This window comes from Exophiala aquamarina, assembly GCF_000709125.1.
Source record: "Exophiala aquamarina CBS 119918 chromosome Unknown aczIA-supercont1.2, whole genome shotgun sequence".
Taxonomy (NCBI): domain Eukaryota; kingdom Fungi; phylum Ascomycota; class Eurotiomycetes; order Chaetothyriales; family Herpotrichiellaceae; genus Exophiala; species Exophiala aquamarina.
In genome coordinates, this window is record NW_013550586.1 from 2705070 (window position 1) to 3624194 (window position 919125).

Here is a 919125-nt window from a genome sequence, read left to right on the forward strand (position 1 = left end):
GCGGATAGGATCGGCCTCGTTACCTCCTGTTTCGGCATTCAATTCATGAAGATCTGTGGATGGCGAAGTAGTTGAGCCAGGATTGCGTTCAGGATGGCTAGACTTCTTGGAGGAAAGGGAGGAGAGAGCAAAGACTGCTGCTGACAGGGGTGCCCATGGTGAACGACGAGCCGAGTGGTAGCTATGTTGTAGGCATGATAAGACTGTACCGGCCGACCTGATGGACATTCAGAAATCCATGCATCTGGCTGCGGTCAGAAAGGTACACTTTGAAGATGAATGGCAAGTGGTGGTGTCAGTGTTGGCGTCCGCGTCGACGTTGGTGGTAGTGGCGGACCTGTCGCGTCGTTTCACATCCAACTGAAGTTCCTGGAGAAAATCTTGAAAGAGTAATAAATCCGAGGTTGAGCCGCCAATTGCCAATGGCCAATGCCTACTACCAATCCTCGGGTTGCGAGTACAACACTCATTTCTCTCCTTTTCAGTCACTGTACTCAGTGCCTCACTCCTGGCGCTGGCAAAAGATAGACACCCTCCATCAAGTAGCATAGCTCACCATGTCAGCCACTCACACAAGTCTAGACGCTGCTTCAGTCGACCGCAAAGCCCGCCTCGCGAAACTCGCCTCGCTCAAGCGCAAACAGCCCGTCACCGAGGAAACACCACTAGATAACCAAGACTACCAACCCTCCAAGACCGACGCATATTTGTCTGGCCGGAACTATGATGTAGCCACCAAGGGCGCCAAACTCGGCTTTGAGAACAATCCCTCCGCCGCCGTCGAGACAATTGAGGCCCGGGCAGAGCGCATTGCCACCACTACCGCCGAACAAGCAGCCAAAGACGAAGCCGCAGCGGAGAAGGGGATTGACCTATTCAAACTCCAACCCAAGAAGCCTAATTGGGATCTAAAACGAGACCTTGCGGAAAAGATGAAGGTTGTGGATGTTCGAACCCAAAATGCCATTGCCCGACTGGTTAGAGATAGAATCGAGAACGCAAAGAAGGAGGCCTTGGCTAAAGGAAACGCGGTGCAAGACGGCCATCAAGGCGAAGAGGTCGGCATCGAGGGCAACACCCTAGTGGAAAGTATTCATTTACGAGAGAAAGAAGAGCAAAAGGAAACAGAAGAGGAAGATGACGACCCTGAAATACCCTGAATGCCCACCTCGACTCCACGCCGTCTCGCATTCGCCGGACCAGCGCAATAACAGAAATTCAGCAGTCCACCTTATAGAAGGAACAACATCAACAGGGACGAACTGTGCTGGAGTGGACTGTCACGCACTGTCCTGGCCCACATTGCCTCGACGTAGTCGAGTCCAGCGTTATGAGCACCTTCCACAACCACAGCCGAAAGGCACAGAAATGAGTCTCACAGCCCAGTGAGAGCAACTTCGTCACGATCGAATGCAAAACGCCTCGAAAGAAGAGCACCATACAGAACGAGTTGGGGATATCTCGCCGCCTCAAGATCCTTTGCCCTGACTCAGCATCGCTATCTCAGTCCAGAGTCCTTGATAAGCTCCAAACTGACGCTTATACTGACACTTACGGCCACCTTTTATCGGAGCATCATCTAGACTCCTACAGATACAGGGGATATAGAAGGAAGATGAGGGTTATGTTCTGTTGCGAATGGTTCACAGCTGTTTTATTGTTTCGTTGAAGCAGAAGGGTGGTGTTCTCGAGCCACCAAGTCCAAGGAGCCAAATCTGAAAACCAATCACTCCTCGCATAAACAGGTGCGTCCAAGAAGTGATGGATCTAGTAAAACCAACAGAATGCGGATTGGGTATCGAGAATGAAATGCCCGCTACTTGATTAGCAGACAAGACCAGATAACACAACAACCTCCAACGCCGTGCAATATTCAATAACGGCTGCCACGTCGATCCAACCATAATTCCCAGTAATGATGGTAAGGTGTACACATAATAAGTCTACCGTCACATGTTCATAGCCTGGGTCAGTGCAAGTCGTTTGCTATATGGACTCAAACTGCGCTCCTTCCTCTGTTCTCGTGGCCGTGCAGTTGTGTTGCCGGAGCCATACCTCTCACGTAAGCCCGGACTCTCACGGCGAGTGTGTCTCCGGTCATACGCACCGTTCTCATCGTTGTAGCCTTGCCCCGAGTCCATTGATCTTCTGTGTTTGGTGATCTCCTCGATATCCATACTCGGGGTGTTGGTCCGGCTACGGTGGCTGCCTCGCCGCATAGAGCTGGGGCGGCCACGGTCAATTGGGCTAATGGTCCTGTGCCGCCGGGTCTTACGGTGAGAGCCATGTGCCATTCTTCGTGGTGAACGAGAGGGAGAACTTGACATAGATCGATGCTTGCGCTTTCCATGACCGTGAGGGGGGGTCGTGGTCAGGCGGCTCCTACTCACGTCTCCACTCGTCAGGAATTGGCTGCCTCGATCGTGAACGTCGGCCGGAGACCTCGAGCGAGACTTATTGGTGGAGATCGTCGAGACTGAATCCGATGAGATGGAACGCGAGCGTGACCCTTGTCTAGGGCTTCTGCTACGGCCGCGGTTCTCGAAGTTTCGCGCCGATTCTCCATTGCGACTGGCTTCTGCTTGGGCCAACTGTTTGTCCGCAACACCCTTACTGATGCAAGATCAGTTGAATGACAAAGGAATTTCTCACAAATCTTTACCTGTTTAGCAAGTGATTAGGACTGTCGTTGGAAAGTTTGGGCACAAGTTTAGGGTTGAGCAGTTGCTGAGTTCTCGAAGGACGAGAAATATATGGCCGTTCTTGAGCACTAGCCTTGCACTCGTAGGAATAGTGGCTTGCATGTTAGTTAGCATACTCCGCACAAAGATAGGAGGAGGAGTATCATATCTTTCTTCAAACATTTCTGACAAAGAGTAGAAGCAGTCGCCTTTTGGGGACCGAGCCCAGGCATTGTTCGATAGCGGTTCATGACTGGCGTTTGTAATCCTCTACCAACAGAAGACTCGGGAATAGCCAACCAACCCTCTCCTCGAGAGCTGTGTAAGTTGAACAAAAGGGTAAAATAGAGACGTCCAAAGAATTGCGGACTACTTGGTACCAAATCATGGATCGTCCACGGCGACGATGCGATGGAATGAACCCGAGGATTTGAAAGCCTGGCTCTCTTTGTCAGCGCTTGATTTTAATATTAGGTATTGAGATGGATGCTTTCGACAGATGATAAAAAGGGGACTGGGTCCTGAACGAGTCGAAATAAAGTGGAACATTAAGCAGGCAGAAGAGAAAGGATGCACAGAACCAAGTGAGACGGCTGGATGGATGGGTGCCAGTCGTCGTACGAATAATTACTCGTTTTCCCGCTCGGACAAGGTAGAAGTTAGAGCTTTAGTGGCCGTGGTGGCTCTGGGTACAAGCGGCAATTGATGGTCACTTTGCGACTGCCACTTTGCCAGGCACGGTTCTTCCTCCTTCCTCGTACGCTGTACTCGTAATGAGTCAGGACGGCGCCGCAAATACTTTACTCCGTCTTCGCTTGGCATTTTGAACCTCATGTATGGATTTTAGATCCCCCATATTCACCTTCTCCAGCCTTAACATTGCCCCTCGTGCCCTTGGATGTCAGTCGTCGCCCTTTGTTAAGGCGCAATGGACTAGGACAACTCCATCGTCACCCTCCAATCTACCTCCGCTGTTCACAGACCTGTCTCCTGCGCCCATCGTGGTCCATTTAGTTTGTCATCCTCCATCTGGAAAGGCATCTGTCTCTAACCACGACGAAAATCATTCTTCACTGTCAAAACAGCTTTAAACACTTGATCAAAGCCTCTTTCCTCAATCACACCACTTGAAGTCCGTCTATAGGGAGAGACAACCATTGCCGTCACATCGCAAATCTGGGTCCTTCCCTGCGAACTGCGAACTGCGAACTTCAACCCTTGGACCACATATACTCTGTTAGTCGAATCCATGGAGCCTCTTAGTTTGTGCTGCGCCGGCTCTGTTGATGAGCAAGATCTTGTGTGAAGACGCAGAACGGGACATCGAAGCGTTAATTTTCGCTCGTACAATCCACATTCATTTTCAATCCTCAGCTTGGTAGCCTTACTTCGTGCTGTTGGATACGACGTGACGAATCTCCTTAGGCAATATGGCGTCTTCTCAGGTTGGCTCTGTTCCAGAAAAATTGTCATTCGCGAAGGTTTGTTCCCTCCATCACTGCACATAATTCAGTCAATATGCTAACTCATCCCAAGGTTGCAGCAATGCGTGCACCCACCGCACCAGCACCACACCCTAACCCTAACATCCCCGACGATAAAAAGATGAGTCGTACCATTGAGAACAACCACGTCACCAACAATTCTCGTAAGACACCACCGACAGACCAGGGAACACCATCAGCCAGCCCGAGGAAAACAAATGAGCCAGTGTTCGGCAGGATGGATGTGCAAGCACAATCCGACTATGTCGCAACAGCGATTGAAGGACTCTCGTTGGTCAAAGATGCTGCAACGGCCGCAGGAGACCTTCATAGCGGCGAGAGTGGCGAATCTTTGGAAGATGACCAGTCTCATCTATCAAACTCCTCCACGAAACTGCAGAGCTTCGACACAAAGAGTATGGCATCCGTGACGACCTTTGCCATGGATGAAAAAGAGAGCATCCGTCCAGATGACAGTGCAAGCGTGAGAGCTGTCGATGATGATGAATCGTCGAATCCTCCAGGTCGAGAGCTTAGCTTCCAACGAGACTCTGAGCACCACGCGACCACATCCCGTCAAGGATTACGACCCAGTACATCTGGCGTCACAATCGCTCCTCGGCGTTATCACACATTGACCTCAACCAATACTCCAAGATTCGGAGACTTGCCAATCAGTCCCATTGCGCAACCAGGCTCTGAAGAGGACCATGTCCCTCAACATCAAGCTGACACAGGAAACGATGTTCGTGAACGTACAGCACCACTGCCAATAGCACCTGACGAAAAGCTACTTGATGCATTGGCAACACCGAAGGATCGATTGCCTCTTTTGCAATTGGAGGAAAAATTACTGGCATTCATTGCAAACCCCAGATCTGAGTTCCTTGATTTGCCACCTCAAAATGCATTTGCAAGATTACTTGCTCACAAGTTGGCCGATTACTACATGCTTGCCCATCATATCAACGAAGACGGCACATCAATCAGGCTTTTCAAGACGCCACTAATCACTATGTAAGTACAAAGAGTCCTACGATTCCTTTAATTCTAATTTGTGCAGTAGGCCAACCCCTCTGTACATGCTTGCTTCATCAATTCCTGTGGGACCGGCACAACCACCTGCTGCCATGACCATTAAGGTCTTGCGTAGAGCTGGACTTGATGCACGTCAACAGTCAATTGGAGGTAGCACTGCAGCCAGTTCATCAGCACCATCGAAAGCCACTTCAGACGCAGGGCAAGAGACAAACAGCGAAGAGGGCATTGCGTCACCCTTCGACTCCACACCTAGTAAGGACAAGTCCAAGTTGACCCGGGAAGAGCGTGAGGCTCAGTACAAGGCTGCAAGAGAACGCATTTTTGGCGACTTTCAAGAGCCAATTCCGAGCGAGAGCGCCTCTACTGGGGAGCACTCTGCGAGTATGTCTCGATCAAGCTCATCTAGTGGCAAACGCAAAACCCGAAAAGTGAAAACCCCGAAAGACGACAGCTTCGAAGCTCGTTCCGCGTTCATACCCAGCTATACACCGATGAATATGCCGAGCATCCACCAGCATTATCAGCCTCAATATTCAGAGCAGACTTTCCAAGGATCGTACCCGTCTTCTGATCCGTACGGACTAAGCATCAATTACGGCACCACCCCGACACAGAATTTCCAGGGCTACGATCCAAACATCTCGTTCAGCGGGACCAGCCGCTGCACTGTTCCTTATGGCGACAACAACAGCCATTTCAGCCCACGAGAAAGTTGGGATCCAGCGCAATCCCCAGCCTCAACAAACTATTTCAATTACTCACAACCTCCAAGCAGCTACCAACAGAGCATTTCACCGATGGCAGCACAGGTCAACAGCCAATACATCCAGCAGCCTCACTTAGGTTTACAGCAAAATCAGCCATGGTTGAATAATCAATATCAGAACCCTTATCCGCAACAGGCCGTACCTGGCAACACAGATCCTGCTTCTTGGTCGGCTTATCAGACAAACACTACCATGAATAACTCTCAACCTTATGCATACGGACATCTACCGGGTCAGAATTATAGTGGAAACCCTCCATATAATCCACAACACCCGGTGCCAGGTAGTTACTCAAGATCGTTATTCAATCCTCAAACCAGATCGTTTGTACCAAACAATGCCTCGAGTCGCAACGGAGGTCGGAATGGTCGTAAGAAACCATCACCATCGTCCAGTCAGAATCGTGCCAATATTGCGTCCAAGCCAGTTGGGTCTGATGCATCTCTGCCGAACACGCTCCCGCCAGGTTCACGCAGCTTCGACAAAGGATCGAGTCATTCATTCTCACCTCAGGCTAAGGAAGATACTTTGCAACAAAGGTATGGTGCGCCCGCTCATTTGCCTAAGAAGCCTCCACCATCCCAGGTCTTTGCTTCCTTTGACATGGAAAATATCATCAGCAATAACAGTGCTCCTGGCTCCAACTCCACATTAGTCAATGGAGGCGTGACGGGACCAGGCGCCGCCGGTGCACCCTCCGCATAGTACCCTGGAGTCTCTCGGCCTTTGTTACATTTGCAGCATCATCGAACACGGTCGATCATTGACGGGGAGAAAAGCAAGCAGCAGGCAATAGAGCCAGGCGTTCTTGGATATTGAAAATGGGATAATAGTTTGCACCATAGCTTCATCAAAGAATTGCAGATGGAGTTTGTGAACTCTGTGTCTAGCAATCGATGAGGCTAGGCATTTGCATTGCACTGGGACGGTATGGCAGGTATGGATTGATATGAATATGGAATGGCATGGAGTGAGCTCGGGGCACGCGCGTACACTAGCACTCAAGGAGCTTCTTGTCAGCACCCAAAGAACGAAAAGGTCTGCTCAGAGTCAGGCTGGCAAATCTGTGCAAGGGGGAAAACATGAGAGCAAGCCAACCAAAATTGAGCTCGAACCATGTCCGCACTTCGATTCTAACAACGGAACAGATAGATAGGCAGACAGACGAATAGGCAGAGATAGCTCTCAATCCGTCTTGGAATTGATCTCTCAAAGCTCTTTCACTGCTAACTGGGTAATTCGTTAGGTGACACCTAGGGCGACACTTGGTTGCTTGGGGCTACTGTGTCGAAAATACTGAAGCGTCTACCCGATTATTCATGCACTAAGCAGGTCATGTGAGTGAATATTCATGCGGTGCTTATCTTGATCGTTGTATCGATAGATATAGTAGTAATACATATGCATGGTTACTGCTGCCTACATGTCCCTTTGGCGATCAAATCGTCCATCAAATTCATAGGACTTGGTCGTACTCTCCGTGCTCAGTAGATCTGATACCTGCTGGTTTATTCGTTCAATTTCCAGTCTAAGCCCCTTGCCAGCACTGCCCGTGGCGGGTGTGGTTTGGAGGCGAAATAGACCCCCTTGGAGGGTGTTTTTGCCTACCATCGCTAGCTATATAGATGTCGGAGGCGGTAGTGTCGTGCTTTAGTTACTCGCTGCCAGGGTGGTGAGGGTGTAAATCCCGTAATTCAAGACTCTCGGCCTGGTCATGCACACACTCTCGTCTTCCAGTATCTAAGTTTCCGTCGCCGCGGCCGTCAATGTCGTCAATGTCGTTCATTAGACCCGTTTCCTCTTCCGCCTCGTCGACTGTGGCCGAATTTGTATGCTTGCTCTGTCTTTGCTCTCGGTAAGAGTCATACCTGCCGGTACCAAGATACAGATCATCTTCATCCTCCTTTTCTTCGCGGCTCTTTACGTCTTTGTCTCTTGCGCTAGCAACCCAGATGGCACCGGCCAAGATAAGAACCGTTCCAATCCAGCTCGTCATTTCAGGGCTGACTCCAAAGACAAACTTGTCGCCGGCAAGTGCGAATAGCATCTGTGTATAGACCATGCTCGTGGCCCGGGTGCCACTGCCATCAAGTTTGGGCTTTGCCGAAGGGGCGTTGCGAGGAAGTGTTGTCGTTGTCCCTAGATCGGTACTTAGCCTCCTTTCTGGCGTGGAAGCACTTGTCGGGATCGTGGTATCATTGCTCTCCACGTCCCTGAATTTTCGAAGGGCTTGCCTAGTTCTAGCTGCATGCCGGGCGTGACTTTCAGCGGATGGGCCACCATAGGCCAAACCGGCGGTTAGGAGAAACTGCATTACAAAACCGCAAACTCCCAAGCTGAGGAGGAGGCCCCATTCAGTCAAGTTGCCTGGGAACCGAAACTTGACGTCCGGGAACACAAGGAGAGCAACCAATGATACGATGGTACACCAGGCGGAGAAATAATTAATGGAAATGAATGCATGTGCACGAGTTCCAATGGCGCGGATCAAAGTAATAGCACCTGTTGCGCCACACACTCCTAGCATAGCAATGCCTATCGCCAACAGGTGATGGTCGGACGTTGGCTCTTGTGGTCCGAAGGGGTGGGTCGCTGTAGAGTTTGAGGGAGAGGGCTCGCCGCCACCGTTATGAGACTGGGGATGGCTGGAGTTTGATGAGCTTGATGATGAGAACAAAGCCGCGGGCTGTGCGATGAAGAGTACCCCGATCAGACTGATAAAACCAGCGAGCTGTTGCTGTTTACTGAACGTCTGCCCTGGAATGACGAAACTGCAGATATAACATGATAAAATGGGAGACAGAAACGTTAAGACGGTAGCGTCGCTCAGCGGAAGGTACAGCAGACTGAAGTAGAGGCCAAAGACGCCGAAGAACCCAAACAGGCCTCGAAGGACGAGCAGCCAGCGGGCCTCGGGTGGACCAAGTGGAAAGAAGGGAACAGCTTTGGTATATATTCCATACGTCGTGCAAACCAGGGTGGTGATGGATTGACGTGCGAAAATGATCTGGAATGGATGCATGGCCGCACCGTGCGTGCCGGAAGTCTCGAGAAGGCGCGTGCTGACGTTCATGCCGGCGCCGAACACTTGAGAAGCAAGGACCAACAAGGCTCCATAGTTGGTCACGTAGAAAGAATGCAAGGCTGCACCGATGCGAGAGCGCGGGGGTGGTCTGGAGGTTGCATCCTGGAATATCGAGCGGACGAGAGGATGCTGCGTTTGTAGTTCTTTGGAGTGGAAGGATAGTTCAGACAATTCAGAATATGTACTGTCGAGTGATGGTCGGGAGGGACGAAATGAAGGGACACCCAGATAAGACGATCTAAGGTTAGGAGGTCCTGAAGGTGTGATGGTAGACTTTGACGTTGATGGAGATGACGACGAGGGTGGCGAGGCTAAGATGGTGACATCGTTCGGGCTGGATGTATGGAAGCCATCCTGATGGTTGAGGGCATTGTTTACAGACATGATCCGGGGCCATTCCAACGCTCGTGGGATCGCGGACTGCGGCCTGGATGGGATGGATATCTTCGTGTCATACAATGGCGTAAGCGAACAGAAACTGATTTTGTACGCCCAAAGGCAAGAATTCCAGGAATAATTGTATTATCCGCCTAAACGGAAGGCTAAGGAGCGTTGTGCCGATATCGCTTACGCAGATTGAGAATATTGCAATGAGAAGACGAAGCCCAAAGGAACAAAGAAAGATGAGGTTGTAAGCTGAGGTTGAATTCGTAACTTCTGTGGGAGGATTGTGACTGTTCGGCTGCCGGCGGTCGGTAATTAGAGAAACCCCACGAGGAACACCAATGATGATCAGTGCCCACGCTGCCGGCGAGGCCAAAAACTGCACTTGTGGTTGGTAGTTACAATACTCGTATTGGGCTGTCGGACTCTGGGACCCTCGTGGCTGGGGGCGTTGTAGATCAAGGGGTTGGTTCGTCCGGCCAACGGGATCACGGTGCCTAGAACCCGTATGAATCACGAGGTGGGGAGATAAAGACATGGAGTCACAGCTCATCCACAGGTCATCTGCTTGTACAGGAAGAAAGAGAAACGATCCATATTCCATCTTCTTTTAACTGCCTAGATAGGTAGGTGGTCCTCGCTACGAAATGACCTCTGCCTCTCCTCTCCGCAGTGCCAACAGGGCTCTAACATCCGTCACATACTGCAGCGCCTCTAACAGGGGTATTAAATGAAGCAAATCATTATCAGTTGGATCGTTGATCCATCCTTCAATCGGAATCGCATTATCTGGTGAAGGATGCGTTAGGACTTCGGGGATTACCCATCGATCTGCTGTGCACTCACCTTCATGGAAAATATAGCTGACGGGACTGTTGTCCAGAATAATCACCTTGCTCAGATCAGGCTCAATGCTGCTCAGGTCCTTGATATAGGCACCATTGCGAAATGTGCAATGCTGTCGATAGTACCTCCCCACAAAATGCTTACGTTCAACTTCCAGCCAGTCAATCACCGGATCCGCATATTCTTGCACAGATGCTGTAAATACCACCAATTTGAACCATTTCGACACTTTTCGGAGAAATTCATCGCAATGTGGTCGTTTGTGTACATAATATAGAATGGGATGGTGAGGTCCAATGACGGGTGTAGCCTGGCCAGGTTGTGGGGCGGAGAGAGCCACGGGCGTATTCAATTTCACTTCGACCATGTGGCCAGAAGACATGCGGCCACCTTTGGCGAGGGAATGAATTAACGTCTCGTCAAGGTCGAGAACCAGTGTCTTTTGTTGTAGAAGTGCACCTCGGCCAGGGGAGCGAGGAATCAGGTTGGAATACGACGGTTGACGTCTAGGGATCAAAGGACGTGGAGGCTGAGGGGCATGAGGGTACCTAGTTATTCGTAATGAAGGTGAGGGAGACCTTGGAGACTTGATAGTGTCAACGGTCAGGGGAGTGGCGTCACCAAGTGGACTAGTCGCTTTTTTCTGCTTGCGACGCTTGACGGCATCATTTTGTTCCTTGATTCTTATTGAAGATCTCCGAGTTTCAGACTCCTGGCGCAGGTCTTTTTCTTTCTTGACCTTGGGTTGACCTTGACCCTGACCGGCCTTGTGTGTATCATTATCGGAATCGGAGCTCAGAGTGTTCAAGGAATCACTCGAATAAGAGTGATGTAGTTTTGCATCCAGCAGAGGACGATTGGTCGGCTTCCCGGGCTTCTCAGAGGACCAGGTAGGGTCTTTGGCGGCGCTTGACAGTCCAATGGTCTTGGTCGTACCACTCAATGATGAGCGATCTGTTCGCGGTGGGCGTGGAACAATTGAAAATCTTCCGTCTTGAGTTCTGAAACACCTGGCAATATAGACAACGGGAGCTCCAATGGCGGCGAGGATGGCGGTAATGACATCTGCCAATCTCTTCACGTAACCCCTCCATCCATTGTCCCATTTAGAGGCAGGCTTTCGTTCGTGTAGCTGGAGCAAGGGGGTCTTTTCATCCTCCTGGTCGTCCTCATTCTTTACAGGCGCTTCATCGTCGGGTGTAGCGGAGTCGTGGTTGAAGAGTGGGAATTGAGAAGTGGACTCCTTTTTGGTCTGGGGAACATGCTCTTCACTATAAGTTCTCCCTCTTGGAGCTTCGTCGGAATAGTCCTTTTGTAGGAGATCGCCTTGAGAATGCGATCGTGGCCGAGAAGGTTGAGCTTGGCCGATGACTCGGGACGAGATGAGGTTGAGGGAGTTCATCCTCGCGCGCGACAACCGCGCGCACTGGGTTGGGAAAGGATGCGACCTGAGCTGAGCAGAGCAGACAGGGCGACAAGGGGATGCGTGCAGAGTAGGAGGTTTGCAGAAAAAGGGTGTTATGATGGCATTTCGGGGTTCAACGAGAGTGGGGAAGCGGCCGTGGTGCGATTAGGGACAGCTGGAGGCAAAGTTGTTACATGCTGTAGTGGAAGATGTACGAGGCAGTGCTTGTCTATTATTTGGTGGTACAATAGCTCTGCGTGCTAGAGAGGACAATAGGAAGAATCCAGATGATGAAGACGTCGAAGGTGAAGTGACAGGGGGCCGGGAATAGAGTACAAGGAACAAGGAACAAGGAATCAGCAAGAATTATGAGTCGGGTGAGGGTAAAGGTCGATGAGGTGTGGAGGGTGGTGGATGATGGATGTGGGTGGTGATGAGATCAATTGGGATGGGAATGGGATGCGGTCATTTCAATCCCGAGGTGGTTTGTCCGTCTTTTTGTCTGTAGCCTTGGGAGTAGGGGGCCTGGGCTTGTCACTGCAGTTAGGGCGGCTTACGAGTAACTAAAGCCTCCTCCTCGGCCCCCCTCTATCTACTCTGTACTGTCAGTGACTCAGTGGTGGTCACAGACAAGTACACGAGGTACGGGGAGCTAAACCGCGAGAAGACCCTTGTACGAGGTAAACAGACCTCAGTGCCTGACTGACTCCCTGGACTGCCTTCCCTGACCTTCGCCTGCCAGTTTGTAAATCTGGGAGTAGGAACCCCACCTGCCCAAAACCCACCTTAAGCCCGTTGCTCATTTGGGAAATGCGAGTCATTCACATTATTTTTCCCAATAACCACTTCCACCACGACTAACTACTATTACGGCAACAAATGGATGCACAATAACAATATAGGAACCACAAGGACGCAGCCAATCCTTGTTTCAAATGAATCACAGACGATCATCAACACGTCTCACATCAACTGTTTTCCAACATGGCCCCCTCAGCCTCGTCCAACACTCCTGGCTTCGGCAGCTTCCAGAGACATCTCTCCACTGAACCTGTCGATTCCTCTACTCAGTACCTAGTCTCGTATGTGCTAATCTATCCGCCTTCCTGTTCTCTCAGCCTTAAAGACTAATTCTTATATCTCAGTCTTTTGAAAAGACGCCAAATCAAAGGCTCCAAGCGCTGTGCCGTCGCTACCACTCTTCTTCTCCTCCGCACCGTTGAATTGACAAAGCAACCCGACTCCGCCAGACTGATCCAGAGGGTCTCCGAGGTCGGCAAAAAATTGATAAATGCTGCTCCTCATGAACCAGCCGTGGGAAATATTGTCCGTCGTGTTTTGGGCTTAATACGAGAAGAGGATGAAGATGACCAGCCCGGTGTGAAGGGTGATTACAGCGCCACAGCCAGTGAACCCGACTCGGACGCTGTCACTCCCCTCGAACGCCCTGGAAGCCAATCAAAGTCCCTCTCGCATGCATTACCCAACGGCTTCTTCACCAGAGCCGATACCAGCGTTGGCTCCTCGCCCTCACATGCAGGTGTTGGCCCTCCTCGGCCTCCCTTGATGAGCTCACACACTGGAGCCCCAGGAAGTGCTCGCCCAGTCACCTCGATGTTCAGCATACTTGCTCACCCAACCATGAGACATGGTGGGCTCGACTCACCCGGAAGAAGCGGCACATCCACCCCTCAAATTGCCTCAGGTATTCTCCAAAACCTCCGGCCGGAAGTCATCAAGGGCATCAAGGAAATCATCGACGAGATCAACGAAGCCGACGATGAAATCTGTGGTGCCGCTCTCGAACAAATCCACCCCCAAGAAACAATATTTACCTATTCATCCTCACTGACCGTCCAACGGTTCCTCCTCAAAGCCGCCTCCAAGCGCAAATTCACGGTCATCCATGCAGAATCATACCCCAATAACCATGTCAGAACCCACGGCCTGTTGACGGGAAATCAAGGCTTCTCTTCCAGTCCTGCTAGTGCTGAAGACGACGAAAATCTCCCCAGTGACTCCTTCTCTAAACCACTAACTTCAGCAGGCATCACAGTCGTCATGATCCCGGACTCCGCTACCTTCGCCGTCATGTCACGTGCCAATAAAGTCATACTGGATACACATGCCGTCCTGACAAATGGATCACTCGTAGCCGTGGCTGGCACCAAGGCCGTGATCAAAGCAGCCAAATTTCACCGTGTGCCAGTCCTAGTGTTGGCCGCGACCTACAAACTATCACCTCTGTATCCCCACGACCCCTACAACCTCATTGCATACGGCGAGGTGGGCAAGGTGGTTCCGTATCAAGACGGCGAGCTACGCTCTGGCTTGGACTCTGGCGTCAGGAATCCTCTATATGACTTCGTTGAGGCCGGCGATGTTGACTTGTTCATCACGAACCAGGTCCCAGCGGTGGTCAGCTCGGCTTATCTTTACAGAGTCGTCCGGGATCAATATCGGGATGAGGACTTAGAGCTGTAGAGGATAGCAGAATTCTGATGTGCACTGAGAGGTGGGAGAGTACGAGAGAGAGGCAGATACTGAATTTTAGAGGACGAGGCTTGACAATGAATTGGTGCGTTTGATACCCCCTTTGGAATTGAGTTGTAATATACATGGTGGGATATTTACATGATACATGATCTACCTCTACTAGACCCCACTGCTACTCCATTGAGCCGCTGACTCGTCCTACGCAAGAAGCTTTTCCACACATCATTGCGGGCGTATGACGGATAGTACCTAATGTATGCATCTGTCCCTCGAAGTAGATCTCACACTTCCACTCTTATATTCGTGCGCGCATTCCTCTTGGCCAGTCTCCTCCGCTTTCGACTGCCACCCACTCGTATTGCCTGCGGAAGCGCAACGGGGAATTTCTCTTTTGATGTATCTTCCAGTGTCTTTTCCAAGTCTTTCAGTTGCCGTTCCAGTCTATTCTTGTGTTTGTCGGTGAGTTCAGTCGCTTTGGCGAGCTTGAGTTTAATAGCTTCAATCTTCTGGCTATCTTCCTGTCTCTGGTGTGCCCATTTGGCTTCCCGTGCCTCCTTGGTAATGATGAGGTCGTCGTCGACATCCTCCCATTCCTCTTCTTCCGCGTCTTCGTCCTTTGGGGCCTGTCTCTCGCTCTCAATCTTCAGCACCTGCTCCTCTAGCGCCTCCAGCCCGTCTTCGCGAAATCGCGTGACCTTGCGGACGTTCATCATGGTCATCTCTCGCATTGGAGCGTCGGTTGCCCGCTCGTGTGCGAGGGTAAGGGCGGTCATGTGCCACCGCACGTCTTTTGGCCCATCAACGAGGCATAAGATGGCGGTCTCGGCCTGGTCCTTTTCTCTTCGTTCTTGCCTCAGAACTCGAGTGTAACCGCCCGGACGGGTAGCATAACGTTCGCGTAGCGGACCGAAGAGTTTGGGGATATGCTTTTCTGGTAGCTAGATGCCATGGAAAGGCAGATTAGCATACGATAGCTTTTGAGGTTTCTGATACTCAAGAACGTACATAGAATATCTGCTGTGCCTGGTGCTTTGCAGCGCCAGTGTTCCGCTTTCCTAACGTGATCAGCTTCTCGGCCATGCGCTGCGCCTCCTTCGCTTTTGCATAGGTCGTGGAGATTGTCTCGTGTTCGATTAGAGAAGTGACCAAATTGCGGAGGAGAGCTTGTCGGTGGGATGAGGAGCGTGACAGATGGCGATATTTGAGTGCAGACATGCTGGTTTACGGGGAGGCCAAAGCCTCGAGATCCTAGAGCAGGGAGGTTCCCAAAAGGGCCTGATTGGAAAAGAAACAAGCAGTCTAGTCAGCTGGAGAAAAGGGTCTTCTGAACCCTTACCCTTTGTTAGGGTAGAGAGGCCAGCGGCGCTTGCAGGAGTGGTGGATTGGGATTAGGAGAATAGTATCAAGTTCAATTACTGTAGTTGTTAAATATTTCGGCAAGTCGCAGATACCGTGCAGTGACTTTTTGGAGGTGGTGTCCCGTCCTCCAATCACCGAGCTGCGCCGGATATTCTTCTCCGCTACATAATCGTATGAGAATCCTCAGTCTTCAATTCTTCAAGAGCAAGCTCTTGTGCAAATATTCCGAAACTCAATGATAGTAGTACGCCTTCATGAGTTTATAATTCTCAGAAACTGGATACACTCATGCGACTTTTTATGGGTTTATGCCGCACCTCCCCCCAATACTTTCCTGACACTTCCCTCAGGGAGTATGCGTTGAGGTGCAACTCCCCCAGATACCTGGGTACGCACCTCCTCTGGTGGTCGCACTTGCGTTTTACCACTTTTACAATTAAGGTAGGCGTTTTCTGCTCAGGCAGCCACGCGTACCAAGGTGGCCATCATCGCACGCTCGATCTTCCCCGACCTCAGTTCCGTCGACATTACCCTGGACTGGCCGCGTCGGAAGGGAAGAGTTAAGCACGTTGAGACAATCTCTACATCTCGTTGCGCCTCATCTTCAAACTTTGGAGTTAGACTTCATTCTATGGATGACCACTAAGCGCGAGTCCCCGGCAAATCCCTTTTGGGAGCGTATCGATGGCTTCGTGGTGAATTGCAAAAGTCCTTAGCTCAATTCGTCGGCCCCGGCGAGACTCGCACTGGCCCATTGTTCCCCCCTCTCACAAAAAATATCAACCTCCAATAATCCCTCCTTGAATTGGGAGGCGGAGTCTTATTACGAGATGACTAAGGAAAGATTTGACCTGCTCCCACTACATATCCTTCAGCGTCTTTAACTATCAGTCCGTGCCGGGACTAGCAGAGCGTGCGCAACCGATCAGGTTGGCATCGCTTGAACTCGTTGTCTACAATGATGGCGAGCGTCGCTTTCGGGATAAAGAATGAATGGGGAGTACCAGGAGGAGAATACAACTTTTGATCCAGACGAGGGTGTCTCGGTTTCCCGCCTCCTGGCATCATCAGGACTGAAAGGTTGACATCTCAGTATCCGTCTTTACAGCCGTTCGGGAGTTGCATGTGCAATTGCGAAGAATCATCGCAGTCTGCGACGTTTGGTTTGGACAGGACTTTGATGTCATTTCGTGCCTACGTCCCCATCGAGTACAGCTCGCGACAGCCACATGCAAATTGCAAATTCCGCATGGCCCTCAGGGATGTCTGTCCTGTTGCAAGAGCTCTCATGTGATGTTGTGGGGCTTTCACCACATCCGAAGATATTGGTAAGATATCTCAAGTCGGCTCTTTTCAAATTCGATGATCAACTGTTGCCAATGAACCTTATTAACATTAAATGCTATTTTCCCTGCCGATTACTTCCAAGATTTCAATTAAGATGGCACGGTTTGGGAATTCCAGCCAACGAGAAATGACCCGACTCGAGAAGGCCGACCAATTTGAATTTAACCGTCCATTTCTTGAGGAGGCGTTTGTTGATTGGGTATTTTCGTCTACTGGCATTCCTAGTCTCAAAATCAATGCTACTCGAGATTTCTCTTTTCACATTGTAGAAACCGGCTCTTCTGTCGCAGAGAGCTACCTAATGCTGATGGAGGACACTGGGAGATCCTCTCGCCGTCGCATGGACACACGCGGGATGGACAGATGGACAGATGGACAGATGGAGGCATTGAGTGCATGTCCCTACAGGTCTGTCTTGAATTGCGACATGCACAGCAGCTCATTTACCGGAAAGTTTCATGATGTCTAAGCTTATCGGTTCCTCACGGAAAACAGCCCTGGAGCGCAGGTGAAGTTACATTGATTTATTCCGGGCTGTACACGATTTGACTCATGCATAGGGTGGACCAAGGATAATAACTTTCATGAGTGGTGCGACCTTTAGAGAGCCCAAGCCGATACAGAAGGCCTCTGAGTTTACATAACAATGAGACTGGAAACAAGTACCTCAGAGTGTTTAGCAGTATGAATTAATGTTTGATTAGCCCAATACTCCGATATTGTGTAAGGAAGATGCTATTGAGAAATATGTCAGCCCCAACGAGATTTCGTTCCTTTTGACTGCTGATAATTCTCCACCCAGTCTGTATCAGCTTTCTTACTTGGATAGACTCAAAAGCGGCATACACTTCTTGCGTGTATATGTATATGCTCTGTACTGCTAACTCACAGCCAGTCTACCAACATAGCTCCGATAGGAACCATGGCAAGGGCGCCACCGCCAATGATGAGTTGATTACCAGCACCTGGGAAGGAGGATGTGGCAGCGGGCGCCGAGCTTGTTTCACTTGCAGCCTAATGCGAGAAGGAAAAAGGAGTCAAAAGTCAGCAAAAGTCAAGGAACATGCTGCAGTGTTTCACTGTTTCTGGATTATCTGATGGGACAGGAATTGAGAATACTCACTCCTGCTGAGCCTGAACCTGAAGAAGCAGCGGTCGCAGACACGGTTGTTGCCGCCGTCGTCGTTGCACCGCCAGAGCCGGAGGTGGTGCTTCCGGCAACAGAGGAGCTGCCGGTAGCAGAAGCGGTGCCATTGGTAGTCGCATTTGCCGCCGCCACAGGGGTAGCATCGAGGCCACAGCCCTCGGCGGCTGCGGCCACACTCTCCCCGTAGTACTGCCAGATATCGTATTCGAGTGCGCAGTCCAGACACGCTTCTAGCTCAGTCGTGAACGTGCTGTTTTCGCAGTAGTTCTCGGTTCGGGCGATGGTGATTACGCCGCCTGTTTTGGTTTTGGGACAGTGTTAGTATGATTGCGTCGATGTGCGGGCCGTAAGGTGTGGGGTTGTAGGGTTGTGTTACGTACCGCAGTTCGCGTGGCAGTCATACTGCGGTGTCCCTGGCGCCTGACGGCGGAGGAGGGCTGCTGTGTCTGGGTAGGAGGATGAGCCCGCTGCAACTACGGCACTGACACTGGCGGTGAGGATTGCCACGAGTGAAAGGAGAGATGAGCAGCCCATGATGCTTCGTAATGGCAATGCAGCGGTTTTAACGAGTGGATGGGGAACGAATGGTTGTTCGACGGAGTAGGAAATGGATAGGGACAGGATTCTGGACTCTCGCAAACTGGAGGGAAATGTAGAATGCCTGATGTATATGTACCTACCTTGGCTTCATATATATAATAGCTTTGCTACCTCCGCAACACGGAGGCGAACCGGGCTTGCCCTGCAGCGGCATGTCGAGCTACGCTTCGTACGAATAGTGCATATGCCAGGGGTGAGCTGCCCATGTGGCTCCCGTCCCAACTTCAAAAGATGTTGTGGATGAGAAATCGGGTTGGTATTTCACCCGTATGACTCCGAGAACCGAGACATCTGGAAGAGGCTCCTGGACATAGCGCCTCCTTGAGCCTGAATTCTCGCGTACGAGAGATATAGCGTTGCCATGGCATGAAAAGCATAGAGGGAGGGGTAAGAGAGAATTGGTGCCGAAAGCTGGACGGCTCCCTCTTGTGGTCTGACTTGGACGAATGAGCGACGAAGTTGGCGTTGGTTGGAAGGCCACCATTGATCTTGGCTATGCGTGATTTATCTGATAAGATTGGCCCAGTGATGTTCAGGGAAGGAGGAACTGAGTTGCCGAGACCTTCAAATGACATATCATCTTGGCACCAGGTAGCCTGATTTACCTGCCAAATTGAGTGTCTGGCAAAATTAGTCGGGTGAACGGCATCTAATCTGATTAGATTAAATTTGCACCAAGGATTTAGCAGCCTTGTTGATTGGGTGCTCGGCAGGCTACTTCATGTGCCAATCCATTTGCCAGTTTGTGCTGCTGCACGCGCCCACCGACTTAAATCCTCTCAACTTGTGAGAGAGAGTCAGAATCGAACAGTGGTGTGTCTGTGAACCCCCACATTGGCTGGGGCAATATTTCCAGCATGCTTGGCGGTGGATTCCACCGTTGTCGGCATTGGCAATGAGTGATGGTGGGCATAGCTTTTCCTCGTCTTTCTAACAAGCAAGAGCCTCTGTCTGATTCGTAGCTCGCAAGAGGAATGGGAGATGGTTTGCTATATCTTCCGAGCTGCCCGCCCACCCCCCAGGTGGTGGTTGGAAGAACGTCTCTTCCTCCAGAGCGTGCACATATATTGAATAAGCGCAGACCAACCATTCCCCTTCATCTTGCAGGGATACTCCGTGTTCAGCCTCAATCATTCTCAGCCTTTCTGAGTTCAACCTGCTTTGTTTTGGGTGCCTAATTGTTGTGTCAACATGAAGGTGGTCGCAAAGTTTGCTGTTTCTATCGGCTTCATTGCTAGACTAGCCCTCGCGCAAGACCATGGCGAAGATGCCAGTCGCGAGATGGGACCTGTAGCATTTATGTGGCCACCAGATCGTCTTTGGGGTGCTGACCAAGATAATCGCGCCCCTTGTGGCTCGGCTGCGAGTGTCGCCAACAGGACAATTTTCCCACTGTGTAAGTTCTTGTCACATACAGCACCACGGATTTTCATGCTGATGAATCCAGTAAATGGACAGATTGCACTGGTAGCACAGGACGAATCCTGGCAAATACAGGTTGCCATCTCGCACAGCAACAGTACGAATATAACCTGAACCACCGAGGAGACAGGGTTAGCTGATCATGATACAGATCCTCTCTCGAACGACGACTTCGAGGCTGTCATTGCACCCACCAGGATTCCAGAGCTCAATGAGGGACATCAGTGTTATCCGATCCCAAACCCGGCAGCTGATGTTGAAGCAGGCGCCAATGCCACTCTTCAAATCAAGTACACTTCCGACTTTGATACAGACTTGAATGAAACTTTCTATGCATGTGCAGACATCACTTACGTTGCTACCAGTCAGTTCAATGTGCAGGTGCCTTGCTTCAATGCCACGGTCGATGATTTCGACCTTCCTGAGGAGAATGATGATGACGGTGACGACAACAGCTCAACCTCTACAGGCTCAGCCGCAGGTGCCTCGTCGACCGCTTCGGGTGCTGTGACGACCTCGTCTGGCTCTTCCTCCAGACTTTCTGGTGGTGCAATAGCTGGCATTGTCGTTGGCGTCGTAGGTGGACTTCTATTTCTTGCCGGCGGTTTCTTCTTCCTCTGGCGACGAGGCCAACGGAACAGGCGTCTTCGACAGCAACAGGCCAATGTCAGGAACGTCAAATGGGAGGAGCATACATCAGGAGCGCCACCTTCCCAGAGTTCGTCTCAGGATATTGGACTAAGGAAACTTTAGAAGCTGGCACCGACGGAAGGATTATTGGGATGGCGGAGATCCAAATTATGACCTACGAAGTAACACGAAGACGTATTCCGGTTCATTCCTCATTTGAACACATCAGAGTATGAACAGTATGATTTCCAAGAGCATCTGGTGATGGATTATGTGGGGGCCAAGCGAATAAGATCTATGTTGAGGGAAAGCGGAAAGTATGATCTTTCAGCAGAGAAGAAATAGTTCTTCCTACATAGGAGCGAATCATAAAGCCCAATGTGACCATTTCGGATCATATCTTCCGTGTTCAACCTCAGAGCGTCAAAATACAGGCATTAATATCAGCGAGCCAGTAATTCAAATGGCTCCAGTTGCGACTCGGCGAGATAAACGGCCAAAGTAGTGGCGGAAAAGGCTTGGCGGCAGAAGCCTCGTTTGACCGACGCTTTGCCGGACCGCAAGACAGCTCCAACTTTTGATATACTGGGATTCGGCCTGAGGGATATTAAACCTTGCACCATTTCCACGCTCACACCCACATCCGCAATCATCGAATCGCCTCGAAGTGTCCTCAGTTCCCTACGAGCGCCGGAGTAAGATCCTATATCACACTTAATCTCCCCTCGTCAACAGACAAGCGCGAAAGCTTATCGTCCGTGACTCTCGAGCTCTCGATCCTCGATTCATATCTCCCCACCTAGCGATAACATATTTCGGAAACCACGATACTATTCATTTGGAGCTGCTTTTTGGAAGAAACTAAGAATGGGCTTCACGACAGGTCTTGTGAGTCGTCCCAAGAACGTGCATGGCGCACCCTTACTAACAAGCCACCACAGCTTGGTGGAGTCACCTTGACGTACTCCGTCCTCTACTTCTCCTTGTACATTCATCGCGCAAATCGTAATGTACAGCGCACACTTCTCTCTCAGCAAGCCAACCTACTCAACTCCGTCATTGATCCTCCAATTCCTCTCCCAGACCCACCGGCATATGAGATCCGCAAAGCCGGCTTGAGCGAGATGTTGAAAGACCGTTGGAATCGCGAAGTCGAGAAGTTGGTTCACAAAGCCCAGACGACCGACTGGACACAGAAGAGGGAGGCGGTTGAGGATCGTTTGTCAACCGTCTGGGGAAAGGTGAGGGCTTCGGAACAAGGCCAAGAGATCGAGGCCAAGGCCAAAGAGCTTGGGCAGCAGGTCGAAGACAAGGCGAAACAATTAGGCCAGGCCGTCAAGGACAAGGCTGCTGAGGGCAAGGAAGCTTTGTCAACCGCGAAGGACGAGGCCAAATCAACGGGCAGAGAGCCTAGACTCCTTGAGTTGAAATGAACAAGGAGCATCAAAACAACCTACCAGCCACGGAGGCAATAACAGCTTTCCAGAGCCTGAGTCTGCTTGATCGATTCGTTCTCATCCGCCCATAGTCTCGATCATGGGTTAAAATCGATCTGGGGAAGCTGGCCACCCGCGCGGGGACCCGGAACGCCATTTCGAAGCATTCCCAAGTCCTTTACCACCCTTAAGACCATTTCTTCACCCATTTTTCGGAAGTCCGGATTAGGAAGCTTTAGTCTTCCCTACTACATGCTCTGGATAGTGATGAGCCGCCCCCAAACTTGTCTCTCATATCCATTCAGCCATTGGGCAGGCACGTCTCGATATTGGACATTCTCAGAGTGGGCACCAGGGATTAGAATCACCCTTACTGCTCTCAAGTGCTGAATTTCACACAGACCTCCCCTGTCACAGAGTCAAGCCAGGGTGACGACTGTTCCTTTTGGTCACCCGCATGGAGGCTTGAAGGAGCAAAACTACACTAGCAGGAGGAACGAACGAGTATGTGAATGGTCAGAGAAGTCATCCATTGCCCAATTCCGATGAGGCATGACAGACAAGAACATTTCATATCCGCGTATTGTGGCGTCAAGTGGATGATGTCAGATGGTGGCGGAGAGGGAGCACTTGGTTGTCTGTCGATAGCAAAATAGTGAGAAGTAAACAGAGAGTGGAAGAGTATGGGAAAGAATGCCACAGAGTGGCAGGATAGAAACATTGAAGTTGGAAGAAGACCATGCCATGAGAGAAGGTTCGCTATTCCCAGTATCCATTTCGCTTTCGCTGGCAAGCAATTTGACCTGGCGCGTTTCCCCTCGCTTGAACAAAAGCGCACACCTGCCCTCCCTATTCCCTTTTATGCATCTCTGCTTACAATTTAATTCAAATGAAGTTTCAATCTCGTTCCCTTTTCGTCATGATCATCGCAAAGTTCGTCATGGTCTTTCCCCTCGTTCCCATTGTTATGAGTCGTTTCCTTCGTTCTCGGTCGGGTTTCTCGTCACTAAAGTTCGTCGCCTTTTCTTTTTGTTGGAGCTTGGGTTCATTTCTTTATTGTCTAACACTTCCCAAGTCGTCATCCGTCCTTTCGTAAGGAAGATCTTCTTCCCAATTCCGCTCCTTAAACAGCGGCTCTCGTTCTGTTCTCGTCACGAGGGCGTCGGTGTCACCAGACCGGCAGATTGCTCGTTTGATTTCTGTAGGCTCCTCTCTAACTCTTTGACCCGGGCGCGAAGTTGCTCGTTCTCCCGCTTGACGGCTTCGAGTTCTGCACGTTGCAGCGCAGCTTCCTCGTACCGGGCAGCAACGATTGCCGCAGTCGAGCTCGGGCTGCGAGGATATGCGGACGTAGGGGCTGACTCGGATGTCGAGGCCGGGGCAGGATGGTTAGGCGCGTTAGAAGACACAGAACTTCGATGCGGATAGGAAGCATAGGAAGGATAGGCACCCTGGTTGACATGCGGGGATGATGTGATAGAGGAGGAGCGGAAGCCCGAAGCGGACGTGGAATTCTGCCGGCTCATGTCTGGCCTGCTGAGTTCCACACTGGGTCTGCTACTTGCTTGCACGCTCTGATCTCTCGGGGCAGCAACGCCGGAGACGCTGGTGTTTCCAGCGTTGGCGAGATTATCTCGGATTGATCTGGCGGAGCGGGTTGACAGATTCGAGGAGGAGCGGTGTCGGCGTGCTGAGGTCGGAATGATGGTCGTGGCAGTCCCCGTAGTGGATGTATATGGATCGCTGGAGGAAAAGAAGTGATCCGAGGTGGAGGAAGTGGTGGAGGCCACGGATGCAGTCTGTGCCCGTAGAGCAGATAATTCACGAGTGAGGCGGTTGACCTGCTTCATGTCAGACCAATAGGGATAGATTCTCCGTGGGAGAATGCCATGTGCTTACAATGCTCTCCTGCTCTTTCTCGAGCTCTAGATGCAATTCAGCCGCTGTTAAGGGCCGCGGGTGTCTGATGGGCCCTGAGGTGATGGGTTAGACACAGGAAGGATTTAGGGACGGTTGTAATGTGTATACGGACCTGGTCCAATACCGACTCCTGTGTTATCTCCCAGGGTAGCCTGAGCCGGACGGGGTGAATTGGGAAGGCTGCCACTGTTCAGTGGTAAGGGAGGGGGCAGCATCTGAGTCGACGTTCTTCTAGAAGCAGAATGTGGCAATGCCGACGACGCAGACGTCGTCATGAGTGTTCCCTGAGAAATCGAGGAGCTTCGAGGAGAGTGGGGGACAGTATTCAGATCCGGTGCCATGTCTATTTTATTGCGGGTGATGAATAGGTCGCGCCTTCAAGGTTGAGGTTGAATGTCAGAGGTGGACCATGGAACAGGGAGAAGGATCATGTATGTAAGAAACTGGAAATTGGGGATAATGTTCTCCGTAAGATTGATCCAATCGAGGGGATGCAGAAAGCAGACCACTGAATGTCCAGATAATTTTTGTACGGTCTCGAACCAAGGAGAACTATGCGAATAAACAGGAATTGAGCGGGTGGTGGTCAAATCGGCCACAAATGGAGATGGAGATGGTCCTCAGTGAAATTGGGTGTCGCGTTTGTAGAGAGCCAATCACAGGTGCATTTTCAACCACTCCTATGAGAGAGGCCCAAGCGGTTCTGCTTCCAACGGGTCATTCTTAATTAATCAGTGTCGGTTTTCAATACTCATTAGGGAGGATTCGGTCTTCTTGTTCTCAAACATAGTTCATCAATTGTCTATATCTTGATTTTGCAATACAATGTCCCTGCTGCTTAACTCCCAGGTCATGATCCTAGGATACCTTATCGGTCCCATCCCAAGTTGTATTCAGGCGCCTGCTGGATCCTTTTGGCACCCAGCTTTCATCATTCTACAATGCCGCGATGGGCATATGTTGTGGCTCAAGTTAAGGAACAATAGATACAATTGAGCTTGTCTGCTCCAAAATCTCAATTGCGAAATATGATCCACGATAACACTATCTCCTCAGCTGGACTTCCACGACTGCTGCTCAGACGATGATAAGGACTTTGTTTTTATCCTCAAACTTCTCTGGTCGTTCCAGCGTTCTCGAGCCTCATTTCGGCTTGTTTAAATGGAGAATCTTCAGCCGAATTCGTTCTCGAATCTGGCTCCAAGGACGCCTCAGAGCTCGAGTCCTCATTTACTGCAGCTTTTGTCAGCTTCGAAGAAGATTGTGCTTTCACCGGCGCATCAAATGAACTTGGGGACGAGTCCCTGTCGGATCCCGCATTTTCCACATGTGCACTACCGTCTCCTTTCTCTTCCTCCCCGATCATAGCAGCAAGGGATTGAAAATTGAACATCGGCTCGAGACTTCCTGGAGGTGGTGTTCCAGTTCCTGAAAAAGTAGCCGGGCCAGATTCGACGAACGATGATGATGCAGACGACGCATTAGACATTTGGCGCAGATGGGAGCGACGGAATGGCTCGGCTGCTAACGGGACAGGGATGGAAGACGCCAATGATTCTTGACTCGTCCCAGAAAGCGACAATGTCGGAAGATATGCCTGAGATGGACGCGGATTATCTTCGTCGGTCAGAGACCGTTCCATCAGGATGCCTCCGCTACGTTCGACACTTTTGCCTTTGCCCGATACTAAATCATCATCTGCTCCCAGGGAAAGGTTGCTCTTGGACCTTTCCATAAGGCTGCTTGCGGAGTCACCAGCACTCTTGTTGGAGTTCATGGTGAAAAGGCTGCTTTTACGAGCAGCCTTTTCCGCCTTCTTCGACTCTTTGTCCTTTTTCTTGGCTTCTTTCCGTGCGTCTTTTTCTTCCTTCTTGCGTCGTTCTTCCTCAGACGCGAGACTCAACCGAATGGCTTCCATCATCATCATATCTTCCAGGTCGTCCATGCGGCTCCTTCGCGAACTACTACCACGAGATGGAGGCAGGAAAGGATTCGCTCTTGCCTCGCTAGGAGCTGCCTCTTGCTGACGTGATGCATGTCTTTCCGCAAGTAGAGCAAGAGCACTCAAACTTGGGTTTGGGCTAGACTCCGTGCCCTCTATGGTAGTGCGACGAAGCATGTTTCGTCGGGAAAAGGTTGAGAAGGTTCTTGGCTCAACGTTGTTTTGTCCATTCATCAAATACGCTGCTGTGTGCAAAGCTGTAGCTGCAGCAGCGCGTCGAGCCGCATGTGCTCGAGCGGCGGCTAATTTTGTTGCCCAGTCGGGACGAATCTTGTCTGTTGTAATCACTTCCGGTGCATTGGCAGACAAGGAAGTGCCTCTCCTCCGCCCAGACCCTGGTGAGAGAGTACCTGATGATATCGAGGTTTGGGATGACCTTGCAGACATGACTTGATACGGTTGAGACCCAGTGCCATAAGTAAGCCCGCGGCGGAAGGGTGGTGGTGTGTAAGTGATGCCGAACTCAGGTGTTTTGCAATATGGACATGTCGCGACTTCCGAGACCAGGAGTCCTTCAGCTTGGGCTTCCCTTTCAGCTTCGGAGACGGGAGGGGCATTCGGATCTGGCTGTTCATGCTCAGGTGGATGTGGATCAGGGCGCTTGATCTGGACAAAACATTCTGAGCAGATTGCCTGCTCACAACATCTGGTAGTGTTTAGATAGGGGGGATAGTACAGGAAGCAGATTGGGCATTCTGTCGCGTCCTTGTACAAATAGACCTCGATTGGCTGTCCATTGACAAAAGGATCTGGGGGTAGCTGGAATTCCCGCGGAGTCATATCAGCCTGAGAATTACTGCGAGAGGAGGTGGTCAAGGAAGCCAATGTCTTAGCTCGAGTCCTGAAGATGTTGGTGCTTGGAGAGCTGGAAGGGGGCGGTGTGGACAGCGTGGGTAGTGGTAGAGAGTTCGGGACTGGAGAGACGGGTACTGAACTACTGTCGGACTGAAAAGACTGGGACCGGGGTCCTATAGGGATGGTGAGGTGTTGGATAGATTTGTCCTTGTTGTTGTCCGATGTAGTCCTTTTGGCGAGGCGGTACTCTAGCTCGGGAGGCACCTCATCAGCCGGAGGTATGGCCATTCCACGTGCAGCGGCCATAAGCTGATGCTCAGCCCAAGAGTCGGAAAAATCATTGAGACCTCTCCAAAAAGGTGCCAATCTGCGCTCAATCTGGACAGTGTCAGTATTGAAATTACGATTGCGAGTTAATCTCTGACTTACGGTCAATTGGCGAACGATTCCTTTGTTGAAATCTTCGTTACCAACATATACTCCTTGGGTAACGAGATAGCCGCCATCGACATGTTCTTCCTTCATACTGCGCTCGCGCTCTTTGAGCCTGGAAGTACGCTCTTTCTCGGCCTTTCTCGCTTCTCTCTCTTGTTTGTTCTCCCGCCTGACTTCGAGTGAGGAGGCATCTTGATCAGCGGTTCCGCCAATTCCGAGGAAAGAGAAATCAGGTCGGCTGCCTCGTCGTTGCTGGCGAGAGGACTGCGTGGGTCTGGCGGTTAACTCTGAGGCATTGGATTGTGTATCTTGCCGTGAAACAGGGCTTGCACTTCCACTGACTCTTGAGTCAGATGCACCCTGTCCACGTGCTTCCTTGGTCTGAGAATTGCCCATCTTGGCTTTCGTTCTCGAATGATGTGAGCAATCTCCCGCCGCTCAACCACACCAATACTGTGAGATCATCGCAGCATTGAATGTCTGCGTTGTACAAACCAAGGCTGTCGAGTCAAAGATCGTGAATGCGAGGATTGTACGCTGTCTGCAGGGTGGGTTTTTGGAAAGGAGAGGATGTACTGTGGCGGGATCGTCGGCGGATTTGACGGACTCGGGGGCGGAATAGAGAGTGACAGATCCGGAAAGAGATGAGATCGCAGTGAAGTCGGTACAGGATATGTAGCGGGTGTAAATGATGATAGTGGAATACAATACAATGTAGTGCCAGACAAGCGTTCGCTGCAGAAGCTGCCAAGTACAAATACGCAAACCTGGAATCGGAAGCGGGCACTACTTGGTACCACTTGGGAATGACCGGGGCAGAACAGGTGTCATCCTGGGACTGCACGACTGAGCGATAACGATACGGAGGGAGCTGACCCGCCCAGAGGAGCATTCTTACATACTCATACTACTGGTTGTTGGCCTTTTAGAACGCTGGATGCCGCTTCTGCCAGAACCTGAGTCACCACGATCCATAGGCATCTAGGCGGCCCCCTCGGCCACAGGTGCCCCTCTCGCCGCCCGTTTATGCAATAATAACGAGTCCCAGCTCCTGCGCCTCCCCCACTAACTTGTCCCGAGGGACTTCCCCTCCTCACGGCTTACATACGACTAGTTGACAAACTCAGTTACTCGTCCTCCGTCAGTCGCTTGGGTTCCAGGCACTGGCCCTCGGGCGGTGAATAAGCATGCTGCTAACACCGACTTCATTCTTAGCGCCCACTTAAGCCCCTTCGGCCTGGCTCTCAGCCGTATGGCTCCAGCAGAAAAAATCAATGGGTTGCCCGCATCCCAACCTCCCAAATACTTGGTGCAGGGCTCTCCAATTTTGGACTGTAACCACCGTAGAGAGTCTCATCTACAGAGCAGGCGCAAAATACTCATTGCCGTGTTATCTGCACTCCAGCTTTTGTCGATGGGTTGCATGGTTTTTGAGATAACGGTGCAAGCATGAAAGAGGATTTCACGCGACTACACATTACTCCCTTCAACCCCGACCTGCTTCCCGTTGTCCTAGGTCCAACCCTTCTCACCTCGGCGGCTAACATCTGTTTCAACTCTATTCAAACATTTCCAGAGAGTAATTACGGCTACCTTGATCTCCCTGTCATGGACGCAGAAAAGGTAAAAAAAAGGGTCAATGGCGCCATTTTGAAAGGAAAGAGAATCAAAGTCGAGGAGGCCCGCCCCAGTAAGCGCAGACGCATCGAAGAACCGGGCAATGGAACAACTCCTCCTAAGGAAGGTGCAACAGAAGATAGGAAGCGCAAAAGGTCTAAGAAAGAGAAGAAGGAGCACAACGTAATACCCGGGCATTTATTACCCGCTAATCGCAAGGTCAAGCGTGGATGGACGGAAGCCTACCAAAACAAATTAAGCAAAACCAACAAGGGAGAAACCAAGGTTCCAGCGTCAAAGTACTCAGACAAGGATGAGCTGTTGTTCAGAACGAAACTTCCAGAAAATCGTTTGGATGCAGGAAATCAAGGCAACGAAAGGGGAAAGACCAAACAGGCTCAAGGTGGTCATGTCGTGCATGAATTTGCAAAGTCAACCAAGCAGCCATCATTCCTAAGACAGGAAGTGGGCTTGGGTATTAAGAACAATCTTGAATACATGGAAGGGCAAGGTTGGGTCAATGAAGCTGGCGAGACTGTCGAGCAGGAATCCAAACGGGTCCTGAGGCAACGAGAGACTTCAATCGCGGCTAGTCGCTCAAAGCCACCAGCACCAAGGATTTCCAGGCCCTCGCCCGTACCATCTTCATCATTTTCGGAAGACGACGACGACGACGACGCAGCATCACAAATGTCTCAAGGTTTGCAAGTAGAGGTTGGTCAGCCAGCGAGAATTTATGATGATGATGATGAGACAAGCAGCTCCGGCATTTCATCAGTCTCAGAACCAGATGGTTCAGATGACGCGAGTGGAAATGAGAATGACCGTGATGCGGAAGAAAAAGAAGAAACTATTGAAAACCGGGTCCATCCTCTGGAGGCTTTATTCAAGAAACCGAAAAAGCCCACATCTGACGACATTGCAAAGCCATCTTTAGAAGTGTCCACCTCCTTCTCGTTTTTCGACCCACAGGATGAGGATGAGGCCGACGAAGAGCCACGGATACCCGGAACCCCTTTCAGCTCACAGGATATCCGGGCACGAGGACTGCGGAGTGCAGCACCCACTCCTGACACCGCTTACCCCAGCAGATTCAACAGCTACGGCAGTACGGGTCTTCCAGGCGATGAAGTGAATGACGATGATGACGATGACGAACTAGGAAAATCTCACAACCCAAAGAAGGGAGTAGATTCGACAAAATCACGGACCGCCACTCCGTCGCGCAATCAAAGCGAGTTTGAAAAGAAGTTTTGGGAAAACCGAGGCGAGAACAATCGTGCTTGGAAACAGCGGCGTCGGACGGTGCTGAAGGAGAAGCGCCAGCGCGAAAACAAGGTACACAAACCTAAGAATTGGTGATTCTGAATGGCTCCAAATTGCCACACTCAGTGCAACAGAGTAGCTGATAATGAGACTGCCTCGTGAAATTGCTTGTATGTCCTTTGGACTGGTAGAACCAAGTCTGGCACCTTGGATACAACCCTTCTGCCAGTCGTGCCGTGCCGTACAATGACCTGCCTTGCATTACCAATAACTGTCATACATGGTACCGAGTATAATTTGCGTTCAATACGCAATCTTGGATGACTTTGCGCCGAATGCTTGACCACCTCATAAAACTGGTATACCTACATCGCCCACCGCATCGGGTTTGGCTTCTCAAGGTTGCCAGTAGCGTGCCGACAAATGCCAGAGAACAGTTGCTCGGATAAATCACAAGGACAGGCGGAACAGCCTTGGCATGTTTAGTGAGCAGAAACAGACTCTACCAGTCACGGACTCGCGCGGCTGTTGCAAAGTTCCAGAGTCCAAAGTGATATCTGTTTAATTAGCACGCTGGACTCCGTACAGTACAATAATAACACCAGCTTGTCCACCCGCCCACCAGGTCTACCAGCAGAAGGTACCGAGTGGTAAGCAGAATTGACTTGCCATCCCAGCAGAACTCGGCAGCCTGACCCAGCAGCCTGGGTTGACTTCCGCTCACACTAAGAGACCACGTAGCGACTAGCTAGCTGGCTCCACGACTGGCAACGCATTTACACAAGGCTCATTCAAGCGCTCACTTGATCTTATGCACGGGGTTTATCTTGATTGACTCGATTATGAGTTCATATGTATGCGCTTGACTACATTTCGACGCGACGCATACCAAGTTGCGATTCTAGCGCAACAGGGGAATGAAATCCTCCAACTTCACTTTTTCCTCAACTGTCTTCAATCTATTTTTGTCTGATGCCGCCAAAGAATCAGCGACGCTCGCACACAAAATCTAAAAATGGCTGTAGCCAATGCAAAGTACGGCGCATCAAGGTACGTACCTCTCGTTTCTGATCCCCCTTCTCACGTGCTTATGAACATGGGCAGTGCAACGAGCAGCACCCAGTATGCAACAATTGTGAACGCCGACAGATATTTTGCGACTTTTCCTTGTCTCCTGGTGCCAGCAATTCCCCCGGCATCACGGATCAAAGCCAACAGCTCGAAGGCTCAACCTCAGCCAGTATTAGTCAGAGGACACCATCCCAGATAGTGGTAGACCCATTCCAACTGCCAGACGTTGTGAGCACTAAAACCACTACCGATCTAGATATCACAGATCTTCGATTAATGCATCATTTCACCAGTGTAACAGCCTTAGATCTAGCCAACGACCAATCGCCGGAAGCCCAAGCGGTGTGGCAGGAGCATGCGGTCAAACTTGGCTTCAAGCATCACTTCTTACTCAGAGGCATATTGGCGATCTCAGCTTTCCATCTAGGATTTCTGTATCCTGAGAAGAAGGCCGAATATGCCATGATTGGTAGTTCTCACCAAAGCATTGGGTTGGCCGAATTCCAAGCGACCTTGCCGCATGTTAACGGAAATAACGCTCACGCTCTTTTCGCCTTCTCTTGCTTGATTATTGTACTGGCATTTGCTTCTACCTCAAAGGATAAGGCAAGAGACCTTAACAAAGAGGTTCTGCACTGGTTTTATCTGTTGAGGGGTGCCAATATCGTGCTGAACATGCACTCCGAAACCATTCGATGCAGTTTCCTTAAGCCGGTGTTGGACGAGATGGCACACATCGAGAACACTGCAGCCTATCGGTTCCCTCACACAGAGCAGATCACAAAACTGTTTCGGATATGCAACTCCAAAGAGCAGGACCAGGAATCTGCTCAGGCGTATGATTTGGCAATCCACTCTTTACTCAGCACCTTCATTCAAGTATCCTTACTCAGGGATCGAGGCCATGGGACTGTTCTCGCTACATTCGTCTGGCCTATCAATCTTTCACCAAGATTTTTAGACTTATTGGAGGAAAAACAGCCTGAGGCAGTTATTATCCTTGCTCACTATTGTGTGCTCATTTATTGGTCGGAAAGCCCGGACGCCAACGAAACTTGGTTCATCATGGGCTGGTCAAAATACATGTTGGAAACAATCCGGGAAATCGTTCCTGAATCATGGCAAGAGCATCTACAATGGCCGCAAGCAATGATTGAATGAGTCAACGCCGCTGAGACTGAATTTCAGCTGCGTGAGATCCTTCAAATGCGGAGCAGTTTGGCCGTGGAGCTAGATGTTTACGATTCTCCATTCCGCGCTCTGGCTATCAACCTTGGGGAGCGGCCAGAACTATAGGACAACCCAGTACACCTGGCTTGGTTGACAAGAGTCAAGGATCGAGCACACTAATGACATTTGTGATAGTATCGGGTTGGGTTCTCCTCTCTTTTACTTAGAGGAGCGTGCAATTCCGCATCCCCGTGGAAACTCTTACCTGTCGGAATGGTTTACGAAGAGGATGCCTGGACATGAAGAGAGGGGCGTCGGCGAATGGACTATGGGAGATTTCAAATTTTCCTTGCTGTGAATACAGTTGTTGTGAAGGTGGTAATTGAAGTGTGGAGCGTTATAGGTCCAAGTCAAAAGGCTCGGGTCAGGGTATGTACAATCTCATAAGGGCGATGACGAAGCGCAAAGCTGTATCATATGCAGGACGCAACTGCTGGTTAAAGAATCGCCTCATTATAAGAGGACCATTATATTGACTGATTGAAACCTGGAGTCCGAGGGCGCCGTTAAGGAATCCCTTTTAAAGCACAAGCTTCCTCCGAGATGAAGCACACGTGTCCTCCGTGAACTGCCACCTCGAATCGAACGTGGAGAACATTCGATACGGGCGAGGAAGCGAGAACTGTAACCGCTAGTAAGGGTGCGGATGCAAGATGTCGAAGGAAGTCCGAAACGGACTGGTGACAGGCCACCACGTAGGAGCCTTGAGTGTATCTAGTACGGGGGACTCGGGAAGTCTTTCCACGTAAGATAGGAGTGCACGTGACGCCGCACGCACAAACCCTTGCAATGATGTCTGGCGGTCAGCTGACTCCATCACTGGGTGCACGTCTCCTGAGGTCTGACCGAGGCTGTCTCTGCCCTCCTGTCACAACCATCATTTCTATCTCAATCTCAATCTGCTCCCGCACTTTTCTTCTTCAAGGTCCCCAAAAGACTTGTATCAAAGTACATCAAAATGATCTGCAAGCCTAGCCTCGTCGATACCGGCCACACGGGTTTGTCAGGTGAGGAAATTCGGTGTACAGCATGGTTTGGCTCAGTGGATCAATTCTGAAACGGCTCAAGACCTGAAGCGCCCCCTTGTCACAGCTTGCTTCGTCCACCACCAACCGTGCACTCCTTGACACTGCATCTACTCTCCCTTGAACCTACGCTTCGTCCACCTTTCTCTTTTTCCTCTGTGCGTTTCATTCTTTGATTCCTCTCTTCAGTGCGTTCACCCATCACCACCACGGTCTTTCTTCTGTGTACTCGCCGTTTTCTTTTCTTGACCAGATCGAGTACATCACAGCGAGATTTGTCGAGCAGGCCTCGACACCGTCCACTTCCTCCACTACACTCGAATTTGACTGCTCCCATCTGTGAACGCCTGCAGGTGGTCGAGCAGCCATGGTTAACAAGATCATGCTCGTCTTTATCGGCTTCGATGTCGCCTTCCTCCTCTGCGCGGTCCTCCATCTCATAATACCTCTCTACACCCAGAACATGGTCAAGAACAACAACACCGTGGATAACATCGCGAACAATCTCCTTCTGGACCATTGTCCTCTGCTCGGTAAGTCTGGCCCTATCCAGTTCGCAGACATAGCCTTCTGACAAACATCACATTCAGCCTCCATGGTCAACTCGGTCATCATGTTCATCACATCCCTTCTCGCCATACCCGCACTGTTCAACAGGTCGAACCGCTCCTACCTGGTAGTTCACTGCTGGGGCATCGTTCTGTCCGCGACTCTCACCCTCGGTATTGGGCTAGCGATCTGGTTCTCGACCCTTGAGACTCATAAGAACTTAATCCCCATCTGGAAAGCGCAGTCCGACGAAGTCCTATCTATGTTGCAGGCACGATTCCAGTGCTGCGGTTACGACAACCCGTCTCTATTCATCAAAGATGCCACTTGTACGAGCGCTGCGACCGCGGCAAGACTTGGAGGTTGCATGGTTCCTTTTGGCCGCTTTGCCAATCAGTTCCTGGATATCGTCTTTACCGCTTTTTTTGGATTCGTCGCGGTCGACATGATGACCCTGCTGGCCGCTATGTGTTTGATTAAGGATCGTAAGGAAAAGGAAAGATATAGACTGATTGACGAGAAGAGGGGGTACGGCTCAATCTAGGGAAGGCGGATTATTGGGTCCTTTAAGAGAGGAGATGGGAAGACTCGAGGCAGGAAGAGAGGGGTCCGAAGGCAAGGGTGGGAGATGAAGAATCCTGGCGTAGCAAGATGACCCTTGCCCTTCGACCTGCGGGGACAGAAAGTGGGTTTGACATTCGTTTCACAGCCGAAAAGACACAGAACAACCAACGCCAATACATATCGTGAAGATATGTTTGGGATACGCAACAAAGTTTGGACAGAGGTGTGTTTGTTTTTGTCGATGTACTACTGTATTTAGCGTTTCTTACCGGCACAATTTGGGGCGTTTCGGGAGCTGATTCTTTTCATAGAGGACGTTCAGAAAACCCTGGAGTAGGAATAACGAGAGATTTACGACGAAGTTTTGTCCATGAAAAAATTCACACCAAGGCCTATCGCTATCTCACTTGCATTTCACTCCGGATATTCCAAGGGCCTTTCGACGCTATACTATGAGTAACATTCTCTCACAGCATGCTGTGATAGAAAGAGAGTGCTTAATTGATTCAATTACTAGTACTCGCACAAGGTAGAAGTGCGAATGACAACACCGCCCGATATGCTTCCAAGTACTTCGCATCGAAGCCAGAGGGATCTGCATCCACTAGAAATCCCGGCTCGCGGCCCGCCGGAGGATCGTCGACATCATCACCATTCCATCCTCATCCCAAGCTATGACGATGATCCTATGTATGTGCATACTCATAGTACATAAGGGCTTTGCTAGTTCCAGACCTCGACAGAAAATCGGTTTTCTGTTTTGCGCACCTAATGTATGCCAGATGTGTCTAGTGGTGGTGCCTTCTTTTGCCCTTTCCGCGGAGCTTCTGCTTCTAGTCCTTGTGCCTACTTCATACTCGTAGACTCGTCGCTCTCAGAGCTATCGTTACTGCCTTCTTACATAGGTTCTGTGATTCAGGGGAATTATTCCTATTGTTTTGGGGCCACGCTGCCGCTGCTCTTCGCACCTCCTTGGTTCGGGCGAGGTAGATCATTCAATCAATCACTTTACCTGCAATACTGAGTCACTCCATGTTGAGGATTACCAGGGATTTCGACGTCTTTTCGAGGTCTCACGATCATCCGTGCGCTGAGTGGTCTTGGCGGTTCCATCGTCAGAGGCGTTTCTGCACGGCTCTCGAGAGCTCGGGGTCTCACACTATTGACTAGGCCTATGTCCGGCGTACGGATACATAGGTGACTTTGCAGCAAGTCACTTGATGAGGATCTGCTAAAGAGAAGCTCCGACCAATTGACTTGATCGACAGCTAGTCAGCGACTCAGAGGGACCAAGCTTCGATTTTCGTTCAAGCCGAACTAATTATAGCTGAAATATTTTTCAGCTCTTTAGGGGCAGAGCTCAGTTGACTGTGGGTACGAAGGAGAGTGAATATGGCATGGGCAATGGTCGTTCCATCTTCAAGGGGGATAGGATTCGCATTGACGCGTCATTTACTACGAACGTTACCTTCCAGCGTGCCAATCGTCGCAACGGCGCGCTCGGATCTGCAAAGGACAAAAAGCAAGCTCCTGTCGAACCTTGAGCTTGCGGATTCTCAGATCTCACGCCTCGATGTGTGTGAATGCGATGTCCTCAAGGAATCATCCATCTCCGATTTGGCTGGATACTGCAAAGAGCGATATAATGATAACTCGAAGGAGGCAGGGGCTCACTTGAGGCTCGCGTTCTTGCTTCCGGGAATGCTGCATCCTGAAAGAGCGCCGGATAAGATTGAGTATGATCTAGCGCTGCAGACGCTCAAACTCAACCTTCTGGCGCCGATAATGTTGGTCAAGCATTTCGCTCAATTTATGCCGCGCAAGGCAACGAAGATGGCAGCGTTGCACGGCCTCCCAGACAGCTCCGTCCTGGCATTGATGAGTGCTAGAGTGGGCTCGATTGGAGACAATCGGCTGGGTGGATGGTACAGTTACCGCTCATCGAAGGCGGGCGTCAACCAGTTTGTCAGATCCACGGATATATACTTGAAAATGCAGAATGGCAGAAACGCCATGTGCGTCGGACTTCATCCTGGAACGGTCAAGACAGACTTGAGTGTACAATTTTGGGAGAATACGCCCAAGGAGAAGTTGTTCAGTACAGAATTCAGTGCAGAGAGACTGGTTGATGTTGTCAGGTGGTTAGACGAGAGGGGAAGAGGGAAGTGCTGGGACTGGGATAGGAAGGAGATACCCCCCTAGACAGGGGCACTGAGAAAGGAACACTTTTGGGCGCCAGACACCTCCAGGGTTACTTCAACAAGCTTAGTTAAAGTACCCTGATCGTGCGAGGCTGGGCAAGAGAGACATGAGCATGGCTTTGGATAAAACTTGTTCTTTCTACCCAACGAAGACTTGGTGGACTGAGTAGGTACTGGGAACGTTACACAGCCGTGGAGCTCCGAAGCCGCTTTTTATTGAGCACGAGGGTGCGTGCCGTTTGTATTTTCCGGGTGCCGGATGAATAAGGTACTGCGTCGCAAAGTCATGGGATTACAACTGCGCTGGCGTGGTGTACCAAGGTCCAAGGCTGACTGTGTTCTTTACCATCAAGGCCATTGCATCAACTGTGCATCCGGATATCAAAGGAAACGTTAAAAGAGCACCATTTTTGCAAGACAAGCGAACCTTGGGAACGACCGGGGCAAAGTCCTTGTGGTGGTGATGGAATATCGTGATGATGATTCAGCGGACGCAAAAATGTACATACGAGTAGTCGGGGCCCGCAACTGGCTAATCGAGGGGCCACCCACCTCACGCACAGGAAGAAGGGCGCTAAGGAGCAAGCCTCCGACCGCGAACTCGGGGGCTTGTTCAGTAGTAAGTGCCGGCCTAAGATACCCTAGCTCTAGGCACCCAGGGATACGCCGTGGGTACTTCACGTCCATACTCCGTACCTGGGGTCCTCGTTAGCATCATCCACCACAGGGGTGGAATTGGTTAAATGGGTGAATGAAAGACGAATTGAATAGTTATTTGTCTACACATCAATGCTCGTTGATGGAAGACGCCTCAAGCAGGTATATTCATTGATTGGAATCAGAGTTTCAGGGATGATTATTTGTAACTCGTCCGTTCTGGAGATGAACATGGCCCGGAGACAAGTTCATTCACATGGTGCAGTGGTGTGCGGTATTGTTGAAGCTTACGCTATGCTTGCGAAACTAGCAGGTCTTTAGTGGCGTGGATCTGATTCCAGGGGGCAGGATTGGATTTCCAGGCATGGGACCCGGGCAGCTCAGCTTCTGCCGGGCAGTCGGGGGAGTCGAGAGACCCGCCCCTGACCTGCCGCCAATCACACACTAGCTATGCAGTAGTGGGCTCTGGTGGCAGTGGTGGGCACTGGTGCACTAACTGGTGGGCGTGTCGTCTTCTCTCCAGTCTACTTAAGGTAGGCACTGCCACTATTCCCCTTTCTGACTCTTTCCTTTCCTCTCTCGTCCACTGTCCACATCTTTCCTCTCTGGACTTTGAGTATCTGCCATTCTTCTGTGCCGTGCAACCACCAATATCAATCAAATCCACGCGATCGCAACTCTTCCAGGCGCCTTCTTTAACAGGCTACAAGCAAAAATCCTCTTCTTGGATCCCAGAAAAGCTTGAACTCGTGTGCGTGTGCTCTTTTCGAGTCCCGCTCACTTACACCTAGGAAAGGTACGTTTGTCAAAGTGTTTCTGATTCAGTTTTGGTTTTGGTTTTACGTTTCCTGTCTGCCCATTCCTCTTTCATCCAAACGCAAAGATCATCCTTTCAACCAAGCCCCATCGAGAGAAAGACAGATGTCTGTGTCGACTACAGAGTCTCTACACCGGATATACTTGCATGTTTCTATTATCCATCCAACGTTATCATTATCATTGTTGGGTGATGGAAAAAAGAAACAGAATGACACGGCAGACATCACAAATTCCCTCCTCTCTCGCTCATCACCACTGCCCTGCCATATCAAACGGGATCCACCACGGGTGCTCTTGCTGCAGTGCACGCCTTGCGGTCTCTGGCCGGGCCCGGAAGCTCAAGAATCGATGCACAGCTGCAGTGCACACACCAATCCACCCAAGAAGCCCCCCAATCTGCCAAGCCCCCCATCCTGCCCAGCCCCCTTCATCTTCACCAGCACCTGCACTTTGCGCTTGCCCTCGATCGCGCCTGCACTATTGGCAATGCAACCCACCTCCCACCTGCGCGTCTGATTCCCTGCCCTCGAACTCGAGCAACCACTCAACTCTCCTTGCCTTTTCCCTCGTCAGCCCAATTTTGCCGAGCTCCCGCTTCCCATTCCCTTTGCTCTCATTCTTCTCTATCCATTTCAACACCAAACCCTTTTCTATTCATTTCAGCCCATAGAGAAAGTGGTTACTTCCTTCTATACCCAAAACCCACTCTTATTCCCTTTCCAGTTTGATTGTCGTACATCGTCAAATCCACAAAGCTTGATTGCTCAATCTGTTCTGTGCCTGTCACTCCCCCGGATTCCTCTATTCCTCTTTCTGCTTTTGCCTGCGCCTGCGCCCTGCCCTTGTCCGAGTACGTTCTCAGTGACATCCTTCACCCTGTCAACCCACACTTCACTTTCCACTGCATGTTGCCCTTTGTAAATCCTCGCACTACCTGTGCAGCATGCGATGCTCAAGTTGGCGCATTACTTTAGCTGACTCGATTATGTTACAGACTTGTCACCAGTGCCTACAACCACTCAAAGTTGTGACCTTCTGACACACTTTCCCGAAAGGTTCGCATCCCATCCACCAGCTTCCTCTTTCGTTTATTGACATACTTACTCGTTTCGGCAGGCTTGGTCGAATTTAATCAGCGTTACAAGAATACAGCATGGCCGATATCACCGATCCCTCAACTGGTCTCGATCATCCCTCTCCCGGAGATGATCTCACTGGCAATGGTGTCGATTCTCGAGGCACAAAGAGACAAAGAACTTCAATGGCCGGTGATGACGATGACGATGACGACGAGAAGGGTGGACGAGAGCGCAGAAAGATCGAGATCAAGTTCATTCAAGATAAATCACGTCGTCACATCACCTTCTCCAAGAGAAAAGCCGGTATTATGAAAAAGGTCGGTTCATTCCACTGCGCATCCACTCACATCACACAGTCCTGACTCTTATCGCAGGCTTATGAACTGTCGGTGCTCACCGGTACCCAAGTTCTCCTTCTGGTTGTCTCTGAGACCGGCCTTGTCTACACCTTCACTACTCCTAAGCTCCAACCACTTGTCACCAAGGCTGAAGGCAAGAACCTCATTCAAGTATGAAACATCTCACTTGACCCGTGTTCCTAGCCTTGACTGACCCTTCTCAGGCATGCTTGAATGCACCCGAACCTTCCGGTAACGAGAATGGTGTTGACGCCGCTGACGACGTCGCCTCACCTGATGACGTGCCCTCCATGCCCCCAACAGCTGCGGGAATGCCCCGAGCAGCCCCTCATGGCGGTTACATGACTCAAGAACAACAGCAGCAAGCGCTGTACTACCAGCAATTGCAACAGCAAAACCAGGGCGGTCAATACGCCGGTATCCCACAAATGCCTCAGCATCAACGTGCATGATCTACCATCTCTTGTTGAAATAACGATACCCACAAACTGCGATCCTTGTCACTCAAGTGGTATATAACACCGATGGCACTGAGAGTGATCAATGTCGGACGTGATATGAATATGAGTGAGGATACAACTCTATTACACCGTCGCAAAGTGCACCTCTTGTCTGATCAGTTGGCGTTTTCCACATTTTTCCAGAACCATCAACTCTCGGTCTCCATCAAATTAAGAACTAGGAATGTACATTCTGGGTCCAAGTCCAACAGTATTCCTCATGTCTTTTATGATTGGGTTCATCGGAGGCGCAGGAATACCGACGGACAAAGACTGGTGGATGGGAGGGCAATGGACTATTTCATACTCAGGACTTACTATCACACCCAGCACAGAAAATGTCAAGTTGATTCTTCACAATTCTCCGACTAGTCTAATGAAAAAAAAGCCTCAAAACCATAACTCTTGACAATCCGATGTTGTACCTACTCGTAGCTACCACCACACGGGTCGCACTACAATTTAGACCCAACCCATCTTGGAGCTCTTTTCTCTACGAATGCCCTGACGCCCTCGTGGATATTTTCTCCTTCGTTCAGCCTCCCCTGCCAAATTTCCAGAATGCTTGTACTTGCATGTTCCGCGGATCCATCTTCCCATCCGGCGATCACACCGGCCCGACTGATGATTACACTGTCAGGCGAATTGCTGCTGATTTGTTCCGCATAGTCCAGAGCCTTTTTAACCACGGGCCGTGCAAGAACATCTGCATCAGCCGGAGCATCATCGGTGACAGCATTGACCATCCCCCATTCTTTCATCTCCGCTGCCGTCACCGTCCTCCCCGTCAAGGCCAGCTCCATCGCTCGTGGTCTGCCCAAAGTCCTAGCAATTCTAGGCAGCGCACCAGCGATAGCCACGACGCCACGTTTGACCTCGGGCAGACTGAACTGCGCACTCTTTGCAGCCACGGCCATATCCAGGTTCGCCACCATCTCCATTCCACCACCAAACGCCAGCCCATTGATCGCGCCGATCAACGGCTTCTTCCCAGCGCGACGACTCACCGCTCCAAAGCCACTCGCCGGCATCACCCGCTGTCCGGACCCGTCGCCCTTCGCCGCCCGCGCGTTGCTCTCGTTCCACTCCTTCAGGTCCGCACCCGCGCAGAATGCCCGGCCCGCGCCGGTGATGATCGCGCATCGCAGGCTCGGTTCGTTGTCGTACCACGAGAGGAGCGCGTCGAGCGACCAGTGCACGGCGTTAGACAGGCAGTTTAGTGACTTGGGGTTGTTGAGCACAATGAGAAGTGTCGATGGCGTGGGGAAGAGGATCTTTGTCGAGAGCGTCGATGGCGGTGGGGTCTTAAAGGATGTGCCGGCCGACATGTTAGCTGGATCTCGATGGTCTTATTGACTTTTCTTTTTCCTTTTCTGGGTGTATTGCTTTTGGCTGTTTTCAGAGTCGAGATGATGATGGAGTTTGTAGAGAGATGTCTTTCTTTAATGGGAAGCTCCTGCAGAGAGAGATGGCGGGTTGGCATTGATGGGAGAAAGCACCCAGAAAGCCAGCATAAATCTGATTACTTATCTCTTCCGCTGTGATCTAGCAGATTCAAGTTTCTCCAATTGGAAATACCAAGTACTGGTACCTGCGCTTTATACACATCTTGTGAGCTTTGGGGAATATTTGGGCACAGTTGCCGAGGTTTGAGAGCTTCCCCAAGAAGGGAATGACGCAAATATTGAAACTGATTAATTATTCTGCGCCACCTTGCTTCCTTTGTCTCAGCTTCGGGTATTTATGTATCACGACTGAGGCGACATATGATACTTCCGAATTTTGACAAACTTGCAGAGATTTAATGCTCGCTCTTTCACGTCGCCTGGGGGCGTCGTATGCAATACTGAGGAAATGAGTACTCGCAAGCCTATAAGCCAAACGATATAAGAGATTACAATTGGTCGTGGCGTATAGCCTATATGGAGCACTTGCTTTGATCATGACCCAAGCTGTAATCACTCACGCAGCACGAAGGCCGACGGCTGGCGATATGCTGGAATGATGAGAGTAGCTTTCGGCTGTCATAAAGCATGTTATAGGATATCCATCAATCAAGGAAAGTTGCGTCACCTCCACCAGACCAAGGAAACCTATTTTCTTTAACGTTGACCACGGCACAGACTGACTAGCTTGTTCCAATATATCGCACTGTATTGCACGATGTCCTCCAGCGAGTTCGACACAGTTCCCAATGGCGCATACAACACCATTAAGCCTTGGAAGGTGAACATCCCGCAGCAGCGGCTTGACGACCTCACAGCTGTGCTTAGACTCACACCTCTGGCACCACCGATATACGAGAACTCTCAGGGCGACTGGCATTTCGGTGTGCGGCGAGACTTGCTCCCAGCGGCGAAGCAACACTGAGAGAGCGGAGTATTTGACTGGAGGAAACACGAAGCATACATCAACACCTTCCCACACTTCAAAGCCCAAGTCCACGATGAGACACTCAGCAATACCTTCGACATCCACTTCGTGGCCCTTTTGTCGTCACGCAAGGACGCCATCCCCATCGTGTTCCTGCACGGCTGGCCGGGCAGTTTCTTGGAGTTCCTCCCGATCCTCGAAACGCTCCGCTCGCGATACAAGAGCGCCTCGGATGATCTCCCTTACCATCTGACCGCCGCCGGTCTACCGGGGTACGCATTCTCCTCGGCGCGGCCGACCGACATGAACTTCACCACGGACGATGTGGCGCGGATCTTCGACCGTCTGGTGTTGTCACCGACCACCTCGGCTTGAACACCTACATGGTCCAGTGCGGCGACGTCGGCGCGCGAGTCGCGCGCATCATGGCCGCGCAGCTAAAAACCCCACCAACGCTCTCGAGCAAGCAGGCCTCCGGCGTGGCGTGCAGTTCGTCGCAACTGGCAGCGCGTATGCCCAGGAACACGCCCCGCGCCCCGCGACCATCGGGCTGGTGCTATCAGCCAGCCCACTCTCCCTGCTCGCGTCGAGAAGATTTGGAGCGGGCGGAAGACGACCCTTCTGTGGACGTCATCCTCGAATCCGTGAATCTGGACTGCCTGACCAACACCCCTGCAACCAGCATCTGGTCGTACCGCCAATTCTATGGCCCTGATGCAGAGAAGCATGCTAGCCCGAGATGGCACATCGGCGACAACAAGCCCTTCGGATTCTCCTGGTTCAGGTTGGAGCTATCCCCCATGCCCAAGGCCTGGGTCGAACGTACTGGGGATAACTTGCTGTTTTATAGGCAGCATGACCAGGGTGGTCATTTTGCTGCCCTCGAGTTGCCCAAGCTGCTGTGGGCTGATGTCGAGGAGTTTTTGAAGTTGGATGCTGTGAGAGCTCGCTTTCGCGTTTGACTGAGCAGCTGTTATCCCGTGGAAGCAAGTGGCTCTAAAGGAAATGAGTTCGGCTCATGTGATTCTGGAGTTCTTGGCAATTTTCCCGCTGGCAGTGGCGAGTGTACAACACATAATTAGATATGAGTGTTCACCCAGTGGTGCTTCACGTTCCGAGTCTGGATCGGCTGCGGGTTTGGTTCAAGGAAAAGGTGGAGATTGCACGTGGTCTGATAGCAGTGGTTTCAAAACAAAATCTTGGGTCAGTACCCTCAACCTCCTAGAATACCAAACGAAGCAGGGAAAATATATCAGAGGTGGGCAACTGAGGATTTACAGCGCTGCCGTTGCGCCCGCAGTGAATGAGATGTCAGAGATGCACACTGGGGAAGGGTTCAAGGCAAGAAAAAGATATTTAGGTACAGACGCTGAAACAGGAAAATGAAGGGGAGAATTGGTCTTTTGTATCAAGGCTTTTTTGTTTCCTGATCCCAGCAGGTCGGCCATAATTTGGCAAAGATGCTACTTGCATAAGACTCTATCTAAGCCCTCGGGCCATTGAATGAAAATAGAAGTGATGTATTGATGACAGCCAGAACCCTCATTGAATAGCTGCGCCATCTCCCTCGTAAATCATGCCGGGAAGTCGTCCTATCATACTGGTCGTTGTGCACGTACTGCAACGCCATCTGCAGGCTACTTCTTCTCGCTCTGCACAAGCTTGACCTTCTCCAGGATCTTGGGGTAGAGAGGATGGTCCTTCTCCAAACCAGTCAGCTTGGTTGTTGCTTCGTCAGCAGGGAGAGTGCTCATGATTTCAGCGAGCTCCTTGCTTTCGTCGTCGCCCTCGACATTTTGGAAACGAAGAGCATACTCCACACCACGAACCAGAGCGGTGACGTCATATCCACGTTCGGCGAGTTGAGCAGCAGGTCCAATGAAGCGTTCCTTGCGTCCGAGTTTTCGGAGGGGAGCGCGACCGACGCGGACTGGCACATCCTCAAGATGAGGGTTGGAGATACGGGAGATGATAGTGTCGACATATTTCTGTTGTTCTTCCGCAGTGATGCCATGCTTGCCACTGATCAGATGGGCCGTCTCTTCGAGTGCCTCATGGACTTCCTGTCTGATTTCCTTGTCGGCCAGGGCTTCGTGAATGGTCTTGATACCCTTCTGGTAGGCGAAGTATGCTGCTGTGGCGTGGCTAGTGTTGACAGTGAAGAGCTTGCGCTCAATGTATGGCTCAAGGTCATCGACCCAATGGATGCCCTTGACATCGGGGTGGCCGGACTTGAAACCTGTAGTCTCAACGCACCACTCGTAGAACGACTCGATGACAACATCGAGGTTGGCGTCGGCTGGTTGGGTGGGCACAATTCTGTCAATAGCAGAATTGCCAAACTCGGCTTTGGAAGCAAGATCTTTGAGGATCTCAGGCTTCAGGTTCTTGGGGTCGGTGATGAGTGCCTTGAGAGCATCTGTGGCGTTGATCATGTTTTCACAGGCGATGATGGCGAGAGGCTTGGGGGCAGTTCGTGCCGTGATACCATCGGCGATGGGCTTGGCGATAAACTTGAGGACATTGGGTCCAACTGCGCAGGTGACAATGTCTGCATTGGCAATCTGTTCAACGACATCATCCATGTTGTACTTGGAGTTGATCGCGCGATAGTTGGTGATAGTTTTGCTCTTCTCCCCCTCTTCACCAACCTCAGTGATCTTGTATGACTTGGTAGCATTGATCCGGTCAATCAAGTCATCAACGACATCGACAAAGACGACTGAGTAGCCAGTCTCGTGAAGAAGCTCGGCGATGAAGCCACGGCCAATGTTGCCTCCACCGAAATGAACAGCTGTGCCAACCATGGTTGTTGTTGGTTACAAGGACAGGATATGACGAGGGTAGTGAGAGGAAGCTCTGTTGTGAAATGTCAGTGGGATGGACGTAGAACGAATGGAGCAAGACGTACATGGTCAGAGCGGTCTAGGGCCCAAATAAAAGAGAGTCGCGCAAGAAGGAAGTTGGGAGGGAAATATTGGTTGTTGTTGCTGGAAGATAGTATGAGAACGAGGAGATTGTAAAGATGAAGGAGCAGTGAGAAGAAAATATTTATGGGAAGTGCGGTCAACCAAAAAAGGGATCAGTGTAGAGTGGGATGGTGAGATAAGTCGTGACATGTTTCTGGTGAGTGAAGGCGAAGCGAAGCAACCCCGCGTGCGTCACTGTTGTTCACTGTTCAGTAATGCTATCGAGCAGCTACGAGTGCCTTCTGGTGGGAAGCGGTGGGTGCAGTGGGCGCGAGGGCTGACACTCCAGGTGCCCTTAGGTGAAGCTCCCGCTGGTAGCTGATGCCAAACGGACGGAAGCTTGGGCACCAGGGGCAGGTGTTGCCGTAGATTGGCCGTCGCCATTGGCCTAAATGGCTCTGTTCTCCCCCCCGGCATCGCCCTCGGCCCACCATTCCACTTTCCGTCTGGCCCAAGAAGCTTGGCTGTCCTCCGATCTGAAACAATCCTGGTCCTTACATCATACCCAACCAGGAATACGGACCGTAAAGTGAGCGAGTCATATTCTCCGAGCAGAAGAAATATATATGTATGAATATATGCGAGCCATCACATGGACGCTCACGTTGACCGCCTGTGAAAATAGGCGGTCTGGGCGGTCTGGAGAGACAGGATGCTAGATTCTACATATCCAGGTCATGTCTATTAATGATACGACTATTCCCACACTCGCTTGCTGGTTTCGCACAAACATGTTTTTGCTTGACAATCTGAATCACAATGACTGCCTGCTCAGATTTGTGACTTCCCTCCGTAGCGACGTTCTTTTCGTCTGCCTCCACAGCATTGTACAATCGAAACAACGGATGCAAGGAGCATTAGCGCTGTAGCTGCCCAGGTCATGCCTAGGAACCGCCCGCCGCGGTACGCTGCAATTCCGATATCATCACCGTATTTGTTAATAGCGTTAGTTGCTTTGACGATGATTGCTGTCGCAATGGCGGATGCAATGCCAAGACTGAGAAAAGCAAGCTGGAAACGGGAGAGGGTTTGTTAGCTCAACTTCGGGCTCGCTCATGATCAGACAGACACTTACCATGTCAATGACGAAGTTGATCAGCGCAGACAAACGTCCGGAGCTGAAGATTGCCCAGATGGCCGTGAAGATTGCGAGTCCGGCAAAGACAATCCCAATGATGTAGCATACCACCATGGCATTCGAGGCAATTCTGATAGCACGCTCTGCATCCTGGATCTCACTGGGCCAGTGGATGTCTTCCAAAGTGATTCCATCAGGAAGTGCATCCTCTACGATCTTGGTAGGTCGGAAATGGAAGAGTGTGGTGCGATTCGAGCATTCGGTGGTGTTCATGCTCGGATTTCTGACAGTGCTGTTGGGAGAGTAGGTGCCCTGGCAAAAGTCCATAACATGAACACTGAGGAAGTCCGGCAGATTGAGCGCCTCGGCGATGTCAGAGCTCGCATCGTTGATCAAGTCATTAATGTCTTCCTGAAGGTCGTTGACCAAATCATCGAAGAACCCTCCATCCCCGTCCGTCGTATTGAATAGGGATGTGTGGCCTATCCGTGATATATTCAGCTACTGCTTGTCAACCATGAGTCCTGTCAAGCCAGAGCAATGTATATACCGTCATCATATCTGAGTCCTGTAGGAACGATCTCGACGAGCCTGCAAGCAAGGATAGAAGCGACAGCACTAAAGTCGCAATGGCACAAGCCAGAGTAAGGACCGCCGTCAACCTCATGTTGTCTGGATAGTAGGATAGTATGTATGTCAAGGTTGAGGATGGGTTAGAGGGCAAGGGCTTTACTCAAGCACAACTGATGTCCAAATGTCTGTGGCTCAGAGTGGTTTGGCAGAAATCTTGAGGGGCGATGCAGGAAAGCAAACGGTTTAAGAATAATGTACAGATATAGGCCAAGAATAAACAATTTGTCTGGCGACTCACCTGGAATATTTACAATTGCGTCAAAACCTGCATTGACCGTGTTTTCTGTGGCCGATGTTTGGACAGAAGTGATGGCTGGTGGTGAGAACGGACCTCTTTGAAGAGAAACACCAGGGTTTGAATGACAGAGGTGGAGTCCAGATTGGTTGGTATTGAACGAATGAGTGCAAGCGCCTCCTTTGTTTCTGAACAAAAGCCACCCTGGTGGTCAGCGGTCGTGCTGGTGGGCGCCTCTAGCGACTTGATCGTCGCAGCGCCACCCGTTTGACTGGAGCTTCCCGAGCTGGGCGCGCACCACCTGAAATCTCAGCCACGCTTGAGATCGTCATTTCCCTCCAATCTGTCTACGTCATTTCAATCAACAGCTTTTTCCCTCCAGCTGGTTTCTGAGCAGAACTATCCAACTTTTTGGCAATGAATGTCGCAAGCCGTTTCGTGGCCGCTTACGACTTGCAGAGCGGTTCAGTTGTCGAACTCAATATCCCGATTGTTGCTCCGTGGAGCGTGCTGTTCCGCGGATCACAAAATTAGCTTTGTCGACCTGCATTATCCTTGAGCCTAACGGTACTGTAAGCCTCTCCTCTGCTTGATAAGTTGATTATTAGGTGATACAGAGTTCCTTCAACTTCAAAACCTTCATCGAGCTATAGGTACGGAGCATAATTTGCAGCAAACAATTTGGATCTGTAGAGCGAGGCCAACAGATGATCTGAATAGGCCCCTCCTAGTTTCCACCATTGGTTACGTGTATATAGCTTGTCTTGTTGACCTCGATTGTGCATCCAGGACGCGGCATATCACATTTTCAGGCGATATGAGCGTATCAACCCATCTTGGTTTCGTCGATGACTTTTGTTGATGATTTTGTTGTGACACTACATTGCGCCTGAATATCCCAAGCCACTTTACCGTTGACTCTTTGCGCCGGGATATCACTGCATCAAAAGCTCGGGCCTAGCCATTTCTGAACAAAGAAAGCTATAGCACAACTCGACTAGTGCCAGAATCTCGCTCACAGGGAGGGCACAGTCTTCTTGTTAGACTTTTTCGTCACCGCTGAGGTCGCGCCATCAACGCTGAGTGCACACGTGCGAGCAAAGTCAAACACGATCAACAGACTCCGTGAACGCTCAACATTTACTAGGGATGCACGGCATGATAACCGATGTAGAGTCACTTCGGCCGCGGACCTTGTTCTTTCGTATCATCAGATTCGATGCGGGACATCCGTAGGGTGCACACACTAAAGATGAGCTGGCCGATTCCTGAGGGACTTTGAGGCGTCTGGCCAAGGTCCGAATTCTCACCAGGGTTAAGTTGGGGTGTTCAAAACAAAGGCTATGCTATCGTAGGTAAAACGGCTCATTGGCTGTCAAATATCCCATTATTCGGAAATCCCGGAGTCCTGTTCTAGGTCTTGAGTCTCGCGTCTCAATTCTTTGATTGCAGTCTGAACTGATGTTTTAGTAGTAGGCCTTGTCAATTGCATAGTAAATACTGACTGCAAGGGCTTCTGGGTTAACGCCATTCTCGATCAATGAGATACAAAGGGACAATTGAGTGCGGTCAAGCTGCGTATCCTATTTGATTTTGTCAACAGAAGTCTCCATGGCTGCATAAGTACATTTACCAGCAGGATTGAGATTTCTTCCAAGATGTCAACAACTTCTCTTGCCTTTTCGCGCTTAGTCTCCATAGAAGGCATTCTTTCGTTAATCCTTGACAGGCAATCTGGATTTCCAAACGGGAGACACGGGCTCAGGCACGAAATATTTGTAGGACAACGTGGTTGTATTGTATTCTTGTGATTGCAAGAAGACTTTGGAAGTCAACGTGTAGTAGGAAAGGACACGTGAAAACACGCCAATCCAAATATGGCTAGGCCGAGAATAACCACGTGTGGTCTTTTCGTGGCTACGGCCTGTATGATTGACCTCTCCGCTCACCAAGACATCCCTGATCCATAAGCTCCCTACCTAGGAACCAAAGGTAGGTTCTCCTGCAAGACTCTGTAGATGATCGTGCTCCGAAGCAGATTAGGGTTACAGTATGACACCCTTCGCAGAAAGGAGTTACGGGAGCGTGCGTAGTGGCACATTCTCTTTGCTGCGCGGCTACCCCTTGCAGAGCTCAAGGACTCCGATGGATGCCAGCCCCTCAGAAACATGATAAAATGTGTGCAAATTTCCTGTCGAGCCTTCGCGGCGAGGCTTACTCGCATACTTATTCCTTCAAGGTGTTCATCACCCTCTCGATCCTCGAGCGTTGGTGTCAGACCTTATGAATGCCTTTCATTGAAAGCAAGACTCCCTTATTGGGAAGTCTATCTGTCCTAATGATAAAGGCGGTTTTATGCGTGCCAGATCTCGCATTTCCGATCAATTCCCAAGTCCCACCCGTGGCACTTGCTTTACTTCCTTACACCTTCGAATTTTCCGCCACGACTTTTGTATCAAACAGTCCCCAAATCTCCTATACCTTAAGTGGTGGTCCGGAATGGTTGAAAATTGACACTGCTAATCGACGTCTCTCGGGAACACCTCGCTCAATTGATGTGGGAGCCACAAGTTTCCAGTTGACGGCATCAGATGTGACTGGGGACGCTACCGACAGCGTTACTCTTGTTGTATCTGAATCCAATGATTTGGCAGTGCAAGAGCCCATTAAGGAACATTTGCTTGACCTTGGGTCATTCTCAGGGCCACATTCTCTGCTATTACGTCCTTCGCAGCCGTTTGCATTTAAATTTGATGGGAACCTATTCAGTGGTACTACCGCCGCCACCAGGTACTACGCGATATCCGCCGACAACACCCCATTGCCTTCATGGCTGCAGTTCGACGCTGTAGAGCTTCTATTTTCAGGCGATACCCCGCCTCTAATTTCAACAACACCTCCTGCACAAGAATTCAGATTTCGTTTGATTGCCTCAAACGTGCCAGGGTTTGCAGAGGCCATCGCCGAGTTCAACATCGTTATTCAGTTTCATATTTTGGCTTTTTCAACTCCGTCTCACAGCGCCGCTCTTTCCACGGGAGAATTCTGGAGAACAGAGTCTCTAAGAGATTCGTTGATGCTTGATGGCCAGCCGATTGGGGACGACCAAATATTGAGCGTTACCGTGGATGGCCCGCCTTGGGTACAACTGGATGAGGGCCAAATATCATTACGTGGCCGACCTAAGACGCAAGCGAACACGACCATCACAATATCTGTAACAGATGTCTTCCATAATGTGGCTAACGCAACATGGTTTCTTGTATTTATGGACTTGCCAGTCTCACAACTAGGTGTGGTTGCAGATATCGAGGCTTCGGCAGGAGAGTATCTCGTGTGTACACTTGATATTCGAAACTTATACCCGTCCATGTGGTTCGACCCCGGCCCTGGAAATGATCTGAGTTGGCTCAACTATAATGCTACGAACTTGACTTTGTATGGCGAAGTACCTCTGCATTTGTCGCCAGCTGTTTGGAATATCTCTGTGTCTTTTCAGAGCATGACGATGAATGCCACAGGGATTCTCATTCTTCGTCTGGTAACGAGTGTCAAGCCCACTGCAACTACGCCAATTATTGATGGGACAGATCTGCCACGCAATCCAAGTGCTTCTATTGGAGCCACAGCGACCTCTTCGACCACCACCAATCCGCATACTTCGAAAGGAGACTGGAGACCTACTGTGCTTGCTATTTGTTTGTCTGTCGTGGGGGCGGTTGTCGTAGCTTTGATTTGTGTTCTTCTATGGCTGCGCCGGCGAAGAAGCCGTGGGAAAGGAGATAAGAATATAATGTCTATCATCGAACATGCGGAACCCGTCAGGAGCAACCCTCCTCTCAGGCCACCCCGAATCGATCTTGCATGGTCCAACGATTCATTGCAGAAAGCCAATTCAAGAGTATCAGGCTCCAAACCGCTTGAGCAACAACAAATGCCAAGACTGTGCAACTCGGATCTAGACAAAGCAGAGGCCCGAAATTTGCGAACTTCAATCCATGCACAGAGCATGAAAGGTAAAGAAGCCAGTTCCATGAGAGAATGGCAGCCTTTCCGTGCACAGGAAACTATCTTAGCATCTCCTTCAAGAACAGCGAACAGCCAACGGCGGATGAGCGATGCGAGAGCGATGGGAAAGGCATTGCGAAATTCAATAATCCATCCGTCCGTCGGACTTCCGCATAGGAGAAGTGGCGCAGGACACGGCGCAGGGATTATAAGCGACGCTGGCATCGATCACAGTCGACGAGATACCAGGACCTCAAGTCCTTTGGGTGAAAAGCATCGCAGCACAGTTCTTCTTGATTCTTTCCCCATTCCACCTTCAGCGCCAGCTTGCACTACAGCGAGGGCAACCTCGCCTTCAGGTGCTATGTTTGATGCTATTGAGGACTCACTGAGCTTCGAGGCACAGCGTCAGAGGTGGCACACCGAGCGAGCTCGAACTCGACTCGAGGGGGCAGCTCGCTTTTCCAATCGAGGGTCGTCTCGACTGTTTTCTCCGTCACGGTCTCATTGCGAGAAAAGCAACTTCGAGGCCACTGACACAAGTATCATGAACCAAAAAGGAGGTGGCAGTATTGCAAGTAGCAGGCAATTTGATTCTGTTGCATCTTCAGGCAGTCAATGGGAAGATGAAAGCCCATCAAAGAGGCAAGATAAGGTGGGTCCGCGTCTGCCATTCAGCCCCCTAACGCAGTCACAAGAGAATATGTGCAATGGTGACACATCCACCACTTTGCGACAAGGCCGGGTTGCAGACCAACGAACCATGGTGAATGTAGAAACCAGTGGGTTGACAAGGACTCAGAGTAGTCAGCATGCCAGCCTGCGGTATATCTGAATTTTGAGCTGTGATGTCGGGGCTTGGGGGAAAATCCAAACAAGATGACTAGATCTAAGATTATCAATTCAACCCATTAGAATTTAAGGATGACTGAAGATCTATATAGCGTTGTTCATCTCCCAACATGGAATAGATCGATGAATGAGGGGATCTTTATGGCTTAGGGAAACAACATTTTCATTCAGTTGAGCGTATATGGCACTCACGTATTGTCACGGCATTGCTCTAGTGTTATCAGAAACAAAGCCCCGGATATCTGCAGGAGTAATTGCAGAAGACTGTGAAGGCACTTGTATTCGGCGTCTAGTTAAGAGATGGTGGGGAACAGCCTCTCTCAGATGGCTTATACATCAGCGCCTGGTCTCCCCCCGTGGGTGCCTGGGGCCGGGGGTGCCACGCTGCCGGAGTCGGACTTAAGTTAATCCTGCTCTCTTGGCGGAAGAACCTTGGTGCATGCCCGTAACGGGTTGCGTAGCAATTCGGAGGCGGGCCTGCCACTGGGACTTTGAGACTGGGACGGTTTTCAAGTTCGTCATTTTATCGCACCCAGACAAGACCAGCCTACAACACCCACTCTGCTCCTTCAACTTACATCTTTAATCCCTGCACGCGACAACTCGACTTTTTCCCACTGGCCTTGATCTGTAGTCGAAACTATCTTCCTACCAGCGAGTGCATGTTTGGACGTCGCGACTTCATCGTACACTATCCAACCCACCTTTCTCCCCTTTCTCCCACGTCGAATTCTGCACGGTCTACCCCCCGCCTCTTTCGAAAGCTTATGACACCGCGTGCAATTATATGATCGTTACTACATCCCATTTCCATCACGCCAATAAGAGCTAGTCAATATGGGTCAGACTCTGTCGGAGCCCGTTGTCGAAAAGGTATGAATTATGACTCCTCAAGTGGGAGAGAGATACCCTCAGCTGCCTGTGCCACTAACGCACTCGGATCTGCGTCACCCTCCTCGACACCTTTTCCCAAATCTTATCTCCCCGTTTCAAAAGATCGTCGCAATTAATTGACCTTCCCGTAGCTATCCGATAGCGGGTCAGATGACTGTGTTCTGTATGGCCTTTCGGCCATGCAAGGATGGCGCATAAGTATGGAAGACGCACATGCCGCTGTACTCGACCTACAACCTGAAAAGAACGGCCAAACGCAGAAGCCTGCGCCCCCTGACAAACGCTTGTCGTACTTTGGAGTGTATGATGGCCATGGTGGGGAGAAAGTGGCACAATTCGCTGGTGAAAACATACACAAGATTGTGGCCAGACAACAAGCGTTTTCAAAGGGAGATATCGAGCAAGCGCTCAAAGATGGGTTCCTTGCCACAGACAATGCAATCTTGAATGGTTTGGATGACGTGGCCTCTTGCCAGATGGATTACTAACATTACTAACAGATGCACGGTATGAGGACGAAGTCTCTGGGTGCACCGCATCAGTCGGCGTTATATCAAGAGACAAGATATGGGTTGTAAGTATAAGATCACCAGCGTCTTTCCTTCTTTCCTAACGGGCTCAGGCCAATGCTGGAGACTCCCGCTCAGTGCTGGGTGTGAAAGGGCGAGCAAAGCCCCTGTCATTTGACCACAAACCACAAAACGAAGGTATGGATTGCAACGATCAATCGTACCTAGGGCTTTAGCTGACACGTGAATAGGCGAGAAGGCTCGTATCAGTGCTGCAGGTGGTTTCGTCGATTTCGGTCGTGTAAACGGCAATCTCGCGCTCTCACGTGCCATTGGTGATTTCGAGTTCAAGAAAAGCGCCGATCTTTCCCCTGAGCAACAGATCGTGACTGCTTTCCCCGATGTGATAACACATGAGGTATCAAGTGATGACGAGTTCCTTGTCATTGCTTGTGATGGTGAGATCCACTCCAATTCCCGACATGACGAATGTTAACCTCCAATGCGCAGGTATATGGGACTGTCAATCTTCGCAAGCAGTTATTGAGTTTGTCCGTCGGGGCATTGCTGCGAAACAGGAATTGCAACGTATATGCGAGAACATGATGGATAACTGTCTGGCTTCCAATAGTGAGACTGGCGGCGTAGGCTGTGATAACATGACCATGATTGTCATCGCCCTCCTAAACGGCAAGTCCAAGGAGGAATGGTACGACCTTGTTGCAAAACGTGTGGCTGACGGTGATGGACCATGCGCACCACCCGAGTATGGCAAGTTCCCTCCACTATCCAGAAGACCAAGTCCTATCTGACTATTGCATAGCTGAGTTCCGCGGCCCAGGCGTGAGGCATCAATTCGATCACGAAAGCCCGGACGATGAGTATGAATTAGATCTAGACCACCGATCTAGAGGATTTGGTGGCCGCAATGGCCGCATTATTCTCCTCGGAGACGGCACCGAAGTGTTGACAGATTCAGATGACGCAGAGATGTTCGACCAAAGCGAGGAAGACAAGGACACGGCAAATCAAATCAAGAAAGACACGCCCGATACATCAGACATTGACTCGACTCGTAGTCAGCGAGAGGGAACGCCAGGCCCACAATCTGCTGGTGACGAAATCAAGGTATCAAGCCATCGGGACGCATCGCATGGTCCAGGTACCGAGATCAAGGGAGTTGCTGATACGCCTGAGAAGAAGGCTGCCTGAATGTATGAAGTAAGGACAGATCCAGGCAGACCCAGTTTCATCACGAATCAAGATACCCTTTAGCCCGTGCTTGTTGACGAAGTGACGGAATAACGGAATTCCGGTGTATGACAGACCAGAACCACATCAAGGCCCGAATGCTGCTCGGCTGTCGCCTGGTGAGGGAGGGTTTAATTGCTTTCAATATGAAGGAGATACACAGCAGACAGACGATGACATGCACAGGTAGTAGACATGGTGCATGACGCGGTTGGGCGAGTTTCAAGTCGTGCATTTCTACAGAGTATCAGCACTTTTGCATCAATTCCCGCTACCAAACTAGTCTCGTACTTTCAAGGCGTGAAGTGATTGCATACAGGTAGGACGATCACCATGCCACGCTTTGATCAGAGTGATGCGGGTGGACGAGGTGGGTCTGAGAGTGGCTGCATATCTGTGGCTGAGTAATGTGGCTGTGAGTGTTTGGCATCCACGCCTCGTATTATCTGGCGCGTTCTCTCGTGTTCTCGTATTCCCTGTCGAATTTCGAGTCTAACCTGTGCGTGGGTCATGGCCACCCATGGGCCATGGCATGGCGAGATGCATACCAGCCATGACGTGGGCTTGCAGCTTGGGACACAGTACAATAAATCCAAGAGATGGACGGGAAAAAGCAATGCTGGCGATCACATGTGTTGAACTGGCCCAGTGCGTGACGGCATACCATTGACAAATGACATTCTCTGTAGACACAAAGTTTCGTATACCCTGCTTTTTGGCGTGATCACAACCTATTCGGGATCTTCAGAGATCACCTCAGCTCCCTTTTTTACGTGGGTGCCATCTTTTTCCCGTTTGCCATGCCCATGCACATCATTTCAATGCCTTTGCCCTCGTCGTTCCCGTCTCCGTCGCCCTATAGGGAGTAAGTTCGTCAACAATAAATACAATACCTAATCATTATTTCAACTGCTTGTCCCCGTATCTTATTCGCACCACTTTCCCCTAATTCCTCCACGCTCGAAATTATTGACTCCTTCTTGGCACCGCTGGTGTGATCTTACAGTACACTCTTTCCACTGCTTGCTGCTTGCTCAAGTGTTATACCTTCGCATATCTCGTCTTTTTTCGATGCCATCAACTTGTTAAATCCACCCGGCAAGTTCGCGTTCGACCGCCACCATGTCCTCCCCGTCATCCACCGGTTCCGCGAAACGGAAACGTACCTCTGCATCAGAGCGATTAAGGTCTTCCGCGGTGGAGCTCCAGCAACCTTCCTCCAGAGATGCATCTGGCGAAGAGCTTGCCGACTCTCCTTCGCTCAATACCCGAACACGCAAGCATGCACCCAGCCTGTCGAACGACCTGAACGTTCCTCCTAGCAAGAGAGCACGCACCCGTTCCGGTGCTAAACCTGTCGACACCAACGGTGCCTCTATTCCGGATGTGAACGTCCAGGACCCTGGCGAGCCTTCCAGTACAACAGAAGGTAGCGATGAGATCGAGGAGTCGGGAAATAAAAGGCAGAGGCAAAGCGACGACAGCGAGGATTTGCTACAAAGTGTTCCAAAGGCGGGTTTAAGAGATCCCATCGGGGGCTACAAGACAAATCCTCCTCCTATAGGAAGGCCAGTTCGAGTCTACGCGGATGGAGTCTTTGATCTGTTCCATCTTGGGTTTGTTGCATTCTTCTATTCCGCTCTATAACCATACTAACATACCCAAATAGACACATGCGCCAACTCCAGCAAGCTAAGACTGCCTTCCCCGACACCTATCTGATCGTCGGTGTGACCGGCGACACAGAGACACACAAAAGGAAAGGCCTCACAGTGCTTACTGGCCGCGAGAGGGCCGAAACAGTCGGTCATTGCAAATGGGTCGACGAAGTCATCCCAAACTGTCCTTGGATCGTGACTCCCGAGTTCCTCGACGAACATCAAATTGACTATGTTGCACATGACGATGAGCCCTATGGTGCTGATGAAGGAGATGACATTTACGCACCCATCAAGAAGGAGGGCAAGTTCCTCGTGACGCAGCGAACAGAAGGTGTATCCACAACTGGCATCATTACGAAGATTGTTCGTGACTACGAAAAATACATTGCCCGACAACTGAAGAGAGGAACCAGCCGTCAAGAGCTGAACATTAGCTGGCTGAAGAAGAACGAACTGGACATCAAACGCCACGTCTCGGAACTCAGGGATAGCATCAAGACCAACTGGAGCACTGCGGGTGGTGAAATCGGGAGAGACCTGCGGCAATTTTGGCAGAGTTCTCGACCGGCCAGTCCATCTCCTTTTAACAGACAACTCAGCGACGGTTTGAAGAGCCCCAGTGCGGTCAGTGCGCTTGAGCATCTCAAACACCTTGAGGTGCCCGGAAGTGCAGAAAAACGAAGCGACTCGCCTGGTAGACTCAGTCGGAGTGAGGACTTCGCGGCCGGTTACAGTCTCGGTCTGATCGGAGGTGTCAAATCCTGGGTAAGAAATTCATCTGAAATAGCCAAATTCACGTACAATAGCTAACACATACTTTCTCAAACCCTAGATGATGCGACGTCGGCGATCGCTACATGATAGCCAAGCCCCAAGCCCTTCAGGGAGTGAGGATGACGAGGCTAGGAGCCCTCTCAGCCCCGACGGGGATTCGTATTTCAGCGGTTTCAAAACCCCGCCAGTCCGAGGCCGCAAGGGAAAGAGTGTGAGCGACCTTGACGAAGAAGAATCTGGGCGCAAAGCCTTGGACGTCTTGCATTGAAAAATCACTCTCGCCCAGAAGCATAGGTGGAAGAACATCTGCCGTCCGTTGTCCCTCTCTAGTAACAACGCCTTTGCTTCAATCGAGTATCAGCTTCAGAACAGCCTTGTTGTCTATTCGGAAAGGGAGGAAAATACAGATTCCCTCAGTACGCCTTTTTAATGTATCACTCGCTCACTCCCTTCGTCCTAATCGACATCTATGTTAGTTATTCTTGGTTGTTGTCTTGTCTTTTTTCAATGTTGTAATAAACAGGACGTTTGGGGATGGGAAGGGACAGTCAAAAAAGCAATGATAATTAGAGAAAGTGGGCCAGGGTTTGAATTATTTGTAGACAAAAATGGAAATGCCATTGCCATAGCCTGATAGATGAGTGTCGAAGACGAACATGAAAGCATTACTCCCCACCCACCAGATTCAAGAGGAACCCCGGAAGTACAGCTGATTTGCAGCTTTTTAGAACGCATTTTTGTCATTGCTTGTCGATCGGGCATCTATGATGGGTGACAGAGCTGCAACACCATGCATGTCCCAAGCTCGTCTCGGTGCCTTGACCTTGTCTATTGGGAATGAAGAAAGGCTCTCTCCTGACTCCTCTCCCCAAGATTGATGGCCTTTGTATCCTTGAATTCCCTTCTAGAATCAGAGAAGGTTCAAGCAATACCTAGCCATTCAATCTCCAGAACTAATCACCACACATTTCGCTTCATGTAATATTTTGTCTCATTCTCGAAGTTAGACTCCCGCACCGAACTTATGACAGCCGCACGATACCACGTCCGTTGTTTGAATGGTTGGCATTGGGATTGATCGAGGGAAACTGTCGTCTATGATCTGGGCTTTTCCTTCTTCTCCTTCCAGAGGGCGCTGAGACCAACACCGGAAACCTTGACGACCTTAAAGCGAACACCGGGAATATCACCCTTGGCTTTGCCCTTTCGACCGAAACCGGCGATTAGGACCTCGTCGTTCTCGTCCACAAAATTGAGGCAACCATCGTTAGGAACTGGTAGAGTAAAATTCATGTGTTAGTGGTGCGATTATGTTGGATCGTTGGAGTGAAAAACGTCGCGAGGGACACTTTCTGCTCAACATAAGGTCTGTCGCAGCGAAACAGAGATGGGGTGGGACACAAAGATGCTGATGCAGGAGGGGAGGTTTTATGTGAGGTGACAAAACATACCGAAAGCAGTGACCTTCTTTCCGTTCTTGATCAATTGAACTCTGACACACTTTCGAATGGCGGAGTTGGGCTGCTTGGCCTCAACACCGACCTTTTCAAGAACGATGCCCTTGGCGTGTGATGAACCACCGAATGGTGACGACTTATATGCAGTTCCGAGAAGACGCTTCTTGTAGTGGAGATCGGCCCATCGACCCTCCTTGCGGGCGGCGACGAGCTTTCGTGCGGCGTTCAAACCGCGGGGTTTGCCTCTGTTTGTCATTTCTAAGGTAGTGAAATGTTAGCTTGCTTTCTCTTCCTCGCAAAAGTTCGCTAGATAGTGCGTAGATGATTTCTGAAGGTGAGAGACGGGATTGTGTTTGTGGGCGGGTTTTGGGAGATCGTTGTAGCTTTGTAGGTGCCCCGGGAAAGCGAAATAGGTTGGGATGAAGCTTATGAAATACGTACTGGCGACTGTGACAAGCAGATACTGGTTAAATGGGAAATGGCGGCGCTGAGGTCGTTGACGATTAAAATTCAGGTTCGCAGCACCCAAGAAATCAAAGTCTCTGTGGGAAAGCCAAGACTGCGGTCGGTATCTCAGACGGTGTGCAACGGCAGAATATTTACGACTAAGATCACGTGACTATCAAGTCAGATCATGTAATGTCACGTGCCAGATCACTCACCTCAGAATCTGTCTTCTGTCACCCTTGAAGGCTGTCCTACAAGGTTCAGTTATCTCATGCTAAAACATCGATGATCTCGAGTTGATAGCACATCTCCCTGCGGCGAGAGCCCGCTCTCTGCCAGAAATCATGAGTTCCACCACGAGGAAGACTCCTCAATTGGAGATTCCCTCACCCTTCGACCAACGGCCCAAGCTCAATACGACGAGGACCACCACCCACCGGCTGCCTCCTCCAGCACTTTTCCAGGGACCGCCGTCCAAGAATGCATCACACATCTCACTCGCCTTGCCGGGCGACCGGGCCCCAGGCGCAGCAGCAGACTCTGACGCACAGCATCGGATGCCACGGCCGTCCCGTGTACCACAAGCGACATCGTTCTCTGGGCCCGCACTGCGCCAGCCCGCCACTGTAGCCGACGACCACCGCGCCGAGAGTCTCTGGGCAGAGATGCAAAAGACCCTTGCCGATGTCGAACTGTCCGCCATGAACACTTCCCACGTCCTAGGTAACTCTCACGCCAAGGCCCTCGAGGACCTGCGTGCTGCCCAGTTGTCCCTCGCGCAGGCGTGGGCGAAAAGCGAAGCAGATGAACTGCAAGAACATGACGCCGACTCCGATGCTGATGCCGCCGTCGCGGTGTCGGATTCCTTCGGCACGAAACCGAGCCCTGGAAAGAGCAAGGCCACCCCTGCAGAGAGGAAAGCCTCCGCGTTCACAAACAAAACCAGTCTCGAGGCGGAGACGGAGCGGGACATTCACCTCGCAAGGAAGAGGCGTGAAGCCAACGACCGCTATTTCCAACAGGTCAACCGGGGCGTGCTGGATGTGGTGAGCAAGTTGGACGAAGTGGCCGGTGCAATGCGGAGGGTCGAAAGGGAATCAAGAGAGATCTGGGACGAGTCCACTGGTGATGAGAGTATCAGCGACAGCGAGACAGGTGGCTCAGTGACAGATCATACTGGACTGACGGATAGTCCTGCTAGTGCTAAATAGGAGCGAGAGGGTTGACGGCCTTATAGTATAAAAAAGGCTTTCGGCAATCTATGTTTCTCATGCATCCACTGTCGCTGCTTCCAATACGAGTCAGTTAATGCCACACTCATCCGAAGGAAATACCCGTTGGTATCGCTGCTATCGAATGCAAAACGGTTAGTCGGTTGAGCCAAATATATATGCGCATGGGTTTCTTGATATCTACTAAGAGGCTACCCGAGCAACGTCGGAATGCACGGAAGCGACGCAAACAATTAAAGTCGTTCTGCGGCGATGTCGAATGCAGCACGACGTCAGCAAAACAGTTGGATAGCCACGCACAAGGAGATTATCCTGCAAGTGGTGTAAGCCCTACCCAGAATCCGTGGTGTCCTTGTCTCCCTACCTCCTCCGAAACGCTTTCCTGCCAACAAATAGCGGGAAACGAAAAGGGTGTGGTATTAGACTTGGAGGCCCATGGGTTGCCACAGATTTGAAGCGGAAATGAGAGACGTCCCTCAAGCTTCAATTTGGAGAGACTTTACTAATAGTAAGGCCAGCGTAGTTGAGACGGCTTCGCAGGGTTTGCATCGCAGGGTTTTGGCAATGTGCTGCTGCTGGGTGGCTCACTGTTCCTCATCGTGTGGAGAGAAGGACGTCTGCTCCATTCTCAAGCGATAGCATGGCACCCTGATGACAGTATCTCAGTTCACAGCTGCTACGAGAACCAAGTCAAAAGTCTTTGACTACTCAGAATCAAACTCTGGCGTAGAGGTGTCTTTGCGGCCGTTATCGCTATTTAGAAATATATCTATATCATCACGTCACCGATTGTCGGGTGATTCCAGTTTAGGATCGGTTTTATTTGCTTCTTCTTGTTCTTGTTCTTGTTCCTGTTCTTCTTGTTGGCGTTGTTGCTGATCCCCCTTCTTGAGTGAAAGCCAGTTCGCTACCCAACCTCTACTGCCACTGCTTGTCCCACCACTCTGATAGTATCGACTTGCTCTTGCCTCACGCGAATTCGGCCTTTGGTCGTGACTCTGACCTTCGTCATTAGCGAAGCGTACAGATGTACTTCGTTTCCTCGCATGTGTAGAATCTTCACCTTCCCACCGGCTTGCTTGTAGCTGTGGTGCACTGCTCTGGCTTTGCTTTGCGCCGTTTGCTGCCTGCTCCCCGAGACCACCGATTTCCATATCGGCTTTCCGGGTATTTGAGCCAGATGAGCTGCGCCGGCTCCCCATCGACACGGCCTGTGAGGAGGCAGAGTTCCCCCGTCGACGTGTCTTGGAATTATGAGTCAGAAATGGAGATGGCGTGCGAGGAAGAGATGCAAGATAGTCTTGCTGACTTTCTTCATCGTCAAGCTCTGCCCAAATACCCTCAGAGTTAGTCTCTGAAGGGGTGCGCAGCGTCAAGGTCGGTGGTCGAGCTCGTCCGACAAGGAGTGGGGTTTGCTCATCGATAGATTGCCTCGAAGGGGAAGCCGAACTCCTTCGGTGTCCTGAAGGAAATAGTGGACCACGTTCTTCGGAGGGAGATTGAACCAATCCCATCCCGGGTGTTAATGGCGTTCGTGGAGGTAGAGCCTGATGGGCTGCCTCTGCAGGGGTCGTATCGTCCAATCTCCAGGACAAGGCGAGCACTCCACAGAGTAGAATGACGGTCCCCAAGGCAACAAACCCAGCATGAAGGGCACTCAGCCTCGAGGCTTGCTGAAAGTATATCAAACCATCTAATATCGCAATGATATTGTAAATGCAGAAGACAAATGGGTATAGTACACTAGTGCTGCAAAACAGAAGACCCAGATGTAGGTAATACAACTGTGTCAAGGCGAAGAACAACAAGGCGACCAGAATTAGCCATGACTGAAAACGGTTGAATTGGTTGTTATGGTCGATAATCGTCCTTACAAGGAGTTCGACAGCTGATTTTGCGACCAGAAGTGAATGAGCGGAAAGAATGCCTGAGATCAAAGCATAACTGAGGCCGCGGATGAGCCGGAGTCGACTGAGACGCAGCTTTAAAGGCGGAGGAAGTTGAGCTGCAAGTGAGTGCGCGATAGTGAGTTGAGGCAAAGAAGGCCTTCGGGGAGAGGCACCTGTGCTTATAAGCGATGCGGTTCGTGTTCGTTCTGATTTCGAGAGATTCTTGGTGATGTGCTGGTGAGATGACCAGATCTTCAACAAATGGGCGAACAGGATTGTCCCAACCACCACGATTAAAGTGCCGACCATCCAAATTATAAAATCGCGCTGATTGAGCAGTTCCAGGAGCTGACCAAGACTGTGAGCGGGCTCTGCTATAGCGCCGAATGTGGCTATCAAGGCGGCGCCAGAACAAGTGAGAACAGTGCCAACGATGGAGAAGCGAGTGAAAGGTTCCCCTAGCAGAATAGTGGCAAATGCAGTGTTGAAGACCAAACCTGAGGCTTGCAGTGTTGACAGAACGGGAAGGGGGAGAGTAGTGATTTGAATGGTGCTACCAACCACATTGGAGACGACAAACATGAGCATCCCCAGCTGCCATTTCTTTCTCTTATAAGCAGGACGTCGCGTCTCTGGTTGATCTTTGGCATCTTCAATGAGATGGGATTTGCGCTGAAGGGTAAGGCCAAGGGATTGGATTGAGGTGGACAGGAGGCCGACAATGATCCCAATCTAGTAGAGTGTCAGTCAACCAACCCCGGCAGCAGTGGTATCAAAATAACAATGACTTACGGCGACGCTCCCCTCGGGCGATATGTCACCGAGCTGGCCCATCATGCAGATAGGAGGATAGTGGAGCTGGGGATGAAGATTGAAAGCTGCGGGTGTCCATGCGTGTAAACCGGAGGAGCTCTACTGAGCGCAGCATTGTGGATGCTGAGTCATGGAGCTTTCGGGCGTCAACACATAGTTTATGAAAATCGAACGAGTGCGAAGAAAGAAAAGGAGAGGTGTGAAGGGAAGAATGACAGTGGTGGGAAGTTGGGATGACGGTGACAGCGGTGTGGTCACTGGTCATGGAGTGCGGCAAGGCTGTGTTGTATAGGTGGGCGAGCCTTGCGTCTTGTGACTTGTGACGAAATCCATTCCGCAGTCGGCCTAGCTCGCCTTGGCTTGACTCCGCCAATCACAGCCCTCATGCCCAGTTGTCTTGCGGCAGAACGAATCACCGCCCGTATCAATCCTGGGGCTGCTGCTCTCACTACTTCGTACCACTGGAAGAACAAGTAACTGATTGTTGTCCAGGAGCTGGCCACCGACTCTCTACAGCTATCACAAAGACCCTGGTATAGCTGTCTCACTATAACGCAGCTTTTGTATCACGCGCAGTCTGTAGAAACCTGTCGCAGTTTCTGATCTCCGCCTGCCGTCAATAAGATCTAGGCCCCGTGCCTGCTGCTTCCTCGCCAACACGAGCTGGTTGGATAAAGCAACAACTTGCTTCCCCTAAGCCTTACACAACAAAAAATACAGACGACCCACCACAATAATGTCGTCTCAAGCTCTTTCGGACGACCAGGTAAGCTGAACTGTCCACCCTTTCCCACTGCTCACCCAGCAATCCAACTAACCAACCCCTCCACCCCTAGGTCGCATCCGAGCTAAAGAAGATGACCGCCTTCATCCGGCAAGAAGCCCTCGAGAAAGCTCGTGAGATCCAACTAAAGGCTGACGAAGAATTCGCCATTGAGAAATCCAAGCTCGTCCGGGAGGAGATCGCCGCCATCGACAATCAATACGAAAAGAAGTTCAAACAAGCCTCCATGTCCCAGCAGATCACCCGCTCCACCACCGCCAACAAGACCCGCATAAAGGTACTGTCTGCCCGTCAAGAACTGCTGGACAAGTTATTCGAGAATGCTCGGAAGAAGCTCAACGATGCTGCCGGCAAGACCAACAACTACGAGGAAACGTTGAAGGGTTTGATTCTAGAGGGCCTGTATATCCTTGCAGAGAAGAAAGTGAGCATCAGAGTAAGAAAGGCCGATAAGGACAAGGCCGCGTCAGCCAGCAAAAAGGCCGCCGACGAGTACAAAAAGAACTTTGGGAGTGAGGTAGAGGTCGTGGTTGAGGACAAGGATTGGCTACCTCAAGATTCGTAAGTGGCTCGCTCGTCATCTCCAAGAGAACGAATCAGGCACGCAAATGCTAACATACGCTACAGAGCCGGAGGTGTCTTCCTCTACGGCAGTGGCGGTAAAATCGAACTCAACAATACGTTTGAAGAGAGGTTGCGCATGCTCGAGACGGATGCACTACCCAGCATTAGAGCCACCCTCTTCGGGGAGAACCAAAACAGAAAGTTCCACGACTAAGCTTCTCGAAACTCGGAAGCAAAGTGTTTACTAGAGCTTGTGGAGTTGTGTGTTTAAGCCCGGAATGGCAACTACTGCTATGTCTGTTCACGGCTGGTATCCATTATAAGAGGCTGGGGTGGGGTTGGCAGCAAATGATAGAAACAGGCAAGTCGGTCGCTGACAAGCTTGAACGATCAAACTTGTAACATCCTAGTAGATATGCCAGAGACATCAATATTGGAGGATTGACCATGCCTATCCGAAGAAGCACCAACGTCTCGTGATTACCCTGCCCTAACGAATCTTGTTCATCGTGCATAGCATAACTTGCTCATCATGATTTGAAAAACACCAGGATCTAAACGACAATCCCAAACGCTGTCTCATAGACGTTACATTGCAATGTCGGCGTTGTCCATAACTCAGTACCAATATCCTTGTCCCAGGGTATCATGCAACGAAAAGACGAATCAAAATATCAAGAAACAACTCAAAAGCACCCTCTGACACTGGCAGCGGCACCTCACTCATCAATTGAATGATATTCAACTCAACCCCAATTGCGCCCGGATCGCCGTTTCTGTCTCCGACGGTTCAGAGATGGTCTCCGAGGAGGCGGTAGAGGTCGTCGCATTGCTCACGACACTCGCGCTGTTAGCGGGAGCTTCGGGCTCGGTGTTCTCTGCCTCTAGAATAAGCGTGTCTGTTTCTGCCATCATATCTATTCTTGGTCCGCTGGGTGCTTGTTCCTGTTCCTGTTGATCCGCAAGAGGCATCTGCTGCTGCTGCTTCGTGCCCTGTTCCTTGCCTTTTTGCCGATCTAAGAAATGCTTCAAGAAATCTCGGGCCCTGTCTTCCCCTCTCATAGCCTCGCCGTCCCGTGTCTTCCCAGTCTTTGCATCGAAGATACTTTTCTTCGGTCGGACCTCCGTACGCACGCTATACAAAAGCCGCCAGTGGAGTGCTTGCAGCACATCCTTGGCCTCGGTGCGACTCATATGCGAAGCGCCCGTGTCGACGATCGAGATGAACGTTGCGCGAACTGCGTCTGCAAGACGATCGACCGATCGATTGAATACGATCTCTTCACCCCGTGAGGGAAAACTCGGTGGACGCCCGCCATCGCCAATGGCTACGTCTAAGATGTGAGCTAGTGAGCGTAGAGAAGCATAATCCAATGGATCCGAGCTTTTATGGCGGGTGGTGTTGAAGGACGGCGAGGTGGTGATGAGTTGTGTCAAGGAGTCAAGGTTGATCTCGAACGGCGCAGGCTTATTCGAATGGAATTTGTCGGCTCCGAAGAGGAATGCTTGAGCCAGAAGAACACGTGTCCGACATGCTGTGGGTGAGACGGGAAGAACATGAGCGAGAAGCCGAGCTTGTAGCAATGGTGTTTCAAGACGGCGCCCAACGTCGTCAATCATTCGCTCCACGACGTGCGATTGTGTGTCGAAGTCTGTAAATGATAGCATTGTTTGAAGCAACTCTTCCACCTTGACAGACACCAGTCCATCGCTCATCAGTTGTTGATCGATCGCCAAACGACACAGAGTCGAGGTCAATTTGCTCAATGCGGCAAAGTCCATGTCTTGACAGATAAGCTGAAATAGTTGGAGTGCTGCCAAAAGATGCTTCGGGTTTCTTCCACACGTGTCTTTAGTAGAACGAGGCCTGGGTTTGATTAGACCGGAATCTTGTAAACTAGCAGATTCTGCTCCGAGGTTCTGGAAGACGCGTTGGACATCTGCAGCGGTAATATTGGTCCTGGTCCAGGCCGCGCTCGCTTCGGAGAGACAGTTGATATATGCTTGCCGAACTCCATCGTGTGACTCATGCACAACATTGTGGAAGGTCCATTTGAATACATCACTTCCCAATTGTCTTCTCGTGGCAAGCTCGACCATATGACCAGATAGATATGCCCTTGACCTGGCTCTATCATCCTTTGGGCGCCAGAGACGGTGCGGAATGCTAGCTTCGGGGAAAGGGTCCTGTGCTGTTGATGTACAGGCCCTATCATCATCACCAACTGGGCGAAAGAACGAAAAGGTTAGATTTGAACTCAGTACCTCCTGACGCTGCACAGCATTCAGGAGCCTTGAGACACCTTCGTCACCGTCTTCAGTGGTTGCGACCGTGGCCAAAAGTTTTCGATCGACCTCCCAGCTCCGGTTCTGTAATTGTGGCTTAGTAGATTCTTTGTAGTTGTCTTGCGCTTTCTTCACTTTCTCCTCGGTCTCCTGATCGTCGAAGTGATCGCCCAGGATACCCCTGATGTCGAATTTCTGAGCATGTTGTTGTGCATACAGTGCTCGCAGCTTGTCCTTACCCACCAAGGGTTCAGACCGGCCGTGGGTGAATAGACTCAAGGTCTTGACCCTCTCTTTTTCGATTTGATCCTCGTCAACATCTGGAGATGACGAGCAAGAAGTTGTATGCTCATCCTTCCGCCTACCAAGAATATCATCCAGCGAAACCAGTGAATCTGTGTCTTCGTCTGAATCGCGAATCTCAATTATCTCTCTACCTCTGGCAGCTACTTGCGTCGATCCTGGCAGATCGGCAAAATTGAAACTGTGAGTCGATGGCTTTGGTGCAGCATCCTTCTTCGTCTGCGAGCCAAATCGAGGGGCTCGCTGGTAAGTCGTCGGTGGTTGTAACCCAGACTTCGGGCGAGGACTGCGAATTGGGAGGGATGACCTGGAGTTGGGGGTGGATAGAGGAGAAAATGGTGGAGCGGTTGGTGTTCGGACTTTTCCATCGAGTTGATGATGCCTTACCGCCTTGGGCGTCCGTGTGGGAGAGACATCTCTGACTGGACTCTTCCTCTGTGATGCCTGCTCGCTAGATGGTGAGGGTCGCTTAGCAGGGACACTGCTTTTGACATATGGTTGAAAAAAATCAGAAATTTGGCGCTTCTTTGCTGGAGAAGGCATGGGAGCAACTGCAGGACATATCAGAAAACGAGTTTCAAAGAGTACAAGCAGCGAACAACAATCAAATCAAGCTCAAGGGTTGAAAGAGGCATTCGATATATGGCGAGGAGTGAGTTGAGCTGCGCCAGCATAGGCAGAGCCAACGAGTGGTAGTTGCATCGCTTCCACCTTGCACGCGCCAAATTTAAGGCAAACGCGTGAATCCGCGTGATGTCACAGCCGCCCAGGTAGTGCAGCCATTGCAGTTTGGGAGGGGCGCCTCAGGTAGGCCCGGCAAGAATCCCGAACGCCCGAGAGCCCCTGGTAACTAAATAGGGTCTCGGAAGGATCCAGGCCATTGCAGCATGAATGAGGCGCATCCGAGGGGAAAGGGTTCAAGGCTTCCTGGTGGGTTAGGCATCTTCAAGGATTCTTCATCAAATACTCTGTGTTTATTCATCCAAAAATCATCACTAACCTGCGGCAAGCTCCCTTCGCAGTCTCGCAGGAGATGCGTGGACGCCCATTGTGAAGGATTAACATTCGACCTGGCTTTGTAAGCTTTGTAGTCCTCGATGATGGTGAATTCAGAAGAATCATATTCATGCCTGACTTCATCGGGTTGGATGTCAACAACTCGGAGGGGGCAGCAACGGGATTATTTCGGGTTGTTGTGGTGTTCTAGTTAGAAGGGTAGTCAGAAGGAAACGATCAGCCCCAGGCAGCAATTAAAAAAGACACCATCACCACGGCTGGGATATAGCAGATGCGACAGCATCAAAGCAGATAGAATGATACACGCCCCCGACTTCCAGGTGTGCCATTGTCACCACTCCACTACCAAGTATATACTTTCCCTTCATCTGTCCGATTACAAAACGAACCGAGCTTTCACACCAGAGGTCCAGCACAGCAGATACAGAATCGGTTATAGGATTTTTCTACCATTCTTGAGGCTACCAGTGAAGGCTCTCAAATCATGAGCAACATCTTAATCAAAAATAAGGTGCAGCGATATGAATGGATGACAAAGCTTCTTTCTGAAGGCACCCTTGGAAAGAAGATCGTTCTCTGGAAGAGTACGCATTTGAAATCATCATCAAGCACAGACTGGGCGCGCATGAGGGTCTCACAGTCGTGCGTATGCTTGCTTGCAAGGGCTTATTGTGAGTGAGGACTAGTATTCCTCAGGCTCAACTTAAGCCTCCCGACGCAAAGAAGACGAACTTCAACGACAAGGTCGAAATTTTCAGCCGTTGAGCTTTTGAAGATATGTGTATGGCGGATCAAAAGATGATCTGCTGCCGTGCCGTTTTCGTCGACAGGATGAATGCCGCACCGTTCTTACAATCTCTCTACATAATTACACACATCAAAGGTTAAACCATGTAAACAAAGTGACAAGATATCTAAGTCTCTATGGAGGTAAGTATCCTCGCTCCAAGTGTCGAACCAGGAGGCGCTACATCTCATGGATCATTCAGCAGTGTCCTTGGAAGCATTCTGCAACACAACTCTGGACGAGGGATGTGTCTGTCTCCCGTTCTGGGTTGGTGTCAACGTCAACTCGTAGTTCGCATCAAATCCTCCAGCTGCCCAGGCAGTATAACCGAGGGAAACATCAGTATTGTTTGCAAGGTAACTCAGCTCCTGGCAGAGGTATGTTGAACAGTTCGCGTTGTTCAGACCACCGGTTTCAGTGAGCAATGCGAAACGACCATTCGACCGTAAGTAGTTCGCAAGATTGGAGAGCCCGCCTCGTCCATAACTTGTGTCGATGTTGTTGGTGACGCATTTACAGTTGCAGCCTGAGTTATTGGAATCCAAATATTCGTGCACCTCAAAGACCAGCTTTGAAGTCCCGCCAGCTGGATCAATGATACCCATCAGCGCTGGGCCAGAACCATCCGCGTTCGAGGGCAGGTAAGTGGCTGCATGGGTCCAGCCCTTGCCCAGAAGTACAGTCATTTGACTCATGGCGCCTGCCTGGCGGATGGCACTCACGGCAGTCTGGATTGTGACCGCCCAGCCATTTATGTTTATCACTCCACCATTCGGTGAGTTGCAACTCTCGTCATGAGGCTCGTTCATGAGTCCAAACGCGACTCGACCTTGAGAAGCGTATTTGGTGGCGAGTTGAGACCAGATACTAGCAAGTTGAGCAGCACTCGGTCCATCTTGACCAATGATCTTGCCATTGAAGCGAGCATAATTGTGCAGGTCGATCAGGCATAAAGCAGCCCCAGAATTCAGGAATCCCGACACAAGCGAATCGTACTGTGCAAAGTGATTCTCATTAAGTGCGTTCGTGCCAAGATCCGCACCACCAAACTGGTTGATGAGAGATTGCCATGATACGGGCAGTCTAAATGCATTCAACTTGTCATCGTGGACAAAATGGTGGATTTGTGCAACGTAGTTGTTGGAGTTGACATATGGGGGATTATGGTGGTTGCCACAGGTACCATATGAGCCAAAATCGAAGCCGGCAATGTTGACACCACCAAACTGTAAGTGGCTACCTGTTGGATTCGCCGTCGACTGGGTCTGGGTCCGGGTCTGGGTAGTCAACGTGGAAAAAGTTGTTCCCGCTGGGCTTTGAGGCATTACTTTGAGTTCTCAGCACGTGGACTTTAGATCGGCCAGTTCGCGAAAAACTTGACGCCTCAGTCCGGCAAACACCGCGTATCTCAAACAGGTGAATAGTCAGTTGGCTGCTGCTTGTGGTATTGTATTGTAGGCTCCGTCGCGCGTGTGTGTGGCTGGTTTGACAGAGGCAGAACGCAATTGAATTCGCTTTCTGTTTGCGAAAAGAAGCTTCCGCAGATTTTGTGGCCAGCGGTCTGTTGTTTGGGTTGAAATCAGCCCGGCTCATCAGGATCTAGACACAACGTATAGTCGTGCATGGCCCTGGGTCTGCTGTAGAATTCAGCTTCATAATCTGCCGAGGAGATAGATATATGATGGCTGGTTTCAAGGTGTCGATCGACCCTATCAGAATATTCAAGCTGCCCAGGTTGTTCTCGAAAAAACCAATGTGGCCGCAAGTGGGCTGTTGCTCTCTTGTATTACTCACATACTACATTGGGATATCACGTATTCGATATGTAGAGTGGGAGTTATAAAGGCCTTTGTTGAGGAGTTAATTGCGTAGTACTGGTAATAGAAGAACCAAGCCTGATGCTGATGCTGATGCTGATGCTGATGCTGATGCTGATGAAGCCTTTTCAGGGGGCCGAGGCGGCCCGAGGCCGGCTGGGTACTGGGGCTTGAGGCCTCGACGCAAGAGCAGAGACTGGTGCATGATCGAAGAATCGGCCTGACTGACGTTCAAAGCGATCCCTAAACTCGATGCATATCGACCACAACTACATATACCTAGGCAAGCACATTGCAACACAAGCGCTAAGATTGCCTATGTTATCAATTTCAATTGTGAAGCTCAGGTAGTTTGCACTTCCATGACGGCGCAGGTCCGGAGCCTTTGGAAAGCTAAATCCCGGTCATCGTCGCAAGATGGGAAGGAACGCAGTCGATTGCAGCCGCACGTGTTCCGGGCTTATTCGGTAGAGTAGAACTTCAGCTTATTTCAGAATCCTTCCTCCCCAATTGCTTTGTACACTGCAGATACATATGCCTTTCCCGTTTCGGAGCCGATACCCACTGCACTCATCTTGTTCATCACGTACGCAATCGTCAACCGACGATCTAGGTCCATTATGACAAACGACCCGCCATATCCGCCCCAAGTACAGACACGTCTGTCGATGGGCAACCATTCGAGTATGGTGTCCTTCCTGGGCAGTGCGTACCCGATCCCCCAGCAAATTGGAGCATTCAACACTAGATCTTTGCCAAACGCTTGCTCACGGAAAATGTGGTCAATAGTTTTGGGAGACAAAAATTCCCTCTCGCCCACTTTGCCATTGAGCGAAACGACCGACATGATCCGAGCGATGGCCGCAGCATTGCTATGACCATTGCCGGCACCCCACTCTGATCGTCTGAAGATGTCGGTGTTGGCAAAAGCTGCATGCATGGGTGGATTGAAGAACACTTTGGCAAAAATGGACAATGGTTCGTTTGCAACATCAGGGCCGGGAGGAGAGAGCTCCTGGGGCGGCGGGATAACTGAGGACACGCGAGGAAGATCCTCCTCAAGAACCCCGAGCTGAAAGTCAGCCTCAAGGGGTTGTGCGATGTCTTCTGCAATGAAGGATTTAAGTGATTTTCCAGACACTCGACGGACTAGCTCTCCGATTAGCGGCCCAAGCGTGAGAGAGTGATAACCTGACGCTGTGCCAGGTTCCCACCACGGGGCATCTTCTGCCAGTAAAGGTGTGGTTTTCTCGGGGTCACAAACATCCTCTAGAGAAACCTTCTTGTGCCATCCAGGTAAAGCACAAGTATGAGACAAGACATGGCGCACTCTGATGTCTTCTTTCCCATTGGCGGCAAATTCGGGCCAGTATTTCGAGACTTTCTCATCCACCTCGAGTAGGCCCTGATCAGCAAGCTTGAGTATGGCCAGTGCTGATATCGTCTTCGTAGTTGAAAAAATGCAGCTGATGGTGTCTTTTTCCCACGGCTTGGTCTTCTCCGCATCCGCAAATCCTCCCCAAATGTTGACGACCTCCTGTCCATCGAGATTCACTGCCACAGATGCGCCCAGCTCTTTTCCAGAGATTATGAAATCCTCGAGTTGGGTCGCCACTGCTTGAAACCTCTCGTCGCAACTTCCGTTGATGACAATACCCATATTCGCTACTGCCAAAGATTCAAGTTGTCAACAGTATGTAAGTTCCTCTAGTAGGCACATCTAGTAAGTTGTCAAAGGTCCTTGAATGCGAATGGCATCAATTGATTGAATGTCTTGATCCTAGTTCGGTCCTCAGCACGGGACCCCGCCACGCTATTGCTCAGGTGTGCCCGGCAGTTCGTTCTGCGGAACAGCACCTATCCTCGCCCATCTTAATTAGGCATACTCCGTACCTCGTCCATCCGAAGCCTAGTCATGCTAGGCATGAAAGTCAGGCTACATAGAGTCACGACTGTGAAGTGGGGCAACTCGTGTTTCGGCAACGTGAAAGACCATACCAGGTGCTATGTATGTTGCTGAGGCAAACAAAGGGCAAATGGTCTTCCCCTGACAGACAGTAATAGTCGCCACAGTAGGACGGGCGACTCCGTCCAGCGGCACGCCTAATATTTCTGGGCATGACATAAATCAGCCACGCACGGCGCCAGCAGACCAATATATTAATGACAACAAGAACAGCCTCTAGAGAAAGAAATTAAAATACAAGTCTGGTACCGAAAGTACAGCTTCAAAGTTTTACAATCAATCACCTTGACAGGATTTTCTTGGTCCCCCTCGGCCAATGGCCATGCCTAGCGATCACTTTCTCTGTTCCGACAGGTTCTCCTCTCTGGTTGGACAGCTCATGATTCAACATCATGTGCCAGGTCTTTCCATCGCGACAGTTCAAGACCAGAAAATTCGTTCCGTTGGATACGGCCATGCCTGTCTTACACGGTCAACACCATGCACAGCAGACACACTTTTCGACATCGCCTCGTCCGCCAAATCATTGACTGCTGCGGCTGTTGGTTTGCTGGTCGTCGACAATCAGAGCTATCCTGAGGTGCAGTGGGATGCTACCATGTCCAGTCTCCTGCCAAATGATTTTGTCATGTCTGGAACTGGATATACCGAGGGTGTCACCGTGGAAGATATCCTGAGCCACAGAAGTGGCATGGCTGCGTACTTATAGAGCCCAACAACCTGCCTATTTCGTTGACATAGCTGAGTTTGGGGTGCAGTCATGACAGTTCCTATATGGGCCATCGAGCAGTCAGACCAGATAACGCACAATCCATCACACGGAACCTACGGAATCTACCTGTAGCGGCACCTATTCGAGCACGGTATCTTTACTGCAACATGATGTACACAGTAGCTACGTACCTTGTGGAGGTCAAAAGCACTCAGAGCTTTGGACAGTTCCTCCAGCATCGCATTTTCCAGCCACTCGGGATGCAATCGACGAGCCTGCAGCCAGGAAGTGCACGAAGCAAAGTGTTAGGTGATCGTATCGCCTCTGGGTACTACTGGCAAAAGGCAGAATCGACATATTATGAAGTTCAGAGCTCAGATTGCGAGGAAGGCCAAGGCGCTGGCTCGATCATCTCAAGTGTAGGTGACTTCATCAAGTGGATTAAAGCATTGCTCAATCGGGAGAATCCGATAAGTGAGAGACTCTACCAAGGTCTTGTCCGAGGGAGAAGCCTGAAAAATCCAAACGCGAGGAGGCTAAAGCCGTACTCGTCTCCAGCGATATATGCTGCAGGTCTAGAAGTACATTACTATCGAGGATGTATGGTCGTAGGACACGACGGCAACATCGCCGGTTTTGCAAGTCGATTCTTATTCTTGCCTGATTTCAAATTCGGCGCTGTTATATTTGCAAATTCCAGCAATGCAGGGCCTGTCACTTCCATTTTAGCCCGTGAGTTTATGGATCATATCCTTCAGGTGCCTGAAATCGAGCGGCCACGCCATAAATTTAAGACGACAGCGAATACCCCTACCACTGCTAAACCTTTGGTTGTCGCATCTGATTTTTATCACTCACCGAACCACCAGGGTACAGAAACGCACAAGAATACAGCCAAGAATCAAAGTCAAGCCCGAAAGAAAAACAAGGTACAACAGAAATCAGATCATCCCGGAGGAGTTGTTCAGACGCAGAAAACACCACTCGAGGCCTACACAGGCGTCTATTCTCATCCGGGTTATCATGCTTTGGTCGTTCAGATTAAAGACGGCAATATTTTCATCGATGCCACAGATCGTTCAATGGGATTTACTCTCACTTTCGAGCATGTTAGTGACCAGACAAAGTATATCGCTCATCTGAGCGATCTAGTAGAAGGTGGCGACGACCCTATCAAAGCGGAATTCATCCTTGAAGGTGCCCAGGCAGTTAAGATGGGATTAAATCTTGAACCAGCACTAATGGAGTTGATTTGGTTCGAGAAACATGAAGTGAGACGAGGATGAGGCAAGCAGTATATGTATATGTAGAATCCCCGAACTACCCATTTTCATGACTCTTCCGCTGCCCCTCGCCCCTCTCTCACTCACTCTCTATTCCTTAACCCTCTTATCTACTTCTATTTTAGCTCTAGCCTCTAGGGTAGCTGTATTCGTCTAGATAATATTGAAGTAACTCTATACGATAGTGTTTTAGACAGGCCGTTTCGAGCTCTTACTAAAGCTAAAATCTTTAAGAGGATTTTAAGGATCCCTTGTAGTAGGTAGCCTTTATAGAGATAACTAAATACCCCTATTTTATATAGATCTCTCTTATTTTCCCTTTTCTTTTCTATCTTTATAGTCTTCAAAATACTTCTTCTTCCATAGTTACTTCTTTTATATCTTTTTTGCTTCATCTTATATATTTCTACTCTTCTTAGTAGTCGCTTGTCTTCTGTCAGAGCGGATGCCATAGCCCCTAGCGATTAAGCTAAAAAGACGTGGAGTATCGACACGAAGTGTCGATATCTCTGGCAATCCACTATATATACGTACTCCTTGGCATCCCGTGACATCTTCCGACCGAAACTATACTTTACCAGTATTTCATTCTACTTTACCTTCCTTATTAGGGATACCTCGCGGGCCTCCTAGTAGTAGATAGCCCATAGGTCCGAGATTCCTCGTACTTTGATACGAGATTTTAGTCTTTTTAAGCGATCGTCAAGGGCTTCCAGACCTATTGCCTGACATAGGTCCTACAGAAAGGTTTCCTGGGATCCCAGGCAGGATGACCCTTCGTCCTCGATACGTAGACACTCCAAATCGACCACTGCTTTGTCCTGGATAATAATGTCTCAAGCATCCCTCTCGATACACGATCTTGTGAGCCGCGGCTGCTGGCCAGTTTCTCGCATTCTCACACTAGATTACACCTAGAAGTCTTCAGTACTAAGCCAACATTCCAGTTTTACACAGGACACCATGTAAAGGTTGCCGCCTGGGAACATAGTTTTGAAAGAAAAGCAGGAGCAAGGTTTTGTGTCGAGCCAAGCCGGTATGAAAACGCCATCAATGTGCCGGAGTGGAGGGATATGATGATTTTGAAGCAAGGTCAGCTTTGGTGAGCGAAGAATACTTATAAAGCATAGAAAGATTGCGATTCGCTGTAGCCATCATGTAATTCAGCCTCAACCTCGATACAGAACGAGCTGTGAGAAATACGCTAGATACGGACTAAACCAAAACTGACGTGATTCATGGGAAAGCAGTAGACATTCGGTCCCTTCAGCGTCTGTCTCTTCCTATTCCGCGTCCAAAAGACAGACAAGGCTGATGATTGTTCACCTGGATTCCGCCCCTTTTCTTCTCTCGGCTGTCGTAGAACGGTAGTCTCCAACCCCTTCGGACTCCGGCACCGCCACCCATACCCTCATCAAATGCCTGCGTAGTCGTCGCTTGCCTTCCTCGTCCACTGCATCGGGGCACCGGCACTCTACAAAATGCAGGAGCGAATTCAATTCCCGCCGAACAGGCAGACTTCCTGGACCACCCCCAACGAACCCTCTACGAACATGCAACGAGCCACGCACTCGTCACCGCCGAGGCTCTTCGGCCTGGCTGCAAGTCTCTAGCAGATTCGTGGGTAATCTCAATCGTGTAGGACAGTAACCGGATCATGCTCTACTATGTCATGGGTCTGGCCAAAGTCACCGCGACTGAGCTGAGCAAGACCCTGCTGGCACAGACAGTGCCCACGCCTGCAGAGTAATATCAAAGCCTTGAAAGCGATGCGATCTCTTTAGAACCTTGCGATAGCTAGTTATTACACAAGTTTTGCTGATTTTCCTATTGGCAAACATATTTTCTGTGTTAAAGGTTGGCGGGAGCATGGTTTTCTTGGAGGGATTAGGCTGTTGATTTAGGCTGGTATGAATGACATGTCACTCATGTATGAAGTATATGAAGTGTCCACCCATGGTAACAAGCCCTCGCTGTCCATGCCAGAACCCACCGCAGTTTCCATCGGTTGCCAGTCCCATGTCAAGTTCGGCGTGATGAACATGTCAAGATTGGGGCCAAAGGCCTGACCCGAATCGATGTTCAAGTCCCGCTGATCGGAAATGCCGGGTGAGACTGCCCGCCCTGGAGCCAACGCCGGGCCACCCGTGTCGATTGGTGTGTTGTGCCTCTTCTCCGGAGCGTGCCGTTCTGGAATGTCGCTACGGGCCATGCGAAATATTGAGAGCGGGTTCAGAACGTAGCCAGGAGCTGCTTGGGAAGGGGTTCCTGGTGTGCTTTCTCTGCTGGCGCCGAAATTAGTGAGATAAATTAGTGAGATACGGATCATCAAGGACGAGCTGTGGTTGCGGAGAGATGCTGTCGGATGCAACCCGAAGTTTTTCAAGTATAGAATGTGACGCATGGTACTGGTCCCATTGTCAGTGAGAACAGTATCGAAATACGGATATTGCACGTAGCGAGTAACTTACCATGTCTTCGGCGACCGCGTTTGTTGCACTCATCATCTTAAGAGCCTGTACATTGCTTTGCAGATAGGGAATTGTATTGATCACAAGATGTTTCGTGCCTCGATCCGATGGGTTAAAGACAATGGTCAGGTAACATAGCATGATGCGGTTACTGTCGTATGTGATAGAGGGCAGCCAAGTTTCCGCGACCATTGCTGGCCCATGCCGCGCGGCATCCGCGATGATGGCAGCTATACTTCTCGCAGCTTTGAAGAGTGACAATTGGAGGTGTCTCAGAAACTGACCTTGTTCGGGAGGAAAGTAGAAAGCAGACCGAAGCTTGTACAAGGCGGGGGCGCCCAGTCGATATAAGTCACACATCGTTTGATGGTAGGCGCAGTGGAGTAGAGCCAGTGCGCCTAGTTCATTTGATTCTTTGCGGATGGAAACCACGGCTGGCGTGAATTGAATCTCTGCCGGGAGCGACGCACGCCGCGTATGAAGTTCATCGTCAAAGAGACGGAACTCGGAATCAGGGAGCCAAGGCAGAGATGCCTGGTCTAATGTTTGATGTACTTGAGTACACGTTTCCGCGTCTCGATATGCTGGATGAAGTATGCTGCTATGCTGATGTTGTTCATCGAATTTTGAGACATGAGATCCACGGGGATAAGCTGGTCGACGCCACTCCCGCAATGAGCGTCTGTAATATAGCAGCTCCACATCAGCCTGCGACGAGACTCACGAGCCGTTACTGAAAGTGTGTTAGAATCGCTATGCTGTCCGAGAATATCGGTAGTGTATTCTAGATTGATCTGGAGAGCGTGGGTCATCCGTGTCATGAGGGCACTGAGCATGAAAGCTTGGGTGTAATTGCCATTCGAAGAGAATAGCCGTACAGCAGCTGGGCTGTCTATGTTGTTCTCAGTGATTGCACAAGGGTGTACGAGACGGTGATACTGACCATCAGATTCTCAACAGATATTCGGTCGAAACTCGCAAGCAGGAGGCTTCTGGCTATTGCTGCCCAGTGACTCCCAGCAAGAAGGATTGTCTTGGGCAACAGCTGTTCAACTGTTTCACTGTATTCCAGAGCATAAAATCTGTGGCAAGAATCAGCTCATGATAATTGTACCTGCCAAAGTGGATCAAACTGTGCTCCGATACTACACATCATGTGCAGTAGCGAAGTCTTGGGTGACCCATTAGCCAAGTCGTCATCTAGTTTCTAGAGGAATGAAGTCTTATGGATGAAGGCGAAGCACCGAAGAGTGTGAAAATGTTAGAAGTAATGAGCGAGCAAGACACGAATGCGTTTGGGATCTGGAAGCTGCTTGCTGTGTAACCTGCAACGGCATTAGAAAGCAATTTGTTGTGTGGTAGTGGGAGTTGCTACCAAGGCAAGGGAGCATTCCGTCAGGTTGACGGTCAGAGTGCCCGGGATCTGAAGCGAGACCTGTCTCAGTCTGCATTGATAAGTCGACATTTGATGGAGACCCTCGAAACTGGTCGGTTTGCATATGACCTGGAGAGCTTTGAAACGAGCATTGCTGGTTGTTCTGGCGACATCTCTGGAAAACAGGACGGTCGCCAGAGCACTTAGACCTCGCTGCTCGACACTCATCGCAGGCCCGATAGGTCCTGGGGCCGCGTTGGCTTCCCTGCAGGTGCTGACTTCCAGGAACCCCAGTCTGTAGCCGACGAGATCCAGGACATTCGAGAAGCAGCCGTTCGCGGTTAGCGCATCCGCCCTGGCGCTCATCACATCTCACCTAGAGGTGGACATTCCTGTGAGAGGGACTTGAAGCCATCATCCACGCACGTACCTTTCTCCTGCGACAGTTATCGCAGCATGTTGGACGTCAGCATGAGCCTCTTGTAATGTTATGACGTGTGCCTGGAGATGACGAAGCACGCCAAAGGGCTTCTCAACACTCACCCAAGCGAGATCGCCTCTTCTTAGATTGTTGCTCCCCAGACATTGATATGGCTGATTCCTGCCCAAGCGAGCTCCGGCTCGGTGCCAACACGCTGAGGTTCTTCCGATGCGTCGGCTGGGAGTGACAACTGGGGACACTCTACAATGTCAAAGAGTCAAAGATTCGGATGGGTGTTTCGGCTGGAATCCTCGGCTCTTTTGCATGCTCGCCGGCCAAGCTATTGGGGAAGGCGGAGCCAGTCTCAATCACTAGCAATGCTAATACATACAGGGTGGAGACTTTGAGAAGTATCAAAGTACGAAAAGCAGCCGGTCTCTGAGAAGCATTTTGCGTCAGGGAATCATGGAGCTTAAGCTCATGGTTTATGAACGCATTCATAATATTTCGGTCACGACAATGAGGGCAACCGGCTCGCAGTGGGCCTCCTTTTGAGTGGGATCTATAATCTATAGCACGAGACTTCATGAGGAATGCAGGCTTCAGTTGGTATCGTCCCGAGTTCGGATCACTTCAGGATTTTTTTCTTCCACCATTTCTCCCCTTCAACTTGCCTTCTCTTCTCCTAACTCAGTGTGCAGTTATCCTTCCTGCTGCCCATCCCTTTTGCACGTCGCCATGTCTCAAAACAAGAAATTCAAGCTCAACTCGGGTTACGAGATCCAGGCTGTTGGGCTGGGTGAGGCCGCAATGCTTGGCCCGAAGATAGTATGATGCAGAGCGAATTAATGATCCAATCAGATCCACTGGCCAGTATCGTTCTCGTCTACCGTCCGGGTGAGCTTTCCCCGAATGACCCTGCGACAGGACTCTTTCAGCACCTAGACGTGCCGATCAACCATCCAAGCAATCGCCAAACGCTTAAATGTCGATGTCGGCCAGATGCTGGTGAACTGGTCCGTGCAACGTGGCACCGTTGTCCTTCCAAAAAGTGTGACGCCCTCGAGAATCGAATCAAACTTGAAAGGTGAGAGCCTGCCGGCCATTACAATTCTCCAACACAATGTGGCAACAGGTTTCATCATTCCAACACCCAGCCACAGACGTACGAAAGCATCTTCAACCTACGCGGCAACTTGGCCACGTTGTGGCATCGGGTGAAGTATCCACCTGACCCCACGGTTGACATGGCTTCTCATTGAATGTTGACGCGAGAAGTCAGGATGGCTTTTTTTCGAGGTAAGCAATTAGAGATACTGTAGTCCTAGACACCAGACAGTCAGAATTTCTCGCCTTCATGGACAAGGTGGGCGCGAGTATTGGAATGACCACACACTCTATATCTTCTCAAGTTTGGTCAAACTCATCTTACAGCTATCAACTTGGACTCTCTGTTGTGGAAGGACACGAATCTCGAGGCCTAAGTTGTGCCATACAGGTTTCGGTGGCTGTCAATGAGTATCCTTGTTTGGGCAGACCGAAAGCCATGATGATCACCAAAATCTCATATAATTAATATTATCATTTTCGGCCTTTTTCTAAGACATTAGGAGCGGATACTGGTGAATAAACTTCCATACGTCCACACAGTGCGTGACATGTTGTCCATTTCATCCTACTCGTTCACTTACCATTTCTGGAGAGATTCACAGTACCATCAAGACAGCAAAATTGGAAATCTGTGGTAGCTCAAATGATGGCCCAAGGAGTCACCTGCGCCGCAACTGCCGCTAATACTTCAAAAGGTCGCGCCACCCCCAACAGTGTTGTAAAAAGAACTATAAATCCAGTAATAATCCCAAATTATGAAACGTTGTCATTTACAAAATGTAGGATCCACATAGGTCCCAGTAGTAGTACTACTGTAGAATGTTATCGCGGCCAAAATAGTTCGCTAGAGAGAGAACCAACCTAGATTTTTTGAGTGAGCAGGCGAAAAGGTGCCGTAGACGATTCTATAAGAGCCACTGGTCGGCTCCATGGATTTATTCTCGTTCCTCAAGCGCAATGGCGTCAGGGTGGTACTTAGGTTCTAAATACTTACTTAAGTATATATATATACATATATACGTACTATATGTAAGTGAAGGAAAGGACTCAGAACTACTAACTACCATATATAATAGTCGCTCTCGTCGCTTTCGTCGCTTTCATCGTCTAGCTCTCTTTCAATATTGACTCCGAGTCCTTATATAATATAAACTCACAATATCTAGTATCTACTAAAGTATAGTGGTAGTACTTCCTATATGTAGGTACTACTAGTACCCATAGTATCTTCCACTTGTTGTCCACCTTGGATCCCACTGCAGCAATGGTGCCAACCGGTTCGTGAGATGGGATGGTGGGGGTAGGTGACTTATACATCCCTTCCCATACCTGATAAACTGTGTGGCAAAAACCAGAAGATCGCTGTCACTTACTGTAGGAACGCGCACAACAAGCTGCAGAGCTTTCATGGTCGTAGGTACATCTGTCGCCATCTCAACCATGCTCTCCTTATTACTATGTACTGTTATGATTTTTTTCAACGAGGATGTCGTCCTTCAGGTAAGAGAGTACCATTAATTGACTTGGAGATTCTATACTACGAGACCGTTCTGAGCAATATGGCTGTCCACAACTTCAAAGCTGGGTCATACTCGGCAGTATATGGGAACAAATTGTGCAGCACTTTGCAGGTCAGCTGGATGTTCCCATTCAATACAAACCGAGAATCACTATCTCCACCCAGGAACACAGTATAAACAAATGCTCCTATCAGGGCTAACCTCTTATTTGATGTCATTCTTCGAAGGGATGGCTTTTGTCACTTTGATACCAAGTGCTATGTTGAATCGAGCAGCCAGTTCTAGCTTGGCGAATCCTCCAGTTATCTTGCACTCCTGGTCCCATTTGGCTATCCTCGCAAGCACCCTCACATCGAATACTCAGGGATTTCACCAGAGTGACATTGCTAAAGCCTGGTGGTAGGGCTGCCAGTGTCTTGCACATCTCGGGATGGGAAAAGGGATGAGACGGGTACAGACAGGGCCCAAGTAAGCCAGGGTCAGCATCCAGTCCTTTCTCTATCAGGCGAATCATGTCAAAATATTCTATGTTTCTATCGTATGTTATTGTAGGAGCGTAAAATTTGGAAGGACGATGAGCTTACCCTATCGCCGCTTGGAATGTAAAGCGTTTGATTCCCATTGTTCCTAGGTTCAAACGGTGTCTTAGAGCGTTGATGTGAACCTCTGCTTGATGGTAAACATTCAACATATACTATGCACTGCTTTGTTATTGAATTCCAGATTTCGGATGAGTACATATGTCACTTGCAAATACGCTAGTGAGTGCATTCAGTCCCCATGCCAAAACGTTCGGGGAACTTATATGTTCACGTCTGAGAATGATCTGCCTTATCGACTGCAGTGCCCTTTGCATCATCGCCATTGTCGTAGTGCTTGTTTTAGTTGATGAATATTCAATTAATTGTTGAGAGCCCTGAGCGACGAGGACAATAGAATGAAATATTGATTCATGCTGAAGTACAAATGGGAAAGCCTCGCGAAGAAGCCCATTTTCGCTTCCATCTCTTCCATACCTTCTGCTGCGGAAGAATGAAGGATAAAGATCGGCAATGACTGTTTCTTCGTCAGCAAGATGCCCCCGGTGTGTCGCACGGGCGAGGCTCACAGAAGTTGATAGCAGAATTTGTACTGATTCGGTCTGCCGAAGCCATTACGTCTAACGCTGTCTCCTCTTTCTTCCCGGTTTTAGGACGAGGCTCTCTCTTTTGATATGAGCAGCCCCATGTCGCCATGTGAGGCAGTGGCGACGGTAGTTATGACAATGTGACATCCGGAAGAACTCTGTTTCAATATATGAACTTGCTCGATAGAAGAGAAGACAGACTCTTTCCCGGGTTAGCCTCGTGGGCCGTCGATACAGATGATCTGCTAAGGGAATTGATTATTCATCGCGCTTCATATCAAGTGCACATTGATGAGCAGATTCATCCAGTTGGAATCTCGGCGGCTGTCGCCCACCCTGCAGCAGCTTTTGAATTGGCTTGAATGCCAAGCTACTTCTCACAACTGCTGTCTACTGCCTGAATTCCACGTGGGCCAGCTACTATCACAGGACAATGGTAACTGCTTCGTCCAATGTGCATGAGCCAAGGTCGACAGTCGAGGCCATAGGAACGCGGACTACGAATTGTGGGTCCGGATGATGGGTAATGCCTGAGTCGTTAGCTTCTTCTCAGTAGTTATTGCCGTCCATGGATGATGGCTGTAATCATTTACTCAGATTAGCCTCTTTCCACAGTCTAGTGTTCGAGCCTTTTTCGTACCTAAGTTCTTCAATAAAGTTCTGTATCCGTCACGACCCATCGTTAATCCTCGCTCACAGCCCGCGAATTTCTCACCATTTGTATAATACCATATGTCTGTCCTAATACTGTTAGTCTTCCCCTAACCTGCTCTATCATTACGTCTCCCAGATGTGTTCGGTGTTAATTTCTAACACTACAATCGCTGTATACAACATCTAGGCGCGACCTTTTAGGCTTTTACGAGGTCATTAAATTCCGCCATGGTGAGAAGTACAAACCATCCCCAGAAATTGCCTGGCATAATCTATTTTCATTTGAGTCATCAGCGGGCCAATCTCTGGCTTGCGAGAATGGAAAACAGCTGGGCATCCGAAGACGAGCCGAAAGGGTTTAAAGGGAAGCCGTCACAAAAGTAACCTCGAGTGATTGCGTTGATAGATATTAAAAATGTGTTTTTGTTGAGCATCGAAACTCTATACATAGCATAATATTTGACTTTGAATGTGGTCAATATCGTACAGCAGAACTACCTTCGAGACGATCCGTCCAAAACGGCACTGGAGACGCCAGGGGAGATCGGAGATTGTGATTATACGGGACAGGAACCATGCTACGTCATTCCATGAAGCAGAGAATTCATGTATGGGGTCCTGCGCATAGACTTCCAGCAGCAAATTAATCGTTGACGCTAGAGAGGTAAAGAGGCACCCTCGTTGAGGGGACCACAGGAATCGCTTGAATCAAATGGAACAAGAGCAAGGGTGCGACATTCCACTCTAGTCGAGAATTCCCCTTATGTCCCATAAGGAGACTCAGGTTTTGATATTATTGATCTCGTTGAAATCCGGGCCTCTATCAAGCACCCAGTGATATTCTCATTGCTTGTTTAACCTAGGAAAGAGGCGCATCGCGTTCCCCATGTTTATAGCAAACGATAGATCCTTGTTCCCCCGGAAGCTCTCGTCCAGCTCCCTGGCAAATCGGTCGATGGTTTTTCGAGGCGCATAAGGGTAGTCGCTCCCAAACAAAATATGATCAGGAGTAGTGCAGGTCAAGAGTGTCTCAATGGTCTGATTTGTCGAGGAAAGCGCAACATCGAAGTAAAAAGTTGCAATATCCTCAGCAATCTCATCGACCGACTTATTTACCAGCTGGATATCGCTTAGTGATGCTATGCGCTTCGCGAGATATGGCATCGTTCCTCCAGCGTGGGACAAGATGACCTTGACGTCAGGATAGTTCCTTCGGCCGTTAGACATGATAATATCGACGGCCGCTCGAGTGGTCTCATGCGGGTAGTCCACAATAGGCTGCGGGATATTTTTGGCCAAAAGACTCGTATCGATGGAGTGTGTTGGGTGAACGAGCACGACGGCCTTGCGAGCATTGAGTGCAGTCCAGATTGGACTGAATGCCTCGTGGCCAAGGTACATATTTGTGGGGCCGTATCTGGTCAGTAGCATTACGCCATCCGCCTGTAGTGTGTCGAATGCGTATTCTATCTCCGCCAGAGCGGCAGCTGTGTTACGCAAATCCGGCATAGCGGCAAAAAAGCCATATTTCGAGGGATTCCTGTCTCTCACCGAGGCTAGATAGTCATTGGTGGTGCGCGAAAGTTTGACTGAGCCTTCTTGACCTGCGATCGGCGGCCCGGGCGCTGTGAGGGAGAAAATAGTCGTTCCTATATCGAGTTCCTGACAGAAGGCATCGTCGGTCTCTAAACTCCATGCAGGTGTCCAGGACCCGGATGGATCACCACCGGCTGCCTCGAGAGCCTGCCAGTTATTAGTTCCAGATTTAAAAAGTCTGTAAGTGAGCGCCGTTACTGACATGTCTATACAAATCAGGTGCGAAGTGATGGTGGACATCGACACGGTGCTTAGCTGGCTGAACTGGAGAATCCATAGTTTTATGGTGACACCAGGGTTACTCAGGAGACAGTTATACAGCATACCATACAAGCGAGTGATTATAAAAATTTGGTGGACACCTTATATATATGGAGTGACCATTCAACTCCGGGCTTGGTAAGGCGTGCGGCCGGAAATCCCGTGTTACATGGAGCCTCTAGTATTTGGCTGGGAACGGCAATCACGATGCATTGGAACGGGTTCCAGTCGCTGTTAGAATTGCCATGTTTGAAGTTCCTTAGTATGTCATCTGTACATATCTCAGGATCAAGCAATAGGTGCGCCGTATCTTCCTTGGGGCCTAGAGATCATTACGAAGAGGCACAACGAACATGAATTCGCCTCGAAGGGTTGAACAGATGACCGAAGAACCCTTCCATGAAAGAAATAGACAGATCGAATGCACCCCGCGATTGACAGGATCACGATCAACTATATTGTAGTTCACGATACCTCCAGTGACTTCCTTCTATTCCACGAGGTTAAAGTAGATCAACGCGACGGTATCTGAGCCGATCTGACGAGGCCGTACAGATGCTTTGTAGGGGGTGGACAGACTGGACCAGATTTTCACCCTCGGTTACATCCTGCAAACTGTGGGCATTCCATTATGAGCAGACATCAACATCTTAGACCTGCCTCGAGACCAATGGTCTGAGTCCACCTCCCTTCGAGTCTTTAAAATGGCAATTCGGCAATGCTCCTTGACGGCTACCAGAAATTACGCTTACTCATACCCGATGTCTTTGCCCGACAGGAAAGTTGGCATCGGGAGAATCTGAGGTCGGTAATGAGATGTCATGTCCAGAAACATGATGTAGAATGTTTCGGACATAAGAAAGGCTTCTGAAGCTTACTTAAATTGCCGTGCCCACTTTACTTGGCCGTTCCCCGCGACCCCGCACGGGTTGTGTATTCAATTCCCGGGCCTCGGGCGGCTTGAAGCCAGTCGTATCATCATCTACATGCTTGCACCTTACTCGATGTAAATCGAGGTAAACGGTCCACCCGTTGTTGTTCGCTTCCTTGATTAATGAGTCGGGTGTGGCCGCTCGTCGAGAGGGGACGGTGAAAGGCTCATATGCCGACTATCAGTCGGCCGTCTGGGATTATGTCTGTCGGACAAGCCAAAGGGCTCTGACTTTTTGATTGCCTCTCTCTGTAGGTGATGGAATGTAGGTACACATTCGGCATGACTATTTGGGTGCAGCGCCGGAAAGGCCCTCGTCCCTCCTCCCTATGGCCAACGCGTCCCAGGAGGGCGTTCCCTAGTGTACGTCCAACAGACTTCCATAACATGCAAGAGGCTGCGCGCAATTACAAATGAAGCATTTTTGAATTGTGAAAATTGAACCTCTCAGCCTAAACCGGTGAAAACTCATTCTACGCGTCAATATTGAGCTCAACAAGGAGACCATCGAAGTCCCGAGTAGCATCCCATCACGACTAGGTGTCTTCACTCTGAGAAGCTTCTGAATGTGAGGATTCAAGTAATGCAGATCGTAAGGACCCTGTTCTTTTAGTATGGAGGAAGAATGGCGTCGCAAAAGGATGGTAGAACCTGTACCCCATGCCAAGGGGGTCATTTCGAATTAGTCAGTTAGAGGACAGACTTCACTGTAAACTCAAGACGGTGGAAGTCGGTACATTTGGGCCCTGTGCTCAAAGCTTCCCCACGTTGTTCTCCCAGCGTCAAGCAAACCCTCAACCTTGAACACATGCAGTGACAACGTATGTCAACTTCTCTCAAACAGTTCAGTCTCTGCAGGGCTATTTTGGGAGGCCTATGAGACCTGGATTACCTGCGTGCCACACATTTATTACACCTTTCGACGTTAGCTCCGACTGAGTACCTTGATTGATCCTTGTGCGAGTCCGCTGCTGGCATATCAACCGAGGTCATGGTCTCCGGCGAGGATTCTTCTCCTGCCAATGTCGCCAGTACTCGAACAATTAACAGAGCCTGTCAGGACTGTAATAGGCAAGTGTAGCCTCGCGCAATAGCTGCAGCGTAGATAATCATTAATAACGTTTGACTACGTAGGAAGAAGACAAAATGTAGGCTTTGCTACACTACCTCAGAGCCATTCAACTGACATGCAGGCCACAAGGCGATATGAAACGTCCCGTCTGCGGACTTTGTCGTCGGGTTGGCTCAGAATGCACCTTTCCTCTCCGGCAAAAACCCCAGAAACCTCGATGTCGCTCAAAAAGGACAGCCAAGTTGACTGATGCCCAGTTGCTAGCAAGTGAGTGCTATGTAATGGCCACTTCGCGAACTGCAGGCAAGCCCTAACTCACACCCCAGGTGCGCATGTTTGCCAGAGCTCAGACATGGATTTGAGCGACCCGGTCAGCGAGGATGAGCCTATGGGTAAGTCGCAAGTGAGATGGCACATATTGCCCTCTCTCTTTACTAACGGGGTTCTGCAGGAAGCAACGCTCGACTAGGGGGTGGAACCACAACGACGCACATACAAAGCACTTCAGCACCCAACACCTGCCGGTCAAGCTCACTCTCGATTGACTCTTTACTGTTGGCACCATCTGAAATTCCTATTGCTGTGCCTACAGGTACCTCACAGATATGGAACCTGGACCTCTCTCCTACCCATGAGCCCTGGCTACCAATCGAAATGGAAATCGCCAACGACAGCCTCGATATAGGAGAAGATACTGATGATAATGGCTGGGGAGTTCCTCCAAAAGTGTCCGGGGAATTGTAATTTCTCATCAACGCTGAAGTAGCGTGTACTGACGTCTGCAGAATCAAACTCTTCTTTGATAACATTCAAAGCTGGCTGACGTTTGTCCACCGACCGACCTTCTACGAGAGATTCATCCGTCAGATTGGGCAAACATGTGTCCTTATCGAGCGTTCAAGAGTCTCTGAAGACGAGGCACTCATGATCTATTGCATGTTTGCAATGGCTGCAAGGTTTTCCAAGTCCATACATTTCGAAGGCATTCCGGTGCCAGATCGTGGCGCGATATACGCAAACCGCGCCTCGAACATGAAGGATTCTAGTATGAAGACCCTTCAAGAGCCCAGTATAGAATTTGTGATGGGCTGTGTCATGCTTGCATTCTATAACCTTGTTGAGGGACATTTCGGTCCTGGCTCTGTCTTGACAAGTGTCTGTGTCCGCTTTATGTACGATCTTTGCTTAGACGAAATTGACGAAGATCAATTCGATGAGGAAGGTACCCTCATCAACTGTCCAATCAGTGAGAGTGTTGAATCATGGCTGCAGAAAGAAGAGCGTCGAAGGCTTTGGTGGTCGATTTGGGAACTCGACACGTTCGTGTCAACTATCTCATTTCAACCATTCAGTATTGAAAGGGGAGAGATGAAAGTCCTTCTCCCCGCTCCTGATTACAACTGGCTTTGCGGTATTCCGATCAGATCAGCTTTCATTGATCATCGGCCGGAGACTGTCTGGAAGAGTTTACAAGGATCTCCAAACCAGTCTCCTCGAGCATGGTTCCTCGTGACCAACTATCTCAAATCCAACATAGTTTTGAACGCACGCCGACCATCTCGACATGCTAAACTATCGAAGGCCGACCTCGAAAGCGCATTGTGCAATCTCAAATTGTCCCTTCCAGCCGACTTTCATCTACGGTCATTATTTCTCGATTGGGATAACTATGAGCAGGGAAATTGGATCATCGCAACACATCTCATGATCATAACGTGAGTATCTGGAAAACCCACATTGATAACAAGGTCATGCTTACACGTGACAGGTCTGAGACTATTCTTGAACGGTCGACATGGTCCCGATATGGGGAGATCGACATAGAGCCTTCGTCAGGCTTCCAGGACAAATCACAATTTGCAAAAAGGATAACGTCCTATCTTTACCGGGTTGGTCAAGTCTGGTCCCCTGAATACATTCCGCTTTGCCATCCCATTGTATGCTGCGCGGTCATCGTGCCTGGCTCAACTGATACCAATCAATCTGACAATGCCCTTCGTGGACGTGAAGTGGCTAGAACTATTGTGGCACACTACTCAAAGTACTGGAAGTTGGGGACAGAAATGCTTCGTAAGCCAACCCAGAAATTGTAGTTCCCTTGATGCGGGCTAATACTCGGTATAGGGTTGCTGTCTCTTGTCGAACAAGGACTGCACGTCGTCTCCCATGATACAATTCAAGTCGAACAACAAGTGCTGTTGAAACAGTACTCGGTCCTCGTACCATCTATGTCGAAACGGAAGAGAGCGCCTGATTCGCAAATAGGGCGATCTAGGGATGAAGGTCTTATTCCAGATCATTGCACTCCTGGAACAGCTGGTGCATTGAATGACGGTGGAATTCACCGGCCATACCATTCTTGGTCTCCGTTCGGACCGTTTGATATTACAATATCACAAACATCAGAGTCCCGGGCGGACATTGACGAAAACAGCACCAATATATATCGAAATCCGCTTGATGCCGGTGCAAACATTGCATTGAGCCAATCCATTTGACTATTGTCAGGAATGATCGAAGCGTGACATCTCAATCCTACAAGCACAGTGTTTACAGACGAGAAGTCAGAAACCTGTTGCAGAGCCACGTTTCCTAGTGCAAGAGACCTATATACTAGGGAGCAGGATCTCGCCGACTTAGCTCGCTCCAAAAGTAGGTTGTCCAGCTGCGGCGATAATCGCCACCGCTTTCTGAATGAGGAACTCCTCTATTCCAAACCTGGCATTATTCTTGCCCCAGCCGCTCCCTTTGACTCCTCCCATCGGAACTGGAGATTCCTCCCATAAAGTCATACTATTGATTGCGACTAGTCCGACTTCCATCTGTTTTGCTAAACGAAGGCCTTTCAAAATATCGTTCGTATGGATAGCACCCGTGAGTCCGTATGAACTATCGTTAGCTGTTTCGATTGCCTCCTTCTCATCCGCCACCACGTACACGGTTGCTGACGGGCCGAAGGTTTCAACATCATGGATAGGGTTCCCAGACTTAACTCCAGTGATGAAAGTTGGCACAAGGGCGGCACCGCTGTCTCCTCGCTCTTGGTTACCACCGACTAAAGAAGTGGCACCGTGTGACAGTGCGTCATCTATTAGCTTTTGTGCCTTTTTGGCCATTGCCTTGGTGACGGCAAAACCTGCATCTCCCTTCAAAGACGTTACAGCATCATTTAGATGCTTTATAAACTCTGCTGCGACCTCTTCCACCACAATGATTCGCTCGGTTGACATGCAGATTTGACCGTGATGCATAGTCGCCCCTTGGACACAGAGGGCAGCAGCTCTTTCGAGATCTGCATCTTTGAGTACAATTGCAGGAGCTTTGCCTCCGAGTTCCATCAAAATGGGTTTGAGGTACTTCGCTGCGACTTGGCCGATCGACCGTCCCACTGCGGTACTGCCGATGAATTCAACCTTACGAATGGCTGGATGGGCAATGATCATTTCGGTGATGGACGTGGCATCCTCACGTTTGACCTGAATTTGGTTGAGGGCTCCTTCAGGAATGCCACCGGCGAGAAATGCTTCGACAACTCCATGATGAGTTCGCGGAGAGAGTTCAGAGGCTTTGAAGAGAACAGTACATCCAGCTGCAAGTGGGGCTGCCAGAGATCTGCATGACAGAATAATACTTCCATTCCAGGGCGCCATGCTCAGCACGGGTCCGATGGGTTGCTTATAGACAAGGCAAAAGGCGTCCGCGGTTTCTGGTGGAGGCATTTCTCCTGTACAAGCAATGGTAATGTTAGCTGCAATCTCTCGCACTGCTTTGGCTGCGAGGATGACATTGAATCGTCCCCACATCTCCGGGCAGGAGGTTTCCTCCATTTGATATAGAGCCAGCTCATCCACGCGGCTTTCCAAGACATCAGCCACCTTCAGCAGTAACTCCCTTCGCTTGTTGTATGGCACCTGGCTGAAGCTCTTAAAAGTTTCCGCCGCCGACTCCACTGCTGCCATCGCAGTTTCCGCCGATGCCGATTGTGCATAGTAGACCTTCTTCCCTTTGGCCGAAGAGGAGACTTCAATCAGGTTGTTGGTATCGAGAGGGCCCGCCTTCCCATTTATCCAACAAGGCACAACATCAAGATCTTCGTGTTTCTGCGTGACTGTCATGTTTTCCTTTGTTTCTGGTCTTGATCTTATTGGTATGGTCTGTGGTGTTGAATCTGATATTTTCGAAGACAATGGTAGGACGGTCCGGTATGAAAATGAACAAACTTTGGTAGTGAGCTAGCCACTGGCGCGGAATTATCAATCTCATATTCCAATCAATATTTCCCGTGACAGGAGGCAGACGGTAATGATTTGTCAAATCCTCTTGCATACTCAGTAGGCCGGGATTCTTACGGACGCTCCGTTTCATATCCGACATTACCGGGATGGATACATTTGTGGGGAAGTAAACTTTACCTGGCTAATGGCTATGCTACAGAGCCCAGACTCAAGTTCGTAAAATACCGAGGAAAAGCTAGCACTGCTATACTACCTCAAGGTATGGGTGACAGTTAATCATTCTTTTTCAACAGGGCAGATTTGGTGAAAGTGTACCTAGGCATCTTCGCGTCGACCGCATTGCTGGTACAGGAGAACCGCACTGAGATCCCTTGGGACGACAGCTGTGGTTCACAAAAGCATTACCATAGTGGCAAACGCTCCAAATCAGCCTCCGATCATCGAGGAGGTCATACCTGACGAACTTCGACCTGACGAGGCTTACATCGGAGTCCACGCCGTCGGTGTCTGTCATGCTGACTTAACCGTGTTGTACGGCTATATTCCCCTCCCATTTCCCCGCGTCCTCGGCCACTAAAACCTAACAATAATTCTCCATGGACATGGACCCACCAAGGCTGACTTATCATCTCACCAGGTGCTGGGGTCGTGAAAGTAATAGGCACTGACATAGCGCATGTCCAGCCAGGCGACAAGGTCATCCTTAGCTTCAACCAGTGCCGAGAATGCAACAACTGCAAATTGAAGCTCCCTGGCTACTGTGATGACATGCGCTCACGAACCTGGCTAGGACTGGGCGACCGGACCAGAGCTTCACACTGAAAGGTACGAATGGAAAGTCGATATATGGAAATTTCTTCGGCCAAAGCTCGTTTTCGCGGACTGCCATAGTCAATAAAGGCTGCCTGGTGAAAGTGCCGCCGGAAACTGATTTGGAACTTTTTGCTCCTCTTGGCTGTGGTATCCAAATTGGGTAAGGAGTGATTGTGAATGTGCTCGACGTTTAGCCCGGGGACTCCGTGATAGTTTCGGGTTGTGGTGCTGTTGGAATGAGTGCGATCATGGCGGCGAAGGCGCGAGCCGCTGGAGTTATTATCGCAGTGGATATTCAAGAAAATAGCTTGTCTTTGGCCAAGGAACTTGGGCAACCCACACCTTGAAAGGTACGGGTGATAGCTTGATCGAGCAGATTCGTGAGATCTGCCCCCTTCCGGCTGGTGTCAAGTACGCCTTTGACACAACGGCGGTGCCAAAGGTCATCGAAAATATGATAGAGGCTATCGGGGTTCGCGGCAAGACTGTGGTTGTGGGAGCAACTCCGTATGATAAAACGATCAGTATTCAACCACTCAAGTTCTTGGATATGGGAAAACAGTTTATTGGAAGCGTAGGAGGAGAGAGAGCTATCCACCAGAGGTAAGCATGCATTCGGAACGGTGCAGAATGATCAACCTCCCCCCATGATGCTAATCTGAGTCTAGTCAATTCCATATCTGATCGATCAATCCCGCCTAGGACACCTTCCGCTTGGGAAGATCATTCAGTATTACAAGCCTGAAAACTTTATCCAAGCGTTCGAGGACATGAAAAGCGGCAAGGCCATAAAGCCAGTGCTTGTATGGGCGCATTCTAAGGGCTCATCATGACCTAGGGAGGTATGGCGGAGTCCTCATTGTTCACCTGAACATCACTACGAGTAGCAGTCGTTGTCTTTATGTATCCACAGCCCCTGTTCGATGATGACCGCCCATTTCAGAGACCAGGAACTTCACATCATCTAAATAGACGAAATCTTGAGTCGAGACGCAATTTTGCTACATATACTTCGTTCCTGCCCAGGGTTTCATGATTGCTATCTAGGTACTACGTACTCCTGTCCTTCCTGAAAATGTGAGCTCTCGTCCTCTTTTCGGCTTAACTTAACGCAGGTTCCATGGATTGTACGTTGTATTGAATCATCTGATGATTTGTTACTTTTGTCAAATACCAATTACTAAGTTCATGGGGGGGATGGGGCCAATGATGCGTCGTCTGAGGGCCGGCCAAAGCTCGACAGTAACGCAAGTGAACGCCGTGAAACACCGATAAGGCCGTGCCGTCCTCGGCAATTCCACTAGATGCCAGTCTCATGCTGTATTCATTACGCGCTTCTTACAAATACTGAGCTCTCAGTGGTCCATGCTAACAAGGCAAGCATATTTGGGCAAAACTATTTCGTATCAGGCCGATTGACACCAATACGTACCCCGGTACTATGACATCTGAGAACTGACCGAACAAATGTTATATTCACGACACAGTCCTTCTTTTCCAATAATAATCGAATTTACGCGCCATTGCACATACAGATCCCGCAGCTGCTAGGCTAAGGGTCTAGAAAATGGAAATCTCTCACTCAAATGCGCAGTCTGTCCCAAGCGATGTATCCGTTCTCGTTGTAGGCGGGGGCCCTGCGGGAATGATCGCAGCATTGCAGCTCTCGAGAAATGGAATTCCATGCCTGCTTGTTGAGCGCAACCTTGACACGACCAAATGGCCCAAGATGGACATCACCAATTGTCGAAGTATGGAGCTCCTAAAACGCCTCGGCGTAGATGAGGGTTTGAGGGAGGTTGGTACGTATTCGCATAATATAAGACATTCGCAGGCACGTCCTGCTTGCAATACACATGAGCTGATGACGTTAAAGGAGTTCCTGACAATTTTAGTTTTGATGTTCTATTCAGCACGGGACTATCCGACGATGGAAAGTTCATTGCAAAATGGGTATGAAATAACACAGTCTGGCTCTAAGCATGTTGACGACATGTTGATGATCCTGCTAGGACCTCCCGTCGCCTCGAGATTGGCGGCAGAAGATCAAGAAACAAAACGATGGCTCCATGCCCCGTGAACCGTATCAGAGATGCTCTCAGGCGATTTTCGAAGCCTGGCTGAAACCGCGAATTGAAGGCGACCCTCTAATAACTTCCAGGTTTGGGATGAAGTTCCAGAGTTTGATTGAAGAAGAAGATTCTGTGACTAGTACACTTGTCGACCAAGCGGGCCAGACACATACCGTCAAATCATCCTACGTAATCGGCTGTGATGGCGCTGGTAGTAAAGTCCGTCAGAGCATCGGAATCACAATGACAGGAGGGCCGGTGTAAGGACAAGGCTCACTCTTCCTTGTACAGTGCCACTGCTAACAGCCACCCTAGCCCAGGAGCCATGTTTCTCATCCACTTCAAGTCTCGTGACTTGGATATCCTCCATCGTCAAGGTCAATTCTGGCATATTTTCTTCACCACTGGATACGTAATTATCTCTCAGGATGAGAAAGATACTTGGACTATGCACGTTCCCGTGTCGATTGACGCTAAACTTTCCGAAATGGACCCTTACAAGGAGATCAGCAAAGGACTAGGTATTGACGCGTCAAAAGAATCCTTAAAAGTTGATGAGATTCTAGTCACAAGTATCTGGAGACCAAACATCTACCTAGCTGACCGTTATATGTCGAGTAGAGGTCGAGTGTTCATCTCCGGCGACGCTGCTCACCAAAACATGTAAGTTGCTCTTTATTTTCTTAGACGTCAATCCCCCAGTTTTCATGCTCATTATTCTCACGGGTTCGCGGCAATGTACTAATCTCAGTAAATACCAGACCGACAGGCGGCTACGGTATGAACACAGCTGTTGGAGACAGCTTTGATATTGGCTGGAAAGTAGCAGCAGCGGTCCGGGGTTATGGCGGCCGGTCACTATTACAATCATACGAAGACGAAAGAAGGCCGGTAGGCATGAGGAATATTGATCGATCTGGTGCTCATTGGAAAGTCCATGTCACTTGCTGGGAAATGAGCGGTCGGTCAGAGGGTGCAGTATCTTCAGAAACAGAAAAAGGAAACGCAGTTCGAGAAGAGCTTGCGCAACATTTAGTGACACACGATAACGAGAACAAGGATCACGGACTGGAACTTGGATATCGGTACAAATCTGATGTAATTGTCTTGCAGGAAGATGCTTCTACCGAGCCTCCCTGGCTGGAGAAGCACTACATCCCGTCAACCTGGCCTGGGGCAAGAGTTCCGCATGTCTTTCTGAAGGATGGCGTGGCGAGCGTATTTGATCTATTCGGCCAGGGCTCAGAATGGACCTTGGTCGATTTCTCGCAGAAGGGGGATTATATCAAACTATTCCAGTCCGCGCAGGCATCGTTGGAGGTCAACATCCCAATCAGGTTCGTCCATTTACCGGAAGAGCCGCATGCTCGCAAGGTCTGGGAAAGAGATGCGGTGCTGGTAAGACCGGATGATCATGCGGCCTGGAGATCCTCTACGGGTGGAGACTTGAACTTTGATGCGAGAAAGATTCTATTGACCGCAACAGGACAAGCTTCAAACGACTTCGCAGCAAGGTTGATGAATGATGGAGGGGAGAAAACCGAAGAATTAGTGTTCACGGGCACTGTCGGGAATGTGGAGCAAAGTAAGGTCGAGCAATTAGCTGCGTTCCAGAGGTAGTACGGTTGTTGGAGGATTTGGACTGTACAACTGTACGGGCCAATCGATACAGGCAAGTCAGCGTTGTTGAGATTTCTGTCTTCTTCTATTCTATGGTCACCGTTCTGGTTTATATAGATAATTACTAGGCAAGATGACCTCCTGGAGCCTTTTTTTCATAATTCCAAAGCATTCCAGAGGCTGTAGCACTGACTCATTGATCGTCATCACGAGGTTGTCTGCCTGTTCCGTCGATAGTTACTTTTGGCGCCAACAACGGCCGTGAATTATAGAGGCATAATGCCGTATTTTGCACCATCGGCAGCCTTACCTTGTGATCGTATGTTCACAGCATTCCCATCTCAGAGCACCGCGATTGCCGAAGTGACGCTGGAGAGTGGGGCCACCATTGCTTTAAGTCGAAGGAAGGCAGGACCATTTTTGGAACTCGACAGGCTACTTTTGGTGGTATTACTGAGTCACTCTTATACTAGAAGAGGGCACCACACCAAGACGACTACGGCAGTGTAAACGTATTCTACCGGATAGACCAACATTCTAGTGCCACATATCGCTGATGGCCGTTCCCAGTCCATGCAATCATGGTAATAGCCTATAGGATCTGAATCTACGAAACGACTGACCAACTCTAGAGGTCATTCTGTGACTTCTGTGCTGATGGGGAACGCCCACTAGAATGCAGATAATGTGAGATACCATATTTGTAAGGGTCTATGTAAGCATCAATGCAAAGAGGCTTTGGTATTTGAGGAAGAGGCATTTCTTCTTCAATTGATTTCATTGCTACCCATGGCCATATTTCGACCATATTTATCTGATCTCACACGACTTCTGCCACGGGCCCCAATCATCACCCACAACCTCACTGGGTTTCACCATGACCGGCCATCTCCTCTTCATCCGCCTTTTGTAAGGACTTTGCCACCTCTGAGAATACCTCCTTTGCCGCAAGCGGCGGGTAGGCATTTCCGATCTGTCGATTCTTCGAGCCTGGCTTACCAACGAATTCGTAATCAATGGGGAATGTTTGCAGGCTCGCCATCTCCCGTGTAGTATAGTGCCGTCGACCACTTGGATGATAGACATTCTCACTGTTTCCACTACACTTTATTGTTCCAGAGAGACGGAATCGGTTAATGGGATGTCTTGTGATACGGTGTACGGTGTCGGGGTTGTGGTGTAGAGAATCAAAAGGGATCCCCGATATTGCGGTATTGATAGATGGAGGAAGATGAAGGCCGCATCCTCTGCCATGCGTTGGCATGGGCATTGGTGGAAGGACTTCGCCAGGACTTCATGCATATTAGCTCGATATCTTTGAAAATAGGAGAGGACAAATCTCACCCAGATGCGATCATGATGAGCCGTTTTCGAGTCTGTGGAACTCCGTAGTCACTTAGCTCACACACTGCCCATTTAATACTGTATCCCAGCCCCATAAACATCGAAAGAAGCTTGTTGAACCAAAGGCGGCGACTTGGCCATTCGAGAGCATCAGATTCTTCCAGGGTGACAACACGAGGTCGGGTATACCTAACTAGGTCCTCAACTGCCGTGAACGTCGCATGGTTTATTGCGTTTTTCTCTTCATTTGGGACAGTGTTTGCTGGCGAGAAAGGCTGACATGGAGGGCTCAGATGCAAAATATCCACCATGTATCGCTTTGGATGCTTCATGACCCGAATCAAAAAGGAATAACACTCTTCCAGATAACATTCGGTTCCCGAACGCGGCACAAATCGTCCCCTATATGTTGCCATAGCGTCCGAGTTCATATCAAAAGCCCAAGTTACTCGTAAGGTCGCGTCAAGTGCTCCTTGTGAGGCGCCACCAGCACCGCAGAAAGCATCAGCCATAGTGTATTGCTGAACGTGGAGATCTTCATATATGTGCTCCTTGTGACTTCCTCCTAGAGCCGTCTGGCCGGTGCCTCGCCAATTGTTTCGAGCCTCTGTATTAGAGATTCGAGTAGGAATTGAAGTACCATCTTTGAGAAGGCGATACCCATCATCAGCGTCAAGTGATCGGATGTGTTCCAGGCTGCCTGTCAAGTGCCTGCTTACTCCATCATTCTTAGGACACATCTGAGCCAGCAACGGGAGACCGCGTTTCCATCTGCAGAAGTACAATGGCTCGAGCGAACTTCCAGCATCCATGTGGCAGTTCAAGTCCTCGTACTTTTGATTTGTGAAGATGATTCGACAGTTCCGAATCGCATCCGAGGCTAGTCGTTGTACTTCTGTGATTAGGTTTCCTTGAACATTGGGGTGCATAACCCACAACAGTTCTTTGGCCTGAAGGCGAACACAATGATCCTCGGCGCTTGGGATGACCAGCTTGTAACCTGTGATCCAAGTCCTATCATAACCGTCTGTTCTCCACGATTTGATGTACATGTAAGAACCGTCTGTGAGTTGGACGCTCCAGCCGGGCTGTGTGAAAACTTGTGAGGGATCAATAGGCTGAGATGGCGGGATTTCAGCCGCAGTAGAATCCTGCATCTCTGTATCTGTGATTCGGAATAGATAGGAATCCATGGTGAAAAACGTTTTGGAGGTAGCGCGAAGTGCACAGGAGCCTTGAGGGAAAGTGGGATACAGGGGAGACAGTGGATCAGGACAGAGGATCGTTGATATTGTCCAAGCTTGTGAGAGGGAACAACAGGGTTGTTAAAGATCAGGTGCGTGCTAACTAACAGCAGGGTAATATGAAGGATAGTCAGGGATTTGGGGCTTTTACAATGAGAAAAAAAAGAGACATGGAGGTAGCAAGTCAATCTGTTAAGGGAGATAATGATTGAGGAGTCTGAGAGAAGAGAGAGCACAACTGAGGAATCTAGGCTCTAAGGTCAAAGACAGCTGGAACAAAGTATCGTTGCGCGATAGCACCACATAGTGCAATTGATATCAAACTTGAATCTGCTTGCAACTCTCCATTGTAGTTGTAGCTGTTGTTCTGTTCCTTACCCCTGCAATAACACAAAGCGACTTCCGCCACGATGCTTTCCGATCAGTATAGAACAGATCACAACAGAGATGGACAGTCCCTGATAAGGCTGACCAGCTGGGAGATAAAATTTCCTGGCTTATTGCTGGATGCAGTCTTACAACACACATGTCGTTCCTTTTTACATTCCCGATAGCGCGCGGCTGAGATGGAAATGCTGGGCCTTACCAGGTGTAAATGTTCACCTGTATTACAGCACAATGTTGGCGTCCGTGGTGATATTCCCGAACCCATAGAATTGAGGAAGGACCATTAGAAGTACTTATAGGACCTTAGTGGCATTAGGCCGTAATTTCATAGAGTTTCACCTCCATAAGCTAGATAAAAGACTTTCATTGTTGAACAAGTCCCTGACAACGAGGCTACAAACGTCAGGGGCTGTCTCAATTACCGGAGCATAGATGATCCGACCCAGCATGACACGTGAGTGACAAACTGGACCAATATTCTTCCGAACCGACCATCGTGAAAGCGGGTGATGGTGGGGCAGACACTAGAAATTTCCTCCATCTCATTTTCTAGCCAGACAACGGCTTAGGTTTCGGAAGATACACTCAAAAGTCTTCTAGATTATGGATCCCGCCAAAAGAAGCCCGCGTTGGAGGCCAAATATTCTCTCCACCCGGGGTTGACTTCTTTCCTTTCTTCTCAAAGAACTACATCATGTGGTCTACCCATTCTTCTGAACCGTTGACTCTCACAGTGTCTGATCAACTCCCTCCCTGAGCTTGTTCATCTCATCCATTTACACACCCTAATTTGCATCTTCGAAACTGCGACAGTGGACAGAATTCTTGTACACGGATACCGTTCTGTTGAGCCAGCCAGATCATAGGTTACCGTCGTATGCCTGTCTAGGTGAGTCAAGGATTTGTTAAACCATTGCAAAATCTCGAGGATGAGCCAATTTTATTTTATTAGATGTTAGACTACATATCTATCTTGCTGAGAAATTCGGGTCTGATCGGACACCTTTTGGACGCACCCACATAGCAGTTCATTGCGCCATCACTCTTGACTAACTTGGTGGTTGATAGACCTTGCTACCTCCCTTTCGTCCTTAAATCGCCCAACATGTGTGGCATTCTCGCTCTCATTCTCGCCAACAGTTCTTCTACATCCGCCGCAGTTGACCTACATGAAGCGCTCTATCTCCTCCAGCACCGTGGTCAAGATGCCTGCGGAATCGCGACCTGTGCGACTGGTGGGAGGATATACCAGTGCAAAGGGAATGGTATGGCTGCAAAAGTCTTCCAAGATGGTTCAAGAATAGTCGATCTACCAGGATTTATGGGCGTTGGACATCTGAGATATCCGACCGCAGGGAGCAGTGCCAATGCTGAAGCGCAGCCGTTCTACGTCAACAGCCCGTATGGGATATGTCTCGCTCACAACGGCAACCTGATCAACGCACCCGAACTCAAAAAATACCTTGACATTGAGGCACATAGACATATCAATACTGACAGCGATAGTGAGCTTATGCTCAATATATTTGCTGATGAACTCAATGAAACTGGAAAAGCTCGCGTGAATGATGATGATGTTTTTGCCAGCTTGAGCCGGATGTACGAAAGATGCAAAGGTGGATGGGCGTGCACCGCAATGATCGCTGGCTATGGCATCATTGCATTCAGAGACTCTTTTGGAATTCGTCCCTTGGTGCTGGGGTCTAGATATTCTCTCGATGGGCCTGGCAAAGACTATATGGTGGCCTCAGAGTCTGTTGCACTGGAACAGCTTGGCTTTAAAGTCACTCGCGATATTTTGCCTGGGGAGGCGGTGATTGTTCAGAAAGGTCATGAGCCTGTTTTTCGCCAAGTCCAGAAGCAAATTGAGTATGCACCGGACATCTTCGAATACGTCTACTTTGCTCGGCCAGACTCGGTGATGGACGGTATCAGCGTTCACCGAAGTCGACAGCATATGGGCGCCAGACTCGCTGAGCGGGTCAAGCGGACACTCAGCCCACAAGATCTTGAGGACATTGATGTTGTTATTCCGATCCCAGAGACATCGGTCACTTCGGCTTCACTGGTGGCTCAAGTGCTTGGGAAAGAATACTGTCACGGCTTTGTCAAGAATCGCTACGTATTTAGGACGTTTATCATGCCTGAACAAAAAGCCAGGCAAAGAGGTGTCCGACGCAAGCTCAATGCGATGGCCATGGAGTTTAAAGACCGAAACGTCCTCCTGGTGGATGATAGTATTGTACGAGGGACCACAAGCCGTGAAATCGTTAACATGGTGCGCGAAGCCGGGGCAAAGAAGGTGCACATCGCCAGTTGCGCTCCACCGATCACTCACGCGCATATCTATGGCATTGACCTGGCATCACCTCTCGAATTGGTTGCACACAACTATCCCGGAGCGGATGCGATCGCCAAGCATATCGGGGCGGACAGTGTGGTGTATCAATCACTAGATGACCTCAAGGCTGCCTGTGTGGATGCAGCTCGAGAAGCCAAGAGCGAAAATGCTCCCCAGAATTTTGAAGTTGGAGTGTTTTGTGGTTCATACATTACGCCCGTTGATGAAGCATATTTCGAGCATGTTGAACGCATCAGGGGACAAACACGTAAGTTCAAGGTCATGGACGAAGCACGACGCGCAATTGTCCAAGGAATAGCCGGCCAGGATCAGATTCAGATGGCGACAAATGGGGTCATGGTCAGTGATAGAGGCCACGTTGTGCCGGCATCGGGATCGAATGGAGGCTCCCCAAAGCCTCCTATCAAAACAAAGGGTGTCTCAGGTCGGGATTTGCACGCCTCTCAGGAGGACGAGAGCCCATCAGTGCGGGACAGAATGGACATCAGCATCCATAATTTTGCAGACTTTCCGGACAGATGAAGTGCGTGTTGTACCAGTTTTACTATGGATCGGGCGTGGAAGGCTGATGGTGGCGTTGCGGATATGCCTCGCAAGATATTATTGCTTGAGGCACGATGGCCACTTTGTTATGCATTTCTTGCTTAAGACGCTCAAAACCGGAATCTGTAGACATTTCAGTTTCAATCAGTAGAGGGGGACTGATATTGCATTTGATGATTATGCACTGTCCACTGACTGGATCCATTTTCACCAGCCTGAGAGCAACAGGATGCCAAAATAAAGAGGTGCAACCTACGTAATCATTTAACTAACCCTTAAAGTGCCGCCGGCGCAAGCGACAAGGCTTTGGATTAGCATTAGCAGCCGCCCGCAGCCCAGAAACCAACCAGCTACGAGGTCTATCTAGCTCAGGTGACTAACTTGGGGAGCGAGCCCAGCCATGCCGCATGAACCGGAGATGACAGTGGGCTGACCCGACGTCGATTCGCTCTCATCTCAGCCATCTTGCAAGCCTTGCCACTGAAGTTTGCAGGGAGGCTGGGATGGGGCAGCATTGCACAATGCACTACTGTACGCACTTTGCCCTGCCATTGCCAGTGGGCTGTTCCCCGTAAGACCTTTAGGCGTCGTCACAAGATGCAGCAGCAGCAGCAACCACCACCACTTTGTGATTCTGCGCTGTCTCGTTCTTGCAATGCGCCTCTCTCCTCGACGTTCTTTTCCTTCCTCCCAACTCTAATCTTTGGCTGGCTGCTCCTTCCTCTGTCACTGCTGCACCCATCTTGCCGCGTGACTTTTCGCAACACTCACTAGCATTCCACAGTCCACATATTCCTCGTCCATGGAAACCTCACTACAGAATCGCATATCCGGACGTAGGCGACCGTGCCATTTGACCGATTGACACGGCTCTGTCTCGTTCACGCTACCGGTACCCATACACACATTTCAGCCTCGCAAGTTCGCAGCCCGAGGCAGGCACAGACGCGGCAGTCAACATGTCACGCCCACCCATTCCACGTTCCTCCGTGGCCAGTGGGCTCGCACCTCCACCTGCGCCGCCAGGCTATCCAAGCAGCGTTCACGCATCTGGCGTCTTTCCTCCACCCCCACCACTCAGTATGGCGCCCAGTCGTCCACAGTCGCGCCTTGAGCCTCCTCCTCTAAGCGCAACTCTCGGTCCTATGCCTGGCACCCGCGAACGCCCCATCGCTGGACCTCGAAAGCGCCTCATTGTCACCTGTGACGGTACTTGGCTCGATGCTGACAACGGATTGGTTAACGGCCAGAAACAACCGCCTTCAAATGTCTCACGCATTGGCTGGGCTATTAAAGATACCTCTCGGGACGGCATTCCCCAGATTGTCAATTACCAGGCTGGTGTCGGCACCATGGGTGGCCGTGCATCTCGCGTTGTTGGCGGTGCTACTGGCTTCGGCCTCAAGGAGAACATGCGCGAAGCTTACACTTATCTTGCAATCAACTGGAAACCTGGTGATGAGATGTTTCTCATAGGATTCAGCCGAGGCGCCTTCACAGCAAGAAGTATTGGTGGGATGATAGGAGCATTGGGATTACTGACGAGAGCCGGTCTCCCGAGCTTCAATGAGATATTCGAAGATTGGGAACATCGCTTTGACGACCGCTATGTAAGCAGATACCCCGACAACCCATTTCCAGACAAAGGACCTTTCGATCAGCGTTACGTGGATGAACTCGCAAGGAGAGGTCTGACGACAATAAATGTGCCCATCAAAGCCATCTGCTGTTGGGACACGGTCGGTAGTCTGGGAATTCCAAGGTTGGGATTTTTCGACTCCCTCCTTGGGGCTCGAGGGACCCATGAATACGAATTTTATGACACCCGTCTGCACCCCTGTGTTGAAAATGCCTTCCAGGCCCTCGCCCTGGATGAACGGAGGGCACCTTTCTCGCCTGCACTGTGGGAGAAGCGTGATAATGATCGCACCAATTTGGTCCAATGTTGGTTCCCTGGGGTGCACAGCAATGTTGGAGGCGGGTACGATGACCAGGACCTCGCAAACATTACTCTCGCATGGATGATGAGCAAGCTAGAGCCACATCTGGATTTCCGCCCAAATTTCGTGGACGGACTTTGGGAGGACAATCGACACTATTACAAGCTGACTGGCCAGAAAACACGGTCATGGGCTTTCGGCGAGCTCTATAACTCGTTAAAGGGCTTCTATGGCCTGACGGGCAGTAAGATAAGAACTCCAGGGAATTACTACCGCACGGATCCGCGAACCGGTCGGCCAATGTCTAAGAGGCTGAAACACACGAATGAGTATATTCATGCCAGCGTGCGGGCTAGACTAGGTATGCAGGGGCCGGGGCCACAGGATCGAGGCACATACGACCCACCAGCATTGAAGGAGTGGACTTTCCAAACGGAGATGGTTCCACCGAGTCAAGGCGGTAATGCCGACCACGTGGCGGTGGTCTGGACTGATCACAATGCGAGGAAAAGCGGTGGGCAGGACAGAATGCCTGAGGCAACATTGTCTGATTTAGAGTTGACGCTCTTAAAACGAAGTCCCCGAGTCTATGACTACGTGATGGATCTGCGACCATCGGTGAGGGAGAAGAGAAGAAGTCACCGGGTTGAACAATTCGACGGTGCTCCTCCTGTTAGACCACCATCTCAGGCCCCACCTCCGTTTGGTGCGAGACGAAGTGGAAGGCTCAATCCAGATGGACTCCCTGAGTCGGATGAGGATAGGGAGAGGCGTAGAAGACGAAGCCATCGAGAAAGTCGAGATCCGGAAAAAGCACGACGGCGGAGGAGTCGACGTCAGGATGATTAAGATTGCGCTCCTCCCCGAGAACAGAAATTGAATTCCCCGAGGCTTGTACAACGATATTGAACCCCTCATATATCCAATCGTTCACGACATATGGTCGCCCTACGATTTATCTCTCCACCGATCTGTCCCCGGACTTCCAAATCTCCCTAAGACGTTCGCGGCCTGAGTATCCTAACCGTGGATATGACCCTCTGTGCTAAAGTTGCGAGCCTAGCTTGATAAACATCTATCTGAGTATTGGATTGAATCTTAGACGACGGCTGGCAACTTGAGATGACTTCGTAGCTTTGGGTTCAAGGTCACGCGGGTGGAGACCGTGGTTGACAAGTGCTTTGAACGGTGGCATATGGGCCAAGAAGTGAGCATTCAGCCAGCTCATGGCCGTGAAGTCCTGCCTGTTGCCGCGGTGTCGATCCTGAGAAGTCTAGATTGAGCGTGGCTTACATCGCCTTGACGGCGGTCTGTCCTCATCAAAGCCTTCCCTTGTCCCGTAGCTAGCGCCACTGGCATCGGAGAAATCCCTAACTTCACACGACTGACACGAAAATGGCTCTTCGTGCCAGAGTGGATATTTCTAGTGTGCACCAAAGTGCTCCAAACAGTCTTATTCCGTCACATTCTCAGCGTGCATACTAGCAAGCACCGTATTCTGATCGTCCTTGAGCGTAGCGGCGAGGTTCTCTGCCCGTCTCTTACCTGCGACCCACCTCATAAATTCACTATAGCTCTGGGGCAGCACACTGACGTTGTCCGGCGACAGGAACGTGTAGAAAAAGGTGCCCGTAGACTTCCTCTCCTGGTCTTGGTGCTCCACGGGCCGCACATGCGTCCGTACCATGACCTGGATCCGCGTGCCCCCGCTGGGGTCTGGCTCTGTGTAGGACACGTTCGCAGAGATGTACAGCACCGAGCCGACAGGGACGGGCTCCTCAAACGTGCTGGGGTCTAGGTTCATGAAGCGTGGTCGTGTGTGAGAGAATGCAGCAGCGCAGGTGAATGCTATCTCGAAGGTTTGTTTTAGGAGGTAGCCGCCGAAGATCATAAAATTATGGCGGTTCCTATACTGCGGCTGCATTATCTGGGTGCTGTGGATGGTGGTCTTGCTCATGTTCTGCACGTTCTTGGGCTGATGTTTGGGGTTCTTGGAGTCCGCGTAGGCGAGAGAGTCCGTCCACATTTTATGGATCTCGATGGATTCTTCGGCGTCGGGGGCTTTTTGCAGGATGTGGGAGGATTTCAGAGCCTTCTTGTTTTTGTAGTTCTCGGCACCCTTCGCGAACAGAGCCTTCTCCGCCGGTGTGGTGACCTCGAGGGGCGCGATGTTGACTGGTCTCTTGGTCTGGGGATCGAGGGCGACCATCGTAAAGGCACAGGTCATGAAGACATGCTCTGGCAATATCTTTTCGTCCCCTATCGGCGCTTTCGCGATCTGCAGAGTGATCTCCATGCTACTCCTGCCGGTTGCAAATGTGGCCTGCCCGCTCAGCTCGAGGTCGCAGATCTCTCGGATGGGGTTTTGTAAGGTGATCCGATCCACCGCGGCCGTCACCGTGCTGACGCCTTCGCCGGTATGCTTGTAGGCAACAACGCCAGCCAAGGCATCGAGGTCCATCAGAAGCGTCCCCGTGCGGATTTGGCCCGTGGTGTTGGCGTAGGTATCAAGAAGCCACTTATCTTGCTGTGAAAACGCAAACAACAGATCAACTCAAGTTCACTACGTTTTTGTGGGGGAAGGGGGAGATGAAACGAAAAGATGTCCACTGGGTATACTAACAGCCAGTGGGAGCACGAGGCTGACATAGCTATCTGACATTCTCTTTGGCGTCAAATCTGGTTTGGGAGGTGGTGGTAGGGTGGCGGTCCCCGAATGATTCTGTGCTTCTCTCAGTGCCTCTATCCATGGTGTGCGGATCCTCATTTCCGTAAGTGCTTTGTAGACGCCGTCTGTCGACCGATTACTGCTTGTATTAAAGAGGCGTCTGCATGCGATGCCCGTGCTGAGGGAAGCTGGGGTGTGACGAGCACTCGCCGCTTGTGCTCGAAGCACGCATGCAACTGAACTGTGACGCATTCTCAAGGTCATGGATGGAGGCGTATTGGTCGTGCTTGAGCGCTTCTACATCATCGAGCAGCGCAAGGCTGCCCCTTTGTATGAGTCAATAAATGACGCGGTTGGTGGGTAGGCAGATTCCCAACATCGAGAATTCGTAGGAAGCTAGAGAATGCATGTGAAGAGAACTCGCGAAGCTGATAGACGGTGGTGGTTGAAGCGGGTCGCAGGTGGAAAAAATGCGGTGATTTGGCGGAGTTTAGAATTTCCGATCCGATGGATTCGATTACAGTTTACAACTCATGGCAAAGCAACTTACACGTGTACCTGACAGGCTCCTACTCGTCCTCATTCTCACCTTGTTCATGAGATGGACTGCAAAACAATACCAACGTGATTTGAGTCATATTGGGGGGAATTGATAGTGGCTTCTACCATCCTTACCTGCCTAACTCTTACCGAGTAGAGTGGATCAGCAGACACTGAGTGAGAAGTACCGACATGTTGTTGAGGTACTGAAAGATTTCTCAACCGCCGCTGCAAATGAATGCAATGAAAACATCGTACCTCTCTATCGTTCTCTGCACCTGTCCACAGCTTCAATCATAAATCCATGCAATAGATCTTGCAATTCTTGGGTTGAACTGCAACCCCCATAACTATGAAACATCCAGAAACGAGCAAGCTTTGATATTCATCCTAGTGGCGAACATCATGATCGTTGACTAGAAGGGATGGAACTAAAATAGTAGTACTACTGGATGTATATTTTCGTGACCGCCACCACAGTTTTCTCACCTTGGCTTTGAGGAGAAATTCATGGCGAGCCATGGCACCAGGCCGTGGGAGGTTGATGGGCCATGGCGCGTCTTCGGTAGGTATCACTATTGTGTCCTTGCGGTAACTACGGGGTAGACTAGCTCAGGAATGGCTCGCCTCGCCCAGACGTTCCATTCTTCCATGAGGCAAGCCGCGGGGCAAGTCTGATATTCAAAAACATATTGCCCCTGATTTGCATAGCAACCTCGAATCTCGCCAATACGCGAAGACATAAGTAGACCGGACAGCCGTCGATTCGGGATGCCATAAATTGATCAAACCAGATCCCAGATCCCCCGGTATGTCGCGGTTTTCCTGATCATCCACAATGACCAATTTCCCCAGATGTGGAGACCATCCCCCAAGATGCACGAACGTCGCAGCAGATCGCCCCTCTGGCCCCTCCAGTGGTAAGCCCAATAACATTTATGCTCGGAGCTCTGCCCTCCGGTGGAAGCTGTCCTACTTCGACCTCTTTTACAACCTTAGGTAATCAATATACTCTCACACCTATGGCGTCCCTGGGAAGAGTCGTGCAGGCATGTGAGCGATGTAGAAAACAGAAGCTCAAATGCGATGCCACGAGACCTTGTACACTATGTCTGCGCGCTTCAGCAGAATGCAAGCCTCGGCAGGTGTTGGGCAAACGAAAGGCAAGCCAGGATGCGCCGCCTCGAGAAATCGTCGTCACGTTCCCCCCGGAACCTAGCAAAAACCCTTCTGAGCTTGATTTTAACAGGTCCAAGCAATCGGAAAGACGAGCAACGGATGATCTGATACCTGCTTCTAGTCCGACAGAGCAGCAACAGTTTGGCGCAAACAGTTCAGTTATTAATTTCGCCAGAAATGTCGCCAGGGACCATGATCTCGAGTCACCAGATCTGAGCTCGACAATTCCTGGCGACGCGGGAGATATCCGAGAAATTGGTTCAGCATGGGGTCTCAGGGGGATGCAAATGCCTCCCCTACCCATCATGCGGTCTCTGATCCAAGCCTACTTTGACCGGGTACAATGGTTCATCTTCTTGTTCCATGAGCCCAGCTTTGTCGCTCGGGTCGAGTCTGTCCTTCGCAAGCACCAATGGACCAGGCAAGACCTGCCTATCGTGGTGGTTGCCATTACTGTTGCTGCCATGGGCCTCAAATGTGTCCTGCACGATTCTTCCTGGCATGGGCATCAACGTTTAGAATCGGAGGGTTTGAATTCGAGAGCATTACTTGCCGATTTCATTTCTGAGATTCGAATACATATGTTGGACCTGGTCGACGATGGCCAGATCGAGACCGTTCAAGTTTGTCTCATCTTGGGCACGTACTACATCTACAACGGTTCCGCACATGCCGCCTGGAGTATTCTCTCTCTCGCCGTAAGCACAGCCTATGCTCTTGCATTACATTGCGAGAGTCCCCTCGATGATCATGATGTGGAACTACAAGTTCGCCGACGGACTTGGAATCACGTTATTATAGCAGACACATTCTCCTCGATGATATACGGCAGACCAACAGGCCTGGATGCCGCCTTCGCACGGGTTCAGCCACTTTGCGAGATGGATGACACTGCCATTAATGGACCCGTGCCCCGATCAGGAGAGGATATTGCTCCACACGGAACACGCTCGACGCTAGCTTTTCATGTCCTTAAATATCGACTCTACTCAATTACCAAGCACGCTCTATCGACCCTTCGTCTTCTAAGACTCAATAACCCATTATCAGAAGAAGATGCCAACTCACTGTTGGACACAATCCGTCAAACTGAGCATCAGCTCTCGGACTGGCACAGTCAAATACCCGATTTCCTCACTATGGAATTCTACAACACTGGTTTCCGCGATACGGACGCGTCCCAAATGCTTCCAAGTCAGAATTCTCCCACAACAAACCAAACTGACAGAATTTTAATGCTTCAGGCCATAACGCTCCAGGCCACCTACGATAGTAGCGTCATATTTCTGCGCCGACCGCTCATCGAACATAGATTGAATCTAAACGGCGCAACCGGTGGTACAACATCTGGTTCAGAGTACCGGGAAAGATCTCTGGACATCGCAATCGAGGCTGCTCTGAGGATCTCTCGCTTGCCTTTGGGCGAGCTAGAACACCATCTTGTACTATCCTTTGTTTTCATGCATTTCTTTACAGCAGGAGTCATCCTATGCATCGTCCCTCCGACAGAGCCGTTCAGCCCTCGCTCGCAAGAGTGTAAGTCTGGGGTAATGCGTATCATCAGAACTAGTCGAGCACACGGAAATAGCAGCAAGATGGCGAAGCATCTCGACGAATTACTTACACCCCTTTTGAGTGCTACGATCCAGCGCGAACTGAACAATGCTCTCGATCCGCAATCAGTCGCTCTCAACACAGAATCCATAGGCCAGTCTGCTCGAATCCAGAACGATGAACTAGGAACTGTTATCCCCCGACGAAGCGAGCCTTTTCTGCTGGACCAAAGCAATCCATTTCCACCCCCTCAACATTTCGTTGCCAATGTTAGCATGTCGTCTCCAACGAGAGAACCACTTCAACAGCAGTTCTCCCAAGACCTACCTCAGGCGAGCTATCCGAACTCGGGCATGACACAGGTGGATAATTCGGATTTTCAGTTTGACGCACACCTGGATGAAACATTTGGTGCCTTTGGGCAGAGTGAGTCTTCCCTTTTCTGCAGGTCCCCGCAATCGGGCCAATTGTCTGACAAAACGACAGTGATGTTCAACCTTCTACCTGACGATCCATACAGCCCTTGGAACTGGGGTGGGGCGCTCCGCTAGGGGTAAAAAGGACCAGATGATTGCCACTCATCTCGTTCGAGTTGGGGAAATTGAGCGAAGGTGAAAAAGCGCAGCATTGAACTTCGAGTCCGCTAGACTTGGGCTTCGGACACCAGGTCTCCATGGATGCTTGATTGTAATGAGCACGCCTACCGAGGTAGCTAGTACATTCTGTGGTGGAGAGTTGTAGACCATGGATGGTGGCCAGTGGGTTGTGAACTCGTGATGGAGGTCATGCTCCTTGGCATTCTTCGACGGCAGGAACGACAGTATCGACCATCTCCTCCCATGTTCGGCCGTCTTTTCAATTCCTATAAAAAGTTTTGCACTTCGACAGATTTACCTAGTGCAATTTGCGGAGCAAAGCATGGGTACTCTGTACTGAATTGCCATCACTTTGAGCCTTTCCGCTTCGTGAATTCCAATGATGATCAGCTGTAATATGCAGCTATATGACAGCATTCTCCTACATCGGAAGTCGCAGTGCATCCTGCACGTCGAAGCCAATGCCACGGTATCATGTGCCGCAAGCTCTCCTCAGATCGCAGACTGCAGTGGGCCCTCTCTGTCCCCTTTCCTTTGGATCCCTAAAGCTCAAAGTTTCACTCTATCACTTCGTCTTGACTTTCATAAGGAAATATGCTACGTTGAAAGCTGTGGCAAACCTGCTGCTGAGGTAATTGTGAACTATGTCGGAAGAGCTGAGGTAAGTTGGCTGTTGATATTATTTACCCGGTTCTGACGGGTATCCAGCTATGGGCAGAGCTGGGTTACGAGGCATGCCAGGTCTCTGTGACCCCAGGTGACGGCTTCCTTGACCACAGGTCATCCATCATCGATTTCGAAATGCGTGTAGGGCAGTCGGGTGACTTCATGCTTTGTTGCTGATTTGTCAACAGTGTTTGGATTACCATGACGATTCCACATTTGGGTGCCCATTTGGTGTATCGTTAATGCACCTAACATCCGTCCGTCTTAACTGCGCGTTGAGCCACGCGTCAACGCTGATTGCAGAGGCATCAGGTGAATCAGCTAATGCCCAGACCAATCTCCCATCATGTGAGGACCCTGTTGGCCATTTCACCGGACCCCGTAAAGTGAAGCATAAAAATCTTGGTGGCGGTAAGGACGAGCTTCGAAAATCCGAGCGAACGTCATGTTGCCTCTTCAACTCAAATGAAGCCTTAGCAACAAACATTTCCACACAGACAATCACACAAGGCTTTTTCTTCATGGGTGAGGAGACCCTCGTTGGACTGATTGATGTTGGTCTACGAAGGTGCATTTGCCCTGATGCAGTGAATCTAAGTGCCGGTGTTAGAGCTTTTCATGAGTGCCACAAGTCATCTCTATCTGAGTTTGCACCGAACATTTTCAATCGTGGCTATAGCCGAACCTTCGAGGAGCAAGCAGTTTTTATTGCGGGTGTTGCCGGTATTTTAGCCTCGTTTAGATCTACCAACAGAGCAAACTCGGCCACATCCGGCAATGTGACAAGGAATGATTCTAGAGTGGACAACGAGCCCTGCCAAGTTCACGGTCGGGAATTGTTCCTCAAGAGCTTATGGGCGGCTTTGGCTAATGGCATTCGAAACAACAAGTTGGCGCGCCGTCTATCTTCACTATGGCTTACCAGTGGTCCGTCTGGTGGTGGGCAACCAAGCACGGATTCGTCTATGGCCATGCAGAATATGGAGATACAGTACGATTGGGAAAGCTTTGTGAAGGACCGGGAAGGAGTTTTTGACAGGGAGATTTCCTCGGCTGTTGAGGATCGCTCACTTTCCGAGACGCAGGGGACGCCTGGAATTGTCAAGCAGAGCTCCATAATTGGCGTCACGTCAGTATGGAACCATGGTACTGAGGATGCAGCGATGGCCCGTTATCATGACGCAAATTCTGGAAGTCAGGGGCCAGCAGAGGTAGCTATCAACAGATTCTTTCATGAAACCGACATCTCAATGTGTGAAGGTGATGAAAGGAGAAGTTGGACACACAGCTCCATACAAGGAAGTGATGTGTCAATGCTTACAGCGCTGGTCCGGCAGGCTCCTCACTTCAGTCAAGAGGCCCATGCAATTGAAGCACCAAGTATGATTGGCAACAGGAGTTCGCTTACTCAGGATATCATCCGCCTGCATCCGCTGAAGCATGAGACAGAGGAGGATGGTACCCACTCAAATGGCTATGAAGAGCGCGGGGCAGGTTTGTATGAAAGTACCGTCTTGCAATGGGTTGACAGTATATCAGGCGAGGAAGTATTTGCACCGAACGAGCCATCCGACCATTGCTCAAGTCAAGATATTCTGCTGGGACTCTACTTGGGTACCACTATTACCGACGACGGGTTGCTATCAAACATACAGGACGCGATCTACGATTCCACCGAGGAGGATAATCTTCTTGACTTCCCAATGCCATTGTCCACGACGGAGAGTGAACATTTAAGTAACTCCTCATTGTCAGAGGTTCTCGGGAACGACCATCTTCTTTGGCATATGTGGAAGAGACGAGGCAGTGTTGCTCCACGTGGCGAGCAGGATGCGGAAGGCATGCGGACGCTGTACGAATCAGATCCTGATATGAAGCTGTTCAGTAAAGACTGGGGTGTGGACGCCAGTGAGATGAGCTCAAGTTCCAATCAAGACCCTATGCTTCAAGAAATGTCGTCTCGATCGCGGAAAACAAGTTCGCCAACAAGCCCCATGTCAGAAAGACGGTCGTACTTTGGGCCAACTCGATCTTCCTCATCTTATTCCTCATCAGGACAAGCAAGCCCAGACCCGAAGCTTCAACGGCGAGGGAGCATCATGAAGCGGTTTCCATGGGGAGGGCGGCAACACTCTAGCGAATTGACAGGGCTAGAAATGACCAATCTGAATGGCCGAGACTTTGAAGTCAAGAGGCGTCGCACAATGGACGACTACGCGACGATGGAGAAGGAAACCCATGGCGATGATTCAAATGAGATGCTGTTTTGACATTAATAGCGACGGCGTTATCAGGGAGGATGAGTCCCAACGAGCAGTCATAGAAAAGCTGCCTGTAGCATTATCATGATGCATGAAGGAACAAAAAGACGAGAGACGCACATTCGTCAAGGAAACTCAGGCACACATAGCAATAGTAATGCGATCGATACCAAAGTCATCAATTTTATGCGATCCGTGGCCAAGATGCAATCTACAGATCTCGCTAATATGTATTGACTCCGTACGAGTAGTTCGTCGCCTAATTGAAGTGCTCAGCGCCTCGGGCGAACGTTTGTGGGTCGGGTGGGTTGGAACCTCGCTGACTTTCTTGTTCGGACAGGATGCATTGGGATGGGATGAGTTGAATTGCTTGGGATGTAACGCCAATTGCGGGGGCTCGACCGGCCTGGGCGTTTGTGTCTGTGTGACAGACTGACCGTCCTGAGTTGACTGACGCCCATTGCCCAATTTTTGGCGAGCGATCGAGCCTATCCTTGGATTCCCCGGTCTGCTGGTTCATGGTTCATGGTTCGTGGCATTTTGTCGCGGTCTACGAGTGAGCCCACGCCCGTCATTACTTACCCAAGAGCGTTAGCCGGTCGTGTTGCTTGGCCTGCACTCTGAGGTCACTCGTCTCGGTTTCCTGGATCGCCGACAGTCCCAGTGTACCACCCTCATTGCACCCTGGAGAAAGCCACACTCAAACAAGTGCATGCTACTCTGATCCAGCCAGACCTGAGACGACACAGATCGGATACACCTCCTCCCAGTCGTTGCCAACTTGCCACCTGCCCCCTCTCCTTCCCTGCCTCTGCCTTGCATTGCCTTGCCTGACCTGTGCATCTGCCCCTCATTTTGTCCCTGGGTTTGTGCTGCGAAAAAGCAAAGCTGGCTTCCCTCAAGGCCTTCAAGCCCACTGACCAGCACGTCCACGAGCCTTCTTTATGGCAACGTGCTGCTTCTCACATCCCAGGAACTGAACAGTATAGGACTCGAGCAAAATTGTCCTCTCGTTCCCGCGCACCCCTCGTGTACCTCATCTCTGGCCTCGTTCTTCTGCTCCTTGTGCTTGCTCAGCTGTTTGCGTCACGCGATATCAGCCGTCGATCGTCTCGAACCTCTGCCTCTCCTGCTTTCGCTCCTTTCGCTCGAATCCTTCTGAGCCCATTCGGAGACAGCGTTTACAGGCAGGAGGCTTATTACAACCAGCTCGAACCCGGTACACAGTGCAAGCCCAAGTCATTGTTCTCCGCCGACCTTCCCACCACCCACGCCTTGACCAACATGGCTCTTGAAGCAGAGGCCAAGCGCATTGCTGCGAAATTCGAGTATCCTGCTGAAGATGTCAACAAGGGTGTTCAGGAATTCATCCGTGAGATGGAAGAAGGTCTGGAAAAGCAGGGCACACCATTGAGTCAAATCCCAACATACGTCACCTCTGTCCCTAATGGCACCGAAAAGGTAGGCAGGGAAACTATGCTGTAACCCAGCTAATGGCAATAGGGCGTCTATCTGGCCGTTGACTTGGGAGGAACCAACTTCCGTGTTTGTTCCATTACTTTGCACGGAAACCAGAGCTTCTCCCTACAGCAGTCCAAAGTGGCTGTTCCAAGATCACTCATGGAGGCCAAAACGGCCACTGAACTATTCTCCTTCCTTGCTAAACAAGTGGAAGCCTTCTTGGTAGCCCATCACAACGATCATTTCGAACAGCATAAGGCAAACCCCAGTGCACAAGGGTTCTTTGATCTGGGCTTCACATTCAGCTTTCCTGTCAACCAGATCGGTATCAACAAGGGCAGGTTGATGCGCTGGACCAAGGGCTACGACATTGACGAAGCTCTTGGAGAGGACGTCTGTGAGCTGCTGCAAAAGGAGTTGGATGCTCTGAAACTACCCGTGAGGGTAGCTGCCCTTGTCAACGACACGGTAGGCACACTCATGGCTAGGTCTTATACGTCACCCGGGAAGACCAAAACACTGATTGGTGCAATCTTTGGCACCGGCACAAACGGTGCCTACGTCGAATCCCTGGACAAGGTCAAGAAAATGAAAGCCATTGACGACGCTGAAGGTGGTGAAGCCAATTATGACAAATCCACAGGGTTAATGATCATCAATACTGAATGGGGCAGCTTCGACAACCCGATGAAAGTTCTGCCCAATACCGAATATGACGTCGCCCTAGATCGAGAATCCGTCAACCCTGGCATCCAGATGTTTGAGAAGCGTGTCTCCGGCATGTTCCTTGGCGAAATCCTTCGCCGTGCCTTACTCAGCCTATACCAGCATAAGGATGCCGGCGTGGCCCTTTTCAAAGACACTTCTTCGCATGACAACGACATTCGAAGCACGACCACAGTGGATGGAAACAGCCCTCTCTTCAAGCAGTGGGGGATTGACACATCCTTCCTCTCCATTGTTGAAGAGGATCAATCGGATCATCTGCGAATAACCAAGCAAACATTGGAGAAGGAACTCGGCATTGGAGCAGCTTCCACAGAGGACTGTGTGGCTGTGAAGATGCTAGTACACGCAATTGGAAAACGAGCCGCCCGCCTAAGTGCAGTCGCCCTCGGAGCAGTCGTGATCTCAAGCAATAGACTGAAAGAGGAGGAAATGGTAGATATTGGAGTCGATGGCAGTCTGGTGGAATACTACCCTGGCTTTGAGGAGTACATTCGCGAGGCATTCAGGGAGATTGAAGGCATTGGTGAGGACGAAAAGCGCATCAGAATTGGTCTGGCGAAAGATGGTAGCGGTCTCGGAGCTGCCTTAATTGCATTGGTGGCCAATAAGTCGGAGGTCCCTTTGTAGACCGACCGTCCACTCAGAATCGTGATGGTAGCACAACAATTACGAAGGGTAATGATCAGAAAGGCCGCTATCAAACTAGTATTCTTCTGGTGATATCACATAAAATGCATCAGGCAATCAATAGCACCATACAAGTTATTCAAGATAACCCTGTTCAGCGCATCCTTTTTGCTTTGGTATACACTGTCCTTTGCTCTGAGGAGGGCGCATTGAAGTGGCAGCAATATCCAGGCAATCGAACTTTATGTATGGAAACGTCCCAGGGAGGAGAAGGTACGCCGAGAGCGAGGAAGCGGCCAATAGCTGAGTCATGACAATTATGTGACTACAATAAGTAGGTCGTCAACCAGACAGGCTGTTATGGCACCTGGCACCTCCCACAAATGAACTGCTACCTGTAGGTAAATACCACAGGCACGTCGTTCTCGCCCTCTACTATCGTCCCCTATTTTGCACTCAAAATACCTGTATACCTCAACAGGTCATGGGCTCCGATTTGCAGCAATGGGCACTACCACGCCTCCAGAGGCTCTTGCCGATCGACGACGAATCCCTCAAAGAGATTATCACATACACATCGAGCCTGGACAAAAGCTCAGGTGCAGAGCATCTCAAAAACCTATTAGGCGACTCGCCACCTGCACTTGAGTTCATCTCATCCTTCAACAGCAGGCGTCCCGGTGTCGCACAGAGTCGGAGATCGAAAAGTCCAACACCACGTACATCGATTGGGCTTAACAATGATAGTGATACCGGTGTGCCTAGTTCGAAGAAACGACAGCCGAAGAAGTCAAAACCGCCATTGCACTCCAGCGGGCCTGCACGCACTCCCGAAGGCTATGGCATTGTAAGTGGTGGGTATACGAAGCAGTACAATAGCGACAGCCAGGTTCAAGGCAATCGTCATCCGGATGGGCTTCAGGTACCGCAAACGACATATCTCAATACCACGGGATCTTCTGCAACTTCAAGGGATGCATCACCCGCAAAGGGCTCACAGAAGCTGCCGCCTTCTGCGTCTGGCAATTTAATCTCGGACTTTGGCTTTGCCAACGTCCGCGCGAAGCAGTCGAAGAAGCCTGTTCATCCCAGCCATTCACAGCCGCAATCCGGGACCTCCACGCCACACAGACGCACTACGTCAACGACGACCTCGAGTGTATCTGACCTGACAGCAGCGATAGCTGCTCTGGAATTGGCCACGAATCCCTCCTTGTCTTCACAGCGAAGGAAATGCACGTGTAATGCTTCGATACATCCACTCTTCACGACAGCTCCAAATTGTCTGAATTGCGGTAAAATTATATGTGCGCTAGAAGGGCTGCAACCATGCTCATTTTGTGACCGACCAATTCTAACCAAGGACCAAGTCAACGACATGATCAGAGCACTAAAGGAAGAGCGAGGCATTGAGCGGATGGCAGTCCACAACGCAGGACAGTCACATTCAGGAACGGGCACACCACTATTCGGAGCCTCGACACCAGATAGTGCCTCGGGTGATGAGGCATCCTCCGCAGCTTCCCGGGCTCGGGCACATCGAGACAAGCTTTTGGCATTCCAGAGAGAAAATGCCCAACGCACAAGGGTACATGATGAAGCGGCAGACTACGATGCGACGCTCACGCCGGGCACCACGCAGTGGATGAGCCCAGTTCAACGGGCCGCCGCTCTGAAGAAACAGCAGAAATATCTAAGAGAACTCGAGGAGGCCAATCGGCCGGATTGGGAGAAGAAGAAGACGGTGATGAGTATGAGCATCAAGAACGGCAAGTTGGTTAAAACGTACGGACGGGAAAAAGCGCCCTTGTCGGGTGAGAAAGACGAGGCTCCTGATACAGACCCCGATGAGGGGCAGTCCGAGGCTCCGAAGCAGCATTTGAGCATAGGGGAAAAGGGCGCCTTTAGCAATAATCCCCTTCTTGCTACGGGGAAGCTCATTCGGCCCATGTGGAAGGCACCTGAGGGCAGTGCCAAAGGCAAGGGCCGTGAGTTCGATGCAGGCACATCTCGCTCCAGTGTCTGGCGAAGAGTCCAGGATGACAATGATGACAATGAACAGTGGATATTGGATGGGGGATTGCATGGCTATGGGTCTGAGAGCAGGCTGATGGAAGATGGTAGCCAGCAAGAGTGTGCATAGTTGAAGTTGAACTTCGTTCTTCCACAAAGTTTGTATCCGTATGCGGTGCGGGGCGAGGTTGTTTGTGCGGCTCCTCTGGGCACGGGTGATGAACCTACTGTATGATGAGGAGTACGGAGAGCTCGTAATGCTAATGCCAAGTGCATGACGGCCGTCGTGGGCTCGTGGGCTCCGGCGGCCTTGTGGCAGTGGTGGCCGTAAAGGGCTGGGGGATTGCTGGGAATAGTGCATGTTTCAGGTGGTTGCCGGCTTCCTTTAGGCCCAGCTCGGCACCATTGGTTAGGCTGCTCATAGGTTGCTCGGAGTGCCCCTCGGCCCCAATAGCGTCCAGGCTAGAACAATGGAAACTGCAAGGCACCAGGGACAGTCACGTGTGTGTGGCAGGTTGAGGGCCGCTAAAAGGGTCGCCTAAGCCTAATCAGGCCGAAATGTCGGGCGCTACCCTTGCTCGCTCCCTCACTGGCATCCCCGTTCCCATTCCCATTCCGATTCCTACTCCCACTCCTCCTCCCGCCTTTGCCTGTCCTCAGATTTACCACTGGCACGACCAACCAAGCATGCTCGTTTGGAACTAACCTCATCGTAAACGCCCTATTTTCTGCATAACTCGCTTCGTACTTTTTTGTCCCAAATGTTCCACGCCTTCACAGCTTTGTCGCTTCCCATCCCCTACCAACACCCTCTCGCGACCGTCGACGTGTCTCCTCCCTCCACTTCTTTGTTCTCGCCGTTTCAATCACCCTTACGACACAAAGCAGCAGGCCCGAAATCGAATTCTCCGCGGTAAACCTCGAACCGAAAACCACCATACGTGACCCGACCCCGGTCTCTGATCATCCCACTTCTGAAACCCGTCGAGACTGCCAAACACATGAGAGATCGTGAAGTGTGAATACAATGGCAATGAACTAGGCTCACTGTGGACGGTCGCCTTGAAGAGTACTCGTATTCTGGTTACTTCCTCCGCCTGTCCCCGGCTGGATCATAAGACATGCTGTTAGTGTGCCGGTCACGCTACCACCAACATGACTTCGATACTGGCCGTTGATACAATCGCCGCCGCCGGCTTTAGAGATACGGATCTCAGCAGGTTGATGGAACCAGACCTTCCTGCGCTGCCTCACCCTCGAGCCCTATTGAGACCCGAAGACGCAGGGCGAACAAGCCGGGCTGGTCGGCTTGAAGATATCGAGACACCTCGAGCTGTGAGCGAGAACGCGAGAGTCAATGGAGACCAGCCAGATATTATACAGGCTTTGGATGAATCCCCTCCACGAGTTGACGAAAGGCAGAATGGCCAGAGCACCAAGAACGAATCTGCCTTGCTTTCTCTAGAAGATACTACAGAACTGTTCCGGAAGAAGGTTGCCGATGCAAGGCAAGATACAGAACACGCCCTCGCGGGCAATGAAGCAGTCAGTGAAGCAGTAAAACCAAAACTCACTCTGGACATGGGCCACTCGAATATTGCAAGATTACCGGAGAGTGTCGTTGATCTAATCAAGGCAGAAGTGGAGAGATTGTCCTTGTCGCACAATCAGATCTGGCACATTCCTCTGCGCTTTTCCGAGTGTACACACCTACGGTACCTCAACATCCGCTCGAATGTGTTCCGCGAGATTCCAAGAGGTGTCTACAAGTTGCATCAACTTGAAATCCTGGACATCAGCCGGAACAAAGTAAGAAAAATATCTGGCGATATCAAAAATCTGAAATCTTTGAGGGTATTTTCGATGGTCCACAACAGGGTTGAGGACTTACCGATGGAACTATGCGAGATGACGAAACTGCAAATATTGAAAATTGCAGAGAACCCCCTGCGTTTTAAGTTAAAAAAGATCGTGGAGGCAAAGGAGTCAGAGGTGTCGTTCTCGGAAATGACTGATCACGAGCGGGAAACGGCCATCACCCTCGAAATCAAGAGATACCTACGGGATTCCCATCCAGTAATTGCACCCATCGACGTCGAAACATCACTGGAACTCGACGAAAGCCCAATGGAAACACCCAAACCTCTTAAAAGAGTGCTGAGCAGCAGATTTCCCGTCATTCCCAGTACGAACAATATTGACTCTGGTTCAGAAGGAAATAAATCCTCCCCAATCCAACCTAACCCACCCCCAATACCTTCCCGTTCGCACTACCGCGTTGCGTCAGGGCAATCCGGACAGCAGATACTAGGCCTTCGTAGGCCCGGAATTGCACCTTTGGTCAATCAGAACAGCAATGACAGGGATCGAAGCAACAGTGAGAGCGTCCTACAAGCAACAGCAGCTGTTCGCCAGAAAAGGATGGGGATGTTGCGTCGGGAAAGAGAAAGGCCAGAACTGGACAGCATTGATGAGTTGAAAGTCAATCGAAACAGCCATCTCCGAGGTTTCAGTCACGGCTCCGTTCTTAAACGGAACGGTGCTTTATCATCACCGGGTGGGGCAAGTTCATCAAGCCCCAACAGCCCTAGGGATGCAAGAAGACATAGACTTGCATTCGTGAAACGACTGTCAAGTCTGCCCGAACACAAAGTTGAGAATGAATGGAACAATCCCGTGATCGACGGTGCAAAAGGCATTCTATACGCTTTGTATCAAGTTCATCCACAAATATCTGGCCTGATTGCTGCTGTTAGAGGCAAAGAATCTCAAAGGCGAAGTACTCTGGAATTTACCTTCTTCAATGCTTCCACGCATGTTGACCGCCTAAATGAAGCTCTAGAGCGAGCGGACCTGGTTGACATGGAGGATGAGGACGCAGTTGAAAAGATCGAAACTACTATCCGCCAAGACTGTGCAACCTGCATCATGGCTTACACCCATGTAACGGCCCAGTTGCAAGACAATGTTAAGAAGATCGTGGCTGGAAGTGATGTTCGATACGTCCGGACTCTGATGCTTCTTCTTTATGGCAGCATGGTTGAAGTTAGGAATGCAATCCAGAGCTTCGGAGCCGATATTCAGGTTACACAAGGTCTCGGACAAACGAAGCAGATATCCAGTGGAGGCAACAGCAACTTCCAGACCATTCCCGAAGAATACAGCACCCCTCAGAAACCTGTTCGAGCAGTTACACCTACCCGAGACAAGAGCCGGCCCGTCAGGCAAGGTCCGAGATTGCGCAGCGATACAGCCATTCAACATCCCATACTTGATATCAACTCTACAACACAACCGCCTGCTGTACCACCAGTGGTCACGAAACAGCTTGAGACACCTATACACCTGTCAGATACTACATTCAATGGGAGTCTTAATACTGGCACCTCATCGACCTTTTCAAGTAATGGAAACACTTTGACATCCACCTCGAGTACCGGGTACAGATCAAGGTCAAGCTCTCGGACAGCCATGATTAACGGCTCTTCGTATTCATCTGTTGCCAGTACGCCCCGTTCCGGCGAAGTCTTCAATCTCCCACCCAGCAGCGTGTATTCGACTCGTGTCAATCCGGCCACCGGACTTACTGACGCGCAGGAGGAAACGGTGTTCGAGCAAATCTTCCTCGCACTGACTCGAGCCTACGATGCAGCTCTCCACACCATACCGATTGCAAAAGCACAATTCCTTCGCTGTCTAGAAGCTGCTGAGGAAAATCGCCAGCCAAAGGCTGTTCACGATCTTTGGTCTACACTGGTATATCGGAGCAAGCAGTGCATCGATGTTTGCGAAGCCCTTCAAATTAGGCTCGTCAACATGCGTTTGACGGATCCCAATGCGCACATGATGAGTGGTGGACGAAATGACCCTTCTCTGTGGCTATTGTGCAAGAATTTCTTGATGAATTTCATTGACCTTCTAACCGAAATGAGGGAGGCAAAGTCCCTCCGACTGCTATCTCAGGAGCTTATTACGATGCTTCGTCCGGTCCAGAAAGCCAGCAGAGAGGCTGGGCGTCTGATTGAGTCAAGCCCATGGCGTTATCTTACTGATAACGCAACATCTGCTATGCCTGGTCCGACGGCCTTTGTTCCAAATACGAACCAGTCTCCATCAGCAAGCGCCAATGGCAATGGCTACACTAATGGTGTCAACGGTCATCACATTAATGGCGCAAATTCCGGATATCCTTCTTCAGTCGCTTCGGGTCACTCGAATACCAGCCCATACCCGCCTCCGCTCCTCCCAGTGCCGCCACTTCCCAATTCATCCTTGACACCCAACACAGCCACGAAACAGATGTTCAATGGATACATTGTTCCGTTCAACCACTCTTCTTACGGTACCAGTCCTGTGTCGGTTCCTCTTCCTGCCACACCACTTTCTGCTGCTTTGGGTCCTGCCGCACAGGCCACTGTCCCCATAACCACACCTGTACCAAGTACGCCAGCAAGTGCATATGGTGACCAATTTTTCAAGGGAGATGTGTTTCAGCGTGCTGACAGTCTGCTAAACATGCAACAGGCGGGCAGCATGAACTTTTTTGCCAGAAGATGAACATCAACTGAAACGCATTGTCATTGAGGATCTCTAAGGAAACTTTTCATTGAAGAACAAGTCATGAGGATCTGCAATCTCGGTACCGAGCCAACTGTTCACATTGAAAGCAATACGATTGTGTCAACGTTATCACACTGAGGGTACAAACTGGACTTCCAGACAAACGATATTGTTATTACTATTTTGAAATCCTAAAGTCATGAATGAAAGGAGTCTTTTTGGGTTTGTTCCAAACTATTCAACTCTGGCGGCAAACATGATCTTTGTTTCACCGCTGGACTGAGCTGCGTTGGATTTGGCATCGCAGCAGCGACTTTTCGGGATGTAGAAAAGAAAAGATGCATCTTGCGATATGATAACGAGGGGTATATCTTCCGAACTGAAAAATTGTGATGGCCACTGGAACAGTTTCCTTCCAGCAACTGGTTGCCCAATGCTTGGAAAGGAGAAGGAATATGCGACCCTACAAGTCGCACGAGTGGCACCACAAACCTGTGGCAAACTACACTTCCGTTCCGAGGACCTCGTCCGACCTTCTCTAACGCTTACGCATTTACAGTGACGAGAACGAATTGATTGATTTTGAAACGGCCTGCTATAACAGAAAACGGTCCGCAATGGGGAGTCTGGTGGGGGATATGGAACGGACTAAACAAAATGGCTCCGCCGATGGGTGTTTTCAGCAGATCAGGACTTTACAGCACCAGGAAAAGCACAGGTGCTAACTACCTTAGTCGACGATATGAGTGACGGTGAACCTTAGGTGGTCGGCTATTGCCCGTGTTGTATACTATCCCCCCGTACAAGGTTTTAGAACTCACTAGTGTATGTCTCTTACTACATGGTGAGCTGAGGTGGCATGAGATTATCAAGGTTCCCGACGTTCCCGACGTACAACGCCTGTGTTTTGAGGATGGGGATGAAGATGGCGCTCCTATGCAATCCATCCATCTTTCCGTCTGGATGATTGTGTCCATTCATCAAAACCACATGGGTGGATAGACATCTGTCATTTTCGTGCACTGCTCTCCTCTGCGTTCGTCCCGAGCTGACTATCTATGTATTTGTGCCCGCGAGGTCTCTGACGAAGGTACTTTTGCCCAGCTACTCGATCCTCTTACGGAGGTCCCCTAGCCATCCATTCTATAAGGCCGATAGCCCACTGTGTGTAAATCCACCACGCCTTGACAACCGATAGGTCCCTCACCCTTGCCGCTCAATCGCACTGAAGTTCTCCCGTCCAGGAGGCATATCGGGCAACTCTTGGACCGTCTTGACAACGCGTGCGGGACTGCCCATGGCGACGGACCAGGGGGGAATGTCTTTGGAGACGACGCTGGCGGCGCCGATGGTGCAGCCCTTGCCGATGGTGACGCCAGGGAGGATGACGGTGCCGCCGCCGATCCAGCAGTCGTCGCCGATGGCGACTTTGCGTGCGAACTCGATGTTCTCGCGCCGTGAGGAGACTTCCGTCTCGTGTGTTGCCGCGAAGATGGACACGTTTGGCCCGAACATTACGCGGTGCCCGACCAGCACGAGGGAGCAGTCGAGGATTACGGTGCTGTTTGTTTTGTGCGAAAGGCACGGTGTCAGTGGGTGGGCGGCGTGCAATGTTCAGGGACGAGAGTTGGGGTCTTCCATCTACGAGTGCAACTCATCAAACACATTGGATGGCGGCTGGATGGGGCTCAAAGGCAGCATATGCATACTCCATCGATACAAAAAGGGGGGGGGAGGGCGCTCACTTCATGCCAGCATAGAACCTCTCGCCAATGGAGATGTTACAGCCGTAATCAAGAACCAGCGGCGGCTCGATGAAAGCGTCCTCGCCGACCTTGCCAAAGATCTGTGTGAGCTTCTTGTAGCGTGCCTTGGCGGCGTCGGCCATGGTGAAGTTTGGGTCGTCTAGGCCAGGAAATTCGGTGTTGTATCTGTGACACCATTTGCGTGCCTTCCAACGTGCTGCTTCTAGTTCGGGGACAAGCGAGTCGTATCTGCGTTCCCACAGACCGCCAGTGGCTGTGTCAGCTCTCTCATGTAGTCAGGCTCAACCAAGGGAGGGGTGGGGGGGAAAGAGACTTGTCCACATAGGGGAACAACATACAGCATTCCCGAGATCATCTTCTCGTACTCCTCGCCCTCTGGGATGTGGTTGAGTTGCTTCGCTATAGCGATCACAGCATGGTCTTTCTCTGTGGCTGCCATCTTGCTAGGATCTCTCTTCTGTATTGGGCCTGGTATCTCGTGAAGCAGAGAGAGAGTATAAAAGCCAACGCCAAGGCTGGGTGAGTGCCTTCCTAGTGTTTTAGACTAAGTTTACAAACGCAGCCTTCCAAAGTCACTAGGAAGGCACAGCTGCCCAGAGTTTCGGGGCAAGAAGCGCTGGAGGGGGATGTACTGATAGGACTTTCGTAATTCAAAGCACCGGCCTCACTTTTAAGTAGGTATAAATAGGTAGCATTCCGAGGTGGTTGGCTTGAAGATCTGAGCTAGTCTGAAGAGTGTCTGCGGGAAACTGGCGGAGAACGGAGATCTATCCCGAGTGTGGCCATGTCCGGTTGGGTCCTTTCGTGGATGCGTTGATACGGATTCTTTGGCAGGGCCGTGGCCATGGGCTGCTACAATGTGTTGTGCGGAATATATTGCCGAGGGGCTCTCATCTCAGTAGGCGACGTGGGAGTCTCGAGAGCTCTCTATTCGGGAAGCTGCCTCACAGGTTCAGATCCACCATTTATTGACTATGGGTCTCGGTATTCCTCGAATGAGATATGCTCAAGACGCAACCATCAAGCTCGTCTCGCTCTGTGCTCTGTAAACATGTCTGACAAACCACATTTGCCCTGTCCGCTGGACAACCATATTATCCTATCCCAAGAAGCTCTCTCCAATTGTGCCTAGCAACGAATGTACACACACAAGGGGTCAACTTCATCCCCCCTGAGACCTCCAAGAACGACGTATTGCCAAGTATCATAAGCTTTCCTCACTCACAAACCAGCCTCCTTCAAAGACTTCTCAATTCCCCTCTTTCGGACTGGGTCGATCATCAAGAGATCGCGCTTGCGGAAATTCGTTTCAAGAGTCTCGACGATCTTGGTAAAGGTGCTCGCCGCGCCTCTCTCCTGAGTGAATTTAATAACGCTCAAATTGGCTTTCCGGCCATGTTCAAGGACTGAATACACATATGCATGAAAATAGACAGGTTTGAGAGAAAGATCTATGGATCCTGTCAGTATGAAAACATAGGCATGTTCGAGGATAGTACTCACAATTTTCTGTGTCAACACGACCTCGAATGACATCACCTCCAGGTCGTCGTCCGGCAACGACATCCCTTACTCCATATTGATGCCACCCTCTCAGAACCTTGAAGAGCTCTTTCCTAGCCTTGGCTTTGGTTACCACAAGACAGAGGACTCGAGTTGCTGGTTTGATATGGAAAAACTTTGCAAACCAATTCTGGTTGACCTCGATCGGGCGTAAAGCAGCGGCCGCAACAGCAGCATCAACACTTGTGGAGGGTGGATAGCCAGTGCGGACCCCTATCTTGCCCAGCTGGTGGTTCTCAGCAATTCCATCGTTCCCTATCTCATGAGACTCCGAATCCTCTGTGAAATCTTGCACAATGCGATGTTGGCCTGGAACAGTCCCGAGATTCTCCTTGCCCCTTGCAGTTTTCCTGAACATCTTCTGGAACCAGCTTCGCTTTCGCTCCATGGTGAGTTCCATCTCCGCCATGTCCGAATCACTGGCATGCTGTCTCGAAAGGCCTGAGGAATTGGTAGAGTCGCTTGGATGCACCATCTGAGATCCTTGTTGCTCTGAACTCTCGTCAACATTGTCTAATGACTGAAAGGGGTCCGGTAAGTCTCGCGCGAAGGAAGTACGCTTTCCGAGCCAAGACCATTTCCGGGCAGCCGTAGAAGTTGTGCCATGTGCTCTTCTCTTTGGAGAACCAGGATTTTCATCAATCGTGTCCAATCCACCTCTCGAGTATAAACGTTGATCATAGCCACTACGCTCATACATCAATGGTGAAGACTCGATCGGACCTCCCCTCAAAGAGTTGATGGGGGCAGCTTTATTCTTTCTAATTCTCAAAGCCTCCACGCGAGTAAGTGGTGAAGCAGAATCAGGTGTTACCAGTCGGATGGTATTGCCCTTCCCAGCCTGAGGTGTATGGGACTGCACGGGGTCAGATACGGCACGAGTATTGCCGTTTCGGCCGTACTTCAGATCATCCATGGTGCCGGCGGGCGATACTGGACGATACTGGCGAGTCGTGACATTTGCAGAGGTTGGGTCGGATGCAGCTCGCTTCTCATAGCCTCTCTGCTTGTCGAGCTCAGTATCAATTCGCTTATCGAGAGCAGCGAGCATGTCAGCAAGTACGGTCTGGTCAGCGTCGCCCCAGGTGTCTATGATCTTCTGTCGTCGCTCCAACAACTCCTGCAGAACTGGAGTGGCAGGGAGCGGTCTATCTCGGATGCTAGGAGGGGCTTTGTGGTTATGGGCTGAGACTGATGTAATCGATGACTGCAGAGGTTGGACCGGGCTTGCCTCGCTAGCGGTTGAAATTGAAGAACGATTGAAAGCCTCTTCACATATTTTACCCAGCTCCGCACTGACCTTGCGAGTGTCATCCTTCCAGTAATAGCTTGCGACGCGAGCGTTCTTGACATCGAATTCCGAACTGGACTTTCGTGGTCGACATACTTGGGGTGGTGTGGGAAGGCTAGGTGTACTCTGAGTCTCGGAGATCGGGTCGATGGTGCTCCGGGTTGGAGGGCGATCCGTTGAGCCACTTTCATAAAACAGTCGACGATTCACATTTCCATTTGAGCCTTGGCGTCGATTGTGTTGGAAACTGACTTGACGCTTATAACTTATGGACTTTCTAATGCCTGGACGACGTCTCATGCTCGACAGCGAGCTTCTAGAAGTAGCCGTCGAGTACGACGCATGCTTCTTCTGCACGAGCTTCTCCAGTTCCTCGGACGTGAAGCTGGGAATCGCTGGAATATCTTCTGGGAACCGGCCAGCGGCAGGGTGCCTCAAACTTCCAGTCGAGCTCATCGACCGGCCAGCGGTGGTGGTAGGCCGACGGCGCACGACAGTGCCAGAATTGTAGCTATAATCTGCAAGTGGCGTCCTTGAAGCGCGAAAAGGATCATAGCTGCCCTGTGTGACCTTGCTTGCGGCAGTAGCTGGATGTTTGTAATAGACTTCCCTCTTATGATTCTCATCACTAACGATGGAGAACTGAGAAGTGCGTCGAGCATGACCTCGGCTAGTGCCGGGTTTCTTGCTCGGTTTTGGAGCTGGCCTGCTGACATGGTGATAGTCACTAGTAGAGTAATGTAGTGGCTCACCCGGGTAGTTCTCGAGTTGATCCTCGCGAAACTTGATCAAGGCCCAATAGAAGAGCTTCTCATGATTTGGCTCGTCACTCATGAGTCGACGGACTAATTCGTCTTCCTTCTCACCATGCCATAAAGTTGAGAGATTGCGCAGGACTTCGGCATCAATTTCAGACCGTGCACAAACACGCTTTGACTGCGCTTGTATCTCTACCGGTGGTGCTGCGACAATGAGTGGTTCCGGGGCGGATAAGCTTGCATGATATTTCTCGTATTTGCGGATCAATGGGTGTGTCCATATATCGTCCATTGATATCCTCTTCTCCGGGCGCTTCTGAAGAATGCGTTGGATGAGGTCGGAGGCTTCTACACTCAGCGTGGGGGGGAGGTAGTAATCGCCCTTCTTCACCATCTGGAGGGTTTTGCCCAGGCTTCCACCATCAAAAGGAAGAAAGCCATTGAGCATGGCAAACAAGATAATGCCTGTACTCCAGATATCGGCCTTGTCGCCACGATATTGTTGTCCATTAACGACTTCTGGGGCAGCATAGTGTGGGCTTCCGCACGATGTGTTAAGCCACTTTCCATCTGGTTGAAGAGCGGCCATTCCAAAGTCGGCCAGCTTGATGTTTCGATGGCTGTCCAGGAGTAAGTTTTCAGGTTTCAAATCGCGGTGGCAAATATTGAAGCGATGGCAATACGACAAACCAGCAATCATCTGGCGATATAGTCGAACGGCTTCCCCTTCTGGAAGGGCGCCGTTACTCGAGACATAGTCAAAAAGCTCACCGCCTTGGACATACTCGAGAACCAAATAGAGTTCACCACGATTCTCCCATATATCGTAGAGATTGATGATATTGGGGTGCTCGATCAGCTTCATGATCACGACCTCACGCTCGATTCCGAAAGGCATAGTTCGTAGGCCGGCAGCAACGGCAGCAGAATTGTTCTCACGGTCCATTCGAGCCATACTAGCACTTTGAACCAGTGCAGCAGACTTCTTGGAGACGATCTTGACGGCTGCAGTCTGATGAGTCAAAGCATGCTTTGCAAGGCGTACTCTTCCAGTTGCCCCTTTTCCCAGGGTTTTGCCCAACTGCCAAGGGCCAACGTGAGTTTTTCTCTTGGGTTTTCCGTTTGCCGAGGTGGTTGAAGAAGTCGAGACATGCGAGTCCCGATCAGTGGGTGGTCCGGCATCATCTACGACGATGGACAGGCGCTTGTTTTCAACGACAGGGACCTTGTTCGACATTTTGGCTTGGACTGTTAGATTACACTCAGGCTTGAGAGACTCATGATGCGGAAGACGACGAGAACTTGAGGCCACTTCGCTCAGATGATCAGTAGGCTGGGCGCGTGAGGGTGATGATCTTGGTTGTATCTCAGCAAGGGCAGTTCTCTTCGCGACTATCGTCTTGTCTGGTCTTGGGTGGTGAGGGGGAGGATTTAGACCGCGCGACCCGCCTTTTTGGGAAGACGACATCTCGGCCACGGATTCAATGACGTCTCACTTGAGACCAGCCATCCAACAAGACCTGCGTAGAATGGTTATCCTAAGTGTTTGAGATCTGGATGGACAACTCACGAGAAGCGGACGAAGAATCCTGTTGCAGAGGGCCTGTTTGCTGGGTAGAGGATGATTGAAAGTGATGATGTTTTGATTTTGTCAAGCTCAAGTTGTGAAGTGGTTGGCGCGTGGATAACGCGAGACGCGGTAAGCAATATCAGGTGTGCTCCAGGATGACCGCCCAGGCTGTAGGAGGTCCTCACAGGTGGCAACGGAGGTCGATGATGATGGAGGGTTCCCTTCTCATCGAACTCGCCTTACCTGTCTGAATGGGACAGCCAGACCTTTCACTTTCACCGACTTCTGACCTGTTTGTTTGTTGTGCGTCTTGTGAGATTCCTGAAAAGTCGGAAAGGATGTGATTGGCACAAATGAGGAATGCTGGCGCTTTGGGCATGTAAGAAGCCAACAGATGTTCTATGTAAGTCCAAAAAGACCCAAAAACCAAAATGAAGAGAGGGGATCCAAAAAGAACGACTTGAAGAGCGACTTCGCTTGATGGTAATCAAGTTGATTGCGCTGAGCAACGGACAAAATGATGGAATGGGATGGGATGGGACGACAGCTTGAGCAAGCGGTCTTGCTCCCGTGCGTCCCAGAGTCCCAGCGCAGGTGCAACGAAGCGCCTTCCAAATCTACCTTCCCTACCTGAGGCACACAGGGCAGGTCCTGCTGATGCTGCTTGAGTCCATTATGGACACCCAGCAAGCGCGACCTACAGCCTTCCTCTTGAGCGGACAGCATGATGTGTATAGCAACAACTGGAAGCAACAGCTGCAGGACAAAGACACAGAGGGCTGGCTTCAGGAACCATCTCACGAAGCAGGGTCAGGAATCCTTGGTCATCATGTTCATCTCAGGGGAATCTTCCTTTCAGTGTGGTCACCGTCCGGTGGAAGATGTTCAATCATTGTTAGATTGAACGGGCTATTGACGGAGTTGATCTCGGACAATGTGCCCACTGCCCACGGCTCAAGGATCTGTTGTTATTACCCGTATGAGGGAGGCGCTAATGTCTCGGCGGCCGGCGCTTGGGGCCTGCCAGTGGTTGCGGGTTACCACGAGTCCTCCGTACTAACTTCCTACTAACGTGTAAGTACTCCGTACTGCGGCCTCCATGGTTAGTGGAACCAGGGCGAACAAGCTCCAGCCACGGGTGCGTGTCACCTGTGCAATTCGAAGCTTGATTGGGGGAAGCTCTCTTTGGGGCCCCTCGGGCCATGTTGGCCACACGTCCACCCGCCCACACGCCCATCCCAGTGACGCCGCCGAAGCTCGCAACTGCATTTGAAGCCTCAGCTCGTCTTACGTCGCGCCAGCCCCATTCTTTGGCACCGCCGGCCTATCATAGGTCCGGCTGCTGGGCCAAGCATGTCAGTGTTCTTATCGACAAACCTGTTGCAGTGCCTCCATGAACGGAGTTACGTCTTCTATCCACGGGCTGCGCAAGCTCATGCTCCCTTTGACGTCTGCCTGATATCTATCTCCCCCACTACTATCCTCGTAGTTGGTTCCCTCTTCATCAGCTACCACTCTATCTTCTGCTTCAGTTGCATTTGTGAACCGAGCATCTCCTCTGTCCTCACACTCTCCCATCATGAGAGCCATTTCTATCTTCTCCGTGGCCGCGGTTGCTTCGGCCTTCGTCATCCCAGACCAACAAACCCTCGAGTCTCTGGCCATTGAAACTCAGGAAGTTGACGACTCTGTCGAGCACCCTTTCTGGGACAGGGACCATAAAGCAGAGTCTTTTTGGCAGGATCTAGAGCAGGAGTTCACACAGACAGTTCACTGTGCAAAACACAAGTTTGCCGAGGTCGTGGACTCGGTCGAAGCAACCACTGTCAAGTACAGCGAGGACTTCCAGAGCGCCTTTGCTGGCGACGCCTGGCTCGACACGGCCGAGTATGACCTTGACTTGACTGAGGATGGTCCTCCTCACCATGGCCCACCTCATCACGGCCCTCCTGGCCATGGCCCCCCAGGTCGTGGTCCTCCAGGCCGTGGACGTCCCGGGAAAGGTCGAAAGCCTCACCACCCACCCCATGGTCCTCCAAATGAGACCGTCTACGCACTGATCTCTAAGAGCAAATATACCACCAAGCTGGCTGCTGCCATCGACGAATTCCCCGATCTGGTGAAGCTCCTCAATGGTACCAAAGCCAATTACACTGTGTTTGCGCCTACCGACAAAGCTTTCGAAAAGATCCCCAAGCATGCCCCCAAACCACCAAAAGAATTCTTGAAGAAGTTGCTCACCTATCATGTATCCCCTGAATTCTACCCCGCTGGCCGCATCTTTGTTTCACGCACGATTCCAACTGCCCTGGAAGCTGAGGCCATTGGCAAAGTTCCTCAACGTATTTCGACTCAGATCGGCTTCCGCGGTCTGAGCTTGAATTTCTATGCCCGAGTAGTGGCCATCGACATCTTTGGAACCAACGGTGTCATTCATGGTCTCGACAGCATTCTGCTTCCTCCCCCAAAGGCTGTGGACATCCTCTCCGCCCTCCCGGGCGAATTTAGTACTCTTGACCTCGCACTCCAAAAGACTGGTTTGTTCCCGGCCTTTAACGATAGCTCGAGCCATCACGGCGGAACCTTGTTTGCCCCATCTAATTTCGCTTTCAAGAAACTTGGTCCTAAAATCAATGCTTTCCTTTTTAGCAGATTTGGATTGAAGTATCTCAAAGCCTTGGTTCTGTACCATGTGGCAGATGACGTCACCCTGTATTCTGATGCTATCTACAAAGAAGACTCTGCAAATGCCCCGCCTCATCACAAGATCCCGAAAAGCGTTATCCACGTCGACCTGCCCACCGGCCTTGAAGACAAGAGCTTGAGCATCGACATCGCTCGTTACGGCAGGTTCGTCACCATTAAGATCAACGGGTTCACAAGAGTCAGTGTTCCAGATGGTATTGCCAAAGATGGCGTCATTCATGTCCTCTCGAATGTGCTCATCCCACCCAGGACTCCAGGTGCCTCGAGTGTTGCAGATGACAACATGACATTGGAGGAATTCAAGAACAGGCTTGCGCCATTCGTCGAAGACCCTCTCGAAGTGGAGGATGAGTCCTCTGAATGGATTGAATATAATCCTGAGTTATGATTAATTGCTACACTCCCGGATCTCAATACCTCTACAATCACAGCTCTGGCTAAACCACAGGTAGCGGCACCTGCTGATTGTATCTAATGATGCAACGGCGATCCACAATCATTACTACTGTTCACATTCTAGGGGAATAGCCGGAGTTTTAGGTGAATGGATATTGCAAGGAGTTGATCAAGTACAAAACTGCGTCCTTTCCTTCAAATGTCTCCCGTTCTCAACCAATCCTCCATATCTGACTGCCTCAGAAGTGTATCGCCGTGAGCTTCTTAGTGACACTTTCATCGTCCACATCTACTCCGTCAATATACCATCTTCCTTCGATACCTTCTTCTGGTACGGCCACCCCATCCCCGTTCTTTCCCAGGACAATATCATTGCCACTCATCTGTCTCTTCTTCATTTTTCCTGTCTCGTAGTCAAACGTCCAGTCCTCAAGCCCATAACATCGTTTCCACTTCATCCCGTCATGGCGATCTTGATACTCGTACCAAAACTGGACGGCGATCTTGTTCTCAGTGACCGCGAACAGCTCTTTGCGCAGTCGGTAATTGGCTTCCTTTGCCCATTTCTTAGTCAAGAGGTCGATGATCTCAGCTGTGCCCTCGATGAACGACGACCGATTGCGCCATACACAGTCAGCTGTATAGCCTTTGGAGACTCTGGTCGGGTCTTGCGTGTTCCACAAGCTTTGAGCAGCCTTGACCTTTTCTTGGGCAGTTTCCCAGGTGAAAGGTGGTTTTATGGAGGCCATGGTATGTCTGGTATGTATGATTTTATGTTGGACAAGATACAATTGAGGACCCGTTGAGTGGTTTTAAGGACTGGAATCTCTCGAGAACTTCCACGAGAGGCCCTTTGGTAGAGCCAGAGTCTTTATATGCACTTTCACCTCAACGGTGTGGACACGCTCAACGCTATCCCTGACTACGCAAACTGCTGTTAGTTTACCACGACTCGCCCACATTCCAGCGGCTCTTTCTAACCCCATTCGAAAAACCATCCGAACCTCCGCATCCCTGCACACAAGGCCAGCTAATAACTCAACGCCACTGAATCCACGATTGGTGGACCAACGTCACTTCGGCATGCATCATGACGAATCTTATGGTGAAAAACATTGGGTTGTCGTTCAATGGCCAATCGGCAGACCATTGACCTGCGTCCAGAAGGCTTTGAAGCGGAATCAGAACCTCCAGTCAGCCAATCTTGAGCCTGAATGTTAAGGTACGGCGTCAGGTTCAAGCAAGCGAATGTAAGATAGATCTATGACTACTATTTTGGGTAAGCTCGGCTCAAGAAGCGGCAAGACAATCGTCAGAGGCTAAAAGCGGCAACTCGAGGGGATTTGAACCAACGTTCTTTCCGGGTGTGAAGATTAGATTAGATCTCCAATGAGCTTGCCAACGGGCCCCGCAGCGGGGTTTTTTTCGGCCAGTGTGCCCCTCCATTTCATCAAGAGGCGCAGGGTTGCGTGATTACATAGTGGGCCAACTCGCTGTCGCAGGGAATGCCGCGGCACCAGAGCAAGTGTTTTCCCCTGGCGGCTCACTGATAGGCGACGTTGTTTCGTTGGCACCAAGAATCTGTTGAACATTCCTCCATCCACGGTGTTTTCATTAGTCTACAAGCTTCTTACTTCCTCGACAACCCGCAAGCATGGCAGGTCTCAAAGTAGGGGATGCTTTCCCTAGCGATGTCGTCTTCTCGTACGTATTCAACGAATTCGCGCTGATATCAACCTCCTGCAACATGAAAAGTACAGATAAGAGGCTGTATTGATTCATTTATCCCTTGCCATGCATCCCAACCCTCCTATTACATCGAGGCTAACAACGAATCCTCTAGCTATGTACCCTACACGCCTGAATCCTCTGAGATTACGGCCTGCGGCATTCCGATCAACTACAACGCGACCAAGGAATGGGCAGACAAGAAGGTGGTGCTCTTCGCTGTGCCGGGAGCATTCACCCCTGGATGCTCCGTCCGCCATCTGCCAGGTTACATCGAGAAGCTTGAGGAGATCAAGGGCAAGAAGGTCGACATCGTGGCCGTCCTGGCGTTCAATGACGCTTTCGTCATGAGCGCGTGGAGTAAAGCCAATGGGATCAAAAATGATGATATTGTTAGTATAATTCACCTTACCATGGATGCTTCCTCCCATGCATCGGCGGCGGGCGCTCGGGAAGATACCCGCCCATGCCATTCTACCTCTTTAAAGTTGCTCGAGAAACTGGCTGACGAAGAATGTCTGCTCTCAGCTCTTCCTCAGCGACCCCGAGACAAAATTCTCCAAATCAATAGGCTGGAATCTTGGTGAGCGTACCGCTCGCTATGCTATAGTCATCGACCACGGAAAGGTCACGTACGCTGAAAAAGAGCCAGGCAGAGACGTTACGGTGAGTGCGGCTCTTTTTTGAACTTCTCTTTCCACATTCTCCAGACTTCCTTTTCCCCCAAGAGAAATTCGAGCCTGGAGTCCCTTGTTGGACCAAAAGTGCATTGACACCTGGTCAAGACAAGAAACCTTGTGACAAACCCTCGAATTGTCCCCAATCCTTTCAATTAGGGATGATGCAGATGGTCGCACTGTTTAGTCAGCCCCAGATGGGAACGACTTTCTTTTTACGATCAGGAGACTCGAATTAGAAGAAAAAAGTACTAATGCCAATTTGTCAATCCAGGTGTCTTCTGCTGCAGCTGTACTCGCCAAGCTATGAAACAGGAGCCTTTGTGACGCCTGCTCATTTGTCGCAACTCGTCCTGGATCGAGGCGGGCCACAGTTGTTAAGCAAGGCGAAAGCCAAATATGGAAGGGAGGTTTGATATGCATAACAGTAGATTGACCACGAGCACGCTTACCTGGACTAGACTAGACGAGACTAGAACAAGACAAGAGAGTGTGAGAATGCAGAAAATTACTTCTGACGTTCTTCTGGATGCAGCATTCCAGTGTTATTGTCGACGTCGTTGCTGCTGCCGTAGTCGACGGTCGTCTCGTGCAATGATGTAAGAAGAAGCTGATCACATGAACCACAAATACCCAGAGAAAGAGGACCCGCTCCCCACACGCTTTCCTTTCTTACAATTCCACTCCCCAAATCTGCTGGACGATAAAAGAAGACAAGTCATACGAATCACAAACATCAAAGGGAGCAGGAACGAAGTTTTCCTTTCGTTCTGTTGCTCTTCTCCTCTCCACCAGGGACCGAGTTCCGACAGGCATATAACTAATAGTTCTGAGAAGAGCTCACATCTGGCGCGCGATCCTTAGTTACCTTGAGCACTCCTTGAAGGCTTGCGGACCTATTGCTATTGCCTGCAAATTCTCCTCCAAATGCCTAGCTAGTCAGCTCCTGAACACCAAACGAAACGCTCGCAAGAAGACACTCGTTAAATAGGGTCATAATAGACACGAAAGTCCAAGCCAGAAAGAGCGCTCAACTGAGCTGCAATAGATCTTCAAATGCTGGTAGATCGTTGCCCGGGAAGCGGTCCGCTGCGTCACCACCGGTGCTCGAGCGCATCATGTCGTGCCAGAGTAAAGAAGAGGAAGATTCGCGCTCTTCATCCAAGCCAAAGGCCTCTCGTGAGATGAAGGAAAAGGCATCGAAGCTATCCGCGTCACAGCTGGATTTATAACGCTTGTCGTTGTCAGATCTCCCCGGCGCTGTTCCTGTTGCTGCATGAGCGGACGACATCAAGCGCTGGTGTGTCTTGAGCGCCTTCACCTGCGTGCGAAGCTCGGTTAGGCGCGAGTTGAGTTTGACGACGCCTTCGGATTGCTTCATGTACGATTGCATCAGGTCTTGATGTTTTGAGCTGAGGTGTTCTAGTTGGTATTCGAGCCCTTTGAGGTGGCGGTCTTTGCGTTCTCGAAAGGCGCGTTGCGATGCTCGATTTTGTGCTCTTCGGCGCTGCAAACGGCCATGTATTAGAGACAGACGTGTACAAAGGTTTGGGCAGTAGCACCTAGCAACTAGCAAAAAGAGCTGAGTGGGAAATAGGTGAGGAGATAAAAGGAAATCGCACGTACTAGTTTCGTGGTCTGTTGTTCCTCTTTCTCTCCATCGGGGGATGCGGATGTGCTGCCGGGTTCGAGGACTTGCAGCTCGTCTCCAGCGAAGTCTAACAGGTTGTCGAGGTCGAGTGGAGCCCAATTTTGGTCGGTCGCTTGGTACACATCTGTGTTTGCGTTGGCATAGTCGAATAACTGGTCGGCGCTCTGAAGGAAGAAAGGTTATTCACTTGTCATTTGTGAAGTATTGAATAGGCATGGATAGATACCTGCGAGGAGCTGGATGAGGAGGAGACCAGTTCTGGAAGATTGTCGTCGCGGCGGTGGCTGCCATGAGGAAGAAAGGCCCCAGGATTGTTGAAGAAGTAGTCCATGCTTAGGTGCTCAGGTCCACAGCTTGTGTCAATGATGGCATATACGGGAGATTTTGACACGATCAACGGCCTTTTCTTTTTGGGACGCTGCTGATGCAATCGAACTATTCGGTGAGGATCGAGGATCGAGATCTGAACAATACCTGGGGCGGCATCCTTAGATAGTCAACAGTTATAAGTCTCAGACCTGTTATTGCCATTCCGAAACAAACCCCACTGGTATGTTGGGACATTTGCAACAAGCTCGCCTTGCAGTAGCACCAGGGCTAACGACACGTGAAGCGTCTTTTTTATGCGACGTTCCAATCATATAGGCGGTACACAGTGCTGAATTCAGAATAGCGGTCCCCATTTTTTGGACCGCTTGCTAGTTGAATTGTGGAGTGCCACCTCTTCCACCGAGTACCCTGCATTGAGAGCCAACCAGGTGGCTTATAAAGAGGAATAATGTGTCGGCCTTACCGAGTACACATAGGACGATAGTTAGATAGCATCAGTACAAGGCAGGGGTCATTTTGATGATTGGAACCCATTTTCCCTGAGACGGCAAAAAAGACACCCTGGCAACATAGTAGTGTATAGAGTGGGATAGTGATACTGTCCTGCACATTGAATCAGGTGTGGTTCACAGCCAACGCTTAAGTTGTAGTTGCGGGATTTGTTGTTTGGAATGTTCTTTTGCCTTTCAGGCATAATATGGAAGAGGAAGTGCATATCAATCTAGAGCGCCTGTGCGGCAAGGCCAATACTGAGTGCCCTAGGGGCGCCTAGGGGTGCCTAGGGGTGCCTAGGTAAGCGTACCTGCGCACGGAACAGAAGATTCGTGGCCAAGCAGGGATTACAATGACACCGAATGACGTGCGCGAGTACTCCGTAGGGGTCTGGTGAAACCCATATTTGCCGGATGTAGAAGCTGCCAGATTGAGTAAATTACAAGATCAGCCCAGTTTGGCCAGTAGGTTCGACCCTGTGTGGTTGGCGTGGAGCGGCATCCAATGTTGCACCAGTTTGATGTGGAAAAGAGCCCATCGTGTGCTCATACGGTACATATGTACTCGTAAGTAATGACTCAGTAATTTTAGCCCTAAGCTCCGCTAAGTGAATCCGGACGGAAGGCTTGGCATCAGCCCTTAGTCAGCTTGAGCTAACTGCGGAGTACGAGTAACTTACAGTAGGCACCTACAAGGCCGGTGTGCACCAAGGGCTGGTACCTAGCCCTAGGTACCAGCCGTCGGTACTACCCACCCCCTAACCTAAAGTCAATTAGCAGGCCAGGGAGCCACTGTCACTGTCACCTGTGGGTGTCACCGCTTGTGCCGCTGCGTTGCCAGTTCCAGCCTGCCCGCTTCGTTTCCTGCTATGCTGTGCCTCGAGCGATGCCTGTTTCTAGTCAAGACTCAACACAACCCCCAAAGCTCATTAGGAATCTCTGCAGGCGATTGACGATCGCTGCAAACCCGTCTGGGTTGGTCAGCCAAGACTCGCCCTCTATTCTATTTTTGCCCAGGGTCGACCAGCCGTCCTAGGGGCATCAACGTCCATCAGAACCTGGTATCCATACTCCCGTCCATGGTCCTTGCACAGATTCATCCACAAATCATTACAACCAGCACTGCAACGCCAATCACACGGTACATGACGGACGCCATATCAGCATGGTATCCGGCACTACTGATATCCAATGGCTGACACTACAGACCGCAACGCCCAGGCCTTCACTTTTCTGAATTACAACACCCCTAGTCATAGTGCTTCGCATAGACGAGCTGTCAAATCCCACATCTCGAGCAAGTACAGAACTGCCGTCCGACAGCAGGCTGAGCCTCGCTATGCATTGCCTCAACGTCTTGCGTTTGAAACGTTACCGGCCGATGTTGTAGATCACCGCACTACAGCGCCTGTTCGGAAAAGAAAAAGGTCTTCACCAGAGTCTCAGCAGATCGGCTTGAGGAAACTGGCTCAACCGCCCATCCTATCGCCCATAACGACGATCTCTGCAGGCTTTCGGACAGATCCTTTTGATTCTCTGCCTGGCGAACGAACGCCCTGCGTGACCCGCGCCTTAGATTACTATGTCAATGTACTTTCACCGCTCCAAGAGCCACTGCGACTAACACTCAATATGGTCAATCCTCTAATGACGTTGATTTTCCCACTGATCGTCTCCAATCAGAGTACTTACCATGGAGCGGTGGCTTTGTCACAAGCTTACTTGGAAAAGAACTACTCCCCAACATCACGGCCGTCGCCAGAGGTGGACTTCCACAGGCAAAAAGCCGTAGCCTTGCTACGTGATCAGCTCAATAGCCTTGATGGGCCCCCGGACAATGGTGCGCTTGTCACCGTCTTAGCTCTCGCGAGTCTCGATGTCGTCTATCAAGAGGACACAATGACCAATCGAAAGGGCGTGGCGCTCCTTGTCGCCTTGAAGGGCGGGTTGGACAACTTAGGCTCCCGAGGCTTGATGAAGTCGTATCTCGTGAATTTCGATTTCTTCTGGATGCTGGAAACAGGCGACAAGAGTATCTTCCCGTTGTCGAAACGAAAACAACTTCGAGAATATCCGCAGCTTCCATTCAACCCTAACACTCTCTCCTTGGTGTCCACGCTCCCACCTGGCTTTTCTGCCGTGGCTCGGCAAGGCAGTCTTGGGATAGATGTCTTGCAAATCCTATCTAGAGTCTCGAGGCCCGGATCAGCTGCTGGAAGTGATGCTAGCGCTGACGGCCATGACTCTCCCGACATTTTTGACGCCTGTTCTTGCCTCCACGCCTCATCGAGCACTGAACATAGTTTGGAGAAAAACCTATGCCTTGCCCTGATTCTGTTCAGTTTCAATATCCATAACCCCACAGCCAGACTGGCGAAAATCACTGCGTACAGGGGGTCGAGGAAGGAGTTGACCAGATCGCTTCCCTTTACACGACACCGCAACACGGACGAGCGTAACTGCTTGATTTGGATCTGGATTGTCCTTTTTGGCTCGTGGGGCCTCGACTCCAATTTCGGTCACAACACTTTCGAGCTAGCGCGATCCTTTTTCGAAAACTTTGAGGAAGCCGCACGCTGGGAGGAGGTGGAATCAATAATGCGTCAGTTCTTTTGGCACGAGGCACTGGCACGAAGATGGTATGACAGCTGGCAAGAAGCACTGGGTAATTTCCAATGTGGTGCGAGGGCGAACACGTCACGATTGCCGTCGCTGCGGCCCAGTCCTCATGGCCTGCATGGTCGATATTCAATACCTGTGCGAAGTCCTTTCATCGACGACATGAAACAAAGTCGGAGGCGGACGCCCGCGCCGGCATTGACGGCCCTTCGCACGCCGTTCCAAGGCGATGAGGAGGAAGAGCACGGCGCGCTCGTTCTCCCACCCATGTTGACTTTGGATACTTATTACGGGCAGGTGAAGTGAGCGGGGTGCCAGCTACAAAACAGAAGTAACATGCTATGCAAAGAATGAAAAATCCATGTTCAGGTGAATGAGCCGCCGGCGTAAATCGTACAGTAGGACCACCGCCCTCTGCCCTACAAGCCCAATCCCAGGCAGTTTACTACGACACGGATGGACGGGCAGCTACTTGGTCTAGCAGCCAGGGCAGATTGACTCTTCCATCTGTCGATTATTGGCGATTCTGAGGACCAAAAAGTAATATATCAAGCAGGCTAGTTCGACTGCGGAACATCTCCGTATTGTGTAACTTGATCAACCCGCTGGATATTCAGTACGGTACAATCTGGGCAAGTATTTTGTATGAGGTAAGGACCCGTCCTGACGGGATCTCAAATGCAAGGTGCCCCACTAAGTCCCCCTCATGCGGCTCCCCGCCATTGTGGCCCGATCCTGTGGCATATATGGTGGCTAATGCTCCATAAGGTAGAAGTAGCTGATCACTAGAAACCGAGGACGAGGCAGATATCCAAAACCGAATACAATGTAGCTCGAGCATATATGTTTTTGAAGAATTAAGGTTTTTCTTTAATATTATATGCCTTTGTATAGAAAAGCATACTATGTAGTATAGCATAGTATAATGTATATCGAATCTTTCTCTCATGGCTGCTTTGTCTTTTCCGGCCGAGAAGATTTGGGGTATCATGCAAGTATATATCCAAGAGAGAAAAATTCTCGAAACCCCGGGCAAAGCTTCTCTTCTTATCACTAGCAAATTGTAGTAAGATGGCAGCGCTCGGTCCTTGGCTCGTAAAGTTGCGTGTCAGGCCGTCGGTCAGTCAGGACCAAGTATCTCCCATACGGATATCATTTCCTTGAGAATTTCCTCGAAAGGGCCGAAGCACACTACCAAGAAGAAAGGGGGAACCAAAAGGGTTCCGTCCACGACACAAAAAACTCCTCGCGAAATAGTAGTTGCTGTAGCTGTACCGAACGAACCATTTTTGGGTTCGCTTTTTGTTCCCTCTCCCAATGCCGCTGACCGATCAAGATGCTGCCTCTCAAAGAATGAATGGGTTGAATGGGAAAGTTGTTCTCGTTACAAATAAAAGATAAACCATGGCCACGTATGGATGGTTTCCCGTAAGAATGGGATCGGCAAGATCTTGGAAAACTCCGGAGGTATATATGCGTGAGGCTGTGGATTTTTTGCACCTCAAACAAGTGTCCAGGGAAAATTGGGGCATATTCGTCGTTACGTGAAGTTAGGTCCGGTGATATGTGATGGTGATGTCAATGCTAAGAGTTGAGGAGGTTCGAGAAGATCGGGGATTCGGTTTGAATGTCTGAGAATGCCGTGTTGGTGTTTAGGCAGAGGAGTTACGGAGGGTATTGTTGGCGTTGGCCTGCATCCTTCGCATGGCTTCACGGTGTGCGTCCTGCATATCGGGCCGTCTCATGACTTGATCCATTGTCTGTTGCTTGCGTTGCTGCTCGCGCTTCAGGTATTCATCGGCTATACGCCTGGTCTCTCGCTCCGCTTGCATTTGGGCCCGCCCGGTGTCGACAGCTGTGCCACTGATACCCTGATTGGTTGCACGCTGTTGCTGAGAGAGCCGCCATTCTGCGAGCAAGGATTCCCTGCGTTCGTTGTTGTTTCGGTTACCCGACCATGACGGCTGTCGCGAGTCATACGAGTCAAGTCGTGTTCCCATCTGCATTGGTGCTTGTTGGCTCGAAGGCCTAATGGAGTATGGGAGGCTGGCCGTGCTGGTGTTGTTGGGATAGGGAGACGTGGCGGTTCGGGATGTGTGTGGGCGTGGAGCGCTTGGCCCTGTCAAGGAAGATGTGGACGATATTCGGTTTGGTTGCATGTACGAACCGTTGGATACTCGTCGTTCTGGTCTTCTGTGGGCAGCGAAGACTGTAGGCACATTCTCATCGATTGGGGTTGTGACTAATGAGGTAGTGGAACCGGGGTCGAAGCTATTTCTGCTATTCCTGTGTCCGGGCAACTTCAACGATTGCATGGATCCGGTCCTTGAGGGGGTTTTTATAGTCGTGCTCTTGCGCCGATCTGGGTCGGAGAAAGATCTCTGAGAGAAGGTTGGACTCGCGGCAATACCAACTCCTCCGTTATTAGCTTTCACAGACGGTGGGAGCATCTCTGCTTGAGGTACCTCGACAGCAGGGACATTGGGCTCAAATGTTTTCTCCGCTTCAGGGATCGGTCTGGCTAGTTGGGTTGGTAACTCCTCATCATTTCCGTCAATGGGTTCAGGTTCATCACAAACCGGGACTTCAGCAACACTGATGTGCTTCGCCCATTCATTTGTTCGATAGGATAACACGACATTCGACAGTTGGCTTGGCACTTGAGCAAGAGCCAGAGCAGTTAAACTATCGGCGCTAGAGTTCGAGCTTCCAGTTGTCTGTGATTGTGAGTAGTCTTTGTGGCTTCGCGGCGCGTCCTTGTCTACCCCTTCTGTCGAGGAGACATTGCTCGATCCCAAGCCGTCGTTCAAGGCCGTTGAGTCAGAAGCCAACTCAGCAGCCTCCGGCAAGTGGCTAGAAAATTTTGAGCTTTCCGTGGGTAGGTGAAGGCCGATGTTTCGTGATTCTCCGGTGTCCGATCCAACTGGAGAGATCACGATTTCCGGTGGCATCGGTACATCATCTTCCCCGTTCTCAAGTGCTGGTAGGTCGAGCTCCTCATTGGCTCCATCCATAGTTGCGGCTACTGAAGATGCCCTACTGTAGGGTCTTTCGGTCTCGAGGAGATTTTCATTTGACTCTGATGGACCTATGTTAGGCTGGCTGAGACGCTTCGACAGGCGCGGTAGTAGTTGTTGAGACTGTCTCTTTTGAGCGTTCGGATCACTACTCTTCCCTGTGTCAGTCGGCTCCTCGCCAGCAAGCGATTTATAGTTCGTCGATTTCGCCGTGGAAAAACCTCTTGCTTTTTGGTCGTCTTTTGAAGGAGCAGCCTCGGCCGAGATGTCAACCTCTTCAAGAGCCTGCAGAGCTTTCCGACGCTCGGTCTCCGCGACCACCACAGGATCTTCCTCGATTTCTTCAATTACATCGACGGCGACTGAGCTTTGTCGTTTGTTCTTGGATCCATACCCAGAGATTCTCCGAGGTGTATAGACATTCATCTCCAAGCTGTCTGTTGGCGCAGAAACAGGCTGGACTGGAACGACCGAGACACTTGAGTACCTCTTTTCGGGATGTGCATCCTGCCAAAGGACAGTGTTGCGCTTGCTTTGTAGCCTATCACCGTATTGTTTTTCCCATTGAGACTTCTCGCGATCGTTCTGTCGCTGCAGATGTAGTCCTAAGGCGGCGTCGATGGCCTCCTGTTGTCGATCAACTTCTTGCTGATTTGCTTCCACCACCTTCTCTTTGGTTTTGATGACCTTCCATAACTTGATCTGCGAGAGGACGCCGATGATGGTACCAATGATGATTACAGCGATCTCCACTCGCATGCCCTTTGTGAGCGGAAACGTAGTGTCTAACGGAAAGAGATCATCGTTAAGATCCCAGATGTAAAACCAAAACTCCTTCATTCCTGCCCTGGTGAAACAGTCGATGCCAAGGACAAAGGCAGTTGCGCCGCTGAAGGACGTCGACCCGATCAAGGCATACGGGCGGGTGTATGAGCTGAAGGAAAGCGCCCATGCAAGTATGCAGAAGACGCCGATAAAGACGCCCTTTCCAACAGGATTGGTGATGAGACCTCCCGCTTTCAGAGTCAGCAGCCACATACTAAAGCTGAAGCCGCCGAGAAGACAACCAAATCCTTCTGTGAATTCTTTGAAAACTAGAGCTCCGGCCCCAAAGACAAGTCCAGTCATAAAAATAGCGACAAAGAATCCTCCTTGGATAGCGTTCGTGACCGGTGGATGCATGACATACTCTACGAGTGCCGCGGTTGCAGTACTCGCAAGGAAGCCAGTGGACAAGAAGATCTGAACCCATCTGCTCTTGACACCTATTAGAGCATAAATCGAGCCCAGAACGATGAGAAACACTCCGGCGATTCCTAATGCTGGAGTAATTGTGGGTTCCCATGGCAAGTTATCTTCCTGCTTCGCATCACCTGAAGTGTCGGTCCCATTGCTTGCCACGAAGTCGTCCGCAGTAGGACTTGGTGATGTCGTCGATGAAGAGCGGGAGGCCGTAGTCGAACGCTGCTCAGATGATGTAGCAGTCTCTCGCGAGGGATCAGTATCTCCAGTTGACCTGGCACTCTCCGAGGTAACAGCCTCACTTGTCGAAGAGGCGGATTCGGTCGACGCAATTGGTGAATCGGTTGTCAGGCTGGGGAAACTTGTTCCGCTACCAGTAGTTGCTGTGTCTTGCCGTTTCTGTAGAGCATTATCGGGATTAGACGCCCCCAAGGGGATTACACCACCCAAGAGGGATAGCAATATAACATAAGACGGCCGCATTTTATATCGAAAGGTACTAGTAGAAGGTCGTTCTGCGCTTTGCGCGCAGCGGTCGGGCTTTTCAGCACATTAAGACACAGCGGGTCGATCGTTACACTTCCACGTCAGTCGGTGTAGTTTGCTCGGAAATGAAAGCGAACAATTCACGTGGCTCGGTCAATACATCGTCGAAGTGTCAAACGAGGATGCAAGTAACAAGATGGAAAGACGATGCATGCAAAGATGCAATGGAGAGGAGAAGCCCTGCGAACAACCCTCGCCTTCCCCCACCCCCCAGGTGACGGCGAGCAGCCATTCTTTTGAATCAGAATGAATAGCTTAGCAGATGTGGATCCCGAGGCTCTCCAAATGAGGGATGAGGCGAGCATGCAACAAGATTGGGAGAGTGACGAGGCAAGCCACCAGGTCCCTTGGACTTACGTTTTGGGACAAGATGATCCTCAATTTGCAGACGAGCAGCAAGCGAAGCGGGCACGAGGGCAAAGCGAATGGCAAACGTGTGAACTAAGTTTCCGTGGAGGACTGCCGCTAAGCAGAAACCCTACAAGGATGCTCAACAATGGAACGGGAGCCATGGATTGAAGTGGCGGAATCCGTTGGGAAATCGACTGACACCAGCAAGTGAGAGAGGGTCTGTGACGGCAACGACATTACGTGTATCGCGTTGATTGATTCCCAGAGCATGAAGAATATCCGGACTTTGATAGAGCGGTCAGTTGAGGTCATTGTCTATTTTGGTCCCGATGTGACGAGGTCCTGGTAGCTGCATCACGATGCATTGGCCTACGGAGATTTTCTCCCAGCAACGAGGACCACTCATTGCAGCTTGCAGGCGATCTACGCCCAGGTACGGAGTGCCTCAGACGCAGCCGACGGGGCTTCCCAGGGCTGCTGGGGCGCTCAGCAACGAAGACGTGTGCAGTGGGTAGCTGCAGATTGGAGGGCCGCGGTTACAGGGGCCGAAATTGGATGAACCAGAGCGCTCGAGGAGGAGAAACAGGTTTCGCCCAGGCCAGACGAGATGAGAGACAAGACTCAAGAAACTCAATTTGCTTGGTGGACGATTTTCCGGGGATCCGACACCTCGTTCCTTGAGATTGTTGCGCCTCATGAGTCTTTGAGCCTCCTGGTGGATGATCGCCACATCCATGGTTACTTCTACAGCATGCAGAGGGCAGTCCTCTTTCTGTTCCTCAGCCTAACGTGGCTACAAGGGGCCTACAGTGCAACTGGCCAATAGCTTGGACTACAAGCTGTCAAACTACTTGTACCGGTCCTTGGGTTCCTGTGTCTCTGCTCCCTTCGCGGAGTACGAATCAGTCTCTCTGAACCTGGGTCTGACCACTTCCACGGCACCAGCCAACACGAGGTGGGAACTTGGTTCTAGCTAGCGCCCACACTAAGAAATCTCCGATCAAGGATGATTGCCAGGGGTCGGTCCGGGAGCTTTCTCCTGCCTCTTTCATGGAAGACGGGGAAATGAGGTTTGCTCAGTACCCATCTGTCTGCCCTGTGGGCTATTTCCATGCCAGGCCAGCATCGGAACGAAACATCCATCACATCACATCATTCCTTCTGGAAACGGGTCGATCCATCGATCCATCCATCCCTCTGTCGGATTGACTCCCTTATCGGGCTCTATCAAATCCATCGATACAGTAAACCCGCAATTGCGTGCCTGGGCCCTTTTGCGCAGGTCGATGCGCACTGGCACTTGTTACTCCATACTGGGGCCCTCTAAGATAAGTTTGTCCAGGGGAGCCTTCAGCCCACGCACAATAGACGAGATTTCAGGCCAACGAAATTCAAGTCCTTGAACTTCTCCTCTTGCACAAAAATACATTTCGAGACGTTTGACCAATTCCCTCACCGACTTGGCCAACCCATTTTTGACCGACTCGCCGAACGCGGGCGTGCCCATCACGTACACTGGTGAAGCCTAGTCAATCTATTGCCAGTGGTAAGGCTTACACAGTGAGACCACGCAGGCTAGGCGGCCAGGCACTAGGCCAGCAAGCACAGCGTGCTTGACATAAACCTATGGTCAAAGCTCTGCGCAGCTGAAAGCACGCAGGTACCGAGCGCGAGGCAGGTCCTCGGCAGTTCTCGTCAAGTCGCATGCATGTACAAGTATGGATATGTATGTGTCTCCCAAGTACGCAGTGTCGCATCGCAAATGGTCGAATGAAACGCCGCCCTACTAACTCGCCACATGCACCCTTGAATTCAATTATATGAATATGAGGAAGCTCGGCCCGATTGGCCTCTGAGAGAGTAAAATGCGCACACCTTGCAGCTCCTACTCCTATTTATGGGCGCAACGGTTGGGCCTAGATAATCCGTGCTAATAATTGGCTGTGACTTTGCTGTAGGGGCGCTCGCTATCAGCTATTGCTGCCGTGAATTTTCCAGCGAGATCTGCCCTTTGTTGCAACCAGCTGTGGCCTCTCTCACCGATTGTTGCAACGATTGTTCAAGATGGGGGCCAACGGACATCCTCGTCATGGTTCTTGTCAATTACCGCTCCTCTCCAATCCGAAACACTTCGCGAGATTCGCCGAGAGCGATGGGCTTCAGTTGAAGAATGCATTTCACTCTCACCCGTTGCTGTATCAGAAATGCGGTGACTGTACAGACTCACCGGCTTACCACCGTACGAGAAGGATGTCTGGGAGGATGATGCTCCTTGACCCCGGCTCAAGTGGCCATGTGAGTACCATTCTAATTTCATGGCTGGGAATTTGACATAATTCAATTCGTACAGATTCAAAAAGGAGTGCCACGTTGTAGGGTCACAGGTGGTAAATGACCTCGCAAGGCAGCCCTCATACACGTGCGCTTCAACGCAAGGACCACCAGAAGGGAGAATGAAGAACCGAAAAATGCAAATCGTAAGCCGAACAGTTAAGAAGGTAATTAGTTGCTTGCTCCCTAAGAACAGGATCAAGTTGCCTATGTAGAAATACACAAGACAGAGGCGCATTTTCAGATATCATGCATTCCTCCCAATGGCCCGTCTCATCTTATTTCGAATCCCCCACAGTCACACTCTCGGTCTCAACCACAGGGCCACGATAAATCTTCCTTGCAACCAGGAAATAGTATACGGCACCACCTGCAACCCAGCCTGCAAGAACGACCGTGCTGTAATTCATATTCTGCGCCGTCACGGGCTGGAAACTTGGGAATGTTGAGAAAACCATGGCAAAGACGAGCCACAAGATAGCCACGACGTTGATCACCATACCACCCACTTTCCCGAGTTTGAAAGGCCCATATTCGCTTGGTGAGAGTTTGGGGCGTCCAAATAGCAGCATATAAACAATAGGAAGGAGATATGAGAGATACATTCCTATAATGGCCATCGAAAGAATTGCATTGAATGCGGTCGTGTTTCCAAGGTAGATGAATCCGAGCAGAGCCTGTAACACCGCCACCAACACCACCATTCGTACCGGCACTTCGAGCTTTTGGTGAACGTGGGAAAAGTATTTTGAAAACGGCGCCGCGTCATCCCTTGCGAATGCCCAGAAAGTTCGACTAGTAGAAGTGAGCCCTGCCGCGTTTGCTGCGGTAGCGATAAGGCAGATAATCAAGGTCAAGATCGTGGCACCTGCGGCAGAATTCGTTGTGTTGAGAAAGAGCTGCATGAACGGAAATCCGGTGGGCGATTCGAGCAGTGTGGTCAGATCTCCGAGTGAGAAGAGGAGGACCAAGCAATAGATAAATCCAATTATCCCATTGGCGACGACAGAGCCCACCATCGCCAAGGGGACATTTCTTGATGGGCGCGGTAGCTCCTCAGACAAGTGTGCCGCAGCATCATACCTAGATCAAAAATTAAACTTACGTCGTGTCATGATTGGGAGAAGGAGCATACCCGAGGAACGGATAGACCGAGCTCAGCAGACCGACCAACCAGGCGACACCGTCGCTCGACCAGCCACTGCTATTTGAGACTTCAACGAACACATAGTGAGCCGAGTGCTTCTCTGATCGTGCTCCAACAACACAGGTGATCACCAAGAAGCCTGCCAGATGCAATACCCCTGATGCAAGGTTGGTATGCGGGAGTATTTTCATGCCCCATATATTGACGATTGTGCTGTATGCAATAATGAGCCAGTAGAAAAGCATTCCCTGATATCTTTCAGGCACGTAGCTGTCGGGATGATTCAGGGTAATGAGGGCTTGAAACTGCAATCCACCGGCAAAGGCTGCAGATGCGGTGAGAACAATCTGACCACCGATCGAAATCCAGCCGGTGAACCAAGAGGCAACAGCTCGACTATTCCCAGGAGCGAGGGCAGCGACCCAATGGTATTGACCTTTTCACGTTAGATATACTCAGAACAGTTCCATCTACTGAGATTCAACTTGCCACCAGCCGTTGGCCAAATGCTTGCGATCTCGGCCAGAGATACGGCAATTGCGACGGTACCAAGGAAGGAAATGATGCTATAGACACCAGTAAGTCGATATCTCCTAGGAATGAATGCCTGTGGAAACTCACTAGTTGTAGAATAGACATGGCGCACCCCCACTTATCAATGCAGTCGCGACAACTGAAGACAAGGCCTCCCAGGTTGCCATCAAGCAGAGACATAAGCAGCCAAGGGACCATATTGAAAATTCCCGACGCAACTGTTGCTTGTGCCCTATGGCAGCCAACAGCTGCTCATCATTGAGTGATTGTCGATGGGTAGGTGCCCCCGTGACAACAACCTTCTCCCCAGCGCTGTATGTTCCATACTTCTCAGTGTCCATAGTGGCAAGGTGCTTGGGGACGAGGACGACAGGGCAGTTCCACTATCATCTGACGATTGGCGATAGTTGCGGGTGCAAGAAAGATATATAAACCCCTTCCGCAGCCTCGATAGACCATTGTGTCGCCCGTGGCTCTACACGCTAGACCTACTTGTTACCGTCCAGCTCATAGTGTCTACCACGGAATGCAGCGTTCTGGGGAGAAGAACCTGGGTCGACACCGGGCCAATCACGAGTTACAGAGTGTCATGCAAACTACAAGACAATTCGAGAACACGACAAAGCCCGTCAAGAGAAGTGAGGAGAAGGCGTGGCGGAAATGGTTACACAGAAACCCTTTGGACTTCACCAAAGGGGGATTGCGGCACACATTCCGCCTGTGAGCTGAGCCAGCCAATCAGAGACAGCATTTCAAACCTTAAAGCCAATAGCGTTTACCCCGTGACTTGGCCATCCAAGGAATCTGTTCCTTCCTCTCTTTCCCTTTTCATCCACGAGATTCAAAGTTTCCGGGGCGATCATCATTACGAATTTCACGAGGTGTGTCATCCGCTGGACCATGGGGGTTCACCAGAGTGCCTCCGGGTTCAGAGGGTTCCGGTGAAATTAACTGATAAGGCATAGTATCTTCGACCTGCACAGGTGCGTACGTTCGCCAGAGAGCGACTCCCACAGATCCCATGAAGTGTCGAGATCTCCGGACAGGGGCTTTCATCTCAGTCAGGTGCCATGTTGATATATGGTTCCATTCAACCCTACCCGGTCCCCGGTGTTTGAACTGCTCACATGAAGATACTCGCCCGTCTGACCGGATACTGTTCACAAAGCGGCTGCATTGCCAAACGGTGCAACAGTCAAGCCCTAAAAGAGAAGGCCCAACCGAAATCACAAAACGTCTTCAGCATTTCCATTCCGAAGATTCCTTCCAAGTGCCGACTCGCCTTTATCTGTTTTGATGGACATACTTGCCTCCATCATGAGGAGCTTCCTGGGTTGATAACCTTGCATACAGCCAAACAGTGCTAGCTCACTATCAAGTTCACCCAAATAGGTAAGAGAGAATAGCGTTTCCCAGCCAAGCAACTTGATGTTCCAGATATAAATACTCGACCCCGGAGATTTCTTGCTACTCCTACACTCTCACAGGGCCATAACCTGTCTTCCTTTGCACAGTCATCATCACCTTCATCATCTTTCTAGAAAATGGCTCCTCATCCGTTGGATATCCTGTCTGTCAACGAGACCAACCAGGCTCGGGATATCGTGGCAAGCCTTCATCAAGATACGGTCCTTAGCTTTCGAGAAATATATCTAGAAGAGCCTCCCAAAAGCCAAGTAATCGAATTTCTGGCCGCCGAGCATGCCGGAACGAGTGTCCCACCTCCAGCTCGCACAGCTCTTGTGCAATATGATGTGATCGGTTCTGATCGGATACCTCACTACAATGAGGCAATCGTGGATTTGGATCAAGGTAAAAGAATCAAGCATGTTGTTGTCGACAGCAAGACCCACCATGCTGGCCTGACGCTGTAAGACTATCTCCATCATTCTAGTGTCCTTTACTGACCGCTTGGCAGAAACGAGTTTGATGATCTTGTTGAGGCTTGCAAGACTTCTCAACTATTCAAAGACGTATGCGCAGAATTTGAGCTGCCGGAAGGTTTTGAAGTCATCGTCGAGCCCTGGCCTTACGGAGGCCCAAAACCAGAGGAGGACAACCCGCGTTACTTCCAGGGACTTTGCTTCGCCAGGGACACACGATCTGGGAACCCGGATTCTAATTTCTACGCCTATCCCCTCCCATTTATCCCAGTCCTAGATGCAGCAAAACAAGAGATTGTTCGCGTCGATCGTTTGGCGACCGGTGGGAAAGGTGACGCTCTAGATGCAAAAACCCACTCGAAGAATATTATTGGGCATTGCAAGACTTCAGAGTATGTTCCAGAGCTATTGAAGAATGGAACAAGAAAGACCCTCAAGCCTCTCAATGTGTTGCAACCAGAAGGCCCATCGTTCTCGGTTGATGGTGGACTTATCGAATGGCAAAACTGGAGGTTCCGAGTCGGATTCAACCCAAGAGAAGGAGCTACCGTTCATGATGTCCATTTCGATGGAAGAAGTGTCCTCTACAGACTTAGTGTCAGCGAAATGGTAAGTTGCTTTCAGATCGCTGATAGCGAGTGGACCTGATGAGAATTTAGACTGTCCCTTATGCGGATCCTCGTGGACCGTTTCCTAGAAAACAGGCTTTCGACTTTGGCGATGGTGGTGCTGGAAACTGTGCAAACTCTTTACATCTTGGCTGTGACTGTCTCGGGGTGATAAACGTGAGTGTCTCGCACGGCTATCGAGCTCTTCTGCTATAAACCTGACACACTTTCTAGTATTTTGATGCTGTACGCACTGGCCCAGATGGGACAGCCCAACCCGCCAAGAATGTGGTCTGCCTCCATGAGCAGGACAATGGCATTGCATGGAAGCACACCAATTGGAGAACTGGTCGTGCTGTTGTGACTAGAAACCGAGAACTGGTCGTTCAGTTTATCATTACTCTGGCCAACTATGAGTACATCTTCGCGTATAAGTTTGACCAGTCAGGTGGAATAACGATTGAAACCCGAGCCACTGGTATTGTGTCTGTTGTCAATATCGACGCTGGAAAGACGAGTGCCTATGGCAACGTTGTGTCCCCAGGAGCTTTGGCACAGAACCATCAACACGTCTTCTGTGTCCGCATCGATCCGGCTATTGATGGCTACAAGAACACTGTGCTCGCAGAGGAGTCTCACAGGGCACCCATCAGTAAGGAGGAAAATCCATACGGTAACTACTATGAAGTGAGGCAGAACGTCATCGAGACGAGTCAACATCTCGACGCTGCTCCTCAACATAATCGTGTTATCAAGATGATCAACAAAAGCAAGCTCAATCCAATCAGTGGTAAGCCGGTTGGCTACAAATTTACGCCCCCCGCAACCCAGCTTCTTCTTGCGGATCCGACGTCTATCCAATCCAGAAGAGCACTTTTTGCACAGCATCACGTTTGGGTCACAAAGCACCTTGACGGTGAATACTATGCTGGAGGTCGATATACTCTTCAGAGTCGAGATGAAGTTGGCGGCGTTGCGGACGCAGTGAAGCGAAACGAAAATGTCAATGACGAAGATGTTGTTGTATGGAGCGTTTTTGGCCTGACCCATAATCCCAGAGTGGAAGACTGGCCGGTTATGTATGCCACCCACCCCCCAAACTCCCCTTCAATATGGGCGACGTTGCTAACCAGATCATAGGCCAGTTGAGATCCATCAAATCAATCTTCGACCAGCGGATTTCTTCTCGGAAAACCCAAGCATCGACGTCCCGTCGTCGAAAAATAATGCATCTGTTCTGACCAATGGCGCTACAAATGCCGCAACCAATGGCACGGGCGGGAGAGCGGATTGCTGTAGCAAATCTCGACTTTGAGGTTGCTGTACCCTCCTGGATAATGTACGACCATGATATTTATGCCGACGAATATTTGCCCTGAGAACAGTTGTTCTTGCCCGCACCAAATGGGTCTGAAAAAACATGAGAAAATTGAATAGCAAGCACTAGATATGGTGGCATTTTTGGGGTGTCTCGAATCTTTCTATATGTAATCATCAGACACCCGATTCAAAATGGATGGTCATCACGCTCAATAAGACATTGTTAGGAAAATGTTGCATCGCAAAACCCAAAGTCGCATCCCGTGTTTTTGAGCTAAAATGTCTCGCTAATCTCAATCTATTTTAGACGAAGATTTGTTGCCTCGATGATTGGTCACCGAGCATCTCATCCTTCTCATGGATGGGAGAAGGGGTGGTACGTGCGCCTTTATCGCAGAGCAACCACGTCTTGGCTCAGCCGATGCAGCCATCTTTTTGGTTCAGCTATGGCCAGCGGCTGGTCCAGGCCTCAGCAAGATTTTGCTCGGAACTTCTGGTTGAGCCTCCCCTCCCTCCCGTGGGTAAGTATTGGGCGCGCAGCTTAGACGTCGACGCCACAAGCGATGTCTGAGCCCTTGAAAGAGTTTATCTCGGGCGCCACCTCGGTGGGTGCGTTTTTGAATTCACCATGCCTCCTTCAAACTTCATGACCGTCAATCATCCCATCTTGATGTCCTCAGAGTATGTGGCACAAGGACTAGCAATCAACCCATGGAGAAATACCCTCGCTCGCCTATAACTGAATCTGTCTCTGCGCCGTTGACGTGGAGCGATACCCTCTCTCCCCTCTCTCCCATCTCTCCTCAAAGGACAGGGAACAGCAGACAGAATGGGCCGACTGTGCTGCGCCAACCGTGGCGACACTCGGTGTCCATTCGACATGGCCCTCTTCCCACCTCCCGCACCGTGAGGGAGTTTCGGCCAGGTCGCCAACGACGCCGATTGTTTGCCGCTGGATTCACGCAGTTCTTGATCACCGTATTCCTATGCGGTCTGCTCGCTGCATGCCTGGCTGTTTTTGGGAGGTTGGCGTGGATGTCAGTGCACCAAGTGAAGGCATTCAACGCCATAATCGTCCTTTTGTCGCTGTTCCTCGGAAACAATCTCGCCAGCTCGTTCAAAGAAATGGCTTTGATTCTGCGCTGGAAGATCTTGGCTGCCAACTATCGCTCACTCGATGAATTCGATCTCATCATGCACTGCGAGAGTCTGAGGAAGGTCTTGAAGCTGTGTTGGGTCGCCAGAACTCGAGGGCGACCCTTACTGTGGATCAACAAGACGCAGTGGCTATGCTTGGTATGGGTAGGCGTCAACGTTATGCTTCAGGTCCTGGTGGCCCTCCTTGGCCTTACCTACAATCTTAACACGTCGAGCATGCCGGCTCTCAAATTCGGCCAATTGAGCGTTGCGAACTTCACCTTCATCGATGACCCCTGGACCAACACCGATCCTGGTTTCAGCTCTCAGCTTGGATCTGCCAACATTTATGGCAGTCAGGCTCAGTACTATGTTTACGAGTTGATTGATGCTAGCTACAGAGACGTGAGTCACGATGCGGTTTGGGGCCGGCCAAGCAGCCCGACAGTATACTACAACAAGGACTACACGACCTTCACGTACATCTTTGAGGACGCGAATCCCTGGAATCCGGATCTCACGCTTATGACCCGTCGAAATGTCAGTGTGACTGCGACGTGCGTCGAGCTTGAAGTCTTGGAAGGAGGCAACGGCACCAATCCAATAATCACCTACCTGGACGAGGATCGCCAACGGCGCACCCTGGATGTGGTTCGAGTGGGACCTGGTGCGATGACATACGTGGGAGTGCTAAACTCAACATGTGGCCCACGCTGTTCAAATATCATGGCACTGCAAAGTGCGAATGGCCGCACAATTCCGGCACCTTCATTCTACAGCTGCCAAAACAAGGTGACAGAGATAGCAGGCATCGAACCATATGTGCTCGGTAACTCGACGGTGGCCACACTCCAAATGCCGGAGCCGCAGGCTCGCATGCTGGCCGGCGCCATTGGGTGGACGGGGTTCAATTTCTCAGCTGATGACACGTATCAATACGTACGCTATCCGACACAGTCGTGGTGGAGCCCCAACTCCCCGGCGAACACGACCAGAATTGCCCTGAACATCATGGAGTACAGTATAGGAGCTATTGCGTCGTTCGACTACAACGGCCCGCGGAGCAACGTCACTGGATACTACCCCGTACCGGCGCAGGAGGTGGACATTCAATGGAAATGGTCCAGCGCCATCCTCGGCGTGATTCCGTTCGTGCATCTGGTCGCCCTCGTCTGCGTGATCGCATGGGGCAACTCGGCCATCATCCGAGATGCCAGTTGCCTGAGTACGGCCAAGCTACTACGTCCCATCGTCGAGAAGCTGGGAGAGAGGGGATGTCTGCTCAGCGGACCAGAGATCGCCGAAGAACTTGCCAGCATCCGCGTCAAATACGGTTGGCGGGAGCCCCCCTCCAACTTGGTCTTCAGGAACGAGATTGACCAGCACCTGGTCCGGCACGTCGATATCCTGGAGGAGACCGAGGGTTTTGGAGTGCAAGGCACCATGCCGCCGGGGAGGTATGATGGACTAGGTTTAGGACCAGTGGGGGATCGTGACGATGATGGTGAGACTACACCTTTATTTCATCAGCGCAGGACGCGGCGTTCTACGAGCATATGAGATATTTTTCCGAATAAATGATCTTTTTTTCTTCCCTGGGAGCGGTCTTTTGTGCCAAGTACCTCACATGTATGTACCATAGAATGAATGCAACGGGCCTCCCGAACAGTGATATGGTTGAACAGATCAGGATCCATAAGCAAGTTGCTGTCACTGGGAATATTGCACCTGCAGGCTCGCACGCAGCCGATGCTTGGTTGCAACTGGCGAGATTTGCAGATCGAATAACATCAGGACAACAAGAGATTCCTTGCACTTGCATCAATCCACCGAAGAACTTTTTTACACATATTCCTCGCTGTTGTGCCCCTCACTCCGACGACCACCAAGCTAACTAGTCACAACTACGGACGTCACCATTTTTCATTCCTCCCGTTCTGTAAGCACCGTATGGCCCAGGGCCATGGTTAAGAAAGGTAAGTCCCCTCAATATATATATTTGGGGCGCCTGCAGACCCTTGGTGGGGTACATACCTGTGTGCATGTCATGGACGGAGCAAGTACCTAGCTCGTCAATCATGTCGACCGACATTGGGTTATTAGCTTCACTCCATTTACATACTCTTCTTGAAATGCTTTTCTGCGAGTGATTTCGGCTTGGTTGCTTGGCGGGAGAGAGAGAGTGGCCACAGCGACCCGTTGTCGATAAGCCCTTGCGCTGCTGGACAAGCTGGCCCAGGTGTAGCCCGTAAGCAATTCCTCTGACGCGAAGTACGAGATGGTTGGCTTCAGCCTTCGCAAATCACGGGCAAGCAGACGCAAGTCGTGCTGTTCAGCTCCACGGCGATCGCCCTGTATGGATATGACCAAGGCAAGTACACTCCCAAAACATGCTGCTTTGCCTCCAGCTGACGCTGACGTCCTAAAAAAACCAAAAAGGTATGATGTCCCTGATCAACACCAACAAGTCCTACCTCTCAACCATGGGCATCGACGAGGAATCCCCGATTGTCGGCGTAGTCGTCTCGGTGTACTATCTTGGCTGTGCAGTGGGAGTGGTGCTCGCGTCCAAGTTTGCCGACGCGAAGAGAAGGCGACCTGGCATCTTTGCCTGTCTGGCCACCGCCAGCGTGGGCGACCTCCTGATGCTCATCTCTGGGTTTGGGAACATGGGCCACAATCCAAGTGTTGCGCTGGCTATAATGTTGGTCGCTAGGGTTGTGATGGGACTGGGTGTCGGTGAGGATCCCCCCCTTGGCTGGAACAGCCTTCTTCAACATTTTGCAGTGGGTGACAGGCGCTGACGAAGTTTAGGTGTGTCAGGAGGTAACGATTCGGTTGTGCCCGTCTACAGCAGCGAAATCTCCTCCGATGATGAACGCGGGACCGCCCTTGCTCAGGAATTCCAGGCCAACATCTTCGGCCTGAATATGGCCTTTATCGTCAACATGCTAGTGTCGCATCAACTGGGCATGGCGGCCGCCGATTATCATCATGCAGATATATCCCGCGTTGCTTTTCACCGGGGCGAATCTGCTCCCTGAAACGCCTCGTTGGCTGGTCCTCAACGGTGAAGAGGATCGAGCGAAGAAGTCCATTGCTCGCGTGTTTGGAGAGGATGCCGTCGAAGACCGGATCCAGGGTCTGCTCGAGGCGCACAAGCAGGAAGAGGGGATGGATCGGTCAGCTATGCGGACATGCTGTGGCCTTCGGGCTCCCAATTCCACCCGACGGCCATCACAATTATGGGCCAAGTCAACCAAGCGTTGACCGGACATGGAGCGGTTTCGGTACAGTTGCTCTTCTACAACAGATGTACTCTACCCCAGAAACATACTGACTAGCACTCGCGACTTTCAGGTCTACGGCCCACAGATCTTCGAACTCCTAGGTTTCGGCGTCACAGAAGCAGAATACATCACACTGGGGAACTACCTCTTCTACTTCGCGACGATGACGCTGGCCTGGATCCTAATCGACCGGGTAGGGCGCCGCAGACTGATGGTCGAGGGCGCGCTGTGGCTATGCATATCCTTCGCCCTGCTCACACTGCTCGGCGGCCTCGCGTACAATGGAGAGCAGCTGTCCATGCCATTGCTTGCAACCGGCACCCCCGGCATCACGGTCCTGTACCTGGCGACGTCGGTCTTCGGGATTGGCTGGCTGGTGCCACCATGGCTGATCCCGACCAAGATCTTCCCATCGACAGCGCGCGCCCAGGGCGCCGCCATCTCGGTCGTCGTCTGGGGCATTGCGAACTTCGCCGTCACGCTGCTGACCCCGATCGGGTTCAACAGCCTCGGGTACTTCCTGCTGCTGGTCTTCGCAATCACCAATGCTATTGCTGGCATCCTGACGTACTTGTTGTGTCCCGAGAGTGCGCGCCGCACGTTTGAGGAGAATCAGGACTTCTTCAAGCGCGCCGCTGGCCAGGGGACTTGGCTTGTCGCGAGGGTTGCCGAGGGCGAATTCAAAGATCTGCCTGGTGGAGAAGGTGATGATGGAGAGGTAGAGGAAGGTGGAGAACCTGGTCAGCGGCAGCAGGGGAGCCGGAGTAATCGGAGCTCCGCTGCTCAACGCAGAGACAAGAAGATAGACGCCGCCAACTCCGAGACAAGTCCTTTGCCCCGTGATCGGGTCACAGATTCGAGTGTTCTTACTGAAATTCCAACTGTCAACTCGTGCATGCACGACTGGAATGGAGGGAGGTGCTATAAACAACCCAGGGAGCGCTATGCTTAGGGAATACTGATGATGAAAAAAGATCCAGGAAGGGAAAAGATGGTAGTTTCACACAGTTCACTGGCAAAGTCTGATAAGAATACTAGACAAGAATGCTAGTCTATGGCTGGAGGGTCTATCAAAACCTTCTGAACCGCCGGACGCGTATTCGCCAGATCTTGAAATACGATGCCAAGGATGTTGCACTGAAACCACCATCCCTGCAAACCATCCTGTCCATATCATCAAACAAGGATTATTACCCATGCCCCATTGCCAAACCAGCTCCCGAGTAAAATATGCTCTATCCCATATCTGCAAAAGACCCAAGCCTAACTATAACGTCGAAGAGTCGCTCAGTTGCAGAAACGAGTCGTGAACACAAAGAGTTCAGGATGCCTCGACGAGGGCTTCCAACTCAGCAGCAATCTTCTTGAGCTCAAGCTTGAGCTCCTGAGCCTTCTCGCTGAGGTAGGATTCAGTGCCAGCAGCATTGTCAAGAGTGTAGCCTCCATCCTTGATGATTTCAGTGTAGTTGGACTTGCCACCGCCGTTCCAGGCAAGAATGTTGGCTGTGTCAGCGGGGACGTTGGTGAGGGCGCCTTCGGTCGCAATGGCGATGATGTTGGCCTTCAACTTCTTGGGAGTGATTTCAGCAACGGCGTAGGCGGAGTCGTTGGAAGGTTGAAGTGACAAGAGATAGGCAAGGAGGCCGGCAATATGGGGCGAAGCCATCGATGTTCCGGAAATGGTATTAGTAGCATATTTGCTTCCGATCCAGGTGGAAAGGACATTGAGACCGGGGGCGAAGATGTCGTTGCATGCGCCAAAGTTGGAGAAGTAGGCACGCTCATCAGCGAGAGTTGAAGCACCCACAGTGACAGCGTTCTCGGCAGCAGCAGGGGAGTAGTTGCAGGAGTCAGCATTGTCATTACCGGCGGCGACCGCGAAATGAAGACCAGCATCGACAGCGGCGTTGACGGCGAGATCGAGAACTCTAGACTTGCCACCTCCCAAGCTCATGTTGGCGACGCTACCCTTGAAGCCCTTCTTCTTGCCCTTCTTCGCTGCGCTTACGGAGCCAGAATGAGCAGTGGCAGCCCATTCGACACCCTTGACGACATCCGACATGGTACCAGATCCATTAGATTTGAGAACCTTAACGGCGTAAATGTTGGCCTTCTTTGCAACACCGAACTTCTTGCCAGCGATAGTGCCAGAGCAATGAGTTCCGTGTCCGTTTCCATCAACATCCTCATCGCCTTGTGGAATGGTCTTTCCCCAGCTGGCACGACCCTCAAAGTCGACGTGCTCAGTGTTGGTGCCTGTGTCAATGACGTAAGCATCAACGCCTTCACCACCGTCCTCGGAGTAGAGGTATTTGTTAAAATCTCCGAAGCCCAAGGACTTGCGGTGAGAGATACGGGCAAGACCCCATGGGGCGTTCTTCTCGAGGGCAGGTGTCTCCTTCATGGTGTGAACCTCGGAGTCGCGCTCGATATATTCGACCTAAAGAGGGAAGCACGTGAGCATTCGATAAGACGCAATGGCAGCGAGCAAGACCCAAAATCATGTGGGAATTGTGATTGGGGTATCAAGCAAGTCTTGCAGGTTCAGAAGCTGATGGTTGCAGCCAATAACTGCGAACTTGGGAAATGTAATCATGGACAGAGCAGGGAACTCACATCAGGGTGCCTGCGGACTTGCTCGATGACGTCTTGATCAAAATGGCCAGCGTAGCCCAGAAGACCACCAGGGATGTTGTATGTATGGCGTAAACCCTCGAAGATGGTGTCTTCAGAGAAACCGAAGCTGCGCTTCCTCAGCTCTTGCTTATTGACCTGGTTGGTCAAATGTAGATCCTGGATCCAGCTGTGGTGAGCAACTGCATCGGCGTTGGAGACATGCTGCTTGAAGACGACCATGTAGGAGTCGGGAATTTCCTTTGCGTTGGAGGAGGAGATGACCGGAGCAGCATCCTTATGGATGGTTTCCACGATGACTGGCGAGCCAGCCGCCAGGAGAGGGAGTAGGGAGAGACCGAGGAAACTCTTCATGTTGGGAGGATGCAGCGAGAAGGACAACAGGATCCAGGAAGATGGGAAGAGACAGGGTACTCAGATTCAATGAGCACGGCAGTAGGACAATGTGATGGATGATGGAAGAGTAGGCAAATGGAGGGCAGATGCAGATGCAGATGAAAATGAAATGGATGAGATGGGGTTGGGGAAGGATGGATTGAGTAGGCGGACAGATAGATAGATAATGGCAGAGAGAGAGTGAATCACCGCCCGAGATAGGCGGAAGACCAGATGATGCATTCTGAGGCGGGTTGAGCGTCACTCTGGGAACACTAGTCCCAACTGAGGTCGGTCCTTAGGCGGTACCAGGGCATTTATCCGTCCTTGCCTGCCACATTGCCACGGCCCACCACATGACTTAGAGTCACGCCCCTCCGCCTCCCGCTTCCCAGTTTCTCACCCAGTTGCCCGGACACCCGACTCGAGACGCTATGGCCATGGGCCGAGGGGCTATGGATTTGGACCTGTTGCCTAAGCCTTAGCCACAGGTCCTCCCCCAAGGTGCCCCCACGCTTTCCTCTCGGCATGGTGGCACAGGCACTTGGCACTTCGTTCTGGAACTCTAGAGTACCCAGTACGGAGTAGTAGTAGCCTAGTAGGTCACATTCAACGCTGGGCTCAGTCACAGCAACTATGTGGTATACTAGCTACTACTTACTAGCTACCACTTAGGTCTATTAGTGCTTTTGACCTAACTAGGCCCATGGATGGCCCAGTAGTGGATGATAACAACATCATCAGCCACCCGCAGGCTCACATACTCTGTCCGAATTTCGAAGGACCGGACTGCAGTCTACAATACACCCTGTAGAACTTGACTGCTTTTAATTCTCAGAGTGGAATGCCTTACGACGGAACACCGGTGCAGTTCGAGGCAGGACATTCCGCATCAACGCATCAACGGCACCGTGGAGAATTCCAGCGTCTCCAAAACGGGCCAGGCACAGTGACGCACCGCACAGATCCGGCCGCTAAGGCTACCAGTGCCACTTATGCAACACCACTGCCGCTATTTATCACAACTGCTCAGTGCAGTACTCACTGGCGCTGGCGCAGAAGCGTTGGTTCCAGCCTGGCCGAGTCTTCCTCTCCCTGTAGAAGACGACAAATTACAATAGACTGCAACACCATTGCTCTGTGCATAGTTGCACCTTTCAAATAAGGCTTTCAAAGGCCTCGATTCTACTTGACGGTCTTGTCCATTACTTTATTTCTTCCACCTGCTCGGTCTGACTGGGGGCCAAAAGACCCTCACCCGCGTCCCAACTGTTCATTTTGATCCCCGCCTATAATTACGAGATTTCCATCCCAATGCTGGGAAGCCTTGTGTACAGTGGCCGCATTCACTTGTCATTAGTTGACCATCTACTCTTGTGCTGCAGTTCTCCATATGCAGCTGTGTCGACCCGAATTTCAGGTGCTGCGCCCACATAAGAGGTGGTTTGATCAATATGGGCCTCACCGGTAACACTCGCATGCGCGCCGTATCCACCGCCGACGTTCTGCGACCACAGGACAAAGACATTTCTATTCTCGTGAGAACCTTGGACACCCTCGACCGCAGTTCTTACGATGCTTTGCAAAACAGCCTCGACCAGTCGACCTGCCTGCAACGGCTGCGCCATTTCCTCAAAGACGACAGTCAGCTCCATGGTGCGAACAGTGGCTTTAGAAGAGCCGGCGGCTTCCAGGCACTCCTTCGTTTGCTTCGCACCCTGCTCGACATATTTGTTGCTCAGAACGACCCAACCCCTGGTATTAAGTCCTTCTTGCAGACCCTCTCCCAGTGGTTTGTAGTTCTCGGTGCCGCCTTGGAGGGCCATGAGGGCAACCAAAGATATTTCAGGACTAAGGTCGACAACGGTGGCTGGGTCTCTTTACAATCCACTTTGGAACAGTTCCTGGCTATCCTGTGGTCGCAGACTAGGGATGACCTCTTTCTCGAACAGTTTTTCGGCATACTCTTCGCAACCGCTACTGGCGTGGAAATGATAAATGATCTCTTTGTTGCTGCTGAAAGTGCGATTTCTCGGCAAGATACCAGACTTACGTCCGACCAAGCATTTGCCCTTGCCCAGAGTGCACTGAATAAATCTGTTTCCAGCGTCGATGACTTGGAGGTTCCCGAGCTCCTAACATTGTCATTGACACTTTGGGCCTCTGGTGCAAAGACAGGCAGTATCCCACGGAGAGTGTTAAGGCTCACCTTGCCAGAAAGTTTCAGACAGGTTCTCTCTGTCTCCCGACGGAATATCGTCTCCGCCCATACTGCAGGGGCCTTCACAGCTATTATACAGCTGATCTTTGACGAGCGCCTACCAGCTGCCGAACGAGCTGCATTTAAACAAGTCGCCCTTCTTCTATGCCAAGAAGGTGTCTCAAGCCTCGATGATGCCCATTTTCTATTCACCCAAGCAAGCAAGTCGTCCGAAGCTGCTTCATTTCTTCTTGACGCCTTGAGTGTCTCCCGCCAGCCCCCCAGCGTCCAGTTTGACTTGTCCCAACAGGGCTTTGCGTCAACAGAACTTGCGACCCTCGGAAGGCCGTTCCCTCCCCTTGACAGCACCGGCTACACACTCAGTCTATGGGCACGTTTCGACTCGTTCGATAGTCAGGCCCATACTACTCTCTTCGGTGCCTTTGACAAAACTCAGACTTGTTTCATTTTGGCCTATCTTGAACGAGACTCACATCATCTTATTCTGCAGACGGCGATACAAGGTAACCGACCTAGTGTTAGATTCAAGTCTGTTGCTTTCCAACCAGAGAAATGGTATCATATCTGCATAACACATAAACGACCAAAGGCCACATCCTCCTCCAGGGCTTTCTTGTTCGTTGATGGTGAATTTATGGAACAACAAAAGGCGAATTATCCATCACAGTCTCCAACTGATCGTGATCAAACCAGCGTCAAGATCCAAGCTTTTTTCGGAACTCCTCAGGACCTTTCACCTAATCCATCCAGGGCAACTTGCTTGTCCAAATGGTCTCTTGGGTCTGCTGTATTATTCCAAGATGTCATGAGTGATGATTTAGTTTCTGTCTTCTTTCATCTTGGGCCTAAGTATCACGGAAATTTTCAAGATTGCCTCGGCTCTTTCCAGACCTACGAGGCATCGGCTGCGTTAAACCTGCGCAACGAGATGTTGCATCCAGGCAAAGAAGAGCACTCGGACCTTATCCTAGCAATTCGACAAAAGGCAAGCACCCTGATCAAAGAAGAGAAGATTCTTATCAACGTATCACCCGCTGCAATCCTAGACAATGATGATCGGAATGCTATCGACGAGACCCAGTTGGTGAAATCCTTATCGAAGCTGGCGGCAAAGAATCTTGTTGCGTACACGAGATCAGGCACTAATGCCGTCGCGATCAACGGTGCTGTCCCGGCAATCAACGACGCCCTGATACAAGCTCGAGGTGCATTTATGCTTATGGGTGAGCCGACCATAACGGTCCCTCAATCCCTTGATGATGCAAGCTGGAGATTGGGAGGCTGCGCTGCCGTTGGGTTGGGGCTATTGCATCGTGCTCGAACCACTGAAGATATTGCTCTAGCCGTCGATATTACCTTGGAGACTGTTCGTCACAGCTGGAGAAATAGCGAGGTTATGGAGCGAGATAGTGGCTATGCCATTTTGGCAATGCTCTTAAAAGACAAATTGGCATCCCCAACACAGGGGAATGGAGAAGGAGTGAGGACAACGATTGCAATCCCCACATCTCGGCTGGATAGGAACGGGTTGATTCTTCGGTGTCTAAAGTCTATTCTTGCTTTTACCGGCTACGATCACGACGAGCCTTCTAAATCAGTAATCAACAATCCGCTCGCCTACAAGGTTTTGCTTGCAGACAGCAGTATCTGGAGATGCGGACCACTCAATGTCCAACAGCTTTATTTCGATCAATTTCTCGTCCTCGCAGAACAGAGCGAGCACAAACAATTCAACCTAAAGCGACTGTCAAGGATGAGAGTATTGAAGCGTTTGATGGAGGCTCTCAAGTCTGAACCTGTCACGCGAGCTATTATGCCAATGTATATGGCTGCCTTTAAAGTTCTCTTGCCTCAATCGTTAGCAGCTGAGAATCTTCGATCGCTTGCACTGTTCATCACCTTTTCTGTAAACAAGCGCAATTTGGGATTGCTATCACGCAAATCCACACGCAAAGAAGCAAGACAGCGTAGTTCATCGAACGGATCTTCTCACAGTGGTAAAGACGAGCCAGGAGTCAATCTGACGCATTTTGAAATTGGCGTTGAAGTCCTGAGACTATACTCTGAAATACTTTGTCGAAAGGGTGATGACAACGTTATTAAAAAGTTCGCGAAGACTGTCACAAACAAGTGGCTCCTTTACCTCCTATCCGAGACATCCCCGGAAGTTGTTGTACTATCCATGAGGATCTTAGCAAGATTATTGGTCATCCACGGTGATGGTTACGTCAAGAAATTCAAAGACAGCTCAAAAACATCGGGATTCACAATCATGGCATATCGTTTGAAGAGATGGTGGCACCTGCCGGCTTTGTGGCCAGCATGTTTTGCAATTCTCTTTGGCTTGGACGTTGCCGATTTGGACTTGGATAGGGACTTTGACCTTTTCGGCTTCATTGATTTATTTGCCGGCGGAAAAGAACTTTCTGTTGTGTATCCTGAAATCTTAGAAGCCATCAAGGGAATGCTGCAAAGTGGTCTGAAGACAATAGTTTCCTCAAAAAGACACCAAGCAAGCTCAACCCTAGCTCCACGGCTCAGCGAGTCGACCAACCAGCCTCCGGAAAGGCTTTCAATGTCAACAATGGCGCCACCTGATCCTCTTCTCACAATAGTCACCAATCAGCACGTTGACACTTTCAACACAGTTGTGAGGTTCATGGCAGACTTGCATACGCGATCCCAAAAGTTCCGTGACTACGCTGCGAACTCATCCTATATTCAAGACCTGCTGACAGTACTCTTCCCTGTTGTAGTTGGTTCTGATGTGGTTGAGGCTAAGACCGAGCTTGATGCACGAGATTCTATGCTGACTTTCGACGGTGGAGATGTTGTGGTTCAACCTTTGTCTACAACACCACCGATCGTGCGCATCACCGATTCCGACACAATTGCCCCCAAAACTCGTGGCAAGACGCTTCGGAGAGGGTCATCTTTTGTGCTTGTGAGTAGAGAACAGACACATCAGAACGGAGGAGACTCCGGAATCCATCTTCCGAACGGTTCGACTTCTGCCCTTGGGAAAATCCCTCCGCTTAATGAGGGGCATTCAATCACACAAAGTCTACTGGAAGTCGTCATCGCAATCTTTCTTGACCAAATTCTTGCAAGGAAAGAGTTCCCTGGCCTTGGTCTTTTTCTCAAAACTCCTCCTGGATTCGCTGAACACCAATCCTACTTCGAAACCTGGATTTTGAGAAATACGATATCACAATTGTCGAACAATCTTGCCTTGAACCAGAAAGTATTAGTGGAACCTCGAGTGTTGATCAACCTAGCGCGCTTGTTCACACATTTTGAGGAAGCTCTTTTCGAAGGATGGTTCATCGGTGGCGCAGATCCTGTCCTTGACCTGGCCGGCTCGATTCTAGAGTATTTGCACCGGCCCGAGATTGCTGGATTAAAACCCGTTCGCCTCTGTGCGCAAACTATCACCATCATTCGGGCTGTTGTCTTTCGCATCGTTCTCTTAAGCCTATCGTCGATCCAAGATAATGAGTCTCTGAAGTTCCTCGAGAAGTTGACATATTGGCAAACCGTACTTCTTTCCGCAGAGGAAACTCAGTCTTCCAATTTGCAACTAATCTGTTATCTGCTATATGCACATCTTGTCTCGTCAGACGATGCTGTACGTCAAATTGCGGCTAATCTTTGGAGGATCATCTTGGTTCAAAAGCCTGCTGAAGCCGCTGCAATATTCGGACAGACAGACACCCCCGAGCAAAAGAATTTGACCTCCAGTTTCGAGAAAGTTGTTGAGCTAGATAACGAGACGTTCTTGTACTGGGTAGATGAACACCGCGCCGACTTAGATTCCTTATTCTTTCAGACATTATCAAAGCATTGGAACACTTTTGTTACAAGCGAAAACAAGCGCACAGAGGACAATGGGCGATTAAGGATTTCCCGTCGTCGAGAAAAGGTGAAGCAATGGGCGCGTGAAGAAGCTGATCGCGAGGACCTCATCCGGCGCCACGAATTAGCATTTGAAAATTGGACGGCAAACATCTACTCATCAGAGTACTTGAAGCATCAGCGACTTCTTCAAGATCAACAGGATGATATACAGTACACAGAAACGAGTTTTCACAGTATGCAGAGGGATACTAGCAGACCGGCAGGCTTGTTCAGTACCAACAAGCCTCGAAAATGGCGTCTAGATCAGACCGAAGGCCGCAATCGCATGCGTATGAGGCTCCATGAAGATTTCTCGAAAGCGGAAGATGATCAACCAAAGCGGAAAGGTTCTGATATGCCTCAGTTGAGGTTGGATACCAAGAACATGAAGATCTCAACGGCAGAATCAATTGGAGTTACTCCGGGTGGTAATACACCGGTGGTTGACACACCTAAGAAGATAGATGAAACAGAACCATTTCCCCAAATGGAAGAAGGCCAGGATAAGCCCGAAGTTGAGTGCGAGGTCACAGAGGCAGAAGGTGACGACAGCTTCGAACTCGTGGAGGATCCGAATGTGGACTTGGATGACTTCGAGGACAAAAATAGAAAAGTCATGCGCAGTCTTCATCGTGGAGACCAAGTGAAACATGTTGCGAATATCTCGCGAATTCTAGGTCTTGAAGCGGTTGAGGGACTGCTCATACTCGGAAAAGATCATATCTACCTGATCGATAACTTTTTCCAGCGTGCCGATGGTGAGATTGTCAACGTATGGCAAGCGCCACTGGAGGAACGCGACCCATACGTTCGAATGATATCTGGTCGAGATGTCACTGAACGCAAGAATATCTCAAGAAATGATGAACACGGGAGTCGAAGCTGGAAGTGGTCTGAAATCATCAGTGTATCCAAACGACGGTTCCTGTTCCGGGATGTTGCAACAGAGATCTTCTTTAGTGATGGTCGCAGCTACCTGCTAACAGTTACATCACCTCAACTGCGCAATGAATTGCACAACCTTATAAGCAGCAAGGCCTCTCCTCCAGCTGGATCAAACAGCTCAGCGTCAGAAACTGCGTGGCGTTTCGAAACTCTACGTAGCGCCGAGGATGAGCCTCAGACATTAAGCTCGAGGTTTGCAAATGTCTTCAGCCAACAATCCGGCACTTTGGCGGCGACTAGGAAATGGCAAAAGGGCGAGATGTCTAATTTCCATTATCTGATGCTGATCAATACGATGGCTGGAAGAACGTACAATGATTTGACCCAATACCCTGTATTTCCTTGGGTCATTGCCGACTATTCTAGTGAGGAACTTGATCTCACGGACCCAAGGAGCTTCCGTGATCTTTCGAAGCCGATGGGATGCCAAACACTCGAGCGAGAACGAGAGTTTCGAGAACGCTATCAGACCTTTGCGGAAATGGGTGACAATAACACGCCGGCATTCCACTACGGTACTCACTATTCCTCGGCCATGATTGTCACGTCCTATCTCATCCGCCTGCAACCATTCGTGAAGTCATATCTGTTGTTGCAAGGCGGCACGTTTGACCATCCAGATCGAATGTTCTTCTCGATTGAGGGAGCATGGAAGTCCGCCTCGCGGATAAACATGACAGATGTCCGAGAGCTTACTCCAGAATTTTACTATCTTCCGGAATTCCTAGTAAATTTGAATGGATTTGACTTCGGTACTCGACAAAATTCAGACAAGTCTATTGGCAACGTTGAGCTTCCGCCGTGGGCGAAGGGAGATCCTCGAATATTCATTGCTAAACAGCGTGAAGCGCTGGAAAGCCCACACGTTAGTCGCAATCTCCATAAATGGATTGACTTGATCTTCGGTAGCAAGCAAAAGGGAGATTCAGCAGTGGAAGCGGTCAATGTGTTTCATTACCTTTCTTACCAAGGAGCGAAGGACCTGGACACCATCACAGACTCTGTTGAGCGGCTTGCTACCATTGGCATCATTCATAATTTTGGGCAGACTCCATACCAAGTGTTCGGCAGAGGGCATCCAGTCCGGGAGCAGATACGTCATAAATACAAGCGGCTAGACACAGCAGCCGAGTCCCTGACCAGGGTGCCATCAACGCTTCTCGAGACCGAAGAGCGAGTGGCATCTTTGAGCTACTCATGGAAGTCAGACAAACTTTTGTGCTCCGGAGCCTTTAGAATCAATATCCCGCCGAGCTACGAGATATATATGGAATGGGGTTTTTCTGACAATAGTGTTCGATTTTACTCGGCCGAAAGCAGGAAGCAGATTGGCCTCTTTGAGCACCTACACATTGGTCAACTCTCGTGCGCCATATTCACTGACTCGCAAACGTTAGTCACGGCGGGAACTGATTGTACTGTGGCGGTTTGGTCGATCATTGAGAACGGAAAATCTGTCGAGCTGCATCCACGGGCTACACTGTTTGGGCACCGAAAACCTGTCGGTGTTTTGGCTCTCTCTCGGTCTTTGAACGCATTGCTTTCAGCATCTACGGACGGACAAGTCATGCTCTGGGATTTGAATCGATGTGAGTTTGTACGGAAGTTGGATGACGACCTGCTTGTGAATTGTGCCGCGATCAATGACGTTACGGGAAACATTGTCCTGTGCCATGGCCATCAGATCAGCATCTACAGCCTGAACGGGGACCTTCTTTTGCGGCAAGACTCGGGAGACCGGTCACAGGAGAGCGTTGTATCATGTGCATGTTACGAAGGTGCAGGCAATGAATGGCTTGAGCGAGACCTTGTCTTCACCGGACACAAACGGGGCCAAGTTCGCGTCTGGAGCAGAGTAGTACGGGAAGGAAAATTTGAATTGGAGCTCATTCGCCAGCTCAATCATGCAGACAGCACTCGAGATGATGGGGCAAACGTCACCGCAGGAATCAGTTGCATTCTACCGATGCCACAAGTGGTGTACACTGGGGATGAGGACGGCAGAGTGGTAAGTTCTGACACCTGCAGATTCTCACAGGCGTGCATTAGCTAACATGGATGAACCAGTACGAATGGAATTGTGTTTCGAGGCACTAGATCTGAGGGTGTCTGCAAGTGCTGCGGACGAGCCCGGTGTGAGACTTTCCAAGCATAGCGAGCGGCGTCAACACACAAGCCCAGGCAGGGCCAATTTTGCATACAAACGAAAGTGATGATGATGGGGGAAAGACGACAAGGTTTCTGGAGCTGTTTGGCATAGACTTGATAGAAAGAACAATTTGTGGCAAAAGTCGACATGGCTCGTTTGAACCATCTCAATATGCATCTACAAGACACTGGGCGAGAGCCAGGGTCGTGGCTGAAATGTCTAAAACGTAGAAAGAGATGCTCGTATACGGATACACAGATACCCTCCCCGTTGTGGACTTTGCTCTCCGTCAGCCGAAGGTGCAAGGTGCACATGCGCCAAGACCGGCTGTTGCATACCTGCGTGATCGCTACCTACGAGTAAGGAGAGTTTTATGCAAGCCAGGGCTCAAGCCAGCTGAAAACTGTGGCCTCCCAGGCCCAGCCTGGCCGTGTCCACGCGTCAAACGATTTCACGTCAAACACCTCGTAGGCCGCGGCAGCTTCTTTCTCTGGGTGGAAGACGGAGAGGCCACCAGGAACTGGGTCATGCTGGTCTCGCAACCCTTTTCTGGCTGCGAGAGGTCGGGCTGGCAGGGCACACAGAACCAATGGATGGAATACACGATACTGCTTGGGCTGGGGAGGGAATTGGGAGTGGTTGGTGCGATCTGAATCCCCATGGCGGATTGCATGTGAGTGGGATGGAATCTACTTGTACACGCCCCATTGATGCGGGTCCTGCAATCACACCGCTGCACAAGTTGATGCTGTTGAATACCGAATAGGCACTGCACGTGTTGTCATAATAATCCTAAGCCTAATAATACGGTACCAGAAGAACCAACCTACTCCGTACATACTCGCATGAATCTACAGAAAGTGCAATAATAATAATTCAACAGCCTCGGATGTGATGAGACAGATTTCTCATGACGCTTTGCCCGAAAGGGGATGGCGGACAGCATTGCCGGGCAACGGGCTCTTATTTACTTGTTGTTTGTTTGTGGTGCCTTCCGACATGCCGGTTGATTGGTCGCAAGGCCACTCCTTCTGCTGATCCACCATGCTCTTTCCCTGTGGAAGGACAAGCAGGCCATCCTCTGCCCCCTGGCCGACTTTTTAAAAGGTCCATGCTCACGTCCACTCCTCTTTCTTTCCTCTTGTTTTCTGTCATACTCACTCTCAACCCATCCAAAGCCAAAAAGAACTCGCTTCTGATCTTTTGATCTTTGCATCTGTTTGTTCAGCGTCCTCATATTACTACCAGCATTCATCAACCCGCTTCTCCCATTCTCTTCCCTCTTCAAGAGAATCCCCCCAAGACAGTCTTGACTCTCGACTGCCGAAAGGGAGAAGAGAGTTGAGGCGCCTTACAGTCCGGCAATCTGGACTTTGACGCCCGTGTCCCCATCCCAATCAGTGTCTTCCCGTCAACGTACAGGAGTGACGCTTCCAAAGAAACCACTACCGTCTCAAAGGTAGAAGGGGAAGTTCAACTACCCAAGACCTCCTCGCGCGTCGGACGGGAAGATACTCGATTCTCAAAGGAGGAAGTCGATATCACCTACAGAGACAACCGTCCACGCCGCGAGCAAGACGCCCATATCTATCAAGAGCGTGATCGTTACCCTGAGGTAGAACTCTCTCGTGAGAAGTAAGTTTTGACTCCATCTTTACCCCAGAGTGCTCTGTGCTTGAATGCTCGGACCTCGACGCTTTGACAATTTCAATGACCACGTTCCGGCTGACATCCGTGCCCACAGGTACCGTGCTGCCCCTGAGCAATACAAGTCAACCAACGTTGACATTGAGATTGACCGCCGAGGCTCCCAGGACCACATCGACGTTGATTACGAACGACGTCAAACCCAAGGCCAAACTTACGACCAGACCTTCGAATCCCAACTCGACATCACCGAACGAGACTACCGCCGTCGCTTGAATCCCACCTACGACGTAGAATACGAGCGTCGCCGACCAATTGAAGAGGACGTCGCTGTTGAGAAGGCACACATCAAACTCGACAAACCAATCAAAAGAGACATGGGCTACTACGACGACGAAGGTCAATACCACAGCTTCCGCCGAGGAGTAGAACGTGCTGCTGACAAGATCATGCACCCCTTCTCCCACCACCATCACCACCACGGCGGCGATCGCAATGAGGAGGTCATCATCAGCGAGCAGCGTGTAACCGGACCCACCAGTGCTGGCTCTGGAGCCCCAGCAGTCCGCTATGTTGAGCCTCGCTTCAGTGGTCGTGGTGGCGTGTCTATCCAGTGCCACTTCATCCGCATTGGTGATATCCTCCTTTTGCAAGGTCGACCGTGCCAGGTCATTCGTATCACCGTGTCGTCTCAGACCGGCCAGTACAGATATCTGGGTGTCGACCTGTTCACACGTCAATTACATGAGGAGAGTTCTTTTGTCAGCAATCCTCAACCGTCAGTGGTGGTGCAGACAATGCAAGGCCCGGTGTTCAAGCAGTACCGTGTCCTGGATATCCGCGACGATGGAATGATTGTCGCCATGACGGAGACTGGTGATGTCAAGCAGGGCATCCCCGTCGTCGACCAAGGCGGTCTCTTCAACAAGATCGAGCGTGCCTACAACGATGGACGGGGAAGTGTACGAGTGCTGGTGATAAATGATGGGGGAAGAGAGTTGATTGTTGATTTGAAGATTATTCATGGTTCGAGATTGTAGATTGGAAGCATCTTGGTGGAGTAAAGTGTTGGGAGATTCAAGACGAGAGGGAGCTTGCTAATGAAGTCGGCGTGGCTATATGCGCGTGTATACTCGGTACAAGGAACAGGAAAACGGTCACATTTGGTGGAATGTGTTGACAGCATCTATCACTTGGCTACTTTCAAGCATGAGTACCTATGTAGGTGAATGTCAATTTTCTTCCGATGTGACTACTTTGTCTAGCTTTGGTCTCTTAGTAGTTGACCGTCCTTGGTACAACATGAGGTGTGCCGCCATGTGATGCAGGTGTCGCAGGTGACTGATGTCGAGATGGACTAGGCTGGACAGACAAGTGAATACTTCAGTAGGACACAGGTGACCCAGACACTCGTAAGGAGTTGATTTATATTGTAGGTGGGTAGATAGTTACATCGCTGGATGTCTATACGTGACTAGATGAATGTGCGCTCAATTGAACGCCTTCGATGCTGACGATGGATGAGACGATTAAATAATGTTCACAAGCGAATTGCTCTCTCTCTCTCCTCTCTCTGAAACCTACAGCTCGATTGCTTCCAGCCTCATGCTCTGCCCTTGACTCCGCCTCTGTAGAGTGGGGGCTGTGTGCAGCCCTCTCTAATGCTTGTGCATCTGGGAATATGTAATCCTGCACTAATGCGAGGCTGCATGATAAAGGCCCAGGTCCCTGTTATGCCCAATAATAAATGTTTGAGCTGACAAGGTGGAAAAGAAATCTCAATGGATGTTCTGTGGTCCGGATCCCCATTTTCTGATGGAGGTCCTCAAATGTCGGCTTGAGCGTTGAGCATCAGAGCCCGCCATCCGTACTCTCCGCATCAGTTCGCCCCCAGATGTTGACCTTAAGATATAAGGCTGTGCACGGAGAAAAAAAAGGCCGGCTAGGCCGCATGCATGGATCGGGTGGCGCCCGCGGGGTCTTTCCTGCCCCTCGAAGGATCATGCTATGCACTTCGACCGGAAGTCGGGACGCTCAGGTGTAGAATCCTTCTTGTTTCATAATCGCATGCATCACAAGAGCATCATGCTGAGTATCATGACGGCCACGGCAATTAAATAAGCCATTGGACTCGTGAATAGTTGGGCAGCGGTGGATTCTTCGGTCAATGACGTGGTGGTAAAAACCAGCGAACTGCTGATCTGAGAGGAATTGAAGCAATTATCCGGGGTGAGCAATTCGACGTCTTCGGGTTCTGCGAAGGTAATGTCGACGCAGTTGTACAAAGCGGCGCCATGGACAGCCAGTTCGATGACTTGAATGGTGGCATTGTCGCCTACATTAACGGTAATGCCGGCGGGAAGTGGGACTTGTGGGAAGCAGAAGCTGCCAGGATAGGGATCTTTGGTCGGCCCGATGAGTTGGATACCGTTGAGCATGGAAAGGGACATATTCTGGGGTATGGTGCCGAGACCAAGATTGATGAAGACGAAGGCAGTTTCGTGGCCAGCAAACCAACCTGGTTGGAATGCGACGCCTCCGCCTTTGACTGGCCATTTGGTCCTATTTTGGGATGTCGGCATTCCACCGCCTTGACGGTTCCCAATTAGCACAGGTTTAGAAAACAGAGAATGGACAGATTAGGAAGCTTACAAGGATATATCCATTGCATGCCGTAGGGGAAAAGTGTTTCATTGTTCGAGTTTGTCTCCAAAGTGCCCAAGCCATTGGTTTCCAGTACGGTGCCGCTGGAATGTAGATTGTCTCCCCTCCATCCCGGATATGTGATGACGGTATGAGCGTGTACGAGGCTGAGGAGGGAGAGTAGGGCAAAGATAGGCCTGGACAGCATTTTGACAGATAGTTGTAGAAGGGCGGATGTGAGGGAAGAGGGCACAGCAAAGTGATCTTCGAAAAGGGCCCGGAGATAGCTGTATAAGTGGTCGAGGAAGTGGTCGAATGTGCAAGCGCAATATCAGGTCATTGATAAGGTGATGTGGGTTGAACAGGAGCGAAGAATTAGGCGCAGTGTTGGACTGACCAGCTCACAGAGCAGTGGTGGATGATGGTCGTGGTGGTGGTCGATTGTCGGAGTAGCAGTGGCAATGGCAACAGCAACGAACAGAGGACATGACCGAGGTGGCCATGGTGGAAAGCCTGGCATTAAAGAGGAGAACGAGGTTGTGTGAGAGTACCACTCGGTATGCAGGGCTTGATCAGAGGCTGTGGTCAACCGCCGACGAAGCTTGTAAGACGCATGCAGACGCTGTGACTGGCCCAGATGAATTACAGCAGAGGTGCTGAATGGCTTGAAGGCAAGATGAGCGCTCGGTAGCACACTGGGATAAAGGCTAGTGGCGAGCAGCCATGTTGAATCAGTTTGAACGAGTTGAACAGGGATGACGGGGATGGAGAAGATGGAGTTGGTGATAGAAGATATGATTTGTCTGAGTTAGGTTAAATTGTGCGTGCAACCGACGCCGATTATCCATCCGGGCGGCTGCAGAGTGCGGATTTGGAGGGTTGATTGGCTGTGCCTGCCAAACTACTCGGGCATAGGCGTGGATGCTGGTGGGGTCGCTCTTGCCCAGAAGCCAACCGCCCGAGGGAGGGCCCTGGGCAAGAGCGGGTGAGTCGGAGACTGGGACGAAGGACTTTGTAATCGTTCGCTCTTTCCGTTCGGCGGCCGCTGACAGGCAAGAGCCCGCCGACAGGGTTCATCTCTTCACTTTGGAGGGACCACAGAGAACAGAGTGCTCGGTAGGGGGTTACAGTACTGATAGAAACAACTTTCATCTCCTCCAGACGGATTCCCTCAGAAAACGTGGTTGTTTGCATTTTCGCTGCCAATCATAACTGCATGCATGCTTCAACACACTTTCCCCAGGCGCCTCGGAAGACGAAGTCAGCGAGAAGTGCTGTTCTCATGCTTGTCACTGAGTCGAGGGTAACGCTACTGACCACCTAGGCATCTAGTAGTACTGGGTTTACTAGGGGTCAATGTCATGCTTGTCCTCACGGCCACTTCGTCCGTCCGGAAATCGACTGTCTCGATCAAAGTGGAAGTGAAAGGCTCGAAATGCTTGACTCGATGGCACTAAGATGGTCTGGGTGATTGTGGGTGGATGGTCAGAGCAGCCACTGCTTACTAAACCTGCTGTCCCAGGGGACGAGGTATCTCGTAAGAGTACACCATGGTCGGGAAAGAGCCACGGTCACCGTCCATCATGCCGAGTATCTTCCCCATGCTCTCGATATTACCGACCATGCTAATCCAAATCCGGTATTGAGCCTCGTCCGTTGAGACCTTCCGGATCCCACGTATCCTTGACTTTCACCATATTCCTTCTACACATTCAATCTCGCCTTTCCAGCGCCTTTTGTTGCAACAGCATATATCTACTTGGGTTTCTCTCGCCTCGCACTATCAACAATCATACCCCTGGTCTTCTCCAAGGCTAAGCTTCTCCGTCCCTCCACAAGGATGGCTCTACTCAGCCAGTGGCCTACGGCGGACGAACCACATGGATTTGGTCCTCTGAAGCCAGAGGTGAACAGCTTTGGACTCCACTGAGAGCGGGATCTTGAGCAGTGTTACACAAATCAACATTTGTAAGCTGGTAGCTCCTCGGGAAAATGGCAAATATCACCTCAATCTCATCTTTATAAAGAGCTAAAACCCTGGAAGAGTCCTGCCCTTGAGTCCCTTGGTCTTTCCTTGCAACTGGATATCCAAACTCTCTTCTCAATCTCAATCTTTGCAACCCAGCTCTTCCCATGGCTAGCTACTTGATCACCGGGGCAAATCGTGGCCTTGGAGTGAGTACTTCAGCGACACTTCTCAATACCATCCACTAACACAGACAATAGTACGGCTTTATCCAGGTCTTGGCCAGAGATTCCTCCAATACAGTCATTGGACTTGTCCGCGACAAGACAGCCGCGGATAAGCAACTCGCCGCGGATGGCATCAAGAACGTCACCTTCATTCAAGCCGCCATAGCTGACCGCAAATCCCTGGTCGCTGCTCGAGACGAGGTCCTCAAGATTACTGGCGGACGCCTCGACTATCTTATCAACAACGCCGCTTTCATTGCTGAAACGACCCAGGCCGGTGCCCTTGACGAGTTCGACGATAGGCAAGACCAACTCGAGCACGACCTGGTCCAATCGTTCTATGTCAATGTGGTCGGAATCATCAACACAATCAATGTCTTTTTGCCACTCATCAAGAAAAGCTCCGTCAAGAAGGCTGTCTTGATCTCCTCAGGCATGGCTGACCCTGATCTGGTCAATGGTGGAATTGCCGACTCGGCCCCCTATACAATCAGCAAGGCTGCCGCTAACATGGCCATCTTCAAGTACAATGCCAAGTACAAGGATCAAGGCGTTTTGTTCTTTGCAATCTCACCGGGTATCGTGGCTACCCGGGAAGGGTTAGAGGAGTCCACAACCGTCCAGAAGCTAAAGGCCGCCATGCCTCACTGGACTGGCCCGTTAACCCCGGTACAATCAGCGGAGATGGTACTCGGAGTAATCTATGATTCCAGTCTTGAAAACGGGAGTGGTGGTGCTTTCGTATCGCACTACGGTACCAAGCAGTGGCTCTGAGCACGAGATTGACTAAGGCAAAACAGTAAAGAAATAGATCATGATACTACTATGTCTCATACCTGGGAACTATAGTACTAATAAGACACTTCCGCCGTAGACGTCTGTAGTTCTCTGCACTCAGCCTTGCCGGCAGAACCTCGGATAATTGATTCAGCATCTCCGGTTCGACACAAGGTTTTTCGTCTTCCACGTCTGCAGTTTTGAACAATGGTAGACATGTTGTGCTGGTCGTCTGTGTTTCTTGAGGACTTCACTAGATGCCCACACCGTTATACAGCCATCAGTTCCAGTCGTTCTTTTACCGTTCGGCTCCAAATCTCATCCCCCAGCCGATCGATACTCTGCGTTCCGGCCGTGATCTCGCGCTACCCGTCCGTCCTCTTTCCATAGAACCCGTCGCTGCCCAAAATTGCTCCCTCTCAGGCCCCAAGCCTATATTATGCCACACACGAGCCGCAAGAAGAAGACATCTCAGAATAAGCGCAGACAAGTTCTTGACGATGATGGCTGGACTCGGGTCACTACAGCTGGCGGATTGACTGCCCCTGCCCTCCTAGTCAAGAATGAGCTGGCTCAGGATCAACAAATGCTGCACTTTAAGTGGGGGATTGGTGACAGATCTGTGAACATCCGTTCCTGGCTGCCTGGCCCGCACAAGATCCACCCTGGAATTTGCCTTGACAAAATGCTGGCCAGATATCGCATTTTGGAGGCAAAGTGGTTAGAATCGACCAGCTACGCGGCCCTCAGAATGGCTCTAAGCAAAGATCGGGTAGCCCAACACCAGAGAGTGGTCAAAACATGTCTCATCTTCGGCTCTGGCAGTTTCTCTGCTGCGATCATAGGTCGTGAGGACGTTTCATTCTATCAACTCGCCGCCTTCAAGAGCGCAATCGACTTAATTGAGCAAGTCCAGGGTCATCGCCCGGAGTCTTATGCACAAGAGCCATACTACACCGAGCTGGATGTTGAGCTTCTGGGCACTCTAGGTATATCCACTGTCTCGCATCCTCGAGGGTTTGAGTTAATCAATGACAATGCCTTTGCATATTCCCCTTGTGCTGAACGGTGGGTAGAACTTCAGATTATGCACTCCCAGCCGACACTGTGGCTACATGCACACCTCCAGGATAGGTGGCCTCTCGATAAGGATGGGAAGCCTTCGATAGTGCAACTCAGTAATTGGATGCTCAATGGAAGGGTTCGAGATCCTCAAAACCCGGACTGGAGCTCCTTGTATGGCTCAGAACTGGACCCCGGCGTTGGAGAGAGACGGTTGCAAGAAGAGTATGTCATCAATCATCAATTGTACGAGGCGTTCAAGCAGTCTCATCAGTCTCTCCCTCTCCCAGACCTCAACGCCAACAATTTCCCCTTTCAATCATGTGCCCTTCACTGGCCTGTAGAAGACGGTGAAAACACGGAAAAGGCAGCCACAAGTCCAAGACTTGAAGTCCAAGAACAACTAGGTCAAGGGTGAACAGACCGTATCGAAATATTGTAGGAAATTTATCTAAGAAGAGGCGACGAGCAGTCTGGATATGAGAGCCACAGCCACTGGTCGACATTCCAGAACTCGGGAGCCATCCCAGTAACAATGGCCCTCGAATATAGGTGCAGGGAATCGTGTCTTCAGATCCTTACAATCTCCCAGAACTCTATTTGACCTCGGAGCTCTGAATCACTGTTCCAAAGGCATCACCCAACTCCTTCAGCACAGCATCTGTGACTTCCGGGCCGGTGAGGCCGGGGATGTCACGGTCTCCAATTGCATCAGCAGCCAGGACGACCGTGTATCCCAGGTCAGCACCACCACGAGCGGTGCTAGACACGCACACATGAGCCATGTAGCCCGTGAGCAGGATCTTCTTGCCTTTGTCGCCCAACCCGCCCAAGTACTCTTTTAGATCAGTGCCGGCGAAACTGGACACGGCTTCCTTCCAAATCACCTTCTCGCCCTCGCGAGGCTTCACCTCGTCGAACTCCTCGGCCAGCACCGTCCCGGGCGTGAAAATCGGTGCGCCGTCCGGTGTCTTGTGCGCAATGTGCACGATGTTCTTGCCGTCCCCGCCCGCTCGGTATTTCTCTAGCAGCGACCCTATCGCCTTGCGCGTCTGGTCCACGTTGACGGTTTTGAGGTGGCCCTCTGCATACCTAAAAATCCTCCCGTGTCAATATCACCAAGGTGCATTTCTGGAGATGTGAAGAGAAGAATATACATACTCATTCTGTGCGTCGATGATGATCAGCGTCGAGTCCTGTGGTGAAGCCGTGTCGCGTGGCACCCCGACCAGTTCTCTGAACGACTTGGCACCAGACCCCATGTTGACTTTTCTGAGCCCCGGTGGAATTAATCAGACTGATGGTGTAAAGGCTCTATTTCGATGACAATTGACGGGCTTATACTTCGATGCCCCTAACTCAGAACAAAGGATCTGACTTTTTAAGGTCATGTCATGGAGGAGTTGAACTATTTAAACCTTTCCAAGTCCAAGCCCACCCACCTTCCATGCTCGGATATATGGAGATCGGGTGGGCCACGCGCACACAAGATGATGGATGATGGACCGGTAAATGCTGCTTTCGTAATACCGTAGTCTTGGAGATGAAGTCTTTGTTGCCCACCCGAATCCACCATCGTGTCTTGCCTTCCTCTTACGGAATATTCTAATTACGTCTGCTCTCTGGGAAACCATGCACTAGTCAACGTCCGTTCCCATCGTCAGCAAACCCTGGTGAGCAAAAGCCAGCGCAGCGCTCGGGTGGGCACAATCCCCCGCGGTCGGGTGGGCGCCTGTACGGGTGGGACATTTGCTTAGTGACGATTTTGGTCCCGGGGGGGGGGGGGGGGCACACCAAGGAGACCACAGCGTCGAGATTAGGTTGAGCAGACGGGATGATGAGCAATAATGTGCAACTCTAACCCCTTGGTTTCCTGTGTGCATACTTTCTCCGAGCTTCTTACTGATGGGTGAGTCTTGATATCGATGTCAACGTCAGGGTCACGGATTCTTAATTCGCTGCGCCGACCTCTTTGGTACTCTTGCCGCAGGTTGTATGGAAGGTAACTTACTACGTCCAATGACAATTGCAGGGGGAAGCACACATATTTCACAATAAGGAGCCGACAGCTGAAATGGTAAACGCCTAAGTAGTTGATCAGCGTGCTGATGCTGCACACTTCTCTCCATGCAGACTCTTGCGGCCAATACTCTAACTCGATTACCTGCCGCTGGCACCCAACTTGTAATGCATACACTGGAAAGGTAGGACCCAAGGCCGAATCCACTCTCACCAGACCCCATGTCCTCGATCCGTTGACACAACGACCTCAGTGAAGTTGCAACACCCCAATTCACATCAGGACTTGAGATAATACCCATTAAGTTCCGCCAAATCATCCATGATGCCTCCAGCAGATGTGGTCGTATTCTCATGAGCCTCAATTGCACCTTCTTTCGTCTCAAATACCTTCTGCATGACAGTCGCGCCACTATCGGTGCTTTCCGAAGTATCTGCTTGTCGAGCTGAGCGTTTTGTAGCCACCCGATAAGCCTGTGTGAATCGAGTCCTCCCACTCTCGATCTCTTCAGACATTTCATGCGCAATCGCTGATGATTGGAAATCATTCACAGCAGGAGTGTCCATTTTATCGTGAGCTTGAAGCTGATCTGCTGAGTGCGCTCGACGCTGATCATCGACCTTGACTCCACCATTGGCAAATCTGCTCCAACCTATCTGGCTTTGTTTCTGCGCCTTGGCTGATAGGGGGTTGAGTCTGGTGGACTCTTCTAGAGTTCGGGGATATTGTGGCGCTAATTTAGATGGGGATGATGCGTCCTAAGCACCACGAGGGATATTTCCACTGCCCTGCCCTTCTGCTTCCTTCGAGACTTGCAAGCTTTTCGCAGCATTTTCCAGTTCGGTTCGCATATGATCAGCAAACTCTTTGCAAGAACAGAAACACTTGTCCGAGCACTTCTTGCTGCATCCATGTCCACACGGAAGATCACGTTGGCAATCGGCAACACACTGGACGCGGTCGTGCGAATACGGATGGCAGGGTAACGGACATAGATGATGGCATCCCATAAGTCTCTCACCACATGGCTGGTCGCAGCCTCCCTCAGTAACATGGAAATACTCTGGATATTGGACCAGGACGGTAGTTTGATGTCTTTGACACCTAATGGGGAGCTGGTGGTATATCCGTCGTGGATTGGCGCTCATGGTATTGACAACATTCATCCATAGTGTACTACCCATGCTGAGAGATTTGGCATTACCGAAAAGATAGAAGCCAAGTTTCGCTCTAGATAGTGCTACCGTTACACGGTTGTCATTAGCAAGGAAGCCGATTTTTCTGTCTTCCCTACTTCGAACCGTCGAGAGAAGTACAATATCGTTCTCTTCGCCTTGATAGGAGTCGATTGTCTTGACATTGTGGTAAGTGCCAGGTCCTGTGATATCAGTCAAATTCTTGATTTCCTTCAAGATTCGCTTCCGTTGACCGTTATAGAATGTTAGGATGGTGATTCGTCGAGGCTCAATGCCATTCTTGTGCAGGTGTCGATAGAATCCGGCAACGAACTTTGCCTCCTCCTCGTTGTAGGTTGATAATGAATCATCCTTATATTCAGACCATTGATGGGTAAAGAAGAAGGACTTAACGGTCCCCATTCCCCACGCGTTCATGGAATTTGCACGGGTGATCACCGAAGAATGATCCACAAGTGCTGGGTAAACACTTGACAGGAGTCGTCGGAACTCAGGTTCCATTCGACGTTGAGAAAGCAGTGTTCGATATGGCATCTCGTTTCGTACAAGCCGTTCAAACAGGGACACATTGAGATAGAATGGTTCATTTTCCAGTTCATGTAAGGAACAATGTCCTCGTAGCTGTTGATGATCCCCAACCAAGATGAGATGCTCGAGTGACTCAACGCATGCCACAGTGACTGGGGCTTCTAAAATCTCGGCAGCCTCTTCGATCAGTATAGTTCGAGGCTTTAGAGCAGCAATAAGTGCGCGATACTTGCTTAGACCTGTTGTTGTCATACCGATAATTCGAGCTCGTTTGAGGTAAACATAGTCCTGTTCCCATTTACCAACCAAAATATCCTTGACGAGTTTGTCGTATTCTGCTGCAGCTTTGCGGAACTTATTTGCAATAGCTACGAGGGCTCTTGATCGTATGACCAGGTACATTGGTCCTCGAAGGTGTGGCGGGATCTTCCAGAGGTCATTGCTGGTGGCGAGTAGCTTCTCGGCTCGTAGAATGTCGCTTGGAGTAGCTGGCTGAACCGTGACTTTGTCACGGATACCTGCCCAAGGACCTTTTAACATCTCGATGTCTTCCTCATCATTAACGCCTGTGGAGTCCTCAGTCTCCCTTAGCTGTTCAAATTCTAAATCCTCGTCTTCGACTTCCGGAAAGCCGAAATTGTCATCTGTGTACTTGAACTCGAAATGAGTCAATGCCGTATCTAGCCATAACTGGAAAGGTCCGTGGCCCATAGGAGTTGTTGTTGAGACCCACTGGGAAGCGCCATCCTCGAGAGATTTCGCTTGCTGGGTATTTAAAACACCTAATTGCAGAAGAACCGTAGTGCTCTGGGTCACGTCCGTCGAGAATGGGTCAGAACCAGGTTTCGTGAAGGGTTCTAGAATGTTGATCAACGTTTTGGCTTGCTTGTCGAGTAAGCTATTAGTTCTTCCGAACATGCCGCCCGGTACTTGCTTGATTCTTTCATTTTGCCGGATTTCGAAGAGAGCGCGCTTTTTGACTTCAGGATTGGTGCTTCTGCCGCCAAGTCGAACATAGTTGGGGTCAAACTTTGAGATGTGTCCTAGCAATTGGTCCAAGGCATGATTTGTTTGAGCTGCAATAATCAGTGGAGGGTCTCCTGCAAGTCGATTTTCCTGCAGCGCCTGAATTGCAACTTTGGAGATATGGGTTTTCCCGGTGCCGGGAGGTCCTTGGATGATTGAGAGATTCTTTGTAAACATCTCTCGGAAGGCTTGCCACTGAGATTCATCGAGCATGTTACTCGGTGCTGGTGGCCATGTTCCTGTGACGTCCACCTTGGAATAAACTGACTTTTGGTTAGGTTCAGCAGCGGCGCTGAAGTCCAGGACAGGACGCTGCTGGATGTAGTTGGGAGGTTCGCTTGCAGGCGACAAGTGGCAAATAGTGTCAGACAGTGGGAATCTTGATCTACATGTTAGCAAGGGGTGGGTAGAGCTGAGGAGGTGTAAATACTTTTCTTGGTGAAGCTTCTGTAAAGCTTGGAGTGTGTGCCGGTATGCCTCAAAGTAGCCTTGCTTGGCCTCTATCATAATCCACTCTTCCTGTGGATCAACCTGTATGTCCTCTGGACGCCCGAAGTAGATGTCGATTTCGGGGGGTTCGCAGAGGACACCTGCAAGAGGCCTTGCTGCTACAATCGCAGTTATCACGCCGCTGAAGTCTACCATTTTGTCTTTTTTTCTGATTAGGGCAACAATGGAGCCGGATGTGAGTCGTTTTGTGGTCATCCAAGATATCTTTTTGCCTGCCCGATTGGTACAAAACTTGATTCTGGCTGCAAGCCCTCTCCTCGAGAATGTGAAGCCAGAAATATGAACCTGACTCGATTAGACATGAATACGATTCAGCACCCTTTACATACCTGATCATAGACCGAAAATTTGAATGTATCCATGGTCGTGGGGTCCTTTTGAAAGTCGAGAATTGCGTCTCGTAGAGAGCCAACAGCATCTTCACGCAGTAGAGTGTATTGCGTTTTCAGATATCTATCTTTGCTCTTGTAAGGACCATCAATCTTGTTTGGAGGTACGGCGACGCTCATCTCACCAACCAATAGTTCTTCAAATGTTGGAATCTCAGGTATAGCAAGCCAATTTTCCTTTCTAGATGATTCTTTGATTTCCTTTTGTTTGAGAAAGTAATTTCGAATGTCGAGTGACAAATTGAGTTCCAACCCATTGCATATGTTCGGATTGGCGGAACTGTAGGCATTTTGATATCTTGAGCCTCGAAAACGCTCTGAGAGGTTGGCATTCATCTCTGAGAAAAACAGTTAGGTCAGTACTTGTTCGTATTCATAATCAGCCTTGAATTGCTGGTACTTACCTCCTTTTTCCATGCCATTAAAAGTTATGTCTTCACCTGGTGTAAAACAGAAGTCAGCAGGACAGCCGCAGCTGGGAGGTTGTCAGAGACTTTAAGAGTTGGACACGCACCAGTATTACCCGAATCATATCTTCGACCCTTTGTTTGGCTATTTCCAGGATATGAGCCTCGCTTTGACGGCATCCTGGCGAACAGTAACGAAAAAGGTCGTTGTCAGGGAGTGTTCAAGGTCATGCATGAGAAGGGTAGTCGAATGAACCTGCCTTATGGTGAATTGGAAGGAGATAAGTACGGGCAATCGAAGCTAGTGTGATGGATGAGAGGGAACAGTAAAGAAGTGGAAGCTCGTGTTGTTAAGCAGGGCTCTAGGGGAATAGCGCCAAGACCTTGAATCGGATTGTGGTGATCGCCAGTACCTCGCTGGCTTTGCTGGGTCTGAACGTCGACCAGATGTTTCTCGATATCCTAGGAGCCAAATTTGGTCATTGGCTGTTGTGGTAGTCGCCTCGTCTCGTCGCTATTGCTTAGCCCAAAGAAAGATGCGTCGGATTGTTAACCTCGGTCTCGGACATTGATCGCCGGTTAGTGCATTTGAATGACCTGAGTGAGCAATCTTTGACAGGGCAACATATACCAGCGTGTGGAAGGTTCTCACAAGCAGAATGTATGTCCTTGTGCCGACGACAAAGTACTGTACAACTCAACCCTCAAAGCGTAACAAGCAGCCGCGCGGTTTGACCAATGCCTGTAATCTATTGTGGGATGGAATCGTCATTACAAAGCATCATCCTAGTTAGGACAGAGCCTTAAACATATGGCCTCTGTTCGTTATCTTGACAACAAATGTGGTCGTTCACTACCAAACTTAGAGAACTGACGATTGCCGTCCTGAAGACATAGACTTATCACAAAGTCGGCGCAAAGTATATCCGATGCCGAGATGCGCAAGCTACGCTATGACCAACTTTGACTAGCTTGGTTGAAAGGTGCCACAACGTGCCACGACTTTCAACTACTCGTTAGCTTCTGGCGTTTCTCGATTCCCTTGTTGGTCTGGATCACTTCTCGAGATTTTCTTCGCGGATTCGAGGCATGTAAACTAGCTGCAACATGGTGGCCTTTGATGAGGATGATGACCGTGATGTGCTCGGGTCTCAAGATGGCAGTTCTGACAACGATGCCGATGAAACCATGAGAGACATTGATGATGGGGACGGAGACGGAGATATTGATCAAGATGCCGATGGCGACCTAGACCCAGATGCCGATGGCGATCAGGATGGAGATGGAGACGGCGATGGTGATATGGATGGAGAAGGTGACGGCGATGGTGAAGGCGACGAAGAAGAGGATGCTGAGAGCCAATCTGGTGGCAGTCAGCCCTCCGATAACGAAGAGTCTGGAGAGCCAGCAGCGACCCAGGATGGCACGCAGCAATCATCTTCTGCGCAGGGAGATGCTTCACGCGGAACAGCAGCTCAATCTAACATCCTCCCTGAATTTCTTGAAGCTCTTACTTATGACATTGTCCCTACCATCGCAGCCCCACAAAGTACATCTATTAACGCTGTCTGTGCCACATCTGACATGCGATGGGTTTTCACGGGTGGTTCAGACGGTTATATCCGGAAATTCAACTGGGTTGATTCAGTCAATAATAAGCTTGCTCTTACCGTTGCACAGCGACATCCCTTTGTGGACAGTGTAGTGAAGGCTGGGGTTCTCATGACTTACTGGGAAAATATGGACGCGAGACCTGTGGCAAACCAAGCTTTGTCTCCTGTTTACTCACTCGCATGTCAAAGTCAGGCTCTTTGGCTGCTTTCTGGTACTTCGTCTGGAGCTATTAGATTGCAATCTATCAGACATGATGAAGGCCGAGAGATCGCGCTGCTGCGGAAGCACACTTCTGCAGTCTCCGTGCTTTCATTGTCTCATGACGAAAAGAGCCTCCTCTCGGGCAGTTGGGATAAAACCGTTCTGGACTGGGACCTAGAGACTGGTCAAGTCAGAACAGCATTTGGTGCACGTGCCGGACAAATTTCTGCCATTGAAAGTCGACCTATGTCATCTCTGCCTGTGCCCGCTGAGCTAGGAGAGGTGGCCCCTGTCAGCGGAACGTTTGCTTCAAATGATGCAAAGCCTACCACAAATGGGATCAAAGCGGAGGCCTCCAGTCGAGCCGCTTCGCAGGGAGTTGTAGCTACACCGGACTCATTATTTGGCGATGGTGGAGACGACGACTTGTTCGGAGACGGCAACGTGAATATGACCAATGGTAGTGACCTGAACGACGTCTTTGGCGGGGAAGACGATGAACTGAGTCGGGCAATGACAAGCGCGCCACATCCAGAGGAGTTGGTCGACCAAGTCATGCAAGACTCGACAGAAAAGCCGGCGGCTACGGAACAAGAAGGCCAAGAAAGCAACAACTCTCAGGATGTCACGAACGAGGTGAACGGGATCACAAGCACTGCTGAACAACGATTGACGAACGGGCTTGCTCACGCTGAAGACCTGGAAAAGGAGCCAATGAACGAGGGAAGCAATCGAGATGAGGACGCACCTCCCACATCTGACTCAACCTTCCTCGCCACCTCAATCGACGGAACCATTCGTGTCTGGGATCGTAGACAGGCCGATCCTGTTGCACGGATTCTGCCTCGAAATACACCACCTTGGTGCCTCAGCGCGTGTTGGTCCCCCGATGGCAATTTTATCTATGCAGGGCGAAGAAACAATACTGTTGAAGAGTACGACCTGCGGAAAGGATTGAAAGGGCCCGAGCGCGTGTTTCGATTCCCCAATGGGAGCGGTGCAGTCACATCGGTAAGGGCTATGCCCAACGGCCGCCACCTCATTTGTGCATCTTATGATATCCTCCGATTGTACGATTTGAAAGATTCCCAAGCAACGAGATCCACTGTTCCGTTTCTAATAGTGCCTGGTCATCGTACAGGGGTTGTTTCACATCTTTATCTCGACCCGGCTTGTCGATTCATGCTGTCAACAGGGGGTAATCGAGGTTGGGAAGGAGCATCGACCGAGGTGTTACTAGGCTACGAGATAGCAGTACCCAATCGATGAGGTAGCCAAAGGCAACACAAGTGCTTCACAAAATCAGATCAGGATGAGTCGCCCAACGAACAACTGTACAAAGCAGAGCAGCGTGAACTCCTTGTGAGCCCGAAGGGGATAAGCGTTCGCCTTGTTCCCTTGGAAGACAATGCACGGATGGGAAAGTGTGCTACAAAGAAGCACCATGATAATTTTGTCTTGCATCGACTTCTTTGACCAAAGCTTTATACTCGAACGATGAGCACCCTGCCTTCTCGACGCATCGACTATATATAAATAGTCCGTTGAATGGTGCACGAAGGCAGTGAAGATCCTTCCATCATACTACAAACCTCAGTACTGCGAATACTTCTTGGAGTCGGCAGTACGCAGCGATCAAGGTCACTTTCAAGATGCCAACTTCTCATGGAGTCACGGTGTCAATGCATAAAGAAGGAGGTGGCTTATTCACCGAGTTTGACACCCGCAATCTTCGCAGTTCAGGTGCTGCCGGCCAGGTCATCTCGAGCATGGTTCTATGCGAGGACAACCAGAAGTTTACCATCAAAGTCAAGACGGCGAGGACGCTCCCGCCTCTCCAGACCAAAAGGAAGTCTGCGCACGATCCTTTCCGCATACAGGCGAAGAAACAATCTGACGGTTCAAACGTAAATTCTGGGCTGTCTGGTGCGGACAACGGGTTGAGGAAGAGAGAATGGGACGACGAAGGTAGAGAGCGTCTACTTGTTAAGGTCTTTATTGATGGCAACCCCTGCGCTGAATGCGCATCAGTGGTAACATTGGGTGACGAGAGGGTCCTTCGTGGGCGCTTGGGTCACGATGCCATAGGACGTATGGTGACAAAAGATTGGAGTTTCACATCTGTCGGCATTGAGCACTTGCTACGAGGCATGACGATTAAGCGCGAGGATTGTGAGATTCCGACTGATGCCCATAGTCGTGATCTCATTGAATTGCAGAACCAGCTGAACGGCGACATCTTGGGAACTACGAAACCGAAGTTGGCTCAAGGAATTGATGTTCAGGTTTCGAGAGTCCGCACGCATGCTTCTCGTACGGTAGGTTCTTGCTCGAAATACGCCGGCGACTATCCAGACCGCGCTGACAATCTGATTGAAGGTGATATGACACACATGGCTGGGGTCGTTGCATCGTCCAGAAGAGCAGTTTTACCTATCCGGGTCCACTATGAGTATGTGGACGAGAACGAGAAAGTTTTTGTGACATTTCGCTTTCAATACATGGCCAAACAGAAGCTTTATAATCTCGGCTTGTGTCATGAGGATGGAAGACCAACAGGGCAGAAGCGGGCAGACAGAATATCAGGCTTGAACTTACTGCCGCCCACCCTGAAGAGAAGTCTGGGAACCTATCAGGAGGAGTCAAATTCTACACCTCGAACGCCAGCAACTCCAACATTGCGGGCAGCCGCTAGACCTTACGTGCCAAAGTCGCCGCCGCATGTTCCCAAGCGCTCTTTGAGAAGTGGCCTGTCAGGAAGTACAAGCTCATATGCTGATACCAACAGAGACGACCGCGGTGTGGAACCGGCTGTTGGCGCTGAGGAAGGTCCCCGAAAGCGTCCAAATATTTCGAATCAGGGCACACAATTGACATTCAATCTCCCTGTTCGACGAAAGATGCCTCACCCAACAAAGGATGCTCAGGTGAAAGGAGAAGTCAAGGGTGTTGTTGAAAACTGTGAGCCACGTGCGAATTCAGCTAATCCGGTCCTAGGTGAGACTATAGCCAACCCAAAGAGTGGAAAGAAGGTCATCTACTTTGGTTCAGATACGTATAACATCCTCGAGGGCCCAGACGATGAGTAAGCGAGCAAGGCGGGTTTGGACGGCAGTGACAGAGACTGAAGTGCCTACTGCAACCCCAGGCAACATGGGGGTCTTAGCTGATGTTGAAACATAAAGCCTATGTACTACTGGATACATATTGCGTATTTAGATTGATTAATACACCATTGCTGAACATCGAATACTAAAATCTTCCATATCAATTTCAATGCTTAGACTGAATAAGGCAATGAATGGCCAAGGCGACTGGGGTGTGCGCTTGGCTTGGCTTAGCTTGCGTGGACGTGGCGTCAGGACACTGTTTCACCTGGGTAACCAACGAAGATCCCTGTGATGCCCGGCGCCCACACTAAGTTGAAACCCCTCCAGTGAGTCCATGACGAAATCATAGGCACTTGTTTTCTTTCTTTCATGACCTTGCGATACAGATACAGGACGAGTACTCGGCGCGTAGTGACATGTATTGTCGACTGTCTTCCTTTGTGGAATCAACCAAGGACTGAATTACTAACCTACTCAGTGCAATCAGATTCCTTTCATTGTCAAACTACTCCGTACGACCCATACGAACGGCCGAGGGGCCTCGCATATTTCCCATGTCCTTATGGCTGACGGGCGATTCAACAAGGCTAGACCAATTGTCCATTGAGATCTCGCGTTTCAGCCCGTCTTTAATCCCTCCCTACTGTAGTACTCCGTACCAGTACCGGTTGGTTGCTCGGGCTGCGCCCCCCCTGGCACTAACTTGACACTACTGTATGCAACCAAGAATACCTCCCAGATTTGCAAGCTTTTTCTGTTGTTTCTCCGTATGGAGTCTGGACTGACCTGGTCGGAGTCCAGTATTCTCTCTGCGCCTCAACACCACCGCTACGGACTACCACCACCACTACCACCAGCATCAGCCTTCTCGTGCTCCTCCTAACTCCTACCTCACTCTGATACCTCCTATACACAACATTCAACCATTCCCTCCATACGCATGCCTTATTCTCACCCTCTCTCTACTCAGCATCACGCTCGCTGACACTGCCGCCCCCTCGTCCAATCCTGCGCCCCTCCAACTCCGTCCTCCCGTCCTCCCGTCCTCCCTCGATCGTTGTCCACTTCACGCAAGGGCCCTCGCCGCCCCGGACGCATGCAGTGCCATCCAACGATGGCCCCGGGAAGGAGTTTTTCCTTTGAAAACGAGATTGACCAAAGGTCACAACCTCAACCATATCACTACGACCAACAATACAGAGATTCGCCTGCCCGAGACATAATCTCTCCACCTCCACAATACGCTACCCACCAGGTCTCTCCACCTACTTCACCTCCAACACGTCCTGTTCAACCAGACACTCGACTGCTCAGCGATCAGTCTCCTTCTCGTCGGGCCGCACCTACACCCTACGACGATATCCCACCGCCTCCTCCCCCGCCTCATCGCGCCAGCCCAACCAGGCTGGCGCGTGACGACTCTGGCCACCCACAACAGTACAATCGTCCTTTCTCGGAAGTGACGACCGGCATGGACAATTTCAGCGATCGTGCAGAGGGAGGTGGGTTGACCAGTGTGGCACAAGGAGTGGCAGACCGTCATCCTCGTGACAGTGGCATGGATGCTGTGCGAGAGATGCCTCAGTCCTATTCTCCCTACAATCCAGGCTGGCCCCGAGACAACTACAACCATCATGCCCCGCAACCGCAACCGCCTCCCTCGCGATTGCCCATGTCTGACCGTAATTCCTACGGCTCTTCCTTTGCTCTTGCTGCCGGAGCTGCTACTCCTGGAACCATCACTCCTACCAGTTCTCCTGGGCCCCGGTCTGATCGCTTCTCTGGTAGAAGTATTCCTCTCGAGGACTACCATTCCAATTCCAGTCATCCCATGGCCTACCCAGGCTACCAAGACTCCCCTTATCAGAATTCCTACAATCCTTCCATGAACTCCTCAAACATTATGCATCAAGCCAACATCAACCCCAACAACATCCTCGACGACGGTGACGACTTTCCCACTCAACGGGATGACAGTGGCCCGAACGCAAATGGCAGAGGTCCTGCTGGTCCTGCTGCCGCTGCCGGAGGTGCTGGTTTTTTCGGAGGACTCTTTGGTCGCAAGGGAAGAAACGTCACTCCCAGCGGTACATACGATGCTGTCGGAGCCGGTTCCAAAGCCGAAAAGAGTGCATGGTTGGCCAGCCAGGCCAAGGGAAAGCGTAACATGCGACGCTGGGTCGGTGTGGCCATTGGTGCCGTCATTGTCCTTGCGCTGGTGGGTGGTATTGTGGGTGGTGTCCTCGGCACCCGAAACTCAGATGGTGGTGGCTCTTCCAGCAGTGGTAGCACTAATAATGCAGACGATGACACGGCGGCCAACGGTGATCTCGACCTCAACTCAGCCGAAATCAAAGCCCTGATGAACAACCAGAACCTCCACAAGGTCTTTCCCGGTATGGACTACACTCCGTGGGGTACGCAATACCCTCTCTGCCACACTTACCCTCCTTCGCAGAATAACGTCACTCGCGACATGGCTGTTCTTGCCCAGTTGACAAATGTTGTCCGCCTGTACGGTACCGACTGCAATCAAACCGAAATGGTCCTCCACGCCATTGACCGTCTCCAACTAAAGGACATGAAAGTCTGGATGGGTGTTTGGATAGATACCAATCAAACCACCTCAGATCGTCAGTTGGCACAGATGTACAAGATCCTCGAAGACACAAAGGACCCAGAGTCCATCTTCAAAGGAGTCATTGTCGGTAATGAAGCTCTGTACCGCGCTGGAGAGGACAAGGCCCAATCAGAAGCAGAATTGATCGACATTTTGACCCATGTTAAATCAAACTTCTCTGACAAAGGATACAACCTACCCGTCGCTACCTCAGATTTGGGAGATAACTGGAACGCTCAGCTCGTCACAGCCGTCGATTATGTCATGTCCAATATTCATCCTTTCTTTGCTGGTGTGACTGCCGACGTTGCGGCTGGCTGGACATGGGACTTTTGGCAAGGCCACGATGTCATTTTGACTCAAAGTCTGCCAGACATAAAGCAAGTCATCAGTGAAACTGGTTGGCCTAGTGGTGGAGGCACCGATTGCGGCGGCACTGATGGTTCCTGCACTCCAGGGCAAAGCGGTGCCGTTGCTAGTGTCGACGGTATGAATACATTTATGGATAATTGGGTGTGCCAAGCGTTGGACAATGGCACAGATTACTTCTGGTAAGAGGACCTTTGGTTTCGTCTCCTTTAAGAATACACTAACATATCGACAGGTTCGAAGCCTTTGATGAACCATGGAAAATCGTTTACAACAAAGGAGACCAAAATTGGGAAGATAAGTGGGGTTTGATGGATCCTGGGAGAAACCTGAAACCAGGTCTCAAAATTCCCGATTGTGGTGGTAAGACAGTATGATCAAGCTCGGCAGCCAGACGTCTTCGCATCCTTTTATTTACGGGAGTGCACGATCACTCTCCCAAGCACCGACACCAGACCAGAGCTCTATACCACACAACGGAGGTTCAGATGCTGATCTTGACCTTCATGCTCATGAGATTCACTTACTCTTGTATCAGTACCAGGCTATAGTCTTCCACGACCCCGCGCACACCGTTGGACATTTCACATGGAGTTTGTATAAAAGCGGGAAAGCGGCATTCTTCTGTGCTAGCAGAACTAGCCCATTGCCACATCAGCAAGCCCTGTGGATTGGAGGCTCATGTGGCGGCGGATGTGCAACCGGCACGGCACAATGAGAGTTGGGTATTTTGAAGCGCGCTGGGATCGGAATTGTATATTACTGCCACGTGGAATTCAGAGGCACAGAGACAGCAGCATGATATAGGCGCAGCGAGCGCATTAAAAGGGCATGAGCAACGAACACGAAGAGGGAAATGACTTCTTGACAGTGAGAGAATTTATTATAATCTGTATTGTCTAGAAAGTTAACCTTGTTTACCAAAGGAGTTCAGTTCCGTCTCGCTCGTTTTCCAGACATGTGTATTCCATCTTCGCGGCCAAAAACAGAGCGAAGAAGCATGGCTCGTGCAGCATGTCATGAATAACATAAAGGTCACCGACGCTGTTCACGATATTTAGGGTTGGCCAATCTTCGGGACTAGTGAATGACCCAATCATCCATCCATCTGCTGGAGGTGGGGAGTGGGCAGGCAGAGGCTTAAGTATCGAAGAAGCGAAGGGCAGGAGAAGAATTTCATAGATTAAAAAACACCCCTAATGTGTTTGGCACCTTGGACGGGGCGCGGACGGCCGGCGCACGAACGGCTGTTTCGTGCCACATACTGTACATGTCATATACAGCAAGAAAGAGTATGTTACATGTATGGACGTACATACATCCAGCAGTAAGGGGGGTGTGGGGGATACGAACGGTTTTCGCAAAAGGACCTGCCCTGAATTGGCCAAGTCTCGCGGCGGGGCGGCACTGTTCGCGGCGGCAGCGAGTACATAATTAGTTCACACGTACTCAGTATAATTAATTATATAGCTTTAAGCAGTCTACCCGGCGCATCAACGAACGATGACGATTCCATTTTCCCGAGTCTGCAGTACGGAGGGAGTTCGGAGCACACATCTGTACTTACATCGGTACGTAGCTAGATTATCTACCTGGGGCAAGCTACAGAGGCTATGCATCACTAGGGTTTTCCCCTAGGTAGCTAGCGATCCCCAACGTTCTCAAGCCACGAGTACGGAGTGCGTAACGATGTGCAGAGACGGTCTCTAACGAGAACTTGCAGAGTCGTATATAAGGAAGCAGCATTTTTGGTCATTTTCGATCCCCCCCCCGGCTTTTATTACTCCCTCTCTTCTCTCTCGCCTCCTATCTATAGCATGAGAAAGTACTGAGTACATGTAGGGAGCCAGCTGCCGCTTCAGTTTCATCATTAACGAGCTCTTTCCCTTCCCGCCGCTAAATGCACACCCAGAGGCGTGTGGACAAGGAGATATTGAACATTGGACACCAGAGTCAAGGTATACCACACTGCTCGAAGAAGATCCCATGAAGAGGGACCAGGCGGGGGAAACAAGTGGGATGGTGTTAGAAAATCAATACATAGACAAAAGAAGAAAAGAAATAAGGGGGGTGAAAGCAAAAACCCCGTAGAAATGTCCATTCTGATTTGTGAGAGTGAGAGTATGATGAGTGCGCCGTTGTTTGTTCGTGGTGTGAATGTTCATTTCCCTTCTTTTGTTTCATTCCATTCCCTTTCCTTGCTTCCCCCCTCTCATGTCCAATTTGCCCTCATAACCATATTCCAGTCCCTATTCCAATCCGGAGGAAAGAAAGAAAGAAATAATGTCCTCCTCAAGAATTCAAGTAGTCGCCAATGCAGCACAAATATGCCAGAATCATCGGAACAAATCCCAAAAGTACCAAAAAAGTATCGCTCAGGGACGGATGCGAAAAGCAGTGATAATAATCGACTGCAGCATCATTTGTCATGGATCAGCCGACCAGGCCATCCGGTCGTGGTCGAAGAGAATAAGAATGACAGAAAGTGGGACTTTCCAACATGTTGTAGACATTCAAGTCAATCCGTTTTCGCAAAGGGGTATCCGCATCACACAATATCCAACCATTATTTCCAAGCCACCACGAAGCAGACGTGATGAATATCCACGGGTACAGAGTAGGACAGCACAACATCATTGCCTTCCGCCTCTACCGAATACATCACCTAGCAGCCATATAGATCTCGTCTGAAAGAACCTAGCAAGGTTGTTTTGCTAGTGCTGGAGAGAGTAACAAAACCGAAAATCCCCAGTTATACTCAGGGGAGGATGATCAAACAGTAAACCAAACACTCGACATTCCTCGACCCTGGCGGTGCTTTACGTTCGTGAGAGCTTAAATGCCAGCCCACAGGTAATGTACATTCGAACGAGGTTAGAACAGCTTCAAGGACAATGCTGCTGAATACCCAGCAAGAAAGCAGCTCGAGAGTGAGAGATGGTGATCAAGATAACGCCTTTAGTTCGATGCAGCTGTTGGCGGTGTCAACGGTTGTGTCACGTTGCTTGTTCTCTCTTGCCACTTCCGCTTGCCAGGTCGGGTTTCCAAGTGGGCAGGAATGGTAGACGGCTCCTGGCCTGCGGCTAGAAGAGCGCTCCGTTGTTTGCCCCTGTAGGCGTCCACTATAGAAAAGTCAATCTCAAAATAGTAACTTTGGATGTTGTGCAGGTCACTTACAGGCTCGAGCAAGGAAGATAGGACGGCCTGAGAATACTCGGCCCTGTCCCCACGCCATGCGGTATCCTAGTTCATTAAGTTTTTGTTCCCGACTACGCTTGCTCCTCGAAATTTGCGGTACTTCAACTTCGGCCTCACCGTCACTGGCTGATATGGGAACGGCTGTCTTGCCCACAGTTGGTTGGCCTGCATCCACTTCGTCGCCTTCATCCACCCAGCGATCACCGCGAGTGGTTTCCGGACCAATTTGCATCTGGACCGGGTAGTAGGCGCGTGGAAAGACCGAATTTTGCTTGCGGTATGAATCAGGAATTTCGCTCATTTCGATCTGATCGAGCGTGACCTTGACTCGAACACGAGCACTTTTCTGAGTGTCTTCGACCAAGATAAATTTCCGTCGTTTTCCCTCGGGCAATTCTCCGAAGAGCGCATTATCTTCTTCATCCTTTTCATCCTGGTCCTTGGATGCCATAGCAGCATTGCCGCCAGGTCGCCCAAGATGATGCAAGCCGCCCTGCATTGATGGAGCCATGGAAGGAGCTAGTGAAGTTGGCACAGCGGGATAATTCTGATAGCCAGGGAACACATGGCTCTGACGGATATCATTTGGGCTGGCCATGTGTTGAGGTGCTGTTGGTTGGCGGTATCCGTGTGGGCCTGTGTTGTAAGTCGGAGCTAATTACAAGTTAGCCGTGTTATCAATGCAGATATTAGCATTGTCAAATGGTGTGGGCTATTCTCTGCGGAGAGGAAGCTTCTTCAATTGTTCAATGAAGGACGAACTTTGAGACATACCTCCAACGCTCTCTTGCCCAGTGGGGGACACGTCTTGGGGGTGATGGAGGATCTGGGACGGAGCATTTGACAGAGGACCAGGGGGCCTTGTGCTTGGAGCTGCCATTGAATTTGGACCAGGGAGCCCGGTGGAGACGGAGCCAGCTGATCCAGGTGCTTGACCTGCGCTGGAAGCGGACAACTTGGAACGATTGTTCATTTTCGCTTGTCGTCTCACTCGTCGACTTCTCAGACGTGGATCTTGGTTGCTGTTCCTCCAGCTATCAACAGCTCGTTGAATCAATCCTCTCTTTCCCCGAAGACAGGTATTTAATTCTGCCAATGCCCATCCAACTTGGTTGCATTCAGTCTCGTACGCCAAACGGTTTCCTTTGTACTGCTCTTTGGGTACACAGGCACGTGGATAAACGCAATTTTCGGACTTGAATTCCTGTGATAAAGCATTGGCGTCCACCGATTCAACGTCACAACGAATAGTATACTCCATTTTGACACGGTCTCTGGAATATTCGAAAGCAATCCATTGAACTCCATTACCGTCTTGACGTACTACTAATGGAGTGGTTGCAGGAATTGGCCCAGGGGCAGCATTTGAATTCGGAGGAGCATTAGGAGCTTGCTGATTCTGCTGTTGTTGCTGGGCGTGGTGCTGCGCAGCTTGCTGGAGAGTCGAATTTGGCGGAGCAGGCCCAGGATGTTGCTGTTGGGGTTGCTGCTGCTGCTGCTGCTGTTGTTGTTGTTGCTGCTGCTGTGGGATCATACTTGTTCGTGCCTGTGGAGTTTGCTGGTACTGTTGGTTTGCCTCAGACTTGAGTCTGGGGCTGCTCGATATCGTCGAATGATGTGGAGCGACCTGACCTTGGGAAATCTGAGGAGTATTGGATTGATAGGGCAGCATAGGCTGAGAATTCATTTGATGCTGCTGAGTCTGTGCATGATGAGTTGAATACGGTGGCTGGTGCACCTGGTTCATTGACGGATACTGTGGATAACCATAAAGTGGCTGACTCAATTGTGAGCCTGGCTGTCCATACATTGGCCTCCCATGGTCGTGCGTTTGAGGCGAAGTGACTGAAGCCGGAGAATTCGATTGTGGAGTGTTATAGATCGGAGGGTAAGGCCTCTGCATGGTTGTTGCTGCCATAGATTCGGGTTTTTCTGGGGCACCAGTCAACCTGTTGTCAACTCGAACCCACGACCTAGACTCACCTGTCGAATAATACGGTGCGCCGCCGCTGTGCTGACTACGAGGACTCGGATTTGATGTATAATAGTTTGGGCCGTCGTTCGGGCCCTGTTGGGTCTGGAATTGCGGGGGATTGTTCAGGAACGGAGACTGAAGACCTGATTGTGGCGTATAGACGTTTGGCGACGGATATGGCTGCTGTTGCGGTTGACTGCTACTCAGCGTTCGCGACTGTGCTTGCGGTTGCGATGGTTGAATGTGATGCACAGGAGCAACGTTCTGGTAGGGTTGTGTTGTGCGATGCTGCATTGAGGGTCCATTCGTCAGTATAGAACTCGTTGATAGATGGAAGTGAGGATTTGCGACAACCAAGTAGCAGAGTCAACTCGCAATGAAAACAGAACGTTGATGGACAAACAAGGATAAAAGAGGAAACAGGCGAAGCAAGATCAAGCCTGATCTGTTGGCGAGGATCTCAGTAAATGGGGGCCCGGGGGGGGGGGATTGGTGGTTGGGATCGCCATTCTCGCTTGAGCCAGGCAGGCTCGAAGTGGAACAACCAGGGGACAGCAATGGGGAATGAATGATCAATTGGGAGATGAAGAGATCTGATGCTGATGAACTGGTAAGTCCAAGACGAAACGCGCGTACTGAATAGCTCAACAATGGGTGCCCAAATTGATCGTTCCTGGTTTCGCGGCCAGGGGGTTTCATTGGCCAGGACTGGGGTGGATTTGAAGAGTGAACAAAGGCGAGAGACCTTGCGCAACAAAACGAAGCCAGGAGAGGCCAGGATGCAGCGAACGAGCAAGGCTTTAAAACGGGCTTGATTGTTCAAGCCGGAGCCAGGGCAGGCCAGGGCAGATTTTGTTGGATTTGAAACGCTTGATGAATTGCATTGGAGGGGTGAATGCGGGCATGTGAAAAATGGGTAAAGGCAGCCACAGTAGATTGGACATGGGGAATGGGTGACAGGGGGATGTTGGGTGAACGGGGGACGAGAATTGGAGCTGGGACTTGGGCATACCATGTACTAGACTGTAGCCGCAGCGTGGGCGGGCCGGATGCTGAATAGGCTGGGTTGGGTTGGTAGAATGGAACGGGGATTTGAAGGAAATATGCGCTTCTATGTAATGTGGAAGAAGGGCCAGGATGGATGCAGATGGGTTGATGTTATTTGCATTCAGAAAAGGCAAACGCTGACAGGGAGTCGAGTTGGATGGAGCTGGAGCTGGAGCATTGGTGACGGGGCAAGGACACGAGGGAGATGAATAAAGGGAGACGTCAGACGTGGCGGTGCAGAATAGAAGACGGGCGTGGTAAGGGCGACTCGGAGTGGCAGGTAGTGGTAATAATGCAGCGCAGTGCAAACGGTCCGAGTTAAGTCGTGTCGTGAGCAAGTCAAAGAGAGTGGACGAAGAGAACAAGTTTTGGCGACCGCAAGAGATGGAATAATACAGAAAAGCCGAGGGGCAGGCAGGGCCAGACAGGGCAGGGATGGGATGGCTTTGAGTTGACTTTTTGACGGTTGGTGCAAAGCCAAAGCTAGAGAAAGAGATGAGCGATGAGTGGATTCGCGGTTTCGAAACTGGCAGTTTGGCCATCAAGTGGACCACAGGTGCGGGAGCTTAGAATAACGGAACTTGGGGCGGGCAGGTCATAGATGGACCAGGATGGCGAGGGGAGCCAGGGGAGCCAGGATAGCCAGAAAGCCGAGAAAACCTGGAACTTGGGCTTTGTCGGCGGGTGGGTCGGTCGGTCGGTCGGTCGTGGATGGTGGACGATGAAAGGTTGGATGGATCATGGGTGGATCACCGAATGGTCCAAGCGTCAGGGTGGACGACACCTCCCAAGTGAAAGACGTACCGGGAACAAGACCCGGCCCTGAAAAGCCCGCGAGAGCTGACAGGAGGGAGGGGGAAGACAGACAGGAGAGATGACCAGGACCATCTCAGTGATCCCGGGATGGACATGGTGGACATTGGACCGCCAGCAACGACCGAAAAAAGCTTCAACGGCCTGACCGGGGTGATAGCGGATTTGCAAATGACAACATCACGACGCACGACAGGACAAACTGCGAAGAGTGGACGGGGGGGGCGGGTGGAGAGGCTTGAGGGTGGATGGTGGATGGTGGATGGTGGATTGAAAGCCTAAAGGCTGGATGGTTCGACTTACTTCGGGATCACCAGGACCACTACTAGGGCCAGGATTACTAGAGCCAGGGCCAGGGATAGCCACGGGGACCTGACCAGGGTGAGAGACGTGGCCATGGGCAAGCCCCAGCGCCTGAGCATGAGCCTGGGCCTGTGCGTGTACAGGTGCTTGTGCTTGTGCTTGTTCTTGACATGGCTGTTGGTGTCGGGGGTGCACCTTTTGCTGTTGCTGAGGTTGCTGGTGCTGGAGCTGGTGCTGGTGCTGGAGCTTGTGCTTGCGAGATGACGGCGAGGATAAGGCAGCAGTCGAGGAGCCATGGCCGCCGCCGGTGGGGGGGAAATTGGGAATGGACATGGGCATGGAAGCGGACGTGTACGCAACAGGGGCGCCGGCGGCCGAAGCCAGCATTGGTGCAGGTCCAGGTGCAGGTCCAGGTGCAGCCAGGTGTGCAGTTGGATGCAAGGTCTGCTGCTGTTGAAGGGCATACAGCGAGTACGGTGATTGATGCGGCTGACACGGTTGAACGCTGCTCGAGCTCGGGTTCAGGCTATTGATACCGCCCGCATTTGCAAGGGCATGGGCGTTCCCTTGTGGTAGCTTTCGTTGAGTTCTGTCCGAAGCGACGGCGCGCTTCTTGCCAGCCATGGCGTCGGCGGGAGGCAGGGTAGGTGAGGGACCAGATGCAGCAGGGAAGTTGGAAGGGTGAAAGCGTCGAGATCGCAGTAGTCGGAGTCGCAGACGAGCGCTTGTCGCGTGTTGACCTGTGAGGAGTGGAGAATGGGGAATGAATGTTACCAGTACTCGGACTCGTAGATGAGAAAAAATAAACCTCGAAGATTAACGGGGCCGAGTCTTCTGCAGGGTGATAGGTGTATGGGGTATGGATGCGAGAGTTCAGTATCAGAAGCAGAGGAGAAGCACAATTAATTCAGATGAGGAATAACCAATTTCGATCTCGATCAAGACGAACACTCGTTGAACTAAACGAAAGTGCAGGAGCTACACAGGCTACAGGCTACAGCAGACAATCATTGAGGACTGCGTACTCCGTACTCGTGATATCAATGCAACGGTAATGGAAAGCCCGTCGATGATTCTCGTCTCATTACGAGGTCCGACACATACCTTGGCAGAATCCAGGGCGAAAAGAAAGAGAAATTAAGAGTCAGACACGCAGTATTCAATTGCCGCGGGAGTCCCAGACGGTACCCGTATTTGCCAGACTGGACGACCAGTGAGGTACTTGCCTCATCTGCCATTTGCCACTCGCCATTTGAGGTCCAGTGTCCGGTGCTCACTAGTACCTCGTACTGAGGCAGGTGCGAGGTACCAGAGCCTCCTCGTACGAGAAGGTACGCAGGACTGATGCTCTCCCGGTTCTCGTCGTCAGCCTGACCTCCGATTTTACTGCCATACTACCGTCGTACGCGTACCAGCCAAAACTGTGGCGGTACCCCGTACAGACGGATAGACCACGAGTCCACGACTAACACATTCCACCTCAAGTGCGTCTCCTACTTACTCCCCGCTCGTGGTTTGCTTCCTCCAAAACAGACTCTTACAGTAGTCTATACTGCCGACCAGAAAAGTGGGCTGGCACAACTACTCGGCAACAGGCTAAAGTTTGGTGACGGTATGAAGCTGCGAGGTGGATGATCCCTGCTAATTTCCAATTGCCATCGCCGTGGGTTTAGCGCACAATTTCGAAACACACTCCCCTCCGGCGCCCAACGGCGCTGGCGATCACAGGCCAGGGCTGCCATGTTCCAAGCACGATCCACCATACAGGCCACCATGTTCCACAACCACCAGACCACTCCACCATTGTGCCATGAGTTTGCAACAGCACAGCCAGACCTGTCAATGCCAACCTCGCGTGCTGACGAGACTTTCGTACTCCGTACTTAACATCCTCTCGATAAACAAAATTGGAACGATTGGAGTCACCAGCAAAAGCACCAACTCAGGGAATAGACCTATCTTTTCCATTACGGGACCACCGTCTCGTCCCCGATTCCGTGTGGGAAACTTGTCACCACACTGGACCGCGTCCGGCTTAGGTGCTTCGACCTGCACCATATGTTGTGCCAATCATTTTACGGATCCTCCAACCGAGATGGTGGCGCGTTATGGTTGACAATATCGGGAAATGGATGGTGCGCCATGTCGCTCGAGGTACGCCTTAGCACGGCTGGTCCTGTGCCAGTGGCCGACGGAACAGTCTACTGCTGTGACTTACTACGAGGTACTGTCGTGGATGAGTACTCGGTACCATCAATATTACTCTCGCACCTACCGAGATACCAGGGTATCTACGGATGCTGATGAGGCTGCTATCATGGCAACATGCCTATTCCTCAAGCCGCCTGACAGAAACACCTGGTCCCAGTAACGAGTACTCCGTACTGACAATAGTTCATGATCTCGGATCTGGAGGGGAGAACCCTCGTCCTTTCCACACCCTCTTCTCCGCTTGGTGGCAAGCAAGTCTTGACTTCTTCTGCCACTGCCCTAAACCCATCTGAGGCTTGGACCCACCTGCAATACGACAGTGATTGACATGCCATGTGTGGTCCGGCGTTCACCCTGGATCTGGCTGTTAGCGCGTCGATCAGCACTTGACACCCTTTGGGCCAAGTGTCACCCCTCCTCCCGCCAACAATGGAATGATGCAGAATCATAGGAGAGTCCTGACGCATATCTGACGCAACTCGAGCCCATTGACCACAACAACATCTACTCGCTATTGGCCCTTTGTTGATGCATTCATGTTGGTAAAGGCTACACCGTCACTTGCTAAAGCCACTCTTCATGCAAGATGCCAACAACACGCTCAACCACCATTTGTGGAAAAGACATTGGCAAATCACGACAGTCGTCACCACGAGCAAAGAATACTCAGAAAATCTGGGTCAGACACCTCCCTCAACAGCTCCCGGCAAACCAGTGACTCCACCACGAATCAAGGCCCTCCTCCAAAGTATTTGGTGGCTTTTGTTGACCAGGGAGCTGCCATTGCCAAATGGAAGACCCGGTCAGTTAGCCTGTGCTGCGACCCCCCTGCCGCCCCTCCGCCTTACTCATACTTTACCCTTGTCCAAAGCCGGAAATATGTCCAAGGGAAATCTTCCGGCAGCAGTTCTTAACGACGACCATTGAACGAAATCATAGAAATGCTCAACTTTAACGCTCCATGTAAGGCTGTATACAAGCCAGTCTCTGTCTTCAGGAGCTGTTCACTTTCGTAGATAGCATCAGTGACTAGCAACTCAAGAATTCCACAGGCCCCAAACCGCGTGTACTAATCAATACGTGCAATTCCCTCTCTTGATATTCATGTACCATCCTGCCTAGAAGCGCTGGTGAAGGACTCGAGCACCACGTGCATACTTGGCTATGTTTCTGTGCCGCTCCATCCCTCGTCACAGGAAATTACACAGCGACTATTTCGAGCTGCTCAATTTTCGACTCAGTGAGCCAATGCTCCGTGCCTAGTTCCTCACGGACGGTTGTGAATCACTTGATGTCGCGAGTCTTGGGTTAGAACATATCTCTACAGGCAGCGAGCAGGTCTCCGTATTCTTTCTGATGCTATCAATGCTTCATGGGCTGTGGGACCTCCAAGTGGCCGATGAGACAAATGAATACTCCATACGGAGTACGTGATATTACAGAGTAGCGATCACGCACTGGATTGTGGACTTATTAACGATTTAACAGAGCCTCACCCATCTGTCCGTTGGCGCTGCGACAACCAAGTGTGGGCGCGTGCCGAGGGTCCCTCACAACTTCTTATGACGCGTTTTCACCTCCTTTTTGGGGTCCTGGCAGGAGGCCTTTTTACAAATCAAGAATTACTATTTCCAGATGAATAACGCTTCACAACCACTCTTTGAGGTGTTGTGGTCGTGAGTGTCGAATTCATTTAGCATCACCGTGACTCACTCACGACTCACGGCTGCTGAGTGCTCCGTACTTCATACATACCAAGTGCTCCTGTCAAGTCCTAGGTCGTCCACGGAGCGTTTCAGGCTTTGCTTACGGTGAGGTACCCTCCGGCCCTTAGATTTGTTATCTTGGTGGGCCGGGTGGCCGTCGGATAAGTAAAATGAACATCATCTCGGATGAGCAGCCCAGTATTGCGGCGTGTGCCTATGCGAAAGATTGCAGGGGCCAGTTGTGGAGAGGTTCGACGATCATCAGACAGGATCCTCTGTTGGCGAAACGAAACGCGGGAGCATCATACTCTGATACCGGTCCATCAGGGCCGGCTATGGTTCACTCGAAGATCAATATTGATATCTACTCGTAAGTCGACCGTGCTCATGATACACAGATTATTGTTGTTATGGCTGAAAGACCCAGCATGACGTAAAACACCACGATCTCCGCCTCTCGCTGAACAGGTGATCCGGTCGCACTCTGATCTCGCTCCAATATGTGGCTGTGCATCCGTGCGCTCTACTAACTTGACATGGCATTCTGCCCCGTCTCGCCATGCGCCTTTGGGCAAAAATAAACTTTGATCACACATTGCTCTCTGCGCAGTGTAAGGATCCTACAACACAAGCTTCGGGTTCCTCAATGGCAATTGGGAACTCGGAAATATGAGTGCACAGGGAGGTCGGGAGGGAGCGAGCGCGGCGTTTTAGCCTCCGGGCCCTTCTCCGCACTATGCACAGCAGAGTTGCCGCTTGCCTCTCGCCTCTTGCAGGCCGCGGCGCATGAGCAGGAGAGGTTCCATACAAAGTCGTGCTAACAAGTACACCATGCAAGCAAAAACGACTGACATTTGTGCCGAAGTGGGACCTCTACCTGGGTAGTCATAACGGGCGCGCGCAGCAAACATTGCAACTCCGGCATTCTACTCTTTACAACAATCCTTCGCCTTGGCCCATGGGGACACTGCTCCTTGGCGGGCGCAGGCACTTCCTCTCAACATATACGAGTACAGTACGGGGTACTCCGTACAGACACTTCCTTACCCACACGCTTTCTGTCCACATTCGACCAGAAAGTCAATTCACAAGCACCAAGGTGGCGAATATTGCGTTGGCGAGCTTATCTACTCGTAGATTTCGAAGCCAGACAAGACAACGCAGTGGTAACGCACGAAAGCTGAAGCTGTGTCCCGGCCAATAGTAAGCTTGACAGACTGGTTGACAAAACCTCGAGCTCGCACGAATCCTCGGCTATCTCATAAAATCCGAGTTTTTAGGTGGTGCAAGGTACCTCGTTAGAAGCCATGCAACAGTCCCGCAAGCTTTTTCCCTTGTCGAGCAGGGGGTGGTGGAGAGGATGATGAATAAATAATGTGCACGACCTCCTGACTCGTGCGTATCAAAGAAAGCTCAACGTCAATGCGGGTGGGCAAGACGATTTTGAAGGTCGTTGTGATGGATTCAGTCCTCCGTATTCCATGCGAAGAAAGAACGGTCAGGTCGGGGACCGGCGTGGCATCTCGCTTCCGGTTCGTACAGAGCATCAATAGCATGAAGAACGACGACTAGGCGACCGAGGCACATTTTACCCAGGGGACTTTGTGATATTGATTTTAGCGTTGGAGGGCAGGTGGCGCACTTGCAAGTCGCATGTGGGCGCAAACTCCTCCAAAGATCTGAACCGATCTGCTAAGACGGATGTACTCCGTACGGGAATTATGTACGTAAAAGATCCAAACCAGATCACATGCTAGTAGTCTCACACCCGATCCCAGGGTCCGAATAGACTGACTTTGGCCCAACACCTCACTCACCCCGAGGAAACAAAGATGATTATCGAATCGCGGGTTGCGTGCGCACTGTCTCGTGGCTCCTGCTCCAACTGTACGCTTCAGGAGGTCGATAATGTCCGTGTCGTAGATCGGTACGGGAGGCGTAGGCGTAGGTACGTGTTTGGTGTTGACGTAGGTAAAGATAAGAGTGCTGTTATGATACATGCCTACTGCTGGGGCCTGGCGGCACGGCTTTCTTCCCTCTCCCTGGTGGCGATCGCTGCGGGCTCAAGGGGCGGAGGGGGAGGTGGAGGTGGAAAGCACGAGTGGCTGGTCGTCCAACGCCCTGCCATGGAACATTGCCAATTAGGTGGGTGGGTTTCTTCAATAATCAACACTACGAGTATGTACAGTAGGCACGAGTAGAATATCCGAACATTCTTGCGGTACACAGACCAAGACCAACAGCGACCAACAACTACAGGATGACAACACACAGACGGCACCATTTTGTTCATCATGAGGCACCGGCTACGTTGTACCAGCATTGAATACCTACCAGAAGGGCTTTCTTTCGATGCTAATAGGTGGGACGGAATGTACAACACTCGGTGGTCGGTGTTGAGGGCAGCGATATTTTCGCGCCACCCGCCTGCGGCACACGAGGTCACTACTATGAATAGCTATCCTCTGTACAACATACCCGGCCCAGTGTTCATGCGCCACTGATCATTTTTGGTATGTAGCCCCTAAGGAGGCCGCAACAGATACGAACCACGGAGTCGGATAGCGAAGAACAACAACTGATGTCTGTAAGGAGGCAAAGAACCAGCTGGTTTTGACAGTTTCGGATATGTGCAGGGGAGGAGGGAAGGAAAGGCGGCCTTGCTCAAAATCTTTGTACCACCAGCGCTCGCTCCCTCCCTCCCTCCGAGTACGTGGTCGAGCGTCGGATGGCTGCGTGGCATTCGATTGAATCATACAGTAGGACAGTGGGTCGCTTAGTGGTCCTTTTCCCATACCCGGCTCATATCATCAAGTCATCTTTTGCTGGAAGTAGTCTGTCGGTCCAACGTTTTTGCCCGCTTCAAGTATTTATTTACTGACAACGGCCGAGCCGACAACGTGGTAAACGCGCGTGGGCACCAGGGACACGGAGCATAGGCTGGACTTTGGAACCCATGCACCCCCTCGTGCTGGGAGGGAATGCAACGTGTCGATCGCCAGGATGTGCGGGATGTGCAGGTCACGACGACGGAAGAGGTACGAGGGAACCTGGGCCCAGAGGCCGAGATAGCAAGCGGGTGTCACAGGGATTACATAACGTTAAACTTGTCTGGTCGATGATCTTCAGGTACAGTCCGTTAGTTCCTGTTCTGAAGCCAAGGCCATGGGCTCGAGAGTCAGTGCTCGGTGGCTCGAGGATCTACACTACCAAGCGAGTGCTCGTAGTGTACCAGTCAGGACTTCCGAACCAGGATTGAACGAGCGAGCTACCTTTGACGTGCATATCCGTACAGACAGAAATATCCAGAGTTTCCCCGGTGTTGCGGGCTACAAGAGAGAAACGTGGAACATGTATCCCGCCGTCAGTCACTCCAGCACCCCTCTGCGGTCCCGGCCAGTTTGGTGGGTTCTCGCAGAGTGCCAGCCTGCCAGCCTGCCAGCCTGCCAGGAACGGCGGATTGTGCTTCCCCGGCCAAACAAGGGTTGCGTGACGTCGGGAGCAGGCAACATCTACTGGAGTTCCCTACGCAGTCTGACTGTCACTGTTACCCGCCCTTCTCGCCATCGATCCGAACCTCCGGTAACGACACACATCACCGCCACCCCCCCGGGCTCGGCCGCAACGATGTCCTGTACGATTCCCTTGTGCCGAGTCAGCTGAGCGACAGCTGTCGGCGTGAAGCTACACAGCCGGCAGTGAAGCTTGAAATGCTCCAAACAAATGTCAAGTTGAAAGAGCATCGTGTCGATCTGGCCCTCTTGCTCAGTGAGGCTGATTAAGAGCCGCAGTGCAACCATTGGCGCAAACCATTGCCTCCCTGAGGCTGTTCCATGCGTCTACCTGGCAACATTACACTTCATCAAAGAATAGTATACCACGCTGGGCATTCGTGTAGGAGCATGCGTAGTTTATACTGTAGTCATTGGATTGTGACGAAGCTAAATTCCGTATGCTGCATGCTGCAAGCCACCAGATGAATAGACGGTCTTGTGCCAAGGCTTGGCATTGGTAGCTCCTGCCGTGACAACTCGGTTCGCAACCGGAAGTCGCAAGGGAAACTTCCTGCCGAATTTGGCGGTATGAGCCACCACTTTTCGAGGCGCCCTTCCCCTCCATCTTGTAAATCAACACCGTCGCCATCACCAGCCCATCACAATCATGGCTGAAGAAAATCGCTCCGCTCCACAGGCGGATTTCAATGCGCTCAGTCTCGCATTTCGTCCTGCTGCCGATGAAATCAAGAAACTACCAAACCTGCCCGCAATTGCTAGTGGCGAAAGCATTCTTAGTGAGCTTCGGCAAATGAGAAACGAAACTAGAGAACAATTCGCCCGTCTTGAACAGCGAATTACAACCCGTCTTGAACAGCGAATTACAGCTTCCCATCAGGGTCTTCTTACCGTCCTGAGCACAATGTAGATATCGCCCTTGGATTCATTCACTATCACCATACTAATTTGTATAGCGATCTCAACAGTGCCGCCCGAGTCCAAAATACCTATCTTTCTAGTCCATCTGATCGGCTTTCGCCATTCCTCAACCCATTGACCGGCGCTATCATTCCTACATTTCCTACTACACCTGCAGAGATTGGGCGGATGGCGGAGCACGATGTGGATGCTATCTTACAACAGCTGGGTCTACAAGCTGCTCCGGCTGCTACAAGTCTAGCAATGAAGAAGAGACGATTGAGAGTGCACATTGGCTTGAGATCACAAGTTGAGACGAGTGCATAACAAGTCTAGCAATGAAGGAGAGACGATGGAGACTGCATATGGGCTTGCGATCGCAAGTTGAGACAAGTGCATAAAGCCGCATTGTATCAATAGATTACCATTCGCCTTGTATGATATGGGGTAGCCGGTAAAATGCATGCGCCGCGGCGGCGTCTGAATGGGAGGTTGATTCCCGGCAACACCTTTACGGATAAAATATATTTCTTTCTCAAACGATGCCGTGGCAGACTTCTGACAGCTAACCGTTCTTGTCTGGGAAGAAATTTCTTCAACCACCCCAATAACTGACTGCTGCCAGCTCCGCTTCTGGAAGGTCATAACGCAGCCCTATGCATCCGATTCCACAGCCCACCTCATATGAAGAGGGCCCTACGAGAGGTCAGATTCCGAGGGTGATCGATGACGGGCTCCATGGAGAAATGCGGGCGTACGTTCGAGACGCTCGAGCTGTCGCTTCAGCTCACACGTCATGGAGTTGACGCGTGATGTGACGGCTATTCTTATGAAGATCCGAAACTGCCATCTCGACCCGAGAATTGCGGTCAGATTGAAATTTGGTTGTGAGTTCCGGGGATATGCACACCCTGCCCATCCTTTCCCTAGCCGGCAGACGGAAGCCTTCTGAGCTTGTCCATGATGTCTTTACGACCATTTTAGTACGGAGAACAAGGCCCTGAGGATCTGGACTCCGTATGTCGTCCTTCTCCAAGTCTTCTCACCGCAACTTGTTTCCTTTCCCCTGCATCCGTCATCCCGCGGGAGTCGCTCGCTCGGGAAAAGGATGAAACATCATAACGACTGATGGGGCCGATTTAGAAACCACTCCTCGAGAGGGAAAATTGTGCAGGGTGTTCCGGATCGAGCCAAGCCCTTTTCTCTGGAGGACCCATGGCACCATGACATGTCTCATGAATGTCAAATATTGCGCCGGAGACCCTTCTTTCGTCAACTGTCTGCTGCTCTTGAAAATACTCCTGTGGACATTACTTGGGAGACCAACTGTCACAGTGTTGTCGTCACTGCTGAGAAGCATCGGCTTCTTCAGCTCATCACTTGGCATCTCGACATGTCCTACCGCTCGCATAGCGCTAGCTACGTCGATTTGATCTCATCTCATTGACAACATTATCCGGAAAGGGCCAGCTATTCTCCTACCCCCAGCGGAGATCTGGACGCTGTTGTACCATCTGAGTTACAGGAATCCAACATGACAAGATCCTACTCAGCTGAAGCTTCCCAACGCATCCCCGCCCCTTTCCAGCGCGCATCCAAAACCTCCGAATGGGAAATAATCACATTGTAAGGCAGCAATCCTTCCAGTATCAGAGGGCGTCTCGGGTCTACACCACTCCAGGTCTTATATCCTGGCGGGCTCTGCGGTCTGCGTCCATCATCCATTCTCTGAGAAGTCTTTCCCCAAGACCAGCTCGCCCCTGCGCCACTAGTGCTCGATATTATCGAAAGTAGGAAACCATGATGTACTACCACAGGTCACCATGCAAAAAGGGCAACTGGTCGGCTTGGAACCTGCCTCAAGCAAGGAGAGGCCATAGACACAGTGCAAACATAAGGAAGCTGAATTGACCTATGTTGGTGCCCGATTTCCACCAAGAACAGTGTTCTCGCTTCGAGCTAGCCGGACCGTATAACCCTCGTGGTGAGGTGGGAAAGTCAAATCGGTTAAAGCCTGAACCTACGATGCTATCTGCGACCAGAGATTTTCGACTGCAATATTCAATAGCGCAAGCAATTGCTTTAAGTTGTACTATTGTGCCATATGCAAGCTACTCATCTGCACCTGCCATCCTGTGATTTGACAACAAGCGAAGGCACCACCACAAGGTCCCATACCTAGAATCACCGGCAACAGACTACTGTCCACTATTCTCGCTACCGGCAGAATGACACCGGCAGCGAAGCGAAGCAAGCTACGTGTAGCGGGAAGGGGCCACGCCGAAAGTTGCCCCGACGAGCAGGGCACAGAGAGCCATAGCCATACCATACAAATAACCATGATGAGCTTTCGAAACAAACCCCGATACCGATGTTCTTCTAGCACCGCCCTATTTCCGACTTGGTTCGTGTTCGATTACCAAAAGGTCGCTCTGGCTATTTCCCCATTCCACCCGCGCTCCTACTTCTGACTAACCATCTGCCGGCATGGACTACTTATCGCTCGCGACCATTCATGGGAGGGCAGGAGGAGCAATGCCGACGATGTCGCGGGAGAGACGTGTGGTCGGAGTCGGGCAGCGACTCGAGACATCACTACATACATACTCCTTTCTCGTGGGCAGTGCACGTGTGCTGAGAACAGCCGATGGGACCTGGTCTGGTCACCTGAGGCTTCTAAGGTACCATCATCGCAAGCACCCGGTAAGAGGGGACTTCGTTCCGTGCAAATTCTCGGAAGTCTTCATCAGTGTTTCGCTACGACTACCGTGTGGGGGTTCAATGGCTTTCCTCCCTTCTTTCCCTTGGGTGGATTGAATATATGTACAACTTTCAGCAAGTCCACACTATATATATCGCGTGCTTATACGCCAAAACCCCATTGGGATGGGGACCGGCCGGGGATTCCGAATGCCCTCGGTTTTTGGGAGCTTTTTTGGGCCATCATTTAGATGGTTTGCTGGGCTGAGATATTCCCCAATTGGGTAATACCTCGAGCCCGATCAGGGAATATCTCGTTCTTGCTCAATTGAGTATTTACTGAACCCCCATGGCGGAGGTAACGATGGTCACCATCGGCTCGACGCGAGCAGCCGACTGTCAATGGAGTCTTATACTGATAAGTAGACAAGATTTCCTCACGCATGTGCAGTTGAAGCAAGCGACAGAGAGCAGGACCGAGCAATCAGTCAGCCATTCATTCATTCATTCATTTGTAGTGCGGAGGAAGGAAAAGAAGCAACTATAAACGACAGTGGTAGAAGGAGATGATTACATAAAAAGACTCGTCAAGACAGACCGCAGTAACGAAGGTCCTAGGTGCTGGGTTGTCTATAATGGAAGGCAAAACGACACGGTAGAAGTGAAGTTGTTTCTGTTCTGTGGGTCGAACTGGGGCTGGGCTTGTGAAGAGCCGATGAATGATACATCGCATGGTGTTGGTGCTGTAGTCCTCAAAGGTTGGTGATCCATCGCCCTGGGAACCGATGCGAAAGACATTTGATTTGAGGAATTGAGAAGGGCAAAAGACTGCGCAGATAGGCGGTAAAGACTGTAGGTGAAATCCTTCGGGCGAGGTGTTCGAGCATGATTGGAGGGAAGGATTGAAAACCAGACGAGATAGCAGAAAGAATTGGTCGGATCAGCAACCCAGGCATGATTTGGGTGGAATGTCGGTAAAGAGCCTGTTGGGCAGCAAATGCACTCACTGGCAAGGCCGGATGGGACTGAAAGGATAGGTGCGTGATTGGTTGAGAATGATGGCGAATGGGGTAGAGGTAGACGGATGGTTTAGGGGAGGAGCATCAAGGCTGAGGTTCAGGGGCTGCTAGCCTCGTGTACACCATAAATCTCACGCTTGCTCATTGACTGACTCGAGTGCAATGGCCGCATCGATTATGCTGGCATGAGACACATCGGTCCGGAGCCAGAGCTGGGTTGTTTGTGAAATGGCACTCATGGCATTTCCACCATCGACGCATGTCTGGTCGCGCACCAAGACGCAAGTTTCTCTTGTGTAGACCCGACATAGGAAGCAAGGCTCTTCTAGTTAATGTAGGAATTGAATCGTGCTTAGCATCAGCTGGACTGCCAATGCGGTGTTTCGAAGCAGTGCTGATTTCTCGCGCCCTTGGGGGTTTCACTGGAGGTGATATACTCCTGTCTACCTTGCAATCACTACATCGAGAATGTGAACAAGTTGGGCATTTCTCAGTCACTGCTGCTAGCTGTGGCCCATCTTTGCATATATGGCACTCCCATGTTTGCGGCATCTTGAAGGCTGGAAAGAGAGCTTGTGTACCAATGCTATATATCGGTTTTCGAGGACGGAATAAGGAGTGGCTTGAGCACTATTGGTTGTGTGTTAAGTGGTTGGAATGGCAATATGCGCAGTGTTGATTGAGAACAGTGTTTATCGGAAATCTTGGTTGGATAGATTTTACTTGGAACGAAATAGCTTTCAAAGAGAGTCTTGAAAAGGAGGGAATAGTAATTGCTGTAATGATTTCTAGATTGTCAGTGGCGATATTGAAATTTCTCTTATTCGGAAGACATGAAGCCAGCTGGACTTTATACAGTTAACAGTGAGAAATTTGGGCTTCTTCTTCAGGACAAGCGGAAAGACTCATGGCAGTGTAATTGCCCAAGTGAAGCAACTCCACTTGATACTGCTTACCGTTCATCCAAGGCCGGAAGGTTTGTATAGCTGGGGATGACAGTTACTGGAAGCTTTCTCAATTGCCGGGGTGATGACTTCAAGGCGCTCCTTTGCCTGCTCCAATATACGTTGGTGTTTGATTTGCGACTTTCAACGACGATAGACACACTTCGTCCATGCTCGAACCAGATTGAATGATGCTCAGACCAGCTTTAGAGCGAGATATTTACACAGCCACAGAGGTCGTCTGAAGACCATCCTTGTTGTTTCGAAGCTCAAGGTAGAGTCCTCGATAGGTATGCCTCAGTTGTCATCAGGCTACTAAGATACATTGATCTTTGGCAGGGATCCTAGAGTGGCTGAGTGGTCGCCTCTCCGTAGGACGAGTGAGCTTTCCGTGGGCTAGTGACAAGGACTTTACCAGCGTCCACATGAGGCAGGCGGAGGATCCGCTGACGAGCTGGCGTATAGAAAAATGGGTGTAGACCTGGGAACATGTGCACTTCCCTCTATAAGGATCCTGCATCGGAATAAACCAGGCATTTGGAACCAAGTGGACAATGAAAGGCACAAAATACATTGACGTAGTACAGCCACAATCCATCTATTCCAAGACTTAACGCGCAAGGCCACAATCTGAATGCCTAGAAAAGTAGCCGGATGTGGCCCGAGGTTTCGAGCCGCTCGATCATCAAGAACACATCTCCGCTTTAATCGGGACACTGGGCAAGAATGTGCGGATTTCGTAGCAGAGCCTTTTTTGAAAAGCTCGGCTTCGCTTAATCCACGGCCGTATGTGATTTGGCTGTATGGTGAAAAGCTAGACTAAGATCGTATCGGAGTAGCGTCGGGGCATCCCAAGGAGGCGTGTGCGATCGCTTTCCAAGTAGGCAACGAACCTTGTTTTCACTCGAGCGGGATATTAGTTCAAGATCGACGAATGGGTCATGGACGGTTGCACGTGGAGTATCTGCGATGCACAGAACCTTGGTGCCCTGTCCGGAGACGTGTGTCATGATCACAGCCGCTCCGACAAATGCGATCATGTGGTTTGACTGAGGAATTGCATGCCGCCTCGATAGAGTTGAATGCCCGTTGAATGACATGGAGGGGCCGCCCGCGTTACTGAAGCGTGACACCTCCTGTTTCCCATCATCCGGCACTGAGGAGATGGATGTTGCCAAATTCAGCTGCAGTTGCCCTTGTACAGCATATCTAACCACCGGAAAGGTGCAGCCGCAATCAGAGTGGGGAGGGCGCCTTTGTGCACGGAATGGTCTCTGTCAATGCTGAAAACAAGTCATCGCATTGAGGGATGTGCTGCCGATTGATGGGCGCCGATTTCATCTCAAGAGCTAAGTTAGTGGATGCCTTGTCAGCCTGATGGTGAATGGCTCTGGAAGTTGCGAGAGGCAACCAGAACACAAAAGGGGCTTGATACGAGATGAAAAAGAATTGCTCTAGATGCCAACCCGGTGTTTGATGGTAGACATTTGGAAATTATGTTGGGCATCAACTAGACTGATCGGCGCTGTTCCGGTAAGAAAATAGAAGAGAGGAGTTGTTGTTAGGTCGGGCAGTAATCGCGGGTAGCACTGACTAGCACAACCATGACGGTCAAAGAGGGGAGAACACACCAGATGAGAAGACAAGGCAACCATGACTCTACTTTTCCGGAGCTCTCGAAGAGTGTTTCCGATGGTTACCGAAGTCCAAACGCCCGACTTATATCTTCGTAGTTGCAGAAGGTGGCACTGGGCGAGATCATTGACACGGGAGTCACGAGATGAAGTTGAGTTGAGGTGAGGTGTGGATAAGAGAGGAGGCAGCAGAATGAAAAGAAACGAGTGGTCTCATGGATTTCTTAGCACCACTAACTCGACTAGTTCACACCCTAACCGGTATTAGGTCAGGTACTAGCTACGATTTGGTAGGGGCTTTATTGCTTGTGTATCAGTCCGTATACGGTCAACCGAACCAATTACGCTTGCGGTTAGAGCTAATAGCCCTGTTGGGCATTGTTCTGTTGGGTAGGGAACCGGCCATGAGTAAGTGTACCAAGCTCCTAGATTTCTAGACTCCCTAGACTCCCACTTCTCTCAAAGGGCTCTGAGCCCCAGTGCCGAGAAGCCACGTCACTAGATGGCCACTAAAATGATACTAAGAAAGATGACGTAAACTGCATCCTCCCCAACCCAACTAAGAAGTACCCATGCGCCGGGGTTCCAGGCCTCAAAGCCCTAGGCCCTAGGCTTAACTTAGGCGAGGACAGCTCTCAAGGCTCGGGCTCAGGCAGGAGCCCGAGGGCGGGAGGGGCGCCCCTTGGGCACAGACTTTAGGTTCTGGTTAAGGTAGATCACTGATTTAGTATCTGGGTATAAGTGGGTTTGACATGTTATTCCATTCTGTCAGGTCTGAGCCTGTCCCCGTCACCGTGTTACCAGAACAATGTCAGGACGAGTAATGCTGGTGAAGCACTACATCCCATATCCCATTAAAACCCCTCTTTTCCACTTGTTTCATTCGACCATTCCTCCTTTCCATACCCCTAGCCGGCTATCGCAACAAGAACAAACGTTATATGTATGAATCATTCCACCGATTTTGTGCTCAATTTTTCCACCGCACACAGGACCATCATCCTCGCCTATTATTCTTGCTAACCTAGAAGTTAGTTAGCCCACCACCCAGGGCTCCCACCACCCTTGACCATTTGCTCCTCTCTGGCCTCTACGCCCCTCAGTCGCCCCTCATAATTCCTCCCTCCCTCCCACCTACTACAACTGTCAGTTCTTACTCCCTCACCATCGCCAGTCTGGCCCAGTTCTTCTCAACTTCTAACCCTTTCCACGCTTGACATCAGAACTAGGTTTTTACCTACTGAGACAGCGTCTTCACTCTACGCTTCATGCCTTGAACTACGGCTCGATTATCATCATCGTCACCACTCACTACCGCCAACTCCATTCGCCATGACTGAGAATCGCTATCGCCCATCCTCTCCACCCCGGCGGTATGCCGATCCTCGTGCTTCTACTGGCATGGTATTTTCTACATCCTTTGATGGGACAAATGCAAGATATGCTTCGCAACCTCGCACTGCAGTCGATTCCTTCCCACTCGCTCGTCATGGAAGCATATATACCACCCAGCCAGTGAGGAAGACATTCCTCGATGATTCTCACCCGGGCGGATCAATCACGAGGACAGAATATAGTGTTCGTCCAAGGAACAATTCTAACGTTTCCGAACAGCGACGGCCCATGTCCACATACGTACCAAGACCTTCTTCCCCTCCTCGCATTCGACCCACCGTAATTGCCTCTGCCCGGGATGATCCACGGCCTCACATTGCTCCCTTGAGGGAAGAACGCTACCTAGTACCTGCTTCAGGCCAGCCCCGACATCACCACCGTCACGCCTCTGCCACACGTGCCGATCAGGACAGACTTGGACCAGTCAGAATTCCCAGGCAGCCAGAATACCATCGAGGGGGTGGTTACAACACTAAGCCTTATTCATCCAATGTTGGCCCTTTGAAAGATGAGGACTTCTCTTACACAACCCCTAAAGAGCAATTTCTTCAAGAGTCTTCGAGGGCTCCCCAGCGCCGAGAAAGTTATAGTCGACGAGAACGACCAATAAGCACGATTGGCATTGTTCCAGAGTACAGGATTCCTCAGGGCAGAAGAGATCTCGGTCCTCCACCATCCTCCGCCCGTATTCTAGAGAGAATCGATCGACCCGACCCGTACAGACCGAGCAACACTCGTGGCACTGACAGCGATACTGATCGCGAGCGTGGCAATGAGCTTCCTACCCGGCGGCACTCCACTCGTGCTCCTGTCCTGCATCACTATCGAGACGACCGGAACGGCCGTTCATCCCCCAAAGATGATCGTGATGCTCGTCCTGCTCCTCGGCCGCGACATGATCGCTATGAAGATGATGATCGTCCCCCCAAGCATAGACATCGGGACGATCGAGACAGAGAGCCATTTTCATCTCGCGACAACGATCGGCCCCGCGAGCGCGACCGTGACAGAGACCGAGAACCCGATCGTGATCGAGATTGGGAGAGAGATCGGGATAGGGCGCGAGACCATGAAAAGAACGGCAAAATTCCTGATGAGCGTCGCAAACCTCGAAGCCGGGATGCAAGTCCAGAACATTCTGGGATACGAAAAGGAGTTGCTGCCGCCGCTGGTCTGGCAGCTGCCGGTGGCATTGCGACTCTAGCAACAAAAGCTTCTCATAGCCCGCAAGACAATTCTGATAGTGAGGATCGTAAGGAGCGCAAGCATCGGAGGAGACACCATCGTGATGTACCTGATCCTGATGAACTCGCCGGTCGTGTCGAAAGAGATCTTACCATTAACGGAGACAGGCAGCTGCATGACCGTCGCAGAGCCGATTCAAAACCTGACGAAGCTTTAGATAACCAAGAGGACCGCCGTGAACGCAGAAGACATCATCGCAAGCATCGAGACAAGTCAGGACGTGGGGATGAAAGTGACACAACCGAGGACTCTGTTGAGAAGACTCCCCGTCATCGACCACGTGAGAAAGATAGAGAGATTGAGCTTCGGGAGCCGACTCGGCCACGGCGTGAAAGAGAAGCTTCACAAGAAGATGAAAGAGCCCCTGCGGAGACTGCCACACAGCAACGGACAATGTCACCAGGTGGAGATGAGGATTCACGCCCTCGGCGTGTGCAGCTTGTTGAACCCGTGGAGAAGAAGGAGGAATTCCGGCCTAAGGGTATCCTCAAGAAGCCCCGGGCAGTGCCTTTCCCAGAGGACCCCAATCCTCAACGAGAAGGTGTTGCGCCACTCAAAGATGCTGGCAAGGAAGGCATTCCCGTTAATGCAAGGTGGACGAAGATTAGTCGTGCTCTGGTTAATCCAGAAGCCCTCGAAAAATCGCACGAAAGATTTGAAGAGAGAGACGACTACGTTATTGTACTACGTGTGGTAACAAGGGAGGAGATAATGAAATTTGCTGAGAAGACCAAAGAAATCAGAGGTAATTCCCTCTCACCTCAATGTTTGATGCCATGCTAACCATACCATTCAGAACTACGAGAACGGGAGTGGCAGGCTGAATTAGAAGAAAAGCATCGCCGTCAGAAAGAAGAGAACGGCTACAGTGACAGCAGTGACGGTGATGACGGCCCGCCGAACGTTCCCCGGATCGAACCTCCTCCCGCGAATCAACCGGATTTCAGAGCCCAGTTCCAGCAGCAGCAGCAACAACCACCACCCCCCCAACTCCAACCAATGCCAGCAAGAGTAGAACATCCGGTAGCAGTGGCAAACACCACACAGCCAATTACAGCCCCACCGCTCCCTGCTGGAGGCTTTGGTCCAGGAGCTGGCATTCAGACCCAACACCAACCAGCGCCACCGTTGCAGCAAGCGAACTTACCAATACCTCAAATTCAGGTCGAACCCATCACCGGTAATTATTCGACGAACGTATGAGTTTGATGAAGAGCCTATGCATATAAAAGCATAATTTTGATGATGTGTTTTGATTTGATGAGCATCCACGGAGGCATCGTGAAAAAAGACCTTGCACTTCATAAAAAGCGTGAGCATAAAGTTCCATCCGATATGAAAGCGTGCATAAGAAGATATATGAGGATGAAGATGATGAAGATTAGATGGAAGCATAAGATGTGATGCGTAGTATGCATATAAAATACTGTATTATGACTAAGCGTCCTGGTTACTATCGGCGCGATGTAGCTTAAATAAATACAAGGAGGAGATGGAAATGTCGTGTGGCGTGGCACAAGAGTTGTGATGCCAACTCTGTCACAGTCGACAAATTTGATAAACAACTTGACTATGCGAATGAAAAATGATGATCGAGCAGGACCATGCGAGGTGGATGTACTTGTTTAGATTTTCGGCTTGATTAATCAATCATGACCTCGTGATCACCTCGGGTATACATTACAATACTACAGGTAACTGTCCAGGTCAGTAGGAATCTCTGGCCCACCTTTCTACAGAGGATGAGCGACTCTCCCTCTCCTGTATGTACCAAACGGGCTGAGGGGCCTTGACATCATTCTCATGCTGAGGATTCCGTACTCCGTACTCCGTTGTCCGGTCTGCCCAGCCAGCAGCAACCCACGCCACCCACCCCTACATCTTCGACGAGGCTGAGACACCCCTGACGTTCACATTCGGCGACAATGCACTCGAGACTTCCCATCGAGGCCGACTGATGACTGGTAGCTGGACGGGCTCGCGAGGCCTGGCGGGGCGAAATCTTCCCCTTTGAGGCCCTGCTTCGATGTCGAACGCCCTCGCCGTCCTCGCGGAGTTCCGCAGCTCTGATTTCGTATGTCCTGGGGGTCGTCGGTCGTCGGTAGGGAGGAGCATGTCTAAGGAGAATCACGGCGGCCCGGGACCTCCTGTGCCAGAATTGAGAATGTGAGATTCGGGAATCGGGATTCCATTCGGCGCGGCCCGTGAATCGACCGCCTCCCAGCGTCTAGTCTCCAATCAAACCCGGGGGACTCGCGAGCCCTTGTGGCAACATGGCGAATGGAGAGTGCAATATATATACCTAGATCGAGTCATGTCGAAAGAGTTCTGGAAGGATGAGGAGTCCACGACGGTTCTCGTCCCTGTGGAGGCGATGATAATGAATAAAAGGGATGGTGTCGGTGGCGGTCTAATTACATTTCCCCCCCAACTCCGTTGTTGGTTCACCTTATTGACCTGATGCAGTATTAGCTACCGCTCAGCTTCGAGACAGCTAGCTATTGTCAGCTATTAGAATCGAATCTGGGTGGGTTCTCGTGTGCCTTCTGGAGATGTGAATGGCACTGAGGTGTGTCACGGAGAGAAAAAGGAAAAGAAAAGAGAGCCTTGTGATAACAATTAACTCGTTATTCGGGAACTGCTCGTATGCGCTGATTAATACATCCTCTCTGGGTAACAGGAGCACTCGTGTCGTGCCTCGACGGGCCGTCTTAATGATCAGCATCCCTTCGGTGTCGACTGCCGGTCGATGTCCTTCGACTCTTCCTACGATGCCGCCTATGTCTCTCGCTCCGCTTTTCATTATGATCGACATCGACCCTCGCAATGCCGGCATCCCGCTTCAATCTATCCAGCACAGATCCAAGCTTGTAGAAGCTGGTGGGATCCGTGTGATCGGTGAGTGGGGAGGGACGAAGTGGTATCAGCCAATCAAAAAGATTGTTTCCCATGACCTGTTTGAAATTGCCAAAGGAGCCAAGGTCGAACGGATTAGCCCCCGGGTCGGTTTCCAGGATGGCAAAGGTACGGAGTTCGTTTTGCGTAAGTGTATGGGGAGCTGATTGTGGTGGAGAGACTGAAGCATTGCCTCGTGATGGAGGTGGGGTTTTCCTAGGAACGGTAGGGTGTGGTGGGAAAGTGGATGTTGACTGAGGATCGTAAGTATCCGTGGGAGCGGTAAGATATTGCGAATCCCACCCATCTCTGACAATACTCTGCTGACTGTCGTTGAGTTTGGCACCGTTTCTTTGGAGAAGTTCAAATTGCTCGGCGGAAGGACGAGGATAGCTAATCAGCCTCAAATCAGTCCGTCCAGAACCGTTGTATCTGTCGAGAACGGCACGTGGCATGTGAACGGCCAGATACCACACCTTTGTCTTCCTCGTGAAGTTCTCAATAGTGGTGGAATTAATCAAGGCAAACTGAAGACTAGAGCCGCACATCCCCGCGTTGAAGAGGCCAAACAACGCAGCAAATATCAGGACTAAAATCCAGTGGACATTGACAAAATCCTCCTCTCGTCTCCTCTTCGCAAAGTAGTAGGCTAGGTAGATCAATGAACTGAGACATAGGACCGCGGCCCAGCCGGTGAATTGGATAAAGTACTTGAAGGAGGTCTCTGAGACGATACCGCCTACCCAGGGGCAGAAATGGTCCATCTTAATCACACAGCGACCGAGTTCACTGCAGTGATGTGCTCTGTCGGGTTTATAATTATAACATGTGGAGCAGAATGGGGGGCGACCGTCCCAGCCACAGACGAAAGCATCCTTGTGCCAGAAATCTTCTGGTCGGATGATAGACTCGTCTGAATGTGGCCTTGAAGGATCCTGTGGAGAGTATCGGGTCGTTGAATCGTACTCAAAACCCTCGTCTTTATTGTGGCTGTGGCTCTCTTTCTGGCGAGCCGTTTCCTTCTCGACAAAATATTGCGGACCGCGCGGGACGAGACCGGGGTTTGTAAGGATGGTCTCGATCAAGCGTCCAAAGCATGTAAGGGTCATTAATAGTAGGAGGTAGTAGATGGTAAGAATGGCGATTGCGGCGCCAATGTCTGGGTGCAGTAATGTAGGTAAGGAGAGACGCGGCCTGATCAGGTAGTCGATGCAGACATGTTTGGTGATAACATAGGAAGAGTATCCAAGCAGTCCGAGCAAGAAGAGGGGAACAATCCTCGCGGTGATGATGTTGCCGCGTTGTTTGCTCATGGGCTTGACTGGCTGAATGAGTTTCATCGTAGCGGGACAACCAACCCACCACGGCGTCGGGGGATGCGCGGGATCAGCAGTATTGTATAGACATGGTAGATGGACTCATCATAGATGCAAACCAACAGTCAGCGAGGGACTGTTGTGGAAAAGGAATGACGGTGAGCGACGTCTTGAGTGGAGGAGAAGACAAAGTCCAGACGTGCATGTTGGCAGTCGTCATTCGCTTGGTAAAAGTGGTACGTAGTGGTAGTTATAGTACACAGGACGCCGGACGCAATACGCGACAAACTTAGAAGAACCATCCCACAAGCCACATCCTCCATCCATCAGCCACAATTTCGACCGAGGCAGCCCGCCGAACGGTCCGATTCGCTTATTCCTCCACCGAAGCACTTTTGGCAGGTGCAGAGAAGAGGGTAACCCGAGATCGAAGGAGCAGATGTGACTTCAACGAAAATTTTCAAACACCTCGAGTCGGCAGGTCTCATCTCCCAAGCCTCGTACGCATACTGCACTCGGGAGAATTGCAGCAATATGACGCTGGGGACAGCACAACCGGGTCTATCCGTTCATTCATGATTGCTCCAACATGGTTGCTTATGTACTAACTAGTGGTAACTCAGTACGGAGTACGCTCCTGGAAGAGACATGGCCAGTTCCGACAACACAAAAGATACCATAAATCCACAATCTAGAAGCTTTTTCTCCTAATAGAAACGGGGTGTGAATGGGCGCGACTTCGCCTTGCACTCGTTTCCATGTTGCTGCGTTTCATTTCCAATTTCATAACTTAGGCTTTCTCAATCTTCTCTCGGAGAATGCTCTTAAGTGTGACTGCATCAGCTGCGAATTTGCTGATACCCTCACGGAGCTTCTCAACAGCCATCTGGTCCTCGTTGAACTCGAAGCGGAAGTTGGGTTCGTCGTTGATGAAGGTTCGCTTGGGGATATCAAGCTTGACAGCGTCTTCGGCTTTTAGTTTCTGTTCAACCTTGTCCGTTGACTTGAGGAGGTCTTCAAGCAAATTGGGGGAGATGGTCAAGTAATCGCAGCCGGCAAGTTCGGTGATTTCTCCCACGTTTCGGAAGGATGCGCCCATGACAATGGTCTTGTAGCCGTGCTTCTTGTAGTAGTTGAAGATGGCTCCCACACTCTTGACACCGGGGTCTTCATGAGCAGGGAAGTCCTTCTTGAGAGCAGCCTTGTACCAATCAAGAATACGGCCGACGAAAGGAGAGATGAGGAAAGCATTGGCTTCTGCGGCAGCGATGGCTTGAACCAGGGAAAACATGAGGGTCAGGTTGCAGTTGATTCCTTCCTTTTGGAGGATCTCAGCCGCCTTAATACCTTCCCAGGTGGAGGCAACCTTGATCAAGATGCGAGACTTGTCAATTCCCTGTTCTTTGTAAAGCTAGTGGTTGGTAAGTATGCGAGTCATTCGAAAAAGGGTTGTCTGAGTGCTTACAGCAATGATATGGCGAGCCTTGTCGACGGAAGCTTGGGTATCAAAAGAAAAGCGCGCATCAACTTCGGTTGAAACCTTTCCAGGGACGATCTTCAAGATCTCCTTGCCGAACTCAACCAGGAGTCGGTCAAGGGTGGCATCAACTTGCTCATCGATGTTGCTACCCTAGAGCATGTTTGTCTTAGTTTTCTTTCTTATGATGAAGCTGTTTCAGGGAGCATACGTGTTTCTTGCCATATTCAACCGCGGGGTCGATCAGTTTAGCATACTCGGGCTTCTTGGAGGCTGCGAGGATGAGAGATGGGTTGGTGGTGGCATCTTGAGGCTTGTATGCGGCGATAGCTGTATGTAGTCAATGGGGAGAACGGCTGGAGTTGGAAGCAAGCGATAGAGACGTACAGTTGAAATCGCCGGAGTCGCTGACAACAGTCTGGGAAGCTTGTTAGCTGCTGGTGTGCTTCAAAAGTGGGGGATGGTTGAGGAAGAGTCTATGGCTGTTGGATTGCAGAAGAACAGCCAGTCGACAGCCAGGAGGCCATGAAGAGACTTGACGTCAGATGTGTGCATATGCTCGAACTCAACAACCCACAGTGCAGGGTGTTGATCGAGAGCATTGAGGACGTTATGTGAGAGCTGCTCCAGGGGAGAAGGAGGGGACGTACCGTGCCAGTAGCCTTTAATTGATCTAGAGAGGATGTCATTTTGGGTGTTGTGATTCTTGAGTATGAGTGGAAGCAAAGACGAAGAAGGAAGCAGAAGAATTTAAAGACAAATCCAAGAGGAAAAGTGTTTGATGTTTGTATGAGGCAAAATAGTAGCTGGGAGTTAGCGGTTGGAGGGGTTGTGCACTATTACGCAGGTCCTCTTGGTCTGAATTGAACCTGACGCACACAGAAGGTGGGGCAGATGGTCCTTCAACAGTTTTGTGGGCGGGAAGAGGCGGCAGCGCCTGATTTGGTAATCCTGAGACTGCAAACCCTCTGGGTGCCTCTGGGTGCCTGTGTCCCCCCCTCGCCCCTTGGTGCCGCCGAACCCTGGTTGCTCCTTGCCCCCTGCCATTTGCTACCGCTGCCCCTCGTCCCACTTGCCCATTTGTTTGTCGTTCCCCAGAAGCCAACGAAACGGCAACGAGCAGCCCAATATTGGGGACTTGGTACTGACTAGCCAGGGAAGAAACATTTGCCTCACATGAGCGTTCTGGCCATTCCGGAGCACAGTGCTCCGGAACCACCTTGACCTCTGGTCATCTCCAACCCGCGTGGTGCACGGAACTGCATCGCTGGTTTAATCCACATCATACACAGTAATTCATGCTATGATGCCTTTTTTCCCTTTCAAAAGCCCAGCCAGGAACTCCGTAAGGCTACGAGTAGTTGCCACCTAGCGCCCGCACGACCGATATCGACCGCTCGCATCGATCTGCGAGGAAACGAAAAGCCACCGGAGAAATGCCCACATTCCTTCTCCTCGGATCTCCAGTTCCGGATCTTGGCCCTTTTCCTTCTTCCTTTCCTTATCCTCGCCCTCGTCTTCTCGGATCGTTTGTATAAATCATTACCACATTCTTATCATTGTGCCGTTCAATCCTTGCCTTGGAGACCAGGTTTAACCCTAAATCTGCTTGCTGATCTGTGCCGACTCCTCTGGTGCTCCTTCTCGCTTCTGTGATACGTTTTGCTGACACTGATCCGACTGAGTGACTCAGCAGACTGCCGTATGCATCCATTACCAGATCCCCTCGCCCCAGACCCTAGCCACTGTTTGCTGCATCCAGCGTCGATGACATCTTAGCTTCCCTTTAGCGATCCAATGCCTCACTAGAGGCGTAGCGAGACCACACCACCCGTTGGGCCCTTTTGGGTCCTAAAGTCTCGCCGCCTTCCATCCAATCTAGATAGGACTCGTACACTATGTAAGAGCCTACTTGCGTACTAGGGGAATGAAGCACGTGACCAAGACACATTTTGTCGGCTCACCTTCTTTTCTTGGGGACAGCAACCCTCTTGACGCTGATTCCTCTTGTGTTTGCCCAAATCACATATTTCTTGACCCTTAATACCTTCAACGCTCGCAGCTCAAGGTCTCGAGAAGGGCGAGCTCTCCTCTATGCCGCCCTCGGACTCGCCGCTGTGCTGCCTACTCTAACTGGCGCAGGCGCTAGGAGCGGGAACCTTCCCCCAAACTCAAGCATCGGCGACGGACACCGGCTAGCCTGCTCCTCGCGGCCAAGCTTGGACTCGGACTCAAGATCGTAGGTGTGATGGGTGCTAGTAATGGTCGTTTCATGCCCATGCCCATGCCCATGGCAGCGTTGTGTATTTTATCTCGCGCTGTGTGGCGGCCGTCTGATGTGGTGGTTTGTTTGAGATGGACGTGCCAAAGACACAAGTGAATACACGTAGTTGAGAAATCTGGACGAAAATAAGGATCGTGACAAGCATTCTCAGTGAGCCACCATAGGCTTCGGCACCACCAACGAGCCCTGGTCCTGCCCTTCATGAACCATCAACTTACCCCGGGCTCAAACAGGGAGTCGATTTTGGAATCAACATTGCTTATTGGGAAAATACCTGCTAAGGTGCAGTTCTCCCAGGTGAAAAGCTCGAAAGTCCATTCGAAGCAAGCCTGTATTGCGGTGCTGGCAATACAAGGCTGGTCAGCCGATGGCACGGGTGGAGACTGGGCTTGCATATGGTCACAAGGACTCCGTATTTACCTGTACTAGCAGTATAATGATAATTATAGGGATATGGCACATGCACGGCAGCAGACCAGTGGGTAAGTCTCGATTATTGATTAATCACTATTTTTGCCTTCCCTTATTCAACCACGTTATGTACTGTCTTACCATACCAAAAGCAATAACAAAGGACTGCCCTCACCATGGTCTATTCGCGCTTGTTGGTCTACAAAATCAAGGAAACTAGATCTCATCCTTGAGAACATCTGTGAAATCGCATTCAAGACTCGCGCCGTTTTATTTTCCACCTCATCCGTATGATTTGTCCTTTGTTCCAACCTCAATCTCGCAAAAAGAAATGGCGTTTGAGTGTATCAAAATCTTAGAACAATGGTATCTGACAAGGAATGTGGCGGGTTCTTCTTCGATGCAACCAATTTTCTTGCTTAGTCCTTGAGCCCAAATGCCTTTCGTAGCATTGGGAACCTCTTCTTCTTGCCGCTCTTGCCCACCGCTGGTGAGTCATGGTAGCCTCTCATGCTTCCTTCTGCAAGCCTTGTTGACCCATTGCGTACTGGTGCGCTTTCCGCGGTGCCCGGTCGGTTGTTCATGTGATCAGGGATCTTGGGCGGAAGCGGCCACGAGTCACTCATCACTCTTTGAGGTATATGTCGTCGTTGAAGCTTTCCATGTGACGATGGCGGCGGTGACGCCGCTGCCTGTACATTTTGTGCAGCCTCCAACCTTGCCCGAGTCTGCTCGATCATTTTGTCTCGCTCTGCCGTGGACGAGAAACCAAGTTGTGAAGCCTTAGTCTTCTCTTGCTTAGGTGCAGGCTGTGGAAAGTCAATTACTGGTGATGGAGTTTCCTCTTTGGGTCTCTTGCTTCGGAATCGACCAAAGAGACCGCGTTTCTGTGGGCTTGCTGGTGGCTCTGGCACTCCACCAGGTGTTGTCGTGTTATTCGTCGCAACTACAAGCTTGGGTGCTGCTCGTACCGGTGCCTTTTCCTCATCTGAGCTATCCTCTAAGTCAGTCGAGTCATCATTATTCGCTCGTCGAGGGATCCCTCGAACTGGAGTGAATTCCGGGTCATCATCGCTGTCGTCAGCGAACCGAGATCTCCACTTCGTTGGCCGCGGCGAGTTATCTTCATCATCTGAGTCCACGATCCGCGATTTAGTCTTGCTTTCGAAGCCAGTACTACTAACTGCCGGAGCAGCTGGAGGTCGACTCGTTTGCCGCCGACCAAAGAGAGAGGAAGATCGTTTTGTGTCAGTTGATCCGCGCAGAGTCGGCGTGTTGTCCATGGCACCTCTCATCGAAGTTCTCATTGAATGTGGTCCTGCTGGTGGGGAGAACGGTCGTCGACCAAGAGGTGATACCGATCGGACCCCATTTCGAGGATCTGCCAGAGAAGAGTCGGCACTTCCACGCATACTCCGACGCATGGTGTACTTTCCTCCCGAAGCTGATTTACTGCGCCGTGCTTTCCTGAACGAGCTTTCTGAATCACTATCATTCGTCGGGATTGGCGGCGGTGGCGGTCTCTGCTTCTGAGCTGGAATGCCGGTAGTCGGGGCGGCTTGCGGCGGTATATGTTTCTTCTGGAGTGCGGCTCGTGGCTGTGTTGCGGGTTTCACAGCAACCTGCGCCTGCACTGCAGGAATTGTTGGTGGAGGAGGCTGCGAGAATCGCTTCTGCTTGGGCTGGTTGGCTGCGGGATTGGGCATCGAGTGGCGATTCTCACCACGTAGCGACTGCTTGAAGCTGGGCTCTGGTGCGGGCGGCGAAGTGGTCCGCATCGATTGCCTGAATTGTTGTGCTGGTGGAGAACTGTCAATCCTTTGTTGCTGAATGGCAGGGTACGCAGAGGGTTGGTTCTTTTGGCGAAGTGGTGATTCGGGGACAACACCACGTGCAGCCATGAAAGCGGCTGAGACTGGGGCCGCAGCAACGGTGTCTGGCAACGGCGACTGCTTCTTTTTCTTCCTCGACTGACTGGGCTGAGTTGGCTTTTTCTGCTGAGTCTGTTGAGGTTGAGCGCCGACGATTGGTTGTGTCAGTGTTGTTTGAGTTGCTGGTACTTGAGGTTGCTGTTGTCCTAGCTGCTGAGCAGCTGGTGGTGTAGCCAAGGGCGATTGCTTTGTCTGTTCTGCGATATTGCTCCAGCGAGCTTGCGTCTCTTCCCATGATGGACTATGAGGGTCTGGCTCAGGAAACCGGCGTTCAGTCACTCGTGCAAGAGGGCTTTCGGGAACTGTAGCGAGCCGGGGTGATGGAGCCACAATCACTGGACTGTCGACGATCGCATCGATCGATCCAAAGCCGGTCCCGTCAAGTTCAGAGGGATCTTCTGCAGCATCACTGTAGATGCTATCGTTGTCGGATTCACTCTCACTAGGTACGTTGACGCCGAGGCCATTCGAAGTAGCGGCGAGTTCACCAGTGCCTGTGCGAGCCTTGTTCGACTCGTTAAGCTGAGCCAAGGCGTCACTGGAAACCGGGAAGCCACCAGGAACCTCGACCAGCCACTGATCATTTGGCTTGTTTCCCTCTAGAGCTGGTGTAGGTGGTGAAACTGACAGTAATGGTACCTCTGTTTGCGATGGAAGCGCAGTAGGTGGGCTTGCAGCTGGTGCGGATGTCACGAAAAGGGTTGGCGGCTTTGGAGCCGGCGCATCTCGTACCACGATCCCCTCAGCAGCAGGGGCCGCCTTGACAATCTCATCGTCTTCATCCGAAGTTGCACTTTCGGAATCAGAAAACGAGACGCCACCTTCAACCGAAGTGACCTCGGGAGGTAGAGGATCATTGGGTCCGGATTTCGGCTGCGAAGTTCTCTGAGCTTCCTGTGCAAAAATAGCGCCAACAAGGTGGTCATTCGAAACGCCAGTCGGCGTTGGATTATTTAACGAGCTCGATGAAGTTTCAGACGAAGCTATTGAGGAGGCCGTAGCTTTGGCGTCGTTCGAGTACTGAGGACGATTCTCCGAAGATACAGCTCTTTGTCCACTGCTCAAATCATTTCCACCACGTAAGTTCTGACCACGTACACTGCCGAAAGATGGAAGTTGTGGGCGAGGCTTCATCAACTCCTCCATGTCGTCATTGGACGGAATGGTGGAAAGTGTAGGTTTGCTCTTCCCAAGACCAAGCCAACTCTTCTTCTCTTTACTCGGACTCTCAAAGGCTTCACCAGACGCGGGTTCCCCAACGACTTCTGGTGCTGCATCAAAGCTGACACGAGCAGATTTCTTGTGTTTAGGAAGAGTCTCAGCTTCCGTGGTGGAGATATCTGAAGTCTCGCTCGGGGTGGCACTAGCACCCCTGGGTCTGTTAAAACTGGGATCCAGTGGGGAACCGCTTGGTGCCGGTGAATGGTGCTTCAGTGCTGATTTAGCGGGTGAGACAGATCGTGGAAGTGGATCATGCTTTCGGCCCGCGGCAAGATCTGAGGAAAGGCTTTCTGAGAATCTTGTAGACCGAGAAGGGCTCAAGGATGAGCCCCTGGCAGACTGGGGAGCTTGAACCTGGAGGTTATTGGATGAAGCGACGGATGAATCTGATTGTTCTGCGGTAGTGAATGCATTATAGTCAGCGACTGCTGGCTGGGCGCGTGATTTCGGGACAGGAGTGGGCTCACCCATCTTCCTAGACACATTGGCTGCAGTCAATGACCGTGTTGTAGGTGGATTTGAAGATGTGGCGATCTGTGTTGAGCCTTGTGCTGATGCTACATCGTTTTGACCGAGAGTGGGAGTAACTTGTTCCTGCTGTTCGCCTTCCCAGTCCTCTTTCACTATAGAGGGCTGCTTCTGCAATACCCCCGAGGCTCTCTGGGCGCGCTTTTCTTTGGTCCTTTCCGTGTTGGAATCCGAGTCCGAGTCAGGCCGCGGACCGAAATCGGTCTGTTCCGTATAATCGCTATAGTCGGTGGTAGAAAAATGAGAGGCTTCGCCCGTCACTGCAGCTTTCTTCTTTTTCTTCTTCTTCTTCGGCACAGGTTGCTGCTGGTCTCGAGGCAAAGAGTGTTCCATATGTAGAGGACCGGATTCGAGCGGTGTTACCACCGGTCTGCTTGCCATAGTGCCATCATGAAGATGGCTGCCTTCGGCGGCGTGACTAGCGACCTTCTTTTTCTTTTTCTTCACTGGCTGGTTGGCAACTTGTGTTAGACCGTATTGGATGTCGTCAGCCTGGGCAGGAGAGATAGATGCTACAATATTTGGCGGAAAGCGATCACCATTTGTGAGCATGAAGGGGTTTGCGACAGGTGACTGTGGGACAGGAGATTGAGGTCGGGGAGACAAGGGCCGGGAGAAGTTGACAGAGTTCCTACTGTCTGTACGTTCGAGCTCATTGGGAACAGCCAGGTCAGGCCTGCGTACTGCGGCAGGTGTTTGCCGTTGCTGCTGTGGTTGTGGTTGTGTTCCGAAGGGATCAGAACTTTGGCCTTGTTTGTTGGGTCGCGCTGCTGGCGGAGAAGACGGACGCGGAGCAGGAGCGTCTTGACTAGGAACGCGCTGCTTGGAAGGTTTCGGCTTTGGCGCAGCGGTCGGACTGTTCGCATAGCTGTGAGGTAGGGCAGGAACGGGCGGATGCACGTTAGGTTCAGGGCGTGATGCTGCTCTGGAGGGAGACGGCGAGGGTGTTCGAAAGGTCCTCTCGGTCATGGACGAAGAACTGCCTTGCCTTTGTAGAGCAGCAGGTCTCCCTCTAGCTGAGCCTGTGACGGAGGACATGGACGCCCGCTTCTGCACCATGCGTTTTGTCTGCACCTGACTGACTTGGGTTGGGGGCGGAGTCAGAGCCCTGAGAGCAGCGGCTGCAGCGGAAGATGACAGGTTCGCCTGCGAAGCACGGCTGGCCAGAAAGGCCTGGGTGGCGGCGACATGAGCTGAGGCCGAAGCATTGTTGTTCTGGGGGCGCTGCAGTAAGAAGAGGTCAGCACTTGGATGGAAAGAGGTGAAGGGAGGCCGGATGCAAGGAAGAGATGATGATGATAGCACTTACCGAGGCCGAGGCGGACCTGCTTCGTCGATTGAACGGATTCATGGCGATAGTGCCGCGCAGGTAGATGAGTATTAATCAGAATAGGATAGAGGGACTATGTACAGGTGGATATGAGGTGGCTGCGTGGTCGCTATCGAGTGGCTGCAAATACGAGACGAGGGAGCCCCATGTCGGTGCCTGAAGGGTGTCCGACCATGAAGGATGGGATGGAGCAGGACAGGTGATATCGGAAAGTAAAGAAGGAGTGCTGATGATGGAGGTGCGTTGATGGCACAAGTGCAGGCAAAAGAAAGAATCGAGAGATGCAGGAGTGAGTTGGTGGTGGTGATGGCCAGTGGTCGCAGTGGTAACTGCTGTACTAAGTCGTAGGTACTTGTAGGTGGTGCTAGGGACCGACGGTATACCGAACGAGTGGAGCTTTCAGTTCTAGGTATGATGGGCCATGAACAGCTCGAATGGCAAGAAAAGTTGTGAGATGCAGATTGTGATGTGGCTCAGCTTTGGGGAAATTCCTTAGTTCTCTAGCTCTCTGGTTCTAACTTCTAACTTCTAACTTCTCAAGCAAGACCCGATGGAGCAGCATGGCGGGAGTGGCTCACCCACAGACCACCGAGACCAGCCTGCAGAGTCGCAGAGACTCCTCAGCTATGGCCCATCAGTCCTCAGTCCTCAGATCAGATCAGTGGGATCAGCAAGCATGCCAAGCAAACATTTGCGGCCACGGGCGGAACAATCATAATAAGGTTAGGCGGACAGCCACTCTGCTTCGAGTGCCACTCCAAGTGGCCAGACTAGTCCACTATCGGCACTGGCTGGCGGCGCAGCGGTGGATAGCTCCATTACGTCATCTCGTCCCAAATCAATCCTGGTGGCACTCTGAACATCCGTCATGAGCTGAACATCCACCTCAAAGGGAGTCTGGCTCTCTCCTGTGTGGAGGACAGGACTCAGGAGATGGTCATACCAACCTTTTAACTTTTGCAAATCATCTCATGGAGGATTCGCCATCCACGTGCCAATCCAACTTCCAGTGCTCCGGAGTCCTGTTTTCTTCCTTCAGCTACCTGGGGTAACCCTACGATGAGACAGGTCCAAAAATTCACATCCACAGCATCACCACTCACCACTGCTCCAACCACGTGACATGCTTTCCTCCAAAGACGACTTCTCCTAGGGGTAGTGGTATCGTAACTGTTTACCGCGGCCAACAAGGAGGGGCCCGATCTTTACTCCTGGCCTCCGCCAGCCTTGCAAGTGCTGAGGCGTTGACTAGATGCATCATAACACTGCCCTCGGCCAAAAATTTACCCAGATCAGACCGCCATGGACGGATCCCCGCATCGCCCTTGACTAATATTTCGTACTCCGTACCTAGTCCTCGCCAGCATTGGTATAAAACCGTCCCACATGTGCGACGAGTAAGTTGATACCCTACATTCAAGAGAAGTCCCTATTTCCCCATCAACTCCCAAAGAACAATGGCATATACACATCAAGACTCGTCACCAGACTCGACCGACCCAACAACCCTCCCACCACTCCGACTCCCACCAGGTGTCACCTCACGGTTCGTGGATACCACCCCGCAGAGCCTTGTCTTCCACATTCTCGAGTCACTTCCCTCAAACCTTCCGCCATCAGGGCCCAAGCCCCAACTCATCCTCCTGGTCCACGGATTCCCCGAACTGGCCTATTCCTGGCGGAAGATCCTGCCGCGGCTGTCCTCACAAGGCTACCATGCCGTTGCCTTCGACCAGCGAGGCTATGGACGTACCTTCTCGCCCCGTCCTCTCGAAGCCAGTTCATTCCGCCCGCTGAATCTGATCAAGGACACCGTGACGCTTGTCCAGGCACTGGGATACTCCTCCGTCAGCGCCATCGTCGGACATGACTTCGGCGCCGTGACCGCGAGCCTGAGCGCCCTGGCGCGTCCCGACCTATTCCAATCACTAGTCATGATGTCGCACCCGACCAAAGGCGTCGCCAGCTCCATCCCCTTCTCCGCCTCCCCTTCCTACGGCGAACCCTCTGCACCTCCGCCTCCCCGCACAGACATTCAACGCGCCCTCTCCGAACTTCCACGGCCCAGGAAACACTACAAGTGGTACTACTGCACCGCGCCGGCGAACGACGAGATGACCAACCCAACAGGGCCACCCCTACACGCCTTCCTCCGCGGCTACTTCCACCTGAAGTCCGCCGACTGGGACGGCAACTCGCCGCACGCATTGACCGGCTGGACCGCGCCCGAACTGGCCAAGATGCCACGGTATTACATCATGGACCGAGATGACAGCATGCGGGAAGCGGTTGCGCGCGACATGGCCGACGAGAACCCACAGCAGGTCTTGGAACGTGCACAGCGCTGGCTCCCCGACGCCGAGCTGGCCGTCTACGCGGACGAATGGGGCCGCACCAGCTTCCGTGGCGGCTTGAACTGGTACGGCGTGCAGACGCAGCCGGAGATCGCGAGCGACGGGATTGTGTGGGCGGGCGCGAAGATCAGCGTACCGACCGTCTTTGTCGCTGGCAAGAGCGATTGGGGCACCTACCAGGAGCCCGGGGCGGTGGAGGCCATGGAAGATGGGAAGAGTGTCGGGAACAGCTTCTATCGCGGCACGGAACTGATCGAGGGCGCAGGCCACTGGGTCAATCAGGAACAACCTGAGAAGTGCGTTGATCTCATCTTGAAGCTTGCCAGGGAAGCTGAGGGCGCGACTAAGCACATGCTCTAGAGAGCGCTTGGAACAGAAGGTAGAGAATCGCCGAGTGCGTTAGAGGATTTAATAAAATAAAGGGAGAATGACTGGGACGCCAGCAGTGCACCGGATGCCTTTGAAGAGCTTCAACATGTTGAGCATACTAATTGGCGCTAAGAAGATCCGCAACCCTATCCATGTTAACGCCTCCTCACGATAAGCCTGAAGTCCGACCGGTTTGCCATGCATAACAGAATCAAGGAAATCCCCCATTCTGGATTGATGCAGATCCAGCCACAAGTATCCGCTGCACATGTTGGTGCAGTTCAACCCCAAGGCGCCGTCGCTGAATCAGAATATTCGTACGATGATTGCAACCGAATAAAAGGGAAATGAGTCCTGCTGGAGGTGATGAAAAGACCGCTATCACTGCGTCGTATGAAGAGCACGTGACCAGTTCTTGTCTGCCCTCAATCATCCGGCTGAGTCATATCGGAGTCCAGTCTGTCCTCACGTGCCTTCCCCTTCCCATGGCTCCTTCCATGCTCGGTGTCCTCGTCGTCCACATCGTCATCGTAGTTCTCATCATCTTCCGATTCATTGTTGAGGTCAGCATCGGATTCACTTCCATTGGCTGCATCGTCGTCGAAGTCGTCGAAGTCATCGAAGTCCACATCTTCGGCGTCGCTATCATTCCAAAAGTCATCGTCGATCTTCTCCATGACAGGTTTGGACGATTCGTGCGTAGGCAGAACGAAGCCCTTGGGAATGTCGATCTTGGATGCGTCCACGTCTTGCTTGACTCGAGCCTTGAATGCCTCCTTATCGTCTCTGAACATTACGCTAGCATCGACGTTGGCGGGGGATGAGATTTCGGCATCATCGAGTAGAGAAAGAATAGAGATGAGGACGGACTCTACTCGCTGTGCTGGGGACCACCGTTCGCCGGCAGATTCACCAGACATGAGATCTTCGCCGGGTGCGTGTAGGATGGATATGCACAGCCGACCATCGGCGTAGATATTGGGATGCCACAGTGGTTTGGTGAAACGGAAGTCTAGAGGGAGTGGTCAGCTGGGAGCATGAACAGGATAGATCTACTGACCTGGCGGTTTGTAAGGGTAGTCCTTGGGAAAGGTCATTTGTGCTTTGAAATAGCCTCCATAGTAAAGAGAGTCAGGGTTCAGGACCATCAGTGCCAGATTCCAATGGTAGATATTCTCCTCGTCGATCTAGCTGGGTTAGTGGTGTACGCAGGATGGGAAGTCGTCCACATGACTCACGTCGATCTGTACCCATTTCTCTTTGGCCAAAGCCTTATACTCCTTCATGAGCACGGTCTGAGACATGATGGGCTGGTAGGGTGACGGGTGCAACCAGACGATAGGGACGTGTCAACGCAAGGATCAGGAGATGGGTGGTGTGGGTGACTTGACAGAGGATGGGGTTGAAAGTAGAAGGTTGAAGAAGGTTATAGGGAGGGAACACAGATGACCTGATTAGAAGCAGCGGAGGAGTAGGGTGCTCGCGTGGTGAAGTGAGAATTTGAATGGTTCCTGGGCCCAAGGGAGTGTTATTGTCGTTGAATGGGCATCGTTCACCAGACAAGTAGGAGTAGAAGGGGTGAATGAATGGAGGATTCGAATTCGGATTGAAGCAGGCAGTGGATTGTCGTGTCAGGCAGGTAGTTGGTTTCCGAGTGTTTAGGAGAGGCCTCAGGGGGAAATCAGTGAAGGCACAACGGTAGAACCGAGACAGAATAGACAGAAGAAAGAGCAATAGGCATATGCCAGAAGAAGGGTTGGCGGCTGGCGGCGAGATTTAGGGCGATTACATGATCGTGAGATGGAAGTAAGTCATAGGAACCCCAGTACAAGTAGGAGCCTTTCAGGCGTATGCATGGTCGAGGTTCTAGGCATGGAACGGCCAGAACGAGGTATTAATTACGCGGTGTAAAGAGCAGTCGGTACGGGGGGCATGTCTTGTCGTTAGTGGCTACAGAATGACGCCCGACTCGCGGATAAGGTGGCGCCCCCGTCGAATATCCGTGGCCTTGGGACCTACCTGGGTACTCTGTACCTCACGTGGTTTGCTCTTCGTGACCGCTCTGCCGCTGCAGCCGAGTTGCCTCCCTCCGAGCAGTGGCCTCTTCACCGCCCAACGGGTCGAACTGTTATTACACAATGTACGTAGTATTACTACGGGGCACTCGGTACGCCCAAAAGTATCTCCAACATCAGTGCCCCGGGCATGAGCACATGCCTTATCAGTTTGAGTCAACGGTCCCCTCGGCCCCTCCATTTGGAACCTCGCACTGTAGTTACGAGAACTACCCAGGTACCCCGTCACCGCCTAAGTTAGCACTGGACCATCCGCATGCTAGATTACTATATTCCGTACCCGCCCAGCAGTCGACCTTGCTGCCTTTATCTCTGTTGTTCTATGATTCGTGCAACTCCCAGCCAAGTGGCCTTAGAGAAACGTTTTCACGACAGGCACTTTCTTAGTGTTTAATAGGGTAGTTACTAATAACAATGCTGCCGTCCATGTTACCCGTACTCCGTGCCTCGTAGTTCGTAGTGTCAAAACCCCTGTCGGCTGCCCTCCCGAAATCACGACGTCGAGAAAGAAGCCGCCAATGCATCATCAAACTCCACAATACTGCCACATCCACTTGTACCGAGTACCAGCAGTCTAGCACTAATTAAACAACCCACTCATCTTTTGAGTCTTTGCGTCTTGACTATTTCGTGCCCCCCAAATCCAATATCCGTCGTCCCTCGAGTGGCCTTCTCATCTCCTACCATCAAGGCTTTTGTCAATCTTGCTATTGTGCATCATATTGGCAGAGATGAGGAAGGCCTTTCTGATCCTACTTGCGGTTTGGTGAACAGTCCGTGGCAATGTTCGCGCGTTGTAAAGGCCCAATATGGCGAATCGATGATTTGAGCCATTGTTTCCAAGACGAGTATGCTATCCTCTTCCAACCCAAATTTCGATCGATGCTTCGAACTGCTGACTGTCGGTCTTACCAGATACCTCCAGACTTTGTTCCCACTGCTCGCATGCGCACTATCCTTTCTGCTTCTGATCCTGCAAGCAGTTCGCCGGGCCTCATACCCTCAAGCTCCACCACCCAACGACAACGTCTTGGTGGACACAGTTTCAAGTGATGATGAAGAAGACCTGGAAGATCTCACCTTACAACGGACTGCCAGCCATGTGCATGAGCCTGTGAAAGACGTGGACCGCCCAACCGGGGAAGTCTTTCTGGTGACCATTGAATTCCTCCTCGTGGCCGTGCAGCTCGTCCTCAGCTTTCTGCAAGTCACACTGGCTTCTAGGCATGAGTGGACTCCGACAATAGCTCAGACCGTCGTCTATCTCTATCTCGCAATCCTTGCTGGTGTGCGCCTGCTGGCTTCCACGACGACATGGAAAGCTCCTCTTCAAGGCCTTTGGAATCATAGCGCGATCATCTATGGCACTCAATGGCTTTTGCAAGTCTGGATCTTTCGATCAGTGATCCTCAATCCCCGTTATCACCCTTTTTATTTTTTGGTCATCGCTAGTTTCGCAATCGTAACTTGCCTTGTTGTGGTTGTCTTGATCTCACGGAAGGGGAACAAAGGGGTCTTGCTTGAGCACGAGGGCGACATCGAGCCTTCACAAGAACCATTGGCAAGTGTTCTTTCTCTGGTCACCTTCAGTTGGGTTGATCCGATCGTGTGGCGCGGCTACAAGAAAACTCTCGAATTGGTGGACGTGTGGAACTTGACTATTGAAGACAAGGCTGAGCATGTGCTGGCTCAATTCCGTCAAATTCGAAAGACCCACACCTTGGCCGTGCGTTTACTCTTGCACTTTAAGACGCTTCTGTTGATTCAAGGCGCTTGGTGTATGCTTGCCGCTACTTTCATGTTCCTGCCGACCCTTTTCCTGAAGGCCATCCTCGAATTCCTGGAAAATCAAGACAAGATTCCACGCAGCGCCGCTTGGCTCTATGTCATCCTCTTATTTGTAACCGGAGCTGTACAAGCCGTTGGCGACGGTCGATCTCTATGGATGGGACGAAAGGCCTGTATCCAACTTCGCGCCATCATTGTTGGTGAGCTCTATTCAAAGACCTTACGGAGAAAGGCCGCTGCTAGTCTTGAGTCCGACCTGGGCAAGGAAGAACCGCAGGAAGATCGTTCCCTATGGGCGAAAATACGATCCTGCTGGAAAAATCCATCTCTCAAAGCACAACCAGCAAAAGCAGGGTCTCCAGTTGGGAAGAAGGCTCCTGGCGGTCAGGCCAAAAATGGTACTGTCATCAACCTCATGTCAATCGACTCGTTCAAGGTCGCTGAGGTATGTGCCTATTTGCACTTTCTTTGGGCTGCCGTGCCTGTTGAGATAGTCATGGCAGTGAGCTTGCTCTACAAGGTCTTGGGCTTCAGCTCATTTGCTGGCATTTTCCTCATGGGTTTATTGCTCCCTATAAACCTTTGGATCGCAAAATCATTCCAATCCGCTCAAAAGAGGATCATGCTCGCTACTGACGGCAGAATTCACGTCACAAACGAAGTCTTGCAAAACATTCGGATCATCAAATACTTTGCATGGGAACAGCGTTTTGCAAATAATGTTAACGAGAAGAGGAATATTGAGCTACAAGCTCTTTGGCGAAAATATGTGTTGTGGTCCGCTGCAGCTACTGTCTGGAGTGGAGTGCCAATTCTGATCACATTTACCTCCTTTTTCTTGTACACCGTCATCGAGAAGCAACCTCTGGTACCATCAATCGCTTTCCCGGCGCTCTCCTTGTTTTCCTTGTTACGTGTGCCTCTTGATCAGCTTGCTGACATGGTGGCCCACGTACAAGAATCGAAAGTGTCGGTCGACAGAGTGGAGGAATTTCTCGAAGAAGAAGAGACCGAAAAATATCTCCAATTACGCCAGAGCAAGAGAGCGAGTCGCAATGTCACCCGTATAGCTCTTGAGCAGGCGACATTGACCTGGGGTACCATTGGCCCCGACGATCAAGCCGCATTTCGGCTCATCAATGTTGATGTTGATTTTGCCATTGGCCAGCTCAATGTTATTGCCGGCCCTACAGGATCTGGGAAGACTTCCCTGCTCATGGCTTTACTCGGAGAAATGCAACTGCTGGGCGGAAATGTCTACATACCCGGTGGGTCGGTTCGACAGGAATTGCAACCTGACCCGGTTACTAGGTTGACCGAAAGCGTGGCTTATTGCGCGCAACAAGCATGGTTAGTCAATGCAACTATCAAAGACAACATTCTTTTCGCCAGCCCCTATGACGAGGATCGATATCATGATGTCATTTCAATCTGCGCCCTTGAGCGAGATCTCGAGATTCTCGATGCTGGTGATCAGACTTTGGTGGGAGAAAAGGGCATTACCATGTCAGGTGGACAGAAACAAAGGATTTCCCTTGCTCGTGCAATATATTCTAATTCGAAGCATGTCCTGCTCGACGATTGTCTTAGTGCGGTCGATGCTCATACGGCCAAGCACATTTTTGAGGAAGCCTTGACAGGTACATTAATGGCCCATCGAACTTGCATTCTGGTTTCACACAATCTTTCCCTCACGATCCCGTTAGCGAGCTTAGTGGTCGTTCTGCAAAATGGCAAAATCATCTCCAAAGGCACTCCACAAGAGGTCGTCGAGAGTGGATCGCTTGGTGAGGACATGATGAAATCCCGTCCGGTCTCGAGAGCAGGTTCAGCCGCACCCTCACGAGTGCCATCAAATTTGGAGGAAGAGACCTCAAGGCTCTATGGCCAGAAAGTCAATGGAACGGTGGCACCTCATTCCCGAGCAGCGAATAAGAGAAAGGCAAGAATCAACAAGCCCGACAGAGAATTTGTTGACCATAGGTTGGAAGGCAAGGCTTCTGGTAGCGTCAAGCTGTCCACAATCACAATGTACCTGAGGGCTATGGGCCCATGGTATTATTGGATATTTGCAGCTTCGGGTTTTATTGCAACCCAAATCGGATCCGTGGCGACGAACCTGTGGATTCGGCAATGGGCAAACGCGTACCACCTCAAGAAGGGCCCAAGCTCACATGCTGCCGTCCACGCTTTCTATCGCGACAGTGCATACGGGACGAGTTCGAACCTCGGGAATTCCTACCTGCTGGTACCTCCTAGCTGGGGTGTCTCGATCAATTGGATCACGCAAACTGTTTATGATGTTGATCCTGCATATTACCTTGGCGTCTATGCGGCCATTGGACTTGCCTATGTCATCATCTGCTTCTTGAGAGAGCTCATACTCTTCTGGGGCTCTCTACGTGCCTCGTGGGTTCTACATGAGAACCTGTTGACCAGCATCCTTCGAGCCAAGTTCCGCTTCTTCGATTCGACACCTCTCGGACAACTAACAAACCGATTTTCAAAAGATATGCAGGCTCTAGATCAAGAAGTGGCGCCTGTTGCTATAGGAATGCTCCATAGTGCTGCATCCGTCCTCACTGTTGTGGTGCTGATATCCGTCATTACCCCTGGCTTTCTTATTCCGGGCTTCTTCATCACGCTGATGTACACTGCTGTCGGGCTATTTTACATTCGTTCTTCACGGGATCTCAAACGGATTGAATCAGTGCAGCGCAGTCCCCTGTTCCAGCACTTTGGAGAGACACTTTCTGGCGTCGTCACCATTCGAGCCTATGGCGACGAATCACGGTTCATTCAAGAAAGCAACCTGCGCGTGAACACATATAATCGACCATTCATATATTTGTGGGCCACTAACCGATGGCTTGCATTTAGAATTGATCTCTTCGGAGCCCTGGTATCTTGCTTCTCGGCAATGTTCGTTGTCATCAACGCCAACACCATTGATCCAGGGGCGGCAGGTTTGGCTCTATCGTATGCCATTACTTTCACACAGAATGTCTTGTGGCTTGTTCGTCTATATGCCGCCAATGAACAAAATATGAACTCAGTTGAGCGCTTACAGGAGTACATTGATGTCGAACAAGAAGCACCGGCGAAGATCCCCGAAACAGCGCCTGCTGCGAACTGGCCAAGCCAAGGATCTGTACAATTCGTGGGCTACAGTACAAGATACCGCCCTGACCTAGACCCTGTGCTCAAAAGACTTTCATTCCGGATCGAAGGCTCACAGAAAGTTGGCATTGTTGGTAGGACTGGGGCAGGAAAGAGCTCTCTCGCACTTGCGTTGTTTCGAGGACTTGAAGCGGAGGGGGGCAAGATTCTTATTGATGATGTTGACATTGCTCTAGTCGGACTACAAGATCTTCGAGAAGCCATCACGATCGTTCCGCAGGATCCCACACTCTTCACCGGAACTCTGCGGTCAAATTTAGATCCATTTGAGCTTTTCACGGATGAAGAAGTTTTTACCGCTCTCCGTCGTGTTCAGCTGATATCTGGACCTTACACCGAATCAGAAAGGTCTGGAGCGACGACACCTCTGGAAGTCTCAAGCAGATCTCCCACCCTTCGGGAGCGTGCAAGTCCACCGGAGAGCCACGCGTCGCTATCAGCAAAGGGCACAGAAACTTCAGAATCGACCCTCGTTCGCTTTGCCACCAACACCAAGGACAACAAGAACATTTTCCGAGATCTGACATCACCCGTTGCTGAATCCGGATCCAACTTATCCCAAGGCCAGCGACAACTACTGTGCCTTGCAAGAGCACTGCTGAAAGCCCCTAAAGTGCTTGTGATGGATGAAGCAACAGCATCGATCGACTATGCCACTGACTCAAAGATCCAAGACACCTTGAGAGAATTGAAGAACAATACAATCATCACGATCGCACATCGTTTACAAACCATTATTGATTACGACCGAGTCCTAGTGCTGGATAAAGGTGAAGTTGTTGAATATGATGATCCGTGGGAGCTGATGCAACACGAAGATGGCCAGTTCCGGTCAATGTGTGAAACAAGCGGCGACTTTGATTCACTTTATGAGCTTGCGAAGAAAGCATGGCTAGATAGAAGATTGGTCGACGATTCCTAAGGCGCGACACCAAAATGGCATTTTGAATGGGAGACCTTTGGCGTTGCATCTTTACTTCGTCATGGGTAGGAGCGTTTGGTAAGGATGTTATTAAGCAGACAGTCTCAAGCTGTCCCTGTACATATTACACCTGACAGTATGGATATGACGACATGTCCGTCCTTCAAGGGCAAATCAGTACCATTGTGTGTACTTTAGTGCATCGTTGCATCATTTGCTATCGTCCTGTTTAGAAGTAGGGCGCTAGGACCTGCTCAGGAGTTTTTCGGCTTCTGCCTTGACACCCTGCATTGCCTTTAGAAGCAATTGCGGTCCAATGCTAATTCTGCTGACGCCGATGTCTTCCACATCTTTCACAGTCAGTTTCCCTTCTGCTAAGACAACAGAGACATTCAATCTGCCATCCAGTCCCTTGGTCAACTGCTTCACCTCTTCGCTTGACAAACCACCCCGTTTAGAACCTCCAAGGACGAAAACAGTTGTCGCGCCAGCTTCAAGATACTTTTTGCCCCGTGAGATAGTCTCTGCCACATCTCCAGTTCCCCTGAGCAAGGTATCACAGCGGGCGTTGACAACGAAGTCAGGAACTCCAGCGCTCTTCGCGGTTGCCAATGCGCGAACAATTCTATCTGCTGCTTCGGAGGGTGAGTACTGCACACCAGTATCCTTGTCCACGTCTTCGATGTTGGCACCCACCGCTCCAGCGGCAATGATACCGGAAATGGCGTCTTCAAGACGAGTGCCATAGCCGTCCTGCAAGTCGACAGACAATGGTTTGTCGAGCTCGGCGGCAATCTTTCCAATGGCTTGAGTTGCCGACACATTGATGTCCAGGGTCAGGGTCGCGTCCTCTGTGCCATTCGCCAGTGCCACAGCATAGGACGCAGTTGCAATGGCTTTGGCGTTGGGTAGGGAGCCGACCGCCCGTGCGGATGCCATGTCCCACACGTTGGCCAAGATCACCGGCGTCCCGGGTTGATGCAGTGCCTTGAGCTCTTGCGCCTTCTTGTTGAGATGTGCATGGGCCATGTTAGACGAGCAAAACTTTGAACTGGGATAAGAGACGCGGAATGTGCTGACTGAAGAATATCTGGTTGTAATTCCAGGCGAGGAGGTTGATACTTGCGAAGCTTTAAATAGAGTCCGGCGTACACTCATACCAGTATTATTAGTGTCAGTCAAGCCAGGCGCTCGCTGGAGCTTTTGGATTCGTGTGCTCAATGAAGTGAGTCAACTGGTCAGGATGAACAACAACGTGACGATGAATTGCTCGAGTCTAAGAGAGTCTTGTTTGACATTTGTATTCGAGTTATTCCGTCGGACCAAGCGATCTCCCGTGCTCAACACGAATACGTCGAGGAGGCTAACATGCGATGTCATGTACTCGAAGTTCACTGGCGAGTCATTTATTTTTTGAAAAAGTTGTCGGTGTACTATATGTCATGAGGTTTTAGCAATAGCAGTGGGGCACACTTCTCAATATCTCATCGTTAATTTTCTTAACATACAAAGGCCCATTGTGCCCTCTATCGTCGTTGCTCGCATCTTTGTCAAAGCGGCACTCGGGAAGGCCGCGAGGGACTTGTGGACCGGAGATGTTAAAGCGGCATTGAAGTATTTCGTTTGCGATGGAAGTCCAACTAATTTCGAGCGCGCGAACATCTCAAATGCCCATCTCAAGTCTGCGTTGATGTCTGCTTCCAACCACGCCTCAATTTCATGGCCCTCTTCAGGGCAGTTCCTACAGTTGCAAGATGCTCGCTCCGAGTCCTGTTCCCTTTTAACACCCTCACCAACGCATCGTTCACAAAGTGCACCCGGCAGGCGAATTTCGGTGGGGACAAGCGCAGGATATCCCATGGTGAAAAATCCCGGCTTGAACAACAACTTAAAGAGAGGGATGACAGCAAGAGAGCGTCATTCCTTCTGCAAACCTTTCTGCAAAGGGGACCGAATGTACTTCGCCGAAAGTTGATTCTTCTCCTTGCTGGCGTGTTTGTTGGTGCTTCACTTGTTCAGTTTGCGGACAATGAAAAGAAAAGAGCGGGCTTCCTCCCATGTCGACTCGTGGCAAAGGAGCCGGTGTCTACTACCGGAAGCATTTTTTACCTCGAACCGAATCATAGAGACTACGAACATTGGCAGCTTCACGCCCTTTTTAATGGCATCGTTTACTACCTTGACTACGCATACAAGGCAGAGGAGACGGACAAGCTGAGAAAAGCATGGAAAACAGGAGCTGTATGGAATGTCGAGTTCAGACAACCTCAGTTGCAGATCTTGAGGCCCTACACACCTCTCCCGCCGAGTGATGTCGATGGTAAAGAGAGGAAAGGATGTTTGAAATTCTTCATTCGTAACGAGCCCAAGGGCGAGATGTCATCTTATCTTCATTCGCTGGCGAAAAATGCAGAAGTTAGCGTAAGAGGGCCGAACTATGACTTCAGATCGGGACCTGACGTTCGTCAAATCGTGTACTTCGCTGGTGGAACGGGTATTGCTCCGGCTTTGCAAGTTGCTCATGCTTTGCTGGGCGACACTAAGACCAATCGGACTGTCGATCCAGCACAGCTTGCAACTCGCAAGTTGCACATCCTCTGGGCGAGTAGAAAGCGGAGTGACTGTCAGGGAGGATTTAACGATACTTCCCCACGATTGCCAAACGTCCGGCAGTCCGAGTCCAAGTCTCAGTTTAGGCTCAAGGCCAACCTATTAACATCTATTTCGAATCTATGGATCGGAAAGGAACAACCTCGGCCACCACCTATTCTACAACCAGTTCCCCCATCAATATTGGCTGAAGACAAGGTCACTCCTCACGACAAGAGCTTTCTAGTTCGAGAGCTTGAGGCGTTGAAAGAAAAGTATCCCAACCAAGTGGCGGTGGAGTATTTTGTCGACGAAGAGAATACCTGGATAGATCAGGATACCGTGTCAAAGGCTTTGGCAAGGCTCCAGGCCGCGGACGCCCCCACCGATGGTCAAAGTGAAGTGTTGGTCTCGGGTCCGCCGGGCTTTATCTCTAACCTGGCTGGTCCGAAGGAGATGCAGCATGGAATAGAAGAGCAAGGCGCTCTTGGGGGCCTCATCTCGACAGCTCTATCGAAAGCACCGCAAGACGTGAAAGTCTGGAAGCTCTAAGAAGACTCCGCTGGGGTCACAGATATATGTATGGGATCGTTAATGCTTGAACAGTTCGACAAGGACAGCGCCTGTGATACCTCCAGGAGCGGCCTGCGAATAACCGATGGTCAAGAGAATCCGTCTGGCCCCGGGTTTCTCACCTGCACGCTTCTCCCTGAAAGATAGGCACACGAGCGTAGAAGGAAATCTCAAATGTGTTTCCTGACTTGTCGGCGGCTTGCAGAGTTCTGAATCACTTGGCCATGTCCTATCCATTGGTCCTCCACCTCGACTACGAGAGCTTGGTGGGAATCAGCTCGGGTCAGGCTGTGGACAAATACAACGATAGCAACTCTTGTATTGTAAGTGCACTAGCCTGCTTGCGCGGTGGCTTCAATGAACAGATCAACATCGCCTGACGTGCGAGAAAGGGGTTGGCAAATATTTATGTATAACATTAAAACTAATTATGGGCTCACTAGGGAAAAGTCCATTATCTTAACATGCTGACTTCTCTCTATTTATGTCAACATTTGCGACTCCTCTTCTGCTCTATATCTCGATCTAGCAATATATCCAGAATTCTAATCTGTATCTTTGAGCCTGTTCTATACAGGCCGGTACCTGCTCTGCATTACAACCTCGCATTGCCTTGAGCCTCCCTCTTCGCCAAATGCCTCAACTCGCGCCTAAGGATCTTGCCACTGGGGCTCTTCGGAATCGCATCAAGAAAGATGCAGCCACCTCTCAATTGCTTGTGCTGGGCGAGATTCATTTTCACGTACTCCTTGATCTCCGCCTCCCCGATCTTGTTCTTGTCCGCCACCACATACGCCCGGGGAAGTTCGTTGCCACTGCCTGAAGGATCGGGAACTCCGATGACAGCCGCATCGAGGATCCGGTCATGGCTGAGTAGGAGGGCTTCCAACTCGGCAGGGGCGACTTGCAAGCCTTTGTACTTGATCAGCTCCTTCTTGCGGTCGACAATATAAAACTTCCCGTTCCGGATGACGCCGACGTCTCCTGTCTTGAACCATTTCCCGTCGTGGCTGAAGGCCGCTTTTGTCGAATCAGGGTTGCGCCAGTAACCCTTTGTCACCACCGGGCCTTGCACCTGCAGGTTGAGACGGTCGGTCAGTGCTTGGGACTTGGAAAAACACTTGGTTTGACAAGTGGAGGTGAAACTTACAATGAATTCGCCTTCTTGCCCCTCTTCGACGTCATTCTCATCATCGTCCACGATCCGCATACGCACGTTCGGCATTAACGGGGAGATAGAACCGGTCTGATCGTCTTGATCCCACGGCATTGCGGTCACGCTCCCCGTCGTTTCACTGAGGCCCCATGTCTGTGAAATTGTGCAGCCGAGCTTCTGCTCCGCCATTGCCTGCAATTCTGGGCCCATCGGCGCCGCTCCAGTAACGGCGCGGATCAAGGAGCGGAACTGATCTGTCACCAGTGCACTCTTCGCAATCAACAGGTATATCGGCGGCACAGTGAAGAAATACTCGATCTCAAATTTGCGGTTGTATTCAAGGAACTTGACGAAGTCGAATTTTGGCATCCAATAGACGGGACCCCCAGCGATGGCTGGGTTCACGAAGTAACCCTGACACCCCGCGATGTGAGCGGCAGGGAGGTGAGCGATGGTCCGGTATCCAAATTTGAAATTGGCAACCTTCTGTCGCTGGTCCTGCATCCATTCCCGTATCATGTACGCTGGGATCAGACCTTCGGAGACGATATTCAAGTGTGTGAGATTGACTCCTGTCGGTTTTCTTGTTTAGTGGTGATGTCCAACTAGGTCATCGAGGCCCGAGGACTGCATAGAAGCAAGACATACCTTTGGGAACACCAGTCGTCCCGCTGGAATACAACAGACAGATGGCCCTGTTCTCCAGGACGTTGCTGTCCGTGACAACCTCCCAGTTCAAGAGCTCGTTGTGCTTCTCCTCACCGGCAATGAAGTCCTTACCAGACCCGTCCACGCTCTTCAGCGATCGCTTGCCACCCATGCTATCCAGGACCAGCACTTTACTCCTATCCAAGCCACACTCCAGCGCAGCCTTGACCGCAACGTCCTTACAATCGGGACTTGCAATGACGGCCTTAGCATCACCTTGCTTCACCTGACGCGCTAGTTCTATCGTCGTGAACGACGAGCTCGCCGCCGAGTATATGCCCCCTGCAGCAATGACACCATAAAACACCGGTGCCAGCAGCACCTGGCCCGTTGAGATCACTACCACGACATCCTTGCCTGCGCCGTTCGCGCCAATCCCGCAGGCCTTTCGCAGACCAAACGCCACCCGCTGCGTGTACGTCCGCGCCTGCGCTTTCGTAACGCAGTTCGATGGCTCTGCCGCTTCGATGTGCAGCACCGAGCTCTCCGTGCTGTGCGACTCTGGAGAGCTGTAGATCAGACTGCACAGGTCCAGTGTCGGGATCGTGTAGTCTTTCACTGGCCTGTAGATCCTTGGAGGTGCCATTTGTCAATGCTCTTGCCTCGCTCTATCTGCGCCTCTATTTGATTCTGAGCTTTCGTACCTTGCTTGTCGGGAATTAGAGTCCTGTCCCAAGCGCATGCGTTGAAATTCCGTGTCGTCTAGCTGTCATCACAAAGCAGCCCCAACTTTTGATCAAAAGCCAGCGCAGAGAATGCAGTTAGGAACGATCACTATCGCAAACTCGAATCGATGCTGATCCGTCTTGCACTCTGGTATGCGGTGGACTTTGGTGAATATGTCTCTATCTGGTCGGCATTCCCAATGTCTGTACAGCCACCAGCCTTTACTCACCCTGCGAGTACCTAGGATACGAGAAAGAAGCAAGAGAAGAATAAAAGCATACTTAAGAGCGTGAGAACGAGAGTGCACTCGCACGGAAAAAGCTCGACACCTTGAATCATGTCGATCCTATTACTAGGAACTACATACTCGGTACATACCCAGAAGCCTTGAATCAAAAACTCCCAAACACCCACCTCCACCTCCACTCCGTTCGGCCCTCGGGTGCAGAGTCAACCACACCCTGTCTCCCTCCGAGCTATACAGTTGGTTGGGCCAGGCTCCCGCCAGCTCGTTCAAGTCAATCATTTCACAGTACTCAATTAAGATATCACTCCTAGGATGTACTCTATACATACTTGACCCCGTTTTCTTCCCTTCCCCCCTTTCCCCTTCGTTGGTGACTTGTGCGCCCTGACCGTGTCGCCACTCGCGGGTCTCGATCTACAGACATACCCTGGTACCTTGCCCCACAGGTATTGGGGCAGCACACTCACTCAGGTGAGGCGCCATGACAATGTCGTTGTCGACATTGCAACACACATGCGCGCCGGCCTCCCGTCCCGTGCACGCTGTGTCGACAGGCTGGCCCAGCCTTGGATAACTCCCAAGGAAGGGGGGTTTCCCGGTGGGCGGTATAAGGTCCTTGTGGCGTGCGGGGTATATCCCTAGGGACCTACCAAGGCATTTTTGGGTGTGGCATTTTGCCCTAGCAAAAGGATCAGCCGAAGAATTGCCTCGGTACTGCCCTGCCCACAGGTTTGTAGACCACGGTACACTACCTGGTGTGTTATTATGTATGTATGTATCCCCTTGTTCGTTGGGTTCATGGGCGCAGTTAGTTATTTGTGGTGTTATAGGGGGGTTACCTACATGTTACACTTGATCGATGGCATATCTAGTCCCAGATAGGAAACAGTCATATTTAGACGGCCGATATTGATCAAAAATGAGGTAGTAAGCCATGTATTCGTGCTGGTATTGAGTTTTTAGCATTGCTATTGACCGGCCGAGTAACCGATCGCTGGATTGAAACGTTTCATACCATCATCGTAGTCTCCTTGCCTCTAGAGGAAAAGGAACTAGTAGTTGTTTGCCCAACCTGAATCCCTGATCCGCCTTGTCCCAAAAGCAATCCAAAATAAATAGTCAAGGCTTATTCCAACACCACGGCTGTGCGAGAAACATCAAGGACAGAGTGACATATATGACCCTGAATCTAAAAGAGCCACAAAAAGAAAGGTGGTTGGTGTGCCACCTGAAACCTGCTTCTTTACCTCCTGGGCGTAGTCGGCGTAGTGACGCTGTTGGAGCCGCTTCTTCCTCCCTCACTATCGCTGTCAGATTCATGGTGGCCATCACCAATCATGCCCTGCATGAATGAGATATAGTCATATTTCGGCACGTTTCGATCTGCTTCCATATCTGGCCCTTTGTGCTGGGGCATACTTTGAAGAAGATCCTCAATAAGTTCTTCAGGGATCAATGAATGCCTCAGATCCATTTCTGTCACGTAAGGCTTCCCATCCGCCACTTCACGGAAGGATTGGAAGACTTGATCGGCGCTGTTTTGATCTTCTGTCACTAACACCATGAATCGAATAAACTGCTCGAATCCAACTCCATGGCTTTCTCTTTGTCGCCTCGACACAGGGGACATGGATCTATCAATACCGGTGTGACAGACCTCCTGGAACTTCTCATGCATCTCTTGCTCGTCGTAGACCAGCCCCAGACTCGCCAGGGCTGCGCTGAATTCTAATTCTTGTAATGCATTGGTGCCGTCTCGGTCGAAATGCCGAAAGACCGACTCAAATTCTTCCAATTGGATTGGGGTTAGATTCGTCATGTTGCGGGCCACCATTTGGTTTTCAAGGAAGGTGAGTTTCTTCTGCACGCTGGTCTTCACCAAGCTCAACTCGTACAGCAGTTCGTCATAAGTGTATGTGGTGAAATCATTCTCGTCGATGTTGGCTTCTTGACACTTTTCGTCCAGGATAGCTATTCCTTCCAGATATTGTTCTAGAGGTGCCAAGTTGGCCGAAAGTCGTTGCGCGTGTTGGAGTTGATCTTCGACATCGCCCTCCAGGCCAGACACGGCAAGGGACAAGGTGTTAAGTGTCAGAGCGAAGTCATTAGCCTTGTCAGCAAAGCTCCGCCTCAATCCGTTCTTGATGTCCCGGATGGTCTCGTTGATCAGCTTACTTCGGGCATGTTCATCAGTACCCAACGCTGCCCATTCCTGATCCAGGACCTCGAAGCGGAGCTCAGAGGGTGGCACATAGGGTCGCAAACGATATGTCAAAAGTTTGGTCTTGATGTTACCGAGGAGCGCGGCCAGATCCGATTTCTCAGCAACCCATTTCCGCTTCTGGTTCCGTTTGAAGCCCGCCAAATCATTTGCCTGGGCTTTCGCATCCGCGTATGTCCCTTGGAATGTTGAATTGTGCCATGCATGTCTCTGTTGTCTGATGTACTGCAATAAAGCACGCATTCTCTTCTCATAGGCGGACTCCATCTCCCAGGCACCTTGCATGTTGGAGACGAATTTTTCCACCCGCCGACCTGCATTCTCAACCTTTTCCATTGCGCTAAAAGCGTGAAACCAATAAGCAATATATGTCATGAGTGATCGTTCATCAGGCCGAGGGACATCGGCCACGTCCTCAACGTCTAAAAGGGCGGGTATTCCGATTTCTTTTGACGCGATATCGAACGCCAGTTGCATATTACCCCTGTGATCCGACTTGTCCAAGGTGTCAAAATCAATTAGATCAGGTCGATGAATATCCAACAATGCACAGAAAGCCAATCCATTATTCCAGGATGTCGAAAAGTCTCGGACCTCGACCCCTTCATAACATGCGGTTTTTCGCTGACACCACAATAGCAGACCCTCTTTGGCAGTCATGCCCTCCTCATTAATATCGGAAATAGTGAAGCGTAGAATGAGGGTCCATATTAGACCCAATATGATCTTTCTGTTTCCATCCACAACATCTTCGGCGCCTATGTTTGTCATCAAGATGCCACGGCTCTTGATGAATTCCAGCGACTTGTTGACATTTTCGAATTTCTGGACCCGGAGGCGCGGATTGGAGGCATAACGGCCGAGTGAGTCATTGCTAAGGACTTCTAACAGATGTATAAGGATGATACCGTCCGCGAGGTCTGTAACGAGCGATTTGACTGCGACATCTCTCGAAGATATTTTGTTATTGAGCCTGCAGGAGTTAGTTTGGTTGGTCTACGGAGGAAGTGAAACAGCGCCATGAACAAACCATTTGGTGAAGGTCTTCTCCTGGACATTGACCCATTGCTTCTCCAACAGTACCATGGCTGCATGTCAGACAGTGGGCAAGTTCGTACAACTGGAGAAAGGGATGAGGATGGTCCGTTGAAGAATAGATACGGGTCCGAGCAACGGTAGAGTGTTTGGAGGGGTAATGGGCTGAAGCACGCACAGAGCAGAGATGCAGCAGCTGAACGAAGGAGTCCGAAATGTTACCACTTAAGTTAGTACGGGAGTATGTATGTAAAATGTGCGGTTGACCAGTGACGAGGCGGCGGTGCGGTACGGGGTGGTTCGTGTCAACAAAGACTTGCTGGTTGTTTGACTTCAGCCCCGTCGGCGGAGAAACGAGACACCCGCCTTCCGCGCCCGAGCGCCCTTACCGCTTTGGTCACACAAAGCACGTGACTACGTCCAGTATGTGACCGCATGTGACTGACACGAGACGCGTCCCCAGACCTCCGTGTGTCTCAATTTCTCAAATTCCCCAGGCGAGATTACTCGTAGAACAATAATGATTAATATACATACGGAGTCCACTGTAGCCATGGGAGGATTAGTACAGTCATCAATGGCCTGACACCCTCTAAACAGAAATGACCTCCTGTCCAAAATATCTCCTACAATTCTGAATGTGTTGCTGTTGACATCACCTTTCAGCTCCCTCAGACAGTGACGCCATGACTTCCAAGCCCCAGCAACATTCTCATCGTGGCAGATGGAAGGGGTTTTTCTGGCTTATTGAATAGGTCCCCTTTGCAATGGCGGCTTACCATGCTTTAATCCTTGCTTTTTGATGTTCTCTGGTAGGTTTTGCACCTCCTCCTAACTAAACAATGCCAGCTCAAAAGGAATCCCCGGAAAAGTCTTGCTGGGTGACACTACTGACCAAGCCCTCTTATGTGCCCGGTGCAGTCATTCTCGCCCATACTCTCGATCTCCACGCATCAAAATATCCTCTGATAATTCAATACACGGCCTCGCTGGGGAGAGATGCTATTGCTGCACTGGAAGAAGAAGCGAACAACTATAGTCGCATCCAACTACAGCAGGTCAAACTTCTCTTGCCGAGGAAGGACCAAGAAAATAGAGGTAGTGTGGCCGAGCGCTTCAAGGATACCTTCACCAAACTCCGAGCTTTTCAGATATACACACTTGGCTATACTCGAGCCGTCTTCTTAGATGCTGATATGGCCGTCTTCCGAAACCCGGACGAGATCTTTGATATTGAGCTCCCTGGACGGGATTGGCTGGCTGCCAACCACTCTTGTGTCTGCAATCTTGATCACGATTCATGGGCACCCGCAGATTGGCAAAAGGGAAACTGTGCATACACCCCTTTAAATCATCCAGACGATGTAGCCGCTCCTATCACCGCTGCAAGCCGACCGACATATCAGCTGCTCAATGGTGGAATGTTTCTCTTCTATCCATCTGAGGATCTATGGAATAGGATGCTCTTACACTTCAACACCACAGAGACACTGAAAGACTATCAGTTCCCTGATCAAGACTTTCTGGCAGAGTTCTACAGGGACAAGTGGTGTCCTGTGTCATGGAAATTCAATGCGTTGAAAACGATGAGATACTGGCACCCTCGAATCTGGTCGAATGAAAAGCTTGTCGTCCTTCACTACATTGTGGACAAACCGTGGGAGAGGCAGCTTGGTCCACAAGGAGTTGCAGGCCATCTTGGGAGAGATGGCGAAACACACGAGTGGTGGTGGCAGATCTACCACAGTTGGAGACTCCAGAGAAAGGAAGAGCAGACGGGTCGGCTGATCCTTACAACGATGCGCAGCCTTGTCGATACCGAGAAGCCGTTCACAGAACGCATCCCCCTTCCTCAGGAGGTGGGCAAACCTGAGGACGTTCAACCCTGGCTGTGATTGCCAACTAAGCCTTGCAACAAGAGTGCTGCAGATACGCTTCATTAAATATCAAATGGTTCCACTTGTTGTTCTGAATTGACCCGTGGACTAGTCTTCGTCATGCAATGTTTGCTTGTCGGCAATCCATCCTCCATCTGCCTTCCTCCTTCTCCCTTGGCCTCATCCATTCACGTATTTGTTTGTTGTCACTGCCAGTCCTGCTCTTCACCCGCACCTTTCACGCTAGTAGTTTGCTCCTACGGCTTCCTACCTAAGTTTCTCTCTTCCTCTTCCTCATCTCTCAGCACCATTGATCAACATCTGTCTTGCTACTCAAATGTGCTGTGAGTCTAGGAGATTCCCTTTTTTGGTCTGAGTGAGCCTGACGATCTCCGCCTGCGAGCAGGAAACAATCCATTTCCAGGTGCCGATCTTTCCAAACAAGCAAGATTTCAATCCGACAGCAAAGCAATCATGGCTGTAAGGCTTCAAACTTCCTGCTGACCTGGGCATTCCTCGTGCTAATTGTTGTAGATCAAGTACATACTCTTCGACTGTGACAATACTCTTGTCCAGTCTGAGGATCTCGCCTTCGAAGCTTGCGCCGATCTCATCAACGAAATCATGGGTAAGCAATGTCTCAACCAACATTACACTGGAGAATCCCTCATTGTCAACCTTGTTGGTCAGAACTTCCGCGGCATGATGACAACCTTGCAGAAGCAATTCGACTTCAAGCTAGAGCAAGAGGAGCTCGAGAGCTATGTTCAGACCGAAGTCGCCCGTGTTATTGCCAAGCTCCAAGCAAAGGCTGAACCTTGTGATGGCTCTATCGAAGTCCTCGCCAGACTCTACGACGACAAGAAGTACAAGTTGGCTGTCGTCTCTTCCTCCGCTCTTCGCCGTGTTCGTGTCTCCATTGCAAAGGCCGGTCAAGAGAAGTACTTCCCCACCGACGAAATCTACTCCGCTGCCACTTCGCTTCCCAAGCCTACCTCCAAACCGGACCCCGCCATCTATCTTCATGTTCTCGAGAAGTATGGTGCCAAGCCTGAAGAATGTGTTGCAATCGAAGACTCCATCTCAGGTGCAACTGCTGCAGTTCGAGCCAAGATTCCGCTCATCGGCTATGTTGGTTCGTACCATACCGATGCGAAGAAGCAGGAGATTGCTGGTAGACTTGCTGAGCTGGGATGCAAGAATGTCATGTCTCACTGGGATGAATTCGAGAAGTGCTTGGCTGCAATCGAGGCTGGCAACGTTTAAAGAGACAAGAAAGGGGACGCGATGTCACAATTGGCAGGCAAACAGTACCATGGAGCCTGAAGACCGCCACCAGTCAGTCATCATACCTCGGTGAAGGCACGAACGGGGACATGACAAGCCGGAGTTCGGAATCTCTCGTGAATGCAGGGATGAGTTCTCATCTCTGGCAAACAGAACAACAAAGGTAGACAAACACAATGATTCAGGCAAACAGTACCATTCCTCTGTCTTTGACTGCTCTGAGTCTGAATAGAGCCCCCTGACCTGTTGTTCGTTGACTCCCCACCTTGACACTACACGTTCCTTTGTGCCAGACCAGCGCGCCATTCTTTTGGCTCGACTGGTGAGTTCCCACTATCTTCATTGTTGCGGATCCAGCTCATTGAGACAAACTCACACCTCACAAGTTACGTTTAAGTCTCAGAAATTCGACCTTTGGAACGGTATGTTCTTTAGTCAACAAGCGCGTTGTTGCATTCCGGCCCCTTGGAGTCGACTCGTTGTGTTGACGCATTCTTGGGTGATAACGCTGTAGCCGTGGTAACGGCGAAGATGGAGCCAAAATCATCTCGCGGCATCAAACGGCCACATTCCACTTCTGATTTCACACTCGGTGAAAATGAAATTAGCAGCACCAGCATCAATCACAGTCGCAGCCATGGAACGCAACAAAGCCAAAGCCAACTCACCATGCGCAGGCTTGCAGGAACACCACGTCGGGGTGGCAATAGTACACCTCATGCCGGAAACCCGACAGCCTTGACACCACCGCAATATACGGGAGCAAATCGAATACATCGACAGCCTGCGCCAAAGGCCCGTCGCTCACCTCTCCCTTTCACGTACGGATCGGAAGTCAGCCTGAACCCTGCCATGTTGTCAGCTCTCCCAGAACCTACTGCAGTCCAACAGATCAAAATGGCAATTCCTGCGATCCCGCGATTGATGACTGGCCACGTAGACATCGCAAAGATGATCAGCATGTTGATTGCCAATGCAATGACAGATCTACCCGCGACGGTTACGAAATCCGATCACAGTGTCCACGTCCACAGAGCAAGCAAAACGGACACTCCTGGGGCCGACTTTGACCTGCTTTTTAATAGTTTGTCTGAGTCAGGTCTTGTCGGCGCAAAGAATCCAACGACCCCGATGAGGGGGCATGGCACACTTGTGAACAAATGATGTTCCAGGATGCTGTGCAGCTCGGTGGAAGTTCTTGCTTTATCTAGTCCCCAACGCCGCGATTTGACGTGGCGATCGACGTGTTGGCACTTCCAAGAAATGGGTCGAGAGAAGACCGACCATTGACTGGAAAAGGAGGGCAATGACGTCCGGGCCAATTGCGCTGATCCAACGCCTCTTTGCTCATTTGCAAAACCTTTTCCATACCAGTTGAGGCCGGCACCTACTCGCATTCGTTCAGAACTAGTGCGTTCAGGGGCGGAAACCAAGACACTCCTCGGCCTGGGACAGCTCGGTCCACACCGTAACATTTCCTTACTGTTCGATATCGAGGAATGTTGGCTGCTCGAATCTGTCCATCACATGTGCTGCGTACATCATATCTGTCAATTCGGTCCAGAGAGTGTCAGAGCTTGCAACGGAATCCTCACATTTTGCCGAGTGGGCCCACCGAAGGCTGCCACTCCGCACTATTGAAGCTCAGAGTCTTTCTCGAGTCAGTAATGACAGCCCATAACATCATCGATGGATCTCCTCGCAAGTCATGCTCATCTTCTTTCCAAGTAGTCTGGTCTTGAGATTTCCTGGTGTCGTGTGGAAATACCCCAGTCATTCTTTCTGCTTTCATATCGCAAATGAATGCATTCCCTTCCACCAAGGTAGCTGCATCTCTGCATCTTGTAGCCTGAACCTACCTTGATTTTCCAATGATTTCCTCCACTCTCCATTTCAACTTTTGAAGTCGTAGAATATGCTCTCTTTCCCATCTTTCCGGGTCCTGCTTGACCCCTTCCAGGCCGCCGCGCGTGACAGGCTCTTGGACTGACATATCGCAGCCAGTAGCACTTGCTTGTAGCACCCTTGGTCATCATGAAGAAGGTGTGAAATTCACCAACGCCACCAGCCACGGCGAGGATGGCCCCTGTTTCAGGTCATTCAGGGTCCTGTCATGTGGGAGCCCAGCCCAAGGACTATTTAAGACTGGCCTACCCACCTTGCTCTCACTCATCTCTCCCTAACGATTGCTGCCTGGTTTTATTTAGCTTTGATGTTGGTGTCCTTATTTCTGTGTGATCTCTTTCTTCGACAATGTTGAAGCTGTCGGCCGGTCTGGGAAGGCTCTCCGTTGAGCAGTGGGTCGATATGTTTTCGCAATCAGCTTCCTATATTAGATGGTCCAGGAATGCTTGCCCTTCATGGCTAGACACAACGCCGTCAGTCGGGTGACAAAGGCTGAACGCCAATTTAGAGAAGACACGGAGATTCCAGGCCATTCTCCGACCATTCCGGAGAGGCTGATGTCAATATTCACGACCAAGATGGCGGACAACCCTCCTCAAATCTTTGGCGCAAGTCGAGCTCCTGTTTTGCTGGAAATTTGCTGGGGGGCCCAGCTGTCCGGCCGCTGTTGTTTTGAACAGTTATGGCATCTTCCATACCGCCCTACTGTGCTTTCACCACCGTATTTATGGCGTCCTCCCACACCGATGCGAGCAGGTATACTGCTTACTCGGAATTATGTTCTCTTGACCGCCCGCGGACTGCCTGACCCCCACGACTTCACTGCTCGTGTATGTACCTTCACCTCAGTTCTCAGTCCTATATCAACTAGCGCGACGATCTGATTCCGATATGAGGGCTTTTTTCCCACCACCAACTCATCTCTTGAAAATTTCTCAACAACAAGGTGCTCAAACATTTGGATATCATCTCTCCTTTGCGATCATCGCAAAGGAGAACCTCTTCCAGCACTTGACTCCCCATTGATCGTTCTTTGGCCGTTGCGCGACGCTCAAGGACACGCCTTCTCCACGTTACCCTGGCCGTCGCGCGAGACGTCCAAGGCTCTAACGGGACCATGTCGATCTATCCTGAGATTGACGACGGCGACGACAGCTTGCCGTTGAACGCGCAGTTGAGCGACCAGTTGAGCGAATCAGACCTTTCCTTCTTCGATGGCCCGGAAGATTATTCTCAAGATAACAATCCAAGATTCCCCGCTGAGGCTACTGAGACTCTTGGTAAGTTTCTTTCACTTCGACAATCAAAAAATCTTCCCAAACAAATGCGCATCCAACCACAATGTCAACCCTCGGTGCTCATTCCAATTACCCCACTGCAAGTCTTACCACATCTCTTGTGGATACCACTTCATCGCATGTCTGCAGGAAGCTTGTGGTTGCAAGGTTAAGAGATGTGATGAAGAACTGGGATTGGAGAAAGCCGAGATCAAGATTTCCAACACAACGGATCTGTAACTGTCGCTGACTTTAGCAACAGAAGCAGCCATCTTGAGGCTCACGGGCGGGAGACCGCGTGCCACTGTCAACGGAGCTTCCGGCAATGCCAGAGAACCATTCCAATCCTCGCTCGTCGATCCTGCTCTTGAAGCTGCACCCACAATGGACGAAGCTAGTGATTCTTTCGGAGCGATGGCCCCTCCCCGTCCTCTCGTTTTCGGTTTGTAGCTAGGTGCCCAATACCTAGAAACAAAGGGTGCAAATATGTTCTAACATCCACGATCTCACAGACACCTCAGCTTCTGCCATAACTGCACCTGTCCCAGCTCAAACACGACCACCAGTCTACACGTCTCGAGCCCCCAGAGGAGCCGACGTGCCAATCCCGGACAAGAAACTTTCTCGCGTCGCCGACGTTGCAGATCCACCATGCTGCCCACTGTGCTTCCACATGTACACGAATGCCACAGGAGTCAAATATCATCTCAAGCAGTTCCACAACAAAAGTACCACGGAGATCAACGCAAACCCAGACTTTCAACACCCAAAGACGCTCGGCTACTTCAAGGCCCAGGGCATCAATACCGACTACACCGGCACAGTACGCAAGCAGGTCAACGCCCGTCGCCGCTGGGAGGCTGGTTTGACCTCTGACACCCAGGAGTATTTCAACGATGTCTACAAGGGCGCGCCTGCTGTTCGGACTGCTCGCAACCGAGCTGCAAAGAGAGATGCGAAGAATGCATAGGCACGTCCCCGGTCTTGTTTTCTTCCTTGTGGATAAAGTGAAAGTGAGATGGAAACCTCAAGGGTCGGAATTAGCTTAGTTTTAGTGCTACGATGAAGTGGCCTGTGATTGGTTGAATACGTGGTTAGTGGATAGCCGGAATCACTAGCTTCAACCCTGAATGTTCTTCTCTCCTCTCCAGCGTGCTCCTCTTTCACAACTTGTTCGACAGTTATTATAAATGATAGCCTGTCGCAGAAGGCAGCATGTCTACTATCTAGACTCTTGTTCCATCTTCATTGAACCTGACGGGCTCCCCAGTCCAAAGGCTCTCCTGCAATGCCCTTGCAATCACCATGACCATTCTCCCACTTTCCAGTGGCAGCGGCACAGGTGTGTCGTTGAGAACTGCATTCACAAACTCAGATGCTTCAGTCGCAAAAGCGTGTTCAAATCGCTGCCAGTATTCTGGCTGCACTTCGTGGCGCAGCCCCAGCCTGTCGCCCAGCACAACGTTGTTGGCCCGAGGTGTCAGGTTGATCTGCACTTTGCCCTCAGTTCCAGTCACTTCGGTGCTTACATCATGTCCATATGCCTGCGTCCGAGACGCAAGATAATACCCGATCTTCCCACCGTAGTATTCAACAACTCCGACACCGTTGTCTACGTCGTTCGCTTCAGCCAGCTCCGAGTAGTGTTTCAACGTGCCCACCGCGTAGCAGCTCTTCGGCTTGGGATTGTCCAGGAACCACAGCGTCAAGTCAATGTCGTGGATCGTGCAGTCCACAAAGATGCCGCCGTTGCGCTTGGCATACGCTATGAAGAAGCCTGTCTCGTCTAGCAAGTCTCCGGTTTGGCTGCGGATCATGTATGTGTCCCCGATGGCCCCGGACTTTATTTTCTCATGGGCGTCTCGATATGAAGCGTCGAATCGGCGGGAGAAGCCGGCCATCACCTTCAGGTCGGGTCGGCTTTCAGCAACTGCAATGGCAGCATCGATCTGGAGTGGAGTGAGCCTTGGCACAGGGACGCAGGCTGCGCAAGACGGTTGCTTGAGGACCAATTGAAAGACTTACTTCATCCATGTTCGTGCTTAAAGGTTTCTCGCATAGAACATGCAAGCCTTTCTTGACAGCCCTGATGGTCTGAATTGCATGCACGTCTGTGCTCGTCGAAACCCAGACAGCCTGCAAGCCCGGATGCTCCAGCATTTCTTCGTAGGTGTCGTAGACCTTGATGTCAAAATCAATATAGTCTGGTTCCGCGCGCGCCCATTCAACTTCTGACGGTGTTGAGCTTGACACCGCGACAACACGAGCCCGTGGTACTCTATTGAGCAATGTCGAGACATGTCGCTTGCCCTGCATCCTTCTGGTGAGTATTATGATTGAGAAATGTGCCTCTGTGGTGAAGTGAATAGTTACAAACGCTGGTATTGGTGGTGCTAAGCCAGGGGGGCAATCAGTGGTGACTGACCATGCGACCAAGGCCCACGACTGCAATATTAAGGAACTTCGGTTGTGAAGACATACTGGACGGTTCGGCGATTTCCTGAACCATTGGAGCTGGGGTGTTGGTGATGCTAAAGCTCCTGTTTGTTGAATATAGTGCCTTCCTAAGTCTTGTTGAACTTCCAGGCCCGAGGTTGGCAATGCAGTATCAGATGTTCCAAAACCACCAAGAGTCCAACTTGGCGGCTCCCAGTATATATGCCACTGTTGTATCACCCTGACTTTTTCATCCTGGTGGTTCCAAAGGGGCTTCGACAAGCACTCAAGATTGGGGCACACAGCTGCGTTTGGACGTTGTGTAGCGCTGTCGGACACGAGACCAAGTGTCTCCCATGCAGAGCGGGACTCGGGGAATCTAGTACCCCATGAATCTCCATATGTGAAGTGGAAAGCACGAAGCATTACCTTGAATGAAGTGGCAGCGGGCGTTCCGAGCGGAACGCCGGTTGGCTTTCTACACATCGCACAGCATATCCGGCTTGCCCAAGAACCAAGGTTCCCGCACTGGATACGTCCCAGTCATCATGGGCGTTGGTCGTCTCCAAGACTAATGCTGGTCGCTTGAAAGGGGTGGGAGGCTAGTGGCAATAGGAAAGATAGCCATGGGTCATAGCCCCAGCCAAAGTTTCCGTTGTTGGTTCGAGGAGGTAGGACAAAACGCGGCGATCTCCTCCCACCCCTGAACGGCCCCCCTGCAGGCCTGGACGAGTATCGAGAATGGAAAGAATCCGGAGAATGGCTTCCGTCAAGTAAGTCACTAACTATCTTGGTACCGGGAGATGCCCCGACGTCAGCGTGGGATAAGTTTTGGTAGACTTTCGGACATTGTTCAATTCACGGAGGTAGCGCTTCTTTGAACTATCAAATTCTTCCTCAGGTTGACAAGCACGCCTGGAAGCTACAGAATTGGTGGATCATGCATCGGCGAGGGAGCCTTTTCCGCCGTATAAGCGTTGTATGACGAGAAGAATGCTAAGTCTGCCGACCAGTCTGATCTCTATGTGCCAATTCAGGGACCCCTGTCCTTTTTGTACGCAGGACTGTTTCTAGCATGCAAAGTTAGATTGCTCCTCAGAACCGCCATCTGCCTAGACATTCCAACACCGGGCTAATGGAATCAAGATTTGTCTGGGAAACCAAAATCAACGCCGAATTCTGGGTAGATGTAGCGAGTGACTCCGTTCTTGGAGATTTCAGCCAAGGAGGCCAAGTCACTCTCGGAAAGATTCACAATCTTCATGTTCTCCTCGATTCGCGAGGGCGTAACAGATTTAGGAATGACCACGACGCCTCGTGCAACATGGTAGCTGAGCAGAATTGTGCCTGGACTGACGCCCTTTTGCTCGGCCAACTTGACGACGTGGGGATCTTCGAATAGTGGACTTCCTGTACTGCCCAAGGGGCTATATGCGGTGGTGATGATGCCCTTCTCTTTGGAAAAATCGACGAGTTCTTGTTGAGGCAACAACGGATGGTTCTCGACTTGGTTGACGGCGGGGACAACGTTAACTTTCGGAAGAAGTTCTTCCAGATATTTCTTGGAGTAGTTAGACACGCCGATCGCCTTGACTTTGCCAGTCTGAAGCAGCTTTTCCATATCCTTGTAGGTGTCCACATGGGATCTCTCCCGGACCAGGTCTCTGCGACCATCGGGCAACTTTGGGAATTTTTCGTGATTGCCGTTGGGATTCATCTGCAAGACACAGGGGATCAGCACTGTGGTATTAAGAGTCGAGAAGAAGCAGGGGCAGACTTACAGCAACAGGCCAGTGCATCAGGTAAAGATCCACGTAATCCAATCCCAGCAAGCTCAAGCTCATGTCGAGATTCTGTTCCGCTCGCGTATGATATGTGCACCATAGTTTGGTGGTGATGAAGAGATCTGACCGAGAGATTCCTGTCGCTGCTAGACCCTCCTTGATGCCTTCTCCAACTTCTTTCTCGTTTCCGTACACGTACGCACAATCGATGTGTCGGTAGCCAGATTTGATTGCGTGTGCTACGGCATCACGAACTTGTCCCTCGGGGCTTTGCCATGTTCCTAAACCCAATGCAGGGATGGGGGCTCCAGTATTCAGCTTGAACGGAATGTCTATCATTTGGCTGTTGTATGCAGCTGTTGACGCGTTTGTTCGACAAATACTTAAGCATTGACAGGTTTCAATGGCGGGGCCTTTATTCAAGTCTAGGAAACCTTTCAGCATCATCCTACGGTAACCAAATGAGAGATATCGTCATTGGGGTACCAGCGGAGGAACAAGATCGTCCCCAAAAAATTATTTGTCTGGTCCCCCACGCTCGCTTCCGTTTCGGGTCAAAGATTCACCGAGAACGATTAGTCTGATCTAGGGAAAGTCAGGGTCGACATCGCTGCTGTCATTGGGTGTATTTGCAGGTTAAGGTGTATCATGTGACAGTCGGCTATCGAGGAAAGAGCCTCTCTGGAGCAAATGCCATTCCGTCGGCATTCGGGAGTCGGGAGTGTGTGTGCCTTCCACGCGGCCCTAAACTGTGCTTGATGCTCTATCGTGGAAGATCTGAGCATTCGGAAAGCTCCTCCAGATCTTAGGCACGTGGCTATTTTCGTCGGCGAAAAAAGAACCGATTAGGGAGTGTGAGATAGAAACTGTCTATAATTGTAGTGGGACGTTGTCTATAATTGTAGTGGGACGTGTCCAAGGAAATGGGATAGGCACACGTTGACCCTCAGCGGCGAGTGCATTCGACAGGGGGTCTGGCATGTGGCCATTATGTATTGTTTGCAGGCTTGAATCTGGGCTTGGGGCATTTTCCGGCTGCACACATCGAATGCGCGCCCCACCGCGTCGGTTCGTTCTCCCCTTCCTCTGTGGCCGGGAAGGGCAATTCTCACCGGGCGCAATTACGCAATCTGGATCCTAAGACTCCATATCTAAAGTCTACCTCGTTGTCAACAGTTTGTGTTCTCCTTGACTCTCCGTTCTTTGCGAAGCTTGTGAATCTTTCGGTGCGATCTCAAAATTTGGACATCTCAGCATTTCTCGAAAAGACCCTTGCGCCTCTGTCATGCATAACGACGGCCACAATGCATCAACGGTTACACGACATTAGCAGTTCCTGCCACCTGCCCATCCCCGGGTTGTCAAGGGTTTGCTGATGGTCATGTTTCTCACCTTGTACTACCTCGATAGCTAGATATGATGTATCATTCTCTGCTTCATAATTCTCACCGACTTATTGTCCTCCTGGTCCCCCCTGTCTTGATTCGCAAATGCAAATTTTCATGCAAATTTTCACCTTCACCGGACACCTTCTGCCTCGCGGTCTGTAGCTTTCGCCGGGAGGCGAACACACACCCTTGGGACCATGCTTTGAATTCCAACCTTTATGACAAGGATTTGGAACATGTTCAGCCACTCAGAAAGGCAAAACGACTACCGCTTCTACGTCGCTCGAGTTTCAATCGAGATATAGGCCCATAATTTGGCCTTGCGACGGATCGTGCTTGCTGATCCGTTTAGCGCCGAATCCTGATCCATAAGGATCCCGCTGTTGATATCATCTTCCGGATATGGCAACTTTCAAGCAGTCTCGGCTTCTGTTCACAGCCTCAAGCATGAAGAAGCTCCTACAAACCCTGTCGATACTGACGTTGAGGTGGAGTCGTGTATGATTTGCCTTTCTGTCCATGCGACTGACAAGCTACCACTGTGCAGAGTCTTCGTTTGTTTTCCAGATGCTTGCCTCATTTGAGTGGGGATCCAGCAGCCCCTCAGTGACACTCATATATCAGTACGAGATGCTGTCTCATGGCCCTGCCTTGCTCGAAAACAATCAAACCCACTCTACGCAATCCTCAATTCACGTGTCTAATCCCTTCTTGTCACATGGCTATCTAGGTATATAAAGGGTCCCAGCGTCTACCGCCTTGTTTCTGGTCAACATTGATCGTTTCGTTCTTCCAACACCTAGCTACGGCCTAACGGATCCACCCTTTGAGTTTTTCATTTTTGCTTACATTCAGTATGGTCGGCGTACTTGTTCAGCAACCATCGCATGCACATGCACCCGCGTTCCGCACAGATCGTGATGGCTTGGCCTTTGAAGCACTCTGTGACGACATCGAGCATGCAGATATCCTAGCCGACAGAGCGAGCAAGCAGGAAGCTCAGAAAGAAGACTTTGCTACATCAAAGTTTGATGTTGATAAGGATAAGACTCAATTCCGCCAATACGAAAGCGCCAGCGACAGAGTTAAGAACTTCTACTTGGAACAGCATAGCAAGCAAACCGTCGCTTACAACTTGAAGGCACGAAATGATTTCCACTCAAAGACACGTGCCAATATGTCAATCTGGGAAGCGATCGAGCGATTAAATACATTAATCGATGAGTCGGACCCTGACACAGATCTGAGCCAGATTGAGCACTTGCTACAATCGGCTGAAGCCATGCGTCGTGATGGTTGTCCTCGCTGGATGCAAATCACTGGCCTCATTCACGACCTTGGTAAGCTTCTGTTCTTCTTTGATGCACAAGGACAGTGGGACGTCGTCGGAGACACATTCCCCGTGGGCTGTGCCTTCGACGACAAGATCATCTATGGCAACAAGTCCTTCTCTGCCAACCCAGACTTCAACGATTCTATCTACGGCACAAAGAATGGTATTTACACGCCAGGATGTGGCCTTGGGAACATTATGCTCTCCTGGGGCCATGATGAATATCTCTATCATGTTGTCAAGGATCAGTCAACCCTCCCTGATGAGGCACTCGCCATGATTAGATACCATAGCTTCTATCCTTGGCATCAACAGGGTGCTTATCGGCAATTCATGAATGAACATGACGAGAAGATGCTCAAGGCCGTCAAGTGGTTCAATCCATACGATCTCTACAGCAAGAGCGATGAGAAACCTAATGCCGAGAAGCTGAAGGTGAGATTTTCTCCTCTCCCGTTGATGTCAAGGGATACATACTGACCATTTTATAGCCATACTATCTGGAGCTCATCGACGAGTTCTTCCCACAAAAGATCATTAGGTGGTAGACTCGATATATTTATTGCCTTTCATGCAATGCTTTTGCTCGATTTAGCGATCTTGCTAGGTTTCTAAAGTCTGGAGGTAAATACACCTGCCACGCGTCTAGACTGAGGCGAGGAAAATTGTGCCACAAAAAGCTCACTGCTTTTCATTATTCGCCATGGCGTTAATGAGCGGATTGGATTGAACCATTCCTTTTTTTTTACGATCACTCTATAGAGGAGATTATATCTATTCTTTAGTATTGATAATAGTTGAACCTGCCTTTCTTCTTCTTCTTTTCTCTCGCTTTAATATTCTTATTCCTAGGTATATAGTAGTTGAATAAACTCCTATCAGAACATTTATACTTATCTCGTTCTCTCCTTATAATGAATGATGGACCCTAGATGTAAGGATTTCTTCCATGGTATAATAACGAAGTATATCAAGCATTTCGCACCTCGATACTACAGTAGCATAAAGCGATGCACGGGAGGAAGACTTTTCCCCGAAGCTATTTTGGATACAAAAGGTCCTCTGGTACTTAGCCACGAGCGGAAGAAATATGACGAACTCTAAGGTGGCCAAATTGGTGTCCCCGGTTCATCAGTCACTCAGGACCTCAGTTATCTTCGGCCTGCTTCATCTCCACTATTGTCGATGTCACTACCTCGCACTTGTAATGTTTCCAGTGTCTCATAGGCAAATTGATGGCGTACATCTCATCAATCTCTGCCATGGTGCGAGCCTTGGTTTCGGGAATGAAGAAGTATGTCCAAATGACCGTGATCAGAACACATCCGGCAAAAATTAAAGCAGCTTTAGCCCCCAGATTCGCTGCATCAGGTGCGGTGAGTTGAGGTACTGCGAAAGTTGTGATGATGGCGGTGGTATAGCTCCAGAAGACCGACCATGCCACCGTGGGTTCCCGTAAACTCACTGCTGGAATCTCAGTAGGGAGGACGAATGCCCTGGATTACCAAAGTCAGTATGTGAATATAGGTTGGCAAAATAGAGAGTGACTGACAATGATTGGAAAGATGCCGAGTTGAAGAAACCAAAGAGGATGAACACAGCTGCAAGGCCGAGTCTTTGACCCTCGGTAGTCAATCCAGCGGCAGCTAAGCTTCCGGCCACAATGTCGAGGAAAAACAGGACGGAAAAGCCGACCAGTGCCACAGGTCTCCGACCAATCTTGTCCACCAACACTGGTCCAACCATAGTCCCGAGGAATTGGAGACAGGTAATGATGATGGTGATCTGGAATGGATTTCCAACCCCACTTTGAACAAGGATAACGGTAGAGTAAGTACTAACGAGGACCAGTCCGCTGACTTGGTTGAGACACAACAGTGCACCTGCTGTTAGCGTTCGCTTGAGGTGCATCGGCTTGAAAATGTCCCAGAAATGGGTGTTTGCTTGATTTTCCCTCTGTGCGACAATGGACCTTAATAGCAGAGAGAGCTCTGCCTCCACAACTTGTACGTTGTCATTCCGAAGGGTCATGAGTGTCCTCCTTGCAGCTTCGGCCTGATCATGCTGTACATACCAGAACGGGGACTCGGGCACCAAGAACGTCAGAATACCAAACACTGCAGGAAACGCAGCTTGGAGACCCAGGGGAATCTTGTATGAACGTTCGTCTAAGATCCTTGAAGTGCCCCAGACCAGAGTGGTCGCGACGATGCCAACAGCTGACACTCCGGCCACGCAGAACCCAATGGCTCTGCCACGGAAATGGGCGGGCACCATCTCCGCCAGATACAGTGGTGCAGTGGTTGTAAGAACACTGACACCAAGATCTACACAACTTTTAGCTCGAAAACATGAAAGGCATGCCGCATGTAGAGGAAGGGTGTTCTTACAATTCCAAAATCTTCCAACCACCAAGGCACCGAGATTCGGGGCAAACAGCTGAAGGAATGACCCAGGTGTACAAAGCAACAAGTATGCCGCAAGAAAGGTTTTCTTACGCCCAAATCGTTTCATCATCGGTGAAGCAATGAAGACACCAATCGCTGCACCAATCAGAGGTACGGGCACGATTAGGTCGAGATTGTGAGCCTTGGATCAATGTCGTCAGAATTCATGAGATTTGTTGGTGGAATGTGGCAATCATACTGTGAAGGATAGTGCTGGACCTTGATATCTTGCAATGAACAATGGCAATGCCATTAAGGGTGCCGCAAAACTGTTGTCATAGCCATACAAGCCCATTGAGAGACCAATGGTGATCACTGTGATGGAACCATCTATCAGTCCCTATGCGAGTGCGATTTCAAGTTGTGGGACTTACTGGTAGCCACGAGTCGCCAGTTCCACCAATCCTCAGGGTGGTGAATTTTACTGTCCAAGTCCTGCGTGGCGTGGGGATCTGGTGAAAGATCTTCTGCATGCGCAGTGCCTTCGGTCTTGTGTTCGATCGTGGTGGCCATGGTTGTGTGACACTGACAAAATGGAATATGAGAATGTAAGAAAAGATGATTCGAACTTGAGCTGGCAACTGAAATGCAACAGGAGCATGGACCTGCTTAATAAATAGTGGAAGCGCAGTACATAGTTCAGATGTATCCCAGGCCTTGCGAAATGTCTCCACCAAAACTGCCAAACGCTATTCCCCATGGAGAATTTCTCAATGGGGATTTCAAGATGTCAATCAGGGAATTCCGGAACAGCTTCGATCCAATTTCGTGGCTGGTCTGAGATTCCGGACGCATAAGTGTCTGGAGGAATGGTGGAAATGTTGCCTCTATTGTGATCTCACACCGTGCATCAGGAATCAGAAACATGGCTGCCGTTGCGACTCAGAATAATGTGCTCAGCCATGCCGGCCTTGCAGAGTGCCCAGAGAACTCTACAGTTGCTGCCCACACTGTGGACACAGAGCTCCTAGAACTCATGGTGAAGCAAGGCATGGACCCTTATGCCGTCCATGACTTTCAAAAGCCCAACATCGGGTGGCTTGAGGTAAGTTCTGCGGGAAATTTTGAATATTGCAGAAGCTGAGAGCGTCTTTTCATCAAGGAAATGCGACGACTACCATTTGTAAACACAGCAATGCCACCGAGCGACGATGTACCTGGAATGCGTCGCTGGGTGCAAGAGCTGTTCATGAGTGAAGCTTACAATAAGGAGAAGGCCCGATTTCGAAGTAAATATCCACAAGACTTGAAAAAAGTCAACAAAAGCATCGTTCCAGTGTCAACTCCTGGACAAAAAGACGAGGCCTTCGACATCTGGGTTTATGAACCTTTCCTTGATGAGCAATCTTCAAGTTCCGAGCTCAGACCAGCGATACTTATGTTCCACGGTGGAGGGTGGATTCACGGTAATCCAGTTGGTGACGAAGGTTAGCATTTCTGTGCATTGAGCAGTACACCCAACTAATTGGATCGTAGTATTCTCTGAACTTCTCGCGGCATTATTGAATTCTGTGGTCATTGGTGTTGATTACCGACTTGCCCCTGAGCATCGGTTCCCGGCACCAGTAGACGATGGTATGCGTGCATTGAGATGGGTGCGTATAGGTTATGTTCAAGTGTAGCGGTGTACTGTATTAACCTTACTGGCAAGCTCTCCGATCATGCACCGCAATACCGAGTAGATATTACGCGTGTTGGTCTATTTGGTGCTTCTGCAGGGGGGAATATTGCTGCAGCGTGCGCCCTCAAGTCTCTTGAGGTTGCAACAGCCAGAGACTGGGTTCTACGACTTGTCAGTCTCGTAGTGCCCGTCACTGCTCATCCTAAAGCGGAAGCTATATTCGATAAGCAACGAGAGACCGAACAGAGTCAGAACGAGAAGGTCTTTGCAAGTGCGCCGCCGCTTCCAGAAATTGTCACGCTCGAGTTGACAAAGCTCTTCGGCAAGTGTAAAGCTATATCAGCCACAATGATCCTTTCGATTAACCGTTCTGTCTAGGTCTGTACGGTGGAGAGCAGCTGGATCCGTGCGATCGATATGCCTCTCCTCTTGCGTCAAAACAAGTGCCCGATCATCCTCCGACCTTGATGACGATTGCAGGGTGTGATTTCCTACGGCCACAAGGTCTAAAATATGCACAATTCTTGCGTTCTTCAGGGGTCCAGGTTGAGGAAGACATTCTCCCCGGCGTACCACATGGATTCACTTTTGCTTTGAATTCGGAGCTTGTGACGAGCTGGTTTGAACGCCAGGTTGAGGCTTTCAGAAACGCGTTCAACACGTGTTAAACTAGAAGAGGTCCGGATTTGTGCTTTAGCATCGAGATGCAAGTAAATAGTTAAGGTGAGTTTATGAACTGCTCGAAAGATGCATCGTCTTGGTCGTCTGAAAGTGTATGTCCCAAACCAGAAGTGCCAAACTCCGTTAAAACAGATGAGCTGTCGTTGGAGAAAGATTCTGACATTGCTCGACTTGACTGCCCTTCGCGATGGACAGTCGGCAAGATGTGCTGGAAGGCCCGGTCACCCGACATGCAGAGTGGGGGAGCAAGTGAGGACATCATGGGAACAAGTAATCTGGCGAGCATGGGAGCATATTTCCTGTCATGATCTTCCCTGCTTACCGCGCCTGCCAGTCCACCGATAATGATCCGACCCTTCCGTAGATCTCCCAGTGCAGCAATGTTTTGAATTAGTCCTGCCAGCTTCCCTAACCCCACCACTCGAAGTTCGCCTTCTTGGAGAAGACATACCCATGACATTGCAACATGTCCGAGATGTTCGACCGTGGACCAGGAGGGCCTTGTAAAAGGATTGGTGCCACCATCACCCACCGCGAACCTGCAGGAGAGCTGCCACTGTCGAGTAAGGATAACGTCAGCTGCCTGAATTCGAGAGTATCGGTGCTGCCGGAGAGCACTGCCAAGTAAAATCTCAATGTCTTCATGGGATTCGGTGTTGAGTTTCTGAAGTGTGTCTGCGTCCTTGGCGAGGTTGATCTTCGTGAGTTGTTTCAACAGGTGAGCAGCCACTTTCGTAGAGTAGACGTCTATGCCGTCCTCGAGTTGCGATATTGGTACGATGTCTCCATTCAGAGGTGGTTCCCGTGTCCTGCGCTGTGTGGTTGAGGTCCCGTATATCTTGACGGTAGCAGCTTCCGTGTTGAACATGACTTGCTGGACAAGGAGCTTGCGCTCTTTCTCTGCTTCAGTAGAAGGCATCACTCTCTCCAATAAGGATGCCGCTTCATCCAGGTAGAGGAAAGCGCGACCATGTTTCTCAAGAATATTGTAAGCAGTAAAAAGAAACAAAGAACAAACCACTGCATCAAGGGTCGCCGGGTCCGCAAAATCGTACTCAAGCCGCGAAGTTTCCACTTCACGTATCAGGTGGTAGAGGAGTGCTTCATCCCTTGAATCCATGCGATATTTGCCGCAAGCGATCATTAAGCGAATCGCAAAGAGCAGGGTGCGCAGATCAGGCACAGCAAGCCAATCTGGGGTATCGAGCAGTCGGATTGCGACATCGGCATACGATACAACAGGGAATATAATGTAGCCGGTGTCGAAGAACTCATGGAGAGTGCTCCAAATGTTGAAACCCTGGGTAGCTGGTGGAGCATGTGCACCATACTCCTTCCAAAAGTGGGTTTTCACGGGCACAGCGTCGATTGGTGACAATAGCTCGTCACCCATAAAGTCCTGCTCAACCACCGCATCTGCCGGGAAATCTGTAAACGGAATGGGTGAGATCGTCTGCGAGCTTCCAAGACTAGGTGGCTTCTGCGTCGGCGGCGGTGGATCATAGGAAGCCGAACCTTGCGACTCACATTCACGGGTCCGACGGTGCACGACGGGACCTGCTTTTAGATCGAATGTGAAACCAACTTGAGCCAGACGGCGTTGACTTCAATTCAGCATTAGCCAACTAGGTAGTGCGGTCGTAGTGTTGGACTCGTCTCACCGTTTCTGCGGTCGACCTCTTTTGACAGGGCGAACATTGTATGTGCACTTTGTTCCATTCTGATGACACTCCTTGCAAGTTGTCTTGAGATTCGATGCACAGGCTCGTTGGCACTATACCTTTGTGAGTCAAGCAATCCAAAATTGCGTAACAGCGGGTACCTTGATCTTCAGCCTGCGACAACTGTCACAAGCACGGTCAGGCTTGGTCGACAGCGAATCGAGTGATATTGATGAACCGTTGCTCCCGAAGGTGGTGAACATTGTCAGATAATTCCTATGACGGCACAGAGTGAGATCTGTTCCACTTTAAAGGTGGCGAGAGATGTCGAAGCATAGATTGAGTCACCCCAGGGTAGTAAGGCAGTTCCGCGTGCTTAGAATGGTTCAAGCATTATCCTACCTAATCATATATCCCAAAGACATTCATCCAACATTGCCAAGGTTAATGAGAAACGAGTCTGAGTGGAAGCTGGGAAAGGAGAAGCGAAACAGCTTCCTCAATTAGCGGGATTGCGGGGATTCGTTCTCTTCCTGTCTGAGGACTTGAGTCTGAAAAATGCAACCAATAAACTTGACTTGATAGCCTAGCTGCCGAGGTTCTTACTTGAGACGGTCTGTGCTCGTTCTGGTCAACGGGTCTGCTGAGTCCTGACTCCTGATCATCATAGGCCAAGACACAGGCTGGCCTCTTTAATTACGAATTCGGATATTCCCCAAGCAGTTAGCGGATCGCCCTAGCTTGTGTCAAGCAGCAATCCGATTGCCACTGCTGCGATGATTGCCAGAAGTGTGCCATGGATAAGTATGGTCGCAGGCGACTTCGTCTCCACGAAAACACAATGACGGAACACTGGTCGTAGGAAGGAGAAGACTAGACCGAGGAGTATCAGTAGCAATGAGCCACCCGTCCATGGAGAAGAGCAAAGCACCCTACGCGGGACCAAAGTATACCCATGCCCATCCAGACCTTGGTGAGCTCACAGGACGAATGGTCGAGCTGCAACACTTTTCAGAAGCTCAAGTTGTTCAGTTTCGTTCCATTCCCTTCGCTAGCATCCCTAAGCGATTTCTACCATCTGTCAAACTTGGAGAAATCCCGCAAAACTTTGATGAGCGACCCTACCGAGATTTTACAGATTTCGGAGCGGGATGCCCTCAGACAGGAGCATCGAATCCAGCCTGGTGGCTTCCTCAGGGTGGACCTCTGGCAGACGATCTCGGATTGACATACAACGAATTCACATGCCTTACACTATCGATATCAGCTCCTGTCGCAAACTTGACCTTAGCCACGAGATCGAGGCTGCCCGTGATGGTTTACGTTCATGGTGGTGGGCTAGCAGAAGGCGTGGGCCATGTCGACGGCTTGCACTCGAACGCATCCATCGCATCGTATGCATCGTCAATTTCCCAGCCAGTTATCGTTGTGAACATAGGGTATCGATTGAATTGGTTCGGCGGCTTAGTCTGTCAGGATCTTCTTGACGAGTACGCAACCAATAATAACCAAGGTCAGCCAGGCCCGTTCAACTTGTTTCTCCAGGACCAAAGGAATGCGTTTGCTTGGATCCAGAAATTCATCGGTGGCTTTGGTGGAGATGTGTCGAATATCACTGCGTTCGGAGAATCAGCCGGCAGTGTCAGCCTCACCTACCACATCTGTGGTTCGGCCGCGCGGCTCTTCGATCGTGCAATACTCCAGTCTGGAGTGATTATGGGTGATACCTCATTTGAGGCCAAGGAAAAGGAGTATCAAGACATGTTGAAGCACTTCAAAATCGTGGATGATACCCCCGGAGAGAGGCTGAACAAGTTGAGACAGATTGATGTGGCGGCTTTGGCCCAGTATCCTGGGATATTCATGTGTCCCTTCGTAGGCTCAGTCCCTGGGGTCTCGGAAGCAGACTCACTCTTCGCTCGCGGTCCACCTACAGTTGCAAACCAGATTGAGTTGATTGCTACTTGCCAGTGGCTTGGAGATGTCATCGTAGGGGACGTTTTCTGGGAGGGTGACATCACGCTTCCCGGCCTGAGACATCGCTCACACGCTACATTGGTAGAGACCATTACGACGATCTTTCCTCGAGCGCATGCAGAAGCTGTACTTGCCGCATATGAGCTTGATATTTCCAAAGAAATCGATGAGAATCGTGCTTGGTCGCAGACGTCTAAATTGATGGGCGACTTGATATTCTCGGCTGAAATCGAGCGGCTCACCAAGAGGCTGGGCCTTGATGAACACAGAAAGATCTACCGATATTCATTTGGCTTGTCCAACCCAATCCCAGGAAGCCTTCACAGCTTCGCCACTGGCCATCACTTCATCGACATATTGTTTCTCTTCCTAACGTTGATAGACCGCTACCCGACACACCGTAACAACTATTACCGGGGTCAAGCCATAGAGACCGCTCGTCGATGGATTTCTTTCGCCCACGGGCAAGCACCCTGGGAGGCTTATACCACCAAGAGTGATGGTGTACCAAATGCCAAGATAGCCATTTGCAATGACCTTGTCGGATGGACCACCCGTACAATTGCAGAGGATGAAGAGATCAGCAAGAATGACCCTTGGGGTCCTAGAAGATACGGAGGGCTGAGGGCGATTATTGCTGCACTTGATGCGCTTCGGAGTGCTGAGGTCAGTGAAGAAATGTATTGTCAAAAGACCCAGGCGATAAAGTTATTTTCATGGGTACTTTGAGATTTCACGTCGTAACTTGACATAAAAACCCTCTTACATACGAGTACTTAATTATTGTAATCGGGGTTGACACGGATTCGCGAGCCGTTGCCGCCAAGGAGTCTGTGATTCACCGTAGTACTCTATACTCCACCCAAGTAGTGAATGACATGGCCATACTCTGCTGCCTCTCTAACTACCTGGTATTCTTCGGCATAGGTACACTTTTGCTCCCTACTTACGAATCTCGTGCCGCTACTCTTCCTTGCTAGAGCACTCTTCTTCCTGGTTTACGTGTCGGCCTTCAGAGGAGAGAATGTTGCGTTCGGCAGACACGGATTAATTGCCGATGGATCTAAAACGATCCCTTGCCTGTAAATGTCTTTTTTCTTACCACTAGACTCGTATGAGTAATATACAATATGAATGTGTACCTTTTTGGGCGCGTTTGATGAAAAAGTTAGTCAATCGGTGTGGAACGGGTGTGGAGACTTTGGAAAAGGGCTTCGGAACTGTCTGATACGGAAATACGAGACACCGGTGGAGGTCAATTCTTAGCTTCGTGAGTCATCTTGAGGTTCTGTATTGTGCTACCCATTATCCATGCCGATGGACACAGGATCTTTCAATGATAATATCCTATGCTGAGATTTGCGAAGGCAGAATCAAGAATCCTTCGAACTGTCGAGGCTCACGACAAAAACGTCACATCGAGACCTCAACTTTCTGTTCAATTTGAGTAGCCCTCAAGATACCACGATTTTCTTCCATTTGCTGGGTTAGCTTTGAACCTTTTGAGTTACGAGCCGTCGTGATGCATCTCCGGCCCTTCCATAGAAAAGACATGCCAGCGTTGGTGTCAATGACGATCGAATGCGACAAGAGCGACGCTCTGGCCAACTATCTCCTTCGTGATGTGGACAAGTATCCGACCTCACATCGTCGTGGAATCCATCATTTCATTCGTTCAAAAGTTACCGGTGGTGGGAGAGATATCACTTTTGTTCTCGAGTCTGATCCTGAGGACTATTCTTCACCTGTCGAATTTTGCAATGAAGTTATCGGTGCAGCAACATGGCGTCGTCATGGGACGTCTCCAACAGCCCTAGCATGGCAGCGGCTTGCGCGTGGAGGTGTTGTTGATCAGTTCAATCGCTTTCTTTTGTCGTTAGAAGATCGGTATGATGTCTTTTTCCCTTCGCTCAATCCATGTTTTAGCCTCGGAAACCTACGTTCTGTTGATCTAATTCAGAATGAAGAGTGGGATCGGGGTGTGTTTGATGAATTCTGGTCTTTAGAGTTTTTGCAAGTATCGCCCGACTGGCAAAGGAGAGGATTGTCAAAGATCTTGATGGCTTGGGGAAAAGATCAGGCTGAAAAAGAAGCTGTACCGATCGTAGTGTCAGCAAGCCCGATTGGGAATTTGGCGTACAGAAGCGCAGGTTTTAAGAGTATCGGCTATTGTGGCTATGACAGGTTTTTCGATGAGACAACATTCGGCGGTGAGAAAATGCAACTGTGGGTGTGGGAGCCGTCGTGTGTAGAGGGTTCGAGTGCTCGGCGTGGCTGGGCTGAAAGAGCAATGCTGAGGAGAGAGGAGAGATATCATGGAGACAAGGACTGTTCCAGTCAGGCGGCATAAGCGTTCGGATCGAAGTCTTGAAGGTATCTGACAAAGTATCCAAGATCTGGGTCGAAGTATTCGGCATCCAAATCGATGTTTTCAGAATTTGGATCGATTTTTTCAGGATCTTGGTCGATGTTTTGAGGGTATAGGCCGACGATTTGAGCATCTAGATCGAGGCTGTCAAGGCTCGGATCGATATTCGCATTGACTGGAGGAGTAACAGGAGGAGCCACGACAGGAGTCTCAGCAGGGGTCTCAGGGGGAGCTTCAGCAGGAGGAGCCTCAGGAGGAGAGGTTGGGGCCAGCTGCCGTTGCTTGCCGTCGTACCAATTTTTTCGAACATCGTCGAGAGTTCCTAAGAACTTGAGGGACTGAGACTCCCACCGCAGGACGTCGAACCTCCTCCATGGCTCGCTGCTATAGCCGTGATTCCATCCGGCCTCCCGATCTAGGATCAACTTCTCCACGCCATTGGGTCCACTGGCTTCTCCCAGTAGCACCCACGCGCCGGCCGGCGAGAAGATCTCCCAGAAGAAGTTCTCAGGCTTCTTGCTCCGCCTGAGATCTCCTGCCGGCTGTCGTGCAGGGCGGACCGAGCGGGTGACCAGAGGGTCACTCCGGTCCCTCGGGTCTCTCTTCCCAAGCGACCCGCTCGTATACACGAACTCGTCGCCAGGAAGAAAGACCCCGTCGGCCTCCTTGTGGGCGACGAGGCACCGGAACTTGTGCTTGGAGGCAGACTCAAGCCTAAAGACGAATATCAGTATGTGATTGAAGGAGCAAACCACCTGGCTTGTCAAGCCATGAATTTGGGGCAAGATAAGATGATGATGAGGTTGAGAGGTTCACGGTGTGAAAGACAGAGACTTGGCTAATCAGTCCGCTCAGCTCGATCGGTATCAAAATCACGCTGCTTGCATCGAGTGCCATTGTTTGTAGAGAAGCCATCTTTCAATATCAAACAGCCGTCCCGCCAACGTCCACGGTTGTGCACAAGCGGCACACGGGGGACATTAAAGGCTGGGCGGCTCGAGCTGCTTCGAACACCTTTTTAGACGCACCCTACCGCACAGCGATGGTACTGTAGATCCCATCCTTATCATAGGGATCGTTGACAGTTGATGGGCAACAGACGTGAACCAAGCTCATCGAGAGTCTGAGGGACGATGCCTCCATGGAAGACAACAGGGGGAATTGGGGATCAATGGTACGGTGGAGTACACTTACAGCGGCATCGTTGCGATTAAAGCGGCGAGTATTGATGGTGGGTGGGCGGACGGTGGTTGAGGGGAGGAAGGGGGTTGTAAAAGCGGCGCGGTTTAATTTGTGAGTGGACGAACTGTCCTGATTCACAGCGAAAAGTAAACAGTCACTCCCAGTCCGGCAGAAACTCTTCCCAGGCCACACACAATGGTTAAATCCACGCAGATCGCACGGCTAGATGGTAATGCTCTCTATGTACTGACTACTCTATTTACGGGCGCAAAAGCGGCTAACGGAGTGTCTTGATACCAGGCCTTATGCTTGCGGCCTCAGTCGACGATGAGCAGGTACGGAATATCGTTTCTGATGCAAACAATTTGAATGAGCCAGTACGACTGATGTGTGCCTCACCTAGGTCGAGACCGAACTCTCAGAGGTCAAATCGCAGGCCAAAATGATCTTCAGACGATTGAACAGGAACTCCGAGCAGCAGGCGAGCATTGAGTCAGGCCAATATACTCTTCAGTAGGGACCGACTTCGTCGACCACTACGTGAGTGTACATACTGAAATTGTGTCAATAGCTACATTATCAGAGACTCTGTCTGCTTCCTCTGCATTTGTGACAAATCCTACCCGCGCAAGCTTGCATTCACGTACCTGTCCGATCTTGCCCAGGAATTCACCACGATATACCCTTCTCAACAATACCTCTCTGCTACCTTACGTCCATATGCATTCGTCGAATTTGATACATTCATCCAACGGACAAAGAAAACATATCAAGACAGCAGAGCAAGCGCAAACTTGGACAAGTTGAATGATGAGTTGAAAGATGTTACCAAAGTCATGACAAAGAATATTGAGGATCTTCTTTATCGCGGCGACAGCTTAGAGAGGATGGGCGAAATGAGTGGCCGGCTACGAGAAGACAGCAAGAAATACAGGAAAGCTGCCGTACGGATAAATTGGGAACTTATGCTGAAACAGGTATGCTGACGACATCTTCGCTCATGGGCATGCTAACATTTGTTGCAGTACGGTCCGTTCGCTGGTCTGGGACTCATCATAATAATCTTCTTGTGGTGGCGATTTTTCTAACTTGACAACCTGGCAAGCATTTCAATCATGGCTATGAGTAGGGTACAGGGGAATATGGATCTCAGATACCTCTTCTCATTCTGATTGTTGGGGTACGCCGTGCCCCAAGGCAACGATTGTGTGAGCGCAGCAACAGTCGAGGTTCGGGATCATCACCAAAGAGGACCACCGAGGCTCATATCTCATCTTCTTCCTCATCAAAGTCATCTTCAACCCCCATATCGTACAGGATTCTGCCACCCTCACCTCCACCGCCAGACTTTTGTGCATCGAAGTAGGGCAATACCACCCCCTCACGTTCTTGTCTTTGTCGATCTGTCAAGCCCAGCTCGAATGTCATGCCTGACAACTGTTGGTCGGAATTGTCTTCTTCCTTCACTCTACGGAAGAGGGGATGATCATCTAACAGTGTGACAACCTCGCGGAATGCCTGTGGACCAAGAATTTGCGAATGCTTGGGCGCGTTAGGAAGAAAATACCATTCGAGTACACCTCGCCCGCTCTTACGTCGATGCTCCAGCTCCAAGACCATTCCTCGCTCGTCCGCTTTCAGATTCCGACTGTTCCAAGCCTTCGGCTTCAGTCCGATAATGACGCCTTCCATCTGCTCACCAAGTCCGAAGGCAGGGGCTGCAAGAGATCGTGACCTTGCAGCTTTCTCCGTGAGGAGAATTGACAGACAGTGGGTTCGTATGATCGTTGTTGCCAGATAAGAGAGCAGTGAAAGCGGAGTAGGGCAATATGCATGCGTTTGATCCAGTAATGAAGAAGGGGAAATCAGAATATCACTGTGATAAACCGCTATTAGCGATACCTGACTCTGTGCTTGAGCCTGAGATGGGGACTCCTGTGGCGACTGAATCAGTGATGACAAGAATGCGACCAGGTTTAAACCGGAGCCTAGGCCAGCTGAAATCGAGGAGAGCGTTGTCAGGGAATCAATGATGACAAGGACTCCTATTTCAAACACGTTACTTCAACGATGGCATGACAATAAAACGTGTAACGCACTTCTAGATTCAGCCTTGTTGAGGGCATTTCGCACATCTTTTAGTATTCCATCAGGTGCCTTCTTGCCGAAGCATTGCACAAAAACATCCACGTCCTTTGGTCGAGCAAAAGTTTCGAAGGACAAGAAAATCGAAGTTGTTTTTGACAGTTTTGCGCGCCGGATGTACTCACGTAAAAGCGGCTTGGCCGTCTGCTCGAGATTATCCAAGACCAGCGTGAACGGAGACGTGGTATCCCGTTGATTGAGCAGCTTTGAGATGAGGAGCAGGTTATGGGTCCTCCGATGATCGATATTTGTGTGGGACATGCTGGATTGAGGTTTACCCGAATGGGTGTAAACTTGATGTGCGACTAAGCGATCCTTTTCACGCAGCCTTGCGGCCCGGAGGTGGTCGAATCCCTACTTCAGCGAGGTCCCAGAGACTTCAATAGCATACACCCCGATGTTCATAGTCTATTTCATTTAGTGCTTTGTATCTTCTTTGATAGTTTTCCCTGCCGTGATATAACGGAGGTCAAGAATTCACAAGCGTGAAGATTTCATCAAAATCAAGCCAGCAGACTCGACGCTATAGCGCATATGGCCCGCCGTAGTCACATTTGGTCTGCTTGCTATTGTATCCCGTCGCAACGAATTCTTCCACAGTTGCAGCCGTCGAGAGCGTCATGGGTCCGATCCAAGGACCTGACCACTTGACCAATTCCCTGGCCACAACACAGCAACTCTTCGACTTGAGCAACCGAGAAGGCGAAGATGGACCATCAATTCGATTCGCGTTGGTGCGATTGACCAGTGCAGCGGGGATTTTGTTAAGACTCCCGCAGGAAGCCATTGCTCAAGCCATTGTCCTCCTGCTGCGATTCTTGCTCTGCAGCCGACCCCATGATCGAGAAAGCTTCAGCGCGAAGACGTATTCCGCAGCCTCCATCTACCTATCGGCCAAGATATCGACGCCGCCGGTCTCACCACGTTCGGTCGTCAATGTTTACGCTTATTTGACTTCGAATGCCTCACCTCTTTCCTTTATCAATCCGGGCGAGAGAGTGGTCGACGACGATCCAAAAGAATACTTTGTTTCCGAAGGAACCTACGATAAGGAACGGCAACAATTGTTCGTCTGCGAGAGCATGATACTGGCGGGCCTCGGGTTTGACACACATGTTGCACTGCCGCATGGACTGGCACTGACATATCTACAAGCGCTGGGCGTGTCCACCACCAGCCTGGCCAAAAGAGTCTTTGAACATCTCAATGGCGCTCTACTATCTCCCCAACTGCTCTACTTGACACATCAACCCAATGCACTTGCGGTCGGAGCAATATACCTCGCCGCGAGAGAGATCGATGTAAAATTGGTCGATCAGAATTGGTGGGAGGTCTTCGATGTTGACAGAGAAGACCTTGGATTCCTTGTATTAGCCCTCGGCAGCCTGGAGACCTTTGCTGCTGCAGAACGAGACAAGTGGGCCGGAAAGACTGTGCCTCTAGACTGATAGAGACTTTGATCGGATTTCTCGAAACAACACTCAGCCCATGGAAGTATCAGTCGAGCTCCTTGCTGACTCCAGCAGAGATCAACATATGCCTCTGGACTTGCAACCCCACCTGCCCAATGACCCCTGCGTCGATCAAGATCAACACATTCATGCCAGACTTCCATGTTCATGCATTTCTTGGGCTATTCATCCCTAGTCAACGAGCTCCAACAATTCTTCAGGTTCAGAGCGACCAATCTGGTAGCATATGCCACAGAGCTAAGCCTGGAGGAATCAATTTTCGTGGTCTACTCAGTATGGCTGTCTTGACTTTACAGGGTCGTCATCTCGACTTTACTCGAGAGAATAATCCACAAGAAATGTGAGTAGCTACCTTCATGTAACGCTTTGCAAGCTGTTGGGCAGGCTTCCGTCTCCAAGAAGGAAAAAAGGTATTCTGAGTACTGAGCTGAACTCAGCAAACACTTCTCGCTACGACCTGAGAGTATGTAACACAATTCTCGTCGGCCATGTGCCTCGGCCAGTTCTCCTCCCCTCATTATTCGACAGTACTTACGGCTTTTCAAGCACAGGTGATGAGATTTTACCCCTTGCTGTAGAAGCTTCTGAGCCTTCTAGTAGTCATCTATCCCACATTACCCGGTCTAGGCGGAGATAGAAGCAAAATTCACAGACGTAACAGCGCCATTTAGTCCTTCAATTGCGTAGACAATGCTTTTTACCTGCAAAGTGTAGAAGACAAGCTTACTTGCTGGTTGGACTGCACGAGATGCTCATAGTACCCAGCGGTCAAAATTATGGAAGATAGATAAATACCTTGGTAGAGAACCTTATCGCGTGCATAGAAGTGAACATTCCACGAGCAGACCTCTTAAAGATCCTAGAAGTGATCGAAAGCATTCAGTTCAGAGCTCTTGCTATCCCCAGGACGTCTGGACTGCCACATGCCTGACAAAGGCACCTGAGCAGTGGGGACGATAGGCGACATGTAAGCCAAGACTAAGCCCAGGAACTGCCAAACTCAAGAATTGATGCGCCGAAAAGTTGACTCATATCTGCGTCTGGATGGTCTAGTCGGTTATGACGTCGGTCTCATAGATTCCTATACTGTGATCTTGCTCGACGCAAGAAGCTATCCGAAGGTCACGAGTTCGATTCTCGTTCTGGACATGTTTTTGCATCTCGACGTCTCTTGGATGTTCCCATCGAAGCTGGCGATACCTACGATCTTTGAATGTTTTTTTTGGTTCCGGGGTTCCAAGTTAGTACATCACGTTGGGCGCGGCGAAGCTTCACGGTAGGCAAGACTGTGTATTATTCCGTCAGTCCTACTTATACTTTATGGGGCTTTTTCGACCTTAGCTAGAAGAATAAGTCATGGGGGAGTGTTTCGGGGCATATTCTTGGCAGCTATTATGCCAAGTTTTGGGGGCTAAATATTATGCCAAGACAAGGATATAATACCTCATTCAGCTAGAGCGTAGCCGAATAAGGTAGTATAGCCTAGTGAAATGTTTATATAATATCTCTAGTTATCAGTATACAGATTACAAGAAGGAAGTAATACTATAGAAACTACAGTAGAAGTGGCCCTTGAGAGCATTCCTGAGACTCCCCCAAGATCTATAGGTCTGTCCTTACCCATAAGGACGCCTGAAAGGCCTCGCCCGCGCCGTGAGGCCTTACCTGAGGCCTCACCCACTCACCGAGTGTTCTACTACCGACCTCAACAGCGCCGCCAGTGCTCACTAGCGGCAAAAGGCGCAGGCAACCGACTATAAAGGCAGTTGAGGCGCGTGACCAGGGGTTCATTCATTGAGCAATAGTCAAATATATACTCATTTATCATTATTGATGCAATTCGATGCAAAACCACTACAAAATTGGGTGCGATTTGCACGCCTTGGCATAATATTTAGCCCCCAAAACTTGGCATAATAGCTGCCAAGAATATGCCCCGAAACAGTCCCAGTCATGGTGATCGGCAGGCCATGTATCTCAAAAGTAGCTGTAGATTACGAACTGGCTCAGGTATGATGCATGCGGTGTTCGAGCAGGTACATTGCCAACGGCATGCTTCCAGGCCATTACTTACAGTGCTTTTAAACTCGGCCTGTCGGCACATAGAAGGCTGCAAGAACTAACCTTCCCCCCTCATGCGTGCGAATTCTCTGTCGCATGTGGCTGATGCTGACTGTACTGTAGTGCGCGTCGAGATTTGAGTTAAATCTCAATCAAGCTCCGATTCATGGAAAATGGTAGACGACAGGTAGGTTAGCAGAGCAGCATAGTTGCATAGGATGTCAGAAGAAGAGAGTGTCACTTTCCATTCCGTCCGGCCAACATCCATCTAAAGGTCAATTCTTACGAGAACATGACCCCGGATCACGACCGCCACGCCATCTTCGAGAAAGCATACCTAGGTTAAAGATCACTATTCAACAATTCCAGCGTCGACAGATTTAACCCGCTCGTCGCGGCGTCACTAAGCCCGTGCGGTGCGCACGCGAGGTCCAGAGCGCTTGGCACGGGAGGCGTCGTGGTCGGCGCCGACATCACTGAAGCGATGCTGGACGAAGCGAGACGGAAGCCGTTTCCCAAGAAGGCGGAAGGCGGGCCTGAAGTGGAACCCGTGCTGGAGAGTATCACGGACCTGTCTGGCGTGCTGGAAGCGCAGTACACGATGGAAACCCGTGGGGGGGTTTGATATCATCTCTCTTCGCTCGGTCGGCTCTGGTGCTGCTGGAAGGCCCGGGCAAGGCTAGCAAGAGCTGGGTCTCGGTCTTTAAGACTGGGTCTCGGCGAGTCATCATCGATGTCCCACCTGAAGATCCTACCCTCGTGTCCCTACTGGACCACCTGCTGCGACGGGCAATAAGCGTGCCCGTCATGTTCGAAGGGCATCGTACGCAAGGTACTCGTTCCTTAGAGACGCTCTACATGGAGGCCGGGCTCGAGCTGGCATGGCCATTCAAGGCGCGCATTATCTGCCAGAGAGGACATACCAGGCGCACGAGGTCTGGGGCGCTTTGCATCAGTCCCAGGGGCGAGAAGACCGGACGCGCAGACGAGAGCGGGTTGCTAGGAAGTGCAAAGCAGGCGTGGGAGAAGATTGGGGCGGAGCATCTCACGCATGGTATACACTATGGGATGGACATAAATTGTACGTGAGTATTATGAGGAGAGGATCGTAGTATATCACAACGTCTGGATATTCACTGATCCCCCTCCGCATCGTCCAAAACCCCGGGGCCCCTTACGCTATCTTATCGGGCAATGAACATCACACCAGCGTCTCCAGGCCGGCTCATCTTTGGAGTAATAATATTGAACGAGTCGTTGACGACCTCCAGCAAGGCATCTCGCGCCTGCTTTTCCGTCTGCATTTTGCCCTCGATGATCATCGGCTTGACTCGGTACGACTTCAACACCGTCGCAATCACCGCCACGAACTCGACCTGGCTGAACTTCTTGCCGGGGCAGATTCTCGGTCCGACACTCCAGGCGAGGAACGGAACGCCCGTTGGAGGTTGGGCAATTGTCTCCTGGCCGGTCTTCGGATCGATGGTGACCCATCGTTTGGGATTCCACTCGAGAGAATCGGACCCCCACCATCTCGGGTCGCTGTGAATGCCGTACATGTTAGTCGATACGTACGTCTCAGGTGGGATGACGAGGTCTTTGTCTCCAACCCGGAGGACTTGGGATTCGTCGCCAGGCCAGCGCGTGGCATCTGGGGTTGGTCCCCAGAGTCGGAGAGTCTCATACTATATCAACCGTTATCAGATTTGACGACGATCTCTTTGGGTAAATTCATTTTGACCTACCATGACGGCCAGACATCTGACCAAAGCAGGGAATGCGGATTCGTAATTCCAGTCTTGCTCAAGACCGGTCTTGGTCACCGCATCGATCTCTTCTGCAACCCACTCCTGGATCTCAGGCTGTCGTGCGAGGAATGGCATGGTGTATGTCAGGGCATTCGCAGTCGTTTCGAAACCGGCAAGATTAAAGACATAAAGATTTCCAAACAGCTCGTCATCGGTAAGGTGCATGGGTTTCCCTCCAAAACCGGAATTTGGAGCAATTTTCTCTTCGCGCTTTGCTGCCTCGTCAGCGTCGACGAGTGCACCAACGATGTCGTTTGCTAGACCACCGCCACCGCCTTGTGTTGTCGCCCGGCTGTAGGCCACTGTCTCTTTCATGTACTCCCGGAATTCAGCGACGGTTGCCTTAATCTCTTGATTTTTCAGCGGTCGCACCCAGCCTAGTGGCTTGAGTGCCGTGAACATGTACACATTCAGGATGTTTTGCAGGAGGTACATTAGTGCTTCCGAAAAAGACTTCGAATGGCCCTCAGGCACCTGCCGGAGGCCGCCCGAGAAATCGTGGGTGTGCCCAAACCCGGCCGATGATAGCACATGTAAGGCAATAAGGACGCTGTCCTTGCGGACCTCGTCCAGCGTTCCCCTGCTGGCGTGCTGGTTCATGCGGACTTCAAGCATTTGTCTCGCCTGCTTGAGTGACTCGTCCCACACAAGTTTGTGCACCGACTCGCGGAATGCCGGGTTGATGATTCTTCGCTGGCGCTGCCAGTCATCGCCATTGACGGAGATGACGCCGTGTCCGAAAGTGTTGAAGATCTCATACAGAGGTTCAGGCTTCAGCCACTGTTTGTAGCGCGCTTGCACTTCGTAGCCGGCCTGCGGGTCGTTCACTATTATTTCGTTGCCTCGTGGCGCGACGATGATGAATACATCGCCATATTTCTCATGGGGGAGGTACCGCAACTGCTGCTCCCAGGAGAGGCGGCTGTAGTCAAACCACCAGCTTAAAAAGCTGGGCAGATACGCGATCCATTTGAAGCAATCCCAGGTCAGAACCCACAAGTCATCTTGCCAACCAAGGGGAATCACGATTATCGGGATGCCTAACTTCCGAGCTGTGAGGTAATTCCGGTACAGACTGTAAGCTCGATGGAGATTCCATCCAATAAATGGAATGGCAATCAACACAATGAGAGAGACCATGACGAAGAAACTGTCCAAGAAACGGTGGAACTGGAGAGGGTGGAGACCCAGAGAAAGTAGCTGGACACGCCCTGGGAGATATATGTATGTATGCTTCTCGTTCCTGGGAATCAGCTCTCTCCTAGTGGTTAGTAGTTACAAAGACCTGACGGAAGCGCGAACACGTGTTACCTCGCAGCAATCTTCAGGCTCCCAGGGAGGGGAGGACAGGGCTCGTATCTCTCTTACTGTAAGGTGGGGCCTCCACAAGGCTCACACTATGACCTAGGCACCCAGCAAGCCCTTGCGGACAGCCAATTATGCGTGCTGCATGGCGTTTCATTCATCGCGATCCGGTATTCGTACTCCATTCTCATACCGAGTACAAAATGTGCAGCAGGCAGGGTTGGGCGGCCTTACATGGTAGGAATTGGCCGAATTTTGATTGCAATTACTAGTTGTGGACTAATTAGGGATTGCGTTGGATTATTCGTCGTACTACGGCTGAATCCCTTCAGCTTTCTGATACGAGTACGGGATTGAGACACCCGTGCCACATTCGCACTTTAGGCCCCTTTGCTCCGGCCGTGCTCATGATCCTGTTCCACAAGACACAAAAGGAGGACCGATGGTTTAGGTTTTGAGTTGATGGGTAAACCCCAACGGCTCTCCTGGATGACGATTTTTGATATTTGAGCCGAAATCTTGGGTAACCTAAGCACGGAACCTAGTTGTTGGCGCCCATTGGTAGAGCCGCTTTCCAGGCGGGAACTCAGCACCCTTTAATTCTCTTACTACTCTATCCGACTCGTGAAAAGCTCCACCTCCACCAACCAGAGAACTATTTTGGCATCAACAGCCCCTTTGGCATAGAGCATTCTGTTACATTGCGAATGATAACTTCAACTTGTATCACTCCACCACCCAGGGCCAGGCAACGTATGATGACCACAGCCCTTTGATAGAACATGAGAAGCATAGCTTGCTTCACCCGCCCCCAATTGCAGCAAACAACAGTTGCTGTGTTTCAGTGCACCCAGATTCGCCTACTGAATTCCTTTAGCATATCTTGCTGGGAGTTCGGGTCATACAAAAATGTCGAGAGCAAATCCTCCAGCTCGTGGAAGTTGGTGACTCCAGCCTCAACAGCTGCATTTCGGGCCAGATCCACATAAAATTCTAGTTCATCGCCGTCATGGATAGCACACATGCCGCCGAACACCGCAACCCATAATAAGCAATCTGGATGAGAATGCCAAAGACTGTGCAGACTTGACTCCTCCAAGCGCTCTTTGAGAACGTGTGTTGACAATGACGCACATACCCGGCCCCTTGCTGGATAGGAGCTGATTGCTAACCAGTAGATGGTAGCTATTCTCAAGCTGTCCTGTATAGGGTCAATTTCGTGATTGGAACGAATGGAAAGAAAATGGTGTAGAAGGGCGTAACGTCGTCGTGTCAGCCACTTGTGGTAATCGGGAAGGTATTGTGGCAGAGCGATTAGATGGTTTGACATTTTGAGGACCTCGACTAAGTCTGGCAAGGCCTTGGAGATACTGCTTCCGTTCGTACTCGCCAAGGCTTTGTGAAAGCGAGATGCGGGATGTTCATGGAGTCGGACATGCTGATCGATGGCAAGTAGTTGCTCCTCGCTCAGCGGTCCTGGGTCCCAAGTCGCTAGTAGTCTCGGTGGTTCCAGGGTTTCCAATGCGGTATAACACACAGTGTGGGCTATACTTTCAAGCTGATAGTCATTGAAGGTATCGAGGCCACCCAATGTTTCAACCATTGAGAGCAAGGCCTGAAAATGAGGCTCGGCGGTCTCATAGGCCTCGGAGTAGAGTGTAGTCATATAAAGCCTGTGAACATCGACAGCAATAGAGTGGTCTAAACTGCTGCTTCCAAGCTTCACTCGAAGCGCCCGAATGGCCTTGGTCTTGAAGTATGAGGGTACCCGCTGAACATCTTCCCCAGTTGCATCTCGTACAAGAATTTCCCCTTCTCGTTCAATCATTTGCGTGGCAGCAGACGCCAGAAATGCGTACATATGAGATGGCTCCGACATACATGATTGCATATCTGTATGGATCGACGGCGCGTGTCTGATATGACTCAAGGGTACCTTGCGGAGCTCCATCCAGAATTGCTCGGGAAGAATCACAGTGTTGTAATACCGAATCAGCGCAGGGGCCCATTCGTCTAAGGGCTGCCGGGTATTCCTTATTGTTGGAGTAGGTGACCCAGTCGCAAACATTGCAGATTCTATTACAGGAATGGTAGCGTTTCGTGGCGAAGAAGTCACCTTTTGGCTTTGTGCCGGTGCCTCGAAGAAGTGACCGGGTCGATAAACTCGAGGAGACCCTTGCACATCTTCTTTCGATAACGAAACTCTGGATGGTGATTGCGACGGGTTGAAAGGATCTACAAAGAGCCGCGGATCTAGCAGACCTATTTGAGGAGGACTAGGTGATATTGAAGGCGCTCCACCAAGATCGAGATTGTGCAACACATCAAAATACTCAGGCTCATAAGAGGTGATTCTCTCAGACGAAGAGGACACTCCAGCGGGTGGGCCTGTCAAAGCCGGAGCGGGCGAGGCTGAAATCTGGCTCCTGTTTTGCAGTGTGTCAACGCTTGACCCTCCCTGCATTCGCCGTTTCCGAGCAAAATTCTGTCGTTGAACGTGGCTCTGCTTGGTCCTGTCTAATGCAACGTCCTTTGTTTTCTGGCTGACAGTGGAGGCGTCTTCGTTGACGAACATAAAACGAGAATCTGGCGATTTCGAGCGCTTCGGCTTAGGTGGCATAACAATGGTCTGCAACCTGGGTAGATATGCTCTAGTAGTGCTCTCCAAGGGTATGTAAAGCGACCACAGCTCCGGCAAAAGTATTCCAATGGTACAAGCCCTGGCGAGTTTTGGCTGACACGAAGAAAGCGTGGATCACTTTGAGTTCTTGGCGGTTAGCCCACGATTCCGATTCACCGCTCCAGGTGTCAAATGGTGGTTCTGAGATGGGAAACTGTGAACTTGATTCTGAAGATAAGGTAGCTTTCTCCTGAATAAGACTAAGTCGCTGCTGATACATTCGAGAACGATATTATTGGTAGGTCGGCCCAGATTGATGGATATCAAGGGCATGCATGCGGAAAGGAAAAGGAAGGCATCGACAAGGAGTGTTGGGGCGGTTTCGTTGCTCTTATTACAAGAACACCCAGCAAGAACAGTCAACATTTCTCAGCATGCAGGCGTTGCTGCAGGTTGTGGCCTTGCCACTATTAATGGAAGGCGATGGAGTCGGATGTCGCACGGAAGTTTATCAATGTCCAAAACTTCGAACATTAATACTGCACCATATGAACAAAGTACGGTTTGCCCCCTCCCCGAGATCACGAATTCTTTTGTATGTCATGGTTGTTCCGGACGGGGAGTCTCAAGTCCCAAGATCAAGGAAGGCTAGAGGCATTTGAAATGATGAGCGCCACAAACGGTGGGCCCTCGACCGAGTTACCACGTGGTGAGGCAACATGTCGCTCAGCGCAATTGTCCTTGCATAGCCAGCCATGGGGAACGCCGGCTACCATTTCACTGGATGGACCTACCTTAGCAGGTAAAGAAACCTGGCTGATTGTAGATCAATGTCACGTCGTATGAGATGATTGTAGGATCCCGGGAATATGGCGCATGCCGTGTCTAGACGGCGGAGTAACGCATCATGTAGCTGTTTAGACCGTGGATGAGTTTTCAGGCGGGAAATGTTAGAGAAGCAGAAAGAAAAGAGTACAAGGAGTTTAGTCACGACTCACGACTCACGACACTTCATCACCGACTAGCGCGCTGGGTAAAGCTAAGCAGCCGAGCGCTTGGCGGCAGTTTCGGGTCAGCAAGGCATGGCAGGAGCAAACACTGTTCAAAGAAGCTTTGCTCCTGCCAGTCAGTAACCTCCCCGGGTAGTTAGGCAGGGGTGGATGGACGCGTTATGATGCATGTCAATAGCAAATCCACAGCCTCGGAGCAATCGAGGAGATCGAAGATCCCCGAATGCCACGCTAACAGCTTCAACTTGCCAGGGGACAACCAGGCCTCTCGTTTAACGGCCTTAACTTGGACATTACAGCCCTTGTAGCCGGGTCGAAATTCGGAGGGAATCGCCCACACGTGCAATTGCAGCCTGCGAATGCCGTAGTTCCCGGACCCGATATACGTAGGCAGACTTCCTGATCATCATCATGGCCGTGAAGTTTGAGTTGATTACGTCGATCAACATCTCCAGGTGTTGGTGTTTTGACGTTTTGATATCGGAAGTGCGATTACAAGAACCTTTTGCGCGACTTTACAGACCGTCAACAATGCCGAATGCGCTGCAAGGTTACCTCGTATTGACCCGAAAGTTTGAGTGATGAGTAAACCACATTGACGATCACCCGGGTTTGCCAGGCTAGCCTGCCATGCCTGTACACTACGAGGACCATTCCTCACTGGCTAAGGAGTCTCTGGTATGTAGTCTGAGTGGCGACAAGCGAATGGCTACGCTGATTTTCTCCAAGTCCGAACATTCTTCTCCACTGAACACGGGTGGCCTTACTAGCAGATCCAGACCAGTCCGAATCCGATGATGCTGAAGCCCGAGTACGACTTTCCATATCATCTATGCATTGCGATGAGACCGAGGCGATGCAGTTGCGCAAGCGAAGATCAAAGGTGAGATTCGTGCTGGTTGGAACTGACTAACGGTGGGGCCTCCGGACTGAATTTCCGCTAGCCGGCTATACCCATTACTTTGCGCAAAAAGTACGAGGGGAGTGTGTATGATATAACCAGCCGGGAGTTGACTCGGTAGGATTTGTCTCGATCGCGATGCTGTCCGGGCCGCTAAGGCACCGAAGTGTCCGTAGTTTGCCGGCCTGCTCGTACGCTTCGTACGCGGGCCTGTCCGATATACAGAGCGTCCCGCTGCTGTTCGACAACTCGCATCCTTATAATTGAGATCTTGGCTGGCTTTATTACATAATACTCAGCATCAGTCTTCCTCGCATCTCTCGGCATACAAGCCAGGGGGAAAGTGTCATGCGCTGGTCGACAATAACTATGGTCGACGAAACAATGGCTAGATAAGATACGAGCGCATAAGGTTGGTTTCTGCCCGCAAGGGATTTGGAATCCGACCCAAGGCGTGGCAGCTTAGATTTGTTGGGATGGCCAGCGAAAGCTAAAAGCTTGTTGCTTAACAGCAAATGCGGTAAGAGTAGCTTCTGCAGGTTATTGCTCTCAACCCAGTCTCTCATGGAAGTTGATCGTTTGACTATCTCGCCTTGCGCATTGTATTCTCGAGAAGCGATTCACGATTGGGATTGAGGTATGACGTAATAGTATTAGTCAACACACCTGGCCAGGAGTTTGCTGCGACCGAAGGGGAGTCCTACAGCACTGCGAAAGTGCTGCTAAATGGTGTTTTTTTCAAAGGACATTGGTAATGTGGTCACTGTAATAGCACTCTGTGATAGTACTCCATTGTGATTAACGCGATTGACTTCGTCGATGCGCTGTATGAATTGCCGATCGCTGATTCGGCAAACATGCCTTGTTGGACCAGGCTAGGCGCAAGGCTACAAGGCTGTACCAAAGATTTGATGTGGGACTGAGCCCAGTGGCTGAGGAGTAAGACTAAAGACACAATCAACTCTTGAATTCTTCATCAAGCACTCTCCCGTCTGCGCTACACTTGCCCTCGGTCTGAACAGGGACCTTCTATCCACTAGCTTGGTTCCTACCCCAAAGACCTGTACATGAGGACTGCAGCTTCGACGGTCATGCCTCCGAATCTCTACATCACTTGAACATCCAAGTCTCGGCCAACCTCCTCCACAACAAGCGTCAAGATGCCAGCACTTCGCGATCCCCCTCGCCACGACACATCTCCTCCATTCCTAAACAATCCCGTCCTTGAGAGGGTCCAGTCGCAGTGGCTATTCACCCCTGAAGAACTGTTGCGAAGCCCAAGTCTTCTGGAGGGCATGCCCCTCGAACAAGAGCTGGCAAACCGGCAAAAGGGCGTCAACTTCATAACTCAAGTGGGAATCATGTTGAAGTTGCCACAACTCACTCTCGCAACGGCGTCGGTATACCTCCATCGGTTTTTCATGCGCCATGCAATGGTCCAGAATAACAAACCTGGGTATCACCATTATTCAATTGCCGCCACTGCCATATTCCTCGCCACCAAAGTTGAGGAAAATTATAGAAAGATGAGAGAGCTGGTCGTTGCATGCTGCAGAGTGGCCCAGAAGCAGCCTAATCTTGTTGTGGACGAACAAAGCAAAGAATACTGGAAATGGAGGGACACTATATTGCACAACGAGGATCTATTGCTAGAGGCACTTTGCTTCGACTTGCAACTTGAGCAGCCTCATCGTATCCTCCTCGATCTCATGCGGTTCTACGACATCCAGGAAAACAAACAGCTTCGCAACGCTTCCTGGGCCTTCGTGAACGATTCACTCATCACCACGCTCTGCCTTCAACTGAGTCCACGCGTCATCGCCGGCAGTGGCTTATATATGGGTGTTAAGGTGGCCGGTGTGGCCCTTCCAGACGACGAAAGAGGAAGGGCTTGGTGGGAACAGCTGGGTATTGATCTTCGGGATATTCAGAAAGGATGCAATTTACTGGCCGAGGTCTACGAAAACCCTGCACTACCGAGACAAGGCCAAAAGGATACCTATGTTCGAGATGACGATCTCGCAATATTTGAAAAAACAAGGTTGGCTGTCACTCCACAACCTGGTCGGTCGCCCACGACCAGTGCAGGAAGTGGCAGTCAGGGGACAAAACGCGAACGAGAGATGGGGGAGGATGCAAACTCCGGAGAATGGGGATCGACGGCGCTGCCAAGGCCAGACTCACAGCGGCCACCGTCACCCAAGAGGCCGCGCCATGACTCGCGGGATCAGAGCGAGGACGTGCCAGACCGACATTCGGGACAAAGGCCAGCGATGGAGAATGGTAGGGCATATGGGGAGCCGCGAGCAGGTGTTGATGATTTGCAGAAGCGTATTGATGATATCGTCAACGCTGCCGCCCCATCATCGAGACGACCACATGCAAACCTATCAAGACGACCATCGAACCAGCCAACACATCAAGGAGATCCATCGAGACGACCATCGTCTTCCAGCTCGACTTGGCACGGACCTCCATCGACTCACAGTAGCGGACAAGACCGCAATATACCTACCAATCGACCTGAAAGTCGGGACGATGGCAACTATGAACACGGCGCACCAGCAGATTATTCAAGCATGTCATCACGAGTCCCACCGGGTCACGTGCCCGGGAGTATTGGAGCTCTCGAACAGCGAGAGGATGGCCCTCCAAACGGCGTTGACGACTTCGATGATGCTGAAAAGGTTGATTATGGCAGCGAAGAGGGTGAATTATGAAGTGGAGTACGGAGTACCACGTGAGACAAGAGGAGATAGTGCTTTGAGGGAGCCTTCGATTGCGCCATATCTTGTACTCTCTTGTACGACAGATTACAAGACTTACCCGAAATTTCAGGCAGGGGTGGCAGTCACCGCGTTGTAGTGATTACCAAATGCCAAACGACTAATCCAAAACGCGTGGCGCCTCTTGAGGCACAGTGGCTGTCAGCAATGCGGGGAAAATAAGCGGCTCCCAGCAAAAGAGCGGGATTTTTTACGCCCTTTGAGAATCAGATTTTTGGGGAAGCCACGCCAGCCAACCACCGCCGACGAACCGGCGAACGTTCGGCTGATGCCATGACGTTGATTCGATTGGATTTCTAATATGCCCCAAATTGCGTGCTCGGAGGGCTGCATATATAACCGTCCGCGGTGCCGTCTCGACCGCCTGACACCCCATTCACACTGTACTGGTAAACATCAACCCAATTATACCTTGACGTTTGTGAACACCAATTACCTGACGACCGGGCAGCCATTGTCTTCATCATGTCCAGCACAACAACCCAGACGATCACCTCCACGACCCTGTCCGGTGAGCGGGACTCATCATACATTCCCCGAGGTCCCGTTACCACGACATTAAACTTCTTCCAAGATCCGTCCGATGGCGCAAAGCCGTGGAACTATGTTGAGCCGCAGCCAGAGGGCCAACTCCAGCGTAACTTTGGTGTCAATGAGGTGGAGCTGCAAGTGAATGACATTCGGGGTCACGAGAAGGATTATTACTTGGATAAGGACGCCTTCGAGGTTATCCAGGGTGTCTCTTCCGAAGAAAAAGACTTTCTCGATGATGAACACATCAAAAAAGTCTACTATCCTGAGGTTGAAAAACTCTTGCTTGACAACGTCCCCGGTGCGCACAAGGTCACCCTGTTTGACCACACTATCCGACGTTCGAATCCAGATGCCCCCCGAGCTCCTGTAACAAGAGTGCACGTGGATCAGACCGCTAGATCGACTGAATGGCGAGTTAGGCTACACAATCCCGAAGACGCGGACGCTCTTCTGCAAGGCCGGTTTAGGATTATTAATGTTTGGCGACCTATCAATGGACCCGTGCAGGCACATCCACTTGGGTTTGCATCGGCTGACACAGTCGAAGATAATGACCTCGTTGCAGTTGAGCATAGATACCCGCAACGTACCGGTGAAACTGCGGGTGTCAGACACAACAAGAATCAGAAGTTCTTTTATCTTTCGGGCATGCAGAACGACGAGAGTCTGCTCTTAAAGTGTTTTGATAGCAAGGATGGGGTCGGACAAAGAGTACCGCACACTGCATTTGTTGACCCCAGGACCCCTGAGGGTGCCCGGGGAAGAGAGAGCATCGAGGTGAGAGCTCTTGTTTATGGTTAAGCTGGGCGAATGACATCCTTTTTCAAGGGGAGGCTCACTACTTGCCGCGACGTGTTCTCACTTCTCCCTATGGCTATATCATTTATTAGCGAATTTGTACATTACACGCCTTTTGCTCTTCTTTTAAGGCATTTGATAATGAATGAATGAAATATTCCAAACATACACCAAGTCCAATGGTTATTTAAGCATCGCAGATCAACTAATTTCACAAATGATATGGATGAGTCGGTGCGATTGTAAGGAAGACATGAGTGTGGTCAGATACCACAACTCTTTCCACAGCACTATTGTGTCAGACAACAATTGCGCTGAAATGACACCCGCCTTTTCCCCGCCAAAGACCAATCAAATGGTGAAAGTCAGTTCAAATGACCGTCTCTGAGGGTGTCACAAAATATTCTCAGCCTGGAAGTTGGAATTCTCAACCCAAGTTCACCACCTCTTTCACTCATTGCCAGAATGCGACAAATCCTTGGGTATTGGCTCGTTGTCGAAGCCCAATTATGACATAGTCCAAAGTCATTGGAGCTTTCCCGGCTACTAGCCTAGGGCTTACTTAGCATGCTGGAACCGCAGTATCCGACGCTCTTTAAGGCCCAAAGCTTAGTCCCTGCTTACTTGTAAGCTGGCAATGGTAGCAATCTCGCAAATCGCAATTGCGTCGGCTTGTCTATTCAAAGCGACTGTTGGCCATCTATCAATGTGCTCCTTGTATGGGAATCCGTGCTCCTAGCCACTGATATCGCCTGGCTAATATGTAGGACTTGTCGGTGGGGCAACGGGCAGGCTGGTAGTCAGGGGTCTTCCGCTTGTTGGTAAGGTGGGTTTTGGAAGGATTCTGATGATGAGGTTGCATTGGGCATCATACAAGTGATGTCCTGTTACCTCAACTAGTTGACATAGGATGTGTCGTGCGAGAAACATTTTCCTCCGCAGATATCAACTTCGACCAGGCCAGCTTTTCTTTCGCATCCCTGGAGCCTTTTATATGCAACCGTGCCGCCGAATCCATACCAAGCCCCAGCAAAATGACCAGTATAGATGGACGGTTCCCGCCCATCTACACCGACCGGTTGATGATAAGGCTATTCGACCCTTCACGTGCAGCAGACTACGAAGCCGTTCTTTATCTCTACAACTGCGAATACACCAGAAGTTCCGTCGGAGACATCGGCCTCCACACCAAAGAACAAATCGACTCAAGATGTCATCGAGAGGCACCACGGCCAGCTGATCAGTCGCGTCCGTCACCTGACTACCCGTGGCACCTCGTATACCTTCGATCCGACCTATCCAGTGATCCCATCGGCATCATCTCTCTGTTTACGCATATTGCATTCAAACTTCCGGCAATGGGATGGGCGGTCCGCGAGGAGCTAACGGGCCATGGGTACGCCAGCGAGGCAGGCACGGCAGTGTTGAAATGGTGGGTTGAGGACATCGGCGTCGAGAATATTTATGCAGGCACGTTCCCTCACCACAGAGCCAGTCAAAGGGTCGCAGAGAAAATCGGCTTCGTCAATGGTGGGAAGCTTTTGGTCAAGTTTCTGAATAGTGAGGTCAAGGAAGGGATCTACTTTGTTCTTCCAGGCGCGGACACAAGGATGGAGGGTTTGACTCTGGATTTCACGAAAATCCCTTCGGTCGACAATGACCAAACTCCATGATCAATATGGATTGCCGAAAGAGCTCAAAGAGCCTAGACATGTATGTCATCGCAAGGTCGCAAAGGGAAGTCAGAGGATTGTTGTCTTCATGCTGCGTTTGGATCCCATAACAAGTCTTGGCACAGAGCACCATCCGAGGCACAACGGTCTCACTTAATAATGGAAATGAAACAGCTTTCAGCTTGATGTTGCAAAGGGAAGCATCAATGGTCCCCGATTGACCTTGATTGGATGAAGGAAAACATATTCTATGACTAGTCTTTTCAATTCTCAGAACAGAGTTCGATGGCTGGCTTACATATCCTATTCCCTCGAAGCGGTCTGGTCTGGGTCGCGGTCCCATTGAGCGCGGACTTTCGCGCTTTTGGGGAGGTCGAGGGGACCACAAGCCGAGACGCAGAATTGAGCATTAGAATACACATGGCTTTTGACTGCTACATGACCCTTGACCATTGATTGCCGTGCCCTTGTAAAGCGAGCTTATGTGCACCCTTGCTGGTCATGAACGCATGCTCGCTTCACGCCGATTACTACCTTGTCCACGAATGTTTCTAAGACCTCCGGCTGGGACTGGATCACAACGTTAGATGGCGGTATTGTGTCCAAAGAGGTGGCCAAGGTGCTCTATCATGATCTGATATCGGACTCAGGTCAATGGCAACCACGGCTCTCTCCAATCAAGCCTGCAAGCGATGCTACAATCGCAAGAAAAAGTGCTCGCGCACACTTCCCAGGTGCCAGGCGTGTGAACAATCGAGTGTTGAATGCAGCTTCGAGGAAAAACTGGATGAAACGGGTGTATTCTATATCTCGTGTGTATCCCCACCCGTCTCTCGTTCGCGTTAACATCGATGGCCGCCTACAGATACGTCCGTAACCTTGAGGAGCGGGTTGTTCGACTCGAGGAGCAGCTCAGCAAATTCTCATCCTCTAGAGGCTATCAAGACTCGGGCGCGTTAGACTCAAATGTGCATCATTCAATGAAGAGCGGTGACTCGACAAACACGTCAGCACCAGAGCACCGGGAAGTCAACGAAGACTGCCAAGAAAGAGTGCTAGAAGCGGAAGTAAGGAAGTTGTCCTTGGACGCGACTGCTGATAGATATCTTGGGTCCTCATCCGGAGTCTCCTTTGCGCGGTTGACTCAGGCAGTTCTTCGTCGTTTGAAGCCCGACCAACATCCGTTCACTTTTGAGAACAACCTTTTGGACAAGTTGAGCGGCCGAAACAGTTTGGACGGCTCAGAATCGGTCAAATCAAGAACCGAACTGTCGCCCCCTCAATATCCATCATGCCTTCCCTCCAAAGGCCGAGCTTACCAATTAGCCGACTATTACTGGGCTCATAACCACACACTCTACCCCTTTCTCAGAAAGACTTGGTTCATGGATCTCCTTGAGACCACGTATTCTGAACAAGGCGATGGACTTTTTAATTCGCCATCTTGGCTTTACACGATGTGGATGGTATTCGCTATCGGTTCAACGTGCTGGTCTTCCATTGTCGCAGATGCATGTGAGTCCGAGTCCACTCATTGTTACAACCAAGCTATGACATACTTCTTTGACGCCCTGTCCGTCGAAGGTATATCAGCATTGGACTCTATGTTGTTGCAGATAAACTATTCTTTCTTCAACCGTGTGGGCGCAAATACGTGGTACCTTGTGGGTTCAGCTATCCGACTTGCGGTTGGTATGGGATTGCACGCCCCGAACGCATCCGCGAAGCAGTTGCCGATGGACGTACAGGAACACCGGAAACGGATATTCTGGAGCCTTTACATGGCCGACAGGGTTGTGTCGATTTCACTGGGCCGGCCTTTAGGGATCAGAGATGATGACATTGAGGTTGGCCTCTTCTCGGCTGTCGATGATGAATGCATCTTCCTAGATAAGATATTGCCACAGCCACAGCTCAGGAGGTCGGATTTGGCCGTACCACTACACGTCTTAGCATTACGCAGAATTGCAAGTCAAATATTCGATCAAGTCTACTCCAACAGGAATAGACAGTTGGCTACCAACGCCCAGGACGAGGTATTCTCCGGGCTGCACACCCAACTCCTTGATTGGCGACGCACCATACCTTTTCCACTTCCTCAATGCCAAAGCCTGAGGATTCCCCATACAAGCACATCATGGTATGACTACAACTACTACCTCCACTTGATTATGCTGTACAGGCCATCTCCACTTTGTCCAGTTCTGACCCTAGAGAAAGTCAAATTGATTGCAGACGCCGCTGCAATGGCGATTCGTCATATCGAGGTCATGCACAATGAGCAAAGATATTCGTACAACTGGATTACTCTATTCAATGTCTTTTCTGTGGCATTGACTCTGATCTATTCTATCACAGCACAGCCTGACCCTTTAACAATCTACCTTGGACGCTCCGATGCCCTTTCCGATCTACAACGAGCCAGTCGAGTTCTCGGGAATTTTGCTCAGAAGTTTCCCACGGTGGTGAGGTGTCTCAGCATTGTCCAGGGCGTGTCTCAGCGACTGAGAGCCCTCATGAACTCCGCCCACGTATCAGATGCCAAGGGTGAGTCTCCAGATGATGCTTACCCTCGATATGCAATTGGACCAGAATTGGTATCTGGTATGCACTCGGCAACTCCTGAATCTGTTCAGACAGGCGCAACCTCATTTCCATCATTCGTCACTGGCAATCGCCTCTTCGACGAGCTTCAGAATCGCGTGTCCAGCACTACCTATGTGGAACGGCCAGCGGTAATCTCTGAGTACGAAAAACAATTGCCCACCATCTCGGAAAGTGGCTTACCACCAAACTTTCGTCTGGCAGCCACAATGGCTCCTTATGGGGACGCTACAGCACAATTCATGGCCATTGGCATCGGCTCCAATGAAGCCACTGCTATGGACCTAGAACAGGTCTTCATGAATTTCCTCGATGGAACCTTATCCTGATTGGAGAAGTACCATCTCACGGTCTCTTGCAGCAACATTTTGGCGTATATCCCCCAAGATGAGATAAGTTCTACCTGTGTTATCGACGCCAATGCAGGCACGAAACCCTCGCGCGGATGGCACAATTTCCAGCGGTATTGAAGTAGCACATACTTCCAAGGTGGCGAGCGCGCCGAATACCTCCATCTTTACCATTTACCAAAACTGACTCACCATTGATTTGCTGGCTTGCGCACTTAGCTGAGCGAGCTTTCCGAATGCTTCTATATTGGGAGGCAATACCTTCGAAGAAGGATTGTTCGCAAGAGACTTTTACCATCATCTCTAACCTTGGCTGTGGTACCCGCAAGCTTATTGAAACTTTTCGACTGTTGATTCATTCAAATGACTTCTAGGCTTGGAGTCTATCTAAATGGCTTCTGCTTCAAGGATATTCCGCCAGATATATGCACAGAACCTCACGTTCTGGGCAATGACCTTGTGATATTGGCTAAGTCGGAGTGTGGTACCTGATGGTGGGGCATGGAGGTTGAAGAATTGGTGAGTCTACGGGGAGAGAGACTGGAGTCAGATATCTAAGTCAGGGACGGCTCATCAGTAATTATCTCGTTCATGCGTTCGTAAGGGAATGAGTGAGGGAGACATCGAGCCAAGTCAAAGATCTGGGCGGTGTCTCGATCGTCGGCCTAGCGTCCGACAAAACCACCCCTATCAAGCCCGAATGTCTACTAATTAATGTCTACTTGTACGGAGATGAACGCTAGCTCGCATGGGGTATTCCCCTATCGCCCTACTAAATACTATACTAAGCAGATATCATCGCATCCACCTCTCGCAGCGGCGTGATACGATTGGCACTAATCAGCAATGTCGATTCTGGCTTTTAAGGAGACAGCCTGCACTCCCTCAAAGCACGCACTCTCCCATCTCCACGCTGTTGTTCTCACGAATGAAACTGCTGCATCCGACACTTAACATGGATGCTGGCAATGAAAAGACCGCTTACGATGCCAAAGTCGACCCTGCGACATTCACAGACACTAGTGATCCTGAGGTTGGAAGTGCACGCGATGTTGGCTCTCGCCAGCATGAGTTACATCGGAAGCTCAACTCCAAGCAGGTACAACTGTTTGCAATCGGTGGCGCTATCGGGACTAGTCTGTACGTGCAAATGGGCTCTGCCCTGCCAAAGGGAGGTCCAGCGGGACTATTCCTTGGATTCTTCGTTTGGGGTTGTGTCATGCTATGTGTCAACGAATGCTTTGGTAAGTGCTCTAGGTAATGGGTGGTTGAGGATGTTGTCTTCTTGCTCACTCCCTCCGATAGCCGAGATGGTCTGCTATGCACCGATCGCCTCACCCTTTATTCGACTTGGCGGCTTTTGGGTGGATGAAGCCCTCAATTTCGCCATGTCCTGGAACTTCTTCCTGAACATGGCCCTGCTAGTCCCCTTCGAGATCGTTGCCTTCAATATCCTTCTGACCTATTGGACGGATAAGGTTCCCGTTGAAGCCGTGATTGTGATTGTTCTTGTCATTTACGGGTACGTAGTTTCCTGATACGACTGTGAGCATACACTAACGTATCTTGCTCTAGGTGCTTGAATATGGTGTCTGTCAAATACTTTGGTATTGCCGAGTTTTATCTCTCCATTTTCAAGGTGCTTCTGATTGTTGGGCTTCTGTGCTTCACTTTTATCACGATGCTGGGTGCAAACCCGATTCACGACCGCTACGGATTCAGATATTGGAACGACCCGGGTCCCTTCGTCGAGCATCTGGTCCCTGGCTCGACCGGCCGGTTCCTTGGCTTTTTGTCATGCATTGTCCAGGCGACCTTTTCCATCTGCGGGCCGGAATACATATCTATGGTCGCAGGCGAAACTAAAGCCCCGCGCAAAGTGCTTCCGAAGGCCTTTCGCTCATTCGTGTGGCGAATCCTTGTTTTCTTTTGTGCGTCGGCCCTGGCTATGGGTATCGTCATTCCGTCTAATGATGAAACTTTGCTGGCCGTGCTCGTCGGGGATATTGAGGGCAGTGGCACTGGTGCGGCATCGCCGTATGTGATTGCGATGCAGCGGCTTCGAATCTCTGGACTTCCCGACGTGGTTAATGTCGGTATCATGACCTCGGTCCTCAGTGCTGGCAATGGAATTCTCTTTTCGGCGACTCGGACGCTCTACGGCATGTCATTGGAAGGTACAGCACCGAAGTTCTTCTCCAAGACCCTCAAGTCGGGGGTCCCCATTTACAGTGTTCTTGCAGGTCTTTCGGTGGGATTACTGGCCTTCCTGCAGTCCAGCAACTCAAGTGCGAAAGTTCTGACTTGGTTGGTGTACCTGATCACTGCATGTCAGCTTCTCAATTACTTCTCCACCGCTCTTACCTACAGACATTTTTATGAAGCGTTGAAGCAACAAGGTGTCGACCGTAATAGCCTTCCATACAAAGGAAAATTCCAGCCATATACATCATACCTCGCCATGTTCGCCACTGCCTTAATGCTATTCCTGCTAGGCTATGACCTGTTCATTACGGGTGGATGGGACATCCTCTACTTCTTCCTCGACTACACGTTTCTCGGGGTCTTCCCACTAGCAATAATCTTCTGGAAGGTGGTGAAGAAGACGAAATACGTCAAGCCCGGGACGGCAGATCTCACGGCTAGAGGGTTAGTCCCTGCAATTGACGAGTATGAGCGATGTTTTGAGGAGGACGAAAAGCCCAGTAAAGGAGTGGAGAGCCTTCTAGATCGGGTTTTCAATGGCAAAGCGGTGAAAAAGGGCTGAAATGTAGACCCTAGTGCCAGGGGAGGTAGGCCTCGCTGTTGAGAGATATCTAGGTAGACGGCGATTCTATCTAGCAGCCTGACCTGGTCCTTTCTTGGGTAAAATTCCTTGAACGAGGTTTTCCTGGAATCTTCATGGGAGAACGAGCACTGTGCTTTAAAGGGTCCAGCAAGCCTTAAAGATGTACGGCCAGCGAATGGAATATCCGCCATCCCTCCCTGAAATCATAGAGACCTAGATACTCCCCAACTAGATATCATGTGTGAGGATGTTAATGATCAGGCGGCGTCATATTTGCACCGATAGAGCGGTCATCGGCCTGACCTAGATTACCTAAGCTTTTCTTGGCGCTGCTGTCACCCGTTGACGTTATTGTACGTGCCAGAGCCTGCGCCTTCGCAAGGAAAGGTCCCCCACTTGCCTCCTGGTCACCTTCCAGATACTTTCCCGTCCATTATTCGGAATTCGTTGCCATCAACAAGCACGCGAAAAACCTCATTAGATAGATCCGTTTGGGTCACTGTATTGATGTCCTTATCCGCAAGCTGAGGCGGATACGGCGGGACGACACCGGTCGGGCTCTACATTTGCATACTTTCTTTGTTTAAAGAACCTGTGGCTAACACTCTTGATTCAACAAAGGCTAGGTTGAAGTCCCGGCCTTGAAGAGTTTTCTATCGTTACTATGGCATCACGATCCACCAGCCAATCTGAAGGCGAAGTCCTCAGCTCAGATCCAGAATCGAAGGCAAAGAGCATACCTTCTTCTCGCAATTACAGCCAAGTTGACCGTCATACCAGACCATATCAAGCCTCACGGGACGCTGCTACTAGATCAAATCGATCGCGATCAAGATCCCCATACCGTGCTCCAAGAGGCGAGAAGCGACCACGAGATTCCGATCATGTTAGAGGCAGATCCTTCAACGATTCGCGCAATCTCTTGCTGAGGTACGAAGACAATGCACATCGCCACCGACCTCGCAGCTCCTACGACGAACGGAGTACAAAACGCTCTCGTACTTACTCCCGAAGCCGTTCTCGAAGCCGATCTCCCTATCGACACACGAGCAAACCAGAAAACCGTGGTGAGCGGTCACGAGAGACCCCTGGAGATCGACATCTCCACCCGTCAGGACGTCGGATAGATCGACCTTCCATGTCACCAAAGCCACTGGGAAGCCCACTGCGAGATGCAAGAACCGCGCGCATGGAATCTGACCCCGCTTCTAGTACTTTGCAGAAAGAGAAAGCTTCCCAATCTGACTTCAGTAAGGATTTCCCCAGTTCATCCAGCTCTGATGTGGCTGCCGAGAGTGTGGTGATCGACAGCAAACCCATGGATGAGGCAGCTTTGATTGAGGAGCGCCGCAGACGGCGTGAAGCTATTAAGAACAAATACCGCGGTCAAGCCCCCTCCTTGCTCGTGCAGGCACTCCACGTCGGAGCGGATTCCACACCTGGTACTCCAGCCTCCGACAGCCTTGCAACTACTCCACGTAGATCCGGTGAGTTTATCAGTCAAGTGATCCAGGTGAGAGGACTAATTTGTGTAGAATCACCAACCCTTTCATCGCCTCGTACACCTAAAGACATCTCTGGACCGCAATCTCCCGCCGATGTTCACTTTGAAAATGATGCAGAACTTACTAATGCAGATAGAACATCGCCTAGTGAGGATGGTCCATCAGCCGCCGACTATGATCCCACTATAGACATGGAAGATGAGCGTGCTCGGCACGATAAAAGCTTTTTCAAAGAAGACGACCAATCATTACAGCAGGCTGACGCTCAAATCGACAAGAGAGGGATTGATCCAGACGAGCAACCAGCCAAAGCTAATGCAGATTTTGACATGTTCGCTGATGTCGATGACGAAGATGATATGTTTGCTCAAGGCCCAATGCAGCCCAAACTAGAAGTCAAAGCCGCTCAAGCTCTTGACGTGAACTTAATGGATAACTGGGATGATCCTGAAGGTTACTATATCACCATACTCGGTGAGCTTATTCAAGATCGGTATCATGTTACTCAAAATCTGGGTCGAGGCATGTTCTCTTCCGTCGTTCGCGCCACGGACTCACAGACCAACATACCGGTAGCTATCAAGATTGTGCGCAACAACGAGAGTATGCGAAAGGCAGGCATCAAGGAAATTGATATTCTCAAGGACATTGCGAGCAATGATCCTGAGGACAAGAAACACCTGATCCGACTTCATCGATCTTTTGATCATAAGGGTCACCTTTGCATGGTGTTCGAGAATCTCTCAATGAATCTTCGAGAAGTGCTGAAAAAGTTTGGCCGAGATGTAGGGCTCAATATCAAGGCAATTCGTGCTTATGCACAGCAGCTTTTCCTTGGGCTTGGCCTGTTGAGAAAGTGCCAATATATCCACGCGGACCTCAAGCCAGACAACATTCTTGTCAACGAAGCTAGAAGCGCCTTGAAGATCTGCGATCTTGGTTCCGCTTCACCGATCACAGAAAATGCTACGGCGCCTTATCTAGTTTCTCGGTTTTATCGAGCTCCTGAAGTGATTCTCGGCATTCCTTACGACTATGGTATTGATATGTGGTCAATTGGCTGCACTCTCTTTGAGCTCTACACAGGCAAGATTCTATTTACTGGACGAAACAACAACGGTATGCTGCGAGCGATCATGGAATGTCGAGGCAAGTTTCCTCACAAACTATTACGACGTGGTGCCCTGAGCTATAACTATTTCGACGACCTGCTCAATTTCCAGTCTCAAGAAATTGACAAGCTCACAGGAAGGACGGTCACCAAGATGATCGACATCAAAGCGAAGCCAGTACGTGACTTGCGATCAAGATTAATACCCAAGGATAGACGGATGAATGAGCAAGAGAGGAAAGAGTTAGAGTTGTTTGTCGATCTTCTTGACAAATGCTTAGATTTGCGGCCTGAGAAGCGCATTACACCGACTGATGCGTTGAAGCATCCATTCATCTTGAAGATGAAAACATAGTGATGGGCATACCGGGACCCAGCGTGGTTTGTTGCAGTAATCTTTTTATTGGTCTGGATACCCTTGGGGAAGCATAGAAACAATAAGACTGTGTATAGCTGTCAGAGCGGATGCCATAGCCCCTAGCGATTAAGCTAAAAAGACGTGGAGTATCGACACTTCGTGTCGATATCTCTGGCAATCCACTATATATACGTACTCCTTGGCATCCCGTGACAGAGGTATTCTCGGACCTATTAGTTATATACTTACTAGGAAGCCTCTTAGGGTATTCCTAATATAAAGAGTATTTTTTTAGTCGTAGCTACTATAGTATTCGCTTTAGTATCGGTTAGTTCTTATCCTACGGTCCTAGAAGAGAGAGAACTCCTAGTAACGTAGCTCTACCCCTTTATCTAACCTATAGGATAGGCGAGAATATATAAACTCTAGGAGACTACACGACGGGAATAGCTAGGCCTTACGGATTAGTCTATTTCTATTCGGTAAGTCGCTACACTAAAGTAGAGCCCGTATCGCGCTTAATGATGGAATTAGGGTTATATTAATCACTATAGTAAGTCGATGCTCTTATAACTCTTTCGACCTTTAGTTACGCGAAAGGCTTATTGTAAACCCGCAAGCTAAAGGACCAAATGCCCAACAATACTCCTCCCTTTCGCCGTCTTCGTATCATCCTATTCTCATTAGCCTCTGTTTGTCTGTTCTAAAACATTTATAGCTCACTGATTGTCGCTTGGTCCTCATCGAGCTTATGAAAATTACCACCGTTGCGAAATTTGTCCACCCATCCCAACGCTGGGAAATACTGCAGATGCCGGAAGGCCAGTTCGTCGCAAGGAAGCTATTGTATTGCTACTTGTCAACACAGTTCCTGTCAGGTTAATGCGATCAATCTTGATGTGCACGGCAGGAGCATCTGTCGATGCGGCATATGGCTTGACCGCGGCATATATATATTCTGAACAGCAAAATTCGGTATCGGAGAAGGCACTGGGGGTGAATTTTCTATCATTGAATAGTCCACGATCTCACCTTTCGTTACCCCAGCTACAAATATAGACCCCCTGCGCCACAGATCGAGCATCTCCGAGCGAGCACTCAATAGAACCTGCTGATTTAGGTCATTCTTTGCCGCGGCACTCCATGTACTCCCAAGAACATAGGGAGTTGAATCGAGACCATTGATATAGCTTTACTATATAGTTAACTCAGTTCACGATTAAACTTATACGTATTATAGGGCTGATCACTTCGGTCTAGTACATCCACTCGCTCTATACAGTGCTCTTATTGACATCGCCTCTTCTACTTCACACTCGTTAGGAAACCTATATGCACAGTGACCCCTCTAACCTTTACTCTAATGTCTCTGGTAGAATATATTTTCGGAAGTATATTCTACCGAGCTCCGTAAATAAACTAAACTCATCGGTTTCGGGGCATAACGAATAGAGAAGACATTCCTTTGTCGGGATACCCGAAGTCCGAAGGCTAAAACTAAATCTAGAGATGGTACGAGATTTTATACCTAGATACTGTTGACGCGAACACCTCAAGTAGAAATGCAATGGGCTTTACAAATAAATGTCTCGGACCTATAGCACCTGTGGGCGACAGTTTCCGCTCGGCTCTGAGGCGTATCTCCGTACTGGGCGGAGACTTCGGCGACTAAGGCGCCGTTATGGCCCAGGGCCATGTATGTCATCACCAGGCGGCGTCGTCTACGAGATGCGACCCGATACTTCCATTGCTAATTTTTGACGAAAGAAAGCAGATTGAGTTTGAATCTCTATCCAACTCCTAATACGACAACGATAGCATGCCCCTCTTATTACAAGACGATGGTTCATCAGTCGTCCCTATCCTCATCGACGGCCAAGCCACAGCCATTGATACATCACGAATTTTCAAAGTTCACAACGCAGCGACTGGGAAGGAACTTGAATATAGGGTCCAGGGAGCCGATACAATCATCGCCGTACAAGCATGCAACTCGGCATACAAGGCTTTTCTACATTGGAAGCAGACGTCTTTCGTGCGACGTCGAGACCTTCTCCTACGCGTAGCCGACAATCTGGAACGCTCCGCCGATGAAATTACGCGGTATCAAGTCGCAGAGACATCGTGCCAGGAGACTTGGGCACGATTCAATATCCGCCTCGGATGTGATGCGATACGGGAGATTGCGGCCAATATCTCTGGGGCATGTACTGGTGAGCTACCTCCTACAGCCTCGGATGTGATCGCTATGGTATACAAGGAGCCCATCGGCCCTGTATTAGCCATTTGTCCATGGAATGCCTGCGTCGTCCTGTCCTCGCGCGCTCTCGCAGCTCCACTTGGGGCAGGTTGTACCGTTGTCTTCAAGGCGTCAGAGCTAGCCCCACGCACGCATCAGGCTGTTGTCGAGGCCTTCATGAAAGCTGGCCTACCTGCCGGCTGTCTGAACCAGATCCAAGCTCGACAGGAAGACGCGCCATCTGTCACCGAGGCCCTCATCTCCCACAAGGCCATTCGTAAGGTGGAATTCATTGGTAGTGCGAGAGTAGGCAAGGTCATCGGCCAACTTTCCTCGAAACATCTCAAACCAGTCCTGATGGAACTGGGCGGCAAAGCACCCTCCATCATTCTCAAAGATGCCGATCTGCAACGGGCAGCAAAGCTTTGCGCCCTGGGAGCTTTTCTACACCACGGCCAGATTTGCATGTCCACCGAACGTATAATTGTTGTGCGCGATGTGGCCAACGAATTCTGCACGTATCTGATCGAGGAGGTCAGCACTAACTACACGGACAGCGTAGGCTCTGCAGTAAGCACTGCCTTTGCGGATCATGCACATCTTTTGCTGGAAGAAGCGATGCATGGTGGCGCATCATGTCTCGCGGGGTCCGTCGGCTATATGAATGGCACAAAGGCCTCACTGAAGCCGGTTATTCTCCAAGGCGTTTCGCCTCAAGACCGAATTTTCGACGAAGAGACCTTTGGCCCTTCGGCCAGTTTGTATGTGGTGGAAAACGAAGACGAAGCCATTCGTCTTGCCAACCAGACAGAGTACGGCCTGAACGCCGCCGTTCATAGCCAAGACATGTTTACAGCGGTGAGAGTCGCAAGGCAACTAGACTTTGGACAAGTACACGTCGGTACCATAACGGAATACGATGAAGCACACATGCCTATTGGGGGTGTCAAAGGCAGCGGGTGGGGAAGGAATAACGGCAAGTATGGTTTGAGGGAGTTCCTGGTGGAGAAAACGTTGACATTGCACGATCCGACCTCCAAGCTGAAATTTGGATGACGGGTTGCCGTTAGCCGAATGACCCTTAAACCTGTCGACGGTTCCAACGTGTTTGTCCAGATAGACACGATATACAAACTAGAATGCTTGACAGCGCGCTTGTGTACAGGATTTTAGGCGATAGGGTGGAAGGCTCGTCATAGCCAATTAAAAGTTGAATAGATCAGCTCAAAAGAATCTCACACGGTCTGCTCGACTAAAGAAACACTGTGTAACAAATTCATTCTTGACTTTAGATTCCTATGAGCTCTATCTATTCTATTAAGCAGATCCCAACCCAAAATTCTTCGCGTGGACCAAGGACCATATGCGCCTTGTAATCTCTCCTAGCAGTCCTGCTCCAGCATGGCGAGTCTAGCCGCATCCCTAGGCTTCACTTCAAATGTGAATGGCTTTGGAAAACTTTGGGCCCCATCCGTATAGTCACAGTACGGCACAGGAACCTCCTTCCCGTCCACAACCTTCTTCGAGATCTTACATGCCCATGCAAGACTGGCGATCTGCATGAACAAGGACCTCTCAGCTATCTCGAAGCCAGGGCATATTCGGCGCCCGAAGCCGAATGAGGAATAGCGCTTGATGTTGGGAAACTGTTCCAGTGGTTCTTTGAATGTCGGATATGAATTGCTCAGCCATCTCGCTGGATTGAATGTCTCGCCTTCCGGATACAAAACAGGGTCTCTGTGGATAGCCCACTGGTTTGCGTGGATTAGGGCTCCTTTTGGAATCTTGTATCCCTCAAAAATGTCACACTTGATGGCTCGATGTGGGACATCTAGGAAGTAAAGTTAGTAGATGTCAAGTTCTCGGAACTTCTACGATCAGCATGTTTCACTTACTTGTCGGCACTATAGGCCTCCAACGCAAAGTTTCCTTGACGACGGCACGAACCACCTGCAGATTAGGATAGTCTGAGAAAGTCGGCGGTCGATCTGGCCCGACGACTTTGTCCAGTTCTTGGTTCAACTTCTCCATCCACTCGGGGTGGTGACACATGGCCAAACAGAAAGATCGCATGGTCCCCGACGTGGTACCAGTGGCGCCGCCAAATAACGTACCCAAAACATAAGCTGCCTCCGTAAAAGACATGCCCCATCTATCGTCTTTGTCGAGCCACGATCGGGCAAACGACTTTGGATCCTCTGGTATTTTGTCTTCATACCTCTGGATGGCTTGCTGGAGCAAGCTGAAGAAGTAGGCTGAGTCTCTGGCGTAAACCTGCTTTGCTTCTCGCTTGAAAGGCGCCAGTGCCTCAGGGAGGTAGTTCAGTGGTGGAAACAGGTTGACGAGGTACGCTCCGGAGCTCCCAGTTCGCTCGATATGGCGGTTGTGTATCACGATCTGTTTGGTGTGATACTCGACATCGCCGTTTTTGGCACACTTTTCTCCAAACAGTTGGCGAGTCGACACGGCGGTTGAAACTCTTTCAAACCAAAATTCATACTTGGAGGAGTCTCTGACCATATCGATAACCATCCGCTTTACCTCTCGCTCCAGGAAAGGTTCATACTGAGTGGAAATTGAGGGCCCTGTCATTGCTGCGGCGAATTTCCTACCCTTGCGCCAGTAGTCGTTCATCGGACTGCCCACCAAGTCTCCTCCCTTGGTAATGAGCGCGAGCATTTGTAAGCTGCCACGGTCCGAGTAGGTGGCTCCCCTTGTGGTGAGCAGCTCATCGGCAATGCGTTGCTCCGAGACAACGACATGTGTAGTCCCCAGGACGTCAAGCTTGTAAACTGGACCGTATATCTCACTCCAGTCCTTGAACTTGAGCCAAGCGAACGAGCGCGGAAATTCGAGCAGATTGCCAATAATGGGGTAACCTAACCAATTGGACGTATCAGTCTCTGGGGCAGCATTCCATCAATTTAAAGCGTATCAGCCCTACCTTTCGGGCCGGGAAGTGACCGTGCTCCATTACTCTTCTTCGTCAACGCCAGCTGTCGATAGACGATGATTGCAAGGCACAACAAGAGTATGAGACCAAGGACGACTCTCGTCATCGCCAAAGAGTTCCAGGTCTTTCTGGTAGGTAGCTTGGATGAGTCCGTGTTGTCACACTCACAAATCAAAATGTCCAGCTTTGTAGGACAAAGACCTGGTAGACTGGTGATTGTGATGGGTTGACGGTTCCGGTTTTCGTTGGACCTTAAGTATCGCGTCCAGAGCGGTTGCTGTACTGATTGATCACAGCGTTTACGGTTGACTATCCACTACTTAGCTGCTCCTAAGGCGAAGCGCACCGGGGTTGGAGGCAAAGCGGCCCGAGAGGACTATGCAAGGAGTCATGCAACTCGGCGTCTACGCAGTCTATGACACCGAGGTGCCGCCCCCTAGCGTGACTAAGGCGAAAACGGATATATTCAATGGCTTGTTTCCGCAAGCTTCTCAAGTGTATCGGCGGAAATAATACAATGACACATTGATAAAGGGACACTTGTAGCGTTTGACATCACAACAATAGGTACTATTGTAGGTACGGTTCAGCGTAGATCAAAGACTACCCGGCCTTGGACTTTCTGGTCCATCTGTTCGTAGTCATGAGCACCTCCCAACGCAGTCTCTGATGGGGTGGACTTACCAGGTCTTTAAAGACATCCTCAGCTTGCTCCATCGACCTGATGTGCACGACAGGGTGGATCTTCTTCTCAGCGGCAAAGTCGACAGCCTCCTGAACGTCTCTGAGAGAACTGGCAGCTACTCCGGTGATGGAACAGCCTTTGTCCATAAAGGTTTTGACGCTTATCGGCATATGGAATGACTCGAATGCTGGGATGTAAGGTTAGCCAGGTTGCCTTGCGACTCTCAGCCGTGTACACACGTAAGCCAACGCACACCAAGACAGAGCCAAAACCAAGCATTTCCGCGGCCTGTTCCAATGTCAGCGTATACAGTTCCATGTAGCTCGCGGACGCACCTGCTCATATGATCTCCGACTTGTCGTCGTGACAATAACGCCGGCAACTCCCTCGACTGCAACGTTCTTCACGACCTCAACCACGTCCTGTGCGGTGTAATCAACGACAACATCCGCGCCCAGGGATTTACAAAAACTTTCTTTGTCGCCAGAGTCGACCGCGATTACCTTGAAGTCCATAACCTTGGCAAATTGCACCCCCCTGACCTGTCAGTAAGTCGGAGGTGTGTTTACGGCGTACTCACAAATGACCAAGACCACCTCCAGCGCCCAGGATCACGATCCAGCTGCCCTGTCGTGATTTTGAGGCCTTCCAAAGCATTAGAGGAGTCTCTCACAATAGGTGCTTCTTACTTTCAATGCGCGATACATAGTCACTCCACCACATAGCAATGGCCCAACTTGTTCATCTGGGATCCCATCGGGTATGCGCGGTGTGTATCCGGCTGGCGAGAGGACGTATTGTTGGAAGGAGCCGGGTGTCGTTCCTGGTTGCTGTCACTAGGCTGGAATATGGACAGTGTTGCAAGGCTTATACTTCCAAATTCCAGCGCTGAAGAACACCCGCAGTCGTTCTTTGTAGACGTCAGTGCCGCGATACAGCCATTGATAGAACGTCAACTCACTCCGACTGAGCACTGCTGGCACGTGCCACAGACACTGTGCAACCATTTTATGCCGACACGGTCGCCAATTCGGAAGTTCAAGACGTTTAACCCTACTGTGCGGAGTCAGCACAAGGGGTTGAGGCTAGGTCTCAGACTGACCAGCAGCGACACGGCCAACGCCCTCATGGCCAGGCGTCTAGGAAGTCGGTAAGCATGCTGCGTTCGAGGAATAAAGCCGTCGGAACCTTACCCGGCTTCCCTCCATTTTGAATCCAAACTTGGCCAATTCATCGTAGATCAAACAGACATCGCCATGGCTGAGGATCCTGATCAGCACTAAAACGCGAAATCATCAAGAGACATCTACCAGACACCAGTATATGATAGTCGAACGAGCAAGTCGTTAGGGCCCGGCTCTGGAATGGGAATTTCTTGGATTCCAACTTTCGGGTTCTGCGAGGGGTTGTCTATGACGATGGCTTTTTGAGACATTCTTCTCGCAGCATCAACTCCAAAAACACTTCATACTAATCAAATCATCGGTTTTTGGCAGTTCACAAGGGCTTCTTGAATGTGTACTTGGCCACAAGTCTGACGCGGCTTGCCCATTCGGACCTCGGCGCCTTGCACCTCCGTCGGCTTTCTGAACAGCAGCCATCAAGACTCGCAAGAGATTAACAAATCTACACGGAGGATACGGCACATTACGCAAGATCTTGTATTTTCGTGTTGCTGCGATACCGCTCGAGGTCTGCAATAATGTTCAAACCCCATCACGTCTACACTGGTTGAACGATAATGCCTGATCTCCTCGGCTTATGTTAGCCGCTCTGGTGATCTTGCCCTCGAGGCAATGCTACTGGGAGCTTAAGAACTATACCTAGTCACGGCCCAACCTCTTTACTGGGTCACAGCAAATTTCGAAATGCCTGGTATGTTTCCGAACCTGAAGAGATCCAGTGCCGAGCCTTGGTGGAGCAAGGTATGAGAGTCAGCGTTGAAATATAACACTATCTTGGAGCCTCTTCACTTTTGCACAAGCACTGGAAAGATATACAGAAGCCTAGCGTTACACCTGAGCTAATCATGGTCTAGCATGGGTATGCTGAACAAGTCGCCAACAGGGAGTCTTCCGTCCAGAAGCTCTGTCGAGTATATGTCCCATCCTTCCATGTCAAATTGATCGGCTTGGAAAGGCTCGGGCTAGAAACAAGGATTAGCGATGGGTTACGTGGCTGAAAGGGCTGCAAGCATGCATACCTGGTCAAATACATGTCGACCCATGTCTTGACCCGCCTCATCTTCGAGTGCGGGCAACGTCGTGTTCATACTGGATTTCCAATTGGCCCTCTCAAGCGTTGTGCGAGCAAGGCGTGCGATTTCGCGGGGGAAGGGGAAACCCGGTTCGGATGATGTTAAAAATTCGAGGTGACTGAAGTGTCCAGCTGCCACATCCAGTAATGCCACGTCTGCCGGAACGGATGGGCGACTCGGGTCGTTCAAAATGTAAACGAATAGGTTGATCAAACCTGAAATAGGATAGTAGAAAGATGCCCACTGCGGGAGCGATGCACTAAGCTCAGTAGATTTAGCCAGAAGGATGATCTTCCTTGCTGCATCAGCCACTTTGTCGGCTTTCAAGATGGCCTCTTCTCGGAAAGACGGATCTTTCTCGATGCCCATGATAGCACTGATCCAGGGAAACGCAAATATCGCATGGATCGATTGCACTGCTGAATAGTAGGCGTAATCGAGATAAACCAGGTGCAAAGGCCGGACGGTTGGGCGTAAATGCTTCCCTGTTGGCGACGTACCAATTTGCATTCGCGTTTGCAATCGTGTTTGTATCTGCTTTGTAGTACATTGCCACGCTTCGAGTTCCACACTCAGATCCTTAGCTGCCTTGATCAACTCAACCTGACCCTGACGGAAAGCAGCAGGGGATCCTAAATGCTTCGCCATCTTTGAGGTCAATCGGCCGAATTTGATGACGTGCGTGAAGAACTCGACGTCGATCGTACTGCCGGCAGGTGCAATTACCGGAACCTCGCAGCTTATGCCGTCATCGTCAATGGCCGAGGGACGCCCCGAGCGGAAGGCTATCTGATTCTCGTGACAGTAGATGGCCCAAAAGAGCCAACTACGGTGCGCGATCTCGCTCTCTGATAGATTGGCAGTCTTCGACGGCTGCCGGTGCAGGCCCTTCGCCTGAACGAGGCGGACGGCACTTGCGCTGATCATATACTCAAAACCTTGATCCGCCGCCGCCTCGGCATAGAATGTCATTGCCACAATCGCCCTTGCAGCCTCAAGACCTGACGGTCCGTAGATGAGGTCGGTGTGCACCAAGAGAGCGTTTTCAAACAGCCGGGACGCTTTCTTTTGTGCCTCAGCATAGTTGACTGCGCCATTTTTCAGTAGCAACTGCCGACACCCTGAGGCATATACCGTGTTTCGTAATGCATACCAGGCGACATCATCCGTGCACGAAGCACCGCCTTGACAAAAGTGTGCTCGCAGGCGAACCTCGAATTCAGGTCGGTAGACCACTCCCATTGCTGACTCGAAACAGTCGTCAAAGTATGCCTGAGAGTATCTCCAGGCAGTCTCCTCATCCGGCTCCGGGTTGAAGGCTCTCATAGCCAAAGCCCCAGCTCTCCATGGCCTGTTCCATGCGGTTGTGAGCTTCTGCGCGCTACTGGAGAAATCCTTGCCTCCGGTCTTTTCCGTGACCCAGTTGACACCAGGTTCCGAGCATACAGAGCACCACGAACCCGGACCTAGGTCAAGTCGACATGTTAGCTTCTTTACCTCAGGACGTTGCTCTTACTTTCTGCGAATGATCACGTCGGCACATGCTTATCATTAAGGGCAGCGAGACATTCCAGCAATACCGCAACTCTCGGAACGGCAATAGACGATTACAGAGTCTGGAACCTCGACGAACAAGGGTTGTCAAGTGTGCTCACCATGATGTTCCCAGATCCGTGTTTGCAAGTGCCTAGCTTGCCCTTCGCTTCGGCCTGTAACATGAAGCTCGATGCCACCTCCGCTGCGACTATCCGGAGACAGTGCGGACGGCACCGCAGCTGCAGGCATTGACCACGATGTAGGCGACGTAACAGATGCGGCTGACATAGGTGCTGCGCCCGTAGGGACAATTGTATTTCTGGACATGTTGTCGTCATCTTTCTGCAGTGGTAAGGTCGGTTGTGCTGGATTGGTTAACGATGCCGACTGGAGCTGATCGCATTGTGGTGACGAGCCATCACCGTTCTCTGTGACGTTGCTGTTGTTTATCCCTGGGTGTGGCCGTTGTGATGGCTCTTCAGCCGAACCTTGGATCAAGGCTTCCACCCTCGCTAGCCGGGCTTCAAGAGTGCTTTTCAAAAATCCGCTGCTGCGCCCTTTTCCCCGTTGTGAAGGCGGGTACAAGCACGTTTTCTTATGATTGATGCAATGGCTGCAAGGATCTCGGCCATCACACTTTACCTTGCGAGCGCGGCAATAACTGCAAGCCGTTGCACAGTTTGGTACGGTCCTTGGTATCGGCATCTTGAAGTTGATCTGACAGCATGGGTCTTCCCCAGGCAGAGTGACCATCTGGGCGGCTTAAAGGCTTCAATGGTCAAACCCCGCGCACCAGGTTCCCCGCAGTAACTTACAGTAGCTTACCGTCTGGGTCTAGGGGCCAAGGCGAGTGAGTGGGTGCGTGCGTCTAGGGGCATTTGTGCGAGATCGACCCACCCCTTTTGCCGCATAGCCTATGTATTGTAGAGTCACCATTCGCTGACTGATGATTCGCATTCTTGTGTCGGCCTTGTCGCAGAGACCGAGGTCCGAAGTTGTGGTTCAGATCCAGGGTTGGTCTCAGTGTCGGATGTTTCGGACGACTAATACGGTTCCGTGGAATTTTGATTCGTTCATGTGCAGAACTCAAGATTGATATGTTACTCGTGAGGCACTCGATTTGGATTTCATATTGCCATTAGGGAGCCTTTGCAATAGTTTCTTTTGTGACTGCATAGCCACGTAACAGAGGGCCCGATTGCGATAGTCAGATGTTTTTGGGTATCCGAGCAATAGGCCTGCAGCGGTCTCAGCGATGTGCTGGATATTCCAAGCCCCAGCTAAGTCTGTATTGACGGCTGGACCGGCTGAGTTTATACATGAAAGCGCTGTTCGCCATGTGTACTTATTGCTAGGGAGCTTTTCTTGGAAGGAATGCGCACTCAGGATAAAGGCAAGGAGTGTCTTGGTGACTTGTGTAAGCTCTGTCAAGTTCCACTAGATATAACCTGTTAAGCATGGAATGCAAGCTCCATCATCGAGTAAAATGTTCTTGTGCTGCTTAGGGACCGAGCCGGTAGAGTGAAGCTGTCCTTGACCGAACGGGAGCGGCATTCGGGATCACGATGGACATTGACCATATGGTGATCGGATGTACTGGTCGCCCGGGGTGGCCAGAACCGCTCGAAGGCCATCTGCACACCGTTACCGCGACCTCCGCGCAGCAGAAAACTATCGCAACTCCTGCTTCTACTGTAGGCAATTACATGTTGCCTGCAGGACGACCTACTGATTTTAGTCAGCTTATTCAAGCTTTTCTAGCAGACTACACCAGACGATGATCACGACTTTGTGGCTACAAACTATTGTTGATAGTAATGTGGAACACATTTGACGTTGGTCTGAAGCCAATATAGATCCTCCAAGGCCTTGAAATAATAATTACGAGGTAGGAGTCAATGTCATCACAGGGATGCTTTCACCAATCGTGGCCATGGGCATCTTTCAAAATACTCCACTCCATCCGCCGTAGACCCTCTTCGTTTGACTTGGAATTACGAGGGTCTTGAATCGGTGTATCAAACAGGTACGTTTAGCTGGTACATGATGTCCGTCCCGGAATAGCTCGATGAGCGACATAGCATCATGTGAAGGACACGGCGTCTCTGAAGGTTGTGAATATCCTGATTGTTGGAGACAACCAGCACGAGGAGGAGAGATAACATCGCTTTCACACAGTAGGCTTTCCCTTTTGCTCGTCGTAGGAGAGCGAAGGAGCGGCTGGTAGTCATGCAAGGGCCCTGCCTAGGGTGCCTGGAGATCAGCCAAGACGCCGAATCCTGCATAGTTTGTGCTAACAGAGAAGAATCGCGCAGATTGAAGTGGACACAGTTGGGACCTGCCACATGAGTGCCTTTGTTCATCAAGCTCCATACACCAGATGTCTTAGTTTCTCTTGAACTTCCTCCGAAGTCGACCGGATCACGCGAGGTATAATCACCCTGAGTCTGTGGTCATAGTATCTTTTCAGCATACTAAGAAGTACATCCCTTCCTCTGTGACAATTCTTCGGGGAAAAAGCATCTCTGAACACGTCACTTTCAACACCCCTGTCATATCTCTTCAACTGACGACTCGTAATTATGGCAACTGCAACAATCCCCCGAGCGCACCTTATTTTAACAGTACAAGCACCTCTAAAAATACCAGAACAGTTGCAACTGTCGCTTGAGGGGTATCCAAAGCTGAGTGCCCAACAAGCAGGTCATATAAGGCACCTCCACAATCTGGTTAGCCAGAAAGATGGCTCTTGGAACCATATGGGTGCAGAAGACCCCGGGCAAGGGCTATTGGATGCATATTGCTATCAGCTCTCTAACATGGCTTACGTGGCTAGTCTCAGCCATTCCCACCGCCTGCCTGCCCTACGAAGTGTATTCAAACCTCTTCTTCGGAGGTTGATACATAAAATGCTTCGACGCGAGATGTGGGGTTATTGGTTGAGCACATATCTAGGCGGCACTCTTCTGGACCCGGATCTGAAAGAATCAAGAAAACCATGGGCAGACCCAGTTATACGTGAAAATACTTTGTATAGTGGCCACGATGATCAGCCTATATGCTATGTTATTCTATGACGCTGAGTTCGAAAACCCCAAATCTATGGTGTTTGAATGGGATCCACAGTTCTTTGGATTTGGTGCAGAGAAGTTCCAATATTCTACATTTGAACTGCAAGACATCATAGTGAAGTCACGGAGGAAAATGGACGGGTAGGTGTTTGTTGTGAGCCTAATGTCGTATTCGTTGTCTGCAATCAGTTCCCGCTGATTGCCATACGATATAATGACATGCGACACAAAGCTGCGCTGTTGGACGACATCTTGGTGAAATACCAAGCGGCTTGGCAAGAAAAGAGAATAGTTAGACCAACCGGACTATTCGCATTCATGTGGATGAAGAATCAAGACTTGACGATACCCACGGTGGATCTTAACTTCACAGCCTGGGCGGGAGCGTTTATGAACACGTGGAACTCGGGATTGGTTCACTCTATGGTCGGTCAACAGATCTCCGGATTCATCACCAACATCAATGGCGAAATCCGTCTCCAGACAGCATCCGTTGCCAATAACATCCGTCGCCTGGCGGCCGAGAAGCCTGATGAGCATCATGCAAATTCCGCCAAAACTCTGGCCTCGGCTATAGCTCACGTTGAAGAACACGGCCCGAACACCGGTATGATGCTCGAGAAAGGGCCTACACTAGGCTATGCTCTACAGCTTCTCAGTGAGGTGGATCGCAAGGATCTACTTTCAGGCCTGCTCAACTATGCGGATAGTCGCTTGCAACCTACTTGGGAGGATGGTGGCCTCTTCTACCCTCGCAATGACGAACTCAGAAGCGCTGATTGGGATCGGACATATGTTGATCCTTACACTGGTAACAGCGCCATAGCATACTCTCGTCTCGATATAGCCGGTGGCCAGAAGAAGATGTTTGAAAAGCCATTGACGAATGATTGCCTTACTCAAAGGCCCTATATTGATGGTATCCATCTGGCCCAGGGTATTGACTTATTGAGAGGAGAGTGGATCGAAAAAGAGAAAACTGTTGTCATAACAATAAAGGCTTGGGATGAGAAAGATCATCGAGTTGAGCCCGTTGTGAAGCAGTTAAGTCGCGGCCGATGGGCGATCTATGTCGATGGCCAACTTCAGAGGTCTCAGGAAGTGGCCGACGGAGGAAAGATATCAAAGCCAATTAACGCTGGAGGTAAGGATGAAGTTGATATGGTAGTCCTCAAGGTGCAGAAGTTCGAATTAGCTATGTCAACATGATCGGCAGATACATGCGAGCCGCGAAAGAAATGATAGTTGTTGCTTGGTCACTCTCCATAAAAGCTTTCTTGCTGTAACGGGATGATAACCCTGCTAAGCCGTCCTGTCTCCAGTCTCGATATCCTTCTCCTAGGAGATCCCGCCTGTACCTTGAGCCAAACATGGGATTGATGCCTCAACTCCGTCCCAACAAGCACCAGTGCTTACTACTCTAACTCAGACCTGGATTGATCTTACATTTGCTGGAGCCATACAAACAGATCGGTCGGACGCAAGGACATAGCCGCGCTGTCGATAGCAACCTTGGCGAGGTATTGTTCGGCCCTTTCGAACAAGACTCCTTCCAATTCCAAGACGAAATATCGCAAAAAGAAATATGGGAAAGCCGGAGCAGGCAGCTAGTTGATGGAATCGAACGTGCATATGCACATTTGGGTCATACAAACTTTCGCTAGGAGAGTTCCCTTAAGACCCTGGAATATTCCATGACCGGAGTTTAAAACGCTTAACACTCCGAGCGGACTCGGTGTTTATCCCAGTAGCTACTCCGTACTTCCGATGAAATCGTGTAATAGCGAAAACGTCGTTGGATCGCCGGTAAACATTTCGGGTATCGGGCCAGCATCGAACTCCGCATGGGATTCCAAGACTGGGGCGTGCTGCTCGTTACACGGCTGGGGTACCCCATGGGGTTGGAGCGTTGTGTCGATAAATACTCGCAAGTACCACTTCCGGAACTTGCAGGCGCTTACGCTGAACCCAGGCAAACACCACGCATACTGATATTCTTTCATCACCTTTATCATAATGTCTGAGGTCAAGCAAGGTCAAGCATATGAAAATGAGCACCATGACTCCAATCTGACAGAGTTGAATAGGGAAGTCGAGCCTCATCTCCACACAAAGACATACCTCATCGTGTTTGTAAGTTAAACGCCGATCTACTGCCGAGTAATCATCTAATTAATGGGCAGGCAGTATTCGTGCTCAATCTCACAGGAGTCACGACCCTGACAGTTTCTGGCGCTGTACGTTAAGCTATCCCTCTCTAGCAACAAAATTGCCTGACAATCCCTGCAGTATGCACGCGTTATTGTCGCAGCCATTGGAGGCGCAGACAAGCAGAGCTGGATCGTCAATTGCATTTTGTTGCCCATGGTTGCTCTTGCTGTGCCTATGAGCCAGGCAGCCGATTACTGGGGCCGACGATGGATTCTCATCGTGCTTGTTGTTTTCGGCTTCGTGGGAGCTTTAATCACATCGCGCGCAAACGAGGTGAGACGTAAAAATCTGACAGAGTCGCGGTACGAATAGACGTTGACACTTTGTAGATCAACCACGTCCTTGCTGGTCAAACCCTTATTGGACTTGCTTTTGCTCCAACAGTGAGTCCAACTGAGAATTTAATCAGCTTACATCTGCGCACAGGCCTTTGCATTTGCAATCCCTTCGGAAGTCTTACCTCACAAGCACAGAATGACTGCACAAGTCGTACCGAGTCTTGTAAGTTTCTGGATGCAAAGGTTCCTCGTGCGATCTGACAGAATGCGCCAGGGAAATGTCTTTGGGGCGCTTGTCGGCCTTGTGGGCGGTGCTGCTCTCATCGACAAGCGCGGCCCTGGGGGCTTCAGGATTGTAAGTCACGTGCTATATGAAAAGATGGATCGTCTCTAACATGGGTGGATAGCTTTTCTACATTATCGTGAGTCTTTCGTGAGCTCAGAAGGTCTATTGAGCTGCCTAACATGCACTCGTAGGCCGCATTGTACGCGACTACGGCCATTCTTACCTTCTTATGCTACAATCCACCACCTCGCGAATTGCAAAAGACCTTGACCTTCAACCAGAAGATTCGTCTCGTACGTCCTCATTATTGCACGACAGATACAGCAACTCTGACCTTCTGAAGCTTGACTGGATCGGAGGCAGTATGCTCTCCATTGGACTCGTTCTCTTTTGCATCGGTCTGTCGTGGGCTCAGAACCCTTGTGAGCGACATTATACCCGCTGTGTTCATCCCAAATTAACCTGTCTGCAGACGCGTGGAGCAGTGCTCATGTACTCAGCCCTCTTTGCGTGGGAATTGCTGTCTTAATATTCTTTTGCATTTACGAGTGGCGGTTCAAGACTGACGGCATGCTTAACCATCGACTTTTCGCGTAAGTCGACCATGCCTTCTCGACATTTTTCTAACGCATCGCTCCAGCCGCGATAAAAACCTAGCACTCGCAATGCTCGGCATCTTCTTTGAAGGATTTAGTAAGTCTGCTTCCACTAACACTTACCTCAAGCTGACCTGTTCATAGTATATATGGTATGTTTTCCTGACAGCAAACCACTACAGAGGAACTAAAATCTCGATCCAGTCTGGTAACGTCTATCTACCAACTCAAGTGGCTATTCTATACGAGTCGAGAACCATTATGGTCGGGTTCAAGTATGCTATCACCAAGTCCCGTTGATGATAAGAAGCTCACCGCGCGGTAGCTTCGGGATCTCATGGATCGCATACTTCTTCTCCGCCCTCGCTGCCGCAGCTTATTGCTATAGGTACAAGAAACTCCGTGTAGTCGTTGTTTGTGGCTTCACTTGCTTCATGATTTTCAATATCTGCATGGCGACAACTCAACTAAGAAGCGGAAAGGCGATCTGGGCATACCCCATTTTCTTTGGCTTGGGTCTTGCTTTGTGTCTGTCGGCTCTTGTCTCCTTCGCGCAGTTCAGTGCCCCCCCGGACATCATGTGAGTCTTCCTGGCTGGTTCCGTCTCTAGAGTACCATTGACACACTATCCTAGTATTATCGCGAGTGCTCTAGTTTCGACCTTCCGCGGGGTAGGCGCGACTATTGGTACAGCTACCTGTGAGACACTCTTCATCTATTGACACTTCGAGATGCATAGGTTGACTATATATCCAGTTGCCGCCCTGTTCGAGGCAAAGTTCACCAAGTTAATGCCTGAAAGAATCGCTGCTGCTGTCATCCCGCTTGGGCTTCCCGAAAGCTCACTCCTTCCACTGATTGGAGATTTGGTTGGAGGGGAGACAGAGCAGCTGGCTACAGTCAAAGGCGCCACTCCAGAAATCATTCACGCCGCTGTGAAAGGCTTAAAGATCGCCTATATCGACTCATTCCGATTTGTCTGGATTATGGCGGCTGTGTTGTCCGCGGTCGCCGGTGCTGGTAAGCTCAACTACTGACGCGAGAAACCCGTTGCCAGAGCTGACTCGGAGCTACTTTTAGTTTCGTTGTTGTTCAAAGATTACAAAGAGGACTTCAATCTCAAGATCGATGCTCCGGCTGAGAGCGAGGAAGCTCTTTACGGTGACATAGTCCATAAGGAGAAGGTCTGAGAAGGGGAATGTAAGACGTCTCACAAGAGCGGCAGAGCTATGTCACCATGGTGCAATGTCGGAAAATTTGGGCAAAAGTGCTCTGCCAGTGTCATGAACAGACGACAAATGACGAGACACCACTTGTATATGGGCAGATTGGAAATGGTACATAGTTCAACAGCCAAAACAGGGTTTCCCAGAACTCATTGACTGTGGGAGAGCCAGAGTCAGTAGGTCAGCATTCTTTCACAACTGAACAAACGCTATGCTAGGGGCGGCTACCATGCTATAATTCGTGTGAAACTCACCTTTTTAGCCCTTGGTTCACATATTCATAGGAGATATTTCAGGAGAAGCCATTAGCCGAGTATGCCACGGTAGACGTGACTAAATAATAAAGTAATGGATGACCAGGTCGTACCTTTGAGAGGAAATATGAAGCCACTGAGGTCATCAGCGTGATCTCCATCTGCTTACTATCCCAACGGCTGAACAACGTCGACTCGGATTCTGTCCATCGCTCCATTATCATTTGCCTTGGTCTTCCTGACCCACAACTGAACTACGTTTGACATCACGGCAATATTCGGAATGCTGGGCCCTTTTGAGAGGTATATTTTGGCCTCATTCCGGGTGTTCCGGGACGGGAGATATTTGAGATTGTCCGCGAGAAAGTCCAGTCTCTCGGGGTTCAAAGAGGCCCATTTCCGTATGAGGCAACTCCTATGGTCCGAGAGTTAGTTCCCAATCGATCTGCCACGATGGGGAAAAGGCTGCCCCCAAACAGTGTGTATGTGGCTGGAAGTGACATAAGGTATGGCATCGTCATGTAAACTATGGTGCGTATGTCGCGAGCTCTCCTTTCCCATTACAGTCCGTAACGCCTTGCCATCACCACAGTTGTGAGCGTCGCCAATCAATCTCGCTACTTCGAAGCGTCGACGAAATAAATTTGTGACATGGAACAAAAATACGACGGGGCAGCGGAATGTGATACGATGGCAGCCAAGGCTAATCTACTAGCCTGCGATGCGGCCGAGTGTGAGTGAACGCAAGACACTTGTAGCTGGTGGATCTGTTTCAGTTAGTTTTTTCACCTCCGAAGATCAGATAAGAATCTTCCAACGACGTGCGTGTGCAGACGTTCCTCGCTCGCTAGGATAATAGAAATTGTACAGGGGAGGTGGTGATGGTGGTGATGGGGAGAGATCAAGAAGGAGCGGGGAGGCGATGGGACGGGGTGCACGCCGAAGTTTTGCAAGGCTGAACTTGACACATAAAGAGGATGATGAGCTGTGAGGTCTGGAACAGGCGGGCAAAGTGGGAGTGACACATGCAAGATCAATTGCATCTCCCCGTTAGTTTTGGCTTCCCTGGTCGGATTCGAACTCTCTGCCACGAAGGAACTTGAAAAATGAAGGAACTCGTTACTGTTTTCTTGGTGGCACTTACACTGTTTTGCCGGTCGGGTTAGCGTTTGACTCTGATGGAGGGGAGGCGAGGCGAGGCGAGGGAACGGAGCAAGATGGGGGCGCAAATACACTCATGAGAAATCAAAACATACCTCATTGTAGAATAATCCGCTTAGCTCGCCGGCGGCGTAGAGGCCTATGAAATGATGTGGTTGGTTAGTAGAGGACGAGACATAGTACACCGGGGGCTACTCGGTGGGAGGAATCGGCTGGAAAAGAGTCGCATACCTGGAATAGGGGCTCCGGTCGTGGACAGGACTCGCGAGTCCAAGTCGGACCTATTGGAGATATGAGTTAGAGATATCATACAATAGAATGGGTTAAAGGGTGGTTTGTGCGTACTTGAGTCCTCCGTAAGTGAATGTCAGTTGTGCTGGGTTGTTGGTCAGTTCAGAGAGACAGGTTACTTCATCGCGTTGAGGGAAGAAGGGAGCGGGATCACTTGGGAATACCTTTCATGGGATAGCTGTTGTTCTCGATGGTTAGAGTTGCTATCTAGACTGTTTTTCCCCCTTCACTTTAGAGGGATCAGAGGCATCGAGCTTACCCGTAGAAGGGAGGCTTCGCAATTGGAGTTGCCCAGTTCGTTTTATTAGGAGAAAGGCTGCGATAAAGGGGTTAGTCGTTTCAGTGCCGGCGGGTAAGAAGATCTGTTTCGCCTGCATTGATTGGATCTTACCCTGTAGTACTCTTGCCGTCCAGTTTCATCAGATCGAACTCTCTGTCGTTGATCCTGTCCATCAGGATATCAGCTACTGTGGGATTCGCCTGAGGCTCGGAACAAGGTGAGGGAAACTGACGCTGCATTATAGTCGTCCACGGTCTTCTTTAACTCCTTAGGGTCAAGTCCAAGTTTCTCCGCGAGTCCTTCAATCGTGTCACTCCCTTCAGGGTCTTTATCCGTGGTGTCGTAAACCCAACCAGGACGGAACCGATCCATGATGACCTTATCTGTGACGAAGTAGGCCTTTTGGTTTTGGTCTCTCCAGGTATGGAGCGCGATCATCTCGAATGTGGCGAAGAGGGGGCGTTGTCCTTCATCATAGAATCGCTTACAGTGCTCGTTCACTACGATGCCGTAACCGTGTCCCCAGATGACTGCATCAGGCTTCGTTGCACGTGTATCGACTAATTCGCAATGCATGCCACTCATCGAGCCTGCTGTTGCGGCACCAACCTCCAGACCCATCTTGAGTCCAAATCCAGTATTGTACTTGAGGCCGGGAGCGATCAGTTCAAGGTGCTCGGTTCTTGGGCCGAGGTATTTTCCCAGCCTGGTACGACGGTTAGCACGGAGATGACGGCCTCAGGATGAAGGATGCATGCATTTCTCGGTTACCCTCGAATCCGCCGCAGGCCAACATGACCTTCTTTCCCAACACCTTCGACATGCGTCCATCAGAATTTCGTACCTTGACTCCACAAACGGAGCCGTCATCTTCTGTGAGCAGTTGCTCAGCCTGAGTCTCCACATAACGTTGACGTTATCGAACTTGAGGATACGTTCGAAGAGAGCATTGATGATAGCATGGCCGCCTCCTTCAGGGAATACAAAGTGTTGATTTGTGTTGAACTCCAGGAAAACATTCTCCTCATCGTGGTGGTTGAACTTCACGCCGTGGTCGATCAAGTATTGGACCGTGGTAGGCACCTCATTTTCCATCTTGAGATAATATTCTTGGTCGGCGAGGCCTTGGCTGACGCGTGCCATCTCGTGCTTCCAATCCGAATCGAACTGGTTGTCCTTGTCCAACCGCAGGTATGCCATGGTCCATCTGCTAGCACCACATCGCTCGCCACCCTTACCAGCCTCAATCAGGGTGACCTTGCCATCCTTGCCGAGCTTCTTGCATTCTTCCAAGAAGTTCAATGTGGTCATAGACCCGGCGAACCCGCTACCTACCACGACGAGGTCATACACTGTCGGGCTCGAGCCCGTAAGGCTGCTGACAACCTGAGCGGCGAAGGACATGGTTGCTGTCTATGGTTTTCACTGGAAAGACAAGGCTCGGACTGGGAAGCGTAGAAAGAAATGCTACGTCCTCAATAAACTCACCTTGTTCTTCCGCGCCCTTTTTCAACTCTTTCATATGCACGCCAACCCCCCAGAGAGATGGGACCCATGCATGAAGTTGGTCCGCACCCCCACAGATATGACGAATGGCAGTTGGGTATTACCAACGCAGGGGACAGGCACTCATTGTCAGTTGTTAGACGCTGAGGCTTTCCCCGCAAGGTGATCATCTCGGAGCCACCTGATGAAGGCTCCGACATTTCGCCAATTCGTCAACAAAGCTCGCCTTGTCTCCAGGCAAAACCCAATGATTGAACTCGCATACCATTCCCACAGCGTAGTTTTCTCACCCCGCACAATTTCTGCGTAGGTTTTCGGATCTCGACCCTCTTTAACACCGAAGCGGAACGGTCTGGACGTTGACAGGGGCTGTTTCGAGATCGAATCACAATGAAGGTCAATCTCGGAAACATGGATCTCGCAAATCCTCGACCGTCTCGAGAGTTGAGAGGTGTCACCGCGGTGGTCCTTGCAGCATGCGGCTGTGAGGCATATGACTACGAATGCCATGCCGGTGAATGTCCATATGGTGTCCTTGATGCAACACGCTTTGTGGAACAAGCTGCTGCTTCAGTAAGGCATATTTTTATTTTTGAATGTCAAGCATTTACCATGTCACGAAGGTGCATTGAAACCATAGATATATTGCTTCTGCTACTGAGGGCTTCTGTCAGCCTCCATTGCTGGCTTCGGCGCCGACGTCGACGTCGAGCATCGGATCGACATCTATTGACGGCCCTCACCGACCGGATCAGATTCACACCGCGTCCAGAGATTGTTGACGTCAGATCCACGCCTGGAGCCACAATTGGGTTTAGCGTCTGTCATCCGCCCTAAGCCTCTCTAGGGTCAAGCGCTTTATTTTTGCTTCCACCCTCCTTAACCACCTCTTCCTCTGGGTTTCTGACGAAACAGGCATGCCATGTGGGTGGGCCGCCTTGGTCCCCTGGGGCGATAATTGAGACGTCTGTTTCATGATATAAAATCCTTCGAGTCTTGTACCTCACTGTTCTTGCTTCGACAGAAAATACTAAGAACAATAGCTGCACCGTCGCTCGTTCTCGCCTTCACCCAGCCTAAGGGTTTGGAAATGAAGACGGTGCTGAACCCATTCCAACCTTTCTTACTTCCAGTGAATCTGCGGAGGCTCATGGATTATTCAATGGTATCTTCCCTTCCAAGTCAACAGACGAGACTTTGTCGAGGTCGGTACTTGACCATACATTTTGAAGTGGCTGGGTCATAGTTTCCCAATGGCTCCTCCGAAGAACCGCACGAGGGCATTTGCTCCAAAGAGTCGTAGCGGTTGCGACAATTGTAAAAGGCGACGCGTTAAATGTGACGAACTGAGGCCAAGTTGCGAAAACTGTAAGAAACGTGGAATCCAGTGCGCCTACACCGCTGTCAAAATCTGGATCTTTGAACCGACAAAGCAACGTAAAAGCACCGAAACAACCCCTGCGAAGCGAGCGTCCAGCTTTGACCTCACAGGGCTTACTACTTGTGCCTGGCCTTCAGAGGAACGGTATTTGGTGCGCTATTACATGCAGCGAACAGGGCCATGGCTCAGCCATTATTGTGACCCAGAAGCAAGGGAACCGTGGGCTGTTACTCTTCCACGCCTTGCTATAAGCCTCCCAGCCTTGCGACATTTGGTGGTTGCTACTGCTATGATGGACCAGAAGCTACATCGAGCCACAAGCCAGGCCTTGGTCGTTCGGAGTGAGAGGATCATGTGAGTTTCACCATCTTCTGTGCGCATGTCCTCCCCCCTGACCTATTGCTAGATTCCATTACAATGAAGCCATTCGCCTTCTAACCACGAACAACGCCTCATTCCTTGAGGTGCTTGCATCAGCAATAATCGCCCACACCCTAGAAACCATGATTCGAAATACGACAGCAGCTCGAATACATCTACGAGCAGCCGAAAGGCTCCTTGTGAAAGCAAGCGAAATGACCAAGTCAAGTAGTGGTTCAGAAGCTGACCATATCATTGCAAATGACTTACAAGCAATGTATCTCTCAGCGGCCGGCTATCATTCCACTGAACCGGCTTTTCGTCTTGAAGAGGACACCTCTGCTCTGTCTGTTCTGGATGCTCTCAGAGCACTCCACAGTCCTCAGGGCTTGAAATCAACAAAAGAGGTTCTTTTTGTCTACGAGCGACTTTTCGAGCGCTTGAACGTGAAAGACGAAGCAGCACGACCGACTGTCGACCAATTAAGGGACTTTACCTCAATGTGGGAGCTAGCAATACTGCAACTATCTCATGATTCTCCAGAGCCGCCTGTTAACATGATTGCTGCCCATATGCTCATCTGCGTTGCCAACGCCCTCGTACCACAGATCTGCAGTGGCTCTTTGAGCGAAGAACACCTTGATCTGCAGTCTCCAGTGAACACGAAAGCGACTGGCTACATCATCCGGAAACTGTTCGTTCTCATGGAGGAGGACACCGAGCACCTCGAGAAAGCTGATCTCGCTGTTTTCAACAGGATTTTGAAACTAGCATTTGTTGCCATACACCGTTTTGCCCGGAATAGAAGTCATCGAAATGAAGCAAAGGCTCTTCTTATGAAAGTCGAAACATCAGGAGGCGCTGAAGTACGTACCAAATCCCCTGATCTAAAGGAGGGACGTACCGCCAGTTTTGCAGATCCTGCTGTGAAATTTTCGAATTCGAGTTTGCAAGAGAAACCCTTTGTACTGTCCGATTTTGCTGCTCGAAAGCTGAGTCTGATCGATCCACTATATACTTCAGGTACCATTGACCTACCTCTACGATATGCGCTTTGAAAGGGACTGGAAACCTTGCAACCAATCTACTGGTCTGTCTCTGTCAACATGTCAACTATAAGGCCATTGAGACGCTATCTGTGAGGCTAGTGCTCAGCACGCCTAGAGCTTAGAGCTCTACCTTTTCACGCTCGGGAAGCCGTCGTTTGCTACGCACATAAAGTGCAATGTTGCAGTCCCGCAGGACATACTGTAACTCGCAGTACCAAACCACGTCGAACTCAGGGCAAACCCCAAGTTGAATTATGCTGATCGTCCGTTCATTGTTGGCCTTGCAGCCTGCCTGCTGGAGACATAATTGGGGATGCCTCTGCCTGGCAAGGACTGTCACGAGACCGCTGCGAAACAATTCCAGTCTTTGTTCGGGAACATCACACGAGTCGTGTGGATTATTTGGTAGTTCTTTCTCCTATCCGCCAATATATCCGTAGTGTCAAATCTCGAATTCTCGAAGGTGGAGCTTCATTCCACACCTGGGTAGCGCGCCATTTGGTAGCCCACTAGTTCGACCGAGATAAAGACAAAGCCATTTTGAGCTGCAGCTGTATGCATGCTTGGCACCCATAGCAAACACTCTTGGTTGCCGAAAATGCCAGACGGGTAATAGCACCGAGCCCGAGAATGAGGTCGGGAGAGGGCATCAAGTTACGCGGAGCCCACATTGCGGAAATGTACCGGGACGACTCCAGAAATCAGGGAAGAGATATGTCGGCATAACCTCAGATTTCCTGGAATATGCACTATCATGAAAGGTTTGAGCAAATCCACTGATCGGAGAGACTTGCCATCAGAGTCCTATCTGAGGTGTCCGATGGGATTGAAGCTGGGTTCCAGGCCCGCTTTGCTGTCGCCGTTAGTCAGCCACAAGAAAGGTGGCTGTGATGTTCATTGGGCAGAAAACGACGTCTAAATTAGCTGCGGCCTCAACCAGAGTAATGGCAGAAAAGCTTCGGGCGGAGTGCTATGTGACCTTCAAGGGAAATCTTCTCCTTGTCTGCGATTCGCCCTGACTCTACGAGATATTTCTCCACAGACATCTCAAAAGAGACGCGCTAAGCCCCTCCGCAGCCGGGTGACTAATCTCACCCGCTTCCACGACTGGCGAATCTAAAGTGGAGACTATGTCTGGATATTAGGTACCAGTACAGATCTCGACGGCTACCGCAGTAGGAGCGGTATAGCAGAGCCAGCACAAACTGTATTGGCGATAACCCTTCTCAACCAATTTCCAAAATAGGAAGAAAACCAAAGTCGAACGACCGAGACTGACCCACATTCTCTTATCATTCGCCCGGGGTCATGTTCAGGTGTTGACCTTGAACACGTCCTCCCTTTAACCTAGCCGGCTGATGGCTACCCAGTAAGAGACTAGTTCGAGAGCTGCAAGTCCTTGACTACGAAATTCGCCCCAGCTTGCAGTGAACTAGATGAATGGTGCACCGTTGGGTACATAAGTGAACCACACAAGCCCAGAATGTCTAACAAGCCTTGAACAATATCCTGCTCTCATCAAAGGGAAATTCCGCTGGCATGGAAAGCCTAGCCCTGTTGCCATTGAGGGCTTCCCTGCTCCCTCATCATGAATCGCCCAAAACAAAGAGGAAGACCTCGAAGCAATTTACCTTCCTAGTCGAGACCAAGAAACCGGAGGCAAATGTCTCTGGCAAGATCAAAGCCATCATAAATTCTCATATTGCAAAGCAGACTCATGACAAGCGCAAAGTACAACAAGCGGAATCTAGGGAGGTAGCTGTACCACGGACATCAGGTGAGAATCATCCCATGGCTGGGCGTGCCTGTCGATACTGAAGTCTTTTAGAATCGTACCTGAGCTTCTCCTGGGAATCCGGACGAACGACACCCTGGTATGGCTCCTTCGGAGAGCCCCCAGATGGCACGGATAATTTCTTCATTCCTTCACCGTCTTCCATCCTTCGTCGTGGAAATTCGGACCCCTTCATAACGACACGAATCCCTGTCACTACTGCCGTTCACGAGTGTATGGTCTTTACCCGTGACTGTTTTCTCCCTTCGCTCCATGGGAAAGAAATCGATTTGGCCAAGACGAGTGTGTACATGGACGCTTTCTGGCAAGACACCGTAGAGGGACTACAAGATGAGTGCATCGGATATGCCTATTTATCCAGGTCAGCTGCGATCATAACCACAATTACTGTTTCCCAGGAGACAGAGAACCTATCCCTTTATTTCAAAAGTCGTGCGATTGCGGCTCTCCGTAAGCGCATGAAGGAGCTCAATACGGCTCAGACGAAGTTGGCGCTCTGCTGGGCCATATATTCGCTATTCTCAGCCGAGATTGCGGGCCATAATTTCCCTGCCGCTGAAATTCACGGCAAGTTTCTACGGCAGCTCATCCAGCCTGAGGAGAGAGACAGGATTCCCGTCATGACAGACTCTCGCTTCCGCCAAGCAGCAATGTACCAAGATATCCAGCGAGCGTCTGTGTCGCTGACGAGACCATCATTTGATCTTGATCGGTGGTTGGCAGAGTTTCTTCCGGGGACTTGGCTTGAGGAAATTGGTCTGGATATCACATTGCCTCCAGTAGTCTTGGATCTAGCTATCGAGGACATCTACCTGAGAGAGGTGTTCGATCAGACCAAGCAATGGCTAATGGTGCTTGGCATTGTCCTGTCAAATCCAAGCCTTCTCAATCCATTCGTGATCTCCAATGGCTCTACAAGGCTTCTCATCCTAGAAGGACAGCTCATCAACATCTATCTCGACACAATGGAGGAACTGGAATCGGTGGCGGGGGCTGGTAAGCTTCACCTGTATCATCTGGCATGTTGCTGTCTTGCAGCCCTCACCTGGCTACGAAGGATGGGCAACCACGAAAACTTTGGTATCGGCTCCAGACTGTCACTGACAGGTACCAACGTGTATAACGCGGGGCCAATCGTGGTAACCACAATGTCGAGGTTGCTTATGAAGAGCGAAGCCGAGGCTAAGGAATCAACCGACCCGTTTGCGATGCGCATTCGATTATGGGCACTTTACGTTGGAGCAATTGTCGAACAATCACTCCCTGCCATCGACCCATTGGCAGGCTACCACAACGTGCAATTTTGCGCCCTTGCGCGCCGAATGAATCTAGAATCGTGGGATTCAGTGCAAGAAGTGCTGGACGGCTTCCTGTACTTTGAAGGTGTAGGTCCCACAGCCCGTGCCTGGTTTGAGATAATGTCGCAAGCGAAAAGCCCAAGTGAAAGCAGTGTAGGATCTCCTGGATCGCTCGTCGACTTAAGGCGTGGCTATGTCAAGTCATTGCAACGTTATAGTGATGCAGCTTGAATACGAGATCAGGATCCCCCAATCCATAGTGGCATACCCGGTGTATTGGATTTAGTCAGTTATTGCTGAGGATGTAAAGGAATGAAATAATACCAGACCTCCTTCCGATGCCATCTCGCTTGATTGTCCCATTTCTCTATCAAAACATTTCGCGCCATTTGCGTGCCTCAATCGGTGGCGCCAGGCGCCGAGGGGCTTTCGAGCACACCAACTCACGCAAATCTCGGCTCCAGGAGCGTTGGGTGTTCCATGGGTATTCGACGGCGAATCTGCACCCGCTCCAAGCCTTAGCACCCATTTCGGGACAGCCTCAGCATTTCACACAGGTCCCACTCAATCCGGCTCAATTCCGGCTTAGCCTCACATTAACGCTTACAAATAGATGAAGCTCTCACGTGACTTATCACGTGACCACCCGGTCACCAAGTCGCGCCACCTATTTGCGCCGATCTTTCGATAAGGACTATCGATTATCGATTATCGGGGGCAGTCAAGCGCTCCCGATTGTCGATCTCACATGCTTTGCGCGGGGCGACTGTCAATTTAGTCCTCGCTCCAACTCTTTCGGTGCGTTACAACAGGTGAAGCGAATGGGTATTGCCCATTGTTGCCCTGTCCGATTCGGCGGCGTTGGAGGCTCAGGAAGTTCAACAAAGGACATATGAAAGAAAGAGGTCAAACGAACTCTTCAGGTGAATGACTTTACTTCGCCTTGCGGTCGTCACTAAGATTTCCAGATACTTCAAAGCAACTTCCCGTGCGGTCCATAGCACTCCTCCCGACATCGACTCATCGACGGCCTACGCACAGCACATCCCTCGCTTAGCAGCAGATCCGAATCTCAATGCGCTCGCACAGCTGGAGGTTACGCGCCTCGATTGCGAACGCGCCTTCATCTCGCTAATAGACAGTCGAAACCAACACATCATATCCGAGACAACAAGATCTATCTCACTCTTTGACACCGATATCCATGAGCCTGGTGATGGGCTGTGCATGGGCGAGGTTCCTCTTGATTTATTTGCTGGAGTCTGCGCTGGAACAATACCCATCTTCACAAGCCAGACAGGTGAAAAGATACGAACCAAAAACATCTACGCCGACCAGTCGCGCTATGTTATCAACGACTTCACTCAGGAAGCTATATATAAAACGCCGCCTTATGTCACAGGATTTCCACACATGAGATACTATGCCGAGGTACCTTTGAAGTCGAAGTCAGGCTATGTCCTGGGCTCTTACTGTGTCGTTGATAGTAAACCACGTGCCGGTTTGGATGATGATGGCTATAGGGTCCTGACCGAGGTCGCCTCTGCTGTCATGCGCCATCTGGACTTGATTAAGACAAACGATGATCATAGCCGATCGACGCAACTCTTCCATGGTCTACACGATTTTGCCCTCAGCCACCCTCTCGGTGACGATGAGCCGGAATCCGGCAAGGACATGTCAATCACGGATAGTTCTTCACGCAAAATTTCGGACGCTGCAAGGGTTCACGAAACTGAGGTTCCCATCAGGATATCGTCCCACATTCCTTCTTCATTCTCACAACATTCTCGAAAGCAAGTGGGAGCATCGGCGCCCATGAAGGGTTTGGACAACTCCATGATCAGCCTTAATACGGAATCCCCTACCAGACAAAGACAACTTCTCCCCCGTCCTGCAATGCTTTCCTCCGCAAATTTGACACCGCCAATGGCAAGCAATTCTCCAAATGAACTCTTTACAGCATGCACGTTGCATTCACCTGTGAACCAGAAAGCTGCCAGTGCCGAGACTTCTGATCAAAGTGGACTTTCGTAATGCTGCAAGTACTCTTCGTAAAGCGATGGATCTGTACGGAGTAAGCTTTTTGGATGCCATGACATATTCTCTCCACTTTAGAGAAGAATCCGGACTCGGGAAAGGGCAGAATCGCAATGACGAAATAAAGTCACGGAGTCGTGAGACTATGTCCATACAGCTTGGTCATTCTGTCGGCTTCCGCGAGCACAAGCATGGATCAGGTAAACAAAGTCAGGCTCCCGCTAGGCTCTGTCCATTGCCTGCATTCGTTCAGCAAACTCTGATTTGGGAGTATCCCCACGGTCACATCTTCAACTTCGATGATCATGGTCTTATTCCAAGTTCCCCGCCATCACTGCACGTCGGAGTCGATTCAAGATTAGTGGTGCCTGAAACGCATGTCTATCTGCAATCGGATGACCGCAATGAGGTTTGGGCTGCTCTTCAACAATATCTCCCGGGGGCGACATCGGTGATATTTATGCCTCTATGGGATTCGCATCGACAATTCTGGTGTAAGTCTAAGCAATGGTTCAGTTTCTATGCTACTTCTCAAACCATGCGCAGTGTCTGTCGAGCTTCCTTATACTTGAGCCATCCTATCAATCAGCGAAGGCGTATGTGAAGTCCCGACAAGCTAACTTGTGCCTAGTTTCGGGAATGTTTGCGTGGACAACTGATCCCCAGAGGGTTCTTCTTCCGGAGGACAAGGCATATTATTTGGAATTTGGCAAATCGGTTATGGCAGAGGCAGCTCGGGCTGACCTGGTCGCGACGAACCGGGCAAAGTCAGACTTCATCTCCCTGATAAGTCATGAACTCCGCTCTCCCCTGCATGGTATTCTTGCCAGCTCCGAGCTCTTACTTGACAAGGACCCGTCCGGCGAGCAGTTGCAAATGATTCACATAATCGAAAATTGTGGCCGCACGTTACTCGACACCATGGAGCACATGTAAATAGCAACCCCTGCCGTATTACTTACCCTAGCTAACTCGATTCAGCCTCGACTATTCTAAGATCAATAGCTTGAAGAGCAGACTGCCCTCCACCGACCGCAAGTCGTCCATACCCGCGACAGCACCTCTTATAGGAGAATCCAGCAGTTTGACATCATTCGACTTGAGTATCATGGTTGAAGAAACTCTGGAGAGCTCAACATTTAGCCACGGCCACAACACTCGCTCAGTGCACGATCCAACCAGGACAGAATTTTCCTCCATCACCCCAAATGACCTTTCGATGCAATCTTCTTCGGCTACCACTGCAATAGTGTTGTCCATCGAAAACAAATCTAGCTGGAGAATTCAATCCGAAATCGGCATATGGCGCCGTATTTTGCTTAATGTTCTTGGCAATGCGCTCAAATATACCTCTAAAGGATTGATCAACGTAACCTTAGGCCTTGAAAAAGACTTGCACCTCACCCAGGACGAGACATTGCGGACGGTTAGATTGACAATAACCGACACTGGGCGCGGAATAAGTCAAGATTATCTCCGAAATCGGTTGTACACACCATTCGTGCAAGAAGACAGCTTGTCGACCGGGGTAGGTCTCGGTCTCAACATAGTACGTCAACTTGTAGAAGACCTGAATGGCTCGATCACTATTGATAGCACAGTAAATGTTGGAACTCAGGTGACAGTCAAATTTCCCGTCAAATTCTTGGAGGACGCAGTTCAGAAAGCTGATCAAGAACTTGGGGAGCAGCCAATGTATCTACTTCGCCTTGGTGTATCCGATGAAAAAGCAACTGGCCTCGAATCAAACCTCTCTTTGGGAGAATGTCAAAATGCACTGACTCGTTCCTTTACAGATTTGGCGGAACAATGGCTCCGTGCTAACGTGGAACTCGTTGAAAACTTATCGTCTATCAGCAAAGGAATTGTCGCCGTCCACGAATATGACATACCGTGGCTGGTAAGGGAGCTGAGCAACAACAATCCTGCCTTCAAGATACGAGACCATTCCTGTTTTCTGGTGCTTTGTGCCACCAAACCGGCTGGCCTTGTTCTTGATCTACAGTTTCGGGCAAAATTCCAGACTCTCAACCAGCCTTTCGGCCCTCGAAATTTAGCAAACGCGGTGAAGGCATGCTTACAGTTGATTGCAAGCGAAAGGACTACTGGGGCAACTGATAAGCAGGGGTCGAACACATCAATCAACGGTCCAGACAAAGGATCTCAAGCATGCGAGGTAGGGCTATGCTCGCCCCCACCTAGCACCACAACCACCCGCAAAATCGAATCCGATATCTTTGTGGCACCGAAACCAAGACGAAATCTTCTGTTGGTTGATGATAATGCGATCAACTTGAGGCTACTTGTGGCGTTCGCAAAGCTTGACTGCACTTTCACCATGGCACAGAATGGCCGCGAGGCACTCAAAGCCTACCAATGTTTTGATAAACGGTTTGATTATGTTTTGATGGAAGTTTCTATGCCAGTCATGGACAGCTTTTCGGCCGCCATGGCAATTCGTGCCCACGAAAGAAATCAAGATCTGCAGCGGACAATAATTATGGCTCTTACCGGACTAGGAAGCGAGAAAGCTCAGCAAAAAGCGGCGAGCTGCGGATTCGACTTATTGCTCGCCAAGCCGGTCTCACTGCAGAAACTGAAGAATCTTATAGCACCCTGATGACCTTCTGACTTTACTTCGGAGAACGAAGCCATTAGAAAGAAAGCCCGTAGGTGGTGTGGAGCAGGTATTGGTTGGCCTCCAACAGTCGAGTGTGCCGTGTTTCTTCTCACTCCATATGCAGGGAGATGGTGACATCGATGAACCAATGCTGGAAGTGGCTCTTATACTGGCCGGCAAGACCTACGGAGCGCTTTCTCGGCTTGGCTAGGAGAGTCTTTGCTGACGCACGATCGGACCAGCATCATCCCGATGCAGCATATTTAGGCAGTTAGCCGTATGCGCAACTAAGACTCCCGCAACAAGGAAACCTCGCTTTAGCGATTAACGTCGATATCAGGACAGGGTCATTTCGGCTAGTGTTTGGGGTGACGTTTGATGGGTTTTGGTCATCAAGTCATGCCACTTGAGGGCGATCCCTGCCTGTTGCTTGTACCAACCCTGAGCAAACATTCTCTATGACAGCATGATCCTTTCATTCCTGTGAGGTAATGAAAATTAAATTTTATCCACGGCATGCAGGGTTTCGACGGTAGTATTCCAGGGTTACGAAGACAGCTGTCTTCAAACGCCGCTTTGAGGGGTCATATACTATCGGAGCAGGTTGAGTGGATTGCTTATCAGATATATAATACTGTAACACTAACTGTCAGGGACCTGGATTCTAGGTGGAGTCAGGAATGATATCAGGTGAGTCGCAATAGTGTATTGAAGCGAGGCAGCTCAAACAAACTATGAGGTCAGGCTGTCCCTATAACCCCAATAGGGCTTCTGAGAGGTCAAGATTTTCCCATGAGGATAGTGGTGTTGGTTTCGTACTACGAGCGCGTTGATCATGACTCCGGCTTCTTGAAGTTTTGAGTCTTGCCTTTACTGTTGTACGATTGGGGCAAAATATGAGGTCTAGCGAAGAAATTTGGGTCAATCTCTTGATTCTCCGCTATCGTTCCCGCGGGCAAAAAAGATAATCTTTCTTCACCTTGGTTTCACCACCATAAGAGTGCAAACATTTTGAGTGAGTGTATCTAAAGCCGGTATCTTGCTTCTCAGTGATGTTGGTATCGACAACTATGATTGTCTCGTGCAAATCCGGATCCATGGAAGCCATCTTCGCATCCTGGTGTTTGTTGGAGCGTTTTGCTGTCAGGTAGAATACAGTTAACACAACGATTAGTAGGCCCCAGCTGCACACGCTGGTGATACAGCCCCTGGAGTAGCGATGGGCGTCCTCTGACTGCCATAGCTGTGGTGACGATATACGGCCAACACAATACAGAATCAAGAAAACTGCTCCCACAGTCGGCTTCCTGGTGTTGCATCGGATATTGGATGCCATGAGGCCAACTGCAATTCCAAGAGGAGGGGAACTGGCAGAGGCGAACCAAGTGCTGACCACGATGCCACAGCTGCTCGATGCGGGTAATGTCAAAGCAGCAGACTACCCAGCATAGGACAAAATGCCAGAAACATCCCAGTAAAGCAACGGGCGTTGGGATAATATAAGGGGACGAGCGGACCAACCCAGACTAGGATGAAGGCCAAAGCGCCACCTAGGAGGCCGACCAACATAGTCTGGAATTTGCTGAAGCCAAACCCTTGAATGACTATGGGTGAGAACTACAAGAAGCATGGGTGTTAGTATCTGGTTGAAGATTCTGGGAAAGCGATTACTTACCTTGACAATGGCGGTAGGCATTATGATGGTGAGAGCTATCAATCCGTACAATAAGGTGCGATAGTCCGTAAAAGCCTCTCTAGCCTGGAGGCAGTCGAAATTTGTATGATCGCGAGTGGTTCGGTCCAGCGCAACTCGTTCTGTTGTCAGCAGAAGGAAGAACTCGGGGTGGAGGAGAATAAACCCGACGTATGCCACTCTTACAGGATGTTCTCGTCGGCAATACCAGTTACTGGTGATGATGACAAAAGCCGGTGACACGGCTCCTTCGAAGAAGCCGAGAAGAAACCTTACCGCGGCTAGACCCTTGAACGAGTGTACGGTTCCCAGACACATCTCAACCCCACCCCAGAGAACGCTGGTTGGAATTAGTATGTGTATTTCAGACGCTGAAAAGGGGCAATGGGCTCACATTGCAATTCCGACGAAATGAGTGATGCGCATGCGACTCAATAGGTATGCAGCAGTATACTGCGCACACAGCCGACCGAAATAGAACAGAGACACAGCCCACGAGAACTCAGATCCTGTTAATTTCAAGTCTGTTCTGAAGCCAAAGACTGCGGCATAGTTGATACTCTGTCCAAATCTGCCTTCAAGGTGTTATCAGCCCGTTCCCAGCTCCGTTTCAAAACTCTCGCCCCGGTGCCGACTCACATTGGAAGAAATTATAAATGCCATCAACGGTAAGAGGACGCGGTCGAGTTTGCAGACCACCTTCTTCTGCTCGAGCTGGTCAACTGCGTAGATGGGTGCAGCCTCGATCTGGAAGAAGGAGACACCTCTTTCATCCAGCCCGTTCGACTCTTTCTTTATCTGGGACATAGCCAAGCTTAGCGATCAAAAGGTTTTCCAAAAATTCTGTGTCGGAAAGAAATAGCTTCTCTTCCACGCCTTCTGGTGGTATCTCGATGATGGTATGTGCAGATAAGAATTGCCAACAGTGCGTGGACAAGAACCTTTTATGTATCATGAGACTCGTATATGTCGGCGCGGGAAATTCGAGACTCCTGCTATTTCTATCCCCAGGAAGTATGCGGCGTCGCCACCCGTAGAGCCGTAGCTGGAGAGGAATCTGTGGAACGGCGACCAGTTCCCAACGGATGTTGAGCCTTTGCGCGGCATCAATTCCCGTCGCTGAGGCGGTATTAACCCATTTCCGTGTACCTATGCTACCACGGCGGTGATCATCACTTATCGAGGTAGAACAAAGTAGCGGTTGTGCTTAATTTAAGCTGATCATATGGAATAAACAGCAAGCTTTTTGTTTGGGCTTTGTTGGACTCCAGCTGGCCGCGAGTCGTTGCGGGTATTCATTGAATATAGTCGGTTGTCCACGCACAAATGTTCAGATAATCCCTCAGTCTCTATCCCATCTCATTAGATCATCGACCTATCATTTATCACAAAATGGGATCACTGGCGCCTGCCCCAAGAATATATCTCCTCGAACAATTTCCCCCTAAAGGTAGTCGAGTACTGCCGAACGTTGTTCGAGACAATTGAATGGACCGACCCGGAAGTCGAGAACTGGCGGGAGAATGAGACGGCGATCCTCGTCCGTGAGAAGCTTATTACTGCGGTCGATATCGAGAGTGCGTTGAGACTTTGAGCAATCGGTAAGCGAGGCGTCGGTATTGCAGGGAAACCCGAGAGGAGCACTGCTCTGGTGTCACGTTGAGAGGCAAGGCTGCCGGAGTGATCGGCATGAGCAACATTGGCATGGCCGTTGCTCGCCTTTTTGGCGGTGCCTTTGGTGCACCAGTCTATGCGTACGATCCTTTTGCGCCTGATGATGCCTGGAACGACATTCCTCACACCCGTGTTAATCATGTCGATGAGATGCTGCCCCACGTCGAAATCTTGACACCCCACCTGCCTTTGACACCTCAAACTCGCAACCTGATCGCTTGGCAACAATTCAAGCGTATGAAACCGGGTTCAATCCTTATCAATGCTGCGCGTGGGGGCATCGTGAACGAGGAGGATCTCATCCGAGCCTTAAATGAAGGTATATTTTTGGGGGGCAGGGCTGGACTGCCATGACGAGGAACCACCTAATTTGGGGAGGTACCAGAAACTGTAGGCGACTGGACGAGTTATCTCGACGCCACACATCGGAGCAACCACATCAGAGACTCAGACCCTTACAGGGACGGCTGCATTGGATAGGGTCTATGATTTTTTGATAAACAATCGGGAAAGGAGTGTCTGATTGTTTTTCGGCGTACCTGTTCTTTCGACTTCAATCAGGCAATAGATGTAAATTAGTAGATTTGAAGCGGTGCCAACCCCCAATACACATTCCGCGCCCACGTTCTATGACGTGCTCCTTTTGTGCGTGGAATGGGAATGATACTGGCATGTCCTAAATGCGGCGGAGGGCTCCGACAAGGGCATTGCAAAGGGCCATGGTCCCGAGATGTCACATTGGTTTGAAAATGTCTTTTTCAAGAGCTTCCCAGTCTGTCTCGATCACTTCATTTAGTGTCAGGTTATCATTATGGTAGACGCGTAGAGGTTGTGGGAGTCTTCGCCTGAGATCATATCATCAGGACACATTGCTTCTAACGAGTCTATTGGCTGTTCTAGAGCGATGGATGAGTCTAGATCAGGCTCCGTGGTTTGTGCTTCTGGTGGAGGATTCTGTTTGCTCCGCACAAGCCCGCTGCTTCTATCATAGTCGGGGATGGACATGTTTGAATAATTGGCTGCCTGGCCTTGGACTATGTCGAGTTCATTACGCATATGGAGGATATCTCTCTGCCTTGCAGCTGACAGCTTGTTTCCTTGACTCTCTAGATGCCTCAATATGTCCAAGCAGCTCCGGATTCCAGAGAAACCAGAGAGGCTGTGTGGAGAGGGATGGATTGACTCGGCCAAGGCAAAGCCAAAACCGGCCGGAAATGCTCCATCAAGATCAAAAAAATCCAAATCTCGCTACACCTCTCTAACTGTCGTTTTCGTCTTGGGAAATGGACCTTCTTACCGATCAGATTCTGCCGCTGGAAAGAACATAGGATATTCAAGGTGTGGCAAGCGGCGTCCACGCACGTCTTAGCGAAGGAATCCAGAGATTTAGACGTACTTTGATGCTGTCCCTTGACTCTCTCTCTGGCAAGGCGGAGTAAAACTGGGCTTGTGGCGAGGAAAATCGCCTTTGTAAAACCGTCAGTGGCCTACTACATACAAAAGTCGTGTCACTACTAACTAGCGCTTACCTGATAAAGCATTAGATGAAGTGTTGCGCTGTTCCTCGTAACTTCAAGTCGGTTCGAAAAGTTCAAAGCAGAATCTTTGGGTACAGATTGCGATATCTGATGTAATTCAAACAATATCGTTTGAACCTCTGCTATGAACGTGTGCTCTGCTTGTTCTTTGGTGGTGTAAATAGCTGTCGGATGATTAGCGGAGCACAAATTGTCATGGACGTGTCTTACTTTGCAAGACTTTGCCTGTTACTTGAGCAAATCTTATATTGGCATTCAAGATATCCGCGGATTGAAATCCGGGTGTGCAGCTAGCCTTCTAGTCCGACTTTAGTAGTGATCCCCGACTAAAGAAAGCAGTTACCTCTCTTGCATGTAGATGGTCCACCATAGTCTCGTGCAGCGGGCTTTTTCAGACCTGGTTCTCGAGACAACGCTATTGTCCCTGTGTAAACCGAGCAACAATGCCATGCGCAGAGCTACTCCAGCCTGGTTCCCGTCAGGTGAAAGCAAACGTTGGACTGAGAAGGCAGACTTACATAAATGTAAGCATCATCTTTATGACCAGCAAATTGTAGATAGAATGTCAACAGGCCCATTCTTTCAACACCTTGCGTGCCCGAAGCATTAAGATGGTCGATTAGAGGCATGTTGTCCATGACTTCTTTGAAATAGTTTTCACCCGGAAAAGATTCATTGTCGCCAAGTCTGCCCAAGAGGAGTTCCTCAACGGCAAACACCAGAAGCAATTCAATATGCCAAAGATCAGTTGGACTGTCATGTAGCTGGTGATCCGTGAAGTCAAGCGTAGATGGACTGCCACTGCTCTAGGATCGAAGAGTTGCTGCAACCTGGCAGTAGAAGTCAGGACAGTATCAAGTAAAGCTCGGCTTCGTCCTCTGTATGCCAAATTTGCATGTATGAAGCGATCGAGCGTGGGGAACGCGGTATAGTTATGCCGTAGGAATGATCTGGCGACTTGGACACCCTGACGCCGTGCTTGAGTCCGTCTAATTTGGTACTATTTGCAATGTCGATAATATGAGACCCAAAAACCAGACTTGATGACATTGCATTCTGGTCTCAATGACTTTTGAGGCTTGCCAACGAAAATACCAATGCTGAAATGAAATATAACCTTACAGTCCGGTATTGAGTTAAAAAGGGAGTCCTGCAAACCCAGCTTCTGTTCAAGGCTTTCCACATAACTGAGTTGATATTTAGTTGCGTAGCGAGAATATTTGCAAAGCAACTTACGCAACAGGATAGAACTTTGCGGTTGCTACTTTCCTGAACAAGGCAGGGCACCTTCCGTCTAGAACAGTAACGGCAAGGCTGGCCTCCTGAGCACTTTATCTTCCTTTCTCGGCAAGCGATGCAGCTGGGGGGGAGCGCTATTAGCAAGCGATGGAATATTCATGGCTTCGGAATTCTCACGCTGTGGACGTCCTGGGCTGCTTCTCTGGTGGAATTAGATCCACTGTGTCGTTCCGAGGATACCCAAGAGCGGCTCCACGCTCTGTGAAGTCGTAGACATGTTGCGCCCTACGACGCGAATGATGCAAAGTCATGATTACATATTCCTAGACGGCCGTGGACAAAAGAAGGATTGGTTCTTCACTTGATAACTAATAGCATGTTTCTGCCACTTCCAGCTTCTGCAGCTCGGCCGCTCTATCGGCTGCTGGCAGGTCTACATGCCCAACAACAAAAGAGGCACCGATTCATGGATGCACCTATGGAGAATGTCAGGGTGGTTATAAATGCCCGCCACCCCCAGAATCTCCTTATGCTTCTTGACCGCTGCGGAAACCTTTGCAACACTTTCGATCAAGCTAGAATGATCAAAATCGCCTGGAACACCTTGCTCGATTGATAGGTCGTTGGTACCTATCAGAATCACATCGACGCCGTCCACAGCTGCGATGTCGTCCACGTTGCTTACCGCTTCAGGGCTCTCAATCATCACAACCACCGTCGAAAGCTGCGAATTGCCCACCTCGGAAACCTGGGCTATAGAAGCAGACCTGAACCCCATATGTGGCATCATTCCCGCCACAGAGCGTTTTCCTAATGGCGGATACTTTCTTGCCTTTAACATCCGCTTGTGCTTGCTCTAATTGATCTCAGTAACTCGCTAGCAACATTGGAAACCAGTAAACAGTTCAGATTTGGAATAATGAGATGCATACCTGGCCCATCAACATGAGGAAGACAACACCTTGGGCACCGTTATCTAATACCCGTTGTATGAAACCTGCTTCGGCACGACCGGGACCTCGTACAAAAGGCGTTAAATTGGCGTTCAGTGCGGCCACGCAGAGATGATTGGCGGTCTGCAAGGAGAGACTGGAGTGTTCCAAGTCGATGAAAAGAGCCTGGAATTCTACATTGTTGTGTAGGCAGCATCAAGAGAGTTTCCGTCAATATATTTATCGCGTTATGAAGCTCTGGACCTCCTTTGTGGGCGACGCTACTTTGAAGACTCACTTAACTTTCATCAGCCTAGGAGCCTTATTCCGCGCTACGGTCAGTATATCATGGAAACGTCAATCACTGAACAACACCAGGATACACGCGAAGCGTCGAGATTCAAGGCGCTGGTGGTCTCAGGCCCACACTAGGTGGGACTTGAGTGAGTCACTACTCGGAGTAGACTTACGGAAGCAGGGGGTGGGCAATGGTGAACAGAGGTGATCATAAAGCAGCGTCACCCGAGTCCCAAACGTGGGTAAGCTTGGGCTTAGTTTTATCCATTTTTGGCAACGAGTATACTAGTTAGGTGATTTTTGAGAGGTCTAAACTGAATTGGTGGAATCGCTTGGAAATCATGACGTGCTGCCTTTGCCGAGTCAGCATCAATAGCCCGTCAAGCGTTGGGCAGCCCCGCGTTTATCTTTACACCAGGGGTGAACGGGGAAAACATCTGGATGTATATAAATCCATGAATTCTGACATTGAGCTATAAAATCCCAAAAACCCGTCCTTCCCGCTAGTCTCCGCAACTTCTTCAGCAGTCAAACCTAAAGCCGCGAAATGGAAGGAGAATGTCTCTGCAAAGGTACGCTCCCTAAACTGATTGGCATTCGTTTCGGCCCCTCTCGTGAGTCGTGACCAGTAAGTATCCAGGTTCTGACATCATTCCTTGCTGGTAGCCATCAAAATCCGCGTGAACGACGATAATCTCTTCGGCGAGAAGCGAAGGGGTCATATCTGCCACTGCGACAATTGCCGCAAAGTTGCAGGAGGGATGTACGTGGCTTGCTCCTCCCATTGTTACATTAGTCTCTCGCTGTGTTGGCAAAGGGTGTAGACTCTCAATCTCATAATGTTCCTTCAAACATAGATTCGGCGCAAACTTGATCATCGAGGACGAAAAGGTTGAGTTCCTCAATGGCAAGGAAAACTTGCGAAGATATGAGGTTTGTTTTTGTCCTGCTCAGGTTGGGTTCGAGCACGGGACCTAAACTTCGGTTTCAACAAGACCATATTGACTAATGACCACAATGTAGGATCTGGATACCCTCAGCGGGACACCACTTGGAAGGTCAAACCAGGTCTACCCATTTAGATGACTGTCGAGCACCCTCTGATATTGCGACACAGATTTTTCTGCCAAACCTGTGGAGTGCCCATTATGAGCGTTACGCCGAACTACAAGGGCAAAGTTGTATTGAAATTGGGAATTGTACGAGTTCACCCCATAAACTCTCTAATGGAGGGCGGTGTCTCAAGCCCTCCTCAGTCAAAAATCTCACAGTCCTTAGCTGACGAAATATCTTCTCTTCTCAGTTCCCAAAGCTAGCTACGCCTGAATGGGAGAGTTTTGCAAGTAGGCGGCAAGACTGGGAGAAACAATTTGAAGGTACCATTCAATATAAAACCAAGGTATTGTAATTCTACCTCCTCGGGCGTCTGGCGCTTATTCACGCTCGCGTCATGTGGAAGATCAAGTTGATAACTGACACCGTCGTTTCTTGACAGAGTTTTGGCGAGAAGCTGCCTGGCTCGATTTGATGTTCAAGCAACAAGCTGCCGCGCGTACCATGTTCTCTGGCATGCGTATTACTCTGTCGAATCGCGTGATAACGTCCGACACAGGGACTCACAATCCTGCTCTGTCGATGACACTAATAGACCTACTCATTTGTCTCTAATCAGCTCAAGGTTTATCTTCGTTCTGAATTTACCATAGAGAAGTACTCAGCGAGCTTTTTTCAGACGTGTATATGTAGCTGTAGCATACTAGGATATGCTATATCCCAACATTACAGGATCATAGGCTGCAGCATATATGAGGCCTACTCTGTCTCGTTCAAACAGTTTTGAGCCCGATCGATCCAGATTCTGCTCCAATATAAGTCCACCGCAGTTCGTCGTCTTCCCATTTTGTCCCAGTGACATCGACCACCCTCTCCTCTCCTGGCATGATATCAAACCCGTTGTCTGAGAAATTGAGCCAATCCTTTTTCTCCTCGAAAACGAATCCATGAACTGGCTTATCAGCGGTTATTGTGAGCCTACTCTGGGACGCCTGAACTTTGACACCGCGATCTGCGAAGTCCAGATACTTAAACGGATGAGGCCAGGCCGTTCCTGTGCTGACTATTTCCCCATCTACCGATATCGAGCCAGAGATTACGTACGGATCGTACAATTCGTGGTTAAAGGGCTTGGTGTGGTCGAATTTAGAATCCACGTCGACATCACCCTGTTGTATGATATCAGTTGTCGAATTTGGTAAGGTTTGAACACTCTTCTTAATTGTCGCGGCGATTTCTTTTCCAGTCTTGATGGACAAGAACCGGATTGTGATATCGGCTCGCACTGCCTCCGTCCTCGAGCTTGCTACCCACACGTCGTACTTCCTATCCCGCGTAGCAACAGTAGGGTCTATGTGACCAGCTGTCCAATCATAGAATGGCCGAGAAAGTCCAATCGCGACCGGTTTCAAATTTCGCTTCATAGCATAGAAGGACGGTTTCCTGACAAGATAGTAATCTGCGACCGCCCAAGACATCGTAGGCCAGCAATCGTTGAGCTGCCACACCAGTATACCTCCGGTCTTTCTCGCTCCAGGCTTTCCCCAGTCCCGTCTCCAGGAACGATACGCTGATTCCATGACATCTGATTGGGTGATTTGCGTCAGATGAGTGAAGACTGGCAAGTCATAATTTAATCGGAAGTTCTCTGCGACGTATGTCAACAGCCGACGCTCGTGGTTGATGGCTCGATTGTGATAATCCATAACCATTGATCCTGGATGTTGTTGTTTTGGGTCGGTAATCGCAGATTTGATGGTTGACAGATGAGGGTACGCCTCCATTCCGAACTCGCTGACAAAACGGCCGCCCATGGTCGGAAGCTCTTGATGCCTTCGCATGAGGCCATGCCAAACTGTGAAAGGTATTGTTAGCGCGCGGAAACATCAGTAAGACAAACCGGAGCTTACCGTTCCATTGGTGAATATCACCAACTGTCGGATCAAAGGTCTTCTTTCCATCGCCCCAAGGGCTGCTTGGATGGTAGATCGCTCCAGGGTCCTCCTCTTCAACAAGCTTGGGCAGTTGATATTCATAGATATACCTTGCCGGAAATGAACCTTTCAACCACGATTCCGGATTCTTATCTCCCTCATAGTCGTAGTCTAAGTTGTATCTCTCCTGGATCTGGTAGTCCTCATTGTTCCCGGCCCAGATCACTAGAGAAGGCCGAGTTCGTAGCCTGCGTAGGTTATGCCGAGCCTCTACCTCGATTTGCTTGAGAAACGATGGGTATGTCGGGTAGCTTGCACAGGCAAATGCGAAATCCTGCCAAACCAGGATTCCAAGATCATCACAGGCATCGTAGAAGTCTTCCTCCTCATAGATTCCACCTCCCCATATCCTGCATACATGTCAGTCCAGCCCTCATCTTCATAGTCACTATGCTCCGCTTCGTCCAAATGACGATGGCTGACATACCTAGTCATGATTTGATTCCCATCCACCATCAATTCCATCCATTTGCGGTACCCCTCGCGGCCAATCCTCGGGATGAAGCTATCGGCAGGGATCCAGCAAGACCCGCCGCAGAAAACATCAATATTGTTGATACGGAAGTAGAACGACTTTCCGAATTCATCTTTCTCCTGAACCAGCTGGACCTTGCGGAATCCCGTAAGTTTCGTCAAGGAATTCTCCTTCACTTTGTTAAATAACAAGGTGGCCTTCAGCTCATAGCGTGATTGCTTGCCATATCCATGGGGATACCAGAGGGCCGGGTCTTCGAGCTTGAAATTTGCTGTCGACAGACCTTCGCTGTCGACAGCCTCTTGAGACTCAAAGACCGTCTTCTTCTCCAGAGACAGGGTAAATTTGACGGCAACCTCTGCCCCATTTCTGTTCCTCCCAACATCCACACGTGCCAACAGCTTCCCGCTCACAGCCTTTAAGTCCTCACTTACCGCCGCCTGAAACCAGACGTCTTCGACACGAGTCGTGTACGCCTCGAGGAAAATCGGCTTCCATGGCCCAGAAGTACACAAGATCGGACCCCAATCCCAACCCCAGTGGCATTGAGCCTTTCGAACCGGCATCCTACCCAGTTCAGTCTGGTGAGCGATGAATTTATGCTCCTGGGCGTGCTCCGCGACGAGTTCGCGGCCGCGTAGCAGTGCCGAAGCAAAAGTAATTTCCAGCTCGTTGTCCTTTTGTTCCAGCTGCTCGGTGATTTCTACGCGGTATTCGAGGAACATGTTGTCTGCTTCAAGGATCTTGGATCCATTCAACTTGACTGTCGCATACGTGTCGAGTCCCTTGAACACGAGGTCGACTCTGTCACCCTTGCCACTGGTTATAGGAGGACTATTGAAGGTCGTGCTATACGTCCATGACTTGTCCGCTACCCAACGTGCCGCCAGCTCGTTCATGTTGACGAATGGGTCAAGGATTCTGCCAGGTAGAGCCATGGTAAGTGACGAGCTCGACTATCGCCCGAGCGACTTGGATTTTCATCACTTACTTTCCATTTTCCAGAAGGTCGAGATGAACCACTGTCGGCACCTTGGATACGGGTATCCAGGCTTCTTCCGAGGAATCATTAGTTTCCTTAAGCTTCCACCTCGTGCTCAGTTCTTTCTTCGATATCAGCATCTTGGTCTTGGGATGGCCAGTGATGCCCCTGTCGCACACAGAGAGCTGCTGATTTTCTCTTACCAACTTATATCGAACTGCTTAGCAAGGGCACGTTGAAAGATAGCTTGCCGAAAGGTAGAATGGAAGAAAAGAAAGACATCATGCCTGGTAGTGCCACCGGAATATCGACATCTCTTAACATCTCTTTCGAAATCGGCAGTACGGAAGCACACCGATAGGTTCTATCTTGGACAACTCCATGTGGTCTGTTGCAATTGGTAGATCGACATGTCCAAATGGGGGGTCGAAAATTCAGCCTAAAACGTGCTACTTATGCCCCCTCTTTTTGGCATACCACGAGTGCTGCATCGCTCGCCCACAAGGGACCCTGAACTAGTAACTCTGGCCCTGAGAGTGGCGCGAGGGGCGAGACAGCTAGAAACGAGGCGTGCTTTGCATACCCTTTCTCAAAGGATCAACGCTCTCGGCCTCTGGTTGTGGGGTAAACAATGGGAGGCATGAAAGAAAGCATTCGGCCTAACCGCTTCCAGCGTTGGGAATATATATTGTCGAGATAAAGGTGGCCATGATTTTCGTGGTTATGCCGCTTCTGGAACCGGCAACATGTATTTCCGGCATGATTTTGCGGGGGATGACACCGTGGGGTTGGCCTGGCTGTCATTTCAAATTATAGTTGGTTTGGTTTTGTCAAGCACAAGGCTGAGCTTACGAGGAGGTGGTGCCTACAAGGCTACCGAGGTAGGTTTGGATCAACTTTGGCAAATAGTGCTTTTCAAAACCATAAACTACTCTCATAGAGAGGCTCTTCGGAAACGACAGGATGAAACATGCACAGAGAAAGTGGATTTCTCGTCATAGTTTAGATCGTGTGTTGCTGCTGTTTCCCCACTGAATAGGGCCGTCATACAGCAAACGATCCAAGGCGGTCACGTTGACATGCTTCGCGTTTAGGTCCTGGACCCTCTGAACACCCAGTCGCCTCATGGCGACAATTGTCTCATTAAGAAGGATTCGCAGAGCCCTCTGAACACCTTTCCGTCCTGCAAGAGCAAGGCCATACAGGGGCACTCTTCCGACGCCCACTCCCTTCGCACCCAGGGCCAGAGCCTTGACAACATCCGAGCCATGCTTGATGCCACCATCTACCAGGACATCAAAGTGTTTTAGCACGTGCGGACAATGCTTTCGAATCTCCAGGAGCACCTGCAGCGGTGTCGTGGTAGTGTCTAGGGCTCTACCACCATGATTGGAGATGATGATACCTTTGACGCATGGATACAAGGTGGAAAGATGTGCATCTTCGAACGTCTGGATCCCTTTCAGCACTATTGGCAGCGACGTGTGATTCTTCAACCACTCCAGCGTCTCGTTCCACCTGAGACCGGCCTCGGTCCCCAAGACTTGGGTCCCACCGCTAGCGGCCAGCTCCCCCATTTTGAACCTCTCGTCGGCCTCTCTCTTTCCCGGAAATGGAGCATCGAGCGTCAGCACAATGAACTTTATTTCTGGGATCTGTCGTATACGGGTCAACGTCGCTTCCGTCCTTTTTATATCCTTAAGCACATAGAGCTGCCATCCAAATATTGTGTGGCCGTCGTGTCGCCCGGCTCTGATGATGTCTTCCGGGGCCATTGAGGCGTTGTGCGAGATTATATAGATGGCGTTGAATGTAGAACATGCCGATGCAATCCCAGCCTCGCCGTCCGCATGTGCTAAACGAGCCGCTGCAGCTGGTGAGGCATGAATAGGAACGCCACATTTCAGACCTAGGAACATTGTACTGAGGTCGATATCGGTTCCGGATTCCTGAAGTGACAATCTAGGCCGAAGAAAAACCCTCCGATAGATGTCATGATTGGCCACTTTCGTAATTTCATCATCTGTTGCAGAGGGATAATAAGAAAGTGCTTTAGGAGATAAGATGCGCAATGCACTGCGTTCTAGGTCGTCGATTGTTTGGAAAGACTCGAGGTCCTCAGTGGAGACGGCCATCGGCCAGAGGAGGTCGTCAGGAGATGGTTTCCTCCTTCGACTTCGATTTGGTTAGAATACTCATTGTCGCCTGAGGACCAGCCGGTGGCATGTCAGTAGCACGGCTTATGAACTGGAGGAAAGCCAGAATTAGACCCACAATTGGGGGCAAAGAATCCCTGTATGCGACTCAGTGTTGTTGGCGGTATTGTCATTTGAAATGATTGTCAATCCGTTGCCGATCTACCTTCCTGCTGATGTAACCGTTAGTATCCTATCCTACAAAACGAAGATAATCGCATAAACTACTAGGGGGGGCCGCTCTCGTGTCAACATATGAAATTTTCGCTCAAATCCGGCACATACCTAGTATTGAAAATGTTGGCCGGTATCCACTGCCAACTTCCCTGCCCTTTTGTTCCCCCGTGGGGTTAAGGGTTGAGGGTTAAGGGTGCAGCTGCAGCTATTGAGTGCTTGCTTGACGAGAGGAAATATGTGCAATTATATGCCTGCCTACTCGTATCTGTCCCCTTCGCACAAAGACTAAGATTAGTCGGTGGACTTTATACCAGCCTGCCCGGTTGTCTGCCGGTGGAACTAGACTGGGAGGTGAGCTCATCAGTAAGCTCCCACACCTCCTCTGCTCCTGGCAGACCTTGCCAAACATATAACGGATCTCTGATCCACATTATTGTGCCTCGTCTGGAACCTTTTCCTCCTCCTGGAGAAACAACTCAAACCGAAACAGACCGATAACGCCAGCTGCACAAGATGACGGACAAAGCTGTACCAGGTACGCCAGCTGCGGCTGCGGTAGAGGCATCACGCCCGAGTCATGAAAGCGACGTCAAGGTCTTGGAGGTGCGTCAAATCGAGGGCATTGATGCGACGCATGCCGCCATCATGGCCACGAACAAGCCAAACCAGTGGGGCAAGGGCTATGTGAGATTATACATGCTGGCGGCATGCATCTTTCTGAATTCTACGATGAACGGTCTGTCCTTATAGCGATTTATGGAACGCGTAGGAGAACGTCATTGCTGACAGATTTAAATAGGGTTCGATGCATCACTGCTGGGCTCAATCAATGCCCTTCCCAATTACACGTCCTATTATAATTTGCCGAGCAAAGGTGCAACGAGTACGGGTATTGTGTTTGCAATCTATCAGGTGAGTTTGATGTTCTGCTTGGACATGAATGAAGTCAAAAGGTTGCATCAGCAACAACCATTGACATCTGTCAGGTTGGACAAATGGTTGCCTCATTCTTCATTTGGATTGCGGATTGGCGGGGACGCAAAGCCCTCATCTTTATCGGAGCACTGGGAGTTTGTGTAGCCACTGTTATCACGGCGACTGCAAAGACGCTCTCTGCTTTCATTGGTGGCCGCTTTCTTCTCTCGTACTTCGCTACATTGGCGCACATGGGTGCAGTCCTTTACCTCGTCGAGATGGCACCCACGAGATATCGCGGAACACTTGCTGGATTGTACAACACCTTCTATTACTTTGGGTCCATCCTGGCGACGTCAGCTGTCTACGGAGCTCACTTGCACCTGCCGCATAAAGGCAATGATGACTGGCGAATCCCTCTCTGGCTGCAGATGGTTTGTCCTGCCATTGTAGCTTCTATCGTCTTGTTCTTCCCAGAATCTCCAAGATGGTAAGTCCCACTCCCGCGCTGACACCTGCTATTGAAGCTGACCAAGATCTAGGCTTGTTGCAAAGGACAGGCATGAAGAAGCCGAAGCAATCATTGCACGGTACCATGCAAATGGTGACGCGGACCACCCCCTCGTAAGCTTGGAGATGAAAGAGATGATAGCCTCACTACAATTCGAGGGCATGACTACCTGGAAGGACTTCTTCAATTACAAGGCCTTGGTCAAGACAAGAGGACGCAGATATCGATTGATGTTGAACGTGACTTTTGCTTGGTTTGGTCAATTCTCGGGCAACAAGTAATACTTCACCCTCCCTTGTATCCCCGGCCCAAAAATTTCCGACCTCACACTGATTTGTCAACAGTATCGTGTCGTACTACCTGCCAACGTTGCTCACCAATGTCGGTATCAAGGATACTAACATGAAACTGCTCATGAACATCATCTATGCCCTGGACGGCTGGATCTTTGCGACTGTGGGCACCCGTTTCCACGACGTGATCGGCCGCAGAAAGATGTTTATGATCTCAACCATGGGGATGGCCATCGCCTTAGCGATCACAGCAGCCACCGCCGCCAAATTCGTCCACACTGGTAGCACGACAGCATCTTCTGCCAGTATCTCCTTCATCTACATCTTTGGTGGGATTTTCGCATTTGCATTCACGTCCATGCAGCCAATTTACCCCACTGAAGTCATGTCCAACGACATGCGTGCGAAAGGAGCTCAATCATATAAATTGATTTCCGGTGCCTCGGGGTTTTTGAATACATTTGTCGGTCCAATTGCACTTCAGAACGTAAGTTTTATCCCACCTATCCCAACGGTGCATCTTGTCCGAACGCAATCGTTTTAGTTTGAGAATCAAGCATTAGTATTGAAACCAAAAGCTGATTTTCGAGTCCAGATCGGCTATTGGTTCTATGTGTTCTTCGTCTTCTGGGATCTTTTCGAATTTGTCTTCGTCTATTTCTTCTACGTTGAAACCAAGGGGGTCTCACTTGAAGAATTGGAAGTCATCTTTGAATCCAAGAATCCCCGCAAAGCGAGCACTGCCGTGAAGACTCTGAAACATACGACCGTGGTCAAGCACGACGGTAGTGCCGAGACTGAAGCCAAGGCGGTGGTTTGAGAGAAGGACGAACTGTATCCTGGCTCAGCCAATGCTGGTGGGATCTGACCCTTGGGATTGGACATTAAAGGGCGAAGGGTACACAAATTTGTAACTTATCCCGAGTCAAGATCCTATTGCCTACTGGTACTTACAGGCTAGTGGCTGAGAAGGCGAGATGGAGAAGCAATTGTCAAGGGCATATTTGCTACCAAGAGTAAATTAATAAGTACCCCAACTTCCATGATTCAAGGTCTCATCGTCGACCAGGAAAGCACTCCAATCGATCTCATCTCCAAACGTAACTTGATCATCGTACCAGCCAAAGAAATTGTGATCTCCATCTGATACCGACGGTGTCCGGCAGGCTTCCGCACTTGAAAGCGCGTCGAAGATAGAGACGATAATGTGGCGGGAACGGTCAGCAGACCTCATCCACGGCGCCATCTGGCTTAGCAGATCCAGGACTTTCCTCAGGATATCTTTCGAAGCAGAAAGGTCGCACTCTAGTGCTAGTCCCTGCTCGCCAGACTTTTGTGCCAGAGTAAGCAATGGAACCATTGCAGCCTGGAACAAATACCACGAGGCGTTCCACACGTGAATGCGGTTTGGTGTCCAAGTCTTTGTTATTGACTCGACTGCTTCCACGGCTATTTCATGACATGTGGCCTGGACGCAAAGCTCTTGCTGACTTATTTCGTGGATCGATGCTCGCGGGTTGAGGCGGCGGAGTTGCGTCGGCCGATACAGGATTAGACGGAGGTTCAGGTACCGATTGTGCATGAAATCCCGAGCGATTAGGAGCCGATCAGGGCACTGGCTTGGTGCCTTGAGCGCCTCGGGTAAGCTGGAATGCCAGTCTTGAAGCTCCTTGTCGAATGCGAGTACCTCTCCGAAAGTTGTGCGTCCAATCTGTGCAAACCTGTCCTGAATGCGATTTGCTATGAGGCAAAATCTCGCGCTTGAATACAAGGACTGAGCAGCGTGATTGGCGCAGTCCAGAGAGTTTGGTAAGTGGATGTCCATTGTAGATGGATCCCATCGTCCGGATGTAGGCCGGCCCATAGTCATAGAAGTCCAGACGTCGAAGCAGAAAAGGCACCACCATGTTCGGCGTCGCATCTCCACTCTTGACACTGTGGGCATGAGTGCGGTAGAGCTAGAATAATTAGGTGATGTGATGTGAGGATTGCTTTTCCTAGACTCTCTATGCAGACCCAGGGCCAATGCCATGCGGTAGGCAGCACCCAAGATAGCAGTGGCCATATTAGGCGAGTTTTGATATTGGAGGTAACAACCAGCCAAGACACATAGGGCTTGGACACTCTCCAGATTGCCAGAGCCGAACGTTTCCAGGGTTAAATGGGCCTGTGCGCGCCGATAATAGAGCTTGTGTAAGTGCTCATCTCCAGCTGCAATAGATCCCATTGTGCAGACCATATTGAGCAGCCCTAGCCACGAGGCATCTTGCCGATTTCCAGCCTGCCATGTAGATATGAATTCAACCTCATTTAGCATAGGGGCCACACTGTGACTGCATTCGAAATATGCATTGATGCAACGCTCATCGTCCGCTTTGGTAGGCTCCACGTGCTGTCCCGCTTGCAACCCTGAGAGGGGCTTGAGCCAATTTCTAGCACTCGCAGCAACGTGAGATTTTGCAGCAGGACAAAGTCTGAAGATAGTGCGGAGGATAGCGCTGATTGAAGCAGACCCAAGATAAGACCTTCGATGTTGATCGTACGCCAGCGAGACAGCGTTAATGTCGTCACTTGATTTCATAGCTTCATCCGCTCCAGGCTGTAGCTCATCCCAGTGCCTATCAGGCTCCTCTCCATTTTCAGAGACTGGGCCAGAGTCATCAATCTCGGACTCCGAGCCCAAATGGTCATCATCTCCAGCGTTTCTGGCCAGGATTTGGAGAAGCTGGTCTCTTGTCTTGGTTCTCAGATCATCGATATCGAATGAAGGGAAGAGTTTTGAAAGCAACTCCCTATGTGCTTCGAGACCAGATGAGACTTCTTGAAGGTCGTTCACGGACACAGCATGTCGACGGGAGCGAATTCGATATGCACAGGTGGGCGCTAACTTGTTGGCGCGACAATTAGCACAAGGATGCCCTCTATCACATTTGATTTTTCGTCTTGTGCATTCAACGCACGAACGATTGACTCTGCGAGCTGATTTCTGTGTCAATGGAGCTCCGAGGGCAATGCCACTCGTAAGTAGAGGAGCTTCGAAGTTGAATGTGTGAAACATATGAAGAGCACGCTTGGGTGATGTGCATTTCGTACAGCATTGCAAGAAGCCCCGCGTCTGTTCTAGGAAATGATCATGACCTACGACGAGGAGACCAGTATTCTCTCATCCTCGCGGGCTTATGGTCATAGCTTCATAGACGTGTATATAAGAACCAAGCGCTCCGTTTCCAGACCTGTTCTAGGGCACAGAGAAGTTGCGTGGCACTTGTTTGAAGAAAGTCAGGATCGAAGGATTCAAGCCCGCACGGGGAAGGAGTGAAAATCTCCCGTGTCACGTTATAGAGCCCTTGAAACTGGAAGCTGGCACTGTTTTGTAGGGTGCAGCATAGAGCTCACCTTTCGGGTTCTCGTTTGCCCCATATAACTTACCAATCAACCTCGCCACCTTCGCCATTGCTGTTTGCTGAAGGGCCGGGATTTCAATATCGCCGAACGGTCAACTCTCATGGATGGAACATCATGGATGCAGTATGCGTGTCTCTAATAAAATTCCCTGCGAAGGCTTTCGAGGTATGTAGTAGCGGACGACTCCAGAACAGCCTGATCCTCGATCCCGAATATCCAAATCCGCTATGAGAATACTTGGGCAGTATATTATATGAGAGTGAGCTGTGGAGATAACGAAAGAGACAAATCGAGAGGTCGAATTGGTCGAGTGTAGTTCTATTCGGCTAAAATACAGCTTTTAAGCCAAGGCAACAAACCAAGTTATTTGACCGGTGATCAAGCTATCTCACCGTCATAGAGCCGGAAGTGATTTCCACCATCGAACAGCTCACCGAAAGTCCAGGACTCAGAGGAAACCCCTTTCACAGGAAATCCCGCAAAGCATCGTCAAGTGTAGTGGCCTCCACTAGCGGAACAGCGTCTCCCTTCTTGGGCAATCCAACCCTATTATGCCAAACAACTTTCATTCCGGCATTCGTCGCGCCTTCGACGTCTCCGGCACTGCCAGCTACGAACAGAACATCGCACGCGTCAAGACCCATCGCCACCAGAACAGCCTGATATGCTTGTTCCACAGGCTTGTAAAACCCACTCTCCTCCGCAGTCACAACGGCATCGAAATTCTCGGTACCGGCTTTGCAAGACGCGGCGTGCCCTAGTTGTTTTGAACAATTCGTCACGACTCCGAGTCGATATCCGCTCGCCTTCAATCGCTGCAAGACCTCAACGGTCTCAGGCCAGGCCGCCATGGTCTCCCAGTCACGGACCAGAGTTGTCGCGACCGACTCTGGCAAACCGACGTCACGGGCAGAGTTGCTGACGAGACTCTCATAAGGAATATAGGCGCCCGCCCCGAAGGTGAGTTCTAAGTAACGCAGACGCCAGAGTCTCCCTTCTGCGGAACTGCCTGAAGGAGTAGAGGCATCCCATAGAGTCCAAGAGTCCAGCAGAGCGGTGAGCAGGTCGAATACCATAGCTTTGGGTCGCCAGCCTGGTGTGGCAGTTGTTGCGGAAACAGACATAGCCGATGTTAGAACGTTGCCGGATATGATTTCGGAGGTATTTGATGTCTGAAATGAGGAGGCAAAACAAGCTAAAGGTGGAGAAGCTGAAATGACGCTTCAGTATCGAACGAAGACTCTGTACTGTACCGTGTAGCTGCTTGCCTAGAGTATCATCGAGCACAAAGGTAGGAGAAGGGCAAGATATATATGTCTGGCGTAATGGAGCAGTTGGAGATACCGACAAGCCGGAGTTTCCTCTTCTCTCTCCACACACATACCTATATATGATTCTTTCCAAAGATAATCCCTCAAGCTTCGACAGGGCGCTGTAATAGATCACGATAATCCGAAGAAGTCACTGATCGTTAGCCAAGCGAATGCAGTGCCCCGGAGGCGTTGGTGGACTCTCATTACTGCACGATGTAGCCCGATTTCCCAAAGAGAGGCGATTGAGTCATACGCAACGCAACGGCGCGTCCCCTCTATCGATAAATGCAGACACAAAGCACTTCCAGAGCGGAGCAAGGGAGTTCCTCCTAAACGCGGCTGATCTTTTTATTTTCGCTTTGAATCCATACGTCCTGATATTTCCGGCCAACCCGGATAAAAAATACCCCGACGCAGCAGGTCCAGCGTCTCAGATACAGAATTCCCGCATCTGCCCGGTACTACTGCATAGGAACCTCACTTGGGGGACGCACTGTAGTGCAGGGCGAAGGATGCAACACTCGCTCAATCGCAGGTCTACTAATTATGCGCTCTGTAGATTTAACGCGACAAGAATTCTGCATCGGAAAAGTCCCTAGGACTTCAAGGATGAAAAGGAGGCGAACGAACGATGTTGGTTTGCTTTCAAGAATATGTCTATGATTACGTCTTTGATCGCGGAGTTCGGACCTGTTAAACAGCCCTCGCCCAATCAAAGATTTAAAAACGTCAAAAATACGAAGGAAGATACCCCTCCGTTGTCTAATGGTACATGCTCATGACAGGTAAGATTTGACCTCATGGAGCCCTGGGTGGTTGTTGGTACCTCGTACCTCGTGTACGGAACAGAGTAATCACGGGACCACGGCAGGTGGCTGGGAGGATGCCAAGGCGGATGCCAAGGGAAGGATGGATAAGTCCCTTCCACTTCGGGTTAGTTATCTCTCAAACTCGAAAGGACCCTGATTGCAAGTCACATGATCAAACAATCACATGCTTCGTCCGATGGTGCTTGCGGCCGGAGGTGACTTTTCACTCACCCAAAGGAGGTGTTTCCGAAACAACCGGGAGTGCCCCGAAAAGATGGATGCATTTGCATCAGCTCAAAATGTTTGCCATACCAGGCTCAGAACTTCAGGACATCTCAAGCTCAAACTGCTCAAACTTTGATGCGCCTGTGTAGATTTTCTGTGTGGCGGGTTTAATAACCCTCGGTTCACACCGGCTTCTCAGACAAGAAATAATGCGCGTGCAATTAATCCAGATCCATACCGCCATGAGCAGTGACACCAACCGGTTGCGCATGATGCAAGGAATTATGATCGGCCCATGTCTCCATAATGTTTCGCTGAGGCAGCTGAGGCAGCACAGTCTCTGGTCCTGGGGTTCGTTCGGCTTTCAAAACTTCCTCCCCTTCAAATTCCATCGGTTGAGACTTCAAGTTTTGTAGGCAGGTCTCCCATGTTCGACCAACCAGCTTCCCTTCTAAGAGATCCTCGCTGAACAAAAAATAGCCCTCCTGGCTTCCCACGAGGTAAGCATTCAGCCCAGAGCTTTTGAGCAGGATTTGGGCACCGTGAATATGCCTTGCGTAGTGATTGTCCAAGTAGCGCGCCCACCCCCTAGCAGCAGCTTGAATGGCATCATCTTCAGAGGCGATCTTGGTCCAGCCAATCCCCAGCGCTATTGTGGCCTCGTCGCACTCGGGACGTTCTACCGCGGTTTTGGGAGGGCTAGCGGGTGCAGCACCCGAAAGCGTGTCGAATGGAATGCGGATGGAATTCTGAGAAAGACGCACGGATTTTCGACTTGTCGGTAGTTTGGGTCTGAAGTTGGCTGCGACCACTTCTTCTAGCAAAGCAGTTTTCTCTGCCTCTTCCTCGTACCAAGTCCCAGTCTGACTCTCCGCAGATACAGCGAGTCCGGTCTTAGGATTCAATAGAACCATGCCCTCGCCATAGATTGGTTCTTCTTCGGGTATTGGAGCTGGGGCATCAGCAGAGGTGAAGTAGGAACCATCCGTCTCAAAATCGAATGCAGTCTCGTCCCGCGACCGTTTCCTGGATGGATTTGTAGAGATTGGAGTCATGGTATCCACTGGAGTCCATGTACTTGAGTTATGAGCATATGAAGTGGGTGAGGGCTCGTCTTGATCCATTGCCCTGGGTGTATCGGTTGGAGTGGGAAGTTGGATCTGTTCAAATGACATGATGTTGGATGTGACGGTGCCCACACAGCCTGATGGTCAAATGCGCGGCCCTAGGAGAGACACATACAGAGGCAGTAGGTAGTGAATATATAAAAGGACAGCCGAACAGAAGATACGTCGACGGGATGACTAAATGGTAGTGGGCATGCGCTCTATCAAGGGAAGAGGGTGGGTGATGGGAATGGTGGGATGTAAGTCGAGTTCAAGTATAGAGACGACGTGAGACGTGCTGGGGATGGGAAGCGATAGATGAAGAGAGATCAAAACGAGAGAGGGCGAGAGACAGGGTCGCATTATTGAAAAAGCGAAGTCTGGGGATTTTGCGGTCTGAGATGTGCAGAGGGTAAGAAGTGAATGAGGTGCCCGGTCTGGTCTGGTCTGGTCTAAGCTGCCAGCCTGCCAGTGGATGGCTTGTCGTTCGGTTGCTGAGTCGTCGAGCGGAACACGGCAAAGTACTGAAGTCGGGGTTGCCTTTTTGCGTCCTTCAGCTCTGGCCCTCTGGCCCTCTGGCCCTGCGTTTGCGAGAGGATGAAGCACAAGGATGGTCCAGGTACAATGGAGCGATCGGAGCGGCACTATTGGGCGTTGGACCCTGAAGCACTGACGCATGGCATGCGAAGAGCGGATCCTGCTATCAGCAACAGACATTGGCCCTTCTGAGACAAGAGGTCCAACGCCCCCCCGCCGACCTCCCATGGGCGAGAGGTTGTGGGCACGGCAACCATGGGAACCACTGCGCCCTCCAACAATGAGGCAATTGGAGGCTCTTGGGGTGTCCACTATCTAGGATAGGCTCACCAGGCATTTCAGGCATACTACCCAGTAGGCGGCTTGCTGCCCGTCGCTTTACCCAAACGGCCCCTGTAAGCTAGGCCCTGCTGGGAGGAAAATCAGTCCTCTAAGGGCAAGCGAAGGCTTGGAGCAGCCGAAAAGGCAAAAATGCTTGGGTGTGGGGAGACGGAGCGCACCAAATGGCAGCCACTCTTGTACCAGTACCTTGCTTGGGGACGCCACCCGCTCAGCCATTTCCACTAAGCCTTCAGCTTTGTAATGGTCATCACGTGATTTTCATTAGAGACAGCTTGGAGCACATGTTCCGGCTTCGCTTCTGTGACAGACTACTCGTAATCGTTGGACTCCAGATAATCGAAGTAAAGAGGTGGCACAGCGTTTAGTAGTACTATGTCAGATTCACGGGCCATCGTACTACCATGGATCCTGAAACCCATTCCAAAACACAAACACACATACATCCTCTTTGGGTTGGCACGACACACACTTCTTGATCATTACTTCTTCATTGACTTGCCAAAACTTCTAAGAAAGAAGATTCTAAGGCCCATCATTATTACATAAGTACAGTAGATATTCTATCCACAAAGTGTGTGATGTAGCTTCCTTTACACCTGACCACCGGTCCTCTTTCTACAAACCCAACCCGAACAGTCCAGCGAGAACACCACAAAATATCATACAACGGCACAGTGTTGTGTGTGAGCAGGTGCCTCCCAGCTAGATACCAGCGAACATACACCATGGCACCTCTTACTTGTTGCGATATGCAGTTCTGGAAATTGGGAAACAAAACGTGCACCCCCTGAAAATTTCAGGTTTCTTGCTCATGGGCGATCATTCTTTTGTGGCAAAGGTTCTGGTCAAGGAGTTATGAGCCTAGGCCAGTGCTCAACATGTTCTTCAAGTTTTGCGTCTGGTCAGGTGCATACGTGGGAGCCAGCCCGCCGAGGAGGATGAACATAGTCAAAATCACCAGGCCAAAAACCAGAGCCTTTCGCATAGCTGGTCGTTGCACGCCAAATTCTGACCAAGCCCGACCACCCTGGCTAATGTATTGCTTGAACTGTTCAGCCCCAAGCTTGTAGTACAACAAACCACCAAGGGCAACAGCATAACCAAAGAGCTGCGTCTTGGTAACCGGGTTTCCCCAGATTGCCACCGAGCAGCCTACGAGAAGGATGTCCTTGAGAATACCGCAAAGGGTAAGCACCAACGAAGATGTCTTTCCAATCTGTGCTCAGTGTCAGCAAATTCAATAACGCCGCTCTGACATCAGACCTACCAAGAAAACCACTGAGACGTTGAGCAAGAATGCCACCATCGCATTGGCGATCAACAAAAAGATGCCAACATCGTAAATGTTCTTCATGGTCATGCTGGGGACTTCGAGCACAAGAGCGGTGAGGCCGTTCATCACTGCACACACAGGAGCAAAGTAGTAGAGAGAAACCAGTGGATCCATCTTATACTCGGCCGAGCTGAGGAGTCGCTGCACCATCACTAGACGAGTGCCCTCGGTAATGATGGCGCCCACTTGGTAGAGGAAACCGGTGAGGACGAATTCGATCTCTCCATATGAGGCGATGACGACGCCAATGACAATGAAAGAGACATTTCCTAATGTCTTAAGGCTAGGGGGTGCAATTCCCATGACCCAGGAGATCAAAAGGACAGCCACAGGCATTGTAGCCTTATCTCCGTCAGTCTTCAAGGTTCCCTGTATCTTGTCCTGCACTCACCTTCAACATTTGGATAAATGACACGCTCAAGTAGAGATAGACTTGGTTACCACAAATCAGACTCAAGCTGAAAAAGAAACCGATTGGAAGGATTGCCCGGATATAGACTCGGCCCGTCATCTTCACGGTTTTCCGTCCATCGAGGAGAGTAGTGGTCCTTGCAAGCAATTGGGTCATGAAGGTAGCAAAACTCATATGCCTAACCAAATGTATGTCAGAGCAGTGAAGCATGAGAGTTGTATCGAAAATACCAACCATGCTGTCAATGTGATAGGAAAGCCTGCGGACTTCTGTCAGCTTGACGACCTACAGTAGAAAATCAAGTTCGAGTGGTGCTTACTGAAACCCAATGTACTCAAGAGCCACTTGTTGAATAGAATCACACCTCCACTGAAGCCAATCCAAGTCCTGTAGGGGTTGTCAGAGTGAGATTTCTCGAGACGGCTGAGGCTAAACACACGCGACGTAGACGGCCGGGTGCAGAGAAGATTGAGGCGGAGCAGCCTTCTCGGAGGGAGCATTTGTGGTTGGTAGGACAGAGGCAGCTTCAGCACTTCGTGTCTGTTCACCCGACAGGCGGGCTTTCTTCTCGATGTCTGCCATGGCGGGTAGAGAGGACTGACTGCGCTGGAGGAAGTCTTGAAAGGAAAAGGGTCGGGGCGACCTGGAAAAGGTCTGTGGCTGCAGCAGATTGGCGGAGACTCAGGTCAACATGAGGGAACGAGCGAGTTTGGGATGAGGCAACAAGTGTTCTAGGAAACGTCGATGGCGCAAGATTTAATAAGAGCGCGAGAGTCCCGAGCAAGGGAGATGGAGATGGGTAGAGCAAACAGATTGTGTTGGGCGTCGCAAGCGGGCGGGCATAATCAAGATGTGAAGGGGACGAAAATGAGGACACCCACTTTTTTCAGGGATTCGGCGTGGAGCAGAGGAAAGATGTGCATCCTTTGGTGATGGTGGTTCGCCATGTCAGCTGTGGCACTCCCTAAATGGGGGACCACTAAGCGTTGGCGGGTTCCCCCCTAAAAAGGAGACTTAGGCTTTACATCTGGACAATCTGGGCTTTTTGGTGGCTGGAGGGACCCAGAGGCACTCCGGGACTCCCTGGGGGCTGCTTGTTGGACCACGAGGCACTGGAGTGATGCTAAAAGCAGCTAGAGCCCCAACAAACCCGGATAGCGCACCCGGGACAACCAATGATTTGCGCCCACTAGGTGGTAAAGGCCCCCTAACTCTGCCATCAATGCATCATATATTCTACGAGTACTTCCCTACTCCATAATGAGTTCCTTCTGAGACTCTGACATCGTCGAGGCGTGCGCTTGGAGGTCCGCCAACAAATGATCAACCTTCCTCGACACGCGTCATGTTCCACGGCTGAAACACGAGATACGCATACAATACTCGGTAGGGAGTTACAGTAATTTTACAGTGCAGAATGCCTACTCGCTATCTGATCTGTTCTCTCGATTCACGCGGACCTACGGGTGCCAGAACGGAGTATGGATATCTTTACGTTCCACCAGCCACATCTATGGACTACAGCATGCAGATAGAAACCATAGCCAAGTAATTACTATCGAGATCAGTGGCTGTGGAGCCGAGACCTGGCCCGCAATCTGTACCAAGGACTGATACATACGTACATATGTAGTACTCCGAACGGCAGATATCGTCATAAAGGAGGTACTCTGTACTTTGCACCCCGTGCCGCCTATGCCTAGGCACACAATTAAAGGCGCCCCTCCCCCATCATGATGTTAGCGGTGATGAAATGGACTGGCATAGCGTCGATATCGTGATCACTAGGTACAAGTCAGCAGACACAGGTAAACATGCCTCGCCAACGGCGAGAAATATCCTGCATGCCCCTCATAGAATGTACTGTATGTACAAACATTATCTTGATTGGCCGTGCAGTCTCGAAACACTGTGTTGAAGCAGCACCACGCTCCTTGCATGTTTGCAAACGCCTCGATTAAAGGGCGTTGGCATGCACGTTTGGCGTTGGAGTCGGGAACACTTCCGCAGTTTAATCCTCCGTAATATCTGGACTTTATACGAGGAAGGAATGGATAGAACAGGAGAAGTAACTACTAATTACTGCAAGAAGGTGAGTGTCCCTGCCAAGGCCTTTTGATACTCGTCGGTGGTCGGTGGATGGCCAGCTCGTCTGAACTTTTTTTCGATCGAGTTGCAGGGGATTGGGGGGTTGGATTGGCGCATGCAAAGACTACCACCACCCACCACCGCCCCTACCACTACCGCCATCACCGCTCAATTGTGTTTGTTTTCTCCCAGTTTGTATTGCTCCTGTTGACATCTTCCTCTCCCCATCTTCCTCTCCTCCCTTCTGTCTTGCTGTTCGTCCTGTCCATAGACCACCAGTCCTCGCAGCATATAAAATGCCCGACATGTAAAGTTTCGACCCACTCCCCTGAAACTATGCCACTAACCCCACCGACAGCTCAGTTGATGTCCTTGTCATTGGGGCTGGCCCAACGGGTCTTGGAGCCGCCAAAAGACTGAATCAAGTCGTATGTTCAGCACAGGGTTGTCTGAATTCGTCAAACTGACAGCCTCCAGAACACTGCTTCATGGTTAATCATCGACTCCAACGAGACCCCTGGTGGGCTCGCCTCAACCGATGTGACCAACGAGGGCTTCGTACGTCCAAAGAGCTCACCCCTGTCGGAAGAACACTGCTGACCGATACATCCTCAGCTCTACGACGTCGGAGGGCATGTCATCTTCTCCCACTACAAATACTTCGATGACTGCATTGACGAGGCATTGCCAAAAGAGGATGATTGGTATACACATCAGCGCATTTCGTATGTGCGATATAAAGGCCACTGGGTACCCTATCCATTCCAAAACAACATCTCTATGCTGCCTAAGGACGACCAAGTCCTGTGCATCGATGGAATCATTGATGCCGCCCTTGAAGCAAGAGTTGCAAACACAAAGCCGAAGGATTTTGACGAATGGATTGTTCGGAACATGGGAGTTGGAATTGCCGACATTTTCATGCGACCGTACAACTTCAAAGTCTGGGCGGTCCCTACCACCAAGGTGAGAACGACCACAGTCCCACATTTGGGCTGATTACTGAATCGAATGCAGATGGCATCCGAATGGCTGGGAGAACGTGTTGCTGCGCCCAATGCTAAATTGGTCACGAGGAATGTCATCCTCGGCAAAGTTGCTGGGAATTGGGGTCCCAATGCGACATTCAGATTCCCTGCCAGAGACGGCACTGGTGGCATCTGGATCGCTGTGGCCAACACTTTGCCCAAGGAGAAGAAGCGCTTTGGAAAGAAGGGTGCTGTCAAGAAGGTCAATGCAGACAAGAAAGAGGTGACGCTGGAAGACGGCACCACGGTTGGCTATCAGAGACTGATCAGCACGATGGCGGTGGACTCTTTGGTAGAGACCATGGAAGATGAGAAGCTTGTTACACTAAGCAAAGGTCTGTTCTACAGTAGTACTCACGTCATCGGGGTGGGTGTCCGTGGTTCTCGCCCAGAACGCATCGGCGACAAGTGCTGGCTCTATTTCCCCGAGGACAATTGCCCCTTTTACCGAGCCACGATCTTCTCCAACTACTCACCATATAATCAACCACAGAAGGATGTCAAGCTGCCAACGCTGCAACTTGCCAATGGATCGCGACGCCAAAGCATGCAAGCAAAGGCAGGCCCTTACTGGTCGATCATGTTGGAAGTTTCGGAGTCCAGTATGAAGCCTGTGGACAATGAGACGCTCCTAAAGGATTGCATCCTGGGGCTCGTCAACACGGAGATGTTGAAGCCAGAGGATGAGATTGTGTCGACATATCACCGACGATTCGATCATGGATACCCCACGCCGTCGCTAGAACGGGAGGGTGTCCTCAAGCAATTGCTACCAGCTCTCCAAGAAAAGGGCATTTACAGCAGAGGGCGATTCGGCTCCTGGCGATATGAGGTGGGCAACCAGGACCATTCATTCATGCTGGGTGTGGAGGCAGCGGACAACATTCTCAACGGTGCTGCAGAACTCACTCTGAACTATCCCGACTTTGTGAATAGTCGTCAGAACACAGAGCGCCGTCTGGTCGAGGGTGCACAGATTTTTGGAAAGAGAGCAGATGAAAGCAATGGCAATGTCGTTGTCGGACGACGAATGACTGGTGGGAAGGCTGAACTTGGTGGCCGTGTGAAGGGCTGATTGGAAGCAGCAAGAAGATACTGACGACAGGTCATCGAACAGGGGCTCTTAGAAGACTACTCGGACATTTACACCACTTATGAGACACAGTGGACGGGATTGAATAAAGAATAGACTGCGGAGAGCACTTGGAGAGGCATAGATACCCCCGGGCCGGTTCGAGAGATATCAGAGAGCAGGATCTGCTCTGATCTGATGCCGACGCTATCCGGCCAGCGGTCAAGGTTGCATAGATGTTACTCGTACTTCTCCACCACTACCAGACCAGGTGGTGCCAGCTTCAGCCCCTCCGTCTTTATATAACTTTTGAATCCCAGGCACAAAAGCTCGACTAAGTGAAAAGGCGATCTCGAAGATGAACTGCCTTCGCCAAGGGACCTCATGCTCAAGCTGCCCCACTGTTCTCGCAAGCCAGAATGCGGGGAAAGGGCACGTAAAAATTTTCCAGTCGGTCAGGTGGTGTCCGACGACAGCTGGCAGTTGGATTGTTCGAGACAGGAAGGTTGATCCAGCCTATTGGTAGCGAGCTTTGCAGGACGGGAAGGGAAAAGGGGCAAAAGGAGCTGCCTCGTAGTCGCTAGTAGGCGTACTGCAACTGGACAGTGCGGGATCCTAGAGATAGTTTACATGATACGTGCACTTGTTGGATGAGCAAATATGGCCACGTGAGGAGGAAACTTTTCACTATCTACTTGACTGTGGAGATGCAAGTTGTGAATGCGGGTGACTGGAGCTGTACGGAGAGCACTGTACGAGTAATTCTGTCTAGCCAGCTGAGAAGCACACCATGCTTTTGGCACCTACAGTACAATGGGAAATTGGGAGCGCAATCCACACCGGGCCCGAGGGCGATGATGGTGCCCCAGAGGGATTGTGGAGGGGCGTCGAGAAACAGAGTAAATAGCTCATGCAATTGTTTCGAGATGGTTCTCGGTATGGAGACATGATGTTGTGCAACCCAACGAGTGTGCCATTAAACTGCTTGATTTGTGGTACTCGGTACCGTGCAAACCGATGGAGTTCGATGAATGGATGGAATCCATTCATCGAGAGGCAAGGACAACGCGTGTGGCACTGGCAATGGCATAGCCACGGCCCACTGCTCCATGATCACGTCACCAATAATAAATCCAGATGGTCAAAGGGTGTATGGCTCTTGGTGTCTTGTTCCTGAACTGCAAGTGTCCCCCCTGGGCGCCATGGCACATCAGCACCCAATGACAAGGGCAGTAATTGGCAGGACACTACAGCTCTTCTTATAGGCTCCTTCAGGTGCCCCCAGTCGCCCCTCGGCCTCTAGCCGGCCCTTAAACAATGCCTGGTGACACCCCTGGCCGCCCCTGGGCACGCCTAGCGAGGCGTCTTCTGGTTAGACCCTCACGCCCCGGCCGAGGGCCACCGCTTCGCCGTCACCCAGTCCAGTCCAGTCGGTGAGCGACCAGACAGACAGAAGACCGACAACTCTGGAGCTTTGCTCTCGCATGGCCTCACCTCGTGGCCCTCGTGGCCCTCATATCATCATTCGTGCCCACCGCCCATGTCCTCATTCATGTTCAAGAATTCAAGCATCAGAAAAAACACGTCAAACCGCCCATTGATCCGCCAACTCACGCATTTCTTCTGTTTCTTCTTCTCTTTAATCTCCCTTTCTTTGTCTATTCTCTTCTCTCTCTAGATAATTTTCATCCCCGATCTCCCCGCCCATCACCATCGCGGCTTTTGTTTCCTTGTTGATTTCTTCGAGGAAGAGGTACGTACCTGTCCCTAGCCACTAGTTCCTTTGACAGCTTTCTCCAATCTTTCATTGCCCCCTACTCGCTCTTGCCTGTGGTACGGTGGTACGGTGGTACATATGTGTACCTCGAGCCCCGTCCGCACCTGCACTGCAATTGCACCCCCGTCCTTATCGATGATCGTCATCCCACCGTTTGTGCCTTGCTTCAACCACTTTTCCTCTTCCCCCCTCAACCCGCTTTCTATCGCCTTCTTCACTCCCCATTAATCTCTTCGAGCAGTGTCCGACGTCAAGCATTTGTTTGCCCATCATGTCGGCCCAGGTTGCACCCACCATTCCTCCACGACCCACCCGCGCTTCCCAACAGGCTGCGACACAGGGTGTCAGCAAGCTGCCCGACATCCCTCCACGTCCTCTGCCCAAACGCCTAGATCGTTCTGTCTCTCCCGCCAACTACCCTCGTTCCCCTCTCAACGAGCCATGGGGTGCAAACACCAACCGCCGGAGAAGCAACGAACAAGCCAACGTTGAAGCTCTACGCCGACCACCTAGTGTTCAGAATCTGCCTTCTCTTGGCCAGGAAGGAATGGAATATGCCGATATTCTAGCCACCCAAACGAATCAAGAACCGCCAGCCTCTGCCTTGGGTGCCGATGCCGCAGCCCAGACCAGAAACATTGGCCATGATTTACATCTCCACGCCCCGAAGCCATCTCTCCCGAAATCCAGTGCCACTGCCCAGGTACAAGCAGTGACAAGAACCGATTCCCAACAGGCCGCTTACCACGGCCTCGGAAAACCTCCCACTCCTGCCCAGGAAGAAGGCGAGTCTCTGCACACAGTAAGGACCAGGAACAGCTTTTCCAGGCCCTCGTCAACGGTGGAAGGCGGTCGACGCTCGTCTGTCTATGGTGGAGAAGAGACTGGTCCTGCCGAGATTGGTCTTCGAGTTCCCATCAATCCCTTACTTGGAGATGTACAGGCACCATCCCCAGCACCCCATAGCCCGCATAACACCGGAGGCAATGGTGAGAAGAGGAGGCCACACCATTCCAGGACAAAGAGTGGCCGCGAGATTTTTGCCCCGCCTGGAAGCTATGGTCTGCATGGTCACGGTCTCCCTCCACAGGATAAGTTCGAGAAAGATTGGTATGCTAAGCATCCCGATATTGCCCAGCACGAGGAGACCCATGGCCATGGAGTATACGAGAGCATTGGAAGTGGGCGTGGCAGCTTCGCTTTGAGCAGTGATGATTTGAACAAGATTGTTCGCAGCACTGCAAGCCGAGGTACCGGCATGGGTATGGCGTCCAAGGATATCAGAGAAATGTACCAGCTGGCTGACAATTTTAGGTACCTCCGGAACTACATTCTCTTACCCAGATGAACAAATTGGGTATAAAGCTTCTGAGTTTTATACCTCTAGATCGCAGCAGAACACCCCGAATAGCTTGGCAAAGACGATCACAAATACATCCCAACCAGCAGCTGAGTCACCGTTGAGAAAGGCTAGCTTCCCTGCTGATGAGACCATCCCAGCAGAAGTTCGTCGCGGAAGGCTCTCAATTTCTGGAAAATCCGATGATGCGGTTGAGAGTGAAGCAGAGCAGGAAGTCCATGTCGAACCTCGACGTCGTTACAATAAGATAACTGGCGGTGAAGAGAGCCTGAACGAGACACAAGAAGCTCGCCCATATGCGTCACACCCGACCCTCGATGGCGATTACATCAATGAGCATGGCTACACGGTACCAATTCTTGCCGAGGACGAGGTTGCCAAGGCTGTTGGAATCGAACATCTTCAACCAGCTATTTCCCCCAAGGCGGAACGCCATGACGGTTATCGTAGCGGCGATGCTACCCCAGGTTCGCGTCCTTCCAGCAGACCAACAAGCCTCTATGGACTGTCGGGGGCTTCAACCTCACTACAACGCTTTATCTCGCATCACGACGACCGGGACGCCCAGCACACCCCCTTGGAGGACGTAGAGGAGTACGAACCACTCTTCCCGGATGACGATGGCAAGAAGTCCATCAGCCACGCTGAGCGATTTAAGCAGAGACCGCATGTTCTAAAGCAACGTTTCCCCAGTCAAGATATTTGGGAGGATACACCGAGCAGCGCCATGTATTCAGCAGAAGTCTCCACGCCAGACCTTCCCGCCCAAGCAGCAAGTCAAGAAGCCTCTAAAACTTTCGAAACGCCAGAACAGGAAGGCGCACGAAAGGGCGAGCCGTCCGAGGCTGAACGTGAAAAACTCATCCCTAATGAAGAGAGGCTCGCAAAGTCTCGTTTTGCTCCACACCTCCGAGATGACATGCCTACCCGACCAGGACAGCTACCCCGTTTCCCCAGCTCTGATATATGGGAGGACAGCCCAGACAGCCACCATCTCGTCACCACTGTAAGTAATCCGCCCATGGATGATGAACCAGAGAGCCCTGCAGATACCGTCTCCAAACCAGCTGTTCCACCACGACCGGGTAGGAGTAGGCTAGGTGAAGAAGCATCATCGTCACAGGTCGCCCCTAGCATACCTGCCAGACCTTTAAACCAAGACGCAAGCGCCACGAAAGCTACTTCTCCCACAGAGTTGAAAAAGGTTCCCAGTATTCCTGATAGACCTAAGCCACAAATTCCAGTAAGACCGGCGAAGAAGACGCCAGAAGCTAGTGGTTCTGCCGAGCAAGAGAAAGTCTCTCCTGCGATCTCGAAGGTAAAACCTCAAGTCCCTGCTCGACCCGGGGCTGGGAGCAAGATCGCGAACCTACGAGGCAACTTTATGAATGATCTTAACGCCAAACTTGGACTTGGGCCACCAAAGGAGAAGGAGAAAGAACCAGAGCAGTCAATAGAGGAAGCCAAACCATTGGAAGATGCCCGCAAGGGGAGGGCTCGGGGACCTCAGAGGAGGGCTCCGGCCAAGTCACCCGCCAGTTCGGGTCCTCCTACGATTCAATTCTCCATGTTCAAGCCTCATTCACTTTGGACAATTGACGATACGGATGAAGTCAGCATTATCTCGCAGCCAGCTAAGAAGATAGACGCACCCTCACCTACTGGAGCCACTCCCTCTTCTATTACTCTTTCAAGTGAGAAAGCTGAGCAAATTGAGAATTCAACCGTGGCCGATACACCCTTACCTTCTACGATAGATACAACGGATCACGCTCTGGCTGCACAAGAACAAACCGAAGAGCCTCCACCACCTCAAGACCAGCGAAAAGAATTTGCGACCGAGATCGCCAAGAATACGGCCGGTGATCTAGCAGAGCCCACACTAGGAACACCCACTCAAGAAAGACCTAATCCCTTAAGTCATCATGTCTCCGATGAAGATGATGGGCTTTCGAAGGAAACCACAGCGAGCAGTGACCAGGCTTCCGGTCCAACGCTCGAACGAGAAGACCCAGATCCAAGCACTGATGCCATCCCAGTGAGCAAGCAGACCACGGCTAGTACCGACGCTGGTACCGTCCCGCTGGAGCATGCGCTTACACACGAGTCATCCGAAGCGCCTAAAGAACCTCGTGCTGAAGCCCTATCGGAAGGTGAGCCTGGTAAGGCGAGTGCCGAGCAGGTTTAATTGGCATATCTGGGGAAAACGGTCAGGACGAACATGGCAAGATATCGTATTGGGAGTTTACGTTTTCGAAATCCATACGACCCACCGCATTTACGAAGGGGCTGGGAACGAGGCGGGAGAACAACTAGGCACCTAGTTACACAAGCAATTGTTCCGAGGACTTGGAAAGCCACTGCTTGACTCGCTTGGCTGGGATCGAAGGCACTCCAGAGGTAGGTATATATAAAAATAAAAATGCGGGCTGTTTTCATTCGTTCTTAATATATTGTTCGCGCCGTGCCATACACGACCATACACGAGTGGGCTGCGCTTGTTTCCAACTGGCATGCTTACTAAAGTCTTGTCTTTTCGGAGTTGAGTGCAGTGAAGGATGTCGAGGACCATGAATAATGAGCCTGATGAAACAGATTCAGATGCAGTACTCCGTCCGACCGTAACTAGGTAACGTAAGTGCGAGGTCGAGGCCTGGTATGGATTAGGCGTGACCGAGTTCGTTGATGCGAAACAGGCCATGACTCGCTCCTGAGATAAGTACATAGAATATAAATAAGTAGCAGTTCCGAGTACGACGAGCACTAGTATGTATGTATGTACGTACGTACGTAGTGGTCCTCACGTCTCGCCATCACCTGCGTATCCCAGCTTATGGGACAGAACCCCGAGTCGGGCCTTGCGTGGGAGGTATGTATGTACAGTAAGTAGGCCGTGATTCCGGCTCGGGACACTGGGGTGTTAGACGCGGAGTCGTTGATCACCTCAGCTGGGCCGTCCGTGTTCGAAGGCTGACGTCGACATGGCAGTCTTCGATTCTCCTTTTGGGACTTTGTCGGACGGCCGTGGTCAGTGGGTGTGGATGAGCTGAATGCGTGTGTACAGTGCATACGTGGCGGATTGCCCCGGCCAGAGATGTGCATGGACTTGATAGGAACGTATCTGGCATTGATTCTATCGGGTCCAAGTCCTCCTACCTGACCAACTACCGTACTATTTAGGTATGCCTGTGCGTGATTGATTAGCTGGATGCCTAAGGTGGCTGGCATGTAGGCTATCCGGCTCTCAGATCCAAGCACGTCAGGGAACGCCTCTATGGCGTTGCTCTCTTCTCGCTTGCTTGGTTTCTTGCTCGGCCCCCTCCGGTCTTCGTACTCACTCGAACATGTCGACATCATCGAAATCTGCAGCCTTGGGCCGGCCCCCGCGGCGGCCGGCGGCGCTCTGGGCCTGTTGTTGGGTTTGCAGCTGGTCCGGTGACGCTTTGGACGGGGTACAGTCTTGTTCACTCGGAGCCGTGGGAGGAGGTGGAGGCGGAGGTGGAGGGCCTGGGACTGGTGATGGTGCTCGTCCAGGTATACTTGGACTCTTTCCTTCCCCGCCTTCTTCCTCATCACTCGAATCGAGCATAGGGACGCCATCGAGGTCAGCGTCTGTAAAATTGCGGTCGTCGTCGTATTCATCGTTGTCATCAAGAGGCATCGGATCCCCGTCGAGATCCCCGTCGAGATCCCCTTCCGCGTCACCACCGGAGTCGCGCATCACTATGTCAGCACCGGTTCGATCCGAAGAAAATTGCGCAGCGGCTTCGTCTTCATCCACGGTCCTCCAACGGCTGACACTGCTGGCATTGATGTTCCTTTCTCTCTCCGTCTCTTCGCGCAATTTCGCGTCTCGCTCTTTCTTCTCAAGCTCCAGTTTCTCAGTCTCCGTCAATGGCGGGTGTAGAAACTCGTCGACAAAGGCGTCGTGGGCCGCGGACGGGAACACGCACCATCCTTCCCACAGGCTGAGCACGCTTTGCACACTGCGATACCACTTGTCTGCTTTCAGTTTGCCCCAGTTGTGGGTTCTCTCGGCACGGCCGAGGATGGGGAAGACGTTCTGCACACGTAGCTGGGTCTCGAAGAGGGAGCGGTACCTCCAGGCGTGGCGGACTCCGGAAGAAGCGCTGCAGGACAAAATATCACTAATCAGATACAGGCCTACCAGGGAAGTAGGGGTGGTATCTTTTCCTTGCTGCTGCTCGTCTTCTTTTGGATCGTCCAGGTCTTCGCCCTGATTGTCTCTGATTTTCTGTTGGAGCCCATCCCGATGTTCGTCATCGTCTGAGTCATTCTGTTTATTTTTCGGTCGCTTCACGTTGAAGCAGAAAGGTTTAATCACATTCCGCGTGATCATCGCCGCGACTTCATCGGCACCCGCACCAGCATGTTCGATCGCGAAACCTGTTACTCTGGCTACGTCGCCCTTCCGCAATTTTGAATTTGACTCTGGAACGCGGCTAAGGAGGTGCACCAGTTTCGTTCTGCCGAGCGGGTTGAGGTAGCCTATGCCATCATTGTCGACGGCGTTGTCTGCAGAAATAGCAGCTAATTTCTGGTGATCATGATATCTTCTTGCAAGCCCACCCCCTTCATCCATGTCTTCCTCATCTGATGAATTATAATCGTCATCACTGACAAAATCCTCTATCCGTGTAGTGTATTCAAATTTGAGAGTTTCTTCTGGAGGAACCCAAGTGCTCTGCCCTTCGAAAATAATGTCACCTCGAGGTTGTGAGCCGTAGCCACCCACAGCCTGACGTCGAAGTCTAGCCTCTGCATTTGTAAGGATTTCCCACAATCGCCAACGATAGTAAACCCCGCCAATAGACCGCGAGTCCCATAGCCATGCCCACTGCTCGTCGCGTTGAATCTGAGGGCGGGACATCAACAAGGCCTCGAATTCGGGACCATAAGTCAATAACGCCTCAACTGTCTTGTGGATCAGTTTGAGCTGCTTAAGGTCACTGGGCGTTTGTACTGTAACTTGGGTTGAAGGGAGATTCCCTCGGGATCCGTACGGAGTCGAGGACGTGTATGAAGCTGGAGGGGGGAATCTTCCTGGCCCTCGACCTGGCGGAGGCGCCCTGGAAAGTGAAGTATGTTGTGGGATTGGTCTGGCCCCAAATGGTAAATTATTGAGCCCAGAGCTTGGTGCAGTGTTGCCCAGCGAATTGCTTCCAGTGAGTGCCACTGAAGACAAATGACGGGAGAGGGATAAATTAAATCCAAATCCGAGATATTTGTTCTGCAAATGCGAAACCATGGTATCAATATCTGTGGCTGGAGTTTCGGCTGCCAAAGTCACAATCGCAGAAATAGACTTTCTCTCGCTGGACAACGTTGGGACATTGGCCAGAATTCGGACATTCTCTATATTCAAGGGAGATGGGGTGAACAATCCTTTGATGGTCGCAGATGACGTGCCAGGCGGCAGACACGAAAGGTGTAGAGTTGGCTTCGCAGCGGCTTCGAGTTCCCCTGCTTCCCTCGACTCGTCCTCCTCACGGGCGAAGGAGCCCATTTCTCGTTGTCGATCCCGCTCCCTGCTATCATTGTACGAGAACATCCCTTTTGGATCATCATCTCTATCGCGCCCTCGGTCTCGCCCGCCACTGTAGTCATCATAATGTCTCTTCTTGCCATAAGGAGGGGTAGGCCCGAGACTTCCAGGTCCACTCTTTTGTGCAGAGGGACTAGGACCTAGGCTTCCTGGCCCGCTCTTCAACCCGGAACTTGTAAAATGTCGCTTCCCCGGTCCTGGCCCGAAGGCACTGCTTCCTCCTGAACCAAATCCACCACCTGTTCGTTTTGTCTGCAATTGGGGTGAGTCATTTTCATCATCGAAGCTCTTGACAAAGTCCTCGAGCACGGCAGCTGTTTCTGCTTTCTCACGTGCTTTCTTCGCTTCGGCTTCGGCTTTCTGGCGCTCGAAGATAGACTTCTTCGTTGTAGCCCCGAATTTGGAGGAGAGGTCGGTCGTGGGCGGTGCCATTCTCGAGTGTTACTATTGTCTCAGGATGAATTGTGCCAGACATAACAGAGGCTTGAACAATATAATAGCATCGCAACAGAAACCCCTTTCGCGTTCAAGCCAGCACTACTTCGTCATTGTCTTGGGCATTGATATTGTGAGATGTCTACAGAATCGCAGGATGTTGAAGGGACCACGTGAGATTGGACCGATGTTTATCCGGTGGCATCAAGTCACGTGGCAAAGATGTCAGGCTTTTTTTTTTGGTAGGACGTCGTGATGGTACGCAACATAATTATTATTGAAACCGACACAACGACATAAGGCTCCCCGTTGCGACCTCGACCGGGTCTGGACAGAAACGTGAGCCACTCGAGGAAGGAGTTCTATGCGAATTGCCTGCAGGTACAGGCCTTATTAGGCCCTGGTGTCCCAAAGCAGGGGAAAGCCTGGCGTGATTTGGACCGGTTCTTCGAAGAAATGCTTCAATCCCGATGATGTCTCAGCCATGGACACATAGGCGGACATTGGGATCCAAGCGGTAGCACGAGGCTGGGGGTCCTGCGAAGTCCCGATAGGGCAGTCCACCAAGGGCCAAACTTCATACGGCCGTTGCCCGCCTCCACGAGGACCCATGCCTCCACACTACCACATAACTCGAAGAATTTATCTGGAGTAAAACGCAGTCAAGTCAGCCGGTGGGAACCCGAGGTTAGCTACCGAGGGCCGTTGTTCTGATTATTTCAATCACTGTCCAATGAAGAAGCTGACAATAGCCGGTTGATTGCCGCTGAACCGGATTACGGTTTCCACCGGCTTAAACAGTGAATTATGAGCTGATATGGACCCCCTTCGAGGACAGGTATGAGAAATCAAATTTCATGCACGCCCTCTGACTTCACCACATACCGCTGCAACGTCCATTTCATTTTCGTCCCTTTCTCCCAATTAAACCTAACATTGTCCTTCACTTTGCAACTCTATCCACCTTGTGGTAGTACATGAGTCTAGTACGGAGTACAGTCGAGTTCGATTCAATACTTACGTCTCGGAGCATTCCCGGAGAATTTCACACAAACTCTTATTCTTTAGCGGGGCCATTGAGTTAGCCACCACACTGCCGCCATTTTGATTTTGGCAATGGGACACACTCAGACAAAATCTAAATCGTCCAAGATGGGCAAGGTATCAAAGCAGCCGACCAACCGAAATCGCAGTCAACCACAACATTGCTTCATCACCTGGACAGACTGGAGAGCATTTCAACCAGAACAGGATCAAGCAAAAGAAAAGCAAGAAGAGTCAAAATCTTCATCATGCAACAGTATCGAAGGGTGGCATCCTGAAGCGTTTGCAAATCGGTACCGGAGGTCTTCATATCCGAGATTATTGCCTTTATCGACTAAAAACATGAACATCCTAAAAAGCCAGCGGGTGAACACCTGGGAATTGGACTTTCTGAGCGCATTGTTGTCAACCGAGATGCCTCCCCTGAATATGGAGGAAAATTGCCCCAAGTTGTACGACGACGACGTCAAACCATCGGCTTTCCTTAATGAACGAGATCTACCCGACGGACTGGACGATTTTATAAGTTCGAGTTCGAATGAAAGCCCAAACTCCTACGACTCCACTGTTGAGGACGACATGAGCCAGACACTAGTTTCTACACCAGATTTCAACTTCGAGACATGCTTGGCCGAGGTCGAGCAGATTGCCTGTGATTCCATCAGATCCCTGCCGAACATCTTCGAATCTCCGGAGCGATTTGGGGAGAATATCAAGATTGAATGATAATTACAACTGAAACGATCTGATGCGCTATGTTACGGATGGCGCAACCCCGAGGGGGGATAGACGGACTGGTCGTCAACTCGATTGTCAAAGATGAGCTTGGTACTCAAAAGAATGGCTTCGTTTTGGTGATCTTGACCTCGCAGCAGTGTCATCGGATCTCAGGCACAGGAATCAACAGGCCTAGGGAAATGATAGAACCCCTTATTGCGGGATGTCAGGGCAGATTGGGCCTTGCGGCATACGGCCCGAGTCGACCTTTCCCAGAGGTGGTTGGCATCGACGAGGAAGTCACTTTGAGGGTTGGTATTTCTAGTTCAAAGATTCACACCAGAAAAGCCATTCTCGAAGATACAAACCGCCAATTTGACGGGCTGAAAGGTGGATGGATATCCGCGACTAGGCCTTACTTCATTATGTCACGAAGGCAGAGATATGGCCACGAACACCGGGGTATACATGGTGCAATTGAAGCACCCCAGGATCGGATGATCATCGCGGCCAGAAGGTTTCCTTCCCTTACGGTTAGATAGACCGCCTTGTATCACAAAAGAAACATTATAATATTTTAACTCAGTGTCTTCATCCTCTCATGCTGTGCCCCATTGAATCCAGTCGCTTTAGAGAGAATAAGAGGATGGTCAACAGATGATGCTCACCTGACGCTGAGAGTACTATAATGCAATAAGCAACTCTGGTGGGTGAGGAGAAATCCACCCCTCATTTCTCCGGCCATCTACCGAGGGAGGGAGTACAACGGCAATTAACATGCACGCATCTAAACGACCGGTTCGCATTCCGCGCACAGCTTCATTGGTGCTTGAAGCGAAAGACTAGGCAGTCATGAAGCATGATTAATGAGCAATACGCATCTCGCCATTGGAAAGTTCTACGTAGCAGACGAAAGCAAAAGCTTCACTGAACAGTCGATCTCCCACGAAAAGAAACCTTGCAAGATTCGAAAGATTGCCCTCGACTCAGAAAGGAGGAGAATAAGGATTTCAATCAGGTAACCCTCTTCAACGAAACAGCATGGCGGCAGAACCGAGTCTTAAAGCCGACACAATATCTGCGCGGCTGTACCAGGCAACGCTCAAGGTGGTACCGTCGGCAGTGGCAGCGCTATTAGCAGAATATAGCAAGATCCCGGTCGAAGATCAGAAGGCGCACATCACAAAAATTCGTGACCAAGCCTATGAGAAGCACCCATACCCATGTCTTGGCCGGTGGCGCTTTCTTGAACTGGATTTGAGCACGCATCCTCTCTACCACAGTGATATCCTTCCGGCACTTACCGGGGAGGACCGCAAGCAAGATAACTCAACAAGCGACGGCTCGGCTTGCTTGTTCCTCGACCTCGGCTGCTGCCTCGGTCAAGATCTCCGGAAGTTGATATTCGATGGCGCAGATCCTTCACGTCTATGGGGAGCGGATCTGAGACCGGAATTCATCGAGATTGGATACTCATTGTTCGGAGACAGAGAGTCCTTCCCACCATCTCATTTCATCGCCCCGGCAGATGTCTTTGACCTTTCACCCTCAACGCCGCTCGCGCAAATGGATGGCGAAGTGGGCATCTTGCACGTCTGTGCGGTGTTCCATTTATTCGACCTCGATGGGCAAAAGAAGATGGCTCAGCGGGCGTTGAAGCTTCTCGATCCCAACAAGAAAAGGGTCTTGGTCGTGGGAGCCCAAACTGCCAATGTGAACTCTGGGGAGTTCGAAAGACGCGTGGGTGACGGTCGCACCAGGTACAGGCACAATGCAGAAAGTTGGAGGTCGTTCTGGGAAGAAGCGGTTCAAGCGGAGCAGTGGAAGGATATCATCCGAGGAGTAGAAGTTGATACCATACTTGAAGAGGTGACGTCCACGCGAGCAAACTGGTTGAGTGATTCCAACACAACACAGCGTCAGATAGGATTGTTTGAGGAAGGTTTTCGATGGATGAAATTCTCGGTTTGGGTTGATTTTGTGTAACCCATGCTCCTCTGGGAAGCGCTCACGCGCGCGTTTGGGCCTGGTTGAATAGTGGACCACAGGATACTTAGGTAGTCGCCAGGAAGAGTGTCACGTAACCAAGGCGGTCGTTGCGTCCCAATTGTCAATCAAGCCACTAGCGAAGGCATTGGAGAATGAGGAGGTGAGAACAAACCTCTGGGGTTGCCTCATGAACAGGGTGATTTGAGCGTAGTTCTGTAAGCTGGCGAGATGCTCAAGGGCATCTTCAAACACCATCGCCATGGATAGGTCTATCAGGCTGTCCAAGAGGTGTTGACAACATCTGGCTGCTCTCACGACGGTTATTGGCAGCCTGGCACCTTGATATGCGTCCACACCCGCGTTCGAGCTTCAATGTAACTTCTAGAGAAAGTCAATTTGAACGGGCACCGATGCTTGAACAGACTATGATGAGAATTGGCTCGATCAATAGCACGGGCCAAAGGGTTGGGCCGGGTGCTCTCAACGTTGCTCACAGGGCGTGCCTTGACTTGCTCTTTTCAAAGGGTAGATACTCGGAATCTCTGCGTACATGCTTTGTAGTCCACGAATGACCCATAAGCTACCCATAAGCTGACATGATGGTCAATACGAGAACTTGGACGGTAGTGTCTCCCACAACCAATGTCTTATCGCTTCGTGGGCATGTTTCGCCCCAAGCGGTTGAGATAGTATGTTGCAAGAAAGGAACTCTCGACGCCCGCCGCCAGAATTCTCTGGCCAGACGGCAATTGCCAAGGATGCCAAACCGCCATGAAAACTAGAACGGCCGATGCCCAGAGGCTCGCATCCCGGCTACTCGCATCCTTTTCCCACTTTGCGAGCCTATCTTGGGTGTCTGGTAGGCTGCAGATGGCGGCTACTTTCGGCGAGCGAGTCGTTTCGCTCACGTGGCTGGACAAGACGCCAGGAAAGTCAAGAAGGCCAAGGCCAGGTGTATCTAAGCCTTCCACACTTTTGGTGAGTTCAGCCCTTGTCGCGTATCAGAGATTCAGAAACGGAGAGTGCCAACCCTTGGGCTAACGAGATAGGCACCGGGGTACCGAGTACTCCATACCAAGAACGCCCGTATCTCTGCTCTCAACACTTCGGGAAACAGGCTGGGCATGTCTCTCTGCTAATCTTGTATCCCGCATCGTTTTACGGCGTTGCTACGGCATCCCAGAGACTGGAAGCAACACGCAGTCTTTCAACTCACAGCTAGAGCTCCCCAAGCTCGGAAAGGGCACTTTTTAGGGCCGTATAGTAGCCGCCTCTTCTAACTTTGGGAATCGGATAGTATTCCCTGCCTCCCGTCCCAGCGGAGAAGTCGTGCCGACAAGGCTGACCATCATTCGGTGATCGCCTTATGAAAGTGGGGAGGGGTTGCGCAGTGCAACCCATCCATCCACTGGTTTTACGTCATCTCTCGTCTTGCCATGCCTTGCCTCCACTTGCAAGCTACCAGTCGTTGAGGGGCGGAAACTGCCTCTCAAGCATCAGCTCTCCTCTTATCGCGACCCAAAGTTTACTTTAATCGGCGCGACATGACGATCCAAGTACCTTCGTTGGAATTCAATCCTTGGCTATTGCTTGGCCGGGCCAATATTGATTGCGCCGAGTACTCTGGATTCTTGCCAGCCAAGCCTTGGAATGGCGCCCTTGCTTGGCTTTACGAGAGCCTCCGCCGACCGAGCCGTGCATGTGTCATGTCCTCTGCTACGCGGCCGCGAGTGCTCTTGTTTGACAAAGCAGCAAACTCTCTGCCATTCGCCTCGAGAATGGAATCAAGCACCGGGGAAAGCTTTCGGTGCGCTCGTTTGAGGCTATGGTGATGTTTTTATTGGAGATCGGCTGGGTCTGCCGCCTCGAAAGAAACTCAGAACAACAGGTCATGGGTGGGCCATTGCTGAACTTTCTCACCATTGTCTTGGCTCTACCAGGTTCCAAGACCTTGCCAAACCTCGACACGCATGAAAGTGGTCTCGGCCTGGCCCTGTCACTGGTCAATAGGCGGGTTGGCCTGTCCCCAGGCTTATCCTTCGATGACGGAAGATACGATGGATGATAATAACGGACCCATATAATGCCCCATTCATTCCTTGGCCGAACATCTTTGTAGCTTGCTCGAGACCTCAGCTTTGTCCTACCCAGCTCAAAGCTCCCTCAGATCAATGACAAACCGTTGTGGTGTGCGCTGAAAGACACCGTGGTAATATGCAAACATGGGAAACAAGACGACAGAGCTCCTCGCAGGCCATGTCTCCGGACAGGCCAACAAGCCCATGTCAAAGCCGGCGCATTCCTTAACTTTCAAAGAAGTCCTTGAGGAACTAGGCGCCAGTGGCATCGATGGGATCTCCCCTCAAGATGCCGAGAAAAGATTGGAGGAATATGGCAAAAATGAGCTCGACAATGGTCCCGGTGTGAATCCCACAAAGATCCTCGTACGACAGATTGCCAACGCCATGATGCTGGTAAGTTCAATGGCAGCCTAGTGCTTAGGGATCATTGTTAATTCCGAAAGGTGTTGCTTTTGGCTATGGGAGTGTCTTTCGGCATTGGCAGTTATATCGAAGGTGGTGTCGTGGCTGGCATCATCATCCTCAATATTGTCATAGGTTTCATGCAGGAATACTCGGCAGAGAAAACTATGGATTCACTCCGTTCCCTGTCCTCCCCAACCTCCAGCGTCATCCGACATGGAGAGTCAATGGTCATTCCGACGATCCACGTTGTTCCAGGTGATATGGTGGAATTGAAGACTGGTGGTAAGTAGGCCCGTCCATTCACGTGGGTTCTGTCCTAACTGTCATACAGATACCGTGCCAGCAGACATCAGGTAATACTGCTAGAATGTGTAGATCATCCGTGTACTGATCGTGGTATAGACTTATGGAAGTTATGAACTTCGAAACCGATGAAGCCTTGCTCACAGGAGAGTCACTACCAGTCCAAAAAGAGGCCGATGAAGTTTTTGACCCCGAAACTGGTCCCGGTGATCGTCTGAACGTGGCTTATTCTTCGAGCAATGTGACCAAGGGAAGAGCCCGTGGAGTTGTCTTTGCAACAGGTAGGTCCACCGCAGATTTCACAAATTGGAATTCCACTCACCAACATCCCTTCAGGCATGTTTACGGAAATCGGCAGCATTGCAGCCGAGCTTCGAAAGTCAAACTCCAAGGTCCGAGAACCCAAGCGAACAGCTGAAGGTAAAGTCAAGCCCCATCGACAAGCACAAGCCTGGGGTCTTACTGCCGGCGACTTTATCGGGGCATTCCTTGGTGTCAACGTCGGCACACCGCTGCAACGGAAGCTTTCTCAGCTTGCAATTGGACTCTTCTGTATCGCCGTCGTGTTTGCGATCATTGTGCTCGCCGCGAATGACTTCTCCAACAATCAGGAAGTCATCATCTATGCTGTGGCTACGGGTCTATCCATGATTCCTGCTTCTCTCATTGTTGTCTTGACGATAACAATGGCTGCTGGTACCAAGCGCATGGTTGAACGTAATGTCATTGTCCGAAAGCTGAACGCCCTAGAGGCTTTGGGTGCCGTCACTGATATTTGCTCCGATAAGACTGGTACACTGACTCAAGGGCGAATGGTGGTAAAGAAAGCCTGGATTCCTGCCAAGGGCACTTACTCGGTTGGGGAGAGCAGCGATCCGTTCGACCCGACGTCTGCTGCACTCTATCACAGCAAAGCGCCTCCGAGCAGTGACGACTCTTCCAGTGATATGGATGTAGCGCCGGATGAGGATGACAAGAAGACGTATGAAGAGCTCATGCAGGATAACGCCCCGCTCGAAGAGTTCATGAAAGTCGCCTCTCTTGCAAACTTGGCAACTGTTTACAGAGCCACCGACGGCGAAGGCTGGACTGCTCGAGGAGACCCAACTGAAATTGCCATCCAGGTCTTCGCGTCTCGCTTCGACTGGAACAGAAAGAAATTGACTGAAGGCGACAACGCAGAATGGCATCTTCTTATGGAATACCCGTTTTCCAGCGATGTGAAGAAAATGTCCGTCGTCTTCCAGCAAAAGGGCTCAGACCACAAGCTGGCCTTTACCAAAGGAGCTGTTGAACGTGTGATCGAGTCTTGCACGACCATTGACCTCGAAGGAACCAATGAGCCCACCGAGCTTACCTCAGATATTGAGGAGCGAATTCTCGCGAATATGGAAAGCCTCGCATCACAAGGTCTCCGTGTTTTGGCCATGGCCTCGAAGCCCTACGATGGCGCCACAGATAGCGATGCTCGTCCAAAGGTGGAGTCCGATCTTACGTTCCGTGGGCTGGTCGGCCTCTACGATCCCCCTCGTCCAGAGTCAAAGGGTGCTGTCAAGCGCTGCCACCGAGCCGGTGTTGGTGTCCATATGCTCACGGGTGATCACCCGGGAACCGCATTGGCCATTGCAAAGCAGATTGGCATTGTTCCTGACAAGTTGAACGTGGTCAGCAAGGAAGTTGCTGATAGCATGGTCACCACTGCTGCGCAATTTGACCGCCTCTCCGACCAGGAAATCGACGACTTGCCCGTGCTGCCGCTCGTCATCGCTCGTTGCGCCCCACAGACTAAAGTCCGCATGATCGACGCCCTGCACCGACGTGAGATGTTTGCGGCTATGACCGGCGACGGTGTGAACGACTCCCCATCTCTGAAGCGAGCTGACGTCGGTATTGCAATGGGCCAAGGAGGCTCAGATGTCGCCAAAGATGCCTCTGACATCATCCTAACGGATGACAACTTTGCCAGTATTCTTAATGCGGTCGAGGAAGGACGTCGGATCTTTGACAACATCCAGAAATTTGTCCTCCATCTGCTGGCTCAGAATATCGCACAGGCGTGTACTCTCCTGATCGGTCTGGCTTTCAAAGATGAGTCTGGGCTTTCTGTCTTCCCATTGTCACCCGTAAGTTGCCTCCCCTTCCAAGTCTGAAATTGAAGTCTTTTTCGTAAACTAACGCCCGTATCCTTCAACTTCCAGGTCGAAATTATGTGGGTTATCATGGTGACCTCAGGTCTTCCAGATATGGGTCTTGGACTCGAAATCGCCGCTCCGGACATCCTTCAGAGGCCGCCGCAAAGTCTCAAACGCGGCATTTTTACCAACGAATTGATTGTCGACATGCTAGTCTACGGCGTCTGGATGGCAGCACTGTGTCTATCGTCCTTCTCCCTGGTTGTATTCGGCTTCGGCAACGGTAACCTGGGCGCGAACTGCAACGACTCGTACTCGGATGTGTGCGACACGGTGTTCCGCGCGCGGGCCACGACCTTCGTCTCGATGACATGGTTTTCACTCTTCCTGGCGTGGGAGCTGATCAACTTCCGGCGCTCGTTCTTCCGCATGCAGCCCAAGTCGAAGAAGTATTTCACACAGTGGGCCCACGACGTGTGGCGCAACAAGTTCCTCTTCTACTCGGTCATGTTCGGCTACGTGTCCATCTTCCTGATCCTCTACTGTCCCGTCATCAACCACGACGTCTTCAAACACACCGGCATCTCCTGGGAGTGGGCCATCGTCATCATCCAGGCCCTGCTGTTCTTCGGCGGCATCGAGTCCTGGAAATGGGCCAAGCGCTTCTTCTTCCGTCGTCGTGCCAAGAAGGCCGGTGGCGGTCGTGCCCGCCGCCTCTCCAGCGTCGTCTTCGACGGCTATGCCGGCGCCTCCCCCGGCCAAGCTCCTGACGATGATAATGTCAGCGAGATCAGTAATGCAAGTGAGAAGGTGTAGGCATCAGAACTGAAACGCGACTTTGTCCATCGTGAGAGCCATATGTTTCAACGAAAGACAGCTAAAATGAAAAAGGACGTTGTTAGTGGCACTTGGTTGCTTTCACCCCCGCAATAGCCGACTGACACCCCATGGTAGCGGTAGCTGCCATTTATGTATGGGTGGATCGATTGATTTTCCTCTATCTTCTCTATCCTCGAATGTACATAATATTCTCATTCCCGTCTGGCAGGTTTTATGAAGGGGCCTCCGCGAGCTTTTCTACTGCAGGGGAATGGAAAGGAGAACGACTGTGAAAGCAAGATTTACTCTGGAGGTATGACGTATGCAAGTCTCTCAGAAATGAGGAAGAGAGACTAGGAATGAAATGATAAGTTCATCAAAATTCGCCAAAACCCTACAGGTATGGGGCATGATCCGCAACGAGCCACTGCTGCAAAGCTCAGCTGCAGAAATGAGGCAGCAATATCGTGAACCTGTCTCATTTCACAGCCTTTCCGCCTTTCCCATAATTAAAATTCACTAGGCCCTGGGCTTGCATCGCCTTAGATTGGAGTGTCGATTGTGAGCCTCCCATGGCCTCGAAAGCTTTCAATGAAGTATAGCTCCTTACCTTAATAGAGGTGATCGCCTTTTGCATTGTCCCAGTGGACACCATTTTCTACTAACTTAGGCTGTGTCGTTCCAATATTTGTCAAGTTGCCTTGGAAAAATCGACCGAGCCATGCAAATTATTGAACAAAGCGGCAGTATGAAGTCTCTAACGAGAACCAAAGACCTTCGCGGATAGGTATTTGTCTTGGAATTCCCGATGAACAAAATAATCACAATGTAAATTTCCCCGCATTCGCCGAGGTTTGTAATAGGGACGCATGTGGGGGCCACTCAATGTCTCGTACCACCCAGCTTACCGAGCACCTTGTACAATGCCAGCACGGATAAAGTCCGAGGGGAAGGATACCTCACCTCAGTGCTCACTCCTCCACACGGCGTGGGCTGTTTAAGCATGGGGCACCGTTGTGTGTGGCGGCTGGCCTTTTATACGTGTGTAGAAGCCCCACGATTTACTCTGTCCATTCTCCCAATTCATCGTAGCCCGCTTATCCATCCACGAACCAGTGGGAAACTGGACATTGGGGGGAGTCCTCGCAATTGCCGAGTCAATGGATCTTTGCGCTGTGTTCTTAAACTCCCCAAGCCGAAGTCCAAAGTCTGATCTTGGTATTTGATATACTCTGCCTGTACCGCTTTCCGACCTTGATCGTGGCCTGATTTTCATCCTTCCAAGGAGCGACGTATCTAATATAGCAGCAATGGGTGTAATGGTGCATCTTCAACACGCGGCACCTAGTGTTAGCCATGTTGCTATCGGTGCCGTCATCTTGGGTGCCGTAGTGCTTCTCGCCGACTATGCTCGAATGCTGTATCTTCGAAGTAAAATGGTACGTCGGATATGGGCCTACTATTCGGCGTCATTGCTCACGTTCTATAGCCACCTGGGCCTTTTCCTTGGCCGATCGTAGGCAACACATATCAACTTCCAGACACAAAACCATGGATATATTTCGAGGAACTGGCTAAGCAGCTCAAGACTCCAGTAATCACATACTGGATAGGTCGCAATCCCACCGTATGGATTTGCGATGCTTGGGCTGCGTCAGAAATGCTTGACAAACGAGCCGCAATATATTCTTCCCGACCGAGAATGGTTGTCTTCGGCGAACTCAGCATGGGCCAGTCCAATATCGTGTCCATGTTCTACGGCGATAGGTGGCGTGTTCACCGAAAACTTACTCACATGGGTGTTGGTCTGCAACATGTGAGGAGTTACAGTGGTTTCCAGAACAATGAGAGTAAGGTCGTTGCTTTGGAAATCCTCAAAGATCCGAAAGATTATGTTATGGCTTATGAACGCTATGCTGCTTCAGTAGTCAGTATAATTGGTTTCAATCGCCGCATTAGCTCAAAGGAAGATCCAATCATTACGGAAGTCATTGCCGTCATGCAAAAAGCTGCAGAGTTGAACGTACCTGGCAAAACTTTCCCAATGTTGCTGGAAACATATCCTTGTAAGATTGAATTCCACTGCCATGGTGCCATCTAACGATCGATAATAGTCCTTGCAAGATTCCCCAATTGGATGGCCCCATGGAAACATGGCCTCGGAGGTGGAAAGGGTCGTGGGCGATCATTTTACTACGCACTTGCTGAAGAAGCAGTCAAAAAGAATGGGGGTGAAGCCTGCTATGCGAAGAAGATTTTTGATGAGGCTCCGAAGTATGGATTGACCAATCTAGAAATCGCCTCATTGAACGGTAACCTTTTTGGAGCTGGCAGCGACACCTCAAGTTCCACTTTGTGCACATTCACACTCGCTTGTATTGCATTCCCTGACGCTCTTCCTAAAGCTTGGGAGGAGCTCGACCGAGTTGTAGGTCATTACCGAAGCCCAGGTTTGGACGACGATTTACCATATATCCGCGCCTTTGTGAAAGAGGTCTTCCGCTGGCGTTCAGTTGCCATCATAGGAGGTCAGCCGCACGCTCCCATTCAGGATGATTATTACAAGGTATGTGATCTTGATCTTTCGGACCGGTCCAATGTCCCTAAAATTTGTACAGGGCTGGTATATTCCAAAGAACACTTGGGTCCAAGGTAATGTTTGGGCCATTCATCGCAGTGAAAATGAATTTCCAGAACCCGATCGATTCTATCCTGAACGATTTTTCGAAGATAATCCCTTGCACCGTCCGTTTCCAAATGAAAAAGGCTATATGACGTTCGGCTGGGGTCGTCGTGTCTGTAGTGGCCAAGGTCTGGCAGAACAAGGTACATTTTTGACGGTCGCGAGACTGTTGTGGGCTTTCAACATTCAAAAGGCCCTGGACAAGGCTGGCAACGAAATACCAGTTGACATATTCGATTACACGTGAGTAGGAGCCCGTATGCTATTGGTATTCGTCGACTGACATATTGAGAAAAGGAATGGGCTGAATATGCGTCCTCAACCTTTTGAATGCAGGTTTACGCCACGTTCTCCAGAGATCAAGGAGACGATTGAAAGGGAAGGCCGTCAAGCTCTGGAAGAATTGTCGCAATTTGATGGCGAGAGCAAGTATCGCTTGAGCACTTTTTACCAGAATGACACTGTGAGTTAATAATAAGCATTTCATTGGAAATGAATGCCGATCGGTGGAGTTGCATCGTAGACTGTGGTAGCTACGAAGGCTTCTCGCGATCAAAGTCGATGGAAAGTCATCTCTTGTATCCAAATTACATCAGGCCAATGATAAGGGTCGATGATCAGCTGATACTGGCGGCTATGGAGTCAGGGACATAGTGATGCAAGATGGAGCACCATCTTGTCCACGACACGATACAGCATGAGGGTGCCTCACCCAAAGGTGAAAGCAAGCCCTCAAGAAATACGTCGACCACGTCGTGATATAGGAATACGTCAAGCACTTTCTTGACATCAATCAAGCTATGGAGCAGCAGTTGTTTTCGAAATTGGTGGAAAGTATATGCAGGCCACTTAGAATAGGGGATATCTCCTCTGGCAGAATAGACATCATTGCCTAGGGCACACATGAACAAAAGCCACAAGTATATTTCGCGCTGAGCGTCCGATTCGGCATGAATGAGTTGACCGTATACACTTCGTAGTGCTGGTTCAATTGCTAAAAAGGCCTTGCTAAAATTGTAGTTGCTTGGGGATTCGCAGAACTCCAGGTTCATGAAGAGAATTCCAGTCAAGCAAGATGTTGCAATGACCCTTTTCTGGACAAGGGCTGGAGCTGTGAGGTCCGGGGCCCGTGTTGACTCGATGGCATCAAGGTATCCTGAGAGGAGATACCCCGATATAGCAGTTGCTCTTCTGTGCATCCATGTGACCACTTGTCGTTGCAGAGAAGAGTCTTTTGTGTTGACCATCAATTCTTTTGACCTGACAATCTCGACTGCAGAATTCAAGAGAGAGATCGTGCACGCGTCGAGGTAGTACTTTAATTCAACATCAGGCTCCATCACGATTGGTGAAGGGGATGTAGAGGAGTCTGTCTCAAGCTTTTGAGCGGCGTTGAAAGGTTGCAAATGGCGGGCCCCAGGATCATACCGTGTTGGCCAAATCTCAGGTCTCTTTCCCAAGGACATCGCAATCCAAACATCGCTGACAAGCAGGAGGCCTTCAGCCTCGGCTAGAAGCGCAGGGTTCGACAACGCCATGGCCAAGAGCCCACGTAGATGCAGCAGTGCTGTGGAATGGTCGTCATCATCGAACTCCAAGGAGATCAGTAGCCGAAGCAGGGATACGATACTCGGGGATGCCTTCCCAGAGAGGAGTCGTTGCCGCAAAACAGCGACAGCACGAGATTTATGCACCGACTCCTGTGCTCGTCTCCATTCTCCTTGAGCGGCGAATAATTTGGATTCTACTCGGTATCCAGATGCAAGAATTGCATGCAATTGGCCTTCATCTTGAGTAGCATCATTGAGTTTGATATGCGAGTTCCTGGTGTCAGCGATGGGTGTCCTGAATACGGCATTGGTGCTGCCTGGCCAAGCTGTGAATATGAAGAACCTTTGTGCGTGGCGTAGGATCTCATTGTTATATGCGTTCAATGGAACTGCAGTAGTTGTAAATGGATCTGAGTTCCCCTTCCACAGAGATAGTGGAGGCTCAGATGTACGCCATGTTGTTTCAGGATCGATTGCCAGGGCATGAAATGGGCGAGGATCTTGTTGGTCAACAGTTTCTTGGCTGTCTTGAAAGGGCAAAGGATGCTGACTCCTCCCAGTGCCGAACGAGATCGTAGCAGACTCGGCCCCAGCGCTGCTGGTGCGGGAGCCGTCCGTTATAAAACGCAATGATTCCCATCTCCTGGTTTGTGCTTGACCAGCTGCCGAAGGTAAGGCTGCAGGTCCTTGATAGTAAGCTCTTTCATTCAAAGGCAATGCTGCGGGATAAATGGGCCGCTGAGCAAGGACCTTGGTGGCGGAGTCTCGCAACCTTTTCCATTTTTCCTTCTTCAAGCGAGCACGATGAGTTCTAGAAACATGCGAAGAGATCGTGAAACTGTCATCCCGACTTTTCCTTGGACGATCCTGGCTGCTATTGATGAAAACGAAAGGGATATTCCCGGACGTTTTCCCCGTGTCTTTGTCCATCAATATCACACTCGGTTTGTGCACTCGGCTCAAGCTAAGGCGGGTCAAGAGTGGGCGCCATGTTGAAAATGACTCTCAAACTGTCCACTTAGGATGAAGTAATATATTGGTTCGGTCTTAAGCCTGGCGTGGATATCCCCTTGGATTCCAAGTCTTTTGGCCGGATTCAAGCCGTGGACACTCAACACGCGTCCGATGAAACGGCCGAAACCGTCCTCGGGCAGGATACGAGATCCGAAAATGGAGGCTACCAGGGAGAAAGCAGAGGCAAGTCTAGTGAGTCCTGAGATACAGCTGAGGGACCTGGTGGAAGTCACGAGGTGCCAAGACGGTGGTCCACACGGAGGCAGGTGCCAATGTCGTCCACGCAGGTGGTGTGGTCCTGCCGCAAAATAAACTTCGGTTCGACTTCGCCTGAAGGGTTCGAGGAGCTGGATGGGTTTATGGGTTTCTTCATCAGAGTCCGAAGTACCCACAGACAAATGCCACTCCGTGAACAAGTCATGTCGAGTCATGATATCAACAGGGACGCCCATACTGCAGCGCCATCGACATTGCCATAACCACAAACGTCTGGCTGAACCCCATCCGAGAAAGTACTTTGCATCGATCAAGGGCATAGGGTTGGTCACCGGTCAATCCAGGTCATGTCATTGTTATCTAGCACTATGGATAGCTCATGATTGACCGCTGTCCTTTATCGACAACGTCTGGGGCGGCTTGCAGGGATCCAAGCACCCTCTGTCAAAGACTCGAAAGAGAAGATACTGCATAGGCTGCCTGGACATTTAACCGAACATTTACCGCCATCCTGCCCTTTATCTAAGTCGCCCCTAGAAACTCTTATTCTACGAATACATGACCCTAGGGAAACCCAGATCGTCCATCCGTCCGTCGGGTCGATCAATTGATCTTGGACCAGGGGCCGGATTTTCTCTGCCTTTGCTTTGAAGCATTGGATACTTGTTCTTTGACACTCTCAATCCCATTTCCGGCAGCACGGTGAGCCAGGATTACAAGCTGTTGAAGTCGCTCTTTGGGCGTCAAATTCTGACGTCTCCTCCCTGTGAGTAAGTTATATTTGGCGGCTCTGTCCATAGACGGAGTCCCTTCTTTGTTCAATAAGTAGGTGTCGTCATCCGTGTCGTTCCCTACAGTTGGGCTTGTCGGAGACGTCTCCCCATCCTTTCCCAGGCTAGACTCGCAGGTTGCATGGCAGGAGACCCGTCGGTTAGCTTTGTCCTCATGATTATACTGGACCTTCCCGATCTTGGTCGTTCCAACCAAAACTGAAGCCTTCTTTTCAGTCTCTACATTTTCAATTACTGCCTTTGCTCTTGGCTTGATCCAGATGAAAGTGGACGCTCTTTTCCTACTGGCGGTGAGCTTCATCAACCCATTTTTGGCCTTTCCAGTCAAAATCTTCAAGGAGGCCGCCTGGTCTCTGCCAGTAGTCGAAGGCACCTTGCCGTCAATTTGTCCGTCAGATTTTTGCTCCGTTAATCTCTGCGTCGATGCTCTTTCACTTTGAGCCTGAATCGCCTCTCTTATTTTTTCTACACACTCGAGGACTTCCTTTGGAACTTCGAGCTTATGCTCTTGGCTGTGGACCTTTGACGTTAATGATGAGTCTGAGCATAGAGAAGGCTCAGCCTCTGTGCGGTTGAAATCCTCCTCCTCGATGGTATGCATCCGCGGTATAGCAGCAGGAGGTTTCCCTATTTCGGCATGCTGACTATTACCACTGGCCGGTTGAGGGATGCAATCCTCAACATCACTAATTGGAAGCGGTTTGGATGCTATCAGCGCAGACATGGTTATGACTTGGCGTATTATGAGTCGCAGACTTTCAAAATATCACAGTATGTCTCTGAGACATGTCTCTTAGCTCATCTAGTTATGAGGTGGTCTGTCTATCGGCTATATTCCTACCTCTGATTGATTGCAATTTACTATTATAGCATCAATTTGCAACTATCTTTAGGGAAACAAAGAGTGGTCCAGCGCCATACAAAGAAACAATGCATTGAATTTGCCAACACTGCCACAATATGAATTGTAGCCTTTGTCCAAGCAGGAGAAAACATCCAGACACTTGGTAAAGCCAATCTGAACCCATAGCGAAATGTACCTAGAACACAAATTCGCGCTTGATCTTAGCGGGAAACGACGCTACACCAATAGTTATGCTCGATGCTCGATGTCATTATCAGAATTTAAACCCAACCGCAGTCTGGTCTAATTTGACCAATGGATAATCCTAAAGAACGATACTGGAGCGCAGTGAATTGGACAAAGGAGAGCTGCCAATGGACTGGTGAGAGACACAGAAAGAAATATGATAAGCAATGAAGCATAGATCATGCGATTGGCCGTTAATGCGTTTGCGATCCGCGAAATATTCTTCCCTCCTGAATATCCATCCACCTAGGACGGTATATAAGTAGTCCTTACGTCTATCCTAAGTCCCTGACCTCTCTACTGAACCAATAGATCAATTTCCCAACCCATTTAAAGATCGGGCCTTTGGGCTTCGCAAGCCTTTCCGATCTCAGCCTTGGCAATATTTCCCAAAGCATCCAACCTGCATCGCATAATTTACTAAATTATTAATTAATAATCTTAAAACATAACTCCCGCTTTGTATCTAGCGGCTCTCCACGCGACCGATTCCCTGTTGACAAAACCATGCAAAAGTCGAGCATCCTCCCGAGTCCTTACATATATTCGTGGACTCGCACCGCCCGAGGACTCGGACTTGTTTCAATAATTCTAGGCAGAGAGAAGCGCTCGTGTGCTTCAACAAGGAGTCTTAGTCACTGCGCCTAGATGGGGTGGGGACTTACTCTTGCTTGGCCCCGAATACGTCGGGATTGGTTGGTTGGGGGTTCGAGAGATGAAAGAAGCGAGGTCGTCTGTAAGAGTCGACGGCTGGACAGGCTGGACAGTAACGTGAGATCGACGCTGTAGTGGGTACGGTAAGCAGCCATCAAGGGGTCTTGTTTTCTTTTCATCGTCACCCCTCGTGGTACTGTACTTGTTGTCCCGCCCAGCCCAGTGCTGGGGTCCTATCAAGAGGCTTGATGCGGGGGGCGGTGATACCATGCTCACTCTTGCGGAAAGAGAAATCAGCAAGTCAAGCGATAGTATGTATATAAGTGCAAACGAACGCCCAAGTCTTTCAAAACAGCTCCAACACATCTTCCCGTCCGCACCACTACTTGTAAATCGACTCTTGAGGACGCTGTACCAAGGTATTCAAGATGGATCACTTCCTCACCAAGAAGACCCTGGCCGTGACCCGCGGCCACACCTACACATACTACACCAACCCGCCTGACGCTTCATCTCCCCGGCCCAAACCGACTGTGCTCCTTGTGCACGGCTGGCCGGACGACGCCTCATGCTGGAGCCGTGTGATCCGCGATACCATCCTGCCCGAGGGCTATGGCGTGGTTGCGCCAGATCTGCTTGGCAGCGGCGAGAGTTCGAAGCCGCTAGACGAGCGCGAGTATGACTTCCGCAAGATCGCTGGTGATGTTGTGGAGATCTTGGAGAAGGAAGATGTCGCCAAGGTTGTGCTGTGGGCTCATGACTGGGTAAGTGTCTAAGTCTCGTTCCTTTATTCTGAGGAGGTGGTGATGGGGTTGGTTTATCCTCTGCCTTCTGCGTGTGGATAGGGAAGATAACAGGTCTGTCTGGCAAAGGCTGACGGGCCTTATAACAGGGTGCTGCCTTCGCCTCACGTATCTACAACTACCACCCATCGCGAGCCCTCGCACTGACACTGACCAACACGAACTATTTCGCACCCAACAGTACCCCATTCTCCATCGACGCGCTGATCGAGCTGACTCAGAAGACGCACGGATACGGCATTTGCTGGTACTGGCACCTTTTCGCATCTGACGAGGCGCCCCAGCTCATGACCGACCACATCGATACGCTGTGGACGATATTGCACGGCAGCGGGGAAACGTGGCTCGAGACTTTCTGCAAGGAGAACGGGTTCCGAGATGCTTTATTTAGCGACCGTAGGAAGTCTGTCTTGCCGTACGCAAACGAGGAGATGAAGAAGGAGTGGGTTTCGAAGGTGCTGGCTGATGATGGTCTGAGATTGAAGGCGAGTTTGATGTGGTATCGTGCCTTGGCGAATGGGTTTCAGGACGAGGCGAACACGGAGGCGACGCAGAATTTGGTCTTGAAGGTGCCGTACTTGTTGGTGAGGGCGGAGGACGACGTGTGCTGCAAAGGAGAGGATCACGAGATGTTGAAAAAGGCTGGACTGTTGGGGGAAGATGCCGACACAGAGGTCATGGGTGGAGCTCATTGGGTCATGTTGAGCCATCCGAAAGAGTATGGGAGGAAGATTGTTAGCTGGTTGAAGAAGAAAGGCTTCTAGAAGATTGCGGGTAGGGGGTGGAAAGAGAATGGGATCAGAGCCAGAGGATTTTTCAGTCTCCACTTAGCTTTTCTTTTCGTGCTCACTCGCGCTCCGTCAGGATAGTTCAACCCGTCTCTGGACATGTTTGTCTGTGATGCGTCGGATGACGGAAGGAATTTTACAACGGAAATGACCTGATGCGAATGCTCATATATCCTCAATTTGTATCAGTGTTAAGTGGTATCATAGGCCGCAAGAAAGTGATCATGCAATAGTGCATTTTGGTACATAGTATACAAGCCCTCAACCGGACCCAGTAGATCGTGACTGCGTTATCGCGCTAGGGATCTCTCCTGGTACCAGTTGCGAGGCCATCTCAATGGCACCACGTGGGTTGCCTTTGTTGTACAAAAAGAGTCCTTGCAGAGCAGCCATACTCGTGCGACTCACGCTGGCATTTAAGGCATGTGTCGAATGTGCTAGGACTCCGAGCTCCCGGAGTTTCGCGAAGAATTGCTCTCTGAGGGTTCCATCTTCGTCCACTTCTCCGTAGAAACGTGCCCAGAGTTGCTCGATCTGGTACGTGGTGGCTTCGGCCAGGCGAACGGTCATGTCCACCCTGCCAGGTCGAACCAAAGCCTCATCCAGTCGGTCAACATGGTTCGTGGTCAGGAAAATGATCCGCTCCTCTGCGCTACCAACACCATCTAGAGCGTTGAGTAAGCCAGAGAAAGTGACATTGGCACCCTGGTAGCCGTCGGCTTCGACCTGTCGTCGATTTGAGAAAGCTGCGTCAACATCCTCCAGGAGAACCAAAGTTCGTTGGGGAATCACGGTCAGCAGATGGTTCAATCGATCATCTGTCAGACCACGTTCACTCAAATTGAGCATTGCAATGTCATAATTGAGATGGCCTGCCAATGCCTGAATGAATGAGGACTTGCCCGTTCCTGGAGGACCGAATAAGAGATAGCCTCGCCGATAGGGGATACCTCGCTCATAGTACCATTTTGAGGAGGATAAGAAGTCTTGTACATCATCGACTATCTTTTCTTTGACGCCCTTGTCTAGGATGACGGACTCGAGTGGGCGCTTGCTTCTGGGATTACCAAATTTGTCCCATTTGGTACCCCAGGCAGTATATATAACGGTCTTCCCTTCCACTGACTGGGTAGCGATGTCATGAGCTTCTTTGAATAAAGACTCGAATACATGGCGCTGCGAATAGAGTGTGGTTAGGGTAACTGTTTCCCAAGGTTTCCCGTCCATGGAGAATTGTTTAGATTCTCGCTGACGATTTACCCAGATCCAAGCGTTCCTATAGCGAATAACATGCCTTCCAGGCCCGGGGATGAGGACAAAGTTGGTGTGTATGGCACCGTTGGGCAATTCTCTTTTCTCGGTCTCGATAGCCAGGTGGCGCATACCAGGAGTGAGTCGTTGAAGGATGGATTCAAATCTCCCAGTTTTGGCATGCGCCAATTGTTGCGTGGCGCTTCCCAGCAGTTTTCCGCGTTCGTGAAGGGTCATCCAATATAAGAACCAAGGATATGAGTCGTCGCGTACACTGATCTCAACGTCAACGAGGAGCCGGCGCCGGAGGAGGGCAGCTCCATGTCGTAGGCCTCGCTGACCAAAGGCTGCAAGGGCACCCAGGCCCGCAAGTCCGAAACCCTGCACTTGTCAGATATAGGTCACAATCGCAAGTCCAGGAGGAGCTCAAACCGCTGTGAAAAAAGGGTTACTTGTCAGCTGAGCAACGAGACCACCCTCTGCATTGTTCGTTGATGCCGTCAACTGACGAGCAAGGTCAATCTTTTGCTGCGCAACGTCATTTACGACTGGAGCTCTGAGAGATGAGGCTGTGTTGGAGTTGACGGTGACCAGTCCATTGTCGCCCTGCATTACCTTGAGGCTTTGATGTGCAGGAGCATGAACAGGCAATTGAACTTGGTGAATGTGCAAGCTGCTGTACTTCTCGCAGACACCACGAGGCCGACGGGAATACGATGGACCGAATCCGAGTGGGAAAATTGATTAGGCCCCGACGTCTGACACGTGGATTGCCACGAGATCACGTGCATTGTGCCGTCGCACCGCGCACTCTCCTAGTTTCTCACTCCAGGCATTGACTAATAATTATTCCCTAGGAGTTTGACTAAAACGGCAAGGGGCAGCTTAACGCAGTTGCAGTTACGGACTTAAGACGGTCAACCTGCATATGATTCCTTGTTCACTTGTCTCCCGGGCAATCATAATCTCTTCATACACACCAGTTGCTCGACTTTATGCAGTCAGTGCGATATAGACTAATCCTTAACTTCGTGACCTGCGTCTTGTCCCTTCTAGGCTCCAGGAATAGGCGTGCCATCTCAACAGGGCCAATTAATCTTTCCATATAAGGACGTCTTTCTTTTGTCACCACCCCGCTCCCTCCGTCCCTCCCTCCTCCATCTCCTCCCCCATGCGTTCCTTCTTGCGCAGTTTCTTTACCAAACGAGCTGCTTCCTATCCCACATCTACACCATCTTCACGCGCACCCTTCAGAACCATGGCATCCTCCTCAACCTCCGCATTGCTTTATGCTGCAACTGTTGCAGTCCCTTCGGTTGCAAGCGAGCAGCCTGACGATGAGATCACCAAAGCAAAAGCCTGGCACGCGAAGAGCGGCCACGGCTTTGAGAATCCCTGGCCATCATGGGTCACCCACTCTGTCTTCACCATTCTCGGTGGCATGATTGCAAGAAGATTTAATGGCACTGCCAACGTGCCCAATACCACCCCTCCCACAGTTCCAATCGAAGAGCCAGCCTTTCTCCACTCCAGAACAGGCAACACATCGTTGAGGGCAACATGGCTTGGGCACGCATGCTACCTTGTTGAATTTCCCTCTGGACTTCGCGTTCTATTTGACCCTGTCTTCACCGCGAGATGCTCTCCCTTTTCCTGGCTTGGCCCAAAAAGATATACCGAGATGCCCTGTCAAATCGCCGATATTCCAACCATTGATGCCGTCGTCATCTCTCACAATCATTACGACCACCTCTCGCATCCGACAATCATGGACATTTCCCAGCGCCACCCGAATTGCCAATTTTTCGTCCCTCTGGGCAACAAGAAGTGGTTTACCGCTTGCGGTATTGAAAGATGCACAGAACTTGACTGGTGGGAGGAGGTGGATTTCAACCTAACCCCGGCGCAAGCTGCTGAAAAGAAAAGCCCTGCAACTTCTGACGAGACCAGTGTTACTTCCACTGAAGACCCCAAGAAGTCGTCCGCAGATATAACAGCCCGGATCTCCTGCTTACCGTGCCAACATACTTCTTCCCGCAGTATTCACGATCGTGCCGCAACGCTTTGGGCTTCATGGAGTGTTTCCTCTGGTGGCAAGTCCGTTTGGTTTGGTGGTGACACCGGATATCGCTCAGTGCCGAAACAGTCTGATGGAAAAGACGACTGGGCAGAAGAGTATTCGTCCTTGCCACATTGTCCTGCATTTGCAGATATTGGCCGTCTTCGCGGACCATTCGACCTTGGTTTGATTCCCATCGGAGCATATATGCCGCGGTGGATTATGAGCCCTATGCACGCAGATCCAAGAGATGCAGTGGAGATCTTCAGAGATACCAAGTGCCAGAAGGCCTTGGGAATGCATTGGGGCACTTGGGTTCTGACGGAAGAAGATGTGCTCGAACCGCCCAAGCTCCTGAAGAAGGCACTTAAACATCATGGCATCGAGGAGACAGGCGTGTTCGATGTTATCAATATTGGGAGCAGTAGGGAGTTTTGAGCCGCCGAATTTTAATCTTGGATCGGAACTAAGTGGCACACACCAGTTGCGCCTCTGGTCTCGCCATCGTGTAAGATGCTTGGATGGTTCTTTTTTGATACTTGGAGGTCTTGTTTGAGAAAGCGTCATACCCCACCACTTTGGCTTGAGAATACAAGGATACGGGATTTGCATGTGGCAAAATATGTGCTGGTTAGGTGCTGAGATATCCACTAATAGACGTTGATTGTATAAGTATTGTAGATTTATAGCATGTGATTCCAAACAACAGGTAGAAAGCAACAATGCCAGTGACATCAAAAGACCGCGTTTCTTTCATCTAGCTATTCGCCTACAAGAAGCTGCTTGAGATTAGACTGGGATGCGCACAAAGTACCAGATAGGTAGCTCAGCGTGGGTGGAAGGAAAAGCAGAAAATACAAGAGTGCATTTTGCATTCTATCTCGCGCTTTGAGGTATAGCTCTAGACCTGCCGATCATCTCACAAACCACCTTGGATTGCTGCCTGGGAGACTTTTCTCCCGGGAAGCAAGCAAGCAATCAAACAATCATGGTTTCTCAGCAATCCGGGGTAAACCTCGTCCTTTCATATCGATACTGTCCTTTGCTAGTGTACTTTTACATATTCTTTTGGTCTAGAGTTGAAACATACAGAAGTGGGCTCGCCTTGGTCTTGTGCTCTCAACTACCTGCACCGCGCATACTAATACAGGATATTGATCGATTGAATCGTCATGACCAAGGGAAGGCAACGAAGCTGTGCTGCGGAGGCTCGGCAAGATCGAATGACTTGCTGGTTCTGCCTTTGAGAGGATCGGTTTCAAATGGCTTGATGCTGAACTTTGCATGTCGTGGTCATGAAAAGATTCATTCATTTCGCCTGCGCTTTGCCTTGGATTTAGACTTGGACTTGGCTTTGCCTTTGCCCTTGGCTGCTTTCTTCTTGGTCGGGGTCGGCATCTCTTCTTCTTCCGCTGCAGTGGACTCAGTATCGAGCTCCGGAATTGGTGCTGGTTTCGCCTCAGGCTTGAGGTGTGGGTTGCCCTCCTCGTCCTCCGGCTCAGCCTTGACATTTGGCTCTAGTTTAACTTTTCCGGCAGCTCGAGATCGTTTGGGCTTTATGGTTGGTGGAGCTTCACGTTCCTCTTCAAGATCGGGTTCTCCTTTGATATCCACATCATCCTCGTCTTTGAAAGTCTTTGATGTGCGAGCCTTTTTGGCCTTTGAAGTCACGGGGGCATCTGGCTCTGCTTCGGCTTTGACTTTCATTGCTTGTGATCTTTTCGGCTTCGTGACTGCTGCATCGTCTTCCTCGGCCTCGAATTCAATTTTGGCTTTAGCTTCGGCCTTGATCTTTCTCCCTCGTGATGTTGTCGCCTTTGGCATGGCCTCTTCCTCCGTGTCACTTTCAACCGCTTTACGCTTGCGGCTCGCAGTTTTCTTCTTGGAAGGGTCGATTGGCAAATCATCTTCACCTACCTCGACTTTCGGTTTGCGGCTCCTAGCTTTCTTTGCAGGTCGCGACACAGCTCCTCCATCTGCCTCCTCATCCGTTTCAGCGTCGGTCTTTTTGGCTCGGCTCTTCTTGGGCTTGGGCTTGGTTGGTGTTTCGGCATTGCCCGCGTTGGATTCACCGTCCTCCTCGTCTGCCTTCTTCTTCCTAGGTGTGCGATTGTTGATGCCTTTTTGACCTGGTCGATTCTTTCCGGGCACCTAGATTGAGAATCTATGAGAATGAGGGAATTGAAAAGCTACCGACGGCTTTGACTCACACCCTTCCAATCCTCATCAGGGACGTGACCATGCTCAAGGGAGAACTTGATTTTCTCTTGTGCTTCAACTGTTATCTCATCATACCCATCAATGATGGCAGGAAGATCAGTATCGAGGTCGAGATCCGCTAAAGGTCCAACTTGGTCTTGGAGGTTCTTGATTTGCAAAGGTGTCACGCATCCCCTAATCATGGTAAGCGCTATTTCTATTTCAACTCGTCAAGGCAAATGAGTGGGCCATACCAATGCTTCCATTTCCACGTTGTCTGATCTTTGATGGTAACCAGGGTACCCAAGCGGAGCTCACCCTTTTCGATTTTGAGACCATTGTGCTTACATTCGGTATTCTGACACATGGCCCTGCCTGAGCGAGCCATCTCTGAAGGGGTTTGTCAGTGAGCTTTCCAGCTGAACAGCCCGCCTTTGTCAGAGCAATAAGATGTCCGAGAGGATTGGTACTAGCTTCGGCACATTTTGGGGTAACAACATCTTTGGGACAAAAATCAAGAACATAGCCCTTCGATAAGCTATAGATCATGATAGACAATCTCGCTCTTGGCTGGTTGAAAGAAGCTGCTTACCAAAGCGGTATGTAGGACCCGACATCGTTGCTTCTCCTAAACTTACACCAAGCCGTGTATTGGGGTTTGAGAAACGTAAGTTGCGTTACAGAAGCGAAGAAGAGCCAGCCGGTTCTGCGGAAGTTTTGAGGGACAATCTGATGGGTATTTCCTCTTCAATATCCGCAATGAAGAGATCGAAGGAAGCGTAGTAGACGAATACGAGCAGGCGCGAGTTTGCCACGTGATAGAAGGCAAAATCCCCAAACACGCGTGCCTGCCTCAGCAACAATGATCATTTGACAAGCATACGCGAAGAACGCGGTTGCCAAGAATTCAGGGATAAACTTGACACCCTCTTCAATCTCAACTAACGACAATTATCATGACTCTGCAACGCTCGGTAAATGCCCCTATGAACGACATAGTAGCTTTTTTGGACTGCGATTGCTGTTCTTATGCATTATGAATTGAATTTTGTTCCCAGGATGAGCAATGATCGTTAGGTGTGATAACGTTGTTACATCATCCCCGCTCGCTTCACCCAACCCCTGATTTACCTCGACATATGGCTACACGAAGAACTGCCATGAAATTCAGCAGTTGGTATGAAAATCGGACACTCTACGTGGGTGTCTCGCGAAACCATCAGTATGTTCCTTGGCCGTGGGGTGTTCATCCAAACCAAGTTGTTCGACTGAATGACACCATGAAATAAGTTCAAGGTAATCTCCGACTAGATCCATCAAACGTCCATTTGCCAAAAGTGCTTCATGAATGAGTCTTATAAGATTCCACGAAAGCCAGCTTCAAGTGGTATGGTAATGAGATCGAGACTCCAAGAGATCGCTCGTGTGCAACAATGTTGTTTTTAAGGCATTTTGACAACTTTCTATTCAATCCTGCAGTTTGCGTAGCCCTCTAACTGTTGCCGCCACCGCTCAATGGTAGCTCAGATGCTCCAGAGCTAAATTCGCGCCCCATTTTGGATTTAAAGACGATTTAAATTTCCGGTTCATTCTAAACTCTAAGAGATCTAAATTCACTGGACTCGGCCTGGCCAAGGGCAGACAAATTCCGGAGATCTTTCGTCAGGACTTCAGTGCTCTGACAGGGTCAGAATGGAGGCTCAAATTCGATCAACAAGCTTTGTGAAAGTGACGAGGGCATCGTTTTAGGCTTTCTGAGGCGATGAAATGGAGGTTAGCTACGAAAATGGAGACCCGACCAAAGAAGGATATGAAATCGATTACCATTTTACAAATTGGGCCTTTTTTATTGGCGGTTCTGGGGCACGGGGGATGGTTTGGGGAACGAGAACATTGCTTCAAAAACTGCTATATGGTAGCGATCGAGCTTCTACATCCATTCACAGAAGGCAAATTGTCGATGCCCTTGCATATGCTCCTGGAGGATTCATGCTGGACAAAGGTCGAAATGGTACAGCCTAGGCTTCTTGAAAGATTTATGCACTTACGCATCCATTTTCAAGATGTATGAGTCTCACTATCACTCCAAAGACGACTACCCTTTCAATAGGGGTCATAATGAGACATGGCATGAAGTTTATTCACGATTCTCTTTGAGACCAGAAAGTCCGAATCTTGAAGGTATGGTGCAGAGAGAGGAACAACCTCTGTCATCAGACGGCTTTGAGGGCTTCCAGCAACACTGTGCAAGTCGAGGAGTAACTGTCATCGTCGAGATTGATGCCCGGGTCATGTCTTGTCCATTACGGAATGGAAGCCGGAAATGGCCTTGGCGAAAAAGGATCTCCTAAACCTCACCTATCCAGAGACCATTCCCTTCGTCAAAAGTATCTGGAAGGATGTCTTGCCCCGAATGCATGCGAGTGAGGTTCATATTGGAGCTGACGAGTATGACCCTGCATTGGTCCGACTATATTAGATTCGTCAACAAGGTGGCAAACTCGGTTAAAACAAAATACAAGAAAAGTTGGGGACCGCATGAGCCTTCTGGCGACGTGGCGATATCAAAAGACATTATTATAACGAGCCTGCCAATTGTCAATGCCATCGTTGAACCTGACGATTGAAAAACTCTCGCCTTACATTGAGATTTCCTGTATCAATGGCCCAGATGGGAGCACAACCACAAGAGTCCGAGCCCTTCACTTTGTCTCCAACGGGAAACGCATCAGAAACCGAAGGAACAAACTCGACTTGTGAGTAACTAAGGTGATGACCGGAATTGCTGTTGGCTATGCTAGGCGTTACTGAGTTGTCAACCTTCCGAGACAAGAGGATTCACTGTTCCCCACTCATCCACCATGAAGAAAGTGCCAAAACCCATATGAGGCATGGAATGATGTTGCTTTATTCTTGTTTCTTTGCCTTGCCGCCATTTGAGCTTTCCCCTCCCTCGCTCTCAATCTCTCGATGGGCGTCAACTCCCTCCAGAACTCCACCACGCTCTGCATCAATACTCGCCGGTCTCCCATATTTCGCGTCCTGTACTAGGTCAGTATTCTGGGTCAAGTGTGATCGTCCGCGGGTGCTACTGGCTTGACTTACGTAGTCATGTCTTCCATCGTGGAAGAAGGCATATGGGAGTTCGCCATGGATCTCCTCATCACCAATGAGTAACACCTCCTCGCTGTATCGTAGAGGTATCCTGAGAACATATTTGATGAACAGGCAAATCGCACTGGTCCAAAAAACATTCCAGCCGATGATAAAGAGAAACCCAACTATCTGTACCCATACTTGCCGGCCATTCCCATCTATCGCACCTCCATTTGGCGCTAGAGCAAAAGCTGCTGTGCCTTCGCTTGTTGCAAATAAGCCAGTGAGAAATCCGCCTACGATGCCGCCAACCAAATGGGTGTGAAAATCCCCCACAACATCATCGGAGAAATCCAAGAACCACTTCTGCTTTCCGAGAATGTTCATCGACATCCATGGTATTGAGCCTGAACAGAAACCGATGATAATTGCTCCCCAGCCAGCAACGAAACCCGCTGCAGGCGTTATCGCAACGAGGCCAGTGATAATGCCTTGGACGGCCCCGATAACAGAGGGCTTCTTGAAAAAGACCAAATCCAAGCACGTCCAGGTTAGCATGCTCATCGCAGTACAAACATTGGTATTTAGCACGGCAGCACCGGCATCTGGGGAGGCAGTGTAAGGATCTCCACCATTGAACCCGTTCCAGCCGAGCCAGAGAATGCCAACGCCGGTAAGAGCAAGCAGAACGTTGTTGGGATGGAATTCAGTACGATCTCGGGGATGACGCGGTCCGACCCAGTAAGCCAAAACAAAACCTGCTGTACCTGAAGATACGTGAATCACATATCCACCGCTATAATCAAGTACACCAAGATCGTATAGGAATCCTCCCCCCCAGATGCTGAAGGCACCGACGGTGTAGCTCAGCGTTAACCACAGAGGAACAAAAGCCATCCAAGCGAGGAAGTTCATCCTCGCGAGGGCAGCTCCGCCGATAAGAACGACCGTGATCGCGGCAAACACGAACTGGAAGTAGACCATGGTGCTCATGGGATAAGCTGCTGTGAGTCCGGCTTCCGGTAAGACAGCCTGCTTGAGTTCATAGTCCATTCCAACTGCAGGACCTGGGACTCCAACAAAAGGGAGCATTTGCTTGCCGAAGGATGCTTTGTATGCCCAAATTACCCAGCAAATCAGGACGGCAGCGAAGGCATAGAGAACCATGAACGCTGAATTGATCGCCCATTTCTTCTTAACGAGGCCGGCGTAGATTATCATAAGTCCCGGTACAGACTGCAGGCCGACGAGTGTAGCCGCGGTCAGCTGCCAGGCATTGTCGCCATTGTTCAGCCAATCTGGTGCAACAAGGGTATCAGCATCCCATCGCCTTCGGAAGGGCATTGTATCAAGAAGTCAATTTTATCTGGATATCGTCAAATAAATCTTTGATGGATTCCGAACGATTTTCAAGATGCCTTGCTCTCAGAAGCCTGGTTTGGAGGTAGGAAGTAGGAGGTCCCATGCGCAAATGTCCACGGCGGACCCAACAGACCTAAATCTCTGTGCTCCACAGGCTTTTGGTTGCTTGGATGCCTCCAGGAAACAGCAGATTCCATGTTCGGGCTTCATCAGGACAGGGATTAGGGTTGCGATTTTGCCGTAGCACCTTCAGCCCCTGCCTCGAAGTATCCAGCCTAGAAACAGGACTGCCACACCAGCATGGGAGGATAGCCAATAACTGCAGTTGAAACTTCTCTCTTTATCTTTTCAAACTTCAAAGCCATCTCACAACACCCTCTGAAGAGGGTTATCATGCGTTTAGCTGAAATGGAGGACAAGGATACGTGGAAAACCTGGGGAAGACAGCCAATAGTGTGCTGGGAGCTTATCAGAGCTTGGCCTCGAAAGACAACGGCATTAAACTATACCAAGCCTTTCGAAGCTTCCTACTAGCTCAATTTCGGCCATCCTCTCCACGTTCAAAACATCCAGCGACATTGGCCACTGCTTTTTTTGCTTATCTGTTCTATCCATGTGTGAGTCTTGTAATTCCGGACTGGCAATTGCAATAAGCAAACAGCTAGCGCGGACAAGGGGGTCTGTGGCACGAGCAAGAGGACGAGATCGCTTGTCCGAGACAACCTCGGAGGAGACGGATTCGTGCTCTCTCGCGGGCTAGACATACTCATTGTCTCTGTGAGGGGGTGGTACTCCTTCAAGAGGGCTAAGGTCTGGAGCACCGGGGCTCCTATGGTGACTCTTATATTGGTGGCACAGCGCCTGGTATAGGAGTATCCCTCTCAAGGTCGATTGCCCGTTCCATGTCGCCCTCAAGTTTGGTCAACGTCATGTAAAAGCATGTCAAACTATTTACCGCCCTGTCATGCAATAAGGGAACCAAGATCAGGATATCCCAAGTGTGGCGTGATAGCAATGCATCTTCTCTACCGAAACGGCTGTCAACTCGATCGCCGGGGGACGCTAAGGCGATTTGGAATGTCTACTGCCCCGGTTCCGCGGCTGGTGGCTTTGCCTTATCTTCCAAGGTCGGTATTAATTTTACAAGTTCAAATCTTGTGATATCAATCGATCCGCGCGTACCGAACCTAGATACATAGTGTCATACTTGGCTCTGGATTAACGAACTATCTGCTGGCGCACTACACTCTGGACAGCCCACTCATCAAATCCTCCCATAGAAAAGCCACGAAAGAGCGCAGGTGAGCCTTTCAGGCAATGTTTTTCTTTTCACAACCTTCAAAGACCTAGTCAATTATATGGCCACCCATAAACCCCGACACCGGTACTGAGCACCCTCCTGAGATGGACATCTCAAGAGCAAATCAAGACAGATACCTCTTGAACCATTCAATGCCCTGCTTCTCGGCATCATTCATGGCCTGCTTGTCCTTGTCACTGCTCCAGTCACTGCGTAGTGCGAACCCGTGCACCTGATCGTCATACACCTTTACCTCGGTCGGCACACCGGTCTTGTTCAAAGTGTCTCGAATCTGCTCCACTGACTTCATATCCAGCATGCTATCCTTTTCACCAACCGCGACACTCAGAGGCTTGGCAACAGGAGAGATGTCTCCGGGTATTGCAAGCAAGGGTGGCATGCGTAGGCCGCATCTACGCCGCCAATTTCTCCCTGTTTCCTCTCGTGTGTCTGCAGAATCGCATATCGCCCACCCCAGCAGAACCCAATTGCACCAACCTGGTAATGAAAGAATCAGTTTATGGCTTAACAGTACACATCGACACCAGAGGAGTTGTTTCTCTTGCAGGTGCTTTCTCCTAGCGTACCTTGTTCGTCCCTGGGATACTTTTGACGGTATTGATGAACCCACTGATGATAGGCTCAGCGACCGCCTCACGATGCTTCGCCAACCACGGGCCCAGCGTCGCCATCACATCAACCGTCTCCTTGGCCTTGTCAACCAACCCCTCCTGCTCTCTCACCTTCAACGGCGGTTCCACGCTCTGCAGGAACTCGATCGGCAGGGAATCGCCCTCATGGACATCAGGGATATAGCAGTAAAAGCCGGCTTTCGCGTAATTGTCGGCCAGAAGACGCACATTCTTGAACTTCCAGCCGAAGATGTCGACGAGGAACACGACCGTTTTGGCGGTCGATTTGTCGGTCGGCTCCGCGATGTAGGTTGCGATGCCCCCGATCGTGTCCTCGCGTCCTGATGGGGTCCCGCTATGCACGGAGCCAGAGAGGCAGCAACTGCTGAGGCCAGCTTCACTAGACATTGTGATTGCAACAGCAGGGTAGGTAGGCTACTTTGGCAGGTATGATGTTGAAGATTCAGATAAGGAAACTTCAAGTATTGTCGAGAGAGCGAGTTGGATGGGATGATTAATCTGTTGAAGTTATAGAAAGAACAATTGGGGTGTAAATACGGTCCGGAAGAAAACGTCTAAACTTTTCCTCTTTCGGAGGTCAAACAGAATTTGAATTAACTAGAGACGGTCTGAAACTCAATGATCACTGGGATTTTTGATTCTATGATTACAATAGTGTTGCTTTCTGAATAAACTGCCTTGGCACCAAGCTCTACGCTTTGATTGTCCACACTGACGCCAATTGTGACCTCATGGCTCGGGACGTACTGTGGTGATCGACATGCACAGGCAATTGAAGCAACGAGAACAGTTCGTCATTTTCCATTTGTCCAAGAGCTTTGCATACAGGTTGAAGACCCTGAGAGTGTCATTGGTGATGACGAGGATTTTCCGAATACTTTGGCCCTAAGTGCGGGGTAGTAGGAGAAGAGGGGAATTTCGAGAAACCTGTCTTGGGTTTGGATGCCATATCCGAAGATGGTTTCGACGGCGGCGGGGCAGCGAGGGAGCGGTTGTTGTAATGGGAAGCAACCCCCCGTAGAGATTGCTTCAGGCCAAAAACAACCGTTTCGCGATTGTATCTGGAACACTTGGTCCGACCAGATTGAACCGGGGCGAACAAAGGTCCCAAGTTCCCTGGTGGATCTAGGAGTTTGAAGAAAGGATCCTGACGATCCCGTGTTATGACAGCATTTTTGTATACTTTTATCCGACCCACGAGCGGTGTAAGCACCTGCGAGTGCGAGCTTTCGAAATCAAGATGTGATGAATGGTTGGATCTTGCCTGCAGCATTGCAAATAAAACTCAGATCAAGGCGCAGAGGGATCCTGGAAATGTCTCGTTCCTTCACAAACTAGAGTTCGGTAAGGAAACCATCACCCACGTTTCTCATAAAGCGCGATAAGGGCATGTATATATATCTGCGTGGGGGGTTGTAGTAGACAGACCTTCGCCTAAGGCAATTCACCTAAGCCCTATGGAAAGACTCGGCAAGACGTTCGCGGTCATCAACAGTGCCAATAATTTCTTCCAACGACTGCGTCAAAGCGGCTACAAGATATTGTGCAGGACCTCGTGAAGTTCTCAATGGAACACCACCCAGCATCATTACTGACAAGCAGGGATATGAGGTTGCGCTATTCGGAAGATCTCCGTGCGACGTCGCTGTTTGGTCGGAGTATCAATCTCCGCTGCAGGCATCATGGATTTGGAGAACAGCTGCCGACCTCGGTCTTGCTCAGGGTGTGGCCCGTTTCGACTCATTAATATCAGTTTTGAACAGACTTGAACAGGCTTTTGCATTCATCATAAGCGGAATCGAATCCTTGAAGCGAATTTCTTGGTATCCAAGAAACAGGCCATGCTAGTGTTCGACGAGACTTTCGACGTCATTGTGGTCGGTGGTGGGAATGCTGGGTTTTCCGCCGCCACAACCGCCGCTCAATGTGGAGCAAAGGTGGCGTTAGTTGAGAAGGCTCCAGAGTCAGAGAATGGAGGCAACACCTTCTTCACCGCCGGCGCATATCGGTATTGCTTTGATGGACTGCAAGATCTACTACCAATTCTGTCCAAGGATGACGGGACTAAAGGCCTACCCCAGGATCTATTAGAGAAGATCGACGTCAAGCCCTACAGTAAGGCCGATTTCCATGCCGATCTCAAAAGAGTATGCAAGAATAGGTCGGACCCAGAGCTAGCGAAAGTCCTCGTTGATCGGAGTCGAGAAGCAATCCAATGGATTGCTGACAACGGAGGAAAATGGCATCTAGCTTTCCATCGACAAGCATACGAGGTTGACGGGCGTTACAAATTCTGGGGAGGCATGGTTACGGCTTTCCTTGGAGGTGGGAAGGCGCTAGTGGATTGGCATGTTGACCTGGCAAAACGCAATGGTGTGCAAATATTCTGGGAGACACCTGCAACTTCCTTGGTTGTGGATGATGGATCTGGAAATAGTATGGGTGACGTCGTCGGTTTGGAAGTCGTTCAGGGAGGACAAAGACGACGATTTCGGGCACATGGAGGCATTGTCCTTGCATGCGGAGGGTTTCAAGCATCACCAGCATTGCGGGCACAATACTTAGGACCAGGGTGGGATCTTGCACATGTGCGTGGCTGCAAGTATAGCACCGGAGATGGTCACCGCATGGCAGGCAAAGTCAGTGCCCAGGTAGCGGGAAATTATTCCGGCTGTCATTCTGTTTGCTGGGATGCAGATTCGCCTGCGAACGGAGGAAATCGGCAGTTGACCAATCAGTACACAAAGTCAGGGTATCCTTTGGGACTCATGTTGAATATAGACGGCGTCCGATTTGTTGATGAGGGGGTTGATTTGCGCAATTTCACCTACGCCATCTTCGGCAGAGAGGTTTTGAAACAGCCTGCGTCGACGGCATTTCAGGTATGGGACAATGAGGGATCAAAGTGGCTTCGGAAGGAGGAATACGACGACGAGGTAACAATGAATACAAGAGCGGAAACTCTGGAGGAACTCGCGGACAAACTCGCGAATCGTGGGTTGAGAAACCAAAAGCAATTTGTCGACACGATCCATGAGTATAATCGAGCAGTCCACTGTTTTCGTGACGAGCATCCAGATAAAAGATGGGATCCATCAATAAAGGATGGGATGTCCACGCAGTCGTCCAAGACAGGATTGACTTTGCCAAAATCGAACTGGGCGCTCCCAATCGAGCGAGGTCCCTTCACAGCTGTGGAAATTACTTGTGGTGTAACATTCACCTTTGGTGGTTTACAAGTCGACCCAGGGACTGCCGGCGTTATATCAGATACCACTCGAAGGCCCATCCCAGGCCTGTACGGTGTCGGAGAATTATTGGGCGGTTTGTTTTATTCGAACTATCCTGGGGGTTCCGGGTTGACCGCAGGAACCGTTTTCGGGCGCATCGCTGGAGCTCATGCAGCGGAAATCGCTCGAACAAGAAGCTCAACCTCGAGTACTCAAAGAGAAGTCTGAAACGTCGCCTATGGATATGATATGTTGCAGTAGCTCAAGATTGATTGGATTAATACTGGACACCGAGGCGACGCGTTTAAAAGTAGAGTTCACTGATTTGTGTGCTTCTCATCGCCATTCAGGGTGTTGACATACCCATCCATGAGACATCTAGAGGTTCTGATAAGATTGGCACTCTTGATTTTGCCGTTTTCGATCGTTGCGCCTACTTCTAGGGTGCCAGAGGGATGCCCAATAATGGTATTCGTCAGATGGAGGTGTTGTGATAGTTGAAATGGAATGGTCCCCATTAGCTTGCATGCAACGCCCAGATTCAAAGCAAGGGTGGCCGGGACTGCTTTATGCGCTTGCCCCATCGAAAGCGCTTGACAAGTAATATCCATTCTATCAGTTGTAGGTGGGTAAAGCAGGACAATCTTGGGGATGCTGCTGATGTTAGGATCTAGTCCCATGATTTCTGTGCCTCTCCGACGAATCTTTTCGAGTGTGTCCAACAGAGGCTGATTTGCGTTCATGTCTTCCGGAGTGGCATTTGGCTTCCATGCAATATCGTTTCCTCTGATAAAGATACCAGGATTGCTCACATCAACCAATGATGCTTCAACAGAGAAGCTGCCCACATCAATGATATCGGTCAGGTTTCCCGTTGGGAAAGCACTTGCAGTCTTAGAGCCTTCCGGGTCAAGAAATGAGAGGGTGATCTTGGATGCCGTGCTCGCAACTCCGTCGATCGTGGCATCTCCAAGTTGCTGGAATTGCCAGTGGCCATTGGTGAAGAAGGTCCTGAAGGTAGACTCTATGATCTTTTGGGTGTTTGTGTTTCTCATTCGCATCGTCATTTGTCGATCTTTGAGCGGCTGCCCACTCGTATCTGAAATTGGATCCCGGGCTGCATAAATGCCAGCATCCAAGGCAAAGGGGCCAACAGCGGCACTGAGATTCCCACAATTCCCGGCCATGTCTAGTTTTCCATTCTTGATTCCTATTTGGAAGAATGTATATTCGATATCTGCACCAGGCTGGGTGGGTGGTCCAACCACCATGGCCTTGCTGAGAGAGGAGACTCCACCGCCCATTCCATTGAGCTGTCTACCGTAAGGATCGGGAGAACCCATAACAGCGGCAAAGAATTTCTCCATCTTCCTAAACTGAGATTCATCAGGAGCGCGGCCAGATCTTAAGATTGTTTGAAACCACTCCGGCAGGTCACAAAGGTTGAAAAAGACGCCTTTGGAAGTGCCGCCCCTCCAGAAGGAAGCCTTCACTGCCCCAGAGAAAGGAGTAGTAGTCACCCGTCTTTTACCAGCGAGGCCAGGGTTTGTTGATAGTAAATCCATGCATACTCGAAACGAACGTTCCAGATGCCCCAGGGTTGTCGTGTCGGCCCACCGCCGGCTCAGCAACATCGTTTTGATATAGCACGGTGTCAAGACTCCGTCAGGCGGCTGGCAACAGCTACGATAAATTCTTGTGGTCCCAGAAAACCAATAACAAACTGACTTGCACAATTTCCATGGCCCATTATGGATCCCGATGAGCCTGGTAGATAATGCCTCGCAGGAAATGATGGAAATTAGAGGCTTGAAACAAGCGAGCTGAGGGGAGAACTTGGGCAAAGGCATTTCAAAAGACAGCAAACGTTCGCAGCCTTGCGGATGTATATATACCCGAGCAAGGCTGACCAATCACGTGCTGCTTATTGACGTTGCATCTCACAGTCTCATCACCACACCACCACCACCCCCACCAAGTGCCCCAGCCGTGCCGCCAGGCGGTGACATGGACAGAATACTTGTGAACCAGGGTCGACCGCATTTGGCTGCAGCTGGCCTGCATTTCCTCCTACCATCTTATGACCTAGAATCTGGCTAATGATGGGTTCTCTCACACCTCTCCATGACCCGCCCCAGTTCCTAGTAATCGGTGCTGGATCTCGAGGGAATGCATACGCCCGGGCGGTGGAGGCCTCGACTTCAGGATCTATCGCTGCTGTGGCTGAGGTCGATCCTTTCAAGAGACAAGAGTTTGGGCAGAGATATATCTGGGGAAGAGACGGGACACCGCAGCCACATCAATGCTTTGCTGGGTGGCAAGAGTGGATTGAGTGGGAAATACGCAGGCGAAACGATTCGGAGGTTGTTTGCTATATCCCAATCACGGGTGTGTTCATTTGTACACTTGATGAGAGCCATGCACCCATCATTCGAGCACTTGTGCCTTTGAACCTGCACATCTTGTGCGAGAAGCCACTGGCCATCTCACTGTCAGATTGTCTCTCGATCTCGTCAGCCCTCTCCAAATACCCACCCAAGGTCGTGTCTATTGGCCATGTCCTGCACTACTCACCACACAATATCATGCTGCGCAGACTCCTCACGTCCGAGAAGGTCATTGGTGAGATTGTCTCAATTGAGCATACTGAGCCCATCGGCTGGTGGCACTTCTCACATTCTTACGTGCGGGGCAATTGGCGCCGTGCAACACCTGAAGGAGTGGGATCACTGCTGACAAAGTCTGGGCATGATATTGATTTTATTCTTTGGCTCCTTTGCTCACCGAGCTCCCTTACTGGTAATCAACCCCACCTTCCCTCTACCATCTCTAGCACAGGGGCTGTAACACATTTTCGAAGGGCAAGGAAACCGAAAAAGGCAGCCCTCTCCACAAATTGTCTATCTTGCCCCGCCGAGCCTGATTGCATATATTCTGCGAAGAAGATATACCGTGATAGGTGGCTTCGGACAGAAAAGGACACTGGCTGGCCTCTAAAGATTGTGGTCCCTGAGATCGAAGATATTGTTCAACACCAAGGATGGAGCTCGGCGGAAGATCAACTCATGGAAAGGCTAGGAGAAGACTATGACAAAGCTCAAACGCCTGATGATAAGATTGCTAGTAGAAGTTGGTACGGTCGATGTGTTTACGAATCTGACAACGACGTCGTGGACGATCAAACTGTAACCCTGGCTTGGGAAGACGATCCCCTGCCCGGCTATGAGAGAGGCAGGGGACCAAAAACGGCACTTTTCCACATGACTTACCCCACTCAGTCTCAATGTGAACGCCGAGGCAGGATCTATGGTTCATTGGGTGAGATAGCCTACGATTCTCACACAATCACGGTACATAACTTCGAGGATGGCGTAACAACCATGCACGACATCCCCAAACAAGACCCAGAGGTCGAGAAGAGCCATGGTGGGGGCGATTGGGGTTTGGCAGGTGCATTCGTTCAAGCTGTACAGAACGTTGATGAAGGTACAATGGATGTCACACAAGCACAGAGAGAACTGGTGGGTTGTGATCTTGCCGAAATCATCCTGAGTCATGCGGTTGTCTTTGCAGCAGAGGAGGCCAGAAGGGAAAGAAAAGTGGTCAACTGGGCCCAATGGTGGGCGAAGAATGGGCAGAGTGCAATGCCGGATGTGGTCAATGCAGATTGAAATTGACAATGGAAAGAAGGTCGTGGTGGATATCATCTGACGATTGACATCATGGTATAATCATGAATAAAGACAACATTCGCAAACAGTCGTCTGTTTCGAGAAGCCTCTCTGAATTTTCTGGGGTTGGCGAATGAACGTGCTCTAGAAGAATGTCTGCTTGCAGGTTGCGGCTGGTTGCGGTGTCCACATTCCAATCGGCCGGTCAAGGTGATCTGATCGCGTTCGAACCTTTGCATGCAAGAAATCGAAACAGAAGTATGCGGGAGACGAATGGATTTGATCAATCTATCTTAATTGCGTCTTGTTGCTCCAACGTGCGGAATTGACTTATCAGGGAATCCTTTACACGGTTCGACGTCAGATACAGCCACGATGAAGACTAAATCCCTGATCAACTTGCTGCTGTCCACTGGTATGTGACCTAAGGAGCTTTCTACAGGAAAGCGCAAAAGTTGCGTGCCCCAGAGAAAGACGAGCATGAATGTTTGCCTGTGCTGATACATGTAGCAGTTCCACCCACTCTCGTTTTGTCTCAAACCCCGACTACTTTCGCAACACCATGGCCGAAAGGCTCGACAGCGACGCCAACGACGCCAACGACGTCGTCGGCTACATTCCCGACAGAGGCCGTTCTAACTGGCGCAGGCGCACCTCCATGGCCTCCTACCGATGCTATAATACCTTCGTCAGCGTGGTCAAGTGGCGCATTTCCAACGGTCAGTTGGCCTCCCATTGGTGCCGGCCCTCCACATTGGCGTCCAAATTGGCCAACAACTGGCACGAAGCCACCGCAAATCCCAGAGTGGGTGTTTCGCATACCAAAGAACGTTCTTCCCATGCGAATTGCGCACGCCGCACTTGCAGCAAGCGCGTTCTTGCTGTTCTTCCCCATCGGAGGCGTCATTATTCGCATCTTCGATCCTCGGCTTGAGAGATATTCTTATATCGTGTGGGTTCATGTTATCTTGCAGGGAGTCGGCTATGTTCTTTTCACCGCAGCTGCAGGGATGGGAATATACATAGCAAAGCACCTTCACGCAGTAAGTAGTAGCTCTATGGGTCAGATGATATTGTGGTATCACCCTGTTCGAGAGTGTGTTGCTCACTAGTTGGTTGCAGCTAAGTAAATATCACCCGATAATCGGCATATTTATCTTCGCACTCATGGCCGTGCAACCAGTGACTGAGTTGCTCAACCACTACTTGTTTGAACGATATCCAAACGTTCGATATGTCGGATATGTTCACCTGTGGCTCGGCCGTTTCTTGCTGGCGGCCGGAATTGTGAATGGTGGGCTGGGCTTCCATTTCGCCGAATCCATTCCCGGACCAAAGTGGCCACAATGGCCAAAAGTAGCATACGGTGCTATAGCCACTTTGGTAGTTGTCATCTACGTGGCTATCATCATCGTCTGGACGAAGTTGAACGCCGAGGGTGAGGCCCTTCACGATGTCGACGATGAAGAGACAACGCCCAGAGGGGCGACGGCTGAGGTCAAGACCTCGACAAGCTCAGGGGTCAATGCTACGACAGCTGCGGACGGCATCCAGGTTATCCCGGGCCCGGCTAGGGAAATGAAGCAGGGGCCTCGATCAAACGCGGTGTGAACCGGTACAACGATGCAGGTTAGGCCGGGTAACACTGGGTGGATTATTCAGCCTTGCACTGATATTCAAATATTGTTCACGGAGCTTCCGGGGTCCCTTGGATTCGAAGGACGGTGCCAATTGTTCAGGATGTCGGAGCCAATTCACTCTGGAGAAGCGTCCCTTGTGTGTTGTACATCTTGATGATGCATTTGGCATGATTGCCTTCTGGATTTAAACGATATGACTGAAGTGGTCCCGCAGCATGTACGACCCAGGATAGCACCCTCAGCAAATATCAATTCATGTCTTAATCAACTAGTGCAGCAAATATATCTTCTGACCCCCGTGCATATCATCTGATGCGTGTCCCAGAGAGGGCATGGTGTTCAGCGGCGAAAGGGGCTGTCTTGCTGGACATATGAGATGAGTTTGAATACCTATTTTGGCTCGCTCAAATGGAAGTCGAATCAGTTTTGGCTTGAGACTCAGTGTCATGGGGGCGTGAATTGGAACGTATAGAAAGATTCGGGCCATCTACTAACATTGAATGATGTGTAGATAGATGGCAGCCACAGGAAAAAATGTGGGTTTCCGATGCTCCGCCTACATGTGATAGATATTGTTCACGAGTCTCTCGTCCTGAAGCACGAGATATGCATGGCATGGATACCTTTTAGGATGAAACAACGTCGTATTATCACTCACAGAGACAATCTAGCATCTCCTGTAGCTCCATGTCAACCTCGTAACTTGCTGCTCCTAAAAAGGGAGATAAACCCGAGGATTTGTCCCGCTTGAGGCTGGAACGCCCCTTGTACCATGTTGCAGGCCAATAGTAGGGCCAAGTCCGGTGTAGAAGAGCTGGCACCGTTGACTAGTGTGACGGGGAAAAAAGGCACCCGATTCGATAAATGAGGCAATTCCCGAATATTAAATACTGTATCAGCACTCCGTAGGCCATCAAGAGTGGAACCAACGCCGACGAGTACTAAGTAGACGGGTAGACGGGTAAAGCGACGACCTCGCGATGGCAGACAGCTGTTTAAGGGAACTTCTCAAAAAGAGGCACGTAGACCTTTTATTTACGGAAAGTTTACATGACGTGTTCAAACTCAACCACGCGTACCCTTACAGCCACACGACATCTAAGTTTGCCTCTCTTTTCTGAGCTGGGGCCACGATTTGCAGAGCGCCTCCACGGCGGTACTCGATACGAGTGCTTCGACAAACGGACCTCGGCAGGAATAGGAGCCTTGCTGCTTCGGACTCAAAGATAAAGGTGAGAGGGACCGGTCTAAGGGGACCCTGGTTAGTGACCTACAAGCCCGTAAGGATTACTCGTCGTGACTCTCCAGAAAACCTCGTATGGAATGCAAAGAGGCGAGGACGGAGAGACAGCAGCACCGTCGACCACAAGAAATCGATTGCGCCGTGCGCCTTCCCTGCTCCATATCCCGTACCTGCAAAGCCCATCCCTGAACCTCGTATTCGAAAGGCATCCCAAGCCTACCTACTGTAGACGAACTCACCGTCGAACTCAGGAGTACTCTAGAAGTCGGATTGGAAGCCGGTCAAGCCTCTGGCGCGATCTGGTTAAGCGTCAGGTCAAGGAAGCCTGCCAAGCAACCTAATCACCAGGACGAATTCCTTCAAGGAGTTGCAGCGGCAGGAAGATGTGAACCCTTGTCCTTCTAGAGCAATTCGTTGCTGGATAATTATGGGTGCCCGTGCTTTTCCTCCAGCAGCTCCTTGTGGGGGTGCCCTGCTTCTTGACGGAGGCACATCTCATGGACGACGAAGCGAGTGCTCACGTCACTACTTTCACCCAAGAAAAGCACCAGAATGTACAACATTGGCTAGAAACCAAGACGAATCTCTGTCGTTTTCGATTCCCCGAAGTCATCCGTACTCTGGTGCTGGCCGTAAGGTAATTGAGCTTGGCAACTCGACTCGCCACGGGTCGCCAGGCGCTTCGTTGAAGACGATACGAATCACCTCCTGTTGTGAGAGCAATCATGAAATATGAAGCGTCTCTGCCCCGGACCTTAGTACATAAGTCCCCCGCTGGTTCTTTCTCCCGTGTCGAGATGACGAGGTTGCGTGACAGGTATATTGACTATCCCTGTGTATGTCCAGGTGAATCCTCAGAGGCGTCATGGAGGGATTGCAAACTTGCAACTCATCACAGCTGTATTCGACAATTGTCGCTGATGTGCAAGGGCTCGACGAGTGCCTCGTACCTGAAATCAAACTCTGGACTTCTCCCACTGAAGATCGGCGATTCTTTGGGCATGATACAGCCTGGATACGCACTATCCCACATGGTGGTCAAACCTTCGGCACCCGGCTGGCCGACTAGGGATGGCCCCACCGTCAGAGATTGCCGGTAGGTCCCTGGATGTCATGGTTCCTCGCTCCCTGGGTGATTCCTCCAGGCCGTCAACCCCAGCAGGCCGATGCCCCGGGCCCCACGAGGACGGTGCAGATGTGGAGGGACTAACACTCAGTTCTTGTTCATTCAAACAGGATGGGACCCAACCACCATGCGGTTAGGGGAAGACAGCCTAATTGTTCAAAATTTGGGGGCGCATCAGCTACGAATTGCTGTGACCTAGTGCTCGACGAGGCGCGGACGACGAGTCGACTGGGTTGCCTCGTATTTGTCCAACTCGCTCGCTTATGGACTCTTTAACGTCAGGGCACGGCTCGGGGAAGATATTTAGCGGGCTCGACCACGCCCCTATTGAAGCAGCCAACATTAGCCCGTACACAGACAGTTTTGAACCAGTCTCATCATTTGTCCGTGGCTAGCCACACTCTATACCCCGGAATGGAGTTTGCAGAATGGAGCTCACTTGTCTCTCTGCAGACCTTGCCCGAATTGACGGGAAGATTGCCACAAAATATGCTTTTTACTAGACTGCCTCCCGCCAATTTCCCCTGTCCTAACGCTTTTTCTTTCTTGGACGTGCGATTTGCTTGCGTGGGGAGTCCGGGGCGGTGGAGATACCAAGCTCACCCTTCAAACCAAAGACCAGGCCTATCGGTCTTGACTCTGAACAATTATAACTACCCATTTGTCCTGAACCTCGTCCAAGTTCGAGACCCTCGGCGCTGTCAGAAATTGCCAACAGACGAAGCAAGATGGGTCTCGACCGTGGTATGCAAGCTGTTGTCACGGCTTCGGCGTTCACTGGGTTGGCACTTCTCTTCGTCGTGGTTCGGTGCATTTCTCGTTTCTTGGTCATCAAGCAAGCTGGAACGGAAGACTATTTCGCCATCATTGCAGTCCTGCTGTCGATTGGCACGACAGTGACTATAGGCCTTCGTTAGTGCTCGAACCGTGTATCAGAAAGACTGACAGCTGATTCCAGAGGGTAGAGCGGGAGTATGGCCTGGGAAGACATGCTGATACTGTCAGCACGGAGGATAATGAAATGTTATCGAAGGTTAGTCAATATTACCCTGCCTTCCAGACTGTCGCTCATCTAGTCCAAGCTGCTGTATGCAAGTGTCATCGTTTACAACCTTGGGCTCATGTTCGTCAAAGACTCAATCCTGTATCAATACCTCAGGTTCTTTGTTGCCAGAAGCTATCGAAGAGCTGCGTGGGGCTTGATAGGGATTGTCACGGTTGGTGGAATTGTGATGGTCGTCACGTCAACCGTATCTTGTCTCCCAGTCCCCTTCTACTGGGATAAGACTGTGGAAGGTGGTCACTGCATCAATTTAATGGCTTTCTGGTTCGCCTTCTCGGCATTCAACATCGTCACCGACCTGGCTGTCTGGCTATTACCGATGCCGGTGTTGAAGAATCTACAGCTCCCAAGGAAGCAAAAATACAGTTTGATCGGTGTCTTTGCGCTGGGTGGTTTGTATGTGTAACAATTGACCTCATCTAGTTTGACCAAGGCTGACGGAGGCACTAGTGGGTGTATCACAGCTATTCTGCGCCTTCACGCCCTCTACATTGCCAGCATCTCTACCGATCTGACCTACGATAATGTCGGAGCAGCCACCTGGAGTTCATGTGAACTCAACGTGGGAATTGCTTGCTCATGTATCCCGGCCTTGCGACCTCTCATCTCCCTCATCTTCCCACGCCTTCTCACAAGCACGCGACGTGATCACACGTCCGACCCTTTTTCTAGAGGCGCCGCCTACTATCGAAACGAGAACGAGAGCATTGTCGAGCTGTCTCACGTTAACAAGATCGAGAGTGACGCGAGTCATGATGACACAATCAGCCTCGACACCACCCATACCCCAGGCGCGATCCGAGTCAAGCAAGAGTGGACCATCACAGAAAAGGGAGGTCCCTAGCCCCATATAATCTCGACTCTTGATTTCCTTCTAGCGGTAGTTCCAGGCACTCGAATGCGGCAGGAACAAACGGGGAATGATGTAAGATACGAGTACAAGAAAGATACATACACATACACTGAGTGACCATGGCCTCACACGAGAGGCACAGATGCAGGAATCAAGAAGAGACAGCCAGAATTGATCTCCGAAACCAAACAGGATTTGTTTCAACTTAAACTTGGGATCAGGACAAGTTGGAGATTACCAAAGCCAGAGTGAAATACGAACAGGAAGGCCAGGAATGCTTGCCACGTTGTTACGAGGTCATATGGGTGGATCATAGCGCACATTTTGCGCCTCTTGAGGGATGGCTCTGAAAATTAGGGAACAGGGTGGTTGTCTGTTGTATGCATTTCTAGCGATCTCGTTATACCTCCATCTGAGCGAATTAGAAAAGCGCTTGAAAGCTGTCCTTACGAAATGAGGATGCGTCCCGAAATTTGCGTAAGGCTCTTCTTTACCTTTGTTATCTTGCATACTATGGGTAAACGCAGAATACCAGAAATGCGGGGCGCACCTTTTACCAGAGCGACACAGCACGATTTCTTTTGAGCATCCCACTGCTTGATGGGTATAGTCAATAATGCGCCTCTTTGATGCTGATCCGATCTTTGCTTGGTAAGGTATCACCACTTGTTCTCGAGAACTGTTTCATTTTGTTCACCATCTTATGCGAGAGAACTTGAGGACCATACCCTGAACCTTTGGGAAACATGGGACGTCAAACCACCCTTGTTCAAGGCTCTACGAAACTCTCCGCCAATTTTAGCAACCCTGGCACACTGACGGCCAAAAGCTTCCGAGGAAGGTTACTGAATGTATGTACGGAGTACTAGGGCATAGATTTACCCAATTGCGTGATACACTCGACGTAATTAGCGAAAAGGAATGGGGACCGTCCCGGTCGCGTCGGCCTCTGTGTTCGCATAACTCCACGGAGATCAGTTAGGTCCTAGTAGTATTTGAACTTTTGTCTTTCGTTACACCAATCTCACACTTGCTCCAGCACCACATGTCCGAGAAGATCCATGACCATTTTCTATCCTTACTTCGTCGTCATCATATCTATTCGTGATTTTGAACGGGGGGTATTCCACGAAGACGTCTGCCAGGCTACACGCAACCCGCTTAGCCAACAAAAAGACCCACATCTAGCAACCAAATGGCACATGCGCTTTCCAAAGAATAATAGAAAAATCAGCGCCCTCCGATTTGGTCCTTGGGAATGGGCCTAATCCACGAAACCGAAATGTTCATTGCGATGATCATGACACCGCAAATCCAGAAACTCTCCGCGTAGTTGGTGCCATGGAAACGAAACAGGATGGCAAAGACGACGCCACCCAAGTTGCCCGCGGCGCCAGTGATGCCGGACAGGATACCATTCGCAAAGGGATGGACATGTGGCACGAGTGCGAAATTGGCACCATTGCCTGCCTCGAGGAACACGGCCATACCAGCGATTAGACCAAAGAGCTTCGCCTCTTGGTGCGGATCTGTGAGGCCAATTGCGACGAGGAAGGCGCCGGAGACGATGCCCACAAACACAATCCACGCCTTCTTGGCCCAGAGAGATTTGTTGTATTTATATATGACATCGCCAATGACACCTCCTAGTGGCCGAGTGACCACATTCAATAGGCCGAACATGGCTGCCCACCGACCAGAGCCTGTTTGGCCGAGATGGGGGAAGTTCTTCAGGTAATAAGCACCTAGGTAGGAGTTGATGGCCAGTTCACCGCCGAAGGAACAGAAGTAAGTGGCGCAGTGGAAGAGAGTCTGTAAGGAGAAGAACACTTTCAAGCCTTCCTTGAATGTGGGCTTCAGAATGACCTCTCCTTGTGCAATCTCAAACATCTCACCCTCCCGCATATGAGCCTCGGGGTTGCGCGTGGTAGGGGGAGGAGGCTTGGTACCCTTCTCCTCGTCCACTCTTGGTGTCGAAACGCCGCTGCTGGAAACTTCATCCATGACCACGCCTTTGGAATCAGTCCTGGTGCCAACACCCTGCACCGCTAATAATTGAGCTGTGTGCAAGTGTCGCTCGCTCCACTTTCCTGTTGGCGTGTCTGGGCAGAAAAATATCATTCCCAAGGCCGTTGAAATGATGAGGATGAATGGAATGATGAAGGCGACACGCCATGCGACATGCGGTGTCAGTCCACGATCGTGTACAAGAGCTTAGATGGGTAGGTTAGCATGAATAGGACTCTCCAAGAACGACGAGGCTTGCTCACAATTGAATATCACGGGCATCAGGAAATACGTTATTCCACCTCCGGAATTTCCCCAACCTCCGATCAAGGCATTGGAGGTGCCAACAACGTTCTTGTCGAAGAATGCCGTGCTCCAGACTTGACAGGGTACGAAAGTCCCTCCGAGGATGCCGACAAAGAAGCGAATGGTGATAAGAGCACCGACGCTGTTGGCGGTACCGGACAGGGCGGTGGGTAAGGATCCGAGCAGCAGGGTTCCAATGAATGTCCATCTCGGACCAAAGCGGTCACAGCATGGTCCAGCGATGAATCTTACGAGAAGTGTTGCAGTCAAGGCGGCGATATTTGAATTGGCGACGTCGACGGTACTCATGTGCAGATCCTTCTTGATGGTGACCGTCAAAAGCGGGGGAAAGGCATACCAGGACCAGAAGGCGATGAAGAAGCCAAACCAGGAAAAGAAGAAAACTCGGCCATACATGTCAAAGGGATTGAGTGCTGGTATGGAACGAGCCTTGTAATTGATCGGATTGACCTCTGGCGCACGCCAGAGAACTGAGGCTGGGAACATGATGGGCGAATATGAGGTGTTGCGGCTGAATCAACAATGTCTCACTGCAAAGGAATCTGGTAAGTGCAATCCCGCTGTCAACCAAGCAATGGTGAAGAAGGAAGACAAACTTCCTACCATCATCGCGAGGCCCTCAGCATAAATATAACACAGCGCATGTATGGTGCAATTACCGTAATGTGTTGAGGATGGTGAGGATGGTGCTTTGGCGTTTATCAGTGCCGAGGCGCCAAGACTCCATATCAGTGACATCCGAATGTTCATGGAGCGAGTCTGGGTCTCCCCTTTATCACCCTCCACGCCGCAGATCCAGGTCGCTAGGCCTCGTCGATGGAATGGACCCCGTTGATTGGCTTGTCGACGAGCAGATCTGGGACACATCTCACCGTCTCCGCGGTTTTAACACATCAAATGCCGTCATTAACACAATGCCACAATGCCACGGAGATGGTGCACCTGGAAGTCTTCCCACAATCGAATTACTCCGTACCGCGTTCTAGATCAAACATCATTCGCTTCTTGTTCCGTGATACGCCTTGTTCTCTTTCCGAATCATCCCGCGTTTACAGATGTCAGCCTCACATGCAACAGATACTGACGCCTGAGGAACGGACTTCTATGGCGTATCGAGCTTGTGCACATGTGCACCGATGAAGTAACTTGGAAATTCACTGGATCAGGGCTTAGGAAGAGTTTTTTGATGTCTCAAGACATAGTACCCTATCCCGGTAACTTTCAATACCACTGGGGCGATCCGCGACCAGATGATCTACGTCTACGATATGCAGAGGTGGTCTACTCAAGAGGCCGATCGAGCATATAGTACGCCAGCCAAGTCTACCAACAGCCCCAGAGATCTCCTCAGCTTGTCTGAAATCGCAGCTGGAATTGCGGATAGCTAAGCCGGGGGTAGCAGAGGAGGACGAAAATGTCGAGGGAAGGCTGAGGGCTTTGGTGCCAAGACATCCAGAGTGGACCCATTGATATCGACAGAGATAAGGATTGATCTCACCCCAAAATTCCGATACGATTCAGAGATAAGGAAATCCATATGTAAGTCTACTGTGAACTGCTTCTCCGAGGGTTCTCTTGCTATCTGTTGTCCCTGAATTCAGTCTCATAAGTGGCTGAAGCGCCGTAGAGCCCAAACCATCATGGTTTCCTCCAAACCACATCCATTGAGGCAGTGGAGTCTAAAGCCCCCGACTTTTCCACGTTTCCACCACTTGCTGGCGCTGTTTGTGCTTCATGCCGCTCTCTGTCGCTTGTATTGGAATAGATGGCGCCATGGCCCCCCCGTCAAACCCTTTTTTTTTCGGCAACAAGTACTAGCAGCGAAAATGTTCGGTTAGAACTCAGTTCCGGCGACCTGTTAATTGCACATATGCTGAAACCTGTCTTCATATGTGCTTTCCGTGGAAATACACCGCCGTTTTCGGAGACATGGTGGGCAGATGTAAGGTCGAAACTATGTCGTTTTCTGCTTGAACGCACGATGTCCCTCACCTGATTGCAACCCAGCCGTCCCACCGGAGTGATCAGGTTCTTATGGCTCTAAGTGCAAAGGAAATGTCGAGCTTCGCATTTGTAGGGCGGTTACGAGGAGCGGAACGCTGGAACGCAACACAACATGACCAATTGTTGTGTGGCCCCAGCATGCGACAACTTCGCTGATAACAGAAAATACACGGCCGAGAGGATGAAAAGGGTTGTCCACAAAACCGAATCTGGTTGACTGTGCAACGCCTGGTATTTATGGCCAATTTTCTGTATTTCTCACAGCAACCATCAAGGGTCCATGAGAGACGGCTCTGGCAAGATACGAACCAAGTGTCGTCCATCCTGCAGTTTCCTGCCCATGTCTTTCACGGGTCTACTTTTGACACTCCAACACATAGACGTATGATTATGGACCTTTTCGACTGACTCAAACGCCTTCCGTTGGAATATCTCCCTGGTCGCGTGGAAGTGTCTCCCACACACGTCCGGTCAAGATTGATTCAGCACCACAATCCGATTGTTGCCATGTGGACCATCCGTACAAGTCGTGGTAGATAACATCTACTGCGCCATCTTCACGAGCGTAGACAGAAGCTTGTCCTTCGCCCTTTCACAGGATAAACTTGTACTCTAGTCCATCCATGAGGCGCCTCAGCTGGAAGCTAGCTTTGGAGCTCATGAGAACGAGAGGTAGAGTAGCCAGGACGGTAGAAGATACAAATTACATTGAGATCCTTGCCGAACTCAAGGTGAGATTCATTCAGCATTACTGATATCTAGGTATCGTGCATGCCTCCGCACTCTGAGTCATGGCCAGGCTTCGGGGCTAAGGGTAAAGAAAATAGACACGTGCAATTATCTTGAACGTACCAATTTCAGGGCAGAATCCTAGTGTATGATGCACCGTAGTATCCTTCGGACCGTGTATACTTCACCCTAGATACCTTGCCCAAATTGGCCAAGACCGAATCTCCAAAAAAAAGTTTCGTGAGACAGATCCCCGCAAAGGCTCAAGAAATAATTTTGGCTCGACATTGAGCGAGTGATTCCTGCCTTCAGTCAAAGCTCTCTTCTGGGTTATGGCTCTGATGCGCAATGGCAATGGCAGGATATACGAAACCGATCGCCTCAGCGACAGGCGGTCTCGCCTTCTCCAGACTCCAGTCCGATGAGATCCGACGTCTCTCAGCCAAGAGAGTACATGTTTCTCCAGCGTTGGATTCATTATTCGGCCCCGTGCCTGGCGGTGTTCATGATCCTGCTCTAGGAGCAATAGGTGCCTTGGATATAAAGTGAGTTATACCATCAGTCCATAGAGGTTTTCTGCTGACGCACAGACAGCTGTTCGACATGTCGCATGAATGCCATCCACTGCTCTGGCCATTGTGGGCATATTGATCTGCCAATCACCTGTTATCACCCCCAGTACATTGACTCTACACTACGACTTCTCCGAGCGAAGTGCGCCTACTGCCACCGCTTCAAGGCAGTTCCAAACTTCATAAACCAGGCAGTTTGCTCCTTACGGCTGCTGCAGTATGGGCTTGTTGAGGATTACCAAATTGTCAAGGGCATACATCTTGGTGGACGGCGCCCGAAGAGACCCAAAACGGACGATATTGTTGAAGATGTTCTCGAGCAGGAAGAGGAGGAAGACATCGAAGATCTCATGGCCCGCAGAACAAAAGCAACGAATAAAGCAATTAAGCGAGCAAGGAGGAAGTCTCCACTTGATCGCTCAGCGCTGATCAATAACCCTGTGGCAATAGCAGCTCGGAAAGAGGTGATTCTTGAAGTGCTGAGGGAGATTCCATTGATCAAGAAATGCGGCCACTGTGGAGGTGCTAGTGTCACCTACAGAAAGGACAGGGCCGTCAAGATCTTCAGGAAACCGCTTCCGACTATGCAAAGAGAATACATGCGTGTTCTTGATATGAGAGCACCAAATCCACTCATCTTCCTTCAATCAGAGCGACGGCATAGATTAGAAGTGAAGAAGCCCCTCCTTAATCACGTGCAAGACAGTGATACTGATATGCAAGACGCCGACGAGGACGACACTGAATTGTATAGTGCCGAGGAAGAGATTGCAATGCGAAATGCCTTGGAAACGACTGCGCAATCAAAAGGCGCAGGACTTGAAGACGTCGATGATGTACAAAAGTACTTGACAACTACAGAAGTGCACGCTGCATTGACTTTGTTGTTCGAACGCGAGCAAGAGCTTATCAGCTTGATCTATGCGCCCAACCCTGGTCGCAAGCGAATTCCAGTCTCGCCAGACATGTTCTTTATAAGTGCCGTGCTGGTCCCACCAAATCGATATCGACCTCTAGCAAGACAGGGCCCCAATCAGATGCTCGAGGCACAAGCAAATGCTGTGCTTAACAAAATCATTAACGCTGCCAATGATGTTGTCACGATTAGTCGAGACATGAAGAGAATCAAATTTGATCCGTCAGCACGTCCTCGGACTCTGAATGAGTCTATCCAGGCGTCCATAGTTCTACAAGAAGCAGTCAACGCGCTTGTAGACTCGCCTCCGCCTGCATCTGGGAAGGTGCCAGATCAAGGAATCAAACAAATCTTGGAGAAAAAGGAAGGGCTCTTTCGCATGCATATGATGGGGAAGCGCGTTAATTTTGCCGCTCGAAGCGTCATCTCGCCCGATCCCAACATCGAGACCAATGAAATCGGTGTTCCATTGGTATTTGCGAAAAAGTTGACTTACCCAGAGCCGGTCACGAGCCACAACTTCGAAGAGTTGAGTAAAGCCGTGATAAACGGTATGGATAAATATCCAGGTGCGGCAGCTATCGAAAATGAGAACGGCATGGTTCTGAGCTTGAAGCGAAAGACTTTAGATCAGCGCAAGGCGCTGGCTAAGCAACTTCTCACGATTACAACTCCCGGCGCGAAAGGGGAAATTGGAAAGAAAGTGTACCGCCATCTTCAAACGGGAGACGTGGTGGTCATGAACCGTCAACCTACGCTGCATAAGCCATCCATGATGGGTCATCGAGCTCGTGTACTGACAAATCAAAAAACGATTCGAATGCATTACGCCAATTGCAACACTTACAACGCCGATTTTGACGGCGACGAAATGAACATGCACTTCCCGCAGAATGAGCTTGCACGAACAGAAGCCCTTCAAATCGCTGACACCGATCATCAGTACCTTTCTGCAACAGCAGGAAAGCCGTTGCGCGGCCTTATCCAGGATCATATTTCCATGGGCGTGCAGTTTACCAGCCGTGATACATTCTTTGACCGAGACCAGTATCAACAACTATTATATAGCTGTCTAAGACCTGAAGACTATAACACTGTCTATGAGAAGATTCACATGGTGGAACCTGCAATTCTCAAGCCCAAGATGTTATGGACGGGAAAGCAGGTGATCACCACAATTTTAAAGAACATCACGCCTGATAAGTTCCGGGGTCTCAATTTGAGCAGCAAATCATCCACTTCATCGGAACAATGGGGCGAGACGACATCCAAGGATCCACAAAAGTGGAATGTCACAAGCACGAGCATTGTTTTTCGGGATACAGAACAAACCGTCATCTTTCGAGAGGGAGAGCATCTGTGCGGCATTCTCGACAAAAGTCAAATGGGCCCGAGTGTAGGTGGGCTGGTGCATTCGATCTACGAGGTATATGGACATATCGTCGCAGGGAAGCTGTTGAGTATTCTAGGTCGATTACTCACTCGATTTCTCAATGAACGGGCGTGGACCTGTGGTATGGATGATCTCTATCTGACAAATGAGGGTGACAACCTCCGCCGAGAAGAACTGAAGAAAGCAAAACCGATGGGCTTGGAAATTTCGAGAGAATATGTAACACTGAAGTCAGAAAAAGTGGATCAGAATGATCCTCAACTTCTAGCTCGATTAGAAGGTGTTCTCCGAAACGATGATCAATTGAACGGCCTCGATCAACTCTACAAGTCCAAGATCAACTCAATCACCGACAACGTGTCCAAGTTCTGCTTACCTGGCGGTCTTCGAAAACCCTTCCCTAGGAATCAAATGCAAGCCATGACATTATCAGGCGCGAAAGGATCCAATGTCAATGCTAATTTAATCTCCTGCAACCTGGGACAGCAGGTTTTGGAGGGTCGGCGTGTACCGACAATGGTCAGTGGGAAGACGCTCCCTTCCTTCCGTGCCTTCGAAACAGACCCTGTTGCGGGTGGGTACGTTTCCGGCCGCTTCTTGACTGGCATAAAGCCACAGGAGTACTTCTTTCACGCTATGTCCGGTCGAGAGGGTCTCATCGATACCGCTGTCAAGACTTCGAAATCTGGCTATCTCCAACGATGTATCGTCAAGGGTTTGGAAGGTCTCCGGACGGAATATGACACATCAGTGCGAGAGACTTCGAATGGACACATGGTTCAATTCCTATATGGTGAAGATGGGCTTGAAATCACTCGCCAGAAAAACCTAAAAGAGTTCTCATTTCTTGCCGAGAACCACCAGTCTATCGCCACACTGATGAGAGCCCAGGAAGTTCTTGAGCGAATAGAAAACAAAGGTTTGGGCGATGAACAAAAGGCAGTTTTGAAATCCTTAAGGAAACGGGGAGCAACGAGAGATCCCATAACAACTCTTTTCGGTCCGGCCAGCAACTTCGGCAGCACATCAGAGTCTTTCGCATCGTCTCTTGCAAAGTATATGAAGGACAATGCAGACAAGCTCATTAAGGATAAGAGAACCAATCCTGGTGGCATTGTCAGCAAGAAAACTTTTCAATCGATTATGGATCTCAAGTACATGAAATCCGTTGTTGAGGCTGGCGAAGCTGTTGGTGTTGTCGCTGCTCAATCTGTTGGCGAACCATCCACTCAAATGACGCTGAACACCTTCCACTTGGCTGGTCATTCAGCCAAAAACGTTACTTTAGGAATACCTCGTCTTCGTGAAATTATCATGACAGCAAGCGCAAAGATTATGACGCCGACAATGAGCCTCAGACCTATTGAGGAGCTAACTGTGGACGATGGTATACGCTTCGCCAAGAGTATTAGTCGCCTTCCGCTAGCAAGAGTCATTGATCAGCTCAAGGTAACTGAACGGGCTGCGGGTGCGAAGCATGGAAACGAGAAATTGTATGATGTCTTTATGCAGCTGTACGATCCCGCTGAATATGAGGACGAATATGCCATTAAGCGTGCGGATGTTCAGAGATGCCTCGAGAAGAAGTTCCTTCCAATGCTCGCCAAGAAAATTGGCGAGGAAATCAAGAAAAAATTGAAGGAAGCTTCCCTTTCCGAAGCAACAGCAGCAGTGCCCCAAATTGGCGCTTCTGTTGGTCATGTGGAAGATGTTAGACCGACTGCCACACGTACTACAGAAAGAGAGGGCGGTGAGGATGACATTGATGAGGACGCAGACCCAGATGATGCCAAGGACACTGCTGCCAGAAGACGACGAGAAGATACATTTGATGAACCAGATGATGAAGAAAGAGATATCGCAGATGAATCCAGCGATGATGCCGTGAGTGATGATGATAATGAACAATCACCTGGAAAGAAGCGGATGAAGAAGTCACGGAAAAGCCAGCTTCCGCAAAATCTCCGTGAGGAAATTGCTGAAGATTCGGAGTCGGAGACACTCGATGCAGAAGACTCTGAAGCAGAAGCTCGACACAATCAACTGAAACAGGATAACCCTCACCTCAAGCGGTTTGTCTTCAGCAAGTACCATGGTAAGGCTTGCAGAATTGTCCTTAGTTATGACTCGAAAACACCCAAACTCCTCCTCCTGCCCATCCTGGAAAAATGTGTCCACGCAGCAGACATCCAACATATACCTGGTCTCGGGGTCTGCACGCAATTTATGGAAGAGATAGTTGGAGATGACGGAAAGCCTGTCAAAGCATTCAACGAAACACTTAAGAAGGAAGAGACGGTCAAGGAGCCCGTTATCACGACTGAAGGAGTCAATCTCGTCGCCATGCGCGATTATCAAGACATTATCAATCCACACAGCATGTATACCAACTCGGTGCACGATATGCTTCGTCTCTATGGCGTTGAAGCTGCCCGCACTACCATTATCAAGGAAATTGATGGCGTCTTCAAAGGTCACGGGATATCGGTCGACATCCGCCATTTGAACCTGATTGCTGATGCCATGACGCAGTCCGGCTCATACATGCCTTTCAGCCGCCATGGTTTGATCAAAGAGGGAGGAAGTATCCTGGCGAAGATGAGTTTTGAGACCGTGATGGGCTTCCTCAAGGACGCGGTCCTCTTCGGCGAGAGTGATCCTTTACTAGGACCTAGTGCACGTATTGTTGCGGGCAGGCGAGGTAACATAGGGACCGGCGCATTTGATGTAGTACTGCCGGTACATTGATTGATAACGGGGCTTTTATCAAGTTGGAGGTTGACAACATAGGCTTAATGTTGATGATGAACAAGCTTCTAAATTCTGCTTCGTACCACACCACCTGGACCAGCAAACAGGTTCCATGGCTCCGTTGGGGTTCCCCTTTCCACATTGGACCCTTCTCTTACGACTAAACATCTTAAATTATCATTTCCGATGCCACCATCATAGTACCTGTCAAACCCGCTTGATGGCTTGATTGCTTGCAGAGGCTAAGGATGAGGCGCATGGACGTCAGAGAAAAAGGACACGAGGCTCCAGCGACAACTCGGTTTCCCCCCACAATGATTGGGTGCAAGCATCTCGTCAAAAAACAACCTTCGTGGATAGTTAACACGGCACTCAAAACGCTCCAGCACAGCCCCAGGGGACAAGGTCCCTGATCTTAGCTCATTGGGCCAGAATACGGGATCTCCACGCGCCGCCCATGACCCCTGTCGGTTCTCCCTAGAGAGTGTTTTGGTTGGATAACCTCTTGCAACGACGCCCTTGGCGGGTGGCCGAGGGGCCCAAGGCATCGATGGAAATCAGCTTCAGGAAAAGATATCATGATGACAATCCTCCATCATCAAGATTCTCCATTGAACGGGCGAACAATTTCAACCGTTACCACCAGCAGACCCTGCGTACATACTTCAGCACGCAATTTTGTATTCTATGATCACCGCTATCAGATGCCCGGGAACAAGACAAGATGATCAAAACGCAAATCAACTGGCGACACGTCCCGTTCAGTCGGATCTTCTACCTGTCCATGAATGCGCTGCAGTTGTTGGGAGGCATCACGACTGTTAGTCTCTGCGGATCCGATTTATCAGAGGGGTCTGTGGCCCAAGGAAGAACGGTGAGTTAACTACACCCCCATTTTTCCACCAGTGTTTGTTCCTTCGTCGCGAAGGTCTGGAATTCCGCCCCGTCAGCCTTCAGCCCTTCGCCTTCTCTCTCTAGCCGAGCCTTTCCAAAAAGTTGCAATTCAAAGGCAAAATAAAACGTACACAAAATTTTTCAAGCACAAAAGCTAAACACCAATCTTTCTCTTTCTCAAACAGGTCTTTACGCTCGTCGTCGCCGTGCTCTCCATCATCACGGCGCTGTCGTTCGCAGCCGAGGTTCTCATCACCATGCCGAGTCGTCTGTGGCTGGTGATAGTTTTTCTATGGCAATGGAGCATCGTGAGTATGTGGGCCATCGCCTCGGGTCTCATGGGAGGCATCTACCTGCCGCCCGGTCAGGCCAGAATTCGTGCTGCACTCGGCTTTTCATTCTTGAATCTGATTTTGTGGTTCGTCTGCTCCGCCGTTGGAACCTGGACCTGTTGCACTTCCGGGAGGCAGAAAAAGCAGAAGCAAAAGGATGTTGTGGAGGGTGGGAAGGAGTTGTCAATTAGGACTACAACGGAACCTACAGAAAGGGGCTCCCCGTGCTGATGGACTGCTTGGTCTCGCTGCACGGGCCGTGGACATTCTACTACGCCATCACGGGTCGGAGTTCGATACGAGATGAGACTGGACAACAATATACCACTCGCGGCAGGTGAAGCTGTGATTTACAAACCTTGGGTTTCCGCCCGCTCTTGATAGCCCTATGAGAAACCAGCTGCTACCACTACAAGGCTGGCAGTCAGTGCTGCGCAACCTCGTGCGCTGAGCTGTCCGCTGTACTGGGTGTTCCTATTCACTCCGCTCAGGAGAAACCAATCATGCAGCTTCGGTGAGCACGTAGTGGTTGGTGCTAGATATGTTATCAGACGTAGCGCACTATATGCGACAAAAGCGAAGGATAACAATGGCTCAGACTACCAGTATGAGGGCCATACGAATAACAAGGGCTTATCTGAAGTCCTGTATTTGCCAGAAACGATGACATAATGCAGCGTTTCCCACTTTCAAATGTGGGTGAATCAGAAACGAAGGGCTTGATGACAAGCAGCTTGGCTGGATTGGTGAGCAAATGTCGGCTCACCCCATGCTTCACTTATCAAACGAGGCTTGCTGACAACTTACAACGCAACTTGTATGCTTATCTACATTGTATCAGTCTTCTATGAGCTATGCACTCCCTTCTCACCACACAATCCAGTTCAAGTGTCGCCTGATATCGACATGAGGCGCCGCTTTGATCTGCCTTGGGCCACAGCATTCCTGGACATGTCAGTCTTGTTTGAGAATTGTAAACCATGCAGTCGAACTCAAAATGACATGATAGAACTTTGCCCTCGAGAGGTTATCATGATTGTGACTTGCAAGGCCATCGCTGCTACGGCCAGGTCGCATTTAGCCTAGTAAAGTACGCCCAGCCCCAGATTGTGAAACCAGGGTCATTGTCTGTTGACGGACCATGCCTTCCTCGGCAGGTCAAGGCGTATGATGCTTGTGAGCTGCGCACGCTGTGAGAGAAGACAACCAACTTCTCTGTTGACAGCATAAATATATAGTAGATGTGAAATGGTGTATGTCGGACCAAGCCCCCATTGACGGATACATCAAGCCCTCTCTTGATCCTTGTTTGATGCTGGGTCTGATGCTATCATGTTCAGTGGTCGGGGGAGATGATCAACCTCCACGCTCAAGCGCGGAGAGGTGGACAGGCGCTTCAGTTTGTTTCTGTGATAGAACGCTGATAAAAAGCTGATAAAACGTCCTGAGCCGTCTGTGGAGCAACAATTGAACCGAGGTGAATCTTAGTGCCCATTCTCTTCAAGTATATATTCATCAAGTCGAGCGAACTAGTCGCTGGTCGCTGAATTTGAGTCCTTCTCCTAAGGCATGTGGTGGTGAGAATGTACGACAGTTTAAGGGCACCGACGGGAAGCAGCTTCTTCTCATGTCCATGCTAGATCAAAGTTTTCAGAGGGGTCGGTGGATGATCTGGTCTGACTTTGCATAGATCTTGGTTGTTTTTCGCGAGGTGATGAGAGGGATGAGGCAGAGTCTTTAATGTCCCGAAACACTTGTGCATCGTGATGACGGCCTTGTGATTCACAAAGAGCGACGGCATCATCGATGATGACGGATAGAGTGTGGAGAGGTGTACCACCTTTAACGAAGAGGATCCTTGCCATAAAGTTATCGGCTTCTAACAATGACATCAAAGGCTTATACGAGGGCGTAGTGGGGTGATAGAGTTGTAGACATGAAGGAACCCAAGTCCAAGGACGCGAAGATCTTGTACCAAACGAGATAATCTCATTGAACAATTCGGATGACAAATTATGTTTGCTTCGACGATCCAGAATGGCCTGGGCGAGGCGATTCCAGCTCCGACCCAGTTTTATTGATTGTGGTTTGTCGGAAAGTGTCCGGGATTCGTAGTATTTGCAAGCTTGGATATACTGTTGGGCCGCATCGGCTGTGGAGCCTCTGAGGGCAGTCTGGTGTATCATCAGCGATATAAGGTTGTCTTCAGCCCTCTGGTATAACGAAGCCCTGCTCTGCTCGACAACTGGGGTGGTTGTTTTGGCAAAAGCTTTTGAGACTGAAGGTCGTTCATATAAGGTACTCAGCATGTCCCAGACCACAGATTCGAGTTGGTCGGCATAAAGAACAGGCACGACCAGTTGTAGGACTTCCGAGTCCGCAAGAAACGTATATTTCTCTGAAGCGCTCATATGAGTGTACCAGCTCAGTAGCCTTGGTCCTAGGCGGCGATCCTGCGGGACAACTTCTTTGCGTTTCAGACCATTTAGATATAGCCGGCAGCATCGTTGGACAAGGGCAAAGTCATAGGTTTTCCAGGAACCAACATTCTGGGACTCGGCAACAGCAGTGGCGGTCAAGGAGTGAGGGGGGTCAGCTGATACTGATTGCTTCTGTAGCAGTGGATGAGCCAGTAAACTGGCTAAATGTGTATGAGTGGCACGAGTTGCTTGGTGAGCAGGATCCGGGATGGAGTTTGCATCGTGCGAGGCGGTGTGTGAGGAGAGAGATTGTGGAGATGGATGAGTTTCATCAAGATGCTTTTGGAAGGCAGATTCAAGGACGCCGACCAGTTTCTTGGTCTCACGAGCTGTTGTCGGTATAAGCGGCGGATGGATTGCTTTGAGAAAGTTGCGCACAAGGAGGGACGGGGAGGTCTTCATGTTGACTCTGGCTGGGATTGAGACTAGAGCAGGCGTCAAGCCATATTTGAATAAAGGACGATAATGTTAATCACGTCGTGGCGTCGCGTGGGGGAGTGACTGAGAGAGCCTGAGAGCTGAAGGCGGTGATGGTTGGATGATGAGGGGAGGTGAGGTCAGGTCAGGATGAGTGCGAGTGGGTGGAGTGACCAGATAATTACTCTGCCTAGGTATGTACGCAGTCACAGAGGCAAGGCACCTTCCCTTAACGGGAAAGGTGCCACGTAGAGGGCCATATGCTCACGTGACTTGCGCGTCAGGGCTACGTGACCAGCCACAAACCCTGCAAAGCACCAGCCACAGGTCATAGCCAGGAAAAACATTGTTCCTGCGCCGCGGGACGGCCACAGTGCCACAGCACCCGTACCTGCACTGTTCTGTGACTGCTCCTTCCAGTCTGCCTCGATCTTGAAATCCCTCTCATCTCCATCTTTTAGATTCCTCCATGTCAACATAACCACCACCTCCTTGTCTCTTGCTCACTACGCTCAATTCTCATTGCTCTCTTCAAGGAGACTGCTCCCGACTCTTCTGGAGCTTGTTTTCTCCCCTTTTTTCGCACGCCGCTTCTGCTTTCCACTTACCTCGCTCTCCATCCATCTCCCTAATCGTCCTAACATTTCATCAACATAGCAATGGCAGAAGTCCAGTCCCGCACCGGTGGGACAAGAGGCCGTGGGGGTTTTAGAGGTGGCAGAGGTGGCTTTCGAGGTGGAAGAACCCCCAGCAGGTCGCAACACAAACCAGACCAAGAACAAGAGAACATCCCTCCCACCTCACTCGATGACCAGGGCGAAGTCGGCCTGCTGAAGAAGAAGTTTGGTGACAAAGTCCCCTTACTGCGTGAAATCTGCCCGGGCTGGAGTGACGAAGATCTGGTTTTTGCCCTGCAAGAGACTGACGGTGACCTGAACGCCGCCGTCGACCGAATTTCCAGTGGTATGCGACTTTGTTAACCTTGGGTCTTCAATCCAGTTCTTTTACGCTAACTTTCACCCTTAGGTACCATCTCGCAGTGGGGCGAAGTCAAGAAGAAACATCCAAAGCCCAAAGATGCCCCTCCCGTCTCTGGCGATGCTTCAAAGGGACGTGGACGCAACACTGCTGAAGGTCGTGGAAGAGGCCGCGGTGGTGCAGACCGTGGCAGCGCTCGGGGTGGACGTGGCGCTAAATCTGCCACTCACACCAATGGCACAAAGGCTACGAAACCCACAGATGAATGGGACACCACTGCGACACAACAAACCACCGAGGCAACTGGAGGTTGGGACGCTGCTCCCGCAAATGGCGATGCTCCTGTTGCAACTGGCGACTGGGCCAACGAACCAGGCAAAGACTCCCTGGCCTCTCTTCAAACAGAAGAACCCAAGCCAGCCTCTAGTGCCGCACCAGCTGCAGCAAAGCCTGGTGGCTGGGCTGGTTTGTTCGCCAAACCTCCTCCTGCGCCCAAAAAAGCTCCTGCTCCAATTCCTCCCCCTTCTGCTCCCCAAGTCGAAGAAGTGTCTGTCGAATCCACTCCTGCCGTCCAAGAACCTCCTACTGCTGAACTTGACACTCCACCTCCCATCGAACCTGTAACCGCCGAAGACGGTACGAGCGAGCTGCCATCTGCACCTCATTCGGATACTGGAAAAGATCTGACTCCATCTAAAGATGAACTCACTGAGAAGAATCTGGAGAGGTTGCCTGACACATCTAAGCCGCCGCCATCCGCCACTGCCGCAAGCACCGTCGCCAGCACGCAAGACCCTCTCGCCGCTGTTGAGAACACCAAACCCAGCATCCGTCCTGGCCTGTCGGGCTATGCAGCCACTGCCTTGAAAGCTACGGGTACCACTGGACGATCTGCAAGCTATGCGCGAAAGGTGATGGAACAGCAAGAGGCGGTAGTTATGCCGGGAAATCATGCCATTGAAAAGGCCGCGGTCCAGTTTGGCAAGCTTGGGCTAGGTTCGGATGATGTTGATGTCGATGAAGATCGCGAGGAACCAGAGACACGAACTCAACTTCCCGACGATTCACCCAGCGCTCCACGAGCTTCTTTGCCCCCCCCTCTACCAGAAACACAACCACAATCGGCCGCCGTTCCCACCCAGCCATCAGCCGAAGCACAGCAGCCTCAGAGAGCTGCGCCCGGCCTCCCACCAGCTCCACAACAAGCTGCCCAACCTTCTCCCCAGACAGCCTCGGCGTATGCTGATCAATATCGCTACAGCCAGGGCCAGAAGCCGTATGATCCTTTCAGTCAACAAGGTCCAGCTTCGCAGGCCCAAGGTCAATCCCAGGAGCCGTTCTCAAATCAAGTCCCCAATCAGCCCGCGACTGCCAGTTCGCAGAATGACTACTCTGCCTACTATGGCCGTGATGCGTACAGTTATTACGGTGCTTATGGTCATGATGCTCAGCGTACTGGCAGCGCCTTTGGGACGTCAGCACCAGATAGCCAAGGTCACTATGCCACTTCTCGTCCTCAGCAGCAGAGCGCGGGTCAGCAAGATGTCCAGGGTAGCGGGGAGAATACTCCAGCACCTGGTCAACCTGCTCAGCAGCCTTCTGGTCATCTGCAGCAGAATCAAGGCCACGGATACGCTTATGGCTATCCCAATGCCTACAATCAGCAATATCCACAATACAGCGCTTCTTACATCAATCAAATGAATCATCGTTATGGTGCAAATCGGCCAATGTTCGATGATGTTCGTCGTCAAGACAGTGACTATTACGGTAGTCAACAGTACAATTATGGCCATGGTCAAAATCATTACGCTGGCTACAAGTACGGTCAACCCCAGGCTTATTCCTACGAGCACTCTTCGTCCCCTGCCAATGCGGGCAGCTTTGGCCGTGAAGGAGGTTATGGACGAGCAGGCTCAGCCCAGCCTTCAGAGACACAACAGACTGCGGCGGGTGGCACGGCTTTCGGTGGCACGGCTGCTGACCCATTTGGTCGCACCTCTTCCGGGTTTGGACAAGGACAGAGCCTTCAGCAGCACGCTTCGCATCAAGGGAGCGATGATCCAAGCAAGGTGTCTGGCCCTAGCCCTTCTCTTCCGGGAGGCCGTCCAGGTTCCGCGGTCAATAGTCTTCCTGGTCAACAAAGCGCTCTGCCTCCTCCATCGCAACATTCGAATCAACAAGCGTTCGGTTATCCTCAGTATGGTGGACTAGGTAATGCCAGTGGTCATCAGAGTGGTCATCAAAATACCGGTTACGGGGGTGGTTATGGATCCAATTCTGCATTCGGGGCCTATGGTGGTTACGGCGGTGGCAGAGGCTGGAACGGCAGCTATGGCTCAGGTCATTGAGCGTAGCTGGCTAGCGAGCATCGGGAAAGTCGTCTCTCTGTCTTCTTTTTCATTACGGGGTCGAAACTCTCACTTCTGCGAGGGGTGAGGCGGAGCAAACGGCGAAATTGTGACCTTTGCGAAAACTCGGAGGGTACTGAGAAGTTGTCCTTTTCTTATTTGCCTGTACTTGTACACAAAAACACACACATCCTCCTACTACTGTCGACTCGAGGGTTGAGACTGGGAAAATGGGAAGACGATACCTTTTCGAGATTGTCATCAACAATGGAATGTCTCAAGGGAGACAGAAGTCTGAAGGGGAGGGAATGAATAGGGCATTGCCAAGCTCAATTAGCCAGAAGAAAAAGCGATGCTGCAACCTGCCTTGCGGCTTGATTGAATTGCATTAGTGACCATGCTGGTATTATAGGTAGAGTCCAGCCACTGCGGACCAAAAATGGAAATGCCTAATGTTTCGCTGTCCCAGATAACATCTACAATAGCAGTGACAAGCCATGGTAGGACTCACAATACCTGGTCTAGCCTCTCCCTGGTGAATTCTGTAGATTGTCATGTGATCCAAGTGTATGGAGCGATAGAGTGAGAACTGACGGAAGTCGTCGGCTGGGTGTTGAGGCCGGCAGCATGCATCTCCTCGCTCCGTCAGCATTTCTATGCGTTTATTGTAACTCGGTGCTTCCCTTGGCCTGGGAATAATCCACATTTTCCTAGCTTATGGATGCGTTCAAATACCAGGGACAGCCACCGAGGTGAGACAGTCATGGCCATTGGCGATGACGTTGGAACAGGCAACAAAGCCTCAACCCTGCTTTCGAGGCTGGGCATTGAGTCTCTCATGTGCCTATGAGGTCGAGATTGATTGGCGGGGCCTCATGCATCATTGCTGGCATGCTTCCTATTTTCTTGGTTTGGAACCTTTCGCAACGCATCAGGTAAGCCGCCGCTTAGTTGACGCGGGAACGTGGCTCTCTCCCGCATGTTATTCTGGATCCTGGGAGGTCTTTTGGCCCTGTTGATAAATTCCGATCTACTCATACAGCGCCATCTATCTCTACGTGGCTAAGGTATGTATTTCTAGTAAGCCTGCTTGGTCGACAAGTCCATTTCAACCTGGCGCATCACAAACAGTCATATTCACTATAATACCAGCCATCAACGCCCACCAAGGGAGGTCTCACTTGGTCCAGCCAGCAAGCTCAATGAAGTATCATCAACAACAATAATGATTACTACTCAATCACAAACATTAGAACCTCACCTTGTCATCATCGGCAGTGGCTGGGCAGGTTTCTATCTCGCCGAAAACATCAATCTCTCATCCTACAACGTCACCCTGATTTCTCCCCGACGCACATCCGCCTATACTCCACTCCTAGCATCTGCTGCAGTAGGGCTTTTTAACTTCTACCTGGCTGAAGAACCAGTCCGTTCTGCGTCGCGATGCGACCTGAATTTCGTGAAGGCCAATGTGTTGAACATCGACTTCACCCAGAAAATATGCCAGTGCACACCGGCGTTTGAGGAAGACCCGGGCCTGGAGAAAATCCAGTTCGAGATCGCCTACGACTACCTCGTCATCGCACCGGGATGCATCCCGAATACGTTCGGCACGCCCGGGGTGGACGAGTACGCCATCTTCATCAAAAACGTCAGCGACGCGATGCGCGTGCGCAAGACGCTGTTCGACCTCCTCGAGAAGGCGAGCTTGCCGTGTGTCAGCACCGAGCGTGCAAAGGAGTTGCTCCACATTGCGATCGTCGGTGGAGGACCCACGGGCATCGAACTCACGGCCGAGCTGGACGACCTGTGTCAAAACGAGCTGCGCAAGCTGTATCCACGGGTCGCCGAGCACGTCACGATCTCCATCTACGACGTCGCACCCCATATCCTGTCCGCCTACGACGCCAAGCTGCACGACTACGCCACCAGCCAGCTGAAGGCACGCAACGTGGACGTCGCACCCAACACGCGCATAGAGAAAGTCGATGGACAAGCCCTCTACATCAAGGACAAAGGCCGCGTCCCCTACGGCATGCTCATCTGGGCCACGGGAAATAAGCACGTCCCTTTGATCGAGAACCTCGACGTCAAGATCAACGAGAAGGGCCTCAAACGCATCCTTACGGACGACAAGCTACGTGTATTCAGAAAGCTGGACGCCACAACGGCCAACCCTTCTTCACCTTCGCCCGGAGTCTGGGACGGGGTCTTCTCCCTCGGCGACGCCGCCGACATCGAAGGCCAATCACTGCCCACCACTGCCGAAGTCGCAGTCCAAAAGGCCAAATACCTAGTTGAGAACTTCAACGCCTTGGCTGCCTCTGCTTCTGCCTCTGCCTCGTCCTCGTCTTCGTCCTCCTTCGCCAAACCCTTCATCTATACACAAAAGCAACTCGTCAGCTACATCGGACACCACGACGGGGTCATCGCTGGAAAGGGACCCAACGATTCAGGCTGGACGGGCCGAAGCGCCTGGCTCGCCTGGCGCAGCGGCAGCCTCATTTGGAACCGCAATTGGCGCAGCAGGGTCGTCATCGTGATTACTTGGGCGTTGAATCGTGTTTTTGGCACCGAGATGGCGAGGATGTAGATGTAGATCTGGGGCTGAGAAAGGGAGAGAAAAAGAAAATGGGCATAGGGGAGGGAGGCAGGTGGTTGGCTGCGTACTACTGATATCAAGACGGACTGGAAGGCCAGGTCGAAAACACGGATTGACGAAGGACGGTGAACTTGGAACAAAGAACCATGGGAATGGAATGAATGCACAAGCCGGATGTGGGAATGAACCACATTGAAGAATACGTGATACGATCGTCTAACGGCAGGGAGAGTCAACAATTTGTCTGCTCTCACCGAAAGGAGCTAGGGAAGTAGCAAGCTGACTCAGCGGCTATGGATTGTCGTCTTATCTATCCTCTATTCTGCTCTAATTCCTAAAACCAACTACGCCGAATCAGAAGAAGGGGGCGGGCCTTGTTACGAACATTACAAAAAGTCACACTGCTGTTGCGGCGACCGAGGGTGCCATGGCTATCTATATACGAGAGACAGAAACTTTTGCCACTTCGAAATAAATGATGAAAAGCCCTACACGATTGTCCCTAGATAGGTATGCTGAGAAGAGTGAGGCTAAAGCTATCAATCTCCGGATATCCGACTGGGCGCGGGCATTGAATTGACCCTGATTCCCTATCCTCTGGCTCATAGTTTACAGTACAGTTACCGACATTGCCCTCCTCTGCTCAACAGGCGTTGGCTAATGGCTGATAACGACAACGCAGGTGGTTGGCAGTAGCAAGACCGTTCCAACGCCGGCGCAAAGATCGCTCCTTTGATTCCATCACAACGTAGTGCCCTTGATCCAGTCAGTACTGTGGATGCCGATCTAAGAAACTCCAACAATTTCGAGATCCGATTGGACCTCCCAGAAATAAAACGACAAGTGCGCCATTTTCCGAACAAGAGATTCTCCGTCTTTCATGATTCCTGACAAGCTATAGACCTTATAGTCAGCCAGTCCGGCAGGATACGAAAAGTGGTTGCAGTCTGGAAACTACTTTTCTCTCTTCCTCATTCATCGTCATAGATACTCATCATTCGTCATACTCAAACCCGGCGCTGCTCCATAGCCAGCACCTGGGAGCAGGTCCTGTATGATGTTCCACGCTGCTCTCGTGGCCTGTGTTGCTGCCTCGGTTGTAATGGTAGTGGACGAGGGCGTCGGTCTTGAATCTCCCACAAAGCCATCAGTAAACCCCAGAATCATGCCAATCACCCGATAAAGTGCAACAAGAATTCTCCAAAGGCCTGGAGCGAGCTGGTCGAAATGTGTCCATCGAAAAACCATTGTCGGAAGAACCAAAGGAAATTCGGGCTCCGGCTCTGCGGGCCAGACATAATGCTCTGCATAGAGTGGGCGTGCATAAATCTCGCACATTACACATTCAATCAGATACCATGTCCATACGGTGATCGTTAGCCAGCCGAGCCAGGTAGGGCGACGTAGTATTCCGCGTTCTCCTTTGCGGAGAGGATAGAAAAGGAGAGGAATCGGCAGCGTGATAATGGAATACGTCATCGGTAACCAGGAGTTGAGATTCGGATAAGAGTGAGTGTGAGAGGTCGTTGTGCGACCACAGATTTCGCACGGTTGATCGGGGTCGGTTGGAATGGTATGAGTAAGAGCTTGTGGCTCATCCAACGTAGGAGAATGTGCTACTTTCTGCTCCAGTCGGGAAATGCCTTTTCTCGCTTCATGGAGATTTGACATTAGCCGTTCCATTCTTGACGTCAAATGACCGATAAACATGACTTCGCTATTGTTGGCTTCTCCTTCATGTTCACTTGTCATTTGTCTTTGCCGCAAAAATTCTTCCTCAGCACCAGCTTTGATCAGACCCGAAATATCTGCTGTGATATCCTCGGCGTTATTGAGGAGTTCTTCGAAAGACTGTATGGTGGCATCCCCAAGATTAAGTGTATCATCTCTGTACTCCGTGACACCGTTCGATATCAATCGCTTTTGTTTCGCTTCATTCAGGACATTAGCTAGAGCACTTAGTGGTACTACTGACCCTTGGGGTTTCAATAATTCAAGGCGCTCTTCACCATTTGAGATTCCCCGCATCACTTCTTGGCTGATAATCTGGTGTTTCTCGCCAGCTGCTTCACTAAATTTCTCAGAGACTGCACCATTGGTCAGTTCCTCGGTGACTTCCTCAATTGTTGTGGGGATTGGAACAGAAGGCCAAAGCTTGCCAGTTGGCAATGGGGTATCAATCCATCCGCCCGCATTCACATGCGGTGTTTCTGCATAATAAGGTGTATTCTCTTGTTGTCTTACGGTTTTGACGGTGTCTGGGAGGATTGTATCAGTCCAGGCACCAATGATCTTCGGTGTTTCTGCAACTGTTTGAGCGGCTCCACGGGGCAGCTCTTTCTTTCGAGGTTCTGGGGATGAGCCGTTGTCAGAATCATCACGAGGTAGAGTTGTTTTGGTGGCGTTGGTCAAAGCAGGCCGATTGACGATGCTTGTCGTCGGTTTTTCAGGCACAGAACTTGCCCTTGGTGTGGCACTGGCTGCCCGAGCTAACCTTTGCAAATGATCAAGAGAGTCTTGAGATAACAAACTCGTCTTTGGAGAAGATGTAAACTTGTTAGTGCTATTGGTCGAGGATCTGTGTAGAGACAACGGAGCATTCGGTAGTAGGTCCTCGTCAAGAACGGCTCTTCCTTCTGAACAAACTTCTGGTTCCACCCCCTCTGCTTTCGATTGCGCCGGTTGGCGTTCTTCTGGAACGAAAGTTCGGGAGGTCTTGCGGACCAAAACATTTGGATCTTTTTCTTGTATTTCTCCTAGTCGGTTTGTGGTGACCGCTTGCTTTGTCAGATTCTCAATTTCTCTCTCCCTTAGTGAATCATTAAGATTCGGTCGATTTCGGACGGGCGGGCTATCAGAGACTTGAAATGAAAGTCCTGTGAAGTCATTTTCCCACTTGCGAATTCGGTCGATAGATCTCTGTTTTTGAATAGAAGGGAAAGGAGATTGTGTAGGGGTGCTGTGAGGTGTCGGGTTTTGCTCAACTGATGGCAAGGGGACATCGGCCCCAGCTGCGGCCCAGTCGATCGGAGAGGCCTCCTCACTAGCCACCGACTCTGACTTTTCGCTGCGCCTTTCCGCTGTTTGCTGACGCCACTTAGCAAGAAATGAAGCTGTGGCTGCTTGTTTCTTCAGAGTCTGGGATGTAGCACCCGGTAAAGGCTCGGATAACACCGAAGTGAGGGTGTCGTTATTGGCCCCGTTGAAATCTTCAGTCTGTTCAGGCTCTTCACTGTGTGCTCTGGCATGGTTTGAGGGTCTACTCGCACGCGAGAATGCCACCAATCTTGGACCAAGTCCCGGTACTTCCGAGGGAACGGTGGAATTCCCTAATTCGCCACCCTGCACGCGTGTGGCTCTGCTAAAAGCAACAACCCTTTCACCCGTTCCAGATTCAGTGGGACTGTCACTGCCGGATACATGAGAACTGTGTGTTTGTGTTACGTTCGGTCTTGTTGCTCGACTAAATGCCGTAACTCGTTTTGGTGGGCTGGAGGAGGCGCTTGATTCCGATGGGGTTTTCTTGGGCTCATCTTTGGCCACGTCGACTCTGCCGTCGAAGGTAATGGGTCCTTTAGATAACGTCCCGATAGTACTTCGTTGGTAGGTCTGCCCGTTGAGCCCTTTAGAGTTCAGCTTGGGACTGTTCTTGAAATCAATCGGTATGCGACTCTGTCTGAGTTTTTCAAGTCTCGCCCGATCTTTTGCCCGATCTACAACATGAGGCGTCAACTTGGCTGCCAGCACTCGGTCTGTCATCTCATTGTGGAGATAGTCCAGCGTTGGAGGGTCTGACACGATATCCGCCTTGTCGAGTGGGTGATTCTCTTTCATGTCATCTTCAGATAGCTGGGCTGGATTGACTGGACGAGATGCGCGGCGAATTTGAGCATGGATTTCAGCAACCTGCTCCCCGATTACGGGAGTATCGATGTCCACATCAATCGTATCTTGCGGGCCATTTTCCAAATCCTCCTCATCACTATCAGGCTCCCTTTCTGTAGCAACCAAGTCTTCTTCATCTGCAATCCTCTGGTAGACATCTGTCATTCCAGCTGGAGGGCTCGAGAATTCGGACTGCGTTGTCATAGATCTGGATCGCGGAGGCGTTGACAAGCCATTTGTCCGCAGTGGGCTTCGGCTTTTCTTTTTGGAAATCGACAGCGCAGGCTGAAGATGTCGATCTGATCTTGAATTCCCATTCTCAGGATTTGGAGGTTTGTTTGATCTCTGATTTGACTCTCTCACGGTCTGAAGGGCGCGGGTGATGCCGACAGCGCGTCGGGGTTTGACCAGATTGCTCTTGGTAGGGCTAGGAGACGGAATGGAAGAATTTTCGAGGATGCTGTCGGTGAAGAAGTCATCGCTTGATACATTCTTTATCATCGACGCGAGAGAAGGGCGCTGTTTGGTCGACAGTGGATTGTTTTCTTTGTGCCGGGACATGGCGCGTCAAGTCGCAGGTGCGGGTCGTTTGTTTGGATCATACCCATGGGAGGTAAGTCGCTAGTGGATTTGCGATGGCGTCGATTAGTCTATCCATAAGGCTGTTTTGCGTACGAGCCGTCGAGACTGAGATTCTTCTTGAGGCAGCAAACAAACACCCAAATGGGTAACGTGGGATTGTCCACTTGAAGATGGAACTGGAATGGTGATGCAAGACAGACCGAGACCGCTTATCGGCCCATTTTCAGATAACTTGTGCCGCCGCTCTACAGCTGCCAAGAAGGCGATATTAAGGCGGCAGTGCAAATATTTCTTGGCATTTCTGCATCCCAAAACCGGAATTCAAGACAGTCATAATGATATTCCTTTCACATCTGTTCTTAGAGATAAATACACAGGTAGCAAGTGAATTCCTCCCATCGCCAGGCATTGAAATCAATAGGCAGATTCTCAAACAGAGTCTCAAATGTCATCCCTCAGCCTGCAGAAATGTGCTTCCACCTCTCTCTCGCCTCACTTTGCCTTCTCTCTATCTCCTCCTGACTGACCATTTCCACGCCCGCCTCAATTCTGCGCTCTCGATCTTCAAGCGCGTTTTTCACTTTCCAAGCCATCGCCGCGTGAAGTAGGTACAAAGCTCCACTAACCAAAAGCAGCGCAACCATCACATCCCATACTTTGGCGTTGCCTTTGGCGCCCTGGGGGCATTCATTACGCTGTAGCGACCCAGTAAAAGATTCTCGGCCGACACAAGAAGCCAGGTATATAATTCCGCTCACGAAGTAGCAAAATGAGATCGACGTTGAGAACCAAATTGCCAATCGCGGCGGGTTGATCCGAGCAAGCACGTGCAGATGTAGAGAAGGTATTGCATTGAAGAACGCGACCCCCGGCACGATCAGCGGCTGGATTACCTGTGCGCTGCAACCAGAAAGTATTCGTCAGATATCATTGTCTCGGTAGAGCTTGCGTCGCATACAGCATTATCTCCGGAGCAATTACTCACAAGTTCAAGTCTGCGTCCATGGACGAAATCCAGACTGCGCCGAGCGCGATCTCAACCATACTCAGTATAGCCAACACGAGCACAACCCAAGGCGCGTATGATGTCCATTTCGCCGTCTGTGCCCATCGCAGGTCGCCCTTGAATGAAGCGTCTGAGAGGCCTTCGATTCCCAGCATATCGCCTTAGGGAAGCTAGCCGACACCAGCCCGAAGAAAACGAATTTGGGGGGAATCTTGTGGCGGCAGACTAGGTGAAACCCCTTGCGAAATATCCTCTTTCAATGCCAGGCGCCACGATAAGTGAACATATATGCCAGCCTAGCAATAGAGTCCACGAATAGTACCACAGGACTTAGAAGCAAGATCGTTCGAGGGAGAATAAGAAACCAAGTTCAACATTCACTCCGGCCACCGATAAAAAACCGTAGGGATCAGCAAGCCCCTCACAGTCATCGCCTGGAAAGAGCGGCTGAATTTGCGACGTAAACACATAGTCGAGGTATCATCGTTCGAGAATTATTACCGGGCCCTCTTCCGAGGACGAATACGAGCCCCAGATCTGAACTCCACAGCCCTGTCATCAGGCCAGGACGCCTGATCGACAACTCTGAATCCATTTCCGGCTGGCGCTCAATCCTGATCGACAGCCGCTGCGACTTGGCCCCATGCTTGAGAGAGCTTAGTTGAAATGCTTGAACCTCCAAGACGGCGCCTAGACAGCCGTCTTCCTTTACTCTGTTTAGGTTCCAATGGATGCTAGATACAAAGGCTGACAGCGATTCCCTAGATACCGAGTCGGGTCGGGTTCTTTGATGGCTTTATGATCACTGATAGATATTTTGGGTGCACGTTTCAAATCAGCGTGCATGCTAAGTTCTGCTTGTCTTGTCCCTTGACTGGCCCCCCGCTTGTGTCAACAGCGGTTAATCAGGGTCTTCTCGAATAGCAACCACGATGTCTTCAAAGCGTTCTAGATATTCACAATCAGTATGAATTATGTCATGGGTTTGTATCTTGTCCTTTCCTGACCTTTTTTAAAGGTCTTACCCCACGCAATGTATTCGGCATGCATGGACAGAAAACGTCTTTGTTGCTTGGCAACGAGCGATGAATGATCATGCACAAACAGCATCAAAGGTTTCAAATCCTATGCTTGAAAGGCCTATAAAATGTAGCTCACCTCCTGCTGTGCGTGCAGATTGAGCTGTGGTTGGGCAGACATGCTCAATAGGCATCGACAGTCTTCTGATGACAGCGATATTGCGTCGCTCAGCTGCCCTACGGTTTCTTGTCGAGGGCCGAGCACGACATGGAAGATACAGCTTCCAGGCCACGAGAAAAAGAGAAATCGTACAGGGCGTCTTCCATTTGATGGCCTTTCGAAGAAAAAGTAAGGTTCTTTGCTTGCAGAAAAGCGCTTGAGTTCTCCCGCTTAGAGAGATAACTACGATGCCTCTTATCTTGCTTTTAGCTGTTCCAGAATACTTCGGAAATACGAAAGAACCGTGCATCATGATACATGCATATGCAGGATCTAGCGGCCATCTGCACCCTTTTCTGGCACCATCGACAAGGAGGATTGCAAGTTGGCGAAGGATTATGCTCAAAGATTGAAAGCAGGCATGAAAGTCTCAGCTTTAAGACTTTTACAACCAAGTGCAGCGTCATCTCATGGCCAATCTTGAGGAGGAAAGAAGAGGCTGGATGAAATTCCAAGGAGTTGTAACGAGATAACCTCTTACCTTCTCCGATTGCGGTGATAAGATAGGCTTAAGACGGCTGTAGAGATTCTGCTTTAGGCGTCCCCTTTATTGAGTTGATGGTGAAGTTTGTCTCTCTGGATGTGTTTCTTGTTTTTCAGGCATAAGACAGGCCTATGCAATCTTCGAGCGGCACGTGATGCCTCTCAGTGCCCAGGGGCCGGATTCAAAGGTAGGATCGGCACGGTGTGGAGGAATACCAAGAGCCAACTTCGCAAATATGAAGGGCGTTAATGTACTGTATGGACGAGCCTCAACAACTCGTTCGAGTTTGAGCACGGTCTGGTGTAGTGCTGGCTGTTTTAGGAATATTTGCAATGCCAAGCGACAGACCCCTAATCGCCTCAGCCTCATTCAAACGTCGGCCAACCGATTTCGGCACTCGAATTTGACAACACAGAAATGGAAACAGAGTTCTAGAAATTTGGAATCTCTGAAAAATGGATCGAGCAGTAGATCTAGCTTCATGGCACTCCTTTCCACGGTATAATAGTGCTGGCTGAAAATATGAGTGCAGCCCAGAATGTCGAGATTTCTGACAACGGTTTCTGACCTGGCTAAATTCTGACCTTGGGTATTATGACCCGGTTTTCTGACTGCTGAGAAATGCTCATGGAACAGACAATAGACGCTGGGAGACGCTCAAGCCCTTCTAACGAGCTCCAAACCATGCATTCGACCGAGTTCTATTCTACCGTCAGCATCCTCTGTGTATCTCGATTTCTGACCTTTGCTAGGTCTAATTGCTGACGACTGACGGTCCTACGGTTGCGAAGCACCTATTGCAGTAATGAATCATTTATAATCACTCTGACTTGAACATATGATATAAAGTAGCTTGTATTTCATTACTGCAATGGGCTCACGATCAAATTCGGTAGTCTTCTGACTGTATTCAAACCCACCCCCACCAATCATATCCTAAGATGATTGCCCCAGCTTCTACCATCTACCTTGTAAGTGGCGCTAGCCGTGGGCTTGGAAGAGCTCTCGTAGCTGCATACTTAGCTCGGCCAAACAATACCGTGATAGCCACAGTTCGAGACCCGACAAGCCCAGTATCCAAATCCCTGCAGGAGCTCTCAAAGGGCACTAACAGCTCGCTCATTGTCCTAAAGACCGACAGCCTGATCGAAACGGATGCACAGCAGGCCATTGATGAACTCAAATCTGTGCACAACATCACTTCCCTGGACGTTGTGATCGCCAACGCAGGAATCGCCAAGCTCTTCCCAACGGTCCAGGAGGTGCGAGTTGAAGACATCCTTGAGCACTACCGCACCAATGTTATCGGAGTCGTCCTCTTATTCCAAGCCGTTGTACCCTTGTTAAAGAACTCGACGAAAACACCGAAATTCGTCGTCATGGGCTCAGAAGCCGGAAGTATCGGTGGGATGGAGCAAGTCCCTGTCCCCAATGCGGCCTACGGGCCTTCCAAAGCGGCCTTGAACTGGATCACAAAAAAGATTCATGTGGAGAACCCCGATATCATCGCGTTCCCGATCCATCCCGGTTTTGTATGTAGTCCAGTATTCGGAATACCTTGTAATATATATTAATGCCATGAATTTAGGTTCAGACTGATACAGGCAACGCCTCCGCAAGGGCCTTCGGAATGGAAAAGGCGATTCTGACATATGAAGAGAGCATTCCTCCCATGGTCAAGCTTGTGAGTTTCAACCCCACTTTCCGAGGAGATTATGTCTTTATAAAGGCCCAATATACTGATCCAAATGTTGAAAGATCGATGAAGCTACACGAGAGGCTACATCTGGGAAGTTCAAACTTTATGATGGGTCCTCGCTTGACTGGTAATTGAAAAAAAGAACTACATCTGGCAGAAATGGAAATGAGTTCGTCTATTGTAGCGTGAAAAGAAGGACGCCATGATTGAAAGAGCTCTGACTGAACTTATACGATCTCATGTAGTCTGATCTACTTTCTTGATTAGTATAGCAATAGAGCAATCTCTTCTCACTTAATTTTACATCATCCAGGATCCTGCAAATAAGCCTCAACATAGGTTGTGTTGGGACGAAAATAGCCATAGTTAACCCAGCCCAGTGGGTTCCGGGTTCCTTAAAGTTAGGACCCAATCCAACCCTAAAAATATAGGGTTCGGCTAAGTTTAGGTTAAGTTAAAGTCTTAAGCCCCGTTTTAGGTTATCAATGGTGATATTCTTAAATTTTAGAAAGATTTTGAGATTTATTGTATAGAAACCGCTTAGATAGGAAGGAACTTTTTCCTAATTAGGAGGTCTTCTAGTCTACTTTAAAGTTCAGGCTACCCACCGGGTTCTAGGTTAATTTATTAAAATTGTAACCTCATGCTAATGGGTTAGGACTGTTAAAAGTGTGAACCCAGCCCAGCCTAGAGCCCACCGGTTACTCCAACCCATGTCAAGGCCTAGTTGTAGCACGAAGTCACAAGAGTGACATAAATTCCCTTTGGGCTGAGCGCCCGCGTGGCTCATAACCTGAGAGACAGTAATGAAGTCAAATGGATTGCTTGCTGCTCTCTAGAACCTGAGGGTAGGGGGACCGTCAGGAACAAGAGGCGGAGAAGGGGAACAACGAGGAAGAGGGAAAGTTAGGGCAACGATAGGTGTTCGAAGAGTTCTGACACTATGTACACGCTATCCAGAGCTATAGGCGTTGTTAAATACAAGACGAAAGAAGAAAACGTTCCTTCGAAGGGTTCTTACAATCGAAGGCCTTTGGAGGGCTACGGAGTCCTTCGAAGGAATTTGAGACACACTGAGATGTCTGGAACACCTCATAAGCCCTCCGCAAGGGACAGAATATCTCATCAGAGTATCTGAGCCCTCGATAAGGGGTTCTAAGAGGTCGGAATGTTTCTGAAATTTCCGAAGGAAGTCGAAAGGGTCGAAATGTCCGAGAAGCTTGTCGTTGTGCGTCAAGGCTGCGAGGGATGCTGGGTTGGGCCGTAACAGGAGCATTACTATATACACCTATTCTAGGTGGTAGGGTGGCCGAAACATGGTGGCTGGTCACCCTCTAACCGTGTTAACTCTGACACCACTTACAAGTTCCACCATAGGGAAGTGCTGGCTGGTTATTGTGTACAAGCTTCTCTCGTGGAAATTCAGATCTGAATAACAAGAAATGATGCCGATGAAATGAAATCAATGATTTGCGACTGTCGGTTCTCCAAGATCGATATTGCAAAAACTCCGGTAACTCAAATATCTTAAGATTTCAGAGCAACTCCCACTTTGGACCATCCCTTGCAGATTGGCTCTATCAATTTCGTGTCAAATTCAGCCGCATGCTGCAATGTAAGGGCAGCAAACATATTGAATGTGCAATCTGCGTCTAGATTCGGGTCCAGCATGGCACGGAACCAGACCTGGCCAACGCCTGACCATGCAGGCCCACGAGCCTCAATCGCAGCCCTATAGAAAGCGAAATTTGGAATGCCGGAGTTCTGATGTACGCCACCCCTATCGTACGCCACTGTCTTCCTGTCACTCCAGTGATAAGGCTGGGGCGGGTTGGACGTTCCAGGTTCCTCAAAATTGCGCAAGTGTGGCTTATGCCAATGCTGAGAGAAAGGCCTGTTTGGATCCGTGACCACGTAGCAACCTGACGGACTGTTCTCATTGCCATGAATGATATAAGAAATATTTTTTGGGAAGCCTGCCGGTGCTGGTGTCGGCTTCGGGCGGTCCAGTTGAGAACCGACAAATAATTTCTCCCCAACAATCCATGTTGACGTGGCAGCATCACTATCGCGACTCTGCTGATATTGCTTGTAAAAAATAGCGAACACATCTGCAAGATGCTCATTAAGTGCGCCAGTCTCGTCGCGATTCTTCAAGCCGCTAGTGTGCGCAATGATGCCGTGAGTGATCTCGTGGGCGATAATGTCATCTGCTGTCCAGAAATCGTAGAGACCAAAGCTGTCCCCATCTCCAAGAACAACTGTGCCATTCTTCCAGTACGCATTCATGCATTTCACTCCATAATGTATGCTGACCTGTATCGAATTGCCCTTCCCATCAAAGAACTTGAAACTGAAAGCATTGAGGAAGAATGTGTGGATTTTCCGCAGCCAGTGATAGAGGACATCAATCTGTATGTCATTCGTCGGTCTAAATGACTCCTCGTCCGCACGAAAGGTGCCAGGGATCTTCTTGTCATTCGCTGCGTCGTAGATTTCGAACTCCCCAAAGGCAATTCCAAAGCGCTCCTTACTCTTGCGTTTCGCCGTAAGCAACGAGCCTGAGACTGGCGTTGCCTGCAAGGCGTGGCCCGCATGTGTTACTTGCAAGCTCTCGAGTCTCTAGTTTTAGCTGCTGGTCGTCAACGAGAGCATGGAGGAATTCTTCCGGCACTACTGAGCACCAAGAGTCATCGAAATAGCTATCCGCCATCGGGGTGGATGATTGAGCAGTAATGCTAGCCGAGACGAAATTCAAGACTCCCGATTCCGCTTGCGGAACTTATTAAGAATGAACGTGTGACATTCTGTCCGCGGCAGGGACAAAAGTAAACTGTTGGGTGATGTAAATAGGGCAAGAGCTCAAGTCTTGAAATCCTCCACCATCAGGACCTCACGGGACACTGGGTTCGCATAGAGTTAATTCCGACGTTATGTGGTACTTTCCGGTTAAGATAAGCCATATGCGCGTATCATAGCTAATCTGTGATGGGAAGGGGACTGGTTATTCCTAAGACGGTCCGAGGGACTCGTCAGACTATATAGTATCCAAAGTACGTACTAGGCTAGCGCCTGGGCGCTCTCGGGGTCGCCTCGGATAGCGTTCGAATAGCTCTCGGAGCTAGTTCGGATGCGTCGAAGCGATGTAATAAACCACGGTCTTTACAATCGCTTGGCATCACTAACCACGAATCCACTGTGCGCAGGGCGGCACAGAGCTGTTTGGTCCCCTGCAATCTATCGGATATGGCAAATACTGAAGTCTAGGCTCTGCAGCTAATTAGCTGGATCGGACCATACGGGACTGAACACGTAGACGAGATAGTTAACACTACATTTCATCTTTCAGCCTCGTTGAATCACCAACCATCAAAGTTTGCCGTGCGAGAGAAAGATCACACCATATAATCTCGGAGGCCGCAATGGATAAAAAGCATCAATAGAGACTGGCGATGTTTGCAGTCTCCGAATTTGCCGTCTGTTGACCAAAGTTGAATTTCGCAGTTGAGCCATGGTGTCCTACGCGGCAAGCAACCCCGAATATAACACGTCCTTTGTCTGCCGTACTCAAGTCGGCCCAACATTCGGAATTGCCCCAATGTCTCAGAAACCCGGAGACGATGAAGAAGACGATGATCAGCCTGCCCTCGTTGGCTGGGGCGCTGTCATCCCGCGGTGGGTAGTCTCCCATCCAAAAATAACCAGGCTCTTGTACTTTGTCGATGCTCCAGCGTTCCTTTCCAAGGCTGATGCAGATTTCACCACACAGGCGGTTCATGAGGCTACCGCCAGATGGAAAAGCCTTGCTTTTGGGGTTTCTTTTGCAGCAACCTCCAACAAGACCGACGCCCACTTCAACGTAACATACGGATGATCATCTCCAACATCAGCCCCTGGCCTTTGGGCTACTGCCTTCTTCCCCAATGAAGACAGGAAGAAGAAGAACATCGACGCCTACTCGTACGCTTTGCAAACGCAGAATCGACCAGGCACAGTAAAGGTGCTACTCCACGAGCTTGGCCACATCCTCGGCCTCAGGCATGAATTTGCCATCACCAAAAGCGAAAGACCGCCTGCTGTCCAATTTGGCCAGAGCAATGCCGATTCGGTGATGAGCTATAGCTACCCTCCAGCTATTCAGAAGTCGGACGTCGATGCCATCAAGGAGTTCTACAGCAACTACAAGAACGGTGAAAAGATTAATAACGTTCCGATTGTGGACGAGACACCACGACTTCGGAATTCTTCCTAGTTTTTGGACTACTGATCAATGATTAAATCGATAATAAAGTGGATTAGTCTCGCGGACAGTCAATGAGTACTGGCCGATCACTCATTAAGCGATATTGCAACCCTTATTGCACATTTTATTGTGTCTTGGAAGTGTCAAATCAATGATTATTGAGTGCTCTGACTTTTAAGGTGGAAGACTCGACGAGTCTACACCTTGATATAATCTACATGAATTGAACTTCCAATGTTCGTAAGAAGGAAAGGATCATCCACCTTACTTCACCTTGCGATCTTCAGTACTAGTCGCCTCACTCGCCTCAACATTGGAAACAAAGCGATGAGAGTCGCCTTGAGTAGACTTAATACGATGATGAGGCCTATGAAGTGGGTCCTAGCTTCAACAAAGGATCCGAGGTTTCGATATTTCCGTCAAGCCGCTATGCGTTCGTGAATAGTGCCTGGACCGTTGAGTCACCCAGACGGCTTTTCGCCGGAGGGGTTATCTACATTATCGACGTGTAGGTAGAATACCTCTAAGTTGTGAGGGCCTCATACTGACAGGTAGGGCTAGTAAGTGAGCGAGTGAATGAGCTCACTTGTGATTGTTGACGGAGGATATGAGCATTGCTAAGACGGTCCGGGGAATCGTCAGACTGTATAGTGGTATTATTTTATAGAAATGTATCGTGATTTTAATGGCGTAAATCTTTGTTGCCTCACAGGTTGCTACATGCTGTTCTCCTTCACTGACTCCCTTGAAAGTCCCTGCTAACATGAATTCAATTTATTTGCCACCTTTGGTTTCAAATAAAGTATAGCTAAATGGTCTACGATCGAGTAGCTTAAATTCCGAGACTGGTGTGCTTCATTCTTCTCTCAGGTAAATCTTCATTGACCGTTCTCGATTATCTAGGCTTTCTCTGAGTGAATAAAGGTGGCACTCCCCTCAACTTTAACCTCCTTACCCTCTTCGACAATACCATGACCATCGGCAGTCAGATGAACGACAACTTCGTCTCCGAATAAGGCTCCAATCTCCTCAATGGGGATTTGCTTGGTTTCGGGAATGTAAAAGTAGACCACGACAGTGGAGATGATGCACAGGCCCATGTATAGAAAGTACATGCCGTATTTACTGCTTTTGTTAGCAAGTGACATGGCGCTGGCCGTTATTGAGAGTGAGAGAGAGCTTACATATTCTTGAAGGCAAGTGCAGACGGTGTGGTGTAGGTGATGGCACCGACGAAGTAGCTGAAGAATCCAAGACTGTTCCCCTTGGCACGAATCGTGGTTGGGAAGATCTCTGAAACCCAAATAAAGGCTGGGCCGTCTACAAGTTGGAAACAAACGATGTAGAGATAGATAACAGCGACGCAAGCTGCCAGTCCAGCCTTGTTATCAGTCCCTAAATATTTGGCCTGTAGAACACCTTCAAGGAGGAGACAGAGAGCAAGCAGTGGAAACCCGACCACTGAGACAAGACAGTTAGTACACATCTGCCTGGAAGGGTATTGCTTAATACTCACGGAACATTGTTCGGCGACCCATCTTGTCGACGGTCAAAATTGCAATAAGAACGCAGATCGTTCCAATTGTAGAGTAGACAGCTGTAAGAAAGCGGAAGGTCTTAGCTATAGTGTGAGGAATCTGTGACGGTAGCTGAACTTACCATAGAGTAGTAGCGGCATGACGCCTGTCATGCCCAAGCTTGTGAAAATGAGAATCAAGAAGTTCGCAATACCAAGAATCTAATTCATGGTTAATCTTCAATGTTCCACTGTGACAGTTAGAACTCACTCCTGTAGATTGGGCTGCAAATCTGAACGACGATGTCAGCAAAGAACATTATTTCATAAATCGAACCTCTCGACTTACTGAAGAAACATTGCAAGCAAGGCTCTTTTTCTCCATGATGGCTTCCTGAAGATATCAATATACCCAGATTTCTGCTCTTTGTCAAACTCGACTTGTCGCACGATTTGGGTGAATTCTGCATGCGCTGCGGAATCCTCTGGGTCGGATGGATCGTGGTGAAGCTTCTGAACAACTTCCCAGGCCTCGCTATTTCGACCTTTCAATGAGAGGTAACGTGGAGATTCTAGGCAACTTTAGCGTGACTGACTTGATGGTAGGTCTACCTCTCGCGTACCGGGAACAAATGGTAGTCCTATCAGAAGAGCAAGAGGTCCGACGCAGGCCAGAGCTAGTGGAACTCTCCATTGTACAGTAAGGTCGGTGGCATAGTAAGTGCCGATCGATAGCCATGCGCACCTAGGTAGCAAACCAATTATTGTGAGTCAAAGGAAAGGCTGATCCAGTATCTTACGTGACATAGCCCATTCCAAAACTCAAGGTAGTGAGTCCTGATAACAACCCACGACGATGCGGAGGGGCAACCTCGGTCAGGTAGAGCGGCACAAGGCATATCAACATGCCTAGACCAAATCCGTGCAGCAATCGAACCGTTATTATCATACCAATGGCGACTGACCCAGCAATCAGAGCAGCCCCCACCAGGGAACAGACCGCTGCCAATATGAATGCTCTTTTCCTTCCCAGAACATCAGCCAACCACCCTTGTGCAATGGCACCGACTGCTAGCCCGAAGTTGAATAAGGCATTAATTGCCCCAAGGATACTGTTTGAACATCAGCACAGGAATCGAAATCGTACTTCGAAACATACTTGGCTGTGTAATCCGTCGTTGCTGGTCGAATTTCATTAGGGGAGGCTTAAATGTAGGATAGTACACTCACGATCAAGGTTGAAGTACTGGTAGAACCCTGGCTGGCCAATACTCGTAACAAATATTGCGAAGCCAAAGCCATAACTGAAACCGCCCCAGGCGACAACGAGACAGATGGCGATGTTGTATTTTGTTAGGCTGACCATGTTTGTAGAAGGTTTTCCCCAAGGCAAGCTCAATAGTCTATGCTGACGAGGTCGATACCAACAAGTAGCATAGCAGAAGCTCGACAGTCAACGCTAGGCCTGACTTTATATATCTTTGTCGCAGTAGAGCATGCTTCAATCTGTTTGGTCAACGTTTACCCCGGATATATGAATGCCCCAGACGGCTGGATTTTGGTGGGGAGCGTCGTCTCATGGGGGGGGGGGGGCAAATCAAGAACACCGATGTACGGAGGCATACAGAAAACGTGGCATGAGCGACGAATCCAGGTTTGGCAGAACCCGCTCCAGATTCCCTAGTACAGGGACCAAGCTCTGGAGGAAGAGCAGTTGACCAGATTCGCGTTAAATGGTTGGACGGGATGTCGGGAGTGGAATTCTCGGTTGTAAATCTAGGTTGCGCCTAACCGACCCATTCTGACAACCCTGACACTTGATTCTGACATGCCAGCGATTGCCGCTCGCCATGAGACACCGCTCCCTGACAATTCGCGGCTATGTTTACTTACGGACGGTTGCGATCGATATTCGCCCCAGCCACTACTTCCGTTTGCCTCAATCCCGGTAATCAGGAGGCAATCTCAACATGTCAGAACATGGAAGCGGTATCGCTTTTAGACATGGCACCGAGGCTTCACAAAAGTGCAAACTTACGGAAGCACGATAAGTATCAGATATCAGAAAGAGAAATATAGACAGAGTAGATAAATACTTAACGAAGATTCGCGTGAGGACTAACCAGGGTCGTTCCTTCGAACTTGCAGATAAAAGAGTTATCTGCAGGAGCCATATTCTCGCGTTGGGCGGCTCGCCGTGTCCCAAGTACTAGGTGCAGTCGGTGCATGAAGCTTGTCTCAACCCACACGCTGTTGCTAAGAAGTTGGCTTCATTAGGACCTATATAACTTCTCATCACTTGACGCCGCGATTAGAGGAAAGTGACAGCAGCATTTGATTCATTGATATAAGCCGTAGAAAGATAATACTGAGCAAACCGATGGAAACAGCCATGAACGGTAAGGATGTCTGCCAAGAGTCGAACATTATCGGCGTCGTTTCTTCAATTAATTCTCTTTCATTCATACCGAAATAGCCTGTGACCATGACGAACGGAGTGGAAAGGAAGGATACTGCAGCTAGGACGAGGCCGATGGTAGCCAGTCGCTCACCAAGTTGCGGTCCACTATCCATTCTCTGGAAGATCTGGGCTGTACTATCTGAAAGTATCTAAGTTCGGAGGTTAGTGACGATCATGGCTCCTTGCTGAAATTTAAGACTTACTAATTTCACTCTGCTTTCGTACTGTTTGATGTATGTTTTGCAGATCTACTGCGTGTACTTTATCTTCTCTCGCAAGCGAAGACTCTAGCTGAGAACGAGAGGATATCGTTGAATAAGATGTTGCCTTTGGACCCCCAGGTTCCCGATGGATAGAAGGGTCGCCTTCCTGATAAATCCGCACTGCGTTGAAGAATGAAGCAATTTCGCCAAGGGACGGTACATACCTATCGACCCTTGCTAGATCATTTGCACTTTCCTGTAGTTGATCCAAGTCGTTCATCTATGGGGCGTTGCAATCTGCCCCTTCTAGAGGATCGAAAACATGAAATGCTAAATCAAGCTGCTCTGCTGTGAGGCGTAAAATGGAAGACGCGAGAATCCATACACACCTCAGGGTTTCGGTTCCCAGGGCATGTCTGCTCAGTGAGCCAAGAGTATACGCCTGGCCGACTTCCTCCGCTAGTTTCGGTCGACCGAGAAGGTTCGTAATGACTGTTCCGGCTTTCCCTTCAGTAGGCAGACATATCACTATGCGCAGACGGCATTGTCGGACAGAAGACCAATTCGTCGATCGAGGACCTGCATACCACAATGAAGTTTGGACCCAGACGAAGCTACTGCCGTCTTTACAGTGAATGGGACCTCCAAGAGTCTGTAGTCCAAGATCCTCCAAGTCCAAGCAGCCATGGTTTTCGAGGAATCAATTGGTGATATCATCAACTAGTCCGGGAGACCAACCCTCTACGTTGATCCATCTGGTTCTAGTTGGATCACGCTCATCAAGATGTTGGCTTAGATCATGCGGTAGGTCCACCGACGGAGGAGCCTGAGGCAGTCTGTATGTTGCTGTGTATTTCTCCTGAGGGTCAAAGTCCGAGGCGGCTTCCTGTGGTATGCCCTCGTGCTGATCATAAATTGAAACTTTACATTCGTGGCGGCTGAGCGAAGAATACTGGAAGCTAGAACGTGCGGAACTGGGGGGAGTTCGGGCGTTCTGCAATAATGATCGGAGGCTCACAGTGTCGATGTCGAAACTATGAGCATTATTCATGCATACGCGTCAGTGTGAGCACAACTCATTAACAGCGTCAGTGAGAGTAGGGCAAAGCGACATCTTTTGTAAGGCTGACAATCTCGCACCGAGAAACAACCCCCTGGTAAGAAATGAAGCGGTATTGCTGGTAGCTGGTGTTGCAGTTTCATGCAGCGCGACCATGGCTGCCTTCGGCGCCTAGCCAGCATAAATTGATGTGTTCATCTAAAAGCGTTTTGACCAGAATTAGCTCCTGACTTTTGTGTCAGGAGATTGGTGGTATGAATACGAGGCATCGAGGCTGAGAACTCAGCGAACAGCATGATACAGGTATTCTTAGACTTCGCGGAAAAGCAGCCACCGTTACTACTTAGAGGCGTGCAGAGCTTGAGCGAAAGGTTTGAGGCTGGGTTTGACATTTCAGCCAAGCATGTGTCTGTTCCTTTTAACCATTCAATTCCTGGGCAAGCCTGGAGAAAGTTGCGGTCTGCAATTGCGGGTCAAGTATTGAGGGCTCGAATTCATCACGAGGGTTTAATTCTGCGCATCTCCTAACAGGTAATTAATTACTAATCTGAGTAGATGAGGGACTGTGGATGGTCAATCGACCTTGATCGGAACCCGCTCACAATGTAATACGCGTCAAATTTGTCCTGCAGTGCCTCTCGATCCAGTGTTTCTCCAATACGTCTTTGACAGTATTAATAGCCCACCGACGAAGCTTAGAGTGGTCGCATAGATAAGGAGATACTAAATTCCTGTCATTGAGAATAGCACAGCTAGGGAGTACAGTGCTTACCTGATATCTCGCAACGGCGAATGCATTAGTATCAATCTCCGGCGCCTTATTAGTAGTTCTGCACCGACAGGACCGACAGACAGTATGGACAAACCACGAAAGAAGCTGAACAAATCATGGATGGCGGTGAACAGCTCGCCATTACCTTTTGCTGCCTCGCTATAGAACGTGAAGAGGCAGTTGCTAAATCCTAGGCCGGCGTGTTAGCTTGATGAAAAGGAGCCCAAGCATATTGCATACCTCCACTGGTACTGCCAACTGCCACACCATACAGAATTATGCCAGCTGTCGATTTTGCTAGTCCGAACCCAAAAAGATGCGATATGGATGTTGCAACGGCCAGCCACCCCATAATCTACCCGTGATGGTGTGTGTCACTCAGCCAGCCAAACAAATATGTTCCCAACATTTCGCTCAAAACAAGTGTAACCAGCGCCCAGGCTTGAACTCTTCCACTCAGGCCCAAGTCAGCCGCAAAGGTCGCAATGAACATTTTCGGCACATTGATGACGAGAAACGATAGGTTTGTCGCTATGAGATAATACAATATGGAAGGTGCTCGCATGGCTTCCAGTTTCGAGACAGTACGCGGTTGAGGCTGTACAGACACTGCAGTCGAATGATACCGCCCACGGATTAGTATCGTTAACGGCTGGTGTTAGTAGAGTCAACATTGGAGGAATTAGAACGTGGAGTGTCTTTGCGAATCCGTGTTCCTCGAGCAGCCATTGACGAATCAGAGGGAATGTGAGGGCTCCAAGGCGCCATCCGGTCCAAATGATACCCATGGCCTTCTCTTTCTGCTTGTCGAACCATTCTGAGAAAACGGAAACGTGAACAGAATTCATCAATATGCCACCTAGACCACATGTTACTCCTTGTGTGACAACAATCTACCACACAGCAGACGCATAGCTCGCTAGGACAAGGGAGATAGTGATGATCGTGATCCCAAGGAGGACAAAGCCAGTTCGATAACGACTGGAACTTGGCAGCAGTGGAAACAATAGTCCTTCTTGGATGTCTTGTAGACCAGGCGCGAGTAGTCTAATCGCTATTGAATCCGTATCTGGCGATTTCGGTCCATTTGACAGATACGTTTGAAAGATGGGGAAGGAGTAAGGGAACAATCATTGTCAGTTTAATACCTCGTCAGCCACTATACAGCAATGCTTACCCCACACAGCAATAAACATTGCAAACGCCGCTATGACATAGCTCCAGGCGCCAACCCCAGCCTCCCTCCATCATCACATTTCTCTGTACGAGCTATATTTGGTGGTCAAGTACCCTATACGAGGTATCGGGGGTGAACAGTTCTCTTGAGGAAGGGGTCATCTTCCAAAAAGGCAACTGCGATAGCCTAGTGCTTGCTGAATCGCTAGAAATTGTTCACCCGAGCAGCCAGGAAGCCAATCCGGCGGCTCCTCCCACTTGGGCGACCTGTAGGCCAGACGTCGATATTGCATCCGTCGTGCGACATTGACCCATGACCTTTGCAAATTATGTCAAGCGAAATCTGAGCCGAGGTGAATCTTGAACTCACTGACGAGGGAGCCTTGCCAATTCGCCTTACTGCGACTTGAAACAGACGAGCCAGGCTGAAGCGGATGGGGCCTCAGATCTCAAGAATGAATAGTATTATCTCGTGGCGGTTCGGAGGCAGGCCTGCAACGAATCACAGGAGACAACTGACAAATAGCCCGGCAGGTCAGCAGCACGTACCTGAATATCTACGCGTAGACTCGCTCAGAACTCATGATATCTTCGAGATCACTGTAAGCGATCTTGCTCAAAGTTTTGAGCGTCAGGTCTTCTCGATTGTTGAATATACTGAGTTTTGCATTCGTCGAATATCAGTACTGAACCCTTACCTCGAGGCTGTCATCAAGATCAATCCTGATGCGCTAACGATAGCGAAGGCGTTAGACGATGAACGGGTGTCCGGGAGACCTCTTGGTTCTCTACATGGTGTACCTGTTCTTCTGAAAGACAAACATGGCTACAAAGGATGCGATACAGACCACAGCCGGTTCATAGGCATTGCTCGGAAACGTTGTCCCTAATGACGCTTTCACGGCGTCGATGCTTCGCAAGGCAGGCGCAGTTATCATTGGCCATGCTAATATGAGCGAATGGGCGTCTTGTAGGTCCAAGTTATACTCGACAGGCTACAGCCCACGTGGAGGTCAAACGAGAAACCCATACGACCTCCGGAAGGGTCCTTTCGGTTCTAGCTCCGGGTCTGCTGTCGCCGTTGCTGCAAACCTGCTTCCCCTAGCATTTGGTACCGAGACAGACACGTCCATAATCGGCCCTGCCAGCATCAATGGTGTTGTTGGTATCAAGCCAACCGTTGGCTTGACTTCGCGCACGGGTGTTATCCCCATCAGCGAGAATATGGGCTCAGTGGGCAGCTTTGGAAGGACCGTTGCTGACGCTGCTGCTGGACTGGATGCTATCTGTGGAGCTGATCCGGAGGACCCGTTTACACAATCCCCGGACAGGAGACAAAACAGCCCGTATTCGCGCTTCCTGTCGACATCTGATGTGCTGAAGGGTGCTCGATTTGGACGTCCTTACAAGAAGTGCTGGAAGCTCACACCTCAGTGCTGCAAGTTCGTGGCCTTGGAACTCTTCGAAGCACTCGAGGAAGCTGGTGCAGAAATCATAGACGTGGAACTCCCTAGGACACTGGGACAGGGAATACGGCCTACCAGACACGTCAGACTGGACAGTAGCAAAAGTGGATGCCTATAACGGCATCAACTCCTACCACAGCAAGTTATCTAACACGTCCATCAATTCAGTCGAGGCAATAGCATCTTACAACTCCAATAACGCAGGCACCGAAGGGCCCTCCCCGAATACCCTCCCGGCCTTCCCAAGCGGCCAGGACAACCTCCTTAAAATCATCCAATCGCACGGGCTCAAAGACGAGACCTACCATTCCGCCCTAGCACATATCCACAAACAGACACGTGAGAATGGTCTTGACGCCGCACTATCAGGGTACGATGCATTGATGTTCTGCGACCGAAAGGGGGTGGGTCAGCAGTACGCCGCGCAAGCTGGATACCCTGTTATCTGTATCCCTATCGGTCTGGACGATAACGGCATGCCGGTTTCCATATCTGTCCAGCACAGCGCGTGGAAAGAAGCGGAGCTAGTCAAGTGGTCCAGTGCGAACTGTCTTCGAGGAGATATATCTACAATCGGTTTTCAAAGAGACAAGATAAGGTGGAACGCGGCTGAGGCAATGATGCTTAAAAACGGGATACCAGTTGTTTGAGGATCGATCGATACCATTGGTTCGTCAGGCTGTGTTCGATAGAAGTCCGCGAGCTTAGAGATTGGTAGCTCGAACAAATGCTCCTAATTCATGAGCTCTAACCTTAAGGCTTATGCCACAGGGTCGAAAATACGCCAATTAAATATCCCATATTGGTTTCAAAAGCTTTCTAGAAGCTCTATGCTAGGCTCAGAGCAGCATTAAGAAAACAATGTGCTCTAAGACTGTACGCAGAAAGGTACTCGCATAATTTGCAAGGCCGCTCATGTATGCTCTCGTAAAATCATTACAAATCGTAAAGTTGCTTCTCTTGAGTAACGAGTCAGCTCTCTAAAGGTGGATGGACCCTGCAATCTGTCGGCCCTGCTTGGTTCATCCCCACACCTCAGCAATCTTCGCACTGAGTGTTTTGGCAATCTTCTTCCGCGGAATCGCATTGCCAAGTCGGTCACTGACCATATTGTCTCGAGCAGGGCCACGATCTAGGCCAGAATATGCTTCCGTGAAGGCACGAGGAGTCGGCCAGATCTTTTGGATTTCAACAGCTTTCTCGCCCGTCACTCCCCGTGTGGTCATCAACATCTTCAAAAACACATCTCGTAACGTCATGCTGTCCGATTTGTCGCACATGGCGCCAAATACAGGGAAAGTCATCCCAATGATTCTTTCAGGAGCGAGTGTCCGGACACGCTCGAGCATCATCGAGACAGCCTCTACTTCAAGAGCCTGGCATGGAACGACGTAGACATCCTTCTTTTCGTACATTGATTTAAGCGTCTTAGTCATTCGTGAGAGGTATTGAATTGTGTCATCAAGTTTGGCTGTTTGCTTAACGAAGTAGCCATTGACAACCTGCATACTGGCAATGGCACTTTCCAAGGCTTCTCCATATTTGTCACTTCTCTCAGCCGACAGCGAGTATTCCTCAATGAGATATGTGACATACTTGATTCCAGACTTGGATAACCGAAATTTCTGCTCGTGGAATCTACCATCTTTGATGCTGTAGATAAGATCATCAAGGCGTTTTCGTTCCATGATATGCTCAAGCACGATTTCAAGATTGCCCTCCTCATCATCGGCTATATTGGCGGCTTTAAGCTGGTCAGAGTATTGGGAACTTACAACTGCAACCCACAGAATATCACCAAGAGGTAGAGAGCGGATGATGGGGACGACGCCTAGCTTTTTCAGCTCAGCGGAGATGTAATCGCGGTCGGTGGTTGTACGAACTTCACGCATGTCTAGAACCATTTTGACCTCAAAGCTTCCTGGCGGTAGAACTATGAAATCGTCAAAAGTCCAAGAGAGGGATGGACGTCGAAGAAGATGCTGAGTATCTAGTACTGCATCGTGCAGTACAGGCCTCTCCCTTGGAGGCTCCGAATCAGAGCTGGATAGTAGATCCACCACATCAGAAGCGGTCCTCGACTTTACAAGACTAGCCTGTGCCGAGGATGGCACAGCTAGAGGTGGCCGCCTCAGATTAAGTTTCGGAGATGAATCTCTAACTAGAGATGGATCACGGACTGCGGCATTCTTCTTCTTCTTTTCGGCCGCAGGAGAAAGCGGTTGTCCGTTCTGTGCTGCTTGCATACGAAGCGCAACTTCCCACCCGTCATCTGAGAGATAGTACTTCTTGACAGGATGGCCTTTCGTACAGACCAGCTCCTTACTCTCTAATGTTTTTATTGAATTCCATGCAGTGAAGAATTTTGTAGGATCACTGGGAGCCGTGAAACTAGCATCACATAAGGGCTGCGCAAGTTCAATCAGCCGATCCCTTGGTATGGCCTCATTTGCTTCCTGGTCTAAGGTGGCGAGGGCCATGACTAGTGCATATGCACCAGATCTCAATTTTGGAACATAATTTTGAGCCTTCCTCGGCTTCCGAACAGGAGAGATTTGTTCTGGCTCTGTGGGCTCTGAAGTCAACGCCTCAGACGGTCTCTTCCTCTTCCTCCCTTTGGAGGGCATTGGAAGGCCATTTTCTTCACAGAATTTCTTGAGATTATCGGTAAGACGGTCACACAACTTGGGCCCGAGGCCGCTGAGTTGTTGAGCTTCAGAGGGATGTTGGAAACGTAGAGGACACGCAATTATAGACTGATACGCCTTTTTGTAACTGCCCTTGTCAGCAAGGTTTTACATGGGGACCATATCTTCTCACACTGTATAGCCCTTTGTATTTCGTTCTTTGGCCTGGTCCATCCACTCTTTCAGCCATGTAGCCAACAGCGGGTTGGCGCAATCTTGTGCCATTGTGCGAAGTTCACTTATGAAATATTCGAAGCATCAGTTCCAGGCCGGTTCAAGGGCTACATGCATGTCCATGTTTTGCGCCACGAACGCCTCGACGTGGTAGACGTCGTCTGAAGGTTGAGGTTTTCAGATTGCTTGCGCCATTACGCGAGTCGCGATCAGCAAACCGCGCTAAGCCACCAAATCATGTGATCACGTTCCCCTCTCAACCGTGTCAAGACGAAAACGCCGCCATTCTCGTGATTGACCTCGTACGGAGTACCACAGCTTCGTTGCATTCAAAAGTACGGAGTATTCCAGGTATGACGCCCAGAAAATCAACACAGACATATGACGACTTTTGCATTGAATATGAAAGCATCATACATATGCAAGTTCGAACGCTGGCTACCCATATGAAGCATTCAGTTCGTGTGCATTAGCACTTGGCCCACAGTAACGACACTTCTAGATCCACCACAAATCGGTCCCGATGGTACGGGCGACACCTCCGAACATACACCTGGCAGCGTTGACACTTTGATATTTCGAGATCTAAAGTGTCTGCAGAAATGAAGAGATCTGATGCTAGATCGATCTTCTACGCCGCGTGCTCTTGACTCCTGAGCCATCAAAGACTAGGTTGAATGCTGACGTCGTCGATTCGGTCGCTGGCTGCAGCGATGCCCCGCTGGCACTTCCCATGGCCTTGTTTCAGAAAACTCCTTGGTAGAACGGCAACAGCATGATTTCCAATTCGAGTGTACCTTGCATCGATAATCGTCCCGGGGATCCACTCAGGAGCTTCTCTCCGTCTGGTAGGGTTGAACGATTGTTTTGGCTCGACAGAATGTAAGATGTGACAATGAGCTATCATCCGGAACTTTCGTCATATGGCAGATGTACCATCAGGAATGACCTCAATGAGCAATGATTTTTGGTTCTTCCAGCGTCGAGAGACATTGTGGCTATCGATAGTGATGTCACGAGGTGGTTTTGCTCACCGGCCTCCAGGAGATTCATGCCAAAAGGTGAGGCCATTCAATGTCGATTTCAATGCCACGGTGGTGCTTGGGTATATAATCCTGTGAAGAGCTCTCTGTCAAGTCTGAGTTTCTGTCAGTCTATCTAAACTTCACAGTCGACCATCTCAATTTTTTCAAGTCAAGAACAGAATATAGTTCACCAGTCCAATATGTCAACTCCCAACGACGATTATCAACCAGGCACTGAGGGCGTGGAAGCCTCTCATACTGCCGATACCACCCAGAATGATTATAAGTCAAGAACTGGCCAAAGCCATATCCCTGTTGTTGGCGACGATTCCAAGATTGAAGATCCTATCGAGGCGAACACAGCTGACTCAGACGAGCAGTTAGGTATGTGTTATATGATCTAGATGCGGGCTGCGTTGCATTGATTCATCTTGTATAGCGCGCGATGATCAGGATGCCATTGATCAGAATAACATCCTCGGAGAGCGCACTCGCGGCGCTACAGCGAAGCAGGGTACCTACCGGGAGCCTGGTGATGAGGAAGGTTTAGGAGGGAATGATGGCCGCAGTGCCGTTGCAGGGGGTCCTAATTGATTTATGCAGATTGCACCGTCAACCGCGGACACTTTCGGGAGATTTAGTTGATACAATAATGCAAATGAATGGTAACAATGAAACTCGCACGGGTTCTCTTCACCAATTCCAATAGTGGGCATATTCATAAGTGTGACAGACATCATTGGTGGGCATTGCGTGACACAATCTATCATTATTGCATAAATCTAGAGGACATCGAAGTCCATCTGATTACTGATACTGTACTATTGCATGTCAGATTGTTGCCATGGTAATGAAAGGGTATGTTCAACTCCAACAGAAACCGTCTGGGGTCGGTCAAGCCCTGTGGATACCAAGACTCTTGGATCTGGATCGCTCGAACCAAACTGAGCATGTCACTTTCCCATATTGTCCCTGCACGGGGCCTGACTCCCCGGATCCTGGAGCAGCCTCCAGGCTCGAAATGGAAGTGAATGCCCTGGACTGACTATTGAAGCTCCACGCCTAACAACGATTCACTTCGCCCCTGGTTGGCTTCAAGGTGGATTATTTGGCAGAGTTGTTGACGACAGGGCCTGGAGCTAAAGGCATAAAGGAGCGTCTTAGGGGGGTTCTAGGCTCGAGGGGCTTGCCTTTCCGCCAACTCAGAACCTCTCACCCCTGCGCCCCCGGCCCTCGTCCTCCTCGTCCGTTACCCGTTGTCCCCCTCGTCCCCTACTGGACCCCCCTAAATGATGAGATCGCAAGCCTGTTCCATGTCCCCTTCCACAGCAACGCAAGCGCGGATGCACTCTGCTGCCGTTCTGTGCTGTGCTCTATCGAAGACTCCGTCCTCGTCCTTCGCCAACGCCTCGCGAGACCCGAGTTAGTTACTCGTAATAATGTTTATTGTGCTTCTTGGGGTCCTGCCACGCAAAACCCAAGTCTCCCAGCCAGCCTGAGCCTGAGCCTGAGCCTGAGCCTGAGCCTGGGTCGTACATGCCACCCTCCCCCTCCCACCCAAGCGCACCTTCGGGCTGTCGCAAGTTCACCTCACCTAGCCTGAAGGTAGTCACTCCCTTTCCCTCTCCCATTTCTCTTCTTTCCTTCCACCCCTCTCTCACCCATATACTATTCCATTTCATCCTTATAACGCCTGGATTCAAGTCGCGGAGCTATCGCGACCAACGTTACTGATTGGTTTTCTCCCTCCTCATCGCCACCTCATACGCTCAATACCGTTGTATTTCTGACGTCACCAGCTCACCATGCCTTCTGAGGAACCTGAGAAGGGAGACAAAGGTAAGCCATACTTCTACGAGATTGCACCCTTGGTATTTTTTTCCCTCGTTGTACAGTGTTCAGACATACTATGCCCTTCCCTTTTGTTTTGCAAGCTTCATGGTGTCCCTTTGGGTTGCATCAACAGCTTGGACAGCAGTCGTAGACCGAGCGCTGACAAGCAACCCCATCCAGTCACGTGGAACTGGGGAAGCGGCCAGCCCGGTGGTACCGTTGCCGAAACCAAAACTGAAGGCGACATTGCCATCACTTCAAAGCGCGGCAACAAGGTCAAGAAGAATGCTGAACCCAGTAATCCAGCCGTCCATGTCGAACGATCCGGCAACGATGTTGTGAAGAAAGCGTCCGAGCTCAACGTCGTCGAGAAAGCCAACGGTTCCTCCGGGACTGACGGGAAGCAAGAACCGAAGACCGAAAGCAATGCCGGCGACAAGAGAAAGCATGACGAGACAGAGAAAGACTCAGATAAAGCAGACAAGCCAGAAGACAGGGCAGACAAGCCACTAGAGGAGAATGCCGACGGGAAGACCGTCAAGGCCAAAGACAACAACAAGAAGCAGAAGAAGGAGGCCAAAGAAGAAAAGAAAGCTGAAGAGCCCATCGTCGAGAAAGGTAAACGTGGCCGGCCCAAGAAGGCCGACGGTGCTCTTCCCAAGGCAAAGAAGGAGCCTACTCCCCGTTCCACTGAGGGTATCGGTTCAAGAACCAGGAGTCGCGGAGCTTAAGCCTTCTTGTTGACATTGTTCCCACTGTGCTTTGGATGTAACTGGGTGCGGTATATGCTTGGGTCCCTAGGTATAGATGAACCGGACAATGCTAAGGGGGATTGGGATGGGACTGGACGACTATATGGAATTGGTGGTGAGGGCCGTGGGGCTTGTATATTATCATTTGTAGCCAAAACCGAGTGCCTAACTTACCGACGTAGTGAGGCTCCTCGCGGTGGACATCCTGAGGAACATTCAGGAAAAGCTAGCAAAAAGTCCCAATGAAGATCAAGAACTTATGCATGTACATGTGTGACCCAGCGTCTGATCTATGCGGCAGAGCTTTTCCACATGGACTACTATATACCGAGATACCTAAGTAAACATGTGTGTTGAATGTCATATTTATATAGACGTTGTCCGTTCAGACCCGTCACCCCTGACGCCTCGCTAGTCCAAGAACGCTTCACGCCATGATATATGTAGGCGGCCCAGCAGCGCAATCCTAGTATTTTCATGGCTACTGAAAACCAAGGTTCCCAAAGGGCAGGCGGAAACAATAGAAACGATTAGTGCTGTTTATCCATAGCACGCGCCCGTGTCTTGGCCTCGTTTACCAGGCGGGCGGCCTCGACCTGTTCGACCCTTTCGACCTTTCCCTGGCGCTCCTGCTTGTAGGCGCGGTCCTCGTCCATTCCGAAATACAGGATCTGGCGAGCCAGCAGGGCTCTGGTGTGAGCGAAGAAGACGAAGACGTAGACGCCGACGAGGCCGATGGACATGACAGACCCGAGCCACATGGCGCCCTGGCTCTGCAGGGAGCGGGCGATGTTGATGGTGGCGAGGGTGAAGCCGACGTTGGGGAACACAAAGGCCCAGCAATTGAGGCGGAAGCGCGCGAAGGTCTTGTACACGGCAAGGCAGCTGACGACCGCGATGGCGAAAAACCAGAGCGAGAGGCTCCAGATGAAGACCGCGGCGAGGAGCGCGATGACCCGCACGACCTGTGCGGTGACCTCGTCGGGCCCGAAGTAGTTGTACCCCCTGGGCCAGTGGTCTGCCAGGCCGATGATGGCGAGGGACGTGAAGCTCGGCGGCCCGACGGCGATGAACATGCCCGGGCGGGACTCGGGCGAAGGGAAGCCGTAGTTGATCATGCGCCGCACGTAGCTCGCGTACATGCAGATGGACACCATCATGCCCAGGCCCTGGGCCGTGAGCCCGCCGAAGAGCATCGGCATCGCGTATTCTCTTGGTTGGTGCTCGATCCCGGAGCTGGCCACCGTGCCGCACAGCATGAACGGGAAGATGGGCAGGTCCCACGCGGGCGTCATGTCTTGGATCTTGAGCCGGGGGTTCGTGAACAGCAGGCAGTACATGCCCACGGCGACGAGGAAGCTCGCCGCGAAGTACATCCAGAAGAGCACCCGGTAGACGACGACGAGCCAGTACCCGCAGCTCGGGATCGCGTAGTGCGCCATGCCGGCGATGATGCTGGCGACGGAGATCAGGCTCGCCGCGAAGAAGAGTGACTCCGTGGGGTGCGTCAGCGAAGTCCGCAGAGTATATGGCCATTGGACAAAGCGGTACGTGATTGCCGTCACGACGCCGGTAAAAACGACCAGGTCGAAGACATACACCATCTTGCCGATGGTCTCTAGCCCTCTGAATGTGTGTGGTTGGTTGTCGGGCGCCAGCAGCAGTGCTATACCGCCCGTGGCCATTGGGAATGTGAACCATGCCTGGCAGAGAGCTGTTAGCTAAACAACAGCACGTATTTCATTTGATACGAGCACAGTATGTCCCCGCGAAGTAAGGATTGATTTACCCAGGTAAAATGTCGGAGGCGTTGAAGGCCATGCTCCACAACCGTAGGGCGGGCGGGCTGTCCGTCCTGCTCCACGACGACCATCTCGCTTTCTGGTGCTGTAGACTGGCTGAGATGGATTCGCTCTGTCATGACTTATAATGTGGTTTTATATATAGATGTATATATAGATGTAAGTATATTTCTCCCCCGTGGAGAACGGAATCATGAGATGGTGGAGGCGGTGCGAAATCTGAGACTCATCACCAGAAGCAACGACTGCGAGATTGTCCGTGGTTTGTTTGTTCAGTCGACCTTACCACACAAGGCTGGTAAAGTAGAAAAACGTAAAAATCGAATCACATCATATAGCTCTGCAAAATAGAGGTGGCGGACGACGTCTTGCTGAGGTAGCTTTTAGCTAAAGCCTTGCTTAACCGACTACCTCAAGCATCCAGTCTCGTGAGAAATGACTACAAGAAAATGCGCTCGGATTTGCGGAATGAAAAGGAACAGGATCAAGCGTCTTTGGTCCCACACACTCATCCCAATCCAGATCTTTCGAAATCTGTCAAAATGGGGATCAACCCATGGACACACGGACGCAGATGTCAGCGAAGAAAGTAGCTTGAGTGCCTCTGAGTGTTGTAGCAGATGTGCTCCTGGGCATCAACAAAGATTAGGACCTGAAAAAGAAAAGGGAGCGGAGCCGGCGCTCAGGATCGTGCGTACATATATGTAAGCTGGCAAAATTCTTAGTCAGGGGCTGATCGTGTATCAAGTTAGAGTGTAATTATACACTACTCACTCCATATGTGGGAATGATGCTCGAGGCCTTTTTGGGGCCGCGAGGACCACCTTCTTCCATCCCTTCCGGTTTCTTTGCCATGTTCAAAGAGCTTGTCATACAAGTGTGGGAAGTTGAACCCAGTTGCTGACTCAACGATTCGGCGCTGGGTTGGCAAATTGGCACCCTTCTAACCAAACGACTACAGTTCGACAATGTGAGGAGTTTGCGTTGCGTCCATTGGTCGCACTCAGTCATACCTTAACTAAATGTTTCGCAGACCCTGGAGGGATCTGAGAGGAGTATCTGGAAGAGATAGATTGGTTGGCATTGGCCCCTGACTCCTTTGCATTTTCATACGAGTCACCTTGCTTGACGGGATTTATTCCGTAATGATACAAATATGTTCGACCTCTATCGCTATGCAGACCGCCATCAAGCAGAGCCCGTCGCGTCTGATACAAATGACGGCAGGCTATCCTTGAACCATCGTAAAACATGCTAATCATACAGAAAGCCTGCTCTCCATCTCGGGCCTCTTGACACCGGGAAGTCTAGTCAGTGGTGCAGCGGCATTGAACATGCCTTTGATGTCTAGTTTGCCCATCTCTTGCATGCTAGGAGCGGCCTCTTGTCCCGGCCGTTGAAGAAACCACTTCAATTGTGCCTGGGAGGTGTTTTCGCCCTTGAGCGACACTGGGAGCTGGGTTTCGGCTTCAATGTCTTCCTTCGAGTAGTTGAGGGCTTTGTAGAAATGTGTTGCCCACCTCAACACCCAGTCCAAGTCGGCTTCTTTCTCAAGCATCAACCCTTGTCCATGCCTTTTCTCAGCAAGAGCTCCTCGGACAATGATGTGCAATGTTTGCAGATTTGGGACCACCATCGGGTTGAGCGAGCCCTCTGCACTCTGACTCTCATCGGGACTTTCCCCCACGACTGGAATCGTCGCTGATTCCTTATGCTCTGCCGAAATTATCGGCACGTGGCCGTCCATCAACGGAGGCATCTGCTCCTCTGACCTTGAAACATACAATGAATACTCAAGGTCGTCTTCCCCTTCCGTCGTTCCGCCCTCAGGGACAATGTATTCGCCCAGCAACGGTGCCTTTTCAGATGCTGCTGAATATCTCGGGTCTTTGCAGAAAAGATGCCACATCCGAACACCTTCCTTAGCGCCTCTGAATTGGACAATCGCGGATAGAACCTCGTTAAAAGTTTCTGGAGCCAAGTTCGCGTCGTTGCTAAGAGGGAACTTTGACTTGAACTTATGAGCAAGGGCCGTCAACTGACTTGCTGGCCGATGAGCACGTTTCCCTATTTCCGCATCTGGGATGTACATTATGTCTCGCTCCTTGACAGACGGTAGATTCTCGAAAAGACGTAAAAGATAGCCGACTTGCTGGTCAAAAGTCTTGATCACCGAGAGGGTAAAGTCAGCTCGAGGACCATCAAACACCCCTGCTAATATGTCGGACATCAATGCGCTTGCCTCAGAGAGGTCTTTGTTCTGCTTCAATCTTCTGAGTTGACTCTCAATCTGAATGATCTTGGCTCCAAGCCTAGCCACGATTTTGGGGCTATATCCACCACCGGGTGCATCCTTCAATTGTGTTAGGAAGCGGGATGCATTTGGCCAATCCGAGACACTGATCAACGCATTGGTGATAGCTCTCAAAGCGTTAACAGATACGTTTCTGCGTAGCCGCCGTGGAGCAGCAGCAACTTGCTTTATCAAATCGTCATCTCCTGTAGCATCGGCATACTTAGTCAGGGACACCGTCATACACAGCTCGCCGTATAACGACTCTGGTATCAGAGGACCGTCGACGTCAACTGAATCCAGAAGCCATTGACCCAACCCGAAGAGACGTGCTCTTGTCACCAAATTGAGAAAGCCGGCCATCTTATACGTCGGCAACTGCCCATGTGATTTGAGGAAATCTAGACGGCTTCTATCATCCTCTTTCATTGGGCTGAAACCATTGTTTTCCTGGGGAGCTGACATGAGAAAAGTACCAATCGACTCAAGTCTGCTTGCATCTACGTGCCGTTGAACATCGGTGAAACAATTGACGGCCTTGGTGGCATTGCTTTGATTGATATATCCCTGTAATGCCTGATGCAGAACTCCAGCGTCGAGCTCGGTTTGAGCAGCGATCCTTTCGAGATCGAGGCTCCTTGTGCGACCAGTGGCGGACTTGATGGTTTCAAGAGATCGGGCCTGTGAAATGACATGGTACCAATTCCGCAAGTCATCAGGCGGTGCCTCACTGGAGGCACTGCCGGTTTGCAAAAAGCGGACTGTGAGGTAGTTGAAATACTCCGGTCCCAGTGCATGAGGCTCCAAGAATGACAGTACCTCCAGTAGATAGCTCAGAAACTTCTGCGTAGACAGGCCACTGCCACTTATTTGAGTGTTGAGGCTGTTGAATAGGGACTCGACGAGGGCTAGAACCACCTCTGCACTGATGGTCTGACGGGGGATATGCGCAAAGGGCTCCTCCGCACTATAACCCTCCAACCGGCCTGCAGTTCCACCAAGGCGAGTCTTAGCTTTATCCCAGTCTACGCGAGGCACGGCGGTTTCAAGCCCATGATTGGAACACCAATGGACCGCGTACCAAGGACTGTCAGTCTGGCATCTTAGCACACTGATTATTTGAGCCCCAGCGGAAGCATATCCACCATCCACACAGAACCACATAAGAAACTCAAGCCAGACTTCGGGACCTAGCTCGCGCACTTTGAGTCGAAACCGACCACCCGGTACATCTTGTGAGATTTGTTGATAGTTCAGGCCCTGTTGTACGGCCCGATCAATTGCTTCGTCCTGCTGTGAACGCCAAACAGCGTCTGACACAGTAGACAATATCCTGGACGATAGGAGATGCAAAATCGGTGGCCGTTGGACATTGGTTGTTCCCAGGGGCAGCGAATATTGATACATCTCTAGGGGTACAAGCCCCAGATTGTGCAGTCGAGCAGCGATTTGATGGACCGTGCGCATGATTCTTTTGGCCTCTACTTGCGATAGATCACGGACGGCACCCTTTCCTTCGAGCTCGACGAGTTGTGAAGCTGCAACAGTGAGCTTGGCAAGGAGAGGCAAGATGACTTGCATCACCTTCTCATGGTGTTGACGGTCTATTGCATCATCGGACGGTTTCTCCCACCAGGCGGTGCTCTTCGTCCATGAGTACGATGAGGATTCTAAATGAACAGGATCAAATTCTGGACCTGTGAAGGATATTGGCCATTGGATGTTTGAGGGCAGCTGATTGATTTTGGAATCATCTGCGGAGCCAGCGAGCGGTTGGAGAAGCATGTCGGCCAAATATAGGACTGCTTTATACCTGCCTTGGTCGAGACCCATGTACTCAAGTATATCGACATTGGCGCGGCCCCGAGCAACGCTGAGGATAGTCATTACGTTATTGATATCATCATCATCTTGAAACCAAACACCTGAGATCTGGCTACCAGGTGATCTTAGCTCTTTCGGCAAGTACTGGTCAAGTTGAGAAGCCCAAATCTCGGGATCTGATGGGTACAGTGCGTGGCTACTTTCGGAAGCGGTCATCGGGTCTGTCGTCTCGTCTGGGGTAGGTGGCTGTGAGGAGCGATCGATCCATGGCAATTGCGGACGGTGAATGCTCCCGTTTGTGGGCTTGGGAGAGCTGTATCGGTGACGATCAGGGGTTGGACGGCCATTGTGTCCACCGACGCCAGAGAGGTGTTCAGGACTGGCGTTCAAGCAAGGGCGGGTATGGATGTTCCTGTGAGCGAGCGATGGTGTTCTGGCTAGCACCCGCAAGAGGGACTTGCGCATGTCACGGAGGATGAAGCTGGAGGTGACGCATTGAAGCCCGGCTAGCAAGAGATAGGAAATGAAAGGGCGATATATGAACAGAAATACTAGATGCCAGTGACGCTGGCTGTGGAGACTGGCCAATGCATGTGTGTAGAATTGCTCGATCAATGATGTCGACAACTTTTTCTTAGCTTCTATCGCGCCGGAACCGCGAAATCATGAAGGTTTGACGAATACGAAATACGGAGAGCGTGTCTAGCAGGACTTCCGCGTCTTGGCGTTGATTGAGCTCAGCCTCGCGCTTGATACATAAGGCTTTGATCGGGAAGCCCCATCAACGATCGAAGATGGTGAAAAGCGGCCATCGTCTAAGCGAGAGACTGTTTCTTGGTATATTTGGCCAGACGATTACAATGGTGAGGTGTACAATTGAACCACCCATTCAGCACACCATGCATCGGCTTCCACTCCCAGGGGGTTAAGTTGGCGAAAACGATGCTCCTCCGTGCCCTTTTGACCCAATTTGAGGCAATCTTATCAGTCAGGCACAAGATTGGAATTCTGACCGATCTAGTCTTTGGCAAGAGAGGAATGAACGAGGGTGAAGCGAGGTATGGGCGTGTCAGTGTACGCCGTCACGTGCGGGGATTAATAAGCATCCCAGCATGATCCAGATACCTATGTACCCTCAAGGTATATTCTACAGGGCTACTGAACATGATATTTCATCCATCAATAAAGGACGCTATCAAGTCTAGGTAAATTCTCCTGTGGATAGAGGCCGAATCGAAATCAAGAAGCATTCTCTTGCTCCGCTGAAATCCTCGGCCAATTTCGGCTTACCTAAGGCACATGTGACACAACAAGTCACCCGCAAGACCAAAATCATAAATGCTCCACCGAATCCCCGAGCTCCTTCCTCAAAGTCATCCAGCCCCGCGTTCGTTACTCTGTGTGTGTGTGCCTCACTGCACCCACAGCACCCACGGCACCCACCTCACCCACCCCCATCGATTACTCCTGATTCGATTCATTCCGGTCCAGTCCAGTCCCCGTAATTAGTGACTTGAGACTGAGGCTAAACGACCTCCGCAGCCCGAGATCTCATCTTCCGATTTCCATCCTCGTCCGTCTATCGGAAGTTCTATCTCCCAAAGGACGGAACTCATCTCAGCGTTGACAGCATCCCAACTCAATCAATAATCGAGAGCGGCCCTTCCCAAATCCCAAAGCTCAAACCTCGACGGAACTAGGCACAAGCCCCCCCAAATTCACAATGAGCGGAATACCACCAGGTATGGCGCTCGACTCCCCCATTTTCCTGCGGCTGCAAGACTGTGTGCGCAATGACCAAGATTGCTGATGCTAATATGGCGACAGAAATCGAAGAGAATAATAGGCTGATGCGCGAGACCTTGTACGAGTTCCCTCCTCATCACTCACCCATTTCCAACCCAATTCCGCCACCCACTTCTCCCTCTCAAGCAAAACATTGTAAAGGAGAGACCAACCTCACTAACCACAACCCATCTCGCCAGCTTCGCACTCGCCACACCACTAAACATCTTCCTCCTCGCCATCCTGACCGCATTCCTGTACTACCGACTACAACCCGCGGCACCACCGGCGATCCCGGACGCACCAGCACCCATAGTCTTCCGGACCTTCACACCGCGGACCTTGCTCCCGAACAACGGAAAAGACGGGCAGCCGGTGTACCTGGCGGTCAAGGGCAAAGTGTACGACGTGACGAGCGGACGCAACTTCTACGGACCCGGCGGTCCATACGAGAACTTCGCAGGTCGCGATGCCACCAGAGGCCTGGCGTGCCAGAGCTTCGATGAGGAGATGTTGACCAAGGACCTCGATGGCCCCCTTGACGAGTGCAAGGACCTCGAGCCCGAGCAATTGGAGAATCTGCAGGGTTGGATCGAGAGGTTCGATGAGAAGGTGAGTCTAAGTATCTCCATGCCGCTTTTTGACTGCCATGATTTCAACTGTCATTTGAAGACGGTGGCTGTCTAAGTCGTTTATCTACTTCGAATCACTGTTTCCAAATGATTCTCCTTGAGGGGATATGAGTGCTAATTCTTCTTTTCCAGTATCTGGTCGTGGGAAAGCTTGTGGCGTTCCGGAAGACGGATTTCCATTGATCACGAATATGTCGAATCCTCGTTAGCATTCGAGCTTAGCCTTTCGAACAGGATTTAACATGCCACGACACAGGTACAAACCCGGATAAAAATGGAACTAGAAAATATACCAAATTCTAATTTTTTGTTCTCATTCATTGCACGCATTGCTATCGTAGCTAATGTAAGCTCTAAAGGGTACATAACAATCCACCATCCCCCTTACTGGAATTCAATGGTCACAGCCATCAGCCGCACAAATCAGGATCAGGAGCCTATCTCCACTGTAGTATCATTGATGTAGTCTGGCCCACGCCCAAGCTCCTCCCATATTGATATCCTCAACGCAGGCTCTCGGAGCTTGCAATCTTGCTTTAATTACTTCCTCTTCGAAGGTCCTCGACCTATTCTTAGTCCCTCTGTGCTACAACTCAGCCTTTGCACTGGATGCACCCTTGGAGGCGACGCTGGCAGCAGAGCTTGCAGCAGAACTTGCAGACGACGATGCATAAGGATAGGCTGATGATGCAGAGCTCTGACCTTGGCCGAGATAGTATTGAATGCCTTGCATAAGGCGTTCGAAGATCGTGCCGGAAGGAGTCGAGGTACCATAGCGGAAATAGTTGGCTTGCTTCTTGGCCTCGGCACGAAGTTGGTTGGTGGTTGAACCATGATAGTTGGGAATGCCGTAACTGTCTAGATAGGACTTCAAGTCGCTGTCAGACCAAGTGTCGAAGGAGGTATCCTTTGCAGCATCCGTTTGCTTCGCGAGGTAGTTGGTAGCAGAGGCATAGTTGGAACCGCCGCTCTTGGAGGCCGAAGCATAAGCGTCTTGTGCCTGCTTCACCAGATCGTCGCGGCTTGCTTTGGCATTCTTCTTGGCCTTCTTGCCATGAGCATCAAGGTATTTCTGGAGATTTTCAACAGTCCATGTGTCGAAAGTCCATGCAGACCATCCAGTGGCGGCCTTGTGGTTGTTCAATCGAACTTGCTTGAGGAGCTCATCGCGCTTGCCCCCTTGAGGAACTGGGATTCCCCGAGAATCAAGGTATGCCTTCAGGCGTGAATTGGACCAGGTGTTGACAGCGCTATTGAATGCGTCCTCGGCCATCAGTCCTGCATCATCCGTGGCTTTTGCAAATTGGTTGCCAGCAGAGGATGTAGCGGCACCATAAGCGGAAGCAGCAGAGCCGGAAGCGGTGGAGGCCTGACTGTCGAGGTCAGCTTTGTGCTTGCGAGCAAGGGCAATCAATTCGTTCTTATTGCTTCCTTGCGGAACTGGTACACCGTTCTTGTCGAGGAACTCTTTCAATTGGCTATCAGACCAGGCATTGAAAAGGGCGTCGCTAAGGCTAGTTTGGGCACTTGCTGCAGATTTGCTGGCGACGGAAGAGCCACTTGAAAAAGAAGAGCTGGCTGCAGCGGCTGCAGCAGACATGTTGATGGAGGACAGACGTGCATTTCGGCGAACATGAGCAATGAGTTTGTCACGGGTGGTGGGTTGTGGAACAGGATAACCGCGGGCATCAAGGAATTCCTTCAGGTCGGATTCAGACCATGCTGCATACAACCAATCGCCAGGATACTGAGCGTATTCCCCGATCTTCTTGGCTGTGGCGTCGTAGTTCTGGCGAGCAGCAGCCAAGTAGGAGTCTCTTGTTCTTGGTTCAGGAGCAGGAATGTTATGATGGTCGAGGAAAGCCTTCAAGCTTGACTCAGTCCAACTGAGAGCATGGTTAGAAGGGATCAGGACATTAGAACCATCAGAGAAAACTCTCTTACCTGTCGAAGATCCAATCCTTGACATTGCCATAGTTGTCACCTGCTTGTTGGCCGGACGAAGCGATTGGGTCGACAACTTTGATTTGCCAATTGTCCTTGACCAGGTTCTCAAGGTCTTTCCTGTCCGCGGGGGTGGGATAAGGGACGTCATGATCGGAGAGCCAGCGCTCAAGCTCAGTCTCATGCCATTTATTGTAGACTAGATTTCAGGTCAGCTTTCTTTCCCGAGGTCATTGAGGGGTGGTCCTCCATACTAGCTTTGTTGAACCAGGTGCTGGCAACAACAACCTCAGTCGAAGCAAGTGCAACGACAAGGAACTTGGATATCGAGAACTTCATACTTGGAGATTTGTCCTCAATCGCGGTATCAGGTTGATTGACGAGGAAGATGGAGAAGAGTCAGGTGGGAACAGGAAACAATGTCAAGAAAGCAAAGAGAGAGAGAGGGAGGGAAAAGAAATGGAAACCGTGGTGTGAACCGTCCGTCCTTCCTTGACGTCACAATGTTTGTGGGATTTTCAAACACGTCTTGAAGGCAACATGTGGCGCAACCAGAGAAGGCGTGGATTTTGAGGCCGCTATGACTGGCAGTAAGCCAACAGGTACATGGGAATTTTGCTGCCTTGTGCATGTTCGCAGCCACGGAAAATGCGTCCGACGAGAGGAATGGCCAGGACTGACCTCATGCCGTTGTGCAGCGACCAGCGACCAGCGACCAAGGGCCTTCACCAATTGATGCACATCTGTGACGCTTGAGATTGACGCGACCGCCAGTTGATGCGGGGGAGCGAAAGAGTGGACTCAATTACGTCATGCTGTAATTCTGATCTCGCTCCTGTGTCATGCGAAGATCTGCACAAGGACCACTGCGAGGCAATTAGGTAACTTCCGAAACCTTTTTCCCTTGTTAGGCGAGGACGAGGATAAGGCAGAGAGGTATGGTGTATGTCGTTTCTTGCGAAGACTATACCAATGTGGTGAGCTTCTTCTCGCGTATTCTACTCGTAGCTTTGAAGAGACATACGGAGCACTAGCATTTGGACTAATCCCATCCGAGCATTAATCCGAGTCCGCAGAGTTCCCTAGGGTCCGCATTCAATGGGCATATGTTTCTCCGGACTCCCTGCGTACCGCGAGATATCGCCTGACGTTTTGCATCTCCCAGGTACGAGTAAGTCACCGACAGCGCTCATCTCACCCCATGCGATAGTACAACTAAATTGCTGGCAGCGGGTTTTGTTTGATTACTCGAACACGAAGTGCATATCCTGGGGCGCTTCCATCTGCGCTGGGGATGCCAATAGGGAGCAAGGTTAGGAGCTTTAGTGCCCGTTTGGAGACTGGCCTCGACATTAGCGTCGGTCTTAAAGCTTGGCGAATGCTTACTTGGCCTCGCGTCATCAACTTCGATCCTCACCTGGCATCCAATGTTTGCAAACCGTGCGTTTTAACAAATATCCTCCCCCTTAGCTCCCCCAGGTTCTGGCCCAGCAAGCTCCGCTCCCATCTCCGAGCAAAAATAGACAACTGTCCAGCTTGATATAACATGAAGCAGCTTTCAACGTAAATGCTTCAGTCTTCAGCCCTGCCAGCAACCATGCCAAGGAGGAACCAACATTTCCTGGCCTCGCTGGAACCATTTCGGAACCATGAGAGTCTCAGTCTTCAACGCGCCGAGGGCCCCTTTGCTTTTTTGAATCCCACGAGAGCACACTACCAATATCCAGTCACAAGAAATGGTGATCTGGAGGCGAAACAGCACCACAGCCCCCGCCAACATCCCGAGAGTCATGTCTCGCACGCAGACCATGGCTGCAGCACGAGCACATATCCTGCCAGCTTCATCCAGTTCCTCTGGCGATCTCGAGACAACCGCAAAGGTCGACACACGCTACTCGTACGCAGACCCTCTCCAGACTCAGATTCAGACAGGTCCAGGTTTCTCACCCCTCGACGCACTTCTCATCCTCGTGAGGTCCTCCGCAACATAGGGCGGACGTTCACTTGCTTCCCCATATGGGACATTTCATGGCTCGTGGCGTTTGTGTTCACCCTTGGAAGCGCCGTCTGGGTCATCAACAGCTTTTTCGTGTGGCTCCCGGTTGTAGCGCCCTCGACGGAATTCCCCAATGAGATTTTCTACGGCGGCGGGATTACAGCTTTCATTGGCGCCATCATCTTCTTTGAATTTGGTTCTGTTCTTTTGATCTTCGAAGCCGTCAATGTAGACAATTCCGGGTGTTTCGGCTGGGCGGTAGAACAGCTTCTGGACGAACACGAGCACGAACACGATCTGGGAGACGGACAGGGACAGGGACAGGGACAGGAACGAGGCCAAGGCGGACCGAGGCTTCGCGTCACACCTAACAAACATCACTGTAGGCATCACCACCAAAACAAGCACAACTTCGTGGGGAACCCATCTCAGAACACGATCTCAGATAACAAACCTCCGCCACCACCCGCCAACGGCGACCCTTCTTCATCCTCAAACCAATCACCCAAATCCTGGCAATGGTTCCCATCTGCTCACGCACTACGGACACACTATCTACACGAACTGGGCTTCCTCGCGGGCGCGGCACAGCTCTTTGGAGCGACCATCTTCGGCATCTCGGGCATCACGGCACTCCCCGGCATCTATAACCATCTGGAACCGCAATACGTGCTGAACGCCGCATATTGGATCCCGCAGGTGATCGGCGGGTCTGGCTTCATTGTCTCCAGCACGCTGTACATGCTCGAAACGCAGACGAAATGGTACATCCCAGCGCCCAAGATTCTTGGCTGGCATGTTGCGTTTTGGAACCTCATTGGCGCCTTTGGGTTCACCCTGTGCGGCGCTCTAGGCATGGCTTACGGGAATTCTGGTGCGCAGTTCCAGGCTGGGTTGGCCACGTTTTGGTGAGTTTGAGACAAAGAAAATTCCGAACCTAACGATTGCACTCTGCGAGGATATATTTTTCTCTACTGATACTGGGAGCTCACTGCTAGTATGACTGCTAACCTATTCCTTGCCTCTAGGGGTTCTTGGGCATTCCTCATCGGGAGCTACCTTCAGCTTTACGAAGCCTTGGACAAGCATCCTGTCGAGGAGGGAGGCCTCTTCGAAGACGAAGTTCGACGACGCTGTTAGCGGTCATCCTTCAATGAATGGAGAAGCCAGCGGCTAAGTGAATTATACGAGACGGGGAATGACAGCCATCTGCCTCGATGCTCTCAAGTGACCTTGATGATAAGGAAAAGTTGCCAGGTTTCCGAATTGGTTTAGGCGTGCTTCTAGAAGTGTAGGATGTAAATAATTGCAATTCTAGGAGGCCTTGATCTACCTAGGCGGTATCAATTGACTTCGATCTGTACATTGTACAACAACAATAACGGTCAGGGTTGCTCGCTCTCTAATGCCTTCTTTTAATAAACTAGATATTCCGCCCACCAGTGACCTCAATGGTCTGGCCATTAACGTAGCTGAAGAGAGGACTGCAGACGGCGAGGATGGAGCTCGCAGCCTCAGTCGCGGTTCCGGGGCGACCAAGGGGAATGTCTTTGTAAGGCTGAGCGTCGGCGGCGCCTTTTCGGTCCGCGATCTGTGCCCCAGGGATACCAAGAGCAACGCGTTGGCCGTCGGCCGTGGTGATGAATGCACCAGACTCCTTGGCCTGAGTTAGACGCGTGTTGATGTGGCCGAATGCGATCGTGTTGGCGCGCACTCCGAACTAGATTTATGTCAGATACAGCAATGTGGTGTGGCCAGGGAAGCAGAGGGAAAGAAAAGTCATTGATGCAGTTATGGAGAGATCTGTTTTCTGGCCAAGGATTCGCGCATGCGCATAGCTTACCTGAGGACCCCACTCCTTCGCAATGGTTTTCGTCAAACCAGTAACACCGGCTTTTGCCAGACTGTAATTCGCCTGGCCTGCATTTCCGTGCGTGCCGCTTGTGCTAGAGATATTGATGATGACTCTCTTCTCACCATCCTTGACCCTGAAGTACGGCGCAGCCTGCCTGATCAGCCGGAAAGGCGCGGTGTTGTGGACAGCAATGATAGTGTCCCATTGCTTGTCTGTGGTCTTGTGGATAACGCCATCCCACGTATAGCCGGCATTGTTAACAATGATGTGGATCTTGCCATTGCCGAACTCCGCCGCCTTAGAAACCAACACTGGGAAGTAGTTCGGGTCCGTCACGTCGCCAGGGACCGAGATGGCTCGTCCTGGTGAAGCGTCATTGATGGATTTGGCTACCGCATCGGATTTTGCACTGTCCACGTCGCAGATAACGACTTTGGCACCCTCGTTGGCAAAGAGTCGTGCGGCCTCCTCGCCGATGCCCTGTCCCGAGCCCGTGATCTGTCGGAGGTTAGCTTTGATTAGTTCAGGGGTTGGATCCCGTAATGGCTGAGGGTGTCATGAAATTGATGAATAGTAATGAAGCGCCCGGGAGAAGGAGGAAGGAGTTGGTAACCTACAATAGCAACCTGTCCAGCAAGCAGGCCGGAGGGGTAATTCAGGTGTGAAGCGATCTGCTGGGCTCTTTGTGCCATCTTATTTTGATTTTGTAAGGGTTATACTCGGAAAGAAATGCCACAGGCGTCTCACAAGAAGTACAATTGGGAGGAACAAATAGTTGGGAAGAGGAAGAGGAAGCCTGCGACCTATTTGCTGATCGATGAAGAGAGCCCCGGTGGAAGAGGAAAGGTGCGGAGGAGAACTAATCACGAGTTCGTTCCTGGTTGCCCGATGCAGAACCAGAATGTTGCCGAGGCATCTCAGCCTTGCCGGTACCGACGGCCGAGTTCACCGCCCTCGGGACTCATTTACAAACATACCCAGGAGACAAGGCTGAAGTGCGAATCTGGTGCTTTCCGGTGCCATGCTCACCATCAAGCCATTGGCATTAAGCAGCTTCATAACGGTCCGATTATGTAGACGTTATTACTGGCCGGCGTCCAACGAAGGAAATCACTGAACGCTGTACATCCATCAACATAGCTTAAGGGTTAAGATCGAGCTCCCATGTAGCGTTCGCATCTTTGAAACGGGCGCTTGAATTTCTATGAGCATAACAAAAGCAGCCATTCAGACCCACATTTGATCTATCCTTCATGTGACGCGGGTTGCAAACTCCCTCATTTCGGTCTTGCCCTCTTGAATCTTATCAGCAGAATGTCCGAGCTGCAAATTCTGTCCCTTTCTCACAATTCTCACCTCTTGTGCACAAGCACTCACTAAATTGAGCGTTCAATCAAGACTGCGGACCATTTAGTTGCTGATTCTCGTCTTCCCAAAGTTTTCACGACTAGCTCTCGAATGCACAAGCATACTTGCCGGGGTCAGCCCCTCTGATATTTCTATATCTGGATCATTGATATACCTGTGACCTCGGAGACTGGATTTAGCGTGAGAACACCACCGTTGTGACGTTAAAAATTTGGATTGCATCCTGCAGTCTAGAGCGAAAGTGACATGTTTATGCATTATCACTCTCCACTCGTCGAAATAGTGGACCATGTGCAAGCAAGCTCTCATCGTAGATGCCTGGGGTAAGGCTGAGGAAATACTGGGTGCCACAAAAGCTTCGTTGACCAATAGGATCCTTTCGGTAGGGTTCTGTGAAAACTCTATATAGAAGAGAATTTCGCTTCTTCTTGTGGGTTTTCCTGGTGTTGGAAAATCACCGCTCCATTGCAGTGTCCGAATATGTGTAACTTGTAAGTCTTAGACAAGACATCAAACTAGATCAACAAGTTCAACATATGTTGAGCTCACCTCAAGTGAGCGGAGAGTTATTCATGGACAAACAAGCAATTTAATCCTCCCTATCAGCCCTTGTCAGGTGACAAGAATCGAGATAAAGGTACCTTACAGTTGATGATATCCTGCCATTACAGAATCGATATGGCCATCGAAATTGACACCAAATTTCCTGGGGCCAGCTGTACAGCTTGAGTGTGGGTTGGATCGACATCAGCAAAGATACCCACATCTCGGCTAAAATGATCGATGCGATGAGCGGTCAGTTCGCGAATCCTGATTCCTGACTGCTGAGTGCTCCGGGGAAGGCGAATTGATCGAGAAGTATGTGTATAATCATATTCTACCCAGGACGAGCCGTGGGTTCTCTTCGCGAAATGGACTTATGAGGGTCGCCCAAGAAGGTGTCAGGCTGTGGTCTCCATTTCCAAAAGTTCCGGTTCAGTCTGCCAGGCGGATACATCAAGTCTCAAATGACTGTGTTTTGCCGTGTCGCACGGAAGCTGTAGCGCGCTTCGGGAAACTCTTGTTGAGGCCTCTGGATCTCGATCCTTAGCCACGAAAGAAAGGGATGTCCATTCATCCACCGCGCTCAGAAACGAGTCAAGAGGGGTGTTCCGATCGTCTACTTCGACATGGTACCTGCCTCAAGTAATTCATGGCGCTTTCCAACTAAGTAAGCCTAGATTAGGTGTCAAGTTGATGCATGGACATCTTCAGCGCAGGGGGTTTGGTCTACATTTCCGGCGGACCAGCATCGATCTCGACCGGGGGGAGAAGATAGCACTCAGGTTGGAGCGAACTTTTGGCGAAAGGGAAATGTGCTGTCCCTGAATGCCTCCTCTGGATATCCACATCGCCAGCTTCCCGATCAATACGCTGATCAATCTGTGCGTGCGGAACCAACAGAGACTGTACTTGCAATTTGATCCAGACCCTGCCATCAAGGTGCCTATGTACTGGAGTAATTCATCTTCCGAGAGCGGTTTCGAAATGCAAAGTCACACTTGTACTTTGTGACCGATGGTCGCCGCGGAAGTTGGAGGGATGTATTGGGATCTTGAAGCAAGGTCCCATTTTGAAACATCTACAACAAGCCGAGGCTCGAAGTACTCGAGGCCCCGCTCGTGGATACCTCGCTCAGAGCCTCAGCCTGGATTGTGATCTCCTCGTCGTAAGGGATGGTCTCGAGAAGATACTAGATGTGGATGATCCTCCTCTTCTCTTAAATCTGTCAACTCCTGTTGAGGATACCAACTAGAGGGGTAGTCACTTCCTGTTGTTCCAGGCATCTGGCCTGATTGACCACCACTGGACCAGTCTTGCTGCATTCCCATATGCATTGGGTGGTATGTGGATGGCTCACGCAGTTGCGCAGGTATCGTGGATGACGAACTGCCGATACTCATAGTCACATACCCGGCATTTGTGGATGGGATCTGCTGCATTTCACCCGTCATCCGCCGTTCGAAAGATGGATAAGTGTTGGTTCTATATGGATGGGAAAACCCATGGGTCAAGTCTTCTGACTCTCCTGTTGACATGGATCTCGACGGAGCGGGATGTTGTCCCCATTGATAGCCATTGGGTATCCCGGTAGGATACGGGTAGCCACTTCCTTGCGCTAATCCCGTGGCGGTAGAGGGTAAAGAGGCTGAGGCAAATGGGGCGTGGTATGATCCCTGTAAGGGATGATTGTACTGCTGGTAGTATTGCGCGTTGGTCGCATCACTGCTCAACGTGCGAGGTGAATGACTATCATAAGGCGAGGCCATAAGATCTTCTGGTTGCGGTTGTGGCTGCAAACTTGGATCGTATTGTGGATGATATTGAAGTCCTACTCGACTCTTAGTTTGAAGCTTCAGTGAGTGATGCTTTTCATTTACCATGGCTAGAGAAGGACCTTTGCCCATGTTGATAGTGAAAACCTGGGCTACCTTTTCCCATTGGGGGAGTGTCCATTACACCTTCTCCAGCATCGAGCTGATCAAAGGAGTTACTTCTAAGAACACCGCCCGCGGGTGACGAAGAGACGGAAGTCTCACTTTCTTGGACCCCGTCAGTCGGCTTTCGAGTACGCTTCGGTCCAGGTGCTGGACTCTGCTGGTCAACGGGAAAGAAGTGACAGTCCTTCTTCAAGCGTATACAATTCTGGCAGCGGCCACTCTGATCGTCGAAGGCAGGAATGCAACGAATCTTGCGACGGCGGCAATGACCTAGAGGGTGTTAACAAGTTATCATAATACAGCAACGAGGGGTCTAACCGCATGCCACAGCTGTGCGATGATAACCTAATTTATTCCTCTTTTTATCGGCCGGCGACAATGGTGGAGCTTCTGCTGACATGGTGTGCGAATACGGCGACAGACTATCCTTTCGAACCAAACCCGGCATGTTCATATCCTCATATTCTTCTGGTTCTATCAATTCAACACTTCCTGAGGATATATCAAGGTGGTTTGCTTCTTTTCGCATTCCCCTGCTATCTTGCCACTGCTGCGCTTCACTTAATGAAGAAAAATATACCAGAGACGGGGCCAGTTTTTGGTACACAGACTGAGCGCTTTAATTTGCAGTTGCTCCGCGTCACAATCTCGAGTTGAAACTTTTCACTTCTGACGCCATCGGACACCTAAAGAAAACCGACATCAGACATGTGAGGCTGAAACCGTGCTAGAAGGATTGACGTCCTTGGGGTGGGTTTTCGTGTCGAGTTGTAAGCGAACGTACTATGAACTCCCTCCGAACGAGACTTTATTGAAAGATTGTTCGAGGTCGAGAACGTCGATTGCAATAGAGTTTCCCAAGTACAACAGAATGACAGGGAGACAGAAAACAACAAGGTTGGTCTGAGGAGCAAGACCGAAGATCGGGCTTCGTTCTTGTCCCAAGATTAAGTCAGACTGACTGGTCGCTGGAGGAAATCGGAAAAAGGGTTCGCAAGGAGTCCTTCCAGCTTTTCCCGAACAGCTTCTGCCACAGGACCCACGAATCAATGCAGCATGGAAACGAATCACATAGATGCTCAAGCGCTTGAACATGCAGAACAGGAACAGGGCTTTCAGATGGGGATGTATTCTAATGGCAGAAACTGATCTCGCATGCTTTGTTGAACTTTCGTGGGTCAAGTGTGCCCTGTTGGACAGGATGGTGGGCATACCACGACACCCAAATTAGTTCGATTAGCCTCAACGGAGACAGGGTCTGTGAGTCTATTCAACTATTGGCCTTTGGAGCTTACCGAGAGCCGATGAGAGACCCCATGGCGTGGATCGAGCCCAATTGACTAGTTAGTTAGCTGGCCCCGAGGTTTGGGCCAAGTGCTGGATGGTACGGACACCCCTGTGAAGGGGATCCCCACCCTGGGTTGAGTGCTGAGTCAAGAAGGTTTGGGGCTCCCCATCTACGGATTTTATGCTAGGCAGACTCAAAAAGGCCGAAAACAATGTTCTGAGTCGCAACGAGGAGCGAGTCCAGACCACAGGACCGATGAGAGGAGGCCCTTAGCCAGACACGAGCTGACAGGGTGAGCAAGATAGACTCCGCTCAAGAAATACGTCTTCTCTTGACACTGGTCGGACAGGCCTGATGATGTGCTCAATTGCTGAACAGATTCACGGAACAGAGTGGTCGGCCAGCATCGTGGAAAAGGCCCCCCACCTGTCCAAGTGAGGAAAAGATGATCGCTTGCCAGGGAATTGGTAAACTTAGGGAGATCTGTGGACTTGCACGAAAGCCCAGCAGCGAAGATCTACATTTGCGGCTGGGGGCCAATGAGAATGGGGGCGATTTCAATGGTGATAATACAGGGACCGGGGGGTCATGGAGGACAATGGCCCAATACCATGGGGATTCAGCATCTGCGAACTTTCGACATATCCGAGAAGGGAATCTTGCGAACTCTGGGACTGCAGCTGGAACTTGCCGATCTCGAACTTGCAACAGAACACTTTCTGGGTATAAACTAAGTCGAAGGGTTTATTTCTAGTCCTGGCGTGCGAAATCTATATCACGGCACCAGACCCGAAGTCGAGGCTCGTAAGCCACGCCATTTGACTACGGGGTTAGCACCGAATACCGGTTGGGACGGAGGGATTCTCATGCACTGATCTTCCAGGTCGGTGAAAGGTACCTCGCGGTGACCGCCGAGCTGGGGAAACTATCATGGCGATCCTAATGCCAACGCCTCCCATTTGCGCATAGGCTTTGGTCTCGCTCGGGGCCCTCCACTTTGCAGCTGAACGACCGTTCGCAGATATCGATGAGGATTTTTGACTTTCAGATATGGAGTGGAGTGTAGGTATCCGTTGCAGGTGAATTATTACCTCTCATACTTGCGACGCAAGAAGCGCACCAGTCACGATGCTCTCAGTGGGGCCACATGCAATCATTAACAAACTAGAGGGCAGGCACTAGCTACGAGTAGATGGCAAGGTCCAGAGTCAAACACAGAATCCCTACTCAACGACGACCAGAGAAGAGCGAGAAGCGAGGAAGAATTCTGATCTCCAACTTCCGAGGACTCGTGCAACGGGAGTCTGGTATCGAAGCTGCGTCATCCTTCGGGTAGGCCGGTTCCTTTCCAACCAACGACGCGAATGGAAATTGCCAGAAATAGTGACACCAAGGTCAATCGGAGCTGGGGATTCCGTACGGAGTACGGAGGGCTCGTAAGTATTTTGTTCAGCAGACTTAACCGAGCACTGGGTTGAAGCTCCTGGGCTTAGACCCCCCCCCTTGAGCCTCGCACTTTGGCGGGGTTAACAGTCCTCCAAGATGCCGACTGGCATGTTTCTGGCCAGTCCAGGACCAATGCGGGACTAGCAGGTACTGAGACGGCCCTCGATGAAGCGTCTCCAGCCCCCCTGTAAGTGGTCGCAATTGTGGCTAACCGACAATGGGGTGTTGGAGGCGTCCATGTAGGGGCCCAGGCTCGATCTGGAGCTTGGGCTCTACTCGTAGCATCTGCTGCTCGTATCCGTACGAAACGCAAAAACGATCTGCAGAATCCGCACCAAAAAGAGGCTTGTCAGGAACCATCCACACGGACGCCAAAGGTCGCGTTTTTAGGCGTAGGCGCTTGCAGCAAGACGAAATCGACCGCAGAAGACGAATCTAGTCCCAGCGGAAGTATGCTCCGAGCCAGCCAGATGTTCAGAGCCATGACGTTGGAATGTCAGGAGACTTTTTGTCTATGCTTGAAAGGACAATCCGAACCCTAAACCGCAAGTGTACCACCTCGCATCTCTATCAGTTTGGGGCCCGGCGGGGGTACCACATGGAAGAAGCACCACCGCTGCGGGCCACTTCGTACAGACATACTGTACGCCTAGCGACCGACGCGACCAAGCAATCGTGCCGTTTCTCAAGAAAGGCATTCGATGACAACCCCCTTGGCACCCAAAAGTCTGGACCGGGCATCCTCAGGGACGTAGCCCCGGTCCTATAAGAGACAGGTACTGTACGAGGTACGTACACTTTGCTCCCGTTATCCGTAACGAAACCTCTGGGCCTCTCTGGTTACCAGCCATGTGGGAGGTTTCCACGTGGGCCAAAGCCGACTGTAGTCAGCAACAGCTCACGAGTCACGACTCCTGCCGCCCCGACTGCTGAACTCATGTGGGAACGGGCACTAACATGGTTTTGAAGCACGCTCCTCGTGGACGTAGTATACCCGTACTGGCCACGAACTATTGGGCCTATGGACATGTCCTACAAGTCCTTAGTAGTGCTGGATCGGCTACACTGGACTGATTGAGCAAGAGCAGGCCTTCAAGCATTCTTGTGGATCGGAGAGAGCCCTTCCATGTTGATGTGCAACTAGGATACGGATCCCTACCGAGGAGGCAGGTCAGGTCACAAGGTTGTGAACAAGTCGCCCTTCTTCACGCTTCAACCCAAGCAGCGTAATGAGCTAACAATAAAACTGCTGCCATTTCTCGCGGGATTCTTTGCACATTCTATGGCTGGGGGAGTACATGTATCGGGACGCCACAGGTTTACACTGGGTCTGGCAAACGAGTCTTGAGGACGCGCCCGCGCCATCAGCCTGCCACATCACTCTGCAGTCCAGCCATCCCGGCATCCAGTGTTACGGTCTCGAAGCGAGGATCATGATGGTTTGGAGAAAATCCGGTAGCTCCAGGAGCTAGCAAGGTCCTGGGATACCGGCTCTTGGTCCCAGCTTCGCGCATGGAGCTTCTCCACAGTGAGCCCCCTATGCCTCTAACTACTGTACAGTATGTACTTGGAAGTTGGTAACCCTAACTCCCTCCTTGGCCCGGAGCACCTCGTCCGGAGTACGAAGTATTTGATTAAGTTTGGTGAACAGCTACACCTCCCTGAGCCTCCAAGTCATTGATTGCATTGATCTATCCTGATTTCAAACACTCAGGGTGCTAGATATACGAGCAGGTTGGCCAAGATAAGACCTTCAACTACGAATTCCCATTCCCATTCCCATTCCCATTCCCACCACGCCGCTGCTCTCGTCGCTAGGGAATTGGGCGCTTCCACTGCCAACCCCAGAGCGATTGGACTTTCCTAGCTCGTTACTGGAAAGATCCTGCTTGTACCTAAGAGCCGAGATCTCAGAGCCTCAACGTCTTGGGCATCCATCGGCCACAGAGGGAGACGCAAAAGGACAAGACATTTTCTTGACGCGTTCGTAAACTCTCTAGCATCTAGCTCTTCTGGCTTCAAATGAGCTTGGTGGCTGCTATAGACAAACGGGGACTTGGAAGGATGCCCCGAAACGCCCACGATCGTTTAGCTTGTAGATCGGTGTGGAGATTTCAACAGATGTTGATCAAGCCCACACTGTTAGTTCTACGAGGACTGGAAGGTGTGGCTTGCCACTTGAGGGCCGTATGTCTTCCGTAGCGTAGGGCCAGAAGCACTTCAACTGATTCGATAGTCGTGTGTCTTAAGCCTCCATGGATGCTGGGACCATTAGCAGTTTGGCGGTGACTTCGTCTACAGGGAAGCATCTTGTGAGTTAGCTACGTAGCTACTAATGAGTTAGTACAGTGCCAAAGACTTGCACCTTCCAACTACAGGCTTCCGGGGCTATCGTTTGTCTCCAGATGACCAGAGCTATCGGCGAAATATAGCGATAACAGGTTTGCCACCTCTCGCAGCCTAGCCCAACGTTGACAGCGCCGGGCCAGATCCACCCCTGCACGCGGCCTCTCCGGTCAACTGCATTTCTGAAAAGGCAGAGATTGCCTGACTCAAGTAAGTTAAACGCCCAGGCGCCCACTAGGTAACCTGGTTACTCCATAGTTAACTATTTATCTAGATCGCCTGGAATCTGGGCGGAGTTGTATCCGAAAGAGCGTCTGTATCTCAGGAGGAGGGCATGTATTGGCCTGTATTATTCTATCCTCCGCTCCCTGATCCCAATTCCTTGAATGATATTTGCTCATGTTTCTATCCTCCATTGCGCCCGGTTATGTCGAGTATGGAACCTCAGGACAAGCGATCTCAATTTCAATTCACACGAGATTAAAAGGAGCGCCCAATCCCTCAACCACGATACTATGTATTCTTGCTCACCACTGACTGTGTGACAATTCTGCGACTCGCACCAACTATCTGTGTCCTGCACCAACCTCGGTGCGCCGTAGCATCCATCATGACCTCACTGCCTCGACCTCTTCAGGCTCTGGACGGTGATCGTTTCAGTTCAGTGATCGACACAAAATATCTGAGCGAGCGATCGGTCAAGCGAGCCTCCAAGATCAGCCTTGACGCGTCTTCACATATTGATGATTGCCGAGGCTCGCAATTTACCAGCGTATCATCGCCACACCCACTCTTTTGTTTGCGAAATAGTCCGAGATGGAATACTCAGGCCATCAACGACACAGGAGCAGGTGGCTCGGCTACGGAACCAGTAGGTACACTTTGTGCGATATGTGTTTCAAGCGGCTTCAACCGTTCAGAGCTTGGGCCTCTACACGTTGCCTTTCAATAATGCCGATGAGGGGTTGTCCTCCTCCGCGATACATCCTTCATTCCTTTTGTTTCAAGGTGATCGGCACCACATCGCTGTGGGCACTGGCGGGTAGGGTTTCGACTACCATTAGGCTATCATCTGCCTATCGCCAGGATCCACAGCCCCTGTTCAGCCAAAATCTGCACTCATAACCGTATTCGCTTAAGTCTTTCAATGTCGCCTTGGCATTACTTGCTCGCGTTGGACTGATCTCAGCAAGTCGACCCTCGATCAACATCGGTATTATGACTACCCAGGTTCTGAGTATTGATGGTTTCCATTCTCCACGCCCTACGAACTGATCTTGTCCCAAGTTTCTAAGATGCCAATCACTACGATTCAAGTCTGTGCTTCAGAGTAGAAACAGCAAGCACAGTCTGGTTCCAGGTCAATCCACTCTGGTCCCCTCGGCCTCGATACTGTCGAATCTCCTTTACTCTTCTTAAATGACAATGGGCAGGCGAAGTCTTTGTCACTATCGACTATAATGTATGAGAGTTGTGGGCGCAGCGGTACGAGGTAGTGGTCCATGGAGAGACCCCCTGGCTATTGGTTTCGATCGACTTCCTCCCAATACTCAGTTACTACCACGTGCAGCAATCTTGTTCTCAGCGACACGACGCCCTCTTACTACGAAATCTCCTTAGCTATACCAGGCAAGATGGCGGAACCAACATCAAGTAAGAGTTGGTAAACAGTTTTTGCCCAAGCGCAGGCCACTGCTTCTGAGCATATGTAAACCACGTTCATGACTATGTATGACCTTCAGTCAGACAATTGTCTTTGGAAGGCGAAGGAAGTGGTACAGTGAGTTACCTATCGAGCTCTATGTTTAATGTAGCCCAGGGGTCCGAGGTGTCGTCGTCCAGTTAGGCTTGACTCCTACTGTGCTTCCTCAGAAGCCTGCACGGCGACGCAAGGCAAAATAATCGGTCAACTAACCAAAGTGCGCCAAATTTTCTTCTTTCGTTTGGTGGCTCTATAGACATTAAGCAGGCCACGATATGGGATCTTGAGCTATCAGCGCTAAGCAGTCCTTCAACCAGAGCCTCAAGCTCCAGGGGAACGGATGTGAAGGCTCCCCCCAACCAATTTATCAAACATGTCGCCAAATTGTTAATGCCGCCCGCGTGAAGGTCAGATACTCGGATTGCACTTGATACCGAGATATTCTGGGGCGACTGGGTGCTAGCCGAAGCGCCGCAAGTGTCCTCAACGCTCACAATAATCTAGGGCCAATTGGTGACTAGTAACTACTAGCCAATCAGTCAAGTTGTCTCCCTGCTGGTTAAGAAGTTAGGTATTCAAGTTACTTAAGGACGTCAAGATCCGTTCTTCCCGGATTCCTTTTCCGACCTTTTCACCTCGCCTGTATCCAGGACACCCCACGCATATGACTGATCAGATCTATCTTCCAGAGTGGCGGTCGCTCCTTCGTTAATGCTTGTTCTGCTCAGTCCTACCATGTACCTGAGTGCTTTCTCAATTCCAACAGACTTCCCAAGCGCGGCTGTTGGCTTCTCCTTTACAAATATTTAATCTACTGTACTGTCGCCCCGGCCTTCTGCTTGCGAGCGACCTATTGGAGATAGGTTCTCTCGCCATCCCAAGCATTTGGAAATTTGAGCAAGGAGGTTCTGGGTTTCCTTGATCCAACACCCGTCTCCAAAGGCGTTTCCACGCAGTATCCATAGACTGGTAGGTGCTGGACGGCTCTAGCGACTCTAGATTTCGCTGGTCTCATACCATCACCGAGTTGATGGCGGATTGACACCACTGCTATTCTGCCTAGCATTGCGGGATACCGCCGCCAGCGTCCCTGGCCACGGTAGCATCTCGCCAGACTTTGTTTCCGATTGATCTTCCCATCTGCCATCCTGCTTGTTCAGTGGACCATGATCCGCTCCGATGCCAGACTCTTGGACTTTGGGGTCGAGTCCTCCTAACAAATAATGCTGGTTGTCCTTCATTTGGGTGGGCAGTCGGAAGTTTGGGATACCTGATGTAGACGATCTCGCACGATCAACATTCGCTGTCCCAATATCGCCATCATGGAACATGGCCGAGTCGATGTCACTCTCCATGGCAAGTCCGAGCTGCGGATGGAGACTGATTGATCCTGGGCCATGGACTGGAGTGTTCCGTTGAAACCCGCGGTGGTCAAGTTGGTCTTTCTGTTGACCGTTTCGGTCTTCAAGTATGGGGCTTTCGGGTGTACCTGCAAGTGGCACCTGTGCTACGATGGATGAATTGGTAGAGCGGCGATGAGGAAGTACATCTGGCGGATGGTATGATCTTTCTGGGGTCTCCCCTGCGTCATCAAGAGCTGAATGTGATGCATGACCAGATCCTGTCCTAGGTTCCACCACAGGAGGCACGAATCCCAATCCACGCAGGATGGCATCCGTTGAAACGTGACCATTGCTCTCATCGGGAATCACGCCTGGAAAACCCCTTCCCTCTCTACAAGCCCAATAAAGACTTTGTAAGGCCTCGTCGACGATGTCACGCATCTCCCAATACCTGATCAATAAGCACTGGTTAGATTACGGCATGGAAGATCAGAGTGTCAAGTATACTACGATAGAAACTAGCAAAACAACTTCAGTTCTGTGCACTCACCAATCCCTCGCCTCTCGTCTCCTACGCGCACTATATTCGCACACACTATCACTAGCTTTACAGCCAGAGCATGGGTTGTTGCCATCGCACTATTCAAATGTTAGCCGAGCATGCCTCCGCGACAATTCAGCAAAAATCTCACTCGACCAGCAGCCTTACCTTCGACTTCTTGAGTTTACATCGATCACAAGCACGTCCTATCCGAATTCGAGTCTTGGACTGCTCGGCGGCCTCCTGTCCGAAGTTTGGTTTTGGTCGGAGCCGGCCTGGTCGTTTCTCTTTGGAATTGGGCATTCTAAGCCACACCACTTAGACGCTGGGCTATCCGGGTTTTCCCCTTTGCGCTGGTGCGACCAACAAGCCGAAATTTGGGCCTGGGTAAGAGTTGTCTACTTGGAGGTTGGCGGAGCCCTACACAGGAGTGGCGAATGCTCAATATATTGAAGTTCCCCGCAAGGCTCCAAGATCAATGGCTTGGCTTGTGGCAATTAAAACCGTCCTCGATTTGTGCTATGCTACCTGACTCCTCTGCCCCGCAATCTCGTTCAGTGGACGTGCTACGCACTCCTAAATTGTGCTGGAACAATCTAAAAAGACCTTTTCACTCGATAAGTGCGCTGATAACGTGGTTGAGGGGGCAAGCTGTGCTTGCGAGGAGGGCGTTGGCTAAGCGACGTTGGTGTTGCACAAAGCGAACTTGGCGATCGTTTGTCCTTTTGCTACCATGCACCAGTGAAGACGAGGTAAGAATATGTATGAGGTGGTCAGACGTGGGTCCAACCCTCCCCCCCCAAAAGGTTGGTAAGTGTGAGGAATGTTTTTCAAACAGCGGTGACGCTAAGAGCCATCTTTGTCTGTCAACATCCGACCGATGGAAGACACTATCGAGCTCGAATTCAGCCCGCTGACACCAGCGCTGATAGCAGCCTGAAGGTGACAATACCGGCCTACCCAGGACCTGTCCCATTCGAGACGATAAAAACTCCTATGTTGTCCCGACTACAACCTGGTAACAAGCGCCGAAGCGCCTGCCTGGAAATAACATCCAGAGCCATTGTCCTGTCACCAACTCAAGTCCAAGTCGACCCAGACACTGGCTATTCTCCATTCACTACATGCCTTTCGCCATTGCGTGGTACGCTAGGTGACTCTCTCGATCAATGGATGTACTGGGGTTCCTCCTCTAGTGCTCCTCCCTAACTGCAAAGGCGATTTCCTGGGCCGCATCCCTAATTGGACAAATCAAACGAAGCAATTGTATTGGCGACCGATGGCGCCATAGCACTCCTGCATTTAGGCGGCTTAATCTGTGACAAAAACCAAGTTTGCACGATCATACCTGCTCAATGGCTTGCGAGTTATGACTTCCCATCAGGCTCAGCGATTGTAGGAATCTTGCGACTCGAAACGATTCGGGGCCTCTCGAAAGAAGACCAAAGGTGGCGAACAGAAGGTATCTGGGAACCAAGTTCCGGGCTTTGGATCCGCCCCCGTCTACGGCGCAGAGTCCAACGATATATAGCAGTTCATTCATCCCAGTTGGAATTGGAAACCTACCGTTATTTCAACGCAGACATCACTGAGAGTCGGTCCTCGCGCCACCTAGACGTCGACAGAACGAGTCCACTGGTCTGGATGGTGGCCATGCAAAGCCTGGCAGCCTGTTCAAGACCCATTCAACCCATCATGCGTCAAGCCCAGATACAGAATTGCCCAGAGCCACACCTGAGACTACTTTGCAGCATATGGGCCCAGTCAATCATCGTCGCTGGCCTTCAAACCACGAATATCGTCCGGATCCCTCTCGCTCTCTGACCCAAGTCACCGCCTGTCCCCATCTTTGAACAGGTTTTAGACTCGAGACACCTCACCTCATTCATCCCACTCGTCCAAAAAGCATTTCGCCCAGCCCGAATGCACTATATTGGTATCGAGAAAGATTGAGGAAAATCACAAGGCAAGGCGTCTCCTGCTGAGCAGATCGTGGAACGAAGGAGCAGATACAAAGCCAAGAGAACAATGAAAGCTCAAGCTTCGGATGCGCTGGGCAATCATCAACTGCGAAAGAGGTCGAAATACCATGCAGCGGCGAGAGTGTGCGACAGTTCACCCTACCAACTTGGAACTTGGGAACTCGGCAGTTACAAACAAAACTTCTGGTACCGCTGAGATTGTGTCTGAAGAGGCAGCCCTCGCCCACTCGCCCAGCCCCTGAAGATGTAGTAGATAGCGCAGTGTAAAAGGTCAGAGGGAGGGAACCCGTTTGTGGTTGATACAGATACGAGGGAACCTCGAGCCCATTGACAAACTACGCCGCGCTTTTCCTCCCGTGGAGCTTCTTTCTACATCCTACCCTGCCCTCGGTAGTTAAGGGCGCAGAGGAAATACGGGACGAATTTCAAACAGACACACACACACACACACACACACACAGAGAGAGAGAGAGAGAGAGAGAGCATACTAGAACGAAAGGAAGAATGATTCTCATAACGACTCGCACACTCATAGCTTACTTGTCTATCTCATCTAGAAAACCCAAGATAGAAAAGATCGCACTCATGTTGTATACTCTTCCATACCTCCACGTCTAAGCCTGGGCGCCTGCGGGCGCAGTTGAGATCCCGCCCCTTTTTGGAGGTTCAAGAATCCCACATGACCTCGCCCAGCTCGAGCAGGACCTCCTGGAGACGTTTGCGGGCCTTGATGCTCTCTTCGCGGTCCTCGCCCCTGAGCTTCGCACTGAACCAAAGCTCTATTAGCGTGCGGAGCTCATCGTAGGTGTATCCGACTTCCTTGTTATGGCCCTGCTGTGCCTTCGTGTCCTTGATGTATTGAATCACTGACTCGGGGCCGCTCAGGAAGAGGTCGTAGTAGCGTGAGGAGGAGGTCAGGATGCCGGCGTCGAGTTCGTCGCTGTCTGGCGTCGATGAAGACGGTGTGGTTCCCGAGGAGATAATGCCTAGGCCTGTAGCGGTGTCGGTTGTGTCGCTCTTGTTTTGCACTTGGTCCAGTATGCTCTGTCGTTTTGGCGTCGTGGTTGCGAGGATCGCTCTCAAATTCTGTTGGATAACCATGGCATCGATCCGGATTCGTTCGGCGCCGTTGGTATTCATGACTCCGATGGAATCCGCTGCGACGACGAGGTAGCGGTCAACCAGCTTCGCAAGCCCGAGGAGAATGAAGTTCTGCTCCTTCATGCCGAGATAGCTTGCAATGTTAGAGTCGAAGGCGATGAGGTCATTATTGAGTTCCAGAACGAGCGGAGAGGCGGAGCTTGGTAGAGATGCAAGGACGTATGGGTACAGGCCAGAGTCTACTGCCGGCAGGACAGAGGAGTCGCGGTTGTCGGAGGGAGAAAGCGCACTAGTGACATCAGGTCCACCAAGTGTTCGGCCAAGTTGGTGAATAATGCCACAGCGGATATCAATATGTAGGGTCAATAATGTAGTTTGGGCGAGGGTGCGGAACGAGGTCAATGTGTGATCGAAAGGAATGGCGGTTTCTGAAGTTAGAGGGAGGTAGATGGGGACGACAGCACCTGGATGAGTGGGAAGTTTATTCGGTGAACGGAGGCTTGCCACTAATGTCCAGCGACGAGGGTTTCTGCTTTGAGAGGCTGATCGTGTATGTCCATGAGAGGCTGTCGCATCGACATGGCGGAGCTGTGACAAGGCTGAAGATAACCACTGCATACTATTGAACAGCAGCGAGAGCTGATGAACTGATTTTGGATCAGATATGATGTCGTAGGATGAGAGCGGGTTGGCTTTGGTGGCTGCGAGGAGTGCTTGGACTTCTTTGGTGATGAGCTCTGGTAGGCGGGGTCCGTCGCTGCTGGTCCGGTCGTATTTTAGTACTTGAACGGCGATGTCGTGTACATCGCCCGATTCTGCCCACGATGCAGCTGCTTTGAGCGACAGAGTGTTGATATTCGGATTGGCATTCGACGGTGCGACTCTGCTGACCAGGGACTTGTAATAGCCAAAGCATTTGTCATAGTAAGTAACAAGTTGATTGATAATGAGCTGCGTAAAGATTTGATCTTGTGGAATAGCACTCAGCATGCTTGAGAACGCACGCACCAACCCCAAGAAGGCAATTGTACCCTTAAAGATGGGATGTGGTGAATGTTTCGACCACTGAGTGTCTTCAGAGAAGGCATCCAAGTCTATCATGCACTGTGCACAGAGCTCTGTCACAGCATCCTCAAGTTGAGGGTGAAAGACATTGATCAGGAAGTCGTCGAGGAAGGATGTTAGGGTGCTCATCGGGATACTCGAGGTAGATGGGACAACATCCTTAAGACGCTGCAAGAACGTCAATGATGGAGCCAATAGAACGGTCATGTTGAAAACGCCGGGTTCAACTAGCAATTTGTGGCCAGCTGCGGTGCTATCCTGACCACCACGATCTGATAGGAGATCGGCTCCATTCCTCGCCCGCGATTTGCTCACCAATCCAGGAACGGAGCTCTTGAGGATCTCATCAAGTTCTTCTTCTTCCGCTTTCATAGCCTCTGACTTCTGGTCCATCTCCGACAGTTTGAACATCTTTTTATTTTTATCTCGCTGCGATCGAGCGAAAATGTCGGTACTGCTTGTGGTGGTCAGGCCGGATCGTAAAGTCATGTCACCGTTCGTCGCAAGATAGTCATGTAACAATGAGCGCATCTCCATCTGGTATAACTTCCACAATTCTTTAAAGCCCCCGATGTAACGCTCGGGTTTCGGCAGCTTTTCTCTGAAGACGACGCCACTTACCACCTCATGCAGAACTCGATGAGATTCGGCTATCGCCTCGAATTTTGAATACAGTGTCCACAGGAAATCTGACAACACTTGGTTTCTACCATCATCGACGTGGAGAGACAAGACTTTCCTACCACCTTTGGCGGTCTGTCCCCTTAGATGGGAGGGGTATTTAGCATCGATATCGTGATTCGTCTTTTCAACCACTTTGTATAGCTCCATCGGCATACGTTGCTCGATCCTTGAAATTGCCTCACCTAATTGGCCGAGCTTATTCAAAGATTCCACGATCATATGAATGTAATAGAAGGTATCAGCCTCTGGATTTTTGGAAGCATCCTCCACCATGGGAGTGGTGAGATCAGCATTGGTCAAATAATGATTGAATGGTCGATCCCACGGGTTGACACCAGCACCCAGGAGATGATCTTTTGGATCCCGGTCTTCTCCTGTAGCGCTCTTTCCCTTCCACCGGTCTTTGCAGTAGGGGCTTCTCAAGTAGAGGTGGTCGTGGAGCTCTTCAACGAGAATATCCAGCAACGTGCCTTCCTGGTTGGTGAAATAGCTTCTCAGATCTGAGATGGCACCAATACCGTCATAGTCACTCTTAGTGATGCCTTTAAGACTCTCCATCAACAAGTCCACCGCTCCAAGAAACTTCTTCTCGCTGATTTTCTCTTCCAACTTTGTTGGTATCAGTTTTAAAGCCTCCAAATTGCTCAACATGACGATCATATCGTCGAGCTCCCCACTTTGCTCGGCAAGCGTTCTCAGCTCGGGCCGTGTAGTCAACATGCTCCCTTTCACGTTCATCAGACCGCTCTTGAGTTGTCTCACTCGACTCTGGCTTTCCCTGATCGCATTCTGAATCTTATGATAAGTTCCGACGGCACTGTTGAAATCGGTGTAATGTTCGTTAACCACCGTCTTCAAGCTCTTTTGTAGATCAACATGTGTATCAGCGAAGTCACCTTCTTTATCAGCCAAACCGAGGGAGCTGGGGTCCATGAGCCTGAGGGCAACCTTGACTGGGATGCAGTCATCGCCATCCATGTCCTTCCAGTCCGATTGAATGTGTCGCATGATCTCCTCCATCCCTTTCGGTGGTCGACGAGGAGAATAATGTCGATTGGCGTTCTCGGGAGGAGGATATTTCTGCAAGCTGGATCCGTTTGTTGGTACCTGCTGTTTGAGACTGGAAACGGACTGTTTTTGCGGGATAGGCATGGGAGGTGGCATGGGGCCTCGATTTTCTCTAACCTCGCGCATTCTCGGGTCATTATACATCCTCTCTCTTTCTCGGGTCGGGGGACGTTGGTGTTGCTGTTGTAGAGGTGGCGGGGGTTGTTGCTGTTGCTGTTGCTGCTGCTGCGGTCTCTGATCATAGTTTTGGGGTTCCCTCTCGCGGCTCGAGTTGTATTCATTTCGTGGAGGCGGTGGTGCATCCTGATATCTGGCTCTTGGAGGTGGAAGTCCACCATACCCACCACCGCCGCCGCTTCCTCCACCAGAGCCAGAACCAGATCTTCCAGAAGGGGGCGGGCCAGGAGAGTCTCGGTCGCGTTGCTCGTATGGATTTGAACGAAGCCTGCGTTCCTGAGAACCAAAACTGTTCACGGAGGCAGAGGAGGCATTGTTTTGTGAAGAGAGGTATGGATCGGCGTAACGGCCACTTGAGATGGTATTCGGGGTATTCGTAGCGGCATAGGGATTCGGATTTGAACTCGAATTGTTGCTGGTTGCATAGGGATTGCCGCTGTTGGAGGGTCGAGTGCCGCCATTGACGGCATAGGGGTTGGTGCCCATTGCGCAAAGAAATAGGTGTATGTGGTAGCAAGTTACATCGTCATGCAGTTCAAAGGAAGGGAATGTCCGTCCAGCGGGAGAAGGTTATGTCAGGCTGCGTATGGAGTACGCTGTCAGATTTGTGATACCTCCCCTCTTGCTGGTGTTGGGGAGAATGGAAGCGTTTAACGAGGAGAGCAGAGGCGCCTGTCGCAGGTTGTGTCATCGGCAAATTAGGCCCTGCGGAGTTTCATCCTACAACCCCCCCCCCCCCCCCAACGCCTCCACAAATCAATAGAGGAGGAAGGTCATAGACGCCAAACGCCAGACGCCGGATGCTGCGGATGCCACTACTATCAGAACTGTTTACATGCTGAATACCTACTCGTACTCTCGAACTTAGGGAAGTCTATAAGCGACAAAGGCATTTCACTTTGAACGAACTTGGTTCCCTGTCCATCCAGCTAGTACGTACTGAATGCGTCGAGTGACACCACAATAATAACGTGCTGAGGGATCGAGACAGCTGCCAAAGTGTCAGTGATCCATTCCTATTACCCGTGGTCAAAAGCTCTACCCATCCTAGATAGCCTCTCTCCCGAATATGACATGCCACAAGGATACCATGACTCGCCTGCTGCGTGGGGCGTCATGATCCAAGCTCCGTACTAAAAATACGCGCAAAGGACTGGACATTTTCATCATCTAGCCTTCCACAGTCCCCAGTGCTCAGTCCTATTGACATGGTATGGCAAAGTTCTTATGATCGACGTGATATCGAGTCTAATGAGCCTAATTGGGCAGGAAGTTCTTGTTGCTATCTCTCGCGTCTTGGGGGACCACGGATGTGCTTTGTATACAGCTTAGGCGATGTACCCAAAACCACTGCCCCTACAGGCAATCCAAAAGTCTTTCACAACATCGTTCGTCTTTCTCGAACCACGCAAAGTCTCTAATTGTGCCAGAAACCGCTTCCGTTGATCAATTGTGGTTACCTTGAAGGCCTTCTCACTCAGAATTCCCCGTTCCTCTTCCACAGCTTCCCGAAGCACTTGTTTGGTAAACATGAATTGTTTCTGAATGAACCGCTTCAAGGTATCCGAAATGATTTCGAGTTCTGATCGGGCACACTCACCACCAACAAGGCGTAGCACAAGTCCCAAAATCCGAGGACCATATTCCTGAAGGACTCCTTGGATTCTTACCTGTAAATCTGGCTCAACCACTCCATCTGGCCCCGAAAACCCTGCAAATGCTGCTAAAAATGATGCAGATGATCGTCTAGGTAAGGTGTCTGGGTCCGCTAAAAGTATCAAGGACAGTTCCATAGCGATACCCATTATTCTGTCGCTGTCAGGCATGCTGTACCAAATGTCCCCCCACTTGGTTATCAAACGAGCCTGGAACTCCAAAGAGCTCGAAGAAAACGTGCTGCTAAGTAGCTGCCCTGACTGCCGAAACTCCGCTACAATCGCCTGCTGATTAATCGCAATCGGATGCAATAATCCACTGATGCAGGCCTCGATGCTGCTTTGATCTACAGAAGCCATGAAACTCGAAGCGCATGCCATTGTGGAGTCAATATTCGGGTTTCCGATGCTGATGAGCGAACTCACAAGGTCGAGTCCAATCGTATCTCGAAACTTGAAGGCCGATGGGTGCTCCTCAGTGAAGCCAGACCGGATGAAATCACAACATGCCTCCACGAAGATGTTATCCGCGTGCTTATTGACTGTCTGCACAACTGAGCCATATATGGCCAAGACATTTGCTTGAATTGTTTGTCCAGGACCATGAATCCAGAATGACGGTTGATCAGGCGCAGATGCGTCCAATTCTACTGGGACATCCGAGGACGCTCTCAAACCTTTGCCAATTGAAGCAAGAGTCTGCATTGTATCCGTACAAATTGCTAGTAATTCCTGCCCAGTTCCATCGTCGACTTGGATTCTCAATAGGGGGCCACTAGCTGCAGATAGTAACTCGGATAGTGGCACGGTTTTCAATTCTTCTCTAGGTAGTGCTTGGATAACAGCCGCTACCGCAGCATATATCCTATGTCTCTCAGCCTCCCCAGAGTCCGCTATTGAGTGTAGAGCAGCCATAAATTGCGGAAGGCCCGCTGCAAGGATGCTTCGATGAGAATCGCAAAGATTGTAGATCGCACGAGACGCGGATACACTGGATGCTTGTAGATGCAATGACGAGAAGAGGAAGTTTAACATTGATATCAGCCGATCCGGATGTCGTTGTAGATATACAACGTTTTCCGTAATGAAGCGGATTCCAGTCTGGCGGGCCCGATCGGGAATGTCTTGGGATGATTCCAGAATACAACGCCAGCCAGGACTGCTTAGCACGGTTGTGATAAGCCCGTCATATATATCCGGTTCAGCCGACATCGTATCTGAGAAAGCTGTAAGGCTGAATACCCCAGCTTCAAAGATGCTCCAATTTGGAGGATCTTGTGGTACGATGACTGTATTCACAATCTCCTCAATCAAACTGTTTCCCAGTAGAGTGAAAGCTGATTGAAAGTAATCTTGAACATCGTAACGGAAGTCTTGAAACTTGGCACGATCGTCTGCATCCCAGTCCTGTGTTTCTGCAGACATCTGCTCGAAGGGGAGCCTGACTTTGACTAAGGCAGCCTGACATGCATCAATTGTGATAGCCTGAAGAAGACCCCGGGCATCCCCGTCCTCCTCCCAATCGGTAAAGCCTTCGACCATTTCGTTGATTTTCTCAAGAGCAATCTGGCATACAGGATCATCGATGGCGGCAATACCTTCACAGCGAAGCAGCTTCAACATACTTTGAAGGATTATACGATAGCGGTCGTCATAAAGGTACTCAGAATTGGTAGTGTCAACCTGACTAATCACCGTGTCTAAGAAGTCAACGTAGAGAATTCCTTCAGGCTCGAAATCACCCCGGACAAGCGACTCCAGTAATGACTGAGCCCTCTGACTGCCCGTGATGCTGATTGGAAAGCTGGGAACTGCGTCGTGAACGAGTTTGGCGGAAGAGTGGTGAAGGGAGACAAACATTTGCAAGACTCCGGATACTAGATCATCCACATGGAAAGCTTCCATGGAGGAATTGATACAGCGTTTCGAGATGGTCTCAACATTCTGCCTTTGATCTTTGTCAAGGTAGTTTGCATTCCGGGTGATGCTGGCCCACAATGGCACTCCTTTCAAAATCATCTTGATAATCTCGAAAGAGTCGTTCAATGAGACTGATGAGTTTGCATTGTCATGATGTCCCGGATGTTCAGGATGCTGGTTCGAAACAACGACTTCAAGCAGTCGATGAAGACAAAAGTCATAGACTTCCCATGTGTCTATACAGTTCATAGAAAGGCGTTCTTGAATCCCCCCTTCTTCCTTGGTATTGGTTGAAGAACCTGTTGTATCCTCTGCCAGAGTGGTGATTACCATAATCACTCCTTTCAGCTGAGATAAGGAACAGCTTTTTGCAGCGTTAAGTAACTGTGTCATCTCAGGAAGATCATTCTGAGGCAAATATTGGTCATTAAGCAGACATCCCAGGACATGGCGTACTGGAAGCATCCAACCTGAATCTGACCTCGCGAAAAGTGTCACGAGCGTCGAGCATAACTTCTGGAGCACAAAAGTTGCGTCTGGTAACTTGACCAGATGCACATAATGCGTAACGAGCGCTTCGATGAGATAGGACCTCATTCGTTGATCTTGAGAGATCTCATCACTCTCCCTAGGCAGCAATTAGTAGCAATACCGGGAGGTAAATAGGTGTTCAACCTACCAGTCCGCATTAATTTTGATGGTAAGAGTCAAAGCTCCGTAGAAGCGTACAACCGCTTCATCATTATGCAGGAGATCGAGACCCAGCTGCCATGCAGACTTCTGTCGCTGTATTTGCTGTATTTGTCTCTGGAGGGCATTGACTCGTTCTGGCGAAGCCTGATTGGCAGGATGGTAGAGTTCTGCGATAAGTTGTTCCATTTTGATGATGAGGTAAGATCAGGTGGATGGAAGCATGGCTCTTTTGAAGAAAACAGAGAACCAAAGCCTTAGAAACAATGATATTCCAGGGGCTGAAGAAATGACCAGCAAAACGGTTACGCCCACATGTCAGCCTTACTGGAGTATGTTGTGCGACCATGAGGCAGCGCTTGATGTCATTGTCAAGTCATGGAAAGAGGGCAAACGATCAAGTAACTTTGTTGTCTCTACGCCGTTTGCTCCTCTGGGCATCACGTTGTAGATATCTTTTTGTTGGGCAAGTTCAGGTTAAGATATAAAATCAATTGAAGGAGGAATAAAGTTGGGAGAGAGAAATGGTAAAAGTGGTTAGGGAAAAATTGTCCGAAGGGAAGGCACGCGCTGGGTGAGGATGCATGGGTGCACGGCTTTGCTGCAGGAACGACTTGGACTTTGAATTTCCCGTTTCGTCCATAGCCCATGGCCCATATCATGATTTATCATTGTTGACATCCATGCGACGTGCGACATACGACATACAACCCTATTTGCCATTTTCATGCCACCAACAACTCTGCTTGGGTGGTAGTTCATCGTCACCTTCCTTTCCGTCGTTACTACGTCGTCTCTATCTCTCCCTCGCACTTCGATGCGCTGGTCTCTCTTCCGTTTCCCTTCACTACTACGACGGCCTCACACCCCGCTCCAATCGTCGACGTATCTGTGCCGCCTGCCTTCTGTACGATCCTTTTCTTTCTCTAATTCCCTACACTCCCTCGAAATGGAGACGGTTGATACGACTAAGCGCCTAGCGCACTTGCGCGAGTTGATGCAAAAGCACAAAGTGGATATCTACATAGTTCCCTCAGAGGACAGCCACCAGTCAGAGTACATCGCGCCCTGCGATGCTAGAAGAGAACATATCTGTGGATTCAGCGGTTCTGCAGGCACTGCTGTCATTACACTTGACAAGGCTGCTCTAGCAACAGATGGTCGATACTTCAACCAAGCCTCCAAGCAGCTCGATGCCAACTGGTTACTATTAAAACAAGGTCTAGAAGATGTCCCTACCTGGCAAGAATGGTACGATTGATCCATCAGATCAGGTTTCGTACACAAGACTGAGCTGAAACTAGGACGACAGAGCAAGCAGAAGGGGGCAAGACCGTCGGTGTCGACCCTACCCTTATTACCTCTATAGATGCTCGGAAATTGAGTGCAACTCTGAAAAAGCAATCGCACGCAACCCTGGTTGGGGTCTCAGAAAATCTCATTGACCGCATTTGGACAGATCGACCGAATAGACCAGCAGAGCCCGTTATTGTTTTATCTGATAAGTATGCTGGCAAATCATTCCAGGAGAAACTTGAGGATCTTCGAAAAGACTTGAAAAAGAAGAAGTCGGCCGGCATGGTGGTGTCCATGCTCGATGAAGTTGCCTGGCTTTTCAACCTTCGAGGCAGTGATATTCCGTATAACCCTGTCTTCTTTTCTTACGCTGCAGTCACTCCAAACTCAGCAACATTGTATGTTGACGCCGCCAAAATCGGTCAGGAGATCAGAGACTTTCTAGGTGAATTTGTGGAGATCAAACCCTATGATGCCTTATTCTCCGACCTCACCGCTATTGCCGAGACTGCGGTCAATGAGGCTGACGCTAACAGTACCACCAAGTCTAAACCCCAAAAGCTCCTACTATCAAATAAATCGTCGTGGGCCTTGAGCCTGGGGCTTGGTGGTGAAGATAAGGTCGAAGAAGTACGAAGTCCTATCACTGACGCCAAAGCCATCAAGAATGCCACTGAACTGGAGGGAATGAGACAGTGTCATATCCGAGATGGTGCCGCGTTGATTGAATATTTTGCCTGGTTGGAAGATGAACTAGTCAACAAAGGCAAGACTTTGGATGAAGTTCAAGCGGCAGACAAATTGGAGGAAATTAGGTCGAGAGGAGACCATTTTAAAGGCCTATCCTTCCCGACTATCTCGTCGACCGGTCCAAATGCTGCTGTCATTCATTACTCTCCCGAACGCGGCAACTGCTCCATTGTGGATCCAAAGGCAATTTATCTCTGTGATTCTGGGGCACAATACCTTGACGGAACTACTGATACCACACGGACACTCCACTTCACCAAGCCTACAGCAATGGAAATCAAAGCGTATACTCTAGTCTTAAAAGGCGTTATTTCACTTGATCGAGCTGTCTTCCCCAAAGGGACTACAGGTTTCGCCATCGATGCTTTTGCAAGACAGCATCTATGGCGTGAAGGTCTTGATTACCGTCATGGTACAGGACATGGGGTCGGCTCATTTCTCAATGTCCATGAAGGTCCCGTTGGTATTGGGACTCGAGCTGCCTATTCCGAGGTGGCCCTAAGCATCGGGAATGTTATTTCCGACGAACCTGGATACTATGAAGATGGCAATTTTGGTATTCGTATAGAAAACATGATTATGGCCCGGGAAGCGACCACGAACCATAAGTTTGGCGACAAGCCATGGATCAGCTTTGAACATGTCACCCTAGTACCGATGTGCAGGAAGTTGACTGATCCTAAGTTGCTGGACCCCGAGGAGATAGACTGGCTGAACGACTATCACAAGGAGGTGTGGGAGAAGACAAGCGGTTTCTTCAAGGATGATGAACGGACGACGAAGTGGTTGACACGAGAGACAGCCCCAATCTGATGGGCAGTGACCCTGGTCACGGATGGCTTGACCAAGTACAAGGAATGACTTTGGGGTACATCATCACCTCAACTATCAAACAACAACAAGGAAGCCTGTGGAGCATCGCTCACGGACCTGCTTCGAGCACAACAACCCCGTTTACGCCTGTTTGACAAGCTAGCAAATTCATACCAAGCTAGAAACCAGGTATTTATGTGGCTAGTGCGATAGAGCAAATAGCATCACTTTACATTGCGAACTCCTTGACGCAACAGTAAAAATTCATGAGGTATTATACTTAGGACATGAAAACTCGTGGCCCATGCGACATGATGCGACCTGAGCCATCAAAAGGAAGGGGTAGACAGATATGATTACACCACCATCATCACAGCCACTTTTCCCTGGCTAGGCATGGACAACAAACGATGATTCCCTGAGATCCCCATCATCATATCAAGCAGTCTCTCACTTCTGAGCCCCAGTCTAACAAACCACCAAGGATTAGCTGCAGCGTGAACCTCGCCATCCTGTAGAACGGAGCGAGCCAGAAGGGAAAGGGTCAGGATCAGCAACATACATTCTGCCCTGACTGCTGCGCTGCTTGCGATTGCGTCGTGCCAGATCCGCCCGGCGTGGGAGCTGCTGGTGTCTTCTTGAATTTCTCGGCCCTGTGGCAAATAAATAGAACGGATTTACGTTAGTGACGACCTAGGTAGTGTATTTGGGGTAAACGTGAGAGTATGTAAGTAGGGGCAGGGTGGGCATTGCGTACTCCCTTTTCCGGATGTACTCGTCCTCCAATGCTTTCTCGCGCTCGTTGAACTTCGGAACGTTCATGTTTGTGGAATAGGTGCGTTGGCTGCCGTAGATGTATGGCCTCGTAAGTTGGATCGTGAAGGGTCCTGGCTGATGGGATGGATGGCTGCTGTTTTGGATGCTGTCCGCTGCTATCAATATTTGGCTTGGAGCCTCTTGGGTGACGGCTTTCCTCAAGTACTGGCCTGGTTCTCTCTCAGTTGCATTGTCCTGAGATCCTCTGACGTCACATTAGAGATACCCAGAGAATTCATACATCAGGAACCTCGGTCAGTCGCTGAGTCTAGGCCTTGGCTAATCTGAGGGATATGTTTTTGATACCTCCAAATTTTACACCAATCGCATTGGTGGTGTAGCGGTAACATTATTGCCTTCCACTCTCCATTAAGATGGCTGCCAGCAATAGCTCTGGGTTCGAGTAAGTCGTGGTCAGTGACAATATCGTCATCGCAGAAATCTAATAGTCTACAGCTCCCGGCCAATGCACAACAACTTCATCTTTTTGCGAATTTAGATTTATTGATCTCAATGCTTTTTGTGCTTTGCATGCTGTTCATTTTGGAAGACCTTGCTGAAAAGCGGCCTTAGTGGCTGGGCACCTTAACTCCGAATGATTATTTTATTTCACCCAGCAAAGACATCTGGGGGCATGGAGCACTCCATGACAATAATAACCACTCTGGTTGAGATATATTAGACTCGGTCATTGCAACTGCGGCTTCTAATCTATGAGGATGGCTTGAGGTTACGATGGAGATGCGAGCAGAGGGAACTGTGACCATAACCTTGAGAGTGAGACCATTGCGATCTGCCGCTGTGTTGCTTTAGCTCAGCGATCTACTCATCCCGGCTACCTCATGGTTTCTCTATACTGAGTCTCTACAGCTCGTCAGAGCTTTCCGGGGAAGAACCTGTCCTCCTTTCGGGCCTTCTCCTCCCAGGCAAAGTCATGGGCAAAGATAACTTCTACTTGTGCCTTGTCTTTCTCGCCTCCAAGCTCCAGGCCTTCATTTGAAGCAGCATACAGATTTGCCAGTGTTTCCTTCGTCTTCGCGATGTCGACATGTATGCAGCAGTATCGACCCTCGTCATCTGTCCAGGTGGCAATATCCTTTTCACGGGTGAACAGCCGAATATCGTGGCAGGCGTCCCCTGCAAGACACACAAACTTGGTTGGATTCTGGGAGATTCGGCAAAGCAAGTTGATGTGGCCGGGGAGATGACCGGGTGCATTGATTATGTATACGCTCCCGTCCTTGAAGAAATCAATCGCACGAGGGAATGATGAGAGCGATTTCCAGGCATGGCTGGACTCCTCATTCGATCCATCCGGAGACGGCAATTCTACCGTGCGCTGCGCGTCCAGGAGATCTGACTCGAAGACCATGTGCTTCCCGAGGTTGAGCTGCGTCTTCCCACTTAGAAGGTCGAGCGCACCATGGCCAACAACGAACTTTGTTTGAGGGCTTGTAAAGTCCTTTGGTAGGCCAACATGATCGTAGTGAACGTGGCTGAAGATGACATAGTCTATCTCAGTCTGGCTAATTCCCCCTTTTGCAAGGGATGCCACGACATCTGGGTCTGTTGAGATTGGTCCACGACTGGAAAGATGGTCCCGCAAAACCTCGGGATAAAGATTAAGATCCCTTCGCATGCCAAGGTCGAATACTATGCGAGAAACCTTGCCATCAGCACCTTTATGCTGAACTAAGAACGATAAAGACGGTACTGTTCTCTTTGCTTCAGGATCGAAGGGAGTCACGAAGAATCGTTCAGGAATGGTCAAATGCCCTGCACCTAGAGCATGAACCGTGACAGTCGCCATTGCACCTGATATTCGTGGTGTCTCCTTGGCGTCGCAATGGAGTTGATTAGAAGTCCCGTATTAGAGAATTGACACGCTTTCTAGAGAGATGTTTCTAGATTACAAAATCCTTGCTGGTGACTTCTCATGTCCTAGTAGCTGACACTTATGATATGCTTGTTGTGTAAGTGGCTTCCCCGCACCACCAGAACCGAGAATGGCTGTTTGAGTTTCGATACCGTCGGAGCGGAGCGCACAGTAGCAGGCTTGCCAAAGTGTTCGGACACCAATCAAAAGTGCGCCTGTGTCGAAGAATAGGACTAAACGCAAGCTGTTTTATTCCAATTCCGAATTCTTCTCCATGAAGCTTTAACAGGGTATGTGATGAGGGGGGCAATGGCCAGCAGTTCTTGAGTCTCCAAGTAAACAGGCTTGTTGGAGAGAAACCAGCGCCTTGTGAGGGGAAGCAGCAGGCGTAAGGAAAGGAGCATTGGTGAGGCTGCAATCAGACTTGCAGGCTACAATCCTCAGAGATACCACCAAGGGCATGGCACGTGATGCTAGGCGCCTGAACGGCTGCGTTTAACACTCAGCGCTGCTTTTGCTTGTTACGTACCTTATTTGCGATGCTGGGTGGTACGAAGCGTAGAGATGACATGGATCGCTCGAGCTCGTTCATCGTAGTATCCGAGACACCCTCGACCGGTTTGCGATTACAATCTTGGACTTTCCCAATTGACTTTGCTGAAACATATGGATCACCTTCCGATGGTTGTACAGGTGAGGAATGCTTCATTTGGTTTGCCCCTGGTCTAGCTTCTTTCCTTTGATGCCCGCTGGATTGAGGCTGATCACTTAAGGTAGAGACCCTTCTCCTTCGGCCTTCGTGGAGCATTGATGTGGACCTGTCAACTCCAGTATCCACAACTCGAAAGTTGTAGATCTTGGGGAAAAGGTGCTTGTCAATCAAATGAAGACGTCTCTTTTGCGGAGTAGAGCACATTTTCTCACATCCTTGGACGAAGCAAGCGTACGTCTTCTCACCTTTGGCCTGTAAAGCCTCACGGAAGGTGTTGTGGTTCTCATCAGTATGCAATGCCAAGAAGTGAGCGGTGGGGAAATTCTTTCCACAGGCAGAACAGCGGTTGGAATGTTCTTTCACATAATGCACTTCAAAGGCTTCAGCATTCGAGAAGCTCAGGGGCTCCCGATGAGGTGGAAGTGAACATTGAATCGCAGTTGGCTCGGGTGAATCGGTCATGGCGATTGCACTAAGCTTAGTCGGCCGCGGCGATTCAGATTCGTCTATTGAATCAATCTGCCCTTGACCGTCGTCATCCGAGGAAATGATTGATGAGTCGCGTGAGCGCTTGGCCATGAAATAGATGAGTACTTTTTATTACGAGCTCAGTCCACTCACACTGACAAAGTGACCTCGTAATGGTAATGGCAACAGCAGTAACAACAAGAATGACAAGAAAACACTCTCTGGAGGCTGGCGGGGTGAGGATCTGAGGTCAGAGCTTGGTATTGATTGAAGAGAGACACGGAGCGATGATGGATGTCATAAGCCTCGCAAAGACCGGGATAAGGCTGGCAGACTTCTAGAGCCGTGAAAGAAGTGAAGGTGAGGTTGAATGATGAGTGGCCAGATTGCGTTGGCTGTACGATCTCACCATTGAAGGAAACCAAGCCGCTTAAGGAGTAGATTACCGCCTAGAGGCCCCCCTTGGTGTCCCTAGGCTCGCCCTCGGCCTCTTGTCCCCGCCTAAAACTTGGTTGTCAGCCCCTAATTGGCCTCTTCTCCCTCCCCCTGCCCACCCCCTGGATCGTCACTCGCAGCTGTCCTTTGCAGGTCCCTGTCCTTCCTTCTGCCAATCCAGCATCCATCTGCCTCGTGCACACCTGGCTGCATCTGTTTCCCTCGTCAGAGTCGACAGCTGGATCATCTCATACGGCCACCACATTGTTTCAGGTTCCTCCAACATGATGCAAGCCATCGCCTGACACCCGAGACACCACAACAATTCCCAGAACCGCCAGACTCGTCATCCTGGTTACATTTCGCTGGTCGAGTTACTCGGTGCAGCCTGACCTTTTCCACCAGATTACTGCAAGAACCACCTTTTCCTCCTGTCCAGTACGCGGACAGCTGCCATCTGGTAGATTCCGGTATATCATCTTCTTTCTCCATTCCAGTCGACATCATTGAGTGGTTCTCTGTTTCTCACTCACGACCACGTCTTCATTGAGACGCTGTTTGTTCGAACGAGAAAGTCCACGGGTCCACGGGTCCACGGTATCATTTGCTCAGTACGACCACGGAATGAGATTCATACTAAACGCCGGCCATGTTAGCCTCCAAGAATCTATATGCCTCCAACTTTGGCAATAATCAGCAAACGATGAGTCGGAATATCTCTGAGGAATCTCAGAGAACCCAAGTCTCGACGATGCCTGCTCAGGAAGGCGTGTTTACCTCTCCTACCAATTCCGAATTCTCCGATGCCTACGATGGTCTAGATTCAATCCGAGCATGGGATGAGCAGAAAGTTGGGGAGTGGTTACATACGATTCGATGTGGGCAGTACGAATCACTCTTCCAAACCAACAATTTCACGGGGGAAAGTCTTTTGGAGTGTGATCAAAAGATTTTGGCTGAAATGGGCATCAAAAAGATCGGGGATAGGGTGCGAATCAATGTCGCCATCAAGCAACTGCGCAATAAGTCGTCCCTGTTGCGTAACAAGCGAAACAGAGATTCAATGGCTCTTCTTGATGGTTTCGCAGGAACTCCTTCCTCCTCCGATTCTCCTCGTACACTTGGCTCCAGGTCACAAAATGGAAGTGGTAAGCGCTATTCCCGACAACTTGATCCATCAGTCTTGCAGAATTTCAATTCCGCAGGCACGGGGTTCAAAGTCGGTTCGCGGCCAAGCTCACCACTGGCCGACATAAACAGTGCAGGACTTCGAGCACACCAATACATCAAGAGCCCCATGGACACTGCAAGGGGCAACCAGGCCACAGGCTATTTCAGTCAACCTGGGTCTGCAAGTTCTACTTCGGGCAGGAGACCAGAGACACCTCAACTCGCCCACCAAACGACGCGAACTGCGCATCTTCGACAAAATTCCAGCATCGATGGATTAACTCCGGGCGGCCTACCGACAGGATCTCCAGTCATCAAAGTTATTCATGGCGGAGGCCAGACGAAGGTCGTCAATATAAAATTTTGCAGAACAGCTGATGAAGTAACCTCGACAGTTCTGAAAAAGGTCCATCTGTCAGAAACTCAATTCAGAAACTATTGCTTCTATGTTCTCAATGGCTTAGATCCAGACCTCGGTAACTGCCGTCGAGTTTCTGACAGTGAGCTGATGAAGATTTGCAACGACTCAATGCGTTCAGAGAGGAACAGATTGATATTGAGAAGAATCAATGACGGTCCTCCTGACCTTGATGAACTTCGGAAGGCGGCAAGGATTGCAGCAGACGAATCATTGGTCCTTCATAACAATGCTTTGAGTTCTAACAACATGCGCAACCAGATAAAGTTACAAAAGTTGACCGGTGAATCATGGCACCACATTCAAGCTCCACTATCACCCGTCACCACCACTGATCGCAACAGAAATGTAATGGCTACCGCAGATGAATACGATAGGCAAGAGGCACAACACCTTAGAATTCCGGACCAGAGTAGCAAATTACGGTCATTCTTCGGCGCACGTCCTCCGAGCGAGATGATTGTGCAAGAATTGACCTCGTACTTCCCCGCCCACCAGCGGGAGGACATTGAAAAGACTATGAGAATGTCAGTACGCCGATCCCAGAGAATGAGTCGAGCAGCAAGTCGGCTTAGCGTGATGAGCAATGTCAGTTATGCCTCAAGTCTTAAGGATGCTCCACCGGTTCCTAGTATCCCTAGCATTGCCGACAGCTGGCTCGCTCAGGGTTCGGGTTCTCGAGCACCAACTGCACGGCCGCTTTCTGTTATCTCTACTCGTATGAATCTTTCCAGCGCAGCTTTCAGGGACTCCATCGCATCATCGACCCTCCATCCATTGCAGGAGGAATCCCCAATCGAGCCCAACAGGAAGTCCTACGTTTCTTTTGACAGTGGTTCTGATAGTGCCGCTCAAAGCGAAACTACACGAATCAGCTATTTCGATGAAAGCCCTGGGGCCATGGGCAATGACAACCTCAATAATCGGTTGTCTGTTATTGTTGCTGAAGACGGAGAAGAAGAAGATCATGAATTGAACTCATTCCTCAAGGGCAATAGTTTTGACAAGAACAATTGGATGAAAGGCGACCTGATTGGTGAAGGTTCATTTGGCAGTGTCTACCTTGCTCTTCATGCGGTCACTGGGGAACTCATGGCTGTGAAGCAGGTTGAGTTGCCCAACGTTGCTAAAGGCACTGAAGGAGACAAGAAGACAGCCCTTATGATTAATGCTCTAAAACAAGAGATTGAACTGTTGCAGGGTCTTCGTCATCCGCACATTGTGCAGTATCTCGGTACATCCTCCGACGAGACTCACTTGAATATTTTCCTCGAGTACGTTGCTGGTGGTTCTATCGCAGGTATGCTCAAGCAGTACAACACGTTCCAGGAGCCACTGGTTCGCAATTTCACCCGGCAAATTCTGGAGGGCTTGTCATATCTCCATGGTCGGAACATTATTCATCGTGACATCAAGGGCGCAAACATTCTGGTCGATAATAGAGGAGCTGTCAAGATTTCCGACTTTGGCGTGTCCAAGAAGACAGGATTCAACGGCATGAATGCAGCACCAGGTACCCGGACTTCACTTCAAGGCTCTGTTTTCTGGATGGCACCCGAAGTTGTACGTCAAAGTGGCCAGTCCCTAAAGTCCGACATCTGGTCGGTTGGTTGCTTGATCGTGGAGATGTTCACTGGTGCCAGACCCTTCCCTGCCATGACTACTCTGCAGACATTGTTTGCCGTAGGCAGCAATAATGAGAAGCCAACCATACCGGAAACTGCAAGTGACGATGCCAAGAAATTCCTCAACAAGACCTTCGAAGCAGATCATGAGAAGAGACCCGGCGCCGATGAGCTGCTTAAGGAGAAGTTCTTGTTGCCGATCGCCTGAGAGAGTTCATGGATGGAGAGTCGACAGAACGGATCGTTGCCGCCCTTAGTGGCGATGTCTTACTATAATGATTATGACAGTTTCCGGAGGGCTGGAGGAATATTGTGTTATTACGACGGATCGTGAGTTTTGAGCATATCTAACTCATGTGCTAGGCGTGTGCATAGATGGCTTCCTCAGCCCATATCCCTTGCTCTTGTGTGTTATCTTACTGTATGTATGTATAGTCATTTTTCAGAGAGAGCGCTCATACCAGCAAGTTTCTGTATCACGGGATTTACTGCGTAGGAACACAGTCCCTGGTTCCAGCGGAAATACTTATTGATGTCGTTGGGCTTGCTATGGACTACTGCTTATTCCGCTCGTTATAATCTGGGTACCTTGTAGACTTGCAACCCCTTTAAAGACCTGGTCGTCGGCATGGACGATTTATTTTCTTGCGGGGATCTTCGGGCGGCGAGGTTTCCTAAACGGGCAGGTTTGGGCGATACTTCGGTTACTGTCTCAACCTCCCCAAAAATTGGTGGAGGACAAGGACGCCTCCGTTGCCAGTAGATATATTCCTCAGAGCAGACTCAAATCAAAGAAAGGCAGGGTAATCTCTCGACTGGCAAGAGTGGATATCTCTGGTGTACATTCTTGGGGAAGATATGGAGTACGACACCACCACACCGACATATCACACATCGGATCCCAAGTCATTTGCGCACACTTCAGCCAGGGAAAGGTGGCCGGCTATCATCACGGGCGCCATTGACGATGTGCACCGGACGGTATCTTCGATCTCGGACGCGGCAGAAGACAAGGACAGACTGAAGGAAGGGAAAGCGATCGTCGCGGCACTCTCATCGTTGAAGTACGAACTTCAGCACAATCGGGCCTTGACTCCAATCCCGGACGATGGCTTTGCGGACGTCGAGGGCTACAATGGAGAACTACAGGCACGAGGCACACCCAAGTGGCATGATGTCGAGTGGCTGTACTCGGAATGCTACCTATACCGACGAATTGCCACGTTGTTCAGCCTTGCTCAAGATCCGTTCTGGAAGACGTACGACATTTTCCAACGGCAGAAGATGAGCACGTTTAAATCCTCGAGGCCTGCTGTTCTAGAGCTTGCAAACCGGTACAAGGACATCATCACGCAGATCCGGACGTCCAAGAGTCATGCGGTCGTAGACACCAGTGACCCCAAAGAGGTTGAAGAAGCGGAAAAGGTGCTTTTTATCGAGATGGCGGAAATCTGTCTGTGGGGAAACGCAACCGACCTAAGTCTACTCACAAGTCTCACGTACGAGGATATTCAGAAGCTACAAGGCAGCAACGCACGCAAGGAATCCGAGAAGAACGTATTGGTCAATGATTTGGGCAAGGCCTTTGACGTATTAAATCGGGCTCACAAGGAGGGAAAGGCAAGTAGGAGGGTCGACATCGTGCTGGACAATGCCGGCTTCGAGCTGTTCGTGGACTTGGTACTTGCCGGATACTTGCTCGCTACCGGGCTCGCGACAGAGGTGGTCCTGCACCCCAAGAGCATTCCTTGGTTCGTGAGTGATGTCGTACCGAAGGATCTGCAGGCGCTGTTGGAGGCGATGCAGGATCCCAAGTCATTCTACGAGAACTCTTCAGGGGACCACGACGTCAAATCTAATGGGCAGGCGCCGGTGCCGCTGTCAGATGAAGAAGCTTCGAATGTGAAGTTCCTGTTCGAGGACTGGAGCAATCTGCACGGTGAGGGCCAGTTGATCCTGCGACCGAATCGCTTCTGGACTCACGCCGGAAGCTTTTGGAGGCTGCCCAAGGTTGCGCCTGAGCTACTGGAGGACTTAAAAGAGAGTGAATTGGTGATCTTCAAGGGTGATCTGAACTATAGGAAGCTGACTGGTGATGTGAGTTGGCATTGCTGCCCCCCCTTTTCTTGACGCTGAGCAGAGAACTGACATAATTGGCATAAACCCAGGCTGCGTGGCCAGCGTCGACACCATTTGTTCAAGCGATAGGTCCTCTAGGTCCATCATCCGGTATTCGGGTGCTTGCACTACGGACGTGCAAGGCTGACGTCGTGGTTGGACTGCCCGAAGGCAAAGACGAAGAGATTCGCGCAACTCCAGACGGTGGTGGTGATTCCGGGGCTAGAAAGTGGGCGTGGAGTGGTAAATGGGCTGTGGTCCAGTTCTCTGATGGCAAGGCATGAAGCTCACGCCAACACAAAACGGTTTACAATGTGTGAGATTTGAAAGGTGGAATGGCATATCAAAGGTTTCCAGACGGGCAATAGAGCAGAGGTGCTAGACCAGGAGAGGATTCGACGTTCGGGATAGAGCATAGATACTGCAGAACTCCAGACTTGGCTGAGAGAAGCCCGTTTCTCTTCCCTTTCAAATCACCAAAAACTCGACCCTAGATCCATTCGACTACCCGGATCCTTCGGGTCGATTTCAACGTGAAGATATTCCCTGCAGATGTCGGTGGTTCAGGGAGGACATGCAGACCCTGAGTGTCAAATCCTGAATCTGGAAGAAAATCTCCGGTCAGCCTCGGGGAAACTGGTCTGGGATCCAATACGAGGCGGTCTATATGGGGTTGGTTTGGGCGGGCAGTCCCTGAAATGACACGGCCAAGATGCGGCCAAAAGGCGTGAAATTTCAGGTACAGGCAACCGAAGCCGCTGAAAATCTCCCTTCGCAGTCATGTCGCCGCTTTTAGCGGCTGAGACTCGATCCCGTCTTATAATCACGTGAGGATAACATCGTAGAAGGGGCTAGCTAACGGAGGAAATAGTGAGACGTGACTGCCTGGAGAGTTCAGCCTCACTACTAGCTTGGGGGAAGGTGGCAGCCCCTTGGCCCCTGAGACTGGCTCTTCTCTCTACTCCGACTTCTCTCAGGCGTAAAAGACAAGATTAGAGAGGAATACAGGCACGACGTGGCTCACCAGCTCGTAACTGGCAAGGTACTTGTCTAAGCGGCAAGACTGAATGACATCAAAGCTGTGAAAATGTTGCCTGGCAAATGGAGCAAACCCTAATGCGCAGCATGGAAGTGAAGGCAGTGCCCTGCAGGCTGTTGCAGTTCTAGGTCATTCCAAGATCGTCAAAGTCTTATCGCCTTGAATCAGTCGACGCATGGTGGTGGAGGGCAAACCTCTGACACATGCAGACTCGGATCATCTTAAGGCGACGAGCAGGACCACGCGTTTCCACATTGAAATGGCTGAAAAGGGTCGAAGCTAGGCACTTTGAAGGAGGGTAGATGGACAGCAGGGTCTGAGGGAGCGCCACAGTGCACGCGACAAAAGAGATATGCGGCTCCGTGGATGACTGCGAAGAAGTGTGAGGATTGTTGAGAGAAAGAGAACCTCGGCGCAGGGTTTACACTCTGCTCGCAACCATCTACATGAGAACAGTTACAAGATGCTGGTTGGGAAGAAGCCCAGGACAGCTGAGGGATCTCGGGGGGGTTACATGCAACATCCAATAAAGCTCTGATACGCATACATAAGTGGGCTTGTCTAGATCGGAAAACAAGATACAATTGTCGCACGATTCTTGGAAATGTCTCTCGGAAAGCTATTCAAGCACCGCGTTATTCTTTTAGAAGGAGGAGAGATGTCATATAAGGTGTGGGAGGTGGTACTACATATATATTATTAAAAGCGGCAATACCCCCAAACCTCCGCCATACCGTATCGGCCGAACCGCCTAAACCCACACCGGATTTCCCGGCAACGTCTTTACATTGAAAATCTTAATTACCGAAAGCGCGTCGCAGCCTCGAAGGCGGAAATTCCCTGGCCGTCAGACTTGCGGTTCACCCTCGTTCTGCTCCCTCCTCGCCCTGATCGATTGACCATTCTTCGTGGGCTTCTATCCTAAGAAGACGAGGTTCCCGTACTTGTCCTCACCCTTCCAACATCTGTGTCATTCGTCGCTCGTTTTTTGCTAAATGACCCATTGAAACCTCCACTCCCTGTCCTTCTGCTCAAGACAACGACATCGATTCGATTGATTGAGATCCCGAAGTCACTCGCTGATAGCGACAACAACTTTACAACCCAACCCGCATTATCAAGTCCAAGTCCAAGTTCAAGTCCCTCACTCTATGCATCCCGTCGCCCTGGAAATGCCGGACTACTCCAAAGTCGTCAAGGAGCAACCGCGAGGTTCATACCTGTCGTCCTTTGTTCGCTGGCTGCAGTTGAAGAAATACCAATATGAAGTCACCTTCTCTCTGTACATGCTCACTTCCACCGAGAAGTTCATCTTCAGTACGCGTCGCTCCCCTCCACAGCCCTTACATTCCTAACAAGCAAGCACTGTCTTCCCCTCTCCTGAAGGCTAACCCTCCCGCTTACAGATTTGATCCTCTTTATACTCATTTCTCTGCTTGTCACTGCTGCCTCGCTCTATCTCCCCGACCATATCGCCGTCATCTACAACCGCATCTGGTATTATGTCCGCGGAGGTGAAATCGCCTACATGACTACCGCGGCTGCTACCGGTGACAAAACTTCGCTGGCTGGAGAGGGACTGAGGCTGACGTCGGGCACCCTCAGGGCAGGCGCTGCCGCTACGTTGAGAGAACTCTAGGATGGGGAGACGGGAGGGCAGAGATACTGTGTATCCCCCAACATGTTAAAAATATTTTCTCTGCTTCGGAAGCAAGCCATGCGTGTGGCGTTAATAAGATAGCGGTCTTCTGCTGTTTGAGAGTCGAGTCGATCATGAGGAGCCACAGACTATACAATTGAAATAATGAGGGGGTGGTTGGTAGTGCTGACCACAAGACTTATGTTGCGAGGAGAGCAAGCCAATTCGACGGAGGCGCTTAGATGATTAATGGGGTCACGGTTATTTGCTGTCACATTACCATGCCCGTGAGTGGAATTATGTATACCCAGGTCCAGGCCGAGACTGCGAGAAAGAACCCATATCTTATTCACACATCTTGGTCCAGCTCCCATAATGTACAGGCTCAGTGTAGGAGCCTATCGTTCTCCATCACAATGATCATGCACGCCCTTCGCCACATAAATGCTGTCTTTCTCTTGTTACTTGAAACCCAAACGACTCCAAATGCTATGCCATGCAATCCAGCACTCATCAAATCTCATCAGATCTCATCTCACTCGCCTTTCTCCTCGCGCAGCTTCGACCTCACTTCGTCGAACGCGTTCTCCGCCTGCCGCCGCCTAGCGATCTCTCTGTTCTGTATAGTCCGTTGGATCCGCTCCACCTCGGCCTTGATCTCGTCCCGCTCGTAGGGGATCTTGTGGCCCTGTTCCTGGGTTGGCCAGAACCCGGGGACGGAGAAGCGGTTCTCTAGGTTCGTGCCAAAGTAATACATGTAGCCGATTGGGAAGGAGAGGTAGAGCCCGAACTGAGCAGGAAGGAGAAAAGAGAGGTTAGATCTTTCTGTGCCATTTGCGCCAGTGTCTTCCCACCCGGAACCGAGCGTGAATTTGGGCAGGGCGGGGGGGTGACTTACTTTGAAGATCTCGAGGTTCGACCCGTGCAGGGTGCGCCGGATATAGTTGAGCACCATTGGTGCCGGTTCCAGCAGTGTCGTCTGTCTCAAGAGCAGGGACCCGGAATGCAAGATACAAGACCTAGGGTGGGAATCTAGGCTCCAAGGGTTCGAGCTCTAAGGAGTCAGGAAGGAAGTCAGGTTTGATGAAGCAGAGTCGACTTTTCGAGATCGAAGACAAAGCTCCGCAGCATGAAGTGCAATGCAGAGTACCGTAATATTGGTAATTCATAGTGGTGTGAACCGTATTTTTAGGACTCGGGGTTCGGGAGTTCACTGTAATGACGCAATCAGGGAGTATCGATAAGAAGTATATCTGAAATGACTTTGAGTTACCACCCATCTACACAGTTCTGCATGCAAATTCTTCGGTGTGTACCGTCAGACAATAAATAAGTCCCCATGATCCCGTCCCACCTTCCTCAACAAAGATGAGCCCTTCTAGTTGCTCCTCGAGATGGCGTTCCCACGCGTTCATCTAGCAAGGACAGGCAAATTGGCAGAAGCGCCCATCGTGCCTTCATGATATCCACATGAAAGATGCCACTGATAACTCTCTCCATCATGGAGATATGCAAAAAGCTGGTGCAGATGGAAGCTTTGTCCTTTGACAGAGAGACCTTCAACAGAGGGACCGAATGCAACCTGAAAATTGCCTCGTATAAATGCCAGTCTCGCTCACCGACATGCTCAGACTTGTACTTGTCTTTTTGAGCCATGCAATTGATTGATGCCTATTCTTGAATTCAGAATGGGCCTGTCAAAAGGTGAATCGAAAACAAGCTCACGAAGCATCTCTCATTCAACCTCTCCTCTTCTCCCCAAGCGTCATTAGAAAAGTTAGAAGTATTCAAAGTCGAATATCAGATAGCTCTTCATTTCATTCTAGAATCTACCCAGCGGCTCGAAAAGAGCTTTCCGGAACAGAAGTCATCTAGCAGAATTGATATCGGCGACGGCATGGAACCCCATGGTGAGTACAATGAGAATAATGGATAATGTACACGTTGGCCCCCAATACGATCCCTGGTATCATGAAAACAACTCTGAAAAACGATATCTAAACCCGTTTTTCTAGCCGTGGAGCTCACGAAACGTGGGCAGGAAGTTACTATCTCTGACATATCCTCCTCGGAGCTGGGACAGGCGAAATTGCACGCGCCAGACTCCAATGTCGAAGTCGCCCATGTAGTGCAGTCGGATGCACGCGATATCAAAGTAGACGCAGAATTCTACCAAAGAGAACATTTCCATGTGGTCCTCTGCCAAGGACCATTCATTCTACCACCTTTCAGACGCGCGAGAACGATATGATCTTCTACCCACATTGGCGGATGCCACGGTGCGAGGATGACCCGATCTAGCTGCGTTTGTGACTATGTTTGCTCACTTGAGGGACATCGCAATAAAGACCCAGGCCGCCTACTGCTGAAGGACTTTGATACCGAGTACCTGGAGACATGGATCCATACCGCCAACTCCGCCACGGGAATGCACCATTTTCTTGTCGAGGAGGTCCGTGACATCGTGTAGCGGATCTCAGGTTTCTCGGTGGCGGGTTCTCAGCTCGCTTAAAGGGTCTCAGCGAGCAGGGATTCCAGGGGTAGATTCATGTCATTCTGCAATCTGCGGAGGATCCCAGCATGCTGGTCCTCTCCTTGCTGTCCCTATAAAGCTACGGTCATGAGAAGGGGACACCCTTCTTGTTACCATCGACTACGAAGGCAGGCACTAACCCAGGGCCTGGGTTCGAATACACTACTCCCTGGGAGTCTAGATGTACAGAGCAACCAATCTATTTCATTTTGTCTTAACAGCTCATAGTTTATCCGAAAGAGTGGAGATTTACGAACCCAACGCATGTCTAGATTCTAGCCGGGGTTTACACATCCTCGCCCGCAGCCCTGCGAATAATGTCCACAATAAGGCCGGGATTGCTCAGATAAGGCGAATGGCCCTCCTGGCATCGAATGACGTCGAATGCGCCCTCGCCCTCTGCGACCATCCTTTCCTGAGCCGTCGGAGCCAAGGCCATGTCGTTCTCGGTGACAATATACGTGCTTGGGATCTCGAGGTACGCGGTGTACGTGGCAGGCACCAGCAGAGGACCGACGGGGAAGGCGCCGACGAGATCGAGTGCCTCTTCGATGTCTTCTGGCGAGCAACGGTTGTACAGGAGCTTTTTTCCCAGCTCGCGGTTCGTGGGGAGCATCATTCCGTCCTGAGGAATTCCGCTGTTAAAGGCTCGCACTTTGCAGAAGAGGGTCTAGTGTCATGATCATACCGGCTCGATCTTCATAGTCTGCATCTGCTGCTCCGCCAGCTTGGCCTCGTGCTCGGTGCCCGGTTTCGTCTTGTCCTGGAGCGTCTCACCTTTCCTCGGCGCGATGGCGCACATGTAGATCAATCTGAGGACACCTGTCTTGAGTCCTTGTTCCCCGCGTGCCTTCTTTCCCAGGCCCTTGACGGCTTCGGACATGACCAGGCCGCCGTAGGAGTGAGCAATCACGATGACATCCTTGTCGGCGTCCAGGTTCTTTACTATCACCTCTCGAACCGCTTCGGCATCCTTATCCCAGCTGGTCACGGGGGGGTTGGAGTCGACTGAGACAAGTGCTACACCGTGTGCCTCGTAGCCAGACTTCTCGAGTCCAGAGATCACTTTGCGCAGGTGCTGGGGTCGGTGCCACGCACCGGGGACGAGAACAATGACGGGTTTAGACATATCGGTAGGTATCAGAAGTGGACGTGATAACAATGTCGGATTGGCTTTGAGAAGAATGTAGTGCTAATTCATCCGAAGGGCATGGTCAGTGAATGAGGAGATATATATCCAGATGGTTGGTCATTCTTCTCATCAGGTCCAGCACCGGCTGGGCAAGGCTTTGACGGACAGGGGTCGGAGCCGTATGGCGACCTAAAATAGGAAATTAGCGGCTCGTCGGCCAATTGAAGGCGGCTCCATTCTAAGTGGTTGCACACACAGATTGGTCACTTGGCTTGGCTTACTGTTACACTGTCTCGACTTGCGTGAATTTTGAGAGTTGGGATTTTCGCTTCGCAACCGAAACCGACTGATTGTCGACTACACTGAGTATGCCAAGTCTTAAATATCGTCTTCACCGTCCCAGTCACACGAACCAGCACTCCGACAGGATGTCGCCATGACTTCGCATCAGTGTTTGCATGGACACGGTCGCGGTTCTCGATCCCGCGACGGTCACGCCCAGTGCAGCAAGGCCTTTCATTAAAATGCCCAGTGCACGGTCCCAGATCCCATCTGGGTCCAAATTGTTTCCGGATGAGAGCTTGGCGTCAAGAATCTGTTCAATAGCCTTCTGCAAAGCGAACACTACAATGGTTGGTGTGACGTGTGATGCAGTGAGCGGCACTTCTGGGTCCAGCCCACTGAACGGCTTGAATGCTTCTGCAGTGGGGAGATTGAGCACACACTCGACTGTATATGCCATGGACATCGCCGATTCCCATTGATATTTCTGTGTTTGAAAGACCAAGTGCTGGTTGGAAGGATGACTCTCCATGGACAAAACTTTGAGGATCTCAGCGAGAACGAGAATGCCTAGATCCCAGAAAACCACAAGGAAGACTACGATGGTTATTTGTTATTGTGATGCTTATAGTGATTCGTTGTGTGCACGGTTGAGGGTGAACATACCGACAAATCTTCTTAATGCCATAGAGAGCTTCGGGAAATTCTCTCTGCAGTGGTTCATAAAAGGGCGAAATGATTGTTCGAAGTGATTTACCGCGATTGTGATGGTGGTTATAGTAGAATCTCTCCCTGGACAGAATTTCCAGACGTCTTCGCATTGCTTTGTGCACATCTCCCTAAGTGCGACGATTTTTCTCCAAACCGCGAAGGTTTCCGGTATTGCTCGTCGGCAAATATTCGCAAGGCTTGCATCGTCTAGAGGACCAAGGCTCTGTGCTGGCTCCAGAAGTGAAAGAATTCCAGAATCCGGTGATACTATCGCATTCCGAATGAGTCGATGAGTGGCTTAAGTACAATCATTTGGTCGGCTTACCTTTGTTGTGGCATTGAACCTCTTGGAGTCTGCAAGGATGATCCGTCATCAGGGCAACTACCGTGTCACGAAGATAGGCAAACCAACGGACTATACTCAGGCTCGATTCCATCAGGGCTCCATGTTCAGACTGCATTCCTAAATTGTCACAATATTTCTCCACGAGATGCTCCAGGTAGGCCAGTTTTTGGAAGCCAGTGTCAAGAAACTCATGCATACTAATATCATCTTCCAATCCAGCGAAAGCCTCACCGGGGACTATAATGGTGTCGAAAAGTAATGTTGCGAACACGACACCAAAAGAGACGACAGATTGAGAATTTCTGATCAATGATCGAGCTCGAATCCACGTATGAACAAAGGCCAGTGATGACTGTGGTGGCGGCAGGCTTTTTGAAGCAGTGGAGTCAGCAAATGTACTGTTGCTGACTTTAAACTCCGGTGGGGAATTGGTTGTTGCGAGCCATTGGAACGAAAAGGTCCGGAGTACCTCCTTCAAGATCTCATCCGACTGGCATTTGAGACTGGTACTTGGACTATTTCCGTAGAGCGCACCAAAATGGTCCAGGAAACGAACGGCCCCAAGAATTGTGATTGCGCGAATGGTCTCATGCATTCCTGGTATCTGAGAAGACTGCCAGCTGCCGGCGGCGTTTAGTCGAGTCGGAGATCTATTGATAACCTCTGGTGCCAACGTCTCCGAAGTGAAGGGCATGGAGGCGGGTTCACGTGGTAGGACACTCAATGCCGTGAACGAAGGGTCATATGAATGTGCAGGAATCGCAAAGTCAAACCGATACCGATACCTGCCTGGATACAGGTTACAGTCATAGTCAAGGAATATCGAAGCAGTTCCCGCGGTAATGGTTTGGTAAATTCGAGCAAAATGTTCGGTGAGGAGCATGGCCTCCCAAGATGAGCTTAGTAAGTGGACAGGGCTATTCGGCGAACAGCCAACAATAGAGCTGTGCCTTGGCCGTATCCAAACTTCCTCAGATTCAATACTAGGTTGAGCATTGTGCTGATGAAGGTGATGCGCGCGATCTTTTGGTTGGGCCAAGGAAGGACATGTGATGTCAGGGGGATTGGAAAGATCCGATTGATTTGTATAATACTCCGAATCGAAGTTCAAGAAGTCCTCAAAGTCAAATTCCACTGGTGGCTCTGAGAGTGGATTGTCATCGTGCCAGTTTGTAAGGCCATCGCCATGATGTTGCACTTCTCCGGGTACCTCAAAATCAGAGAAGCCTAACATGGGCAGTTCCGATGGTGGAGCTTGACTAGTTCGAGCATTCGCAGATGGTCTCCTTTGGCCTGAACTCTTGCATGCCTCCGCGAAAGTGAACGTGCACAGATAGCCTAGACGGTTGCAATTGGTACAGGCTATGCCAGGCCCTGGCTCCTCGGGAGGTAATACAAGGCAGCGTCGCTTGGAGTGCCGGCACCGGTCGCAACTGGCATTTTGACGGCGCTGTGATTTAGGAGCAAGAACACTCGGCATTAAAGAAAAGACGCTCTTGTTCTTGTCCCTGTCCTAGCAATTCAAGACTTCGGTGCAGGCGACATGCGCCGTTCCATCATCTGAGCCAGCTTGGATGATGCAGTTTCCTCTTGGGCTTCGTGTAACAGGTCAGCAGATCTCGCGCGCTCTCAATGCGGTGATCTGTATTGGAAGCCTCCAGTAATATGGACAGGATCCTTCAGACTTGGTGTTGCGTCAAGTTCTTGATGCGAATGGAACAGAGAGCTGCGAATAAGCAACAAAGTCAAAGGCTGAGACCCCAAAACTTGGTAAGCGTCACGTGGGCACCGGGTCACCCCTGGACCATGGGTAAGAGATTAGCCCGACCTTAGCGAGAACCTGCAGCCGGAGCTGTTTACTACCGAACACTTATAGTTGTGTCTTCAGACTACGGATACTGACTACTCCATCAGCTCTATGAGCAGGAGTTCTCATCAAATCGGACAAGGACAGGACTATTACTTGAGGTATGTGGAAGAACGTCTTTGCAGCCTTGCAACGCACCCTCGGCCCCTCATATGGAGGGATGAAGGAGCCGGAGGTGGAGAAGGCACAGTCAACGCCAGATTTATGGAGACCCGGGACCGCGAAAGAACGGGCCAACATCACCAGTACAGCCAGTACTCGCACGGGGGAGTAGTAGTATGACTCAGAATGGACGTCTGAACATCTTCGGAGTTATCGATCGATGGATTCCCGCGAGCCTTGTTCTCTCTCGGCCGATCGGGGGCTTTCCAAAGATTGTTTATTGCTGCCGGAAACGGGCGCCCACAAAGCCGTTCCTCGCTTCCGTGCCTGTACTCGGTCATAAGCGGTAATTCCATCGGAGATGTTATCTAATCAGATTAGGCAGTTTTTGACTCCAGGCGGAAGAGCGCCGTCCCTCCTTTTGTCTGGTTGTTATCCAACGGCAGATGAAGATGGCATTGAATAGAAATCCTCCTTTCAAGTGTGATGTGGATGGAAAACTCACTCTTCCATACTTAATCGAAATCTGGAGACTTGCAAACCGACAGTTCTTACTCAACCTCAACTTGCTTGCCAAGCTCTCATTTCATACCCTCCATCATGATCAACCCATCGCTGAAAAACGTGATTGTCGTAGGAGGTTCTTACGTTGGACGCGTAAGTGGACCGATGTTATCTACTTGTGTCATTACATCGTTGCTAATTATCACAGGCCACCGCTCAAGAGCTCGCGAGAATTGTGCCACCGACTCATAGGGTATGCCATCACAACTTCGCCCGCCATGCTTGGTGATTAACATACATATTCCAGGTGCTTCTGATCGAGCCGCATAGCCACTTCCATCATCTTTTTACATTTGTAGGTCGGGTCTCAGTATTAGTGATCCATTCAGGAGACGATGCTCACCATGTGAGACAGCCTAGATTTGCCATCGTTCCTGGCCAGGAACACAAAGCATTCATCCCATACAGCGGAGTGTTCTCGTCTGTGCCCAATTCGGCTTCTCATGCATTCGTACAGGCTCGTGTCTTGTCAGTTCAGCCTCGTAGTGTGAGCCTGGACAGAGAATGGCAAGGTTCCAAGCAGATACCATTTGAATATCTCGCCGTTGCCACTGGGACGCTCCTCGCTCAGCCAGCGGCAATGAAATACGACGATAAGCCCTCTTCTGTGGAATATCTACAGAAGCATCAAAGAGACATTAAACAGTCGAAGTCGATTTTGATCGTCGGTGGCGGGGCTGTTGGCGTCCAGATGGCAACAGACCTGAAGGAATACTACCCCGACAAGAAAATCACCGTTGTTCAGTCTCGCGCGCGAGTGATGCCGCAGTATCACAAAAAGTTCCATGGGCTCGTCAAGAAGCGATTTGATGATCTGGGTATTGACCTCATCACAGGATCTAGGGTGTCGATACCGTCAGATGGATTTCCAAATAATGCTAAGCCGTTCGATGTTCAGCTGACAAATGGCGATACACTCTCAACCGAATTCGTCATCCTCGCGACGGGTCAAAAATCTAACAATAGCCTTGTCGCGAACCTTGAGCAATCTGCTCCTGGGTCGGTCATAAATCCTGCCAATGGATTCATCCGCGTTCGACCTACGCTTCAGTTCTTGGACGACAAGTACCCGAATCTATTCGCCGTGGGCGATATTGCGGATACTGGGGCGCACAAGGCTGCAAGACCAGGAGTTGCCCAAGCAGCCGTACTCGCCAAGAATGTCCAGGCATTGATCGAAGGCCGCCAACCAGAAGAGGCATTTGTGCGTGGGCCGGCAGGCATTCACCTTACTTTAGGCATGGTAAGTGGGGATAATATCCTGGAGATAATTTAAGATGTACTAATGAAGAATGCAGACGGAGAATGTCGTCTTCCGGAATCCCAACGAGGCGGAAGGTCAGACTGAGCCTACCGTCATTCCAAGAACCGAGTAAGTCTACTTTTTGGTCGGTGATGATGTGAAACAAGCTGACGGGGTACCTCAAGTGGACAAGAGGATATGAATGTTGAAGGTTTCTGGAAGAGATCCGGCGTGGAAGTAAACAATCCACAGCAATATCATTTGTGACAGCCGGAATCTACTTGCCTCGGCGAAACAAGTCCCTGACGAGAAACGCATGTTGATCAGCCCTGCCCGACCTTCCAGGGGATGGCAGCCAGCGACACGTACGGCATCATTCCGAGTCGAGCGCAGCCACGCCGATATGGTCATAGCGACCCGTTGTCTACATGCCACAGGTCGCCGGCGGTATTTTCAACGCCGGAAACAAGTGCTGTGGCACTCAAAACGCTTGAACGTTCGGACGAATGTCGGTCATGATCTTAACCATAAAGGCATCCGGTCAAACAATACAACCACCGACCAGGAGCATCTATCACATAAATAGTTCGCAAGCAGATGTACTGGAGAACGCCCGAGATTGTCGCTTCATAGCGCCCCAGCGCAGGGACACTTGAGTGTTCAGGATGGGCTGAGAAATTGGAGGTTAGGGGCAGGAAGATCGTGGTTAGTTCTTCAGGGTTATTGATTGCTTCAGCAAGCGAAGACAGGGGTTTTCGTGTATTTTGGGTTGCATGAGGTTATCTACCTGGCCATGGGATCTCAAGGGAATACAGGCTGGAAGTATAGAAATTGCACATATTTCTTCTACCCTCCATATCCTGTCGAGTCATAACCAACTGGTCTCAGCGGAATACTCTGAAAAATCGAAAGTCTTAATAGAATACTATCTATCCCAAGTCCATGGCTATCATTTCGCCTTCCACATCACATAATACCGTTGCATTTCCCTGTCTCTTGTGACGCTGCACGACTGATCTCGTTGTCTCGCTGAACGCCAATATGTTTCGCAGCTCAAAATGCCAGCTTAGCACTGCTCTCAGCGGCGATTCGACACGACAGGGGCTTTATCAATCCAATCGCCAGCCTCCAACTCTCTAACCAGCCATCTGGCCATACTCTTGCGACTCAACTCCTTGGACCCATCGAAACCCTGCCCCAGGTATCCAGCACTGACTTCCAGATCCTCTGCCCCATTGTTCAACCGAGGGATTCTGAAGACCGTCCACTTCATACCCCAGCCGCCGCGGGTGCCCTCTTCGGCGACTCTTCGCCCAATCTGTTCCATCTCCACAGATCCCTGTGGGAGGATGAACGCCACGAATCGCATGGCAAGCCACCAGCCCCAGGACATCTGGTCGGAGTGCTCGCCCAAGTCGTCTTCCTTGCCACTCTCGGCCTGTACGAGCCAGGCGGGCGAAGAAATGGCAAGGATCCTCCTGACGCCCGCTTGCTTCATCGCTGCCAGGATGGTCGGGAACGTGTCCGCCAGAGGGCTGGATTTGGTCCGTAGCAAGAACGCTTTGAGGGATGCATAGGGACCCAGAAAGGAAACTACCGCGTCGACTGGAGTCGCGGGATCTATCAAGGCACGTTCTAACGTCGCTTGGTCGCCGAGCTCCCCTATCACAACCCGCAACCGTGTCGGGTCTGCTGCTTCTCTTTGCTCACTTGGCAGCTTAGACGGAGTGCGAACATAGAGAGTTATTTTAGGTCCATTGGGATTCGATAGCACAAGATTGGTGAAATCGATTCCAGAGGGACCTGTGGATTTGAGGGGAGTGCATTTCAGTAACATGGTTCAACGCATGCTAGGAAGATGATGTAGGGGAGCGACGGTAAAGAATGCAGAGGGGAAGAGAAGACGCACGTACCGGTCCCACCAAGCACAAGGACATGCTGTACCTTTGGCATACTGTCCATGGGGATTCTGTAGCCTCGAGAAGCTTCAGCCACGCTTCTTGTGGGCGTGTTTGATGAAGAGTGAAAAATACATGAATAATGCGGCTCAGGGCCACATGTTCAAGTATGAAACGCGAGATCGAGCTTTTTGCAGAACCGTGAGGCGTCGTCGAAGTACGAGGTAGTGCATCAGCACTACGTCTGCCCTTGGCCAACTTGCTTTCATGTAACCAGATTCGGAAAGGGGCGGCGAGAGATGCTGGCCGTCGTAACCCCTGGTAGCGACAGAGAAGGGGCTAGTTAAGCAGGATTCCGATGTAGATGTGCATGCAAACACGTATGAGTATTGGCAGATGACAAAGAATACAGGAACTCAGGATTGGAAATAGGGTCTCCTCGTGGGTGCATGGAAATGTGACATGCTCATCCGTGGAAGCAGAGGGTTAGAAAGGCTGAGGACGCACGGATGCAGGCCCAAAGCCTTAGCGGATTAATATTGGTCCGGGGCAATTACTTTCAGGCTCCCTGCGCCAGGGAGGCCCTGAGGGTCCTTGGCTGAAACGATTGACGAGCAACAACATTGACGGGAGTCCTGTTAGGGCCAAGGAAGCCTAGAAGGGTCCTGATATCTTACGAGAAGGTCCCAGGCCTTCCACCTGGACACCATCGTCTGTGTACGAGTACTTCGCGTATACTCCGGACTCTCCTCCGGGGGCCAAGGACCAAGGACCAAGGGCGCTCTATTCCAGGCCAAGCGATCCGACCAGAGCCTCTCATGCAGCTCCAAGGCCAACGCGTCATCACACATGATCTAGGTCGGTTCTTTCCAGTCTCCAAAAGCTCCAGTCATCGCTGTTAGTTGATGCAAGAACCGTCAAGGGAGCCTCAATGGTCGCCAGCATAAACCCCCTCTAGCCCGTGAGATGTCATGGGCAATGTCGACAAGAACAAGGCTTCAGATTTCACAAGCAATGCGTGCTGGTAGAGAGTCATGTTTAGGTCATGTATGTGCTTACATCTCAACATGGTCAAGCTACCTAACAGGAGGTATACGTACCTCGGACTAAGGACTTACGTACACTCGAGTTCTATGTAGGATGTCGGACAAACCATCGAGGCGCGTGTTCACTCCTCAAGGCGGATCGAGAATGGCTGCTATGTCGTAATATCATCCAACTTAATGAGTATCTTCTCAATGAACGCGACACCGACCAGGATCCCGTCCTCGTCATATAGGTCATCCTCATCCTCGAACAGATTGGTGGCTCCGCTATCAAGGCACGTCAAACAGGAAAGCACTACCTCCGTGTACTTCTTGCCCATGCTTCTTGGCAGTTCCGTCTCGGCCTTTTCGATCAACCTGGCTTTGATCTGCGTCGCCGTCTTCATGGGGTTCTTAGATTTCAGCTCTTCGGAGATGTCGAAGGACGTCGGTGGCTGCTGGTTTTGCCCAACGAATGATGCCCACATTCCGATCTCTAAGAGACACACTCCCAGCGAATAGATGTCATGTTGCATGACATATAACTCCTGGACTTTGAGACCCTGCCGGCTTGGATGACGGTAGATGTTACGCTGCCAGACCATCTATCGGCATTTCAAGATTCAGTGTTGGTCATATCAAGCTTACGTATAGCATACTCAACGTAAGAACAAAGCGGCAGGACGAAAACAAGCGGAATGGTGGTCAAACGGGGGAGACTTCAATCTTCAACGGGATCTGACAACTCCCACAACGTGCTTCAGAATCCCCGACAGGTTGGAGAAGTACAAAACGAAGTGAAAAGAGACCACTCACGTCTGCAACCAAAGATGAATGGCCCAAGTCCGGCCTCAATTGCTCAAATCCGACAAGATAAGCTTGGCTCATCTCACCCTCGCCATCATCTTGAACAACGACCGTCTCAGGGCGGATGTTCTTGTGGACAAATTTCGCTGCATGGAGAGACATGATTGTCTTGGCTAGATTCCTTGCAATGCGGAATTTCGCGTCCAATGAAGGACTCGGTAAGTAGAGTAGGCTTCGAAGCAAACGAACAGGCTGCTGTTTAGGAAGGGCGAGCACATATATGAACTGATTTTCGTTCGACTTCACAAGCCCCACGCATTTCAAAAACCCCATCGAGAAAGGATCATCAATTGAAAGCAGTCGCGCGATTTGTCGTACAGTAGTCGCGACGGTCTGCGGGTGCGAATCTTCGTGATATGCGGTGGTGTCCAAGACAACAACTTCGTCAGAGTCCACAATTCTTCCAATCTGCAGTCCGGGTTCATTCGCCAAAGCACGTTGATCATGGATTGAATCTGGAGAAAGGAATGGAACTTTGCGCTGTGGAACTGTATCTGAATGAGGACGCGAGGTGTCTTGATTCGTAAGGCGGACGATGGCTCGTATGTCGTGCAGATTTGAGACAGTTTGTGTCTGCACCGTGGTGTCGCTCCCGGTCTGCTCCAGAATCTTATCAACTTCAGGGCTGACCAATCTAGTGAGCAAATACCAGGACGGATCGAAGACAGCTTGCCAGCGTTGCAGTTCCACCACCAATCCCTCAATATGCTTTTCGAAAAGGGCATATCGCATTCTCGGGATGATCTTGGTGATTGCAGGTGTTGCGTACACGTCAATCCCATCGCTGACATCGACGCCAGTCAGACTTTTGAGCTTGACGAGATAGCTTTGTAGCTTGCTGCCAAGGGTATCAAAGCATGAATATTGGAAGCTGAGAAGCCTTTCTTGCCAGGGCGTCGGTTCGGAGTGAGGTGAAAAGATGTCCATGATCACGTTGATCTGAAGCTCTGTCTTGAGCCATATTCCCTCTACCCGAAGACTTAGTTCTTGTAAACGAGAATCCGAATGCTTATAGGCGATTACGATCGCCACCACCCCTTTGCCAGCCCTTGCAGCCAAGTAATGTCAGTGAATCTGTGATAAACCAAATAAGACCGCCGCGGTTCTGGTCGAGAGATTTTGACATACTTGATGGCCATCTCGGCCGCTTGTACCAGCGCAATTGCAGCTCCAGCAACTTCCATCTTGATGCAGGCGCTTTGATAGTCAGTGGGGTTTTCACGAATGAAGGTGAACTGGGTTCGAGGCTATCCAAGCCTGACCAGATTTGCGAAGTGAGGCTGAGACGGGGTCTGGCCCGATCCTCAACGGTTGGCGCAAAGGCCACTCCAATAGATCGCTATCGGGTTGAAGTCCGCAACCTTGCGACCACTTCGGTTCGAGCTGGTCGCGAGGAAGATAGCACACTCTCAGGATCAATTTCGAGGCCGGTGAGGCCAGTACGAGGCATTATATATTCTATCGCGCCATGTCTACAATATTCGGACTATGCGTGCATTTGCAAAAAGGTCATTTTGCCGGCAAACCATCGAGAGCCCATCATGTGATCGTTAACTAAACTACTTCGGTTCCGCTTCCAAAATCTTTGTCAAAGTGATATAACATATACTTCTCGTACGAGATCCCCTTACCAGCTGCCCTTGACCTTACCTTCTCGCGGCTTACGGTCTTGGTTCGAGAGCGATTGAAACCTGTAATCTCTTTCCTAGTCTGGCTCATGGCAGGTCTCTCTGCGGACGAGGAAACGCCGGCTGGGGCTCCCGGCTGGGGCATTAAGCTTTTGGGGGCTGCTGTAGTAGTCGTGGACCCAGAAGGTTGCTTCTGCGCCAGAGGACCTGTCGATGTACTTTGAACAAATGCAGGACGACCAAAATCTTGTTCATAGTGGTAGAGCAGGTATTTCTCAAACGAAACCCCACGCGATGCCGCCTTTCTTCTGACTTGCGCCCGATGCTGTTCGTCGTACCGCAAGGAGCCGTTATAGAGCAATGGAGGACTAGGAGCGGCCCGGGAAGGTAAAAGAGCAGGCCACTTTGGCTCATCCAGCCGGCCAACCATCGTTTCGTGTTTAGGCCCATCCATCGGAATGCTTCTTTCACCTGCTTTTGCGCCTGCTGAAGTTGTTCGATGGTGAGGAGAGGATGGCTTTGCCATAACCGATGGTTGCTCTCCTCCAGCCACACGTGGTAAGCCAATGGCTTCTGGCGGATCTCGCCCGGCATGAACTTTTAAGATCTTGCCACCGTGGATAACAGTATGGTCCATGGCAGCTTGCAAAGCCTTCTTGTTAGCTGATAAATCGCTTGCCGAGCCACTGCTGGAGGGTAAAGTGGTTTCTGGCGGACTACGCTCTGAAGCAGACTGCAATCTGTCGCCAGCGTTGTGTGTTACCCCGTCAATGGCTGTTTGCAAAGTCGCCGTTCCCGCTGTTGGGTCTCGTGAGGCGGATAGTCGTATTGGCTCGAGAGACTCGAGAGGGCTGTAGGGCCGCTCATTTTCTCCATGCATTCGCCTGATGTGGTGTTCGAAAAGTTTTTGAAACTGATAACTTGCACCACAATCTGGAAATGGACAGTAGAAATGATATCCATCAGGAGCGGACCAGCTGTCATCGACAGATACCAAAGGGGCAGTGGCCTTTGGAGACGTATTGGGAGGTGGTAAGGCCTCGCCTCGGAGCGTTGATTGTAAGAAGTTCTTCCGCCTAGGAGGGGGTCCAGGCTTTGCAAATCCATAGTCGTCATACTTCAGATCAGAAATGGCCATGTCCGGCTGAAGGCTTGATCGCGTGGGCTCCATTTTTGTCGGTGTAGAAGCACTATCAATGAGTTCGTTTGGAGTGTGGATCGGCGTCTTTGCCAGAGATGTGATGTCTCCCTTGGGCTCAGCGACTGGGTACTCGTCAGCGGCAGTGGCTGATGAGCTGCTTCGTGGATGACTGGAGATATCCGTGCGAGTAGGCTGAGTGGTGTTAGAAGCATGCGACACGACGTCTTTGACGGACGCGCTCCTGGAGTCATCGGGGTTTCCAAAACTATCCCACCAGTCTATTCCCTCCCTCAACTTCTTCGACGACGAAGCAAAAGAGCCCCACGTCTCCTCTTCCTCGAGGCTAGCACCCTCGGATGGAAGAACACTAGAGGTCACTTCCTCGGTCGCAGTTTGGGGGGGCTTTTAAGCTTCCTTTAGTATTGCAAAGATAGCGTTCTCAGTTGGGGATGTGCGCTCACCAGCTTCATAAATCTCTCCTTGACCTTTGTCTCAAACTCATCCTTTTCCGCCAGTTCCCTCTTTTCCACCTCCTTCCTTCTCTGCTCTTCCACCTTGGCATCAAACAAGAAGGAATTGATTTCTTTCGGCTTGAGGCCCTGCTCGAGCGATTTAGAGGGAAGATCTTCGGCCTTGGATTCCGATGCCTGCGTTCCTTCCCAGAGCCGCCTTTTGCCGCCTACCAGACCCGGCTCAGAATTCGTTTTCGCTGGCGATTCCTTTGCAATGGGCTGCTCATTTCGAGTCGAGGTGGCCTTTGCCAGGTCAAGTGAATCTCTGGAGGCAGCACTGCTAGTGTCGTCGATCAGACCGTCATTCGAAGAAGACGAGTGAAGCCATTCATGTCGAACGGCTGCTGGTGCGCTCATCCTTAGGTCCGGCCGATATACTAGAAGATTTGCCACGAAATCGAGCCCATGATCACTCACAGACTTCGATGACAGCAAATCGAGCGGTAAAGGGAAGCGGCCTCGAGAAAACAGAAACATCTTGGACACATCAACCAATACCCGTTGGATCAGTAGCCAGCTTGCAAGACAACCCAAAGACCACATGTCAACGGCATTAGTATATTCACAGGCTTCTTCAGTGAATCCCAAAATCTCTGGCGCCATAAACTCGCCAGTTAAACTGGTGTGAAGCGACGTGTTTCCTCCCAGAACCTTTTTGCTGACCCCTAGATCTCCGAGTTTGATCCACCAGTGTTCCGGGTCTCGGTGAACAACGAAGATATTCTGGCCAGTATTTAGCAAAGTCCCGGTTTGAGAACCCAACTTTCTTACTGAGGGCTTAAGATCTCGATGTGTAAAGTGCTTTTCATGCATAAACTCCAAAGCCTCGGCCACTTGGAAGATAATGCTTTGGGCTTCCCCTTCAGGAAGTGGAGCAGTAACACATTGCCCGAGATCACCAAATTCGAAATATTCCATAGCGATATACAGATGGGTCTCATTCTGATACCAGCCTTGGAACTCCACAAAATTGGTCAATTCCTACAGGAAGGTCAGAGGGCGGCTACGCTGAGTGGTTATAACGAGTGCTTGTTGCTGCTTGGTCCATACCTTGGACAAAGTCGCCATCGCCGTCAATTCCCGCAAAGGGTTCAGCGAGCTTTCCTGACTTGCAGGGCGAAGGAGCTGCTTCACAGCACGAAGCTTTTGGGACTTCTCCTCCTCCTGAAGATATACTATGCCGAAACCACCCCTTCCAATTTCGCGCATTGTTTTCCATCTCTTCAGCTTTTTCCCCCTTCTGATGTTACGACGCCGGTCAGAAAAGACGATGTGGTGCTCGACGTAATCAGGATGGAAGATGGTAGGAAGCCTAAACACATCGACAGTCTCATCGCCGGTTCCTGAAGACGCACAGGGGTCCATTGACTCAGTATTCGCCATCTTCACAGCATGAAATTGGTGGGCTTGTCGGCGACCGAAACCAGAATGCGCATGGATTTCAGCATCTTTTGCATACAAATGTAGTATCGCATCACAGCAATACAAAGATAGTTGGTGAAGTCCTCTCACAAGGAGAAGGCCGCGCAGCCGCACGAGGGCAGGTCACGCATGATACACGGGGCTGCAGACAGTGGCGGCGCTATCAGGGTGGCTTGCGCCAAACCCAACCCGAACTTACTCCTGAAGTCCTGGGTAGCAGCCACAGCCTTACGGCGCGTACAGAGAGAAGACAGGGCCAGCCATTTGTTGGATGTCTCTATAATGGGCCCTTTCAGAAGACGTGACCTTCCGCCTGATCTCAAAGGCGGGTGCAAACCGTGGTGCTAGTTCTTCTGTAGAACAGAAATTTGGGACAGAAAGAGGCCGTTCTAAACCCGTGGAACCGACGACAATGCCCCTTAATGTCTTATTTCCCGCAATTGGCTGGCCTTCGGACTTTGCGGTCAGTGGTGATCTGGCTTGGACAAAGTTCTTTGTCTCTCCAAGTCTCTAAGAAGACACATACTCGACCTCGCGTGAGTGAGAGCACTGGAGGCTAAGCATCGGTTACCGCGGCAGACTCATATCTCCCAAAGGCTTCCCACTGCTGTTTACTGGCTTAGCCGTCGGGTGCTCTCCCTCGCCTGAACGACCACCGATCGTCCCTCAGCCCTCCCTCAGCCCTCAGGCCCTTGGGCGGAGAATGGGGGCCTTGAAGATGCCAAGAATGATTGAGCCGAGGTAGAATCCCCGGCGCTTTACCCAGGCAAGCAACAACCATGGAGCTTCGTGGTTTCCCTCCGCATTCTCCGGCGAGCTGTTGCCGACTGGAGTTGATTACTCTCATTGCAAAGGCCACCTGCGCCTGGCTAGACCAGACTTGGACTGCCTTTGCAAATAATTACCGAGGACAAAAGTGAACAAGAATCCTTCGAATGAAGCCGAGTATATCTGTTTCTTCTGAGGGTTCCTTCAGACCAGACCACTTATCTATTCCTGCCCCTTTCCAGCGCATCCATCCGTAGTTCTTCCTTGCTGAGCCCCATATCCTACACTCGAAATCGACCCCTTGCGCCATCGCAAGATACTAGTACCATTTTTACCACCGCCATGGCCTCTCCCGAAGATGCGGTCCAATACAGAAAAGAGGGCCGTGTTGCCATCATCACCCTGAACCTACCAAAGAAACTCAATGCTTTGAACCAACCCCTCTATTATCGCATCTCCTGTCTACTAAGAGATATCGCGGAGGACCCAACGGTGTCCGTGACAGTCATCACTGGCGAGGGCCGCTTCTTCTCTGCTGGAGCTGATGTTACAACAACCAGACCCGGCGCTGATTCTGCTGGTGGTAAAGATGGAGCAAGAAATGATATTTTGAAAGGATTCGTTGCGAACAACCTTGATATTACTCGGTCATTCTACACACACCCCAAAATATTGGTCGGAGCACTCAACGGCCCCACTGTTGGCTTGTCTGCCGCGCTGTTGGGCTTCTGCGATTTCATATACGCAACTCCTCACACATTCTTGTTGACTCCCTTCTCCTCCCTTGGTCTCGTTGCCGAGGGCGGTGCTTCCATTGGGTTGGTTCAACGTCTTGGGTTGGCCAAGGCTAATGAAGCATTGATCATGTCTCGCCGAATCACCATCGATGAACTCGTCGCAACTGGATTCGTCAACAAGGTGTTCAGTGGCAAAGACAAGAACGACAGCGCAGGTTTCTTGAAACAAGTGTTGGCCGAAATCGATGACAAGCTAGGGGACCATCTAAACCAGGACAGCTTGCTTGGCATCAAGAAATTAATTAGAGCACCATATTTAGAAACCTTGGAGGCTCAGGGTGTTAGAGAGGTGATGGCAGGGATGCAGCGGTTCGTCACTGGCGCTCCTCAAGAAGAATTCAGGAAGATCGCCAGTGGTGCAAAGAAACATAAGTTGTAAAATGCAAAGACAGAGCCCGTGGTCAAAGAGCTTGATCGCACAGTTAGCCGATGAGCGCCATTGTCCTCACTAAATCATGTATTCAAAATCTATCTCGGCTGCATTTCTTCGCACGAGCTCAAGGTCCTGAAAGCGGACAGCCATGGCCATTAGACGACCGAAACGCAAGATGACAGAACTACTCATGAGTTAGGTATCGTCTCTAAAGTACTACTTGTAATCCTTACCGGAGGAAGTACAACCAGCAACGACTGGCAACGGGAGTCTGCAACCAGCGAGATTTCAACTTCACCAGTCCAAAAAGATTAGAATCCAGGAACCACCTCTCCAAGAACAGGTATTCCACGGCTAAAGAGATCGAGATAGGCCCCCGAGACTAAGGAACGGAGACTCAAACAAAAATGAGGGACGCAAGCTTTTGTAAAGATGGGGAACCGAGCGAGATGTTTACCCATCGAGGAAATTGAACCGTTTACCCAGCCACAGAAACACTCCAAAATTTGGCTGCTTTACGGGCTTTTCATGACGGTCAAAGCGGCGAGCGGATTGAGCCCGGTGCACTCAACCTACTCATCACGCTCTAGCCTATATAGGTTAGCATATGCATCCCTATGCAAGGCGGCATCAGCGAAGTACGACAGGGGGGTCCTTGTTTGCTTCCAAATCCATCGCTGGTTTTTGTTTTTGAACTGCCAAATCACCTTGCCGCTTTGATCCGTGCCCTCGCTGCACAAGTTGTCCCAGTCAATGGCCTCGACACCATGCCTCATCGTTCTCGCAGCTGGCTCGATAATTGGTCCTTGAATATAAACAGTTAGCATGCAAGCTGTTTGTAAGTCATCGAGATTCGACTATTTGCAATTCAGTCATCTCTAATGGGCCATGGACAACCTCAACCGGCGGGATGATGTGTATATATGTGTCGAGGTAGGTCGTCCTTTCAATGGAAACTCCATCATTCACACCAGCTATAATTCAAAATACTTAAACGACGCTTGTGCCAAGTACTCCCTCGTCCATCCATCATCTTAACGTCTCAGAATGGTGTATGCATCACTTCCCAATGGCATCCGCGTGTTCTACCGCGAGGCAGGATCGTCATCCAACCCGACCTTTCTCCTGCTGCACGGATTCCCGACCTCTTCTCACCAATTCCGCAAGATCATGCCTCTTCTGGCAAAGAAGTATCATGTGATCGCCCCGGATTTGCCAGGCTATGGCTTCACTGAAATCCCAACGGAGCTGAACTTCGAGTACAGCTTTGCCAACCTCGCCACAACCATCGGATCGTTCCTCGACGTGCTTGAGATCAAGAAGTTCGGAGTGTACATTTTCGACTATGGTGCACCAACAGGCTTGCGTATTGCCTTGGAGCGTCCTGAAGCCATTTGGGCGATAGTGGCGCAGAATGGAAACGCATATGAAGAAGGTCTGGCTGAGTTCTGGGACCCAGTCAAGGCATATTGGGCAACAGCGAAAGGATCGCCTGAGGAGAAGGAATACCGTCGGTTAATCACCGATGCCGTACTCGGCCTTGAACCATTCCGCCAACAATACGTGCAAGGCGAGCCTGAGGCAGACAAGATCGACGACCCTGCCGCTTACTACCTGGACTGGGCCTTGGTGTCGCGACCAGGTAATCTTGAGATCCAACTCGACCTACTCAAGAATTATGCCACCAATGTTGAGCTCTACCCTAAGTTCCAGGAGTATCTCCGCAAGAGCCAGGTGCCTTTGCTGGCCGTCTGGGGCAAGAATGACATCTTCTTCCCCACTCCTGGAGCAGAAGCTTACAAGAAAGACTTGCCTAACGCAAAGATTGTGTTGTTAGATGGAGGGCATTTCCTCGTAGAAAGCCACACCGAGGAAGTGGCCGAACATATCCTGGACTTCTTCAGCGATAGTGGTTTGTGAAGTCTTCGAGTCAGAAGGAGGGAGTGCCCCGCGATGTCCGCGAGGCAGCAAGAAGAGAGCGTCCATGCAAGTCCTAAGCACATCCTAATAGTTTAGCTACGATGAAATTGAGGAATACAAAACGCCATCGTGGACGTAGCTTAATAACATGCCAAGAAGAAACTTGAAAACAACAAATGGGCGGCCCAAAATGAGTTCTAGACTCTTGCTGACAAAGATTGGGCTTCAGAGCTATAACGCGTTGTTAGTAGGCGCGGCTGAGCAATGCGCCCAAATAGAACCATAGTCGTTACTGTTGGTCGAATAAAAGCTATGGATGCGATACATATTGCAAACACAACCGACGGCCGGACTAGATAGAACTGCAGGACAAAGCATTATTTTCGATCTGAAAGCCATATATACTGGTATACCATACTGCCATGCCGACGTCTCTGAGAATTGAACTCTTTCCATCAGACCTCCAGCGGTCGATTGGCTTTTACTCCAATATTTTAGGATTTGCCTTGCTCAAGCTCAAAGGCAACTATGCCTATCTTGGCCGAGACGCAATCTTCATTGGAGCCATCGAGGCAACTTCTTCGGAGACAATCGAGGAACAAGCCAGATATCGACAGCCAACCAAGGGAGTCGAAACTGTGCTAGAAGTCGATGACCTGAAACGAGAACGAGACTCTATTATGGGCAAATGCTGGAAACTCGATGCTGATATTCACTCTCAGCCTCGGGGATTGCGAGATTTCCGACTCATCGACCCTGATGGGTATTATCTGCGTATCACAACCCACAGGCCTCGGCGGGATGGAACAGGTCTAGCAGAACCTTGAACTTTCACATGGCAGCCATGGCAGCCATGGCATGGGTCTGAGTGTCACGCAGATGATATCGTCATTCTTCGGGCTACTGTGTAACTTGGATCATGTAGACCAAGACTGTCCTTTCCAGCGGAGAAAAGTGGGCAAGGAAAAGGGATGAGGCAGTACCAGGTACTCTGCACTGCTGTTTGCTTCTGCCATACTACAGTAGGTAGTCACAACGTCACATCCAACTTGGGAGTGTCGTCAACTGGACCGGAAGTTTGTGGCCGGACCTGACTTCCTTCCCCTCAACAAGCCCTTGGCCAAGCAGAAATGTGCACCGCCACTTGTGGCAAGATCTGCACCATTGGCTGGCAGGGGATCTTCATGATGTCAGCCTCTATCGCGTCACTCTTCTCCATCTTCCCTTCCATGCTTTGCAGACGAAATCCTGTCACCTGCGCTCCAGAAAAACGTCATACTAGTTCATTACAACGCGCTCTAAACAGTGACGACTAGACTAGCACTTTCCCTCGGTTCATTCCTCCCACATGTAAGTGCTAAGTGAGAAACGACGCGTGATGGACGGGCGAACCAGTAGCGCGGGGGCTTCCATCGCTCGCCGAGTAGGCAGGCAGGCACAAGTGAAGTGACACAAGGCAGGCACGACCCTCTTGATTGATCCCTATAAGTATCTCTGATTCCTCCCTCCCTGTCTGTGCTTTTCATCACCCAAACCTGCAATTTCCATCCCCAAGACTTTTTCAATCTCAAAACCAATTCAAAAACCAACTCAAACCTGTCACAATGGCCGACACCATCAAGAACGCCGCCAAGTATGTCATTGCTCATGTCCACCTGGTTGATGCTGTATCAAGTCCATGCTGACTCTATCTACAGCTTCGTTGGTGATAAGGCTCAAGAGCTCACCTCTGGTGCTTCCAAGGAGGCCAACAAGGACGTTGCCAAAGACTCCAATGCCTCCCTAGGGACCCGTGCAAGTGCTGCAAAGGATGCCGCTGGTGATAAGGTTGATGAGAGCAAGAACTCCGTAAGTTGACATCAAGATCAGCTTTTGTACCCGTTGCTGACATCGTAACCAGGCATCTGCTGAGGGCAACAAGCAAGCTGCTACTCACTGAAAAGATCCATCGATCTGACGCTCCTGCTTCTTTGGGTCCCTATAAGTTATCCACTATAACACAGACAGATGAAGGGGTGGTTATGAATGGTGCACAGACTCCTAAGCACCTTGTGCGATCTTTTATGAATTTCATGAATGTATTGTTCTTATATTGCTCAAGTAGCAACAATCAAACTATTTGAATAGGTATTCAATAAGACAAATCATCAATGTCAACACTTTCTTGAATTTATTTTGCGTTTATGATTCGGTGTTTAGAACGCTCCATTATTGCAGAGCATTTTGGCTGCCAAGTCGACAATGTCACTTTTCCAAAAGCCCAGGACTACAGAAAATGGATGTGTTGTCTGTGAGTGGGTATCTTGCCATGGTGAACGATAGGTCAAATTTGTCATACGGACAAGCATCCATGTAAAGTGCTGACGTTTAATCGATCCATTGGGCCATATATTGCCTTGGTTCAGGCTCCCCAGCTTCTCCCATCGATCAAACCGTATCGAGGCACGCTGCAATTAAGGGCATTTTTTCATGGACGGCACACGTACGGAATCATCCAAAGTAGTTGATACACACCCGCCAATACAGGCAGTGGGCAGTAATCAGGCGCCAGTGGAAGCGATGGGAACGAGCTGCCTCGTCGGGCACATGAGTTTCAGCCATGCGATCTACTTGCGTTCTACTTGCGTTCCGCGGCCAACAACTCCTGCCTGCACTGAGCGTCTCTACCAGTTGATGAAAGCAATTGTCGAGCCCGGACCGTGAATATTCCTTGTTCCAGGAAGATGTGAAGCGAGCCCAAGTGAAAGCGCGGATACTGGAAACAATCACCGTTCACAGCATGTCTTGATCTCTTCTCGTGCTCTCCAAAATCAGCATTGCCGCACCGCCGTAACTCCAGACCCACAACCACCATGGCTCCCCTTACCCCCGCCATGCGACTCGATCACGCGAGGAATGGCAAGGCACCTCAACGTCGCCGTCCTCCCCCCGTCGAGATCAAGAAGACCGTTCCAATTCCAAAGACGGACGAGCAACGGTCAAGGCACGTGACCTCACTTGGCCGCAGTGACTCGCCAATCAATGACACCCACGCAATCTTCCCATACCACATCGATGAAGAAAATGAGATCATCTATAAGAGGGCCAACGACGGGACATGGACACAAGGTGTTCCGAGCGCCGCAGAACGTGAAGATGACAATCCAGGGAAACTGGTCAGATGGGCTGAGGTGCCGCAGACCTTGGAGTTCAATTATGACTGGACGATGACCAAGATTGCCGCTGAGTGCAGAGATGTAAGGATTGATTCTTAGATTGGGTGGCGAGGGATTTTTGACATTTCATTTCTTTATTGCAGGTTGATCTTAGACGCGTCGTCAATCACTTGATGCGGGTGAGAACAGCCCACGACATTGCTGAATACCCGATACGCATAGCGCCGGTCCTAGACTTCGACCTGCCTGAAGAGCCAAAGCCGGTCTACGGCGCCGAAGCCATTCTCAACGCCGACGGCTCGTATGCGATTTTAGTCAACTGGGATTATCTCCTCCGGGATATCAAAGACACAAGTAGATTGATGCAGGATCGGCGCCGATGGAATATGCAGGGCATGAGGAAGGTCGCTCGCTGGTGTGCATGGGGAAGAAGCCAATTGATCGAAAATAGAACGGCGTTTGTTGAGGACATCGACCGAGGCTACGTTATTGAGAAGGGACTCGATGGTTTGTTTTTGTCGCAGGTTAGACTGGGGTATCGACGAGAGGAGGATTGCTATTGGGGAAATGTGACAGGCCCTTGGGATCCAGAGTCTCGAACAGAGCATGATAAATCTGTTACTGCCGGGCGGGAGGATTGTGCAGGGAGAATGGCGGAAGCATCCTATCACAAGAACGGTCAGCGCAGTTCTGGAAAGGGCAATCAACACTGTGGAACAAGTACTGCCTCGTCGAGCAGTTAGAGCTAAGAAAGCAAAAGTGTGAGGAGTGGCGGAACGGACCTCAGCTCCCGTGTTGCTGGTTCCATTTCACGCAGTCTTCAAACTTTGCACCGGAACCACCAAAGACATCCAAAGCACTGCCAATCGTCAAGTCAACACTTCCACCACTACATGACTTGACCAAGTCGAGGTCTTCCACATTTCGTGCTCCGCCCGCATAGGTGATCGGAATGCTGCACCATTGGGACAATTCCTTCACGAGCCTGGTATCAATGCCTTGTTGGAGGCCTTCGTTATCGGCAGCATGGATCAGAAATTCAGAACAATATGGCTCGAGGAGCTGGATGCTCTCTGTGGAGCGATAAGTTGAATGCGACTGGGTAGTATCGCAAGGCCGTTTGCTCACCTTTCGTGACCTCCATTTCCGTTATAGTCTGCCATTTGTTCATGGCAACAAACCACGTATCGTCTTTCCGCCTACAGCTCAGGTCGACCACAAGCTTGGATCTGTCGTTGTCCAGCGACGACAACACCGATTGCAGTCGTTCCAGGGAGAAGCGGCCATTAGGGAATAGGAACGAAGTAATGATGACCTACTGCGCGGTGGACTTAGGAACGCATATCACACGACATGGAAAGGAGGAGGCACGCGTAAAGAGGCCAAGACGTACCCTTTCAGCTCCAGCAGCAATCCATTCCTTTGCATTGACATCGGTGATGCCACCTCCTACCTGTAGATGGCCCGGCCAAGCTGCCAATGCCTCTTTGGCTGCAGCATCATTTCCAGGACCTAGCATGATAACATGGGCACCCAAAAGGTTGGCATCACGGTACAGTGTTGCAAAGTATTCGGCCGGATGCTTGGATATGTAGTTGGTCTTTAATTCTGATTCACTTGTGCTCAATGTACCCCCAACGATCTGTTTGACCTGGCCCGCATGCAGGTCGATGCATGGCCGAAACTTTGTCATTATGACTGATAGATCTGGTAAAGGCTATGTATGGTGTTTGCAGCAAATGAAGCTACACAGATCCAAATATTAAGATGGTTCATTTTGAGATTCCGTTAGTGGGGGAAGTTCGTTGAATTTAAAGATGACCTAAAGCGTTTTGCTCGTGACGCGTAATCCAGAATGAGACCGGGTGGAAATTGCCAGAGCCTTTTGCTGTCAGACGGTCATCAATCTTAATAATTCTTTGTCAGACAGCTCCATTGAACACTTAGCGGTCTAGCGTTTGACACTGCTCAGCCGATGTCGGGAGCTCTTTCCTGCACCTGAACACTCACCTCGCTGGGTGCCTTCCCAGCCGCCGAGGAATAACTTATTCAACGGGCAGTGTTACCAACACAACCTTCTTGGATTGAAAAAACACTGCCCTCGTTGGGTTGGGAAATGCTGCAGCTTTTGGTCCAGATTTGGACTCTGTGGAGGTCGGGTTCGTGTCGTTCCACCGAAGTTCAGCCTCACACAGCCCGTATGCAGATGGGCTCACTATCAAGCCCGCTGCTGGACTACATCCTGCTCAGATATTCTTTTGTATTTAAAGGTGATGTACCTTCCGCCTTGTGATGGCACTCTCTCCTACAACCCCCTTCACAGTAACGAACGAACGGAACCAAGAAACCCTCGCTCAGCGAAGAACAATTTGTAGCAAACAAGCTTAGCTCCAGACGCCGCTCTGGCGAGCCATTGTCTTCGGACATTTTAACAAGTGAACTTGGCACTAAACGAAATATATGATCACTCTGAATTCACGTTTCTTGCTCACTAGCTGAACAAACTCCTCCGGACAAGAATACTGGCTCAAATGTTGTTGATTCACAGAATCGTCTTGTCAGACTGGTGGGATGCTACCCCAAAGCCTTGGAAAAGGTCGCAGACAAAGTCAGGTCACTGCCGTCTAAATGTGCATTTGATCATTTCAAGCAAGACCCGGTGCCCCCAATACGATTATTTCGGCCTGGCCGAGACCCCAACACCAGAGTAACAGACATTCCGCGGTCTCCGTTGTCTCCGTCACCGGTTCGTCCGCCGAGTCCCAGTGAAAGGCCGATCAAGCCATGGGAGCATAATTGGAACTCCGCCAAAAAGGAGATGGCTCTGCAAACTCCACCGTTGTTATTGTCCACCACACCGGCACCTCCGATGCATCCTATACCCTATCCAGCTGAACGCTATCCACCATGGGATGGATTATTTATCGGGAATATGGGACCAAGATCGAGTCAAGACAACAAGATCCGCGGCGTTCTCATGTCGAGTGACATGGCTTCTGGCGACATTATCAAGATGAAGCCCGACCTCAGCGGCCTACACTTCCATAAAGACAACGAACGGCCTTTTTACCTCGTCTGGGTAAGCTCGGCTGTGGTCACCTTGTTTTCTTGCCGATAGGCTCTTTGAAGAACAGGGAAAAAGGACGTCTCGTAAAAGACCCATCGAAGAATGGTTATTTCACATGCATGCGCGAAGCAACTGCCAGCAAGCCAGACAACAATGGTGGCGAATTGACCGATAACGCAGGTGTCTCCGAGGCTGCTATCGATGAGCACCTCCAGCGAATTATGTACCCACTCTGCTTCCCATCTGACGGGAGCGAAGACCTGCCATTTTGTAAAGCCGATGGCTCGTTGGAGCATTCTAGTATATCGGCAACCCATCATTCTCGGCTCACGCCATCGGAGCCCATCGACTGCAAGGACTTCGCCTGCGGCTCTGGCGCGGTCGTGGCACTTGTCTCTGCCTTTATCGCCCGATTCGACCAAAACGAGACCATTCCTACGTACTGGGAAGGTTGCTTGACGCAACACAGCTTTGACGACATTTGGCAGTGCCATAAGCATCTCATTGCCGACTATCGGAGATTGAGTACCTGCTCGGAAAAGATGTGGGTAATGACAGTACAAGGAGGGCCCATCGCGTGCTCATGATCGACAATCGACCTTGCCGCCAGGGTGGATGTTTCTTTGTCTTCGATCTTAAGCCCAAATGGATCTAATTCCACTAGGTATCAAACGATATGGTGAGGATGTTTTTAAGCCTAAATAGATGCCTTCTGAATTGTCCCTCTAAGTGAAATATGCGAGCATGCCCAGCAAATGTCGTACTCATTGTAGTGGCTATGCGGCGATACCAAGTACTCGCATGACTTGGATTAATGTGGGATGGAGCTATCATTTAGCGTTCATTCGTAGAGAGCGAGTGCTGAGAACATTTGCCTTCACATCATGTATCCTTTTCGAACTTTGAAAATTTTAATTCTAAGCTATAAGGGGTGGCCATATATCTCAGGACTTTAATGATCAAGAAAAGCCCAAATATGACCAGTTATGACAAAGAGAGCGAAAACAAACTACAAGGCAACAGGGTTTGAGGTCTCGTGAAACTCCTACTTACGAGTAAGAGACGAAGTCTGAACTGAATGAATGCATGTCTTGTTGTCAAACATATTAAGTAGACAGGCGGAAAGGGAGGCCGAGGCTGGGTCGGGCCTGAGACTAGGCCAAACATAGAGCGCACATCTCGCTGGATAAGCAGGGTGCTAACTGGAAACAGCTAACATTATCCTTGACTGGCGCGGGGCTCGTTCCAGGCGGCCGCGATTTCATCCGATTTTAGATGGGCAAGGAACAGTTTTTGTTCGTCTTGGCATCAACCTTCATCAACCTTCAGGAATCAAGCGACCTTCCTTCGGTCTCTGCCAACCCCTGGACTTTACAGGCCTCAGATATAGCAGAGTGTACCTTGGGCACGCTCCGCTCTGATGTAGCTTGAACATTTGCGCAGGGGAAAAGAACGAGTAGAGTACGACACGCAGGAGAGGGAGAAAATTATGATGTTGGGAAAGCGAAAAAGAGAGTTCGCGGTGGCACCGCGTCAAACGTCCCTTGCTACAACTCAAGGAGGTCAGGAAGATGGCGGTGGTTCATCCGTCCAGGATCACGATGTCTTCCGCCGCTACTTCGAGGCTGCCTTTGAACCGTTGCCGGCCGTTGAGAATGGGGTGTCTCAAGGCGAAGCAAAACTCGAGGAACGGTCCCTTCAGGCCTCGGACGAGGAATCGGATTGGGATGGTCTCTCAGAGGCAGGAGAGGAGAAGCTTGAAGTCGAGATTGTTGAGCACGGGACAACAGCAGTTCCCCGAGATCACGATGATGATGATCCCGACAGCGTCGAGAGGCAAAGGCTACAATACAGACACTTCATGGTGAGTTTCCCGGCCCCAACCCTCCCCCAGATCCTTCGAGAACGTCGATATTGACTTGCTGCGCCAAAAGACGTCGAAACCGCCGAGTCGAAATGAGCAGACCCGAAACGGGATCATCCCCGGCAAGCGGGCCGAGAAAGAAGCAGATGACGAATCTGAAGCGCAAAATCTCAAACACGATCTTGATCTGCAAAGACTACTGAAGGAGTCTCATCTACTGGAACAAGCGAAAGCGTCGACGGTGGTCGGTTCTCACCGCCACAAAGCAGTCGATATGCGGATGCAGTCGCTGGGCTCGAAGGACTCCCTGTTCACGCAGGAGAGGATGCCGCTGTCGCACCGGCGGGGCATTGCGGCCAAGGCGGCTTCCCGGCAAGCTCTGCGGAGGAGGGAGGCGAAGGAGAATGGCATCATCCTGGAAAGGGCCGGCGGCAGCAGCACAAGCACAGGGAAGAGCAAGTCGAACGGGATTCGCCGCGAGCGCGCTGTCGATGTTCCTGCTGTGGGCCGGTTCCGAGGGGGGACCTTGAAGCTCAGCAAGCACGATGTGTTGGACATACAGGGATCGGGTCAGTCTGGGAAGAAGGGACGAAAGAAGACAGGCCGCCGCCGATGATATGATGATGGTGATGAACAGAAATCGACTTTGGAGCAAGCTTTTGGGCATTAAACGAGGGTTTGGTCGATGCTTCCACTACGGAGTACAGGATTCCACCAGACAAACTTTTGGAACTACGAGTGCGGTTGAAGAACGGGAACAGCTACTAAGTCCACGCATTCTCCGAAATCCTTTTCTCTCTCTCATGTGGGATGCCACAATACTCTGTACTGCGGGAAAGTCTAGGGATCGATGAACCATGTGGTGCAGTGGCATAGCTCTACGCCTGTATAAGGAGAAGATGCTCTCCGAGACCGACCAGCATCATCCAGGTACTACGTAGAGTGAGCAGGTTGCCCATGACTTCGGTTGAATGTCCTCCCTCTTTTTGGTCTTCGGATCACATGTGGAGTGAGGGATTAGGGGCGTGTTTCAAGGTTGACGGGGATTCTAGGATAGCAAGAAGGCCAGACTGCCTTTCCAGGCAGCGAGAAGTCGGGTTGGCCGCAGAGCTTAGCATCATGCTTGCCAACTTTTGGCCACTGGTGTCTGATTACGGATTCTTCGTGACTAGAAGAAGGCACATTTGTCATGGTCAAGGTGAGGTCGGTAGAGTCTAAAAGGCCGAGAAACCCAGCATGAAACAATTCCCCTCGCCTCGAGAGCTTTCACCTGGGGTCGGGTAAGAATGCTGGTCCGCGTTACACCATCGCTTCAGCCTTGGGTGTATGTACTACCGGAGGGCAACCACCCGCGAGGGTAAATGCCCACGGCGGCGTGGCTAACGGGTGTCCAAAGTCGACTCCATCACAACTGTTTCACGAGAGACGGATTTGGCGTTTCCATGGTGGCTTAGCTCACCGAGACTCTCAGAAGAGTAGGTGGGTATAGAAATTGGCTTCTTTGGTATCTCTGCGACATGATCCTGTCTCTCCGTCAACGGCATGGGTTATTGCCGAAATTCGCAAGGGCCGTTCATGCTCGCTGCGATTACGCCACTTGGCCAAGTCGAGCAAGCTTAGGCGGTAGGACGTTGATAATGTTTCAAACTTCTGGGGCTCCGATGGAATTCTATGAGAGACACACCAGGTTGAGCATTCGGGATGATCTTTGGTGGAAGGACTTTTGCTGTACAATGACCCCAGCCTTTGTAGACTCGCCTTGAGCCTGTGAATCCTGTGGGAGGCTTGCGGCTGAAAGGATTCATCGGGCATGTCACCAAGCACATCATCGGGCATGTCACCAAGCACATCATCGGCATGCTGCACCGATGATGTGCGTTTTTCAGCCTGGAGGTGATTGACGAGCCTGTTCACCCAATCACTTTGTTGACGGACAAAGAAACGGGAAATGGGATGCAGTGACTACTGTAGAGCTTGTTAGGGGGTCAGAATCAAACCTCTAGTGGCCAATGCGGTTGCACAAGGAGAATAAACCTGAAACGTAGCGCCATCTTGGTTGACTTTGCATAGTGGCGCGTGCAGTCAGATTCTGGAGATAGGGCACGATTGACTGACTGTTGAATCGCCCGTCACGCATGGGTAACTAACGCAGCATGGTCCCAGTTGCCTCGCCCCTCATATTCTTGACTCGATCTGAAACCTTTGGTATAAGCGAGCGCGCCAGTCTGAGGTCCAGCACCGGCCTGAGTAGAGTATCCATGCTGGTAGTAAGGCTCCGACAGGGTCGTGGTCACGGAGACATCACCCTAAAAGAGGCGAATCGAGAACAAGAGGCTTTCAGCAGGGCATTTACGAGGTCTCCCTGACTGTGGGGGTTGTTCGTTGACTTGGAGTTGGAAGGAAGAGGAGCAGGAAAGGGAGAACGGTTCGAGAGGGCCAAGGCCAAGATCGAGGAAGAATCTGGATTTCCATCTCGTACGAGTACTCCATCAGCTGGCACGAAGCGGACGCTTACCAGTCTTGGATGAATTGCCTGTCCATCACGTATAGGGCGATGCTCATTTGCTTGCTTCTCCCATTGATCCATACCAATCACACGTCGGAGATGGATAATTCTCCCTTTGCTGCCAGGGGTCTCAGTCATCCACGCTGGGTGTGGGTAGACGGGATGGCCGACACCACACTCCTATTTCGTACTGTAATGCGAGAGAGCCTTCCATACCTGGGGAGTAATGTCGGGATCTCTGCAGTAAAGAAAAGTCGTGTCATGTGGCACTTGATTGACTACTGTAGTATGAAAAAGCTACGCCTGCAAGGCAGTGATCGATTGAGTGTAAACAATCACGCTTATGCAGAAGCGGGGCGGACGGTGTCAAGAGTCAAAGACATTCGGAGAACGATCCTGGTGATTGCAGACTGCAGTGAGCAGAGTTGGAAGAAAGGGGTAAACCCATGTTCTTTCGGAAGACGGACAGTTCCCTTAGCTGCATTTCGCGTAGAGGAGAGAGATCACAGTGGGCACTCCCAGGGCAGATCGTCGTAGTAACAGGCAAGTTACTCGTCGCAGCTAGTAATGGTACTGCGGAGGAAGGTTTACTCGGTATCTCGTTGTTGCTCGGACTCGTACCTCGCAGTGGGAGGCACTGCAACCATTTGGCCCAGAGTCGCCAAGGGGAAAGATTCAGTAACGGAAGGGCAGCTTCAGTTACCGACCTCGATTCCTCGTAATCCGTATTCTGTCCTCCGGGCTGCAGGAGTCCCCGAGGAGTGAAGCAAGGATCCCCTCACTCCAGCGTGCGAATACCAAGTGCAGTGTGCCAGTCAGTTACGAGAAGCACACAGGACCTGCTGGAGGCGGCTTAGTGGGCTGGTGCCAGGCTGCCAGGTGGTGGGATGAAACCAAGGTTGCACCTGCGGCGTCTGTTTGAAAGGTGTTTCTAAATCCCCTAGGCGGCAGGCCCTTGGTTACTGGGTGACATTTTGGCGCCAGGGTGGGCAGCCCTAGCCCGCAGCCAGCGATCAAACACAACCGCCATCCATGGTCGGGGTGCCCATTCGCCCTTCCGGCCCGTCCGTTCTTAGCCACTCGTTTCACCAAGCCTGCCACTGAGCTACTGCACCTCTTTGTTGCTTTCATCTTCAGCGGCACGCCGACCGTGGAGACTTCAAGTTGGGAAGCTTCTGTCCTGTCTCTCGCCCAAAGCATAACCCCAAGCGGGAGACGACACGGAAAAGGGATCAAAATAGCAATCTGTGTCTGCCAGTGGCTGTGGAGCCAAGTCACACCGTAGTAGATTTCTCATAGTCACTCCTCGAGTCCTCGTCCCCGTCCTCTGGCTTCTAAGATCCAAACCCACCTGCTGTTTCCATGCTTGGAGTCTACCACACATCCAACGAATTCTACGGAGTACTATCTAATGCTAAGTCTCGCGAAATGCCATTGCTTGTCTCGGTTAGCAGACACGAGGAGCCCGGCTGATCTTGTCCAGGCTCGTGAAGGAGCTGGCCGAGTCTGGTAATTGACTCCTGAAGGCTTAATGTGAGCACAGAATGACGCGCAATACATGGTTGAACAAGCATTCAATACCTGTATACATCCTCCGTACATCAGAGGCAGATAGTGTGTCAGGTTGCGATCACAGCGATCAGATGGGAATGCGATGCCATCCAAGCCCGGATTTAGGTGTTCCCGGGCGGAGGAGCCCTGCCCAGAGTAAGTTCAGGCAGGCATATCTGGGGGGCTGGATTTGGGACGCTCACTGCCCAGCGGCACACTCGGGAGTCCACAGGTTCTACGAGCGAACAAGCACAGCAGCATCTTGTCGGTCACATTTGAGAAGTCGAGCGGCGTGCCCAAGTGGAGAGCCTCGTACCCATTTTCTTTTCTAGTCTCTTGACTTGCAAAGTGGGGATCCAGGGCTTGGAAGACCAAGAACTAACAAGGCGGCTATTCCCGAAGCTGCTATGTCCCCAGGGGTTAAGAGGCCGTGGACGAGTAAGCGGCAAAAGCGGCTCCCAGGTTCCCTGTTCCCCATAAGAGCCAACCAAACCCTCACGGGCGAAGATCCCAATCCAGGCACAAACCATAGCCATTGGGCATTGCCTCTTCACAGAGGTAGTCACTTGCAGCCCAGCTATCCACGGGCAACCGAATAATGTTACTTGACTGACTGTTGCCGACTAGGGCCCCATGCCCATGGCGGCCTTAGTAGACGCTTGCTCGCCCACCAACCCGACCACGTTAGTCACTAAGTTAGTACCCGTCGTGCTAATGGTGCTCCCCTAATATATCTCCGTAGAACACAGCACCAGAGAGGCAAGGCCCTCGCCAGGCGTTGACGTTGGTTGGTGTTGGCCCTACTCTCCTCTGGAAAGGATGGTGCGCGGAACGAGTCCTACACGCCGACAGTACAACTCATGCAATTGCTTTCGACTCGTGGTCGCCAAACCTCCCCCCTAGCCCAAGCCCAAGCCCTGCTCCCCCAACTCCCAAGTCCCAGTCCCTTGTCCAAGCCAGCAGGCCCGTCAAATCTAAAGGTTGCCCTTCTTCGACTCTTCCCTCGCTTCCCTCGCTGGCCCGGTCTCACCTCTCGACTGTCGACTTTTTTGTACATCTTCCCTTCATCCCCCTCCCCCCATCTCATCTGTTTCATCTGTATCTGTTTGTTGCTAAAGCTCACCCACCACCTTTTCCACCTTCCTCCTCCCTCCCCGTCGACTTTCACTTCCTAATCCTCGGCGTTGCCCTCGAGGATCTTTTTGAGAGACTAGTTTCTCTCCATATCCACTTTCGTTTCACCTGTTCTCGCTTCCCTCTATTCGAGACAGGAGCTTCACCACGTCTGGATGTTCGCGAAAGCTGGTCTCTCGCACTGACTCCATTTACATCACCACTACATTCGCTATACACATCAACAACCTCGCCCGGGCATCCACGGTTTTTGGCTCAACTACCTTCACCTTCGCAGACCTGCCCCTGCCTCTGTGCTGTCCCTCTACCCGCCTGCACAATCAGACCACCTTCACGGTTGTCGAGGGAAGGAAGATCCAAGACAGTGCAATCTAACTTCACTGTCTATATGCAATAATTCCAAAAGTCACCATACTGTGTGAAGCTTGCGACCTCCCCACCGCATCCACCGTCATCGACTGTGTCGATTGATTTTCCTCTGCCATGTATCCGTCGAGTGGTGCCCCAATGGCACAACCTCAAAAGCCAGAGACTTTCATGCTCTCTAACGAGGCTCAACAGAGCCTGCCGCAGGATGCGCAAGTCGCCCTGCAGCAAGTCGACAACCTCAAATACTTCCTCATATCTGCACCCGTGGACTGGAGTCCGGATTCTCTCATCCGAAGATTTCTCCTTCCCACAGGCGAATATGTTTCTTGTGTTTTATGGAACAACCTTTTCCACGTTTCTGGCACAGATATTGTCAGATGTCTGTCATTTCGCTTTCAGGCATTTGGCCGACCAGTAAAGAACCCCAAGAAGTTCGAGGAAGGCATTTTCTCCGACCTGCGCAACCTGAAGTCAGGCACAGATGCATCACTGGAAGAGCCGAAAAGCCCCTTCCTCGATTTCCTATACAAGAACAACTGCATTCGCACGCAGAAGAAACAAAAAGTCTTCTACTGGTACAGCGTTCCACATGATCGTCTATTCCTCGATGCCCTCGAGAGAGATCTCAAACGTGAGAAGATGAACCAGGAGGCAACCACTAAAGCCGTGGCAGAGCCAGCTCTGTCATTCGAGTTTGACTCCTCGCAGTCACTTTTTGAGCAATTGACAAAGGCTCAGCAAGCAAGCTCTTCATCTTTTGCAACTGCAAATGCAAATGCATACTCTCAATCCACATCCCCCGTCCTCCGCGCCACAGATTCCATGCCTCCACCGCAGATGGTGCCCCCCCATCCCCAGATGTCTCGTTCCCAGGAGCCCTCACAGCATATGTACGCAAATCTGGGTCTGCAAACAAGTATGCCCACGTCCATGTCGAGTGTTGCAATCTCGCGAGAGCCCGATTATTCTCATGCTGCATATGACCGTGGTGCTCTTGCCTATGATCGAACTCACATGCGTCATACATCGATGCCAGCATACATGGAATATTCGCCTGCTCCTTCATTCGTGTCGTCCCATTTCGAGGACTACAGCACCCGTGGCTTGTCTTACGAACCAATCACTCCTCCACAACACCAAGTGCCTGTGGGTGCCGAGCCTGCTTACATTGCCAACGAGGATACTGGTCTCTACTCGGCTATTCCTGAAATGCAACCCATGCAAACATACAACCCAATGGCCTCCTTGCCACCATCAACACTTTCGGGGCCTTCTTATGCCACCGCACCTCGAGCGTTTCCTCCAGCCAATGTCTACTCTGTGATTGAGGGTTCTCCCACCTACAAGGCACGCAGGCGCAGATCTTCTATTCCCTCTTCTATCATGAATGCCGTTGCCGCCAACGCAGTCGCTCAAGTAACACATGGCATGAAGGCACATATGCCTCAACGTCCAAGCGATCTCCGAAGGTCGATGTCTAGCTCTGTGCTTCCAATTGCTGAGGGTGACGAATCTGCTGGTCAGTCTCCCCCGGGCCTGGCACATAGCTATGCATCATCGCTTGCCCATCGAGATCATGTGCATGACTTCTCGCGGCATTCAACACCACTGGGGAGCCTTGAAGAGGATCCCTCACAGTCCCTTGGCATGGTGACTTCCACCGAAGCCATGCCCGGCCTCATGGCTGATATGCACCCGGGATCCCTACATGGAAGTTCAGCCGTCAGGCTGGAAAGGCCAGGCCCGATCCGAAGAGCACGGAGTGCAACAATGATGGAGCTTGGTGTACCCTACAAGTCTCACTCTTGCCCAATCCCAAGCTGTGGCCGGCTATTCAAGCGCCTCGAGCACCTGAAGCGGTAGGTAGCCTCCCTGCAATTTCGCTTGGCGCTTACTGACTGACTTGGAATCTAGCCATGTGCGTACCCACACGCAAGAACGTCCCTATGTCTGCCCGTATTGCAACAAGGCCTTCTCGCGGTCTGACAACCTCGCCCAGTGAGTAATGCCTTCTGTACTTGAGCAGGGCTTCGTACTAACACATTGTCAAGGCATCGTCGCACTCATGAGTCTCAACAAGATGGTCAACCAGTACAAGTGACCAGCGAAGAGGAGCTTGAGAACGAAGAGAACGAATTTGGTTCAATGGACGAACTTTCTTCCCCTGACGAAGTCACCAGGCCATCAAGTGTGTCTGGCATGATGGCTATGTCGATGCCTCCACCGTCTACACTGGTCATGCACACCATGTCCCACTCGATGGCACCCAGCCAACTTGTTCAACCCTCGATGTTGCAAAATCTGTGAATCTAGATTATCCAACGAAGCTGATGAATCAACAAAAAAAGAAACCAGCGCCTTGCTTTCTACTTGGGCCTTTGGGAGTTGGAAGGAGGGGATCGACGTGCCTTGACGACGAATGAGAGCTTAGCCTTTTGGAGATCATCTCAGGCGGACATCTATATAATGATGGGCTCAACAACGCTACGAATCATCAACCCAATAAACCAGGGATTAGGGACACATCTTTCACGGACACACACTGCAGACAGACTGCCGTTCAAGTGTGGATGACTTTCCAGGTCCCCAACGCGCTTTTGCCAAGGACTTGGACAACATGATTTCTTTTCTTGCTTTATATTTGCATGGCTGAGGAAAATGCGCTCCCCTTTATTTTGCGCCCGTTTGGGCAAGCATATCATTGTTTTTTCCTTTTAGAGTATCTCAGGCCCATTCTCTGTCAATGGTGCCACTGGACCAACTGTACATATAGGCTGCGATCTAACTACACTAGTGATTTTATCTATCGTTTCTGGAGCTGTGAACCCTAAAATACCGATCAATGTTTGAGCTTGTTTCCACTTTCGAATCTTTCTCGGCCTCGGATATATATGTTCACTGCCCAGTCGACACGCCATTTCTCCGATATTCGGTAACTCCTCGGTACGTACGTTGTGGTTTAAGAATAGGTATTCTAGGGTTCTGGGCCAGTGGCCGACAAGAGGACGAGTGTTCGCCATTCACCATTCCAATCTCGGAGCTCCTTCGCACACAGCAGATGGGTGATCTAATACGTATTCCTACTGCTGCTGCTACTAAACAGTCTATCTGGGACAGATAGGCAGGTTAAACTTGTACGCTATAGGTGTTTCGCCGGGCCGGATGTCTGTGAGGTACTGCGGCCCCCCTGGAGAAGAGGCCGCGTTTTGTTCTATTGTATATTGTCGCTCGCCGTTTGGGTTGGTCTCACGGCGTCTTTTGATTAGGGAACTTTCAAAGGACTTGGGGAGTGATTCAATGATTCTAATCTCGCGAGGTTGGCTGGTGCTGCGGGTCATGGTTTGAGGGTTCGGGAGGAGGATGAGGATGAGGACTAGCAAGGCAAGACGAGGATGGAATCTAGATGGGCGCACGCACAGAGTGACTGGTATCATCTTAGGTCATTTTCATTGTCGGTGTTAACAAAATAGATGGAGAGACATGGCAGTGATATACACGCGCCCTCGTCGGCTCGGCTCGGTTCTCAGCGCCGAGCCGCATTCGTAGGTGTAGCGGTCATGAGCTGGGAGTCGTCGCCTTCGTCATCGCTGTCATCGCGGAAGCCTTCTTCCAGCTCGCGGCTCAGACGGCGGTTAGAGTCGACCTCCTCTGGCGGGGGGTGCCTAACAATAGGACCATTTGTGCCGCGAGCGACCGTCCTGGTGGCGGCGTCCATGTTGGACACCTGACGCTCCATGCCGTCGCGCCTGCGGTTTCGTTCCTGTACGTCGAAGCCCACCATGGCCTCGCCAGATTCTTCGTCGAAGAGCTCCCCGTCGGCACTGATTACGCTATCCCGCCGCCGCATGAATCGGTTGCGGATCGCCCATGTCGAGGGCAGGAAAACCCGGAAGAACATGTGTGAGAGGCGATCCCGTAGTGAGAGGCCCTGGAGGAATTCGGGCAGGTGGGACGATATGGTCGAGGTCGCTGTTTGGAGCGGCAGGTATTGCGAGTAGCGGGCTCGATGGCGCCGGTAGAGTGGGAGGAGTGCGTGGAAGATCAGCAGGTACAGGCCCAGCGAGATGAACATTGGGAGGAGGATGCTCTGTGGAGAGGTTTGATGGTTAGAGTCTGGAGCATGACCTTTAATTTATGTTTGCTTCTTACCTTTGCGAAGTTGGCAAACCCCGAGGAGGCCATCTTGTCGGCCTTGGATGTGCTGGTGGTGGTGACGACCGTGACGGGGGGTGTTTCTTCCGTCGACGAGATGGTGCCCGGGATGGAGCGGCCGAGGAGTGCCATTATGCCGCCATCGTGGCGGCTTTGGAACAGGCGCGGGGAGCGAGAGGATGGGGGTAGATATAGATAATTTCTAGGGCTTCGTACTCCGTAGCTAGGAATGTGGATGTCTAGTGTGGATGGAATTGAGTTTGAATCTGGCTTGTGAGGGCTTGAGTTTGAGGTGAGATGCACAGGTGCACAGATTGGAAAGGCACGGAAAGGGTGCGTCGGGGTGGTTGCTGAGGTCTCGATGCCGGACGAGGCGTCGCTTAGCGGACAAAGTAGCTCGTGCTGGTCCCGGCCAGGTCACGTGGACTCCAACACCTGTCCACAATTCATGCCAATATTTCTTGTTACCGGCAATAAATATGCCTGTCATTGTTCTGATGGCGAACTGGTGGCTTCTGATGGGTCTGTTTGGTTTTGAGTTTATAAGAGGGAAGAGGCGTGGTGGCTGTGGTTGGTACGGATTACAGCACACGTGTGCTTGGTCGCAGTAGCAGGAACAGAAAGTTGAATTGGAATAATCATTGATACCACCAAAACCTCTCCATCCAGATCCAGGGACTTTGAATTGCGTGGAGAAAGAAGGGGGCGCGGTCCATTAGCAATCCGAATAAGGAGTAGCCAGGATGTAGCGATTGTGCCAGGACGGTAAGCCTGTAGCTGGTTAGCAGGAGCGGCTCGCTCGGCGCTTTTGAGTAACGTGAGTGGGCTGTTAATCTGCTGCTGGAGCCCAATTCGCACTAAGGAGAGCAGGAAGAAGGCTGTGATTGTCAATTGGCCTAGCGTGACAATTGCCTTTGGCATCACTTACAGGGCCGCGGAGTGGGCGAGGGGGCAACTCGCTTTACCTACAGTACGGGCTACGAGGACTCCGAAGTACAGGGTATGAGTGTCACTGGGGGTGGTGGCATAGAGCTTGCCACGAGGCCCCGGGCGGCCACTAGTCAATGATCAGGCGGCGTGGGTAGTAACGCAAGGCTTCGACAGCTTGGATTGGGGATGGCTTAGGGGCGCTTGCTCCCTACAGGCACTCGGTAATAAGGTGCACCACCACTTTGTAGCCCCTGGACCGCCCAAGATCCATGGCAAATGGTCGTTTTGGACGATTCACCCTCATTTGATCGCCAAATCAAGACTCTACAACAAACCCTCTGCCAGTACCAACTAAGACTCTTGCTTCTTTATCCACTGCGACTGATTTACGACACCGAGGACTCCGTACACGAGGGCTGCAACTCTTTTCAATTTCACGTCTGTGCGTCGACAACTTCCTCTCTTCGCCAAACCTGACGTACCCGGAAACAGCTCTTTGTTCTCCTGCATTGGGTGTTCGTCGGGCTGTTTACCGCCTGCATCTATCTGCACGCTCCGTCTCCGACCGCAAGTGCAAGTGCAAGTGCAATTGATCTGCACCTTCCAGCTAGTCACTGGCAGTCCTCACGGCGACTTCGCAACACGAAACCACAAACCACGAACCACGTGAACCTCCCTCACCCTTGACTTTCCAAACCCGAAACTTGAATTTGGTGTATCAGGCCGAGTTGCCATCATGCAAGGATAGTTACAGATATCACACAACCCGTCACCGCTTGACTTTGTAACAACGGCACCGCAGACTGTCAAGAGGTGGGCATCCCCTCTGGCCCTCTGGGGCAATCCAGCTACATACACATGAGTCCTGTCCTTTGGCCTGCGCCCAAACGAGGATGCCCCCCATAACACAGAACGATAAGACGACCAGACAGTCGTCCGCAGGCAAAGGCTTTTTCAGGCGCCACCGAGACAACAAGTCCGACAGCCGCTACGACTCCGCCGAAACCGCAAGCCTCAACAACCTCAATGGCTCTTGGGGTTCGCGACATTCAAAACGAGAATCCGTCGTTTCCATCGATGGCCAAGAGCCCGATAATGCTGGTCTTTCTATGACCGCCGGTGTCATCACTTCTATTCCCTACTCCACCACTGCTGGTTCGCAGGCCCCAATCTCCGTCGATTACCTTCCTCGAGAGGGCGAGGTCCCTGGCCGAAAAGAGCCTCAACCACATCAACTAGCAAGAGGTGGAGATTTCCATCAATATCCTGCTTTTAACGCCCCTACCAATGGCGCATCCCATCCTACAGGGCCCCGGCCCGCGCCCCAAAATCCAACTTCAACTTCGACCCTGTCTGGCTTGACAATGGCCACCAGTCAAATTGGAGATCGAGGTACAAAATATCAACAATGGGGCCGACCCAGTAGTAGAGATGGCTCACAGCATAACCCATACGACTCGGTGTCTACCACTGACTCATATGGTGGCCAAAGAAGGTCCTTTGACGGTGCCAGCATCCGCTCCACCGCTTCCTCTGCTACGAGAGGCTCCAGTCTCTTCTCCTCTGAGAGCTCTGCACGCACTGCGATGCCGTCTCGCCAGGATTCAGACGGGTCGATGACTGTGATATCTCCAACCCAGTCGAGACTGTCAAAGATCGGTTCTCATTCCGGCTGGCCCTCTCAACAGGCTTCACCGTTCAACTCTACCACCTCCTTCACCCCAGCCGGCTTTTACCTTCCAAAACCGAAAGATGATGCTGAAATCGAGAAGTTATTCTTGCAGCTTATGCATAAGCGTGGGTGGCAGAACCTGCCTGACCAGGCCAAACGTCAGATGATGGCCTACGCTCCCGCGAAGAAGTGGACGCTTGTCCATCAAGACAGATTGACCGAGTGGCAGGGTGAACAGAAACGGAGACAGCAAGCCAGGACTACAGGCACTATTGACGGTCCAACTCCTCGTGATGTTGATGGAACTCCCGAGTGGTATGTCAAGAGAATTCTCGATAATACTATAACCGCCAAACAGCTGCAAAGTCTGAGTGTCAGCCTACGAACCCAGCCCATCAGCTGGGTCAAAATCTTCATTGAGGCGCAAGGCCAAATTGCCTTGACAAACGTCTTAATGAAGATCAATCGTCGTCAAGCTAATGGTCCTACACCTGCCCAAAATTCCACGACCACGGATAAAGATCTCGACAGGGAATATGATATTGTCAAATGTCTGAAGGCCTTGATGAATAACAAGTACGGAGCAGATGATGCTCTCACCCACGAGCAAATCCCTGTCGCTCTGGCGACATGTCTGATATCACCACGCCTAACAACCAGAAAGTTGGTCAGTGAAGTGCTCACCTTTCTCTGTCATTGGGACCAGGGACAAGGTCATCTCAAGGTACTTCAATCGATGGATCATTTCAAGAACATGGCAAATGAGAACGGTCGATTTGATGCCTGGATGCGAATTGTTGAAGTCACTATCGATGGGCGTGGCAAGATGGGCAGCTTGGTCGGTGCGAGCGAAGAGGTTCGAAGTGGAGGTATTGGCATGGAAAACCTCCTGATGGAATACGCCGTGGCCACTTTGGTATTGATCAACATGTTGGTCGATGCTCCTGAGAGAGATTTGCAGCTGAGATGTCATATACGGGCTCAATTTATTGCCTGTGGCATCAAACGCATTTTGGTGAAGATGGAATCTTTCCAATACGATGTGATCGACAAGCAAATTGCAAAATTCCGCGAGAATGAGGCAATCGACTATGAAGATCTTCTACAACGTGAAGGGAGCAGCATGGTCGATAGTATCGAAGGAGAAGTCAAAGACATGACGGATCCCATGCAAATAACCGATGCTATCATGTCTAGAGTCCAAGGCACGCGGACCCAGGATTACTTTATCTCGGCCATGCAACATATGCTTTTATTGCGTGAGAATAATTCGGAGGAACGACTTAGAATGTTCCAGCTGGTGGACTCTATGCTCAGCTACGTGGCTATGGACAGAAGACTGCCTGACATGGATCTCAAACAAAGTCTGAATTTCACAGTTCAAAGCCTGCTCGACAGATTACATACGGACGACGAGGCCCGGATTGCCTTTGATGAAGCCACTGAGTCTAGGCAGATTGCAGAAGCTGCCATTGCTGAACGAGATGAAATGTCCGCACAGATTGCTCTTGGCGCCGATGGGTTGGTTCAGAAGCTGCAGAAACAAATCGCGGAGCAGGCTGGCATCATTGAAATGCAGTCGAGACAAGCTGAGTCGCTGAAGTCTGAAGTTGCTGAACTCCAAAGAATTAGGGCTCAAGAGTTGCAACGGAATGAGCTTGAAACCAGAGAGCTGTACCTCATGCTACGGGATGCACAAGATGTGGCCGCTTCGCGAGCTACCAAGGAGGGTCCTGCAACCCAAGATCCGGTCCAGATGCAAGGCATTCTGGACCGGGAGAAGTTGATGGAGCGGCTTGAGCGAAACCTTGAACGGACAAAGACTCAATTCAAGCTCGAAGGCAAGGTCTGGGGTCAGACTGGTCCATCTGACCGACTTCGAGAGCTTCGCGAACAGATGGACGAAGGGATCGACGCTGATTTCCAGGAGAAGACACAACGCCACCTTACGAACAGCGTTATGGGCAGTGTCCATCGCAGTAATGCTACGAAGGGCCCCCGTAGAGCTGCATTGGGTGCTCTTGCAATCAGTGAAGAGGCCGACCAAGAATTGGAATCAGAAGATGATGACGATGTTATCTTCGAGAAACCGAGGTTGGTTGAATTTTCTAGGCCAAAGATCACCGCCGATCAACAGTCGAGTCTGCTTGGAGAGATCGCTGCTAAGGTCAAGAAGTTTGACGATGACAGTGATGACACCGTTGAGGAAGGCGAAGACGCTGGTGTTACTACCGGGCCAACACATCCAAGCTTGGAATCTGAATCTCCTAGAACCCCTCTAGACGAGGCTACAACTGTGGCCAAGTTCACTGGCCCACCTCCTCCACCACCACCACCACCTCCTCCAGCAGGCTCCTTGACCCCTAGCTTGATCCCTGGCTTTGAGTCTGGTCCTCCACCACCGCCACCTCCGCCACCTCCTGGTATGTCTCCGTTGATTCCTGGCTTTACTGGAGGGCCGCCGCCTCCGCCTCCACCACCTCCTGGCTCCCTCCCAATGAGTCCCTTGTCTCCCATGCCTCCGCCTCCACCGCCAGGGGCTCCTCCTCTTCCCGGTGCTCAACATGGTCATTTCTTGCCGCAATCTCCTCTTGTTCCCGTGCCCATGCTTAAGAATCCGATGATGCGTCCAAAGAAAAAACTCAAGGCATTCCATTGGGATAAAGTTGACACCCCACAAGTCACTGTATGGGCTGAGACTGGTAATGCAGAAGCCAAAGAAGAGAAATACCGTGAGCTTCAGCGTAAAGGCGTGCTCGATGAAGTCGAAAAATTGTTCATCGCTAAAGAAATCAAGATTCTTGGTAGTGGAACAAGTAAAGGCAAGGGCGGCAAGAAGCAACTCATCAGCAGTGATATGATGAGAAATTTCAATGTATCGATGTCTAAATTCAAGAACGATTCGCCAGATGATGTTATCCGAAAGATTATTCACTGTGACAAAGAAGTCCTGGACAACGTTGTGGTCATGGAGTTCTTACAGCGAGAAGATCTTTGCACGATACCCGAGAACCTCTCGAAATTGATGGCGCCTTACAGCAAAGACTGGACCGGGCCAGACGCCATCACATCGAAGAGGGAGCAAGACCCCACCGAATTGACTAAAGAAGATCAAATTTACCTTCAGACCGCCTATGAGCTACATCATTATTGGAAATCAAGAATGCGTGCGTTGATGCTGACAAGAACCTTCGAGGACGAGTATGATGAAATTTCCAACAAGCTGAAGGATGTGGTCAATGTATCCGAGGCCATCCGTGATTCTACTTCCTTGATGAGCGTTCTGGCCCTTATTCTTGACATTGGTAACTATATGAACGACTCCAACAAGCAAGCGTCCGGTTTCAAACTTAGCTCGTTGGCAAGACTTGGAATGGTCAAGGATGACAAGAATGAGACTACCTTTGCAGACCTTATTGAACGCATTGTGCGCAACCAATACTCTGAGTGGGAGGTTTTCATTGATGACATCGGTGGTGTCGTTACCGCCTCCAAACTGAACGTTGATCAACTCCGGCAAGACGCAAAGAAATACATCGACAACGTCAAGAACGTCCAATCATCTCTAGATAGTGGCAATCTGAGTGATACTAAGAAGTTTCACCCGCAAGATCGTGTTGCGCAGGTCGTACAAAGGTCAATGAAAGAGGCACGGCGCAAGGCAGAACAAATGCAACTCTATCTGGAAGAAACCTCCAGAACATACGATGATATCATGACCTACTTCGGCGAAGACAACCAAGATGAGAATGCCAGAAGGGAATTCTTCAGCAAGTTAGGAGGCTTTGTGACCGAGTGGAAAAAGTCTCGAGAGAAGAACATCAGCATCGAGGAAAACAAGAAACGTATTGAGATCAGTATCGCCAGAAAACGAAATCTCGCAAGTGCAAATGCCAGTGGCACTGTCAGTGGTGCTGAAACACCGGGCAGCCCTCCAGCGAATGGAGCCATGGAAACTCTTCTTGAGAAACTCCGAGCCGCAGCTCCACAAGTCAAAGATCAACGTGATAGGAGACGGCGAGCCCGTTTAAAGGAGAGGCACGATCAGAGAGTTGCTAGCGGCCAACCACCCCCCGATGCGCCTATCAAAGACAGCGTCGAGGAGAGTCGTAACTTGACGAGTCTCGGTGAGAAAGCCAATGAAGACAATCTTAGTGCTGAAGACGGCACTAGCGGCAAAGGGGATGTCAGTGAGAGCGAAGACGTCGCCGACCGAGCGCTGAAAGCCCTGCAGGAAATGAGAAGCTCTGGACCCTCTCCAAGTGATGAGATTGATGTCAGACGACGACGAGATGGAGCTGATGAGGAGAGAAAAAACAGAAGAATGAGAAGGAGGACCGCTCAGCAGAGCAGTAGTGGGGTCAGGGACTCTATGCAATCCCCTACCAAGTCCGAAATCGACTCGCCAATCACGGCCACCTTTAATGGAGATTCTGGTGGTGACGACAAGAGATCATCAGGAGGGACATTAAGTCCAGTGCTAGCACAGCCGCCACCAGCTATCGTGGTCAGTCCTACACCAGATGACGAACCTGATGTGGAAGAGAAGTAAGCATTTGGCTTTCCATTGTCAACGAGGAAGAGCTATATCCCTGTGGTCGGTTTGGTCCAAATGGACAAGAGATGTCTTCTGGGTGCGGGTTCCCTATCTGTGTGTAATACATACGTATCTTACGTTGCGGTTTCAGGATGGAGACATTGTTGTTGGAAAAGGATTGTATGGAAAGACGGGTTTCATTGGGGGAGCTCTTGTTCAATTAGCCAGCTGGTTCAGCAAGTGAGCGCTTTGATTGCCCACTTTTTCCATTCACGATGGTGTCGTTGTTGTCGTGTCCTTTTCGCCGATCGCCGCAAGATAAGATACCCAGAATCATTGTTTAATCAGAATTGTGTTGCATTGCTGAAAGTCAGCAATAGACCCTCTGCGTTGATCTTCCTGCCCAATGCTCCAACATGCTCCCGCTTTGGCCGTTCTGCTCGGTTCGTTACGGTATGTAGGGATGCCATGAAACAGCCTGTTGAGCTGTGGATGTTCTCAAATGCTACGGTGCACCATTGCATGTCCTCCCGATCTCAGACATGGCCTTGTCCTGACAGGAGAATCCCCTGACCTTTGGAAATAGCTTTGGACACCCCGTCAGCCTCTCCACCGCAGACCACGCTTTCCACGGATCCAATTCACTCACCCACACACCCACGCACCCACTCACTTCCTCAGTCTGTCTCACGGGCCTCGGGCAACGGCACAGGCTTTTCCGCCGCGCCGCCGATGAAGCCCAGATGGGTATGGCCGAACGCGGTCCCATACTTCAGGCCATAACCCGCCATGCGGTCCATGCCGATGTGGGCGAGCCAGCACAGGGCGGCGCCGGCGAGCAGCTTGCTGTCGCGCGCCCAGCCGGCGCACAGCAGCAGGATCGGCGGCGTCGACGTGTGCAGGCTGTTGTACGTGGCGGCGCCCGCCCGCGTGTTCGCGAGATACCCCGTCATCCCAATGTCCGGGAGCAGCAGGCAGCCCGCGAACACCCACCACGGGAGCCCCGTTCGGTGGTACCCCCACAGCGACGCCCCCAGGATCGTCGTCCCCTCCAGCCGCAGCAGGATCCGTGGCCACGTCTTTACCGTCCCGGAGTTGGAGTTGGAGCTGGACATTTTTGTGGGATGCGCGTGGAGCTGTGCTGGTGGTGGTAATGGTGGTATTGGTATTGGTATTGGTGATGGTGATGGTGATGGTGATGGTGAGTGAGTGAGTGATGAGCGTGGTGGTGTGTTGATGAGAATTGTTCTATGTTAGCAGAGTGGATAGAATAGGTCCTACTGGGTACACATCCATAGACGGATAGATAGACAGATAGATAGACAGATAGCTCATAGTTGGCACGAACACACCGTTTATGGATAGAAGTCGAGCGGGGAAGTACGAGAGAATACCGAGTACCTAAGGATGCTTGCTAGCTTATGCCTCAAACGTCGTCTCTTGCTAAGGCCCAGCCCGCGTGACTCGAGCCCAATTCTCTGTATATCTGACGCACTATCGTACTACTACCTGGTTAATGAGTAGCTCTTCAATATCGTTACAATTCCTTCATCCACCCATGGGACCTATGGATGTATGTTCATGAACATCCCGGACAACTCCAGGTTTGAATATCAAATCGCATCAAACCACTATCAAAATCATACAGGAGGTGGTCCCTTGCCTTGTCCTTGATGCTGATCGAGCAGAAGATGAGGCTTGATGAAATCCTCATCGAGTTGCTTGAACCATGCAGTGTGGTCTGCCGTCGCTCCACGGAGCAAGTCTCTGATTCGCCCCGTGTGGCTAGCTACACCTGTGCTTCCCGTGCCTGATGCTGCCGCACCCATATCGCCATCGCTGCTGCCGTTTCCGTTCAAGTCATCGGGCAGGAGATTAGGTGCCGATTGCGTCCTGTTATCTAGAGACCCAGGGCCTGTGTGCACACCACCTGACAATGGCGAAAGGTTCCTGCGTGGCGCCGCTGGAGGAAGATCAAGCTCCACTGCGTCGGATTCATCGTCCGAAGGTGATCCACTCCCACTGCTAGAAAGGAGCTGACCATGTTGTGCAACAGCCTCACGCTCGCGCTGGCTGATAGTGGAGTTTTTGCGATGGCTGGTTGTTCTTCCCTTCCCGAGAGGAGGTGAACGGCCATTACTACTGCTGTAACCCCTATCCCCTCTGGTGTACTTTCCTCCTCCTGCAGATCCATTTGCACCGCCTCTGTTGGCTCCCACATAGTCCAGGCCGATATTCGAGGGACGTGGATTGTGGCCGAATCCTGTACCAGACCGTTTATAATAAGTACCGCCATTGGCGGTTTCAATATCGAATTCATCGTCAGAATCGATTTCCTCCACCACACCGGTACGGATGCCAAGGATTTCAAGCATACGGGCTGTGGTACCACCAAAGATGATGACTGTCAACACGACAACAACGAGGACGGTGGCACGGAGGGCTGGACCCTCGTTACCCTGCAAACCAGCGGCCAGAGCCACACCAACAGCACCACGAAGACCGGCCCAGAATAACATGGCTTGATAGTGCCAAGGAAGCTCTTCGGCAACATCGTGACCTCGACGCTTAGCTCGAAGTCTGATGATGTAATTAATAGCTTTGGAAAGCGGGAACACGGCGAGCCATCTAGCTGCACATATGCCGACCACGGTAACTAGAATGAACAGGGGTTTGAAGACTAGATCAGTCTCGGTAAATAAGGTGAGGCCAAGGTAGATGAAGATGAAATTTTCGGAGAGCTGTGCCAGGATTTGGAAGATGAATTTGGTGGTGAGTTGTGTTCTTCTGGACATGTTGTAATATGCATAGTGTTTGAGAGTGATTCCACAGAATAGTAGAGAGACAATTCCTATGGGGTAACATTAGCTGTGGTTATTGCAAGCACGGATAAGAGTTGAGGATCATTACCAGACATGTGCACGCCATTTGAGAAAAAGTAGCAAGCGTATGCGATCAAGATCACCAGACAACTCTCAATCTTTGGGAAGCGTCGTATTAGGGTGTACTTCAGAATGAGGGCAGTTCCGACCCCAACAACGACACCGATAAGAAGGCTGGTAAAAAAGACCAGCAAGAAGAAACCGATGGCCTCGAACAAGCTGACAATGCCTAGATTTCCGGCTGCCCCTCCGTCTTTATATCGCTGGGCGGTCTCGAACAGGACGATGGCAATGGCGTCGTTTAGGATGGATTCACCAAAGATGATGGTATAGAGTTTTGGCTCGACCTTGTAGAGATTGAAGATGGCTAGAATAGTGACTGGGTCGGTTGCTGAAAGGGTGGCACCCACGGAGATGGCCTCGACCCAGGTGATTGTGAGCCCATCGAAAGGAATTCTCGTCCACAGCCAGAGAATCAGGCCAAGCGAAACGGCGGAGATAAAAGTGCCGGCGAACGCAAAAGTAAGAATGGTTCCGATATTTCGAAAGAAGTTTGCCTGGCTGAGGTGTTAGTATGTGCGCATTGTGTCGATGGGGGTGACGGACCTGGTGCAACTCGTAGCCCGAGGCGAGGATGATAGGGGGTAGGAGGAGATTAAAGAAGAATTGGTAGTCGAAGCTGACGGTATCTTGGATTGCAGTTCCTGGCGACAGTCGTATGACCAGCCCTACGATCATGCCGGCGAATATGGAGATGACAGTTTCATGGACAGCCTGAATTCTCTTTTGCTGCAGGATATAACTTGTAAAGAGAGCGGCAATCAGCAGCATGATGAGGATGAAGAGAGCCCATGATGAGAATATCTCTTTCTGACCAGCCTCGGAGGGTTCTGTTCGGTTGCGAGTTAGAAAGGTGAGTGATACCGCGCGATGATAGGGGAACCGAATGGAATGGTACTGACCATCTGGATCGACGTCTTCCACCTGACGGCCTGGGAATGCAGTGAGCAAGATGCGCTGCCATCGGCAGATAGTGAATACGCTTACGCAGGAGGTTGAGGGTCGCGCCAACCAAACTGGAGGCCATGTTGGCACAGGTTGAGCAGGAGTGAATGGATCATTCGCGACAGGGTACACAGGGTGACATGGCACGAAGTTGTCAGGTCAAGGCGGACACTGGGATCTGTAACTCCAGGTCGAAGGAGATACAGATTTGTGTATTTCAGGCGGCGGAGTTGGGGGTTTTGTGGTTAGTTGGAGGACGCAGGACGCAGGATGCAGACTGCGGAAATGGAGAATAGAAGATGGAGGATGCAGGATCGCCGGCACGTGCAAACTGGAGGCTGAAACTGGAAGTCGCGACTGAAAACCGAAAACCGAAAACGGAAAGTAGAACGAGGCTACCGAGCATAGTACGGAGCACGGAGACATAGCTGCGGTCAGGGAGATACTGTACGAGTACTCGTGGGTACTAGACTGTTAGACTATTAGTCGTCTGCTCCTGTTCCTCCTCTTACTGTACTCCTGCTCCTCTGCATTCAGAAAGCGATAACCCCCTTTTCCCTTCTTTGATGCACCACGTCCAAAGAGTCTTGCCGATCTGGCTGCCAAATCACGACACTCCACAACGACAGCTCTTGGCTCAGGAATCAACATGTCATTTGCGCATGCAACAGTACAGAGCACAATGGTGACAGTTGTTGAGTCTTTGGTCTTCTTAGCCGGCCAGTATAGCAGTTGAATAATGACTGCAATGCATCGAAGCATTCTAGAAACTAAGTTAAAAACTAATCTCACAAGGACCTCTGGGTTGCTCTCAAGGCGAATTGATACCCGCCGAGGAGCACCAACCTCATGTAGTTGTAGTACATCCCTATGCGGTAGGCTGCCCTTTGGTCAAATCAATGCCTGGAATACCCCGTCTCAGTGTTCGTTATTGGTACAATAGTACACCTCATTCCGTCCCACTTGCTGCTCCACTTGTCGTTCCGTTCGTCGCCATTCCATTGTTCCCCCCCAGTGTTAGCCTCAGCTTTGTTCCTACCACTGGTGCCACAGATCCTCGTGGAGTTCCAACGCTTGATGCCGCTGCCGTCGATTCGCCATCAAACGGCACTCGCTCTCCCACTTGCCCTAGGCTCGGGTTGCCACTGATTTGCTTGGCAATCGCTTCATTACAATGGTGCTAAACATCCACGTCAGTCACGTCTCTCGCACAGCATCAAGACCTTCAATCTTACCTCGATTGCATTTGCATCATTGTACAACATACTGCCATCTTCATTGAAGGTTTTGGCATTTCTCGCGAGTAGGCCGATGTCATGTCTCAGATCTCGGAGGCTCGTGTATTGTTGCGAGGTGATTCGTTTCTCGATCATATCCATCGCAATCGGGTCCTGAATGATGTGATAATACTCGGGATATATCTTCTTGGGTGGAAGCTCCAGGAACGGTCCGATGATCAACCGCGTTGGAGGCTCGTCATCACTTTCGTCCTCCGATTGTTCTTCAGGATCCGAGTCTGGTACCTCGAGCGCTTTGATGGACTCGAATATCGCCTTCAGCGCTTTCTGCAACATCGTCCGCTCTCCTGGGCTCAGGCTGTCCGGCATTTTATTCGGTTGTCGCCCACGCTTGCGCTTAGCTGGGGTCTCCTCCTCCAGCTCTTCGCCTCTGCGCTTTAGACCCGCCGACTTTCGGCCCACTTTCTTCTTTGGCAGTGGTTCTGGTTCTTCGGAACTTTCTCGTTCAGGTTCAGGTTCTGGAGACGATCCGCCACCAGCGGCATCTCGCTCTCGTTTTGCTTTGTTGGTGCGTCGCTTGTCAATCCGCGCTTGCTTACGCTTTGCCGCCTCTCCAATCGAGTCGTCGGAATCGTCCACAGCCGCAAGCCATTGTTCTTCGGTAAGCCCATCATCATACTTGACTTGAGTCTTGACACGTGCCCCACGACCTGCATACTCCTCTTCCACCTCCTCTGCCGGATTGTCATCTGCCATATAAAGCTCAGGAAGCTCACTCTCACCCATCAGACGTGGAAGCGGCCGCCCAGGCCCGTACTCGCCATTTTCATTTCGCTCCTGGTCAATTTTCCTGAAAAGGACCAACTCCTCTTCAGACCGAGCCATCATCTCATTGAGGTCATCATCATCCATTTCTTCTGCGTCTCCCGTTTGCTCGCCTGCTTCCGCCGTCTCAAGCAGAGTCTTCAAAAATGCTTCTCGCTCTTCAGCTGTCGACTTATTGTCGAATTTACCCGCTTGAATAACCTTTCCATCCATGTCTAACTTAAATTGTGCTCGTTCCAGGATTTTCTCTTCCACAGAATTCGATGTGATCAGACGGAGAATTCGGACTTCATTCTTCTGGCCAATTCGATGTGCACGATCCTGAGCTTGCAAATCTTGATGAGGGTTCCAATCAGAATCGTAGATAATAACAGTGTCTGCCGTTTGCAAGTTCAATCCCAAACCACCAGCGCGTGTAGACAACAGAAAGCAAAAGTATGGAGAATTCGGCTCGTTGAACAGCCGCAGAAGCTCAGCACGGTCTTCAGCCTTGGTTGCACCGTCGAGACGGAGATACGTGATACCACGCAGCCTCAGGAAGTCCTCCATGATGTTCATGATTTGTGTCATTTGGAAGAACATCAACACTCGATGGTTAGTAGCCTGAAATTTGGGAAGCACTCTGTCCAGGAGCTCAAATTTTCCTGCAGTACGCCAGATCGAGTCGTTGGTGCCCTTCCCTGGGTTCATCTGATCTTCTACCGGCTCAAACACATAAGGATGATTGCAAAGTTTCCGCAGCTGCATGAGCATGTTGGAAAGACCACGCATGCTGGTCTTGCCTCCCTTTCCATCGGCTACCACCAATCGATTGTGCGTCATGAGTTGGTGATTGAGCTTGGCTTGGAGGGCAGAGAAGCGGCATTTGATCACTCGTTCCTGTTTGTCAGGCAGATCCTTTTCAACATCCTTCTTTAGACGACGGAGTAAGAACGGTCTTAGGACCTTGTGCAAGCGACGAATGATCAACAGCGACTCTTCTTCCGAGAGATCGATCCGATCTTGGCTGCCCGTATTGGCAAAGGGGGTGTTAAACCATTCGTCAAACGACTTGACTGATTTGAAAATTGTTGGCAGCACAAAGTTAAGCAGAGCCCACAACTCCGGAAGATTATTCTGGAGGGGTGTTCCAGTGAGAATAAGACGATAGCGAGTGGTGTAGTACTGGGTAATAGTGCTGCTGAGTTTCGATTCCGCATTCTTCATTCGATGACCCTCGTCCACAATCATATGAACCCACTTGATTTTGCTCAAAATTGGACGATCTTTGATGATATATTCGTATGTCGTGAGCAGAACCTGGAAGTTTCCTTGTCGGATCCTCATTTGCTGCTGCTTTCTTGTGTTCGGAGGACCTTTGTATACAATTCGGCTGACTGATGGTGCCCACTTTTCAAATTCTAAATTCCAGTTGGTCAAGGTACTGAGAGGCACAATGACCAGGAACGGTCCAGCCTGGCGTTTTCGCTCAATAAGGTAAGTGATTAAACTGATGGACTGAATGGTCTTGCCCAGACCCATTTCATCAGCAAGAATACCGTTGAGGTTGTTGTTGTACAGCGAAATCATCCACTGCAAACCCTTTAATTGGTATTCTTTCAAGGATCCACCAACGAGAATGCTAGGTTGTACCGAGATCTCTTCCTTCACCCGATGAGCGACGGCATAATAATCAACTTTACCGTGGCCTTCCTCATCTTCTGAGTCCTCATCCAGGATGTCCTCGTCGGAATATTGATCTTCACCCCACTTTTCTTTGTTGCTCCGCTGCTGTTGTTTGACAGACGCAGCAAGCTGCTTCAAAAAGCCATCAGTCTGCCTCAGAAGATGTGTGATGCGCGAATCTTTAGCCTGACCAAGGAGTTTCAGGTAAGTCTCTTCGTCATCCGCCTTCAATGCCTGCAATCGCTGTTTGGCGGTACGTTCAATACGTTTCTGCTCTTCACGCTCCATGTGCTGATGGTGGGTGACCATCATCCTTCCAAGTTTCTGGGTACGATTATGTTGAAGAATTGCGTTATTGCGAAGATCTTGGCCGTGGGAAATGATAGCTTGTAAATGGTTGGATTGTCTCGCCTTCTCCTTATTTTCTCTGGCATCTCTTTGCTGCTTTTCGAGTTTCTCGGTGATACGTGCTTCGCGAAGAGATTGCTTTTTCATTCTACGATGCATAGATCTGTTCGCTGTCATGGCAAGATTGTCGTACACGTATAATTCCGACTGGATTTCCCGGCGGAACTCACGCTGGCGCTGAAGCAGATTCAGCTTTTTGAACTCAATTAGTGCCTTGAGCTTCAAAGTGTCGTCGGGAGAAGGGTCGATAGATTTGCTGGTGTCCCAAGAAGCAATATTTACAGGCAGAGCTGCCAACTCAGCCTTTCGAGCCTGGACACGATTATATAAGCGACGCTCCTGTTCCTCACGGACCTGCTCAAGATCAAGCCCCAAGGGTAGAAGACTTGGGACGTGCTGTCGTTTTCCTCTCTGCGAATGGTCTGCAAAACTGATAACCTTTGCCAGCAGATCATAAGGCGACTGGTAGGATGAGAAGAAAGTCTTGTGATGAGCTGGCTCATCAGCAATAATGGCTCTCGTATCTGGCACACCATCTGGCTCCTTGCTCACAGCTGTAACGGCGTCATTACCCGTGGGTCCTGGCTGTTTCCCAGACGGAAAGAGCTGTTGTTGTAGTTTGGCCGGTAGAGCAAGATTCTTGGAGAGCATCTTGAACGCGTAAATTTGAGTCCGAAGCAGGTTAAGTTGTTCAGGTGTAAAACTACCGTTGGATTGCGCCACGGCACGCTGTGCTGCTTGCGTTGCTGGGGCTTGACCGTTGGTGTTTACAGCAGTAGCATTTCCTGATGCTGCACCATTCGCGATAGTACCAGAGGAATCAGCATCAGGCTTGCTGGCACCATTTGTCGTTGGGCTAGCGGCAGAGCCATTGACTTGCTCTTGAGGGTGTGCGACAGCTTGCTGCTTGGGCTGCTGCGGCGGGGGGGGCGGGGGGGGCTGATGTTGTTGATTCTGCTGTGCTTGTTGCAGTTGTTGTGCCTGCATTTGCTGTTTGCGACGAAAGTTCTGTTGCTGCTGCACCAAAGTAAGGAATCGGTGAGCTTTGAGGTATTCCGGGTCGTTATCAGGGACATTTTGGGCTTTCATGCGTTGGAATTTCTAATTGTTGTTAGTGATGAGCCAGGTGGCGGGGATTCAAAAGAGCAAAGGAGAAGCAGTGGTGATAACAGAGATCATTTCTTACCTGATAAACTTCTTGCACTTGAGCTTGGGAAAGGTTGGGTGGTAACCCGGGGGGCATGTGGCCCTGCATGGCCGGCGCAGGTTGGACTGAAGCCATGGGAGGTCGACCGTCAGATGTGTTGAAGACAACTTCGGGCAGCTATGGTTCGAGCAACCAGTGAATAGTGATTGAGACCATGCAAAAAAAGTGACTGGGGTAGTGTCGATGCTGATGAACAGGGATTGGGAGAGCCTTGTGAAGGATGATGAACTTGGCGCAATGCGCAATGGAGGATTCTCGCTGGGGGTATGGGGTGAGGTTGGGCGTACTTTGGTGAGGTGGCTAAAGAAGGGACGAAGAGTGGGCAATGTTAGTCGGGCGCACTCCTCAAGTCTTTGAATGACCTTGCGATGGGTATGTTGAGATGGAAGATGATGATCACGACGCGTTGTCGATGATTTCTGGAGGGGCCCTTCACGTTGTTCCGAACGCAACGAAACGAGGAAGTCACACGGGAAAACCAACTGCGCTGCCCTGCGCCTCCCTTGAGATGGGACTAATCCCAATCCTCATTGATTTTTCTTGGCGTCACATGTCAGACAGTCACGTGATTTACCGGCCACCTTGTCAGTTTGACGAGCGAAACGGAACACCAATGCTACGACCCTTCACTTACTACGAAGATTACCTGCACCGAGTGAACGTTTCTGACTCATTTGTCTGTTCTATCCACATGATGGCTTAAACAAAGGAGAACCTTCGTGTTGCATTCCATGAGGTTGCCCTACTGCCTTGTCGGTTGACAATCCTGGGCTCGACTTTCCTGTAACCAAACAACACCCACAAAACGCACAGACGCCAAACTTGCCAAATGAATGAATTTCCTCACGCAAACCAGTAACAATACTTCGTGGCCAGCATGATTCAGGTAATGACGGATCTCTTTGCAGGTATGGGTGGTGGAGGAGGCTTCTTTGCACGTGAAGGAGGAGGTGGTGGAGGTGCGGCACCTTTCTTGCCTGACCCAGGAGTGAATGTTCCGCTTCCATGTGAAGTGGCAGGCGAGACAGATTGATCTCCATAGCCATGATCGGAACCACCATTCGTGTAGGAGCCTGAGTCATCTGCGAAAACATCGTGTTCCTCAACGTTGCGCAAATTGGACCGAGCTGTCCGTATCATGAGAGAATCGCTAGGTACGCGGGTGATACGTGGCATTGTTCCAGGCGACAAATCTCTCGTTGGTTGAGGGGAATGGTCGAATGTAGTCGATCTTCCCAGATTTGGTCGTGATGTCGATACGCTGGGTGTGTAGTCAGACGGAGCACGACTCGATCGAATCGTCGGTCGGACTTCGACAACAGGGGGCGCTTCTTCCACAGGCTCGACATATTGCGTGTAGGATCGAACTGTGTTGGACCTGGATCTTGGTGTAGGGCGGCCACCACGGGATTGCTGCGACCTGTACAATCTGATTAGACTGGGCATGGAGATCCCAACAGTGCACATACCTTGATGGCCATTCATTCCTTAGTTGAAGGAGGGCCTCTCGACACTTCTCATGATATGCCAACTCGGCATCGAGAAAAGCCCCAAGATCAGCCACACACTCTGGGTCAGTATCCCGAATTTCTTCCATCCTACGAAGGACATCATCTGCTGATTCCTCGTATTTGGCTTTCTGATTCCGCAGCTCTTCTTCCACCCTGAAATCTTCTTTCTTCGCCTTCTGCATCTTGGCAAGTGACGTATCATATGCCAATCTCCGGGTTTCGAGCCTCTTACGCGATGCTTGATACTCCTTCATCTGGACCAAAGACCTTTCCAGAGACTCTAGCCATGTGCTTGTGGCGCTAGTAATGTAAGTTTCTTGAGCACGAGCAAGCCGCTCTTGGGTTCGACCGAACACTAGGAAGCGGTCAGCACGGGGAGGGCAATACAACAGATAAGATCTGGCACACTGGTAAGGCATTGTCCTAATTCTGAATCGATGTCGAAGTCCTCGCCATGTGATATCATTGTCCCACCCATGTAAGCGATTGGCAATATCTTCTCCTTGCCTTCGATCTCGGATCGCTTTGATACTGCTTTGACATAGGAGTTGGTTGAGCGTTGCATCTTATCGAGACCTGTGGGAGAGTGGTGAGTGCCTGCTGTCTTTGACGGGACATAGTGGAGGTGAATCAGGCTTACCCTCCTGTCGGAGTCCCATTTCCAACTCCAGGGCTTTGAAATCGTCAGACACGTTGGTCTTTATCTCCGAGCCCATGCGCTCGCCCGCCCATTGCTTGAAACGATCGAGCTTCTTGTTGACGTTCATATTGAGAATGGATGTAGGGTAACAGGCGACTAGAATTCTGGGGGACGGACGATAAGACAAGTGCGGTGGTGTATTTATTTCGAGAGTGAGCGAGTGACGGAGTGGCCGGAGTCTCGGTATTGTTGCTGGAATGCTAGAGCGAACCAGGGTGAGCGGGCAAAAACAAAAGCGAGCTGACGGTAGCAGTTATCTGCGTAAGATAGAACGACTGTATGCGCTTAGGCTTGGGCCTAGGCTTAGGTACCTATGTAGGCGAGAATGCAGAACTGGGAAGAAACGAACGATGCAATAAACGACCGCTGCCAACACCCTGCCTGGTTTGCGGAGAGGACGGAGTACTGGTTGATGATAATAATGAATGTTGCAAGCGACGATCGTGACGCGGCACAAGCAGTGGCAGTTGCAGTTTTGTTCCCATCGCTTTCCAGTCAACAACCACCATCCACTGTCCACCACTGATTCCCCTCCCCAACCCCTGACTTCAAACCCTTTTTGCGGGACTCATCCAGGTCCGTCTGAAACAAAACGCCACCATCATTCCATGACACCCCTGATTGGGACGAGCCATTTTCAGTGACATTCTGGGATATGTTCTCCATTGCCATGAAGCTCGTCCGGGGCGGTACTCGCCTCAGCTTTTAGTATTCCGTATCCCGTAGTAAGAAGATCTCAGCCCACGTTCCAGGTGGCCCCACGAGCCCGGAACCCGCACGCTGCAGAAATTGTGTACTTGTCTATCTTCACCAGCACACTTGTCTATCATCAGGATGACATTAGGGGTGCTACAATACTCTTCGAGTTCTTCGTACGAGTAGAACTGGGGTTACATATCATTTGTGATTTGAACACCGTCTTCAATTGGTTCTTGACTAATTTGTGCTTCATGGAGTCCTTCTACGTCCCGCCCTATGCCGAAAAGACCCCTTGCTACAACCCATGTGCATCTACTCGTAGCCTCGTAGGTAGCTTTTCCATATCGAGAAACCAGGATCTCCATGGCTTCCCCAAAAACTTTGAAGGGTCACAGTCTCGACGTGAAAGCCTGTAACACAACCCACGCCTTTTTTGCATCCACTAGTACAGGGCCAAGCTTCTAGTCCTTTGTCTTCTGAGTACCACGAAGGAGACCAGTTCTTCTGGCAGCAATGAGACCGGCCTTTTGACCTTGAGCAGCGTATCTGGAGATGGTGGAGGCTTTACCGATGTGCTGATGGTTACCACCACCGTGAGGATGGTCGACAGGGTTCATAGCAACACCACGAGTCTTGGGCCAGGAGTTCCGCTTGACGGCGAACTTGTGCTTTGCGCGTGATGCCTCTGTAGGATTGTTAGTACGCTGTTTCCACCATCTTAGTTTCACCATCACATACTCAACATTGGCTTGTCTGTACGACCACCACCTGCCACGATCCCGACCATTCCTCTGGCTGAGCTGAGAATGACTTTCTTCGCGCCACTGGGAAGCTTGACTCGAGTCTTTCCCTCGTCGGGGTTGTGTCCAATCACTGTGACATAGTTGCCAGATGTTCGTCCCAAAGCACCTCGATCACCAGTCTTCTCTTCCACATTCGACACCACCGTACCCTCGGGGAGTTGTCCGACTGGGAGGATGTTTCCGACCGTCAGGGCGGCGTTCTTTCCAGCGTAGATGAATTGACCAGTGTACAAGCCTTCGTTTGCGATGAATGTCTCGGTTCGGTCCTTGAATTTGTACTGTATGTCATATTGTGTGAGTCTTTCGGTCTAGGTATGGGGATCTGCATTCTTACAGGACTGCGGAATTGAACTCGTGCGAGGGGAGCCCCACGGCCGGGATCATGGATAATCTCCTTTACTATGCCTCGGAGGTACTATAAAATAACATGGTTAGTCTTCTTTTGTCCAAAAATTGCAACGCAGGTTTGTCTCAAGGGAAGACGGTTCGGTTCGTAGGTGAGAAATCGATCGCAGGGAGGGAATAAGTACCCCGTGGGCTTCGGCATAATCGAGCTGTCGGAACTTGGCAGGAGCTTTGTTCAATCTGGTGTGTGCGGCTAGGAAAAAGAGTCAGTATTATCTCGAATCAAGCCAGGAGGATGAAAATTGGGCAAGGGCGCATTTTCGGGATTTTGGAAGAGGAATTGCATTCAGGAATGGTCATGGATGTCGGGAGACTGACTGAATATAGAGCCGCGACCCTTTCGCTGATTTCTGATGACTCGACCCATGGCAGGCAGAGATCAACTTGAGGCGTTGAAGTCTTGAGATAGAGGGTGAAGCCGGAGTAGGAAAGTTCGTTTGATTCTATGATCGCACTTGGTTGCAGTGTGCGAAAATCCCAAATGAGGACTAGCTCCTATCGCTCTTGGCGTCGAAGTCATGTGACATGCCTAAGTTCCTCGGAGTCGATTTCGATTCTTTACTTCTTGAGCCTTGACCCTGTACCTTTTTAATGTCTACAATCGAGCTTCTTGTGTCATGGTGGTACATAAGTCGAGCCCTACTGTCGAAGATTGCTTGGTCCAGTGGCGAGAAAAGCCATTCCATCGAGACATAGAAAGAGGACTCCTGCTTCCCGGCATCACATTGGAACGAAAGCTGCACCGATCCGCTAACGCCTTCTCGACTGCATTACCAGTATCTCTATGAGGACACCGCGGCGCTTCAGGTATGAGCGCTAGAGATCACGAAAAGGATCTGGTTGCTGTTTGTGGGCCTCGATTCCACACTGGGCCTGGCTGCGATGCAGAGTGAATTTTGATTGTATTTATTTGCATGCCAGACACCTTTGTTACGCAAGGCGTCCATATTAGAAGTAATGTTATGCTCACTGCTTTGTCCACATGTGAAACCAATGAAGGCAAAGCTCATCTAGCTGTACTGTTATTTGTGGTAATGCAGATGTTGGTGGAAGACTCAAGAAGACTCAGAGCGCACTTTAGAGTTTAGCGGCTCTAGGGAGGCTTGGAGTTCTTGGCGCAGCGTGTCTCAGCTTCAACATCCCAACCTCACCCACAGGCTTTCCCAGCTTCAGATGTCGCATCCTCATCGTCATGCTGTTATAACTTGTCTGAGAATGCAGGTTGGACTCTCGTCTATTTCTGGTAGAGGATATTATGGACTTCCAATGCACAAAATTTCAGTGCCACTACCCTGGAGCCTGTTTCCCTATCATTTCTCAAGCTGTTGAACAGGTAAGTCCATTTTGACATCAAATTGATGATGAGTTCTGCCGGACGCGTCTTTGTTGCCCATCTATCGAAATTTCCTCTCAGAAAGTGGTTGATCGAAACGGGTTTGGCGGACCCGGATCTCTTATTGGCTAGTCTCTGGGGGACAGGAACTCTGTCTGATAAGAATGAATGCCACGAAAACAAGCTGTCTTGAGTACACAGTCGCCCCCGCCAGTTACCAGAGTCTAGAAACCCTGGGCATCTCTCTGAGACTTATCACTGCTGCGTTTTCGCTGGCAGATTCACGTGGTCCCATGCAGGATTACTGGTCTAAGCCGCCGACTAAAATTCCTTCAAGAGGACATCACGGGCGTTCTGCGGCTTAAACTGCCGTGCGACGACATCACCACAAGGATATCTTCAAGAATCAGCAGCATTTTGTTTGACTGAGTTGGGGATTCGACAACGACGTTATTGACACACATCTCCCAAACGGACTGGGCCGATGCCAGCATTTGAAAGCAGCTATTTCGGGCATAGTAATTCCTCGCCAAAGCAACAGGTATTCATGTTACTTGTTGGAAATGAAAACTCTCGAGAGTCAACGTGTGCGATGCTGTCACTCGGAGAACCCCGCGAGTGGAATTTTCTGTGCCCAATTTTGCAGATACAGGGCTGGATGCCATTTTCAAATATGGAATATACGCGCTCAGCTCCTCTGAGATACAATGGCAGCTATAGCCTATAGCCTGCTTTGCGAAGCACAGGCAATTCGCGGGGCTGTGGCATGCTGTTCAACACTCCGGCGCGCTTCATTTGTTGAGTTTTGAGTTGTGCTTGGCACATGTTACGCACCGATTTCAATAAGAAGCTTCCAACAAGTCTTCGAAGGAGAGGTATGGATCTGGAGCATTTGCATGAATGAAAGGAGGGGAGTCTTATGCTGCCTGCGAACGATGCTGGTGCTGGTCCCGAGCCACGAAGCTGGGGCAGGATGTCAAATATGCTGGCATAACTTGGCCAGGGCGCAGCCTTCCTCACGCGCCAAGTTGATGTACATTCTGCTAGTAGAAAGTGGAAGTGGTAGCTTGCTGGCAACCAGACCGCTTCCCATTTCCCGCTTCGGCCAGACTTCCACTACTGCGTAATTTCCAACCTTCCTTCCTCAACCCACCCACGACGTAGCGCAATTTATTATCAGTATATCTTCGTTCCTCTTGCCATGGCTGACTCGGATTCGTCACCATTGTCTTCGGCTCCTTCGAGCGACGATGAGGAGATGGTCCTCAAAATGGCCAAACCCACTGGGTTAAATCGCTATTTCAAGCCTGCACCAAAAGACGAACCTGCTCCAGAACCTCCTAAACGCGCCCCTTCACCCCCTCACGACTATACTCTAGCTGACAATGAAGCAATCGCGTTCCTTGTCATGTTCAGAAGTCGTTTCAGCGACGCGTTTCCCAAGTCCCTCCCACATTATGGCCCCCAAGACATTGAAAGAGGGGTTCAGGGTGAATTTCCAGACGAACACGCGGAAAGGCTTCTCTGCGCGTTGTTGGGCTTGGTGTTGAATCGCAAGAAAGATGTTGAGTCAGTTGCCCCAAGTGATGCATTGAGTGCGCATCTTTGTCGCTAATTGTTCTCTCGCAGACGCGGCCACCATGGACGAGCACTTGAAGATGCGATTTCTACAAACCAACACCAGTGGTTAGCTGTGTGGAATGGTGTCAATCCCATCCATGGTGGAAAAAGCTTCAATAACATGACTCCCGAAGAGCGCGTAGGTTTCTTAAAATCTTTAAACTTGTACACTGTCTGACTGCAGCACAGTTAAATCTACTCAAAGCTCTTGCCCTTTGGTCGTTAAACCAGTCAGAAGCCGTCCAAGCGATACTCAAAGACTCCTACAAACAAACCCGTCGCGACGATGATCGTAATCAACCCCGAAGCGTCCAACCATGGTTTTCCGATCAATATCGTCGCAAATATTGGCTTGTAGAGGGCCTCGAGGACTCCCATTTCAGGATTTACAGAGAAAATGACGGGAAGACTGCAAAAACAAATACCTGGTTCAGCATCGCAGGCTCAATCCCTGAAGTTGCTGCACTAGCCGACAAATTTGGCGATGAGCATACTCAGAACTCCAAGGTCATCAGCGATAAATTAAGATCTGCAATCCCAAGATTTGAGGCTGGAGATGAGGTATGGCTATCGCATAGTTCCACGTATGTGCAAATCATTAACGTTGATACAGAAACGAAAACGTCGTGACTACCGCCTGGCACGAAAAGCCGCGTTTGCTCGACCCGAACCAGGATATTCACTATACGAAGGGCGGACACGCGGCAAAAGAATGAAATACACATTTTCAGATGAAGAGTATGACTCTGATGAAATGTCCACCAAGCGTTCGACGAGGAACTCCGGCTTCTCTACACCCCTCGAAACTGGACCAACGATCACAGCAAGTGGCAGATATGTCAAGTCTAGAGTAGGCGGTATGTACGGAGAGAGCATGCTGGTCGACCAGCGCAAAGAGCTAGATAAGACCACAGGGGAAGACCACTTTACCGAAACTAGCGAAGATATGCCCACAACAGCACCCAGTGGACGAGGGCCTAGACTGTCCAGGTCCGGTAGACCGATGAGACCTGCTCGGAACCCCTTCAACGACGGCGCTGGTTCCGATAGTGACGAGGACCAGACTTCAGGCAGGGAGTGGAGCGGCAACGAAGATGAGCCGGACGAGTCTGAGCCAGAGTTCGACCGCGAAGACGAAGATGACGAAGATGATCAAATGAGCGAGCGACGCTTGGATACAGACGATATTGACGATGACGACAACACACAAGAGTCCTTGGTGGTGCAGCTGAGGTATCGCAAGGGCCAAGATGAACCCAGGACTTCTTCTGCAGAGCGAGGACCACCGTTGCAAGAATCAAACGGCAATTCGATCAACAGCAGCGCATACAGAGCCATCGCCGCAAAATCCTCCCCGGTCGTCGCCGACACCATCGATGTCACGCGTCGCATCAATGTGAATGGAATCAACGGCATGACAGAGGGCCCACTAAACAGCGGGAATTCGCTCAGCACAATGAATGGCAATGTGAGTGGAAACGGAAACGCCAGCGAGGACGAGAACTGCGATAAGCCTCGAGATGGCATCCCAAACCCACGCCCTCAGCGGATGGCCTCCGTCCAAGTTCCTTTGCAGCCCATGGATGTGTCATGAATAATGAAGCACGGCCTCCTTTCCGAGACACAGGGGCTGGATGTGGAAAAGCAATAGCCCGAGCTCTGTCTCACTCTCCAGCACGACACGAGATGAAACGATTTGAGATACCTAAATACCATGAGGACCGAGTCCCAGTTAGACTGAGAGTTATGGTCAGAGAAGTCTAACGTGTTAAAAAGTTTCTTCCCCCGCCCCCCACTCTACGCCGGCCGGTCACTGTATGGGTGTTCCACGAATTTTTCGGTCAGCTGGGAAGGAGCGGGTAACGGAATGAATGCGGGATGGAATGGAGCAACAAAATCCTGGCCGTCCAAAGACTTTGGCCAGCTGAGAGTGAACACTGTACCTATATAGGTCGCGGACTAGCAGTAAGAGTAGTATAGTAGGCACTCAATCACCGAACCTTGGAAGACCAAAACCTTGGACATAGATTCGGAAGCCACATAGCACCCTCATAATTGAAATCTGCCAACGTGGATGTTACGTAGGCGAGGTTGGCAGGCGATCATGATAGAAGGTGAACATCAGTCTTTGGTCAATGCATGGCGAGATTTCCACCCTGGCATTCGCGGATATGGATCTTTACAATACGTAAACACAGGTCTCGGGTTATTTCCCCCTTGACAGCCCTTTCACTTCAGCGTCTTTACCATCATGCCAACGATGTCTTGCTTCCTTTGTTTTTACAGCTTTCGAATTATCATGATTGTTTTCTCAGCGACATAACCACCTTTTTTCACATCAACCTGACCTTGCTCAAATACAGGCAACCTGCTAGCAATAACATAAACCCCCCCCCCCCTCTCTCTCTCTCTCTCTCACACACATATGCGTTAGCATTGCCTTCCATCATTGGCACACTCAAAACTGTCTAGCCGCCCCGCCAACTGCAACTGCCAAAAGGACTAGAAGCTTTTGTCCATACATTGCAGTTTTCTGTGTTCCAGTATTGTTGATTGGGGGTGTGATCGACGCAGTCGGGATGATAACATTTGTGATAATAGGAAAGTTCCCATCACTTGTCCCAGTCCCGATAATGGTGGTATTCTGTGGTTGTCCGTAACCACTGCCAGTGGAATTGGGTGTAGGAAATGACGCATCTGTTCCCACCTCTGTTGCAGGAATAGCAGATCCTATTCCACTGCTTGTGTAAGGGGTCGGTAGGTGTAGTGTGGAAGTATGGGGCTGCTCTGAAGGGTCTTGACCATAAAGATTTCCTGATTGTCCATTGGGAAGGCTGTAGTCACCGGTAAAGAGGTTGGCTGAGCCGCCTGAGGCACAATGGTAGATTCCTGTGGTGATAGAACCGTAGGATCCATCTGGAAGATAATAGTTTGTGGTAAAGCGGTCCTAGAAGGAACATGTCAGTGTCAACTAGATCATTGTGGAATTGGCCCTAAATACCCAGCATAGCGGTACATTCCAAGTCCTCAGGAGCAAGCATTCAGTTGTCTCAGCACCTGTCACGGTCAGATCATCCATCGTTAAGGTAGCCTACATGGCAGACTTGCAGCAAAGAGCTTCCGGCAGATCATTCAACTGCAGTGATGGAACTTTGGGCTCTGTGACACGAAAGATCTGCGGATGTGTACCATCTTGAGGGTTGACGGTCGTAAGCAGGTTCATGTAGAGGTTAGCTAGATGAGCCTCGAGGAATCCAGCATCATGAGCCGATGTCCCGCGGGGAGAACAGACATTGTAGCCCTGGCCACAAGACTGACGGCCGTGGACTCCAGCACTGCAGAAAAAGAAATGAAAAAACAGATTGAGAGCAATGAGAGGCAATGCCGAGAACATATGGAAGAGCATGATGACTTCAGATACCTTTGGACTTCGGGGTTTCATAGATGTTTATGAATTGCACGCACAACCAGAAGGTGGTTCGCAAAGAGATTGAAGTGGAAACATATCAATGCGAAGTGCGAAGTGCAGAATCAGAATCAGGCAGCCACGAGTGTGTTTGTGGATGGAAGGAGCCATTTTTGAAAAGCTGGAGAGGCCGTCAGAAGGAAAGAGCGATTCGAGGGACATGGCATCCAGCAACAACGGCTCACTCAATTCCAGCATCTCAATGCTCCTCCTTCTTCCACCACCGTCCTCCATTTTATCGTGATCGACATCCGGAAATACAGTTGGGCATCTCAGCGCAGGAAGATGTTCTCTCACCCCTTCGCGGCATGGAAGTCGATCGAGCGTCGGCATGGTTGAGGTATTCCTCGACTCGCGACAAGCTACGAGCTTCGACTGACGAGAAAGAAGTTAAGCTCAACACGCCTTCCTGTTCGTTCAAATCGGATCAACATCGAGGAGCGAGGTGGGCTGCGGTCGTAGCCAGTTTGAGGTTTGAGGGCCTGGAGCATTCTTGTTGGCGCCAAAGTGACTAGCGCAGGCAACCTCATGACGATGCGCAATGCGTAAGTGCTACAGCCTCTGGAATGCTTTAGAATCATGGAAAATAGGCTCCAGGAGGTCATTTGCCTAGTAATTTTCTATATAAACTAGAACGGTGACCATAGAATAGAAGAAGACAGAAATCTCATCGACGCTGACTTGCCTGTATCGATTGGCCCGTACAAATTGCACAGTCCAAATCCTCCAACAATTCTTCCGTACTTCATATGTACCAGGGATGAGGTCCTTGCAATTAGTCCCGGAAAGGCGAAAATAACCAAGTCCTGGTTCGATACACAGCCTGGCACATCCTAGAAGTTAAATTGGAAGCGATTTTGTAGGTAGCCCCGCCTAATCGGAAGTGTCGTTGTCGCCATCAAGATCCTAAACTTTGCTTGAGGTGAAGCATTTGCCACGAGTGGTTATTGGGAATAAAAGTCAGCTTCGGTGAGGCTCAAGCTATTTGAAGTTCACTGTTTTTGAGTGCCTACCCTTGTCGATAATTGATCTAGGAAAGAGCGTTTCTATGTGTTGACCAGCCAAAGGAATGGACGAAATGGTAATCGAGATTGTTATCAAACTAAATGATCGACCTTTCTCCTTTTCTGAAGGGCAAATGGCATGTTCAGGAGAAGGCACTTCTTGCTGATCAAAATTCTCGATATTACATTATCTGGTTATCTAGCTATCTCATTTATTCGATTACTCGATTACTCAATTCAATCGCTATATGATCATGCCGCAATGGAAACAAGCAGGGCGAAGAAGATAACAACGCCGATATTAATGGCAGGGATGCTGGTGCTGCCAGCATTTGTGCCTCCACTAGAACTAGTAGTTGCTGCTGCGTCTGCCGATGTAGGAGTTAGGATGCTACTGGGAGCGGTGGATACTATGGTGGCTTCGCTGCGCTCGCCGCTAGTAGTGCTAAGCGCTTTACTGGTGGTCGAAAGAGTCATAGAGGTTTTGGTGCCGTTTGCTGTTGTACTTCCACACTCAACGACTGGAGCAATGGTAGCTGAGGTAGATACCGTCCCAGAGGGTGTGAAATTGCCAACCGTTGCGTAGTCTTGCACGGTCCCGCTGATGCTGGTGGGAATAACAGTCTGAAAGTCCGAATTGTCCGTCAGCGAGGCAACGGACTTGATCCAGGCTGCTGCTTCACCAGAGTACACATCATAGTAGCCAAGGTGAGTGGAGACTAGAGCATCGGATTTGTTGCCTGCACAGATTGGGTCGGGCTGAGAAGAGATGATCAGTAAGAAAATCGATTGTGTTTGCTAGAGACAGTGGAAAGCAGGGGCCTAGACGGAAACACATCGGACAAAACACTGAGAGGGAAATTGTAAGAGCACGATCGGAGGCTCACCTCCAGACACCAGTCACGCATGATGCCTGCGTACGCATCGAGTCCGGTCAACATAGCAGGATCTGTTCGCGGGAAGAGGCCGTCATAACTGGAGCCATTGCCGAAATTATACGGCTGATTCTTCGTGTGACGGGTGTTGCCAAAGATGATGACCGCGGAGACTGTAGGTGAGCGAGCCTGTTAGATCCCGCGATGGGTGAGAGGAGCACAACAACATGGGAAAACTTACGTCTGCTACCTGGGCTCGTGTTGGGGTCAAGTGCAGGGGTAGACGGCTGGATGCAACCATTGAACGAAACTCCACCTCCACCGCCGAGTATATCGGCGACGATCTGCCCTCCTTGAGAATACCCGGCAAGGATGAGCTTCGACTTGGGACACCGCTCCGCATACGATGTCAGCTGCTTGTGGCCAGCAACGGTCCCATCATATGTCGACTGACAGGATAGATCTGTGAAGAGCGCGGAATAGATGAGATTCTCATATCCACAATTGGCCAGACCATCACAGGTAGCCGCTACTAAATCGCCCTGACGTCCTGGGTAAGGTTCGTTATTACCACGGGCAAGAAAGAAGTGCACATCATCACAGGGTGTGCATGTTTGTGATACGGCAGAAGGAGCCAGCAAAAGCGACAGAATGACAAAGATCATCGGTGAGAAAATCATTGTAAACACAAAAACGAACGTATTGTAATGCCTTGGATGGAAAGAGAGAAAAGGGCAATAGAATAGCCAAAATGAGATAGACAATATGAAGCACAACACGAAGGCCCCTGGCGTTGACGCCTGCAAAGAAAAATATCAAATCTTGTAATTGTCTGCTGTGGATCCTGGACTATACCCGATTAGGGAACGGGCAAGACATTGTGCGGAGGCTAGCATCGCTCACGGCCAACCTAAACCCAAGCAGGATAAATGTTTGATAAGCTATGCCCGCCATGGATATCGAGTAGTTTGATAGGGCCCAGGTTCCCGATCCGAGGCTCTGACGCCTTGGAAGAAAATGCCGAAAACCTTTATTCCAGGAACCAAACTGTCAACGTCAAATCTGGCTGCATAGCCATTGCTCGGCGGGTGTCTTAGCGGGTGTTACATTCGAACCCAAGCTTCTAGTCTGTGAGAAGCGCAGCAACGATTGACTGTTTCACCTACCTCGAGCTGCACTTTCGCTCCTGATCCAATATTACGCGTAAATTTGCCAATGCCTGGTAGGCTGGTACCAACCCAAAGAAGGAAGTCGAAATATTGGCCGTGAGCGACCGAGATTTGAAGTCAAAAGACGGGATCAGAGCAAGGCAAGCTGCGAGGGTGTGCAAAGGTGGGTGGCAGCCTTGGGCAATCCCTGCCGACTCAGCATCCCAGACTAAGCTCGAAACAGTTACCTACCCAACACCCTGTCCCCTCAAACCATCACATCATTCCATGGGACCATGACTTGGTGCTGCAAGTGTCTAGTTTCATCAGAGGCGCTGATTGACGTAAACTGTCCGAGCGGATGTCGCAACCTCTAAAAGTGGCTCCTTCGCTGTACCGCATTGGGACTGGGTCCATCCGAATTTGAGAGAGGGCGAGCCTGGTTTCAACTGACAGACAGGGTTGGGCGAGGTTGAAGGGATTCTTAGTCGAAATTACCATCGGCCCAGACAGGAAGCTTAAGCCTCACGTCCATACCGCATGCTACAAACCGGTTCATTGCATTGGTCAATAACCGACCTGTCCAAAAAGGGCCACCTCTCACTATGTGGGGAATAGAGCAGAGGCTTTGCATCCCAAAGTACGGAGTACTCGTACCTAGTAACTATGGAGTAGCGCACCGCAATTCGGACTTCAGAGTAATCCTCGTTACGGATACCCAGGCTGATTGTCTGTGTCAAACCCAAGTGAGGACCCTAACTCATTCGCTCCACAAAATATGATGACGTCCACCCAATAAGTGCTCAATTGACCACCACGATCGACAGGAGATTGAAACTCAAGTGAGAGAAGTATTGAATCATCTGCGTACGGAGTACCATGTTGCCAGAAGATCCAAGTCATGTGCACAGTCAGACTTCGACTGGATTCACACGCCCGGGCCTGATGACCTGGCTCTGCGGGCGGGCGGCGTTTCTAACCGTTGAACCCCAGAGTTTAAGGCAAGCTACAGCCTTGCACCTGGCGCTTTTCAGATTCTAGGCCCACTGGATTCGTAACGGGCGACTGAGGGACCGCCGAACTCGCCGAGATCAAGGTACCAGTATCGATTCTGACGAGATGGGAGGAGAGGGATGTGGACAAGAACTACGAGTGCACTCCCTGTTTGGCTTCCTGGGAGAGTTTGCAACGGGCCCACGGCGCCATCCGACCACATCCCTGTCTCTAGGATCGACAACCAGAAGATGCCTTACATATGCAATTCTCCGCCGATCCCTCTGCATTGGGATTCTTCAAGATTGCACGCTCAAGGTTGTTGTACCACATCCCTACCCATTCAAGTAGAGATCTTCGATATCAAACCCTTCAGGCACAGACAACGGTTCTGTCCACACAGAAACTAGCCATGGTGCCACTACAACTCATCAACACAACTACCTCATACTCACCAAGAGCTGAGATCAAGTGTTCATCCATTACTCTGTTCGGATTGGTACGAAGCATGAATACAGTTTAGACAGCCTCGTTCGCAAATTATGTTCCGCTACGACGTACAAGACAAGAAGATGAAATGCTACCGAAGAAACGACTATAGTGCGAGCACGGTTTACCCCCTCTCCCCAGATCACCTCTATAGATCTATATAAACCAGTTCATCGAACCTCATCCTCTCTCATTCTTTCCTTATCAACCCAACAGCCACTACTCTGAACAAATAGTCCAGTCCACTCATTTGCACACTCACCCCAATACATTCATTTCAGCATACCACTTCTCTCAACCCCAATCCAACCAACCAACCAACCCACACACAAGTCAAAATGCGTGCCTCAATCATCATCTCCACCATCTTCGCCGCTTCTACGCTGGCCGCCCCTCTTGGTAAGTTCTTCGAAATCAGCCCAATGATTCAGTATAACACAACCCCCTTAAACTAACATTCTCTCCGACAGCTGCACCTGCCAAGCGCGACATCAGCCTTGACAACCTCGATGTCGGCACCGGTGGCGTGAATCTCGACGGACTCAATGTGGACCTCGTCGAGGACCTGGACCTGTCCAAGCGCCAACTCGGACTTGATCTTGGCGTGGACCTTGACCTGACACCCGTGACCGATCTCGTCGGCGGGCTTCTCAACACCGTCACTGGCCTCCTGCCCGGCCTGACCAGCGAGATCTCCTCGGTGGAGACACTCGTGGCTGGCCTGCTCGACGGAACCATCACGGACGTCGAGGGCACCATCACCCAGATCACGGCTCTTCTCAACGACGTCCTAGCGCAACTCGGCGGCCTCGACCTGGGGGATCTCGCCAGCCTGACCAAACGCCAAGTCAGCGCTGACGTCTCCGTCGATGCCGATCTCAGCTCGCTCGTCGACACCGTCACTGGCCTCGTCGACCAAGTCACCTCCCTCACCTCCCTTGTGGACGTCAGCTCCGTCCTGGGCCTCGTCAACGACGTGCTCAACACCCTTACCAGCCTGACCTCCGTCCTGGGTCTGAAGAAGCATTAAGTGCGTTCCTCAATCTTCAGTCTTTGTTCATTTTTCAGGCGTCCTTGACATCGGGATCGGGATTGTCAGGATAGAGTTCATCTCGCAGGGAGCATAAATATGTACTTTTTGTAATGTTTCGCATCACGAGGCACACCATGAGGGAGAGGCGAGTGCGGGAGGGGGTGGTGGAGCCAGTGGTGGCTGGCTTGTAACCAAACCAAGCCAATGGGACGAATATATAATAATACCAGAACATGCAATGCACAATATCAAGACAAAGCTATCTCGATGTTTACATGATACTCCGTACACCGAGACCCAGATCAAGTGCACCGCACCATTGAGACCATGGACAGCAACGAACGGACTGACCGGCTATGAAGACACAAAATCACCAAACCCTGCAACCGGCCAGGAGAGGAACATATTATAATACTATGTATAACGCCATACGGAACACTGTGCAAAGCATACCTGCACATGGCTCAAAACGTATCCATTGTATGCACCAAGACGTGGAGTGGTGACCGAACGCCCAGCTGAAGTACTTGACGACTCGAACCAGCACCAGATGTTGTTAAACCATAAGTATCTCTCTCCGCGGGACCATCAAGAGCCACCAAGTGACGGAACGTCCTTGCTTCGTTTTCTTTTGTAAATTCTGGTCGCTATAGTAGCAGATTGATTGTGATCGAGCAACCGATTTAAAAACTCCGCGAGCGTTTTTGGAGTAAGACCTAGGTATTTCTAGTTATTCACTTTCTGGTACAGACGGAGCTTCCAGGTTTTATATTTGGTTTCTTCGTTGTACATTTACGCAGCAGCAGCTCATAGGTTAAATGAATTTCTGCTTTGATTGGACTCTGACTCTAACCATGGTCGATATCTGCTCTCGCTCACTGATCGACTCCGAATTTTGCAATCAGGCTCGAGAGAGTGCGGTCATTCCATCATTCCATTTGTCCGCACACGGCAAAGAGGTAGCTACCCACGGCACATAACACTTGCATCCCAGTCGTCGAGTGAGAAGTAGACTTTAAGAATGTGTCTTCTGCAAGACGGCATACCAAGCATGCTTTGATCAACTACAGTGACCAAACCTCTTTTCACCACTGTTGGTTGGCATGCTGATCATGTTGATTGACCTCATCAGCCCAATCACCAGCAGCAGCAATGCCACTGTCGAAAGCTGGTAAACGACCTCCAACAAGTCCACCACCAGCACTGGCATGGCCGGCGCCTCGAGTATCTTCTTCTGCTGTGAGCGTCGATGCCGGATCGTATGTGCCAGGGGTAGTCTCGCGAGTAGCAAGATCAATACCAGAGTCCCAACCTTTGTCGCCGCTCTCGGTATTGGCAGGTAGGCTACTAGGGTTTAAAGTGTTGCCGGAAAGATGTGATCTTGCTGGTGCAACATTATCGCATCCTGTGTTGGTTTGTAGTGAGTCGCCGTTGGGAGGATTGTCCCATCCACCAGAAGCCATAGGCGCAGCGTCTGCATTTCCCGTATCCCATCCGCTACCACCACCCACTCCAGCACCGTCGTTGTTCCAGCCCTCACCGGTTCCAGCATCTTCACCGCCACCACCAGCTTCTTTTCTTCTCTTGGCTCTCTTCTCGGCCCGCTTTCTCTCAATTTCCTCTTGATTGCGTACACACCAGTCGTGCAAGTCTGCATCCAACTTCTCGTCTTGATCACGAAGCCAGGAGAGATACTTCATGTCAGCAGGGGTGTCTTCATCGGTGAGCTTGTAGCTCCACCAGGCATAGAAGATGCTGGCGGTGGCGATACCACGGACTTGGTCGCTGCAGTTGGCCAACTCAGGGTCATAGAGAAAGTACTCGACATGGTCCCAGCTCATCCGGACTTTACGGGCCACACCCAGCATGACCTTTGTCATATTGTCGGCGAAGTCACGCCCGGGGATTCCGAGGTAGTTGGCTGCTATTATAGCGTTGAGATACTTGAGGAAGACATCTGGGTCCTCTTGGTCAAACTAGAAGACGGAGTTTATAAGTCAGCCCGCGCGAAATGAGAACACAGTGGGGGACCAGATGGTCTGACCTTCTCAAAGTCGGCAGTTTTCTTCTCTTGAACGCTCGTTTTGATCCAGTCAAGAACATATTTGAGGCCCTTGACGTCGATACCGGTGACGGTGAAAGACTTGCTGTTGTTGTCCATGAGGTCATGACGAATACGGTCGCAGAAGATCATGGCGACCTCGCGAGAGAGTCTGCCATCAACTAGCTGCGAGGCGGAGTTTTTGTCTTTCTTGTAGAAGATGGAGATGTAGGTTGCGGTTTCCTCAAGGCTACGAGGTCAAACAATATCAGTCAATAGCCCCCAGTTGTAAAACGGGAGCAATTTTTTGATCCTTACGCTGTCAATTTTGCAGGGGGGATTCTCGGACCGCGATCTTCACGGCGTTCATTGGCAGAGTCCTCCATCATGTTCATGATGGATGGATGGAGTAGGCAGTGAGAAATAGGTGAAAGCGAGGTGGGTCTTTTCGATAAAGGCAGGGGAATGGTAGAATCTCAGAGTAAATAGCAGATTTCGGGTGTTGTGTTCGAGTTGGTGGGAGAGATGTGAACGGGGCACTGCAGAGTGAAGAAATAAATGCGCAGTTCAACCTGGAAGTAGCGGGAGCCCCAGTGGCAACTGCAACAAAGATCAAGCAGTGATCTCGATATGGATATCCCCTGTCACCATGCATCAACTTGACTCAGCTCAACGACCCCTCTCTTTTAATTGTGAAATATCTCAAACGAGAACAGCAGCGATACCCCTCCACTGCTACCACGACAAGGCTGTAAGATTTGGGCCTTCAGATCGGGCCGATCAACTGATTAACGCTGGTCAATGCAGATTAGAGGCTCCAAGGATGCAGAACGGAAGGGAACGGAAGGCCGCAGAACAAGACAGACAGAACAAACAAGGCCAGGCCTAGAAGAAATCCAACCATTCGGGAGGTATAGTACCAGATGCTGATGCAAAAGGGCGGGCAAAAGTCATCGGCTCAGTTGAAAATGGGTCTTTTCAGTTCAGTTCCTCCGGGATTCTAGCAAACCAGTTCTGCGCCATTGCTCTCATAGATCTCATTACAAGCCACATGAACTCCTCGTGCTCACCACGCAGACCTATCTTCTATTTCTTTCCACTCTTTTTGATGCCTTGCTGGCCGGCGTTCAGTGGTCCTTTGCCCTTGGCCTTGTCGGCCATTTCCTTTCGGGCTTTGGCATCTGGAGAAAATGGACTGTGTCAGTCTCGGAAGTCGTAAATCTTGGTCTGAGGTGGGCCTTGGGGGGTATAGGTACCGGCTTGCTGCTTGGCCTTGAAGGCAATCTCATCCTCATCCATGTCCTTCTTTTCCTTCTTCGGTGCCTTCAATGGCTTGACTTTGCCGCCTGGCCTGGAGGTCAGTCATCGACTTGATGAATGGTTGTTAACGGAACCCACCTTCACGACTTGCGCCACCCATGATGATATGTTGATGACTAGAGAATAGAGAATTCGTATGTAGGAGTACGACCTGTCGAGGACTCGAGGCTGAGGCGCGGCTGTCGAAGTAGTTAGTGGAGAAGATAAAGTAATGCCTCACCGAGTTGTCGCAGTCAAACTTGAAGTCAAGAGCGGCTTGGCATCAGCCCCACCTGCTGACTAAGCGGGAGGCACGCTTCTCTCGGGGTGCCTCGCTGAAGTAGCATGCTGTACTCCGAGTCGTAGTACGAGGGCGGTGATATTCCTGCTTCAGCAACAACTGCGTTACACTTAATTGTGTCTCAAAGATATATGTTTCGAATCAAAGAGTATCTATCTGCTCGTTCAATTGCTTGGGATCCCAATTATGTACCCTCGATCGACTGACTGATTGATTATGCCATAGCACAGAGCCCACGTCGCCATGCCCAACAACCGAAGCCCTCTATCACACAAGTGAATATCCATCCATGTGCATGTCCTTAGCTAAAGAGATCGTGAGATCCTGCGTATTCGATTCTCCTTGGTACATCCGAGCTAGAAAAAAATCGATTAAAGAAACTCCGTGCTCCATCTGGAGCACCGCAATCCCATCCATTTTGTTCCGATATTCAACTCTCGTTCCTCCAACGCCCTCGCTCGTGTTGTCCCAACCCTGGGAAACTAGGTGTCCAAATGAAACGGGGGGCAGAGAAAATTAAACCTGCGTGTGCGTTGTACTTTGTTGATACATTGTGATCCGTTGCATTGTGTCGCTTCGATTGGCTTCGCTGTGAGAATTTCAAGACAAAGAAAATGAGATGATGTCGTTGGTCGTGGGCGATTGCCATTATGTCAACCGCCAGAAAAATAAACCCGGGTAGGCAGCAAACCTCAGGTAGTCACTCTCTTGATCCATAACCCCGTAGGTTGCTCGTAGAAGTCTTCCTTGTCCAAGCGCTTTTGCACCCGGTGCAACCTCAATCCAGTTTCGTGTTCTTCGTTGGTGATTTCTTGCAGTTCCATGCCCAGATTGATGATCATCTTGTCAACTTCCTTCCGCTTCCGTGCATCATAAACAATGGCATACTTCTTCAACGACCCACGTAGTTCATTAATGATCTTGTTGGTGTTTCTCTTCCGTCGGGCTAGGTCTTCCATTCGAGCCTCAAGCGTTGAGACTTTGTCCCCAGCGGATGCTTCAACGGGTGTGGGCGGAAGGGACTTCGTTATCGAGGCTCCTGTCGTCATACTGGCCGATCGGACCTTATCCGCACCAACGGCCTTGCGAAGTATGCTAGAACTAGATTTCCGTACACCGATGTTTCCAAAAGGAGAGACCCCATTGTAGGCATCGTAGCTCCTCGCACTGTTGTTTGCGGCGACCCGTTTGCGAAGCATGATTGGTGGTGGCACCGTGGAGGATTCGTTCATTGGTACAGGACTGCTGGTGAATTGAGCTCGCGATACTGGACTCTGAGGGGCGGCCTGGTAGTCACCCACCTCACTCGTTGCATATGTGTTCCAACTAGAGGCGGTTTCCGTTTCGCGCTGTAGAGGCTTCGATTTGGTGTTTTCGCCGAGAGACTCTTGACTAGAATTCGCTCGATTTGGGTCGAATGAAGCGACCGAGCCAAGGGTTGGACTATCAGCACCGTATTCTAGGACGGTGGCGGCGCTCGGTGCAGGACTCGGTAAAGCATCAAATATAGCTTGTGGAGCCGGTCCGGGACTCTGGAAAGGGCTTTCAAGAGCTCGCAGATTACTCTCGGGCTCGGTTGGTGATAGTACAAGAGGTGTATTTCTTCCTTTCAGAGGAGCAACAGGTTTGAGTGAGTCTGCAGAAGGAACAGTTCTTATGGTTGCGAGCGGAGACTGAGCGGCTGGCATATCCTGCATCGGAGACTGGGAGCCCTCTTCCGCCTCCTCGACAGTGGGACTGACAACATTTCGTTCTGGCTTTTTACGCTGAAGGAGTAATAGTGGTTTTGTTCTTGCACTGGGAGTGTTCTTGACTGGCTCGACCAACGCGGTTCTTCCACTCGCACCTTTCCAGGCCGGACGTTCTACAGGATTATCCAGAGGATCATCTGTAGGTGGAGGAGATTTTCCCCATCCCGACTTCTTAACGGCTTCTCGTTCTTTAAGCCCTGCTAGGATCTGTCGCGTCCTCTCCTTTAATTGAGGGAATTGTGGCTCTGGTTGAGGTGCAGCTGAGCGATAGGACGAGGGTTTTCCCTTGTCAGGATCTGTAGGTTCGCCTGAATACGCATCCCATCTTGTCTCTCCACTTTTCGTTGCTTTGTGTGACCAGCGCTTCTTGATGGCCGGCTCCTCGGGCTTCAGGTTGGTGGCGATTGGGAGTGGTAGTCTCTTTGGAATTTGGGTCCGCTTTCCTGACTCTGATCGCGGTTGTTGAGCTGCAGTGGGGAAGTTAGGCTCAATCGGAGAGACCAGGGAGCTGTTGGAATCGGTGTGAAGATGCAGCGTCTCTTTGCTACTTATAGGCGACACAGATTCGGGCTCAGATGTAGGCCTTTCATTATGAATATTGCGGTCGGTAGCAGGCTGCTGGTAGAAGTGGGAGGAAACGGGGGAGACAGGGTCATTCGAGTAGACTGAGTCACGCTCGTACGTGGGCGGAACAGCACGACTATGGTAGAAAGAAAGACGTCAGCAAATGCACAGACCCGGAGAGATTGGGTGGATGTTACAAAGGTAATTCTGGTAGACCCTGGTGTACACTGCTCCTTCGACTGTTCCGACTGTATAAAGACTCTACCTCATGGATCGTCTCGAGGTAACGATCGTCCATGGTGGGCTCCGGATAGGCATGATAACCCATCTGGGGCTCGGGATCGTTGTTTCTCCTGTACATTTTGACTTCCGATGACGATGGTGGTGCGTACGACTCAGAAATACCCTGTGACAGTTGGATACTGGTTGCGCCGGGGGAACAGACGATCGTTCATAACGAACAAGGCCAGAGCAGGTCGCAAAAGCGGAGGGGTGAGATGTGAGAGGTGAGAGGTGAGGTGAGACGGTTGGTTTCGCAGCGAAGAGGGCCGCGGCGCAGTGAAGTGTCACTTTCAATACCAGTGAGAAAGCAATTAAGTCAGATCAGTACTCCATAGTGGGCAGGGTTCAAAAAGGGAGCGGTTGTTCAATGTCTGTGAATCCGTGATAGCGATAGAAGCAAAGCAGAGGCCCAGGGGTGGGTTCGGGAGTCGAGGGTTCGCTTGAGAATGGAAACAGGTGATGTCGGTGATTGGCTGGGGTTGTGTGGCAGCAAATGTGAAACAAAGAGGAAATATTTCAGGGTCAAGAGAAAGGGAGGGCTTGCCGGTTCTGGATAGGCCTCAGGCACAGCCTCAACTCAACCTTGTATAGCAAGAGTGCGATTGAGATGAACTGAAGATATGGATGCGAACAAGAATAGCTTGACTACTATATACCATCCCATACCAGATAATGACTTAGGATGGTAGTGTTGGTGTTGGTGTCTATTTGGGGGGTCACGAGTTGGGCGCGTGAAACACCCACAGACGCAACAATATAAATAGCACAGTCAAGAATCAAACCACAACGGACCGAATAGTGGCGATAAGAGACGTGGCAGCGGGTGTTGGCAGTGTTGGCACATGTGGCGTCCTGTGGCTTCATGCACGCGAAACAGCTTCCAACGCAAATAGCAAATGGCCATGTAATTATATTACTGTACTCGTTATATCGTTGCGTTGCTTACATCCTGTGGCTACTATTACTACTCGTAACATAGTGACACTCTCAATCAATCCTGATGCTTTCGACTTCCCTGCCGACCAATAGTCAGAAATGGTGCAAATCCCAATGCCAACACTCCTCCCACCAATGACACCCAGAATGTTGCTTGATATGGCCTCCATCGGTTGTTTTCTTCCCCCCCGGCACTGTTGTAGATGCTGGTTTGTATCCCAATTCCCACAGTAGCCGCCAGACGAATGACCGTATTGAAAAGCCCTCCTGCGACCGATTGTTGGTCCGAAGGAAGACTCGACATTACGTACATATTCGTCACCGTGAATTCTAGATCCTGAGAGAGCACCGCGAACAACTGTGCCGGAAAGAACAATGCCCAGTAGGAGATACTTCGAGATGTGGCGCTGTACAGTGCACATGAAACCACATGCGCCGCGGCTCCGACGAGCATGATCGACTTATTGCTGACTCGGTGCATGATGAGAGCCGCAAGCACGTTGACTAGGATTCCGCCGATTCCTGAGGGGAGTAACCGTACTGCGACCATCAACGGAGACACACCCTCAGTCCGCTGCCATGCAAGTGACGCCCAGAACATATTGCCAGAGAATCCGTAAAATCCCAGAGACAGGACAATCACCACCAAGCTGAAGTTGCGATCGCGCCATACCGCCAATGGCATGAGAGGGTACCGAAACACGCTCTGCCAGTAGACAAATCCCACAGACAGAACCACGCCCACCACCAGCAGGGCTATCACGTATGACGATCCCCAACCACCTGTAGTGTCCCCACCCATAGTCAACGCAGCTGTGAACATGGCCACTCCCACGACGGCGAGCAGAGCTCCAAGGACGTCGAATTTGACAAATGTGGCAACATTGAACCCTCCAAGCTGTTGCTCGGTGTCGGGTGGCGTGGTCCACCAAGCTGCGACGAAGAAGAACGCATACATGACTGACATGGCCCAAAACGCCGTCCTCCAAGTCGAGACTTCCATCGTCACTCCTGCGATGAACGCGCCCAGCACGAACCCCACTGGATTTCCAGCACTGAAACAGGCGAAGGCTCGGTTCTTCCGCCGTGAAGGCTTCTCGTACACTGCACCTAACTTCCCAATGGCCGGCGGAACCGATGCAGCCGAACTCAAGCCTGCCAATCCGCAGAACACGTCCATATAGACCGCATTCGTGGCAAATCCAGCTACTAGAAGGCAGATGCTGAAAAATCCAATGCTCACCAAGAACAAAATTCGCCTGCCGAAAAGGTCGGCGACGCGACCGAAGAACAGCAGAAACGTGCCGGCAGAGAGCGTCTGCGCGGCGCTTAACCATGTCACCTCAGCAGCTGTCATATTCAGGTCTCTGCCGATGAAGCTGGTCATGCACAGCAGCGCTCCTGTGAATATGGAGCTTTGTCCCACCGCGACGGTGGTCGTCAGGACAAATAGAACTTCCTGCAAAAGGCTGCTGAAGCAAGCAGGCCGACTTCCATTGGGATTGGTGTCAATCCTTTCGAGAGGAACACCAATTGAAGAACTAGACTCAACGACAGAGAGTTCGACATTCTGTGCGTTGACGTCGAGGTCAGTAGCTGGTTGTTGGACGGTGACCTCGCTGGCCACGCCCATGGTGACTAAACTTGGCTCCTTCGGGAGCTTCACAGTCGACAATGTACCCCTCTTATCGAATTCAACTCTTGGTGCTTCATCTCAGCCTGTGCAACTAAAGGTCAAGCGGGAAGGTCGAAAAGAGTTTTAGAAGTCAAGTAATATTATTGCTGATGAAGAGACCCCTAGATCAGGGTCTAACCCCACCGGATCGGTTGCAATTCCGCTTTGCTCGTGTAATCCGCTCCCAGCGAATAAGAGGCTGCCACAATTTATCAGCAGATCTAGCTAGATGGTAAACAAAGTCCCGGCTGGCTGTACTAAGTAGTGACTAGTATTAATTACCTCTATTGACTAGGGGCTAGTGCACACGAAGTTGATACATCGGCTTTGTCTGGAAATCTCAGTACCTCATATTTGGTACGGAGTATTGCTACTACTCATCAGCCATCCCACCGGCCTTTGTGAATGACGATTTGTAAAGCCAGTCCCATTCATCCGAGAGGGATACGCATGCACAAACCGTAAATCAAGTTGACAGCATCTCCCGTGCGTACTCTTATCGTTTACAGCAAGTTCATAATCTTTGTCATCCTGTTCAATTTTTATGTTCAACTTGGTCTTTCCAGTCATTCAACTATAGCGCAAAGTTGATCACCTCTCTCTGTAATAGGAGAGCCGGGAGAGCTGTCAATGAAGAAATATCATCACGAGGCTGCAACGACGCGCACTTCCACCACACTTCTCGGAATTCGGCATCATTACTCGCCTTGCCATCAGTAGCCTCATCAAGGACAATTGGTGACTGGTCAATTGGACTCACATATAGGGACACCGTGTCTGATGACTCCTCATCCGACCAGATCAGTGTAAAGTCGAGATCGATGGAGGCATATAAAGCAGCCGTCACAGTATCGAGTTTGAGGACTGGTCGCCGAGCTCTTCCTTCCGCCGGGTTTGAATTCTCCTCGTCACTTCCTGAAGCTGAGGTTGGGGACGGTGGTTGACCGGCAATCTCGTCCAGCACGAGGACGCTGTACACGCTCATAGAGCGACGAGGCGCATTTCCTTCTTCATCCTGGCCGTCCTCGCCTTCGCCTTCGCCAGCGCTGTTGATGCGGTGCTTCTCACTGGTTGGTCCATTTAACTGCCAATCTATCCAGAACGACCTCTCAATATCATTGGCGAAGTCCTTCATCACAGTGTCAGTATTTGATTGCTCGCAATCCTGTTATTCGAGAGTGTACGGCTGGTGGAGCCTCCTCACCTTTCCAATAAACAATTGGGATTGCTGGATGAATCCACAGAACTCCGCTTCAGAGATCGCCGAAGGTAGGGGCACCTCTTCTTCCCTCTTCTTCTTTCGTTGGCAAGAGCCTTTGCTCTTACGTTCTTTGAGACCGAGTTTCGCAGCTCAAAATCTGGGTCTTCTGTTGTACCTAAGAATAGGTACTGAATAAAAGGCAAAAGCTGAGATATTTTGATCGGGCCAGTTTTGGTAGACAACGAACGAGCTCCATTTAAAGGAATGCCCGGTGTTCATTGTGGTAGGTTCCGCTGTTATCTCGAGCTCCTTGTACGCTAGGTACATCTTTTCAACAATCAACAAGGGCTTTATTTGTCTCACGCCAGGATCTTGATGCACACACAATGGGCTTTCATATCGGAAAAGTCGACTCCTAGCCCGAGTCACACTGGACAACAAATATCCTTTGTTTGCAGCCTCTCAAAGCAGATTTTGGAGTGGATGGACTTGTGTCTTGGAGAATGCAGGATTCAATTATTCGACATACAGGCGGCTGGTTTAGCCTGTCTGCCTCCAGAAGGACTTAACTAGACAACGAGGCAGTCTAGAAGATCGAGGGGCCTGAATCACATCGTAGCCTTAGAAGTAAAACATGAAACATGAGGATTCAGCTAATATATCAGCTTGACCAGCTCTGATTCCCTTCTGCACATGCGTGAAAGTACCCACAGATACTCGTAATAAGACATTCGCATCGGCTGGCAAGTCGGATCTTTGAGTCTCAGTCGCTTGCACAGGCTTTGCGGCTTCTTTTGGGCATGAACGGGGTACTATGCGTGTTGTGAAGAACCGCGCATTAGATACCCGCGCCCGTCCTTGCTCACAAGACGTTTTCACAACTCAACCACAAGCAAACCCGAGTCGCCTAGGATGGATTGGAAAAGTTGTGGAGTTCCAGTTGATCGTACTTAGGGGAGTCGTGCACAAACTTGTGTCCTGTTGGATCGGAGTCTGCTGCCGATCCTGACCACATCGCATCTGGTTGTGGTGGCAATCCCTTTGATTTCGGATATAGGATAGTAGGAGCCGCGGTGTGGCGCCATCAAGCCATGATAGAGTGAATTGGATTGCATCGAAAATTCACGGCGGACACCGAGTGCAAAGTTTGATCACTTTCTGTCTCACCTGGCTCAAGTCCCGACACAGTGGTTCAAACTTGCCAAGTAGCCACCGCCCACATTCACAATCCCGAGATTCAAACTGTTCGAGTCCCGGACATATCGCAAGAAAGACAATATAAGGAGAGTGCCAAAAAGATACAAAAAACTTGCACGGGGTCACCGTACGAAGAAAACCCCCAGTCGAGGAAGGGGTTTTTTTTGGCCAAGTTGAGAACATCCACACTGCAACCGCCCAGAGGGCGGCAACAGGCGTTCGAACCAACTCGGCTAAATGACCTGTAGGGCTGGTGGATTGCTATCCGCCACAACCTCTTTTGGTGGTGATTGTTGAGAATATTGGGCACTGCATAATCATATACCTTAGAAAGAAGCTATTGGGACCACGTGAGAAAAAGCCCAGCAGCAATCCCCCCTGGGAAAACTGACCAGTGAGGCCCATTGACTTCAAGCTTTCTCATGGTACTTGCCATCGATATACAGCCATGTTGATATTAGGTCGCGTCGTGGTGTCTAGCGTGATGCAACCATCATTGGAAGATATTGACAATTTTCTTCTTCAATAGGCTTTTATCGTTCGTTGACTGGATTCTTGAGATCCTTGCCAATAGCTAGAGCTGAATCTGTCATGCTCGCATTTCATGTTGATCATAGCGGAGCATGTTTCAGGACCCGCTGTCCAGAGTGCCGTCGGCGTCGATGGCGAGGTGGCACCGACAGCATTTTCAACAACTCCCTTTGCAGTGCGTTGATCGCGCCCAACGGCCACATCGCTGATCTTCGATGGTGATTTGCATCCTTAGTTGGTGCATGCCCAATAACTCTCTGAGAGCTTTGACGGTCCGCTGTTCCTCCGATCAACGCCTCTAAATTTTGGGTTTAATAAATGCGTCTCTCCAAGAGAGCATTTGATATTTTCCCCAGTCGATGCGACTTGCCACTGAGGGAAATGAAGACCGATGCTTGTTTGAATCGCGGTGCTGCTTGATTGGTACAATATCGAGAACATTTGTGCTCGAATATCCTTGGGTCCCATCGTCCATCGTGAGGTAGGCTTGTGATCTCGGAGCATGCATTTTGGTCCACGCCGTCAAGCGAACCTGCCCAGTGTTTGGCTTTCCCGTTGATGGGTCGCATGGGATGACTGGACATGTCAGAAGGTCTTTGCATGGCATTGAGGCCTTGCGGCGCCGGGATCATGATCAAGGTGACTGGCCGAATGAGCCATCACCTAACCTTCTTTTTTTCACATCCGTTTGCTCTCTCAAACTTGCGGCTGATTTATCTTCATCCTTGTCTGCGATTCGTTGATCAACAAAATCATCCAAGCCCTTACGAGCGAGTCTCAACCTCTTCATCGCTCTACCCACCGTCGACTCGCTCACTCCGATGTCGAAGTTATGCCTTAAAGCTCGACAGCCTCACTCCTAAGAGCGTTCGGGTCCTCCTCCAAAATCCTTGCCAAAGCCGCATTTGCTGCTGGCGATATTTTGGCTCTGGGGCCTCTGCTCCTTCGGCGCGCCTCGAGTAATTCTGGCCCCATCTTCCGCTCTACATTCATCTGAGACACAAATGACGTTGAGACTTTGTTGTAATGGGCTATGACTTTGCCTGGAACACCGGCTTCGAGCTGGAGCTTGATGATGTTCCGGACTTCTTCGTGCCACCCGTGATGGGACCCCCCAGAAAGCATTTTGAGATAAAGATTTTATGTTTGATCATCAACGACGGCAATAACAAATTCGATGCAACAAGTACTGATATACAACCATGAGAAGTCCCAGGTGGCGAGGAGGAAGTGCTCTTTGACCGTATTTTGACGTCCGCGGGAAAACTTGGCAATATTTGCTTATTTGCATTGCACAACGGAGTGGGGGTCAAAGCTGGCAAATGGCAGCAATCAGTCTCTCGAGTCAAAAAGGAATCGGGCAGGGAATTCTGAGCATCGAGAGCACATGCGAGTGTTTCCATCTTAGACTTCTACACATAATTTTACCCTGTCGTCCAGCCGATTCACATTGTTGTGTGTTGTAGCGAGAGCTTCGTCATTACGTAATAATACCAAAGTCAGGGGATACCAGCGGGTGCCAGCCTTGTTGAGTGATGATGGCCACCCGCCTGAATGCCCTACCCTTGCAAAGAACCCTGAGTGATTCGATCAGAAATTCCTCATCAAAGTCCAAGTTAGGACTCTGTTTTATCTTGTTCATGATCATTTAAAGACATCGCTAATAATATGGAGCAAGTAGGTGGCGCGTTGCCTTCGCCTGAATCGAAGTACAATAAATATCTCTCATGCTAGCCTTTCCTCCACGGTCCAATCTCATCCATGTTCCAACTGAGGTAAACCTATGCCAATGCACCCATGGGATCCCAAAGTGGCAACTCAAGAGGTTCAGTCTTGAGGAGGTGCCTAATCTCCTTGCTGACGAAGCCCGGATCAACAACCACCTGATAAACAAATTCATCCATCCATTTGTCTGTCATGACGAAGAAGCCCTTCTCACCAGCACTCTCACCCCACGAGTTTTGGACGCGCCAGCGGACAGACTTGCCATTTTCCACTTGCACAGCCGTCAGAACCATAGCGTGGGTCATGGCTGATTCGCGGGCCTTTAAGCGTTGGGATTTACTCATACCCAATTGGATGTTAAACGCGAGGCTGTAATCGTAAAGAGCTGTGTCCATAATGCCGGAGGACGAGTTGGAGAATTTGCCCACATCACTTCCGAAGAAAACGGGTAGTCCGGCATGAAGCATCGCTATTGTGGCTTTCTTAATTGTGTTCATGTCAACATTAACGTATGTGATAGGTCGACCGCCGACGACGTTGCCAAGGCGATTGACAGTCAAAAGTTGATTGTATTTATTGCGTGGATCGTTGACAAGACTGAAGAGTTCCCCAACGTTAGCATTGAGAGAGCGAACGACGCTTGGGCTAGAGATGTCCTTGGCAAGTTCAAGTGGTGTTTTGGACAGGCAGTTGTATTTTTCGTTCGCGTCGTAGTATTCCCAAGTAAATTTTTCGTCGGGTTTTGGAGGCGGGCCGAGCAAAAGTGTGAGAACAAGATGAACCTCTTGAATGAATTTGGCCTTTGTGGCAATGATGGAGGATTTCTTGACTGAAGGTTTGTTCACGAGGGATCGGAGGGCGAGGGCATCTTCGCGCAGCTTGGTGGTTAGGATCGAGTTGAGGGCGCCCGAGTTCATGGCATTATATGAGTCGGGATATAGCTTTTGAGGAACCTGCACAAGTTAGTAGAGGTCAACCGCGACGATGCAGGTATCATACCAAACCATATTTCGTGACCAAGTTGGCGGCCATGTCCCATTGACCACCATCGTTCACAGGCGCCCCGAGGAGTTCCTGGACCAATCGACTGTCTAGCTCTTGGTCTGCAGTATCTATAACCTGCTCCAGGAACCAGTTTGCCTTCTCCAGTTTGTCCCAGAAGAAAAGGTATGCTTGGCTGAGCTCAAATTCTTTAAGATTGTACTTCTTCATGATAGGTACTCTGAGGACGTTGGTCGTCGCGAACAGCCAGCATCTTCCCGAAGACCTCTGATTTGTAACAGGCGAACCCTCGAAGGGAATCTTGACATTGAACGTCTGGGTATCAGATAGGGTAGCAACTTTGTTGGCAACAATGTTGCGAATGTCATTGGAGAGGAGAGCGTTGAGGGCGAAGCGGTTCTTCGGGTCGGAGAGGAGTTCTTTCTCCCATGCTTCGGCAGACTTTACAGAGAGAGTTGGGTCTGTTGAATAAGTATGAGGGATGCCCTTCTCAGTCTCAACCTGGACATATTCATGGTCGACTTCTCGTTGCCGAATTCCGCGGCCGGTGCGGAGATTCTGGAGTTGCTGAATGAGGATCTTCTCGACCTCACCCTGAGTCTGGTCGGATGGTTTGGGGGATGCTGATAGTGAGTTGCCCATGATGAGTGAAGTAGAATAAGGAGTGTGGAAGGTCAACGAATGCTTGTTGGGAGTGATTGAATGGCGGGCAGGTCGCAGGTCGCAGGTTTGGAGTGGGAGTGAGGGTGGGAGTGACACACATAGAGACACAGATAAGAGTGACGTTAATGCGATAAGCCGAATGTGGTTAGTCCATTATCAAAGGCGGTGGTCCTCAATTTCCCAGCCCGAGTCCCGATTTTCGGAGGAGTCACGCTCGAATCTCAACGACCTTCCAATGTCCTCCTTACTCTCTACCATGGACTATATGCGTGTGGAGTCACCTCTGGTGTTTGTTGGTAGGTCATATTGTATGATAGAGGCACAAGATTCAAGTATCCCCCTATCCTTCCTGGGCAAAAATCTAGGATGTGGCTGGCTCCTTATGCAACTGCCTAAACTCGGACCTCCTGACACTCACACCCTTGTTGATTCGCCAACTAGTCGGTGTACAGTCAAGTGCTACGTGTTTCTTCTCCCAATCGCCCTGCTGAGCTATAGGTCCAGGATCTTTTCGAAAAATCAATCCGTTGCCGATCTAGTCAAGGCAATCGTGCTAAGGGTAACAAATTGGATAGTTCCGGTTGTGACTAAGTTGGTGGACACTCTTGACTCCGGTTGGACTTGGTATATCTCTCGGTCACAAGCCACCTCGTCGTCTTCTAGCTTGATCGCCTCGACCTCTACCCCGCCCATCTCTGGCACATCCGTCGACGAGACCGGCTGTCGTTTTGGGATTCGATGCATCGTCCGGTTCTTCGAAATGTTAGCTTCCACCTCTACTATGATCTTGATCTTTGATCACTTGGCGGAACATACTGGATGACTCCTTGGATAAGGTCTTAGTATCTGCCAGTCGAGCTTTCTTAACTAGCTCCTCAAAATCGAGACCCTGCGAAGTTGTGAGCTCGACAAATCTTTCTGAAGGATGGGCGACAGAAAGAAGCCGGTTGTCTCCTTGGAACTTGGAGCCCAATTCCAGTAGTAAATCAGTCCCCAACTTTTTGATGCCCTTGCAATGGCTACCCCACGCGTCCCGGTTGCCGGTAGTTGAAAGCCAAAAAGCGACATGCTCTGTGATGTACTTTCTGAAGAGCTTCTCTCCATCCGGCTCGTAGATGAGCTTCATCATCTCCTCGGTCGGGACAGATGCCCCTTGTATAGTGAATAGCCTCATTAAAAACTGTCTCAACACGAGCACTTGTATTCCCGGGATTATTAGCCGATCGCCCATGTGGTCGAGCAACAGCCAGCGAGTATCTAACCCATACTCCGTCTCGATAGGTATCCGAGACCAATTAGCCCCATAGTACTCAGCCAGGTATAACCAGTCACAGAAGAATTTGAAGAGACACGACTTCTCCTCTGGTAGCTCGATTTGTTGAGAAGCACCTTGGGCGAAGTTGCCCGCGAAAGCGCGGGTGAAGAATGTGGACGAAGCGCAGATGAGGTTCTTGTGTATGACGAATTCGGACTTGTCCGACCCAACCAACACCTTAATAACGTCTGTTCCACGGTCCACTCTGGGAGGATCCGAGTCATGAACAGGAAAGGGGTTGCAACCATTTTGTACGGTAGAGGATATCAGTTCGAGGATATCGTGGCTGCGAAGTAGATCGAAGGGATGACTGCAAAGCCTGAGTTGAACAAAAGGATGAGCATGTGATGAACGAGGTGGCAATGATCAGAAATGAAGTTTTCAAAAGGGTGAGAGAGGAATGAGAGCTGCTGGGCGGTTATCTGCACAAGAGTGAATGCGAATAGTGAAGCTCCCGAAAGTGTGAGACAGATGTTGCAGAACACGAGTCGAGCGTTCAACCCCAAGATCTTGAGAACGTCGTCGAGGATGGTAGCAAGCAATTTTTTCTATTGAATGGCAACCTAGAAAAACTGGAGACCATGAGTGGTGGTGAAAAGTAGTAAGTCAAAGCCGGACGACAAGGCTTCATAAGTCTCCGTCACATGTCATATCCATAAAACCCACAGCTGGAGATGCGCGACGTCGACGATCAACTCGACTCGATTTCCAACAATCAACCTTTCATACCTGACAACCTTGACATTCGACACCTATCTGCGCCAAACAGACCAGGGTAAAGTGACCAAAAAAACGCCACCTGAACTAGCTTTCCCCTCTCACAAATCAGATTTATGGGTAGGTCATCTGGCCGGGGCTGGAATAGGGTTGCTTCGTCTTGGGATTTATGCCAGACGTCCGGACATGGATTTCCTTGTTCTCTTGGACGAGAGCACAGCAGGAGCACCAAGTCGACACACAGCAGTCACCGAAGCTGCCACCGTCGATACCGTGCTTCTCACGCAATGAGGTTCGGTTGATGCATTGTAAGATACATTGTCCACCGATGCATGACAGGCAATACCACGCGAAACACTATTTTGGGAGGCGTTAGATCAGGGGGATACATAGGGCAAGCCTGTGCAGGCTACCTAGCGGGTTTGATTTCTTACCTGCCCGCCACAACCACTGGAATCGGCGTCACCACGCTCGAGATCGTGGTTCTTCTGGTAGAGCATACATGGGCACCATGTTGCTAGACAGCCTGAAGGAATAGTCAGTGGCCGTTGTTCGAAAATTGAACTACGGTTCTATACGCACAAGTGCCGAATGGAGAGCAGCAGTCAAAGAGACCGAAGGACCATTTTCCTTGTGCGCCATGGGCGTGTGCGTATGCTGAGGTGGCTTGTGCGTGCTGCTTCTCAGCATGAGGCATTTGTTGGCCTTGAGGATACTGTGGGCCTTGACCGTGCTGTTGGGGCTGGCCGTATTGCTGAGATTGACCGTATTGTTGTGCCATTGTGCTTTGGAGAAATAGCGTGATTGCTCGTGAGGTTGAGAAATACTTATAGAAGTGGGCGAAGCAAGAGAAAAACGAAGGAAAGTAAGATCAAATAAATGAGGGTGGGACGGTACTCTGTACTTAAAGGCAATAGTTACGGACACGAGGGGGCGTGAGAGTTACGTTTTACCTCTGGGGAAGGTCGGGCTGCAGCGAAGGTGATATATCATCAAAAGGTCTCCCAGGGAACAACTTCGGGAGGCAGTTAAGAATACCTCGTACTGATCAATGCGTTCGAAGGCCTATGAACCGTTACGGTCTGGCCCAAGGGTCTCGTCAGCTAGTCCAAGCAGGGGCGGTTTGTACCCGTATCGACAAAGTCAAAACGCTGGAGCTGATGGTCAAAAACGAGGTGCCACATTCCCTCCCGCCGTGGAGACCCCTTAGCCTTATGAGATGGGCTGCCCTGATACCCAGAGGAGTTCTCGTGCACGGAGTACCTTATTCCAACTGGGTGGTAGGATTTGACGGATTCGTAAGGCTTAGGAAAAGATCATCTACCAATGCCAGACGATCTCTTTACCCAACTAGTCCGGGAAGGGGTCTGGTCAATTTCTGCGGCTTAACCGCTAAAGCAGGGACAGGATAATTCTCAGGCGAGAACGTTCCACCACTCTGAAACCGAACTGTGGAGATTGGAAGAGGCTCTGAGTCTCTGACTGGAGGACGATGGAGTGACAGGCGTAGCTTGGGTGCGTTTAAGATTCTATAATGCTGAAAGCCATACTAATCGCCTGACGGTCTGTGATGGGTACTGAGCACATTGCATACAAAGACACAGGTGTGCGGATAGTGACATGTCTTGTATGATCCTCCGGCAGTGACCAAATTTGCTCCCGGACGCAGCCACTCATTATTGGAACTTTAAAGTCAAGAAGTCTTTCATTGACATCTGTTCTCTCAGGGCGACACTTGTATCATGAGACTGCTGGTTCAGGGTTCAAGCGCAAAATATTGCTGTCACCAAGTTAAGTGTTCCATCACTTCGTCCTGGCATGGGGGGGGGGGGAGGTTCTGAGCCTGATAGTTCCTTGCGAAGCGCGAAAAGGGGGTCGTTGCTCTCCTTGAATCCGCTTTAAGCGAGTCCCACAGTTGGGGCTCAAAACTGTGATTTCCTTGCTGAGCACAGACGTTCGTGCGTTTATCGCATCAATGGGGCCAAATTTAGTAAGTTTCGAATTTTTCTTAATCTTCTGCAGGCTGGCATCCTTCAACCCCGAGATCAGCGCCATGGTACAAGGTACTCCGTACTCATACAGTCGTACCCAGAAAGTATTTTTAGATGTCACGTGCAACTCTGCCTGCCCACTTCGACCACGTGATTGCGTTCCGCATGAGCCTCCATCATCGCAGTTTCGGTCCCCACCGAAATCTTAGCTGTGGCTGGGCGAGATACGTTGCAAAGATCGATATAATTCTGCAGCCGATCACCCTTCGGGTGATGGTAGGTGCAACTTATCACATGCAGTTACCCATGACAGCCCGGACTTCTTCGAGAAGCTTTCTTCTTGCGACATTACGGTCTAGGGCAAGTCGTTTGGTGGGTGTGTCAGCGTTACCTGACAAGACTTGTTCCTGGCAATACCCTCGTTCGCCACGATTGTCATTTCGTACTCCGTACACGGGAAAGCTTCAAAAGGTTGGCTCAAAGCCGGCACTTGGCACGGACGGCGTTTCTGCCAATTGTAGTACCGGCGGGTAGATATGTATGTCCTGGGCGGTCGAAGGAATGTTCATGTGGGCAATGTTCCATTCAAAGTTGTAATATGCGGATCTTCGTTGGAAGGCCTTAAATCTTGATAGGCATCCTTGATGATCTGTAGAATGCTGTCAATCATGGCCTCGCCCTCCTCACCAGGGAATCTTTCCTCGAGCTCTTCAACCACAAGGGATAACAACTGGCGATCATCCTGCTCTTGTTCCACTTCCGCAGCCTCCTCGCCTAGCTCTTCTCCATTTCCATTGAATGATGGAGGAGCTGCATCACCGGCTTTCTGCTGGCTGCCATTTCGGTGTGCTCCCACACCCAAATTGATCAGCATCAAAGCCTCTGTCTTGGTCAAGCCAACTCGGCGGAGTCTGGGTACGACATTCTTTATGAAGGCTTCCGGCATGGAGAGAGTGTAGGGTACCGTCGTGGCAATATAGTGTTGAAACTAAGGAGTCCCTTGATCAGTATTTGGTGCAAGATTGACTGGTCAACGGCAAAGGTGTCACTCACATCATCCCGCACAACATTGTAGTTCTTCAGATCCACTGGCTGGTAGGTCCCTATCTTCTTCTGCTTAGGTCGAGGGGGGTGGCTACTCAGAAATTGATGTACTTCTGCTGTGGTCATCAGCGCGGCCTGAGGATCGAGCACCTGGCCAGTTTAGTACAATTGCTACTTTGACGGGGCGCTGAACGGACCTTCATTTTAAGTGCCAACGGAACTTCAAAATTGTGTGGTATGAATAGGCCGAAAGAGAGCAGGCGAAGGTGTTAGCAGAGCCAAATCTCTAAGGCAGGAACACACTAATTTACTTCTTAGCAGCAGCTAAGTTTTTCATGATCGCTCGGTACTGGGTCGTGAATTTATCAAATACCTTCCAGAAAATATACTGCGCAGTGAACAAACAAAATCATACTGCCGGCAGAACCCATTTCCCCGCTTCCGGGCGGTCACCAAGCACCTTGACTGGACCTCTTTCCGAAGAGGTCGGCACACCTTCCAAGACACCTTGATCAGTCTGAGAAGCAATAGATTGATCCCTCCACCATGAAGATGTATGATTGACGCTACGTTTAATGACAAGTAGCAAACCATGCAGGAGATCTTTCACTCCCTTTGCCTTTTGAGCACACCTTCACCCAAGGCCGAACATCGTGACAGCAGCCTTGTCATGCAAAGTTCCACAATCTTCTACTCTCATGTTTATCCTGATCATGTTTTTGAAGTAATCTATACCAACTGAGGTGACCTATCGTCCAGTCTTGCTACTTGTCCCCACAGCACTACTCGTCTGCTTCATTACTAGAATGTCGTCTCCTCTCTCGTACGCATCCGTTTTATTCGACGATGCGATCCAAACCCTCCTCGGAAATAGCCACGAAGGACGCGTTCCAGTCCATTTGTTTCCCGTGGGCCGCAGCATCGCCTTCCAATGATCGCTTGAAATGGTATTTGTTGTTCGGGAATCTCCCGGTTGTGTTGGCAGTTTTGCGTTTGCTGGTTATCGGGATTATATGCTCTGATTTTATCCGTCTTTTCAACGCTGAACGGTCCATCTGAATCTCTACAATTGTGTGGCAAGAGCACTTCGTGACAATACAAGTTCGCTACGATCAGCTAATCTCAGCCCAGAACTTGATGGTTGGGCCACCTGCATCGATCGGTTAAAATGAGCTGTTGTGGACTGACTTACGGAGCATGTATTCTTCAATGGGCATCGAGGACAAGCTTACCACAGATAATATGAATGCTTGAAGGCTAAACATTGTGTACACCATTCCAGCAGCAACCGCGCCGCCTCCCACCATCTGTGACTACGAGCACTCTATTTGCGTGCTCTCAGATAACCACCACCCTCTCCAGATCCCTTGTGTTCCAGATATGGCAGACCACGGCTTGGGATGTCACATTGGAATTTCTATTATCTTGGTATCGAAGATGACTCTCGTTCCCCAATCTTTACCGTGAGAACTACGACTTTCATCGACGAAGTTCAAGCAAGCAATCTTTCCATCACGGGGCACATTCTTGTTAATGGGAAACTAATTTACTCCAAACGTAAATGTTGGAAATCGTGTGGGCCAGCTCAACCTTGGACGCTATGGACTCCGGAATCAAAACGTTAGATCCTGGATCTGCCCAAAAGACGCACCCATGACAATAGCAACCAGCACAATATAGCAAGGTCTCCCAACCGCCGGCATTATGGGTGCCCTTAATGGTCCAAATCCGCCAACATAGGCACTTAATCTAGTCACTCTGTGGCATATTGATGCTGTAGGTCTCTTCCTGTTTCTTTTGATGGTTTCCAACCTGGCAGCTTTCATTATGTGGCCTATAGTTGCGGTTCTGCGATACCATGCCGCTGTACACACTAGTGTAAAGACCCAATTTGCTGTTGCTGGCTTTAGTCACTACTGGTGCGCTTCTCTTGGCTCTAATTGCACGGTTAGATACATAAAAGACTCAAGACAATGTAGAACTTCATAAGTGTGGATTACCACCCATCTAATTGACTAGCAATACTGTGCCCATGTACGAAGTAGGCCAATGATGAGCACCCTTTCTTACTCATCACGGAAATTGTACATTTTTCCACATGACCATCAATTCCGTTCCCCCTTCCCACTAAGAACTCCTCACCCAGGCGCCATGCAAGAAAGATTAGAAAACGTAAAATGGACCAACAGCATAATAAGTCACTATGCCTATGCCTTTTCTTTCCGTTTCTTCTTCTTTTCTGACTTGATGGCCTCGGTATCTTCCTCTATCCGCTTGCGTTTCTTGCTGCCCTCAACCTCGCCATTGGCTGCAGCTTTTGCCGCCTTTTTCTTCTCTTTCTTGATCTCCTTCTTGGATACAGCTGATGGGGTGCCATCTTCCGAGAAGATAATCTCTCCACGCTCAAGCTTTCTCTCGTACCTTGTTACACTGAGCCCGGCCAGCTCGGCTAGCTCTTCGACGGTACGTTGCTTCTTCGACGACTTTTCCCCCTTAGTCGTTTTCTTCTCGGATTTCCGAGCAGCTTTCTCGGCATGCTTCCTATCTTTTGCGGCCTTCTTGGATAGTTTTTCAGAAACGCCGTTGACCCCATTTACTCTTGCTGGTACGATGACGGTGGCCTCATCTGAGTCAATGGATTCATCTGGTTGGGATTCTGCCTCATCATCACTAAGCTCTCCATCCTCCATATTCACATCTGAGATTTCCTCAATGAGCTTGTCTTTCTTAGACTTCTTCTCGTTCTTAGCTGGGGCTTCATCGCCAGCAAGCCCATCAGCATCTGGATTGTACTTTCGGGCCTCTTTGATCTCCCATTTCGGCTGCTGCGTAGCAGATACACCATTTGGTGCAATGCCAACGCCTCTAGGCTTGATAGGTTTGCCCTCCAACCCCGCAAGTTTTCGTTCCAGATACGCTCTTGCACCCAGACCTAGTGCAGCCTTTTCGTCTTCAGGAATATCAGCTTCATCCTCGCCCCAGTCCTGCAAAGCATCTACTCTGAGACCCAAAGCGGCCTTGGCGGCTAAGACTCTAGCCATCTTGCCTTTATTCTTGCCAGATGCCTGTCCAATGAGTGAGGCATGATAGAGTAGACCGTACTTGGGTGTGTCGTGTTTTGTTTTCAGAGCGCGGAAGAGGGCCTTTTCGGCTCCTAGAATTTGAATGGTACTAGCAGGGCTCTTGGAAAGATTCATCAAACTTCCTGCGTGAGCGATTAGTCGTGCGCCGACCAAATCGCCAACGAGGGCAGTCAAGTTGGGGGCAATTGCGGTCATCCGTGCGGAGAGGTAGCTTGCTAGTTGGGTTCGGTATTCCGTGAACTGGACCACTTGTTCGGCAAGACTTTGAATGTTCTCAAGGTCCTCGTCAGTGATCTCGGTACCCATTGATCGATCCGCAGCCGCTTTCACGGCCGCTTCAATCTCTTCCGGTAGGATTTCAGCCAGGTCACTGGACTCCCAATTTGTCCGCATGCCCATTTTCAATACAACTTTTGCATATGCAAGGTTGTCGTTGAGTATTTTGGCCATTTCGGGAAAATGCCATCCGTACCATTCTTTGACCCTCATCGCGTATGTGTTGAGCTCCTTGTCTAGATCATCCAGCAATCCGATGGCCTGTACGATCATGACATCAATTTTGTCTGGAGAGAACTTCAATTTGTGTCTTGCAAGCGAATGCGAAAGACCCAAAGACATTGTTTTCACATCGTCCGGTAGTAAGCCAGGTATCAGCGATGGGAGATGTTCACGGATTGCACGGTAGAGGTCGGCGGTGGTGGAGTCCGCAACTGCTTTGATGTCCAAGCCAGGGAGCTTTCCGATCGCATTTCCTAGCTTTGGATCTGCAACGGCCAAGGAGATTTTCTTTTCGTCTTTGAGGGTATCGAGTAATGAGGCGAGCTTAGGAGTGACCTTTCCTTCTACAATGGCAGCAGCTTCTTCCAAAGCAGCGGCCGCACTGTCAAACTTCTGAAACTCTTTCAGCCTAAGCAATGAGGTGACATTTTCGACACCAGCGAGGTCGGAGGCAAGGTCATCCCGCTTGAGCAGTTTTTTGTCCTTTGCTTTGAGAAGCGCATAGCCCGCCGATGTTTCGGTGAGGACCAGGAGGGTCATGTTGGGAGGAGAGGCGCTATAGCGCACCAAAGGATCGGGTGCAAGAAATATAGATCAATTGCGATACTGCCACGCCAGCAATAGCGATAAATTCTCGTTGTAAAAGGAACTCGAGCGATTGGCACTGGGACTTTGGAAGTTTCAGTGATTCTCCAAAAAATTGCAGCTGCAAAATCTGGACCCGCAATTGCCAAGATATGAACGCTGTCACGTGGGCAACATGTCACGTGGATGCCAGCGACCGTTTACACGTGACTTCCGTCTCCAATGGGGAGCATCATATTCGAGGATCATACTGCAAGTCCGCAGCTCCGGTAGATCTATTCGCCTGCCTGCCCTCGAAGCCAACATCGTCACTCTCTCCCTTGATGCATGATTGCAAGAATACCTGAGACCCTCCCGAAGCCTGAAATTGCTCCGGCCGTTCCCTCACCATCAAACGCAAATCTTTGAATCGTCGAAATGGAGGGTATGCTATTCATCACGCATCTACACCTCTCCATCGCTAACATCATCTCCCAGGACTCTTGTTCAATGTCAATGGCGGCTACCTTGAAGGGATTGTGCGCGGCTACCGGAATAGCTTGTTAACAGGCTCGAACTACAGTAATGTATGTCCATACTGACATTATTTCCACATGGAGCGTCCTAACGTGACCTCAGCTTATTCAGTGTGAAACAATCGACGATGTGAAGCTCCAGCTAGGCCCTGCATATGGCGACGCCCTGTCTACGCTACCTCCCAACCCCTCCACGTCTGCTCTCGCCAGCAAGACTACCGAAAAGCTCGTGGCAGACTTCAGATACCTACAGGGACAGGCGACTGGCTCACTCTCGAAGTTCATGGAGTATCTAACATATTCCTACATGATTGACAACGTCGCTCTTCTCATCACCGGGACCTTGCATGAACGCGATACGAAGGAGCTTCTGGAAAGATGCCATCCGCTGGGCTGGTTTGAGACAATGCCAGTGCTCTGTGTGGCTACCAACATCGAAGAGTTGTATAACTCGGTTTTGATCGAGACACCTCTTGCTCCATACTTCAAAGGCAGTTTAAGCCATCAAGATTTGGACGAGCTTAACATCGAAATTGTTCGCAATACTCTTTACAAGAACTACCTGGAAGATTTCCACCATTTCGTCAACAATGACCCGGAGATGGCGATGACCCCAACCGGGGAAATCATGTCGGAAATCCTCGAATTTGAAGCTGACCGCCGAGCAATCAACATCACCATAAATTCCTTCGGTACTGAACTCAACAAGGAGCAGCGGAGGAAGTTGTACCCTGAATTGGGAAAACTTTATCCTGAGGGAATGCTGATGCTTTCCAGAGCTGAAGACCTGGAAGGTGTCGGACTTGCTGTCAGTGGCGTTGGTGACTACAAACGATTCTTTGATGAGGTAGGGCTCAACCAAAGTAGTGGTGTGGGCGGTGGCAATATGTCTGGTGGCATTGGCGGAGAATCCAAGTCTCTCGAAGACCTATTCTACCAGAAAGAGATGGAATTGTCCAAGCTCGTCTTCACGCAGCAATTTACACATGCGGTGATATATGCCTGGGTCAAGCTACGAGAGCAGGTGAGCGCCTCCTATCATCGTTTCAATAAATTAATCCGTTGTCTAACATTGTTTTAGGAAATCCGGAATATCACCTGGATTGCCGAATGCATTGCTCAGAATCAAAAGGAGAGGATAGGGAACTATATCAGCGTGTTCTGATGTTTATGTATTCATTGCCTTGAACAGCAACGGCGTTTGGTAGAAGTAAGGCGAAATACCTGGTCTAACACGGTCAGTGGCGGGTCAAATGAACAACAGTATCAACATTCTTCCTATGCGAGTGTCGCCAACTTCTTGCGATGTGTTCCGAAGAGGACCTCTGGAACCAGTGGCGAAGTCAACCTCGTGAAGTTGCCTATTCCACCCAAACATCCCACACACTCTCTGGACAGGCTTCGGCTTCCGAGCTTAAGCACCTGTGTGCGGTTCCTTATCATGTGGTACCCTCCCTCAAACCCGACTCTTCTCGCAATGTCCTTCCTATAAATCTACCTGTTGGTGTCGCCCGCAACAAAACGACGGGGTTTGAGTCTCCGAGGACGATGACGGGCACAGCACAGATCAGCATTGAGCACCTCCCAAGCTCGAGGAGCCCCTGCACAGATACGGGAAGCTTTATTGGAACCGATCGATTCTGTTAGATCTTGCGCTAGAGCGCTCATGAGAGGTGCACCAAGCAAGTTGAAAAGCTTTTATATTGTCTATCATGCCCTCTGATTTCATCCACGCTTTCAAAGACGACTGCCTCTGATCAACGCCTTGCTCATGCCGTCCATGCTTTAATGTACAATCTGCATCATCACCACGCCGGCGCCAAAATTATCATCTACAATGTTGAGCAGGACTTTGTTGCGAATAGTGGGACTATGCGCACGCTCAGCATAAGACAGATCAAGCTTGGTCCTCCAAACCGGTATATTTCGCATGATGTCCGTGTTTTCGCTCCTGCTTCTGCCTCTTCTTCTCGGCCTTCTTTTCTTTCTTGGCCATCTTGATGTCCCTGTCTTCCTGCCTGAAATCGGCTCTGGGACCCTGCAAGACCTTGCCAGGGTATTCAATGTTCAACACGATCATAGCGATGAACATTGGGGCTGCGTCCCACACGTAACTAAACCATTCGTGCTTGACTATAGGAGAATCGACACCGGTCGCGAATTCAACGAGGCGATAAATGTTTCGGATGATGACCAGCACCATGACGATGTACAGTAGGATCAACAGACGCCTGGCCAGCGCGGGACTGGGTGTGTGAGGTCCGGACCGTGGTTGAAGATAAGATTCCGGGTCGTAGTCGGAGCCAGAGTCGTTGGCCACGGGAGATTGAGACTGCTGCTTAAGTCTTCGCTGAAAACCCACCGCCAGAGAGGTAAAAATGGACAGGAAAAACAGCTGCAGGCCAACACCAGCGGTGTAGATGTCCAGGCCAAGCTTCTGTGTCTTCGCCGAGGCATCAGGTGTCGCCATCATGCCACCAGTGGCTTGAACGAGGAATGCGATGACATCGAACCACACAAAGCACTTTGTGATTTTGCGTGCGCGGAGACCGAAGACGCGGTCGTCTACCAGGAAGAAGTGGATCATGCGGCCCAGCAGCATGTAAATGTATGCATTAATCCAAAGAGGCGCAAGGAGGATGAGTAGCTGTTGCACGGTGTATATGGCCGTATTTTTCTGATCAATTACGGAGAGCGTGCGAGTGATGTAGCCTCCACACTCCCACATGCCGCCCATGATCAACACGAACGCGAAACGTTTACGGTATATGACTGCTTGTACGGTATGTGCGAGTGTGGTTGAGCCAAACAAGATGGAGAATAAGATGGCTGCGGCGAATGAAGGGCAATATACCCAGAGGGCGTCGGGCGCGTCGGACGCCTCACACTGAATCCTCATTTTGATGTTGATATGGTTGGTAATGCTGTGGAATGGGGGTCGAAGCCTGATTGCTTCGACTATCAATGCTGAGAAAGTCAGGGAGGTGACTGTTGCTTTGGATAGTGGCGATTGAGTAAATACTCGGTATCATGAAGGATTCATGGCGACTGATATACTTCCCTCCCAGGCTCTGGCGCAGGGATACCTCGAAGCTGGCTCGTATAGTTAGCCCATCACGATAGACGAAATTATGCTGCCTGAAACAGTATCATCGGCGAGGCTGAGGTGGCATAGCATGGGGATCGACAAGGGACATGTTAAGCTTTCATTTACTCCTGTTTTCTGACCTGTCCCAGGCGATTTTAATTATTTTTAATACACGCAGGGATTGGTTGGTCATGGGCGTGGACAAGCTGCGGATATCGAGTATAACCTGGACGAATACGGTTGGTCGTTACGAGGCTGTTTGGACAAGGGGCCAACCAGACCCCAGGCATATGCGAAATAGTGGAGATTTAAGCGAACGAGAGAAGTCATCAGCTTATCACATACGACTTGGAGGAATATACGACGCACATGTACTTCGTACCGAGTACAATTGTGGTCCAATTTGCTGGCTTAGCGGTTTACTCCATGCTTCTCCCCGCGAGAAACCGCTATGGGAAAGCCAGGCACCAACGTTTCGCCATGTCCTACCAGGAGCGCTCGTAACCGCTTTACGCGAAGCGGACATAGTAGTCTGACGAGCCTTGATTCAGCCCAAGGTTTATCATCCTTGGGCTATGTTCATTGGGAGATCATGCTCTGCGCAAAGCTCACTTGGTCTGGTACCGGAGTAAAGTGTATCAATTCCTTTGGAATCCGCTTGAATGCGGGTGCCTGGCCAGAATCGGCTACACGCAGGGAATGATATCCGTTTCCTGCTGGTAATTCATAGTCGTCATCTTGATTGCAGTGATTTCTTCAATCGCTCGCTCTCATGGCAAAGGCATATCTATTCACCATGGTATTGATGGTCGTGACCAGAATACCGAGTGGTGAAGTGTCTTATCACCAATGTGAAGGATCATGTACAATGATGTGATGGCTCAGCACGACGTTCACAGTCTGCGCACACAGTTAATGGGGGTTTTACTGGCAGACTTGTCCAATCTTCATGCAGTGCTGGCACGACAGCAGCTCGTATGTCGCAGTAAGGAGAAACAGGTCTCCAGCAGTGAAACCTAAGGAACGTCAGTCTTGTCGGCCAACCTGCCTGTTGTCTGTAGTCGCACCAGCTCATTGCATTCCACGAAGCATACCGGGTCCCCATAGTGTTCTATTCCTATCGACGCAAACATCGATGTACTCCCACAAACAGCCATAGGGTTAGATTGATCAAGATTCAACTATCTGCTGTGTGCATGAGTACTCGGCACCTCGTACTCGCGAGCCCTAGCATGAGTCTCTCAATTCCCGAGTTGAGACGAAAAGGGCTTAGACCATGAGCTCGTAAAGACTAACCTAAATAAGTTAGACTAGAGGCTATCATCGGAACGACAACGGAGCCCTCGTTTCACTAAGGAGTAGGACTGGGCACTGCATCTTGAGCTGCTGCAGTGCGCGGTGCGTATCACGACCCCCAACAGAGGTCGCCATGCTTCAGACCGAATTTAAAGAATGTGTAGAGCCACAGACATCTGCGAATTGCTGGGTGAGTCACGTTCGGAGTCGACAGTATCTCTCCTCAATTCAATTTGCGTGGTATGAGGACAGACTTGTCGGGAGCCGTCTTTATTCCCGCAGTGAGTATCCTGGAGCGCATGCAGTCTCCTTGGGTACTTTAATTCCAGTATTTAGGCACAAAGGTAGTGAGGTCTCGAATGCGAAATAGGCCGATCGTTAGCTGCCAAAAGAAGAAGTACCACCATACAAACCTGGTTAGGATACCCGGGACAGGGCACAGCTCTTGGTGGCTCTTGCGCCACAGGCACTTTAATCTACTCTTCTCTCGGACAATGTACCGACCAGTATCTTCGATCCTAGTTGAAAGAAACTGCGACACGCACGTTTTCCAAAACTCTAAGTGAAGGACGATGATCCGTATTGGGACAGGGAAAGTACGAACAGGGTGTTTGACATGCAAGTAGGTCGCCTCTTACTTCTTATCTCGCACCCTCTAGCCGCTCTTGAGTGTTGGGCCTACGCACCTATATGGCATATGGCCCGCAATCCCATTCTGGTTATGGTACGATGCTGATATCTACGTCACAGAAGAAGACGGGTCAAATGTGACGAGGGTCAACCTGAATGTCAACGTTGTATTAACGGCGGTCGCTCATGCGAGGGATATGCGAGAAGCGGCACACCAGGCTCCGGTTCTGGGACCCCTCTAAAATTTGTCGTGTATAGCAATGTTGGCAACCTTACGAAGGATGCTGCACCCTCTAAACCAAATACTGGTGCCAGTACTCCATTGTCTCGAACTCCATCACCTCCCTCCCTGCTTACGCCATACCCAGATCTCGGTCATGCTGAACGTCGTGCACTCTCGTACTTTCAGGAGCGCGCGGCCTGGGACCTGGCAGGTGCTTATCAGCCAGTATTCTGGCTGAGTGGCGTTCTTCCAGTCGTCCAGTATGAGTCCTCGGTCAAACACGCCCTTGTGGCAGTAAGTACTATGCATGAGCATTTCACCCGATCCGGCCGAATGTCACCGAATACGTATGGTAATAAGCTCGACTTTGCCCTGACTCACTATGGACGGGCAATTCGAGAAGTCGTACACATAAACGAGACGAGAGGGGAGCATGCATTTGACTGTGCCCTCATCACCTGCGGCTTATTCTCAATATTCGAGTCTCTACAGGGTCACTATCACTCGGCATTCAGCCATGCCGTCAGTGGGATCAAGATCATGGCGGAGTGGCAACAAGACCGTCTTTCAAAACTGCGAACAAGCGATCGCAACATGTACATCGCGCACTCTGAGCTGATGCGCTTTTTCTTTGCGTTTTGGAGGCAGATTTTAGAAATCGGTGACTGGAATTTCCAAGGGGAACGCCCACTGCTGGACCCCCCGGCTTGGAGAACCCCAGAGATATTTCGAAGCAATGACGAAGCGTTGACTTACGTGGAATACAACATGTCTGCCTTCTTCGCCTTCTACGAGAAAACAGAGAGGCTTACCAGAACTGGCGCCATGACTCCAGAGATAGGGGTCGACATGCAGGCGAAGTTTCAGACACTCACGAAGTCTCTTTCCGATTGCGAACAGGCCTGCCAGGCGATGGTAGCCTCGCGGGCGGATCCCTCTCTTGGAAAGACCCCTTCAGGACTGATTTTGGGTATTCACCGGATCCTTCTCACTATATTCGTAGCTTTGATGCAAACAACTATGGAGCCTGATGCTTTCGATCACCATCTACCATTGATACAAGAAGCTCTCGATTTTGTCGAGGAATTCCTAGTGGTGACCAATTCTCTGATTCCTGGGGACTCTCCGCCAAGATCACGCAAAAACAGCCCATCCCGATCCGTCTCACCAGAAACAAGAGCCCTCTCGCTGGACAGGACAATGGCACCGAGATTCTCCATGTCTCCGGGCGTGGTGCCAATTCTGTTCGTTATCGCAACCCGCTGCAACGAGCTGTCCGCGCGAGACAGGGCCCTCCATCTTCTCCGCATCTGCAACCGCAAGGAGGGCTTCTGGGACTCGCAACTATCTGCATGCCTGGCTACTCGAACGATAGAAATTAAAGCTAACGCTGTGGAAAAATTCAGATCTGCTACTCCCAACGGGTTCGGCAACCGAGAGGTACGTGACTCGGATATCACGATGAAGCTGGAGGCTATACAATACTACCCGGATAACGAATGCGTGTTGCACTATTCTTTGATGTGGCCACTGGGCGATGACGCCAGCGACGATGGTATGGGCCTCGCCCTCGGCACACCAGGGGAGGCACTGATACGGAAACGTGACTTCTCAGAGAGGCTCGCTTGGGGAGATCAGCTTGACGTCGTCGGCACTGAGGATGCCTTCACCAGCATGATGCCAAACGGGCTGATATCCGAGGAGATCCGGAAGCCGCTGCACGTGTGGGAGAAACACGGCATGGTCCGTTGATCAATGATGACTAGGTGCATTGATGTATGCCAATGCCCGGAGGATCGGAGTTCGGATCGATGAGCGGGCGCTTTTATTTCCACGGTAGACACAAATGTACTTCGAACGTTAGGCCCACCCTGCCTCCCTGTGTTCCCAACGTGCCGCCATGTTCAACTACTTTCTGCATTTATGTACCGAGTGCGATAGGAAACATCGTATCATCACACAAGAGCGCACGTCGCCACTGCCTCATGTTCCTGATTATAGCCTAGAAATGGGCTCTTTTTATTTATTTGTATTCTTGCGACTTTTGAGGGCAACACCACTCTTGCGGGGAGTGAAAGGCCCATCCACTAATTAGGTGGGTTTTCTTCTATATCGTTGGGCTATGAGTTGTGCGATACTACTGTCATACAATAGGTATACGTACAAGCTACATACTAGAGCAGCACTGACCTACTAAGTTAGTTCCCCCTACTTAAGACAGCTACGTCACAGAAACTGATGATAGAGGCCTAAGAGGTGGGTCCTCGGTGCAGCGAAAAGGCCTAAGTCTACGAGACGCGCAGATGGCCGACTTACCTTCTGGATTGCAGGTTTGATCTCGTGCGAGATCTGGTTGCGGTGGGAGCACGGCACGAACCATTTGGAAATAGTTCTCGCATTAGCTTTCTCGAGCAAAATAATAGATCTCCCGGGTACGAGGTACTTGTTGCCTTCCAAAAGTGAACAAAGAGAGAGAAAAGCACCATACTATGGAAATGACAGACAGCCGCCCCGAGCCCAAATGAATGAACTCCTCTGGAAGCCCTCTCCAGCACTTGGTTCAAGGCACTTCTGGTTGTTTTATGGCGTTTTTTTGGTGGAGGTTGTTATCGGTTCAAGGGCATCGCACACACAATAATGGATGGACAGCAACATGAGGTAGCGAGGGGATCCGTGTAATGTTCCCCAAACTTCAGCCAAGACGATTCCGGGTACAGAGGAGTGTCCCAAATGGCCTCTTGGCAAATGATCGTGTGGTTCGGAATCCTTGGCCAAGCTTGTCAGATAAGCGTAAACGAGTCGCTCAAGTAGTCAGATTACAGACGTCTTCACCCAGTGGTGTCACCTAGTCATACTGGAACAAGACGCTAATGCTCTCGCCGTAGTGAACCCGTCGGATGGCCTGCAAAATGGTTTAGTGTTTCATGTCGATGGAGCGAATCTCTACAATGACTCACCTCAGCAAAGACATGTCCAACCTCGAGTACTGCAAGTTTTGGACAACGTCTACAATGCTCTGTCTGATCCACGGTGTTGGTCACAATCACCTTGTCCAACGCACTTGCATTGATCCTCTCAATAGCATCGCCGCTGAGAACGCCATGGGTGACCAGAGCGTAGACCTTGTGTGCACCTTCCTTTTTGAGAAGCTTTGCCGCTCTTGTAATGGTGTTGCTGGTATCTGCAAGATCGTCGATAAGGATAGCAACCTTGCCCGCAACATCTCCAACAAGCATCATGGTTGCATTGTGGCGGTCTGTGATTTTGGTAGGTCTACGTTCCTTGTGAATGAGGGCAAACTCAATACCCAGGGAGTCGGCGATTGCAGTTGCTCGTTTGGCCCCACCCGCATCTGGACTAACAACAATACCATTACGATAATCTGGAATATGTTGTTGGATATATTTTTTGAGTAGGGGCCGCCCGTAAAGGTTGTCCACGGGAATGTCGAAGAAGCCTTGATACTGAGGGTCGTGAAGATCCATTGTGATGACATGATCAGCACCAGCGCAGGTCAGTAAGTCTGCAACGAGAGTTCCGGCCTGGGCGACCCATTGCTTATAGCCAGGACGTGGCTTAAATGCCGCTTGAGGATGTTCAACCTTGGGCAAGGTTACGGCAAAGTCATGATTGGCAACGCCATTTGTAGAGGCTGTTGAGTCACCGCGTTTGCGGCCTCCGGAGAAGTATTCTGATTTTGTGCTTGAGTGGGAGCTAGAATCGCGATAGTGGCTGAACCTCGCTTGGTGGGTAGGGTTATTCTCTCCTCCTTCAAGATCGGACCTCGAGGTGGCTTTGTGGAGTGAGTGGCCATTGACAAGTCCGGGACTCTCTGTCTTTTCCGGGTGCGGGGTAGAAGGAATGCTATCGAAACTGTAGCCATTTGGTTCAGACTTGGAGGACATACTGGAACCTTTGACGAGAGGAGCACCAGTCTTATTGTAAGGGATATCTGACTGGCGCGAGTAAGGGAAAAGAGGCAAGACTGCAGTGACCTTTTTGGCCGAGGCAGTTTTGCAGGCGGAGATGGCGATGAGAAGTTCAACAAGGTGATCGTTGACCTTTCCGCCTCCTGACTGGATGATGTAGACATCCTTTCCTCTGACCGATTCACCAATTTCGACTCGAGTCTCGCCCACAGCGAATTTGGAAAAGAGTGCGTGACCTTGTTGAACACCGAGGATTTCACAAATGGTTTCAGTGAGGCCGGGATGAGAAAGTCCTCCGAGGACGACGATGTTGCGAACCATTTTGATGAGGTGAGAGCGAATGGCGTGCTATTGCTAGAAAGGTCGAGGTTTGTCTTGGGAGGACTTTTTTTTTTCTGTGCTGATCTTTGCAGATGAGGGGAAACGAACGAGAGGATGGTGGAGGAGGAGTTCGCTAGGTGACCTGGACTCAAAGAGAAGTGCTAAGAGTGATATGGATCAGAGGCACCGCCTGGATCAGGCGTACAGCCAAGTGATGATTGCTTAACATGATGGAAACAAAGAAAAGATGCGAGGTCAGAAGAGACATCAATGTCTTTTCCTTCGGCTGAGGGAAGTGGTGTCATTCGCCTGACCTTCCGAACTTGGGGAAGTGCTCTGGGCTTGCTAGTCGCCCCTGCAGTTTTGCCAAAGCACGATGCCGAGGGGCCTGGACCACGGCCACCCTAACTACGCCAGGAAGCTACTGTAGGTACCTAGGTAAATGTTTGGGGGCTGAGCCGAGGGATGAGGGGCACACTTCCACCACTCTCTGTGGTTGGATTTACGAGTAGTTCAAATGCCTATTGCTGCTACTACGCCGCACTCCGTCTCCGTAGGACGACTCGTCTCAGGCTCACCACCCGAGACCCATGACAAGGCTTTATTTCGAGACAAAAGGCGCAATTGCTCACATATCGCCTCACAATCGGCCCTCCTCATTCCTTCGTGAGACTTCTACTGCTAAGGCCTATGAATAGAATTCCTCGTCCTTCTTGCAACCAGTGCCATGATCCTGTTGCTGATATCACGTGTATATCACGTGAAAAAAGTCTGATCACGTGGGAATGGTGGGAATACCCCCGTAAAGCACTTTAGCCATCGACCGGTAAAATACCCAGGTAAGCTCCCTTGCCCAGACCTCGAGTGGCGCCGCCTGATGGGTGTTTGTTCACTTTGGGTTCGAACGTCCGGAAGGTATCTCAAACAACACACGGAGTTTTGTATTCACGAGGTAGGGCAGCACGCCGTTGTGCACCGAGCCACAGCCACGAGGAGTTTGGGAACACACAACCCCGGGCCCTTTTAAGCGAACGTTCCGGTGGAAGTGCGGCACTTGCAAAGCACTTCCTCTCTGAGTAAGGAGGGTGAGTGTTGCCTACCCCAAGAAATTGATAGCTCCCCCTTTTCGATTGCGGAGGATGCGGAGTGGGGTGGCTGGAAAAGCACCACTGTAGATGAAAAGAGAATCAGAAGAGACATACATTCACGAGAAATTGTCATACGGGTACTCCGTACTTCGATATTGACCACCAGCGTGAACTAGCCAATATCTTCTACCTCTCTGGCTGAGTTTCGGCTTCTTCGGCACGCGGGGTGGGCGCTCGCGCTTACATATATACGCGTCTACATACCTCAGCGGGTTACATGCAAAACGTGGAAAGGCAGGAGGTGGCTCATCTTTCCCAAGACAGATCCGCCCTTTTCATAGAACAGGGAATTGTGCGCGATGCAAACGGATAACTCTTTTCGAGGTGGTCGTGTTGTCAAAGCCTGTGATCGTTGCCACAGACAAAAATTGAAGGTTGGAGAAGATAAACTTACGACCTTTATTTCATCGCTTACGTCCCCCAGTGCGATCCTTTCAGGCCTTGCACTTTATGCAGCCGATCTAGCACCACGTGTACGACTTCCTTACCCAACAACACTGCAGGTACCAAGCGAAGGCGGACCCAGAGCTCAGACGCTGCACCCGAGCCTGTCCCTAAGCTTACGAGCCCATCGGCACAAGATATCCGTAGGTCTACGGAAGCAGACCATGCTGCTACTCTTGTAGAAGCCATCCCGAAGAAGTTTTCGGAATTCACAGAAAGGAGAGGATTTGGAACTTCCACCTCTAGCATCGAGTTTGCTAGAACTGTGCTTGGGAATGAAGGAGGTGGTGATCTCACTAAGTCGTCGCTCATCCCGGGGGATGGAGGGTATGCTCCCAGTCATGACCGGCCCTGGAACCTGCACCTCATTCAACTCCCTCCTGATAACATTATGGAAGACTTAATCAACAAGTACTTCCAATCATACCATTGGTATATCTGCCTCTTCAACGAGCACGCTTTTCGTCAGATGGCCAATAACGTGTTCCGAACAAGGTGCTGTTGGCAACGCAAGGACTTAAGCAATGTCGTTACTGTTCTTACAGTGGCGTTAGTAGGTCTACGAGCCGGTTTGGCTGATGCTTCGTGGTCGGCATTGCCACATTTTCGATCACAAGATATTGACCCTGAAACGCTATTGAGTAACATCTCCTCTGAACTTCGGCACCATATCATTGACATCGTGGAGGACTCCAAACTCGAAGCAGTACAAGTCTGTCTTTTGTTAGCCACCTTTCATGTCTATCACGACTCTCCAAATCTTGCGTGGACGATAGCGACTATGGGTGTTAGCGTCGCCTATGCACTTGGCCTGCAGTATCCAAGAAGTTCAAAATCAGATCCTGCACTCCAACAAATACGAAGCAGGTGCTGGAATCATATAATGGTCGCAGATACTTTCGGCTTAGTCGTGTACGGAAGGCCAGGTTTGATCGATCCCGCCACCTCTAGCGTCCATGACCTTTTGGAAATGGAAGACACAATATCAGATCCCTTGATCGTGAATCATGCCATATATGGCAGAGGAAGCCAGCCAACAACAATGACTTTCCATGTGTTGAAAGCGAGGCTCTATCGGATCATTCGCCATGCTCTAGACAGGTTCAGAGTGCTCCAACAAAGTCATCAAGCTTCCGGTCACATCGAGTCGCTTATACAGACAGCACAGGACGTCCAGGGCCTTCTCACGCAATTCAGATCGAAACTTCCTCCTCTCTTCGAATGGGACAACTGGAAACACTCAGATCCATGGAAGTATGCAGAGGACGGTAGCAGTCCTGACCACGGTGGCAATCAATGGAGGAAACTTTTGTTGCAGGCGACCATGCTCCAAGTCCTCTACAACGGAGCCGTCATTTTGGCTCATCGGCCTCTCCTGGAGTATAAGATATCTTTTTTGGGTCAAACGAAGCCCACACGCTTTGTGCTGGAGTCACTGCGTTCCTCTTTGGATACCGCTGTCAGAGCAGCTCTTTTGATATCCCAAATTCAGGTCAAACGACTGGAAGGACAATTCTGTATTTCCTTCTTCTTCATGCACTTATTCACTGCCGGGGTCATTTTGAGCATGGCACCCGCCAGTCAGCCGCTTAGTTCAATGTCACAACAAGCCAAGGCTGGAATTGTGAGAATTCTTCGAGCCACGAAACAAGTAAGTGGCAAGAATCGAATTGCCCAACACACTGACAAATTGTTGAGCGAGCTTTTGCAAATCACTCTTCATCGCGAGATGGAAAATGCACTGAAAGCCGAATCAGCCGATGTCCCCGACGATGTAACGAATGAAACACAGCATTTCCACTCTGAAAATGATCTCCAAATATTGCCATCGCACAATATTGCAAATCGTCAACTGCAGGATTTGAGCTCAACCAGTCCTACGCAAGACCAGCCATCATACTCTTCGGAGGTGTTTGACCTCTTAGACCCAGTAGGATTAGGCACGCAAGGGGAAGTTCTTCTCGACACCAGAGCAATGCCTTTTCATACATCAGCATTTCCAGGAAACATATGGCCATTCAGAGGGTTCGAGGATGTGAATGAGAGTTTTGGTGGCTTCCAAGAAAGTGAGTAACCTTGATCGGCTTTCCAGCCGTGTTGCTTGGGCCGAGGCGATACTTCTCAGTATTCAATGCTGACTGATGTGATGCGACAGTGATGTTCAATCTCCTTCCAAATGACAGCTACGCAATGCCGAGCTCTGGTTACGCCTTTGCAAGCAACTAGCAAATGGTCAATACGACCTGTGACTTTGTACTCTTCAGTCTGGTGGATATATGAATGTCTGAAGCCAACGGCATATCCAATCCTTGACTCCTTGGTCAATATCCCTGACTCAAAATAAGACGATGATGAATGAGCGAACCTGTCTAAGCCGGCTAAAAGTAAACAATCCATGTAGCATCGAAGAAAGCTAGAAATTGAATGATTGATGGGATGGATAATATACCGATAATACCATAATTACAATAATTAATGTCACTCTGCCCACCGTATTTGGTTAGCGTGAATCATTCGATTTCTCCATCACTTTGTCGACAATAAATAATCTGTTCAACTGTTTGCTATTTCAACTCTGCAGACATCAATGATGATATAAATCGTTGTCATCTGATCAAATTCTTGGTACAGAATACCTACCTTTCTCTCCAATCGCTAAAAGTTCTGCCGTCGAGGGAGAAAGGCTATACGACAAGCGATCGACGATGATAAGCCGCTCATCTACGTGGGATTGATGAGATTGACCCATTTACTCTCCAGAATGAAGTTCGCTACGCTGCAGTTTGCTCCTAAACTGGGCGAAATAGCGGCGAATTTCAGCCGGGCCGAGAGTCTGCTCATGCGAGAGGAGAGAGAGGGCTTACTGACAGGAATTGATCTGCTTGTACTACCCGAGCTTGCATTTACAGGTATTTCTCTCCACACAATCTCTTGAGTATCTGCGTCTTAGCAGAAAGGCACAGCCAAGGTATACTGGACGGCGTATCACTGGCGCTTTGATGCTACAGAATGAGGCTGGAAGCATGGAGATTGACACGTACTATAGGGTATAATCATCCCTCACTTCAGGCCATTGCGCCGTTCCTTGAGCCAACTGCAGCAGGCCCATCCACCAGATGGGCCGCCCGTACCGCAAAGCGCTTGAAATGCACCGTCGCTGTTGGCTATCCGGAAGCAGCCGAAGAAGGTAATTTCAACACCATTTTCGATAAGCACATTACTGCCGAGGTTGGAACTATTGCCTACAACTCCTTGGTCTTTGTCAGTGCAGCTGGAGATGTGGTTGCCCATTACCGTAAGTCATTTCTGTACTATACGGACGAGACCTGGGCACAGGAAGGGCAAGGCTTTTGGGCTGGAGTCCTCCCTATTGGTGGCGATGGTCAGCAGATCAAGGCCGCAGCTGGGATTTGCATGGACATCAACCCCTACAAGTTCGAGGCAGCCTGGACAGCATATGAATTTGGTAATCACGCGCGGGAAGCACGTGCGAAGGTTGTCGTCATCAGTATGGCTTGGCTCACGAGGCTGAGCGCAGAGGAGCTGTCGAGTCAGGTGACGGTACCAGACCAGGACACTATCAGCTACTGGATCAACAGGCTCAGTCCACTTTTTGAGGCCCAAGGCTCTGAAACCGAGGCTCTTGTGATCTGTGCGAATCGGGCGGGTGAAGAAGGTACAGATTATCGACTGGGAGATGTCAGATATGCGGGCAGTAGCTGCGTCATGGGCATGACGAAAGGAAGGCAGATAAGAATATGGGACATGTTGGGGAGAGCTCAAGAAGGGGTTCTGATGGTGGACACCGAGAGCGAGCCGCTGTACTCCATTGTTCTCAACCCTATGGAGCGGACAGACACAGTGGCCGGAGCAGAGATCAATGACCCCGCAGATATGACCAAAACTGGAGTGGCATCCACGGAGAAAGAGCATGGAACTTTGAAGAGCTAATGTTGGGCATTTCCTCACACTCCATCCAAATGACGCTGCTGGATGATCCTGGGGAAAGTCAGGATTGAGGGTTCATGTTATGCATTACCAGAAGTGCCAAATTGGGGTCAAGCAAGGCTTCACACCCAAAACAACCTTGCAAAAAGGGTGCTCAGAAGGGGAAGGGGACTCTCTCCAAGGGCCAGGGGGAGACAAAAAGACTGAGACAAGGATACACATCCTGTGTCAACTGACAGCTAATGCATTGCTGATGGAGGGTCAGCAGGCAGTCACGAGATGTTGGTACACGTGTACAGAGGGAGGAAGCCCGCAAACAGGTTGTCACATGGCACAGCGGGAGTGAAATTGGGTGCCAAGGCCGCTAGACGTGTGGAAGGTGTCGCGACTTTCTCTAACGCCTTTAGGCTTAGCGTGCTTCTATCCAGCTCAAGTCTCACATGATCCTTCGATTCATTCCATCTCATCCCGTGACATCTCAGTTCCCTCTTTGTCCCTCTCTCCAAGCATACTCGAGTTTCCAGGTATCTCGCGGCGCTTGCAATCGTTTGAAGTGATCACGCAAAAACAATCCTCTAATTGCGCGCCCATCCCTCTCATTTCTCACTTGTCAAGTCCAGCTGGCGTTAAAGAAAGGCGTCGTGTAACCCCGTCGCGACGGGTTTCCAGCGCAGCAGATCACGTTTCTTGAAAGTAAGTCATCGTCCACCAAGTCACCTGATTGCACCTGATCAACAGTCACGGGCTGCGCTCGATGTTCATCGAGTCTCTTGCTTGCGAGACGGGTACGCGCATCGACAATGTCGTCTTCGCGCCCATCGGCAAGCAAGAGTTTACGCTCTTCGGAGTCTGCCAGTGCTTGCCCAGCCCTGCACACCATCAGCCCCCTCCCTCTTGCCGCCTAGCTTTCGGCTGGAGCAGACAATGAATGAAGAGGACAACAACGTGCCCGTATCCCAGCCTTCCCATCCTCATGTGACGGATTGTTAGCTGCACACAATCTTCGCTATGTTTTTCGGTCCTAATTCACATTGCATTCAAGTCGTCGTGAACGAAAGTAAGGTCATGGCTAACGTCACTGAAAAGCAAGCTCCGTCACTACACAAGTCAACCTCGCTGCCTGCTATCGCGACAGTCTTCAGCTAACCCAGACGGCGGCCCTCGATCGACACAATCCCCCTCTTCAGCCACCGGTCGCGTTGCACGGCAAGGCTCTAGAACCTCATCAGATTCCATAACCTCTGTCGTTCCTATCTCTCACCCTTTGTCACCTCATCGCCATGGCTACCCAAGTCACCCAACTTCCGTCGCAAAACGCGAATGCCAACAACAAGCGCAAGCGTGGAGCCAGCGATCAAGAAGCTGGACGTAATGCCAAAGCACAGAATACCAACGGGGACCACGAAGCTAGCTATGCTGCACTTCTCCAAGGTATTGATGGTACCAACATACCCGAAGCTGATGATAGCACTCGTACCGCTCAAGCCGCACTTGCTGCTCCAATGGGCCAATCAACTTACCCTGAGCCTGGCTCCTTTGACCCAACTGCTTCGTTGCCTTCCGGATTCGACGATGGCAGCCCCTCAGCAAACTTTGCGTCTGGTCCCCAGGCTCTCATTGATGCTCGTGCAAGCGTTGGCTTAGGCAACAATGCAGGCAAACCTCCTGTCGGCACCGCAGAATGGCATCAGCAACGTAAGGACAATCATAAAGAAGGTAAACTTTATTCGTTCTATGTTTGTTGTCGCATTCTGCCATGCTAACTTCATCACAGTCGAGCGTCGTCGTCGCGAAGTCATCAACGAAGGCATCGAGAACATTGCCAAGATTGTTCCTGGAACCGAGAAGAACAAGGGCGCTATCCTTCATCGCACTTGCCAATACATTACCGAACTTCAGAACAAGGTCACTAACTTTGACAACGAACGCGCCACCTTCGAGATTGCCCTCAAAGAACTCACCACTCGCCTTGATAGAATGAAGGAGAGCTCTCGAGCTGCCTGGGCCGAATCTACGAAGTGGCAACAACGCGCTCGTGAGGCTGGTTTGAATTTCGATGACTACGACGATGGTGCTCTGACTGGCCTTGAGGAGGAAGATGTCAACGTCGCTGCTGACTCATGACCTCGGCCATGTTGTCTCTAAGCTACCTGAACATCTGGTGTCTGGCGTGGGTCTTTCATTTGTCGATGGGGCAGGAGCTTAGACCGGACTGGATGGTAATTGCCTGTGGAATGGGTCTGCACAGCATACGAAGGTTGTGATATGACGAGTTGAATATTGTTGGGGCAGGACACCGTCGCGACGCATGTGTCGTCTGACGGAGACCACACCTCGATCTGCTCCAAAGTCATGGAGATCGGTTAAGCATGTTTTTCATCATTGAATTGTTGGGTCGAGTTTTACTGCCACAGGATACATAGTATCTCTGTCTGTATTCCGGATCCAAGTAGAGCTTGCGAGCACAAATAAAGTAACAATTCACAATATCTCACAGTTACGACGAGCTTGCCTGCCCTTAGGCCGACATTTCCATCATCGACACGCGTACGCTCTTGGAGAATCCTTAACGGTTGTGAAGACATAGGATAGTGGCGATGAAGATGAGAACCATTTTCTCGGACTACGGAGAAGAGGTCTCTACATGAACCCAAGCGGAAATTCATATATTTAGTATTGGGTGATCGTCGTCTTTGTGACCGGCCATTGGGAGTCTGCATTGTAACATCTTTCTATGCTCATTAGGAGTCATACGGACCAACAGAGTGTCATGATGTCGAATGCATCGCTGTGAACTAGGCCTAGCACTGGAGCTATCTCCGAACCATGAAAACGAGTGATGATGCATTGCATTCTTAGGACCGATTCACCAACCGATCTAAGATTTGCCAATTCTGAGGATATTGGCTCGGTGACCACGATGCCAGATCAGACGTCCGATCCACTCGTCTGCACACAGACCGGCGATAACCCCTTTGCTCGATAGAGAGCACTCAATCATAATGCCCCATTTGTGGAGCCATAGCATCCTTTGTGGATATCCCAACTCTTTGGTGACCTCGGACATCAACAGCTATTTCACAGAACCACAAGTCCTAAGTTGTGGTATGCGGACTGCTTCTGGTTTCGGTCCTAACAATCACGCTTTTCAATTTCAGTTGGGACGCACACGCATCAGAAGCGGAATAGCAAAATCCAAAGTCCCAGCCTGCCGACCGACTCGCTGGTAGGCAAATCTAAGATAACCATTTTCGGTCGAGAAGGACAGGACATAGAAATGCTCAACAAAACTATGGGCATCAAGACCTTACATGATTGTATCAGATATAGTTTTCTACATCTATCACTAACCTCTCCACGCAAACGGGAGCGGGCGTGGGCGTGCACCAGATGCAGCGTCTCAAAGCACAGAGTCTTCACATTACGTACATCATCGTTGAAGCGGAGCGGCGCACTACGGAGAAGCCTATCATCCTCGAGCCTGCTGAATTTGCCTACGATGGCTAAGGGGATATTCCTGCCTTCGCCTCTGCTTGTACGACGGAGTGGTGTGATAAGGACAGGAGAAAACAAAAGAGATGGGCGCCCACTGGTATCTTGCAGCTCAATTGACTCCAAGATTGACCTAAGCTACCTAGATTCCTCGAGAACGAAAAACCTAATTGCCATTTACGGTTTGATCCTAGAGGGTGATCGAAGGCTGCTTTAACCTGAGCTTTATCTGAGCCTTTGGCTGAGCATACCTGAGCACTTCCTAGGCACTCTCTGAGCACTCCCTAAGAAAACTCACCGGGGACCTAATCTTGCCCCTTGCGATCGGCCATACTTGCCTCTTGGCTAGGCATCTGTTTCGGACGACAGTGGTGAACTTGTCCAGGTTCCCTGCCCTTACGCTGCTGCCTCATATTCCTTGCGCATGGCACTCTTCTTTCCGTTCGTGGCACCAAGGATGCATAGAATTAATGGCTTCGGACAGCTCTACAGTATTTGTCTTATTCCTGCAATCTGGGTTCATCCTTCTGAGCTATCCAGAGCCCTTGTGATTGCAGTCTGCCTTTACCTGAGCAGAACAGGGTTCAGTTTTAAAGCATGCATAGAACGGCGACGAGAGTTGGCCACAGAGATTAGGCAATGTTAGGGCCTCCTAAGAGGAGACGCCGTCAATGGTAACAGCAGTGCTATCTATTCATCCCTAGATCTAGCTATCTACGTAGACTCCACGCCTTGAAAAGCGTTGACTACCAGCTACGGCTACGGTCGCTATCCGTGGAGCGGATGCCAAGTCTCGGCGTTCGTTGTTCAGACAGCCTTGCGCAAGAGGTCCTGACACGCAACAGCTTGTTTATTTGCAGATGCGCAATCGTACGAATGGCCAGCAACCAGAGGATTTACCTAGTCATCCTCCTTTCAGATCAGCACATTGTTCCGTCATATCTTCATCCCAGTGGTGCTCTGTTACAAGCGGAGTCACTTGCCAGAAAGAGGCACCTGATTACGCCAGCGCGTATGTGCACTTCCTCAGGCTACCGAGTGTTGGGTGCAAATATGCTCCTCTATCCGACAGTGATCCCCATATCAGGCTACTTATGCTCTGCAACAATGTGTATAACCCGTCCCAACGCCAAAACCAGACAGAGACGAAGACCGGGACCATGCACCAAAGACACCATACAAGAAATTCAGGAATGCTAAGTGGTATCCTGTTCTCAATCCCTATTGCTGGAAGCGAAGCCGAATATCACGCTCTGTCTTACACATGGGGCAAGGACGAAAAGAAAGAAGCGATCAGTACGAATCTCGGCTTGGTCTATGTCACTGCAAACTTAGACTCAGCCATCCGCCGGCTTCTATGCGACTACGGGCCTGGTATTTGTGTTTGGGCAGATGCATTATGTATCAATCAAGATGATGCAAGAGAGAAGAGCAGACAGATTCGTTTAATGCCATCGATCTATAGCAATGCTAACTTGGTGGTGGCCTATCTTGGACGGGAAGACGAAGACAGTGAAGCTGCTATTGAGCTAGTCAAGAAAATAAATGAAATCAGCTTGGAGAAGACCAAACCAAAGCCCAATGGATTTGATGACTTGGAAAGTTGTGGGCTACCGCGTAAAGACGACCAGACCTGGACGGCTTTTCAACGATTCGTGTCCCGAGCTTGGTTTCGCAGAGTCTGGATTATACAAGAATTTGTCCTCGCCAGAAATATCATTCTTCTTTGGGGACTTGGAAGGCATTTGAGATTTGAGGCTCTCATTGTGACAGTTCTACAAATTGCAAAGCTCGGTTTCGTGCCTTTCGTGTTCGCCTACCATAATTCCAACAAACCGCCTCCTCTGAATTAGAGATAGTAGGTGGCTGGAGATCTCTAGTGGGTCTTGTGACCCTGAGGCAAGAGCTAGAAATAGGTAAGCGATCAGATCTGTTTACGATCCTCAATCGGTTCAAGCAAAGTGAATGGAAACTAGAGAGAGACCATTATTTTGCTCTAGTTTCATTGTCAACAGCGGAGGACGATTTGGATAAAGACCCAGACATTAGAATCGATTACCAAGAAGACTTTGCCTCAGTCGCGACTGGATTTACGCGGTATATGTTAAAGACATAGCCACCGGAGGAAGGACTGAAGATTCTGTCGCTTGCACAGCCACGTGTTCAGAATCTGGACCTACCGTCTTAGGTACCTCACTGGAGTCAACCGTTAGATGCAGAGACAATGGTTGGGTTGCATGACCATTCTCTCGTGGGCAGAGAGTACAATGCCGCTACAGGAGCCTTGTCAGTGTTGAGCATCGCCGAAGGCTTAGATATCCGATGCCTAAAAGTACGTTTTATACAGATTGGGAGGCTTGTGTTCGTCGGTAATGACTACTGGATTAAACTCCGTGGTTCACACGTACAATACTCAGTCTTGTCTCTAATGATGGAGGTAAAGGATTTCAAACAGCGGATCACCTCATATACGACCGGCGAAACAGTAAGGGATGTACTTTGGAGAACGTTAACTCTCAACCAATATTCCGAGGTCCTCGACGAGCCATCTGGTTTCGATACAGGTCTGCCTAATATTGCGGTAATGAACAGTGTTTCAGTGGTGCGCCGCTTGTTTGACTTAGCATTCTTGAAGCCTGAGAACCTTATCCAGGAATTCGGTAAACCTGAGATCTATAAAACGGCAGTCACTGGGTTTTTGGCTCTCAGTAAAACCCTCAGGGGCTGGAAGCTTGCTATCCTTTCGCGAGATCTAGTCTCTATGGTCACTGTCAATGCTGAAGTCGGAGATACCGTAGCGATCATCTCGGGCACGAGAGTGCCATATGTTTTGAGGCAAGTTCCCTCGAACGATGGAACGAAGCTCTACAGATTGGTTGGTGAATGCTATGTGCATGGAGTCATGAACGGGGAGTTCCTAAAAGGTGCAACGGAACCGGAATATCAGGAAATTGGCATTGTTTACTGCCCCAACTGTGAGGTAGAGCCGTCTTGATTTTGTGTCGAAACCAGGCCAGATAAAAAACATGGAGGAACTTCTCATATGAGATTTCGACCCAAAGTACCGGTATATTTGTGAACAAAAGAGCCGTCTGAGTTATGGCTACCGATTGCAGCCGAGTTGATAAGTTCTCAAACTAGGCACTCGAGACAAGAACTGGTCTTAAAGGGATCGGAACATGAACGTAGCGGTTCAAGATCATGTAACTTGTGCCCGAGGGGAAGCTGGTGCACCATGATTAGCTATCGAGGAGAGCAGTTAGATTGCGGAATGAAAAGGCGAATATAATTACCACGTGCGCATCGATGGTTGAATGAGGCTGTGCCTTAACCTTTTTATCAACGCACCTCTATTTAGCTCTTCAACGTCTAACACTAACCATTTCGTGATATCTTTAATGAAATATGTCCTCATTATCGGCTAGCATTCCTCTGACGTCGTTGCAACCATCGCCGTCGGCCCTTGACCCTGTGTCACCGTCTCAAATGCCAGCACCAGCCCAGAACCCGCTTCCACCCCCTCAGCGTCATCAATGCTTCAAAATGAATCAAGTTCTGCGTCTACAATTCCAGTGGCCGATGCACGGTCTCGGCGGAAGATGACATGGCGCCTTCAGCAACTGCCCTTTCAGGCTATTACGGCGTAATCATAGACGGCGTCATACGTCTTCAGTCACGCGAAATTACAGTAGCCGCAGACGAACAGGATTCAGCGGCTTGTTGCGATTTCATGCGACACCTAGCATTGCCTTCTAGCAAAGAAGCCCGAGAAGCCATGGCAAGGCAGTCGGGCTACACGTCGACGGAACAACTATTGGCCCAACTCAGGCGGCGACATCTACAGATTTTGGGTAGCATGGCGAATGATGAATCTGGAGAATGACTTGATGTAGGCGCATATTTCGTCGAGAATGACTTTTAGGTTCTGCTATCATGGAAGTGTTGGAGGAGAGCAGTTGTTGTCCAAATCGATTGGTTTTGAGTGCTCTGAAGGACTCGAAGTCCTTCGAATCTATCTGGATATATATACATATAATTTACGGCAAAAGAAGTGTCATGCAGAGAGATTCTGCATTTCTAAGCATTTGGCATCATGAAACAACAGTGATGTCTGTGGAACGATGATCTTGCTGATCTTGATGTCCAACGAAGTCGACAGCGACCTATGTGGCGAGATAGTACCCCTGATCAAAACTTTTCGTCACCGCGGCTGGCGTTGTCAACTTACGCGTCACAGTCTTGCAAGAGAGGACGGACGTGGAGAAGTGTCACGAATAGCTTTGGCATACATGCTCCCCACCCGAATAGGGTAAGAAACATGTACGAAACAATACTGTGGTATAAGATGTCTCAGAAGGAATACACACCACAACGCAGGAGGAATCTTAAGGATCCCCTCCCAACCGAATCGGGCGAGAGGGACTTCTTTCTCTTTTCAAGGGATAAGTCGTTGTATACAGATAGAACCTGTTGCTAGAAGAACATTCAATCAATCCAGCTACTATATTGGCAGTGCCTATTGCCTGTTAGCAAGAGTTCTGGCAAGAAGCTGTTTGGCAGATTTCGATCCAAGCATAGTATCGCGGCAGGCCCATGAGTCGAGTGCCCCGGAAGGCTCGTTGAACGATCACAGATTGAGGCTGGTGCAGAAAGGCTCGAGTTCAAACTCACGCGCATCGATACTTCCACGGCGGATTTACTTGAGCAGCTGCCAAAGTCATGAGCACATACATAAAACATACAGACTAGGCTTTTTCCAGAATCTTAGAACGAGAGAGGCTATCCCTACAGTACGATCCTATGCTCTCAACTGAGCTTTTCATTTCAACCTTGCGGAGAGACAGACGAGAAGAAAATAAGCAATAACAATGGAGCCCAACTCTGGCCCCCAGCAATCTGCTAGCTAGACCTGCTTCTTAGTTGGGATATCTGGATTAGCTAAATCCTGGAAGGCCTGATAAGTCCTCGCCACTAAGCTACTATCTAAAACTTCTTGATATATCGCGATCCCTTTAGTCAAAGGCGTCCAAAACTATAGCCTCACATGCAATGGACCCACAGGTTAACAATCACCGACCACGTCGACCTTTTTTGCTCCGCTTGGGTGGCCCAGCTAGGGTCAGATTGTCGGCATCGAAGGATATCCCCGTATTAGTGCTCTGCAGTTGAGGAGGATCTGTCTCTCCGGGCCCCGGGCTGTCATCAATGACCTGTGTGGACGGTTGTGCATCCATGAGGTCCTGCTTGCGCTTTGCTCCACTCTCTCTCAAGTGATCCAACCCGGCAACACTCTGGAAGGTTTCTTTCAGGATGGGGTGTAGATGTCGCAACGCGTAGTCTAATAACACACTCTTGACCATGTGGCAGGCGGCATCGCGGCTGTAATTTCGGATTCTGGCCACTTCCGTGAAATGGTACCTAAGGCGATCGTCTTTATTTCGTTCGGCGCGATGCATTCTCAACACCATGTCTTCGTTGTTAAGAACTATGCTGAACGTCCGAACATCTTTGAAAAATTTCTCGAGGAGCCGGGGAACTTGGCGCATCCACTGGAAGATATTGAAGAGCGCCTGGCTGGTGCTGTACAGATTCTTCTCGAACGCGGCACGGAGCGAGCTATCCTCCCTTTTGGCTTCCATGAAGAGGAATGGAAACCATCGCTCACGTCCTCTCTTGCCCGGATGCAGGCAATTCCCGAGCTCGATGGGATACTCGAGGAGTGTCGACTCTATGAAGGCATCTCGATGAAACGATATGGCAAGGTCGGGTTTCGGCTGCGTGATCTTGCTGCTATCCTTTGTTGCTTTTATCAAAAGCTTCTTCTCAATGCGCCATTGTTCCTCGCAGCTGAACGTGAAAACACCGCGAAAATCGAGGCGATCTATAATGGAGATCATGATGGTTCTGTGGAAATCGGCCTCACTCGAAGTAGAGCATTGTATTTGGTCCCATTCAAAGTCCTGGGGAGACATTGGGGGAAACCGCCTGTAATCCCCTATGTCAGGCCTCCAGTGACTTATCTCATGCCTCAAAGCATCATAAACGGGGAGACCATTCTCGGAAGACTGATCCTTCACTGACTTCCGGAACTTCTTAAGGTAGTCTTCCAGTACCCTGAGGAGACTTTCAAACTTCCCAAATTCGACGTGTGAAGGCGTCGCATCGACAATCTTGTCTAGACCGAGTTCTTGAAGCTTTCCGTCACCTGAAGATTTATCTGTGATGCCTCGGAATTCCAAGTGTTCCATGAAATCGATATGGCGGACCGTGCTAGCCTTCGTAGTTGTTGCATTTTCAGTAGCGGCACTGGTGCTAGTGACATATGAGCTTGAAGATTCCATGTCTCCTGAGTCTGACACGGATGCAATGTGTGAATCAACGTCTGTCTCCGTGAAATCGTGAGAAGTCTGTACCGTGTCGGGGCTGACTAAGTTTAGCCAGACCGAGACGTTGTCCTATCGCCTGTCAGCTCCATTACCATATCAAGCTCATATATTTTCTCACCCGTTTCTCTGTGCCAGTCGCCTGCTCCAACCCTGTTCCAGGACGGCTCAATGAAATGGGAAGCTCCCTCGATTGAGGCTGAGTTTTTGGACCCTGACGTGCCGTCGGAGACTGCCGCTTTGGTGACCGTAAGCTGCGAGCGTCAGTTCCACCCAAAACCTCAAGCGAATGTTTCTCCTTGCTCTTGGTTGATCGAGTTTGGCGTGTATTCGACGTCACCGGTGGCTGCAGAGTAGTCTTCGCGGCTCGATTATCCTTTGATGACGGCGGCAACGAGGCACTCGACCTGATTGTCGACTGTTTTGGAGGCTTTGAGATTTTTCGCGAGCGGGTTTTGCGCGAGACGTCGTCGAGGTCCTCAAGTGTGAAAACTTTGACACTCAGCCCATGAAGTTTGGCAAACGCTCTGGTGTGAGGTCGCTGATCAGAGGCTGAGCTCTGTCGCTGGCCGCAAAGGTCAGAAGAGGGATTACTCACCCAAAGATGATTGCTATGGCTTGGACTAACCTTCATGCGCTGCTTGTCCTTGCTATTTGATGACGGCATGCAAAGCTCTCAAGTGTCTGAGTTTCTTAAACACATGGCCTAGATCAATGAAAAAGAGATGCGCAGCCAGTGGAAGGACATCACTACGCAGAGGAGATGGTCATGGTGGGTTGCAGGACATGCTGCGGCACGGTGTGCCAGTCTATAGATACATGTGAGAGTACTGCGGGAGGCGCTGCATCGGGAGGCGCAAGCAAGTCGTTGGATAAAAGAAGGATGAGGCAAGCCACGGGAGGGGTAGCAATCACAGTCGTCGTTTAGGCGCTGGGCACACAAGCTGACGATGTGTGCCTCTCACCCTGGGTATGCATCCTTTCCAACATCTGTGCTGTTGAACCTGTACACCTGGCTCTCGTCCAGTAACAGATTTGTCTCATATCGGCGTTCTACAGTTGGTCTAAGGCCATGGCACGAACTGATGGGGCACTCAGTTTTCACTAATCACGGACCGTGCCATCCCCGAATAAGCTTGTGCATGGGAAATGCGGCAAAAATTAACGATGCCCAGTCTCCTCCACGGCGGCAACGGTATGCATCTGACGAATAGTACAGTTAATAGAGCAAATCTTGCGTATCGCGCAATCCGTCGATCGAATTAGACTCCTGGGCTGCCGCATCGAAACTATATCGAGCGGAACTGGAGGGTTTGCATCCGAACCAGCACCTCCCCATAGACAAGAGCTCGGAACAGATGGCATCTAGGCCTCCAATAGGTGCCTCAATTCTGCGCTCATCCAAAGATACCTCGAGGGGACTGGCTCGTTTGTAGTGCACGAAGCGTAGGTCTCCTCCTTGTTGCAAAGGTTCCTGGGCTACCCTCAGATGTCGAATTGGGCACCTTTCGACCCCAAATTCCCGGTCTGCTACCAATCCAGAGAGCTGCCTCTTCCTTTGCTTAGCACCTTTCTCGAGCCACTGAGCAATACCTATGTACGCGCTTGTGAAAGACAACCAACTGTGCTGATGATCGTGCGAGAGGTTCCCTATGAATTCGCTTAGAAGCGATCGCGCGTGATGTGGCTGCCGTAGTGCTGATTCATCTGCCGAAACGTGCATGCAGTCTTGATCCTTTGTGACAGACGCCTGCCTGAATCGCGATGATTCCCGCCACTCGCTTGACTGATGCATCGGAAGTGTGATAGAGTGATATTCTAAAGGTGGTATCGCTAATTTCGCGAGCATCCACTATGTGCTTGGGTTGAGCCGTGGTTAAAAGAGCACCGCAGAACTGCGTTATGGATGGACCCCGTGGTGAGAAAAGGGAAACCTCGAGAAGGAAGAGGAACATGTGGGTGTCCCTTGTTACTCTACAATTAAGCCTGTTCACACAAGTTCCTAAACTAGTTCTGGACTTTATAGTTCTCATCTTTAATAGGTGAACCCAGAATTCCTCCAACCAACATACGTCAAGAAGTCCTTCGATACCGAGGCCCCGAAACGAGACCTAAATTACTTGAGACTAGAGATGGCAGAGAAGGACCTTTTTCTGATCTGGCTCTTGCAATTCGGGTGAGTGTAGGGTGGCACCAACTTGGTCTAGACCATGACATGCTCTTGTAACCGAGAGACAGTTTTGATCAGTCACCAAAGGAGCCGGAGTGGGATCCCTCTTGTAGCTTGGTGTGCTGCTCAAAGCGCCTCAATACAACATCTTTGCTTCACAAAATCCCGTGCGACATCGTAAACAGAGCACATCCAATGCCAATGTGGAGCCGTCATCCGATCAAAATAGACGCGTTCTGATACACCAACAGGCGCTACTGATTCTCCATGCACCCCGGGTTGATGCCGATCAATGTGCAACAGAGCCGCCTGAGGAGTCTAGTAATGTTCTCCTTCTCTATATTCCGCGTGCGTGTTCATCGAGGCAGTGTGCATTCAGGGAACCTTCCAGTAGATGCTCCACAAGCTCTTCAAATCCTCCTTGTCCAGGCGACTGATGTTTCTCCCCATCTGCGACCACTGAGGCTATTGCGGATAAAGTGACTGCTGATAGCTGTTATGGTTCAGACCCATACAGCCTTGCTCAGCCTCTTGGAAGCACGTGCGAGGCTCTGGTCGAGCCTCAAAGCCCTTGTTTACGATCACTGAAGCCTTTGCGTCCTCTTTAAGACACTTCTGTTGCAGTGTAATGAGGTACACGAGCTGCCCCGCAATGACGGCGAAGCTGAGCAAGGCTGAGAATCCAGATGCGAAAAGGGAGCTAGTGGGAGAGAGGAAAAGCTGTGTTGAACCTACAGCTCTTGTAGGGCCTTGTGGAGCCTTGTGGATTTGCCACCACGACATTCGCAGCATGCCGGAAGTTACTGTACTTGCACTACATCCATTTTGATAGCCAGATAGGTATAAACCTCCGAGTCCCTGCTCCTGAAGAGGACGAGGGGAGCGACTGACAGAAATAGGATCTATTGGACATCAAGCTGCATTTCGTTATTTCAAGTTCTTATTTTGAGGGAGGGGGAGGATGCAGAAGATACACAATCGGGAAGAGCGTGCGTGAGAGTCAAGTATTACGTGGAGAATCGTCAACGTCTCTTTCATATCATATTCTGTTGTTTCTGATTTCTGTGTGTATTCTATTCGGATGGAAAGTCGAGCCCTGCACTCGAGAAGCCTGAACGACCACTCCGCAGCTGTAAACGTAACTACAGTTATAGCAAACGCGAACCCCCCCACCCCCCGCTTCATGATGTGCTCGACTCAAGACCTCAGTACCTAGCGGTTTAGCTATACCAAACACCCCATTCTAAAATTCGAAGGGTCTCGGCTATTGAATTAAAAGGAGGAATGCCGAGCTTAGAAAGGTATATAGATCTCGAAAGAGACCCTGTTGTCAAATTGGCTCAATATTGATGCTCTGATGCTCTCCAAGGGGCTCGAGGTTTTTGGGTTTTCTATCTAATCTTATATACATGTATTCTGGAGCAAGCGAGTGTCTCGCAGAGAGTTTCTGCATTCCTAAGCATTTGGAATCGTGAAACAATTAATTACATCAATAGAAGGTCGATCTCGACGGTCTTGATGCCCAACGAGCGTGGTTGAGTGCCCTTGAACAACGAGGCTCTAAAAGGAATTGCTGCGACAGGGTCGTCGATGTATTCCCGAATCACCCTTCGAGCTCTTTGCCTTTCGTTTTGTACTTTATAGTGCATCAAAGTAGCAAGATCAAAATCTCTTTGCCTATCGCAAGCGATGCTGTTGATCAGGGGTACTATTTCGCCACATGGGTCGCTGTCGACTTCGTTAGGCATCAAGATCATCAAGATCATCGTTCCACCGATATCATTGTGTTTTCATGATTCCAAATGCTTAGAAACGCAGAAACTCTCTGCGAGACACTCGTTTTGCTCCAGAATACATGGATGTAAGACCAGATAGAAAACCCAAGGACTTCGAGAAATTCAGAGCACTCGAATTGATCGATTTGGACAACAGATGCCTACTCCCATGTCAACAGATATCAGATGGGAAGCCGGGTTGCGCCCCCGCAGCATCTCAAACGGGTCCCATCATCTAAAGATAACGAAAGTAAGTGTCATGAATTCGAGAGGAAGAGGAAAGACAAAAAAGGTCAGGGAGTGCTCAGTGATCGCTCAGGAAGCAGAAAATGAGCCGAAGAGGAGCAAAGCTGCGAGCTACTTATGAGACCTGGGGGGATGGAGGACATAGTTGTCGCATAAAACTACCTATGTACGAACGAAGTACGGGATCGGGCGTCGGTCTAAGACTGGTAAGAAGACTACTGTAGTTATACGTGCGTTTAGCTACAGGCGCAGGAGAGTCGTCTCCTCCCCCTATCATGAGTCCGTTGTGGTACCACACTGCGGAGCCCAGGTCTTCACTGGCCTGCCATCGCGGCCCTGCCAAGTTGTTAGCCTGCTGCACGGGTTATCTACTTTACATAATTAATCGCACCAAGTGGAGCGGCGCAATTGTCTCGACTGCACCCTGTCTTCGTAATTCATGCCAGCAGAATGCGGAGTTGGTGAAATGGGGGGGAAACAATGGCCTCGGTCAGTCTTGTGCCCAACCCAGAACACAGAACGCTTGTGCAGATCCATTACTTTCGGCCCTCCGTCAACCGAAGCACCCTTTCACAACTTGGGTCAGAACACGGTGCAAGGGTGAAACTCCTTCCTTGCTATTTTGAAACCTGAAAATAATCGAACATTGTCGTCGCTAAATTTTGGGCCATGGCTGGGACTAAGGGATCGAGGACCTCCTACGATGAGTCTGGAGACTCGCGCAAAGCACGGAAGCGTGCTACAGATCGGCGTGCGCAACAGCATCACAGGCAAAGGCGCAAGGCATACGTCAAGCAGCTAGAGGATACCGTCAAGGATCTCAGTGACAGACATTCATCCGAGGAACGCATAGCTACTCTTCTAGAAGAGCAGAAGCGTTTGCGTGAGAGATGTGCCAAGTTAACCAGGATTCTTGATGCTGTTCGAGCCGTGCTGGATAGAGACGAGGCAAGCGCTGCTGCTGGTCGCCTTTCGGAATCATTAGGATCTTCGAGATACAATCTTGATGCCGAATGCCTTCAGATACAGGGGCATAGTGTCGTCGAACCCTGGCAAGATATTATTGACCCGGTGGAACACACCCAAGGCGTTCATGAGAAAGATGATGGTAACTGCTACGAAGCCCTTGTGAGTCTTTCAGTCCGTCATGAAGACCCGTCTTCTGACCTCTTGTCGCCAGGATTCATATCTTGAAAGAGTTTTCGACTACCGCAAACATGACGGTAGCCACACAGCATTTGTCCACGACGGGGAAATGCCATCCTCTATTCCATCCGGAAATACTGCGGGCAGCAACGTCGAAATGTCTATGGATGCTTGCGTCACTGAGACAATCGACTTCACAGGCACTATGGCCGATAGCATGGCCTTCGTCTCCCACAATGAATCGGCTCCAGTGACGGTGTGGACTGACCTGATAAGTGAGGACTCCACACAAAACACTTCAGCCCTCTCTGTAATACCTGCATCTTGGAATCTGCTTCTATCGTCCAGCTCTCAGCTCAGCTTCCTGAATTTTCCCAAATGCGCCTCACCCGCCGGACGAGGCGACCTATTCCTCATGAACCTCTTAACAGAGGCTCGTAGGGAACATATGAACGGGATGTTCACTCGGTGTAAACCGACGCTGAACAAGTTGCTCGCCGACCCACCCCCAGATGTTGTGGCTTATCGACTTTTCCAATTCATCACCAGTTATGGGTCAATGCCCATGCACCTGCTCCTCGCCATTTTCTGGGTGCAGTATCTGCTCGTGCGCGTAAGTTGCAGCAGGACGACCTTACCATCCCTTCTCGTACGTATTAACAAATTATAGTGGCTCGTCATGGGCTCTCGGGAAGCATATGGAATGGTGCCGGTGTTCATGCGTCCGTCAGAGCTCGAGTGCCGGAAGCCTCACCGCTTGTACATCAGCATGCTAGTTTGGTAAGTCCTGCCAGCCACCTCTTTCGAGTTGCATCATCACTACAAACACAGGCATCTCACCATTCGCACTCTCTAGGCCCAAACTTCGCGAAGCGCTGATAGAGGATGACACGCCAGACGCCGACCCGGAAGCCATTGGGATTGCAGCATTACAGAGTCTTCCGCAGAATTGGTCAAGTACGGGCATACACGGTATCCTCTCGGGTAACGACGTGCTCGGCACGATTGAGCAGCAAGCCCAAACTACGGTATTCTGGTCACTAGATGATCAATTCACGCGCAAATACCCGCGCTATTCGAACGCTGGATTCACTTCCTGAATTACGCAGTCCCAAACTCTGTTGCATTGCAGCCTAGAAGAAGTGACATAAGCCAGCGCTGCTGAAGCTATGCTTACGGCAAAAACGACGTCCTCAAAGCCTCAGTTATTCTCTTCCAACAGTCGTCGACATCCTCTTTCCTGTAGTCTTTCCCGCTGGTATAGTGGGAGAAGCCGTGAATGGCATCGGAGTACTCATGAATATCAACACCCACACCCGTCTCGCGAAGCTTATACGCGTACGCCATGGCTTCCTCCTTGAGGCAATCCAGACCGGCAGTCAGTACGAGTGCAGGTGGCGGTCGAAGATCTTTCAACAGCTTTGTGGGCGTGGCCAACGGAGCGACAAACATCTGGTTCCGATCAATGTACGGTGGTATATAAGAATCTTCCATGAGCTCGCAGACCCCGACAGGAAGGCTTCGGGACTTGGCTTTTGCATCAGTCCGCTGGAATCGTGCAGCATATGACTGATACTGCTCGGTGCTGGGATAGAGTAGAATTTGGGCCACCTGTTTGAAGTTGGGAGGCAGCTCTTGCCGGAACCGAGCGCATGGCCCTGTTGAGAACGAGAGCAGCAATGATAAGACTGCAGTCAGGTTCCCACCCGCCGAGTTCCCATGTATCGCGACGCGGCGAGGATCAGCTTTGATGCCGTGCTTTTCGGCGTCCTGCGAGAAAGCCCATCGGAGGACTGCATATACTTGCAACAGTGCGTGTGGGTATGGATATTTGGGCGCTTTTGCATAGTCGATTGAGATGACAATGGCACCGAGCTGCTCAGTTAGCCGGATCGCAGATCCTGGGGCGCAGAATAGACAGCCTGCGATACAAGGCCGGTGAACGTGAGAGAAAAGCGGAGATCTCACCTCATCTGCCAACTTCCGGTCATGCTTCTGCCCATCCTCCGGCTGGCCCAATATGAAGCCGCCACCCTCAAGCACCAGCAACAGTGGTCTTTCTTGACTATTTGTAGCGGCTTCGGGGGCCGGGGGCTTGCAAATCGCGATTCGAACGTATCCTGTTCCGAGCCCTGGCGTTGGTACTGTTATTATCTCGTCGAAATCTTTGCCATCTCCAGCGTTCAGATACCAGACAAGGTTTCGTAGTACTGCAGCGCCCAAATGAAGATATATATCTGTTAGAACATGGCGCCTGGGGCCATTGATAACCTTTGGTTCCGGAACTTCAGTTTGGGACATGTTCCTTGACCTCTCACCGCCGTGGAGCGCAATTGGCCGCGACATGCACGTCGTAGTTACGGGTTCAAGGGCGCTGGACAGACAGTTGTGTGCTTCTGCTGTTGTCCACAAAGTGACGCTCCGACCTTCTATCACTAGTCCGAGGCCTGCCAAGACACCAATAGCCGGTGAAATACTTGTGTCAACGTTAAGTGGGCTGAGGAAAGTTTTCCTGTCATGAATGATGGTATGATTATGTATGAGTACAATCTCGTTACCGTGGTCAGTGGATGAAATCATGTAGTTCCGTAAATTTGAGCTGGACGTTCTCTAATCATCAGGATCAGCTTTAGAGGCGGCGAAGATGGCTGACTCAAGCTGATTGATGTCAGCATATCACAGCGAGAATCGGTGTTGCTCCACAACAACCTTTATTTCCATGTTGTTGTGCGAGTTCCTTTTGACATATAAATGATAATTGAGGCATTCTGTGTTTCTTTCGGAATCGTAGAGATTTCACCTTCGGACATCTTAGTATAAGACGCCTTCTTTTCTACTCTATCCGGTACCACTTCATCTCCAAGTCCAACATTCCGAATCAAATGCACTAGCCTCTCCACGGTCCCACGTTCCTAGTTTCTATAGAACATGACGGCTGATACTGAAGCGAACGGTGAAATCGCGGGCAATGCTGAGAAAGTCATCAACCCTATCAACGGTGTTGAAGGACTCGCTGCCGTCAACAGCCACCGTCCTACAGCAACGGGCGAAACGGAGATCAATGGTCACGGGCAGCAGTCAGAGCTACCTCCGCATCCAGGTCTCTTGGATCAGTGGCATTCGCAGCCCCGAAAGCTGCGAATTATCCACGTCGGTGCTGGAGCTACAGGACTTTGCGCAGCGTTCAAAATGGAGCGACAATTGACAGACTATGAGCTCGTTTGCTATGAGAAGAATCCAGAAATTGGTGGAACGTGGTACGAAAGTAAATGGCCTCTGATACAGCCTAGGTCCACCACTGACTCTTTATAGACCGGTACTGGGGTTGTGCTTGTGATGTGTAATTCGACTCCACGAGCCCTGAACTGAATCGAGCTAATTCCGAAGGCCCGCACATATTTATACCTATACTTTTGAACCGAATCCAAAATGGAAGTCATACTACGCTTACGCACCTGAAATTCAGCAATACTTCATGGATTTCTGTGAGAAGTACCAATTGCGCAAGTATATCAAGTTAGAGCACAAGGTAATAGGAGCTACGTGGCATGAGGAGAAGGGACAATGGGAGGTCAAGATTGAGCACGACGGCCAAATTCTAACTGACTGGGCGCATATTCTAATGAATGGCTCTGGATTCCTTAACCGCTGGAGATGGCCAGAGATCGATGGTCTGCATTCTTTCAAAGGAGCGCTGATGCACTCCGCGGCGTGGAATGGTATTCAACTTGCACCACTTTTGGACGGGCAAAACTGCTGACCTGATACAAGACACTGTTGACCTCAAGGATAAAAGAGTCGCGCTCCTCGGCACAGGATCTTCTGCTATCCAGATCTTGCCGCAAGTGCAGCAAGGTAGTCCAAAATGTTTCTCGCCGTATTTCGTCGTCGCTAACGGATGGCAGTTTCGCGCAATATTAAATACTTTATGAGGTCAGCTAGCAGCCCTGAAGCAAGATCTTGGCTACTAATCAATTCAGGTCAAATACATGGATATCACCTCCAATGCCACGAGTTCCGGTCGAGCTAACTGAAGGAACGAAAGCCACAAGCTCCCATGAGGAAGTCAATCCCGATGTCTCTCAGGCTTATTACAAGGCAGAAGAGGTCCAGCGCTTCATCGACGACCCCGAGTACCACCTCCAGTACCGCAAGCAGATCGAACATGGTATCAATGTCGGCTTTGCCATATTTTACAAGGACTCTCAAGCCTCCCAGATAGCGAAAGAGTACATGGTCAGTGCCATGAAGCGAAGGCTACAGGATAATCCAGAACTATGCAAGCGGTTGATTCCAGACTGGCCCGTGGGCTGCCGGTACGTAAAGGGAACATCGCCTCGCACTGGACAATTTTTGTTCGCTAATACCCTCTTAGGCGCCTCACACCTGGTGATGGCTATCTTGAAGCTTTGATCAAATCAAATGTTGATCCAGTCTATGCTGAAATCACTGCAGTCGTCCCGGAAGGTCTGTGCACAGAAGACGGCGCATTTCATGAGGTTGACGTAATTATTTGCGCTACCGGGTTCGATATGGCATGGACGCCACATTTCGACTTGGTTGGTACTCATGGCCAGCGACTGAAGGATGCCTGGCAGCCACACCCCAACTCATACTTAGGAATTGCGGCTCCGGGTTTCCCCAACTATTGGGTCATGAACGGTCCTCGCGGAGCGCTGTGCAACGGTACTGTCCTCCCTTGTTTTGAAACCCAGGTCGAGTATGCCATCGCAGCTGCAAAGAAAATCCAATCTGAGCAGATTCATTCGTTGAGTGTCAAGGACGATGTGACTCGCATGTTGAATCGATATGTGGATAAGTGGCAAGAGGGCAGTGTCTGGACAGGCGAGTGTAAGAGCTGGTACAAGAATAACACGGTCAATGGAAAAGTCATGTGCTGGGGTGGTTCGGTATGCTTGAAATGCTGGTATTCAGTCCACAAGGCCTTGCTAAGTTGATTCACAGTCTATGCACTACCTCAAAACGATCAAGACGCCGCGGTGGGAGCATTATGACATCCGCTATGTATGTCAATGACGACCCATGGGCTTTCCTGGGCAATGGGCGAACCAAGGGTGAGACAGAGCGGAGTCTGGAGGGTACAACGCCTTACTTGAGAAATGCGGACACGACGTGGACGATCGAATAGAAAAGGGGCCATGATAAACAGGAGCCAGCAACATTCGGTGAGCTTGGACGGTACTGGTGCAGCTAGCAGCCATTGCTGTATACAATACCAATTTTCGTATCAATGGGTGAAGGGGGTTTTCCCATGACTCAAGGGCAACGTCAATGTTTCTAGCTCCTGTCGGCGAGGACGCAAAGTGAAATATCAACTCCGGGCGCTGGAAGCTAGATGTGACAACCATCCTGCACCCCTGTAGACGGAGCCTTGCGGCTGTACCCGATGAGGAAAACTCCCCGCACTCCATAGCGGAGCCCCTCCGCCTTTCCCACCTGGCCCAGGACCATTGACACGGTCGCTGCTTTCACATTGCCAAGGCCATCGCACCAGGTCTTGGTCTTAATACGCGTATTCGACTAGGCCCCTGCACGTGCTAAAGGTAGGTGCTTGACGCAAGTGGACTTACTAAAGTGTGGTACACTGACATCAGCGAAGCTGACATGAGCCCAAGGCACTCAGGACCTTGCACAGCGGAATGATTCACGTGTGTATCGATGCTAAATACAAGAAAACATGAAGCGCCATCAATCAGGTTGCGTTTGCTTTACGACGCTGCAGTCAAGGCTCGCTTCCTACACCGGCCTTCGTCCGGCACATGTTGGAGAAAAGTGCTTTAAAAGACATCACGAGGTCCCGTTTAGACAGCCGCCCGACATGGCTACCGCTGAGCTTCCTGACATGGCCGCCGTCACCCAAATGCTCCGACAGCACACCCCTGCGTCCAGCTTGGATAACCCACTGACCGAGATCGTTGTCTTCAAGCTACTACCAGCACAGATGCCGCCCTCAGCGGCAACGCTGGGACGCATCGAGAAGGATTTTGCGGTGAACTCTGCTGGCGGCGTCGGAGTCCGACGCGTGGCTTGGGGCACCTCTCTCACGGATCCCGCTACAGTGGTTCTTATGTTCGACTGGCGGCGGATTCAGGATCATTGGGACTTCTGGGCCGCAGAGGCGTTCGTACCGGTGATAACGGCGATTCAAGAGCTTTTTGAGCCTGGGAGGCCGTTGGTACGGCATTTTGATTTCAAGGGCCAAGGGATGTTGGTGGAGCGGTGGCAAAGGCTCGATGTGTGGGAAGCTGGAGAGAGTAACGTGGAAGCACCGAAGAATGGGAAATGGAAAACATGGCGAGGGGGGTTCGCCGTTGACATAGGTGAAACGGACTGGTATGGCGCTTGCCTAGGGTATGAGAGTGAAAATGAGTTGCGAGAAGAGGATGTGCAGCTTCCCAAGAATGGTGAGAAGCATTTGATGGACTTCAGGTTTATGGACGGAACAGATAAGGCGTCGTGACAGTTTTGTGAAGTATCAGAAGCACATAAACTGTGGATGACTTTATGCCCTACTGTCAAACCACTTGCCCATCGGTAACGCGAAAACATGTGACACAGAGAGGCGGTTTATAAAGAAATGGGAATGTTCCACGATCTGAGGGCATGAGATGTCTACAAGAAGTCTTTAATCAAGTATGTGAAGACGGGATGCGGACGCCGAATGCCATCAGACCGAGAAGATAGAATACATCCAACACTTATAACTATCCTTGGTTTTCCCTACCTCCTTTGATTGTGTGGCTGAGATCCGATATCGAGATGCAAACCACATACAGGCGCACGCCACATTGCAACAGACGCCAGGGAATGGACAACAGTGGCAGATAACGACGGCAAATTCTTTGACCTGGTCAAAACAGTGGGTTTTGGGGTCAGAGAGGTTGTAGAAACAACAACGTCGCTATGAGTTTAGTAACTGGTGAGCGGGGCTGAAGTGCAAGGCGCCGCCGCAAACATGACTAAAAATTAGCGTTGATAATCACCATATTGACTGACCAAGAGAGCCTGATGTCAGCTTTCCTAGCTGCCTCCCAAAGCCCTTATTCCCGTGACCACACTTGGATATATGCCCAGTTATGCGAACCTCTTATGCCATATTTCATACACAGAAATCATGGCCACAAATCAAACGACAAATGTGTTGAACGGCGGGATCAACAACGGCTACGAGTACGGCGAGTATACTACTCAAGTAATGCAGACCATATTTCAGGTCTCCGTTTGGCAGTTGTTGCTTTACTTGACTGTCTTTTGGACGTCTGTACAATGGATACTAACTCATCGAAAACGAGTAAATATCGCTCAAAAATACCGTACAGAGGCTTTATGCTGACCCTTCACTGTAGGCAAAAGTGCCCGATGTCGGATTTGGGGTCATTCCAGTACTGGATTCATGGATGGCCGCATATCGATTCACAAAGAGTCCGCTCAGTGTAATGACTGAAGGCTACGCCAAGTATGCGCCTGGCTATTTCCGAATTGCGACTGTCCAGGACGAGTGTGTTATCGTCACAGACCGCGACAAGGTGGCCGAGTATCTGCGAGCCCCGGATGATGTGCTGAGTATGCAAGACGCGGCGAATGATCAACAGCAATTAGCGTTCACGATGGGATACGGTGTAGCTCACCGTACCTACCACACGCCGATCGTGCGAACAAAGCTGACCCAAAGTATCAAAACACATTTGGAAGCTATGCAGGCCGAGATACAGAGCAGCTTGGATGATCTGATAGGATATCCTACCGAATGGACTCCCTTTACCATCTATCGACTAATGGCCATGGTTGTCGCGCGTACCAGTAATCGAGTAACGGTCTCGGATGGATTACACAAGGACCCAGTCTTCCTTAACACCGCGATCGACTATGCCGAGGCCGTTGTTCTTTCGGCCGAGCTGGTCAGGCCTTTCCCTAACTGGATGAAGCACATTGTGATTCGACTCACGCCTGTGTGGTCTTGTCGGCGCAGAGCCACCAAATTCCTGGAGCCAATATTGACTAAGCGGCTGAAAGGAGACTTTGACCAAGGAAAGAAGCCCGAAGATCTCCTTCAGTGGCTCATGGATGCGGCACCTCCTATCGAGAGAAATATTCCGCATATGGTGGAGCGGATCATGTCGATGAATGTTGCGTCAATTCACACAACGACCATGGTGAGTGCTTTGTGTGGTTTCTTGCATCAATTCGTCCTACTGAACCTACGTCGCAGACATTCACGGGTGCGCTCTTTAAACTTGCAGCGGAGCCAGAGAAGTACACGCCAGAGTTACGGCAAGAGTTGGAACAAGTGCTGAAGGAAGGTCCTTTGACCAAAGATCGTCTCACCCAATTGCGCAAAATGGACAGCTTTCTCCGCGAGTCCGCTCGATTGAACAACAGCGGTCTTCGTAAGCACTGTTTCCCTCACTCTGCTCCCAGTCTACATTCCTCGTCCAGCCCGTCCGATCCCTATTACCTTTACCTCCTTCAAGACTAACATCGGCCCTCTAATTCTAGTTGCGATCCAACGCAATGCCAAGAAGACATTCACCTTCAGTGACGGCACCGTGATCCCCGCCGGGGCCAAGATCGGCAGCCCAACACGCTTCGCCCACCGAGATCCTAAAATCTACAAGAACCCAGAGGAGTTCGACGGTTTCAGATTCGCTCGCATCCGTGACGGAACTACCGACAACACCGTCTCCGCCTCGTATCAAGCGATCAGCACAGCGCCAGAGCTCCACGTTTTCGGCCACGGAAAGCATGCCTGGTAGGCCTCTCTCCCTTACCCTTGGTGCTGTATTGTCAGTATTCTGAGCTTGTGTGCCGTATCCCGTGCGCAAGCTGTATTGTCCGGGTACCTGTTTCTTGCCCTACAATCTTGATTGTTGTAAAGCGGATCGCTGACGCTGTGTTCACTTTGCATCATAGCCCGGGCCGATTCTTTGCTGTGACTGAGATGAAGCTGATTTTCGCTGAGTTGATTCAGCGCTACGATATGTCGTTACGACTTGGCGAGGCACCCAAGGAAATGCTAATTGCGACCATGGCAATCCCCGAGACGAAGCTGCAGATTTTGTTCAAGGTGAAAGGATGAACATCTGAAAGCGACAGGTGTGAAGCGCGACGATCGGGATAGAATGCTATGCTAGAGTACTAAGCAGGTGTAGTCAACCAATCTCTGTTCAGTAACAGTTGCATGCCTCTTTCTGCTTTTGTGACTGTTATACAGGCGCACTATGGTGAGAAGTCTCTCTGTACGTATGAAAGTTTGTGATTGGGTAGGGATATATGGCCTTGTATCGCACACCCTTCTATCATCCCATGACAAGGTGATAGAAGTAACACTTCCTTTCTCTTCAAAATTTCCCCCCAGCATTCCGAAGGGTGTACTAGAGCCAGGTGAAATGAGAGTATGTAGGATGAAAATGTCCGAAATTAAGCGACCTAGCTCCATAATTACTGTAGGCTAGGAGTGGAGGAACACAGATATATCAACCACACAGCAGGCGAATTGTAGCAATCATGGCGTCTTCTCTCGGAGCAGTCCAGACACAGCAGGTCGTAGGCCCCACGACGATCAGGGAAGATAGACCAACAGCGCCTCCGAAGCCAACAACTCCGCCTCAACAATTCCATCCGCGACCACCGTGACTTCCTCTACCACATGATCGCCAAGAATCGAACAATCCGCATTGGAGAAGAACTGGCGGGTAATCGACACCTCATGCAATGGATCTTGCTGTTCACGCGTCGTGACTGAGTCGCTGGACGGAGTCGTCAAGCGCAGCGCCCGCAAAAAAGCGTTTTCCACGGCAGACAGGCATGTCAGAGTGAAGACGACGCTCGAGCGTGTGCCGGAGCCCGAATAGTAGCCGGCGTTGATCAGGACGATGCGGCTGGGCTTGCCGGCTTTGTAGATAACGTACTGGGTGTATGCATCATCACCAACATCAAAAGCAGAGACGTACTCACCGCCCGCTAGCGCTAGCACAGAGAAGTATCCGCCATAGAAGGGGGTGTTTACTTGGTTTGATAGGAACAAGTTGAAATTTGCTGTGACTGTGCTTAGCTCACATGCCCAGCTTGTTTAGGGCAACTTACCCTGATTGATGGTTCCCTGATGGTAATACAAATGCTTGAGCCCCATCGAAACAGCTTTCAGGCTCTTGTCCACTGTCTGGATCGCTGCGCCAAAGCTGGCATCCATCACTTCATCAATTCCATGAAAGTTCGTCTCTCCTGAAGCACCATGTCAACACAAAAGTCCTGATTGGCCATAGGGAAGATACTCACCCAGTATGTAGGGCCGTGCAACCGAATGAGCAAGCGCGATTTTGTCTTCAAAGGTGGGCAGGTCAGCCACAGTCTTGTTATGTGCCATTTCCTCTGCAAGGATGGTGCTGTTGGAAAGAGCGTATAAATGGCCGTTGTAGAACTTGGTGTATTTCTTAATGGTTGCATTGTAGGCCTCCTCAATCAGGTAGTTGGTGTTGGGCCATCCGGGCTGAAGAGGGATGGAAACAGCATAGTCACCGCCTGAAAGGATGGGCCATTTGGGCTTGTAGGTGTTAATGAAATCCTGGGCCCAGTCGGCATTATCAGCGCCTTCCTGGGACTTATTCCACGGTGGCACGGCGACAGGCTTTTGCCACTACAGGTAGTACACTGGATTCCTTTGTGAGCATGACTGCACTGATCTCCGAGATGGATGGTAGCTCACGATCAGGCTCATTACCCAACTCGATGGTGGATAAGTATTTCTCCGCTCGTGCCTTTGCCTCCAGAACAGCCGCAAAGGTGTTGGAGTGGTTATTGTCACCTCTGTTGAAGCCTATGGCGAACTACATTAGACTGCATGTGCCCAGGAAGACTGCTGCTTTCGAAAATACTTACCCAGCATTGTCTCAGCACCGTACCTGGCTGTAAGGTTGGAGGGACCCAGCATTAGCAAAGCCTCGACGTGTGGCACGACATCCGAGATGCTCACGGATGAGGTCAAAGAACTTTGGGCCGTATGTGAGCCCCATTGGAGGAATTAGTGGATCAGGGTCGTCGTATGAGACGTAGCCGTCGAATTCTGGATCGTAGGTGGCGCGATCTTGCGTGGTGCCTCCGATACGGATAGGCATTTTCTGACCATACAAACGGGTGAAATGTCCAAAACACAGCAGCGGCGGAGTGATGCTCAACACGTAGGAAGGCCACATATAGAACTCGAATATGTATGGCGCTCGGTAAATATTTGGTGCGGGAACTCGAAGGGCCAACGCACGAAGGTCCTATAGGGGTGGAATCCAATTTAACGGCTGTTGTAGGCATTGACGACGGAAGACCGCATGATCTGCTTGCAGCCAAAGCGTGGTGGACGATGGCAGCAGCTGTTCCCAGTTGGTACAGAGCTTGAGCCATGCTGATGGTTGTGGAAGCGTCAGTTCTGCTGGTGTTGACCTTGTCCTACAGCGGGCTACAAGTTTGGGACGAGGGTCGAAGCTCCGACCTTCGGCTTCTGAATATCAACAATTGAAGACTGACGCAAAGGCCTTGAGTGTTAATCAACTAAGCCTCATTCGCCTGGTATATGCACTCCTCATCGCCAACGTTGAAGTCTGTCATACCCACGCGGTCCAAGACGTACCGACACGACAGCACGATGTCTGTCCCCACGAGCATAGTGTACAATTTTCCTAGCTCCGTCAGTCGTGGAGTCAGATATGGGGAAACGGTATGTTGTTTGCGGAGATCATCCAGCATGGGATCGGAAAGGTTTAGCTTGCGGGATCAAAGAGAAGCATCAATACTCTGTACTCCGTACCTACTGTTTTACTCGTAAATAAATCCTTTCTTCACTCGGCCGTAATTGAGCCGAACCCTCTTCATCATGTGGATACGCGTATTGCTCCCAGAGACTACGCGTGATGTGGCTGGTCCGCCTGCGGGTCTTTCGCCTGATTAAGCCTGTGGAGAGAGCGGCTCCACTCCTAACACGCAGTAACATACTCCGAGATCCTCAATTCACAGCCCTGTAGCACACGTACGGTCCGCAACAGAACTGTTGAGATTGAAAAGTAGTTTAATCGAAACAAATTTTGACATGACCAGACCGGGCTAAGCTCTTAAGATGTACGAGCGTTCGCTTCGTTGGCGTGCAAGAGATCTGCTTGACAGAACCCCGACCGTAGCCACCTGAGGAGGACAGTGACCCCGCCTAGTCCGAAGGGGTAAGACCATATATTTGTGATTGGGCAGCGCTTAAATGAATGGACAGCGACATCTCTGGGTTTCTACAGATGTTAGATGGCTACCAAATGACGATCTGCACTAGAAACCGGCAACAACTCAGAGGTTCTACGTTCCGCAAGGCAAGCTACTACACGAACTCCGGAAACGCATCAAAGGGAGCTCACAAACATACCTGCTGGGATCCGAGCGGGATTTTCGTTTCGAGAGCAGAATTTGTCGGTCGAATGGGCAGCTCCGTCATCAATGAGAGTGGAAGTGAAAGAGGAAACAGAACTTAATTCGACACTGTCCCCGCAAGACTCAGACTCGGCGGTGCTTGACACAGTTTGGCTCGAAGGAGAAGGGGTCTGTCTGACTCTGATAATGCGTGGTTCGACAACTTTTGCATCGAACTACCGCGCCACCCCATAGGTGTCTTCGACGCACACATTAAGTGCCTTTTGGCAATGTCGACATTTATCAAGGACGCTGATCTTGCTAAACGTCGAATTTGGTCCGTTTACTTGGCTGCTTAGCCTTTGTTCATGCTGCTTAATCCACGCTTTCAGCTCCTCAGCTTCAGTTTATAGCTCTGGGTCTCAATTTCATGTCTGACCAATCTTCAGAGTGCGAGGCCAATACCTGGCGCAGTGTACCTAGTCCCAGCTCACCATTTTCTCGAATGACATTGTAGAATTCCGTTTTTAAGCAAGATTTTTGGGCGTGCTTAGCCACGCTGTGGACAATGATGTCCCGAAGACCTCGGTCGCTCTCCGGAGTCGACTGGAATACGTCTCTCACTATATCGTGAAAGTCTTGATGAGTCCAATTCCTTTCGGCCCAAATACAGAACCTTGCCTGTGCGAGGCTCTTTAGGGATGTAATGTTGTATTTCTCTGCAATAGCGCACACCCGTACATTGCTGATAAGTGCAGGTTGCTCCTGCTCACTTCTAGTTTCGGTTGCTCCGGACGAGACTTCCGCGGCCTCAGCCTCATTTGTGCAGGACATGTGAAGGGAAACATGGTCAATTTGCGAGGCGAGGCTGTGGGCAACGACGTGGTTGCGTCTTATCCGCTAGACAAGAAAGACAAAATTGCCCCAGTTAAGGCTTTGAGATGTCCATCGGCGAGCACACTTCGGCTGAGAGTGTGCAAGATTGGGCGTCATGAGTTCAATAGAGGATTTGAGTCGCACGTCGATGACACCTGCCGCAGTGTACCAATACACTGGCCTCGAGGGAGGTGTCAAGCGGACAACACTTCGAGATCATCCTCTCGATGACTAGTATGAGTATAGGGAATCGAGGACGCTCTGTTTCGCGGTCCGCCTGTTTGAACACAAAAATACTGTAGGCTTGAGGGGAGCTGTTCGCGCCAAGATCCGCTTTTAGTGCGTACTAACTCGACATATGTGACAGCGCTAACGAAATATGAATGCTAAGACGCGCCACGGCCGCAAAAAGTCTTCATCCATGAGAGATCAAATGTGCAAATGCTTTAGCATTGAGAACGATTCGGACTCATAGGAGAGGGGCTCGTTGTCATCATTTGCCTGGTAAAATTTTATATAAACTCGAACGAGGTAATAGGCAGAGACCTCAGTCATCCACTTGATGCTCGCTTAACTTGCCCAAATGAGACGCAGCAGCACTCGTAGCACAAGCACCCACCCCGCCGAGCCGCCGAGCCAGGTTGTTTGGCCTTTGGAGAGGCGCAACGGTACCCTGTCACGCCCATGGATCCTTCTCCTGTGCGGAGTATCATCGCAACGAGGTTATAATGGCTCAAAGCTACGCTGGTCCAGGTGTTATCTCCCGGACATGATGTTGACTTCTAGCTTACTTCTGCTCAGCTATCGCTGCCGGCACAGGTACCCTTGCCGCGATCGGCACAACCTACATACTACCTGCGCTCGGCTTCTGCGCTGCAGGTGTTCAAGCTGGTTCAATCGCGGCGGGAGTGCAAGCCTCTGTTTACGGAGCAGGCGTCCCTGCAGGATGCATATTTGCTAACTACATTGCAGAGCCACGGTGCGACGGGTGCTTTGGCTGGAACGCTTGGAGCTGCGGCATTACCGATTGGGATCGTTGTGGCGGGTGGGACCAATCTTGCCAGGAAGGCGCTACAAGGGGGACTTATGTAATTGAAAGACTGCAGCTCAAATGACGTGAGCTTACGCCCATGTGAACGGTCTACCGTCTGTCTTCATCTGGCGGATTTGCAGCTGAACATTGAGAACGCGACAGCCACATCGAGCGCAGCAGACGGATTGAGCAGGCGCTTTGAAAGCTGTGGCTACGCCCAGTCTAGCCTCCTCGCAACAGAATCCGAGGGATCGGAGGGACTCGCCATAGCCATGGAGTGAACGTCCTGTTCCGAGAAAGCCATTTTTCGTAGCCTCGCCCAAGGTCTGACCATTCCTGGCTTCCAGGTCGCTGCACCAGGACATTGAGGTTAGTCTGGGGTTGGTCATTTGCCAGGATGTATCCATTTCCTACTCCTGTCTGAGTACTCCGTACGGAGGACTCTGTACATGGCTATTGATTATCGACATGTGCGGCAGCTTCTGCTCTGGGCTACGACACGTCGTACAGAAGTCCTCGCTTATCTGAAGCCTTGAGAAGAACCGCGCAACACCCTCAATGCCATGTTGCAGCGGCTTCCTCCGCTCTGGCGAGGCGTTTTCGTACTTTGTCCTGCAGGGTCTAGAGCCTTTTGCCGGTGTTGGTGAGTCCATGTTAAGCTTGTGGGAGGCCTTAAACTACAAGCACATCACGCCAACGTTTGACGGGCAATGGAGGGTGAGGGCCAAGGCTAAGTAGGTATTCCGTACCTTACGAGTACCAAACATAGTAGCATTCTGAGCCCAACCTAGACCTTCCCGGGCTCGGGGATATGGAATCACGTTTTCCACTATGACGGCGCCGTTGTTGGCAGTGCTGACATGAGGAACCCACAGGATTCTTTTCTCAAAAGTTGCAGGTTGGTGTTTCGTTTTTATGAACGTTCAGGCGGTAATGACAAGTATAATACGGAGTACCAAGATTTTCTGACAGTCATCGTACTAGAAAGCTTAGCCTCGTCTCCCAAGAATACTGCCCCTGCAGCGCTTCCATGCGCGGTCCTCCATACTCCGCACGTACTCCGTACCCATCTTGCTGGCCCCCGTACGGGTATTTCAGACGTCGGACGCTGACGTCTCGCCCTGCAATTTGGCAACTCGGTTTCGTCTCCCCAGCGCCCATTTTGCCGCTAAAAGCGAAGACGAAGTCTCGGTTTCGGTTCAAGCAGGTCTGCATGCCACCGACAGGATTACGAGTAAGCGAGGGTTATCCCTAGTCGAGCTGCCTGATTGGCACAAGCATACATTCGTTATCCCTTCAAGCCGTGAATATCTACCAAAATTAAAGACAGTGGCACTTGCTATACCCGCCCCTCCTGGACCATAGACTCTTTGTACTTATTATCCCCATGTCGGCGCCCTTGAGGGCTCGTAAGACGGTCTTTCTTTTCCATCTTGCCCTTTCTTTCTAGAACTTTGTTTGTCCAGATCCAGCGACTGAGTGTTGAGGCCGCAACGCAATGTGGACGGTGGCTTCAGTCGTGCTGGCGCTCCTCGCAGCGGGCATTGCGTACTTCATAAATTTACTCTTCAAGCAAAGGCGGAAATTCGACGGACTGGTAAAGATCCCCCGCCTAATTCATTCAAACAGTCGGATTTGAAAGAGAAGAAAAAGCACATGCTAATGACACACAACTTTTGCAGCCTCAACCACCATCGAGCAGGCTCTGGGGTCATCTCCAGATTGCAGGTGAATGCCAGAAACTATTCCCGCCATCTGTCCATGTTCAGAACTGGGTGCATTATATTCGGAAAAAGTACGATCTTGGAGGTAAGCCTTCCTTGATTCTTCATGTGGTTGGACCTGAGCATCGCTATCCTTCAACAAAGCGCCCAGTCAAGATCCCAAAAACTCAACTTCTCGTCTGGGCGAGTTATCTTCTGCGCTGCAGTTCGCTCAGGGCTTCAGTTACTCTCATTCTGATTTTGCCGACGTACAGATGTTTTCTACCTTGACTGGTGGCCATTTGGACCGCAATGGATATTCGTCGCCGACCCTGAGCTAAGCTCGAAATACATCACCACGGGTCAATCACTACCCAAGTCTACCCTGACATCCTCATATGTCAACAAACTTCTCGGCAAGGACAACATGGTGTCCATCGACGGGCCGAAATGGAAGATGCTGCGGTCCATCTTCAACCCTGGCTTCGCAGCGAGCCATTTGATGTCCTTGGTACCGTACATGCTCGATTCCACTCTGATTTTCGTCAACGCCTGCCGTGAGAAGGCCAAGACCAACGAGCTGTTTCAGCTGGACAAGATGGCGACGAGATATGCTATCGACATCATCGGAAAGGTGGCCATGGATACGGATTTCAACTCCCAGATCAGGCCTCATCCCATCGTCGAGACATTTCGCCGTCAGATTGTGTTACTGCCCGCCACGAGCATAGGGCCATTGGATGACCTCAATCCCCTTCGACCCTTCCAGCTATGGTGGAACACACGCAAGCTCAATAGATTGATTGGCAAGGAGGTCGACAGGGAAATAGCCGCTCGAAGTAGCGCGGCTCAGGCCCAAACCAACGGCCACGCAAGCAAGCCCGTCTCATCCAAGGAACGACGACGCAGCATTCTCGACCTCGCACTCGACGCGTACGAGAGAGAAAATCCCGCATCAACAACCCAAACAGCCAGCTTCAGCGCCGCTTTCAAAGACACCCTGGTCGACAGCCTCAAGACGTTCATCTTCGCGGGCCACGACACAACGTCCGCGACCATCTCCTACACCATGTACCTGCTGCACCTGCACCCGGCCGTGCAGAAGCGCGTCGCCACGGAGCTCGACTCGGTGTTCGGGGAGGACTGCACGCCCGAACAAATCGCCGCGGAGATCCGGGCGCAGCCACACTCGATCAACAAGCTCGAGTACCTGAACGCCGTGCTCAAAGAAACGCTGCGAATCTTCCCGCCCGCGTCGACGCTCCGGGTGCTCTCGTCTGACGACGGTGTCAAGGACTTCTTCATCGCGGACCCCAAGACCGGGCGCTCCTACCCGATCCGCGGCTTCGACGCCTGGCCTGTCGCCCACATGATCCACCGCAACGAAGCGTACTTCCCCGAGCCCGTGAAGTTCATTCCCGAGCGGTTTTTGCCGGCCGAGACCCCCTTCCCGGACGCGAAGCTCTTCACGCCTGCGGGCAAGGACGCCTGGCGGCCGTTCGAAAAGGGGCCCCGCAACTGCATCGGCCAGGAGCTGGCCATGATGGAGTCTCGCATCTTGTTGGCTTGTATTGTCAAGGAGGTCGACTTCACCGCGGAGTTCGACGGCAAGAAGATTGACTCCTGGACGCCGATCGAGACGGTTGATGAATACGCCGACGGCATCCCAGGTGCGAAGAGGCGCACTATCGAGGGCCACGCCGCGTACCAGGTCCTCAGTGGTGCGGCGAATCCTGCCAACGCTATGCCCGGGAGGCTCAGGTTGAGGAGGAAGATTTGATGGATGCGCGAGGTAGAGACCTTCCATTCTTCACCTCCTCGCGGCTTGCAGGTGCGAGAGTCTTTTTTGTCTTTTGAAAGGAAAGGATGGCAATTGTATGCCCGAGGCCCTGGCTTCTGTATACCCCCCCCCCCACCCCAACTTCATAACCCTGAGATCGGATTGATGGAGATAAACCTTTTGGGCCCATCGCGGCGAGCAGATCACATGCACAGGCGTATACGGAATCATACTTGCGGCGATTGCTTGCCTGGAGCAGAGACCAGGAGATGAATCTAGCTCTTCAGAAGCCAGTCACAGTGCGGCGCACACTTCGCCTCGCTCCTCTCTCTTCTCTTTAATGAATTGCACCCTATGTGTGGCGTCTGGGGTATGTACACAGCTGCTTGCCAGGAAGCCTCTGGAGGGAGGCCCTTCAGATAGATTCCCACAAGATGGAATGCTCTCGTGTGTCAGGCACCGAGTACGGTTGATTTGGGGGGGCGAAGGCCCCGGTGACCGAAGGGACTGAAATACATTTCTTGCTTGCCACATGCATGCCTAGATGGGCTCAGATTGAAGACTGCAAGGTGGTTTGCCCAGGATACCAAGGTACAAAAACATGCTACGGTCGGAGGTTCGCGATGGAAAGCCGATGGGATGGACGGGACACATTTTGTGCGCCAGATGCGGAAATGTTTCATCTAAAACCTCGCCGCCTTTCTACAACAGAGACATATATAGAATACATAGCATGGCATAGCGCTTTCGCTTCTCCTTGAGTACACAATAATAAATAAACATAACCATAAGATAAGACGGTAGCGGGTGAGAATGGCGGTGGGAATGATGCGCAGTACTGCACTCCCTCCTTCGGACCCCAAGGTCGGAGTCCACGCGCGAATGGCCGAGATCGCTTTCGTTTCCCTCCTCCGATGCTTTCCAGTACTCCATTGTATTATTCCAAGTGGGTAGGTGGTATCTGGTGACGACGAGAGAGAGAGAAGTAATACGTAGTGGAAGTGGTGGAGGATGATCGGATAGGTTAACACAATAAAAATCACCCAAAATGGCCGAACCAGGCTACAACATGTTGAGAACTTGGAATATGCGAGTCGTGAATCATAAGATGTCCGATGTGGGCGAGCGGGTTGGGAGAGGGGCGTTAGTTCAAAAAGTAGCAATCTCGCGGTTGATTCGTGACTTCAACTGGCTTTGGGAGAGGGTTTGCATGAACAAGTCGAAGAGCATCATCGAGTCATCGTTGCCGGGAATTGCTGGCTGCCCGCTCGGAGGAGTTTACTTTGTATCCCAGGGTTGTGCGGGCATCTCAAACGGACGGTCCATATTTGGCGCAGGTGGCACAGGCGACGCAGTATACTGGGTGTTGCGATTCATGTTGGGAGAGAATGGGTCAGAAGTCACCGTCTGGGTCTGTTGTCACGTTCAATGTTAGCATCGGTCTGGGGCCATCCGCATAGAGCTCCACTTACGTCGCTATCTTGGCTTGACAACCATTGATTTACAGACACATTTGGCCCGGCTTTTTGTGTATCACCCAATTCGGAAGTTGCGTTCTCGGTGGGGCTCATCGCCGTCCAGTGTGAGTATCGTCCCGTGACGGTGTTCGCATAGGACATGGCAGGTGTTTGGGGGGTTCCTTGACCGTACGCGGGATTGTTATTGTTGCCGTTCAGGACAGCAGCTTGATGTCTTCTCCGATGACGCCAGAAGAGAAATCCCAGGCCTCCGACGACCGCAATCAGACCCAGAATGCCACCCACGACGCCACCGATAATGGCTTTGGTGTGATCCGCTTTCTCTCCAGTCGCTGGTGAAACCGACGAAGTCACTGCTGGGATGTTGGTGGCTGTCGCTGATGCAGTGGATGACGTGGTAGGATCGCACGAGGCCGAGAGAGCGTAGCCGCCGCCTTGGTTCTCGAAATTTGTACGAATTGCTTCAGCCATCTTGAATTGGGATCGAGTGTAATCGGCGATGATGTAGTTCATGGTCAAGAACGGGATACCCCAGTCCATGACGTATCCGTCGTTGGTTTGGTTCATCAAAAGGCCGATCTGATAAGTGTTGTTCTTGATATCGTATTTGCCCTCATCATTGTAGCCGCGGGGGTAGTAGAACAGTTCTTCGGTAGGAATTGTCGTCTTGTAACCATTTTGAAGAGTGATGGAGATGTTGCCTTTGGGTGGGTTTGTGCCATAGTAGTTGAGATAGCCCGCATCGTAGATGCCACCGGACGCGTCCCGGAAGTTCTCCCATACATTCTGTGGCACGTACAGAACACGAGTTGAAGGTTGGAGGGCAACTTGGAGAGTTTCGGAAGCATTTGAGAATAATGATACTGACGCATCCTCAGTTTCGTACATCAAATCGGTAACGATAACGCAAAATTCGCACTTGGGTTCTGAGTCGAACTTGGTAAACTCTCCCTTGTATCGAGTCTTGTCATAGCCTCCAAGCACAAGTGATCCGTCGACAGGGTTACTGGTGGAGCGACTGCCTGTCCATAGACCCCAGACTGTGGAAGGAATCATTCCATCCTTAACAGCGGCTCGGAGGAAATCAGATTCTGATCCCAGAGGCATGACACCCTGCCCACCATAGCCGGGCTCATCGTAGATGGCGGGAAATCCATAAAGAGTAGCGTTACCGAACCCTAAAACATCATTGAAGTGAACGTAAGACAACTGAGATGGATTGCCGTCGTTCGTCCCGTTCCACTGTCCTTCGGCTACCTGTTGAAATGTGTTGGATGCTCCATAATCAAAGACGCCTCCGTATGAGCCAATGCATGATGAGTTGTATTCAGGTGCGCACTGGGCTTTGTTCACCACATACAATACGTCATCTGAGGTACTTGGTCTGAGGGATACTATCTGTGGCGGATTGCCCATGGACACCTGGATGCCTCTCATGATGGCGGATTGATCTGTGGTAACTGTGACATTTGTCCAGGGCAGCAGCATCTAGAAGCACTGACGATCAGCTCCATGTCCTAAGTTTGTTTCGCGACCGAGCTTAAAGACATGTCATGGCACCAGCTGCTAGTCCAAGGCACCAATACCACATGTATGAGGTATGGGAGTGTGGTGACTTACGGGAGGAGCCCCATTCTGGCAGATTGACATCGCAACGGTCCAGTCAACGGAAGAACGACCAGCGTGGTGCTGAATGTAATTTTTGATATGAAAAGGAACCAATGCCAGGCGCAGACAGGCGAGAATAAAAGAGTGGCAGCCAAATCAAAGAAGTCGCAAAACGAATGTGCCTTTGGGGCTCTGCAGAAGAACACCCGGAAAAGAGAAGGTAAGGGAAAAGAACTCGTGCGACTGTTCCCAGCAAAACATAGAAGTCAGTAACTAGTACATAATTGCGGCTTTACCAGCCCGACAAAGTTGTATCGAAATGAGTGCCACTGAGGTCCAGCCCAACGGCTATTGAAATTAACCTGGCTGCTTGGCGATCGGGCTAGCTTGATGTCCAGGCAGGGATCATCCGCACGTCTGTACGAGTACTCGTACGGAGTACGTATCTGGATTTTCCAGAAGCCGTTCTAACTCGGCCATTGCTGTACAACAATCCACCTATGACTCTGAAGCATGTCTCACATTGTCGGTTGACAGATTGAAAGTGTCACTTGTCCTCCTTCCAGACCCAGAAACATCAATTCATAGAGGCATCCAAGTCTGAGATAGACCTGGAAGTGGGCAGTGTACCCAGGTGAACCCAAGCCCCGTCCTCGGCATAATGGTGTTGATCACCGTTGCTGGTCGAGAAACGACTACTGTTATCTTTCGGTTAGGCTGAGCGGCAGCCGCAGCCGGCGCGTTTGAAAAGCACAATGGCGGATACACAAACATGGCGAACGAAAAGCTTGTCGTTGAAATGGCAAACCGAATGCAGATGCAATATTGCTCATGGCTGCAAGGGGGGAGAAAAGATAACGTGATGGATTGTTTATAGCACGGAATCTGTCCATCAGGCTGAGGGGGTAAGAAATCGAATGGCGGTCATTTCAACCACGAATGAAACGATGCATTATGGGGGCGGATCTACCGCCATTGGTTCGCTTAGCTGCATTTGAAAATGTATAATTTCCACCGAGAAGAGTAGTGAGATGTGGAAAAGGGGGCCTGATGCAGCTAACGGCAGCCAAGGCTCGGTGGGCTGGGTACTGACCGCATGGTTGAGTAGAGTGATGGGCCAACACGGGAAGGAAAAGTCCTCTGGAAACACTGATTTTCAAGTCAAAAGCACTCCATACTCGTAAGAACGGTTCTTGACTCTGAAGCTTGTCTGTACACTCAGTATTCTGGGCAGGAGTAGGAAATAGGTTTATGAATAGGTGTGCTCTGTACGGGCACAGCAAGACATGATACCTGCTCGGGAAGCAGATGGATGCAAGGTCTCTGTAGAGCCTTGTGCCAGAGTTCGGAATTCCCCTACGGAATATGGGGTACTGCGTACCCTGGTGGCAGTTCGAAAAAAGAGATTGCCAAATCCTTCGACCAAGATTCAAGAGTTTCTGTCCGAGATACGGAGTACGGAGTATGAGGTACCAGGTACTCATACATACCTCACAGCGCAAACGGGGCAGAGATGGTGCGCGGGCTGTTGTTGAGTCAGCTCTATTTTCATCGCAATTGCTTTCGTTGTTTCTCGGCTCACGGCTTGGCGCCAACTCCAGTTAGTTTTTCATTCGGTCGCTGGCAAATCTTCCCCATCATATGTCTCCCCTATTTTTGCGAGAACAAGCTATTCCCTGCAGGCTTGCAGCCTCATTCTGCCGAGTGAGCTGGCCGCGGCACGGGCACAGATCAGACCCGTGATTACGACCGAGCGAAAGCCAGGCATTCTGACGAGGACGTGACCCATAAGTCATCATCAACTTGAGCTCGTCTTCCCGGATGCCCGGTCAAGACAGAGGACCACGATCTCCTGGAGACATATTTTTCAGTGTTTCAACCTTCCAGATCAAAACCTTTCCTGCCACATGTAGGATCCGAGCTCACCACCAACAGGCCAGTGTTCAAGTTGGTGAGAGACTGTCGTTGGCTTGATGTTCCATGGCAATAGGCCTCCATAGCCTCAGTGTCAAACGACCGACACTGCAGGCGCAATCACGTCTTTGCTGTCGCCAGAGGGTGAGATCAAAGAGAATGGATTCAGACCACTCAAAAGCATGAGTTGGGCATCCCTGGTCAAAGGAATTCTTCGGGACAGATGGTCTTAGATGATTGTCTCCCGAAACAATGAGCCATTGAGATTGATGCGTATCTTGGTCGAAGCCAGTGTGATTGTGCAACGGCTCCATGTTCCCGCAAGGATGTTGGTGAAGAAGAGATGCGAGTGTTTGGGGTGAGTCCACAACCTCGTGCTATTTTCAACAGGCACACGACACATGCTCACAGATGTGACGAGCGCCTCGCCTATCAGCCTTGCATATCCTGCGGAGACAGTGAGCTTTACACTGCTTGATTTCAAGATGTCGGTAAGAAAGAAATGGAATTTCTAATTTGGTCTTTGGAGGTGATGCCGTGCGAGGCGCAATCAATCCAGCCAGAAGCTAGAAAGCAGACTGTTCAACCCACTGTTCTGCCAGCAGCGTTTGATATGGGCATGGCTAGGTGGCAACCATTTGCATAAGGACAGATAGGCGAGCCTCTTCCACATGCTTCCTCCCAGACGAATGCATGAAGGACTCCGGCCAAGGCTTGGTGATGGCAGAGTGCAAGACGCAACCCGTCAATGGGGATCACGAGGGAGGCTATAGTTGTGTAGCCTCGGGCCAGCAGACACTGCTCTGCTTGCTGTGTGTGAGAGGATGCCAGTCTTTTGCGACGTAAGTGACGCATATATATACACTCATAAATACAGACGCCAGACCACGTGCTCACTGGGATGACAAGCGACAGAAGATCAGCAGATGCATGATATGAATGATATTGAACCTTGTCAGAACAGGACTGAATCTGGCCTGAGTGTCTCACACTTTCATCCACCGACCGGCTGTTGGCCAGCCACATCTGATGGTGACAATGTCGGCTTGTCCAAGGCGATGCTATCCTGCCATGGACCGTGAAGTCGCTCCGGTCGCCGCCTTAGCGCTTATTGGCTGCGACTGCCTGACTCGTGAACACACAACGTTCCTTCCCAGATGACCTTTTTGTCAACAACAATAACAACAACCCACAAGATCGGCTCTCAGCCATCATACGGTCTCAACTTCTACGAGACTCTCCCGCTACAGAATCACCTGCGTCAAGTGAAAAGCAAACGTAAGCTCCCTCTGCTCTCCTACTATAAAACCAGACGCTTCTTCTCTCTCGAAGCAATCTCTCCTCTCTCCACTTCATTAACCAAATCTCACACTTTCCGCACAAGAATACTGACTTCCAGCCCAAAGTACCCTGCACCTTCAATCCTCACACTCACACCAGCTGCCCTGCTGGGCCTCTAATAAGTCTTGCTGTCGACTTGCTTCGTCATCGTCAAGTGTTCCGTTCAGAAGCAACTAGAAAGTGTTGATCAGACACCCTCAGACGTCCCATCTGGTCAAGATGCCAACTCCACGAAGCAACCCGAATTACAACGTTCACTTTTCGGATGCCAAGATCAAGTCGATTGTATGCAAGAGTCTCGACGAGGTCGATCCAGGCGAGATCACCGTTGAAGAATTGCCTTCAGGAAAGTCGTTCAACAATCGAATCTACTATGTCGACATCTACACCAAACTGCGTTCCGGTGAAGAATCACTCGTCGCCTCAGACGCCTCTGACACCGGGGATGATGAGCCACTCGAGAGAGTCACATCGCGAAGAACCCCAGCTACAACCTCCTACGCCCTCAAGGTCATTGGCCGTGGCTTTGACGCTCGGAAGATTCAGAACGAGATCGCCTGCCTTTTGCTCTTGGAGAAATATTGCCCGTCCATGTCGGTTCCCAGAGTCCTTTCTTGGTCGGAGGATGGAGAGAGAGTTCAAACAAGAAGCGATCCTCTCGGTTCTGTTTCTCTCGAGGCACATGAACATCTGCCAACCCAAGGGCTGAGAAGCTTGTCCATCTCTGACGCTGACGATAAGCAAGATTTGAAGCAAGGATGGATGTTACTCAGTCGCGTGCCTGGACGGATCATTTACCCAAAAGATCTCGAGGGGTCTCAAGGCAGAACACTTATGACACAAGTCGCAAATTATGTTGCTGACTGGCGCAAAAACATGCCTCGAGGGAACGCCGTTGGTAATGTGGTCCTCATACCACAGGCTATGGCTGCTCCACCTGCTGCGACGCTGTATGTTCGATCCATCTTACCTGGTACTGATGTTTATATTCAAGGCCGCCTTACTGGACATGTGCAACCATCCCGTCCTTTGACAACTCACTTGGAGTACGTGACTCATCGATTGAACTCCGCTCTCCGCAAACTCCACGACTCGGAGATTTATGAGTATATCCGTCAGCCAATGGCAAGCGCGGTCCGCCGATTTATGACAGAGACTCTTCCACAATTGGACATCGCCTTTCCCCCAGAGAGACGCCGCCGGGCCGAATGCTGGGCATCCTTCCCTGACGAAGCAGAGGTTGGAGAGAAGCACATGTTCACACACTACGACCTGTCACCAAGAAATGTTCTGGTCACCGAATCCGATGATGGCCAACTCAATGTTTCGGCAATACTTGACTTGGAGTTTTCAGGCATGTATCCGATCTACGAAGAATTTGCCAATACACTTGTCAATGATGCTGATGACTGGCCAAAGCATTCCTACGAGACCTTCATGACAGAACTCCGGAAGCTCGACGCTCTACCAGCTGCTCTTGGTCATGCAGGCTACTGCTGCAAAGGAGTCACAGGCGAGCGAGAATATTTGAGCGGGCAGCAAGAGGACGAGATCATCCCGTTCGGCGACATGATTTTCCACCAAGCCTGTCTTGTCATGCGCGCTATCGAAAATGTCGCCCCTTGGTGGGTCAAGGACTCTTGCAATTTGACAGCCGAGGAGTTGCATGCTGAACTTGATGGAGCTTATTCGAGAGTTGACCGTGCGATCAAGACTTTGGAAGTGATGTGCTCCGTCGTATACTGCCGAGGTCAAGATATGAAGATGCCGAACTGATGAGAGCACCGGCCTCTCAGGATCTGCCAATAATGGAAACAACAAAGCAGTGATCTGCAATGAACAATGTAACACAATTTCGTAAATATGGGCCACTAGAAATAGGCAAATTGAGTACAGTCTCCGATACTCTGTCAGCCGTCCAAGCATAGTTGAAATGCGCCATTGTCTGCGAGAACATTCATGTAACAGCATCTGAGCAACATAGCTAGAACTAGCTCCATAAGTCAGTATTCGTCAATGATAAATACAAACCAAAATTGACCCTGTTGATCCAGAACTGCATGACCTTGTTCCTTGGTAGACATTACTCAAGCAACGAATTCCAGCAAACTCCGCAGTTGCGACCATAGTTCCCATACAAGAATCCTGCTCGGCTGATCAGCGGACCAGCGGTGTAACACCAAGCCTCACTGACAAACGGCTCTCTATCCAGACTATCGATAAACAAAAAGTGAACAAGTAGCTTCACAGCCAGGTTTCTGGCGGGGCGATACAAACAAGCACCCGAACCTGGCGTCGTCCGGCAAGAGTGGAGCTTGCCTATAACGGCGGTTGCTCACGAGATATCATAGCACATTGTACAAGAGAAGCCGGTGGTAACCAATTAGAAGATCTATCAGTTCAAGTTATACAATGGTTCACGTATCTGCTGACAGCTGTCGCCTGGAATGACCAGTGCTGGACAGAGACTTCCCTGGAGTTGGTTTTTGCCCGCGCAACTGCAAGGCCCTGTAAACGGTGGAGCAGAACGACTCTGAACCGGCTAAGGACGATAAACGGCTCTAAGTATCGAGGCTGGGGGCTCTTTTGGTTGGATGAGCCAACACGATCAGGATTGATGGCTTAGGTACCCAGATGCTTGCATGGACTCAGTCTGGAGCTCGGTTTGCTGCACTCGTGGCCAGCAAAATATAGGAAGCAGTGTGAAGGGCCAAGCAGTGTGAAGGGCATCCAAGGATGTCTATGTCAACGCAGCTGCGGCCATTCTCAACCCAGCTTTAACTCAAAACCTCCTCAACACTCCATCCAGCTTTGCTCTTAACATCAAGCACCTGTCTGACTTTCACGGGCGGCAGAGGCCAGCCGAAGCCAAGGCCACCTCCTCTCTCGCCAGCTCCGACCTTCAGTTCGGCCATGACCCAGCAGTCCCTGCGCTTCGGCGTGCCAGGGAGATCCTCGATTTTGCTCTTGGCCACGGGTTTGCCGTACTCGATCAGCGCGGTGTCACGTGCCAGGAGCGAGAGCTGTGCGGTGGTGATGGGTGTCAGGGGGAACATGCGGGTTTTGGGGATGGCGTTGAGATTATGGATGTCGCTAGCTGTGCTCACGGTTTGCGCCTGTGCGCGCTGTAGCTGGCTGTATACAATGTACTCTGGGAGATTCTTGGCCGTGAGCCGCGAGAGTACTGATGATGGGTGGATGTAGACTGCTTTCTCGGCGATCGAGGCTGAGGCTCGATCTGTCAGCGGGATGAGCGGGAGGTACGGCACGTCGATCGCGCGGCGTGGCTTCATGGCCAGTTCCGGAGGCATAGGCAGGCGGTCGTAGCGGATCGCCACCCGGTCGATGTGGCCGCTTGCAGCGATGATGTTGAGCTGCCTGACGCGCGTGGAGGACAGTTTCAGCGCGTGGGATTTGGTGATGATTTCGTGGCTGATGGTTCGGTGGTTGCTGCGCACAATTGACTCGAGCTGAGATCGTAGCTGAGATATTTCCGCCATTGCCTTGGGCCGCAAGAAGTAGTCGGCGCAAAATTGAGACTTGTCTGGGGCGTCGAGATACATTGACACCGCGGTGAAGAGCTTCATAGCATCGGAGGTCTTGTCGTGACGGCTGAGCGTTGCCCTCGCTCGCCCGTATTCTTGCTTTCTTCGGTCGCGCTGCTCATCTTCTTGCTGGTCTCCGCGAGTGTACAATTCACCTTTCTGCGACGGGTGCTCCTCCAGATGAAGTTGGGCTTCGGTAACGAAGATTTCTGGAACAGCTAGCCCAGCTACCAGGGAGAGGACTTGCCAGACCAGGGTAGTATCATCAACCCCAGCAGCCATGATCTTGCCCAAGCGAGGAGATAGCGGGTATACGGAGAGCTGTTTGCCTAGATCGGTAATCGCTCCTGCAGTCGTCAAGGCACCGAGATTTCTAAGCAGCTGCTCAGCTTTGTTCAAGGTGAAAGCCGCGGGCGGAGTTGGGAACGGGAATTCCACGATTGGCTTGGGGTAAGCAAATCCTTTCAATTGCAGGACGACGCTCTCAGCGGGCGCTCGAAGAATTTCTGGTTCTGCGTGAGATGGGAAGAACTGTTCGAAGACCGCGGACGTGTAGAGTCTCCAACAATGACCGGGACCTGTTCGACCGGCACGACCGGCTCGCTGTTCCGCGCTGGCCTTGCTAACCCAGTCAATTTCAAAACTTTGGACCCCTGAATCGAGATTGTACTTTCGTTCCTTGCTTCGACCAGAGTCAAATACATAGCGAATTCCAGGAATTGTCAAACTAGTCTCTGCGACGTTCGTCGCCAGGACAATCAATCGAGAACCAGACGGAGGCGGCTCAAAAACCTTCAGCTGCTCGGAAGTCGGAAGTTGTGAATAGAGAGGTAGGACGTGGACAGAAGTGTAGGGCTCTTTACTCGATTTGAGAACAGGATTGTCCTTGCTGTCATCGTCATCGTCTTCTTCATCCGAAATGTCGAATTCATCGGCATCTGCCTCGTCTTCCGAATGTGTTAGGATGTCAAGATCAAAATCTTCATGGCCTTTTAGGGCCTTGAAGTCCCCAATGTCCATGTCTTCGGCCTCAAGTGGTGCTTCACTCGCCGAAATCTGTACTCGTGTTAAATTTTGTCGAGTATCGGCTCCATGCCGTGGCATCAACACAGCCTTCAAACGGTCGCCCACCTGTCTGATCTCATTCTGACCCGTCAAGAAGACCAGGATCCCACCCTGAGGAAGCTTCCGGTGCGCACGTCCGACCTTCTCTATGACCTCTTCAACATAATCTGGTCGGCTACGTAGAGCAAAATGCGGAGTAACACGATGCTGCCTGCCTTCTGCTTCGACGACAAGTGGCCTTTCAGATGCAGAGAAGAGCTTCTCATGCAAGAAATCTCCTATGTTTAAAGTGGCGGACATGATGATAAGTTTCAGCGGTTTGGGGTCTGGGTTGAATTTGGTTTTTCGTACTCGTGCGGATACAATCTTGCTCAACATTCCAATCAAGATGTCCGTGTTGACACTTCTTTCGTGAGCTTCGTCGATGACGATTACGGAATATTTCTTGAGGAGCAAGTCCTGAGACAATTCTCGTAGCAGTATTCCATCAGTCATAAATTTTACTGCAGTGTCGGAAGATACGTTGCTGTCGAATCGAATTTGATAGGACACCTTCTCCCCATGATCGCCCAGTTCAACGCCAACGCGTTTGGCCATGCTCACTGCAGCCACTCGCCGAGGCTGAGTGATACCAATCATTCCAGGTGTGGGGCCATCTTTTGTGCCATATCCCGCCTCAAATAAGAATTGGGGTATTTGTGTCGTTTTACCGCTGCCAGTGTCGCCTTTCACAAGCACAACAGGATGGTTGTGGATTGCCTCCATGATTTCTTGTTCTCGTTCTAGAATCGGTAGCTGTGTCCTTGATTTCTGGATTTCCTTTGAACGTTCAACATGAACGGTATATGCTTTTCGATTCGGTAGTGGCTCTGCAGTTTCCTGCGAGTGTCCACTATTCTGTTGGGCTGGAGGTTGTGCTTCTTTAGCCGCTGGCTTTGGCAGGAGCTGCCCTTCACCCGATGCATAAGATGGTACATATCCTATTGATTGGTTGAGTTGTTGAGAAGCCCACGTTTTGAAAGCTGATTTTCTCGTTTTCGGCTTGCCGATGGCGGAGTTCTCTGAAGATTCCGATCCGGACTCACTGGCCTCAGATGTTGATTCACCTTCCTCGCTCGTGTCAAAAGTGCCCCCTTCTGACGACATCGAGTCTTCTGAGTCCTCATTGTCGTCCGAAGAATCAACCTCTCCAGCTGAGTCCGAGTCAAACCCCTCCCAGGGCAACTCTGCCGGCAGGACTTTGTCACGGTGCTTTTTCCTCCTCCTGGACTGAATTATAGGCAAGCCATGCTCATCCAGGATTAAAGCTTGTGCAAGTCCACTACCATTTATTGTCGCATTTGCTAGGGCCTGGATAGGCATTCGTTCGCTATCTGCTTCGTCACGCACAGGCGCGAAAGCATCTTGATTCTCCGCCTCGAACGAATCCTCACTCTGCACATCGGAAATATGATCATGGCCCTTTTTGCCTTTCCATCTCTTGTCTGCTGCATTCACAGTCACCTGTCCATCAACAAAATCGCCAAAACTTCGTTTTCCAAGCTTCTTCGATATTTCTATGACAGCGTCGTACTTTTCTTTCTCTTGTTCAAGCTTTCGCAGTAAATCGAGGGTCTCGTCCTTTCTCAACTTGTTGTCGATATATTTGTCCAACCTCTTTTGCTTCTTGGCCGATATTTTAGGCTGCTGCGCCCTCAACTCGTCCCTCAATGCCTGTCTCTTTGCAGCTTTCTCGGGTTGGGTAAGAGGGATGATTTGCTCTTGGTTGGACTCAATGTGGGATGAGGTTTCATTCTGCTCCCGTGCGCGGACTTTGTGTTTCCTCTGCCGAGGTACAAATCGAGGCATACTTGGGTTCGACATGCCCTGTTATTCAACTGCACAAACCACCGACGCAGTGGCTCTGACGAAAAAGTCCTGATGCAGACCCAAGACCAGAAAAATTAGCACTGGCAGAAAAGAGGGCGGCATGAGCATTTGTGGAGGGTTCAACAAGGCGGTGAATATCCGGCCGTCGTTCACGTGCCTCACCCTCATTTTGTCTCCATTATCAACTGTGGATGTTTGCTCCTGGACATGAGATACTCGTCGATGAATTACATTAAGGAAGTCCATTCTCAGGTGTAAGATGGGCCTACCACAAGACTATCAAGCCGCCAGCATGGATGATTCCAAGGTTACGATACCTTTCCCAGCTTCAACAAGGCAGGTTGTCGGTGAAGTCAATGGAGTCAAGACCGATGTCATGTCGATTTCGTTTGCAGACAAAATTATGATCACAGTCACGCAAGATGGCAGATTGGCCCAATGGGTTTGTTTCTTTCCGTATCTGATTAAAGTAGTATCCCTATGCTGAAACATGAGCAGATCACTGTCCCCCTGCTGAGTGATAATCCAACACAATCAGATCCATATTTTCAGACCATTCAGTCTGAAGATGCCCTTGTCCCATCAGCCCGCTTCCAGCCGCGGACACTTCTTGGAGCTGGGGGGTCAGACCGTGAGACTATGGGTCAGCTGTATGCCTCACAGATTGCCACTGCAATTGCGACCAAATCCCCAGAAGAGTCCCGTTCGCTCATGTTGGGACTTGGACTAGCCAAAGCTGAAATGGACCGAGACGTCTTTCTGCAAATCATCGATCTTGTTCTAAAAGTGCTCTGAAAAAATGTATTCAATATGAGTGCGCACTTATGCACCTATGCACTCAAGGCGTCGATAAGGCAGGGAGATCTAGCCTGCCATATTCTTCGCTCGACACCGCCACCACCGACTGCATCTAATGTCTTCCCTGGCGTCCTTTTCTGCCGAGCTTTGATCTCCTCCACGGAAGCATTTATGTCGTAGTTGCCTTCGACCAGCGCAATGATCCCCAACTCGGTCTCACAGACACCACCGGGTTCTATTGCTGGACGCAACGGACGTTGCAGCACGCCCGACCAAGCGAATCGCTTCGAAAGGTCTAGCGCAATATTATGCGGTTGATGCCGGAGGGATGGCTGGAGCCGGAGGAGTAGCTGCAATGTATCCTGGGTGTGATTATGAACTCTCACCTTCAACGTCGCAAAAGTTTCGTTCTGAACGACAAAGTGTGATCTTCCTATTTGCTTGATTGGTACGCTCGGACCGCGATTAGAGTTCTCACCACTCTGGCAGAGAGTGATCGCGTAGTCAATGTTGACGTGGTCCACTTTCAAAGCTTCAACCATACGCGGACTTAATCTAATACCCTTTCTTAGGTCGATCTCCCCATGTCGTCCAGAACTCGTTTCGATCCATGTACCTCGTAAGCACTTCAGGAGCAACTCTCGATACCAGAAGGACTCCCTACTAGAAGCTTCTGCTTCCGTACTCATTTTGGATTTTGAGACGACGAATTGTTTCTGCGTATCTAGGTTTGGTACAGGGATGTATGGGTCTTCCACAAATAGACGCGGGAGCAGCAGCACCACTCTTGTGACAATACCGGGCTGTAAAGTGTCATGAACTGTGTATGCATTTTGCCAAGATAGTTCCTCGTCGTCCTGGTCGGTGTTAGGCAACTTCCTCGCTTGTATGCTGATGGACAATGGTTGGGGCCACACATTTCGCAAATCTAACGACAGCATACAATAGTCACTAGTATGAGCTAGATCTTGAAGCCAGTGGTGAATCTTCGACTGCTGTCCTGATTTAGAGGCAGCGACGCCGCTAACGTTGGCATTTGACGCATCCTGTTTCTCTTCCCGTTGGCTGCCATGGTGCCATGCAAAATCTCCATGGATTGGCAGAATGTTGCAACGTGGGAGTTCAATGCTGCCATTCACAGTTATTGCGATTGGGAATCTGATTTGCCTAGTATAGAAAGTGTCCCTGACTTCAGGTGATGGAGACCCCAAATAGGCGTAATCTGCATGAACTGCTGCGCTGATGAGCCCTGGTCGTCCAGTAACCTCGACAGTGTAACTGATGTCTCGGTTCGGTAGAAGGAGAGTTTCCGCGTAAGGACCATCTCTCTTCCTGACCGAGATTGCGGGCTTGTTCGCTATCTGCGACTGAACTTCGAAAATCTCAACCGGATTCAAGTCTTTATTAGAAAGGGCCTCCTGAAGCTGGGTCATGACAGAATCATCTGTAGTTATGAGAAGAAGGTCAGCTGCAACAGTCGCACTAGTGTTGGTCAGGGTCAGAGTAAATGAGCGGCTCTCTCCCTCCAGCAGCATCATAGACGGCTGGTCCAGGGTGCTGGACTTCACTATCAAACGGGGTTGAGCATTGATAACCCTCAATTTTAGATCTGCTGGTGCCGGGGGCTCAAACAACACAATCGCACGATCGGCAGAAATTTCGTCGGCCATTTCCTTCAGACGAGTTCGAAATCGAGGTTTGAACACCGCTTTTGGCTTGTGCTTAAGTGGTATCTTCCAATCATCTACGAAAGTGAGAAACTCTTGTTCGTAGCAATTGCGTATCCTAGCCCGACAGCCAATCACCTCCAAGTCGCCGTTGGCAGTTGGTCTTCCATTTAAAGTGAAAGTCTGAATTGAAAAAGGCCCGAGCACGATGCCATGTGGAGAAGACTGAAACGCTGAGCCTTTGGTGATCAGAGAGATCTCTTCAATATCGACCTCGATCTCGAGAGGATTTTGGAGTACGACCGCAAACGTTGCCAATTCACCAGCAATAAGGACAGGAGCACTCGGCACATGTTTGTCCTTAGAGAAAGGGTTGTAGATGAATGGATCTCGAACAGTGTCAGCAAACCCACTGGTTCGAATGGACAAATCACTTGGCTTATGCGCGATAAGCGTGGAAAAAGTATCTTTCTCGAATATCTGTATATCTCGCACCAGGAAATCATCCCAGTATTCAGCTCGATAGCCATCCGCACCAAGTCTGGAGGCTGCAGACACGGCTCGTCTCATGCTCTCCAGGAGCCGAACTTGTTCCTCGGTCGAGATTATTGGAACTGGTGGCTTCGACTGCATTGGCATCGTCACTGTTTGCCTCGAAGCGCGGAGGATATTTGAAGTAAAATGCAGGCCAGCTGGTATGTCCGGTAGGGCTTCACAAACACCTACACATACCCGAAGCATTTCAATCTTGAGGAGAATGTCGCCAGAGCTCTGCTCAATAGCCCAAATGGACAGCTTGTCTCGAATGTCACTTATATCTGCAGCTCTTCGGTCTAGCGGGGATGGAACAGGTGGTAAGGCAACTCCATAAGCGCTTGCCGCAAGGCTTAGCATGATTCTCGTTCCAACAACCATCTCTGGAATAACACCTTGCTGTGCATTGCTAAGCGAAGGAAGTCCTGCGGCAGGATGTACACCGACTTCGGAAGCGCCAAGTTTACGTGCTTCAACAAGTTTGGGAGCGAACTGCTGCATAAGCTGCTTGAGATAAAACGCATGCTTTCGTTCCAGCCCCAAAATGGACAGGCTGCTTGCCACAGCAACCAACATACTCGTATAATGCGACAAATTATTGCTTGACTGAGAGGTTTGAAGTGTCTCAATCAGAATGTTAGCAAGCCCAGCTCTGGATATAGAGACGAATTCTCCTTCAAATTCTAAAGGCTTATCAAGGCTCTGGTCACGAGCGGAGACCAAATAATCGAGAATGTTCCGGTTTAGAATGCAACCTGCGCCTTTGATGGTCACCAATAGATTCACATGCCTCACACGAGACTCTCTTAGCAAATCCTGTAGTGAACCTCCCAGATCTAGGTTCGAAATTTTGGCATATGATTCCAGGATGGTTTCGACTAGTGGTGGGACAAGCTGAGCAAGAGTCTTCAACGAGCCTGCTGATTGTGTTGTCCCGTCCGCACCAAATATTCCGCTTCTGTTGGGAAGTGAGCGACAGATTTGGGGAACGGTGTAATCTACGTTTGACCATGACAAGAGAAGCATCGAGACAAGTAAGCATTCCAGAGCTTTGCCATGCCATAGGTGGTCTTGATTCTCAAGTGCAAGTGTAGCTCCTTCCGATAAGGAATCCATGGCATCTAGCCAAAGACCGCTTTGAAGACTGTACATGCCTCGAATGATGCTGAAACGCCCCCTTGAGGTGTCACTCTGAACCTCAGGCTCATTGAAGGCAGATATTGGACTGGAAGACTTGGCCGAGACCGGTGTAGAAGACCCTTCTGGTATTGTCGGCACAAGAGTCCTAGAAATGCGAGGAAAACCTTGAGAACTCCCAACGGGAACCATAGTAATTGGCTTGTCTCTGAGAGATTTCAGCAGGTCCGCGATTCCTCCAGTCCATCTCTCTGATAGTCGGACCATGGTGTCAAATGCAGCCTCGTCGCCATCAGTCTCAGGCACGTGGAGAATGTCGGAGTCATCCATAAATGTGTGGTCTCCATGAAAGATTACTAACTGGCGCACGACAAGCCCAGGCACATTGATTATTGGCTCGGCGAACTGAGCCCTGATACTTTCCAGTGTTGTTGAATCGCCATTTGCCGTAGCATTTCCGCTCTCAGTTGAGTGGGCAAGCCGCTTACCATCTACCAGACCTAGCAGAACCTGGCACTTTCCATTCGGCTCGAGAGGAAACATGTCAGCCCGGGAAGCATCTTGGTTCGCGGCCAAATCAAAGAAGATTGATCCATCTTCGGTGTCTGAATTGCGAGCATAGTTAGCAACGCTGCTTCTCAGCGAAACTAGAAAATTGCCTATCAACCTACGCTGGCGATTGCTGGTGTTGATCACCTTGAGCTTAACAACTGAAGCAGTCCGCAAAATCTTGATGAAGTCCTGGAAGCGATCAGGATGGACGTGGCCGATGGGAACGCATAGTGTGTTGATCCTTGCGCCTGCAGTGGGCAAGAATGGATTATATCCCATAATGACATGGTGATAGCGTGGGAGGAGGATAGAATCTCAAGGCGAAAGGGTGAGAACACGAACTGATCACTTGATTGTGCACGTGACCATCTCGCGTGATCACATGGCTTCGCGTCTTGTGGGTGTCTTAATCGTGACCACTGATTAGATAAGATCTATGCGACCGCAGCCGCAGACTCGTAGTTGCCCTGCGTCACCCGCTTAGCCTACTGTTTAACTCCGACGAATCGTGTAGGAAAGTTGCCTGCGACAGTCTGGTACCTCCTAAATCGCTCCGTGTTCGCCTCAACTGTATCCTTTATAAACATGTTATTGCGGCCCTTTTGCTGATGGATTACGCTTTACTTTTATCTTTGACATGGATTTCAACGCCCTTCGCGCACGGACTCTGCGTTCGGGAAATGATGAAGAGGCTGTTACCGTTAATACTAGAGCACTCATAGACAAGGTGTTGGCTCGATACTCTGGAGAATGGACCGTCCTGAGAGAGTTGCTCCAGAATGCGGCTGATGCTTCCGCCACCAAAATCACAATCAAATTCGAGACTACGCCATCCACTACTGTTCCATTACCTTCTGGGGCCTCCTCTGATTCAGCCCTTCTCAAGCATACAGTCCAAAACCATACCTTGAAACGCCTGGTGGTGACGAACAACGGGCAGGCATTTACCGAAAATGATTGGAATCGGCTGAAGAGAATAGCAGAGGGTAACCCCGATGAGACCAAGATTGGTGCATTCGGCGTGGGTTTCTACTCTACCTTTGCCGATTGTGAGGAGCCATTCGTGTCCTCTGGCCGGGAGGCTATGGCGTTCTACTGGAAGAACAACTCTCTTTTCACAAGGCGTCTGCAGCTCAACGACGCAGAAGCATCTTCAGATACCAATTTTGTCCTCGACTATCGAGACGCCACTTCCCCGGTTCCTCCCCTCCTCCCCTTGGCACAATTCCTGGCGAACAGTCTTACTTTTGTTGGGCTAGAAAATATCGGGCTGTGGATAGACAACTGGAATGTACTATCATTGACGAAGAAGACATCACCTAGTTACGAATTGGGTATTCCCAAAGACATTGAACCCAAGACAAGTGAGGGGTTCATGAAGGTATCGAAAGTGTCGAAGGAGATTGCGCAGATCGATGGGCAATGGATGGCTATCATAGGATGGAAGGCATCCAAGGATACCGGAAACCGTGCACACGCCCAGGATTCCGGCCCTTCACTTCGCAAGTTCTTTTCCAGACTGGCTGGAGCCGTGCAGGAGGAGAACCAGACCGCTGCAAGACCAGACACGCCAGTAACTAATGACACGGATATGCTTGCCACAAAATTTTCAGCCACCGTGTTTCTAAATGTCAACACTGCCACTATCAAGACCTTTACTGGGCAGAAATTCAACGAAGAGTTGGAACGTGCTACGAAGAAACCACCTCCAAAGTACACAAAACTTGCAGTCCTCACAGCCCCGTACATCGAGGATTCAAGTCTAGCCAAGGCATCTGCAGCTAGTGATGTCTTTGGCACTGTGCTTCCAGCAAAAAGCGGCAAAATTTTCATTGGATTTCCAACTCATCAAACCACCGGGCTCAGCGCTCATATCTCAGCCCCCTCTGTGATACCTACCGTCGAACGAGAGTCGATTGATTTGAACGCAAGATATGTAAGAACATGGAACATGGAGATGTTGAGATCCGCCGGCATTGTTTGCCGAATAGCCTGGTCAACCGAAATGCAAGAGCTACAGGAAAAGATTCGGCGAGAGGCCAATGGCCGTTCCAAGATTCGCATGGACGAAGTGAATCCCTTCTTGGACGAAGCCATCACAATATTCAAAAACTTTACTTACAGAGAGTCAACACCATCTGCCGCAATAGGTCAACTACTTGAGGATGCTTTCTGGACATGTAGTAAGAAAGCTTCAATTGAAGTTGTTTCTACCTGTGGCATTCTTCCAACACATGATGTCCGTGTTGCTCCTAAAGATTTGACCTTCATGGCAGGAATTCCAATCATCCCCGAAAGACTGGCAACAGAAGCAAAACAACTGGTGGGAAAACTTGTTGACTTTGGCTTGATTACGGAGGTGACCGTCTCAGACATAAAACTTGCACTCGAGTCAAGTCCTCTGTCCGCTGTCCAAGTAGCTGAATTCCTTGGCTGGTTGACAAAGCAAGCAACTCGTGGACAACTCGATAAGGCAACTATCGCCAATCTCCTTGCTGTCGCAGTGGTGAACGATGACAAGCCTGAAAGCGAACGAGGTCAAATTCTTCAACTTGGAGAGATGCAATATTTTCTGAACCCCAGCAGAACCCCCGTGGACTTTCCTGTACCCCCTTCAGTTATGCCATTTAAGTTCACAAAGAGTATGAGCAAGCACGAACTAGAAAGTTTAGGATGGGAAGAGCTGCAAATAGTCCCTTGGGTGCGTTGGTTAATTGCACAGTCTGGAAATCGTCAAACTCTCCCTGAAAACCAAGATATTACGCGATCTTCTGAATTCAGTTCCCAGATTCTGCCTCTACTTTCGAAGCATTGGGACTCACTCAGCCAGTCTTCCAAGTCATCTTTGGTTGACCTTTTCACGAACCACACTGTGGTTCCAACAAAGTTTGGTATGAGGAAGCCAAGCGATTCTTATTTCCCCAATGTGAAGCTTTTTGATGATCTTGCAACCATCAAGGGCCTTGGAAATGTAAAGGATAAGTTTTTGATAGCGATTGGTGTGCGCAAAACTGTGGAGTTAGGCATGGTCTTTGAGCGACTTTTATCAAAGGACTCGAGAGGTAGCCACGTGGATCTCATACAATATCTTGCCTCCGTTCGCGAAGATATACCAGGTGCGGACATGCAGAAGTTGAGGAGCACGCCTATCTGCCCGAGACAAATAAAAGGCAAAGAAGAAGAAAGTTCAAGCAAGCTGTATAAAGTCGGAGAGTTGTTTGAGCCTCGACCCGAACTTCGAGAACTGAGCCTTCCTTGCTTGTCTTGGCCTGGCCTCTACCGCAGCGGCAGCCCTGAAGGAAGGTTCCTGAGCAGCCTTGGTCTACGAACAGTCCCAACTGTTGATGAACTAATTGCCATCATGGCCGAAGCTGGGAAATCACCTCGTCCGGACCTCGATTTGAGGGACAGAGCTCTTACTTATTTCCTGTCTCACCACCATTCATCCGGGTATGCCGCCTACGACTATTCTAAGATCTCGATACCATTCCTGCCGCTGGAGAACAAACCTGACAAATTGGCCACACCATCCCAGTGCTTCATCGATGAAGGCGCTGCGCTTCTTGGCTTCGATATTCTAAAGAGAGATTGGGTGTCTCATGCAATCAAATTCGGCGTCCGACAGAACCCTCCCATGGAGCTCTGTGTTAACATCCTGAGCAAACGCCCACCAACTACATTTGTTGCAGCGCGAACTCTATTTTCATATTTCGCTACCAGACTAGGCGAGATCAATGCGACGAACATTCCTTGGCTAAACGAAATGAATTTCATACCGATTTTCTCCAAAAGTAAAGAGAAATCAGCACCCAAGTTGCACACCTCACCCAGGAACTGTTTTCTAGGCGAGAACGATGTGTTTGGTGAAATATTCCACTTCGTTGATTTTGGAGTCGAAGCAAATGCCTTCCTAGTGAAATGTGGTTCTAAACAAGAGCCATCAAAGGTCGAGATTGCGCAGATTCTTGTAAGAGAACCGGCACGCATCTCTGCAACCTTTCGCAACGCTGAGAAATACCTAGCCCTCTTACGCAATATGGCCGATAGCGTGAAGATCTTGAAGAAGAACAAGGAACTTTTCGCAGAAATGAAGCGGTCACCTTTCTTACTTGCGAGCAGAGAGCTCCCTGCTGCACCCACTTCCAATAATAAACCTGCAGCCGGAGCAGAGTATTCAGACGACATTGATGAAGATGTACAAGGAATTCGCGAGTTCCAATTATGTAGCGCCCAGGATGCTATCATAATCGATGACTACATTAACTATAACTTGTTTAAGACAAACATTCTTGCCGCTCCACAAGAAGAGAGTCTCGAGGAGTTTTACTACAGCTTAGGGTCGCCACTCTTGAGTTCTCTGGTCGAAGAAGCCGCCCGTCATGGGCCAAGAGCAACAGACCAAAAACCGGCCGAGAAGTTACAGAAGCAGATCCTCGAACGTTCAACGTTGTTTCTTCACGAACAGCCGCCAGATACCATCAAGCACGATGCAAAATGGTTAGAGAAAAATCTAAAGGTTCAACTAGTCTCAAACATTTCTCTTCGGCGATCATTACGAGATCGCAACATCAGCCATACTGAAAAGAGGACTGCCGTTGTCACTGCAGTGAATAAGGAATTCACACTCTGGATCAGTGGTGCAAAGCCTGACCTTTACCAAGTCAGTCAGGCACTTGTTCATATCTTACTGACGAGGCCTAAGCTTCATTCCGCAATTACACTCGAAATGTTGCTGAAAACTGACTTGCTTGAGCTGAGGGCACGTGGCTTCAATGTCTCCCGTATACTTCGGCAGAAGGCAGCTGAAGCACGGCTTGCCGAAAACAAGCGTCAACAGGAACTTGAAGAGCAACGAAAGCGGATTGAAGAGGAAGAAAATGAATACATGGCCTCCCAGGGGAAGACCCAGAACCATCAGCAACAACAATTGCCTGGCGGATTTCCAGACTCTCCCAAACAGCATTCGGGAGACCCCAGCCATAATAATGTACAAGTTGCTGATGGAGATGGTAGATCCAGTCGAAGCCTGATTTCCAGTTTCTCGAAGCAATTTGGTTGGGGCAATCGCCATATTCAGTCTATGCTGGGCAATGATGATGGAGGTGGCAATGGTAAACAGAAAGCCGTTACAAATGGCGATCCTCCACCACCATATCAGTACAATCAGCAAGGGTCCAAGACTCAAGAAGATGGCGTTGCTGCTCCACACCGTCTACGTGAAAATCTTCTGAGCGCAGTCAAAAAGACTCGTCCCCATAACTCATCCGATATTTTCAGCCGCGGGGAGACAAACGTTCTCACCGAGACCAAGTCTTACTGCGATGAGCATCCGGCCCATGAGCTGGCCTTTGTAGCCGAGATCAAGCATGGAATCCAAATGTTCATGGCATCTCCCAACGAGGCATCGACCTTCCTCCGCGAGCACTCCGCCGGCCTCACGACGTTTGCCACACTCTTGAAATCAGTTGGAGAAATATTCAGCCTCAATCCTATCACTATCAACATATTTATGGAGCCAGTGGGGAAAACCATCGCCTTCAACCGGAATGGCAGCATTTTCTGCAATTACCGATATTACCACGACCTTCACGAACGCACGGCGCCAGGACGCGGCACTGATAATGCTGAGGCGTTTGTTTATTGGTGGGTCATTCTCTGTCACGAGTTGGCGCATAATCTTGTAGCGGATCATAGTTCTGATCACAGCTACTACACGGAGGGATTTGTGGCACAGTATTTTGGGCGGGTTATGAAGGCGCTAGTACAAGCAGAGCCTACTTCTGCACCAGAGCCACAACGTTTGATCGACATATGAAAGTCGGGCACTACTCAAGGGTACTAGATAGAGTTAGATATGTTTGAATAGAAGTAGACCAGCATCATATGGTGTTTCTCCTTATAAACCTGGCAGGCCTTCCTGTAAGCCAGCGGGACAAGCAGAGTCCGTGGCCCCCTAATCAAAATGCCTGACTCTTAGGACACTTATGCTCGACCGTAATTCCTATTAAAATAGTACCTCCGACAAACAGTCAAGGATCTCAAGACAGCCGACGTTTCCTAGAAGTCTTGCATGGGCCTAACTCTCATTCTTGGAATACGGGCGGCCCCGCGGAGCTGCCTTGGGCGATGCAGACATTTCTCGAGCCTGTCGTTCCGCGCGTCTGGCCACAACAGATGGTCCAAGATCAAACATGACAAGGGAGTAAACGACCTCCAGAAGGCCAGGGAGAGGACGCGACTTTCCCAGCAAATTTCTCTCGCTTCGAAACGTAGGTACACAGCCTTCTGATAGATTGTCCCAGTCAACTCAACTTGCCGCAGTCCACGGCCCCGATCCCAACGCCAATCCTCATCTCGCAAGTGCGATCGCAGCCGCGAAGAAAGGCCAACTTGCCAAAGACATGATTGAAGTAGCAATCCTTAGAGGCCAGGGCAAGTCCCTTGCCAATCTGCCCCTTGAGGCAGTCATAATCGAGGCTCTACTTCCACATGGCGTTGCAGCCGTCGTCGAATGCGAAACGGACAACAAAAGGCGCACGCTTCAAGATATCCGAGTGATCATCAATAAAGCCGGAGGCACCGTCGGGCCCACTTCTTTTCTCTTCGAGAAGAAAGGTCGCATACACTTTGAAGAGCAGGACAAGATCGGGGTAGATGAAGCATTAGAAGCAGCAATTGACGCAGGGGCTCTTGACATTGTGGAAGAGGAGAGCAGACTAGTCGTGGAGACACCACCGACCGAGCTCACTGCAATTGCTGAGCGGTTACAGGAAACCCTGAAGATCCGCATGGAGAAGTCAGAGGTCGTCTACGTGCCAAATGACGATACTATGGTGCCTCTGACGGACGAGCAGGCTGGGGAGTTACAGCCTGTGCTCGACGCGCTGGAGGCAGATCCTAGTTGTCAGGCTTTGTACATTAATGGCTCCTTTGATTGAAGGCATGCCTGTGTTTATAGATGATGCAGATATATGCTAAAGAGCCACTAGAACGTGTGTAGGCCGGAGCAATAAAAAGGCCACATATGGCCCAGGTGCACAGATCCGTGTGCCATCGACTTTCGGTTCTCTACGTGAACCAGAAATGCCTCATCGATTGACGTAGACCTAGACATACACGCGGCCCTGATCTTTGTGCTGTAATAGCACTGTACATCCAAATTTCGGGTGGACCACAAGAGCAAGAGCCGCACTGAGAAAATAGCGTGCATATGCCACAAGATCAAGCCACGAAAACGACAGCTTGTCTTTGCTCGAACATCGATTGTACGAGCTGCGGAGATGCATAGAAGCGCTGCCCATTATCAAAGGGGATAGGTCCATACTTCTAATCTATTTGGATTATTTTGTTCATCTCCCCGAAAACAAGGCCACTGTGAACGGGCTCCAATATGGAACCTGGAACTTCTATCACAACATGGCAACAGGCGTTCGAGGAGTACCGCATTCCCACCACGCGGGCGATTGAGAAGCAGCTGAAATCAACTGCAGCCCGTGACAAAGAAAAATTGCGAACACTTGTGGGGTGGGTGAAGACTTCCTCCTTTGCCGTTCATGTTTATCTTGAAATATGGTGTAACCTGACCCAAATAGTCATTTTGGTGGCTGATTCTTCAAATATTTAGTGGGAGCTACCGCGAACTTTTGGCCACTTCGGAATCAATTGTGGTCCTGGACTCGATGACAAAAGTGACCGAAGAGCACTTATCGACGATGGGCCACAACTGCAGACCACCTATTCAAAACCTAGCCACCAAGTCTCCAGAGACGAAGCATCTCGTTTTGGCCGAGCTGCGACTATTGCAAAGATGTTGCGCGACTGTGGCCACGACCTTGCGCGCACAGAGAATCCTTCTGTGCTCTCAGATATTGGTTGTAGCTCGTTTGCTGCTCAAATCACTAGGGGAACATCAGCTCCCAGCCAACAGTCTAGATCTTCTAAGGAACAAGGTCTCGCTTCTGAGGCGCCAACTTCTGCGGCAGGTGGACGCAAAACTGATCAGTCCTCTTTCCCAAGTTTCGCAGCTGGTTGAAGCCCTGTGTTCTTACTGCCTGGTGACGAGTGTATCATCGGATGATGCCTTAGGTCACCTTCACCAGCTGCGACTGGATAAGATGCGAAGGACACTCAGTAACGCTTCCACTCATGGAAACACCATTCATGAAGCTCTGCGATATCAACTGATCTCTTTACAAACATTCAAGGCTCTAGTAGGCCGCCCGCTTGTGGAGGCGATGACCAACCTTCAGAAACGGCCCATTCTTACAGACCAGGCTCTCAGAAATTTGGAGACACTGGATCTTGACAGAACGATTTCAGTAATCTCCAGCGACATCCAGTCGTTTGTCCCATACTTCAAAAGAAGTGCTCTGTCGCCTAAAGACATACAGGCGAAGTTAGAAACCTGGTCGGAAGAGGCATCTCGAGTTCTGGTCGCTGCTTTGGATGCTTATCTTCGTGATTTGGAAAACACAGTTCTAGTCCTAAACTTGCGCAAAGACCTTTACACTATCCTGCTACCTTCCTACTTCTCAACTCTAGGGAGTAGCAATATGCACAACCAGATGCGAAATGTCCTGAGCAAGAAGCTTCAGTCTATTTGCTTGGGTCAAGTGAAACAATTGAAGGATATAACTTCAAGTCTGACCGAAGGAGTGGGTGAACATCCGAAGATAAAATCATTGTGGGATGGCGACATCACTCAAGCGGGAGCAAATACTCGAGGTTCACGAGCAATCAAGCAAGTGAAGAGCCGGCATACTGGTCACCATACGAGTCTGGCGAAAGCCACAAGATCTTTAGAGAAATGGGTTTCCTCCATCAAAATAACAGAATTCTCATTTACCGAGCTCTCAAAGACCTCCTGGCGGGATTTAATGGAAGAACCTGACGAAGAAGACGAACAGGAAAGCATTGAACTTTCAAAGCAGCTCGGTATGACCGATGCAGAAAATCATGTCGGATTTTTGCAAGAATCACTTCGTGAAGGTCTTTCTACATATGAGACAAGCATTGTCGAGGCTGCTACTCGACTGAGCTCAGGCTCTTCGGATATAGAAAAAGCGGTGGCACTTATACGCTCTATTCGGATGTCTATTGCTACTTTGCAGGACGCATTCCCAAAGCACATGGCATTTGAGAAGATACATGAGATTATCCCCCGCCTGCATGAGATAGTCGCTGGAGAAGTCGTACGCCGACTATCTCAAATGAGTGAGCGTAGGGGAAAATCCGCCGTTTCCAAACAGGAAAGCTTGCCGGAAGATATGCCATCTCCGAAAACCTTCTCGACCCTACGACGGCTGTGCGAGGTCATGTTCGATATTGGCGGGACAGATATTTGGTCAACGTCTGGAGTGGCAAAGGTTAAAAATCAGGTGCAGGCCCGAGTCTTTGACGCAGAGCACAAGGCTGCATACGTGATGAACGAATTTGATGAGGCATATCTTCGAGCTGCGCTCAATGTGGCTGGCAACCCAAGTGATGATACCTCTCACCTCGCAGGACCTCAGACCCAGGCAGCGCAGGATTATTGGGGAAGGACCAAGCTTCTCTTTGGGTTGCTTTCCTGACCTTGGCCTGAAGGTTTACCAGCAAATCAGCAGCAGCCTATACCCCAATTCATTTCAGTATGTGCATAAAGAGACTAAAAGCTAGCCGTCCAGCCTATCACGGCTCGCTTGGGCGAAGGGAAGATATAGTCCCGGGCACAAGGCTGCCATTCCGCCAATCGCGCTCGATCCATGCTTATAGAAGTTCGGTCCTTCGAAGGACCCCGCACCTTATGTCAAATAGACGACTATGATAGAAGGACATCTGTATTTGCCTGCATGTTCCATAGCAATCGTCATCTCCAATTTGACGGCGATTTCTCGTAGCCCGGTTGTCAGCAAATTAAGGACAGCATACGGCTAATGTGACGCCGACTTCCCTCAACAAAGACTAGGTATGAAAGAGCCTTGCGCGCTACTTCTCTAGCTGCCCAGAAGAACCAACATTGGAACACCCACAGAAGAAGATGGTGGTTCCAACGAACTCAAGTGGACTTGGCGACCCAGAAGCAGGAATCGCGGCTCCAAACACCGGGAACTCACAAAATACACCCGGGGCAACAGAAACGACAGAGAACGCGGCGTCTAACACATCTTCGTTTTCGATGAAGGAAATCTCGTGCATCTACTTCGGCTAGGGCTCTAACCTGTCGCCGCGGACAATGAAGCAGAGGTGCCCTGACTCGCTCTTCATCGGGTTCGGGCAGCTCAAGGACTGGAAGTGGATCATCAACGAGACCGGGTACGCCAATATCGTGACATCGCCGGGCGATGTCGTGTACGGCAGTTTGTGCTTTCTAAGTAGGAGGGACGAGATGGCTCTTGATGAGAGCGAGGGCATGCCTTGGCTGTATGAGAAGATGGGCTTGCCGGTCACGAGGCTTATTGCTAGTGAGGGTGAGGATGAGGGTGAAGGAGAGGGCTGGAGTACAGCGCGCGAAGTCAAAGTCAACGCTATGTCATACGTTGATGTACAGAGGACAAGTCTGGGTCAGGAAGACGATGGAGAACGTTGTCCAGTGCGGCATGCCCAAGGAATATGCTGAGAAGTGCCTGTTGTTGTATCTTCCTGAGGAAAAGGAGTAGAGGGCTATGGTCGAGGATATCGTTATAGTGCGGACCACAAGGGTTGGAGAGCACAGTGCCGGTGTCGTCCCCAGAGGGTTCGCGTGTTGGTCGAGAGGATAGAAGAACTTGGGGCAGGGGGGTCCCAAATGAGAGAATTTAATTTGAATCTGGGGGCCAATAGTCGACCTCAAATGGAACGTGGTTCTATCCCTCACGAGTAAAGACCAGTTAGGGGCTTCAGGCGCTACGCGGGCAATGCATCCTACTAAACAATTTGAGAAGCTAGATGGCTCCTTTTGCTATGAGTCCATGGTGTGCACATGCCTTCATGAAGTCTCAGCATCCAGTTTCGTGCAACTCGTTTGCTTGGGAGTGTCAATGGCTATCAGGCCTAGGTAATTCGTGAGGGCTTGTCGGTTTGGCGGTCGTGTGATATCAATAGCACGGGGTTTCTTCTGGTGCACGATAACATGCCATCAAGGACATTATACTTCTCAGCTCTTTGTCACCATTTAGAAATCGTAGACAAAGTCGAATGCAGAGACCGAGGCGGTGTCTGGCTGCCTCTCGGAACGGAAGATCTAACTAGGCCGATGCGTTGCGCTAGTCCTAGAATAGAAGAGTATAAATAATGACGCGCTTTCTATTCTCTATCAAATTCAACACTAAACATTTGTGGATATCCAAGTTAGAGGTACAGAAACGCCTTTGAAAGCGCGGTCACGGTCTCATCGCTCCCAACCGCCACAACTGGGTTGCATCGCTCAAACACTCCCGCACTTCTCTCGGCGCTCTCTGTCTATTTAGTCGCGCAACATCCTGCTAACCATGCCTCCCGACGACACGTTTGTTGACGAACCTGTCACGCCAGCACCTGTCTTTGCTTACCGTGCGCTCAAGGGCTTCTTTTTTGGTTCTCCTGAAGATCAACGTGACGTTGATGATTCAGACAAAGAGAACGCCCCTCTAGACAAACCTGAAATCTCCAAGAAAGCAAAAGCTTCTGTGAAAGCCGCAATCGGTAAGAAACAGATCTTTTCCAGCAACAAACGAGTCTAATTTGAAATCAGACACCACCGAGAAGTCAAAAACCTCTAAGGTCTCTGTCAGCATGCCTATCACCTTCAATACTCCAGAGGCTAAGCGCTGGGACGGTCGTCTTCTCGCACCCGAATTGCCACCGGCCCCAGGCTCACCAACTCGCTCTATCTTGAGACTACCAGGTCAAGCCACTCCACGTTCTCAGTCTTTGAGAGATGTCAACGTTACCTTCAAGGATCTCAGTCCTGAGGAAGCCAGTACGTAGCCCACTATCAATGAAGTCTTCTATGTTGCTAATACCGTCATAGCTGCTGTTCGTCAGGCCAAAGCATCCAATGATTTGCCAGCACCATGTACTGCTCAACCAGCACTTCAGGATGTTGCTGCACCTACACAGAAGGAGAAGCGTTCTCGCAATGTTGTCTCTATCGATGGTGCTGCTACTGCCACTGGCTCAAATGCGGGTCCAGAACCGGGTCCACCCACTGCTGGCAACTCAGTTCCATCTGGTCAGGCCCCGTGCGGTGGTATCTCTGCCGAAGCTTTCGAAGCCTATCAGAAGCGCACCGAGAAAGAGATGAAGCGATTGCTTGCCCATGCTAAGAAGATGAAGGAATTTGCGTACCAGGCCGACCTTCAGAACCACGAGTTGAGGAAGACCATCAGACAGCTGCAGGTGCAGAACGAGACGTTTCGTAAGGGCCTTCCTGCGTTGGATCAAGAGGGGATTGCCGGACCAAATGGTGCTTTTCAGCTTCCTCTTGCGACACGCCTCGAGGAGCTCCGTGTAGCTAGGGAGCAACGTACCATCACACGCTGCGCTCCTGGCCGTGTACCGCTCTGCGCACCTCCACTACCCGAAGGAATCGACCCGAATTCTAACCTTGCGCGCAAATACAAAAGTTTTGAAAATTTTCTGTCCGAAGACCCAAGCCGTGGTGGTTTTCCTCCCGAAGCTTCGATTGAACAGATTGTAGAGGCCTGGAGACGTCGTGAGAAGGTCGATCTAGACGAGATGTACAGAGAAGGTCTAGCCATCGCAGAGGCGGAAGAGGATTCTGAATTCAAGAAGAGAATCACTCACCCAAAAGTCTACGCCATCAACAAAGCCCGCGCTGCTGCAGCCCGGGAGCGATTGGCCAAGAAATCTGAGGCGAGGAAGGCCAGTCTTGAGATTTAGATTGTGCCTGCACCATTTCACTCTCTTTGTGAGATCCAATTGATCTGGAGGTGATTTGGAAGCGAAGTTTGTGTGAATACATTGATGACAACCAAGCATGTGACAACAAAACATGCCCACAATGGGCTCCAGGAAGTCAACGAGATGATGAGATAGCTAGTAGCTGAAAATGTGGTTCTACCCAGATTTAACCTTCTTGTTGCCCTGTAGAGTGTCGCCTTGATGCTGGTGTTCTTCCTCGTCACAACGTTAGAGCAGCAAGTGTTCGATGCCCACGTCCGACCGTCACCAAGGAGGCGGTGGTCGATGACGAAAGGGCAGCCACCGGACTTACCGAACAGGAATGGCTCAACCCCAGCTCCTAGGCTTGGCATTTTCTGGAAAGCAGAGCGACCAGCACAGAGCACCGTGAAGCTGCACTCAAACTGTGTCCTCACCAACAGCACTGTAGCTTTCATCCTTCAGGGGACACGACCCTCTATAATTCCCATTCCCACTGACACTGTTCCTTTCCACCCACCCTTTAACTTCTCTTCATTCTACCCTGCGACTCACAGGGGCTTTTCATCTTTTTCCCTCACCTTGGTGCATCCTCCCACGCAACCATGAGTGGTCGTGAGTTCATCCCATTGAATGCCCTACGCACTTTCTCTCAGGTTCTCCAAAATGCTAACACATTAATGCTCTCTCTCCACCAGTCCGTTTCCTCGATCTCATTAAACCCTTCACGCCCCTCCTTCCAGAGGTGGCCGCCCCTGAATCAAAGATCGCTTTCAACCAGAAGTTGATGTGGACAGGAGTAAGAGATTCCAAAAGCATGGGGTGGTCCCAACAAGAGCGCGAACGGCTAACAACGCGACACAGTGTACCCTACTAATCTTCTTGGTCATGAGCCAAATGCCCCTCTACGGCATTGTCTCCTCTGACACCTCAGATCCCATCTACTGGCTGCGTATGATGTTGGCTAGTAACAGAGGAACTCTAATGGAACTGGGCACCACTCCTATCATTTCCTCCGGCATGGTCTTCCAGGTATGTTTAGTCAAAACGGCACGGGCGATCGAAGCGTCAAATGCTAACTCAAACAGCTTCTCGCGGGTACTCATCTGATCGATGTAAACCTCGATCTCAAATCCGACCGCGAGCTGTACCAAACCGCACAAAAGCTTTTCGCCATCATCCTATCCTTTGGACAAGCCTGCGTCTTCGTCCTCACCGGTCTTTATGGTCAACCCAGCGATCTTGGAGCTGGTATCTGTCTACTTTTGATCGTCCAGCTGGTCCTTGCTGGTCTCGTCGTCATTCTTCTTGATGAACTGCTGCAAAAGGGCTATGGTCTCGGATCCGGCATCTCCCTCTTCATCGCCACCAACATCTGCGAATCCATTGTTTGGAAGGCATTCTCTCCAACTACCATCGACACTGGCCGTGGGAAAGAGTTTGAGGGGGCTGTCATTGCCCTCTTCCACCTTCTTGTCACCTGGCCTGACAAGACTCGAGCCCTCCGCGAGGCCTTCTACCGACAACATCTTCCCAATGTCATGAACCTACTCGCCACCTTGGTCGTCTTCGCTGCCGTGATCTATCTCCAGGGTTTCCGTGTTGAGATCCCAGTCAAGTCCTCCCGTCAACGTGGCATGCGGGGCTCTTATCCTATCCGTCTCTTCTATACTTCCAACATGCCCATCATGCTGCAATCCGCTTTGGCCTCCAACATTTTCATGATCAGCCAAATGCTCTATACTCGCTTCTCTGACAACCTTTTGGTCAAGCTCGTTGGAACATGGGAGCCAAGAGAAGGATCCTCGCAACTTTATGCCTCTGGTGGTATTGCCTACTACATGTCCCCACCGCACAGCTTTGCCGAGGCTCTGCTCGACCCCATTCACACTGCCATCTATGTTGGCTTCATCATCATCACCTGCGCTGTCTTCTCAAAGACCTGGATTGAAGTCTCTGGATCGGCTCCTCGTGATGTTGCCAAGACTCTGAAGGAGCAAGGTCTCGTCATGGCCGGTCATCGTGAACAGAGCATGTACAAAGAATTGAAGCGTGTGATTCCTACGGCCGCTGCCTTTGGTGGAGCTTGCATTGGCGCGCTCTCGGTCGCTAGCGATATGTTGGGTGCATTTGGAAGCGGCACTGGTATCCTACTCGCCGTCACCATCATATACGGCTACTTTGAGATTGCGGCCAAAGAGGGTGACTTTGGCGCGAACCTCAAGGGCCTCATTGCTTAGACAAAGACAGATGTTTTAGTATAGGGGTATTCTTTGGAGAGGAGTCGATCGTTCTACGACATTAAACAAACCAAAAGTACGTATGCTTTGATTATGCATAGCGTTGGGGACTGGGGGAAGGGTGGTCTTGCCTCAGGTTCAGGAGAGGACGCTGGTATTCCTGAAAACTGTTGGGCAGATGGGAAAAAGACTCTGTACAGTAGTAGCTATATAGGCAATGATACTGATCTGTACGATATTTCTCTGGTCGTCTGGAGATCTTTGCATTTTTTTGCAAATCTTGACTTTTAAAGCAATGGGAGACAGCATTCGTGCAAATGTCAGAAACGCTCTTTCCCCTCGGACCATGATTCGATTGCTCACAGATTTGACAGAACCAAACCCGCTGGACACAACTTGCATGTGTATGTGTGTAACAAGACTTGTCGAGAGACAGTTTTAGTATGTATCTAACGGGCGTCTTCGCGCCATTCCCTTTTCACCCCCCTTCTTCACGTGCGGTAGTCGCCATTAATGGTGACATACTCATGACTAAAGTCACAGAACCAATACTGCGCCTCTTCGGACCCGGTGCCGAGATCGACCTCGATCTCGAGATCCTCGTCCTCGAGCAACCTAGCCGCACGCTCTTCGTTGACGGCCTCAGGCTCACCGTGGACAAGTAGCTTCAGTACGCCCTCATCTTTCGACTTGGACGTCGCGGCGGGCACGAAGCTGACGTTCATCTTAGACGGGACCACCACGTCGCTCGAGCTCAGGTTCGGCGTGTATCCAATCGCGCACAGGATGCGGCCCCAATTCGCGTCCTTGCCGTACAGAGCGGTCTTAACGAGCGGGGAGCGCGCGATGGTCGATGCAATTAGCTTCGCGTCGGCGACGGTGGGCGCGTTGCGCACACTGACTTGTACAAATTTCGTGGCGCCTTCGCCGTCGCGCACGACTAGTTGGGAGAGGCGCTGCGCGAAGGATGTCAGCACCTCGGACATGGCGGCGTAGTCTGCGGATGAGGTGTCGTCGGGGATCGGTGAGGTGCTGGCTGAGGGCGTGGCGGCGCCGTTGGCGAGGATGGCGACTGTGTCGTTCGTGGACGTGTCGCCGTCAATGGAAATGGAGTTGAATGACTTTTCGACCGCGGAGATCAGCAGGGATTTCAGTGCTGGTGCAGAGATCGCGGCGTCGGTGGCCAGGATGCCCAGCAGCGTCGCCATGTTCGGGTGAATCATGCCTGCGCCTTTGGTCATGCCTGCGAGACGGTATTCAGTTTCTGGGTGCGAGGGTAGGGTGAATGTCGTGGAGAGGAGCTTGGGGAATGTGTCGGTGGTACAAATGGCTTTGGCGGTGGTAAGCCATGCATTATGTGTGTCGTCCACATTTGCATAGGCGGAGGAAATCTTAGAGAGGATCTTTTTGATGGGCAGTCGTTGGCCGATGACTCCGGTCGACATGACCAAACTATTCGCTCCTAGACCGTCCTCCGCTTGAGATGATTGCTGAAACTGAGCAGTGGCTGTATCTGACATTGCTTGAGCATCTTCAAGCCCTCCGACTCCCGTGACAGCGTTGGCACAACCGGAATTGATAATGATACTCCTCAGGCCCACTCCACCTCGTTTCTCAAGGACGGACTTGCTCACCTGAACCGGTGCAGCCTGGAATTTATTGGTGGTGAAGACGGCAGCACCGAAGGCTGGGCGGTCTGAGACGATGAATGCTAGGTCTGGATGGGACTTGTTGGCTGGTTTGACACCGACATGCGTGCCAGAAACCTTGAAGCCCTTGGGGTATGTTCCAGATGTAGGAACGTATTTGGCCTTGGATGCCGGGATTGATGAGTCAATCGGTGCAGAGTAGTGGCGGACAAATGTCCTGATCATGGACCGGGCTGAAGAAGCTGTTGCAGAAGCCATATTGGCGGTGGCCGTGGCGAGTATTGTAATCTGTATCTCGATTTATGATGCTGGATTTGCTTTGATATGCCTGTGAACAAGCCCAAGGAGGATGATTCCCCGTGTTTGGCTTGAGTGTCGGTTCCGATTCTCTAACCTTCAGAACGCAATGATCATAGACAAAGTTATGCTCTGCGCAGCTATGTTGCTTTTCATGGAGCTCGATATCAATGCTCTCTACAACCGATATCGGCGACTGGAAGCTCGATTCAAGTGGTTTCAAGATGAGAGGCAGTTTACGCCATGACAGCAACCAGGCTCATCATTCTGCCAGATATATACAAGCACCGGGGAAGGAGGGATTCTTCGTTAATATGCCATGAGTCATGAATTTGCAATGCGTTGATTTTCAATGAAACGCCGTCGAAAGTTGGCGGTCAAATGCGCAGCCAATCATATTGCTGCGTTTGCGGAGTCGCGTAAAGTGCATCAACGTTGAAAAAGCAAGCCGCGTCGCGCTGCCACTGGCCACGTTCAGTCCTCAAATCATATGATTGCTATAGTCTAGCTTTCGGCTCGCATCTTCTGCGTCGGTGTCTCGCGAATGTGACACTCTCCTCTGGATTATGGGCAAAAGAAAGAATCCAGATGCATTCGTTGAACACACAGACACTCCTTCCAAGCGCCGAAGGAAATCCATTGACACACCCCTCACAAACGGAGTACGCGATAGCGAAGCCGAGCTTCAAAAAAGTCACTTGAGAGGGATTCCTAGGAAGAATGGTACTACTCTGACTCCGATAAAGAGCAAGTCTAGGGCAAAAGCCCGGTTGGAAGGAGAAGAGGACGACGACAACGGCAGCCCAACTCCCAAGCCCAATGGTCGCACGCTTTTTGCTACTCCCAAGAACGGCAAAGCCGTCTCCGAGACACCATCAAAATCCAAAAAGGCTGATCGATCTGCAAAGAGGAAAAGTGCTCAGCTTCTCGCGCAGAGACAAGATGAGGATGATTGGGACGGCCAAGACTCTCTAGCAAGGGCCATTCTCGAAGACGATGACAATGAAGAGGAGGAAGACCCTGACGCTGTGGTGAGGCAAACCGTCGAAGGTAGTGCAAACCAAGGTGTTGCGATCCCCGTAAGAACCCCAAACAAACGAGGAAGGCCCAAAGGTGCAAAGAACAAAAGATCACCCACCCCAGAAGGGGACATTCCCCCGGAAGAGCGTTACTTTTTCCAAAATCGAAGCGGTCCACCACAAATATCGAACAACAAATTCAATTCGGTCAAGTCATTGACTTATGACGAATACCATGAGCATATACAAGCGTTGTCGGATAATCACGAGCGAGAAAGGTCGCAATTGATGAGGCTACATGCAAGATCATTTCCCCAGTGGCAGTTTGAGTTTGCACAAGGCTTTGGACTATGTCTCTACGGATATGGTAGTAAGCGTAACCTTGTCAACGATTTCGCCGAGTGGCTTTACAAACATTCCAGAAGGCAGCCGAGGATTGTCGTCGTTAATGGTTACACACCAAAATTAAATGTGAGGGGGATCATCAATGCCATTGCTTCGGCTTTGGTGGGCGAGGAAGAGCGCGCCTTGAGGCTGGTTGGTCAACCTCAAGAAATGGTCGACAGCTTGTTCTCTTACATGGAAGAACATCCGCCTCATGACCAGCTTGTGCTCATGGTCAATTCAATTGATGCCCAGTCCCTTCGACGTTCATCGGCACAAACGATTTTGGCGCGTCTTGCAGAACATACACTCATCACGTTTCTCGCCACTGCTGATTCTCCCACTTTTCCGACATTGTGGAATTCATCCCTACTTGATCAATTCAAGTTTGTCTTTCATGATTGTACAACCTTTGCCCCTTACACCGCCGAAATCAATGTGGTTGATGAGGTGCATGAACTACTCGGACGCAAGAAACTTCGTGCTGGTGGAAAAGATGGTATTGGCTTTGTGCTCAAGTCCCTGCCTGAAAATGCACGTAATCTCTATCGAGTCTTGCTCTCTGAGATTCTGGCTATCCTTTCGGACGGTATGGACGGATGTTTTGATGACGACGACGACGATAAACGCCCGGCTAAAAAGTCACAAAGAGAAGAAGCAGAAGAAATCGGTATCGAATACCGAACCTTGTATCAGAAAGCCTCGGAGGAGTTCATATGTTCAAGTAGTATGAACTTTCAATTCTTGTTGAAAGAGTTTCATGACCATCAGATGATTACAAGCAAACGGGACACCAGCGGCACTGAACTGTTAGGAGTGCCACTAGCGAAGGAGGAAATGGAAGCTGTCTTGGAAGAGCTAATTCTCTAACATATCATTTGCTGGCCGCGACTAGGGACAGTCACCGGCTGGACAAGTTCTGCTGAGCGACTAACCTCAGGCAAAACAAGTTCTACAACTCCATCATTTTGATCCTGACGCCCTCCCAATACGCCGACGAATGCCTCCAAAACCTGACTACCAGCCACGTCCTGCCAATTTCTCCTCTGGAGCCATAGTGCCGCAGTTGATGCCGACCATAGCCTCTCCGAGTCCCGAACTACACTCGGCCAAAACTTTCGCGTCTTGGAAATGCGTAGTTGCCTGAACAATAGCTTTGGCTCTCTTAGCAGCATTGCCTGATTTGAATATTCCACTTCCAACGAAGACACCATCACATCCCAATTGCATCATCAAGGCAGCATCGGCAGGTGTGGCAATCCCACCAGCAGCAAAATTGACCACAGGTAGTCGACCAAGCTCAGCAGCCTGCTTTAGCAGCACCGGATCAACTTCCAACTCTCTTGCAAGCATTCTGAGAGCACCCTCTCCTTCGGCAAGAGCTGCTTGTGCACGGCTGATGTCCTCCTTCACAGTTCGCATGTGCCTAACGGCCTCGACAACGTCTCCGGTACCGGCTTCGCCTTTGGTTCTGATCATGGCAGCACCCTCGCTGATGCGTCGTAATGCCTCGCCCAGGTTGCGGCAACCGCAGACAAAGGGAACCTTGAATGGGCTCTTTTCGACGTGGTACTTGTTATCAGCGGGTGTGAGAACCTCACTTTCGTCGATATAATCAACACCTAGTGCCTCGAGGATCTGGCATTCCACGAAGTGACCTATTCTTGCCTTTGCCATGACTGGAATGGTGACAGCAGCTTGAATTTCCTTGATAAGGTGTGGATCAGACATTCTTGCAACGCCACCGTCTTTCCGGATATCGGCAGGGACTCTTTCGAGTGCCATGACGGCACAAGCGCCAGCCTCTTCAGCAATGCGAGCTTGCTCTGCGTTGACCACATCCATGATCACGCCACCCTTGAGCATTTGAGCCAGGCCGGCTTTGACAGTGAAGGACGGTATTGTCGAGGTGCCATTTGTGGGGATTGTAGAGGAAGACATGTTGTTATCGTTCATCACCATGGTGAAAGAGTGACTGTGTGACTGGAAAGGAAATTCGAGAAATCGAAGGGGTAATAGAGGAGGGTGGTGGCAGCAGATTTGAAAATCAGCACTTGAGTCACCACAGAGAGTAGGAGGTCGCACCCAATATTTAATGGGGACTATTCTGAATAATGCCAATGGGAAAGCAGAGCTCGTGCGCCTTGGGACAAGTCTAGGCTTCCAAGAAAAGGATTCGGGGAATTGGAAAAAAATCATGTTAGATCCACGATATTGGTCATGATGGCTGCTCCCCGCAGTCGCCGCCTTCGACCGCGCCTATCCGAAGTGACTGGCGGAAAGATCTGCTATGGACTTCCTCTGAGTACGGGGAAGGATTACAGCAATGACCCGTAGAAATTGCCCCCCTTCAGGGCCATCGCCCGGGCCGGCTCTCCCAGCCCCGGTTAGGGTTGAAGCACTTTTATCCCGTTTACAGAAAACCTTAGCTTGAACGCTTGAATGCTCCTGTCTGTCACTCAAGAGTTCGTTATGGATTGCCGCCTTGAGAAAGTGACGGGATCTTTTTGACTTTGCGTCCATGGTCTCAATGCTTGCCCTTATTTCTGGGACCACAGGAACGCAACAGAATCACGTGCATCGGTTAGTCAGGTTTACACGGCGGGATGGGAATTAGTCTTGCTCTTCCCCTCACCGTCTCCTCCTTCAGATAAAGCTCTTGACGTTTGAGAAAAAGGCCTCTCCCCCATGTTATGCGTCTTTCCATCTTTCAGCAAGGGTGTTCGGAGATGCGGATATTAGGCTCGATGAAGTTCGGTTACATGGGCTGATTCTCCTTGTCTCCTGCAATGAACAGTAACTTGGGCTTCTCGATGCGTTGCTCGATTACTGCACCGTGGCTGTCCACCCTCAATCACTGGAGAAGTGCTCTCAGCTGTTACGGTCTGTGAAGATGGATTCCAAGGGTCCACCACAGCTTCTTGTAGCTTCTGTGGAGAAACTCTCGGGTGAACCAACTTCGACATCAATACCGGATTTACCCCAGGATGTGTTCATGCTTATCCTGGAGGATTTGGAGGCATGGGATGTGCTCAGTTGCCAAAAGGTCTCGTCGTCGTGGCGAACAGCTTTTTCCAAGCCAGAGTTTCTTCGTGTGATGTTACAGAGATACCACCAAGCCAGGGAGCTCCGTTTACTGCCACGAGAGAGTCTCTTTTTTCATGCCTTGGAGCAACCCGAGGTTGATTGGAGAACTCTATTCGGGACCATCGCTAATCGTTACAAGCATCTCTCACAAGGTAAGGCCAGGAAGATTCTCAAATATCCAATGGCGCCCTTGGAACAGTTAGGCGACTGGTTTCCAGTAGGGCAATGGGATTATCATGAATCGCAGCCAGGAGGCCGTCTGTATTATGAAACAGCAGCAATACATTTGAATAGGATCGGCTCCAAGCCGTACCTATTTAGGCCGACATTGTGGACATACGACGACGGCCTACTAGTCTATGCTCCAGCCCAATGTATCGAGGATGACGGGTTCCCGCATATTCTGTCACTTCTTGATGTCGCTACCGGTGATCGATATCCGGTCCCATTTGATATCCGAGGGAAGATCATCCGCAATATCCGGTTAAGCGATGCCACTTTGGTGGTCGAGTGGGCCGAAAAAGACCCTTTCCACAACCTCAATGCGATGGAACAGGTCAATCGACATTTCGCCAATTGTTTCGACGTCAAGAGAAAAGGCACCGAGTGGACCATCACATGGCGTTCGGAGTGGAAAATGCATTTCCTTGGTCTTCCGCCAAATTACCATGATAGATTCTTTTCGACGCATAATTCCAAGCATTACGCGGTCTATTTCTGGCAGCCCAACAGGAGCATGTACACAGGAGATGAAGAGCTGCCCATTGAATCACTGTCCGTGTGGGATATTTCAGTTCCTTCCAAATACCAACCGTCGACAGACCCGTCGGGGAGATTTCGACCAGCAGAGAAAGATGGCCCTTATATTGTTTCGCGCTTCTCCTTCACTGACATGGACTACATGGGTATACGACAGCACGCAAGCGTGGCCTTGATGTCCATCCACATCCATTCTGAAAGTCACTCCCTGATTGTGCGAGAGAACGCCGCTGTCCCTGGCGAGGGCTATTTTGATCCCGCCGAAAGACTTTGGTGTGCCAAAACAACGATATTCCCCTTCCACGGGATGGGGCCACGTCTAGTTCGAGAATGGGACGGAAACCTCCCGCCTTACCGAGGGCATTGCAGCATGGAAAGCGCGGACGTGGAAGAAATCGAGCATTGGCTCTTACCAATCATGGATGTGTATGACGAGCCAGCTGATGTGAGGCTGAGCTTGGTCGAGACGTGTATTCGGAGTCAGAGCCTAGGAAATAGAATCATTGCCAGGGTGAAGGTCGGGCTCGCATCTGACTGGGTGCCTCTCGATGATGACCTTACACGAGTAGTCGGCGGGATGGGTCGAATAGCAGGAGATGAAAGGTGGATTATTGGACAGAATGAAAGGTTGGAACTTGTTGTCGTGGAATTTTGAGAGGCAACGCAAAAGCATCTGCTCAGGACCGTGCAGAATCCTTCAACGTTTCTGTTCCGATCTGCTGGTGTGGGTTGGTGAAATTGTGCGGAAAATCACCGAGTCATCAATCCTGCTCCGGAGGAAGGTTTGGCCAAATGGTTATTTGTCGGCTCGACGTCAGTTAAATCGCGATATCTCCAATTCCCTCGAGCCCATGGCCTCATGTGATGATACTCGAATGGAAGTGGCATTTTACAACGAGGATGCAGATTGCTTGGCTTGGCTTGGAGACCAAGAGGAGAATTGTGACATTACAACGCAGACCCAGTATTCTCAAAAGCTTTGTCTTTTGCAAGGATCATATAGTTTCGTCAAGGTCACGTCCAACGTGGCGGTAAGGATGGTGCAAGGCTCTGTGATGCTGAGATTGGAGAAATGGTGGACATATCACTCACTCCGTGCTCGTCCTTTTCTCCCCAAGCAGTGATCCAGGCCGACGCAGCCTTGCCCGCCCGGGTTCAACCAGAAACCCCGTCCTTCCTGTGATGGCCTTATCGACGAGTGCACGTAACATAATTATTGCACTGAGCACGCCCGCAGTAGGCAGTCTACTCTGTATCTGCATACATACCTCCAAGTCCACAGTCCTTTGGGCGCGGTCGTCGCCGCGTAAACATTCTCCCCCAACTCGCCCCGCCCTCAACCCGCCGTTTCGATCACGCATACCAAGCGACCACACCGCGCTGCTTGACGCACAATGCACAGGCTAGAGCGCAACAGGGTGACCTACTTAGGTACTCTTGGTGCCTGTTATCTAGCACCGCTGCGTGCCCTCTTCCACAGATGCTGTTGGATCCTCCCCCGACTCGCGAGCGCCAGGCGTCCCCGTGCATTTTCATCCCATCAACGGGAGACGTCTCGGCGGTGGCGGGGGCGGGGGGGCGGTGGCGCGTCGCCGCTGCTGCTGCTGCTTGGAAAAACCACTAAATTACTTACCTGTCCTGTCCTGAAGACGTGCTTTCTATTCCGGCTATGTGGTGAGCCTGACGTTCTTTTCATGTACCCGAGAAACGCACTCAAGATGCCGCTGCTCGCCCGGGCAGCACCCACCCCCCATGGCTGTCTATGTACCGACGAAATTCCGCAACGGCAAAACGAATCGAGCCAGCGCGGCTGGCTGCGACTTATTGGGGTGGTTACAATTCAATTACCCCGCGTCGAAAACACGGGTTGTGTCGTATTCGACCGAAGCAAAAGTTTAATTATCCTATTTCCGGTGCTACCTAAATAATAATCAATCACCTAATATGTAAGCGCTCCAGCTTTGGACGGGGTATCTAGGTTCCCCGCGTTCTGGTTCCTGAGCACATGCGCTCTTCACCTTTTCTTTCTGTTGGGTGTTCAAGCTGGGGGCGATGGTGACTATTCTGTTTATGTGCTTTGAATCAGGTTTTGATATTTTGCAGTCATACTCGCTAGCTATGGCTATCTTATCTATATACTAGTTCATGTTGGTATCATAGCCATGGGTTGGGTTGGGTAAAAGGTAGCTTGCTCAGGCATAGTTTTCCGAGTAAAAAGACGTCATCCCATTGCATGTGCCCTCTCTCGTGAGCAACTCCTGCTGTGGACTTTGTTGCGGTGGTGGGGTTTTAAAAATTTATAATCATCTCCCGTCAGCAGTGCATGCCTTTTTATGCCCCTCATTCGACTTTCAACAACAGACTTGGGAAACAGCTCTCCATCTGGTGATTGATTTACTTCTTGTTCCTCTGGCCATAAGCCTTGGTGGCATAGTCACCCTTGTGCACGATGAGATCTTCAGGTCTATAGTCTTCTCGGCCGGAGAAGTAGCTCTCCAAGATGGCCTTGGTGCCTGCGGCGTATCGTTCTTGGGCATCGATGGAGGTACCAGACATGTGGGGGACCATAGCGTTGCCGCCTCCCCATGGGTTCTTGGCAGTTCGGAGTGGGTGGTCACCGGGTGCGGGTTGAGGGAACCAGACGTCACCTCCGTAGCCGTTGAGCTGACCGGTCTTGAGGGCCTCGGCGACATCTTCCTTGACGACAATGGCGCCACGGGCGGTGTTGACGAGCCAGGCACCTGTAAGAGAGCATGATTGTTAGCTGCGGGGACACGGCTGTAATGGTTGGTTGGTTGGTTGGTCTGATAGACTTACCCTTCTTCATCTTGTTGAGGACCTCCTTGTTGAAGAGACCACGGGTCTTCTCGTGCAGGGGGCAGTTGATAGTGACAACATCACACTGGCCCAAGAACTCGTCGAAGTCTTCGACTCTTCGGCAGCCGATCTCCTTCTCAACCTCGGGCTTGAGGGGTTGGTAATCGAAGTAAAGCAATTCTTTGCAGTCAAAAGGCTTGAGGCGACGGAGGACGCGCTCTCCGATACGTCCAACAGCGACGGTCCCGACAACCTTGTTCTCGAGATCAAACTCGTTCTTGGCCACAGCAGCCACGTTCCAATCACCTCGCTCAATCTGCTCGTGAGCAGGCACGAAGTTGCGGACAAGGGCGAGGATGGTCATGACGACATGCTCGGCGACCGAGACGACGTTGCTGCCGGTGACCTCGGCGACGGTGATACCGCCATTGGTCTTGTTGGCAGCGTTGAGGTCAACGTGATCAGAGCCAATACCGGCGGTGACGGCGATCTTGAGGTTCTTGGCTTTTGCAAGGCGCTCAGCGGTGAGATAACCAGGGTGGAAACTATAGACATTGTACGATGAGAACATGTTTTGTTTTAAGCGGCGGGATGCCTTGAGAGTGTCTTACGGAGTGGTAATGATGACCTCGGCATCCACCAAGTGCTTGTCAAACTCGGAACCCTCACCCTCCTTGTCTGAGGTGGTGACAAGAGTGTGTCCTTGGTCTTCGAGCCATTTTCGAATACCTAGTTCATTCTCTGTGGTACCGAGAAGGCGAGGTTGGTCTTTGGCGTGTTGATGGCCCTAGGAGTGAGTGTTAGAGATGAGGTCCTGGGTGACAGGCAAGACCGTTCGGGTTGACTTACATCGTAGAGAACGAGAAGTACTTTGCCCTGACGAGAAGCAGAAGCTGTCAGTGTACGTTTTGCAATTGTTGAACGGAGGCATGGCTGTGCGGCGCGACAGGTAAACTGTGGGGAAGCTGAAGCAAGTGAGGAGAAGGAGGAGGGGCGCAGAGAGCGCGAAGCAACACGGGCAAATACCATTTTGAAGTAGAGTCTGTTGGCCTGTTGATGGGATGAGAAGAAGAAGTCGGTGTTGGTGGTCGAGGTCGACGGGCGGTAAAGTATTTATTATTTGGGAATGATTCTGCGTCGGGGCAAGTCAGTAAGAAGGACGGTGGTGATTCTCCGGCAGAGCTTTGAGCCTGGGGTATCAGCGTGACAAGTCAGCGGGGATCTGGCAAGGTTCATGTCGAGACAGGGGTAGCTCCATGGCTATACGTCAGGACAGGGGGGTGTGGGTATGTGGAGGCCAAAGGTGGGAGAGGGGTGGTAGGGAGGGGACATTGCGAGGATGAGGTTGATGATGGCGGACTGAGGAGGGGGAGGGGTGTGTAGACCGAAAGTGGGCTGAGGGAAGCAGAGGAAGAATTCGAATCGAAACAAATCCACAGAGAAACCCAGATACAGGAAATACAGCGCCAATGTCTGCTGTGCGCCGCGTAGGTTGTGTAATGGCAGGACTCCATACCAGTTCCAGCACTGGAAAGGGTAAAAGATATTACCGGAGAACATCACCCAAACAAGTAAGAAACCACGACAGCGAGGGCCAAACTAGAGGGAGTTGAAGATGCATCGGTACGTACCTTACACAGTAATGTTCTGAACAGCGGCGGTGTGTGTCTGTGTCTGTGTTTGTGCTTGTGTTTGCGAGGGCTTCCAGACAATGGACTGGAATGGAATTGGATTCGATAAATCCAAAAGCTGCCTTCGGACGAACGCCAACTCTTATACCTGAAACATGTCCCTCCAGTCCCTCCAGAGCATTTAACTCCCTCTTTTTTTTTCGCAGCACCACTGGCACCACCATTGGAACCACCACTGGAACCACCAATTCCCTGCCTGGCCTGCTGGTATCCCCCTCTTCTCTGCGGATCAATGAGATGCTTCAAACTCTTCCATCTTCCCTGCGATGGCCCCACTCTTGCTTCATACATTGGCACACTCTGAAAATGCACAATTCCATGGCCTGCCTGGGCCCAGGCATGACTTCTCATGAGCGGCAATTGCCACTTGCTTCGCATGCCCAGGTCGATCTGTTCAAAATGCGGAGAATGCGAAACCATAGACAAATGAATTCTGAATCCAGGCATCCGATGTGGTGCTCGCCTACTCTCCATCCTTGCCCATAAGCCTTCTCCTCTTCTTCCAACGCCTGTAAACCAGTCGCGATGCACAATCACTCTAGACCGAGACTAGTCCTTTCATTCCACTTGCATGAACCGTACCGCCGAAGGTCCATACTAGCACATTCTGCATAACGGCCCTCGTTCGGTATTAGAAACAGGAGGGATGGAAGGCTCCGAAACTGCACCTTCTCGGTGGTATGAGGTTGCGGTATTTCCTCTCTTGAACCATTTTTCCGTATCTACGGCTGCCGTCCCATGCATGTCTGGTCATTTGGAGCAATTGTTCCGCCCCGGAACAACTCCCTTGGCTCTCCTTTAGCCCCAACTTGTTCCCCATTTTGAGGTAAACAAATTGACGTTTTAGGCATGAAAAGGCCGAAACTCGGGGCCTATCGAGACGCTCCAGACAACCTGCCTTAGCCTATCACGCTACCGCCAGGATCACCCGCACAAATGTTTTGCCGCTGCCTGACCTGTTCCCTTGTGAGGTGTTCCCATCAACACCAATTCCCGAGTTACCTCCTGGCTACGTCCATGCTCTCTGATCTCATTTCCAGTATTCATTTCAGAAATTCTGGGATCAACGACCCGATCGAGGCCTTTACTGCGTAGTCTTTGCATGGTGAACGGCAGTGGGGTTTCACAGTGCTCGTTTTAAATTCCGCTGGCCGAAGTAAGGGCGATCTCGATACTTATATCCTTAAACGGCAAGGCTATATCCTCATATGTACAACAACAACAAGGCTGAAGTCCAGCGTCAATCCAGTCGGAAACCTTGCTTTTCATAGTTTGACCTTCGCGCCCGGCTGCATCATGCAAGGCAGGCCCATCTATTTTCGTCTCCTGGTGGGCTAGCTGATCCGGGCTCGTGATTCTGGAAAAGTCTGGTCAGACTTTAATTGGCTGGTGGTGAAGTTGCTGTTCTGAGGCCATAGATGCCTAGATGCCCAGTCAGACTTTGCTCCCACTCCTCCTGGAGCTGGTCACGTTACCGTCCTCCAGAAACAGAAAGTGAGCTCCAAGACTAGCTTCCTCGTACAGTCCTGATTCCACCAATATAGTCTGTGAGAACGAACCGAGCTATTTTCTCCACCTGGTCTTCTCAATCATCAACTCACCGAAGCTTGATCCTATCGTCCAGACTGTGAACAATCATTGCGTCACGATGGCCGCATAATTCGAGGCAACATTGACGACATGCTTGAATCGCTGCTAGCCGCATCATCATCCCCCGCGGCTTGCCACCAATGAGCCCATGTTTGTATATATGTAGTCAGTATCAGATGATTATAGACTCGAACCTTGGTCTGCCGGGCAGGCAGCATTTGTATCTTCCACACTCAATTAGGCCTACTCCTTCCCGTCGTGTGTTTCATAGACAGTGGGTGCTCAACCACGTGAAACAAACCTTTGATCCACATGTATACTGGCCACTGGAAGATATCAACCGGATCATAAGACCTTCTGGGTCACTTTCTCCGCGCCAATAAGGGAGCATTAGGTCTCGGGCTCAAATGGTCCTCGATTACAACAGGAAAAGTACCTTTAGTGGTGGGAGGATGCCGAGACGATAGGGGTGATGGCAACGCTAGTGAAAGCGGGACGAAGCCACTGGAACCAGGGTCCAATTTGGTAAAGATACACGACAAGGTGCGAGATGCTATGTTTTACATCTGAAGGAGGGAAAACGAGGCTTGGGTTGCCTGTTGTAACTGTACTTTACGAACAGCGGTTGCTCGTTTGATTCGCTCGCCAAAAAGCATGTTCTTGATGAATTCGTTGGGGTATTGTTCCTGTCAAGACTGTCTTGGTAGTAATATGGTGAAGATTCCCGTCAAACAGCATCTCCACTGTTGGCCGCGTCCTATATTCCCGCCGACATAATGACTAATAAGAAGGGAACGGAGGCATTTCTGCGCTGTTGCATACTGCCCAGCGAACTTGAGATTGTCGCTCTTTCTGGTAGGTGTGCAAGTAGAACTGCACAGGACGAGACAATACTAAGGACAAATCGATCAGGTCACTGGATGCCAGGCTGTTGCTTTTCGACTCACCGGAAAGCCAATGAGCATAAGGAAGGAGACTGGAAAGGAAGGCGTCCTACTGGAATCAAAGGCAGATCATGTTAAATAGTACTCAAACAGCCCTGATCTCCAGGCTAGGCCATGCGCGCATTGTCCCAAAAACGATTCACCATCTCAGGGCAAGGCAAAATAACGAGGCTGTTCAACTATGGCAGAGTAAGGACAGTTGCAAAATCAGGTTCTAGCTACTGAACATCCTCAAAGCTCGTTCTTCTGCAAGCAGCGCTGGGAAAGTTGCGAAGCGTTGAGCATTTGAAGGACCTTTGGCGCAGCCTCGGGGCTGGTACTGATAGGACACTTGGTATGTGGCATGAGATTGCGCTTTAAGTAGATCGCCACAGGACATGGCTATCCCTTCAGATACAGGTCCGAAAAGCAACTAAAGCCAAAACTGGAAACCAAATTGAAAAGACCCTTTTCTGGGGCGAAGCTAACAAACCCCCACATTCGCGGGCAGTTGTGTTTAGTTCTCAATGATTGATGAAATAGTGAAATACAATGATAATTCTGTCGACAATTCAGGATATTAAATACGAAAGCAGGTCCGAATTCTGCTGAGACAACACCGAAGAACTCCGAGGCCATCTGAAGATGTGGAATGACCTACTTGTATCAGGCTAGACGCTAAGGAAGGAGCTAGAATAATCAAATATAATAGCAGGGCAGCTCAGGATGGGTGAAGCGAAGGTGAGCAGTGCTGCGATGGGTCACGTGCGTCGTAGGTTGGCGCGCACGAATAGTGAGGTGCTCATCTCTTTGGCTGTGGTCCAAGCTCGGCAAAGTTTAGCGGTACCTCATTGGATACACGAACCGATAAGCGAGCGAACATGGCAAGGATGCCATAACACGACGTTTGTTTTTTCCCTAGCGGAAACCTAAGATGCGATGGAAAGCAATTGTCTGGTTCGAAATATGAATCCCGGCAGCGTCTATAGACTTGGCGCCAGTCAATGATATCCAGGGGGGGCTGCACTATGTGCGCTCCGTAGGAATGATATGTACCTTTAGTATGGTAACAAGGCAACAAGAACGATTACAAATTTGCTTCGATGGGCTTTATATAGTTGGCAAGAAGGTTTGTCTCAACCATATATACTCGACAACTTCTTCCGTCAGACACACCTGCAAAGTCATCTCAAATCTCAAACAGCTTCAACCGGCCTCGACCAGATTCCTCCTTGCTCCATCAGCTTTGTAGGCTCGCTAGACCTAGACCTTAACAATGCAGCCCACGATCGTTGAAGATATTGCCATCATCGGAGCTGGACCAGGCGTTTGTTAACTCTTGTGATTTACCACTTGATGCAACTTACTGAAAAACTTATCCAGGGCCTCGCACTAGCACTAGCTCTCCACTCTATGGGGATAAGTGTCACAGTTTTCGAGCAGCGCACTCGCGACACCAGTGTCGGAGGTGCTATAATCCTCGCCCCAAACGCCCTCCGAGTCCTGGATTCTCTCGACGTTTACTCTCGCCTCAGCAGTAAAGGATTTAACTTCGATGACTTCACCTTTGTCAATGAGCAACACGAGCTGTTGAACAAATTTCCATTTGGGAGCCAGTCTCAATACGGCTTCAGCGCTCTGCGAATCCGCCGTCAAGTCGTGGTCAGTGAACTGGTAGCTGTGGCCGAGGAACGAGGAATCACTATTCAATTTGAGAGGAATTTCTCGCATGTCGTCGAGGAGAATGAAACCGGTGTGACCTTTCAGTTCAAGGATGGCCTGGCCATGAACGCTTCGCTGCTTGTCGGCGCGGACGGCATTCATTCAAGAGTACGGATGCATTTGGATCCGCTTGTTAAGCCGATCTACTCGGGTCAACTTGCCCTTGGCTGTGTCGTACCAAAATCAGCCATATCATTCCCGGTGCCGTTTAGCTACCAACTCCCCGCAATTATCTATGGTACAAATGGCGCATTCTTGTTCATTCCCGAGGATGTTGCTGGCGAAGAAATCCTCATCGGCACCCAAAAGTCCTTTCCAGAGAGAGACAGAGAAGGATGGACGAGTTTGAGTTCATCTAAGGAGGAAGTCACGGAACTGTTCAAGAGCAACTTGGGAGCGTGGCCGGAGATGGTTGCGTCAGGTGTAACGGCCGCGACGAAGGGACATCTCACTATCTGGCCTTACTACTCTATCCCTCGTTCTGAAAAGTGGTTGTCAGAGGGGGAAAGAGTTGTGATTCTTGGCGATGCTGCCCATGCAATCCCACCAACCGGTGGACAAGGAGCGTGTATGGCGTTCGAAGACGCGTTTAGCCTCGCGTTGGTTTTGTCGTGCCTCTCCTCGAAGTTGACATTACAGGCTGTTCTCAAAGAATGGCAACAGCATCGTCTCGAGAGAGTGGATAACGTCATGGCATTGACGAGGCAATTAGGTAGTTTGAGACTTTCGGCCGACGAACGGGCGGAGCTTGCGAGGAAAGAGGAGATGTCTGGTGATTATTTGATTGGGGACGCCGGAGCGGATTTGAGCTGGCTTTATTCTCTTGACCTTGGAACTGAGGTTCAGAGTTGGTTTCAAGAATGAGAGAGACTTGTACGGTCGTTTTATCCTCGCGCTGTTCTTCAAGAATAAGGAGCTATGATGAGTGGTCACGTCAATGCTTGGAGATGCCGAAGCTGAAGCACGCGCGGGTCAGAGAGGAATGATTTGGTGAATTTTCCTTATTAAGTCGGATTTGACCGCTTTAGTTGTTGCTTGCCCTCTTAGTCATACAATTGTATCTCTTTTGAAACATTGGTTGTAAGCAGATTTGTGTCTTCCTTAACCAATCTCTAGTCTCCAGGCCCTCAATGTCCAAGAGCCTCTATAATCTCCCAAAATTTCACGGTCCCAAGGGAATTTTCTGTCTACCACTTGAACAAACAATAGCACCATACATGAAGTTAAAGTCATAACTAACCACGTTAGAATTATATTATAAACCATCAAGTAGAATTATTCTCTCGGAAACTGCAGGTTCATATTATGGAGCGGAAACCTGCCACCCGTTTTCCAATATTCAACTGGCCGGCGCAATAGTCACATCCTAAAACCGAATCAGCTAGAGACAACATGTCTTTGTATACCGCGGATTCTGAATTAAACATTTTTCGCAACTGCACTATTACCCATTGATTGAATTGACTAACGGTCTGGCAAATGAATTGGTATATTCTTCAGAAAACTATTCGCTGCTTTTTAAAGATGAGGCCGTTCAGGCCCCTTTGAGTACCTGCTAATACTGCACAGCGATTATGCAAGTCAAGGTGACAAGCCGATAAGAATACTCTCTTATGCTCTGGTATATAGGCATTGCCATCCCGTCCCTCTTCCTCAATCCGTACAATCCAACTTACAACATGGCCGGCCGCAGCGAGATCCCAGATTCCTTCCCGATACGTAGCACTAACCATCAGATCGAGAGCCATTGTCCTCGTCACAGGATCCCGGCATTTGAGTCCCAAGAGAAACAGAGATGGCACAATTCCAAGTTCAAACTGATAGAGCACCGACGATTCAGCGGACACGATCAAGTGCGGGAGCACAAACTGAACAAGCGAAAGCATAGTGCGAAACTCAGGGAGGAAAGCATCATAGTCCGTTTCCTTGGCTACAAAAACGCCTGAGAGCATAATGCAACTCGTAAGACTGTGTATCTGCAGCAAAGCAACTATAATCTTTTCCTTCACTGTTCCACGCTGCTGTAGGCACTCAAACAGCGAGGCGGAAGCTCGGTTCCAGCGACAAATGTCCTCTTGATAGAGATTGTAATCCCCTAGTAAAGTGGGGTCTGGGCTATAGGGAGTACCGAACAGACCCTCGCCTGGTATCGTACTTGCGTCCGCGTCCCACGGCATTTCGGAATCCTCATTCCTAGGGCCGCAGAGCTCTGTGAGTTTCGAGGCCCCAGCTGCTAGGCGGACAAAGTGGCAATTCCGCCTCATGATTAGTAGCCAGAAAACTCTCGCCTCTTGGAGACTGTCGAATTTGAGCGGCATTTCTTGGATATGAGTGTTACCTGCCGTTATAAGGCACTTTCGCACAAGTGTGGATCTTTTATCAACGAAGAATAGGACGTGCAGGTCCAGTGCCGAGAATGCATCCAATATATCCTCATCTATGCCATAGAGCCGCCACTGTTTACTCATAAATGGAGGGACATGCAGGACCTGCGGGACCAAATGAACCTTGATCCATTGATGGAGGAGCATAAGGCCACTCTGTGCATGCATGACTGCTAGTCCTAGCCTTCCTTGCAGTGACTCAAAGCAAAATACTAAGATGCAAGCAATCAAGGCTTTTCTCATATCGTGCTCCCCATTCGCAATCGCTGCCCTCATGCCTTGAAGTGCATTTTGATATTGCTGGAGGGCGTAGGTATACTCTAGCGTCTTGTACCGTGAACAAGGCATCTCGTTGTCTCTTTTTCCATCCGTAGATACACACAGAGCCCCAATGGCAACAGTAATTTGGCGTACAAATGGTTCGGTTTCACTCGCTTGTGGTATTATCCTGTCCCATAGCGAGTTTTTGAACGGCCCTCTGATATGTCTTCCACATTTTTCGAGATACAGCTGGAAATAGCGGCCCTCCAGCGCATCTTTAAATTGTGCACCTGGACGAATTATGTGTAAAGGCGGGAGTAAGAGCAGCTCCGCAGCGTGTTGTGAATTCTTAGGGACAATAGGTCGATGCCCGGTGGGCCAGATGCATTGCGGGTTTGGTCGTTTTACAGGTTCTCCGTATCCATCACAATTGATACCGAATCTTATGCATCGACTGCAATCAGGCCTCGCCTCATCACACTTTACTCTCCGAACTCTGCGTACAAATATACATATTAGCTTCGTAGATCACTATCCTTCGGAGCTCATACGGACTTGCAGGTCAAACACCCAGTCTTCACTCTAGTTAATCTTCTCTTCCCAGCTTTGGTTTTGTAGATTGTGTTACTAGCAGCCCCAGCCTGGTATGCTTGAGTGGGATTCTCGTTCCCAACTTGCGTGTTGTTTGTCGGAAAATGAGTGTGCATTATGAATACAGCGATGTTGAATATCGTCGCAAAGGAGAAATTGCGCTTGAGACTGTGGAGTTCAAGTCATTTTGTACCGAGGACTGGCTGACGGAAGGATTATTGGCTAGTACTATTCCCCCTGAATGTTTCCAAATTGCAAGTATTTACAGGCACCTGTTCGTATCGTTCCAGGGGGTATAAGGAATAGAAATCGCGGTTTTAAGCCTTAACGGACTGCTTGTTCCCACCTCTGCAATTCCACAATACCCCACCGAGCCCACCAAACCAAACCGACCATACAATGGCACGCTCCGAAAATCGCCCCCTTGAACGCTTTGATGAATACGCTTCGGTTAAACTGTCGTTGACCTTTTCTAGTCTATCACGTGAATTGGCGGGTCGACGCGTGAGCGGCGCAGCCAATCATTTCTTCATCTCGTTACGAATGTCCTCGGCAGAAAATAGAATGCATCGCCACTGCTCGCCATGGGTTCATGCCTCCACATGCTGCAGATGAGAACAGTCCTATTTGTTGCACTTCTCAGCATCGCGTCTATTGGCGCATGCTCTTTTGAACGTAGAGACAGATATTGGAGTGGCAGGCAACAGCCCATCGGCATCGACTTTTCATATAATAGCCTTTGAATTCTTGAGTTGCGGCAGGTGTTGTTGGAGTCTAAAACTTTTCAGTGTCGCTGTATATGCAGACGGTGTCAATATCTCCAATGCGTTAGGCTTTGCCGTCCCAAAACCAGGCAACAATTATGGCCACTACGTCTACGCTGCGTTCCTCGAGCAAAGCAAATGGGGAGAAGATTCACAAATCATGAATGACGATGATCAACTTACGTATTTATCGTGGCATGAGGAGATCTTATCAAGACTCTCATCCTGGGTCTCATCATTGCCAGCAAGACTACTGACGAATTCTTGCGAGGAGCTGCTCCCCAGAGTATTGTCACCCAACCGGTATCGTCATGTTTGCGAAGCGGAAGACGTGCTTCGGAAACCGAGGTCAAAACATAGCAGGCTTCGATATCAATCTCGACGAATGACCAAGTGGAGGTCCATGATGCCGAAGTGGTCGCGATCACCCTAGTCTAAGCCCTTTACAAAGAGCGACTTCACTCGGTCAATGGTAGAGCTCTTGGAAGATCTGAAGGAGACTACGCTCAGAGATCACAATATTCAAATCACTTCAGCCACAGTCTCTCAGCCTGCGTGGATATTCAATGAGAAAAGCGACATGATCGACGAAGCATGTCTCTTAGCTGGCATTTAGCTTTTGGAACAACCTCAAGACCGAGATGACATGGCCGCCAAAACAGCGAGCTCCGGTACAGCTGGCAATATTATGGATCACGGCCAGTATCATCTCGATGTTGTTCATGCAGTCTGCCGGAAAGGAGACATTCACAGAAGGGCCGTGTTGCGTTGGATAGACACGGGTCTGACAGGATTTGGTTCTGGCTTGCCGATCGTCTCACCGGCCGATATAATGACAATGCTACAACTGAAATAGGATGGCGTCAGACACTAAACCCAATGTCTGTCTTCCATCAGGTTCTTGATGCAGGATCTAAAATTAAATACTAGTACGACTGGCATTATATTGACGTTTAAGAGCTAGGCTACTTTTGGTAGAATATCCATAAACATGTCAGGCAATAGATCCGTAAGCCCTTGAGGATTGCTCAAAAAGACTAGAATCTCGTACGAAAGTGCGAGGATGTCTCGGACCTATTAGCTATATACTTGTCAGAAAGCCGCCCTAGGCCTTCCTGACATTGAGTCCCGATGTACCTCAAGCTTTTAGTTCTAGAGTTATGTGGCTCTAGTGTTGTTATTCCATTGTTTGTTGAAATTACATGCTGTGTGATCTAAGCCGTGGATTCTACGGCTATTATCGGGGATATTTACTGTTAGTTATCTTGACGAATGCCAAGAACTAGTGCCTACCGAGTGCATGATTATAGTATGTACTTAATCAATAGATACTCACGTGATGATGAGGATGGAAGTTCGGTATCGGTTGTACTTTCTTCCGTCCATCCTCAAACTCCAATGGCTTGCAACAATAACCAGGCGCAGGCAAATTCGTAGTTGAGTGAACACAGCTCCGACAGTTCTTCGCAGCGTGGAACAGAGCAGTACCATATTCAACATTGTAGGTTTGGTCGCAGGTCGGAATGGCAAATCCACGCCTTCCATTCTTGTGGCCCAACTTCTTTCGCGCTGTGCGAGCCTGTGAACCAACAACATACCGATCTATTCGCACCCCTCCTGCAAGCACAAAATCCACCCGCAGAGCAAAATTCCATTCTTCAACCGGCCGGCGCCAGGAACCAATCGTGCAGAGGTACGGTCAAGCAGCCACGCAAAATCTGCCCCCTCCACCCAAACCGGACGAGGCTGCGGCCCCCTCGAAGGAGGAGGAGGAGGAGAAGTCAACCTCTACCTCCAAGGACACTCAACAGTCCTCTCGCTCTTCTCACAAGGACAGTCAAACCGAAGAACATGTGGGACAAGATGACCCTCAAGATTCCAATACTGCTTCCGACTATATCAGTGAAGCTTCCTTGTCAAAGAGCTCTGGACACGACGTGAAGACCTCTGAAAAAGGACCTCTGGAGAACAAAGAACTTGACATCGTTCTTTCCGTTCCCTCTCCATCGGAGTTGAAGGGCAAAGATGCCAGCCGGCATCCACATCTCGAACCTTCTCCTTACGAACATCACTTCGACACCTACAGCCTCGTGCAGCAGCTCGCTGCCAAAGAGCCTCCAGCATATACAGAGGAACAAGCCATCACATTGATGAAAGCAATTCGCCTGATGCTAGCCATGAATCTGGATTTCGCAAAGGAAGGTCTAGTCTCGAAGTCTGATACAGAGAACGAATCATACCTGTTCCGTGCAGCGTGTTCAGAACTCAGCACTACGCTCCAGGCCACAAGGCACACGGAAACCCTAACACAACGCTCCCACCGCGCACAGCTGCAACACGAGTTCGACATCCTAAATCAAAAGGTCACCCAGGATATGTTGACATTGCGTGAGGAGCTCAAGGGGCTGTTCAATGATCGGAAGCTGGGATTGCAGGAAGAGAAACGGAAGATCGACAGCAAAATTTCAGAACTCAATTACGAGATCACAGTTCTTCTGAACAGCGAAGCAAAGAGCGAAGTTGAAGGCCTGAGATGGGTGCTGACAAGACGAGCAGCTTTTGCTATAGGAATGTGTGCCTGTAAGTTGACCTTCATGATCCACCCCCTTTCCATCAGTTACTACCACAAAACCAATGCTAACGGCGAATCTTTCGATTTTACCAGTCATGATCATCTCAACGTTGAATTACTCGTCCATCAAATCTCGTGAGAAGGAAGAAGCAGAGAAAAAACGTGAGGCAGCGGCCAAAGCGCATGAAGAGAAAGTCGAAGCCGCTAAATATACCACGCCGAGCCGTGCTCAGGGAACCCAAACTGTCGAGTTTGAGGGGACCATGGGGTGAACTCATCTACGTTATGACCTCTTATATAGACCCATTTTGAAGGAAAGATACCCTTTAGTAAGAGGCCTTACTCTCGCGATATTTAAATCTCTCTTCTTCTCTACAAAACCCACCTCATAGAAGAGACAAAGAGGTGACCGGCCAAGGCAGAATTTCTGAGCATCAATATGATCATCATGGTGGCCGTCGGCTAGCGCGCCACGGCTGACATGACAGTTGTTGGTCGTCGTGTCACGTCCAAAAGAACGAACAGACTCCTCGAGCCTGTGGCCCAGCAAGCTTGCTTGAAAAGGGCATGCCTCTCCCTGCAATGGCTATCTTTCAAGTGAACATATCTGGGGTCCCAAGCACTGGCCTTGCTGCAAGCATACTTGGGATCATCCATTGTAGGGCTTCGATATGGAATTGTCTACACTACCTAGGTAGACTACCAATGAGCTATGGCTCTCTGCCGATCTCCGCTCTACGGCACTTCCGGCGAGCTATTCCCAAAAATAAGAAAGGCCAGTCCAATGCCTCCCCATGCTCAAACACGCTGCTTTGTGAGTCGCACTCGTAAACTCATAACATTCTCACGGTGTATCGTCTCGTCTCGTACACAAACCACTGATAGGCAATACTTTGCTCTGTCCGAAAATCCTTCCATCATAGTCCATCAAGTCGCTTTTGGTACAGAGTCCTCCTAGCCTGTGGCTTCCATCTCCCCTTCCCTTGCCCTTTCCCTTTCTTGCAAGTTTCAACCTCCTCGACACTTCCTTCAAATCGCGCCACGCCGTTTGTCTGGCGGCGCAAATTGGTGCTATCCTCTAGGCTTGGCGTTCCCTCATTGCTTTTCGAAGTGCCGTTTCTATTCTGACTTCTCTATGTGGCTTCTCGCTTCCGGAGTTTTAATCCTTGATGCTTGGTGGTTGTGGTGGTATCGCCGAGAGAATGAATTTCCTTGGTGGGTCCCTCGCCTCGTGCTTGGTGAGGGTTTATAATAGGTGAGAAGCTCGAACGGTCAATAGTGCTCGAGCAAGCAAAATGGTGGACTGTACTCTTGCTGAGCGTGGAACTGATTCGGCTTCTTTACTAGGAGCGGCGCTGGTATGGATTTGGGAGCGGATTGTATGGAGGGCGATAACAAGCTCTGTAACTATACAGCTCGGCCTGCAAATCGTCTCGCTCGACCCTGAGATTGTCTCGCTGAGCCTTGAAAGTGTCACGCTCTCTGATCACTTGTTTGACGTGTCGCTCAATCTCTGGGAGCACTCTAAGTCGGAGAATCTGCTCTCTGACCTGGTCCCTCAATGCTTTATTTTCCCTCTCGATGGCGTGCATAGTGGTCAGGAGTGTCAAGACTTTCTCATCCTTGTCGTCAGTGGCATAGGACTTCACGAGCATGTCCTTCATCCACAGCATCTTCTCATACATGGCCACTGCTCTGGCCTCATAGGCTTCGACCGCATTGTTAAAGTCCTCGACATTGACTTTTCGAGTGCGCTCGTAGACGGCGATTGCTTCGGCGTTCTGTTCCTTAACGTCGCGGGATAAATGTGCGAGTTGGCTGCGGAGTATATCTATATCCTCCCACAGCTCTGCCTTTTCACGTTCTACCTGCTCGATATTCTCAGCCAGGGCATTTTCAGTCGTCTCGTGGTCCTCTGCGCTGTCGTTCAAGTGACGAACCAATGAGTTGAGACGGTCAATCTCTTCTTGGTGATAAGCAAGTTCCGCCTCATAACTGAATTGAGGTGGGCTAATAGAGCGGCTGGTGGCTGGTGAGTCCTGTTTGCTAGAACCTCTACTCTCTAGTAGTGACTGTCTGTCTGATGAACAGCGTGGGGAATCAACACTCTCAGCAGGCAAGTCCTCGGTGGGTGCTGTTTGCAGGGCAGTTTGTTGCTCGAAGTCTTCGGTCTGGGTTGCCGAGTCGACAAGAACAGGAGAAGACTTTTGCTCAGTAGTTTGCCCATCTAGCTTGCTGAGAGAGACAACTGGGACCATGTCGATCTGAGCACCAGCGATGGCGGTTGGAATTTCAGCGTCATATGTAATGGAACGTCGAGGTGAATAGATGAAGGACGTTGCTGGGGTGGAAACTATGAGACTATCACATGCAGGCGGGATGATCACTAGGGTGTCTGTCTGCGAGGTGTGAGGTACAAACAAGCTAGGTCGAATAACACTGCCGTCCGCAAGAAGGGCGAAGACCAGGTCAGCGTTGATAGCACGTGCCCGGGGAGTAACGCTAAAAGTTGGGAGATGATCAATGGTGTAGGCTTGTCTGGTCGTCCTCCGTACAGGCACCAAGGCTGTGCTGGTTTGGACTGGGGAGATATCGGCCAGAGCAAGTGGCAGGGGGGGGATTTGAAGGTGGATAGTGACATCATTGACAGCCTGAAACACTTCTGAGGTAAACCTATCCGCAATACCTGAGATTGTCTCAAGGGGGGGAAGGCGGAGAAGACGCGGAAGACGAGCCGCGTTGACCACGTCTGGGATTCTTGTTGGCCCTTGGACGACTGTGCCTTCGATGGTAACTTCATTTTGATTCTCAATGACATAGCTACCAGGCCTATCAACGTCAGAGGTTGTGGCGGTTGTATTTTTTTGACTTCGAGAATTGCGGGTTGTAGAAGGGTTAATTTCTGTAATGGCGTCTCGGATTTCGACCAGCTTGGGCTGAGAAGATCCCGCATCTTCTTGAGTTGGAGAAAGCCCGAATCTAATTCTTGTGGAATAACTGCTAACTTTCTGTTGTAAAGCAATTGGGCACCGGCGAATCTCGCTTTCGGCCTTGCCATGTGCTGCCCCCGGGGTAGAAGAAGTTGTAGTTCTGGGAGTGGGAAGAGATCGAAGTCGTGGTTGGTGCTGCTCGTCGTCTTGGGGAACATTCTTGCAGTGAAGTAGCGCGATGGTGCCAGTGATAACACCAGCTCCTAACCGCGTGAATATCGCTTTTCGCGCCATCGCGTTCTAAGAGATGTGGTTGCTTGTTCTAGTGGATTGGTTGGCCGCGTCGTATGGTTGAAGGAGATCAACGTGGTGTGCAGTGGTAGGAGAAGGCTGTGGCAAGGAAGGTTGGAAGCTTGATGATATTGATCCACTGGTGGAAGGTTCTCTTTGAGCAAAAGGTCTGGAGTGTGCAAGATAGTGTTAAGGACGGGAGTAGTAGGTAGGTGGAAGGGACGGGAGAAGGGAAACAGATGGTGGAGGTTGTAGAGCTCGCGAGATATATAGTTTGGAACAACCAGAGGCAGTCATCGTTAGTGAAGTTCTGGTGCCCGTGGCAGCTGGCATTCGTGCTCACTTGTACCAAAGTGGCTCAGATCACATCACATTGTGAAGGCAGTCCACTGCTCGGGTGCGTGTCTGTAACATCAGTGAATAAGGCATTCTTGCACACAACTGCGGTCAAAGCACTCGAAGCCAGGCTGGAGTGCACCGCGCAGCGGCCGGATGCCATTTTTCTCGGCCATCCTTGTTACTTCGAAGCATGTTCCTGCTATCAACGGCCGCAACGACTTGGATAAGGACTGACAATCCAGCCTGCACTTGACGGCCGCCTCTTGATGTTTTGATATGAATCATATATAGGAAGCCAATTCTTCTGATTAAGAAGCTCGGGCGTAGAGGAGGATAAGAGCGAGGAAATGTGTGGATGACCTCCCATAGGCAAAATGCAAACCTTTGTTGCTGGCTTTCATTTGTGTGTGCCAACAAAGACCATTGGCCTGCTTGTTCGCCATTCATGAGAGCTTACCTATCACAAATGGTATACCCTCAGGATTATAGGCCCTCAGTGCTCATTGAGGTACTCATTTGTGAAGAGTATACCATGGATAGCCGACAACTCAGGACCAGCAATGGGGATGAGTGAGGTTGAAATTGGCATTTGCAGTTGATTGGTTGGTGTTGGTCCTTCGGCCTTGCCCCTTTTCCCAGCATCGACCTGAATTCAGCCACAGCCTGATTCCGCAAACACGAGCAGCCTCAGACTCAAGACAATCCAAGATCATGCTTTGCACCTCGAGATCTTTTCAACCCCCTTCCTCATCCCCTATGGAAACGCGTCCTCCGCGACACTGTAGGAAACAGGTGGGTTGGCGGCCACCTTAAATTGCAGCCAGCCTACTTCCTTGACACTCTCAGCGGCCGACCTCCAACATGGCCTCCGCATCGGACATCATCACCTATGTCGGCGTGCCGCTCGCAGTTTTAGGTGTTCTGCCCATTTTATATACATTTGTGCTTGCCGTGCTCACACAGAGACGGATACGAGCCTCCCTCCTTCATCATGGTCACCAACCTGTCAGCACTACCCGTCCGCAAGACGGTTTCATGATTCGAAGTTCTCCCATGACGAGCTTGATTGAAGTCGAACTCCCCAGATATACGATAGCACCACTGGAACGAAATAACAATGACTATTGGAAGAATACCGGACATGGACAAGAGACGGAAAGTGAACATCAGAGACTGCTCGATCGTGCAGAAAGTACATTGAGCATGATTGAAGAGGGCAGGGTGCGTGGGTTTCTTCGAGGTGGAAGTTGGCGGGCTTTTCATTGGAAGAAATTGATCGTGGGGAGGAAACTGTACAGAATCCAGTATGAAGATGAATTAAGGGAACCGCCTGCTGAGATTGATTTCCCTGAGCTCGTTCATTTTCTGCTCGACTGGGGTGCAGTGCCCGATCCCATGGGATGGGAAAAGCTGAAGTCCGGAGGTCTGTGGACGCCCGCGGGAACAGTATTGCTCAGAAAGGCAGAAGACGAAAATGAATCAAGAAAACACATTGACTGGGTGTTGAGAACCAGCATGCCCGATGAAAGTGATGGGATCTTGAGTGTGACCATTCGATGGACCAGAGAAATGACTGACATAGTCGAAACCAGGGGAGTTAGCAGCCTACCTCCTGGCTGGGGTAGACTCGTACAACCTCCAATGATGGAACTGAGCGAAAAAGTGAGGCCAGAAGCGAAAGACCTCCCAACGAGGATCGAAGAGATGAAAAGTTCTAATAAGTACAGTCGGGGCAGTACGAGCTTCCGGTTTCTCGCTGAAGATAATCGTGTTCAGAGACTGTTGTGGGAGCAGAAGAATATTGAGACCGGTTTCACGAGCGAGCCCTTCCGTACGTACGAACAGTCTCCTGCGGCTTCATGGTTTACATGTGCGGCATCTGCAATCCTGTCGCGAACCCAGAACGGTGGCGGACTATGGGCGTTTGAAGTACCTGCAGATGTCAGTGCTTTTGTTCGCAAAGACTCGGTTCCTTGCGGTGTGATGGTGATTCTTGGGCTTCTTTCAGAGATCGATGCGCCGGAATGGTCATCCGACAAGGAGACAAGCCCCGGAAACAGCGGCGCGAACCTGGCCCAGCGCCATGGACAACGATTCCAGGCACGCCTGGCCGCCGAGAGGCTTGAAGCAACTATGGCCCCTGAACAAGCCAGGGTGCACAAGATGAATCGTGAAGCCGCCGAACGCCAACAACAGCACAATGACATGCTTTCAGCCATGTCGGAGCGGCAAGCGCGTGAGGAGCGAAGACTGAGGGAAGCAATAGCAAGTCCACGAATGAGCACAAAGGCGGTCGGAGAAGCTTGCCTTGGCTGGCTCATAGAACAGGGCGAAATTGGCCGCGAATGGACCCTTGTTCAAGCGGCCGAGGCAATCTTGTATCTCATCGTGGTCGATCAAAGCAAGAGCGAGGAAGGGGAAGCACGGAAAGTTGTGAAAGTCCTTGAGGAGTGGCTTGCTTGGTCCATGGCTGGCGGCATGAAGCAACAGCAAGTCAAGATGCTGCAAGTGAACAAGTCAGCATTCTGCAGTGCGGCTGTTTTGGCTGCCGTCATCTTCGAAAGTGTGTCTTCCAACGCAACGATTAGTAAAGCTGGGGCAGACATGTTGGAATGTATCCGGTTATGGAGGAAAGTAAGACTAGGATAGCGTTTGCCCTTGTGTGCATGACAACCTGATAACCATGCCGTTTGCGAACGGCCCGTTGTTGTACCCTGCGATCGGTTTCTTCAGTGCTCGTACCTGAATATGGCACACAAGTCTAGCTTGATGCCTAGGTTGCACGTTCTGTCCCGTGTTCCCCCATAAGACCTTGATCATGAAAAAGTTCGTGATTCAAAATGAAGACCATCCACACTGATAAAGCGGCCAAACTTATAAGCCACAGGCTAGCTATCATCCTAGGTAGATTAAACTTCATGGAGTCAAATTCAAAAAGACAAAAAAATTGCATTAGCCGCGAATCGAACGCGGGGCCCATCGAAGTTGGATGGCAACGATGGATTTTACCACTAAACCACTAATGCTTGTCAGGGCTTTGAACTGTGGCACTGTTGATGACTCCAACTTTGCCAAATAGATTAATTAGGCTCAAAATTTACAGGCGTCGGGAATCTTTCCGCTGGTACCCGATTTGGCGACCTTTGCTTCTCTGAAGTGATCAATGGGGACTATGTAGCCTCTGCGTTCCAAGATCTGGTCTAATCTATGTGCTTGTCAGAGACAGTAAATCTACGATGTCCTAAATCAGACTACAGGAACGGTACGCTTCTCGTGCTGGAGCCGGATGGCCTCCTGGGACTCTGACAGTTGCGTAGATGTTCTAATGTCCTTGAAGAAACCATTCAGGAATTTCAAATACGACCACTCGAGAGAAACACGACAATCTTCGAGATGAATCAAAGGAATTCTCTTATTTATGATATCATTATATACTACGAGCAAATCCAGGTGTCCGCAAATTTATAGATTTTTTCCCGTCCGAAGCCGCAACATGCCGTTAATTTATCCTCGAGAACCCGCACGGTCGTCATTCTAGAGAGTGCCGCTTCGAGGCTAAAAAATCTAAATCTAAATGATTCCAGATCCAAACACCTCTGAATGAATCTTCTCCTTGGGGACACCGAGAGCCTCGAGATTCTTCTGTTGCTCCTGCATGAAAGGGATCGGCCCACATAGGTAGTACTCTGCGTTTGGAAGCAGGACTTGATCCTTGATGCTATGGAGATCGATGCGGCCTTCGTGGTCGTAATCAAGACCTTTCTCGTCAGTGCCCCCGACTTCTTCGTAGAAGATGGCTTTTGACACTTGAGGGTTTTCCTGCATGATGAGCGAAAGATACTTTTTCATGGCGTGAACTTTGCCGTTGCGGACGGCGTGGACGAACACGACTTGTCGCGATTTGGCGCTTTCAACTAGAGTTCCCAGCATCGAAATCATAGGGGTGAGGCCGACACCGCCACTGATGAGTACGGCTGGAGCGTTGGTCTCGACGTCGAGTGTGAAGTCTCCGTATGGGTTGCTCACGTCGATCTCGGCGCCTTCGGGGGTATCTTGGTGAAGGACATTGGAAATGCGCCCCGCTGGTTTGTCGGCTCCCTGTGCGGCCTCCTTCTTGACTGAGATGCGAAAGTGTTTTTCATCAGGAGCATCGGACAAACTGTACTGGCGGGGCTGATATACTCCCAATTCGGGTACCCATACCCTGACTGAGATGTACTGGCCAGAGATGAATGGCGGTAGCTTCCCCTGATCTAGAGGTTCAAGATAGAAGGAGACAATCTCATCGCTTTCCGGGACTTTCTTCGCCACGCGGAATTTGCGCCAGCCATTCCAACCTCCGGGAGTCTGCTTGGCTTTCTGGTACAGATCGCGCTCGAAATTGATGAAGATGTCAGCGAGTTGTTGGTATGCGGCGCCCCAGGCATCGACAATTGGTTCTGTGATCGCATCGCCCAGGACCTCTTTGAGGGATGCCAGGAGATTCTCACCGACAATGGGATATTGGTCCGGCGTGATTCCTAAGCTGGCGTGTTTATGTCCTATGCGAGAGACAGCTGTGGTCAAGGCACCAAGATTGTCGATGTTCTCAGCGTACGCCCAGACGGCGTGTGCAAGAGCTGCAGGTTGCGTCCCCGTCCCCTGATGTGCAGCGTTGAATATATTTCGGAGCTCAGGATGATGGGAGAGCATTCGCTTGTAGAAATGGGTGGTAATGGCAGTACCATGCTGTGCAAGAACGGGCGCTGTCGACTTTACGATCGCCTCTTGCTCGGGAGTTAAGCCCATTTTAGACGGCGATGAGTGGAAAGAGGCCTTGGAGTTGAATGCTAACGCTGCAGCAACTGCACTACCTTGGGCAGTGGTTCTCGCACTATTTGTGGCGGTTGCGAGGGCTCGAGTTATGGTGAAGCGCGCAAGCATGTCTCAATAACTGTGAAGTTGTGCTGGACATCGTGTCTGGAGCCTGGTCAATAGCGAGAGATTATATATAATCAACGAGGCTCGAGGCTCTAGGGGATAGGGATATGGAACAAATAGGGAAGTGGATGGTATGTGCCATGTACGTAAGAATTTGGGCGACGTCAGGCCACCTTAACATTTAACACCGCATAGGAAGTATCGCCACTAAATCAATTTTGTATTACCACGGCAGTGGTGGTACACAAACCCTTCAAGTTTGTCTTGCAAAAGCTTGGACAAAGACTGGCCAGCTCCGCGGAAGAGGAAATCAATTGTTAGTCACTGTATTGATCCATTTCCAGTCATAGATCTGGATATTACCCTATGCAGTCGCGCTACGAAGCAACGACAGTTGGTGGACACATGATACCGGTACGTGTTTGAAAATAACTTCTCCATTCACCGAGTGGTGGACGGATTCATACACATCTATGTAAGGCCAGTCAATATAGATGCATTGATAACAGACGAAAGATAGAGAAAATGGAGATGAAAAGTCGGCCGCGGAAGTACGTTGGGTTTTAAAAGCTGTGGAGATGTCGAAATGATGAAAATAGGCGTGTTCCGGGGGCGTCGGGCTCGGGTCAGACCACTCTCGCCGTTCCATCCATCCTTGTTCCAAACCACCACGGCCGGAAAGAATTGGAACATCATCAGATACTCCGCAAATAGGTAGACATTGAGGCTTGAAGCATCGGAGCCCTTCGTTCCGCTGGCAAGACTAGAGTGGGAAACAGCCTCAAGTGCTTCCAGGTGAATACAAAGCGCTTTGTCGACTCGCTACGGACATATTTGTGGACCCCCAGACTCGAGGCGAGGCACCGTCGTCATAACTTTGCGTCCCACCAATGAGTGAGGAACTGATTACCATCTACCAAGAACAAATTACGAGTGCCTGGCGATGGTGGACACGAGGAAAGGGATGATCCACGGTTCGGCGCGTGGCTAATGGCGATGGGAAACTCATAACATGGTAGTTTCATTTTTTATTTTTGAAAGGTCTATGTTGCATGGCTCACGAAGACACAGAGCGCTGTCCTCAGTTGGTCAAGGCCGTTCAAGGCTTTCCTGGTTCAGATGCACGACGTTAAATAACGATTCGGTACTTAAACCCGATGCTGCTGGAACGTACGCTTCTGAGGAGCAACTTGAGTTTGTGGACACCCCAGTGTGTCGGTTGCGAGGAAAGATAGACTCCAACACAACAAAAGAATATTCACTTTGTCATCAAAAACTCTCGATTATGTCTTATTCTATAGCTCAATTCACTCTCTTAAGTGTCGACAAGATGTTCCATGCGTGCATGCACTCAAATATCTCAACTCTCTTCTATCCTACTGTATTAGATTTGACACTTGCGGCCCGCTGAATATGGGAGTCGACCTTCTTCATGGTATCAGCCAAAGTGGCATGTCCTCCATCCCTGACCATCGGAGGGCCTTCGTAGTGGCGCCTTGCACCCAAGAACCACCAAGCAGATACCAAAATCGTAAAACCGCCCCATATGAGAGAAGCATAGTTCATGGATTTTGCGTCCGTTGGTAAGGCGTATGGGAAACAGTAGATCACGAACCACACAATCATGTATGAGCAGGCGATGGCATTCAAGACATATCCTTTCCAACCTTTCAATTCGAAAGGGCCATATACTTCGATGTTCTTTCGGCCGGTCAGGAGGTTGGGAAGGATCGCTGCGATGTAGGACGAAGAAGACATCAACACGAATGAGCCGACGAAAGCGTTGAATGCAGTAGTGCTGCCAACGTAGATAGCTCCAAGAACAGTTACGATAATGGCCACAATGACAGTGGCATTGAAGGGCATTCCGAATCGTTCTGAAACTTTGCTGACAATCCTGGGGAATGGGACTGCTCCATCACGAGATAAAGCCCACAGTGTTCGCCCGCTGGTGATATATAACCCAACCACGCAAATGCCGATGCAGATCATAACAAGAGCCAACAGTCCGATCGCACCATCAGCGGAGCCAGTCGCTTGTCGATAGATCTCGGCAATCGGATATGGCGATTCGAACAGTGCGTCGTAGTCGTTAATGGCGTACATGATTGCAATCAAATAAGCAAGGCCGGTGACAAATCCAATGCTGACTTGGCAAAAGATAGCGATCGGAACGTTGCGTTGTGGATAAGGAATCTCTTCAGCGAGATGGGTCGTTGTGTCCGGTGTTCCGACGCTGTAAGCACCATTGAGCATGCCCGCAACAAACACGAATCCACTTGGATATCCAATTTCGGCGGTCCAATCCTTCCAGACAAAGGCAGATGTTGCGTGACCAGGACGACCACCTCGCCCGGGCATAACGGCGCTAAAGAAGATGTCAGATCAAATGTGACGGTTTCACAGTGTAGAAGATACTTACCAGACGATCACTGTGATGATGAAGCCGGCAAGGATGAAAAAGATTCCGATTTGATTCAGATAGGGCATGGCATTGTTGAAGAAACAGACCAAGGCACATGCAATCCAGGTTGTGATGACATAGGTCACGAAAACGTGCCAGGCCTCCGCAGTAAAATCAGGGTGCTTCAAAGCATACATCTGGACGATAGTGTTGGACTGCAAGGCATATCATGAGCTTCAAACTTCCAACAGTTCTGGAGTGGTTGCACATACAAAAATTGCTGTCATTGAGGCAGCACCAAGGATCCAGGCGAGGGTATTCCACCAGCCTGCATAGAAGCCAACAATCCGACCCCATTTCTTTCCGGGGGTAACACTCGCCCAGTGGTACACACCAGCAGAAGAAGGAATCGCCGAGGCCAGCTCAGCAATCGAAGCAGCGACAGTCCAGTAGAATACAGAGACCACGATGAATTCATAGAGAACGCCGGGTGGACCACCATTGAAGATGGCAACGAGAATTGACCCGCCGATTGCTGGCCATACATTGCCGACAACCAATCCAACGCCGGCTAGGGATAGAAGAGAAAAGTTTCTCTGGAGCTCTTGTACGTGTCCGGAGGCGTTGACAAGGCCGCCATCGTTGGGTGTGGCTTGGGAAGAAGTCGCCGACTCTTGATCCTGGACGGGTTGTTTGGCCTCCGACATGTTGTGAGGGGCGTGAAGATGATAACACAGATAAAAGGCGCAACAATGAAGAATACAAGGGAATATCTACAATATTAAAAGGAAAAAGTGATCGGCGGGTTGACAGGCTCTGCATGCGTGGAACTGATCGCAGGATGCCCACGCCAGGCGACAACATTCCAACTAAACCTTGATGGTCCTAACATCTAGCCCATGGCATGAACGTGGCAGTGGAATCTGGAATCTGTCAGCGAAGCACAATGGAAGGCCTCTCGAAGCGAATCAAGGTCGGAGATCATCGCTAGCCAAGTGGAGGCGCTGCAGTTGCAAGTGGCTGTCCATGGCCATGGCCTGCTGGTGGCTGCGATTTCATGATTCGACAAAGGGGCCAAAGGCACTCGCACTCCATACTGAGTCCCTACTCGCTCTCCTGGGAGGAGCCTTGAAGAATTAAGGTAGCTCCCTCGGTGATTGACCGGCAGCTCTGCATCGGAAGCAGCAAATGGCCCGGAGAAGTGGGGCTCCGGGAAAAGTCATCATGTACATAGGTACGTAGCATATCGTGTGCGCTCATGCGGACTCGTGGAGTCGGGTGGTGTTATCAGAATGGCAAGGGGGGCGATCAAATGATTCCACCTTTCGTAAAATTGTGGGCACGTGAGTGGAGGGCCAAGGCGGCGCCAAGACTGCATCGTCTCGTTCAGAGCTCAGTCATGAGAGTTACTTGACGGTTCTTCACGAATCCAGCCCATGTTGATTAACCATCCCTCTGGAAATTTGACATCCATGAATCCCAGTCACTCGTCGAACCCTGACTGGGACTAATGATGGCTCAATCGTGCTACCGTCCGGAAAAGGGACTACCATCCTTCAGTTTTGCCCGCCACACTGAACCGCGCTGACGGACAGCCACCGGGCTTCCACAATGCTCATGGTGAAAGAAGCTATGGGATGGCTTGTCATTGGGTTTGTTTAATCCACATTTAATGCTACAGGACTCATACGAGGTTTCTCAATATCCTTACCGCCAGACTCTAGCAGGGGATAGCGCCCATCCGAGACACCTGCTCTGCTCGTTCGTCTGTCGCTCCCGCTACGGGGAGCCCAGGCGGAAACATGTTGACCAAGCTGCCATCAATGGTTGCAACCAGCTTTCCCTTACGTACTGGTACCTGCATCCCCGAATCCGCGCGATAACCCTCTAGCCACTTCCTCTGAATGCTCTCAGGAACCTTGTCTCAACGTCGAGATTTTGGTGGCCCTGGGCGTGAGCAAAGTTTTTCAACCGCCCCACCACCTCGTGAGCCGGGGCAGTTTCCCGCGATCCTCCTTTTCATTTGCAGAAAGGGTGTTACAATCAGTTTGAAAATAGGTCCAAGACTGGATGTGTCCCAAGTATTCTAAGGACCGAGACGATGGAGCTCGCACCGAAAGCGGACGGGAACACTGGAACCCGATAGTGCGATAATTTAGCCAGTACACGATCGCCTCAGAAAGCCAGAACTTAGAAGTAGGTTCATGAGTCCTGACCGTGGTGCATATCAATAATATTATTGCATCCCTGGCGCACCCAATACCAAATTTTGCCTGCCCGCCATAGCTGTAGCCATCAAACAAAGGATGTCGAACCAGTCCCCAAACCCAGGCTTCGTGCCAGAATCATGGAGTTTATATGGTGTTGGAGCACTCTTCATCGTTTTGCGATTGTGAGTACCTTTCAAGTCATACCGATATCCACACCAGGCTTGGGCCACAGAGATCTAATCGGTCAAATGTATGTACCAGATATTCCAAAGTGCGACGAGTTGGCATTCGAAACCTCCAACTCGACGACGGCTTCATCGCATTTGGTTTGTTCGCGTATACGATGTTATGCGTCTCATTCAATGAAATGGCAACTGGTGCAGGGTCCAACTTGATGACACCAGAGGAAGAGGCTGCCCTGACACCTGCCATCACTGCTCAGCGTGTGAATGGAAGCAAATGGGTGTTCGTGTCTGAGCATGCTATGCTACTCACCATTTGGAGTATGAAGGCTGCTATGCTCATACTCTACACCAGAGTCACGTAAGAGCATCATGACAGCATGCAAGACTCAACAGCTGACGCAGATTGAATAGTGATGGCCTGCGGGCGCGGAAACTGCTTAATGGTGTGATGGTGTGGGTTGTATTAGCATTCATTGGCGACGAACTGGCTTTGTTTCTCATCTGTCGGCCTCTTTCTCAGTACTGGGCTGTCCCACCCGTCAATCGTAAGTCCCCATCTTTGGCCCCTTGAATTGTTACTGACCATGTCCCTTAGCACAATGTTCAACCTACGAGTATTACCAGATTGTCAATGCGGTGTTCAACATATCCACGGATATCTTGATCCTCGCCATCGGCATACCGCCGGTGCTCAACGCCCTACTGTCTCTTCAGCAAAAAGCAATCCTTGGTGTCATCTTCGGCATGGGAACATTCGTCATCATTGCTGCGATCCTTCGTGCGATTTATTGTCTTGTCCCATCCCTCATTTCATACGTCTACATGAATTGGTATTTCCGTGAGGCGTCGGTTGCCGTCTACGTTACAACTCTGCCTGGAATATGGGTTTTTCTGCGCGAGATCTTCCCGATTCTATCGAAGATTGGCACCAGCAGAAAGGGCACGAAGCCAACATCACAGGGAAACACAAATAACTGGGGTAATCACTCCAGCAAACCCACGCGCAACAACAACATGGACTTTTCCAAAGAATATGACCTTGATCTCGACACATATCCCATCAGCAAGTCGATGGTGACCACTTCATTGCAAGAACTCGAGCGGGGAGGATCACAGATGGATGGAGTGCATGGAGATGGGTCTTCCACCAGCTCTGCCAGATACGATCGAGCTGTCAACGAGATCAGACGAGACGTGACCTTTACCGTCGAGCACATGACGGTCGAAAAGCGCTAAAAAAATACTCGGGGATGGGACATGGTCAAATCCTTCAGAGTTACGGAACACAATTGAGCAGAGATCAGTCTGCGAATACTATTGTACAAAACCACGTCATGGACGCCTCACAGTGCCATTGGCGTGCAGGTGGAATGATCATGTTGCATGAATAGACTAGCATTTATTCGATTGCTTTTGATGACTATTTACGAGGGGTGGCTGGGGTGTCTCGACCCATGCTGTATGGAGCAAAGCCACGCTCGACGACGGACGCAAGGGCCGCGCTGGAACAGTACAGTACGTACGTCTCTTGGGTGCCAGAATGTAGACTTTGTGTCCTTTGTCAGCTGCGGAGACTAGCCACTTGGGTTGTTGTTACTCTTGCCAGACCGTCAGACACTCTGCAACTGACATGGTTTCGGTCGGTGCGCTCTGGAGTCCTCAGTCTTCTACAACCTGGCAGTAGACCATTATTACCCAGGGCTACTCACGGGGACATGCCCACATGCATGAGCTACACTCCTTCGTTGGATGTGTTTCTCCGACGGCCAGGTGGCATTGCCGCCTCTCGCTCCTCCGTACGGAATACGGAGGACTGTTGGCGCCAAGTAAACTATTGAAAAGTACATACTCCATACGGAGTACCAGGAACCTCGCGTGCAAGTCTCCCTGCACCCCTTAGTTCCCCCAGCTTCAGGCCCCATGTCGTCCACTCTAACATCCATGCATCCAAGGCGCCAGGGACGGGTTGGCGACCGTTTTGTCTTGTAATTATGTCTTGGAACTCGGGTCGCGAAGGAAGTCTCGTCTTTTTTTAATGAGGGAGTATCGATGATGCGGGAAAGCTTTGCACCGGGATCATTTGTTTCCTTTTTTGTGAGATTACTTTCTGGATCTCGTGAGGGAGAGAATCATCGCGCGGCACCGAGTCCAACGACTCAACAACTGCCGAAACGCCAACGCAGCTAGACAGAATAACGTCATTAGGGCCGAGCCCACTGTCCAAGTCTGGAGCAGACCGTTCTTAGCGTTTCAACGGCCTTCTTGCTCATATGCATAGGACTGACGTAGTGAAAGAATAAACCAACTGCATGTTTGATCAATTGAACTACGAATCGTGGTTCGCCAGTCTTCTGCATCAAATCAAGCCACAACCTTGCGGCCTGATATCTCCAGCATACCTGGTAGTCCTCCTGTTGATGAACTTCAAGCGAAGGCACAATCGTATGCGATAGTCGCCCGAACGAGCATCATCGACTTTTGGATCCAATAGCATCACCACCATGCTTGTGCTCACCGGCACTACTGGTCATCTAGGATCACGGGTGCTCGACGCTTTGCTAGATCTCAAATTGATTCCTCCATCTGAACTGATCATTTCCTCCAACAGCCCGGACAAAGTCTCTTCGCGAGCGAAGGATGCTCGGATCGAGATCCGAAAGGGTGATTTCACCTCTTCCGAATCACTGGTCTCGTCATTCCAGGGCGCGGACGCCCTCTTTTTGGTCTCGTTCCCATCACCAGCCGTGGACCGCTGGCTCCACCACAAGCGGGCAATCGAGGCGGCCAAATTGTCTGGCGTCAAGACCATCATCTACACGAGTCTCATGTTCGGAGGCGAGACTGGGCTGCAGTCCGTCGCTGGCGTGCAGCAGGCGCACATCAAGACCATCGAGTACCTGTCGCAGTGCGGGATCCCGTATGTCATTATCCGGGAAGGTATATACACCGAGAGCTGGTGGCTCTACGCCGGGTACCAGTCTCAGAAGTTCGCCAAGGGGGACCAAAGCAGTCTGCGCTTCGTGATCCCCAATGACGGGCCGGTGGCCTGGGTCTCGTGGGATGACCTGGGTGAGGGCACGGCAAGGATCCTCGCTGACTACCAACAGTATATCGGGCAGACGTTGCGCTTGACGGGACCCCAGGTAGTGACGATATCTGGTATTGCGAGCCTAGTGGAAAAGTATGCGGGCAGGAAAGTCGACGTGCAGGTGGTGGGGAAGGAGAAGGCGGCCAGATATCATAAATTCGAGAAGAAGAGTTTACCTGAAGAGAGCTTTTGGGTCATTGAGAGCTGGGCCGGCTGGCACGACGGACTGGCGCAGGGCGAAGCCTCAGTCGTTGACCCGCTCCTGGAGACGTTGTTGGGCAGAAAGCCTCGGGGCATTGAAGATGTAGCGGGGGCACTGTTCACGCCATCATAGGTCATGATGGAACGGTAAATGGCACAGTCAGACGAGTTCGCGAAAGCAAAATGTATATTAACACAAATCTCGATGGTTTCTTCCCTAGCTGAGGTAATAATCCCTTTCATATCTGCCCTTTGCTTGAACAGCCAGAGGATCGAAAACGGACGGAGCAATGCTGATAGATGCTCTTTGTTCGGACCGACCATACTCAAGTACCAGTACAACGCTCACGCAATGCAGCAAAGAAGGCGTAACAATATTACAAACCCAGGACGCTCTTCAGCACCGTCCGTAACTTGCTCTCACAGTCGTCCTCCGAGCTGAACGATCGCCAAGCGATGAATCGATCTGGCCGGACAAGAATACAGCCGTCTTCTTCGACTTCTCGTCTTCGCTCCCTGATTATTTTCGTCAGTACAAGATGCGGCCAAAAAGGAATTGATATTGCACTTACCAGTCCCGGTAGACGTCCACCCACTCCTGGCCCCAACCAATGGAATGTGCATCGATCTCGAGACCCAACTCCTTGCCCACTTTTCCAGCGGCTTCAAGCCATTTCTCACCTCCGATTCCAGTCAGGAGCGAGAACTTTCCGTGCCCGGCGAGATCGATGGTGGAGATTTGGTCTTTCAGCGGCATCGTCTTGTTCAGCCATGCATGTGGTAACCGATGTCCCGGATACGTGCTGACGCGGTGATGGAGGACCGCGTCTTCTGGCCACTCGGGTTTATTTCTGCCTGCCTTTTTCTCGTCATCCAAGTAAATCGCGTTTGAGTCGTATTGGTGGTTCATTTCCACGCCAATGCCGTGGAATTCGTGGCTTGTGCCTTCGATCGCGGCGTTGACTCTCTTCCTCCGCTCGCGAGCCTCAGGTGTGGCTGTCTTCAGGCTGTTCAAGATCTTCATGCGCTGATCGGGTGTCTCTTCCATCAATCCCATTTCCTTCCAGACTGGCATATGGTCGCGAATGCCTTGGTTCGCCCGGGTGACGATACCCAAGCCGACCGGCTGCCGCTCGGTGCTGAAACTCTCCAATAGTGAGGACGAGGCAAGGCCCTGCTCGACATATTTAATCTTCCACGCTAGATTGAATGCGTCTTGAATGCATGTGTTGGAACCCAAGCCGTTGAAAGGCGGGTGTCTGTGGACTGCGTCCCCAAGACAGAAGATGTTGCCATCGGAATAATGCTGGGCGACGATCTCGTTGATGTTCCATTTGGAGATGTCAAGGATTTCGATCGGGATGTCGTCACGGCCAACGATCTCTTTACATCTTTGAAGATATTGTTCGCGTGTCGGCTCTTTGAATTCGGCACCTGGCTTTGGGAAGAGAATGAACATCCACCTGTGCCATTCAGTTAGTATGTATAGTGATTGTGGCCTTTCTTATAAGGGGAAGTCGTACTCGTTCCACGGCTTAACCATTCTAATCAGCCCACTCCATGCAAAATCTGGATACTCCTGATCCGGTTGGAAAACCCAGTGTAAGTTCCCTTTCCTAGCCTCGACAAAATCACTCAGATCGACTTTGACCAACACATTAAGTGCCAATCCTTGACCAGGCTTCTTGATCATGGGGATCTGTAACTGACGAATGACTTGACTCCGCGCACCATCGGCGCCGAAGAGATACTTCGAGCGGACGTAATATTCGGTCTTTGTGAGATCATCCCTGATTCGACTAAGAATGCGGCCGTCGGCTTCTCTCTCGAATTCCACTAGGCTGGATCGAAATCTGACATCCCAGCCTTGTGCAGCGGCTCTTTGAACGACAATCGGCTCAAAGACGGTCTGCGGCAAGTCCACATGGTGACAAGGGCTTGCGCCCTCGTATTCGGCGTGTCGCTTAGGGTCGTTACCCCACGAATAGATGCGGGCGTACTCCTCACCCGTCATGTCGTGGCACCATCGTGTGTGCACCATACAATCACCTTCCACGGCTTGTTCCAAGCATGTCTGCTCTAGATCGATGTCTCGCAGACACTCGAATGCCGCCGGGTTGGTTATGTGTGCACGTGGTGTTTGCGACGTGGTGGGCGCGGCAGCAATCAAAAGCCCCGTCATGGAATATGGTGGTTGTGAGAGAAAACACGCCAGAGAGGCACCCGCTGGGCCGGCCCCTACAATCAGCAGGGGTATTTCAATTGTCTCCTGACCATGTTGAGAGGTGCCATTCAACACCGCGGGAGCTATTGAACCCATAATCTTGGGGTAAGACAAGTTCTAGGTGATTCGTGATGGGAACAACTGTCTTTGGAGTTCGGGGGGTTTCAATCAGCTTGATGAAGAGAAGGAAATCCACACAGAAGGACAAGAATCTAAGGATCACCGATTCAGTGGAGATGGCTTCGAATGATATATACTCTCTACGAACTCGAAAGGTGAGGAAACGGGGACTCGGAAATACCCCCCTTTCCCCGGACCCGGGAAAGCACCCAGGGGCGGCAAGGGTTGGAGAGTGGACAGGACACTGGGGTGGGCACACCGAAATCTCCCGGGCGACGAGTTATGCTCCGGTATGACCACAAATACGGGGCATTTGCAAGGCGGGCTGTTACGGTCGAGCCCATGGCTGTGATGATGGCGGAAAGCAATCTTCACGCATATATGTTCCCACGCCAGCCTTGTACAAGGTTAGACATGGTCCCTTCCGGAGGTGGACTGACATCATGGCTGAAGACAGTTTTGCTATATGTTTGCTATTGAACTTACTGGACTCTGGTTTCAAAGCATCTGGTAAGCATCTAGATCCCCATCCAGTCCCGTAGCCAGTGGAGAAGGGTTCCACAGTCGACAGGTTGTCGGCATGTATGTATTTTAGTGGGCCGGTATCAGGCTGGTGAGAACGTTTTCCGAAATGCGGTGAATGAAATCAGTCAAGGTGTTCTGAAAGTATCAAATAAGTCTGACATACGAGAATTGCGTGTTCGACGAGGTCACTAAGTCCTTCGATAATGATGGTATTAAACGAGTCCACAGGGTCTGGTTCGTGGTCCCAGTGGCAGTCTGGGACCGGCAACACAGAATAGTTCGCATACTTAAGGCGGCCTGAATTTTGGGGCACGTCGGTGACATCATCGGAGCTGACCGCCACCCCCTGCGGTTTCTCCTTCAGAACACGACGTTCTTCGACGAAGCCATCCTTCCACTACTCCTGCTACCGTCGAAAAGCAAACGTTTTGAGATCGATCGCAAGGGAACGGGAAAATCTTTCACATATTCGATACAGAGCTGCGCCTGACACTGCCGTCGCGGCCAGTCCTTTCATCCACAGTCCATTCCCACCTTTCACCATCACAACTCGAGGCAATGCTCCTCCGAACCGCCATCCGCCCCGCGATGACCCGCCCACTATCCAAGGGTATCTTGTCTAGACCAGTACTCATAGCCTTCGGGCTCTCGATATCGGTTCCGTTCTTGCAGCCTCGTCCCGTTGTTCGCCTCGACAGCTCCCCCTACAGCCCACCAGGCGACTCTGCCTCGTTCAGCAGTTCCCCTTACACGCACTCACGCGACGCCAAAACGCCACTGACCAAGGATGGAAAGACACTGAATCCTGCGGCCGTTAAGCAGATCAGTCTCGGCGCGATATTGGGACTAGGAGCCGGCGTGCTGGTCAGCGCATTCTCAACCAGTTTGACCCTACTGATTGGATTGGGCATCGTGCTTTCACAGGTATGTTTTGTGGGCATTCGGGGGCTGTGTGGGCTAGCTGTATTTTCAAGCTCCAGCAAACCCGCTTTAAGAAAGAACATATAGAACAGCAGCTGACAGTATTGTCTGATACCATCGACAGGTCGCAGCTCGGAAAGGATACAACGTGATCCCGATCGATCGTTTACAGAGCTATGTCAAGAATATCAATCTCCGAAGCGCCATCAATGATAATCTAGCCTTCAAAATCAGTTTTGGGCTGATGTTTGCGTTGGCTGCCTTCGGGGACTTCTGATGTGGTTTTGGTCTCGCCAGTCCAAATGCCAACTACTTAGGTTCATAGCCACACATTCTCGACCACTTTGTACAGTGATGCAGTGCAAAATGGTGTCTGCCAGACGAATCTACAACAGGTGAGTTGGGGATCTCGAATGGCTTTGCTTTCCGTGGTAGATCTGCGCATGGTGCAGGTGGAGTCAAGAGATTGCGCGCGTGCAGTTCTCAGCTCCTTTTGGAATGCAATATGTATATAACATCGCGGTACGCTATGGATGTTTCACCAGCTCACTAAAGAAGACTAACGTGTGCTAAACTTTCCACCCTGCCAGGTCAAAGGAAAACATCGCATTCGAGTTTTAAAGATGCTTCTGAATTGATTAATTTGTCGTTGAAGAGAATCCTAAGTAGAAATTGTTGGTATTGGAGTGGTAGGAAGAAATTTCTAAAGACTATCCTGGGGCGTGAAGATGAAATAACGATTTGTTTGATGTTGGAAGAAGTTTGTAAAGAGAGGTGGAGGTTTGTATGGTAGGAAGGTACGAACGAATAGCACGAGGCGCCGGAACTTGGAAGTTGCCCATCCTGACACACTGGGTTGTGGACTCGTGGCTCTCTCCACCGGCCTCACCTCACGAACGTGGCTGCCTCGCTTGGCCCCCGTTGTAGGCACACGTGTCCACGTGACTATCCTGGGCACTCAGCCTTGGCACGGATGATCATCCAGGGATGGCAGATCACACCCTGCCTCCCTGGGTGCATTGTGCTCTGCCTCAACTCAACTCCAAGATGGAAGTGATCAGATTCGACTGGAAGATGCTTGTGCAGAATGGCTTCTAGAAAGTGGCAGTAAGGCAACACCCTCTGCGCCTACTCTACAGTCTCAGACAACCATGACTCGGTCCCAACCCTCGTTGACCCCGTCTTTGACACTTCATTCTTGAATACCAAACCGGTCTATCATCAGCGGCCACGAAATCGCGCTCGCCTGTGTAGTGCTTGACAAGTCTGGTCTGAAGCATCGGCTTGTAAGCGAAATCTACCTTCAGATTCCATTTCGTAAGTCTGCAAATCTGTAGGAGATTTCGTCCTGTCTACGCCCGACCCACGACCGGTCATCGTTGGTGTACAGCAATGACTAATCATAGTCTACACCGGGGCTATGATCAAATGAGCTTCATCTCCAAGATAGTGTTGAAAGTTCTCAATCTTTTCGATTGTCCAGATCTCGGCTTCGTCCAATGGCAGTCAGTTGCCTTACCAGGCAGACGCTACCGTCCCTCACAACCGGTCAGGAAATCCAACAATCACAAAGAAGAAGCCTTTGGCCATCCAATGGAGCGCGAGAAGCCTGCTGATATATCGCAGTCCCGTGCCCATTCTCTCGTGCGCAGTCTTTCTCTCGGCATTATGAGTGGCTGTTTATTCCCTGTCTCCGTTCATTCTCTCTGGAAATACCGCACTAATGGGCAAAGTATACTAGTAAAAGATGGAATCTAGAGCAAATACTCTAGAGATGAAACTGCTTTACCTGCACGGCCCGCACGACTTCCACGACTTCTAGGCTCGTTTGAAATTTGGACTTTTGTGATTCCGTGTGCATCTTCCGTTCCCGTCAGCAGCACTGTGGCATGGCTCCCAACGCTCATGTCTGCGCCCCTGACTTTTCTCGAGTTCCGCAGCAGTGGTTCATTTTCACCATTCTCCTCATGGGTAATTACCTCTTAACGGCTGAATCCAATGATTACGATGCTGTGATAGGACCCTATTGGTAATGAGCTCTCAGCAATCGCCGCTCAGCCTCCAGTAATCCTATTGAACAGCCGCAATTACTACTGAAAATGCCTCAACAAGGCGGATTGTCTTTCGCAATAACCTGTGATAAGACTTCTGGCGGGTCTGCCACCCGTTGTGATGTCTTTCGTCTTCTCAAACCCTGCTATAGATTGTTAACCCATTACACCCGAGATTTCAAGTCAACTTTAGCGATGTGGTATGTCTTTCTCGGACCCTGCTTTGTATTTGCTATTGCTGATGCGCTTGTCTCAGTGTTTCGCGAGCCCAGAACGCTACGGCTCTCGTTGCGGCCTGTTCTCTTGACGAAAAGCTTCCGCAATGCTTCACGACCAATGGTAGTATCGATAAGCTCCTCCAAAAAGACAGTCTTCGCAAGCGACAATGGATCCCAGCGTCGGGTCTGTTGCCTTCTCCCCCTATTATAAGAGCCCACCCGCAGTCATGGTACTGTTGTCACTGTGGAGAAGGCCCATACAACCTGACTCTCGTTCCAAAATGTATCAAGTGTGACAGGGAACGCTGCAGACGTTGTACCATCGAAACCATATGACGATCGACGAACTACGGCACGTTCAGGTGCACCTTCTTCAGGTACAATCTGTCCAAGAAGGGGCCTATCGATAATCTCAATGGCTAGGTCGTGTTATGTATCCTGTCTGAGATAGTACCCGATAGCCCGTTCATTTCCAGAGCTGTCCAGGTGGTTAGGACCGAGACAAATCTTAGATTCCCTAGTGAGTTGGCGCTGTAGGGTGGAATGAGAGCAAATACCAGTATTGCCTACAAACCGCACAAGAATCAAACCAAGTTATTTTCAATTTGCAGCCGATAACAGGATTTGGCCACCGAAGCGTTGGGCAGAAGGAGCGTCAACGCTATGATATTGTATACTGACCGACAGATGTGGTTGGCTGGGTTGGAATATTCATGTTCACTTCTGTCCAGGCGAGCAGTCTCCCTTGAATTGGAGGACAGTACGAAGTTATGCTTGACCAGATGCCAGCAAATTGTGTGTCACCTTGATCTTGTTCGGTGGCAACAACTTTGGGTTGCAGAAGATCAGCATGACTCACGCACAGAGTGTCGTCGCCCTTGGAGCGCCTCAAATGTTATTTCAGTTAGAGAAAGCCTACTTGCTTGCTGCCTCTACTTGACCCCCTTCCAGCTTTCTAGTATTGTTTAGCGGTGCAAGCCCCTTGGTGCCCGCCAAGTCACAAATGCGACGAGACGTGACCTACAGCGAGATGTTGCCCCAGAATCGCCAGGCTTCAAGTACCATTCTGTCCATCGATGCCCTGTTCCAAGATAGCTTTCCCCTGATATGCATCGAAGTAGCTTTTCAGAACCTTCTCTCACCATACGTACATGCCAGCCTCGCCCTGGGGTTTCCGTTCTTGAAGAAGTTGCTCCTGTCGGCAGTAAATCTGTACCCGAGATCAATGCCAGAACTCATGTCTCATGAAGATAGACATGCACGTAAGAACATGAATTGGAACAGGCGCGGTGTTTGGTGACGCACTTGCGTATTCATCCTTGGCAGAGAGTGAGGTGAAAGTTCTCAAGCCACCGGCATAGAAGTGAACGCCGGGTGGCACAGGGAAGAACTGTCGCTAGGATCGTGGATGGCATTCACTTTGGATCTGGGCCCTATGATTCAGTGCGGTCTTGTAATGGACAACATCACTATACAGCTCGTCGAATGCGAGCAAGAAGCTTTGAATGACGCCTAGCACGTCTCGGAGTTCCAACTCTTTGGACTCACGTGGTATGAGGTTGGTGGAACATTTTATTCCTGGAGGAGCTGGCTTGGAATTTGAAGTGCACATCGACTTGGCAATAGTTCGATACTTACTGGAAAAGGTAATAAGCAGAAAGACAGACAAGGTATTCTCTATGTTTCTCGCTCTGCACATAGCTTTACGCTCGATACTACGAGTAAAGGGGAAAGGTGAAGAATTCGCGGTACGGTACGCAAAAGGTACTACTGTCACGCATAGGAGCCCCAGACTTCGGTGGAGCATAAGGACGGGCTCTCGTCGCCTCCTTTCCTTCTCATTGGTTCCTGATGATGTGATTTCAAGGTTGTCTCGATGTCCTCCACAATTCGCCTGTGAGACCGATGAGACCCCAGCACGATGGCATTTGCTTCTGATATAATTCGTAAGGGCGGAGGAGACCCCTCCGACCTCTTCACACGATCTTTCCATCCCAAACACCCATAGCATTTCGACATGGCGGCGCCTCGAGGTGCACAAATAGCTGCCCGCCTTCTCAGTCGTGGATCTAGGTCACTGAGCATTCGTGCCTCCACGACAACAAACCTCAGGCAAGGGAGACCAGACTCCGGCTCGCTTCAAGCCCATCAAAGCCCCATTCTGGCCCGCCATGCCTCATTACATACAGACGCTACACGCCACGGTCAAGCTGCAGCTGCGGTGGAAGAAGAGACATGGGAAGCTCCCGCAGATTCGAGCAGCAACCCGGCATTGTCCTTCCCATGCCTGGACGCACAGGAGATGAAGACATTGGCCCTGCAGAGGAAATCACACCAGTCGGGCCCGGAGCCATCCTACACGACCGGTAAACATCTCATTTTCCAAAGTCGGGAGCCCTTTCTTCTCGATTGGGGTGGTGTGCTACCTGAATTTGAAATCGCATACGAGACATGGGGGACATTGAACCAGGACAAAAGCAACGCCATCCTACTCCACACCGGGCTGTCGGCATCGAGCCACGCGCACAGCACGGCGGCAAATCCCAGGCCCGGCTGGTGGGAGAAATTTATCGGTCCGGGACTCCCAGTCGACACAAGCAAGCACTTCGTCATATGCACGAATGTGATCGGAGGGTGCTATGGATCGACAGGGCCTTCATCTATCGACCCTTCTGATGGCCAGCGCTATGCTACGAGGTTTCCAATCCTGACCATGGACGACATGGTCCGGGCACAGGCGCGGCTCCTGGATACCTTGGGCATCGACCGGCTTTACGCCAGCGTCGGTGCCAGTATGGGCGGAATGCAGAGCCTGGCGTTTGGTGTGCACTTTCCGGAGCGGGTAGGCAAGATTGTCAGCATCTCCGGCTGCGCCAGGAGTCACCCTTACAGCATCGCCATGCGTCACACGCAGCGGCAGGTGTTAATGATGGATCCCAAGTGGAATCGGGGGTTTTACTACGATGGCATCCCACCCCATTCGGGGATGAAACTCGCGCGCGAGATCGCCACTGTGACTTATCGGAGCGGGCCGGAGTGGGAGAACAGGTTTGGAAGGCAGCGTGCGGATCCCAGCAAGCAACCTGCTCTGTGCCCTGACTTCCTCATCGAGACGTACTTGGACCACGCGGGTGAAAAATTCTCCCTGGAATATGATCCGAATTCTTTACTCTACGTGTCCAAGGCAATGGACTTGTTCGACCTAGGACATGAACATCAAGACCGCACGAAAGCGAGACGGGAGCAGAACCGGATGAAGGTTGCGAGGGGTGCTGGGAAGGGTGTACAGAATGATACGTCATGTAGTCTCACTCTACCCTCGCAAAAATACGAAGAACAAACGGCCAGTGCACCCATGGACGAAGTTGTTGCTGGAGGGGCTCTGGCGGGCCCGCCACAGGATCTGATCGCAGGTCTTGCTCCGTTGAAATCGCATCCCGTCCTTGTTCTGGGTGTGGCGAGTGACATTTTATTTCCGGCCTGGCAACAGCGAGAAATTGCTGATACTCTGCGGGCGACTGGCAACAAGCAGGTCACGCACGTGGAGTTGGGCGAAGATCTTAGTCTCTTCGGGCATGATACCTTCTTGCTCGATCTGGAGCATGTTGGTGGCAACGTGGGCACGTTCCTGCAATAGTATGATAATAAGAGAGAGCCAATGAGCGTGGGTTGTAGTACAAAGATATATTGCCGTTGGTCATGGTCCGAACTGACTGCCTAGCAGAATGATTCTAAAATGTCCCCGCATAAATAAATAGCCGAAATGCCCAAGTGGGTGGGCATGGAAGCTGCAAGACCTAGGACTTGGAATGCAGTATCAAGCCGACAATCAGACCGTACAGACCCAGAACCTCACCGAAGATGAGAATGAGGACCATGCCGACGAAGATGCGAGATTGCTGCATGTAAGAGCGCACACCCATGTCTCCCACAATTCCAATAGCGTATCCTGCTGCTAAACCAGCTAGGCCAACGCTTAATCCAGAGGCAAGGTGCATGAAGCCCGTGAATAAGCTGTAGTTCTGAGGTGGAGGGCCCATGTCACCAGCAATCAAGACCGCAATTACCAGGGCGTAGACGGCGATGATACCGGACATGACGACGGGAATCAGAGACTGGAGGATGGGTTAGAGGGATGGGTTGTGGAGGAGGAGGAGGTGGTGGTGGTGTGTTGCTACCTTCATAATCAAGTCAGGTCGATATGTTCCGACGCCTGCGATTCCAATTCCAGATTTTGCTGTGCCATAGGCGGCGCCCAAGCAGCCAAAGATCATCTGTGAAGTTCGGATCAGTCTGGTTGAGTTCAGAGTCATTTGGGGGGGTCCGTGGCTGGACGCACAGCAAAGGCAATACCGGCCTAGGTAGATAGTCAGTCATTTTACTTGCATGTTGGTGAGCGTCAGCGTCACTTACCATGCCAAAGAATGGAGCAAATTTGGGAGCGTATTCGCTGTCCGGAGTTTCCATGATGACGGACATGATTGGTGTCGAGTGGCGATGAAACGGACAGCACAGGAACTGACGGGCAGGAATGAATGTTGGTGGCTTGCTCTGTGCCTGGGAGGAAGAGGAGGAGGAACAGAAGTGATGTGGTGGACTTGGATTGAGCTTCAGATGGCAGGAGCAGGTGTAGGTGCAGTGAAATTGGAAGTGGGAGTGTAAAGGCAGGTGCAAGTGCAGGCGCAGGCGCAGGCAGGCAGGCAGGCACGGTCGATTGACAGTTGGACAATCGCCAGCCAATGGGGTGACCGGCTGGCCGGCCCAGCTCATCCACCACTGACCTGAACCACATCCACCACATCCACGTCCGTCCAACCCAAAGCCACCCAACAGGAGGAGTAACTTCTATACCAATCCATCTCCATTTCTATCCTCATATCGTTTCCCTATCCTTCAGCCTCTGCTTCGTCCCTGCAGTCATATACAGACTATGAATCTGTACTGCCTGGCCCTACTGCTGCTGTTTCAATAGCCTCACCTAGATTCCGCCAAAACACCCCCATGCACGACACATAAATTCAGTTTCGATCAACTGCCTCCTACCTCCTACCTCCCGCTATATCTGCCACTGTCGTCCATTCCTGGCCGCCCCCCCTACACTCAGTCGCTCCACTTATCGCCCAGGAACTGCAAGGCGCGCATTGGGATAGTCCGCCGTCTCGAGTGCCACATTGTCTCCCTGCGCCGCGCAATCCATTTCCACAACTCCGACCTACCATCAATTCATCATCGATGCACACCCAGTGACCCTTCCTCCTACCTTAGCCCGTCTGTATCGCTACCTGCTATCTCTTGACTGAGCATGGCAGACTATGGCGGCCCTGATCAACGCTACCATGGGTCTAGAACCGCTGGTTACAATTCTCAACCGGACCACCAAAGAGATGCCGCCTTCAATAACATTTTCGGCGGCATGCCGCCTCCAGGTCGTTCTCACACAATGACAACTCAGTCTACAAATATGGGATATGATCGTTCCGCCAGTATGACTTCGGCCATGCAGCACCCGCATACCATGTCAATGAGGCAGGGCCCGCCGCCACCAATGCGGCCCATGCCTGCTAATTACGATCGATCAAACGGAATTGCCCCTGGTCAACCATATATGAATGGAGCAAATGGTATGAGACCCCCGCCCGGGAATCAAATGCCTCCTTTTCCAGACCGACGTCCTTATCCTCCTCCTCAACGGATAGACACTCGAACTGGTGGCCCAGTGAATATGCCCCCGGGTGCGGGTGCTTATGACCGAAAGCCCATCCCAAATCGAATGCCTCCTCCAGCTTTGAACAATGACGCTTATCGCTCTCGATCCATGGTCCGGCCGGGCGAACCCATGATGTACAGGCCTCCTCCAAGTAGCTTCCAACCGGGAACTGCCGGTGCGTTTAGACAACAACCCTATTCAGCATCCCCGGGACCTCCCTCGAGGACAACCGCTCAAGGCCGACACATACCTGACAGGGTGGATGACGGTCGGGCCATGTCCATGGGTACTTACTCGTTCGATCGTGAGCATCCGCAACATTTGACAAGTGGGAGAGTGGTGCCTGCGAGACACAGAGAATCTGAATCAGATCCATTCGCTGATCAGTTTGCCTCACCCGACAGTTCTGCGTCCTTCTCTTCCACAAACTCTCCCGCATACACCCCTTCAGCCAGGCCGCGGCGTCCAAGTGAAGGGACTGCCCCCACGCGCGCTGTATCTGCCGCCTCTCACGCCTCTCACGTTTCCACTGCTTCCGTTTCGTCTGACTTGACGTCCGCCAGCACCCTTGTCAATGGCTCACGCGCAGACAGCATGAGAAACAGACCTCCGCCGTCAGCCTCGTCCTCTAGCGGCACAACAACTACTGTTGCTCAGAGAAAAGCCCCTCTGGTTTATCCCGCTCTCCTCTCACGAGTGGCCAACGTTTTTCAAGAGAGAATCGGCGTCGGGGACAGGAACAAGAATGACCTTTCGTACAAGAACGCTTTCACCGGTGCTGAGGCTGTCGACTTGATTGCCTACATCATTAAGACCACTGATCGAAATCTCGCGCTTCTCCTTGGTCGCGCCCTTGACGCTCAGAAGTTCTTTCATGACGTCACGTATGAACACCGGCTGAGAGACGCTCCGCACGAAGTCTATCAGTTCAGAGAAACAATGGGAGAAGAGGCTTCTTCAAAAGATGTGAATGGTGTTTTCACTCTTCTCACTGAATGCTACTCCCCGACTTGTACAAAAGACCACCTTTGTTACTCCATTGCTTGTCCAAGAAGACTGGAACAGCAAGCGAGACTAAATCTGAGACCTCAGCCTGGTCTACGGCATTCTAACTCGCGCGGCAGTCTACACGACACCGATGATCAGGAACAGAAGCTATGGATCAACAGCGTTCCCAAGGAAGTGGCCGAGAATATTGATGAAAAAGAGAGAAAGAGACAAGAAGTCATCTCTGAGCTCATGTACACAGAGCGCGACTTTGTTAAGGATCTGGAGTATCTACGCGATTTCTGGATCCGACCCTTACGAGGTCTGGGCCAAACATCGTCCCCCATCAAAGAGGAGAAGCGAGAAAAGTTTGTTCGCACGGTCTTTGGCAATGTTTCGGAAGTTCTTGCTGTCAACGGAAAATTTGCGGAGGAGCTCTCTAAAAGACAGAAAGAGCAACACGTTGTTCACAGCATCGGTGACGTGTTTCTCAAATGGACACCCCAGTTTGATCCTTTTATCAAATATGGCGCCAATCAAATGTACGGCAAATATGAGTTTGAGAAGGAGAAGAGTGCAAACCCAGTCTTTTTGCGATTCGTGGACGAAACAGAGAGACTGAAAGAGTCAAGAAAACTAGAATTGAACGGTTATCTGACCAAGCCAACCACTCGTCTAGCCCGTTACCCTCTTTTGCTCGACAATGTCCTCAAGTACACCAAAGATGACAACTCTGACAAGAAAGACATACCAAAGGCAATTGCAATTATCAAAGATTTCCTTGCACGTGTCAACGCCGAAAGTGGCAAGGCTGAAAATCACTTCAACCTGATACAACTCAATCAGCAACTGAAATGGAATGCGGGAGAATATACAGACCTCAAGCTTACCGAAGAAAATCGTGTCATTTTGACAAAGATGAGTTTCAAGAAGAGCCCTACCGACAATTCGGAGGTACAAGTGTACCTATTTGACCATGCTGTTCTAATGTGTCGCGTCAAGACTGTCAACAAGAGAGAAGAACTCCGAGTCTATCGAAAACCTATTCCGTTGGAATTACTGGTGATTGCAGAAATGGATCAAGTCATACCTCGTCTGGGCATTGCGAAGCGGTCTTCCTCAAGTCTGATACCCAAGCCCTCTGCCTCAAACACACCTGGGCAGAAGGACGTCTATCCGGTGACATTCCGTCATCTAGGAAAGGGGGCTTATGAATTGCAGCTCTATGCCACCTCGATCACCCAAAGAAAGAAATTCATTGAATTGGTTGAGCAGCAACAGAGCAAACTGAGAGAACGCAGCAGCAACTTCTACACCAAAACCATTCTCTGTGAGAACTTTTTCAATGCTCAAAATCGGGTGAACTGTCTTGTTCCTACGGATGGTGGCAGGAAACTCGTTTACGGCACCGACAGCGGGATATACATTGCTGATCGTTGGCCGAAAGATAAGACTGTCAAGCCCAAGCGAATTCTCGATGCTGCACAGGTATCTCAAATTGATACCCTGGAGGAGTATAGACTTCTGTTGGTACTATCGAACAAAACCCTTACGTCATATCCTTTCGACGCCCTGGATCCGAACAATCAGAATCCTTTGGCCACTCGTCCCCGTAAGATTCAAGGTCATGCCAATTTCTTCAAGGCCGGAATTGGATTAGGTAGACATTTGGTTTGTTCGGTCAAAACCTCTGCTCTGTCTACAACTATCAAGGTGTACGAGCCCATGGACGATCTTACTAAGGGTAAGAAGAAACCAGCAATCAGTAAGATGTTTGCTAGTGGACAGGATGCGCTCAAGCCATTCAAGGTGAGAACTGTCATATTGCACACTAACTCAGGATGTCAGCTAACTGTGGGGTAGGAATTCTACATTCCAGCAGAGTCCACCTCGGTTCATTATCTCAGATCGACTTTATGTGTGGGATGTGCTCGAGGCTTTGAAGTTGTCTCCCTCGAAACGACCGAACGACAGTCTTTACTCGACCAGGCCGATACCTCGCTTGATTTCGTTACACGACGAGAAAACGTCAAACCAATCCATATCGAGCGCCTTAACGGTGAATTCCTTCTCAACTATTCCGACTTTAGCTTCTTCGTCAATCGTAATGGATGGCGTGCAAGACAAGACTGGAAAATCACCTGGGAGGGAACACCACAAGCGTTTGCGTTGAACTATCCATATATTCTTGCGTTCGAGCCCAGCTTCATTGAGATTCGACACATTGAGACGAGTGAGCTGATTCATGTCATGACAGGCAAGAACGTGAGAATGTTACATTCAAGTACTAGAGAGGCAAGTTGAGAGCACTCGTCTGACCGATTTGACCATTGACTAACATTTTCTTTGCAGATTCTTTATGCGTATGAAGAGGACAATGGAGAAGACGTGATTGCTAGTCTTGATTTTTGGCAACTGGCCCCTCCATGAACGAGGACAGAAGTTTTTCAATCCACACGTCCAAGGGGAGTTTGCCATATATGTAGGACTCGAAATAGACTCGTGCTGAGCGGAATCACGTTGGAGACACTGGAGCCAGAGACAGGCCGGGGGAGGGCGGGGCCCGGGGCCCAAGATGGGAATTTTAACTGTCAACCAGATGAATGTACATGAGGCAGAATCTTGGCATGTTATTGAGAGAGTATACGAGGCAATGGCAAATGGAAATGATTCATTCGATCGAGATGTACAGTATCTGTTTTGATTGACCCTTTTCTTTTTCAATTCCTTTTTTCTCTCTCTTTTTTCTTTTCATCCCCCTTTTCTCCTCTGTTGGTGGGTTGGGGGGAAAGTCGAGGTCGAGGTCGAGGTCGAGGTCTATCTACCTGATGAATCTGCGAATTGGGAGGGGCAAAGACCATGGGCAATCCGACCCTGGATACACGACCTGTAAGATCTGCAGATATCTTTCATCGAAGGATGTATCTATCAACAGCGAGCAAGCCATGGGTATGGGATAGGGGATATGGGATATGGGATATGGGTTATGGATGTGGATGTGGATGTGGGCATGGACATGGACATGGACATGACGTGGACCCCCGCGGATTTGAACGGTGACGATGGATATCCCAGAAATCGCGTCGTCACTTGGCCAGACACTTTGACACTTGACACTTGACTGTTGAGTGCTCCGGCCAGGCAGTGCGGGCTCTTCCTTCCCCCTCCTTCCGACCTGAAAGCTAAAGAAGCCAGCCCCCCGTAGTATCCAGACGGAAACAAGGGCATAGAGGAGGTAAATAGATGTATGGGTAGCTGGAATAAAAATAAACTCAAACCAAAGAGGCGCTTGATTAACGCCGATCGATATCGTGACACCCTTAGGTACCCACCCATACATACATGAATACACTGCACCGGTTGTGGCAGGTGATTCCAGTTTCAGTTCCAATCCCAATCCCAGTTCCATCTCGGTGCATCCCATGCTATTACTGTTTCCTCGCCTTAGAAAGAACAATGCAGAGAGGTGGACAAGGGACGTCGTGTACTTTTGTGAACAAGAGAAAAAAGTAGAAAGAACTCCTTCTTCGCACATCCAAGCGACGACGTCGCATCGCGTTGGTTCCCTCCACTGTTTCCCCTTCCGCGATATAAATATAAATCGGCGGGTTCGTTTGATCCCATCCCATGATGTTAGGATGCTTTCTCATCTTCCTCGACCATGGATTCCAGATTACCGGTGGGCGTTGTTATGCTCGCAGTGCTTCTGGAGCTCTTATGACTCCTTGGCTTTCTGTCCTCCACACCGGATCCAGTGCCAGCGCCACCCTTTTTGACGGTTCCGTTCTGCGTCGGTGTAGCAGACCTCTCAACGGCGGCGGTGGATGCGGCAGATGCGGCGTTGCTGGTACCAGCATCCTTCTTTATGCTGGGTGGTGGTCGTGCCATAAAGGCTTTCAATGCGGCCTTGGCTTTGGCCTTCTCCTCCTTCTCTTCGGCAGCCTTCTTAACTGGGTCTTGTTTGGCCCTTTCTTGTGCATACTGTTTCCACTTCCTCCAGCCATCAAAATCAATCAATGCCTGCATACATCCCCATTCAGTGACCTTGCGCTCCATCCACACGAAGTTGACAGGCTAAATAGAAACGATTAGATAGTTCTAGTAGTCAGATGATCCGAGCAATGCTCACCTTTGTTAAGAAATCATTACAGCCAGCAGCCAGTGCTTCATGTCGATCACTTTGTAAACTGCTGGCAGTCAAAGCGACGATAATAACAGGACTTTTGAACAAGCTTCGATCGGGCAAGGTATCAGCCTCACTGACAGGAACATTGTTCTTGGTGGCCATTTTTAGACCATTCTCAATGGGACTTCCACTAAAAACTCCAATGCCGTTGACAGCTTCGAGTCGACGGATCTCCTTGGTGGCCTCCAAGCCGTTCATGACGGGCAATTGAATGTCCATCAGGACCAAATGGAAGCCACCGGTTCTCCACATGGTAACAGCTTCCTTGCCGTTCATTGCCGACTTCCATCGAACCTTGAGTCTTTTCATGAAAGCTTCCAGCAATTTCAAATTGATGACGTTGTCTTCAACCAGCAAGACGTTGATGGGGGGTACAGAGTTATCAAGTACAATGGTGGGGGCGGCCTTTGAAGAGGAGATAGGATCACCATTGGCGGAGCGGGCGACGTTTGGGTTTTTCTTTTTCTTTGGTTTCTGACCGGCATGTGGAGAACCGGCTCGATTGGGAGGAGTAAGAGACGAGTCGGTGGCCTGCGCAGGCGGGGTGGGCAAAGGTTGTGCAGCAGCGGTAGGAACGGTTCCATTCATCTGGGATTTTGTTTCTGAGGGAGGTCAGTGTGACCACCAGGGTACTGGTCAATGAACGAACCTATAACTTGGCCATTGGGTTGGACGGTGTGCATGAGAGTAGGACTACTAGTGTGCTGTCTCCGATAAACAGGTCGCTGGGAGCCATGTCTTCGAGCACTATGGGAACCCGGACTGGGCAGGGGAGGGAGCTGGCCGGTGGTCAAGACAGACATAGCATGAGGAAGAGTGTTTTGATGTTGAATTTGAGCAAGGTGAGGTGAGTGGACGGGCATGGGAGGGAAATATTCCCTTGCGGCATCGTCAGGACGGTACTGGTCGGGATAAAAGTAACTGATCTGATGATTGCCAGCTCGAGGAGAGGCGCGGGGGGTGCGACGGGAAGGAACGTCTATGATGAGAGCTTCTTCGACGGTTTGACCACCAGGGTAATAGGCATCGAGGGTTTTGCTGATCGGCTCTTCGGGGCCCAGGATGCGCTCAGAGGTGATATTTTTGTTGGCCGGTTCGCGACTGAGGATCTTGAGGGCGATATCGGGAGCATCGATACTGCGGCCGAGGGAATTGGCATACTTGTGAAGGATGACATCTCGGATATTGTCGACAAGATCGTCTTCGGCTACTTCGACTCTTGTGGGCGAGGCCCCAGGTCGTTTCACCCATATCTTTCTCTGCATCGCTGGAAGACTTTCATGACTGTCGGGGTCGGATTGGGGCAGGGTTGGGACGGTAGGGGTGGAAGGACGTTGGACGACCAGCAAGGGGGGAGCTGGTGGTGGTGGTGGTGGTGATAGGGAAGAGATGGTGTCGGTGGTGTCGATGGAATTGGCCGGAAGTTGAGGCAGGAATTTTGGACTGGATGCGGGAGAAGGGCGAATGATTGGATGGGTATTGGGGTGGAGGGAATTATTATTGGTGCTGGAGTCGGCGCAGGCGGAGGATGAGGAGAGGTCGAAATTATTATTGGGATTGGGATCGGGATTGGGAGTAGGAGGTGTAAAAGAGGGCGACGAAGAGGGTGGAGTTTGAAGACTTCGTGTGGAGGAGGGAGGAGGAGGAGGAGTTGGTAGAGGTGTGGCTTGAGCTTCGGAGGTGGTTCGAGATGCAGAAGGCGAGGAAGAGATACCGGGAGAGATGGAAGGAGAAACAGCAGCGGAATCAGTGGTGTCAGCAGTGGTGTCAGCGGTGGTGGCTGGTACAGCTGCGCATGGAGATGGGGATGGAGATGGAGATGTCGAATGCAATTGTCGATGCTTGCTGGCAGTAGAGGCAGCAGTGCTTGTAGCTGTGGCGGCTGTAGCGGTGGTTGTAGTCGAGCTTCGCTTGCGAGGAGTTGCCTGGTCCTGGTCCTGGTCCTGGTCTTCATCCGCTGCATCTATCACGGGATCCTCTGGCAACTGCTGCTGCTGCTGCCGACCAGCAGCACGACTCCCGCCCTCATTTCGATCCCCTGGTTTCCAACGCGAGTCATGACTCGACCCCTTCCTCGCATTCGACGTGCTCCGACCGCGACGGTGGAGGTTGAGATTTGCCAGCGCGGACAGAGTAGGTAAACTGAAGCCCAGAGGAGCTCTCGGAGCATCTGAACTATTCTTGGTGTTGTCGGTTTGGCCGTTCTTGTCTTTAGCGGCAGCACTGCTGGCACTGAAACTTCGAAACAGCGGGATGCGAGAGCGTGAGGGGTTTGTGCTTAATGGCATGCCTCTTCATTGCGATTGTCGTTGCATTTGGAAAGGATTATGGGTCGTTGGTCTTGAGAAGCGTACAGTAGGAAGGTGGGGAGGCAGGAGGGAGGTCTAGTGAAAGCCAAAAGCCCAAAAGATGAAAAAGGTCGGTGGGAACAATATTAGGCAGTGCCTGGGTAGTGTTATGCTACGAACGGCTGGGTAATGGTGTAAAAGGGTAAATACCCTATGAGTTACAACGGTATGGGGATACGAGGACGAGGTACGGGGTACAACAATCACGACGAGGCGAGAATGAAAGTGAGAAACGGCCCGGATTGCAAGGTCAGGAACCAGGAACGGAACTCAACGCTCTTCATGATTATTATTATTAGTTGAGGCCAGACCATCTGCCAACCACGCCTACCAACCCGGCTTTTCAGCTGGCTCGGGGTTTTCGAAACTGGAACCAGCCTGGAAAGCAGGAAGATATGGGGGGCATGAATCAGACTTCTAGCCACATTTCATAAACAGGGACAAGCCAGTCAACTGTCTAGGCTCCGATATTCCCTGACAGCACACTAGCAGGACTGCCCGTACGGTGGCTCTAATTGCTACCCCGTACTGCATCGAAAACGGGTTTGTGCTGCAGTGATTGACAGGGACAGTTACATATGTACAAGTATCTTTATCTAATTAGTTGACCGACGTCCACCAAAACCAAATGGCCCATGCAGGTAGCTAAACCAACCCCATCAATACCTCACTCATTTCAGTCTTCCCTCTACTGACTTGGTGTCTCTCCGTTAGTACGAGTACCCACTTCTGGTCTACGCAGATGCATACATACCTAGACTGACAACCAGATAGCTAGCCTCTTCACCTGCTCACATGTACCAGCCAAGGGCGGCCCTTAACGCCGAGTGTTTATAATGGCTACTCGACAAAGTCATGAACGGAGATGCACACAGTACTACCAGGTATATATCATCCTATGTATTCTAGATAGAAGATAGAAGCAAGAAACACAAGAAACCATCACAGACCCCTGCCTCGTTCCTATAAGACATGAGGTCGACAGCATGACATGATTTGAATCCAGGGAAAAGACCAACAAATGAATTCATGACCTCTTTCCGCCACCAGAAGACCATTCATCCAGCCATCTACCCCTCCACATGTCCATACGTCCTCATTCATGATCCCTCAAGGTAGCCATCCTGTAGCGGCCTCGTTTCTCATGGCCTCCCGATCCCATCCATCATGCCTTTCCAAAACCAAAACAATCGATTGATACGCTGGCGCTGGAGCAAATAATGAGATGCATTAATCCACAAAACAACCAAAACGAAAGGGTCCAAATGCATATTCCGTGATCCATGTCGCTTGCCAAATATTTCGTCCTGTCCGCCTGTCTGACTTTCATGTACCGTGCTTCATGCATCCTGCCTGGTTTTGGATAGAAAGAGAAGGGAAAGGGGGCTAAACCCGCTTGCCCTGCTCCTGTCCTGCTTCATTCAACTTGTTCGATAACGACTGTGCCTGTAGCTGTGACTACTACGCCCGCGACCACGACCCTGTGCAAAACACAACCAAAATTCAACCCTCCCTCCAACCTGCGTGGGCCCCAAGGCCCCATCCCCGATCTCGTGCATGGTCCTGGTTCCTGCTTTCACCGATTTCTCTGGTGGCTGACACCAAGCAAATACAATAAACGCCTCAAAAAGGTTGCCATCGTGTGCAGCCTTCCCTTTGCTGCCCTGAATTGTTTGCTTGCTGAATGGGGAATCTCGTGCGGGAACATGATCAAGCAAAAAACGAAACAAAAAGAGCTCCAGCACCACGCAACGCAACGCAACATATGCCAAAATGAGATGCAACCGCAATGAACATATCATCCAAGCTCCAATTGCTCAAGGGCACCATCTCAACTCCGATAGATGTGTCAATGTGCCGCTCGTACTATGCCGGTCGTTCTTCGACCGTCCATAAAGAGGAAAAATCCAGAATCATATCAACCGAAAACCTTGACGCATTCGTCCTCCACTGCCAATCAATCCTCTGTCGATTGACAAGCGGAGATGTGATCTCCACGATCCATACCCACGTCCTCCTTCTCTCTTATAACACTCTTCACCGACCGAGCATGTAGTCTGGATAGTTGCCTCCGAACGATGGACCACCGTGTCCGTGATTCGACGCCATTCCACGCATCCCCAACGCTTGGTTGACAAGCTGCCCGTTCGGACCCGGGCTAGAGTATGTATCGGGGCCTGGGCCCACTCCATTCATGGCTGCGTTGAGCCCCGGGGGCATAGAGAGCCCTGGTGGTGGCCCATTGGCTGATCCGTAGTTTCCGGGCGAAACACTGTTCGAAAACCCATTCATGCCCACAGGTCCAGTCGCACTCAACGGTGTGACAGGGTTCACACTTCCCGGTTGCCCTGCTCGAACTCCAAGAGGATTCTTGGAAAAACTCAATCGAATTCCTCCTTTGACGCTGTTGTGGAGCTGTGCCCCGTACAATTCATTCAACGCCTTGGTCGCAAAAGAAATGTCTTCGAATTCTACAAAACACATTGGCCCATTCTGTTTCGTCCGGAAGCAAAGCCGTTTGTAACCACGTTGTTTGGAGAACATGGCCTTCAACTCATCCTCCGACGTGTCGATAGGCAGATTGCCCACGTAGAGCGTGTTGCAAGGCGGGTTTTGATCCGCAGGGTTGACCGGAGGATAGTTATGTCGAATATATGAGGGACCGGCTGCAGAATATGGACCATTTGGTGTCGCATTCGGCGAGAACTGGCCATGATTCCCCCTGCCTTGCACCGCAGATCGCGGAGAAGCGTAGTTTTTGGACGGGCCATTATTCATATTCGTATTCAACGACAACGCAGAAAATGCAGCCGTCGGAAGCCGCCCATTGCCTGATTTGCGACCTGCGTTTGCACTCACGGCAGAGCTGTTCATGAAGGCCAGGGGGTCCTTCAAGAATTCTCTCGTGTCATCGTCACCACCGTCCTCGTCAATCACCTGTTTCCCGCTAGCCCGAGACCGGTCGGTGACTGTGCTGTTGACGGGGGACTGAGGAGAGAAGATGGTCTGCAAATGCGAACTGGTTTCGGATGACGGATGATCTGGGGGTGAGGCGAGGAGAGGAGGGGAAGTTTTGTCGAGTGACTGAAACGTGCCGTTGAACCGCGACGACTTCTGGCCATTGGCTAAGAGTGGTGACACCGATTGAGCAAGCCTTCGATTCGCCATAGGATCAATCGTGTTGCGTCGGGACGCTGACGCGAGTGGCGGCGTGGTAATCACGTCCACGATCATCTTCGCCTGCCCAGCCGTGTTTTGCTTTCCATTCAACATAGATTGGGCCTCTGTGGCGCCGGTCAGAGAAGCGAATCGAGCAATGGCAGTCGTGAACCCGTTGTCTTCTTCACACTCGGTCGGAACAATCTCGGTGTCATGGAGATCTTTGGCGAACAGCAACATAGTTCTCACCGCCTCTGCAGTTGTATTGCGCGGCAGGCGTCGCAACACTACAGTTGGGAAGGCCATTGTCGTTTCGTTGGTCGATGACATACGTCGATCGTTTGACACCGATTCGAATGTGGTCGAAATAGAAGGTGGAGGATATTGATTAGACAATGTAGGATGCAGGCGACCCTCTGATGCACTAAAGGCTATCGTGCTCATACTTCTGGGGTTGGAGGAGGATCAGTCACAAGGAAATCATCCACTTCTATCACAGTTGCAGTCCAAAACGCCCGATGATGGCAAGGGCTCGTCTGATAATGTTGTTTCAGATAAGACCCCGAGATAACTAACCTTTCTCTCCTTTGACCAATGCAGCAGCGGCAGCGCAGAAGGTGAGAGATAGCAACAAGAACACTAGGGCGCACCAAGGCCCTAGAAGCCTCTGGATAAGACGAGAATAGGAAGAAGCGAGTCGAGAACTATGATCATAGTATTATTGAAAGCGATAGTAGTAGGCTGGGTGTTGACGCAAGACTCTGACAAGATGGTTCAAGGTGATAGCTCAATTGTGAAACTTTGAGACAACCGGCGCAGAGGGATGCCGAAATAACAGACCTCGATGTGGTTCAAGATGGTTGTTGATTTGAAGAAATTGAGCCAGGTACCTGAAGCAGCCACCAAGATAGCGGACTCCACCAGTAAGGCGTCGACAGAGCGGCAATCGGCGCGAGAAAATAAGGGCGACCACTGAGCACCGACTGGGGGACGCGGTAACCATGCAGGGACAAGGAAATAGAGAAGTTGCGTTGCAAAGACGATGCGACAACAACGAGATAGAGGGTAGTAGAGGTGGTAATGGTAAGAATGGGACGTGTGGAACAATTGAAGGGAACGCCGAAAGCAACAAAGACCCAGAGGAAGTCGGCCTGGGCTTGTTGAGGGTGGGATAGAGGGAACAGGGCGAGTGCTTGAGCACGAGTATCCGTATGGCACTCGAGAAGCAGAGCTAGAACTCGAGAGATGCGGAATATTTTGGCGGCGACGAGTGGCCACCGGCCACTGGCCAGTCGATAGAGGCTAGAGGGTCGAGGTGATAAAGCGGACAGGGCCGTGTTTGGCAAATGTGCGAGGATGGTCAATCGTGCCAATCCGGGACGCGTGTGGCTTGCAGATGGGCCCGAGCACCAAGCTGGGGGCGCAGGATAGGCAGGGTGGGCAGGGTAGGGCAAGGTCAGATACAAATCGCGATCGCGCGGCGACCGGATGGTGGAGTGCTGGGTGTCCAGGCACTAAACAGGCGGCAGGAAGGGGAAAGGTCCTTGAACCAGGAGAGGGGTTCTGCGTCTTCTTAGCGTGCCGCAGTTGACGGAGTGCCAATGGTGAATATCCGGAGACCTGGTGGGTTGATGATCGGCGTGGGTACGAACAGAGAACGCTCACACATGGGAAAGATGAAAATCCACGGATTTGGGATCGTCTAGGAAATGTCGATGTTCTGAGGAGCGGGCTGCAAGAAGCAAAGTCGTGGAAGAAGATGCGGATGGGGATGAGCATAAGCACGGCAGGGAATTACCAACTCACTCCTCCTCCATGGGTCAAGAATCAAGATCCAAAGTCGAGAGATACAGTACAGGTTACAGTACTTTGGTGGATGGGGATCAGGACTATCGAGGTCGAAGTGCGAAGGCAAATAATGGAAGTGGAAGTGGGAGTGGAGAGGGGGGTTGTTGGATGCAGAGCAAGTGCGTGCAAAACGTAAGGTGCGAGGGAAGGTACAGGGGATGTAGGACAAGACTCGGTAGCCAAACGACCAGTGCCTGGCTGCCCTGGCTGCCCTGGCTATAGCGCAAGGCGTGGCAGCGCAGTAGGCTACTGGGAGTCGACTAACCAGGGTTGGTCGAATAGTCTGAAGCAGTCGAGATGAGAGAGGATGAACTAGGATGGAATGGGCTGCGATGGTGTCGAACTTGCCAGATGCCCGATACCAGAACCAGATGCCAGATGCCAGATGCCAGATGCGATGCTACGAGGACGGAGTATGCGGGCACAATGGACAAGCATTCTCCATCAAATACCTGTAATAATGTGCCAAGGTGAGGATTGCGGGCGCCGAAAAGGTGATGAGAGTTGACCAAGGCCCGCAGCTCCAAGAGCCGAAACGCCAAAGCTTCAGAGCTCTTGGGCACCCGTCGACAACCATAAAGCAAGCACGGTTCTTAAGGTAACTTAAGGTAACTTGTGGTTAATACCCACTCATCAAGTGATTCTTGAGGGAGGGGAGAGTCGGGGGGAGAGGGGGACTTTGTTCTGGCATTTTAACAGGTGGGCGCGTTAGGAGACACTAGCGAAAAAGATGCACCCAGCTGCAACGTCTTAGGCAGAATGCAACGGCTAGTTTCCAGTGCCAGAAACTTTAGTTTAGTTTGTTTGTTTGTTCGTGGGGAGACCAGGGGAACTCGGGAGTGGCCCAGGAGCCTATTGGGACGCGAGAGGAGGGTGGGCTGAGGGGGGGCACACTCGTAAGGCATTGAATTTAAGCCTTACTCGTAAGGTTAAGTAACGAGTCAGGACGAGGGACGAGGGTCACAGTTGAAATAAGGCTGCTGGCCACTAAGATCATCCTCGCAGCTTGATTCTGTCTGTCTTGACCTAACTGCTCGGTATGCGGAGAAGTTCCCAGGACAAGGTAGTGTCCACTGTCCATTGTGCACTGCCCGATATCCAGCGCCCAGCAGTGGTCTACGAGGAGACGAGTCCGGAGTACGGAGGACGCAGTTATCCTGCCGGTGCTCTGTGGTGGACTTTCGGTGCGCTAGAGTGGACCCCGAGGGCCCCATATGATAAGCCCGTATCAGCATCCTTTCCAGGGGCCTACGAGCGTGCACGGAGTAAATGGGCCGAAAAGACCAGGCCCTGCACCCTTTTGCTGCCCACCCTTCTGGGATTGTATCTCACCCACCAGTCACCGCCTTCGAATGAAATGTCCGTTCTTCAGCCCCCAGTTCGTCCTGTTGGTCCACTGTCTCTCTGCTGGGGTACGCCTCGAGAGAGTGCCGGATACGCTCCATCAACCCTCGTCTACCTCGTCCACCTCGTCCGTCCATCAGTGCTTGATTGAATCGCCTTCTACTGTACCGAGTACATCAACAGGGAGGGAGGTTCAGTTGTCTCCCACAAAAGATATCCTGGTACCAGTGTCAATGCCATTTATCCCTCGAGGAGGACAGACAAAGGAGTCTTTCTTCTTGTAGAGGACTAGGACCAGGGGAACTGGGCTACCATCGTATATCTATCTCGACTCACCATTCGCTCCCTGGGCTTGGGGAATTTGGGAGGAGTGTGACTGGGCACGTCTCAATGCTACGAGTAAGTGGGTGTCCTCCGTATCTGCCAGGACGAGGATGTGCGGGAGGCTCGACAGCATGTCCCAATCCTCACAATTGCACTTGCCGTTGCTCTGGATATTCCAACTGGCCAGGGTCTTTCACCGCGAGCTAGTCCGCAACAAAGCCTGCATTCACGGAATACCCAGCGCACAAATCATGATTCACCCCATCCCTCGACCACTCACACTCCAGACTTCGATGCCATGACTTCTTCCCGCATGACAAGCCATGCTGCACGGTCGAACCGAAGTCAGAAAAACAGAAAATACCCAGATCGCTAACCCATAATCAAGTGGCATCGTCCTCGAATGTACTAGCCTGTTCAAAGGGGTGGTGACCGCCTTGGTCTTCACCACACTGATGCTCCGAGTATCCATGGCTGGCGACCACACATCAATACACGAGCATCTCATGTGGGCAGGAATAGTCCGCCTGAAGGATATTGAAGTCGCACCCCATACCTTGTCCAGCATTGTCGTGGCAGATTCAAGTAGCCCGTGAACGCCTGGTATGATACAGGGGTACGAGAGACATGCACCAAGCGTGACCCAAAGGATGAGAACCTAGTTGCCATGTCCTTTGGGAAAATCCAGAAGCTAGAGAGGCCAGTCCCAGAACCCCGACGTTCGGACCCGACCCGGCCCATGGAACGATGAAGACTGACGGGTCCCAACATCTGCATATCCGTAAGCCTGGCTTTTGGACCAGGGGACCTCTTGGGCACGATTCTAACTGGAAAAGCTTGGGAACGTAAGCCAAACGAAACGTTGCCGGCTGCACTCAGCGGCAAGGGGCTTGAACAGCACGAGAGTGTCCTCACAGGCCTGGGCCAGGGCCAGGCCACCTTCATCGGCGTGCGTCGTAGGAGGGCCTGCTGAGTGGCTGAGCTTGCCCGCTTCCGCTTCATAGATTGGGCGATACCAAATACTAACTAACTTCGAAATTGCCGAAGTGATGCTCCAAGCTAGGGAAAGCTAGGCCAACATCCGCGAACCTGCTTGCCGTCAAGCCTAATAAGTTATTAACCTCGAGGAACCGGAGCACGTCTCTTGACCACTTTCGAGAGGCTCACACTAGACCAACCGAAATCTGTGTGACATTTCTATCCGAATTGGAGGTCCAAGAAAGGGTTCTCCTCAACACAGAAACACTGCTCTAATAGGTATCCTGCCTGGTTGTTCTAGAAGCTTGATCTTTTCGTGCCGGTGAGCGGTATCATTCAAGCCTCGGCAGAAGGCGCCCTCCTAGTTCGTTGGACCGTTTTCGACATGCATGAAGCTGGATTTCTCGTCTTTTTCCTTGTCATCATCTTGTTCGACATCTTCTGCGTACTTCTGGAGCATCTGTTCGGCATGGAAACCAATCTTGTTCCCTTTCTTCTCTTGCATTTCCAGCTTGCCGGTGCTCTCTTCGTATGATGGTAGTGGCTCAGAAAGGGTCACCAAGTTCTCTCCTCTCAGTCGTTTCGGTGACGCCTGCCCGTCCTCATCTCGCCCAGGGCTTGATGTCGACATGGGTGTCAATCCTCGAGTGGAGCTACTGGAGCCATTGGGATCGATCAATGGCACATCTTCAAATTCCACCTCATTGTCTCGGTCAACCGACATACCTTGAACCGGCCCTTCCTCAAATTGTAATTCCTCTGCAAATGTCCGATTGTCGCGATCCACGAAATGCCTCAGGGCAATGGTCAACTCGCTGCCCTCAAATGAAACAGCATCCTCACTCGCATAGACCAAGACAACCGAGCTATGTTCCTTTTTGACAGCATGCAGAACTTCCTCCTCCGTGACTTTCTGGACTACATAAGGTTTGGGCACATCCAGCTCCGGCTCATTTGATCTCAGAAGGTGATCAAAGCTCAAGCCGGCGGTGAAGCCAAGGTTCTTTTTAGATGCTTCAGCTTGCGCTTGGGTGATCGGGCCCATGACGGGAGCAGCAGACTGCTGATTCCGTTGACTCTGGATCTCGTCCTGGATCCAAGCCAACCTCCACCATTGCCACTCAGGTCCATCGGAGCTGTTGTCATCCTCATCGAGGAGCAGATCTGTATTGAGGCGGCGAAGGTAAGTGATGTTGGGCTTCGTTGAAAGTCCTTGAAGTGTGTACTTGTGCTGCGGGACATCTGGACTATCTGCCGTGGGCTTAGTGAGCTGCAGTGCTATTTCTCTCATCCTCGCGCGAAGCTCACTCTTCCTCTCCTCAAGCAATTGCCGTTTCTGATCAATGCGACCAAGGAGCCGATGCAACTCCAACCCCACTCCATCGGCATTGACCTGGTCCAAAGCATCATGAGAATGAGAATGTTGACCGTCGATGAGGCGGTTAGGTGGTGACTTCTTTCCAACGGCTTCCACCGATGCCTTGGCAGCTGCATCAAGAACCTCGCGTATCATAAGGATTCTGTTATCAGGCAGCTTGAGGATCTCACATCGACGCTGGATATTGGTACAATGTGCAATCTCTCTAAGAAGAAGTTGCATCTGCTTGCGCATTTCTTGGGTCGTGTCCTTGCACTCAAGGAGATATCTGTCGGGGTACCAGATGGGATCTAGGGTCAATTCAAGACCCCCATTTTTGCCGTCGTTCGGATCGTACACACGAATTGTAAAAACCTCTGCAACTTGATCAATCCACACATCGTCGATGTTCACCGTGTCATCGTCCCAGACCGTACGGTCGAGCAAATCGACCAAGGTTTCGCCAGGCACTCGGTTGATGGGGGCTTCAACACATAACAGAGGTTTCGCCTCGGTGTCGCCCACATTTGGGCCAATTTCCTTGGTCGCTATAGAGCCAAAGACCTGTGCGAGCTGGCCATTGGGAGCTTGTCGAAGTGCAGCAGATTCCCACGCAGAGAGGAATCGAACAAAGTTGGCACTGCCACGAGAGCCCCTTACAGCCTGAAGATCAGCCAACGCGTCTACACTGCCATATGCACGATTGGTGCTGTCAAGGAAAGCCATCAGGCACTGCACTTCTGCCAAGAGATTGCACTCGTCACGGTCAATCTGTAGATCGTTGCTTGCCGAAAGTGCTTTTGTATTCTCGTCCGTCGTTCCCGACCACCAGCTCACATCATGTCCGTAAGTGTGAACCTTGAAGTTTCGCAGCATGAGGGCCTCCCGGGCAAGAGGGATGGAATGATAGATAGTGAGTAGTGGGGCCAAGTAGTCCGTCTCCTTGGACCCTCGAAGGAAGGCAGGCTCGTCGTCTAGACGGCGTCGCTTCGTCGGTGGGGGGTGGTCGATGATTTCGCGGGAGGAGGAAAAAGTGGTCATGGCCCAGCTGGAAGGCTCATAGTATTCGCGGTTCGCACGCCCAAAATGCGTTCCTGTACCTGTGACTCCGTTCTCTTGAGCTGGCAAAGTGGAGCGCATAGACTCTGTAATGGCACGTTGAATGTTTGGATCATCTAGCTCTTCTTGTTCTCTGAGACTCCTTGTATTACTCGCCATCGCTGTGCTGCGTCAATAGGATGCAACATCTCTTGCAGTAGAATCGATGGGGGTTGCCCGCGTACCTGAGGCATGTTCAGCTGAAAGATCGATTCTCGGTCTGGAGTTGTCGACTCTCGACGGAGGTCTTGACATCGGAGGAGCTCCGCCCATGCTGGCGTCATCGGCGACTATGTTAAATGCTCAAGTTAACATCAGTGTCTCCTCTTGATAAGGAAAAGTATGGGAGCATACAGGGCATGTGGTCCGTATAATCCCACTGGCTAGAGACGGGCTAGAGACGGATAGTTTAGCAAGATACTGGAGAATCAGTCCAACCCTCCTTCAGGTGCGACTCACGGCCTCCCGTAGCGAAGCAACGGGATCTTCAAAGAAAGCATTGATGGCCGAATTGGGGTCGTTGTTGTGTTTCTGTGGAACAGATCTTGCGTCAGCCTGCGTCTTCTGAAGCTGCGCGGTGTTGATATTCTTACCCGTAGGAGGACCCTCGCACTCGCCTCGTCCACCTGCGTAATACCGCAGACCTGAGACAATTGGTCTGCGGTGGGCATTGCGCCAGCCATGGCTTAAGGTTTAAAGATCGGGCGGATCGGAATGCCTGAGAGCCAGACCGTCTCTACAAGACAGTACGAGGTAGACGTAGGCTGAAAGGTAGATTTGATATCAACGGCGCGGAGGGAATTTGGGTTGGATCAAGGCGGATTTCTATGACACTGGCATGGCAATGGCAATGGCAGGCAGTCTCTTGGGGAAGGAGTAGAGTGGAGAGGATGAGGCAGACAGGTTTGAAGGCAGGAGCCACTGGTCACAACGGGCGTCGCTTCCAACTCAACAGTCGTTTGCCGCGCCGGATGTACACCAGTTTTCTTGCCAAAGTACAAGTACAAAATATGGCAAAGGCAGATGAGGCTCCGTTTGATGGAATGACGATGGAGTCTGCTTAGCTGACGATGGGAAGTTCCTATGAGTCCTGCGGTCTGACTGCGGCAACTCCTACTAACCAATTCGTCGGCGCTTCCCCGCAAAAATGGTCCCACCAATTGTATGAGGTTCCAGGTATTTCAGGAGGGGAGCTGGAGGCCTCCATAGTCGGTTCCTAAGATAATATCCATGAGTGCGAGAGGGCAATAATAGTAGTATCAACGGCCGCTGCAAACTTGGTCTATTTCAATCTTGAATATATTATGATAATTTCATTTAGATGGCGGGTGCTCCTCAGACTACTATACTCGTACGTACCTACTTAGGTACCTAATAACTTCAATTCACCACATATCTCTTCCCTTCGTAAACCCCCAATTTGGTATATTATTTCAAGGGTCATCCCAGACCCATTTTTAAATCACAACTGCATCGCAATAAGCAACATCGTTCCAGACCCTGACAATGGCCGTCCAGTTAATAGATGTAAAGCATGTCCACCACAACAGAATGCCACATACGCTCGTATGCCAACCCTGGGCCCGACTACCCCTCCCCGGGCGTAGACATTTTGTCATTCAACAGCTAGAAGGACGCAAAAGCTTCCTCCCACTCGTCCCGCAGTTCGTCGGTATAGCGTCCTCTTCCGCCTTCACTCTCTTCGCCCTCAATGGGATCCGGGTATTCGTCAAAATTTCCTGCGTCACCCACCCATTCCACCCTGGGAATGATAGGACCTCTTCTTCGCCGATAGTATATCTCATCCCAGTCGATTCCATCAAAGAAATAATGGTCCATCACTCGTTTGCTGCCGCCTGCGATATGGCCGAGACGTTGGGTGGGGTCAATCTTGCACAGAGCCAGGATAAAGTCTCGTGCCGCTCTTGGAATGTGTAAGCCACGTTGACCGTGATGGGAGGGATGTGCAGTCGGGAAGCGGATGTGACCAGCGACAATCTGCTCATATATCCTCATTGGGTTTTGATCCCAGAATGGCGGTTGACCGATCAACATTTCGTAGACCAAAATGCCGAGTGCCCACCAGTCCACCGCCGTGCCATGCCCTGTATTGCGAATGACTTCTGGCGCCAGGTACTCTGGTGTTCCGCACAAGGTGTATGTCACACCCGCACCGCTAGCTTGAGGCTCTAGGTATTCCGACTCAGGCTTGGCGGAGTGGGTGCTATGCTTGCTTCCTGGAGACTGCTCTTGGTTTGGCGGTAAATATTTGGCGAACCCAAAATCCACCAACTTCAAATGTCCGTCAACATCAAGTAGGATGTTTTCCGGCTTCAGATCACGGTATGCAACAAATTGGACCTCATGGAGATATGCGAGGATGAGCGTGATCTCTGCGGCATAGAATTGGACAGTGGCGAAGGGAAAGCGGCGGGCCCGTCTCAGATAGGAGAAAATCTCTCCGCCTGGTGTGTAATCCAACAGCATATAAAGGGATGTGTCGTCGGAAAAGGAGGTGATGAGTGTGGTGATGAAAGGATGGCCTGCAACTGCAGCCAGAACGTCTCTCTCGTTGCGAACATGTTCGACTTGTTTGAGTTTAATGACATCGACTTTTTTCAACACCTTCAACGCAAATACTCTGTCTCTATCTTGGGGGAGGGGGCTGGCAAAGCGACACAGCCACACTCGCGCAAATGTGCCTGGTGGAAGTGCAGTTAGTGCCCCAGTACAGAATGCAAGAAACAAGAGAAAAAGGGCGTAAAGGAAAACGCATACCGGTGCCCAATGTTCGCATCAACTCAAAGTCGGTCACTTTGAGATGGCGTGAAGACCGTCCTACTTGTTTCTCTTCTGGATGTTTGGAGATCTCCTCGGGAGACAGGACGTCTTTTGACTTGGAAGTGTCGGTAGGCTTGGGGGCGGCATCTTTCTCATACTGGCGGCTCGGGTGTGGATGAGAGGCGCTTCTTGCATTATTTGGGTTGCTAGATCGCAGATACTGTCTATGACCCTGAGCAGAGGCAGCTCGCGGCGGCGGCTGTTGCTGCGACGGCTGGAGGGTCGCTGTGCTCATCGGAGCAGCCAATTCGCATCTTCTCAGATCAGGAGCCGTAGAGGCCGAGGTTCATGTCGAAGGGTGAGCCGACCCCATGCGAAAGATGCGCGGACAGAGGTCGGGTGAGGAGGGAGGTGTGCTGATGAAGTGGTGGTATAGGGCGAGTGAGGTTTGAACACGGAGGTACGAGGGCAGGGAATGGTCCACAGACCAGAGAGTCAGAGATTAGACACGGGAGGGATATCTGATTGCAGTAGCAAAAGGCGGCAGCGGGAACTATGTTAGTTAAGCTGTTCGACTGTGCCAGTGACGGACCGCCACTGCGACAGCCACACACAGAGGGGAGCAGCACAGCACAGCAGGAAAACAGAGACACAAGCGGGCAGGATTGCAAAAGGCAAAGGCAAAGGCGATTTGATCCAGGTGGGTCTCGAAACAGGGGCGAGCCATGACGACAGGTTGGAGGTTGAAAGCTATTTCTTACTCGAGCAATAAAAAGTGGGTGGGAAAACGAGTTGAAGCAGGCAAGAGGGACTCACTCGTCAGGCTTCAACTCGGGGCTAGGCTTGGGCGTAGGCTTGACGGTTACTCTTGGGTGCCCGTACAAGGGATGTTTATGAGGTGGTGACCACTTAAGTAGGTAGTTTACTGCCTTCCCAGTGCCCGAGGCCCCTAAGTTTGGGTACCTGAGCGAGTGAGGCTTGCGGGGACGCGAGGGGAGGGGCAGTGAGTGCGCAATCGTAGGCGGGAGGCCGAGGGTGCCAATCTCAATCTAAAAGCACCTTGCTTACGTTAATTAGTGGGCAACTTAAGTCAAACATCAACCTTGAGCCTCCCCTCCATCTCCAAGCAAGTACATCCTTAATCAAGTATGGAATACTGCGCCCCCAAATACGAGACTATCTGTGGACTGTGTGACGTGGAGAACTGGAGTTCTAGTTGTATCGTTGCTTCCTCACTGAATCAATGGAGAAACGTGAACTCCTTGGTGGCACTTGTCCTGTACTCAACTATCAGTTCTCGGTAGTGCCAGCGGGGCTGTTCACTGCAGTGATATGCACATGTTACCGAGCGCATGTATGTAGATGTTCCACGTCCATGCGGTGAGTGCGATCCCAGCCCTTGGGGGAATTTGGGTCTCCCGATTAATCCCTCGAAAGCTCCTAGTGGCTCCTACGACTCCCAAATTCCCAATTAGTTGCTGATGAGCCCACCCGGGATGGGTCGGTTTGTGATTACGGTGCGAATGTGATACATGGCATACTCGTGCATTCCGCTCTCTCCACGTTTAATGCCCTCCTTTCCCAATTGACTAACGCGCGATATGAATACACGTCGCTTCTTGCAGATCAGGAACTTTTCGCCTTACCCTCTCGACTGTCAATTTGCTGCATATGCCCTTCCGCATCAGTACTTGGTACAGTGTCAATAGTTGGTCCATTATCTCAGCGTATTCTGCACTCCTTAGACGATTACATGCCCCTCGCCCGTGCCCGTGCCCGTCCTCGCTTGTCATCCTTGGGTGGCTCGGTAACCGAGACCGAGTTCGAGATCCTGTCAGCTTCGCTAACACAACCACACTGGTGCCACATGCACACAAAAGTCCCACCCAGTCTCGGGGAAATTCTAACGGTCACAGCTGCATATCGCAAACGCGCTTTACTTTGTCGAGGATGTCTGGAACTGACTTAGCATGCCCAACACCGCAGATTCGAGAGGCGGTGTTGCCGTTTACTGTTGCTTCCTTCCTGGCCTCCCCAGCCATTCTCCTATTCAAGTACCGGAGATCCGTTGTTTCGTGTTGTAGTGCCCCCGTACTAGGCTGCAATACATCTCCGTGCCAGGCCTGATCACCGCCTTATGCGGATCACTGCATGTGTTTCGTGTTCAATCAATCGACAGCCCAACCTCATGATCATCATGTATTGGCTTGATGGGCTATGCCTTCAATATACCCGGGTCTGTGCTTTTGCAATGTCGTACAAAAGAGTCCCCCGGGCTTTCCTAGTTGCTCTATATAACATACATCCCATTGGGATGGTGGTTGTACCACATGAGGTAGTGGTCACAGCGTCCAAAAAAACAATTCCCTCTATCTGCCATAACCCCTCGCTATGCTAGAAATGACGAGAGAAAATTTTCCATCGACTCCGTTTTCACGTTACATTGTGTGGTCCTTTAATACAGTCCATATTTAAAACATCCGTTCATCTGCGGGTTTCCAAGATCCTGTAACTCTAGTCAGCTCCCATTTTCACTAAGACGGGCGTGGTGTCGCTCACCATCAAATTCATGTTTTACAAAAGCCATGGGATGCTCGGGCCCTTCAGCTCCCATTTGCCCAACCCCCGGACTGAAGCTGGTGATGGGTAGCACAATCACATCGCCCATCCTCTTGTGTTCTCTAATGTTGAAAAAGTCCGAATATGTGACATTCGTTTTCCTCGACGCAAAATCGAAATATTCTCTGTTGTTCAGGTACGAGAAAATGGCGTCAGTCCAGACACCTGGGCCGGTGTATTCCATAATGTCCTTTCTCAGTGTTTGTCCCTTCTTCAGCATGCCAGCTTTTTTCATGGCAAGAGTGTCTTCTGTAATAGTCGCCACAATGTCCCGTAGAACCGGATGGCCGGGTTTGGCCTGAATTGTCCACTGACAAAATTGTATTCTCCTAGCATACCAATTTTTCCAATCCGGTCGGTCTGGATCTGCTTCAATTCCAACCACCAATCCCACTGTAGACCGATCCAATTTCTCAGGAAGCCAATCCGCAGCACTTTGTAGTGCTTTGGTGTCAATGTCACTGTATATGCCACCCCTCGCCAGAAGGATCAAATAGCGAAAAAAGTCCGCCTTGATGACCGGAACGGGCATTGCTTCGTACGCTTGGATGACCTCCGGAACTGAAGCGAAGAGGTAATTGATGAGATGCACGGCAGCCTGGTCCGCTACAACCTCGTGCACAAATCCTGGATGAAGGGCTGTCCAAGACGCTTCAAATGGCCTCAGCCTCGCCTCGAAGTCTCCAGAGTCTGGACCGACTTTCCATGTTTGCCAGATGTAGGCCGGGAACTTGGATTCAATTTCATAGGGAAAGTTGAATTTTAACCTTTCCCTCAAGGGCTTGGAACCAACTTCTTGAATCGATGTCTGGTCAACTGCTGACTTCTTTGGTGACTGTGGAGGAGGGTAGGCCCGCGTGGGTTGTTCTGGAGGGTGTGAAGTGGTGCGGAATGATGGAGGATCAGGAGCCGATGGAGAGGAAAGCTTGAGGAGGAAGAAGAGCGCGAGGAGAAGGGCGCCGGCGATCTGTGCTCGCCGGAACGAACTTGGTACCGCCATGGTAGGGTAAATGTGATGGTGACAGTGTAGTAAAGTAGCTGGTCAGGAAGGGTGACGAAATGCAGCAACGGCCTGTCATCCGGTAGCCTGGCCTGCTATCGCTGGTTGACAGGCTCTGGAAACATGTGACAGAGTGCAGCAGTCTCGGAAAAGGCCTATCTCTTGACGCAACGCATGGCTTTTTCTTCAGTGTTCAGTGCATGTGCAATTCCTGAGAGACGGTAGCAGGGTCGGCCGACATGGTAGAGAGAACAATGGAGGAAGATGTTGAAAGGAGTTTGAGAAAGATTTTGACCAGGTACTCGTACTCCTTACGGAGTACAGGAGGAGTTGCAGAGACCTTTGTCTCGGTCGGCTACCTACCTTTCGGCGCAACTGTGGATCACAACTAGAACAGTAAGTCAGCCGAGTAGGTGCAAACAATTGAACAAAATTGTACAACTGGACATCAGAACAAGAACGATGGGCACGGCCACGACGGATAGCCAGTAGCAGTCAACTCAAGAATTATATTTGGGGCGGCCACGCAATAATGCAACGCAACGGGAATGATGCGCTGGGCGCAGGGCTCAGGGCTCAGGGCTCAGGACTCAGGAGGTCTTGGTTGGACCACTGGGAAGAGGAGAAACCAAGGGATCCCGGGGCCCGTATGAGGAGCCAGACACGAGTTACAGACTACAGTAGGCACCCATAGGGACCACTCAAGCCCTCTGGTTAAGCTTCTAGGCGTCCTCGCTAAACATGGGCTTTATTTCGACACAGGCAAGTCAGCTGCAGGCCCCTAAAGTGGAGCGGATTACGGGGGTACGTACCTCGTCCGTTCCTGGACGTTACGTGTTCATTACGAATCTAGGAGTAGTTTCTGTCTACACTGTACTCCGTACATGTCGGCAAGCCGCTCACAAGAAGTCTTCTGCGAAACTTTAGTTGCAACACCACCGTCCTTGGCTTACTGTTTGGTGGTAGGTGTATTATCGATAATTCCAACCAATGAACGACAAATGTTCGACACCACCGTTTTGTGCGCGACCCTGTCTATCTACCTCAACACCTATTAGTACTTGGCTAGGGGTAATTGGGAAGCCACAAAGCACAGTCCTGATGTTGCTTGCTAGTTCCGCCATGCCTTCTTCATCTCAGAATCATATCCGTTGCCACGTTACCTTTGTTCTACGTACTAGCTCTTCTTGCCCGTGATACAATCGACGCTGCTGGTGAGAACTCGTAAAGGATATGTCAATGCTCGAGGATCAAGCACACGATGGCAAACGGTTTGCTGGAGTTTTGCAAGTTGCGTCAGAGCAACCCAGAATATAGAGTATCAATCAAGGTAGACTCCGTACTACTTTACCCATCCGCTGCAAGTCATTGGAGGTCACACACGATCCAGTGAAGGTACCTATGTAGTGCCGACGGTGGCCGACCAGGATGTAGAATTCTTTCTTTCAATCTTGTCGACTTGTCATCAGCTTTGAAGGCCGGTACACCATGAAACCAAAGATCTTCCCAGCAACTGCTTTTATTCTAGTTCGTGCCGTTTGAGTTTGATATTTTCGTCGGGCCAGGCCCCAAACACCCACCAAGGCGGACAAGGCTGCATGACGTCGGCCATTATCCAGAACACCTCCACGACCAGCCTAGGGACGACATCCACCCACTTGCCTCAGCACTTACCACCGACCACCTAGGTATCTTTCAACAGTTAACCCATCCCTCCCCCCCGATCTCTCTACACCACCGTTATCATCAATAGTACCGTCTCGCCAAAATGTCGGCCAAAATAGCGAAAACGATCGCACGACAGAAAGAAAAGTGAGTTCCAGCGAAAGGCACCAATCATTTCTACCTAGGCCAACTACCTCATCCTTGAGTCCACTGACACCGCACCCCCAAAACTCTAGGATAGCAGAAGGTAACTTCTACGAAGCGCACCAGCAACTCCGAGTCATCACATCGCGCTACCTAAAAGCCGCGGACTACCCGTCGGCCTGCGACGTACTGTTCAATGGATCGCTACTCCTCCTACGAGCCGGGCAGGGAGCCTCGGGAGGGGACCTCGCGTTGATGCTGCTGAATGACGTCTACATGAAGGGAGAATGGGAGTGCAATGAACAGAACAAGAAGAGGCTGTCGGAGATACTACATGCGTTCCCCAAGGACGAGCCCACGCGCAAGAGATTCATTACCGAGATTGTCGGCTGGTCGAGTCGTTTCGGGGACATCGAGAGAGGAGATCCCGACCTCCACCATGATGCTGGGAAGCTCTATGCTGAAGGTACGTAAAGACTCGAAGACGTCAAAGATGGTGGTGGCCCCGTGCCCTTCCGTTCCTCCTCTTCCCTTCCCGCAACCCAACGTTAACAAAACCTCTCTTTTTGCTTTGAATAGAAGGCGAAGCCTACGACGCCGAACGGCACCTGGTGTTGGGCACCTCACACTCACCCCCGGTCCTCGTACACCTACACTACGCATGGTACAAAGAAGACGCACCACACTTAGCACCCCTCTACGCCTCCCGCTCCGTGCTCCCGTACCTAATAGTCGGCAACCTGTCGTCCGCGAACAACGCCCTCTCCACATTCATCTCGGAACTAACCACGTCCAACCCGCACCTCCTCGCCATGTCGCAGCCCATCGAGTCCGCAAAATCGGGCCTGAGCCTGCGCATCTTCCCCTCGGTCCCACTGCTCAACTTCCTCTCATTCGTCGTTCTTGCGGCGCAAAAGGGCGATGCCGCGCTGTTCAAGCAGTTGGCCAAATACTACGCTGCGCATCTCAAAGACGTGGAGGGGCTTTGGGGCGATGCGCTCGCGCAGATCGGCGAGATCTGGTTCGGCATTAAGATCCCGAGACAGGGCGGGAATCCGCTGTTTGATATGATGGGGAGCATGCTTTTCGGCGGGCAGGGTGGTGCGGGTGCGAAGGGCAGTGGGAGTGGGAGTGGGAGTACGCCCAGGAGCGGCACGCCGAAACCCATTGCAGGTGGGCCGAAGAAAGAGGTCGAGAAGCTTCCAGCCATGGATCTCGATTGACGTGGTTGACTCAAGGAAGCGCGTCACGGCCGAAATGATAGATGTCGACGTGACCGCGTTTGTAAGGCGGGCGATAGCCTCGCTCTAAAGGTCCGGTCGATTGGGCGACAAATGACGCTTGGACTTTGCATACAGAGAACAACAACACATCCCATTACAGGTACTTCAGTTCCCACATCGTGTGATTCTACGTACTTAGGTAGTTATTGTTGTGGTTGTCGTCATGGTGTGTCGATTTGTTCGTTTCCGTATGTATCTATTTATACACTTGTCGAGTCCCGTATGCTGTCGAGCCCAAACTCTCGCAACAGCAGTCACAACGCCGTGCGGTGCCATGCCGCACGCCGTACGCAATACATTATGCATTGCTTCCTAAACCGTCCAAGGGAGTCGCACCATATCATGCACGCTCACGCCCACGCACACGCATAGAGAACTGATCAACCAAACCATCAATCAATCGTAACCACCAACGAGCCCTTCCTCCCTCCCATCCCAACCCGTGCCCATGCCCATGCCGCTATCGCCATACATCCAGCCCTCGTCTTCCGCTCTGGCGACCTCACGCCGGAGACTCGCTGTGATGAGGCCCATGAGTTCTTCACGCTCGGCTTCGGATTCCTCGCTGTCCTCGGCCCCGGCCTCGTCTCCAGCTGCGTAGACAACGTGATCGTCGTCGTTGTGAGCTGTGATACCGGCATGCTGATGCCGCCCACCAAGCGTCCCGTGTTTCCTCAACCCGCTTGACGCCATTGCCCTTGCCGCTGATGAAGATGAAGGCGGGTCATTTCCAACAGTCGAGGATGAGGACTTGTTGCTGTTTATGTTGGCACGCGCTCTCTGTCGCCCCATCAATTCACGCAGCAGGCGCTCGATCCGCTCCCGATCACGCCGTTCCTCATCCGCCTCCAACGATGCTTCGTCTTCGGCGGCGGCGCGCATCATGGTCGCCGTGCTTGGGTGCGCGTGGTTCATGTCTGAGTCTGGGGGTTGATGCTGGTGATGCTGGTGACTGTGTTGCTGATACGACGGGTGATCTGAGTAGGCCCTTGCTTGTGTGTAGAAATGCTGTGGCTGTGCTCGGCCGGGAGAGTGATCATTGTGATCATGCTCTGTGTGGCTGAGATGGCGAGGGTGGTGGAATCCGTCGTCCGGTGACCGCGAGACTCCCCCGTCCTCTTGGTGCTCGTCGCCGTGGTTCATGGACTGAAGACCTTGTTGTGCCACCCCATCCTCATCGGTCAGATTCAGCCGTCCTGGTAGGATAGGGAGGTGAGGCAGTATTGGCCGCCCGGTGACCGGATTGATTGCGATCACAGACGAATTCGGGAATAGACTCTCCCGAGAACGCGGGGACAGGGGTCGGTTGGGTGAGATTGTTGGGTCATAATTGTCTGTTGCTGCCGTCAAATGACGAGGGGGAGTTGGCGCGAAGGGTGGTGGCGCGGTGACGGTGGCAGCGTTGTGGGAGAAGGTCGCGGCAGGTGGCAAGTTGCGGAATGGAGAGAGCCGTGGAGGCGAGGGGGACAGAGAAGGCGTTGACACCGAGCGCTGGTGCTGATAACGGCGCGATGCCACGTGGACTTGACTGACGGTCGGAGGAACAGCCGTGCTGTATGCTATTCGAGGCATGCGGTGATGCGGTTGCTCCTGTTCATGTCCAACATCTCCATTCTGAAGCGCAGGCGCGGACTCTTCTTGGTTGTGTTGATTTGAGTGTGTATGTTGTTGGCTCGAGGAGCCTTGAGAGCTGGACTGGGATCCTGATGCAGGGCGGCGTGACAAGCGCGCCGAGAAAAGGTTCCTGCGTACAGAGGGGGCGGTGGTGGTGGGAGACCCCGAGCGGTAGGGTTGTTGTTGCAGCTGCTGGGATGGGACGCGTGATGGAGGAGGCATGGGTTTGTTTGGATGGAGGAAAGCAGAGTCGGGTATCTACTGCGGACTCGATCAGCCTTAATCGTTATACTATCACTACACTAGGATGCGTCAAGTAATGGCTCCTAGACATCCATATGGAATCGATTGAACCATAAAAATATGGCAGGCGTTTGTTTTATTTAATGTTGACCGAATGAGGCAAGGTCGTACCCGAGGCCCACCAAGGATACCCACTCACCTCCACTCTCACAAGGCTGCGAAAGGCTGTGAAAGGCTGCGATATCCATGTCGAAGCCAACCACAGCGTGGGCCCAGGCCGATGTTTGTCCATGGCCATCACTACTACAGTGTACGAGGCAGGAACAGGAAAGAAGTTGTCCAAGGATGGACTTATAGCCCGTTCACCACAATAGTTTTCATTCACTGACCAACAGTTCATGTTGTCGCATTACTACCCCGCCTTGCATACCACCCCATAACAACACTGATGTACTTCTGCACTCTGTTCTTAAGAAAGGTCATATCTAACATCCAATCCTTGCGATATTTGCTTATTGATACCCTCATCCGATTCGCAGCCATCTCTCAAAGTCTGATAGCCTGGCATGAATTGCTCCTGTCCCGGTTGTATAGTTGTATAACTCCCAAAATGTATGTCGACTAGCCAATATCACCATAATGTCTATGCTTTGATTTGTACAGCTGTTTTCTCGATCATGTAGAATGAGCCCACGATTAAAACTCCTTGACCACCCCTATGTACTCAAATGCGAATGGCCTTGCAGGCCGCGTCTCGTCATTACTATTTGGATTGATTAGTAAAAGAATGCCGCCACAAAAACGACGGCAGTGAACAGCGTGGTGAAAGAGTATTCCATTTCGAAGAGCCAGCTCTGCCGAGACACACCGATTTTCTTGGCTTTCTCGGTAGGGTGTGCGACACCTGTCTTGGGGTCTCGGACAAGAAGTTCCTCGCGATCAGGCATTGACGGAGGATCGACAGCATATGTGAATGGAATCCAGAAGGACGAGCAGACAATTACCCACGAAAGGGGTGGCCAAAAGGCGTGAGTGAGTAGCCCGACCAATTTCGCTCGGACCGTGTATTGTGTAATAATAGAGCGATAAGACGAAAGGCACACTGCGACAAGGACGAAGTAGACGTAGAGGACATGAAATCCGGCCATGTAGTTGACACAGATTGTCCAGATACGTCGGTACATCGGTTTGCGCAATTTCGGAAACCGCTCGTTGAGAGCCGACTGCAGCGAACCGGTAGGTTTGAATGCTTGTGTTTGGCCACCAAGCCACGTGGGCAAGAGGAAGGAGCGAATAATACATAAGGCAACGTATGGACTCATCCAGAGTTGTGATCGACTGCCTCGTTGTCCAGTGGCATAGCCAGAAGGAATGTAAAGAACGAACTCGCAGAGACGATTGCAGGCCATGGTCGCAAAGCAAGCGCGAATCAACCATCGCAGCTGGTTTTCATTTGCGTACGCGACCAAGGGCTTATTCGAAATAAGCACGATCGGCATGGCGAAGATTGAGAGGGTCAGAAAGACATTGAAAAGACTGAGGAACGCGTAGATGAAGCTCGAAACTCGGGCAGCCAGCTTCATGTGCTTGACAGCTTGACCCCATAGACAAAATTTCAGCTTGAAAGCGGTATCGACAGTTCCAATTGCCTGTGATGATTAGCGTCGCTGAGAGATGGGAAACAAATCTACTTACCCATCGAGTACGTTGCTTGAGATGACTGCCATAGTCTTCCGGGACGGTGCCAAATTGCAATTTCTCGTGAACATAGGCTGTCTTCCAACCTTTGCCAAGGAGTAAGGTCGAGGTCGCGACGTCTTCAGCCAAAGAGCCACAGGGGAAGTTGCCAATCTGGTCGAGAGCAGTGCGTCGAACAACGTAGCCGGAGCCGGTGCACCAAGCGACGCCCATGGCATCCTTGACGGTCTCAGACACACTGACGAAGAAGTCTAGACTCTGACAAAGGGGGTCGTCTTTGGGAACGTTGTAAAACAATTGAGGTGGGCACGCAAGAGCCATCTTGTCGTCGACCAACAGATGGGGCAGCACGGCACGAAGCCAATGCTGCTCAGGAATCATGTCTGCGTCAAGAGCAGCCATGTATTCACCTGCACCTCCAGGCATGTTGTGAACATCATCCAATCCATAATTCAGGTTGCCGGCTTTGAAATGATGGGGCACTCCAGGGAACTTGGGTCGACGCTTGTAGAAGAGGTTGGGGAAGGTTTCACGCATGTCCTCGATGGCATCCTTCAGAGAGTCTGATTTTCCATCATCGAGGAGGAGAACCCGGAAACGATCTGCAGGATAGTCTAGATCACAGGATGCTCGTACGGTGTCCATGATCACATCAAAATCTTCACCACAACAGGTGATGAACACGTCGACGGTCGGGACGTCGTTGCCCATCAACCGCAACTTTGGCCTTCTCCGCTTCTTCATGATAAACAGGGACCAGAATGTTTGAAGGAAGATGGGAACAGCAACGCTGATTTCAATGGCGATAAAGATCCAAGCCAGTGGAAACGGAGCACCGAACTTCTGTTGGGCAGAAATAACGAACGTTATTCGCATTCCAAAGTAAAGCCAGTACAGAGCAAGGGTCAACAGACCGAGAAGAGGTGCAAAGTACGTGTACAGCCATCTCCTCTTGCCAGCGAGAAGATCCTTGTCATCTCGATGGTGAAGTTGGGCGATGGAGCCTTCTTTGACCCAATCTCGATGTAGATACGTAGGAGAAGAGTCGGGGACAAGTGGTCGGAGCGTTTCTTGACTTCGCTTCAGGTTGTTAGTAGCTGGCTTTCGGCAGTGCAAGGAGACGACTTACGAATGGAGTAGAGGCAGGATACGGAGATGGATAAGGCGAAGAACTGCGGGTTCCCGCTTCTGAATATGAAGATGTAGCTCTTGGGGCAAAGGGAGGGAAAGAGCCTCCGTTTGGAGTTTCCATAGGACTGTTTTGTAAGCTCTCTGTCATGAGGTCGGACAGATTTCGACTATGGTGGTCGGGCATGCCCGGTCTTCTCACGGGCGTGGGAGGCTGTAGTTCTCTATAGGATCCATAGACAGGGTGTGACGAGGGAGCTCGCTCGAAACCAAGCTCCTTGTCTGGACTGACTAAGGTGGTGTCTGTTGAGTTGGCGGACATCCTGATCTCAGTCATGGGCTGTGATTCTTCTTTCTGCGGCAAGCTCCTTCGGTCGGTTTTGCGAAGAGGAGGCATGATGAATGATGAGGTGAAAATGGTGTTGTGATCATGCCAGGGTCAATCGCCTCGACTAATCTCTGGTCCGGGGGTGCGTGAGATTAGTCTAGAAACTAGACATGTACTCCCGTGCTCTGGCGCCCTCGTATTGCAATAGATACTCTTCTCTTCTCCAGAACGAATGACTGAGCGAGCGAGTGTCGAGGATAAAAGAAAAAAGACGAGCTGACTGAATGGAGACAGGTCACCGCTGGGAAGCGAGGGTGAAGGTGGTGAGGAAGAAGTCTTCAGCAAACAGCGAAGTAGAAGAAGATTTGATGAAAGGATGGTCGGGTATTGCCAAGGGCAAGAAAGGTTTTGGGTGGATGTCCGAACCAGTAGGACTTGGCTGGTTGGCGGACAGTGCTGTGGAAGGTGGACAGTGACCACGGCCGTGTTTGTTTGGTAGCCGAGCTTATTCTCGTTAGCCAGGAAATAACGGTCAGTACATACTCCGTACATACAGTCTGGGAGGTGGCGACGTATGTACAAGCAGAGGGGGAGACACGAGGTCTTGGTATCAAAACAGGATCCGGGTGGCTTATAGAGAGCTTCGAGGAACGGGCAGATGGCTGGGGCAAGCTAGGTAACGGCAGGCTGAAAGTGACGAGGCCAGGGTGGTACTGGCGAGAGTGATAACGGGAGGATGGGACAAATGCTCTGGGGAGATGATCCGTGGAGAGCAAGGATGTGAGATCAGAAACCAAGAATAAGATGAGGTATCGTGCGGAGGAGTGAGTGCTACACGGACGGACGCTCGGCGAATACCAGGCACTACCACTGACCAGGTGTAGGTGCGTGAATTTACTGGTGCAGATACGACGAGACGAAGTGCGGCATCATGAAATCATGGCAGTCACAATAGGGAATGCTTACAGAGTTTTCGCTGATAGGCAACGCATTCTCCTGGTGTCCATCAGTGGTGAGTCGTGACGCAGGGCGAGCGCGTCGGGTCAAGAAGCAAGACAAGGGGGGAGCACTGCACAGGCACCCAAGCAGGCTGGTGTTCCAAGGAAGATTGATAGAGTGGCCATCAAATTGGTGTCAAACAATCATCACCATCTGCCATTGTTTGGTTTGGGCTGCAGAGTTCGGCCGTTTGGTGTTCAGAAGCGCAAGGTAAAATGAAAAAGCGAGACATGAGAAACAAGCGTCAGCAGTTGGCCAGGGTCAAGGGTTTAATTTCGCCCACCAATTCCCTAGGCAGGTCAAGGGCGACATGCAGGCTGTGCTGGGATCGTCGCGTGCATTCAAGCGGACGCCACCGACAAAAACAAACTTGCTGGGGGAGGGGAGGTGGGTATCCGCTAGGCAGCGGATTCCCACCTCCGGCTCGGGAGAATGCTACCGGGGTGCCACGATCGGGTAAGGAGGTACCTACGACGGACCTGGGCCTCAGGCGCAGGGGCAAGTACCGTGCGGCCGTGCCAGTGGCAGTGTTGGGCGCATGAGCTAGGCGGGACGAAGAAAATGCCAGGGGTGCCAGGCACCCACAGACATTGAGATACTGCATGACTAACCCGTCGGCCCTCTCCAAGCTGGCCAATATCACCTGAGATCCCTCAATTTGGCTATTGGGATTAGGGCGTGGACCACCAAAACTCTAAAAATCTGCGTCTTCCATCGCCACCAAAGACTGGGAGTCTGAGACTGGGCATCAAGCCCGCCGCGACGAGTACGAAGCAGCCTCCCCTGTCCTGCCTCCTCCTGTCCTTTCATGCTACGAGACCTACGAGAAAGCAAGGCAATCTGTGCTTGGTGCTCCGTACCGAGTACGGAGTATGCAGCAGGAGCACACGCACGACCTCGACCTCGACCTCGCACGCGCCCTCTCTCCTGCTTTTCCCTTCCTCCCCATTTTGCTCTTTTATCCCCATCCATTCCCGTGAAGACCGTGAAGAGGCACCCAACCACCACCACGACCAACACCAGCAGCACAGCCGCCGTTCGTTTTTATCCCTTCGCTCATCTTCAAACCAACTTGCTCTCTTGCCAGCTTCTGTGCTGTGCTTTTGGTCTCTCCTTCTTCCCCAACCATACAGGATATCTTCATTCATTAGACACCATGGGTATACGATCTCTTGTCAGCGTGGGCTTTTTGGTCCTTCCCATCGCCGTCACGCTTGGTGTACTGCTTGGACTGCAGGCAATTAGGCATTCCCAAGGCATGCCACCGCCATTTGTTAGCAACAAGGTCGAAACGACAACCTACTGTCAAAGGGCCTTTGGTATCTCACCAGCTACACATGGACTCCAGTACACCTGTGAGTTTTCCTCCCTTTGCCACGACGGAAGATTCATCCTGCCTTGACATCATGCATGGTTTTCCCAGAATGAGCACCCCTGTTCGCTCGACGAGCGTTGAGGTTCAGAGAGTTTACTCTGTGTTCCTGAACTATCACTTGTTGGGACTGGTTAGGATCCGCTGCAGGGATCCCCTGCACGGTGTTCCTGCTCGCTATGCAACCCTTGCTATCTGGGCGGATCATTTCCGATGCGTTGACACGCGACCAATTCAGACCAAAAACTAACCATCCGCAGTAAATCCCAATCAATGGGGTATCGAAGAAGATTATACTGGCCCAGGAGGCCTGTGTATGAATGTGAGTACCAACAATCTCGCTAATGAGGTCTTATTGGTTGCTAGTTACTTACAATGCCTCAATAGGTCACAGCGAATGAGAATGCGACCTACCCAACCAACACCACCGCACCACAATGGTCCATCACGTGGCAATTCCCTCCTGGTCCTGCCACTCAACCAGTCCATGCTTTCCCCAATATCAAACTCGATCCTGACGATGTCTTTCCCATTGAGATAGCCAAGGTCGCTGCCATTGACTTTGCCGCCGACTGGGCCTACGGAGTAGGTGATGTTAAACCCAATACCACCAATGTGAACGACCTGTTAGCCGCCGATGTCAATTCCAACGTTGCCATTGATATGTTTTTGGATTCCGACCCGACAAAAGCCACCAGTTCCGTTGATGCCAAGTACGAAGTCATGGTTTGGCTAGGTGTGTTTGGTGTGGCAACGGAGCCCATTGGTTTGAAACAAGGTGCTCTCAAAACTCAGGCCATCAACGGTACCACATTGTATGTCCGCTGTTATGCCCATTTTAATCTCGATTCTCTCACTGACTCGTACAATAGCAATCTTTATTTCGGTGAAAATGGTATAGGTCAAAGTGTTCTGACCTGGGTGGCGCAGGGAACCGTTCAAAGCTTCCACGCTGACATCGGCCCTCTGTTGCAAGGCTTGACGGGACTGGGAGGTCCCACTGTCAATGATCACTTGGGCTATCTCGCATTCGGTTCAGAAGCACTCAGTGCGTCCACCAACATTACCTTCTACAACCCCAGCCTGAGCATGGAAGTCATTTCCCTATAATCGCACACGATTCAAAAGTGATGACCCATGCAACACCGAGTTACAGACCACACTTATTTGATACGGCAACAATTGCCACGGGCAACATTTATCAACAACCCTACATGAAACATCGACGCATCTTCCCCATGCTGGTACTGTTTCGTATCTGTGTTTGCCCAGTCATAATGGGCTATTGACGCATGATGCACCCCCAAGTCCCTGTGGCCTGAGTTGACTATATAGGGCTAGACATGGAAACTATCGTCCACCCGCCGCCGTCCAAAAATCCACGCACACCTGGAGGTGTGCGTGGCGGTCGTCGACATTGATTGAGGCACCGGAGTTATGTAGGTTGGGTGTCCGACAACAAGTAAACCTGGACACGTCTACGTGGCCGCGCAGATACGAGGACTCCGGAGCTGTTGACGAATCACAGTGTCATGGATATCAGTGTCGTCAGATAACGGTCAACCAATCGGGACTAGCGGGACACGCAAGATAGGAAATCGGAGGTCTAAAGTGGCATAAATAACGAGGTTGGGGGGTCGGAGTGCAAAACCCAAGATGAAAAAGATACGTGGATTGCACTCCGTATGGTGCCATTCGATAGGTTGGCAATCTGCACGGTCTGGAGCCAAATTTGGGGATTCCGATATGCCTAAGATCTTCTGAGTCAGTTCCCCCAGCCACCAGCAGCACCGTCAAGCCCGGGCTTCTTGGCAGGATCCTTGACAGGATCCTTGACTCGGACAACAAAATTTGATGTCATCAGTGCTGAGGCAAAACAATCATTTTTCTCCTAGAATAACGGCTCCGCCCCATCAATTGCATAAATCATTGTCTTGTGTGGCCAATCCACAATACAAAATATTTTGCCACTGCGTGATGCAGAGTTATCGCACCATCTCACCCCACCCAAGCGCAATGTGTGATCGGCCTTGGACAGGATTATTTACCGTCAATACGAAGTAGACGCGGAACTGTGCAACACGGCCTTGCTGGCATTGTGGTCCATATCTCCCCAGCCCCAGACCTCCGTACCCAAAATGCCCCGTACCAGGATATTTATATCTGATGTGATCCGGAGAAAGAGAAGAGGAGACGACAGGGTTGAACCTGACTTGCATTGACGAGAATCGGTTCGCAACGAGCTGGGCCCCTGTTTTGGAGGCCTGACTCGATCCATGCTGGGGTAGCTCAGGCGTCCACGGATGCACGGACATGTCAAAATCGACATCAGACGTGAAAGCACAGCTATCACTTTGATGTCTTGCGTGAAAGCAGCATCGTGTTTTCTGGGGAGCCACCCAGAGCTCTAGGGCGAGGCTGGTCAATAACACGAGATAGCCTTGTTGCCCTCCTCCAGGGAGCGTTTAACCGGTATCGCGACTGACCGCCGATGCGAATGACTTCTGCCGCGGCAAGTTATCAACCTATCACCCGACAATGCTCCCTGCTCTGTATAGATAAGCAGACGCGTTCCTAAAATCCTTCGGACATATGGAGTATCCCTGCATACAACCATCTACAAATGACCCAGCCATTTTGAGACTCCAGCCATTGTGAAAACAGACAGCACTTGAGTCCTTGAAGACTTCGTGCTTGCGTAGATTGACAACATGCGCCCGGCCTTTGCAAAGCGCACCCTGCAGCACTCCTTAGCATCTTCTTGCCCGTCATCAGATTACCCATTATCTTTGCTGGGCCTCTACATCATCCTCGATCTCCTCGCCCCCAGCTTCCAAACTTTCAACAGGTATTTTTTGCTTCCTTAGATTGGGGTTATATTAGGCCTTGGGAATCCCCTTTGATGCCAGGTTCATATATGTTCAGATCCACTCGATATTCCAGATATAAGACGGAGTATAGCTTCATTGTGTGAATATCTTTGCCGTGGTTTACCCCAACATAACCGAGGGAACCCCCCGAAGCGCTGAAAGACCTTCCGAATGGGTGTCCGTGTGCTTACCTAACACGCTCTGTCTTTCCCTCAAGTGGCCCCGCGGGTTGTGCCGAGGTATCTCACAACTAGACTGCAATTCTGGCCCTGGTGGCCTGGTTTAGGATGGTTCTGAGAATCACTAATCAGAGTTCAATTGTGAATTGGGTACTATAGCTATGTGACTTATATTACTCCGTGCTGTCGTTCTACTTACAGATCGTTCGATTACCTAGGCACATTGGTAGAGCACTGTTATTTCACGGTCTGTCCTAAAAATCGAAGGAGGAAAGACTTTGTTCTTTCGAAATCTCTCCTCGTTCACTTCCATTAATGGTCTCTCGATCCAAGGCTCGGTTTAGCACATATCATCATATATTTATTGTTCGAGCATAGCTATAACAACAGAGAAGTAATACTGGACGCTCGACACTCAACCAACATGGCGTCTGAAAAGAAGCCTCTAGCCCTAGTGGTCATGATCCATCCTCGCTCAGCAGAGAAAAGGGAAAAGGTAAATACATCCCCCTGATCACACTGGTGCCCTTGTCGCCGAGTCGTCCAAAATGCTCCTTGCAGGTCACACGCACAGTTCGTACGTGCATGGCTGCTGGTAGGGTCTGGTGCCCGCATGTGCGCATGTCGCGACATGGATGCAAGGAACAGGGAAACACTCGGGGGGTAATGTCCACGGTGTTTTGTCACTGCACTGCTCTTGCATCGCAAACTGGGGGAATATCCGCTGTCACATTCAAACCACACAGCCTATCATCTGAGGCGAGCAGACCATCGAGAGCCAGCAGCAACGTCTCTACTAATTCACTGCCTCCTCCGAGCCAATGAGACTCTTTACAACCAAGTGCCTCTTGGAGAACCCGAAAGAGAGAGAGAGAGAGAGACTCCAGGCTGACCAGAGCGGGCTCCTCACCGCAATATACAGATCATCCGTACCCTCCCGTCAACATTCTTCCGCCAGCCCGCGACATCCTGCACGACATGGTGCTACTTCACGCCCGCAACACGCAAGGGCGGCATGCTGGCTCCTTACCAGAAAGAAGCCCCTGTACCCTTGATCGGCGGCATCGAGATCTACACGTCACCCACGGCGCTCTCCTACGTCCAGAACTCCGCAGAATATAAGGGCTATTTCGGTCAGGTGAAGAGCGAAGACCTGTATGAGAAGGACGAGAGCCTCGAGGCCTGGTATCCCGCCGGAGGGTTCGTCGCGCGGCCGAACGAGAAGGAGACTGGGAAGGCGGGGATTGTCGTGCTTGCGAAGTTCGTCGCGAAGGAAGGCGAGGCGAACAAGGAGAAATTAGTGCAGGTTTTGGAGTATGTTTTCTTCTTCTCTCGCTTCCTGTCTTGTTCCTTGGTCATCGTGTCACTGTCCCAACCCGACCCAATAAACTAACACTCCAAACCCCCTTCAACAGCACTTATTGCACCTGGGTCCGCGACAACGAGCCCACGACCCTGACCTACGGCCTCTTCACGCGCCCGAAATCGCCCAACGAAGTCCTCCTCTTCGAGCGCTACAAGGATCTGCCCGCCATTGGCGCGCACGGCAAGACCAAGGAGTTCAAGGCCATGTTGTAAGTACAAGCCACCTGCCCCAAGAGTAAGACCAGATGGAGGGAATTGCCCTTCTCTTCCGTCTTGCGCTACACGATGGTTGAGTTTGAGCAAAGGAGAGAATACTAACCAATCTGATTCCGCGCACACAGTAAAGGAACTGGTCCGTATGTCCAGGGAAAGAAGACGGTGTTGAGCGAGTGGGAGGAGTTGGAGGGCTCGTTTGTTGGTAATGTGCAGGGTGGTGCGGGTGGGAAGGCAAGGCTGTGATGTGGAAAGGGGGATTAGCGATATTGAATCGCCATGTAGGTTGCGTCGTGGCAGAGCGGAACTTCCCAGACCATAGTCGTGGTTGTTTGAAACCCCAGTTTAGAAGAATACAGATCGAATTCTGGCTTCCTCAAACCTTGCCTCAGCATGCCCAATATCGAATTGGTCAATGGCGATGCTGCCACCACAGATCAAGACTCCAAACCCACCATTTGCATACTCGGCATCCTCCACCTTCAGATGCTTAGTGCCGGAGATGACTGACGGCCGCGATCGTGCTACCACGAACAGCCAACGCGGCGCTCCATGGCCGATCCAGTGACCAGGGGAGATGTGTCGATACCAGCTGTGTCCGCATGTCGTCTCTTGCTTTGCCCAACGCAACACTCTGCCGGTCCTCATTCCCCACCAATGCGTAATACCATTTTAGACCTCGAACGTAGATGACTAGGCGAATGGCGGTGGCGCCCAGGTCGATTCGGAATTTCAGACCACTGACTTTGTAATCGACCTATTCTCAAGCGCCGGTGATGCAGAGCGCCTCGCCCTCATCTTGTGCCATGCAGAATGACATGCCTGGCATCACCACGGAGAATGTGCTGAGATTGTGGGTCGAGGCTCGTCACCTGAATGGACAAAAATTGTCCCGATACGCGTGGGTCAAAGACGTCATGTTGTGGTGCTGAAGGTCGTTGCAATGCCGGGCATAGCATCGCGTTCTAATGAAGAAAATGAGCCATATTGAGCCTCCTATGGACCCTCCCTAGCTTGAAAATGCCAGCCCGATTCTTTAATAGTCTAGGTCGGTTTCTTTTCTTGGTTTGGAGAGAGTGTTCTACCGAGGTGCCATTCAAAGCGGATAGAGATAGTGTCAGCAGCATTGTAATATTTTAGACGTAAAGTTACCAGCACAGTTCCCACTTGAGAAGTGCCGCTACGGACGACAGCCTTGATAGTCTGGCCCGGGGAAACGAGGGGCGTGGCATCAGGTCCCAGGTTGGCATGTTGTCAATGTCTGGGGGTGTAAAGGTTTCGGTCAAAACTTCAAGTAACGAAACTGATTCGGGGAGTATGTCAAGTGATTTGGCGAGGCCTGAGGATTATTACTGTCTTCAGACTGCAGGACAAGGCCTGCTTCAGAGATCAAGATGTCTAGGTGGATGGGAACTAGCTCGTTCAGAATACGCCTATGCAACCAACCCTCAAACGGATGTCCAAGGTATAAGCCGAGTAGTTTGCCCAGGACGCCTGGATAGACTCTCTCTAGATCGTCGGATGGTAAGCAGCAGGGATAATGAATTGGAGGGGAAATGGGCGAAGAGCGCCAAGGATCCAATCATTTTGAAGCACATCCTGTGCGGTGGATAGATGGATGGAGAGAAAATGGGTATGGATGATGAGGACTGAGGCCGCGCTTTGCCTTCAGCCCGGAAGGTACAATAGCAGAGTATCTACCGGCCCTCATCCGGATCAAGATGAATGGGAGCTGTGTTCACAGCATTACATAAAGTGCACATTTCTCTGGTGTGTCAGTGAGTTAGTCCACCCAATAAGCCTGCGGATTGATACCTGCTAGCCGTGCTGGCACTACTTGGTTCCCAGTTCATCAATGTAACTGTGCTACTCAACAGTTTTTTCTGGTGTCTCAAGCAGGTGCGGGGGAAAATACCTTTGGAGTGTTGCTAATCGGGAAAGATGGGTGCCAGAGGTCTGTGATAAACTTGATTACCTTGGGAAATACATCAAAAATGGTCCGTAGGTGACACTGCTAGGCAGGCAGGGCGGTGATATAGCGAAGTTGAGGGAGACGGATAACATTGGAAACGGTGCTCGAAGGAGCATCGAGCTTTCGGTATTCAACCGAGCTCCGTGTACAGTAATGTCCCAATATCATCACGTGATGGCTCTATATCCCCTCTCGCCCCGCAATATGGTCCCGCATTTTCAGCTCGCCGCCAAATGTTGCTCCTCCAAACGCTACTACCAGCATCACCATAACTGCACTGGTAGGACGGTCCCGCGTTCGCATTCTCGTCCAGTGGACTGAGATGCCCCGCCAGTAATACTCCGTTAGGAGAGCAGTTGGGAGCTAGACCCTCCCCAGTTGCCCCGAAGAAACGTGAACAGGTAAGACCATTGAAAACACAAGTCGAAAGTGTAAGTTTCCCCGAAATTATATGAACAGGCCATGGCCGGATTTTTTGACATGTCTCATCCTTTCCATGATCTACCCTGTGCCACGCACGAACGGGGGTCCAAATATCTACGACCATGACGACCGGCGAGGAGATAGAGACCACCAATGTTATCATTTGCGGTTGTGGACCGACGGGTGCTCTTCTAAGTGCGTACTTGGGTCAAATGTCGATATCCAATGTCGTACTTGAAAAAGAGAAAGAAATTGTGACGGATCCACGAGGCATAGCCTTGGATGAAGATGGAATTCGACTACTTCAAGGCCTCGGCCTGTATGATAAGGTGCACACTGAAATCGGAGAAGCACTTGGCTGGCTTCACTTCACCTCTGGCAAAAAGGGGTTGAATACCAAGCCGTTCATGAAAATGGACCTCAGCACGACCGGTCCCCTTGGTCATGTCGGGGCGATCTCGCATAAGCAACCAGTGCTAGAGAGGAACATTCGCGAAGCAGCAAGTCGATTTCCAAGCTCTCAACTCCGCCTCGGCTCAACCCTCACCGCAATCGAAGAAGATGAAAGAGAAGTCTTGGTGACATACCACAATGGGGACGGTAGAACACGACAGATTAGAGGGAAATTCCTTGTTGCAGCAGACGGTAAAACTGGATTCACACGGAAACAATATCTAGAGCCAAAGGGCATCGTCCTGGAGAGCCTTCACGGGTAAGGTTCCATGGGAGATCATGACAAGACACACTGCTAACACCCCACAGGTACGAATACCTGGAGACCTGGGTCGCTGCAAATTTCCGTAAGTTTTCACCATCAGCCCATGAATGTTATTTATGATTGTGAAGAATGCAATATTGGTCACGGATGGCTATGGTTAACCTTGACAAACATATAGATATGGATTTGCCAACTACTGAAAGCCATCCTGATTTCCCTTTGTGGCAACTGGGCTTCACGCCACAGCAAGTTTACGACGCCTTCTTCCCCCGAAACTTCCGTTTCATTGGGAATCCCCACCGACCAGCCGTTTGTGGCACGTTTGGTTTACGAGAGGAGCGTTTGTGGAGGTTCGAATTTGTCGTTGAAAAAGAGGAAGATCCTTACAAAATAGCATCGTACAAAGATGTAACTGGGGTCATATTCCCATACCTGACTCATCCAGGTCACATCTACGGGTAAGATAAACTGCTCGCCATTCATGCTTGTGGATACTCAGTGGTTGCAGTTTGAAAGAGCCAGTCCAATACCCAGAAGACTGTATACACGTATTACGATCGAGGCCATTCACATTCTCCGCTAGAAGCTGCAATAGCTGGTTCCTAGGGCGTGTGATACTTTGTGGAGACGCAGCTCATGTCATGCCACCTTGTGAGTGTTCTCCCTGAACGGAGAGTGACCTTTCTGATATTGTATAGTTGGAGGCCAGGGTATCGTATCGGGATTCAGAGATGCGTCCGGCATTGCTTGGAGACTCGCTGCAGCTTGTAGAGCGGGAATGGCAGTCGACCATCAACGCCTCTTTCTTGGCTGGTGTCTGGAGAGAAAGCAATCTCTTGACAGATCGATCGCAACTACTGTGGCGAATGGGAGTCTGACCACCGCGCGGAGCAGTGTGAAAATCTTCTGCAGAGATTGGATACTTTGGCTCATGCAACTCATTCCTCGCCTGCGACGGAAGCTTGAACTTGGTCCACGGGCGGACGGGTTGCCACGTTATAAGTGGAAGGAAGGCATGGCATTTCTTCCTGGCCTTGCAGGCGGCGTCTGCTTTCCTCAGGTTTACTGTCGACCTGTGTTTGGCGATGTAGATGCTGATATACGTTTTACTGATGATGTCATCTTCAAATGTCCACCTAACCCACTACTGCGCCTTGTGGTTTTGGTGGACGACATGACCGACGCCGAGGCAGCTCAATCTGAGTTGGAAAACCTGGATCTTCAAGCGACATCCCAAGGGATGCTGGAAATGGAAGAGGTTTGCTTTTTGGTGCATGACCCCTTACTTCACTCGCCGACTAAGTCGAAAGCAATATCCGCCACACAAATCCATCGAATTGCAACAGGTGAAGAATTTGCGAAATCCGGTCTCTGTGTCAACCGCCCAGCGCCAGAGGGTTATGACATGTATCAGATTAAGTTGGCGTTACCCGGTCGACGATACATTCTGGTGAGACCAGACAGAATTGTCTTTGCAGCCTGTCGGTCTGGCGAAGATCTAAAGGTGGCTTGTGGCGAAATCCCGTCGGTTCTCCTTGGATATTCTTCAAGCTAGGACCACTACCGACTTGAGGTGGAGAATAGGCTGCTCTATCAGGATGAGTAGTGTCAAGGTCCTGCTACTCATCAGTAGGATAAGGGGTTGCAGTACCTGCGTAGTCAAAACGCCGCATTAGTGGCGCCGGCCGGTTTTTTCCCAAACCAGTGTACATATGCTCTTTGGCCGGGCGCGGATGGATGCCTCCCATTAACCTGGTGAGGACTGGGGAAGAGCAGACCTGTCAAGAAGCACCATCTCAATCTTCAGTGTACCATGTACCATTGTACGGAGTAGTGCTACAATTGATGATTGCTTGTGGATCGCTTAAGTAATTAATCGCTTGTCTGGGCATTGACTCACGGGGTTTCACGAAAGCCGCGCCGGCCAGGTCGCTCCTCCGCGGGGACTGCTTCATTAGCTTGGAAATCCCACATCCGAGGCTTCGACTTCTGCTTCCCTAACTTAAGAACGGAGTACCACTCTTCCTTTTGTGACAAGGGTACCGGCCGCCCTTGATGCCCTCTGATGAGAGGAAGCGTGGGTTATTGTGTCAACACACCGGCATTGAGCGAAACAGGCCGATGACATGTCTGACCATGATGCATCATGCTCTCAGAACGAGTCGAGGCTGTCCAGTCAAGAGCCTTCACCGACATCAAGAAAGGGAAGAATATGCCCGTATTGTTCCAAGCGATTCGCGAAAGCCGATCACTACACTCGCCATATCCGATCCCATACGAAAGAGAAACCCTTCCGCTGCAGTGTCTGCTTGAAGGCATATCCACGCCAGTAAGTCTTCCGTAAAGTGGACACACTGATCCTGATGCTAAGACTGTAAGTGATACACTGCTCCGTCATGCAAGGACGCACCAAGCGGGAACGAAAATCGTTCGTAGACATGGATCACAGGCCTCTGATTCCAGACACCATGAGTCCAAGTCACCCGGGCCAGGCTTTGCTCCCGCGGCTGCAAGACCTGCTGGGTTTCCCGAAGCTACCGTGGATGATTATACCCAGGTGCTGCTTGCAGCGACTTCCAACCAGGGACAAAAGTCTGTTGCAAGCCAGGAAACGGCGAGTCCGAGATCGTCTCGGCCCTACGACTTCCAGACAGCGGTATCATCTCGTCAGCTCGGCCAAGAACAGACGTATGACAATACAGAGTCCACTGAGATACGCTCACTCCCGCAAGACATCAATGTGCCACTTCTTCCGGTGCCAGATAGACATACACCTATTGACAATCAAAACCAGATGAACCCTATGTCCTTCACCCAGTCGTTGGGAGGTATTGATTCAGCAAATTGGCTTCTCGAAGATGACTTCGATATCTCCGTGTTCGATAATCTGAATTATTTTCCAACTCCGGATTTGGAGGGTGTCTTCACAACCGACACCGAACAGTCTATGGCACCTCCGTGCCCACCACCGGCAGCCAAACGTTCCATACCACATGTGCTTGACTTGAGGCACCATTGGTATACTCAAGTTCCCCTAATGGCCTCAGGCTTTGCTGCAGGCTCTGGGGCGATGACCCCACTTGATTTTGGGGAGGATCGTGAAAATATTGACGAAAGCTACCGTGCGAAATTGGCCAACAAGCTGCGACCGCCATTGCGCGATGAGCCTCTTCCAACGATCGAATTTATGGTCTGTTCATACAATCTTTTGTCATCCGTTTCTAACACTTGCTTAGAACCTCTGCATCCACTTGTTCTTCACCCGCTTCAACGTTGCTCTTCCTGTCATCCACGGACCTACTTTTCGGCCAACAACAGATGGAGCTCTTCTGGTGCTTTCAATATGCTCCGTGGGTACACTGTGTCTGGGCTCAGATGCTGCTGCTAGGACTGGTTGCATGCTCTTCGAGCGCGTTAATAAAGCTCATCTGAATGCCGTAAGCCAAATCTTCCTACGGAGCGGCGTATCGCTGACAGATATTTAGCCATGGGAAAGATATCTATCACGAAAACCAAACGCTGTACGAGCGACTTTGAAAGCGTCAATGATTGGGCAGACCTTTGCTTTACTTTCCGAAGTACAATTCGACAGTTTGCACTTTTACAAATCGTTAGACTAACGCTAACTAGCATCCTTTCCATCTCACCACTGCATCTTCTTTCCATGGAACCCTCATTTCGGTTCGTTCATCGGCCGTTCTCGTCTGTCAAGGCCTAGATTTAACCATGTCACTCAGATCGCTCGTCACGCGCGAATCCTAAACCCCGCCCCTGAGTTCGTTCTTGCACCTGATCTATCAGCCGCGGAGCTTCATAGGGCTTGGCTAGAGTGGGCTCAGGCGGAGGAGATGAAAAGGTGAGGACTGCTCTCTCTGCAGTCGGTATGTGAAGACCGAATGAACTAAGAAGTGCGCAATAGAATTGCATTGCTCTTACATATTCATGATGCAGAGCTGGCCGCCCTATTCCACCATGAACCCATTTTTCGCCACAAAACAACGTCCTTGCCCGTCATCTCGTCTGCAGATCTGTTTAGTGCCCCGTCGGCTGCCGTGTGGGCGGCGAGATTCAGAGAGGAAGAGAAAAACGGAAGGTTAAATGAAAGAACTGTCCTAGACCCGAGTGAGGTGGGACCACCACGAGAATCCAAAAAATATCCGATGCTTCTTAAGTATGCAAGGCTATCCGGAATTGATGCATCGATCGCGGAGTGCCGGTATCTCAAGCACCTAACATTCCAAATGATCACACAACTTGAGTCGGAGCTCATCTCCTGGCATCGCACTTTTCCCGACTATTCTGCAACGCGAGCAGAGCAGGCGACCGGATCGACAGTAACCGAGTTGCCATTTAGCCTTATGCCTCTATGGCACTACTCTTTTATGACCCTGATGACAGATTTAGACGTCCTGGAACTGGCGATTGGAAAAGATGGGCCGGACGTTTCCCATTCAGTCCGACAGTATGTGTCGTCGTGGATATCTTCCCCAGACTCCAAGCGGTGTCTCCTCCACGCACTACTGTTGCAAAATTTCATGGTCAATACTAGTATGGGCTCGGTTATGGCCATTCATACGCCGCGCATCTTGTTCGCTGCAGCAGTTTGTTGGGCTTGTTATATGCTCTATCAACCAAGCATCCCCTCTTCCAGTTCCTTATCAGCCCAGTTCACCGTCCATACAGACAGGACAGATGTATTCGAGTCTCTAGAGCTTCTTCCAGAAATTCGAGCAATGGACAGCTCAACTTGGTCTTCCACACTACCATCAGGGTTTACGGGTAAGCAGGCAAGTGCAGCACTGAAATCCATTCTCACTGCAAACACCGCTGAGATGAAAGCCGCCACACTTTGCGTCTTGGAAACCATGCTGCGTCGCCTGGGCACCGGCGGCATCTCAAGACGCTTCGCCGACATCATCCAGATCCTGATCGCGGGTGATGGCAATGATTGGGTTGACTGACTAAGATCAAATTCTTCTGGGTTACTCATTCTACGTCTGACAGGGGAAGATGCTGTCTCCCCGTTTAAAAACATGTGTTGGCGGAACTGTATATGCTCAGGCATGTTCATTGACCTGCCTGCCACTGTATGTCAGGAAATTATGTGGATCTTTCTGCTTGAGCATCTAGCGGCCATCGATCAACTAAACCTGACTGGGTTCTTGACTTTGCACTCGACGAGAAAACAAGACTCGGACCAAGGAGCGTAAAACATCCTCCCACGTAACTGACGAAACGGAGGATTGCCTGTCAAAACATCATACGCATACTCATTTCATGATCCTATTTACTCAGCAGTGGTAACCGTACTAGTTCTCAAGCTGAAAACCACTGCCGCAATGCAATCCGTGCGCCTCGCCTGCTGCTCCACCCTTTCTTTCAAAATCCAAAATCCCCATACATGCGCATATGCGCATACACGGAAGACCACCTCCACCGAACTACCGTCATTTCTGTTTCAGCGCCGAGGTCCATGGAGAGTACAGCATGCGTCAAAACCACACAATCGGTGTCCAAAACGACAGGCACACACGGCGTCGTCCATTTCCTGCGATGATGCATCGACGATCAAAAAAGAAAACTGGCGGATGATGAGCATTGTGCATTAACCAAAATTCATCCATATCCACATCGCGCCCCACAAGCGGTAGAAATGATGTTGGGTGCGTTGTCTGTCAAGCAAGCAACGTCTCAAACATTGCATTGTATTGCATTGCAACATCAATGCCGCCATCAATAAAGACCACCTGCGCGGGCACCCCCGCGTCCTAAAACCATCATGACGACGTGGAAAAGTGCTGTGTGAAGAACGGCATCGCTCGCTCCAAACACTTCCTGACCTCTGCGGCCTCTCGTTCCATCTTCGCTCTTTGCGCGCGCATGCCGTCCAAGTCGCCCTGCAGATCGACTTGTTTCTGCTGGATGAGATCGTGCTTTCCGGCCAGCGCGTCGTTTTCCTTCCTCAGCGCCATCTTCTCTCTCTCGTGGTGCTCGACATCGGCCATCAAGGCCGACAGCTCGCCTTCTTTGCGGCGGAGCGCTTCGTCGTGCTTTGACGTCTGCAGCGACAGCTTGGTCACTTGATTGCGCAGCTCTTCGTTCTGACCTTGCACTTCGCGGAGGAGTTTCTTGGTGGTTCCTAACTCGGTGGTTGTGCTTGCCAGCTTGCTCTCGGCGTCCTTGTCGATTCTGGAAAGGTCGCTCTCGAGGTCGTGAATTTTTTGATCTTTTCCGGACAGCTCGCTGCGCAGAGCGCGGATTTGAGACTCGAAGTCGTCAGTCTTGCGTTTGTTCTCCTCCACACGCAGCGATTCTGCCCTGTGCAGTCGGCTTTCGAGATCGTCCTTCGTTCGATCCCGTTGGGCTAGCTGGCTTTTTAGACTTCGGATTTCCTGTTCTAGACCTGCAGTTTTGCTGTCTTTGTCCCTCTGCGATTGCTGGAGGCTGGTTTCTAGCTCGGAGATCTTCCGATCTTTGACGCCGAGTTGACTCTTCAACGTCCTTAGCTCCGCGCTGATGTTCTCGAGGCGGTTGTCATTCTGCGAGTGCGTTTTCTCCACGTTGTCGAGTTCGTCTTCGAGCTTGTCGATTTGTTGCTGCAACTCTTTCTTCTCAGCCTCCAGTCTCGTTATGATCTGGCCAGCTTGGAGGACCTGTTCGCGGCGAGTAGCGAGTTCTTCATCTACCTTCTTCTTGGAGTCGATTGCGGCGTCCAGCTGATCTTCGAGGCTTTCTTGTTCTGTTATTGCTTCTGATAATTTCTCGGCCAACTCACTCTCGCGATATTGTAGCCTCTTGAATATTTCTTCCTTGTCCAAAGCAAGCGCACGTTCAGCTTCGAGTGTCTGTTGAATCCGCTGGACATCGATTTCCGCGCGTCTTCTCTCCTCCTCCACTCGGTGTCTCTCGGCTGCTTCTTGCCTCATCTTGGTATTCAAATGTTCGATCTTCTCGTCTCTCTTCTTAACTTCGTTGGCTGTGCGGGTAGCGCCTAATAGTGGCTTCATACGCACAAATAAGCGCCACCACGGGTTTGATTGCAAGTCTAGATAGACATTGAGGTTTCGTTGAATGACTCTCGTGGCCTCTGCACGGTATAACTGCTTGAAGGCAACACGACGCTGCATGAAACCTCGCGCAATGGACTGAAAGCGTGACATGATGTCTCGAATTAGGCCGTCTCTTTGCTCCTCTAGGTCAGCGAGCACGCCAGCCCTGAAAAAGACCTTGGTTAAGCCGACTCGATAATTCGACTTATCCATCTTTAAGCAGTCCAGCATACTCTTTGCCGCTTCTTGGCCACCTAGGTAACCTTTTGGCATATTTTCACAGAGAACCTCGTATCGAGATCGAAATTCCGCAAACGTCAAGCGATTTGGGAACCCGGTACGCGCTATACGAATACCTTCCAGGACACCGTTACATCTCAGTTGATCCAGAACTAGTGGTGCACTGAATTGTTTGGGCTTTTTCTTGTGGTTCGGCAGAATACAACGAACAAAGTGTGGTTGCGTTGAATGAAGCTGTCGCATCAAGCTACTCAGCTGTTCCTTATGTCTCTGAGCAACGGTGCGGAACAAGCCTTTCTTCACCCGACTGCGTGGACTGTACGGTTCGTCTAGCTCGTCCACACAGTCACTAAACAATGTCGAAATGTGAGTGTCTTTAGAACATGCCAACAGTCTGGTAAGGTTATCGTTGAGAGGGTCTTTGTTTTTGTCAAGCCATCCTTCAGTGGAATACTCCACCTCGGCCGCATAATGGGTCAAGATAAAGCCTTGTCTTGTACGAGCAGGGGCGTACTTGGAGGTCTTTTTCTCCCATAGAGAGTGCAACTTGTCTGTGAAGGACTTATCTGTAGCTCTTGGCATTACTGAATCCTCGTCCAGACAAGAAAATATTCCAATAGGATTGGGCAGTTCGATGAGGTCTATTGTAGGTTGAAGGTCCTTGCCAAAGTCGATAAACTGCCATTCGATCTGTTCTCGCGCATATTCCTCCTGTTCGAGGACGAACATGTAGTGGTTGAAAAACTGCTGCAATTTCTCGTTCGTATAATTTATGCAAAGTTGCTCAAAGCTGTTGGTTTCAAAGATTTCGAAGCCCGCGATATCGAGCACTCCGATAAAATGGCTATCATCGCTGCTGACCCCACCACGGTCGAGTTGAGTATTGATCTTACTTACCAAGTCACCGAAACCACGCTCGTAGATACCTTTTGACAGCGCGTCAATGGCCAACCGAACCTGCTCTGGAGTTTGCACCTTTTCCACCCATTCTCGACCCGCCTTGACCTTTGGATGGAGCAGACCGTTGATGAAAGGTTCCGTTTGAACACCCAGCAGCCTGCAGGCCTTGTCGATGGAGGCTCGAGCTTCTGGGTCCAAAGAAGCCTGGTCGCCTGTTCGGCTTTCTTGCCGCACAGAAACGTTGCCGAGATGGAGAATGGCAGCGATGGTTTTGAAAATAGCCAGTTGTTCCTTCTCGGAAAAGTTCATGATATGGAAAGCCTCGATCAAGGTGTTCCATTCATCCCTGTCCGAAACACCAGCGATGGTGTCATTGCCACCCCTGGTATAAGCGAAGTGCTCGACATCCATGCCCAATATCAGCAGTACTTCCCGCATCCGTTGGTCAGTACCAGCCAGGAGTTGGTAGAACACGTGGTAACTCCGTTCTTGCTGGCTGACCTTGACCACTCTCGATTTTTCAAGGAGATACCAGTCAATGAAAGCACCGGCTATCTGGCCAGACCGCGTGAATTGGATACGAATAAACTTGCCAAAACGGGAGGAGTTGTTGTTTCTGACTGTCTGGGCATTACCGAAGGATTCGAGAATGGGATTCGCTCGCAAGATCTGTTGGGAAAGATTGGAAAGCTGCTTTCCTGGTGCCCTTCCCGTCAGCGGCGTATCAAAATCCGACGTTGCGACAGCTGCCAGGTACTGGATAACCTTTTTGGTATTTTCTGTTTTCCCTGCTCCGGATTCTCCAGTAACCAGAATGCTCTGGTTCTCACCTTCCTCCACTAGCCGGCGGAAGGCGGCATCTGAGACGGCAAAGATGTGTGGGCGCGTATCTTCTCGTGCTTGGCCCTTGTACATGCGCACATAGTCGTTCCCATAAATGGGCAAAGGGCAATAGGGGTTGATAGTAACCAGGAATAGACCTGAATATGTGTAAATCAAATCTGCCTGGTATCTGGTGTGGAGATTGTGTATGACTGAAGCCTCGTTCAGGTGAGTGAGTTCGGCCATGTCGTCGGCCTTATCAAATTTTGCTGGATTCACGGCGTCCACATCGTCGATATGGGTCTCCATTGAAGCGCCGCTGTCGAACTGAACAACGACATTGCCGCCAGACAGCTCTTCGGTGATCCAACCTCGGACAAAAGCTTTCTCGGGGTCTTTCACCCAGACATATCTCTTGCCTGAGAAGTCGTTTTCACCTTCAATAGCAGATATCCTTTCTTCGCTTTTCTTCATTTCCTCTGACTTGATAAACTTTGGAGCAAAGGTACTAGATGTGCTTGCTTGGCGCTGAAGAGACTGGTTCCGTACATGAGAAGGTACTGAGCTGAAAGACGTGGAGGGAGAGTAGGATTGTTGGCGCTCATGTCGTGTATAAGGAGCCGGTGCTGGCGAAGCAAACAGTAATGACTTGGAGCCCCTTGAAGGGGAAACCGGCGAAGGTAACGACATTTCTGAATTGTAAGATCTGTTAAAATACTGCCGCTGAGAAGCACTGTTGAATGGTGAGGTATCGGGACTGCGATCATGGAGCAGCATTGTGCCGCGTTACTGGGTTTCTTTCTTTACATGTGATGTGTTGGGCACGAAGAGGAAGGGCAACAGATGTGCAGCTAGCAGAGATGGTTGCGAGGGACACAGCTGGGTGAAGGTGATCCGTGCAGTTGAGAAGATAGATGACGATGTATGGTACACTAAGTGCTTGCACAGTATGTCGATGCGCAGATGGTGCGGTAATGAATCGCGGTGGCGGTGGGTGGCCGTGTTTACAGTCAAACAGCCCCTTCGGGAAGCTGCTGCAACCCCAGGCAACGGCCGCATATGACGACATACTATGGCGGAACCTCTACGACGGACCATTAACTGCCGGAATGAGGCGCGCACGACGTATAAGACTTCACCGTAGACATGCCAAGCCAGCGCACGAGGCTGCAGGCGCGGCAGGCTGAGATGCACGTGAACTTTCCCAGACGCCAGGGCTGCGTGTCAATCCTTTTTCCATTCTCCTCGTACATTCCTGGACCACTGGCACGACAATCTGCCTCACGCCACCCAACCTACCACTGTCATCACAATCATAGACGCGACAACGACGCCTGTTGCTACTACTTCTCATCTCAATCACTTCCAAGTGACTTGAGTTCAACGGTGAATTGCTTGTCCCTGCCGGAGCCAAAGCCCTGCCACCTTGCTCGCTTCGGTGCTGAGACTCCAGTCTATACCGCTGTCTCCCCGGGCGCATCGAGATTCAAACTCTCGAGCCAAATTAATGATGCCTTTGGCTGGCCCTGCTGCATCACCGCCCTTGCACTGGCCCCTCAAAGCCTTTCAGTGATCCTCCGCTCTTCCTCATCCTAAAATCTCTTCTCCCAAAATGGCGCACCCATACTCTTCGACTCCAGCCTACAGCGCCACTCCATCGTACGCTGGTCAGCAGTCGTTCTATCCTCCATACCAACCCAATCCCTTCCAACAGTCAATTCAAGCTCCTGGTCTCCCGCAACCTCATCACCCTCCAACTCAGGCGATGGCTACGTACCAGCCCTCTCCTTCCACTAATAGCGCTAAGTTCGATGCAAATTCCCAAGTTCGCCCACCTGCTCCTCCGTTTCCATTTCCCCCAAACACCTTTACTCCAGATATCTTCAAGCAATTTGCAAGTGCAGGATTGCCGCCGCCGCCTCCACCTTCGATGCCTCCTCTACCTCTTCCCAACTCTGGGTATTCGCATTTTTCTGCTTCTTTGAATACTTCGAGTTCATCGCCATATCCCCAGCACGGCGCAAGTGGGGCCAATGGGTTTGGCTCCGGATTCTATGCAAATGAACAATCCCAGCCGAGCCAGCAAGAGTCGTACACACCCTTGTATCAGGGACCAAGAAGTATGGGTGACTACCGTGCGGCGGTCAATTCCGAATCTCAGTCATATTCAGCGCCACGTGCCGCGCACGGTGGAGGTCAACAGCCATCCTCTGCTGTGAACCGGGGTGCTGACCGCGAGCAAGGTGAGCAGAACGCAAGCCTTTCTAACATTCCTCTGACCGATGTCTAGACCAAATTCTTCCATCTTTTGGCTCGAGATCAGACATCGATTTGTTGTTCGCTACTGCCCAGAAACAAGGCAACAGTTATAGTCAGGACTCTGATACAAGTCTGCAACCACAACAATCAGCCGCGATGGATGGGAATGCCTCTCGTAAGCCCCCACGATGCATGGTCTCAACCAACACTAACCTCGATTCTAGCATATGATCCTACTCGGCCAGCAGTACTTCCATCGACCATGTCGTCTGGATTTAGACCGTCGAGAGCGAAGGATTCCGCGTCCTTTGAGAGAAAATACGACACAAGCTCTCTAGCTGAACTGAGGCAAGCCGCTAAGGGGGCCCTGCTATCGCTTGTACCCCATAAGATTCTGTACGCTGATCTTATCAATGAAGGCATTGATTCAACTATTTTGCAACATCTGTATGGAGAGTTGGGCCTCAACTTCGAAATGCAAGTGGTGGAGAAGGAGCCATTTGAACAGTCTCGAGTCGAAGCTCCTTCTGATGTTACAGCATCGAATCTGCAACCGAGTGGCCTCATGGCAGATCCATCTGCACCTCGAGGGCCTCCCTCCCCTGCACAAATCGTGCCAGAAGAATCCGGCTTAGGTCAGGTTGCACCTGCACCTACTGAAGTTGGAGCTTCTCCAGCAATAAGAGAACTTGGAAAGAAAAATGCCGCTGCTAGTCCCAGCCTGGAGCGAAAAGACCGTATAGCCCAACTACTTGCCGCTAAGACTGGCCGTGTAACTGCAGGTTCCCCATTGACACCCTCTCCGTCTGTTAAAGAACAGTTGGGAGCCAACTCAACAACCCGGCTTGCTGACGTAAATCTTGATGGCACATCTTTCTCAAGGTGCGAGTCAACAGAAAGTCTGGCAAATTCTACCTCCAATCAACAAAGTCAGACAGTACAAAAACCCATTCATAATATACAAGAGTTGAAACAACAAGTCGGACTTGCGAGGCAACCCCCTTCAGCAATACCTCAATCTCAACCGTCGAGAAAAGAATCGCCATTCTCGAGTAGTCCTCAGTCAACGAGAGTTACACAACAAGTTGGTGAGACTCTCGGCAGTCAAATGCACCTAGCTGACAGTCAGTCTGCATTTGCGTCTATGATCCCAGGATTGTTTATGACCTCAGCAGAACCTGCCACGGATGATGCTGTGCCATTACGTGCTACCAATCAGGATCCAGACACCCAATCGCAAAATGCATTGCCAACTAATGCCTTACCTCTCAAACGTCAATTCCAAGCGGAGTCCAATACAGTGCCCGACTCTAAGCGGGCCAACTTGTCATGGGATTTACGAGGGAAAGAAAACGCCACCGAAGCCAACACGCCAGACGATGCTTCAGAGGGTGAGATCATCGAGGACGCAGATGAGGAGCCCATGGCTGTGGATATTCCCAGAGATGTCAATGGCTCCGGTGGCCATGGCTCTACCGAGCTGGACTCGTACGACCAGCAGGCGACCACCCAATTGCAAGGCTATTCTGTCAACGAAGAGGCCACGAGCAACTCGTATCGTACCAAACAGTCAGGGATCGAGGCCATGCATCGAAGTATTTCTGAAATGGAACAGCGCAAGCACGTAAGTCGAAGCAGCAGCCAAGAGAATCCCCAAGACATCACAGCTCCTTCTCTAGCGCCATCCCAGGAATCTATTATTTCTCGGTACTCCCCTACACGAGTCGGCTTGGACCAGAGCAGGACAAGCACTCCGTCGGGCTTACCACAGAAACCTATAGCGGCTGCAAAAGCGGTCTCAAAATTAACACCGGCACAACTCGCTGAACGCACAGCCGCTTTGAAAGCCGAAGTCCTGAGACAGCGTGCGCGCCGCCAACAAGTGCTCCAAGAAGAGCTGCCTACCCTCAACACCGAAGTTCAGAAAATGGAAACTCGCCTTCAACAGGCACGTGTTGAACTCCGCCGCGCACAAGAAGATGTTGCACGATGCCAAGTTGAACTATCTCAGGCGAAAAGAGCTGAAAGCAAAATCATCCAAGAAGTACAGCATCTCGAGAAACAGGTACAAGACGGGCATTCGGGCCAAAAGCAATATTCAGATGAGCTCCACCGGATTCAGCGAGAGAAAATGGAGGAAGGCCAAAATCGTAATAACAACCCTAGTGTGAAACAGCCAGCACAGACGCAAACTAGCACCAACGCGGTCGCTCTTGAGGAAGTTAACGCGGACGGTCCAGCAAATACTGGACCTCCACGAGATCTAGCCTCACCTACAAGCATCAACAATCGGATGGAAGGGACTTTGGGAAGGGAAAGTGTGCCACCACCACAAATACACGCGGATACGCCCGAGATGGCCTTTGATGACGGAAACGAAGATATACCTCAGACCGACGAGATGGAGATATCACCTGAGCCTGAATCAGAACACATGATGATTTCGACGACATATCCTACAGCCGATGAAGCCAACATGATCCGACAATCCACCGAGGATCCTTCCATGGATATTGATCAAGATAGCGACGGAAGTGCAAGCATGTCTGATAGTGGATCAGACCGCGATGATGATGATTACGAACCTGTCAATGTCGATGATTCTCAGCCCATGCTGCAATCGGGCGAAGAGTCAGATGAATATGACCCTGAAGAGGCCCCGGTTTCCGAATTTACACCAGGCACAGGGCCAGATGGTGAAGAACCTGAGGATTACTACGAGCCAGCGGAAAGCATAGGTGTGCTAGACTCCGCTGTTTCTAGCACGCCAAGCCACGACACTGACTTTATTCATGATTCTCCTCAGTCAGCACCCAATCTGGACAATATGCCTGTCAATAATGTGCTCAATGGGGCGGAGCCCATTTCACTCATTTCCACAAGTGATCGACGGGACGGTGTAGGACAAATCCTTCAATTGGCGGGAGGTGACGCACGAAACAGCAATACATCTACGCCAACCCCTCTCCTGGATGGCAGATCGCCGACCAATCCGCATTTCGTCCCTTACAAAACGCCATTGAGCTCATTCAAGACCTTCCGTTTCCACCAAGCCTTCGACGACACAGTCAAGACGGGATATCGATCCTTGACGTACAGCAACAATATCGATCCTTCAAGACCACTTTGCCCTACTGAGCTCTCTGGCGAGCCTTGTACAGATCCAAGCTGTGAGGAGCAACATTTCCGCCAGCTTGGCCTTTCCGGTATGTTATAAGACCAAGACAGATGCCCACGTCTGAAAATTGGCTCTCCCTTTCCATTCTCGCATCCGTTGGTGAAGCAAATTGCTCCTACTAATTGTTCAATTATCATCTCGTGCAGATGACAAGATTCTTGTTCAGATGAGCTCAGCTAGTGATATAAAAGACAAGGTACAGCGCGACCAGTACCTGGTGGGTTTGAAACAGGTAATTGCAGATTTGCGACAAAAAGAAGTCAAAGAGTTCGAGAACGTGGCACAAGCTCTGTCCGCGTACCGGCGACATTTTTTTGCAGGAAAGAACGAGGTATCGTAGGTCGACTTTCCGACACGCCCATCCTCTCGCCGATATAGCTCCCCTTGGTTTGATTTTCTGATCTATTGCAATCTGGTTCCCTGTGTTTCTCATGCGTGGCGATGGCTTAGAACGTCGCAGACAGTAAAGACAACCAGCAATACATCCCTGATCGCTCACACAACGACAATGTTTGTTGAGGGGCGACCTTGGACCGGCGAGATTGCAAGCTCTATGTAGGGCTTGGAGACTCTCTTCGATGTACAAATAATGGCGACAATCGAAGTGGCATTGGCGGGTTAGGGAAAAGTGCATTTCATCTGGCCCGACTAAGGAGTGCACTTTTGAAACGAGGATACGCGATTTGCACCCGGCATGTCGCTCTTGTCTGTAGGACTAGTACATTCTCAATTTTTGTTCACATGGGCCGTGAGTCTCGACGTTCGATGCTTGTCTCGTATTCTTTGCGTCCTTTCCTGACTTTCCAACGTATCACTTCTCGCATTGACTGACTATCGAGGACAAGCATTAGAATGGCATTTTCTGACCCCTAGCTTTTGCAGCGCACGAGAACAAGTCTTTTGGGTCCGAGAAAATTAGGTGCGTAAGCAAGAACGCAGCACGCAGTCCGTTTATCTCTTTAGTATAAACATACATAGACATCTTGTATATTACCACATCTCAATCATTGGGCTGGTGCGTTCATCCTGTGCGCGCGCTCTTTCATTCATCGATCATCCCTGTGCTGTAAGCGTATGCCCGGACATCAACCCACTCCCTGGGTTGCTCGCAGGCTTGAACGCGGCGCCGAGCAGAACATGTCTTCGTGAAAAAACAAAAAGGGAGAAAGCACAACCCCGCAGTTCATCTCATCTCATTCATTCACTCATCCTCGAAGATTCCGCAATTCGGATGCAGCGCGTACGACAGCTTCTGACCCTGTGCTGTATTTGATGATTCGCCTGCTGCTTGATTGGCCTCGCCATTTTCGTCCTCCCCTTCGACTAGTCCCTCGCCGCGGATTGGAATGATCACGTTGTCCTATTCAAGAGATGTCAGTAAGGGCTCGCTTGCGTGATTGATCGGTTTGTGTTTGCTTACCTTGATCATCTTCTTCAGAACTTTTCTCGCGAGAGATCGCTCAGTTTCCAGGTCGTCTTCAGTGCTCAAAGACTCTTCAATTTGCTCGAGATACCACAGGAGCAGTTCTTCATGCTCCGGGCCCTGGCCAGTTTGATCTTCATCGTCACGGATTTTCGATGCCAGCATGTTCTGTATGTTGTGGAACTTCTCGAAAGTGATCTTAGTGGTTGGTTTGGTAGGCGCTGGACCTGAATCATCTCCTTCACCCATGGGACTGTCGGCATTATCGTCGCCGCCTTCTTCGCCACTTGGTCGGGCCTGTTGCGAGTTGTCCTCATCGTCCTCTACATCGACGTCATCTTTCTCGACACTAATGATGGAGAGACGGAGTAGGTTGAAAGCTTCGGTGACAAATTCTTCAGTGATCTCTTCCACACAATTTGCCTTGGCAATGGCTTCGCTCAATCGGATCAGCGATTCCAATTGTCGCACCGTAATTCGATAGCTGTTTCGGCCAATGCCGCCAGAGTCATTGGCACGAAGTTCTTTGTACTTCTCAATCAAGAGTGCTTTTGCTGCAGGCTCGAAGACAGGTTTGAACGTTCGTGCGAAACGGATATAGCGTTGAAGTTGTTCGGTCGAGAACTCTGGCTGCACGAAATCGTCTTTGAACATGTGGAGATTGACGATATGATCAGCGAGATGTCGGTCGATGTTCTCATTGCATTCGTCCAGAACAACGAAGAACAAGTCGAACCTTGACATGATCGGTGCTGACATGTTGATATTGGCGCGCAAGGTCGCTTTTCTATTGTATCTACCTCCGATAGGGTTCGCGGCAGCGAGAATACTTGTGCGCGCATTCAAAGTGGCGTGAATGCCGGCTTTTGCGATTGAGATGGTTTGCTGTTCCATGGCTTCATGAATGGCGACTTGGTCACTGATATCCATCTTGTCGAATTCGTCAATACAGCAAGTCCCCGAATCTGAAAGCATAAGCGCGCCTGCCTCAATGGTGTGTTCGCCTGTCTCCTCATCTTTTACAACGGCTGCAGTCAGACCAGCTGCGCTAGAAGCTTTGCCAGAGGTATAGACTGCCCTTGGGAGGAATGAGGAGATGTATTTGAGGAATTGAGACTTCGATGTTGAAGGGTCACCAACGATGCAAATGTTGATGTCCCCTCTTAGAGCCATGCCCTCTGGTGTCTTCTTTGAGACGCCTCCCAAGAGTTGAAGAAGGAGACCTTTCTTTACAATCTCATGACCGTACACCATGGGTGCGAGACTCTGTACGAGCCTACTGTAGATTTTGTCTGTATGCACCATGTTTCTCAAATCCTCGATTTCTGCATGTGCGAGCGTCTCCAGGTAGGCCTCTTGTGCGCGTTCCCCGCTGTCGTATTGGTCGAATAAGTCTGTCTGATGGAGTGAGTTCAGGATGTTCGTGGATTGCCCATTGAGTTGATTGACACTTTGGCCAGGAGTCGTGGTATCGGGGCAGGAAAAGCAAGACAGGAACGCCATGCGGTACGTGAGGTCTCGAACGCCCAATGACTTCAGTCCAGTGACACCAGATTCGCCAGCCTCACCACCACGGAAATTTCTGTTGTCCTTCGATGCCTCCGGTCGAACGCCTGGAAGGCCAAGCTGAGATACGTCCGGTACGACGATCAATGTGCCAGTAAAGACGCATTTCTCTCCGGGTTTCGTCCGCTCCACCTGCTCCCCTCGCAGTATAACGTCCATGGTTCGCGGCATGCTTCCAGTTGGGATTTCAGAACTGTTCTCTTGAATCCGACATCGCTGCCAGTCCACGAATGTACTATTTCTGATGTCCAATCTCCAGGCTAACTTATTACCACATGTCAAGTTTGGACAGACATTAGGTTCAGTATATCTGAATGTCTGTTCAACATTGGGGATAGTGGTGTTGCACGCCTCACAAATGAAGGTCCCCAGAGCCAGCTCAGGGCGGACTTCAGATGTCCTCGTGACAGTTCCAGAGACAGAGACAAGTTTGCCAATTTGATTTGTCCTCAACTGGCGAACTCGAGATATCAATGGTAGATTATAAAATGCCAAAGTGAAAAGCTTGTCTGTTTGCTGGTTCAAATTCCGTTCCCCTTGCGAACTGCCTTCGCTTGTGGCATTACCTGCGATCGATGTGCCCGCTTGAGAAGCGCCGCTTGTCGTCTGACGATGATCTCTGAAGTAGGTGGGCTCATACTTGGAAAGCAGATTGTGGAGGGACTTGGTCAGGTAGGGAAGAAATCGGTAGTACTGCGCCGAAATCGCATCTGCGAGAATGGTACCCTCTTTGTATGCTAGCATGTGTCTGTAATCGACATAGAGCGTCGAAAGCTGAAACTCTCGCAGGCCATGTATCTGGTTTATGTAATATTTGTCCGTCTTCAACTCGCTAGAAGCAGGCGTCGAAGTGGACGGCTCCTCGGTATGAGATTCGAGAAAGTCTTCGAATGATAGAGCAACTCTTTCTGCGGTGACGTCGGTAAGTTGCGATATGTTTCGGTCCAGAGGATTGCGATTACGACCACGAGCTACGCCCGCAATCTCATCATCGGGGAATATGTCGGCTTCAGAGGGCATGCCATTGCTCTCAGATGGTGCGGCGCGCGGTCTCGAAGAGGAAGGAAAGTCATTCTGAGTGTGCCTCTGGGAAGAAGGGGTGGCACCAAAGGCATCCGAATTGAGAATCGAGTCTACAATTGTAGCCATTTTGCAAGCGATTCGATTGATTTATAAAACACGCTTTACTTTGCCCTGTTGACGAGGATTTCTAGCACAATTGACATTGAGGGGGTTTTCTTCAGAGAATGTGAATTAGGGGAGGCACGCGTTCCCACGCGTGGAACGCGTTGCGCGTAAAGTGATTTTCTTGGCAGCGCACTTTTTTGAGGTTTGGCGCAGGCAAAGCTTTGCTCCGCCGTATTCCGCACGTTCTGAGATGTACCTGTTGGCGAGTGCTGAACCATTACTTCTTTCCAAGTGATTTATGTTACAAGAATCTTGATCTGCCAGTAATGCAGAAGTATCGCTTAAGGGACGACACGACTGACCAACCAGTCCGTATGAACTCCTCGGGTTCGAGATATCTAGCAATTCAGTGAGGATCTCTAGCTCCAACCATCACTGATACTCTAAGCAAACGCTTCGACCAGCGCATCGCACAAAAGGGTAATTGCGCGCCTGCCCTCGTCCAAAACGGCATCCATCGCCAGGAATGGATGAGGCATTCCTTGCATCACCTCCACCTTAGCCTTGACACCAGCATCTCGCAGTTTTTTCGCGTATTCCTCGCCTTCATGCCTCAACACGTCAAGCTGCCCAACAAGCACAAGAGCCGCTGGCAGCTCTGCGAATCTCTCGGCTGTAAACCGTAGCGGCGAAGCTTCAGGCTCGGCCCAAGTCTTCCGATTGGGTAAGTAATGATTTCGAAACCACAGCATCTTCAGGGCGGGTAGGGCGGGAACGTGCTCGGATGACTTATACGTAGGATTGTTATCTACGGTGGCAGTATTGTCTGTGACCGGCACGATGAGTAGCTGCTTGACGAATTCAATATCTCGAGGGAGATAAGATGGTCGTTGTTGACGGAGGAGCAGCGCCTTCTGTGTCATGACTGCGGCGAGATTTCCCCCAGCACTCGAACCTCCGATGGCGAGCTTGGATGGGTTGAGACTTAGGACCTGCACCCCCTGCGTTACCGTCCAGAGCAGTGCTTCCCATGAATCATGGACTGCAGCCGGGTATGGGTTTTCAGGGGCTAGCCTACGAGCGATGTTTTGTCAATGCTATGAGCCTCTGAACGAACCTCAATTTGACCCATTTCCTGTTAAGTGGAAGAGATCAATCGGGTATTGTGATGCACTCACCTATAATCGGTGGTTATAACAACACATTTGGCCCTGACACACATGTTGGTACACACTGAATTTTCGGTATCAATTGTGCCCAAAACCCATCCTCCTCCATGATAATACACCATCACTGGCCAGCCGCCCGCCGGAGGATCGCCTTCGGGAGTGAAGCATCGAATACTGACATCTGGCCCTTCAGTCTCAAGACGCTTGACAAAAATGTCTTGAGTCTTTCCAACAGGTAAGTTTTCGCTTCCACCCGGAATGATCCTGCCTCCAACTCGAGAGGCAGCAACAGGTTGGTAATGGACCTGCGGGGCATTGACCAGGTGCTGGTTATAAAATGCGACATATTGTGGGTGAAGTTTGTCAGCGACGGATTCATGCAAAGGATATGGCGGTAAAGGGGGGACTTCTGTTGTTGGAGCAACAAGGGCGTCGTGTGAACTCATTGTTGCAATTTAGCTAGTGCTTGTTGCTTCAATACACTTGGATTTAGACTGCAAAGCATTGAGAAAGGAAGTAAGTGTGAGGTCGTCTCCGAAGGTCGTTTCATCCGATCTGCACTTAAGCAATCGCAGACGGGTGCTCATTTGCGTGAGACAGCATTTTGGCAGCCTCCCGTGATCGATGGCACAATGCGCTGCACACACGGAGTGGATTGCTTGATAAGAAGAATTCCCCCCATGATCTGCCACCACTTTGATGCGTCGATGGTACATAGCACCCTGTACATCACAAGGTGTCATCCACCCCCACGTGGGCATTGCCCACCCGTGTTACTAGTGGCCATGTAGCATGAGAAAATGGGAGACCTAACCTCTTGTAGAAGGGCGGAACCCCATGGTTTGAAGCATAAGCCGACCGCTTTGTTCTCTGAGCATGATGTACCGTCATCGCTCTGCCTGTCCATCTGGAGTTGTCTACTGTTAACACTTTGAATCATCGTAGAGGTACATTTTGATTAATCAAGTCACATCTGACGAGTCGAGCAGCTATGTCCAAGCAAGCAGTATTGACTGACAAAGCTCCAAAGCCTCTCCCAGGCATCTACAGCCAAGCCATTGTTGCCAATGGTTTTGTGTACTGCTCTGGCCAGGTCCCGATGGATCCAGCAACCTCGAAATTGGCCGAGGGCGATATTCAAGCACATACGGTTAGTTTATCCGGCGACCTTACACTCTAGCAAAGGCTGACGCACCTCAGCACCAATGTATCAAGAATCTAGGAGTTGTGCTAGAGGCCGCTGGTTCAAGCTTGGACAAAGCTGTCGAAGTCAACGTTTTCTTGAGTGATATGAACGACTTCGCCAAAATGAACGAGATTTATATGCAATACTGGGGTGAAGTCAAGCCAGCAAGAACGTGAGCGACACTTTTCCGATTGCCCCTCAATTGCACCACTGACAATTTTTAGTTGCGTCGCGGTCAAGACATTACCGTTGAACACCGATGTGGAGATCAAATGCATTGCAGTCTTGTAGAAAGGTACTCTTAGCCTCATAGTATCAGGATCAAAAGGCCCTAATGTCGACCAAGTTTCCCAGGGTCACATGTGCTTCTTGGAGTAACTCCCATCTGCAATCCCGCAGTGAGTTTCGGACGGTGTCGATGAGACCTGAGGTACGGTTTGCAAGTGCTATCTGTCCATCACCCACCAGCAAACCATTGAGCATATGTATGAGGTACTCTTCTGCTGAAAGGAACGGCGCCTGGGAAGTTCCCGAGCTCAGAACTCCGTAGGCCCACACGATCAATGTAGCATGATATAAGCACCAGGGTCTTAGTGCAATGTTATCTTCTGATGCCTTGTACTGTTTTCGGGTAAACATGGTTTCCTGGATGAGGAGCAAACACTGAGACAGCGTGCGCTTTGCGATGGATTTCGCCCTCCATTGTTCAATCCGTCTTCTCGCCCTCGAATATTCGTTTGAGCTGGTCCGGTTGCCCATTAACGATGGAGCTCTAGCAAATGTATGGAAATCGATTAGATTCACATGGATTGTGATGTGGGCCATGCGGTGCAGTGGTTTGGCTGCCTCCAAGCACAATGAGGGTTCTTGAGAGAGGAGGGATAGCGACCAAGTCTCTATGGCTCGGTCGAGTATGTCACGCCAGGCGTCAACTTCTGAGAAATTCGAAGGTGATTGTGAAGCTTCATCCGTAGACGCCTTCGTCCCACCAACATCAGAGGCTGTTAGATCACGTTCCTGCATGTGTTTGGTGACACTGAAAAGGCCGTGCAGCAAGATAAATCGAGTGAAAGGGCCGTAGGTTGACGCCAAAGGCCTCCTAGCCAGCAACCCTCTTAGGGCTGACAAGAACGGCGGTGATGCTTCGTGTTTACACTTCTCTCTTTTCCAACGAGAAGCGGATTTCGCAGTCCAGAGTGGTTCTGGACAAGGCAAAGGAAGGCGAATGTCACTGACAGAAAGAGCCGGACTATGGCCAAAAATCGATACATGTTGTGCATCCATCACAAAAGCGAAGAATGAGGCACGCCTTGAAGACTCTTGTTCAATCCACACGTGCCATTCTCGATCCAATGACGATGTATCTGCAGATTCTTCCCACTCTCCTGAGTACGAACTTCCTCTTCGCATGAGCTAAGAAATGTATCAGCTAAGTGGCGGGAGTGCAAAAGCACGATGCTCACGGTGATGATAGCTCCGTGAAATATATGTGCCATTTCATGGTGTTTGCGGGATGAGAACATCTTTTCATGGGCCTGAATTATCAACAATGCCTGCAAGCACCAGAGTGGCGCTGGTGCTTGAAACGCAGGTGACTTGGAAAATCAATTTGGACTCTGTTTGATGGGGAGAAAGGGTGCTCACACTGAAAATCAACCATCTTAATTTGTCATGGATAAGTTCAGATGTCTGGAAATGTTCTGGGTCTGACAATGTGGCTCCCAGAGTGAGAATTGACAGCAGGAGCAATGGAGGCGCATCTTTGCAGGAAAATGACGATTCATGGAGAATTGGAAAGTGAGTATTGTAGTTAGCGAAATAAATGCGGTAGAACCGCTCCAGATTCGTAGGCTCGAAGAAGGAACTTTCGAGACACGCAGGCAGGGAACCCTGTAAAGCCAGTAGTAGCTTCTCTCGAACGTCAAACCACAGTGCATCCCCCGTGAACATCAAGTCGGTCAAGGACTGATGTGAGTTGGTACTATGAGGCGAAAAGGATGGCAGTACTGGTTCAGTGTTTCCTGGCGGTTCATAATTGCCGGTTTGGTCAGGGGAAATGGTGCCGAACAGCCAATCGAGCTCATCGCTCAATCCCTGCGTATCCATCGAGGAGTCGAAGAACATTTGGACTCCTCCGTGATTTTGATTGCCAAAATCTAAGCGAGAATCTGTCGGGGGGTAGAACAAATCAACATCGGGAACATAACTGGCACTCAAGGTTGAGGTAGCGAGATCTATCTCGTCTGGCAGCTCAAGCGCAGTGTTTGTCACTTGTAAAGGAGATATGGTAGCGGTGAGGGTTGAATGCCCCTGTGAAGCTGGGCTGTTTGCAGCTACATTCTGCTTGGTGGAAGGAAGGGGCTGATGAGGGTGTGACCTCCCATGTCTTTTTTCATGGCGATGGAGTAAGTCAAGTCGTACGAAAGTCTTATCACAAATACCACAGGTATAAATCCGCTTCGGTTTATCTAGGTAGTTACTCTGTCAGTGTACTGCGCAAGGACACACCTGAGGAGGATTATCTCACGATTCAGGCGATGTCGGTACAGATGCTCGGGGCGGACGAAGCTCTTCCCACAGCCCTGGGTTGAGCACTCATATCGCTTGTTGGATGACATTATACATATGAGGAGGGACCCAGACCAGGCAGTTTTAGGCACCAGGCACCATCGGAAGTCCAGTCACAATCGTTGCAGTCATGTTGTGGGGAGCTTATGGCCCAACATGGGTAATTTGTAGACTTTGGCGTGAATGCAATCAGGCTCGGTTGAATCGCAATAGTCGATGAGACTGGCAGAAGAAGATGGGTTGATGATGGTTCGGGCTGAGAAGTGCCACTACTGGATCAATGGATGTCTTGATCAGAAGCATCCCGCCTCGGGTGGGTTAGCCGAGAGCCCGGGGCGCCTAGATATTTCAGATTGCCCAGGCACAGTACGGAGTATCTAGGCACACGACTCGGTACCTGGCTGTGGGAAGCGACTTATCTATGCCGGTGACGGGGCAGTTGCTTGCCGTCACCACCCAATTCGGGTCCCCGTGATGTGGAGCCTTAACCGGCTGGCTCGAGTCAACGCCAAAATGGGGGCCCTTTGCCCCTTGTGAAAGGCATTGTTAACGCCTTGCACATACCCAGTAAATTAGCAGGTGGACTGGCGCCTAGAGGCCTAGAGGCCTAGAACCAGGCCGCGGCGGGCGGGCTTGCGGTGGAGGGCACTCGGTGGCGCCACGGTTGACGTGACACTTGCCATGGACCATGACCTCGGTACCTTGCATACCAAGTCTTCTCATTGACTGATAGTAGTGAGCTTGGAATCTGACCAAGATGACTTTGGAGGACACAAATATCAATCACCAAGTCGGTCGATTCGCTTGTAGCTATTTCGCCCCCTGAAACCCTCAAATACCTCCTATTTGAGAAAGACATATCGCGCCAACAGTAAATACTCTTGCGCCGACAGCGAGCTATTGAGGTTGCTCTTGAGATTGATGATGGTCTGTCTATTCAACGTGAATTATGGACTTCAACCATCAAATTCAAACTTGGGTGCTCCTCGAAATCCTACGGGTTTGAAACGAAACATGTGCCCGCCTTCGTCCTCCTTCTTCGCATCCACACTCTTGTCTCTTCCTGTAGCTGCAAAGATGATATCAAAGTTATTTCCGCCCCAGGTCGTGCATGCCATGTTATTGGCAGAGAAGACTATGTCTTTCAAGTGTTCACCAGAGGGCGTGAAGACCATAATGCGATACGACGCAAAAACCGCAATCCACAGATTGCCTTCGGTGCTGCTCACATTGTCAATATCTACCTCCATCAGGCATCAGATAGACAACTTACTCAACAACCATTCCGTCAGGCTCACCAAACGAAGACCTGCGATCGATCAGGAGTCTTCGGTTGGAGATGCTCCCCGATTCCAGGTCAAAGTCGTATGCAAAGACCATCATGGCGACCGAATCATTAAAGTACACTTCCAACAGTCAGCAGTCGCAGCAATCTCAACACCCTGGGGACAATATATGAGGTCTGTTCTCACTGGTTTTGTTGTCAGGACTCCATGCCAATCCATTCCCACACACAATTCCTTTTTCCATCTCGTGCAAACTCCCATCCGGGTCATACCTCCACAACCGCCCCTTTGGCTCTCCATAACTCGAAGGTAACTTGTTGGGCCCATAAGCCATCGCTTTCTTGTCGATCTCGGCCAGCCAAAACCTCCCTTTCGCATCAACACCACCGTCGTTGAATCGAAGCAAATCTCGTTTGGATGTGGGAATGATCTCCTTCACAACGTCTAGTTTCCCCGTTGCTTCGTCCAAGAATGCCACTCCCTGGTAATAAGCACAGATATATGAGCCGGGATGGTTTCTTCGGAAAAATGCAACTGTCACACTGTCCTCCAGGGCCAGAACCCGAGCGCGGGCCTGAGCATCTCCTGTGTCCGGGTCGACTTTGAGTATATGCAATTCTGCAGGCTCGCATAAACAGTCTACCCAATGCAAAGTGGAATCAGATGCTCGATAAATGGGTGCCTCGCCCAAGTTCATGGGAGGATCACATTTGTACCAGGCGGTGCCGCCATCAATTGACTCTTTCGGGCCATTCGTCGCCATAGCGACGTTTGCAGATGTTAAAATAAGTAGGTGAAGGACAATGTAATTCTTCCCAGAAATCGACGGCGATGAGAAGGTTGCTTCTGTCCTGGATAAGGCTGGTTTGGCGAAGGGGTAAATTACAATACGTGTGAACACTCCCCATACGGTACTCGGCACTATTGTATGTATTTTACCAAGCACTCTACCCACCCCAGAGTTGAGTGGGCGTACGTACAGTAGTGAGTGGGCAATGCCCTCAAACCCCATGCCCACCACCACTATCACCTCAGAGCCATCAGGGTTTCGGCCAAGTCTGCATTGAACATCATCACTCTCCTCTCTCTAGCTTCAGACTACGCAGTTACTCTGACCATGACCCGCAATCCTGGTCAGGCCTCATGGTTTTGCGCCTCCTCCTTTGATGCGGCCCGCATGATATGATACACCAACCGCATCTACATCTGGGCAAGCAGCAACCTCGCTTCACAATGTGGGCAAGACCTTATCGTCTGATCCCATCTCCGGGATACTAGGATGCTGAATATATAGGCTTCTGGACCCCTCCGCCCTTGCCTGGGATATCTCACCACGTCATTCAACTGCCATAATGGCGACCTCCACCACGAACAAGTCCCGTTTTCAACGGTTTAAACATGCCTTTTCATCGCCTGCCGCATTCCACCAGGCCCTGATCCTCAAGAGCTCAACGTCGATCCTAATCAACGAGGACCTCGCCCCTTCTCCTCCTGCTCGGCACACGTGGACCGTATGGAGCTTTTTTGCATACTGGTGGTCTGAATCGTGGAATGTGTCGACATGGTCCGTTGGTGCATCATTCATCGCGCTGGGGGCGACCATCCGCGATGCGCTCCTCGTGGTGTTCTTCGCGAACCTTCTCTCAGCAGTTGTGATCGTGTTGAACGGCCGAGCCTCAGCTAGGTACCATATCGGATATCCGGTCCTGTCTCGTTCTAGCTTTGGCATCAGGGGAGCATACTTTGTTGTTGTGCTGCGTTCTATCCTGGGCATCATCTGGGGCGGAGTCCAGCTCTACTTTGAAGGACAGTTTATCTCGGTGTGCTTGCGATGCATCTTCCCCGGCTGGGAACGAATCCCCAACAGCATCCCTGAAAGTCAACACATCACGACCCAAGTGATGGTTGGATTCTTCTTCGCCTTCCTGTTTACGATCCCCTTTCTCTTCATCCATACATCCAAGATTCAGCATCTGTTCAGCGTCAAGTCGGTCATCATGCCCCTTGCCGGCCTGGGCATAGTAATATGGGCGACAACAGAGAACGGCGGAGTGTCTTCAGGCGCCATTCAGAATTCCACATCACGACCTTCGACCTCCGTGCTGGCCTGGGGCATTATCTCACAATTTAACGCAGTGATGGGCGCAAATTCCGCATTACTTGTCACCGTGCCCGATTTGGCTCGATATTCCAAGACAAAGAATGCTCAACTGTGGGGCCAATTGATCAGTCTGCCAATTGGCCAGACTCTTTGTGCCTCGTTTGGTATTATATCAACGGTGAGTTTCAGATGGTAGCTCCCCAATCTTCTGGAGAGAGGCGCTAATACCAGCCAGTCTGCCATACTAAACCTGTATGGAGAAGCATATTGGAACCCTTACGACCTCTTGAATCGTATCCTTGACGAGTCATATACTTCAAAAGCGCGTGCTGGCGTGTTCTTTGCCTCTGCAAGTTTCGCATTTGCGACCCTCGGCACATCCATCGCTTGCAACTTCATCCCCTTCGCTGCTGATGTGACATGTCTTCTCCCCAAATATATCAATATTATCCGTGGCCAATTGCTGTGCCTGGTCATCGCATTTTCAATTGTCCCATGGTAAGGATTTACCTTCCTGTTTCCTGCCATGTTTTCGTACCATAGTGCTAACAACTACTTAGGCGTATCGTAGCCACGGCGAATGGATTTCTCAATTTCCTTGGAGGATACTCAATATTCCAAGGACCCGTAGTTGCAGTGATGCTCATCGACTACTTCATCCTTCGGCGAGGCAACCTCAACCTGATCGACCTGTTTACCCTCTCATCCGAAGGTCGCTACTATTTCTTCCACGGCTTCAATCTCCGTGCGTTCGCAGCCTTCGTCATCGGTTTCTTGCTTCCTCTCCCGGGGTTTGCCGCCAGCTTCGGCCACGATATAGACATCGCCGCCACTCACATGTATTCGTTGGGGTGGTTGTTGAGCTTTTTGATGGGTTGCCTGTCATATTATGTCATCTGCTCGGTGTGGAAACTCCCAGGCGATGATGGAAAGCATGCTTTTGAGGCGGAGGTGGAATCTGCAGAGCAAATCATCATGGATGGCCTTCACGCGGACAACGAAAGTCATGGAAGCGCTGCAAGCATTGGCTCAGAGCATGTCAAGGACCGGGAGGCTGTGGAGAAATTGACCTAGTAGGGCCACCGATTGGTGTCATCTTTTCAAGCCTGCTGCGATTGTCACCGATCTTGCGGCCATACAGAATGGTCCCTACCTTGGAGTGGCTTGAGCTTGCGAGGTAGATTGTAATAGATGGTCGAACACAAACGTTTGAGATATCATGCATTAATTTGGAGCTCTCAGAGCGCGTTGGTCGGAAGTCAATAAGAACGCAGGCTTTCCGCATACAAAGGCCAGCAAAATAGGATCTTGGCCACGCTTTTAAAGGGCCCCACTGCCTGAACCTGATGCAAAATGCTATGAAGTAGACTGAGCACCTTTCCAAAGCAAGAACAAACAGCTGATATTGCCCGTCCACCATGAGATACCACGTGCCTGACTCCAGAAATCATCCTCGACAAAGACATACACCACGCCGTAGACCAACCTGGCGATTGTGTAGGTGGTGCAAGCATTTATCAGAGACGAAGTGGGCACATCCGTGATGAGAGCAAAAAGAACTAGAAGAAAGGCGAAGGTCAGGATCCCGAACGAACTAAGGAAGAAGCAACCAGCGATATGAGGAATTTTTCGCGGAACTACCTGACTTAGTACCCCATGGAGATACTTCATACCAAACCCCCATGAAACACCTCGACCAGAAGCAAAAAGAATCATGATCGTAACATACCTGAAGCAGCAAACAAAGTAAAACCTTCAGTGGCATTGGCACTAGCTGCCTCGACACGCTTGATCTGGTCGACCTGCGCGCGGGTCAATTTGCCATCCCGGATCGCCACTTCGGCGTACTTGGTGAGGTCCTGGCGCGGGCTGCCATTGTGGTCGATCCCGTACCATTGTTTCCACGTGCGGCTGGACAGCACACAGTAGGCGTAGAACCACTGCCAGCCTAGGAAGGCTGCTGGCGCGGCGAGTCTATTACTGCTGGAGCTTGAGAGGTTGAGGCCGAGGTAGCTTGTTGACATGGTGCTGAGTGGGATTGGTTTGATGGTAGTGATGATCGTGATATGGATGGGATAGAGACACCAAATATCGAGGTGTTCCCTGCAAAGGTATCCCACTACCTGATATGTGACCAGATCAAGTGAACGTATTGGAGATGATCGAAAAGACCAACTTTCCACTCCCGAGAATCATCAGGTTACTGGCGGGGCCCGGTGTGGTCTTAAATACAGACAGCATCTGGTTCGGCACAAATGATCCTCCGAGCCAGCCCGTTAAGACCTCAAGCTAACCTAACTTGACCTAGCTGGATACGCTAGCATCGAATAACGCTAAAACCATTTCCATGTTAACTCCAGACTTCCTCATTGGGCATTGGTCCTTTTCATGCGCTGCATTGCTGGATACGTCCTGACGTACTCGTTCCTCGTATCGATAGTGGCCCGTCGAGTCATCTTTTAGAACCCTAGATAGGTCGAGATCACGTCTAGTTCCAAAGTACTATACTGCCAGTTTCATGGATTTGTGCATCGTACGAGACAATTGATTGCCCTCGAGGCCTAAGGTTTCATACTTGAGCTAGTCGATATTGTCGTACGCATCGCGGGCCAAACCATTATTAATTATACGTGGGTTGAGAATTGGAAAGGTAGGAAGGCTACCTATAAACAACGATGTCAACGTCTATGATAACAGGTCTGAGAGAGATGGTCGTTTTCTAGGTGAACTCATGCCTCTACAAGCTTACGTATGATACCATGGGTCCATATCACGTTCTTCTTGCTCACAACGTGCCCGTTTCATACAGGGGTTACACTACCAGCGCATGCCTACTTCCCAGTTGAGTGTTCATTGGTATTCATTGATAACCATCCATGGGGCCTCGCCTCAGCTCATATTTGGTCATTAGTCTTCACTTGCCCCCCTCCTCCTTCGACTGTCTCTCAACCTCATCCGCAAACTCTCCCAGAGTGCGGTATCTCCAACCATAGCCAACCTCACCTCGGGAATGCATCTCGGCCGCACCACCAGGACTGCCCATGCTAGCACCCCGACGGTTGATCCAGACGGAACTCATGCCGAATTTCTTAGCCGGTTGATGGTCGTGGAATAGACTCTGCGCGACGTGGAGGATGTCGTCCTTGTCGACGGCAGCGTCTTCCTTGACCCTGCGGACGAGATACTCAAAATTGCGCAGATCGGGCTTGTAGCTACCGATGTCCTGCGCGGTATAGACGCGGAAGAAGTCGACTCCCTTCAAGGGCCCGGAGAGCGTGTGCGAGAAACTCTCGCGGTCGACGTTCGATAGCGGGATCATCTTGTAGCCGGCCTTGGCCAGCCGCTGGCACGCGTCGACGGTGTCTGGGAACGCGGGCCACGAGCCGACACTGGCGCCAAAGGCTTTGGCGTCCTTCTTGACCTCGTCGTCCGCTTCGATGCCCATGTCCTGCGCGAACAGCAAAAATGCCTGTTCCAGGATACTGCTGTAGAGCGCTGATGGCTGCGACGTCTGCAGCGTGGCTTCGAGCTCGTGGAATCTCCCAACCACTTTGCTCCTCCCTTCCGCTGAACGGTAGGCGGCATGCTCTGACGATGCGTCTGCCGGCATTCTTTCCACCAGTGGCTGAAGCAGCGGGTATATCCCGCCTTCCCAGTCAATCAACGTGCCGAAGATGTCATATGAGATGACTTTAAATGAAGAAAATGGTCGACGTGCAACCGTGGGTTCGGGCATGGGTATGTCAGACATGTTTGGTGATTGACGGATGAATCTATGGGATATGCTTCTCTTCTGCTCCGGGGATGGGTTAAGCAGGATACTATATCTCTGTTGTTTGTGTGATGTACTCCAAAGCTCCCAACGCTTTGCGACGGAACGTTCTTTTCAAACCGACGAGGTCCTGTGAGGAGTTGGCTTGGATTTATTCACTGTCATTATTTCGTACAAATGTTGATGGGCTCTACCATAGAGCGGGGAACGAAGTAGTGGAAGGGCGTGGTGGGAGGACTGAAGTTATCCCCACCTTGCAAGTACCCAAGGCCAACCCTCTAGTTAGTTATGGATTGCGTCACCCCAATCAACCGGCCCGGGTGGATCGACAGACTTGGACCGGAAAACGGTATAAATCATATAAGTCAATGGTTTTCTAAACCGTGCTCTTCCATAATCCTCGCTCTTTGCAAAGGCGTGAATACGCGCCCGTACGAGGCTCTGGCTTCTGCGAAGCGATCAATCCTCTGACATAGCATTTTGGTAACTTGTGGTCATCAAGCGACCGGCGAAACCAGAACCCAATGGTTCAATGTGCCTTTCCCAGCAACTACCCGGGTTACGCTGTCGCATACTCAGTCCGACCCAACCCAGTCTAGTCGTTCTCATTAGGGTATCTTATAATTCCGTTGTGGTCAAATCAGCAAAGTATTTCACATAGCGTCGGGGCCAGCTGCAGTCGCTCTCTGTTGCCAACATTGGGTAATTTGGTGTGTAGATGCACTTAGCGGTCTCTGAATTGTCCGTAGGCCAGAGGGGTGCCAACGCTCTCCTAAAGTATGTGAGCTCGATATTTCCAGCACTAGAGAAAAGTCAAATCACCTTCTTCCGTTTTTTTTGGTAGCCATCATCACCAGAAAAATCTCCGTCTGAATAACCTTCTCCGTACCCAACAAAGCTATCATCGCCATAGCTTCTTTTTTTGCCGCGAGTCTGACGTTTGGGTTCTCCCGCCGCTTGTGGCAGAGATCGTGGAATTCCGTTGGGTATTCTTGAAAGGACCGGCTGGGAAGATTGATCTCGTTGTGGAAGTGGGTTGATCTTCGGTTTATCGGACAGCCCAAGCTCACCTTCCCAATAAGTATTGTTTCTCACAGCGCCAGGTTGCATTTGCATTGCCTGTTTCACCTTCGCATGAAGATCCGAGGTCATCTCGATATTGAAACGTGCGTGTTCTGAATTCCATTGTTCATCTGTTTGTAATCCCCACGGTGCAGATCCTGCCATTCGCCGTAGAGGTCCAGGTTGATCTTCGTCGGCATTGCGTTCGCCTCTGACCGCTTTGTTTCTCCCAGGAAGCTCAAAACTCTTGATCTGCCCTTCATATGACTTGCGTAGTTTGTTGATTTTCTCTCCAGACAATGGATCTGTTCGTGCGACACTCCTCAACAACGGACCGAGTCCATATACCGCCAACAAATGCTGCTGTGGATTTGGCCTCTGCGGTTCGAACTCTGCAAAGTAACTTTGTCAACAACATGCAAAAGGAAAATACCCTACACGCGCGGGACGGTGAGTCTTACTGGATCTGCAAAGAAGGAATGGTTCACCCATGTCTTTCTGCTGTTCCAGCGTGTTCATCTCATTCTTGCTCCCTCTCAAAGAGTCCGGCTGTAGAGCCCTTTTATCGGCTTCATCGGACGGACCCGCATCCTGTTGCCGATCGTGGTTCGTAAATAGTGAGTTTGTGTCAACTTGCATTTTGTCCTCCTCTTCATCTCGGTCAGCATCCAATCTCGGCCGTTTGTCGCGATGTGAGTCAATGTCCTCCGTCATTTCCAGACCCGGAATGCCTACTACACTGTTGGCCGGTGTCGGTAGCGAAGGTGTCGGTCGAGAAGCGGGTTGGTGAGCACGCGATACGGAACCCCTTGGTGAGCGCGGAGACGAGCGACCCGAAACCTCGTCTGTATCATGGGAGTTTCCATAAGAAGCAACATAGCTTTTTGTAGCGACTGACATCAACGGAGGAGAGATGGGGGATTGAGGGATGTTGTCAGACAGGCGCCGTCGCTTGAGACCAAAGGCTGGCGGAGAAGTTGGCGAAGGCGGGATAGTCGTCGATTGGGGTAAGGAGGACATCAAATAGCGCAAGAGACTTCTTCCGCAGTGGATTGCGCACCACTGACGATAGCGGAGAGCCGCAATCCGAGAGATGTGACAATGGCGAAGCTGTTCCTTTGTTCTTTTCGAAGTGGGGGCGCGAACGGGGTCGAGACGGGGTGAGGGTGAGGGTGATTGGAGTTGACTGCTATAGGGATGTGCTCGTCGTCGACTTCTGGTAAGTAGCAGGGAGAAAATGAAGGCAGTGGTGCTGATGTGGTGGGATGTGGATAGAGGTTGGTTGCGTGGTATGGAGAATGGAGAACGAAGAATGAGACAGGGTCGTAGAGACGACAGCGGCGTTGGTAGTCGGTTTGGGACGAGCGCCAATTCGTTGTCATCGCCTGCGCCTGCCAAGCCGCTTTTCAAATGACGCCGGTTCTAGCGGCACTGCGAGGGCGCTAGAAGGCGTCCGAAATGGCACTAAAGCGACTAGCTCATGCTCTCTAGGCAGCCTCTCCAGTTATTTGAAGGCCTTGCCTTGCCTAACAGCGGTAGCTCCGAGTTAACACCGATTAAAAACCGGCTAACGGTTGGGTCACGCATGTTCTCAATTAAGGTTCTCTTCGATACCTGGCTCGGCCTTTGCCGACATCTCACTCACTCCGTGCTGAGAGACAAGGTGCAGTGATACAGGAACAGGCACCTTGCATCATCTGACATTCCGTTCCTGGTTTTCTTTGCACAGCATACCATTGCATAACATGACCGTCTCAAAGATTGGATTTCTGTTTGAGCCTCTTGAATAATTGTATGAGAAGGCCTGCTTCCTAACGCTACACGATGTCATAGACTGAATCTCACTCTAAGTAACTCAGTCGGGCGCGAAAGCGAAGAAAGTCCAATATCACCATGAACCTGCTAGTCTAAGTTGTTGAGAACATGACCCTGACACAAATAGGCAGCCTGAGGTATGCACATATCCGAACATGATTACCACCGAGGGCACAAGTCAAACCCCGGTAAAACTCAAACAGAAAGGGTGATGTGCTATCTTATCCTGACTGCTTAAGCAATCCGAGCCTACAGGCGTTAGGTAAGGCCCTTGGCCACCTTTGGGGAATGGCCTAAGGACAATTGGAGATGTTAAGTAGGAGGTGCCTCGTCCTCGGTATGACTCCAGGGACCACGAATGTGGGAATGTGGATGTGGGGCTACGAGGCACGGTCTTTGTGGCCAACTTCAATATCCTCCAAACCACTCGAGTTCTCCTTGAGGCACATACCTAGCTAGGGAGGTAGATATACCCTAACTCACTTTAGTCTTCATGCGGTCAGTCGTGGGGTCATGTCTAACTCATTAATATGCTTTATCATGGTCCATGTTTTGGTCCCAGCACGGATACCATCCGATCACCAGCGCCATCAATACTGTAAATAAGATTTCAAAAATCTGCCAATAAACCCAAGCCCTATTGCCGGAGTCACATATCAAACGACTTCCACACCTTCAAGCATTGACGTGGGGAAATGGCTATTTTGAAGGTTCGCACAATTCAACCAAAACCGATCAACAGATTACCGAGAGGCTCACAGCTCCCTCTTAGATCATCGTTGTTGGTGCCGGTCCTTCGGGACTGCTCCTTGCCCTCTTGCTAGCAAATGCGGGAATCAACGTCCAAGTGTTAGAGGCGGCGTCGAAACTTGATGAGTCGCCTCGAGCAACACATTATTCATGGCCTGCCCTATACGAGCTGAAACGAGCCGGTATCCTTGAAGAAGTTCGCGAGCGAGGATTTGTAACCTGGGGTGGAATTCAATGGCGAAACCTTGAGGGTACTCTGCTGGCTCGTTTCAATCCAGACGCCATCCTCAAAGACAATCGATTGCATTGTCTTCCCCTGGGCAAACTCTGTAACCTTATGAAGGAACATCTTGACAGACGACCGAATGCTGAAGTCAAGTATATGCATAGGGTCAGTAAGATCGACCAGACGGAAGCTTGTGCGCGCGTCTGGGCCCAAACCCCCCACGGGGAGCAGACTTTCGAGGCTGATTATGTCGTGGGGTGTGATGGTGCAAGTAGTCAGATTCGTCAAGCCCTTTTCGGTGATGACTTTCCCGGAAGAACCTGGGACGAACAGATCGTTGCTACAAACGTAAGCCCGTTTAATGCGAGAACAGACTTGTGTCCCTGGACGCAGTACTGACTCGGCTCAGGTATACTACAACATCGAGCGCCATGGCTGGGACCAAGGGGCTTTCATCGTCGATCCAGTCTACTGGTCAATGGCCCTTCAAATCAGCCTGGATGGGATGCTGCGAGTCACATACGGCGAGGTTCCAGGCTTAACGAGAGAAGAGTATCTCACTCGCCAACCAGAGAAGTTTCGAACCATCCTTCCCGGCCATCCGTCTCCAGAGGATTATAAGATTGTCAATTTCAGTCCCTACAAGATCCATCAGAGATGTGCAAAGAGTTTCCGTGTCGGACGCTTTCTGCTGGCCGCCGATGCGGCACATCTTTGCAATCCCTTGTGAGTGATATTTTCGTGGTTAATTGCTTAAGTCATGACACATGTGCTAAGTATAGCACTCAGTGGTGGGCTAGGCCTTACTGGCGGAATAGTAGACGTTGGCAATCTTTTCGACTGTCTCAATGGCATACATCAAGGGTTGGCCGACGAAAATATCCTAGACCGATATAATCAGGTCAGACGGGAGAAGTATTTCGAATTCATCGATCCTGTCTCGAGTGCCAACCTCCGCCGCCTCATTCAAGATCCCGAAGTGGCTATGAAGGAAGATAGTTTTTTCAAGATGGCAAAAGACTTTGAGGATGCAGAATTTTGTGCTCGCCTTGGTTTGGTGAGTGGCTGGAGCTTCCTACTATTTTCGAGGTCTAGCATGTCTAAGCTGCTAACAATAACGCTATGTCATCAGGGGGTCAATGCCATTATGCATGACTTTACTCAGGAATATCGCAAGGCGGGGGAAGCATTGCCCGAAAACCTGCAGTCGAAGACATAACCCACGTGCCCGACTGCAAGAAAACTTCATCAAACAACACGAAATTGGGCCAAGAAAACGTTGGACTTGAACGGGCCGGGTAAGTTCGTGCATTTGCTTGGTTGAAGAGAGAGTTGATAGGTCTTAGAGCAGTATTGCAGCAAAGGATAGAGCACAACTCTCTGATTAGACGTTAACAGATATATTGCAACTGGCAGGCTGTATACTCGCCCAGGCATGAGCCTACATTCTAGCCTGGTGATCTGATTTTCAAGTCAACCCATTCTCAGAGAACAGAGGCTCGATTTTGAGTTACAAATTCCTAGAAGCGGCTGCAGTGGCATTCCCGAACATCTCCTCGAGATCGGCCTGCTGCGCGCTTGTACCTGCTGTGCGCCGAATCCCATCTGTCCAAGCCCTACGTACACTGCGAGATTCATAAGTAGCCTAATCTCAATCAATCAATCTCACGGCTCGTTCTCATATCCGGGCAAGAACTTGACGGTCAGGTTATACAAGCGATGATCTCTCAAAGTCTTGTGTCCAAAGCTGCACACACGCTCGATATCATGGCGACAATCGAAGTAATGGCCGCGAAGCTCCTTGGCGCGCCCGGATGCGAGGTACGCCACGGTGTTCCCGCAGAGCTCAGGCCCGTCTTTGAAGATATGCCGGATTTGCTGCTGGACTTCGAGCGTCGTGCCTCCTGTAGATTCATCAGCCTGTGGTCAGTTTCTCTCGAAGGTGGGCAGCGGGCGAAGAACAAGGGAACGGAACGTGCAACGCACCGGTAACCATTGCGCCCCAGACACCACCAGGATGCAGACTGTAGGCACAGATGTCCTCGCCCAGACCCTCAACCTCAAACTCCTCCTGCAACGTGGATGTCGCCCGCGCAACTGCGGCCTTACTCGAGTTATAGCTCAGTCCGGTCGGCATATCGATGGTCGCCGCGCGCGAAGCGAGGTTGATGATCGCTCCAGTCCTGCGCGCGCGCATGCTCTGGAGCACCTCGTAGATGCACAGCATGGTACCCTTGAAGTTGATCTCGATGGCACGCCAGAAGTCCTCGAACCGCTCCGCCGACGCCATCTTGCCGTGCGACACGCCCGCGTTGTTCACCAGGATGTCCACCGGCCCCAGCGTCTTGGTGAGTGATGCGAACGCCGCCCGAACGGCTGTCACGTCCGTGATGTCGCATGCGTATGCCTCGACTTGCACGCCCTCGTATTTCTGGCATGCTCTCTTCGTTTCTTCCTGTCCTTCCACGCTGAGGTCGAGCAGTGCGAGGTTGGCGCCGGAATTCGCTAGTGCAATTGCGATTGCTTGTCCGATGCCTTTCAGCAGCCAGAATGGTCATGTTAGTATGATTACACCACTTCTCTTATTCCAGCCTGCCAGACCATGCTAAACTTCTGGAGGTGGTAGAGTTACAGAAAGATTGGACTGAGTTTACCTCTTCCAGCACCTGTCACGACAGCAACCTTCCCTTTGTTGGCCCCAACCAGCCGTTCTGGCAGGATCGGCCCGTATGGCTCATGTTGGAGAGGCAACGTGGAGATTCCAAAGTCCTTGGGGTCCATGGCTATGGTAAGTTGCCTTGCAGCTGAGATCTACCCGGTGTTCTCCCGCGCAATCAGTATTAACAATACCAGCACTGAGCGATCCAGGTGGCAGGTAAGTAGATGGTCGAATTTCAGTATTGCTGGATTGATCCTTGATATACAGTAAGATAAGCTAATAGGGCATGCAAGGTACCGTTTGCAAGACTTTAACGAGTGTGATATACTCGGCGAAGGTTCAAGGTCTGAGAATGTGGAGGTGCGGCGACCCTCGAGGCAGAGGTGGTGGGGTTTTGCCGGGTTAGGTATGCACCCCGACCTAACATGGAATACTGGAGCCCGTGAGGGACCTTGTGTGGCTCAAAATGCTCTTGAGAGCTTACGAAATGACTGGTTGTCCATTACCATCAATTAGAGAGCCCGAAGAATCATATTCATGATTGCCAGCCACTGTTTGCCGACAGTCCACCCAGATACCGGAGTGATGAAACGGGGAGACTCAGCCTTGCGCCCCTTTTCCCCCAACTGTCCCCCGCATTCTGGAAGTTCTCAATGTGGGGTTGTCGGGCGACCCCTTTTCGGCTGTCAACACTTGGTCCAATCTTATTGTTCAGGTATGGATGGTATTTGCTATTGCCACCACTCTGTGTTGCAATAATGATCTCCCACGAACCCAAACCCAAACCAGAACCTGGGGAAGCCATGGAAGCTATGGGGGCCATGGGGTCGAGTTCATGTGATATTGACCATTTACTAACCTGCAACAGCGCATCAGTACATCGCTTGGGCTGGTTAACATCATGCTAAGGACCTTCTCTACTCTCCTATTCCTGTGTTAATTCTTGTAACTCTGTTATCTTCTCCCGTATACCTTCCGCATCATCGCGATGGGTCTTGGAATCAGATCTGCGATGCCTAACATGTGGACATTGATTTTGCTTGTGGCAGCAGTTGCTGTTGTGGTCTTCATTCGAGCTGCGAGCATACCTAAGACCAAATACCGCTACCCACCGGGCCCGAAAGGCATCCCAATATTTGGCAACCTGTTCCAGCTTCCCCCAAGATATCCAGGAGAGAAGCTATTGGAATGGGGGAAGCAGTATGGAGATATGTCTGTCTTCCATCATCATTTATCTTTCTACTTCAATCATTCCTGGCCTTTCTCCGATTGACATTAGCATTCTATCGTTGAAACTAATATCGTTTTCTCGATCTGACGACAGGTTCACGCTCCAACTCGGCGCACGCAAATGGGTGTTCGTCAATCGATACAGCACGGTGCGAGAGCTGCTCGACCAGCGAGGCAAGCTGTACAGCGGAAGGCCAGAGTTTCCCGTCACCCAGGATATCTTATCTGGTGGGAATCGCATCGTCATGATGGGTAATACCTCGCGTTGGCGTAGCCTCCGCAAGGTAATGCACCAGATTTTGATGGCGAGTAACGTAAGTTTATGTTGTTGTTTCCCATTTTGAAAAGTCTGTGGAATTCTGTTGAAGCAGGACTGTTGGTATGGACACCCATTGAGGATCAAATGGAGCCAGGGAATAGTGGGATAGTCCTGAAATATGGAAGGAGAAACAATTCCGAGATCCACACTGAAATCCAGAGCTGACGAGAAGCCGCGAGAAAGTCAGAAACATATGCTCCATTCCAGGATATCGAATCGCGGGCACTCCTTTGGCAGTTTCTGCACCAGCCCGAGGAGTTCTACAAGCATGGCGCACGATTTGCGAATTCAGGTTCGTTGTCCTTGTCCATTCCTTTCGTCTGGGATCGAATTTCCCAAGTGCTCCTCAATGCGTGTCGGTGTAACCTTCTCCTGTGCTGACGTTGGGATGCCACGCGCGATCAGTGATATTCTCTGTGTAGGTTGAACCCTCCCCTAAATGGCCTGTCCGTAGTCCCCATCCTCAGCAACGGCCCACACTTTCTCTTGCTCCTGGGTTCCCTACTTCCCATCGATAACGAACCACGTTTGACTGACAGAATCATGCGAACCCCAACAGCGTCTTTGGCCGTCGCACAAGCATGGACGATGCCAACGTGCGGCTCTTATTTTCGACCATCGACGACTTCATGGAAACCCAGGCGTCGCCATCGACCAGCATGATCGAGCAATTCCCTTGGCTCGTCAGACTCATCCCGAAACCTCTGCAATGGTACCGGCCCAAGGCTGAGCGGGTCTTTCGAAAGACTATCGGGTGAGTGTTTCTCTCAGTGTTTCCTCCCAGTGTGGGCACTTTGACTTCAAGAACCTTTTTCTTTGTGTATGCATCGTATTAATCCCCATGAACCTCTCTTTTGACACCAACGGCTCATGTTATCACCCTCTGCTGGATCTGACGGGGCATATGTGTTATATGCGACAGTGTCTACGCCTCCTTCCTCGACGAGCTCGAGCAGCGAATCAAACAGGGCGAAGATCCCCGGTGTTTCGCGCGCGACATGAGCGTGTTGGCCGATAAATACGGGTTCGACGCTGCTCAGAAATATTTCTGCGGTGAGTCTTTCTATCGCTCTTGTTCTTTCCAGAGTGGTGATTGATTTCCCACAAATATGTACGCTGCTTTGCGGGTAACATCATTGCGCTGACCAAGGTGGTGCTGTGGTGAGTTCTAGCGGGATCCATCATCGAAGCTGGCAGCGACACCACGCGGAATCAGATCAATCTCCTGCTTGCTGCGGCAGCGAAGTATCCGACCTGGGTCCACACGGCTCAGGCCCAGCTCGATCATGTCTGCGGCAAGGCTGTACGACTGCCTGCTTTTGAGGTACATTCCTTTCTTTCCCCACACACATCTGTCCCGCTGGCCTCCTTGCCTTGCGGACTTGAGGCATATCGTACCCCAGCAACAACAGCTTACCTGGTAACTAACTGCCTCGCCTTCTCCACAACGAACAGGACTGGCACCGACTACCATACATACTAGCGGCCGTGAAAGAAAGCCTACGCTGGCGACCGAACATGACTACGTCCGGGACGCCACGGGCGCTGACGGAAGACGACACATACGGCGAGTGGGTGTTCGAGAAGGGCACCGTGTTCAGCTATAACCACTACGGGCTGAGCCACGACGGGAAGGAGTTTCCCGACCAGCACGACGCCTTCGTGCCTGAACGATTTCTCAACGACGATCTCCACGATCTCCTCAAGGGCCATCTGGGTTTCGGTGCTGGTAAGTCCTTCATGAGCCAGTCTGTCTGATCGTCTAGGTTACCAAGCCCAAACTTTACCAACTCACTTAACAAATAGGCCGTCGGATCTGTCCCGGCGCACACCTCGCGACACGAAACATGTTCATCGCGTTCTCGCGGCTGTTGTACTGCTTCGACTTCTGCGAAGTACCCGGCTCGCCTATCAATGACCGCGAGATTGATCCGCTGGCGCACGATCACCCGCCGTTCCAGATCAGCATCACGCCGCGGAGCCAGGACCATGTTGCGCTGATTGAGCGCGAGTGTCGCTCGGCCGGGAGCGAGTTGTGAGATGTAGGGATCAGAATGGCAATACATACCCGGTAAGTGGCACAGAAGCGGGATTGAGTGGTGCTGAGCATTCATAGATGGTTCGTTGTACGTCTTTGTTAGCCTGGAGGTAATTCGTGCCTGGGCAGCGACCACAGTCTAGCGCCTAGAGAAGAAGTGTATCGACGAATATCACTTCCAATTAAACACAGAGGCTAATGGTAAGAAATAATTGTATTCTGAGAATAATCGAGGCTAATAATACAATCGTGTCTTAAGAAGAAAGGGCAAGCTCAAGCTCAATCGAAACCCCACGAGCTGTTCCTTTTAGTGTCTTCAAACAACACGAAACCATGGCACATATTTTTCGGCCGTGATCACCAAATAATCTCTGTTTGCCACCATTCTCATGCTCTCTAGGTAGCTAGTGACCAACGAGGGAACAGGAATTTTTAGTCAATTCGCAATACTGCTCTGACTTGTCGTGACTCTGCTGATGGAGGCGCTGGTTCCATCTGCATTCTCTCCCAACGCTTGTAATCCATCTTTATGAAACGGCTTCTTTGCAACATGCGCTTTCTTCTCATCGTATCTCCATATACCTCCTGTCTTTTCGGGTGCAACTCCCTCCCAATTACTGGGCCCAAAACCGCTGATCTTCTGAACCAAGGACTGGAACGCCTGTTCGCCCGGGCTGTTGGGTTCGGCGTGCGAAAAGAAAACTCTCTGCCACTCCCGTTTCTCCTCTTGCTCCTTCCTGCGGAGGGCACGCTGGGCATTCTCGATTCGAGATTTGAAGTGCGATGTCGCATCCATGTCGCCCCTCTCAATACTTCGCGCAACGTTTGCCCATGCTTTTCTGCTTTCAAGAACATCTTGCTCTTCGAGGGATGCCACGTTGATTCTAGACAGTCTGATGTCCGCTGGCTTAAATGTCTGCAGCTCTTTTGCTCGTTTACCATCGCCTTCTTTCAATGTGAATGTGTCTGACCATTGCCCAGACCCAGTGTATATAGGATTCTTTTCGGATCCTTCTCCATCTTTCCACAACGATGCGGTAAAGCTGTTCTTTTTGCCCGAAACCCATCCCTTGCCAGAGAAATCGATCTTGGAAATGTAGCCCGTGCTAGATACTATATGGATGAACTTGCCCAACTCGACAAAAGGCGCACCATGTATCAGACTCTCAATGTGCAACGCAGGTAGAGTAATCAGATATGTCTCCGGAACGTCGCTGCTAGGGGCGCATAAGGTCAACAGCGCATGACCAATCTGTTTGATATAGATCGTACTACTAAAACTCGCCTTCTGACCATTGTAGCCCTGGAGCTGAATCCGATGTTCATGATTGGTAATGCAGTAGGCAGTGACAGGAGGATGATGGCTAACTTGCTCAGAAACAAGGGTTGTTTGTCCAAACTCATCATCCCAATGGCCGATGAATAGTTCTCCTAGGAAGGGATTGAGAGGCTTCTTTTCAGAGCCCAATTTCTCAGAGCGTGAACAATATTGCTGTTTCAATGTGTTGAGGAGCCATTTGAGGACAAGAAGAGCACGTTTGGCTGGGTCTTTCTCTTGAGTTGGTGCAATCCATAAGGAGGTGTTTTCTGTCCAATATGCCGAGAATTCAACTAGGGACTGTGTTGATAGAATGAATGCAGGAGCGGTCAGTGAGGCCAAGTCGCCATTGAATGAGGCAATAGACTGCAAACATCAGTGAGTCGGCAGATGAAGTTTCGCCTTGGAGTTGCGCACCTTTAGGAAAGACATCCATGATCCTTTGCTCTGCGTGGGGACCGCGGTAGCTTCTCCTTCAGGCATGATGTACCAGTAATGTGATTGCGAGAGACGAAAATATTGAAGCGAGCGAGCGAGAAGGAGGCGTACCAGGAAGGTGACTTGTAGGTGGAGGAAACTGGGAGGACAAAACTGCCGATCGTGAGGATCTCGATGCTGTTAAGCGAGTGAAGGAAGCATGGAAAGAAGCCTTGACCACGCGACAACGGATTTAACACTGGAAAATAGGTTGCGACTCACGATCAGTCTCGCCAGTATTGGTAGCGAATGACTGCAAGGGTCAGTGGTGACGGCGTCGGTGGCCGTGATGGGGATGTCCTCAGGCGTCTGGAGGCATTGGTGGGGGGCCGAGGGCGCTGTTGAACTTGTCACTTGGAGACGGGCAATGACATCAACACGGCCCTTCCCTCACAGTCTCCAGATCGAACCACACACCCAGCCGCAATCCCGCCATCCAGATTCATCCTAGTCCAGCCACGTGAGTACCATTGGCCCCTGGCGCCCCTGGAAGTACGGCGGGTGACTTAGCACAGTGCAACATGGTGTTATACGGTACACGGTGAAGTGTTTCTCTTTTCGCGTATGGGTGACTGCGCAAGGCCCAGCAGTTCGTCGAGCCTTGGGCGGGGAGCGAGAACGCATCGTCCTTGTCATTTAACTGTAGAGCATCCGCTATTGGCACTTACATACATCCTAGCTACCTAGGTAAGTTACAGCCTAGAGATGTTTCAAGCACTCAGCTGAGTATCCTTGTAACTAAGCCAAAGCCTCGGTTGCGACATCTCTTCCCCGTACCCAAGCAGTACGAGACTGGATTCTCAGTGCCCTTGCCTTTTTGTCCTCTTTGAGCCTGAAACGCGCATCTATAGCTGGCCAGCAGTGTTGAAATCCTTCAAACCCTCTGTCACGCGAGCACTCATTGTCTTCTCACCCTCACGAACCCACACACGAGGATCGAAGTACTTCTTGTTGGGCTTGTCGTCTCCGTCAGGGTTACCCACCTGCTTCATCAGGTAGTCCTTCTTGTTCAGAATATAGTCGCGGATACCCGTCAAGTAAGCGTATTGCAAATCTGTATCAAGATTGACTTTGACAACGCCGTAGCTGATTGCATCGGTGTATTCTTTCTTTGTCGAACCGGAACCACCGTGGAAGACAAGGTACACTGGCTTATCCGACTTGGTCGACTCCTTTTCCTTGACATATTTCTGGTGCTTGTCGAGCAGTTCCGGGTGGAGCTTGACATTTCCAGGCTTGTACACGCCATGGACATTGCCAAATCCGGCTGCGATCGAGAAATATGGTGAGATCTTCTTGAGAGTGGTGTAGATAAGGTGAATGTCCTCAGGCTGTGTGTAGAGAGAGTTGTTGTCAACATCTTCGTTGTTGACTCCGTCTTCCTCACCGCCGGTAATGCCAATTTCCTGTTGCCCACGTCAGTCATCCACTCTTCATGGACTTGTGAGATCATGTCCTCACCATCTCAAGCCATTGCTTCATGGGAGCAGCCCGCTTCAAGTACTTGGCAGTTGTCTCGATGTTCCAGTCAACCTCCTCTTCGGAAAGATCGATCATGTGAGACGAGAAGAGAGGCTCTCCGTGTTGCTTGAAGTATGCCTCATCTGCATCCAACATGCCATCGAGCCATGGAAGCAGTTTCTTGGCGCAGTGGTCAGTGTGCAGGACAACTGGGATGCCGTAGACAGGAGCGACAGCTCGGACGTATTCAGCTGCAGCAATGGCACCCGCAATGGAAGCTTCTTGGTTGCCATTTTTAACACCCTAAAAGATATGTGAGATTCTTGATCCTTCTGGCCATTGTGCAAGCCATGAGTGTACGAACCTTGCCGGCGAAATATGCAGCACCTCCCTGGGAAGTTTGAAGGATGATAGGAGCTTTGGCATCTCGAGCGGCCTCGAGAGCTGCGACCACAGTTGAGGAAGAGGTCACGTTCTATGTTAGACGATTGTTAGCATGGTAGCCAGCTGCGAGGACAGGTACCTACAATGGCGGGAATGGCATAGTTGTTCTCCTGAGCATGTTGGAAGAGAGCCAAAACATCATCACCAACGATGACACCGGCCTTTCGGGAGAGGACGTCCTGGACACCCATATTGACAATTGTTGAGTGGGGTTGTTGAGTTTGAATGTAAACGCACAGACAGGGCAGGAGGAGTGGTAAAGTGGAGGTTCAAGTCGGATCTAAGATGGAGGTGAAGTCCTACAGCTTGGAGACAGTATGAGGAAAGAAAATAAAATGAAAAGAATAGGTCAGGTGGTTTGGAGATGGTTTGGATTGTGTTTCAACACTGCCAGTACTGGTCGGGATTGCATTACTCGACTGCGAGGCGAATGAGGGGCAGCAGCCAGGAATGACATCGAAAACAGAGGGCTAGAGGCAAGAGCCCCTCTTGGCACCCTTTTTTGTGTGTAAAGCTCCTTCTCCCGACGAGCCCCTCACCCAATGGCTTCCCATGGAGATCCATTCACCCCCATAACAACCCCTTTGCTCCGATTTCTCCCTCATTTTTCGATAGCATCTAGGCGACTCAAGTGGCTAAAACACAGCCATGCTGCTCGGCACAGGCGGGACTTCACGGGATCTGTTATGGGACAGCTGTACCGATGAGAATCCGCCGAGGACCAGATCTACCGTAGTCGGCTTGGGTTGGAACTGGTGGGACACTTCCACATGGTTTGTTTATTCGCGGAAGTAAAACCCTCACTCTGAGCATGTGTGTGTAGATCTAGGGTATGTATGCACGACTCAGAATGGATAGCTCTGACGTATCCAATTCGGTTCGTGTCTCGAACGTTCATTGACCTTATCAGCTCGACAAAACAGAGCTTGTTTCTACCGCCCCAACTTTCCTGTGGGGGTGGCATAGCAAAAAGCAAATGCGCACAAAGGATCAGCTGCGCAAGCTCAACAGAAATTGGTTGACATGCCGAGGGACATTTATCCAACAGCATCGTCGCCTGGCCGCTCCAGCTCATAGAACAGTAGATAGACCTCACGCTGCATAGAAAGAACGTCTGCTGTACGTGTTTCTTTGATCTTCTCATCCGAGATACGCCACCATCTATCATTGGATTTCTTTCGTCGGCGAAACTTGCTACTTGCTGCCGCCTCATGCGTCCTGATTTGAGGTTTGGACGTCTGTGTCTCTGTTCGATGCACAGGTAACATGACTGGCTCCGGTTCTGCTGTGCCTGTTGCAGGTGCTATGGCAGTGGCAGGCACTCTAGCATCCACTCCATGTGACTCGGGTCGGCTATTGCCCGTGGACAATGAAGAGGCTGAAATAGAGACGCTGGAGTTGCCATCGGGAGGACCATGAGAAACCCCGTTGGCTTGCATCGCTTCCACGCTCGGACTCGGTGCTGCTGATGGTGCTGCACTACTTTGGCGACTGGCAAAAGCATACGCCCCAAACGGATCCGGTGTTGCAAAAGGAGGGTACAGATGATTGCGCCGAAACGATTCATAATGACCACTATTATGGCTTCCTTTGTGGCACACGACACCAAGCAACTTGTACCAGTGCTCATTCAAGAGGCCTCCCAGGCGAAGTCTCTGAGTATATGAAACTTTGGCTAGATTTTTGGTGGAGTAGCTACCCGGGTCGTACATCGACCTTGACAGGTGAATAGCGATCACCTTTGGGAACACGGTAATCCGTGTTGATTTTCGAATTTTCGACTTCGGGGCCTGTTTGGAATCTGGAAGAGTGACGCCATCGAGTGTCTTTTCTGGATCCTGGTGGATAGCTTCCTCGATCGTAGCAATATCCTTCTCCAATGCCTCTCGGTCACTGTCTGTGTTAGCCGAGTTTAATTTGCTAGCTTTCCATTCCAAGGCATGGTTTAATCTGCACTTGTCGCACTTGAAATCATCAATTTCTTCGCTTTTCAACAAAATATCAAAACAGCTGTCCAGCGACGTGGAGCTTTTCTGCGGCACGTTTAAGGTTAAAGACACAAACGTCGTAGCACTAGGCTTGGTCTTGTAACCACACCGTAGACAGGTTATTTGAGACTCTATACGTCCCTCGAAAGGAAATCCTTCATTCGTTCCAACCATCACCTTTGTCGAAAATGAACTGCCATTGGATGACTTCGGGCCCGGTTCTATCGCTCGGCCATTCTGAGAGATGTTCAGTTCAGCCCTCTGTCGAGCTCGCTGGGCCGCATGATACTCGTCACAAAGCCGTTCCAGGACTATTTGTAAGAACTCTTGCGCATCCTGTTGATTCCGGCTGATCCGAGTTTGAAATGCCCTCTCCAGAGCTTCGATCATGGGTCTCGCACTGATTGTCTTCTTGTATATGGGCCGCTCGTTCAGAGCATCTAGCATGTCCTTTAGTGCCTTGGTCACCGGTCCCTTCTGCAAACTGATAATTCTCTCAGGTCTTTCGCCTTTCCGTACCACTGTCGGCGCTGTTTCATATAACGCTTGACCTTCGAGTTGCCTTCGATGGAGCTCTTTTATCAAGTATAATCTCAAATCGCCCAGCCCAGCCAATGCTTGCAGAACCGAGTTAATAAAACAGTCATTGGCCGGGTTCGATAGGCCGATAATGGTGCGCTTTCGTCCGTCGTTGGTATGCCAGGAATTCTCGCCATCGATAAAGAACGTAGGGCCGAAAACATAGAAGGCGGCAATGGCAGCCAGAGATGCGCCGGCCGCATAGGCGGCAACAGTCGTTGGCTTGTCAGGCATCCGTCTTTTGCAGCGAATATGCGATCATCCTTGTAGTCTCCGACTTCGATGCAAGTGTCACGACATTTTCAATTATAACGGCTAGGCTGGCTTGTCACCGAGGATGGGCTGGTGAAGGGAAATAGGGTCCTGCGAATCGCTTGGTCCGGAGAGGTGAGGTGAGGTGAGGTGAGGTGATGGGAAGTCGAAGAAATCTGGGGTAAAAGGTTTGTACTCGGCCTAGGTCAGTTGTGGTTGATTTGGGTACGGAGCAGAATTAGGGTACTTGGAACGCAACAAAGGCGACAGATGGCCTGGACCTGGAAGACTTACCGGACTGGTGGGTGAGTTGACAGGTGCCTGGAGCGGCTGATTCCTGCTGATCCTAGCTTCCGGTGGCTCCTTCTGCAGGAGCTCAATGGCCCATCTACTCCCGTACTCGCCAAGGAGTGAGATGCGGATGAAAGACCAAGCCAGGTTCGGCTGTGGAAGGTGCGAACGTGACAGGCTGACAGCCGATGGAAGGAAGGAACACCGCATGCCTCGGGAAGAGATCGTGCGGTTGAATTCCGAGATCCTTGGCATCGATTCTTTTCAACTTCGAGCGTCACGTCCTCGAGGGAGGACTCGTATGTTTACACTTCTATGTACACGTACGAATAGATATTTCAAGGCTTACTGCCCGTGGTTGGTTTCAATCTTTAGTAAAGTTGTGAAGGCATATCAGTCAGCCACGACATATCTCCAAAAATGTCAACTTGCATGCCGGACGTGTTCATATGACGGAGAAGATTGTCCAAATCCGAATCGAAATTCATCGAGCCAGTTCTGTCCATATACTCCATCCCGAATGACGCCCAGTCCTGAGTGTGGATTGCTGACAGATTATGTGTCGGCTCATCAAGAGTAGGTGTCGACCTTTCGGGTTCGGGGACATCGGTTGAGCGTGGCAACAACTCAACCGCGTCTGGAATCAACCTGGGCTCTGGTCTTTGTCCCTGCTGCATGACTTGGTTCAAGATCAAGCTTAAAGCCGTCACACACCGTCTTGCCAGATTTGTGTGTGCTTGATAACGACTCAAAATCCTCATCGCTGTGTCCCAGGCTTCCGAAACCGCAGGCTCGGTAACCTCGGCCAGAACAGGCGGACTCAATCTTGCTGCAACTAACACTGCTGCGGCTGTGTAGACATAGAAGATGCTGTACCACCAAGCCGGCAGTAGCTCATCAACCTCCCCTATGTCCTTCCCCGATAGTGCCACGTCAAAGCAGTCAATCATCTTGAAAGCCGCCCTGATACAGGCAACCGAGAATTGAAGCGCAATTTTGCTGGCTAAGGTGTCGAGGTTAGACATTAAGCTGGCGTTACGTGGCGCCCCATCCGAGCAGTACCTTGCGAGGATCGGTCTGAACAGGAGTATCTTAACGTGGGTATACCTGATGTAAAGAACATTCCGGTGGCGTTCGTGGACTGCGGCTTCAATAGAATCAGGACCATGGCGCAGGTGGATGGGTAAATCTTGGTACCAGCAGGACAGTTTGTGGTCGAGTTCAAGTAGGCTGCCAACAGCTTTAGCACCCAATGACCCAAAATGGACGACATTGACGTTGTTACTATCACCTCCCACGTTATCCGAGCTGTACAGAATGATTAGTGTTTCATTCATCAGCCGATACAACTGGAGAGTTTCTATGAAGAAGTGAAAATCCGGCGTTGATGAATCTGACAAACATCTCGTACGACATTGACATATTGTGGTCTCGGGATGTGCCACTGGTAAAGGAACTGCGTTTGAAGCTTGGGGTGCTATCATGGTAGATCTTCCAAACGTCATTGAGAGAGCTTGATCTAGGAGGACGCAACCATGCCATAACCTTCGGAGTAATTCCCTCTGCACAAAGGGCTCTTTGGCACTTGTAGAAGGGACATCAAGCCTAAGGCTCTGCGCAATGCGAATAGCAAAACCCACGTATATCCAACACTGTTGAGGGCTGTTTGTGCTTTGAAGATACTGCCCGAGTAGTAGGAAGCATTGTACCGTAAGCAATGACCGTTGTTGTACAATATCAAATTGGAGGAGGTCTTGAGCGCGAATGTAGAATATGTTCGCTTTCTCTACTCTTTCGGTTGGCGCTATGGACGAATCGAGATTGCACGCTATGCTGAACATGACGTTTAAAAGACATAGAAAAGTCAGGCCATCATCTCCTAGATCTTCTCCTGTCCATAGCCGTGGGTATAATAACTCGACGCGTTCCAAGTCCACGAATGGGTAGAGAGTTGCAGCCAGCCGACGATAGACCAAGATCAGATGATCTGCTTGTGGCCGTGAAGGAAGCACGTAGTCAGGTAATGGACGACGACTAGTAGAATTTCGACCTCGGGCACTCCTCGATGGAGGAGTTGCAGATATTTGAGATATGTGAGAATGGGGGATGGCCTTATCTTGGTCGATGAGACTTCTTATGAGGTTCATGAAGCTTGTGGCATCAGATTGACTGTATTGTTGCGGAGTGTGCTCCTCTGCCTGCTCGTTGAAACCCATCATTGCATTACCTTCAATATATTGCTCATGAGCATTGGCCGGAGATCCCACGGTTGGCGGAGCAGGTGGTAATCGACAGGAAGCGTTCTCATGTGATGATGACGCGAGAGACTGGTTCTCACGTTCTAGCTCGTTGATTTTTTGTGTTAGGCGTAGCATTTCTTCCGTCCTTGTTCTGGTAGCACCTCGTCCTCTACGTTCACCCCATTCGCACGTTGAGGATGGGTCATGCCGTCTAGTACATGGCCCACATACTGCGAAGAGCGTCCGCATTAGAAGAGCCCTATCCGTTTTCTGATTGATATCACGAGGGAGGAACGCGAGAAAGAGAAAGAAAGAAAGTAATGAGATCAGGGGTGAGGGCGGTGCTACCTGGTTTGATCGCATCACATTTGATCTTTTTCAGCCTGCACTGATCACAAGCAGCAGTCACTCGACGGCGTTTGGCGGCTGGTGATGCATCGTCTTGATCATATCCAGCATCCGTGTTAATCGAGGCTTGTCGAGAAGTAGTGGTCATCTCAAACCTTGAAGGTGGAAAGTCATAAGGAAGGGGGGGGTCAGATGGCGATGGAGGTTCCTCTGCAACGACTACAAGCTGGGGGTTCCTCTTCTGTAAGCCACGATCAAGGGAAAGGGACGACAACGCAAACTGTGTATAGTTGTAAATCTGGAAGTTTGAGGTGCTACAACGGAAAGAAGATGTCACGAATACGAGCAGGATACGAGCAGGATACGAGGATTGGATGTAACGTGACTAATGTACTCCGTACCTCAGGCACAGTCCCTAATTTGGGATCAGAACCCAACCGTGATAAATTGATACTGGGCAACAGGGCACTATATTCCTCGCATCAATGGTGATCGGAAACATCCAAGATGCATGTGGCAGTGCAAGAATACAACCCAGAATGGCCTGCGCAATTCGAGACCATCAAGGAAGAGATTGAGACAGCGCTCATTGGAGTGAAACGTGTTTCTATCGAACACGTCGGGTCGACGTCAGTGCCTGGATTGGCCGCCAAGCCGGTGATCGATCTTTCAGTGATCAGCGACCGAGAAGACATCGAGGCTGCGATAGAGGCGCTGACACTGCAGGGAGGATATACATATATGGGCACGATGGGGATACCAGATCGACATGCTTTCCGCAAACGAGACATCTTACCGACCCGAAATTTGTACGTCTCCGTTAAGGATTGTCAATCGATCAGAAATCACCTTGCTCTACGTGATCTTTGCCGAAGAGATGATATGGTGAGAGATCGATACGGGCAGGTAAAGCTAGAGCTATCCCGACGAGAGTGGAAAAGCGTCGACGATTATTGCGAAGCCAAAACAGCTGTTATCAGTTGGATCTTGGAACAAGCTGGTCTGAGCGAGGAAGAGAGGGATGCAATACGGCGTATCAACACCACAGGCGCAACATAACGCGACCAGCACCCGCCTCCTATGATACATATCACCAGGTTACGTAGTGGGTAGATGTGCTCAATGCTCCTTCAGCCATTCACTCTGACCTCCTAAATACCCGACGATGTCGATGTCCTGCATGCCCGTGATGAGAGAAGTGCCAGTGCTATTCTTCTTAGTACAGTACATCGTATAAAGGACTAAGGACGAGTAGGACAGAGGTGGAGCGGTGCTCCTTCCCAAGCATATCTCTGGTCACGCCTTCCACAACCGAGTCAGAGAAAAGGCGGGGTTGCTCACGATCTGTCGATGGGGAGGCCAGAAGCGATCATGTTCACTTGTTTCTCACATGTGAATCGGTTGAGCCTTTATTATCATTACTACCACGCTGCACTGCTGTGAGTCGGAAAGTCAAACAGAGCGATCTGGTCTCGATGCGAATGACACCTGAGTGAAACGTGAGGCAAAAACGGCGAGACGGAGCGAGAATGACACCTGTCGAATTAAATTGGAGGAACCGGAACGGAAAATTCTGCGGAAAATTCTGCGGAAAATGACGCGGATTGCTTGAAATGGGGAAAGTGCAAGGGTAAACGGGCTTTTGCTTGGAGGGGGAGATATCGACATCGGCCCAGTTAACGCTCGTGAGAATTGGAGCATGCAACTAGGGCCTTAGGGGGCATTGAGAGGCCCATTGTAGGCTTCGCTTGCTCTGTGGCTTGCATTGATTGCCGAAACACAACCCCCAAGATCCCCCCAAGTGTGCCCTCTCTTGCTGGCGCTGGACGCTTGGCTAATGCAACCCCCAGAATCCCAGTGCCCTTGGCTACTACTGGCGCGCCGAGGGCCCGAAGGCTACTCCCAGAGTCCCAGGACAAGGTCCCACAGGCCCGAGGGGCGTCCCCGTTGGCGCTGCGAACATTCGGTCCCTGCAGGGCTTGTAGCTGCAGCTCAGGCAATTATTGCCCTGTTGAGCAGAATATCAAAGAATTCGAATACTCCTCCACTCCATCATAAAAATCAGTGGCCTGCGGTCGTGTCTGCGATAATAATGGGCTCGCGTACAGGCCCAATTTTGAAACAAACCACTTGCATCTTCCTACACCCTTCTTCATCATCATCTTCTTCTCAGGTCTCATTCTTCCTTCCATCTTCCCCTGTAAATAACATTATTGTCTCCTTGCAGTTTCGTTTTGCTCATTATTCTTCACCTCGCCACACCCCCGTCGTTCGCTTATTCTGCTGCCCGTCGATATAAAGCCCCTGGGCATCTCAACTGAATACTTTCTCCCCCTGCTCCCTATCTATCAATTGGGCTGGTTCCAATTGAGATTATGAGTGTTTGCTGATACCTACTATCCCGGTTGACATATACAACTTCGCCCATCACCATGTCTGCCACAATATACCCCCGACAAACCACCAATGCGCCTAGTGCCGACCTTTCTCCTTCCGAGCAGGTCCTCCAGCTCATGTCCAATCCTTTCCAGGCATCGGTAGGCATTCCCACGTTGTCCACCGAATGGAAATAGCTGACCTATCGATAGCTACAAACAAATGCCTTCTGGGCCTCCCTCGCGACCTCCCTGGGCGTCAGTGCTGGCCTCGCCCTTCTCTTTTGCTTCATTCGTCCTCGACATGCACTTGTATATGCCCCGAGACTGAAAAACTCCGATAAACAACATGCTCCCCCTCCCCTCGGAAAGGGGCTGTTTAGCTGGGTCAAACCTGTCAATAAAGCCACCGACGACTTTCTAATGGAGAAGCTTGGTCTCGATGCTGTCGTCTTCCTGCGATTCACCCGAATGTTGAGGAACATATTTCTGACTTTGGGATTTCTTGGAATCGTCGTGATGATTCCAGTCAATGTCACCATGGGCAATAAAGCAATCACACAAGGACAATCCGCCTTTACTATCATGACCCCTTTGTACATCTGGGGCAATGGACTCTGGGCCCAAGTCGTGGTAGCATGGCTGATTGACCTGGTCATCATGTATTTCCTGTGGCACAATTACCGACGGATCCATCGCTTGCGAAGAGCTTACCTGGAGAGCCCCGAGTATCAAAAGAGCCTACACGCCCGAACACTGTTGATTCGAGATATCCCTGCCAAGGCTCGGACTAATGAGGGTCTCGCCAGGGTCCTTGACGAGATCAATTCCACGGGTACTCTCCCAAGGACCACAATTGGCCGAAATGTCAAGGTCTTGCCCGAACTAATTGAGGAACACGAAGAAGTCGTCCGAGAACTTGAGTCAGTTCTAGCCAAGTACATGAAGAATCCCGATCGGTTACCACCAAATCGGCCACTGATGAAGCCTTCTCGCAAGTACAAGGGCCAGACAACGGGGGGCAAGGTTGATGCTATTGACCATCTAACGGATCGCATTCGGAGCCTGGAGAATGACATCAATGACATTCGTTTACGGGTGGACAATCGAGACCCCATGCCCTACGGATTTGCCAGCTGGGATTGCATTTCCGATGCTCACAAAGTTGCATTTGCCTGTCGAGGCAAGCGCCCAGCCGGTACCAAAATTCGTCTTGCTCCAAGGCCGAATGATCTCATTTGGGACAACCTAAAGCTATCTCGCTCATCTCGCAAAGGCAAACGTTTTATGAATGCTATTTGGATTACCGTCTTGACTGTCCTCTGGACACCAATCAACGCCGGTATCGCCGTCTTCCTATCCAATCTTTCCAATCTCGGCCTGGTTTGGAAACCCTTTCAGCAACAATTACAGGCGCACAAAACCTGGTGGGCAGTGGTGCAGGGTATTGCTGCTCCCGCCCTCACGTCTCTTGTCTACCTGGTCCTCCCTATCATTTTCCGGCGTCTTCAAATCCGTGCCGGCGACATTACAAAGACAGATCGTGAACGACACGTCCTTCGAAATTTGTACAGCTTCTTTGCTCTCAACAACTTGATTGTCTTCTCCATTTTCTCGGCAGTATGGCAATACGTCACAATTGTCATACAATTCAATCGTGAAGGCAGCGATACGTGGTCATCCTTGCGAAAGGGCAACTTTTTTCTGGTCGTCACTACTACACTGTGTCAGGTGTCGCCTTTTTGGGTCACTTGGCTCCTTCAGCGTAATTTGGGTGCGGCCATTGATCTCGCCCAATTGTGGCAGTTGACATATGTCTGGTTTGCACGCACTTTCATGGCACCAACTCCACGACAAAACATCGAGTGGACAGCACCACCGTCCTTCGACTACGCCAGTTACTATAACTACTTCTTGTTTTATACTACAGTGGCACTCTGTTATTCGACTTTGCAACCAATTGTGTTGGTTGTAACCGCATTGTATTTCACTATCGATTCCTTTATGAAAAAGTACCTTCTTATGTATGTATTTATTACAAAGACCGAGTCGGGCGGCCAATTCTGGGTGACAATCTTCAACCGGATTGTGTTTGCGGTCATGTTGTCAAATGTGGTTATCGGTGTCGTCGTCAAAGCTCGTGGTGAGTGGAAATTGGTCATCGCCATTGCACCTTTATTGGTGATAATGGGTTTGTTCAAGTGGTACTGTATGAAGGCCTTCGATATGGACCTTAAGTACTATGCTCGTTCGGGCATGCAGGATACGGAGAGACTACCCACTGATGGCAAGCCAAATCGAGCGGAGAAGATTTCATCCAAGTTCGGCCACCCAGCTCTGTACAAGCCCCTGATGACGCCAATGGTTCACGCCAGAGCCAAGAACATTCTCGCAGAGATTTATAGAGGACGGTTGCATTCCGAAGGTGGCCAGTCAATGGCATTCTCCGACATCGCGATGCAACCCATCCCACAGTCAGGTGCACCCGACCAAGACATGCCATTCGAAATTGTGCCAGAAGCACAGCAAGACTTCTCCTACTACAAGAACCGCTCCGACTTCAAGGAAGAAGGTGGTGATATCTTCTCAGATTCTCGAAGCACAACTCCCGTTTCGTTCATGACCGGCGCCAAAGAAGGGCTGGCTATGAGCGGCACTCCTGGTTCGTCTCGGGAAGTCAGCCCAGCCCCTCAACGCCCACTCAGCATTGCGCGGAAAGAATTCGATCAATCACTTGTTCCAGCACAGTTCAGGAGGTCGCAACCGCCAACTTCCGACCCCTATGATGATCGGACAAACCTCCTGAGCAACGCTGGGGACCTTAGGTCCACAAACGGAGAATTTATGCCAATAGAACAGTACCAAACCTACGCAGAAAGACCATACAGGGACACCAGCGGGACCAATACTCCCGCTGACGAATTGAATTCCGGGCATGATTATTTCGGCGGACGAAGATGACTTTGAATCAATCGGTTTTACTCAAACAGGTGGAATTGATAGGCAAGAGTCTTGCTTCTGGCTACGGAGGGGAGATGTACAGGGTGCCGTGCTACTGATTACCCCCGGGCAGGATCACCAGAGGATACGGTGTAATTTTTCTGCGCGGTTTAGAGAAAACGTGCTAATGAAGCTATGAGAATGTTATAGAGCTAGACGTGACTCACTTGTCGACGAAAAGATTGATTTCAGTAGATTGCCCTGTTTGTATTTCTTGGTCTATGCAGGGCATAGACTGACTACACGTGATTGATCTCATCTCTCCATCGCATCCTCCACCACAGCTGTTCCTGTCATTCCTGCTATTCTAGGAGTTGATGAAAATCTCACAGCTCTAAAGTCCACGTGCTGCTTCATCGACAAGTACAGCACTCCTTTCCGCGTCAAACAAACAAACGGACAATCCCCCGTTTCCCGTTGAACTGACTTGCTATCTCCACTTTACTGTGCTGCCCGGATAGTAGTATCAGATCAGCTCGGAGCTCGCATGGGCACTCATGTAATCAGACCGCGCCGTTCTCAATATGGTCTGCCCACTACTCATCTTCTGCTCATATCTCTCACCTTCGACACACGCTTGAGCTTGCCCCTGTCATGACGATTTCATCTGTGCAGTAAACCCAGCTGATGATCTTAGGGCTACACAGAATCACGAAATTTGCGGGACCGTCACCCATCCAAGCCAGATGCAGAAAGGGCGCTCGACGTAGAAGCTTATTCTCATTTAAACCTTCTTGTACTTGAGGTTTCTTGCCAACCAACAGCCAACAGTCAACGCGTTCACATTTCCAGCCTCGTCCCTCTTGAAAGCAAGCGTCCAATCGCCGGGCGGAGTAGCGTCCATACTCCTTACGCATTCAAGCGCCCAGACATCTCCTCCAACATGGCGGACAAAATGCATAGCTCCAGTGCCCAAGAAACCTTCGAAAGCGCCGTAAAGCATACCACTATGCCCCTCGATTTTGAGCTTTGAATCGATTTCATCGCAGCGATAAGAGCCCAGAAAGGATGCGTCCATCTTTGCCGCGTGCACGCTGGGGGTGAGCTTTTTCGCCCGGACAATGCGATTGTCTTCCATCCGCTCGACGACAATGACATCTCCTTCCAGCGAGACGTTCAATGAAGTCGATTTCGCATGCGTTGCGTCCGTAAGCTTGACCTTTTCTGGAGATCGGACGTAGGAAAGTACGACTTCCCCAGGCTTCTTGCCTTCCGCCACGGTCAAAAACATTTGCGCGACCTCGTCGAAATACGAACCGAACCACTCCTTTCCTGCTTGAACGACTGGCGTCTCTGGTTGTTTCAGGCCGAGCACTTTCTGCAAGATTGAACTTGCTGCGGCCCCAGCATCAGCTTCGTGATTGAACATGACAATGACCGAAACCCGCTGTTGGGGTGCATAGCATCTGTGCAGCCGATATCCACGTAGTGCGCCGCCGTGTCTAACAGTCCGGACACCGAGAACATCAACTGACGCAAGACCGTTAGCATAGACCGCGGGTTTGCCGTCGTCATAGGTAGGTGGCTGTGCGTTGTCCCAAAACCACCCTTCCTTCCCTGTCCAGCTGCGGTCCAAGGACTTTTCGTAAGCGATCATGTCGTTGAGCGAAGCGACGATACCAGCATCCCCAGCCCACTCGATACGATTGATAGCAGGAAAGTAGCCGACCGATGCGTTTCCTTCGTATCCTACACAGCGCGTCGGATGTAGCGAAGAGTCTTGCCCCACGAAAGCACTTTTCATGGAACTCGGTCCAAACACACGCTGGGCAAGCAGTTCATCAAGGGTCTGACCACTAACAGCTTCGATGATGCGCTGGACGATGACGAAGTTGATGTTTGAGTAGCTGTACTCTGTGCCTGGAGTGAAATGCAGTGACTTGGTCCTCTCGATTGCTTTGGGGATGTGGTCCTTCATCGAGAATTTCTGATCCAATTTTGCTCCCCAGAGCACTGTCAACGCCCAGTAGTCACGTATTCCAGAGGCATTGTTCGTGAGATGGTGGATCTTCAAGCCTGTCTGCTTGACGAAGTCCGCACCCAGAGTCTCGGATAATTGATCCTGAAATTGCGTCTTTGCATCTGTACCGCGTGCCTTCATCGCAGGGGTCGGGTCGTGCTCGAGGCTGGGCAATAGGCCGCAGAGCATCTGCTTAGTGATAGAGCAGATAGGTAAGATCGTGTCCGGGCTCAAGAGAGCCTGTGTATCAAGGTTGGAATAACCCCAGACCTGCTGGCCGACAAGTTCACCATCCCTGACCACAGCGATGGAGCCGCCAGGACCGCGATAAGTCGTAGGAGCCGTCTCGAGCACCTGAGCCACTATGTCTTTGAAGGACGCCATTTGCCTCTCCAAGTTGTTCCACGCCTAACAAGAATAGAGATATCTCTGCTAGTTATTCGTCGTCGCCGTAATGTCAAGACAGTCGACTATCTGTGGTATCTGTAAGGACCCACGTGTGGCCACATGGAAGAGACATCGGTGATCGCTTACTCAACTCGCATGAGGTGGGGAAGGAGATGAGCACAGGGCGGCGTCACCCTCTTCCTGATGCGGACTGAGGAACAAGCAGTTTTTAGTCTCCTTGGCACCTGGTGACGTAAAATTGGAAAAGCTTTATCCATCCCTCCTTCAGGGAGTCCCACTGACCCGCTGAAAACAAACACATTCATGGCGTCAACCTCAAGATATGACTACGACAGGGACAGACTCGAGATTGATATTCTTCTGGAAGAAGATATCATTGCCGAACTAGAAGATTTTGCCTTCTTATCGCAACTTGGTCTTATCAATGAAAGCTACAAACTCCTCGAAACTGTGCTGTGGCGGCACATCAAGCACTTCCCGGTCGTTGCAGAGATAGGCGCCTTTGCCATTGATAATAAAGATGAAGATATCGTCATCAACCTATTTGTAGACGTGTTTGGTGGCGGCATCCAATTCAACACGGAAGAACAGCGACAGTTTCTCCGGACTCTGGCTTTGTGGACCCGAAATGATTTAGTTGCCAACACCATTCAGGCTATGAACAGCCTTTCGAGTCAAGATCAAGAAGTCGACGATGCTTTGAGATATGAACATGTCCTCTTCGCTAAGCCGGACATTACGTCAACAATTCAGGTAACTTAGCACAATTTGTTGAATACATATTATTATTGACACTAGGCAGCTTCAAAACATTGAAATTCGTCTCCGAGCTGCAGCAATTGAGTCTGCTGATGATGGCGTGTCTAACCCTACTTTTGAGTACGCCAAAAAGCATTTCTGGCGTCTTGAAAGACATTCACTTTTCTCAGAAGCCGTGCGCATATTCAGTGCGCTCTCGTGTGGTCACGAAATGGCTGTCCAAGAAATTTTTGCCCTAAGGCAAATGTACGAGCGTCTTTTGAAGCAGTTTGAGCCAGAAAGACCACGATCTAAGGAGCGCACACCAGAGGCTATGCAATCACTTGAAACCATCCAAGTGATTTTTGATCTGTTCCACACCCAATTCGCATATTTACGTGTTCTCGCCAGTCATGCGTCTTCTCCTCCGCATGAGGTCGAACGCTTGTACTCAGAAGTTGAAAATTTAATAGGCTGGTTATTTCAAGACTTGCCATATGACAAAGCCTCCACGACATGGGCAGGTGTATGGAACGACATCTCATTAAAGGTGGCAAGCTTATCCAAGAAGTCGCAACTGGCCCGAGGTCAAGAATTTCGTTCGGGCAGCGATGAATCTCAAGGCCCCTTTAGGTACGAGAAGCAGGAGCCACTAAAAAAAGGTGATCTCTCCGCTCAGCGGGACAAGATTATCAAGGGCAAGGGCCAAGCACTCTCTCCTGAGGGACGCGAGCTCTACAAGGACAAGACAGGAGATATGACATTAGGCAAAGATGTCGTCCAGAAAGGCTACGAGAGAGAGCCAAATGCCAGCTCGCCGCATCTGTCACCCAGAAGCTGGACAACAGTAACAGAACTTCCGCCCCCTGATGTCCAGCCTCCAGCCTCAAATAAGTTAGAAGAGCTAGAATACCTCAATACTAGACTGCAAAGGGACAACGACAAGCTAGTCGAAGCGAACAGAGAATACCAAAGGCAAGTCACAGCAATGAATGAAAACGTGCGGCAGTCTCCAGATCGCCTTGGATCTGCCAATTTACCCAAGCACCGAGTAAGCTTCTTCAAAAGATGGAGGAGTCAAATCAGATTCCCCAGAGCCAGCAGCACGTCATTGGCTTCCGATGATTCTGAGCACGATGCAGGTAGTCGAGGTCCAAAAATGTAGACTAGCAACTTCGTGTCTGATCGAAGCACTGTCAGATTGATGAGGATGAGGCTCAAATATTATCTGTCACACGATTATCACTAGCACTCCGCGGAGTTGGACGAGCCTTAGACCCTAACACTATATTGTAGCCTTCCACTGAATATCTACATTGTACCTCTGAAATTGTCTCGCTAATAACCATTGTGAAGTCCGTTCATTGACTGCGGTGGCTAAAGCCAGCGACCCGCCTGCAGCTGGGGCAGTGCCACCGCAAGGTCTAGGCACACGCACTTGGAGCCCACTAACTGTAGGTTGCATATATCAACCTTTACCTCCTAGGAATCTACAGCTCTTCAATTGCCGCGATTTTTTGACTCTTTGTCTGCCTTTCTCCATATCATTCGAGATTTCTTTGCCTTCATTGATATTCTCTGGCGTCATTGTCACGCCGTAGGATGCTTAGAGATTAGTGCGGCTACCCCAGCCGCCCTTGGCTATTTTGTTGCTGTAGAAAGTGTGAACAGATGAGAATGTGGATAAAGTAGCAGGCTCCATATCTATATTTGGAACCAACACTGTGCTCACCGTGCCCCGCGGAACTGCTTGAAAACAGCTACGCCATTTCTACCGGCTGACTAGCTCCTACTCGACATGTCAGATCATTCTTCACTCTCAGACTGGCAATAGTGTAAAACAAGGGTGTGACATACTAGCAGCCGCTCGTTGGTTTAGTCTCGTCATTTTCTCCTCAAGCTGGTTGATCGACGTACCAAGTTCCTCAAGTGAGAAATCTGGCACAATAGTCCATGAACTTGACCGAGTTGTCCCCGAGTAGCGTACATTACCAAGTTTCCCCTTCTTCACAGTGACCTGGCATGTGGCTTGGAAAGGACTGCCATCATGTTGCAAAGCTAGACCACCATACAGCAAGTTTCGATCTTCACTCTGAAGTTTGTCCGGGTTCGCTACCCAGGTCCATGTCGCAGTTACTGGGATACCGTCGGCACTCCCCCGCAGTCCACTTCGAAAGGTCCAACATCTTTCGATGGTTCTCTCGCTGCTCCTTGTCAGGGCTCCAATCGCTGCGCTTCCACCAGGAAATTCTACTGTCGGGTTGAAGGATCCTACTTGGTTCACTTGTCTTGTTGTGGGCCATCCGAGAACAAGTGTTGGCGCTGGCATCGGGATGAGGTACACGGCCCTTTCTTGACCTGGCAAACTCGGTGCTAGCTGAGTGCCATCTTCTCTGCCAGTTGTCGAAAATGTGAGAGCTAATTCGAAATTGTGCAATTTTGATCCTGGTGACTCTTCGGGCACCATCTCAAATTCAAATATGGCCGCAAGGTGTCCTTCATACATGCCCCATCGCCTCCCTTTGCCTTCAAGCCAGCAGCGTACTGCAGTTCTCCCAAAGGTTGCATTAGCAAGGTCTCGTGCCGGACCTCCCGACGTGATTGTTCCACGTTGGCCTGCGGATGCGGAATCGGCCGCAAGTTTACCACGTTCTCGTCTAAATCGGCCAATGAACGACATCCTTTGTCGTTCGTGCGTCAAAGTTTGAGGCAATATGGAGCTTTTTAGCCTTACAAACCAGAATCAGCCAGTTGTTGGTGTTGACGGCAAAATACTAACACTCCACCGGAGTGCTGATCAGTAGCTAATGCTTCGCCAGACTACCTGTTGCTGAGGCATATGCAACTGAGACAGGGGGGGGCGCATTGAGTCACGTGGCCTCCTGACGATAAAAGAACAGAGAACAAATCACTTCATCGGCATATATATAAATAACCCGAACCGTCGTCCTCGAGCGCTCTTTCGCTGAGTCATCCCCCGCCGCTTTGCTCCCGCGCTAGCCACTATTTAATCGAATCGCTCCCTCGTCCGCTCCCTTCTACTCTCTTCTGCTCCCCTTCGCCGTCGCCCTGCTCCTGCCGCCCTCCCTCGCCTCACTCCTTGCTCGCTCCTAAGTAGAAGCGAGCCAGTGAGGCTCCCGTTTTGGCTGCGGTCTCGTATGCGCCCGCGTCGCGTACACTCAGCCTCGTGGTAACTTTACTCGATGGCATTGATAATGGCTCGTTTCGGGCCCTGGAGGAAAGGTGGGATCCCAAGAGAGTGCCCTACTATTTCGCTGGACGGGGGTTCAACTGAATCCCCAGGTTCTATAGTACGGGACAATACTTCTCTTCCTCTTTTCCCTTCCCTTTCCTCCCCTCCCTTCTCTCTTTTCAGTCCCTCATATTTCACTCTTCATTACTCCTAGCCTCTACGGTCCTACCTCTCTCTGCCTCTTTTACGAGTTACTCCCTTTATCTAGTCTACTCGTGGCCTAAACGTACGTTGATAGTCTTTTTTCGTACTTTGTCCTCCCTCCCTGTCGTCTTCTTTGCTTTTTCTCTCGGTCTTCGTCTTTCCTTGATCTCCTGCCACTATTTCCTCATACCGAAGAGAAAGAAGACCGCGGCCTAAGTCTTTAATGAAGCGGAGGAGAACGGCTAGTAATCGATCATAAACATCAACGTAAATGGCGATTAGGTTTGTAAACCTATCGGTGCCTATCACGGAACGGTTGACACGTGGTGACTCTACAGCCTTACCACCCAGCCTTGTATATGCTGAGTGCCAAGGCCTCGAGGAGTCACATGACCTAGTCATGTGACTACTGGTGCAGGGTATCTCTCACGCTCTCGCACCTCTCTCCTAGATAGACTCGTGGTAATACTATTCATATCATTTCAGACTCATACCAGTTGAGAACACTCCTGCGCCGTGAGCCCGTGATACTTTAGGTCGATTTCGAATAGGTAGATCGTCATCGGGTCTAGAGTAGTAGAGCCTTATATATAACTCCGCTCATCATCGTCCCAGAAGATAATTAGATCGATTCCTCGGAAATTAAAGTATACAGGATCGCTTTATTTATCCGACTAGATATCGTCCGATGAGACGATGAGGTTCTCGCTGAGATCGTGGGCCGAACTACTCGGGTAGATGATGTTGGTGTGCACCACATGCACAACGCCATTGTGATGTCGAATCGTCGGCGCATAAAAGGCCACCAGTTAACAACATCACCTCTCCTCACTCATTAGGCGGGCTTCATCGAGTATCTAACATTTTCAGACTTAGTTACGCTTGTCTGTTGATCGCGTTCCCTGGTTTGGGCAATGCTTCAGTAACTATCACGGTCTCGTTGTGATACAACACCAACACACTCACCAATTTGTTTCCAGGTCACTAAATCTTTGGACGCATAGATGGGCAACCCAGGAAAGATAGGAAACGTCGAAATGACCAGGAAAAACGTGTCGTTGATCAACACCACCGACGGGTCTGGAGCAAACCCTGGGATAATGGGATTGACCTCAGAGGAAGTCATCGTGGAATAATTTGTAAAGTATCCGAATGATTCACTGAAGAAATTGTTATAAAACAAAATACAGCCACACGCTCGTTTTCACTCTTAAGCCACTTGGTTTCCAAATGCAATTGCAAACTGCCATTCTCCCAGCTAGATTTATTGTATAACGGCCCAGGTTGCCCGGAAATTTCCCGACAGAATCTGGAGACTGGCGGTCAATACTTCAGCCTTCGAATGCGGAATACTTTCTTCCCCGTTATAGGCCAAGATAAGGTCTGTTGGTTCATCATCCTCCCCTGTAATTCTGCTTCGGCTTAGTCATTTGAAGTTCAGTAGTACACCTTAAAAGTACGCCTTATGCTCCAGTGATTTATCAGTTCACATGGACTTAGGAGAGTGGATGTAGTGGACATAGCACAGTAAACGTACTCGAGAGATCAAGGCATTCTTGTTTGACGGTAAAAAACATGACTGATATAGTGGTACCATTGGCTTTAAACAACATGCTCACGGTATCATTTTGGCCTTCCTCATTTCATCCCAGGTCGTTCCCCAGATCTCCATGACTGAGTAATCTTCCTTGAACCCGGCATTGTAGATTTTGCTCATATCATACTGGCGATCGAAATCGGCCAGCGTTAGATGGAGAATCTCAAATCCTGGCATTGTGATTCCTGACTGAGCAATATCCTCTCGGAGCTTGTTCTTTTGCTCCATCTCCTTCCAGCGCCCAATGTTGTCATTGATGTACGCTCGAACCTCTTTGGACGGGTCAATTGGCGGCCCTGACTTGAGGCCGAAGTATTCACACAGCAGAGGCCACTTATCCTCCCACGTTGCATATTTGGCGGAGGACGCCACGTTGAAAGCTTCACCATTTCCGCTGATTTCAGGATGCAACGATAGAAATATGGTTGATTTGGCAATCGCCACACTGCCGGCGTCATTGTGCTTTGCCTTCCAGCTCTTCATCGTTCCAGGGAATGGGACTACGCTACCTGGGCCATTGATTTCTCTCCAAAGGGAGAAGTAGATGGCCAAAGACGCGGCAAGAGAGTAAGCAGAGTGGTTTGGAGCGAATCCCACCACGATATCTGGCCTGGTTTCGCACCAGGTCCATGATTTGCCTTTGGCATAAGATTCTAACCATTCCAGTTGGGCATGGTAAAAGAGCTGATCACTGAAGGGTGGCTTTAACCTGGGCAGCGACTCTTTAAGTGGTACTGGGTGATAATGATCCTCCTGGAGAAGAAAGCCATACATCTATTCAGCGTTAGTTCAGACTCGGTAACATGGAAGAGAGTAGCTTGCCTTTGCACCCGTCTGGAAAGCCACGAATTGAAGAACCGGCGAGAGTTGATCCACGGCAGTGATTGCCCGCACCAGCATATCAACGGCGTCCTTTTTCTCCTGCTGGAAATTCGGATTGGCTTTGTAGGCTGTCACACAGAAGTTGTAAGGTCCGAGATTCGAGACAATGTTCTGGAATAGGGATGGGACTCACCATAGTAAAAGACATGGGTGACCGTGTCTATATCAGAGATCTCTTTCCTAACAGTCCCATTGAAGACCTCCTGAGATGGCTCGAGCAGATTCAAGCCCGACACGATGCTCAAGTTCCCCGTCGTCGGCCACTGGGAAACCTCGAGACTCAGAGGCCTGTTGGTCAAGGCAGTCACCTTATTCCATGTCCCAGCCTCTGGGTAGTCAAGCAGAAGCTCCTTCACCACTGCCCATCCTGTCACCCCAGACGCCCCGAATACGAGAGCATGTCTCTTCGTTGCGGCCATGAGGATGAGGAACTAGTGGAGAATCGAGATGGGATGGATTTCTAGAAAGTGGTGCCGCCAGACTCGAGTCTGACCGAGAGGAGATGTGCTCCCTGCCATACTTTTATCACTGTGCGTCCACAACGACTATCGAGGTTGGCAAATGGCTTCTGGCGGATGAGCACCGAAAAAGACTAGCATAGATGGTGAAGTTGCGGAGAAAGAGGCCCGGTGGTCCATCTCCGGATTTCGAGCTTAAAGTACCCCGGCGCCGACTTTTGACTGGTTCTCAAAATCACGGGCAAAGATTTGCAAGGCAAGTACTCACATGATGGAAAAGACTGTCATTATCCAGTAAAACGGGTGCTGATCAGCAGGAGAAGCTGTAGTTGTAAAATCGCCCCCGAACCAATCCTGCCGAGAGTGTACTTTCGCCTTCCTTTCTACGGGATAAGACCAACGTTGTAGTTATTGATGTAGCATACCTTGTTCTGCTGGTCTATGCATTTTCATGGAAAATAATCTATGTCCAAGTCTACTACTGCCACTGTAGTCTGTGCCCTAGAGAATTCAACCCCTGGAGTGGTTCTGCAAACATCAGAACGTACGCCGCCTTGGCTTTTCGACATTGTCAGTACAGCCAATACAGCGATTGCCTGTGTAGATGTTGATCCCCGATGCAAGCATTCGATGACTTCAGATTTGTCCACCATCGACTAGGAAATCCTGGCCGGTCGTGAAGGGGCTGGCATCACTCATCAGGCACAGAACCATACCAACCAGTTCATCAGCAGTACCCAGGCGCCCCATCACGTTGCTTCCTTCGAAAAGTGCTCTTCTGGTAGGCTCCGCCTGCATGACTGACTCTAACATGTCTGTTTTGATGACACTATTTTAAGTCAGCCTTCAGAAACAGAATTTCCCAAAATATGGTGTATCGGATAGTCCTCACCCTGGACTGATCGAGTTGACGCGAATCTTGTGTTGAGCCATCTCGGCCGCTACTTGTTTGACAAGGCCACGGACAGCGTACTTCGATGCGGTGTATGCAGTAATGGTCTGGGGGAAGAGCGACCTGTGCCCTGCAGTAGACGCAATACAGACGATGCTGCCTCCCTGTCCCTGCTCGACCATTTTGGCGCAGCACAGTTGCATTGTATAGAAGACACCATTTACCTAGATGAAAAGGTATTAGAGTCAATCCACAGGCAAGAGCGGGTTTGGAACTGAGAGCATGATCACCATACATTAACGTCCATTGTATCCTCGAGATCTTGGGTGGAATGCTGGAGGAAGGGCCTGTCCCTGATAATCCCTGCGGCCGGGATACTTTGACATTGTGAGCTTCGACTACTTCTTGGATAGAGGGTAGGGTTCACATGCTTACCATCCGTTAATAGACCCAAAGTCCTGACTGATTTGATTAATTGTAGCCTTCAAGCCCTTGTAGTCTGTGACGTCGGATTTATAGTATTTATGTCGGCCACCAGCTTGTGATAGCTGGTCAAAGTATGGAGGAGCAATATCATCTCTGTCAATAGCCGCAATATTGGCCCCAGCCTGAGCCAGACCTTTGGCAAATTCGAAGCCAAGTCCTCTCGCACCACCGGTGACGACCACAGTCTTGCTTGTTACTAAGAACTTTTGAAGAACTGCCGGCATCGAGCCTGAGGAGCCCGGTTGTGCCATGTTGAAGGTGCGTTTCAGAGCCTGTGAGTAGTGACACAAACAAAAAGGAGCTATCAGGAGATCCGGGAATCAGCAACCACAATGTGAGAAATCAGAAATGTAAACAGAGTCATCAGCTGGTCGTTATTGATTGCTCGAGTCACTGGGGAGGAAGCTCGGACATGGACTGCCGAAGTGTCAAGCCACGGCAAATGTGTCTGAGATTGGCGAGACTTCATTTCTGCAGAGGAGCTGGGATGCTCAGGACAAGTAGGAATCTTCCATTGAGGACGCGATGCTTTCCTACATTCCAAAGTCCATGGTGCAGTAAGTTCTGAAGACGAAGGGCACAAAATTCTGTCGGCAGACAAGGCTTACCACATCTCCAAGGGAGCAGAGCTAGTACTCATTGAAATAGGACGACTTGTATCCAACCTGTGCAAGGCTGGGATCTGAGGTAGATCTGGTCATCACGCCATTTGCGTTGATCGTGTGATGGCAGGTCAATCAAATGAGAGCAAATAGATCTATAACGGCAACAACATTGTTCCAAGCCGAGAAGGCTGCGCCAAGCAGTAGCGGTAGGAGTGGAAGGTGGAAGGCGGCGGCGACAACCCCGTGAACTTGGAACCATCAGTACTTCGTCATTCTCCGTACCTCCCTCTCATCTCGTGCATTGTCGACCTCACTGCTTCAACAACATACAGGGCTGCTCAATCCCAGAAATCATAGGACGATCATGCCCGCTCATAGATCACGGCACTTTGCAACAGGCTTGCGATGGCCGAGGCTAGAATCTCTGAGCACCCCCGGCGTTATAACCCCGTTCTCACCTGACAGCCACATTCTTTGCCACAAACCCTCGGCTATCACCTCGAACCAGCTTTGACACTTGGAGATGCGAGTCTGGGGTAGAGATATCGGGGACCAACGTCCGAACTGTGGGCGAACACCAGCTTGGTGTGTCTCCAGGTGCGAAAATATATCCTGAGGTCTGGCTGTTCGGTAGGCGCGGTACATTTTCCTTGCTTATATCTTAACGACTTCTGTCTTTGACCTAGGAGACGCTGTAAAGGATCTTGACAACCTCATCATGGGTTCACTTAGCGAAAAAAAGTACGACGCCATCGTCATTGGAGCCGGGTTCAGCGGCCTCTTTTTGCTGCACGAGCTCCGCAAAGCGGGATTTTCGGCGAAGATTATCGAAGGAGGTGATGGCCCAGGTGGCATCTGGTAAGGCGCCTAGCAACGTCATGGTTGGTATAGGCCAACTAACCCTTGTACCAGGAATTGGAATCGCTACCCCGGCGCCCGTGTCGACACTGAAGTCCCACAGTACGCGTACTCCGATCCCGCTACATGGTCGACCTGGCAATGGAAGCAGCGTTTCCCAGACAGAGACGAACTGGTTACCTACTTTGAACATGTTGTTGATGTTTGGGGTCTCGGCCCGGACATTGTCTGGAATACCAAAGTGACCTCAGCACATTGGGACGAGTCTCAGAGCCAGTGGAAGATCGAGGTCAATGGAGATCAATACGACATCTACACGTGCAAGTTCTTCTGCCCATGCACCGGCTTTGCTGCCAAATCATATACTCCACCATTCCCTGGTCTCGATGCATTTAAAGGTAAGATCTATCACTCTGGCCACTGGCCCGTAGGTGGCGTGAATATGACAGGCGAGCGGGTTTGCGTCATTGGGACTGGAGCGACTGGTGTGCAAGCGATTCAGGAGATCGGCCGCGTGGCAAATCATCTCATCGTTGTCCAGAGAACGCCTAATACGGCATTGCCCATGAGGAATGACCCTATTGACGGCCAAAGGAACCAATACTTTAAGGACAACCTACCAGAATGGAAGAAGAAGCAAACCACCACCTTTGCCGGCTTTACTTATGACTTTCGACCTGGAAAAATTATGGATCTACCTTTAGAGGAGCGTCGCAAGATCTATGAAGAGCTGTTCACGACCGGAGGACTTCACTTTTGGCTAGGCACATGTGCCGACGTTCTTGACGACAAAGCGGCCAACGAAGAAGCATACCAGTTCTGGCGAGAGAAGACGCTCAAACGCATTAAGTCGCCCGAGAAGGCCAGGAAACTTACCCCCGAAAAACAACTGGATCCCTTTGGCACAAAGAGAATCAGCCTGGAGCAGAATTATTTTGAAATCTTGGACCAAGACAACGTCGACATCGTCTACACTCGCGAGACCCCGATTAAGGAATTTGTCCCGAAAGGTCTTAAGACTGAAGACGGCCACTTACACGAGTTTGACATCTTAGTCTTAGCTACTGGCTTCGACTTTGTTACTGGAGGTCTGACCCAGATCGATATCCGTGGCATTAACAACCAGTCGGTTAAGGACAAGTTTGCTAACGGCGTATACACCAACCTGGGAATGACTATCCGAGGCTTCCCCAACATGTTCTTCATGTACGGACCACAAGCACCGACCGCCTTTGCAACTGGCCCCGTGTCGGCTGAGGCCCAAGGTGCGTGGATCGTCGAATGCATTAAGTATATCTCCAAGAACAATTATAAGAGCATCGATGCAACCGAGGTGGCAGAGCATGAGTGGCGAGCCCATGTCAATGAGGGTGCTGAGAAAGGTCTCTTCAAGGAAGCCCACAGTTGGTACTTTGGTGACAACATCCCTGGAAAGCCCCGCGAGGCATTGAACTACATGGCCGGCATGCCGCTGTACAAACAGAAATGCCAGGAGTCTGTGGATGCAGGATACAAGGGCTTCGTACTGGCATAAACATGAGATACCGGGTTCTAGAATTAGTTTAGTATGTACTTGATTTCTGCTGTAGCTATGGAACATGAGTTCAAACTTCAACTTTTGACATATGGCCTTGTTATCCACCCAGTGCATGCCATGATTGGGAGCCTGAAGAGCCGTCACTCTTTGCAAAGAGGAGGAAGCGATGTCCTAATATCCCTAGTATAGATAGTTATCACTGACTCCCATGAAACTCATGTGACTGTCTGTAGTCGTCTCCGAGGCTGGTCAAGGACCATGGTTGATCCGGCCCCAGGGTCATTCGAGGCGGCAGAGCAGTCAGAGTTCTTTCGGATCTATGACCCCATTGTCCCTCCTCCAGCTCACAAGTTACACGGCAATATATCTCCAGAAATTAGAATTCAGACACTCTGCACTACGACTTGCCAAATTGCCAATTCTAAGCTCCACGGCAAACTTAGCGGGTACTTGTGTCCGCGAGCAATTCTGTCCCATGCGTTATATTTCGTCTTGTGAGGTAGTTCAATATGTGCATTTCAAATGCCGCAGAAGGGGCATGGTCTTTCTTTTTTTTTTGTTTCCTTTTTCGCTTCTGTAAACTCCTGACACCGATGTATATGAGATGTCACTATTTACTTTACTGTAGTTCTGCAAACCCCTGACGAGGTATAGATGTGAGTATTTTCTGCAAACCCAGACGACGCATGGGGGATTTTGAGTCTTTACTCTTGTACCTTCCGACGAAGACCTATAGTAGATGCTTGAATCTATACTTATGTACGCCCCAGACGACTTATAGTAGATATTTTAGTCTTTACCTGTGTAAACCTAGCCGACATATGGTCTTGACACTTGTTGAGTCTTGCTGCAGACCCCAGACAATGACATCCTTTACAGCAGATTTCCATCATGGAGGTTTTCTATGCAGTCCATCCTCCGTCAACTTTGTACGCAGACCCCGTGACGAACGAGGCCTCATCACTTAAAAGGAAAGCAATCACATTCGCGACCTCTCTGGGATCTGCCTGCCTGTCCAGAGCCTGCTGGCTTGTCTTGACGGTGCCCTTCCGGTGTCCTGTCTCCATGGCGCGGACTAGTGGTGTTGCAATCACACCTAGATACACAGTCAGTTAACATAAGCAGCTTCTTCACTTCTTCCTGGGCGTGATTTCAATTTGGAATTGGCATTCTCCAGGGGAGACGAACCTGGAGCCACTGAATTCACTCTAATATTGTGAGAGCCATACTCGCGCGCCGCTGTCCTGGTCAGTCCAATCACTGCGAATTTGCTTGCGTTGTAGCATGTTGTCTCTGCGACACCAATCAAGCCCGCGATGCTGGCGACGTTGACCTGCGTAGACCCAAGAGGAGTGTGTGTCAGTATCAATACTTATGTTCCTGAACTGGATTGCTGCCAAACTCACAATCGACCCTCCCCTCTCCAACATCTGCCGAATCTGCGCCCTCATCGAATAAAACACCCCCGAGCAATTCACAGCCATCACCATCTCCCAATCCTCGTCCCTCGCGTCCGCAAAATGCCGCCCTCCCTCCCGTTCAATCCCCGCAACATTCGCTGCGCCATCGAGTCCGCCTAGTTTCTGCACAGTCGCTTCGATCCAGGCGTTAACCTGCGCCGATTTGCTCACGTCGACTTTTGTCGCGAAGTGCCCCTTTCCGGAGAGTTGGGAGAGGGCAGTGTCGAGTTTGGACTTGTCGATGTCGCAGATACTGAGGACTGCGCCGCGGGAGGCGAGGAGTTTTGCTGTTGCGAGGCCGATTCCGCTTCCGGCGCCGGTGAGGGCGATCTGGATAGAGGATTAGAATTGCGAAGAGTGGTGAAGAAAGATGGGTATGAGAATGGGGATGGGGGAAGTAGGAGAGGGTGACAGAGGATACAGTACCCTTTTTGCTATAGAGGACGCCATTTCTGAGCAGTGATCAGGGGAGGGATATGATAATGATTAGGTCTTTACTTGCTGTGGGGAAATATGGTTGGGATTCTTATGAGAGGTATAGAATGTCTTATGAAGGGTACATGTACATATACGTGTAGAATGCTCCCCCGGGATTAAGTCGAAAACACTATTCATATTTACTTCTTAGACACCATGCCTACAGTAACTGCTAATTAGTCTCTTTATCATTTTCACCACACATCTTGTCGCTTTACTGAGAGGCTGGAGCTTGGGAGGTGCATGTCCAAGTCTTTCGGGACAATCACGCGGAAATCGAACTCCGAGTTTCCACCACCCAGCCCTCGGTCCTGTCGTTGAGAGCGGGGTAGGGAGATTGTAAGACTCGACGAGATGCGTGGGTGTTTTCTGTACCGTCTGCCCCGTGGGCGGAGTTTGGGATATGAAGAGGCAGTTATGGTACAGCATTGTTCGACGCATTCAAGAGCCTCAGCAGGGATTCGCACATCTCACTGAAATTAGAGCTGTCGGTGGAATATAGTACGATGAGCATAGGCGTGACCCTCTCTAAGTATCTTGAATATGCTTCACTTGATACTTGTGTCTTCTTCATGTAGACTTGGTAGAGCATTGATGCTCAAAATTGTAGCAATGCAGTCTGTATGTAGCCTGTCTCGCTCACTTCCAGCTCAAGCGACGCACAAAGTCAACACAATTCCCCCAGTACTCCGCACTCTGCTTCAACTGGGGAAACATATAGAACCCATGAGGCAGCCCTTTATACGTGTGCAAGGTGACTGGGACTCCCGCTGCCTTTAGAGCTTCGGCATACGCCAGACCCTCGTCGCGAAGAGGATCCAGTCCAGCAACTTGGATCACTGCAGATATGGTGGTCAGTATAGGCATCCCAAGCAAAGGCCTTGAGATGGGTAAAGGTACTCACGTGCTGGTGGCAATCCGCTGAGGTCCTTCGCCAACAATGGACTCGCGTAGACTTCAGGCGTCGCTTCAGCTAAGTACTGGTCCCAGAACCAGAGCATCTTGGGGGCATCGACTACGCTGGCGTCTTTGTTTTGCTGATAGCTTCCTCCAGGGTATTGATTGAGTGGGAAGTGCTTGGGGTGGCATGTCACTGGTATATTCAGGATCTGGCCAACGACTCCCGAAACGCTCTCGTCTCTCGTTTTCTGTGCTAGGACGGCAGCCTGCATCGAGAGTAAGAGAGGATGCATACAAAAGATGGATGTAGTGTCTAGAACTCACAATGTTGCCGCCGGCACTTCCTCCTGCTACTATAATCCGCTTTGGGTGGATGCCCAAATCTGCTGCATTGGATTTGCACTGTCTGAATTAGTATCATTGAGTACATAAGGTCGACATCTCTTCGTACCCATTGAAGCACATCAAAGCAATCATTGATGGCATAAGGATATTTGAATTCCGGCGCCATGCGGTAATCGACGCTGACGACGACGACGCCTCCTTTGGCGGCCAGGAATCGATTCTCGACCTCTTCCACCTCGTGACTGCCTACCACCCAGCCTGACTTATTATCAGCTTGATCAATCAAAGATCATATGGTCGAGGACGGTCCTAGGTACTGACCTCCTCCATGTGCTTTCAAAACCAAAGTCGCCCCGCTCTCAGCCTTCAAAGGCTTATAGATCCTGATACCGACCTTGGTGCCATCACGCACGGGCGCCACCTGCTCGAGTACCGTATAGTCGATTCCAGGTTGAGGAGCATTGTCCGGGAAAACGACGGGGGCACTCAGCCAAGCAGCTTTGAACTCGTCCAGGGGCAGTGACCACAGCCCAGCGAAGGCTTTGTCGGCGTCGTCCTTCAGCTTCGCGAATTCGGGGTCAATCTCAGACAGATGGCCGTGCTTGGGAGGAGAACCCTGCCACTCGGGACCACTAGGCTGGAGTTGCACCATGATTGATGTCAGATGCACCAGTAGATGGGACTGAATATTGTGGACTTGGTGAACTGTATCTAAACTAAGCAGGCAGGGTTCTGGAAACTGTGCGTGCGTGGCCTAGATCGCTGGCGCGTCAATCGTTGAATGATGCCCGTTCCTGTTCCCGTTTCTGCTGGAGGAGAGGACAGGACCCTGGAGAATATTGTCCATGTAGCCCGTGTCTCGTACTTATCTCACCGCGGCTCAATGCTGGCTCAAACCTGGGCAACGGACTATGATCTCCGCGCTGCCCAGCCGCTTCCCCGTTTTTGCCCCAGACCCCATGCCCCGGTATAGGTGTCGACGAGGGCGGATATACAGTATATGTAGGTAAGTATGTAACTCCTTATGTGGTCTCTTCAGAGAAGTCAAAGAGAGGATTGAATCACATTCCCAGCTTGCCTGTCAGGTGTTCCCCTTATTATTGTTTTTTTCCGGTCAAATTTATTTCAGTATGGGCCACGTTCGGGCGAAAGCCAACAGGTACAACTTTGCCGTTGCCTTCTTCGTTGCCTTGGGCTCCTTTACTTATGGCTTCAACTCGGCCATCATCGGGTCGGTCATTGGCCAACCATCCTTCTACGACTACTTCGATTTCGTAGCTACCAGTAGCTATGGAGGTAGCATTCTCGGAGCCAGTAACGGTCTCTACGCCGGCGCAGGCTGTATTGGATGCTGGACTGTTTTCTGGCTTCTGGACAAGCTGGGCAGAAAGCGCGCGGTCCAAGTGATTTGTGTCGTCTGTATCGTCTCAGCAGCCATCCAGGCAGGTTCTGTTCACATCGCCATGTTCCTGGTTGGTCGATTCTTCAATGGGCTGGGAGTAGGATTCGTCAACACCGCCATCCCGACCTACATCTCTGAGATTTCGCCGCCGGCACAAAGAGGAAGAATTGTGGGATCGCACGGGTTTATCATTTGCTTCTCATATGTGAGGTTTTGGCCCTAATCAAGTTTGGAATATTAGAAACTGACTTGCCTTCAAGGCTTGTTCTGGCTGGGCTGGCTTCGGAACATATTACGAAGACAATGCCACCGTTCAGTGGAGACTGCTTCTGTCTCTGCAGATCGTGGCACCTTTGCTTCTCCTCATTGGAAGTCCGGTCATCCCCGAGTCACCTCGATGGCTCGTCAACAATGGGAAGCACGAACAAGGTAGGTGTGCCCATACTTAGAACGCAAGACCCTCCCGGATCCCGGTTAACTGATCCGCAAACACAGGCCTTAAGATCCTAGAGAGGCTCCATGCCCACCCCAGCGATCCAGAACACATCGGTGCTCGGGAAGAATTCCTACAGATTCAACGACAGATCGAGCTCGAGAAGTCAGAACCGAATCTCAACATGATCCAACTGATCATCTCTCCCAAATACCGCAAGAGAATGCTGTTCGGCTTCTATCTCCAAGCCATGTGTCAGAGTACCGGCGTATTGGTCGTCTCGAACTACATGGTTCTGTTGCTGAACAATCTGGGCGTTACGGGATCGATTCCACTGCTTTTGTTGGCGATTTACAACTCGTGGGCGGCGTTTTTGAATTATATCAATGCCCTCTATATTGACCGAATTGGGCGCAGGAAAATCATTCTAATTGGTCTGGTGAGTTGAGGACCCTTGCCAAGCGATGCCCTATACTTTCTCACTATTCTTACCATTGCTACTACTATTACTCCTGTCCAGTACATACTCCTAAGTCCTTACTAACACGACCAGACCGGCTGCGTCTTTTGCCTGATCATAGTAACAGCTCTGAGCGCACACTATACGACGGTTGGCAACACCAACAAAGCCGGCCAAGGCGCCTGCATCGCCTTCATCTTCCTGTTCGTCACCTTCTACGGCTTCGGCGTCGACGTGTCCAGCTACGTCTACTGTTCCGAGATCTTCCCGACCAACATCCGCGCCAAAGGCGTTGGGTGGTCCGTCAGCGGCCTGTTCTTGATGACCACTGGTAAGTTAGGTTTTCTACCACAAATAAGGGACGTGGCCCCCCCCTACATCTACAAACACTGACTCTGTGTTTCTTTTTTTTGTCCAGTCTACACCACCGCCGCCGGCCCCGCGCTCAACAACATCGGCTGGAGATTCTATCTCGTCTTCATCCTCGTCACGACCGCCATGCTACCGTATTTCGCGTGGAAATTCCCCGAGACCAAAGGGCTGAGTCTGGAGGAGGTGGGAGGGCTTTTCGGCGACGAGGTCGCTTTGGATGTGAGCCATCTCACGGAAGAGCAGCAAGCCGCTTTGGACAAGGAGATCCGTGACCATGACCACCACCGGCAGGTGGTTTCGGAGAAGGGGACCGTTGGCACGGCGGCGAATGCGACAGGGTCGCCGGAGAGTGATAGCATTTCGGATAGTAAGCATGTGGAAAGCGTGTGAGGAATGCCAAGCGAAGGGGAAGAGTAAAGTGTCTGATTATCTGGACTCTGGACTCGCGAAGGGAACGGGACTGGCATGTAGCTTGCAATGCTAATCGTCGGAGCTCAAGTGATACTAGCAGGGGAGAAATGCACAAGCTACATTCACCACCGGGTAATACTGGAGAACAAATTTCACCATTGTCAATCTGCAGCCTCAGAGTCACCCCATGTCATTTCATTGACTGGTAGTATCTGTCATGACCTTGGTCATAACAAGCATGACTATTAAACAGGCCCAAGGTGCAGAACTATGCTACAAAGTGCCGTAGCATTATATTCCGTCTTTTTGAGTAATCCTCAAGAGTCAAGGGGTTGACACCTGGTCCAAAGTGTTCCCCATAATACATGTACCATGAGTGGTGTGGCTTCACTGCAAAAAGAACCCCGGCGCCGAAGTTGGATCCATCAACGCCTCTTCAAACGGGAAGTGCAGCACGCTATCCAGAACGCCCTGGTCGAAATTGAAATCCATCAGATCTTGATCCATGTGGAGATTGCCGCTGCCACTGCCATTGCCAGTACCACTAGGTCCGTGTCCATGATGCGTCGACGTGTTCGCGTTCGCGTTCGCACTCACACTCGTATTGGGGAAGACGTCCTTGACACTCGCACTCGCAGCTCTCGCCGCTATATTGACCTCGACCTGGTCAGCCGAGTGATCGCGACGGTTCTGCACGCCGCAGACGCGCATGATGGTCTGGACGATCTTGCGCACGTTGCGGGCGACTACCTCGACGCCCTCCATCTTCTTCATGGCGTCCAGACACAGTGTCAGGGCTGTGAGTTCGTCAGACGACACCACGTCGCGGTCTCGTTCGTATATGTCGGCGATGAATATCGTCGCGGCCATGGTGATGTTGTATAAGGCCGAGCCGTTCATTGTGGCAGCACCCCCCTGGTGTAAGTCGTAGTCCTGGACCATGGTGGAGATTTGGAATGCGTGGTCGACGCAGACGCGGCGTGAGATGGCAGTCGCTGAATCTTGCTGTCTCTCTGTGTTTCCGAAACCGGCGTTGTGCTTGTTCAGTAGAATTGTCAAGCTCGAATATTGGATCCTGATGGGACCAAAGATGTTAAGCATTCTGCAAGGTAATGGATTCTGCAGTGCGGGAAATCTCACCTGAGTTGATATATCGCTGGAGGTGCTTGCCGAAACCATGTCAGGGTCGGATCAAGGCTCGAATCCCAATGCTCCAGAGCTGTCATGTAAAAGTCGATTTGTTCTTGGAAGCAAGCATTACTGTTCCTGGGGCAAAGTTAGCAGACTCTCGTCACTCGCTGTGCTCGCCACAGAAGATAAAATAACATACAATCTCTCGCTAATCTGACCTGCCAAGTCAAGCAATTCAACCCATGCCGCGAGCACCTTGGTGTCCCAAGAATGTCCATTTGGATCAGGCCGGCTTATGGACACATCACATAGATTGATGACTGGTGGTCGCCCGATGTATAGACCCCAAAGCCTGGAATGATCAGCGTTGTCACTGGAGGTCAATAGCATCAACCTACCTGTCTAGAGAAAAGCATCCCCAGAACACGACGCTCCGCACCTCGGCGTCGATAGCTGTAAAATTCGATTGTGATAGATGGGACCAGTCTTGGTGCAGCCCAAGGTCAAACGCCAGGCGACAGGCATTGCCTAGAAATATTAGTGATTTGCCTGCTTCCACGTTCTGGGCCGTAAAGCCATACCTGCCCGCATCCAGCCTCTTGAGTCATTTGACTGAGTACAATCCAACACGCTGAGCAGGATGAGAGATGATATCGTGGTCAGGCGCGGCTTTTTCAATTCTTCTTCGAGAGCCTCTTCCGCTCGTCTCGTGAGGATGGCCGTCTCATTCGGGGTACCTTCGTCCACCGGGATGGACAATGCCCTGATCTCGGGACTGTCTGAAATCCGTGCCGCGGATGCAAGCATACACAAAAGCAGGCAACGACTGAAGTATGGGGACTGCTCAGTCTCCATCCCAGCGAGAAAAGCTTCTTTGTGAACCACCAGTAACAGATTGTGCTGATACTTCCAGTACAAGTCCAGGAGATACTGCTGCATGGCCCAGGGAATGTCCTTTTCAAGGCCTGGTCCAAATTTGGCCACGTCATTGCAGTACCTGAATATGGACGTGACGCTCTCTGTCAAATGGAGGCTGGAAGTTGGGCCAAAATAACGCAATTGCCCTTCATTGGTACTGTTGAGTCGTCCCCGGGCTCTGCATAGTCGTGTGATCAGGCTCTCTCCGGCTTCTGACCCAGTTGAGGATTTGGCGAGCCTGACTCCTGTGGCACTTGAAAGCTCCGTGCCCATCGACGGAGCAGCCGATGTATCAGAATCCTGTGGAGATGGCGCGAGCTGAGGCTGTGTATAGTGATGAACTGACGCCTCGAGCGTTCGAAGCGGTGATGACAACCTCCCAGGTGATCGATGAGGGGAGCCTTCTCTGTTAGGCGATTCTTGCACGGGGGATAGTAGCTGATTCTGACGATCTTGTTGCAATTCTGCGACCACCGTTCTGAGTTCGGCAATTTGGTTCTCGAGGAGGACGATATAGTCCTTAGAATATCGACTGAGAGGATTGAATACATGTACATATTCTGCAGGATAGGCCAAAACTTACAATCGGCGCTCATCGCGTTCTGGCAGTCGACACACAACGTTGAGCGACTTGCATCTCTCACAGACGCCGTCAATCCGTTCGCACTGGCGAATGTGAGTGCTATTGCTAGAGCTTGCTAGACACGTTGATAAGCCAACCTTGATCTTCCTGGGCCGGCATGTGAGACATGCCAGTTCCTTGGAGCTCCTGGCTTGTCCTTTCTTGCGCTTTGCTGGCTGTGTTTTCTTGGAAACCTCGTTCTCGTTGTTTGGTGGCTCGTAGCAGTCGTTCTGAGAGGCCATCATGGACGAGAAAGATGTCCTTGTATGTAATATGTGCATCCGGAGCCGGTCATCCAGACCGAGGAATCAGAATTATGGGCGGGTGAGCTGTTTTCACATCAGCTATGAATTGTATACCTGTCTGTGGCTGTCTGTGGTAGATGCAAGAGACGAAGAGAAAGACGAGTTTGGTGGGTGGTGGCGGAGGGAAGACCAACTGGTAGCAGCAGGCTGAATGCGCCCTGGCAAGGTCTTTGAGGGGAGGAGTGGCCCTCCAAGAAGCGTGAAGGCGGGGAGTTGTGGGGGACTAAGGCCTAGGCGGAGGTGCTCTCATTCATTATGGGGGGCTCGGACGCCCGCACACTGGTCATGGGAGCCCCTAGCCTTGACGAACCAATCGCCCCCGTGACAGGGATGCTAGGGCTGCTAGGGCCAAGTTTAACCAACCCACTAGTTACCCCACGAGGCCTATTGACTGAGTCTGGGTTGGCCCTGCTGCAGCCAGTGCGGAGACTTGAAGGAACCCGGAGATCGATCACCAGCCGAAATTCAGGATGAGTTGTGCTTACAACACATATTTGTAGTTATGTATTCAGTTCTGCTACTATTCTGCATATCCAACAGCTCAACAAGAGCCATTGGGTATTATTCTTGGCTCCCATCTTGTCATCCACGCAGACAACATTCTCTTCACCAGCCCAGACTCGATGATTCGGCGGGCAGATCTTATACTCTCGCTGTCCTCTTGTGCATTGCGTGTTTCGCAATGTAGCAGATTGTGTCTCCGTGTCTTGCCACCATAGCTGCGTTCCCAGAAATCAATCAATTTGACGGCGGGACAGTTATCCACGGCTTCTTCTGCGCTGTGAGAACCGTCATATTGTTTCAGCTTCTCAATCCACTCTGCGAAGGGGACCGTCTGGAAAGTAAGCCCTGCATTCGCAAGAGCAGGCAGTAGATCTGTAGTCCAAGAGAATGTGCTGGGATTGCACATGTTGTAGACTAAATGCCTTGGAGGTTGGTTTGCAGTCAAGCCAACCTCGACAATAGCATGCGCGAGACTGTCGACAGGGATCCACGAGCATGTCTGAAAGAGAGAAAAATTAGTGGATGTGCCACCATCTGACTTGTGTGTAGTTCAGACTCACCATGTCTAGAGAAGGAAGACAGCCCAGTGCGAGTGCAGAGCGGATAATGGTAGGAGGAGCCTCGTCGTCGTTCCAGATCCCTGCCTTGGTGTCCCCGACAATCTGACCTATACGGAGGATACACGCAGAGGCGTCGTAGTCTTCTACGGCTTGCTGGATGATGTACTCCGCCACCAGCTTAGACTGGGTGTATCCAGTACTCAGGCCTTGCCTGAAATCCATCATGGGTGCTTCTGCCACACTCTTCTGGCCGATGGTGTTCAAGGCTACTCCCAGGGAGGAGCAGTACAATACTTGTGCCGGCCGGGGTTTGACATCCAACGACAGCTGAATGAGATCTTGTACGTCTTTGAGGTGTGGACGAAAAGTAGTCAGAGGGAGATGGAAGTTGACAGGCCATGCCGCGTGAACGATATGAGTTAAACTGTCGAGCATCTCGTTCCGTGTTGTTTCTTGTAAACCCTCCACCAATCTGCCTGGCTCGTATGGCAGAAATCTGATCTTTTGTGTATGCTCGGGATATTCCAGCATTCGTTTGCTGAATGATGCACGTAGTCGGCCAAGAGGCTTGTCGCCTCGAATAGCACAGTAAACGACATCCACGTCTGGACGAGCAAGTAATATAGATAAGACATGCACGCCGAGCGAGCCGGTGGCTCCAGTCAGAAGCTGCATGCCTGTGAGTCTGTGAAGCTGTTATTGTGTTGGAGGATACTCACCAATTTCTTTCCGCTGGGCATACTCGATTTTGATCTGGCCTTGCGTGAACGAAAAATCCCAAACTCTTCCACCATGTCAGACATCATCTCCAGCGTAGATTCGATCTGTGTCTCAGCGGAATGGGTGACTTTCCGTGAGTTGGCAATGTCAGTGATGTGCGCTGCGAGCCGCCTGATATTTCCACATGTGAATACTTCATTCAAGCCCAACTGTATATGGGCACCTATTCTATCGCTTTCTCTGACGACTGCATTTCTGAGTCGCAATGCGAGCAGACTATCCAAACCTGCCGCGAGAAAGCCGTCATCAATGCTGTCAATGAGCATGTCATGCTTCTGAGCGAACTCGAGGAGAAAGTGCTCCAAAGGGGTGTGTTGATTGAATACGTCTCCATTTGTTGTACAGCTGTTTTCGGGGGTCCTCTCACGCTCAAGGAGTTGACTGACAAGGGCTTGTAAATCTCTCTTCAGAACCTTGCCGGAAGTCGTCTTTGGCCAGTCGTCAAGGCCGAGCTCGCTAAGAGGCAAGACACATTCCAAAGAGTATGCAGGGCCCATGGTTTGCAGAACCAATTGCTTGACCTTTTTAGAGACACCTTGGTCATCAGCAGGATGCTTCAAGATGGCCACAGGGACTTCTCCTGCTTCTTCATGTGGAATACCTATAACCTGAGACTGAAGACAATATTAGGTGAAGCACACAGACGACAAGGTGGTATGAACACTCACATCAATGTTTGTTCCCTCGGATATCACTGCTTCCACGGCCGCAGAGGCTATATTCATGCCACCGCGGATGATCATATCTGCAACATTGTCAGTTCTCAGCAGGGTAAAGTGAAGAACGAACTGTCTTGTGCTCACCTTTGTAGCGTCCCACAATGGCAATTCTACCATCTGTGCGCATCACCGCTTGATCGCCGCAACGGTACCAGACTTCACCTTCCTCGGTGAAGAAGTTGTCTTTGCCCTGGCCGCCTACGTAGCTCTTGATACGCTGAGGTCCCCCTTGCACCAACTCGCCAGGCACTCCGCGCGGAACTGGTTTGGTGTCGGAGGGATCGCATATTCGCACCTTGCATCCTGGGTTCACAAACCCGGCGTATATCGGCTCATCAGTGGTGGCGGGTACTTCAGTCAGAGTTTCACTGCACACTGAGGTGCCTTCAGTCATGCCAAAGAAAGGACTGAATCGTCTACATCTGAGCTTGAGGAACGCCTTGTCCACGTGGGAACGCAAGATCTTGCTTCCACCCACGATCAGGCGATCAAGACCTTGGTGATGAGGATCGTCCAACAAAGGGCTTGCAGCCAGCAGATCGATCATCGACGGAACGGCCAGCATGTCTGTATATTCGCCACTGCTGATGGCTGCCGCGATGGATTCGGCTTCAAATCCAGCTTGAACATGCGTTACACTTCCTCCTGGAATCAAATAGGCGAGTGTCCAAGAGCTCCCGACGACCGAGTTCATTGGGAGGATGTGGAGCCAGGTTCGCTTGTGGTCCAACGCAAATGCTTCTTGCCACGACCTCATGTTACAGACAAAGGATAAGTTCGTGTGTGGTGCGGCCTTTGGTAGCGATGTGGTCCCCGACGTGAATCCAATGTACACCACGTCGTCCCGAAATCGAGGGACCGTGTCCAATCTAGTGCTGATTTCGTCAAAAGATTCATCGACGGCCGCCTTCTCAATCAGTTGGCTGAGAGACAGATATCCTCGGCGGACGACGGGGCCGTCTAGCACCACTTTGACCTGCATGTCGCTCACCAGGTCTGGGACATTGCTCTCTAGATCTTCAACGATGCTTGCGTTGTCGATGATGATGGCTTTTGCTTGGGTGAGCGTGAGCATATGGCGGATTTCTTTGGCGTTCTTAGGCGATCTTAGATTCATGGGTGAAAACGGACAGTTCAATTTTGTTGCTGCCCTCAGTGCCAGATGAAACTCGGATCTGCCACTCAGTATCACGACAATAGTCGAATGAGCTTGTAGCCCTTGTCTGTCTAAGGCCACCGCCAGCAAATCCGCGCCATATTGCAGTTGTGAATGCGTCCAAAGAAGACTACCAGACTGATTCAAAGGGTTTCCTGAGGTTGAATTTTTGAATATGGCGGACAAATGGTCCCGTGGCTGGTGTTTGCATACGATTGCGGTTCTATCTCCATGTTCTTGGACTGATGAGAGGATGAGATGGTGTAAGATGGGTGTGGGAATGGTGAGATCGCACCCGACGCTTTCAGATAGTTCAATATGTGAACCCATTGCTGATAGAAAGATCGCACATTCTTCATTGAATCACATCACATCACATTTACAAATATCATCCGTCGTCTGTTACAGCGAAAACACAGAGTCACCGCGCTGGCAAAGGTCCACCTAGAATCTAAGTCTTGGTACGTACTCACACTCCAAGTTCGGTGTCATTACCGGGAGGCTGAAAGTCAATACGGGGTGATTCTCAGCCCAAGGGACCAGTGACGTGTCTCCACTGTACGTCCTTAGCGTTCAAGATGTGTTCTAAGACTGCCAGCTCCAGATCATGCTGTAGATGGGTGGTCATGGAGAATCATCGCCGTGGTCGAACGCGGCGTTTGAATCCCGAACAACTCACAAGCCACCAACTTGGACACGAGCACCCCAGCGATACCCCAGCATCTCGTCAAGCTAGATTCTGCACTCTGCCGGGGGGCGGTCCCTTGGGCCTTGCATTAGCTCAAACTTTTCTCTCCAATATGCGTCCCAGATCCCGGAGAATGCTTCTCCGAGCTCTTGAAATCTGCGCTGGGGCACAACGGGCAACATCATGGGCAGGGGACGTTATGCTGTGTATAGTCCATACTAGCAGTCTAGTAGATATAGGAGCCTCTGTGAATATCCTGTGGGGATTCTGCATTTTGCATACATCTTACAACCCAACTTTGACCAGTCCAGCCCCGACTGCGTGAAGCATTTCAGACATTGAGAATATGGCAGCCTCTCCATTCCTGCTACGCATCTTATCCAAGCCCACAGACGGCGACGTGGATTCCTGGACCAAATGGTACACCTCAGAGGGCCTGCCTGCGTTACTGTCCAAGATTCCAGCTTCGCGGGCCACCTTCTACCATGCGTACAATGACTTTGAGCTGTCGACCAAGACGCCGCTGGAGGTGGCAGAAACCAAGCTGCACACCGTGCAGTTATCGCACACCGATCTGGAGCCCCCAAACGACAAGACATGTCTGACAATGTGCCAACTCGACTCGATAGGCTCGGCAGAGGACATCTTCCGTCTCAGCGATCCGACGGGAGACGCAAAGCACGGGACAGTCTCGGATATCAGGGTGTACAAGCTGATTGAAGATTTCGATCCCAAAGGAGGTGGTCGCCGTGAGTGCGCACAGGGATTTTATTGCCGCTGCTTCTGTTCGTCTGTTCGTTGCTAAGGATGCTAATGCTGGAAATCATGCAGTGCGTCCACCATTTATTCTGAATGTGCAGGTCGACCCAGTCGATGCCGATGATTACAACTCTTTCTACCATGAGGAGCACCTGGGTATGCTCAACAGAGTGCCCGGGTACCGGCGGTCGCAGCGGTACGAATTAGTCAAAGGGCATGGCGCGGCATCTGCAAATGCACCCAGATTCATGGCGGTGCATGAATGGGATCATGTTGATGCTCTCGATGGGCCAGAGCTGCGCGAGGCTGATGCCAGCCCCAACACCCACCGAGTGTTTGGGAACGCTAAACGGGTCAACATCCGGGGATTCAAGAGCGTGAAAGGCTTTGGAGATGTGCAGAATTGATCATGCGCGGGTGTGACGGGGAGAGGGAAGATGAAGTACGGGGACGCAAAGATGGCTATAGCATCAGCATCTACAAAGTACAAATTGTTAGAGGCAAAGCCAGAATCTTCACCAAGTTAGCAAGTTGCGAGGAATAGAGTCGGAGTATCGGCAAGCTCGAGAGGGACGCAAAAAGCCTCGCAAAATTGGTAAGGATACGTACCTTGTTGGTATGTTTTGTGAGCCTGTCTACTTGGGGTGGAATACCTCATCTCGTTACCTGTCGTGCCTGTGTACATAGAGCAGACAACACCACAGATGCATCTTTTCTTCCATAGACAAATCCAAGGACCCATCCACACATACCTTACTGTACTCATACTCAGAACTGTCACAGGCATCCCCGATACGAAAACCCGGTGAGATTCCCCAACAGCTTCTTCCTTCCCCTACCTCGGCTCGTGCAGCCCCATGCTAGAATCCCCGCAAAGACCGGTGCTCAGTCTCCGGTGAAGGAGTGCTCCACAATGCGGAAAACACAGCAAATGAAGTACAATGCCATGAGGGATGTTGAGAGCGATTGGCAACATGTCAACAGCTTGGTGGGGGGTGGACTATGACTGCCGAAAGCGACCGGGGCTACAACTTACAGCGCAACTCAGGTACGGACGGACCACGGCCGATTAAATTGATATTCTGCTGCCAATGCGTACAGCGTCGGGGCATGTGAATATCTTTGAGCCGCGAAACGAAAAAACAAAGTGCAGCAACAGGTCGCATCATTGTCAAAGCTCATAGACGGCGGTATCTTCAAAAATGGCCCCCTCCACTATGAAAGCTGCACGGTACCATCCTGTACGTGCGCCCTCTCCCATGCATCTGGCATCCAGATAGTAAAATTCAAAATGAGCTTACCAATGTCATGAAGGAAACCAACACATGCAAAATCGATGAGATCCCACTCCCAAAGATCAAGGATCATGAGATCCTGGTCAAAGTCGCGTCGGCAGGTCTCTGTCATTCGGACCTCATGTTGTTCGACGGATCAATTGCCGCTACTGAGCCCGTGGTGATGGGCCATGAGGGAGTCGGATTCGCGGAAGAGGTTGGCAAGGGCGTCAGTGGGTTCCAGAAGGGCGATCGGCTCGGGTTTCTGTATATCAAGGACGTGTGTTGTGAGTACCTGCATCTCTAATACTTGCGCGCATTAACTGAGGTCGACACTGAACACCGAACTAATAACGATGTATAGTCGAATGCGATGGATGTCTGGTGCACAACCTCAACTGCAGACTGGGGACAGCCAAAATCCAAGGCTTCCAAACAGACGGCTTCTTTGCTGAGTACGCATCCGTCGACTATCGTAATGCCATCATCCTCCCAGACAATCTGCCCATGGAGACATCGGCGCCGTATTTCTGCGCGGGCATCACAGGTAACCACCCCTTCTCCGCCTAACGATTCAGACATACTCACCAAAATACAGCATTCCACGGCGTCGACTCCTGCACCCTGAAACCAGGACAATGGATGGCTATCGTCGGCTGCGGCGGCCTAGGGCAGATGGGCATCCGGTTCGCCAAAGCGATGGGCCTCAAAGTGATCGGGATCGACATCAACGACGAAGTCCTCCAAGCCGCGACCGAAAATGGCGCCGACATCACCGTGAACAGCCGCAATGCTGACTTCGAGAAACAAATCCGCGACGCAACGGGTGGCGGCGCCGACGCAGCCGTAGTCTTCAGCGCCGCACAAGCAGCATACGACAGCGCCACCAAGATCCTACGTATCGGCGGCGTATTGATGGTCATCGGCCTTCCGCCTAGACCGCTGCAGTTTTCAGCCCTGGATCTCATGCGCAAGCTGTACCAGATCAGAAGTGAGAGTACGGGTCCGCCGCAGCAGATGCCGCGGGCGCTGGAATTCATTTCGAAGCATCAGATTAGACCCCATGTGGATACGTATAAGTTGGAGCAGATTCATGAGATGATGGATTTGATGAAGAGTGGAAAGTCGAAGTCGAGGATGGCGGTTGTTTTTTAAGGGCGAGGACTTTGAGGAGGATGGAAAGGAGATGGTTTGCAGGCATACTACAGTGTGGCTTGATCAATACAGCGTTTGATGCCAGAAGCTACGAAAGACTGGACTGGCAAGGCCATCAACAGAACATTCTGGTTCGAATTTACTCCAGATTTCTACTGGGGCCTGATCATGTACCGTCTTGTTGGAGGATTTGGACTGTACAATTGTACGGGCCAATCGATACAGGCAAGTCAGCGTAGTTGAGATTTTCTGTCTTCTTCTACTCTATGGTCACCGTTCTGGTTTATATAGAAAATTACTAGGCAAATGACCTCCTGGAGCCTATTTTCCATGATTCCAAAGCATTCCAGAGACTGTAGCACTGACTGATTGATCGTCATCACAAGGTTGCCTGCCAGCTTGTTTCATCGATAGTCATTTAGGCGCCAACACGTCTCCGTTCTATCCCTGGTATTATCTATCCCATCGAAGCATAAAACCACACCTTGATCTCTTTTCTTCTTTTTCCTTTTTCTATATCTTCGCCCCGACACTCCTCGCCCCCCTCACCCGCCGTTCCTTCTCTATATCCTTCAGCACTCTTCTCAACACTTTCCCACTAGGACTCTTAGGCACAGAATCCACAAACTCAATACCACCAGCCAACCACTTCGGCCGTGACTTCTTTTCCTTGACTAAGTCAGCGAGGGTACGCACGGTCTCCGGCCCAGCTTTCGACGCATCAACCAGAGTGACGAACGCCTTGGGAACCTCGCCTGCATAGTCATCAGGAATGCCAATTACAGCCGCATCGGCGACCAAGGGGTGGCCCAAGAGGAGGTCTTCGAGTTCCGCGGGTGCGATGCCGACGCCTTTGACCTTGATCATCTCCTTCAGGCGGTCGTGGATGATCAGGAACCCGTCGTCTCGCATGAATCCAATGTCGCCTGTGTGCAGGAATCCCTCCGCGTCGTAGGTCTCTGCGGTGGCTTCGGCGCGGTTGAAGTAGCCCATGGTGATTTGGGGGCCTTTGGCGAGGACTTCGCCGCTTTGGCCAGCGCCGAGGACTTTTTCTCCTGGGCCTGCGTGTTCGGGATCGATGATCTTGATCACTGTCTCGGGCACGACCTTTCCGACGCTGTGGGCATAGGGGTACGTCTGGTGAGTTGGTGGTGTGAGAGTGATCGCGGAGGTGCTTTCAGTCATCCCCCAGGCTTGTCTGATCCGGATATGGCCAAACCGTACAGCTAGTCTGTCAATGATTTCTTTGGAAAGCGGCGCTGCGCCCGTATTGAACTGTTGGACATGTTCCAGATTGTATCCGGCCGCGACTGGATCGTTGACAAGTCGAATTAATAGAGCTATCAGTCAATTAGTACTGGTAGACTCGATATCTACTCGCAACTCACGCGGAACCAGCCACAATTCGTCGCACTTATACTTGTAAATGACATCGAGCATATCCTTCATGTTGAATCTGGGCATCATGATGACTTGCTGATTGAGAACCAGCGGAAGCTGAAGGATTTGGACAATGCCAGTGACTGAGCGCAGGAGTTAGTTGGACGGTGATTCGCAGCATGAGCTGAAGCAATAACTCAAACTCACTGTGATAGAGAGGCAAAACTCCCAGGAGAACTTTAGGACACTTCTCGACCGTCCAAGATTGCATCTGCATCATTTGGGCGATGACGTTGTGATGAGATATCATGACCTGAGTAACAGTCAACAGGGATCCATCACGCAACACATCTCGGTTCCGGAAGAAGTTGTCTTACACCCTTCGGCGCACTCGTCGTTCCACTGGTGAACAACAAAAAGCAAGGAATGTCTTTATTCGATCGTCCCTCTGGAACCGTCCAAGCCTCGACCTGGCCTTCATCACCCTTCCCTTTCGCCTGCGCAATCAAGTCATGAATAGACACCCTATCCCTCTGACCACGGACATCATCCTCACTCCCTACGAGAACCACTCGATCCGTCCCCACCCCGACCTCTCGCACCGCTCTGCATACCGTATCCCACGACGCAGTATCCGCAAATACGAGTTCAGATTCACTCGCTTTGAGGATATATGTCATCTCCTCGACGCCATACTCCGGCGACGAGCCCGTGACGATCCCGCCCAGCCGGACCGTCGAGAATGTCAGCACGGGGTACCACACGCTGTTGCTGCAGAAGATGGTGACGTGGCTGCCGGGCTTGATGGCATAGTTGGATGCCAGCGAGGTGGACAGATTTGTCGCCAGGGACGTGAGGGCCGTGAAAGAGATGAATTCGCCCGTGTTGGCGTCGCGAAAGCCACCGGTCTGCTGGCGGTTGAAGGGGCAGTTTGGGGCGGCATTGGCGAAGAGCCACGACCAGACTAAGATGGCGGTGGGCACAGCTGGAGGACAGAAGGTCAGTCAGCTTGTATTAGAGGGAGGTTGATGTTGAATAAGGTACACTCACGAGTCTCAAGCCTGCCGCCTTTGAACAACATGATCGTTGTGGGTATGGAAAAAAAACAATTAAGGTCCAGCACTGTGGCAGCACATCACACCGCCGTTCAGGGCAAGGCTTCCCAAAGTTTTAATTACAATTAGAATAAATAGCTATGTCGGAATGGCATGTCCCTTGAAAGGTTGAATTCCAGCATCCGGGAAATGAAGGCCGACGATGGATTTGACTGGAAAGGGCCCGGCTAGACTGTCCGTTGCAATGGCCGTAGTCGGTGTTAGATATCGACTCGGATTTCTTCGCGAAACTCATGCCTATGTTACGTGTAGTTACGAGGAACTACATGGATACTAGATCTCAATGTGCATGTGGTTATCAGTGGAACCACGAGTCCGGCTTTGGGGCACAGCGAAGCGATTCACAGATTCATTTCCGCGGAGACGGGAAGCCGTGAGATGAACGGCGGCCAAAGAGTCTAGTACGGTTGCATGAAGAAGAGCCGTTTTTCACACTGGACCAGGTTCAGCAATCTACCGAGTAGGAGTCTACATTAGATGCGACTGCGAAGGCTCTTCTTGACTTCTACAACATGTAGCGTCTAAATCAGGCTCTGAGATGATTCATGCACCGGCAACTGTAATTTAGGGAGTCTGGCGACATGACGAGTCTCAAACACGTCGTATGTTGACAGACTGTACCAATTTCCATATGGCAATCCAACAGCCAGTACCCTCGGAGGGTCACTTGTTGCGTGCTTAGTGGTGGACATTTCGAGATGCCATTTCGGTGTTCTCAAGGTAAACTTCAATCTGATCGAAAAGATCAGCAGAGCAGATTTTGCTTGGGATTGACAAGTGTGGTCATACCTTGTTGTTCATCTTCGAGTCGACATCCTTGCAAACAGCAGAAGCAAGAACTCCTACAATGCCAAAGGCCATCGAGGCAAAAGCTACCATTCTGTGTACCGAATCAGTAGAGTTCTCGAGAATTTAGTAGACTATGCTTACCTGATACCATGTACATTTGCTTCAGCAACTGCTCCCGACGCAGCGGCTACAATGCTTGGGCTGAAATTCGCTGCCAGTGCTGGGGTTCCCACAGACGCCATCAATTCTGCGAGCCGGGACTCCCGCAGACCTGCCTCGAGAGCAGCTGTCGGAACAAGTTTCGCGATCCAGTCATTGGTAGTATTTGTCAGTATAGTAGTGTACACGGCCGCACCAACTAGATTACTGTCAGTAACGTCCTCATGATAGGGAGGTTGAGTGGTGAGTGGTCAATGATCATACTTGAGCCTGCCGCAAATCGAGCCACTCCAGAGATCCCACCGCTGATGCCCAGATCTTTGTGTTCTACGCCCATTTGGCTCACGGCGATGGCAAGGTAGATGGCCCAACCGTAGCCAGTCTGTGACAGGAAAACGAAAGCAAGCATCAGTCCTTTGTTGTGGGTGTTGACCAAGGCCAGGAGGGATCCGAATAGGACCATGACAAACACCGAACCAGTCAATTGCCATTGCCAGTGTTTGATATGGCTGCCGAATATTGACAAGGCACCAGCGCCGGTCAAAATAGCAATGCCTTGGGGCAAGGAGAGCACAATGCCATACTTCCAGTTGGTGCCACCATTGGTGTAGAGTGCATTGATCATCGTAGGCCAGAGGATACTGCTAGAATAGTAGAACATGTTCACGACGCCCAACGCAATGGCAGGTGCCGTCAGGTCTCGGCCGTAAGATGATGTAAAGACATAGGTAGGTGTCAGCGGGTGCTTGATATTTGCAAATCTCTCCCAACAGGCGAAGGCAACTAAGCCTGCAAACCCGACGACCAGGGGGGCGACGACATAAGCGCTGTTGGAAGGGTAGATGGTGGTCCAGACGATGCCCATGAGCACAGGGACAGCACCAGCGATGAACAGAAAGCCGCCTGATGGATTGTGTCGGCAATGCAGAACGTGTCTGGCAAACAAATGGTTGCGACTTACCAACATAATCGATTTCCTTGATCATTTGTCGGAAGGGGATGCCATATCTACCGACTACTTTAGTTCTGGGGGAGTGCAAGAGGTAGAAACGCCACTTACGGATGAGCAGGAGGGTAGTAGAGGAAGTACAGGCCCAAGAAAGACAGGAACTGGGCGATGGCAGCCGCCCAGAAGTTCCATTGCCATGTGTGACTCTCGATTCCGTACCGGCCGGTGACAGGCCCGATAATAACGGCAATGATGGTCGTGATATCGGCAATGACGACGCCAATATGCCTCCATTTGTTGGGAAGGAGCTCTGAAAGAGCGAAGGCAGCCATCTGCATTTCGAAACTCGTCAGTCTCCCACGAAAATGCGACATGCTTGAGAAGCTCTTCCCGTGGGCTTCACTCACCTGGCAGTTTCCGCCTCCGAACCCAGCAATCGCCATGCCGGCAATTACAGCGTTCGCGTTGGGCTTGGACGCTGTGATAATATGGCCGATCGTGCAGACCTGGAGGTCCTCGAGGTCAGCGCAAGCTTCCAAAGATTTAAATCATCAGCACGTACCAGATTTCCCAGCACCAAGAACCAGCGTCGACCCAAAAGATCGGTATTCGCACCACTGTGACAGAATTCGTGAGCCTGTGTCATTAGCAGTCTCGTCTAGGATGACGTACCAAAGCATGAAGCACACAGTGATTGAGATTGTCCATGCCTAATAGCGACTGTTAGTTTTTTCTGCTGCACCCTCGCTCACTATGCAAAGGTGTTTTGGTACCGGAATGAACCAGTATGCTTTTTCTGGCGCGTCAAGCTCGGCCGCAACCAGGCCTCCAATATTTGCCATGACTGGAATTGGCCAAAATGAAAGACCATAACCGCAAGAGAGGATCTGCCAACGGTGTCAGTCAAAATCGACGAGCGATGATTCTACCACGGTCCACGGCAGAGACGTTGGTATGCTCACCCAGACAACAACCCATGTCTTGAAGGTCACATGGGGATCCTCCTCCTCATCGTTTAAGCCTGGCGTGCCTTGAGCTTCAACAGCCTCGTAATGCACGTTTTCCTTGAGCGATGCAACTTCTTGGTCTTTGATGCCCTCTGGTTTCGCTTTCTGAGTATCCTCGGTGGCCGACATTTTGCTTGATGTCCACTCTTAGCGGATTGACTGGTCAGATAAGGGCCTGCCATGAACCCCCCAGACATTTATACAGCTTGTACAATGACAACCGGTGATGGAAGTCCGAGGAGCTACCCCCCTGGACTTCGCACTGGTGGGTACCCGAACATCTGCCGGGTCTCCGCAACTACTTTTGACACGAGACCGACATTATTGTTTGCAAGAATGAGTGGATTCTCTGATTATCCAGAGCTCTAATCGTCCGTATGGTCAACGATTCGGCCGAAGGGAGCCTTGGAAGACAAGAATAATGTGTGTATATGTGGCTTTCCAGTGCAGTCCCCACTACTCACGTGATTGCCGCTGCAGGCCAATCATCATACTTGATCTCAATTCTCCAGTGGGGAGGACATACTACCACTTCGTACATACTATGCAGACAGTCCAGCGTCAAAAGGGGGCTTCGGTCTTGCTTGGAGCTTAGAAGGGAGTTGGCTGCTGTTTTAAACTCTGATCACGACTTGCCACCAAGCTCCTGGAGAACGGGCTTGTCTCTGATGGCTGATTGATCCGCTGGTTCCGAGGCACTCACGAACAGGCCTCGAATCTAGATGCTGCATGGCTCGGAAATCATTTGCCGGACTCAAATCCCGGTATCGGATTTTACCACGTGACTGCAGTGACGATGCTGCCACTTCGAGAACCACCGACGAGAGGATTCAAATCTCACAATCCTTGTTGTCTTCCGGGGACTGAAGACCGCAGCTTACAGGTGTTCGCTCACCCATCAACACGGGCCAGATCCAAAGGTCAGTAGCATGTCTTAACTAGTTATTCGCGGTCCCTCCTCACTTACCGACCGCTGGGGCCGTTCTGGAAGTCAATTGTCAGTTCACAACTTCTTTGGCATTATCTCGCGAAACTGCGAAATCCAGAATATACGGACTGTGTGTTGTAGTCACGGGAAGAGAAACAAATTTGTTACAGGAAGAAAACCCCCGCAAAAATTGGCCCAGGTTCTTCATGAACCCCAGATATTTACTACTCCTTTTGGGCTGACTCTTGTGTTCTGACTCGCTCAATCGGACTTTGGTTCTTTGTTTAGTTGCGCTCCTGTTCAAGTTTTTTTGGCGGGCCTGTATCTTCGGCAACCGACATCCAGCACACTCGAATTTCAGATATCACAATTACAGCGAGAATAGCAAAATACTATTGCACACAAGAACAAGATGAAAGCGATCCAACTGCCCGCGCTGGTCAAAGGACCCAACGAGCTCCATGCGGTGACTCTACCAGACCTTCAACCACACCCATCGAAGTATTTGATCCGAATCCACGCCGCAGCAGCCAACTTCTTCGACAACCTCCAGATCCAAGGGAAACACCAACAGAAGCCTCCGTTGCCTTTCATCGCCGGCAACGAGTTCTCCGGCGAGATCCTGGCGGTGCCAACTTCGGCACCAAGCAATGGAGGCCAATGGCGCTTTAAACGAGGAGATCGAGCGTTTGGAGCTGGGCTAGGAGCCTTCGCCACGCAGATCCTGGCCGACGAGCCGGATCTGAGACCCGTGCCGAAGAACTGGAGCTATCTCGAAGCTTCGAGTCTTTTTTATACGGCTCCCACAGCCTATGCGGCGCTGATTCTGCGAGCACAGGCAAAGAAAGGTATTAAAAAGATGTCCTGGCGCCTGGGATGCACTTCGTTTACAAAGACATAAACATTAACTCGACTTTTTGAGTGTAGGAGACTACGTCCTGGTCCACGGCGCGGGCGGTGGCGTCGGCCTCGCAGCCGTGTCCATCGCCAGAGCACTAGGCCTATACGTGATCGCCTCCGCGGACACAGAAAAGAAGCGACAGGTCGCGAAATCATTCGGCGCGCACTTCGTAGTCGATAGCAACAGCGACTGGGCCGAGCAAGCCAAGAGTCACACTCCCGACAAGCGCGGTGTCGACGTGGTCCTGGACACGCTGGGCGTCATCGACAAGAGCCTGAAATGCATCCGCTGGAACGGGCGGCTGGTGATCATCGGATTCGCGGCCGGGGCGATTGAGAAGATTGCGACGAACCGGATCTTGTTGAAGAATGTGTCGCTATCCGGTCTGTTTTGGGGCATGTATGCCACAATGGAGCCTGAGAGTGTTGCCGCCGTGTGGACCACGCTGTTGGAATTGGTTGAGCAGGGGGGAATTAAGCCGATTAACTATACTGGGAAGGAATTTCATGGGCTGGAAGAAATCCCGGCGGCGTTGGAGCTGCTTTCGACAGGTATGTGATGATCGTGGCCCTCCCGTACCCCTTTTATGCGGAGGAGATGTGGGTGTGCATCTACCAGCCTTGTAGTGAGCACGAATGACTGACAATGACTGTAACAGGTACGGCGTGGGGCAAGATCGTAATCGATGTGAGCCAGTATGGGAAAGCGAAGATATGAACTCGTCTGTATCACGGCTGGTTGCAATGTTAAGTTTTTTGGGATATGAATTCCGAGTCATTTCGTTTCGTTACCTCGACTCATCTCTCTTTAGTAAGGGTACACTAGCACTTGAGATGCAGTGACATTGTCCCGTTGCAGAATTCTCATCAATGCCTGAGAGACCACCATATTGATACCCCTAGAGCGAAGAGAACCCGAGCCATGAAAGATTCCACAGTTCTCGGAGGAAACGAAAATCCATCGCAAGTGGCTCCTAAGTGCGCATCTTTCAGCGCATAAACTTGAAGAGAAAAAAGGGGGGGGGGGGCTCTGCACAGATCAGGAAGCTTAGCATCTCGGGGTTGGTACGTACTCCGGCACGTCCTCGGTACCTTCAACGAGATCCATGATCCATAGTCCATGATGCATGCTCCATCACAAGATTGAACATTGAACATTGACGATATCCAGTAGGAGACTCTATTCCACAGCTCATCTCATCTCATCTGAGGAGTCAAGACCCTGTCGTTCTGGTGAAGAATTGTATCTACTACCTACCTTGCTCAGTATAGTAGATGGGCTATGGACATGGCATGGGCACTTTTGACCATCGCGCGATGATTGATCGAGGGACTGGAAGATGTGAATATATACCATCAAGTGTGCATCATGGATCACGTATCAAGCATCAGCTTGGGCTTCGGCTTGTGCTTGTGCTTGTGCTTGGGCTGCTTTCCATTCACCAAAATCTCCAAATTTCATATCCAAGCATAAGGTAGCCTAGAGGTTAGCAATCTTTCAGCCTGACCATACGAGCGGAAGAAATTAGAATTGCAGTCTGTAATCCAAAACATATGCCCTTGTCTCTATAAGATGGCAATGGCGTTCGGCGGGCTGCCAACCCCCCCAAAGACATTAAGCGGCGCACTTGTAAAGAAGAACGACCACCGCCCGTGCTTCTCGCACTCCTTGGACAGAGTCTCCAAATCCCACAGCTCACCAATCGGACATCCCCAATGAGGCAGCAACCACTCGTGCAGACACGTCCTCCCTTCCACGCCCAGCGGCGGCGGCGAGACCTCGAATCCGAGCGTGTCCCCTGCCACTGCCGCGAAATGGTGATTCCACAACCACTTGGCGGACTCGAGGGACGACTCGACGCCGATGAAGACACCGGCGTCGAGAGCCCTCTGGCGCTCCTGAGGTTCGACTGAGTCGTGCCACACCGTGAAACCGGAGCGGATGATGAGGATGTCGCCCGTCTGCAGCTCGAGGTTCTGGTGTTTGGCCACTTGTTCGAGCTCGGCCACAGTGATGCTGAAGCTGGAGTCGGCCTTTGCAACTTCTTGACTTGTTTGTTGTCGCCAGCGGTAGTAGTCCAGCAGGATACCTCGGCCGACGATGCCTCCATTCTCTACCCACTCTGGATTGACGAGAGTAGATTAGCAGCGGCGACGAGGAGGGGACCAAAGAGTGGGGTGGCAGGCTTGGTTCTTGCAACTTACTATGAATCCCAAGCTTGCCGTCTCCCTGCTCGTCGATATGCCTGTGCTTGACGCCATTATAGTAAACCTGCGACCGTTGCAGTCCGACATGCCGAAAACCATCCCACTGTGAACTGCTCTGGGTGTTGAACGCGATCACATCGTCGTGGGCCACGAATTCGTACTCGGTGCCCTTGTTTCGCTCCTTGAAATCGATGATCGTTTGCTTAAACCGTTCTCGCCCTGCGATCCCATGCCCGAAATGGTCCAACCTCAGGTCCAGCTGGATTGGTTTGCCGACCCGGACTTCTTTCGCGGCCCTCACAATGACGTCCGGGGTAAGGAGGTTCAAGGCTGGTAGGGGTTGTAAGCATGGCACTTTCAAAGGCCTACTACGTGGTCAAGTCATGCTTCACAAAACGCTTACTTCCAAGTTCATCAGTTCGACCCCAGAGTCCCCAGGCATTGCCTTGGGGTTGCCCTTCCACGGTTGGCAGTGATTCAAAATCAGGGTACTTGGTCATGACTGTGTTTGACCCTTTCAAACAGTTGGCGACCCCATGTGGACAGGTTGAGGCAGGCCCATCGAAAGTTGTTGTTATCCCCCAGCATGACGGAGGATGAAGTCCGGTCGGTGCTCGGAGATCTTGACGCCACTAAGGCCAGCGGGGTCAAGATACGTCCATGCCTGCAAGAATCTGAGGAGCCTGTTTTCTTGTTCTGGCTAGTTTTCGGTCGTTGTTGACCGGTAAGCAACTGCTGGGTCGACCTTTGGCGGCTACTTGCGTGGAGTGCTTGGGATGTATTGTGTTCGCCGTGCTGGCGGATGACGCTGCAAAGCCCAACGATCTTTGGTGAGCAATTTCGGTGTCCAGAGACGAGGAAAAGACTACCAGATCGTATTAGGCCCCCACTTGTACGTGTGGAAGTATATGGTCGATATTCTAAGCGCCAACCCGCCAACTCTCTCCGTCGCTTAATTTGTTCGTGAAAAGGTGTCTGGCCCTACCACTGCCTCGGCGTCAAAGGTATGGAAAATATCAAACTGCGCGGACATTGGCAAGTGGGCATCGAAAGCAAAAGGGCTATATTCAGACATGACAGGACCGTCCCCAAACTGCGTTTCCAATGATAGAAGATCTTCTACCACCACCTCATCGATGACCGAGCTGTCCACCAGCCTGGCCGGACTTGTAGAGATGGCAGGGACTGGCACCGGGCGTTGCTGGCTCTCCACGTAGTCGGTCTCTAAGTGGCAGACTCTGATGATCAACTGGATGATCTTCCGCACTCTCCTTGCGACTAGGTATGTGGTCTCCAATTCCCCGAGAGCGCGTACACAGGCCTTAAGGGAATGCATCTGTGACGATACATCGACGGATTTCTTCTCGGCGATGCTTGCCACAAGTGTCGTTGCAGCCAGGGAGATGGAGTGGAGGGCAACACCGGACAGCGCAGTCACGTCGCCATGTTGCTGCTGAAAGTTCTGGAGACAAGAAGCCATCGCCGTGGCGAAAGTGATACATTGTCGTCGCGAATAGGCATTCCGCATCGAGGGCTCTTCGGGACGACTGCCAAATCTCGCTGTCGGTTGGTGCAGCAGAGTCATGGCCGCCGAATACTGCAGATTGAGGCTGGAGACCGACGCTGGGCAGCCTTTACGATACTGAAGCGAGGGATCCAGATTACTCCTCCATGATTGAAGCTTCCTGTCAAAGTCGTCGAGCTGTTCATAGGCGCGAACGTCGGCGTTGAGGACGTCGCAAATATCGCCTATAATGACGAGCAGTGACACCCAAGCGTACGCCATTTTGGCTTCCCAGGAACTGTTCACTGCCATCCACTTTGCTTCTTGGGCGGGAATGTCGGTGGCGTTCAGGCAGAACGGGCGTCCGAGATAGAGGCCCCAGAACCGATCGAACACGACACAAGCCCAGTATACCAGCTGTCGTGACTGGACATCTTCTAGAGACAGGTTGCCAGGCGGTAGTTTCATCGCGTCGTTCTTGTGGATACCCAAGTCCACAGCCAGCCTACAGGCATCTCCGGTAAGGAGCCAGCCTTTGGTGTCGTTCCCAAGCGCGCTGTTCAAGACCGAGAGAAGTAGGAGAGACTGGATCGTCGTGATTCGGGGTCGTTTCAGTTCTTCCTCCGTGTACTGTGTGGCTTTGGCCAGAAGATACGGCAGATCATCACCAAAATCGTCCTCGGTTCTTGGAAGCGCCAACGCTTTGAGATCTGCGCGGGGTGATATCCGCGCTGCGCATGCGAAAACACTGTAGATGAGTGCCTTACTGACATATTTCGGCTGTCGTTGTTGTAGGCCTTTGAGAAATGTGTCTTTTTGAAACACCTGGAGGACGGTGTGCTGGTACTTCCAGTATACATCCAGCAGGTGAATTTGCGTGTCTGGGTCGAGGTCATTAATGGCCAAGTCGTCCTCGTTGATTCCAGCGGCTCCACAAGAGTCTAGTAGAGATATTGAGATGCTCTCAGTCAAGTGAACACTTGACGTGGGCCCGAAGAATTTAAACTGTCCCTCGGCGTTGCTGTTCAATTGCCAGTCCCGCTGAGTCAATCGAGAAATCAAATTATTGCTCTGCGACAGAGTTTCAGTGACCCCTAGCTCTCTATGCGGTGGTTTGGGAGCGGTCTTTTGTTGAGAGCGGGCTGCTTCCAGAGCTGCTTCCAGTTCTGCAACGCGTTCACGTAGTTCCTTGATCTCAGATTTGGAAGCCGGACTGTCCAGCGACGGTCAGCTTGGCCCTCTATTCTAGTGTCTATGGGAAGACTCACTGCTTCCGTTGATCTTCAAGGGGGACGACACACGCCAGACCTAGCCTCCTGCATTTCTGACATCCGTCCGGGGCGTAATGGCACTGGAGGAGCGGTCAGTTGCGATCATGAAAGACCGAACGCGATTCTGTGATCAAATGAGACATACCTTGGTCTTTTTGAGTCTGCAGTACATGCATGCGAGTATGGTACCTGTGGTTGAACCACTTCTGTGACTTTTCGCCTTGCGAGGAGTCGAGGGGACACTGGGCCCGCTCCAACTGTCCGACTGCGTGGATGCTGTACTCATACTGTTCGGAGCTACTCCTGAAGAGTTTTGCGGTCAAAGGTGGTCTGCTTGAGACCAATGTTGTGCGTGGTTTTCGTTGTCCGCCTCTAGCTTGCCCACTGAGGAAGAAAACTTGCGTGACTTTCTTCAGATAAAGGGTTACAGCTAGGCAATCATAGCCGAGGCCCAAAGGGACCCCTGAGCCCGAACTGGCCTCTGCGAATTAGTACCTCCGTATCAGGGCCAGCGCTCCTTATGGCTCGCCCGGGCTCCGGCGCGCTCCCCCGTACTCCGCCGTGGCTCCCCTGTGCTCGGCCAGGCCTCCTCGATGCTCTGTCACGTGCCAGATTAAAGCAGCCTCGCTCCCTTTCCTGAATGAAGATGGTAAGAGATAAAGCACAGTCCGGGGTATATATAGTAGATATAGTATATATATATATATATATATAACAACTAGAACAGCTAAAATTTGGTAGAGAGCAGAAACTGTTCTGACGTTCATTGGTGCGTTGGTACATTTGATGATCTGGTGCGTAGGCGTACTCGCCAAGACTCCAGCCGGTCAATAGTTGGAACTCATAACACGTGACGGTGACATTCTCCATTGTGATGGCGTACTACGCTACTGAATGAATAGTCCGCGGCACCAGCGCAATCGAACTGTAGGATTCACCGTATACCCAAGGGTGCATTTGCAAGTATGAAATCTGTCTCCTTCAACTCTACGGACTCTGTTCTAGTTTATATAGATATTTCCTAGGCATTTGATCTCCAGGAGTCCCTTTTCCAAGATTTCAAAGCATTCCAAAGGAGCAACGGACTCGAGCAACAGCCCAAGAACCCAAGCACATCCATTCGGCTCACGCATATGAAGGCGGGACTGGATCTGAAATCGCAGCTCCCGGGCCAGGCCACGGCCGAGGCCAGCTTCCGCCGCCGCCGCTGCTCCTTCTTGACATCCGCCGCCTTGCCGCAAGCTCATCGGCCATCATTTCGTTGGTAGTGTATAAGCCGATAGCGTGGCTCTTGAGAAGGGATCTGTTGTGCACTAGATGGAGAGCTGATGGCGTGTAGCCGTTTGGGCCTTGAGTATCTTGATCGTTTCATTCCAGGCTTGCTTTCATTGACACCCCCGTGACTGAGGACACACCGGTGCTAACGGGGTTGTCTGGAGGTTTTTTAGTAAACTCGACCCTGTTTCTTCAGTCTTCTGCACTGAAAAGACTCTGCCGATACGATTCTGTGGTCGGCGATGATGTGAACGGGCCTGGGCAAACTGGTTGCTTGCAAGTCCTGGCTGACTCGCACTGTCATGTGAGGCGATGTGGTTAGGGTACGTCTCATCAGGGTTCTGCGACGTTGCTTGATGGACACCCCTTGAGCCACTGCCGGAGAACCCCTCTCCCATGCCTGTCGTTGGTCTTTGATTTCTCAGCATCTGACCCAGCTGTGCACTCCCAAACGAGGTAGACGAAGAGTCTTGACCCGGTCCTGAGGGGCTTGAAGCATTGTCTTGTCTACCTCTGCCTCTACCCCTAACTCTGCTGCTGACTCTCCACGAACGATTGCGAGGACTTGTAGATCTAGGCTTCGGCCTCCAACCCCAAGGCCTCTGTGGCCGAGCCGGGCCGTGTGGGTCATTATCAGACTCATCATCAGCGAAATCCCCATCCTCATCAAATCTTTGGCTGCGCTCCTCTTCCTCGATGAATTCTAGAAGCTCATCGACCAGCTCCCCATTTGGAGCCTCAACACTACTTCGCAAGTTTCTCACGTACCTCTTGAGAGTAGCGAGCTCTATCTCGCGAGCTCGTAAATCATTTTGACTGACGGTAATTTGTCGCAACACCGGTCTCTCTGTCTTACCTGCATGATGGACCAGCTCTAACAGCTTGCGCCGTGCCATACCAATGTGCTGATAAGTTGTGTCTAGGTCATGGAGAATGTCATCACACTCTTCAGAAACCTCACGCGAGAAGAGGACAGCCCGTGGTGTGGTCTGGTGTGAAGAGCGGCGACCTGCCTCATTGTGAAGCGATAAGTAGATCGAGGGGTCTGCATTTTGGATGAACTCGTCCTGGAGAACTGTCCGGGGCGAAGTATCAGGAAATCCTACTCTCAAACCTCTCTGCAAGTCATCATCGGAAACCGAGGCCACGAGCGGTGGACGTGCTTCTGAGGGATACCTCGACAGTTCAAGCAAAGTATCGTAATCGAAGATATCAGCCGGGTCTGATAAGTCTTCAACCTCCAATTCCACATTCGGCCCTTCTCCCTCACCACCACTTTTGCCTGTATTGCCGGAATTCGGACGGGATGCATTCAAATCAAACCCGTTCCCACCACCTCGGAGACGAGCTCGACGACGAAGCTTATGTCGGACGTTGGCCCCTCTCGTGTGCTTAGCTAGATCCAGGCTCAAGGCCTTCAAATCTCTGGCGATAGAGCCCATAAATTCTTCATCGCTCTCCCGTTCTGACTCAGCTTTTTCGTCGTCATCACCCTCCACCTCCCATCTTGTCAGGTCATCCCAGTCGTCCGCCATGTTACAGATTTCACGCCAGCTATCTAGTGGCTCCTCCACGCCACCGTACTTTCCCGCAGGTAGCCTCGAGTATAGCCTCGAGTATTGCCTAGCCATCTCTGAATGGCCCCCTTCAATAGTTCGCTCAATGAGCTGGCTGGCCACGGAACTGGGCAAGCTACCGTATAGGTGTTGTGCCTCTAGACGGTGCGTCTCAGGAAGGTAAGGCAAGCAGTCTAGAGAACGTGTAGGCTGAACGCGGGCCTTATTTTGTGTAGAAAAGTCCTCCAGTGCTCTTTGTGATGCCGGAGGGAGAGCTCTGTTCCGGCCTCTAGCTGGTAAGCGCGGACGATATGGTAGTGATGTCTGTAATTGACGACTCTGCCGTCGACCAATGAGATCGTGTTCACTAACGTGCAGCGCAGAATTTTGCTGTTCAAGGCCTCCTAAGTTCATGTTGCGTCTGATGGCTGTCGAACGTTGCTGGTCCGCTTGGGACCTCAAGGCTTGATCAGAGTTATGGTCCGGAGCGTCCAGCAATCGGGTATCGCCTACGCTTCTGCCACAAAGATCGAGCAGGTGTCGAAGCCTCAGCAATACAAAACCGCTTGCAATGAGACCTACAAGCAGTAAGCAGTAGGATGGTAATGCCTCGACCATCCCGTTTAGGATGTCAAATCCTTTGGGAGTAGAATGAATCGGCCGGGCAAGCATGACACCCCCTCGAGCGTCAGGGTTGAGGATGTTGTTTGCGGTAAAGTGACGGAATTGGTTGGCTGTAGTGATCCAATCTAATCGAACCGTTCAGAAGTAAGGGATATTTAGGACTGTCAATTGGAATGGAAAATGCTTCGACATATGAAGACTAGGGCTCTTTGAAACCCTTACGCCATGAAGCAGCTTTTATACCCTAGAAATCAAAACAGATGGCATTTGGTTTGCGTGCAGCCGGTTTGCGTGAAGCTGGTTTGCTTCACTCGTCTGCCACATGTCGTTGACGGTGGTCGTCTGTATCCTCTGCACACTTCGTTTCCCCCAATCACGACGTTGGCACTTGTTGGTGTCAACTTTCTCCAGACTGTGCGAACGGCAAGATAAAATGCACAGACGTACAATCACCATGCATCAGAAGGCTGACAGTCATAACCTCATGAGAGCTGTTCACGACAGTTCAACGCCTCCATCGCCGCGCGCGTACAGCGATCAATATCCCCAAGACCTACTGGACATGACCATCTGCCAACAGCTCTCCGATACCTGAACTGTGCATGGGAACTCATGCTTTGCTCTGAAACTTCATAGGAAACTACAAGATAAAGTTTAAACCATCCCTGGAATTCATGGCATAGGATGAGGTGATACGATATCTCTCACTTAACCCTCGATAGCCACCTGATGCTTGGCCCTAGGCATCGGTGTACTTCGTTGTGAACGGATCAAACAGCCTTCCTTCGAATTCGAGTTTTTGTCTGCTCCTAGCCAGGCCTCATTCCGAAAATAGATCCAGCTTGGAGAGTGAGATGGCCTACCAACTCTTGCGTGGTGCTAACTGCACTGCATCCCTTAACTATTCTCGATGAACAACTACGTTCGCCCCTCGGTCGAGGAGTGCCTGACATAGCTTGTCGTGACAATTGGCCGCCACAGTATCGAACGCACTACCATAGATCCCTCCACGGGTGTGAACGCCCTCCCCATGTTCAAGTAGTGTCTGGACGTAGGGCATTGCCATACACTTCTCCTTGAGGATCGACCTCCGCTCCTTGGTCGAGAAGCGCCACCACCACTCGCAATTCGATTTTCGACATAGCTGATAGGTTGCGATATCACATTTCGCAGAACGCCACATCGAGCGTCTTTGATTGCAGAAGGGTGGCGCATCCAGTGTCCTTGATAAACAGCATTAGCCACGTTGCCAAGCTGTGGGAGACAAAGTTGTGTCAACGCCGCTATGTAGGAACCACTGCCAAAATTGAGGAGAGTTTATGTCGGTAAGGTTAGGAATTTTGACATGTGGTATGGTGGGAAGTTCGCTGAATGTGCTGAGTAATGCTAGTGTAAGTAATCTCTTGCGCAGATGAAGATATGCAGTCTCGAAGGGCCCCGAAGAATGGTGTTGGAGCCATTTGGAGGAGGCATAGAGACAGAACGGGCCCTCGGTTTGACTTGCGATGGCCTGCGGCGAGCAGAAGGACGTTCTAAAATGATATATGCATGCCATGTACATGACCGTATACGAAATTCTGGGATTGAACATGTGCTGCCATTTAGTACGCATACTGTACCGAGCGAACTTTGGTGAGTGGAAAGTTTTGAAGGTCACAGAAAATCCTTCATTGCTGGGTCAAAAGATAGACCTTTCCCTGATGACTGTGAAGAAAAATCCACAATCTTTATAAAGAATTTGCTAAATACCTGCATCATCTTCGACCTCACCGGCTTTTCCAACAGGCTCAAGGACTTCTAAACATCTGTGTCAGCCAGTTCCAAAGCAGTATAGAGACTTCGGACTGACATAGGTGCAAAAGATCCTAGAACCAAAATAACAAGCGTTTGAGCACGCGATACATTGAGAGAGTCTTTCAGGAGCTCTTTGTAGATATCGCAAAGCTCCTGTGGCACTTTGGGAAGGACTTTTTGGATTCTGGATCGGATCTTCGTATTCACCGCTAGGTTCATCTTGACGATCTCTAATACTGTCTTGAAATATGCAAAGTTCCCATTTTGTTTTTGGCTTTTCGTAAGAATTTTGGGCACCAGGTTCTTAGGAGAATCATCTAGTTCGAGATCATTGACCCTAAATCTGATGACCCCCATCATCGCATGCTCTTTGTCAGCCATGTCTATGTTGAAGCTACAATCTCGCGAAAGTCCCAAGACAAGATTGTGATACTTTTTGAGATCAGATCGTGCGCATTTCAGCATTCGGGGCGGTTGTGATTGGATGGACTCTCATAGTAATCGTTGACCATGGAAGAGAGCATAATACTGTCCATAGACATCTTGTGACTGGCACGATCTAAGCCGTCAATGAAGCAGAAAATGTACGTCGTTGGAATCGTTGGCGATTTCACGATAGTTGCCCATAGGAGCGACATTTTCTTCCTGAGATTTCGGGTTCTGTCCTTGTGCCGGGCAGACATTCTCTGGAAATCGATTCAAGCTTTTGGTTTCGACATAAGTGGTATAAAATTGCAGCCAACCTGTGAGCTATTGAACCACCATCACTCGCAATTGGCGGATAAGAGAATTGGTAGCAACAAATTCCACCCCCCTGTGACTTCTCATAGAGATGCTTCAACAAGACGGACCTGCCAATGTAAGGACCACCCGTCAGCAATATGAATGGCATAGGACCACAAGTCCACCGTTCGTATTTTGTTGAGCTTGGAAAGCAGTCCAGGCGCCTGTAAGCAACCAGAGTCAGATCTTAGGCTCCCAAGGCTGTTCGATGTATAACGTTTAACCGCTACTTCCACCAAGAGCTTGGGATCCTTATAATCTGTACTCATGACACTTTCACATTGCCCCAGACATTGTCATACAAGTCTTTTAGGATCTCATCCCTTGGATCATCCTTATCCTTCCTTGACTCTTGTTTGAGTTTGCGGATCTTAGTATGTTTGAGCGTGTTTTGAATCACTCATGGTTACTGTACCAGACTTTAATGCGTGCTGGGCATTTAGGCTGTCGCGTTGAAAGCCGAGTAAAGACTTAAATCAACCGCATCGAAGCTTTGGCCACGAAATGCTACCCCTCCATGCGTACCGGGGGGGGTTTGCCGTGTGCTCGAGTTTTCAAGTCCGATGTCGCTCGATAATGGAGTCGTAAAGAGATAATTTTCGACAATTGAAATCAGATGGCTGGTAGCTGAGCAGTCTTTGGACGGGTATCGACGTGCCCTTGGTGATATTTTATGCTCGTTTCATGTAGGGAGCCTGACGAAAGAGTGCTACGCTAGGGCGTCAAGAAGTTAAGGTCTCGTTCAGTCTCAGCAGTCAACCCGCTCCCAGGAAACTAGGAAGGTCGTGGAAGCGGATCTGAGAGATGCTCGCTCGCCCACGGTGGCCTGACGCCCGCAAATGGAAACGTTATGTTCCAAGATCAAGTTCCGTTACGTGGACCGGGTTCACAGTCTGACCCATATAAGCAGCAAGGCCGCACATCTCAACCTTGCACACTGTTAAGTGAAACCTAAGAAACTGTTTGGGGATTGCAGAGACCATGGCAAGCAAGACATGGCTCGTCACGGGCGCCTCGCAAGGTTTGGGCCTGGCGATAGCATTATCTGCATTAAAGGCTGGCCATAAAGTCATTGCAGGCGCTCGAAACCCAGATGTAGCAACGAAAGAACATCCAGAAGTTCTGGCAACAGGAGGTGAATGGCTCAAGCTTGATGTCTCGCTACCAAGCACCAAGGAGATTGTTCAACAGGCCGCGGAAGAGGCGGGAGGTATTGATGTTGCAGTCAACAACGCAGGATATAGCCTCGCGGGCCAAATCGAAGACCTGAAGTAAGATGGTCTCAAATGTTCCGAGACCAAGGCTGATCATATTGCTGCAGAGAAGAGGAAATGAAAGCCTCCATGGAAGCCAACTTCTGGGGACCGGTTCGTGTCATCCTGGGGGTTCTTCCTTCCATGAGGGCGAAGAAGGCAGGCACCATTGTGTCCATCTCGTCCATCTTCGGCTTTCATCCATGTCCAGCAATGGCGATGTACTCTGTTCCTAAAGCCGCCCAGGACATGCTTCAGTCGGTTCTAAAGTCAGAACTGGCCATGTTCAATATCCGGCCAGTTATAATCACGGCCGGGCTCTACAAGACCAATGTTTTGCTTCATGCGAAGCAGCCGAGCAGTGGATTCGGAGACATCTATTGTTGACATTGTCGATTGCACTGGCCTGGGAACGGGACTAGAGAAGACTACGAGATTCCTTTTAGGAAGAGATGCAATCCATCTGTCAGGGCGGAGGATGGCGCAATTGACAGAGGATTTTAAGGCCACTGAAGCAATCGCTGCAAGCACCGATTTTGAGGGGCACATGGGGCGAGGTGTTGGAATTGTGGGGGACTATGTCTGAGCGCGACTGCAAGGCTGAGGGTCCTTAACTGCCACTCCGGACCTAGGGCCATTAGGAAAAGGCTGTAGGTGAAAATAACCTGTTGGAAATTGGAAACAGCTCGCTATAGAATTGCAGCAAGTATTTGATCCGGAGAGCATCCACTTGACCGATATGAGGGATGGCCAAAGGTGCTGAATTGGTACGACTGAGACGATGGTAGACTTCCAAATACGTCTCAAGGTCAAGGGGCTAACAACGGGTATCCAACCACCGAGACTTCGAAATCGGAGAATCCCTTCGCTCCTCTCTTTCACGATCACAGCCCGAGACTGGTCCAATCCTCCCATGAAGGATAGCATATTCCAATGACGCTCTCTAATACCATCAATCGATTTCCAAATTCGCCGTATGCCACAGGATTGGGCCGTATTTGAGCATGTGAACTCTTGATAAACATTGTTCATTGATCTTCTCAACGCCCGTAATCCGTTCTCGCATCGCTTGCAACCTCTGGGCCTGCACACATGTCTCCAAACTTGAAGGTTTCACACTTCTTACAAAGACGCATGCCTAGGGCCCCGTCAGCCGTCTTCTCAGTATGATCGATACCCCAGCAGCGAAGGCAACGAGTTGCTCTCATGCGAGCAGTAGCAGTGTCGCTTGCTCCTGTGGTGTGATTCACTTCTCTTCGAACATCATGACTATGGCTTTCTGCAGTCGAATGAGCCGGCTTGACCTCCAGGTCCGCCGCCGATTGTTGGATCTTTTCAATCAATTCCTGACATTCCTTCGAACACACGCCAAGGCTTCGATAAAAGACTTCGCCTTTCTGGATGGAGCAGCAGCCTCTGCAAGCTACATAGGACTTGTGGACGATTTTCAATACTGTGCCAGGCGGCCAGATAGATCGCTTGGTGCCGCAATTAGTACAAAACCGCATCTTCGCCTCCTTGTGTCCAAGGGACCTCGCACCGGTCGCTTGTCGATCAGCAAAGCACTCCCTTGGCAGGCTGCGCAAGCAGACATAGCAGTTGAGACGGGTGGCCCGGGTGATGTAATTCTTGTGGATATTGCTGATGGTATCGCTTGACCAGTATGTACGGTACTCGTTCGGCCAACGGCGTGCCCAACGCGAGAACTCTGCGATCTTTTGCTGTCGTTGCGTATAGTCTGCGGCCTCCTGGAGCAACAAAGTCGCCTTCAATCGTGTTTGAGCGATTTTGACGTCGTCGAGGAGTATGGCCTCCTTACTAGCTTTGCACGTCGCGCGAAGGGCTTTTAGATCATGATAGGTGAGCCGAGATTGTATGAGCTCAATGAGCTCCCTGGGGAAATCAAAGATGCTTGGTGGGTGGACAGGATCTTTTTCATCCTCCAAGTATTCTGGCGCCGCCTCAATCATTAGGAGTTTGCCAGGCGTGGCGGCTCGGATAGGCAAGGGAAGAGACAACGGATGACCGGGATTACCAGGCATGGAAGATGATTCTGCTACCATCATAGATCTTCCGTCTCACGGACCTCCTGATTGTTATCTAAACAATGGCGGCTAAATCTAGGGCGAAATAGTCTTTGTTATCCTCGTCAATCGAACGAAATCCCACAGAGGACTAGCGTAGTGCTGTGACTCTGCATCGCAGCAATGTGCCTGCAGGCAGCACGAGTCAATTCACGTCAGCAAAGAGTCATCGACGCGTGGAATTGATACCATGGTCGGTGTTCTGCTGAATTGGAACGAAGTCAGTGCTCACCTAGGTGAAGTTGGATCATCTGACGAAGATGTTCGTAGCCCCATCGGAAAAACTTCGGGCCGATAGACACTCAATGCCGGACGCGAAATAGGGGCCACTCCTCTGGTCTCTGAGTTGACTGATACTCCTTTCCGTTCGTACTGAACTGTTTCAAGGTTTACTATTAGCTGGGCGGGTTGGAAACTATGTGTGTATGGCGGAAAAAGGGGAGCGAAGGGGAGAGCTTTCCAATTGAGCATCCGGCTTAGTGAGAGCGACGAATTCTCCGATTGGGATATCTCGACAGCATAACGACAGCATCCTCATCACAGCATTTTGCAGCTGGCAAAAAAGGTGGATATCTGAATGTGGTGAATCAATGGAGTGTAACGTTATGGAAAACGTAAAATTTGACCATGCAGGATGAACCACCATCACCTTAGCGTCTTCATGATCAAGTTGAGAAGAATACAGATTGCAAGTACTCTCACTGCCATATTAGAGCCTTGTAATTTTCCTTTCACAAGCTACCACATTCAAGCCTTGAGAGGCACAACTGTGTTCGCGGCCGCCGAGGTTGCCCCGTGGTTGACAACCCAGTCCTCAGTGTTATCTACGACTTTGTTCAAACCCCAAGCAGTCGGGCTCGTGTCATGTACAGTCGTCCGGCGCAGATCACGTCTGTACTTCCCTTCATATGCTCCACCATTCGCCCTGTGCAACGTACACCTGTTATCCCAGATGATCATGTCCGTATTGTTCCGCCATTCACTGCTGTAGACATATTTGCTCTGGGTAACATGATCGAGCAACTTCTTTATCAGGGCATCAGACTCATCCTTTGGGAGACCCACGATGCTGTGGGAGTGGGCAGCAATATAAATGTTCATACGACCGCTTGGCTCATGCTTTTGAATTAGTTTATGGCGGGACATTTGGCCGCCATTGGTTGGGTCCAGATCTTTGAAGAACTCTGGGGAACCGAGTTTCCTGGACTGAGCGATCGAGTGGTTGACAACATAGTCTTTCTGCAAGAGCTCCTTTTGGAACTCAGGGTCTAAATCATCCCAAGCCGTGCGAGAGTCAGCGAAGTCAGTATTGCCTCCATTGCCCAAGGGCGGCAGCTCCACAGCACGAAGAATCGAGTAGCTTGCTCGACGAGGATTGAACGATGAATCGACGTGAAACAATTGGTTGCCCTTCAAGGTGTTGTTAATGAGCTGCAGGGTATCAACGAGAGTAGATATTACCTTTCCATAGTGTGCTCTGGGGCTATCAGGGTCAAGGACTCCCCCTTGATCGTCAATATTTCCGGCATCAAAGAGCTCGTAGAACTGATATCTAGGCTTACGACCGTTGGTCATGTAGCGCCTCATGGTATCGAGTTCACCAACGCGCTTTGAGAATTCGATCTGGCCGGCATCGTCAAGTCCAGTGTTCCGGAGCATTATGATGCCATACTGTTCAGCTTAGCAGGTGGGTCTTAATATGACCGGCGTAGCCAACAAACTAGTGTTCAAGGCTGTTAGAACTAGACTGACCTTAGCCATGGCTGCAAAAATCTCATTGAATTGCTCATCGGATAAGTTCTTCCAGTCAATGCCCTCAACTTCTGCCGCAAAAGTAGGATGGACTTCTTTGACTTTGATAGTCCTGAAGGGAGGTTCCTCGGCGTAGCTTCCCATGTTGTTGTCTTCCAATGAACCGTTCGTTGAAGTATTGGGATCAATTTCAATGATTTGCTGGCGTAGTTGGTTTGTTGCGGAGAGGTGTGGTTTCTTATGATATGAGTGTCGTTACCTTAATTAAAAGATCTTGAATTGTGATGAGATTTGAAGGTACTGCCACCACGTTAGAAATACTCACCCCGGCAACTATGGGCCGAGTAGCGGGTTTGCTAGGCTTAATTTCCCCTCATACCCAGTTCCTCATACCACCGCCGTGGATAAAACGTGGGGCGGGTTGTGGAGAGGACAGAAGTCTGGAGTGGAGGATGAGGGATTTGCACATATTCGGCAGCTGAGAGGAGAGCAGAAGCCGGAGAGAGGACTAATAATGCATATCCTCTCTTTTAGGGGTATAGTGGCTGCGGGTAGTAAAAGACGGATTGGCCCATAGGCTATCACACCTATTAACGGCTTATAATTTAGGGGCATAGCCTTGCGGAGTTTGGCATAAGAGTTGGCGGGGCTGCGGTCTTGCTTAGTCGCCCTGGCATGGAGAACTCAGGTGGGTTTGTGAGAATCTGGGGGACTCTCTGGAGAAGGAAAGTTGCTCCACCTTGGCACTGTGACTATCCTCGCCATATACTCGTCCTTCTGGAGGTCCGAGTCATTATGCTCAAGCACTCTAACTGTTAGAAAGGGAACGGTGGAGCAAAGTCCGGCCGGCTTTCTCTGCCGTTATTCCTCTTTCTTAACGCCGTTGGCCGTCCTTCTCCTACCAAAATTTGCCAATTAGTCTTGATCGACCCATGCCACTGACCTGTGTCAGTTCCAAGTTGGAGAAACCGTGGGTTCATCATTTAGATACTTCGGCAGCCTTGACTAAAACTTGACGTAGGATCAGAGCCACGTTCGTGATTTGGCAGTCGTGCAGCCACTCTCCCACAGAAGCACAATACTAGCCCTGATGGCAGATGCAGTCGTAGAGTTCGGCCTGGATCACTGCACTATACGAGTGGGATTGCAGACCTTCCCTACCGTTGGAGTGAATTGGAGCTGCTGAGCTATGACCATTAACTGACCATTGACCACATCCGAGTGGATTTCTTCGTGGACATCTTTTCGACACCCCCTTGACGGGTATCAAAGGACCAGCCGGACCACCTTGACAGTGTTGAAGAGACTTGTTAAGTTGCCTTCAAAGGAAGGACCGATAACATAACCCAGCGAGCACGAGCGCTAAGCAGCGAATAAATATCGTGGCGCGCAAGCCGATGTCCAAATACGATTCTCGCATTTTGAGGCACAGGCACAGGCGCTACTTCGGTCTGGTACGAATCGAATCAGGAATGGCAAAGTTGCGACAGGCGTGAGGCACAACCATATGTCATGCTTTCAGTCTGATGACTTCTTTTCTGAAATTGGCACTCTATCAATCTGCCGTGTTGGGAACAGTGGCACGCTTTCTAAGCCTGCGATTAAGGAGGGTTGAGCTGCGCGAGTTCCTGCTTCATTGCCTCAATTGATTTGAATGTCGCCTCATGTATATTGTGTATATTTAGGGCCATCAAATTGTACGGTGGTCTTCGAGAGTGTTAATCGTTTGTCGGGAAAATTACCTGCTCTGTCTGAACACTTCCCGAGGGAAGTATGATACAAATAGTGAAAACACTACAATAGCTATCAGGTTGTACTTTGAATCATGTGTGCGTGACAACATTTGAAGATGAGGAAGAGTGATGCACGTGGAAGCAGACGCTGGAGAGGAATCACGTGGGGTTCAAGCCACTCGGCAAAGTTTCCATAGACAAACAGTGTACAAGTCTGCTGCCTTGCCTTTAGATCTCAACAATCAATTAATTATTACCGACTTCAACTCGGCCTCTACCACACTCATCGTTGATTCCTCCACGCCTTCGCCAATTCTCGAAGCACACGTGTGAGGTGTACCATCTGAAATGGAAACCCTCGGCGACGAGATCTGGGATGTTGTCATAGCTGGAACCAGCATTCCACAGTCACTCCTCGCATTGTAGGTGCTTTTCTTCCCTTTCAAGATTCGGCCTAAACTGACTGACAAAGCCCCTACTGACAGGTCCCTCTCACGCTCAGGCAAGAAAATCCTGCATGTCGACCGTCACGACTACTATGGGGGCGATGATGCTGGTCTGAGTCTCCAAGATGTGGAAAGGTGGGTGCAAGAGTTGGACAACGGTATATTCTCCATTAATTCTGAATGATTCGACTTTGCTCAGACCTTTCAGGGCGTAATAGTCTCTTCAAATGTGCAACAGTCTCGACACCAGCACCGCAGTCAGACCATGGAAAACTTGCTTCGTCCCGTTCTTACACGCTCAGCCTCAATCCCCAAATCGTCTACGCACAATCTGCCATCCTACCAGCCCTTGTCTCATCCAGAATTCATACCCAACTAGAATTTTTGGCTGTTGGCTCTTGGTGGATTCACCGTGCTGGAACATTGCACAAAATTCCCAGCACTCGCGAAGATGTCTTCAATGACGAGTCTTTGCCAATGAAGGACAAGCGTGGTCTAATGAAATTCCTCCGATACATTCTCCAGGAGGAAGAAGACCAGACTGCAGACACCTCGGTTGATTCACATTTCACGTTGCAAACTGCTCTTGCAGCCAAATTCAAACTCTCCGAATCCCTGCAAGCACCACTGCAAGCCCTGGCACTCTCACCCTTACCCGCAAGCCTGACCCGTTTTGATACCGCCCTAATCAGGATAAGGCGACACATGAGGTCTATGGGGTACTTCGGCCCCGGATTCGGTGCCGTCATTGCCAAATATGGAGGCAATTCCGAAATTTCACAGGTCGCTTGCAGAGCTGGAGCTGTAGGTGGATCGGTTTACCTGCTCGGACATGAACTGCGGAGCCTGACCACCGCCAAGGGTATCACAGCAGCAAACACGAATGAAAATGCTGACCAAACGCCGTTAATTGAATGTGTCTTATCGGGTGGAACTCAAATTAGAGCCAAGATCGTGGTTGGCAGCGCGGATGATCTCCCTCAAGCCGAGGACAAAGTCTCTGCCGGTGACTGCGCAAGCACGTGGCGATCAATCAACATCGTTGCGGATCCTCTTCGCCAGCTCTTCCCACAAACTGCCGAAAACGGCCCTACGCCTGCTGTTGCGATTGTCCTTGTGGAAGCAGGCGGTCCTACTGGTCAAAGAGCACCTATTTATCTACAGATTCATTCTGAAGACACAGGAGAATGTCCTAGTGGTCAATGTAAGTCCTTTCCTTTGGCTTTCCCAGCATCCAATGATGATCCAAATTATGAATACTTATCTACATTGCCTGAGCATTTATGCCTTGCTGATAACTATCCTCTGACAACCTGATTGGAACTCAAACTCCTCGCTCGCAATCCATCACTTGTTTAGTCAGATCGCGGCTGACCTAGCTACAATAGGTATTATATACGCATCAGTTGCGGATCCTGACTCTTCGGCAAGGCAAAGCCTACAGACCTCCGTGTCAGAATTTGTGGCAACATGTGGTGCGAGCGATTCAATCATTTGGAGTTTATCATATGCCGTCTCAGACTCGCAACAGGATCATGGTTACAGCGAGCTCTCTCCCCGGGTCTTCAGCTTTGCGCCCAGGCCTTGTGATACCTTATTGGACGATCCCGTCCTTGTTTCCGTGAAAGGTGTATGGAAATCTATTCAGGGAGCAGATGCGCAAGATGATTTGTTCCTGCGATTTGAGGAACGTGAGTCTGAAGCTGATAACGATTAGACGACCATCATATTGCTTTCGTGGGCTTTCTCTAACCTTCATGAAATCACATGTGGGAGGTGACAGCTTCCTCCGGAATATCCCTCGTTCATCAGCGGACATCTTGTTCATCCGAACACAGATCTTCTCGACCTTTCCGTGAATGATGCCTGGATCGAACACCAATATATCCACAGGAACGATATTCGTGCACGGTGACACGACCGGGTAAAGTCTGCTAAGACTAACATTGTGTTCTTTTCAACGCTCCAGGACCACTGTCAATTTCCCTTGACAAAGGGAGAATGACACAAGGTGCTGTTTGAACTGTGTCTGATAAGGACTGCACTGGCTGAGAACATGCGGGGGAAGATGGTCTCTAAGGCCTAGTTATGATGCCAGGTCGACGCCCTGATCTAGTTTGTGGATTTCAGTATTTTTGCTGTTATAGCTCATATGCCAGGCTCGACACTACAATCGGCCTCAGCGGAAATGCGTCATGGCACACATCGATCAACATACATCGAACCCTGCGGTGTAATCATCGCAACAGCAGCAAGGTGGTTGCACAGTCATGATAGCAACCGTCAATGTCTCCGATTTAAATGCACTTGCTACCCTTGCTCTTTACTGTTCAAATACAACCAGCAAAACAAACGACACTATTACCCATATTGTTGAGTAGCCATGAATCCTTCAATCTAATATTTGACAGCGCAGAGAGCTGCAGGCTGCCTGAATCCGTAATGCCATACGCAGTCGCAACCCATCTGCCTAGGCGGACCCAGTCATTCGGCAAAGCCCTGTCGCTCCACAACAACCGCTTGCACCCGAACTACCATTCTGGACCATATTGCGCCGAAATTGGCATCGGTCGTGTAGGTATAAAGTACTGGAGGATAAGTACATACCGGTTCCGTGGCTGGCGAGATCCTTTGCCGTCACAATCTGGTGTTCGCGGGAGCGGCACGTGCTCTGAACGAGAAGGTTGGTTACCTAAGTGAGGGCAGCCACATAGCCTCTTTTACGCTTCGTGCCATTTAATAACCTTCCTCCGAGGGTCCTCTCTGGGAGACGCACAGACACAGAACCAGACATAATTGTTAAAGCCTCGAACAGGTGACATGATGTGTGGATCAAGAAATGCAACTCTAGCAACCTTTTGTACAGACGCAGCGTGTCAAGTGGCAGCCATGATAGACCACGCTTGGACCCTGAGGATGAAAACAGATAAACATGATGAACTAATTCCCATCCGAGGGACATAAAAGAGCAACGACCTTTCAAGATGGCCACGCAAGAGATCTTCCTACAACAATTCTGTCCATCAAGATACCCCTCATCACTATGCCTTGAAGCCTGATTCTTGAAAATGCCTTCTCTCATCTCTGTCGTGATCGCGCAGGCCATCTTTGCTCAGCTCGCTTTCTCACAACAAAAGGGAGGCCTGCTGTTCTGACTAGTGACACAATACTGAACTATTCTCTTGCGGCGAGATACTCCTAATTGTCCTGGTGTCTACTATGACAACCATGGCACGAGCGGATGCTGCGTGGGAGGCACGCTTCCTGATGTTGTTCTGTCAACTTGTGCTGGATGGCCCATATGTACTGGCCCAGTGACAACCACAACCACCCAAACGCCAATCAGCTGTGTTACCATCGTTGCTGCTTCCGATGCTCAATACACAAGCAAGGTCGACGCTGCCAGCCGCAGCATGGCGCTTAGTGGAACGCACTACCAATCTAGCCTGACCATCGGCAACGCCGTCACCAATGCCACAAGCACGGGTGCCACCGCAACTTCAGCCAATCCGTCCGCCACCGCATCAAGTTTCCAAGCTTCTGCAAGCTCTTCGACTGGCTCCTCTGATGCAGCCTTGAACGCTTTTGTTCCAGTGATGGGCACAATTGGAGCAGCGATTATAGCGGTTGCAGCTGTCCTGTGAGAGGAAGGTCTTTATATATATTGGGAATTGCAGAAGCCTGAGAGAATCTTTGGAACCACAGAGCATCCAAAGGCTGTAGATTAGCGGCATTTTATCCCGATTGAGCTCGAATATGGGAATTCCTGCAGCGAGGAGTTGGTCCATCCTGTTGTCGGTGTTTCCATCATGCAAGGGGCTCCTGTTTAATCCATTTGGAAGACTAGTATGCTTTTGATCCCTCGTAGTTCAGCTTAACCAGACGACATGGTTTTTTCAGTCCGCGTGAAGTTCTGGACTCTAGTGGCTGTAATGATCAATAGTATACACGTGGCTGTGCAATATTAAAATATCGTCGATCTTAATGGACGAGGCTGGAGGTATTGTCACTAAAAGTCGAACTGTAAAGAACCTCGTTAACAGGAGGCTAGATATCTATCATAAACTTCTCAGACGGGGAGTTGGCAAGCCAGCTGGACCCCTATATCGACATCTCCAACCATCCTCGGATTTCCACTATTCTTCTTTTGAACTCACTCGATCCTGCAGCTGTACGTGATGCATCACGCCTTGCCTTCCATCAGCAGTCGAAACAATGCAACCCCAGAGCATCTGCACCGGCAGACGGAATCTATCGCCACGTGTTGCATTGATTGCTTGCGAACTCGGCGATTACCAGAAGCTTGAATCGAACACACGTGAGGTTTCAAAAAATGTCGACCGTACCGAGTACATCTGATCCCAACCCCTCCTGGTGGTGGAGGATACTTCGATTCATGGACCTTAAACCTTCCGGTACCGGCAGAGTCGGCCTTTAACACTGTCCACTTGTTCTTCGCTACATGGATCCTTGGCTGCATCTGTCTGCACCCTTGCCGATTGCGCTTTGAGATCTCACCAATAACGTCCTGAAAGTCTCTTGAGCCTCCCTCGTGCTACACATGCAGAGCTATCGATAACACCCACACGCTCTGGCGTTCTTTTATATGACAGGGTAAGTTCCTGCAGTGTGGGATCGATGTGCTCATCTGGCCGCATCGCTATCAACCCTCGTTGCAGTCGGGTTCAAACCCCTGCCATTCTTGATTCAGATTCCCGTCCACCAACCACATGTTGCTAACAAGAAGACCTCCCAAAGTCAATGACTCTAAAATGGCCAGCGGAGTACGTCCCAGAGATTTACACTACCTCGAAAGATCGGTTCACGGTTATCCGAATTTTGAGCGTTTCTTTTCATTTCTTTTCAACCCTTCAATCGGCTATGGGCGCGTTGCTTTTTCAAGGCACGACTTCCCTCTTTACAGAGTCTCACTTTGGATATTTAGACTTTCCTTACCAAAACCAGGATCAGCGTTGTGTACCACACCTACGGTGCCTGAAACAACGGGTTTGCGGAGGACTGAGAAGGGACTCGGATTCTTGATCCCCAAAATTGTCACAGGGTCACCCGGGCGGCAATATGCCACCCAGAGGCGTACCACTGTCATTGGCCTTGGTTGGACTAGTGTCTGCTCTCCCATTGAAGGACAGAGGACTGATCAACGACGCTGCCGGCCAAACTTATGACTATATTGTCGTCGGCTGTGGTGTTTCTGGCCTTGTGGTCTCATCGAGATTAAGCGAGATTGAAGATGTGACTGTGCTGTGTCTCGAAGCAGGAGCGCTGTGAGTGAGCAGCCTGAAACTTATTGGTTTATGGATTGCAGCTAATCAATGGGGTGTACAGGGATAACTACGAAGCTGAAATTCAGATCCCTTATTATATTGGGCTTCAGCCGGATGGTTTCTACGAATGGGGCATCTACACTACCCCACAGGACCAATTGGATGGAGTGAGCCGTCATATCCCCATGGGTAAAGGTGTCGGTGGAGGTTCCTTGATCAATGGAATGGTCTGGAACCGTGGCAATCAACAGAACTTTAATGCTTGGAACGAGATCGGCAACACCGGTTGGGGTTGGGAAGCTCTCCTACCCTACTTTGAGAAGGTAGGCAAGAGATGTTGTGTCCTGCTCGCTAGACTCAAGGATATTGATATATCACTCTAGTCTGAGACATATACTCCTAAGGATTATGAAGGCGCGGAGGTACAGCCAGTCCTCCAGAATTCTGCAGTTCATGGCAGGAACGGGCCTGTTCAAGTTTCATACCCCAATTACTACTGGCCACAGACCGACAACTGGTTCCAAGCATTACAGGAATTAGGCATTCCCACCTCGGCCGAACCAAATGCGGGTCTCTCTGCTGGCGGTTACTTCTTGCCCTTGGATATTGATCCTAACAACCAAACCCGCTCTGATGCCCGACGTGCTTATTACGACCCCAATATCCAGCGCGGGAACTTCAATGTCCAGCCAAACTCACAAGTCACCAGGATTATTTTTGAACAGGGTGATTCACTAACAGCCACTGGAGTTGAATTTGCCGCTGGACCCTCTTCACCACGACAGACAGCCTTCGCCAGCAGGGAGGTTATTCTCTCGGCGGGTGCTATCCATAGCCCTCAGATTCTCGAACTATCCGGTATCGGTCAAAGCTCTGTCTTGGAAGACCTAGGAATTGACGTTCTTCAGAACCTACCTGGTGTTGGCAATAACCTGCAGGATCACGGCATGATTCATCTAGACTATGCCTACAACAACCCCGACGTCTTAGGCATTAACGATTTTGCCACCAACTCTCAATTCAACGATGAATCGGCCGCTGAATACTACGGCAGTAAGACTGGCCCATGGACAGCTAAGCCCAGCTGTGCTGTTGCATTTCCCTCTTTACAACAGACTGCGGCGGACCCGGCTGGTATGCTCTCTGCTGCGCGCTCTGCTCCATTCAATCTACCTGACACATATGCGAACGAGCCAACACTTCAGCGTGGGTACGAGCGGCAACTCGACAGCGTACTGAGCGAGCTAGCATCGGAGGACATCCCGGCATTCGAAAACTTGAACAACAACGCTGGAGGGCTCGATCTCGCAGTGATGCGACCTCTATCTCGCGGCACCACACACATCACATCGACGGATCCGTTCACCCCGCCGAACGTCGACCCGCGGTGGCTGGTGCACCAATTCGACTACGATGTAATGATCCTGGCTATGCAGGTGAACCAGAAGATCCTGAACACCGACGCAATCGCGGAGCTGCAGCCCTCCTATGCCCAGATCCCCCGTGACGCCAACACCGACCAGCTGGGCAGCATTCTACGTGCCGGCATCGGCACCGAGTACCACTACTCGAGCACTACGGCCATGCTACCAATCGAGTTGGGCGGCGTTGTCAGTGACCAACTGAGGGTCTACGGTACCAGCAACGTTAGAGTCGTTGATACTGGCATTTACCCCATGGTCCCCGGTGCGCATTTGCAGGCGGTCGCGTATGGTGTCGCGGAGAGGGCGGCCGATATGATTAAGGCGGATCAGTAGGTTTAACAGAGCCTGTTTTGGTCGCTCTGTCAGTACTTTGGTGGAAATTATGTCCCCGATAATATTTTTGAAATCCCTCGCCCGTTGTACCCGTAATGACAGCTGGTATGCCCAGGCACGCCACTTTGAGAAGATCCAATATCCGCCTCCATGGCTTCACAATGTAGGATTTTAGTAACGTCCACAAATAAGTTCATGAGCTGAGGCTCACCTCTGCATTACCCCGGCTAGAAGGCTGCACGTCGATTTGGCACGATTGCTGACAGGCCAGAAACGGCGGTATCTACACCGGTTACCCGAGGTCATCCTGTGAAGCCTTGGTGTCAACAAAGTGACGTGGCTCGCTCTGTGATATGCGCTTAGCTGTAATCCCCCGTCAGCCAAAAATGAAGAGCTGAGAATGCACTTCCGCATGTGTCAATGGTCTTTACTTCGGTTTAAATCTGCAGGCAGCGAGATATCGCCCAATTCCATTTGACGGGAGGAGCTTCGCTTGTGCCCTTTACTTAGAACGACTTCGGAGATGCCTGAATTTAGATCCTTTTTGCTTGAGTTGAGGACAAGGATATTGTGGCCTACTATCCCAACTCCCGACGATGCTCCTTCTCCTTGGTAAGTTAAGACCCAATGGTGGGCTTGATAGCCCAACTCTGCTCCTCATGGCTTGCATTTGGTCATTGGAACAAGTGATCTCTCGTATTCGCGGCGCTTTGTTGTCGCTTCGTTGTCTATTGTAGTTGATATCTCGAAGAGAAGGTGCCGTAGCATTCGAACCCCCTTGTTGCCTCGTATTTTCGACAGCTGTCCAGCAGGCGAGTCCCCAGCTATGATTTGTAGTGATGGAGACGTCCTTCTCTCTAACGAAGAGGGCTATCAAGATATATTCGTACCGGTCCTTCTCGAAACGAGGGTCCTTTGATCATTAAGTAGGTATCATAGATAACTTTTTTGGGCTGGCACTGGAACCCCGCAACCATTTTAGATCCAATGGCCGGAATTTCGTCGAAGAGGAACAAACTTCTCCACCGTTTTTACGAGCCACTGGTATTACTATATGCTTTGGACCAATTCCAAGGTGATCAGCTGTATTCAGACAATAACAGGCCATCGTTAGACGATGCTACAGAAAAAGAACTCCGCCGGCGCTACTTGAACTCATTGTCCTATATTTGCGATTACAAAAAGGGTGGAGACACAGTAACGGCGATTGGCGCCGCAGCAAATCCATTGAGATATTATATTGCAAGTAACAAGGCTCCTCAGCGGAAAGTAACAGACTTTCTCGAGTCGGTCTTCTCTAAACTTGAACAAGTCTACAACATGAACGGAGAGGAGCGCATCCAAATGGAAAGCATGCTTCTAAAGGCATGTGTCGAATTCAGTGAGCAACGAATCCGAACATATTTGAGGTTTCTGCAGCTCTCCATGAAGGAGTGCGCCAAAGCTGTTCAAGACAAGCCTGTGCTTGAGAGTGAGTCCTTCAGAAGCTAGGGAGCATAGTTTAACTTTCCGAATTATGGTTCTAATCACAGGGTGCGGAACAGGACTTCAAGACCTAGCCAGCCAACTTCAGAACTCAAGCAATGGGCTTGTTAGCCTCTGTCGATATTGTTACTCTCTTTCGACCTCTAACAAGATAGACTTCATTAGAGAAAGAGTCAACACATTCACTGGTCATAAAAAGTCAGAAAGTCCATTCAGGGCAGCAAAGCATTATATTGGGCGAATCGCAGCGCACGTCAAGAATGTGAAAGTTCTTTTGGCGGCGGCTCAGCGACTCCCCCAGCTCGTTTTGAAACCTGAAATCATCCCGATCAAGAATCCTCCGTCGATAGTTCTGCCTGCTCCCCGTGGATCAAGTCTCAAGCTTGACAGCATCGCCAATCGAATGGTGCCCTCCTCTCAAAGTCAACTACTCTCCGAGCTGAGATCCAGCCTCCAAACCTTGGACCGCCTATTCAGTATCGAAAACACATTTCGGCGAGCGTATTTGGAGAAAAATCCCAGAGCTCGCGTTCATGCAGAGCTGATTGTTCTGGAGTATTTCTACGAGCGCAGCGCAACTCTGGAGCACTGGGACAACGATCGTTTCATTGGTTGTAGTAAGCCCGCGTGCTATTGTTGCTCATTGTATTTCCAAGAACACCCAGCCGATGTCGAACCACCAAGCACTCATCAAAGAATATATCTTAATTGGCTACCTCCAACCAATCTCCCCGGGGTGGAAGATCCTTCCTCCAGATTGGCGACTCTTGAAAAGAAGATGCTGAATGCAATGGTTCAAAGAATTCGGATCAGGACCATTGAACAGATTAGAAGTCAAACTGGACGAAGACAGAAACAGTATGATTCAACCACTGGGGAAACCTACTCCACACATACCAAGGCCGCCTCCATGGAAAAGCAACTTGAACGCATAGACACCCTGCCAGTCGCAGAAGGTGAGAACTGGATTGACGCTCCCTCGATTTTGGTAACAAGAGTGGCAGATCCCGAGAATGAATATGCGAACAATGACGCCGAAGCCGGGTTGATAGTATCCCTGGAGAATGTACACCTTTCAAGGCAAATCACAGAGTCCTGTGAGGATTCCGATGACGAACAGGGGGTGAAACTGCTTGGGTTTGTCTAAAAGGATATAAGGGGCTATACTTTGGCACGACATGTCCTCAAGCAATGGCATCGTGTATGGACTCTTGGCTCGTCAGCAGTAATTATGACATCCCTTAGAATCGGCTGAGCGGGCTCCACTGTATGAGGCGGCTGAGAAGCGGCTAAGAGATGTAAGATTGAGAGCACAAGCCCGTGCCCATGTATAGTGTAACACGTGGTTCTCCCCTGGATGTGCCACTCAAAAAGTGGCCAGAGCTGAGAATATTGTTCAATCTGCAAAAGCCACGCCCCAGGCCTGGTCAAGAACACCCATCGGAGGAATAAAAGCTTTCGCCAAAGTGATGGGACTATGTCTTATTCCAAGGAGCAATCGAGATAGATGAAAAGCGAAAGATCTTGAGACCCCTTTGGTCAAGCAGAACAATGCCCGCGGGTGATAGGAGCGCACTTCAGCGCTCCAACGGCTGTGAATCATGATGCGGGGCGCTGAATGCTATGACTCACCAGCAATGCACTCGACAGTTATAACAGACACACTAGATCTATGTCGAAACACGATACATGGGTTTGGGATACGAAGATCCTATGATGGAGGTCGCCGCTTTTCCAGACGATGGCTTTGGAAAGAAGAAATAAAGGTGGGAATCTCGACGGCCAAGGCGACAGAGTTCCCTCTTTGTTTTCCATTTTCTCCCAAGATCTGCTCCCCCCTGAGTGAGTTCCTCAAAGCATAGAATGGCGCAGAACATCTACGACACGGCCGAGTTCTTCGGTGAATACTCAAAGCTCCCGCGCTCCGTGTACGGCTTGGATGGCGCCCCTGAGTGGCCAACGCTTCGGAAGTTGGTCGGTGATGTCAAGGGCCAGCGTGTTTTGGATCTGGGCTGTGGATTTGGCTGGTTTGCTCGCTGGGCAGTCCAGGAAGGGCACGCTCGATCCGTGCTCGGGATTGACCTGTCTGAGAACATGCTGAACCGGGCGCGACAAGCGACCGAGACAGCTGGTATTGAGCAGGGAGTTATCACGTACTCTTGTGGCAACCTCGAGGAACTATCGCTTAAGGAACGTGAGTACGACTTGGCCTACAGTTCTTTGGCGCTTCACTACCTTCCAGACGAGGCTTTGAGAAGACTGCTGGGTGAGATATTCAAAGGCTTGGAGTCGGATGGAAAGTTCGTGTTCTCCATCGAGCACCCCATCGCTTCTGCGCCATTCGATGCCTCCTGGAAGACTGACGAAGAGGGCCGGGTGTTCTGGCCTTTGAACCAGTATTGGGACGAGGGTTTGAGAGTGACGAATTGGTTGGCACCCGGTGTCAAGAAGTATCACCGGACCGTCGATACCTATCTTACATACTTGATAGAGGCTGGTTTTATCCTGACAGCATTCAAGGAAGCTTGGGAAGGATTGGATCTGAAGCCGAAATTGGAAGCGAAAGCAGAGGCGCACCGGCCCTACTTCCTCCTCATTGCAGTGAAGAAACCATGAGAGAGTCAAAGAAGGGCACGGACTAGAGTCCTGAAGCAGGCTCCTCACGGCATCGAAGTGTCCTGTTCTTGCTGCACATACATCCTCTGAAGCTGTTCTGTAGCCCAGTTAAACTTACCTAAGTGATTATCCAGTAACGATGTCTACCTCCATCACGTCTCAACCTCAGGCGTTGGTCACGTGCACCGCCGTTGCACGTGATTGAGTCAATCGGGGGCCGCGGGGCGCAGGACGAAGTACTGTACCAGACAGCTGACAGTTGTATGTAGTCAAGGAAGGAGCGAGTGTCCGAGGGCCTCAGGGGCCTGGATGCCGGGATTTCAAAAGACGTCGCGCCGCAGCGGAAAGCCACAAGACGCATCAACAGTCGGGCTCCGTATCCCAGTCCCAATCCCAGTCCCTTCAATTCCTTACTGCGCCTATGAAGACAGCCCACATTGTCCCTTTCAGCCTCGTCTCATGCTCCTGGTCTCGGCTCGTCAGATGGCGGCGTCACTGCGTTGCTTCAGCACGCGCTGGAGAAAACTCCTACAAGAACTCGACGTGTGTGGTGTGTTACCCCCCAACGACTTGGTGATCTCATCGAGGGGTTACCCAAGCCGAAGTCTCTCCGACACTCCAGGTAAACACTGGCTTCCTCCATCCTACCAACTATGAGCGCTCCTTCAGGCCGCCTGAGAGGCCGTATTGCGGTTGTCACAGGCAGTTCTTCTGGACTTGGTGCCGCGATTTGTTTCGCCTTCGCCGCTGAAGGCGCCAACATCTTTTGCATCGACCTCTACCCTTCCCCTCGTAACGCGATCAACCCAGTCACTCTCAGAGCCGATGACTTCAATAATCGCACAGCAAACCAACCCGGCACCCATGAGCGCATCCGCCAAATGGGAGGGGAAGCGACCTACCACAAGGCGGACGTTACGAAGGCCCGTGAGATGGATTTTGCCATCAGGGCTTGTACTCAGCGGTATAAGAGAGTAGACATTATGGTGAACAATGCCGGGATCAGTGTTGAGAGCACACACATTCGACCACTGAGGTGTCACGAGACTAGCGAGGAGGACTTCGATAAGACCATCGCAATCAATACCAAAGGCATGTTCTTGGGATGCAAGTACGCCCTCAAGCAAATACTCGATGGACAGGAGAAGATATACAATTCTCGAGGCTGGATCATCAATACTGCAAGCATCCAGGGTTTGACTCCGTACTATGGCACGCCTAGCTACTGCGCCAGTAAAGGGGCAGCGGTTATGTTGACGAAACAGATCGCCTTGGACTATGCGAAAGATCTCATTCACTGTAACGCCCTGTGCCCGGGGTTTCTGGAGACCAGCATGACTCAAAATCTGCAAGGCCAGGAGTCCGTACTAGCAGAGATTCAGAGCAGACATCCTCTAGGTGGCAACCTGGGCAAAGTCGAGGATGTCGCAAAAGCAGCGGTCTTTCTGGCCAGTGATGACGCCGCTTGGATAACCGGTGTTCCCCTACCGGTGGATGGAGCGTACCTCCTAAGGTAGCAATTTCACCCAGCCATGGCGATGAGGTTCCAACTGCATGTTGTGTGCTCTCGGTCCAGACGACCCTCTGTCATGGTACCAATTGACTCAGCAGGTCTTCCCTGGCATTTCCCCGATAAATTCCCTTTCGTTCTTCGTTTTAGCCAGTGAATATTGAGAATTTGTCTCCCAGGGTTATACATATCATTTGCAATCCACAACCAAGCCATTGGTGTTGCTTTTATCGATGTCATTGGCCAAAAGGGCGAATTCATGCCTATCTGAACCCCTTCGAATTTTAGGAGACATGGCTGATGTGCACTATGCCCCACCACATACTTTTGCATATGCTTCATATATCCAAGATCTAGGAAGCGATAGAATCGAAAGACCAATAGCCAACAACCCACATCGTGCTCCAAATCTGACTTCCCACAAGACCGCCCCGAGAGCTTTCGCTATGCATCCTGTGCGGCCTCAATGCTCAACCACAAATCTATCCATTTCCAATTCTCTGCGTTCATAGCATCGCACGGTCGTTTGAACGCAGCATCCAACACATCCGCCATTCGCTCCCTGAGAATCTTGATCGCCATTAACTGTCTCCAATGCCTCACGGAGAGGCGCACCTTTCCAGAGTCCAGATTCAACACGCCCGCGAAGAACTTGAACTCGGCCTCGCCCAATAGGAGCGCCAACGCAGAGTCCGGGATGGCCGAGGTTTCGAAGACGTTCAGGCTCCCGGTGCGACTTTGCATCGCTTCGTAGAACGACAGCCACCGCGGCGCGCGGGGGTTTCCGTGGTTGATCGAGTGCGAGATCAGCGAAACTTGCTGGTTCGAGTACACATTCCTCCAGGATTTCCCTTCGCGCGCCAGAACGCGCGGATAGAGTGCCATCGCGATAATCGCACACAGCGCCCGGTCACACATGATGCGATCGTAGCGGTCTGGGATCGTGTAGAAATTGCCCCCGCGACCCGACCCGGATCGGGCGCGTACGAGCGTCTCTTTCTCCTCCGGCTCGAACGCCACCACGCCCGCGTCGACGAGATACACCAGGAGTTGCACCTTTTGATCTTCCACCTGCGACATGACTTGGTCGTTGATGTGGTTTTTGCGGCAGAATTCCTGCCCTGCGCGAGCGGTCTTCGCTCTCCTCCAGCTTTCATACGCCTTGACCAATGTGAGCAGATCCGAGTGCCCTCGAGCGAACACCCGCAACACCTCTGCTAGTGTTTTGGATGGGCTGGCTCGAAAAGGCGACTTGGATGTTACAAAGGCGATGATGGTAAGGACTGGTTCCTATTGACAAAAGGGTCAGAAAATTTCTCCATTCGCGCGCTCGTTCCAATGGAGAAAGAAACTTACCAGGCATCCGAAAATGGCGCCGAAGATGGCTAGCTTGGCGAGAGACACCTCCAACGGGAGCTTTGCGATTTGTTTACCAAGGGCAGTCAGCTTCTCATTCTTTGTGAGAGCACCAGCATCCTTGAGCTTTTCAATCGCACGTAACACATTCTTCCGAGTGGGTGGGTCGATTGCTTGAGCCAGCGTCTCCTCTATGCTCCCCAGATCCCAGACCTTGATCCGTAGCATCGGCTCCTGTAAGCCCAGCCGCAACATTTCCGGAATCTGCTGCTCGAGCATCATGTTGTGATGCCGGTGTTTAGTGACGAGGTGGAAACAGAGTCCGTCCTGCACACGAGCAGCGCGTCCACGTCGCTGCCGTGCCGATGAGCGCGAGATGAAGCCTTCGGTCAAGCGAGATGACTGGCGTCGTTCGTCGAATCGCATCACCTTCTCCTTGCATGTATCGATGACGGCAGTCACGTCTGGTATCGTGATACCTGTTTCGGCGATGTTGGTGGCAATCACGATCTTCCGGTGGCCACATGGTGGGATCTCAAACGCCTTCTCGAGATCCTCGGTGCTGAACGTCGAGTGGAGGAGGTGGATCACCCAGTTCCTGCCGAATATGTCCGTGTTTAAAAGGATATTGTGTAAACGGCGCATCTCAGCTATCCCCGGCATGAAGATCAGTATAGCGCTGCTGTACTTCTTGTACTTGGGTTTCGTGGCTATGGCCGTGGCCACTTTCGCGATCAGACTGTAGTCGATGCGGCGTTCGTCCATGGCAGCGAGGGCCTGCTGGGTCTGCTTGCTGTATTTTTCTGGACTGGTCAGCATTGGGCGGCCTTTCTCATCTGCATAATCTTCGAAATCATTTCCGTCTTCGTAACCCTGCAGTCCTCTGTCCTTCAGCGTAGAGAGGTCGTTAGTGGCCTCAACCGCGTCCTCAAGGTAGCCAACCTCGACCGGGAACGTCCTCCCGGGTAGATCCAGCACAGGCGCGCCGCCAAAGTAGTCCGAGAACTTCTTTGCATCTACCGTGGCGGACATGAGGATGATCTTGAGCGTATTCCGTCGCTGCTGTAGCTTTCGCAGTGCGATGAAGAGAAGGTCGAGATCCATGGTCCGTTCGTGCACCTCGTCGAGGACCAGGTAGTCCAATTCCTCCAGGTCTGGCGACTCTTCAAGCATCCGAAGCAACACGCCAGTTGTGGCATAGGTGATCCGCGTGTTGCTGCTTGTCTTGGACTCCATTCGAATGGCATATCCAACCAGTGACCGGGTGGTTCCGATATCATTCCTGGCCTCTCCGATTTCTTGTGAAACCCGTCTAGCAAGAGTGATTGCGGAGATACGTCGTGGTTGGGTCACAAGTATGCGACAGTCGGTCCCACCAATGAAATCTTGTTCGAGGAGCAGCACGGGGATGCCCGATGACTTTCCAGCTCCAGTCTCTGCGCAGATGACACTGACGGCGTTGTTGTTGACGCAGTCGAGGATGACGTCTTTGTAGCTGTGTACCGGCAGCTGTTGACGGATTTCAAGCATTCTAGCAAACGCTGGACGCGAGGTTCTTGCCGTCCACTCTTTCAATACTTGCTCTGCGGTTAGCCTTGCAGCAGTTGGACGATGTGTCCGCCGCCGGGAATCACTGGCCGCTTGCTGCTGGGCGCTCTCGACTGATACACCCTGATTCATATCTTGTGCCAAATCATCCTTGGTCTTCTTGATGGTGGCTTGCAGGTCCCGTAGAGTTGTCTTATGCTCCTCATTGGCGAGGTCCTGCTTGGCGTCTGAAAGCTCTTTGAGCAAATCTCTCCAAACAGTAGGAAGGCGCGATGTTGCTTTCTGTTCTTTACTGCCCAGGGTCGACATCAGGAAGAGCGCCAGCGAGGCTATGTATGCCTCAGACTGGATTTTGGACGCCGCCGCTAAGCTGTTCATGATCAAAGTCCAAACACTTGGGGTCATCGACATGGTAACTTCAGTTGGCAAAGCTGCAACTGCGTGATTGGGCAGCCGAGGTGCAGTATTCCAAGCTATGGTGAGATTGTGTCTTGTCGATGAAGCAGTGCTTTGCAGGGCCTGCACTTGAATCCGACATTTGGGATCATGGCCTCTGCAGATTTCCTCTAGCAGCCTCCTAGGTGAGACCCCAGTCCATTTTCCGAAATCAAGTACTCGGATATTCTCTTGTGTTTGACTCTCTTGCTGATCAACAGGGTTTGCTTCTTCCACTTCCCCAAAAATACCTCCCAAGAGTACCTCGTCATCATCACGTGCTTCTTCGCCGATGACAAGTTCACGATCGGTTGAGCTTTTGTCTTCCTGTGCATTATCTGGTACGGCTGACGACTCTCTCGCCTCTTCTCGTCGTAGCCTGGCCTGTTCCCGCAATACTCGTTGATGTGTGGCTTGTAGATCCTCCAGTTTCTCGCTCCACATCGAGTCGGCCATATCGCTTTCGAAAAGGATATCTCGGCGAATATCTTCAAGTTTCTTATTGAGGCGTTGTCTTCGTCTCATTTCATTAGAAGAGCCTTTCTGTGGCCGGGTTGGCTCCGGGTTTAGTGACCGCCAGATTTTCGTCTGGATCCGGATATACCTGTCTACCTGCGCCTGTGGATCTAGGTTGTCATCGCTGTCCGACGCCGGGCTCGCCGCGGAGAAGTCTTCCTCAGATTCGGAAAGTGATACTGGAGTCCTTGCTGGGCTTTGTCTGCTTGCCGTTGTGGATGTAGGTCCTGTACGAAGTTAGCAATGAATTTGAGCTGTAAGCGCACTCCAAGAGGTACATGTCGAGAATAAAACACCAGAAAGTCCGCATAAATTGTGAACAACCCAAATCGGTGACGTTGGCTTTTCACTCACGAGATGTTTCTTGGTACAGCGTGCTGTTACCCGTTTCCTCCATCCTTTGCGGAAATGCTTGCTCGTAGTTGGGGAGCCAGTCAGTCTGGTTCTGTGAAGCATACCACTCGAAAGCTTCGAGTAGGCCTGGTATAAGATCGCTGTGCGTGGCCAGCAAACCCTGCACCGTCAGGTGGGTGATGTGGGAAATCGCCTCTTGGACGGCAGGAAAATTTAGTACTTGCAACACACGCTGTAAGGTCCAAAGGTCGGCCAAAATCTTTTCATCGCCGACGGAGTCACGCGGTGCAGAGGTCGGTGCCTTGACTTTCCAGCGAGGTTTCCCAACCATGTCAAACAGCCGATCAGCCGTCTCCCCAGAGAGCCAGCCGTAGGTGGATAGTTTGACAGATTGAGAACGCATCTGTCGTCTTTCGGTCTCTAGCCTAGTGACTTGCCGATTAGCTTCAGTGATGCACCTCTTAGCATACTTGTTGAGGAGGCTATCTAGTTCCGCATTTTCAAGGTGAGCTTCTAGCTCCTCTGGAGTCATCTTCATTATATCAGATGCTCCGTTGGGCAGCAAATTGTCTTGGGTGAGAGTCTTTCCTCCATTCTGCGAGTTATTGTTCGTCGCCGAGGGTCCGTTGGGGGGGCTCACAGTGGTCCCTGTTGAGGTGGATTGTTCAGCCTCGTCAATTGCTTTGGATCTGGATGGAAGTGATGTTGTAGCGAATCCCCGAGCAGGATTAGCTGCAGGCTTCTTCTTCCTTTGGGGGGCCATCTCATGGGCTTCGAGGTGCGAGCTCGGAAGCCTGCGATAAGAACCGAGATACTCTTGATCGAAGACAACAGGCTAACAGGCCATAAACAAACTGTGACCAGGTGCTCGAGTTGCCAAGCTTTTAATTGGAGGGGAAGCACGTGTTTCCGGGCCTAGGGTGCTTCGACAAGCACGGGGGCATAAATATCATCTGTTCGAAGTAGCTCACTGTGACAAACTCGGGTGATTTGTTATCGCGGATATTCTTGATGGTCTCGGCTAGTGGTTTATTCCCAAAGTGTGGAAGAAACAGAAGAGTAAAAATCTGTCAAAAGTGCGGGGCTAATGGGCGTATGATGCAAGAGATTCAAAATATACTCAGCCTCGCGGCTACAAGCAAACTCTCCCAGCATACTCCATGTATGCCACATTAGTTGAAAACACCATTCCGCCCTGTCAGTAGGAGGTAGATACGTATCTATCTTCGCAAGGAGTAAGTGCTCTCGGACGCAGCCTTTTGGATGCTACTTAAGTTAGCTAGCTAAAGATCTGAGACCAGCACACGTGCACATGCACATGCGACTGCCGATTGGCAAGTTGGTACGGATACGGATAGATCGTGACGAATAAACCTCAATGGACAGTGGTATCCTGGGGATGGGATGGGATCTGGTGCTGAAAGCTAAGCCTAGGTAGATGCAGAAGTACCTTTGACTCTTTGTATTCTAACTTCCCAATGAGCAGAGCCATCGAGGTTTGGTCCTCAGGCGATTCATGTGGTGCATCGCGCCAATCACCAGCTTGGTGGTACGTTTGCCCAGCGGATCTTGCCCTGGATGAAGGTTTCAACTACAGTGTGGTGAAGCTGATCTTGAGAGTGGCAAATCTGTGTGTGCTAGCCCCTGAGCGTAGTTTTCGTGAAGGGCTATCTCCAATGATCGTCCACCGCATTTGGGGTACTAAGGGCTTTCAATAGTCGTAGGAGCGCCTGAGGCATCTTTGGGAACTAGCATTAGGACTGGGGTTTGCCCTTGGTGTCTCTTGTCCGCAATTGCAACATCCTATCCTCTTGGACAACTTGTGTCTAAGATAGATAGTCCCCACTATGTGGGTGTTGAGTCCCTTGATGGCAAGATCCGTGATGAAGCACGGCCAAGACGCCTCCATAACGTTATGTTTAACCCGAAAGGACCATGGCGCAATTAGTTAGTTCGTGCGTACCCAACCCAGAGTTTGAATTCTATCACTTCGACGTTTCATTGTCGTTTACTTGGGCTTGCACGGGGCAGTAATCACTATGTCTACCGAGAGAATGTGGGGTACCGAGTCGCTACCAGCCTGGCACTGGCAAACAAGAGGTTGCTGCACTCCTTGTGCTCTTATCTCCGCCCGTTCGCTTGCTTGTTCCCAGCGATCGTTCTGTCTCGAGAGTCATTAAGTCTCATTTTACCAACTGAACTATGTCGTTGAGGCGATTGCTTTGAAATACACCTAAGAACGGCACTCTAGGATC

General features: G+C 50.6%; 326 protein-coding genes across 326 annotated transcripts; 161 read left to right on the top strand and 165 right to left on the bottom strand.

Moving 5' to 3' along the window:
• Positions 1–557: 557 nt before the first annotated feature.
• On the top strand, positions 558–1160 carry A1O9_02794 (uncharacterized protein; the record flags this gene model as incomplete). The annotated part of the gene is made up of 1 exon (XM_013408365.1): positions 558–1160. The coding sequence occupies one exon, from the start codon at positions 558–560 to the stop codon at positions 1158–1160; it is 603 nt and encodes a 200-aa protein (XP_013263819.1).
• Positions 1161–1949: 789 nt separating this feature from the next.
• Positions 1950–2932, bottom strand: A1O9_02795 (uncharacterized protein; the record flags this gene model as incomplete). The annotated part of the gene is made up of 3 exons (XM_013408366.1): positions 1950–2613; positions 2663–2797; positions 2826–2932. 3 exons carry the CDS (start codon positions 2930–2932, stop codon positions 1950–1952), a joined length of 906 nt encoding a protein of 301 aa, XP_013263820.1.
• Positions 2933–4199: 1267 nt separating this feature from the next.
• Positions 4200–6678, top strand: A1O9_02796 (uncharacterized protein; the record flags this gene model as incomplete). The annotated part of the gene is made up of 2 exons (XM_013408367.1): positions 4200–5182; positions 5229–6678. 2 exons carry the CDS (start codon positions 4200–4202, stop codon positions 6676–6678), a joined length of 2433 nt encoding a protein of 810 aa, XP_013263821.1.
• Positions 6679–7627: 949 nt separating this feature from the next.
• A1O9_02797 (uncharacterized protein) lies at positions 7628–9442 on the bottom strand (the record flags this gene model as incomplete). The annotated part of the gene is made up of 1 exon (XM_013408368.1): positions 7628–9442. The coding sequence occupies one exon, from the start codon at positions 9440–9442 to the stop codon at positions 7628–7630; it is 1815 nt and encodes a 604-aa protein (XP_013263822.1).
• Positions 9443–10082: 640 nt separating this feature from the next.
• A1O9_02798 (uncharacterized protein) lies at positions 10083–11690 on the bottom strand (the record flags this gene model as incomplete). The annotated part of the gene is made up of 2 exons (XM_013408369.1): positions 10083–10231; positions 10289–11690. The coding sequence occupies 2 exons, from the start codon at positions 11688–11690 to the stop codon at positions 10083–10085; spliced, it is 1551 nt and encodes a 516-aa protein (XP_013263823.1).
• A 987-nt stretch (positions 11691–12677) lies between these two features.
• On the top strand, positions 12678–14177 carry A1O9_02799 (uncharacterized protein; the record flags this gene model as incomplete). The annotated part of the gene is made up of 2 exons (XM_013408370.1): positions 12678–12775; positions 12839–14177. 2 exons carry the CDS (start codon positions 12678–12680, stop codon positions 14175–14177), a joined length of 1437 nt encoding a protein of 478 aa, XP_013263824.1.
• A 293-nt stretch (positions 14178–14470) lies between these two features.
• A1O9_02800 (uncharacterized protein) lies at positions 14471–15404 on the bottom strand (the record flags this gene model as incomplete). Its single annotated transcript, XM_013408371.1, has 2 exons — positions 14471–15127; positions 15195–15404. 2 exons carry the CDS (start codon positions 15402–15404, stop codon positions 14471–14473), a joined length of 867 nt encoding a protein of 288 aa, XP_013263825.1.
• Positions 15405–17780: 2376 nt separating this feature from the next.
• Positions 17781–18576, bottom strand: A1O9_02801 (uncharacterized protein; the record flags this gene model as incomplete). Its single annotated transcript, XM_013408372.1, has 3 exons — positions 17781–17909; positions 18019–18338; positions 18423–18576. 3 exons carry the CDS (start codon positions 18574–18576, stop codon positions 17781–17783), a joined length of 603 nt encoding a protein of 200 aa, XP_013263826.1.
• Positions 18577–19833: 1257 nt separating this feature from the next.
• On the top strand, positions 19834–20817 carry A1O9_02802 (uncharacterized protein; the record flags this gene model as incomplete). The annotated part of the gene is made up of 3 exons (XM_013408373.1): positions 19834–20038; positions 20090–20161; positions 20216–20817. 3 exons carry the CDS (start codon positions 19834–19836, stop codon positions 20815–20817), a joined length of 879 nt encoding a protein of 292 aa, XP_013263827.1.
• A 744-nt stretch (positions 20818–21561) lies between these two features.
• On the top strand, positions 21562–22127 carry A1O9_02803 (uncharacterized protein; the record flags this gene model as incomplete). Its single annotated transcript, XM_013408374.1, has 2 exons — positions 21562–21582; positions 21636–22127. 2 exons carry the CDS (start codon positions 21562–21564, stop codon positions 22125–22127), a joined length of 513 nt encoding a protein of 170 aa, XP_013263828.1.
• A 1154-nt stretch (positions 22128–23281) lies between these two features.
• On the bottom strand, positions 23282–24391 carry A1O9_02804 (uncharacterized protein; the record flags this gene model as incomplete). Its single annotated transcript, XM_013408375.1, has 3 exons — positions 23282–23971; positions 24030–24103; positions 24163–24391. The coding sequence occupies 3 exons, from the start codon at positions 24389–24391 to the stop codon at positions 23282–23284; spliced, it is 993 nt and encodes a 330-aa protein (XP_013263829.1).
• Positions 24392–25158: 767 nt separating this feature from the next.
• Positions 25159–27678, bottom strand: A1O9_02805 (uncharacterized protein; the record flags this gene model as incomplete). Its single annotated transcript, XM_013408376.1, has 2 exons — positions 25159–27225; positions 27277–27678. 2 exons carry the CDS (start codon positions 27676–27678, stop codon positions 25159–25161), a joined length of 2469 nt encoding a protein of 822 aa, XP_013263830.1.
• A 1053-nt stretch (positions 27679–28731) lies between these two features.
• On the top strand, positions 28732–30261 carry A1O9_02806 (uncharacterized protein; the record flags this gene model as incomplete). The annotated part of the gene is made up of 1 exon (XM_013408377.1): positions 28732–30261. One exon carries the CDS (start codon positions 28732–28734, stop codon positions 30259–30261), a length of 1530 nt encoding a protein of 509 aa, XP_013263831.1.
• Positions 30262–31137: 876 nt separating this feature from the next.
• A1O9_02807 (uncharacterized protein) lies at positions 31138–32397 on the top strand (the record flags this gene model as incomplete). Its single annotated transcript, XM_013408378.1, has 2 exons — positions 31138–31215; positions 31270–32397. 2 exons carry the CDS (start codon positions 31138–31140, stop codon positions 32395–32397), a joined length of 1206 nt encoding a protein of 401 aa, XP_013263832.1.
• Positions 32398–33858: 1461 nt separating this feature from the next.
• Positions 33859–34584, top strand: A1O9_02808 (uncharacterized protein; the record flags this gene model as incomplete). Its single annotated transcript, XM_013408379.1, has 2 exons — positions 33859–34024; positions 34082–34584. 2 exons carry the CDS (start codon positions 33859–33861, stop codon positions 34582–34584), a joined length of 669 nt encoding a protein of 222 aa, XP_013263833.1.
• A 1412-nt stretch (positions 34585–35996) lies between these two features.
• Positions 35997–36806, top strand: A1O9_02809 (uncharacterized protein; the record flags this gene model as incomplete). The annotated part of the gene is made up of 1 exon (XM_013408380.1): positions 35997–36806. One exon carries the CDS (start codon positions 35997–35999, stop codon positions 36804–36806), a length of 810 nt encoding a protein of 269 aa, XP_013263834.1.
• A 2628-nt stretch (positions 36807–39434) lies between these two features.
• Positions 39435–40171, top strand: A1O9_02810 (MADS-box transcription factor, other eukaryote; the record flags this gene model as incomplete). Its single annotated transcript, XM_013408381.1, has 3 exons — positions 39435–39677; positions 39735–39869; positions 39923–40171. The coding sequence occupies 3 exons, from the start codon at positions 39435–39437 to the stop codon at positions 40169–40171; spliced, it is 627 nt and encodes a 208-aa protein (XP_013263835.1).
• A 503-nt stretch (positions 40172–40674) lies between these two features.
• Positions 40675–41547, bottom strand: A1O9_02811 (enoyl-CoA hydratase; the record flags this gene model as incomplete). Its single annotated transcript, XM_013408382.1, has 1 exon — positions 40675–41547. One exon carries the CDS (start codon positions 41545–41547, stop codon positions 40675–40677), a length of 873 nt encoding a protein of 290 aa, XP_013263836.1.
• An 835-nt stretch (positions 41548–42382) lies between these two features.
• On the top strand, positions 42383–42967 carry A1O9_02812 (uncharacterized protein; the record flags this gene model as incomplete). Its single annotated transcript, XM_013408383.1, has 2 exons — positions 42383–42548; positions 42591–42967. The coding sequence occupies 2 exons, from the start codon at positions 42383–42385 to the stop codon at positions 42965–42967; spliced, it is 543 nt and encodes a 180-aa protein (XP_013263837.1).
• Positions 42968–43017: 50 nt separating this feature from the next.
• Positions 43018–43554, top strand: A1O9_02813 (uncharacterized protein; the record flags this gene model as incomplete). Its single annotated transcript, XM_013408384.1, has 1 exon — positions 43018–43554. The coding sequence occupies one exon, from the start codon at positions 43018–43020 to the stop codon at positions 43552–43554; it is 537 nt and encodes a 178-aa protein (XP_013263838.1).
• A 675-nt stretch (positions 43555–44229) lies between these two features.
• On the bottom strand, positions 44230–45399 carry A1O9_02814 (mannitol-1-phosphate 5-dehydrogenase; the record flags this gene model as incomplete). The annotated part of the gene is made up of 1 exon (XM_013408385.1): positions 44230–45399. The coding sequence occupies one exon, from the start codon at positions 45397–45399 to the stop codon at positions 44230–44232; it is 1170 nt and encodes a 389-aa protein (XP_013263839.1).
• A 933-nt stretch (positions 45400–46332) lies between these two features.
• Positions 46333–47306, bottom strand: A1O9_02815 (uncharacterized protein; the record flags this gene model as incomplete). The annotated part of the gene is made up of 3 exons (XM_013408386.1): positions 46333–46572; positions 46637–47140; positions 47190–47306. The coding sequence occupies 3 exons, from the start codon at positions 47304–47306 to the stop codon at positions 46333–46335; spliced, it is 861 nt and encodes a 286-aa protein (XP_013263840.1).
• Positions 47307–48894: 1588 nt separating this feature from the next.
• A1O9_02816 (mitotic-spindle organizing protein 1) lies at positions 48895–49215 on the bottom strand (the record flags this gene model as incomplete). The annotated part of the gene is made up of 3 exons (XM_013408387.1): positions 48895–48960; positions 49013–49090; positions 49141–49215. The coding sequence occupies 3 exons, from the start codon at positions 49213–49215 to the stop codon at positions 48895–48897; spliced, it is 219 nt and encodes a 72-aa protein (XP_013263841.1).
• Positions 49216–49794: 579 nt separating this feature from the next.
• On the top strand, positions 49795–52350 carry A1O9_02817 (uncharacterized protein; the record flags this gene model as incomplete). The annotated part of the gene is made up of 1 exon (XM_013408388.1): positions 49795–52350. The coding sequence occupies one exon, from the start codon at positions 49795–49797 to the stop codon at positions 52348–52350; it is 2556 nt and encodes an 851-aa protein (XP_013263842.1).
• A 1111-nt stretch (positions 52351–53461) lies between these two features.
• Positions 53462–54982, top strand: A1O9_02818 (protein phosphatase; the record flags this gene model as incomplete). The annotated part of the gene is made up of 6 exons (XM_013408389.1): positions 53462–53711; positions 53762–53835; positions 53884–53968; positions 54022–54228; positions 54281–54571; positions 54594–54982. The coding sequence occupies 6 exons, from the start codon at positions 53462–53464 to the stop codon at positions 54980–54982; spliced, it is 1296 nt and encodes a 431-aa protein (XP_013263843.1).
• Positions 54983–56143: 1161 nt separating this feature from the next.
• A1O9_02819 (choline-phosphate cytidylyltransferase) lies at positions 56144–57724 on the top strand (the record flags this gene model as incomplete). The annotated part of the gene is made up of 3 exons (XM_013408390.1): positions 56144–56637; positions 56691–57447; positions 57515–57724. 3 exons carry the CDS (start codon positions 56144–56146, stop codon positions 57722–57724), a joined length of 1461 nt encoding a protein of 486 aa, XP_013263844.1.
• An 827-nt stretch (positions 57725–58551) lies between these two features.
• A1O9_02820 (40S ribosomal protein S23) lies at positions 58552–59169 on the bottom strand (the record flags this gene model as incomplete). The annotated part of the gene is made up of 2 exons (XM_013408391.1): positions 58552–58730; positions 58908–59169. 2 exons carry the CDS (start codon positions 59167–59169, stop codon positions 58552–58554), a joined length of 441 nt encoding a protein of 146 aa, XP_013263845.1.
• Positions 59170–59704: 535 nt separating this feature from the next.
• A1O9_02821 (uncharacterized protein) lies at positions 59705–60571 on the top strand (the record flags this gene model as incomplete). Its single annotated transcript, XM_013408392.1, has 1 exon — positions 59705–60571. One exon carries the CDS (start codon positions 59705–59707, stop codon positions 60569–60571), a length of 867 nt encoding a protein of 288 aa, XP_013263846.1.
• An 803-nt stretch (positions 60572–61374) lies between these two features.
• Positions 61375–63315, bottom strand: A1O9_02822 (uncharacterized protein; the record flags this gene model as incomplete). Its single annotated transcript, XM_013408393.1, has 2 exons — positions 61375–63213; positions 63274–63315. The coding sequence occupies 2 exons, from the start codon at positions 63313–63315 to the stop codon at positions 61375–61377; spliced, it is 1881 nt and encodes a 626-aa protein (XP_013263847.1).
• A 715-nt stretch (positions 63316–64030) lies between these two features.
• Positions 64031–64856, top strand: A1O9_02823 (ATP synthase (E/31 kDa) subunit; the record flags this gene model as incomplete). The annotated part of the gene is made up of 3 exons (XM_013408394.1): positions 64031–64060; positions 64131–64639; positions 64706–64856. The coding sequence occupies 3 exons, from the start codon at positions 64031–64033 to the stop codon at positions 64854–64856; spliced, it is 690 nt and encodes a 229-aa protein (XP_013263848.1).
• Positions 64857–65383: 527 nt separating this feature from the next.
• On the bottom strand, positions 65384–67774 carry A1O9_02824 (uncharacterized protein; the record flags this gene model as incomplete). The annotated part of the gene is made up of 1 exon (XM_013408395.1): positions 65384–67774. The coding sequence occupies one exon, from the start codon at positions 67772–67774 to the stop codon at positions 65384–65386; it is 2391 nt and encodes a 796-aa protein (XP_013263849.1).
• A 1455-nt stretch (positions 67775–69229) lies between these two features.
• A1O9_02825 (uncharacterized protein) lies at positions 69230–70360 on the bottom strand (the record flags this gene model as incomplete). The annotated part of the gene is made up of 1 exon (XM_013408396.1): positions 69230–70360. One exon carries the CDS (start codon positions 70358–70360, stop codon positions 69230–69232), a length of 1131 nt encoding a protein of 376 aa, XP_013263850.1.
• A 982-nt stretch (positions 70361–71342) lies between these two features.
• On the bottom strand, positions 71343–72512 carry A1O9_02826 (beta-lactamase; the record flags this gene model as incomplete). The annotated part of the gene is made up of 1 exon (XM_013408397.1): positions 71343–72512. The coding sequence occupies one exon, from the start codon at positions 72510–72512 to the stop codon at positions 71343–71345; it is 1170 nt and encodes a 389-aa protein (XP_013263851.1).
• A 628-nt stretch (positions 72513–73140) lies between these two features.
• Positions 73141–74816, top strand: A1O9_02827 (uncharacterized protein; the record flags this gene model as incomplete). The annotated part of the gene is made up of 2 exons (XM_013408398.1): positions 73141–73517; positions 73577–74816. 2 exons carry the CDS (start codon positions 73141–73143, stop codon positions 74814–74816), a joined length of 1617 nt encoding a protein of 538 aa, XP_013263852.1.
• An 800-nt stretch (positions 74817–75616) lies between these two features.
• On the top strand, positions 75617–75919 carry A1O9_02828 (aldose 1-epimerase; the record flags this gene model as incomplete). Its single annotated transcript, XM_013408399.1, has 1 exon — positions 75617–75919. A coding segment is annotated over one exon (303 nt), but the record flags the coding sequence as incomplete, so codon positions are not given.
• A 794-nt stretch (positions 75920–76713) lies between these two features.
• Positions 76714–77644, bottom strand: A1O9_02829 (uncharacterized protein; the record flags this gene model as incomplete). Its single annotated transcript, XM_013408400.1, has 3 exons — positions 76714–77098; positions 77136–77221; positions 77285–77644. The coding sequence occupies 3 exons, from the start codon at positions 77642–77644 to the stop codon at positions 76714–76716; spliced, it is 831 nt and encodes a 276-aa protein (XP_013263854.1).
• Positions 77645–77823: 179 nt separating this feature from the next.
• Positions 77824–79025, bottom strand: A1O9_02830 (uncharacterized protein; the record flags this gene model as incomplete). Its single annotated transcript, XM_013408401.1, has 4 exons — positions 77824–78176; positions 78224–78366; positions 78418–78491; positions 78660–79025. 4 exons carry the CDS (start codon positions 79023–79025, stop codon positions 77824–77826), a joined length of 936 nt encoding a protein of 311 aa, XP_013263855.1.
• A 5308-nt stretch (positions 79026–84333) lies between these two features.
• A1O9_02831 (uncharacterized protein) lies at positions 84334–85290 on the bottom strand (the record flags this gene model as incomplete). The annotated part of the gene is made up of 1 exon (XM_013408402.1): positions 84334–85290. One exon carries the CDS (start codon positions 85288–85290, stop codon positions 84334–84336), a length of 957 nt encoding a protein of 318 aa, XP_013263856.1.
• Positions 85291–88295: 3005 nt separating this feature from the next.
• A1O9_02832 (uncharacterized protein) lies at positions 88296–89443 on the top strand (the record flags this gene model as incomplete). Its single annotated transcript, XM_013408403.1, has 2 exons — positions 88296–89065; positions 89119–89443. 2 exons carry the CDS (start codon positions 88296–88298, stop codon positions 89441–89443), a joined length of 1095 nt encoding a protein of 364 aa, XP_013263857.1.
• Positions 89444–89986: 543 nt separating this feature from the next.
• Positions 89987–91465, bottom strand: A1O9_02833 (uncharacterized protein; the record flags this gene model as incomplete). The annotated part of the gene is made up of 1 exon (XM_013408404.1): positions 89987–91465. The coding sequence occupies one exon, from the start codon at positions 91463–91465 to the stop codon at positions 89987–89989; it is 1479 nt and encodes a 492-aa protein (XP_013263858.1).
• A 3002-nt stretch (positions 91466–94467) lies between these two features.
• On the top strand, positions 94468–96090 carry A1O9_02834 (uncharacterized protein; the record flags this gene model as incomplete). Its single annotated transcript, XM_013408405.1, has 3 exons — positions 94468–94730; positions 94786–95133; positions 95232–96090. 3 exons carry the CDS (start codon positions 94468–94470, stop codon positions 96088–96090), a joined length of 1470 nt encoding a protein of 489 aa, XP_013263859.1.
• Positions 96091–96952: 862 nt separating this feature from the next.
• On the bottom strand, positions 96953–97132 carry A1O9_02835 (uncharacterized protein; the record flags this gene model as incomplete). Its single annotated transcript, XM_013408406.1, has 1 exon — positions 96953–97132. One exon carries the CDS (start codon positions 97130–97132, stop codon positions 96953–96955), a length of 180 nt encoding a protein of 59 aa, XP_013263860.1.
• Positions 97133–97430: 298 nt separating this feature from the next.
• A1O9_02836 (uncharacterized protein) lies at positions 97431–98627 on the bottom strand (the record flags this gene model as incomplete). Its single annotated transcript, XM_013408407.1, has 1 exon — positions 97431–98627. The coding sequence occupies one exon, from the start codon at positions 98625–98627 to the stop codon at positions 97431–97433; it is 1197 nt and encodes a 398-aa protein (XP_013263861.1).
• A 1543-nt stretch (positions 98628–100170) lies between these two features.
• Positions 100171–101949, top strand: A1O9_02837 (amidophosphoribosyltransferase; the record flags this gene model as incomplete). Its single annotated transcript, XM_013408408.1, has 1 exon — positions 100171–101949. The coding sequence occupies one exon, from the start codon at positions 100171–100173 to the stop codon at positions 101947–101949; it is 1779 nt and encodes a 592-aa protein (XP_013263862.1).
• A 1103-nt stretch (positions 101950–103052) lies between these two features.
• On the top strand, positions 103053–104759 carry A1O9_02838 (uncharacterized protein; the record flags this gene model as incomplete). Its single annotated transcript, XM_013408409.1, has 1 exon — positions 103053–104759. The coding sequence occupies one exon, from the start codon at positions 103053–103055 to the stop codon at positions 104757–104759; it is 1707 nt and encodes a 568-aa protein (XP_013263863.1).
• Positions 104760–105363: 604 nt separating this feature from the next.
• Positions 105364–106660, bottom strand: A1O9_02839 (uncharacterized protein; the record flags this gene model as incomplete). The annotated part of the gene is made up of 2 exons (XM_013408410.1): positions 105364–106437; positions 106571–106660. 2 exons carry the CDS (start codon positions 106658–106660, stop codon positions 105364–105366), a joined length of 1164 nt encoding a protein of 387 aa, XP_013263864.1.
• Positions 106661–108140: 1480 nt separating this feature from the next.
• On the top strand, positions 108141–110402 carry A1O9_02840 (uncharacterized protein; the record flags this gene model as incomplete). Its single annotated transcript, XM_013408411.1, has 1 exon — positions 108141–110402. One exon carries the CDS (start codon positions 108141–108143, stop codon positions 110400–110402), a length of 2262 nt encoding a protein of 753 aa, XP_013263865.1.
• Positions 110403–112084: 1682 nt separating this feature from the next.
• Positions 112085–113383, top strand: A1O9_02841 (uncharacterized protein; the record flags this gene model as incomplete). Its single annotated transcript, XM_013408412.1, has 1 exon — positions 112085–113383. The coding sequence occupies one exon, from the start codon at positions 112085–112087 to the stop codon at positions 113381–113383; it is 1299 nt and encodes a 432-aa protein (XP_013263866.1).
• Positions 113384–114658: 1275 nt separating this feature from the next.
• Positions 114659–116191, top strand: A1O9_02842 (glucokinase; the record flags this gene model as incomplete). The annotated part of the gene is made up of 2 exons (XM_013408413.1): positions 114659–114835; positions 114878–116191. 2 exons carry the CDS (start codon positions 114659–114661, stop codon positions 116189–116191), a joined length of 1491 nt encoding a protein of 496 aa, XP_013263867.1.
• Positions 116192–116675: 484 nt separating this feature from the next.
• On the top strand, positions 116676–118334 carry A1O9_02843 (uncharacterized protein; the record flags this gene model as incomplete). Its single annotated transcript, XM_013408414.1, has 1 exon — positions 116676–118334. One exon carries the CDS (start codon positions 116676–116678, stop codon positions 118332–118334), a length of 1659 nt encoding a protein of 552 aa, XP_013263868.1.
• A 1025-nt stretch (positions 118335–119359) lies between these two features.
• On the top strand, positions 119360–122761 carry A1O9_02844 (uncharacterized protein; the record flags this gene model as incomplete). The annotated part of the gene is made up of 1 exon (XM_013408415.1): positions 119360–122761. One exon carries the CDS (start codon positions 119360–119362, stop codon positions 122759–122761), a length of 3402 nt encoding a protein of 1133 aa, XP_013263869.1.
• Positions 122762–123967: 1206 nt separating this feature from the next.
• A1O9_02845 (acetyltransferase) lies at positions 123968–124969 on the bottom strand (the record flags this gene model as incomplete). Its single annotated transcript, XM_013408416.1, has 3 exons — positions 123968–124325; positions 124510–124758; positions 124869–124969. 3 exons carry the CDS (start codon positions 124967–124969, stop codon positions 123968–123970), a joined length of 708 nt encoding a protein of 235 aa, XP_013263870.1.
• A 782-nt stretch (positions 124970–125751) lies between these two features.
• A1O9_02846 (CAMK/CAMKL/GIN4 protein kinase) lies at positions 125752–129379 on the bottom strand (the record flags this gene model as incomplete). The annotated part of the gene is made up of 2 exons (XM_013408417.1): positions 125752–125981; positions 126034–129379. The coding sequence occupies 2 exons, from the start codon at positions 129377–129379 to the stop codon at positions 125752–125754; spliced, it is 3576 nt and encodes a 1191-aa protein (XP_013263871.1).
• A 1912-nt stretch (positions 129380–131291) lies between these two features.
• Positions 131292–132806, top strand: A1O9_02847 (uncharacterized protein; the record flags this gene model as incomplete). The annotated part of the gene is made up of 2 exons (XM_013408418.1): positions 131292–131682; positions 131716–132806. 2 exons carry the CDS (start codon positions 131292–131294, stop codon positions 132804–132806), a joined length of 1482 nt encoding a protein of 493 aa, XP_013263872.1.
• Positions 132807–133053: 247 nt separating this feature from the next.
• On the bottom strand, positions 133054–133563 carry A1O9_02848 (uncharacterized protein; the record flags this gene model as incomplete). The annotated part of the gene is made up of 1 exon (XM_013408419.1): positions 133054–133563. One exon carries the CDS (start codon positions 133561–133563, stop codon positions 133054–133056), a length of 510 nt encoding a protein of 169 aa, XP_013263873.1.
• Positions 133564–134468: 905 nt separating this feature from the next.
• A1O9_02849 (oxidoreductase) lies at positions 134469–135229 on the top strand (the record flags this gene model as incomplete). The annotated part of the gene is made up of 3 exons (XM_013408420.1): positions 134469–134518; positions 134658–135058; positions 135114–135229. The coding sequence occupies 3 exons, from the start codon at positions 134469–134471 to the stop codon at positions 135227–135229; spliced, it is 567 nt and encodes a 188-aa protein (XP_013263874.1).
• Positions 135230–136249: 1020 nt separating this feature from the next.
• On the bottom strand, positions 136250–137201 carry A1O9_02850 (uncharacterized protein; the record flags this gene model as incomplete). Its single annotated transcript, XM_013408421.1, has 3 exons — positions 136250–136726; positions 136846–137034; positions 137097–137201. The coding sequence occupies 3 exons, from the start codon at positions 137199–137201 to the stop codon at positions 136250–136252; spliced, it is 771 nt and encodes a 256-aa protein (XP_013263875.1).
• A 1681-nt stretch (positions 137202–138882) lies between these two features.
• A1O9_02851 (uncharacterized protein) lies at positions 138883–140616 on the top strand (the record flags this gene model as incomplete). The annotated part of the gene is made up of 1 exon (XM_013408422.1): positions 138883–140616. One exon carries the CDS (start codon positions 138883–138885, stop codon positions 140614–140616), a length of 1734 nt encoding a protein of 577 aa, XP_013263876.1.
• A 1346-nt stretch (positions 140617–141962) lies between these two features.
• A1O9_02852 (uncharacterized protein) lies at positions 141963–145052 on the bottom strand (the record flags this gene model as incomplete). Its single annotated transcript, XM_013408423.1, has 1 exon — positions 141963–145052. The coding sequence occupies one exon, from the start codon at positions 145050–145052 to the stop codon at positions 141963–141965; it is 3090 nt and encodes a 1029-aa protein (XP_013263877.1).
• A 3023-nt stretch (positions 145053–148075) lies between these two features.
• A1O9_02853 (uncharacterized protein) lies at positions 148076–149819 on the bottom strand (the record flags this gene model as incomplete). The annotated part of the gene is made up of 3 exons (XM_013408424.1): positions 148076–148880; positions 148933–149380; positions 149591–149819. The coding sequence occupies 3 exons, from the start codon at positions 149817–149819 to the stop codon at positions 148076–148078; spliced, it is 1482 nt and encodes a 493-aa protein (XP_013263878.1).
• Positions 149820–151022: 1203 nt separating this feature from the next.
• On the top strand, positions 151023–153284 carry A1O9_02854 (copper amine oxidase 1; the record flags this gene model as incomplete). Its single annotated transcript, XM_013408425.1, has 5 exons — positions 151023–151348; positions 151397–151970; positions 152021–152146; positions 152204–153048; positions 153110–153284. 5 exons carry the CDS (start codon positions 151023–151025, stop codon positions 153282–153284), a joined length of 2046 nt encoding a protein of 681 aa, XP_013263879.1.
• A 1130-nt stretch (positions 153285–154414) lies between these two features.
• Positions 154415–155986, top strand: A1O9_02855 (uncharacterized protein; the record flags this gene model as incomplete). Its single annotated transcript, XM_013408426.1, has 1 exon — positions 154415–155986. The coding sequence occupies one exon, from the start codon at positions 154415–154417 to the stop codon at positions 155984–155986; it is 1572 nt and encodes a 523-aa protein (XP_013263880.1).
• Positions 155987–156909: 923 nt separating this feature from the next.
• On the top strand, positions 156910–158668 carry A1O9_02856 (uncharacterized protein; the record flags this gene model as incomplete). The annotated part of the gene is made up of 3 exons (XM_013408427.1): positions 156910–157212; positions 157382–157608; positions 157771–158668. 3 exons carry the CDS (start codon positions 156910–156912, stop codon positions 158666–158668), a joined length of 1428 nt encoding a protein of 475 aa, XP_013263881.1.
• A 369-nt stretch (positions 158669–159037) lies between these two features.
• On the bottom strand, positions 159038–160704 carry A1O9_02857 (cerevisin; the record flags this gene model as incomplete). The annotated part of the gene is made up of 2 exons (XM_013408428.1): positions 159038–160156; positions 160333–160704. The coding sequence occupies 2 exons, from the start codon at positions 160702–160704 to the stop codon at positions 159038–159040; spliced, it is 1491 nt and encodes a 496-aa protein (XP_013263882.1).
• Positions 160705–162179: 1475 nt separating this feature from the next.
• A1O9_02858 (uncharacterized protein) lies at positions 162180–169841 on the top strand (the record flags this gene model as incomplete). The annotated part of the gene is made up of 1 exon (XM_013408429.1): positions 162180–169841. One exon carries the CDS (start codon positions 162180–162182, stop codon positions 169839–169841), a length of 7662 nt encoding a protein of 2553 aa, XP_013263883.1.
• Positions 169842–171616: 1775 nt separating this feature from the next.
• On the top strand, positions 171617–172624 carry A1O9_02859 (uncharacterized protein; the record flags this gene model as incomplete). Its single annotated transcript, XM_013408430.1, has 1 exon — positions 171617–172624. One exon carries the CDS (start codon positions 171617–171619, stop codon positions 172622–172624), a length of 1008 nt encoding a protein of 335 aa, XP_013263884.1.
• A 1032-nt stretch (positions 172625–173656) lies between these two features.
• A1O9_02860 (uncharacterized protein) lies at positions 173657–174435 on the bottom strand (the record flags this gene model as incomplete). Its single annotated transcript, XM_013408431.1, has 2 exons — positions 173657–174174; positions 174237–174435. 2 exons carry the CDS (start codon positions 174433–174435, stop codon positions 173657–173659), a joined length of 717 nt encoding a protein of 238 aa, XP_013263885.1.
• A 1925-nt stretch (positions 174436–176360) lies between these two features.
• On the top strand, positions 176361–177194 carry A1O9_02861 (uncharacterized protein; the record flags this gene model as incomplete). The annotated part of the gene is made up of 2 exons (XM_013408432.1): positions 176361–176402; positions 176454–177194. The coding sequence occupies 2 exons, from the start codon at positions 176361–176363 to the stop codon at positions 177192–177194; spliced, it is 783 nt and encodes a 260-aa protein (XP_013263886.1).
• A 442-nt stretch (positions 177195–177636) lies between these two features.
• Positions 177637–178677, top strand: A1O9_02862 (uncharacterized protein; the record flags this gene model as incomplete). The annotated part of the gene is made up of 1 exon (XM_013408433.1): positions 177637–178677. One exon carries the CDS (start codon positions 177637–177639, stop codon positions 178675–178677), a length of 1041 nt encoding a protein of 346 aa, XP_013263887.1.
• Positions 178678–178855: 178 nt separating this feature from the next.
• On the bottom strand, positions 178856–179521 carry A1O9_02863 (uncharacterized protein; the record flags this gene model as incomplete). Its single annotated transcript, XM_013408434.1, has 2 exons — positions 178856–179351; positions 179421–179521. The coding sequence occupies 2 exons, from the start codon at positions 179519–179521 to the stop codon at positions 178856–178858; spliced, it is 597 nt and encodes a 198-aa protein (XP_013263888.1).
• A 1036-nt stretch (positions 179522–180557) lies between these two features.
• Positions 180558–184264, bottom strand: A1O9_02864 (uncharacterized protein; the record flags this gene model as incomplete). Its single annotated transcript, XM_013408435.1, has 3 exons — positions 180558–180958; positions 181301–183824; positions 183869–184264. 3 exons carry the CDS (start codon positions 184262–184264, stop codon positions 180558–180560), a joined length of 3321 nt encoding a protein of 1106 aa, XP_013263889.1.
• Positions 184265–185442: 1178 nt separating this feature from the next.
• Positions 185443–187419, top strand: A1O9_02865 (transcriptional activator SPT8; the record flags this gene model as incomplete). The annotated part of the gene is made up of 1 exon (XM_013408436.1): positions 185443–187419. The coding sequence occupies one exon, from the start codon at positions 185443–185445 to the stop codon at positions 187417–187419; it is 1977 nt and encodes a 658-aa protein (XP_013263890.1).
• Positions 187420–187802: 383 nt separating this feature from the next.
• Positions 187803–189239, top strand: A1O9_02866 (uncharacterized protein; the record flags this gene model as incomplete). The annotated part of the gene is made up of 1 exon (XM_013408437.1): positions 187803–189239. One exon carries the CDS (start codon positions 187803–187805, stop codon positions 189237–189239), a length of 1437 nt encoding a protein of 478 aa, XP_013263891.1.
• A 1135-nt stretch (positions 189240–190374) lies between these two features.
• On the top strand, positions 190375–192626 carry A1O9_02867 (murein transglycosylase; the record flags this gene model as incomplete). Its single annotated transcript, XM_013408438.1, has 2 exons — positions 190375–192431; positions 192485–192626. The coding sequence occupies 2 exons, from the start codon at positions 190375–190377 to the stop codon at positions 192624–192626; spliced, it is 2199 nt and encodes a 732-aa protein (XP_013263892.1).
• A 2581-nt stretch (positions 192627–195207) lies between these two features.
• On the bottom strand, positions 195208–197350 carry A1O9_02868 (uncharacterized protein; the record flags this gene model as incomplete). Its single annotated transcript, XM_013408439.1, has 3 exons — positions 195208–195371; positions 195427–196101; positions 196222–197350. 3 exons carry the CDS (start codon positions 197348–197350, stop codon positions 195208–195210), a joined length of 1968 nt encoding a protein of 655 aa, XP_013263893.1.
• Positions 197351–207663: 10313 nt separating this feature from the next.
• Positions 207664–208241, top strand: A1O9_02869 (uncharacterized protein; the record flags this gene model as incomplete). Its single annotated transcript, XM_013408440.1, has 2 exons — positions 207664–207920; positions 207971–208241. The coding sequence occupies 2 exons, from the start codon at positions 207664–207666 to the stop codon at positions 208239–208241; spliced, it is 528 nt and encodes a 175-aa protein (XP_013263894.1).
• A 7302-nt stretch (positions 208242–215543) lies between these two features.
• On the top strand, positions 215544–218054 carry A1O9_02870 (uncharacterized protein; the record flags this gene model as incomplete). The annotated part of the gene is made up of 2 exons (XM_013408441.1): positions 215544–217596; positions 217648–218054. The coding sequence occupies 2 exons, from the start codon at positions 215544–215546 to the stop codon at positions 218052–218054; spliced, it is 2460 nt and encodes an 819-aa protein (XP_013263895.1).
• A 1508-nt stretch (positions 218055–219562) lies between these two features.
• A1O9_02871 (uncharacterized protein) lies at positions 219563–221086 on the bottom strand (the record flags this gene model as incomplete). The annotated part of the gene is made up of 1 exon (XM_013408442.1): positions 219563–221086. The coding sequence occupies one exon, from the start codon at positions 221084–221086 to the stop codon at positions 219563–219565; it is 1524 nt and encodes a 507-aa protein (XP_013263896.1).
• Positions 221087–221852: 766 nt separating this feature from the next.
• A1O9_02872 (transaldolase) lies at positions 221853–223228 on the bottom strand (the record flags this gene model as incomplete). Its single annotated transcript, XM_013408443.1, has 5 exons — positions 221853–222473; positions 222528–222692; positions 222751–222869; positions 222927–222957; positions 223190–223228. The coding sequence occupies 5 exons, from the start codon at positions 223226–223228 to the stop codon at positions 221853–221855; spliced, it is 975 nt and encodes a 324-aa protein (XP_013263897.1).
• A 2425-nt stretch (positions 223229–225653) lies between these two features.
• Positions 225654–230265, bottom strand: A1O9_02873 (uncharacterized protein; the record flags this gene model as incomplete). Its single annotated transcript, XM_013408444.1, has 2 exons — positions 225654–230138; positions 230224–230265. The coding sequence occupies 2 exons, from the start codon at positions 230263–230265 to the stop codon at positions 225654–225656; spliced, it is 4527 nt and encodes a 1508-aa protein (XP_013263898.1).
• Positions 230266–231701: 1436 nt separating this feature from the next.
• Positions 231702–232958, top strand: A1O9_02874 (uncharacterized protein; the record flags this gene model as incomplete). Its single annotated transcript, XM_013408445.1, has 1 exon — positions 231702–232958. The coding sequence occupies one exon, from the start codon at positions 231702–231704 to the stop codon at positions 232956–232958; it is 1257 nt and encodes a 418-aa protein (XP_013263899.1).
• A 434-nt stretch (positions 232959–233392) lies between these two features.
• Positions 233393–234271, bottom strand: A1O9_02875 (ubiquitin-conjugating enzyme E2 R; the record flags this gene model as incomplete). The annotated part of the gene is made up of 3 exons (XM_013408446.1): positions 233393–233979; positions 234028–234154; positions 234206–234271. The coding sequence occupies 3 exons, from the start codon at positions 234269–234271 to the stop codon at positions 233393–233395; spliced, it is 780 nt and encodes a 259-aa protein (XP_013263900.1).
• Positions 234272–235892: 1621 nt separating this feature from the next.
• Positions 235893–240932, top strand: A1O9_02876 (ATPase; the record flags this gene model as incomplete). The annotated part of the gene is made up of 1 exon (XM_013408447.1): positions 235893–240932. One exon carries the CDS (start codon positions 235893–235895, stop codon positions 240930–240932), a length of 5040 nt encoding a protein of 1679 aa, XP_013263901.1.
• A 243-nt stretch (positions 240933–241175) lies between these two features.
• Positions 241176–241961, bottom strand: A1O9_02877 (uncharacterized protein; the record flags this gene model as incomplete). Its single annotated transcript, XM_013408448.1, has 1 exon — positions 241176–241961. The coding sequence occupies one exon, from the start codon at positions 241959–241961 to the stop codon at positions 241176–241178; it is 786 nt and encodes a 261-aa protein (XP_013263902.1).
• Positions 241962–242651: 690 nt separating this feature from the next.
• Positions 242652–244073, top strand: A1O9_02878 (uncharacterized protein; the record flags this gene model as incomplete). Its single annotated transcript, XM_013408449.1, has 1 exon — positions 242652–244073. The coding sequence occupies one exon, from the start codon at positions 242652–242654 to the stop codon at positions 244071–244073; it is 1422 nt and encodes a 473-aa protein (XP_013263903.1).
• A 616-nt stretch (positions 244074–244689) lies between these two features.
• Positions 244690–246544, bottom strand: A1O9_02879 (uncharacterized protein; the record flags this gene model as incomplete). Its single annotated transcript, XM_013408450.1, has 3 exons — positions 244690–245169; positions 245245–245822; positions 245899–246544. 3 exons carry the CDS (start codon positions 246542–246544, stop codon positions 244690–244692), a joined length of 1704 nt encoding a protein of 567 aa, XP_013263904.1.
• A 1570-nt stretch (positions 246545–248114) lies between these two features.
• Positions 248115–250178, bottom strand: A1O9_02880 (uncharacterized protein; the record flags this gene model as incomplete). The annotated part of the gene is made up of 2 exons (XM_013408451.1): positions 248115–250065; positions 250123–250178. The coding sequence occupies 2 exons, from the start codon at positions 250176–250178 to the stop codon at positions 248115–248117; spliced, it is 2007 nt and encodes a 668-aa protein (XP_013263905.1).
• Positions 250179–250969: 791 nt separating this feature from the next.
• Positions 250970–252022, top strand: A1O9_02881 (uncharacterized protein; the record flags this gene model as incomplete). Its single annotated transcript, XM_013408452.1, has 1 exon — positions 250970–252022. One exon carries the CDS (start codon positions 250970–250972, stop codon positions 252020–252022), a length of 1053 nt encoding a protein of 350 aa, XP_013263906.1.
• Positions 252023–252478: 456 nt separating this feature from the next.
• Positions 252479–253270, top strand: A1O9_02882 (phosphoglycolate phosphatase; the record flags this gene model as incomplete). The annotated part of the gene is made up of 2 exons (XM_013408453.1): positions 252479–252484; positions 252539–253270. 2 exons carry the CDS (start codon positions 252479–252481, stop codon positions 253268–253270), a joined length of 738 nt encoding a protein of 245 aa, XP_013263907.1.
• Positions 253271–253822: 552 nt separating this feature from the next.
• A1O9_02883 (uncharacterized protein) lies at positions 253823–254455 on the top strand (the record flags this gene model as incomplete). The annotated part of the gene is made up of 1 exon (XM_013408454.1): positions 253823–254455. The coding sequence occupies one exon, from the start codon at positions 253823–253825 to the stop codon at positions 254453–254455; it is 633 nt and encodes a 210-aa protein (XP_013263908.1).
• Positions 254456–256313: 1858 nt separating this feature from the next.
• A1O9_02884 (uncharacterized protein) lies at positions 256314–257443 on the top strand (the record flags this gene model as incomplete). The annotated part of the gene is made up of 3 exons (XM_013408455.1): positions 256314–256476; positions 256736–256915; positions 256986–257443. The coding sequence occupies 3 exons, from the start codon at positions 256314–256316 to the stop codon at positions 257441–257443; spliced, it is 801 nt and encodes a 266-aa protein (XP_013263909.1).
• Positions 257444–257699: 256 nt separating this feature from the next.
• A1O9_02885 (uncharacterized protein) lies at positions 257700–258789 on the bottom strand (the record flags this gene model as incomplete). The annotated part of the gene is made up of 2 exons (XM_013408456.1): positions 257700–258422; positions 258499–258789. The coding sequence occupies 2 exons, from the start codon at positions 258787–258789 to the stop codon at positions 257700–257702; spliced, it is 1014 nt and encodes a 337-aa protein (XP_013263910.1).
• Positions 258790–260050: 1261 nt separating this feature from the next.
• A1O9_02886 (alcohol dehydrogenase) lies at positions 260051–261032 on the bottom strand (the record flags this gene model as incomplete). The annotated part of the gene is made up of 2 exons (XM_013408457.1): positions 260051–260626; positions 260691–261032. 2 exons carry the CDS (start codon positions 261030–261032, stop codon positions 260051–260053), a joined length of 918 nt encoding a protein of 305 aa, XP_013263911.1.
• A 1905-nt stretch (positions 261033–262937) lies between these two features.
• On the top strand, positions 262938–263962 carry A1O9_02887 (inositol oxygenase; the record flags this gene model as incomplete). The annotated part of the gene is made up of 2 exons (XM_013408458.1): positions 262938–263849; positions 263906–263962. The coding sequence occupies 2 exons, from the start codon at positions 262938–262940 to the stop codon at positions 263960–263962; spliced, it is 969 nt and encodes a 322-aa protein (XP_013263912.1).
• A 599-nt stretch (positions 263963–264561) lies between these two features.
• A1O9_02888 (uncharacterized protein) lies at positions 264562–266374 on the bottom strand (the record flags this gene model as incomplete). Its single annotated transcript, XM_013408459.1, has 5 exons — positions 264562–264910; positions 264967–265741; positions 265805–266003; positions 266061–266176; positions 266236–266374. The coding sequence occupies 5 exons, from the start codon at positions 266372–266374 to the stop codon at positions 264562–264564; spliced, it is 1578 nt and encodes a 525-aa protein (XP_013263913.1).
• Positions 266375–266996: 622 nt separating this feature from the next.
• A1O9_02889 (uncharacterized protein) lies at positions 266997–268150 on the top strand (the record flags this gene model as incomplete). Its single annotated transcript, XM_013408460.1, has 4 exons — positions 266997–267288; positions 267338–267456; positions 267513–267810; positions 267861–268150. The coding sequence occupies 4 exons, from the start codon at positions 266997–266999 to the stop codon at positions 268148–268150; spliced, it is 999 nt and encodes a 332-aa protein (XP_013263914.1).
• Positions 268151–268200: 50 nt separating this feature from the next.
• A1O9_02890 (uncharacterized protein) lies at positions 268201–270087 on the bottom strand (the record flags this gene model as incomplete). Its single annotated transcript, XM_013408461.1, has 3 exons — positions 268201–269767; positions 269825–269937; positions 269986–270087. The coding sequence occupies 3 exons, from the start codon at positions 270085–270087 to the stop codon at positions 268201–268203; spliced, it is 1782 nt and encodes a 593-aa protein (XP_013263915.1).
• A 634-nt stretch (positions 270088–270721) lies between these two features.
• Positions 270722–272530, top strand: A1O9_02891 (uncharacterized protein; the record flags this gene model as incomplete). Its single annotated transcript, XM_013408462.1, has 1 exon — positions 270722–272530. The coding sequence occupies one exon, from the start codon at positions 270722–270724 to the stop codon at positions 272528–272530; it is 1809 nt and encodes a 602-aa protein (XP_013263916.1).
• Positions 272531–273353: 823 nt separating this feature from the next.
• Positions 273354–273958, top strand: A1O9_02892 (uncharacterized protein; the record flags this gene model as incomplete). The annotated part of the gene is made up of 2 exons (XM_013408463.1): positions 273354–273688; positions 273910–273958. The coding sequence occupies 2 exons, from the start codon at positions 273354–273356 to the stop codon at positions 273956–273958; spliced, it is 384 nt and encodes a 127-aa protein (XP_013263917.1).
• Positions 273959–274138: 180 nt separating this feature from the next.
• On the bottom strand, positions 274139–275371 carry A1O9_02893 (uncharacterized protein; the record flags this gene model as incomplete). The annotated part of the gene is made up of 2 exons (XM_013408464.1): positions 274139–274883; positions 275364–275371. The coding sequence occupies 2 exons, from the start codon at positions 275369–275371 to the stop codon at positions 274139–274141; spliced, it is 753 nt and encodes a 250-aa protein (XP_013263918.1).
• A 175-nt stretch (positions 275372–275546) lies between these two features.
• Positions 275547–276439, top strand: A1O9_02894 (vesicle transporter SEC22; the record flags this gene model as incomplete). The annotated part of the gene is made up of 5 exons (XM_013408465.1): positions 275547–275580; positions 275652–275728; positions 275755–275864; positions 275923–276328; positions 276377–276439. 5 exons carry the CDS (start codon positions 275547–275549, stop codon positions 276437–276439), a joined length of 690 nt encoding a protein of 229 aa, XP_013263919.1.
• Positions 276440–276614: 175 nt separating this feature from the next.
• A1O9_02895 (uncharacterized protein) lies at positions 276615–277757 on the bottom strand (the record flags this gene model as incomplete). The annotated part of the gene is made up of 2 exons (XM_013408466.1): positions 276615–277396; positions 277451–277757. The coding sequence occupies 2 exons, from the start codon at positions 277755–277757 to the stop codon at positions 276615–276617; spliced, it is 1089 nt and encodes a 362-aa protein (XP_013263920.1).
• Positions 277758–278116: 359 nt separating this feature from the next.
• On the top strand, positions 278117–278944 carry A1O9_02896 (uncharacterized protein; the record flags this gene model as incomplete). The annotated part of the gene is made up of 1 exon (XM_013408467.1): positions 278117–278944. One exon carries the CDS (start codon positions 278117–278119, stop codon positions 278942–278944), a length of 828 nt encoding a protein of 275 aa, XP_013263921.1.
• Positions 278945–282213: 3269 nt separating this feature from the next.
• On the bottom strand, positions 282214–283977 carry A1O9_02898 (uncharacterized protein; the record flags this gene model as incomplete). Its single annotated transcript, XM_013408468.1, has 2 exons — positions 282214–282714; positions 282775–283977. 2 exons carry the CDS (start codon positions 283975–283977, stop codon positions 282214–282216), a joined length of 1704 nt encoding a protein of 567 aa, XP_013263922.1.
• A 1006-nt stretch (positions 283978–284983) lies between these two features.
• On the bottom strand, positions 284984–286762 carry A1O9_02899 (uncharacterized protein; the record flags this gene model as incomplete). The annotated part of the gene is made up of 1 exon (XM_013408469.1): positions 284984–286762. One exon carries the CDS (start codon positions 286760–286762, stop codon positions 284984–284986), a length of 1779 nt encoding a protein of 592 aa, XP_013263923.1.
• A 3071-nt stretch (positions 286763–289833) lies between these two features.
• Positions 289834–291393, top strand: A1O9_02900 (uncharacterized protein; the record flags this gene model as incomplete). Its single annotated transcript, XM_013408470.1, has 2 exons — positions 289834–291160; positions 291314–291393. The coding sequence occupies 2 exons, from the start codon at positions 289834–289836 to the stop codon at positions 291391–291393; spliced, it is 1407 nt and encodes a 468-aa protein (XP_013263924.1).
• Positions 291394–291924: 531 nt separating this feature from the next.
• A1O9_02901 (uncharacterized protein) lies at positions 291925–292794 on the top strand (the record flags this gene model as incomplete). Its single annotated transcript, XM_013408471.1, has 1 exon — positions 291925–292794. The coding sequence occupies one exon, from the start codon at positions 291925–291927 to the stop codon at positions 292792–292794; it is 870 nt and encodes a 289-aa protein (XP_013263925.1).
• A 1031-nt stretch (positions 292795–293825) lies between these two features.
• Positions 293826–294464, top strand: A1O9_02902 (uncharacterized protein; the record flags this gene model as incomplete). Its single annotated transcript, XM_013408472.1, has 1 exon — positions 293826–294464. One exon carries the CDS (start codon positions 293826–293828, stop codon positions 294462–294464), a length of 639 nt encoding a protein of 212 aa, XP_013263926.1.
• An 851-nt stretch (positions 294465–295315) lies between these two features.
• Positions 295316–297397, top strand: A1O9_02903 (uncharacterized protein; the record flags this gene model as incomplete). Its single annotated transcript, XM_013408473.1, has 1 exon — positions 295316–297397. One exon carries the CDS (start codon positions 295316–295318, stop codon positions 297395–297397), a length of 2082 nt encoding a protein of 693 aa, XP_013263927.1.
• A 976-nt stretch (positions 297398–298373) lies between these two features.
• On the top strand, positions 298374–300185 carry A1O9_02904 (uncharacterized protein; the record flags this gene model as incomplete). Its single annotated transcript, XM_013408474.1, has 3 exons — positions 298374–298662; positions 298724–298940; positions 298994–300185. 3 exons carry the CDS (start codon positions 298374–298376, stop codon positions 300183–300185), a joined length of 1698 nt encoding a protein of 565 aa, XP_013263928.1.
• A 685-nt stretch (positions 300186–300870) lies between these two features.
• On the top strand, positions 300871–303177 carry A1O9_02905 (CMGC/DYRK/PRP4 protein kinase; the record flags this gene model as incomplete). Its single annotated transcript, XM_013408475.1, has 1 exon — positions 300871–303177. The coding sequence occupies one exon, from the start codon at positions 300871–300873 to the stop codon at positions 303175–303177; it is 2307 nt and encodes a 768-aa protein (XP_013263929.1).
• A 1822-nt stretch (positions 303178–304999) lies between these two features.
• Positions 305000–306475, top strand: A1O9_02906 (uncharacterized protein; the record flags this gene model as incomplete). The annotated part of the gene is made up of 1 exon (XM_013408476.1): positions 305000–306475. The coding sequence occupies one exon, from the start codon at positions 305000–305002 to the stop codon at positions 306473–306475; it is 1476 nt and encodes a 491-aa protein (XP_013263930.1).
• A 326-nt stretch (positions 306476–306801) lies between these two features.
• On the bottom strand, positions 306802–309714 carry A1O9_02907 (uncharacterized protein; the record flags this gene model as incomplete). Its single annotated transcript, XM_013408477.1, has 7 exons — positions 306802–307250; positions 307315–308298; positions 308364–308496; positions 309057–309244; positions 309297–309345; positions 309393–309594; positions 309638–309714. The coding sequence occupies 7 exons, from the start codon at positions 309712–309714 to the stop codon at positions 306802–306804; spliced, it is 2082 nt and encodes a 693-aa protein (XP_013263931.1).
• Positions 309715–311227: 1513 nt separating this feature from the next.
• On the bottom strand, positions 311228–313177 carry A1O9_02908 (uncharacterized protein; the record flags this gene model as incomplete). The annotated part of the gene is made up of 2 exons (XM_013408478.1): positions 311228–312780; positions 312970–313177. The coding sequence occupies 2 exons, from the start codon at positions 313175–313177 to the stop codon at positions 311228–311230; spliced, it is 1761 nt and encodes a 586-aa protein (XP_013263932.1).
• Positions 313178–316140: 2963 nt separating this feature from the next.
• A1O9_02909 (uncharacterized protein) lies at positions 316141–317130 on the top strand (the record flags this gene model as incomplete). The annotated part of the gene is made up of 1 exon (XM_013408479.1): positions 316141–317130. One exon carries the CDS (start codon positions 316141–316143, stop codon positions 317128–317130), a length of 990 nt encoding a protein of 329 aa, XP_013263933.1.
• A 2231-nt stretch (positions 317131–319361) lies between these two features.
• On the top strand, positions 319362–320482 carry A1O9_02910 (uncharacterized protein; the record flags this gene model as incomplete). The annotated part of the gene is made up of 6 exons (XM_013408480.1): positions 319362–319389; positions 319477–319567; positions 319618–319872; positions 319927–319991; positions 320049–320312; positions 320373–320482. The coding sequence occupies 6 exons, from the start codon at positions 319362–319364 to the stop codon at positions 320480–320482; spliced, it is 813 nt and encodes a 270-aa protein (XP_013263934.1).
• Positions 320483–322684: 2202 nt separating this feature from the next.
• On the bottom strand, positions 322685–323908 carry A1O9_02911 (uncharacterized protein; the record flags this gene model as incomplete). The annotated part of the gene is made up of 2 exons (XM_013408481.1): positions 322685–323210; positions 323349–323908. The coding sequence occupies 2 exons, from the start codon at positions 323906–323908 to the stop codon at positions 322685–322687; spliced, it is 1086 nt and encodes a 361-aa protein (XP_013263935.1).
• Positions 323909–324400: 492 nt separating this feature from the next.
• Positions 324401–326809, top strand: A1O9_02912 (uncharacterized protein; the record flags this gene model as incomplete). The annotated part of the gene is made up of 3 exons (XM_013408482.1): positions 324401–324583; positions 325399–325745; positions 325798–326809. 3 exons carry the CDS (start codon positions 324401–324403, stop codon positions 326807–326809), a joined length of 1542 nt encoding a protein of 513 aa, XP_013263936.1.
• Positions 326810–328339: 1530 nt separating this feature from the next.
• On the top strand, positions 328340–330124 carry A1O9_02913 (uncharacterized protein; the record flags this gene model as incomplete). The annotated part of the gene is made up of 2 exons (XM_013408483.1): positions 328340–328577; positions 328629–330124. The coding sequence occupies 2 exons, from the start codon at positions 328340–328342 to the stop codon at positions 330122–330124; spliced, it is 1734 nt and encodes a 577-aa protein (XP_013263937.1).
• Positions 330125–330820: 696 nt separating this feature from the next.
• Positions 330821–331930, top strand: A1O9_02914 (uncharacterized protein; the record flags this gene model as incomplete). Its single annotated transcript, XM_013408484.1, has 1 exon — positions 330821–331930. One exon carries the CDS (start codon positions 330821–330823, stop codon positions 331928–331930), a length of 1110 nt encoding a protein of 369 aa, XP_013263938.1.
• A 25-nt stretch (positions 331931–331955) lies between these two features.
• Positions 331956–334553, top strand: A1O9_02915 (uncharacterized protein; the record flags this gene model as incomplete). The annotated part of the gene is made up of 3 exons (XM_013408485.1): positions 331956–332427; positions 332565–332865; positions 332915–334553. The coding sequence occupies 3 exons, from the start codon at positions 331956–331958 to the stop codon at positions 334551–334553; spliced, it is 2412 nt and encodes an 803-aa protein (XP_013263939.1).
• Positions 334554–335978: 1425 nt separating this feature from the next.
• A1O9_02916 (uncharacterized protein) lies at positions 335979–337053 on the bottom strand (the record flags this gene model as incomplete). The annotated part of the gene is made up of 4 exons (XM_013408486.1): positions 335979–336170; positions 336229–336586; positions 336641–336807; positions 336886–337053. The coding sequence occupies 4 exons, from the start codon at positions 337051–337053 to the stop codon at positions 335979–335981; spliced, it is 885 nt and encodes a 294-aa protein (XP_013263940.1).
• Positions 337054–337950: 897 nt separating this feature from the next.
• On the top strand, positions 337951–338274 carry A1O9_02917 (uncharacterized protein; the record flags this gene model as incomplete). The annotated part of the gene is made up of 1 exon (XM_013408487.1): positions 337951–338274. The coding sequence occupies one exon, from the start codon at positions 337951–337953 to the stop codon at positions 338272–338274; it is 324 nt and encodes a 107-aa protein (XP_013263941.1).
• A 444-nt stretch (positions 338275–338718) lies between these two features.
• Positions 338719–340087, bottom strand: A1O9_02918 (uncharacterized protein; the record flags this gene model as incomplete). The annotated part of the gene is made up of 5 exons (XM_013408488.1): positions 338719–339137; positions 339218–339386; positions 339450–339622; positions 339669–339756; positions 339977–340087. The coding sequence occupies 5 exons, from the start codon at positions 340085–340087 to the stop codon at positions 338719–338721; spliced, it is 960 nt and encodes a 319-aa protein (XP_013263942.1).
• A 1043-nt stretch (positions 340088–341130) lies between these two features.
• Positions 341131–341484, bottom strand: A1O9_02919 (uncharacterized protein; the record flags this gene model as incomplete). The annotated part of the gene is made up of 1 exon (XM_013408489.1): positions 341131–341484. One exon carries the CDS (start codon positions 341482–341484, stop codon positions 341131–341133), a length of 354 nt encoding a protein of 117 aa, XP_013263943.1.
• Positions 341485–342576: 1092 nt separating this feature from the next.
• Positions 342577–343143, top strand: A1O9_02920 (uncharacterized protein; the record flags this gene model as incomplete). Its single annotated transcript, XM_013408490.1, has 4 exons — positions 342577–342689; positions 342784–342859; positions 342950–342984; positions 343044–343143. Coding segments are annotated over 4 exons (324 nt in total), but the record flags the coding sequence as incomplete, so codon positions are not given.
• Positions 343144–343752: 609 nt separating this feature from the next.
• Positions 343753–346386, bottom strand: A1O9_02921 (beta-mannosidase; the record flags this gene model as incomplete). Its single annotated transcript, XM_013408491.1, has 3 exons — positions 343753–344834; positions 344890–345323; positions 345401–346386. The coding sequence occupies 3 exons, from the start codon at positions 346384–346386 to the stop codon at positions 343753–343755; spliced, it is 2502 nt and encodes an 833-aa protein (XP_013263945.1).
• A 1039-nt stretch (positions 346387–347425) lies between these two features.
• On the bottom strand, positions 347426–348565 carry A1O9_02922 (uncharacterized protein; the record flags this gene model as incomplete). Its single annotated transcript, XM_013408492.1, has 1 exon — positions 347426–348565. One exon carries the CDS (start codon positions 348563–348565, stop codon positions 347426–347428), a length of 1140 nt encoding a protein of 379 aa, XP_013263946.1.
• Positions 348566–349315: 750 nt separating this feature from the next.
• Positions 349316–351341, top strand: A1O9_02923 (uncharacterized protein; the record flags this gene model as incomplete). The annotated part of the gene is made up of 6 exons (XM_013408493.1): positions 349316–349538; positions 349602–349714; positions 349789–350207; positions 350260–350505; positions 350573–351008; positions 351066–351341. The coding sequence occupies 6 exons, from the start codon at positions 349316–349318 to the stop codon at positions 351339–351341; spliced, it is 1713 nt and encodes a 570-aa protein (XP_013263947.1).
• Positions 351342–351542: 201 nt separating this feature from the next.
• Positions 351543–353579, bottom strand: A1O9_02924 (uncharacterized protein; the record flags this gene model as incomplete). Its single annotated transcript, XM_013408494.1, has 1 exon — positions 351543–353579. One exon carries the CDS (start codon positions 353577–353579, stop codon positions 351543–351545), a length of 2037 nt encoding a protein of 678 aa, XP_013263948.1.
• An 811-nt stretch (positions 353580–354390) lies between these two features.
• A1O9_02925 (haloacid dehalogenase, type II) lies at positions 354391–355050 on the bottom strand (the record flags this gene model as incomplete). Its single annotated transcript, XM_013408495.1, has 1 exon — positions 354391–355050. The coding sequence occupies one exon, from the start codon at positions 355048–355050 to the stop codon at positions 354391–354393; it is 660 nt and encodes a 219-aa protein (XP_013263949.1).
• Positions 355051–356494: 1444 nt separating this feature from the next.
• A1O9_02926 (uncharacterized protein) lies at positions 356495–357448 on the bottom strand (the record flags this gene model as incomplete). The annotated part of the gene is made up of 1 exon (XM_013408496.1): positions 356495–357448. One exon carries the CDS (start codon positions 357446–357448, stop codon positions 356495–356497), a length of 954 nt encoding a protein of 317 aa, XP_013263950.1.
• A 1663-nt stretch (positions 357449–359111) lies between these two features.
• Positions 359112–360585, bottom strand: A1O9_02927 (uncharacterized protein; the record flags this gene model as incomplete). The annotated part of the gene is made up of 6 exons (XM_013408497.1): positions 359112–359474; positions 359526–359933; positions 359983–360181; positions 360238–360262; positions 360323–360390; positions 360443–360585. The coding sequence occupies 6 exons, from the start codon at positions 360583–360585 to the stop codon at positions 359112–359114; spliced, it is 1206 nt and encodes a 401-aa protein (XP_013263951.1).
• A 1802-nt stretch (positions 360586–362387) lies between these two features.
• Positions 362388–364194, top strand: A1O9_02928 (uncharacterized protein; the record flags this gene model as incomplete). The annotated part of the gene is made up of 5 exons (XM_013408498.1): positions 362388–362398; positions 362450–362519; positions 362569–362649; positions 362707–363057; positions 363109–364194. The coding sequence occupies 5 exons, from the start codon at positions 362388–362390 to the stop codon at positions 364192–364194; spliced, it is 1599 nt and encodes a 532-aa protein (XP_013263952.1).
• Positions 364195–366239: 2045 nt separating this feature from the next.
• On the top strand, positions 366240–369516 carry A1O9_02929 (uncharacterized protein; the record flags this gene model as incomplete). Its single annotated transcript, XM_013408499.1, has 2 exons — positions 366240–367230; positions 367283–369516. 2 exons carry the CDS (start codon positions 366240–366242, stop codon positions 369514–369516), a joined length of 3225 nt encoding a protein of 1074 aa, XP_013263953.1.
• A 1146-nt stretch (positions 369517–370662) lies between these two features.
• A1O9_02930 (uncharacterized protein) lies at positions 370663–373326 on the bottom strand (the record flags this gene model as incomplete). The annotated part of the gene is made up of 1 exon (XM_013408500.1): positions 370663–373326. The coding sequence occupies one exon, from the start codon at positions 373324–373326 to the stop codon at positions 370663–370665; it is 2664 nt and encodes an 887-aa protein (XP_013263954.1).
• Positions 373327–376131: 2805 nt separating this feature from the next.
• On the top strand, positions 376132–377076 carry A1O9_02931 (uncharacterized protein; the record flags this gene model as incomplete). Its single annotated transcript, XM_013408501.1, has 1 exon — positions 376132–377076. One exon carries the CDS (start codon positions 376132–376134, stop codon positions 377074–377076), a length of 945 nt encoding a protein of 314 aa, XP_013263955.1.
• Positions 377077–379301: 2225 nt separating this feature from the next.
• Positions 379302–382816, top strand: A1O9_02932 (potassium/sodium efflux P-type ATPase, fungal-type; the record flags this gene model as incomplete). The annotated part of the gene is made up of 6 exons (XM_013408502.1): positions 379302–379553; positions 379604–379847; positions 379897–379918; positions 379968–380149; positions 380205–381991; positions 382067–382816. 6 exons carry the CDS (start codon positions 379302–379304, stop codon positions 382814–382816), a joined length of 3237 nt encoding a protein of 1078 aa, XP_013263956.1.
• Positions 382817–384129: 1313 nt separating this feature from the next.
• A1O9_02933 (uncharacterized protein) lies at positions 384130–385974 on the top strand (the record flags this gene model as incomplete). Its single annotated transcript, XM_013408503.1, has 5 exons — positions 384130–384258; positions 384309–384885; positions 384934–385385; positions 385438–385745; positions 385800–385974. 5 exons carry the CDS (start codon positions 384130–384132, stop codon positions 385972–385974), a joined length of 1641 nt encoding a protein of 546 aa, XP_013263957.1.
• Positions 385975–386119: 145 nt separating this feature from the next.
• On the bottom strand, positions 386120–388518 carry A1O9_02934 (uncharacterized protein; the record flags this gene model as incomplete). The annotated part of the gene is made up of 2 exons (XM_013408504.1): positions 386120–388016; positions 388064–388518. The coding sequence occupies 2 exons, from the start codon at positions 388516–388518 to the stop codon at positions 386120–386122; spliced, it is 2352 nt and encodes a 783-aa protein (XP_013263958.1).
• Positions 388519–391245: 2727 nt separating this feature from the next.
• On the top strand, positions 391246–392384 carry A1O9_02935 (uncharacterized protein; the record flags this gene model as incomplete). The annotated part of the gene is made up of 2 exons (XM_013408505.1): positions 391246–391581; positions 391710–392384. 2 exons carry the CDS (start codon positions 391246–391248, stop codon positions 392382–392384), a joined length of 1011 nt encoding a protein of 336 aa, XP_013263959.1.
• A 285-nt stretch (positions 392385–392669) lies between these two features.
• On the bottom strand, positions 392670–394271 carry A1O9_02936 (mitochondrial chaperone BCS1; the record flags this gene model as incomplete). The annotated part of the gene is made up of 2 exons (XM_013408506.1): positions 392670–394040; positions 394092–394271. The coding sequence occupies 2 exons, from the start codon at positions 394269–394271 to the stop codon at positions 392670–392672; spliced, it is 1551 nt and encodes a 516-aa protein (XP_013263960.1).
• Positions 394272–394917: 646 nt separating this feature from the next.
• Positions 394918–396156, top strand: A1O9_02937 (uncharacterized protein; the record flags this gene model as incomplete). The annotated part of the gene is made up of 1 exon (XM_013408507.1): positions 394918–396156. The coding sequence occupies one exon, from the start codon at positions 394918–394920 to the stop codon at positions 396154–396156; it is 1239 nt and encodes a 412-aa protein (XP_013263961.1).
• Positions 396157–397907: 1751 nt separating this feature from the next.
• Positions 397908–398305, bottom strand: A1O9_02938 (uncharacterized protein; the record flags this gene model as incomplete). Its single annotated transcript, XM_013408508.1, has 2 exons — positions 397908–398112; positions 398172–398305. The coding sequence occupies 2 exons, from the start codon at positions 398303–398305 to the stop codon at positions 397908–397910; spliced, it is 339 nt and encodes a 112-aa protein (XP_013263962.1).
• A 2519-nt stretch (positions 398306–400824) lies between these two features.
• A1O9_02939 (amt family ammonium transporter) lies at positions 400825–402357 on the bottom strand (the record flags this gene model as incomplete). Its single annotated transcript, XM_013408509.1, has 1 exon — positions 400825–402357. One exon carries the CDS (start codon positions 402355–402357, stop codon positions 400825–400827), a length of 1533 nt encoding a protein of 510 aa, XP_013263963.1.
• Positions 402358–403799: 1442 nt separating this feature from the next.
• On the bottom strand, positions 403800–404075 carry A1O9_02940 (uncharacterized protein; the record flags this gene model as incomplete). Its single annotated transcript, XM_013408510.1, has 1 exon — positions 403800–404075. One exon carries the CDS (start codon positions 404073–404075, stop codon positions 403800–403802), a length of 276 nt encoding a protein of 91 aa, XP_013263964.1.
• Positions 404076–404253: 178 nt separating this feature from the next.
• Positions 404254–404715, bottom strand: A1O9_02941 (uncharacterized protein; the record flags this gene model as incomplete). Its single annotated transcript, XM_013408511.1, has 1 exon — positions 404254–404715. The coding sequence occupies one exon, from the start codon at positions 404713–404715 to the stop codon at positions 404254–404256; it is 462 nt and encodes a 153-aa protein (XP_013263965.1).
• Positions 404716–406169: 1454 nt separating this feature from the next.
• Positions 406170–407786, top strand: A1O9_02942 (uncharacterized protein; the record flags this gene model as incomplete). The annotated part of the gene is made up of 1 exon (XM_013408512.1): positions 406170–407786. The coding sequence occupies one exon, from the start codon at positions 406170–406172 to the stop codon at positions 407784–407786; it is 1617 nt and encodes a 538-aa protein (XP_013263966.1).
• Positions 407787–407875: 89 nt separating this feature from the next.
• A1O9_02943 (uncharacterized protein) lies at positions 407876–408925 on the bottom strand (the record flags this gene model as incomplete). Its single annotated transcript, XM_013408513.1, has 1 exon — positions 407876–408925. The coding sequence occupies one exon, from the start codon at positions 408923–408925 to the stop codon at positions 407876–407878; it is 1050 nt and encodes a 349-aa protein (XP_013263967.1).
• A 735-nt stretch (positions 408926–409660) lies between these two features.
• A1O9_02944 (oxidoreductase) lies at positions 409661–411229 on the top strand (the record flags this gene model as incomplete). Its single annotated transcript, XM_013408514.1, has 1 exon — positions 409661–411229. The coding sequence occupies one exon, from the start codon at positions 409661–409663 to the stop codon at positions 411227–411229; it is 1569 nt and encodes a 522-aa protein (XP_013263968.1).
• Positions 411230–411604: 375 nt separating this feature from the next.
• Positions 411605–412840, top strand: A1O9_02945 (uncharacterized protein; the record flags this gene model as incomplete). Its single annotated transcript, XM_013408515.1, has 3 exons — positions 411605–411644; positions 411743–412272; positions 412352–412840. The coding sequence occupies 3 exons, from the start codon at positions 411605–411607 to the stop codon at positions 412838–412840; spliced, it is 1059 nt and encodes a 352-aa protein (XP_013263969.1).
• A 3126-nt stretch (positions 412841–415966) lies between these two features.
• On the top strand, positions 415967–417145 carry A1O9_02946 (uncharacterized protein; the record flags this gene model as incomplete). The annotated part of the gene is made up of 4 exons (XM_013408516.1): positions 415967–416150; positions 416204–416271; positions 416321–416697; positions 416752–417145. 4 exons carry the CDS (start codon positions 415967–415969, stop codon positions 417143–417145), a joined length of 1023 nt encoding a protein of 340 aa, XP_013263970.1.
• A 1239-nt stretch (positions 417146–418384) lies between these two features.
• Positions 418385–419974, bottom strand: A1O9_02947 (MFS transporter, NNP family, nitrate/nitrite transporter; the record flags this gene model as incomplete). Its single annotated transcript, XM_013408517.1, has 2 exons — positions 418385–419367; positions 419425–419974. 2 exons carry the CDS (start codon positions 419972–419974, stop codon positions 418385–418387), a joined length of 1533 nt encoding a protein of 510 aa, XP_013263971.1.
• A 2601-nt stretch (positions 419975–422575) lies between these two features.
• Positions 422576–427850, top strand: A1O9_02948 (uncharacterized protein; the record flags this gene model as incomplete). Its single annotated transcript, XM_013408518.1, has 2 exons — positions 422576–422766; positions 422816–427850. 2 exons carry the CDS (start codon positions 422576–422578, stop codon positions 427848–427850), a joined length of 5226 nt encoding a protein of 1741 aa, XP_013263972.1.
• A 727-nt stretch (positions 427851–428577) lies between these two features.
• A1O9_02949 (uncharacterized protein) lies at positions 428578–429310 on the top strand (the record flags this gene model as incomplete). Its single annotated transcript, XM_013408519.1, has 2 exons — positions 428578–428727; positions 428933–429310. The coding sequence occupies 2 exons, from the start codon at positions 428578–428580 to the stop codon at positions 429308–429310; spliced, it is 528 nt and encodes a 175-aa protein (XP_013263973.1).
• A 1619-nt stretch (positions 429311–430929) lies between these two features.
• A1O9_02950 (uncharacterized protein) lies at positions 430930–431961 on the bottom strand (the record flags this gene model as incomplete). The annotated part of the gene is made up of 1 exon (XM_013408520.1): positions 430930–431961. A coding segment is annotated over one exon (1032 nt), but the record flags the coding sequence as incomplete, so codon positions are not given.
• Positions 431962–432635: 674 nt separating this feature from the next.
• Positions 432636–435305, top strand: A1O9_02951 (uncharacterized protein; the record flags this gene model as incomplete). Its single annotated transcript, XM_013408521.1, has 2 exons — positions 432636–432939; positions 433003–435305. 2 exons carry the CDS (start codon positions 432636–432638, stop codon positions 435303–435305), a joined length of 2607 nt encoding a protein of 868 aa, XP_013263975.1.
• A 1225-nt stretch (positions 435306–436530) lies between these two features.
• A1O9_02952 (uncharacterized protein) lies at positions 436531–437898 on the top strand (the record flags this gene model as incomplete). Its single annotated transcript, XM_013408522.1, has 1 exon — positions 436531–437898. The coding sequence occupies one exon, from the start codon at positions 436531–436533 to the stop codon at positions 437896–437898; it is 1368 nt and encodes a 455-aa protein (XP_013263976.1).
• Positions 437899–438888: 990 nt separating this feature from the next.
• A1O9_02953 (uncharacterized protein) lies at positions 438889–442353 on the bottom strand (the record flags this gene model as incomplete). The annotated part of the gene is made up of 1 exon (XM_013408523.1): positions 438889–442353. The coding sequence occupies one exon, from the start codon at positions 442351–442353 to the stop codon at positions 438889–438891; it is 3465 nt and encodes a 1154-aa protein (XP_013263977.1).
• A 476-nt stretch (positions 442354–442829) lies between these two features.
• A1O9_02954 (uncharacterized protein) lies at positions 442830–443535 on the bottom strand (the record flags this gene model as incomplete). The annotated part of the gene is made up of 2 exons (XM_013408524.1): positions 442830–443274; positions 443360–443535. The coding sequence occupies 2 exons, from the start codon at positions 443533–443535 to the stop codon at positions 442830–442832; spliced, it is 621 nt and encodes a 206-aa protein (XP_013263978.1).
• A 2509-nt stretch (positions 443536–446044) lies between these two features.
• On the top strand, positions 446045–446933 carry A1O9_02955 (uncharacterized protein; the record flags this gene model as incomplete). The annotated part of the gene is made up of 3 exons (XM_013408525.1): positions 446045–446635; positions 446692–446787; positions 446862–446933. The coding sequence occupies 3 exons, from the start codon at positions 446045–446047 to the stop codon at positions 446931–446933; spliced, it is 759 nt and encodes a 252-aa protein (XP_013263979.1).
• A 1396-nt stretch (positions 446934–448329) lies between these two features.
• Positions 448330–449496, bottom strand: A1O9_02956 (uncharacterized protein; the record flags this gene model as incomplete). Its single annotated transcript, XM_013408526.1, has 2 exons — positions 448330–449405; positions 449487–449496. The coding sequence occupies 2 exons, from the start codon at positions 449494–449496 to the stop codon at positions 448330–448332; spliced, it is 1086 nt and encodes a 361-aa protein (XP_013263980.1).
• A 904-nt stretch (positions 449497–450400) lies between these two features.
• On the top strand, positions 450401–451054 carry A1O9_02957 (uncharacterized protein; the record flags this gene model as incomplete). The annotated part of the gene is made up of 2 exons (XM_013408527.1): positions 450401–450477; positions 450736–451054. The coding sequence occupies 2 exons, from the start codon at positions 450401–450403 to the stop codon at positions 451052–451054; spliced, it is 396 nt and encodes a 131-aa protein (XP_013263981.1).
• Positions 451055–451944: 890 nt separating this feature from the next.
• A1O9_02958 (uncharacterized protein) lies at positions 451945–453927 on the bottom strand (the record flags this gene model as incomplete). The annotated part of the gene is made up of 9 exons (XM_013408528.1): positions 451945–452170; positions 452230–452506; positions 452562–452642; positions 452705–452783; positions 452833–452854; positions 452911–453133; positions 453185–453306; positions 453362–453673; positions 453788–453927. 9 exons carry the CDS (start codon positions 453925–453927, stop codon positions 451945–451947), a joined length of 1482 nt encoding a protein of 493 aa, XP_013263982.1.
• A 3180-nt stretch (positions 453928–457107) lies between these two features.
• A1O9_02959 (uncharacterized protein) lies at positions 457108–458184 on the bottom strand. The gene is made up of 2 exons (XM_013408529.1): positions 457298–458184; positions 457108–457247 (listed from the first exon to the last, which is right to left on the bottom strand). Exon 1 carries the CDS (start codon positions 457903–457905, stop codon positions 457525–457527), a length of 381 nt encoding a protein of 126 aa, XP_013263983.1. The 5' UTR covers positions 457906–458184; the 3' UTR covers positions 457108–457247; positions 457298–457524.
• Positions 458185–458688: 504 nt separating this feature from the next.
• On the top strand, positions 458689–460349 carry A1O9_02960 (uncharacterized protein; the record flags this gene model as incomplete). The annotated part of the gene is made up of 3 exons (XM_013408530.1): positions 458689–459030; positions 459098–459794; positions 459904–460349. The coding sequence occupies 3 exons, from the start codon at positions 458689–458691 to the stop codon at positions 460347–460349; spliced, it is 1485 nt and encodes a 494-aa protein (XP_013263984.1).
• Positions 460350–460721: 372 nt separating this feature from the next.
• Positions 460722–462611, bottom strand: A1O9_02961 (uncharacterized protein; the record flags this gene model as incomplete). Its single annotated transcript, XM_013408531.1, has 2 exons — positions 460722–462474; positions 462520–462611. 2 exons carry the CDS (start codon positions 462609–462611, stop codon positions 460722–460724), a joined length of 1845 nt encoding a protein of 614 aa, XP_013263985.1.
• Positions 462612–463785: 1174 nt separating this feature from the next.
• A1O9_02962 (uncharacterized protein) lies at positions 463786–464179 on the top strand (the record flags this gene model as incomplete). The annotated part of the gene is made up of 2 exons (XM_013408532.1): positions 463786–463969; positions 464025–464179. 2 exons carry the CDS (start codon positions 463786–463788, stop codon positions 464177–464179), a joined length of 339 nt encoding a protein of 112 aa, XP_013263986.1.
• Positions 464180–465390: 1211 nt separating this feature from the next.
• Positions 465391–466149, top strand: A1O9_02963 (uncharacterized protein; the record flags this gene model as incomplete). The annotated part of the gene is made up of 2 exons (XM_013408533.1): positions 465391–465456; positions 465520–466149. 2 exons carry the CDS (start codon positions 465391–465393, stop codon positions 466147–466149), a joined length of 696 nt encoding a protein of 231 aa, XP_013263987.1.
• Positions 466150–466700: 551 nt separating this feature from the next.
• A1O9_02964 (uncharacterized protein) lies at positions 466701–467855 on the bottom strand (the record flags this gene model as incomplete). Its single annotated transcript, XM_013408534.1, has 1 exon — positions 466701–467855. The coding sequence occupies one exon, from the start codon at positions 467853–467855 to the stop codon at positions 466701–466703; it is 1155 nt and encodes a 384-aa protein (XP_013263988.1).
• A 1375-nt stretch (positions 467856–469230) lies between these two features.
• Positions 469231–472305, bottom strand: A1O9_02965 (uncharacterized protein; the record flags this gene model as incomplete). The annotated part of the gene is made up of 1 exon (XM_013408535.1): positions 469231–472305. The coding sequence occupies one exon, from the start codon at positions 472303–472305 to the stop codon at positions 469231–469233; it is 3075 nt and encodes a 1024-aa protein (XP_013263989.1).
• A 1577-nt stretch (positions 472306–473882) lies between these two features.
• A1O9_02966 (uncharacterized protein) lies at positions 473883–474561 on the top strand (the record flags this gene model as incomplete). The annotated part of the gene is made up of 2 exons (XM_013408536.1): positions 473883–473953; positions 474075–474561. 2 exons carry the CDS (start codon positions 473883–473885, stop codon positions 474559–474561), a joined length of 558 nt encoding a protein of 185 aa, XP_013263990.1.
• A 531-nt stretch (positions 474562–475092) lies between these two features.
• Positions 475093–476789, bottom strand: A1O9_02967 (uncharacterized protein; the record flags this gene model as incomplete). Its single annotated transcript, XM_013408537.1, has 3 exons — positions 475093–476392; positions 476451–476649; positions 476705–476789. The coding sequence occupies 3 exons, from the start codon at positions 476787–476789 to the stop codon at positions 475093–475095; spliced, it is 1584 nt and encodes a 527-aa protein (XP_013263991.1).
• A 1258-nt stretch (positions 476790–478047) lies between these two features.
• On the top strand, positions 478048–479586 carry A1O9_02968 (uncharacterized protein; the record flags this gene model as incomplete). Its single annotated transcript, XM_013408538.1, has 2 exons — positions 478048–479354; positions 479475–479586. The coding sequence occupies 2 exons, from the start codon at positions 478048–478050 to the stop codon at positions 479584–479586; spliced, it is 1419 nt and encodes a 472-aa protein (XP_013263992.1).
• Positions 479587–479869: 283 nt separating this feature from the next.
• A1O9_02969 (3-oxoacyl-[acyl-carrier protein] reductase) lies at positions 479870–480993 on the bottom strand (the record flags this gene model as incomplete). Its single annotated transcript, XM_013408539.1, has 3 exons — positions 479870–480166; positions 480290–480799; positions 480919–480993. 3 exons carry the CDS (start codon positions 480991–480993, stop codon positions 479870–479872), a joined length of 882 nt encoding a protein of 293 aa, XP_013263993.1.
• Positions 480994–483375: 2382 nt separating this feature from the next.
• On the bottom strand, positions 483376–484603 carry A1O9_02970 (uncharacterized protein; the record flags this gene model as incomplete). The annotated part of the gene is made up of 3 exons (XM_013408540.1): positions 483376–484043; positions 484090–484419; positions 484468–484603. Coding segments are annotated over 3 exons (1134 nt in total), but the record flags the coding sequence as incomplete, so codon positions are not given.
• Positions 484604–491974: 7371 nt separating this feature from the next.
• On the bottom strand, positions 491975–493058 carry A1O9_02971 (uncharacterized protein; the record flags this gene model as incomplete). The annotated part of the gene is made up of 3 exons (XM_013408541.1): positions 491975–492725; positions 492825–492913; positions 492984–493058. Coding segments are annotated over 3 exons (915 nt in total), but the record flags the coding sequence as incomplete, so codon positions are not given.
• A 2405-nt stretch (positions 493059–495463) lies between these two features.
• Positions 495464–498667, bottom strand: A1O9_02972 (uncharacterized protein; the record flags this gene model as incomplete). The annotated part of the gene is made up of 3 exons (XM_013408542.1): positions 495464–495814; positions 495941–496137; positions 496207–498667. 3 exons carry the CDS (start codon positions 498665–498667, stop codon positions 495464–495466), a joined length of 3009 nt encoding a protein of 1002 aa, XP_013263996.1.
• A 1553-nt stretch (positions 498668–500220) lies between these two features.
• Positions 500221–503346, bottom strand: A1O9_02973 (uncharacterized protein; the record flags this gene model as incomplete). Its single annotated transcript, XM_013408543.1, has 2 exons — positions 500221–503095; positions 503147–503346. The coding sequence occupies 2 exons, from the start codon at positions 503344–503346 to the stop codon at positions 500221–500223; spliced, it is 3075 nt and encodes a 1024-aa protein (XP_013263997.1).
• Positions 503347–504106: 760 nt separating this feature from the next.
• A1O9_02974 (xaa-Pro aminopeptidase) lies at positions 504107–506016 on the top strand (the record flags this gene model as incomplete). The annotated part of the gene is made up of 2 exons (XM_013408544.1): positions 504107–504408; positions 504462–506016. The coding sequence occupies 2 exons, from the start codon at positions 504107–504109 to the stop codon at positions 506014–506016; spliced, it is 1857 nt and encodes a 618-aa protein (XP_013263998.1).
• Positions 506017–506372: 356 nt separating this feature from the next.
• Positions 506373–506838, bottom strand: A1O9_02975 (uncharacterized protein; the record flags this gene model as incomplete). The annotated part of the gene is made up of 3 exons (XM_013408545.1): positions 506373–506528; positions 506579–506669; positions 506774–506838. 3 exons carry the CDS (start codon positions 506836–506838, stop codon positions 506373–506375), a joined length of 312 nt encoding a protein of 103 aa, XP_013263999.1.
• Positions 506839–507706: 868 nt separating this feature from the next.
• Positions 507707–508642, bottom strand: A1O9_02976 (uncharacterized protein; the record flags this gene model as incomplete). The annotated part of the gene is made up of 1 exon (XM_013408546.1): positions 507707–508642. One exon carries the CDS (start codon positions 508640–508642, stop codon positions 507707–507709), a length of 936 nt encoding a protein of 311 aa, XP_013264000.1.
• A 568-nt stretch (positions 508643–509210) lies between these two features.
• A1O9_02977 (uncharacterized protein) lies at positions 509211–509999 on the bottom strand (the record flags this gene model as incomplete). Its single annotated transcript, XM_013408547.1, has 1 exon — positions 509211–509999. One exon carries the CDS (start codon positions 509997–509999, stop codon positions 509211–509213), a length of 789 nt encoding a protein of 262 aa, XP_013264001.1.
• Positions 510000–510972: 973 nt separating this feature from the next.
• On the top strand, positions 510973–513744 carry A1O9_02978 (STE/STE11 protein kinase; the record flags this gene model as incomplete). Its single annotated transcript, XM_013408548.1, has 1 exon — positions 510973–513744. The coding sequence occupies one exon, from the start codon at positions 510973–510975 to the stop codon at positions 513742–513744; it is 2772 nt and encodes a 923-aa protein (XP_013264002.1).
• Positions 513745–514394: 650 nt separating this feature from the next.
• Positions 514395–515938, top strand: A1O9_02979 (uncharacterized protein; the record flags this gene model as incomplete). The annotated part of the gene is made up of 2 exons (XM_013408549.1): positions 514395–515633; positions 515705–515938. The coding sequence occupies 2 exons, from the start codon at positions 514395–514397 to the stop codon at positions 515936–515938; spliced, it is 1473 nt and encodes a 490-aa protein (XP_013264003.1).
• A 1927-nt stretch (positions 515939–517865) lies between these two features.
• Positions 517866–518332, top strand: A1O9_02980 (uncharacterized protein; the record flags this gene model as incomplete). Its single annotated transcript, XM_013408550.1, has 2 exons — positions 517866–518010; positions 518100–518332. The coding sequence occupies 2 exons, from the start codon at positions 517866–517868 to the stop codon at positions 518330–518332; spliced, it is 378 nt and encodes a 125-aa protein (XP_013264004.1).
• Positions 518333–518867: 535 nt separating this feature from the next.
• A1O9_02981 (uncharacterized protein) lies at positions 518868–519287 on the bottom strand (the record flags this gene model as incomplete). Its single annotated transcript, XM_013408551.1, has 2 exons — positions 518868–519122; positions 519231–519287. 2 exons carry the CDS (start codon positions 519285–519287, stop codon positions 518868–518870), a joined length of 312 nt encoding a protein of 103 aa, XP_013264005.1.
• A 1864-nt stretch (positions 519288–521151) lies between these two features.
• On the bottom strand, positions 521152–521994 carry A1O9_02982 (uncharacterized protein; the record flags this gene model as incomplete). The annotated part of the gene is made up of 2 exons (XM_013408552.1): positions 521152–521490; positions 521554–521994. The coding sequence occupies 2 exons, from the start codon at positions 521992–521994 to the stop codon at positions 521152–521154; spliced, it is 780 nt and encodes a 259-aa protein (XP_013264006.1).
• A 406-nt stretch (positions 521995–522400) lies between these two features.
• Positions 522401–524570, bottom strand: A1O9_02983 (uncharacterized protein; the record flags this gene model as incomplete). Its single annotated transcript, XM_013408553.1, has 3 exons — positions 522401–522876; positions 522946–523257; positions 523316–524570. The coding sequence occupies 3 exons, from the start codon at positions 524568–524570 to the stop codon at positions 522401–522403; spliced, it is 2043 nt and encodes a 680-aa protein (XP_013264007.1).
• A 1335-nt stretch (positions 524571–525905) lies between these two features.
• Positions 525906–527379, top strand: A1O9_02984 (oxidoreductase; the record flags this gene model as incomplete). The annotated part of the gene is made up of 6 exons (XM_013408554.1): positions 525906–525962; positions 526018–526062; positions 526117–526164; positions 526225–527112; positions 527168–527241; positions 527298–527379. 6 exons carry the CDS (start codon positions 525906–525908, stop codon positions 527377–527379), a joined length of 1194 nt encoding a protein of 397 aa, XP_013264008.1.
• Positions 527380–528190: 811 nt separating this feature from the next.
• On the bottom strand, positions 528191–529065 carry A1O9_02985 (uncharacterized protein; the record flags this gene model as incomplete). Its single annotated transcript, XM_013408555.1, has 2 exons — positions 528191–528915; positions 529026–529065. The coding sequence occupies 2 exons, from the start codon at positions 529063–529065 to the stop codon at positions 528191–528193; spliced, it is 765 nt and encodes a 254-aa protein (XP_013264009.1).
• Positions 529066–530208: 1143 nt separating this feature from the next.
• On the bottom strand, positions 530209–532086 carry A1O9_02986 (uncharacterized protein; the record flags this gene model as incomplete). The annotated part of the gene is made up of 3 exons (XM_013408556.1): positions 530209–530640; positions 530852–531950; positions 532031–532086. The coding sequence occupies 3 exons, from the start codon at positions 532084–532086 to the stop codon at positions 530209–530211; spliced, it is 1587 nt and encodes a 528-aa protein (XP_013264010.1).
• Positions 532087–534087: 2001 nt separating this feature from the next.
• On the bottom strand, positions 534088–535566 carry A1O9_02987 (CAMK protein kinase; the record flags this gene model as incomplete). Its single annotated transcript, XM_013408557.1, has 2 exons — positions 534088–535164; positions 535234–535566. 2 exons carry the CDS (start codon positions 535564–535566, stop codon positions 534088–534090), a joined length of 1410 nt encoding a protein of 469 aa, XP_013264011.1.
• A 1149-nt stretch (positions 535567–536715) lies between these two features.
• On the top strand, positions 536716–537549 carry A1O9_02988 (enoyl-CoA hydratase; the record flags this gene model as incomplete). Its single annotated transcript, XM_013408558.1, has 1 exon — positions 536716–537549. The coding sequence occupies one exon, from the start codon at positions 536716–536718 to the stop codon at positions 537547–537549; it is 834 nt and encodes a 277-aa protein (XP_013264012.1).
• A 1041-nt stretch (positions 537550–538590) lies between these two features.
• A1O9_02989 (uncharacterized protein) lies at positions 538591–539463 on the top strand (the record flags this gene model as incomplete). The annotated part of the gene is made up of 1 exon (XM_013408559.1): positions 538591–539463. The coding sequence occupies one exon, from the start codon at positions 538591–538593 to the stop codon at positions 539461–539463; it is 873 nt and encodes a 290-aa protein (XP_013264013.1).
• A 422-nt stretch (positions 539464–539885) lies between these two features.
• A1O9_02990 (uncharacterized protein) lies at positions 539886–540290 on the top strand (the record flags this gene model as incomplete). The annotated part of the gene is made up of 1 exon (XM_013408560.1): positions 539886–540290. One exon carries the CDS (start codon positions 539886–539888, stop codon positions 540288–540290), a length of 405 nt encoding a protein of 134 aa, XP_013264014.1.
• Positions 540291–541134: 844 nt separating this feature from the next.
• Positions 541135–541320, top strand: A1O9_02991 (uncharacterized protein; the record flags this gene model as incomplete). The annotated part of the gene is made up of 1 exon (XM_013408561.1): positions 541135–541320. A coding segment is annotated over one exon (186 nt), but the record flags the coding sequence as incomplete, so codon positions are not given.
• A 995-nt stretch (positions 541321–542315) lies between these two features.
• Positions 542316–543361, top strand: A1O9_02992 (uncharacterized protein; the record flags this gene model as incomplete). Its single annotated transcript, XM_013408562.1, has 2 exons — positions 542316–542699; positions 542762–543361. The coding sequence occupies 2 exons, from the start codon at positions 542316–542318 to the stop codon at positions 543359–543361; spliced, it is 984 nt and encodes a 327-aa protein (XP_013264016.1).
• Positions 543362–543401: 40 nt separating this feature from the next.
• A1O9_02993 (1-(5-phosphoribosyl)-5-[(5-phosphoribosylamino)methylideneamino] imidazole-4-carboxamide isomerase) lies at positions 543402–544311 on the bottom strand (the record flags this gene model as incomplete). Its single annotated transcript, XM_013408563.1, has 3 exons — positions 543402–543691; positions 543747–543933; positions 544012–544311. 3 exons carry the CDS (start codon positions 544309–544311, stop codon positions 543402–543404), a joined length of 777 nt encoding a protein of 258 aa, XP_013264017.1.
• Positions 544312–547177: 2866 nt separating this feature from the next.
• Positions 547178–548165, top strand: A1O9_02994 (uncharacterized protein; the record flags this gene model as incomplete). The annotated part of the gene is made up of 2 exons (XM_013408564.1): positions 547178–547549; positions 547620–548165. The coding sequence occupies 2 exons, from the start codon at positions 547178–547180 to the stop codon at positions 548163–548165; spliced, it is 918 nt and encodes a 305-aa protein (XP_013264018.1).
• A 5058-nt stretch (positions 548166–553223) lies between these two features.
• Positions 553224–555416, top strand: A1O9_02995 (transcription factor STE12; the record flags this gene model as incomplete). The annotated part of the gene is made up of 3 exons (XM_013408565.1): positions 553224–554968; positions 555024–555107; positions 555161–555416. 3 exons carry the CDS (start codon positions 553224–553226, stop codon positions 555414–555416), a joined length of 2085 nt encoding a protein of 694 aa, XP_013264019.1.
• A 1216-nt stretch (positions 555417–556632) lies between these two features.
• On the bottom strand, positions 556633–557393 carry A1O9_02996 (uncharacterized protein; the record flags this gene model as incomplete). Its single annotated transcript, XM_013408566.1, has 2 exons — positions 556633–557196; positions 557259–557393. 2 exons carry the CDS (start codon positions 557391–557393, stop codon positions 556633–556635), a joined length of 699 nt encoding a protein of 232 aa, XP_013264020.1.
• A 1691-nt stretch (positions 557394–559084) lies between these two features.
• Positions 559085–564415, top strand: A1O9_02997 (cytokinesis protein; the record flags this gene model as incomplete). Its single annotated transcript, XM_013408567.1, has 1 exon — positions 559085–564415. The coding sequence occupies one exon, from the start codon at positions 559085–559087 to the stop codon at positions 564413–564415; it is 5331 nt and encodes a 1776-aa protein (XP_013264021.1).
• Positions 564416–565077: 662 nt separating this feature from the next.
• Positions 565078–565515, bottom strand: A1O9_02998 (uncharacterized protein; the record flags this gene model as incomplete). Its single annotated transcript, XM_013408568.1, has 1 exon — positions 565078–565515. The coding sequence occupies one exon, from the start codon at positions 565513–565515 to the stop codon at positions 565078–565080; it is 438 nt and encodes a 145-aa protein (XP_013264022.1).
• A 525-nt stretch (positions 565516–566040) lies between these two features.
• Positions 566041–568113, bottom strand: A1O9_02999 (CPA1 family monovalent cation:H+ antiporter; the record flags this gene model as incomplete). The annotated part of the gene is made up of 3 exons (XM_013408569.1): positions 566041–567251; positions 567311–567839; positions 567889–568113. The coding sequence occupies 3 exons, from the start codon at positions 568111–568113 to the stop codon at positions 566041–566043; spliced, it is 1965 nt and encodes a 654-aa protein (XP_013264023.1).
• A 1367-nt stretch (positions 568114–569480) lies between these two features.
• On the bottom strand, positions 569481–573512 carry A1O9_03000 (uncharacterized protein; the record flags this gene model as incomplete). Its single annotated transcript, XM_013408570.1, has 1 exon — positions 569481–573512. The coding sequence occupies one exon, from the start codon at positions 573510–573512 to the stop codon at positions 569481–569483; it is 4032 nt and encodes a 1343-aa protein (XP_013264024.1).
• A 1000-nt stretch (positions 573513–574512) lies between these two features.
• On the bottom strand, positions 574513–575908 carry A1O9_03001 (uncharacterized protein; the record flags this gene model as incomplete). Its single annotated transcript, XM_013408571.1, has 4 exons — positions 574513–575050; positions 575100–575496; positions 575550–575717; positions 575782–575908. 4 exons carry the CDS (start codon positions 575906–575908, stop codon positions 574513–574515), a joined length of 1230 nt encoding a protein of 409 aa, XP_013264025.1.
• A 1093-nt stretch (positions 575909–577001) lies between these two features.
• On the bottom strand, positions 577002–578115 carry A1O9_03002 (60S ribosomal protein L2; the record flags this gene model as incomplete). The annotated part of the gene is made up of 5 exons (XM_013408572.1): positions 577002–577225; positions 577279–577621; positions 577678–577758; positions 577874–577941; positions 578067–578115. The coding sequence occupies 5 exons, from the start codon at positions 578113–578115 to the stop codon at positions 577002–577004; spliced, it is 765 nt and encodes a 254-aa protein (XP_013264026.1).
• Positions 578116–580282: 2167 nt separating this feature from the next.
• On the top strand, positions 580283–582295 carry A1O9_03003 (uncharacterized protein; the record flags this gene model as incomplete). The annotated part of the gene is made up of 4 exons (XM_013408573.1): positions 580283–580650; positions 580711–580840; positions 580891–581262; positions 581315–582295. The coding sequence occupies 4 exons, from the start codon at positions 580283–580285 to the stop codon at positions 582293–582295; spliced, it is 1851 nt and encodes a 616-aa protein (XP_013264027.1).
• An 864-nt stretch (positions 582296–583159) lies between these two features.
• Positions 583160–583780, bottom strand: A1O9_03004 (uncharacterized protein; the record flags this gene model as incomplete). The annotated part of the gene is made up of 2 exons (XM_013408574.1): positions 583160–583648; positions 583703–583780. 2 exons carry the CDS (start codon positions 583778–583780, stop codon positions 583160–583162), a joined length of 567 nt encoding a protein of 188 aa, XP_013264028.1.
• Positions 583781–585423: 1643 nt separating this feature from the next.
• On the bottom strand, positions 585424–586726 carry A1O9_03005 (uncharacterized protein; the record flags this gene model as incomplete). Its single annotated transcript, XM_013408575.1, has 3 exons — positions 585424–585930; positions 586059–586219; positions 586288–586726. The coding sequence occupies 3 exons, from the start codon at positions 586724–586726 to the stop codon at positions 585424–585426; spliced, it is 1107 nt and encodes a 368-aa protein (XP_013264029.1).
• A 4416-nt stretch (positions 586727–591142) lies between these two features.
• Positions 591143–592136, bottom strand: A1O9_03006 (uncharacterized protein; the record flags this gene model as incomplete). The annotated part of the gene is made up of 3 exons (XM_013408576.1): positions 591143–591685; positions 591754–592000; positions 592069–592136. Coding segments are annotated over 3 exons (858 nt in total), but the record flags the coding sequence as incomplete, so codon positions are not given.
• Positions 592137–592836: 700 nt separating this feature from the next.
• On the bottom strand, positions 592837–593170 carry A1O9_03007 (uncharacterized protein; the record flags this gene model as incomplete). The annotated part of the gene is made up of 3 exons (XM_013408577.1): positions 592837–592931; positions 593007–593096; positions 593149–593170. The coding sequence occupies 3 exons, from the start codon at positions 593168–593170 to the stop codon at positions 592837–592839; spliced, it is 207 nt and encodes a 68-aa protein (XP_013264031.1).
• Positions 593171–594042: 872 nt separating this feature from the next.
• A1O9_03008 (uncharacterized protein) lies at positions 594043–596026 on the bottom strand (the record flags this gene model as incomplete). Its single annotated transcript, XM_013408578.1, has 2 exons — positions 594043–595801; positions 595863–596026. The coding sequence occupies 2 exons, from the start codon at positions 596024–596026 to the stop codon at positions 594043–594045; spliced, it is 1923 nt and encodes a 640-aa protein (XP_013264032.1).
• A 912-nt stretch (positions 596027–596938) lies between these two features.
• A1O9_03009 (uncharacterized protein) lies at positions 596939–598516 on the bottom strand (the record flags this gene model as incomplete). The annotated part of the gene is made up of 1 exon (XM_013408579.1): positions 596939–598516. One exon carries the CDS (start codon positions 598514–598516, stop codon positions 596939–596941), a length of 1578 nt encoding a protein of 525 aa, XP_013264033.1.
• A 3808-nt stretch (positions 598517–602324) lies between these two features.
• On the bottom strand, positions 602325–602612 carry A1O9_03010 (uncharacterized protein; the record flags this gene model as incomplete). Its single annotated transcript, XM_013408580.1, has 1 exon — positions 602325–602612. One exon carries the CDS (start codon positions 602610–602612, stop codon positions 602325–602327), a length of 288 nt encoding a protein of 95 aa, XP_013264034.1.
• Positions 602613–603268: 656 nt separating this feature from the next.
• Positions 603269–604856, bottom strand: A1O9_03011 (bleomycin hydrolase; the record flags this gene model as incomplete). The annotated part of the gene is made up of 2 exons (XM_013408581.1): positions 603269–604165; positions 604212–604856. The coding sequence occupies 2 exons, from the start codon at positions 604854–604856 to the stop codon at positions 603269–603271; spliced, it is 1542 nt and encodes a 513-aa protein (XP_013264035.1).
• A 540-nt stretch (positions 604857–605396) lies between these two features.
• A1O9_03012 (uncharacterized protein) lies at positions 605397–607690 on the bottom strand (the record flags this gene model as incomplete). Its single annotated transcript, XM_013408582.1, has 4 exons — positions 605397–605630; positions 605680–606369; positions 607344–607435; positions 607492–607690. The coding sequence occupies 4 exons, from the start codon at positions 607688–607690 to the stop codon at positions 605397–605399; spliced, it is 1215 nt and encodes a 404-aa protein (XP_013264036.1).
• A 1775-nt stretch (positions 607691–609465) lies between these two features.
• A1O9_03013 (uncharacterized protein) lies at positions 609466–611251 on the bottom strand (the record flags this gene model as incomplete). The annotated part of the gene is made up of 4 exons (XM_013408583.1): positions 609466–609888; positions 609954–610094; positions 610142–610164; positions 611137–611251. The coding sequence occupies 4 exons, from the start codon at positions 611249–611251 to the stop codon at positions 609466–609468; spliced, it is 702 nt and encodes a 233-aa protein (XP_013264037.1).
• Positions 611252–612151: 900 nt separating this feature from the next.
• A1O9_03014 (nucleolar protein 58) lies at positions 612152–614065 on the bottom strand (the record flags this gene model as incomplete). The annotated part of the gene is made up of 1 exon (XM_013408584.1): positions 612152–614065. The coding sequence occupies one exon, from the start codon at positions 614063–614065 to the stop codon at positions 612152–612154; it is 1914 nt and encodes a 637-aa protein (XP_013264038.1).
• A 462-nt stretch (positions 614066–614527) lies between these two features.
• Positions 614528–615790, top strand: A1O9_03015 (V-type proton ATPase subunit D; the record flags this gene model as incomplete). The annotated part of the gene is made up of 4 exons (XM_013408585.1): positions 614528–614534; positions 614588–614676; positions 614729–615649; positions 615707–615790. The coding sequence occupies 4 exons, from the start codon at positions 614528–614530 to the stop codon at positions 615788–615790; spliced, it is 1101 nt and encodes a 366-aa protein (XP_013264039.1).
• Positions 615791–616522: 732 nt separating this feature from the next.
• On the bottom strand, positions 616523–617524 carry A1O9_03016 (uncharacterized protein; the record flags this gene model as incomplete). Its single annotated transcript, XM_013408586.1, has 1 exon — positions 616523–617524. One exon carries the CDS (start codon positions 617522–617524, stop codon positions 616523–616525), a length of 1002 nt encoding a protein of 333 aa, XP_013264040.1.
• Positions 617525–620165: 2641 nt separating this feature from the next.
• On the top strand, positions 620166–621614 carry A1O9_03017 (uncharacterized protein; the record flags this gene model as incomplete). The annotated part of the gene is made up of 1 exon (XM_013408587.1): positions 620166–621614. The coding sequence occupies one exon, from the start codon at positions 620166–620168 to the stop codon at positions 621612–621614; it is 1449 nt and encodes a 482-aa protein (XP_013264041.1).
• Positions 621615–622707: 1093 nt separating this feature from the next.
• On the bottom strand, positions 622708–624112 carry A1O9_03018 (ribose-phosphate pyrophosphokinase; the record flags this gene model as incomplete). Its single annotated transcript, XM_013408588.1, has 2 exons — positions 622708–622764; positions 622820–624112. The coding sequence occupies 2 exons, from the start codon at positions 624110–624112 to the stop codon at positions 622708–622710; spliced, it is 1350 nt and encodes a 449-aa protein (XP_013264042.1).
• Positions 624113–626095: 1983 nt separating this feature from the next.
• On the top strand, positions 626096–627778 carry A1O9_03019 (uncharacterized protein; the record flags this gene model as incomplete). The annotated part of the gene is made up of 1 exon (XM_013408589.1): positions 626096–627778. One exon carries the CDS (start codon positions 626096–626098, stop codon positions 627776–627778), a length of 1683 nt encoding a protein of 560 aa, XP_013264043.1.
• A 687-nt stretch (positions 627779–628465) lies between these two features.
• On the top strand, positions 628466–629655 carry A1O9_03020 (uncharacterized protein; the record flags this gene model as incomplete). The annotated part of the gene is made up of 2 exons (XM_013408590.1): positions 628466–628613; positions 628751–629655. 2 exons carry the CDS (start codon positions 628466–628468, stop codon positions 629653–629655), a joined length of 1053 nt encoding a protein of 350 aa, XP_013264044.1.
• A 1277-nt stretch (positions 629656–630932) lies between these two features.
• A1O9_03021 (uncharacterized protein) lies at positions 630933–631776 on the top strand (the record flags this gene model as incomplete). Its single annotated transcript, XM_013408591.1, has 2 exons — positions 630933–631368; positions 631427–631776. 2 exons carry the CDS (start codon positions 630933–630935, stop codon positions 631774–631776), a joined length of 786 nt encoding a protein of 261 aa, XP_013264045.1.
• Positions 631777–634304: 2528 nt separating this feature from the next.
• A1O9_03022 (uncharacterized protein) lies at positions 634305–634997 on the top strand (the record flags this gene model as incomplete). The annotated part of the gene is made up of 1 exon (XM_013408592.1): positions 634305–634997. One exon carries the CDS (start codon positions 634305–634307, stop codon positions 634995–634997), a length of 693 nt encoding a protein of 230 aa, XP_013264046.1.
• A 371-nt stretch (positions 634998–635368) lies between these two features.
• A1O9_03023 (uncharacterized protein) lies at positions 635369–636139 on the top strand (the record flags this gene model as incomplete). Its single annotated transcript, XM_013408593.1, has 1 exon — positions 635369–636139. The coding sequence occupies one exon, from the start codon at positions 635369–635371 to the stop codon at positions 636137–636139; it is 771 nt and encodes a 256-aa protein (XP_013264047.1).
• A 2074-nt stretch (positions 636140–638213) lies between these two features.
• A1O9_03024 (uncharacterized protein) lies at positions 638214–640194 on the bottom strand (the record flags this gene model as incomplete). Its single annotated transcript, XM_013408594.1, has 3 exons — positions 638214–639599; positions 639649–640092; positions 640156–640194. 3 exons carry the CDS (start codon positions 640192–640194, stop codon positions 638214–638216), a joined length of 1869 nt encoding a protein of 622 aa, XP_013264048.1.
• A 4193-nt stretch (positions 640195–644387) lies between these two features.
• Positions 644388–645964, top strand: A1O9_03025 (uncharacterized protein; the record flags this gene model as incomplete). The annotated part of the gene is made up of 4 exons (XM_013408595.1): positions 644388–644846; positions 644899–645477; positions 645535–645644; positions 645721–645964. 4 exons carry the CDS (start codon positions 644388–644390, stop codon positions 645962–645964), a joined length of 1392 nt encoding a protein of 463 aa, XP_013264049.1.
• Positions 645965–646037: 73 nt separating this feature from the next.
• On the bottom strand, positions 646038–647165 carry A1O9_03026 (uncharacterized protein; the record flags this gene model as incomplete). The annotated part of the gene is made up of 1 exon (XM_013408596.1): positions 646038–647165. The coding sequence occupies one exon, from the start codon at positions 647163–647165 to the stop codon at positions 646038–646040; it is 1128 nt and encodes a 375-aa protein (XP_013264050.1).
• A 627-nt stretch (positions 647166–647792) lies between these two features.
• On the top strand, positions 647793–649901 carry A1O9_03027 (uncharacterized protein; the record flags this gene model as incomplete). Its single annotated transcript, XM_013408597.1, has 6 exons — positions 647793–648121; positions 648252–648583; positions 648636–648741; positions 648845–649180; positions 649240–649774; positions 649830–649901. The coding sequence occupies 6 exons, from the start codon at positions 647793–647795 to the stop codon at positions 649899–649901; spliced, it is 1710 nt and encodes a 569-aa protein (XP_013264051.1).
• Positions 649902–650703: 802 nt separating this feature from the next.
• Positions 650704–651345, top strand: A1O9_03028 (uncharacterized protein; the record flags this gene model as incomplete). The annotated part of the gene is made up of 1 exon (XM_013408598.1): positions 650704–651345. The coding sequence occupies one exon, from the start codon at positions 650704–650706 to the stop codon at positions 651343–651345; it is 642 nt and encodes a 213-aa protein (XP_013264052.1).
• A 976-nt stretch (positions 651346–652321) lies between these two features.
• On the top strand, positions 652322–653638 carry A1O9_03029 (uncharacterized protein; the record flags this gene model as incomplete). Its single annotated transcript, XM_013408599.1, has 3 exons — positions 652322–653038; positions 653095–653272; positions 653322–653638. 3 exons carry the CDS (start codon positions 652322–652324, stop codon positions 653636–653638), a joined length of 1212 nt encoding a protein of 403 aa, XP_013264053.1.
• An 806-nt stretch (positions 653639–654444) lies between these two features.
• Positions 654445–655996, bottom strand: A1O9_03030 (uncharacterized protein; the record flags this gene model as incomplete). Its single annotated transcript, XM_013408600.1, has 4 exons — positions 654445–654920; positions 654969–655106; positions 655161–655518; positions 655784–655996. 4 exons carry the CDS (start codon positions 655994–655996, stop codon positions 654445–654447), a joined length of 1185 nt encoding a protein of 394 aa, XP_013264054.1.
• Positions 655997–657701: 1705 nt separating this feature from the next.
• On the bottom strand, positions 657702–658088 carry A1O9_03031 (uncharacterized protein; the record flags this gene model as incomplete). Its single annotated transcript, XM_013408601.1, has 1 exon — positions 657702–658088. A coding segment is annotated over one exon (387 nt), but the record flags the coding sequence as incomplete, so codon positions are not given.
• Positions 658089–661150: 3062 nt separating this feature from the next.
• Positions 661151–662655, top strand: A1O9_03032 (uncharacterized protein; the record flags this gene model as incomplete). Its single annotated transcript, XM_013408602.1, has 1 exon — positions 661151–662655. A coding segment is annotated over one exon (1505 nt), but the record flags the coding sequence as incomplete, so codon positions are not given.
• Positions 662656–663933: 1278 nt separating this feature from the next.
• On the bottom strand, positions 663934–665621 carry A1O9_03033 (uncharacterized protein; the record flags this gene model as incomplete). The annotated part of the gene is made up of 2 exons (XM_013408603.1): positions 663934–664068; positions 664128–665621. 2 exons carry the CDS (start codon positions 665619–665621, stop codon positions 663934–663936), a joined length of 1629 nt encoding a protein of 542 aa, XP_013264057.1.
• A 3573-nt stretch (positions 665622–669194) lies between these two features.
• A1O9_03034 (uncharacterized protein) lies at positions 669195–670718 on the top strand (the record flags this gene model as incomplete). Its single annotated transcript, XM_013408604.1, has 1 exon — positions 669195–670718. A coding segment is annotated over one exon (1524 nt), but the record flags the coding sequence as incomplete, so codon positions are not given.
• Positions 670719–671773: 1055 nt separating this feature from the next.
• A1O9_03035 (uncharacterized protein) lies at positions 671774–675454 on the bottom strand (the record flags this gene model as incomplete). The annotated part of the gene is made up of 1 exon (XM_013408605.1): positions 671774–675454. The coding sequence occupies one exon, from the start codon at positions 675452–675454 to the stop codon at positions 671774–671776; it is 3681 nt and encodes a 1226-aa protein (XP_013264059.1).
• A 313-nt stretch (positions 675455–675767) lies between these two features.
• Positions 675768–676270, top strand: A1O9_03036 (uncharacterized protein; the record flags this gene model as incomplete). The annotated part of the gene is made up of 2 exons (XM_013408606.1): positions 675768–675917; positions 675974–676270. 2 exons carry the CDS (start codon positions 675768–675770, stop codon positions 676268–676270), a joined length of 447 nt encoding a protein of 148 aa, XP_013264060.1.
• A 35-nt stretch (positions 676271–676305) lies between these two features.
• Positions 676306–680442, bottom strand: A1O9_03037 (uncharacterized protein; the record flags this gene model as incomplete). The annotated part of the gene is made up of 1 exon (XM_013408607.1): positions 676306–680442. The coding sequence occupies one exon, from the start codon at positions 680440–680442 to the stop codon at positions 676306–676308; it is 4137 nt and encodes a 1378-aa protein (XP_013264061.1).
• A 358-nt stretch (positions 680443–680800) lies between these two features.
• A1O9_03038 (uncharacterized protein) lies at positions 680801–685978 on the top strand (the record flags this gene model as incomplete). Its single annotated transcript, XM_013408608.1, has 1 exon — positions 680801–685978. One exon carries the CDS (start codon positions 680801–680803, stop codon positions 685976–685978), a length of 5178 nt encoding a protein of 1725 aa, XP_013264062.1.
• A 255-nt stretch (positions 685979–686233) lies between these two features.
• A1O9_03039 (uncharacterized protein) lies at positions 686234–687101 on the top strand (the record flags this gene model as incomplete). Its single annotated transcript, XM_013408609.1, has 2 exons — positions 686234–686432; positions 686485–687101. 2 exons carry the CDS (start codon positions 686234–686236, stop codon positions 687099–687101), a joined length of 816 nt encoding a protein of 271 aa, XP_013264063.1.
• Positions 687102–687553: 452 nt separating this feature from the next.
• On the top strand, positions 687554–689735 carry A1O9_03040 (uncharacterized protein; the record flags this gene model as incomplete). Its single annotated transcript, XM_013408610.1, has 2 exons — positions 687554–687687; positions 687788–689735. 2 exons carry the CDS (start codon positions 687554–687556, stop codon positions 689733–689735), a joined length of 2082 nt encoding a protein of 693 aa, XP_013264064.1.
• A 641-nt stretch (positions 689736–690376) lies between these two features.
• A1O9_03041 (uncharacterized protein) lies at positions 690377–690760 on the top strand (the record flags this gene model as incomplete). The annotated part of the gene is made up of 1 exon (XM_013408611.1): positions 690377–690760. The coding sequence occupies one exon, from the start codon at positions 690377–690379 to the stop codon at positions 690758–690760; it is 384 nt and encodes a 127-aa protein (XP_013264065.1).
• Positions 690761–691610: 850 nt separating this feature from the next.
• On the top strand, positions 691611–693003 carry A1O9_03042 (uncharacterized protein; the record flags this gene model as incomplete). The annotated part of the gene is made up of 3 exons (XM_013408612.1): positions 691611–691803; positions 691853–692080; positions 692132–693003. 3 exons carry the CDS (start codon positions 691611–691613, stop codon positions 693001–693003), a joined length of 1293 nt encoding a protein of 430 aa, XP_013264066.1.
• Positions 693004–693608: 605 nt separating this feature from the next.
• A1O9_03043 (protein transporter SEC61 subunit alpha) lies at positions 693609–695243 on the top strand (the record flags this gene model as incomplete). Its single annotated transcript, XM_013408613.1, has 4 exons — positions 693609–693618; positions 693702–693802; positions 693868–694035; positions 694092–695243. 4 exons carry the CDS (start codon positions 693609–693611, stop codon positions 695241–695243), a joined length of 1431 nt encoding a protein of 476 aa, XP_013264067.1.
• A 491-nt stretch (positions 695244–695734) lies between these two features.
• Positions 695735–697150, bottom strand: A1O9_03044 (arginine biosynthesis ArgJ, mitochondrial; the record flags this gene model as incomplete). The annotated part of the gene is made up of 1 exon (XM_013408614.1): positions 695735–697150. One exon carries the CDS (start codon positions 697148–697150, stop codon positions 695735–695737), a length of 1416 nt encoding a protein of 471 aa, XP_013264068.1.
• A 605-nt stretch (positions 697151–697755) lies between these two features.
• A1O9_03045 (uncharacterized protein) lies at positions 697756–699462 on the top strand (the record flags this gene model as incomplete). Its single annotated transcript, XM_013408615.1, has 1 exon — positions 697756–699462. The coding sequence occupies one exon, from the start codon at positions 697756–697758 to the stop codon at positions 699460–699462; it is 1707 nt and encodes a 568-aa protein (XP_013264069.1).
• A 147-nt stretch (positions 699463–699609) lies between these two features.
• A1O9_03046 (pyridoxine biosynthesis protein PDX1) lies at positions 699610–700554 on the bottom strand (the record flags this gene model as incomplete). The annotated part of the gene is made up of 1 exon (XM_013408616.1): positions 699610–700554. The coding sequence occupies one exon, from the start codon at positions 700552–700554 to the stop codon at positions 699610–699612; it is 945 nt and encodes a 314-aa protein (XP_013264070.1).
• A 931-nt stretch (positions 700555–701485) lies between these two features.
• A1O9_03047 (uncharacterized protein) lies at positions 701486–703093 on the top strand (the record flags this gene model as incomplete). The annotated part of the gene is made up of 1 exon (XM_013408617.1): positions 701486–703093. One exon carries the CDS (start codon positions 701486–701488, stop codon positions 703091–703093), a length of 1608 nt encoding a protein of 535 aa, XP_013264071.1.
• Positions 703094–704832: 1739 nt separating this feature from the next.
• On the bottom strand, positions 704833–706284 carry A1O9_03048 (formate dehydrogenase; the record flags this gene model as incomplete). Its single annotated transcript, XM_013408618.1, has 4 exons — positions 704833–705179; positions 705256–705800; positions 705867–706042; positions 706105–706284. The coding sequence occupies 4 exons, from the start codon at positions 706282–706284 to the stop codon at positions 704833–704835; spliced, it is 1248 nt and encodes a 415-aa protein (XP_013264072.1).
• A 4451-nt stretch (positions 706285–710735) lies between these two features.
• A1O9_03049 (uncharacterized protein) lies at positions 710736–712045 on the top strand (the record flags this gene model as incomplete). The annotated part of the gene is made up of 2 exons (XM_013408619.1): positions 710736–710786; positions 710843–712045. 2 exons carry the CDS (start codon positions 710736–710738, stop codon positions 712043–712045), a joined length of 1254 nt encoding a protein of 417 aa, XP_013264073.1.
• A 632-nt stretch (positions 712046–712677) lies between these two features.
• On the bottom strand, positions 712678–713913 carry A1O9_03050 (uncharacterized protein; the record flags this gene model as incomplete). Its single annotated transcript, XM_013408620.1, has 1 exon — positions 712678–713913. One exon carries the CDS (start codon positions 713911–713913, stop codon positions 712678–712680), a length of 1236 nt encoding a protein of 411 aa, XP_013264074.1.
• A 2791-nt stretch (positions 713914–716704) lies between these two features.
• Positions 716705–718025, top strand: A1O9_03051 (uncharacterized protein; the record flags this gene model as incomplete). The annotated part of the gene is made up of 2 exons (XM_013408621.1): positions 716705–717761; positions 717847–718025. The coding sequence occupies 2 exons, from the start codon at positions 716705–716707 to the stop codon at positions 718023–718025; spliced, it is 1236 nt and encodes a 411-aa protein (XP_013264075.1).
• A 4149-nt stretch (positions 718026–722174) lies between these two features.
• A1O9_03052 (uncharacterized protein) lies at positions 722175–723962 on the top strand (the record flags this gene model as incomplete). Its single annotated transcript, XM_013408622.1, has 1 exon — positions 722175–723962. One exon carries the CDS (start codon positions 722175–722177, stop codon positions 723960–723962), a length of 1788 nt encoding a protein of 595 aa, XP_013264076.1.
• A 921-nt stretch (positions 723963–724883) lies between these two features.
• On the bottom strand, positions 724884–726236 carry A1O9_03054 (nitric oxide dioxygenase; the record flags this gene model as incomplete). The annotated part of the gene is made up of 1 exon (XM_013408623.1): positions 724884–726236. One exon carries the CDS (start codon positions 726234–726236, stop codon positions 724884–724886), a length of 1353 nt encoding a protein of 450 aa, XP_013264077.1.
• Positions 726237–727604: 1368 nt separating this feature from the next.
• On the bottom strand, positions 727605–729344 carry A1O9_03055 (uncharacterized protein; the record flags this gene model as incomplete). The annotated part of the gene is made up of 3 exons (XM_013408624.1): positions 727605–728601; positions 728656–728852; positions 728910–729344. The coding sequence occupies 3 exons, from the start codon at positions 729342–729344 to the stop codon at positions 727605–727607; spliced, it is 1629 nt and encodes a 542-aa protein (XP_013264078.1).
• A 1599-nt stretch (positions 729345–730943) lies between these two features.
• Positions 730944–732268, top strand: A1O9_03056 (uncharacterized protein; the record flags this gene model as incomplete). Its single annotated transcript, XM_013408625.1, has 4 exons — positions 730944–731029; positions 731109–731390; positions 731444–731577; positions 731628–732268. 4 exons carry the CDS (start codon positions 730944–730946, stop codon positions 732266–732268), a joined length of 1143 nt encoding a protein of 380 aa, XP_013264079.1.
• Positions 732269–733533: 1265 nt separating this feature from the next.
• A1O9_03057 (uncharacterized protein) lies at positions 733534–734454 on the top strand (the record flags this gene model as incomplete). Its single annotated transcript, XM_013408626.1, has 1 exon — positions 733534–734454. The coding sequence occupies one exon, from the start codon at positions 733534–733536 to the stop codon at positions 734452–734454; it is 921 nt and encodes a 306-aa protein (XP_013264080.1).
• Positions 734455–734698: 244 nt separating this feature from the next.
• On the bottom strand, positions 734699–736641 carry A1O9_03058 (uncharacterized protein; the record flags this gene model as incomplete). Its single annotated transcript, XM_013408627.1, has 3 exons — positions 734699–734837; positions 734894–735784; positions 735845–736641. The coding sequence occupies 3 exons, from the start codon at positions 736639–736641 to the stop codon at positions 734699–734701; spliced, it is 1827 nt and encodes a 608-aa protein (XP_013264081.1).
• Positions 736642–737778: 1137 nt separating this feature from the next.
• Positions 737779–738388, top strand: A1O9_03059 (uncharacterized protein; the record flags this gene model as incomplete). Its single annotated transcript, XM_013408628.1, has 2 exons — positions 737779–738114; positions 738236–738388. The coding sequence occupies 2 exons, from the start codon at positions 737779–737781 to the stop codon at positions 738386–738388; spliced, it is 489 nt and encodes a 162-aa protein (XP_013264082.1).
• A 4009-nt stretch (positions 738389–742397) lies between these two features.
• A1O9_03060 (homoserine O-acetyltransferase) lies at positions 742398–744017 on the top strand (the record flags this gene model as incomplete). The annotated part of the gene is made up of 1 exon (XM_013408629.1): positions 742398–744017. One exon carries the CDS (start codon positions 742398–742400, stop codon positions 744015–744017), a length of 1620 nt encoding a protein of 539 aa, XP_013264083.1.
• A 160-nt stretch (positions 744018–744177) lies between these two features.
• On the bottom strand, positions 744178–744654 carry A1O9_03061 (V-type H+-transporting ATPase 16kDa proteolipid subunit; the record flags this gene model as incomplete). Its single annotated transcript, XM_013408630.1, has 2 exons — positions 744178–744495; positions 744559–744654. 2 exons carry the CDS (start codon positions 744652–744654, stop codon positions 744178–744180), a joined length of 414 nt encoding a protein of 137 aa, XP_013264084.1.
• A 1028-nt stretch (positions 744655–745682) lies between these two features.
• On the top strand, positions 745683–749504 carry A1O9_03062 (uncharacterized protein; the record flags this gene model as incomplete). Its single annotated transcript, XM_013408631.1, has 3 exons — positions 745683–748883; positions 748938–749339; positions 749427–749504. 3 exons carry the CDS (start codon positions 745683–745685, stop codon positions 749502–749504), a joined length of 3681 nt encoding a protein of 1226 aa, XP_013264085.1.
• A 1203-nt stretch (positions 749505–750707) lies between these two features.
• A1O9_03063 (osomolarity two-component system, response regulator SSK1) lies at positions 750708–753548 on the bottom strand (the record flags this gene model as incomplete). The annotated part of the gene is made up of 3 exons (XM_013408632.1): positions 750708–751148; positions 751204–751862; positions 751910–753548. 3 exons carry the CDS (start codon positions 753546–753548, stop codon positions 750708–750710), a joined length of 2739 nt encoding a protein of 912 aa, XP_013264086.1.
• A 2097-nt stretch (positions 753549–755645) lies between these two features.
• On the bottom strand, positions 755646–757073 carry A1O9_03064 (uncharacterized protein; the record flags this gene model as incomplete). The annotated part of the gene is made up of 1 exon (XM_013408633.1): positions 755646–757073. One exon carries the CDS (start codon positions 757071–757073, stop codon positions 755646–755648), a length of 1428 nt encoding a protein of 475 aa, XP_013264087.1.
• A 4549-nt stretch (positions 757074–761622) lies between these two features.
• A1O9_03065 (uncharacterized protein) lies at positions 761623–763836 on the bottom strand (the record flags this gene model as incomplete). Its single annotated transcript, XM_013408634.1, has 1 exon — positions 761623–763836. The coding sequence occupies one exon, from the start codon at positions 763834–763836 to the stop codon at positions 761623–761625; it is 2214 nt and encodes a 737-aa protein (XP_013264088.1).
• A 1506-nt stretch (positions 763837–765342) lies between these two features.
• A1O9_03066 (AGC/PKA protein kinase) lies at positions 765343–766792 on the bottom strand (the record flags this gene model as incomplete). The annotated part of the gene is made up of 2 exons (XM_013408635.1): positions 765343–766418; positions 766495–766792. The coding sequence occupies 2 exons, from the start codon at positions 766790–766792 to the stop codon at positions 765343–765345; spliced, it is 1374 nt and encodes a 457-aa protein (XP_013264089.1).
• A 2223-nt stretch (positions 766793–769015) lies between these two features.
• Positions 769016–770116, bottom strand: A1O9_03067 (alpha 1,6-mannosyltransferase; the record flags this gene model as incomplete). The annotated part of the gene is made up of 1 exon (XM_013408636.1): positions 769016–770116. One exon carries the CDS (start codon positions 770114–770116, stop codon positions 769016–769018), a length of 1101 nt encoding a protein of 366 aa, XP_013264090.1.
• A 1768-nt stretch (positions 770117–771884) lies between these two features.
• A1O9_03068 (uncharacterized protein) lies at positions 771885–773148 on the top strand (the record flags this gene model as incomplete). Its single annotated transcript, XM_013408637.1, has 3 exons — positions 771885–771928; positions 772018–772391; positions 772505–773148. The coding sequence occupies 3 exons, from the start codon at positions 771885–771887 to the stop codon at positions 773146–773148; spliced, it is 1062 nt and encodes a 353-aa protein (XP_013264091.1).
• Positions 773149–773604: 456 nt separating this feature from the next.
• A1O9_03069 (uncharacterized protein) lies at positions 773605–775044 on the bottom strand (the record flags this gene model as incomplete). Its single annotated transcript, XM_013408638.1, has 1 exon — positions 773605–775044. One exon carries the CDS (start codon positions 775042–775044, stop codon positions 773605–773607), a length of 1440 nt encoding a protein of 479 aa, XP_013264092.1.
• Positions 775045–775841: 797 nt separating this feature from the next.
• Positions 775842–778288, bottom strand: A1O9_03070 (uncharacterized protein; the record flags this gene model as incomplete). The annotated part of the gene is made up of 3 exons (XM_013408639.1): positions 775842–776714; positions 776761–777843; positions 777893–778288. 3 exons carry the CDS (start codon positions 778286–778288, stop codon positions 775842–775844), a joined length of 2352 nt encoding a protein of 783 aa, XP_013264093.1.
• Positions 778289–780374: 2086 nt separating this feature from the next.
• Positions 780375–781700, top strand: A1O9_03071 (uncharacterized protein; the record flags this gene model as incomplete). The annotated part of the gene is made up of 4 exons (XM_013408640.1): positions 780375–780573; positions 780851–780912; positions 780978–781405; positions 781463–781700. 4 exons carry the CDS (start codon positions 780375–780377, stop codon positions 781698–781700), a joined length of 927 nt encoding a protein of 308 aa, XP_013264094.1.
• Positions 781701–784585: 2885 nt separating this feature from the next.
• Positions 784586–785442, top strand: A1O9_03072 (uncharacterized protein; the record flags this gene model as incomplete). Its single annotated transcript, XM_013408641.1, has 3 exons — positions 784586–784953; positions 785055–785213; positions 785346–785442. Coding segments are annotated over 3 exons (624 nt in total), but the record flags the coding sequence as incomplete, so codon positions are not given.
• Positions 785443–787734: 2292 nt separating this feature from the next.
• Positions 787735–789885, top strand: A1O9_03073 (uncharacterized protein; the record flags this gene model as incomplete). Its single annotated transcript, XM_013408642.1, has 5 exons — positions 787735–788324; positions 788375–788412; positions 788509–788788; positions 788839–788981; positions 789029–789885. 5 exons carry the CDS (start codon positions 787735–787737, stop codon positions 789883–789885), a joined length of 1908 nt encoding a protein of 635 aa, XP_013264096.1.
• A 2686-nt stretch (positions 789886–792571) lies between these two features.
• Positions 792572–793291, top strand: A1O9_03074 (uncharacterized protein; the record flags this gene model as incomplete). The annotated part of the gene is made up of 1 exon (XM_013408643.1): positions 792572–793291. The coding sequence occupies one exon, from the start codon at positions 792572–792574 to the stop codon at positions 793289–793291; it is 720 nt and encodes a 239-aa protein (XP_013264097.1).
• An 816-nt stretch (positions 793292–794107) lies between these two features.
• Positions 794108–798031, bottom strand: A1O9_03075 (myosin heavy chain; the record flags this gene model as incomplete). The annotated part of the gene is made up of 1 exon (XM_013408644.1): positions 794108–798031. The coding sequence occupies one exon, from the start codon at positions 798029–798031 to the stop codon at positions 794108–794110; it is 3924 nt and encodes a 1307-aa protein (XP_013264098.1).
• Positions 798032–798953: 922 nt separating this feature from the next.
• Positions 798954–803118, top strand: A1O9_03076 (uncharacterized protein; the record flags this gene model as incomplete). The annotated part of the gene is made up of 5 exons (XM_013408645.1): positions 798954–799584; positions 799632–799775; positions 799825–800566; positions 800657–802806; positions 802925–803118. The coding sequence occupies 5 exons, from the start codon at positions 798954–798956 to the stop codon at positions 803116–803118; spliced, it is 3861 nt and encodes a 1286-aa protein (XP_013264099.1).
• Positions 803119–803979: 861 nt separating this feature from the next.
• A1O9_03077 (minichromosome maintenance protein 6) lies at positions 803980–806916 on the bottom strand (the record flags this gene model as incomplete). The annotated part of the gene is made up of 2 exons (XM_013408646.1): positions 803980–804138; positions 804199–806916. 2 exons carry the CDS (start codon positions 806914–806916, stop codon positions 803980–803982), a joined length of 2877 nt encoding a protein of 958 aa, XP_013264100.1.
• Positions 806917–807338: 422 nt separating this feature from the next.
• Positions 807339–808510, bottom strand: A1O9_03078 (triacylglycerol lipase; the record flags this gene model as incomplete). Its single annotated transcript, XM_013408647.1, has 2 exons — positions 807339–807969; positions 808074–808510. The coding sequence occupies 2 exons, from the start codon at positions 808508–808510 to the stop codon at positions 807339–807341; spliced, it is 1068 nt and encodes a 355-aa protein (XP_013264101.1).
• A 545-nt stretch (positions 808511–809055) lies between these two features.
• A1O9_03079 (endoribonuclease L-PSP) lies at positions 809056–809541 on the top strand (the record flags this gene model as incomplete). Its single annotated transcript, XM_013408648.1, has 3 exons — positions 809056–809214; positions 809265–809422; positions 809475–809541. The coding sequence occupies 3 exons, from the start codon at positions 809056–809058 to the stop codon at positions 809539–809541; spliced, it is 384 nt and encodes a 127-aa protein (XP_013264102.1).
• A 30-nt stretch (positions 809542–809571) lies between these two features.
• On the bottom strand, positions 809572–810746 carry A1O9_03080 (uncharacterized protein; the record flags this gene model as incomplete). Its single annotated transcript, XM_013408649.1, has 2 exons — positions 809572–810663; positions 810714–810746. The coding sequence occupies 2 exons, from the start codon at positions 810744–810746 to the stop codon at positions 809572–809574; spliced, it is 1125 nt and encodes a 374-aa protein (XP_013264103.1).
• Positions 810747–812774: 2028 nt separating this feature from the next.
• On the bottom strand, positions 812775–813867 carry A1O9_03081 (uncharacterized protein; the record flags this gene model as incomplete). Its single annotated transcript, XM_013408650.1, has 3 exons — positions 812775–813039; positions 813092–813224; positions 813291–813867. 3 exons carry the CDS (start codon positions 813865–813867, stop codon positions 812775–812777), a joined length of 975 nt encoding a protein of 324 aa, XP_013264104.1.
• Positions 813868–814456: 589 nt separating this feature from the next.
• Positions 814457–816279, top strand: A1O9_03082 (uncharacterized protein; the record flags this gene model as incomplete). Its single annotated transcript, XM_013408651.1, has 3 exons — positions 814457–815383; positions 815441–815703; positions 815766–816279. 3 exons carry the CDS (start codon positions 814457–814459, stop codon positions 816277–816279), a joined length of 1704 nt encoding a protein of 567 aa, XP_013264105.1.
• A 282-nt stretch (positions 816280–816561) lies between these two features.
• A1O9_03083 (uncharacterized protein) lies at positions 816562–817229 on the bottom strand (the record flags this gene model as incomplete). Its single annotated transcript, XM_013408652.1, has 2 exons — positions 816562–816764; positions 816935–817229. 2 exons carry the CDS (start codon positions 817227–817229, stop codon positions 816562–816564), a joined length of 498 nt encoding a protein of 165 aa, XP_013264106.1.
• Positions 817230–818119: 890 nt separating this feature from the next.
• On the bottom strand, positions 818120–818956 carry A1O9_03084 (uncharacterized protein; the record flags this gene model as incomplete). Its single annotated transcript, XM_013408653.1, has 1 exon — positions 818120–818956. The coding sequence occupies one exon, from the start codon at positions 818954–818956 to the stop codon at positions 818120–818122; it is 837 nt and encodes a 278-aa protein (XP_013264107.1).
• An 834-nt stretch (positions 818957–819790) lies between these two features.
• On the bottom strand, positions 819791–821059 carry A1O9_03085 (uncharacterized protein; the record flags this gene model as incomplete). The annotated part of the gene is made up of 2 exons (XM_013408654.1): positions 819791–820431; positions 820501–821059. The coding sequence occupies 2 exons, from the start codon at positions 821057–821059 to the stop codon at positions 819791–819793; spliced, it is 1200 nt and encodes a 399-aa protein (XP_013264108.1).
• Positions 821060–822549: 1490 nt separating this feature from the next.
• Positions 822550–824049, top strand: A1O9_03086 (uncharacterized protein; the record flags this gene model as incomplete). Its single annotated transcript, XM_013408655.1, has 5 exons — positions 822550–822564; positions 822627–823178; positions 823240–823556; positions 823620–823887; positions 823963–824049. The coding sequence occupies 5 exons, from the start codon at positions 822550–822552 to the stop codon at positions 824047–824049; spliced, it is 1239 nt and encodes a 412-aa protein (XP_013264109.1).
• Positions 824050–824495: 446 nt separating this feature from the next.
• Positions 824496–825611, bottom strand: A1O9_03087 (uncharacterized protein; the record flags this gene model as incomplete). The annotated part of the gene is made up of 3 exons (XM_013408656.1): positions 824496–824750; positions 824806–825365; positions 825485–825611. 3 exons carry the CDS (start codon positions 825609–825611, stop codon positions 824496–824498), a joined length of 942 nt encoding a protein of 313 aa, XP_013264110.1.
• An 866-nt stretch (positions 825612–826477) lies between these two features.
• A1O9_03088 (uncharacterized protein) lies at positions 826478–829077 on the top strand (the record flags this gene model as incomplete). The annotated part of the gene is made up of 8 exons (XM_013408657.1): positions 826478–826701; positions 826814–827033; positions 827222–827343; positions 827598–827792; positions 827961–828091; positions 828211–828362; positions 828494–828767; positions 828845–829077. The coding sequence occupies 8 exons, from the start codon at positions 826478–826480 to the stop codon at positions 829075–829077; spliced, it is 1551 nt and encodes a 516-aa protein (XP_013264111.1).
• Positions 829078–829512: 435 nt separating this feature from the next.
• On the bottom strand, positions 829513–830877 carry A1O9_03089 (uncharacterized protein; the record flags this gene model as incomplete). Its single annotated transcript, XM_013408658.1, has 2 exons — positions 829513–830760; positions 830812–830877. The coding sequence occupies 2 exons, from the start codon at positions 830875–830877 to the stop codon at positions 829513–829515; spliced, it is 1314 nt and encodes a 437-aa protein (XP_013264112.1).
• An 839-nt stretch (positions 830878–831716) lies between these two features.
• Positions 831717–832967, bottom strand: A1O9_03090 (fructose-bisphosphate aldolase 1; the record flags this gene model as incomplete). The annotated part of the gene is made up of 4 exons (XM_013408659.1): positions 831717–832277; positions 832333–832635; positions 832697–832807; positions 832860–832967. 4 exons carry the CDS (start codon positions 832965–832967, stop codon positions 831717–831719), a joined length of 1083 nt encoding a protein of 360 aa, XP_013264113.1.
• Positions 832968–833813: 846 nt separating this feature from the next.
• A1O9_03091 (ubiquitin thiolesterase) lies at positions 833814–835577 on the bottom strand (the record flags this gene model as incomplete). Its single annotated transcript, XM_013408660.1, has 1 exon — positions 833814–835577. The coding sequence occupies one exon, from the start codon at positions 835575–835577 to the stop codon at positions 833814–833816; it is 1764 nt and encodes a 587-aa protein (XP_013264114.1).
• A 680-nt stretch (positions 835578–836257) lies between these two features.
• On the bottom strand, positions 836258–838261 carry A1O9_03092 (uncharacterized protein; the record flags this gene model as incomplete). Its single annotated transcript, XM_013408661.1, has 1 exon — positions 836258–838261. The coding sequence occupies one exon, from the start codon at positions 838259–838261 to the stop codon at positions 836258–836260; it is 2004 nt and encodes a 667-aa protein (XP_013264115.1).
• A 720-nt stretch (positions 838262–838981) lies between these two features.
• A1O9_03093 (uncharacterized protein) lies at positions 838982–839533 on the top strand (the record flags this gene model as incomplete). Its single annotated transcript, XM_013408662.1, has 1 exon — positions 838982–839533. One exon carries the CDS (start codon positions 838982–838984, stop codon positions 839531–839533), a length of 552 nt encoding a protein of 183 aa, XP_013264116.1.
• A 1373-nt stretch (positions 839534–840906) lies between these two features.
• A1O9_03094 (uncharacterized protein) lies at positions 840907–843810 on the top strand (the record flags this gene model as incomplete). Its single annotated transcript, XM_013408663.1, has 2 exons — positions 840907–841011; positions 841063–843810. The coding sequence occupies 2 exons, from the start codon at positions 840907–840909 to the stop codon at positions 843808–843810; spliced, it is 2853 nt and encodes a 950-aa protein (XP_013264117.1).
• A 763-nt stretch (positions 843811–844573) lies between these two features.
• Positions 844574–846193, bottom strand: A1O9_03095 (uncharacterized protein; the record flags this gene model as incomplete). The annotated part of the gene is made up of 1 exon (XM_013408664.1): positions 844574–846193. One exon carries the CDS (start codon positions 846191–846193, stop codon positions 844574–844576), a length of 1620 nt encoding a protein of 539 aa, XP_013264118.1.
• A 2581-nt stretch (positions 846194–848774) lies between these two features.
• A1O9_03096 (uncharacterized protein) lies at positions 848775–849635 on the bottom strand (the record flags this gene model as incomplete). The annotated part of the gene is made up of 1 exon (XM_013408665.1): positions 848775–849635. The coding sequence occupies one exon, from the start codon at positions 849633–849635 to the stop codon at positions 848775–848777; it is 861 nt and encodes a 286-aa protein (XP_013264119.1).
• A 1636-nt stretch (positions 849636–851271) lies between these two features.
• On the bottom strand, positions 851272–851478 carry A1O9_03097 (murein transglycosylase; the record flags this gene model as incomplete). Its single annotated transcript, XM_013408666.1, has 1 exon — positions 851272–851478. The coding sequence occupies one exon, from the start codon at positions 851476–851478 to the stop codon at positions 851272–851274; it is 207 nt and encodes a 68-aa protein (XP_013264120.1).
• Positions 851479–851967: 489 nt separating this feature from the next.
• A1O9_03098 (uncharacterized protein) lies at positions 851968–853250 on the bottom strand (the record flags this gene model as incomplete). The annotated part of the gene is made up of 3 exons (XM_013408667.1): positions 851968–852702; positions 852745–852899; positions 852965–853250. 3 exons carry the CDS (start codon positions 853248–853250, stop codon positions 851968–851970), a joined length of 1176 nt encoding a protein of 391 aa, XP_013264121.1.
• A 675-nt stretch (positions 853251–853925) lies between these two features.
• On the bottom strand, positions 853926–854918 carry A1O9_03099 (uncharacterized protein; the record flags this gene model as incomplete). The annotated part of the gene is made up of 4 exons (XM_013408668.1): positions 853926–854118; positions 854182–854405; positions 854477–854558; positions 854617–854918. The coding sequence occupies 4 exons, from the start codon at positions 854916–854918 to the stop codon at positions 853926–853928; spliced, it is 801 nt and encodes a 266-aa protein (XP_013264122.1).
• Positions 854919–855990: 1072 nt separating this feature from the next.
• On the top strand, positions 855991–857664 carry A1O9_03100 (uncharacterized protein; the record flags this gene model as incomplete). The annotated part of the gene is made up of 2 exons (XM_013408669.1): positions 855991–856130; positions 856185–857664. 2 exons carry the CDS (start codon positions 855991–855993, stop codon positions 857662–857664), a joined length of 1620 nt encoding a protein of 539 aa, XP_013264123.1.
• A 905-nt stretch (positions 857665–858569) lies between these two features.
• Positions 858570–859577, bottom strand: A1O9_03101 (uncharacterized protein; the record flags this gene model as incomplete). The annotated part of the gene is made up of 4 exons (XM_013408670.1): positions 858570–858763; positions 858856–859000; positions 859074–859457; positions 859554–859577. 4 exons carry the CDS (start codon positions 859575–859577, stop codon positions 858570–858572), a joined length of 747 nt encoding a protein of 248 aa, XP_013264124.1.
• Positions 859578–860243: 666 nt separating this feature from the next.
• A1O9_03102 (uncharacterized protein) lies at positions 860244–861501 on the bottom strand (the record flags this gene model as incomplete). The annotated part of the gene is made up of 5 exons (XM_013408671.1): positions 860244–860443; positions 860509–860770; positions 860829–860906; positions 860956–861107; positions 861171–861501. 5 exons carry the CDS (start codon positions 861499–861501, stop codon positions 860244–860246), a joined length of 1023 nt encoding a protein of 340 aa, XP_013264125.1.
• A 478-nt stretch (positions 861502–861979) lies between these two features.
• On the top strand, positions 861980–863906 carry A1O9_03103 (uncharacterized protein; the record flags this gene model as incomplete). Its single annotated transcript, XM_013408672.1, has 5 exons — positions 861980–862456; positions 862512–862680; positions 862747–863123; positions 863238–863475; positions 863563–863906. The coding sequence occupies 5 exons, from the start codon at positions 861980–861982 to the stop codon at positions 863904–863906; spliced, it is 1605 nt and encodes a 534-aa protein (XP_013264126.1).
• Positions 863907–864314: 408 nt separating this feature from the next.
• A1O9_03104 (uncharacterized protein) lies at positions 864315–866840 on the bottom strand (the record flags this gene model as incomplete). Its single annotated transcript, XM_013408673.1, has 6 exons — positions 864315–865029; positions 865068–865146; positions 865214–865410; positions 865457–865586; positions 865640–866508; positions 866560–866840. The coding sequence occupies 6 exons, from the start codon at positions 866838–866840 to the stop codon at positions 864315–864317; spliced, it is 2271 nt and encodes a 756-aa protein (XP_013264127.1).
• A 604-nt stretch (positions 866841–867444) lies between these two features.
• On the bottom strand, positions 867445–870583 carry A1O9_03105 (uncharacterized protein; the record flags this gene model as incomplete). Its single annotated transcript, XM_013408674.1, has 5 exons — positions 867445–867906; positions 867968–868636; positions 868687–869355; positions 869410–869492; positions 869551–870583. 5 exons carry the CDS (start codon positions 870581–870583, stop codon positions 867445–867447), a joined length of 2916 nt encoding a protein of 971 aa, XP_013264128.1.
• Positions 870584–871656: 1073 nt separating this feature from the next.
• A1O9_03106 (uncharacterized protein) lies at positions 871657–872476 on the top strand (the record flags this gene model as incomplete). Its single annotated transcript, XM_013408675.1, has 2 exons — positions 871657–872059; positions 872142–872476. 2 exons carry the CDS (start codon positions 871657–871659, stop codon positions 872474–872476), a joined length of 738 nt encoding a protein of 245 aa, XP_013264129.1.
• Positions 872477–873377: 901 nt separating this feature from the next.
• On the top strand, positions 873378–874498 carry A1O9_03107 (uncharacterized protein; the record flags this gene model as incomplete). Its single annotated transcript, XM_013408676.1, has 3 exons — positions 873378–873630; positions 873708–873890; positions 873942–874498. The coding sequence occupies 3 exons, from the start codon at positions 873378–873380 to the stop codon at positions 874496–874498; spliced, it is 993 nt and encodes a 330-aa protein (XP_013264130.1).
• Positions 874499–875011: 513 nt separating this feature from the next.
• Positions 875012–876959, bottom strand: A1O9_03108 (uncharacterized protein; the record flags this gene model as incomplete). The annotated part of the gene is made up of 5 exons (XM_013408677.1): positions 875012–875838; positions 875887–876021; positions 876086–876191; positions 876256–876863; positions 876929–876959. The coding sequence occupies 5 exons, from the start codon at positions 876957–876959 to the stop codon at positions 875012–875014; spliced, it is 1707 nt and encodes a 568-aa protein (XP_013264131.1).
• Positions 876960–877919: 960 nt separating this feature from the next.
• On the bottom strand, positions 877920–879222 carry A1O9_03109 (uncharacterized protein; the record flags this gene model as incomplete). The annotated part of the gene is made up of 4 exons (XM_013408678.1): positions 877920–878140; positions 878206–878844; positions 878903–878949; positions 879002–879222. 4 exons carry the CDS (start codon positions 879220–879222, stop codon positions 877920–877922), a joined length of 1128 nt encoding a protein of 375 aa, XP_013264132.1.
• A 2015-nt stretch (positions 879223–881237) lies between these two features.
• A1O9_03110 (uncharacterized protein) lies at positions 881238–882285 on the top strand (the record flags this gene model as incomplete). The annotated part of the gene is made up of 2 exons (XM_013408679.1): positions 881238–881673; positions 881753–882285. The coding sequence occupies 2 exons, from the start codon at positions 881238–881240 to the stop codon at positions 882283–882285; spliced, it is 969 nt and encodes a 322-aa protein (XP_013264133.1).
• Positions 882286–883291: 1006 nt separating this feature from the next.
• A1O9_03111 (uncharacterized protein) lies at positions 883292–884433 on the bottom strand (the record flags this gene model as incomplete). The annotated part of the gene is made up of 3 exons (XM_013408680.1): positions 883292–883848; positions 883931–884263; positions 884337–884433. The coding sequence occupies 3 exons, from the start codon at positions 884431–884433 to the stop codon at positions 883292–883294; spliced, it is 987 nt and encodes a 328-aa protein (XP_013264134.1).
• Positions 884434–884885: 452 nt separating this feature from the next.
• Positions 884886–886880, bottom strand: A1O9_03112 (uncharacterized protein; the record flags this gene model as incomplete). Its single annotated transcript, XM_013408681.1, has 3 exons — positions 884886–886650; positions 886706–886788; positions 886854–886880. The coding sequence occupies 3 exons, from the start codon at positions 886878–886880 to the stop codon at positions 884886–884888; spliced, it is 1875 nt and encodes a 624-aa protein (XP_013264135.1).
• A 6841-nt stretch (positions 886881–893721) lies between these two features.
• On the top strand, positions 893722–894380 carry A1O9_03113 (uncharacterized protein; the record flags this gene model as incomplete). Its single annotated transcript, XM_013408682.1, has 2 exons — positions 893722–894011; positions 894062–894380. The coding sequence occupies 2 exons, from the start codon at positions 893722–893724 to the stop codon at positions 894378–894380; spliced, it is 609 nt and encodes a 202-aa protein (XP_013264136.1).
• A 653-nt stretch (positions 894381–895033) lies between these two features.
• On the bottom strand, positions 895034–896035 carry A1O9_03114 (uncharacterized protein; the record flags this gene model as incomplete). Its single annotated transcript, XM_013408683.1, has 1 exon — positions 895034–896035. The coding sequence occupies one exon, from the start codon at positions 896033–896035 to the stop codon at positions 895034–895036; it is 1002 nt and encodes a 333-aa protein (XP_013264137.1).
• Positions 896036–896824: 789 nt separating this feature from the next.
• Positions 896825–897973, bottom strand: A1O9_03115 (uncharacterized protein; the record flags this gene model as incomplete). Its single annotated transcript, XM_013408684.1, has 2 exons — positions 896825–897748; positions 897830–897973. The coding sequence occupies 2 exons, from the start codon at positions 897971–897973 to the stop codon at positions 896825–896827; spliced, it is 1068 nt and encodes a 355-aa protein (XP_013264138.1).
• Positions 897974–899910: 1937 nt separating this feature from the next.
• A1O9_03116 (uncharacterized protein) lies at positions 899911–901725 on the top strand (the record flags this gene model as incomplete). The annotated part of the gene is made up of 4 exons (XM_013408685.1): positions 899911–899984; positions 900048–900166; positions 900217–901212; positions 901397–901725. 4 exons carry the CDS (start codon positions 899911–899913, stop codon positions 901723–901725), a joined length of 1518 nt encoding a protein of 505 aa, XP_013264139.1.
• A 3362-nt stretch (positions 901726–905087) lies between these two features.
• A1O9_03117 (uncharacterized protein) lies at positions 905088–907050 on the top strand (the record flags this gene model as incomplete). Its single annotated transcript, XM_013408686.1, has 3 exons — positions 905088–905293; positions 905355–905616; positions 905677–907050. The coding sequence occupies 3 exons, from the start codon at positions 905088–905090 to the stop codon at positions 907048–907050; spliced, it is 1842 nt and encodes a 613-aa protein (XP_013264140.1).
• A 987-nt stretch (positions 907051–908037) lies between these two features.
• Positions 908038–909682, top strand: A1O9_03118 (uncharacterized protein; the record flags this gene model as incomplete). The annotated part of the gene is made up of 2 exons (XM_013408687.1): positions 908038–908521; positions 908691–909682. The coding sequence occupies 2 exons, from the start codon at positions 908038–908040 to the stop codon at positions 909680–909682; spliced, it is 1476 nt and encodes a 491-aa protein (XP_013264141.1).
• A 716-nt stretch (positions 909683–910398) lies between these two features.
• A1O9_03119 (uncharacterized protein) lies at positions 910399–911151 on the top strand (the record flags this gene model as incomplete). The annotated part of the gene is made up of 1 exon (XM_013408688.1): positions 910399–911151. The coding sequence occupies one exon, from the start codon at positions 910399–910401 to the stop codon at positions 911149–911151; it is 753 nt and encodes a 250-aa protein (XP_013264142.1).
• A 653-nt stretch (positions 911152–911804) lies between these two features.
• On the top strand, positions 911805–912668 carry A1O9_03120 (uncharacterized protein; the record flags this gene model as incomplete). Its single annotated transcript, XM_013408689.1, has 1 exon — positions 911805–912668. One exon carries the CDS (start codon positions 911805–911807, stop codon positions 912666–912668), a length of 864 nt encoding a protein of 287 aa, XP_013264143.1.
• A 437-nt stretch (positions 912669–913105) lies between these two features.
• A1O9_03121 (uncharacterized protein) lies at positions 913106–917633 on the bottom strand (the record flags this gene model as incomplete). The annotated part of the gene is made up of 3 exons (XM_013408690.1): positions 913106–913951; positions 914018–916743; positions 916871–917633. 3 exons carry the CDS (start codon positions 917631–917633, stop codon positions 913106–913108), a joined length of 4335 nt encoding a protein of 1444 aa, XP_013264144.1.
• Positions 917634–919125: the final 1492 nt, after the last annotated feature.

Coding starts and splice junctions, on each gene's coding strand:
- A1O9_02959 (XM_013408529.1), bottom strand. CDS start 457,905: ATGAATTCTGTTCACGTTTCCGTTTTCTCAGAATGGTTCGACAAGCAG.